The 1112245-nt window shown below is 45.7% G+C and overlaps 11 protein-coding genes, 2 long non-coding RNA genes, 1 other non-coding gene and 1 pseudogene across 67 annotated transcripts; 9 read left to right on the top strand and 6 right to left on the bottom strand.

Moving 5' to 3' along the window:
* Window positions 1–67919: 67919 nt before the first annotated feature.
* LOC103878214 lies at window positions 67920–71647 on the top strand. Its single transcript, XR_002517503.2, has 2 exons — window positions 67920–68312; window positions 71450–71647. It is a non-coding gene; the product is annotated as an uncharacterized LOC103878214 (long non-coding RNA).
* Window positions 71648–90807: 19160 nt separating this feature from the next.
* GALNT12 (polypeptide N-acetylgalactosaminyltransferase 12) lies at window positions 90808–134019 on the bottom strand. Of its 2 annotated transcripts, XM_003911455.4 has the most exons (10): window positions 133589–134012; window positions 118103–118272; window positions 114480–114669; window positions 109252–109437; window positions 105821–105938; window positions 104042–104218; window positions 101085–101216; window positions 96724–96837; window positions 94813–94959; window positions 90808–91952 (listed from the first exon to the last, which is right to left on the bottom strand). In XM_003911455.4, exons 1-10 carry the CDS (start codon window positions 133957–133959, stop codon window positions 91812–91814), a joined length of 1746 nt encoding a protein of 581 aa, XP_003911504.1. In that variant the 5' UTR covers window positions 133960–134012; the 3' UTR covers window positions 90808–91811. The 2 variants fall into 2 exon arrangements, with proteins under 2 accessions (XP_003911504.1, XP_031510210.1); XM_031654350.1 differs by lacking the exon at window positions 90808–91952 and having other exon boundaries at window positions 94841–96528; window positions 133589–134019.
* A 10948-nt stretch (window positions 134020–144967) lies between these two features.
* ANKS6 (ankyrin repeat and sterile alpha motif domain containing 6) lies at window positions 144968–210169 on the top strand. Of its 15 annotated transcripts, none has more exons than XM_031654349.1 (17): window positions 144968–145279; window positions 150959–151461; window positions 156701–156745; window positions 157417–157621; window positions 159018–159124; window positions 161253–161401; window positions 162887–163085; window positions 163856–163905; window positions 164479–164562; window positions 167236–167439; window positions 170251–170404; window positions 173050–173219; window positions 185147–185333; window positions 190360–190427; window positions 196082–196198; window positions 204863–204959; window positions 208924–210169. In XM_031654349.1, exons 1-17 carry the CDS (start codon window positions 145089–145091, stop codon window positions 208971–208973), a joined length of 2580 nt encoding a protein of 859 aa, XP_031510209.1. In that variant the 5' UTR covers window positions 144968–145088; the 3' UTR covers window positions 208974–210169. The 15 variants fall into 15 exon arrangements, 10 of the variants coding, with proteins under 10 accessions (XP_031510209.1, XP_017805188.3, XP_017805190.3 ...); XR_002517504.2 differs by lacking the exons at window positions 144968–145279; window positions 204863–204959 and adding exons at window positions 145416–145834; window positions 195656–195690 and having other exon boundaries at window positions 208924–209036; XR_001895716.3 differs by lacking the exons at window positions 144968–145279; window positions 208924–210169 and adding exons at window positions 145416–145834; window positions 195656–195690.
* Window positions 210170–232354: 22185 nt separating this feature from the next.
* On the top strand, window positions 232355–648802 carry GABBR2 (gamma-aminobutyric acid type B receptor subunit 2). Of its 2 annotated transcripts, none has more exons than XM_021927328.2 (19): window positions 232355–233132; window positions 361879–362016; window positions 405630–405800; window positions 444718–444819; window positions 460618–460683; window positions 468271–468471; window positions 486729–486965; window positions 530958–531018; window positions 542869–542949; window positions 547688–547838; window positions 550875–551007; window positions 565510–565617; window positions 574918–575040; window positions 624960–625070; window positions 630151–630375; window positions 633176–633358; window positions 637190–637319; window positions 642691–642808; window positions 646159–648802. In XM_021927328.2, the coding sequence occupies exons 1-19, from the start codon at window positions 232812–232814 to the stop codon at window positions 646322–646324; spliced, it is 2826 nt and encodes a 941-aa protein (XP_021783020.2). In that variant the 5' UTR covers window positions 232355–232811; the 3' UTR covers window positions 646325–648802. The 2 variants fall into 2 exon arrangements, with proteins under 2 accessions (XP_021783020.2, XP_031510207.1); XM_031654347.1 differs by lacking the exon at window positions 646159–648802 and adding an exon at window positions 642909–643525 and having other exon boundaries at window positions 232797–233132.
* On the bottom strand, window positions 331022–332413 carry LOC116270123 (annotated as a pseudogene).
* Window positions 648803–673895: 25093 nt separating the features above from the next.
* On the top strand, window positions 673896–736665 carry TBC1D2 (TBC1 domain family member 2). 6 transcript variants are annotated; one of them, XM_031654346.1, is made up of 13 exons: window positions 673896–675120; window positions 678717–678858; window positions 686495–686630; window positions 702547–702680; window positions 706660–706748; window positions 714464–714859; window positions 722131–722241; window positions 724785–724972; window positions 726342–726818; window positions 732082–732202; window positions 734155–734340; window positions 735318–735439; window positions 736127–736665. In XM_031654346.1, the coding sequence occupies exons 1-13, from the start codon at window positions 674758–674760 to the stop codon at window positions 736332–736334; spliced, it is 2673 nt and encodes an 890-aa protein (XP_031510206.1). In that variant the 5' UTR covers window positions 673896–674757; the 3' UTR covers window positions 736335–736665. The 6 variants fall into 6 exon arrangements, with proteins under 6 accessions (XP_031510206.1, XP_003911506.1, XP_009186701.1 ...); XM_003911457.5 differs by having other exon boundaries at window positions 706552–706748; XM_009188437.4 differs by lacking the exon at window positions 678717–678858 and having other exon boundaries at window positions 706552–706748.
* Window positions 736666–742483: 5818 nt separating this feature from the next.
* Window positions 742484–810328, top strand: CORO2A (coronin 2A). Of its 4 annotated transcripts, none has more exons than XM_021927330.2 (12): window positions 742484–742593; window positions 777383–777583; window positions 796766–796882; window positions 799475–799624; window positions 801198–801377; window positions 802452–802568; window positions 803688–803783; window positions 804859–804955; window positions 806030–806142; window positions 806488–806578; window positions 807907–808181; window positions 809885–810328. In XM_021927330.2, exons 2-12 carry the CDS (start codon window positions 777383–777385, stop codon window positions 810014–810016), a joined length of 1569 nt encoding a protein of 522 aa, XP_021783022.2. In that variant the 5' UTR covers window positions 742484–742593; the 3' UTR covers window positions 810017–810328. The 4 variants fall into 4 exon arrangements, with proteins under 4 accessions (XP_021783022.2, XP_009186704.2, XP_021783023.2 ...); XM_009188440.3 differs by having other exon boundaries at window positions 803688–803792; XM_021927331.2 differs by lacking the exon at window positions 803688–803783.
* Window positions 810329–814710: 4382 nt separating this feature from the next.
* TRIM14 (tripartite motif containing 14) lies at window positions 814711–871501 on the top strand. Of its 8 annotated transcripts, none has more exons than XM_017949706.2 (7): window positions 814711–815119; window positions 824074–824169; window positions 832101–832334; window positions 836883–837045; window positions 839930–840022; window positions 845779–846342; window positions 871343–871501. In XM_017949706.2, the coding sequence occupies exons 1-6, from the start codon at window positions 814913–814915 to the stop codon at window positions 846312–846314; spliced, it is 1329 nt and encodes a 442-aa protein (XP_017805195.1). In that variant the 5' UTR covers window positions 814711–814912; the 3' UTR covers window positions 846315–846342; window positions 871343–871501. The 8 variants fall into 8 exon arrangements, with proteins under 8 accessions (XP_017805195.1, XP_021783026.1, XP_031510203.1 ...); XM_021927334.2 differs by lacking the exon at window positions 871343–871501 and adding an exon at window positions 863582–863902; XM_031654343.1 differs by lacking the exon at window positions 871343–871501 and adding an exon at window positions 856537–856637.
* Window positions 850478–890447, bottom strand: NANS (N-acetylneuraminate synthase). 2 transcript variants are annotated; one of them, XM_031654345.1, is made up of 6 exons: window positions 890172–890447; window positions 871499–871714; window positions 856515–856614; window positions 855186–855340; window positions 852471–852737; window positions 850478–850714 (listed from the first exon to the last, which is right to left on the bottom strand). In XM_031654345.1, the coding sequence occupies exons 1-6, from the start codon at window positions 890172–890174 to the stop codon at window positions 850505–850507; spliced, it is 951 nt and encodes a 316-aa protein (XP_031510205.1). In that variant the 5' UTR covers window positions 890175–890447; the 3' UTR covers window positions 850478–850504. The 2 variants fall into 2 exon arrangements, with proteins under 2 accessions (XP_031510205.1, XP_031510204.1); XM_031654344.1 differs by lacking the exon at window positions 890172–890447 and adding an exon at window positions 875604–876129.
* Window positions 890448–902851: 12404 nt separating this feature from the next.
* Window positions 902852–902957, bottom strand: LOC116270215. Its single transcript, XR_004178130.1, has one exon. It is a non-coding gene; the product is annotated as a U6 spliceosomal RNA (small nuclear RNA).
* A 16766-nt stretch (window positions 902958–919723) lies between these two features.
* On the bottom strand, window positions 919724–951431 carry ANP32B (acidic nuclear phosphoprotein 32 family member B). 5 transcript variants are annotated; one of them, XR_002517508.2, is made up of 8 exons: window positions 951024–951431; window positions 939846–939995; window positions 935970–936092; window positions 930181–930370; window positions 927659–927726; window positions 924089–924207; window positions 923006–923057; window positions 919724–920186 (listed from the first exon to the last, which is right to left on the bottom strand). XR_002517508.2 is itself a non-coding variant. In XM_003911464.3 (7 exons), the coding sequence occupies exons 1-7, from the start codon at window positions 951075–951077 to the stop codon at window positions 920119–920121; spliced, it is 756 nt and encodes a 251-aa protein (XP_003911513.1). In that variant the 5' UTR covers window positions 951078–951431; the 3' UTR covers window positions 919724–920118. The 5 variants fall into 5 exon arrangements, 3 of the variants coding, with proteins under 3 accessions (XP_003911513.1, XP_009186712.2, XP_021783033.2); XR_002517507.2 differs by lacking the exon at window positions 951024–951431 and adding an exon at window positions 950032–950532; XM_003911464.3 differs by lacking the exon at window positions 927659–927726.
* On the top strand, window positions 947074–1006682 carry HEMGN (hemogen). 5 transcript variants are annotated; one of them, XM_021927340.2, is made up of 5 exons: window positions 947074–947093; window positions 995179–995312; window positions 997115–997208; window positions 1002533–1003716; window positions 1006011–1006682. In XM_021927340.2, the coding sequence occupies exons 2-5, from the start codon at window positions 995234–995236 to the stop codon at window positions 1006103–1006105; spliced, it is 1452 nt and encodes a 483-aa protein (XP_021783032.2). In that variant the 5' UTR covers window positions 947074–947093; window positions 995179–995233; the 3' UTR covers window positions 1006106–1006682. The 5 variants fall into 5 exon arrangements, with proteins under 5 accessions (XP_021783032.2, XP_021783029.2, XP_021783030.2 ...); XM_021927337.2 differs by lacking the exon at window positions 947074–947093 and adding an exon at window positions 988452–988590; XM_021927338.2 differs by lacking the exon at window positions 947074–947093 and adding an exon at window positions 988734–988817.
* Window positions 1006683–1010533: 3851 nt separating this feature from the next.
* TRMO (tRNA methyltransferase O) lies at window positions 1010534–1042046 on the top strand. Of its 14 annotated transcripts, XM_021927348.2 has the most exons (7): window positions 1011009–1011219; window positions 1016789–1016963; window positions 1018454–1018609; window positions 1019536–1019693; window positions 1021093–1021279; window positions 1022466–1023131; window positions 1029012–1029459. In XM_021927348.2, the coding sequence occupies exons 6-7, from the start codon at window positions 1022495–1022497 to the stop codon at window positions 1029269–1029271; spliced, it is 897 nt and encodes a 298-aa protein (XP_021783040.2). In that variant the 5' UTR covers window positions 1011009–1011219; window positions 1016789–1016963; window positions 1018454–1018609; window positions 1019536–1019693; window positions 1021093–1021279; window positions 1022466–1022494; the 3' UTR covers window positions 1029272–1029459. The 14 variants fall into 14 exon arrangements, 12 of the variants coding, with proteins under 12 accessions (XP_031510202.1, XP_031510201.1, XP_009186713.2 ...); XR_004177942.1 differs by lacking the exons at window positions 1018454–1018609; window positions 1021093–1021279; window positions 1029012–1029459 and adding exons at window positions 1033495–1033782; window positions 1035754–1037123 and having other exon boundaries at window positions 1010534–1011127; XR_004177943.1 differs by lacking the exons at window positions 1018454–1018609; window positions 1021093–1021279; window positions 1029012–1029459 and adding exons at window positions 1033495–1033786; window positions 1035754–1037123 and having other exon boundaries at window positions 1010534–1011127.
* A 10443-nt stretch (window positions 1042047–1052489) lies between these two features.
* On the top strand, window positions 1052490–1057672 carry LOC116270048. The gene is made up of 2 exons (XR_004177941.1): window positions 1052490–1052972; window positions 1053079–1057672. It is a non-coding gene; the product is annotated as an uncharacterized LOC116270048 (long non-coding RNA).
* A 20929-nt stretch (window positions 1057673–1078601) lies between these two features.
* On the bottom strand, window positions 1078602–1081878 carry FOXE1 (forkhead box E1). Its single transcript, XM_003911467.5, has one exon. The coding sequence runs from the start codon at window positions 1081137–1081139 to the stop codon at window positions 1080021–1080023; it is 1119 nt and encodes a 372-aa protein (XP_003911516.2). The 5' UTR covers window positions 1081140–1081878; the 3' UTR covers window positions 1078602–1080020.
* Between the last annotated feature and the right edge of the window lie 30367 nt (window positions 1081879–1112245).

Raw genomic sequence — 1112245 nt, 5'->3', positions numbered from 1 at the left:
AAAGTTTGGAAAACCTGGCGACATAGGGCCTGCATTCTCTGTGCCAACAATTGATTGGCACTGAATAGAGGCTGCTGCCTTCAGCTAAGGCAGTACTGTCCAGTTTGCCATAGTTCCCACCACCGCCTATTGTCCCCAAAACCAAAGCTAAGAATCAGTTGCCCCTTATTACAGCTGCACTCTGCCTTAGCATATAAGAAAAAATGGAATAGGTTGAATGCTCATGTTCCCATTAAAAATGGGTACACAGAAGATATATAGGGAGAATACCATGCTTAAAGAAAGATGGGGAAGAGCATATTTCTACATGTTTAATATACAAATAAAGTGTGTACATTGAAAAAAATGAAAATGAAGGTGCCATTATGAAACAAACCTGACCAGCTCAGTTACATATACAACCTGAAGGGTGAAGGCTTGATTGTGATCCAATTTATCAGTCCAAGATACATATGCATAAGGCAACAGATTCCTTTACTACTCTTGCAGAGAAGTCCTATGTGCACATTTCATATTTTGTTGGTTCTGTGTAACTGATAATACCCAGTTCACTGGAATCTAAAAATGAAGTTCCCCAAAGCACACCTCTCCTCTACAAATGACTGGAAATAGACTCATGTTAAGGTTGTTGATTTTGCACCTATTTCTCCTGGGGAGCCAGAATATGTTCATATTCAAGAAGGGCTCTCAGTTTGCAGCTTGTCCCTGAACTCAGACAGACGAACAGGGAGGGTCTTGGGCCTGGGAGCTGAAGTGGGGGCCAAATGGTCCCAGCTGTGGGTGTGGGAGGGATGGGGCAGGAAGCCAAGCAAGACATTTTACCTCCTGCCAGACCGTGTTTTTAGGGCTTAAGTGATTTCCTTCCATTCAATGTTAAGTTGTAGAAATAGCCAAGAGGAAGCTTCGTGTCATACCCAAGCTGATCTAAATTGTTTACCACCGTTCAGTGTAATCTGTGAGATTGGGATGTATGAAGACTGAGGATCTTATGTCCCAACTCTTGCAGGACTCAACTAAATTAATAGGCTGTTTCATTTTCCCATAATCTACCCAATGTCCCTGATAACTCAGTATCCAAAAGCATTCTCCATACTGTCTTAAGCAGTTGGAAGGGGCACAAAAATCTGTGGAAATCATCCAAAACTTTGGTTTTGGAAGAAGTTACCAAGAATATAGTACATGTCATTTTAGACCTCAGTATATTCACTACATGGGTATAAGGCCTCCCTTGTGGAGTTGTGGTAAGAACGTCTACAGGAGGTAGTTAGAGCTTCCGTGTCATCTGATTTAATGTGCAGAAAAAGTGCAATAGATTTAACTAGCTAACTAGAATAGAATTTGCTAGAATAACTGAAGAGATAGCTGCCTTTTGGTTACCCAAGAGAAAATAATGACTGTTTAAACCCACAACTACTTTCGAAGGAGGACCCATTTGTTCTGCTGAGCATCTTGATATGTTTGGTTATGCAAAGAGGGACCACGGGCTGAGACTAGAGTCATTGGTTCAACATAATAGAAAATGATGGATTTGAAAATCTGACAATCCAAGAGGAAAAGAAAAAGGGGGGAGAATGTATCAGACACCTCTTACGTGCCACTGCAACATCCTGTCCAGATCCCCTCCATCTTGATCATTTATGTGCCGGGTGGTTGTCTTCCAAATGCCTGCACCTGCATCCCTTCACCTGAGCACTTTCTGTGGTCCCTGGAGCCTGCTCTGCCCACAAGCACAGAGGACCAAAAGTGCTGGGAAATTAATGGAGCAACCCCCTTCCCCAAGCAGCTCTCAATCAGTGATGGTCAGGAGCTGGTGGATGAGAATCTCAGCCCCCTTACCCACCTGGGCAGGCACACATTCTACACTTCTATCCAGAGTTTACACAGGACTGAGCTCCGGTTTCCCACTGGGGTATTGTGCACTCACTCTTTATTGGCTGCCTCATTCCCCGTTCCCCTTCCAGTGCTTCTTAAGAAAACTGACCAAGTGAACTGCTGGCAGTGGAATCCTTGCCTCCAAGTCTACTGCTGGGGGAATCCAAATTAAGACAGCTGCTTGAAATTCCTTTAGTCTCACCTGTCTCCAGGGTCTTTGGCCACTTGTTCTAGCAGCAGTCCCCTCTGTGGAGACCAACTCTACCTGGACTTTCACCAACTTCAGGCAGGTACAACCCACAGCCCCTGGCCTCATGTCCACATTGAGCACCTTTCACTTCCACCACAGGGCTTCCTTGTTGATGCTAAGGCATGACATCCTCAGCACTATCCTTAGTGCCTGCAATGAGCAACCTGGAAGTACAGTGCAAATAACATCCTATGGGGCAAAATTTCAGCCAATGGAAGCCAGTAGATATATTTTTCTCCCTTCCTCTTCCAGATGCACTGTGCCAAGAAAGTAATTTATAAGACATCTCAGAAGAGGGTCTCACAATGCTTGTGGAGTAATCCATCATGTTTAATGCCTCCTATGGGGCTCTTCCTCCTACATTGCCTCCCTTTCCTTTTCACTTCTGCTCCCTAAGATCACACTCCCTAATGCCACAGAGGCGCACAAGACTTAGCTTCAGATGCTACTGTCTGAATAACCCAGGATGAGACAGGTGATGGAGCTTATCTCTCACCTTCCGATGCACTCATGCATCTTAACAGAGTATCTAAGACACTTGTCCCTTCCTGCTCGCTATCTTCAGTTAGCATGATGTCACCAGTATAAGGGACCAGCAGGATAGTCCATGGTATGTTGGAATAACAAGGTCCTTATGGACTATATTATAACGAAGAGCTGTTATGACACTCCTGGGGCAAAACAGTGAATATATACTACTGAATTTGCCATGTAAAAGTAAACTGGTTTTTATCTTCCTTGTGATTCCACTTTGCCAGGTCACGTTGTATCCCACATGGCAAAGGCTATGTTGGTATATTCCAGTAAAGATACCCTATTTGGCATGGCAGCTGCAATGGATGCTACCATCTGGCCAAGTTTACAGAAATCCACTATCATCTGCCATAATAGATTTGGCTTTCGCAGGAGCCTATGCAAGCCAATTAATGGAACTGTAATAGGACCTACCACACCTGCCTCATTTAAGTCATGATAGGGGTTCTAATCGCTGCGATAGTTCCTGAGAGGTGATTTTGCTTCTGATCTACTATCTTGAAGTGGGGGAAAGGGAGTAGTTTCAAGGACTTCCACCTGACTTTTCCTACCAGACTCTACAAGTCAGGTTGTTAATGTAAGGGTTCTGCCAGAAGCTAAGACTATCTATGCCAATTATATATTTGAGATCAGGCCTAAAAAGGTCTAGAAAGCACAAGTAAATTATGTGAAAAGGTAGCCCAGAGTCCCAGGTCACCTACTGCTTTGCACCAACACCCCTTCTTCAGTTCACACTTAGGGCTTCATAGGTGGTTTCCTACAACCAGTAATCAGCTAAGGAAAGAACCCAGGCTGCTTCACCCATGAGCCTGTGTGATATGTCAGTGCTAGTTGAAATTAGCTGTTGCTACATTGCAGCCCTCTCAAGGGTGGCCCCAAAGGACAATGGCGAAGAGAACTCCTCCCAGGGGGTAGAACCATGAGTGGGGCACTTGGTCAACCTCTTTGAAAGAGAGAGAGGTGGTATAGTATTATGATGTATGTAGATGCCTGGACAGTGGGCAAATGTCTTGGATGTTGGCCAGAGGCCTGAAAGACAAGACTGGATGATCTGGAACCAGGAGATCTAGGGAACCGTAATGTAGACTGACCTACAGAAATGAGCACATGTGTTGGTCTTTGTATCTCAATGCTCACAAGAAACCATCCACCACAGAGGAGATATTCAACTGCCAGGTGACAGGGTGACTGACCCTGTGGATGTCAGTCAGTCTCTCTCCTTGACTATCCCAGGGCTAACAGGGAGGAGTCTTAAACAGTGACAATGATGTCAGCGGTAAATGCTAAGCACAGGCCCAGCAGCATGGGCCCCATCCCTCTAAAGTAGATATAGCTGCTGACATTGATGAATGCCTAGCCTGCTAGCTGCAAAAACTGACTCTGAGCCCTCAATATGGCACCATTCCTCAGAAAGACCAGCCAACTCCTTGGTGATAAGTTGATCCCCTCAGTCTCCGTCCTGAGTAAGTCCTTCCTCTTCACCATCAGTACCCAAATGGAAATGGGTTTGCCCTCCCTGACCAAGTGCTTTTGCCAGCACTGCCATTCAAAGACTTGCAGAATGTTGGATTTATCAGCATGGTGTCTGCACAAGATTGCCTCAAATGAAGGGACTCGTTTTATGGCAAAAGCAGTGTGACAACGAGTGAATGATCAAGGAATCCATTGACTTGATTATGTAGCACATACCCCACAAACATCTAGATTAATACAATGGTGGAAAGGCCTGTTAAAGGCTCAGCTAAGGCACCAGCTTAGGGACAACCTGGTGCTGAGCTGTGGGACTCTCCTCCAGAATGTGGTTGGGATAGTCACTGAATTAATGGCCAATACATATTGTTGTTCTCCAAAAACTAGAGTACTTGGGTCTGGAAACCAAGGAGTAGTGGTGGAATTAAGTCCTTTTCCTCTTCCAGTGATCCACTGAAACATTAAGCTCTAGTGGGGTAAAGGTGCTGGTGTTCAGCAGAAGAACTCCTCCAAAAGATACAATAAGGCCACTAAACTTGAAGCTGTAACCACTATCTGGTCACCTTGAGCTCCTCATGCCAGTGGGCAAACAGGCAAAAAAAGAGTGACTGCATAAGTGGGGCTATTGAGCCCTGATGGCCACTGGGAGCCAGAGTAGCAGCTACTTTATGGGGCAGAGAAGATATATCTACAATCCAGGGAATGTCCTGGTGTATTTCTTGGTGCATGCATATCCTGTAATGATAGCAAATGGGCACATGAAGCAATCAAGGCAGCTGAGAGGTCAGACCCTTAAAGGATAAAGGTCTAGGTCACCTCACTAGGCTAGCAAGCCAGATCATCCAAAGTGTGGGCTGAGAATAAAGGAAATCAGACTGGGTAGGGGAGGAGGGACGTGACACTAGCTACAGCTGAGGGCACTTTGGCTTGTTTCACTGTCCTGGCTAAAATCTTCTCAGAGATCTCAGTTGGCTATGATCTTGAAAGGGACTCTGTGACTGACTGGACTTGTACCCCTCTTCTTAGAAAATAAGTGATGGGAGGCCAAGATGGGATCACTTGAGCCCAGGAGTTCAAAACCAGCCTGGGTAACATGGCAAGACCCTGCCTCCCCTACCCCACACACACACACGCATGCATACAAGGAAAATAAGTGAGAGCATCATATTATTTCAAAATTGAAGATCCTATATGATAGCATAGGAGCTAGATCTATTGGGAAGGCAAACCTAAGCAGTGCAGGGAGTAAACTAGGCTACACATCTCTAATGCACTACTTCAAATCCTTCAGATTTCCTGTCTCCAAGTGGTCATTCATTCCAGCCACAGCCATTGCTGCACAGATCAACTCACCAGGGACTCCAGTTACGGGTAAACCTGGCAGTGCCTTCATTTATGCCCAAAGTGTATAACTCTTGCCTCCTACTTTCGGACTTCTATATTAATCCTGAGACATGAGATGCTGCAGGGTTCATTTCTTGCCCACACATAAGTAACTTGGAAATGCAAAGGAAATAATATGTGGCCAGCTTCTGAACAATGAGAGATGGAAACCAGTGAATGGCTATTTCTCCCTCCCTCTCCCACATCAGTCACGCTGAGTAGCAGCTTCTCCAAAAAAAAGTCCCACAAGACTGAGGACTCATTTATATATAAGACCTGTTATTTGCTCTTCCTTCTTCCCTGCTTCTTTTCCCCCTCCCTCTTCCCTGGGACTGAACTTCATAAAGTGGCACAGAAGTCTTTGCCTCAGGCTTTGCGTTTTGGGAAACCCAGCTAAAGGATGATAAGCACCATCAAGATAGTGTGAGGCCAGAAGTTCTGTGTGATGAAGCAGCCAGTGAAATATTTCCAGCATGGGGGCGCCCCCAGAACATTTGCAAAATCCTATGTCTAATGCTTGGTTTGCAGCTGTTTGCATTCCAGTAAATGGAAAGCACTCCTGCAATGACCCTTCCCCCAGCAACAACAGCCTTCACTCAAGTTTACCCGACGCACGAATGCTTTATAAAAATGGACTTTCGTGGATATCAACTGAGACATTAATACAATGTCTTGGTCAATAGAACAGAACAAAGGCTGCACACGTGGGATGCTGTGATGAGTTATAAGCAGAGCTTAGAAACAAGAGCCCAGCATCAGAGGTGAACGTAAGAAGATTAGCTTTCTGGGAATGTGCTTAAATATTGAAAATGACTATGGGCTTCCAAAAACCACAGAATAGGGGGAGATAGAGGCCATTCCCAAGGGACAAAGAAGACCTTCCCCCCCATCCAACATCTGACAAATGAGCAATATAAAGTATCCAAAATCAGACTGCAGGGGTTTAAATCCAGAGACTGTTCTTTATCAGCTGGAGCTGTACCCCTCTTCTTAGAAAATAGGTGATGGGAGGCTGAGATGGGAGGATCACTTGAGCCCAGGAGTTCAGAACCAGCCTGGGCAACACAGAAAATGGCTCAGTCTCTGTGCCTCAAGTTTCATGAATTAAAAAATAGTAATAACAATAGAAAATTGTTGAAAGTGTGAAATTAAATGATTCTGGCATATAACACATCATTAAACATTTTTTAATTTTATCATTATTTAATGTTTCTGTCTAATACAAATAAAAGGCCCAGATATACAGTCATAGAATATCAGATCTAGGCTGGGCATGGTGGCTCACACCTGTAATCCCAGCACTTTGGAGGTCAAGGTGGGCAGATTACTTGAGGTCAGGAGTTCAAGACCAGGCTGGCCAACATGGTGAAACCCCATCTCTATTTAAAAAACACAAAAATTAGCCAGGCATGGTGGTGTGTGCCTGTAGTCCTAGCTACTCAGGAGGCTGAGACATGAGAATCGCTTGAATATGGGAGGTGGAGGTTGTATTACAGTGAGCTGAGATCGTGCCACCACACTCCAGCCTGGGCTACAGAGTGAGACTCTGTCTCAAAAACAAAAAAAGAAAAAAATATCAGATCTAGAAGTGAGCTCAGAGATCTTCAAGCCTAGCTTCCACTCATGCTCAGAGAGAAGGGGATTGCCCAGGACTACTGTTAATCCAGGGCAAAGCCAGAGCCAAATGTCCTGACTCCTATCCAAAGCTCTTTTCTGTGCCTTTTGGGCCTCCTGCTCAGTTTCCCCAGGCGTTCAGGGTAAAGACCATTACAAATAAGAAGTACAACTGGAAATGCATATTCCATGTTCATCATGTGCCTTCAAGTCTCTGTATGCTCTGCTAAGCACTGCCCTAGAGGGTGTCACTCCACCAAACAGCATTGGTCAGCCACGTCCACAGACTAGTGTTTTTCACCTGTGGCCCACCTGCATCAGAATCATTCTGTGGAAAGTATGTTAAAAGTACAGATTCCTAGTCTCTACACAAAACCTATTAAATCAGAATGTCTATAGCTGCGGGCTCGAGAATGGCAATTTTAAGAAGCTCCCTGGTCTTATGCACACTGCAACTTCACTGTCATTGACCTAAAGTTTCACACTTCTATTTCTCATGGCACCTGGTTCCCGAATTCTATCTTGGAATTTTTTGCATTAGGAAGAAACAGTATTCCAGCGTGGTGGTGGCCCCAGAACATTTGAGACATTGTAAGTCTAATGCTCTGTTTGGAGTTTTTTGTTTTTTGTTTTTTTTAAGAAGGAGTTTCAGTCTTGTTGCCCAGGCTGGAGTGCAATGGCGCGATCTTGGCTCACTGTAACATCTGCTTCCCGGGGTTCAAGCAATTCTCCTGCCTCAGCCTCCCAAGTACCTGGGATTACAGACACCCACCACCACACCCAGCTAATTTTATATTTTTAGTAGAGACGGGATTTCCCCAGGTTGGTCAGGCTGGTCTGGAACTCCTGGCCTCAGGTGATCCGCCCGCCTCGGCCTCCCAAAGTGCTGTGATTACAGGCGTGGGCCACCACACCCAGCCAGTTTGGAGTTTTAAATACTATCTCCTACGATGATGCATTTGCACTTTTTAGCTCAGAAAAACTGCCAAGACCTCTCTTAGATGGATTTTCCCATTTGCCACACCCTTGGAAAAGCAAGAAAAAAATGTATTCTGTTGAGTTAAGGCCTTTAGGATCCAAGATTTTGGAGAGAAAGCAGCCAAGAGCTAGAAGGGACCTTGTACCTGATCCCAGGCCCAATTCAACCAGAGGCTTGCTGTACAAATTTATTTAATTTAAAGAAATAAAACAACTAAGGAATCTTCTAGGTACCATTTGATTATACAAGGAGGCCTGTCAAAGAGTTTGTGAGCAAAATGCCACATGTGTGGGCTGCTTGCCTTCCATTCTACTTTAGCTCCCTCATCAGTGCGCCAGACAATGGCTGCCACTTCCACAGTATCTGTAAAGAAGGATGGGGAAAATGTAAAAAGCACTACATTTAACTGCTATTTTTGTCTCAAGGAGGATGGAGTTGATAAATGTGTCCTTGAGATAAGCCAGAGAAGGCAGGACATAAAATCTGTCCGAAGTGATAGTATTTTTTGGCTTTTTTTTTTTTTTTTTTTTTGAGACAAGGTCTTACTCTGTCACCCAGGTTGGAGTGCAGTGGGGTGATCACAGCTCACTAAAGCCTCAACTGCTGAGGCTTAAGCAATCCTCCCACCCCAGCCTCTCAAGTAGCTGGAACTGCAAGCACACGCCACCATGCCCAGCTAATTTTTAAATTTTCTTGTAGAGACGGGGCCTCCTTATGTTGCCCAGGTTGGTCTCAAACTCCTGGGCTCAAGCCCTCCACCTATCTTGCCCTCCCAAAGTGCTGGGATAACAGACATGAGCTACTGCACCTGGCCCTGATAGGAGTTTTATCACAGATTAAGCCTCCGTGTTCCCATATGGCAGGGCCACATCTTACTCTTGAGTGGCCAGTGGTACAGCTGACAAAAAATACAGCCCTTCTCTGTTCCCCTTTATCTGCCTCACTGCCTCCTGCCCATCAACTGTTAGAAACAGCTCTGCTGGACATGACTATGAAGTGTGGTCACTCGGAGCTGCCACAGGTTGTCGCTTCCTCTTCCTTCAAGCCTAGAGGCTCCAGAGTTTGCAATGGGTCAGTAGCACTTCTAGGGAGCAGTTGGAAATATAAGGGTATGGGAAGTTTCTTTTGTCACAGTGAATGCAGGTGTTACTGGCATTTGGCAGGCCAAGGATGCTAAATTCTGCAATGTAAGAGGCAGACTACCTAACAAAGAACTAGCCCAGCAAAAATGCCAACTGTGCTCCACTGAGAAATGCTACCAGATTGTGGCTCTTAATCTTTCTTGACCGAGACCCTTGGTGTCGCAATCTCAAAAACACACATCTGAAACAAAGGTTTTGTGTAGCAATATTTGCCCATACTACATGTAACGCATTCAGATATTTTATACTCTATTCTGCTCTGTTATATATTTTTTAAAAGGCTGATCAAAACCCATTCAATAGATTTCATGACGCACAAATAGGCCACAACCCATATTAGGGTGTGATGATTTCAAAACTCTTCATCAGCCTGAGAGGGTGGGAATATGTGGAGTGAAACTCACCATAGCAATCGTTTGTCTGCTCTCATGCACACTACCTGACCTAAAAAAATCTCAGGGCTAAAGTGAGAGCCCCAGTGACTTCTAATGAGCTAAACCTGACTTGCTGTATCTCCCACAACCAGATGGCCAAAGAGAGACGAACAACCGTGCATTGCTGAGGCCCGTGGTTCTCTCAGGGCTCTGCTCTCTAAAGCAGGTGGCCCATGTGTTTTGTGTTTCCCTGCAGTGGGAACGGATGGATCTGACCCATTCAGAGGCTCTTGCATCACAGTGGACGGTGAAGCTAGCCACAGTGGGAGTGGGGGCAGGGGTGGGGCTGAGAACCCTGAATTAAGCCAAAAGGTCTTAAGTGAGTATTTCTCAGCAACACTGAGCCACAGCACCTTATGCCAGATGGGCAGCCCGGTTCTCCAAACCCATTGCAAAGTTCCCTACCCCCCAGGCAAGCTAACTGGGTCCTAAAGAGACAGAAACAGCCCAGGAATAGATGCTGCCGAGGAGGCTGAGGGCGGGGCCAGGTTCAAGGGGTGGAGCCTGTGACACTGGTTGGTGGAAGAAGCAGCCACGCTTTGACCATGTCAAAGGCTTCATCACAAATTAAGTTAAGCTGATCCCTTCTTCCAACTGCTTCCTCCTGATAGTTTTACCATGCTCTTAACCACCGTATCAACAAGTTATTGTTAAAGGGTTTACAGACACCATGCTCAGAAAACGTGGTCCTCCCCATACCCTTCCATGGTTATTCCTCCCTAGCTTGGCTTATGCTTTTTCTGCTTCTCGGATTTTGTGGCTCAGTGTTCCCACATGTAGAGCCCTCGTGTAAAGTGCCCCACATTCCCTCTGCCAGCAGCCTGGTGTCACCAAGGAGCCAGACCCCCCCCCCCATTTCAAACCCTACTCCCACCACTCCAGGCCCTGAGGAACCCAGCCCTACCAGGGTTCCCGTTCTTAATGACTCATGAGATTTCGTAGGTTTCCCATCCAAAATGCTGACAAAATACAACCTTGATGCGCACTGGCCTCTGTTCTTAACAATCTAAACAAGATGCCGCTGACCCACATCTGTCTGGACCTTTACTGTTCGCTCACTACTTACGTCACATGATTATCACAACAACCCTGGGGGTGTGGAAACAGACTCAGGGGTTAAGCAGCACACGCAAGGTCAGTTGGTTGATAAAGAGCAGAGCTGCAGCTGGAACTTGGGTCTCCTGGCCTCACATCCCATTTCACCTACACTTCAGGAAGGCACGCGGGCTTTATTCACTTCAGCCACCTAACCTTGCTCTCTGGCTGATCCAGGGAAAGCCACCTGAAGGTTTTTCACATTCGCATGAGCCCATGCAGGAGTACTGGGGGACTTCTCTGAGAGGTGAAAGTTTCTAGCCGCAAGGTGAGACCGGAGTAATCCCCACACATCGTTGCTGATGTGGATGCCTGGCTGTTTGGTTGGGATCAGCTCCTCAGACCCCCAATTCCAGTAGTTGCCTGTAGTCCATAAATAAAGAGGAAAGATCAGAGCTGGCTTTGTGGATTCTTTCTAGAAAAGCTCAGAAGTGTAGAACGTCCCAGAAAAGACTCTTCTCAAAAACAAATAAAGTGAAAAATAACTTTTTATATTTGTTTAATTTAAAAAGGCAAGCTTTAATTACTTAGAAAAGTATCAGAACAGCTCTATGACAACATTTTAATGTACATGTGTTACAAGGGAGTTTTTGAAGCCAAATTTCCTCTTTTATGTTTGTGGACCTCATGAAATGGAACACCTACCTTCTTCAAAAGATACTTTGAAGCCATAAAAATGTTAATATGCTTTGACTCAGTAATCCCCTTCTGGGAAGCTAGCCTAAGAAAATACCCTGAAATATGGAAAAAGCCATATGCAGAAAAATATTCATCAAAGAGCTGCATAGTGAAAAACTGGAATCATCCCAAATATGCAAAAAGGGGAAGGAGGGTAGTTAAGTAAATTATGGTATAAACCTTGAAGAAATATTCTATAGCCCTTAAAAATGATGGGTATGAAGTTTATGAAGGATTGTAGAAAATGCTTCTGATAAAATATTAGGTGAAAAAGTCTGAAAAAATATTTAAACACTGACCAGAGTTGTAAAAACAGCAAGGGGACATAAAAATATGGTGTCACTGTCAAAGTGGTAGGCTTATGGCTTTTTACCTTGTTTTCAAATTTCTCTCATGTTATTAGATCTCTACTTTTAAAAAACTCAAATCTTTCAGAAATATAACAACGGATGCTGTGAATACTTTAAGCAGGAAGAAACATCATTAGTAGAGGTGAGGGTAAGATAAGAATTATTTAGTGTTTTTAGAATGCTTTCATGTTTTATGAAATAAATACAAAACATATGCAAAAAGCAAACATAAAAATATAGTTGTGTTCAAGGCACAAAATCTAAAATACTATTACTGCAGAAATCATTCAGGGTTGAAGGATGTTCTTGTTTCTGTGTTTCCTGGTTGCTATGGATGCAGAAGGGTCTTCTTGTCATGAAGAATTGAAAGGATGCTTAGTATGTCTTTCTATTTGTATTTCATTTGTAGCACTAAATATGCCATGATCAGTTAGACATGGGTTTTGGATTCAGAAGATAAATCTCATTTCTCACTTCACCATTCAAGAGATGCAATCATGGAAGCATTGGAAGGCACCTCCCAGGACATTCAGATAGAAATCTTGTTTAAGAGCATAAGTCCCACCAGCGACACAGGTGGGAGTTAGATGTGCAGGGTTCCAAACATGCTACGGAGTCAAAGTCCTACCCCAGAACAAAACAAGGCCAATTTACAAAGGCAATTAATTTAAAAAGAAAAAAAAATCACAAATGCATATCCAAATACCTGTGAAAATATACACCAGAAATGTAAATCAAAGAAACATAGTTCTTATTCAAAAACAAAAAAAGTTCTTCTTATTTTTTTTTTAAAAAGGGGGCTGGGGGAAGGACATAAAGGCACTTGTTCCAGTTACCTATTGCTACATAACGTATCCTAAAATTTGACAGCTTAAAACAACCACCATTTAATTGTATTTTATGATTTTCAGGGTCAGCAATTGAGGCGGGGCTTGGCTCACTCTGTGACACTCAGCTGGCCAATGAGTTGAGAGAATCCAAAGATTCACTCTCATGGCTGCTGCCTGGGGAGGCTGGCAGGCTGGGCTTGGCTGGGATATGGACCCTAGCTCCTATTCAGGACCTCTCTAGTACGCAGTCTCCTCGCGGTGGCCGGATCTCTTACGTGGTAGCCAGCATGCCCTAGAGCAAGCATTCTGAGAGACCTGGGCAGAAGCTGCAAGGCTTCTTAAAAACGAGCTCAGAGGTCTCAGAGCATTACTTCTGCCACATGCCGTTGGTCAAGCAAGGCACTAAGGCCAGCCTAGGTTCAAGGGAAGGGGAATTAAACTCCGCGTCTCAATGGGAGAGGTAACAAGGAATCTGTGGTCATCTTGGATCTACCACAGCATCATTTTACATTTGTTAAATTGGAAACAAAAATTGCAGGGAGGGAGCAGTGTGGACACATGACCCAACGCAGATGAAGGCACGGATATAGAGTTCATACATAAATAATTATACCAGAGACATGAAAGACTATCTATCAGAGTGATAAAACTAGATAAAACCTTTACAAGTTCAATAACAGAAGAATGATTAAGGCTGAACATAACTCTAGTAGGTAACTATTAAGAATGTTAATGATGAAAGTTCTATATAAAAACTAGAAAACATTTACAGAGTAGTGTTAATCAAACTAACAGGAAAAACCCTGAAGGATTGTATGCATGTAAATGTGAACAGAAGGGAGTAAGAACCTGTAATACTAGCACTTTGGGAGCCTAAGGTGGGAGTTCAAGACCAGCCTGGGCAACATAGCAAGACCCCATCTCAACAAAAAATTTAAACAATTAGCCAGGTTAGGTGGTGTCTGCCTGTAGTCCCAGCTACTCAGGAGGCTGAGATGGGAGGATCGCCTGAGCCCAGGAGTTTGAGGCTGCAGTGAGCCATGATGGCACCGCTGAACTCCAGCCTGGGCGACAGGGCAAGAGCCTGTCTCTGCAAAATAAAAAAGGAAGGGAATGGGAAGGAATAAAAACAGTTTTATTAAGATAATGGCATTAGGTCATTATGTTTTCTTTAAAACACAAGGAACAGAGAAACATATTAAACAATAGCACAAGGGTTACTAACAGCAAAATCCAGATTGTGAGACACTAACTCTACCAGCCAAATGATCAGTTTCTCTTTTTTCTTTTTTTTTTTTTTTGTATTTTTTAACTGATTTATCATAGTTGTACATATTTTGGGGGGTAAGTATGACATTCTGATCCATGTATTTAATGTGTAATGGTCAAATCTGGGTAATTGGGATACTCATCACCTCAAACATAAATTACAAAGGAAAAGGAAAGAAGAAGGCAATCTAGAGGTCAAAAGAAACTTAAGAGACATATTATCAATTAGAATATACAGACATTATTTCAATCCTGATCCAAACAAGCGAATTCTAATGACAACATTTAAGAAACATTAGGAGATGTTTGAACTCAGGGCTTTTGTTGCTATTAAGGAATTATTGTTTATTTTGTTAAAGATGGTAATGGTATTGTGGTTATTTCTCCGAGTTCTCGTCTTTAAGATTGATGCAGAAATGTTTGCAATTCAAATGATAGATATCTAGGACTGCTTCAGACAACAAGGAAGGCAGGAGCATGTGGGGCCAGATGGAATGAGAGGAGAGGTGGCTGCTGAAGCTAGGGGTATTGGGGGATGGTGCTGTTACACTGTTCCCTTCTGTGTTTCTTTGAAAGTTTCCGTAAGTAAAAGGTGGTTTTGTTTGCTTTTCAAAGTCCTTTCAGGTTGTTTAATGAAGTGGGGACAAGCCGGGTGGTGCCGTGGAGTGATGACACCAACAGTGGTGTGGAAGGATGGATGAGGAAGCTGAGAACAAGGAAAGCCTGAGTGGTGGGGTCTTAGAGACCTAAAGAGGCTCTTGCAGACTGGAGCCCTGGTCCTGGCCCTGGATGGGCTACCTCAAGCCCATGTGCCTCTCAGAGCCTCAGTGTCCTCAGCCATTAACCCAGGAGAAATACCTTCTCCTTCCACAGTGATGTGAGGCTCCTCTGAGAAGCACCCAGGAAGCTGCTTGACACCTGCAGTAGGCAGAGTGGCTATGGGCACTGCATGTACATTCAAAGCAGCAATGAGGCACAAGCTCCATCCCGAACTGTACATGCTCCACCCACTCTTGGCCAGGCCTGGCCGGGTCTGTGAGTGAACACACAGTGACGCTGGCTGCCGCTGACCAAGGGGCTGTGGAGGGGATGCTCAATGCCAGGGTCCTGGGGAGAAGCCAAACAGAGCCCTTGTCATGCCCCACCCGACAGCACAGCAACAAGAGAGCCATCCTGACCCTGACCTTTAGCTAAAGAAACAAGGGGCCTCAGAACTGGAGAAAATCAGGAACTGTTCACAAGGCCAGACGCAGGGTCCAGGGTAGGGCAGACAGAGAGGCGCCTGCCTTGAGGACCACGGCAAGGCACAGAGAGAGGTCGGGCCTCCAGGGGCCTCGGCCTCTGTTCTCAGCACTCTGAGATGAGGGAAGGAATCTAAAGGTATGGCAGTAAGACCACAGCCTACTGCTGACTCTGCTCCGGTTGTCGTGTGCCAGAGGCCAAACACGCCATATACTGAAAAGATGACAACAGTTAGAGTGACCAACCATCCCGGTTTGCCCAGGACTAAGGAGTTTCCTGAGACAGGACTTCAGAGCTCCAATTGGCAAACCAGGAGGGGTGGGTCACCCTAACTGCTGTTGTTACTAGAGGAGCACAATTCTCATAGAACCTGAGGGCTCAAAAAATTCCTCTAGGTCAAATGCCTTGCTTCGCACATAAGGTAATTGTGATCCAAAGAGGTCATGACCTGCAAAATCAGTCAGTTTGTGGCAAAGTTGGGACGGAAACCCAGGGGCCCATTTTCTGGTCCAGGACTATTGATTTCTACCAGACCGTGCTGCCTCCTGGCACCCTCTCCTGATGCTCTCTACCTGTGAAGCAGGGCTTAAGAAACAATAGCGGATCCTCCCTCCCCCTCCTTTCCCCATAGTAGGTTATGGCAGGAACAGAATCGCAAAGGCACAGTGCATTGGTGTCCAGTGGTCCCCAAAGTTAAAAGGGTTCCTTAGGCTTCCTTTCCAGGCAAGCTGGCCTTGACCTCCAGGTAAGCTCGGAGGTCCCCTTTCCCCCAGAGGGCAATTCTTCATCAGGAAAAAAGACAGACACGGGAAGTGCAAGCATAAGAACTATTCAGGGCCACCCCACCCCGCTGGCCAGAGCGCATTTCTTCACCATGACTGCTTGAGAGAGCCGTGCTGCAGAATCTGGGGTGACACTGGGGCTTGAAAAGGGGGCGGATGAGGGCTCCTGGATGCCTGAAAGAGGAATGAGCTGCCTTGAGAAGGAAGGAGCTCCCTGTGGCTAACAGGGACTCTTCCATCTTTCCCAAGGAGGAGGGGAGACAAGCCTGGCTTTAAATCCCAGCTGTGCCACCTGACAGCTGAGTGTCCTTGGGAAGGTCACTTCACCTCTCTGAACATCAGTTTTGTCTTCTACCAAGTGAAGACAGTAGTACCTGTCTCCTAGGCTTATTAGGTGGATGAAACTAGGCTGGCACTGGGAAGATCTTTAACAAATAGGAGTTGCTTTCCCATTCAAATCAGAGCCCAGGCAGCCACTGCCTCCACATTCTAAGAAAGGCTCTAACTCCAGGAGGAGATACTCAGGGTGTGAAAGCATCATTATCAGCTGTAGCTCCTGGAGAGGGAGCAAGAAGGCAGTGGGGATTCTCCAGGAATTCACTGTCTAAAGCAAAGCTTCTCAGCCCTGGCTGGCACGGGCGTCACAGTGGCGGGGTAGGGTACTTCAAAAGCAGGCATGCCTGGTCCTAACCCCCAGAGATTCTGCTGTGCTTGGTCTGGGGCATAACTGGGACAAAGAGATTATTAGAAACTTCCCAAGTGAGTTCAATGTACAGCCCGGGCTGGGATTTCCTGCCAAGGGGCTTTGTGATACTCCCAATAAAGATCGAGTGAAGGAATAAAATCAGCTTTTCCCTAATTGCACTTTAGGGCAATATGCAGCTGGATGGGGGTTCTTAGAGACCAAAAATGTAGAAGATTAAAGAAAAATGTAGCCCCTCAGACACTAGGGTCAACTCTGGAAATGTCACATGTTTAAAACTTGGGGATTTCAGCAAGCCCGGTTTAAGTCTGCCTTTCCTTATCACATGTTAAATAGCTCTGTGTTGGTTTTATCCCCGCTGTCTGTTATTTTGCAATGGCCTTTCTTCAAAGGCTTTAAAAATCTGGTGTACCATGTCCCTCTGATACAGATGTCTCAGAATAAATTAGAAAACATTTGAAATATATTTAAGAAGAAAATGCCCATTTTGTGCTACAAGGATTGAGGGTCTATAGAAAGAAGCCTTTCAGAATAAATGTCAGGCATTCTTTTCAGATGAATAAGTCCCCACAGAGGTTCTCACTACTGGTCAATTCATCCCCCAACTCAACTCATAGCCGCTCATTGATTCTGTGTGGGGCGTTCTGGAATGAAGCTGGGGCTTCAGCATAGCAGGGGTGACATTGGAAACTCTTGGTCCAGTCCAGGGAAATTGATGCTTTCATTTTTTTTCACAAGCCAGAAGGATCTGACACTTCTTAGACTCTCTTTTACTTTCAGAATCTTCATGCCCCTGAGCTCCAGTGAACAGTGGTCATGGAGGAGGAAGTAAGGCATAGTGAAGTGGTTCTCCAAGGACAGTCCCTGGACCAGCAGCAGCAGCCCCCAGAACCTGTTAGAAATGCAAATTCTCCTGCCCACATAGCAGACCTACTGAGTCAGAAATTCTGGGGCAGGGGGCGGGGGGCGGGTGGGGGCAGCCAGCAGTGTTTCAACCAAACTTCCAGGTGATTCTGGGTCACTGGAGTTGAGAACCACTGATTAAGAATACAGACAAAACATGAATAGACTTTGCTCCAAAGGCCAGCTCTACCACTAATTACTTGGCCAGGTCACTTTCACCTCTCTGAACCTGTTTCCTCACCTGTAAACTAAGAATGATAATCATGGCCAGGTGCCGTGACTCATGCCTGTAATCCCAGCATCCCAGCACTTTGGGAGGCTGAAGTGGGCAGATCACTTGAGGTCAGGCATTCAAGACCAGCCTGACCAACATGGTGAAATCCCGTCTCTATTAAAAATACCCCCCCACCAAAAAAAAAAAAAAAAAACCAGGTGTGGTGGTGCACACCTGTAATCCCAGCTACTTGTGAGACTGAGGCAGGAGAATCGCTTGAACCCAGGAGGTGGAGGTTGCAGTGAGCTGAAGATCGCGCCACTGCACTCCAGCCTGGGTGACACAGCGCGAGACTCCGTCTCAAAAAAAAAAAAAACAAAAACAAAAACAAAAAACAACAACAACAAAACGATAATCACGCCTATCACTAAAGTGTTGTTTTGTGGATTAAGGGAGTAAATGCAGGTTAAGTATTTAGCACTGCTCTTTGCAGAGCCTGGATGAGGGTGAGGCCAGGGAGGCACATAGGGTCAAGCGAGTGCTTCCTTAAATTTTACATCCGTGGATGGCTCCTTCACCTCACCCTAGGTGCAGTCTTGTTTCTTGTATTCCAAAAGTGCTCAGCAAATGACTGCTACTGTTCTATGTTATTGAGGAATCTAAAGTTTTATTCATTTTAGGGGCCTTGGTCAAGCAGTGTTCTGGAGTCAAAGTCTTTAGACAGTTTGGTGTAGAGGAAAGAGCACTGGCTTTGGAGTCCACAGGCCAGGACCTGGACCCTAGGAAGGCTGGCCAAGGACAAAGACACGGAACAGAGACGCCCCACACACCCATATGGCTCCCTAAGAAGGGCTCCTTTCACTGGGCAGGACACTTTCTTCCCCTTATCTTCTTTCTGAGAGAAAACAGAGGCCACTCTCAAGTTTGAACTCTCTCTCATCTGTGATCCCTGTGTTTTCTCTAGCAGTAGATATCCAAAAAGCATTTGACAATCCAACATCAATTTTTTTTTCTTCTTTTTGAGACAATTGTGTTCTGTCGCCCAGGCTGGAGTGCAGTGGCACAGTCATGGCTCACTGCAACCTCCGCCTCCTGGGTTCAAGGAATATCTTGCCTCAGCTTCCCAAGTAGCTGGGATTACGGGAGCATGCCACCATGCCTGGCTAATTTTTGTAATTTTAGTGGAGACAGGGTTTCACTATGTTGGCCAGGCTGGTCTCAAACTTCTGATCTCAGACGATCCACCCGCTCAGTCTCCCATAGCGCTGGGATTACAGGCGAGCCACCATGCCCTGCCTCCAACATCAATTTCTGATTAAAAGTCTCAGCAAATTAAGACTAGAAGGGGAAAAAGGCTGGGAGTGGTGGCTGACACCTGTAATCCCAGCATTTTGGGAGGCCGAGGCGGGCGGATCACAAGGTCAGCAGTTCAAGATCAGCCTGGCCAATATGGTGAAACTCATCTGTACTAAAAATACAAAAATTAGCTGGGCGTGGCGGCACTTGCCTGTAGTCGCAGCTACTCAGAATGCTGAGGCAGAAGAATCGCTTGAAGCTGGGATGCAAAGGTTGCAGTGAGCTGAGATCGTACCATTACACTCCAGCCTAGGCAACAGAGTGAGACTCTGTCTCCAAAAAAAAAGACTAGAAGGGGAATAGAAGGATAATTCTTCTATCTGCCAAAAAGCATCTACAAGACCTGCAGCTAACATCATACTTAATGCAAAAGACTGGAAGATCTCCCCTTCTGCATTCGCTACTATTCTCTGTTGTATCAGAGGTTCTAGTTAATTCATTAAGGCAAGCAAAGGAAAAGGCATCCAGATCAGAAACTGCCTTTATTCACAGACAGCATAATTGTCAATGGGGAAAATTTGATGAAATCTACATTAAAGCTACTAGAACTAATAAGTGAGCTTAGCAAGGTTGCAGGATACCAAATCAACATAAAGAAATCAATTTTATTACTATACACAAGCAAAAAAAAATTGGAAATTGCAATTCAAAGGCAATACCATTTACAATAACACAAAAATATGAAACGCTTAGGCATAAATCTGGCCAGAACTGTGCAAGATTTATACTGAAAACTACAAAACATTGCTGAGAGTTGTTAAACAAGACCAAACTAAATGAGGAAATATCCCATTGCCTAATTCAAAGTCCTGAAGATTTATACCTTTGTTTTCTTCTCAAAGTTTTATAGTTTTAGCTCTTACGTTTGGGTCTTTGGTTCATTTTGAATTAATGTTTTTATACGATGTAAGTCAGGGGTCCAACTTCATTCTTTTGCATGTGGATATCCAGTTACCCCAGTACCATTTGTTAAAGATCCTGTTTTTTTCCTCCATTGAATGATGTTGGCACCATTGCAGAAAATCAGCTTATCATAAATGTGAGATTGTATTTCTGGACTCTCAAATTCTGTGCTATTGATATATGTCTGTCTTTACACCAGTACCACACAGTCTTACTTGCTGCAGATTTGTAGTAAATTTTGAAATTGTGAAGTTTGAGTCTTCCAACTTTGTTATTTTTCAAGATTGTTTTGGCATTCTAGGTCTGGACAACTGATTCTTGGCAAAAATAGAAATGCAATTTAGTAGAGAAAGCATAGTCTTTTCCACAAATACAGTTCTGGAACAAGTGGATATCCATATGCCCTTGATTTTTTGCTCTCTTCTATCTGTGACCACAGCTTTTGGCTCAACCCCTGTTTTCTGAAATGCTTCTGTTCTTCTGGAAGTTGGTTTCTTATTTCTTTTCAAAAACATAAATTAAATTAGGTTTATTGAATTTAAATATTCTTGGTCTGTGCTTTCTGTTTTTGAAGGCTGTGCCTTTTCTCTCCATTCATAGACTGTTTCCTGAAATCTGGGAGTGTGAGGAGCTTAAAGGGAAACCTGACTGTTGGGAGCTGCGGAGACATCATGTGAATTCTCTTCTGTGCCTTCTCCAGACAAATGGCCTTCCTTCCTGCTGGATGGCCCTGGGGAAGGGCCAATGTAGGCACAGCCACAAAGATTCAGGCACCTGCAGGGCCTTCAAACACAGGCAAATGCATGGGGTGACTTCTCTCGCTTGGTTTCTGAAGGAGAAAAGGCCTCCCCAGCATCACCGTCCACTTCCACACCTCTCCATGAGCATAACATATGTCTACCAGACATAAGTCAAGCATCTAGTGCATACAGATGTCCAGCTAACCTGCGTCACAGGCCTGAGGGGGCCTGGATTGGGCCATTGGCAGGGCAGAAGAGCTCTGTGCATAGTGAGACAGGGTTTTTTTGGTTTTGTTTTTGTTTTTTTGAGACAGAGCCTTGCTCTGTCGCCAGGCTGGAGTACAGTGGCACAATCTTGGCTCACTGCAACCTCCACCTCCTGGGTTCAAGGAATTATCTTGCCTCAGCCTCCCAAGTAGCTGGGACTACAGGCATGTTCCACCACACCTGGCTCATTTTTTGTATTTTAGTAGAGACGGGGTTTCACCATGTTGGCCAGGATGGTCTCGATCTCCTGACCTCGTGATCCACCCACCTCAGCCTCCCAAAGTGCTGGGATTACAAGCAGTGAGACACTTTTATTATTCCTCCTACATGTCATACTGAGATTGCAATATTTTCTCTACCAAATTCCCTTCCCTGAATCATGATGAGTTTTGCAGTATCCAAAGCTATACAACTGAGCTTTTAGAAGACTATGTATTTGCTAGTAGTTGAAGGTTGGAGCTGTGGAGTCAGACTGCTGGGTATGTGGTCTTGGGCACAGTGCTTAATACTGTGGCTCTCAGAGTGTGGTCCCTGATCCAGGAGTATCAGCATCCAATTTTTAGGCCCCCCACCAAACCTACTGAATTAGAATCACGGGGTGGGACTCAGCATTTCATATTTTAACCAGCCCTTCAGGTGATCCTGATGCACCTTGGCTGTTAAAGAGCTTACCTGTTATCCAGATTTCATATCCTGCTTCTGCCATTTGCTACCTGTTACTTAAGATCTCTGTGTCTCAGTTTCCTCATCTATAAAATGGGAATGATAATGGTACTAGCCTCCATAAGGCTCTTGTTCCAATTAATAGAACGAGCCATATAAACCACTTAGGATGTACTTATTAATCATTAATTATATATAAATGTGTGTGTGTGTGTGTGTGTGTGTGTGTGTGAATTTCCCTTGCCTTAGCTGTTTATGAAGATTCATGGTCATGTGTAATAGTTGTATAACACATCTTAAAATTGTACAAAGAAACTTGCATATGATGGCCCTAATCATTTTGATAACAAGCAAGGTAGGTATTATTATCTTCATTGGACACATGGAAAACAGGGGCCCAGAGCATAACATTTTCCAGGGTCACAATGAGAAAGTTATGAGTCTAGACTATAAACCACTTCTGCCTTGAACATTTGTGTCTTTTCATTACATCATGAGTTCTCAGAGTGCAGGCCTGCAATCTTGGTTGACACAGATAAAATTGTTTTAATTTAGGTACCTATATTTGTCCACTATGGGAAAAAAGATATGGTGATGCTGTTAGTTAAATATAAAGTTCTTGGCGGCACCCAGCTTGGCATGTGACTTAACACTGCTTCTTGCAATTCCTCATTCCAAACAGGGAGGCTGTTTGGTGCAACAGGCACTGGAATGGAACATATCAATCCAGCTCCAACTTCTGACTCCAACATTTCTTATCTGAGTGTGTGACCTTGAACAAGGTACCTTGCCTCTTAGAACTTCCTTTTCTTCTTTTGTAAAATGGGGTACCATCCCTCCACTACCCAGCTCCCAGAACAGCACTGGGTCTCAAGTTGAATGATGTGGAAGATGTGGAAGCACTTTGCAAATCATAAAGTGCATGTGCATTGATGGGATTGGAAGGAAGAGTTTGCCAAAGATGAATTCTGCTGGCCCCTGCCAGCTCTAAACGGCTCTGTGGTCTGGCAAGGCCAAGGCAATGTGCAGCTGGTGGGAGGTAGGTGGGGACTAGTGGAAAGTTAGTCAGGATGTGTGGTCTGACCCTTGTTGGGGAGTGGCCTGCCAGGACAGAGGGAAGTCAGAGGCCCTTCCAGGGAGCCCCCAGGCATATGCCATCAGCTCGGGACAAGCCACTGCTGCCTTGCTTCCTAGTTAGCCAGAGACCCTCCGGAGTCAGACCCAAGGAGTCCACTCAAAATGAAACAAATTCTTGTCCCGGCTACCACTTCCCAAGATGACACTGGGCAGGACCCTCACTTCTCTAGGCCTTTGTTTTACAAAACAAAGTGGCATGTGCCATCTCTCAAGAGCAAAGAAAAACAAAAAACAGAAACCAAAACGAAACAAAATCAATAAAAAATAAAAAATGGCATATCCTCAACTATTCCACCAACCCTTTTATTATTCCTCCTATGTGTAGTACTTAGATCTCAACATTTTCTCTACTAAATTCTCTTCCCTGAATAATGATGAGTTTTGCAGTGTTCAAAGCTATATAACTGAGCTTTCAGAGGACTATTTGCTGATAGTTGGGGGTTGGAACTGTGGAGTCAGGCTGCTGGGTGTGTGAGCTCCGGCACAGTGCTTAACCCCTATGGCATTTAGTGTCTCCATCTGCAAATTAGGACTCATAAACATACCCATCTTACAGGATTGAAGATCAGTGAGATGATGTGAGAAGGGCTTCACCTTACTTCTAGTAGTTAAGCTCAATGGGAAGCTATCACTGTCACCAGCAACACCAGGGTACAGAGGGACCAGCTGGAGCTGATTTCAGAGAAAAGTCAAGACACTGGATACTTTTATGAGCCCATGAGCCCTCATACAGGGGCTATATACTGCTTCTTTTCAGCTTTTGAAAGAACCAAGAATAGTCTGAGCACCCCAAGTCCAGGGACCCCAGCCTAGGAACCTCTGTCCCAGAGTATCATAAAGCTGCTTCCATCTCTGACATTCAAGGTCTCAGAACATCTCAGCTGTGCCGAGGGTCAGCCAAGCCTCTTAAAAGAAACCTGCGTGGTCAGCAGCAGCTGGGCCTGCAATGAGGCCAAGGTAGACCACAGGAGGAGCCACCGCAACCCAGAGTCCCGCCTCCCAGGACCAGGGCCCCTGAAGAAAAGACGCACATCAGAGGAGAGCTCACAGCCTCCTGTTCAGTGCATCCGGGAACTAAATCTCCATGCCCCCTCCCACCTCTCTGATCTGAAAAAGGCCAGGAAGGAAGGAAATGGTTATTTCAAAGGCTGGACAATCCCCCTTCGCAGACAAGGTCAGAGAGTCTGAGTCTTGAGCTCTCCAAGGAACTACTGAAAGCCAAAACTGTGCCTGCTTCCTTTTCTTCATTTCTCCTTTCCTTTCTTTGCAGTCCTGTTCTAAATGTAGATCTGTAATCCCAGCTACTCGGGAGCCTGAGACGAGTGGATCGCTTGAGTCCAGAAGTTCAAGGCCAGCTTGGGCAACATAGGAAGATCCATGACTCTAAAAAAAATTAAAAATAAAAGTATGCAGGCATGGTGGCATGCACCTATAGTCCCAGCTACTTGGGAGGCTGAGGCAGAAGGATTGCTTGAGCCCAGGAGTTTGAGGCTGCAGTGAGCTATGATCACAGCCCTGCGCTCCAGCCTGGGTGACAATCCAACCCGATCATCATATAAATGACCGTAAATAAATACTTATTTATTGCTAAAAATAAATAAGTAAGCAAATAAGATCTTGGAGGCCATGATTCAGGCTGTCAAAGAACAGAAACCTAGCCATCAAAGGGAGGGAAAAACCTCAGGATCTGGGTGTTGTACGAGTGATCTCAGGGTAAACCACACACTAGTGGAGTCTCCTGCAGAAAAAGCCAATGTGATGGGAATGACACAGAATCCCTCACTCTGTGGATCCTTCGTGCCCATTCTCTCTCTGGCTCCTCACACAAGCCCCAGAGACATCCAAGGCAGGGCTTCTTATTCCCATTACACAGAGGAAGAAAGTGACAGCCAGGAGGAAGATGATAATATGAAAAGCCATAGCTAACTTTCATTGAGCACTCACTAATTTGCCAAGTAAGGCACTAAGAACTTTACATGCATTATCTCATTTAATCCACACAAGTGCCCTTTGAGGTAGGCATTATTGCTATTCCCATTTTACAGATAGGGAAATTAAGGCAGATCTGCCAGATGTCCAAGCCCACACTCATAATCACTGGCTACAACTGCCCCTGCCCAAGAACCACACGGTGAGAGTGGGAGGCTCAGGAGCCAAGTCCGGGTCTTCTGCCTCCAGGTTCAGTGCTCTTTCCCTGCCGCCATTCTGCTTCCTTGTGGTCAGTGTAAGGATGGCTATTCTAATACTCAGATCTATATTAAAAAAAGGAACCGGTTGTGTGGGAGGGATTGAGCACCCCATCACTGAGAGGCATCCTAGCCAAAGCTAGATGATCGCTTGGTGGAGCGCTATGGAGGTAATGGGGGTGGGGCTTAAGGCTCCTTCCAGACATGGGGAGGCAATGAAATCCATTATAGTTGCCAAGAAAACCTCCAGAAAGATGTCTAGGTCCCATCTTTTCTTTCTTCTCTCATGTCATTCATTCTTTCTCTTAACAACTTATTGAGAGCCCACACTGTGCCAGATCCCAGGCTATGTAACAAAGGACCAGACAGACTTGGGCCCTGCCCTCCAGAACATATGCTCCAGTGACCTCTATCCCTAGCTAACGTAAATAGGACTCCTTTGCCAACCAAGATGTCCCAGCTCTAGACCATGGCTCCTTCTGTTGACTTTCCACCAACTCCTCCTTGATGCTGAAACCAAAGCTATGCAAATATCACCTTGGGACTCTTAACACACTGTTGGTGGGAATGTGAATTAGCACAGCCACTGTGGAAAACAAAATGGAGATGTCTCAGAAAATTGTAAACAGAACTACCCCCTGACCCAGCCATCCCACTACTGGGTATTTATCCAGAAGAAAGGAATTCAAGTGTACCAAAGGGACACCTGCACTCGCATGTTTCTTGCAGCACTATTCACAATAGCTAAGATATGAAATTAACCTAAGTGTCCATCAATAGATGGATGAATAAAGAAAATGTGGTGTGGATACACAATAAAATACTCTTCAGCCATACAAGTGAATGAGATGTCATTCACAGCAACAAAGATGGAACTGGCGTTCATTATGTTAAGTGAAAAAGCCAGGCACAGAAAGACAGATACCGCATGTTCTCACTCACACGTGGGAGCTAAAAAACTTGATCTCATGGGCCTATAGAATAGAATAATTGATACCAGAGACTGGGAAGAGTGGGTAGGTAGGTGGGAGGGGGATGATGAAGAGAAGGTGATTAATGGGTACAAACATACAGTTAGAAGAAATAAGTTCTAATGTTTGATATCTGACTAGGATGACTATACTTAACAACAAACAATATTTTGTATATTTCAAAGTAACTAGAAGAGAGGACTTGAAATGATACCAACACATAGAAATAAATGATAAATACTCAAGATAACGGATACCCCAAATACCCTTACTTGATCATTACACATTCCATGAATATAAGATTCATATATGCCTTATAAATGTGTATAACATTACATGTCAACAAAAGAAATAAAAATTCATCATAGTTTTAAAATTATAATTAGACTGATAAAGAAAAGAAAACTTGGAAGATTAAAATGAATTCAATGAACCTGGCCTAACATAATTAGCACAGTTGATCTTTCATATGTGTATATGGAGTCCTTATTAAAACATTGACATATTATACAACAAATAACAAAAATAAAAGGCAATTTCCAGACTTTTGAGGAAAAAAAAAATGCCACCTGGTCTAAGACACCTTCTCTGGTATTCCCAGCAGAAGTGCTGCTCCTTCTGCCTGGCTCCGTGCCCCCTGCAGGGGCCTTCCCTATCTCACAGGCAGTTGGGTTGATCTGTTCTGTATTTCACATAGATGTTGGATGCAGGGGATGTTCTGGGACCACAGGCTCATGGAATACAGGGACTGTGTCCAATTCTGGTATCCCAATACCAGGTATCCCAGCACAGATAAGATGCTCATTCATTCATTCATTCATTCAACAAATATGTATTGAGCAGCTGCGAAGTGTCAGGCCCTGTTCAGTCACTGGGTTTCCAATAGCAAACAAGGCAGGCAAGAAGCCTGCCCTGGTTTATATTCCAGTGGGAACTACTAGATGAATAAGCCAATGACTAAATGAATATGCATTGAATCCTGAAAACCCTTTTTGAGACTCTACACTTAGAAAAAGGTGCATTTTTGGACTGTTTGCATATCCACAGGCCAAATGTTTATCTACACTAAGTGAGCTCTTGAAGGAAGCCTACCTTCCTCTGTGGCATGAGTGTTTAAAAATTGCCGGGAAGGGATCGTGTCAGAATTAGTCTTCCCTGCTTTGGGAATCCTGAGCTATTGAGGAGTTAGCCAAAGCCTTGAATAAAATAAAATAAACTAAGCTTTAGAGTCAGAGAAATGATTCAATTTCAGGAAACACCAGGCCCAGGGACAGTAATAACAAAAATAATCACAGCAAACATTTACACAGCACATACTATGTGCCAGACCCAGGAGAATCCCTGAGTTCCCAACAGATGACAAGGCCATGTCAGAAGGAAGGAGAGGCCATGAGGGGGTTGACCCTGACTAGCGCCATCCCCTGGGACCGGGCCATTGTTCACTTGGGCTCTAACTGTCCTGTGATTCACAGCAAGCTTTGAGGCCCAGTGCCTTTGAATTTCCCAGGAATTCAATGGCAGAAAAGACAGGTCTTCCCAAGCAAAAGGACGTTTTCCTCCCTAAAATAGAAAAACTGTGCTCAGGGAAGGAAATTCCTTGGAATAATGGAAGCATCTTTACTCCCTGAAAAGAAGGTTGGAATGCACATTTATTGAGCATTTACTATATGCCAGGCACTGTGCTTAGATTTGGTTTACACTGCCATTTACTCACTGCTGGGTACTATTTTATTGTGGAGCTGTAGCCAGGGATGAAATAGACACTGTCAATCCCCAGGGCTGACCAGGATGTATCTCTCCTCCTCCCCCTCCTTCTTCTCCTCTTCCTTCTGGTCTTCCTCTCACTCCCCCTCCTCTACCTTCTTCTCCTCTTCCTCTTCCTGATATATTCCCCACTTCTCTCATCAACATTTGCATGTATTCATGCCATAAACACCCACAGAGCATCCACTACATGCTGGGCACTGTGCCTGACATTGAGGATGAGGAAGGGAGCAAGATAAACACTCAGGGGCCCACAGTTCATCAGCCCAGGTGCCCAGGCTGGAAACATGAACACCACCTGCAACTTCTGACTTCCTCAGCCCCTGCATGGTTGCTCAATGAGTCCTGCAATTAGCCCCTTTCCCTCCATCTCCACTGCCAAAGCCTTAGCCCAGATCTTCACCCTCCCTCACCATGGTCACCATCCAGCTCCCTCAGCCTCCCTCTGGTATTGCCTTCTCCAGCTGTTTCTCTGCAATGCAGCCAGAGGGACTTCTGTAGAACACATCTAGATCTGTTTGCTCCCTTGCTCAGAGCCTTACGTGGCTACCCTCAGGAGAAAGTCCAAGCTCCCTGACCAGGTATTCAAGGCCCATCCTGACCCCTCTTTTTTTTTTTTTTTTCTCTTTCGGGCACTGAGCTTTGCTCTTGTTGACCAGGCTGCAGTGCAATGGCGCGATCTCGGCTCACTGCAACCTCTACCTCCCGGGTTCAGGTGATTCTCCTGCCTCAGGCTCCTGAGTAGCTGGGATTATAGGTGCCTGCTGCCACACCCGGCTAATTTTTGTATTATTAGTAGAGATGGGGTTTCACCATGTTGGCCAGGCTGGTCTTGAACTCCCGATCTCAGGTGATCCGCCCACCTCGGCCTCCAAAAGTGCTGGGATTACAGGCTTGAGCCACCACGCCCGGCCCATCCTGACACCTCTTGCTCCAATAGGATTGGACTGGCAGGAGGTGAGCTGTGGGTGGTGGAGCAGTTGGTTCCCAACCACCCACTGACTCCTTATCAGCCAGGTACACATGCACACACACCTCCGTACCCACCCAGAGACACATGGGCACAAACACACACGTTCAGGTGCACCCTGGGGTATAAACAAGCAAGTCCATTTATGCTGACACCCATGCATGTAGACATAGCAGCCAGATTTAGCAAACCAAAACACAAGATGACCAGTTACATTTGAATTTCAGATGAATAACATATTTTTAGTGTAATTATGTTCCAAATGCTGCATGGGACAAGCTTATACTAAAAAATAATTTGATGCTCATCTGAAGTTCAGATTAAATTGAGCATCCTGTATTTTATCTAGTGACCCTACAAACAAAGAATGGCTAACACAAAGACCAACCCTACACACACATATTACACAGCTTACACACTTATACACATTACATACTTATACTACTTACACGTGCAATTCACGTGTGAACGTGAGCCTCACACTGTTGTGCTTTCTAGACTAATGGGCATCTCACCGCCCAGGACCAAACCGGAACACTGGCCAGCTGCAGAAAGCTCTTCAGGGAAACATTTATTCGGTGAATACATGCCTAATTAACAGGAATTCCTGGACATCCAGCTCCTAAAATGTTGTGTGCCCAAAGTAATCCCTGCGGAAACTGGGCTTTCACTAAGCACAATGCCCTGTGTGGATGGCAGCAGGGAGAAGAGTCTATGGGGCCTGAGCCTCTCATTCCCTCCTGTTCTTTTCACAGATTTCCAGAGCAGAGTTCAGGGCCTATAAACTCCCTTTCCAAACAAGACCTCCTTGTCCCAGCTGGAAGGCTGCCTAGGATCATGAGAAAGTCACAGAATTTAAAGCCAGACAGAAATATGTTCACAAATTCGACTTCCACATATCTGCGCTGTGTCCTTGAGCAAGTCATTTGCCATCTCTGTAGAATGGAAATGTTCCACTAATAAACCAACTCCTTTGGGTTACAAGAGTTACTAAACAAGATAATGTATGTGGAAGACGTTTTTTAGAGTTTTGGATACAAACTTGCTCCTGGGGTTGTAAGTGAAGCACAGAAGCGGAGAATGTGATGAAACTTTGGGACAACTAAAGTCAGGCATTAGTATCAATTAAGTACCGTAGAGTCACATCCTAAGTAAATTAGGTTCTAAATTCAGCACATACAGGGAAAATGCTTATGCCCAAAACAGTCTGAAAACCTTTTAGGATTGTGTACACAGCGTTGTACAATGGCAAACAAGAATACTTATGTACACTGGAAATTCAGGACCTCTGAAATAGACCAAAGGGAGAAACAAAAGGAACTTCTTCTATGCAAATGTCTGGGCATATTCTGATTTTAAAATGGCCAGCAAATCCCTAGTGATGAATGGCAAGAGTGGAGAATACTGAAATTTCTTCTTGCCTGCAGGGTTTCCTCTACTATTTTAAAACACTGAGCCTCTATGTAGTCAACATTAATACTTGTTCCTCAGCGTTTCTGGTTATTTTCCACCTGAGCACACAATAGGATTGTAGGTCCCTTCTTTGGCCTGTGAAATGGGAAGTGGTGTGTTACCACCAGGCAGAAGCATTCGAGTGCTGCTAAGCGATTCTTCATCTTCTCCTCCCCCTGCTGCAGTGGCCCACAGCATTCCAGGTGGTGAACCTTGAGTATCTAAGAGAGGTCGGTGTGAACAGCGACCCCACAAACCTACAATGAACATGGAACATGAGTGAGAAGTGACCCTTTGTCATTTTAAGCCATTCGTATTTAAGAGTTGTTTATTACTGAAGCAAAGTCCAGCCTATCCTGACTAATACACTTTAACATCTTGGTACATATTAATATATTTGCTTGTTGTTGTGAAGCTTTTTTTTCTTTTTTTTTTTTTTTAAAGGCAAGGTCTAGCTCTGTCACCCAGGCTGGAGGGCAGTGGCATGATCACAGCTCACGATAGCCTTGATCTCCCAGGCCCAGGAGATCCTCCCACCTCAGCCTCTTGAGTAGCTGGGACCACAGGCATGTGCCACCATGCTCAGCTAATTTTGTTTGTTTGTTTGTAGAGATGGAGGTCTCACTATGTTGCCTAGGTTGGCCTCAAACTCCTGAGCTCAACGGATCCTCCTGCCTCAGCTTCCCAAAGTGCTGAGAGTGAGCCATATCGCCCATCCACAGGGGAGGAAATCCTAAAATTACCTTATGACAAACACTTGAGGTGCTGGATACACCATTTACCTTGATGTGATTATTAGGCATTGCATGCCTATATCAAGATATCTCACGTAAGCCATAAATATATATGCCTGATATACCCATAAAAATTAAAAATTAAAAAATTAAATAATAAAACAAACTTGTAAGTGAGATGAGCCTGATGGAACATCACTGTAATTGCATACCCTGCCTAGCCTCCTCCCAAACAGAATCTGTGGTAGCTTAATAAATCAAAATACATACTGGCAAACAGAGTCACTAAAATAACAATAGAGGAGAGAGAAGAATCCATTTAGGGAAGATGGGAGAGGATTGTACTTGGAAGTTTTGCCAAAAGCCAAGAATGACAGATTGACCCACGGATCAGTGAAAGCATTTAGGAGTAGGCATTAGAAGAAATTCTTGGTACCAAGAGGGTCTGGGCCAGAAGACTGGGAGGGAGGAAACCAATGTTTATTTTGTGCCTGCTGTGTGCCAGATACTGTGCTACATGCATTGAAATTGTAATTTCTTTATTATTCTCATTAAAACTCAGGGAAGTGAAAACTGAGTCTCAGAGAAGTCAAATAAGCTGTCTGAGGTCACACAGCAGAAGACTAAGGATTCAAATCCACATTGGCCTCATTCTTCCATCAGTGCTCTTATTGGAGCCATCAGGGGCTGAGTCTGGCAGGATGCACTCCCCACCATTTGTTCCAGGCGTGGTTGCAATTTAATATGGCAGCAAGCTAGCATTCTCTTCCCAATAGCTCGGACGTGAAGGCCTGTTGCAGGGGACCGCGGTGTCCAGGTCTGCCCCACACAGGGTGGCCCTGCTTATGACTTCCTCTTCTGTACCCACAAGAGTCCCAGTCTCCTTGGGAGTGTCCTGTGAAGAGGAAACCGCATTCCAGGCCCAGATGCAGACAGCTGTGTGCTTCCTGCAGCCTGTGGTGACTCATACTGTGACAAGAAAGCCGCTTCTTTGCCTGGATTCCCTGTCCCAAAACCCTAATCTGGGGAAAGCTGCCTTAAGCTCCGTTAACACAAGGCCCTGTCCGGGCGGCTGGCGCTCTAGAGGGTGGGGTGCACCGATGCTGTCCACCGAGAGCAGGGTCCAGAACAAAGAGGAAATTCAGGGCGGGAGATCATTTTTTTCTCCCTGGCGAGGCTCCTGCAGCCATCTGGTTGAGGGGGCTGTTATTCAAACCTCTGGATCGAAGTCTGTTTGTTTTTTAGGAGTTTGCAGCTGATTATTTTCATCAAATTCCCTGCAACCAACTGTGCTGGCTCCTTTAGCAGGCAAACCTGTGCAGCCAACATGTCCTCTCGGCTGGGTTCACGGCTCCCCTAGCAGGGAACCAGCAGCATCACTCTCTTCTTATCAATAAGGTCCCCCAGGCCAGGGCAGGGCCTTCAGATCTGGATACCTGAGCCAGCCAACTGGTGGTCTAGCTGACATCAGAGACTGGCGTGAAGGAAGGACACTTGGGAAATCAGAAAGCTCCTGGTGGCCAGACCAACTCCAGTGGCCTTTGGTATAATCATTCCAGCTCTGAAAAGGCAGCACCAGCCCTTCCTGGGTATCTTCACTGTGCAGAAAAGCAGTGAAGAGGCCAGGCACAGTGGTTCATGCCTGTAATCCCAGCACTTTGGGAGGCCGAGGCAGGCAGATCACGAGGTCAGGAGATGGAGACCATCCTGGCTAACGCGATGAAACCCCGTCTCTACTAAAAATACAACAAATTAGCCAGATGTGGTGGTGGACGCCTGTAGTCCCAGCTACTCGGGAGGCTGAGGCAGGAGAATCACTTGAACCTGGGAGGTGGAGATTTCAGTGAGCCGAGATGGCGCCACTGCACTCCAGCCTGGGTGACAGAGCAAGCAGTGAAGAGAAGATCCCAGAGATCTCTAGAGAGGATTGAGCTGGAGTTGGAGTTCAAATCACTCCAACCCTTTTGTTACATGGCAAATGAGTCTTCATTTATTCCTTTGGAGATTGGGAATAGTAACACCTTATCTCCCCGCAATGCCGTGTGTGTGTATGGAAATACATACATATAGAATAATACACGTGAAAGGCCATGCCTCCACATAGCAGGTTCTCAATAAATATTATTAGTTCTCCCTCTTCATTTCTTCAAGTATATGATAACTTGGTCTTTCGTTCCTCTGGTTTGGAGGACAGGTGAGCAGCTGGTGCTCCTTGCTATAGCAAAAAGTGTGCAGAGAGTGGGAACTTTCCTTCAAGAGGCAATGAGAATGATCCATCTTCAAAGTAATCGCACAGACCATGAACTGATAACTTTTTACCCAGAAAGTAAAATCCAAATGGTTTGGTAAGATATAAGCTGAGTTACTCAATATGACTTCTGGACATCAGCCTGTCTTTGGGGTGAGAGTGATGGACTAGGGCCATTCGGTGGGAACAGAAATGATGGCTGTTCTGCACAAAGAAAGAGAGGGTCCCCTCTACCATAGCAATTACAAAAAGCTCTATATGAAAGGCAACCCCCTTTATCTAAGAATCTAGGTTAGGGCAATTTCTAAACCAAAGTTTTTTTTTTTCTTTGTACTGTAACTACTCAGCTCTTCTGCCGTTTGGAAATGAGAAAAATGGGGCTTCTTAAAATATCTTGCCTGGCTTCCCACTCCCAGCCTCCTGACCCCACAGCTGAGACAGCCCCAGATCCTTGGCTCTTTGCCGGGGTGTTCAGAGGGCTCAGCCCCCATGGGCCCGGCAGCTGGGCCTCCAAGGGGAAGGACTTTTGACTCATTCCTGATACCTATCCTGGCCTTGCAGCCTGTGTCTTCCAAGATCATTGTAAGTGCCTGAACCCTAACTCCAAAGACGTGAGTCCTGATCCCAAACCTCAGGCCAGTGGCCATAGCCTGGGCTCCCAGACTTTCCCAAAAGCCGTCTGCTGGTCAAGACCCTCCCACAATGCCCATTCCCCAGCTCATGGCTACCACCCTATTTGCTACAAGCCCCTCTCTGAGTCACTAAATGCACTGCACCAAGCCCAGCACCAGACTTGGTACCCATTGCTGTGTCCTTGAATTAGACCAGGCCAGGCCAGTCCACTTGCAGAATCATTTCACTGCCTAAGGATATGGCCCCAGGGAAGGTCACTACCCTGAGGAACTCACTGCACATGGGACAAGAGAGTTCTGTGAACGAACGAAGGAATGAATGAATGACAATATAATGCAAATTGCATTTGAGACTCACAGATGAAATGTTTGGCTCAGAGGAGAAATAATCCACTCCACCCCAGGGGGTGAGTAGGGAGCCAGGGAAAGCTTTGGGGAGGAAAGTCTAACTTGGAGTTCAAAGCTGGAACAGGGAGACCAGAGGGGACAGTCCAGTTGTCATTTATTCAGTGGTCACTTTTATCTTTACCATAATTTATCCCTTTTGTGGCTAATGTCCACTTCAGATTCACTTAATTCTAGCTCTGAACTGAAAATTCAGGGTAGGATCTTGTCCTAAGTTTAAAACTCTGGATTTCTCTCAAGTAGAATTGTTAGTACAAGGAGCCCTAAATGTGGAGTCAGAACACTTGAAGCCTTGGGTCTGTCAGATCTTTAGGAGCAACTCCTTGACCTCTCTCTGAGCTTCGATTTCCTCAACAGAAAAGTGGGAGAAACAATTCTGTCCCGCTCACCTCAGAGGGCAGTTGTATGTTTCAGATGAAGTCACACACATGAACCTGCTTCATGGATACGAGACTCCTCTGGCCCCACGAGAGTTTATTAAAGCAGCAAGACTTCCCCCTGGGCTGCTCTAAGAGCTTATCAAAAAATCAGGGTAGCTACAAGAAAAAATCTAAAGCTTCAGTTCCCCCCATTTGGCATGCCTATAATTCCTGGCTTGTTGGTCAACATATGCCTTACAAATGAGCTCTTACCAGGCCTGGCATTTTGTATCTATTTTCTCCTGCAACTGTTCTTCGGTAGAGAAATTCTACCTGTGCAACAAAGATGCAGGCTCAAGGTCACTCAGAATGAACTTCTGTGTGTGCCAGATGGGTGGTTTTGACACAGCGAGATGTGTGAGGAAGAAAAGAAGAAAAGAATGAAGGGAAGAAGGGAGGGAGGGTACAGTAAAGGAGGGAAGGAGGGCACTCCATTTGAGGAAAAGGAGACCACCTGCCCCTGAAAACCTTAGTGAAGGGTACAGATAGGTACACACTGCTAACCTGCTCCTGACCTCTCCAGGAGAGGCCCAGGGAGGGAGAGTTCTGGAGAGGTCCCCAGAGGTGGAAGTGGCTTTCAATTGCTTTTCAACTGGCTTCTATGGGAAAACAGGAAGAAAGCAATCAGATCAGGGAGCTCTCAAAGGTTGAGGTTCTCAGAGCTGGTGAGAGTCCGTTGATTTCTGAGCCAGAGGACAACTGTGGGAAGAAATGCCAAACACTGAGACCTAGGTTGGTGCAACGGAAGAAGGAACCTTAGGTCCGAGTCCAGAAGTGGGGCCCGGATGTGCTTTGTACATGGCCCAGGACAAGTCACTTCTATCCTCTGGGTCTCGGTTTCCCCTTGTATGCAGCTAGAGAGCTGGATTGTGTGAGCTCTAAGCATCTTTCCAGAAGTGACCTGTGTCGTCCGTGATGCAGCTGTCCATGATGCAGAAACTCAAGGAATGGAGGAGGCTGGTTCCCTGGAGGCCACGCCCCTCCTCTCTGCCCACTGGATTTCCATCCTCATCCACACTCACTGGTTCAGTTCCTAGCAAAAGAAGCCTGCTCATAGTCATTGACCCAGCCTTACAGGGTCTGTCCACCGGCTGCCCTGTTCACTCCTCCCAACAATCCTGTGGGCAAAAAATAATAACTATAGCCGGCTGAGTGATGTTCTGTGCCAAGCACTATTCTAAGCCCTTTCCATTTTTATAATAATTTTACTTAATTCTCACCATAATCACAGGGCATATAGGTATTGTTGTCCCCATTTTACTGATGTCCCCTTGCCCTGCCACACATGAGCAGGTGCACAGAAGGGCTCCTCTACATGCCAGTGACCCCAAGCCTCTGAGCCTGACCTCTACCCTCTGCAGCCCCTTTGGCTGGAGGAGCTGAACTCCAGTCCCCAGGCCTGCACCTGCCTGCTTGCATTAGGCCTCTAATTCTTACTGGCTGTCCTTGGCTCTGGTGTCCCTCCTGCCAAAGGGAGGTCTTGAGAAATCATTCTCCTGATGCCAGCAGGGAGAGGCCACTCAGGTGGGCTGGGTCTTCAGGGAGACGATGCATTTCTTCTTACAAGTCTGCTCCTCCCAGGAGAAGGGCTGGCCCGCCCAAGGCCCCCTGGGCAGCCTGGACAAGTGTCTGTTCTAGGAAACTGACCCAATGTTTCTTCCTTCCTCGCCTCCCAGAGGACCTAGGGTTATGTCTGCAGAGCCAAGCCTTCCACCTGCATCCCGGATCCCAAGGCCTCCCTCCCGGCACTTCCTGCCCTCCCTGTCAGCCCTGTCTTTCTCCTGCTATACTGATTCCTTCCCATTGTCCACAGCTAAAATGCTGCAGAGAGCGCCCCAACGTGAAGTCAGGAGACTGCAGATAAAATCCGATTCTGACACTGACTGAATATGTGACTCTAGACAAGGTCAGTCATCTTGCCGAGTCTATTTCCATACCTGGGGATTGGGGTTCTGAGGTTATGGTTCAGCACTTTCTCTCTTGTCTGATTTCCTGCTGCTCTTCCTCTTGTCGCTACTGTTCTATCCAGACCCGTCTCCTGTCCACAGATTATATAAGAAATTCATTCAGTAAATAGGCTGAGCCCACAAGCCCTGATATGAAGAAGTCTACAGAATGGTGGGACAGGGAGATGATAAACAGGCAATCACAAGTCAGTGTCCTAAGAACTATGAGGCCCAAAGTGGAGGGTGCTGGGAAACTGAGGAAAGGCATCACGCACAGGCTCAGAATGCCTGTGAAGACTTCCCAGGGAGGAGGCAGCAAGCCAAGAGCTGAGGGCTAGTAGGAATCAGCCTCTGGGCTAGGTGCAGTGGCTCATACCTGTAATCCCAACACTTTGGGAGGTCAAGGTGGGCAGATCACCTGAGGCCAGGAGTTCAAGACCAGCCTGGCCAACATGGTGAAACCCCGTTTCTACTAAAAATACAAAATAATTAGCCGGGTGTGGTGGCGGCATGCACCTGTAATCCCAGCTACTCTGGAGGCTGAGGCATGAGACTCTTTTGAACCTGGGAGGTGAAAGTTGCAGTAAGCCAACATGGCACCCCAGCCTGGGTGACAGAGCGAGACAGTCTCTCCCTCAAAAAAGAGAATCAACCTGTAAAATGTGGGGAAGGGGAAGAATATTTCAGGCAGAGAGAGCAGCGTATCCCAAGACCCTCAAACAGGAAAAGGTCAGTAGATTAGGGCAAATGTATATGGTTTAGTTTGATTGGACAATATCACGCCCATAGGTATGCAGACACGCACATGTGTATGTGTGTATCTGTGTGCTTAGCCATGTTGGGGCAGGGGAGGAGAGAGAGGTGAGCCTGGAGAGGTGAGCAGGCACTGGCTCCTCACACAGAGCCTGTGGGTCACTCGAGCCTGGGAGTTTTACAGGGAACAGTGAAGGTCCACTGGAGGGGTTTTAAGCAGGGAAGGGGCATGATCAGGTTTGCGTTTTAGAAAGATTCCTCTATCTGCCAGGGAAAATAGAAGAACGAAGGAGAAATTTGATTTTTTTTAACAAAAACATTGACAACACCAAGTGACTGTGAGGATGTGAAGCTACTGGAATTCTTATTTCACAGACACTAGGGGAGTGCACATGGAATCTGGCACTACCATGTTAAAGAACATTTAGCAATACCCAGTAGAGTTGAAGATCTGTGTATTTTTGGCCCAGTGTCTTAGTCCATCCAGGCTGCTATCACAAAGTGCCATAAACTGGAAGCTGAGAAGTCCAAAGTCAGATTGCCAGCAGAGTCAGTGCCTGGTGAGGGAACCACTACCTGATTCATAGATGTTGCCTTCTTGCCGTGTCCTCACATGGTAAAAGGGGTAAAGGAGCTTTCTTTGGCCTATTTTATAAGCACACTAATCCCATTCACAAGGGCAGAGCTCTCATCACCTAATCACCCTTCAAAGTCCCCACCTCCTAATACCATTACCTTGGGGATTAGGTTTCAACATACGAATTTTGGAGGGACACCAACATTCAGACCGTAGCACCCAGCAATTCCATTTCTCGGTTTCTACCCTAGGAAAAAGCCACACACACATGTGCCCAAAGAGATATATGGAAGGATATTCACTACAGTGCCATTTTTAATAGTGAAAAAGTAGAAATGAGCTCACCAGGCATCTATAGGGAAACAGGTAAACGGTGATTCATTCATACAATGGGATGCTCTACAGCAGTTAAATGAATTAACTAGATCTCCACTGATATAGTTTGGAAGTTTGTCTCCCAATCTCATGTTGAAATGTGATTCCCAGTGTTGGAGGTAGAGCCTGGTGGGAGGTGACTGGATCGTGGGGGCAGATCCCTCATGAATGGTTTAGCTCCATCCCCTTGGTGATGAGTGAATTCTCACTCAGTTCACATGACATCTGGTTGTTTAAACGTATGTGGCACCTCCTCCCTCACTCTCTCGCTCCCACTCATGGCCATTGTGAGCATGCTGAGGCCTCACCAGAAGCAGTTGCCAGCACCGTGATTTCTGTACAGTCTGCAGAACCATGAGCCAATTAAACTTCTTCTCTTTTTAAATCACCCACTCTCAGGTTTCCTTTGCAGCAATGCAAGAATGGCCTAACACATCCTTGTATCAAGAATAAATCTGAAAAACAATGAGCAGTGGAGAAAGAAAGACAAGTTGCAAAAGGATATGAACCTTATGTATGTGAGCATCACCAATGAAAATACACAAAATGCCATATATGCTTTGTGAATGTAGCATCACTAGAAAAAGTAGAAAACCGTGTAGGAATAATGGTCAATCTAACAGAATATTAGAAAGGGGAGGGAGGGTTAAGAGGTAGAGCAGGAATTCAGCTGAAATTGTCATACTTCTGCAAAAGAACTGAAATGAATATGCAGAAATGTTTATATCTATTGAATCAAAATGATGGTGTCTTGGTGGCCCTCGCATTGTTTACTATACTTTTTGATATGATTGAAGTATTTTGTCAATTAAAAAAAAAGATCAACAATATCAATCCATTGGTGGGGAGCAAGACAGGAAGAAGGTAGATATGTTGAAGGCTTAGGTTGTGTCCAGGCAAGGGGTGCTAGTGACTTGGACCAGGGTGGGGCCCAGGGGGATGGAGAGAAGCGGCTGTAAATGAATAATGTTCAGGAAGTAGAATGCACACAACTCTCTGCTTGTATGAAGTCCTTCCTTCCTTCTCCCCTCTAATCTGGGGCACCTAAATGGAGTTCTGCCTTCTCCAGGAGACTTCCCCAGCCAGTCCCCAGAGTTCTCTCTGCTCTTCCATCCCATAGCCTTTGCAGTATTGTTCACTCCTGGGGGCACTTTATGCAACAATGCCTGAACTTGTGGTGTTCATATGTCTCCTCTCCCTAGAAAAACTATAAGATTTTGCAGGGCAAGGACCTTCCCTTATGCTCTTGATGGGTTTCCAGACATGTCTGTGTGACCAGGGCTTTATATCATGCCAGGCCCATGGCCAGTGCTGGAGAATTTCTAGTTGAATGGATGAATAAGCAGATAAAAAAATGAGTTCCAGAAAGACTTAAGGAATGCCAAGAAGCAATGTGGCAGCCCTGAATTGAAACCATGGCTTTGCCATTAACAAGTAGTAACCTTGGAAAAGTCACTTTCCCTTTCTGAATCTGTTTCCCCAGCTATAAAATGGGGATAACTCCCATCGCTCAGATTAATACTTACGGATGTTATACGTTGCTTATGTTTGCCTATGTATATTATATATTATGGATCTACTATCCGTAATACTATCCACAATATATCTAAGAGGCCGATCACTTCCTCACCAATCACACTTATGTTTTATAGAACTCTCCTTGTTCTTAGCCCAGAAACTATGGTCTTTTGTATCAGGTGACCCTGCTCCTTCTGCTGACAGCTGATTGAACAAGGGGTGGATCTCCGGCACAGGATGGGCCAATCAGATTCTCTCTTCCAAAAATTTGGTATTGAAACACAGAGACCTAGTCAGTTGACATGCATTCATCAAATTTTTGGGCCAGGCATGGTGGCTCATGCCTGTAATCCCAGCACCTTGGGAGGCCAAGGCTGGTGGACCACTTGAGGCCAGGAGTTCGAAACCAGCCTGGTCATCATGTTGAAACCCTGTCTCTGCTAAAAATACAAAAATTAGCCAGGCATGGTGGTGCATGCCTGTAATCCAAGCTACTCGGGAGGCTGATGCAGGAGAATCACTTGAACCCAGGATGCAGAGGTTGCAGTGAGCCTAGATTGCATCACTGCACTCCAGCCTGGGCAACAGAGCAAGACTCTGTCTCAAAAAAAAAAAAAAAAAAAAAAGTTGATGAGCAGCCCCCTCTAACCATGCCCTGAAATTGCATAGCTGTATACTTTAGCTGATGTGCTGCAATGCAAGACTCAAGCCTAGGAATTGGGGTGGAAAGAGAACACTGCCTCTCTCTCTCCTGCCACATATAACAGCCTGCCTTGTACTCGGGGCCTTTGTGGACAAGCCTTCCCTCTCCTACAAGGCCAAGCCTGATTTGTCCCTGCCTTCTCCACAGCACTTAGCCTAGTGCCTGACCCTGAGAAGGTGCTCCGATAACAGGGGTTCAGATGAATCATGTTAGATTTGCATGGAAAGGAACTAAGACTCATGTGGGAGAAAGAAAGCAAGCTGATGGGGGCAAAAAAAAAATCCAAATCATAGAAGGTAAGCTTTAAGCAATTAGAGATGTTTAACTTATTGCAGAGAAAGCTTGTGGACAGCAAACAGGAAAAGGGATTTGACATTCTCTGTGTCTAAGAGTTACAGAGATGTGAGTTGTGGCTCCATGCCAGGAAAAGCTTTCAGTCAGAACTGCTCAGAGACACACTGGGCTGTCTTATGAGCCTCTCTGTTCTCAGAGGTGCACAAGAAACTGAGTACCACTCAGCAGCTACACAGATACCTACGGAGTTGGATGTTCTGCAAAATTCCTTTCAATTGGGAGGGTCTAAGTTTATACATTTATTTATTAGTGCACCCTCAATGAAATTGTTTTAGTTATCATTAGTCAAAGTTTTAGTTTTTAATGAGGCCTCTCTGGAACCTTGGCCATGTGCTCTGAAAAATCAGACACAGAGTAGCCATGGAATAACTGTTAAGATTTATTATTTCAGTTTTTATTATGCAGTTCATTAATGTTGGGTAAAGTTTTAAGAAAAGCTTTTTTGTCCTAAAAAATATGAATGGGGTGCCAGTCATCTTCAAAAGAGGAAAAATTGCTAACAAGAAAATGGTGTTGTTTTGGTGTTAACCTAGAAGTAGAAAAAAGAAACCAAGTTCCCAGCAGAATGGATGGCATATGCTCCCCATGTGGATGTGTACTGCTCTCCTTCTTTCTACAGCCTCTCCGTAGTCATGAAAAGGACAAAATCAGAACTAAGACCAGGTCGGCTTGCAGAATCCAGTGGAACTTTGTTGTCTGTGTGATACCAGCTGACTAAAGAGGAATAGACAATTATCTAAAATTGTGTAGGAGTAAGAATCCTCCCTGCTCCATAATAATACCTCCTCTGATCCCCTTCCTATTTACTTTTTCCATCACCATAACAATCCACTCCCTGAATAAATAAGCAAGACCATTCTCAGAAGAAGTAGAAAGAGAAGAGCTGGAGGGGCTTTTGGGGGCTCCAACCTGCTCCTGTCTTCTTCTTGGGCCTTTGGCACTTGTTGGTTGCCAATTAACCATCTTCAGGGGACCCAGCGACCAAGCAGGCATGTAAACCCATGCATCCAACTTCCAGGATCTACAAATCAGAGCCAGAGAGAAGCGTCCACATGGCAAACAGAAATGATGCGTAATCCTATCACTAGACATATACTTATAACAGTGATTTTTAACATTGGTTATGGGAGCTTTTAAAAATCTCAAAGGCTACATATAGAATAATTAAAATTAGAATCTCAGGCATCAGCATTTTAATCTTCTCTTTAAAAATTGAGGTATACTTTGCATACCTTTGAACACATCTTGATATGTTTTGACAAATGCATTCACCCTGTAACCCACAGCCTATCAAGATATAGAACATTTCCATCACTTCAGAAAATTCCTCTTGCCCCTTCTAAATCATCGTCACCTTCAGTCTTCAGGGCTAAAGATGCAACCATTGTTCTGATTTTTTTAAGCCTTAGATTAGCTTTGCTTGTTCTAGAATTGCATGTAAATAGAATGATACAGTATGAACTCTTGTGTCTGGCTTCTTTTACTTAGCATAATGCTTTTCAGAGTCAGTCACGGTTTTTATGATATAGATCATTCCTTTTTTATTGCTTAGTTGTATTCCATTGTAAGGATGTACACAATTTATTTATCCAGTTAGAAGTTGGTGGACACTTTTGTTGCTTCCAGTGTGTGGTGACTCTGACTAAAACCTCTATAAACATTCACATACAAGTCTTCGTAAGGAAGTATGTGTTTATTTCTCTTGGCTCAATGTCCTGGAGTGAGATTGCTGGGTTATGTGATAAGTGCGTGTTTAACTTCACAAGAAACTTCCAAAACTATACTGTTTTACATTCCTACCAGCACAGAATGTGAGTTTCAGTTGCTCCATGTCCTCACCAGCACTTGTTATTGTCATTTTATTATTTTAAATAAACTATTTTAGAACAGTTTTAGATTTACAGAAAAATGACAAAGGTAGTAGCAAGAGTTCTCACATATCCTGCACCCATATTCAATTATTATTAGCATCTTACATTAGTATGGTATATTTGTTACAATTAATGAACTATTATTGGTACATTCTTAACCAAAGCTCATTCTTTATTCAGGTTTCTTTACTTTTTACCTGATGTCCTTTTCGTGTTCAACATTTCACCTACGATGCAACATAGTATCTAGTAACCATGTCTCCTTAGACTCCTCTTGGCTGTGACAGTTTCTCCAACTTTCCTTGTTTTTGATGTCCTTGACGGTTTTGAGGAATATTTATCAGGTATTTTGTAGAATGTATCTCAGTTGGATTTTTCTAGTGTTTTTCTCATGATGATACTGGGGTTGTGAGTTACGGGAAGACCATAGAGGTAATGTGCTATTCTCATCACATCATACCAAGGGTACATACCATCAACATGATTTATGACTATTGATGATGACCTTGATCACCTAGCTGAGGTACTAAGAAAACAAATCTGTTAATATGCCCACATATTTGCCTTTTCCACTACTTTGCACTTTTTCTGCAGTGTCCAATCTGCTCTTATCCAATCTAGTGAATTTGTTAAAATTTCAGATATTAAATTTTTTAGTTCTAGAGTTTCTATTTGGTTCTCTTTTTTTAAAATCAGGTGAGAGAATCTCATCAGAAAAATGGAAATGATAAAAATCCACAAACATATTGTTGATTTTTCAAAAGCTGTGAAATCCACAAACATATTGATAATAACTATTTTAAAGTGTTTGTCTACTAATTGCATTATCTGTATCATCCCTGGATCTGTTTTTACTGACTGTTCTTTCATCTAGTTGGTGTGACTTTCCCTACATCTTTATATTTCTAGTAATTTTAAGTTCTTTGCTGCACATTGTGGCTACCACATTGAGAGTCTGGACTGTGTTTGCTTCCTCTAAAGAGTGTTGTGACTTTCGTTCTGGAAGGCAGTTCACTTTTTTCTGAAGATAATAAGATACAGTCTTTCTGAGGTCTCAACTGAATGTCTAGGGTATTCAGTAAGGTGACTCTACTATGGTTAGTCAGAATTCCAACATCTGTCAGCACTGACCCTACCAAAACCTCTGTTGAGCTCACAGTCCTCCGGTAGCTATTACTTGCCAGGTCTCTCAGAGTGTCACTCTGTGCACATAGTTTCAAACTCAGTGAAAGACTTCAGGGGACCCCATGAAAATTTCACCCCAGTATTTTTTAAACTCCCTAAGTGATTTCAACGTACTGTCAAGGTTGAGAACTATTGAATATTAATTCCTGAATTGTAAAGGAACTCGGGAGGGAAATGCCCTGGTACCAAAGACAATTCAGAATTCCTCTAGATGGGCTGGTCCTAGAAAAAGTCATAAAGGATGTTGAAAAAGCAGCTCTACACTAAAATAACTCTCACCTGGTGACACAAAGGAGTAGAATCTAAGATAAATCTGTGAGACAAATTTACTTTACCTCCTGTTCTTTAAAATAATTGGCTATAACAACTCGCTCATACCCTATTTGAACAGTCCCCTTTAAGACTTTCCTATCACCTAAACTGAAAAAACTAAAGTGATATCTGGTCAACAGGAGTTCCTGATGCACTAAAACCAGAAGGAAATTAAATCAACCCTTAATGAATTCTTATCAGTTGTCAGGTTCCAAGTTCAAGGGAAATAAAGAGGAATAAAATATCCTTCCTTCCCCAAAGTAGCTCCCAATCCAGTTAGAATTCCCAGTTTACATGGAGCTAAATGAAATACTTTTCACACTGTGATAGGTCCATGGTATGACAGAAATGCATTCAAACTGCTTTTAGGAACCCAAGTATGTCTAACTTTGAATCTGAAAGGCCTCACAGAGGAATAGCTCTTGAACTAGGTCCTTTTAAGGGTAGGAAGAGTGAGGAAGGTGGTGAAGGTAAAGAAGGTAAGGGGAATTCTAGGAACGAAAATATATGTGAGGGCATTGAGCAGGGAAAATAAGTGGAACATTTGGGGAAATTTGAAATGTTCAGTGCAGAAAAAATGAGGAGTAGAAGACAGTTTACAGAACAACAGAAATAAGATGCCTTCTCCCTTCTCATCAGGTGAGATGAATCAAATTTAGAGAACAAAAAAGAACTTATAAACAGTTATTTGTTCCGAATTTGTAATAAGTCACACCTTATTGAGGCTGCAGTAAATTCTTGGCATAAATTCAACAATGGTGTGTAATAAGTACAAGAGGATTTACATAGACAGTTTCTAGGGAACAGGAGATGTCTAACAATCTAAGTCTAATCTGAAGAATGCCACCTCACTAAAGCATTGCATTTTAGCACAAAACTTTGAAGAAAGAACTTTCCATGTGGATTGTGATCCTCCTTATTGTTTTGTGCATGCACAAACTGCAAAAAGGCAAAATAATTGTGCTGGGAAGAGTAAGGATCAAAGAACAAACTGCAAAAAGGCAAAATAATTGTGCTGGGAAGAGTAAGGATCAAAGACGCTTGGCCAAGCATGGCCAAATGTGTGTTGGAAATCTCCCCTGCAGCTAAAAAACCTAAGTGTGAGCCCTGCAGCTGCCATTTACTGCCCATTGTGCCCTTGAGAAAGTCCTTTAAGTCCTCTGAGCCCCAGTTCCACGAAATGGGCACATCAATGCCCACCCACCCTGCTCCCCTGCTCTGTCTCACGAGACTGTCAGGAGAGATCAATGAGCTACTTTGTGTGGAGAAACTTTGTAAAGATTAGAGCACAATAGTGATGCAAGGGTTATTATTACTAATAATAAACAAGAAGAATGTGTGACAATAACCAGAATTTCCTGTTGAGACAACAATTTCATGAAACTATTAAGAAAGGTAGGATGTTTTTTCAATTCCACAATGAGAGTTATGCACTAGTATTGTTTCAATATTCTCCAGGGAATAAAGGGTTTCGTGGCGATAAATAAGGAATGAGTCAGTTTGTCTGAAAGATTATTTTTCTCTTTAGAATCATTTCAATAGGTTTTTGTGCCTTTCCCTGATTTTTCCAGCCAATCTGCCATGACGGATGAGAATTGGGTATCGGCAATATGATGTCTTCTTTTAAAGAGTGTATCTTTCCATATGCAAATACTCATAATTCAGTGCTGTGAGTTTCCTCCCCCAAACCCCGGGCAGCCCTCAGGCACAGTGCTGGAGCACAGAAGGACATCTGTCTCATCAATAACCTCAGGAGTTTCTTCCACTTACCAAGAAAAGAGGAAAATGCATCCTTGAAACCTAACCACTCTGCAGGAATCCCTTTATTCCTCTCTATCAGCTTAGGACAAGAGGCTTTCATGTAGATACCAGCTGGCATCTGTAAATTCGTCAAACGAATGTGGGCAAGATCCTCTGGAGGAGGCCCACTGCCCTTCAGAAATGTAACACAAGGATTCTTTCTTGTTGGACTGAGGGCTGCTGGTGACTTTGATGACATTTGGGCTGTCAGTTTCATTTCATGTCATCAGATACAGCAGCCAACTGCCCTTCCTCATATCCTGACACTAAGAGTTCTGATCCTCAATGGTGATCCAAAGTCGTCTTCTCCTAAATTTCTACTAAAATAACCAAACTACTGTAATAATGGGAAAAGGCTGCATTGTCGGTGGAAACTTGGAAAGGGTTCCCTCTTTTGCCAGAATTTTACAGCATTTCGTGTGTGTGTGTGTGTGTGTGTGTGTGGGTGTGAGTGACAAAGTCTCACTCTGTTGCCCAGGCTGGAGTGCAGTGGAGGGATCTCGGCTCACAGCAACCTCTGCCTCTTGGGTTCAAGTGATTCTCCTGCCTCAGCCTCCCAAGTAGCTGAGATTACAGGTGCCTGCCACCACACCTGGCTAATTTTTTGTATTTGTCCAGACTGGTCTCAAACTCCTGAGCTCAGGCAATCCACCAGCCTCGGCCTCACAAGGGACTGAGATTACAGGCATGAGCCACCATGCCCAGCCAGGAATTTTACAACATTTCTCAAACTGCAATGTGCACACGGATTACCTGGGAATCTTGTTAAAATGCAGATTCAGTAGGTCTGGGGTGGGGATCCAAGAATTTTCATTTCTAACAAACTCTCAGGTGATACCAATACCACTGGTCCCTGGATCACACTTTGGAGAGCAAGAAATTAGAAGACAAACTTAAGCAATTCCCCCAGTACTCAGAATAAATTATTAAGGAGACAAAAATGATGAAAGGAAGGTTGAGGAGAGAGCCACGAGCTACAATGGAGCATCTATGTAAGGAAGTGAACAGAGGAGATACAGAAAAAAAGATTGGGGTTGTATGTATGTTTCAACTTTAGAAAAACCTTAGTATAATTCATTATCTCAATATAGCAAAGCAAAAATGCCATATAATTATTTTGATAGATAACAAAAAAAATCTGAGAAAATTTAACATTTCATTATCATCATCATTGATGATGCATTTTCTTAAAGTGACAAATGTACTCTATGTAAAATCAAATCCAGCAAGAAGCTTACTGGCGAAATACCAGCAGCAGTCCTGTTTGCATCAGTAACCAGAAGAATGTCCACTGTCATCAGTGTTATTAACACCGTCCTGCAAATGCTAATTCAGACAACCAAATATAAAAATGAAATTAGGGGTGATTTAGTTGGGATCATGTTCAGCTTCATGTAATCATGGCTTAAACAAAATAGAAGTATCTTCCACTCTCGCCTAAGTTAGAGGGAGCTTTTGTAGTTCAAGGACACCAAAGACCCAGGCCTTTGTGGTTCTCTCTTCAGTCATCTCAGAGGTGGCTCTTGTCCTTAGGATCCAAGGTGGCAGTTAGAGCTGGTCTAAGGATGGTGTAGCTGTCATAAACATTTGGTGTCTCAGGCCTCATGAATATGTAGTGTTTCCTTGGTCCTTCCATCCCGTCTCATCTCTGTTCAGCCCATGTAGGCTCGGCCAACTTTATCTATCACATGTCACACAGCTACTGGCTTCTAATTGTTTGCTAAGACAGAATTTAAAACTCTTAAATAATGCAGCAATGCACATTACACAAAAGAAGCATATTACATTAACAAAGCTAAGCTAGAATAATAAACACATGGCAACGACTAGAGAATTTTAATATGAGTGATAATATGAACTTATCCTAACAAAATTAAATTATATCATAAAGGGGCAAGAAATTTAACAGTATGTTAGCAGCTGAAGAAAAGACAGACCAATGCAGGAAAGAAAGTACAGTAGTAGTCCCAGCCATATGTCAAAAGTAGGATATGGTAATGCTGTTGTTTCCAGGTCAATGAGGAAAAAATGTGTGGCAGTGCAACTTGATAACCATATGAGAAAAAATAAAAGTAGATACCTACCTCACACCACTGACACATTCCAGAAGAATTAAAGTTGTAAACATAAAAAGGAAACCATGAAAGTATGGTTTAAATACACGCACAGGAAAATATGTACATGTATTTAAATAACATTGGACAGGGAAAAGACTTTTAAACCTGCCAGCAAAGATGGAACAAAAAATGAAAACATCAAAGGTTTTATTCTTAATTTTAAAAGTCTGCATCATTCTTAAAAGGCCAAAACTGAACTGGGCTAATGAAGAAGAGAGGACCTGGAACAGACCTAGCTAGACTAGCCCAGCCCTCTATCCATTCTACTAAGTAGAGGTTGGTACATCACACCAAGCTCTCATGTATGCTACTGGAAGGTTGATAGGCATATGTAATTTTTTTTCTTGTTTCCATGGCTTTAGGGGTAAATATGCTCTAGAAAAGAATGATCAATCTTGTTGCTTCTGCTTGTAAGTCAGTGGAATGAAGAGCTATGTCCAAGGACACTCCAAACAGTCCTTGAAAGAGACTGCTGCTGTATCCATCTATCATGCATAGACCCAGCCATAAGCACAAGATCTGTAGTCAGCTGGTTCTTTGGGCTTAAACCATAGGCTGATTTCTTTTTTGTTGTTGTTTCTTGTTTGTTTCTTTGTTTGTTTGGGTTTTTTTTATATGTATACTTTAAGTTCTGGGATACATGTGCAGAACGTGCATGTTTGTTACGTAGGTGCCATGCTACCTGCCATGGTGGTTTGCTGCACCCATCAATCCATCATTAGGTATTTCTCCTAATGCTATCCTTTCCCCAGCACCCCAGTCCCTGACAGCCCCCAGTGTGTAATGTTCCCCTCCCTGTGTCCAAGTGTTCTCACTGTTCAATTCCCACTTATGAGTGAGAACGTGTGGTGTTTGGTTTTCTGTTCCTGTGTTAGTTTGCTGAGAATGATGGTTTCCAGCTTCATCCATGTCCCTGCGAAGGACATGAACTCATTCTTTTTTATGTCTGCATAGTATTCCATGGTGTATATGTGCCACATTTTCTTTATCCAGTCTATCATTGATGGGCATTTGTGTTGGTTCCAAGTCTTTGCTATTGTGAACAGTGCCATAATAAACATATGTGTGATGTGTCTTTATAGTAACACGATTTATAATCCTTTGGGTATATATCCAGTAATGAGATTGCTGGGTCAAATGGTATTTCTCATTCTAGATCCTTGAGGAATCACCACACTGTCTTCCACAATGGTTGAACTAATTTACACTCCCACCAACAGTGTAAAAGCATTCCTAATTCTCCACATCCACTCCAGCATCTGTTGTTTCAACCATAGGCTGATTTGTTTTTTTTGAGACTGAGTTTCACTCTGTCACCCAGGTTGAAGTGCAGTGACACAATCTCAGTTCACTGCAATCTCTGCCTCCTGGGTTCCTGCCATTCTCCTGCCTCAGCCTTCTGAGTACTTGGGACTACAGGCGACTGCCACCACGCCCAGCTAATTTTTTGTATTTTTAGTAGAGACGGGATTTCACCGTGTTAGCCAGGATGGTCTTGATCTCCTGACCTCGTGATCTGCCTGCCTTGGCCTCCCAAAGTGCTAGGATTACAGGTGTGAGCCACAGTGCCTGGCCTGGCTGATTTATTTTTCAGCACTTATTACCGAGCCACTGCCATGAATGATGCATCACCCCACCTGAATACAGAAGTTCCCACAAATGGTGCGTGGCTTAGAATCCATTAGATTGGTCTCCCCAGGTGTCACTCGGCCTGTCTTCACCATATTCAGCCCTTCCCAAACCATGGCCAAGACAGGCCCTGATTTCCTGTACTTCGCCAGCCTGGGGAAGAATGAGCGGTCTTTCCAGTGAATGTAGTGCTGCTTCGGGTGTTCTCAGAGGCCCAGAGGAACTTCATGGCCATGAGGTGGAATCTCTTCTGCTCAAAGCGCTCGATGATCTTGCCAGCCAGGCCACACTGCACACTGTCTGGCTTGATGGTGATGAAGGTGCACTCAGGTTGGCCATGGTCCAGGAAGCTGGTTGGGCCAGGTGGCAGCTGCACTGTGCTGCGGGAGCCTGTAATTTTTAATTGTTGAGAAAAATATATGGTCAGCACAAATGAACCTTAAAAGTATTCGGCAAAATGAAAGAAGCCAGACCCAGGAGGCTACATGTTGTATGATTCCATTTATATGAAAAGTCCGGAATAAGCAAATCCACAGAGACAAAAGTGAATTAGTGGTTGCCAAGGGCGCGGGGGAGAGGGGAGTGGGAAGTGACTGCTAACATACACAAGATACCTTTTTTTTTCTTTTTTTTGAGGCGGAGTCTTGATCTGTCACCCAGGCTGCAGTGCAGTGGCACAATCTCAGCTCACTGTAACCTCTGCCTCCCGGGTTCAACTGGTTCTCCTGCCTCAGCCTCCTGAGCAGCTGGGACTACAGGTACGTGCCACTACAACCAGCTATTTTTTTTTTTTCTTCTTTTAGTAGAGACGGGGTTTCACCATATTGGCCAGGCTGGTCTCAAACTCCTGACCTCGTGATCCACCTGCCTTGGCCTCCCAAAGTGCTGGGATTATAGGTGTGAGCCACCGCACCTGGCCTCAAGATATCTTTTGGAGTGATGAGACTATTCAGGAATTAGACAGCAGAGATGATTGCAGAACTTCGGGAATATACTAAAAACCATTGAATTAGATACTCGAAAAGGGTAAATTGTACGGTGTGTGAATTATCTGTCAATTTTTTTCAAAAAAGTATGTGCTGCAAGTCACTTCTGAGACTGGGCTTCAGTTCTTCTCAACTGACCCTGCTGTTGTCTCTATAAAATAGTGAGTCAAAAGAACACCCTTCAGGTTCTTAAAGCACAGTACCTGAGCAAGACCCAAGCAAGGAATCTTTAAGTCCTGATGGCCAGGGTGGGTGGGCCAGGAACGTGCTTTCCCCCAATAGGATGCAGGTCCCAGACAGCAGATAGGGCCTCTCCCGTTTGAATAAACTGCCCTGTACACCCACCACCCTGGTTAGGTCTAGCCATGCATCCTCCAAACAACTCAAAAATGTCTGCTTTTAGTTTGCAATTTTCAGCAAATATGTACTGAATCCCCAGTGGGTGGATTTGATCGTCTGTGGTTTCAGAGCATTTCTGAGCTTTTGGTTCCTAAACCATGAGCTTGACCTCACGAGGACTGGGATCCTCTCCCAGAACTCCCTCCCCATCACTTTCCAGCAATTTGTTTCAGCTGGTCTTTCGTTTATCTGGTTCCATGGAAGTGACAGACAGGGCATATCACAGCCAGAAGGAACTTACAGATTAATCAGTCCAACCTCCCCAACTCCAGCCTCCTATGATCCCCATTTAATGGATGAGGTTCAGAGAGGGGAAAGAGCCTTCCTACATCACCCAACAAATAAGTGAGGAAACTAAAATTAAATTTCTGTGTCCCAGTCCCCAAAGCACATGTGGTTTTTACATTCAATTATTTCTGTTGCAATATTGGCCTTAATACTGGCTTCCATTTCCAATTAAATAATCTCCACACTGTGAACACCAAATGGACTGGCACAAGACCAGCACCAAGGCAAGGGTCTTAACCCTTTCGGGATGCTCCTGACAATATTACAGTTGGAAAGCCATGCTCAGGACAGACCCCTTGGGCAGGCACTTTCTCCAACTTACCTATGATTAAGTAAACTTAGCCTTGTTCACAGCAGCAGATAGAATTGGTAGAAGGAACCCAACTATTTGCAGAGCAAATTCTGTGTTCTCATAGAATATTATGCTGGAAAGGAAGCATCTCTCCTCACTATCAGTGCAGCAATTTATTCTATGATGTCAGATGTGCTTTCATTCATTCATTCATTCATTTATTCATTCATTCATTTAATCAACCAACACTTCCTAAACATCTACAATGTACCTGACCCTGTGCTGGACACTGGGACATGGAAATGAATGAAGCATAAAATTTGCCTTCAAAGAGCTTCCAGTCTACTGGGAGATGTTCCTCTAATGACCAGCCCTGGCTGAGGGGAAGATGAGAGGCAGAGAGTTTATACAGAGCATGATGGAGACACAGGAGAGTCCATGATTCTGGTTTGGGAGTCAGGGAAGGCTTCACAGTGTTGATGACACATCATAAGCTAGATCTTGAATGTTTTCAGTGGCTGAGGAAAAGGGAAAGCTTTTTAGAGATAAGGAACAACAGCACAAAGCATGAAAGTGCATGGCACATTTGGAAAGGAAAGGAGACCAGAGTTTCTGGAACAAGGTGCCTGGAGCTATGCTACCTTGGTCCGTTCCCATTTGCGTCTCCAATAAAATATGGGGTTTTTGGAGATGAGGCCAGGGACTGTGCATTATCCCCTTCTGAATTTACAGCATCTGGCAAAGTGCCCAGCACCTAGTCAAAGCTCAGCAAGTTTTCTCTAAGTGAATGAATTTTCTTTCTCTAAGAGTTAACATGTACTAAGCACTGAGTACAGCTGGCCCTCCATATTGCAGGTTCTGCATCTGTGAATTCAACCAACTGTGGATTGAAAATATTCAGCGGAAAAAAAAGGATGGTGTCTTCTTTACTGAACATGTACAGACTCTTTTTCTTGTCATTATTTCCTAAACAATACAGTATAACAACTATTTACATAGCATTCATGTTGTGTTTGCTATTATAAGCAATCTAGAGATGATTTAAAGCATCTAGGGGATGTGCACAGGTTCTATGCAAACACTACACCATTTTATATCAGGGACTTAAGCATCCTCAAATGTTGGTATTCCTGGAGGGGTCCTGGAACCAATGCCCCATGGATACTGAGGGACGAAGGTATACAGCGGACATTGTACAGAGCGCTTCACACATATCAAATAATGTAAAGCTCACATACATCTTATGAATTTGGTATTATTAGTAATATTAATATTATCCCCCTTTAACAGACGAGGTGGCAAAGACACAGAGGTATAAAATAATTTGTCCCAGATCGCACAACTAGGAAGAAGCCAATCTGGTCTTTCAGGCCAGATCTCTGCCGGGCTGCGAATGTACTCCCCTCTGTGTACTGAATTTCTACCTTCCTACTAGTCTGTAAGCTCCCTGGGGGCAGGGACAACGTCTGTTTCTAGTCCCTGGAGTTTGCTCTCATAAACACTTCCCTGTCGCTGTAGTAGAGATGAACAATGGGAGAGGGGCAGCAGGGGGCCAGATGGTGAAGGGTCTTGACCACCAGCCTCAGGATTCTGAACTCGGTCTTAGAGATGACAGAACTTTTAGCATAAGCCAACAAATCTCTCAGGAGGTATGTGCCCAGCGTCTTTTCAATCTTAGCGTGGAAATGAGCCTCTCAGTGGACTTTGAAACTAGGACAGACTTGCTGGGAAGGGGAAAGTTGTAACCCAAAGGTCCCTGTGCTCTGCATCAAGGTGGACACAGCCAGATATCAGGGAAGTGGTGAGCAGGGCAAAAGCCCCAATGGGTTAAGGCTTTCTCTGTGTGATAGTCTCAGACATCCGGCTCTTTTCTACGCTCTAAATTTGGAACAACTAGATAGCCACTTCCTCCTAATCAAGATAAGCCCAGGGACGAGGATCCAGGCAATTGTGCTAGGTCATTTAATTGCCTTCCTCTTGGAAACCTTGAGCCAGTCATAGGGAAATTCTCTGACCACGGCAAAGAATAAAGGTCAATGCCTTGTCGCATCCTGATGCCTTTTACAGACCCCAGAGCCACAGGAGAAATCAATTCCAGTCAAAGGAGTTGTAAAACTTTTTTTTTTTTTTAAAGGGGAGCCAGTATTTTAAGATTTTCCAAGTCATGGAAAAATACACACTAAGAACATGAAAACAACACAAAGTGTCTCATGAAATCTAATCCTCATTGTTGTCCAAACAAGGCCAGGCCAATTTAATAAGGAGGTATGTTCTTTAACCCACCATAAAATGATCTGTTATGAAGTATTAGTGGGAAAAATACTATTACAAGTTATTCCCATTTTTCCTGGCTGCTCACAATTTTGCTATTAACTATGCTTTCCTTTTCAAAGCTTTTTTTTTCTGACTACAAAAGCAACACATATTCATTGTGGGCATTTTGGCAAATAAAGAGAACAAGAAATAAGTAAAAGTCACTGCAACCCACTATCAACAAGTGTGGTTTGGTTTTGGTTTTTTTCCCCAAAAATTAAGATTATACTGCACATAGAATTTTAAATTGTTTTCACTTAGTATTTATCAATAGCATAATCCTATATGCCCAATATTCTTTGAATATGTCATTTTTATCAATTGTATCAGATTTCTCAGTGTGGATGTGCCATAATTAAGCTAGTCACCATCCTGTGGACACTTAGGTTGATTCCAGTTTTATGAGTTTATAAATGAATGTGAGGAATGTCCTTACATAAATATCTTTGTCCTAATTTTTAAGAGTTTCCTTAGGAAGTGGAATTACTAAACAATGGGATATGAAAATGTAAGCTTCACGATGTATTGTCAAATTGTCTTACATTTGTTCAACAAATTTTAATTGAGTGCCCAAGTGCCAGGCATGGTTCTGGGCACTGGAGATCCAGGGGTGAACACAGAGACAAACTGTCTGCCCCAAAGGGCCTTATTCAAATGGTGGTACTAACTTATTTTCCTACCAGCTGTGTATCAGAATGCCTGGCTCCTGATCTCCTCATCAGCATCACGACCTTTTAACAACAATAAATCTTGGACTGGGAGCAGTGACTCACTCCAACAACTCAGGAGGTTGAGGCAGGAGCATCACTTGAAGCCACGTGATATGGTGTGGCTCTGTGTCCCCCACCAAATCTCATCTCGACTTGTAATCCTCAGGTGTCAGAGGAGGGACCTGGTGGGAAATGATTGGATCATGGGGGCAGTTTCCCCCATGATGTTCTCATGAGAGTGAGTGAGTTCTCATGAGAGTGAGTGAGTTCTTATGAGAAATGATGGTTTTAAAGTGTGTCACCTCCCCCTTTGCTCTCTTTCTCTCTCCTGCCACTATGTAAAATATACCTTGCTTCCCCTTCACCTTCGCCATGATTGTAAGTTTCCTGAGGCCTCCCCAGCCATGCAGAACTGTGAGTCAATTAAAACTCTTCTCTTTGTAAATTACTCACCCTCAGGTAGTTCTTTATAGCAGTGTGAAACAGACTAATATACCAGGAGTCCAAGACTAGCCCGGGAAACATAGCTAGACCCTGCCTCTAAAAATAAATAAATAAATAAAAAATTAGCTGGGCATGGTTGTGTACACCTGTAGTCCCAGCTACTGGAAAATAAAGAGAAAGAGAAATAAGTAAAAGGTACTGCAAACATCATGTCAGATATTGGTTATGAGATGCTTCTGGAGCTCCAGGGAACGTGACCTCCCTGGTAAGGTGGCTTCCAGAGGAGGCAGCTGTGAGCACCAGCAACCAACACTGCCACAGCTGGTGATAGAGAAGCCTGGCAGAGGGGACCCTGGCAGGGCATGTGCATCTTACCACATGTCAGAGGGACTGGAAGGCCAGAGGGATAGGAGGAGCATGGCGTGGGGTGAGGAGGGCAGTTTTGCAGTTAGCAGAGGTGTATGCAGCTTAAGTGTGGAAAATGCATGGGGGAGAGGGTAGAGATAAACCACAGGAGTCCAGGAAAGATCAAGTAAGTTTAGAGTATGGCAAACACATGCTCCTTACTTTGGCAAGTCACTGTTACCATTCTTAGCAGGTCAGAAACTCTGAGAAATTCTACGACATGGAAACTCGTCTAACCTTGTTCAAATCCACATTTCCTGGGAAATAACAGAGGAAGAGAAGAACAGAAAGGGCATCATGGCAGTCTAAAGGATTAACTCCAGGTAAGAGTAAAAGTCTTGGACTCTGCCAGTCCAGACTTGCAGAGAAGGGGGAGTATTGAAAACATATTCAGGAATTAAAAACAACAGGGCTTAATTGAAGACTGGATATGAAACTGGAGCAAGGGAATGTCAAGGACGACTCTGGAGTTTCTAATTTGAGCCTCTGCATAGTGATGCATTATTCTTGGAGAAGGATTGAGTCTGAGGTCAAATGGGAGGTAGAGGGGAGAAAACTCCAGCAAAGTGTGGAACAGTGGAAAGAGGCCTGGGCTAAAGACTTGGGTTCTCAATCCAGTGCTACCAACAAGTGATTGTATAAGCCTGAGCAGGTCCCTTCCACCCACTGAAACTTGGCTTCCTCACCTGAAAAATGAGGATGATAAGTCATATTCTAACGAGCACACACTGTTGTCATTTTGATCAAATAAAATAATAGAAATGAAAGTGTATCCTAAAGCGTAGAATGCAACCAAAATACAAGAGGATTATTATGATTATTGCTAGCAGTCCTCTGAGGACACTTAATTTATGACTCTCCAAGGAATCAAGTCAGAGCATAACATGAGGTCAACACACCTAGGGACATAAATTTCAGAAGTGGCTGTGTTATAAAACTAATTGCTGTTTCGTGGATTCACTTATAATGATCCCGGCAACATTTTTCCAGGCAGAACAATTTTTTTTTTCTCTGTCATTAAGTCTCTCCCTCTTCCCACCCATAATCAATCAGGGCTTTCAACCAGGGTCACCCCTACCCTATCAAAACCTGGTCTCAAGGAAGTATCCATTGATTGGCACTAAAGAAGAAGTGCCAATAAAGCTTGAAATGCTTCCTTCCCAGGGTTGCTTGTCGCTCTTCAACCAAGGATCAAATCCTCTGCCAAAGGAGACAATGTCTCATGGGGTATTGGGGACACGAGGATCACATTCAAAGTGGTACTGAAAGGAGGGTGTCTCATGGGGGGTTGGGAGCACGAGGATCTCACTCAAAGAGGTGCTGAAAGGAGGGTATCTCATGGGCGGTTGGGGGCACAATGACACATTCAAAGAGGTATTGAAAGGAGGGTGCCTCATGGGGTGTTGGGGGCATGGGGAGCACACTCAAAGAGGTACTGAGAGTAAAACAAGCCAGTCACACAAGAACAAACGTCATATGATTCCACTTACAGGAGGTCTCTAGGGAAGTCAAATTCATAGAGTCAGAAATTGGAATGGTGATTTCCAGGGCCTTGTGGGAAGAAGGAATGGGGAGCTGTTTTTTCATGGGTATAGAGTTTCAGTTTTGGAAGATAAAAAGGTTTCTGGAAAATTCTGGATGGTGGTAATGGTTGCACAATAAACAACATGTGTGTACTTAACACACTGAAGTATACACTTAAAATAATTAAGATGGTAAATTTTATACATATTTTAGTAGAATTAATCATGATCATGATCATGATCATGATGATAAATGGTATTGAAGAAGTTCAGATTCGGGATGCTTGTTTTGGTGCTCTGGAAATCACCCCAGAGAGGGAGCCTGCTACACACACACATGTGCTCACTTGTACACACACACGTGCACGTGCGCGCACACACACACACACAGCCCTGCCCAGCCTTCTTCTGTCAGTTAGGCAAGGAGAGCTGAGCCCAGTTATTTGGGCCAGTTTAGGGTTCACTCTGGAGCTTTTAATAGTCAAAGAAATCTTTGTTCTCAATGTGCGACCATTTCTCATCCCAGTGAGCTCTTACATAAGACATATTTTGGATCTAATATATTGGGGAGAAAAAAACCATTACCCATTTTACTCATTTTGAATAAACTAAAAATAACTATCCTTCCCATTTCCTGGAGTCAATAAAGACTGTTTAGAAAGGACAGAGGAAAGAAAGACATAGAATATAGGAAAAGAGCCGTGGGCTGGGCACACAGGAGCCTGCTTCAAAACCTGGCTTTCCCCCTCATCTGCTGTGTGACCTTGGGCACATCCCTGACCCTCTCTGGGCCTCAGGCACCTCGTCTATGGAATGAGAGGGCTGTGTTGAGAATTGGAGGTCCCTTCAATTCTCATAGTCTAGTTCATGGTGAGAAGTAGGACTAGGGGTTGAGGCATCTTATTTTGCTAGCCATCTAGTAGATGAATCATTATTATTCCAAAAATTTTCCAAATGAATTTGATGTGATCCTTCTTGGTAAGAAACAGCTAATGACGTCTCTCCTCCCATTCTTGGTCTAGTGTCTAGAAATAGTCTCTGTGAGTAATTTCTACCCACAATCCCCACTTCCTCGACTCCTGCTCCCTCCCCTGCAGTCTGGTTTCCGACTCCCCAGTCCTTTAAAACTGTTCTTGTCAAGGTCACCATAACCTCCTGTGGCTGAGTCCAATAGACATACCTCAGTCCTTTTCTTCCTTGGCCTCTCAGGAACATTTCAACACAGGTGACCACCTTCTCTTCCTTGAGACACTCTCCTCTGTGGGGCCGAGAGGGAAAACAGCCTGCCTTCCTGGAGTCCCCAGGGTCACCACTAGGATTTGAGTGCCCGCCATGTTAGTGCCAAAGTCTGTATGTAGTACAACATGATTTGCGGCCACTTGCTTTCCTGTTGCGCTCACATTGCCACCACACTCTAGATTCACTGGGTGATTCATTTCTTCAGTCATTCAACAATGATTTGTCCAGAGCCAACTATTTCCCAGGCACTATGTGAGACAATGGGAATACGGTAAGGCCAGCATGACCTCTGCTCTCCTGGCATTTATAATCCATTGCAAGAGCCAGGCATCAAATGGGAGAGGGTGAGATCCATGTATAACTACAAATATGATGAGTTCTCGGAAGAAAAAGTGCCCAGGGTTCTGAAAGATGAGATGGGGGACAGACAAGGCATCAGGAAGGAGAGTGACAGGACACCAAGATCTGAAAGAGGGGAGGCAGTGGGCGGGAAGGGCGGGAGTGCGGCAGGCACGGGGGATTGCCAGCACCTTGAAGGGGGAACCTGGGCGACTCAACATCATTACACACCAATAGCACCCTGCATTTCCGAGATGGAGGGTTTGGGAGACGCACATGAAGACGCTGGAGGAGTTAACCCCCACATCGCCCTCCCACCCTCACCCCTTAGGGCTGCCTCTTGTCATCCTTGGACAATGCAAGCTCCAGAAGAAGTTGTAGTTTGGACTGCTGAAGGGTCTGAAAGGGGCCAGGGTGAATGAGAGGACACAGTAAGGTGGGGTGCAGGAAGAGGACAACCCAACGAGTCATCCAGTTATGCTTTAGAAAAAACAGTCCACTGATCTGTGGAGACTGGGGGCAAGGGGTGGGAGGAAGGGTAAATCATGGATGCCTCTTCTTTTGTTAAAAATTATTATTATTATCATTATTATTATTATTTTGAGATGGAGTCTTGCTCTGTTGCCCAGGCTAGAGTGCAGTGGCATGATCTTGGCTCACTGCAACCTTCGCCTCCTGAGTTCAAGCAATTCTCCTGCCTCAGCCTCCCAAGTAGCTGGGATTACAGATGAGCGCCACCACATCTGACTAATTTTTGTATTTTTAGTAGAGATGGGGTTTCACCACGTTAGCCAGGCTGGTCTCAAACTTCCAACCTCAGGTGATCCACCCGCCTCGGCCTCCCATGTTTTGTTTTATTTATTTATTTTGTTAGCTTTTATTTTAGGGTCGGGGTATATGTGCAGTTTTGTTATAGAGGTAAATTGAGTGTCATGGGGGGTTGCTGTACAGATTATGTCGTCACTGAGACAATGAGCATAGTACCCAACTCACCCTCCTCCCATCCACTACCTTCAAGTAGGCTCCTGTGCCTGTTGTTCCCCTCCTTGGGTCATGTGTCCTTGATGTTTAGCTCCCACTTACAAGTGAGAGCATGTGATATTTGCTCTATTGTTCCTGCTTTAGTTTTCTTAGGATAGCGGAGGGCCAATTTTTTTGTGTTGACCTTGCTTGGTTCCAACAGGCGTAGAATTAGAAATATTTTTCCAAAAGGGAGAATACAAAATGATTTTCCTCAGCGTTGTTGTTGACAGCGGGCTCTCCTGGCCTCTTCATTAAGCCCTTGAGGCCCTTCAAGATGACCTGGTCCCATGTCCTCCATGCACAGATGAGGACAGGACACCACAGCCAGCGAGGCTCAGGACCTCCCCAGGGCCATGCAGCTGCCAAGTGGCCCAGGCAGAATGCAAGTCTGCGTGACTCCAAAGTCCACACCTGTCCACACATCACCTTAGATGCCACCTGGGCCAGCCTGCTCTGTTTTACAGATGAGGAAACTGAGCCTCAAAGAGAGGGAGCCCCTTTCCCCAGGAACAGACCTCCATCCCTGGAGGCACAGCTCTGCTCCTTCTCCAAGCTGCCTCCTTGTGGGTGGCAGAAGAGAAAGTGTCCCCTAAATAAATGCCATGAGCATGCAGCTGTGAACAAAACAATGTCCCCAGGTTGGGAGGCCAATGTCCCAAGGCCACGTGAGGAAAGAGGTTGTTGCCTTCCCGAGGAGGGGGCAGCTGCTGTGGAGCTGGAGCATTGCTCAGCCTCCAGCCTCTCCCAGGAACATAAAACTCAGGAACGAAGGAACGTTGGGCAGGAGCCCATGGGAACGAGGCCCACACTCCCCTCTCCAGGGGCTGCCTTGGCAGCTGATTACGCTCCCAATAAAATCCTTGCTGAACATCTGTATTGTGCAGGGAACTGGTGCCTGGACTCCGCTGCCACGAGGGGCTCGGCACAAGCCCCCAGTTCTGGGGCTGTCACCTCTGACCCCACAGAGACCCTGACTCTCAGGGGCCACATTCTGACCCTGAAAATCTGGAGTGAGTTAGGGAGAATTTAGACAGATGTTGCTCCTTCTAGTTTCCTGTGGAAATTAAGTGAAACCAGAAGGCATCTCATTCAGGGGAAAAGATGAGAGATATGAGGAAAACAGAGGAAATAAATACATGAGGTGTGTGTTTGCAAAGCAGTTGTTTCTTCCTCGCTCAGCACTCCTCAGAAGGGAAGTGACTTCTGGCAGGGCACTTTGCAGCAAAGCAAGTCCCTCATCAGCCGTCTGCCACCCCTCGCTCCCACCACAAAGAGCCCACAGCTCTTCACACTCAATGCTCCTGCACACTTCTAGTACTTTGCACAAGCTATTTCCTCCGCTTGGAATGCTGTTCCCTCCCTTCTCTTTCTGAAGAACCTCTACTCAGCCCACATGGATCAACTCAAGCCATAATCCCCCGACTCCCTCCCTCCCACCTTCCCAAGCAAAAGAGGTGGCTGCTTCTCCGAGTCCACCCATTACCCTGAAAACCCCTCCATGGTGATCTTGTCACGTGGACTTGAGGGCATGTCTACATGCCCTCTGTCTCCCTTGCTAGTCTACAGCAGACACTGTGTCTTAATCATCTCTGTATCCACAGTGCCTGGCAGAAGGCCTGGTACAGAAAATGAACCCAATAAATGTTCAAGGATCGGATGGAAGGAGAGGAGAGAAATGGCAGGAGGGAAGGAAAGAAGCAGAAGTAAAGAAAAAAAATATTGGCTTCTTTAGAGTATTTGCAAGTCCCTCTCTTCTTCCCTATTGATTTGAGCCTATATCTGCCTCTTCTAAATAAAATGCCTGAAAAAACTCATTGATTAGGCTGTGACAAGGCTGAGCTGTGCAACACAAATAACACGGCTTATGCAGAATAGGAGTTCATCTCTCACTCACATGAAAGTCCGTCTGGCCGGGCGCGGTGGCTCACGCCTGTAATCCCAGCACTTTGGGAGTGCAAGGCAGGCAGATCACGAGGTCATGAGTTTGAGACCAGACTGACCAACATGGTGAAACTTCGTCTCTACCAAAAATACAAAAATTAGCCGAGCGTGGTGGTGGGCGCCTGTAATCCCAGCTACTCTGGAGGCTGAGGCAGGAGAATCTCTTGAACCCGGGAGGCGGAGGTTCCAGTGAGCCGAGATTGCACCACTGCACTCCAGCCTGGGCGACAGAGTGAGACTCCATCTCAAAAAAAAAAAAAAAAAAAAAGTCTTTCTGAGGAGGCTGAGGCGGCGTTTTGAAGTCATCGGGGCCCAGGCTGCTTCTGTCTTATTGCTCTGCCATCCTAAGGGGCTGTACTCATCCAGGTGTCCCAGATAGCGCCCTACACATCTTCCTCCATCCACAGAGCCAGTAATGAAAGAGGACACACTCTTCTCTTCAAAGGCACAACTGGAAATTGAGTACAATAGTCCCTCTTATCTGTGGGGGATGTGTTCCAAGACCCCCAGTGAATGCCTGAAGCTGCAGATAGTACCAAACCTTATATACACTGTGTTTTTTCCTATACATACATACCTTATGATAAAGTTTAATTTATAAATTAGGCGCCGTGAAAGGCCAGCAATGTAACTAATAAAATAGAACAATTATAATAATACACAGTAATAAAAAATATGTGAATGTGACTTCTCTCTCTCTTTCTCTCTCTCCAAATCACTTGCCGTTCTGGACCTTGGGTAACAGAAACTGTGAGAAGCGTGGATAAGCAGGCACTATTGCACACTGCTTGCCCTCTCCTTCCATCCAGCGCAAGACAGGCTGGGAATTATGGTCTCATGCTGAGCATCTGCACACCAAGGTGAGAGTTTTATTTCCATGTAAAAGGGAGGAAATGCACTTTAGAAACAACCAGAAATCTTTTCCAAAACAACAACACACAGAAACAGAACACCCTTCCAAGCCCCAACAGTGACCTTATACATTTCACCATCCCAACAAATCTGTGAGGAAACTGAGGTTCGGGGTGGGAATGCCTTTGGCTGAGGGTACTATGAGCAGTAAAGGAACGTGACAGAAAACCAAATATCTAGTGTAAACTGGGATTTCTGTCTAAAACCTCACCAATACTAGAAAGAGGAAAGGGAAGATGTGACTGCACAGCTGCTTATAGGGAGACGATCCGGGAGTCTGAGTTGACCCCTAGCTCAGTGGATCTTCTGTGTTATGTTTATCTCCAGAGCTACATTAATGGGGGCCAACACCCAGAACAAACGGGGTGAGCGATCTGCTCTCCTAGGGCTGGCCAGACTGCACCTGGAATTCTGTGTTTTTGGGGCCAGCCCTCAATGAGAACACTGAGAAACAGGAATGGGTCTGGGGCCAAGACAGGCTGGGAAAGGTCTGGATGCCCGCCCTGTGAGGAAAGAGCCACAGCTGAACACCATGGAGAGGGGTGAACTCCAGGGGATATAGATCCTTATCTTCTCTCCTGTGTCACAGAGAGGACACGGTGACCTCATTCCAGGTGGCTCTGAGGAGCAGAACAATGACCCATGGAAAGAAGCCACTGGGAGGCAGAGTTGGCTCCAATAAAAAGAGGTAACCAGGGTGGTGCACCGAAGCCCTGGGTAGGCACAGCAGAAAGTGAGAACTCATCCCCCAGGGTGTGCACCAAGGGAGGAGATGCTGTAGAGCCTTCTAAGGCAGAATCTTGCACCTGGAGGCTCCCGCAGCTGAGAATGATCAGCTGTGTCTATGTGCATGTGCACACAAGTGTGCTCTCCTAGGGACAGGGGTCATGGCTCCCTTGAGGTTCTCCAAGGAGTTTGTGACCCAAACAAGGGTCAATGGACTGGCCCACTGGGTCCTTCCAGGGCCCCTGCCTGCTTTAAAATCCCATGACCAGGCCAGGAGCCATGGCTCACGCTTGTAATCCTAGCACTTTGGGAGGCAGAGATGAATGGATCACTTGAGGCCAGGAGTTTGAGACTAGCCTGGCCAACAACAACAACAACAAAATTAGCCAGGTGGGGTGGCGTGCATCTGTAATCCCAGCTACTTGGGAGGCTGAGGCAGGAAAATCACTTGCACCAGGGAGGCAGAGGTTGCAGTGAGCCAAGATCGCAACAGTGCACTCCAGCCTGGGTGACAGAGTAAGACTCTGTCTCAAGAAAAAAAAAAATCCCATGACCGCCAGTGTAGATGCACAAATGTCCCGATGATGAGGAAGAGGTAAAGAGAGCTCAGAGTGGCAGAAGGAACCTGGGGGCTCACTGAGACTGAAAATGGCTCTGTGAGCTCCACTCTCCAGAGCAGAGTGTGCCCCAAATCCAACCACAGGAACCACCCATTTGGCAAACTTGGAGCCCCTCATGCTCCTCCCCTTGCTGAGGCTGGAGTACCTCCAGAACCCCAACTGCAAAGGGTCCAGGGGTTCCACATTCATCACACACCAGCCTTGGTGTCTGGTATGGGTGCGGCCTTTCTCCAGGACACCCCACCAGCCAGTAGGTGTCTTTTTGTTTTTCACCACTTCCTTCTGTCTTCTACAATTAGAGACCCTCTAATGGCCAGGCACTGTGGCTCACACCTGTAATTGCAGCATTTTGGGAGGCCAAGGCAGGTGGATCACCTGAGGTAAGGAGTTCAAGACTAGTCTGACCAACATGTTGAAACCCCATCTCTACTGAAAATACAAAAATTAGCCAGGCGTGGTGGGGCATGCCTGTCATCCCAGCTGCTTGGGAGCCTGAGGCAAGAGAATCGCTTGAACTCAGGAGGCGGAGTTTTCAGTGAGCCAAGACTGCACCATTGCACTCCAGCCTGGGCAATAGAGTGAGACTGCATCTCAAAAAAGAAATAAAAGGAAAAGAGACCCTCTAGTTTATTTGATGGCAATGTAGAGTGACTTGTGAACCGCTGTTCCCAAGCAGCAAGGCAAGGAGGTAGAGAAGGAGGGGTGAAAATGGACCACAAACACCGGAGTCCTGGCCCCATCCCTGAGTGACCTGCAGCACACTTTCTTTCCTCACTGGGTCTCAGGTTCCACGCCTGTGAGCATGAGGAGCAGACTCTGTGGGGACGCCGTGCCATGATGTATGTGTGTGCCTAGCCCAGTGCCTGGCACACAGAGGGACCTCAACAGCATTTGTGGCTCACTTTGTACCTCTCAGGGCTGTTTGGGGATTAAGTGAAAAAAATACGCAGAGCACCTGGCTCCAAGCCTGGCACATAGTGAGCACTTGATGACTTCCACTTTGTGCCCCTCCTGTGCACGCGCATGCCATGGGCTGAATCACGTACCTCCCTGAATTCATACATCGATGTCCTAACCCCTAGTACCTCAGAATGTGGCTATATTTGGAGACATGGTCTTTAAAGAGGTCATTAAGTTTGAGTGAGCTCACTGGGGGGCCCTAACCCAATCTGACGGGTGGTGTCCTCATAAGAAGAGATTAGGACACAGAGAAGCATAGAGTGAATGCCATGTGAACACAGAGACTGAAGGCGGCCACCTACAAGCCACGGAGAGAGGCCTTGGAGGAAGCCATCCCAGGGCACACCTTGATCTGGGAATTCTCGCCTCCAGAATTGCAAGAAAATCAGTTTCTGTTGTTTAAGCCACCCAGCCTGAAGTACTTGTCATAGCAGCCGGAGCAAATGTGGACACGCTGCACTTCTCAGCTCTGTGCCTTTATCCACCCCGCAATGCGGCCCTGCCCAGTCCTGAGGCCCAGTCCTCACCTATCTGGCTTAACACCCCCGTCTGGCACCATGCTACTCAAAGTGTGGCCATGGACCAGTAGCCCTGGCATTCCCTTCGAGCATGTTAGAAATGCAGACTGTCAGGCCCCACTCAGACCTACTGAAGCAGAATCTGCATTTTAACAAGCTCCTGGTGATTCTCAGGCTCATTAAGGTCTGCGAAGTTCTGATGAAGGCTCATTAAGGCTCCCTCCAGGGTGTGCCTTGGGCCTCAGGACTGGAGTGCTCCCTGAGTGGTGGGTGCTGGTCACAGCTGTAGCTCCTTCCACCCCTCAAAGGACAGGAGCTGGAGGAGGAGAAAGGAGGTGGCAACATGGGGCAGCTTTGGGTGACCTTCTCAGGGGAAATAACCACTTGTGAGCCCAGAGAAGCTCCCCTGGAGGACCACCTGCTTCTGCTGCCAGTGGGAAGTCACCTCCAAGCTCCTCTGGTCCTTTAGTCCATCATTTTCTTGACATGGGTGGGAAACTGAGACCAAGATTGGCTACATAACTTTTGGGGGTTGTGCAAAATGAAAACTGGAGGCACCTGCTTCAAACACTTTGAAGCATTTCAAGATGGTAACAGTAGAGCATTACACCAAGCATGGGGCCCATCTAGGCATGGGGCCTTGGGCTCGGGTGGCACACCTGTGAGGCCAGCCTGAGGCAGAGATGGCTCCCCAGTGAGCCAGAGCTCACCCAGCCTAACCTGAGGCCTCCTGAATCCCGTCGCTCCTCTTTCTATCAGGGCACCCCCTTACCCTTGCCCTCAGAGCTTGTCAGCCTCCGGGGATCTAGCTGCAGCCAGGCAGGGAGGCGCTGGGATGAGGAGGGAGTCCAGGGCTTGGCAGCCTCCTTCCACCCCAAGCGTAGGAGACCTGACCTCCTGGCTGCTTCCCAGACGCACAGATTCCTCTGGCTCTGTGGGCCCAGCTCATCTGAGTAGTTCTGTGCCACTCCCAGCTGATGGCACAGGGGTGGGAGATGGCACCAAGAAGGAGGCAGGGGCCCCAGACACAAGATCTGCTGACCTCACGATTTCACACCCACTCTGCCTGGGCCACTGGCAATTGATGACACTTGCTATTGCCTGATTGGCACGCATCTTCTCTTTCCTGCTTCACTGAGCCACTTCTCCCCATGCCTTGTTCAGGTAGTGCTATGTCCACCCCTGCTCCAAAGGAGGGCATGGAACTTAGGTCTCTCTAGTGCCCTTCTCCACAGTGGTACATCCAGAGATGGACCCTTGATCCAAGAGAATCTAGCAAAACTCAATTCCTGAACTTTCACTGAAAATATTGAGATTGCTAACTGTAAGAATGATGGAAGCCTGGAGCTTCCTGGAGTCCCTTCATGGAGTAAGGAAGGCTTGCCTCAGAATGAAGCCAGCAGAAGGAAGCAGAGAGAGAGAGAAAAAAAAAAAAAAAGCCCTAGGATAGACATTGTTGGGATCCTGGATCCAGCTGTGCCTGAAGTCCTTGACTTCTTAGTTCTGTGTGCCAATAAATTCCATTTTTGCTTAATACAGTTGGAGTTGAGTTTTTGTCAGTAGCCATCAAAAGAATGCAGCTTGGGAGGCCAGGTGTGATGGCTCATGCCTGTAATCCCAGCACTTTGGGAGGCCGAGGCAGGTGGATCACCTGAGGTCAGAGTTTGAAACCAGCCTGACCAACATGTTGAAACCCTGTCTCTACTAAAATACAAAAAATTAACTGGGCGTGGTGGTGGGCACATATAATTTCAGCTACTAGGGACGTTGAGGCAGGAGAATTGCTTGAACCCAGGAGGTGGAGGTTGCAGTGAGCCGAGATCACGCCATTGCACTCCAGCCTGGGCAACAAGGTGAAACTTCGTCTCAAAAAAAAAAAAAAGCAGCTTGGAATGTGTGCTCAGAGGTATCCAAGCTTGTCCACTCACACTTGTAATCCATACGGACCATGGATTCCCTAGATCTGGGAAACCTCACAACACAGTGGGAGTGGTGAACAGTAGAAAAGTTGAGATCATGAGTCACTGATGGGCATCCTGGCTTCCTTCGAAGAGCACTCCCGGATCCATACAACAGCCCTACAAGGCAGACAGGTCAGGCACTATAACTGATAGGCCAAAAGGGAAACTGAGGCTCAAATAAGGGAAATGGCTTGCTCAAAGTCATACTGGTAGTAAGCGGCAGCGCTGGGTGAAATTAACACTCATGAGCACCTGATTCTGTCTAGATAGCTCGCCTCTGTGCCACCAGAGCAGCCTGTACTCAGCTCAGAATGTGTCTACAGAGTAAAGAAAAGTCCTTCACTGAGTTCACTTTGTTTTTGTTTTTTGTTTGTTTTGTTCTGAGACAGAGTCTCACTCTGTCATCCAGGCTGGAGTGCAGTGGCATGACCTTGGCTCACTGCAGCCTCCACCTCCCTAGGAGTGCAAGTGATTCTCCTGCCTACGCCTCCCTAGGAGCTGGGATTACAGGCACCTACCACCACACCCGGCTAATTTTTGCATTTTTAGTAGAGACAGAGTTTCACCATGTTGGTCAGGCTGGTCTTGAACTCTGTGAGTTCAAGTGATCCACCTGCCTTGGCCTCCAAAAGTGCTGGGATTACAGGTATAAGCCACCATGTCCAGTCAGAGTTCAGTTTGACTGTGACCTCACAATATGGTTTGGTGGTTGTTTCCCCCTTCCCATTCATTACAACTTCCCTCCGAGCCACAAGGCCCTCCCTCCCAGCAGCAAAAGCAGTCAGAGGACAATGTTCCCTAGTCTGATCTGCTCTTACCTTCCTTCCTTCATTCAATCATTCACTCAGCTGACCAGCAGACACTGGATGACCACCCCAGGGCCAGGCCTTGTGGCAAATGCTAGAGTAATGATCAGACAGACACATCACACCCGCTTTCTAGAAGGCCTCCCTCACAAACCAGATCAACTGCTATGATAAAGGTAAGACAAGGAACAGTGTCGCGGAAGGCAGGAACAAACAACTACAGCAGAGTGGTCAGAGAAGGCTACACAGAGTTGATTGCACTGGACATCAGAGGTTGAGGAAGAATGTTCTTGGAAGAAAAGGTAGGAAGATCGTATCTTCCAGTGGAGGTGTGAGACAGTCTCGGCTATTCAGGGACGTGCAGGTGGAACAGGCATATTCTTCCAGGGGGTGACAGGTGGCAGGAGGTGAGACCACAGCCTCAGTCAGAGGCCAGGTCAAGGAGGACCTACCAGTGGAGCTCGGGAGCTGATGGGGCACTGTGCCATGGTTAGGTTTGTTCTTAGAAAAGCCACGCTGCTGGGTGGGGAGGAGGAGAGATTGAAACCGCAAGTTTGAAGAGGAGGCCACCTGATGGTCACTGGCCATGGCTCAGGCAAAAGAGGACACAGGCCTGAACAGAGGCAATAGCAGTGGGGATGGTAGGGAGGGGACTGGCTAAAGATTGAGAGCTTTTTGGTATCCCTTAGATGTGGGGAGTGAGTCGACAGGTGGGTCCCAGGTTTCTGGCTTAACTGGCTGAATCAGTGGTGTAGCCCTACAGTGAGATGGGTGTAACAGAACACTTTTGGTTGAAAATGTCTGAAAACCTAGTCAAACTGACCTTTAAAAAAAGGGAAGAGGAGTGCAGTGTTCATATAACTGAACAGTATGAGGGTCACATCATCAGCATATCCTCCCCCCATCTCCCGGCTCATGTACTTTGTGCTGACTCCATTCTTTACAGCTCTTCCCATATCTTTTCAACATGGCTGCCAGCACCTCTCTGAACTACATCCTTCTGGGTTTAAATCCAACAAAAACACACAAGAGCTTGTGTCCAAGTGTTCCTATGAATAGTCTGAGATTTGCCCTGATTGGACCAGCTTTGGTCACATGCTCACCTCCAGCCAATCACTATGGCTGTGCTAATTGAGTTAGACCTAATCCATGAGCTCCACCCCTTAAGCTTTGGTGGAGCCATAGAAACTGTAAGGACTAAGAGGCGAAGGAGTGGACCCCAAAGAAATACGCAGGCTCTTGCTAGGACAAAGGGAAAGAAATAGATGCCAGTGAGATAGACCAGATTTTTTAGCTTTGTGGGCAGCATGAAAGAAAGAATAGTAGGTTAGGGGAGGACAAGATGATGAGTCCAGATTAGAAGGTGTTGTGTTTGCGGGCTGTATGGTGCAAGCAGAGGACATGGTCAGCAGGCAGTCAGTTAGGGAGAGACCCATGCTGGAGAGGGATCTGGAATTGCCAGTGTGTAGGTGGTGAGTGAGAAGCTGAAGAAGGCAATAATGATGCAGACTTTGGAAGCCATTCTGGACTCCCTGCTTCAGGAACTGCAAGTCTGATCTAGTGAAAGTCTCTTGCTTTCTTTGCTCTTTAGGATTAGGCAGTGCAACAGCCCTTGTGATCCTGAAGTGAGCAATGCCCCAGCCTCCTCCTTTCAACACCAGCTCTCACTTCTTGTCTTAGATTGCTTTGCACCTTCCTCTCCCTTAGTTGATGTCAGGACCTGAATATATTTGATAGTGATTTGGACCACTGACGCTACAAATGAAAGAGATTGATGCTGGGCCCTGGGACCAGGACATGTGACACAGCCAGAGTCCCTCATGGCTCATGGGCATGTGCTGGGACTGACATATGCCCATCGGGATGTGTCTCGGGAGAGGCTAGCATCTCCCGAGAAGACGGAAGGACAAGCAACTCCAAATGGGGATGACATTGATGACTTTTCCACCTCTCCTGGTAACTTTCTCCCCATGCCCATCATGTCGTTGCACCTCTGACAGTACTGGGAGAGGTGCCAAAATGAGGGACAGTACTTGGGAGGACACCAAAATGGGGGAAAATTTGTGAAATGTTGCAATGGGAGAAAGGAACTCAGTGGCCCATGTAAGTCTTGAATATGTTTGAGATGTGGCATTACCTGTCTCTATATCTTCACAAGGATAATAAGCATCTCCAGTGTTACTGTAAGCCAGTGTGATCCCTATCTTCATTATTTTTTGCCTGGAAACTCCTGGCCCATGACTATTGTAAAAAGTCCTGGCAAAGTGTGCCTAGCCGACATCCACTCTCCTCTTCTTCCTTTCTATCAAAACCTTGCATTTGTTTAGGATGGCAATGTGCCAACTAGAAAAGCCACACTTGACTGGGCACAGTGGCTCATGCCTGTAATCCCAGCACTTTAGGAGGCCAAGGTGGGCGAATCACGAGGTCAGGAGTTGAGACCAGCCTGGCCAAAGAGACTAGGCTGGCCAACGTGGTGAAACCCCATCTCTACTAAAAAATACAAAAATTAGCCTGGCAAGGTGGCGGGCACCTGTAATCCCAGCTACTCAGGAGCCTGAGGCAGGAGAATTGCTTGAACCTGGGAGGAAGAAGTTGCAGTGAGCTTAGATCCCACCACTGCACTCCAGCCTGGCCGACAGAGCGAGACTCTGACTCAAAAAAAAAAAAAAAAAGAAAGAAAGAAAGGAAAAAAGCCACATTTAATCTCCTTTGCAGCTAAGAGGCAACATACATGGGAAAAAAAAAAAAAAGAAAGAAAGAAAGAAAGGAAAAAAGCCACATTTAACCTCCTTTGCAGCTAAGAGGCAACATACATGGCTGGACAGTGAGATTGTGTTAATGTGGATTATTCCTCAGCAAATATACATTCTTCTCCTCTCCCATTGTGAATAGAGTGTAAGTACTTACCCACTGATGCTGAGCTTAGTAACATGACTTCCTTTGGAATGTTAGTGGAAGGAATAAGCAGAAACCTTTTATTTGCTTGCATAGTTTGGTTTCCTTCTTTTCATGATTCATCATGAGAAGAACCCACCCAGGTAATCACTGCTTGCTCAGATCCCAGCAAGTTCTGGATCCCAGAACTAGTGCTGTTAGAGCCACGACCAGCCGATCCAAGTCTGGAGCACTGCTCAGATGAGCCCAGTCTGAATTTGGGAGTGGTTGTTACAGAGCATTACCCTGGTAATAACTGACTGATGCAGAGATATATGTAGACATCACTGGTGGAGCCCCCAGGAAAGCTGTTTAACAAAAGACAGACTCAGCTGGCAGGTCTTTTGCCCTTTCCCCTTCTCCTCGTTGAATGCAGACAGCTTCAATGCTTGGAGGGGTGAGAGGAGGCAGCCATCTTATAACCACAGGTGACAGGAAGACACTAAACACGGCCATGCAGAAAGACAGAAGGAGCCTCCATCCCTCAGCACCACAGAGACATCGTATCAGCCTAGAAATGCCTAAATCTGAACTTCCTCTTACCTAAGAAAAATAAAACCTCAATTTGATTCAGTCACTGTTTTACAGGTTTCTGCTACTTCTGATAGATGGCCAGGCACAGTGGCTTACCCTATAATCTCAGCACTTTGGGAGGCTGAGGCAGTCGGATTACCTTAGGTCAGGAGTTCGGGACCAGCCTGGACAACATGATGAAACCCCGTCTCTATCAAAAATATGAAAATCAGCTGGGCCTGGTGGCAGGAGCCTGTAATCCCAGCTACTCAGGAGACTGAGGCACAAGAATCACTTGAACCCGGGAGGTAGAGGTTGCAGTGAGGCGAGATCACATCACTGCATTCCAGCCTGGGTGACGAAGTGAGACACAATATAAAAAATAAAAAATAAAAATAAAAAATTCCTGATGAGCACAGGTAACTATTGGTATTAAATTACATTGGCCAGGCCGCGGTGGCTCACACCTGTAATCCCAGCACTTTGGGAGCCCAAGGTGGGTGGATCACCTGAGGTCAGGTCAAGACCAGCCTGGCCAAAATGACGAACGCCGTCTCTACTAAAAAATACAAAAAAAAAAAAAGGGGAGGGAGGATTGCATTGGGGAATTGCCTGATGTAAATGACGAGTTGATGGGTGCAGCAGACTAACATGGCACAAGTGTACGCTATGTAACAAACCTGCATGTTATGCACATGTACCCTACAACAAAAAATTATGTAATAATAAATAAATTTAAAAAAAAAGAAAAAAAAAAGAAATGGGTCATAAATTGGCCAGATTATAGTGGTCTATATATGAAATGCTGAGAGCTCATAAGTGCTTAAGGTCATCTTGAGAAGAGAAAATACATGCTTTGCAGGAAGAATGAGGGATGGAGATGTTGGTCAAGGTCACAAGAAATATCAGTTAGAAAGGACGAATATATTCAAGAAATCTATTGTACAACTTTGTGACTGTAGTTAAAAAATGTATTATATACTTGAAAATTGTATATTTTAAGTGTTCTCACCACAAATAAATGATAAGTATGTGAGAAAAAAAAAAAAAAAAGCCAGGTGTGGTGATAGGCACCTGTAATCTCAGCTACTCAGGAGGCTGAGGCAGGAGAATCACTTGAACCTAGGAGCTGGAGGTTGCAGTGAGCCAAGATCACCCCACTGCACTCCAGCCTGGGCGGCAAGAGCGAAACTCCATCTCAAAAAATAATAATAAAATAAAGCCACATCTGTGTTTGAGATTCCCCAGGAAGAGCATGAAGGGTCACAAGCAGGTCTCATGGAATCCTGGGGAATGTGGCTTAACAATGCTGGAGGAGAAGCCCACAGAAGTGATTGAGAAGCAGGGAGAGTGGATGGAGAACCCAGATGTGTGGTGGCCACAGGCCACAAGAGGAGAGAATCTCAACAAGAGACAGGGACAGACCAGGCCAAATGCAGCAGTGAGATTCAGGCACATGAGGAAGAAAACTTTTCAAAGGATTTAGCAAATGAGAGGTCCCTGACCTTGGCAGGAAAGGTTTAGTTCAGGGCTGGGGACAGAAGCCAAACCACACAGCCCTCTGCAGAATCCCAGCCCTCTGCAGCTCCCTCCATGGGGGATGGACGCTTGAGGAAGGATGATGCAATGGGAGGAAACCACTGCTTGGCCAGCTGCAGCCTTGTCCTCATTGCACAGACCATTTCTCCTCCTTGCCTCCAAGATGAAATCTAAACTCAACTTGGCATCCAGCCTTCGAAGATGTGGACCCAGCCAAGCTGTGGCCTCCCTTGCCCAGCCTCCCTTCTCCATATTGCAGGATCCCCACTCCCCCCATTCCTTGGATTGCCCGCACTCCCACCACCAACTATCTAGAGCCTACTCCACCTTCTGTGGTGGCACAAATGTCACACCCTGTAATGAAAACAAGGTCACTCCTTTCTCTGGGCTCCTTGCACCTCTCTGTATCTGCCTTGAATTATATTGGCCAGATTCAAGTGGGATTTGCTCCTAGGGTGGGGACAGTGTCTGTGTTTTCTGTTCCCCACAGGGCAGAGCACACCGGTCTGGCATGAGTAGGAGCCAGTAGCCTTGTTGGGTGGCTATGATGTGCCCTGCAAGAGTTTCCCAGGCCAGGGAGACCAAGTGGGCATCTTCAGGGCCACGTCTGTCCCTTTCCAATCCTACAGACCTGGCTTTAGAGAGCTCAGGAAGGAAGCAGAACAATCAACAGAGAAGAGTGAGGGCTTTCTTCTTCCCCTCTCCTCTCTGGAGGCTTCCCAGAGGGCAGCTGCTTCCTTTCTCTCTTGTTTTAGAACAAGAAGACATGATTGTGACCAAATTTAGAAAACAACCAAAAATTCAAATACAACCCATATTTTAAAATCCATTTCAACAGCTCCACCCCACTAAAAGGAATGTCACTTTTGAGCAATGTGGGTGAGGAATCAGCAGCAGAAGTAGTAGCAAGGTGGGCTGTAGTGTCATGGGTTTGGGGTCTGAAGGCTAGGGAGGGAAGAGGTCTTCCCGCCAAGGACAGACAAACCCACCTCACCAGCAAATGGGAGAGATGATGAGGGAGAGTAGAGCCAGGCATGAGAGCAGACGGGCCCACATTCAAGGAAGCATCTTCTTGGCTTCTTGTTTCTGCCAATTGCTGGAGAGGACGGATGCTTCTGGAAGCCACCTCAGAGATCAACCACAGCGGATGGGCCCTCCTTAGCACAGAGCTACTTTTAGCCCATTGTTCTACTGTGGGGAACAGAGGGAAACCCAGGGAACCAAACAAACAGTGTCGCCTGCCTTCTGTAATAATAGTAACCAGGTAGGGGGTGTGGACTCTGTGCCAGGTGCTATAGCTAGGAGGCTTTTAAAAATATTGTTTCCAGGAATTCTACATGAGTCATGCTGCCTCAGAGATTTTTATAAGGGGAAAAAAGGTCTTTATGAACCAGAATGGAAGAGATTGATTTATCAGGAACAAATGTAAAAGTTTGCTTTGCAAGCATGGCATTCAAGGGGCAGTTTTGATAAGGTGTCAGGAATGCTGCTGTGTCCTCTGGCCACCATTATAAGAGATAAAGAGTCCAGAATAAAGGAGGCTGTCATCTCACTGAATTTGGTTCCCGTCAGCCTAAATGGGACCCATTCTCTTCGAGTCTCAGTTTCGTTTAAAACTTGGAGCTAGAAAATGCCTCCTTCATGAGGTTGTTGTGGAGAGTAAACAAGGAATGTATGAGAATTAGTTAGCACTGTACCTCACAAGTAGTGCACACTTAGTAAATGGTAATAATCAGAAGTGCTGTTATAAACCTTGGCATTTAAATGGAGTTCAGGTTTTCTCCCAGAGGTAGGAAGAATCTGGGGACAGATGTTGACTTCATGCAACTGAACTTTTGTTAGGAAAGAGAGTAATTCTGCGTATTTCCAAGCAACAGAACTATGCTCACCGGGCAAAAGTTATTATCCAGCCAATTTCAGCCAAATAAAAGGAAGTATGATCACGAAAAAAGACTGGAAGGACGTAATTCCAAATGGTGCTGTCTTTGGGTGGTGAGAACTTAAGTGGTTTCTTTATATTCTTGTGTAGTTTCCAAATTTTCAGCAGTAATCTTATATTTTTAAATAATTTGAGAAAAATAAAGTGTTAAAGAAAAAGAAGAATTTCACACACATCAGGAATGCTGTTATAGGAATGGGAAACCAAGCTGGATTTGAGATTCTACCAAATGTGAATCTAGTTTCCCAGCATCAGAAAACTGAAATCCATTCCCAACAGAGGCAATGCAGCTGGAGAGGATCCTGCTCTCATCTCTTGGGCCACCCCCACTTGCACCCTCAGAGGACAGACAGCAGACACCTGACAAAGGACCAACTACTCCAATAGAAGGTGTCGCCAAGGGCCTTGGAAGCCTGTGAGGTAGGGAGGAAGTTTTTCACCCCAGCATTAGGGCAAGGATTCCCTCTAGGCAACACAAAAGGACATTTTCAATCCAAGAAAGCTGATTAGATAGATAGATAGATAGATAGATAGATAGATAGATAGATAGACAGATAGATAGATAAATAGATAGATAGATAGAGTCCTGGCCTCATTCTTCAAGGTATGGCCAATCTCACCAACAGAGTGAGATTGGCTTTTAATTAAGAAAACAGCCTTGAGTTGGTTTCTAAAAGGCAGACTCTTGGAGTAAGAGGCAGGGGCAGATGATGGGACAGACGTTGAAACCGGCAGCAGAAGACATGGGTTCTGGTCCCAACCTTGGCTACCCTGGCTGTGTGATACTGAATCAGCCCCTTTGCTCTCTAGGCCTCTGGCTTCCCCATCCGTAGTGTCTGGAGGTTGGACGGAATGAATTCTAAGCTGTTATCCAGCTCAAAGTCAGCCACTTGATGCCATGGGCCCTTGCCACACTTTCTCCCAAGACTCCAAGTATCCACGGTCCAATGGACCTAAGAAGCCTTTCAGCCCTATTGTTCTATTCCTGCTTTTAATGAAGCCACATCTGGAGTGTATCTCCTCTGAGCCCTGTTTTGTACAGTTCCTCACAGCTGGGTCCCCATAAATCAATTTGTTCTGCAGACAAGTTCCCAGAATTGTCCAGAATCTTACCCAGAAAAGGCAGTTTGATTTCCCTTCAGCTTCTGGTTGCAAAGGTTGTGCACAGAGCCCAGTCCACATCAGGACAAGCTCTCTGAGTCTTTCAGATCCTACTGCCCGCAGGGTTCTGCAGAGCGGCCGAGGTTCATCCTCCCTTCTCCAGGCACAAAGCATGAACTAGCCTCTGGGGCCTCCGCCTGTCCCCTCTGAGGGAGCCGTGCCCTCAACTCCACAGTGAAAAGATTGGGATAAAATGAACCCTAAACATCCCTGCAGCTCTTGGATTCAGAGTTCTCCCAGGGAGATGGACTAATTGTGAGAGAAGTGTTGAAAAGTTGATATTCCTGCAGATGGAGAATGAAGGAGAATTGGGAATGTCCAAGGACTTCTTTGTTCTACCACAGGCAGCAAACAGCACAGAACTCAGGGCTTCTTTGAAGAGCAACAGTTCCCAGACCCTCTGCTGGCTGAGGCTGATCTGGTTCCCAGGACACTTCTGGGATTGAGCAACCCAGGATCTTTGTCTGGTCAGCATCTGCTCTCCCTCAGGAAGTGGTCCCTGAGCTCCAATTCTGGCTGGTGCCCCAGGCTCCCAGCTTGGCCCCCTTCATCTCCTTCAATCCTCACCACCCCCGCAGAGGTACTAGCACTGCCCCTATAATACAGAAGAGGAAATTGTGGCTCAGAGTGGGTAAGTAACTGCTCAAAGTCCATGTGACCAAGCAGAATTTATACCCAGGTTTCTCCAAGGCAAATCCTGGCCTGTTTTCAATCGATCACGCCAAACAAAGGCAAACTGAGGTCCCTAATTGTTTCCCTACTAATAAGAGTTTGCACTCAGACTCCATTTGGGGAAATTTTTAAATATAATTTTTATCAAAGGAATACAAGTATTTAGCTTAAGAAGCCTAATCATTCTCAAGGTTTATAATAAAATCAGCAGTTTGCCATCCCACCTCTGCCCACCCCCAGATCTGGCTCCCAAGAGAGACTCTATTCTCAACTCCTCCAGCTATTTCTTCCTGTGTTTGCCTTCGTAGTTTTGTTTGTTTGTTTTGAGACAGAGTCTCGCTCTGTCACCCAGGCTGGAGTGCAGTGGCGCGATCTTGGCTCACTGCAACCTCTGTCTCCTGGGTTCAAGCAATTCTCCTGCCTCAGCCTCCCAAGTAGCTGGGATTACAGGCATCTACCACCATGCCTGGCTAATTTTTGTATTTTTAGTAGAGACGGGGTTTCGCCATGTTGACCAGGCTGGTCTCGAACTCCTGACCTCAGGTAATTCATCCGCCTCAGAATCCCAAAGTGCTGGGATTACAGCTGTGAGCCACCTCGCCCGGCCACTTTTCAATTTTAGATGATTATTCTTGACTTCCTATTATGGAAAATGAAGGTTTGGGGTCTCACACCATTTTTGTTTCTCTCTCTCTCTCTCTCTCTCACACACACACACACACACACACACACACACACACGCACGCAGCCACTCCTCACCCCACAGCCTGCCAATCTTTTACTACTCTCACAGCATCTGGGGTCAGCCTGAGTAGGCCTGGACCTCTCTGCAAGGATACAGAAGAGAGTCTTGATTTTTGGTTACATGCAGCAGATATCGTCCAAACCTCTGTCTTCACTCACTCCCAGAGTCCCAGTGAAAACCACACCCCACAATAAAGAAACTAGGGCTGCTTAGCCTGGAGCAGAGTAGATGCAAGGCCATATCCTCGCTCTCCTTGACCTTCTGAGGGTGTCCTGGAGCAGAGAGAGCAAACACGCTGGGTGGCTTCAGAGGGATCCCAGAGCAATAAGGGAAGTTGCAGGGAAAGTGATTCCCGCTTCATCACGAAGCCACCCAAGAACAGAACGAGGTGGCTGTCGAGTAAGTGGCAGTGGACAAGCTAGAGTTGGCTGACCGAGTATTGGAAACGTGGAGGAGGGATTTCTGCATTCGGAAAGAGTTGAGCACGTGACTTCTAAAGTCCCTTCTAGGTCTATAACCTGGTAATTTGCTTGTTAAAATAACCATTGGTGGCCAGGCATGGTGGCTCATGCCTGTAATCCCAGCACTTTGGGAGGCTGAGGCAGGCAGATCACCTGAGGTCAGGAGTTCAAGACCAGCCTGGCCAACGTGTTGAAACCGTGTCTGTACTAAAAATGCAAAAATTAGCTGGGCATGGTGGTGGGTGCCTGTAATCCCAGCTAGTCGGGAGGCTGAGGCAGGAGAATTGCTTGAACCCAGGAGATGGAAGTTGCAATGAGCCGAGATAGTGCCACTGCACTCCAGCCTGGGCAAAAGAGTGAGACTCCATCTCAAAAATAAACAAATAAATAAATGAAAAATAACCATTGGCAATTAGAATCCAGTGGTGCTTTGCAATCATGCTTGAGTTAATAACTCGAGCCACCCAATAGACACACCCATTCTGGCAATTTCTTTATAGGATGCTGAAATAACTGTCTTAAGAGTGTCATGAGCAATCTGTTCCACTGACCCTTACCTCATAAAAGAAAGGATTTGAGATGATTCACAGAGGAATCATGAAATGGCGATTGAGACAGAACTCTCTATCCCCTGGGTATTAAGCACACTAGAGATGGATAAGGGCTGGATGGAGCAATCACAGTCGATTTGGCCACTGCCTCTGGACCTCTGACTGAGCAGCAGGAGCGTCAAAGAGGGAAACTGAAGAAATACCTCCCACCCTCCTCCCGTTTAAAAGAGAAAGAGGGCAGAGTGTGACATCGCAAGGATAGAATTCCACCTGGACAGCTGCATGTGGAGGAGCATGTTTGGTCCACACGCAACTCCGAACTTGGAGCCCTGTCCCTAGCTCTTCTCCCTGACTTGACACTTTTGAAAGAAATGTGCTTGCTCAGAGATATAAATCAGCTATAAACTCCTGCACTCTCCAAGCAGGACAGACTCTCATTAACTGTCAGGTTGTAACTGGCAGTGTTGTGTAAATGGATTAAGAGTGATCAGGGAATACGAGCTGCCTGGCTTGGGCAGGCCCTCTCCTCCCTTCCCAGAGAGAGGAAGACAGAGCTGTTTGAGCTCTGGAGCAAGACTAAGTGCAAATCCCAGCCCTACCACTTATTATCTATGCAACCTTAGACCAGTTCCTTAGCCTCTCTGAGTCTCAGTGTCCTTACCTTTTAAAGCAGGGGTGGTGGGCGGGAGGTGGAAGTTTTTTAATTTTGAGAATTAAAATAGCTCATTTATATGAAATGCTTAGAAAAGTGCCGAACACATGGTATTATTATTATTATTATTATTATTATTATTATCATCAGCAGCTGCAAACAGAAGGTAGCAACCTTCAGCTAACTGACTTCATAAGATCAAAGTATTTGTTAAAAAAAAAAAAAAAACCTTGAAAGTTGTGTATAGGTGTGAGAAATTTGGTGTGCAGTGTATTAAACCTCACAAACATTAGGAGACTGTAAGAGGCCAGTATTTCCAACTTCACTAATTAAATAAATATCGTGGCTATGATACACCAAGCTGTGCGGCAAAGTCTCTAGAACTTTTTGTCAAGATAGGAAATGAATTTGACTTTAAGATGTAATATAATGTAACACAGCAAAGCCAATTGTTGAAGATACAATTTTTAAAAAGAGGGAGAGAGTACCACTGTAACACTTTAAGAAAAGTGACACACCCACTTCGAACACATTTAGAACACTGACTACCAGGCAGAGTGATGGGAATCGGTCCCTGACTTGCTGCATGGTATCCGGCAAACCCCTCCCCTCCCTGGCTTCAGTTCCCCATCAGCTACATCTGGCACTGCATGGTCTCTGGGAGCCTTCCGAGCCTGCCATCCCGGGATCTCTGACTTGGAGGATTTTTAGACCAATAGACTTGGTCGCCAGGAAAGCACTGTCATGTTTCCTGAGCCGACAACACCATCTAGTGTGTGTGTGCAAGGAAAACACGACTGCCTGGCCAACCGGGTGCTTGCTCCTCGCTGTCTCATTCTCACGTTAATATCTTGCTACTCAAAATATGGTCCACAGACCAGCAGCAATTGCATCACATAAGAGTTTAGGGGACATGCGGAATCTCAGACCCCATCCTAGACCTACTGAACCTGAATCTATCGGCCTTTTTTTTGTTTTTAATTTTGAGACAGAGTCTCTCTCCCAGGCTGGAGTACAATAGCTCGAACTAGGCTCACTGCAACCTCTGCCTCCTGGGTTCAAGTGATTGTCCTGCCTCAGCCTCCTGCGTAGCTTGGAATTACAGGCATGTGCCACCACACCTGGCTAATTTTGTATTTTTAGTAGAGACTGAGTTTCACTGTGTTGGTCAGGCTGGTCTCGAACTCCTGACCTCAAGTGATCCATCCGCCTTGGTCTCCCAAACTGCTGGGATTACAGACGTGAGCCACCACGCCTGGCCTGAATCTGCCTTTTAACAAGGTGCCGGGGGATTCCCACCATGCACATGAAAGTGTGAAAAGCACTGTCGTAATAGGATGAGAAAAAGGAAGTAGGTTAGTGAAGGAAATTTAAGTTGAACAGATATTCAACCTATAAAGAAATCCAGAATTGGCCCTTAGAAATAAAACAAATCCTTTCCAACGGACATCCTGTCACATGACAAAGATTTCATTTCTTGGGAAGTTTTGGAAGTTTTCAAAACAGAATCTTCTTGAATGGTGAGTATCAGATGACAGCGATGGTTGTTCCTGAGCCCAAGTTTCCAATGCACCTGCATTGTCTACATTGCTATTTACGTAATAATCCCACCAATGAGTCTCCGTTTCCAGGAATTCCGCATGAACTTGGCCACTCTGAGCTCCTAGCGGCCACACTCAGGTCGAAGCCACGTGGCCCCGTGACAACATGGCAGCTCACTTCTTCAAAGCCAGCAGCAGACACTCTCAACAAGTGGACTCTAGGAGCTGAGGTTCTCAGTCCTACAACCACAGGGAATGAATTTTGCCAAAAAACAGTGAGCTTGGAAGAAGACACCAAGGCTCAGATGAGACAGCAGTCCCAGCCGACACCCTGATTTCAGACTGCAAGATCCAAAGCTGAGACCCCAAGTTGAGCCAAGCAAGCCCCGATTTCTGACCTACGGGAACTGTGAGATAATAAATGGGTATTTTCAGCTGCTGCATAGCAATAGAAAACTAATACAGATTTCAGTGCCTGGAAGTGAGACATTGCTGTAACAAATACCTAAAATGAAGAAGGCTGGAGGGATTTTGAGGAGCATAATAAAGCCTGCATCTCCTTGTGGAAATGTGGATGGTTGCTTTGGGAGGCCTAGGCAGGAGGATTGCCGGAAGACAGGAGTTCAAGACCAGCCTGGGCAATGAAGTGAGACTCTGTCTCCACAAAAAATAATTTTTAAAAATTAGCCGGGCCTGGTGGTGCGTGCCTGTACTCCCAGGTACTTGGGAAGCTGAGGCAGGAGGATCACTTGAGCCCAGAATTTGAGGCTGCAGTGAGTTAAATTGCACCACTGCAATCCAACCTGGGCGAAAGACTGATGTTCAGGATGTGGCAATAAGAGGAAGGAAGTGAGGAACATGTTATTGGAAACTGGAGGAAGGGGATCTTTGCTGGATAGTGGCAGGAAGCTTAGCAAAATTGTCTCCTGCAATGCTCAACATCACTAATTATCAGGGAAATGCAAATCAAAACCACGATGAGCTATCATCTCACCCCAGTTAGTATGGCTATTATCAAAATGACAAAGAAATTAACAAATGCTGGCAAGGATGCAGAGAAAGAGGAATGCTTGTACACTGTTGGTGGGAATGCAAAGTAGTACAACCATTATGGAAAACATCACGGAGGTGCCTCAAAAGTCTAAAAATGGAACTACTACATGATCCAGCAATCCCGCTGCTGGGTATATATCCAAAAAAAAGGAAATCAGAATATCGAAGAAATACCTGCACTCCCACATTTATTGTAGCACTATTTACAATAGCCAAAATATGGAATCAACCTAAGTATTCATCACTAGATGAATGTATAAAGAAAATGTGGTTTATATATACAATGGAATACTATTCAGCAATAAGAAAGAAGGAAATCCTGTCATTTGCAGCAACATGGAGGTCATTATGTTAAGTTAAATAAGCCAGGCAAAGAAAGGCAAATATCACATGTTCTCACACATAGGTGGGATCTAAAAACGTGGGGCCAGTCACAGTGGCTCATGCCTGTAATCCTTGCACTTTGGGAGGCTGAGGCGGATGGATCACCTGAGGTCAAGAGTTTGAGACCAGCTTGGTCAACATGGTGAAACCCCATCTCTACTAAAAATACAAAAATTAGCCAGGCATGTTGGCAGGCACCTGTAATCCCAGCTACTTGGGAAGCTGAGGCAGGAGAATCACTTGAACTCAGGAGGCAGAGGTTGTAGTGAGCCGGGATCAGGCCACTGCACTCCAGTTTGGGCGACAGAGGGAGACTCTGTCTCAAAAAACAAACAAACATACACCACTGGATGCAGTGGCCCGCCTGTAACCAGCACTGTGGGAGGCCAAAGCGGGAGAATCACCTGAGGTCAGGAGTGCAAGACTAGCCTGACCAACATGATGAAACACTGCCTTTACTTAAAATACAAAAATTAGCTGGGCATGGTGGTGGGCACCTGTAATCTCAGCTACTCGGGAGGCTGAGGCAGGAGAATCTCTTGAACCTGGGAGGCAGAGGTTGCAGTGAGCTGAGATCGAGCCATTGCACTACAGCCTGGGAGACAGAGTGAGACTCTGTCTCAAAAAATAATAATAATAAATAAAATAAATAAAAAATTAAAAAATGGATCTCACGGAGGTAGAGACTAGAGTGAGGATTACCAGAAGCTGAGAAGAATAGGGGGAGGGAGAGTGAAGTGAAGGTGGTTAAGGGGTAAAAAAAATACAGTTAAATGTAAGGAACAGTTTCTAGTATTCAATAGTACAGCAAGGAACTTATAGTTAACAATCATTTATTGTGTATTTAAAAATAGCTAGAAAAGAAGACTTGTACTGTTCCCAACATAAAGAAAAGATAAATGTTTGAGGTGATGGACATATGCTAATTACCCTGATTTGACCATTACACATTGTATACAGTTATCAAAATATCACACCTAACCCGCAAATATGTACAACTATTACATATCAATGAAAATAAATATTTTTAAAAATTTAAAAATTGTCTCCTGAAGTTATGTGGAAAGCAGAACTTATAAAAGATGAACCATCTATTTATTATTAATTTAAAGTACAATGTGTGGAAGTAAGGGATGAGCCTTGTTGTGCAGCAAAAGATTTTCATCCAATGTTGCCAATGCTGCTTGGTTTCTCCTTGATGCTTAGAGTAAAATGTGAGTGAAGCGAAACCTTCAGGTTTGGCTAAAACCTCAGAGTAAAAGATCAAAAGGTCAGAGTACTCAGTCCCACAAAGGGCTCTTTCAAGAGATGAAGGGTATGTGCATCTCACAGATCTTCTCAACTCAATCAGGGACAGCTAGGGAGCTCAAGGCCATTATTCCTTAGACATCTTAGCAGGAGGCCAACATAGAAAAGGAATTAGCTTGGAAAGATCTGTGGATGTGGCTTCTGTCTAGTGGAATGAAAAGCACTGAAATCCATGCAAGACCCACAGAGTTCTTGAGAAAATTATCCAAGAAATGTTGCCAGCTTGGGCTAAAAACTCAGGAAGCAGGCTGATAAAACTACTCAACTGTAAATATGTGCTATCTCTTATAAAAAAGGAAGAATGATGAGAGGGTGGAACCATGCCCAGAGGAAGGAGCTAAGAGCCCCTGAGATTATTCCTAGGTCTTGCAAGCTAATCAAAAAGAGTCAAATATTTGCCTGGCTGGATTTCCAAACCATGATAGACTCAACAGACTCACGATGACTTTTGACTTTGTATTCCCCACTTTTTGACCCAGAAAGTCTACAACTGTAATCCTGTGCCTGTCCCACCACTGTATATTGAGAGTGCTGGGGCAGATAACTCAAGTTTCCCAGGACCACATATGGGGAGGAATTGTGCCCCAGTGGCTGTACCTATTGGCTAACACCCAGAAGCCCATCTGTACCTGGACTTGATTTAGATTTTGAACTTTAAGCCAATGATATTTAGATTAAGATGATGACATTTTAGACTTTGAGCTCATGCTGTAATGAGACTCTAGGGAATCTTGAGAGGGTGTAAATGTATGTTGCATGTGGAAGGGATGTCAATTGTTGGGGGCTGGAGGGTGGGTTGTGGTAGGCAAGAATTCTAAGAGGACCCTGATGTACATACCCCACATAATCCACTTCTCCTTGAGTATGAACAGGATCTGTGAATATGATGGGATAGTACTCCAGTGATGCAATTATGTGGATGTAATTAAGATCCCTAATCAGTTGACTTCTGTGTAAACCGAAGGGAAATTATTGTGAGTGGGCCTAACTTAATCAAGTGGCCCCTCAAAAGAGATAAGAATCAGTAACAAACACTCTCCTACTAGCCTTGAAAGAGCAAACTCTCATGTTGTGGAGAGGGCCTCATGGCAGGGAATGGGAAATGGTCTTTTAGAGCTGAGGTTCTCCATCCTGTCACCCCAACAAACTGATTTCTGCCAACACCCAGTGAGCCTGGAAGAGGACCCTGAATCCAAGATAAGATTACAGCCCTAGATGACACCTTGACTGCTGAGACTCTAAGCAGAGAATCCAACTAAGCCATGGCCAGACTTTGGACCTACAGACACTATGAGATAATATATTTGTTTTAATCTGCAAAGTTACAGAGGCTTCAAATGGGCCATTACAAATATAGTCAAATAATTAAAGAGAACTATATTCAAACAATTAAAGGAAAATGTACCAACAATGAGTCAATATATAGGGAATCTCAACAGAAAAACAAACACTATAATAAAGAACCAAATGGATATTGAGTTGAAAACTACAATAACTGAAATCAAAAGGTGATGAGACAGGCTCAACAGCAGGTTTGAGATGGCAGAAGAAATAAGTTAACTTAAAGATAGATAAAGATTGGTTCCAGTGGTTCACGCCTGTAATTCCAGCACTTTGGAATGCAGAGGTGGGAGGATCACTTGAGGCCAGGAGTTCAAGACCAGCCTGGGCAACATAGCAAGACCCTTAAAAAATACAAAAAATTAGCTGGGGGTGGTGGTCTGTACCTGTAATTCCAGCTACTTGGGGGGCTGAGGCAGGAGAATTGCTTGAGCCCAGGAGTTCAAGGCTGCAGTGAGCTATGATTGAACCACTGCACTCTAGTCTGGGTGACAGAGTAAGACTTTGACTATAAAAACAAACAAAACCAGCAGAAGTCCAATTTGAAGAACAGAGAAAGGCATAGAAAAAAAAAAAAAAAGAAATAATGGCTAAAACCTTCCCAAATTAACGAAAAACATTAAATTACATTCCAAAAAGTTCAACAAACCCCAAGGATGAAAAACACAAGCAGACCACACCTAGACACATCATAATCAAGCTGCTGAAATATAGACAAAGAGAAAATCTTGGAAGGCAGCAAGAGAAACATGAATCATCACACAGAGGTAACAATATCAACAGACACCTTCCCATTCAAAACAGGGGAGATCCTACAACAGTCCAATCACACATTCCAGGGTTGAAAGGGAAAAAAAAAAAAAGAACCTGTCAACTAGAGTTCTAGATCCAACTAAACTCTTTCAATAATCGAAGGCAGAATAAAAATATTCCCAGATAAACAAAAACTGAATTTGTTGCAAACTGACCTCTCCTAGATAAACTACTAAAGTTCTTATGCTGAAAGAAAATGGCACCAAATGGTTACTCAGATTCACAGGAAGTAATGTAGAACATGGGAAATGGTACATATGTCTGTAAATACAACAGACTCTGTGTGTGTGTGTGCGCGCGCATATATATATAATCTTTTACTGCTGAAAGCGGTAATTATACCCTTCTATTATTGAGTATATAACATATATAGTATACAAGTCCATAATAGCACAGAGGAGGGGCTAGGAAGTAGAGCTGCACTGGTGTAAATTTGCCAAATTTTACTGGAATTAACTCCATGCTAAACTGATGAAAATTGTGATGAATTCAGGAAGCACACTGGAATCCCTAAGGCAACCGCTAAAAAAGTAACTAAGAAATATAGCTAAGAAATCAACAGAGGACATATTTATCCTCATTATACAGATAAGAAAATGAGTCTGTAGTGAATTCTTATAATTTTATGTTGCCTCAGCATCCGTTTTGAATATAAATTGGGCTTTTTCATGCCAGAAACAGGACTTAGTCACCCTTGAGACACAATTTCCAGTTCTCCACCTCCTCCCAGTTCCTCAATGTGGTTGATCCAGATATCTGCTTATACAACTGCCTTCTTGTGACAACCTCCCTAGGGGACAGCTAGATACAACCTACTTGAGTTGCCCACCGATCCCTACACTTCACATGACCTGTGTAGATATGCACAGCAACTATTCCCAGTCGCCTGTGACCTCCCAGAACTCCTGCCTGCTTGTTCTAAACCCATCAATTAAAACTCCCCCTTGGGAAACCTGCTTGGTTTCCCCGGATCCCAATAAAGGCTTTGGCCCTGGCTGGGCACGGTGGCTCATGCCAGTAATCCCAGCACTTTGGGAGGCCAAGGCGGATGGAGCACCTGAAGTCAGGAGTTCAAGACGAACCTGACCAGCATGGTGAAACACCTTCTTTACTAAATACAAAAAATTAGCCAGGCGTAGTGGTGCCTGCCTGTAATCTCAGATACTTGGGAGGCTGAGGCAGGAGAATCACTTGAACCCAGGAGGCAGAGATTGCAGTGAGCCGAGATTGCGCCATTGCACTCCAGCCTGGGCAATAAAAAGGCTTTGGCCCAAAGGTCCCTCTCTCTTGCTCCCCACATGCTGGTTGAATGCATATTCTGAACAGCTTTCACCCTCCTATTGGCCCTGTGAAGTGTCTTTCCATGGCCTCTCTGATCTATGATACGCTCTTCTGTTAGTTCATGTGGGGTTTTTTTTTGCTTTTTGTTTTTTGTGTGTTTTTTTTTTTGGTGGTTTGTTTGTTTCTTTGAGACAGAGTTTTGCTTGTCACCCAGGCTGGAGTGCAATGGCGCGATCTTGGCTCACTGCAACCTCCACTTCCCAGATTCAAGTGATTCTCCTGCCTCACCCTCCTCAGTAGCTGGGATTACGGGCGGCCACCACCACACCCAGCTAATTTTTATATTTTTAGTAGAGATGGGGTTTCACCGTGTCGGTCAGGCTGGTCTTGAACTCCTGATGTCAGGTGATCCACTCGCTCGGCCTCCCAAAGTGCTGGGATTACAGGTGTGAGCCACCATGCCTGGCCTTAGTTCATGTGTTTTGCTGAGTTGCTCTTCTGTGTCTCACCTGACCAACACACCCAAACCTACCTTCTTTCCCCATCAGGGCTCTCCTAGAGAGGGGCTGTCTTGGTAGGAATAAACTGGACACAGGTCAGACAAGAGCCACAAAGGCATCTTCTAGTATAAACAAGTTTTCTGTGAGAGGAACACCCTGCCATGGGTTGGACACCCAGGCATGAGGCTGTCTGCTGGGATAAAGAAGTGTCCCATGAAAGACACACTATAAACATTCATGACCAAACCCCTGGAGCCCTGGCAGGGCAGGGCATGGGTTTTTACCCATCTCCTGAGAGAGACCTCAAGACCAAATTAGAGGAAACTACAACAGAGTCTCAGAAGGCGAAATAATCTGCCACAGCTGGGGCTGGCCCCCGGGACTCCAACTCCACACATCAGCCCTGGATTCACACCTGCCAGGGGGGCAGATGGGGCAGGTGGGAACCCATGCAGGTATAATGAATAGATGTGAGAATTCCCTCACATCCCTATGGGCTTTTTCTCAGACTCTTCACCCATCGGTGAAGGGAACGTTTTCTCGAGATATTATAAATTCCCTCCCAGTCTGTGTAAAGATTTCCCTTGACACCTCCCAAAATATGATTTTTATTTTATATTGACTTTTTTCGAGCCTAAAAATGACTGAATGTGAGCAGATGCAGGAGTTAGAGGGGTGACTTCTCAAGCAAAGCTAATTAGCTGCCATGCTCAGCAGACGCTCCAGAAATGCAACCTCTGCAGCCTCCCTGCACTCTTGGTGGATTTTGTCAGCGTTAATTTTATGTCTGCCTGAATTGTCTCCCTGTATCTGGGAGGACCCAACACCCCTTCGTCAAGCTCACACTGACACGGCAGAAACGGTGGGGAGGGGAGGCAGGGCGGGACTTCCTAACTCATGGGTTGAGTAGGGCATCGCGTCTGTTTTCGCAAGTTCCCACAGCGGTAGGAAGGGAAGCTTGGCCCACGCTGCCTCACATTGATGAGAACTGAGCTGTGTTGAAAGCTATTCCTGCCTGCTAAGGAGCTGCTTAATCCCATAAAGATTTAAAAAGCTAAACTACTTAGTGTTTATTTTTGAATAAATATTAAAGTACATTTCTGAAAATAGAAGCTGATATTTAATAAGCCCATACTGTGGGCCAGTGTCAGGGATGTTCAAACCACAGTGACTGCATCTTGAACAGGGACTGGGCAAAATGAGGCTGAGACCTGCTGGGCTGCATTCCCAGGAGGTTAGGCATTCTTAGTCACAGGATGAGATAGAAGGTCAGCAGAAGATACAGGTCACAAAGAACCCGCTGATAAGACAGGATGCAGTAAAGAAGTCAGCCAAAACCCACCAAAACCAAGATGGGATGAAAGCAACCTCTGGTGGTCCTCACTGCTCATTATACATTAATTATAATGCATTCACCTGCTAAAGACACTCCTACCAGCATCATGACAGTTTACAAATGCCATGGCAATGCTAAGAAGTTACTCTATATGGTCTATGAGAAGGAGCCCTCAGTTCTGGGAAATCCTTGCTCCTTTCCCAGAAAACTCATGAATCATTCACCCCTTGTTTAGCATATAATCAAGAAATAACCACAGAAATAGCCAACCAGTAGTCCTCGGGGGTGCTCTGTCTATGGAATAGCCATTCTTGCTTCTTTACTTCTCTAATAAACTTGCTTTCTCTTTACTCTGTGGACTCACCCTGAATTCTTTCTTGTGCGCGATCCAAGATCCAGATCCCTTTCTGGTAACACCAGGGCCTAAGCCCTGACCTGCTCTGTGCTATTTAATCCTCACAGCTATCCCATATCTTGATTTCATTATCCCTGTTTTTCCAAAGAAGAAACTGAAGTACAGGGAAGTTAAGATGCATCAGATGGATTCGAGCCAGCCCAAGCCAAGTTGTTTCTGGGTAATTGTTAAACGGGTCCTTGCCAGGATCTGAGTGGAGAATGTATATCAAAAAGAGCCTGAGACACAAATTGATACCTTTTAATCAATTCCACGTGTGTCTTCATCGCTCCCATCTGATTGGTCCTGTAAACCAAAAACTATCTGAGACAGGCCTCAATTTAGAGGTTTTTTTTTTTTTTTTTTTTTTTTTTTTTACCAAGGTTAAGAATCATGGCCTGTGACACGACCTCAGGAGATCCCGAGAATATGTGCCCAAGGTGGTTGGTTACAGCTTGATTTTACACATTTTAGGGAAACAGAAGTTATAAGCAGACATAACTTGTTTGGCTGGAAAGGCAGGACAGCTTAAAGAAGCGTGGTGGCGTTGGGGGTTGGGGTGAGGAGGGGCGGCTTCCAGGTCACGGGCGAATTCAAAGATTTCCTGATTGGCAATTGGTTGAAACAGTTAAGCTCTGCCTGAAGAGTCCAAATCAGCTTGAGCTAAGCTAAGTGTCGGGTGGTTGTGGAAGCCAAAGTTCTTATGTAGATGAAGCTCCAGGTAGCAGGCTTCAGAGAGAATAGATGTGAAGGTCTCTTATCAGACCTTAAAAAGTGTCAGACTCTCCTGAAAAGACCTAGTTAGGGAAGGAGATTCTCTACAGAATGTAAACTTCCCCCCCCACCCTCCCCCTCAGCCCTGTCCCGCTCCCGCTGGCAAGAGACAGCTTTGCAGGGCCATTTCAGAATATGTTAAAGAAATATATTTTGGGGTAAAATACTTGGATTTCCTTCAGGGTCATAGGATGTTATACCAGAGTCAGGTTAGAATTTGGTATGTATTGCTACAAAGAGTCTTGTCCATCTTAAGAGCTGTGTTTTAACGTGAATGCCAGTCAGCTGTCTTTAAACTCCAAAGGGAGGAGAGGGTAATGAGGCTAGTCTGGATACTGCCCCCTTCTCATCATGGCCTGAACTAGTTTTTCAGGGTTTTAGGGGATCTTCTTGGCCAAGAGAGGAGTCCATTCAATCAGATGGGGGACCCTAGAATTTTATTTTTTATTTTTTGAGACAAAGTCTGGCTCTGTCGCCCAGGCTGGAGTAGAGTGGTGTGATCTTGGCTCACTGCAACCTCTGCCTCCTGGATTCAGGCGATTCTCCTGCCTCAGCCTCCTGAGTAGCTGGGATTACAGGCGCCCGCCACCACGTCCAGCTAATTTTTGTATTTTTAGTAGAGACAGGGTTTCGCCACGTTGACCAGGCTGGTCTCAAACTCCTGACCTCAAGTGATCTGCCCTCCTTCGCCTCCCAAAGTGCTGGGATTATAGGCGTGAGCCACCGTACCCGGCCCTAGAATTTTATTTTTGGTTTACAGTACAAAAACAAAGATCTGCAGTGTTCTCACATCTTTTTAATCATTCATATTGACTTAATCAGGTTTACAAAATCTCAGGGTTGATCTGGGATCATTCACACTGAGTGAATTCTCACTCAGAGAAATTTTCACAGCAGTTGCGGCAGCACAAACTCGAACGCTGATTTAAATTACTAAATGTTATTAATGAACAAACTTGTAAAAGGAATTTCATATGGAACATTACATTTCTCCCTGACACTACTGTCTGATAAAAATTAAAAATGGTATAAACATGTTTTAAAGTCATAGTGGTAGTTGCTAAAGGCAACCAACCACACTATAGTGAGGCATTGTTAGAAGTTCCGCTCTCAAGTTTACTTAGCTTAGTAAAGCAAATTGTTCTTTGAGATTTCAGCTTTGATTAGTCCTCTTTGGCTGACATGAACATTATGCAGTGTTAACTGTGGTAGCAACACATAACCAAAAAGCATTCTTTTTAAAATACATCTAGAAGATCTCAATGACCTGAATAAACCAATACAGTGTTCCTAGTGTCAGTCTCTCTATACCGGGAAAACTTTAACCCCACAGCTGAGATATTATCAGTTAATGCAAAGTACGTTGTTTGAACCCGGTTTCCACCCATGCAGATATCTTCTTACCTGGGAATTATTGTAAATATCAAAATAAAATCTTTACCTTTTGCTAATGAAAGTAAAAGGCTTGACTGTAAAATATACATCTTGATAGAAAAATATTATAAGGTTTTAATTTTCTAAATACCAAGGGTTAACATCTTATGATTACCCTTTGAAAATAGGGTATTTTGGAACATTTAAAAAGTTTTCAAAATAAGTACAAAGCTTATTCACATTTTTACTAAATGGAACACAACTTTTACAAACGGCAAAATGATTCCCTCCTCAAAGCAGAGCAGCCTAGTTTTTGGAGGGCTCTGGTCACTGCTTAGCTAAGTCTCTGTTGGGCAGAGTCCTGGCTCCACAGTCTCCTACGATGGGCTCCTTGATACACAAGGCTTCATAACATGCGCTCCTTGAAGAACCATTTCTGATGATCCGAGTTGGTGCAGTCTCGTAAGAGTGGAACAAAACCGTCACTCGACTCCTTCCTCGCAGCCTGGACACATTTCTTGGACTGTTCGTGAAATAAAGAACCATCCTACAAAAGATAACAGAATGACAGGCAAGTTCATCAGAAAAGTCTCTTTTTCCTAAAAACATGTTCTAAAGAGATCAGGGTCTGATTTTTACCATTTTAGAAATATTTTTATTGAGGGGTGTCTTCCGTGTAACGCAGCAACTCAGGACTGTCCCCGGGAAGGGGAGCACCAGAGCACCAGGCTTGCACAGGCTGCGTCCCGCTTGCCTCTCACAGGACCGATGGTGCCACCTGCTGGCTACTCTGGGCATGTGTCAGACCCTACATCTCCCTATTGCACTTGGCTTCCTTCAGGGAAATCAGGAACAAAGATCCTTTGTTTATCTCTTTCGCTCCTCTTAGGTCAACTCATTCCGTGCAGCGTGATCTCTTTCTCTTAGGTATTTAAACAGAGAGTGTGGAAACTTGGCTGTAGTCCCAGCTCAGCCACAGACCAGCTGGATGAGGAAGCCAGTCACTTGGCCACATTGCCTGAACTCCTCACCTGTCACACATCAGGGTGAGTAGTGGGTTATATGCCCCATGCCAATCCCCAAACCCCAAAGATGATGGTTTTCTTTAATGACCGCCTGCTCCTCTCCTTTCTGCCAGCCCTTGCTCAGTTATCTCAGTAAGTCTGTCTCTCAGGCCTGGGGTTTATCTTTTCCCTCTGCCTCTCTGTTATAAGCAGTATGCAACGCACTTAATCATGGCTGAGCAGCAAACGGGCAGAGTGAATAACAACATCGGTGAAAAACCTTTGTGATGTGCTGTTTTATATCACTACATGGAACTTGTGTTTTCATTCAAAAAAATCCAGACTCATGTTTTGTAGAATCCAAGAAATGACATTTCAGAGGTTTTTAGGCCTACATAAGAAAATACAAAGCTGGGCATGGTGACTCATGCATGTAATTGCAGCACTTTGGGAGGCTGAGGTGGGTGGATCACTTGAGGCTAGGAGTTCAAGACTAGCCTGGCCAACATGGCGAAACTCCATCTCTGCTAAAAACACAAAAAATTAGCTGGGCGTGGTGGCACGCGCCTGTAGTCCCAGCTACCCGGGCGGCCGAGGCAGGAAAATCGCTTGAACCCAGGAGGCGGAGGTTGCAGTGAGCCGAGATTGCACCCCTGCACTCCAGCCTTGGTGGGGCAAGGCTCCATCTCAAAAATAAAAATAAAAAAGATCCAGCCCTAAGAACTAAAAACAAGCTTTCTATATGGTCTAGTGAATGTAAGTGGGGACATTTCCTTCAGAATTCCAATGTTTCTGTTCAATATATATTTGTTTTATATATATATATTTAGGGCATGACTGATGAAATATAATAAATCAAGCTGTATCCTTTTCACATATGAATCAAAGTATTAAGTGTCCTGAAGAAAGGTAAATAATCCAATTAAGTATCCTTCTTCCCAACCTCCTAAACAAACTCCCTTTTCCTTAAATGGTCACTGAAATTTAAGATAAAATTTGTGATATGTCAAACTAATTTTATTGTTTCTCGTGTCCACTACCATTCCTTGAGGGCTTATAATGGCCTATGGTTGGGAGAAAGATGGGAAGAGGAAGACATTCAAGAAGATCAGAGACTTCCGGGGTGTGCAGAAGTATTTTTCCTTCTTATTTTTCTATATCCAATAGATAACACTATGGTGCGTGGCTTTTCTGGGCAGCCTGCAAATGTCATTGCTAGTGACATTTTTCTGCAGGAAAACATATTCCAGCTGTTAATCATCTTTAGAATAAACCCACTTATAAGCAGTATATTGGGAGTGAAAGCTGCCCAGGGAGATTAAAAAAACAATGAATTTTTTTCTTTTCAATGATTTTCTTTGGATTTATTCCCTCATGTGCTTTTTAGTGAGTCAAAGGGTATGATCGATTTACAGGTCCTGATGCAAGCTGACTGCAAGTGTGATGGGGCTAGCACCCTCAGGTCTGAGGCAACCCTCAGTTTCACATCAACTGTGACTATCCGGGGAGCCTACTCCATCAGAGGTGTTTTCTTGGTTATAATACCACAAGTAACAACTTATCTCTATCGAGCTTTATAGTTTCCAAAGAATATTTCTGGCTATGCATCTAATCCTCACTAAAGTAAGGCTGCTATTATTGCACCTTTTTTTTTTTTTTTTTTTTTTGAGATAGAGTCTTGCTGTGTCTCCCAGGCTACAGTGCAGCGGCTCACTGCAACCTCCGCCTTCCGGGTTCAAGTGATTCTCCTGCTTCAGCCTCCCAAGTAGATGGGACTATACGGGTGTACCACCACACCTGGCTAATTTTTTGTTTTTGTTTTTTAATAGAGATGGGGTTTTGCCACATTGACCAGGCTGGTTTCGAACTCCTGGCTTCAGACGATCCACCTGCCTTGGCCTCCCAAAGTGCTGGGATTACAGGCATGAGCCACCGTGCCTGGCCTATTGTACCTATTTTAGACCCGGGAAAAACAAGGCTTAGAGAGATGGGGTGGCTTATATCTGGATCTAACACTTTGGCTAACATCCTTACCCTTGGGCTATTTGGCTCACTCATTTAAAGCCCTTTCATCTCTGAATGCATTTGTAAGAACTGTTTCCATGCCGGTGCCTGCAGCTCATGGGGGTGCAAGGGAAATGGAAAAGACTGAAAGGGACTGGACAATGAGGAAGGAAGGCAGTGCTTATGACAACACGTGCCAGGGGACTCCAATCACCTGCCATTACCACGCCCCAGGCTCACTGGGGCTGAGGTTCCAGGTCTTCCAGAGCAGAGCTCCTGTCCATGCGTGACCACATCCCTGATCCTCACCAGGACTATGCCAGACAGAATGTCTGACTCTCATACTCTCCCTTATAGCCCAGGGACCGTCAGCAGGAAGGAAGGAGAGAGTTCACCTACCTCCTGCAAGATGAACTTCTGATTCTCTGGGGCAGTTTCTTCGCAGAGATGCATGATAAGGATATCCATTCCTGCTTCCACAGCAATGCAGCCCTCTGGCTGGTGGGTGTTATAGCGTATTTCTTTCTGGGACGTGTACTCAAAAAACTAAAAATGGGGTAGCCAACATGTAACACAACACATTCCACTGACATGGGAAGAGGAAAGATCGCTGGACAAGAACCTGGGATCACGAGAGTGTGGCTGGGGTCATGTATCCGCATCACCACCAACACGAGCCTGTGTGATGGGTTCCTCCGCATCCCACAGCCCTCAGTGGACCGCTACTGCAGTGCTTCAGGAGTGTGGAGGAAATGGCCCTTCCCATGCCTGCCCGGCTTGCTAGACAGTGAGACAGGGCTCGCGCATGTCACCCCCTGCCTGCAGTGCTGAATGCTGTGTTGGTGTGGGATGGGAGGAAGGGAAATGGACCCATCCCAGCACTAGCTCTTCAGGGCTCTCTGTGACCTTGACTAGCTACTTCCTCTCCTCTTCCTCAGTCTCTCCTCCCAAACCCCCAATTTGACAGTTCCTAGAAAATGTAAAGTGTTGTGCACAAGTAGGTAATGTGACCGCTAACAGGAAAACTTGGTTCTTCCCAGAGAATGGTTTTCCTACCTGAGTGTACTAGGAACTACCTACAGTGCCTGTTAAAAATGCTGATTGCTGGCCCCATCCCAGAGACGGAATAAGGATTCCTTGTCTGTGAGGTGGGGCCTAGGAAGCTGCATGTTCTGCATCTTTGATAAGACACCCACCTACCCCACCAGCCCCTTCCAAAAATTCTGACACAGGTAGGTGTTCTTAAGGTGCACAGAGCAGGGCTGCTCACAGCATTATCTCCTGAAAAGCTGCTTAAAACAAGAGTCTGGGATTCGGAAGGGTTAGGATCAGTCTGAAAAGGTGCAAGCTCCCAGATGATGCTGATGGTAGCACTCAGGTACCATCAGCTTTGAGGAAGGCTGTTCTAAACAGTGTTGAAAACCTAAGTAATTTAAGGTTGCAGGGGTTGGAATTAAGAAAGTTTACTGTTGACCATAAGAAGGCTTCACATTCAAGTGGCACTGGGGTGAATCCAGATTGGGGAAAAACATTTGCATCTCCATTCCTTCGTTTCCTAGTGTCTGATAACTCCTTAGTACGGTAAAGCTTCAGAGGCCCATAACCAACACTTCTCTCCATTCCTGCATCCTCCAAGGGTCCTGTCAACTGCTTTCAAGCACTGGGGGTCCTTTTCTGGTCCTCAGACTCCCCCAGGACTGAACCTCCCCTGCCCAGCCTGAAGTACAGCCCTTCACCAGACAGATACACCTGGGCCCCCAGTTCGGGCAATGTCACTAAACACCACCTTGCAAGGTGGCCCTATGTATTAAACCTATCGTTCCACTTAACAATTAATTATAAGGAAATCATCTGAAACACAGATCTGTCACTTTATCCTTCCTTCTATCTGACCCAAGGTGTTAGAGGCAGAGTTATTTATAATTGCAAAGACAGGGAGGCAGAGAACCAGTTAACTAAACAGCAATACAGGTACAAAATGAAATATCAAGAGGCCACTAGGAATGATATTCTCAAAGGGTATCTAATAACATAAGAAAAGTATGATGAAGGGAATGGAAATGATGGAATATAAAACATACAGACATTATGACAACTATTTACAACACATAATCTCTGTGTGTCATGTATAAAAAATGATGGGAAGAAAACACATTTTAATTTTAACAGTGGTCTCTCTGAGTCTGGCCATTCACCCCAGGCTTCTACTTTTTATATTTCCCAAATATTATTTTTACAAGAAAAAGATTCAAATATTTAATTTTTTTAACAAAACACACAGCTTTCTCCTCTTTTGAGGCTCATACCTACCTGATTATGGCCCATCCCATGACAGACGTACAGAATGACCTGGTGTCCCACGATCTGGTTTTCATCGGGTGGGTTATAGTCAAAGCAGTAATCTTTCAGTCCTTGGTTCTGGAGCTAAATAAAACAAAAATGTGGCATTTCAGTCCAGATTTTTACACACTAACAGACGCCACACAAGGCTTGGGGAGGCTACCTGGCATGAAAGGAGAGCCTGCTTCAAGAGCTAGATGCAAAGGTAAGAGTCTTTTCTGCACAGCACCTTCTAGCTTTAAAAGTGCTTCCTTGGCTGGGTGCGGTGGCTCATGCCTGTAATCCCAGCACTTTGGGAGGCCGAGGCGGGTGGATCACAAGGTCAGGAGATCAACACCATCCTGGCTAACACAGTGAAACCCCGTCTCCACTAAAAATACAAAAAATTAGCCGGGCATGGTGGCGGGCGCCTGTAGTCCCAGCTACTCAGGAGGCTGAGGCAGGAGAATGGTGTAAGCCCGGGAGGCGGAGCCTGCAGTGAGCCGAGATCGTGCCACTGCACTCCAGGCTGGGTGACAGAGTGAGACTCCGTTTCTTAAAAAAAAAAAAAAAAAAGTGCTTCCTTGTTCTGTAGGCAAGAATCCTTACCCCTATTTTAAGTCGATAAGCCTGAGGACCAGAGAGATAAACTCTTCATGGCCTGAAAGCTCCTCTCTCTTCCTTTCTCATTAGTGGCAGCCTTACTGCTGCACAAGTTCAAATATACCTGGGTTGTTACCTCGAACTAGATTAATTAAGCTAACTAAATCAAGCAGGTGATAGACACAGAGAAACAATTATTTTAGGCTGGGTTCAGTGGCTCACACCTGTGATCCTAGCACTTTGGGAGGCGAAGGCAAGTGGATCACTTGAGGCCAGGAGTTCCAGACCAGCCTGGCCAATATGGCAAAACCGCGTCTCTACTAAAAATACAAAAATTAGCCAGGTGTGGTGCCGTGCGCCTGTAGTCCCAGTTACTTGGGAGGCCGAAGCGGGAGAATCACTTGGACCCAGAAGGCGGAGGTTGCAGTGAGCTGAGATGATACCACTGCACTCCAGCCTGGGCAACAAGGCAAGACTCTGTTCCCCCCCTCCAAAAAAAAAAAACCAATTAATTTAAATCACTTTAGAGCATGGTATGTTTGAAAATACTACCTATGAAATATATTCTATAAACAAATTGAGCTGCAAAGAAATTACAAACCTCATTCAGTGTAATACTCTTAAGCTGTAGTACCGTATTAATTATCTTGAAACTATTTTAAATATATTTTAGGATAAAGAAAATAAGTAATTATGTTAATATTGTTTAAAACCAAGACTTTCAGGGTAAGAACAAAGAAATATGAGTATGCTATCAAAGAAAATTTTTTAAGACTACATTGGATTTTCAGATATTAATATAAGCTCATGATCTGTTTCTCAAAAATACAAGTTTCCTTTCTCTGCCCAATGAGAAAAATTTAGAGCTGTGCTATTCCATGTGGCGGCCACTGGCCACTGTGGCTACTGGACACTTGAAATGTGACTAATCCAAATTGAGATATGCTATAAGTACAAAATTCACATCAGATTTCAAGGCTTAGTATGAAAAAAGAATGTAAAATGCCTCGATGAATAAATACTTATATTCATTATATATTGAAGTGATATTATTTGGGATATACTGAGTTAAACATTTCATTAACTTTACTTTTTAAAAATATGTTTACTAAAAAAAATTAAGTTACAACTGTGGCTCTCATTATATTTCTGTTAAACTGCATGGTCTGGAGGCAATGACAATGCATAGCAACGGGCACCACCAGCATTCAGACTGACTCCCAATACCGTTACCCAACAAAGGAGCAGGGCTTCTGGGAGGAATGGCAGGAAATGTTTAAAATCAAATGGGACAACTTGGCCAGAATCAAGGAGGCTATCAACGCCACTATAAGGTGTCAAAGACCACAGAAGCCAAAATAAAGGGTCTGCCACTGGCCAAAAACAATTTTAAAATATTTTTTTTAAAAGATGAATTGGGCTGGGCACAGTGGCTCACACCTGTAATACCAGCACTTTGGGAGGCTTGGCAGGAGAAATGCTTGAGCTCAGGAGTTCAAGACCAGCCTGGGCAACATAGCAAGACCTTGTCTTTACTAAAAATAAAAATAAAAAATTCGCCAGATGTGGTGGTGCTCACCTGTAGTCCCAGCTACTTGAGAAGCTGAGGTGGGAGGATCACTTGAGTGCAGTGATCCAGGCTACAGTGAGCTACAATGGTGCCACTGTGCTCTAGCCTGGGTGACAGAATAGAAGCCTGTCTCAAAAAACAATACAAAGAAAAAAAGATGAATTCATTGAAGCACACTGGCTATTTAAACACCCATTAGTTTACAACGACACTCAAGAAGAGAAAAAGCCAAAAAAACAATGAGCCAACAACAAAAAAACAACCCACTAGATACAACTGGAGGAAACTAAAATACCAATTCTTACTCTGAAAATAAGCAAATAAAGACTTAAGAATTTGTCATGCCTTGGCCGGGCACGGTGGCTCATGCCTGTAATCCCAACAGTTTGGGAAGCCAAGGCTGGCGGATCACCTGAGGTCAGTAGTTCGAGACCAGCCTGGCCAACATAGTGAAACCCCGTCTCTGCTAAAAATACAAAAAAAAAAAAAAATTAGCCTGGCGTGGTGGCAGGTGCCTATAATCCCAGCTACTCAGGAGGCTGAGGCAGAAGAATCGCTTGAACCCAGGAGGCGGAGGTTGCAGTGAGCTGAGATCGCACCATTGCACTCCAGCCTGGGGGACAAGAGCAAGATTTGGTCTCAAAAAAAAAAAAAAAAAAAAAAAATTTGTCGTGCCTTTTCTGTATGAATTCTAAAACTCACATATACCAAATTGCTTTAGTTAATGAGGGAGTGTTCTTTACAGAAAAATTTCAGCTAATGTGGAAGAAATGAAAGAGAAAAATCACCATTTGGCAACTCCATTTGAAATAATGGGTCTAGGCAATGGTTATCAGTGGCTACTAAAAACATGAGACAGAGGCTGATGGGGGGTCTTATAATGACTGGTCCAGATGAGGGATACTCCATGAACCCACTGGTCAACCTTATCACTAAAGATGACCATACTTCGTATGCTCCTGATAGGACACAACGTGAACACATAACATCACCCACAAAGTGTTCTTGCCAAAAAGGTGGATCGTGACTCTAATCAAACCTTTAGAATTCACTTCTATCTTAAAGAAATATGGGGGAGAGAGGCACAACTTAAAGACACCACAAAGAAAAAAACAGTAATTGCAAGAGTGAGACACTCCACAGGTAACTGACCTTGTTTTTTCAACAAGTTGAAGATATTAACAAGAAAAAGGAAGACTGCCTTAGATTAAAAGAGATTTAGGAGCCAAGACACAACCGCCACATGCAATGTGTGCACCTTGTCTGGATCCCAATTTGAATTAGCCAGCTACTCAAAGAGAAACTGGAAAAGTTGGGGGAATATGAATTAGAACTAGACATTAAATGATCCAAGAAATTCTTGTTCATTTCTACAGTTTTGTAAGATAATGTCCAAATGTTATGAAAATGCATAAAATGCAGAGGAGATAAATGACACAATGCCTGGGATTGGCTTAAAAAGAGGAAAATGTGGAGGTGAAGCAGAGGAGAGAGAAAGCAAGAGAGGCAGGATCTTGAAAATTCTAGAATCTCAGGGATGGTATTCATTATGCCATTCTCTCTGCATTTCCATATGTTTGAATATTTTCATAATGAAAATAGAATGTCACATGAATATCCTGCTTTGTATTTATCAAAGACTTCCAGAATGGAACATGAGCACTTCTGATCAACACATCACAGCAGAGGAGACCTCGCAAAGCTGGTGTCATTCCTACCAAAAACAAAAGACACTGGACATTTTATCTGGTCTCATCCCAAAAACATGTTTTAGGTTTTTTGAAATACTGGAAATGACTCCCCTATACCCACTATTGCCTCTGTACACTCCCAAACTTGGAATTATTAACTAGTCCAGTCATTGAGACTAGAAGTAATATGATAAGGTGTTAGTAAAAACTAGGACATGGAAACACCAGATAAGCCTCAGTTTCCTTATCTACAAAATAGTTGTCAATTTTGAGATGGCTTCCAGCTCTGACATTCTGCACCTAAGGCTCAGACACTCACAGGGAGAAAGAAGGGCAGTGGATAAAAAGGTGGTGGGGGGTGGGCAGGTGGGTGGGAGTGGAGGGAGCCAGTGACCCCCATGATGGGGCCCTTCTTCCCCAGGATTTGTAGATAAGACCCAGAGGCCAGGGAACTCCCTGCCTACCATGGGCCCACCACCCTCACTCACCATCCCGAAGAAGCCAGGCCTGTCCTCAGGCACATGCAATTCTGGATACACAGTCTCCAAGAACCACTTGAAGTCCTTACACTGGAGCTTGGCCCGGAGCTGCTTCCTCTCTGTCACATCCCCAAAAGGTTCCTGAGAAAACAACAAAACAGTGAGACCCCACAGGTCCTAGTGCTTCCTTTCAAAGCCCCTGTGTTCACTGATGCTCACTTACTAACCACCAGCCACCTTTGACAGAGCATTCGTTGCATCCCAGGCCCTGTGAGGAGCACAGAGGATAGAAAACAGCCTGGCACCTAATTCCAGTTTCTAGTATGAGAGGCTGTCACAGACACAATTCCATTCCTAGGTGCTCTGTTGGGAGGCGGGTGTGACCAGATGCACGAGCCCACCTGCTGATGGAGTGAAGGAGCCAAGCCTTGGGGCTGCACTGGCATCTATGGATCCTGGACCTGTGACCCATGCTTGTGATCAGAGGTCATCCTGAAACCCAACCAGGGAAATGTCAGTTTCACCGAGACATATGCCGTGACTTTCCGGTTTACTACTAATATCCGAATATCCACTTTCAAACACAGGTAAATATTCTAGATGTAATCATGTTATTAATATGAAATAAGCAATAAGAAATACTTGTGCAAGTTTGGTTTTATGGACAAAACTAATGACTAAGAGCTTTTGCATATTTAAATATAGCAAGCCTCTATTTAGTATGGCAAACGTGCAGCCACAAGAAAAATGCTGAGTGCAAAAATGTTACCGTACCTGCACTGTCATGTTAAACAATTAAAAGCTGACAAGTTAAATATTGAACAAAATGGTAATAATAAGTAAATGTTTGAATAAGATTTCAGATTTCTGCTATTTTCCAGAGGTCTGTCACTGATGAGTCACTGTGCCCCCAGCTTCAGCCAAGTATCCATTTAGCACCCAGCCCTTGGGCATGCAGCCTAAGGGTGCATTCAGTGCCTCCCTAAAATATTCTCTGGGGACCCTTAGGAAAAGGGAACTATGGGTTCCAGACTGTGCATGAGGAAACAGTGGGTGTTTCTACTGTATGGTGCTGGGCAAGACGGAGGAGGCAGAAGCAATGACCATGGAGCCCAGAGCCAGAGAGGGGCTGAGTGGGAGTCTGAGAACCCATGGGCTCTGCAGAGCAGAGCAAGAGGTGTGCTGCAGAGTACAGGCCCCAAGCCCAGTTCTACCTCCTATCAGTTATGGGGCCTGGACAAGTTCCTTCCAACAGCTTCTCTCTGAGCTTCAGTTTTCTCATCTATAAAATGAGAATTTTATTGCTACCCTGCAGGGTTGCTGGAAGGACCCAGAAGAGACTTCCATGAAGTGGCCTGATGAGAAGCCTTAGAGCAAGACCTTCTTGTGTTGCCAAAAAGCCCTACTAGCTACGCAAATGCAGGGCAAGCAGGCACCCTGCCATGGGTCATGCAGAGCTGGCTAGGGTAGACGCAGTGGACTGTGTTGCACGTGAAGCCCAAGATCTGGGAAATAAGAGGCAGATCCCTCATCCACAGTGGTCCCTGAGGTGGAGGCAGAGCAAGGATCTGGACCAGGCAACAAGTCCCTGAGATAAATTGCTCTGAGGAAGGACACAGTTTGGGCTGAGCCTCAGCCTCCGACAGGCTCAGTGCAGTGGGTGGTTGGGCCAGTGTCACTGCAATGGGACCCAGAGGAGCAAGCCAACAGAGCTGAGACTTCAGTAACTACAGGCACACCTTCACTGTCGTTCAGAGAGATGGGCCCGGCAAGGCCTCTGAGTGAGGAGGAAGATGGGCATCTGTTATGCTGGCGATGGGGGCGTTTCCATGACCATGACATATGGTGAGAAATAGTAGCAGCGGGGGCCTGGGCCACTCTCCAGTAGTCCTTCCATCTGGAAATGGAAGCAGAACAGACTCCCTGTTTTAGAAAGGGAAGCTTCCAGGGTGCTAAGAAGAAGTCTCTAGAGGGAGGTAACAGACCCCTAACTAATAAGGTGGGTGTGTCCCTGAGCAATAGCTTTAAGGTAAAGAACTGTGCCTTAACTTGTACCCTGTGTTTGTGGACTCACCCCCACTGGCTACAAAGAGGAAAACCACAACACATGGACAATGCCTGGCCTGTGACACCAGGTATCCCCAACTGTCTATGTTGGTACAGTCCAGCCTCATTATTTACTGGTTCTGTAACTGTGAATTTCCCTACATGCTGTAATAAAATTGACTTGTAACCTCCAAATCAATACTTGTGGTGTTTTCTAATTTTCACACACATTCATGGACAAAAAATTTGAGTTGTCCAACATTCTCATTCTCAGGTGATGCAGAACAAGGGCACACACCGCCTTCCTGTTTCAGCTCTCATCCTGTAAACCACTGTCCTTTTCACCATCTGTTGGGCACCACATTTTTTTCTGCTTTGTATTGGTGACTGCAACAGCTATTCTAGAGTGTCCCCCAATCGTAGTGCTGAAGTGCCATCTAGTGTTCCTAAATGCAAGAAGGTTGTGATGAAGAGAAAATAACACGTGCTAGGTAAGCTTCATTCTGGCATGAGTTATCGTGCTGTTAGCCATGAGTGCAATGTTAATGATGCAACGATATATGTTAAATAGGTGTCTTTGAACAGAAACACACAGAAAACAAGGTTCTGTATTGATCTGCTGACAAAACTGTGCCCCAAGTCTGGCAGGAACCTAACCCTGTATTTCCCCTAAGAGCAATGGCTCTATTTTCACGAATTCAGTATTTGTGGTGGCTTTATGGAATATAACAGCTGTAAATAACAAGATTTGACTGCATATAATTATTATAAATGGAGGAATAAATTCTCCCCATACTCGTATCTGAGCACCCAAATTATGCTCTATTTCTGGAACCAGATCGACTATGTTGGGGAAGCCACAATTAGCTGCTGTTGTTCAGATGAAGCCAGATGGAGTGCAGGTGGGCTGAGGAACTCACCAAGCGGGCATGGGGGTTGCGATGGTAGTAGAGCTCTTTAAATTCATCCATCCACACTTCAGCTGCACGCACACTGTTGGCCAGAGCCTTGTTGCGGGAGTAGGGAGCTTGCTTGGGGAAAACATGGCCAACATGGGAACACGGGTGTGTTTCCAGAACCCCACCACACTGCCAGATCTGCACACAGAGAAAAGGAGAGGTCAGGTGGTGAGCAGGGGATGAGCTGCAGGTCCATAGTATCTGCAGCGAGGACGCCAGGCACACACAAGGCATGATGGGCGCTGCCAAGATGCTCAGCCTCCATCGGGCAGGAGGTCACCTACCCAGCACACTCATGACACAGAATGTGGGTAAAGAGCAAGAAAGCAGCCCCCAAAACAAATAAGCTGTGGAAACCAAGACCCCAAAGTCCATGCACTAAAGCTCATGCACTTGACTCACAGGAGCATCCACAGAGACCTCACTGGCAACCCACTTACTCATTACAGAAAACACAGGCTTGATTACCTGATCTCCTAGCCACAGAAGATAGGAAAGCAGCAAGGAAGAAGAGAGGTTTGGAAGGGGGAAAGGAAGAGCTTCTAGAAACAGGTAGAGCAGCCTGACACCTAGGGAAGAGGCAGAGAGACCATTAAAAGCACACCCAAAGACTCAACAGGCGGAGGCATCTGAGCCCATCTCACACTGGGACCGAAGGCCTTGAACATCTCATTTTCCCAAAGATGGGACAACCAAGCCTAGCATCTGGTACTTATTATGGAGGGTGTGAGTCCTCAGTAGAAGGCCAAATTCTTGTTTATTCACAGTTTTTATGAGGGCAGAACACCATATAAAATATGATTAAAAATCTTAATTTTCCACTGAAAAGCACCAACATTCACACAAAGTTTTGATGTTTAAAATGTAAGACTTCATTAACTGGAAAATCTACTGAAATGCTAGGAGTTTTCCAATATGGTTTCCATGGGCCATGTAGAGTAGCATTGGTAGATAGGCTTGTTACAAAAAGCAGAATCTTGGTCCCACCCTAAAGCTATCAAATCTGGCTTTCTAGATTGTGCTTGTCAATCTGTCTTTCTAACAAGTTTACCCAGTAATTCTTATATGTGTTGGCTGGGTGCAGTGGCTCATGTCTACAATCCCAGCACTTTGGGAGGCCGAGGCGGGTGGATCACCTGAGGTCAGGAGTTCGAGATCATCCTGGCTGACAGGGTGAAACCCCGTCTCTACTAAAAATACAAAAATTAGCCAAGTGTGATGGCGCATGCCTGTAAACCCAGCTACTCAGGAGGCTGAGGCAGGAGAATCACTTCAACACGAGAGGCCGAGATGGCAGTGAACTGAGATCGTGCCACTGCGTTCCAGCCTGGGCGACAGAGTGAGACTCTGTCTCAAAAAAAAAAAAAGAAATTTTCACATCTGTCAAGGTTTGAAAGCCACTGTGCTAAATAAAGAGTCCACTTCATAAGGAATTAATCAAATAAAGGCTCCAGAAGACAGGATCAGGAGGAACCTAACCCTGAGCAAGTCACCTCTCTCCTGGTTTCACTTCCTCCTCTCCATAGAGTGAGAGAGAACTATGTGACTTGCAAGGCCCTTTCTGGCCCCAAATCTAGTAAAAGTACACTTTTTAAAGAGCTGAAACAAGAAGGCAAGCATGTTTATAGGATATGCATGTCATCATCTTTCAGGGTCCACCAGGCTCTCACAGCAAATCCCATCGTTCCCAAAGAGAGAATCAGTTAAGAACATGTCCAAAGAGAAGACTGGAATACTTACCCTAAAGGAGAATTCGAGGTTTTCTCCTCCCCAGACTTCCATTCCTGTATCATAAGACCCCAGATATTCAAAATATTTCTTACTCACAGCAAACAGCCCACCGGCCATTGTTGGAGACCTAAAAAAGTGTTACATCCATATTTCACTGTAGGCAGCAGGAAACCATCACAGTTACCCAACTACCTTCCCACCACGAGCCTTTTCATCTGTTCATCCATCATCTCTAAGCATACCCTGCCTTCACCTCCGTGCCCCACACTAGGCTGGGCCTGGAAGCACTGATGTACCCTACAGTCCCTGCCTTGAGGGGGCTCCCAGGCTTCTCAGCAGGCACTGTTGAGTATTGCTCAACAGTATTAGCACACAGTACTCTGTGTGTGCTAAATATGTTAACTAAAGTCAGCCGGGGCCCTGGGGGAACACTGAGGAGGGCAGGCGCAAAAGGGTAGGACTAGGTTCCCTGGAGGAGGCAAGGTCTGCAGGACAAAGGACAGTTAGCCAAGAAGGGAAATGGAATGGTTCTCCAGCATGAGCAAAGGCTTAAGGGTGGGAGAAATCCAGGGACATTTAGAAGCACAGAGTACAAGGAGAAGAGAGAAGCAAGAGACCACATTCCAAGAGGAAGGGAGGCTCCAGGCCATGGTCATCTGAGGAGGTGTGATCTCACAAGGCAAGAACTCACAGATACCACTGAGAGGCCAGTACGCAGAAGGCCCTAAAGGCGACTCTGGCATCTGAAAGCACCGGGAGGGCCAGGTCCTCTCCTGCTCGAGTGGTTTCCCCCACCAGGACCCAGCTAGCCAGCCTTGTTTCCCCCCACCCGCCACTCGCCACCAGGTTTATCTGGAAGCCAGCACTGACTTCAGAAACGGCCCACGGCTTCCAGCCTACACGGCAGAACACTGTAAGGTCAGCACGCCCCGGAGTTGCACAGGCAAAAGGATAAATGCAGAAATAGGGAAAAGGCCAGGTGTGGTGGCTCATACCTATAATCCCAGCACTTTGGGAGGCTGAGGCGGGCAGATCTCCTGAGGTCAGGAGTTCGAGACCAGCCTGGCCAATATGGCGAAACCCTGTCTCTACTAAAAAAATACAAAAATTAGCCAGGTGTGGTGGTGGGCACCTGTGCTCCCAGCTACTCAGGAGGCTAAGGCAGGAGAATCACTTGAATCCAGGAGGAAGAGGCTGCAGTGAGGCAAGATCGTGCCACTGCACTCCAGCCTGGGCGACAGAGCGAGACTCCAACTCAAAAAAAAAGAAATAGGGAAAGAGAACATTGAGAGCACAACCGCTGAAAATGTTAACATCCTCCAGCATCGGGGCCTGCCCTGGACTCCAAGCGTGGCGTCAACTGAGAAGACAACAGCAACATCCCCAGTGGGAGGGAAGGTTCTAGAATACAAAGCACCTTCATGTGTGTTTATCCTAAAAATCTAGGAAATAGGCAGGGTGGATATGCTGGTACCTATTACACAGATGAGATAACTGAGGCACAGGGATATTATGGGATGGGGAGGATAGGTGCTCTGAGCATGTGGGGTAAGGGGGGCAATCAGAATTCATGGCCTCCCATGAATTCATGACAGGCTGCCTAAGTAGCCTGGATTAGAGCCTCCTACTCTGTGTCTCAGTTTCCAAACCTGTTCAGTGAGGGATTGAGCAGGATGTTCTCACTAAGGGCTCCTACAGAAGCCTGGGTGCCATTCTCAATTCCTTCCTTCCCCAATTCCCACTCAATTTCTCCCAATTCTTCCATCTTAACATCTCTGGAATCCACAGTGCCCACAATCTCCTGAACCATTGTTTCCGATCTGGAGGACTGCAGAGCCTCCTAATGGTATCCCTGCCCAAAATGGTCCCTCCAGGGCCCTCACCACATGGCACGCAGCACATGGTCAGGTCACTTCCTGCTCGGATCCCTTCAGTGGCTTCTATCTGCTCAGAGTCAGGTCCAAACCCCTTCCCTTGGCCCCACCCATCTCTCCAGCCTTATCTCTGGACATTCTCCTCGCTTGCTCCACTCCAGCCAGCAGCAGGTCATCTTAAGGTCAGGACTCTGGTGAAAGGATTCAGAAGCCCAACTGCCAAATGTGGATGCAGAACTAAGAGCCTCCTTCCGGTTCAACACACCAGTGGTGAGGCTGAAGTCCTGACCTCCTTCTGCCCAAATCCCACATCTGTCTCCCACTTGCTTCTGAACTTGGAAGGGGAGGAAGAAGCAAGGCTATCACTTCAACACCTCCAGAATGAGAGCTGCTGAGCGTCCCTTGGGCCCACTCTACTCAGACCTTGACTTACCCACTGGCCAGAGCGGGCTCTTCCACCTGCCATGGATCCACCCACACCCCAGGTCAAAGGGGCCTAACGATGTTTCCTCAAGAATGAACATATGACCAGCAATCCCCCTCCTAGGCATATACCCGAAAGAACGGAAAACAGGGACTCAAGCAGATAGAAGTACACCGATGTTCACGGCAGCATTATTTAACAATAACCAAAAGACAACCTAAGTGTCCACCAACAGAAGAATAAATAAACAAAATGTGGCATATATGTACAAAGGAATATCACTCAGCCATCGCAAGGAATGATGTTCTCTAGGAAGCTTGAAAACATGATGTTAAGTGAAAGAAGCCAATTACAAAAGGACAAATATCGTATGATTCCTCTTACATGGGGCGCCTGAAAGAACAGAGGTTCCCAGGGGCTGCGAAGGGGAGAAAGGGAAGTTATTGCTTAGTTGGGGATATTTTCTGTGTGGGATGATGAAAAAGCCCTGGAAACAGGTAACGATTATGTTTGCACAATACTGTGAATGTGCTCGATGCCACTAAAATTGCATGCTTTATTTAATTAATTTATTTTTTATAGAGACAGGGTCTCGCTCTATCACCCTGGCTGGAGTGCAATTGCGTGATCGTAGCTCACCAAAGCCTTGAACTCCTCGACTCAAGCGATCCTCCTATCTCAGCCTTCCAGCTAGCTAGCCCTACAGATACACACTACCATGCTCGGCTAATCTTTATTTTTTTGTAGAGATAGGTTCTTGCTATGTTGCCCAGGCTGGTCTCAAACTCCTGGACTCAAGCAATCCTCCCACCTTGGCTTCCCAAAGTACTGGGATTATAGGCATGAGCCACCATGCTCAGCCTAAAATTACATACTTCAAAATGGTTAAAATGGTAAATTCTCTATGATGCATATTTTACCACAATTTAAAAATTAAATAAATAAAATATACCAATATAAAATTGACTTGTGTAGCAGACATGTTTAATAAAAATAAACAAATATTCTAGGCAAAAAAGTGGGAAGAGGAGAGGTAGTTAAGCTGACAGCTAATCATTCCACCCGAGGGCCTCCGCTGACAGGTCAGCCAGATGCAACGAGGCATGCTTAAAAAACAAGTCACCCAGAGGTCAGCTCCTGACCTGATGACATCGACGGGGGATCGCATCCGTATCCTCTCCCGCTCGGGAACCGTGTGCCACGTGAACACCAGCCTCCAGTCGAAACCGCCGATCTGGGGCTCCCCAGAGTTCCCCAGGTATTCGAAGGTGTTCCAGTCGATCACATCAATCACTGGGCACACAACTGCCGACTCCTCTTCATGGATCCTGAAAGCACCCAAGACATCCATCTGTCTCTCCTATCCAGACGGGCAGCAGGAAGACAACTGGGAAATTCAAGGGTGAATCCTTGTCTTCCTTCCAAAAAGAGGGAGGAACACCTGAGAAAGGCCTGCTTCTCTTATTCCAGGTGTCTGTAGCCGTGTCAGAGCCCTGGCAGGTGACCACCATAGCGGGGAACTGGGGGCCAGGGAGGGCTTTAAAACAAAAAGTGCCATGACTTTAATATGCTCTGATTCTATCCACGTACATTCTGACCAAACACTCTATGATTTCAATTTATCAGGAGTGCAAGAGGTTTAATCACAATGAAACATCTTAACATCAAGAAATACTTATCTCCTAAGAACAAAGGTGCACCCAGACCAAAGGGTCAGCTTTGGAATTAGAATATAAATTCTAATCCTGCTATTTATTTGCTGTGTGACATTAGCCAAGTCACCTAACTATGGCCTATGGTCACCTAACACAGAGCCTATGGCCTCAGTGGTAACACTGGAATTATAATATCCATTCAGAGGGTTAATGTGAAGATTTCCTGGGAAAATGTTTCTAAGATGGCTGGCAGAGAACCTGAAACTATTGCTATTTTTTTTTTTTATTTTTGTTATTGTGAAATATCACACATAGTGAAAAATGCTATAATTTCCTTTTGCAGGTATTAGCCTGTGTGTTGGTTTCAACTGTTCTCTCCACAGCGTTATTACAAATCTGGCCATCCCTCAGCATGCTTCCAGGCCGTGTTTCTTTGCATTTGACACCACACCAGGAAAGATGGACTGAGACTAGACCACGTGTGAACACAAGATTTCCTTGAGTACATTTTGAGGAATGTTGTCTGGAATTTGAGACCCAAATCTCCTAAGAGTCACACCACACAGGACAATGAAACAGAGATCAACCAGAGTCAAGCTTTCAGTGTCCTTAGAATGGTGTGAGTCACGCCACACAGGACAATGAAACAGAGATCAACCAGACTCGAGCTTTCACTGTCCTTAGAATGACACCAGAAAGTCAGAGGGGACATTAGAAATACCACTGTGGGGTAAGAATGACAACTATCGGGGAAATTGCACTCTTCAGGACAGGTTGCACGAGACAGAGTCTCAGATCTGTGAGTTCCCCAAATTGAGGAACTTGCATACTAGGTATCCACCAACATCTGCTTATTTAGACATTGAGGGCATTATTTAAAAGGTTAAAAGGGCCAATATCAGACCTGCTGGGCAAGTTCCAGCTGGCCCCTGGCAAAGGCCAGCTCCCCCAGGAACTGATGGCTTGTGATCAAGCTGGCTGGAACCACAGACAGCCTAATTTTTACAAGAAGGGGAAAACTGGGGAATGCTGCACCAGCATTGGAGTATAGGACTCCCAGTCCTGGCTGGAGAATGTGCAGGACCCACAGGGATGCTATTGGCGTCTGGGCCAGAACCATTCTCCACTGCACAGGGCTAATCTGCAGGATACTTGGCCTCCCTGATACACAAAATGCCAGGAACCCTACCTGGTTGACATGACAACCAAGAATACCCTCCCACATTTCCAAAAGCCCCTGGAGGGAAAGGGTTACCACTCCTGTCTGGGGCCACCTTAGGGACAGTCCATAGTCTGATATGTCCCAATGCTGGTGCACACCAAAGTCCCCTGGGGAGCTTTTGAAACATGCAGAAGCTGAGGCCCCAGCCCCAAGAGTCAGATCCAAATGGGACCAGGCATTGGTGTGTTTAAAAAGCTCCCCAGGTTGAACCGGTATACACCGTTGGTGGGAATGTAAATTAGTACAACCTCTATGGACAACAGTTTGGAGATCCCTCAAAAAACTAAAAATAGAGCTACCATATGATCCTGCAATTCTACTCCTAAGTACATATATCCCAAAGAAAGGAAATCAGTGTATCGAAAAGATATCTGCACTTTGCAGCACTATTCACAATAACCAAGATTGGGAAGCAACCTCAGTGTCCATCAACAGATGAATGGATAAAGGATATGTGGTGCATATACTCACAATAGAGTACTATTCATCCGTAAAAAAGAATGACGTGCTGTCATTTGCAACAACATGGATGGAACTGGAGGTCATTATGTTAGGTGAAACAAGCCAGGCACAGAAAGACAAACTTTGCATGTTTTCACTTATTTGTGGGAGCTAAAACATAAAACAATTGAACTCATGTAGACAGAGAGCAGAAGGATGGTTACCAGAGGTTGGGAAGGGTAGTTGGCTGGGGGAGTAGGGATGGTTAATGGGTACAAAAAAATAGAAAGAATGAATAAGACGTACTAGTTGCTAGCACAACAAAGTAACTATAGTAAAAAAAAAAAATTTAATTGTACAATTAAAAATAACTGGGTGGGCATGGTGGTTCATGCCTGTAATCCCAGCACTTTGGGAGGCTGAGATGGGCAAATCACTTGAGGTCAGGAGTTTGAGACCAGCCTGTCCAACATGGTGAAACCTCATCTCTACTAAAAATGCAAAAATTAGCCTGGCATGGTGGTGCACGCCTGTAATCCCAGCTACTCGGGAGGCTGAGTCAGGAGAACTATTTGAACCTGGGAGGCAGAGGCTGCAGTGAGCCGAGATCACCCTACTGTACTCTAGCCTGGGCAACAGAGCGAGACTCTGTCATAGATAGATGGATAGAGAGAGAGAGAGATAAAAATACTAAGAGTATGACTGGGCCAGGTGCAGTGGCTCATGCCTATAATCCCAGCACTTTGGGAGGCTGAGGCGGGTGGATCACTGAGGTTAAGAGTTTGAGACCAGCCTGGCCAACATGGTGAAATTCTGTCCCTACTAAAAATACAAAAATTAGCTGGGCATGGTGGCACGTGCCTGTAGTCCCAGCTACTCAGGAAACTAAGGCAGGAGAATTGCTTGAACTTGGGAGGCAGAGGTCGCAGTAAGCCAATATCATGCCACTGCCCTCCAGCCTGGGCAACAGAGTAAGACTCTGTCTAAAAAATAATAATAATAAAAATTAAAAAAAAAAGAGTATGAGTGGATTATTAGTAACATAAAGATAAATGCTTGAGGGGATGCATATCCCATTTACTCTGATGTGAGTATTATGCATTGCATGCCTGTATCAAAATATCTCATGTACCCCATAAATATATACACCTACTATTTACCCACAAAAAATAAAAATAAAAATATATATATTTTTAAAGTTCCCCAGGTATTTCTAATAGACAACCGAAGTGGAAAATCCCCTCATCTACAGGCATGCAGCAAGGAGGGGGCTGGCCCGTGTCCAAAGGGTGGGATGAAGAGGAATTCTAAAAGCATTAATCCATCAGTTGAAGAGAAAGAAATGTCCTCTCCCCATGACTTCAGACCTGCGTAGAGGTGGTCATCTACGAGTGCGTGGGGGAACAGAGGAGGGGGAGCCCACTGGTCCAGGTTACAGAGGGAGCACTCGGCCATAACTGTGCTCTAAATAGTCTCCAGCTCTATCACAGGCCAGAGGAGCCTCAAATCTGCTGCTGGGGAAGTTCATCAGAGCTGAGGAGGAGAAAGAGATAGCTATAGCACCCGCAGCTGACAAGAAGCCAGGACAGTAGGAAGTGGCAGGGCAGGGGGCAGCTGGGTCACACCCAGAAAGAAAGGCAAGTGGGTCCCCAGCTCTTCCAGACAACCCTACCAACCACAATGTTGGTGTCTGTGGGGAAGCAGTTTCCCAGCTGCAGAGACCCTGCCCCTCCAGCCCTTTGCCTGCTCCACAGAGGGGAAGCCAAGCAAAGATCCCTTCCTTCCTCTCCCACCTGGGGAGCTCCTGGTTGGCCCGCCCAGCTCCTGACTTCCATGACACAGAAACAGAAAGGGCAGAGAGACGAGGCAGAGCATGGGGAGGAAAGAGACAGAAGGAAACGAAAATTGGGCCCCAGTAGATGGTGGTTTCTTGATGGGGGAAGGTAGGAGGGTGAGAGTGAGATGCCGTGGAACAGCAAGGACAATGGCCTTGAGAACAGGGCCACATTATAACTTTCAGGGTCCCTTCCTCTAGAACAAGCAGACAGATTAAAAAGCATATTTTATGACTATACTGGTATAAAGACAAATACAGGCCGGGCGCGGTGGCTCACGCCTGTAATCCCAGCTCTCAGGGAGGCAGAGGTGGGAGGATAGCTTGAGGCCAGGAGTTCGAGACCTGCCTGGGTAATATAGCGAGACCCCGTTCTCCACAAAAAAAAAAAAAAAAAGACAAAAAAAAATAATAATAAAGACAAATACAATCCATGCTAGATTCATTATTACATACTCATTATTATGATATTCATTTTTCCCTTCTGATTTTAAAAGAAATACGTAACATTTATGTGGGTTCCTTCCAGTTTCATGGGCCCTAGGCATTGTTCCTCCTGGGTGTGAGGGATAAGCCAGCCCTGCTTGAAAGAAATACATCGAAATGTGTATTCTCTAGGAGTGCCATTCTACTTGATTGAGGATTTTTAAAACTGTCTTGGTTGATGATACTTCCTCAGTTTTCTGCAACAAGCTCAGATAAGAAGGAATAATAAGGCTGGGTGTGGTGGCTCACGCTTGAGGTCAGGAGTTTGAGACCAGCCTGACCAAAGTGGTGAAACCCCATCTCTACCAAAAATACAAAATTAGCCGGGTGTGGTGGTGCATGCCTGTAATCTCAGCTACTCTGGAGGCTGAGGCAGGAGAATCACTTGAACCCGGGGCGGAGGTTGCAGTAAGCCGAGATCAGCCATTGCACTCCAGCCTGGGCAACAAGAGTGAAACTGTCTCAAAAAAATAAAAATAAAAAAGAAGAAATAATAAAAGCAAACAGTGACACAGGGCCTCCTCCAGCTGGCACTCGCAAGCAGCTGCCATGCACTAAATCATTTAATAGCCTCAACAGCCTAACGAAGCAGGGACTGCTCTCCTGCCCAGTGACAGAGGAGCAGCTAAGCCCAGGCAACCCGTTAACCCTCAAGTGACATGATGAGTCTGTTCCTCATGCTACCTACACCAGGTAACATGCTGTCTCTCCCGTGGTGGGCGGCTCACGCACCTCTGCAGCAGCGGCTCCAGCCACCCCTCGTGGCACTCACAGTGACAGTCTAGGAAGGTCAGGACATCGCCCCTCGCCGCAGACGCCCCCAGCAGCCGGGCTCGCACCAGGCCCTCTCTCTTGTTGGCGCGGATCAGGCGTACCTTGGGCAGTCCCGAAAGCTCATTGGCCAAGCGCTCCTTCAGGTGCTCTAGGGAGGCAAACAAAGCAACAGAGGTCACCGTGACAATCTTGGAGGAGTGCCTCATCCCAAGCCGGGGCCTTCTGGACCTCTGTGTCCCAAACAGAAGATGAAACAGACAGGTGCCTCCTTTGCTCTGCCACCTGGAACATCCTCACCTCACCCAGAACCAAGGTTGGAGGTGCTCTGAAGGCCAGGAGGAGGTTGGGGGAGGAATTCCAGAACCACCATTTGCTCCCCATCAAAACACATGCACGTTGAATTGTGCACTTCAAATGGGTGAATTGAATGGTGTGTGAATATATTTCAATAAAGCTCTTACAAAAAATGCTTTACAGTTTTGACTCATGAGCATTTAAAAACCAAAAAACACATGAACCATCTAATTGCAATTTTTATAAAAACAGTAGTTATGCTAATAGAAATTTTCTCAAGAGTACTTTACAGTTTCAGTAGTAGTCACAATAATAATAGCAGCTAAAACTAAAGAGGACTTGCTGTGCCAAGTACTACCGAGGCGATTTCTAGATAACCCATCTGATCCTCATAATAATCCTCTGAGGCAGGTACTAGTATTATCCCAATTTCACAGATGAGGGCACTGAGGCTGGGAAGGCTAAGTAACTTGCCCAAGGTCATAGAGTAAGTAAGTTGAAGAGCCATGAGGGCAACCCAGCTCCAAATTCTACAAGCTAACGCTACTGCCCAGAGCAGCCACCAGAGTGACAGCCTGTCTATAAATAAATCAATAAATAAAAGCATTCATTGGTTGATTTTTTTTTTTTTTTTTTTGAGACAGGGTCTCACTGTGTCAGCCAGGCTAGAGTGCAGTGGTGCAATCACAGCTCAACCTCAACACAGCAGCCTCAACCTCTTGGGCTCAAGTGATCTTCCCACCTCAGCCTCCCAAGTAGCTGGGACTACAGGCGTGCGCCACCACACCTAGCTACTTTTTAAATTTTTTGTAGAGGTAGGGTCTTCCTATGCTTCCCAGGCTGGTCTCAAATTCCTGGGCTCAAGCAATCCTCCCACCTTGGCCTCCCAAAGTGCTGAGATTACAGGCATGAGCCACCGCACCCAGCCAATTTTTTAAAAAATCCAAATTATAACCACAAATGAGTTGATGGCAGGAATAAGGCAGGTAACTTTGCAAGCAAAGCTAATTAGCTACAGTACCCAGTGAACCCATGAGTGCAGCGTGGCTGCCCTGCACTCGTGATGGATCTTGTGTTAATTTTATGTTTGCCTGAACTGTCTCCCTGCATCTGGGAGGGCCTGACACCCTTTCATCAAGCTCACACTGACATTGCAGAAATGGTGGGGAGGGGAGGCAGGGCAGGACCTCCTAACTCACTACAGGTTAAAGCGGGACATCACGCCTGTTGTCCCAAGTTCCCACAATGACAGGAAGGGAAGCTTGGTCCACATTGCCTCACATTTTTATGAGAGAATTGAGATGTGTCAGAGGAATTCATACTGTATTCCTGCCTGCTGAGGCGCTATTTAATCCCATTATGATAAAATAAATAATCTGCTCTTTGCTTTTAGATTAATATATTTGTGAAATGCTGTTTTTTTATTTTGCAACTTTTTAAACATTATAAAAATAGAAATTATCATCTAACAAGAGCTCACTAAATGCCAAGCACCTACCCAGCACATTACCCTGTTCATCTCATTCAACACTCGCGATGATCCTACAAGGTAGAAGCTATTATTATTCCCATTTTATAGAGGCTGAAGCCAAGTCTGAAACTGGTTAGGGTTATTGCTCAAAGTTGTATAGTCGCTAGGGGTTAGAGGGGGATTCAAGCTCATGCAGTGTGGCCCAGAACCAGTGTCTACACAGAGATATTTAAAATAACCCTGGGGGAAAATGGAAAAAGGAAATGTAGATGAGCACCTACTATGTGCCAGCTGCTACATGAGGTTCTGTCCTATACATGATCCCATTTATTCCCCACTATAATTCTCTTGAGATAGGTGCGGACAGACTCATTCACAGGTGAGAAACCAAGGCTCAGAAAAGACAAGCAACTCACCCAAGGCGCTATAACTGGATCACAGGAAAGCTCACCTCAGACCCAGGTGCCCTAACCCCAGAACCTAACACCTTCTAGGCTACAGTCAGCACCAAACCCCAGCCTGGCTTACCCCAGCCTGGCTTACACACTGTCACAGACACTGCTCCTTGTGCCTTAAACCCATTCTCCCTGTGACCTGTAACTGAGCACACAGCCAGCAGGATAAAGGTCACAGCTCCCAGCCTCCCTTGCAGCTACACGTGGCCAGGCAACCACGCTCTGCTCAATGGGATGTGTGGAGAACTTCCAAGCAGTGCCCTCAGGAGGAAGGGTGTGGCTCTCCTTCCCCTTTAAGCCTTCTGGTTGAACGGAGTGAGCAGGAGGTGAAAAGCCAGCCCGGTCCACAAGGACCAAGGCAGCAGAGCACCCTAGAGAAGGTGGGAACAGGCACAGAAGGAGCTGAGGCCCCATTCACCAAGGAGCCACCACACCCATTCTAGACTAGCACACCAGATTTGTGATGTGAGAAGTCTATTTTTATCTTGTGTGAGTCACTATTGAGTCTGTGAAAACAGCCCAATGCACATGCCTATTAGAACACACAGAGGCCAGTTTTGAAGTCAGAGCAAGTGCAGTGTCTGAGGCAGCAGATGCCCCATCAGCAGGGATTGCTTCCCTTTGAGACAGGCTGTAGAGACTAAGCCCACAGCTCTACCTGCTGTTACAGCCTTGACACTTGCCCTTGGTTAAGCTTAGCTGCTCTCACTTCAGCTAGCCCAAGGATTCACGGGCTGATGCTACTCCATTGGCACTGCCAGTTCCGGCCAAGCCAAGACTCTGCTACATGTAGGCGCCACAGAGGCCCCTCCACCCTTCTTTGCCTCCATCCTCACCCAGCCCCTCCCCTGCCATCGACCATTCCCCACACAGCTGGCTCAGCGAGCTCCTCAGATGGACCCAGACCTTACTGTCCCCAAAGCTCCCCATCAAGCTCACACTTAAGCCTCAACCCTTATGGCGGCCTCCAAGGCCCTACCAGATCTGGCCCTGCCCATCCTGCAACCTCACCTCCTAAATCACCTCCACTGGCCAATGGTTGTCCCAGAAACTGCCCAGAGAATGCCCTGCTCCTTCCAGTTTCCCACACCTGCTGTTTCTGGGCTACTATCTCTGATGTCTTCTTTGGGTGCACGGGGACACAGGAAGCCCATCCTTACTGGGCCTACTTGAATGCCCCGCTCCTTCCAATTTCCGTGCCTGCTGTTTCTGGGCTGCTATCCCGAGGTCTTCTTTGGGTGTGGGGGACACAGGAAGCCCATCCTTACTGGGTCTACTCTAGCCCTCCTGCATCCCAGTCTTACCTCCCAGACACTGCCACAGAAGAACAGGCTCTTCCCAGAGCCCTGGCCAGGACTCACCTCTATCACTGTAGTCATCTACAAGGATCACTTCTTCTAGCAGGATATCCGGGGATGTCTCAAGGACACTGTAAACTGTCCGAAGGAGAGTTGACCAGGCTTCATTATAAAATGCTATGATAACAGATGTCCTGGGCAAATTATCATAATCATATTTCTTCTCTTTGCACCTGCAAATACAGCGCAACTTCAGGAACTGAGGATCTAGCCCAGGCTGGCACTGGGGATGGAGTGACAAAGGGGACATCGGTTCATGGTCCCCTGGGGAAGGGGACATAATCTGCTGAAAGATCTTCCGGAGCTCCCCTTTTGGCAGTAGGGGCCCCAGCAGACTCCAAGAAAGGTCCTAACCATGATACCCACCTAGCTTTTACTGTAGAATATTGTTCTAAGCTGTCAAGCAACTTTTGGATTTGAGTAACATACCAACCAGGCAGAATCAGAAGGAAGGGAATTGGCACTTCTTTCTTCCCCATCGCCCTCCTCTCTGTCTACTCTGCCCCAATCTCACTCCCAGACCTTTGCTCAGACTGTTCCCTCTGCCTGGAATGCCCCTTCCTCCCTTCTCTAGTTGGCAAGCTCCCAGCTCAGGCCTGTTCTCCTTTGTGAACTACCCGGGACCACCTATCTCAGGCAGTTGTTATCTCCTCAATGCTCCTCCAGCACCCGGCCCACCTCCATCTCAGCAAGCACCACTCGCAGTATTCTGAGTCCTCATGTACCACTGTACCACTCCCTACCTTCTCCCAGCATCCAATACTGTCTAGGCTTAGCAAAGGTGGTGTCCCAAATGCATAAACTAGAATTGGGGCTAGGACCTATGAACACTCCAGGAAGGACTCTGCAGAGGACACTGGTTACCTCCCCAAAATCCCCACTGCCACCCACCCCCCAAGATGTGGTAGTCATGTGGTGGGGTGAGGCTGAGCCCACTCAACGCCAGCAGTGGGCCTGACTGGCAGTGATTAGAACCAATAAGCTCCCTCTTTGTTTAGCAATTTGCTGTCACTTTGAACTGAAGGTTCCCTGGTTGACACAGAATTCTATCCTGAGTGACTGATGACAAATTCCCAGCGTCATGGGGCAGTACCTGGAGACTATCAGTGGGAAGTAGCTGATGGCAAGGTGGGAGAGCAACACCATGGGATACCAGAAGGGGCAGAGTTTGAATGCTGGGGGCTGGCCAAAGGTTAGACCAAGAGATCAGTTAGATATTCAAGAAGGGCGTGAAATGCTGGAGACCAGCCAGGCTCCCTGGATTGCTAAGGCAAGGCCTTCCCAGAGAAGTTAAGCGACAGATCAAAGAGGACAGGTGCAAAGATGCCAAACTAGGCAGGAGGAGGAGGGAAACTGACATCTGCTGTCTACCACATGCCAGCATTGTGTTACTGGGCCCTTTATCAGTCAGTCACCAAAAACTTCCTGAGCACCTACTGTGTGCCAGATAGGCCAGGCCCCTGCTCCCATGGAGCTCATATTCAGGGGACAGTAATCAACTAAACAAACAAATCAGGAATTCAGAAAGTGGTAGTGCTATGGAAAATGGAAAGGAGAGTGATGAAAGAGAACAACTTGGAAACTATGGAAGTGAGAAACAGAGGAGTGCAGAGGGGGAAGGAGAGCAACTATAGGACAGGTAATCTGGGAGCAGCACTTGGAGGAGGTGACATTTAGGATGAGACCGGAATGATGAGCCCCATGAAAAGTTAGGGAAGAGCCCTTAGCATACAAAAGTATTTGTTTTTTCCTCTTTTACTTAACTATTAGAATTTTGTTTTGCTTTGTTTGTTTTTGAGACTGAGTCTCGCTCTGTCGCCCAGGCTGGAGCACAGTGGCACGATCTCGGCTCACTGCAAGCTCTGCCTCCCGGGTTCACATATTATCCCACCTCAGCCTCCCGAGTAGCTGGGACTACAAGTGCCCACCACCACGCCCGGCTAATTTTGTTTTTGTATCATTAGTAGAGACGGGGTTTCACTGTGTTAGCCAGGATGGTCTTGATCTCCTGACTTCGTGATCTGCCCACCTCGGCCTCCCAAAGTGCTGGGATTACAGGCGTGAGCCACCGCGCCTGGCCAGAAATTTCAACATTAAAAAAGCAGAACAGGGCCGGGGACAATGGCTCACGCCTGTAATCCCAGCACTTTCAGAGCCTGAGGCCAGCAGATCACTTGAGGCCAGGAGTTCGAGACCAGCCTGACCAACATGGCGAAACCCCATCTCTACTAAAAATACAAAAATGAGCCAGGCATGGTGGCACATGCCTGTAATCCCAGCTACTCGGGGAGCTGAGGCATGAGCATCACTTGAACCCCAGGAGATGGGGGTGGCAGTGAGCCAAGATTGTGCCACTGTACTCTCGATTCATCTATGTCAACACCACTCCCTCTGCCCCAGATTATTTGTAAAGAAAATCCAGTATATTGTAGCATCTAAAAATAGTTCAATATGTGTCTCTAACAGGTAAGGACTCCTTTTAAATACACATAGTAACTTTGTCATACCTTAGAAAATTACTTTTGTGCTCCAGTCTACAGTATTTCAACAAAGTGGAGCAGCCCTGGGTTGGAAGACACGACATTCTTTAATGAACCAATAAGAAGAGATACCACCCCACACTCGTCAAAATGACCATTATTAAAAAGTCAAAAAACAACAGATGCTGGCGAAGTTGTGGAGAAAGAGGAAAGCTTTTACACTGCTGGTGGGAGTATAAATTAGTTCAACTATTGGGGAAGAGAGTGTGGCGATTCCTCAAAGACTTAGAGGCAGGAATGCCATTTGACCCAGCAATTCCATTACTGGGTACACACCCAGTGGAATATAAATCATTCTACTATAAAGATATATGCACGCATATGTTCATTGCAGTATTATGCACAATAGCAAAGACATGGAATCAATCTAAATGCCCATCGATGAAAGAAAATGTGGTATATATATACCACGGAATGCTACACAGCCATAAAAAGGAATGAGATTATGTCTTTTGCAGGGACATGGATGGAGCTGGAAGCCATCATCCTCAGCAAACTAATGCAGGAACAGAAAACCAAATACCACATGTTCTCACTTAAAAGTGAGGGCTGAATTATGAGAACACATGGATACAGGGAGGGGAACAACACACACTGGGAACTGTTGTGGGGGGTGGGAGGAGGGAGAGCATCAGGAAGAATAGCTAATGCATGCTGGGCTTAATACCTAGGTGATAAGATGGTCTGTACAGCAAACCACCATGGCACACGTTTACCTATGTAACAAACCTGTACATCCTGCACAGGTACCTATAAACTTAAAAGCGGGGGGAAAAAAAGACAAGTGCTGCCTAGCATAACGGTAAGATGCATTGATTTTTAAGACACATGCTAATTTTAGAAATGTTGAAATGTGGGAAAAAATGCGCCTCTGAATTGATGACATGTAGTACTTCATTTTACCTTCAAAATGACTTCCTATGTTAGCATTTATTGTTCCCATGTTAAAGGCTAAGAAAGGTGGAGTGACTTGGTCGGTTCACAGAGCACATGCTAGTGTGTACCGGGCTGAGATCTTTGTGTCGAGGGATCTTGTTGCAGGGTTCTGGCTTGTTCCTTCTACCCAACAGGAGGCTCAGGTGGGCCATCTGAATCTAAAGATCCCTGTATCACATCTCCCCACCTGGCCTTCCCTCCCACCAAGATAAGGACAATTTCTCTTCTCCTTCTCAGAGTCCAGGGTCCTCTTCCCTGGAATGAGTTCCAGGTCCCTCTTGCTAATGCCAGGACAGCCTCTACAGCAAGTTCCAAGGCTCCCTGGCAGTGGCGTTGCTCTGCTGTCACTGGGATGATTTCCCTTCAGCTGTGAACAGGCTTATCTGAGAATCTCTGATAGGGGCTGGGGCTGTTCTCGCCAGCTTTATATACTCACCCCCGCTGCATCTGGAGGCCCTGCTCTGGGTGCTTGAGAAAAGGCCAGCCCAGGCTGGAAGCATGAAAGCTGTGGTGTGGTGAAGACACTGGGCATCCCCACCAGCACCTAGCCAGCCAGGAGTCGAATCTCCAGACACCATAGGCTTTCAACTCATGCAAGTAGTTAACTTAGCACTGACCCTGTGGAAGGCTTTGTGCTCCAGAGAAGGGAGTCTGGTCCACATTCAAAGGGAGGAGAAAGCGGCTCCATCTCTTGGACAGAGGCTATCAGAGAATTCGTGGACATATTTTAAAACTACCACACATGAAAAGCAGGAGAAACAGTGTATGACTTCCAAGACTACATCATAAAACACTGATGATTCCTCTTTGTTTCCTCAATGGAATGTATCATCCATTCTGGAGAAAGCCGGCTGCCATGCTGTGAGGATACTCAAGCAGCCCTATGGAGAAGTCTATGTGGCAAGCAACTGAGGTTTCCTGCCAACAGCCAGTACAATCTATCCAGCCACGTGAATGAGCCATTTTGGAATCAGAACCTCCAGCCCCACCCAATTATGCCTTCAGGGGATCAAAATCCCAAGTGACATCTTGGCTATAATCTCAAGAGAGATTCCAAGCCAGAACCACCCAGTTAAGCTATTCCTAAATTCCTAGTCCATAGAAACTGTGTGAAATAACAAGTGTTTATTGCTATTTTAAGCCACTAAATTTTGTGGTAATACACACCATAAAATAAATCACAAGGAAAGTATCCGACAGACCTAAACTGAGACATTTTATAAACCAATGGGGTTACTGGATTAGGAAGGAAAAATCTTGCTACAAAAGTTGGGACAGCTGGCCGGGCACGGTGGCTCACACCTGTAATCCCAGCACTTTGGGAGGCCGACGCGGGCGGATCATCGGAGGTCAGGAGTTTGAGACAAGCCTGACCAACATGGTGAAACCCCATCTCTACTAAAAGTACAAAAAAATTAGCTGGGCATGGAGGTGCCTGCCTGTAATCCCAGCTACTCAGGAGGCTGAGGCAGGAGAATCGCTTGAACCCAGGAGGGTTGCAGTGAGCCAAGATCACTCCATTGCACTCCAGACTGGGCAACAGAGCGAGACTTCATCTTAAAAAAAAAAAAAAGAAAAAAGTTGGGACAGCTATAGACATCCAGTATTGGATAAATATCCTGAACTTGATATTACATCACGGTATCATGAGAGAATGTCCTTGTTCTTTGAAAATACATGCTGAAGTAGAGACAGGTAAAGAACTGTTATTTCTGTAACTTACTCTCAAATGTGTATAATATTAGAGTAGACATACAGAAAGAGAAAAAGTAAGTAAATGGGCCAAAACAATAATGGGTGGATCTAGGCGGAGGATTTATAGAAGTTTGTTATGCTAGTCTCATAAATTTTCTCCAGGTTTAAATTTTTCCAAATTAAAACTTAAATATAAAAAGAGGGAAAAAAGGTCTAATGTTGTGAAGGATACACCCAAACACCAAGTCCATTCTGATCTATAGCTATGTATCTCAATTTTAGTAGCCCTTACAAATGCCCTCCTCAATCTCATTATTTCTCATATCTACCAAAACATCCCCACTCTGGGCCGGGTGTGGTGGCTCATGCCTGTAATCCCAGCACTTTGGGAGGTGGAGGTGGGTGGATCACGAGGTCATGAGTTCAAGACCAGCCTGGCCAACATAGTGAAACCCTGTCTCTACTAAAAATACAAAAATTGGCCAAATGTGGTGGTGGGCGCCTATAGTCCCAGCTACTAGGGAGGCTGAGGCAGGAGAATTGCTTGAACCTGGGAGGCGGAGGTTGCAGTGAGCCGAGATTGTGCCATTGCACTCCAGCTTGGGCAACAAGAGCGAAATTGCGTCTCAAAAAAAAAAACAAAAACAAAAACAAAAAGAAACATCCTCCCTCCAACAAACACATGTTATAGCAAATGGTAAACATATGTGTGTGTTATAAAAATATTAATAACTATGTCTTGGCTGGCTGCCGGGTGGCTCGCCTGTAATCCCAGCACTTTGGGAGGTCAGATGGGCTGATCACTTAGGTCAGGAGATCGAGGACTATCCTGCATAACACGGTGAAACCCCCGCCTCTACTAAAATAATAAAAAACTAGCTGGGCGAGGTGGCAGGCGCCTGTAGTCCCAGCTACTCGAGGCTGAGGCAGAGAATGGCGGAACCCGGAGGCGGAGCTGGCGAGCTGAGATCCGCCACTGTACTCCAGCCTGGGCGGCAGAGCAAGACTCCGCCTCAAAAAAAAAAAAAAAAAAAAAAAAAAAAAATATTAATAACTATGTCTTGATTATTAAGCCCCTGAGTACTAGACAGGATGCATAGAAAAGCTAGATTGTGTTGAGTTGTAGCCCACCAGGAGCCTCAGAAAGAATTAACTGTGAGGCCGGGCACGGTGGCTCACACTTGTAATCCCAGCATTTTGAGAGGCCAAGGCAGGAGGACAGCTTGAGCCCAGGAGTTGGAAATCAGCCTGGGCAACATGGCAAAAACAGGTCTCTACCAAAAATACAAAAATTAGCTGGACATGGTGGCACACACATGTAGTCCCAGCTACTCAGGAGGCTGAGGTGGAAGGATGGTTTGAGCCGGGGAGGCGGGGTGGCAGTGAGCTGAGACGGCGCCATTGTGCTCCAGCCTGGGCAACACAGTCAGATCCTGTCTCAAAAAAAAAAAAAAAAAAAACCGAAAAGACAAAAAGAAAAATTAATTGCTCACACTACATGAAAAACAAAAGTGTTTTTGTGAAACCTAAAATAAAGATTTTTTTTTCTTAAGATGCTGCTAAAACTTTGTTTCAAATATGCACAAGTTCAAGAGAAATTAAGTGACAATAAGGACGGTGAAGTGAGGTTTTCAAAGTGAAGTGCACTCAGTGTAAAGAACTATCCTTTAGTCTGAAATCACATCCCTACTATTTTGGATGAAAATTTATTTCTTCTCTGCTTGACAAAACAGAGTTGGAACTATATGTCAGCCCTGCTTTTTTTTTTGTTTTTTGTTTTTTATGTGTTTCCACTAAAACCAATGGCCTACGGCCACCATTCTGGAATGTCTAGGTGGGCTCTTTATTTGTGTCATATAAATCACAAGAAGGCTGGGTAGCAATTTTTCAATTAACATTCAGAGCTTTAAAATGTTCCTCTTTTATTTGATCTCATATCACTATACATAAACATTTCTTGCCTAAGTAAATAATCAGAATACCCTGAAGGAGGCTTGTTCTAAAATTTTTTCTTTGTAACATTATTTATAATAGCAAAAAGTTGTAAACAATTTCAACGTCCAACAAGAAGAAAATATAGTATAGTATGGCTGCATGAGGAAATCATGGCCATGTATTTTCAGCACGCCTTGTACTTTACCTGGTAATAACTGCACCCTTTGTTGAGTGCTTACTACATGAGAGGCACCATGTAAAACAACAAAATAACTTTTTTAGAGAATATTTAATGATAAAGGAAAATGGTCACACTATAATGTTAAATCAAAAAGGCAGGGTAGAAATCTACAAATAGCCAGTTCGAGAAACAACCACGTGTATGTGAGTGCGTTCACACATAAACAATAAACAATAGAAATATGCCAAAATGATATCAATGGTGATCTCTAAGAAGTGAGATTAATACTGATTCTTATTTAATTTTTTATATTTTTGTGCATTCTAACATTGTCCTAAAGTGAACAACTACAATTTTCATAATCACAAAGAAACATCATTTTTTAAAGATTAAAGATTAGATCATGTTTCTTTAGCTCCTCATAGCAAATGCCTTCATTGATCAATAATTTAATACTCTACCCTTTCTCATTTTCTTGTCCTGGTATAGTTTGTTTCTTTTTTGAAAACATCTCCTAAAGGCATTCTGTTTTACGAGGTTCAATACCCAATGTTCCTTGACTTACAGTGGGGTTACATCCCAATAAACTCATCATAAGTTGAAAACATTCCAAGTAGAAAATGCATTTAATACACCTAACCTACTAAACATCACAGCTTAGCCTAGCCTATCTTAAATGTGCTCAGAACACTTCCATTAGTCTACAGTTGGGCAAAATCATCTAACACAAACCTACTGTATAATAAAGTATTGGACATCTCATAGAATTTATCAAATATGTATCAAAAGTGAAAACCAGAATGGTTGCATGGGTACTATGATAGAGTTGAAAAATTTTAAGTCAAACCATCTTAAATCGGAGATTGTCTGTATATCTTTTTGAAATGTCTCTAAGTTTGCTTCCAGAAAAAAACACTTTCTCCTTTTCCTGACTGATAAAAGCTGTGCATCCTTTGATCATACAAAGACAGCTAAGGATCACTTTAGGGTTCCACTTCTGCCTTGAGGACAAAAGGAAGCTCAGAACTGGATTTAAAGCCACATCACAGCACACAATCATTTCTCTTCGTTTCTGGTATATTACATGTGCGTTGTAAGGGTAGAGACTGAGTTGTGTCTGTCTCTGTATTTTCAGCACGCCTTGTTCTTTACCTGGTAATAACAGTACCATTTGTTGAGTGCTTACTACAGGAGAGGCACCATATAAGCATTTTATACACATTACTTCATGTAGCCTTTATAACAACTCTACTGGGTAGGGACTACAACAATCTCTGCTAGTAGAATATTTATTTATGTATTATATGGATATGAATGAATTAATGGATGCAGTTAATGCCTCTTGAACTTTATTTTTTTTTTCTTTTTGCCCAGGCTGGAGTGCAGTGGGGGGATCTTGGCTCACTGCCACCTCTGCCTCCTGGGTTCAAGCAATTCTCCTGCCTTAGCCTCCCAAGTAGCTGGGATTACAGGCACCCACCACCATTCTAGGCTAATTTTTGTATTTTTAGGAGAGACAGGGTTTCACCATGTTGGCCAGGCTGGTCTCGAACTCCTGACCTCAAGTGATCTGCCCTCCTCGGCCTCCCAAAGTTCTGGGATTACAGGTGTAACCAAATGTGCCTGGCCCCTCCTGATCTTCTTTTATCTTTATATTAAGGCTATCACATAAATGTCTTTTTTTAAAAAAATCAACTCATATCCTCCGTAGAACAGGCCAAGGAGATCATAATATACATTTTTGTGTCTTACCTGCCTAGAATCCTTTCTCCTTTCTTCACTGTTCTGCACTTTGATTTCTCTTTCAAGAGCCAATTTTCCAACTGTCAGTCTATGTGGTTTGTGGAGGGCTGAACATACATAAGCACATGCATATACACAAACAGACACACACCCCTAACCCTGGAAAGGTTACATGCCTCAGGCCTGACCAATTAATAATCTCCTGATGACATCATTTGAGTCCCTAAATCCAGGGCCAACAATAACCTGAACTGAGTTCTCATCCCAGACTTTTCTGTAATAGAACCCAATATATTTTCTTTTATATTTAAGTCAGTTTGCATTGGGTTTTCAGTCACTTTCAACCAAAAGAATCCTGACTAGTATAGAAAATAATTATTTCTAAAAAGTGAATATACGACTTCTACTTTCGGCAACATGGAAGACTAAGATGTCTAGGGAAACCCTCCTGGTGTATACACCCAAAAGTCTTGATAAAAAGTTTTTAAAAAATCTTTTGGCCAGGTGCTGTGGCTCACACCTGTAATCCCAGCACTTTGAGAGGCCAAGGCGGGAGATCACCTAAGGTCAGGAGTTCAAGACCAACCTGGCCAACATGGTGAAACCCCATTTCTACTAAAAACACAAAAATCAGCAGGGCGTGGTGGCAGGCGCCTGTAATCCCAGCTACTAGGGAGGCTGAGGCAGGAGAATCACTTGAACCCAGGAGGTGGAGGTTGCAGTGAGCTGAGATTGCACCATTGCACTCCAGCAAAAAAAATCTTTTAAACGCATGGCTTAGCTGACAGGAAAGTAAAAGAAGTCTTCATTATGTAGGAACAACAAGAAAATACTAATCTAGATAACATAATTACCAGACATAGAGTATAAAATAAGTATGCCTAATATGCTTAAATAAAAGAAGACCTCAAATGAATGACAAAGAAAGAAGAATGACAGAGAGATCTGGGTCACTGTAGGCATCTCATAGCAATGGTGCAAACCAGATGACAAGGGAATAATACCTTCAAATGTCAAACTACCAACATAGAATTATATACCTAGCAAAACTTTCATGAACAAGAGCAAAATAAAAACAGTTTCAGATAAAGAAAACTAAGGAATCACAATAGACCTCTCTACAGCAGTTAATACATGATGTATTTCAAGAAGAAGAATCCCAGAAAGGTCTCTGACTCAGGAAAGAATAGTGAGCAAAGAAAATGGTAAACTTGTGGATAAATCTGAACAAATAAATACTGCATTTTTAGCTATCCTAATTTGTCGGTTTAAAAGCAAGACAGAATTAAAATATTGGAGCAAAATGGCATACAAATTAGGAGAGAAGATGATCTATACTAAAGCATTCTATGGTCCATAGTTAATGATTAATTTTAGACTTTGTTGAGTTAAACACGTACTTTAAAATTTACCACTAGGATTAGAAATAGATAATATAACTGCTAAATTAGTAGAGAGGAAAAATATGGAATCAGAAGAAGGGGAAGAGCCTCTATCAACTCAAAAAGCAGTAGGAAAAAAGAGGAAGAAAACACCAAAAAAAGCGTTAACAAATGAAAACATAAAATAAGATGGCACTATCAAATCCAAAAGTATCAGTAAGCACAATAAATGTAAGTGGATATAACTATCTAGTTAAAAGTCAATGATTGTCAGTCTGGATTTTTCTTTTTAAATGGAGTCTTGTTCTGTTGCCCAGTCTGGAGTCCAGTGGTGCAATCTTGGCTCACTGCAACCTCCAGCCTTCTGGGTTCAAGCAATTCTCCTGCCTTAGCCTCCCGAGTAGCTGGGATTACAGACACCCACCACCATGCCTAGCTAATTTTTGTATTTTTAGTACAGACAGGTCTACACCATGTTGGCCAGGCTAATCTTGAACTCCTGACCTCAAGTGATCCACCCACCTTGGCCTTCCAAAGTGCTGAGATTATAGGTGTGAGCTACTGCGCCTGGCCTGGACTTTTTTTTTTTAATGACAACACAAAATTGAGCAATATACTATTCAAAGACACACCAAAAACATATGGACACAGAATGAGTGAAAGAAAAAGGTATCAGGAAAATACTAACCAAAATTGAACATGTTCTGTGGATTTGAAGTACTGAAGTACTGACTCAAGAAAGAATGCCACTCTGATGTTCTCAAGATCGATCTAATAAGAATCCATAAAATTTCCACAACTTTGTTGGAGAAACAAAAGAAACATCAGTCTAATGTCCTACTCCCTCCTGCAACCCTAGCAAGACATACTTTTGCTGAATTACCTGTTTAGAACCACTACGAGGCTGGGCATGGTGGCTCACGCCTGTAATCCCAGCACTTTGGGAGGCCAACACGGGCAGATCACCTGAGGTCAGGAGTTTGAGACCAGCCTGGCCAACATGGTGAAATCCCGTCTCTACTAAAAATACAAAAATTAGCCAGGTGTGGTGGCGCTTGCCTATAATCCCAGCTACTTAGAAGGCTCAGGCAGGAGAATGTCTTGAACCCAGGACGGGGAGGTTGCAGTGAGCCAAGATTGCACCATTGTACTCCAGCCTGGGTAACACAGCAAGACTCCATCTCAAAAAAAAAAAAAAAAAAAAAGAACTACTTCGAGACTCTTTGCCATCCCAGCACCCAAATCCTGACCCCTGAACTCAGACACACATCTGCAATTATAGTATTAACAAGTCTAAAATCAGAGCAAGTCAAGAAATACAAACACCATGCTTTCCTTGACCAAATGGTTCACAGTTCTTCTGCCCTGGTAGAGAATGGCTGGTGTTCACACATATGGTATCCCTATAGATATACCTGGAGAAATGTCCAGCCCTGAGGGCACTGTCTGTTACTCCACTCTTTCTCTTCTGCTAAATATCAGAATGCAAATGAGAATGATATTACAGTGATCATTTCGAGTTCCCCATATTCTATGAAAACTAAAACTTTTTGCAAATTTCAGTACAACATTATTAACAACCATTTCCTTGTGACACACCACTCAACTGACTATGATGTCATCACTGGCTTGAACTATATTTGACCTGTTATTAATCCTTACTTTGTCTAGTTCTGGTATTCTCCACACCCTCGAAAGCACTCACCCTAAATCTTCTGACTCAGAAATCCACAGGCTCTAGGCCAGTAGCTTTCACCCGTGGTTGCGTATCAGATTCAGCCTAGGTCCTAGCCACAGAAATTCTGATTTCATTGTTCTGGGGAAGATTCCTGGCATCAATATATTTTTTAAAGTTCCCCAGGGCCACACACCCAGCTATCTTCTCCCCGCTTTGATCTGCTATCATCTCAGAGTAAAAATTCCCCTTCTTTGCTGAGATGCTAGTCATACTATACTACTGTGCTTACTTACTATACTACCTATACTTACTATACTTATTTATATTAATATTAATACTTGCTATGTTACCATGCAAGGAAGGATTCCTAGTCATCATGAGCCTCCTTTTCCTCAATTCAGTGCTGTAACTAACAAAACTATACTCGAATCCACTGACATGTAAATTATTAGAGTCATAGAGGGCCAAGGTCTATACTGGGTTTCACAGAACTAGGACCAGCACTCTGAAACGTCTTTTTAGTGGTCTGGCCTTCTTCAAGAAGGCAGACACAGTGCCACACCCTTCTGACACCAGGAAGAGCCAAACCAAATGGTCCCTTAGTCATTCCCCACTCCTTTCCTTTGGTAAAAGGCACTGCAGAGTAAAGACTTTCATTAAAAAGTCTAGGAAGCACAGCAAAATGTTAACAATGGTTCTCCCTGAGTGGTAGGTTTATTTTTATTTTTTTCCTTTTCTGTTTCTCTGTGTATGCCAACATTTCTAGAGTGAATATGCATTGCTTTTATAATTAAAATAAACATAGAAATAATCATACCCACCCAAAAAGGGGGGAATGAGTAAAAGATCTGGACTGTGGCTCTGTGTGACCTGGGTGTGTGGCTTTTCCTCTCTGGTTAGACTAGATGCTCCCTCAGGGCCCTCCTTCCCGCAACATTCAGGGACCTTCATTATCCCTCTGTTTATTAGACTCACAGGGAACCCCATACCCACACTGTGAACTCATGATCTGTCATTCAGGTTTCTCAGGCAAAATCTCAAGACCCTGATTAGCTCCTGGATGAACTGTAATAAAAGTGAGATGCCACAAAAGACCCTGACCGTACTAACCACTCTGAAGTTACACTACCTCTCAAAGCCTGGCCCAACGGAGACCCACACAGCTCAGGCTCACCTTTCTCTCTGGCCGGGTAAGAATAACCCAACAGGCCTTGCTGCAGGAATTAGAAGCAGGAGGCATTCACACTCCTTATCATGCTGGGTTTGGCTTAACTTTCAGGGTCAATGCAACAGCAGGATCTACAAGCAAATCCTGGGAGGACACAGGGCAGCTGCGTCACCATGGAGACAGGTTACCATAAGCCCCACAGGTTGTCTGCAGTGTTTCAAAGAGATATTCACAACCTGGGACAATAAAGGAAGTTGGATCCGGGAAAGAAAAACTACAACCAATCCCTGGATGACTCTCAAAAGCAACCTCCTGAGTACATTCTTGGCAACAGGGAAAGGTGAAAAAAACTAAGATTTAAGCACACAGTGTGCTCCCAGGTACTGGTGCTTTATTAATTCCTAAGTTGTGTTCTTTCCACTCACTTTTATGTAGAATGCATGGAGACTCACTTTTATGAGTTTCCTAGTTTGCAAATGGGGGGAAACCAAAGCTCTGAGAGGCTAAGTAGCTTGCCGGAGATCACAGAAGTGACAAGCAAAAGAGCCAGGATTTTATCTCCCCTGGGCTGGATTTAACCTGAAGCTGGGTATAACCTGAAAGCTTCCCCTCCACCTTGCCTCAGCAGGCACCCTCGGGGTTTTGAGGAGCTAAGCATGCGTTAGGCTGGTGAGTGCAGGAACTACTATCAATCCTAAGTTTTACTCAAAAAGACTAACAGTGAAAAATGCCTCAGGCAGAAGCATGAGGCTAGGCATGAGGAGATCCCCAAAACAGGGAGGACAGTGGAAACAGTGGGGCAGAGGTGGGGCATCCTCATTCCATCATTCATGGTCTCTCTGGCCAAGGTACCATGGAGCAGGCCCCCAAAATCCTGAGATCAGCATGGTGCCAAGTGGGCCAGGAGGGCCACAGTCCCTCCAGACCAGTCCTACCACATTCCAGCTGAGGGGCCTTGGGTGGGTCACCTATCTTTTCTGAACCTATTTCCACACTTGTAAAGCAGGAATGTCTTGGAGGGGAGAGGAGTGGCAGGTGCCTGGTGCACACAGTAGGCTGCCCCCACCAGCTCCGATGGGAACCCCCTCTTTGATCCCTCTTTTCCTCAAAGTCTGTAAAGAGGGGGCTCAAAAAAGGACTTGGAAGATCCCTGACACCTCGAAGAAAAAGTGAGAGCCCAGGAAGCTCAGGGGCAAAGGTGGAAGCAGCCGCCAGTCCTTCCTCCTGCTGCCAGCGTGTGCCCTGGATCCTCACCTAGGCAGGGGCACAACCTGCCCAGCCAGTAGCTCCAACAGGAACTAGGCCTCTTACCATGCTGGCTCCAGTCCAGCACCACCCACATGAGTGAGCTGGGGTGGATTACGGCCAGAAGGAGCCCTTCCCACCCTGTGCCCTTTCCCGCCTTCCTCCACCCAAAGCTCAGAAAGCCAATGCCCAGGGAGAGCGCAAGGAGGCTTTCTAGTGCTGAGGGGCCTTCTAGCCACCTTTCGCCTCACCTGTCCGGGGCTCCCTCGCATCCTGTTTGTCCCTTAGGCCCTGGGACACACAGATGAATGAATGGAGCCGGTCCCCGCCCGGAGTTGTCAGTTTCGCGGAGGCACTGCGAGCCGGGTAGAGCGGGGTTGTCCTGTGGGTGCTGGGGGGTCCTTGCCTTAAACCTGTCTGCTTAGCCCTGACCCCCACCTTTTCAGGGAGATGATAACTTCTTTTTTTTTTTTTTTTTTTTTTTTTTTTTTTTTTTTTTTTTGAGACGGAGTCTCGCTCTGTCGCCCAGGCTGGAGTGCAGTGGCCGGATCTCAGCTCACTGCAAGCTCTGCCTCCCGGGTTTACGCCATTCTCCTGCCTCAGCCTCCCGAGTGGCTGGGACTACAGGCACCCGCCACCTCGCCCGGCTAGTTTTTTGTATTTTTTTTAGTAGAGACAGGGTTTCACCGGGTTAGCCAGGATGGTCTCGATCAGGGAGATGATAACTTCTTAAGGAGAAGGGAGCTAAGAGATCACTTAGTAACAGACTTGCCAATTTCTGGGATTTTTTTTTTTTTTCTGCTTTCGTCTTTTTTACTTTCTTGCCTCCCCGCCCCCATATGAGCTCTTACACTATCTTCTTCGGAGAGACTCAGGAAGACGCGCCATCCTGGAGACCCCAGCTCCCCGCCCTGCCAATGCTCTGATGGAGAAACTGAGGCCCGGGGCTCTGAGGGCGGGCTTCCTCCCCCGAGATGTGCACTCACAGCGGGTTCCAGCGCTCGGGCAGGCGGCGGTGCAGTGAGATGCGGTCGCTGAGGTAGATGTTAATCTGGTGCAGCCGCACGCTCTCCTCCTGCAGCCGCAGCTCCTCGCCCTGCAGCTGCAGCCGCACCGCCTCGCCCCGCGCGCCCAGCGCGTTCGCGGGCACTGGCGGCCGCGGGAGGACCGGCTCTCGCCGCCCGAGGCGAGGGGTGCGCGGGGGTCCCGGATCCGCAGCCCTGGCCCCGGCCCCGCGCCGCGCCCGCAGCACCGAGCCCAGCCCGGCCAATGCCAGCAGCGCCAGCAGCACCAATAGCGCCTCGCGGCCGCGCCGCAATCCCCGCGGGCAGCGCCGCCGCGCCGTGCGCCCCCACATGCGCCCGCCTATAGCGGCCAGCGCTCAGCGCGCCCCAAGGCGGCGGCGGAGGCCGGGACCCGGATCCCGGAACCGCCGCGCCGCCCCGCCCCCGGCCCGCCCCACCTGCGCGCCGCCCCCTTTCCGTCCCGGCGCCCGCCAGCCCGAGCGCAGCCCCCGGGGTGGCTTATTTCAGCTGGGTCCTCACGTGGGCTGGCTGAGACTTGCATCTTCCTTCTTGGGCTATGGTGCATTATTAAGGAGACAGTGGTGGTAAAACCCTTAGCGCCTGGCATATTGTAGGCGCTCAGTAAATGTTGGCTGAATGCACCCTGCAGGGTGCTATGAATTCTACTGCCATTATCTCATCTGATCTTTACACAGTCCAATAAAACAACCATGAACTAAGATTATGAGCTCCCTTTTACAGATGAGGAGATGGAGGTGCGATGAGATCAACAGACACCACGCTGCCCCACTGACTCCTGCAGGCCCAGCTTCTGCCATACTCTGGAGTCCTTGAATAGCAAACCCTCGCCTGGCTCGCCTCGTGATAGCTCTGTGACTTCTGAGGCTAGGTGCAAAAGGCCATGAAGGCTGTACATGATAGTTCACACCTGTAATCCCAGGCCGAGGTAAAAGGATGACTTGAAGCCAGGAGCTTGAAACTAGACTGGTCAACACAGCAAGACTCCCATCTCTACAGAAAAATTTCATAATTAGCCAGGCATGGTGGCATGTGCCTATAGTGCCAGCTACTCAGGAGGCTAAAGCAGGAGGATTGTGTGAGCCCAGGAATTGGAGGTTACCGTGAACTATGCGCCCTGCGCTGCAGCCTGGGTGACAGAGCGAGATCCTGTTTCTATTAAACAACAACCAAAAAAGGCCATGAAGCTGCTGCCTTGTTCATGAGATCACTGCTGTGGGAACCTTGAGCTGCCAGGGGCGAAGTAAGTCTAATGGAGTAGACAAATATTAAAAAGATAATTAGAACTGTGTTAAGTGTTTTGAAGAAGAATTACAGGGCAGTAAAAGGGCTTAGAATAGTAGAACTTGATCTAGTTTGGGGGGTTTGGAAAGCTTCTCTGATGAAGTAATGTTTACACAGATATCTGAATGCAAAAGTGATAGCAGAGGTTTCAAATCATATCTTAAATTAATCTGGAACTTCCTCTGCTGGTGTCTAGCTCAGGGAAAAGAATTGTTCTACATCACCTGTAGAAGGGTAAAGTGTAAGCTGTATTTTTGTTGTTGTTTGTTTTACCATGGGAAGTTGGTCCAAAGCTTTTTATCAAATATTCTCAAGGAGACCAGAAGCCCAGAAAGTTTAAAAAGCACAAATCTGGTCCAATTCTCTCATTTGACAAATGCGGGGTCTGAGATACAGGGTGGGGAGAGGACCTTGAACTTGGCGGCTTAGGTAGAAGTAGAATCTAACTTGCTGTTGTTTTCACACAACCTCTGGCTACTGGTATCCCCAGAGGAAATCTCCCTCAGGTTCCAGGAGGGGGATGGGTTTTGGGGTGAACCCTGCAAAGCAACTCCCACTCAGGACAACCTGCTAATATTAGACTAGAGGGAAGTGGCTCTGCCCACAGTGCTCAGGGCCCCACCTGCTTCCCACGCATAATAGAGTCTGCTGGTTAATGCCAGAAGGTGGATGTGATAGGTTGGCCTGGACCTGAGCCCTTTGGCCTCTGTTCAGACACCCAACACATTTAAGATCTGCAGTCAGATTAGAAAACAGACAAGGATTACAATTCATAATGTCTTGGATCCGCTATTGGAATGCTTCTCAATAGAGGTTCAGATGCAGAGAAAAGAGCAATGCAATTAGGCCTTACAAGACATGGGCTCAAGCCCCAGGTAATAGATAAAAGCTGTTGTTTACTGAGCACCCACTGTGTGCTGTAAACTGCTGGACTTCCTTTTTTGTGTACTTTCTCATTTCACCCTATGACAACCTTGCAAGGTTGACAGATGAGAAAACGTCTAGGCTCAAGAGAAGGGAAGCGACTTACCCAAGGTTACAGAACATGCAAGCGGCAGAGGGAGGATTTGTATCTGGGTCTCCTGACTCCTAGGCGAGGATTTCCCACCACACCACTTGCTGTTGGGCAGGCTGCAATGAGATCCAAAGGCAGCTTAGCTTAGGGGGTCGGAACACAACCTTGGAGCCCACTTGCCAGAGCTCAACCCGCCCCATCACCAATTGCAGTGTGACCTCAGGCAAGTTACTTTACTTATCTCGGCTCAATTTGCTCATGTATTAATTGGTGATATAACGATAGCACCACCTGAACAGGGTTGTTGGGAAGATTGAGTGATACAGTCTACACAGTCAGCCTCCTGGGGCACAAAACAGAGTGGAGAGAGTGTCAGCAGGGCAAATGGAAGATGTCCAGCACCTTACTGCGTGAAGCGTGATATTTAGAACAGAAACACCACCTGGGAGCTTGCTGGAAATCTAGCATCTTTTCAACAGAGGTAAAGCCCTTGGGTTTGTTGCTATTTTCAGGGGGCTTATCTGTTCACTAACTGTACCATGTTATGTCATCGGCTGCTCACCAACAAGTAGATTTCTCTAGAAGGCACTTTTAATTTGTCATATTAGCTCTCTTCATAGGAGTTATTACATTCCTTTTAGAGTTTAATATGATCTATGGTAGATGTGGTATTTCAAATATTAGTGAGGAACATGTGCCTAATTCAAGTAATAATTGGGACAACTTGATAACCATTTGGAAAAAATTCAAATGAAGTCCCATTGGAAAAAATTCAAACCAAGTCCCAACATCACACTTTACATCAAAATAAATTCCAAATGATCTAAAGATGCCACAGTAAATAAGAAAAAAAAAGGGAAGGAAGGAAGGAAGGAAGGAAGAAAGGAATTTAATGATAAAAGTATTAAAAGAGAAAAACCAGAGACCAAACGGAAAATATTTCTAAATGTGACTATATAAAAAATTTTTGAATTCTGTAAGGCTTCCAGTATAACAGAAAATCCAGGAACAAAAGGCAAGTCAGAAAAAGATATTTGCAGATACCTTTTACCCAGTATGTGAATCAACAGGGAAATGAAGAGAACAAACAGAAATAAAAACGGGCAAAGGATTTGAATAGACAGTTCCCACCCAAAAGGATATATGGTTTATACATGTATAAACATATGCTCAATCTCTCTAAAATACATACAAAATAAACCTACCCTGAAATATTTTTTCACCTATCAGACTGGCAAAAATGAAAAAGGTTATTAATTCCAGTGTTGGTAAGGATGTGAAAAAACACACTCTCATCCACTGTTGGTAGGAATGCAAACTAGTATAATCTTTTGGAAAGCAATTAGGCCACATTTATTAGAAATGTTAATATTAACATCTTTTTGATTTTGCAATTCCACATCTAGGAATCTGTCCAACAAACATAGATTCATAAGTGCTAAAAAGATATGCATACAAGGAAGCTTATGGCAGTATTGTATACAAAAGCAAAAAGTTGGAAACAACCCAAATTTCCATCAAGAGATTATAAAATAAAATATTGCACATCCATACAATACCATAATATACCACAGTGCTATTTACAAGCATGAGTTAGTTGTAGGCATTTCACATACACATGTGTTCAAGATGCATTGTAAAGAAAAGAGAAGCAAGTCATGGAGCTATATGAATAGTATGATCCTATTTTTGTAAAATAATATATATTAACATATAAAAGGGGAAAAAATCTAAAGGAATATTTACCAAACCATTAACTATATTATATTTACTTCTGATGGGTGAGATTCTGTGGTTCTTTTACTTTTGTTCCATTTATTTGTTTTTTTCAACAAATATTTATTGATCACCTACCATCTGGGAGCCAGTGTGCTAGAATCTGGGGATTTGAGGTAAACAATGTCCAAAGTCATTGATCTCAAGGAGTTTACATTCTATATTTCTACAACATCAGAATTCTTTAAAACAATCATTACCTTATTAGGGGAAAAAACACATTTAGAGTAAATATTGTACTCTTTCGAGATTATTTGACTTCTAAGCCTTTCTTATCTCCTGCCTAATCCACTCTATCAGTCTCTGGTCCTCCTGTCCCCCTGCTCTCTCCTTCCAACATGTTTCCTCCTTTTTCCTGCAACGACCTAGACCCCACCCATCATTTCTGCCCAACTTGTAGCCAAGCTCTCCCATGAAGCTGTCAGTGGCATCCTCCAAACTGTGATACCAAAACTCATAGACCCCACTGTTCTATAGTCATGTGGGATACCCTGGGAGCCATGAGACCATGTTTCTATCATTCAACACACATAATGCCTAGCACACAGAAGGTACTTAGTAAATGCTGGCTGAGCCTGGTACCATGGCACACACCTATAGTCCCAGCTACTCAGGAAGCTAAGGCAGAAAGATCACTGGAGCCCAGGAATTTGAAGCTGCAGTGCACTATGATGGTGTCTGTGAATAGCCTCTACACTCCAGCCTGGGCAATAAAGCAAGACATCATATCTAAACAATTCAAAATTAAGAAAAAATTTTAATTTAAAAAAGTTGGTTGAGGCCGGGCGCGGTGGCTCAAGCCTGTAATCCCAGCACTTTGGGAGGCCGAGACGGGTGGGTCACGAGGTCAGGAGATCGAGACCATCCTGGCTAACCTGGTGAAACCCCGTCTCTACTAAAAAATACAAAAAACTAGCTGGGTGAGGTGGCGGGCGCCTGTAGTCCCAGCTACTCAGGAGGCTGAGGCAGGAGAATGGCGTAAACCTGGGAGGCGGAGCTTGCAGTGAGCTGAGATCTGGCCACTGTACTCCAGCCTGGGGGACAGAGCGAGACACCGTCTCAAAAAAAAAAAAAAAAAAAAGTTGGTTGAATGGAATTGTGTTGGCAATGAGGTGCATTGCTCAGATCACCCTTCAGGGGAACCTTTTAGGGGAAACATGGTTGACTGTGAGCTGCCAGTGGCTATGCCTTTGGATCCTTTGTGGTATCCTCTGGCTACTCCCAGTCAATGACCGAGCATGGTGTGGTACCAGAACCTGGCCACATCTGCATGATATAGGACACAACCCGTGCTTGGGAATCCCCCATCTGCCTGGCTGAGACTTTCCCTCCTCACTTCCCACTCTCCTTTCTCAAGTATCAGACCTGCATCATGGTTTGAGGGCTCCCCATCCCTTTTCCCCCACTTTCCCCTTTCCCTCTTTTTGAGACGGCGTCTCACTCTGTCGTCCAGGCTGGAGTGCAGAAGCATGATCTCTGCTCACTGCAACCTCCGCCTCCCAGGTTCCAGCGATTCTCATGCCTCAGCCTACCAAGTAGCTGGGATTACAGGCGCGCACCACCACACCTGGCTAATTTTTTTTGTATTGTAGTAGAGGGGGGGTTTCACCATGTTGGCCAGGCTGGTCTCGAACTCCTGACCTCAAGTGATCCACCCACCTTGGCCTCCCAAAATGCTGGGATTATGCACTTTACCTCTTTATCTTTTGTAGGTATTTTTCCCAGAAACAAACAAACAAATAAACAAACAAACATCTAGGCATCTGATTCTTAGAGGATCCAAACCAACACAGGAACCAATGAAAAAATTAAAAAAGGCTGGAAGAGAATTCATAAACAATAAGGCTATAGCTATACTTGCATAGGAAGATGTGCTGGATCTGTGCTTCACAAACGTTAATGTATGGTATGGTGAGTCACCTGGGGATCCTGTTGAAATGCCAGATCTGGTTAAGTAGGTCTGGTGTGGGCCCAAGATGTCACATTTCTAACAAGCTCCCTGGTGATACCAGTGCTGCTGGCCCAAGAACCCCAGATTGAGCAACAAGGTACCAGACATCGTCCATTGGTCCCTGCTGTTTCTTTTCACCCTGTTCTGTGCCCTGGGAGGCTGACTGCATGAACTGTATCAGCAGGCTCCAAGCCTCTAGCTTCCAGTAGGGTTTACTAATGAGGAGCACTGGCAGGAGATCAGAGGGCAGGAGCGGAGTGAGGTCAGAGGTTTTTATTCATCTGAAGACAGCTCCCTACTGAGTTGCTGTGGGTTGACTCTGTCCCTCTACCAAAGGCTGTAGCTCCTATCAGGTAGGTCTCTGCAGTTTTCTCTCTTGCAGAATTCCAGTATCTGCTCTCCCCTTATCCCCTTCAGGCCTGGGGTGGTAACAGCTCTCTACTATTACCAGCCCTGGAGTACTGCACCATCCCTCATGGCTCTTAGTAAATCCTGCCTATACTTCTGTAAATGGTCCTTTAGTAAGCATTCCCCAGCTCCTCAGCCAAGTGTGCCATCTGTTTCCTGGTGGGACCCTGGCTGCTACAAGCGCTGTCCAATGCAGTATTTCTATAAGAGCAGAAAACTGGAAACAAGCTAACTGTGCCTTGTTTCTGTTTGTTTGTTTGTTTGAGAGTCTTGCTCTGTCACTCAGGCTGGAGTGCAGTGGCACCATCTCAGCTTACTGTAACCTCTGCCTCTCAGGTTCAAGTGATTCTTGTGCCTCAGCCACTTAGGTAGCTGGGATTACAGGCATGTGCCACCACACCTGGCTGTTTTTTTTCTTTCTTTTTTTTTTTGTATTAGAGATGGGATTTCGCCATGTTGGCCAGGCTGGTCTCGAACTCCTGGCCTCAAGCAGTCCACCCGCCTTAACCTCCCAAAGTGCTGGGATTACAGGCATGAACCACCACACCTGGACTCAACTGTGCCTTATTCTAAAATGATTAAATGGGCTGGGCGCACTGGTTCACACCTATAATCCCAGCACTTTGGGAGGCCGAGGCAGGTGGGTCACTTGAGGTCAGGAGTTCAAGACCAGCCTGGCCAACATGGCGAAACCCCGTCTCTACTAAAAATGCAAAAATTAGCTTGGCGTGGTGGCGGATGTCTGTAATCCCAGCTACTAGGGAGACTGAGGCAGGAGAATTGCTTGAACTCAGGAGGCAAAGGTTGCAGTGAGCCAAGATCATACCACTGCACCCTACCTGGATGACAGAGTGAGACTCCATTTCAAAAAATAAAATAGAAATAAATAAAAATGATTAAATAAATTATAGTATATCTGCCGAATGGTGTTTCGTGCAATCATTTCTTTATTTTTATTATTAATTTTTTTTGGAGATGGAGTCTTACTCTGTTGCTCAGGATGGAGTGCAATGGTGCGATCTCGGCTCACTGCAACCTCCACCTCCCAGGTTCAAGCAATTCTTCTGCCTCAGGCTCCCGAGTAGCTGGGATTATAGGCACACGCCACCACGCCTGGCTAATTTTTTTTGTATTTTTAGTAGAGACAGGGTTTCACTGTGTTGCCCAGGCTGGTTTCGAATGCCTGAGCTCAGGCAATCTGACTGCCTCAGCCTCCCAAAGTGCTAGGATTGTTACAGGCATGAGCCACATCACCGGGCTGCAACCATTTTTTTAAAATGTAGCAGTCTGTATTTACCTACATGGAAAGGTGCCCAAGACATTTGTTAATGGAAAAAGAAAAAAGAAAAAAAAAAAAAAAGCAAGATTCAGAATAGCATGCGTAGTATGAACCCATTCATTTACAAAAACAGTAAATTATCCATTTGTTAAGGCTTGGAATGCAAATGACTACAATGCTCCTCAAAATAAACCTCACCAGAAAGAATGTGGGGAGGGATTTTCTAAGTTAGTCTCTTTCTATCACTTGGTTCTGCTTTCTTTTGTGGTGACTTCACTCAGGCAGGCTGTCTTCAGGTGGTGGCCGAGTGAGCACCAGTTTGGCTTACAATATCCTGACATCCTGATAGCTGGCAACCTCAGCAGAGAGGGCCTCATTCTCAATTGCTTTAGCAAAAATCCTGGGCTGGGCTGGGCACGGTGGCTCATGCCTGTAATCCCAGCACTTTGGGAGGCTGAGGGAGGAAGATCACTTGAGGTCAGGAGTTTGAGGCCAGCCTGGACAACATGGTGAAACCCCGTCTCTACTAAAAATACAAAAAATAGCCGAGCATGGTGGCAGGTGCCTGTAATCCCAGCTACTCGGGAGGCCAAGGCAGAGAACCACTTGAACCCAGGAGACAGAGGTTGCAGTTTGCGGGGATTGCACCGCTGAACCCCAGCCTGGGAGAGAGAGTGAGACTCCATCTCAAAAAAAAAAAAAAAACTCCTGTGCTGAAGTCAATCAGGATATGTGCTAACCACTGAAGCACACCGACTGTGAGTACGGGAGAAAGGCTTCCCAAAAGAAAAAGGGTGTCCGGAGAGAATATTTCATAGCAGACATTTGTTATCCTTTTTGACTGCCCAGCATCTGAACCCCTTTCCTAGATTTGGGAGTCCCCTACCTTCTGAGGCAGAAACTACTTCCCACTATTATATGAGCACATGACCGAAGTTGGGCCAATCAGGCACTCCCACCTCAGCCTCTGAATCTGAAGCCAGTAACACCAAAAAGGGCCTGAACCAACCCCATCTTCCTACAGGGTGCACCTGTGGCATGAGATTTGGGTCATTGTTCCTGGCTTTGGGGCCTCCAGAACTGGTTCTCAGGCTCTCATGGATCTGTGAGCTACAGAAGAACCTTGAACAGTGTCTGGACATAGCAGGCACTCAACACATATTTGTTGAGAATGGAAGACCGGAGTCCTACTCACAGTTCTCCTGCAGAATAGTCATGGAGTCTTTGGCAAGACACAACCTCTTTGTGCCTCAGTTGCCTCCTCTGTAACCTAGGGATGATCATCTGGGCCCTCCCCGGTGGCTGGCAGGCCTGCAATGAAGATCAAATGTGGGTCTCCAGCTTTAGAGTGCATCAGAATCACCCAGAGGGTTTGTTAAAATATAGGTTGCTGAACCCACACCCAGAATTTCTGATTCAGTAGATCTGGGGTAGGGCCAGAAAAATCTGCATTTGTAACAGTGTTGCAGCTGGTGCTGGTGCTGCTGCTGTGTGGGACACACTTCAAGGACCACTGATAAAGAGAGAGAAGGTATTTCATTTTCTTTGTGACCATTGTAAATGAGGTTGTGTTCTTAATTTTGTTCTCAGCTAGAATGTTATTGGTGTATTGAAATGCTATTGCTTTTTATACATTGATTTTCTGTCCTGAAACTTTACTGAATTTATCATTTCCAGGAGCCTTTTGGCAAAGTCTTTAGGGTTTTCTATGTATAGATTAATACTATTGGCAAAGAGAGAGAGTTCGACTTTTTCTTTTCCTATTTGAATGCCTTTTATTTTTTTCTCTTACCTGGTTGTCTGGCTAGGACGTCCAGTACTATGTTGAATAGGAGTGGTGAGAGTCTTCTAACAGTTCTCAAGGGGAATGGTTCCAGCTTTTGCCTATTTAATATGATGTTGGCTATGGGTTTGTCATAGATGGCTGTTATTATTTTGAGGTATGTTCCTTCAATCTGTTTTGAGGGTTTTTATTATAAAGGGATGTTGGATTTTATTGAAGGTCTTTTCTGCATCTATTGAGATGATTATATGGTTTTCATTTTTGATTCTGTTTATATGGTGAATCACATGTATTGATTTGCGCATGTTGCGCCAACCTTGCATCCCAGAAATAAAGCCTCTTTGATCATGGTGAATTGACTTTTTGATGTGCTGCTGGATTCTGTTTGTAGTATTTCATTGGGAATTTTTGCAGCTATGTTTATCAGGAATATTGGCCTGAAGTTTTCTTTTTTCGTTGTGTCTCTGCAAAGGACATGAACAGACACTTCTTAAAAGAAGACATACAGGCAGCCAACAAACATATGAAAAAATAGCCAACATCATTCATCATCAGAGAAATGCAAATCAAAACCATAATGAGACATCATCTACACCAGTCAGAATGTCAATTATTTAAAAGTCAAAAAACAATAGGTGCTGGTAAGGCTGTGAAGAAAACAGACTGTTGGTGGGAATGCAAACTAGTTCAGCCACTGTGAAAAGCAGTTTGGAGATTTCTCAAAGAACTTAAAATAGAACTACTATTTGACCCAGCACTCCTACTACCAGGTATATACCGAAAGGAAAATAATTCATTCTATCAAAAAGACACCTGTATGTTCATTGCAGTGCGGTTTACAGTAGCAGGGATATGGAATCAACCTAAGTGCCCATCAACAGTAGATTGGATAAAGAACATGTGGTACAGAGTCAGATGTAATGGCTCACACCTGTAATCCTGGCACTTTGGGAGGCCACAGCGGGCGAATCACTTGAGCTCAGGAGTTTGAGACCAGCCGGGCAACATGGTGAAACCCTGTCTCGACCAAAAATACAAAAAATTAGCTGGGTGTGGTGGCACTCGCCTGTAGTCCTAGCTACTCGGGAGACTGAGGTGGGAGGATTGCTTAAGCCTTGGAGGCAGAGGTTGCAGTGAGTAGAGATTGCACGATTGCACTCCAGCCTGGGTGACAGAGCAAGACAGAGAGAGAGAGAGAGAAAGAGAGGGAGGGAGGAAGGGTGATAGGGAGGAAGCGGGATAGGTAGGGAGGGAGGGAGGTAAGAGAGGGAAGGAAGGAAAGAAATGTGGTGCATATACGCGATGGAATAAGATGGAATACTACGGAATACTATGAAGCCATAAGAATGAACGAAATCATGTCCTTTGCAGCAACATGGATAGAGCTGGAGGCCATTATCCTAAGCGACCTAACAAGAACAGAAAACCAAATACTGCATGTTCTCACTTGTAAGTGGGAGCTAAACATTGAGTACACATGGACACAAAGATGGGAACAATAAACGCTGGGGATCGCTAACCAGGGAGGGATAGAGGGAACTCTAGGCTGAAGAACCTCTTGGTGGGTATTATGCTTACTGCCTGGGTGACGGGATCGTTGGGACCCCAAGCCTCAGCATCGCGCAATGTACCCATGTAACAAACCTGCACGTGTACCCTTTAATCTATAATAAAAGTTGAAATAAAAGAGAGAGAAAAGGTACAGGAGGCGCTTGTAGCCCCAGCAGCCCGGCCCAGATGAAGGAGGGGCATTAAGGGCACTGCAGGACACTGTGAGGAAACAGTAAACCCGCTCGTTCCTTAATTCAGCCGCTTCCTTATTCTGGAAGCGCAGGTTCAGTGCCAGAGGCTGAGGTGGGGTCAGCGGAGCCCGCTAGTAAAGTCAAGGCCCATGCAGCTGCGGACTCAGACTCGGGCCCAGGGCCCTGGCCGCAGCGTGAAGAGGGGATGGGGTCGCCGCTCCCACCTCTGCCCTGGCAGGAAGTCTCTGGAGCTCCGGGACAGGGCAGCGAGCGGGCGCCGAAGAGGCAGAAGGGGACACGCGGGCCTGCAGCGGGGTCTCCTCTGAGCTTCCCTGGACTCCCAAGTGCGGGCACTGGAGGGGCGCAGTCCTGGCCTTGGCGCGCTCCCGGCACAAAGTAGGCGCGCGGCCCCGGCTCCAGCGCGCTCCCGGCACACAGTAGGCGCGCGGCCCCGGCCCCGGCGCGCTCCCAGCACACAGTAGGCGCGCGGCGCGGGCGGGCGGCCGGAAGGGGGCGCCGGCGGGCGGTATCCGGGGGCGGAGCCGACGCGGCCGGCAGGGCGGACGGGCGCGGGCCTCGCGTGGGTACGGCGATGGGCGAGGGCGGGCTGCCCCCGGCCTTCCAGCTGCTGCTGCGCGCGTGTGACCAGGGCGACACGGAGACCGCGCGGCGGCTGCTGGAGCCGGGGGCGGCGGAGCCAGCCGAGCGCGGCGCGGAGCCGGAAGCGGGCGCGGAGCCGGTGGGGGCCGAGGCGGCCGGGCCCGGGGCCGCAGCAGCGGCGGCAGTCGGGGCTCCGGTGCCCGTGGACTGCTCGGACGAGGCGGGCAACACCGCACTGCAGTTCGCCGCGGCCGGGGGCCACGAACCGCTGGTGCGCTTCCTGCTGCGCCGCGGTGCCTCGGTCAACAGCCGCAACCACTACGGCTGGAGCGCGCTCATGCAGGCGGCCAGGTGAGGCGACGGGGCTCGGGGGCCCTGGACGCGGCCCCGGGCAGCCGGATCTCCCCGGCGGCCAGATGTCCCGGGAGGTAAAGAGTTAAGGACTCCTTAGAGTTGGGATGGTAAACTTTGAGTAGTCTTTGGTAAACTTTGAGCATAGAAATGGAAGTACTTTTGTATTAACATAAAATCAGATTCTTAGAAACTTTGGCCTTTCAGAATAGAATCTGGAGACAACGAACAGAATCGTAGAGACTTAGAACCTTAGAGATTTAATTCATTTCTTTTTTTTTTCTTTTTTTTGAGATGGAGTCTGGCTCTGTCGCCCAGACTGGAGTGCAGTGGCGCGATCTCAGCTCACTACAAGGTCCTCCTCCCGGGTCCATGCCATTCTCCTGTCTCAGCCTCCCGAGTAACTGGGACTACAGGCGCCCGCCACCACGCCCGGCTATTATTATTATTATTATTATTTTTTTTTTTAAGTAGAGGCGGGGTTTCACCGTGTTAGCCAGGATGGTCTTGATCTCCTGACGTTGTGATCCGCCTGCCTCAGCCTCCCAAAGTGCTGGGATTACAGGCGTGAGCCACCGCGCCCAGCCTGATTTAATTCATTTCTCATTGCAGTAAGGGTTTCCTCAGAACCTGCTTTCCCTTCCTGGCTTGGCGTTGAGGATGTTCCGAGACCAGGCAGAGTCACCACCAGGGCAGTGGTGGACAGGCCAGGCAAAGGAACGAGCTTGACCGGAAAGGTTTGAGTAGCTCTGGGGGCAGTTGACCCATTTTGGAGACGTTGGGGAAGGTTTCTGGTAGAAATGATGTTTATATCCACGTGGAGATAACCTCCACGTGGATGCCTGAGAATTAGCCAGGACAGAACAAGTGGGATGTGGGAAGGGCATGATGGGAGGCCCATGCAAAGGCTTGGGTGCACGAGCTGGTAGGACTAGTAGAATTATTTATGAGTAGAATGATGTACTAGTCCCCCCTGGAGAGAAGGCGGTTGCCAGGGAATGGGGGGAGGGGGGAGCTGAGGAATTTACTGAGTGAGGTTTGTGACTGCAGCACTAACGTGCCTCGGAGTGTCTCGGAGACCCCTGATCACCAGTTTTAACCAAGTTCTGCAGGATAGTCTGAGCCTGGGTATTTTAAAATGTGCTGTTCCTCAGTTGGTGTGACACCGACTATATATTCAGGTAGCATCTCTGCCTGTGTTGAGTTGTGCTCCGGCTTTCTGCTGCGTAATTCATACCAAAAGGTCAAGTTGAGGAGTAGTATGTATGGAAGACTTCCAGAAGGATGTATAGTGTGTCTGTCCCTCATATCGGGGTCGGCAAATGCATGGCCCGTGTGCTGACACCTTCCAAGCCTTGTGCTCTTCTTCCTTGGATCTGGATATGCCCCAGAATCCTGCTCAAAACCGCACCCCTGGCAGCCACCACACTGGGTCTAAGTGAGCATCTATTTATCATCCCAGCTCTCTGTGTGCATCAGGCCAGACTGTCAGACACCCTGTGCCTTTGGACTCTTGTGGGTGTTTTAGTATTAGAAATGGTGACGTTAGTGTTTTTTCTTTTTTTTTTTTTTTGAGACGGAGTCTCGCTGTCACCAGGCTGGAGTACAGCGGCGCGATCTCGACTCACTGCAACCTCCACCTCCCGGGTTCAAGCGATTCTCCTGCCTCAGCCTCCCAAGTAGCTGGGAGGCACGTGCCACCACGCCCGTGCCACCCTGCCCAGCTAATTTTTGTATTTTTAGTAGAGACAGGGTTTCACTATGTTGGCCAGGCTGGTCTCGATCTCTTGATTTCGTGATCCACCTGCCTCAGCCTCCCAAAGTGCTGCGATTACAGGTGTGAGCCACCGTGCTCCGCAGTGTTTTTTCCTGTTCTTAAAATAACAGGTAACCTTTGGCTGGGTGCGGTGTCTCACGCCTGTAATCCCAGCACTTTGGGAGGCCGAGGCGGGCAGATCACGAGGTCAGGAGATCAAGACCAGCCTGGCCAACACAGTGAAACCCTGTCTCTACTAAAAATAAAAATATTAGCTGGGCGTGGTGGCGTGGGCATGGTGGCATGCGCCTGTAGTCCCAGCTACTCGGGAGGCTGAGGCAGGAGAATCGCTTGAACCCAGGAGGCGGAGGTTGCAGTGAGCTGAGATCCTGCGACTGCACTCCAGCCTGGCAACAGCAAGACTCCATCTCAAAAAAAAAAAAAAAGTAACCTTTATGGAGCACCTACTTTCAGTCAAGCACTGTACTAAGTGCTTTAAATGAATTAACTCATTCGATCTATACAAAACCTTAGGAAGGAGGTACTCTTGTCATCCTCATTTCATAGATGAGGAATTGAGGAACAGAGAAGTTAAATAACTTGCCTAAGTCACATAGCTACCAAGTCGCCAGACAGATGCACACTTAGGGAGGTGGCTCCAGAGCCTGTGCTCCGAGCCATGAATCCTGTAACTGATAGTTTCCCTCTTGATGTTGGCGAGGAAGCGGCTTGCCAAATTTGCCCGAGACTTCTCTCCTAGGGACAGGGTTGCATAGTGTTTACCTTCCTTCCCTACCCTTCGTTTCCTGCCTGCCAGTGGGGCAGAGCTGGACTCTCAGCCCGGTGCTTTGAGAGGGGAAAATGTGTGCCAGCTCTTTAAACACAGGTGTTAATTGCTGAAATTCATCAGTAATCACAGCACCTGTTCAGAAAGCCTCTGGCATGCCCATCTCCAGCAGTTACCTATTAGAAACTTAGCCTCCACAACATTATCTCAGCCTTGCTTGAATCCTTTTTTATTTTCCGCATAGTTGAGTGCTCTCTTGGGCTACTCACTAATTCAGAAAACATTCCAAATTTCACTATTTCTGCTCTAATTTGGCCCTTTTTTCCTCCTTAAAAATTGGTTATACTGGAGCTTCGATTTTGAGTCCAGGTTCAACTTTTGACTTTATCACGTTCAAATTGAGAGGCTTTAGATTAATTGCTTTCCACTGTAATCTTCAGTTTCCTAATCTGTGAGTTTATCTCGGGGTTTATTAAGATCAAATGAGATAAAAATGTGACAGCACCTTGTAATCTGCTGTTAGGGATTATGCTAGATTTTATCTCATGTTCAATAACTAAATAGTGTAATCTTTTAGAAATCTCTGCTACAGTAGAGGATACACCAGTTCTTCAGTGATTTCCACTGCTCACCTCTGAACCTTCCCCTATGTGGTTATGCCATTTATGCATTCATTTACTCAGCTAGTTTGACAAAATTTACTGAGCCCTGATGTGGATCAGCTACTATGGTAGGGGCTGGGGAAACAACATGCCTGGAACCCTGTCCTGTCCTTGGAGAGCCCGCCACTTGTATTAGGAAGTTGGTGGGTGCAGAGAGAGAATTAGAGAAAGAGGGCTCACTTGCAGCCAGCAGCAAGCCCGTGGAATTAGGTGCTTAGAAGAGGGGCACTGACCTAGCCTGGTGAGGGGTGGTCTGGAAGCTGCTTGGAGTGGGTGAGATCTGAGCCGACTCCTGAAGCAGGACACGGTTGGGGATGTGCTGAGTAGATAAGGACAGGAGAGTCCTCTGATGGTGAAGGTGTTGGGGAGGCAGGAAGGTGTGGTGTGGGAGCGGGAGGAAGTGAGGTTGGCAAAGCAGTCAGGTCTTCGGCAGTCAGAAGCTGGCGAGTGACAGATTTGGGTTTGGAGAATATCATTTGGGGGTCACATGGAGGATGGGCAGGAGGGAACATGACTGGAGGCGGGGAGACATTGGGGTGCAGCTTTCTGCGTTGAGTTGGTTTCAGTTTGCCTTGTCCCTTTCTGCTCTGGGAGTGGAGGTCAAGAGGCCCAGCCCCCTGCAGCTGATGGAGCTGTGTCACCAGGCTCTTGCTCCGCGGCTGAGGAGCCTCATGCTGTTCAGGTTCACATCCCAGAAGGTATTCAGCTGGAGCCTCGGACAGAGTTCAGCCCTGGCCCAGCCGCTAGCTGCCAGCTGCCAGGAGGAGGGAGGTCCTGGGTTTAGATGAGGTGCAAAACTGGCGCCCGGGAAAGAGGGCTGAGCATCGAGAAACCCAGAAAGCTGTCTCACAGATGCAGACATGACAGTGGCTTTGTGGTCTCGAAAACCTGGAGTAGACAGCCCCCCGTCTCGTCATTGTTTTCTTGTTAGTCCGGGGCTGCTTCTAGCTTGGAGATACACAGCTCCGAGCCCACCAGAGACACCAAAAACATAACTTTTCTGCCCTCTGGTGTTAAAAGAAGGAAGAGATTTTGCTGGGAAGAGGCACCTGTTTTCCTTCTCCTCTTATTAGGAAGTTGGTGGGTGCAGATTTGTCTCTTCAGGGGCCCAGCAGTGACTTCATTGAGGAACATCTGGCCTAGGCCGGATCCTCAGCCGCCTGCAGCAAACATTCCTGCCAGCAGGTGGCAGCAGGCCTCCAGGCCGCAATGCCCAGCCCATCTGCTGACCACAACCTTGCCACACCTCTTGGCATGGGGTGTGTGCTTTTGGGGATGAGGGGGTGGGTAGAAATGAATCAGACATGGGCCCTGCCTGTGTGGAAATTAGAGCACAGGCAGAGAGACAGATTCCCAGGCTATAAAATAGAATAAAATGGACTATCTGAAATGTAAGAGACAGCATGGTGTAGGGGAAAAAGCAAGGGCAGTGGGATTCACACAGACCTGTCCTGACCCGATGCCGCCCCTTACCAGCTGGGTAACCCTTGGCATGTTGAGTAATGTAACATGAACAATTGTAATAGCTAACAATCGCTAACATTGATGTGATGCTTCCTGTGGCCAGGCACAGAGCCAGGTGCTTTACATACAACTCATTTAATCCCCAACAACCCTTGAGGTAGGCACAGTTATATCCCCATTTTACAGATCAGGAAATGAAGGCACAAAGAAATCAAAGTTCTTCCTAAAGGTCAATCAGCTGGTGGTGGGGAGAGCTGGATTTGAACCCGGGCAGGGCAGCTGCTCACCTTCATGATGTTGCATTCGTATATGTGGGACTGGCACAGTGCCTGGCACCAGAATAAGACTCTTATTATTAGCTGTCAGGACTAATAATTCATGACAATTCAGGACGACAAAAGCTGTCTCCCGAGTGCTGTGTGTTTAGTGTCACTAATTCTCCATCTTCCTGGCAGATTTGGGCATGTGAGTGTGGCACACCTCCTGTTGGATCACGGGGCTGATGTCAATGCCCAGAACCGGCTAGGGGCCAGTGTGCTCACTGTGGCTTCTCGGGGCGGCCACCTGGGTGTGGTGAAGCTGCTCCTGGAAGCCGGTGCCTTTGTGGACCATCACCACTCTTCGGGCGAGCAACTGGGGTTGGGCGGCAACAGGGATGAGCCCCTGGACATCACGGCCCTGATGGCCGCCATCCAGCACGGGCACGAGGCCGTGGTGCGTCTACTGATGGAGTGGGGTGCGGACCCCAACCGCGCAGCCCGTACTGTGGGCTGGAGCCCACTGATGCTGGCCGCACTCACTGGGCGGCTTGGAGTGGCCCAGCAACTGGTGGAGAAGGGCGCCAACCCTGACCACCTCAGCGTGCTGGAGAAGACCGCCTTCGAGGTTGCACTGGACTGCAAGCACAGGGACCTTGTAGACTACCTGGACCCGATGACCACCGTCAGGCCCAAAACAGGTCAGGCTGCATGCCCCTCCGTGACTTCACAGAGGACCCCAAATTGTGTTTATGTGGCTTAAGCTGAGGATTGCTCTACTGGAAGGACACACAGAACTCAGAGTCCACCCCTGCAGACCAGTGAGACTGAGGAAGTGGTGTGCTTAAGTGTCAGGGGGTTGCCTGTGACATGCAGGTTCTGGGCCCACTCTCTGCAGAGTCTGATTTGGTAGCCCTGGGCAAGAGTCTAGAAGCCTCCATAACAAGGCTGCTCTCCCCAGCCACATCATTCTGATGCAGTTGGTTCTGGGGTCCTTCTAGAACAAGGTTTGGCAAACTTTTTCTGTAAAAGGCCAAATAGACTGTATGGACCATACGGTCTCTGTTAAAACTACAGTAGTCACTTCTGCTAGAGTGAAAGCAGCCTTACATATGTAATGAGTAAATGAATGGGTGTGGCTATGCATATAATATGTAAATGAGTCAGTTGTGGCTAGGTTCCAATAAATTACAATTACAAAAACAGGCAGTGGGGCATATTTGAGCCATGGGCTATAGTTTGCCAGCCCCTGCTGTACCATAGTGTGCCTGACCTCCTCTGCCCTGATCATTTCTCAAACCCTAATTCATGTAAAATTGGTGAAAATTAGTTTTTTAAAAAACATCTAGCAGTGTGTCTTTTTTTTTTTTTTTTAAACTTCTTGCCATCTCTCTGGCATGTAAAGAGTTGTCTAAACAATCCTTAGCAAATCTGCCACAGGACATACCACGTTTCAAAACCTCTAATGCACCGTTTGCAATAAGATCGCGACACACAGCCTTGGTACCCTCTGTCTATGTAAAAGGCCTGACTTCGATGGCAGGACTGACAGCCAGGGAGTAACAGTAGGTGGGCTGCAGTGTATATAAGCATCTAGCTCTGAGAGGTCAAGAACTGAAGAAAGTAGCTTCAGGCACATTGGCTAAAAAGACCTGAAAGTGTTAAGTTTGTTACCATTGAAAGAATATACAGTGGCCCCATCAATTAACAGATGCTGAAAATTTGGTAAATGCTTATTAGAAATATACTCTCCAAAAAAAAAAAAAAAGAAATATACCATCCAATCAGAACAAGTCTGAAATAAACATGTTTTAAAAGCCTGTAATGACAGAGAGGTGGCAAAAATGAAGAGGACGATCAAATGAGAAGGAAAAAGAAGTGAAGTTTAGGAAGGCCTATCTGAAGCCAAGAGAACTCTTACTTTGTCCAGGTGGGAAACTGAGGCCCAGAGAGGGAAGAAAGCTGGTCAAAGGTCACACACCCATTGGAAACTGAGTGAGTGGCACTCAGGAGGTGAGGATTCCATGGGAAGAGCACCTAGAAGTGATTCTCCCACCTGCACCTTCTGCATGGGCTCTAGAAGCTGGTTTAACGCGTGACTCTTCTGAGCCTTTGCCTCATGTGTGAAACGGACACAATGACAACTACTACGGGGTGGTGGTGAGCAGAAGGCAGGTTATCCTCTGGTGTGTGAGATACTCAGCACAGTAGAGTGTTAGGGACTCATAAAGGCTTGCAATTAGAACTTAGGGCCCCAGTCTCCTAGGACAGGGTTTTGTTTTGTTTTTGTTTTTGACACAGGCCATTGCTCTCCTTTAAAGGTTTGGGTTGTTTGTGGCAGGGATGGGGAAAGGATCTGCCTTTCCCAGGCCCTGTTGTGCCCAGCACACCTGCCATGCTGAATCTCCCCTCACCCTCGCAGGGACCCTCTGAGGAGGGTGTTCCCCCATTTTGCAGGGGAGGGAACTCAGGCTCAGAAGTGGACACTCCAGAACTTGCACCTGCCCGTGCGTGCCGAGCTGTGCCTCTTCTGCTGTGTGTGTGTTTTCCTTCCCAGGTTTCCTCAGCCTCTGCATCTTGAATCTTCATGGAGTGCCCTCGGGCTTAGCTTCTGACAGGCCTCACTTTAGGGATTGTCCTGGCATCATGGGATGGTGATGCCCTCGTTTCACCAAGACGCAGAGGCTGAGACACATTGGTGGATGTGGCCAAGGTCACTGTCTACTTGGTTCGACCCTGGCTATGCCCCTGCTGGCCAAGGGACCTTGAACTGGTTGCCTGAGTTCACCAAGCTCCCATTTCCTTCTCCACAAATGGGTGGTAGGAGTGACACCCGCCTCAGGACTGCTGTGGGGGTCATGTGAGATCCTCCCTGGCCCAGAGGGAGCACATGAGAACTGGCGTTACTCCACAGTGTTGTCGGCGTATTTGACGGGAGCGAACCTCGGGTCTTCCAGCAGGATCGGGTCATGTTCCCATCAAGCAGACCCAGCCTGAGGCTCAGTTCTCCCACTCTGTACCTGGGTGGTCTTGGTGATGTTAATTAGCCCTACAGGACTTCAGTGTCTTTTTTCATAAAATAGTCACAATAAAGACACTTTTCTTGGGAGATTTTTGTGAGGAATAGTAAGATCATGCCTGTAAAATTTTTATCGCAGTGCCCTGGCACATACACAACATCCAATAAATGGAAACTCTTATGTTTTGATTGATCATACATTCATTCTGATACTTCACAAATATGTACTGAGGCCTGCTGTGTATCAGACACCTTTCTAGGCACTTTGGATACATTGGTTAACAAATGAGATCCAAATCTCTGCCCTTGAGGACCTTGGTCTTGATAAGGGGTGATAGGCAGTCAATAGGAAATATACACATTAAATATATAGTAGGGTAGGTGGTAACTGCCATGAGGTTAAAATAAAAAAAAAAAAGAGGGCAATGTAAAGAGGTTGGGTGTGGCAGAGCTGGGACAATGCAGGCTGCTGTGTCAAATGGAGTGGTTGGGCAACCTTGAGAAGGTGGGACTGCAGCAGACATGCAGGACCTGAGGGAGTGTGTTGGCCATGGGGGATCCCTGGGAAGAGGGATCCCCAGGTAGGGTGCAGGCTGTGCTATTGATAATGACAGATTATGAAATAAATAATAGGAGCCCCAGCTCTTACTGTGCCATGCCTGGAAATCCAGCCCCCACCAAGGCCTTGGAGGTCCCCTGGTCTCTGCCTTTCATTAGCAGCAGGACAGGGTACCTTTGATGCGGTAGGTGTCATTGTGACGCCCCTGACTCCCCATTGAGGTTGTGGTGTGGAGGTTGGAGCAGATTTCTTTTCCTTGGGATGGGACAGGGTCCCTGGGACTGCTTGGATATAGTTGAAAAAACTGAGGCCCCAAGTGAGGAGGAGACGTGCCCAGAGTCACTGGGTGTCAGGACACAACTGCACCTGCCTCCTGGGGCCAGGCTCCGCTGTCAGTGATTAACTTGTGTCAGATGGTTGCTTAGCAGCAAACACTAAGACCAGGTGACACTCTGATGTGAAAAGGTCTTGGCATGAGAAGACCCCCCCCCCCACAGCAAAGATGGTTCGTGAATACTTGGAGGAACATGACATATTTTTTAAAAGTCAGGTGCAAAATTGTTTCTTGATAGTATTTCACAGGCAAAATTGATGTACTGTGTCCTGTGGCAGTGTCTGTACTTCTCATGAAGAATTCTGGGATTCTGGCCAGGTGTGGTGGCTCACGCCTGTAATCCCAGCACTTTGGGAGGCGGAGATGGGTAGATCATGAGGTCAGGAGTTCGAGACCAACCTGCACTAGATGGTGAAACCCCGTCTCTACTAAAAATGCAAAAATTAGCCAGGTGTGGGGGCAGGTGCCTGTAATCCCAGCTACTCTGGAAGCTGAGGCAGGAGAATCGCTTGAACCCGGGAGGTGGAGATTGCAGTGAGCCGAGATCTCGCCACTGCCCTCTAACCTGGGAGACAGGGCAAGACTCCATCTCAAAAAAAAAAAAAAAAAAAAAAAAATGGAATTCTGGGGTTCTGGCCTGGAGTGGTGGCCCACGCCTGCAATCCCAACAGTTTGGGAGGCCAAGGTGGGCAGATCACTCAAGGTCAGGAGTTAAAGACCAGCCTGGCCAACATGGTGAAACACTGTCTCTTACAAACATTAGCCAGGTGTGGTGGCATGTGCCTGTAATCCCAGCTACTCGGGAGGCTGAGGCACAAGAATCACTTGAACCCAGGAGGCAGAGGTTGCAGTGAGCCGAGATCACACCACTGCACTCCAGCCTGGGCAACAGAGTGAGACTCCATCTCATAAAAAGAATTCTGGGGTCCACCTTGCTGGTTGCTAGTAAAGAAATAATTGTTCTTTGAATGGGGCTTTAACATTATCATTTGATCCCTGCAACAGCCAGATGAAAGGGATGTTATCCCCACATTTGTGATGAAGAGGCAGCTTACTCTAAAAATGCGCACTGAAATTCTTATGCACTGACTCCACACTCAGTGCTCCTTGCCCCGGGCTGCAGCTTCCTCCCAGCTGCTCAAGAGGGCTTATCTGGACCAGAGTCAGCCCAGATTCACAAGTTCCCTCTGGCAGCTGCTCTGTCCCCTGGGATCAGTTAAAGACTGCAGAAGGCCTGCCTTCAGCCCCCTAGCAAGCAGACTGGCCATGAGGATGCCTGCTCTGACAGGAGCAGGGTACCTGCTGGCCCAGGCTTGGAGGAAGGTGTGGGATGAGCATGTGAGAGAGGGGCTAGCATCTGGCAGCTGCAGCAAGGCTCAGCTGTGCAGGTAGGCATGGGGTCTGGCCCCAACCTAGCAGCTGGGCTTCAGGGTACAGCATGAAGATGCCCAGTTGGGCAGTGGCCTTTGGGCAGCTGTGTCTGCAGGTTTGGGGCAGGGAGCATGTTCTGATTGCTTCTTACATGGGAGGGAAAGAAAACATGAGCATTGGCTCTTCTGTTGGCTGTGTCTGTGAACTTCCGTAGAGCTCAGCTGCTCGGTATGTCAGCAGCTGATTTGGAATTATGATTGTATGTTTAGTTTTTAGAAGAAAAAAAATTTTTTTAAACAATGTCCATAAGAATCCAAGATTTTCCAAGACCCCAAGACTTTTCAGTATATCTAGGAAAGGATATGCCAACATTTGTTTTGCCTAAAAATGATTGCTTTATTTGCATGAGATCAGGGCCGTGATCTGCTGCTCTTTTGTGTTTTGTTGGCAAGATCTGTCTCTGAAGTGTTTTCAGATGTTCTTTGGTAATAAACCTTCCAGAAGGGCTGCTGGATTTGTCCATTACGTAGGTCTCCAATTAGATTGCTTTTGAGAATTAGATGCTTTTTAAAGCCAGGCTGTGTTGTTACACCCTTGTGACTTTTCTGTTATATTAAACCTTTCCATGGTTAACTTTTAAAATCTTTGTTTACCCAGATGAAGAGAAAAGGCGACCTGATATTTTCCATGCATTGAAAATGGGTAAGCGCTTTAGAAGATCTTTTTGGATATTTAAGAATACAGAACTACATTCTCCCTACCTAATATTTGTAGTCCTTTGCAGGGCCACCCAGGGTATTTGAGAAAGAAACAGGCATTTTGGTGTTTGGTGTTTGGAAGTTCAGATCCTGGAGGCCAGTATTTATTATGGAGCTCTACACATAGACTCCAGAGGGCCTCCAGCCCCACTCCAGCCGAACACTGGCTAGCTATATGCCCCAGCTCTTCCTGCCTCTGAAATGCCTCTCTGCATACCCATTCCAGTCTCTTTGTGACAAAGAGACATTTAGCCTAAAATTTTCTCTCTTGATATAGACCCTTCCTCCAGGAAGCCTTTCCCGATCCTCACCCCACAGCAAGACCTGAATTCTCCTTCTGCCTTCTTCTGTGTCCTTCATCTGTTCTCTGAAGACACTAACAATACTTCTGTCTTTTAGTAACACTTCTACCCATTCGTGTGCTTGTCTCTGTCCCGCCTAAACTGAGGCATTTGAGAGTCAGCGCTATCTCTGACCCCCTCTTAGTATCCCCTATGGTGCCCAGCAGCCCACTGCAGAGGCAGGGCCAGCAAGTGTTTGTTACGTGAACCACAGGATAAATCAGCCTATGGTCCCAGGCCCACAGATCACCCAGACTCTTGCTTGTGTTTGCAGGAAACTTCCAGCTGGTCAAAGAGATTGCCGATGAAGACCCCAGCCACGTGAACTTGGTCAATGGGGACGGGGCGACGCCCCTGATGCTAGCAGCTGTTACGGGGCAGCTGGCTCTGGTGCAGCTACTGGTGGAGAGGCACGCGGATGTTGACAAGCAGGACAGCGTGCATGGCTGGACAGCCCTCATGCAGGCGACCTACCATGGGTCAGTGCCAGCTCCACGCCCTCAGCAACAAGACCAGACATATGTTCTGGCCTGAGATGGGGGTTTCCATTGGGCTCTTCTGGTCCTGAGATGCTGCATACAAACCCCAGGACTGTGACGACATTGAGGCATGAAAAAAAAAAAAAAAAAAAAAAGAAAAGAAAAAAATGAAAGCGGCACAGGTTCATTTTATTTCCACCCTTCTGTGTCCAGATTTCCTGTTCTCCCATCACAGAATTTCACCAGTGGCCATGAAAAACCATGCAGCAGAAGCATTTTATGCAGAGAGATAATAAGGTTCTTTAGATTGGTTTCAGTTGAACACAATGACTGGTTCATTCGAGTTTTCACACTGAGATATAGTGACCTCCTTAAGTAGCCCCTGTATGAAGTAAACATTGGTGATTCATACCATTGTCGTCTTGTGATGATTGATGGTGAGATGTGTCCTACCTCTCTCCTTTTGAATAAGCTTCAGTGTTTACAGGGTGCTTATGAACCCCTTCTTATGTGATCATCCCAGCAGGGTGGGCTGTCATCCTCCTGGAGGCCTCCTCTTTGGGGTGGGCATCTTGTAGCTGCTAAGTTATCTGATTCCCAATTAGAGGTTCTTTCCTTACCCTCTTTTAGGTGATCAGATCACTTTCCTGTGTCATCTGAAAACAGTTTGTTTTCTTCTTTGATGAGCATTGAATTCCAAGATGAAATTTTATTTCAGACACCTTGGTCTGTACCTTACCCAATGGAGATGTCCTGGTTTAGGGTGGAAGAAGTGGGGTCTCCCATGGGGTCAGTGATTGTTGGGCAGAGCCCTTGGTTTGGTCCCCTTCTCCTTCCCCTTTCCCTTCCCCTTCCCCTTCCCCTTCCCCTTCCCTTCTCTTTCCGACAGTATCTCACTTTGTTGCCAGGCCGGAGTGCAGTAGCGTGATCATGGCTCACTACAGCCTTGACCTCCCAGACTCAAGCAATCCTCCCGCCTCAGTCTCTCAAGTAGCTGGGACTACAGGCTTGCACCACCACACCCAGCTGATTTTTAAACAAAATTTTTGGTAGAGACAAGGCCCCCCATGTTGCCCAGGCTGGTCTCAAACTCCTGGGCTCAAGCCATCCTCCCGCCTTTGCTTCCCAAAGTGGTGGGATTACAAGTGTGAGCCGCCACATCTAGCCTCAGTTTTCATTTTGTTCCTGGAAGGAACACTTAGACTTTGATTTAAATCATGTTCCCGCTTGACCTGCCCACGTGCTAGGGAATGAGAGAATGAGACTGTTTGCCCTTCCATGCCCTTCTTAAATGCTCAGAGACTGAGCCTTGTCGTTAATGTTGTTGGTTTTGTTGCCCAGGAGCAAAGCCATACTTTTGCTTTCAGTGAATGTAACTCTAGCATTTTCTTCCCAGGAATAAGGAAATTGTCAAATATCTGCTAAACCAAGGGGCTGATGTCACTCTTCGTGCAAAAAATGGATACACAGCCTTTGACCTGGTGATGCTGCTGAATGATCCCGGTGGGTAATTTCAAGAAAAGGGTTGTAAATCTACCCAGCCTTTCTCTGACTGGGAGTCAAGACAACCACCTCCTCTGTGACTTGTATTTTATGCACTTGCTTATTCGTGGGGGAAAGTCATTCTCAAGTGTCAGGAGCTTACCACATGATCCTTAGGCAAGTCCCTTCCCTCCCCAGTGGAGCACTGGACTTGGACCAGGTGGCCCTGGGGGCTTCTTCCAGCACCAACCTCCTAGGAGTCTCCAGAGAGGGAAGGAAAATAAGACGTGTCTGACTTCGCAGTCCACACACACTCTAGAGTGGCATCTGTGCTTCACAGCCAGAAATCCTGAGTCACTCAGGTGGAAACATAAAGGCCCCTTTGATAAGCAGAATGGGAGATAGAGCGATGGCCCCCTCAGCTTAATTGTGTAGATAGAGGCTGCAGGGTCAAGGGTACTGCGCTGGGAATGTTGCCATTAGTTCCTCCCCTCTTGGTCCTCAGCTGGTACCTGCTGCTACTCTTTGACCCTCCCCTGCTGTGACAGGCCCTCTTTTGGGACCTGGGCTTCCAGTTAGCCAGCTCAAGGGGAAAGGTCTCTGATCTGTCATCTTATTACCCTGGAGTTTGAACCCAGAGAGAGAGAAGCTCCGAGGCCCTTCTGACCCACTAGGCTTGAACCCTGTGCTGGGATTCTAGCTGTTGGCTGTGGGGAGAGAAGACTTTGACGTCTGTAGTCACAAGTCACCTGCTGGCCCTCTTAACTAGAGAGGAAGCCAGCAGGTGTGCCCTTCCTCATCATAGCACCACCACCCTTGCCACCCCTTCCCTGCTGCAGGCCCCTGCACTTCACAGATGCACACTTGATTCTGTTTGACCCTCAAAGAGGTCTGAGAGGGGAAGCAGAGGTTCACATCCTCTTGAAGAGATGAGGTCGCCAAGACTCGGGAAGTGATCTGTCCCAGCCAGAGAGTTGGAGTCCTGTGCCCCAAGTCTAGTGATCCTACTCCACCTAATTGGAGACCTTCTTCACGTGCCAAGACTTGTTTATTTGGAATCAGTCCCCAGCCACTCTCGCTGGATCTCATACACACTTTTTCTGACAAACTTATCTTTTCGGTGTTCCTCTTCTCCCTAGCCTCCACTGCCATTTATTCCCTTTCCCAAATAAAACAGCCTGTTCCTAGGAATATTTTTCCTAGTGGGTTTTTTAATAAGGTGTTTACACAAAACTTTTGAAAAAACTCATGCCTATTATTGAGTACTTGGAGAGAAAAAAGAAATAGCCCTGCGTGGATGGCTCACGCCCATAATCCCAGCACTTTGGGAGGCTGAGTTGGGTGGATCACTTGAGGCCAGGAGTTCGAGACCAGCCTGGCCAACATGGCGAAACCCCATCTCTACTAAAAGTACAAAAAGTAGCCAGACATGGTGGCGGGCCCTGTAGCCCCAGCTACATGGGAGGCTGAGGCAAAGAATCGCTTGAACCTAGGAGGTGGAGGTTGCAGTGAGCCAAGAATGTGCCACTGCACTCCAGCCTGGGTGACAGAGCAAGACTCTTGTCTCAAAAAAAAAAAAAAAGAAATAGTCATCAAGAAAAAGCATTGTTAATAGTTTGGAGTAGTTTCTTCTCAATCTTTTTTGCAGTGCTTTTTTTATATAACTGAGTTGGGTTCATAATAACTTCATAATACTTAATATTTTTAAGGCACTTGTATTGCTCTAAAGGAATTCCCATGAATCGTCAAGATACCTTTGTGTGGTGGGTATTAATGTCGCTGACTTGTACAGAGGCACAGAGAGGCTTTGTAATTTACTTGCAGTTACATAGCCAGGGAGGGACAGAGGCAGAATCTGAACCTCTGCAGCCTGGCTGTGAAGCCTGCGCTTTTAAACGCACTGTCCGCCCTGCGTTCCTCGTGAGAGAGGACTTCCGGTTTTTCTTTCTGGTTAAGTAGGTTAAGCCCTGCTGGCTTTGTTTGCCACCTTTTGAAGATCAGATGGAGAGGCAGGTGCCTTGATTCTGGAATTACACAGGCCCTGGAGCTGCAGGGCTGAGTTCTAAGTCTGATAGGGGTCATCTTGAGTCTTCTCCTCATGGCCCAACAGACATATTTGCAGGTAAAATGCTGCCTTTTGTGTCCATAGACACGGAACTTGTTCGACTGCTGGCATCTGTGTGCATGCAGGTGAATAAAGACAAAGGCCGTCCGAGCCACCAGCTGCCCCTGCCCCACTCGAAGGTCCGACAGCCCTGGAGCATCCCAGTGCTGCCTGATGACAAGGGTGGGCTGAAGGTTTGTCTTTTCCTGTCTTAAAGGGGCTTATGGGGCCAGGGAGATGGGGGCTGGCGGGGAGCCTGCTGCCTCCTATGCACCCAGGGTGGTTTTTGCTGGGGAGTCCCAGCAGGGGTGGCAGGTGAGCTGGCATTGAGCAATAGGAAACAAGGGGGACCAGGAAAAACTGGGGTGACTGTGACCATGTTGTGGCAACAGTGGCTGCTTTGTAAGAATATGGGTCCACGCCTGTAATCCCAGCTACTCCAGAGGCTCAGACAGGAGAAATGCTTGAGCCTGGGAGGCAGTGGTTGCAGTGAGCCGAGATCACGTCACTGCACTCCAGCCTGTGCGACAGAGCAAGAGCTTGTCTCAGAAAGGACTGTGGGTTCATATTACTAGATCTCTTTTTTTTTTTTTTAAGGAAAAAATAGAAATCCAGATTTTGATATGGAATCTTAATTTATAAGTATAGGGAATTTTAGAAAATTCTGCATGATTTAGTACTGAGCTGGCCAAAGCAAACACTTCTCTTCCCAAGGAATCCATTTGCAGCCTCTGCTTTACTGTGCAGGATATTTGCTGATCGTGCCACTCTGGGGTCTCCCTGCAGTCCACAGGCCCTGCCAGCTTCCTGGAAACACCAGAAACAAGCTCTAGTGGCTGCTTGTAACTGCAAGCTGAGACTTCCTCTTTGGATTTCTCATCTTCCACGTCCTGCTCTACTTGTTTGAAGTCAAACTTACTTTATGCCTGAGAAAAGAAAACAACACACTGGTTTTGTCTGCCCACCTCCCCACTCTGCATGGAGTGGCAGCGCCTTCTGAGGGCTGCAGACTCGGCGCTGGCTCAAGCTCTGCATCCTTCCTGACTGGTGTTCTCATAGCTCCCTTCGTTCCTGCTTTTACTGCCATTTCCATAGGCTAGGCCCTCACAGATGCCGTTCGTGGCTGTTCATTAACCTCTGAGTGGTCATGGGTTACAAGTGTTCCCGGGAGGTAGTGCCTGGCCTCTATAGGTGAGGATCAGCTGTAGGAGCGACTGGCCCAGGCCCTGATATAGAGATCCTGATGCCTTTCATGTTATCACCAGAGCAGGAGGAGGGAGATTATGCAATGATAGACGCTTAGGAATCTGGAGCTGCCTCTGTGTCCATCTGTCCCTGTTTCACTGTAAGACCTCAAGTAAGTCAGCAGTCCTGTCTGGGTCTCCATTTCTCATGTGCAATGAGGAGATTGATTAGATGAGGGATGGCAAATAGGGTTCACTGCCACCTCCAGGCTATTGGAAATGACTGCCTAAGGTATGGATCAGGAAAGATTTAGTGAGTAACCATGGCTTATTGGGAATGGGTGCTATTGTTGATCAGTAATGTCTGTCCAGGCCCCAGGAGAGGGGAGGGCAGGCACCTGTGAATGTAGTCACTGTCTCTGGGCTGGGTGGGTCCTGGGCCTGCTCTCCTTGCCCTTCCTGGAGCATGACTTCTGCCCTGCGTTCCTTTGGCAGTCCTGGTGGAACCGAATGTCCAATCGGTTCCGAAAGCTCAAACTGATGCAGACGTTGCCCCGCGGGCTGTCCAGCAACCAGCCTTTGCCTTTCTCTGACGAGCCTGAGCCAGCTCTGGATTCCACAATGAGGGCTGCCCCCCAGGACAGGACAAGCCGCTCTGCACTGCCTGATGCAGCCCCTGTGACCAAAGACAATGGTGAGAAAAGCCTGCCCATGCAGTAGAATTTTTGGAATGGTCTGAGCCTGCACCCTCTGCCCTTCATCCTACCTCCTGGGCTGCTGTCAGGGGTGAGGTGATGTTGGAATGTGACACTGGAGCACAGAGGCTGGTCTGGTAGAAAAGAGACTTAGGCAGGGACACAACCACCAGGAGTGTGATAGAATGAGAAGGTGCTGCCCAGTGGCAAGAGGCCCAGGTTCCTGTCCCACACTCCCTGCTGAAGGACGACAGGGAATCATCCTCTCTCTTGCCTTTGGTAGGTGGTTTTCCCCACTATGAAATGTGATTGGTCTATCACACTGAAAGCATCTTGAAATAAAATGAGTTACTGGGAGGGTGTGAGTAGTGAGCTCCCCATCACTGGAGGTATTCAACAGCTTGGATAACTTTGTCAGTTTGCTGAAGGAGATTCCCATACTGACGGGAACATGGATAAGATCCCTTCCAACAGTCAGATTCCCCATAACTGGATTAGCTCCTCTGGCACCACTGTCTGAGACAGACTATTGAGCTGGGGGCACCACTGTCTGACCCAGCACGGCAATGGTTTATGGAAAAGCTGAAAACATGCTCCAATATACCTTTTAAATGCCTGCCTTCTATTAAAATATCGAATACCAATTATTATTAAATATTTAAGCACCCAGGAGAGTTGGTTTTCCAGGATGAAGCCAGCCCCAGTCACTCATCCTCATGCTGTGGACATGTGGAAGGGTCATTTCAGGAAATTTCCATTTGTCTCTCAGGTCCTGGGAGCACAAGAGGAGAAAAGGAAGACACGTTATTGACAACCATGGTGAGCGTGGGGCTTTTCTAAAAGCATTTTAGGTCTCTGGCAATCATCAGTTGATTGATTTACAAGGAGGGATATGGGCGTTTGTCTGTCTTTGTGGTGGTCACAGATAGAGTTGGTGATCAGAATGTGTAACAATAGGCTTAGCTCTGGCACTGAGGAGTCAGAACAGATGCCAGCTCTAAACTGGAGAGGGCTGTGCTGGTGCTCAGCCGCTGGGTGTCAGCCCTGGCCCCGTTCTCAGGGAGGCAGGGGATTGAGGGTAGGAATTGATGGGCAGCATGAGAAATGAAGACTCACCATTTGGGCTGTGGAGAACCGGGGAGAGAGGAGTCAAAGAGGAGGGTATGTTTCCAGCTGGGGAGGCCTCAGTTTCCTCATCTGTAAATTAGAGATGTATTAGGATTAGGGTCAACTGTGAGTAACAAAAAGTCCCCAAATAACAGTGGTATAAATAAGATAGCAGCCTACTTCATTCAAGTAAACAAAGTTCAGAACTAGTATATGACTCCTTGGAGTTAGGGACTTGAGTCCTTTTTGCCTGTTGGTCCCCCATGTGTGGTTTCTATTTCTAAGGTCACCTCTTGGTTCAAGATGGCTGCCAGAGCTCTGGCCATCACGGCCTCATTCCAGCCAGCAGGAGAGAGGAGTGGAAAAGAGGTAGCCATGGGCACATGCCAGCTGTCTTTAAAGAAGTTTCTTGGGGCCACGAGCAGTGGCTCACGCCTGTAATCCCAGCACTTTGGGAGGCAGAGGCGGGTGGATCACCTGAGGTCAGGAGTTTGAGACCAGCCTGGCCAACATGGTGTATTTTTAGTCTCTACTAAAAATACAAAAATTAGCTGGGCGTGGTGGCGGGCGCCTGTAATACCAGATACTCGGGAGGCTGAGGTAGGAGAATTGGTTGAACCCAGGAAGCAGAGGTTGCAGCGAGCCAAGCTCGTGCCATTGCACTCCAGCCTGGGTGACAGAGCAAGATTCTGTCTTTAAAAAAAAAAAAAAAAAGGTTTCTTGGAAACGACTTTGCTTAAATCACAGCGGGGAAGCTGGGAAATGAAGTCTTTGTTCCAAGTGGTCCTGTGCCCATCTAAATAAACATCAGGTGTGTCATTTCTAAGATGTGAAAAATAGATACTGGGGGACAGTTTGTAGTCTCTGACTTTGGGGATTCCTCATGGTTATGGTTTTTAAACAAGATCACTCCCAGGAAGTTCTTAGCCTAGGGTCTGGCCCGGAATAAGCTCCGTGGTATGAACTTGGATGTGTTACCTCCCCTCTCTGAGTTTCACATTCCTTTCCTCTGACATGAGAGCTTAATGGTTAAAGTTGGACTTGAGTCCCTTTAGTGTTAAGACCCTAATACTAGCCAGCAGAGGGCAGTGTTGCAGAGGACAAGGGAGCAGCGGGGGCTCCCAGAAAGGCTTCAGCAGGGTCAGGAACTGCAGAGCCCAGCGAGGAGTCCTGACCCAATCTGCCCGCGGCTCCCTGCCACCCCAACAGGTGTAAATTGATGGTTCTAACACTGACTGTGGGAGCTTGTGCTGCCTTACATTTGATCATGTTATTAAATAGCAATAATTATTTTTGGTGTGAAGACAGAAATGCTATTTTATAAATTTTGGAAGAAGCAGTAAAACATAAAGAAGGAAAATAAATTCGCCCCGATCACACACCCAGCTATAACCGTGGTTGGCATTTTTATGGTATATGTCTTTGAGTATTTTTTGTAAGCAGTTTTTTAGCATGAATAAATGTGATATTATATGTAATAATAGCAAATACCATAGCTCTTACTAAGTACCAGCTTCTATTCACCGCACTTTGCATATATTAGCTCATTTAATATTCGTGAGGTTGGCACTGTTAGTATCTTTCCCATATTGTGTTGAATCCAATTTATTTGTGATTTGTATGTTGTGACCATCTTTTCCATGTCATCAAACACCATGTAGCCACATCATATTTAATGGCTACGTTAGAACATTCCAGTGTAGGAACGTGTCTCTTTATCTAAGACTGAACTGTCAGACTCTGGGATTTCTAGTTTTTTGTTATTTTAACAGCTCAGATGCATGTCCCTATACCTTCATTTCCCCCACTTGCCTGATATTTGCTCAGGATGAATACCTAGAAATGGAATTCCTGGGTCAAAGGTTGAATCCTGGTGAATGTAATTGGCTTCCAGAATGATAGCAACAATTTAGACTGTTACCCCAGGGAGGGAAAAGACCCTTTTGTGGTGGTGGGTTTATCGCTGAGTGTCCAACTCAACCCTGTTTGCTAGATGAGCTTGTTGTGGTCTAGAGGGAAAGAGGGGACAGCACTTGTTTACAGACTGTCAGAAAAGCAGGACAGAGCCAGCCTGGGAACCCGGGAGGTGTACTCCTTCCCCGACCCCTCATGCCCTGTAGAGGGCGCCAGTGTGCCTGCCCACCCATAATGGGTGGGGTGGCCTGGCTGCTCCGCTGATGGGCATGTGCAGCCGTCGGTGTGGAGATGCCCGCCTTGCTCGGCTTCTGAGGCAGGTTTAGCTGTGGGATGCCCGTTGCTGCAAAGCACCATCTGGCAAAAAGTTCACTGTTTTTTCTTAATTAAGGTGAGCGTGATCTGTGAACACTTTCCTTGATGATCTAACAGTCATTACTGTGTAGATTTTATACTGACCCCCAAATCACATTTTCAAAATTTAAAATTAAATTAGAATTAAATGTCAGCAGCAGGAGGCGTGGCTGGAGCAGGCTGGTTTGTGGGGGGCTGGGGAAGAAAGTGGTTGGTGCTGGGCCCTAGCCCTTATCCCCTCCCCTTTCCTCCTTCAGCCCCAACGGCTGCTCAGGCTGGTCTCTTCGCAGCACGGCACCCATGTCCTGCTCCTCTAGGCTCCAGGCCTTTACGTATTCTGGCCCCTCACTTGGTCTGGAATGCCCCTTCTGGTCCTCACTGGCCCAGCTTAAACTGTCATTCAAGCTCAACTCACTCCCCACAAAGGCGCCCTCACTGCACAGCAGTGGCGCCCTTCCTCTGTGTTCTCCCAGTTCCCCTGCGTCCCCCATAGCACACCAACATCATCTGCTTCTCCGTGGCGCTCTGTCTCCTCTGCCCCATTCTGATCTTGCTGCTGTGGGGAGAGATCCAGAAGCCTGGCATTGGCGCAGAGCAGACATGGGTGTTGTGCGGTTACTGGGAGGAGAGCTGCAGATGCCACATAGCTCCTGGCTTAGGTGGAGGGGCGGATGGTGGCGCCATGCCCCAAGAAGCAGGAAAAACATGGAGTCTTTCCCACAGAGTTGGGAGCCCTGCTGGGGTCTTGTCTAACCCTCAGCCTGTCTTTTTCAGCTTCGAAATGGAGCTCCCCTCACCAGACTGCCGAGTGACAAGCTGAAAGCAGTCATCCCCCCATTCCTACCTCCTTCCAGTTTTGAGCTGTGGAGCTCTGATCGGTCCCGGACGCGTCACAACGGGAAGGTAGACCCCATGAAGACCGTGCTGCCCCAGAGAGCCAGCAGGGGCCACCCTGTGGGTGGCGGGGGCACAGACACTGTAAGTTGTCTTCTGACACACTTTTACACATCACTCACTGCTCGCTGAAATCATGGTGTGTTCCAGGCAGAGGGACCTCAAACCGACAAATCCAGAAGGATTGCAACGTTTTTTTTTTCTTTTGAGTGGATGATATCCTTTTGTCTAATGAAGCCCTATAGAGCAACTCAATATGGAAAATAGATTAAAATGTTGAGGTAGCAGGGAACATCTGTCCCCTTACTGGAACCCTAGAGCTCCAAGGAGCACAGTTTGAAGACCTGATGTATCTAATCCAACCTTCCTTTTAGTAGATGAGGAAACTGGGACCCAGGGAGTGGGAGTAATAGCTGAAGATCACCAGCCAAGTGCGGGTAAACCACGATCAAGAGCAAACACTCAGTGGCAACTGTGTGTGCTACTGGTGTTTTCTTGTGCCCAAGAGTGTGACTTCTATCCTTTTGACTGTATTGGTTTCTAACTTGGTGGCTGTTGGTCTGTTTCTGAAATTGACAGCCCTGTCAATGTGGAAGGTATCTCTGTGTATAGCCTGTATCTAGATGGTAGATGCAGCAAACGGGCAAGACGAAGGGATTCAGGACTGACCCTGTCGCCGTGTGCTGGGTGATTGGAGAAACTTATAGCCTCTATCTCTGTAAGATGGGGCTGGCCCCAGCACTCACTGCTGCCTCCTAGGGCTATGGTAGTATCAGATCACCAGCAGGAGATCAAGAGCCTGGCGCCTGGAGATGCTCTCAAAACAGGCAGGACAGGTTTGCGTTTAGTCCCCTATTCTCGATCAGGTAGGAACGTGGGGGAGTTGTAGAACCCATCCCTGAGACCTCTTCTATGGCTGTGTTTCCTTGATAATTTAACCTTAGAGGGACAGAACATTAACTTGACTTGCTTCATTTGCTCAGTGAACATTCACTGAATCCCACTGCCATGTAGCCCAGTCAGCCCCATTCTGCCCTAGAAGAGGCGGTGGTCTGGGTGGCAAAGACACAGGCGCAGAACATGAGGCAGGGAGCAGTGTGAGGAGTGAGCGAGCACCAGAGAGGTGACTGTGTGTGGTAGGACACTCAGGAGGCCTCCAGGCAGAGGCAACAGCTGAGCTGGGATTTGCAAGCTGTGGAAGAGTTTTCTCCCCAGTGGAGTGCAGGCAGCAGCATCCCAGGTAGAGGGAGAGAGAACATGAGCTATAGCCTTTGTAAGTGTGTTCTGTTTTGCTTACTCAGCAGATGGGCCTCATTCTGGGCCCTGGGGATCTTGTCACTGTCCTTCCCTTAGGAGTGCCCACAGTGTGGTGCCAGGGCCCTGGGATCTGTCACTGTCTCTCCCTTAGAAGTGCCCACAGTAGAGGACCTACAAGAGGACCTTTGTTTTGGTGTCCTATGGCTGCTGTAACAAGTCACCTCAAACTGCATGGCTTAAAACAACAGAAATGTATTCTGTCATGGTCCTGGAGGCAGAAACCCTGAAATCAAGGTGTCAGCAGGGCCCCGCTCCCTCCGGAGGCTCCAGGGAGATCCGTTCTTTCCTCTGACAGCTTCTCTTGACTCTAGGCTTCACTTGGCTTGTGGCTGCGTCACTCCAGTCTCAGCCTCCATGGTCACATTGCTTGCTCGTTTGTCAAAATTCCCTCTGCCTTTTGTCTTATGAAGATACATGTGATTGCATTTAAAGCCCACCTGGAAATTCCAGGATAAGCTCCTCCTCTCAAAATTCTTGACTTGAGCACATCTTAGGTAAGCACATATAAGCTCATCCTCAGTCTCGTGCCTCATAAGGTAACAGTCAAAGGTTCTGGGAATTAGGACAGTGTGTATCTTTTTGGGGGCGGCGATTCAGCCCACTCCAACTTTAATCATATCTACTGAGTGCTGCCTTTGTGCCGAGGCCAGAGCTGGGTACCAGGCATACAGCAGAGAACCAAGTCCCCATGGAGCTGACAGTCCACTGGGGCATCAGACACACAGGCAGCCGCAGTAAACGTACACTCACAAGCCGTGGTAAGAGTCACAGTGTAAGCGAAGAGGGTGCTGGAAGGGAGCACAGCCATGTGTCGGGGAGCCAGCCCTACACGGGAGCCCATCTTAGACCAGAGCCCACATTACACCGCTTAGGCAGTGAAGGCCTCCGAGACCTGAGACCCAAGGACAGGGAGGAGCCGCTGTGGGAGGAGCCGCCAGGTCCATGTAGAACAGGCTGCCTGGGCAAAGGCCCCAAGGCACAAAAAGGATCAGCAGGAAACCGAAAGGAGGTTGGTGTGCCTGGAGCAGAGCAAGTGAAGCAGGGGGTGGAGTGAGTTCAGGGTGGAGAGGATGTGACCGGGAGCCCTGGCACCAGAGACAATGGGGCCAGGAAAGGCACCATGAAGGATGTGGGGAGGAGAAGACCCATTCCAGGCTGAGGGACCAATAGGGACAGCATCACGGAAGCAGGCTTGGAGTTGGGGAGCTGGTTACTGTGCCAGGTGGTGCTGAGGGGGCTAGATTTTGTCCTGGATGTGCTGAGGCCTCCATGGGTTGTCAGTGAATAACATGGTCAGGTTTTTTCTTGGAAGGCCCTGGAGTTGAATGAGACTGAAAGCAAGGTGGCTCATGGGAAATGACGTCACATGGGTTCACTGAGCTGATGGGTGAGTTGTCAGCACATAGAAGCAAGCTCTATCCCTCAGGGACTCCCCTGCTGGGCCCTGGCAGGGCCGTGCTGGGCACAGCGAGCTCTGGTGGGGTGTGCACCACCTGAGCGCAGGAACCCTCACACTGATCTGCACGGCTGGAGGGAGGAGCAGCCTCCCTAAGTGCTGTACGTGCCTTATTCTTGCAGACACCCGTCAGGCCTGTTAAATTTCCAAGCCTCTCCAGAAGCCCAGCCTCTCCTGCCAATTCTGGAAACTTCAACCACTCGCCTCATTCATCGGGCGGCTCCAGTGGGGTAGGAGGTGTGAGCCGGCATGGTGGGGAGCTGCTTAACCGCTCAGGTGAGTAGCTGGGCAGGGCCACTCAGGGAGGTGGGATAATCCCTTGGGACTGAGGGTGTGCGCTGCCCGGATATTCAGGCTGCAGACAGTGGCAGAAATGACCGCACAAGAGGGACTTTCTCCTTGATGTGGCTAAGAGATTTTTCAGTGAATTCACAATTCACATTTTACACAGTTTCTTGGGGATGCGGGTGGATGGAGATGGAGGAAAATAAAGTCCAGAATGCTCTTTTTTTCTTTTTCTTGGATTAAAAGAAATGCGTGGTGTTTTCACAGTGTTTAAAATCCCTGAAAGTTAGAGCTTGGACCTTCTCATTCTGCCCCTTCATTGAACAGATGAGGAAAATGAAGCTCACAGTGGGCAAGAGATTTGCTTAGGGTCACACAGCAAGTTGGTGGCAATTAGGTCTCAAAGCAGAGTGCCCCAAAGTTATGGTGGGCTTGCAGCATACTTTCTAGTCCTCCCTAAGGTCATCCAGGATTAACCAAACCAGCTTTGCAGGAAGGCCACTGTATTAGTCTGTTCTTGCGCTGCTATTAAAGACATACTCAAGACTGGGTAATTTATAAAGAAAAAGGATTAATGGAGTCACAATTCCACATGGCTGAGGAGGCCTCACAATCATGGCAGAAGCTGAAAGGCACAACTTACATGGCGGCAGGGCAAGAGAGAGCTTGTGCAGGGAAACTCCTTGTTATAAAACCATCAGATCTCATGACACTTATTCACTACCATGGGAACAGCACAGGAGAGACCCGCCCCCATGATTCAATTACCTCGATCAGGTCCCTCCCGTTACATGTGGGAATTGTGGGAAAATGCAATTCAAGATGAGATTTGGGTGGGGACACAGCCAAACCATATCAGCCACCCTGCTTCTAGTGGAAAAAGCTTTAAGACCAGATGAGCCAAGAGACTGAAACAAAGTATAATCTCACCCGCTACAGATCATCATTATCATTTTCATATATATATGTATATATATCTGGAAAGTGTTTTTGTCTAGATTATGAATATTTATAGAAAGACACAATAATTTATGGAGCACTTAATATTTGTCAAGTTGCATGCCAAGCCCTTTGAATGAATAATCTCCTTCAGTGCCCCAGCAGCCAATGAAGTTACCACCTCTGTTTTACAGATGGGGGATTGGGGCTAAGGACAGTTAGATAACTCGTCCGGGGTCACATAGCTATTAGTAGGCAGAGCCAGGATCCAAACCCAGGCAGCCTGACTTCAGAGCCTGTTCTTGGAACCACGCGCCTTTCTAAACTATAAACTGCTCTGTAACTTACTTTTTTCTTTTTCTCACATTGCTAGATTGTGAGCACCTTTTTACGCTGATGCATATATATCTACAGCACCTTGTTTAATAATCAAACAGTGTTCCATTTGTATGAGGCATCACAGTTCATTTAACCAATTCCCTGTGTTGAACACAGACTGTTCCTAGATTTTTGCTTTTTGTAGGTAATACCTCCCTTCGTAATACCTTCATGCTTCCATATTCACCTATATGTTCAGTGATTTCTGTTACTTAGATTTGCTGGAATCAGGGTGACTGAGTTTGTGAGTATGCCTATTTTTGAGGCTTTTGATGTTTTGCCCTCCAGAATGGCTCTCTTTAAACATGTGAAATATTTACAGCAGGGCTTGGCACATAGTAAATCCTCTATAAATGTTAGTCATTAGTGTCCCCTCTTGAGTACCTCCCAGCCCTGAGTATTATCACTTTCTTCCTTTGTTTGTTTGTTTGTTTTTTGTTTTGTTTGAGATAGAGTCTTACTCTGTTGCCAGGCTGGAGTGCAGTGATGCAATCTTTGCTCACTGCAGCCTCCACCTCCTGGGTTCAAGCGATTCTCCTCCCTCAGCCTCCCGAGTAGCTGGGACTACAGGCGCCCGCCACCACACCCAGCTAATTTTTTGTATTTTTAGTAGAGACGGGGTTTCACCATGTTGGTCAGGCTGGTCTCGATCTCTTGACCTTGTGATCCGCCCGCCTCAGCCTCCCAAAGTGCTGGGATTACAGGCGTGAGCCACCACACCCGGCACATTTCTTTTATAATAGTTCGAGGTTACCTGTAGATTTAGGGAAGCAGGGTGAGGGAGATGGCAGTCAGGGTTCAGTCAGGAAGCAGACCACTCTGAGCATTATGGAATTGGGAATGTATTGACCCAGTCTTGGGGGTGACCACATAAAGGGAGAGTGAAAGGGTGAGGGACCACTCACTCACTAGCCCTCCTGAAACCCTGGTGCAGCCGGACAAGATGGTTTGTGCAGCTTCTGGCGGGCACTGCAGAGGGACTGCTATGGGTATCGGGTGCAGGGTGTTGCATCTGTGCCTGGTAGGGGCTGGCACGAGCTGGCCATGGCAGGGGGAAAGCGAGGATGGACTGGGTTTTGCCTGTGCCGCTGCTTGCCACCTCTTACCATCACGCCTTTGCAGCACAGAGCCTGCTGCCTAAACTTCCACCTCGTGGTTCTCCTGCAGAGTTCTCCTGTTGTCAGCCCTGTCCTGGAGCCACATGGGGAAGGGAGTCTGGGAGACTGACTCCAACCCAGTCATCACACGACAGTCCACCACCCTTGTGTTGGAGTAAGCCCTCTGTGCCCACGGTGTTCACTCCTTTTGTGTTTCCTCAGGTGGCAGCATAGACAATGTCTTGTCCCAAATCGCTGCCCAGAGGAAAAAAGCAGCTGGATTATCGGAGCAGAAACCCAGCCATCGGTCAAGCCCTGTGGGGCCAGCACCGGGGTCCAGCCCATCTGAGCTTCCAGCCTCCCCTGCAGGTGGCAGCGTTCCTGTTGGCAAGGTGCTTGTTCTGTGTGTCTCCTCCTGTTACACTCAGATTCTGTCCTAACGTGGCCCACTTGCCGGGGAGCATGGGCAGTGCCTTAGTCGTGGGACAGGACTAAAGACAGGTCCCTTCCAGCCAGCCACTCCTGGGCTTCATGAGAAGGGCGGAATCGGTCCCCCGCACCAGGCATTTACCTCCCCTCACATCTCCAGGTTTGAGGAGCACTGGGCTGCTGCACAGTGGCAGGGTACACACCCACTTCCTGCAGCCCCACAGGTCACCCAGCACATGGCACACTTTTGTTCCTTGATGAGGATGAATGGTTTAAGAGCATGAGTTGAGGAGCAACCTGCCTGGGTTCAGCTCTCAGCCCCACACCTCAGCATTCAGAACAGGGCCTGGCACAGGGTAAGCCCAGGTCCGTGTTGGCTGTTCCTATTGACAGTGTTCTTAGTGGTCTTTGTTGTCCTTCAACCTTATTCATCCATTGTGTACATCCTGGGAGCATCTGCTCTGTGCCTGGCACAGCTAACAGTGAGGACCCAACTGTGAACTGGGAAATTTGGCGACCACTCTAAGGACACAGGCAGTCACAGCTCACTGTGACGGGTTGTTGTGGAGCAGCAAGGATGCTGTAGGGGCACAGGTGGGGGGCCCTACCCAGGTTTGATGGCATCAGGGCCATCTGGATGGGGATCTGAAGGATGAGGCTGGAGCCAGGTGAAAGGGGTATGGGTGGGCCAGGGGTATTGGTGCGACTGTTCTGGGGTGAGGGAACAACTTGTGTAGCACTCCAGAGGCTACAGGGAGGAGCTGAAGGAAGGACGTGAGCAGGACAGAGCCGGGACCTTGTCTCCCTGCTTCTGGGCGTTGTGCTTCCATTAATGCAGCCAGAGAACAGTCACCACATTGTTAGCGTCTACAGATTATGCAGTAGACAAGAAAACATAGATGCCTTCCTGGAACGAGAAGTTTTTTAGTGCCTTCAGACTCTGCCTCTGCCTCCTGAACCTCTTCGCCTTGGTTGATTTCTGGTGTGAGCCCAGAGTGCGGGTTCCTAGTCGTGAATGTGAACTGGCTCCTCGACCAACTGGCTCCCTACTAGTGCAGCATAGCCCTTTCCTCCTCTGAGGGGACTCTATGTCCAGGCATAACCCTACTCTTCATAGTTCTTAGATGTCATAAGCTTCCTTCTGTGAGAAAAGTCTGAACACAGAAAGCCTCCCTCATCCATGGACCTTTGCCCACCAAAGAATCACCTCCAGAGACTTATGCTCCCAGGATGTACATGTACTGTGTGAGAAATAGTCATTTTCTGCCCAGCTACTGTTGGTTACACAACTCTTTTTGTTATTTAAGATCCCTTATGCAATAGGACCTATATAATTAGATTCCTTTTACAGTGTAGCTCCAAAAAGATTCTTTCTCCGTATACATTCACTTATTTTCCATTTTTTTATCTTCAAAATAATTTGTGTAAAAGTCCTATACGATTAAGTTCCTTTTATAATTTGGCTGTGGGGAAAAAAGTCTCTACTGATACTTCGATATATTTTATCAGATAGTAAGAATTTTTATAATTATTGTATTTCTTTCTTTACCTTTGCTACTAGGAAACTCAGCTACTCATGAAGTGTACTGTTTTGAGGCTTTGATACAGTGTTTCTTTGTTGTCTAAAATTTTGTTTATTTTCTGATGGTCTTATTGGATGTGTTATATATTAGCTTCCTTTAATTTTTGTTGGAAATAAGCAGACATTTCCAAGTTATAAATTACATTAACTATTATTTATTATATTAAGTATTAACTATTATTTTGATGTATTGATCATACATTATATATAAGTATATTCTGATGACAGGAGATTGTATCAAAAGATGCATTCAGGAAGCAGTAAACTGGGGAAACCATCCATTTCAACGATCACCTGACATTTGTAACATAATGTTAATAGTATGTTATGATCTTGGGGAGCTGTCTAAAAATTCAGATTTCTGGGCTCCACCCCAGCATACCTGAATGAGACTCTCAGGAGAGAGTCTGGGGAATGTTTTTCCTGCCAGAGCGTCTGTTGCAGCCAGCCCAGTCCAGGGCTCATAGAAACCACAGCCTTAAATCAAAGGACACAGAAGTGGGTTTTCTATCCCAGCAGCAAAATAGAGAGATGAAGTGCTTTTTCAAAGATTACCTTAGTAAAAATTAGAAATTAGTATTCAAAATATGAGCCTCCTGAATCTGGTTTTTGTACTTTGCTTAAAATAACTCGCTGTAATGGTGGAATATCCACAGGGCATGGCATCTAGCAGGGCCATGAATCAGTGTGATATGAGCTCCAGGAGACACGGCATAGATGTCGTTAGAGTGTGCACCAATACTTCCCAGATCTCTGGAGGCCAGAAGGCCTGCTAGATATATCAGCTTTCTGTTCCTACCCTAAAACTCAGTCATTTCAGACAAAAACATTACTTAGCTGCTGGTATGTTTGTGGGTCAGCAGTTTAATCTGGACTTATGTGGGCAGTTCTCTGGTCTGCAGGGATCACTCACCTGGATGGTGGCCAACATGGCCAGGACAACTGAGCCACATGTGTCTACAGCAAGCCTGGACATGTTCTCATGGCAGTGGCTAAAGGCATGGGTTGAAAACCAATCGGATTGTTTAAGCAAGTTAGTATGCCTACAGCAGGACAGCATACAGAACTATGTGCAGAGGGAAGGGTAGAGATGATGTCCTTAACAGAATCAACCTACCACTCAAGGGATATTGAGAACAATTCAAATATTTCACAGAATCCCAAATAATCTTATATTTCCCCACCTCTTCCCCAGTATGTTGCCCATATGGTCCAGAGTATCATGTTACTCGCTTTTGGCTGGGATAGATCTGTGGGGATATATTAATTATCTCCTGCTTAATCAGAAATTCTATTTGGGATTGTCTGTCTTCATGGAAAGAGCAGAGAAAAGAGAGAAGAATATATTAGTGATATAGCCAGCTTTTTGGTAAAGTCTTTCAAAATCTCAGGGAAGGTCTTCTTTTTCCACTCAGGCATATAATCAGCTAGAAGGAGCATTAAAGTCTTAGTAGGAAGAAAGATATATCTATTTATGCTTAGAAATCTCAGTCTATACTCTATAATATGTACAATTTGTAGCAAAATTTACAAGACATACAAAAAGACAAGAAAAACCACACTCCTTAGAAATGAAGCAATCATGATAATCAGATCTGACAAAGGTGTTAGAATATTTGACAGGGAATTTTAAATAACTAAGATTAATATGTTAAAGGTCCTAATAGAAAGTATAAACAACATGCAAGATCTTATGGGTAACTTTGGGTAACTGTTTTAGTAGAGAGATGGAAACTATGAGAAAAAACCCAATGGAAATGTTAGAAATAAAAAAAAACAGTAATGGAGTTGAGAAATACCTTTGACAGGCACCTCAGTAGACTTGAGGCAGCCGGGGAAAGAATCAGTGAACTTGAAGTTAGATCAGTAGAATTTACCCCAACTGAAACACAAAAGAAGAAAGAAGAAACACATACAAAACAAACAGTACTCAAAAGTCATGGCATGATATCAAATGCCATAGCATAGAGATAATTGGAATCCCTAAAAGAAGAGAGAAAGGTGGAGCAGAAGGAATATGTAAAGAAATAATGCCTAAAAAATGAAAACAAATAATGGTTGAGAATTTTCTCAAATTGATGACAGATGCCAAACCACAGATCCAGGAAGGTCACAGAACACTAAATGGGGTAAATATCAAAAAATATACCCCTCCATATTATGTTTAAACTACTGAAAATAAGCCAAAGAGAAAATCTTGAAGGCAGCCTTTTCTTGAAGGAAATTACATACAGAGAAACAAAAATAGGAATTATAGCAGACTTTTTGTCAGAAATCATGCAAATCAAAGACAGTGTTGTGACATCTTTAAAGTACTGAAAGAAAAAACTAGAGTCATGTTGGCTCGTAAAATGAATTGGGATTATCTCCTCTTCTAGTTTTCTAGAAGATACTGTGTACAGTTCTTATTACCTTTTCCTTAGATGTTTGATAAAATTTGCCAGGGAAACCATTTGGGCCTGTCATTTTCTCTTTTGGAAGGTTTTAACTTACAGAATGAATTTCTTTAATAGATATAGGACTATTCAGGTGTTCTATTTCTATTTGAGTAAGTTTTTGTACTTTGTATCTTTCAAGGAGTAATTCCCTTTTATCTACGTTGTTGAATTTATGGATATAGAGTTGTTAATAGTATGTATCTATTACCATTTTATTACATAGGATCAGTAGGAATGTCTCCTTTTTCATTCCTGCTATTGGTAATTTGTGACTTCTCTCTTTTTTTCTTAATTAGTTTGGCTAGAAGTTTATCAATTTTATTGATGTTTTCAAAGAACCAACTTTGGTTTTATTGATTTTCTCTATTTTTGTGTTTTCAATTTCATTGATTTCTGCTCTTATCTATAATTTCTTTCCCTCTACTTTCTTTGGGTTTTATCTTGTTCCTCTAGTTTCCTATGGTGGAAGCTTAGATTACAGTTTAGAGATCTTTCTTTTTTTCTAATACAGATATTTAATGCTATAAATTTACCTCTATGTGATGCTTTTTCTACATCCCACAAAATTTGATATATTTTAATTTTAATTCAGTTCAAAATATTTTCCCCTTCTCTTGAGATTTCCTCTTTGGCCCATGGATTATTTAGAAACATATTGTTTATTTTTCAATTATTTGTTTTCCAGAAATATTTCTGTTATTGGGGATTTTAGTTTAATTTGATTATAGTTCTGTTTCTAGTTCTGTCCCTTTAAATGTTTTGAGGTCTATTTTGTGCCCTAGAATGTAATCTATTTTGGTGAATTTCTCATAGGCAATTGGAAAGAAAGTGCATTCTATTGTTATGGTTGAGGGAGAGGAGTTCTATAAATGTCCATAAATGTCTAATTAAGTCTAGTTGGTTGATAGTGTTGTTCATGTCTTCTATATTCTTACTGATTTTCTGTCTACTTGTTCTATTAATTTCTGAGAGAGGAGTTTTAAAGTGTCCAACTGTAACTGCAGTTTGGTCTATTCTCCTTTCAGTTATGTTGGTTTTTGCCTCACGAGCTGTGTTCACATTTAGGATTGCATGTCTTGGAGAATTGACCCCTATATTATTATAGAAAATCGCTAAGATTTTCTTTTCTCCTAAGATTGGGAACAAGGATGTATTTTTATGACTAACATGAAAAGAAAAATGACAGACCAATAGCCCTCATGAATATAAATATAAAAATCCTTCACAAAATATGAGCAAATCTAATCCCATGATTAAATAGAAAGTATAATGCCTTCTAACCAAGTGGGGTTCATCCCCGGAAGGCAAATCTGGTTCACCATTATAAAATCAATCATTAGCTTTCACCGTATGAACAGACTAAAGAAGAATATGCAGAAAAAGCACTTAACAAAATTTAAAATCCATTTGTCATTAAAACTCTCAGCAAACTAGGAATTGAGGGAAACTTCCTGAATCTGACATAAAATACATATAGCCAGGATTATACTTGATGGTAAAATATTATTTTCCCCCTAAGACTGGGAACAAGGTTGTTGTGTCTTACCTCCAACTGTCAACTTTGTACCAAAAATATTGGTAGTACAATAAGGCAAGAAAAATAAAAGGCATACAGACGGGAAAGGAAGAAACAAAACTATCTCTGTTCTTAGATGACATGACTGTTCACATAGAAAACTCCAAAGAATCTACACAAAAGCTCTTAGGATGAATAAGTGAGTCCAGCAAGGTCTCAGGATACAATACAGGTCAATATCCAGAAGTCAGCTGTATTTCTCTACAGTAGTAATAAACATTTAGGCCGGGCGCGGTGGCTCACGCCTGTAATCCCAGCACTTTGGGAGGCCGAGGCGGGCGGATCACAAGGTCAGGAGATCGAGACCACAGTGAAACCCCGTCTCTACTAAAAATACAAAAAATTAGCCGGGCGCGGTGGTGGGCGCCTGTAGTCCCAGCTACTCAGGAGGCTGAGGCAGGAGAATGGCGTGAACCCGGGAGGCGGAGCTTGCAGTGAGCCGAGATCGCGCCACTGCACTCCAGCCTGGGCCACAGCGCGAGACTCTGTCTCCAAAAAAAAAAAAAAAAAAAAAAAAAAAAACATTTAGCATTAGGACATTTAGAATTTTTTTAATTTGAAATTTTAAAAATATTTTTAATACATTTAACGTTTATGAAATTGAAGTTATGTGAAAATGTATTATATGGAATATAATAATATAATATACTTAGGTATAAATCTAATAAAATATGTATAGAATCAATAGGTCAAAAACTACAAAATACTGATAAATCAAAGAAGCTTAAATAAATGAAGAGATGGAAGGCTTGTGATTATGAAGATGCCAATTCTCTGCAATTTGATTTACAGATTAAATGTAATCCCAATCAAAATCCCAGCAAGCTCTTTTTATAGAGATCTAGAAACTGATTATAAATTTTATATTGAGATACAAAAAATTATAATAGTCGTATGAAAAAGAATAAAGTTAGCAGGCTCACACTACCTAATTTCAAGACTTACCATAAAGCTCCAGTGTGGCATTAGCGAAAGGGCAGACAACTAGATCAGTGGAACAAAAGAGAGAGCCCAAAAATAGACCCACACAAGACAAGCCAACTAAATTCTTTTTTCAAAGGTAGAAAGGCAATTCAGTGGAGAAAGGGTAGTCTTTTCAATGAAGAGTGCTGGAACAATTGGATGTTCATATTGCAAGAAAACGAACCTCCATATATATCTTACAGTGCCAAAAGCATGTTACATAAAAGAAAAAATTGGCAAATTTGGACTTAATCAGAACTCAAATCTTTTGCCTTGCAAAAGATACCATTAAGAAAATGAAAAGTCATGCCACAGACTAGGAGAGAGTATTTTCAAATCATAGATCTGGAAAAAGTTTTTTATCCAGGAACCAGGTGCAGTGGCTCATGCCTGTGGTCCCAACTACTCGGGAGGTGGAGGTGGGAATATTGCTTAAGCCCAAGAGTTCAAGGCTGCAGTGACCTATGATGTTGCCACTGCATTCCAGCCTGGGCTACAGAGTGAGGCCCTATCTGTATAAAAAACAAACAAGTCTTTTTTTCCAGACTAAATAAAGAACCCTCAATTCAACAATAAAACATAAATGTAAAAATGGGCAAAATACTTGAGCATATACTTCATCAAAGAAAATATAAAGATGGAAAATAAGCATATGAAAAGATGTTTAACCATCATTAGTTACTAGGATAATGCAAATTAAAACCATAATTAAGATAGAACTATATACCTATTAGACTGGCTAAGATTTAAAAAGGTACAGTTGCTGATGACAAATGTGGAACTACTGGAACTCCCATTAATTGCTAATAGGAATGCAAAATGGTACAGCCATCTTGAAAAAGATAGGCAGTTTCTTATAAAACTAAACATTCACTTGTGATGTGACCCAGCTAACTGCTGACTACTAGGTAGATTTTTAAAAAATTTCTCCTCATGCAAAAATCTGTGAATCTTTGTATTCGTTTTACAAAGTAATCACCCCAAACTGGAAACGTCCCAAATGTTCTTCAACAGGTGAATAGATAAACTAATTGTAGTATTCATTCAATAGAACACAGCACAGCATCACAAAGGGACACACTGTTGATACACGCGATTGCTTGAGTGAATCCTAAAGGCATTATGCTGAGTGAAAGAAGACAGACCCAAAAGTCTACAAATTGTGTGATTCCATTTATATGACATTCTGGAAACAGCAACACTGTAGGGATGTGTGATAACTGTGAAATGTGTATTTGGTCTTCATCCAGTTTCCTGTCATACAATTCCTGAATCCTTAGAATCTCCAAAGTGATGTCATTTTGTGTGCTAATGAATTTACTGATGGCTGGCAGCCCCTAAGTAGCTTCAGGATGGCAACCAGTCACAGGAAAGACCAAGGCAGGATTAGAGCGTTGAGCCTTTCACTCTACCCCACAACCTCTGGGGAGAGGGAGAGGGTTTGAAGGTTTAGTTGATAATCAGTGGCCAATGATTTAATTAGTTGTGCCTCTATAATGAGGTTCTCGTGAAAACCTGAAAAGGACTGGGTTCAGAGAGCCAAGCAGCTGAACCCCTGGAGACTCCTGGAGGGTAGTATGCCCAGGAAGAGCGTGGGAGCTCCTTGTGCCTTCCTCCATGCTTTGCCCTATACATTTATTTATTTATATCCTGGAAATATCTTTAAATTTTTATTTTTTTCATTGACACATAATAATTGTACATATTTGCAGGGTACATAGTGATATTTAGATACATATAATATATAGTGATCAGATCTGGGTAATTATATATCCATCATCTCAGACACTTATTTATTTGTGTTGGGAACATTCAATATCCTCTTTCTAGCTTTTTGAAACTGTATGTTATTGTTAACGGTAGTCATCCTACAGTGGTATAGAGCACTAGAACTTATTCCTCCTATCTAGCTATAATTTTGTATTCTTTTAACAAATCTCTTCCTGTCCCTCCCTTCCCACCTTCTAGTATCCTCTGTTCTACTTTTTACTTTCATTGATCATCTTTTTAAGCTTCCACATATGAGTTAGAGTATGTGGTGTTTTCACTTTCCATTCTTGGCTTATTTCACTTAACATAATGTCCTCCAGTTCCATCCATGTTGCTTTGAATGACAGGATTTCATCCTTTTTATGGCTGAATAATATTCCATATAAACCAGTAAATGTAAGTAAGTGTTTCCCAGATTTCTATGAGCCACTAGCCAATTAGTCAAACCCAAGGAGGGAGTTGTGGGAACTCTGATTTATAGCCAGTCAAAAGCACTTTGAATGACAGGATTTCATCCTTTTCATGGCTGAATAATATTCCATATAAACCTGTAAATGTAAGTAAGTGTTGCCCTGAGTTCTGTGAGCCACTAACCAATTATTCAAACCCAAAGAGGGAATTGTGGGAACTCTGATTTATAGCCAGTCAAAAGCACAGGTAAAGCAATCTGGGGCTTGCAGTTGGCATCTGAAGTGGGGGCAGTCTCCTGAGACTGAGCCCTCAACCTGTGGGATTTGATGCTGTATTCAGATAGATCGTGTCAGACTTGAATTGGAGGATACTCAGCTGGTGTCCACTGCAGAACTGATTGCTTGGTTGGTGTGTAGGGGAAGAAAGCTCCGTATGTTTGGTCACAGACACATTCTGTGTTGATTGTTGTGGGGTAAGAATAGAGGAAAAATAGTTTATTTTTTTCCTCTCTAGTCACAGGATGGAACATAGAGTCTTTGTTTTTATGGCTTGGGGTTAGGAGGAGGGATTAGCTAGAAAAGGACCGCTTAAGGACATTCAGAGGATGATGGAACTCTTCTGTATCATACTCTCTTGGTGGATGCATAACACCGTGTTTGTCAGATCCCATGGAATTGTATGCAGCAGAGCTATTTTTTTTTACTGTATGCAAATTAAAAAAAAAAAAAACAAAATCAACCAGGAACCAAAGACATAATGCAAACTATGACAAAAGGTCTAAGTGTGTTACAAATGAATGACCTAACCACATTGTAGGAGGTGGAGGAGAAAATCATGTGTTGAGTGGATATTAGGCTAAAGACAAAAAGTACTGTATACAAGTACTGTACTCTAGTTGATATTTTTTTTCTTACCAGCGTATGGGCTAACAGTTCTGCTATCCTTACCAGGATATGGGCTAAAAATTTTTTTTGCATACATGTACACTTAACATGTATACCAGGATTGAATAAGTAAGTAGCAAAGTTTTTACTGTCAGAGACAGAATCAAAGGAGGAATGCTAGAACAAAACCTATGGATGTTGGATTGAAGTCAGAGATATCGGTATGAATCAGTATGAGTGCATGCTTTTAAATACACAGAGAGTTGCACACACACAAAGTTAGTAGATATAAAAGTAGATGTGGCTATGTGTGTATACAAGGGTTAGTGTATATGTGTCTTTGTCCACTTTGAGGACCTAGAAGCAGTGATGTCCCAGTACCAGTGAGCACCTAGTGCCCAGATTTTGTTTTTCTAAATACCATTCTCTAATAAAAGGGACCTTGGAAAGCTTTGGAGAAGTGGTTTATTCTAGTACTGGGTCAACAGAAATATAAGATGAGCTTAAAGTATTTTGTGGTGTCAGAAAGTAGGGAAATACTTTTAAAAAGAAAGAAAGATGGCACGTCAGAAGGATACAGGAGCCAACCCAAAAGATCTCCCAATGGCCGAAGCTGTAATAATGAGCTACAAAATAACAGTAATATTGGATTATGGCCCAGAGCATAAAAAATACCCATGAGCCCATACTGATAGGAATAAATGATTGAGCAAATAAATGGGAGAGAAAGAACAACTCTTCCTTATAGAAGTATTACAGATAATAAATGTGGAAGGAACGAGGGCAATAGAAAATCACCATGGGAACACCACTGTAACACTTGCCTCAGTGAGACTCGCCAGTGAATGCAAAATTAATGGACAGAACCTTAATAAATAGTTACCCAAAAAATCTTTTCCCAAATAATATTTTATTTTTTATTTTTATTTATTTATTTATTTTTTGAGACAGAGTCTCACTTTGTCACCCAGGCTGGAGTGCAGTGGTACGATCTCAGCTCACTGCAACCTCTGCCTCCCAGGTTCAAGTGATTCTCTTGCCTCAGCCTCCCAAGTAGCTGGGACTACAGGCGCCCACCACTACGCTTGTCTAATTTTTGTATTTTTTAGTAGGGATGGGGTTTCACCATATTGGCTAGGCTGGTCTTGAACTCCTGATGTGTTGATCTGCCTGCCTCGGCCTCCCAAAGTGCTGGGATTACAGGTGTGAGCCACCGCACCCGGCCCAAATAATATTAAAAAGAAAAATAGTGACTTTATAATGGAGAAATCTGGCAGACATCCCCTCATGTAAGTGATGAAGGTTACCATCGCCAGTAATCAGATACTATGTCCTCTCTGCATAATGATGCACTGAATGGGCGTATCACCTCTGTGGTCATTGCCCCCTACATTCACAAGCACATCTAATTATGGGAAAACATAAGACAATCCCAAAATGATGTGCATTCTTCAAAATACCTGACCAAGACTTCAAAAATGTCAGGGTCATGAAAGACAAGGAAAGACAGTGCTGTCACAGGTCAGAGGAGCCTACGGAGATACAGCACAGCTCCATGCAGCGTGGGGTCCTGGATCGGATCTCAGACCAGCATAAGGACATGAGAAGAACAGCCAGTGAAACACAGTGAAGTCTGTAGTTTAGTTAATAGTGTTGTGTCAATGTCAGCTGCTTAGTTTTGATCATTATACTGTGATGATGTAGATGTTAATATCAGGAAGCTGTGTGAGGGGTATATGGGAACTCTATTCTATCTGTGCAGCTCTTCTATATGTCTAGAATTATTTTAATGTAAAAAGCCTTTGTTGTAAAGCTAACCAATGAGAAAAAGGGAAGAATACGTGTTCTTTGGTGAAAAGCTTGGAAGTGACTGGTGTAGATGAAGGAGCATCAAGAACAGAAAGAGACTTTGTGCCTCCATAAGCCACACTTTGATTTTACAACTGGTTAACTGAGGCCCAGAGAGCTCGGAGGACTTGGCCAAAGACACAATGCAAGTAGCTGAAGGGCAGGACTGGGACGGGGTTTCCTGACTCATAACGTGCAGCTATTTGATCTCATCCTGTCTCTGCTCCAGGGTTGGATTTTCCTCTTAATTGTTCTGATAATGCTGTTTCTGCTTTGCATGTTTTTAAAAGTAGATTTCATAGCCCCGGTTAAACATTGTGTTGAGTCAGATACCGCCCATGTTCCCTGTTGTGGGTGTCTGTTTTCATCATTTCTACCCTACAGGCGATGGCTTATGTATTTGTCTTACTCTGCTCAGCAGAAATTGGAGACCAGCAAAAGGCCTCCATCTGGTACTTCCACTACCTCCAAGAGCACCTCTCCAACCCTCACGCCCTCCCCCTCACCCAAAGGGCACACTGCAGAGTCCTCAGTGTCTTCCTCCTCATCCCATCGGCAGTCCAAGAGCAGTGGGGGCTCCAGCAGTGGCACCATCACAGATGAAGGTGAGTCCCCTGAGGGCTTGAAACCCCACCTAGTCCTCTCACCATGATGACCTGGCAGCAAAGAACTGCAAGGTGACCTTAATTGTTATAACCATCCTAGGTCAGGTTTTAAGAAAATTTACAACAAACATGTCCCTCCTTTTCTCTGATTCTGCCTTGTATTTTTGTCTTCGCTGTGCAAAGGTATGGTATGCTCCCTCAGAGTTTTTGAGTATAGGTGAGTTTTGTTTATATGCACAAACATACACCCGTGGAAATGCTTCTCCAACACGAACTTACTTTCCCTGGACCCTGTACCAGTCAGGATTCTTTCAGTTGCAAGTGAGAGAAACTCCATTCACACTGGTTCAAGGAAAAAAAATGAAACCTGACATTTCATTGGCTCATATGATGAGAGTGTCTAGGGTGTGCTTCAGCCATGCGTGAATCCAGGTGCTTTGGGAATGTTTCCAGGTCTCACGTAGGCTCTCTCCAAGTGGTGGCAAGCAGCTTCAGGCATAGTTTTGTCTTCATACTAATTTTTCAACCCCAGCAGAAAGAGTGCTACTTTCTCAGTAGGTCCATCAAAATCCCAAGTAAGGCCATTGGCTTGGCTGTATTTATAATGACCTGGGTCGGTTGCCCATCCTTGACTATCTCTGTGTCCACAGGGGTGGAACATGTTGATTGGCCATGCCCCTTGGGTCAGTTGTCTGCTTTGGAGCGGAGTTGGGGTCCAGCCTGCTGACATTTGTGTATTGGAAGTGGGAGAGAAAGAGTTCCTCAAAGGAAAATTTGGAAATACTGTTTCCAGGAGGAGGGGGATGGGTGGGGGCAAGCAAAAGCAGTTGATGTCTGCTGCAGCCAGGAGAGCCTCGGAACCTGCCTTGTGAATTACAGCCTCTGCAGCCCCCATGCAGGAATGATGAGGGAAGATGGAGTGGGTGGTAGGGCAGGAGCAGAGGCTTTGCAGTCAGGCCCCAGGAAAGATAAAGGCAGATGAAGAAAGGAATCTCATCCTTTTAAACTGCCGTCTAGTGGCCCCTAGGAGCTGGGAGAGGGGAAAGAGGAAGGGAGCTTTGGTGACACCTGGGGCCCAGGCAGGTGCAAATCGAGGAATATAAATCAGCAGGGAGGAAAATCTGATTGTGTATGTGGCCCTCACAAATGCATTTGTGGGCAGCTCGCTGCAGCTGCTGAGGAGGAGGGTGCTGAGCAGGTTCTGCTGAGCAAGGTAAGTTGGAATCACCTGCACAGGCTCTAGTCTGTACTAAGTTGATAAATGCGTGCTGCCACTGGTATCCTACTTATTTGGGGGCTACTTTTATTGTTTTGTGATATCCAGTGTGATCATTTATCAAGGCCTCAGAGGTTCACCAGCAAACTCCTTCCTCCCCAACTGTATTTTCTATGTGGAGTCTTGAGTTCCACACTCGTGAATTCTCCCACCTCTGAGGTTTTCAGGAATTGAAGCCCCTGGAGATTCAGTTAGGTATTTATGCCCCATTGTTTTCCAAAAACAGTGGAGACAGTGGATGTCTGTATGGACTGCCCATACCCACTCTCTTTCCCTCTTGTTCATTATTAAAAATGGTTTGCAAAGTCCTAATTGGGATGAAGAAAGAAGAGGGCCAATAGCACTTTACTTGTAGAATAATTTCTCTGGTTCAGAAAGCTTAGTTTTCCCATTGAGAGTTCCTAGGTCTTGAGGCCACAAGCTGTTTGTCCTGTGGTATATGATTGTTATAGGCCAGGGGCTGCAATCCATCCTCTGTTTTTATGATATTCTGGGAAATATGTGGTCCCAGTCGAGGACACATGTGAGCTTTGCCCCGCCTCATCTCTCCATCTGCATTCCTCCTCTCTGGACTCCACCTGTTAGAAGCAGCAAGGCTTGTGACAGCATCACCTTCTCAGCCTCACATTAGTTCCAGGAGGTTTTATTGGGCAGTCCCCTGGGTGCCCTAACCTGTGCACCCAGGGGAACTCACAGGGAGACAGACACATTCAACATAATGACATTAGAGTATAACACAAGGTGAGGTCATACCTGCTATCAGCACCATGTGCCGTGGAAGGCTCCCCTGGCAAACGGGCACTCCAGCTGGACCACGACGCTGGGAAGAGACAGGCAGTGGGGTGCCAGAGCTGACTGTTCAGTTTGTAGGAAATGCCCAAGCTAGTTGTTAAACACAACCATTATTTACAAATCACATGAACTTAGAATTAACTAAATTATAGAAATATAACAGTATATTGTACTTAAAATGTATTTTTTACTCATTTTTGTATATTTTATTATCTGTGCTCTTGAGGTTGTGTATATCTCATATCTGCAATGTGAATACCCCATAATGATGTGTTCCTACTGCGCATCTCTGCTCAGCTTCACTCTCAGGGATATTAGATTGGTAGGTTGAAATTGGCTATGATGGGGGTATTCACACCATGGAAACTGGCAAATGCCGTCAATCAGGGCTTGCTTTTTTTTTTGCGACAGGGTCTTACTCTGTCACCCAGGCTGGGGTACAGTGGCACGATCACAGCTGACTGCAGCCTCAACCTCCCTGGTCGCAAGCAATCCAGGGCTTGGTTTGTTGTCTTATAGATATTGTCCACTTGTAATCTAGGCAGTGATGGAAAAATGTTAACAGTGAGGGTTAAACTTAAAAGTATGTTGTGTCTGTAACTGTCATCTTGTGAATCACACAAAAAATTGAGAAACTATTCTTCCAGTATCTGAAAATCGTTATCTGATTCAGCCAAGTTGCTCACCTGAAGTTCCAACGTTAAGTCTTTGTTGTTTCTTTTTATCTTTCTTGTTCATGTAAACAAAACTCTCAGCCAGCGTTCATGTTGGAACCATATTCCTTGGCTGTGGGTACAAGAGTAGGGCAAAAACAAATGAAAGCATTTGGTGAGAATCAATTGGCTATATGGAATTTATAAGAAAGAATATTATATGTTTTATTATTTGTAAATCGTGTACCATAAATCATTTATATTAGTAAAATCAACAATAGATTTATGTGCCTGTATACATGCATACATCTTCCCCCCGAGAACCAGTTGTTAAGCATTTACCAGCACACCACTGTGGACCAAGGCTGCATGTGTAGGGAACGGCAAGAGCAAAGGTTTGGTGTCATGAAATACAACAGATTATGTGTGGATTGGGATTTGATTTGTCTCATACGTCCTCGCTCAGTAGCCTTTCTACTGTGAAGCTTTCCCTAGTCCCTTGGGCTGGGTCAGCTGTCCTCTCTGTCCCCACCTCGCCCTATTCTTGCTCTTCACCGTAGCATGCACCACCCATGAGAAAAGTGGAGAGCAGGTGCCTAGCACAGGCCTAGTAGCTAGACCACTAGATCACTGGGCTTGATTCCCTGCTCTGCCACAGTCTAGCAAGATGACCTCACCCAAGATGTGGTATCGAGCCTTTCTGTGCCTCAGTTCCTCATCTGTGAATGGGGACAGTAATAGGATCTACCTCATTGGTGTTGTAAAGAGCAAGTGGTTCATCCATGTACAGGCTGACTGATAGCACTGTGTATTAGCTTTCACCCTCCTCATCCCATCCTCCCAGCCACACTGAGCATCACAACAGGGACCTCTCCATCCTTGCTACCCAGTGTCCATTGGGCACAGTGGTAGTCAGTGCTGGAAGGAAGGAAGGGAAGTAGGGGAGGGAGGGAGGGAGGGATGGAGGGAGGGAGGAAGTAGGGGAGGAGGGGAGGGAGGGAGGGAGGGTGAGTTAAGAAAAGAAGGAACCCAAGCCTCCTGATCACTTATTTAAGCCACATCCACTGCCTCAGGACCTTTGCACCTGCTCTTCCCTGTCTGGATGCTGCCTAATGCTCTTACTCCAGATATCTGCATAACTCACTCCTTCATTTACTGCTCATAGGTCACCTTATAAGAGAGTCTTTCCGTGACCATCCTCTGTAAAACAGCGTTTGTAAAACTGGAAATGCTGTCATCTGCATTAATCTTGCTCTCTTCTTTCTTGCTGTCTTGCCTATCAGCCTTTGTTTGTTTGTTTGAGACAGGGTCTTGCTTCGTAGCCCAGGCTAGAGTGCAATGGCATAGTGGCATAATTGCAGCTCACTGTGGCCTCAAACTCCTGGGCACAAGTGATCCTCCTGCTTCAGCCTCCTGAGTCACTGGGACTACAGGCACACACATCACACCACCCAGCTAATTACTTTTAAATTTTTTGTAGAGATGAAATCTCATTGTAGTGCCAGGCCTGGTTTTGAACTTCTGGGCTCAAGTGATCCTTCACCCTCGGCCTCCCAAAGCCCTGGGATTACAGGCACGCACCACCTGCCCGGCCCCTATCAGCCTTCTTATTGTCTGTTTTGGTATCTGTTGAGTCCCCAGTGCCTAGTTTGGCAAATCACGTTTGAATGTGTGAGTGAGTTATTTCTCCAAGCCCTCAGGTGCTGGTTTTGTCTCATTTTCTTTATTCTCCCTGTTCTGACACCCAAATCATCCTCTTTTGCCCTTCTGGCTCTGCTGTTCCACATAGATGCCTTTTTCCTTCAGGAAGGCCACAGCCTCTGCACACTTGAGCCAAACCCTGGCTCTGCTCTGAAGCCCACCACCTTCTTTCTTAAGTTCTTCCTCACACTAGCTGAGGACTTGCTGGCATTGGCATTTACTGCAGGCATTGGCATTTACAGTGCCTTCTCGCGCAGAAGGCAGAGTTTTAGTTCTGGCAGCTGCAACTCCCAGAACTTGAGGGTCGCATTCTGGAGGGAATCAGTCAGTCCTGGCCCAGGCTCTCTGTGTCTTTGCAGCCTGACGTGGGGTTTTGTCAATTGCTGAGGACCTACCTTGAGGGGAAGAGGGTGCAGGTGGCTCAGGACCCACCTCCAGCCTCATCTGCAGGAGCCCAGCTGAGATCAGCTTTCTGTGTTGGTGTTTCTTATAGAATTTCATTTGAAATAAGATTACCACTACTTTATAGAAGTTTGGAGACCACTTTTTTGATAACATTTTACCAAATTCTAAAATTTTTTTTTTTCACCTTTCCCTCTTGAAGATGAACTGACCGGAATCCTTAAGAAATTATCACTTGAGAAATATCAGCCCATTTTTGAGGAACAAGAGGTAAGAATGCTCTTTTTGAATGTCAATTTAAATCTTACTGTAAAAGAAAACTTTGTCTAAATGTGTAGGTTTTCATTTTGCAAGCCTAAATTGATCTCTTGCACTGAGACAGCTGAGGAAATAGAATTCATGTTCAGCGGGTTTAGTTCAGTTTGTTGTTGTGAAATCCTGGGGACTTATGGCTAGCTTTGTTATGATAGAATTTTGTAATTTTGAGCACTACTTTCTCTAGAAAAGTTTTTTTCTGTCCTGAAAACATTTTTTTGTTGTGTGTGATTGACTGGCAGACTTATAGGCTTAAAGTGGGCTAATAGTAAACCCTGAGGAACCTGTGTTATGTGTCTGGATCTAGAGTCTGTGGTGGTCGGAGAGAGTTGCTCTGTGTTTAAAAACATTCAGATTCACATTAAAAAAATACTGTTCTGGAGTTTGGCACTTCCTCAAAATATTAAACATAGAGTTACTACATGACCCAGCAGTCCTACCCCCAGGTATATTCCCAAGAGAAATGAAGACATACGTCCACACAGAAACTTGTACACAAATGCTTGTAGCAGCATTATTCATGAAAGCCGAACTGTGGATACAACCCGAATGTCCATTGACTAATGAATGGATAAATAAAATATGCCTGTGCCGTGGAATATTATTTGGCCTTGAAAAGAATGAAATACTGGCACATGCTACAACATGGATGAACCAGAACACATCTTGCTAAGTGGAAGAAACCAGTCACAAAAGGCACATAGGGTGTGCTTCCATTTATATGAAATGTCCAGACTAGGCAAATCTATAGACACGAAAAGTAGATTCGTGGTTGCCAGAGAGTTGGGTGGAGGGGTGGGCGGGTGGAATGGGCAGAGTAGGGGGAGTGACTGGAATGGATACACAGTTTCTTTTGGGGGTGATGAAAATGTTCTAAAACTGAGTGTGTGGTGATGGTTACACAACTCTGTGAATATACTAAAAATCATTGAATTGTATAAATAGGTGAATTGTATGGTGGATGAACTATATCTCAGTAAGCTGTTAAAAAATTTACTGTTTTAGCCAAGTAAAACTCCTCCACAGGCCCACCAGCCACCAGGGTATAGTCACTGGTTTAGAACATTCTAGTGAGCCGCTTAGTAGGTGAAAACTGTCACAATTGCAGAGCAATCATGAGAATCACTCATTGTCCCCACCAGACTTGAGATGCAGTTGAGGAGCTTGTATTTTAGTTCAAGAAACAAACAGAGGGTACAGTAGCTTTCCTCCTCCTGTTTGCTTTTCTGCCATATGCAGTCTACCATTCCTGCCTCCCTGGTGTTTTAAACCTTAGCAATGACTTTCTCCAAGAAATCTTTCCCTATTGCTGATCGCTGCCTGCTTTTGCTGATATGTTTATGCCTTCTTGGAGTATAAGGAGAACACATCTTAAAGTACACTTCTGCTTCCTGAGGTATCATGTCTCTGGCTCACAGGGTGACATTTGTTCTGATTTCTTGGCCTTACCCCTTTTTCTGACCTGGCATGTCTGCGAGTTCACCGCTCCTTCATTCAGAGGTTGTTGTGGTTGTCCAGCGTAGGGAATGGGGGTGTTTCAGCTGACGTACAGAGCTTCGAGAATGTTCACGGGGAGAGGAAGGCAGGCTGTGCAGATTTGCTCTGATTTTTTTTTTTTTTTTTGAGACAGAGTCTTGCTCTGTCGCCCAGGCTGGAGTGCAGTGGCACGATCTCGGCTCACTGCAAGCTCCGCCTCCCGGGTTCATGCCATTCTCCTGCCTCAGCCTCCTGAATAGCTGGGACTGGCGCCCACCACTATGCCTGGCTAATTTTTTGTATTTTTTAGTAGAGATGGGGTTTCACTGTGTTAGCCAGGATAGTCTCGATCTCCTGACCTCATGATCCGCCCACCTCGGCCTCCCAGAGTGCTAGGATTACAGGCGTGAGCCACCGCACCGCTCTAATTTTAATAACTCACTCACCTAGAAGTTTCTGCAGCCTCTGGGGTCAGGGAGGGAGCTGGGGCCTGAGGCGGTGCCATGGGGAGGGCTGGCAGCCACTGGCTGAGGACCTCTGTGTGTGGTAGGTTCATGTGAGGTTAGCTGAGGCAGTGCCCTCATCTCTACTTGACACAGGTGCCTGTGCTTGCTGGGGGCCAAGCTCAGTGTCTCTTCATTTTACTTAGTTTCTCTCTGGCAACATATGAGCTGGTTACACTGTAGGGGTGCACTCTCTATATGGACCCACAACCCAGTGTTTTCCTTGGAGGCTTTAGTAGGACTGAGGTTTTAACCCTGCTGATTGCCACCAGACCCAATCACCACAGCTTCATGGGTACTTCTCAGTCCCTTGCAGAAACTCCTGGAAGTATCTGGCAGGTAGATAGCACTTTTCCCTAGTTTCCAACAGTAAACAATTCTCTCCATTAATATGCACTTACAGTCAATCAGTGAGAATTTGGAAGAGGAATGAAGTTAATTCATGTTCTTATCTTACCACATTGAAGCTAAAGACAGACTAATAATTTTCATCTTTCTACCTGTATTAAGGTAGATTTGACTATGTGTATTGAAAAATACCAAAATAATGGTACCTTAAACAAAAAATAAGGTGATTTTTCCCACAGAAAGTCTGGAGATGAGTCATCTGGCCCCTTTTAGCTCTCTGCTCCACCCCCACTAGTATATGTGGCTTGTATCCTCAAAGTCCAATATAGCTACTGGAGCTCCAGCTATCACATCCACATTCCAGGCAGCAGGATGGAAGGAGACTGAAAAAGGACGCATTCCCTCCTTTTTAAAGAGACTTCCCCAAAGTCCTACACAGTCTTTATTATATCTCATTTACCAGAAGTTTATCACCTGACAATACTGATCTGCAAAAGAAACTCAGAAATATGTTTTAACTGTGTGGAAATATGCCCAGCTAAAAATTGGGATTCTGTTGCTTAAAAAATAGGGCATGAATATTGAAAGGATACTGGGATATTTCTGCCTCATTCCTGCTACCCCTTCACAAGTAGTCATAGGAGAGGAATTCCGTCTTTGGTGCTCTCCACCTAGAATAAGCCCTGAGAGTTTGGCATCTCCCAGGGTTGACGGAGGTCAGAATTGGGAAGGTCAGTGCAGATGGAGAGGCAGAAGATTGATTGATTGATGCAGTCATTCATTCATTCAGTCAACAAACACACACTAAGTACTTGAGACCCTGCCCCTGCCAGACCCTCTGCCAGAGCCGGGTGCTGGGAAATGCAGATGCCCAGAATACTCTGGAACCCAGAGAAGGGGTCTATGAAATGAGGGCCAGAGAAGACCTGGGTTGAGAACTAAGCTGAAGTTTGGAGAAAGAGGGGGAACGGACCTGGAAGGGCATCTGGGAAGAGGGAGCAGGATTCATTGAGGGAGCCTGTGGTACTCTGGCTTGGCTGGGGCTGGGCCAAGGCCAGCCCATCAGGAGGAGGGAATGGAGCTTGACCAGGCAGGGCCTGGACAGCGTGGACTTGCTTCTGTACACCACGGGCTTGAGGTAGATGCAGGCTGGACAGGTCTGTAGCCTCTGGTATGGAGGTGGACAGGGGTTGGAAGGGCAGAAGGGGAAGAATAACTGGGAGGGAAAGACCAGTTAGGAGGTGGAGGGCCCCTCACCAAGAGGGCAGGTGCTGAGGACGTCAGAATCGCTGAGGACTGGCCATGGTGCCAGGCTGGATGTGGGGTCCCTGCTAGGGGTTGGGATTGTGGGGAGAGACTCGTGTCCAGCAGGACTGGGGCAGGTGGTTTCCATTAAAATGGCATCACCCATCCATTCAGCCCCTCAGCACTCTGTGAGCTATAGAACACCCAAGAGATGCCAGGAGCTTACTGTTGCCAGAGGGGTGGGGGTGCCTGCATCTCAGGGAGGGCTAAGGATGGGTTAAAGGAGCAGATTCTTCCCCAGTGACTCAAACCTGGTTCGAGGTTTTTGTTTGTTTTTAATCCAGAAAAGTAAAATGACTGTTAACAGAGAAAAGGAAAGATGGGGAGCAGGGAAAATTTCAGAAAGAAAATCTCTATCCCTACATAAATCAAATGTTTTAAAGAAAAAAAAAATTTAATCTTGTTAGGTATGAGGGAATGTAAAATAAAGCCTGCTTATAAAGTGAAAGACTGAGGATTTTCAAGAAGTTATGCAAGTTTCATTTTAAATGGCACTAGCATATCTCTAAAGTGTGATAGTATCTTGTAGTTTGTAAACGTAGATCATAAAGCTGTTTGTAAACTCTCTTTGTAGATCTCGCATCCACCCTGTAATTTATATGGTGGGACTATAATTTTTCGGTGGGGAAACTGAGGTAAGGCACCTGCCCAGGTCCCCCGGCAGTGAGTGGGAATTGGCACCCTATCTGTCTCCAGGGCAACACAGCCTCCTTCTGCTTAGCTCTGGCTGAAGACGTGGGTGTGGGCAGCCAGTTCTCTGTCCCGTCTCCCAGATGAGCGCTGTTGTTGGAGTCTGATTTGTGAAGCTGTAGCATTGTCTGCAACAGCATCTCCCCAGGGGGAGGGGCCCAGACCGGGGACCCAATGCCTTAATGCTTAGGGAAGTGAAGTCATGTTAGCAAGAGGGCTACTGCCCTCAGGAAAAGCCCATGAGGGAGGCCAGGGAATCTGCGGCTGAATGATGTGGCATTGTAGAGTAGGGCGAAGATGCTGGAGCCCTCTGCCAGGGTTCAAAGCCAGGCCCTGCCACTTGCCATGTTACATTGAATGCTAAAAAAAACCAACTCTGTGTGTCAGTTTCCCTGTCTCCAAAGTGGGGATAGTGATCTACCCCGCTGATGTCATGAGGGTTAAATGACTCAGTCTATCTGAAATCCTCAGAAGGTGCTTTGCACACATAGTGCTCACTACCCTCCTCTGGTCTAACACTGAGACTGGCTTTCCAGTGGACCTGGATTGGATCCTGCCAGGTGTGGACCCCTATGCCAGAGGCCGTTGTTGTCCGACATGCAGGGTGATGGATGTGCTTGCTTCATTGGAGCCCCTTCCGACCTTCCCTCCACCTTGCCGTAGAGGAACAGAAGCCAGTGGAGCAGAGGGCTTGATTTCCTGTCCAGGGGCCAGGCAGGGCTGACAGAGCTATCAGGATCTCACCCGTAGAAACCAAGGCTTGCAGTTTTGAGATGCCCTTATTCTGAGCTCTGCTCTCATTCTCCATGGCCCTCTCTCCTTTATTGCTTCTGCTTATTTCTTCACTCTGTCTTTCCACAGTCTGTCTCTGTCTCGTGCATGGTGGGGGAGACGAGGTGAGTACTGCCATACATTTGCACAGTATCCAACGTTGTTAAAAGTACAGCAACATTGCAGTTAACTTTTCTAATAGCAGGTCTTGGATTTCTCCTGTTCTAGCCACCCAGATGACTATCTCAGAGACTTTCCTTACTTGGCTCATTTTAAGGGTCTTCCTAAAATGCATCTGTTCAGAAAATCCAAGAGCCAGATCTGAGGAGAGTTCGTTTTTTTTTTTTAAATGTTTTCAACAATGCTTTAAAGATAAAGTCAGGACTTAGAAGTAGTAAATCATCATCAGTTTACTACTAATAAGCACTCATAGCTCATAATCATGAGATTGCTGTTGTGGCTGGGAAGAATCTGTGGCATCCAGCAGATGGTGGTGAATCCCCTCTCTCTCCCCAGGTGGACATGGAAGCGTTCCTCACACTGACTGACGGTGACTTGAAGGAGCTGGGAATTAAGACAGATGGGTCCAGGCAGCAGATTCTGGCAGCGATTTCTGAACTGAATGCAGGCAAGGTACTGTTCTCCGTTTCTTGTATTTCCATGTTTCAGACATCTGAGAGCTTCACCAGGGTCCTGGGATCTGGAGAAGGTCTTACTTCCTCTCCTCTGTCATATCTGACAGTGAGCAAGCACTCACTGCCTCCCAGCATGGCCTCTTCCCCCATAAAGTTTCTCCCCAGATTGAGCTGAAATCTTCACTTAGCTAATTCAATGCACAGGGCTAGGTGTGGCCCTCGGGAGCGCTGTGAAAGCAGAGCCTTCGAGCCTTTGACACAGACAGGCCCTGGGGTCAGGCTGGCCTGGGTTTGAATCCCAGCTCCTTCACTTACTCACTGTGTGGGGTGAGGCGAACACCTCTCTGAGCCTCGCTGTCCCCATCTGTAGGGTGGGGATGATGGTGTTGTGTCAAGGACTAAAATGCTCAGCAGAGCTCCTGGCACACAGACAGCAGTCAGTCACTATTGTCGGCTTCCCACATTTTTGTCTCATGTTAAATTTCTCATCAGCTTTAAAGCTAAAAATATCAATGCTCCCACCCTGCGCCCACCCAGAGCCACACACACACCAAAAACAAAAAGAACCACAAAAATAAAAAAGACAAATCACCACTCACTTTGCAAGCTTCATTGTAATTGCTGTTCGGTTTTTGGAACTCCTTTGCTGTCTGCTTTTTTTCTTAATATAGGGTGGCTTTTTTTTTTTTTTCCAGCAACAATGTGCAGTAGCTGTTTACCTGCTGCTTTTTCACACTTTGCCTAACAGCTTTCCACTTGCTGGACAATAGTCTCATGCCTGGAATTTTGTTATTATGAATATTGCCATAATGGACATCTCTGCCTTTTTACCTTTCCTTCCTTCCTTCCTTCCTCCCTCCCTCCCTTCCTTCCTCCCTTCCTCCCTTCCTTCCTCCCTCCCTCCCTCCCTCTGTGTTCCACAGTATGCAGAGATACCAGAGAGCATGGCCACTTTTATGGTTCTTTATGTTGCTGGACTATGCACAGAAATATTGAACAGACACATAGCACCAGCAGCAAATAAATATTTACATGGTACTTTATCATCTACAAATCACTACATATGTTTCCTCATCAGTCCTGGAGACAGCCCAAGGAGGCCGGTGTCCTTACACTTACTTCGTCTGGCTGGCAAGGGTGCACAGTCTAGGGAGGGGAGCATGGTGCCCAGGTCACACGGTGGTGGGCAGTGGAGGGAGACTCTAAACCCAGGCTTCCTGGCCTCTTTCTCTTCACCTCTCTGCAGCACTGTGCTGTGCAGAGGCGGCTCCTCTCAGCCCTGCCAGGATTGGAGGCGGTGGTTTTTGTTGTCACTGTCGTCATTCCTATTTCCTGCCTGAAGGCTACGAGGTGATCCTTCAAAGGGATGCCCTTAGCATTGCTTTGGGCATCCCAAGGCCAAGTAGTTTTCCTCCAGTCTTTACTAGTTACTTCTCCTCTGTAAATGGCCGGATTCTAAACATTTCTTGGTTGTTGCATGGGCCTGGACCACCTCACTTTACATATAGGGAAGCCCAGGCTCAGAGTTGGGCAGTGATGCCTGACTTCCGGACCAGCACCGCTTCTGCTCTGCTGTTAGATGTCAGCGGGGAGGGCAGGGGGGTAAGGCAGGTATGGAGGTTGTCAGAGGCAGGCAGATCTCGGCTGTTAGGAAGGGCATCATCCAAGAAACTGAAGCCTGAGGGTGGCTCACAGAAGGCGAATCAACCAGAACAATCTCTGAAGACTGGGGCATCGATTTAGTCATGAAAAAGAGCCTTTATGTCTCAGGCACCGTGTGGGTATTGACCATTCAGAATCACTCTGTGCCTTGCGTTGTGCTCTGAGCATGTCATACATTATAGTCATTCATTTAATCCTTACGAAAGCCGCTGAAGTCAGTTTCAGTTTATAGATGAGGAAACCAAGGCTCAGAGAAGTTGAGGAACTCACCCAAGGACTCCAGCTGCCTCGGTGTAACTAACCCACAGCACATAAAGGAGAGGCAGGTGGTGCTGTGAGAGCTCCTGGCTTGGAGTCAGGGCTGAGAAGATACCCCTGAGGGAGTGGCAAGGCAGCTGAGACCTGAAGCAAGAGTGGAAAGGCAGAGGTAGGCACCCGTGCAAAGGCCCTGTGGTGAGGTGTACAGTGTGTTTGAAGAATAAAGGAATGACTGGAGCACAGAACAAGAGACATGAGATGTGGGGAAGCCCAAGGGACAGAGCAAGGCACCCAAGGTGGTAAAGGATGACGCCATCAAGTAAGGGAAAGGCCTTTGGGGAGGAGAGGTGGCTGAGGGATGGCGGGGCGGTGAAGGGCTGTAGCCCAGGCGTTAGAGGAACCTTTCTCCTCCTGGCCTCCAGAGGCCAGATGTGTGAACCAAGGAAAGAATGGAGTGGGGAAAATCCAAGCTTAAGCCAGTTAAGGAAGAAGGACAGAAAAGGCTCTGGAGGCAGGGCCAGTGAGAGGACAGGCCGGGAGCTGAGCCACCAGATAGCAACTGCTAATGCTTCCAGAACCTCCTCTCTGCCCTCTGTGACTGTGTCCTCCTTGGCCCAGGATCACAAAAAGCAGACAGACGGGGCTAGTTTGCAAACCTTAGGAAACTTAACTGACATCATCAGAGTGAATGATGTGACATCTTGAGCCCATCCTGATAGAGGACATTGTTCTTAAAGTTTATACAGACTAGAGCCTTTTTTCAGTTTCCTCTCAAATTCATCCCCCCTTCCCCTCATTCCCTGTTCTATGACAGTCTGCATCCTATACTAAACAGGCCCCATTAGGAGAAGCAGAAGGGACAGCTGTTAGTGGTCCTACTTAGGGGCCCAGCTCACCAGCTCCCAACCAAGAGGCCCAGGTGCCTGTGACATGCCAGGCCAAGAGCACCACTCAATCCCACCCATTTCCCTCCAGCAGGCAGCATCCACCCTGCAGTCAGGCAGTTCCACACAGTAATAGGTACAAGGAGAAGGAGCCGATCTGAACCACCTCCCTGGAGAAAGACCCTGTTATTCAAAAGTAAATATAGTACCAGATAAAGTCCTCTGAAAGTGAGGACCGTGTATCATCATGAGTCATCGAGAAAAGGCATGTTTAGGAGAAATGTAATAGTACAAAAGCAAATTTAACTTCTGCTGCATTATTCTAAGTTAGCACTGCAACTGTGTGCTGGTTCTCAGATGTGCAAAGAGCTCCTCAGGCCAAAGGTGGCTTCCAAGAGCCAGTTCACTGCGCTTACAGCCTTCAGATGCTCTGGGCCTTGGCTCTTCTAGACTGGACTTGCCTGACCTTGACATCAAGGGTTCCTGCCTCTTTGGTTTTGCTATAGGGCATGAACTTCTCTTTGTAACATTCATACTTTTTCTTTTGCAACGCAAGCTTGGCCAACCAAGAGAGAGTACCCATTATGGCTCTCGTGCTCTGTACACATTGGAGAGCCTAGACCAGGACACATGAGATGGGGAGACCCAGCTTTCCTTCCCCACAGTGTCTTTCTAGCTGTGGCCCACAGCACACTGATGGGTTTTAGAATCCATTTAATGGGGCATGAGCAGCACATTTTAGGAAATAGAATAGAAAATAGCAACATGCTTTTGCAGATAGAAAGGACAAAATGTTTCAGTTATATATGTTTACATGAAAACAGGGTGTGATATAAAATGCATTTTTTACACAATCAATAAGATTGAGCATTTTGGCCTAAAATTTTTTTAAGTGAGTATTAACCAAACACCTGGCTTGTAATATAATAACATCAGCAAGTCTTATCAGGCATAGTAATATTAGCAAAGCTTGTGGACTCCCAGCCTGCAAGCCATATCACTTCCAGATGAACCCACCCCAGTACTGGAATTGTAATGTGTGCTCGAGTCTGCTCATTAGTTTGTTAGTTTTGGACGAGTTACATATTGGAGGTTTACCAGAAATGAGGAGTTAGTTGGTTCTAAGTCATTGTTTCTTTCTGTTGCCCTTTTTTTGTGGTTGTCAGTGCAGTGCATATGATTTTATTAAATTTACACAGTACCAAAATGGTGAAAAGAATTTCTTTAAGAAATCACAATCCAATCGCTCAGAGGCCAACACTGTTCACCTTTGGGCAGATTACTCTGTAGTGTTTTGTGTCCTTTTTCTTTGTTTTTTCTTTTTTAAAGAGATGGGGTCTTCCTGTGTTGCCCAGGCTGGCCTCAAACTCCTGGCCTCAAAGGATCTTCCCACCTCAGTCTCTTCAGTAGCTTGGATTATGAGCACGCATCACCACACCCTTAAATTTTTTTAAAAATATGACTGAGATAAATTTGGGTCTGTAATTTTATCTCCTGCTTTCTTTAATATGAAATATATGCAGCTACTCATGTCATTAAGAACTCTTTTTCATATAAATTTGCATAGATGTGCTAAAATTAATTTTTAAAAAATTCCTACCTGTTATGTAGATTTTCAAACTTTGTATAAATGGTGCTGCAATGGACAGCTTTGTGTCTAAGGCCTTCTAATCATCTCCTCACAGTAGATGTCTGAAAGTGGAATTACTGAATCAAAGAGGCGGAATCAAGGTATATGTACATCTGAATAACTTTCTGGAAAGAGCCAGTGAACAGTTCCACTGGCTGTGAGTGTGTGAGAGTTTGTTGTTCGTTTCACTGCAGCTTTGCCAGTATCACATCAGTTTGTTTTTTAATCTTTATTAATTTGATAGGCAAAAAAAGGTACCCTGTTTTAATTTGCGTTTTTTGAAATACTAGATAGGTGAACCTTTTTTCTACATTTAATGGCTGGTTTTTTTTCCCTTTTGAGAGTTATCAGGCAGGTCCTTTGAAACTCAGGGGTTTTTAAAGGGCAATTATCATTATCATCTTCAATCAGTTGTAGATGCAGGAAACAATTACGGTTTTAATCATCTGCAGCTCCCTCCTAAGGTTAGCAGGCAGCGAGGGCCGGAACCCTGTCTTGCCCTGACCTCATTTCTCAGGCAATTAAGGCTAAGGTGGTGTTTAATAATAACATTGTTGTCGACCCTTCCATTTACACTTTAGCCCTCTGCAGTTTGCACAGTGCCACCCCATTCATTATCTCAGGGTGAGCTTCAGTGCAGCCCTGGCAGGTCACATTATCCCCATTTTACAGATACTTAGCGGAAAAGGGGCGGGCCTGGGATGCTGGCGCTAATCAGTGATAGAGTGGGGATTCCAGATGCTCTGACCTGGCATCCAATGCTCTGTCATACCCTCCAGCCTTTGGATTGTGTTGATGGAATCTGGAGGGCATTTTTCCAGCTTATTTAAAATTGTTTGGATGGGTTGGAATGAAGGGAGAATCTTACTGTCCTCTTGAGTCTAGGAGGCCTCATCAGCACAAGACGTGTCTGTGTGGGGGTCTGGAGAGGGGCCCCTCTGGCCTATAGGGAGCCCATGAAATGAAAGAAAGTTTGAAGTCTGGGCTCATTCAGTGGATTTTCCCCCCTTTTCACTCTTAGTAGAGAACAGTCTGCCAGAGATGATACATTTTTAATTTAATTTACATTTTGACCATATTTATTAATTTTTAAAAATATGTTTAATCTGCTGCTGCCCTCTGAGGATAGGACCTGTGTCCAGCTACCCACACAAGGTCTGATGGGGAAATGTGCTAAAATTAATTTTTAAAAATTTCCTACCTGTTGCTTATACAGATTTTCAAACTTTGTATTAATGGTGCTGCAATGGACAGCTTTGTGTCTGAGGCCTTCTGACAATCCCGTAGCCATCACCTGAGGGACTGTTATCATCCCTGTTTTGTAGATGAGGAAACCAAGGCCCAGGGAGATTAAGTATCTTGCTCAGGGTGACCCTGCTAGCAAATGGGAGAAATGGGCTCTAAACCTAGACTGTGACAGGGTCTCGCTCTATTGCCCAGGCTGGCCTTGACCTCCTGGGCTCAAGCAATCCTCCCACCTCAGTCTCCAAGTAGCTGGGACTACAGGTGCATGCCACCATGCCCAGCCCAGTCTCTGTTCTTTGTTGTTGTTGTTTTTAATTTTTTATTTCCATAGATTATTGGGGAACAGATGGTGTTTAGTTACATGAGTAAGTTCTTTAGTGGTGGTTTGTGAGATTTTGGTGCACCCATCACCCAAGCAGTGTACACTGCACCCTATATGTAGTCTTTTATCCCTCACCCCCTTCCCATCCTTTCCCCCTCTATCCCCCAAAGTCCATTGTATCATTCTTAATGCCTTTGCGTTCTCCTAGCTTAGCTCCTACTTACACGTGAGAACATACGATGTTTGGTTACTTCAGTCCTGAGTTACTTCACTTAGAATAATAGTCTCCAGTCTCATCCAGGTCACTGCAAATGCCATTAATTAATCCCTTTTTATGGCTGCGTAGTATTCCACCATATATATATACACACACACACACACACACACACCCACCCACCCACCCCCCACAGTTTCTTTATCCACTCAATGATTGATGGGCATTTGGGTTGGTTCCATGATTTTGCAATTGTGAATTGTGCTGCTATAGACATGTGTATGCAAGTATCTTTTTCATATAATGGCTTCTTTTCCTCTGGGTAGATACCCAGTGGTGGGATTGCTGGATTAAATGGTAGTTCTACTTTTAGTTCTATAAGGAATCTCCATACTGTTTTCCATAGTGGTGGTACTAGTTTATATTCCCACCAGCAATGTAAGTGTTCCCTTTTCACCACCTCCATGCCAGCATCTACTGTTTTTTTATTTTTTTTGTTATGGCCATTCTTGCAGAAGTAAGGTGGTATCACATTGTGGTTCTGATTTACATTTCCCTGATCATTAATGATGTTGAGCATTTTTTCATGTGTTTGTTGGCCATTTGCATATCTTCTTTTGAAAATTGTCTATTCATATCCTTAGCCCACTTTTTGATGGGATTGTTTGTTTTTTTCTTGTTGATTTGGTTGAGTTCATTGTAGATTACGGATATTAGTCCTTTGTCAGATGTATAGATTGTGAAGATTTTTTTCCCACTCTGTGGGTTGTCTGTTTACTCTGCTGACTGTTCCTTTTGCCATGCAAAAGCTCTTTAGTTTAAGTCCCAGCAATTTACCTTTGTTTTTATTGCATTTGCTTTTGGGTTCTTGGTCATGAAATCCTTGCCTAAGGGTTTCATGTAGAAGGGTTTTTCCAATGTTACCTTCTAGAATTTTTATAGTTTCAGGTCTTAGATTTAAATCCTTAATCCATCGTGAGTTGATTTTTGAATAAGGTGAGAGCTGAGTATCTAGTTTCATTCTCCTACATGTGGCCAGCCAGTTGTCCTAGCACCATTGGTTGAAAAGGGTGTCCTTTCCCCACTTTATGTTTTTGTTTTCTTTGTCAAACGTCAGTTGGCTGTAAGTATTTGGGTTTATTTCTGGGTTCTCTATTCTGTTCCTTTGGTCTATGTGCCTGTTTTTATACCAGTACCATGCTGTTTTGGTGACTGTGGCCTTATAGTATAGTTTGAAATCAGGTAATGTGATGCCTCCAGATTTGTTCTTTTTGCTTAGTCTTGCTTTGGCTATGTGGGCTCTTTTTCAGTTCCATATGAATTTTAGAATTGTTTTTTCTAATTTTGTGAAGAATGATGGTGATATTTTGATGGGAATTGCATTGAATTTGTAGATTGCTTTTGGCAGTATGGTCATTTTCACAGTATTGATTCTTTCCATCCATGAGCATGGGATGTGTTTCCACTTGTTTGTGTCGTCTATGATTTATTGCAGCAGTGTTTTCTAGTTTTCCTTGTAGAGGTTTTTCACCTCCTTGGTTAGGTATATTCCTAAGTATTTTATTTATTTATTTATTTATTTATTTATTTGCAGCTATTATAAAAGGGGTTGAGTTCTTGATTCGATTCTCAGTTTGGTCGGTGTTGTATAGAGGAGCTACTGATTTGTGTATATTAATTTTGTGTCCGGAAACTTTGCTGAATTCTTTTATCAGTTCTAGGAGCTTTCTGGAGCTGTCTTTAGGGTTTTCTAGGTAAACAATCATGTCATCAGCAAACAGCGACAGTTTGACTTCCTGTCTGGTTGCTCTGGCTAGGACCCAGTCTCTGTTCTTAATCTCTGAGTATTGATGCCTCTGAGCCTGGTATGCAGTGATGATGTTTTCTGGGCTTAACGGAACATTCACATCCACCCTCTTTTCTCATCTGAAAATGTGTGTATAGGGGGCAGGGGGCGTTGTAGGAATAGAGTGAGAAGTGAATCTCTGTGAAGACAAATCTGGCAGCTTTTGGGCAAAGGGAAGCAAAGGCAGTTTAAACTCTTATCCTGTAGCAGAAGGAAACTGGGCTCCCGTTGAATTTTCTGAAAATTTGAGGACTGGAAAGATGCACAGAGGCGCAGGAAAGGAGACCTCGAATCTGGGCCATGCGACTCGGGAAGAGTCAGTCCTGCCCCGGGCTCAGCCTCCCGCTCTGTCCAGGGGTTTGGGGTCCTGCATCCCAGGGCCTCTGCAGCATTGACAGGCTGTGATGTTGGGTGCTGGGGAGATTCTGACTCAGTATGTTTTTATTGAACTCGGTACTCTTTCAATTAGGTAATTTATTTTCCCCGAGACGCCCATGGGTTTTTCAAGTATGAGTTGAACATTAACAACACTGTGTCAATTGAATTAATGGTTAAAAGGTTTAATAAGACTTTCTGTGTCTGTTTTCAATTTCCTCCGCAGGGACGCGAGAGACAAATTTTACAGGAAACCATTCACAACTTTCACTCTTCCTTTGAGAGCAGCGCCAGCAACACCAGGGCCCCTGGCAACAGCCCCTGTGCGTGATCTTCCTTCCCGCAGCCACCAGCGTGAGCTCTCTGAATCCCGGGACCCCTTCACATGGCCACGGCCCCAGCCCTGCCCCCGTCACACTGCTGTTCCTTAGTCACGTTGTTCCCTTTGTTCGGGATGCCTGCTTCACATCCACTGCATTCGTTGGTAGTACTTGTTGCTGCAACGAACTTCAACACACAGAGACAGATTCCCATGTAACAGTCCAGTGGGGGTGCTTCTGGTTGGCAGGTTGGTTCACTCAGTGATGCAGGCACTCAACTCCTTTCATCCTGTGCTCCGCCCTCCCTGGGAGCCTCGGAGTTTGCTTCTGGCTGGCAGCAAGGGAAAGGGACGATGGAGAAGGCATGGCTGCTTCTTACCTGCTTTGCTCTTAACCGACACACATCACTCCTGCTCACGTCCCCTTGGCTGCTGTTAGTCATGTGACCCCACCTGGATGCAGAGGAGGCCGGGATGTGCAGTCTCCACATAGTGGCTTCCCAGCAACAACTTTTGACTTAGATGGGGAGTATGTATTATGGTGAGAGGTTAGCCCTCCTGCCACATCGTCCCTTAAAACTTCTAACTTGTCCCTCCTGGTCCAAGTCACCTGTCAGATGGAGTCTTTTTTGACCCCCTTTCAGCCACTGGGTCCCTCAGTGCTATGTGTGTGACTGCTCTAGCATTCCACTGCCCCTGCTGCGTACAGCTTACAGCATGCGTTCAAGATGTGTATGTCAAACGCGTTTTTCTTTATTGCAAAGACAGTCTATTATAGAAGGAAAGAAGTGGAGGCCTGCTGTGTGGATCCCTTCTTCTTCCTAGCTTTCAGTTTCCTTATCTGCAAAGTGGAGGGTCAGACCAGATGATGCTCTGGTACTCCACAGTGCTCACCCGTATCACTGCAGGGCTTTCTGCACTGAAAGTGGAAGCAGAAGACTAATGGGTCATATCGTGAAAGTCCTCTGGTGCTCAAAGGTTCTAGGCAAAGAAGTGAAAATTTGGAATTTTTTCTACATCCTGTCAATGCTGTGTTCCTCAAAAGGGAATTGTCTTGTGTTGTTTCCTACCATATCATATTATACTAAATTAGAGGGGCCCTGACTTTTAAAACCCGGTGGCTTTCTGAAATATTTTCCAGTGAGTGACTAATTCAGCCAGTGCTTGTTGCATTTATGTTAGATACCAGGTGCCGAGTGTGCAGACACCATCCAGAGCCTTCAGGCTCTCGACGGGCAAGAGAACACCTGTAAATAGATGGTCCCGACATTGAGAAGCAGCATGGTAGAGTGGGCAGACCTTGTGCTCTGGACTCAGGTTCAAAGTTCAGATGCAGCTCAATGGCCTCTTATTTGGAGCTTAGAACCAGTGTGCCCAAAGTGCTGGGTCTGCACAGAATTCTAATCTCTACCCTGAGCAGTGCTGAGCCACAAGTTGGTCTCCTTGGGAGGTGCCATCTCTTATCTGTCTCTCCCCCAGCCATGAAAGCCCACTCCCCTATGCTGGCTTTCAGAGGATGTCGTTATCTTACTGCCCAGAGCCTCGTCGTTTTCTTCCCCTGCCCTGATAGTGGGTGTTTTTCCTCTAAATCCTCTCAGCCTTCCACCCACAGAAGCCAACTTTCCACAGGACTGAAGACAAAGTATTTCATTTAGCTGTTACTGACAGACACCTATACAAAGGTTTCTCATGTTCCAGCCTTTTTAAGGAGACAACTCATTCATCCCCTACTGTGTGCTGCAGCTTTATCTTTGTCATTCCATCCTCATGGCCACCCTGGAGGGGGCATCGTGTAACCTCATCTCGCACATTGGGAACTGGATGCTTAGGGAGAGGGAAGCTGCTTGCCAGTTAAACAGCCCAGAAGGAGCAGATCTGGGCTCAGAACTGTACCTGGTGGGCTTGCAAGCCTGTGCCTTTTCCACTAACTCCTATAGACTCTCGGAGCTAGAAGCACTTCAGATTCTTGTTTTAATTTACTGATGGCTTCAGGGGTTAACAGTAGGCCTAGAATTGTTTGCCTCTGAAATTCATGGCCCCTGACGTTATGTACTTTGAGGTTTTGTGCCTGCTTTTTGCTGTGGTGCTGTTTTTTTCATAACCATATACTGGTATAGCTTCCACTCAGTAAGTCTGATTGAACACCAATGATACACAGCTGTGCCGGGGGGGTCACCTTTCTACAAATGTAGACCTCCATGAACTCAGTGGATGACCCTGGATGGAGCGGGGCTATTCCCGTTTTGCAGACAGGACAGCAGAGGCTCCAGACGATGCTTCTCTTTTCTTTTTCACTGGACTCAAGTGTCCAAGGCTTTTCCTCCTAGGAAGTTTGTGTGCTGGTTCACAAGAGGTCCCTGGCACCCTTTCTGGGCATGTTTGGATGCGGATGATAGGGAAGAGAAAGGGCACCCCAGCGGGGACATGTGCGCAGGCAGCACGGAGCATCAGGCTATAGATCGTCAGGGAGGAGGGGTCGTTTGGGTGCTTATTTTTGTGATTTTTGGTCCTTGATCACCCCCTTCCCTTCCCACATGTGTCCCCAGCCTGCTTCCAGGAGGCTGCCCCCCCCCCCCCACAAGAAGCACCTCCCTTGCTCGGTGACCTTCACCAGCATTCCCCAAAATTGTGCTCCTTGGAACTCTAGTTCCACAGGATGTTAATAGGTTTTCCATAAAGAAAAGTAGGGTGTGTATTTGAAAGTGGGGTGAGGTTCCCTGTCAAGTAGGTTTGGCAGACACCAAGTTAAAGCGAGCTACGTGATCATCTTTGCTGCAGGCCTCTCATAACCTTCAGCATGCCCACACGTGTCAGGCCTCTTCACAGGACCAAGAAGCTCGTAGTGTCTCCCACATTACTCTCATCACTTCTCCAAGGTGCTTTTGCAAGACTGGAATTCCTTGGACACCATTGGGGAAGCCCCGCTTTGACTGGAACAGCGGCAGGCAAGAGGCCTCGCAGCCCTGGGAGTGGGTCAGGGCCGTTGGTGGTCACCTTTTTGTCCCCAGCAGCTCTCTGCAGAGGTGGTCTGCTTGGCAGTGGGACGTCGGGACGGGGCCTGCTTTGAGATGGCAGGGTCCCTGTTCCGAAAGCTCTCCAGCCTTGAGGGCATTGAGCTCAGGCTCCACCCTGAGCTCTCCTGTAGGGTGGAGGGCATTGTTTCCCAGCACCCAGGCAGTGTCTTGCTGGCGTGTCCTGGGTACTGGATGTCCAAGTTCCCGCTGGCCACAGAGGGCTCCTGCCTCTAGTTCAGCGCCGCAAAATTGTATGGAGGCCAGCTGGTTTTGTGAGGAGAATGTTTACTTTTTAATTCTTTTGGTTACCAAACATTTACTAAGCATCTACCCTGTGCCAGTCCCACTCGTATGCTTTGCCTCCAAAGATGAAAAAGGACTTCTCTGCCCTCAAGGGAACCCCATAGTATCTTAGAGGAGACAAGCACGTCTGTGAGATGGTGTGGTGATGAAGCGTGTTGGGTATATGGCTCAGGGAAAGTCATCGATGATGGCTCAGACTCTGCCTGGGCAGACCCCAGAGGAGAGAGCTGGAGTGGGGCCTCGAAGGGCAGGTTTAGGCAGGAAAGAGAAAGGGCATCCCAACCGGGGCATGTGCAAAGGCAGCACGTAATGTGTAAGTTCTAGATCGTCAGGGAGGAGGCGTCAGTTGGGTGCGTGTTTTTCTGGTTTTGGTCCTTTGAAATGAGTAGAAGCAACCTGTTACCCTGGAAAGAGCTCTGGACGTAGTCAGACCTAGCGCTGTGTGACGTTGAGCATGTTTCTTACTCCCTTTGAGTCTCAGTTTCCCTTTTGGTTACAAGGGGATAGCAGCCCCCACGGATCAGGTGAAAGTGAAAGCCCTTTTCACACTGTGGAGCAGTGCAGATGTGGGAAACCTCAGAGATGGTTGCACATTTTAAATCCTTTCATCTCATCTCTCTTCTTTCTTCTCTCCCTTCTGCCCTGACGTAGCCATGGCTGGGTGGGTGAGGCCAGAAGAAACTCCCTCCGGCAAGAGGTAGCAGCTGCTGACGTGGCTCTGCTGGCATCGGAGCCCACAGAAGTGAGGAGTGGCCAATGGACCTGTCCTCCAAATGTGCCTGACTCTGGGTCTTGCTGTCAGTGGGATTCCCAGCACGGCAGACAGAAAGAAAGGTAGTTTGGCCAAGTCGTAGAAGCTGATCCAGCGGGTAAAAAGGGGGCAGGGAACCCGTCTCTTTTGCTCTTGCCTCAGAGCTGCCTGAAGACATGGGCCAGGCTGGAGGCTGGACAACTTTGGACAGATACGCCGTGCTGTGCTTCCAAGTAAATGCCTCCTGAAGAGCCCGGGACCCTTCCTGGGAGAATTCTGCAGCCAGAATGAAGGTGCCATCAGCAGGAGGTGCTGTGAAGCACTCTCCTGTCGCTGTCCTTGTCCATTCCTAGCAAGTTAATCGTGTCTTGTTAACCAGCAGTCACTGTTTAACGTGTAAAGAGACCAACCTGATATTTTCCCTAATAAAGCTGATACCAAATTTTGCAGGCCTGGCCTGCAGAAGGAATCTCCCTGAGTGAGGTGGGTCCTCTGGCCTCAGGGCACTCTGCTCCTCCTTAACATGCAGCCTGAGTGGATTTAGTCCCTGCCTTAATTTCAGCCCCCCAGCAGAGAATCCAGTCCCAAAAATAACAGTTGTTGCCAAAGCTTGGGAATGACAGAAGGGAGATCCACACAGAATCACAGGTAGTGAGCTCGAGCACAAAGCCCAGTTCATTGTCCTCGGCTCTCCTGCCTGGCACCGCACTTCCTTCCTAAGGCTGAGACCACATCTCCCTGCCCTTGAGAACTCCCTTTCCTCCAGGACCCCCGCCAACTTGGGGCCCTGTCCAGCAGAGTGGAGCTGTCTCGCATCAGCATAGGGACCCTCCCAGGTGTCCATTTCCTGCTGGAGCCTTCTCTAGGGCAGAGACACAGGGCATGGCCATCCTTGTCAGGGAAACTCTGTCTCTACCTCCAGGTGGCTGGAGTGGGTTTGGCCTTCCCCTATAGGGCCCTCACTAGGGCCACTGTATCCACTGCCAGGAGTCTAGAATGTCATTTTAGTTTCTGCCCAAGAGAGTGAGTTTCCATTTTCCTCCCCATAGACACTTTTTATTATTTTATTGTTATGTTTATGCAGGGACTTAATTCTTTGAAAGATTATTGTTTGTCGGCCTGTGTGTATTAAATGTTGTGAAGTTATCTTCCCACTTTGACTGCATTCATCCAAGGCGTAAAACACTGCCCAAATGCCTGCCTGTCATGGCTGCTATGGAGCGAGCCCCTGGGGCCACCAGGCGCAGCTTCTAGAAGACACCTTGCCTCATCTTCACAGGAACCCTGTGAGGCATCCTGAAACTCCTCTTTCTGTCAGTGTGGTGACTGTGGCACACAGATACTAACCAACTTTGCCAAGGTCACACAGCTGACAAGGGACAGTCTGGTCTGAGTGCAGGCCTCACACTCCCTAGTGTCTTGCTGCCTGTCGTCAGCACAGAGGGGAACATGGAATTTGAATAAGCCCAGCCAACAAGACAAATAAACGAAACCTGTTGTTTAGCCTCTGCAACTTGTTCACGATTTGGAGAGGAGGGCTTCTGAAAGCTATAAATAGCTTGGTGATTCTCTGTTTCTTTTAGGAATTCTCACAAGTGGCCTGGCACGGCGGCTCATGCCTATAATCCCAACACTTTAGGAGGCCGAGGCAGAAGGATCACTTGAGGCCAGGAGTTCAGGGTTGCAGTAAGCTATGATCACACCACTGCACTCCAGCCTGGGCGACAGAACGAGACCCTGTCTCACAAGAATAGTAAGAATTCTTGCAAGTTGGGACTGCCTTGTTTATGCTTCCCCGGTCCCAGTAGCTTAGTCCTAGGGGCCCTTAGGAAGGTGATGGGGGGAAGCTGGGGGGCCCTGGAGGGTGGGGCAAGGGTCTGGGGAGGCCATGGGCACGGGGCCAGCATTCCACAAGAAAGAACGTTCCAGGGATCTGAGCTGCCCGGGGACGGGAGCATTCTTCAGGCAGGAACAGAGGCTAGGCCAGCCTGTGCCAGGGCAGCTAGAGAAGGGATGCAGACTTGGGCTGGGGATTGGACCAGGTCAGTGGTCCCCACGCACCAGTACCAGGTGGAGGTGATAATGAGAAAAGCAAGAACGAGGCCATGAGTTTGACACTGGATATTTCCATTTTACATGCTGGCTTTCATTCCAACACAAGTCCCTCCTACTTTGGGAGAGGCTGAGTATGGTGATGATAGTTTTAGTTTTACTGGTGTGTGAAATCCAAAAGTTTGAGCAACACTGTTCTAGGTCACTTTTGTGATCCCTTCCAGCCCGGTGGTTCTATGAAAAGCTATAAAAAGACGGGGGAGTGGCTCCTCAATAAGTTCAGAGTAGAATGGCCATGGAACCCAGCACATCCACTCTTACACATATGCCCCGGGGAACTGAAAAGAGGTATTTAAACAAAAGCTTGTATGTGAATATTCATAGCAGCACTATTCACAGTAGACAAAAGGTGGAAACAACCCAAATGTCCAATGGATGGATACACAAAGTTTACATCCACACAATGGAATATTATTCAGCCATAAAAAAGAACGAAGTTGATACATGCTGCAACCTGGGTAAACCTTGAAAACAGTAGGCTAAGTTAAACCAGACACCAAAGGCCACATATTCCATGATTCCATTTATGTGGAATGTCCACAACAGGCAAATCCATGGAGAGAGCAGGTTCATGGTTGTTGGGCTGGGTTGAGAGAATGGAAAGTGACTGCTTAATCCTTTCAGGGTGATGATGAAGTTGTAGAATTAGCTAATGGTAATGTACAACGTTGTGAATGTCCTTAATGCTACTGAACTATAGACTTAAAATGGCTGGTTTTATGTTACATATGTTTCCATAATTTTTTTAAAAGGTTGGGGCGGAGTGTGGGGGCGGGGGTGGTGTGGGCGTGCCCGTGACCTGGCTGGTGTTTTGCCTTCATTGAGTCTTGTTCATCTCTATCATGCCATTCAGTGTGACAGGTGTGTGACCCTTCTAGGGTCTTTCCTTTCCTCTCCCTCCCACATACATGTGCCCCTTTGTCAGAGAGGTCTAGATAAACTGAGGGTCTTCAGCCGGTATCTCCAGAGCCCAGCACAGAAAATGCTTTGAGAATGAGCCAGCGAATGAGGTGGGGCTGCCTGGTCCTGGTCCTGTGGAGGGGAGAGGTCAGGACGTTCTCAGGGCACCAGCTCATCTCGCCTGCTCCGCGCCCCTTCACCACTCCTCTGGTTCTCATTTCCTGTCTCAGCGTGGCTCAGAGCTTCTCCGTCTCATGTGCTCACAGCTCTGTAGCAGGATAATTGTCTCCACTTTCATCATGACCCTAACACTCCCTTTGAGTCCGAAGATGAGTGTTCCCTGAAGCGCCCAGGCATTGGAGTGGACACCCACTTGACTGACCTGTTCGGCCGTGGGTGCCCTTGAGGCAGATGAGGCTGCCGTGTGGACTCCCATGGACTTCCGTCCCCCGCCTCAGCCACAGCCCTTGGCCTCTCCTTCCGCGCAGTCCTGCATTTCTTCTTTCCTTCCACAGGTGTCTGTCCCAAGCCCAGTCCCTAAGCAACAGGCTGCAGGCTCTGCTTCACCTCAGAGTGCACTTCCCAGGGAACCTGGCCTGTGACAAGGGGCTTTCTAAACTGTTGGGTGTGTGTGTGTAGGGGAACCTTGGCGACGAAGAAGGAGCTGAAGCTGGAGGCTGCACACCATTGTCACTGCAGCTTCTGTAGGGTGACTTCATGGGTGCCACATGACTAGGAGGCCCTGTGGGGGTGCTGACAGCCTTTCTCGGGTAGGCGAGCACAGCCATGCAGCAGACACTGATGGCACACCCTCGTAGGCACGGGGGATGCACCAGGGAGCAAAGCAAATTCCCTGCCCTCTAGGAGCTTGTGATCCACTGGTGTCACAACACCCCGGCTCACAGGGCTGCTGTGAAGACTCACGTTGTTCAATGCCCAACATAGTGCCTGGGACATGGAGGCCATCCTTGCGAACAGAAGCTTTTAATCATTTTCTCACTGTTTCTTGAAGGGCATAGGAGCTCCTCAGCAGCAGCCACCGTGCCCCTGGAGCTGAGAGCAGGCAGAGAAGTTGGGATATGGACCTGTGGCAAGGCCCAGGGATGCACTGGCCAGACTTACTGCAAGAATGAATGGAAAATATTTGTTAATTTGGTAGCAATAAATGCACATAATTTAGTTTACAAACCATAGTCACATAAGGAAGAATATGGAGCAGAGGAAACCGGGGGAAGCATGAAGTGCAGGCTGTTTTTAGAACCGCGTGATAGGTCTCCGTTGATCCCCTGTCTGTCATGGACTTAAACATAGGCCACTTACCATTCCTGGGTCACACTGACTTAGCTTTTAATTTAAAGTTTATTTTAAAGAGTTCACGAGTCATTATCAATAAATTTTTTTTGTTGTGCAAGATGTAACACATTGATGTTTTTATGTCCTCTATTGAGAGCAAGATCAGGGAGAGCTTTCACCAGAACCCCGTAAGAGTTCCAGGCTCTGCAGAGCCCAGGGCTCGGGCCGAAGGAGCCCTTCTGACAGAAATCTCACACCCCGTTAAAACCACCCAAGGGGCTCCTGCTCACCTGCAGCGAGCTCTTCAAGCTTCTTGAGCTTTCTACTGCTGGGGGCATGGCTCTTTTCATGACTGATCACTCATAACACCTGCATGGGGCTTTCCTAGCTACAGCCTTGCTACTCAAAGTGTTGTCCATGGACACTTGTGAGAAATGCAGGCCCTGCAGGGTCCCCAGGGGATGCGTATGCGCACTGCAGCGTGAGAGGCGGCGCACTTATCTTCTCAAGCACCACATGCGTGTGAGCACTGTGATGCTGTTCCCTCCTACACCGGGGGAAGCCGGCTCCGCAGGCAAGATGACCCACCCAGAGTCACACAGGTAGGGCAGAACTGAGACTCACCCTGCCTTCCCAGGTCTCCCTTCAACACCAGTAAGCATTTCTTCTGGTTGTACATGCATGCTTAATCCTCTCATCCACCCAGAGGTATCATTACTACAACCCGTGTTACAAATGAGCAAAGTAAGGCACAGAGAAGTGAAGTAACTTGCTTAAAGTTGCCATGCCTTGATTAGACCTGATTTATTTGTGGAAATGATCATTTAGGAATAAGCATAGTAGGTGATCTGCAGGGCAGGGTATTCATATTCATCCTGGTACAATAGAGGTCCCGAATCATGAAACCTGGGTTTGACTTCTACCTACACCATCAAGGGCTGAAAGCGCAGATGGCCTCATCTCTGAGGCCTCAGTTTTCCCATCTGTAGGATGGGGAGTTAGCAAATGCTATCTGGCAAAGCTATGGTGACGATTAAATGAGGTAATAACTGCTGGAGTATATTGTAAACTGTCAGATGCTGTGCACATGCTGGTTACTGGCTTTATTCTCCATGGGCCCAACATAGCATGATGGTGGAAGAGGAAGAAGCTTAGAGAACAGGGAAGTTGCAGTAGGTGGAACTTCAGGGTTGCCATGGGAACCAAAGCTCTGAGGCTGATCAAGGCAGGAAATACCATCTGGTTTTAGACACCAAAAAGCTTCGACTCACACTGGACTTATTTCTGTAAACAGCAGAATTAACATCATCCTCTAGCAACGACGTCAAGCCAGACAATCTGGAGATTATTTGTCTTCCTCCTGATTTCCATGGTCAGATCTGGACAAAGCGCCTCAGGAACTCCATATTCATTGCCTGTCACTTCCAGAGAAATGTGGACAAGTCACTTAATAAGTCTGAGCTTAAATGGAAGAAAAACACTCAACCCCTTCTCTTCCCAGGCTTTGCAAGCTCAGGAGGAAAGCTGGAGGTGGTACCCAGGGACAGCAAGGGCGGGGAGCTGGGGTCCCAGTGGGTGCTAAAGCTGGAAAGGCATTTAGAGAGCATCCCGTCTTTCCTCCAAGTGATGGGGGATAAACACCCAGAATGAGATGGTGCCAGCCCAAGGTCACACAGCAGATCAGTGACAAAACAAACTTGCACCTAAGTCTCTCAACTCTAAATGCACTGTTTTTCCACTCCACCAATCACGTCTTCCTTTGATATTTGTTCCAGCATTGTAGTGATGCTCCCCAGGAAACATTAGACTTGGGATTTCTCTGGTTCCCTATGGGCTCTACAAGAGGAGAAGCAGAATATTTCTTGAGTCCTACACCTCCCGGGGATTTCACACAGGAAGCCATCGTTTCTTTGTTGTTTTCTTGTGAGAAACAAGATTTCTGTAAACTCCATGAGACAAAATGGTTCAGGGTGAAATTTTAAAACTAAGAGGGCTATGCCTTAAAGTTTTCAAAATCTAGAGGAATATCCCCGGTTCAGTGCAGCCCCAAATTTGGCAGAGGTCTCGTGGGATGAGGGCTTTTCTCATGGGGCTGCTAGGAATGATTTAAGCAGACAGCATTGCTGAGATTGTAGGCTCAGGGTGACATGTGCTGTGCTGAGCAGCCTTGCTTGCCCTCTCTGAGCCTGTTTTCCTCATGTGCACTCTAAGACAGGTTTGATGTCACCATCTCTGAGGTTTCTTCCAGCTTTGACATTCTGTGACTTGATAATCATTTTCTAAGAAAGGAAAGGAGATTCATTGCTCCTGGAGTCACCTGATGCTTTGTTCATCTGCTGACATGAACCTGTGTTGAGAGGGATCAGCCCTGGGCCCTTCAGTGCTTGCCAACTGGGACCTGGGAGTTTCCTATGAATGGAGCTCAGAGGGAAAGGGTCTCTATCCAGTCTCAAGGGGAGGGCAACACCTGAACCTGCCATCCCCCGTCATGGCCCCAGGATCATTAGCCTGAGCTGGCAGGTGACACCTGAGGGTAGCTGCCACGGCTCCTGTCCTTCCACGCTGTATTTACTCCAAGTCACCCCAATACATCCTCAGATACCCAGGCTGTGCCCTCAGCACCTCTGTCCTGTGTCCACCGGTGGGGTTCCAGGCAGCTTCATCTCCTGGGAGTGGAGTCAGGGGGCTGAGGAGCTGGACAATCTCCCAACCCCCCAGAACTCAGGGAAAGCCTCCCTCTTGGTCAGTACCCTTCCCTGTGTGCCACTGAGGGCTGTGGCTGGATCCTATTGTGTTAATGGAAGATACATCACTAAGGCTGGGCTGTCTCTCACCTTCTGCCCCTTGGGATAGACAAGGTCTTCCTACCCCTTTACCACTTGCTAGGAGCCATGGAAACCACTTCAGAGCTGTCTCAGGGGACCCTCTGAGCCTCTGCAACTGAGTTTGGAGATCTCTGGGGTTGCCAGAGTGTGGAGAACTGCCTCAACTGAGGGGAGGGAAGATCTGGAAAGCACTATCTGAAATTTGTTTCTAACCTGGTTCCCAGGGCAGGAAAATGGGATGCTTCAGTGTCAAATAACTTGACAAATACAAAATAGAAAAGCTAGGATCCCCAAAGCAGAGAGCTGCATGTTTCCAGTCCGGCTAAGGGAAGGGGAATAATAATCCTAGCTGTGTAAGCCTGAAGAAGTTACTTAATCTCTCTGAAACTCTGAATCTCTCAGTCTTCCCACCAGTAAAATGGGTATAATAAATTTATCCTTGTATGGTGGTTGTGAGGATTAAATGAGAAAAAGCATCCCCAGTGCCTAGCACTTAGTAGGTGCTTAAAAATTTGTATAAGTTGTAAAGCACTTCCATTTCCACCCTGCAAGTGAAACTTCTTAAGGAAAAGTGTGCATGGTAAATTGCATTTTATAGGCCAGGCAAAACTGCAGCTCCAACAGGTGGGATGACTTGTAGAAGGATCACAAGTCAGCTCCATGTTAGACTGGTGTCTGTCTGACATCTGAGTTCAAAGCTCTTTCTGTCTTTCCATAACCATAATATGTATCACTTTCTGAAATTTTTTTAAATTAAAGGAATGAAAATGAACTTGAGGCACGTTTATTCCCTTGAGACATGACACCTGAGGAAGGTGAGAACTGAGAAATCCTCACTTTCAACTTTTTACTTGCTTCCTTTTCTTGCAGTTCTGAGAAGCACCTGGTTTGGAAACCCGTTCTGTTGCATGCATCTTTCCTTCATATTCTTCCTTGCTGTTTTCAGCTGTGGAGTTGTTTGTGCTGATAATGTCTAGTATGTTCTCTAGGAAGTTAACACCCCAGAAAGCAAAGTCTTCTTTAGTGACGAATACTCAGCCTGGGAAACACAGGTAGAGAACATCTCTATCTGAGAAAATAGCTTGAAATTGGGTCATGTAGAAGATCTGGAGAAACAACCAAGCTTCTTCCTCCCTCTCTGCAGGTGTAGGAGTATAGAATTGTAATCCAGGAAAGAGGGGACGTGAGAGAGCTGGTAAGTGGTGCTAAACTTCTTAACAAGACACATAAAGCACAAAGCCCTAAGGCAAATGATAATAAAAGATTTGACTACATAAAAATTAAAGATTTCTTTTTAAATGAAGGATACAATGTGAACAGACAGGGAGAAGATATTTGCAGTATCTAAGTCTGACTAGAGATTAATAAGGGATTAGTAGCTAGAAATATTTGCAAACCAAGAAAAGGTCATTGACAGAAACAGACACTTGAATATTTGACAAGCATAGGAAGAGATGCTCAACCTTACCGGTAACTGAGAGACATGAAAATTACAGTAAGACTCCATTGTATACCCATTGATTTCAAAAACTAGGAAGGTGGATAATGCTAAGTGTTGACAAGGATGTGGGTCATGTTTGCTGGCATGGCCATTTGGAAAGCAGCCTGGCATATTTAAGGGAAGCTGGGTATGTGCCTGCCTGAGGTGTACCCCCCCTAAGTCCTGTGTACTCTGAGATGGGTCTCATCCTCCTCCTGCTGTAGGCTGTGTCATGGGGATTGGTCCCTCCAGCTTGCATTTCCCAGGCATCTGGAAATCTGTCATCTGATTTCCACTGGGTGGCCCTGATGGATCCAGTCTTTCCCCTCATGGAAGAAGTCACTGTGTGCTAGGCACTGAAGATACTTTTTCTCTCAGCATTGAGCTGTGTCGACTTGGGGTAAGGACTGACTCATGAGTCTGGGACTTCTTAACCTACCATCTTGCTCCCATCACAAGAAATATGAGAAGTTCTGCAGACTGTCAGAGGAAGGAAGAAGCCAGGGTATTCCCCTCCTCCCTTAGCCTCAGGTGGAATCTCCAAGCAGCAGCTGCATCCCCAAAGGGCCAGCAGTGGCCGAACAGCTCAGCTGGGATTCCAACTTTACCAGCTAACCTCTCCCCTCTGACCCTCCAGCTTGGGGAAGGGGGCAGTTTCCTGCTGTTGCTGTTGTAGATGACTGCCTCCCCATCCCCAAGTTACTTTGCAGCTCTTCCATCCTCTGAGTAATTAATTCCCTACATTCAAGTCCCCCTGTGTTACATACTCAAGCAGTTTCTACTTTCTGTTAGACTAATGAACATACCTGTGATCCAGCAGTCCCAAGCCTGAGTGTATATCCTTCAGAGAAACTCTCCGGCAGGCCCCTAAGGAAAGATGTACAAGGACATTTACAGTGTTGTTTGTAAAAATGGAGTTAGCGGTAGCCTGGGCACTTATTGCTAGAGGAATGAATATTTTATAAGAATAGATAAATATGTGACATGTATCCGGCACATTGGAGGAGTGACCATGTTGGGGGTTGGGAGAAGAATGGGAATTAGGGACGAAGGGAAAAACAAAAGGGGAGAAGGACCTCGCATAGAAAGGATGGTGAATGTGTCTCTAACCAAGGAGGTGGTTTGCTCGGCCTCTGCAAATGAGGTTTAAAGCAGTGTACACTCTATCCTCAAAGGATGGATGTGATAGCCCAGGCAGAGGGAATAACATAAGAAAAGGAACAGAGGCCTAGAAACGGTTTATCCAGGAAACAGCAAGAAGTGGGATGTGTCTGGGGCCTGGGGTCTGTGGCTGGAAAAACAGATTGTGGGAGGCCCTTAGGGCCTCAGGAGCCTTATCAAGGATGCTGGACTCAGTCCTATAAAATCACAGGATGATAACCACACTCAAAGAAGCTGGGAGATCTGTTGAACCTCTCATGGTTATAGATGGGGAAACAGGTGCAGAGAGGGGTAGGGATTGGGACAAAGTCATGGTGGGGCAAAACTGGTCCAGAGCCAAAATTTCCTGGTTCTTGTTTAGGGAATTTCCTCTTCACTAAGCCCCCAGCTCTGCTGAGAACTGTGCTGGCTCTGGGGACACAACCCCAGCCCTCAAGGAGTTCCACTCATAGGAGACAGACACAGACTCAGATAGCCCTGATTGATGGTGAGATGTCTATGACATTGGTGGCCCCCATGAACTGTGTCTGCCAGCATCCATGCCATTTTGAAGGCCAGCAGAAGAACTTTGAGCTGAGCCCAGCCCCATTAGTCATAAGCAAATAAAGGGATGGTTATTCTAAGCCATAACATTTGGGGGTTGTTTGTTATGCCAACAATAGATTACCAAAACATGCAGTGTCAAGTGAAGACTGGGGAAAAAGCTGAAAAGGACAGATTACATGGAGGACATGCAAGGAGAGTGAGAGAGAATTGGACCCAGCAGATGCTGAGAGCAGATGGGCATATGGGAGAAATTATAGAGACTGTGGAAAACGAGTCTTGGCCATTGCCAACGAGTCTCAATAGATTTCTGAGCACCTACTATGTTCCAGGCCTTGGACTGGGCTTAAGAGGAGACAAAGGATAGACACAGTGTCCTAGGGAGGCAGCTCTGAGTCTCAGCAGTGCTGGTGGTGCCAGGTGGAAAGTGCTCAGGGCCCCGCAGGAGGTGGAGGTAAAGAGCTGGGGGCATGCAGAAGACAGAGGTGCCAACTCCTTGGAGAGACACTGGGGAAGGCTTCACAGAGAAGGCAGAGTTTTATCTGGGCCCTGAAAAGTGGGTGAAGTTTAAAGTTGGTGGGGAAAGCTTTCCAAGGGGAGGGTTTTGTGTGTACAAAGAAGCACAAAGGTCATGACGTTTGGGCGGGCAGCAGGGAGTGAGAAGTGACCAGTACCAAAGCGATCAGAAATCACAATGAGGGGTGATCACCTTGCTCTCCATCTTGAATACACCTTCCAAACCACACCTATGAAAAGATCTTTTAAAATTAAAGCAAGCCCGAATGACACTGTGGTTATGTGAATTAGGGAAGAATGAACCCAAAATGAGTGAGATATTTTTCAAAGTAGTTCATGTTATCATCATGGGTTGGGAGGCCCTAAATGCCTAAGAATAGATACAGAACATAATTTTTCATTGATCATAATATTATTTTCATAAACATTACAAATGTAGACTTTTGGCAAGAAAGGTTTCACAAAAGGGAGAACGGAGGTATGTGGGAGGACGTGGCATCTCTTTTATCATCCCTTTCGATCTGCTGCCAGTCTTTTGGAGGGGGCCTGTTAGGGCCTCAGAGTCAGGGTGGAAGGATATAGCTACTAGGGTAGAAGGCTCTAGAGACTTTCAAATCAGTCAGAACCCCAGCTTTGCCCCTTCCTGGTTGTAAAGCGCTAAGCATGGAGTCCAGCACATGGTAAATGCTCAAGACGGTTTTTGTTGCTAAAATTGCTCACAATCATCACTCATCCCATTTTAAAAAGAACCAAAGCCGAGGGGCCCCCAAATGTCAGCATGATGGGAATGGGTTGCGAGTCTCCTGTCTCCTCCTTTGGCTCCCTTCTGTCTTCTCCCTCACCCCACCTGCCTTCCTTGCCCCCAGAGGTGGTGCCACCCATTCCAGGGGTGCTGCAGTGAAAGGGATGGAACTCCAGGGCCTCTGACTCTCTTCTGGATTGTGTTTTGAGGACCTCCAATGTGCCAGTAAATCAACTGACCTTCTCGGAGACTCACACCCAGCATCAAACAACGTCCAGAGAAGCACATGCAAGCCGCAGGTCTTGTCCAAAGAACCAGCAAAGAAACGGTATGAGGCAACAAGCACCCACTTTCAACAAAGGGGAGGCAATAATATGAAAAGTTACAAAATCAGTTGTTTGCTTAACCTTCAAGCTGTGGTGTGGCGGAAAAGATTGGCTGGCTGCTTAAATCCAAAATTGCTGTCCAAAGTTTGGCACTATTCCAGTGCTCTCTTGGGCACATCAACCTCTCTGAAACCCCATTTTCTCTTCTGAAAAGTGGGTATACAGATGTCTCACACAATTATTAAAGATAATTACATGCAATGATATATGCAAAGGGTAATATACCCTAGATTGCACTGAACAGATATTAGCCTCAGGTTGGGGAAGGGCATGACCCCTGAAGCTGCCTGCACTTTCCTTTGCATAAGAATCTGTAGCTCCCCCAGATTCTTTTTTGTTGTTGTTAGATGGAGTCTTGCTCTGTTGCCCAGGCTGGAGTGCAGTGGTGTGATCTCGGCTCACTGTAACCTCCATCTCCTGGGTTCGAGTGATTCTCCTGCCTCAACCTCCTGAGTAGTTGGGACTACAGGGGCATGCCACCACGCCCAGCTAATTTTTGTATTTTTAGTAGAGATGGGGTTTTGCCATCTTGGCCCAGCTGGTCTTGAACTCCTGACCTTAGCTGATCTGCGCACCTTAGCCTCCCAAAGTGCTGGGATTACAGGTGTGAGCCACCATGCCTGCCCCCGCACCCAAATTCTGTAAAGGGTTCCTAACAGCTCCCCCTCCCAAAGTTTAGAGACACTGACATTGTTTTTTTTTTAAATTTTATTTCTATTATAAGATCAAATCTAATATTGAGAAAGACCAGAGCAGAGATAAAAAGAAAATTGAAACAGGAAAAACAATAGTAAATACAGAAACCAAATATGGTGGGTTGGTTGCTGTTTTGTTGTTGGAATTCTTTTAAATGAACTAAACTTGCCATCCTCTGCACAAACTTCACAAAAGGAAGAGAAGAAAAGGAGAAAAACAGAAACAACAGCAATAACAAAATGGCAAAGTGATATAAGAACCTTTTTTTAAAATAAAAGGAATATATGCTTATGGGAAAAGATAATTCAAACAGTATAGAAGGGGATGAAGTGAAAAATAAATCTGTTTTTACCCCTCCAGTTATTCCTTATCCTTAGACTTATTAGCCAGAGTTTGCCACTCTTGACAGAAAGAAACTTTTTATTTATTGTTTTTTTTCACATTGCAAGCAATGGTATCCATTTTCTGAAGGAGAAGATGGAATTTAGAAAATTCCCAGAGGCATCTAATTTGCTAAAAGATAATGAACATCATACGAAAGAATTAAGTGCTTTCCTGGATCCTGACAAAATAAAGATATCAATCAAAGAAACTCCCCAAAGGAAGTCCAGATGGCCATGCAATTGAACTTTATCATGCTCATCGGTTTGGCAATCCCCATGCCCTTGAAATACCCAGGAAAACCCAACAGAAAGCAATACCTGATACATACAGTGATTCTTTATAAAGCCAGCCTGAAACTGGAGGAAACCTTATAAAACTGCTACCTTGTTCAGTAATCCTAATGAACACAGGAGCAAAGTTTCTCCTCAACCAGTCCTCTAAACACAGCCACAGATCCATCTGAATTCATGGGGTCTTGTGCAGGCAGGATAGTGCAATATCTTGCACAATATATGAGAGTATCATTCATCATATACAGTGGATCATCCCAAAGCATTTGACTATGTTGTAATTCCAAATTTCAGAAGCATGTGAAAAATCAATAGGACACTGCTACGGTCCCAGTGTTTGTGTCCCTATAAAATTTGTATTAAAACCAGCTGGGTGCAGTGGTTCACACCTGCACTTTGGGAGGCCGAGGCAGGCAGATCACTTGAGGTCAGGAGTCTGAGACCAGCCTGGCCAACATGGTGAAACCCCGTCTCTACCAAAAATGTAAAACATTAGCCGGGTGTGGTGGTGCATGTCTGTAATCCCAGCTACTTGGGAAGCTGAGTCAGGAGAATCACTTGAACCTGGGAGGCAGAGGTTGCAGTGAGCCGAGATCGCGCCACTGGACTCCAGCCTGGGTGACAGAACAAGGGTCTGTCTCAAAAAAACAAAACAAATTTGTGTTAAAACCAAATCCTCACTGTAGTGGTATTAAGAGGTGGGCCCTTTAGGAGGTGATTGGGTCATGGGGGCTCCACTCTCTCAAGGGGATTAGTGCCCTTATGAAGGAGGCTTGATGGTGCCTTCTGTGTCCTCCTTTCACCATGTGAGGACACAGAAGGCGCCATCTGCAAGGAACAGGTCCTTGCCAGACATCAAGTCTGCTAGTGCCTTGCTCTTGGACTTCCCAGCCTCCAGAACTGTGAGCAACAAATTTCTGTTTGTAAATTACCCAGTCTACGGTATTTTGCTAGAGCAGTCCAAATGGACTAAGACAAACATACTGGCTTTACCTAAACCACCTATACAATTTAAAAGGCTGAAATATTAAGAAATGGGCAAAAGGTAACTGAAATACCACTAAAGTCAGATGCCAGCCTATCTGTGTCCTTTGTTATTTAATATAACATAGAGTGGTGATATGGGCAGGAGAAATAACTGATTTCATTAGGAAAAAGCAAATTAAAAGAATCACTGTTGTTACTCAAAAAGAGAGGCTTGGAATAAGATTGGCACAACAGGATGCTACTGCTTTCTATCACAGCATGCTCCTGAAAACCAGGCCATAAATCAGATCCTTGAGAAGCAAATCCTATTTACCCAATAGGAATGATGTTATAATTGAATGAAGCTTGCTTTGCTGATCAAGGATTGGGCATTAAACTAACCCTATGTAACTTCTCTTCCCCTGCCCCGATGTGAGCTGACATGACAGCCAGCCACAAGGGAGAGAGACTTCTGTGGCTCTCTCCAGCCCTGCACCACTGTCTCCTGGGCCTCAGCACCTCAGGAGGAAAGGGTAACTCTTTCAGCCTTGTGAGGAACCTTATGAAGAACCACACTAGGAGGTCTTCCCTGCCACACTGCCTCCCATGACTTAGTAAATGTTCAGGTTCTAGTGAACGGTGCACATCTCTTCATTCAGCAAACAGATTGCTGACTTTGTGTGTGCCTATGGCCTCACACATGAAAAAGGAACACAGAATTGTAGACAACTAACCATACAATGCAGTGTGACAAGCTCTTCTAGAATATGCTGAGATAAAAATGAAATACTGTATTTCACTGAATCTTAAACACCATTATTTTATGCATCAACAAGAAAGAAAAAAATACTTCCAACTATAAGATGCCATCGATGGCAAAGTGCATCCTGATTCCAGAGATGAGTAAGAACGTGTGTGTTAGAATGGTGAAATGTAGTAATTAACTTTTAAAGAAGTGATAAGTATTATCTCTCAGCATGAACCAAGCCTTACTATGGATGCTGAAAAAAGGTAGCAATTATTTCTGCTGGAGTGACAGGAGGAGGTATCACAAAGGAGGTGACATTTGACCTGAGTTTTGAAGGATTTTGTCAGTGGGAGAAAGAGTGGGAAGAGCGTTCCAAGTTGAAGGAATAGCATGAGCAAAGGTATGGAGGCAGAAAAGGGGTCTATGTTTATGGGCCAGCTAATATATTCTAAGTAGTTAGAATATAAAAGGTGTGGGAAGAAAGAGCTTGTTGCTAAAGCTGGAAACACTGGAGCCACATTGTAAATGGCTTGTAATACCAAGTGTGGGAGTTTGTACCCTTCAGGTTATAGGGAGCCATCGAATGTATTGAGCTGGGGGTGACATGATTTGGAAAGGTCAGTTTGGCAGGGTAAATGAAGGATAGCATGGAGAAATGTACGAATAGAGGTAGTAATAGATACAAGTGAGACTGCAACCAGTCAGGTTGGGGGTGGGTGGAGAGAAAACCATATATTCGGATCTTTGTGATAATGTCAGATTTTTAAAAGGTTAAGTAAGACAACCATGCATAAGAGAATAAAAGATCTATAGTCATATACAACCATATGGATGACTTTCACAATGTTGAGTGAAAGAAGCCAGGCACGAAGAGGACAGACGGTGATTCCATTTATATCAAGCCCAAGAATAGGCAAAACCCAATCTACAGTGTTAGTGGTCAGCATGGTGGTTACCCTTGCGAAGGTTAGTGACTGGCCAGCAACATGACTTTTGGGTGTTGGTAATGTTCTGGCTCTTGATGCTGGTTACATGGGTGTGTTCTCTTTGGGAAAATTCATTGAACTGTCTGTTATATTTCAATAAAATTTACAAAACATACTTAGGGCCATGGAGACAAACTGGAAGTCAGGATCTGGAATGGAGGTGCCAGGAAGCTGTTGGACCCTGAAGGTGCTCAATCCCAGAATGACCTGAAGCATCGGGATAATGCCATGGACCACAAAAGGTACTTCGTGTGGTGCATTAGGAGAAAGCATGGATGTTTGTTGAAAAGAACGCAGAATTTTCTCGTCTCCAGGCCTGTAACAGAGGCACACAGGATGTATTGGTGGAGAATGACTAGCAAACAGGAGATAGTGGAACAGGCATAAAATGAAAGATGAGGAGACTGTTAGAGGGCACCTAGATGCTTTCAATGAGCCTGTGTCTCCAGGGCCAGATGAAGTACTTGTCAAGACAGCAGGACACTGTAGCTGGGATCCAGAAAGAGCATCTGAAAGATCTTTGGGAGATGAGTGAAAGAAAGGGTTAGGTAGCAGGGGATGCAGCAGGGTTCCGGTTTCCTAAGAGCCTAAAATGGTGAGTTCAGCAGTAGGGGATTTGGGTGTTTACTGTCAGCAGTGTTTGAGAAGAGCTGATTGGATAAATGACGTGTGATCACACAAAGGAGAGTAGTGCTTCCTAGGAGTGGATGTGTTCACCAAGAACCAGCCCAGTTACGATCACCCTTATTCAGGGAGTTATTCATCTGATGGGTCAGAGAAATTAAGAGATAGCATGTATCAGGGTTTCAGCCGGGCTTTGGCAAGGCTTTTCATGATTTTCGGGAGTGCAAGATAGAGAAATGAGGACTGCAGAATGTGGAAGTTGGGAGCAATTTTTAGTAGGTTTACTTGTAGAACCAGAGGGGGCAGATGACCCCCAGTGCGGGCAGTCACAGGGCGTGTCTTTGGCATTCTCCTATTTAACATTTTGACTAATGCTTTAGGACGAGAAAGAAAATCCTATTGTGCACTGACAATGGCATTAACTGAGAGATGGTGAATATGAGTGATAACAAACTCATGCAGGATGCCTTCAACAGGTTGCAACATCAGGACATGGTCAAAGGTGAAATGTTTCAATCCTGTTCAGAGGCCTCCAAATTAAACGGCTGAGAAGTAATGTTAGAGAGATGTGGCTTGCTGTTCATTTGAAGCATCAGCAACAATAACCCCATAGAAAACAAACCCAGGGCTCTTAGAGAACCACGAGCTTCCTATAAGCCGAAGGGTGATGCGGCTGCTAGCAAAATGTGGGTAAATCTGGACTGTAAGGACAGTGGGGACAGAAGTCAGAAGTCTGAGCACAGAGGGGCGGCCATGCTCTTCTACATCTTTCTTGGCCCAGGTGGAGGGTTTTGTGGTTGGTTCTGGGTAATGTCTTTGAGGAGAGCCATGAGCAGACTCTAGACTTGTGGCCAGGGGAGGTTTGGGGGCATTTCTCCCAAAGAAGACGACTTGGCTAGAGGTGGAGAGTGAGGGGGTGCTTAGGAACTATCTCTGGGAAAGAACTGCCATGGGTGAGAGGGAGCACTGTGGACTCCTGCCACAAGGTTACAATCCGGTAAAAGCTGTAGAAAGGCTGACTGGTGGAGCCTAAAAATGTGTGAAAACCTCATGAATCAAGTAATGAAGTGGGAACCTCAGCAGACACTGATCTTGCCATCTTTAGCAGTGATGTAATTATTTATTACATGCCTAATAAGTACCTAGTACTGTGTTAGGAACTTTATATGCATTATCTTAATAAGGGAGATAATTACATGTAAAGTACTTTAAACAATGTCTGGCACATGTGAGTGCTCACTATGTGTTAGCTATTGTCATTATCTAATCCTCACAATACCCAATGAAAGAGGAACCGTTATTGCTCCCATTTTACAAATGGAGAAAATGAAGCTTGGGAAGTTAAGTGACTTACTCAAAGTTGCACCACTAATACTTAGTAAGCCAGAATTTGAGGCCAGGGCTGCCTGACTCCAAAACTCACCACTGTCCCTAAGGAGTAAAGAGGGACTCATATGTTTGGAGGGATAGGAACAGAGGCTTCCTAAGCCTGTTCTTCATCTAAGGCTCTGTTCTAAAACTCTGCCTCTTATCCATCCTGGATTCCCTTTGTTAATAATCTGATTGTTTTTGAAACCTCTAAATGAGAGGGGATTTAATCCCTGTTGCCAGTCTCTGTTTCTCTGGAGACCACCCAATTACAAGCTAAATGTCCTTTCTGTGTTCATTCAGGACCTATCCCACTGAATCAATCTTCCACAGTTCTCAAACCACATGAGGAGTATAGGTAAAGGAGGCGGCTCTGGGTTCTGCTGGCCTGCCCTAGCCTTGTTGTTGATTTTTTTTTTTTTTTTTTTGCTTTGAGATGGAGTCTCGCTCTGTCATCCAGGCTGCAGTGCAGTGGCACGATCTCGGGTCACTGCAACCTCTGCCTCCCGGGTTCAAGCAATTTTCCTTCCTCAGCCTCCTGAGTAGCTGGGATTACAGGCCCATGCCACTATACCCAGCTAATTTTTTTTTTTTTTTTTTTTTTTGTATTTTTAGTAGAGACGGGGTTTCACCATGTTGGTCAGGCTGATCTTGAACTCCTAACCTTGTGATCCGCCCGCCTCGGCCTCCTAAAGTGCTGGGATTACAGGTGTGAGCCACCGCGCCCAGCCACTGTTGACTCTTGAAGGATTTAGTCATAGACTCTCCAAGCCAGACACTCTCCTCCCTGATAACCCAAAAGAAGGCCCAGATTCTCTTTAATTCAGTGGAGTTCCCTGGCTAGCTCATTTCACTTCTTTCTGGTGTGGACCCTCAGCAATGTTCTTTGTGTCTTTAAGTCTGTCCTATTCAGTTCTATAAAGGCATCTTTAAGGAGAGGCAAGTAGAGCAGAGACAAATGCAGGAATTTGGGGTCAGACAGGACTGGGTTTGACAGGGCTGGTCAGACAGGATTGGGTTTGGGCCCCCTCGCTGCCTCTGCTAGGTATCATTAGGCACACCATTTCATCAAGCTGGACCTTAATCTCTTAATTTGCAAAACTGGGATCCTAACACCAATTTTTCAGGCAGATGTGAAGATTAAGATGATGCATACCAAGGTGTCTGGCACAGAGTAGGTAGGTGTTTAATAAATGGTAGCTATTGTTGTTACTCAAGCTGTGTCACCAGACCACATTTGATGCCTGAAACCTAATTTTGTGGTTTAAAAAACATGCCTTGTGAAAAGGGATATGCAACTTAGATTCATTCAGTTAGTGTTTTTTAGAGCCGTCATTCATAACTTACCATTTTTTAAAAAGCAAGGAAATGAAAATAAATAATGCACTTCAAGAAAAAAAATAGGCTCTCGACTACTTGATTGAAAGAAACATTTCCATATAAACACGAATGAGAAATAACATGGGAGATGTTTGCAAAGATGGCATGTGTGTGCCTGTGTGTGGTTTACATACATACACGCACACACCCACACACAGTTGCAGCTCCACTCTGCCAGTCTCAATTCTATATATTAGTTTGGTACAAAAGTAATTGTGGTTTTTGCCATTACTTTCTGTGGCAAAAACCGCAATTACTTTTGCACCAACCTAATATTAGCTGTGTATATATGTGTGTGTGTGTAGTGAGAGAGATTGTTTTGTTTTAAAGAAGAAAGTGAGAGAAGATCTTGCTGCTGTTAGGAGTTAGAGTAGAGGCAGGCATGGATAACAATCAAATATGGAAAAGGGTGTTAAAAACTCAACCCTGTTCCTGGGAGGAGGCATCTCTGGAGGGCAGATCTGAGCAGCCCTAGGTGGCAGGGGGTGTCAGCCCAATAAGGAAGGAGAGCAGATAGCACAGAGAGGCCTGGTTAGCTTCCCAGCATCAGGATCCCATTCAAAGGGATGGAGTGTCCTGTTGACAGGCAGCCAGATGGACGATGGAGCCCCAAAATCTCCAGAAAGGAAGTGGGCACCATCTCTCAACCTCTGAGCCGGGATTTAGAGACTGGCTTCTGTGTGTAGGCAGAGGGTTTTAGAGAAAAGATTGCTAAGGAAACAGGATTATGGAAGCAAGATAATAATTTAAGCCATACAGACCTGGGCTGACATGGATGTTTCATCACTTCCTGGAGGTGGAACCTGAGCACGTTGCTTTCTAAGTCTCTATTACATCTCTTAGAAGGTAGATGAGTTCATGGAAATCAAGTGTCTTCCACATCCTGGGACTTGGCCAATGCATTTTATTCCAATTAATAAGAAGCACAACGATTAGCCAATTCTCATCCTCTCTTCTGCTTATACCCTGGCCTGGCCACCAAATGTGCTTATTGTAATAGAGACTCCTCACAGGTATTCCTGCTCACACTCTTTTCCCCTGATAACAATTCTCCACTCCGCAGCCAGAGTGATCCTCTTAAAATACATCAGATCATGTCACTGCTCTACCCGGTAGCCTCCCACGGTTCCTGTTTCATGTGTCCTCCCAGTGCTGAGGCCCCATACAGTCCTACCTACCTTTGACCTTGGATCTGATTGCTTTTCCCTTTGCCCACTCTGCTCTACCACATTGGCGGTTACATTGTTCCTTGGACATGCCAGGCACACTCCTGTCTCGGAGCCTCTGCCCTTGCTGTTCCTCTGCATGGAACACTATTCGCCTATCTTTCTTACTTACCTTCTTTATGTCTTTGCTGAGGAGTCACCTTAGTGTGTCTTTCCCTGACCTCCCTATTTCAAATTGAAGCCCCACTCTGCCAGTCTCAATCCTCTTTCCTGCTTTTTTGTTCACCATAGCACTTTTCATAAATGGGCATACTAACATATCTTCTTCGTCCTATTTATTGTCTCTCTTTCTCCACTAGAATGTCAATTCTACAAGGGCAGGGATTTTGGTTTGTTTCCTTCCTATATCTTCAGCTGCTATGACACTGCCTAGGTAGTATGCCCTTCAAAACACTGGTCAAAGGAATGAATGATTATTATAAAGCAAGAGGCTGGACCCCAGCTCTCGAGGAACATGCATTCTAGGCTGGTGACTGAGGCAGGAACTCAGACTCAGGAAGCACATCAGGGACCCAGTTACCCAAACTGTAATACCAGGCCAGAGTAAGATCCTGGAACCAGAGGGATGCCCAGGCATTAGAAGTGGGCTGTGAGATCAGAGATTGGCCTGGAGCCATGCTGATGGAGAGTGAGATTGGTGCCCCCTGATTCAGGGCAGATCCCAGGTCATGCATCTTGGGGCCAGGTCACCCCACTGTAAGAGCAGACAGAGGGGCTGTAGGGCAGGATGCCAGGCAGGGCCTTCAACCTCTTAGTAAATATCAGGCAAAGTTACCCAGCTTTCAACTTATTCCCAGATGTAGGTGTCAGTGGACACTCTATATTGGCATAGCTTGCAAGGAGAACACGAATGACTAAAGGAAAGAATGAAAAACAAACAAACAAGCAAACAACAGCAACAACAAAACAAGTGAAAATGCTCATTCAGAAACCTGAGCTGAGGGTTTGAGGTGCCAGAAGACTATGACTAGAGGATATTTGTGATGTCAAGTGAGACAGCAGTAGAGCGAGTATCTGGGGATTACACTGTCCTCTGGACCATTTCTTTCCCTCCCTCCCTCCCTCCCTCCCTCCGTCTCTCCCTCCCTCCCTCTCTCCCTCCGTCCTTTCCTTCCTTCCTTTCTTCCTTCCTTCCTTCCTTTCTTTCTTCCTTCCTTCCTTCCTTCCTCCCTTCCTAGAGGAGATGCTCAGGTGAGCTCTGTTCATGCAAACCCTCCAGCTTGGGGAAAAGGAAGTGCCAAGTGGAGCCAGGAGAGGTGGTGTCTACGGAAGCCTAGAAAGAGAAGTTAGGGCAGGGAGAATTTGGCCTGGTTTCCCTGGCGCTGTCCAAGGTACTTTCTAGTAGTTCTGCTCAGCCTCCACTCTCATCTTCGTGCTTCCTAACAACTCAGCCTGGATTCAGAGCTGCCCTTGCCTCACTCCAGTAGAGCTGGTGTGTAGCCATCATCATCATCATCCGGTCCAAATCCCTCACCATATGCCAGAGGGAACCGATGTCCAGAGCAAGTGAGTCAGGGCAGTGCCCCTCCTGGAGAGGAAACTTGCAGTCCCACATCCCTGGCTCCCACTGCACCGTGCACGGAGTTCCTGCTGGCTCTGGGTTCCGGTCCTCCAGTAGCTCTGTGTGCTTTCACTAGCTACAGAACCTCTCTGAGCACCAGTGTATTCACCTGTAAAGTAAGGGTGAGTAACACAGTATGCTTACAGGGCGGTTGTGGGGATTACTTCATAATGCGCACAGTAAGTACTCAGCGAAGGTCAAATTCCCATTCTTATTACAAGGTCGTCGATATCTCCCACAGTCCCTGGTTCAGGCACAACTATGTTTTGTGATTTGATGTCCTACTGTGTTCCTCGCATTAATCAGCCCCTGGGACTTTATAGATTAATGACCACGTTTCCTATTCTTGAAGTATGCAGAGGCACAAGGAATCCAAGGTCTTAGGTCAGCTCACTTGGGTACATCTGGCTCGGGACTGCTTTGGCTAAGATTGGCCAGTGCGACCGACAGAGACAAGGCCAAGTCCAGGGGAGCGGCCCCGCCCTGGCCTGAGGATAGTGCTCCCACCCTGGGAGACTTCTAGGGCGGAGCCCGTCAAGAATGGGGACGCGGGGAGGTCAAATGCCTGGAGGGGGCGGTAGCGCACGTAAGGTTGGGACCCCAGCTTTGCCTGGGGTTGGCAAAGGGCAGTCGCTTCGTCTGGTGGGGAGGAAAGGGGTATCCTCAGCCAAGGCCCTAAAGGCCGGGCAGCCTGGCACCAACGGGCGTTCGAGCACCTGCAGGCGTCTTCAGCGACCCCCGGGACTCGGTCAGGGGCTCGTGGGCGCCAGAGCAGAACGGGAGAGCGTAGGCTGCAGATGCCTCTGGGACGCCTTCGTGGAACGTTCGCCTGCCGAGACCTTCCCGGCCAGACCTCCAAAAAGCGGTTCCAAACCACAGTGCAGGTGCTACAGGCAGCGCTCGGCGGAGCGGCGGCGGCCACTGCGTGTGCCAGCGCGCGGTCCCGGTTCCCAGATCGCTGTCCCCGGGCGCTCTGGTGCCTGGAGGTCAGCGGTCGGCGGGCAGCGGCAGCTGGCGCGGCGGAGGGCCGGGGGCGCGTGTGTGCGTGTGCTGGGAAGGTGGCCCTCCCCGCAGCCGCCGCAGCGCCAGCGCCTCCCCCACCCCCTGCGCGCACAGCTCGTCCCCGTCCCTGGGGGCGGCCCGAGCCGCCGCTGAGCAGCCTCGCCTTCGCCTCCCGCGTTTCCTGCCGTCCGCCCTCCCCAGGCCCGGCTCCAGGGGCTGCCGCCTAGCAGCTCCCTGCGGGAGAGCGGTTCAGAGCGCGCACGGGGGAGGGCGGAGGCGGCCCGGTGCGGGGCGGCAGCGCTGGAGAGAGGCGCGCGCGGAGACGCCGGCCCCCCTCTCCGCGTTTGCTCGCTTGCTCCCCGCCTCCCGCACTCCGCTCGCTCCCACCCCTTGCCGGCGTGATTGATCCGTCACGGGCGCCGCCGCTGCCGCCGCCGCCGCGGCCGTTCTGAGCGGAGCCGGAACCCGAGCCCGAGACGGAGCCGGGGCCCGGGCCGGCGCCATTGCGCGGGCGCCGCGGGAAGAGCTTGGCGCGGGGCGGCGGGCCGGGCCAGGCCATGCGGGCCGAGTGAGCCGGCGCCCGCAGCCCGCGGCGCGGCATGGCTTCCCCGCGGAGCTCCGGGCAGCCCGGGCCGCCGCCGCCGCCGCCACCGCCGCCCGCGCGCCTGCTGCTGCTACTGCTGCTGCCGCTGCTGCTGCCTCTGGCGCCCGGGGCCTGGGGCTGGGCGCGGGGCGCCCCACGGCCGCCGCCCAGCAGCCCGCCGCTCTCCATCATGGGCCTCATGCCGCTCACCAAGGAGGTGGCCAAGGGCAGCATCGGGCGCGGTGTGCTCCCCGCCGTGGAACTGGCCATCGAGCAGATCCGCAACGAGTCACTCCTGCGCCCGTACTTCCTCGACCTGCGGCTCTATGACACCGAGGTGAGTGTCCGGCTGCCCGTGCCGTCGGGGCTTCGGGGGGCAGTGGGGTGGGTGGTTTGGACAGGGGCAACCTCCGGCCTTTGGTCAGAGCCCCTATTGACCGTCCCGCGTCTGCCGAGGCCACAGAGGTCTGGTGCCCAGTGCTCACCCCCTGCGGTCCTGCTGGGCTTGGCTGGCACAGCTGGTAACATTTGCCGAGCACCCCCTCCTCTGGTCTTATGTGTGTATGTGTGTGTGGGGAGGGGTGGGGGTGGAATGGAAAACTGGGGTCTCTTTTGACCTGAGAAAAAGGAGTGGAGAAGGTGGGGGCTGGACCCCCAAAGGCCTACATTGACTGCCCCTGTCCAGGTCCCGCTCATGGGGCTGCGAGGTGCGGAGTGGAAGGAACAGGCTCATTGACTGCAAACTGGGCCACCCAGGGCCGGAGGGGCCGCGGGCCTGCTCACAGGCCCCCAGGGAAGCCGAGCGGCGCTTTGAGGTCCGGAAGGCTCCGGAACCCAAGGGGCTTGAGCGTGCAACGCGGCTGAGCGCCTGGTGCGCGCCAGCAGCTCTGAGCCCGCACAGCGCGGGCAGGTGTGGGGCCACCGGCTCTGCAGCGCTTCTGCCTGGACGCGCCCGGCGCTGCCTGTGGCCAGAGCGATTTCAAAAGGAGACCCCAGCCTCGGGTTAGTTGCTCAGAAAGTGCCCTGGCAGTTCTCGTCCCGGAAGTGCAGTGGTGTCTGGCCGCGCCGCTGCTGTTGGCCGGGCGGTTGCAGGCAGTTTCTCCCGGCTCAGGCTTGAAGCATCCTACCTAGTAGCCCAAGCACGGACTTGGAGAGCAGTCCTGAGCGGAGCCAGAGAGCCAAGGGCTTTCCATCCCAACACCCCTCCCCACGGCCTCGGTTTGGGTTCTGCCTGAAGCCCCAGAGCGGACCTTCACCGCCAGCGCGGGGCTGGAGCGTGCGGAGCGGGTCTGGAGGAGCGATCGCTGGCCGCGCAAGGTCGGGTTTGCGAGTTTTTCCGGACTGAGCGAGCCCCTGTGCTCCGGCCGCAGCGTTTGAGACGCGGCCTGAAGGGGGCAGTGATTTCCTGTGCAGTACGCTCGGTTGGCGCCTCTTCCACCGCGCGGAGCGGGCCGAGGCGCTGGGCTTGACCCTGGCTTCCTGGGACTCTCCAGGCGCTTCTGCTGGAGTCCAGGTGCAGAACCCTTTTGTGGGGAGGGTCGCGCTACCGCTCTGGTGGTGCAATCTGGGCTTCCCCTCCTCCTTGGTCGGACCCTGTTTATGTCCCCAGAGAAAGAGCAGAATCTAGATTGTATCTTATTCCCTGCCTCCCCGGTTTCACCGGTGAACCAGCTTGCTCTGCGCTGTAAATAAAAGGTGAAGGAACCGATGGCAGTTGGCAGCGGTGCGCGCAGGCTGCTGCAGGCGGAGAGGCGTCCTCTGCCCCAGAGGATGCAAGCTGACTGGCTGTGCAGGGCTAACCCGGTGTGAAATCATTTCCGAATGACATTCCTGTCGCCCTCGTCTTTGCCCGAGCATCTCAAGTTCTGTGGGGGTACTTGTCTGGCACACATAAATGGAGAGAGCAATGCAGTTACAGGGAGGCATATCTTCTTGACAGTTTCTCTGTTGCTACCGCACATATTCTTCTGGAGGGGTCACTGCAAAGCCGGTCTTTTGGGGACAAACACATTTTTAGATAGGGCAGCCCTGCTTGCATCATCACCAAGTATTGTCAGCTGCATAATGTTTTCATCATCAGTTTCTTCCCTTTAGAAAGCTGCCCTGAAAGAGATTTCATACTGGCCTGTTTGTGGCAGCAAAGAGATGGGTGCTTCGTTTCAGGGTGTGGGTTGAAGCCTTTACATTTTATTTTTCAAGTGTGTCTTGATGACTTTCTGAGTGAGAGGACCCAAAGTCAAGAGGATGAGGCAGTCAGAAGACTCTTCAATTCGTGGGAATATTTAGAAAACAGTGGGAAGGAAGGCAGAAGATAATTTTAGCTTGTGCAAACAGAGAAGTGTCTCTAGCCTTTTGAAGGGGTCCAGAGTCAGGGCTTTGGGGTAGGTGAAGCCTGGGTTTTAGTGAGAAACTAGTTACTTTCCACCCTGGATGACCTTGAGCTGGGTATTTAATCTCTGTAAGCCTAGGTGGGAATATTATGTGTACTCTGCAGGTGACACGCAGCTTAAGGAAGATAACAAGCCAGGGTAGAAGATGCTCTGGCATGCTGTAAGCACTAAATAAATGTTTCCTGCCTCCCTTCTTCCTCTTCCTCCACCTTTTTTTTGAGATGGAGTTTTGCTCTTGTTGTCCAGGCTGGAGTGCATTGGTGTGATCTTGGCTCACTGCAACCTCCACCTCCCGGGGTCAAGTGATTCTCCTACCTCAGCCTCCCGTGTAGCTGGGATTACAGGCACGTGCCACCATGCCCACCTAATTTTGTAGTTTTAGTAGAGATGGGGTTTCTCCATGTTGGTCAGGCTGGTCTCGAACTCCTGACCTCAGCTGATCTGCCCGCCTCTGCCTCCCAAAGTGCTGGGATTACAGGCATGAGCCACCGTGCCCAGACTCCTTCCTTCATTTTTATTTCCTGTGAATTCACAAGTGGCCTTGGCTTTAAAGTAGAGGTGCTTTCTCCCTGAGCCAGAGTGAAGAAAGGATCAGTCTAGGTAATTTGCAGTAAAATCCAGAGCAATCTAAAGAATGTTTGTGGCCAGTGTTAGAGTGTTTAGGGTCTAGTTTATTCAGATTGACTGTCTTTGTGGACACTGCCTAATTATTTACAGGCTGTGTCACATTGTTTGTAGACTTGAACACAGGGTGGATGAGTGAACAGATTTTGGCTGGATTTGCTGACATTTGCTGTCAATCAGTGGCCTCAATGGCCAGTGACTGTGGGCACCAGTATGGACTTTTATGCATATGGTCTGCAGAAAGATGGAGATTTAGCAAGGAATGGGTTAATCTGGTCACTGGGGACAATCTGTCTCAATAAAGGAGCCTCCTACATCCAGATTGACTCTCTTCTGTAAGTAGAATAGTGGTAGATTTTCAAAACCCCACTCAATGCCATGTGTTTTGGTAAAAATGAAACAGCCAAACAGAATACCTGTCTATCAGAACGTCTGCTTCTCTGGTGTAACACCAAATGGCTTCAGCAAATACTTGTTTATATATTCCAATGAGGATTTGAACAAGCAAGACAACTGAAAATACAGATAAAAGAAAGCATCAGAAACTATGTAGAAACATAGAAGTTACTATACCAAGAACCTGGGCTAAATTTGTTATTGCATTGAGTATTATATTTTAGCTCTGAGCTTCCTGGCAGTCAAGGTAAAAAGGTAAATATACCATATTACTTAATGTTTGATCTAAAAACTCTGAGAGAAAAATGCCTTTTTTTTTAATTTGAAAGAGCTGGGGGGTCTCATTCTCTTGCCCAAGTGAGACTGCAGTGGTACATCATAGCTCACGGCAGCCTTGAACTCCTGGGTTCAAGTGGTCTTCCTGTCTTCCTGTCTCCATGTGGTTGTTTCTTATTCTTTGGTCGCCACACTAATAAAATAAAATAATAGCCAAGGAATGAGTTAAAGATAATGTTTTTTTCAATTTGATTAACATTCATTGTGGAAAAGCTGAAAATTACAGAGAAGCATAAAGAAAAATAATTGCCCATAATCCATCTACACAAAAATAATAACATCTAATAATTAGCATCATTCCCTTCCAGTTGTCATTTTTCACTATTTTATGTATCATACTCCATATGCTCTTTTATGTTTTTTTCCTTCAGTTAATGTTGTATCCTGGGTTTTCCCCCATGTCCTCAAATCCTCCTTGTAAAGATGATTTTTGGTGGCTGTATACTATTCTATCCTGTGGGTGTACCATACGTATTTAATCATTCCCCTATTGTTGGACCTATATGTTTTCCCACATGTTACTATCTTAAATCATTCAATAATAAACTTAGAGAAAGTTCAGGGAGCCAAGAAGCCCAGTCTAGGGGTGAAACTGTCAGAAAGATCACCCTGATGCCAAGATCTAATGTAGAAATCCCAGCGATTGGTTAGCATGTCGTTTTTCTTGAGTGGCTTTGCCAAAGATCTTTCCCCTTATTCACCATGCTTTAGAAAGGATTTAAAGGACTGTTGAATTGAGGCTGTGCTTCCTAAAAAGGTCTGAGTACAGCTCAGCAGGTGTTTACTGAGCACGTACTGGAGCTGTTGATGCTGCAGAAAAGTGTAAAACATAGCCCTGGGTTTGAGAGAGACAGCTGGCGAATAGAGAACAGGGCAAGAACATATTCATCATTTCTAATGCAAGGTAGAAAATGATAGTGGAGATGGTTGCATAATTCTGTGAATATACTAAAAGCCATGGAATTATACACTTTATATATATATATAACATCACCGCTTTAAAGTGTATAAGATAATTAAATCTCAGTACAGGTTTAACTGTATTAAATCTCAATATAGTTAATTAAATCTCAGTACAATAAAATATAATTTTTTTATTTTATTAAAAAATAAACTTTTTTTATTTTATTAAAAAATAAAAAGATAGGCTGAGTGTGGTGGCTCATGCCTGTAATCCCAGCATTTTGGGGGGGCTGAGGTGAGAGGATTGCTTGAGGCCAAGGAGTTCAAGACCAGCCTGGGCAACATAGGGAGACCCTGTCTCTACATAAAATAATTAGCCTGACATGGTGATATGCGCCTGTGATCCCAGCTACAAGGGAGGTTGAGGCAGGAGGATTGCTAGAGCCTAGGAGGTAAAGGCTTCAGTGAGCTGTGATTGTGCTGCTGCACTCTAGCCTGGGCAACAGAGCAAGACTCTGTCTCAAAAATAAAACAAAATAAAATTTAAAAATTTTAAAAAGAACGTGAGCAGTTTCAGATTCAGGCTTACATCTTATTTGCAGCTGCACCCCCACTGCCCAGCATGCTGCCTGGCTCTTAGTAAGTGTGTTGTTTAGTACTCTTGTTGCAAATAACAGAAACCCGACTTTAACAGGTTCATATAACTGAAAAAGCCTAAGGTGTGCTGTATGCAGGCATGGCCAAATCCAGGGGCTCAAATGATATCTTTAAAAATATCTTCCTCTCTGCCTCTTGGCTTTGATTTCTTCTGTGTTGGCTTCACTCTCAGGCAGCCTCTCCCCATGTGGTGGCACAGATGGCCTCTAGAAGCTGCAGGTTTACACACTTCCAGTTTAGAAACTCCAGTAAGAAGAGTGTTGCTTTCCCAACTGTTTTAGCAAAAGTCTCAAGCTTATATCTCATTGGCTTGAATTGGGTCATGTGTTTATCCACGAACAAATCACATGACCCTGACGAGCCAGGCCTAGAAATTCTGCCCTCCTTTCATTATGAGAGAGGGAGGTGAGGTCAGCTTCACCCAACCACCTGAACACAGAGTGGGGGAGAGGTGATTCCTCCAAGGAAATCAGAGGCCATTAAGGGTTTGTATGCTAGTGAGTCTGATCACAAATAGCCACAAAGGCAGGCAGCTGGGGAGTGCTAAATTGAAGAAAGAAACAATAGAAGCCAGGGGCATTTAGAGAAAGGGAAGATCACATAGGTCCAGAGAGGCCTCCTGGAGAAGGTAAGCCTGGAAGAGTGAATATAAAGTTGACAGAGAGAGGCAGAGGCTCTGGGAAACGGTCATTGGATACCAGGAAGGGTCTCCAAGATCAAAAATGGAAGCAAAAAAGTGTGCAGTGTGTTTGGAGAGCACTGATGTTATGTTTTCACCCAAATGCAGGGTTTGTAGAGGGAAAGGTGCTGGGTGTGGACGGCTTTGAATGCTATGTCAAGAAGGTTTAATCTGGAGGTTTAATATGTCAAGACTTTAATCTGGAGCTGCAAGGAGCCGTGTGATGTCTTTGAGCATGGGTGTGATCCTATCAAGGCTGGTGGGCATGAAGAGGCTGGACCGGAGACAGAATGAGCCTGGAGTCGGAGGGGCTGGCAAATTACTGTAACAGTTGAAGGGAGTGGTGATGGGGCCTGAATGGAGACAGGGAGGCAGGAGGTGGTATTGTGAAGAACGGGCAGCACTGAGACCCGACAGGGCAGGAGGGGCAACAGAGAGGGAACCAATGTCTGGGGAAGGGGTGTGTGTCATTGGCTGAACAGTCACTGGAATTAGATGCACCGTAGGGGAATAAGGAGAGAGGGTTCCTGCAGGGGTGAGGCCACGTGCTCACCTCACACCTGTCCAATGAGCCCTGGCCCTAGGGTCAGGAGAACTGGGTTTGTATCCTCATTTGGGCACCACTCACCTGCTTGGTGACCTTGGTGAGGTCTGTTTGCCTCGGTTTCTTCATCGATGAAATGGGGCTGATATACCAACTGCCTTATCAGGTGCATAAGGGACAAATGAGATGATCCAGGTGACACCATGCAATCAATGCTCGGTACACTGCGAGTGCTCAGGAAATATTGCTGTTCTGTTGTTCCCATTGTTATTCTTTCCGTACAGTCTGGGGATCATTGTGCTGACCTCTCAGGACTGTGACAAGGAATAAGTGTAATGGGTGGGGCAGCTCAAAGCCCAGAGTAAATACAGAGCAGTGTGACGGGTCCCTTGTTTTCTGGTGCTGTGTTGCAGAGAAGGCATGCTGGCAGAAGAGGGTGCAGACACTAAGGCCTTTATTCATGTGTGTCTCCCGGCGTGTCTTTCCTTCTGCCTGTGTCATAGCTGTGTTTGTCGCTTTCTCCCCTACTGGCTGGCAGCTCTTGAGGGTAGGGTCAGTCTCATCCCTCAGGGCCTTATGGGGCTTAACGAGCAGCCTGCATGAGTAAATGGTGAGGCGCTGAACTGGAGGTTCATCTATTCGAGTCTGCTTTCTGAGTTAACACCCCCTGGGATGGTTGGTCTTGTCTCTTCCCCAGGATCTTCCTCCCTCATTTAAGGACTGAGGTGGTGCTACATATCAGGGCCAAGCGAACTGCTGAGCTGTAGCTGCCCTCTGCATGTGCCTAGCATGCAGCACTAACCCCCAAGCTCCCCAATATGAGGGCAATATGAGCACCCCAGAAATTCCTCAGACCTAGCCAGGCATCCACGGACATACCTTCTCTGTCCCCAAATTCCTTTTTAAAGAATGAGTTGGGGTGGTGGGTGGAACTGATACACTAAGGGTCTGTTTAGTGTTTGGTATTGGGCTAAGAATGTTAGCATGCTAACTTTATCTTTAAAGGGACCTTCTTTTTATATTTGGCTTTCCCTCCCTGTGGGCAGAGTAACATCAACTTCTTCATACAGAAATCTGAGATCTCAGCAGGGAAATTAGCAAGCTGGAAGTGCAAGATAACAATGCAACAGGGGTACTAAACAGACAGTATCTAGGATATATGTCTTTGGTTAGTTAGGGTAGATGAGGCTGTGCTGCATTAACAAACAAATCCTGAAATCTCCATTGCTTAACACAGTAAGATTATTCATTGCCCACAGAAAGTCCAGTGTGTGTCAGAGGTCGTCCTGGGTGGCTCTCCTCCACTGGGTGGACACTTGTCATTTGGGGTCCTTCAGGAAGGAAATGCCAAGATAGACTTGTAAGCATAAGAGATCTTGGAAGCCATCCCTGTGAAAGATAAGAAGAGGTAGGGAAATCCTCTGTCCATGATGCTGTTCTGACACCTGTGGAAGGAGAGGCAGAAGGAAGGAGAGTTGGGTAGGAAGAGCTCCAGAGCCAAGATTGCCCATTACAGGACTTTCCTATCAGACACAATGAGCCAGGCTCTAGAATCCCCACCCAACTCAGTGATTGGCTGAGGTCCGCTGTGGGAGATTTTACTCTTAGCTTGAAGGCTGTAGCAGATCTTAAAGGTGCTGCAGCTGATGATCATTAGCTGATTGCATCTCCTCCTGTAGGTTCTTTCGTCAAAGGAGGGTGGGGCCTACCTGGTTGGCTGCCACAGACACTGCCTGTTTCTTCTACAGTGCCCTACTACTTACTACACCTGGCCCTGTTCTAGGCTCTGGGATACAGAGATGGATGAAACACAGATCCTGCCCTTGAGGTGCTCACTGTTCAACAGGTGGTCAAGATAGACAAAAACAATTACACGTGGCATAGCCCAGCCACAGGAGGGGTTAGCAGAGGATGTGGGGGAAGGGAAGGCATTCCTCTTCTCCAGGCACCTGGTTGGTTATCCTCCATGTTGTTGGGGAGTAAAATGTAAGTGATTTCTTATCTCTAACATTTTTTGTTACTTATTTTGGTTTTAGGAAGGTGAGGAAATTAAATGGCATGGTTTGCCCAGTGAGCAGCTGCATTCTATCTATTACTTTCTTTTCTTCTTCTTCTCTAGCATTATGTAACAGTACACAGTGAGGCTGGTGAAATGCCTTCCTGTCTGTACCTGGCTTTCCAGGGACACACAGAGGAGCCAGGCTGAAACCGTGGGTGTGTGAGCCCCAGATAGGGTCAGCATCGGGGTTTGGTACTGGGTTAGTTGCTGAGACCACAGGGAAGTCTTTGCTGTTCTCTGTGAATTGCAGCACTAATCGAGGATCCCTGCTCCACTGTTAGCACCAAAAGGGCAGGCACTGGGTGTGTCTGGCTCCTCTGTGGTCCCCTTAGGCACTATCTCAGGGCCAGGCACAGAGCAGGAGCTCAATAAATATTTATCGAACAAATAGATCTAAAAGCCTGGATTCCAGCTCTCCAGTTCTAAGAGGATTAATGGGCAGAGTTTTAACAAATGGAGGAAGTGCTTTGTATGCCAAGCCGTGTGGGGGTGAGCTTTCTGCTTGCTCTTTATTCATTCTTTCGGGTTCTTATTTAGTGCTTTTGGGGGCTGTGTAGTTGTGTAAAAAGGGGAAAGGGTGCTTGGATGTTCCAATAGAAGATTTTGTGCAAAGCTGATGTCATTCTCTTCTCCTCTGACAAATACATGCAGCATCCTCCAAGGTACATCAAAACCTAGGAAATAAATACTTTCCAGCTTCTGAGAAGCATTATGGTTTTAGGAGGTCAGTTTATTGGAGCAGTACACTAACCAGTGGACGGAGGACTTAGGAAACATGTTCTGATATCTTACTCTCGCCTCCAGAGAGCATGAGAGCCAAAGGAGGCTAGACTGGGCTCTGGTCCTAGTAGAAATTGTGGGAATGAAGCCAGTTCATCAGCCTTGGTGAGTCAGGTGGTCCAGTGCAGATCTGGGTATAGTGAGAAAAGATATTCCCTGGAATCCCCTAATAGCAAGGCTTCTTCCAGGCTCCCTGCTCCTGGGCCAGAAGCTTCTGCTCTTTATTCTTCTATGGTGGCCAGGATGACTCAGGAACTGGGTATGTTCAGCTTGAAAGGGACCATCTCCCTGATGGTGACAGAATAGGTCTGGACCCAAACTAGATAACCAAGTTTGTTAGAATTGTGAGTAAAGGCCGGGCGCAGTGGCTCATGCCTGTAATCCCAGCACTTTGGGAGGCCGAGGCGTGTGAATCACGAGGTTAGGAGTTCGAGACCAGCCTGACCAACATGAGAAATCCCATCTCTACTAAAAATACAAAAATTAGCCGGGTGTGGTGGCACACACCTGTAATCCCAGCTATTCAGGAGGCTGAGGCAGGAAAATCACTTGAACCTGGGAGGTGGAGGTTGCAGTGAGCCGAGATCATACCACTGCTCTCCAGCCTGGGTGACAGAGTGAGACTCTGTCTCAAAATAATAATAGTAATGAAAAATAAAAACAAAGAATTGTGAGTAAAGTAAGAGTACATTGGTTATGAGCTGGGGTTTAAGAGTCTGAAAATTCTTGGCTGTGTGAATGAACATTGAACACTTTTTTGGGCTGATCGGGGCATTCTTTTGCCAATTTTCTACTTTTCTGATTTTTTTAGAGTAGTCTACATTGCTGGAAGGATGAAGTGTCATTGTCATCTAGAAAATTAGTGGTAGATCCAAAGTGTTGAGTGAGTGGACTCATCTGTCTTCATCAATGCCCATGTTCCACAGCTGCTGGCAGAAGCAGACCCCCTTCTCCTGCCATTTGGCAAGGACATCATCAGTCACTGTTCAGATAAAATCTAGCCAAAGAAGGACTTTGTGGAGTGATGCATTATTGCTACTCTCATGGTGCGGGGTCAGGAGGTGGCACAGAGAAAAATGATATTTTCACGCTCTTCTTATGACCCACTTGACTTTGTTCAGAGAAAACTGATTTTGAAAGCAATGGCCATACTTATAATAATCATCACTATATTATCCAAATCGTCTTGTTTCTAGAACTACCATTCACTGAAGCCTTTCTGAAAAATGCCCAGAATTGTTTCAGGGATGTAACTGGCTGATGGGGACCCACATGCTCACTCTGGGGCAGATGACCAGAGCCTGTGCGAATGCCCCCACCGAGTTCAGCTGAAAGAGTGCCTTGGCTTTGATGGGAGAGTTGGCTTGGTTGTCACTCCACAAAGCATCCTCTGGAGCCCAAATAACCTTCAGAGGTCCTTCCTGGACTCTAGGAATTCTAGAAACTTTGGGAAGCCTGTGGACAGCTTCTAAATCTCATGGTCATAAACAAAGGAAAAGGAAATGGGAACATTTAGTTGCAGGTAGGTAGATGAAGAAAAAGAAACTAGAACAACAGTAGCTCACCTTTATCCAGTGCTTACTATATGTTAGCACCTATGTCAGTGCTTTGCAGCATTCATTCATTTAGTCTTCACTACAGTCCTATGAGGTCCTTACTCTTATTGTCCGCATTTTACAGATGAGGCTTAGAGAGCTTATGTGACTTATTTAACATCACAACAACCAGGTGTGGAGCTGGGATTTGAATCTGGGTGGTCTGACTTTGATCTCTGTAGCTTATGCTCTGAGTAAACCAACATCTTCGTACAGTTATTTTCCTCCCATAAAAGCAAGCGGCAAGTTTTTTTCCTCCAATAAAAGCAAGCGGCAATGGTTTTTTTTTTTTTTTGCTTGCAAATTTCACCCCCAACTGCTTGCCTCTCTCTGGGATTCAACCCCACCCTCTCCCATTTCTCTGTCCACCCACTCAGTCATACACAGCCAACCCTGCACTCTCTACTCACTTTAAGTGTGTCTGTCTACACACCTGACTCACACAGATCTGCTCTCTATCCCCTGGCACCTGGAGAACTTGTCGCTTCCAGAACTTGTCACCTTCCGTTGTGTTTACTCAGGGTGGCAGTGTTTATGTCTGGGTGTGTCTCCTGATCATCTCAAGGGTAATAGTGGTGCTTCTTTTATGAATTTAGGGTATACTTGCTAAGCACCTACTTGGTGCCAGGCTCTGGGTTTGTTACACAGCATATGGAGATAACTCCAAAATAGCTGTGCTTTCAAAGGCACATGGGGGAGGAGGCCCAGGGATCGTTACCATGAAGCATGAGGAGTGTGATGGTGTGGGTGGGCACCCCCGGGTAGAGAAGACAGTTAAGACCACTGACCCAGCAATCCAGTCCAGCGGCCTCCCAGCTTGATACCATGCAGGGACTCACCATTGTTCTTGGGATGGGAACACAGCTTCTCCCACAGCCTTGCAGGCCCTCTGCAGTCTGCCCTGCCCACTCCCAGCATTGCTGCTGAGCACTCTCCCTCTCTTCCTTAGGCCCAGTCACATGGTCCTTTCTGTGTCTTGGGTGAGTGTGCTCCTTCCTGCACAGGACCTTTGCATGAGCTGTTACTGTGGCCTGGAATGCTCTTGCCACCTTTCTTCATCCTTTAAATCCTAGATCAGGTGTGCATTCTCTGTCCTCCCCGATTAGGCAAAATCACCTATCATGTTTTCTCTAAGAACCATGAACTTTCCCTTCCAGTGCTTATCATAGCCACAAGTTAACTTTTGTTGGATTATTTGATCCCTATTGGTCTCCCTCCTGCTCCACAAGGGGATTGTGAACCCCATGAGTGCAAGAACTGGTTTGTTTTGGCTCACCGTAATGTCCAGCACACTTTCTAGCACATAGTAGGTGCTCAGTAACTATTTGGAGACTGAGTGACGGCTGGAGGATTCTGAGGCCAATCTTGACGTTTATAAACGGCATGCTAGTTTTTTTTTCAGTGCCTGTGGGGTGTGGGGGAGACAGCTGGATGCTGTAGAAAGACATTGCGCATCAGTCAGCCTGTGTGTGCATGCTGACACTGCCTGTCCCCTGAGCCCCAGTGTCCTTGACCATAAGATGGGATGGTACTCTCTCAGAGAGTTATTTTGAGGGTTGACTTGGAGCATTCATGTCAAACACTGAGCACAGAGATCCACACTGAGTAGATTTTATACTAAGTTTTACTGTTATTATTTATTATAATGCATATGAAAATGTGAAATGCTATGTAGTTGCATAAAAACTGGTTCTTATTTCAGTGGGGGATTGTGCGTTTGAGGCCAATGAAGAAGTTGTGGTCTGTGTCTGAGTTTCATTGAATGGGGTTTTTAAGTTAGGGGGTGTTTTTAAGCCCCATCCATTTCTGGAAGGATTTGAGGTGCACCGAGAGCTCAGTGGTGAAGCCTCCACTGGCCCTTGGGGCTGGTGTCCCCAGTGAAGTCTTTATAACTCTGCTTTACAATCACTACTTGTTATTGTCCACTGCCCCGCCAGGCTACGAGCTGGGCCAGCCCATGAGGACAGGCACAGCATGTTTTTGGTGTCTGCTGTGCCCCAAAGCCCAGGACAGAGCCTGCAGGTACTCCAGAATATATGTGAGTGAATGAAGGTCTCTGTGTCTGGAGCACCCAGCACGGCCCCTGGCACATTGCAAATGCATTTCGCGTGAGTGGTGCTAAACACAAGGTAAAATAGAACGATTTTGGATAAAAATCACAACTGGGCCCCTAAGTGGAACAGAGAGAGAAGATGTTATCAGGCATCTGGTGAGGAATGGATTGTTCCAGTTGAACACTGGATTTGAAGGCAGGACAGAGATGCTCTGATGTTCCTGTGTGATGAGGACACATTTCCTTTTAGGATCCAGAGACAAATCTTTTAGGTTAGAGGTAGGGCGGTTCAGTGGAAAGAGCTCTGGATTCTCCATGGGTGACCCAATGCTGACACTCTTTAATGGATGACCTTGAGCTCATCATTTAACTTCTCTGCACCTTAGTTTTATCACCTATAAAATGAGAATAGTAAGGTCTGCTCTGCTTTTTCATAGAGTTATTGTAGAGATCGGAGAAAGAGAGAGAGAGGAAGGGAGAGATATAAGAATGTGGAAGGGCTTTAGGAAGCTGTAAAGTGGTGCAGATATAAAATATGCCTGAAACTAAACACAAAGAGTAATTAATTCTGGGTCATTCTCTCAAGACCATTGGATATTTCCAATGACAACTTTATAGAAGACACAGTGATGTCATTCATGTGAGTGATTCATTTAACCCCCTAATAAAGGAGGACACAGTATTAGATTATAACACTCTGAAAGCAGTTCTTCAGGGGACCGAGGTTTTGTGACCTAGCAGGCTGTCTTACTGAAGAATCTAGAACAAGAGGTAGTTAACGTGTTTCCTTTCAACTGTTAAATGCCTTCAAAAGCCAGTCATCTGTTTTTGGCAGGCCATCCACCACCAGGGTATTGATCAGGGGTCTCAGGGCAGAAACTTGGGGGCATGAAGGTTAGTGAGGGCTGTCTTCTATAAGCATCAATTTGGGATCCTGGACATCAGTGGGGGCCTAGACCTCAGATCATTGGGGGTTGCTAGTTGGGTGGCTAGGGGAGAGACTAGCCCACCAGCTTAAAATATGAAATACCCAGACTGGGCCAGTCCACTACAGCCCAGGCGTGGGCGGCTGGAATGCCAGTGTGCTGGGCTGTTTTCATTTTCTCCAGAAAGAGCTTTGACTTCTCCAAGCAGATGTACAAGTATTTGGTGGAGATCTCAGGGTTCTGGGCCAGGCAGTGTGGAAATGTTGAGTCTGGCTTGAGAGTTTGGGGGCAACAGTTGCTAGCTGGCTACCTCCTCCTCAAAAGGAGAGCAGCCAGGCTCCTGTGGACACTGGGTTTTTAACCATCAGATTGGCTTTGACCTGGCTGCTCAGAATTCTCTGCGTGCTGTGGCCTAGAAGGCCCTAATTCCAACTTTGTGTCTACAATGGAGAAAACAAAATGACAGGGACAGGTCCTTATTGAATCCCTACTATGTGCTGGGCACTGATGTGGTTGCTTTCATATGTGCACATGGCTAGTGGCAAGGTATAGTAGAAAGAGCTTAAAACTTGTGAGCTGGAGAAGCCCAGGGTCAGCTCTGAGCTCTGGTCTGGCTCTGTATTCAGATGACATTCTAAAGCCCCTCCCCTTAGGAAGCTTTAAAGTCACTGAAGATCAATGGCCACTTTGTCTAAGGAACAGGGGGGTCCTCTGGGAGGGAAAGGAATAAAGGTGACTCCCGGCCTCTGGGGTTGAAATTGTTAGGATGTAGTGGGGCCTGCTGGAAGGAAAGGCAGAATGATCTGCAAGGGAGACCTTGCTTTGAGTGGGGGCCAGAGCACGGGCTGCTGAGGGCAAGGCTAGTTTAGAGATATAGCTGATACTGGAGCCCCCTGCTACCACCTGATATCATGGAGGGGCCCGGGGATGGCGTCTGTGTGGATCAGTGCACGTGGAAAGTGCTCAGTGCCTGGGACTGAAACCTTCAGTTTCTGTTTTGGCCCTGAGTAGGTGGCCCTGGAGAAAGAGGCCTGTGTCCCAAGATTGGCCTCCTCAGGGGTCAGAGCCTCATCCTGGTTTCAGAGGAGACCTCAGGCTTCTGAAGAGGCCATGGCAGCAAGGCAGAGCTGAAGGGAGCCAACGGTGGCAGCCAGGCCTGGCTTAGAGGCTGGGATTGAGGAACCTCGAGGTGTCCGGGTGAGGAAGACTCGCTGATCTATCAACATAGGCCACGCCGGGGGTCGAGGGAGAACTGGGCCAAGTGTTGCTGAGAGACAGCCCAGACTGCCCTACCCCCATCTCTTCTTTGAGCATTCCAAGGAATATGTCATTTGTATCGACCTGGTAAAGTCTGAAGGGCGGCTGATGTCTCATTTAGTTCTTATAAAATGGTTCTTCTGTTACTAGGGTGTTACTGAATGATGCATTTGGAAGAAATAGTCAACTCTAGCACTGCACAGCATTTATAATTCTCATTGTTTAATTGTTGGTATTATTTTAACAATTAAACAACAAGAGAAGAATTCTTCTCCTTAGTCCCAATCGTACCTGGGGAAACTGCAGCTCTGCATTGTAAGCTGGGGTGAGGCAGCGAGTCTAAGTCAGCCTGACTCTGAGCCCAGTGCCCTTGGGCTCACAAGGCATGCTACAGTCCAGCCAGATGGGGTCTGTGGTCCTGCTCTCTTGTTTGGGGTCCCAGGATCCAGCCAGACTCCTGGGAGTCACCTATCATGGCTGTTCCCGAAGGGCCTTGGGCCAAGCCCTGGAGAGAGTGGAAGGTTATAGATGGTGAGCTGTATGTGTAGACACTGTTGGCTTCATGGACGAGAATGCACTTTCTATTTCATCCTCCTAAGCACCTCCAGAAAGACTCTAAAGGTGGCCCAGGGAGGCGCTCAGACTGGCTGGATGTTGGGTGGACTAATATCCATACTGCAGGCCACCACAGCTTGCCACACGGGGGAGGTGACCACATGCTGGACTCTGAGTTCCATTCAGGAGCAAGCTCAGAGCACCTGCCTCCTGCCAGGATCCGAACTTGACTCGGGTGTGACCTCTGCCCTTAGGGAGCTCACAGGACAATGTAGGCCACTCACATGCAAGCAAGTGACTCTGGTAAGAGCACTTACTAGCTGTGTTAGTTCTGAGCAAGCCACTTTATCTCCCTGTGCCTCACTGTTCTTCTCTGTACAATGGGGTAATAATAATAGTACCTGCTTCATAGGACGGCTACCAACACTGATAGTTATCAGTGACTGCTGAAGACTTCAACCACTGCCTGATACATAGTAAGCGCCACAATAGTGTCAAATACAAAAATGCTCTGAGGAAGATTTGAAGATCCTGTTAGCAGAGGCTCCGGTCAGAACTCCAGCAGCACAAAGAGGAGGTGGTGAATTGAGTTCTCACAGGGGGGAACCTGGAAGGGCCTTTCACCGCAAGCGACCTTTGAGCTGGCCTTGAAGGACAGGAGGTAGAAGATGTGGGAAGAGCCCTGTGGTAGGAGGGAATTGTGTGAGCAAAGCTTGGAAGGTAGGACTTTGAGGGGACAGTGCTGAGCCATTCAGATGTGGCCAGCACATAGGTGACTGACCGCAAGAGACACTGTGGACAGAGAGCTGGAAGGCCTGGGAAACAGTCACCTTTGGGCCCGCAGTGTCTGAAAGCACATTTTTTAATCAATCAGTGCTCGCCGAGGGCCTCCGCAAGGTCCTGGCTTCTAGCCTTGCTGTCAGAAAAGAGTTTCCTGTTGGCCCAAGCTGGAGAACACACCCCCAGTCACCTGAGAGCTGGGCAAGGTCACCTCCAGGGACACTGCAAAGACTAGGGCACAGGGGAAGAAAGGTGGATTAGGCTGACTTGGAGTTAAACCCTGGCTTTGTCACTTCCTGAGGTTGACAAGCCCTGTCACTTATCGAGCCTGTCATTCCCCTGGTGCAACAGGGAGATGAGTTTACCTGCCTTGCAGGGTTTGTCCGTGAGGCTAGGGTGAGAGTGTGTATTCCCAAACACCCCAGCTGGAGCTAGGCACTCCGCGGATGCCTGATAACACTGAATGGGACTGGGACCCATCCTTGTTTGACATCACTTAGATTTGGGAATGTGTCTGCCCTGAGATCATTCTAATTTTAACAATCGAAAAATGACTCAGGGTCTTGAAGAAGGCCCATGAGGGATTTTTAAAGCTTACTCTAAGTTGGGTCTGTAGGTGGACATAGTAGATGCAATCAGCTTTACGTTTCTCTTAATGGCGTTCTTGATGAAGGGAAGCAGTGAGTAGCAGTGATCTGTGCTGGTATAACTGTTGTGGAACTCAGCAGCGAGAGGCCAGGTTGGCAGGCCTGGCTGTGCAGTCACAGTGCAGAAGACTGGTGCTGACTTCCCCAGGCTGATGGGCGGCCAGTCTGGGTGCAGAGGAAGTTGTCCTTTTGAGGCAGGTGCACACAAAGTGTTGGTCCCTAAGACCTGTCTCTGTTGGAGTGTGGCAGGATATCTGGCCTGGGTTGGGTTTCTCCTTTATTCCCTGATGGGCTATGTCCTGGGTTTGGACAGCAGCGCTCCGGGGGCCACTGTCATTCTGGATTCTAGGGATTAATCAGCCCCTCTTGAGAGGATCACCGTCTTGGTTCCCAGCTGAGATGCAGAATGGCTTTCCTTCTGAGACCTGCCAGGTTCCAGTGCTTGCTACCAAACAGGACTTCCTCTTTGGGCAGAGAAGGGTGGGCTATTCCTTCTCTACACATTTGGATGGAAGAGATTCTGAATAGAGCAATACAGTGGTTTTCTCACAACCACTGATAAAGAAGCTGATGTATAAAGATGAAATTGGATTTTTACCAAAAATAAATCAGTTTTAGGTGTTTAGCAAAACAGCTGTAATGGCTTTGTGGGAGTCCAAGGCAAAGGAAGGATGTGTTCAGAATACAGGTTTGGATCTTGGAAGACTTGGTCCTGGATCCTGAAATTTGGGTTCTCTGAGACTCCATTTCTTCACCTGTAAAATAGGGAAAGGCACCTGCTCCAGCCTCTCTCAAGGTGATTTTATGCTTAAATTAGATAATGACACTGGAAAGTCTTTGACTAAAGTCAAGAAAGGCATATCTGGGATTGCTGAGTGTTTCCATGAGAGCCCTGCTGTGATAGGTGTCTGAACGTGTGAAGGAGGAAATCATGGAAGCTGCAGAAGAAGCAGTGTTGCAACGATAATGGGGACAAAAGTAGGTCTCATTTCAGTTTTAGGAGGAAATGGGGCAGTAGATGGAAAGATTGAGCTATCTATTTTTGTTTTTAAGTCACTTTGCAGGAAGAAAATGGACAGTTGGATTCTTTCATTCTCTATAGTCAGAAGTCAGAAGTCAGAATGTCAGAGTAGATTTAAGGCCCACCTGAACAAACAAACAAATATATCTTGAAAAGAGTTTCTTGTGTGGTTTGGATGTGTATAAGAAGCCAATTTAAAAGCGTTCAGATCTTTGTATGGTATGTGTAATGATAACTGACATAATAGTGTTAGGAAGAGCATAACCGTGCCATAAACCCTATCATTTTGACTCTTTTGAAGAAAAGCTGGGCAAAGATGTCGGGGATAGAGGACGATCCTGGCTCTTTTACTGGCTGCAAAAGCTGCTTTCTGCGGTCCAGCTCCTCTTGTTTGGAGCTATACAAGATTCTTTAGAAACCTGGAATGTGGGAACCCTGGCTTATTGTCTACATGCACTAGGCACAGGCATGAGCTTGTCTAAGCGAAAATGCAGCATATCCTGCTATTAGCACCGTTAGCATCGTCAAGGTGAACACATTTCCCAGTCTTAGCCTCTTCTAAGGACTTTATAAGTAGTAAATCACCTACTTCTCACCAAGGCCCTATGAGGTAAGCATTCTTATTGCCCCCATTTTTCAGATGAGAAAACTGAGGCACAGAGAGGTTCAATAACCTGCCTAAAGTGATATGTCTTATAAGCTGGAATTCAAACTGAGGCAGTCTGGTTCCAGGGCCCACATCCCTAAACGTTATGCACTACTGTCTTGTGTCTGGCGTTCAAAGGGACCTCAAGAAATCAACTGATACAGTTGCCTACCTTTCCACAGATAATCTGATTGTCATCTCCATTTTACACATGAGAAAACTGAGGCCCAGAGAAGGAGAGAGGCTTGACTTGCTAAAGCCACACAATAGGATGACATAGGGCTAAGACTAGAACCGGAGTCTTCATGATAGTGGTGACCTCCTTCAGAAGTTTGCCCTTGCCTTTGGCTTATCTGTCCTGAACATGCTTTCCCTTTCTAAGACAGCGAGGGCAACACCAACATCTGGCTCAGATCGGGCTCTTCTCATCTCCATCACGCTTTGCACTCTCCCTTTCTAGAACCAGCAGGTGCTCCTCGTGTTGCCTGGCTCACCTGGCCAGGACCCTTCCCTGGAACGCCCCTCCCAGCTGTCCACAGAGGCCTGCACAAGTGTGATATGGAGGTTGGTGGGAACTCTAACCAGCTGTGATTCCAACGTGGATGCTCAGAGGGTGGTTTGAACAATTAAGAGAGGAAGTGATGATCACTGGGGTCACCGTGGGTTCATTTAGAGCAAGGCCTGCAGGACTGACCACCGTTTCTTTGTTGAGAAAATTACTAGACTGATTAGATCAGGGAGTTGGGTCCTAACACATGTGAATTCCATGAAGATATTTGACAAAACTAATGATTTTTCAATGAGATAAAGATGGTCTATTTAGGCACACCTGTTAATTGTTGAAACTCCAAACCCAAAAGATGTTCATTTGCAAGCAATCTGTGGTGGTTGTCCATGGGACTCTGTTCTTTGCCTGGAGATGATATATATATGAAACCACATATTCTTTCTTAAATTAGTGATTTGGATAAGGTCATAAAAGTCATACTGATCAAATTTTGCTGATGATGCCAAGATAGGAGGATTAGCAAATATTTGAGGTGGCAGAGCCAAAAAACAAATTTCCTCTTGTCACATTCACCCCATTGCTCCAGGATTCCAAAATTCTTTTTTCAGGATTCACTGCGTCATTGGACACTTGGTTTCAGGAAACCAACTGCTTAAGGACAAGACAAAGTCAATGAGCCTTAGAGGGAGTAGGTGTGAAAGAGGCAGAGGCCCTTGTTGACGATGACTCATTATGATCTCTGGAGGACAGGGGAGCTGAGGTCTGCTGCTCAGTGTGTGTGTTCATGTAAATTCAGACTACCCTGGCAGGCTGGAGCCCCCAGGTCTGCTGAGAAGGAATGTCCTTAGGGGCATGTGCTGGGGAAGGTGATCCCATGAGACCATCGAACATGCCCAGAGATGAGAGAAAAACACTTCCATTAGTGGCTTTGGATTCATCTTAGATCCCTCCCGTTTACCCTCCTTTCTATAGATGTTTATTATAAGACCTCTGTGTGCCAGGCACTATGTTGGGCATTGGTAGGTGGTCCCAAGCATTGCCCCTGTCCTGTGGAGCCAATAAGCTTTCTACATGGTGTGTAGGTGGTGCCAAGCACCTGTGGAATGGTGCCAGACTGGGTTGTGGGAAATCCAGTCATTGCAAGGTGGGCAGCCTCGGAGTCAGGAGCTGGAGAACACAGCAGGGGTTGGGGTAGCAGGTCCCAGAGCAGGCCCGGAGAGAAGCAGGGCAGGAAACAGCCCTCTGGCCTCGACAGAGTCTCTCCTTGACCAAACTTTAGTCAGGCTCCTCTGATCCTCTTCTCAGCTAGGCCCTGACCTTTGGGCTTCTGTGTCCATCTTTGCATCACCCAATTTTAGCAAGAATCCTGCTAAGTCAGTGGAGCGAGAATTCCCCACCCTCAATATCTGATCACCCCTGATATCTGATCAAATTCCTCATCCTTCACCAGCCCCAGGTGACGTCTGATCTCCCTGGCCTGACTTCAGCAAGAATCCTGTCCAGTTGATTCAGCCAGAATCCCCCCTTACACCTGACATTTCCTCATAGTAATGTTCCATCCAGTGACCTCCCACCCTGCCCCTTGGCTATAAATCCCCACATGCCCTGATTCTGCTTGGAACTGAACCTGCGTCTAGACCGAGGTCTCTTGCCCCCAGTTGCAATAACATCCTGAATAAAATTTGTTTTCGCTGCTTTAACTCCTGTCTAGATCTGGCCTTCTTTGACAGCCCTCAGCAGGAGAGGGCCAAGAGGACAAGGAAGTCTGTGGGTTTAGGCAGGGCAGGAAACCAGGTTAAAGTGCGGGGGAAGGTCAGACATGTATGTCAAGAGAGGATCTTTGTCTTGTTTGAGAAGCACTGACTCTGCTGAGGGAGGGCGGTCTGGGCTGTGCTGGAGGTACAGGGCTGGGGAAAGGCAGAGCTCGGAGGGCTGTCGTGGACACCCTTGTGTTTGGTTGATGGATTGTGGGGGTGACGGAGGGGAAGCAAGGAGCCAGAGCTGTGTGGATGCTGGACCCTTCACTGACTGAGCTGGGAGCCCTGGACAAGGGGCAGGGCTTATGGCTGTTAAAGAAAATCAGAGCCAGACAGAGGTTAAAAAGGTAAAAATAGATTTTAGGCCCAGTGCAGTGGCTCACGCCTGTAATCCCAGCACTTTGGGAGGCCGAGATGGGTGGACCACTGGAGGTCAGGAGTTCGAGACCAGCCTGGTCAACATGGTGAAACCCCATCTTTACTAAAAATACAATAATTAGCTGGGTGTGGTGGTGCATGCCTATAATCCCAGCTACTCGAGAGGCTGAGGCAGGAGAATCGCTTGAACCTGGTAGGTGGAGGTTGCAGTGAGCCAAGATCACCCCACTGCACTCTAGCCTGGGTGACAGAGTAAGACTCTGTCTCAAAAACAAAACAAAAAAACAGATTTTATCCAGGGACTATTACAATAGGGGAAAAGAGACTCCAGTGCAGATAGAACTGGGTTCAGTTCCGAATACAGCATGAACCAGTGGCGAGCCATACCCCAAGAGCAGGTTGGGAGGGATGGGAAATTATGAGGAAATGTCAGGGGTAAGGGACGATTCTGGCTGAACCAACTAGACAGGGTTCTTGGTGAAGGCAGGACAGCTGGGGAGATCAGACATCATCTGGAGCTGGTGGGGGATGAGGAATTTGATCAGATATCAAGGGATATCTTAGGTAGAAGGATTCTACCTAAGACAGCGTCACACGGGTCTTGGTAAAATTGGATGATGCAAAGACATGGAAGCCCAAAGGTCAAGGCCTAGCTGGGAAGAGGATCAGAGGAGCCTGACTAAAGTTTAGTCAAGGCTAGGTGCAGTGGCTCACACCTGTAATCCTGATACTTTGTGAGGCCAAGGCGGGAGGATTGCTTGAGGCCAGGAGTTTGAGAACAGCCTGAGCAACAGAGTGAGACCACGTCTCCTTAAAAAAAAAAAAAAAATTAGCTGGAGATGATGGTATGTGGCTGTAGTCCCAGCTACTTGGGAGGCTGATTTAGGAGGATCTCTTGAGATCGGGACTTTGAGAGTACAGTGAACTATGATGGTGCCATTGCACTCCAGCCTGGGCAACAGAGTGAGATCCTGTCTTTAAAAATAAAATAAATAAAATCAAAAACTATAATCAAGGAGACACGGTTTGTCATGGGACGAAGAGATCCAAGAATGCAGAAACAGAAGACCTGGCCATTTGGAGTTCATACTCTAGTGGGGAGATAGACACCTGAAAGAAATAATTCATAATTTAAATCAGAAGGTGTGCACTGAGGGCTTGAAGCATCATTCATGCCCTTATTCATTCAACAAGTGTATTAGAGTTCTCTAGAGAACTCTAGAGGGTTCAGGACTAATAGGATAAATGTATATATGAAGGGGAGTTTATTAAGGACTGTTGACTTTCATGATCACAAGGTGAAGTCCCACAACAGGCCATCTGCAAGCTGAGGAGCATGGAAGCCAGTCCGTGTCCCCAAATCTCAAAAGGAGGGAAGCCGACAGTGCAGCTTTCAGTCTGTGGCCGAAGACCTGAGAGCCCCTGGCAAACCACTGGTCTAGGTCCTAAAGTCCAAAAGCTGAAAAACGTGGAGTCCAATGTTCTAGGGCAGGAAGCATCCAGCACGAGAGAAAGACGGAGGCCAGAAGACTCAGCCAGTCTAGTCCTTCCACGTTCCTCTGCCTGCTTTTATCCTAGACGTGCTGGTGGCTGATTAGATGGTGCCCACCCAGATTGAGGGTGGGTCTGCCTATCCTAGTTCACTGACTTAAATGTTAATCTCCTTTGGCAACACCCCCACAGACACACCCAGGAACAATACTTTGCATCCTTTAATCCAATCAAGTTGACCCTCAATATTAACCATCACATCAATGCCTTCATTCTACCTTTTATCAGGGCAGTTTTGGGAGGAGGTGGTGATGCAGCAGCTGGCCTTGAGGAAAGCCCAGAATTCCATCATTGAGGCAGGGAATTCAAGCAGTGGCCACTGCGCTGATGAAATACAGATCCGTAATAAGAGAAGCTTTGGACGGGGCAAAGTTTATCTCTACCATAGATGTTGCTTTCACTCTGCTTTTGAGAAACGTTACTGTAGAGTATCGCACAATATTTGGTTTTGATGTTTTAGGATGGATACATTATCTTGGAATCACAAGCCCCCTTTCCAGAATGTACCAACGAATTGATAGATATCGTTGAGTATCATGAGCAGTTTTGGTTGGACTTTGGATTATAGCCAATATCATGCCGATGGAATCCATCACCGCTGATGGTTGGACCTTTCCCAGCTGGGAAGGGAAATGCATACTTACAAGGACATTTGCATCTTCTGAAAAATCATCCTAACAATAAACTCCTATTTTCGTATTTGGAGAGTTTGCATTTTAAAAAAGATAACTAGTAGTGTTTTTATCTTATTATAGAAGTAATTTATGTTTATTGTAGAAAATTTGGAAAATGCAAATAAAGAGAGGAAAATTCAAAGCACTCATAACCTGACTATCTAACACAATCACTGTTGATACCATGGTGATTTCATCAGACTTAGAAAAAATAGACTTCCGATCATCTGCTGCTTGTTACTTGAGTCCTACCCCCCACCACCAATTTTTTTTTTTTTTTTTACTGTGGTAAAATGCATTCTTCTTTTTTACTTTTACTGTATATCTTGAAGAGTTTTCTGGCTCTGCCAGAGTCTCTACTTCATATTTTTAAGTGGCTTCCCGAAATTCCACTAGGCCATAATTTATTCGGATAATTTTCTGTTGTTGAACCAGCAGGTTATTCCTAGTTTTTTTTTTTTTTTTCTCTTCTAAATCAAAGTCTGCTGCAGATACAGTCCTGTGTAAAACAAAAAGAGATTTTTGAGATTCCTGTTTATTTTCATGCCTCTTTTTTCTTTTTTTGAGATTATGAGTCTCCCTCTGTCAGTTCAGGCTGGAGGTGTGCAGTGGCCAGATCTCAGCTCTCACTGGAAAGCCCCGCCTCCTGGTTTACGCATTCCTCCTGCCTCAGCCTCCTCTAGCTGGGGGTTACAGGCTCACCAACCTCCCCTTCTCTTCTCGGCTAGTTTTTGTGTTTTTTAGCATGGGCCTGTTCCTTGTTACATGGTCTCCTAATCTCCTGGACCTCATGATCCGCCCGCCTCAGCCTCCCAAAGTGCTGTGCTGGGACAGCTGGTTTTCACTCACACCCGGCCCTAATTAGGGGCTCTTAGGAAACTAGAATTGGCTGGGCCATGTACCTTAAGTTTCAACACGTAGTCATCTCGGCCATTTGTAGAGAGCTTAGTATGGCTTTTGCCATGTGGCTACATCCTGCCACTTTTCAGGCAGAGAGCCTGCTATTATCCCTCTTTTGGCATAAAACATCAGAGTTTAGAGGAAAGCGAAGAACTTGGCCAGCTTAATGGCTCACACTTTGTAACCCTACCCTGGAGGCTGAGGTGGCATGGATCATTTGAGGTCAGGAGTTCGAGACTAGCCCACCAACATGGTAAAACCCTGTCTCTACTAAAAATACTAAAATTAGCCAGGCCTGGCGGTGCATGCCTGTAATCTCAGCTACTTAGGAGGCTGAGACAGGAGAATCGATTGAATTCGGGAGGTGGATGTTTCAGTGAGCTGAGATTGTGCCACTGCACTCTAGCCTGAGCCATAGAGCAAGACTGCATCTCAGGGTTGGGGGTGGGGAAGAGAGAGGTTTAGTAACTTGCCCAAGACCTCAGAGCTGGGCAATGGCATAGACGGGAAGAAGCCCCCTGAGCCCACTGTAGGACTTGCACTGAAATCCGACACTGTACTTCCTGCTGAACTGTCCTGGGACAGCAGTGGGTGCATAGACCCTTTCCTAGAGCACAGGACTGAGAATTATTTCTAAAAAAAAAAAAAAAAAAATCAAAAGCTCTGTCAACTGGGCAGTTGATCAACTTTCATTTTGCATTTCTTTGTTTATCAGAAAGGTTGAATGTATTTAAATGTTTAATGGGTCTTTCATTTTTAGTGAATTGACTTGTATCTCTTGCTTATTTTTTAAAATATGAGTAGCTCTTTCTTGCTGATTTGTGAAACTGCTTTATGTATTAAGAATGGTAAAATCAGTCCAGGTGCAGTGGTGGCTCACGTCTGTTATCCCAGCACTTTGAGAGGCCGAGGCGGTGGATCACCTGAGGTCAGGAGTTCGAGACTGGCTTATTTAACATGGTGAAACCGTCTCTACTAAAAATACAAAAATTAGCTGGGCGTGGTGGCTGGTGCCTGTGTAGTCCCAGCCACTCGGGAGGCTGAGGCATGAGAATTGCTTGAACCCAGGAGGCAGAAGTTGCAGTGAGCTGTGATCACGCCACTGCAGTCTCACCTGGGTGACAAAGCAAACCTCTCAAAAAAAAAAAAAAAAAAAGATGGTAAAATCTATCTCCTATCATGTGTGTGGTAAATATTTTTTCCAGTTTTTTCACTTGCCTTCAATTTTACATTATTTTTTAATATAGGGTTTTTTGTTTGTTTTTGGAGTTTTTTTTTTTTTTTTTTTTTCTGAGATGAAGTCTTACCTTGTCTTGCCCAGGCTGGAGTGCAGTGGCGCCATCTCGGCTCATTGCGGCCTCCACCTCCTGGGTTCAAGTGATTCTCCTGTCTCAGCCTTCCGAGTAGCTGGGACTACAGGTGCGTGGCACCACGCCTGGCTAATTTTTAGTAGAGATGAGGTTTTGCCATATTTGCGAGGGTGGTCTCGAACTCCTAATGTCAAGTGATCCTCCTGTCTCTGCCCCCCAAAGTTCTGGGATTACAGGCATAAACCACCACATCTGGCCCAATGTAGGGATTTTAAACATTTTCACATAGCTAGATTTATATCTTTGTGGTTTGTGCTTTTGGTGTCATGCTTAGAAAGTCCTGCAAATACTCCATGGCTTTATAAATAACCCACTTAGATCTCTTTTTGGTTACACTAATGGTTTGATTTTTAAATATTTAACTCTTTACTATGTTTAGAATCTATTTTTTATAAAGTAAACTTCTAATGATACGTATTTTTCCAAATGGTTAATCCGGTGCCCCAATACCATTTGTTGAATGACTCATTTCTCTGCTTACTTGAAATGACACATTATATATAGCTGATCTGTTTCTGAACTTCTATTCTATTCCGTAGGTATGTCTGATGCTTTCTGGGTCAGTGTCCTGGTATTTAAATCACCTTACTTTTATATTATACTTTAATATCTCATAAGGGAAGTCTCCTCCATGATGAACCTTCTCTTTGCAAGGATTGTCTTAACTGTTCTCACCTGTTTATTCTTATGCTAGAACTTAAGAACCATTTTGTTGAGTTCTAAAAATAATAATAGAGGCTGGGCATGGTGGCTCACACCTGTAATCTCAGCACTTTGGGAGGCTGAGGCGGGTGGATCACCAGGTCAGGAGATTGAGACCATCCTGGCTAACATGGTGAAACCCCGTCTCTACTAAAAAATACAAAAAAAAATTAACCAGGCGTGGTGGCGGCCGCCTGTAGTCCCAGCTACTCGGGAGGCTGAGGCAGGAGAATGGCGTGAACCCGGGAGGCAAAGCTTGCAGTGAGCCGAGACAGTGCCACTGCACTCCAGCCTGGGCGACAGAGCGAGACTTTGTCTCAAAAATAAATAAATAAATAAATAAAATAATAGAATTAGTATTTTCCCATTTGCTAAGAGGGTTTTGTTCAAAATCGGAAATGAGGGCTGAATTTTATTAAATGCTTTTTCAGCCTATTCCATACAAATGATTTGCATTTCAGAATTATTTCTGCAAGCAGGTGGACCATAAACACCTTGAAGTCAACAACTGTCCTTAAGACCATCATAGACAGCCATTCATTCCCAACCATACGGAAACCTTACAGAGAAACAACCATATGAAATTATGAGTCTTCCCTGCAGTAGGTACTCAGTCAACATGTATTGGAGCCCATGGGTGCAGGCTCAGTCACTGGCATGAATTTTGGGAGGATGTGAAAGAGAAAGCGCTCTGAAAATTTGGAGGTGGGATGGCTGGGGAGCTTCACCTAATTATGGCCTAATTAGGAGGCCATAAATGTGAGGAGACATTTCATCCCGTTTTCTGGATGAGGTTAGTATCACGTTTGCCTCAATGAGGAACTGAATTACAATGCCATAGACATTTAAATTGCAGGCCCTAAAGTGCTTGTCAAGTGCTAATTACAGCCTTGCTGGGCTCCTGTATTACCAACCTTGTGATTCTGCCAGCTGCCAGCAGGGGCAGGCTTTCCAGCAAAGCACCTTGCAGGAAAGGTGGGGCCGCGTTGGAGTGCATGCTATTTGTTTGGGACATTATACTTGCTTTCTAAGTAAATAAGTGGTTAGAGTGCCAGTGGTTAGAGCTGGCGGTGGTTGGAAGTGTCCCCAGGATGGTACTAGTTGTTTTGGCTGAAAACAAGTTGTTGTAAAGCAGGTTGAAAACAATATGATCAAGGTGAAAATTAGATCCAAAATAATGAGTTGGCAAAAAGAAAAATCAGTACTCGCTACTACTGGATTTCCATGTATTGGTAATTCTGGTGCACTCGTCATTTATTCAACAAATATTAACCATCTATTATAGGTTGTAGGCAGTGGGGGACGATGGAGGGTACATCAATAAACAAAACGAGAGTTCTATCCAGAGAGCTTGCGTGCTAATAAAGGAGACAGACAATGTAAAAATAAATACATCTTAGATAGCTAGCTAGGTGGGTAACATATTAAGTGGTGATGGCACTAGGACAAAAAACAAAAACAAAGGAGAGTCAGGCCCTAATGATTTAGGGGTGGGTGATTTCTGTTTGAAACTGGTGTCCAGAGAAGGCCTCTCTGAGATGGAGCTGGAGCAGAGATTGGATGGAAGGAGAGAGAGAGCCCTGTGAAGGTCGAGGCTGGAGGGAGAGCCACTGCAGGCCCTGAGGTCAGTGTACTTGAGGAGTTTGAGAACAATAAGAGGGCCCCTAGGACTGGAGCAGAGTAGTGGAGTGGGGCAGGGTCAAGTTCGAGAGGGGGAAGGGATGATCCTATAGGGCTTTCTGGCCGTGGGACGTTTGAGAACTTTCAGCAGGGAAATGACATGATTTGACTTATCTAAGGGCCATTTTCCAAACTCTGCTTTTAGGTATTTTTGGTTCATTTCTTGAAATTTTTTTGGCAGAGCAAGCACAATTGGCTGAAAATGAACAAGATCTAAAGAGAGAAAACATGGCCAACAACCACCATGAAAACCAGAAAAAAATTCTGAAAAATCAGCAAAACTGCTTGAATGCCTATAAGATGTTGTAAACCTGTCTCAGGTGACCTCCAGTTATTAATATGTGAAAAGCCAGTGACCAGGGCTCTTCATTTTTGATCTGATTGCTGTCTGGATCAAACCTTCAGCTGTCTAGGGGCTGGCCAGTGTGCAGTTTGCCAGACACCTCCCTTTGGTCAAGAGCCTGGGTCTGGAGGCGTACAAGTGGCCCAGACCTATCTTCTTGAGCTGAAAATAACTGCTGCAGATGGTAAGACTTGGGCAACGGTAGTGCAGTTGGGCTCCAAATAGTGCAGTAGTCTTCTTGGCTATGTGAAAAGATTATTTCATCTTTAGTGCTACCACTGTTGTTTTATGGGCCTGTAAGGCAGGGGAGGTTGAGGCTGAGGGCATAGCTTGAGTGGATGGCCATCTGAGGTCCCAGGTCCCAATCTGGAATTCTTTCACTTGCATCAGAAGAGACTTCTGTGCTCCCAGGGCACTTGCCCATCTCTGTATCAAAGCATCCATCCTATAATAGTGTAAAGATCTGTTTCTGTGTGTGTTTGTCCAGCTAAATTGGGACTTCCTTGTCAGTATGGGTTACAAGTAAGCTACTGTGACAAAGAGGCTCAAAAATATAGTGGCTTCAATAAGTTGAACACTTATTTCTCCCTCAGTCAACAGTGTGGCTGGTCCAGACATCTCTGCTCCACAAGGTCATTTAGGGATTTAAGTTCCTTAACTCTCGTTGTCTCATCATGCTGTAGGATTTGTCCTCATTGGTGTAGTTGCAATAGGGTCACTGCCGTATTTGTGTTTTAGATCACCAGAAGGGGAAAAGAGGGAAAAAAAAATTGCAGAAATCCAGAGCAAGCAACTTGTCCTAAAGCTGAAGATGGCTTAGAAGTTGTACATGTCACTTCTTTTCCATCCCATTTCAGAAATTAGTCACATAGTCATACCTAGCTACAAAGGAAGCTGGTTAATGTCTAGCTAGGTAATGGTGTGGCATATTAGTTTTCTGTTGCTGCTATAAAAATTTACCACAAACTTATGGCTTAAAACAACACAAATTTATTATAGTTCTGGAGGTTGGGAGTCCAAAATGAGTCTTGCTAAGGTAAAAGCTCATCAGGACTGATTCCTTCCGGAGGCTCTGAGGGGAGAATTCATTTCCTTGCCTTTTTCAACTTCTCGAGATCACCTGCATTCCTTGGCACATGGCCCCTTCCTTGCATCACTCAAGCTTCTTGATTCTGTTGTCACATCTCTTACTATTCACTCTGATTTCCAGCCTCCTGCTTATAAGAACCCTTGTGATTACATCAAACCTATCTGGGTCTAGGATAATCTCCCCATCTCAAAATTATTAGTCACATATGCAGAGTCCCTTTTGCAGTGCAAGGTAACATATCCACAGGTTTCTGGCATTAGGACATGGGAGGGGGGAATGTGCTTTATTCTACCTATTACAGGTGAGAAGAGGTTTTATTCCTAAAAGAAGGAAAGGAAGAAAGGATGTCAAAGGAGTGTCTTCTTAATGCCTACCACACAGATGCTCTGTAAATGCTGAATACAGCAACATTTGGTGGGGTATTGCCTACCTTCCTCCATACCACTCTGAACTTCATTGGTTCAACCAATATCTCTTTATAGAAAGCAAAAGGTGGTAGATATCCAGTGCTGATCCTTAAGTGCATAGACTGTCAATCTGGGGCAAGGGAAATGAAGAGGAAGCCCCTAGGCAGATTAGCTGTCCACACTTGTTACTGTTAATTTCACATCCTTCCTGGATTCCACTCACCCACTCCCACCTTCAGAATAGACACATAGCCCTACACAGCTAAAACTGAGCCCATTACCTGAGGCCGCAAATGTGGCTTATTCTCCTAGTTTTCCAGAACTGTCCTCATTCTGGTCACACAAGCTGAGGACTTTGGCCTCATCTCTAACCACTCCTTTTCCTTGGCCCTCCCCTGTGTCCGCTGACTCCCTTCACATTTCCAGATCTCATCGTGTTCACTCCTAGCCTTTCTTCATAGCCTCACTGCTCGTGGAACTGGCCCAGGCCTTGTCACTGTGGTTAGTGCACCTGCCACAGCCGTTCGCCTGGCCTTCCTTCCTCTGGTTCCTCCTCTTTCAAGCCTCTTCCAGCCATGGCGGCTCCTGCTTTGGCCACTGACCAAAGCACCATTGCCATCCTGCCATGCTTGCTGGGAAGTTGCCACCTGGTTCCCAGTTCATAGCAGGTGAAAACATATCTGTGTTCACTCTCCATGTGTTTGACCTGGTGTGGGAACTAGAAAAGGCCCTTCCCTCTGAGTCAGAGTCCCCAGGTTCCATCCCCTGCTCTACACCCTCTAAGAGGCCTGGGGAAGACACATCCTTCCTGTGAACTTCAGTTTCCAGTTTTGCGAGAGCGGAGAGCCTGGCCAGCTGAACTTTCACTCTCAGATTTGGGGATTCCTTCCAAACTAGTCCTTGGGACTCCTGCCACTGAAGCCTAGGGAGGCAGAAAGAGAAGAGGGTGTAGAGAGAAGTGAAGCTTCCACACTGTCCTCTCCACAGTGCCCCTGTGGATGGCTCACATGCACAGCCTCTTCCCTGGCCTCAAACCCTCCAGTCTCAGGGTCTCCCTTATCCTCCGTGAGCCCTGTTCACAGTAGGAGCACTGACATCTCTTCAGCTCTGAGACCCAGCTAAGGGCTGGCAGTTTGACCCCTCCATGCTGGGCGGCCACCTTTAGCCCCTCTTCTTGTCTCATCTGTCATGGACTCTCCCGTGTGGGCATCTCACCTCTTTCATCCATCACACCTGAGTCCTGTACTGTAGGTGTGTGAGATGCCAGGTGCTGCCCTGCCCTCTGTTGCCCTGGACTCTTGTGGTGCCTGGAACACAAAAGGTCCTGCAGTGGGGATTTTTTTCTTACCTATTTTTGCCTCTTCCCCCACCCTCAACCCTCACTGCCCACCCAGGCACCCAGCACTCAGGGCCCCTAGACCAGGAGCCAGCACTTAGAAGTGAAAAAGGACAAGGCGAAGGATCTATGGCACCCCCAGATGTGCACGTGGCATTCCTGGCTTTCGTGATTGGGTGGGATCTGTTTGTTCAGAGTAATGGTGATGACACCACGTTGATTCCTGGGCTATGTGGATGGATTTAGTGAAGTCACTTGTAAGAACAAGCCACTTAGCTGAATCTGGACGTGGGAATCCTGTGGAAGCTTGGATTTCCATGCCATTTAGCTACTCTATCTTAGGCTCCTTTTGTGTTCCAGGCACCATCCTGGGCACTGGGGTAGAGAACTGCCAAGGGAAGTTTATAAAACCCCCCCGTTCCCTCTGTAGTTAATGCTGGAGACAGACATGACCACACAGCCTGAACTGTGCCAGGCTGGAGGAGGGAGTCTAACTGTTAAGCAAAGTTTATAAACCGTTGCTCTTTCCCTAGAGGATTGATGTGGGGTGTGTGGACAGGATTTGCAGTGACTGATGGGCCTCAAACGAGGCTTTGCCCTTAAAAAAACCATTATCATTTATCTCCTCCTCAACAGGGCTCCTCGTGACCTTCAGAGGCAGCAGCTGAAGTGTTAGCAGTGAGCGTAGGTCAGACAAGGGCTTGTGTGTTGAACAGTGCTTTATAGGAAAACCAAAGTGATAGTGGCAATTATGCAAGGCTTTCCATGTTCCGTTATGCCCCGTTTATTCAGGATCTTCAGGGCATGAATTGTACTCGGGTGCTTCTTTTCGGGGACCTAAAGTTTTCACATTTAAACACCGAAAGTGTTTTCTTTTAGAATATTGGCCATTCTGTATATCTTTCTAAAATCTTTATATTCGCTGTTTTATTTTCCCAAGTTAGAAAACGTTTTCTCATACATATTCATGGTAGAAGAAAAGCCAAGAAAATACTTATAAAGTAATAATTTTCTTCCTTCATCTAGTCCTCTCAGAGATAAGTCCTGTTAACATTCCACCTTCTAAGATACGGTGATTTTAATTCAATCTTTTATTGATGACTCAAGATCTTCATCCCAGTCCTCATTCGTTGTCCTCTGCACATGTACCATTTTCCCCTGCATGCACTACGATTCTTGGTATAAAAAGTGCTGCATGGGGTGGTTATCTATTTTGCTATTTTATTCTCTTGGTGCCGGCTGGCATTTTCTGCAGCTGTGCATAAACCTTATATTCCTTTTGCCTCTCTATATGCACCAGGTCTTCTTGATTCTAAGATGCACATCTTCCCTGGACATTTTAACGTTTCTGAAACCAGGGTGTATCTTGCCAGAGGACAAAGGAATAAGTTCTTGTGGACATTGTCACCGTCTCAGTGTACATGGGGTTTCATCTATTTCCCACCTCGGTTGCTATGGTCACTTGTTTCATTGGAGACCTTACAATCACTTGAATTTTAACTTACATTTGGATTCCTAAATGATTGCTTATTATGTGTTTTAAAAGATGATACTATAACGAAGTAATAAAATTATTGTTAATGTAGAAGATTTCCTGTCATGTGCCAGCCAAGATGATTAAAGGCAGTTGAAATTGCCAAATCTCCCAGAATAGATCATAAAATTTTCAGAGTTACGGGAGATAGACGTGACCAACTTTTATGTCATGAAGGAATATCAAGTGCCTGAAATTATTAAAAGCTTTGGACAGACTTTCAAGATAAACTGTCTAGTTCCCATCAGCAGATAATTTAAAGAAAAGTGAAACAGCAAATAACCAAATAGGAAATTCAGATGAAAGGCCCTTATCTCCTTTGTCCCTGGGTTTGCCTGAGAATTATTCCGTTCATTTGAAAGATGCTGAGGAGTTCAAGGTCTTGCAGTTTGGGTCACAAACAGCAGGGTGTCAGCAGAATGCTGTGCCCATCTGGCCAAGACAGGCACTGACTCAGACAAACCCTGAGAATCTGAATCTGAAGAAGGCTTAGATTCAAACTTTGAGTATAGTATTGAAGAAGAAAGTGATTTGAATAAACCTATGCTTTTTGCTGGGCAGTAAAAAATATTTCTGTGTTCTCACTTGCAAAGGAAGTTCTGACACATGCTACAACATAGATGAACCTTGAGGATATCATGCTAAGTGAAATGAACCAGTTACAAAAAGACAAATACTGTCTGACTTCACTTATATGAGATATCCTGAGTAGTCACATTCACAGTGACGGGAAGGGGAATGATGGTCGCCGGGACTGGGGGAGAGGGGGAAATAGGGAGTTGTTTTTAAAATGGGTATAAAGTTTCAGTTTTGCAAAGATAAACAATTCTGGAAATTGGTTGCACAACATTGCGAATATGCATAACACTACTGAACTGTGCGTTTTAAAAAGGTTAAGATGGTAAATTTTATATTATGTATTTTTTCATCACAATTAAAAAGTATATTTCTGGGTTCTCTTGGTGAGAGCACCATCATCCACCCAGTTCTACAAACAAGAAACCTTTGATACCTCCTTCATGCCCCCATCCAGTGATCTCCAGACCTCGTAGGTTTTATCTGCTAGTTCTCCAACTCTCTCCTTTTTGCAGTCTCTTCCATCACAGTCCAAGCTACCATCATCTTCTCGAGACAACAGTGATGGCCTCTTAACCACAGCCTCATGGACTTCTTGCTGTCCTCAAATTCTTTCTCCAGAGTGAACTGTTCAAAAGTCTGATTGTATCGGGCCCCCATTTAAAAGCCTTCCCTGATCAGGCAAATGCAGATCAAAACCACAATGACATATCACTTCACATCCACTAAGATGGCTAAAATCCAAAGTCAGATAATAACAAGTGCTGACGAGGATGTAGAGAGACTGGAACCATTGTTCATTGCACGTGAGAATGTAAATGGTCTTCGGAAAACAGTCTGGCAGTCACTTAAATGATTAAACATAGAGTCACCATATGACCCAGCAGTTCCACTCCTAGGTATGTACCCAGGAGAAATGAAAGCATATGTCTACCTAAACGCTGTACATTCATGCTCATAGCAGCATTATTTAGAATAGCCAGTAAGGTGGAAAGAACCTAAATGTCCATCAGTGACGAATGGACAAACAAAATGTAGTAGATCTATAGAATAGAATACTGCTTGCCCATAAAAAGGAATGGAGTACTGATGCATGCTACAACATGGATGGACCTGAAAACATTAAGATAAGTGAAAGAAGCCAGTCCAAAAGATCCTATGGGATTCCATTCATGTGAAATGTCCAGAACGGGCAAACACATAGACAGAAAGTGGATTAGTAGCTGCTTAGAGCTTGGCAGAGATCGGGAAGTAGGGGGTGGTTGCTAAAGATATGGATTATTTTCCTGTTTTTCTTTCTTTTTTTTTTTTTTTTTGAGGCGGAGTTTCACTCTTGTTGCCCAGGCTGGAGTGCAATGGCACGATCTCGGCTCACCACAACCTCCGCCTCCCAGGCTCAAACAATTCTCCTGCCTCAGCCTCCCTAGTAGCTGGGATTATAGGCATGCGCCACCACGCCCAGCTAATTTTGTATTTTTAGTAGAGACGAGGTTTCTCCATGTTGGTCAGGCTGGTCTCAAACTCCTGACCTCAGGTGATCCACCCGCCTCGGCCTCCCAAAGTGCTGGGATTACAGGCGTGAGCCACTGCGCCCGGCTTCTGTTTTTCTTTTTAATGGAAGCAAGATGATGTCTGTTTATTGGTGTGTTTTAAAAACTAGGTCTGGGCATATGGAGGTTGCATTTTCCATTTTTCAAATCATGGTAAAATATACATAACATCAAACTTACCTACTTAGCCATTTTAAGTGTATGTACAGTTCAGTGGTATTAACTACATTCATAATGTTGTACAGTCATCACCGTCGCCCATCTCCATAACTCTTTCCATCTTGTAAAACTGAAACTCTGTATCCATTACACCATAACTCACCATTCTTCCCACCCTCTAGCCTTGGAAATTACCATTCTACTTTCTGTCTCTACAATATTGACTACTCCAGGTACCTCAGATGAATAGAATCATACACCATTTGTCTTTTTGTGACTGGCTTCTTTCACTTGATACAATGTCCTCAGGTTTCATCCATGTTGTAGCATATGTCAGAATTTCTTTCCTTTTTAAGCTGAATAATATTCTCTTGTATGTATACACTCCATTTTGCTATTCACTCATCTGTTGACAGACATGTGGGCTGCTTCCACATTTCATCTACTCTGAATAATGCTGCTATGAACACGAACACAAATTTCTGTTTGGGATCTTGCTTTCCATTCTCGTGGGTATATACGCAGAAGTAGAATTGCTGAACCGTATGATAAGTTTTTTTGGCACAGGGGAACCACCATGTTGTTTTCCATAGCATCTGTATCATTTTACATTCCCACCAACAGTGCCCAAGGGTTCCAATTTCTCTATGTCCTCATCAACACTTGTTATTTTCTGGACTTTTTTGGTAGTAGCCATTGTAATGGATGTTACATGGTATTTGGGTTTTTTTTTTTTTTTTTTGAGGTGATGAAAATGTTCTAAAATTGACTACGGTGATTGATGGTTGTGCATACGTGTGAATATATTAGAAAACATTGAATTGTACACTTTGAAGGGGTAATTTGTATATGTGAATTATATCTCAATAAACCTGTTCATTTTTTAAAAGCTTTCCATGGCCTACTGTTCCTAGCAGAAAGTCCACAGTCCTTCGACTGGCCCTTTTGTCTGGCCCTCATCCTCCCCTAGTCCCATCTCAGCTGGAGACTGCACACGTAGCTTGCTGGCATCCTGCCCTTTGCCTGGCTGCATCCTCCCATTCCCGCCCTAGTTGCTTGCTTCGTTCTCCTGGTTGAGTTCTCTTGGTTCTACCTTGTTAAGATTCCAGCTCAAATATTACCTCCTCAAGGAGGCCTTTCTTGACTCCTTGAACTAGATTCCTCATGATGTGCGCTTCTGGTTTCCTGCACATATGTGCCCCATTGACTGTGCCAGCTCCCAGCCCCTGTCCCCAGTCTGTTCTGCATCCTCAATCCCAGCAATCGTCCTCTACATGTATTTGTGGAATGATGAATTGGTAGCATCCTAGGTCTTAAGACTTATGGTATTAACGTTCTGCGGTTTTCCTAAAATGATTTGAAGCAACATAAAGCAAAACAAAACAACAGCTAATAGGATGACTTATAAAGCTATGTTAATTAAAACATTGTGCTCTAAAACAAAAAGAGATAGCCAGTCAGTGGAACAGAATAGAAACTCTAAAAGCGTGCCTGAATAAATACAATAATTTAATATATAATAAATTAGAATGTGAAATGATTGAGAAAAACTGAATTTATCAACGAAAGGTATTGAGGATGACTGGTTACATTTAAAAAGTTTAAATGTTAAAACAACCCAATTACAGTGAGCAAAGGACTTGCATAGACATTTCTTCAAAGAAGATGAACGAACGGCCATTAAGCACATGCAAAGATGGCCAAGGTCACCAACCTTTAGGGAAATGCAAATCAAAACCACGAGTCACCACTTTAGACCCATTAGGATGGCTTTTATTAAAAAACAAACAAACAAAAAAACACCACAGAAGCAAACAAAATGACAAGTATTGGTGAGGATATGAAGAAAATGGACCTTTCTGCATTGCTGGTGGTAAAATGGTACAGCCACTGTGGAAAACAATATGGCAGTTCCTCAAAAAATGAAACATAGAATGACCATATAATCCAGTAATTCCACTTCTGGAAGGGCACTCAAAATAATTCAAAGCAAGGACTCAGATATCTGTATACCAATGTTCATAGCAGCATTATTCACAGTAGCTGATAGGGGAATCAACCTAAGTGTTCATTGACAGATGAAAGGATAAACAAAATTTGGTGTACACAAACACACACACACACACACACACACACACACACACAGAGGAATATAATTTACCCTGAAAGAGGAAGGAAATTCGGACATATGCTACAATATGGATGAGCCTTGAGGACATACTGCTAAGTGTAATACAGAAGACAGAAAAAGACAAATATTGTATAATTCTGATTATATGCAGTTCCTGGAGAAGACAAATTCTTAGAAAATAGAATGGTGGTTGTTAGGGGCTGCAGAGAGGGAGGGGGAGTTGAGAGTCAGTGTTTAATGGGTATAGAGCCTTAGTTGGGGGTGATGAAAAAGTTGTAGAGATGGATGGAGCCACCACGGCGGTGGCTCCTCTTCTGGTCTGCTGGGTTCTTGGCACAAGGGGCCTGAAGTAACCAGGTGGTCTCTGTAGCTGAAAGATTAATGGTACTCTTACCGTTGTCTCACATGGAAAGCCTTCCCCCTGTGGAGCTCAGGCCCTCTAGACCTGTGCTGTCCAATACAGTAGCTACTAGCCATGAGTAACTACTAGCTGCTGAACTGTACATTTCAAAATGGCTAAAACGGTCAATTTTATGTTATGTGTATTTTACCACAATAAAAAAGGAATTAAAAAAGTTAAAATCTTAGCTTTCTACTCCCCAACCTCCAATTTTTACAGCAAAATCATTTCCAGCTTTAATATTTCAGTGTGAAGGAAACCATAAAATAGTAGAAGTGGCTACTGATATAACGAGGGGATGCTGTAGGACTTGCTAAGCCTGATACCAAGGGGCAGCAACCGCAACAACAAAGACTGGTCCATTTGAATACAAAATTTAAAAGTGTCTGAAAATCAAAGCCACTGTGAAGTTGGGATCCCAGGAAAAAGACTCTGAGATGGAGAATTGCCTGCAAAAGGTTTATTGGGGAGTGCATGGGAAAGTCGACTGTGGCCAAAACAGGATGGTAGGAGGGAGGGGCAGAGGCAGAGATGGACCACCACTGTGGTTTCAACGGACGGGGCTGCTGATCCCAGGGAGAGCCCTGGAGCTATAATGGCCCTTCAGGGTGGTCCCAAATGGAGGCAGTGGGACTGGGCCTTTGTTTTCCTGCATCAGCCAGTCACTGGCCCTGGGCTGCCCCCTGGGATGAGGCAGCTCCGTGACACTGAGGGCAAATTCCAGTAAAGGACTCAGTTGTTCACTGTCAGCAGCCGATAGTCCTAGCAGCTGGGGGGACAGGCATATAGCCCCAGCAAAAGGGATTGACGTGGAGCCCCACAGTATCCACTGTATCTATAAACAAGAACCAAGCAGATAATTACAACATAGGTCAGATTTCTTGGGAAACTGGCTCCAAACAGATGTGCGTGCAGGAGCTTTATGTTGCAGAGCTATTCTCCAGAACAGTGCCTATAAGGGAAAGAGGGAAGCAGGATTGGGCACAGAGAGATTGAACTGCCACACAGCACACAGTTGCAGCAGAGGCCTTAGCTGATGCTGCGGGGAGCCCTAAAGCTGGGAGAGCCCTTCAGATTTGTCCTGAATCAAGGCAAGAGTGTTGGGTCTTTCTACCCCTATGTCAAATAGTTGCTGGATGTGGGCTGCCCCTGGGGAGGGGACATAAATGTGGGTAACGCAGCTCACTTGGCTGAGGGTGTCTTCTGGTCAGCAGCCAGCACTCCCTGCAGCTGGGGGAGCGGTGCCCGGCTCCTGAAGGGGAAGGGAGGACCTGGGCAGTGGATGGCAGGCCCACCCCACCCAGTGCTCCTGCTGCTGGCATCCACTTTCTCTGTTTAGTAAGTTCACCCCTCTGGCATGTCATCTCTAGAATTCTGTGGCTTGTTTTCCTAGGCAGCTTACAAGAGGAAGTCAGAGGGATAAGCCACAGCCCCCACCGCTACAGTGGGCCTTGGGAAACAGCTGAGGCCCATCATCTCTCTCCTTTGCCCTCTGTTCTATATTCCCCAGCATCTCTGCTGATCTAAGCGGCTTACTGGGTAGGCTGAGCCAGACCCTCATTCCTGAGGACCCTGAGCCCCTGGTCCTGTGTTCTTGTCAGACCATGACTGCTGCACTATTTACTTTTCAAAACTGGGCGAAGGACCACAGAGCACTATCCCAGTGGATCACCTGGGCCTCAAATGTACTCTTTCAGGCCCCCATCACCTAAGAGCAGCCCTGCCCCTCTTGATGACCAGGATCAGTTACCCCTACCAGGGCAGTGGCTTCTCTTTTGGTCTGCTGGGTTCTTGGCACAGGGACCTGAAGTAACCAGGTGGTCTCTGTAGCTGAAAGATTAATGGTACTCTTACCATTGTCTCACATGGAATTCCCCCTGTGGAGGTCAGGCCCTCTAGATCTGTGCTGTCCAATACAGTAGCTACTAGCCATGAATAACTATTTAAATTTAAATAAAATAAACCAGACACAGTGACTCATGCCTATAATCCCAGCTACTTGGGAGGCTTAGGCCAGAGGATCACTTGAGGTCAGAAGTTCAAGACCAGTCTGGGCAGCATAGCAAGATCCCCATCTATGAAAAAACAAATAAAAATTCAGTTATCCACTCATACTAACCACATTTCACGTGCTCAGTACCCACAGGCAATTTGTGCATTGGACAGTGCAGGCATAAAATAGTTCCATGGTGACAGTAAGTTCTTTTGGGGCAATATATCTCTAGACCTACCAGAACCTAAAGTTGCAAGGATGAGAAGCATGAATTCTCCAAGTAGGTCACTGGGAGTGATCCTGAGTGGAGCCATTCCAACCTCTAGCCTTTGGTTCCCAGACCCATGTGTTCTACCTGTTGGACCACAGCACCATGTAATGATTGTTCATTCAGATTGTTCCTTTGGGTTCGTTAGGTTGCTTCCTGGAACGTGGTACCCTGTTCTGCTGGGGATCACCTCCAGGCTGGCCCCCTTGCCTGAGCCTTCAGAAGGCCATTCCATTGCTCCATTAGGCGGGTAGCTTCTGAGTGATGTGGTCTGTGAGAGGCCCCATAGTCATGTGGCCACTGCTACCCTTCCTTTGCTGTCATGCAGGTTCCTTGGTTTCAGGTGATGTTACGTAGGATCTGCGTCAGTGGATCAAACACTGTAAACCCCAGACAGTGGTGCTGGCTAAGGCTCTTTGGGCAGGACAGGTAAACCATACCAGAACAGGTGTAGATAACAGTCAAGATAAAACACTTCCTTTCTGGGGTTGAAGATGTTCAAATGTAATCAACTTGTCTCCAAGTGGCTGGTTGCATCCCTCGAGGGTTGGTGTCATATGGGAACTCAGCTCTGTGCTGGCAGGTTGGATGTTCAGCAGTGTGAGAAGTTAGATCCGCCCTGGTGAGTGGGAGTCCACACTTCGTCTCCTTCAGGGCTCAGAAGCACATTAAGTGCTGCCTTTCGAGTGGCATCTAGTTCTCTGCTGCAGATGGCATGGCCTTGCTCCAGAACCCTAGGGTCTCTGTTGTGATTGTCCTATTCAGGCTTGACACAAACTCCACATGGTGTTTTTTTCCCACCAGATTCCTCTAGTACTATAGGGTCTGCTGGGTCATATGGCTGAATTGTTAGGGCTGCTTGTGCTGCAGTGTGGACCTGCTGCAAAGACCTTTTCTGCCCTGGGATCTACACAAAGCTGGCAGCTTTCTGTGTCAATCAGTAAATGGGTCAGAACATTATTCCCAAGTATGAAATATGCTGCTTCGGGAACCTGAAGAGGTCTTCTTAGTGTTGGGAGGTGCAAGATGCAATAGTTAGTTCTTTTTTTTTTTTTTTAAGCAAGCGAGAGAGAGAGAGATAGAGAGAGAGAGGGAGAGCTCACTCTGTCAACCAGGCTGAAGTGCAGTGGAGTGATCGTGGTTCGCTGTAGCCTGGACCTCCCAAGCTGAAGTGATCCTCCTATCTTAGCCTCCTGAGTAGCTAATACAACAGGTGCATGCCACCACACTGGGCTAATTTTTAAAAATTTTATGTAGAAATGGAGTCTCATTCTGTTGCCTAGTCTGGTCTTGAACTCCAAAGCTCAAGTGGTCCACCCACCTAAGCCTCCTGAGTAGCTGGGACTACAGGCACAGGCCACCATGCCTGGCTAATTTTTAAAAATTTTATTTTGTAGAGATGGGGGTCTCACTATGTTGCCCCGTCTGGTCTCAAACTCCTGGGCTCAAGAGATCCTCCCACCTCAGCCTCCCAAAGTGCTGGGACTACAAGCTTGAGCCACTGCACCTGGCCCAATAATTAGTTTTTTCCTTTGGAGAGAATATCTCAGACTGCTGGATCCCTGAATACTTCCCTGATGCGGTAGGCCCCTGAATCTTGGGAGGGTTTGTCTGGTTCCCTCTGGGTACATGTGTCTGATTCAGTGTCCAGCATACTTCCCCTCTTGCTCAGCTGGCCCAATGAACGAGATTGGTCTTTTGAGATAAAAGACCAATGTGGTGTCCTGCATAATGTCCAGAGAGTCCAGGGCCCTTCAGACTGTAACTGAGAGTAGGAGGATTAACATAGCACCGAACAAAAACCATAAATGTATCCTGCCATTTGTTCTATGTGAATGCAAACAGCTTCTGATTTTTCTTCCTCACAGGATGGAAAATAATGGACTTGCCAACTTGGTGGCCACATATCATGTACCTGAGGCTGCGTTAATCTGATCTAGCAAAGCTAGTGCTCTGGGATAGCAGTGTAATTGAGGTGTTACTTGGTTGACTTTGCAGTGGTCCACTGTCATCCACCAGGATCCATCTGGTTTTTGAAGAGGCTAGACTGGTGAATTAAATGGGAATACAATGGGGATCACTAGCTGTTTATTCTTAGGTCTTTCTGCCATTCTCTTCCCATCCCCAGCAGGACGCCATACTGTTTTTGACATAATATCTTGGCTAGGAAAGTGGGAGAAACATTTTCAGAAGCTTCTGCTCAGCCTTGCTCAACTCTGATGGTTCTTACTCTGTAGACAAGAGAACCAGTGTGGGGGTCCTGCCAACGCCCAGACATGGCCTTTCCAATCACACGTTTGACAAGAGGGACATACTACTGCGTGGGTCTGTGGACCTAGTAGACTCATTATGATCTGGACCTGGGCCAAGATGCCTTTTCTTAGCTGTCCCTAGTATAATTCTATTCTAACAAGGTGGCCGTGTTTGTGTCCCTGGGTAGTAGTATCAACTCAGACCGTGTATTTAACAATCCTTAAAATGTCTGCGTATTTCTCTTTCTCCAGTTTATGGTTACTTGTATAAGTTTGGGAGGTCCCTCTGGAGAAAGACGGAGGGAGTCATTATTATATATGTTTGTTGTGATGTTACAGGGTCTTTCCTCATGGGAACCTAGGCTTTCCTTCAGATGGAGGCTTTCAGGTCTGCAAAATGTCTCAGGTCCATAAACTGGTAAGGGAAAGATTTTATTTTATTTTATTTTATTTTTATTTTTATTTTTTTAGTAGGGCATCTGCTTTCAGCCTCCTGATCATTCATGTTTGATTTTTCAGTTTTTGGTTGCATAAATGAAGGAATACTTTTGTTGGCTGCCCATCTATCTTTCCCCAGGAACACCATTCTGTTAACCATCTTCCTAGATCTCTGTGGACCAGGCTCCTGACTGCTATTCTGACCTTGCCGCTAATTATGACAGTTGCACCCACCTTGCTTTTGACAGTGAAGTGCTGCTGTCTGGCCTGTTAGTATTTGGGATTCTATCATGCCCATTGCTGTCAGGGAGACCAGTTCTGTAACAGCGTTTTCCGCCATCATTCCCCGTCTGCAGAGGAGAGCCAGCACTGAATATCTCCATGATGCTGTGCCTTTCCTCCAGTCCCCTCCACTCCACCCCACCCCACCCCTGCCTGTCCCCACATGGTCTCCTGGCCTTGGTTAAATTTCCTGTCTACTGAGCTTACTTCTATGAGCTTTGTAATTTCTCCCTCCACCGTCTTGATGACAGTTCTGGCATTTCTACTTCACTTAATGTAGGCCAGGCTTATAAGAGCCATTGTGTTAACTCCTTCTCTCAGGATACTTACCAGGGCGTTACATTCTGTGTCATGGAAGGACCCTCTCATCATGATCAACCCATCCTTAATCAGCCTGATGCTCCATCCCCCCACGAGCCACCACTCTCACAATTCAGTCCCACATATCACCTCTTGGCTCCTGTGGGACATGCTGTCTGGGTCGCACAGCTCTGGTGTGTGTTACCTTGTCTGGGCTTCCATGTCTGGCTGTGTTGTGATTTGACTCTAGTTTTTGGTCTGGTGGTCAGGAAGAGATGGGGGGATACATCCTGAGGTGGGCACATATAGTAGCATCTTTGGATCATCTTTAAGCAAGGCGACAGCCCTAGCCTGTGTTAGGGAGGAGTGGGTCAGTACTGGAGCCCGGGGTTCAGGAGAGTCTGGAGAGCAAGGTTTTCAGATACATTGACCTGGTGTCTCCATTCCAAGTCTCATGGTCCCATTCCCCAATTAGAGCCCTGATTTCTGCATAGCAGATTTGTCAGGGTTGGAAATTTACCCTTCTCTGGAGCCCTGCTCCCCTTTTAAATAACTCCTGGGGACCTCAGCTTTTTCTGCCCTTCATCTACATGAGATGTGAGTTTCTTTATATGCTACTAACAAATGTGTTCGATTTTCACACTCCTCTGAAATTGGTGATTAATCATCCTCAGCCTCTCTTCACCTTTCCCCAGCACATTGATTGTACCCAGCAACAGCCATCTGATTCCAAGTTCCTTATGATCATCGCTTCACTCAAACCTCTCAAATGCCTGTGATAGTGCCCTACCCATCTTCCATTCCAGCTGGCCATGGTGAAAGTTTGAACAATTTCACTGCTTCAGCATGCCACGGGCTATGAGTGCCCCACCTACCACCAACAGTGGGGTTCTCACTGCCAGCTCCAAGATCTCATATTCGATTTTGCTCTGAAAACGATTTCTGAAGCCAGTTCCTTAGTTTGGATTCCCTGGGAAACTGAGATTCTAAGATTTGTGTGTAGGAACTCTTCTTTGGCAAGTGGTGTTCGGAATAACACCTGTAAGAGAATGAGGGAAGCAGGACTGGAAGGGGGAAGAGTTGAAGTAAAGCAGAAGTTGAACTGAAGCGGGAGAAGTTGAGCTGTGATGTGGTTGCAATAGGAGCCTCGACCAATTCTCCAGGGAGCTCTGGAGCTGCCTGAATCAAGGCAAGGGGTCAGGCCTTTGTATTCCCACACTGGATACGGGCTGCTCTGAGGGACGGGGCCTAACCTAGACCAGAACAGCTCCCTTCAGGCCAAGGCAATTTCTGGAGAGACTCACTTGTGAGCCACCTAGCAGCTGGGGAAATGAGTGCTGTGGTCCAAAATGGATGATTTGGGCAGTGGCCCGCAGCATCCGCTAAAATAGTCATCACGGGCCAGGCACGGTGGCTCACGCCTGTAATCCCAGCACTTTGGGAGGCCGAGGCAGGTGGATCACCTGAGGTCAGGAGTTCAAGACCAGCCTGGCCAACATGGTGAAACCCTGTCTCTACTAAAAATACAAAAATTAGCTGGGCATGGTGGTATGCGCCTGTAATCCCAGCTGCTCAGGAGGGTGAGGCAGGAGTATCGCTTGAACCTGGGAAGTGGAGGTTGCAGTGAGCCAAGATTGTGCCACTACACTCCAGCCTGGGCGACAGGGCGAGACTCCATCTCGGGGTGGGAAAGTCAACACATCTCAATACACAAAAGGAAAAATAAGAAAGAGATGAACACTTCAAGGAACAAGGTGCAAAGGGCCCACAATGTAGTCTTAATAATGCCTCGCCCCAAGATGTCCACATCCTCATTCCTGGATCCCTTCCATGGCAAAAGGGAGTTTGAAGATGTAATGAGTTAAGAATCTTGAGGCTGGGTGCAGTGGCTCACTCTTGTAATCCTAGCACTATGGGAGGCGGAGGTGGGTTGATCACTTGAGGTCAGGAGTTCGAGACCAGCCTGGCCAAATGGTGAAAACCCATCTCTACTAAAAACACAAAAAGAATTAACTGTAATTAAATGTAATGGCGCATGCCTGTAGTGCCAGCTACTCAGTAGGCTGAAGCAGGAGAATCGCTTGAACCCAGGAGGTTGCAGTGAGCAGAGATCATGCCATTGTACTCCAGCCTGGGCAACAGAGGGAGACTCCATCTCAAACAAAAAAAGAATCTTGAGATGGGGATATTATTCTGGATCATCCAGGTAGGCCCCAGGCAATCACAAGGGTTCTTGTAAGAAGGAGGCAGGAGGTCAGAGTGAGTAGTAGGAGACGTGGGCGTGGAACCAGGAAGTTTGAGTGATGAAAGAAAGGGGCCATGAGCCAAAAAATACAGGTGACCTCTAGAAGTTGAAAAAGGCAAGGAGCTTCCTCTCAGAGCCTCCAGAAGGAACTAGCAGTGCCAAAACCTTGACTTTAGTCCTGTAAGACTCATTTTGGATTTCTGATTTCCAGAACGATAAAATAGTACATTTGTGTTGTTTTAAGCTGATAACTTTGTGGTGATTTGTTATAGTAGCAGTAGGAAACTAACTCAGACTCCATAGGAAACTCACCAAAGAATAAATACAATTGGCTAATAAATGCAGGTAAAAATGTGTAACTTAGTCACAAATATGTGTGCTAGCCATCAATCAAATTAAAATTAATGCAGTAGGATACCCTTTTACTCTCAGGTTGGTAAAAGCAAAAAATGATAATTCTCATTAGTGATGAAGATTAAGGAAACACATATTCTTGTACTGGTGGAAGTGTTGTGTAAATTGATATAACTTTTCTGGAGGGTGATCTGAGAATATTTATCAAATAACTTTAAAACATGTATCTTCTTTGATTTAGAAAATTCATTTCTATGACTTTATCCTAAGGTAATGGTAGAAGTATTATCCATTGTAGTGAAAAGTGGAAACATCCTAAATGTTCGAGGAGAAAGAATTGGTTGAATAAATATTGACATAGCTGTGCAATATTTATACAGTGTTTTGTGTATCCAATTTCCACACAGAAAAATATGAGGGAATTATTGTTAGATGAAAAAGGCCAAAAATTAGTGTGTGTAATATAATGCAGATTTCATTTTTAAAATGCATATAAAATGTCTTAAAGGATATGTACCATAATTTTAATAGTGGTTATTTCTGGCAAGTAAGAGTTTAATGTAGTTTCTAATCCATATCACAGGTCAGCAAACTGCAGCACCGTTTTTTTTTTTTTGTTTTTTTGTTTTTTGTTTTTTTGCCTGCAAGTTAAAAATGGTTCATATGTTTTTAAAAGAGTTGTTTAGGCTGGGTGCGGTGGCTCATGCCTGTAATCCCAACACTTTGGGAGACCGAGGTGGGCGGATCACTTGAGGTCAGGAGTTCAAGACCAGCCTGGCCAACATGGTAAAACCCTGTCTCTACTAAAAATACAAAAGTTAGCTGGGCATGGTGATGTGCGCCTGTAATCCCAGCTACTTGGGAGGCTGAGGCAGGAGAATTGCTTGAACCCGGGAGGCAGAGATTGCAGTGAGCTGAGATCATGCCACTACACTCCAGCCTGGGCAATAGAGCAAGACTCAGTCTCAGGAAAAAAAAAAAAAAAAAAGAAATAATATGGGACGGTGACTATATGGTCTTCAAAGACTGAAATATTTACTATCTGGACCTTTACAGAAAACATTTGCTGACCCCTGATCTGTAATCTTCTGATTTTCTGCAGTGAATAAAACAATGTTAACAATGTAAAACAAAGAAGATGTATAAACATTTCCAGTGCAGTGCTTTAAAATAAATAGCTCAGCTAGAAAATTATAAAATCTGCTCAAGGGAGAATTGTAAAATGAAGACAGGAATGAAGTGAATATAGAGAAATATATGCAAAAGGTCTTGCATTATTGCCAAAAGTGAATAAGAAATTTGGCCCTGAGCTTCCTAGTGGAAAAAGCAAGAATATATACAGGATCTGTTTCATGGCCCATAACATCTAAAACAACCCAGTGCCTCAGGACGTATACTAGTTTTTCTTGGCTGAGAAAATACCACCATTGCAGCTTTAGAAACTGAATATTTCACGTGGTCAGACTTGGAGTATTTTGCCCAGAGTGAGAATAAATTGGTTTTGAGTACATGGAAGAAAAGTTCTTATGAAGGAAAGTCTTAAATTTCAGAGCATGACATCTCTTATGCTGCCCAGAGCTCTTGTCTATTTCATTTCTGTTTCTCGCTGCTTCCAGATAAGGGTCTTCTGGGTGAGTTGGGGGGTCTCACGACTAGTACTAATGTGGCTTGTGATCCCTATGAGCCACAACTGTTACCATGGGACATTCGTGAGGTCACATGTTGCCCCCAAGCCAGGGCTTTTTTCTTCCTGCATTACTTGAACAAAGTTCTCTGCACACACTGCCCTAGGGAGGAAACCTACTCCTGAAGGATACTGGCAGTGGTTCCTCAGAAGAACCCGTTTTTAAGATGCTACATTTAATAAGGACTGGTCTTTGTGTGAGAGAGGCTGGTTCCGCCTCTGGAGGGTTGACAGAGTGGTGGATGGGCACAGGCACTTGTCTGCATGTGGAGACTGCCGTAGGGCATGTCCAGGTGACCTCATCTAGTGGGAAAAGCTAGTCGGTTACTTGAGTTAGCCAGGTCACACCAGCATTCATTCATTCATGCATTCAACGCAGTGGCTCTCCACTGAGGCTGAACCCATGGAGCACCTGGGGAACTTTATAAAGAAATAGGGATGCCCAGACTCTACCCCAGTCAGAATCTTCTGGAGGTGGGGCCCAGGCTTGTGTATTTCTAAATGCCTCCGTTGGTGATACGGGTGTGCATCTCCAGGGGAAATCGTCCATGGTGGTAGACCTTGAGTTTTGGTGTTTGGATCCCAACTTCCTTGTTTATTAATAACTTGACTATGGGTGGATGACTTATCCTCTCTGAACCTCAAGTTTCTTGTCTGTAAAATGAGTTAAAAGGAACTTATGTAAAGTACTTAGCATGCTGCTTAGCACACAGTCAGTGCTTAATAAAGGCTCTTGGTCACTGTATTAGTCCATTCTCACACTGCTATGAAGAAATACCCGAGACTCGGTGATTTATAAAGGAAAGCAGTGTTGTTGACTCACAGTTTCGCATTGCTGGGAAGGCCTCGGGAAACTTACAGTCATGGCGGAAGACAAAGGAGAAGCAGGCATCTTCTTCACAGGGGGCAGGACAGAGAGAGAGCAAGCAGGGGAAATGCTAGACACTTAAAAAGTCATCAGATCTCGTGAGAGTCACTCACCATCATGACAACAGCATGGGGGAAACTGCTCCCATGATCCAGTTACCTCCACCTGGTCCCACCCTTGCCATATGAAGATTTTGATGATTATAATTCAAGATGAGATTTTGGGTGGGGACACAGTCAAACCACATCATTTCACTATCGTCAGAATCACTATCATTGAGTCACTCGAGCTGGCCCTCACCCTGGATCCTGGTTCTAATAACTGAATGTTGATCTTTTTTTGTGGCCGTGTGTTTTTCATATTCTTTTCCCCAAACAGGGTCCCTTCCTTACATCTGAGTCCCTGGTCAGGGTTCCACAGGGGCTGGCCAGATAATGTAAATGAATGAAGAGAACAGGCGTAAGGGAAACGGACCTGGGCACACTGTGTGTTATGCCTGCTGGAAGGGTTTTTAATTCTGTAAAGAAATATACTCTCCATTTTTCTTGGAAACATACAGTCTTCTTGGTTTATATTTTGTTTTTCACTTTTAATAGAGACATGGGTACAGAGAAATATCTCTTTACCGTAAGAAAAACAACACTTTGCAACTGCAATGATAAATGTCAGCTGACACTTAAAGTTGGGTAAAGCCCTAAAGATGGGGCATCATGGAAACGTTGTAGGTGGGAGAGCCCTCCCCCTCTGCAGGGGCAAAAGCTGCTCAGTTCCAATTGGTTGTTACCACAGGGAAACGTGGCCCTGTTTGACCAGATCTACTGAGTTTTCAAGAGAAGCTGAAAATTTGGATTTTTTAAATGTTGGCTCAGTTTTTAAAAAGTAGCACTTTATGAGTCAAGTAAAACATACATCAAGGTTGAATATGGCCTAAGAGCCACCCGTTTGCAACCTCTGATCCAGCATCTAGGGCCAGCTTTGCTCCTGCCAGCACCCCTACCCAGCTGCCTGTTAACAAACCTCCCTGCTGCTGACCGCTTCTTGTCTGGACTTCCCCGTGTGTTTTGTTTCCATAATCATGTCACAGTGCTCTGCCCTCCTGTGGGGACACCCTCACTCCTAAATGTGTTCTGGAAATGTGGCTCTCCTCTGATAGGTTTCCTTAAGAATGGATGAAATGAGTTAAGGCATAACTGGTAATTGGCTCACCGTTCTTTGGCAATGAAGAAATATTCCTTGCCAATAATTTCTCTCAACACTTTTTCAGGCAAAGCAACATACGGGGTAATTATTTTTAGATCAGAAATAATTTGGGTGTTATAATGTCAGTGTACGTAAACCTCGTAAGATTATAGGAAGGTTTTAAAATGAGCTTTGAAACTAGTGACATATAAATTAAATGTTGAAGTACTTGCCCACTTATTACTGAAAATATCAGCTCGACATTTTTTTTTTCTCGTTTTTATAATAAGACAGCAACACAAGGCTGGGATTAGCCCAGGGATGAGGCCTGTCAGATGTGACTGCAGCACCTTCCATTTAGTTCTGCTCCATGATCCTGCATTTTCTTTAGGGATGGCCCCACCATCCATGCATTTCTGCAAGCCAGAGACCTACAGGTCTTCCTCCACACCCCTTCCTCCTCTCTGCCATATCCACCCTAAATATCTCCTGGATCCATTTACTTCTCCTGCCCTCTGCCATTACCTGCTGTAGGCCACCATACCCAGCTCTTTGGTGACTACCCTGGCCTACTGATTATCTCCCTGTACCAACTTTGACTTCCTCCCAGTTCCTTCCATACCCTGCAGCCAGATTTTCATAATTGAAATCTTGTATCACCCCTTTGCTTGGGACCCCCAGTGGCTTTGTATTAGCTAGGATAAAGTCCAAAATCTTTATTATTATTATTATTATTATTATTATTATTATTATGCTTTAAGTTCTGGGATACATGTACAGCACGTGCAGGTTTGTTACATAGGTATACACGTGCCGTGGTGGTTTGCTGCACCCATCAACCTGTCATCTACATTAGGTATTTCTCCTAATGCTATCCCTCCTGTAGCCCCCCATCCCCTGACAGGCCCCAGTGTGTGATGTTCCCCTCCCTGTGTCCATGTATTCTCATTGTTCAACTCCCACTTGTGAGTGAGAACATGCAGTGTTTGGTTTTCTGTTCCTGTGATACTTTGCTGAGAATGATGGTTTCCAGCTTCATCCATGTCCCTGCAAAGGACATGAACTCATCCTTTTTATGGCTGCATAGTATTCCGTGGTGTATATGTGCCACATTTTCTTTATCCAGTCTATCATTGATGGGCATATGGGTTGGTTTCAAGTCTTTACTATTGTGAATAGTGCTGCAATAAACATGTGTGCACATGAAAGACCAAAATCTTTAACATCACTCTTAAGGTCCCGCATGGTTTGACTCCCACGCACATCACCACTCTTACCTCTTACTTTGGTCTCCTTGTTCTCTGGTCTCTAGCTTCTGTACCTTTTCTTTTCTTTTAAAGACTTTTTTTTTTTTAAAAGCAGTTTTAGGTTCACAGAAAAATTGAGAAGAAGATACAGAGATCTCCCATACACCCCCTGCTTACACACGTGCACAGCCTCCCCCATTATCAACATCCCCGACCACAGTGGTATAATCAATGAACCTGCATCAATACTTTCTTATCACCCAACATCCACAGTTTACATTAGGGTTCTCTCTCTCTTTTTTTTTTTTTTTCTTTTGAGACAGAGTCTGGCTCTGTCGCCCAGGCTGGAGTGCAGTGGTACGATCTTGGCTCACTGCAAGCTCCGCCTCCTGGGTTCACACCATTCTCAGCCTCCCGAGTAGCTGGGACTACAGGCGCCCACCACCATGCCTGGCTAATTTTTTGTATTTTTAGTAGAGATGGGGTTTCACTGTGTTAGCCAGGATGGTCTCGATCTCCTGACCTCGTGATCCACCCACCTCAGCCTCCCAAAGTGCAGGGATTACAGGCGTGAGCCACTGCGCCCGGCCAGGTTCACTCTTGATGTACGTTCTGTGGGTTTGGACAAATGCATAATGACAGGCATTCACCATTACCATATTACACAGAATAGCTTCAAGGCCCTAAAAATCCCCTGTGCTTCCCTGTTTATCCCTGCCCAACCACTGATCTTTTTATTGTCTCCATAGTTTTGCCTTTTCCAGAATGCCATATAGTTGAAATCCAGCAGTATGTAGTTTGTTCAGATTGGCTTCTTTCACTCAGTAATATGCATTTAAAGACCCTCCAGGTCTTTTCATGCCTTGATAGCTTATTTCTTTTTAACAATGAATAATATTCATGGTTTATCCATTCACCTACTGAAGGACATCTTGGTGGCTTCCAAGTTTTAGCAATTACAAATAAAGTTGCCGTAAATATCCGTATGTGGGTTTTTGTGTAGACATAAGTTTTCAACTCCTTTGGGTGAATACCCAGGGGCTCCGCTTTTTTGTGTGTTTTCATACACATGATGTAGTTCTCTCCTCTTGGACTGCTCCCTACTCCCCACTGCCCTTGTCTAGTCCTTCTGAATTCAGCTCTGATGTCACTTCTTCAGGGACGTCTGCCTCAACTCTTCAGATCAGGCCCTCTTCTTGTCGTTGCAAGTCCTGTAACCCTCGGTGATTTTCCACGGCACCCATCTGCTTGTTTGACTGTTTGATGAATATCCATTTCACCACTAGCATGTACTCTCCATGCCAGCATGCTATTGAGTTCCCACTGTCTGGCACATAGAAAGCATTCAGCAAAAATCTGTTGAGTGAATGAATGATGACCAAAATAATACTTATTCTTTCTCCCCGTCATGGGCTCCTAAAGGAGCTCACATGTGAGACAGATGTTTAAACAGACAACATGCTGGGGGCGAGATGGGCCATGACAAGGCTGTGTACCAGGTGCAGAGGGGCCCAGAATCAAGGCACTTAAATAGTGCTTGGCTCTGTTTCCATAGAGCCCATCATGGTGTCGGGGAAGAGTGGACACCCACAATTGCTTGTTGATATTCACAAGTACCCGACCAGTGCACCATAGGTCTGCTTTCCTCATCGTGTGTAGCTCTGTGTCTGTACACATTTTATGTGAGCAGGTGAGAGAGATGTTATGGCTGTAAGACAGAAAGACTACTGAATTAGAGCCTGAAAACCAGAATGTAAGCCTCAGGATAGTCCTTGTGAGCTCTGTGACATTGAGCAAATCACTTAATCTCTCCAAACCTCAGTTTCTTTGTGTGTGCAATAGGAATGAATATACCCACTCACTGTGTGGTTGGAGAGCAGAGAAATGAAGCACGAAAGTGCTCAGGCAGTACCTGGCATACTACATACATCCACTAAATGCTAGGACTCAGTTTCTCCATGAGCTAAAGGTCAGCACTGTATGCAGATTCTCCTCCCTTCTGATTACATAAAAAGAGGTGTGTGTGTGTATATGTGTGTGTGCACGCACATACACACCTATCTCTACACTGAAAACCTCAGGGAAGTCCTTTTAGGCACATAAAGAAGAGGCTGTGCTAACAATCATTAGGGACAGAGGGAGGTTATAATATCCTGCTGGATTTTGAATTGATATCCAGAAAGAGAAGTTAGAAATTTCTCTGTTTTAGACCTCAGGTAGAAAAAGGAGGACAGTTGAAGTAACCTTATCCTACCTAGAAATCATGGAGGTTACATTTCTTTAAATCTCGCTCTAACTTAATCTGTTTTTCAACCAACGTTTACTGTGCATTTATTTATGTGTTATGTTTATACCAATGCTCATTTTCTTTCAGCCATTTGTTTTAAAACAGAGTTCCTTTTTGTGGGTAAAAAAGACTAACCGCTTAGAGAAAGGATCCCGCCATCTCTATAGCTGTGGTCCACAACTCTGGCTGTGCTTTAGAAATAGGTAAGGGCTGGGTGCGATGGCTCATGCCTGTAATCTCAGCACTTTGGGAGGCCAAGGCATGAGGATCACTTGAGGCCAGGGGTTTGAGACCAGCCTGGATAACACAGAGAGACTCCATCTCTAAAAAAGTAAAAATAAAAACTTAGCTGGACTTGGGCATGTGCCTGTAATCCTAGCTACTGGGGAGGCTGAGGCAGTGGGATTGCTTGAGCCCAGGAGTTTGAGGCTGCAGTGGACTGTATGGTGCCGCTGCACTCCAGTCTGGGTAGCAGAGCAAGTCCCTGACTCTAAAAATAATTAGCTAAAAAAGTAGCTGAGGAGTGTAGCCAAACACACATGGCTGAAGCCACCCACACCAATGAGGTCAGTATCTCTGGAGATGGGCCTGGCACTGGTGTGTTTCACTGTTTCCCTGGTGATTTAAATGTGCAGCCAAGGTTGAGAACCACTGCTCCTGGGCACAGGGATTGACTGCAGAGCCTGGTTGTTCAGACCTCAGAGCCCCTTATGGTGGCCACCTGGTAAGGCCACCTGGTGCCAGCTCTTCTCACCTGTAGTGCCTTGGAAATGACCCATTGCCTCCAAATGTGAAACTGGAAAATGAGAGTGAGAGCGACACTCCACTGGGGAGAAAGTGCTGGTCCACTGGGGGGAAGTGACGCTTTCCCGGGGGGGAAAAGCTTTAGCCTACTTGAGGAAGACTTATCGGAAATGGGCTGTAGCCTCACTTTGAAGGAGAGCAGGGACGAGGCGGGTGTGGGAGAAGGCAGAGCTTTTTCTAGAGCATGAGGAGGCTGGGAGCTGGAGAAAGGCAGCTGCTCAGAGAGGTGAGAGAGGACAGATCTAAAACCACCGATCCAGGTGTCAGTCCTGAATCTGCTGCTTGCTGGCTTGAGCAAGTCACTAAACTCTCAGGGACTCAGGGTCCTCATCTGTAAAATGAGGTCAACTTTGCTAACAAGCACCCTGCAACTGGGAAGTTGTTCACTACTTTAATACCTTAAATGGATGAGCCATAGAAAGGGAGTTCGTGTTGGACCTGAGAGTGCAGAGTGGGGCTGGGAGGGAAGGTCCCTGGCTTCTGTATTCCTAGGTCCTGAGACTGGAATTCCATAGTATTAACTAGACTAAACTAAAAAGTGGTTATCATCTCAGGAACGGTGCCAGGCCCTTGAGAACACAGATCATACACATAATGTAACTATGACATATATGATAAACTGTTTGACCATATTTTATTATGGAAACTTACAAACATGTAGTAGACAGAATAGTATAAGGAACCCCATGTACCCATCACCCAGCTTCAACAATTGTCTGCTCATGGCCAGTCTTGTTCTATGACTATCCCAATTCATTTCCTCTTCTCTTATTATTTTGAATCTAATCTCACATGTTATATGATTTTGTTTGTATGTGTAAAAGATAAGTACTCTTATAAACCATGATCACATCTTTTAAAAAATCAACATTCTTTAATATAAAAAAATCCAGTCAGGGTTCAAATTTCCAATTGTCTAATAAATGTCATAAATGTTTAAGTTTGTTTTTGAATCAGGCCCATACATTGTGATTGATTGACATATCTCTGTACTCATTAAACACCTCCCCATTCCTCTCTCTTCCTGGCTCCTGGAAACCACCATTCTACTTCCTGTCCCTATGAATTTGAGTGCGTTAGGCACCTCATGTAAGTGGAATAATATAGTTGACTGGCTTTTTCAACACAGTGTCTTCAAGACTCACCCATGTTGTAGCATGCATTGGAATTTCATTCCTTTTTAAGGCTGAATAATCTGCTATTGTATTTATACACCACAATCTGTTTCTCTGCTCATCTGGCAATGGGTACGTAGGTTGCCTCCCCCTCTTGGCTTTTGTGGATAATGTTGCTGCGAACATGGTGTACAAATCTCTCTTAAGCATCTTTTAGGATAAAGATTCTCCTTTCATTTCCCTCCTCCTTTTCTTTTTTTTCCCCTTGGAACTTATTTGTTGATGAAACTGGGTCATTTGTCCTGTAGTGTCCCACTATCTGGGATTTTGCCGATGACCTCATTAACTTTTGGGCTGGCAAAGGTATTTTGAAATTTGTCAATTATATTGTACTTATTGTGTGCCAGGCACAATTCTAAGTACTTCAAAAATGTAAATGGAGTTAACGCTATGAGATGAGTACTATTCTTTTAACGTCCATTTTAAAGACAGGGAAACTGAGGTTGAGCAGAGGTTAAACAACTCATCCTCGGTCACCCAGCTAGCAAGTGGCAGAGCCGGGATTCGATCCCAGGCAGCCTGGCTCAATTATTCCACACTGCTGCTCAGGCTAGGGCATTATTCAGTGAAAAGCAGGAGGTGATTTTGATCCCTGGGGAAACGGGACTGAAACACATGAAAAATTTTAAAAAAATAATGGAGATAGAAATTCTAGTTAAAAGAGGAAATATTACAAGACCACACCTGATTAGCTTCCAGATGAGTAACACATCTTGTGAATGTCGGGAAGAGCAATGGAAGGAGAGGCCTCTTTATAGCTCTCACTGAAGTCGGTGTAAATCTAGACATATGAATTACTTCAGGGTACTTTATTAACATAGCTATACATGCTTATTGTTGGAGAAAATATCCAAAATAGATGGTCATGTCATTGAGTGGAAATAAAGCAAGTTAAATGGCCACCTCTCTCTTCCCAATAGTCTCTGGATGCCACCTTTCCAAGAGCTTCATGTTTTTTTGTAAAGTTTGTACATATTTTTGAAACAACACAACACTATTTTGGAAAATGGAGAAGAAAATCATTAATCCTACCATTCATTATGCCTATTTTTCTCAACCTGTTTTTCCTGGAGGCATAAACATAGGCATATTTTTTAGTTGTTGCAGCACTTTCAAATGGAGAGTCTTATTTCTAAGTGACTGAAGCTTAGTCCCGGGGCTTGTGATCCCCGGGCTTGTGAATTGAGGAGGAACGCATTCTTCTTATTTGGCTGCTGTTTGTATCCCACCGCTGCAGTCAATTTTGGATAAAAGGAAAATGAAGACATTGTTGAGTGTTCTTTTGTAGCCATGGGATCCCTGGGAAGGACTAAATGAGCTGGAGGCAGTGGGTGTGGTGGAGAAGGCATTCTCCTTCCCTGTCAAATACTCTGTGTGACCTTGGAAGGTCACTCACTACCTCTTTGGGGTCAAAAGGGGTGAAACTGGGTGACCACTCGGTCTTTCCAGCTTTGAAATTCCAGGATGCTTTGATTCTAATGAAATCAGTATTTTTTAACAAAGAAGAAAACTACATTTGCCTCTGAGCTGTAAAGGCTCTAAGGTTATATTTCTGAAAAAAGAATACATCTTTTGCAGGAGAAAAATTGGTCAAATTGAGTCTTCCTGACTGGTGAGTTAAATCAGTTAGATTTAAATCAAATTCACCCAGCTCTGCCCTTTCATCACTGAGAGATGAATCGGGAGAAATCTACCTTTGAAACTGACCTGGATTTGGAGACATCCATCACTTTTTAATGGACCTTTAGGATGTGGACTTTCCTCTGGGCTCTCTGTTTTCTGTTGATGCCTGTGAATGAAGAAAAATGATAGCCAGCATGACCCATTTAAAAAGAATCATATTTAGGAAAATGGAAAGTAACTCAGATGCCTAGAAATTGGGGAATTATCACCAAGTATTAGTTCAGTGAGGTCATCCAAAAGGTAGAATATCAATACTGGAAGAAACTTAATAGTAATCTAGTCCAGCTGATCTATGGCTGGACACCAGACTGAGTCCTCTGGGGTAAGGGTCTTGCTAAACATTCAGATTTCCAGGCCCCATTCTCGAAAGGTTCATTCTGTGGGTTGGAGTTGGGGTAAGGCCTGAAATGTCGGTATTTAAAAGCTATTCAATTGATTATGATGCTAACTAAGCTGGGTTTGGTAACCCCTGATCTAGTCCAGACAAAGAGGAAATTGAGACTTGGAGAGGGAGCAGTGGGAGGAGTGACCTGTGGCAGAGCGGGGCCTGGAGAGGTGCTGTCAAGTACTCGCCACTGTCATGCCTCCCTTAAAGCGGCAAATTTGAAGATGATGTCAAAACGTGGAGATGCATCTTTAAATGCTGTTGGGTGGTAGAAGTATATCCTGTATGGGCTGGGTGTGGTGGCTCAAGCCTGTAATCCCAGCACTTTGGGAGGCTGAGGTGGGTGGATCACCTGAGGTCAGGGGTTCAAGACCAGCCTGGCCAACGTGGTGAAACCTCATCTCTACTAAAAATATAAAAATTAGCTGGGTGTGGTGGCGGCCGCCTGTAGTCCCAGCTACTCAAGAGGCTGAGGTGGTAGAATGGCTTGAATCCAGGAGGCGGAGGTTACAGTGAGCCGAGATCACGCCACTGTACTCCAGCCTGGGTGACAGAGTGAGACTCCATCTAAATATAAATATATACACACCCTGTATGGTTAATGATAAAAAGGGGAAGGGGACTTAATGAAGAGTCCACTTCTTGGGTGCCGTGACTGTTGGCAGTTTTCTTTCCTTTTGCTGTAAACTTACTTGGAGGAAAAAAAAAAAAACACTTAACAAATAATGACCATTTCAATCGGCAGTGTATGGATGTTAGTCATTCTTATTATGAGAATCGTACTTGAATAACTGGCATCTTTTCAGTGACTAACCCCCATATCAGAACCAGCGCTCAAGGTAATGAGGTCAAATATTTTAATATCACTTGAGTAGCAACTTTTACATTTATTTAACTTATGAACAAAAGATGGGATCAGAGACCTTATTACCCTCTTGCATTTCTTCTCAATGTAATTAACCTAATTCTTCCTCCTGTTGGTGGAGCAAGGAAGGGAAAGTAGGTGGCCTATTCATAAAACTGGTACATCCAGCACTCAGTATCCAGGGGGATAGGGCACAACCCGTCGGGTGCCAGGCTTGGGGCCAGGTTCGGGTTTCATGCAGTCTTCTCCGCCCCTGTGATTCACAGATAAAGAAACTGAGAGTCGGAGCCTTATGGAACTTGCCAGAATTCCAGAGCTAGTGTGAGGTAGAGCTGAGATCAAACTTCAGTCCATCTGTTTCCAAAGCCCTCTACATCTTCTCCGGCAGCCACCTGCGCATTTCCTGGGCTGGGCTTTCTCTGGAGGAGAATGTGGAGCAGAGGAAGTGTCGGAGAAAGAATAGAGCTGTGTGAAAGGGTGCTGATCTGGCATCATCAGGTAAATGCAAAATTACTGAATCGCAGGATCAGATGCTAGATCTGATAATGTATGAATGGGCCTGTCATTCCCAGTGATGGGCAGATCAGTCCTTCAAAGGAGGCCTCTTCCTAGAGGTGAGCTCTATAGCATAGGGACTGTGCCTAGTCCTCTAGCATCTCCAGAAGTCCAGCACGTCACCTATGTTTGTTCAATTTATTTAGGAGCATACCCTAATTAGAAAGGGTATTTATTATTCATTATATTGCAACCGAATGTCCTCCCTGCCCTTTCTCATTGTGCCTGGTACTGCCCTCTGAGACAGAGCATGGGGAATCCCTGGATAGGAAGTCAAGAGACCTGGGTTCTAGTCCTTGAAGATGTCACACAACCGTTCTGAGCCTCACTTTCTCTGTAAGTGAAACCACGTTGCTGGCATTACTCATCACTGAAGGCCTACTTTTGATGCCCTGTGGGGGCAAGATAGGTGTGGGAGGACCCTCTGAGAATTCTGCTAGCCTTGGGACCTTGTGCCAGCCCAGTGCTGGACAACCCATTGTAAGGCATCCTGCAATACCAGAGAGATAGTCTGTTGTAACATACGAGGAAGGGCCTCGGAAAAATGTCACCCAAGACCAACCGAACCTAGACTTCCTATGATGTTCTTTCAGATGATAGCTTTAGGGCTTTTGAAGATGTGTTGGAGTCCTCAAGACCACCTCTAGGCGCGATAATTTGCTAAAGGGACTCAGAGTACAATAAGCATCCACTTGTACTCACAGCTATGATTTATTACAGCAAAAGGATACAAAGCAGAATCCGCAAAGGGAAAAGGCTGGTGGGGAGAAGTCCATAGGAAACCAGGTGCGAGCTTCCTGGAGTCCTCTCCCGGTGAAGTCACACAGGACACACTCTACTCCCCCAGCAACCAATGGTAACAGCACTGTGAAGTGTTTCTACCAGCAAAGCTCATTAGAGTCTCAGTGTGCAAGGTTTTTATTGGGCACTGGGCATGTAGGCACCCTCTGCCTAACACATACCAAAATTCCACACTCCCAGAAGGTGTTTAGTAGGAACCATATTGTCTGCATAAACAATTTAGGCCCAGTGAGCCACTCTTATCAGAGGATGGTGGGAACTCTGTTGAAGTCCAAGTCCCCAGATACCAACCCAAGGCCAACCTCTCCAGCAGATCTTTCTAGGGACATAGTCTCAGACCTGCTGTGTTAACCCTTTTCTGCCCAGAGAAAGTATTACAGTGCTCATCAACAGGGATCCTGGAGCCAGACTACCTAGGTTTGCATCCTGGCCTGCTGTTTGCTAGGTAATCGTGGGCAAGTTATTTAAATTTCTTCGTCTACAAAATGAAGATAATAATGGTACCTACCTCATAGAACTTGTGTGAGGATTAGATGAGTTAGTCTATGTAAAGCACTTAGTGCCTAGCACATAGGAAGCACCAAGTAACACTTACTAGCTTAGCTGCTGTTGTTATTATTACTATTGTTGTTGTTATTGAAAGTTCAATAGTGTTCAATATACATGCTTGGCTGCAGCAGGGGAAGTTCCCAAAGGAACTGTACTCCTGTTAATTCGAAGTATCCTGCCCACACTGTACCTGGTCCAAGGCAGGGCTGGAGAATGGGGCTTTCTCATACACAGGGACATTCAGAACCTTAGGGGTGGAGTGGAGACTCAGTTGCTGACAGTTTTCTGAGCACTGGTGAATTCACCCTGGAGAAAATCCTGATGCGAGTGGTTGATGGAGAGAGGAAAGGCTGAAGGTGCAGGGTAGCCCTCCAACTTCAACACTCTGATGATAGTAACAGAATGAACTAGACACCCTTCTTCTAGCGTCTTTCCCATGCAATGGGAAGAGCACCAGCCCAGCTTCTAGTTCCAGAGATGCCACCAGCATGCTAAGTAACCTCAGACCAGCCCTGCCACGCCCCAAGGCTGGACACTATGCTTTTAGTCTCCCAGCTCTGATAAATTGTGCTTCTAGGTGCAAAGTAGGTTCACTACATGCTGGTTACCACTGCAGCCTATTGCACCTTGGGCTGTACTTTGCCTGCTTGCCTGAGTCTGGTGAGGCAGAACACTAACATACAAGTTATATGAAGCGGTTTATTCCCTACAGGTAGGCAACAAGGGTCGACAGAAGCCTAGGATTCATGGTGAGCCAGTCTCTCAAGGCTCGGGAAAGCTGCCCAGAATGAATGGAGTCTTGTCGGCATGTGCCTCACTTGGTCTGAAGCTGAGGGACCCCAGAAAACAGCCCACCCTGGGTTTTATACCTTGGGGTAACATGTATTTCCGGGATAAAGTGTTGAAGGACATTCTCTTTCTAGCAGGGACAGGAGCAGAACCTAGTTGTTCTGGCCAGTCCATCCTTATATCAGAATGTTACATTCCCAGTATCTTCTTTTATTTTTATTTTTTTTGTTTGTTTGTTTTTGAGATAGTGTCTTGCTCTGTCACCCAGGCTGGAGTGCAGTGGCATGATCTTGGCTTACTGCAGCCTCTGCCTCCTGGGTTCAAGCGATTCTCCTGCCTCAGCCTCCTGAGTAGCTGTGGCTGCCACTATGCCCAGCTAATTTTTGTGTTTTTAGTAGAAATGGGGTTTCGCCATGTTGGCCAAGCTGGTCTCAAACTCCCAACCTCAGGTGATCCACCTGCCTCAGCCTCCCAAAGTGTTGGGATTACAGTCATGAGCCACCACGCCCAGCCCATTCCCAGTATCTTCTACAGTTATTCTTGAGAACTACAAGTGAGAAAGCAGGGAGAACCGGGTTGGCCGAAGGCCACCTGGAGAACTGTCCTGCACAAGAGGCCTCTCTGGGGCTGAATCTGGGTTAACATGATGGCAAATTCCAAGGTCCCCAGGTTAAACCCAGGGTTCCTTTTAGATTGACACAGCAACCAAGACCTGCTTCAGTTGCCTGACTCCTTTCCCATGGTCTTATCCTTTCTGTTCTTTATTGTCCACAGCGTGTGTAATTATCCTCCACGTCTGCTTTGGAGGTGACGATGATGACTGGTCAGTGACCATGTGTCTATGTTTGCCAGTGGTCAGGGGCTGCAAATGTGTTTGGGTGGCGTCCACACTCCAACTAGCTCTTTAGACGCTGTCTTTCCGTACTGTGTGTTGGGCAATGTGGAGATCCGGGTGGGTCATCGCTGTGCTTTCCAGGTGACAGTGCAGTGGGGGAGAGACAACAGGTGGCATTGGACAGGATTCTGGGTTGTAAGTGACAGAAACTCAGTTCTAGCTAATTTCAGGAGGGAAAAAGAATTGATTGGATCAGAACTGAATCATTCAGAAACTTCGGGGAAGGCCTGCCCCCAGAGGCTTAGGCAGTGTCACCAGGACTTGGCTCCCTTGTCCCCTCCCTTCCTGGGTGTTGGCTCTATTCTCTTGAAGCTTTTCTCCTATTGGTGGCAACATGGCAGTTAGCAGTTTTCAGCAATGCCAGCAAAGAAATGATTCTTTTTCCTAACAGAGTAAACAAATGTCCTCAGATTGAAGCTTCATTGGGCCTACTGGGGACCGTGCCCATCTCTGCCCTAGTCCTTGTGGCTACAGAGATACAGTTGGCTCACATGGACTAAGCGTGGAGGAAGGGCAGTTCCCCAAGGAAAATATGGGTTCTCTTCCCAGGAAGAAGAAGGTATGAATGTTGAGCTAATTCCATCCCTCTGCGCAAGGAGTTTGTGGTCTTATCTGGCAAAGCAGACACACAAACAGACATAGAAACAAAAGGGGGGGCTCCAACTAAAATAAAGGCAGAATGGACCCTCTTCTCTCTTAAAATCTTTATATCAGTGAATTTCGGGAATAAAGATAGAGGAAAGAATGTCCACTATGCAGTTGGAACCGTGACACCTCTGTGTGCATGTGTGGGCACGTGTGTATTGAGCACGGCAGAGCAGAAAAGCAGATTCCATGGAGGAAGTGACCTTTGTCCAGAACCTGTGTAGCCACCTCTGTCGCTGCCCCATCCGTCTCTTTTGGGCACTCACTATGCCCTTGCATGCTGCCCTGGCAATTTCCCTCTGCTAGGATCTCGCAGCGGTGGCTGGCAGGGTAGGTGGATGAATATCTCAGCTCCCTCTCCCCTCTGAGTGCCCAGTGGGAACTGCAGTTGCTCACGGCAGGGTCCTGCTCAACAGTGTCCCCTGGATTGGTTCCAGTCTCTTTTGCCTCACTTTTCCACTTCTTTACCCATGCCTTTTGGGATCACTTCCCAAATGCACACCTTTATCTCAGGGTCTGCTTCTGAGAGAGATCAACTAAGACATCCTGGAAGAATGCTCACGATGTGGATAGATGGAGGTGGCAGGTGGAGAGAGGCGAGGGAGACAGTGCAGGAGGAGGGACTCATGTGAGGGAAACTATGGCGATGGAGCAGTGCACACAGAACAGAGCAGAGGAGCAGTGAATTCAGTGTGGCCTCAGCAGTGCTTTTCAGATCTTTCTGACAGACCCACAGTACGATGTGCATTTCATAATGTGTTACAGTGCATTCATACCTACACACACACGCACGCCTAAAACAGAATTTTCACAAAATGAAAACTTCCTATGTACAATGCACACCTATTCTATTTCATTAAAAATTCCTGCTCAAGGCCAGGTGTGGTGGCTCACACCTGTAATCCCAGCACTTTGGGAGACAGAGGCAGGTGGATCACGAGGTCAGGAGATCGAGACCATCCTGGCTAACACAGTGAAATGCCGTCTGTACTAAAAATACAAAAAATTAGCCAGGCCTGGTGGCAGGCGCCTGTAGTCCCAGCTACTTGGGAGACTGAGGCAGGAGAATGACGTAAACCCAGGAGGCAGAGCTTTCAGTGAGCTGAGATCGCGCCACTGCACTCCAGCCTGGGCGACAGAGCGAGACTCTGTCTCAAAGCAAAAAACAAAAAACAAAATTCCTGCTCAAGATGTGCTAAAATAATGTGATGTCTCACTCATAGGGTGGGATCTGCAGTTTGAAAACACTGGGCTAAAGGGAAGAGTGTAGGAATCAGAGTGGTGGGAGATGAGAGAGAAAGCTAGGTTAGACCAGACCTCAGAGGAGCTTGATGGTCAAGTTGAAACATTTGCGCTTGACTCCATGAAGATTCTTAGGACACTGTGGGGGATGGGCTGGAAGAGGCATAGAGACTGCTGAGGAGTCTGTTGCCAATGTCCAGCTGAGAAGCTATGGGGTCTGCGTTAATGCTAGGGCAGGGGCTGGAGGGATGGGAGCAGATGCTGGAGGCGGTGGGCCTCAGTGGCTAATTGGACGGGGAGATTGAGGAAGGAGAAGAGGAAGCATGGGATTCCCGGCTGGCTCTCTGGGAGGAGGGTGAGGCCGTTACTTTTCTTGGTTGTTGATGAACTATTTATCAGGGCATGAAACTTTCATTAATGTTATTCCGGTCTGAGAGTCTGGAAATGTCATAAAGGACTTGTTGAGTGGTCAAGCAGCTTGTACTTAATGCGCCTTGGAAGCAGAACTGTTCCCAGGGCTGCCGTAAGTGGGAAGTAGCCGTGCTGGAGGAGCCTTGCTTTTTGATGGATTTCATTCTTACCACTCCTCAAATCACCCCTGTTCTCCCCTCGAGTGAGGCCATTGGGGTCTCCCTTGCCCATTGACCTACTTACTGCACAATTAACATGGAGCCAGGCTCAGGGACTGTGGGGGTGGTGCTGCCTTCTCTCCTTTCCTTCTAAAACACTTACCTGGCCAGGGCCCTGCTGGATGCCAGGGATGCTAGTAATAATTTGGTTCCTCCTCTTAAGGAGCTCACAGTCTTGTTTGGGGGAAGCAGACACAGAAACCGACATAGAAACACAAAAAGGACTTCTACCTAAAATAAAGGCAGAATGGATTATCTGCTCAAAACCTGTGCAATTAATAAATTTCAGGAGCAAAGGCAGAGGAAGGAAGAGGAACTCACTTTATGAGCAGCACTGTGTGCCACATGCATGCCCGTTGCTTTATGTACCTTGGATAACTTAGGTCCTAAAATAACTGAATCTGTGATTTATGGGTTTGTGGACCTCCCTCTTACCCCGTGGGAGTGCTGTGACAGGCATCTGGAGGACGGGATTTTAAAACACATTTGTTGGCCAGGTGTATGGTGGCTCACACTTGTAATCCCAGCACTTTGGGAGGCCGAGGTGGGCGGATCACCTGAGGTCAGGAGTTCAAGACCAGCCTGGCCAACATTCTGAAATCCCGTTTCTACTGAAAAAAAAAAAAAAAAAAATTAACTGTGCATGGTGGTGTGTGCCTGTAATCCCAGCTACTAGGGAGGCTGAGGCAGGAGAATTGCTTGAACCCAGGAGGCGGAGGTTGTAGTGAGCTGAGATTGTGCCACTGCACTCCAGCCTGGACAACAGAGCAAGACTTCATCTCAAAAAGGAAAAAAAAAAAAAACCAAACCACAGATTTTTGTGTTCTACCTCAGACCTCTCTGGAATCAGACTCTATAAGTGCCTCAATAGGGGTGGAGGGGAGAAGAAGGAAGCCCAGGGATGTGCATTTCAATAAGGCCTCCAGGCTTTTTTTTTTTTTTTTTTTTTTAGACGGAGTCTCGCTCTGTCGCCTAGGCTGGAGTGCAGTGGCGCGATCTCGGCTCACTGCAAGCTCCACCTCCCAGGTTCACGCCATTCTCCTGCCTCATCCTCCCGAGTCACTGGGACTATAAGTGCCCACCACCATGCCCGGCCAATTTTTTGTATTTTTAGTAGAGAGGGTGTTTCACAGTGTTAGCCAGGATGGTCTCAATCTCCTTACCTCGTGATCCGCCCACCTCAGCCTCCCAAAGTACTGGGATTACAGGCGTGAGCCACCGCGCCCGGCCCAGGCTATTCTTATGTGTGCTAAGGGTTGAGAATCACTGAGGAGGCAGATCTTATTATCTCCATTTTGCAAATGGGGAAACTGAGGCTCTAGAAATTTCAGAATATTCAGTCTGTTAACTCAGCCATATTCAGTCTGTTAATATCTTACTCCACATTCCATGCATCAGACCTACTGATCAGCTAGTGGCTCCCTCAGGCACACTGCCCTGTCTCAGAATCTCTGAGTCTCCGCAGTGGGATTCCTCTCATCTTGCAGAGCCTGACTATTGCTCACGCTGCTCAGATGGAACCTCCTCCACGAAGTCCTCCAAGATGCCTTGCCCTCCTCCTCCTCTCCAGGGGGTTAGAATTCTCCCTGCTCTGGGCTTGCAAAACACAGCTTACCCAAAGCCTAGAATGATCCTTGTCTGTCTGTGGCACCTCTTTTCCTCCAGAGGGCATCTCGTACATTCCATGTGCATCCATATATGGTAGGACTGTTCTGTCTGTGGTCCCTCAGCATCACGAAGGGTGGGTTCTGACCAGAAGCACATGGGGCATCAGAGTGGTTTCATGGAGGAGGGGGTATTTGCACTATGCCTTGCAGGATGAGGGTAATCTGCCCCTGTATGCCACCAGCAGGTTTGCCATGTCTTTGGCAGTTAACAGCTGAGTGTAGAGAGCAGAGAGAGATTAATAACATCCATGACTAATGGAGTTTGTGAGTCTATCCCGGGATATGTAAGGTTAGGGGATTGAATTCAGTTTAACCTGTGTTACTGGTGCACCTACTGTGTGCTATAGGTGCAGCAGATCCAAAAGTGAATAAGACCCTGCCCCTGCCCTTATCAAGGGGACTTCTAGCTGTTTTGAGAAAATTACTATCAGATTGTTTAAAGGTGTATATATATATTTGGTTGTATTTTCAAAGGCTCAAAACTTTAAAAACTATTCAAATAAAATGGAAGTCTTAAAAGTTGAATTTAGTGGAATTAAGCCAGGAATCCCTTTTAAATGCAAATGAGGCAATTGCCAGGAAAAGAGGTAAGAATGGAGTTTCAGAGACAGTTCAAGGTGATGGAAGACTACCTGTCCTGGTTGCCACTCTTTCTCTGTCTAGGAAGGAGGAATTGGAATGGTGGGAAGTGCCTCATTTTCTCCCATGCTGGGCAGGGCAGGTCCCAGAATCAGCAGAGTGCCTCCCGAGATAAGGCTCTTTTTAATGAGACCACCAGGACCCTTGGAACTGGCAGCTGGCGGTGACAGTGCTGACACTGCAAGTTGCAAACCAGCAGCTGGATCTCTGGGAACAGGCTCCTGGGTCAGGGAAGGGGATAGTAGGAGGTGCTTTCTAAAGCAGAGTGTGGAAAACCAGAATTTTCCTGAACCATTGTAAGTGCATCATGTATTTGAATTTTTTTTCCTGTCTTTGCATGTGTGAGAGCAATGGTTGATGATTAGATATGAGGCTAAAATTTATGCAGGTTAATTAAGTTGTATTTGTAGGAAAAGTGTGTCGCTGCAAGGTGTGCTGTTTTTCCTCTCCCAGGTGTGGTGGGGGAGGCACTGGGTCCCTAAAGTCCATTTCCAGGGCAATGACAGTCTTCTGGCAGCTGCTGTCTTCATTGGTGGGATGGTGCAGGTCAACCCAAACATGCACGGTGGTGACAGATGACAGCACACACAATGGATAATCCGGGTGACTGTGGCCTGTTTGTGTCATGATTGCTGGACCATCTAGGAGCAAGAGGCCTTGCCAGGTGAGGACACTGCTTTGAGACATTGTAGGTGCAGGGCTCCCGGCATCTCCTTCAGTGTGCCCTGGATGGAGTGACCCACTCACCTTAGCCACTCATGGGCCTTCACAGACTCTTCTGGAAGGAGGAAAGGAGGGCCAGGGTGAGGGGCGTGGAGAAACCGGCACTGGAGGTGTTCCTGGACCAAACTGAGGGTCGGACTGCTGTTTCTCATGGCCCAATAATGAGATGCAGATGAACTGGGGAGGAAGAGAGTTTTTATTTCTGTTACTGGTTATAGGGAGAAGGCCTGGAAAATAAGACAACCTAAAATTACATAGTTTTCCAGAACTTACATACCTTCTAAGCTATATATCTATGTGTAAGGGTGCATTCATCTAAAGACTTACATGATTAACTTCTTTTAATCTATAACTAAGATCTGAGTTCAGAAGACCTTCCTCTGAAGCCTCAGTAAACTTGCTTAATCTAAATGGGTCCAGGTGCTGGGGTGATTACCTTTATCTTGTCTCTTGCTAAATCATAGAGGTTTGGGGCATTCCTTTAGACCCCCAATAAACTTGTTTCTGGAGGCCTGGAGAGTTTCTTCAGACTCCCAATAAAACTTGTTGAATCCTAAGTGGGTCCTGTTAAGTATTCCTTCATTATCTTTCATGGTTTAAGTCTCAGGAAAGGCCTATGCAAAACTCTTGGTGGGTTTTTGTTACATTCCAGGCTTTGTATAAAGGCACTGGCTCTTTCAAATTTTAATATTTAACTTAACCACTCAGTACTAAAACAGTCGTTATGGAGGCCTGCTTTAGTGAGAGCTGGCCTGCCACAGAGAGGCCCTGGGCACTGGGTTCCAGGCACATCTCTGCTTTGCTTCTCTGTCCTCTTGGACAAGTCAGTTATTCTCTTTGGATGTTATTCTCCCCAGCTTTAACCTGATGGGTTTGACTTAGACTGTCTTCAAGCACGCTCACAACTCTGAAGATCTGAGTCTGTGGTTTCAGACTTGGACCGTAGGCATTTCTTAGGAATCCTAGGACAACCTTGGGGTAACTATTGTGATTATGTATTTTGTTCTGGGTCTTTCCTTCCAGGTATTTTCATTTCTTTGTTCCCATTTTTTTACTGTTAATTTTAGCTCCTCAATTTCCTCCTCACCTTTCTTCATAAAGGATTTTGGAGACAGAACTGGGTTTGAATCCAGGCACTACCACTCTGTATGACCCCGGGCAAGTAATTTAGTTTATCCATGCCTCAGTTTTCTCATATGTCAAAAGGGAATAAAAATAACACCTATCCTTAAGTTTTTGTTAAATGGAATATTACATGTACACTATCCAGTGTGTAGTATATTACTATATCATCTGGCCTATAGTAAGTGTATTAGATTTATCTTGCTGCTGTAACAAATGACCGTAAACTTAGTGGCTTGAACAAATACAACTTTATTATCTGACAGTTCTGGAGGTCAGAAACCCAACATGGGGCTTGGTGGGCTAACATCCGGGTGTCAGCAGAGCTGCTTTCCTTCTGGAGGCTTTAGGGGATAATCTTTTTTCTTGCCTTTTCCAGCTTCTAGAAGCTGCCTGCATTTCCTGGCTCATGGTCCCCTTGGATCTTCAAAGGCAATAATGGCTGGTCAAGTCTTTTTTTACATGACATCACTGGGTACTCACCCTCCTGCCTCCCTGTTCCACTTTTAAGGATGCTTGTAATTACAGGTCCACACTAATCGTCCACTGTGAGCTCCCTCCTTTAAGGTCAGCTGATTAGCAACCTTAATTTTATCTTCAATCTAATTCCCCATTGCCATCTAACCTCATGCAAGTTCTGGGAATTAGGATGTGGGCATCCTTGGGGGACCATTATTCTGTCTACTACAGTAAGCATTCGATAAGTAATAATTTTTATTAATGTCATTACTCTCTCCTTTCCCTTAGGAAATAGGAGTGCAGGAACACAAGAAAGGGCTTGTGGTGGGGGGTGTTAAAGGTTCCCAAAGTAGCCAAATGCATCTCCCTTTTCACATTCAGCATGTGCAGTCAGTAGGTATGTCCTGTGTGTAGACTTTCCTACCAGGCAGCCTGTCACAGAAGGATTTACTTGGAGTCACTGCAGAGGCTGGGAACTTGGAGCACTTGGGCACAGGAGGAAGTTTTCAGTTCAATATCAGATGAAAGTTCTTAAGGGTTGCAGCTCTTCAAAGTTGGGATGGGTTGCCCTTGAAAGGAAGGCACTCCCTGTCCTTGGAAGTTTGTAAGAAGAGGCCACATGAGCTAAGTGTTTCCAAACGTTTCTCCCCTTAAGAATTCCTTGGCTCTACTAGAAACCCACCAAACCAGAGTCCTCCAAAGAGGGCCTGGGACTCTGCATTTTTGGGCAATTCGGGGTGAGGTATTTGGAAACATTTTAGTGTGAGTTGGGAGATTGACCCAAAGGAACTTCTGCTTCTGAGATGCTTTGTTCCCCAAATTCTTGCTTCTGAAATCCAGCACTTTGGGAGGCTGAGGTGGGCAGATAGCCTGAGCTCCGGAGTTCGAGACCAGCCTGGGCAACACAGTGAAACCCCATCTCTACTAAAATACAAAAAATTAGCCAGGCATGGCGGCATGCACCTGTAGTCCCAGCTACTCGGGAGGCTGAGGCAGGAGAATTGCTTGGACCTAGGAGGTGGCAGTTGCAGTGAACCGAGATCGCACCACTGCACTCCAGCCTGGGCGACAGTGCGAGACTCCATCTCAAAGAAAAGAGAAAAAAAAACAAAAACAAAAACGAAAACAAAATGCACTGTGTGTCAATCCTGGTGGCCCCTTTGTGAGGAAATGACCTCTCTCCAAGGGCATGATTCGGTTTTGTCTGAGACACTGGGGCTATACACCAGGTGCGCTCACCCTGAAATGACCTGATGGCTCCCCTCTGCAAAGTATAGGCAGACTCTGAGGCACAGGGAGAGAGTGGCAGCCCCAGAAGCCACTGCTGTGCCCACAGAGGTAATGTTTTGAAAATTCTTGGCCTTTCATTTTTGCCAGGTACCTTGATGGAGACTTGAAATTGGTTTTCTTTCCCCAGTGCATTTTTTTCATATGAACTTAAATTGCCAGTGTTTCTGGCATGACCTAATATGTTGTTATGCCCCCCACATCATTTTTCATAACGGAGAAGGTAACAAGCCTAGGACTCTTTCCCAGGTGACATATGCGACTCCTGTCTTGGAATTACCATGGCCCCATGTTGATGCAGAAGCCCAGGCTCTACTTTGATGCATGGAGGGGGCATGGTGGGGTATGTGAGGGACACAGCATAGCAAATCTAGAGTCTGCGTGTGAAGCAGGCTCCACAAGTGACCTCTAATACAAACTCAAGTTTAAGAACCACCATCAATGCCCAGTCTCATGGGAAAACACAGCTTAAGAGAGGAATCCTATACCCAGTCTAAGACCATCTTTGACTTCAGCTTCTATTCTTATCTCTTCCATTTGCAAATAGTCCAGCCACAGTGAACTTGTCTTCATTCCTTGAACATGGTCTAAAGATTCAGAAGTTTCTTCTGCCTGGTCTGTCTATTTTTTTCAGATTGTCACATCTGACTTAAAGACCCAACCGACAGACGCCTCTTTCTAGAAGCCTGCCCTGATTCCACCTCAGGAGGCGGTCATGCCTCTTGCCTCTGTGTGTCTCTTTCTTTTTGTTGAAGTTAGAGTATGACAGGTAAATGAGTCATGCTGAGAGTTTTAGGCAGTATTTCTGGCTCTCTCTCCCTCATGGTTGTTCTGGGAGTAACTTGCTGGCAATCACTCCATTCCTCTCTCTCTAGCCCTCTGACTGCCCCCCACCCTCACCTCCCATCCTTCCCGTCCCACCCTATGGCCAGCCCACACTCTGACACCTGGGAGTCATTCTCTAGAGGCCTGTGGAATGAAGGGACCACTCTTCCTGAACTTGGGTCTGGTGTGCCCACCCAGCCTCAGTGGCTGTCCCCAAATGCCCTGTGGTTGCTAGAAGCTCTAAGTGTGCCAGTTTTGTGAATCCCTGATGAAAATAAAGACAGAGCAGTATGCTAATCAGGGAAAGATTGTCTTTATAGAGTACAGCTGATAAGATCATTAGCATATTCTGGTTCATTGTTGTATTTCGAGTAAGTTACATTATTCCTTAAAGGAACTGGGACTGAGTAGCCTGTAGGAAGATTTAGCAGGAGATGGGCTGTCCAGAGCAGGCCAGGTCTCAGAAAACAGAGCTAGGCTGGAACCTAGGGATTACAGAGAGGCAGATATTTATGTCAGTGTAAGGGAGGACTTTGTGGGAGTTGCCAGAAACAGAAGTGGCCTCACCTAAATGTAGTTAAGTTCTCCTGCACTGGAGGTGTGCGAGCGGGAGGTGTGACAGAGGGCGAGAGGCATGGGTTGCATGCATTCCAGTTCCAAGGGTCACTCATTGTTGGGTTGATGCTTTCCTTCCTCCAACCCTTGATGTCTACACTTTTGATGGGGATAGTATAGTCTGTTATTTCCCAGGGCTGCCGTAAACAACCAGAGACTGGGTGGCTTAAAACAATTGAAATTGATTAGCTCACAGTTCTGGAGCCTCAAAGTCCAAAATTAAGGTGTCAGCAGGGCCCTGCTTCCTCTGAAGATTAGGGCAGGTTCCCTCCTTGCCTCTTCCAGCTCTGGTGGCTCTGGTGTTCTTTGGCTTGTGGCACCATCACTCCAGTCTCTGCCTCTGTCTTCACGTGGCCTTCTTCATTTTGTGTCTCTGTGTCTTATTCTCTTCTTACAGGGATATCAGTCATTGGATTTAGGGCCTGTCCTCAATCCAGGATTGTTTCATCTCAAGATCCTTAATTGATTATATCAGCAAAGACCCTATTTCCAAATGAAATCACATTCTGGGGTTCCAGGTGGACATGAATTTTGCGGGGACACTAGGCAATTCATTACAAATAGAATGTAAAAATTACACCCATGTAGCAGGCTCACATTTAGAGGTTCCACATTCTTTTTGGCCAGGACTCCCCGTGTATATAGACTGAGGTGGGGCCCAAAGTGGTCAGGGGAGGCAGTTGGGAGGTAAGCTGATGCTTATTGCCCTACCCTACATCCAATAGGCACTCCTATAGTCAGTGGCAGTCTCGTACATGCTGTTGGGGTCCCAACTGAAGGCTACGACACTCAGCCCCATGTGACAGCTCTGAAAATTCACCTCTGTGCTCTCTCAGGAGTGGCCATTGTAACTGACCACAGCTCAGTGGCTGTGCACTGAAGCGGTTACCATGTTCATGCTGAGGCCATGCTTCTGGCAGACAGCTCCCAACCGGCACTGAGCTGAGTGGGGACACAAGGCAGACCCACTCCTGAGAAACACAGGACTCCTCTGATGGATGCCTTTAACTTGGGGACTCTCCATCCACCTTGCTGAGCACCCCTAAAAAGGCACTGCAGTCTAAGTCTCTTCCACGTCCGTCCCCGCCCTGGCTCCTGCTTGTGGGATCTGACCTGCATCGTGGTCTGATGCTCCGTCTTCTAGTGATATTGGGGATGGGCCTTTAATCTATTCCCATTCTTTTTTTTTTTTTTTTTTGACATGGAGTCTCACTCTTGTCGCCCAGGCTGGAGTGCAATGGCACGAACTCGGCTCACTGTAACCTCCACCTCACGGGTTCAAGCGATTCTCCTACCTCAGCCTCCCGAGTAGCTGGGATTACAGGTGCACGCCACTATGCCCAGCTAATTTTCCTGTATTTTTAGTAGAGACGGGGTTTCACCATGTTGGCCAGGCTGGTCTCAAATCCTGACCTCAAGGGATCCACCCGTCTTGGCCTCTGAGATGCTGGGATTGAAGCGTGAGCCACCGTGCCTGGCTTGTTCTTCTTCTTTATTGTTTTTTGGGGAAGACATTGAGAGTTTTGGGCTTAAATGGCTGCCATTACCTGGACTGGCCAGCACCCACTTGCACCTGACATTTTGCCATGTTTTTCATAGCACTTCTCACACTTCTCACACCACCCTGACAGTGGTGGTCTGGAGCTGGCTGGTACTGGGCTCATGAAAGCTGAGGTTACATTCTCAGGAATTTTCCAAGCTGGGTGACTTCCCTTTTGTTCCTTGAAATTGGCAGTGATGGGAATATTCACACCACGGATATCTACAAACACTACAAACTAGGGCTTCCCCAAACCCCAACTGTTTATTAAACGTTTACCAGCACACCACTATTTACATTTATACTTCTTCACTAGCCTATACTTCCTGAGGCTCTCCAGAGCTCACTGCACTTCTTTGCTCTTAGAAGGCCCCAGTAAATGTTGAGTGAATGGATGAAACCTACTGAGTGTTCCAGTTACTTATTGCTATTTAACAAACCATCCCAAACTTAGTGGTAAAAGCAACCATTTTATCATGCTCAAGGATTCTGTGGATCAGAAATTCAGACCACAGCAGGGATGACTTATCCTGCTCCATGATGACTGGGCCCTCAGCTGGAAACCTTGATGGGCTGAGTTGATTCAAAGGCTGAGCATGGCTGAGACTGTTGACCAGGTGACCTGACCACAGCCTTTCCACATGGTTTTGGCTTCTCCAGCATGATGGCCGGGTTTTGAGAGAGAATCCCAAGATAGCCAGGAAGCAGCTGCACAGCCTTTAAGAAACCTTGTCTTAGAGGTTCCATAGTGTCATTCTCATCATACTCCATATTGATCAGAACCATCACAGTCTGCTCAGGTCCAGGAGGAGGGGACACAGAACCCACCTCCCAAGGGGAGGAATGTTTAAGAGTTTTGGTGCCATGTTTTAAAACTGCCACACTGAATAAGGCAAGGAACTCCATTTATTGAGCACCTACTTTGGGTCAGACATTTTACATACATTATCTCTACTTCTTCACAACTACCTGGAAGGCATTGTTATTATTTCCATTTTGCAGATGAGGAAACTGGAGGCTTAGAGAGGTTAAGGAACTTGCCTAAAGTCACACAGCTATAATTCACTGTGACCCTTCCACCAGGGCATACTTCTTTCATTTGTGAAGGGTCCTGGGGAAGACAAGGATAAATGAGACCCAGTCTTGCTTCAGAGAACACAGAACAAATGCTGCTTGGCATACATACAGCCCTGGGGCATCTTAGTGTCTAGACAATTGGGGCTGGGTATGAGCTGTCATTTCGCTTCCTACAAACCAGTCACGGCAATTTGTGCTGAAAGTGCTGAGTATTTGCTCTTGTCCAGGCTAATTCAGCTTCATAACCTCAAGTCTGAAATCAGTAGTGTAGAGTACTTTAAATTAGCTGTAAAATTTCAATCCAATTGCTAAACTGCCTAAATTATCAAGTTTGCTCATTGCTAGTTGAATGCATGCATAATTAATTTTTTCTAAAGTCTGGACTAAAAGCTGCTGAAATCAGATCTTTTTCTTGAATTAGATTCAAATGTCATAGTGAAGTGTTCGGTTTTATGATGTAATCCAAAGCCGTACATAAGTTTAAAGAACTTTTAGCTGAGATTTGTATTTGGGAGGGAGATGAGTTAGAGGACTCAATTATTTTAAAATTGAAATTACATTCTAACTAATTGAGAGTGGACTGAGTCTCTATTAAATTCAAATATGAATCACAGTATTGTCATGACTATTAACATTATTATCAGGATTAATGGCTAACATTTGCTAAAATCTTTCAGAATATAAGCTCTGTGAGGGCAGAGATATCTGTCTCTTCCAGTCATTACCTGGTTTATCCTCAGTGTGTTGAATAAATAGTTGCTGGCACATAGCAGACCCTTAATAAATGTTAGTTGAATGCATCAGTTAGCTAATGTGATCATAGCAGCAAATAAGATAGAAAGTTTATTATCACTTTACGGATGAGAAAACTGAGGCTTAGGAAGGTTAGTTACCTTTTCCAGGGTCACACTAGCAGGAAGTGTGATAGTCAAGGCTTGAATCCAGATTTTGGGACTTTGCGCCCTGTGCTGCTTTTTTCTTAAGTGTATGGACACACCACTGAAACTCATGAGGTGTTTTTCTGAGTTGAAAATCAACTCAGTCTAATTTTGGAAGTTCATGAGATATTTCTGAGTTGAGAATTAACTCAGTCTGATTTTGATGGGTGTCACTGGTAGTTTTTATATTAAGATAGCACTTCATTACGTTTTCTTCACTCTCCAGCAGCACTATGCAGTAGAAATTCCTGTGATGATGGAACCTTTCTCTGTCTGTGCTGTCTCAAATGGTAGCCACCAGCCACATGTGGCTGGTGAGTACTTGAAATGGGGTTAGTGTTACAAAGGAACTGAATTGATAAATTCAATTTGATTTGAATTAATTTAAGTTTAAATAATAGTGACCTGAAGCTAGTGGTTACCAACGTTGGACGGTGCAACTTTATAGTTTGAAAGTATTATAGTAGGTTGGTGTCCTCTTAAAAGCCATCCTATTCAACTCTCCTTTTTCATTTTTTTAACAGAGACTTGAGGCCTCTCACACTGACTCCTTTCCTTTATTGGTTGGTCTTTGCTTGCTTGAAAATTTAGTTTCCCAATTGCCAGTGGTCTCCCAATTTTCTAAATAAATTCTCTTTGCTTCTCTTTTCTCTTTTGGCTGTCTGTGTTTTGATCATTTCTCTACCCTCTTGCTGCTGAGCTAAGGAAAAGCACATGAAAGGAGGTGAAAATTAAGTCTGTCCTGCCTCCGCAGGTCTTTGGGCCACTGCTTAAGCTCCTGTAGTCCTCATGATGCCTGTGTCAGTCACCTGATGCCAGGTATCCACAACCACCCCTCAGTCATAATGATGAAAACAAGATCATGACATTAAGGACCATCATGCAGTGAATAACACCACCTCCTGCCAGCCTCATCTCTCATTGAGTGATCCTGTCTATTAGGTGGTATTATCCCCACTTTACAGATGTGAAAATTAAGGCCAAGAAAGATTAGTGCCAGGGGGATTTAAGTCAGGGTTTGACTGATTTCAGATTTGGTTTGGCTGCCTACTCTAGATGCTTCTCACCCAGTGATCCTTTATGTCTGTTGTTCCAGGGTCTCTGGATACCCTTGGCTGCCAGTAATAGAAGAGTCATGCAGAGTGGCGTAAACCATACAGAAATTCATGGGCTCACAATGAGAAGCCCATAGGTAGGGTGGGATTTGGAGTCAACTCTATCCTGTAATAGGGCTCACTTATCCATGAGGCGCATGGATACTTTTAGAAGCTCACAAAAGTGTTTTAATTTATTTAAAATAAAAAGAAAAGAAAAAAACCTTGTAGATTGGAGAAAATGTTTTGATGTAACATTAATATATTCATCTTAATACTGATGCAGTGTTAAAATGGAGGAAGGGGCTCAGAAAGGCAAAAATATCTGGATTGTCATAACACAACTCTCTTTAATAACCTCAGTGACCTTTGCTTCACAGTTCCTTGTACCAAATTTTCCAAGCACATCCTTCTGGGAATTGTATGTTCTCATTGGCTTACACCAGAACCAATCACAATCAAGAAAAAAGGGGCAAGCCAATTGGTTTGGAGCAAGGCACCAGTATTCCATACAGCATGGCTTTCATATACACATGGGGGAGGGGTGACCCCAAATGAAAATCAAGTCTATCTAAAATGTAAGAAGAAGTGGAATGCTACGTGGCAGACCATCAGTGTCTACTATATCCAGTTAAAAGTATCTGTGGGCAGAGAATGTTGAAGCTATTAGAGGTAGGAGTGAAAGGATGGCCATTCCTTCCAGGCTTCATTTTTATAATCTAGTCTTGAGGAAAAGAAAACAGCTTGTAATTTAAGGAGCTCCCAGTAGCACATGTGCTTGCTTAGGCTGAATGATTAGAATCAACTTAGGTATAAAGAAGAAGAAGAAATTTTTGGCTTATCATATGATCACTTCTGGTATTTTCTATGAAAATTATTCTTTTTTATTAAAATAATAGCATAAACCTGGATAATCTCTATTTTTCTCTTTGTAAATAAAGGGGCACATCATTTTTGATCATATCAAAAAATACATCAATATTAAGTACAAATGAATTCCTTTGCTCATTAAACCTCAACTCTTCAGTCTCTTTTTAGATTAACTTTAGTGTTTTGTACCAGGTGTGTATCGGAATGATCCCTTTCCTTACCCAGAATGTTTTTTTTTTTATAATTTGAAGCTTTGAGGATTTCACCTTTGGTTCTGACTTAGACTTCGTTTCAAATTTGGTAACAAGTTTAACATTGATCAAGAAGTCAAGCCCTTCTCTGATAAAAGCAAGGCCTGTAAAGGACACAGTTGCGGGGAAGGACGGAATGGCCCGGGAGCTGCAGCCCCTGTAGGGGTGGGTGCACGCGCGTGCGTGTTTGCATGTGGCCTTTTCAGCTTCACAGGAGGAAGCTGGGGGATCTGCACGAAAGAGAAGCTGGTTGCAGGGGGACCCATAGTCTGTCACATAGCGAACCTTTACCCTTCCTCTTAGGGAAAAACATCTCGAGAATGAGTTGGCAGGAGGTTGTTGAAGGCAGGGCGGTGTGTGAGGGGTGAGAAAGTTCCATTTCCAGGTGTGGTTTGGATCGCACAGACAGAAGAGAACAAAGTGTTTTCTCTGAGGAAAAGTCAAGTACAGCAGCGTAGCTAATAGAAAAGCTTTGAAAAAAGCCATGGATGTACTTTTGATATCAAAGAGAAAGGAAAAGGTGTTGCCACATAAAGTGGCAATTTCACAGCAAGCTCAAGTGTTTTGCAGCCAAATGGTGCCCCGGAGCTGATAAAATCCCAGCAAAAGCCCAGGGAAGGCTCTCACTTCAGAAAGTGAAGTTCAGGGGATGTTTGTAGCCAGCAAGCTGCTTAGATAATTAGCTACCCTGCCTTTTAAAACTATATATTTCTTTATAACATATGACTTTAGGATAGCTGGGGTCATTGCAAAAACCTTCTGTTTGGAGGAGTGGGTTTGGAGTCAGCGCAAGCTTCTAGTTCTTGCTTTGCTGAAGCTTCCCTGGTCTTTACCCTCCTCATCTGATAAATGAGCTAAAATTAAAACGGTTTATTGTTGGCCTAAGTGGGATACTTTTAAACACACATGAGGTTTATTGTTGGCCTAAGTGGGATACTTTTAAATGCACATAAGTTATTCTTGTATCTTACATCGTGTAACTTTTCAGTTGCTACTTGTAACGGTGCTTAAGGGAAAGCTGTATTTTTCTAAAATTTTCTGTGCTTTTTGAGATGTGTCCTTATCTGATTAAAAGCCATTTAGCTACAATTGGAACATAAAGTCTTGAAACTGTTTTTTTCAGCAGAAAGTCTGGCTGCCCATGTCCAACTTCAGGCCCAATTGAACACGCCAATTTAAAACTCCAGGCTCTGCCCTGAAGAGCTGCGTGACCTTGGGCAAGTTAACTTCTCATCTGTAAAATCAGTTTTTTCCTTGGTAAAATAGAGGGGCTAGACTAGATGGCCTCTGGGGCCCCTTCCAGCTCATTTGGTTTCTGCCTTTTGTCGTTGACTGAGCTTCAGGCTTGGGGGACAGACACTGAGGAGAATGGCCACGAGGCTTCACAGATAAGCCAGCTCACGGACCCGCTTCAGAACGCCCTGATGGGTGCTCATCTGTCACCTGCCCTGTGTGGACACTTCTGTGTGACAGGGCGATCACCACTTCACAGCATACGCTTTCTCTGTTCTACCACTTACACTGTTGGTCAGGTTTTCCTAATGAGACTAACAGACCCGAGTGGGGACAGCTTACAAAGCCCTCTGGAATGCAGTCTTTCATATGACTGGCCCCATGATTCCTGCATTAGCCAGAAGAATGAACAAGAGGCTGGGGAATAGCTTGTCTCGACTCTCTCCATCCCGATCTCATTCACAGCGCCTCAACCCTTGAAGCCGTAGCCTGTTTCCTGGGTGCGTGGCCCCTGTCCTCCCCGACCAAGCTTCTGGTGGTCCAGGTGCCCTTTCTCAGGAGGGATTTGGCCTCCAAGGAAGATGATGGAGGGGGCCACAGCTTGCCGACTGCTTGGCCTCCAGTCTCACTAGCTTATTCATGCAGAAAGTCCCAGAGTCCGGGTGGCCTGTGAGTGTCATGTGGACATCTGACATTGAGGGTCACTGTCCCAAATCGGCTCACCAGTGGCTGAGGCTGACCTCCCTGAAGCTGATCCCACACCCTTATGGCTCAGCTGCCTCATCTTGTTTAGGAAGCAAATCTCAGAGACTGTGAAACACAGGAAGCATCTGAAAAGCATCCAAGGTTCTCCTTGCAGTCCTTACTCAAGAAAGGCAGTTTCAAACCTAGGCATTTCATGTTCTCACTTATTCCTGAAGCAGGATGATGTCAATGGTGTCTTAGAAATCACTTCCTTGTAACTTCTCTGCTGGTTCAGCCCTCCAGGAGCATCTGGAAGAGAAGTTCAAGGCAGAGGCAGAAATTAGTGCTTGTTGACTGACTGAATGAATCCTTCTTCCAAAGAGAAGCATTTTAGGCCACTGCATCGCAGAGCAGAGGATGCAACTTTACATAAACAACATGCAAATGCTTGGTGTTGCCTCAGATAATAAAAATAACAGCAAGCACTCATCTAGAACTTATAATGAGCCAAGCCTTTTTAAGTACAGCTATTTACATAATCTAACTCCAACCTCGTAATCCTAAGAGATGTAAGTATTGTTATCCCTGTTGTGCAGAAACTGAGGCATGGAGTTAAGTGACTTGCCCAGGATCACACAGAGAGCAAGCAGTAGATCAGGATTTGACCCAGGCTCTTCACTACCTCTCTACGATTTCACCTCTGGTTAAACAAGAGGTCCAACTCATTTTCTTATCCTTTTAAAAAAAAATAACAGCTTTTCTGAAATCTTAATATAATTCACCTAACACACAATTAATTCATCCATTTAAAATGTATAATCTAAGTGTTTTTGATATATTCACAGAGTTGTGCAGCCATCACCACAGTCTGTTTAGGAACATTTTAATCACCCCAGAAAGAAACCCTGGAACCATTAGCAGTCACTCCCCATTTTCCTCCAATACACCCAGCCCCTGGCAACAGCCAATCTGCTTTCTGTCTCTTTGGATTAACCTATTCTGGACGTTTCCTGTAAGTGGAATTATACAATGTATAGTCCTTTGTGACAGCCTCTTTCACTCAGCATGATGTTTTCAAGGTTCACTTCCGAATCTCTGCCCAGGCAGGTCCCACAGCTGCAGTGCTCCTTCTCCTGGTCAGGGAGCTCTCCCCTCTACTGCTGTCCCATGGCCTCCCTACGCACGTTCCTGAGCCCTGGCTTCCCCGTCTAAGCTATGTCCCCTGTTTAAGGTACGTCAGGCTTTGGAAGCAGGCGCACTTGGTGTGAATCCAGATCATTACATATTGTGTGCTCCTTGGCTCCCTTTGCCTCTCTGAGTCTCAGTTTCTTCATTTGTGAAATGGGCAGGAACCAGTCTCTGCTTCTTGAGGTGCTCTGAGGAGGAAAGGAGAGAGTTGCCTAAATGCGTTCCCTCCAGACTGTGACTGGCCTGTCGGGGCAGGAGAATAGGGATTTAATTCATTTTAGGTCTGTCTTAAAGATGGAGGGAAACCTCTGACATCATAGCTGTGTGTGAGTCCTTGGTGAAGAGTGATCCTAACCACACTACCTCTGTGTAGAGCCTTCCAGTTTGTAGGCAGCAGTCACCCTGTTGTCTCATTTGACACTCTCAGCAGCCTGGTGAGGGGTATCACAGCCCCTCACAGAGAAGAGGCTCGGGGTCTTTTCTAAGACCCCCTAGGAGGAAGCAGCAGAGGCAGTTTCTTCCCAAGTCCTCATTCTCTCTGCCCAAGGTCTCCTGACACAGCTCTCAGGGCAGCAGGCTGTCTTCTCTCAGGGGCCTGGGCCACGCTGGGTCTGAGGACAGGGAACAGTTTCCACAGAAAGGCAGTGTGGATGGTGGTGTCTCCTGGATGGTCCTGAGCCCTGAGCCGGGCATCAGTGACCAGGAGCTTCCTTCCCTGGGCGGGTGAGTGGAGGTAAATGTGGGGGTAGGGCAGGGGTGGAGCAGCCTGGAGGGAGCACAAGTGTGCCTTTAGGTGAGCATGCTGTGTGGCAACTGGGGCATGGGCTAGGTTGTAGCCCCCTCTGTGGGACCCTCTGCTGAGGCCTTGACACGTCGTCCAGCAGTATGTACGGGCTCTGGTTCCAGGTTCCCAGACGGTAGCCTGGCTGGGCTTGGGCAGTGCTTCCTGGGTGCAGGTGGCCAGCAAAGCCTCTGGAGGCTGGGAGGAAGGCTTACTGGCAGTTATGCCAGGGCAGGTGATGGAGGAGAGGCTCTGCACTACAGAAAGCCCTGTGGAGCAACAGGCCGATCCCTCCTCTCCACAAATACACAAAGGGAAACTGAGGTCCAGAGAGAGAAAAGTCCTTGCTCAAGGTCCCACAGTAAATTGATGCAAGCTGCCTCCCTGTCTGCCCCTGGCTGGGGGTTCCTACCTGGCCCACCACTGATTCTCAGTGCATTTGCCAGCGGCTGGCCTCAGCGTTCTGCAGCTCCCAGCTTCCTCTGTATTCTGTGCAGGCCAAGTTCCCTAGGTGGGTCCACAGAGACCATCGCAAACCAAGAGGTCAAGGTGTCTGCTCGGCCTGCAGCTTGCTTCCTTGGCTGCTACCAGCAGCTCCTTGCTGCCTCCTCTTCCTTTCTCTTCCTGAGAGTCTCTCTTCCTCCCTACCCTGCCTCCTACCCTAAGTCTCTCTGTCTTTGTTACAACCACCCGCCCACCTTTTGTTTAACATCTCATTTCTTTTCTACTAGAAGACGGTATTTGAACAATTAGGATAATTGAAGTTTTTCTCTCCCACAGTTCTGGCCAAAATATATCCACCTCTCATGGAATGGGGGTGAGACACCAGCATCCCAATGGGGGCCAGGTTCTCTAGGCAGGTCCACAGGAACCATTGAGGCTGTGAGGTCATGGTGTCTGCGTGGCCTGCAGCCTTGTGCTGAGACTTGTAGGCCCTGGCCCTATCTGCTGCTTGCCATCCTGCGCACGCTGCCTGTGAGTCAAAGGGGAGGCCAGATCTTCATGCAGCTCACATTGCGCACCCCTCAGGACCTGGTCCAGCCCCTCCACAGCGCCCAGGACCACTGCCATTGACCTCCCCTGCTCGCCCGCCTTATTGTCCTTGGCTCTCCAGCCAAATCGAGAGGCTCAAACATCTCTGCACCTGCCAGGTGACCTCACAGGAGAGACGGAGGGCTTGGGCTCTGCAGTTTGACTGTGCCTTTAAATCCCAGCTCAGCCACTTGCCCCCTGTGAGACCTGGGAAGTTACAGAGCTGCCCTGTGCCTCAGGTTCCCCATCTGAAAAATGGATATGATGAAGACTGTGGTAGACAGAAAAATGGCCCCCAGAGATATCCATGTTCTCATGGCAGAACATGTGGCTATCTTACTTTCTACATAGGACAGATGGGATTAAGTTAAGGATCTAGAGAGGGGAGATTATCCTGGATTATCCAGGTGGGTCTGAAGTAACACAAGGATCTTAGAAGGGAGGCAGGTGGGTCAGAGGCAGAGAAGGAGCTGTGACAACAGAAGACGGGTCAAAGAGAGATTAGAAAATGCTGCACTGCTGGCTTTGAAAATGGAGGAAGGGGCCATGAGCCAAGGATTACAGGTGGCCTCCAGAAGGTAGGAAAGGCAAGAGAATGAGTTCTCTCCTAGTGGCTCCAGAAGCAATGCAGCCCTGCTGACAACTGGATTTTAGCCCAGTGAGATCCATTTTGGATTCTGGCCTCCAAAATTGTGAGACAATTAGGCGTTTTTGTATGTTTTTTTAAAAAGAGTTAATTTTATTTATTTATTTTTGAGACAGGGTCTTACTCTGTTGCACAGGCTGGAGTGCAGTGGCACAACCTCAGCTCACTGTAACCTCTGCCTCCCAAGCTCAAGTGATCCTCCGACCTCAGCCTCCCAAGTAGTTGGGATTACAGGCGTGGGCCATCACCCCCAGCTAATTTTTGTATTTTTTGTAGAGACATGGTTTTACCATGTTGCCCAGACTGGTCTTGAACTCCTGCATTCAAGCTATCAAACTGCCTCGGCCTCCCAAAGTGCTGGGATTACAGGCATGAGCCACCGCACCCCACCTAAAGATTTTATTTTAAAAATAAATGTTTAGAGCAGTTTTATGTTCACAACAAAAATGAGAGGAAAGTAGAGAGATTTCCCACATACTCTCTGCCTCCCACACATGCACAGCCTCCCCCATGATCAACATCCCCACCAGAGTGGTCCATTTGTTCCAGTCAATGAACCAACACTGACATAGCGTCATCACCCAGAGTCCATGGTGTTGTACATTCTGTGGGTTTGGACAAATACGTAATGATACGTAGCCACCATTGCAGAGTGTCTCCATTGCCCTAAGACTCTTCTGTGTTTGTCTCTGTGTCATTGAAGCCACTAAGTTTGCAGTGATTTGTCTCAGCCGCCATAGGAAATTAATACAAGTACCTACCTCACCACTGTGAAAAGTAAAAGAGATGACATCAAAGAGTACCACCCCAGGGCAGGCCACAGGGGGCTGGGGGCCACTGCAAGGACTTTGGCTTTGACTCCAAGTGAGACAGGGCACCGCAGGAAGGTTTTGAGCTGAGGAGTGCTATGGTCTGACATACAGTCTGACTCTGAGCATCCTGAGGACAAGTGTGGGTCTTAATCCCTCTTGCTTCTCTTGCAACTTGCCTAGACTGCAGTACGTAGCTAGCTGAACAAACATTTATTGCTTTCCTTCTTTTCTATCATTACTGAGGGTTTTGGTTTGGTAGTTATAAAATATGGGAGTTAGCACTTTGGGAGGCCGAGACAGGAGGATCACTTCAGTCCAGGAGTTCGAGACCAGCCTGGGCAACATGGTGAAGCCCTATCTCTACAAAAAAATACAAAAATTAGCCAGGTGTAGCAGTGTGCACCTATAGTCCCAGCTAATCAGGAGGCTGAGGTGGAAGGATCCATTTAACCTGGGAGGTTGAGACTAAATGAACTGTGATGACACCACTGCACTCCATCCTGGGTGACAGGGCAAGACCCTGTCTCAAAAAAACAAAGCACAACACCAAAAACATAAGTAAAATGTATGTGAGTTGCAGAAGGGATGAAGGAAGAGTCACCAGGTTCTTAAGTAGAAGATGCTCTGATAATTATAATATTTGGGTCATTAAAAGAATGCATTTTTAGTTGGGATGCCTAAAGACTATTTTTTTTTTTTTTTGGTGGCAAGACACATTTTTTGGTCTTAAAATCCTATAGTTATTTTGTATTTTGATTTAAAAATTGTACATTTTTCATGCAAGCCCATAAAGAATTGATCTTCAGATTCTCGATGTGACTGATGTGTTGTATAGATACACTTCCATTCCTTCTGCTTCAGGCTTTCAGCACCGGATATCTGTAGGCACATTATTACAGGGAAGCATTGCTTTTTGCCCAGTACAATATGCCTTCCCTTTGAGGAAATGAAAATCATGACAAATAAAAAGCCATTTTTCAAAATGACTTTGATTCGTGTAGTTTATGATTCTGAAATGAGGCCTGGGAGAAGGGACCTTAATTTTGTGTGCTAATTATTTGGCTCCTGTTGGAAAGGAGCATGTCTTTCCTGAAGGAGCCCTTAGTAGGCCCACAGAGTCTGCAGAATGCTTTGCAGTTCACAGCATGCCTTTCTGTTTTGTGCTCTGTGAACACTAGCTGCCTGACGAGGTGGAGGAATCGTATTCCATCCGTGGTAGGGGACAGGGGCTCTGAGAAGCACAGTCACAAAGTCTGGAATAAGACAGGATGTGTGTTCTCAAGGCAAGAATGGATGGAGAACCACATGATGTGGATGCCATGGATACAGAAAAAGAACTTGGAACTGGAGGGTGGGATGGCAGCGGTGCCCCTGCTTCACTCCGCAAGTCCTGGTTCCTTCTGTAACCAGCTGTAACCTCAGCCAAACTGTTCAACCTCTTTGAGCCTCGAGTCCCCTCTCTAAGGTGGGGATAATTGTCCCCACATGGCCCACTTCCCTGGACTGCCATGCATTCAACAGGAGATAATGGAGAAAGTGCTTCATAAATTGTGAAGGGCTCTTTATAAGCCAAGGGTAATTGCTGTGCAGATAAGAGCTTTGACTGTAGAGTCTATAATTCCTGCAACATTAATAACAATAATAGCTTTTTTTTCCCCCACTGAGCCATTACTGTGCCTGCCGTTGTGCCTAGTGTTTCACATGTTTAATTCTCATGATGGCTTTATAAGGTAGGCACAAGTACTAGTGCACCCATTTTGTAGATGAGGAAACTGAGACTCAGAGGTGGAAGGTAGTTTGCTGAGGGCCACACAGCGAGTGGGATTCAAACTGGGCTCTGTGTGACTTCAAAGGCCTCTGAGCCTCAACTCCCTCCACTGGAGCAATAATGAGTGCTGAGACAGGCCAGTGCAAGCCATCAATTACAGATAATGAAAACATCTGCAGAAAGGAAGCATGACGCTCAAGATTACCCGGACCTGATGCCTCAGAGAAGATTCAAAACCTAATTCCCAGAGTTCCTTCTTACCTCTTCTGCTACCAAGTTATCAGCTATTCTTTTGTCCCCTGCTTGCTTTGGAGGAATACCATTTAAAAAATCAAGGATGGGTTGGCAAAGAGACATTGATAACCAAATGTAATGGGTAAATTTCTTTTTAAATCTAGAATTTAAAACAACCCATAAATACATTTTTGGAACAACTGGGAAATTTATTGATTTTATTTTAAATAAGATTATTTAAAAATATTCCTTTATTAAGGTAGAGAGTAGTAATGTATGTAGGAGACAGTCCTTAACCTTAGGTGATACATCCCTGATATTAGAGGTAAGGTGGTCTTATGTTTGCAAACTGCACCCAAATAATTCAGGGGAAAAGACAGAGAGAGAGAAAGAAAGAGAGAAAATATTAGTGATTGGTGAAAAGACAACAGGTATATGAGTATTAATTGTTCTATCCCTTCAGCTTTACTATAGATTTGAAAAAATAAAATGTAGCAGTAGACAGAAAATAAATCAAGGGGTTCAGGAGAATTGGCATTTGCTGACTGCCTCCTGTGGGCCAGGCTCTGGGCCAGACATCCACATGTACTATCTCACTGGTTTCTCACAGCCTCTCTATAAGATAGGTGTTAAGTCCATTTTGCAAATGATCCAACAAAGCACAGAGAGGGTAAGTGACCTGCACAAGGTCACACAGCAGGTAAGTGGTGAGCTGGGGTTCATATGCAGGTGTACGTGAAACTTGGGAAGCTTCCAGCTAGACCACAAATGAACCCTCCTTTCTCACCCACACTGCAACCCTTCCTCGCCTGGCTTTTTCATGATGGAGGTGCACACAGAAATTACTTTTTATATCCCAGTGGAAACCCTAAAGGCTCAGTGAAAAACATTATACACTATTAATCAGGGCCCGCAATCAGAAGCAAGAAAAGCAAGGAACTCCAAGTATCAAAAGCTTCATTCGCTGACCAGAGTCCCCACAGGAAGGAGAGTTCTGGAAAAATAAATGTTGACATTTGACACCACAGGAGCACCAATTTAAAAAGGTACTTGAAACCAAAATTGACTTCACAAAAATCAATATTGAAAAATCAGACTTGGATTCCGATGAAATATCAGTCTCTTGATGTTTATTGACTTGGGTAAATGTTGGCATTTTACAGCCCAGAATTAAAATAATAGAATTTTAGAGCTAGACAAGACCTCTGAGATCATCCTGTTACCTGCAAATCTCTCTTTCTGGGTTGTGCTTAATGATCTTGTTTTTATTATGTTTAATTATCCCTTCTTAAACTATGTTTAATTTTATAAATCTCCCTCAAATCTTGGTTCCAAGGGCACAAGGCCTAATACATTTTTTCTGGGGCGGGGGGGTTAAAATTTTATTTTGTGCTTATATTTGCCTGCCTTCTTACAGGTTTCTTCTATTACCTTCTTTTGGGTTTGTCTATTTTTATTATTTCTGTTTACCTTCTGCTAGGGAGTTATAGTGTTTCTGTTCTTTTAATATTTACCCTCAAAATTGAAACATACATAATTTCTAAAATTTTAAACTTAATATATTTATGCTCATTACAGGCAGTATAAAGATCTTAGAACACTTAACTTCACTTTTCCCCACCAACATATGTTCTTATTGAATGTTTTCTCTTTTATAAATATTTTTTAAAAGAAAAATCAGGCCAGGCTTAAACTAAAGCTGTCAGTTTATAGAAGAGATCATTGGCAAGAAGGGGAGTGACATGCCTGAGGTTACAGAATTGGGACCAGAAGCCCCAGACAGTCACACTGTGCCTCACTTTCTCCCCTGGGCCTGTCTCTTCTGGAGTGTTTCTGTCATGATCACATCAAGGAGTCAGGAGCACTTCGCAAAGGCTGGTTCACCAGGGCTGCTGGAGAGGTGGGAACCATGTTAAGCAGATGTCAACTGGAGAGAGAGGAGCAACAGAGACAGACAGAGACACACAGAGAGAAGCACTCACAGAGATAGAGAGGCAGACAGAAACAGAGAAAGAGAGACAGGGAGAAGCACACCCAGTGACAGAGGGACAGAGAGAGAGAGAAATAGAAATATTCAGAGAAAGAGACAGAAAGAGTCAGAGAGAGAAAGAGAAAGATGGAGCAATTTTTTTTCCTTTGCATGGAGGCATCTTTTGTCATTGTTGCAGGGTAAGATGCAGAACATGTCATTAAATTAGCGATACTATTGTTTCATCCTAACGTGCTTTCATCTGCCTAATTAAATACCGCGCACAAACCCCCAACTATTGTGATCGAACAATCCCCACAAAGTCGAGATTACAGAAAGGGCACAAGACTAGTAATTATGCCAAGTGTCGTTCCCCTTCCGAGGGCGCCTGTGATTAAGCTGTTTAGAGGGATCTTGTGGAATAAAGGTGGATGCCCTTCATGAAGTCTGAGACCAGAGAACTGGAGCTGCAGGATTGGTTAGCACTGAGCCTGACGGCCATGAGGACACAGGCCTCTGACATGGGTAAAATCACGTTTCTTAATGATGGCAAGAATAAGAACCACAGCAACTCTTTTTAGCACTTTCTATAGACCAGGCACTGGGCTAAGCTTTTTCTGTACCAATTTTTCAGTCCTCACAGATAACCCAATTGGATAGATGTCATCCCATTTCAATAGGTGAGGAAACGGAGGCTCGGACTGGTAAGGGGACTTGCTCTAGGTCACACAGACTGCAGGTAGTGGGGCCATCACTGGTTGCAGATCTGTCTGGCTGTACGTCCACTCTGGCCATGATTCTTCCATCACTGCCTGTGACCTTGTTCTGACTCCACAGTGAGCCTGTCCCTGCTGTGACTTCAGTGTTGGGTTTCCTGAAGCTTTTTTTGTGTGTGTATGAACAAATGGCCTGGGTCTCCTGCATTCACTAGAGGAGAGGTTAGGATTCTCAGGATCGTGACTCAAGAGGATCTAATCAGAGAATCAAGGCCAAGGAAATCCCTTTAGGGATCCAAGTTCTCTGACTGTGCCGGAGGTCCCATCTCCCTTGTCATTCCTTCTGCTGAATCTTGGTATTTTTGTGTGGTCCACAGCAATGTCTCTAATGCATATGCTTTCATTATGATTCCAACAAGTACAAAAATGTGACTATGAAAATAAAATCAGAAACCTTAGAGGTCCTTGGGGCTCCCAGTCATTCAGTGTCCCTGCTCTCCCAGGCTGCATTTGCATCTCCTTGTCTAGACATCCTCAGCTCCTTTTAGGATTCCCTCCCTTAATTTCTCAAGTTGCCTTTCCTTTCTCTGGGCCCCATTTCCCCACATCTCCAGACCCTCACCTTCGGGGAGCAACTGCGTCTGGCTTTCCTTGGTACCCTTGAGCACCCAACCCAGAGCCGGCACCCAGTGCATGTTTGGTTTGTGGCATAGTTTAGCATTCATTCACACACACACATCTGACAGAAACTTGTGATCGTCCATCATAAAGAGAATTTATCATGGTGGATTGGGAAGTTATTTAAGTGCAATGCAGCAGGCACCTAGGAAAATTCTAGGTCTCATTTACACCTTCAGAATGTGAATGGAGGAGAGTGGTTAGAACTGACGTGCAGTTACCTGGAGAAGCCTGGAATGTAGATATTTAAAGTCAAACACACCGTCAAAGGGATTGTGATTCATGGTTCTGCATTTTGAGGGCAGAGAAATTAGCAAATGCCTAAATCAGAAACTTTAATTTTAAAATGTGGCAAATATATTCATACATCAATACCTCACTTATCCAGAGAACACAGATCCAGTCACTTCATCTGTCCAGAACCCAGCTGACTGTGCAGGTCTCTAAACTGCCGAAGTAGAAGACTTTTCTTTTTTTCTTTTTCTTTCTTTCTTTCTTTCTTTTTTTTTTTTTTTTTTTTTTTTTTGAGACGGAGCGGAGTCTCCGTAGCTCAGACTGGAGTGCAGTGGCACAATCTTGGCTTACTGCCACCTCTGCCTCCTGGGTTCAAGCAATTCTCCTGCCTCAGCCTCCCGAGTAGCAGGGATTACAGGCATGCATCACCATGCCCCGCTAATTTTTGTATTTTTAGTAAAGAAGGGGTTTCACCGTGTTGGCCAGTCTGGTATTGAACTCCTGACCTCAAATGATCTGCCTACCTTGGCCTCCCAAAGTGTTGGGATTATAGGCGTGAGGCACCGCATCTGGCCAGCTTTTCTTAAGGCTCATTTGGTTTGTCTGGGAGCTCTGCTTCCGTCTTCTCTCAGTTCCTAGCTGAACTTGTGTTGTGCACTTCTCTTACCAGTTGTATTATCTTTGGTTTCCAGACTACAGCAAGTCAGCCAATTAGGAATGAGTGTAGGGTTGATGGAGACAGCTGATGTAGGGTTGATAGCCAGTGGCAAGAAATGGCAGCGTACTGCCTGACCCGGAGGGTGAGAAAGGGAAGAAATGTCAAAGACCCTGAGGATTTGAAAAGCATGTTGGGAAATTAGGATGGAGGGCAGTGTAACACCCCATACCCTGAATCTTCCCCAGGGGGCCACATATGTTCCTGGCAGGTCCATGGCTTGAAATTCATAACCATTGGTTGGATTTGGTAAGTCACTTAACCTCTCTGAATCTCAGTTTCCTTATCTATAAGATGGAAATAGTAATTTATCAGCTTTCTATGTGTCAGACACTGTTCTTAGTTCTTTACATGTATGAATTTAATTCTCACAATTTACCATGAAGGAACCACTAGTTATTAGCACTAAGCAGCTGAGGCACAAACAGATGCAAACTTGCACAAGCTCACCTAGTTCATAGATGAAAGAACCGGGATTGAGAGGCAGGAAGTCAGGCTCTGGAGTCACATTCCGGACCGTGGCTTTTGTTCTGGGGGCAATGCCCCTCCCTCCAACACAGAGCTGTTTAGAGGGTGAAATTAAATATGTATCAAGGAGTCCAGCACAGTTCCGGGCACACACTGAGTGGCCTGGAAGAAAGGATCTGGGCTATGTACAGCACCATGTGTTTTTCGAGAGCAGGGAGTTGACACTGATTATTCCTGGAGGGTGAGATTGGAGGCAAGGGAAGTGGGGAGCAACTTGGCGCCTCTCGCTTCATCCATGACTGTATTGTTGGACTCTTCTACAAGTACATGTTACCTTAGCAATTTCAAAACGTACTGGGGATGGGGAGGAGAAAGAATTTTGAACAGTAAGGTCATGTCTGAAACCTGCAGCCATGTATAAATCGCATTTTAAAAATTAGTCTATCAAACACGGCTTAAGTTGGAGCACTTAATGAGATATACTTTATTATGTAGAACTTCACTTCCGTGGAACAGCTGATACCTTTTCACCAGTCCGCTGTTAATGCCACCTGTTACTGTGCCGAGACAGGCTTGTGGTCCTTCCTCATTTCCTCAGTAAATTTCACACCAGGAGGACTCTATGCCTCTGGGGTCTACAGCTGGGCCATCCAGACCATCTGCATTGACCGTGTGCTCTGGTGTGTCCCGCATCCTGCTAGGGGCTGGTGATTCAGGGGTGAGTTGGGTGGCATCCCTGCCTCAGGAGCCTATAAAGTGAGAGAGGCAGAGGTGGCTGCCAGCCCAGGGCTGACCCGAGGTTGTCCCTGGGCAGGGGCATTTCTTCTTATGGAAGGATCCATCAGAGTGGTGTGTCAGCTGAACAGGGGGAGGTGAAGAATTTTGATTGAAAAGGTTGCAGGACAGAGAAGCTGTTCCAGGTTGAGAGAACAACAGGCAGAGGGAAGGTTAATATACCCTGAAAGTCTGTTTCTGGGCAATAGCATCACTGAGACCTGTGTTAAAAAGAGCCAGCTCCTGGATGAATTGAGTTTACAGTCTCCGTTTGAGGTCAAGTTCTATAGGGTTGATCTTCACATATGTCTGTCTCCCTCCCTCCCCCCCCCCCCCCACAAAGCTCCTTTTTATCCTTCTCCATTCCCACTCCCCGCTTCTTCCCTCCACAGAAACAACAGCTATCTAGAAGTTAGTTCTATTTCTCCCATCTCTATTGTTATGTCTTACTGCAGATGTGCATGTCTGTAAACAATCTATAGTATTTTTAAGCTTTATGTAAACATCATACTATATATATAACATTCTATAGCCCATTTTGTTTTACTCATTTTAGTTTGTCTTTTATTTATTTATTTATTTATTTTTTGTTTTTGAGACACCGTTTCGCTCTTGTTGCCCAGGCTGGGGTGCATTGACGTGATCTCAGCTCACTGCAATCACTGCCTCCCAGGGTCAAGCAATTCTCCTGCCTCAGCCTCCCGAGTAGCTGGGATTACAGGCTTGCGCCACTATGCCTGGATAATTTTTGTATTATTAGTAGAGGTGGGGTTTCACCATGTTGCCCAGGCTGGTCTCAAACTTCTGACCTCAGGTGATCCACCTGCCTTGGCCTCCCAAAGTGCTGGGATTAGAGGCGTGAGCCACTGCGCCCGGCCTAGTTTGTCTTTTAGTAGGTGGTTTTAATTGGTTTATATTAATTGTGATTAATGATGTATTTCTACCCTCTTATTTTGAGTGTTCCTTCTGCCACTCCCCCTTTTTCCTCTGCTGATATGGTTATATCCTTAACACTTTAGCATATATCCTAAATTCATTTCTTTTTTTCTACTCAAATCTAATGCTATTCAATATCATTCTCCTCTACTGAATCTGATGAGAATTGTAATCATGCCTCACAACCCACTAATACCTGTTTTATCATTGTTTCCTAGAATTTTGGTTCCGAAAATTTTAGTTGTTATTATTTTCGTGTTATCGTTAGTAGCTCATTAACTTCGCCAACACATTTTCCTAATGCTTTTGCTCGCCACTGTTTTTTGTGCCCCATTCCTTCTTCTGGGTTCCCTTTTCTTCTGGCTGAGTTCATTCTCAAGTTAGACTCAGTGCATATGGTGAGTGCCAAGGATGGTCAACACTCTTAATATTTGGGTGTCTTAAAAGGTCTCCGTTTTCCTCTCACTTTTGAATACTGCTTTAGCAGAGTTCAGAATTCCAGGCATGCAGTTATTTCCCTTCAGAATTTGTCTTTTGGGCCTCTTGTTGCTGAAGAGATGTCTGCTGTCCATCCAGTTATTGACTCCTTAGAAACTGTCTTTTTCCGGTAACTCTTGAGGCCTATGCCTGGAACAGGCTTCCTCTCACTTTTATCATATTCTTTTGGCCACATCAAGTCACAAGGCCAGCCCAGATTCAAAAGGTGGGAAAGTAGACTCTACCCACCTCCAGCTTTTTTTTTACCCCCTGAGACAGGGTCTTTCTCCGTCACCGAGGCTGGAGTGCAGTGGTACAATCATGGCTCACTGTAACCTCAATCTACTGGGCTCAAGCAATTCTTGTGCCTCAGCCTCCTGATGAGCTGGGACTACAGGTGTGTACCACCATGCCTGGCTAATTTTTTAAACTGTTTATAGAGATTGGGTCTCATCATGTTGCCCAGGCTGGTCTCAAACTTATGGCTTCAAGCAATCCTCCCACCTTGGCCTCCCAAGGTGTTGGAATTATAGGCATAAACTGGTCGTGGGTGCAAACTCGACTTTTGATGGTAGGAGATTCGAAGTCATTCCAAAGGCCACGGGTATAGGAAGGGGTGAGTAACTGGCCATATTTGCATTCCATCTGTCACTGTTTTCCACCTTGTCCTGCCATCCAGAGCGTGCAGCTTCCTGTGGGCTGAGGCAGCAGGTAGCAGTTGGTAGAACTTCATCCCAGCTTTCCTCTAGGGCAGAGGAAGCCCTTCTCTACTGGCTCTGCTCCAACCCTTTGCTTCATATAGTGAGCTTGACTCTAGTTCTCTTTTGCATTGATTGTGGCTCTGGCCCCCGCCTTTACTTGGGGGTGCTATGAGTCTCTGTTACCCCAGAGAATTGTCAATGCCAGGCACTTCTCTCTGTATTGCACTCAGAGCCCATCAAGCCTGCAGCCTCATCTCCACTCACCATGTTGTGGTTTTTTCTTTCCCCCCTTGAGAATTTTATTTTTGAGTAATGCTATGTCTTCAAATTTTCTATTTTTGTATTTCAGCTATCATTGCTGTGTGTTTGTTACAGCAAGGAGGAGGAGACCTCAAAATGTGAATTTAATTTGCGATACCACCTTGGCTGGGATTCTTTTGTTTACTTTCTTCATAAAACAGTGCTTGTCACATTCTCCAGGAAACAGATGAGGCTGTGACAGCACATTAGAATGTATATAACTGTGATAGTGAGAACAAAAGCGCAGACTCTCTGGGTTAGAGGGGGCCCTCTAGTGCTTGAATCCCTCCTAAGTCTTTCACACAGGTGGGCATCTAACACCTGGACAGCTCCAGAACTGGCTGACCGGCCACCTTTCTGTTGCATCCAAGCATAGGCCTGGCTTTGAAAAAAATGTCATTATTCTCCATCTGGTGCCTGCCTCCCTGTAGTTTTCTGCCCCAGCCCCCGTATCCTAGTTCTGGTCCTTTCCTCTGGAACCAAACACACCGCATCTGTGCTTTCTGCCGCTGAGAGCCCATCAGAGCTGTGCAGGCCACGCTGGGCCTGAGGGGGCCCTTCTACTGGCTGAACAGCTACAGGCTCTGCAGCCAAAACTCATGGGATATAATTGGCTGTCCGCTCTCCAGACTGGCTGACTTTAGGGACACTCTGCAGGTGGTCCCTTCTCTCTTCCTGGGCAGGGCCCAGATAGAGCCTCGAAGATGGGTTTGGATAGACCAGCCAGGAACTGAGCAGGCCTGTTCTCCACCTCCTGGATTCTGGAATGAATCATTCTCCTGGTGTAGCCTCCAGCTATGTTGTGAGATGAACTCACATGGCTCCTCGGTCAATTGCCATTCATTCATTCACTCCTTGGGTGCACCAGGGAAGCAGTGCTGAACAAGGCTGCCATAGAACATGGGGTCTAGTGAGGCAGACAGATGTAGTGTGACCACAGCCACGAGGGCAAGGTACATGGTGGTGGGAGTGTGCGTGACTGGGGAACCTACCCAGAATTGGGGAGGCTTTTCTAAGAAAGTGGTGTGTGCTCTGAAGAGCACTTTCTCATTTTCTTAACATTTCCAAATCCAGATTGTCAAGAGAGAAAAATCTCTGCCTTGCCAGCTCATTTTTCCGGGGCCTGCAAGGTTACAGGTCAGCAGCTAGCCTATGGCTTGGGTTTACATACCTTGTCCAATTAGCTATGCCTGGGATATATGAATCTTCCAATTTCATTCATTCATTCATTCATTCATTCATTCATTCATTCATTCTTTCCTCGGGTGCACTTGGGATGTGATGAAGGAATCCATAGCAGTTTTCGTTGTTGGAGAAGCTCAAGTAGGAAATACATAGGGCAGGAATGGGATGGGGTGACAGTAAGTGTGGTGGCTCCATGGCTGAAGGAGACATGGCAACTACAAGGGACTGTGACTGAAGCCTAAGACACCAGGGTGACCTAGGGACAAGGTAGGCAGTGGAAGTGGCGGTGGCCATGCCACGCAGGGCCTTACAGGGCGGGAGGCAGGGTAGCCGCATTGATCTTTATCCCAGTCTTTATCTCAGGCTGGTATTGGGGGCTGAGGAGCCCATTGTTGGGTGGAAGTAGCCCAGTTGGGAGAGGACAGGATGGTAGTTCTGTAGGCAGCAGGGAGGAATGACCTCCCTGGACAGAGGGAGACTTGAGAAAGCAGTGGAAGGTGGGGAGAGTGATGTCAAGGAGGCACCTTGTTTTTGTTGTTGTTGTTGTTTATTTGTTTTTGAGACAGAGTCTCATTCTTTCACCCAGGCTAGAGTGCAATGGTGCAATCTCTGCTCACTGCAACCTTTGCCTCCTGGGCTCAAGCAATTCTCCTGCCTCAGTTTCCAGAGTAACTGGGATTAAGGAGGCACCTTGTCTTTGCTTCCTGTGGCTGCCAGAACAAATTGCCACAAACAGGGTGGCTGAAAAGAGCACACGTTTTTTTCTGTCACAGTCCTGGAGGCCAGAAGTCTGAAATGAAGCCTTGGCCGGGCCGGCTGTCTCTGGAGCCCCTGGGGGAAAACCAGTCCTTCTGTGCCTCTCCCTGCTTTTGGTCACTGTTGGCGTTCCCTGACTCGGGTCTGTGTGGTTCCAATCTCTGCCTCCCTGGTCACATTGTCTCCTGTCTCCTGCCTGTCTAGTCTAAGTCTATTTCTGCCTCACTCACGAGATTTATAGCCTACCTGGATATTACAGGATAAGCTCCTCCTCTCAAAAGCCTTCACTAAATCACGTTTTTGCCATGTAAGGTAATATTCCCTGTTTTACCATATAAGGCAGCATTCACAGTTCCAGGAGTTAGGGCACGGATGCATATTTTTGCAGGCTGCCTCTCAGCCAGGACGGTGCTAAGGACCTGACTATAGAAGTGAGCCCTCACGTAGTGCAGGCTGTGGGCCAGGCTCTGTGTCCTGACTGCTCCAGATGGGTTGACTCATTTTAAACCCCATGAGATAGGCACTATTGTCATCCTCTCTCTATAGGCAGGAAACTGAGGCTCAGAGAGGTTAAATGGGCCCGCTGTCAAGCCACCAAGTGGGAGTTGGGTCCAGGCAGCAGGCTCTGGAGCCCTTGGCAGGCTGCACTGCCTTCCTAGGCCGGGTGGATGGAGGATGGGTGCTGTTCACTGAAATGAGGCATCTGGGAGAGGGGCACAGGGAGGACAGGAGTTTGGTTTGGGGCATGGTGAGCCACAGCCCCTGACATCCACATGCTTCTATGTCCCCTTCATTGCCAAGTGCAGCCTCCGTGTCTGGGTTTCTGACCTTGGCCATGGCCCCTCTGCCCTTTTGGCTTGCGGAAACAGCCTCCCAGTGCTGCTATGGCAAGCCCTCTTCAGAACCACTGGCACCACTGCCCAGCGTCCTGGCCCTGAGCCTGGGTTTGGAGCCCTCAGTGTCTGCACAGACTGATTAGGGTAGCAGACGGGGCATCACAATGACTTTGAGGATATAAGGGCTGTGTCACTGGCACCCAGGGACCCTGGAGCCCAGCTCTGCCCCAGGCCACTCCCAGCAGCCCCACCCTTCTGAGGGGGCCAAAAGCTGGAGGCCCTTAGCACCATCTCCCCTGAACCATGCCCTGCTCACTGCCAAAAACCCACCTTGGAGCCCTGCCCTCAACCAGTCTTGCCACTCATTGCTTAGGGCTTAGGGCTCAGCCCTCCCAGATGGGTTATAGCTGGGAGGGGTTAGGTGCTCTGTTATGTGGAAAAATCACCCAATGAAATGTCAGGAGACCATTCCCACTCCTCCCCGACATTCACTTGAAATATGGGCATGCTTTGGATTTCATAGGTGGAAGGGAAAGGGCATTTGAGGTGCAAGAAACTGGGGGGAGGTGAGGAGCAAAGGCACAGAAGTGGGAAAAGATAAATTCTGCTTGGGAAATGCCAGCTGCAAGATGACTGTGATGTAGGGCACCTGAGGTGGGTGACAGAGGAGCTGGATGGGAGTGGGGGCAGAATTCAGGCTGTCTGAGATGCCAGTCTATAAGCGATGGAGCAATGGTTTTATAAGAAATGATTCTGTGTCAATTGCAGAGATTCTTCACTGATGCATGTTGTTTGTACTTTTTTTTTTTTAACATCACAACATCATTTATTATGTGAATTTTTTACAATACCAACAAAAAATACAGAAATGCAATATATGAATACAGCTAAATGCAGAATGGTGACTTTTTTCTCTTCAAGAGGCTGTGATTCCCATTTCTAGTAAATTAAGAGACTGCATATAGGTAGAAACAGGTTGGTCATTAGCTTCACAATTTTGCCTGGAAATGATCTATACATGCATTTTCCCCCTGCTACTTACCATAAAGTGTAAAAAGGAGTTAAAGTTTCCTTGTTGGCTCCTACCATATGAAAGATGCTATATTCTATTTTAGCAGGGCCAATATATGGACACTATCTAAATTAAATGTTTTTACAAAAATGAAGTAGTAATGAGATTCCGGCTAAAGAGGGCACTAAATGAGAATAATATATATTTAAAGAATCCAAAACAAACAAACAAAAAGAGGGTGTTATAAAAAAGCTCTGGGTGCACTATAAGCATGTAGGGTTTTTTTTTCCATGTGTATTTTTAAACAATGGAAGTGTCAAAACATGGGTCAACTGTGTTATACTAAATTACATTGTATATGCTGCACTGAATGGAACCTTTGTATTATAATTATCATAGAGAAGCATAGTTTGCATCATATTATGGCCTTTTGTCCTCAATGAAAACCTTCCAGAGTCCTTTTATTTTGGAAAATCCTGTAAACAATCAAACCGTCAGAACATGATTGTACAACAGTAAAATGTTCTCTTGCATTCAACTGAAGATAATCTGTTTAATAAAAAAAGAAAAAGAAAAAGTAAGAAAAGTAGAGCTGTTACTAAGTACACAACACCCTATAGACAATTGAAGGCATCTTAATCTCCATCAAGAACAACAACAACAAAACTAATGTTTGTCATGCTGTTAAATCCATCATTCTAGATAAAACGCGCAAATTGGTCAAACGGATCCAACAAACACTGATGTCCAAGCTGGCATATTGGCAGCTAATACGTAACTGGTGGTCAACAGAGAGTTTAAAAGATCTTCCTTTCTTCTTGTTCTTTTCCAAGGTTCTCGAAGAGTTCTGTTGTTCTAAAATACGTTGTTGAGCTTCCCAGTTTGCTTTCTCGTCCTCTGACGACGTTTTTCCTCTAATTCTTTATGCTGTGCTTCCAAATTATTTTTCATTTGCTCACGGTGCCGCTGGAGCTCAACTTCAGAGTTCTTCAATTTTGAACTTTTTCTTTGACCTTCATCTCAAACATCTGCTCCATCTCCAGCTCCATCTTCTTCATTTTAGCTACATGCTCCCTTCTTTCTTCTTCCATTTGTGCCGGAGGGCTCTTAGTCAGCTGCCCTTTTTTCTTGTTGTTATCAATTCCATTATAAGTCACAGCTGCTAGTTTTTTGCTTCTGTAGTTCTCATAGTGGACATTATTAGTAACATCTTTCAAGTCCTGCATGTGTGTTCTTATCAACATATTTCTTAGAATTGTAAAATCACAGTGTTCACCATTTTCAACTTTAGCAATACCCCAAGGATACTGCCTTCCTCTGATTGTTTTGCCATTAACTTCAGTGATAGTATTACTACCTACCACAGCAACAACAGGTAAATGGTCCTTTATCTTTTTAACAAGTTTATTTTCTTCTTTATTATCTGTTTCTAGAAATTCATGTATTTTAATTTTATGTTCTTGGATTTCTTTCATTATCTGTTTTTAAACTGTTAGCATTCCTCTGGTGTGAGTGTGTCTGCTTTGGCAATAAGTGAGATGATACTCTTTCGTGCAAATGCTTCATAAACTCAATATTCAATGGTTTAAGTCCATGTCCTGAAGGAGCAATGAAGTATAAACAACACTGCACCCTGTTATCAGGCATCTGACGTCTATTCACTCGAGATTCTGCATTTAGGTAGTCCTCAAATTTACTATTAATGTAGCTGATTGTAAGGCTGCCAGCAATTACTATTATCACTGCATCTCCAAATCCTGGGGTATCAACTATTGTGAGCAGCAACTGAACACTACTTTCTTTGATTAAAACTTTGGATTGTTCCACCCACTACCATAGCGTGAATTCAAAACCAGATGTCTTAACTGATTTTCTGTATACTTGATTTGGGAGATTGGCAAATCCCACATAGCCTTCAAGGTTCTTCTGTTGAGATACCGAAGCGACATGAGGCTAGTGGCGGTTTGGTTGCCAGTGGAGCTGCAGGCGAGCAGGAAGAAGATGAGCCTTAAGTCTGAACCCCGAGGAATTCATGTGGATCAATCGGACCTCTCATGGTGCTGCTGTTGATGCTTCTCTCCTCAGCAGCAGCGGATCTCGCAGTGTTTGGACTTTTTTTTTTTTTAAAAAAAGGAAAGTGATAATAAGAAAAAGATAATAGGCCGGGCACGGTGGCTCATGCCTGTAATCCCAGCACTTTGGGGGGCCGAACTGGGCGGATCACCTGAGGTCGGGAGTTCGAGACCAGCCTGACCAACATGGAGAAACCCTGTCTCTACTAAAAATACAAAATTAGCCAGGCGTGTTGGCACATGCCTGTAATCCCAGCTACTCGGGAGACTGAGGCAGGAGAATCGCTTGAACCTGGGAGGCAGAGGTTGCGGTGAGCCAAGATTGTGCCATTGCACTCCAGCCTGGACAAGAGAGTGAGATGCCATCTCAAAAAAAAAAAAGATAGTAGACACCATAGTGCTTCTGATGTGCCAGGCATTATTCCAAGCAGTTTGTATGTATTTACCCTTTAAATCCTCACATGAACTCAAGGAGAACAGTTCCATTATCCCGAATTACAGGTAAAGAAATAGGATGCTACGAGGTTAAGTGATGTGCTGGGGTCTCATGGCTAGTCTGCTTGTGTCACACGGTTTGAAGCCTCAGTTAAAGAAAGATGTGAAGGTAGCAGGGCGTCCTAGAGGCACTCCTTGCCATAGCCCAAAATGGCAGCAACAGTCTCTAGACCCTTAGAAGATCCATTAAGAAAAGGAAGTGGGCCCTGAGGAATCATGGTGATTGCTGACCTCAGGCTGGGCTTGTGGGTTTCCCCATCACGTTCATGTGGGCATCACAGTAGCTCCATAAGGCAGGTGAGAGTCCATAGCCCAAGATGCAGATGTAAGCTTAGCCTCAGGGTGGCGAGTGGCCCACTGCAGATCTGCAGCACCATCCTGGGGAATGGCAGCTTGTACCAAGGCCACCTTGCTCTACCCTTTCTGAAAAATCCCCCTGTTCATGCTGACAGCGGTGCTCCCCTTGTTGCCTCCAAGTTCTGCGGCTCACAGCACCTGAGACTGGCAGGGCAGGTGCAGTTGGAAACCTGACCTGGGGATGGTGGCCTGGCTGCTCCATTGTTGCACTGCACATCCCTGTGGAGGCCTCAACAGAAGGAGAGGGGCACTGCTGCCCTGGTTTCGTCTCATGGGCACGCCCTGCCTTGTTCTGTTATGCCTTGTTGCCTTGCTATTTACATATCTTGTCTCCTGGCTGATGACAGCTTCCATGTCATTAGGGATGATCTGGCTGGGAGACCAGGAAGACAGGGACCTCGTCAGCCTTGGCTCTTAGTCCTTAGCTCTGGTGTGGTGAATGGCATATCGTGGGGGCTCAGTCATTATTTACTGGATCAGGGAAAGAATGATTGACCCCTGGGAGCTGAGAGGTCTACATTGGAGTAACAGCCCCGCAAGCAACTAGTTGTGAGTCCTCAGGAAAGCCACTTAATGTCTCCGAGCCTCAGTTTGCCATTTGTAAAGTGGGTGTGATAACATTTGTTTTGAGTATTACAGATGACTGACTGTCAAGGGGAAAATGTGTGACATGTCTTTGTAACCTGGAAAGGGCCTTACATAAAGATCTTTATCACCAGCATTATGATTATTATGATTACTATTGTTGTCGCTGTTAGTATGAGCATCCAGCCAGCATTAAAAACGAATGCATATGTAAGGACCAATCTTCCAGTGAGTGTTCCAATTCATGCAGGTGTTGGTCAATCAGTAAGCAATTTCTGAGGCCCTATGCTGCCCAGCCTTCTCCATGTTGTGGGTAGAAGGGAAAAGCATGACAACACAATCTTCTGGAACAAAAGCAAACATTAGGAGCCCAAAGGGTGGCTATTTTAGGAAGGGTGAGGGCGATGTTGGAGCAGAGACCAAGACACTGAGAACTTTGGTGAACCTGCAGTCTGTGACTCCATAGAGCTGCATGGATGTCCTGTCCTGCAGAAACTGTTGCTCAATAAAGCCGATGAAATGGATGTGTGTAGGAGGTTGGGTGGGGGAATAAGCAAAGCTCCTTGGCAGGAAAATGAGCTGGCATCTCAAACTTTAGTGTGTACCCGGATCATCAGGGATGTGTATTAAAAATGGAGCAGCCCTAGAGAATCCGATTTGGTAGGTCTGGAATAGCGCTTGGGAAGTGGCATTTTAACAAGCCCCCGGGTAGTTCTGATGCAGTGGTCTACATCTTTGAAAAGCACCACCCTGCGCCCGGGCGGGTCTCCAAGCCTCAGCTTCCAGCTGTCAAAACCCAGCCAAACAGAACTGCTTAAAAATGCACAGAACACAATGAGAGAGCACACATCTGAATTCTAGGTGATATTTTCAGATGCAACGAGACGTTATTTTTGTCTGTGTTGGGAGGAAGGTTCTTGGGGTTTAGTGAACCAGAGCAGAGTCTGTTGCTCCATGCTGCTCTAATTATGGTCCCTGAAGCTCTCAGTGGGAAGCAAAAACCAGAATATTCTTTCTGAAGATCTTGTGTGCTACCCTGGAAGGTCTGTTTTGCAAAATTAATCAGCTTTGGGCCAGTTTCTTATCTTGAACCATGTGAGATTTCTGAGCTGCAGTTGAGAAAGCATGCTTAGGGAAAATCACATCTTTGTGTCTTTGTTTCTAGTGCACCGGTGGAGGCTCACTCATGGGCCAGGCCCAGGGTGGGAGGCAAAAATCAGAGAGGCGATCCTTGCCCTTGAGGGGGGACAAAAAAAGCAAACGTAGAGCTGGAACATGAAGGAGAATTAAAAAAGTGTTGTTGGAAGGCTCAGTAAGGATCTTGAGAGAATAATATCAACCAAGGGGAAACTGGATAAGAAATCAATTTCAAAATTTCCAGGATGAAACTGCTCCCTAAAAAGTAATTAGCGATATTAAATTCCTCCTCTCTCTAGCATGAATGAACCTTGGCCATTGAGGAAACACAGTGGAAAAGTTCCAGACCAAATCCTTTGCCGGAGAATGTCCACCCAGATCTTAGTTGTAGTGGGCAATGAGGAAGTTGCTGGAAGAATGATTTCCAGCCTTCAGGGATCTTGTTTATCTTTCTGAAACAGGGAATGCCTTGGCAAATGAAATGAGGTGCTCTGTAGGAGACAGGGCAGAGAGAGTGGGTGTATTTATTGACATGAAACCCATTTCTCTCTTAGTCCAGACTTGCTGAGCATTCAGTCTTTTTAGCAGCAACAAGAATACTAGCAGCAGTCCCTTGGGGTGGCCAAGTCCTCGTGTTTCCGGAGCCTGTGTTTTCCTGTGTCTCCGGCCCTCCCTACAGCTCGATAAGGAATCACTACGCTTTGTAGATAGGATTGGAAGGCCCAGAGAAGCAAAGTGACTTGCCTGAGGCCACACAGCTGAACCCAGGCCATGTCTGCTTCTGACTGTAGCGTACTGAACTCTCCATTACAGACTATGGCCCCACGTTGTGGAATTCAGTGAATGCTTGGGTGTTTCAGGGAAGACTGTGGCAGGTATGAGGTAGTTTGCTAAAAAAAGAAACCGAGCATCTCCGTGAGAATTTCCGCTCTCTTTCCTCCAGTTTTTTCCTCCCCCACCGAATCAATTAACAATTTCAAATTGTTCCCTAGTGCTTGGGCAGGTTTGTTTTATGATTATTATGATCATCGTTATTGCAGGGGGTGTTTCCTGAGCGATATTAGAAAGAGGAGCTGTAGGCTGGGTGCAGTGGCTCGCACCTGTAATCCCAGCACTTTGGGAGGTCAAGGAGGGAGGATCATTTGAGCTCAGGAGTTCAAGACCAGCCTAAGCAACGTAATGAGACCTTTACCAATTTTTTTTTTTTTTTTTTTTTTTTTGAGATGGAGTCTCGCTCTGTTGCCCAGGCTGGAATACAGTGGTGCAATCTCGGCTCACTGCAACCTCTGCCTCCCAGATTCAAGTGATTCTCCTGCCTCAGCCTCCCAAGTAGCTGGGATTATGGGTGCCTGTCACCACGCCCAGCTAATTTTCGTATTTTTAGTAGAGGCGTAGTTTCACCGTGTTGGCCATGCTGGACTCAAACTCCTGACCTCATGATCCACCTGCCTCAGCCTCCCAAAGTACTGGGATTACAAGCATGAGCCACCGCACCTGGCTACCAACCATTAAAAAAAAAAAATTAACCAAGCATGGTGGTGCAAGCCTGTGGTCCCAGCTACTTAGGAGGCTGAGGAGGGAGGATTGCTTGAGCCCAGGAGGTTGAGGCTGCAGTGAGCTGTCATTAGACCACTGCACTCCAGCCTGGGTGACAGAGTAAGACTCTGTCTCAAAAAAATAATAAAAAATAAAAGAGAGAGCTGTTCAAGTAAAATCTTTCTAAAACCAACTCAGCAACTCAGCCAAGGGTCTTCCCTGTGGTCACACTGTTTGCGCTGTACTTGACTTTGACAGTCGCAGGCAGCTGGGGCTTGACATCCACTACCCCACACTTGCATCTCCGGGCTCAGCCTGGCAGTGCCCGCCTGAAAGTCACAGCCTCCAGTGGGATATGGGAAGAAACCAGGAAACATTCACAATGACCAGCCCTTGGCCCATACTGGCCTTAACAGCTTCAAGAGACCATGGTGCCCTGAGGAAAATAAGGATGCGTTTTTACTAGAGCTAACTTTGTTGTTTTAAAGAACACCCCGCACTTTGAGATGGTGCCCTTCCTTCCCTCCTCCTCCTCCCTTCTTATCATGTCCTTTCCAAAATGAAATTGTGGTGATAGCAGACATTAGGATTTGTTTATTGATTTATTTGTTTCATTATTATTTTCTTTTTTTTAAGAGACAGGGTCTTGCTTCATCTTCCAGGTCGGAGTGCAGTGGCATTTTCATAGCTTACTGCAGGCTCTAACTCCTAGGCTCAAGTGATCCTCCCGCCTTAGCCTCCCAAGTAGCTGGAACTACAGATGTGCACCACCATGCGTGGCTAATTTCAATTTTTTTTTTGTGGAGACGAGGTCTCACTCTGTTGCCCAGGCTGGTCCCAAACTCCTGGCCTCAAATGATCCTTCCTCTTTGGCCTCCCAAAGTGTTGGGATTACAGGTGTGAACCACTGCACCCAGCCCTTGTTTTGTTTTTTAATGGCCTTACTTGAGAAAATAAAATTTGACAGTCTACATTGATATTCTGATACATTTTGTTTTGTTTGGATATTGTATGTTTTATGACAGTCTGGGCAGCACTGTTATTGTTGTAGAAGTTTGTATGAGGTCAGCGGGGCACAGGGTGGAAGCGGTCAGTCCTGTTTACTAGGATCAGGGAGGATTTGGGGCAGAAAGTGACATGTGAGCTGAGCCTTGGAAAGCACAGTGAGAGGGTGCTCACTGGGGAACCAGAGGGCCATGAAAGCCTTTTGATCAGTGAGGAATGTGATAAGCTTTTCATTTTAGGGAGATCACTCTGGAGGGGAGGTGACCAGCAGAGGAGAGATAGCAGGCCTGGAAGCAGAGTCACCTGCCACAGTGAGGCCAGACACAAGCATGTGGCGGTGCGGTGCAGAGGCTGACATGGTTCTGTGGACGCTCAGCGAGTAGAACATATAGGACTTGAGACTGGCTAGGTGCAGGGGGCCATGCAACAATGGAGTCTTGGATGGCTCCCAGTTTTCTGCCTTGGGGAACCTGCAGAGGTGAAAGTTGATACTAACATGAATGCAAATAACAATAGTCATGGTGACAGCTGATGTTTGCTGAGCCCTTCTTTGGACTGGGCACTTGCTGGGCACCATGTCTATCCAGAAGGCTTATGCAGAGAAAGCAGGTTTCTCAGAGTCAGAATCTAGAGCCCCTCTCTCACCCATTCATGTCTGTATTCTGCTTTCTGGGACACTGATCACATTTTAGGAGAAGATGGCAAGTCCAGGTTTGGACCTGTGGGTCACCCAGGTGGAGATGTGTGGTCTGGAGCTTCAGGGAGGTGGAGGTTAGGATTTGGGGTCATCAGCCTATAGATGATGGTTGATGCTATTGGAGTGGGGAGGTCAGCTAGAAATACTCCCTGAGAAGAAGTGCTCTGCCCAGCAGAGAAAGAGGAGCTGTTCCATCTTTGTAGCCCCGATGTCTTAGCTGTGATTTGGGCCTGTGGATGTGCCTGGAATCATTGAAATGAGAAAAGGGGAGATTTGGGGGGCCGCACAGCCCTTCCTTGTTCCTCTTATTTTTTCTTGAGCTTTTTATGATGGGTGATTTCAGATGTATGCCTCAGTAGAAAGAGTAGGATAAGCTGCCTCCATGAGCCCATCCCCCAGCTTCAGCAATTAGCCAGCGCATGCCTGTTCCTTTCTTAATTGACTCTTCGCATTCCTACCCTCTGCATCCAGGCGGGTTTCTATTAATACTTTGGCGCTCCGGCTCTGCCCATTTCTCCTACCGTCTGCCTCAGCCAGACTGGGCTGGTCAGTCCTCAAACTGCCTTGTACCCATCCCCATCTCTCCCTGGCATTCCTACCTCACCTTCTAATTCAGACACTGTCCTGTCCCCCTCTTCTTGACTTGGGCAAAGCCTCCTGGTGCCACGTGGGGTGGGGTCCCCAGGTCTGTTTTTTGTCCTGAGTTGATACCTGAGCCTCCTTGGGCAGGTCACTGTATACCTGTATGCCCCCGCTCAGAGCCCGTCAGCACCACTGCATACTGTGTCTGAGGGGCCTGGGGCCACATGCTCCGTAGGACAGAGGTGGCCCCCTCAGCCTGGGATTGGAGATCGTGTGTAATTCAACCTCCATCGGGTCAGGAGAAAACACTGGGCCCTCACCCTATGTTGAAACTTAAAGATTATACTTGTTTCTTGAGAGGTTTTGTTTTGTTTTCTCTGTCCATTTGCTAAACAGGCCTAGTGTGCCCATTGCAGGTCCTAGGTTGAGAGGACCCCAGGTGATGGAGTGAGGCCCAGCCGCTATGGCGAGGCCCTCAGGAGGCTGCTCTAGTCTCCTGATGTTCATTGGTCTGCTTGGCTACAGAACCCTCCATTCCAACACAATTTGCTGGAAGTCCACATATAAAATCTCCAGAAGGGAACCGTTCTGGTTAAATGGTGGTGGGGACTCAGAGCCCTGCCCAGCAGGGCCATGCCATATCAGTCTTTCTTCAAGAGGCCTCCTGAGGAACTGAGTTTGAGACCCCCAGGTTGGAGCCCTCACCTTCAAGGCCACCAAAGATCCCACCCAGGAATGAGGCCTTCTCTGCCATTCCCCACAGATGCAGCAGCTGGGGGTGCCGTCTTGTCTCCTGGTCAGCCTGAGCTCAGGGCCAGGCCCAAGAAAGGTGGCACAGGCATGGTTCTTGCCTTCAGGTAGGTCCACTCCAGGGCGATAAGGAGGTAGGGGGCGGGGGAGCCATTTGTGTCTACAAGAGGCTCGTTAATAAAAGACAGAGTGAAAACCATATAGAGGACACGTGGTGTACTGTGATGGAACAGGGAAAATTCTGCCCATCCCATGTGGCCTGTGGGCGGGCTCGGAGGCTGGGTTGCTGTGTGATGCCGCCTCCTAGGTAGCCGGGTTCATGCTCGCTGGATGAGCTTTTAGGTCCAAGCGTCTGCCAGCCATGTGGAAACCCATTCCAGATGCTTGATCTGCTGTGTGCGCGCCCCTGGCTGGGTGCTGCTGTGACAGCTGAAGATGAAAGTCCCACCCCACCCGCCCCAAGTTAGATCTGTCGTACAGATGCTGGTTATGCACGTTTGGGGACTTTTTTTTCCTTCTTCCCTATGTGAAGTTTTAGTTTTTCAGTAAACAGTAATTAAAACAAATGTACACAGAGACAACAATGTCGCATTTTAATTTATTTATTTCAGCTGACTGCACCCGCCAGCCTCCTAGCGAAATTCCTTTGTTTTCTTCTTTATGCACGATATTAACAGTAGATCTCCCTGTGTAGTTTTGTGTTGACCCTGTTTCTAGAGAGTGTGGAGGATGCAGTGGGTGCGGCACACGAATTTTTTACTTTCTACCTGTAGAGTAGGTGATGCAGTTCCTGAACTGTGGAAAATGAAGACGCTCCTGTCCTTCCTTTTCAAAAGCCTCCTCCTCAAGATGTCTCTCCGGCCTCCTCAGTTCTAGTCACTGGCCTCTTCTAAGAAAGAAATTTTTCGGATGGATGTTGTCTCTGAATGAGCCTGGCTCAGGGTACAGCTCTTAGAACTTGCTTATAAGTAGGCTGGGCGCAGTGGCTCGCACCTGTAATCCTAGCACTTTGGGAGGCCAAGGCAGGTGGATTGCCTGAGCTCAGGAGTTCAAGACCAGCCTAGGCAACATGGTGAAACCCCATTTCTATTAAAAATACAAAAAGTTAGCTGGAGGTGGTGATGCACGCCTGTAATCCCAGCTACTTGGAAGGCTGAGGCAGTAGAGTTGGCTTGAACACGGGAGGCAGAGGTTACAGTGAGCCGAGATTGCACCACTGCACTCCAGAGTGAGACTCTGTCTCCAAAAACATGAAAATAAATAAAATAAAAAGAACTTACTTATAAGTGAATACTCTCTTCCCTGCTCTTCCCAATCATCTACCCTTCCCCTCCCCAGCACTTTTTCTTATTGCTCTGAGTGTGTTGCTGGAAGTTTCTTTACCTGTGCCCTCACCCCAGGTGGCTGTGGGGATTCTGGGAGGGCAGTGATGCTTGCTGCCACTTCATCCTTGAGCTCCCCCCACCACCAAGATTCATGAGGTTGTGGGTGAGTGCACAGACAGGCTGGCCCCAAGCCCAGCTTCCCTCCTGCTGTCTGTGTGTCCTGGAGTTGGTTATGTAAACTCTTTGAGTTTCTCTTTCCACCTTTGTAAAATGGGGGTTGCTGTGGACATGCAGCTTCATGAGATGATGCTTGTGAAGTGTGCAGGATTTCCCCTGCCGCATAGCAAGCTTCAGGAGCTGAGTGCTATTATTATTATTTCTGCCTGCTGTTATTGCCACCCTAGGGGGCACTCAGCCCGTGTATGTTGTCCCTGGCATGTTGTTTGTGATCACAAAGTTCCCGGCATAAGAATAAAATTCTGTGTGCTCTGTTGTGCAGGAGAAGACATACACTCTTTGCCATCTATTTTCGAGCACCATGTATGGAATCTTGGTGGGGTGGCCTGAATCATGGGCTGACAGGGGTGGGGGCCTGTAGATCTCAGACAAGCTGCACCACTTGGGTTCACAATGCAGCGCTTGGCCCAGACAACCCCTGGGATCCCTTGTTGACCTAATATTTCCTAAAATATGAGTATCTGGAGACTGAGCGCAGCATGGGGATGGGCCTTATCAGCTCCTGGCTGGGGAAGGTGAGTCAGCCCTGGGGTTTCATGCAAAGCTTCTAGGTGATTGCCTGACCTCCCTCTGTGCTTGCCTAAGGCTTGCAGGGTTTGGGGAGGGGAGCTGCCAGTTCCCATGCATATTGGGAGTAGGGATGCCGGTGGGAGGTCTCACCTGCTGCCTGCTCTAGCTGTTAAGGGGAGGGGGTCTTGCAGAATCTGTGACTCTGCCCCTCCAACCACGGAGGCAGCTGGTAAATGGAGGCTGTGTCACGCAGAACGCAAGCGTAAGGATGGAAACAGAGCCCTGGGCGGCAGGGTCTAAAAGCCTGGTTGTCATGTCAACAGATTGGCCCAAAATAGTGAGAAATAGCAAGGGGCAGGTCCCCATATGGTCCTGTTGTGACCACATCGCCCGCTCCTTCCATGGCAGGGCTGGGCTGGGCCAGGCTGTTATAGGAATAAAATGGGGAGGGGGGCTTTGAGGATATCCCCCTACCATTTCCTCAGGAGAGACCAGACAGGGCAGGCGTGGTCCTGGTCCTTCACAGCTGTATAAATGTGAAGCCTGAGAAGGGAACCCATAAGCCAGAGCCCCCACCCCCAAGGCTGTGCTGTGACTGCCTTTCTTTCCCCGATTGGGAAAATTCAGCAAACAGGTAGGAGCACTCAGTGCGTGCAGGTGCAGGGGTCCTGAGGCAGTACACGGAAGAGCTAACATCTCCCAAGTGTTCACCGGCACCGGCACTCTTCCCAGCCCTTTGTATGAATGAATTCATCTGACCTTCACAGTAACTGCATAACGTAAACACTATTATCATCCTTGTTTATGGGGAAGGAAACTGAAGTTAAAAGTCTGCCCAAGGTCCTTCAGCTAGTAAGTGGGATACTTGAAGTCAGACATCTGGCTCCAGAGCCGGACCCTTGACTCTTAAGCTACAGAGATGTAGGAGAGAGACAGGGGCTCCATGGACCTTCCCCAACAGAGGGTGCTGACTCAGCCCACGGAAGGGGCATCTTATCTGGCAAAGACTTCCAGAAGAAAGCAAGATGCATGGACTTGGCCAGGCAAAGGGGATGGGACACAGGTGTCATGGCGAAGCCACATACCCTCTTAAGGGTTTGGGGACCTATGGCTGGGGAAAGAGGACTTAGGGCTGGGGGAGGAGACCGAGACCGGCTCAGCTCCATTGCTGTGTACTCTGGGCAACCTCCTTCTCTCGCGCAACTCATTTCCTTATCAATACAACCTCCAGCCTCCTGTCCATCCAGGAATTGGCCCTCTAGATATGGGGCCATTTTGTGCTTTTGTATATCATTATTTAGTTCCATTTTGATTTCTCTTTAGTTTTTTGGGGTTTTTTTGTTTTTTTGTTTTTTGTAAAGTATCATTTGGAAAATGCTTTCCTGACCTGGCAGAGAACAAAGGCATGGATTCTCTCTCCCTACCAAGCTCAAAGAATAGGGAGGAATGGGCTGGCCACGGTGGCTCATGCCTGTAATCCTAGCACTTTGAGAGGCTGAGGTGGGCAGATCGCTTGAACTCAGGAGTTTGAGACCAACCCGGGCAACATGGTGAAACCCTCTCTCTACTAAAAATTACAAAAAAGTAGCTGGGGGTGGTGGTGCACACCTATAGTCCCAGCTACTCGAGAGGCTGAAGTGGGAGGATCGCTGGAGCCCTGGGTGGTCAAGGCTGTAGTGAGCTAAGATGGCGCCACTGCACTCCAGCCTGGGCAACAGAGTGAGACCCTATTGCAGAAAAACAACAACGAAAGAATCGGGGGAATGGATTTCTCCCCCCATTTTACAGATGAGAAAACTGTGTTTTAGAGAGGCCTGGAGATTTGTCCTGGGGAAAGTATTACCTTCCTGATTTTTTTTTTTTTTTTTTTTTTTGAGACAGAGTCTTGCTCTGTTGCCCAGGCTGGAGTGCAGTGGTGTGATCTCAGCTCACTGCAAGCCCTGCCTCCCGGGTTCACGCCATTCTGCTGCCTCAGCCTCCCGAGTATCTGGGACTACAGGTGCCTGCCACCATGCCCGGCTGATTTTTTTGTATTTTTAGTAGAAACGGGGTTTCACCGTGTTACCCAGGTTGGCCTTGATTTCCTGACCTTGTGATATGCCCGCCTTGGCCTCCCAAAGTGCTAGGATTACAGGCGTGAGCCACCGCGCCCGGCCCCCTGATTGTTTTTTTAATTGTGACAAAATATGCATAGACTAAATTGACAATTTTAATCATTTTTTAAATATACAGCTCAGCAGCATTAAGTACATTTACGTTGTTGTACGACCATCACCACTATCTATTCCCAGAACTTCTGGGAATATCAAACTGAAACTTCATACTCATTAAACACTAGCTCCCCAGTCCCCTCTCCCCCACCCCTGGCGACCACAGTTCTTCTTCCTGTCTCCATGAACTTGACTACCTTAGGTATCTCATATAGGTGGAATCATACAGTATTTGTCCTTCTGTGTCTGCCTTATTTATTTTCCTGCTAGTTTTTTTTTTTTTAATTGCAAGAAAAACTGGGTTCAAATAGTTTTCAAGTTTCAGGAAGGGTTTGTTAAACTTAATAAGAAAACTGAGTAACAATTTCACAGCAAGGTTGCTATTCAGAGAAAAAAATAATACATTTTTCCTGCATGAAAGTGAATGAACCCGAAAAAGGCCTTCTGTCCTGTCTGCAGGCTTTGTGAAGGTAATGTTTTCTTTGTCTTTGGATCTGAGAAAGGGCCCAGGAGCCTGTGACAGGTGTTTATGGAGCAGAGTTCTGAGGAAGGGACAGTGGGGGGCCTCATGTAGCCTTACTTTTCCCTGTGTCTGAGCAGGGAGTGCCTCGTGGTTGGAACCTGGGCACCCTGCTCACGGTAGGCCACCCTCCTTCACCCTGTCCATTTGGCTGACTTCTCCTTATGCATCAAGACTCAGCAAAAGCACCAAGCACCGCGCCCCTGCAGGAAGGCTTCCCTGATTCCTGGCACTGCATCTGGCGGCTGGCTCTGGACTCCACACCCTCTGCTACCCCTTTCATGGTATGCTGTCCCATCTGCTACAGTCTAAATGTTTCCTTCCCCCCTCCCAGAGTCATATGTTGAAATACTAGCCCCCAAAGTGATGGTATTAGGAGGCAGGGCCTTTGGGAAGTGGGGTGATTAGGTCACGAGGGTAGAGCCCTCATGAATGGATCCTGCCTTATAAAAGAGGTGCAAGGGAGCTTGTTCTCCTCTCCTGCCATATAAGGACACAGCCAGAAGGCGCTGTCCATAAACCAGGAAAGCAGCCTTCACTAGACACCAAATCTGCTGGCGCCTTGATCTCAAACTTTCCGGCCTCCAGAACGTTTGGAAATGAATTTCTGTTGTTTCTCATCTGCCCAGTTTGTGGTTTTTTGTGATAGAAGCCCAAGTAGACTAAGACACCCTCCTCTGTGGTGACTGTGCCCTCTCTCATCCCCACTGGCATGTGAGCTCCCTGAGAACGGAGCTCTGACCTGTTTCCTCCTGTTTGCCAAGTGCCTGGCAGATCTCGGCCTGAAGGAGATCCTCAGTAAACGCCTAGCACATCAAACAATAAATTCAGCATTCATGGTTAGCAAAGGGCTCGGGCTTCTGCCCCATGGAGCTCCCTCGAGTGCCATGGTTAGGCCTTCCCAGCATTACTTCCCTGTTATACAAAGGGAGGACCAGGCCTGAGAGCTGCTCCCCTATCAGATGTGGACTTTGACTTTCACCTCTGGGGATGGGCTGCCCTGTGCAGGTCTGCACCTCCCTCTGGCCTTCCAAAGGCTGCTGCTCTTCAAATTGTGCCAGCCACCTGGTCGAGAGGTCCTGCCAAGGGGCTTCCCCAGGGGTTATGCTCCTAAATGCACTGGTCCCAAACTGCTGCCTCAAGAGCCACAGGAGCCTTCCCTGGGCCCCACCCCTCCAGTGAATTCCTCTCCTAGAGCCCCTCCCCTCCCCTCCCAGCACTTGGTGGTATCTACTGCTCTGTCTGTCTAGCAAAGTTCCAAGCTGAAACCCCTTTGCCCCCTTTCCTAGGCAGGGACAGGCCTCACATTCTTCCGTGAATCCAGAGGCAGCACCAGGTGCCAGCCCCTGCGCAGGCAGTGTGGTGATGGGCTTGGGGACTCCTTAGCAGGCTCTCAGCCATGGGGTGGGAGGCGGCCCAGAATTGAGTCCTGGGGCTAGACACTGGGAAGGTGCATTAGGACCTCAGATGTGGAGGAGCTGGGACCTGGGAGCAGGATGTTGAGATGGGAACACAGCTATGCTCAAGGCTGCTTGTGCAGCCTGGACCCCAGAACTCCCTTACAACCTCCAAGTGTGGGCAACACTGTGTTTGTGGGATCAGACCTGAGATGCTGGGGTGTTGGGGAAATCGCCTCTGGGAAGGGCCTCTGGAAACAGGTGCCTGCGGCAGCTTGTGATGCAGAGAGGCAGAAGGACTTATGCCGGGCTCGGAGAATTGGAGCCCTTGAGTAGAGTCCCTGGTCACAGTGATGTAACAGCAGTCCAGCCCTCATCTGTCAGGTGGGGGAGTGACCACCATGTCCCCAGCTGGAGGACAAGCGAGGCACATAATTAACTCCAGCTGAGTCACTGCAGATGGAGGGCGGGCACCTGAGGAATGAGCGTGGCCACGGAGATGGGGTGAGGACCCACCCTGCAGCCACCCTTCATCTCTCAGCAGGCGCCCAGCAGGTGTTTGCACATAGGGGAGCTGTCGGGATAGCTGTGGCCCGTGTGCCAGGAAGGACTGTCAGATTCGGGGACATGGCTCCCAAGGGAAAGTCGGTAGCGTGGGCAGCTGGCCAGTGCCTCACCAGCCTTGTGCCCAGTGCTGGACTCAGCAGTGTCCTCTGGGCCAAGCACCCCCTCCTGGCTTCTCTACCTCAGAGGGTCCTGGTGGCCCAGACTCACACAGCCCCTGAAGGAAGGAAGCTAGGACTCCCCTCTCTCCCAGAGGCTACTCTTCCTCTTGTTCCTGATCTGACCCCTTCCCCCTGCACTTGCCGTTGCCCCTGGACCACTGTACTGGTCTCTCACCCCTCCCCATGCCCTGCCCTTCCTCACTTGAATAACGCCCTTCAAGTGGCTGCCAGGGTCGTCTTCCCTGTCCTCAGCTCTGCTGATGTCATGATCAGGTCAAAGCACTCTTAAGAAGTTCCAGGGTTTAATGGGTGCAGAGCTTTTCTGTTCAGGATGATGAAAACATTCTGGAAATAGATAGTGGTGATGGTTATACAACATGGTGAGTGCACTTAATGCCAGTGAATTGTTCCCTTAAAAATAATTAGAATGGCCAGGCGTGGTGGTTCACGCTTGTAATCCCAGAGCTTTAGGAGCCCTAGGTGGGAGGATCACTTGAGCCCAGGAGGTCAAAGCTGCAGTGGGTTGTGATTGTACCACTCCACTCCAGCCTGGGCAACAGAGTGAGACCCTGTCTCCAAAAAAGAAAAAATAAATAACTAAAATAAAATGGTAAAACAAAAGGAAACTCGCTATGGACTGAAGAATAAGGGGCAACCTCCTTAAGCTGGCACTGGCCGGCTCAGGGCCTACCAGAGGCTGCCCCAGCCTCCCTTTCCAGTCTCACCCCTCACATCTCCCATTCACGCTTTTAGTGCTCCAACCTGGAGAGTTACTGGACTTGCTGTTCTAAGACATATCCTCACTTTCCCTGGCTCTTTGCCTTTCCTTATGGATTCTCAGGATTAGAATCTATTCCTTCACTTGGTGAAATAATCATTTCTACAACACTCTCCTGCAGACTTCTCACTGCTCTCAAAGGCCTTTCACCCTATCTCTGGCCAGCTCTAAAGAGATGGCCTCATTCCTAAGAACATAAGGTTTGGAGGATGATAGTCTGGGTTTGAGTGCAGGCTTCATGGCTTACCAGTCGTGTGATCTTGAACTTGTCAGTTAAGCTCCCTGAACCTGTCTTTCCTCCTCTGTTAAATGAATGTTAATAATAGTATCTACCCCATGGGGTCATTACAAATATTAAATGAGGTATGTTATAAATATTAAGTGAGCTAATGCATATAAAGAATTTAGCTTATTTCCTGGCACATAGGTCAGTATTAAATAAATGTTAGCTGGATATGTATAAATTGAACCAAAATCTGGCCTTGAGTGCAGACAAAAACACAGACTGGTAGGCTGGAAGGGATCTGAGAGATCATCTGTGGCAGTCATAGTAGGCTCCCTGGTATCTGGTTCTCTCCTCACTTAGTAAGTTGCACTTTGTGTCCCTGGTACTTGGGTGGGGCCGTGCCTGTCTCATGAGCCGTGTCCAGTCAATGAGGTCAATTTAATTGCTGGCTGAACCTCTCCAGAGTTTTCATTTTCCTTCCCCATTGGCAACTGGCTGCATTCAAGATGGCAGTTGTTCCATTAACTTGGGCTCCTAGGTATCTGGGATGTGTCAGGCACCCACCCTTGCTTGAGAGAGGAATCAACTTTTCCTGGGGTGACCCACTGAAATTTAGGGGTTGTTCGTTGCCAAAATATAGCCTGCTTTGCTTTGCTAACTCTGATGAGTTAGCAATCTGTTAACTCAACATTTTTGTTTTTTAAGTGAAGCACAGATGAGGTGGGGTCACAGAGTGAGGCAGTGGCAGGTCTGGAGCTGACATCCTGTGCCTGACATAGCTGGTTTATTCTTTCTTCGATCTCTTTCCTCGTCAGTCTTCCCCATCATTGACCTCCCATGAAGGAGACTACTGAGATGGACCCATTTGAACGAGTCTTGTTGACATCATGAATTGGTCAAACCTACGCCTCACAGACCTTTGGCTAATGAATTCCCCAGTGGACACACGTCTTTCCCAGGGTTGCTAGGCCAAGTTGCTTGCCAAGCCATCCACCAGCACTTCACGCCTGGACCAATGCACCCACCTGTCCCCAGCCTCCTTCCTCCCCATTGGGCCTTCCTCCTCTGCCCCAGCTGCCAGAAGCATCTGTGTAAAGCAAGTGCCTCTTCCCTCTCGGCACTCCCCTGGTGAAAGTGCTGCAGTGACTTCTCGCTGCCTGAAGGAAAGAAAACCACACCTTCCTGTGTTCAATGTTCCCGTTGTGCTGGCTCAAGCCAGTCTGACCCCACCCATCCCTTCTCCATCCTGTGCTCCTGCTAGTGAACAGGATGGACCTTTTCTCTGAGGTGCCCTGCACCTTCCTATTTCAAAGCCTTCACTCTTGCTGGTAACTCATTCTGGTGTGCCCTCCCACCACTTCAGTCTCCCGCTCCTCTTGCAAGGCTCAGCTCAAATGCCGCCTCCTCCAAGAAGTCTTGGCAGAATATCTCAGTGTGATTTGAATATTCCTTCCCTTTTTTGTGTGACTTATGTCTCTGCCATTGCTCCCACTTCTATCCTGCCCCGTGTTATGGCTGTTTGAATCTTCTCTTCCCTCCTGAACAGAAAGCTCCCTGATGGCCAAGACTGTATGTCACCTTTTATGTGTCCTCAGCATCTACCATGGGACCTGGTTCTTCATCACCTAGGGGGCGTTTATGGGATGAATGAATATTCTCTAACTCCAGGTCCAACCCTCCATTACACCATTTACTACATGTTTCTAAATTATTTCTGTATCTCTGACCCACTCCAGATTATAAATCCCATGAGAGCAAGTCTTACCCATCTCATCTTCCCCTACCTAGCTCAGGCGCCCAGCCAATGTTGAACGAATGTGCCCCACAACTGTGGAATGGAAAGGAGTGGTGATGGCTTGGTGGCACACATAGTTGGAGTTTGGAATCTCTTAAGAGGGCGATCCAGCCCCCACCCCCGGAGAAGGGCTGCCAACATGTGATATTTGCACAAACCTGCAGAAAAGAGCACCGCCATCCTGACCGGCAGCCCGAGCACACTTTGTGTTTGTGACCCTGCCTTTTAAAAATGTCACACCTGCATATGTGGGGAGGCTTACTGACAGCTAATTAGGAGACGCAGTTTGTATCTCCCAGTCTTTGAGAAACATTTTGTAAATTGGGTAATTGGCTTTAACAGTGCAGAGGAGAGATGTGTGCTATGGCTCCATCATCCTCAAATAACACAGTCTGCAGCCGGCCAAGAATTCAGAGTGACAGCTTCAGGGAGAATACAGAAATGCCAGTTTTTCTCAGTGTTCAGGATGGACAGCCTGGCTCTCTGGAGACTTTTAGAAGCAGATGGTCTGTCCATCACCCCGGGGAAGGGGTGTGAAAAACTCAAGATGGCTGGAGTTAATAAGCTGTTTGGGACAGAGCTATGGATATGACTACTTTTATTTCAGGCTCTACCCACCAGCAGTGATTGTATCTGCCAGGCAGCAGTAATTTAGTCCAGCCAGGATGTATTAAACACCTGTTTGGGGCCAAAATCTTTGATAGGCGTAGGGGGACCGAAGGGAATAAGACAACTTAGTTCAGCAGGGCATGATGACTCATGCCTGTAATCCTAGCACTTTGGAAGGCCAAGGTGGAAGGATTGCTTGATCCCGGGAGTTCAAGTCCAGGAGTTCAAGACCAGTTTAGGCAACATTGTGAGACATGTCTCTGCAAAAAATTAAAAAATTAGTGTGGTGGTGGTGGTGTGCACCTGTGGTCCCAGGTACTAAGGAGGCTGAGGTGGGAGGATCATTTGAGCCCAGGAGGTTGAGGCTACTGTGAGCCACGATGGTACCACTTAACTCTAGCTTGAGTGACAGGGGGAGATCCTGTCTTTTAAAAAAAAAAAAAAAAAAAAGACAGCCAAGCTCAGTACACCTTAGTTATCTCTGGCTATATCCCTGAAATTCTCGTTCTGGTTTGACGTAAGTGTCTTGAATGATAGGAAAACACTTTTTAAAATGTAAGGCATATACACTTTGTACCCTTTCCTGTAATCTTTACTTGTCTCTCTCAACTGTCTTTACCCTTCTTTAATAGTTCCCAGGTGTGCTGGTTCTTTATGTTTCAAAATGCTTACAGCAGGCATTTAAGGATGTTTGTTAGTTGATGCAGCCTCTCTGTAGTGACTGCACCTCTATAGCCCAGAAGTTTCATGAATGAAAGTTATTTCTTGCTTATGTCATTGTCAAGTGCAGCTTGAAGGGGTGTGTTGGTTGGTGTTCTGGGAAGCAGATGCTCAGAGTTAGAGGGGCCCTGGGGAAATTCCTTTGAAAGGATATGAAGAGAGATGGGCAGGGTGAGCCTTCACACTGTGCGGTGGGTTTGACACCAGTAAAGGGAGCGGAGAAGGAAAGAGGCTCTGGTAGGAAGAGTCCCTGGCAGCAGTACTGCTCTAAGAAAGTTCCAGCTGGACCAGTGGGCTCAGAGATCACCTGTAGTCAAGTCTTACACTGGCCAGAAATGAGGAGCCCTTGTTCCTCTGCCATGCTCAGTCCATGGCTGGAGGGGTCTGGGGAGAGGGTGGCCTCCTCTGAGGCATACCCAAAGACACTGCACCTGGAGGCTGTCAGCTCATAAGGCTGTCCTCCTTGGGATGGTTTCTCTCGTGACATGGTGATGTCCCCTTCCAGGATTGCCATAGGGATTTGGGATCTGGGGGGGGTTCTTCCTGTTTCAGGTCCTTGGATTTTTTTTCCCCACTCACACTATGGATGGAAAAGAGAGCACAGAATGCCCATGGAATGGTTTTACAGGCCAACCTGGGCATGGCACACATCGTCTTTGTTCATAGTCCATTGCCCAAAACTCGGTAGTCACACCTAATTATAAGGGGGGCTGGGAAATGTAGTCTCACCGTGTGCCCAAGAAGAACAACAGAACATGGATATGATGGAGCATGGACTCTGGAGCCTGACTCCATGGGTTTGACTCCCAACTCTGCCCCTCACTCACTATGTGCAACTTGGGGCAAATACTCACCTCTCTGATCCTCAGTTTCTTCATCTATTAAAATGTGGATAATAATGGGACATGATTCATAGGGTTATTGGGAAGATTCAGTGAGCTAGTGTGTATAAAGCAATTAGAATAGTGTCTGGCACAGGCAAATGCTATATAAGGGCTCACTGTGTTATTATTATTACTATTCTTGTTTCTAAATTTAGCACTTCAGTAAATGTTTATTGGGTACCTGTTCTGTTCAAATAATTTTTATAGGTCACATGAACTTACTGTTTCCTGGACAGCTCCTAGTACTTAGTAGATGATTGAAAATGTTTCAGTGAATTAGTTGCAATGGCAAAACAATATAGTGTATGTTTAATTCAGTTGGACATGGTGCTGGGCTAATTTTGAACATGATTTAGCAATGATAAATGTTAAAGTCTGTTCTTAGGTTCAGAAAATCACCCACAGATGAACAGAAAGAGGGAAACTTCAGTGATTGAGAAAGCATCCTGGGTGTGGAAAGCTTACCAGTTTAAAAATGACTTTCTGTTTTTATAAAAGTAATCTGTATTTTTTTTTTATTTAAGTAAAAGAAGAAAGAACAAAAAAACCACTGAAATCTCATAACCTTTAACATTCAATGATTCTCATTCCAGATCTCTCTCTATGCATATATTATAAAGAAATAATTTTATAAAATGAGATCATTATTGCATCCTACTTTAGATTGTTGTTGAATTTTATTTATTTGCGTGTAACAGAAGCAAATGAGGAAAAGTAAAATAGAAGGAATTGCTCACCATTAAACAATTTTGCCTTTGCTACAGAAAATATTTGTTTCCAAAATGTCTCTCCAAGGGTAATAAAAGATTATGAAAAGCAGTGAGGTTAAAATCCTGGCTTTTAAACTACAGTTTTCAATTTTAGATGGTATCGATTAAAGCCCTTCTATGGAAGAAGAGGAAATTAACAATCTTACAACTTCTCTTCCCTCCTCTGCCTCCTGCATTTTATGTTCCATTATGATCTTCACATTGCCAGTTGTTTCACGTGAAATAGGTCTTGCGCTCACTATCACTCCTTTTTTTACCACAAGTCTTCCTCCATTCCTGAGATCTATATTTTTGATTCATCTTTTGGTTGGCTGATTTTATCACATAGGTTTTTTCTCGCCTGGGCACCAAGGAAGGATTGTAGGTGTTTTGCTACCCAAGATAATAGGTGCTGATTTAGTAGTTTTGACTGACAGCAAGCTCTGTATGATGTAGGAGCCCAACAGAAGGTGTGCAGACTGAGGCCGCATTAACAGAAGTCAATACTCAGAATGTGGGAGGTGATTGTTTCATTCAGCTTGGCATTGTGGCTGGGAGTGCTCTGAACAAATCAATAAGGAAAAGACAAACAACCCAGTAGAAAAATGGGCAAAGTCACCAGTCCAAAAGAGGAAACACAGGCTATAAGCATATGAAAAGATGGCTTAACCTCTTTAGTAATCAGGAACATGCAAATTGAAATGTGATATCAAATACCCACAAGACTGGCAAAAATTAAAGCTGGCAAGGATATGGAGCAGTGAGATCTCTAAAACACTGCTGATGGGAGTGTAAATGGATAAAACCACTTAGAGAACATGCAGCAAACGCTCTGATTCAACAACTGAATTTCCAGGTTTATACCCTAGAGAAACTCTTCATATGTGTGCCAGGAGGCAGGTATGGAAATATTCGACCATCTTGCTTACAGCAGCAACCAAATGAAATGCTGGAAACAGCCCAAGGGTCCATTGGCAGAGGAATGAACAAACAGTGGCATATTCACCCAATGGCATACTACACAGCTATGAAAATGAATGAACCACAGCTATAGTCAGCGTATAAAATCTCACAAACGTAACGTGGAGCCATAAGAGCAAGTTTCAGGTGAAATGTATAAACACAATTCCATTTATATGTATGTTCAAAAATGAGTAAAATTAAATGATATAGTGTTTAAGAAACACATACATATAAAACTGTAAAGAAAAGCAAAGAAGGGGCTGGCGCGGTGGCTCACTTCTATAATCCCAGCACTTTGGGAGGCCAAGGTGGGTGGATCACTTGAGGTCAGGAGTTGAAGACCAGCCTGGCCAACATGGCACAACCTCATCTCTACTAAAAATACAAAAATTAGCTGGGCACAGTGGCATGTGCCTTGTGATCTCATCTATTCAGGAGGTTGAGGTAGGAGAATTGCTTGAACCTGGGAGGCAGAAGTTGCAGTGAGCCAAGATCATGCCATTGCACTCCAGCCTAGGTGATAGAGTGAGAGATGGTCTCAAAAAAGAAGAAGAAAAGAAGGATAAATGCAAAATTCAGGCCTGGGGCTCCGCCTGGGTGAAGGAGGGCTATGTGCAGGTGTGGGCACAGAGGTCTTCAACATAACTGTGATGCTGAATGTACGTGTGTTCACATTACTATTTTTCATACCTTATTAAGTTATTGTATATGGAATATTCTTTTCTGTGAGTGAAATGTTTCGTAGCATATTCTTATTTAAAATAAAATGGTGCTCTGAAGTTAGACTACCTGAAATTGGACAAGTTATTATTTCTGAGCCTCAAATTCCTTATCTGTAACAGGGAAATAACAGTACAAGTTGAGTACCCCTTATCCAAAATACTTGGGACTAGAAATGTTTCAGATTTTGGAGTTTTTCAGGTTTTGATATAGCTGCGTTGTATTTAAAGACTGAACATCCCAAATCCAAATATTCAAAATCCAAAATGCTCCAGTGAACATTTTTATTGAGCAGCATATTTGTGCTCAAAAAGTTTTGGATTTTGGAGCATTTTGGATTTCAGATTTTTGAATTAGGGATGCTCAGCCTATAGCTTTTAATAATATTGTGAGGCATGAATAATATCCTTGACATCAAGTTCTTAGTACTGTGCCTAACGCATATTGAGGGCACGGTATACGTCAGCTAGCGTTGCTATCCTGGGCAGGGCAGATGGAGGTATTTGCGGGACCATTCTAGGTGCTACATGCCCCCGAAATCTGTCCTCCAAAGGCTGTTCGTGAAATAACTCTTGGACAAGCAGGCTGTAAAACTGTCCTGTATGGGGATGATTGGAAGGGCTAAGGGTAGTTTAGCCTGAAGACATCTCTCTGAGTCACTCTGTGGAGCTTAGCTGTCTGATTTCCAGGCCAATGATAGGAAGAATTTTCAAAGAAGCAGAGCTGGCTGAGGACAAATTAGCTCCCTAGTGAGAGAGTGAGATCCCTGGCACTGGAGGGACAGAAGTGAGCACATACTGAGTGCTCCTGTGCGGGAGGCCCAGAGGGGACTTTCTAACGGAGGCACGTTGGACACATTACCTTTAAATTCTCTTTCCATTCTGAAATTCTGCATGGAGTAATTCCCAGTTTCAGATGGGTTGTTATTAACTCTGACATTTTCTTGGCATTTTTACATTTTAACTCTCAGCAACATTTTCTTTGAAATTTTTAAATCAAAAAAGTATTTTAATTCTTTAAAAATGAGATTTAAATGAAAATGGATTTCATCTGGAGCCTCACTTTTTCATTTGAAAATTGATTTTCATGGCTTTTGGATCTGTTCCCATTTTTAAGTGCTGAATTTTAAGAGCCTATATGTGCCAGTGATGAGTTCTCTGTGATAAGTCCTTATAGGAAAGGAGAAGCCCTTGGTAGTGGAACAGCAGACAGGAGTTGTGAGGTAGTGACCATGAGCTTCAGTAGATGAGGAGTCAAAGGAAGGTAGTAACAAATACCAGAGAGAAGAGGGAGGGAAGGAAGGCAGCACTTATGGAGCACCTATTATGTGCTAGAGCCAATCTCCAGGTGGCAAGACTGAAGACAGAGGCTAGGCCAGTCATGAAGCTTTGAGCTATTGCATGAGAGTATGAACCGTGATGAATTACTTCCTGCCTGCTGGTCAGGTTGTGGCCATTGCCAACCAGTCAGAATATCCTCTAGAAGTGAGTGGGGTTTCTGGTGGGGGAAGTGGGGGGAAAAGGAGAGCATGATAAAGCCCATAGCTTTCTTCCAGGACTCAGACCCCCCTTAGAGTGGCTCTGAGAGTAATTCATCAAAAACCAAATCACGGAAAGACAACTTGCCATAAATAACTTCTCAGAATGATGGTTTTGCCCAGTGAACAGCTCACTAAAAGCTGTCAGACAGATACCTTAAATGGGGTATCGAAAAGCTTCCGGCATTTCCCTGGCTCAGGCTGGGGCTGGTCCGCAAGAAGAGGAGGGTAATCAACAGCCCTTTAGGGGAACATCTCCAAGTGCAGCATTAGAGAAGGGAAAATGTGAAATACGCATAATATTGACTTTCACCTGAGCTGAAAGGACAAATCCTGTGAAATGGCTGTGGCAATGTATCTGCAAGGAGTCCTTCAGGAAACTAAAACTTAGAGAAGTTCCCCAGCGATTTGGTGACTCGATCATTAGGTACATTCACGTGCAGTGGATTAACTTACAGTGGGTAGCCTCTGGCGTGTATGCCGAAACACCATGCTTATAAGACACTCACCCACCCTGCCTGAGGCCAGAGACAAACACTATACTCTGTAAGGACCTTCAGGGTCATCTGGGTGGTTTTCAAACACTTTTGCTACTAGCAGTGTAATTAAGTGTTTTTAAACTACTAGCTTTAAAATTAAGTGTTCTGTGGAGCTCTGATGCTATAGATGAAGCAGATGGCAGAGGAGCTGCTGGTTGAAGTGAAGGCGAGGAGCTCAGTGCTCCTTTCACTGCCCTATCTGCTGGGCTTTAGGCCCCTGAGGGGCTGAGTTTAAAAAACTGTAAGCTGGCCGGGCGCGGTGGCTCACGCCTGTAATCCCAGCACTTTGGGAGGCCGAGGCAGGCGGATCACGAGGTCAGGAGATCGAGACCATCCTGGCTAACATGGTGAAATCCCGTCTCTACTAAAAAATGCAAAAAATTTGCCGGGCGAGGTGGCGGGCGCCTGTAGTCCCAGCTGCTCGGGAGGCTGAGGCAGGAGAATGGTGTAAACCCGGGAGGCGGAGCTTGCAGTGAGCCGAGATCGCGCCACTGCACTCCAGCCTGGGCGACAGAGCGAGACTCCGTCTCAAAAAACAAAACAAACAAACAAAAAAACTCTAAGCTGATCCAGCCCCCAAAATTCACCTTTGGTGAGCTGGAAAGTCCATCTATTTGGGACACGAATCATGTTAGGTAAGAAGATACAGCATTAGAAATTAGGGTAAGGGAAAATAGCATCGAAAATGGGACAGATACATCCATGTGATTTATTTTGTTATTCACTGCAAAGATGCTCCCTTTAGGGGAGCCAGGGAGGCATGCTTGGTGCCCAGTGTGTTGTTTCTCTTGCTTCTAGCCAAGAGCTCTGATCTGGAGACCTAGGCTTGTGGCATTATCCTGGGGGAAATGGTCTTTTCTAGAATGCTGTTAGCTTTAAACTTCTCTTCTCCTGTTGAGTTCTCTAGACTATTCGAATGCTGAGAGACTGGGAATCCAGAAATCCCTCTCCTAATCCTGGCAAGACAGTGGACAAATCCCTTCTCCTCTCTAGTCCTCAGTCTCTGCATCTGAAATTGAGAGTGTGGGGCTAGATTAGAAATGCCTAGATGTTGGGATTTCACACACCAAGAAGGGGAGGGCCACGGAACAGAAACTTACATAGGGTGAAAATGTTTTCTATTTTGTCATGTCAGGACATTAAAAACAAGACCTCTCTCATTTATATCCTTTTATAACACAAAAGTATTTCAACACCGTACAACTACAAAGGACCTCATCTGTAAATTAAGGATCGTTTTTCAAATGGAATTAACTTTAAGGAAAACCTTACTGTGTCATTCTTATTTTTCCCATTTTACCTGAGTGTATTTGCTTTCTATGCTTCTGTAACTGATCACCACAAATTTGGTGATGTAAACCACACCTATTTATTGTCTGACAGTTCTATACCAGAAGTCTGGGCACAGTGTGGCTCCCCTGGGTCCCTTTGTCAGGGCTTTATATGACCAAAATCAAGGTGTCACCTGGGCTGGGTTCGTATCTGGAGGCTCAACTAGGGAAGATTTGCTTCCATGCTCATTCTGGTTACTGGCAGAGTTCAGTTTCTTGCAATTGTAGAACAGAGGTCCCTGCTTTCTTGACATGTGGACCTCTTCATCTTCAAACCAACAATGGCATATCAAACTCATCTCATGCTTCCAATCTCTGATCTCCCCTCTGCTATTAGGTAAAAAAGATCTCTGCTTTTAAGGACTTGTGTGACTATACTGGGCTTACCTGTATAATAATTTAAGGTCAACTGATTAGTAACCTTCATGACATCTGCAAAGTCCCTTTTGCCATGTAACATAAAATATTCATGGAGGTAATTCCAAGGGGTGAAGGTCAATGCGGCCAAAACTTTGCCTACCACACCCAGTCTGGTGAAAATTCAGTCAGATAAATATGTGGGAACATTGTAAGATCCTCCAACTCCCATACTGGTTGTCAAATAGTCTCAGATATTTTAGTTGACATATCCCAGTGTTTTATATTTGTGAGAAGCCAAGACATTGTTACTAATACAGAATCTTGCATGGACTAGATATTCAGAAAGTGTTTGCTGAGCAAGCATGTATTAATAAATTCACTGTTGCTAATATTATTTTAATGCAACTTTGATTATAAATCCTGCGGTACTGTTATTATCATTGTCATTAGCTACAGGTTAGAAAACAAGCCAAAGTCATTACAGAAATGTATTAAAACTAGAAATGATTCAGTAAATCATGGTAGATTCCAAAAAAAAAAAAAAAAATCATGGTAGAAACAATTAAAACATGAACTACTCTGTTACATCTGCTCATGCTCTGCTGGGGGTGAGAAGTGTTGCTTTCAATCAAGGAATAGGGATAATTAATAGAGGGCCCCAGAAGCAGTAAGAACTTAATCTTCCCTCCTTCCCTCCTTCTCTCCCTCCCTCTCTTCCTTTCTTTCCTCCTTCCTTTCTCTCTTTCTTTCTTGGGAAAATAAATTAACTTGGCCAGTTTTTAAATTAAATTAAAAATTTTAAATTGAATTGTTTACCGAAAATCTGTAGTATTCAAGCTCCCTAGCCTGGTGTTGAGAGCTCTAAACCTTCTCCCTGGCCACCTCATCCTTGTCATTCACTGTTGAAGCGAGCTGGGTTGTTTCTGTTCCCGTCTCACTTTTCCACCTCCTTGCCTGTATTCGTGCTGCTCCTCCGCCTACGATTTCCATCTCAAGTGTTCCCTCTTCCAGAGCCCTCCCTGGCTTTCCTTGCAGTGCCCACAGCCTGGATCTGCCTGTGTCCCACAGCACCTGCCGCCATCCCCCACGGGAGGTGACCACGTGCCCCGGCCTCACTGCCTCCACCATCAGTGAGCTCCCCGAGGCCAGAAACCATGTCGGACTGAGTCCCTGCCGGCACAGACGTGGGCCACAGTTCTGAGGAGTTTCTCAAATAAATGAAGAGGGAGCAAGAAACCCTAGTTCACTCTGATCCCATATTGCGGTCACTTAAGGGGAAGGTGGAGGACAAGCAGAAAAAATGAGGAGGACACAGAATGGAGAGAAATACGAAAATAAAGAGAGACGTGGAAGTAGAGCAAGGAGGAGGAAAGCAGATGAAGGGAAAGTGTCCAACAGATTTTTATTTTATTTTATTTTATTTTATTTTATTTTATTTTATTTTTGAGGTGGAGTCTCGCTCTGTCACCCAAGCTGGAGTGCAGGGTGTGATCCCGGCTCACTGCAGCCTCCACCTCCCAGGTTCAAGTGATTCTCCCACCTCAGCCTTCTGAGTAGCCGGGATTACAGGTGCGTGCTGCCACGCCTGGTTAATTTTTGTATTTTTAATAGAGACGGGGTTTCGCCATGTTGGCCAGACTGTTCTCAAACTCCTGACCTCAAGTGATCTGCCTGCCTCAACCTTCCAAAGTGCTAGGATTACGGGCGTGAGCCTTCACGCCTGGCCCCAGCAGATCTTACTGAATCTTTACTGAGGCCCCTCTCCAAGCTTTGGGGAGACAGCAGTGAAAACAGTGACAAAATCCTTGCCCACCTGGGGCTTTCATTCTAGTTGAGGAAATCGGTCAATCTACAAGTGAACAAACAGTAGACAAGATGATTTCAGATAATTTTAGGAACTATGTTAGGGCATTAAATAGGGTGGCGTGTCAGGGAGTGAATGGGGGTGGGAGATATTTTGGGGAGGGTGACCTGATTGATGGGAAGGAGGAGCCATGCTGAGAACCAAGGAAATCGTGTTCCCAGCAAAGAAAACAGCAAGTGCAAAGGCCCAGAGGTAGGAAGGAAAGTGCATTTGGTTTCAGGGAACTGGAAGGAGGTTTGTGGGGCTGTACTTGGAGAGCAAAGGGCAGAGAAAAGGGAACTCAGGCCAGATTGGGAGGCAGCAGCTGGACTGAGTGGCTTCTGTTGTGATAAGGAGTGTTAAGAAAATGACCCCAAACTTGTACATAATACAAAGATGTGATTATGTGACCCTTTACCCTAATACTTAGAGCATTTTCCTGCCTAAGGGTCATCTGACTGGGGGAATAGAACTTTGCTCAATTAATTAAGACCTAAACATTTTGCAAGCCTCTAAAACAGATAAGATATGCTGGTTTTCAATGATTTTCTTTTCTGTCCCCAAAGGTTGTGGTTTTGTCACCCTGTGGGACATTTGTGTGTAATTTGGCAATCTTATCTTGTTCCTTTTTTCAGTCGCTGTAAAAATCCCTGTTCCTTAAATGCTCTTTTGAATCCACTTTGTCATCCTGCAGATCCCCTTATTAATGAGTTAAATAAAACTTTGACATGTGTTCACTATCGATTTTCATGAGAATTACATTTTTAACCTTTCGAGAGATATATTCTGATAGGAATTTGGGTTTTAAGTGCATGGAAAGCAGGAAGAGTGAGAAGAATTCATTTATATTTGACAAAGGACCCTCAGACTCTTAGATGGTGGGGGGGTTCAACTTGCCCATGGGGAGGTAAGACGCCCAGTAGAAACCAAAGCCTCTGTTCAGGGGAGAGATGACCACAGGGTTTGACTGAGGGAGGCGAGGATGGAAAGGTGCTGAGTGAGCCAGAACTGAATCCTGATACTCATCATGGGCACCTGGCCCCTTTCCATTCCCATGGTGGGTCGCCGTGAACTGTTTTCTTGGTGAACTTTTCTCTCTAATACAGGAGCTCCTTGGCAGGGGCTGGATCCAATTTTTATGTTTCCTCAATGTCCAGCCCTGGACTGAACACAGAGTAGTGCTTGGCAAGTGTTTGCTGAATGAATCTTCTCTTTAGATTTATCCTCATTATCATCTTTTTTTTTTTTTTTTGACTGTGGTAAAAATATACGTAACCTAAAATTTACCATTGTAGCCATTTTTATGTGTACAGTTCGGTGACATTAAGCACATTTACATTGTTGAGCTACCATCACCACCATCCACCTCCAACACACTTCCGTCATCCCCACTGAAACTCTGAGCCTGTCAAACAAAGAAGACCCCTTCCCTGCTCCTCCCAGCCCTTGGCAACCACCATTCTACATTCTTTCTCTATGAAATTAACTACTCTAGATAACCTCATATGAGTGGGATCATATCATAGCTGTCTTTTTGTATGGTTTATTCTACTTAGCATAATGTCCTCAAGGCTCATCTATGTTGTAGCATGTGTCCGAATTTCCTTCCTTTTCCAGGCTGGAAATATTCCATTGCATGGATACACCACTGTTCCATTATCCATTCACCTGTTGATGGGCATTTGTGTTGTTTCCATCTTTTGGCTATTGTGAATGACACTGCTATGAACATGGGTGTACAACTGTCTGTTCAAGTCCCTGCCTTTGGTTCTTTTGGGTAGACGTCTAGATGTGGAATTGCTAGGTCATATGGCAATTCTATGTTTAACTTCTCAAGGAACCACTATACTGTTTCCACAGCAGCTGCACCATCTTACATTCTCACTAATAGGGCACAACAGTTCCAGTTTCTCCACACCCTTGCCAACACTTGTTGTTTTCTGTGTGCGTGTGTGTGTGTGTGTGTGTTTTTATTGATAGCTATTTTAATGAGTGTGGGATCATCCTTAAAATACAAATGGCTGTGAAAAAGGGAGATCCCAGGGCGAGGCATTATGGGGGCTTTTCATGAGTGTACTCTGAAGGGAGACAGCTGGGGTGCTGGAGGGAGGTCCTAGATTTGGAGGGCACTTAACAGGAGCAGAAACAGGATAGTGGGTGCCAAGACCACACTCTTTGAGCTCACAGCATGGACTCAGGGCTGACTTAAGGAGACTCCCCACCATGGGAGAACTGAAACCCAAAAGGTTTCCACAAGGAAAGATTTGTTTGTTGGGCTCATGTCCCTGGGGAAAAGCTGTTTCTAATTTAGACCTTTCTTTCTATGTGTTGCTTCCCAGTGCGACAATGCGAAAGGGTTGAAAGCCTTCTATGATGCAATAAAATACGGGCCGAACCACTTGATGGTGTTTGGAGGTGTCTGTCCATCCGTCACATCCATCATTGCAGAGTCCCTCCAAGGCTGGAATCTGGTGCAGGTAAGGTCCGAGCTACCTTCTGTTGTGGGGAGGTGTCTTTGGTTGGCCCTCAGTCTTTTGCAGGAATGATTCCTTGTACAATGTGGTTTCTATGTTGCCTAGGTCAGGTCTCCTGGACTTTCTCCTGGGTGATAGCATAGCTTTTCACTGCTGGCCTGACCTGGCATGGCCCCCATGGTGGGTCTTTAAAGGGCAGCTCTGATGCTACCACCATGTATTTGAAGGCTTCAGGGATCACCACTGATTCCCTAGCCCAGCTTTCTGGGTCATCGATGCTAGTCCAACTTGCCTGTCCACTGTTATCTCCTGCTCCTTCCACTTCCTCCAAAGCACAGCCTTGCCAGACACTCTGCCTTTCCACACATGTGTCCTGGACCTTTGGGTCTCAGAGCCCTGCTCTTGATGTTCCCTTAACCAGATGACTGCTCATCAATTCTCTGCCAAGCCTCCCTTTCCCACTGAAATTCTCTTTTGTCCTCTAAGACTGCCTTTGTCCTCAGTTAAGTCTTTCCTGGGCTCCTTGCCGGTTATTCACTCTTTGCCCTGGCAGATTTTGTACATCATTGAATGCTCCACCAACACACATATAGTCTATTATAGGTAAGACTTGCCAGTGTTAGCTGTTGTTGGGGATGGGAAAGAAGAGTATGGAACTATATGACCACCAGGGGTGAGTGGTGGCTCATACACATGTTTACTTTTTTGCTGCATCCATCCATCCATCCATCCATCCATCCATCCATCCATCCATCCATCCATCCATCCATGCATCCATGCATCCACCCATCCACCCATCCACCCATTCACCTATCCATCCATCCATCCATTCAGCCATCCATCCATTCACGTATCCATCCATCCATTTAGCCTTCCATCCATCCATCCACCCATTTGTATTTCCATCGACGATCGATCGACGAACGACGAAACGATCGACGACGAAGTATCGATCGGTTTACTGACGATTCATCTATCGACGCCGACGACGAAACGACGACGACGACATCGACATTCATTCTCCATTTATCGTATCTTGTCTTTTCGTCGTATCTATCTATTCCATTCATCTTATCTATCTATCTATCTATTCATCGCAATTTCCCACGCATTTTATTCTATCTATTTGTCTATCTGTTCGTCTATATTCATCTATCTTATCTTATCTATCTATCTTATCTATCTATCTATCTACTTTCTATCTATCTATCTACTCTACTCTATTTCTATTCTATCTATCTTATTTGTCTATCTATCCATACATACATACATCCGACAAATATTATAGGCAACTTACTCTGTGCCTGGATTTTGGTAGGCACACTGGGATACAGTGCTGAACAGGATAGATGTGGTTCACATTATTCTGGAGCTTACATTCTAGGAGGAAGACAGGCAAGAAGCAAGTAAATAATTAAATAATAATAATAAGGTTGTGTATGGAGGGTCTGCCATGTGCTAGACACTGTTCTTAGTATTTTTCTGTATGAATTCATTTAATTTTTTATAACTGCTCTATGCTGTAGGTACCTTATCATCCCCATTTTATAGATAATGGAACCGAGGCACAGAAAAGCTATATAACTTGCACAAGGACTCACAGCTAACAATTAGTAGGGCTAGGATTTTAACTCGGGCAGTCTGGCCCTTAAGATAAGACTGTAGTAAGGAAACTTGGCTATGATAGAAGGAAACACGGTGATGAGATATATAGTGACTGCCTTTGGGTAGTCAGAAAAGGTCTCTTGGAGGAGGTGACATTCAAGCTGAGACCCGAAGGGTGAGAAGGAGACCATTGGGTGAAGCACATTCCATGTCAATGAATGGAATAGCAAACGCAGGAAGGCAGCTTGTGATAGGAAAGAACCTGGCATATTCATGGAACAGAAAACAGGGAAGTGGTGCTGGAGTGTGATGGGTGGGGAGTCAGGGTGAAGACAGTGAGAGTGGCAGGGTGAGCAGGAGCCTAACCACATAGAGGATCTGTTTCATTCCACTTGCATTGACTGGGGACCTCCTCTGAGTCTGGTGCTGCATGCATGGGGTGCTGGGGTGGAGCCCAAGCTTGCAGCCACAAGGAGTGGTGGGCACAAGCGATAGCAGGTGTGATGAAAGAGAGGTGGGGCCCAGGCGAGGGCCCCTCACTCAGCCTCGGGTCAAGGAAGCCCCAGGGCAGGTGCAGTGGAGCTGGCTGCTGAAGGAGGAGAGGGCGTTGGACAGCTGGAGACATGGGGGAGAGCGCCACTGCAGAGGAAACTGGGCGTGCAAAAGCAGGAGGTGGGAAAGTATGTGGGCTTGGGGAGTGCTGAGTCATTCCTTGTGGCCGGAGCAGGCCACGCTGATTGTGGGTGGATGCAACACGAAGAGGAGGCCAGAAAAGCAGCCGTGTGCTCTGGTGCAAACCTAACCACAAACCTAACCACACACCTGAAAGCCACCATGGCTCAGTGTGCCATGGGAGCCTGGCCTCAGCCCTCAAAGTGCCTAGGACAGCTGTGGAGACCTTGGACCAGTCACTTAGCTTCTTTGGGCTTGAGCTTGCTCTCCTGAATATTGAGGATCACATTCTCTACTAGTTAGAGCTATGTGCTGCCTCCCTGAACCTCAGTTTCCTCATCTGCATAATCAAGGTGGTAATAGGACTGTTTTCATGGGGTTGTCGTGTGGATTGAAAGATTGAAAAGGGATTAGAGTTGTGCCTGGCACACAGTAAGTGCTAACTAAGTGTTCTTTGTGGTTAGTCCTGCCCTGTCTCCTCCCACTCCCCAAGTTGAATCCCCTGATTACTTGTCATTCCTGGTCTTGCATTCCCACATTTTCTTACACTGTTCCTACCACCCAAAACATCCCATTCTTCCTATATCCAGTGTATCAAGTGCTACCCTTTCTTTGAGACCCAGCTTAAATCCTGCCTCCTTCAGGAAGCCTTTCCTGCTGCTACTAGGGGGCTGCTAAAGTTGGGCCCTAGAAAGCCTTTCTATCACTTCCCCTTGTTTAATTCTAGCAGAGCGTGTGCACAGCCCAGTGTCCCATTCCACCCTGCCTGTCCCTCTCTTAGGGTTTTGCAGATGTGGGGGTGTGTTTATAAATGTTTGTCTCTCCAGCTGGGCTGTGAGCTCCTTAAGGACAGAACCTGGACTTCTCTTTTTCCCCATGCCTGTCATTTCACAGTCTTCATCAGAAGTCTGCTCAATGATCAGAGGGATGGAGGGAGATGGGAAGGGATGGAAGGATCTGCAGATGGACAGTTTGTCCAGGCATGAGAGGCTGAGGTCCCAGGGAAATCCCCTGCCCAGAGAGGAATCCAACTGATTCCACTGATTCTCAGTGTCACTTGGAACCATCTGTCCTTCAGAATTCCCTGAGGAGCTGCAGGAACAAGCACAACGTTGGAAACTCCCAGCTTGCAGACCAGAGCTACCTGACCTCGCCATGAGCAGGACAGCCCTCCAACCTAGAGGAGTTGATAAGACAGGGAACTGGGTTACAAGATGGGGATTGTGTTAGTTATTTATCACTGGGTAACAAATCCCCCCAAATTTAGTGGCTTAAAACAACAATATCATATATTATTTCATTATTTCTCTGGTTCAGGAATTCAGACACACTGAATGGCTTGTGTTTGCTCCATGGTGTTTGGGGCCCAACTGGAGGACTTGAAGGCTGGGGGCTGGCATCATCTGAAGGCCTGACTGGGGCTGGAGGATCTGCTTCCAGTGTGGCTCCTCTCCATGTGGAGGTCTCCATAGGGCTGCTGGTGTGTACTCATGACAAGGCAGCTGGCATTCCCCAAAGTGAGTCATGAAAAGACCAAGTCTTTTAGGACTTAGCTCTGGAAATTGCATGCTATAACTTCTGCTGTAATCTGTGGATCACACAAATTAGCTCTTATTTAGAGAGGAGTAGTACCAAGGTGCAGGGGGAGGTGAAGCTCACTGGGGGCTAGCTTGGAGACTGGATACTATAGTGACTAATGTCTGGAGGAAGACAGGAACTCCAGTTGCCCAGCAAGGGGGACTTGATGCTGAGGCCCTGCCCTGTTTTGCAGAACTCCTGCTCATCCTTCAAAGCCCTGGATACCACTTCCTCTGTGATGCCTTCCCTGATCTCCTTCACCCCCTTTCCTTCGGTGCTGCCCATCTCCAGCTCAAAAAGTAAATTAATTATTTCTTCCTCCAGTACACCCTGCATTCTCAATAGCAGGTGATATCTCCTCCAAGGGAGTAAACATTGGTTCTTGTGCGGAGGCAAAAAAAAAATCTTACTTTTTTAATGTATAAAGCATAGATAGAGATCTAGTACACAAACAGATCTATGTATGCCTGTGGTATTACAATTTCACCAGGCGGCAAGAGTAGGAAAAAGTAGCCAGAAAGTCTTCTTAGGAGACTAACAGTGAAATGAAGGTTGAGAAACACTGTTCCACATCCTTCTATATTGTGTGCAGTATTCTCTTATTAAATTTCATGTCAATGAATTCTACAGTTAAAATAGGTAAAGATGGTAAATTTTATATGTATCTTTTACCTCAATTCACAAAAATAAAATTTTAAGAATGGGCTGGGCATAGTGGCTCATGCCTGTAATCCAAATGCTTTGGGAGGCCAAGGCGGGAGGATGGCTTTAAGCCAGGGGTTTGAGGCCAGGCTGGGGAACATAGTGAGACCTCATCTCTACAAAACATTATAAAATTAGCCGGGTGTGGTGGCACACTCCTGTAGTCCCAGGTACTTGAGAGGCTGAAGCTGGAGGATCGCTCAAGCCTAGGAGTTCAAGGCTGTAGTGAGCTATGATCATGCCACTGCACTCCTGCCTGGGTAAAAAAAGTGGTACACTGTCTCTATGAAAAAAAAAAAATTAAGTGTTGTGAAAAATAATTTGTTCTATGTACCAGTCTTCTGTATCAGATTGTGAGCTTCTTGGGGGCAGCCCTTCCCCACCCCTTCTTCATCTCCTGGTTCCCAGTGTCTGGCGCAGGGCCTGGGCTCACAGTAGGTCCTCACTGAGTACTGAACTGTGCTAAGTGCAGAGGATAGGCGGACAGAGGGGCCTGAAATGCTCCATGGCAGAGCCTCTCACAGTGTGGCTCTGACTGTGGGGTGGGGAGGGCAGTGGACCATGCAGAATCTCAGCCTCCACCTCCACAGAATCGCTCTGCATTTTTCCAGGCTCCTTGTGGGGGAAGATGCCCAAACCCAGACAATACTGCCCTAGCATTCACTACTAGACACTGGGGCTGGATCAATGGCTGCAACTGGACGTGGATGTGGGATGCTGGGGGGCTTGGAACTGGAGGGTACTCAACAGTTTGGACTTATCTGAGGACCTGGGAGGCAGAACGGTGGATGAGCCCAGAAGACTGGATTTCTCCCAGCCTTGTGCAGCCAGACAAGGAAGATATAAGAACAAAGATCAGGATCTTGATCTGGGAGTAGACTGGGAGCCTGGATTCTTGCCTCCTTCTCATTCTCAGGGAACATAGCCCCATTTATTATGAGCCAGACTCTGTGGACCTCCCAAGCCACCCCAACCCAGGGAGGCTGAGCTTGTTTCCAGAGACGGTGAAGGGGTGGATGGGTGGGTCTACAGGTGCCCAAGGGATTTGATGAATCTCTTAACTTATTCAAGACTGGGCTTCACAACAGAGCTTCACAAATGGGAAACTGTGTGTAATCTGTGTAATTGAAAAGGAGCTCTGGCTGCCCTTTTTGGAGGAGCAGTGCTTGCCGGACAGAGACAGCCAGGAATGCATAATCAGTTGTTTCTGTTTCCTTGTGTCACAAAAATAGGGATTCACACACCAGAGGGGTGAAAATTCACTCTGGTGCTGAAATCGGTTAAATTTAACTTTTGCCTTTTGCTGGGCCTCTTGATTCATAGCTGCTGCATAGAGAGGCTAATATTGTTTTAGTCGTGATTTGAGTCACTTAGCCACTGGGAACCTCAGTTTCTCCCTCTATATGCAAGGACCTTCACAGAGTCCAGGGTCTGACATGCAGGTGAGAGTGGCTCTATCCCTCTCCAAACTGTCAGAGCCTGCTCAGGGTGCAGGGCTCTGATCTGGGCCTCATGCTGGGAGGAACCCACTAGGGCATAACCCAGGAAAGCATCAGGGAAGGATCAAGGTCTAGACATTGGGGAGCTGAGGGTGTTCAGCCTGGAGAGCACACGGGGCACTGGGAAGGAGGGAGGAGTCCAGACCTCCAGCGTTGCATGACTGTCTGTAATAGATTTTGTTGGTTCTTTGGTGCAAGTGGAGAGAAGCAGGAGCCATGGCTGAAGTTAGCGGGGAGCAGGGTTTCCACCTCCTGCAAGCAAGCCCTGCCTCTGGAGGCTTCCAGCATGGAGCAAGCTGCCTGGCTGTGAAGTTATGAGTTCCCTGTGGCCCAAGGTTCCCTGAGCAGTCCGGTTTCAGCCACGCCTGCTGTTGGGGAAATTTAATACACAGAGTAGGCATAGACCAGGTCAGTGGCTCTCCACCTATATGGGAAGAGTCACTTATGGGGGTTCTTGGTAACAGTGCAAATTCAATATCAGTGGCTCAGGTGACTGTGATGCTCTTGGCCCCTGGAGACTTGCCAGGCCAGGAGCTCTCTAAGGCCTGTTCATCCCCCAGACACCGGGGCTGTTTAACAAATGCTGCTGGTCCAAAAAACTCCAATTGATGCTGCCCGTGTGGGAAAGAGGACATAGAGGAGGTCACCGGGGTGAGGGTGGAGGGATGCTGCCAGGGCAAGTATCCCAGTGCCGCTAGGATGAAGCTCACAGTACATGGTGGGGTACAGTCCATGGAGTGCACCATCACCTTGCCGTTTTCCCGGCCCACCTCATGCCCCTTCATGCTGCCGGCCTCGGTACAGGCTGCTGGCAGAACTGTGCTCATTCTTCCTGGCGCAGCTTGGGTGCCCCTCCTTTGCAAAGCCTCCCATGGCCTCCCCTGTGCTTCCTGACCTGACCTGCACATCCCTCCCAGGGTGTTTGCTATGTCTGCCCACCCCGGCCTGCAACTGCCTGAGGTTAGCGTTGTGTCTCATTCACTCTGCCCCTGGGCCTGGTACAGGCCTGGCAGTGATGCAGAACAGTGCTCAGGGCGTATTTGCTGATGGAGAGCCAGGTGCCTGTCTTTTAGGCCTTGAGTTGGTCCCCTAAGAACCAAGGGCACGTCATCAGAGCTTGCCAGACCTAAAGTCACCCGAGGACTCTCCAGCTGCAGCCTCTTGTTAAACGGACGCAAAGGGAGCCCTAACACAGCCTTGGGCTCAGCCTCAGCCTGCATCTCCCATCTCAGGAACCCCCACCCCGCCGTTTTCTAACTAAGTTTCCTTTGCAGTTTTTTTCAGACCCACCCAGAATCCTGTCCTCAGAGATCTAAGGGTGGCTTGTGTTGGCACTTTTGGGGGCGGTCCTGCAGATCTTGCACCAGCCTGATCTGTCCTGAAAGCATGGGGCCTGGGAGAAACCAGGAGAATTTGGAGCTGGGTGGGGAAGATGGAGACAGAGCTTGGGAAAGGTCCAAGAGATGCCAGCAAGAGGGAGTTTGACATCCTCAGAGACCAGGACCACGCTCCTTCCTGCTTGGGAGTGAGATGATCGCAGCTTCAGCTTGCAGAGAGAAATCATCTCGCTGATGAAAATAAAGTCAGATTCCTAAAGGGATAAAGGGCTGCTCGTAGGAAAACGCAAACACTATTTCCTCAAGAAGTGTATCCCGCAGAGCCTGTCCTTTAAAAGGCAGCCGTGGCAGATTATTAAATTGTAGATGCATTTCTCCTGGCTCTGTCCCCAGCCTCCACTCGACAGCCCACCCTGCTTTGTGGCCCGCCTTGGCACTCCCCCCAAGGACCTTCCTGGGAAGCAACACTTCGGCTTGTGTCATGGGGCTGTCTCCTTGGAGAAGCTCATGTGAGGGAGTGGAGGCAAGGAGGACTTTCACACGGGAGGATGTTGACACTGTGTGTGTAGAGGTATTGGCAATGGACTCCCAATACGTTTAGGACTTGATTTCTGAAAACTCAAAAGCATGCCTGGTTTTGACATTTAAAAAACAAATCAGTGAGAACCTCCAAATCAGGCCTTTTGCTATTTACTGAATTCTGGCATCATTCTAAATGGTCAGTCGATGCCATTTTGCTTCAGAAATTAACAGAAATTTTGTGATCTGACATGATTTTCTCAAATGATTATTTTATTAAACTGTAGGTTGTCTGAGAAATCAAAAGATTGCTTGTTGCTTAGCTGTGGCTTGTGGAATTTGGGGTAGATTCATGGAATGGCAGAGGTGGCAGAGGCTTAGCACGCATTGGGTCCAGTCTCCCTGTTGTACAGACTGAAAAACAGAGACCAGATGGGGTAGGGCCGTGCCAAAGTCTCACAGGAACAGCGACGCGGGGCTCCGTGGCTTACCCTCCAGCACTTTGATTTTCTCTCCCTTAGCCTCCCTTTTCTGTTATGTAAAATGGGAGTAGCAAACCCGCCTTCTGTGTTTTGTGCAGATGTTTTTTCTTCAAGGGAAAGCACTTTTATAAACTGTAATCCAGTAGCTGCTGTTATGATGCCCAGGACTCCTTTGCTAGGAGCAGATCTCTGATTACGGCCATTGGAGTTTCATGCTTTGCATGGACAACAGGATTTTTCACTCTGACACTGCAGACTCTGAAAATAAGGAGTCAGGGATGGAATGGGGGCTCTTCAGCAAGATGCTCAAAGTACACGCAACGTCTGCCTCTTAGCCCCCAACAGTTAAAACCCACCCAGGCCAGAATCCTGCCATAACCCGGCCATGTGACTGCCACACCCTTGCCACAGTACATGCAAGTGAACCTGCAGCCTTGATTGGAAACCAGTTAGAAGCAGCAGTACAATAAGGCACAGCTGGAAACTGTTGCTGCTGCTCTCTAAGAAAGAGAATAGAGGCCAGTAATCCAGCACGGGTTGGTGCCATTTCTTTGCACTGGTCTCCAGGGGGGCCATTTAGCACATTAATAATCTATGAGATGCTTCCACCTTCTGGATTCATTAAAAACAAGAAGAAAGGGAAGAGGAGAAATGATACTAAGGGCATGCACTATTGGCCAAGCAGAGAGGGCAGGAGAGAGACACCAAGGACCTGGGGACTTTGGAGGGTCCTTCCTGGCTGTCGTCAGATGCCCAGTGCAGTCAAGCCCAGTGTTGAAAGTGGGCAGCATGTCACACATGAGGCGAGGAAAAGCTTGGTAGCTTTTTGTTTGGATCCAATTGGTAGAAGGAAGAAGGAACCCTCAGAAGGGTTTTCAGGACAGAGGAGTCTGGAAGTTGGCTTGAAGTGGGACCCATGGTGGCCATGGCAACAGCACTCCTAGGACACAGGGCTGTGGGGCAGCTGAAGGCCACTGCAAAGGCCAGAGGGGATGGAGAGGGGAGCATGTGGCAGGCACCATGATGGACAAAGTGCTGACTGGTGCCTGCCCCTCCCACCTCATTTGCCCCAAATCTCCCAGCTCCAACACCCAGAGTCCCTTGAAGCTGCTCAGCTGCTCTGTGCTCTTTGAAGGCCCAGCCTTCCCCTGAGTGGGTCCCACGCCTGCAGGCCCGCCCTCTCCTTTTCACCTTGAAAACCACTTCCAGCGTGTGAGAGTTGGCAAGTGAGTTGCTGGCTCTTCTGAGCCTCTGGGCATGTTACGCCATGTGTCCAGCATCCCTTGTTACAGGATTGTCTCTATACCACAGTGTCATCATTGTCTCCATTTCTGCTTCCTCCATTTGACTGTGGTACCCTAAAGACAGTGGACATGTCGGATTAGTCTCTCCGTGCCTGGTCCCACTTACAGGGACCCAATAATGTGTATGAGGGATGGAGGAGGAGGTTCACTCCACAGCTTTGAGTTGGCCTGGGGTATCACTGCCCTTTGTGATCCAAACCCCCACTCCTTTGGTGGAAGGGGTGGAGATGTGGTCCCCACATCCAACCTGGCTTGCGTGGATCCTGGCAGCACCTACCAATCTTCAGGGAAAGAGAGGTTCTGTTCTTACTCATTCATCCATCCATTCATTCATTCATTCACTGACTCATACTGTATTTATTCATTCATTCTGTCACTCAACAAGTGCAGCACCTGCTGTATACTCTCCCAGGCTCTCCTGGAGCAGTGCAAATCCACCACCCAACACCACCATCCAAGAGAGGGAGACATGGCAAAGAGGCAGTTTGATGCAGGAGCCTGAACAGAGGACTGGAATTCCGAAGCTCCGGGTCATTTTCCCTCCGATGCCTCTCACTGACAGAGGGAACTTAGGCAAATTAGCAGCCCCCTCAGAGCCTCACTGAACTCACAGTATCATGGCGATAATCCTGTCCACCCTTCTGGGGCTACTGAGAGCATTAGGTGGGACAGGGATGCTGGACCATGTGGGAGCACTTTGCAGACCATCAGGCCCACTAAGATCTCAGGTGGTGATGTTACTGCCGCTGTGATGCCAACCGGGCCCTGAAAATGTATAGGTCTCCATGTGTCTTCAGATCCAAAGTTGTGTGGATGAAATTAACTATCACTGACCATGAAGGTGATTCAGAACAGTAAAATTAAAACAGAAAACCTACAGGAGAGGCGAAAGAAGCCCCAGGCAGCTGTGAAAGGGCACACACACTCTTCTGGTTTTCAGAGAAGCAGAGGTAGGTTAAAGAAGGGCCGGATGCTATTGAGGGCAGGGCGGTTCCCAATCTATTCCTGCAAGGACCCACCCCATGTCTTTCCTGTCGGCCTGGTGAAAGATTCAATTTAAGGTTCTGACCCCTATTTTTAATTCAAGATCATGGTCTCTAAAGTAATATCAGTTCCCAACATGTAACTCCAATGGCCTCATTGTTTATGCGTCTTTCACCGCCAGCCACTTCAACCCTTTTCTGGGAACATGCGGGGTGTAAATAATTCATTCTAAATAAATAAATCACTCGCACTACTTACGGTACAGCTGGTGCTGCTAGTGATCGGCACAACGGCAGATTACGTAGAGTTGAGTCTGGAATTACAGATTGCGTCTAGAAAGAACTGGAGAGGGAATTTGAAAATGAGCTCCCTCCGGGGACAAACATGTAAAATGGGATTAACACCAACCTAATAAGGTTGGGATGAGAGATAGAAATAATAAATGTGTCACACAGTGCCGGGCACCCAGCAGGCATGCAATATTCTTCTTCTTGCTGCTGCTGCTGCTGCTGCTTCTGCTTCTTCCTCCTCCTCCTCCTCCTCCTCCTCCTCTTCCTCTTCTTCTTCTTCCTCCTCCTCCTCTTCCTCTTCCTCCTCCTCCTCCTCTTCGTCCTCCTCCTCTTTTTTTTTTTGACAGAGTCTTGCAACCTTGATCTCCCATGCTCAAGTGGTCCTCCCACCTCAGCCTCCCTCAGTAGCTGGGACTACAGACACATACCACCGCACCCAGCTAATTAACAATTTTTTTTTTTTTTTTTTTTTTTGAGACGGAGTCTTGCTCTATCACCCAGGCTGGAGTGCAGTGGTGCAATCTCGGCTCACTGCAAGCTCCACCTCCCAGGTTCAAACGATTCTCCTGTCTCAGCCTCCCGAGTAGCTGGGACTACAGGCGCCCACCACCACGCCCAGCTGATTTTTTGTAATTTTAGTAGAGACGGGATTTCACCATGTTAGCCAGGATGATCTCAATCGCCTGACCTCATGATCCACCCACCTTGGCCTCCCAAAGTGCTGGGATTACAGGTGTGGGCCACAGTGCCCAGCCATCAATATTATTCTTAAAACATCATTCATGTAATTCATGAGTGAAGGTTACTATTTTGTTGAGGAAAATTGACTAAAAATGGGCTTTTTTTAATGGTGGTGGTTCTCAAACTTCATGAGTAAGTATCAAGATCCCCTGGAAACTTGGTAAAATACAAAAACCCACTAGGCATAGGGTGACCAATCATGCCTGTTTTGGGATTGATGGTGCCCAAATTGAGGCATTTGGGATTGAGGAAGTAGGACTGTGAGTATTCAAACCAGGAAAGTCCCAGACCAGCCGGGACAAGTTGCTCACCTTTGCCAGCTCTCGTCCTGCTTCTAGGCGCCTCGTCCTCTGTGCTGTGTGTTAGCACCCCAGGTGATTCTGAGGCGCAGCCATGGGTAGGAACCGCTGCCTTAGAGTGTGAGACTGGGAAGATGCCTGCTGAGCCGCTGGGCAGGTGCTCTGCGGACAGACGCACCAGTGCATGTGGTGGCATGGCACTGACTGCCTGTCGCATGTTGTGTTTGGTAAGGTGTGTGGTGCTCACCTGTGCAGATGGGCAAATGGAGGGCCAGAGAGCCAACATACCAGTAATATCAGGGCCACGTCTCAGGCTTGAGCAGATAGGCTGGTGTTTGCATCCAGGCTCTGGTGCTTATTAGCTGGTGCCTGGGGCAGTTTGCTTAGCCTCTTCCAGCCTTGGTTCTTGTTCTTGGTCTGAGGCTTGGCAGTGGCATCATACTGACCCTGGGGGCTGGTGCATTACCTTCCTTCTTCCTCCTGTGGCCATCCATTCAAGGACATAGTCACCCAGGTGACTATCTCTGCAGGTAGAGGCAGAGCCCTGGGATCTGAGGTCATCTCCATGGGATAAGCTATGTGGTCTTGGGGTATCTCTTGCTCCCTGTGGGCCCCTGTGTAAGAGGAGTGGGTTGGGCCAGTTGATGAGCCTTAATAATGTCGTGTCATTATGCCCTGTGGCTCAGAGCCATCAGTGCCTTAAGCCTGGCATCGTCCCTCTTGGGCCTCTGCATGTGATTTCCCCGGGCTCATAAGGCCTGGTGTCCCCTCCATGTCTAGAAGCTGTGAGAAGGAACCAGGCAAGCGCTCAGGGGCGGAGACCACTTACACGTGTAACTCCACACAGAGTAGAGGAGCAGCCTTGCAGCTGTGCCAGGCCTTCAGCTTTAATGTCTCTTGATTTCCACCAGAGCTTTCCAGGTGGAGGACACCCCTTCTGCAGGAAGTGAGGCCCAGAGAGCTGATGCGGCCTGTGTAAAGTCATACCTCAGGTAGGGCAGAGAGCTGTGGTGCCAACCTTTCTGGTGGCCTTCCCCGTCTGGTCCTTTCCCCTCATGCTAAGGCACAGCGCCTGCTCCCCACAGCTCAAGAGTTGTTGCCCATGTTGTTCTCACTGCACGACACCCTTTCTGCTCCCCCTCCTCCCCGGTTTAGTTCTCTGTATTTCCTGATATTTAGTTCAAGTGTTACCTCCTCCTCCAGGAAGGCATCCTAGTCTTCCCCAACCCTGGTCCCAGCTGGAGGAGGTACCCAGCATTTTCCTCACTTCCTTTGTTTTGCCCATTCCTCAATATATTACAATCCCTGATGAGGTTTCAGTGTCACCTGCTAAACAACTCCTTCAGGCCCAGACAGTCCTTGCCCACCTGAGCCTTAGCAGTACCCCAAGGGCCTTGCCTCAAGTAGGTGCTCAGGAATTGTGACTGGACACACCTGTAGGGCCTATTACAAAACCAATTTGTAACATGTGTATGGCCTTTGCCATGGGCCAGGCATGGTTCTAAACACCGTGCATAAATTAACTCATTTACTTCACATGCCAACCCTAAGAGGTTGTTCTTCTCATTTCACAGATGAGAAAACTGAGGCACAAAGAGGTTGAGTGCCTTGCCAAAGGATTGCCCTTCTTAAGTGGCTCCAGAATCCCTGCTTGCAACCGCAAGACTACACTGCCTGTCACACAGTATCATGTAACCCTCACTGCACTACTCCGGGCTGAAGAGCAGACATTGTCCCAGTTAGGCCTGTTCTCAGATTGCGGAAAATAAGATTCAAAGAAAATAGAGTCTGGGCTGGGCGCGGTGGCTCAAGCCTGTAATCCCAGCACTTTGGGAGGCCGAGACGGGTGGATCACGAGGTCAGGAGATCGAGACCATCCTGGCTAACACAGTGAAACCCCATCTCTACTAAAAAAATACAAAAAACTAGCTGGGACTAGCAGGCGCCCGCCACCTCGTCCCAGCTACTCGGGAGGCTGAGGCAGGAGAATGGCGTGAACCCGGGAGGCGGAGCTTGCAGTGAGCTGAGATCCTGCCACTGCACTCCAGCCCGGGCGACAGACAAGACTCAGTCTCAAAAAAAAAAAAAAAGAAAAAGAAAATAGAGTCTGGCCCTGCTTCCTGCTGCAAGCAGACCACAAGGTGAGGTCTCCTGAAGGCCTCTAAGAGTGGCCTCTCTGGGGGCCATAGAGGCTCCAGACCCCGGGTCTCTGCCTCCCTCTCCAGCTGTGTTGGCAAGGAACTTCCTGCCTGTCCATGGAGGACCTAGGCAGTACGTGTCCCCTGACATAGGCTGTGTTCTCCCTGTAAATCATTCATGACCCCCACACACCCACACATGCACACACACATGCATGCACACCACTTTTAAACTTATTACTCATTCAGTAACTTGTTGTGTATAAAAAATAAATGATTCCTTCGAAGTCAGAAAATAGATGGACTGGTTGTTGGTGAAAATCAATAACTATGCTAAGTATTTCAAGAATAGTACTTATAGTCCTGCTCTGGATGGTTTTATAAAGAATAAGCTGATTTTTTTCTAAATAGAGCATAGTCTACATTAGTTGTGAATTATACAGAAGCCTTTTGCTTTGAATCTGTTTCCTAAGATGATTACCTTATTTATTATTTCCATGATGAAGAGATTGAGCTTTATACAGTGGGAAGGGTTCAACTTGAGAAAAACAATCCTGGGTTAGATAACGATCTAGACATGATTCATAAATGCTGATTTAAGCATAATTTTCTCGATTTTCCCCATGTTCCCATAAAAGCTTACATAGTGCTGTCTTAGCCTCTTCTAATATGGCATGTTGGCTTTGCAAGTATCAGGGAATGACTTCCTTCCCATCCTGGGTGCCTTCTGAGACTCTGGGCCCATTCCTACAGGAATGGGCACGGGGACTTTTGGCACAGCAAAGCTGTTTGGGCCCAATCCTCTGGCCCACGCTAACAAGAAGGCTTCAGCACCACTTCTTTGGGAAGCCTTTCCAGGGCATGCCTCCGGTGGACGTGTCCGTAACCCCTGCTGCTCACAGCATGCTCACTTCCTCCTTCAGTGCAGTCTTGCCTGATAGTTACTGTTCTCTCTGTGAGGTCAGGGCAGCAGCATCTTTGTTTGCGGTGGGAACCTTAGAGCCCAGCTCATGGCCCAGAATCCAGGAGAACCTCTGTGAATCCTTGGTTTCCATTTTCGTTTTCAGTGCTCTCTCAGTCTTTCTCTTTAATGTAAGCAGCATCATGAATTCATAGATTTTCAAAAATACATTGAATGTACTATATTTCAGTAAGTTGGAGATATTATTTTTAATGCAGACAGTGTTTTGGTGCCCTTTTTTTTTTTTTTTTGAGGACAGGGTCTTGCTCTGTTACCCAAGCTGGGGTGCAGTGGCATGATCTCAGCTCACTGCAACCTCCATTTCCTGGGTTCAAGCGATCCTCCCCCTCAAGCCCCCCAAGTAGCTGGGATTACAGGCACACACCACCATACCCTGCTAATTTTTGTATTTTTTGTAGAGATGGAGTTTCATCATGTTGCCGAGGCTGGTCTGAAACTCCTGACCTCAAGTGATCCTCTCATCTAGGCCTCCCAAAGTGCTGGGATTGCAGGTGTGAGCCACCGTGCCCACATTTGCTGCTCTGTTTATGTTTCTACCTTTCCCCCAAAATTCTCTTCCAATTTTGTTACTTTGAAAGTTACTTTAACCTGCAACAAGAAGTTAAAAGAAAGTACAATGAACATCACTTACCCTTTATCTAGATTGACAGTTGTTTACATTTTGCCGTATTTGTTTTTGCTTCTCCTCTCTTCCCCCCACCCTCACACACACACACACACTCGCACACTCACTGATTTTTTTGTTGAAGCATTTGATAATAGTTTGCAGACACAATGACACTTCACCCCTAATACATTAGCATGCATCTCCTAAGACAATTATATCCTCTTACATAACCCTAATATAACCACATCTGAAATATTTAACAGTGATACAATATTACCAAGTGTATGATCCATACTGAGATTTTTCCAGTTGTCCCAAAATTGTCCTTATTGGAATTTATTTGGACACAAGCAAAGAACATGCATTGTCTTTGTTGCCATATATTTTTGGCTTTCAGGACAGTGATCTTTTTTTTGGAAAACCCAAGCCAATTGTTTTATAAAATGTCCCACAGTTGTCATTTGTTTCCTCATGATTAGATTCATGAGTTTTGGCAAGAATACTACCTTTTTTTATGCTGTGTTCTTCCCAGTGCATCGAGTCAGGGGGCCCAGGATGTCAGTTTGAAGTATTATTGATGATGCTAACTTTGATCACTTGGTTAAGGTGATATCTTCCAAATTTATTGTAAATATACATTGTCCCCCTCTGTAATTATGAAGTAATCTATGGGGTGAAACTCTGAGACCATATGACATCCTATTTCCTCACAAGCTTTTACTCAATGGTTTTAACATCAATTTATGATTCTTGCCTGCCTCAGTATCATATTGGTGTTGCAAAATGGTCATTTTCTTTTCTTTCTTTTTTTGAGAGACAGAGTCTCATTCCATCACCCAGGCTAGAGTGCAGTGGCGTGATCACAGCTCACTGTAACCTCAGACTCCTAGGCTCAAGGGATCCTCCTGCCTCAGCTTCCCCAGTAGCTGGGATTATAGGCACATACCACCATGCCAGGCTAATTCAAAAAAATTTTTTTGGAGCGACGGAGTCTCGCCATGTTGCTCAGGCTGGACTCAAACTCCTAGGCTCAATTGAGCCTCCTGCCTTGGCTTCCTGAAGTGCTGGGATTACAGGTGTGAGCCACTGCACCCAACCTCATTTTCTAATTCGATTCTTCCTCTATATTTAAGCCAGCATTCTCCTCTCCAGAACAGCATTCCCTTTTTTGACTCTTTCTTCTCCTCCTCCTGCTTCTTTCTGTTTCTCTTCCCCTACTAATTTGAGCACTTACTATTTTACCTGCCTTAGTCTTGGAATCAGCCATTCCTCCAAGGAGCCTTGATTCTTCCTGGTAGGAAATTGTATTAAGAAACCAACATTTGGATGCTGAGTATACTTGTTGCTACTACGGTTCATTGCTTCATCGTTTTTTTTTTTTTTTTTTCAGTGGATTGAGCTTGAAAATATCATTTTTAATATCTTTAAAGTGTTTAAACTGTAATCTGACTATGAGGAGATAATCAGACAAATATGGGTCATTCTATAATTTACCTGGCCTAAATTCTTAAAAAGTCCCTATTGTGGAAAACAACAAGAACAACCACATAAAGCCAACCTAGGCCTGTTGTAAATGAAAAAAATAAAAAATACCAACCAAAAGCAAGCCATGAAATTTGATTGGATCCTGAATTTTTAAAACAAAAGGGCATTTTTGAGAAATTGAAGAAATTTGAATATGGACTATGCATTAGATGATACTGAATTACTCATTTTCATAACTGTGATAATGATATAACAATATAGGATAATTTCATTCTTTACAAGATACACTCTGAACTAGTTATGAGGTGTCATGATATTTGTAAGCTAATTTCAAATGCTTCAAAAACATCATTAAGAGTATGTGTGTGCATATATGTATATGTGTGTCTATGCATATATATATGTACACATTATTAGTATATATCTATGTGTGTATATATACACATTATTAGTATATACATAATACTAAATATAATATATACTATATATATTTAAAAAGAGAGAGAGGAAAGCAGATGTGGAAAATGGTGAATCTAAGTGAAAGTATTCCTCATGCTATTCTTTCAACTTCTTTGTTTTAAATATTTTTATTTAAATATTTTTGGGTTTATAGGAACACTATACAGTGTTCCTTGTACTATTCTTTCAACTTGTTTAGTTTAAATATTTTTCAAAATAAAAAGCTGGGAATGTACCTGTGTGTATGTGTATGTGTATGTGTATGTGTGTGTGTGTATGTGTGTGTGTTTGTGTGTGTATCTGTGTGTGTGTATGTGTGTGTATGTTTGTGTGTGTATGTGTGTGTATGTGTGTGTCTGTGTGTGTGTGTGTGTGTGCATGTGAGTGCTAGATGGAAGGATGGTGGAGGGGAAGAATATATCCTCCTTCGTTGAACAGTGAAAATGTATCCAAAAGTCTCTTTACACGTTTTTCTCCATGTGATTCTGTTAGAAACTTAATATATTACTAGATTCCTTTGTCCTGGTTTGTTTTCACTGTTCAGGGGTTGATCTTTTTTCTCCTTGTTGATTAATTTTATTTAAAAAAATATACACAACTTTTATATGGTTCCATAGTCAAATGTATAGCAGAGAATTCTTGGCTCCGATCTAAGTTCTTTCCATTCTGTTGCATGCCATCCTTATATAATGTGGCCATTGTTATTAGTTTTTAATTTATCCTTCCAGTTTTTCTTATTGAAAATATGAGTGTGTGAGGCCGGGCGCGGTGGCTCAAGCCTGTAATCGCAGCACTTTGGGAGGCCGAGACAGGCGGATCACAAGGTCAGGAGATCGAGACCATCCTGGCTAACCCGGTGAAACCCCGTCTCTACTGAAAAATACAAAACACTAGCCGGGCGATGTGGCGGACGCCTGTAGTCCCAGCTACTCGGGAGGCTGAGGCGGGAGAATGGCGTGAACCCGGGAGGCGGAGCTTGCAGTGAGCTGAGATCCGGCCACTGCACTCCAGCCTGGGCGACAGAGCGAGACTCCATCTCAAAAAAAAAAAAAGAAAATATGAGTGTGTGTGTGTTTGTTCCTCATTTCTTCTTTTTATGCAAAGGGAGCATACAGTCTACACTGTTCTGCACCTTGCTTTTTTTACTGGATTTTCCCAGATTTCACTGTATTATCACTGTAGAAAGACATTCCTTATTTTTTTTACAGAGGCACAGCCCTGCTTTGTGTGGATGTACCATAGTTTGTACAGCCAGTCCCCTACTGATGGACATTTGGATTACTTCCAATCTTTTGGAATAACCTTGGCCACATGTCACATTTGTGCCAGTGTAAACTGGGTGTGAATTCCTAGAAGTGGAATTTCTGGGTCAAAGGATAAATGCATCTATAATTTTTCTAGAAAGTAAATCTTTGTTGAGAAAACTAATGAATGAATTTGATTAAAAAGAGTGAAAGTAAAAGGCTAATATCTAAATGGAGACATAAAACAATTAGAATAAATAAATCTCTTTGTGAAAGAGGCTGATTTAAAACCTTTCTGGTGGCATTATCTCTAGTCCAGCAATTTTCATTTTCTTGCCTAAAGACAGAATAATTTCTCTTTGGTTTATAAATTAAACATATGACTCACGCCTGTAATCCCAGCACTTTGGGAGGCCAAGGTGGATGAATCACTTGAGGCCAAGAGTTTGAGACCAGCCTGGCCAACATGGCAAAACCCCATCTCTACTAAAAATACAAAAATTAGCCAGGAGTGGTGGTGCATGCCTGTAGTCCAAGTTACTGGGGAGGCTGAGGTGGAAGGATTGCTTAAGCCCAGGAGTTGGAGGCTGCAGTGAGCAGAGATCATACCACTGCACTTCAGCCTGGGCAACAGAGCGAGACCCTGTCTCAATAAATACAATACAGTACAATACAATACAATACAATACAATACATTATTTAATTAAACATATAATTACAAAATCATGAAATTTTAGAGCTGAAATAAAAACTACCTAGAACAGTCTCCTTAAGGAAACCGAGGCCCAGAAAGGGGAAGGAAGGAACATAAAGACTAAGAAAAGAAACCAAATTCAGTGCAATTCCATGTAATTTAATAAACAGTAAGTGAAAGAGCTTCTTTGTAATAAAGCATGATGCTTGTTTTCAGTTTCTACCAAGAGTCAAACATAGAACTGTAGAACTGAGAGCCCTGGAGATACTCGATCAGCAGCGTGTGGTTCAGATCCCTGAGTGCTTTGCTGTCACAGTGACAACTCCTTCAACAGAACCCGGTGTCCATGGACTTTGTTTCACATCTTTTGTGTTATTCTAGGGCATTCCCGTGTAGTCATGATGAGACATTGGATCAGGTGGAGGGTTTGAGTGGCTGTGGACGTCCTGGCTGATGATGTGAGTGGTCACGTTTGCTCAGGATAGTCTGAAGTTACGTGATTGTGGCATTGGAAGGATTCTGTTTGAATTCTGAGCAGGCAATGTGGAGAAGCAAATGGGCTTAGCCCTGCCAACCATGAACTTGGGGGCCAGACCGGGCAAGTCCCTTCTTTCTGGTCCTCCGTGTGTAAAATGAGGAGTTGGACAAGCCCAGAATGGCACATAAATAAATGGTGCCCATGGTATTATTTTATCCTTCTATGCTAATTGCAGACATAACTAATAGATCACTAAACGCTCATTCTTTACTCCCTTAGCCCACTTCTCAGTAGCGCCTGTCAGCCCCCTGGTGATACAGCATAGCTTCAGCCTTTTACCACAGCTGGTCTGAATGGTTACTTAGGGTTAGCAGGTGGAATACAGGATGCTCAGTTAAATTTGAATTTCAGACACACAAAAAGGATTTTTGCTTTGTTTTTTAGTGCAAGAATGTCCCAAATGTTGCTAAATCTGGCAACCCTATTGCTTAGGCCATTTCAATTATTTCTCTTTTTTTCTGTGTAACTTAAGATAACTACCATCTCTTCTTAACACATCTGGTAGTGCTCATTCCCCAGTGCATTCTATGATTGGTTAAATTCATATTATGACCTAATTTAATTGAAGGTGGTAGAGATTTGGGTAGGAGACTTTTATTTCTGAGGACCATATATTCTGGTAAAAAAAACTCTTTGATGAACCTGTAATCCTATGTATCCATGACTTTATCATTTTCATATCACTTTCTTGACTCTGCCAATGCCTGTACAACTTGTATTATTAACTTAATTAGTATGTTCCTTTAAATTGACTCATAATTTTATCTAAATGCCATGAATGAAAAATCAGTATCATTTACTAAGAAAGTAGTATAAAAGCAAATTAAGGGAAAGCATACCTCTTAAGGTATAAATTGTCATCTGGGGCTCACCTGAAATCACTGGTTATGCTCCCTGGGGTAAAAAGCACACTGCTGACTAATTCAACTCCCTGCTGATTTGGGAATCCCCTCTGTGACTCTGGCAGATGAGCCCTGAGGATCTTCTTGAATACCTCCAGTGCTGGGGAACTCAGTACTTTGCAAGGTTTTGATTCACTCTTGAATACCTTTTTGTGAACTGTTTCTTCTTCATATTGACCATATCAGCCTCCCTGAAACAGTTATACATGGACCCTGGTTTTCCCTCTGAGACCCACACAGTAAGTTTGCTCCCTCTGCATTCGTTCATGCATTCATTTATTCAACACATACTTGAGTGCTTATTCTGTGACAGCTTAAGCACAATGACAGTACATGTGATAAGGTCTGATGGGGGTGCAGTGGGGTAGATACCCCCTGCCTAGACCGGAGGTAGGAAGGTGTTCAGAAAGACTTTTGCAGAGCGGAATGAGGGAGAGCCTGCTTTGGGAAAGAGAAGGCTGGAGTAAGGGGTGAGAGGGGACGCTGGAGCAGTGGAAGAGGTGGAGAGAGAGCAGGCCAGGTGGGCCTCATAATCCTCATCTCCTCATCTTCTATTATAGCACTAGGTCTCATTTCCTATAAAACATGTTCATATTCCAAGTTCTCCATGTGTTTATTTATTTTTGAAGTAGGGTCTCGCTGTGTTGCCCAGGCTAAAGTACAGTGGCACTATCACGGTTCACTGCAGCCTTGACCTCCCAGGCTTAAGCAATTCTTCTGCCTCAGCCTCCCAAGTAGCTGGGACCACAGGCATGGCCACCGTGCTTGGCTAATTTTATTTTATTTTTTTCCATAGAGGCGGGATTTTGCCAAGTTGCCCAGACTGGTCTCCACTTCCTGGGCTCAAGCGGTCCGCCCACCTCAGCCTCCCAAAGTGCTGGGATTCAGGCATGAGCCACCACACCCAGCTCAGTTTATTTTTAACAGAACCCTGGAGAGTTAGGGCAGGATGTATTCTCCTCATTTTACAGGTAAGGAAACTGAGGCCTAGCAGGTTGGTGGTGGGCTTGCAGCTGACCAGAGGAGCTGGGTCTGTGTGTTCCACAGGCACATGACAGCGCTCAGTTCCAGGTGCTTTTGCTCATGCGCAGCCCCAGCTCTGCCCCAGCCCCACTGGTCCTGGATGACCCCCTGCCCTGTGGAATAAAACTTCTCATTCTGGGAAAGCATCTTTGAATCTTTGATCTTGACTCAGCTAAGTTTCCTCTGGACTGACCATGAAGCACATTTCAGAGGTGTGGAGTCTCGTGTTCCACTTTCTTGCTTATGGAAGGCATTGGCTCACAGGGTAAACTGAACCTAGGATGACCCCTTCTTCTGGAGCCCCAGTGTCCCTGGGATTGGGGCTGTGAGGTGCCCAGTGACTGCCATCCCATGTCCTCTGAGTGTCAGTGGGCAGGTGGCTCTCAGGCCTCCTTGGAAAGCTTGGCCTATCTGACTGAATGATTCCTTGGTAGGAGTCTGCTGCTCAGAGCTTTGCCCGGGCTCTGTCTACTCAAGGGGACAGAGGGCCAAACCCTGTTTTCCTCAGCCAGAGAAACCAGTACTTTCCTTCCTCCTCTGCTCTGTTTGTGTGAGAACTGGGTGAGTTCCTGTCTAGAGAAGACAAGTGTGAAGGCATTTTGTGACCCTCCTGTCTCCCTTTCCCCTCCACTTCTCCCACGGCTACAGAGCAAACTCAGAGACAGCCCTCAATGAGCTCATAGAGAAGTCAGTGAAGTGGGCCTGGCTGCCCGTCACTTCTCAGTGCCTCACCACAAGGGGAAGAAACAGTGCTGGAAGAACTGAGGGAGAGCAGGGAAGGCTCCCTGGAGGAGGTGTCTGTGAGTGGGACTGGACAAGTGAGTAGGAAGTATGTTCCCAGAAGTAAGAAACGCTGCATCCTGGCTGGGTGCGGTGGCTCACGCCTGTAATCCCAGCACTTTGGGAGGCTGAGGCGGGCGGATCACAAAGTCAGGAGATCGAGACCATCCTGGCTAACACAGTGAAACCCCATCTCTACTAAAAATACAAAAAATTAGCTGGGCATGGTGGTGACGCCTGTAGTCCCAGCTACTCGGGAGGCTGAGGCAGGAGAATGGCGTGAATCTGGGAGGCGGCGGAGCTTGCAGTGAGCCGAGATCGTGCCACTGCACTCCAGCCTGGGCAACAGAGTGAAACTCCGTCTCAAAAAAAATAAAAAAAAGAAAGAAAGAAAGAAAGAAAAGAAAAGAAAAAAAAGAAAGAAATGCTGCATCCTCTCCTACTCAAAGACTCGAGCTGGGGCCCCAGCACCCCCTCCCACAATAGATGTGATTTCAACTTGCAGACTGATCAGAGGTGCCATATTGACATGAGGAGACATGATTTCTGCAGTGAGGTAATTAAAAGGCAGTTGGCTTCACAGCTGTGATCACACGAGAATGCTTCTTACCCCTAAAGACGTCAGCTGAAAGCCAAGTGCAAAGGAGCCGAGGAAACCAGAGGCTTCTAGTGTAATTTGTTAATTTCCTGCGTTTGTCACCTGCACAGCTGTGAGTGGAAAATGGAACATTTTACCAGAAGTTTAAGAGAAAATTAAAGACATACATTCTAATTGTACACAATTAGACAAGCAATACAATCGTTATTATTTGTTTAATTAACAAACCATTTTAAAATAATAGATTAAAATTTGGAGATCCTGCTTTAGAATGATGTCCCTACGTGGTGGCAGCCGCATGGGTTTGAGCAAATCCTTTCCTTCACTGAGGCTTCTCATCTGTAAAATGGGTACGCTCCTCCCCTGCCTTCCCCAGGGAGGTGGAATAATGCAGGAAAGGGCTTTGTAAATTAAAAGGCCTTGTGTGATTGCAAGAAATACCATCTAATTCTCCTAACTTAGTTCTTGTAACTTTTAAGTCTAGAAATTGTGATCTACTGTTAGCCCTCATTAATTGGGTGCTTGTGCTATTCCAACCCTCACGACAGCCCTGAAATGGGAATATGCTTGTCTGACCCCGGTCCATTTACAGAGGGGGAGACTGAAGTTCCCAAAGGTGGAGGAGTCTTCTGAGGTTGCATAGGGAGGGGCGGAGATGGCATTCAGACACAGCCTGTCCAAACTGAAACCCAGCATTCTTACCCTTATGAACCACACTGCTTTCTCAGCATTGACTTGGGTTTGCCATTTCTCTAACTTACTCCCATTTTTGACTTAAAATAAAAGGATTTGCAGAACTAATAGTTGTTTTCCAATCTTCTTTACATCAAATAATAATAGAAATGTTGAAGAAGGGAGTGAAGAAGGTAATAAAGAATCATAGAATGCCACATAGCAAAAACAATTATATCTTAAGGAGCAAAGCATTAAATGACTTGACAATTCATCATAATAAATAAATGCTGTATCTTAAACTGGGTGATAGGCAGCTGGATATTGGTTTTTCTATTATTCTTTAAAAGTATCTAACGTGCGGCCGGGCGCGGTGGCTCAAGCCTGTAATCCCAGCACTTTGGGAGGCCGAGACGGGCGGATCACGAGGTCAGGAGATCGAGACTATCCTGGCTAACACAGTGAAACCCCGTCTCTACTAAAAAATACAAAAAAAACTTAGCCGGGCGAGGTGGCAGGCGCCTGTAGTCCCAGCTACTCGGGAGGCTGAGGCAGGAGAATGGCGTGAACCCGGGAGGCGGAGCTTGCAGTGAGCTGAGATCCGGCCACTGCACTCCAGCCTGGGTGACAGAGCGAGACTCCGTCTCAAAAAAAAAAAAAAAAAAAAAAGTATCTAACGTGCTTATGTATGTAGTTTCTATTTGACAATTAAAGTTTAAAAAGAAAAACATTCTGGATGAATAATTTTTTAAATATACATATGATTTTGGTTTCATATGTTTTCATTGGACCATCACAGAGAATCAAAAGCATACTAACCCACTGATGAAGTATTATTGTTTTTTCTTTTAAATTTTATTTTTTCTTTTCTTTTCTTTTTTCTTTTTCTTTTTCTTTCTTTCTGACAGGGCCTCACTCTCGCTCAGGCTGGAATGTAGTGGCATGATCCTTGCTCACTGTACCCTGAACTCCTGGGCTCAAGCGATCCTCTTACCTCAGCCTCCCAAGTAGCTGGGACTACAGGCACCCACCACCACGCTCGGCTAATTCTCTCTTCTTTTAAATTGCCCTGGTTGCCTTCTAGTCTTAGCCTCAGATGCCTCCCTGAGAAGCAGCCTGGAAAATTGGAGAGAGGATTGCATTCTAAGAACAAAAGTCCCAAGCCCTAGCCTTGCCATTTGCTAACATGTGGCTTTGAGTCAGTCACCTGACTTTGAGTAAATCACCTCTCTGAACATCAGTTTCCTTATCTAAAAAATGAGGGTTAAATAAAGTCTACTCTACTGATATCACGGGTTTTTGTGAAGATCAAAATTAGACTAAAGAAGTAAATATGTTTTGGGAATTGTTGAATCACAGAGAAGAATCATAGCAGTCTGTGGAATGAGCAGGGACTTGTGACGTTAGTCTCCCTGCTCTGCCAGTTGCCTGCTGTGTGATCATGTGCGAGTCACTTATCCTCTCTGAGGCTCAGTGTCCTCATCCGAAAAATGCAGATCAGAATCACAGCTACTTCATAGGGTTGCTTTGCAAGTTAAGTGAAGAAGTGAGTGCTAAGCCCTTCACGCAATGCCTGCTCCACGGTACATGCTCATTAGTTCACAATTTCATGAAGTCAAATTATCGAAGCTCAGGTCCCAGCTTTGCCTCTTTTTTTCTCTGTTTTTGAGAAGGGGTCTCCTCTGTCACCCAGGCTGGAGTGCAGTGGTACAATCACAGCTTACTGCAGCCTCAACTTCTCAGGCTCAGTTGATTCTCCTGCCTCAGCCTCCCGAGTAGCTGGGGCCACAGACATGCACCACATGTCTGACTAAATGCCTGACTAATTTTTTGCGTTTTTTTTGTAAAGATGGGGTTTCGCCATGTTGCCCAGGCTGGTCTTGAACTCCTGGCCTCAAGCGATTCTCCTGCCTTGACCTCCCAAAATGCTGGGATTACAGGTGTGCGCCCCTGCACCTGGCTGCTTTGCCTCTTACTAGTTATGGGGTCCCGGGCAAGTCATTATACCTCCCTGAGACTCAGTTTCCCCCACAGGAAACAAAGGCAATAATGTCTCCCTTACCTCCCTCACAAATTGTCACAAGTTCCCCATAAGAATGTGCTGAGCGCAGTGGCTCACACTTATAATCCCAGCACTTTTGGAAGCCAAGGCAAGAGGATCACTTGAGGCCAGGAGTTTGAGACCAGCTTGGGCAAAACAGCGAGACCCCTGTCTCTACTAAAAATAAAAAATAAAAAATAATTACCAGGCATGGTGGCATGTGGGTATAATCTCAGTAGAGATAACCCTGTCTCTACTAAAAATGAAAAAAAAATAGCCAAGCATGGTGGCATGTGGGTATATAATCCCAGCTACTCAGGAGGTAAAGGCAGGAGGATAGCTTGAGCCCGAGTTCCAGGCTGCAGTGAGCTATGATCATGCTACTGTACCCCAGTCTGGGTGACAGAGTGAGACCCTGTCTCTAAGAAAAAGAAAAAAGCCTATGGCCATGGCAGGGGGTGGTAAAAGCCGAACGAACTGCTGTGCATTTCTGAGTAATGAAAAACTAAACCTCATTAACAGAAAAGAGAAATGATTGTTCCCCAAGAGGTTCTAGCCCAGGCTCTCTCTGACTAAAGAGATTTAAAATCTTACAGCAAGTCTATGCACAACACCCCAGAAGGCCTTCTGTTGGAGTGGGGCTTCCAGAACTCACGCAAACGCCAGCCATTCATTTTCCGTTGTTAACTCGGGAAATGCTTTGCAGCCGCTCCACATCACATTAATCTCACCAGCATCTATGTTGAGGCACTTTGTGTCCAAACAGTTTTTCGCCAGGGCTTGGGCACAGCGGCGACCTGGCGCAGACCTGAAGTGGACCCGAGTTCCCAACACACACAGCCCAGGGCCTTTGTATACATCCTGGCACTGGCCACAAACAGTGTTTTGTCAGAAGCTTCCTGAGAAAGTTGCGTTCCATTCATCTTGGCTGAAAGGAACCCTAGATGACAAATACCTCCCTCATTTAATTACAGAAACAGTCAGCAAAGCCGTGGAAAAAGATTAAACCAGCAGAGAAAAGAGCAAGCCTCAATCATTTTCTCATCCCTTTGCATTTGGCCTGAGTTCCTTACCTAGGACTTAGCAACTGTGGCTCCCCTGGTTATACCTGCCTCCTGAAAAAATGGTTTATTTTTGCAGAGAAACTAAACTCGGATGCCCCAAAACAGGTAAAGAATGAATTGCATTTAGGCAAGAATTCGTCAATGGCTTGGAATTTCATAAAGATCCTGAAGCTGGGAGATGCATTTACATTTTTCATCTGGGTTTGTATCTGCAAATGGAAGTGAGGCACAATGGCAATTATCTGAATAAATCAGATTAAATAAAACACACACCCATGCAAGACCAACAGACTCCTTAATCATTTTCTTCGATGTTGGAGAAGCATATATTTTTGTGGTTGCAGAGAACCTTTGAAATCTTTGGTCCAATCCATCACTTTCAGAGACGAGAAAAACAGACATCTAAAAGGAGGAAATGACTTGCCCGTGTTCTGTCAGTTATAGAGACAGGGTTAAGCTCAAGTGTCCCGGCTCCCTAAAGAGGCCTTGTAGCTGCGTGAGCTCCCCACTCCTGTCTGCATTCAGATGCTGCTTGTTAAAGTGGCTCACGGTTCAATATGCAGGTTCAACGCTCACGAAACAACACAGCAGGCTAGAGGCCTCCAGCTGGAGAGAGATGCTCATGGCTGCCTTCCCATCCCATGCTGCTGGTTAAATGTGTCTCTTCCAAAACTTGCTGTGTTTGAGAGGCCCTGGCAGCTGTGGCATAAATTGTTCCCTCCCTGTTCTACTGGATGACCTTTCCAGGCCACAGTTTTTTCAGGTGTAAAATGGATGATAATTTCTACCTTGGATAGTCTGTCTGAAAGTTTTTGTTTGGTTTGGTTTGGTTTGGTTGAGACAAAGTCTTGCTCTGTCACCGAGGCTGGAGTGTGGAGGGCATGATCTCAGCTCACTGCAACCTCTGCTTCCTGGGTTTAAGCGATTGTTCTGCCTCAGCCTCCCAGGTAGCTGGGATTACAGGCGCCCACCACCACGCCTGGCTGACTTTTGTATTTTCAGTAGAGACAGGATTTCACCATGTTGGCCAGGCTGGTCACAAATTCCTGACCTCAAGTGATCTGTGCACCTCGGCCTCCCAAAGTGCTGGGATTACAGGCATGAGCCACTGCCATCCAGCGCTGTCTGAAAGTATCAATCACCAAGTCAGACATGTGTTCATAAAAACTCTCCTTTGGATGGCTTATACTGTGGCTGGCCGATTGGGTGGTTGGTTCATTTCTCCATTCATTCATCCATCCACTGTTAAGCAAGCTTTGCTCTCAGACATGTTAGAGAATGGATTTTTTTGAGTGAGTGTAGGATGAGGAAATAAAAACAAAAATCCTGTCCCCCAGGAAGATTGCAGAGGATCCCCCAGTGCGCAACTCTCCACAAACCCAGTATCTGTGAATTCTCTGGCAATCATAATCATAATCATAGGGAGTCCAGGGGACTTTATGCATCCGTAAAGCCCCAGAGTCCACAAAGTTTTTTACATCCTGCCATCACCCCTCCAAAGCAGGGAGGGCAGAGCTTACAATCTTAGTTCTACAGATGCAAGAAGATCTAGTGGCCTAAGTTTGCACAGCTAGGAAAAGAAAGTGTTGAGGTCCAAACCCAAGGTCTTTGAGTCCAGGGGTCTGAATCACACTCAGCTGCTGCCCGGCTTTGCCAGGATGTCTCTGGGATTCAGGTTGAGGGGCATTTCTGAGGGGCTGTGGTGGTGAGAATGGAGGCAATATGACTCAGCAATACTGGTTCCACTCCATTTCTAAGTTGCATGATCTTAGACAAATTACTTTGTTCTTTTTTTATTGTGATAAAATACACGTAATAAAACTCGCCACATTAACCATTTTAAAGTGGGTTTAAGTGAGTCATTGTCATTGAGTACATTTACAATGTTGTTCAACCATCACCACTATTTAGAGCTGAAATATTTTCATGCTTTCTTGGGCATGAAAGCTTTTGTGCTTTCACCCAAATTTGCTTTGTTGGGCAAGTTTTTTAACCTCTAAGTCTCAGTTTTCGTATCTATAAGCTTTCTAACGGCACCTGCCATAGGGTTGTTGTGAGGATTAGGTGGGATAACTGGGAAGCCTTGGCATAAATAAAAGGTGATGGGTGGGGGGCAGTTATACTAAATTTGTATACTGAGAACTAGGTTATAGGATTTGTACAGGACTGTCTTGACTCTCTAGGATGAAGGACAAAGCTGCTTCACCTTGCCCATATCCTGACTTCAAGGCAACCACTTATAGTGCTTAATTCTTTGTGAATTTGGTCCTTGACACCAAGATTCTGGAGGATTTTGCCACTCCTCTGGCCAGGTGGCCATGGATAGTGCAGGGGAGCCATCAGGCCCTGTGGCCTGGTCATAGGTTGGGTAGTACCTGGATGCCATCATTATCGGAAGCACTCAGGTTAGTTCCTGGGGTGGGAGTGAAAGAACAAGAGCTATTTAAGGATCTTCTGTGGGCCAGGATGTGCTCAAGGATTCCCTGGGCAACTGCTCAAGACAAAGAGGATACTGGTGATCCAGGTTTAGCCTGGCTACAGATTGGGGCAAGCAGAGGGGTGGGCAAAAACCCCACTCAGTGCCAGAGCTGGCCAGTATGGGATGAGCTGGGCAGTCTCATACACCAGCCCCCAGAGGCATGGCAGCACCATCACATTAGAGAGCAGTTTGATGGTACCAATCACGAACCTCAAAAACCTTCACACCACCTTGTGGTTTAAATGCCATCTGAACAATGCGAAAGAGGGTGGCAGGCCCTGCCACATGTTTGGTTAATTCAGACTAAATTTATTTGCGATTTTTCTAATACTTTTACTAAACTAACCTAAACTTTATCTTTGCAATATTTGAGAACATATGGTTTACTAAATAAATAAATGGCATAAACCAAAAATGAAAAAAAAAAAAAAAAAACCAACAACAAGGGTATTTGGCTACCCAATAAAACATTTGGTACCCAATAAAACATTTTTTTAGCTTTCCTTTGAAACTATAAAAACATGGAAAAGAAACCAGGCACAGTGACTCATGCCTGTAATCCCAGCACTTTGGGAGGCCAAGACAGGCGGATCACCTGAGGTCAGGAGTTCAAGACCAGCCTGTCCAACGTGGTAAAACCCCATCTCTACTAAAAATAATAATAATAAAAAAATTAGCTGGGCATGGTGGCGGGTGCCTGTAATCCCTGCTTGGGAGACTGAGGCAGGAGAATCGCTTGAACAATCGGGAGGCGGAGGTTGCAGTGACCGAAGATCGCGCCACTGCATTCCAGCCTGGGCGACAGAGCAAGACTCCATCTCAGAGAAAACCAACCAACCAACCAAACAAGAAAACATGAAAAAGAAAACACACACATACACACACTCTCAGGGAACCAAGAGACCCCACTACTCATTGATATTCTAGATGTTTAGAAGCTTCATTAATTACAAAGTAGATGGCTCTAGATTGAGAAAATCCTAAGCTTTGCTTCCTGGCATTGCAAACCTTGCCTTATAAGATAACAATTGTGTTGAAAATTAACAGATAGACCTTTTCCTCTTTCCCCTACAATCTGAGTTAGACTCAGGACTCATATCAATTAGAAAATCGGACAGCTATTGCCTCTACCTCACAGCTGCTGATCTCTGAGACAACCAAATTGCTTTTTTCTCTTTATTCTCATCTGTCTTTCGCTAAATTCAGACAGAGCTGTACATTCCTATGGGGAAAAAACCTGGATAAGCAGAGGAGGGGAGCACGCTAGATGTGAATTTCATTCTGGGAAGCAGGGACTTCCCATGTGAAATTGTCTAGGCAGGAAAGAAAAACCCTAGCAGCAGTGCAGGAAGGGAATTTAATGTGCTGTGTTGATCTAGAGTAGTAGAAAATTGGGCACTCAGGGTAAAAGATGATGTCACTTATTTAATGTAGACCAGCCTAAGGTGAAAGCCTACTAGACACCAAAAGCTGTGCTTAAATACTTATTCTCCAGCCTTCTGAGAAGTATATGCAATTAAAATGTAAATAGAAAACAGGGCCAAGTGCCGTCCACATGTGTGTGGCTCTTGATAAGCCAAGTCTGAAAACACCTTGATTTTGAGGATGAATACATTTAAAACACCTTTGAAAAAGTACTTCAAAAATAATGAAAAAAAGCACAGTACTCAGAAGAAGTGGAGGAAGAGTCCATCTCTGAAAATGATCTATTGTAGGATAAAGAAGAAAACTTTAGAAAGATGTGTAGCCTCCTCAATCATATGCAGTAAAACAGTGTCCATGAAATAGACAACCTGCAATTGGAGGATGGGGTAGAAAGGGAGATGATCATGAAAAATTCATAGGAAACTAAAAATGTCAATAACACAGTACACATATGTTAAAGACAATAAGGCTTAAAACTGAGGCTGTTGAAAAGCAAATCAAGCAACTCACAGAACAAAGAACCCAAATAGCTAACATGTCTATGTATCGCCACTCAGCCACATTACAGGCAAAGCACTGCAAAATCAAATAATAATGAAGTACCACTTTATCTCTGAAAGATTAACAAAAATTAGGAAATCAGATAATATCAAATATTCACCAGGATGTGAAGATATGAGAATACTTATGTCCTACAGCTAGGATTGTGGATGATACAGCCATTTTACCAGAAAATAGTGAAAGCTAATATGCACTTACCCTGTAATAAAATAGAGTAAAATAAGATGCTCTTCTAGATTGAAGAGGACAAAGACTAAGAGATGCAATTATGAAAGAAAATAGGACAGATATAGATTTGAAGAATGAAAAGACAACATATAGATAATCCTGTGTCCCAGAGGAGAGGCAAGAATATATAGGAATATAAATATAATAAACATACTATATGTGCTGTATTATGTATAATATATACAATATTATAAGTGTAGTATATATAGTAAATATGCTAAATATATTATAAAAATATAAAATATATATACACAATATAATATAGCATAGTCATTTTATATATACTTTTTTTACTGAGTTGGAAATACTTGAGTGTATAGATTGTATACAGGTCATGTATAGGACTCTCTTTGTCACAAATAAAATCAGGAGTGCAATTTTTTTGAATTCCAGGAATAAGGGGAAAAAAAAAATCTTTCAGGCCTCCAGGCAGAGGAAACTGGGTACCTACAAATGAACGACAATCAGTGACAATCAAGCCAGCCCCAAATTTCTCCTCTGCATCACTTTGCAGTTTCAACGCGGAGAAATGATAGCCCAAGAATTGCATGCCCAGGCGAATTCTGCCATGTGTCAGTGCAACACAGGGCCATCCTCAGTAAGTTGTCAACCCTTTATCCTTCTCAAGGTACCTATTAAAAGGTACTCCGGCAGGCTGAGACCTGAGGCAAGATTAATTCACATAGCCAGAACAGAGAAGAGTAGATACAAAGTTGAAAAACAGCAGGAACAAAAGGAAACAAAAAAGGAAAGCATTAAAAAAAAAAAAAAAAGAGATGGGCAACGAGATGATAAATGCAAGGCCAAGTATTTTTTTTTTCACTTGTCTTTTTGTTTTAATTAATTTATTTTTTAATTTTCTTTTTTTATTATACTTTAAGTTCTAGGGTACATGTGCACAACATGCAGGTTTGTTACATACATATACATGTGCCATATTGGTGTGTTGCACCCATTAACTCATCATTTACATTAGGTATATCTCCTAATGCTATCCCTTCCCCTGCCCCCCTCCCCACAATAGGACCCAATGTGTGATGCTCCCCTTCCTGTGTCCAAGTGATCTCATTGTTCAATTCTCACCTATGAGTGAGAACATGTGGTATTTGGTTTTCTGTTCTTGTGATAGTTTGCTGAGAATGATGGTTTACAGCTGCATACATGTCCCTACAAAGGACATGAACTCATCCTTTTTTATGGTTGCATAGTATTCCATGGTGTATATGTGCCACATTTTCTTAATCCAGTCTGTCACTGATGGACATTTGGGTTGATTCCAAGTCTTTGCTATTGTGAATAGTGCCGCAATAAACATACGTGTGCAGTGTCTTTATAGCAGCATGACTTATAATCCTTTGGGTATATCCCCAGTAATGGGATGGCTGGGTCAAATGGTATTTCTCGTTCTAGATCCTTGAGGAATAGCCACACTGTTTTCCACAATGGTTGAACTAGTTTACAGTCCCACCAACAGTGTAAAAGTGTTCATATTTCTCCACATCCTCTCCGGCACCAGTTGTTTCCTGATTTTTTAATGATTGCCATTCTAACTGGTGTGAGATGGTATGTCATTGTAGTTTTGACTTGCATTTCTCTGATGGCCAGTGATGATGAGCATTTTTTCATGTGTCTGTTGGCTGTATGAATGTCTTCTTTTGAGAAGTATCTATTCATATCTTTTGCCCACTTTTTGATGGAGTTGTTTGTTTTTTTTCTTGTAAATTTGATTGAGTTCTTTATAGGTTCTGGATATTAGCCCTTTGTCAGATGAGTGGATTGCAAAAATTTTCTCCCATTCTGTAGGTTGCCTGTTCACTCTGATGGTAGTTTCTTTTGCTGTGCAGAAGCTCTTTAGTTTAATTAGATCCCATTTGTGGATTTTGGCTTTTGTTGCCATTGCTTTTAGTGTTTTAGACTTGCAGTCCTTGCCCATGCCTATGTTCTGGATGGTATTACCTAGGTTTTCTTCTAGGGTTTTTATGGTTTTAGGTCTAACATTTAAGTCTCTAATCCATCTTGAATTAATTTTCATATAAGGAGTAAGGAAAGGATCCAGTTTCAGCTTTCTATTTATGGCTAGCCAATTTTCCCAGCACCATTTATTAAATAGGGAATCCTTTCCCCATTTCTTGTTTTTCTCAGGTTTATCAAAGATCAGATGGCGGTGGATGTGTGGTATTATTTCTGAGGCCTCTGTTCTGTTCCATTGGTCTATATCTCTGTTTTGGTACCAGTACCATGCTGTTTTGGTTACTGTAGCCTTGTAGTATAGTTTGAAGTCAGGTAGCGTGATGCCTCCAGCTTTGTTCTTTTGGCTTAGGATTATCTTGGCAATGCAGGCTCTTTTTTGGTTCCATATGAACTTTAAAGTAGTTTTTTCCAATTCTGTGAAGAAAGTCATTGGTAGTTTGATGGGAATGGCATTGAATCTATAAATTACCTTGGGCAGTATGGCCATTTTCACAAAATTGATTCTTCCTATCCATGAGCATGGTATGTTCTTCCATTTGTTTGTGTCCTCTTTAATTTCACTGAGCAGTGGTTCGTAGTTCTCCTTGAAGAGGTCCTTTACATCCCTTGTAAGTTGGATTCCTAGGTATTTTATTCTCTTTGACGCTATTGTGAATGGGAGTTCATTCATGATTTGGCTGTCTGTTTGTCTGTTACTGGTGTATAAGAATGCTTGTGATTTTTGGACATGGATTTTGTATCCTGAGACTTTGCTGAAGTTGCTTATCAGCTTAAGGAGGTTTTGGGCTGAGACGATGGGGTTTTCTAAATATACAATCATGTCATCTGCAAACAGGGACAATTTGACTTTTTCTTTTCCTAACTGAATACCCTTGATTTATTTCTCTTGCCTGATTGCCCTAGCCAGAACTTCCAACACTGTGTTGAATAGGAGTGGTGAGAGAGGGCATCCCTGTCTTGTGCCAGTTTTCAAGGGGAATGCTTCCAGTTTTTGCCCATTCAGTATGATATTGGCTGTGGGTTTGTCATAAATAGCTCTTATTATTTTGAGATATGTTCCATCAATGCCGAATTTATTGAGAGTTTTTAACATGAAGGGCTGTTGAATTTTGTCAAAAGCCTTTTCTGCATCTATTGAGATAATCATGTGGTTTTTGTCTTTGGTTCTGTTTATATGCTGGATTAGGTTTATTGATTTGCATATGTTGAACCAGCCTTGCATCCCAGGGATGAAGCCCACTTGATCATGGTGGATAAGCTTTTTGATGTGCTGCTGGATTCGGTTTGCCAGTATTTTATTGAGGATTTTTGCATTGATGTTCATCAGGGATATTGGTCTAAAATTCTCTTTTTTGGTTGTATCTCTGTCAGGCTTTGGTATCAGGATGATGTTGGCCTCATAAAATGAGTTAGGGAGGATTCCCTCTTTTTCTATTGATTGGAATAGTTTCAGAAGGAATGGTACCAACTCCTCCTTGTACCTCTGGTAGAATTTGGCTGTGAATCTGTCTGGTCCTGGACTTTTTTTGGTTGGTAGGCTATAAATTATTGCCTCAATTTCAGAGCCTGCTATTGGTCTATTCAGGAATTCAACTTCTTCCTGGTTTAGTGTTGGAAGACTGTAAGTGTCCAGGAAATTATCCATTTCTTCTAGATTTTCTAGTTTATTTGCGTAGAGGTGTTTATAGTATTCTCTGATGGTAGTTTGTATTTCTGTGGGGTCGGTGGTGATATCCCCTTTATCATTTTTTATTGCATCTATTTGATTCTTCTCTCTTTTCTTCTTTATTAGTCTTGCTAGCGGTCTGTCAATTTTGTTGATCTTTTCAAAAAGCAACTCCTGGATTCGTTGATTTTTTGGAGGGTTTTTTGTGTCTCTATCTCCTTCAGTTCTGCTCTGATCTTAGTTATTTCTTGCCTTCTGCTAGCTTTTGAATGTGTTTGCTCTTGCTTCTCTAGTTCTTTTAATTGTGATGTTAGGGTGTCAATTTTAGATCTTTCCTGCTTTCTCTTGTGGGCATTTAGTGCTATAAATTTCCCTCTACACACTGCTTTAAATGTGTCCCAGAGATTCTGATATGTTGTATCTCTGTTCTCATTGGTTTCAAAGAACATCTTTATTTCTGCCTTCATTTCGTTATGTACCCAGTAGTCATTCAGGCGCAGGTTGTTCAGTTTTCATGTAGTTGAGTGGTTTTAATTGAGTTTCTTAGTCTTGAGTTCTAGTTTGATCGCACTGTGGTCTGAGAGACAATTTGTTATAATTTCTGTTCTTGTACATTTGCTGAGGAGTGCTTTACTTCCAACTATGTGGTCAATTTTGGAATAAGTGCAATGTGGTGCTGAGAAGAATGTATATTCTGTTGACTTGGGGTGGAGAGTTCTGTAGATGTCTATTAGGTCCGCTTGGTGCAGAGTTGAGTTCAATTCCTGGATATCCTTGTTAACTTTCTGTCTCATTGATCTGTCTCATGTTGATAGTGGGGTGTTAAAGTCTCCCATTATTATTGTGTGGGAGTCTAAGTCTCCTTGTAAGTCTCTAAGGACTTGCTTTATGAATCTGGGTGCTCCTGTATTGGGTGCATATATATTTAGGATAGTTAGCTCTTCCTGTTGAATTGATCCCTTTACCATTATGTAATGGCCTTCTTTGTCTCTTTTGATCTTTGATGGTTTAAAGTATGTTTTATCAGAGACTAGTATTGCAACCCCTGCTTTTTTTTGTTCTCCATTTGCTTGGTAGATCTTCCTCCATCCCTTTATTTTGAGCCTATGTGTGTCTCTGCATGTGAGATGGGTCTTCTGAATACAGCAAACTGATGGGTCCTGACTTTTTATCCAATTTGCCAGTCTGTGTCTTTTAATTGGAGCATTTAGTCCATTTACATTTAAGGTTAATATTGTTATGTGTGAACTTGATCCTGTCATCATGATATTAGCTGGTTATTTTGCTCGCTAGTTGATGCAGTTTCTTCCTAGCATCAATGGACTTTACATTTTGACATGTTTTTGCAATGGCTGGTACCTGTTGTTCCTTTCTATGTTTAGTGCTTCCTTCAGGATCTCTTGTAGGGCAGGCCTGGTAACAAAATCTCTAAGCATTTGCTTGTCTGTAAAGGATTTTATTTCTCCTTCACTTATGAAACTTAGTTTGGCTGGATATGAAATTCTGGGTTGAAAATTCTTTTCTTTAAGAATGTTGCATATTGGCCCCCACTCTCTTCTGGCTTGTAGAGTTTCTGCCGAGAGATCTGCTGTTAGTCTGATGGGCTTCCCTTTGTGGGTAACCCGGCCTTTCTCGCTGGCTGCCCTTAACATTTTTTCCTTCATTTCAACTTTGGTGAATCTGACAATTATGTGTCTTGGAGTTGCTCTTCTTGAGGAGTATCTTTGTGGTGTTCTCTGTATTTCCTGAATTTGAATGTTGGCCTGCCTTACCAGGTTGGGGAAATTCTCCTGGATGATATCCTGCAGAGTGTTTTCCAACTTGGTTCCATTCTCCCCATCACTTTCAGGCACACCAATCAGATGTAGATTTGGTCTTTTCACATAATCCCATACTTCTTGGAGGCTTTGTTCATTTCTTTTTACTCTTTTTTCTCCACACTTCTCTTCTCACCTCATTTCATTCATTTGATCTTCAATTGCTGATACTCTTTCTTCCAGTTGATCGTGTTGGTTACTGAAGCTTGTGCATTTGTCACGTATTTCTCGTGTTATGGTTTTCATCTCTGTCAGTTCTTTTAAGGTCTTCTCTGCATTGATTATTCTAGTTATCCATTCTTCCATTCTTTTTTCAAGGTTTTTGGTTTCTTTGCGCTGGTTACATAGTTCCTCCTTTAGCTCTAAGAAGTTTGATTGACCGAAGCCTTCTTCTCTCAACTCATCAAAGTCATTCTCCGTCCAGCTTTGTTCCGTTGCTGCCGATGAGCTGCGTTCCTTTGGAGGGGGAGATGCGCTCTGATTTTTTGAATTTCCAGCTTTTCTGCCCTGCTTTTTCCCCATCTTTGTGGTTTTATCTGCCTTTGGTCTTTGATGACAGTGACGTACTGATGGGGTTTTGGTGTGGGTGTCCTTTCTGTTTGTTAGTTTTCCTTCTAACAGTCAGGACCCTCAGCTGTAGGTCTGTTGGAGTTTGCTTGAGGTTCACTCCAGACCCTGTTTGCCTGGGTATCAGCAGCGGAGGCTGCAGAAGATAGAATATTGCTGAACAGTGAGTGTTTCGTCTGATTCTCGCTCTGGAAGCTTTGTCTCAGGGGTGTACCCCGCCGTGTGAGGTGTGAGGTGTCAGTCTGCGCCTAGTAGGGGATGTCTCCCAGTTAGGCTACTCAGGGGTCAGGGACCCACTTGAGCAGGCAGTCTGTCTGTTCTCAGATCTCAACCTCCGTGTTGGGAGATCCACTACTCTCTTCAAAGCTATCAGACAGGGGCATTTACCTCTGCCGAGGTTTCTACTGCTTTTTGTTTAGCTATGCCTTGTCCCCAGAGGAAGAGTCTACAGAGGCAAGCCGGCCTCCTTGAGCTGTGGTGGGCTCCACCCAATTCGAGCTTCCTGGTGGCTTTGTTTACCCACTTAAGCCTCAGCAATGGCGGGCGCCCCTCCCTGAGCCTGGCTACTGCCTTGCAGTTAAATCTCAGACTGCTGTGCTAGCAATGAGGGAGGCTCCGTGGGCATGGGACCCCCTGGGCCAGGTGTGGGATATAATCTCCTGGTGTGCTGTTTGCTAAGACCCTTGGTAAAGCGCAGTATTAGGGTGGGAGTTACCCGATTTTCCAGGTGCTGTGTGTCTCAGTTTCCCCTGGCTAGGAAAAGGGATTCCCTTCCCCCTTGTGCTTCCCAGGTGAAGCGATGCCTTGCCCTGCTTCAGCTCTGCCTGGTTGGGCTGCACCAGCTGACCAGCACCAATTGTCCTGGCACTCCCCAGTGAGATGAAACCCGGTACCTCAGTTGAAAATGCAGAAATCACCCGTCTTCTGTGTCACTCACGCTGGGAGCTGGAGGCTGGAGCTGTTCCTATTTGGCCATCTTGGGCGTGTCCCCCCAAGGCCAAGTATTTACTACAGCAGTAAACATACATATTTTAAAATCTGTCTGTATGTTCTTTTCAAGATGTGTATTTTAAAATGATCTTAATAGAATACAAATAAAAGGAGGTTAAAAAAGTGACAGGCAAATGCAAGCAAAATTACAGTAAGGGTTGCCATATTAATAACAAGTGAGATACAGTATCAAACAAAAAGCAATAAAATGACAAAGAGGTTTATTTTACCTTGATAAATATTTCAATCTTCACTCGCTCAATGAATATCTATTAAGTGCCTGTTATTTGCACTAGGCAAAAGTATACGTTGCTGAAAAATGAAGATATAATTGTGATGAACATTTATGCTCAAAACAAGAAAAAAGGAACACATATAAAGCAAAAACAGTTGAAATACATGAAGAAATGGTCAGAGACAATAGAGAAAAATTTAACAAACTTCTCAGCCTTTGATAGATGAAGTAAACAAAAATACAAAGCATATGATAATATAATTAGTTTGGTTATATCTATTATGCATAAGTAGTCTAATAAAGAATTCTATAGCTTATGACTAGAGATTTCATCTTTTTTCCAGCCACCATGGAACTTGTACAGAAGTTGATTGTATAATAGGCCACAAAGAAAATCTCAATAAATTCCAAAAGCAGACACTGCACTTGCCAAATTCTCAAAATAATGCAATAAAACTAGAAATTATAACAAAACTATAAATTAAATTTTAAAATACTCTCCGAATAAATCCTTGGCTAGGAATTAACTTAGAGCCTCAATCACAATCTGTTCGTTATGCGAAACAAGGCAGGAGAGCTCAGAAAGCTTGGTCTCCAAGTTAGGGCCCTAATGCTCACAGCCCTGGTGGTGCCAGATGCTGGGTGACTGAGATAGGGGAAGAAGGCCTGGGGAGCATGTAGGAGGCAGGTAGGTAGTCATCCATGGGAGCAAGTGCACTAGTGTTATGGTCCTATAGACCCGGGTTCAAGTCCTGCTTCCACCTCTTATTAGCTATAGTGGAATTTTGAGATCTCATTTTGGGGCTGCAGTCTGCTTATTCAAAACCAGGGGTGTTGAACTGCATCTGTGGCCCTCAATCCTCACTGAGCATCATAATCACCTGGAAAATTTTTAAATAATACTGATGCTTGGGCTAGATGCCCAGAGATTCTGATTCAGTTAGTTTGGAGTGGGACCAAGTCATCAGTATTCTTTAAAACCTCCCCAGATAACTCCAGTGTGCTGAGAACCCCAGAGCTAGATGATTTCTCAGATGTCTGTTAGTTCTGAAGTCCAGCAGTACTACTGGGCACCTGCAGTTTTTGCCCATGGAAGAAAGTTTCAGGAGACCAAAGCCAGAGGAACAGTGACGCAAAGCAATCTAATCAAGGCGTGCATTATCTCAAATGGTGCAGAAAATGTCAGCGCCAGTTAATATTTTGCACCCAACATGATTTAGACCCGGGGCACATATTGTACTCCAAGCCTATCGTAAACACAATGGGCCATTTATTCACTGAACAGTAACCACGGTAATTACCCACAGGGAAAACATATGAGGTTGTTCAAGCAACAATTAATTGTGGACCTGGAACTAATGGGACAATAACGGTAAAGTAGCAACCAGAGTGTGATTCAGAAATCACGTCAGAAAACCAATATTTTCCAAATTGTATTAGATAAGCATTTTGGGGGATGTGATGGTATGTATGATGTCCCTGTCCTGAAATAGTTGCTCCCAGGTTTTTCTAATACCTCCTTCCCCTACTTGTGAGCATAGGAGGCTTGCAGTGTTGTTTTAATCTCGTGAGAAGAATCACAGACAGTAGGTTTGAGGGGACTGTAGAGAGCTTCTATTTCCCGCACTCACTATGGGACCTCAATGTCACCTGAAGGCAGGTGCGCAGACTTTGATTTGGTTGGAATGATCTTCTTTGTTAGTCTGATGGAAGCCACTGATTCTTTTTTTCAGAAAAATGTGCATGTCTGTCTGCACATACATGGCCATGCAAATGCTTTCCTACAGTTTTTAGGAGATTCACAGACACTTTGAAGCCCTTCTGTTCTCACTAGGTCGTGGTCCAGTCTCTGCTTGCACACCTCCAGACACAGGGATCTCACTACTTCTGAGGGCAGGTTTTCCATGGCCAGACAACTCTAATGTGAGTGTTCCTCAGTGTGTCCAGTTGAAATTTCTCTCTCTCATTAGTCCTCTTCTACCCAGAATCTTTGAACATTGACAAAAGTCATTCTACCCTTGACCTTTACCGGTCTTGGGGTGTCTCTATCTTTGTTGGATCTTAGAAGTTGGTTTCTACAGGGGCTCTGTAGCTTCAGGTAATGGCTGAATTACTGTTGTGTGGTCAGCTCCAATAGAGAGCAGATCCAGCAAGTCTAGATAGTGGCTGTCTACCCTCTAAACCAGACATGGAAGGGGACAAATCTCTACTGCACCCCACAAACTTTTGTAAGGGGAAAGTGGTTCTAGGGTGACAGAAGAAGCAATAAAGCAACTTCAGCTGGAGGCTGAAGGTACCAGATGTCGTTTCCCCGGATGCTGAAATTGGACCCTAGGATGTATCAAATCCAGAGCTCCTGCTGGGATAAGCAAGGGTTTGGGGAGATGGCTGGTGGCAGCAAAGACTGAGCTTGCTTCATCCATGCTCTCTCTGGGTCAAAGGTTTGAATGAAACCTTTTTTAAAAGAAGAGAAGGAGGGAGGGAGGGAGGAAGGAAGGACAGACAGACTAGAAGAAACCATGGAGAAATTATTTTATAATCTCAGAGTAAGAGAGGCCTTTCTTAAATATGACACAAAACCTGAAGTCATAAAGGAAAAAAACTGATAAATTCATCCTCATAAAAAAAAAACATGTCTACATGGAAATGGCACTATAAACAACATCAAGAAACAAAGTACAAACTGGGAGAAAAATTAGCAACTTATAAAGGGTTAATTTTCTTAATATAAAAGATCATTTCTATAAACTGATAAGGAAGACTAAAAGTCAAATTAGAAAACAAGCAAAAAATGTAAACTGTTTCCAGAAAGGAACTACCATTACTTTTACACATAGGAAGAAGCTGGGTGCGATGGCACGCCTGTAGTCATAGTGACTCAGGAGACTGAGGCCAGAGGCTTGAGCCCAGGGGTTCAAAACCAGACTAGGCAACATAGACCCCTTCTCTAAAAAGATTTTTAAATTAGCTAGGCATAGAGGCATACCCCTATAGTCCTAGCTACTCCAGAGACTGAGGCAGGTGGGGATCGCTGGAACCCAGGAGTTCCAGGCTGCAGTGAGCTATGATAGCACCACTGTACTCCAGTCTGGGCAACAGAATGGACCCTGTCTCTAAATAATAAATAAAATTTTAAAAAGTAGAAGAAAGACTCAACCTCATTCACACTAAGAAAAATGCAAATTAGAACTATAACAAGATACCATCTTTTCACCATCATACTGCAAAGATCAAAAACTATGATAACTACCTTCTGTGGCTCAGGCTAAGGGAAGGAACAGAGATCAGAGGAAGTGTTATGGAAGAGGTGACATTTAGGTTGGGCCTTCAGGGACAGACAATTAAAATCCAATTTAACAACTTAACTGGCACTTAAAAGAAAAAGAAGAAATAATAAAGAGATCGATGGACAGCTTTGACTACCAAGTGTAAATTAAAATACACACACATAAAATGTAAAGGCAAACACAAACTGAGATATTTGCAACAACTATAATAGCCTGAGTTTAAATGCTATACATATAAAATATCTTCATTAAATTCAATCAGAAAAGCATTAGAATACCACTCAAAAAATAAACAAAGGACATGAAAAAGTAATTGCTAAAATAGGATATGCTACTAGTTAATAACCATAGGAAAAAGTTCAGCATTATCTATAATCATGAATGCGATGATTCAGGGTTTTATTTGGTGATAAATCATTATAAAATTAGAATAACATTTTTTACTCCCTCTGTTGGCAAAGATATGGTGAGATTGGCCCTCTAATCATTCTTGGCTAGTAAATTTGCAAACTGATAAAATATTTTTTGGAAATAAGTATAAATCTTTAAAGACTCATATTCTTTATCTGGGAAATTTTACATCACAGATTCTATCTTATGGAAACATCCCAAAATATAGAACAAAAAATGCTATGTACAAAGATGCCTGTAGAATAATATGATGATAATGACAAATTAGAAATAATAGAAATAACCCCAAATTAGAAACGATTCAGTAAATTATGGTATATTCATATGCTGGAATATTGTGCAGCTATTATAATGTTTGCAAAGAGTTTTTAAGGATACTGTTAAATGGGGAAAAACAGTTCAATTGTGCATGTAGAATGATTTCAGGATCTTTTTTAAAAATCCAATCACTGTGCATAGAAAAAGGACTGGGAAGGAATAGACGATAACATGAATGATGGTTCTTTAGGGAAGGGTAGATCATTGGCTATTTTTTCCCTTCTTTCTTCTTATTTTGCATTTTTAAACGTTCCCTTCCATTATGGTATGTTACTCTTACAATAAAAAAGTTTTAAAAATATCTGTCCCCATGTGTTTATGCTCCAAGTTGAAACTAACAGTCTCTATTCCAGTAGGAAAGACGCTGGGTCACAGCTGCGAGGCTCATCAGTAAGAAGTATTGTCTCTTTTGTGTCTTTCAGCTTTCTTTTGCTGCAACCACGCCTGTTCTAGCCGATAAGAAAAAATACCCTTATTTCTTTCGGACCGTCCCATCAGACAACGCGGTGAATCCAGCCATTCTGAAGTTGCTCAAGCACTACCAGTGGAAGCGCGTGGGCACGCTGACGCAAGACGTTCAGAGGTTCTCTGAGGTACGCTCGGCTCGTGTGGACACGGCCTCCCTTACTGCTTGCTGCTGTCATCTAGCAAGAGGCAATGTGGCTTAGTCAGGGATGGGTACTGTCACAGGGCTTTTAAGCAAGTGTTGGTTAGTGCGATCAAAGCTGTTTCACCGTTGACAAAATAGAGCTGGTAGCTGAGGAATTTCACTGTGCATGGGACTGGTGGAAACCATCATCAGGAGTGGACCTTCCCTGTCATTCTTTTTCTTGGCTACATCATGTGGCTTATTCCCTCAGTGCCCCTGTGGGCTCGTCATTGTTATTGATGCTGTCATGACCATCTAAGATCACAGAGTTCCACCAGGGGGTGTTCACCTGTGAGGAGAGTTTGGGGGAAGGGCTGGCTTGGACCGAAGATGCCAATGTCTTCTTGGATGGGGTAGAGTTTTGTTTGTTCTAAATGACTTACAAACACACCTTAATACATGGTAGGTGATTTTTTTGTTTTGTGTATGTGTTTTGTGGTGGAAAAAAAAAAAAAGCCAAAATAGAGGTAGGAAAACTGTAAACGTGTTGCTTTGCCCCAAGCCACCTAAATCATGCTTTCTCTCTGAAAGTTAACTTCGGCTTTCACTTTGGGGTTCATCTGCCTAGAACTTTTTCAATGTATTTGTTTTAAAGCCAAATGACTTCATACCATGTATATTCTTTTTTCACTTTACAACAGATCTTAGAAGCCTTGATTAACCTCATGGTTTTCAAGGGACCTGGTGTTCTGTCAGATGGGTATATCATAACTTACTGAGCCAGCCCCTCTGAACATTGACCACTTTTCAATGGCACAGCCATACTCTCATGCCTAGGTGTGCGTCTCGGCAGTAGACTTCTAGAAGTGGAATTGCTGGGCCATTTAAAATTTTGAGAGGGACGGACCTCCAAAAAGGCAGTTCTAATTTCTAGTCCCACCAACAGCATTTGAAAATTCCCATTTTCACATATCCTTACTAACAGTGGATATTAGCAAATATTTGAAACATTAGCCTCACTCAGATGAGTACAAAATGACCTGTCTCTTTTCCCATTTGCTTTGTGCCTCCCACTTTCCTTTCTGTTCCCATGCGTGCTTTTGATACTTGGAGCCTCCAAAAACACAAGACAAACCAAGTGTTCTTAGCAGCCCAAGAGAAATAAACTTTAGCTGTGCGGAGAATTTCCATGTGTGAGTCAGGGGTCTAGACAGACCTCAGCGGGAGCGGTGGGGGGAGACACACAGCCTCTTACCAGCCTGGCAATGGGGAAAGGCCAGGCAGGGTGGCAAGAAAGTTGGGAGCAGAGCAGGGCTGGTAATCAGCAGACCTGGTTTCCACTCCAGCTCTGCACTTACCTTCTGAGGTTCTTGCCCCCTGTCTCTTCCATGGGAAAGAGAGACCACTTCATACATTGGCTGTGTGACCTGGGAGAAGTTACCTCACTTCTCTGAGCTTCGATTCCTCCCCTGTAAAATGGGGACAATAACCTCTTGCATGCCTCCCTGCAGGGCTTCTGCCAAAATCCAATGAGTAATGGATTTGAAAGAGCTTTGTAAACTGTAAAGTTCATACACAGAGAGGGTTGTTTTTGGAGGTGCTTGAAAAGTGGAAGTGTTGGGCCCCACTGTCTGTGGGTATCCAAACAAGGCAAGCTTTTCCCAGGCAAGACTGCTCCTCACCTTCCCACCTCTCTGTTTCTCAGCCCCTAGGAGGAGGCACAAAGGGAACTTGACCTCCAGCGGGAGTGACTCATTGCCAAACGCTAAAGAGGCTTTTACTGAAAGGCCGCCTTCATAGAGAAGCGAGAAATGTTCTAAAATGAGAGTGAAACAGGTGGATGGTGGAGGATAGGAAGGACTCATCCCATGGCCCCATTAACAATGGACTTTGCCAGGATTTGGAGAAATCTGCTTTTTTCTTTTTCTTTTTTTCTTTCTTTCTTTTTTTTTTTTTTTTTTGAGACAAAGTGTCGCTCTGTCGCCAGGCTAGAGTGCACTGGCGTGATCTCGGCTCACTGCAACTTCCACCTCCTGGGTTTAAGTGATTCTCCTACCTCAGCCTCCTGAGTAGCTGGGACTACAGGCACGTGCCACCACACTCAGCTAATTTGTGTATTTTTAGTAGAGACAGGGTTTCACCATATTGGCTAGGATGGTCTAGATCTCTTGACCTCTTGAACTGCCCACCTCGGCCTCCCAAAGTGCTGGGATTACAGGCATGAGCCACCGTGCCCGGCCAGACCTGATTTTTTCTAATAGCATGTTTGGCTGTCAGAGTGTGAAGGACCCTTAGAGACATATCTCCTACCCTCTTCATTTTGTAGAAGGAGAAACTAAGGCCCAGAGAGGGAAGGGGACAAAGTTCAAGGCGTCAAGGCACCTCTGAAGTCATGAAAGATTGTTCACAGAAAAGTCAGGACTAAATTTTGGGGTCCTGAACCCCTCAGTTCAGACTTCCCATTGCTCCTTCTTTTCTTCTCTAGCTTCCCGGAATTGCATGGGAACTACCTGCCGGCAGCCTCAAGAGGTTTGAAATTCCCACCAGACTGGGTCTAAAGAGGGTAAATTGTGGGCCTTGACATTGGTTGGGTGCCGTATAGATTCCCAAAAACTCTCACAGACAGCCACCCTGTAAGGAGGAGTGATGGTTCCCATTTTACAGATGGGGAAACTGAGGTTTGCAGAGGGTGGGAGGCCTCTTGCCCCAGGGCACATGCTGGTAAAGAGCCCAGGCAGGGCTGGAAGCTGTACCATCAGGCTGTTGTGTGTCCTTGCTACATGGTCCTCACTGGGTAATCTCAGGTCTTGACTGTTGGGTAGCACATCTTTCCCCTTGCACAGCCGTGTCGGGGCCCTCAGCCAGGGATTCAGGGCATCTCAGTGGGAAACCTCTCTTCCCGAGGACAGGATGCTGCTTGCTGGTATTGCTGGCAAGGACCCCTCTTGATTTAAATCTCTCAGCCCAGCTGACTCCTCTCTGTGCCCAAGGGCTTTGGCATCCCTCTCTCAATGTCTGGGCTGCATCGCTGGAGTGCAGGCCCTGGAAACTTGCCAGGGGCTAACAGCTTTTCATGAGTGCAGAGGAAACTGGATTCCTTTTATGAAACTGGTCGATCAGCAGCGTCAAGCACTTCTGTTCCGGACTGGTGCACTGGAAGGAATGTCAAGTGAAAGCAATCCTGAAGTCGGAGGGGGTGGTGGAGGGGCTTTACTCCCACGGAGCTTATTATTGTGGCATTGGGACGGTGGAGGGGATAGAGGGCTGAGGGCCATCCTACCTAGGGACCAGCTGCTCCTGTGAGAACCCCCAGCCCCTCAGATTCAAGGTAAATGCATGGTAACCCAGAGGCTGCTCAGGACTTGGGTCCGAGGTACTGATCTCTAGGCCCACTTTGGCCAAGCATGGCTGTGTGACCCCAGGCAATTCACTTTCCCATGCTGATCCTAGGATGTATCAGATCTAGAGCTGCTGCTGGGACCAGGTTTCCATAGAGAGAATTGGTGGCTGGAAAGTTTCAACTTGCTCTGCCATGCTCCCTCTGGATGAAAGATGTAAATGAAATGAAAGAAGAAGGGCTTGGTACCAGATGGACTGATCTCTGAGTCCAGATTTGCTAAGTGATGACTGTGAGATCCTAGTCCTCGTAGAGATCCAGTTTTCCCTTGTGTAAAATGGGACTATTTATCCTACCTCGTAGGTACTGAAGATGAGATGGTTACGTGAGAAAACAGAAATGGAAGATCTGTGCATAGTAGGTGCTCACTAAATAGCCATTTGCTTCTCTAGGGATTCATGGGGCAAACTGGGAATGCCTGTCCATTCACTCAAAAAATCAGTGTGGCCTCCTATGTGCCATGGTCTGTGATAGGCCCTGTGCTGTGGAGGACCAGAGATCAATGACACTGGCTGGGGGTGAGTGGTGAGACTTCCTACATTGAGTTCTCAACTCTGGCTCCTTGCTAGAATCACCAGGGAAATTTTGTTTTTAATACAAAATAAAATGTGCATTTTTGGATTTTCTTCCGTTTCCTTTTCTTCATTTTTAATACCCTTACTGAGATATAATTTACATATCATACAGTTCATCTGTTGTTAATATACAATTCAATTATTTTTTATAAATTTTTTATGTTGGCCAGGTGTGGTGGCTCATGCCTATAATTCCATCAGTTTGGGAAGCCACAGCGGGAGGATTGCTTGAGCCCAGGAGTTCAAGACCAGCCTGGACAACATGACAAAACCCTGTCTCTACAAAAAGAATACAAAAAATTAGCTGGGCATGAGGGTGCACACCTATAGTTCCAGCTACCTGAGAGGCTTGAGCCCAGGAGTTCAAGGCTGCAAGTGAGCTATGATTGCACTACTGCACACTTTTTGGGAGACAGTGAGACCCTGTCTCAAAAAAAAAAGAAGTATGTATTTGTGCAACCATCGCCACAATCCAGTTTTAGAACACTTCATCACTCTAAAAACTCCCATGTGCCCATTTGTAGTCAGTTCCACCCCCCAGCCCCAGGAATAGTTTTACCTTTTCTGGAAATTTCCTATAAATGGGATTAAAGAACACGCAGTCTTCTGCGTCTGGCTTCTTTCACTTAGTGCAGTGTTTGAGGCCCATCATGCTGTGGCATGTGGCAGTGGTTTCTTTCCACTGCTGAGTGGTAATCCCCTGTACATCTGGGGAGCCTTGAAAATCCTGATGCCCAGGTCATCCCCAGAGCAATCACACTGAATGACCCTGGCATTGGAGCCTGTCCAAGCTCTCCAGGTGGCTTCAGTGTGCCGCCAGCGTTGAGAACCCCTGTTCTGCATAATTGGCTGGGAGTCAGGAGCTCAGGATGGAAGTGACGCCCTCTGGTGGTGGGAGACCTTGAGCTCAAAGTAGCCCCAATCTACCTGGTGGCCTTCGTCTACTTGGTGGCCCTCAGCAGGCCTGGGGACAGAGGAGCAGGATGGAGAAGGTGGAAGGAGGCCTTGATCCAGCACTGGGGCCCCGCCAGATGGAAGACAACAGTGGGGGTGTGAAGAGTTGGGGTGGTCCACGAAGTCTGGGTTGGAGAGGGATAGGCAGGCCAGTAACCCGTGTGCACATTGAGGGGCTGCAGTAAGGAGCTGGAGGGTTGGGAGGCTGTGGACAGAGCCAGAAGAGGAGCATAAGTACTGAGAGGCCAGGCCCTGGTGATGTGTGAAGACCCCTTGTGGCATGGAGGTGCCGGTCACTGGAATTCAGGGCAAGGAGCTGAGAGGCCATTGTGCTGAGTGCCATTACATGGGCACTGCAGGCCCAGGAGGGAGATAGAGCTTGGGGTGGAGAGGAAGACAGTGGGCAGGGGATGCCTAGGAAGACAGCAGAGGGAGGCAGGGGCATTTGGGTCTCTCTCCCTTTTCAAGTCTTATGATCTACCCAGCCATCCTCACCAAGTTATTCTTTGGGCTCTCAATTCTGTGTTGCAGTTAACCAACTAAGTGCTTAAGTGCCCATAAGCCAATCACTTGCCATCTCTGGGTCTCAGATTCCCCTTCTGTAAGCTAAGAGAATTGGGCCAGTTGACCTCTAAGATCCCTCTTAGCTCAAAGAATTTTGGATTCTAGGATGTGAGCTTATGGAGACCTGGCCTTTGACCCTGATCCTGCCACTCCCAGTGACATGGCCATGAGAATTACTTAGCCTCTTTGTGCCTCTGTTTTGTTTAAGAGACTACTTTTAGAGGATTTTAGATTCATAGCAAAACTGAGAGGAAGGTACAGAGATTTCCCATACGCTCCCTGCCCCCACATAGGCACAGCTTCCTCATTGTCACCATCCCTGTCAGAGTGGCCCATTTGTTACAACTGATGAATCTCCATTGACACGGCATCATCACCCAGACTCTAGAGTTTACATTAGGGTTCACTTTTGGTGGGGTATGTTGAATGGTTTTGGACAAATGCATAATGACATGTATTCATCATTATAGTATCAGAGTATTTTCACAGCCCTAAAAGTCCTCTGTCTTTTTACTGATTCCCCATAGTTTTGCCTTTTCCATAATGTTGTTTAATTGGAATCATACAGAATGTAGCCTTTTCAGATTGGCTTATTTCCCTTCTTTAATATGCATTTAACTTTCCTCCATGTCTTTTCATTGCTTGATAGCTTGTTCAGTTTTAGTGCTGAATTAACACAGCTGTCCCTTAGGAACCATGGGGGATTGATTGGTTCCAGGACCCCCGTGGGTACCAAAATCTGAGGATGCTCAAGTCCCTGATATAAAATGGTGTAGTGTTTGTATGTAACCTATGCACATCCTCCCATATTCTTTAAATTATCTCTAGATTACCTTTAATACCTAATACAGTATAAATGCTAGGTAAATAGTTGTTACACTGCATTGGGTTTTTTTGCGTGTTATTTTTTTTGTTGCTCTGTTGTTATTTATTTATTTATTTATTTATTTATTTATTTATTTATTTTTAAAATATCCTCCATCCTGACTGAGTGTGGTGGCTCATGCCTGTAATCCCAGCACTCTGGGAGGCTGAGGTGGGCAGATCACCTGAGGTCAGGAGTTCAAAACCAGCCTGGCCAACATGGTGAAACTCCGTCTCTACTAAAAATACAAAAAAAAAAAAAAAAAAATTAGCTGGGCATGGTAGCAGGTGCCTGTAATCTCCGCTACTTGGGAGGCTGAGGCAGGAGAATCACTTGAACCTGAGAGGTGGAGGTAGCAGTGAGCTGAGATGGCACCACTGTCCTCCAGCCTGGCAACAGAGTGAGACTCTGTCCCCTCCCTGCCACAACCCCCTTGCCCCCCGCCGAAAAAAAAAAAAAAATCCTCGCTCCATGGTTGGTTGAATCCATGGATGAAGAGCCTGTGGTTACCAAAGGTCAACAGTATCCATTGTCAGGATGTACCACAGTTTATCCATTCACCTACTGAACGATATCTTGGTGACTTCTAAGTTTTTGCAATTATTAATAAAGCTGCTCTAAACATCCATGCGCAGGATTTTGTGTGGACATCAGATTTCAGCTTCTTTGGGTAAATACCAAGGAGTTCCATTGCTGGATCATCTGGTAAGGGTATGTTTCATGTTGTAAGAAAACGCCAAACTGTCTTCCAAAGTGGCTGTACCATTTTGCATTCCCACTAGCAATGAATGAGAGTTTCTGTCACTCCCCATCCTCTCCAGTATTTGGTATCGTCAGTGTTCTGGAGTTTGGCCATTCTAATAGATATGCAGTGGTATCTTGTTGTTTTAATTTGCATTACCCTCATGTCATATGATGTGGAGCATCTTTTCATAGGCTTCTTTGCCATTTTTTTTTCATCTTGAGCATAAGGATAATAATAGCACCTACCTCTTAGGGTTTTTGGGAGGATTCAATGTGTTAGGATACTTAAAGTCTGAAGAAAAGTGCCTGGCTCATCCTTAACACCATGCAAGGGGCAGCTGTTGTTTTTATTATCATCCAGAATCAGGTTCCTTAGCCCGTGACTGGCCCCCATTCAGGAGCCCCACTGCATGGCTGAGTTTCTGTGCCTGCCATGAGCATGGCTGCCTTTCCCTTTTCTCCCTCCAAGCTCCAAGACTCCCCACCTAGTCACTGGTCCTCAGTGATCTCAAGGCTTCTGAGGCTGACCTTTCCGTGCTGATGACCTCTCTCAAGTGGCAGACCCCACTGAGGTGAGGCCCTTAATCTGCCCAAGACCAAAAGGTTACCAGCTGCAGAGTTTCCTCTTCAAAGCACCTGCCCTTTCAGGCCCTCCAGGGCCCTGCCTAGCCCTTTGAAACCTTCCCCCCTTGCTAAGTTGCCATCTGCCCCACCAAAAGGGCCTCAGGTCAACTCCTCTAAAGTTACTACTTACTCTTCCAGAGTAGTTGCCTGGGAGACACTTCTGCAGGGAATCACAGGGAGATCCTGGGCTTGCATCTGATCTAGAAGCCACTCTTGTTAGAATCATCATCCTCTCCTGCTGCTCTGAGCAGGAACAAGCTCCTTAGCATGGCTAGAGACCCTTTATGGTCTCCCTGAGGCCTTCTCCTCTGTCTCACCTGCAGTCCCTTCTTCCTTTGCCCCTTTGGTCCAGCCACACCTCCATGCTGGCTTCTCTCTTGGCAGGAACATCCTGCCCTCCATCTGGCTCAACCTCCCCAGCTGGCTCCAGGTATGCCGTCTCTGTGCTCTTCCTCCTCAGTTTTCTCCCCATACCAGTTCTTTGCATGATGCAGCACAAGACACCATTTGCTTCCTCATCTCTCACCCACTGTTACTGGACTGGAGATGAGATGAGATGATGGATGAGAGCCACAGCGGATGCCTGTGTCCCCTCACCCTGCATGCTCCCTGGTACAGGTGTGTTCAGTGAGGATTTCGGTACATGATTCCTGATCCATTAGGCCAGATTCTTAGGGACAAATGCAGTTCTTTCCCTCCTGTTGTTCTGAGTCCACCTGTTCCTGGGATGGTGAGATGAAGGTGTAAGGGGTGCAGAGAAACTCCAGCCCCAGCATCCAGGCTTGTGATGAGTCCATTCCCTCTCTTGACTGCCTCCTGCCTGAGTCACCTGGGCCATCGGAAGAGCAGCAGGGAATGATGGATGATTCTAACAAGGGTGACCCGTAGGTTAGATGCAAGCCCAGGGTCTCCCTGTCCTCCCCTGCAGGAGTGTCTCCCGGGATACTGCTCTGGAAGAGTAAGCAGTAACTCTAAAGGAGTTGACCCGAGGCCCCTTTGGTGGGACAGGTGGCAACTTGGCAAGAGGGTATGGTCGCAATGGGCCAGGCAGTTCTGGAGAGCCAGCAAGTCTGACTCCTGCAGAATTCTACGCAGGTCCTGCCATCATTTCTCAACTTGAAGTCTTTTTTGGATGTGACATTGTTTGTTGGTGGAAATTCTTCTAGAGATCTCAATGGAAAGTTCTGGACCAGCCACTGGCATCAACAGTCCCCAGGAACCTGCCACGTGGTTGCTTATAGGGGATGTCGGTGTTGGGCTTTGGGAATGCACACATGGTAGTTTGTGTCTAAGTTAATTTTCCTGACTTTGTCATCCTGGGAGAATTTTTTCCTGAGTTGTTAATGCTTCAGAATACTCTCTTTTCAGGATTGGGCAATACTGACTTCTACACCAGTGGTTCTCAAAGTGTGGTCCCTGGACCAGCATCATCAGCAGGACCACCTGGGCTCTGTCCCAGCCCCATTGAATCAGACACTGTGGGATGGGCTCAGCTTTATGATTTTGATGCAGCTAGAGTTTGAGAACCACTGCACTGAAGGAATGGACAGCCTTCAGGTGGGACCACTGTGCTCCCAAGCTCACGTTAGCTAAGAACAAGGCCAGGCACACTTGGAGGGTGGAGCCACCTCTGAGCTCTGCCCTTGGCATCCTTCTTGGCTGCAGGATCTGAGCCAGGCCTTGGCATCCTTCCTGGCTGCAGGATCACCTGGGCTGCCAGCGTATCTGCAGATCTTTTCTCATTAGGAGCAGAGGGGACTCCCAAAGGATCAGATTCTAATCCTAATCGTACTAGTGCCCCACCTCTGGTCCCAACTTTTATCTGAAGAACTTACTAATGCTTTTAGGTGACTTGGCTGCCTGCCCAAGCAAGCATCCTCTCCTCTGTGCTCTTCCCTCGAGCTCTGCAAGGGGCCAGGCCTGTAGGTCAACCAGCAGGAACAACTTCTTCTCTGTCCCGTCCAGACCTTGGTGGCTGTTTATGGCAGCCTCTTTGGCATTTGAAGGGTTGGGGTAGGTCCATTATTTCCCAGAGATGGTTTAAATATATGATATGACTTTTGTATAATTTTAATAGCTCTGTATTTGTGTTATACACTAGGAAGAAGTAAAATGATGACTAGCACATCAAAACTGTACTTCATGGATGTTATTGCTTAGGATGGAACCCCTGTTTAAAAAGTGAGACCGTTCAATTGAAAATACTAATTAATGCTTGCATAGGTGGTGCATGGACACGGTGAAATGGCCTCTAAGAGGTGCAGAAGTGACTGAAGTTTGGAGACCACTGGGATGAATAAAAAGCACTTAGCCGCCTGTTTATTTAACTCATGAGAGTAGGTGGGTGAAGGGTGGAGAGTGGGACTGGCAATAGGCTTCTCCTTGAAGCTCTGATCCAAAGCAGATAATCAATGGGAAAGGCATTTGACCAATGTCAAGAATCAGCCCCACAGGCCTTCAGTCTTCTGCTGAGGCTCCATAGGGACAGATCTTGGGGTTCCAGCAACACTTGTTCTTTCATGCGAATGTCCCCCGTGGGAAGTACAGCTCACTAGCAGGTGCTCTGTCCTACCCACCCTGGCAGAGTGGGAAGACCCCCCCTGGGCGAGTGCCACCACCTGTCAGGGGCTCCAGTCTCTAGTGCTTCTGCCATCTTGGAGCGGCGTGTGTACATCTGCTGCATTTCCAGGATGTTTTGCTCAGTGGTGGCTGCCATGGCTAAGCCTGCCGAAGAGAAGACAGATGTCCGAGCTTGGATGCCTTTGTCTGGCTCAGAGCTCCTGCCCTCGGAACAGATGGCCCACTAGTCTCCTCCTCCCTCCACTCCAGAGCAGAGAGAAGATGGCTGTCCCATTTGTGGTTCAAAAGGAAGACCTCGGGACCTAGTGGATGGTTCCCTCTAACACTCCACACCAGATCCTCAGAGTGGAGTCCTTCTCTCCACTCCACACGGACCCCGCTCAGAGAGGCTAGGGTGACTGGCCATGGGTCTGTGGTGCCAACGCCAGGCTCCTGAAGGGCTGGGTGAGTGTTGCACTCCCTGCTCAAGAGGGCATGTGATATTAGATTAATATATCCTCCACTCAAGCTGTGAGGATCCTGGAACACAGCGTTGACCGAGTGTGCCTTCTTTGAAACAGTCCACAGGAGATCTCTGGGGGAAAGGACCATCCAGAGTGACCTCAGAACCCTCACCAGGGACACTTCCAGGCCAGGCTCCCAGGGCAGGACTCAAGCCCTGTGAAGCACTCCCCGACATCAGGACCTCAGGAGGAGGAAAATGTGATTAAAATCTCATCTGCCGGTTATTGAGAACCTACTGTGTGCCAGGTAGTTATGTTCAAGTCTCCAGCATGGTGTGGTCTCCTTTTTTTTTTTTTTTTTTGAGACAGGGTTACCCTCTGTCATCTAGATTGGAGTACAGTGGTGCAATCGTAGCTCACTGCAGCCTCAAAATCCTGGGCTCAAGCGATCTTCTGTCTCAGGTTCCCGAATAGCTGACTACAAGCACACGCCACCACGCCTGGCTATTTTTATTTTATTTTATTTTTTGTTGAGACAGAGTCTCATTTTGTTGCCCAGGCTGGTCTCGAACTTCCGGGCTCAAATGATCCTCCCACCATGCTGGTATTACAGGCGTGAGCCACAGCACCTGGCGCTGTCTCCCTTTTATAGAGCGGACTCCCTCAGAGAGGATTAAGTAATTGCCAGGGTCTCACAGCCATGAAGTGGCAGGTATAGACATGAACCCTAGTTTGTGCCTGCCCTTGTGGAGAAGAGGAAGCCAGGAGTCTGGGGCCAATATCCCCCAAGTCCCTGCACCCCACCTACCACAGAAGCAGGGAGGTGAATATATAGGCCGATCAACCGTGTCTCAAGGGGACCTCTTCACAGTCCTTTGGAATTTTTGCCATGGGATCCTGCATTGAATTTTTATTATTTCCCAAGTTGGGAATCTCAGAGCAGAGCACTGTCCCTTCACGCTGCTCCTACCACCCTTCCCGGGACGCGTTGTTTCTGCCGGTCCTCTTGGCTGACAGGATAGTGCATCTTGTAGTGTGTAGGTTCCCTAGAGCTATTCTGGTACATTCTGGCTGCGGTTTCTCCCCCAAGGCCCATCTGCCAGGCTTGGGTAGTGCCAGAGCCGCATGAGCAAAGCAGTGGAGTTGGGAAGGTGTGTGGAACCTTCAGGAAACAGCAAAGAGTCTGTTGGGGCTCCATAGCTCCATGAACAGAATGAGAAGTGGAAGGATGAGCTGGGAGGCAAGAAGGATAGTGAAGACCCCTGCCTGCCTCTAAGATGGGACTTTACCCGTCAGCAGTCAGGAGCCATGGATGGTTTTAAAATGAGAAGTGAGATAGGAGCAGCACTGAGGGTCAACTGGGAGGAGCAGACCAGAGGCTGTGAAAGCAGCCAGGAGGTTACTGCAGTAATTCAAGGGAAAAACAAGAAGATTGCAGTTACTTTCTTACCATAAAAACGTCAAGTTCTTTTTTGTGGTTATTTTTATTTTAAAGTACTAATTATTGTTTTTTAATTGTGATATGGATATGTACTCGATGCAGAAAACTTTGAAAACACAAAAGAGCACAAAGGAAAATTTAAAATTGGCCATAACCTACCCACTGAAAGGTCATCATTAACATCTTGGCTGATGTCTTTACCATTTTTTCAATGCACATAAATGAATGTGTGTAAATAAATACATGCTCTTGCTATTGAAATGGCTTCTTAACAATGCCGGGGGAATGTTTTCTCAGGTCAGCAAATGTTCTACGTGACTCCTAATGGCTACAGCACTTCTTGACTTGACCCCAATCTGTGCCATAGCCCTGATGTGTTTTGAATTGTATTTGCCTCCAGTCATATTTATCCTCCAATCTGTACCCTTTCTTCTTATAGTCCAATAATTCTGCAAATATCTTGTCCATGAATGGTCTTCTTCTTTTTTCCAAAACGATTGGGATTTTTTTTCTTAACTTTTTTTTTTTTTTTTTTTGGCCAACCATTTCAAGGATTTGGAGATGGGACAGGAGGTGGATGTGTGTTTGCTCTCACCGTCTTTATCCAATTCCTGTTTAAAGTATTCTACCCTGTGCGTATGCCATCAGTTACTCAAGAAGGCCCCCATTATTGAACATGGAGGTAGTTGCCAATTTTTACTGATTATAAATAATGCAGTAAACTCATACTTGTACATTTGTGGGAACATCTCTGATTATTTTCTGAAGATAAATTCCTAGAAATAGCATATGCACATTTTTGAACCTTTTGTACATATTGCCAAATTGTCCTCCAGAAAGATCATACCAATTTAGAGTTTCATAGCAGTATACAGGAGCATTCCCTGCCAATATTGTGTATTATTCTTTTCTGATTTTTGGCAATTGCTATTTTAATTTGCATTTCTTTCATTACTATTGAGATTGAATTTCTTTTTTACTAAGAATATTTCTCATTTCTGTTTCTCCTTTTGTAAATTGGCTGTTCATGTCGTTGGCACTTTTTCCTATTAGACTGTTCTTTTTTTACTGATTTATAAGAGCTCTTTATAAAGGAAGGGTATCATATCAGCCTTTTGTCACATTTGTTAAGATATTTCTCCATGTTTCATGTGACATTTAATTTTGTTTTTGATGTTAGTCGATCTAATGAAAAATTTAGTGTGTTATACAGTCAAATTTATCAAGACCATTTTTTTTTCACCTTTCCATTATGCTTGGCAAGCTCTTCCCATCTCCAAAATTTTTGTAAATACACACCTATGTTTTCTTCTAGTATATTTTTTACTTCATTCTTCAATTTATCTGGAATTTCAGTATACGGTCTGAAATATCAACCTTTCCTCTCCTGCCATTATAGTCACTCAATTTTTCTTTCAGCACTTAATATATCTTTTTCTGATTTACTTAAAATGCCTATGCTAAATGTTATCTTTAGAAAATAATATATTACACTTTAGCATGTGATTTAGGCCAGTTCTGTATGACAGAAATATAATGCAAACCAACATATATAATTTTAAATTTTCTAGTAGCCACATTTTGTAAAGTAAAAAGAAACAGGTAACATTAATCTTAATAATATATTTTATTTAATGCAACATATCCAACATGCTATCATTTCAACATGTGTCACTAGGATTTCAAGAGCTTGATAATCACATGTGGCTGATGGCCACTGTCTTGGATGGTGCAACTTTTGACTGTTGCTGAGTTTTTACATTTTGTTCCATTGATCTGTCTATGCTGGAATGGGTACCTCAGGGTTTCTTTATCATCTAATGTGCAGCTCTCCTTTCTTTGTTAACAATTGCCTTCATTTTCACCAGTTTAATTCTTGGCATTTTTGTTTGAATTTCAGTTACTTTAATTAATTTGTAGAAGAGTTGACATCTTTATAATACCATGTCTTCCCACTCATGCATATGGAACATCTCTCCATTCAAAGTTTCTTGTTGGATCCTCAGCAAAGTTTTGTCATTTTCTTCACACAGGTCCTTTCCATGAACAGTTAGGTTTATTATCAGGCATTTTACATTTATTATTGCTTTGGGGAATGGGATCTACTTTGCTTGATGTTTTTAAGTGGTTATTGGTGGGATATGAGAAAGCTATTGATGTATGTGTCCACATCTTATGACTGGCTATATTGAATTCTATTATTTCTGCTAGTTTTTCTCTCTTAATTCTCTTGGATTTTCTAGGTAGATACAATAACATCTGGAGCAAGAATAAACTTGCTTTCTATTTTCCAGTATTATGGCATCTTTATTTTCATCATTTTTCATTGAGGCGGTACTACACAGTGGTAAATGACAGTCATAGCAGAATGACCGTCTGGGTTCTAATTCCAGCTCAGCTACTTGCCAGCTGGGTGACTCTGGGCAAGTTGTTTAATTTTTCTGTGTCCCTGATAATGGGGAAATGCTAATATAATGTTAGGTGTCATGAGTATTAAGACAGCTAACAAATGTAAAGCATTTAGGGCTTAGAACAGTGTCCAAAGGAGTGAATACCCACTATTATCTATAATATATATTATATAATACATATATATTATATTATTGTATATTATTAACATATGAATAATATATATTATTGTTGTTAATATTGCTTCATTCACCAGATGTTCTAGAGTTATATTTTAAAATAGTGATAACAGTGGGTATTCTTGCCTTGTCCTTGACTTTAATGAGAATGCTCCTAGTAAGGTTTGATGTCTGTTAGAAGAGCAGATACTCCTCATCCTCTCAAGGGATGTTCTATTTTTATTTACTCAGTGTTTGTACCTATTTAGCTATGCATGCTAAAATGTCAGATGCCTTTTTAGAATTTAGATTGATAGCTATGGATTTTTCCTTTGATCTATTAGTGTGACAAATTATAGTAATCAGTTTCCTTGTATTCATTTGGTAATACATTCATTCATTTAAGACATATGTATTGAGTGCCTAGCCTGTGTTGGTCACCATTCTAGGCGTTGTAGACACATCAGTGAGTAAAACAAATTCCCTGCCCTCAAGGAGCTTACATTCTAGTGGGGGAAACAAATGATTTAAAAAAATAATGAGCAAATAAATTTAAAATATGTCAGATAATAATAAGTGCTAGGGAGACAGAGTAGAGTTAAGGGAGTAGGAAATCCCATGCAGCGAGCAGTGAAGTCAAGGAGAGCCTCAAAGAGGTGATGTTTGGGCAGACACCTGAAAGCAGTGAGGGGCAGTTTATACGGAGACCTGAGAGAAGAGGGTTCCAGGCAGAGAGAACAAATGCACAAAGGTCCTGAGGTGGGAGGGACTCTGGAAGTGCTGGAGCAGTGTCAGGGAGGCTATGATGACTGGAACAGGGTGGGTGTGGGAGAAGTAGAGCGGTTGGTGTGGAGTGGAGGTGGGGCAAGAGATTTGTGGTTCTTTTAGGACATTTGTGAAGATTTTGGCTTATACTTTGAGTCAGTTGGGAAACTATTGGAGAATGGTTTGGATTTTGTTTTTATTGAGAAAAAATTCACATACCATAAAGTCCACCATTTTAAAGCGTACAATTAAATGGTTTTCAGTATATACACAATAATGTGCAACCATTACCACTATCTAATTTGATAATATTTCATCACTCCAAAAAGAAATTCCACATCCATTAGCAGCCACTCATTTTCTCTGACCCCCAGCTGTTAATCTGCTTTCTGTCTCTATAGATTTGCCTATAATGACACTTCATATAAACGGAATTACAAAATATATGGCATTTTGTGTTTATTTCACTTAGCATAAGGTTTTCAAGGTTCATCCATGTTGTAGCATGTATCAGCACTTCCTTTCTTTTTTATGGACAAATAATATTCTAATTTGTGGATGTAACACATTTTGTTTATCATTCACCAGTTGATGGATATTTCAGTTGTTTCTACTTTTGACTATTATGAATAATGGTGCCATGAACATTGTGTACAAATTTTTGTGGGGATGTATGTTTTCATTTCTCTTGGGTGTACACCTAGAAGTGGAATTGCTGGGTCATTTGGTAACTTTACATTTAACATTTTGAGAAACTGCCAAACCATTTTCTGGTTTGCACCTATGGATATACCATTTACATTCCCGCCAGCAAGGTATGAGGGTTCCAGTTTCTCCACATCCTTGCAAACACTTGTTATTTTCCATTTTAAAAGAGACTATAACCATCTTAGTGGGTGTGACATGGTGTCTCATTGTGGTTTTGATGTGCATTTCTCTAATGAATAATGATGTTGAACATGTGTTCATGTGCTTATTTGCTATTTGTATGTCCTCTTTGGAGATATGCCTATTCAAATCCTTTGTCCAATTTTTAATTGAGTTGTTTGTCTTTTTGTTATTGAGTTGTAAGCATTCTTTATATATTTTGGATTAGATCATATCAAATAGGTGACTTGCAAATATTTTCTCCCATTCTAAGGTTCTTTTTACTTTCTTAATGGTGATTTTTGCACAAAAGTTTTTAATTTTAGTGAGGTCAAATCTATCTTTTTTTCCTTTGCTGCTTTTACTTTTGATGTCATATTTAAGAGACCATTGTCCAATTCAAGGTCATGAATACTTAAACCCATGCTTCCTTGTAAGAATTTTATAGTCAGATACAATCCTTGATCTTTGGTCTCTTTTGAGTTAACTTACATATTTGGTGTGAGGTAAGGTTCCAACTTCATTCTTTCATATGAAGCTATTCAATTGTTTCAGGACCATTTGTTGAAAAGATTATTATTTCTTCATTAAATAGTCTTGGGACCCTTGTTGAAATCGACTGACCATTGTAGTATGGATTTATTTTTGGACTACTGGAGAATTTTTTTTTTTAATAAGAGGGATTTTATCTGACTTAGGTTTTTAAAAGTGGTACTTTTGACACCACCGAGTAGAGGGTGGTGGTGACTTGAACTAGATAGTGAAAATCAATCAGATTCTACATATTTTTTGACAGTAGAGCTGACAAGATTTCCTGATGGAATGAATGAGAGTGTGAGTGATAAACAGTGAGGCATCAAAGATGGCGCCAAAGTTTTTTATCTGAGCAACTGGACAGAATGAGTTATCACTTCTCAACTTGAGGGAGAGTGCAGAGGAGCAAGTTTCAGTGAAGGGGGTCAACAGTTTAGATATGCCTGTTGAATATCCAGATGGAGAGGTTGAATAGGCTATTGGATAAATGGGTCTGGAATTCATATTTACATTAAACCATATTGGCATTCCACTGTTTGTTTATGCGGTTTGTTATTCTTTTAACCAATTCATCTATTTGTTCTGTAAGTACATATGACAATTTATATTTTGCTGTGATTGTGCTGTCTTTGTCAGGTTTAGTTGTCAGGAATATTCTAGTTTTATGACAAGAGTTGGAAAGCTTTCCATGTTTTTAGGTGTCCTATATAGTTTATAGATACAAATTAACTGCTCTTTGAAAATAAAAAGGTGAGTCTATGAAACCATCCAGGATTTTATATTTTTCAGTCTGCCCTTTTTACAAGTTATCTTTGTAGCTTCTTCCATGCTTATTGATTTTGGCTTTATACTCCTTAAATAGATTTAGTAACATATTTTCCAGAAAATAGTCCATTTCTTTGGGATCTTCAAATTTATTAGCATATATTTCAGGACAATTTTTAAAGTCTCTGCTTTTTGTTATATGCTCTTTCTTGTTTTTCGCACTTTTCCCCTTGATTAGCTAGTTTGCTTTTTATTGACATAATTGTTATTAATATCTTAAATTCTGTGGGAAAGAAATGTTTACGTTTTTTATTATTTTTTCAAATGAAATTAAACCTGGATCAAGCACTCCATCTGCCAGATACACTAGGGTCAGTGTCTCTGTCTTGAAGTATCTATCACCCTCTTCTAAAATGACCAACAATTCTACTGGGTTTTCTAATAGAAAGCTGGGAGAGCCTGCATTCTGCAGCCCTTGCTTTCTCCTGCCACTTGGGTGTGCTGTGGACACTGGTCTGATTGGTTACTGCTGCTAATCTAGGTTCCTGGACACACTTCCTAGCATCCTGAAGCTCCTCCTATGGATCTAGAACTCTGTTGGCTTTTTCTTCTCAGATATCCATATCCCCACAGGTCAGAGACGGTTCCTCTTAGAGCTCTACTCCCAAATGGTCCTGTTATTCCATTTTGCTACGTAATAGAGCTACATGTTTATCTTCCTTCTTAAAACAGCTACTTGATTGCTTGGGGGAGGGGAGGTCTACTTGCTTCTCCTTTAAAGATTACTCATCTTTTCAGACATTTCTCTTGCTAAAGAAGATAGCAAAAAACACAAGTTAACTCTTCAGTAAGGCATCCCATTATCTTGTTTTTCAACCAGAGGACCAGCCCTTGGATTCTTACTGGCTGTGCTTTGATTTATCTACTTCTTAATTTATTTGCTTCTGCTTTTCTCCTGAATAATACCTTCCCTTTATATGTAGGTTTCTTTCACCATTCTTCTTCTAACTTCTTAATGCACATACATATTTTTACTCTTGTTTTGGTTGCTATTAAATGTATTGAAGCATATAAATGTCTTTGATTATAGCTTTGATCAAATCTTATAGTTTTAGCTAAATAATATCTCGTCATTGTAATAAAACTATGCTACAATTGTACTTTTTTTTAATATATAAAGAGGAGTTTATTAAGGAGTATTAATTCACACAATCACAAGGTAAGGTCCCACAATAGGCTGTCTGCAAGCTGAGAATCAAGGAAGCTAGTACGAGTCCCAAAGCTGAAGAACTTGGAGTCTGATAAAATATCGGTCTTTTACTTCCCTAAGTGCCAACCTAGAAATGCAACAATATCTATTGTAAGTTACAGAAATTAGTACAATTGTTTACTCTCCATCCCTCACTGCCTATAATTCTGTATTGTTATAATCTGAGTTTTAATTTGATTTTACTCTTTACATTGTGGATATGCTTTTTTCAGTTGTTATTTGAGATTTTCACTTTATGAAACTGTACTATAATAACTATGATTTTAAGATTCAAATCCATATTTACATGACTAATTTCTTGTGACATGAGTCAGTTTCATGAGTTACGTCTTTTGATTTATCTCTCTGTGGCATGAGTACATCTTTTGTTTTTCAGGAAGGTCATTTGAGTTTTATATCTATGCCCTTGCATAAATCACAGTTTCTCTCTGTAGCTTTGCCTATGAATGACAAGTTATCTAAGTATAAATATCCATGATCATAAGCTCTCTAGACATTACATCAATGTTGTAATAAAGTCTGATGCAATCTGATTTGTTTCCTTTGGAAATAAAGTGTTTTTAATCCCCTGTACCGGTTGCTTGTAGGATTCTTTCTTTATTTTTGAAACTCATAAAGAAAAAACGGCACATAGCTGATTTTTGTTTTGTCTAAATTATGATTACATTTTTATTTGAGGAATCTAGTCTTTCTTCTGATTGCAGAAGTTTTCTTTTATTATATCTTTAATTATTACTCTTTTGTTCTGGTATCTTTTTTAGAAATATCAATAATTCATGAGTGAGCCTTTGTAGTTTATTCTCCATATTTTTGTTTTCTCTCTGGTCATTTTAATCTTAGTCCTTTTCCTTTACATTGTGAGACAGCATCTCAAGATTGTCCTCCACAATATTCATCAGTTTTTTTACAATTAAATCCTGCTCCTCGTTGCTTCTAATGCTTCTTAAAATTCTCATAACATTATTCATTTCCAGTCATTATTATCTTAACTATGCCTGGTTTCTTTTATTTCAGTTTCTTTTATTGTTTATTTTATTTTTTAGATTTAGAGTCCAGATTTTCTTTAACCTACATGAAATACAAAATGGGTATTACAATTTACTTTCATTTCCTACAGCAAGTCTTTTTAGAGATGATATTCTTTATTTGCTTGCGATCCTTGTTTGTTTCCTTTATAGTTCAGAAAGTTTTCATAGGTTCCATATGCATTTTATGCCTTCCATGACCTGGTATTCGCTTACAGCATGGGTGAATTCTTCTTGAGTCCCCTCGTTGTTTTATCTAGATGCTGTTAAATTCTTCACCTTGGATATTTATCTGGAAGACTGGATTATGACATTTTATATGACCAGCCCAGGGGCAAGCAGCAAAGGGATTAGGAAACCATTTGGTGGTGTGGGCATTTCTTGTTTAAATGGTTTCTTTGTGAGTTTGTCAAACAGCTGCTCCAGATGTGCAGAGTTCCCCCTGGCCTCTGCCTTTGTTTACTTGCCTGCTGTGTCTGCAAGATGCCTAGGCCTGTCCTACAGAAACTGGACTTCAATAGGCTTTGCTTGTTCTTAGATCTAATAACCCAACCACTCCTGAAGGCTGCTGGGCTGCAGGGTGACAGGTGGACTCCTTAGTGAGAGGTAGGCTCTGCACCTTCCTGTGGCCCAGCCTCTCCTCCAGCACTCATTCACTCATCAGAGGCTGTGAGGTCAGTCTTGTCAGCACATCCACCCTCCCTGCAGCACCACACTACTTTCTCAGGAAGGACAGCCATGAGTCAGCCTTCAATCTGGTTCTGTTGGCACTGTACCTAGCAGAAATTCCTCAAAGTTGGTGGCATATTGATGGCACTCTTTCCTATTTTCCAAGGCTGAAGCAGATTCCCCCCTATTTTTATATTCCCTTGGTCCTTTCTGTCACTTTCAGAAGGAGGTAGCTTAGGTGGGAGTTGGACATCTGTGCTTAGCTTTACCATCTTTCTCAAAAGTTTCATAGTTAACATTGTTTCTCATACTTTGTACTTTGGTATACAGACATATGAGAATCCCTGAGCATTTCCTGTACCGCGGCCCCCTTTTAAAATTCCTCATATATATTGGCTCTCTTCATATCTGGTTTTATAGTTTTTCCTGGGCACTTTTCCTCCCCTTCTCAAGTTCCAGTTTAGCATCCTCTCGATCAGATGGAGAATTCTCCTGCCAAACGTGGTGTTGCCAGTCTTGGGGCAATGAGTTCTGTCCCTTGCCAGGGACTCATCATCTGGCGTCCTGAGCCACATCCTGGCCTTCAGCAATATTGATGGAGTTTCCCCACATCCTCCCTTCTCTGCCAAAGTTATGCCCTTTAAGTGGAAACAGAAAAAAACCATTCCCCTGTCTCCAAGTCTCCATCCCCTTCGAAAGCCTTGTGCTTCACTAGAGAGCCATTTTGGATTTCTTCTGGCATGCCCAGACCCTCCTGGGTGAGTCAGCAGACGTGGGCAGCAGGCGTTGTGGGGAGGGGGTTGCAGAGGCTCCTCCATCGATGCTTGGCTGCCTGCCCCAGGAAGACAGCACATCACACAATTTGCCATATCAAGTCTGTGAACAGCTGCCTTCCTACCCTCCGTGGGGAGTCACCAAGCTCCACACATCTGCTCCTTCTGGGGGTGGTGAAAAGATTCCTCCCATCACAGGCACCTATGAATCCCCCTTGGGGTTTCGTGAGGTATAGAGTAGCATTCTCCTGCAGAAAGCCCATAGCCAGCCTTTGTGAGAAGATATACCTTTCGGGGTTTAGTATCAGTGGCACCACCATCACTTCCCCTCCTTCCCCCAACCCCACGGCATGTTTTCCCCACCTCCCCTTCTTGACTTTGTCATTTCTGATAACGAACACTGCCATTTATTGAACTTCAGCCATGGTAGACACTTAGCATGTGTTAGCTTACGTTTCCAACAACTCAAAGATAAGTTGTGGTTATGCCCTTTTAACAGACAAGAAAAAAAGCTCAGAGAGTTTTCTTACTCACCCAAGGTGGCCCAGCAGTGGGGACATAGCCAGTATGCTAGTCTGGAGTCACCTGACTCGAGTTCATGTTTTGCCTCTCTCCCACAGCCTTTCTAGAGGGGAAAATAGAACCACAGCCTCTTCATCCTGAGTCTAGAACAGGGGTTTGCAAACTGTGGCCTATGGACCAAATCCGGCCCCTTGTTTTCATAAATAAAGTTTTATGGGAACATAGCCACACGCATTCATTTGCACATTGTGTATGGCTGCATTTGCAATGTTGTTGTGAAATAACCTGTAAGTCCTGCAAAGTCTAAAATATTTACTATCTGACCCTTTACCAAAACAAACAACAACAACAACAAAACAAACAAACAAAAAAAGTTGCCAGCTACTAGTATCCAGCATAGGCTATGTAGACAGAGATAGACTTTGAAGTTAAATCCCAGGTTCCGTACATCCTAGCTGTGTGACCTTGGGCAGTTGACTCAACAGCTCTGAATCTCATTTTACTTACCCATAAACTGGTCATAATTGTACCTTTTGGGTTTACACCCATGCCCACAAGGAGTGATATATGTTTGAGGGCTCCATATATGGCAGGCACTCAGTAAATGAGTCCCCACTCCTGCTCTGACGTTTCTCGTCTATCATGGATGTGCAGCCTTCTCTAATTTTCTCTTCCCTTCTGGAGCATTCTGGCAGTTCTGCCTAAGAACCCTTATTCTTCTCTGATAACTGGAGCACAGATGCTCCTCAGGCCTCCCCCTTGAAACGCTGGGCACCAGGTGTTAAATGACACCCACCTCAGGCAGATGCATAGGGTGTCCTGTGGTCTCATTCATTCCCTTGTTCACCCAGTGCTGACTGAGCCAGGTCATTATGCCAAAATCTGACAGGGGCTCAGATAGGGCCTTCAGGCCCTGCAGTTGCTCATGGACAAATTAACAAGCCATGGCAAGAACAGTAATCTTGGTGCCTCCAGATTTTGGTCCCCTTTGGAAAATTCCATTCAGACTCTGCAGAGTAAATACCTGTTCCCTGGAGTCTCTGAGTACTGCTCGTAAGAAGATACATTATAAAATCTGCTTAGCTTAGCACAGTTTCGGACCCTGCTCCCAGGCTTTCAGCCTGCTCAGCACTTTGGTGCAGTGTCCACCCCAAGACACAGTCGGCTCACCTAGCCCACCAGCTCCCTCCCAGGGTACACATTCAGCACCTCTATAGGATGGGGCTGGCTCCATGGGCTCCATGGGAGGGGAAGGGCCGACTGTCTTTCCTGACCTTGAGGGAGCTGTCCAGAGTTTAGATCCTCTCCATACATGAGCAGCCCAGCATCCTCCCCCGGCCACCTGCAGGACTGGCTGTGGGGCTGAGGGGACCTCATGCTCTGTGCTGCTGCAGTGGATTATCTGGGCTGTTGATCACTGCAGACCTTCCCAGTTACTCCAGAGCAGGGCCGAGAAAGCAGGGTCTGGGAGGAAGGAGCAGGGGATGCCGGTGTTCAGAAGGGGTAAGTGCAGCTCATTGGAGAATCCAGGACTTCATGGAGGAAGGGCTGTTTACCATGGGGCTTAAAGGGTAAGCAGGACTTAGACACAAGAGGGCTGAGGTCTGCAACCTAAGGGGATTCGCGCATGCATGGTCAGTGGTGAAATGAATTACAAAGTATATCTTATAATCTTAGGTGAAAAAATATGGATATAAAAATTATACTTTGATGATTTCTTCCTGAAAAACTTATATCTACAGTATTAATTAATGTCCTGGCAAGAAACAGATGGCATCTTCAGAGCTGACGTCCGATTTAAGGGAAGTACTTCAGGCAGAGTCAATGCAACCAACCAGGGCTACTGCAGGTCCAGGGGCTAGCAATGGTTGGCGTCAGGAGCATCAAGTGCTCTGGAGGACAAGGGAAGGGCAGTGCTACTGGAGGTGGAAGGAGCAGCCGCTTCACACGGGCTCTAATCAAGCCAGGGAGGAGTCAGGGGAAGAAATACCCTGAACTCTTTCTTGCCTTCTCTCTGACTCCTCCTGGGGCCTCCCATTGACTCTCTTTCACAGAGCTCCCATAGGCTCCCTGACTCCCACTGGGCTCCCATTGGCCCGCTGACTCCTGCTGGGCTCTCACTGGTCCTCTGATTGCTGCTGGACTCTCATTGGTCCTCTGACTCCCTCTGGACTCTCATTGGTCCGCTGACTCCCGCTGGGCTTCCATTGGCCCTCTGACTCCCACTGGGTTCTCATTGGTCTCCTGACTCCTGCTGGGCTCCCATTGGCCAAGCCTAGCTGGAAGTCAGGACCAGGCCACTCATGTGCTGCCCTATCTGAAAGTTATAATTCCATAAGCAAAGCAGGGCAGAGCAGGCTGGAGCATGTGGATAAAAGCAAATGAGAATAACCAACATTATGAGTTATTATACTAGTTGGATTAGTGTACTGGGCATAGGGGTAGTTTTATCACTTCACTGCTTTCCTCACTTTCAATGAAGTTTAGAAATTATTTTGAAAAGCTTAAAGTCCTTGAGTCACTATGAGGGTTCTACAGCAAGCAGCTGCTTTTCAGGCTCTCAGCAGGCGATATTGTCATCTGAGAACTTGGTGGCAATGTAGTGGTTTGGTCCAAGCTGACACATGTGGGTGGAGGGTGAGCTTGTTCAATGTCAGTTTTGCCAGGAGAGGGGCTCTCTTGGGGGCTCAGCACACAGGAGATTTGTTAGCCAGTACCCACAGGAAGGGATGGGAAAGGTGGGACTGGGTGGAGGAAGAAGCTGACACACAATGAAGTTGCAAGAGAGACCTCAGCCAAGTTTGCCCATGGGGAGCTGTGGAGCTAGGATGGCCCTTCAGAGAAGTCCCAAATAGAGACCAGAAGGCTGGGCCAGTCACTGGATTCAGGGAGCCCTGGGGAAGGTGTGTGACCTTGGATGAGGCTGCCTCCTTTATTCAAGGGCAAATCCTGGCAGATGGGGAATGAGTTCCTCTGTCCATTGGAAGATTCTGGCAGTGCACCATAGTATCTCCATTAGAGAGCCCTTAGGAACAAGGGAGCTTAAGCTAAAGGGCCACTCAGACTAGAGCGCACTAACAGGGTGTCTCAAATCTGGCTGTGCAACTGAGATCTCACAGCACTTTGTACAAACACAGATTGCTGGCCTCCCTCCTGTACCAGTGTCTGAATCTCTCTGTTGGGGCCCAGGAATCTGTATTTCTACAAAGCTCCTGGGAAGATGCATATGCACAAGCAGGCTTGAAAGCTGCTGCCCTAAACTCTGAGCCCAAGGGTGGTTGATGTCAGGAGATTTCCAGGTCTGTTTAGTACTACCAGGCAACTGCTCTGTGCCAAGCCCTGTGCTGGGTTCTGGAACCCTGGAGCTAGGAGCCAGGATCACCAAAGATGGTGCCACCCCGGGAGTCAGGAATGGGGCTAGGTACTGCCTGGGAGCAGCACCTGTCTTGGATTTTGGAAAGGGTCCTTTTTTTGGAAAGGGTCCTGAAAGGGCTGCAGCTGGTGGCTCTCTTGGGGGCTTACTGTTCTGTTGCTGCCATTAAATAAATGGCTTTGGGCAATATTGGTCTAGCGGCAAGAAACTGGGTTTGAGTCCTAGTTCTGTACCTAGACAGTTGTGTGATTTGGGGCAAGTCTCTACCCAGTTTCCCCAGCTGTCCAATAAGGGCTGGTGAGTTGGTGTGTGGCAGCCTGGTTCTGATGGTCTGAGCTTAGCCTCTCTCTCAGACACCAGGAGTGGGCCTGACAGTGACAGCATTCACTCTGTCTGCTGGACAGAGGGCTCTCTTTGCAGACCTTGGGGCCAGGAGTGAAGGTGGAGTGCATCCTCAGTGTTCCTGTCTCCTTCTTTTGTTACCATTCTCTGATTGTGATGCCCTTGCTTCCTGGATATGTCCAGTTCTGCCATGCTTCTCTTTCCTGTGTGTCCTGATCGCTTGCTTTTTGCCAGGCTTTATATCCAGCATGGACACACAGACAGGCCCCAACACAGTCTCAACTCCCCGGGACCTCCCAGTCTAGAGAGGGATGCTCAAGCAAGAAAGTCACTCACTGGGTCCTCTCCCTGCAGGAACCACCCAGGGGCCAGGCCAGTGCCACCACCCAAGCCCTTCCTCTTCTCTCCCCTCCTGGATGTTTGGAAGTCAGAGAGACGTGAGTTTCAGTCTGGGCCCTCTGACTTACTACTTGTAAGGCTTTGGGCAAGTGACTTAATCTTTCAAGTCCCTCATTTGTGAAATGGAAAGAATGGTATCTGCCTTGTAAGATTGTTGAGGATGAAATTCACTCCAGCGTCAATCCTGGTGTGTCACCTGTGGTCCCCTTCCTCCCTGAGGGCTTGGAGTAAGGGATGGGGGTGGGAGAGGAGGAGTGGAGGGAAGGGAAGGAGGAGAGGTGGGTTCTGGGAGCAGTTTGCACCTATGCCTTTTGCTGTCTGTGCCAAGGGGGGTCCCAGCCCTTCAGTTCCTCACCTCATCCCACACCCCAGATCTGAAGCCCTAGAAGAAGGGAACCAGTGGAAGCAAGTGGTGGGGTTTGCAAATGCTAGCAGCTTAGGATGTCAGAGCGGAACACGAGTTGAGGACAAATCACCCACTTTGGAATCCAGAACTGGAAAGAAAGCTGCTCATAAAAAGTGCAGTGATTTCCCAGGGTCTCAGGAAGGAGTCCTTTAAACTCCACCATGAAGTGCAAAGGTGGACGATTTGATCCCACTGCTCATCCAGCTTGCGGAGCGGCCTGAAGCTGTCCTATTTCTGCAGGGGTGAGAACATGTACCACCTAGGCAGCTCCCCATGGGCAAGTTTGCAACTTCTCAGGTTTGAGAATTTGAGACCTTCCTTGGGGATCCAGTAGTCTCTTCTGTCCTTCCATCTGATGCCTGAATCCCTTCTACAGCAACCCACCTCTGCTTGCATACCTGTCATGGCGGGGAGCTCACTCTCACCTGGGGAAGGGCCCGTCCTTCCTTGGCTCACTCTCTTGTTAGAAAGTTCTGTCTCTGAGGGAGCTAAAATCTACTTCCTGGTGGCCTCTCCCACTGGTCTTGGCCCTTTCCCTGAGGCCCAGGTACCACGCCAGTCCCCTGGGTTTGGTGGCAGTTCCTCAGGGATGCACGAAGTGGTATCTCACAGGCCTAGACTTTCCCATGTGGCCGCCTGCCATCCCCTCCACCATTCCTGGAGAGACAGGAGCAGGAATTGGGCTCAGAGAGCCAGCGAATGGTTTTGAAGTTGGCTTGCTTTGGTGCTTCAGGTGTGATTTCTTAATATCTGTCTCTAGTTTGGTGTCAGAGACTCACTTTGCATATTGCCGATTTCCTATAGAAGTTTCTATTCATCACCTTAACTATATAGCCTCCCTGTTTTATTAATACCCAATGTTTTTGTAAACATTGGTTTGGTCCCTCGAGTCTGGAACAATTAAAGCAATGGGCAGTTTGTCACAAGGAAAGCAATAAGGTCTGATGGCTAATTTCATTCCCCAACAGCTCAGTGTAGCCTGACTTCACCGACTGCTCCTAGAGTGGGTGAGGTCTGGAAAATGAGAGCCAAAGGGAAGACTGGTGGTTGGGGATGCCCAACAGGAAATTTGTGTGCATTATCCAAGAAAGGTGCTTGGACCTGGTCCTTCTTCCTCAGGCAGCCCCTGTGCTAGGCATCTGGAGGGGCAGGAGGTGTCCCAGATGGAAGGTGTATGGAATCTCAGGACATTCTGTTTAGCCAAGAAGAGGGATCTGGAGCCCAGGACTGTGGAGTTCAGAGGAGAAGTCAGTGCTAGTCTAGGAACAAGGGAAGACTTCAAACAGCATGTTGGCATTTCAAGATGTGTGGGATCTCAAGGTGAAAGCTTATTGTATCAGTTTCCTGTTCTGCTGCAACAAGTCATCGTAAATTTGGTGTCTTTAAACAGCACAAATTATTATCTTATAGTACTGAAGATCAGAAGTTCAAAATCATTGGGTCAAAATCAAGGTGTTCTTGATTTTGGCTGGTTCCTTCTGGAGGCTTTAGGGGAGAATGTTTCCTTGCCTTTTGCACCTTCTAGAGGCTGCCTGTGAGCCTTGGTTCCTGGCCACTTCCTCCACTTTCAAAGCCAGCAGCAGAGCATCTTCGAACAAATTTCTTCCCTGACTCTGACTTTTCTACCTCCTTCCTTCCCTTATAAAGACCCTTGGGATCATGTCAGACCACATGGATAATCCCAGATGGTTGCTCCATCTCGACATCCTTAACTTCATCCCATCTGCAAAGTCCCCTTTGCCACATAAGGTAACATATTTTAGGGATTTGGACATGGACATCTTTGGGGGAAGGGCATGACTCTATCCATCACTGATGATTCTTTGGAATTTCTAAAACTGAGAAATCAGTTTTCCATCAGCCTGGCTGATGGAAAGAGGGATTTGATTTGATTTGCAAGCCGGAGCGGCCCCAGTTGCCTTCTTGAAGTTGGGCCGAGGGTGTGTTTCTCCCCTACAGTGTGCGGCTCTGGGAGACATGCCTCCGAGGAGCAGTGGTGGGCTGGGGAGAGGAGCAGCCTGCAGCCTCCCTGCCCTCCCTCTGGAGGACTTTCGTAATGCGATGATAGTGCTGAGAGCTGGCATTGTGGGTTGGGTGTGGGGGCCTGTAGCTCTGCCAGGTGGGATCCCTGCTCCCAATTGCCATGTAGGCCAGCTGGACTCCCAGCAGGTAGGAGCTGCCATGAGGGCATGATGTGAGTAGCTGGGCAGGTCTCAGGTCACAGGTGCCTGACACTCTCTGCCATGGTGAGGGAGGCAGGGAACTGTCCCCAGGGAACTCCAGCTGCCCTCAAGCCTCATATATCCCCACAGGGGTGCCCCCAGATCACCACAGCTCTCCCCAGATTTCTTCCTTCATTGGGGCCCTGATAGAATTCCAGCTAGCTCTGCCCCTGGGACTCACCCCTGCATCTGCAGGCTGGGTCTTCAGCCTCAGCATGCAGCCCAGCCCTTGGGAAGTTGCCTCATCCCTGTGAGACCAGCTCAAGATGGGTCTAGTGGGCTCAGAATATTACCCTCCTCCATCTAAGAGTGGGCGGCCATGGCTTAGCCTCAGCATGCACTCATCCATTCTCTCATTTACCACAGTTGTGAGCACCTACTGTATGCCAGGCACTATACAGGATCCTGAGATCAAAACAAACCAAATGCTTCCCTCCTGGAGCTGACACGTCCATAGGGAAGAAAATGTTATAGCCCCAGTACTCATGGTCACCTCTTTGCAAGTCAACTCAAAGTCAATGACCCGGACTCCTGAGCCCTCCACTGAAGCTCCATGAGGCCAGTGCCCCTGTCCCGGGCACCCACATGTCCACAATGCACCGCTTATGGTCCTCCACTTGTTTCCCTGCTTTTGGTGATTCTGGAGATATAAGAAATACCATATATCTTTGGGACAGACAAATGGTGCCACCAAGTAGAGGGAAACTGGGGTTCCGTTCCAGAGGCCTTGACATGTGACGTGAGCATCTAGATTGGACAGGAAGCCCAGGCTTCTCCATGGGAACCTGCCCCAAGTGTATTAGTTTCCTGTGGCTGCTGAAACAAATTGCCACAAACTAGGTGGCTTAAAACAACAGAAATGTATTGTCTCACAGTTCTGGAGGCCAGAGGTCCTAAATGAAGGTGTCAGCAGGCTTGCCCTGGAGTCTCTAGGAGAGAATCCTTGCCTGCATCTCCCAGCTTCTGGTGGCTCCAGGTGCTCCTTACCAGCAGCTGCATCACTCCACCCTCTGCCTCTGTCTTCATGTGGACTTCTCCCTCATGTCTCTGTGTCCCAAGTCTCCCTTTACCTTTCTCTTATAAGAATCCTTAACATTGGATTTATACAGGGTGATCTCATCCCAAGATCCTTCAGTTAATTACATCTGCAAAGACCCTTTTTCCAAATAAGGTCACATTCACAAGTTCTCGGGGTTAGAACTTAGACCTATCTTTTTTGGAGGTCACCTTTCAACCCACTGGCTCTGCACTGTGAACATGCATGGGTCACACACACACATGCACACACACATACACACACACCTGAATACAGCTGGATATATACCAACAGGCATTCCCCAAGTACAGCTGTTCCCCTTGTGCAGCAGATCTGATACATATTCAGTTACATACTTGCCCTTTAAATTTTTTTTCACTTACGTTCAAATCTGGTTATGGGTGATTAAGAGTGGACTTATTTGTAGAAATCTAAAAAGTAGGTGGCTCCATTTTTCAAAAGGAATGCTCTCTTCATGAATGCGGATCAGGTTTGGACAGGCAGAAATACACCACACGGATAAGTTTTTAAGCATATGCCTGAAATCTTTGAAAGACCTCACTATCTATCAAAGCCACCTTCTCCGTCATTAGAAAGCTGTGGGTTTTTTGGCATTGGGCCAAAATCTAATTTCCTGAACCATCTTACCTGTTGGTGCTCCAGCACCATGGGGGTGCCCAGCGCCTTGTGTCCCCCCTGCTACATGATGGCTCTCTGGTGTTTGAAGTCGGCTTTGGTCTACGCCTCTCCAGGCTAATTTTTTAATTAGCTTAAATTAATGGCAGTTCCTGGGGAGCTCCAGCCCCAGTAAAAGTGGCCTGAATTATTCAAAGATTTGAGTGTTTCAAATGCCTGTTTATCCTAATTAGCATCTTAGCTACAACGGTGCCCTCTGCCTCTAAGGAGCCACATTTTAACATGTTCCATATTTTAATGGATTTTCCTTGAATGAACTGTTTAATCAAGTGAAGACACATTTCATGAATGAATAGAAGTAAATCTATAATTATACACTTTAGTCAGGTAAGAGGAGTGACATTTCGGCACAATTTGTGGCTATATATAGCGAGTGCATTTGAATGACAAAGTAGGTTACCTCAGCTTCCATAGGAGAGCTGAGAATTCGCTTTGCTCTCAAGTTCATTTCGTAACCTAATTAGAATTTTCAGAGTTGTAAAGTGCATGTGGTGCAGCCCTGGTTCTTCCCGTCTTCACCTGGATCTGTGCCTTTCTGGATGGTTCCTCTGCTGGTGCAGTGGCCTCATTAGGGAAGTTGTCTGGGGAACTACTGGCCATAGAAGCCAAGTGCCTTGAGATCTCTGGAGCTCTCTGCAGCCCCCAGCCACTGGCTGTGAATTTCACTTGCCCATGGGAGCCTTCTCTGTGTGGGACAGGTGGTCTGAATGCGGTAGCAAGTTGCTGTAATAATCTGCTTCTCTCTTCTCCCTTTCTTGCTTTCTCTCTCATGTCCTCCTGCCTCCTTTCCTTCTCTCCATTTTCTCCTCTGTCATAGTCAGGGTCTGCTTGGGGTGCTAAGGGCCAGGAGTAGAAGGGCCTGGGGATTAAAGAAGAGATGTACCCACTAGAGGGGGCAGGAGAGAGCTGGGGAGCAATCCTGGTGCCCTGGGTCTGGAGGAGATGGGGACAGGAGGCTCGGGGGTTTTCAGGCAGGCTGGCAACAGAGCCGAGAGCTTAATGATTCTGTTGCTCTTACCCCTAATCAGTAGCCACTTTAGCTACACATTGGAAACTCCTGGAAAGCTGTAAAAACACAGATGCCTGGGTCCTATCCCAGAAGTTCTGATTGGTTTAGGATGCAGCTAGGGCATTAGCAGTTTCTAAAACTCCCCAGGTGATCCCAACATGTAGTCCCAAAGTCTTTAGGTGACAGCAGCCCCAGCCAGCATCCTGACCACAACCTCCTGAAAGACCCTGAGCCAGACACCCCCAGCTCAGTTGCTCCCCATTCCTCATGGAAACTGTGGGGGACCGTGGATGCATATTGGTTTAAGCTGCTAAGTTTTGGGATAATTTGTTGCACAGCAGCAGATGGCTAATACAGATTATTAGTTATTCTGAATGTACCCCCAAGCCGATCACTTCTTGCCACCTCCCGTATCGTATCATCTAGCCTCCAGAATCCCTCGCCTGGACCATTGCTGGAGCCCCTCCCTGCCCTTCTTCTTCCCCTCATGTCCCTGCCCCTCAGTGGTCTCACAGCAGCCTGAGCAACTGTTTCAAATCATCGTTCTAATAATGTCACTCCATCACTTAAAACCTCATCATGGGTTACCACTGTGCTTAGGGCCAAGATCTGGTCCTTCATGTGAACTGGAAGGCCTGCCCGGGCTGCCCTCACCTACCTCTTTCTCAGTTCATTCCGACAGCCTCCCCCAGGCCCTGCTTTAGGTTCTGCATTAAGCCCACTGGGACATTCTTTTAGTTTCTCCACCAGCTCCCCCCTGTCACAGGACGAACACATGCTGCTCCTCGGCCTGGAGTCCTTCCCCCTGCCATACCTCCTGGTCTGGGGCTGACTCCTCTGCTACAGCCTCTCCCAGAAGCCTGCCCCTGAACTTGAGTGCCCTTGTCTCAGTGAACATTTACACATTCCCTGGGACAGTCAGCTGACAAATGCCTCTTGCCCTCACTAGACAGAGATCCAGGAGAGTGAACAGTTTTGGTCATCGTTAGAGGCCCGGTGCTATCTCAGATGGTTCCTGAAACGGAAGAGATGTCAATATCAGAAATGAATGAGTGGGTGAATAAGTGAGTGAATGAAGGAGTGGGACTGGTAGGGACAAACAGAGCCCATTCTGGAAAATCCAAAGTGGTGAGTGGCTGCTCGGGAAGGTGCTTAAGCCCAGAAGCCAGGCAGTGACTGGGCATGAGAGAGAATTTCAGTCCCAGGAATGAAGCAAGAGCTCAGATTGAGAGCCTGAGGTCAGAGAAGGTCCCTTGCCAGGCTCACTGGGGGCTGCATCCCAGGGCTCCTGACCTCAGGCCCCTCACCTTGCATCCATGGAGGGCAGGAGTGTCCAGTACCAAGCGGAGGATCCATAGGAGCCAGGAGTTCACTGGCCCTACCTGTGGGTAGCAGGGAGTTGCAGGGGATGGGAGCCTGGCAGGGCGTGCAGATACAGTCCTGGGGCCCTAAAGCGGAGACAGCGTGGATGGAGAGAACACACTGGCCCACACAGTGATTTGGCCCATCAAATCACTGCATGAGGCAGCGGGTCATGCAGTGATTTGATAAACCCAAGGCTGGGTGATTCTAGAGAGAGGGCAGTGCCTGACGTCCTCTGGCAGCTGTTCTGTGTTTAATGGAGAGGTGCAGGTTTCAGAGCAGGGAGGAGGCCTTGCAATGGAGTGGCACTGTGGCCTTCTCAGAAGTGGGGACCAGCCTCCCTAATGGGACAGTGTGGACCCACATTAGGCTTAAACGGGTTACATGAACTCAATTAAACGCTGAGTGAGAAGATTCTTCTGAGTCATTCGTTTACCTACACTCTTTTCCCGATTCCATTTGCTTTCCACCTTTTTCTCTCATCTCCTTTTCCTCCTCCAACCCCTCCCCTTCTCCCGCTATGTCTTGCAGGCATGGATAAAGACTGTGCACTCCCATGCCTAGTGTGCGGACGGAGGTTGTGTGCTCAGTCAGTTGCAGGAGCGAAGCCATTGTGATGGCTTTATTGGAGTGACAAGTCCCTGTCACTCTCTTCGCCCACAGCCCCGTGAACCAGCTGGGAGGGAGGTTGTGGGCAGACACACTCATCTCTGCTGCTCTGATGGCTGATCTGACCTGGCGGCATTTTCTCCCTGGTCAGCATGAGTGGGGCTGTCCTTACTGCTGGCTTTCCCTCAACGCCACGGATTTCTCCTGGCTCTTAGCTTTATGAAAAATGTGGGACTTCCTAGAACTTGAAGTCTGAGTTGAAGTATTAACAGTCTTGCATTTGGCTGTTTGATTCCCAAAGCTGCACAGGAGCCTGAGGAGTCATTGGTTTCACCCTTTGTGACCTTTACACTCTCCAGCCGGTGCCCATGGTCTCCGTAAAGGGCTCTTGGTCCCTGTCCTAGTCACACCTCTCTCCTCTGAGTGTGAACCACTTTGTCGCTACCCTGATGAAGGCAAGCAGAACTGAGCCCAGGGCTCTATGTGTGGTCTGAGATGGATTGCAGAGGGATTGTCCCTTCCTTCATTCTAGATGTGATACCTTTTAAAATATAGTTCCTGGCCAGGTGCAGTGGCTCACGCCTATAATCCCAGCACTTTGGGAGGCCAAGGCAGGTGGATCACTTGAGGTCAGGAGTTTGAAACCAGCCTGGCCAACATGGCGAAACCCCGTCTCTACTAAAAATACAAAAATTAGCTGGTCGTGGTGGCGGGTACCTGTAATCTCAGCTACTCGGGAGGCTGGGGCAGGAGAATCGCTTGAACCTGAGAGGCGGAGGTTGCAGTGAGCCCAGATCATGCTGCTACATTCCAGCCTGGGTGAAAGAGTGAGACTTTGTCTAAAAAAAAAAAACAAAAAACAACAAAAAAAAACCAGGGGGTGGTGGGGTTCCTAGTCTTAATCACCCTTTGTCAGTTGCCTTGCTCAGTTAATACATTCTGGTCTCTTCTAACCAAGGGGAAAATATCCAAGCCATTAAAATTTTTTTCACACAATTATCAATCATTTACTTAAAATGTATCCTGCTTCCTTTAGAAGGTATTTCTTTAAACATAGAATTACCTGGAGAGCTTGTTAAAACATGGGGTGCTGGACCCCACGCCATAGTGTCTGATTCAGTAGTTCTGGGCAGGGCTGGAGAGTTTGCATTTTTAGTAAATTCTCAGATGGTGCTGGTGTTACTGGTGCAGGGGCCACTGTTTGAGAACCACTGCTTCAGGGACATGCTTTCTGGCACGAACTCACATGAATGGGCCACACCCGTTCTTGTCGCCGGGGTGAGGAGGAGGTGTCGAGTTAACAACTATTGCCTCCAAGCCTCTTACCGCCGATTATTTATTCCAGGGGCTCTGACCCATCCGTTCCTCTCCATGCCAAATGTTTTCAGCTCCTTGTGGATTTGTTCCTTGGCCAGGTCCTGGATCCGCTGTACCAGAAGCGGGGAGAGTTTTCCCTTTGGGTAACCCCAGAGGCCCTGGCCTGTAGGGAGCCCAGTCCTTCCTCACCTCCCTCCCAGCAGCCCTGGGTGCCTGCTCACAGCTCTCCTCACTGCCTGTCAGTCTGTGTCTCCTGCCCTCCTGGGGCTCCCTTCCAGGTGAGGGGCAGCCTTATGACCTCCCCTGCCCATCATTTCCCATCTCTCCCCATCCCTCTCAGGATGCCCAGAGCTTTCAGCAAATCAGACTCCTGGTGGCTGCCTCACTTGGCCCAATATGCAGATTAGGCCCCCAGGGGCACCCCCTGCCATACTTTGTGTGTGTGTGTGTGTGTGTGTGTGTGTGTGAGAGTATGTTGTGTGTGTGTGACTGTATTTTATTAGGAATTAAGAGTTTTTCCTTTCTGAGAAGAACATACTTCTATTTTTATACAGGAGATTAATAGATAAAAGGAAATCATTTTGCAGAAATGAAATTAATGGCAAGACATTGGCTCCAGTTTTTGTTTGTTTGTTTTTGTTTTTGTTTTTTGAGACAGTCTTGCTCTGTTGCCCAGGCTGGAGTGCAATGGTGCGATCTTGGCTCACTGCAACCTCTGCCTCCCAGGTTCAAGTGATTCTCCTGCCTCAGCCTCCCAAGTAGCTGGGATTACAGGCACATGCCACTACTGCCTGGCCAATTTTTATATTTTTAGTAGAGACGGGGTTTCGCCATGTTGGCCAGGCTGATTTTGAACTCCCGACCTCAGGTGATCCAACCGCCTTGGCCTCCCAAAGTGCTGGGATTACAGGCGTGAGCTACCGCACCTGGCCTGGCTCTGTTTTAAATAAGAGATAACTGCAGTTACAGAAGGAAACCCAGGTATTTACAAATTTTCTTAGTAAATCTTCCATCAGTGTACTAAAGGGTCTTTCTACCCACTTAAGGAGCATGTAAATTTTTTTCCCTTGTGAGGAAGATCTGTTACATTGTTTCTTTTCTATGCTTTTGTTACTTTAAAATGTCATTTATAATGTTACTGATTGCCTCCATTTGCTTTCCCCAGAAAGTCCATTAGGATAAATACTTCAGGTGAGCACAGACTCCTTAGTGCTGAGATTCTGGGCGGTGAGTGGCTGACCTCACTGACCATCTGTTCTGGTCTGTTCTGGTTCCCTGGGCCTCTGAAACTGTCCACATCTGGCAGAATCCAGAAGAGCCAGCCAGGACTGGGAATCACACTTCAGTTTCCTCATCTGTGAAATGAGGGGAGGGATGAGATGACATCTAGGGTGTGTTTTGTCCGTTTGTTTTGAGGTCTGATCACCTATAAAACGTTTTATTCTGCCATGTTTATATATAGCTTTCATGCACACATTAGTACACACATGTGGATACCCAAGCCGCTGCTGCCTTGATGCTTTGCCATTTGCCTGGGAATGATCACTGCAACTTCTAAGTGGTGTGTCGAACTTTAGAGTTTACAAAGCCGTTCCACATCTTCAGTGTTTTTGGTGGGCCTTGAGTCAGCCCCGTGAGCTACTTGCTGTATTGCCCCCATCTTATAGGTGTGAAAACTGAGACTTCAGAGCTTGAGTAGTTTCTCAGAATGTGGGTGCCACGCAAGTGGAGAGCCAAGGCTTGACTGTGTGTTTCCAGGAGCTCACGCATTGAGCTCCTCCCAGGAGGGCCACGTGTGCATGTTTTCCCTGTTTAATAATGACTGTTGTTCCACGACACCCTCGTGATGCTCAGAACTCATCATGGGACCCACCTGTATCCAAAAGGATTTGAGGCAGCAGAAATAAACTCCAATGGAAAAGTTAACTTTCCCCCCGCATTGACTAGTCACCCATCTTCCATCAAGTTGAGGTAAAAACGAAGGATGGACAAGGATCACCCTGACTGGGACAGCGTCTTTCTTTTTACAAAACATTGATCGCAAGGCATTTCAAGCATTCAGAGTAAAATAAACACCCATGGACTTGCTAGCCGGAATGATTACATGTTCACATTGGCTCCATTTACTTCATGTTTCTCTCAAAGAAATAAAAGATGGCAGCTCCCATCACAGTCTCTTTTGTCTCCCTTCCTTGATGGTAACCATCCTGTGACATTTAGGGCCAGATTATCCAAAATGCTCTGATGGATACATTACAAGGATCCACCAAGTGTTGAAATAAGAAGTTCTTTTTTATTGTGGTACAATATACATAACAGAAAATTTGTCATTTTAACCATTTATAAGGGTACAGTTCAGTAGCAGTAAGTATATTCACATGTTGGTGCAACTATCACTACTGCATCTGCAGAACTTTTTTTTTTTTTATCATTCCACACTGAAACTCTGTGCCCATTAAACCATCACACCTCCTCCCCTCCTCCCCTCAGCTGCTGGTAACCACCATTCTACTTTCTGTCTCTATAAATGTGACTAATCTGAGTATCTCGTATGAATAGGTTATACAATATTTGTCCTTTTGTGTCTGCCTTATTTCACATAGCATGATGTCTTCAGGGTTCGTCCATGTTGTAGCATGTGTCAGAATTTTATTCCTTTTGAAGGCTGAATATTTCACTCTCTGTATATACCACAGCTCGTTTATCCATTCATCGAGCAGTGAATGTTTGGGTCGCTTCTACCTTTTAGTTACAGTGAACACTTGCCCTTATGAACATGGGTGTAAATTGTCTGTCAAGTCCCTGCTTTCAAGTTTTTGGGTATGTGCCCAGAAGTGGAATAGCTGGATCATGTGGTAATTCTATATTTACTCTTTTGAGGGGCTGCCGTACTGTTTTCCACAGCAGCGGCAGCGGCAGCATTTTACATTTCCACTAGCAATACACAAGGGTTCTAGTTTCTCCACATCTTCACCAACACTTGTGGTTTTGCTTTTTGGTAATAGCCATGCTAATGGGTGTGAACAAGAAGTGCTTAAAGCATCTTCTAAAGAGGAAGAAACTGAGGCCCAGAGAAGGGGAGGATCACATGAGAGGTTGAGGTCACAAGCAAGTCAGTGATACAGCAGGAACTAGAAGCTGGATCCCCTAACCCCAACCTAGTTCTTGCTACCAAAACACAAAGTCCAGTTTCCATCGCTCTATGTCAGAGGGTACGCAGCCACGGCCACAGGCCAGATACAGACTTTAAGTTTATGTGGTTCGGTCCTTACTTTTTTTTTTTTTTTTTAATTCAAAATAGTATCCACATTTAAAAATTAGGGGATTTTATATTTTAAAAGTCTGAATTTCTGATTTTCCCCCTAAAAATCAGAAGGTCTGGTAACCCTCAACCCACGTTCTAACTCAGCAACCAACTGTTGCTGTCTTTTGTTTTGTTTTGCTCTGTTCAGACAAGGTCTTGTTCTGTCACCCAGGCTGGAGTACAGTGGCATGATCATGGCTCACTGCAGTCTTGAACTCCTGGGCTCAAGTAATCCCACTGTCTTGGCCTCCCAAAGTGCTGGGATTACAGGTGTGAGCCCATGCCCAGCCCTATCATTCTGTAATGTCCTTCCACACAGGCTAGTTCACACACTGGCTGGTCCTGGTAACACTGGAGTTTGCAGCCCTTTGCTTTTCACATCCATAGATATTCCTCATTCTGTGTGTCAGTAGACACATAGTTATGTTTAACATCACAGGCAGGTTCCATACTTCTTTCCTCTTTCCTCTACTCTGTATTGTCTTTGAATATCTTAGCTATTTCCTCACCATAAAAGTGAAATAATGTTGCAAATAAATAATGCAACATATTAACAAAGACGTAATTGAATAGCCTGATTTGGAGACAGTGTGATGTGGTGGAGAAACACCAGCAAAGGTGCTAATCTTGACTCTTGCAGGAACTCCCTGGGCAATCTTAGAAAGTCCCTAACCTGTCTGGCCTCCTTGTATCCATGTGTCAGTTGCAGGGTGGGACTGGGGAATCCTCAAGTTTTCATGGGCCGGTCTAGTTAATAATGTAAAACAAAACCACTCACTTTGCATTGTCGGTGGAGTAGAGAAACTCGCTTTGCCCAGTTGACTTCCCCAGGATGACCCCTCTGAACTGACCCTTCCTGTGGTCCCCAGCACACCCACCCTCTGCTTTCTCTTTGCTGACAGGTGCGGAACGACCTGACTGGCGTTCTGTATGGCGAGGACATTGAGATTTCAGACACCGAGAGCTTCTCCAATGATCCCTGTACCAGTGTCAAAAAGCTGAAGGTAGGTGTGGCTAGCCACAGGGTGAATGGCAGACTGATCTGAATGCCCTGGGTGCCCAAATTACCTGACTATGAAAGAGCCTCAAGTATGGTCTGGGTCTCAAGTTCATTTCCACCTTGGCATCCCAGACAGGAGAAGCTCCCAGGAATTGGCTTCCCTTGGCTTTTCCTTCCTTGCTGTCCAACACTGGCCAGAGGTGCTGACTGCAGGTGCACAGCCACTGAGCACTTTCCTGATGGTTTTATATCTCTCAACACAGTGTCAGGGGCATGCAGGGCACCCATGATTATCATGTCTGTTTTGAAGAGGCACAGAGAGAGGAACTGTCTTGCAGAAAGACCACAGCAAAGAAGTCTTGTTGTTGCAGCTGAAAGCCCAGGCTCCTGACCCCTATCCGGTGATACTCACTTTAGAAACAGGGTCAACTAGAAGTTTCCCCAGTTGTAAGTCAGTCTCTAACTTTCATTTGTCCATTCATTCTGCAAACTCTTTCAAACAGCTTTTATAAACCAGACCCTCTCCTGGGCTCATAGACATCATCGGCCTTGACCTTGTCCTCATATTGCTCCCAGCATGGTGAAGAAGACAGAGAGACCTCTCAGGGGAAACAGGAACAAAGGGGCCTGGCAACAAAGGGAGGAAGTGACTCATCCCACCTGGGGAGAGGGCTCAGACAAGGCTCCATAAAGAGACAACATTTGGTGGTGGAGGAAGAGAGGGATCCCCTCCTACAGGAGCCCGGCATGGTAGGAGGGAAGATCAGAGGGTAGGGTAGGCATGCTCATCATGGCTTAGGATCAGCAGGAATTCCACAGAGGCAGAAGTACCTGGAGTGGGGTAGAAGGGAGGCTGAAACAGAAGTCAGTTCCCAGGAGCCTTGAATGCCAAGCTTAGAAGTTTGATCTTTTATCCTGGGGACTTCCTGGAGGTTTGTAAGCAGATGCCAGTGTCATCAGAGCTATCAGATTCCTCTTTCCCTCTCCTCCATTCCTTCAGGCACTCCCTTGAAGTCAATGGCATGGAGACCCCAGATGCCAACTGCAGATATGTCCCTTCTGTCTCGTGTGGGTCCCAGGTTACACCAGTCAGAGCAGGTAGCAGCTTACAGCAGTTGCCTTCTAAATCCTCCAGTTCACAGATGGGGAGCCCAAAGCCCAGAGAAGGGGAGCAAGGAAAGCAACATATCAGTTGTCTACCACCTCCTTCAGAGCAGACACGGAGCCTGTGGGTCACATTTCAGCCTCGGGAGCCTCTGCAGATGAGGACACAGTAGTCAGGGAAGGGCCTGTTTGACAGCCGAGGTGGCTGGAGCCAGGTCTCCCCCTTGCAGTGTCACAGGCTATGTGGGGCCTGGAGGATTCAGGGGTGGGGTGGCTGCTCTGCAGGAAGCATCTGGGGCAGGGTTGGGAGAGGAGGGGAGGGCCTGCAGCTGCGCTGACGTTCTCATGCCACACGCAGAGGCATCTCCCCATGCAGGGCACTTGAAATAGCTCCCTGAGCTCCAGAGGCCCAGCATCTACAGACTTTAATGTTTAAAGAACCTTTGTGTGCAGAGCAGAGATACTAGTTGAAAGTCAGCAAGAAACTGGGGATGAAACTGGGCTCTCTGCCCATCAACCAACCAACTCCAACAGAAGTAGCACCGACATTAACCATAATGAAAATAACAGCTGAAATAGCCACCTTTCCAGTGCATTGACCACAGGCCAGGCCCTGTGCAGAGCCCTTCACTTTATTTGCTCATTTCATCCTCCCCAAAGCCCTCAGATGGAGGGAATTTTTGTATTCCTGTTTCACAGATGTGGACTCAAGACTCAAAAAGGTTAGCAACTACCCCAAGACACCCAACTGAAAAATGGTGGGTTGGGATTCAAACCCATGTCTGGGCAATGTCATGGCCCAGCTTTCTCCACTGCCCTGCATGTACTTCTGAGAAAGGATTCTGGCATCACATAAGCCAGGAGAGCAGCACCAATGACAGAGTCCTCATCTGTTGGCAAAGGCTCCCCTCACCCAGACACCTGCACAGCTCCTTCTTGTGCCTCTTGCAGTCTTCGTCCAGTCACCCCCTTCTCCCAGAGGCTTTCCCTGGACACTTTATTTAAAAATTGAAATCCCTGTTCCTCCAACTCCCATTTGCCCCTTTCTGCTAATTTTCTCCTCCATTTCACTGATCGATACCTATTTTCATTTCCTGGGACTGCTGCAACAAAGTACCACAAACTAGGTGGTTTATAACTACAGAACGTGCTCTCCCTAAGGCTTAGGACTCTTCCATGCCTTTCTCTTGGCTGCTGGAGTCACCGGTAATCCTTGGCAGTTTGTGGCTCACCACTGCATCACACCAATCTCTACCACATATGGCATGTCCTCTCTTCTCTTTATATTGTCTTTTTAGGACACTGGTCATGTTAGATAAGAGCCTCCCCTATTCCAGTATGACCTTGTCCTAACTAGTTACATCTGCAATGACCCTGCTCTCAAATCAGGTCATATTCTGAGGTACGAGGGGTTATGACTTCAATATACACAATTCAACCTCTAACAGTATCTGGCCTTCTATTCATTTTACCTGGTACTTTATCATCTGTCTCCTCCCATTAGAATGTAAGCTCCAGGAAGCAGAAATTTCTATCTGTCTTGGTCACTCTTCTATTTCCCATCACCTAAACCCCAACCTAATTTGCTCAACTGTTTGTTGAGTGTGTGTGAATGAAATACCAAGTCTGGACAAAATGCACCAGAGGATACAAGGATATAATACTCAGGAATGACGGGAAGGTAGTTACTTTTGGAAACCTCAGAGGAAAAGCAAGTTTCTGAGTTCTTGTGGGTTAAGATGGAGAAGGAGGTACAGAGGACAGGCAAGAAAACCAGATATCAAATGGTAGAACTGGAATCTGCATTGGAGGTAGTAGAGAGCAGAATTAAAGCTAAGAAAAATAAGAAATCAATAAGGTGGAGGGCAAACTTGAGATACTTTCCCAAAATTCAGAGGAAATCGCCAAAGAGATCAATCCAGTGAGATAAAGGATAACAGTTGTGGATACTGGAGAAGGGAGTTTTCCTAAGGGAAAACCAGGACAAAAACAGAACCAAAATCCAAAGCAGTAGAAATGGTAGCAATGAGCACACCTACCATTCAGATTTTGGTCCCTAACACCATTCTCCAGTAAAAGGAACCAGGGCTCCTTAGACAAATGGCTGGTTCTATGGGGCAGGAAATAGACAAGATGATTCTGGGGTATTTTGTAACACCAGAAGGTAAGGAGTAATACACATACTGGTGGGGCTGTATCAAGGGAGTACAGTTGCTGATTGACAGAGCTCCCAGTGGCCAAAGCTGGAACAATTTGAACACGAAAATTAAAGTAGTATTAGAATATAACCCAAAGTATAAAGTAAATCTCCACCAGTTTACTCTTACGTAAATGATTGACTAATAAATGGGAGAGCATAGGCAAATCTCCTACACAGAAGAATTCAAAATAACTTACATAGATACCTCACACTCCAAAGAGGTAGGTCATAACTACACACTTCTTAAGTTACTTTGTTCCAAAGGGTACAGTAGGAAAAGAGGGGGGATAAAAAAGAATAACTTGACAGTTGAGAAACCTGACAAACGTTCCCTGAGCCAGGCAATCAAGGTCAACGTCAGCAGTGATAAGTCACATTGAAAGCTCCCTTGACATAATGTGACGGAAATAACTTTACCTCTGTGGTCTTCTTCCCCAGATCCCATAACCCCAGTCTAACCATGAGAAAAACATCAGACAAATTACAGTTGAAGGCCATCCTACAAAATACCTGACCAATACTCCCCCAAACTGTCTAGTTCATCAAAAATAGAGAAAGCCTGAGCCAAAAGGAGCTGAAGGAGGCATGACAACTAAATACAATGTGGTATATTCTAGATGGGATCCAGGAATAGAAAAAGGATGTTTGAGAAAAAGACTAAGGAAATCTGATTAAAGAATGGGCTTTAGCTAATAATAACATCAATATTTATTCATTGTGACAAATGCACAAAATGCTAATATAAAACATTAATAATAGGGAAAACTGGATGAGGGGTTGTATGGGAACTCTGTATACAGTCTCCACAATTTTTCTGTTTTCAAATAAGAAGGTTTTTTTTTTTGTTTTTTGTTTTTTTTGTTTTTAATAGGAAACAAGCTTAAGTGGGCTCAAGACAGACTTAGAACTGTAGATTGGGCCATACAGAATTTCCATTATTCTACAATTTTTGAACTACAAAATCAACAATTTTATATGGAAATGTACAGACTATATGAGCAAACTAGCCAGCTTCTGCAGAACTGGTGAAAAGAGAGTCATACTTAGACAGGTTTTGCCAAAATTTTGACATACTTAGTGGAGAAAATCTTACAAATATCTAGGCCAGGAAAAAAACAAACTTCCCATAGAGATGCAAAAACCAGGCCACTCTCCGACTCCTCTGAAGCATTACATCCCAGAGACAGTGGAGCAACGGGAGACATTCTCCACTGTATGGGGCTCACATGATGTTCCAGCCAGGTCCCCTTCTTGAAGCTAATCCTGAAGTGCGATGCAGCCAAGAGCGAGGGCATACTTTACGGCTGAGGTCGTGATAGAAATGGCTGAGCAGGGATCATGGGAGCCCATGGAAGGAAAACGAAGTCTAAATAATTTTATAAAAGTGTAATGCAGATGCAAAAATTACATATAATTTTATACATAATGCAAAAATAGATACGGCAATAGGCATAATTGAGATATAAAAATCCAAACTACCTTCACAGGCCTAAGAAGAGATGAATTTTTTTAAAAAAGAGTGCTTAACTCCTGGCGTTAACTAGGAGAGGGACTCAAAAGAGACCATTTTGCTCATGAGTTTCATAATTAGAGAGATGTAAGCTAAAGAATGCTTTGAATAACTCAGTGGTAAATATACCATAATGCAAACAGAACCTGAAGCTGCAGAAACACAAAAATGAAACAAAGGAAATCTCATCCTTGTTTCGAAATAGAAAGCAAACATGAAAACCAGAAAGCACAAAACAGATCATTGCAGACCACATACACTGATTCTGACCGGAAGTTCAAACAGGCCAAACTCATTATCAAAAGGAAAAGACTTTCAGATTGTGTTTCGAAACACGAAGTCTAGCTATTTACTTCAGATAAACATACTGATAGGTATGATACTGAAAGGGTAAAGGTAAAAGGTTGAGCAGAGGTCTACCAAGCAAATCAAACTACAGCAAGAATCCCAGTATTCATATCAGACCAAAGCGTGTTCAAGGTACAGGTGTCAAACAGGACTCAGGAGAGTCCTTTTCTGTAGATAAGGCTTCAATCCACCTTGAGAATAACACACTCATAGTCTATTATTGCTTTAAATTACATCTCACTGAAATAAAGAAAGAAAAGCCTGTTAAAAATAGAGAGGGAAATTGACAGAAACACAATAGCGTTGGGAGGCATCACATCTCTCTCTCATTCTTGGACAGTTCACCCAGGCGAAAAAAGGCAAGAGCACAGAGGAACTGAATAATGAAATTAATAAGGCTGATTTAGCAGATGTGTATCGAAATTTGTATCAAGAAAGTCAGGAAATAAAACCATTTCTGTGTGATGAAGTCACGAGGCCCTTTAAGCTCATTCCAAGCCTGTTCTGAACAGGGGGTGGCTAAAGTTTAGCTGTTTCCAGGCGGGGCTGGGAAGCCGCTCTGCACAGACCAAGTCCTTGGCACTCCTGGGGAGAGATCCAGGTGTCGGATTTCCCTTTCTGGACATTTCAGTTGCTTCATGCACCTTCCCCGAAGTGGCCTTCTGCCCTGTATTCGTATTTCCATTTTTCAGAAGAATTGGTGGTGCGTTATTTCAACCATGGGGCATCCACAGACCCTTATGTCTGGAACTGACATGAGAGGGGCAATTGCCCCAGTTCAGTCCAGGTGCTCTGGAGAGCAAATATATTTGTGGAAAGAACAGGAACTTTTAAAGAAAATCTTTTATTGTGAAATGAAACAACAATTTAAAAGCCACAGAAATCAAATGAATGTCTAAATGAATCATAAGGCAAACAGGACACAGGTCAGAGAACTTTATCAGATACCCCAAAGTCCCTTCCATCCACAGCCCCCTGCCTCCACCATCAGGAACCCTATGCCCTACTTGCACAGAAATCACCAGCATTCTTTTTTCCTTTTTTGTCAGAACTCAGAAAGTATAGGGAATGCTGTTCTAGTTGTGACCCTTTGTTTTTTTATTGTAGTAAAATATATGTGACATAAAATTTACCATTTTAACCATTTTTAAGTGTTCATTTCAGTGACATTAAGTACATTCACAGTGTTGTACAACCATCCCATTATCTGCTTCCAGAACTTTTTCATCATCCCAGACAGAAACTCAGAACGGGGGCTTTTTGTGTGTGTGTCTCGCTCTGTCGCCCAGGCTGGAGTGCGGTGGCACGATCTTGGCTCACTGCAACCTCCATCTCCCGGGTTCAAGCGATTCTCCTGCCTCAGCCTCCTGAGTAGCTGGGATTACAGGCGCCCTCCACCACGCCTGGCTAATTTTTGTATTTTTAGTAGAGATGGTGTTTTACCATGTTGGCCAGGCGGGTCTCAAACTCCTGACCTTAGGTAATCCGTCCGCCTTGACCTCCCAAAGTGCTGGATTATAGGCATGAGCCATCACACCAAGCATAACAGGGGCTTTTGAATCAAGTGGACCCGGGGTTGGACTCCATCCCCGCCTTGATGTCTTCCTCTGTAGAGAGGGCACTGGGCTGTCCCAATTGTGTGATGGTCGCCATATGCAGACTGTTGGGCTCTCTCAGGGACTGAAAAATCAGTAGTTGATATTATGTTCGAAACTTGAGAGACACTGGAATAGAGAAAAGATGAAATAATAAAACACTAAATAATAAAATTAGGGAATTTCAGGGAAAGAAGCCATGGAATTCCCTATGTTTTAATGAATACCTTAAAATAATAACAAAGGACTTTCTAAAATCCAAACTTCGAGACAGTAAGCAAAGTTGAGAGATTGTGAGCAATTCATTTAGGGTCTCTGGGACCACAGAGCTTCCCTATTGCAAGTGAATTTACCAGAGGAGACAGTTGCGTTGCTTGCCTGCGTCAGTGCTGTGCCAGCAGGCACCTCTTTCCAGAGGGCTCCTCTTCTCTCTCTCCATCTTATCACAGCCTCTTCTTCTTACCTCATCCAACGCTTCTGCTTCAACATCAAAGGAGGACACTTTTAAGCACTCCCTTTGTGCTCACAGATTCATGAATTCATTTCATCCCCACAATAACTTTATAATAGCAGTCAGCAAACTACAGCTCATGGGCCAAATCTGGCCCACTCTCTGTGTTTGTAAATAAAGTTTTATAGGAACACATCCATTTACCACAATGTCTTTGGCTGCTTTTGTGCTACAGTGGCAGAATTGAGTAATTGCAACAGAGACTATATGGCCTATGAGACCTAAAATATTTACTATCTGGACTTTTATAGAAAGTGTTTGCCACCACCTGCTCTGAAGATAGGTACTATTATTATCCCCATTTTATAGGTAGAGAAACTGAAGCTCTGGGAAGTTTAATAACTAGCCTGAGGCCATGAAGCTGATTAAGTGACTGAGCTGAGATTCTAGCTCAGCTGTCTAGCTACGGACTGACTCTGAACCTCCACGGCATGCCTCCCAGCTTTGTGTCCACCCACACTCCTCAGTCAGCAGAAAGATTCCTGCGTAGCCTCTCAACATTCCAAGGTTACTCATACCCAACATTTTTAAATGACCTGTCTCCCCACATTTCTTCTTAGTAATAAAACAGGAATGAAGTGGCTTTGCAACCTACTTGCCTTAAGTGGAGGAGTGGTAAAAAAAAAAAAAAAAAAAAAAAAAAAAGCCACTAGGGAATGACAGAAAGACACAGATAAGCAGAAAGCTCTCATCTTTACTTTTTATATTAATGCAATATTTGGGCCCAGTGCAACATCATGAAGACCCTCTAAATTGAGCCAGGCTTTCTACTCTTAAAAAAGGAAAAGAAAATATGTCTCTGCCATTTAGAGCCATGTTTGGCTTTCTTTTTTGAGTGACTCACAAAAATAGCCCAATTCTCCAACAATACTAGTGGGGATCCTTAAGCCTCGCATTAAGGGGACAGCTTTGAACAGAAAAGCTACTTGACTAGTCAGCAACAACTGAGTGTCCTAGAACCCCAGCAGAGGGGGGAGGGAGACAGGATCAGCCTAAGGTAAGGCCTCTCCAGAGAGGGCGGTATCTGCATTTCCCGTTGCTGCTGTGACAAATCTGAACAGCTTCAAGCAACACAAATGTATCTTACTGTCTGGAAGCCAGATGTCCTACATGGATCTTGACAGGCCAACATCACAGTGTCAGTAGGGCCAAGTTCCTTCGGGAAACTCTAGTTCCAGCATCTAGAGGCCACCTGCATCCCTCAGCTGGTGGCCCCCTTCCTCTGTCTTCAAAGGGAGCCATAGTCAGTGGAGCCTTTCCCACACTGTATCACTGTCTCTGCCTCGGCCATGTTTAAGGACCCTGTGAATACATGAATACATTTAAGGACCCTGTGAATACATTATCACCTGGAAAATCCAAGAAAATCACCCTATTTTAAGATCAGCTGATAAACAACCTTAATTCCATTTGCAATGTGCATTTTCCCTTTACCACGTGACATAACATACTCACAGGTTCTGGCGATTAGGATGTGGCCTTTTTTGGGGGGCTGGGGGAGTGGGGACAGGGTCTCACTCTGTCGCCCAGGCTGGAGTGTAGTAGTGTGATCACAGCTCACTGCAGCCTCAACTTCCTGGGCTCAAGCAATCCTCCCACCTCAGCCTCCCAAGTAACTGGGACTACAGGCATGTACTACCACACTCAGCCAATTTATATATATATATTTAAATATATATATACTTTAAAATATATATATATCTATTTTAAATTCCTGTTTTATTACTAAGAAGAAATGCGGGGAGACAGGTCATTTAAAATATGTATACTTTAAAATATATATATATATTTATATATTATATTTTATATAATATATAATATAATATAATATATATTTATAAATATATATTTATATATATTTTAAAGTGTATATATTTAAATATATATTTTTAAAGTGTATATATTTTTAAAGTGTATATATTTTTTAATATATATGTATTTAAAATATATATATATATTTTTTTTTTGTAGAGACAGGGTTTCTGCATGTTTCCCGGACTGGTCTTGAACTCTTGAGTTCAAGTGATTCTCCTGCCTTGGCCTCCTAATGTGCCAGGATTACAGGCATGAGCCACTGTGCCCAGCCAGGATGTGGCTATTATTCTGCCTGTCATACGTCGACTACAAAGATAGGCTTTGAGAGGACTGCCCTCCCCTTGCTCTGTGGGAAAGTCCTAGTGGGAACTGTGTTCTCCCTCTCAACTCTGGCCAAAAACAAGCCTTAGGGAATTGACTCCCTTTTTCCCAACCAGATAGGAGAGACCTGAGGAGAACTGCCACCCCCACAGGTCAGGAGTCCATCCTGACTGCCTGAAACTGAAGTTCATACAGGCACCCCAAGGGGACGCAAAGCTGCAGAATAAACATGGTGCATCTTTCTCACAGGCCAGGTTTGCTCAGAGACATGGAGACGAAAAGGTATTATTTTTAACTTATGACATAGATACATTATTGGAGTGTTAAATATACATGAATTTTCAAGATACAAGAATAAACTTTAAAGAAATGCCATGCTTTCCACTGGGCTGCTGTGGGCTATTCCCTCTTCGCTCCCTTCCTTGAGAGTGAAGCGTGTGCTTCTCTGCCTTTACGGACATTTCCAGTGGGGGATGGGGTCTAAATAAGACAAATTTTAGCTAAATAAAAGAGACTACTCATTTTGGGTGTGGAATCAGTTTGTCAGAGCCAGGAGGGACTTTGGAGAACATTCTGGGCTAACCTTCTAGGGCCCACTCCAGGTCTGCAGCCAGACAGTTGGGGCACAGGACTGGCCTGGGCTTCCGAAGCCTTAGGCAGTGCCTGCTGGCCCAGGTCATGGCCAGCCTCTAACAGCTCAGCTGCCTTAGGGATTTATAGCATCTCATCTCTTTATATAGCATTGTGACATTTGAATTTTCAGCAGCCCAGCACAGTAGGTAGTCTGCAAGGCTAGGCTCTGAGAAAACAGGAAGCCATTGAGTGGGTCTAGACAGATAGATGCATGGGTGGCAGGAGATTCCAGACAGCCCAGAGGTCAGGCTGAGGCTCAGGGTTGAGCTTGACCTTCCTTGCAAGATTCCATGCTCCGGAGGCAAGGAAGGCTGGCCAGAGGGCATGGTCCCTAATCTTCCTCACCTCTGCTGTCCTGCGCTTTTAAATGCACACCGGCGATTTTAGTGGCTCAGGATTGCATTTGCCATTTATATCCTTTCACTTCAACATCTGCATGACTTTTCTTGATTAGCCGTTGCTGCAGATTGAGTGCTGAGCTCCAGCAGCTCAGACCCAGTGGGGTTTGCCTCCTCAGCTGGGAGGCAGTAGATAGGAGTGAAGGGTCAATCACTCAGGCTCTGGGACCACACCGACCTGGGGCAAGGCCAGTGCCACCACCTCCTATTTGTGTGACCTGGCGTCTTAGGTTGAAGTCCCTACAAACAGAGCCTGAGATGCTTGGGAAAGTGATTTATTGAGGGAGTACTCTTAGGAGAAGGGGAGGGAAGCAGGATGAGGCAGGAGGGGCTCTGTCTTGGATGGATACCAGTTTAGCCTGGCCCCAGAGGGGTCTCTGGAGCACAGACGGCACCACAGAGCTGATCCCGCCTTTTAGCAAGGGGGCTGGAGTTTTCCACCAATGTGAGTCAGTTGTTGGCTGCTCTCTGTGGGGTGTGGGGCATGGCATGGCTCCCATGGCCAGGAAGCTCCCCTTAGCTGAGGGCCGTTCTCCAGAGAAGGGAGTGAGCTGTCAGCAGCCCACCCTCACTGCAGCCAGGGCGGGTGTACCAGCCTCAAGGAGGTGCATCTGCCGCGGCTGTAGTGTTCTTTGGACCCTGCTTTGCTCATGAATCTTTCCAAAGTGAGTATAAAATAGCGCCCACCTCCCAGGGTGGGGCTGACGGACCGATTAGCACAACAGCTCAGAAAGGGCTCGAGAGTTGTTATTTTTATGGTGTTAGGATTGCTTGCAAACTGGGGGTACACGCTTGGATTATCCTTGCTAAGTGTTGTGTGTGTGTGTGTGTGTGTGTGTGTTTAGCTCTCTTTAAGCATCCCAGAGACAAAGTGGTTCTAGATGAGGGATGAGACAGAGTCAAGAAAGAGGAAAGGAAACCTACCCGGGGTTGGCAACATCAGACTCCTCTCCAGAGGGAGTTTCGTGGGCCTCTCCCTCACTCATCCCGTCACTGGGGGGAGGGAGGGTTTGGGCTGAACACCCCTCCCCATTTTCCTACCGCATTCCCATGGCTGTTTCCTTCCACGTTTGCCCCTTTCCCGTGGAAGTAGCCTCTTGAGGGTGTGAACATAGGTCTCCATGTGTGGTCTCCAACCCTAGACCTGACCATCTCATCTGCCCCAACTCAGGTCATCTGCTTTCACTCCAGGAAGGCCCCTACACAGCCAAGTCCCTGGAAGGGCACAGGATTTTCCAGACCCTGCCCTCTGCCACGTTTCCAGTCCTTTGTGATATCACAGCTCTGATCTGTCACTATCATCCTCAGAGATGGTTATGGCTGCCCCTCCCTACCCCCTACTACTGCCTAAATTGCCCCCAAGCCCTTTCAGCATAAGAGAATGGGCCCACACCCTGGCAGGGAGGCAGGGGGCTTGGCTGAAAGCAGGGGCTACTGCTATTCCCAAATTTCTTCTTTCTGCTCTCTGGACTTTCAGAAAAAAATACAAGCTATGCAACATTGAAAATTGATTCTGGAACTTTTACGAGAGTGTGCACATGTGTGGAAAACCTGTTATAATTCCCCAAATCTAAAACCTTTCCCCTCACCCCTGAATCTTCCAGTAAGTTGCTACTTCAGAGAGAAGAACCTGGTGTATCTGCATTTCCTACTCTCAGGATACCTCCCCATGCTCTAGAATGAACATATCCTAGTTTGAGAAGCACCTCAAACTCTTTATACTGCTCTATGGCGTCCCCCAAGATCCTCATCCAGCCTCATCCCCTGTTTGGCCTCTCCCCAACCCTGGATTCTGGGCTGCTCCTCCTTCCTCCCAGACTTGGCAGCATCTTGCCCCCTCTTTCTCACCATCCAGAAGCAGAGTGTGTGTTCACAGCTTCCTGCAGCAGGCATGACCTGGTTCTGCATAGGATCTTTCTCCAGGGCCCTCTAATGGTCAAGGAGCACCAAAGTGAGAGCTCTGGCTTTCATTTTGGTTCTGTGGAGCCCTGGGAAAGCCTTGTACCTCTCTGGGAAGAGATTAGCCAGATGGGTGATCCCATGGGCCCCATCCAAATCTAACAGCCTGGGAGCACTGAACCAAGTGGTCCTTGCAACTTGGTTGTCATAGCAACAAAGACACCAAATGGTCCACAAGTGGCAGAGCTGGTTATTTACCTGTCAGCAGGTGGTCAGGAGGTCAGCTGTGAAGCTATGGTTCCCTCAGTCTTCTCAAGAAGTAGACATGGTGAGCCCAGGGTCTAGACCATGGGGCTGGCCAGATGCTAGTGCAGTGATGATAATGGCTACTAGTGACTGAATAAGCAGTGCGGGCCAGGCATTATGCGTGATGCTGCACACTGGATTAATTCACTTCATCGTGCATTAAACACGTATTTGTTGACATATGTGTAGTGCCTTGTTCTGGGAGCTGGGGATTCAGAGATGAGTCAAGTTACCTTTACTTCAGTGGGGAAGACAGACAAGTAAGTGGATTTGAGCCATATTGGAGGGAAGCACAGGGTGGTCCAGGCTCACAGAGGAAGAAGTGGCCACAAGTCTGATGGGACAGAGACATGGTTTCTCAGAGCAGAGGAGCCTGGGCTAAGGTAGGAAGGGTGAGTAGCAGCCGTGCAGGCAAAGTGAGTAGGAGGGGAGGGAAGGGCACTCTGGAGGGATAGACTTGCAGAATGGGTGGGGGGCGGAGTGGCAATATGAATAAATAAATGAATGAGTGAATGAATGAATGGCAGTCCTGTTTTAGGACTCTCTGCCAAGGCAGGATATGAGAAATGTGATAGAGAATTGAGCAGAAGTCAGTTGGTAAAGACTGCATAGGATCTTTACCATCTTTATCTTTAGCACATCTTGAATGTGCTAAGGAGCTCAGAGTTTGATCTGCAAACCTCAGGAAGCCATGCACAGATTTCACACAATCATCTAGGAGTGAACCCTTCCTCTGCTCTTTGGCGATGGGTGAATGGGGCAGGATTCATGGCAAGGATGCAGGGAGGCTGTTGCTGTTCACTAAGTAAGGAATGATGGTGACCAAACTCAGGGCAGTGGGGCTGGAGGGTTGGAGCTGATTAAGGAGCAGACAGAACCAACAGTTTCTGGTTATGGCTTGGATGAGGGTTGAAGAAGAGGAGTGAGTCTAAGATGACTCCCAAGTTCCTGACCATTGTCAGAAATGGAAAACACAGGAGGAGGAAAGGGCCTCTTAGGAATGCTGGTGGGTTCAGCTTGGGACAGTTGTGTTGGAGGTGCCTGAGAGAATCCAACTGGAAGAGTCCGGTGGGAAACTGGAGAAAAGCTGGGGCTGGGGAGAGAGATTTGGAGTCCACGGCACAAAGAGAACAGTTGTGGCTGGGGTCATGAAGGAGGTGGCCCAGGGAGAGTGATGGGAACAAAGAGCTAAGGACAGAACACCAGCATTTAGGGATGGGTAGAAAGGTCAGAAGCTGATGATGAGGATTATGAGCAGGAGTGGCCAGGGAGGCAGGAGGGCAGCCAGCAGAGAGCAGCATGGAAGCCAGTGGGTGAGTTTCGTTATGATGAATCTGACAACCACTGGGCAAGGTACATAGGATTATCCCTTTCTCAGAGATGAAGGAATTGAGGCTCCAGGAGATCAAGACCCAAAGTTTTCAGCTAATCAGAGGTGGAGCTGTGATTTGAGCCCAGGTCTCTGATCAAAAACTAATAAGCTGTTTTTACCATACCATGTTTAGCAACACAGGGTTTTGCACAAAGTAGATGATGAATAGATATTTGCTGGATGAATGGATGGATGGATGGATGGATGGATGGATGGATGGATGGATGGATGGATGAATGAATGGATAGGTACTGTCAGCAGCAAAAAATGCTAAAAATTTTCAACAAACAAGCAGAAAGATCTTGGAGCATGCCTGGAAGCAAGTCCACAGAACGGAAGCAGCTTAGAACTTTTTATAGCATTGCAGACGTGGTGATGACAAAGGCTTGCCTTCCTTCCACTGCTCTGTTAACGATCTTTTAAAGTCCTTTCAGAGCCAGTGTTTTTTTTCCCCCTCTTCTTTCCATTCTTGCTTGCAAACGAAAGATGATTTTAGAATCCAGGCCTTCTTTATTTTGCTAAAGTACATGATGAGTAAAATGGCCTCTCAGTCAGCACTTTCCAATTTTGAAAGATGCTAAAAACTGATCTTTAAAAGCATATTTTTCTACTTTATGCATCAAAGGGCCATGAGGCCTGCTGGAGGGGATGGATGAACAGCAGGAAGGTGGCACCACCTGCAAGGCTGGGCCTCACTGTGGAGGGCAGGAAGCGGCTGGGATGGGGAGCAGGTGTGTGGGCCAGGGCCTGGCTGGTCTCCTGGTGGCTGCCCCACCCATTCTCTTTCAGCCTGTTCTTCTCCTTGGGGCAGGACCCAGCTGGATCCCAATGCCCCAGAAAGCAATGAAGACCCCATTTACCTGACCCAGGAGAGCCTCTGGCTGATGCTCAGTAATTGTTTGTTGAATGAATGAATGAGTCACAGGGGTCACTGTGCATTTTCCTGTTAACCACACTGAGATAATGAATGTAATCCCATGTAGAGCTTTCAAAAATAGATTTTCCTTAGAAATAAAGTTGGACGCTCACTATGTGCTAGGCGCTGTGTTAAGCACTTTACAAGGACTATTTCACTTAGTCTTCCCAGAAATCCGGTAAGGAAAGTACTACCATTATCCTCATTTTGCAGATGAGGAAATTGGGGCTGAGATGGAAAAGGAGCAACCAGAGGCCACCCATGGTTGGTTGGTAGAGCTGAGATGCAAACAAAGCTCAAAGCAAGTCTGAAACCTCTTAATTGGGAAGCTCTGTGGGCTCCGGGAATTTCTTGAGGGATTAACTGTCAAGAAGGTAGAAAGGGCTAGAACACTGTGGCAGGGTAGCAGAGTGTGGTTGACTGGGGTCTTGTCTCTGCCACCAACTCCCCAGGGGCCCTTAGAAGCTCCTTTCTCCTCATCTGGCCTCAGTTTTCCTATATGTAAAGTGAGGAAGAAGGTTAGGTGATGCCTGCTTGGACTCAGGGTTTGCCTGCCCTGGTGGGAGGAGAACAGGGGAGGTTGCAAGGCCCCTGAGAACAGTCAGCTTTAGCCACCTGCCTGTACAGAATTGCTCTAGGGCTTGCCCATGAGACCAGGGCAGACTGATTGCAGGAACCAAAGGAAAACCAGCCCTAGAGAGGGCTAGAGAATCCAGGCGGGGCTGGGGTTGGGGGTGAGGTTCTGCCCTGACCACCTGCCCAGGCAGAGCTCTGGGCTAAGAGCCAGAGGCGCAGGAATGTTGTCTTTCACAGCCTTGAACCCTTTGTGGGGTGCTGAACATCTCACCTTCATGACGTGTCCTTCCATCCACAGGGGAATGATGTGCGGATCATCCTTGGCCAGTTTGACCAGAATATGGCAGCAAAAGTATTCTGTTGTGTAAGTAAAACAGTTGTATCATTCGTGTCTTTGGGGAGGTTCATGAAGCTTTTTCCCATACTCCTTCTCTCCCTGCTCAGTCTGTGAGTGGGATTGTAGGACTGGAGCCTGGGTTCCTGGAAGCAGAAGAGTTAGGTTCACTGTTCTTTCCTCTTTCCAGGGAGCTAACACCCCAGGGCTCAGAATAATACTGTCATCGAGGAACCAGGGACCTCAGTCTAACCCATTGTCTAAGCCTTATTGGCTAATTCTAAGTCTGCTCAGCTTAGCTAGGGAGATACCAGAAATCAGGGTGAGGCTGAAGTGACTCAGACCCACTCCCTGCCCTGTAGGTAGGGCTCAGAGTCTTAGGTTAGGGACAAATTATTAACTATTGATTTTCTACTCCTGAATCCTTTACAGCTGTCTAGTGTGTGACAGGTGACAAAGGTGACCTTTTTATGCCTTATTTAATCTTTTCAATAACCATGTGAAACAATTATGATTTTCCCATTTTACAGATGAGGAACTAGAGCTCCATAGAGTAAAGGGGCTTGTCCAAGGGCCCTCAGCCAATTCATGGCAGAGCCAAGGCTCCATCTCCATTCACCTGATCCCTAATCCAGCTTCTAAAAAAAAATATTTTCTCCATATGATCTCTAGCTTAAGTTAGATGTAGGGGACATAACACAGGAGCTAAGTCAGTTTCCATTTTGATGTCCCAGCTCCCAATCCTCCCTATCATGTCGGGAGAAAAGTCAACAGAATGAAAGCCTAGACAGGTGAGTCACTGTCTACCCAATAAGCTTCACCTTTTAGACTGAGGTCATTCTAGGTGTAGTGTCTTGTGATGGGCCACAGATCTCTGTCCTCTTTGATCTTTTTGTCAGTAATGTGGATGAGGTTATAAATAGGAATTCTAGAAATCATGAAATACATTGGATGACAGAGTCTGAGTGCAAAGAACTTTAACAGGTTGGAATGTTTGATTATATCCAAGCAGAGTAAATTGTCCTAACATATTATATTAGAACAGACAAAGCTGCTTAAGCCCAAGTGGTAGAGGCATAGCTGAGAAGTATTGCGTGTTGAGAAGAGAAGGGACTTTGGGTGTTCCAGATGACCCCCAGTTTACTGCAGGGTCTGGTAACTAAGGTCATCAGCGTGAGGACAGTGCCAGAGAGCCGAGGTGACCTCAGATTGCATGTCTACACCCAGGGCAGGGTAGTCCCTCTGCTCTTTGCTGGAGAGAACCCACCTAGGGAGACCTGCCCAGCTCCTGGTGGCCTGTTTTGGACAGGTGTAGGAATTGAAAAGAGACAAGGAGCGAGGACAGAGTAGTGGCTGGAAGCCATGGTCACGTGTAGTTATTTGAACTTGAAGGCTCAGGAGCAAAACGAGAACTGTCCGATCATCTGATTTAGCCGGGAGGAGGGAGAGGATGTGAGGCTGACCTTTCAAGGGATCTTGGATGGAGGTTGGCACTCAGGAGCCAATCAGCTTGGGCTTGAGTCCCTGCTCTGCTACTTATTATTGAAGTTAGGTAAGTTGTTTACACTCTCTGAGCTCCAGTTTTCTCATCTGTAAAATGAGGATTATAACACCTGTCTGATAAGATTGTTGAGCAAAAACCCTCTGCATAGTACCTGATGTACAGTGAACCCTCAGTAAATACCAGTCATCTTTATTTGGTTGTTTATATAGGGTCTCAGGTGTCCAAAGATGGAATGGGCCACCATTTACGGGCAAGTTTTACTGGTAGATTCCACAAAATTGTGTTAAGTGTTCTATTTATCAGTGGAGAGTAGCAAGAGGTCTTTCCTCATTGAAATTGAAGGAGGACCATGAGAAAAATGGAAAATATAGAGTGAATAGATTTGATAATTTTACTCCAAAACTCATAAAACCTTGCTCCTTACTACCTAGGGTCCAGAAATAACCCACTTTAAAAAGGAAAACAATGGCCCAAATTTGAGAGCCTGCTTTCTTTTAGAGAAGAAACTCAGTGTTCCCTCTCCAGTATCCCCAGGGCCTTGCGAGGAGCTGGCGCATGGTGGGTGATTGGTGTTGATCGAATGAGGAAAACAAGTAATTTCAGAAAAAATAAATTAATAAAAATGATCCGCGAAGACGCCACACCAGGCCCTGCCCACCTCCAGTTTGCAAGAAACATAGATGGGCCTTATGTTCCGAGTTAAGCCAAACCAAAGCCCCGGTGTGACTGTGATCTCACTCTGCCATGCACTGGGATGAGTTTCCAAGTGGCTTTCCCAGCCGTGGTTTCTGCTTCTGAACAGACAGCATGGCTCTCTGCCTTTTGACCCGAAGCCCCCTGGCTTGTCTGCCTTCCACACGGCACAGGGACACTACCCCACCTTCTCATCCCATTTTCCTCTTCACTCTTGTTAGTTTTGGTATTTTGAGATGAGGTTGCTCTTAAAGAGTCTTCACTCGCTGCTCCATTCCAAGGAGTTTCTCAGAGGCTTTGGGCTGGGTGTAGAGTCCACATGTTGGTTCCCAGATGGAATCTGCCCTCGAGGACTTATGGTCTTGTCTGGTTAGGAAGGAGTTCTTCTGGAAGGTCCAGAAGATCCTAAGGAGACTGTTCAATGTTTTCACTCTGGATCAAGACTGGTAAGTGAAAGAGGGAGGAGACGCTCAGAGCAGAGACCCCCGAGAGAGCTTTCCTGTCCCTATTGGAGTCAGAGCAGAGACACACGGAGCCAGCCATGTCTCTGCCATCCAAATGCTGCCCTGGAAACTTTACAGCATGTTGCTGTGTTCTTGAGATTGGAACTGCCAGCCAATGGGATCGCAGACTCCAGCAAATGCAAGGCCTATTTATAGCCCTGTGGCAAATGTTCATTTTGGCATCAGCACAGTATGAGCATGGCATGTTGCTTTTGTCTTCTCCTCTGTCCTCAGTGGTCTGTTCTAAATTCTCAAGCACTCTAATGTGGGTTCTGGTTTTAGCTCTGCCAGCTGTGTGACCTCAATCAGGTCGCTTTACATCTCTGGTCCCCAGCTGCCTCTTCTCTGAAATGGAAGCAATGATCCCTACCCCGTCTGCTTTATGGAGTTGTCGAGAGGCTTCAATGAGGCCACCAAAGGGAAAGCTTCATCCCAGCTGTTAACTGCCTTACTGATGCGAGGGTTTATTACTATTACTGTTGTAAACCTTAATATAAAAAGGAAATGTCTTTTTGCATGGGGAGTGGAGGAGGCAAAAGGAAACTTAATTAAATGATGAAATTAGATTTTTTTTTATAAATTGTGTCATGGCTACATGTCTACAACTAGTAAGAACCAAAGTGGTTCATGGGGCTGAAGTGTGTGAACTCAGGATGGCCCACCCTCACTCAATAGTACCCATTTGTCAGTCATAGGTCCTAAGACCACATTTCTACAAGATGCAGAGAAAATGGAGGTGTGGTGGCTCATGCCTGTGATCCCAACACTTTGAGAGGCCAAGGCTGGAAGATAGCCTAAGCCCATGAGTTAGACCAGCCTGGGCAGCATGGCAAGACCTCATCTCTACAAAAAATTTAAAAATTAGCTGGGCATAGTGATGTGTGCCTGTAGTCCCAGCTACTCAGGAGGCTGAGCTGGGAGGATTGCTGAAGCCCAGAAGTTCGAGGCTGCAGTGAGCTATAATCATGCCACGGCATTCCAGCCTGAGTGACAGAGCCAGACCCTGTCTCAGGAAAAAAGAAAACAAAAATCAAGGTGACCAAGTAAATTAGAAATGCATTCATTCGGTCAATCCACAACCATTGATTGAGTAGCCCCTGTATACCAGGTACTGTGGAAAGCCCTGGGGCTCCAGGAGAGAACTGGTGCAGCCCCACCCTCCCAAAACTCCCCATCTGGCAGAGGAGACAGAGAAGCATACCAGTGTCTAGTTAAAACTCATGTGTCCAACAACCTCAGCCCTTCTGTCCATAGGAATACTGAAGTGGAGTCCTGGAGGCGTTTCTGCAGTTGCATTAGACAGTGGATGATCTATCCAAGTCCAGTCTACCTCCCTTGCAGGAAAGCCTCGCTCGAAGTCCGCTTACTTTTGCTCTACAAATATGCTTAGCAATCCAGGCACCCTACTTTCCAAGCCTATAGTAGTTTAAAAGCAGCAAATTCAGGGTGAGGGAGAGGGACTTGATGATAGTGAAAAATGACAGTGTAGACCTGACAGCTAGAAAGGAGACAAAAAGGCATGGAAAGTGGATCCAAAGTCTAAGTACAACTGTCTGGGGCCATCTGGTGCTTGGGCAGTCTCCTCTAAGCCCAAGAGTACCGCTGTGCATAGCCCAGAACAGTGACTGATGTTCAGAATGAAACTATGGGTTACCAAGAGGAGAAGAGAAAGAGAAGGGGTAGCTAAAATGTTCCTGTACATAGTGTTTGCCATGCATGATACACAAATTATCTCATTTAATTCTTAAACCAATCCAGTGGGGCAGGCTTTGCTTTCCATTGTCTGTCCATGGGAAAAGTGGGGCTCCAGGAGTTGTGTGCACGAGTTACCTGGCAGGCATATGGCATAAAATCTTCTGTTGTTTGACTGTATTTTTTTTTTCCCAAAAGGTCAGAAGCTATGTTAGAAAAAGTTTTGTCTTCATCAGAATTGACTAATGTTCTAAACAAAATGTATTATCATTCAGATGGAATAAGCTTCTGTTTTCTGGAAAACTCACTTACAAGAAACAGCTACAACAGGACAGTAGCTGGTTGAAGAACTGTCAGAGCTGCTCTGATTTTCTGCTCTGAACTTCCTGCTCAGTGCTGCCTCTCAATTAATTATCACATGGTCTTAATTATCATGTGTGAAGAAAATCTGCCTTTGTGTCTGATCAGAAGGCCTTTTCATATCCTCACTCTGTGTCTTCTTTTTATTTTTTTTTTGTGACAGAGTCTCGCTGTGTCACTCAGGCCGGAGTACAGTGGTGCCATCTCAGCTCACTGCAACCTCCGCCTCCCAGGTTCAAGCGATTCTCTTTCCTCAGCCTCCCGAGTAGGTGGGATTACAGGTGTGTGCCACCATGCCCAACTAATTTTCATATTTTTTAGTAGAGACGAGGTTTCACCATGTTGGCCAGGCTGGTGTTGAACTCCTGACCTGAAGTGATCCGTCCACCTTAGCCTCCCAAAGTGCTGGGATTACAAGCATGAGCCACCGCGCCCAGCCGCTCTGCATCTATTAATTCTTAACATACCTTCCTGATAAGTGGAGCTGTCTCCTTGCCACAACCTTATAAGATTGAGAAAACTTCCAAAAATCTTTTTGTTTTGTTTTGCTAAGAGGGGAACTTCACGAATGGACTTTGAGTCTTGTCCCTTTGACTTACCAGCGTATGTGTTGAGAAAATTTCATCTGTAAAATTTAGATGATAGTACATACCTTATAGGGTAGTTGTGAGAATAAAATAATATATAAAAATGGCCACACACATAATGAGACCTCAATACACATGGGATCTCTGTCAGTAAAAGATGAGAGTTGTGAAGCCTCACAGGCTCTGCCATTGATTAAATGACCTGGGATTACTAGGGTGACCCTTGTATTCAAAAGTCTAGTCCCCAGCCAGGATCTGGCATTTCTTCTTAAAAAAAAAAGTTTCTGTAAACTAAATTTCATTCATTAGAGAGAAGCCCAGGAGACTGCCTGCTTTTCTTCAGCTAGGATTTTGTTAGGTAATTAAAATACGAGAGTTTTCTGTATTTTCCACGACAGTTTTGTTTGGGGCAACATTATAATGTAGTTGCTAGAAAAATGACTGCAATCTGAGGTTGCATTATGAGAAGTACAGTGTCTAAAATGAGGGAAGCAAAGGTCCTGTATCATCGAAGGAGTCTAGTGAAGAGACAGCGTGATCACTGCCTTGAGGTGGTTGAAGGGGTCTTTTGTTAAGCAATGTCTATTTAATCTTCAGATGCTTCACTGAACCAATGGGTGGAGACCACAGAGAGGGGACCTGAGCTTAAGTCAAGGAACAAATCTTTTAACTCACATGTACCCCAGTGAGTTACTCCATACTGCAGCCTGGACTTTCTCGGGTATTAAGGGAGTTTTAGAGGAGTAGCCTCTGGACTTGGGATGAGGGGAGTGACCCTCTGACTCTTAGACTTGATGGTAACTTTTCTCTAACATACAGGAGTCGTTGGTAGCTCTGGCCACCCTTATGACCCTCGCTTTAGCCTCCTGGAGCCTAAGAGGAAAGCAGCAAGAATCTTCCTAGAATCCAGAGCAATCTCAGGCTCCTCTCACTACACCCTCCTGTCCTCTCACACTAACCCTGCTGTAGGCCAAGGGATGCTACATGAATGGTTTCCCAACGTCTCCTTCTAATGTGGGTGGCTCCCCAGGGATGAATGGAAAGATTGTTTAAGGTTTCAGTTTAGAATGCATGCAGTCCAACCATGCACAGAGGAAATTTCCATCCACCTCTGCTCTCTGTAGTCACTTCTGGGTATTTTGTTTACTGGTGGGAACATGATCACTCCTTAGAAACTTTATTCTGAACCCAATTTTGATGGAATCTGACAGTCCTACAAACTGGGACTTTTCTGCTCGAATCAAAGCTATCAAAAACCATATTTTCCTGATATAAAATAATGACAATAAGAATTAGAGTCAAGTAGGGGTACATAGAACCTTCTGATGACTTTTTTACTTTCAATGAAGAACAAGCAGTGCAGCTTTGTACCCTTAAAGTCGTAGATCCAGATCTGATTTTTCTCCCTGACTGTTTGACCTTGGAAAAGTTACTTGCCCTCTCTGATTTTTAGTTTCCTCCTCTCTAGAATGAGGATGATAAACCACCTCCCAGAGTGAATGTGAGTGACAATCAAATAAGATCCATGTAAGATATAAAAATGTAAGGGACTTTTTTTAGGACCTGAATTTATACACACTGTGTTTTGGATAAAGATTCAGAGAGATTTCTCAGTTTGCCAAGTGGCATCTTATATAAACTGCATATTTAGATTAAATTGTCTTGGCCCCTTAAAATTGCTCCCCCTGGGTTGTGTTATGAGGCATGGCCTCAGCTTTTAGTAAAGATCTATACAAAAATTAGCTTTATGAAATCTCTTTCTTGTAGAGGTTGTGTTGATACTAAGCTGGCTAATTTGACAGTATCCTCCCCATATGGGACATTTTTAGGGTTAGAGACTAGAAAATACTTTGTTTCCCCAAAGATCTGGTATGTTTTCTCCTTACTGATAATGAGAGTTGTGTAAATAATCTTGTTGCCCTTTTCTCTTGGGCTGCTGGGAAGTTCATGGTGAAATTTGCAGCTTAATGATGAATAGGGTTAGAACCTTTGGTCTGTTTGTCTGCATTCTGTTCCTTCTATCTTCAGGAAACATAATTTATATTTTTCTGGGCCCTTATGTTTTAATTTTTATTCAGTACTTATTATTTTATTATACATGTTATCCATAAACTACCTTGGATTCTTTGATAAATAACAAGGAAGAAACCAAACAAGTAATTAAACATTTCCTAAATCCTCTGGTAAGAGGAAGCCTTCCTCCCCACCTATCTTCCAGGGCACAGAGCCTTGAACTATGCAACTCTCGGTGCCTTCATAGTCATTCCATCTTTTGCAGGCATATGAGGAGAACATGTATGGTAGTAAATACCAGTGGATCATCCCGGGCTGGTACGAGCCTTCTTGGTGGGAGCAGGTGCACACGGAAGCCAACTCATCCCGCTGCCTCCGGAAGAATCTGCTTGCTGCCATGGAGGGCTACATTGGTGTGGATTTCGAGCCCCTGAGCTCCAAGCAGATCAAGACCATCTCAGGAAAGGTCAGTGCCTTGGTCCCCATTTCAACCTTCCAGCCCACCTCCTTTGATCATCTTGTCTGATGACATTGGCCAAAAGTGCACATTTATTGTCCTGTGTCACTTTGAGCAAATCACTTGAGCCTCTTGTACCTGTAAAATGTGGTATGTACAACCCTCCACTGCTTACCTCTCTAGGCAACTGTGAGAACCAAATGCGGTAAGGATACTGTGAAGCACATAACACAGTATACATGTTATGTATACACATATGGATGGAGTCCTGGCATCAATTTCAGGGCCCTTTAGACTCTGCAGAGGTTCATCCCATGCTCCTCTTACCTAAGATGTCATTCTCAGTTGTGGCGATGCTCTCCTGGAGGAGAGGAAAGACGCCTTAAGTAGACTTTGAGAAACACATGCTGTAGGGCTGCCAGACTGCATCAAACCCCAACTTTGCCACTACCACCTGTGTGACCTTGAACCTGAGTTCTCCAAGCCTCTGCTTCTATATCTGCGTGGATATATCTTTTTAGGGGCCACTATTCAGTCCACTATTGTGATCTTGGGATGTCCCTTCTATATCTTCTATATTTCTGCTTCTATATCTGTGATAACCCCCTTCTGGGGGTTATCAGAAGGATTGATGGCAGATCAATCCACTAGCATGGTATCTGGCACCTCGATGCTGTTACGACTGTGAGCAGGACCTTGGACAGGGTGTGTCAGCCTGAGGGCCTCTGCATGCTTCCGTGAGGGGTGTTACTAATTCCTGCCCTGCTTATCTCGTAGGGCTATTGCGAGGACCAAGTAATACAGGACATGTAAAAGTATTCCCAAAGCACAACATTCTCTATCATTGTAAGTCTTATCAAAGATCAGGTTATGATAGCCCTGGTAAAGGTGATAACATCCATTTCTCAATTCTGAACAGCAGCCAAAAGCCAACACAGCAGTGCACATAATTCTTTTCTGTGTTCAGATAGTTAAATTATTCACCCAACCCCCAGGGTTCTTACAGACCAAATTTTAGATCAAGAAAAAGCTTTATAATAAAGAAAAATATATGTATATAATTTTATGTATTATGTAATCTCAATCGGAACCAACTCTACACGAATGATTTATCGATTTGTCAAGAAATGGCAAATCATTAAGACATATGTTGTAAACAGTGCTTTAGCTCGTACTGGCACCTGGTTAGAAAATGTTGAAAGAAATATTTTCCTACCAAAATCAATGCATATATAACGTTTTTTGAGATGTTGAATAATGAGCAGAAATAACTCATTTATTCAGTAAGTGTTATTTTTAAAGGTGTCAAATTTTGCAATTTATTAACATCCTCGGGTCCAGGGATACCCTGTATTTTAATCTAAAAATATCATAAAATTTGAGGAAAACACAAAACCTAAGGGAAAAAAATATCCATGAAAGCAGATGGTACAATAACTAAATGGAGAGGCTTCAGGAAGACCAAAGACTTAAATGGTTGCACAGGAGATCTGTGAGGCTGTCAGGATGAGAGCCATGAGACACTGCAGGAAGGACATCCCTCGGGTGTAGTTCTAACGGTGTGGCTTTCAGCCAGGGTGGGAGCCATGCAGGGCTGTGTGCAGGGCTGTGAGCAGTACACAAGAGTGCATTGTAGGAAGATCATTTTTTGTAGTGTATTTTGGAGGAAATGTTTTGGCATTTGTAACAACATCCCCCAGATCACTGACTTTCCTTTTCTAAATGTTTTTATTTGGGATTGGTGAAGAGGCTGACCTCTTGCCCATCACTGTCCCATGCATGGGACACCTTGGGGCTGTTCACCCCACTGTTTTGGGAAACCTACTCATAAGCCCACCCCCTGGAAGGGACAGGACCATTGAGGTGGCTTCCAAAAGTACAGGAGGCCCAATCCCTGTCCCCATGGTCTTTGAAGCAAGAGGAAGCATTTCTTACATTACCCCACAGTTACTAGACGGTTGAAGTTACACAAGGAAATTTGTAGCCTCTTCGCTTCTTGGAATCAGGGGGTCCCAGAGCTGCTCTTAGACATTATGGAGTCCAGCTTCCCATCAGATTCTCAGATCTTCCAGTAGCAAAGGAATTCTCTCCCTTAATTCTTCTACCCCTAGGTCCCCCTGGAGCTACTCAGATCCTATTGACCCCTCTGTCCCACATAGTCCTTCAGTGACCACAGAGTCACTGCTTCTCCAAACTAAATAGCACTAGTCCTTCCAATTGTTAGCTCACAGGTCTGGGGCTGGGACTAAGCATGAAATTAAAAGAGTGCCGGATACATCGGTAATCAAGATTAAACAAAGTATGTTAATGCAATTTTAAAAATAATGCCAAAACAACAACAACAACAACAAAAAAAAACCTGTGATGAACAAATTGTCAAAATTTTAAATAAAGACCAGATTCACAGGACAGGGATTAGGGTGAGGAAAGTGAGGTGAGTCATGCCAGTGCAAGGTTGGATTCTATCTTTATTTAAAATTCTGATATTTTGTTCATCATGGATTTCTTGCATTCATTTTTATTTTTAAAATATATTAAAATTTTTTTATCTTTTTTTTTTTTTTTTTTTTGAGACGGAGTCTCACTCTGTTGCCCAGACTGGAGTGCAGTGGCCAGATCTCAGCTTACTGCAAGCTCCGCCTCCCGGGTTTACACCATTCTCCTGCCTCAGCCTCCCGAGTAGCTGGGACTACAGGCGCCCGCCACCTCACCCAGCTAGTTTTTTGTGTTTTTTTAGTAGAGATGGGGTTTCACTGGGTTAGCCAAGATGGTCTTGATCTTCTGACCTTGTGATCTGCCCGTCTCAGCCATATTTTTTTATCTTGATTACAGATATGGCTTAGCTCTATGTCCCTACCCAAATCTTGTCTTGAATTGTACTCCCATAATTTCAATATGTTGTGGGAGGGACCCGGTGGGAGATAATTGAATCATGGGGACAGTTTCCCCCATACTGTTCTCGTGGTAGAGAATAAGTTTCACAAGATCTGATTGTTTGATAAGGGGAAATTCATTTTGCTTGGCTCTCATCCTTTCTGTTGTCTGCCACCATGTGAGATGTGCCTTTTACCTTCTGCCGTGATTGTGAGGCTTCCCCAGCCACCTGGAATTGTGAGTCCAATAAACCTCTTTCTTTTGTAAATCACCCAGTCTCAGGTATGTCTTTATCGGCAGCATGAAAATGGACTAACACAATTACCGAGATTTTTTGGCTCTCCCTTAAATTTTGCACCTGAAATTAGTGCTTTATTCACCTCACCCTGGTACAGCCCTGCACAGGTTGTGTTTGTCAAACCCCTCCCCATGATCAGCCTGTTCCTTTGTTGCACATGCTTTTGTTGAACATTCTCTCTAGAGGGTGTGGGGCCCAGAGTTGAATAAAGCATTCCTATTTATGGTCTAACCACAAGCCAACTTCTCCAAACAGCCTTCAAAAGTCTATGGTCAAACATAGTTCTAGAAACTCAAGAAATGTTTCTTGAATTTGAATTTGCATTATATATAACTGCTTGGGGCCATGGTCAGCATGGCACTGGCTGCCTGATTGGTGCCTGTATTTTGGGATCCATCGATGTCCATGAAAACAAGCAAATACTTGTAAAACTACAGCAAGCCAATGGGCTCTTGTCATCCTCACTATTGTACATATGGAAAACCTAAGAGCCAGAGAAGGGAAGGGACATCCCAAGATCACGAAAGTGGGTTAAATAGTGGCCCCTGAAAAGATATATCCACGTTGTAACCCTTGGAACCTAGGAGCGTGACCTTGTTTGGAAAAGGGGGGTTTTGCAGATGTAATTAAGGCTCTCAGCCGGGCGCAGTGGCTCACACCTGTAATCCCAGCACTTTGGGAGGCTGAGGCAGGCAGATCACGAGGTCAGGAGATTGAAACCATCCTGGCTAACGTGGTGAAACCCCGTCTCTACTAAAAAAATACAAAAACAAATTAGCCGGCCATGGTGGCGGGTGCCTGAGGCAGGAGAATGGCGTGAACCCGGGAGGTGGAGCTTGCAGTGAGCCCAGATCACGCCACTGCACTCCAGCCTAGGCGACAGAGTGAGACTCCATCTAAAAAAAAAAAAAACTTAAGGTTATCATGATGAGATTTCCTGGATCACCCAGGTAGGCCCTAAACCAATGACAGGTGTCCTGTATGACAGAAAGGCAGAGGGAGAGTTGACACACTGAGAGGAAGGCCATGTGAAGAAGAAGGCAAAGATTGGAGAACACTGAGGATTGCTGATAGCCACCAGCAGCTAGGAGAGAGGCATTGAATGGAGGGGTCTCTCTTAGAGCTTCTAGAAGGAGCCAACCCTTATGATGGGGTTTGGCTCTGTGTCCCCACCCAGGCTCTCATGATGAGATTTCCTGGATTACCTATGTGTCAGGGGAGGGACCTGATGGGAGATGATTGAATCATGGGGGCGATTTCCCCTTTGCTGTTCTTGTGATAGTGAATGAGTTCTCACAAGATCTGGTTGTGCCGGGCGCGGTGGCTCAAGCCTGTAATCCCAGCACTTTGGGAGGCCGAGACGGGCGGATCACGAGGTCAGGAGATCGAGACCATCCTGGCTAACATGGTGAAACCCCGTCTCTACTAAAAAAAAAAACTAAAAAAAAAAATACGAAAAACTAGCCAGGCAAGGTAGCGGGCGCCTGTAGTCCCAGCTACTAGGGAGGCTGAGGCAGGAGAATGGCATAAATCCGGGAAGCGGAGCTTGCAGTGAGCCAAATCCGGCCACTGCATTCCAGCCTGGGCTACAGAGCAAGACTCCGTATCAAAAAAAAAAAAAAAAAGATCTGCTTGTTTGAATGTGTGTGGCGCTTCCCCCTTCACTCTCTCTCTCTTTCCTTCTGCTTTGTGAAGAAGGTACTTACTTTCCCTTCTGCCATGATTGTAAGTTGCCTGAGGTCTCCTCATCCATGCAGAGCTGGGAGTCAACTGAACCTCTTTTCTTTATAAATTACCCTGTCTCAGGTGGTTCTTTATAGCAGTGTGAGAATGGACCAATACACCTGTCAGTGCCTGAATTTCAGCCTTCTGGCCTCCAGAACTGTGAGAGAGTAAACTGCTGTTGTTTTAAGCCACCCAGTGTGTGGGAACTTGGTGGCAGCGCCACGAATCTAATACAATCACCCAGCAGGTAGAGGCAGATCCAGGACTTGAAGCCAGGACTCCTCAATCCCAACTCAGCACCCCTTCCCCCTCTGCCATGCTGCTCCTCTAGACCTGTGACGTGCTTAGGGACACATCCAAATCAGCTCTTTTGTGGCATCTCAGTGGGTGGGCCTCTGCTGGTGAGTGACACACAGGAGCACAGAGTGTGGTACTCCAGAGATCCGGTGTGGATCCTGCATTCACACCACTTAATCTGCAACCTCAGCAAGTCATGTTCCCTCCCTGGACTAGGTAACTTCTAGGGTGCGTTCACAGCTCAGTTCTCTAACTCTGTGTAACTATGGTGTGGAGTTATTACAGCAAGCTCTGTGACATGGTTATAATGTTAAGTCATGCAAGTGCAAGGTTGGATTCTGTATTTAAATTTTTGATGTTATGTTCATCATGGATTTCTTGCATTAGTTTTTATTTTTTCAACATGACACTAAAATATGCTTATCTTGATTACTGAGATGTTTGGCTCCCCTTTACATTTTGTACCTGAAATTAGTGCTTTATTCACTTCATCCTCACACAGCCCTGCACAGGTTGTATTTGTCAAACCCCTCCCCATGCTCAGCCTGTCCTCTTGTACTTGCTCTTGTCAAATCTCCCAGGATAAAGGTGATTCCTGGTAGACAAAGTCACAGAAAGGAGCAGAACAGTGGCCCCTCCTGGATGCATTCTCCAAGGTTCCCTCCTTTGTATGCCCGTCTCTAGCATCAAGCTGTCTCCAGCTCACTGATTGGCACCAGGAGTTTTCTGGTAGGAGGAATAGCAAGGTCAGGGCTCCCTCCAGAAACACGTTCTTCAGTCCTTTCCCATTGGACTGTCCTGTGTTGGGAACGTGGACCTTCAGGCTTTCTGAGCCCATTCAGAGCTCAGTCTTCTGGGACCTCATGAAGACAGCCCCTGGACCCCTGCCTTGGGCCCAACATTGGCTCTTTCTCCCCATTGAGGCTCCCCATCACTGTTCTACTCCCGCAAAGTGACTTGACATTGGTGATTTCAAGTGTCAACTTCCATTTTTCAAATCCTGTTCGGTTTGTTTCCTTTGTGAACATTTATAATTCTGGCTTGATTTCTCCAGCGATGGCTCAGCCTCTCCAGTAGGGACATTTTTCTCCTGTTACTGTGCCCATGCTGAGGTCCAGTGCTGGGCCAATGCCCCAGATGAGCTGTTCACAGCACCCCGCAACCCCTGGAGTAGCCCTAGCCCTCCATCAAAGGCACAGGTCCATCCTTTGGAAGATTTTGTAATGTTTTCTGGCAAGAAACTTCTGTGACCACCCATGATTATTTATTCAATCCAGCAAATCTAGTGATCCTTCCACTTAGAGCCAATGAACCATGAAAATCTGCACCCATCTCATTACCACTGCCCTGTGAGCACCGTGACAAAGAACTTGGAGTTTTAGGGAAGCACTGAGCTTAGCATGGAGGAAGGAAAGGTGCTGCGGAAAAATGGGAGAACTCCCCAGAGAGCCCAGCTTCACAGCGCTGCTCGCTCCCCCAGCCCTCACAAAGCTCCCATTCCTTGCTACTCCCCCAGGCACTCATGACACTGGGAGAAGGCGCTATGTCAGAGGGGCATGGGCTCAGAAGGAAAAGGCTGAATGGCTGGTCATCTATACCAACATGCATACCTCTCCCACCCTCTTCTAAGTTCTGTAACACAACAAACCAGAGTTCATAACACAACTCTGATTTTTAACCGGGTATATTGCCACCTCACTGGAAAATGTATTATACATTTCCCAGCCTTCCATGCTAGATGTGGCCAGGATTGCAAGTCTGGCCAATGAGATATAAGCAGAAGTGTTATGTGGGACTTCTAGAAAGGCTCTATTACAGGGGGATATGGCCTTTCTTTTTCTTTCTCCTTTGTGTTGACTGGAATGTGGCTGTGATGGCTGGATTTCTAGTAGCCATTTTGGACCATTAGGTACAAGATGACCTTGACAAGGAGATGTCATTCTAGGATTGTGGAGCATAAAAATAGGACCCTGAGTCCCTTATTACCCAGGGAGCTGTCATAGCTGTATTGCCCAGCCTCCCCACAGACATCTGTTATATGAGAAAGAAATAAACCATCTCATTTAAGTCACTGATAATTTGTTTTTTCTGTTACAATGCAGCTGAACCTAAGAGTGATACAGTGATGTGTACCTCATCTGTAAAATGCTTGTCTCTCATCTGTAAAATGGGGATGATAATATCTCTCTCACAGATTTGTAAGGATTAGATCAGGTTATACAGTAGAAAGTATCTTACCAAGTGCAAACACATAGTAGGTGCTCAACAAATTTTAATTCTCTTCTTTTTCAGGATAGGAACCTTAGGGGTAGGAGGAAGGAGTAGTGAGATTGATGAAGAGCTTGTAACCCAGGTCATGTGAGATGAGGAGCAATGAAAGGATTGGGATTACTTTTTATGATTTAGTTAATTATTTTTATTGAAGGACAGCACCCATGTAACTACCACCCAGGTCAAGAAAAAGACTATTTGTAGCAATTCAGAAACTGCCTTTATGTGTTACCCCAGTTAATATCTACTGCCAGATGTAACCATTCTTCTTACTTCCTTTGCCATTCAGATGCCTGCTTTTGAACTTTTGAACTCCACAGCTTTTTTTAGTATCTTCAGATTTAAGGAGTGTATTAGTCCTTTCTCACACTGTTATAAAGAGACACCTGAAACTGGGTAATTTATAAAGAAAAGAGGCTTAATTGGCTCACCGTTCCACAGGCTGTACAGGAAGCATGACTGGAGAGGCCTCAGGAAACTTAGAATCATGGCAGAAGGCAAAGGGGAAGTAGGCATGTCTTACATGGCTGGGGCAGGAGGAAGAGAGCGAAGAAGGAGGTGCTACATCCTTTTAAACAACCCGATCTTGTGAAAACTCACTCACTATAATGAGAACAGGAAGGGAAAAACCTGCTCCCATGATCCAGTCACCTCCCAGCAGGCCACTCTTCCAACACTGGGGATTACAATTTGACATGGGATTTGGGCAGGAACACAAATGCAAACCATACCAGGGAAGATTAGTCTTTCTGGTAGTTATTCTAGTTCACCCTTAAATAACCACCATCTTCTCTCTTTGGCACAGTTTCCTCATTCTGCCTTTGCCACAAAACCTTGTATCAGGGCATGGGTGAGCAAAGGCAAAAGTGAAATGTGTTAATTTTTCTCTTCTTATTCAGTCATCTGTACAGTTTTGATGTTCTCCGTCTTCAGTTATTGATGTGGTATCATTTTGTGTAGAATGTTTGTGGCTACAAAGCTAGCTAGTATAGTTTGGGGAGACTTGGGAAAGCTAATTTATACACAGCCTCCTTTGTCTTCAGCTACCTAGAAGTCCTCTAACTGGTGTGTTTTAATGAACAGAAACTCTTTAATAGAATCCACTCCAAGGCTGTGAAGATATTTTCCTATCTTGTGTTTTAGAAGCTCTATTGTTTTACCTTTCACATTTAGATCTATAATTAACCTGGAATTTCATTTTGTATGGGATGTGAGGTAATGATCAAGATTCCTTTTCTTCTTTTACATGGATATCTAATTGACCCAACATCATTTATTGAGAAGTCCATCTTTTCCCACACTGTGCTGCCATATTACTTTTGTCATAAAGCAAATGACTATATATCTGGTTCTGTTTCTAAACTTTATTTTTTTCTTTTCCATTGTTTTTCACCAAAACATCTTAATTTCTGTAGCTTTATAATAAGTCTTGTAACTACTCATATAGGTTCTCCATCTTAGTTCTTCTTCCAAACTGTCTTGGCTATTCTTGTCTCTTTGCATTTCTATATACATTTTTAAAACAGATTGCCAGTTTATACACACAATAAATACTTTCTCTGGTTTTTATTGGGATTTTACTGAATCTACAGATCAATTCAGGGAAAACTGACACCTTAATATTAAAGTCTTCCAATCCATGAATTGTGTATATCCCTGCATTTAGTTAGGTCTTCTTTAATTTCTCTCAGAAATGTTTTATAGTTTTCTGTGTAGAATGATTGTGTATATTGGCTGGGCGCAGTGGCTCACACCTATAATCCCAGCACTTGGGGAGGCCGAGGCAGGTGAATCACTTGAGGTCAGGAGTTCAAGACCAGCCTGGCCAACATAGTGAAACCTCATCTCTATTAAAAATACAAAAATTAGCCGGGCATGGCAGCACATGCCTGCAGTCTCAGCTACTTGGGAGGCTGAGGCAGGAGAACTGCTTGAACACAGGAGGCGGAGGTTTTAGTGCGGCAAGATATACCACTGCATTCCAGCCTGAGCAACAAAGTGAGACTCCATCTCAATTAAAAAGAAGAAGAAAAAAGAATGATGGTACTTATTTTGTTTGATTTATGTCTAGGCATTTGATATATTTTGGTGAACATATGTGCACGTTACTATTGGGTGCATACTTGGGGTAGAATTCTGAGTCAGAGTAGCCATATGTTCAGCTTTAGTAGACTCTGTGACAAACAGCTTTCTAAAGTGGTTATACCAATTTACACATCCGCTAGCAGTGATTGAGAGTTCCAGTTGGTTCACATGCTCAACAACTTTTGGTGTGTCAACTTTTTAATTTTAGCCAACCTAGTGGGTGTGCAGTGGTTGGTGTCTTGTTTTAGTTTAAATTTGCATTTCCCTGATGACTAATGAAGTTGGACATGTTTTCATATCTTCATTGGCCATTTTGATATCCTTTTTTGTGAATTGCCCATTCAAGTCTTTTGCCCATTTTTACTGTTGGATACTCTGCCCATTTCTTACTGATTTGTAGAATTTATTTTTAGATTCTGAATATTAATTATTTGACAGTTATATGTATTACTTATATCTTCTTCTGTGGCTTATCTTTTCACTCTCTTGATATATTTTGATGAACACATATTCCTAATGTTAATGTAATCCAATTTATTAGTCTTCTTTGTGATTAGTATATTTGTGCCTTGTTTAGGCATTTTAACGATGGGCGGGAAAAAAAAGGTTGGAAAATAAGAAATGAACATAAGAGACACCTGGGATATGTTGAAAAAGTATAATATATGTATAATTGTGTCCTGGAAAGGGAGGAAAGAGAGACTAGGCAGAAGCAGTATTTGATTTTGTTATTTTATTTTATTTTTCTGAAAATCACCCCATCTTGATGATTTCATTTGGATGTTTGTCCCCTCAAAATCTCATGTCAAAATGTAATTCCTGATGTTGGAGATGGGGCCTGGTGAGAAGTGATTGGATCATGGGAGTGGATCTCCCCTGAATGGTTTAGCACCATCCCTTTGGTAGCAAGTGAGTTCTCACCCTGAGTTCATGTGAGATCTGGCTGTTTGAAAGTGTATCGCAACTTCCTCCTTGTCTCTTGCTCCCTTCTTGCCATGTGCCACACCTACTCCTCCTTTGGCTTCTGCCGTGATTGAAAGTTTTCTGAGGCCCTCACTAGAAGCAGATGCCAGCACCATGATTCTTGATTCTGCACCTGCAGAATCATGAACCAATTAAGCCTCCTTTCTTTATAAATTACCTAGGCTCAGGTATTTCTTTATAGCAATGCAAGAGTGGCCTAATATACCCACTCATGCTCATGAAGATATTTTCCTATCTTGTCATCTAGAAGTTTTGTTATATCTTTCACATTTAGACATAGAATATACTTGAAATTGATTTTATGTATGGTCTGAAATAAGATATTTAATTTTTATGAATAATCAATTGATTTAGGACTATTTATTGAAAAGGCCGTAATCCCCCATCCCACCACTCATGCTACAGTGTCACCTTTGTCATAAATTAAATAACTGCATATAGTGTGGATCTATCCACAAGCTTCTGAACTTGCATTTATCTTCCTTTGGTCTACTTACCTATCTTTTAATCAATATCACTCTCTTTTATTTACTGAAGTATGATTTGATACCTTGTAGTATAAATCCTTAATCTTTGTTCTTCTTTAAGATTTTCTTGGATATTCTTGGCACTGATGTCATTTTTCATTTAGATCTACTAACACATTTACACTTCCTGTTACTTTTTTCCTTCCCACCTTTCTGTTTTTCTGTTTATTATTACTATTATTTTTCTGCCAGAAGAACTTCTCCTTTGTCTTTCTTTTACTGTGGCTCTTCTGGAAACAAATCTTCTAAGTGTCTGACTGTCTGAAATTTATTTTACCGTTAATATTGAGAGATGTATTAACTAGATAGAGGATTTTAGATGGCCTATTATTTTCTTTTGGCACTAAAGATGTCATTCCATTGTCTTCTGGCTTCCATTGTTTCTATTAAGTCAGCTGTCTGACTTATTATTGCTCTTTTGAAGTAATGGATCTTTTTTTCTGTAGTTGCTTTTAAGATTTTGTTTTTGATTTGGTCTTTGGCAGTTTTACTACACTGTGCTGAAGTGAACTTTCCTTTGTGTTCATCATGCCTGGAGTTCATAGCGCTCCATAGGATTTCATGAATCTGTGGATTGATGTGTGTTAAAGAAATAGAATAGTATCCTTTGAAACATTGCTTCTGTGTAGTCTCTCTTTTCTCACCTTCCAGGACAAAATTATACATATATTATACTTTTTCAACATATTCCATGTATCTCTTATGTTCATTTCTTATTTTCCAAACTTTTTTTCTCCCTATGTTTCAGTCTGAATACAAACCTGTATTCAGTTCACTGATCTACTTTCTGCTGTGTCTAATATGTTGCTTCACCTATCTATTGAATTCTTTATTTCAATTGTTGTATTTTTTATTTTTAGAATTTTTTGTGTTTTCTTTTATAGTATTCAGTTCTCTGATGAGATTCTGCATCTTTTAATCAATTTTCTTGAACATATAAACCTTGCTATTTTATTTTAGAGATAGAGTCTTTCTCTGTCACCCAGGCAGGAGTACAGTGGCGTGATCTTGGCTCGCTACAGCCTCCACCTTCCAGGTTCAAGCAATTCTCTTGCCTCAGCCTTCCAGGTAGCTGGAATTACAGGCACCTGCCACCATGCCTGGCTAATTTTTTAGTAGAAATGGAGTTTTCCCATGTTGGCCAGGCTGGTCTTGAACTCCTGACCTCAGGTGATCTGCCCACCTCAAGTCTTCCTAAGTGCTGGGATTACAGGCATGAGCCACCGCACCCGGCCAACCTTGCTATTTTGAAGTTCATGTCTAATTATGTCAAGATTTGGATCACCTATGAATTTGTTTCCATTACATATATTTTTCTTTTCTTTTTCTTCCTTGCTTTTCTTTTAAAACAATTGTCTGATCCTATTTCCTGGTATACCTAGTAAATTTTGATTAAATGCATTGTGTATGAAAAATTGTAGAGGCTACAGATAATGTTTTCTTCCTCCAGGGAAAACGTATTACTCTTCAAGCAAGTAGTTAGAGGAGTGGCAAATTGCCTTAATCCAGTGAAGAACTGAGATGATTCCAGGTTTAGTTTTAGTTTTTGTCAGGCCCAGTCTGTTTTGCTTTGCCCTGATTCCTAGTGTTTGACCCTTGAATGTTCTCAACTGAAATCCTGGGATATTTACTGACCCTGGACTCCAATTTTTATTTTCCCAATACTATTAAACTCCAAATATTTCTGTTTGTTTCCTTGGCTCTTTTGCTTGGCTTCTCAGCCTCTTGCTTTATGCAGCTTAATTATCAAATATTTTAAGTAAAAATGCCAGTCTTAATACCAGGCTCACTTTTTTATTGTTCCCTTTACTCTGGCACCTTGGCCATGCAAGTCTTGCTACCTTGGCAGCCCAGAACTACAGTTTTTAGCTTCCTATCCCTGAGGGACTGCTGAAAGCTCTGATCCAATGCTTTCTGTTTCTGTGACTAGCCTTCTTACTTACAAATCAGAAAATGCCTCAAAAGAAAACAGCAAAGAATTTGGGACCCATCTCAAAGCATTTCTCTCCAGAATGATGGATTTTCAGTCCTAGCTATCCTGGTTGTTTCCTGATGTCTTTGAATAGCTATTTTAATATTTTATTCTGCTTTTCTAAACATCCTTGATGGGAGCTTTGGTCTGATATAAGTGATTTAATAGAGTGGAAGTCTGAACTGAGATTATTTTGCTTAAAAGAAGGAGAATGCATTAGAAAAGGGGTGGCATCTCCCTGTCTTTGGCTCTTTGAGGGGCTGTTGGGTATACAAGGAGCAGATGTGTGTATTGTGGCTCCGCAGGAACATGTAGCATGCTGAATAAAAGTCTCAGGGAGAGAGGCACAAACTCTGCATCTGAAAGTCTCCTCAACATCAGCCATTCCCTAAGTGGAAAGTTCTGCCTAAGAGACATAGTGAGCTTCCCAATACTGGAGGAGTATAAGAAGAAACTCAGCCAACACCTGGAAGTTGCTACTGAAAAAATCCAATAATTATCCAATAATCAGATTGCAGAAGGAAATTCATCAGTGGTTACCAATTTTTGTATGCTTGAAATATGAGAAGGTTTTTAAAAATACAGATGCCTAAGTTAACTCACTCACTGATATACTGAACCAAAATGTAGCCCTGGCATCTGTTCTTTTTTTGTTTGTTTGTATTTTGTTTTTGAGATGAAGTCTCACTCTGTCACCCAGACTGGAGTGCAATGGTGCAATCTCAGCTCACTGCAACCTCTGCTTCCTGGGCTTAAGCGATTCTTGTGTCTCAGCCTCCCAAGTAGCTGGGATTACAGATGCCTGCCACCATGCCCAGCTAACTTTTTGTATTTTTAGTAGAGATGGGGTTTCGCCAGGTTGACCAGGCTGGTCTTGCACTCCTGACCTCAGATGATCCTGCCTCGGCCTCCCCAAGTGTTGGGATTGTAGGCGTGGGCCACCATGCCCGGCCCTGGCATCTGCATTTTTAGCAAGCTTCCCAAGTGATCTACAAACTACAGCACAGGAACCAGCAAACTAAATATTTTCTCATGTACTTCCAAATGAGATTCTATGATTTGAACCTCCCACAGGGATGCCAGCGAGAAAGTCTGCCAGTTTCAGTTTTGTGGGGAGCAGTTGCAGATGTGGAAGAGGATGTATCCCTCTCCTGCCCTCTCTTCTGTCCATGAGGCTCCCCTCTCCCAGAAAGTAGGACTCGGTTTGTTTCTGTTGGGATGACAGACTCATAAAGTTTAGTCACATTGTAGGTTAGCAAGCTTGTGTGGGCTAGCCTTGGAACCTAACCACTATTTATAACATAGTGTCTGTGGGAAAATATGTTCCAAGTTCCAACAAATGCCTTTAAAAAATGTGCTGGAGGCCAACCTGTCAGTAATTGGGACTATCTGCATAAGTTATTTTCTCAGAAACTTTTAGCATCTCACGATAAACTTGACCTCAGAGGATGGTAATTAATCAGCATTCGGTGTGAGCTTTACAATGGAACAAAATCTTCTGCCCTGAATAATTGCAGGCCTGCTTTAAGAACAACTATTACTTTTTCTCCAACAATTGTGAATGTGTTTCTTCCTGCTGTCATTGTCTTGCCCAAGGGAGTTGGTGCTGGCATCGCCTGGGAACGATGATGAATGGCCTGGGATATCATGTGGCAGCAGGGATTTCTTCAACCTTGTGCTTGCAAAGACAGCAAGAATTGAGGTCACCTTTCAGGGCTTAGCTACACCGGTGTCCCATTCCAAGGACTCTACCCACGGAAATCTGGTAAAGAGCAGCGTTTCCAGTGTTCTTGGCCCTCCTCCTGATCCTTGTACCTGGGGAGGACAGTTTTTTGAGACAGATGAATTTACAAGTGGCATATGTAAAGTTTATTTAGGGACTTTTGTTGACCTCAAGACCAAATCCAATAGACAATATGATCTTGATCCCCTTAGTGTCCCACAAAACAAAACAAAACTATATCAAGGAAGTTTAAGATTACACTCAGTTACTATCTGGTGGGACCACACTGGGAATGTTCACCTCAAGTCTGGACTTCCCACTTTTAAAGGATCATAGAAATCTTGAAGCCTGCTCCAGTGTTGTGTTCTGGTCAGGGAAGTGGTGTAGAAATGTCATCTGAATGTAATCATTAGGTTGAACAATGGAATTCAAAAATGGACACCACCAACCCTCAAATGCCATTGCGTGCGTCGGAGAAAGCTCATGGAGCAAAATCCAAAAAAGAAGTCAAAGGGGCCTCATTTCTGTGATGCTTAAAGCAATTAATTAGAGAAACACACATCCAAGTAATGTTTAAATCTTTTTAAAATGGTCAGTAGTTAACAACCAGAAATAGACACAAATCACATTTTAAAAAATAAAAGAAAATATAGCCAAATAGTAAAAGATGGAAAAATAACAAGGAGACATTAAAACAAAGCATTAAATGATGTGACCATCACCATAGCAATATGGTATAGGAAATTCACCTAAAATAATTAGGAAATTCACCTAAAAAGTTAAGATTGCTGGTTAATATTTACAATAAGCTCATTCTAATCATTAATCAAAGAAATGCAAATTAAGATTAAAAGAATACTTTTTTCTTAACAAATATGTATGTTTTTCTTAACAAACTGACAGTTGTGTTAAAAATTAAAATACCTATTGTCAAGGATGCAGGAAAATGAATACTTTCATACACAGTAGGATTACAACTTTTTGTATTTGGGAAGAACAGTTTTGCCCTACAGTGTGTGAATAGGTGTGCTCCTGTGTTTTACAGACAGAGAAACTGAGGCCTAAAAAGGGCTTACACAGGTATTGTTTGAGATCCTGGTGGTACCTCAGTGATCAAGACAGATCACATCCCCGACCTCATGGAGCTTAATTCTAAGTGGGTGGGGAGGGAGGAGTAAAACCACAGACCATAAGCAAGTAAACACATAAGGAGGGAAATTGCAGGGAGTGACAAGTGCAATAAAGAAGATAAAAACCCCTGGCCTCAGGCTACGAGCTTTTAGAACGGGTGGGTCAAGGAAGCCATCCCTGAGAAGTGACAGGTGCTGACATTTGAATGCTGAGAATTATCATGCCAAGAGCTGGGCAAGGAGCTTTCTGGCAGAGAAACGGCTTGTGCAAAGCCCTGAGGTGCAAGCCAACTTGATGTGCTCAAGGGACCCAAAAGGTTTAAAGAGAGAGAGCCTCATAGTGGACCGTTTCCTCCTTCTCCAGGCGGAGTGAAAGTGGCAGGGATGACTATGAGCTTCAAGAGCCAGCGGGAGGGGAGTGTGGGCGGGTGGAGGAATGTGAGTGACAGGACGAGCTCAGGGAGCTGAGCTGGGCTAGAAATGCTGGTCTCCTTGAGGAACCTGGGATTTGGAGGGAGTTTCTGCCCATTGTGTATCTTGAGTGATGAGCAGAGTGGTGGTAGCTAGAGAGGATGCATTTCCAAGGAAAGCTGTAAACAGATCAAACCTGGGCCTTCCAGGAGGACCCTGAATCAAAGGAGAAGGCAGACTCCCGGCCAGGACTCATTCACATTTGGTCACGCAGAATTCATCGCCTGCAGGGTCCACAGCCGGAGGCACTTGGCACTCACCCCCAGGCATCTGTGTGGGTGACCCCATAAGAGACTTGGCTTCTTGTCCCCCGTGGGCTCTAGCCACAGAAGACACAGCCTTTGATGACCCAGCTCCACCACCTTCCTTAAAAACACTAGACATGGCCCAAACAACTTGTGGTGGTTTTCAAAAAGCAGTTACTACTTTAGAAATCAAAGAGGAAAGAAGTAGCCAAGATGAAATGGGAAGGTAGTCTGGCGCAGCACCCACTTCCGCCTACCCCCCACATACACACACACAAGCTGTGTAACCGTGGACATGTCTCTGCACCTCTCTGTGCCTCAGGCTGTAGACTCACTGAGTGCCTGTGACAGTCCCTAAGGGGCTCTTCTCAGTATAAACTGACAATGAGTCAAGTGTCCTGTGTGTGATTTGTCCCCAAGGAAGGTTTTTCCAAAGACCAAGCAGTGGGCCCCGATGACATTTCTGGCAGAGGAGTCGAGAAGTGATTTGAAAAAAGGCCCATGAAGGACCTAAGGGTAATGGGTCCCCCGGGGGGGCATTCATCTGGAAGTGCAAGTTCCAAGGTCTGGAGTAAAAAGGCAGTTTTGTTCCTTTGCGGCCACAATCAAAATGTTAATATCACCAATGAAATTCTTTTATGAAATTCAGCTCAATGGGAGAAAAAAAAATCTTTTTTTCAATGCTGGCCTATTCAGACTGTTATATTATGGAAAGTAGACGAAATAGCAGGAGGGACAGATGCTGCCTGACACCTGAGCAACTGGGCCCTGCCCTGGGTCCCATGCTGCCAGCCTCATTCAGGCCCCTTGGGGCTCGGAATCTGCAAGCCACGGACACAGCCCACTCAGACCTGCACCTCTTCCAGCTTCCAGACTGTGCCCTGAATTCTTAGCCCATAAGCTGGAGCTGCTTCCAGTGCCTAGGGAGCCTCTTGCCCCAGTTCTTGAGGGTAGCCTGTGCCTTTGGGGCTACAGGGAGCTACTGATGCTGGAAGGGGAAGGAGGTGTGGACTGAGCCTGGCTGGGCTGCAGGATGGAGAGGGGTGGGAAGGGAAGGGGAGAGGTGGGAAGGGAAGGGGAGGGGTGGGAAGGGAAGGGGAGGGGTGGGCCGATCAGTACATGGTCAGCTCCCTCTCTGTGCTGCTGTGTCTGGCCTGAAACTCAGAGAAGTCCCAGAATTCTGAATTCCAGCTTGGCCTTCCAGATCCTCAGGAAGGTGTATTTATTATGATGAGGAAATAGAGAATATTTTTTGAACAGTTTGTTCACGTGTCTATAACTTTAATATCCAGACATACAGGATATGGGCCTCTACCTCACCCCAGGCCCTGCAAGTATAGAGGGAAAGGCCTGGTTAGGGTGTATTATCCCCTCTTTCTAGTCTTGCCAACAGACAGGGTTTAAATCTCAGTCTTGTCACTTACTAGCTTTGTGGCACTAAGCAAGTTGACCCCCTGAAAATGGGGGGGTCTGTAAGATGGGGACAATAACAGTACCCACCTTATGAGGTTGTTGTGAGGGTTAAATGAGATAATGCACATAGAGTCTAGCCCTGTACCTGGCACCCTGTGGGCACTGAAGAATAGTAGCTCTTCTCGGCATCAGGCACCTGATGTCCCTGCTGAGTATAACTTGGGATTCCCCCAATCCGCCTGTTTTTCCAGACTCCACAGCAGTATGAGAGAGAGTACAACAACAAGCGGTCAGGCGTGGGGCCCAGCAAGTTCCACGGGTATGCCTACGATGGCATCTGGGTCATCGCCAAGACGCTGCAGAGGGCCATGGAGACGCTGCATGCCAGCAGCCGGCACCAGCGGATCCAGGACTTCAACTACACGGACCACACGCTGGGCAGGATCATCCTCAATGCCATGAACGAGACCAACTTCTTCGGGGTCACGGTCAGTCCCACGCCTCTGGGCTGTTTTCCTTAGTGTTCCTTGTAAACATGCAAAGTAAAAGAGGGGCTGTTACAGGCTTTCTGTTATGCGATCTGTTATCTCTGATCATCGAAATAACTAATTGCAGGCCCTAGGATTTGCAGGACTGTTCAGACAAGGGGCAGGGGCAGTGTGTGCTCTTGGACACATTGGGAAAATGCGTTTCTATGACTCTTGGATAAGAAAGGGCATAGAGGCCAGGCATGGTGGCTCACACCTGTGATCCCAACACTTTGGGAGGCCGAGGCAGGTGGAACACCTGAGGTTGGGAGTTCAAGAGCAGCCTGACCAACATGGTGAAACCTTGTCTCTACTAAAAATACAAAATTAGCTGGGCGTGGTGACGCATGCCTGTAATCCCAGCTACTTGGGAGGCTGAGGCAGGAGAATCGCTTGAACCCAGGAAGCGGAGGTTGCGGTGAGCTGAGATTGTGTCATTGCACTGCAGCCCGCGCAACAAGAGCAAAACTCCATCTCAAAAGAAAAAAAAAAGGGGCATAGAGAGTTGACTGCGCACACAGTGCAGGCACAGTTTACCAGATGGTGGGGTGGGTGGGCCAGGAGAAGCTGTGGACCCAAAATCAGGTTCAAATCCTGGGCCTTCATTTACAAGTTACCTTCTTTGAACTACAATTTTCAGTCACACAATGGAAATCATACTTACCTTGTAAACTAGTTATAAATATTACACATTATACAATACAACTTGTTAATATTTATTGAGCAAGCTACTTGCTCTGAGCCTCAAATTTCTCATCTGGAAAATGGGGATAATAATATAAATCTTGCATGGAAGTTGAGAAAATAAGCAATGATAATATGGCTAATACTTCTTGATTGCGTATTATGTGCTAGACATTGTGCTAAGTACATAATGTAGTTAGACTCAATATTATATGCCTAGTGCTAGGCACATAGCAGGCACTCAATAAATGCTATTGTTACTGTTAATAATGATTACACTGTATCCTTATGTCATCCATGGGAAGTAGGTGCTCTTATTATCCCCATGAACAGTGAGGAACCTGGAACTCAGAGTATTTAAGTACTATAGCTAAACAGGGTCACGTGGGATTTGAACTTGGGTCTAGCTCTTAATTGCTGCAGAAGGTAATGGACCAAAGTGGTAGTTATTTATGTCTCATGATGTATTCATCACTGCCTCTGCTCCAGAAAATATGGAAAATTCATCTGAAGAATAGATTGAGTGGGCTAAAGTGCTGTCCTGTGTTCTAATTTAAAGATTCAGAGTCGAGTCAGTCTGTCTTGGGGAATTAAGGGTAGGTAAGCTGAGCTGGCTGAGGCATTTCTTGAATATGCATATTCGTGCATACCTGTGCTGAGGCTTATATTGTTGGTCTGGTGGGCTGGAACCTGTGCAAGTGCTGAAGGTGTGCATAATGGTGTGGATTGCAAGGTAAGATGGGCTCCCTGTCCTAAAGCCTGTGGCTCACATGCAGGGGCAAGGCCTAGACAAAAACAATGAGAGGTTAAAAGTGCTTGGCACTGTGAGAGAAACTATTTGAGCCCGAGCCCGAGCCCAGAGGGATTTCTGTGACTTTTAGTGAAAAAGTCGGGGTAGGTTTTTTGGAAGAGTAGCATTTGACCCATGCCTTGAACTGTGGGCAGGAGTTAGACGTGCAGAAAGGGGCTGGCCAGAGGGAGCATGGTGAGCAAGGGAGAAATGCAAGAGGGAGGGAAGGACCGTTAGTTGGGCTAGAAAACTGGGAAGCTGGATGAGGAGGCTGGGAAGGGAAGTTGGGGTCCAGTTTTGGAGGGACATGCTGAGGAGACTGGCCTTTATCTTCCAGGCCAACCCTTCCCAAAGTGTGGTCTGCATCATCTGGGAGCTTGTTAGAAATGCACGTTCCCAGGCCCCACACAGGCCCATTAAATCAGAACCTCTAGGGGTGGGGCCCAGCCATCTGTGTTTTAACAAACTCTGCAGGTAGTTCTAATGCACAGCAGGGTTTCAGACCACTGCTGGGTGGCAGTGGGGAGGCACTGAGGTGGCACTGACGTTTGCTCAAACGAAGTCGATTTCCAAAATCCCTGAGCAGAGCCATTCTGGACTAAAGGCTCTGAGAAATTCACTCCCACAATGTATTGGTGAAGTCCATTTTTGTAGCACAGCCTAGATTCAGGCTGGAAACTTTAACAGCTTTCCTCAGACCAGTAGCTTCAAGAATTATTTTTATTCTCAGAACTCTGTGTTATAAAATCTCACGTGGAGCCTGGTATATAAAACTGATTAAAGAAGAGCTTCTCAGTTGAACAGAGAAGGAGCCCTGAACTCTGCCTGTTCAGCCCCCTCTTCCTGCAGCCCCCTCCCCACCCCTGCAGCCCCTGAGACCCCTCCCTCAGAAATGCTAGACAGAACACCCATCAAAATACCTCCAAAGTGCTTTCTCCTCATCCTACAAGTTCATGGACTGAGACTCAGAGAGGGGTGGGATTCGCCCAGGGTCCCACGAGTAGCATTTTGGCAGGGCTGTTTCAAAATGAATTCAAAGTATCCAAAGTTGAAATGGATGAATAGAGAGCTACAGAATCTAGAAAGCATTTTGCCATCCTTCATAATCCTAGAACTCTGCATTTTGCCCAGGTGCCTGATAGCTCTTAATTGGAGATCAGTTATAACCACTTCTAAATGCTCCCTTTCATCTAAGCCAAATAATACATAATCCTTACTTGATGAGCAATTAGCTAGACTGCCTGAAATGTTCTCCACGGCTTGAGGATGAGTTTCTTTTTAATGGGAAATTCCTTGGCACCTGTTTATGTCTGCTCCAGCTTGTGACTCAGAACTCAGTGAACATCAGAACTGAAAGTTGTCTTAAATATCCTCAAATTCAATACTTTTTGGTGTAGATGAGTGTCTGAGGTCCAGAGAGGGAAAATGACTCCTTCAGAGCCATGCAGCAAGATTGTTTAGCACAGCGGGAATGGTAGCTGCCCAGGCCCTGCCTCCACCCACTCAACACCATCTCCCTTTTCTTTGCATAAGTGCCCCTTTAGTGGAGACAGACCGCAACAGTGAAACAGTCCTGCACTCCATGTTACCTTCCTCCTATCCCCTTTGTCACATATTAACAGGTGATTGTCACTGGGTTGTAGACAGGTTTCATTAAAATTGTCTTCTGGTCACAGAAAAAAGGACGTCTTCTGACAAAATAAAAAGTGTCTCTGTGGTTCAAGGAAACCACAGAAGGCCAAGTTCAGCTATAAATAAAGAGTTAGAAAGGAAAAGAACATGGGAGGTGGAAATAAATGGAAGCATTTCCCATTTGCTGAAGGGTTTTCATTATACAGCACACACAGTATCCATTTTTCCACTCTTAGGCAGACATCTTAGTCTGCGTGCCCCCTCATTTAGCATGTTTACTACATGGGAAATCGTTTAAACACATTAAATTAATTATATCCATGACTCAATTTCAATTGATTCAGTATGCACACTCTCTGCCGGGAGCTGGGCCTGTGGTCCCGCCTTGGCATGTGGATGAAGAAATGTCTTCCATGCGTCCTCGGTTGGGAATCCACCTTAAATCAAGGCGAGTTCTGTTTTATCTTCTTAGAAGCTCTGCTCCCAGTGGCTCTCCTCAGGGAACACTCTGAAGTGGGATTCAATGTCCCTATGGCCCACCGATGACTTGGGGGCCATCCGTCTCTCTGATGTTCAGCCCTAGGATTGCCCCTCCATGATTTAGAAGTCTTAGGATGCTTTCCCTCCTCCATCCTCCTCTTCTGTCAATTATGCAACCAGGAAACTCAGGCTAGAATTGGCTATTTAAATCTCAAAAGCCCAGAGCAGTCTGAGAATCCCCTTTTCTGAAAGTAACAGGGCTTGGAACCCAGTTCAGCAGAGCTTATCATTAGGGCAATGATTCTTAAACTTCTAAAGGCATGAGAATCTCCCAGGGAGCTTCATTTAAAATGCAGGTTCCCTGGCCCCACCCCTTAACTTCTGATTCTGTGGTCTTATGGTAAAGCTCAGGAATTCACATATTAAATAGCAGTCTAAGAGATTCTTAAATAACTTGAGAATTGCTTGGGCCACACACACACACCCCTTTGTGGTTTAAACCTGTTGGCGATGGATTTGCTCCTACATTCATTCACTGCTCTAGCAAGCCCTGCACTGCGTGTATGGAGTATAGAGAGGAATAACATGTGGTCCCTTCCCCCAAGAATCCCTCATTCAATAGCAGTGGGAATGGACAAGTAGAGGAACAATTGCTAGGCAGTATCCAAGGTCTGCCCAACGCCTCTGGAGGAAAGACGGTTTCGCTTAGGGTGGCTAATCAACAATTGCAAGGTAGCCATCTGTGGGGAACCCTCCTGTGCATGTGGTGGGAGTGAGGATGCAATACCAGGCCCCTCTTCCCAACACTTAACATGTCAGTGTGCGGTGGCTGAACAGACTGCTTTCATTTGGCTTTCCTAATCAAGATGCACTAAATTCATCTTCAGGAGACCATAACCTTTCAGCACATGCTTGGAAACACTGGCTAAGCCTTCAGGTGAAAATCAAAGCCTTAACATTCTTCAGGTGATCATTTTTTAAAACTCTTTCCAGTTTCCAGTCTCAAAACAAGGGTGACCTCCCAGATCTCAAGGTGGACAAATCCTTTGGGTATGTCAGGCTAAGATATGATGGCTGTTACCGGCAGTATACCCTGTTTGGTAAATGTATCTTCTGATTTGTCTCTTAAAAGGACAGCACATTGAGATTGTGGTGGCTAAATTAACAGAATCAGCCGGGTGCAGTGGCTTCTGCCTGTAATCCTAGCACTTTGGGAGGCTGAGGTTGGTGGATCACTTGAGCCCAAGATATTGTGACCAACCTGGGCAACATGATGAGACCTTGTCTCTACAAAAAATACAAAAGTTAGCCAGGCATGGTGGCAGGTACCTGTAGTCTCAGCTACCTGGGAGGCTGAGGTGGGAGGATCACCTGAGCCCAGGAGGTTGAGGCTGGTTATGCCTCTGTACTTCAACCTGAGCGATAGAGTGAGACTCCATCTCAAAAATGAAATAAAATAAATTAATAGACTCTCATTTTATCCTATGAAAATTGAATCCATGCTTTTCCAGGAGTTCCTTAGGGCATGCACACTGGGTTTGGATGGGGGCTTTTAGGCGTCAAGAGCATTTGACCATAGGGAAATTGAAAGAGGCTCCCGGGGAATGTCTTGGATTATGAGAAGAGGGCTCCATTCTTGCTAAAGTTTCCTGTGACTGTCCCTCATTCTAGGTGGGTGTACTTTATGTGGGAACGATCACAGCTGGAAAGAGGGTGACCCATAAGTTCCTCCAAATAATAGAGCCATCCTTCATCCTCTGCCCAGCATCTCTCGACCAGCAGCGGGTCTGGACATCCTAGTGTAACATATGTCAGGAGAGGCTGGCACCCTTAGGTTCAGGCATTTCACCTCCGATGGCTGTTATCTTCTAATCGCTCTCACCAAGGTGAAGAAGAACAGCAGATGGCGATTTGCAGAGTTTATTGATCTATTTGCTTTTGTTGCTGGTGAAGAGGGATCCAGCCTTAGCCAGTATACCCCTTAAAGTTTCTGCAAGATGTTTAAAAATTTTTTCTACTAAGACTTAAAAAATGCTTCCCCCACCCCCCAGACAAGTCACCACCCCACCACCCACCCTACCAATTTTTTTACCTAAAAAGAGGACATCATAGAGTTAAACTCAGTTTGGTTGGAATTCCAAGTACTCCAAGTAAGGTCAAACTAGGTAGCTAGAGAAAACCAACAGGTTCCTCGTTCCAGGGGAATTTGCAATGTTGGCTCAAACCCATGTTTATTTCATACCCACTGTTGCCTCGCCCTACTCTGATATTAGAGTTTGTGCACTTGGTTTTTTAAGTCAAAACAGATAATTTTACACACACACACACACACACACACACACACACACACAGACACAAATGAGTTACATATCATCTTGTTAGAGTTGTCCCATCTCTCCTGCATGTTTGATCTTTTAGGGTCCTGGTTTTACTTTCCAGTGTAGAAATTAAACTTCAGGCCTCCCACCAGCCAGACATTTGTGTCTTATATTTGATATCATCATTTAGCTCATAGAAGTCTTTTTTAGGTTGAATCTGGGAAAGAAAAAGACAAGAAACAGGGCACTGGGAACTCCATCCAGAAATAGGGAAAACTCTACCCAGTCAAGATTTGATACCATTTGGGGCTGGTCATTCTTCCAGTTGTGACTCTATCCCCCAGATTATCCTGATTGTGCCTGTTTCTTGATTTTGTGCTCAAGGCTGTCACTAGAGAACTTGTTAGAAGCTCTGAAATAGTCCAAATGTGGTATAACAACTGGGAGCACTAGAACACAGGGCTCGTTCCAGTGACCCTGTGCTAGGGTCCAGTGCCACCCCACGGTTTCCTATTCTGAGGTTCCTTTTTCATGTTCCTTTCTTGCTTGCTGCCCGGGAGCAACAGCAAACCCATCCAGAACTTTCTCTATACCTCATGTGTCCCCAGCACATCCCAGACCCAGGTTGTTCCAGTGAAATTGCATCACACACAAACATAACATAGGAGCTGATTTGAGACTCTAATCTCTCTCCCTCTGTTCTCTGGCTAACCAGTCCACCCTCAAACTCAGTTGAAATGTACCATTGCCCAGGACATGGCAGTTATCAACTCTAACAAGAATTGCACATTTGGAAACTCAAGCAAAAAGAGGTCACGGTGTATGTATCTCTTAGAGCTGTGTGACCTTGGAGAAGTTATTTACGTCTCTGTGCCTCAGTTTCCTCATTTGTAGAGTGGAGGTAAATATGTCTTCTTTCAAAGTGTTATTGTGGGAAATAAGAGTAAGGTTTAGTGCCTAAGAACTACATTGTCATTATTGCTATTGTTATTACTACTGCTATTAAGCTGGCTACTTTACAAAGAAGAGTTTGTGTGGGTCTAATCAAGACCCAGCAAACAATCATTGCATACCTGTGAGGTACCATTCTATTTCATATATATAATCTCCTTTCATCCTCTAAACAATAAACAAATCTTTTAACTTGTATGAAGGCTGTAGTGGTTTAATATCCAAACAGAACCATGTAAACTTTGCCTCTAAGCAAGAACACTTGAGTTCTCTCCTGAGGCCATTCACTGTAGGGATTGGAAAGTTACCTTAATGTGGAAGGCGTCTGCTCTCAGCTCTCCCTCCTCTTCCTCCCTTTTGACTAGTTCAGTGCTCCAGCAGCCCTAAGCATTACCACTCAGCATTATACACAAAAGCTAATGGCAGCAGATGCTGATGGTGTCCCACGCAGATCTCCTGAGCTCAGTTTCAGAGGGCTGCTCAGGTTTGCCCATCCCCCAGCTGCTGCAGGTGCCTCTGCTAATGGCTCACACCTGCTGCCTTCCCTACAGGATTGGGCGATTGGTGCCTTCTGCCTGGAGGTGCCTGGGAATTACACCCACCCCATCAGCCTGCAGCAATGACGGATGGATGCATTGGTACAACACACAGTGCAGTTTACCCTCCAGAGCTTCCAACCAGAACAGGCTGAGGCTCACCTTCATCTGAAACCACATCTGAGCATGGCCTCTTGCTTTTTCTTCTCTCCCTTACAGGTTTCTTCTGAGAACACGTCGTTAACAAATTGCAGACATGTGATTCCCTGTCCTAGGCTTTGTTTCTGGAGAACCCTATCTAAGACACCCATGTGTATTTATGGGAAATTTAAGCATTTTCAAGAGAAAATTTTTACTATAACTTTATAGTTACCATATGTGTAACTTTAGAACCAGTGGTCCTCCTTACCTCCCCCACACCCGGTTGGAGGGTTCTGGACTCTTCTCCCTCACCCCTGGTGCATTTTGCATGCACCCTTGCCCGTTGCAGTAGCCTATAGGAGAGCCATATTCGTCTCCTCTAACGAATTAGTGTCTCCCAGATTTTCAGGAACCACAGCCCTTCCTTTCTCTGATCCCCTCGTACTTCACCTAGCCCTTTATGCCTGGTAGAAGCTCAATAATTCCTGGTAACCTCTAGTTAATGTTGTTGGATTAAATTCGCACATGATTGAGAAATTCAATCACACTTTTCTACTCTTTTGCCTTCCAGGCATCTATAAACTAATAAGACTTTTTCAACCCAATAAATAATCAGAACTGACAACAGAAGTACTAACAGGACTTGGATTTCTTGAATCTGCTAATAGTGATTACCAAATTCTTGCTGTGAGACCTGGTATCACTAATTCACACAAGGTCACGTGCATGTGTGTGTGTGTGTGCGGGTGTGCATGTGAACGTGCACACATGCATTAGAGGAATCCCTTCCTGAGGCAGCAGAAAAACTCATCCCTTATTCCCCTCCCAATTTCTTGTTTCTCCCATAAGCATCTCTCTGGGGCTCAAATCCCAGGGCTTGAGCAGCAGAAGCAATTGCTGATGGGCCCTCTGTGACTTCAGATTGTCAGAAACATTTTTGAGAGGTAATTGCTAGTAGTAAACAACAACTACAATAATAATAATCCTTGCTGTGTGACTGCCGTTTACAGAGTGCTTTTATAGTCTCTTCCATCTTCCTTCCTTAATGCAATTACATTTATTCACTCATGCTAATAATAGTTATCAATTAATGAGCTCCTACTGTATCCCAGGAAGCATTCTAAGCACGGTTCCCTCATTATTGAATATGATGGGACGTATAATTCCCAGGCCCTGGTACACTCCAGTGAGCTGCATCTGGCTGGCTCACCTATCTCACGTCTCTCCCCTCCTCTCTCCTTCCCAGTGAGACCTAACCTGACACTCTACTTTAAATTGCAACTCCCTCCCCATTCACCCACTCCCCCTCTACTCATTCTTTTCCACAACAGCTAGCCCCATCTGACATACTACATATTTTACTTATTTATTGTCTGTTTTATTTTCTGCTGTATCTCTAAGGCTTAGAACCGGGTGCCCGGGACATAGTAGGTGCCTAATAAATATTTGTTTAGTGAACAGATGATTTAAATAATTATCGACCATGTCATAGATTAAAGAAACAGGCTCAGCAAAGTTCAGTGATTTGACTGAACTTTGAACCCAAGATCCCACAGGTAGTAAGTGAGAGTTTATGCAAGGCTACCAAGTCTGATTTACTCAAAGTCCATATTCTTAAGCATTTCGGTATCCAATTAATTCAACCAGCGTTCCTTGCACCTCCAGTAAGCCAGACCAGGGCCAGGTAGGAGTAGTAAGATGTAAGGTTTTGCCCCCAAAGGGCTCACAGTGGGAGCAACCAGGTGAGATGCATCAGAGAGACAGCAGGTACTACCATCCCCATATTAATAGTGAAGGATGTTACGGTTCCCCTCTGCACTGGACTATTTGTGTGTCTATCTGCCTCCTCCTGCTGGACTCTGAGCCCCTTGACAGTGGGGCCTATAATTATCTCTGTACCCCTGGTGTCTATAAGACCCAGCTTTTAGTCCATGAAATATATTTGCTGATTGAATGAATTACAAAATTATAGCTCAGAAAGGCAAAGGAGCTATGTTGGGGTCCCACAGTGCATAACTGGTGAACCTGGCTCAGAACTACATTCTAGGTCTTCTGATCTAAATGCAAGTGTCTCAAAATCTTGTGCTCTTAGGTGTTGCTTGGCTGCCTTTCCCCCGTTAATTTAAATACAATTACAAATGACTGCAGACAATGTACAGCACAGGAAAGAAACCTACTCCTTCTGCTGTCAGACAAATTTGAAAGATCAAAATAATGTGGTTTAGCAATTTGTTTGAATTGATGCCTAACCTTCCAAAGCTTGCAAGTTTGACTTCATCAAGTCAGGGAAAAAATAGCTATTTCCTTAAGAAAAGCAGTGTGGGGGAGTGTATCAGCTTATGAGAGCTTCAACAGAAGGTGCAGGCTCTGTCTTTATCGCTGGGAGAAACAAAGAGGAGGCTCCTTGGAAGGAGCCAGTGACATGGTGGTCATAGCAAATCACTGTAATGACCGATGTCATGATAATAGGAATGGCTAACAGTTTTGAATGCCTATTATATGCTGAGTGCTATGCCAAGCTCCTAGATGTATTATTTCACTTAATCCTCACATTCACCTGCTATGGGTTGAATTGTGCCCCCCTAAAAAATCCATCTGCTGAACTGCAACCCACAGTAGCTCAGAATGTGACCTTATTTGGAAGTAGGGTTGTGGCAGATGTGATTAGTTAAGATGAGGTCGTACTGAAGTAAGGTAATCCAATATAACCAGTGTTCCTATAAAAAAGGGGAGATTTGAAGACAGCCAGGCACACAGGGAGAATGCCATGTGATGATGAAGCAGAGATAGGGATGAGGTTTCTATATCATCAGGAGCGCCAGTGATTGCCAGCAAATCACCAGAAGGTGACTGATCCTCCCTCACAGCCCTCAGAAGGAAGTGACCTTGCCAACACCTTGATCTCAGACTTCTAGCCTCCAGAACTGAGATAACAAATTCGCATTGTTTAAGCCACCTAGTGTGTGGTACTGTGATGATGGCCCTAGCAAACTGACACATCCCCAAAAAGTGGGGACTGTTATTGTCATTGTTTTGCAGCTGAGAGGTTAAGGAGGTAGAGGATTAAGTAATTTAACCCTCTCATTCGACCTGAGAGATTAAAAAATTTGCCCAAGGTCACGGAGCTAGTGAGTAGAGAAGCTGGGATTTGAACACAAGCCGTCTAACTGTCGACCCTCACTTTTAACCATTATCCTACATCTATAAAAGCTCTCCTCCATTAGGGGCAAAAGAATCCAGCCTGAGAAGGACAAAGCAGAACTAAACCAATGAGATCAGCACTTCCCACCACCCTAGTTTCCAGGGGGAGCTCTGTGGCTCTCCCTAACCTGCTGAGTAAGAGGCAAGGCTGAAGCCAGGCCCCCGCCCCTTGGTTCTGGGCCAGCCTCACTGAAAGCTCTGGCCACAGCACTGGAAGAGACTCTTTATATTGTACCCACCTTTCCCCTGATTGGGAGGAGGGAGGGCATTTTATAACCTCACCTGCCATATTCTAACTTATTCATGTGTTTCAAAATAACACATATTAATACATATTTATTTTGGATTATTAAAATAATCCATGTCCTTTGTAGAAAATGTGAAAAGTACAGGCATGCACCAAAGAGAAATCAGTCTCCCAAAACCTCGTATCATTCAGACAAACCCATGGGACACTTCACATTCAGATGTGATCCTTTTTCTTTTTTAAATTTCTTTATCATTTATTTTGGTCCCTCACATTATAAAATTTTTCCATGGCAATGGTTCTCAATCTTCTTAACCCTATCATTTTTTAAATTGTGATAAAATATGTATAAAATAATGTTTACTGTTTTAGTCATTTTTAAGTGTACAAATTCAGTGGCATTCAGCACATTGACCATGTTATACAAGCAGCACCACTATCTGTCTCCAGAGCTTTCTCATCATCCTAAACTGAAACTGCGTACCCATTAAATAATAACTCCCAGCCGGGCGCAGTGGCTCACGCCTGTAATCCCAGCACTTTGGGAGGCCAAAGCAGGCAGATAACCTGAGGTTGGGAGTTCTAGACCAGCCTGGCCAACATGGCGAAACCCTTGTCTCTACTAAAAATACAAAAGTTAGCTGGGTGTGGTGGCACACGCATGTAATCCCAGCTACTTGGGATTTGGAAATAGGGCTGAGGTGGGAGAATTGCTTGAACCCGGGAGGTATCAGAGGAGTTTTTATTATTTATTATGGGAGAGCTAATTTTATTTAGCTATTATTTATTATGACAGAGCAATTTTATTTAGCTGTACACTTATTTTTTAAGTATTTTTAAAGATATCATAGGTAGTTTGCTAATTTTAGAGGGAAATAATGGTATTTGCAAGCTCCTGCTAACCAAATAGTTATTAGCCTAGCAAAAGTCTTGTTGCTTTTGCATACAGAAACCTAAGAATGTACATTTTTAAATGTGGAAAATATAAATAGCAAATATTTTAAAGTAAATAGTATAATTAAACATTAGTGATAGCCCCACTATTGAGGAAAATACTCAGAGATATATCCAGATCCCGTATGAAAAATGAATCTGAAGATTACATGCATTTCTCTTGATGCGAGACCAGAATCCCCTCTGTGTGTGTGTGTCGAGGTATGTTAGCCCAGGAGCTTCAGAAGTTTTCTGAAATCAGGAGAAGACAGCTGACATAAATTTCAGCCGACAGGATGGCATGGCTTTGGGCCCTGGTGGACACTGGCTCCACCTGCCTGTGCTCCTGCAGAAGTTACGCACACACACTCGATGTGACACTCTGTGCCCGCCCGGATGAGGCTCAGACCTGCGTGATGGAGAGAAGGACGCTTGGAAGAGCCAGTTTCTCATGAAATTCTAACCACCACTGCCACCTCCTTCTTCTTTCTCAATGGAATTCAAGCTTCCTAGAATTACTGCCTAAACCACTAATTTTAAAGTAAAGACCTGGAGTCTGGTTGGGGCATTGTAAATTGTGTAAGGGGGGAAGTGGGGAACTATAAGTGACTGGAGGGGGGTTGCCCACCTTTGTCTTCCTAAGAGGTATGAAATGGTTAAGAGCATGGAACCTGGAGACAGACTTCCTAGGTTCACATCTTGGTTCCATTTGCTAGCCGGATAAATTTGAGCAAGAAGTCAACCTCTCTTCATCTCAGTTTCTTATCTATAAAACATAGATAGTGCCTTAGATCAGGCTCCTTGTAAATAGACTCAGAGATGGGACATGTGTGCAGAAGATTTGTCAGAGAGCACGCTCTGGATACACCTGTAGGGAAGTGAAGGGGACAGGCCTGGGCAGAGCAAGAAGCTAACAGCAGTGTGGCTGCAACTGAGGCCCCAGCTGATTCTGGTAGCTCTGGAGCTGGGATGGTGCAGAGGCTGGGCCCAGGTATCCTCTTATCAGCTAGTCACTGGCCCTCAGAGCGGGTGTATCCTTAGGCAAGGCAGTTCCTCATGGTGGAGGGTAATTCAGAGTGAGGAACCAGGCTGGGACCCTTAGTAGCCAATATTCTCAGGAGCTGGGGATTGATGGTGCTTTGGCCCTAAAGAGGCCAAAATACTGGGCAAGCCCCCCAGTAACCCCTATAGATAACAACGGGGCCTACCTTAAAGGGCTGTGACAATTAAAGAGGTTTATACATGTTGAGTGCCTGGGACATAGTATGTGCTGAATTAGTGCAAGGATGATGAGGAAGAATGTATTTGGATACCAACTCCACAGTCCTCTAGACCCTCAAACACCTGTAATTAATTTTCCAGGAGATTCTGTGATTGGTGGGTCCCCAACCAGCTGCTTCAGTTGGATTCTTGCAGCTCTTGTAATCTTCGGTAATTCACATTCTCACATTCATATGCACACAAACACACATGCATACATGCACACATACACCCCCCTAAATATGTGGTCTATGGGTATTCATATTCATCATGTATATAGCTATGTATCAATGTATTCCAGTAGTTTTCAAATTTGTTTTTCAAAGGAGATTTTACCTAGAAGCCCAATGTTAGTGTCCTTCATTTAACATTTATGTTAGTGTTAACATTGCATTTAACATTACATTTTCTTTTTCAAATTTGCTCTTTGGAAGACTTTGCTGACTGTCCCTTTGGATTTAAAAATTAGTAAGCAAATTTCTGCAGTAACAAAGAAGCAGCAAAGCCTTCATGGGAAACCTGGATCTGAGCTCTCAGGTCATCTCACAGGAGGCAGGCCCTGGAGGACAGCCTGGCAGCAATGGCAGCTTTTCCAACAGAGCGGCAGGTGCCCAAGAAGGAACCATGATAGCTAGTATCCAGACCCACACTCTTTATTTTAATGTTGCATGTTTATTTGAATGTGCACTGTAAAAATATAACTAGCATTTAAGGTAGCAAGATAAGCATTCTTTTTCCATTTTTTTTAAGGCAGATATTCAGTAAAGGAAAGCACAGATGGCGGGTGGATGTTGTGAAAACCATGAGGGTGGCACACGTATGACAAGGTTTGGGAAACAGTGACCTCCTTATTGCTTTATCTTTATCTTAAAAGTCACTGTGGTCATCCCCTTAAAAGCTTAAGAAATGAATCAGAAGAGAGTGGGAAAGAGAATGAGAAAGAGAGGGGTGGGGGGAGAGAAAGAAGGGAGAGGGAGCAGCAGCAGCACATTGATTTTCTTGGCCAGCTTGTGTAGTTACCAAAGCAGCAAACAGTACTGTGCTTTTTACTCATGAGGTTTTTGTGGCAGGGTTAATAGCCTTTTTGTTTCATGCCCTTTCACCTCATTCCCATGTTTTCAGTAATAAAAAAATGGTGACAGGCCAGGGAGTGGGTGTCCACTGAACAGGGCAGAGTCAAACCACTCTTAGAAACGTGGCCCTCAGCAGCACAATGTAGAAATCCTTGAATTCGCCCTCTTTTGCAATCATTTTGACTCCAATTAATTGGTTCACTTGCAACAAAGGCTTCTACTACCAACTCCTTGAGGGTAGGGTCTTTCTGAGATTTATCTCTTTTTTCGGTTTCTAGCACATGGCCTGTCCTATAACTGAAGTTAATGAACAGATACATCAGAGAGATTTTTATTATCATCCCTGTCCCCTACTTCTTGAATGTCTCCTCAGGGTTTTACACATAGTAGATACACAGGAAGGGCTGGCAGGCTGGTTGAATGGATGGGCAGATGGGTAGAGTGGTGGAGACATGGGTGGGGGGATGGGTGGGGGGTGGGAATGTGAGTAGATAGTTGGACGACTGAGTGGAAGGAGTGAATGATGAATATGTGGGTAGGTGTCTAGATATAGATGGATGAATTTGTGGATAGGTAGATGGATATAGATGGAGGGATAAATGTGTGGGTAGGTAAATATGGATGGATAAATGGATGGATGGATGGACGGACAGATAGAGGTGTGGACAGGTGGATGGATACAGATGGGTGGATGGATGGACGCGTGGGTAGGTCAATAGCTATAGGTGGATGGGTGGATAGATGGATGAGTATGTAGGCGGATGGATGGATGGATGAATGGATGGATATGTGGGTGGATGTGTGGGTGGATGAATGGATGGATGGATAGATAGTTATGTGAATAGAATAGATGTATGCACGGATGGATATGTGGGTAGATGGATGGATTAATAGATGGGAAGATGGCAGGTGGGCAGATAGGAGGACAGACATAGATGAAGGAGTGGATGAGTTTGTGGGTGGATGAATGGATGGATGAAAGGATAGATGTGTAGATAGGTGGATGGATATAGATGAGTGGATGTATGTGTGGGTAGGTGGATGGATACAGATGAATGGATGGACAGATGGATGATTATGTGAGTAGACTAATGGACAGGTGGGTGGATGGATGGATGGATGGATAGATGGTGGATGTATTGATAGATGATAGCAGGTGGATAGCTAGGCAGATTGGTGGACAGGCATAGATGAATGGGTGGATGAGTTTGTGGGTGGAAGGGTGGGTAACTGAGCTAGTGAGTGTGTGAACACTAGACCTAGGAGAGGTAATTTCAGTTCACGTGTCTGCTGCATTTTAATCAAAGCACTTTTCTCTAGAAGGATCTTCAGAGGCAATGGCCCTGATATTTTGACTCCTTTTCTGTACAGGTCCTGACCTCTACAAAATGTTTGCCACATTTTCTGATGTGAGATCTCATCTTGTCATCTGGCTCATGGAAATACATGTTTTATCTGATGCCTTTATTCCTCACTCACACTTCACCCTTTCAGTGTGAAAGGGCCTCATTAAAATCTGTCCTCTACCCAGTTACTCTTTGAGAAAGTTCCTTGTTAGGGTATTTCTGCTGTGAAATGTATCACACCGACCCATGTGAGTGCCAACCTGAATGCTAAAGACCGTTATTAGCAGATTTAGCCTAGAGATGTTTCAGAGTTGTCAGTTCTGATGTTCATAGGATTATATTTTCAAACATCATCACACATCCTCTGTGACAGACTTGATTACTGTGATGAACTAGTTTTCTTCTTTTGAGAAATGTTCCAGTTGCAAAAATGATTCTGAAAGTATTTAAGCAAGATTCTAGGCAAGACTGAAGTGATGCTGTTTCTTTTGGGCAGCTCATTTAGCTTGCTGGGGGAGGCAGCTTGGTGTAATAGGAAGAGCACTGGGCACGGAGCCTACAGATCAAGGTTGCATGCTGTCCCCGATGTCTTAGCAGCTGGTGACCTCTGCAAGTCTCTAATCTTTGTGTTATCTTCTGCAAAGTGAGAATAATGACCAGGGACCCCTCGCTGCATTGCTCTGAAGATGAAATAAGGAAGGTGCACAACAAACTGTAAAGTGTTGTGGATGATTGAAGGATCTGTGGTAGTAGAAGAAGGCAAGCCACACCATATATATATATACACACACACACACATATATATATAAAATATATATATATACACATATATATAAAAAAACATATGTATATGTATATATATATGTGTATATATATATCTTTTGTTGTTGTTAAATAACAGGAGAAATCAGGTATTGACAGTGAGGAAATTATATGTCCTAGGACCAATCAAACACTCTTTCTGGGCCATAGAAGGTTTATTATCAGTGATGGGACCACAGGTAAAAAATCTGGTACAACCACAGAGATGTGACTGTTTCCCTTTGCTCATTCATTTATTCTACAGACATTTACAACCACCTATAGTATGAGAGGGATGGGGGTGGCGGCTGCTGGGGGTACAACTGTGAGTAGAGCAGATGTGATCCCTGTACCCAGGAGGAAGCAGATAAAAACAGATAATCATCTGAATAACCATTTCAATATAAATAGTGAAAAGTGCTTTGAAGGAAAGTTACAGGGGTACCTGTAACATGGAGGCTTGAAGATGAAATAAGGAAGGTGCATAACAAACTGTAAAATGTTGTGGATGATTGACAGATTGGGGATCAGTAAAGGCTTCCCTGAGAAGGTGACTTTGAGTTGAGACTGAAGAACAAATAGGAGCTAACTAGGTAAAGTGGGTGGAAGAGCATTCCTGGAAAAGGGAAGAGCAGGTGCAAAGGCCCTGGGGTTAGACGAAGTGTGGCACCTTTGAGAAAGCCAGTGTGGCTGGAATAAAGTGGGATGTGGCTGGAATAAAGTGGGATAAGCCTGGAGTGGTGGGCGGAGGCCATGTTATACTAAGACCAGTGGAAAGTGTCTAGCAAGGGAGCAACCTGACTGGTGTTTTTAAGAAGCTCCCTCTGGCTGTGGTGGGGAGAGCAGGTCAGAGCAAAGCAACAGCACCTGCAGGGATGCTGGTATCAGCCATCTCAGTGATATTGGGTATAGAGAGGAGCAGATGGATTCAAGGCACACTTCAGGAGGAAAATTGATAGGGCTTGGTGTTTTACCAGTTACGATAGAAGAGAGGGGATGATGGAGGGTGTGCTCCTAATGCAATTACTTCCCATTTTGAACTGAATGTTTCTCAAGTTATATATACTGTGAACAATACTATAGTAAATTAAAGAAATACATCAATAGACTCTACAGTATTTTTCATACTTTAAGCACTGGATAATCTGAAAATTTACTTGGCAGCCCAGAGAAAATGGAATGGTGCAGCTCTTTGGCCTAATCCCACAGGAAAACATTCCACGCATGCAGAAGCAAAGATCAGGTCCAGAAGGATGTTTGATAAATGTGCATTAAAAACTGAGAATATGGAGTGTGCAGAGGAGATCTACTCTGAGCCTGGCCCTTTAGACTTTCATGATCTGTGGTGGCAAACATGATGCCAATGGGCAGAACCCACTCCAGCCTAAGTCTATGCATGAGGTTACACCAACATTAAGAAAACCTCCTTGTGTGCTGCCCCTACCTATAGAACAGCATGACCTCAAGAACCACTCCCCACAATTCCCCTAGTCTTCCCTGTGTCCCTGGAGGCATCTCAGGGACCTCACAAACTGTCCTTGTTTGGCCCGGTGGCACAGCCTCCTTGGTGACTCTCCGTGCCCACAGCCACTTGTGGAGGCTCTCACCACCTTATTGCTGGATCTCTGTTCCCCAGTGCCCCAAAATGCATGTGGCTTATACAGGGGTGCGCTGACCTCAGTCTTCACTGGGGAAGAAGGCTGTTCTGACCCTTGCTGTATCACACTTGGTCAACTGGGCCCAGGGCTGTGTTGGAATTGGTGTATACCAGCTTCTGAGAGCTGACTGTATGCAGCTCTTCCCAACTTCTTGTTCTATGATGTTACGTTAGTAGCTTGAATAGGCCATGATGGGAGTATTTACACCATGGTAATGGGCAAATACTTCCTTCTTCTTCAGAGCTTCCTTCTTCTCCCCTTCAAAGACCTTGTTGTTGAACATTTACCAGCACACCACTGACTGGCCCAGAGCTCAGCTGCTTGTGCCCCGAGCTCCACCATGTTCCCTGTTGTATTAGTCAAGGTTCTCTAGAGGGACAGAGTTAATAGGATAGATGTCTATATAAAGTTGAGTTTATTAAGGAGTATTGACTCACATAATCAAAAGGTGAGGTTCCACAATAGGCCACCTACAAGCTGAGGAGCAAGGAAGCCAGTCCAAGTCCCAGACCTGAAGAGCTTGGAGTCTGACGTTCGAGGGCAGGAAGCATCCAGCACGGGAGAAAGATGTAGGCTGAGAAGCTAAGCCAGTCTAGTCTTTTCATGTTCTTCTGCCTGCTTTTATTCTGGCTGCACTGGCAGCTGATTAGATTGTGCCCACTCAGATTGAGGGTGGACCTGCCTTTCCCAGCCCTCAGTCCCAGACTCAAATGTTAATCTCTTTTGGTAACACCCTCACAGACACACCCAGGAACAATACTTCATTGGATTGAAGGATGCAATCCTTCAATCCAATCAAGTTAACACTCAATATTAACCATCCCACCTGTGAACATCGTCCCTTTGTCTTCCACCTAGCCACTCTCTCCATAAGGTTCAGCCCTGGTCCCTGAGGTCAGGACCACATTGTCCTCTGAGCCCCCACCTTCCCTAGAAACATGCCCAGGCAGCAATACATTAAACATCGTCTTTGTCTGGGGGCTGTGGCCCCAGGAATCATCAGACAGAAATGAATCAGGCAGGGAGGAAAGAAAGGTTGAAATAGACATCAAAGAGGCCTTAAGCATGTCCTGTCCCACATGGGCCCCAGTTTTCTGGGCCTAGAGGACATGATGTCCCAGTCTTCTTTCTCCTCTGTGCCCCAAGCTTGAGGGAATAGTATGTACCTTAATCTTGAATATGTAGAAAAAACATATAGGATGTTGCCTAACATAAGGTAGAGGCTAGCTTGAAAAAGTCTTGAGTTTCAAGGCCTTAGAGTGTGTACAGTTAATTACTTTTGTGATTGATCACCTGCAGACTATGACTCTAGTATATCCTTAGTGTAAACGTATGAAGAAGGCAGTAATTTTGTACATGTGTATGTATGTGTACATGTCTTTACATACATGTATGTATTTACAGACCCATGGCATATAATAAAACAGTGACCTATATTCTCTCTCAAGTGTGCAGGATCTTTATAAGCCATATGTAGTGATAGTTTGATCCACATAACCACTGTCAACTCCCCTTCACTAATTTGGCAGAGTCCCTGTGGTATGTGCAGCTCTGCAATGCTTTATGCAGTGTACACAAGATTCCCTGTTCATCCTCTAATCTAGTAATTCCATCAACTAGCTTATGAAGAGCTGCTTCAGTAATCCATGTTTAATGACCTTAGCTGCTGGACAGATGTCTTGAGAATTAAAGTCTCCGGTGAACAGAGTACCCTGACCTTCTAAACTCCAGTGTAATGGAAATATGTTCCATTTCTCCCACACCCCCCACAAAGTGATGGAATTTGGAGCAGACATCCAGCCTGGGGTCCTCTCCTCGGGCTCACACTGCCCACTCCAGCCTTTATGAGTGGTAGTGACCAGAATGGAGGCCATGGGATCTATCTGACATGTCCTGGGTTGGACAGTCAGTGGGCCTTATGTGGGGCTGAGTTCTGTGACTCAATTCATCTGTAGGATGGAGGAGTGGTACCTGGCATGGTCAAAGAGACCCTCAGACCACTCAGGACTCTTAGGACTCCAAAATAATGGAAAAGAAAAGATTCTATGATGAGAACCAATGTTTACTAAGCTCCTGAAGTACTAAATTTCCTTGGAACAAGCCCTGTGAGGGAGATGTGATTATGACCATCTTATGGAAGAGGAAACTGAAGATCAATGGGTTATGTAGCTTGTCAGGTTCATGCCGGTGGGAAGTGTCAGGTTCCTGGTTTCTGTGCTGGGGTCAGCCACCTCTAATGCTCTGTTGGTTTTATACCCCTCTTCCACCTTCCCACCCACCTCAGCGGGATTTTTAGAACCAAAGTTTGCACTGTCACGCCAGCCGTGTTTCTACAGAGATATATATGGCGATCATCTTCAACTCCTCCCTTCCATCTGCCAAGCCCTGCTGACTCCACCTCCGTGAAATCCCAACCACCACCCCTTTTTCTCTGTCCCCTCTGCTGCTCATTCATTCTGGCTCTTATTCTCACACTCACCAGATTAGCCTTCCTAAATAATCTCTGGCCACGGTACTCCTTATTAAAAACCTTCCTTAAGCCTGGTGCAGTGACTCACGCCTGTAATCCTAGCACTTTGGGAGGCCAAGGCAGTGGATCACTTTGAGGCCAGGAGTTCAAGACTAGCCTGGCCAACATGGTGAAACTCTGTACTAAAAACACAAAAATTAGCCGGGTGTGGTAGCACACACCTGTAGTCCCAGCTACTTGGGAGGCTGAGGCACAAGAATCACTTGAACCCAGGAGGCAGAGGTTGCAGTGAGCCAAGATCACACCACTACACTCCAGCCTGGGCAGCAGAACGAGACTCCATCTCAAAAACAGTGATAATAAAATTAAAATAGTGATAATAAAATACAAAATTAGCTGGCATTGTTGCAGGTGCCTGTAATCCCAGCTACTTGGGAGGCTGAGGCAGGAGAATTGCTTGAACCTGGGAGGTGGAGGTTGCAGTGAGACGAGATCACACCACTGCATTCCAGCCTGGGTGACAGAGTGAGACTCTATATCAAAAAAAAAAAAAAAAAGCAAAAACAAAACCTTCCATGGCTCCCTATCCCCACTGCCTGTAGGATACAGCCTGGCATTCTAGGAACTCCACAACCAGGCCATACTTGTGTTTCCAGCCATTTCTCTGAATTCTGCTCTTGATCCAGAAGGCATACTAGCTACTCTCCCACACACGCATCAGAATTTCCAAACTTAATAATTGTGCTTGTGTGGGGTTTTTTTCTATCACCTTTTCCATCATTTATTTATTCAACAAATAATTTTTGAGAACTTACTGTGTGCCAAGTACTGTCCTGGGAGCTGGGAATACAGTTGTGAACAAAACCAAAACGAATCCCTTTCTTCAGAGAGTTTACAATCTAGCGCCAGGAGGCAAACAATCAGTCCTTGCCATATTAAATGAGAAAATTATACAGTTTGTTAGAAGACAATAGTTGCTATTCCAAAAGAAAGAAAGAAATGTGTAGGAGGATGAGGAGGATCGGAAATGCTACCAGTGGACGGCGAGAAGAGAGAAGTTTTAAACAGGCTAGCCAGGGAAGGCCTCATTGGGAAGGCAACGTTTGAGAAAAGCGTTGAAGGAGGTGAGGGAATGAGTTGTGCAAGCGAGTAGGTAAGAGAAAGCCAAGCAGATAAGCAGCCAGCCCAAAGTCCTAAGGTGAGAGTATCTGGAGTTCTGGAGTTGGAGGCTTCCACTTCCCACTTCCAGCCAAGATGGAGGAGTAATAGGGACCAGATTTACCTTCGTGCCATAAACAAGTTAAAAAAAAAAAAAAAACAGTACAAATGCTATATGAAATGACAGTTTTCAGACATGTGCTACAAGTAGCAGAGGACAGTGACCCCTGAGAGGAGGAGCACAAAGGAAGTGAATCTTACGATCGCCCAGATAGGGTTTCCAGCACAGGGAACCCAAACAGAGCCTGGCAGTCTTGCTGAGTTGCAGAGACAGAGCTAAGAATTCAGAGATGAAGGAGACAGAAGTTTGCAGGCAGAGTACTGGAGAAGAGAGAGCTCCATGCAGAGGGAGGGAGGACTATGCAGGTCTTCAGAGGGGTCTGCTCCCACCCTCAGCTGAGTACTTACTGGCACATGTGCGGAGGAAAGCACTTGAGACGAGGGAAAGAACCAGCAGAAAGGAACAGACAGGCAGAAGGATCCTCGGAGCTCAGGCAGGACCGGGAATAGTTCATGTTCCCACCAGCTTGAGTGGGAAAAAATTTAATAAATCACAGGGAGAATACTCAGAAGGGGGTCATCTCAGGAGTGGGGTGAAATGAACCCTAGACTGAAGACAGCTCTGGTCCCACCTAAGAAAGCTTAAAGGCAAGACCCAAAGGGGTCAAACTCCTTCCAAGGAACTTAAATATGTCCCAGACAAAATTTAAGAATATTTCAAGGAATTTTTTTTTTTTTTTTTTTTTTTTTTTTTGAGACAGAGTCTCGCTTTGTCACCAGGCTGGAGTGCAGTGGTGTGATCTTGGCTCACTGCAATCTCCAGTTCCCAGGTTCAAGTGATTCCCCTGCCTCAGCCTCCCAAGTAGCTGGGACCACAGGTGTGCACCACCACACCTGGCCAAATTTTTTTTTTTTTAAATTTTAGTAGAGACGGGGTTTCACCATGTTGGCCAGGATGGTCTCAATCTCCTGACCTCATGATCCTCCCGCCTCGTCCTCCCAGTGCTGGGTTTACAGGCGTGAGCCACCACACCCAGCCTCAAGGAGTATTTTTAAAAGCTAACACCCAAAGAAGGGTCTGACATCAGTGAAAAATTACCAGGCAGGCAAAGAAGTTGGAGTGTGTGGGCATGACAAGGAAGCCAGTGTGGCTGGAATGGTATCAGGAAGAGGGAGGGAAGTTGGAGACAATGTCAGAGAAATCTAGACTGCATCATCCCAGTAAGCCACTTAAAAGGACTGTGGCCAACTCAGGAGTCAAGAGAAGACACATGTTTTCTTGTCTCCCCTTCCAGACTGCAAAGCTCCCCTGCTTTGTTCTGAAGTCCCTGGGAAGACACTGAGTGAGTGGCTTGTCCTCGACAAGCTTTCGTCCTGTCTTCCTGTAATCCACTGCCTGCAAGATGTGTGACCTTGGAAAATCTTCCTAACCACCATGCCTTGTTTGCTTGTTTGACTAAAATTAGTAATTGTGTATCACCTACTTCTAAAGAGAGTTTGAAGCAGTTTTCAATAAAAGGCATGTATACAGCAAGGCCACTGACATAGAAGTCAGAAATCTAAAACCATAAAATGTGATGACAAAAATATAGACCAAAATCCGGCCGGGCATGGTGGCTCACGCCTGTAATCCCAGCACTTTGGGAGGCTGAGGTGGGCGGATCACTTGAGGTCAGGAGTCTAAGACCACCAGCCTGGCCAACATGGCCAAACCCTGTCCTCTACGAAAAATACAACAATTGGCCGGGCACGGTGGTGCGCGCCTGTAATCCCAGCTACTCAAGACGCTGATGCAGGAGAATCACTTGAACTCGGGAGGTGGAAGTTGCAGTGAGCTGAGATTGCGCCACTGCACTCCAGCCTGGGCAGCAGAGCAACACTTTGTCTCAAACACGCACACCCCAAAAACCTAGGTGAGTTTTTAACTTAATCATGAAATAAAATGAACTGGTCGCCATGTGATAAAGGGAAATGAACCTCAATCTCTTCATCTGTAAAATGGAATCGATGGTCTTTGCCAGCCTACCCAGAAAGCTGCCTCAAGGATCACCAAAGATGTGGATGAGAACGGATCATTCAGGACTCTTCCGGTGCAAGTAATAGGAAACTGTGCTTCAGCAAAGATAACAGTCAAGTCTAGGATGAGGTTTCTCCAGCTCTCCATCTCTGGGTCTGCTTTCTCCTGGGCCAGGTCCATTCTCGGCCTCTGCACAGTTGCTTCTGCTTTCCATCATGTCAGCACCAAGTCCAGCAAAAAAGGGAACCCATTTTCCTAATAGCACCAGCAAAATCCCTGCTAGTCCCATTAGTTTTGATTGGCTGGCTGACTTGGGTCATGTGCCCATTTCTGAACCAATCACATAGCTAGAATAGTCTGTATTGATTGGCTTAGTCCCAGTCATGTGATCCATCCCTGCGTACAGCCAGCCTCACAGAACTTCAAGGCTGAGCATGGGGCCAAGGGGGTCTCTGTGTTGTCTCTCTCCTTTTCTTCTTCCATACATGCATTCTCTGCCCTGCTCTGGTGCTCTGGGAGGCTGGTCCCGTGGATGACATCCTCTGTCTTCTGGTTTCTGGTTCAATACACGCAAGAGATTGGAGTCCAGGAGGAAGGAGATAGGTCAGGTTCAGCCTTTGCCTTCCTCCCTGCTTTGGGGCTGCATCTCCTGAAATAGCTGTGCCCCTCCATGGCTGTGGCTTCTCCTCCTTGTCTCCCACTTTGATGAATCTCCAGTGATACTATTTCCTCCTTCCACTCTGAGGTATGGTAGCAGCTCCTGCCATTGCTGGTCAGTGGACACATCACCTTCCCTTGTCTACTCCCTCAATTTGCCCCCTACTCTGTGAGTAGTTTTTAATAAAGTCTCTTCTTTTGAGCCATCCAGGATGAATTGTTTCCTCCTGTGGCCCTGTATTAGTTATCTGTTACATTCAATACATATTTATTATCTCACATAGTTTCTGTGGGTTAGGAATTCAGGAGTGACTTAGCTGTAAGGTTCTGGCTTGGGGTCTCTCGGATAATGCAGGCAAGATGTCCGTGGGGACTGCAGTCGTTCTAAGGCTCACTAGTGCTGGGAGGTTTGCTTCCAAGATGTCTCCCACAAATGGCTGGCAAGTGGATGCTGGCTATCAGCAGGACTCAGTTCCTCAGGACCTCTCCAGAGGGCTGCTTGAGTGTCCCCATCATACGGTGGCTGGCTTTCACCAGCATGAGTAATCTAAAAGAAAACAACTCAGGCTGCGGCATCTTTTTATGACCTACTCTTGGAAAGCACACACTGCCATTTCTCTAGAAATATCCTACAAGTCACAGGGGCCAGCCCTATTCAATTTGGGAGGGGATGATAGAATTTAGTAGTGACTGCCAGGAGGCAAGAGTCATTTGGGGCCACCTTAGAGTGTGGTTATCACAGACCCTGGCTGACATAGTTTCTCAATTAAAACCATCCAAAGGGGGATGGGTTGCTGAGCAAGAAAAATAAATGTGCACTCTGAAGTGCATTGGCAGCTATAAACCAGGTACAAGTCCTATAAATATAAGAAACTGTGACTCTTGAATTCTCTAGCAGTTCCCATAAGTTGACCAGAGGTCTTAGAAGAGCCATAGTTAATGGCAATGAGGATGCCCCCAAGCCCAGGCCAGAGGTGGGAGGGGAAAGGAGAGAACCCAAGTGGTTCATTGATTCATCTTCCCCAGCTTCTCCTGACCTCACTCCAGCCCTACAAACAGCCTAAGACACTCTACTGTTTGTTCATAGTCTGCTCCTGACATGTTACAGCCTTCATTCTGGTTTCTGCCACTAGAAGAACCTCCTGACCCTCTTCAGGCAAACACCGGGGCCATCGATGCAGCAGCCCTGCCTTCTATTTCTCTTTCCTTTTTTGCTAACACCTGTCTCTTTTGTTTGTTTGTTTTTGAGACAGATTCTTGTTCTGTCGCCCAGGCTGGAGTGCAGTGGCACAATCTCTGCTCACTGCAACCTCCGACTTCCAGGCTCAAGCAATTCTCATGCCTCAGCCTCCCAAGTAGCTGGGATTACAGACATAGATTACCACACCCAGCTAGCTTTTTGTATTTTTAGTAGACATGGAGTTTCATGATGTTAACCAAGCTGGTCTTGAACTCCTGGTCTCAAGTTGATCTGCCCACCTTGGCCTCCCTCCCAAAGTGCTGGGATTATAGCATGAGCCACCACACCTGGCCTGCTAACACCTGTCTCTTAATGGAAGATTTTTAGGCTTAGTCCATGAAACCAATAGTCCCCCAACTCCCTTGTGGAGCCATCTGGGTTTCTAATTGGGGGGTTGAGCCAAATGGGAGAATGGGTTCTCAATCAGGCATGCCAGGGACACCTGCCTGCCAGTCCAGCCCGCTGTTTCCAAGGTTGGGAGCACAACTGGTGACTCATCAAACTCAGAGCTGAGCACTGCGAGATCCAGGAGAGCCTGGGAGACTGTCCTAGCCAGTACTCCTTGCGCTCGCTCCACCACACACGTGTGCATACACACACTGGCAGATGCAGGCTCACACACACCATTTTGCAAATGGAGAAACCTAGACACAGAGCCAGCATGCCATCTTGGGATTGCTATTTCAGTACCCTTTCCACCACTCTGTGCTGTAAGTCCTGGATGGGTTATGTGTCACACTGTGCAGACTCTGAGTAGGCAAGGCTGCATGATGTTCTCTTTGCCTAAGCATGACCTATAAAGGGGATGGATGCCCTGGCTCAAACCTTGGCAGGAGGCCCCTGCAGCTGACAGTGTCCATACTTCTTAGCCTGGGATTCAAGGCCTGCCTCCCCACCCCTCATGTGCCAGCCTTCTGAGCTCCTCACAGCCCTATGTATGTCCGCTCCGTTTCTTCATTCATTTGTCCATCCATTCACCTACAACTGTCTATGGAGCACCTATTACGTCCTAGGTGCATTTTTAGCATTGGACTACGATTGTGAAAAAGCAGACAACCTCATCCTCCAGTGCTGCCTCCTACATGAAGCCTTCCCAGACCTGCCCTGAATGAGTAAGCTAACCCAGAGGAGGCCTTCAGCCAACCCAGGGTAGAACTACTACTGCGCTTCTCCCTCCTCCCTGCTGGGGTTGGAGGGGAAGTAACTGGCTTCAGAGTTCCGCAGACCCGAGCTCAGATTCCACTTCTGCCACTCACAGTCATAGCTGTGACCTTGTGACTCAGTGACTCACCTGTCTGAGCCTCATTTTTGTCAACCAGGAAATGGGAAGGTGGTAATATCCACCAGGCCTGTGGCCCACCTGGTTTGCCCAGGTTTGGAGCCTTTGAACACCAGAGGAGACTGATTAGATACTTGACCTTGCAGTAGGACCAGAGCCATGGAATGCCTGTTTGCTCTGCCTGTTATACCTAGAGCCCAGAAGAGACTGATCCCAAAAATGTGATGAAAGAATGAGAACACAAATGACTGACTGAATGAACAAACACATGTGTACCAAGCATTGGTACGCTGGTTGGTTTCCCCTGCCCTTAAGGTAAAGCCTAAGTTCGATCTTACGTTGTTTAACCTCCTTCAGGTGCAGAGAATTGAGTTACTTTCAGTCATCAGTTCGTGACAATTAACATCACTGCTTCAGGGAAGGCTCGGCCCTGTTACATTCATTCATTCATTCCTTTTCATCCCCACTTCTCACTGCCATTCCCTATGTCTGTCTAATTGTACCTTTTTTGGTGTATGGTTTTGCCAAATGTACATTTTTATTTATATTTATGTAAATATATTATGTATATAATATGTATCCTCTTTTTTCTTCCTTTCATTAAGCAGTGTGCTTTTAATATCTATCCTTCCATTACATGTAATCTGCTGGTTATGATTCTCTCTAGATCACCTCCATCACACACAGACACACACACACACGCACACACAGCTGCATAGAGCAGCCTTCTAAATGTCCTCTTAATGAGAATTTCTTAGGCTGTATCCCAGGAGTGGAATTCTGGGTCAAAGAGTATGTGGACGTTTAATTTGACTAAGTAGTGCCAGATGCTGTCCTGAATGCCTGCTCCTGTGACATCCCACCAGAAGTGCCTGAGGCCCCTATGTCTCTGTCTTCACCAATACCTAGAATAGTCTCTATTTCTAAGTGTTGCCATGTATTAGACACAAAGCAACATCACTTTAATTCAATTTTCTCTAATTTCTAATGACATTGAGCATCTTTTCAGGTGCCTACTGTCTTCTGGTTTTTCTCTTCTGTAAATTGCTTGTTCAGATGCTTCACCCATTTTTCTGATGGGGTTGCTGTCTTTATATTGTTGATTTTCAGGCGCTCCTTGGATAATCTGGGTGTTAAGACCACGTTGATTTTAGACCTTACAAAAATCCTCTTTCATTCTATTGTCTGTTTGTCCAGGATGTCCTTTTTCTAGGAAATGCTCGATTTTGATATAATCAAATTAATCAATTGTTGGGCTAACGGTTTGTGCTTTGAAAGTTTTGTTTGAGAAGTTCTGCCTCTGGGTTTCGAAGATATTCCCCTACATTTTCTCCTATTAACTTCACCTTTCTCATTTAAACCTTTACTTGGTCACATATCTGCTCTTGTTTATGGAGTTTGGTAGGCATAAGTTTTGCTTTTCTTTATATAGTCAACCAGTTTTCCAACTGTCATCTGTTAAACAGTTAAACATTCTTTTGATTTATGGTGCAAATGTTTTTGAAAATTAAATTTCCTTCCAAAAATGGGCTTATCTATTAACCCTTTATTCCAGAAGTTTCCAAACTTTTTCAGTTTAAAGCACCCTTAGTGTCTCAGTAATTTTTTTCACGGCATTTTTTCACACAATATTTTTTTCTCTAAACCAAAAGAAATACTACAAGTTTCTAAGCGGTTAGATCCAAACAACTAAATAAATATTTAAATCTCAACAACTTAGTGGCCATTTGAAAAAGTAGTGCACAGAAATTGAAACAGAAAATAAAGTTGTAATTTTATTCCTGAATGACTACAATTCTTTACTAATGGAACAGGGAGCTGGACAACTTCTGAAGCCTTGGAATAAGACTGCACATTGTTTCCTGTTCCTCATCAATTTTTACACATACTTGCTTTTCATCACAGCAACCACTGAAAACCCAGTTTCACAAAGATGTGATGTCATCAGAATGATGTGGCACAATCTAATGTTGAGACTGTGAATTACTTCAAGCTAGTAGTTCACATGGTGTGTGATCAGTGTTAAATATCACTGTTTCCCTCGGAAATTTAAAATACGCCACAACACCCCTGGTGAATTCACTCAGGTACCCTAGGGCACCTCGGGGCCCAGTTTAGGAACCATGGTTCTATTCTCTTCTGCTGGCTTGTTTGTTTTTGAACCAAAACCATCTGTTCCTCTTAGTGTGGCTTTCTGGTATGCCTCAATATCTGGCAAAGCAAGAGGTCTCCGATTTCCATTCTTTGTTGGTGTGACTTTGCTACAGGCCTTTCTTCACCTGCTCCCTGCCTGCCTCCAGAGCTTTATCTCTCTTCTGCCACCTCCCAACCTAGAACTATTTCTGCTTCCTACTCTCTGCCTGCTTTCCCACCTCTAGGCCTTTACACAGGTGATTCCTTCTTCCTGATACACTCTCACCATCCCCAGCCTTACCTTTTGCCTGGCGATCACTCCCTAGTGCTTCTGGGCTCACTTTGAGAAACCGTCTTTCCAGGAAGCCCTCTGTAAGCCTGGGCTGGATAGATTCCCTACAGCCCAGGCCCTCTGCCAATCAGGGCACTCGTGCCTTTGTGCTATGGTTATCTATAGGTGTGTCTCCTCCACTAGACTGTGGGCTTCCTAAGGGTAGGGACTAAGTCTTGGGGATTGGTGTATCTCCAGTACCTGGCCTAGTCTGATGCACAGCTAGTGCTCAACCCAAAAAAGTGTAAATTCCCGGCCACAGACTCTTTGCATGAACCTAGCACTTCACTCTTCTAAAAGCCCTGCATATGCCTTTGCTCCTCCCACCAGCCTGGGAGCAGGGATGAGCGCAGCCACTGGGGCTCCGGTGGGAGTCAATTGAGGCTTGCTGAGGCTGGCATTCCAGTTAGGCGAGGCTCCAGATGGGCTGGGGCTGAGCCAGGCCTGGGAGAACGGAGGGGCTCCTCTGTTGGCTGGAGCCCACCGAGGACTTGCATATCCAGAGGGGCAAGGAGGGCCAGGTAGGGGGAGCTAGTGCATTCCTGCAGAGCGTGTGGCCTCCCCTCCTCTGGGACCAGAGTTAAATAACCCTTTTGGCCTTTCCTTTCCCTTCATCACATCACCACCCCCACTGGCCCTATACCAGACCTTCCAAGCCAGAGAGTGTCTCCGAGATTTGGAGAGCCTCCTGTCTGACCCAGCGTCTTATGTACAACCTGAAATCAGCTGCTGGGAGCCTGGAAACATTGTCAGGAGGCGCCATCCCTCAGTTCGGGGATGCCCACAGCTAACCTCGAGACTTCTCCAAATTCCTGGAGGACCCGCGCTCTCATGCTTCTGCCTCTGCTGAATTCACTTGGGAATTGGACCACTGCCTGATCCCTCAGGTGTTCCTCCACTCAGAGCCACATTGATCCGTGAAAGAAATGCAGCCTCCTTCTCTATTTCTACACTCATACACAGCAAGACACAAAAACTGTCGTCTCTGACAAGGCCTGGTGAGGGGATGTCAATGAAGATTTGGGTGCCAGGCAGAGCGGGGCTGTTTCAGAGAAAGTAATTAGAGCGGCATCAAGATGAACATGAGAAACCCCTGACCTGGGCCCTCCCCAGTCACCCTTGGGTGGTCTCCACCTCCCACTCCTCTTTACCTAACAGTTTGCACTTTGAAGTTTTGTTTGAGAAGTTCTTCCCCTCCTCCCAGGCCCTGTCCTCAGGAGGAAAATGAACTCCAGCCTATTTTCTCAGCAGAGTGGCTGGCCGCCCCCGACACTCATGGTCTTTCCTACCCAGAAACACATGGAGGTTCTTTCTTTCCCCCCAGGAGGCACCAAGATTGTCTGCTCTTTAAGAGGAATTCTGGGCCCAGCTTTAGATCATATCAGCTTTATCTCCTTAAACCCTAGGAGACACTGCAACCAGTGTGACTGGGGGGTCCCAGAGGAGAACCCAGGAGGCCCACCTCCTAGCAGGACACCCTTTCTGAGTCACCTGTCCCCTGAGTCTTCAAATCTTGTCCATTTGTCCTTTCCTATTTCTCTGATCTGCATCTTTTTCTCTTCCTGCCTGAGCCCCCTTGCCTGGTGCCTGTATGGCTGCTGCACCAGCTGCCTAATTTGAGCCCTGCTTCACCGCCCGCCCGGGCCAATCTGCAGCCCACCCTGGCTTAAAGCGAAGATTCCAACAGATTGCAAATTGCATCTCTCAGACTTTCAGGTCAGCTGGTCAGCAATTTGGTTTTCCTGGTGGAGACTAATCTATTTAACAAAAATAGAACCTACAGTAAAGCAAAAATTAAATACTTCTAATCATAGGGATGCTTGCATCTGCGGATGACCAGAAAAGAAGGAACCATGGATGGGGGTGGTGAGGAGCCTGGGCAGAAGCTTGGTGTTGCATGGTTCTGTAGCTACAAAGCTCCTTTGGCTCAGCCACCCACCCAGGAACCTGGGCAAAGATGCCAGTCACTGCTCTGGTCAGTTCTCCTCTGCCAGCTGTGTAGGCACCACCCTCCATCTGTCTGCCCAAACCAGAAAGCTGGAAGCCATTCTTCCCTGCATTCACTCCTCACTTCTGGCCTGTTGATTCCACGTCCACTTCCTTCCCATTTATATGTATACATATTTTGTTGTGGTTGTTTTGTTTTTTGGGTTTTTGGTTTTTTGTTTGTTTTAAGACAGGGTCTCACTCTATCATCCAGGATGGAGTACAGTGGCACAATCATGGCTCTCTGCAGAACTGACCCCCTAGGCTTAAACAACCCTCCCACCTCAGCCCCCTGAGCAGCTGAGACTAGAGGAGTGCGCCACCGCGCTTGGTTAATTTTTTATTTTTTCAGGGACAGGGTCTCGCTCTGTTGCCTAGCTTGGTCTTGAACTCCAGGCTCAAGCAATCTCCCACCTCAGCCTCCCAAAATGCTGGGATTACAGGCATGAACCACCATACCCAGCCTCCCTCCCACCTCATGCATCATCTACTTTGCTCCATCTACATCATCCTCCTCTCCCATGGATTCCACAGCTTCTCACTGGCTGCCTTGCTTCCAGTCCTTCCCCCATGCCCATCCATTTTCCACAAAACGGAAAGAGCTCATTGGACCTGCTACCTCCCAGCTGACACCCCTTTTGTGGCCCCTTATTTGGGGCATAAGGTCCAAAGCCCTGCCTGACGCAGCTCCTGCATTCCCTGCCTCCCACCAGCTGCCCTACCATGCACACCACCCACAGCAACGTCACCCTCCTTTCTAGTCCTCCAAAGAGCCACACTGTCTCTCGCCTCTAGGCTTTGCATATGCACTGTTCCCTCTGCCTAGAACATTTCCTCTCCCATCCTCTTTGCCTGCATAACATGATCGTTCTTCTCTGCACCCCTAAGTCACCCCCTCAAAGAGAGGTGCCCTTCCTCTGTGCTCCCAGCCCTCTGTACCCATTCTCTCCTAGCAACTCACATTGCCTTCTAAGTCTTACAAAAAAAAAAAAAAAAATATGTCATCTCTGTTAGGCTGAGAGCTTCTAGAAGACAATGATTTTGGCTTAGTCAGTGTAACACTGCAGGGTCTAGCATGCTGTGTCCCAGAGCAGGCACTCAAACATAGTATGTGGCCAGTTGCCCCCTCATTTTATCAGCGAGGAAACAAGCCCGGAGAGAGGAAGGAACACAATTATGAACACACATGGAGTTGGGGACAGAACTGGGACTAGAACCCTGAACTACCCACTATAAGCCCCAAGCCCTTTCTGGTTTAATTGTAAAGAAATAGTCTTAGCCAACATCATTCGGCCCATGGAATGCAGGTCCCCAGGGCCCAGCAGCCTCCAGGGCATCTTGGTCTCCCAACCTGTGATCACCTTCAGGCCTCTGTGACAAGCAATTCCTCCACCTTGGGCCACTCTGCATGTCTTTCAGTCCTCTTACCCTGGGGAGCTAACTGAGCAAATGCTCTTGGCCGGCATCCCTTCTCTCTCCTTCATAGATCTTCCTGACAGATCCTGCTCCATGGCCCACCAACACTGGGGAACCTAGTCCGTTCAACTCAATTCAGCTGAATGCAACTTAACAAATAGTCCTGCATCCTGCTTCTTCCCAGCCCTTGAAGAGTAAAGAGCACTTTCCTGCCCTCGGAAGCTTCATCCAGCAGGAAGCAATTACCATATTCAGTTCAGGGTGTGGAAGAAGGAGCAGAGAGCATTGCCAGTGCCCAAGGGGACATGAACAGGGGAGGCCACTTTAATTGGGACCTGACATAGGAGGCTTGTGCCTGGAGGACCAAGTCCCGAGACCACGTGGTAGATGGAGAGGAGGAATCCAGTCTGAAAAACAGAAGCCACGCTAGGCATTTCAAACAAACAGAGGGGATTTAATACAAGGAATTGTTTAATAGGTGATGGGAAGAGGAAGGAATACAGAAGGAGCACTGAGACAGTCAAGGGATACCAGCTGCAGAAAGAAACTGCCCTTAGGGCTAGGAAAATGAAAGGACAGAGATGAGCTTTTCAGAACCCAGGAGCTCAGAGAAGCCCTGCACAGCTAGTATTCTGTTGTCTGAAGAGGGGCATGTCTGCCCGATGTCTGGTGGCCCCTCAAAGGGGCATAGCAGGGCTGGTGCTGAAAGTACAGAAAGAAGCTGGAGGCAGGACCCTGCCTGACAGAATAGGAGAGCAGGGACTCCCATCGTCCCCTTCCACTCTACCTCAGAGCCTCCTGTTGGTGGAAGCTAATAGGATGGAGTCTGGGAGATGTGGCTTGTGGAGCCCTGGCCCCAGCATCACAGAGCAGGATAGAGAAGGCAGGTTTGGGAGCTGAGAGACAGTAGGTAAATATTCGGCACAAACCCCTTCTCTCCAGCTAGTCCCATTCTGATTTGTAGCCTCCTCGCCTGTTTCAGGGAAGAGATTCTCACCCAGTTGTGCAGGTAAAAACAGGGTATTTTGCATTCACAATCTTAATTTGGAAGCCAGATGGACTGGCTTGGTTATGGGTGTGCTGGAGCCAGCTCCTGCAGGCTCCAGAGAGAGCTGAGAGCCAGTTGTTAAATTATCAGGAATTTGTGAGCCAGCTGTTAAATCATTGATAACTTGAAATCCACCATGGTGGGTGTATTTACACCATGGAAATTGGCAAACACTACAAATCAGAGCTCTTTTTTTTTCTCCCCAAAGAACCAGCTGTTAAACATTTACCAACACATCCCTGACTACCTATCTTTCCTCCTTCTCTGCCTACTCCTGCTATACCCATGCACCATCCCCCTAGCCCAAGGTCACATGGTACTTACTCCAGTCCCCTGCTGAGAGCTCTTTTTCTGATCAATGACTGCTTCTTGCAAAGAGGAGGGAGGATGGCCTGTTGTTAGAAGCATGGGCTTGAAGTTGACACAACTGAGGTGAGTCCCAGTCCTTTTGCCTACTCATTATGTGACCCTAGGCAAAGTCCTGACCTCTCAGGCTCTCAGTTTCCAGTTTCCTCATCTGTAAAATGGAAATAATCATACATACCTCATTCCATTGAGGGTGTTGTTGAAAATCTATTAATAAAGGAGAACCCCAGGGGGAAAAAATCTTAATGTACACAAATGTTTCAGCAAAGCTAAAAGTAGCTTGCACAATATCATCTCTGCACGTTTTGTAGAGGGAAGCCTGAGCACAGAGGTGAAAAGGCATTTGTCCCAGCTTCCCTTCCCAGAAAATGGCCAAGTTCAGCCTGAATCTGTCTTCTGACTCCTTGTTCATTGCTCTGTTTGTTATTCGACTTTGAAGGGGAAACAGGCTTATGTTTACACAGATAAAACAGTAAATAAATTAGTCAGTAAAATTATTAGTAAAATAGTAAAAAAATTAATCTATTTCAAGAGGGAGTATTAGTTTATTGCTGATGATATTGCTATTTTTGCCTGTAAAATGTGCCTCCGTATAACATCTTTTTAAAAAAGTTTTTAATAAAGTTTTCTTGTTATTAAAATAATACCCATTTATTATAGAATATAGGTAAAGTATTAAAAAGCAAAACGAAAAAGCCATAATCACACTCCCCGGGACCAACCAGTGTTAACATTTTTACTTTGTGGGGGTAATTTTTACATAATTCTGAGTATACTGTATATACAATTTGTATTCTTTTTTTTTTTTTTTTTTTTTCACTTTTTAAATTCATTGTTGTGTTGGTTAGGATAAATAACACTAGCTGCTGTAACGAAGTTATCTGAGAATCTTGGTGGACTAACACAGTAAAATTTTATTTATCTCTTATACAAAGTCCAAAGTGGGTCCTTCTGGTCGTTAGACAGTCTTTGCATGTAATCATTCGTGGGCCCAGGCCCCTCTGTCTCACGTCCTCACTGTTCCTTAGGCCTCAGGGTTCTCTGATAGATCCTATCAATCTGGTTCACAGTAGGGGAAACGGGGAAGCGTGAAGGATCAGGATCTTGTGAGAGATTTTCATGGGCCAGGCCTGGAGTACCATGTCGCTCCCACCCACATTCCATTGGTAGGACTGTCACATGGCCGTACCCAACCATCAGGAAGTCTGGAAAACCTAGTCTGACCACGTGCCTAGAAGGAAAAGGAAATGAATTTGTTGAACAGCTAGCCAGTGACTGGCACAATTGGAATATCACTTGTTCCAACCTTTGATAACTTTTGTAATATGATGCTTACATCTATAGGACTTAGGTCAAATCACCCCCTCATTAAAACCCTTCAGTGGCTCCTCTTGCATTCAAAATGAAGCTCAGCATCCTTGACATGACTGGTAAGGTTCTGCATGGCCTTGCACCCATCCACCTTGCCAATCACATTTCTTGCTCAGCTCCTCTTCAATGACCACCTACAGCTTTATCGGCACTGTTTCAGGTCCTCGGATTTCCCAATCTCTTTCCTGCCTCAGGACCTTCGCACTTGCAATTTCCTCTTTCCAGGATGTTCTCCCCTTTGCTCTTGGTTCAGCTAGCTCCTTCAGGTTTCAGTGCAAATGCCACCTTCCCAGAGAGGCCCTCCTTGGCCCCCAGCCTAAATTAGGGTCTTCCTGTAGTTTTCTCTCTTGGCGCCCTGTTCTTTTCCTTTAATGTCACTGATCACAGTTTGTAATTCTCTATTTATCCGTGTGTTTATTGCTTAATGTCTCTGTCTTCCACCAGACCCTACACTTCATGCAATCTAGGACCATGTTGATTTTGCTCAGTGTTTGATCTGGCGCCTATCTGGCACATCATAGGTGCCCAACAGGACTTGCTGATTGAATGCATGTATCCTAATATTTCATCATGTGTCTGTATTAAAATTTACTTCACTTTTCCTGTACTTCTTACACATTCATTTATGCCTGATATTTTGTTGTTCTAAATAAGCCTGAGTCTCTTATTATAATAAGTGGAAGGAAAGAGGGGGAGTTGCTCCACCCTTCCTGGGCCATCCACCCAGCTATCTTCTCTGGGTCCCTGCTTCCCTCCAGTGCACACAGCCCCACCTTAGGCCACCACATGCTTTGTGGAGGGTCACTACTTGTACCCTCTGAGCCGTCTGATTATGGTCCCTCAGAAAGATGCCCCTGCATCCTTATTGCCCATCCACCGAAGGCTGGCAGTGGGACAGACCCCACCTCCCATTCTGCTCCTCCTCTCAGTTCCCTGCAAACCTGCTGCTCTAGGCTCTATGAGTGCATCAAACATTCCTGAATGCTTTGGTCTAACAAAAGAATTTTTGGTGTAAGAAAATATTTTAAATTGTGTACAAAATATGGCCTCTCCTATAGCTCAAGGGGACATACAGAAAAAGAAAAAAGAGTATTTTTTAATCTTTACAGAACATGTGGGTGGATGTACTCAATTATTTGTCTGTCTCTCTTTCACATCCTGCCATCCCTGTGGAAACAGGGCATCTTCTCCTTCAAGCCTGCGTCATGCAGATCTCCACCCTTTTTGCAACACCTCAGAAGCAATTTAACCCCAGTGTTTTCTCAAAGTCTACATTGTTTCTTTGAGACCAGTCCTGTCCTGGGGGGAGGGCTGGCAGCAGAACAGTCCACGATGGGCTTGCATCCCCCACACAGACATTGATGTGCTGCCCCCTCCAACAGAACTTACCAGGGTCCCCCATGGTCTTTGTAGGGGCCTAAGGAGAGCTTTCTCCTTGGTTCTCTGAAGGTTCACTGGAAAATCAACTTCCAATTAGAGAAAAGGCATTCACATTTATTTAATGTATATACATGGGAGCCTTCAGAATGAAGACCTAGAGATACAGGGGAAATTGTCCATTTTTATGCTGAGGTTCAATAAACTCTAGACAACCGTGTAGAAACGTGATTGGACTAAAAGGCTATGATCCAATACTGATAGACTGGGGAAACCAGCAAGGCTGGTCTGTCTGGATTCTTCTTGACCTCTCTGAGCATACATTCCTTCCTTCTGGAAGCACAGGGCTCTCTCTGGAATGGGGGTCTTATGACCTACAGTCAAATAAGGTAAGTCACATAGTTTCTTCATAGCCAGTTTTTACACAGAAACTTGGAGGGAATGCTGGAGTAATATTTTTACTTTTTATGGCTAGTTTTGGAGAAAAGGGGTCCTGATTTCTCCGACTCGCTTTGGGGAAGAGGGATTCGACTTTCTGTGATTGGCCCCAGAGGAGCAAGGGACTGAGAGACAGGAGGCCAGGAGAAGGTCAGAGAAAAATTTTGGCTTCTGAGGAGACTTCTGAGGCCTTCGTTTTGGAGTATTGTTTTCAGAGCCCTAACACCCTTCAACTTCCATTAACTTAAACATTTTCCTGCCAGTGTGATGTGTCAGGATAGATCTTATTTCTCACAGCACAAGTCAAATCCTCAATAAGGATGCATGCTCACACCTCCCAAAGGCAAACTTGACAGCCCAGAGACAAGAGTGCAGTCTAGAGTCATATTCAGGAAGAAAACCCTTCCCTAAGTGCACTGTGATCTGCACAGACTGTCCCTCAGTGGGCCCAGGGCTCCAGAATATTAGGCGGCTGAGCCCAGCGAGTCTTCACTCAAAGTAGCTTCAGGCCCCTGCCCACGTGTTGCCTATAATACTGGCTGAAGCATGAAAGCTGCCCTTCTTGCCTCTCTGACCCTACACCAGATCATGTTCCCAGGGAGAGTATCTCTGCCTTCCACTGTGAAATTAAAGAAGGGAAAAAAAGAGGCCCCAACAAAGGGCTTAACCTATAAGACTCATAAACTTGTTGGAGTGAATTTTACTCATGCTTAGTAGTTAAGTATTAAAGATGAACAATGAAAACAGAGAATTAGTTTTTCTAAGAGGAGACTGTTAAACCCTACTGGCTTCTGGAATCCTTAGTGTCCATTTTACTCCCCACTAACTTTTCTGGGGATTCTGAACTGACATCAGATGGGATTTTGCAGCCAGGTGCAGTGGCTCACAACTATAATCCCAGCACTTTGCAGAGGAGCCAAGGTGGGATGATCATTTGAGGCCAGAAGTTTGAGACCTGCTTGGGCAGCATACTGAGACCCCTATCTCAACAACAAATAAATTGTTTTAAAAATTAGCTGGTTGTGGTGACAAGCACCTGTGGTCCCAGCTACTCGGGAGGCTGAGGTGGAAGTATCACTTGAGCCCAGTAGCCAGAGGTTTCATTGAGCTACGATTGTACCACTACTCTCTCACCTGGGCAACAGAGCAATACCCTGTTTCAAAACCAAAAAAAATAAAAATGAGATTTTGCTAACTCAAGGCGTTACAATAACAGTTACCCTTCACGATAAGTTACCCCTTGCTGTGCACCATCCCTGGCTATTCTCATTTCATAATCATCTTCTTTAATTCTCAGAAACAACCCTGAGAAATTTGTATTGTTCTTACTATTTTCAAGTAGAAGAATAGAAGAATTGATGCTCAGAAATGCTCAATGAGCATCCAAGCTCACATAGATAGCAATGTTTACTCTTGTTGGCAAACGCCAAAACTTAGGTTTTTGTCCATAAGTTACCCTATACATTCTGAAGACTTCACTGAAGAAGAAAATACAGCTTTATGGCTCCCAATTAAACCTGAACTATTAGTTTGGATTGACTTTTATGAAACAGACTGCTTTCTTTGACATTAGCAACATCTCTTTCGGGGAAAAAAAATATTAATAAGTTATCCACTTGGAACTTTCCCTCCGTGATTTTATTTGTATTCCAAATCTGGTCTGTGGTCATTCTTCCAAACTCCTTGGAAGTTAGAATCCATTATCAATAAACATCCAGTGGAGAAAACACAAACCACTTCAGGCATTTCAGAAGGAGATTTCATACAGGGAACTGGTTACAACTTTGTTGGAAGGGATGGTAGAGGAAAACAGGTAGAGCCCGTTGTCACAGATACAGTTCTCCGGAAAATTGCCATGCTCCTCAGGCAGGAAGAAGGAAAAGGAAAATGATGTTGCCATTGCCCCTGAAATGCCTGAAGTGGTTTTTGTTTTCTTGACTGAATGCTGATTGATAACGGATCTTACTTCCAAGGAATTGATAAAAATGACCACAGAGCAGATTTAGAATACAAATGAAATAATGGAGGGAAAGCCCAGGTACACAGGCCTCCAGGGCTCCTGCTGCTGCTGTTTCTGTTACTTTTGGTGCCCCATCTCTGGCCACTGAGCATGCAGCCAGGGGCCCCCACACTCCGATGGTTCAGGAATCAGAAGCTCTGCTGGGCCCTACAGACACCTGCAGTCACTCGTAGCTCCCCTTGCTACAACCAGAGCAGAGGAAGAAAAAAAAAAAAAAAAAAGCTTTTCCCTCATGCATGCTTATGCGTTCTTTCTAATCTCCCATGACCACTTCTCATCAGCACACCCTAAATGGAAACCAGCTGGCAGGGGATTCTGGGAAATGTGGTTTCAGGGCTTCCAGTCCCTGCCACACAGTGGAGAGTATAGTAGAGTGAGTGTGAACTGTGAGCCACCAGACAGTTATCAGCCCCCACCCCGGCCAGAGTTACCAAACTCCCTTGCCTTAGAATTAAACTCATCACCCGGATTGGTCTCGAATGAACATGATGATTCTCAGTTACAACCCTGGAATTGCACAAGACAAAAGCTTAAGGAGAGTCGTGACATTTATCTCTACATAAAGACTACATGTGCTGGGAGAAGTGCAACCTTTGTGGGAGGGAAACCAAAAAAAAAAAAAATCCCAGCTCTCAAGCCGGGATGTTAGGAACTGAAGCTGGCCTGGCTCGCCTGGCTGAACTGCAGGCCACAGTGGCTCTGAAACTGTCTAGTGGCAGCATTGCCGCATCTGTTCCCACCCTGCCCTGTTGCTCAGCTCCTTCAGGTGGCAAGAAAGAGCCAGCCCCAGCGACCTTTGATGACAGGGTATCTGAGACTAGATTACCCAGGAAACAGGCTCTGAGACAAAGATTTGCATACAGAAAGTTTATCAGGAAATGTTTTCCGGAACAGAAGCTGGAAGGGAGGAAGCCAAGTAGTGTTGGGCAGCAGGAGAAGTCAAAATGTGATGCAGTGGCAATCATGAGCTCAGCCAATCCCAGGGGACCTCGGGATCCCATGGTCCTTCACGGCTGTCCTGAATCTAGGCAGCGGGGCTAGATCTATGACCCTTCACACTGACTGCTAGCTGCAGGCTGCCCCCAGGGAGGGGGCATAACCTGAACTAACATAGCTCTGACTGGGTGTAAGGCATCTCAACAGCAGCCAGATGCTAGCAGCTGGGGAGGAGGGCCTCCATCCTGAGCAGGGTATCTGGGCACACCCCTGGCATCCACCACACAGAATAAGAGGAATGGAATGGAAGACAGGCGCTGCTCTGGGCTCAGTGCTCAGTCACATTCGCCATGCACTCTGAGCTGGGGAGGGACAGAGTCTGGCCATCACTCTCGCCGAAGCCACCATCCTCTCACACCTGGATTACTGAGCCAGAGCCTCCAGAGTCTCTCCTTCCACGTTTGCCACTCTACCATCCATTCTCTACCACCCCACCCTCATGGCTGTTCATTGCACGTAGAGTCATGTCCAGACACTTCGTCATGGTCTCTGGGTAGAATGTGACCTGGCCCCTGTCCACCTATGCATCTGCCACCACCCTGCCTCCCTCACTGCGCTCTGGCCATGCTGGCCCTTTCTGTTCCTTGAATATTCCAATCTCTTCCCCACCTGAGGGTCTTTGCCCTGGCTTTTCCCTCTGGCTGGAATATTTCCTTCTTTCCAGATAGGTCTCAGCTCTCATATAACGTCTTGAGCAGAGTCTTCCCTAACTACCCAACTAAAGCAGCTCCCTTAGTAAATTACCTGGGTGTAATGATGTGTGTGCCTGTAATCCCAAGCTGAGGCAGGAGGGTCGCCTGAGCCCAGGAGGTGGTGGCTGCAGTAAGCCGAGATCGCACAACTGCACTCCAGCCTGGGTGACAGAGCGAGACCCTGTCTCAAAAAAATAAAAAATAAAAAAATGACTTCCCTCTCCCATCACCCTTTTGATCTTCCTCATAGCATTCATCGCTAACTGAAATTTCTTAAGCATTGGTGGACTTGTTTCTGCTATCCCTCCTAATCAAATAAAAAGCTCTCCAAGAGCAGGCAGCAGTCCCTAGAAGGGTATTCAGTAAGCAGTAGGTGAATATTTTTGGAATGTTGTAAATTGACCACCTTTTAATATGGAGGACACCTATTGGGTAGAATTTCTTGAGAACCACCTGACTGGCCTGTGGCCTCCCTCATACCCGGTCTTGTCAAGGCTGCCTTGGCTGGCGCAGTCGTCCCCTATCCAGTTGGCGATACTTAGGGTAGCAGGGATGGCTTTGCCAGTGAAACCCAACAGATGCCATGGTAACCCTGATGCAGACTCTCAACATAGCCAGTTACACGTCCGTGTCTCCATCAGCACTTGGTCACCCCAGTCACAGAAGCCCTCTACTTTCTCTCATCGGTAGGCAGAACGCACAGTGGCTCATGTTGTTTGGGAAGTCAGTCATTTGGGAGCTGATGATTCTGGGAGGTGAAGACATCGTGGCTGGGGGCCCAGTGGTTTCCACTTTGCCAGTTGAAATCATGTGAGAGTTGAAACTCACTTCCCAAGGACTGGAAAGCTCTCTGGTGCTTAACATCTTTTGATTTCAGCTCCCTGCTATTAAACATGTTTAAATAAAAATTACCACTGCCATTTGCAGAGCACCTGTCCTATACCAGGACCTGTGCTTGGTCCATAATTTAGAGATGTTCTGGAACTTGCCTGAGAGAGGACTGAACCCAGTTTGTGAGACACAGACGCTGGCCTACTTCCACTGTACCCCCTGAGAAATTAAGGAGAAATCAAAGAGATGGAAGGAGTTCCGGTTAGTAAAAAAGTTATTTTTAGTAAAATAAAATGTGACAGATCTTACTTCAAAGATTTGTTTTGTTCACAAAGTAAAGGGAGGCTCTTCTCACCCCCACTCCCGTATCACTCCATGGAAGCTTTGAATACCATTCCATACACTTTGTAATTTCACTAATAAAGAGTCTGCAGAATTTGTGCACATTTTAAATCTAGATGCCTGTGGAATTCTTCAAAGCTTGGCAGAAGATTGGTAAATTAGATCTCCATCTTGTCAGACAAAAAAAAATTATCTTTGTGGACGATCTTTCCCACTCAGGCAAAGTGGTCCATTTACATAAAAGTAATCCTTTTAGAAGGTGTTTTGTGATTTTCAGTTGTCCCTAGAAATAAAATCACAGCTCTGTCTCACCTTGGCTGAAGTGTTTTCACACTCCAGGGAGTTGCTTACCTTCCCCTGAATATGGAATTCGGTGGGCATTAGTTTCAAACTGATACTACTCACAGCTGTCTTCAGGGTTTCGAAAAGGTGTCCCAGTGGCCTTGGAAGGTGTTTCTCGTTCTGGGATCAGGTTGAGCAATCCCCCTTTATTCTGGAAGCCGCAGGGCCTCAGTCTTTAGGTTTCTGCCTAAGGAAAAGTGCTTCCTGCAGTTTTCTCCCACGACTTCAGTGGGACCCAGAGCATTGTCTGTGCTGTCGCCTGATGTCACAAAAGCATAAAGGTGAGAGAAAAGCAGGCTACCTTTAAAACCATTTCTTTTCCTAATTTCACAATAATGGAAAGACAGGAAGACACTTACTTCTGGATCAAGAGCAACATGCTACAGTGAAGTAGCATGGACTTTAAAATTAAACCTGCATTTGAATCCCAGCAGCCTCGCTTAAACAATTGTGTGAAGTCCATAACCTCTCTCAGTTTCAGTTTCTTGATCTGCAAAATGGGGGTCATCCACTCATCACTTACGTTTGGCATAAAGATTCAGTGATATAGTGTGTGTCAATTTCCTCATATGGTTGCAGAATTTTAGGTGGGATATACATCGGAAAGAAGAGATGACATTCCATCTCTAAATTCCTGGTTTATTTAGCCAAGCATTTGGAAGCCAGCAGGGCAGATGCAGAAGATGATGCTATGTTTAGCCCCCAAGGTCCCTAATGAGGGGCGCTCAGCTGCCTGTGACACTAGTCAGGTCTTGCTGGCTCAAGAAGCTTAGTTTTTTGCGGCACCATAGCTCAGTTATAATTGGGACTGACGTCACCATTCAGGAAAAACTTAGAAAAACATTCTCTGTTCGTAATAAGAAATACCAGCAGACCTCTAGCACCCTTCTGGTCCTCAAGCCAAACAGACTCAGCAACACCCCACATCTTTATGGGTGGGGCACAGGGAGCAGAGTCAGGGCCGGGCCCCACCTTTGCCATCATCTTTCCAGCACCCCAGAAGACTCCATCCCCATTATAGCACAGGACACGTGAGTGTTTAATAAATAGTCATGGTGGTCATGATGATGCTTATCTTGGCTTCAATTCACATGTGTTAGTTCCATTATTGATTTTGTGCTCCTCAAATTAACCAGATAAAGTCACAACCAATTTAAAAACAATTAGTTTGATTTTCATCTGTGGTCCAGCGGGAATCTGTTTTTCCTCCAGTATTAATAATCACATTGTACAGTTAATGAATTGGTGTGAGATCAGTGGCATTCGGGCTAATGTGGCATTTCTCTTTTATTCTTGTTTGTTTTGTTTTGTTTTGTTTTGTTTTGTTTTTAGGGTCAAGTTGTGTTCCGGAACGGGGAGAGAATGGGAACCATTAAATTTACTCAATTTCAAGGTAGGCATTTTGATGCTTATTCTTTCTAGCTGATAAAATTTAGATTTGGGGATGTTGTTTTATGCTATATAATACATCAAAAGGAATGCAAGTGTGATGTTCCAGATAAAAGAAAGCAGAGCCAATTGAAAATACTTATCTGAAAACATTCGTTTCAACCTATTTGGAATATTTTTTCTCAGCCACACCATGGTCAGCCCTCCATCTCCATGGGTTCCACGTCTGTTGATTCAGCCAACTGAAGACTGAAAATATTCAGGAAAAAAATAGATGATTGCATCTGTACCAAACATGGACAGACTGTTTTTTCTTGTCGTTATTCCCTAAATGATAGAGTATAACAACTATTTACATTGTATTAGGCATTGTAAGAAATCTAGAGATGATTAAAGTATATGGGAGGATGTGTGTAGCTTATAGGCAAATACTACCCCATTTTATATCAGGGACTTGGTCGTCAGGGGATTTTGGTATCCTCAGGGTATCCTGGAAGCAATCCCCCATGGATCCCTAGGGATAACCGTACTTCCCTGGCCTATTCGGTCTTCCCGCATGACTCTAAAAAGCTTATGAGATTATGAGTGGTGGGAGTTAAGTTAGTATTCTGAGGATGTTTGCATTGATGTGGGGTTTTTGGTGTTTTTTTGTAGAGAAAGGGTCTCACTATGTTGCCCTGGCTGGAATGCAGTGGCTATCCACAGATGCGTTCATAGCATACTGCAGCCTCGAACTCCTGGGCCCGAGCAGTCCTCCCACCTCAGCCTCCTAAGTAGCTGGGACCACAGACATGCAACAGTGCACTCAGCTGTTTTTGGTTTTGATTTTAGAAATGTTCAAACAGACTCTAACGTAGAGAGAACAGCATAATGAACCCCCATGTGCCCAATACCCAGTTTCAATCATTATCGACATTTTGCCAATCTTCTTTCATCTTTACTCACCCCATCCCCCCTTTTTTGCTGTAGTGTTTTAAAGCAGCTCCTAGACATGATCTCATCTCATTCTATAAATACTTCAGTATGCATTTCTTCTGGATAAGGACTTTTTATAATATAATCACAGTACTATTATCACACCTAAAACATTAAACAATTTTTAATATCTTTTAATTTCCCAGTCTGTGTGGATCCTCTGATCATCTCAAAGGTGTCTTCACAGATGATTTGTTGGAAAATCCACACAAATTCCACCCATTGCATCTGCTTGAAGTATCTCTTTAGTCTCTTTTCATCTATTATAACCCCCTGCTTTTTACAGGCCATTTATTTTTTGAAGAAACTGGGTCATGTGTTGAACTTTCTGTTGCTGTCAGAAGGGCCTCAGAAACCATCCAGACCAATTTCTTTGTGTGATGAGGAAGAAACAGAGGTGAAGACAGGGGCTATGTGAAGGAGCATCCTTGAGGAACAGGGCTGGGCGTTCCTTGAGGCAGACCAGTGCAGCCATTAGCAGGGTGATGAGCCAAAACGACTAGATGAACCTCTCTTCAATACAGTGTTCTTCAGCAGCCAAGTGTTTCTGGAAAACCCCGAAACTAGAGTGGGGCCTGCTGTGCCCACTGACTTTGAGTAGATCCCAGTGTCATCCAGGGGAAAGCAAGAAATTAAAGTGAGTCATTCAGATTCATTCAGACAAATCCCACCAGGATTCAGATCAATCAGGAGAGGTGTTCTTGAGCGCTATCACACTGTAATGCAATCTTGTAGACTTACCCATTCGTCTTTCTGTGGCAGGTCATTGAAACGCATGTCAGCTCTCTGGTGTGCACAAAAGATGTAATTTTAGGCAAACGTAATTATTTTTCCATTTGTTAAGTTTTACTTCTTCATTGGTTGAACAAAGTAAGCATCTTGGCAAAGATACTTACTTTTTTTTTTTTTTTTTTTTTTTTTTTTTTTTGTAACTAAATTATTTTTTTTTTTTTTTTTTTTTTTTTATTAATTAATTAAAAAAAATAAGTTTTTTGGAAAAAATTCTTTTTTTTTTTTTTTTTTTTTTTTTTTTGAGTGATTGCAACTAAATTCTCTTGTCTCGTTTCCAGTTCTCAAAATTATATCATTCTAAGAGAGTATTTTGTAAAATAAGGATTGGCTGATCATAGCTACCAGTGCATGCCAATTGTATTGCCTTTTTTTTCATACGTTAGGTTTAAACGCCAGCTCCAGCGACTGTTTAGGCTTATCTGGATTTCTAAGGAAGGCAGTACAGCAAACAGCAGCTCAGAGCTTGCGCTTTGTGGGCTGACCCACCCCAGATCCACTCACTTACTCACTGTAGAATTTCAGGCAAGCGACTTCGCCTCTCTGAGCCTTGATTGTCTTCATCTGTAAAATAGGAGTATAATCCTATCTACCTTCATGGAATATGGGAAAAACTAAATGGAAAAGTATGTGTGTATATAACTATACATATAATATATTTTTATATATGCAATATATTTTTTTCTCAGCAAGTAAGTAGCAATTATGATTAGCACCTTGTCAACATTATGACACCTTTCTGGGGCAAATTCAGGTTTTCCTGGAGTGCTGAAACCCCCGGCTGCTTTTATGTCTGCCGTTTACCCCTATAGCGGCTCCTTACACTTAATGATGTATAAGCGGTGATACAGGTCAGGGCCTTAACGATGATCTCATTCCACCAATTCATGGTACAAGTCCAGGAATTCCTGAGATCCAGGAATGAGTAGTATCCCCCAGGGACACACAGCAGGCTAGTGGCAGAGCTGGGACTGGACCTCAGCTTGCTCCTCTGCACATTCCCACGTACGCCCAGGCACAAGTATGCTCCCCTCACTCTCTCTGCATTTATGTCCAGCTTTTCTTGAGGGTCGCAGCTGGGCCTTCAATAAAGTCCAGATGCTCCTGTTTACATGATTTTTTTTTTTTTTTTTTTTTTTTTTTGGAGACAGTCTCACCCTGTTGCCCAGGCTGTAGTGCAGTGGCACGATCTTGGCTCACTGCAACCTCTGCCTCCTGGGTTTGAACGATTCTTCTGCCTCAGCCTCCTGAGTAGCTGGGACTACAGGTGTGTGCCGCCATGCCCAGCTAATTTTTGTATTTGTAGTAGAGACGGGGTTTCACCATATTGGCCAGGCTGGTCTCGAACTCCTGACCTCGCGATCTGTCCACCTCGGCCTCCCAAAGTGCTGGGATTACAGGTGTGAACCACTGCACCTGACCTACATGTTTTTTAAATAGACATTGATCCTCTTGCTCCAATAGAGGGACCTATGTTGTTTTAGGACTGAAATGAGCCACCAGAATGCAGGGGGCATGTGCATATCAACACAACAGTTGGTTTTCCAAATGTAAAGGGTTTCAGAGGTGCCTTATCTACCATGATGGATTATTGAATAGGCCGTCCAAGCTGTGTGATGAGCTGTCCAGGGAGTTAATGCCTCCAGGAGCAGCCCTGTGTCAGTGATGGATGAGAACGGGAGGATAAATACCCCAGCATCCTTTCCCCTTGGGTGAGGCAACTCCCAGGTGTGTTTGGCTCTTTTCCCAGAGCTCCCACAGTGGGACCGAACCTCGGTTGCCCACGAAGAAACCTGCTCATTCATGCACCTTGTCCTGGCTCCCTTCCCTGTCTCACTCCCCCACACCACTAACAGTGCATCCTAGGATCACCTTCCAAATAAATTGCGTGCCTTCTTCCCCTTGTCTCAGGCAGGTGCTATTCTTAGGGAGCCACCCTTGGCCGTAGGTAAGGCAGGTATTAGCATCCTGTTGGGCACACGCTTCAGGCCTGAACCCCTTTCAGCTCCAGGTTCCATGCTCCTCCCTGATGCCATGGCTGATTTTCATGACACCGCGTGTAGATGAGGATGAATACTAGAGAACTGGCTTTTTTCCCCTTAAGAGAAAAAAAGTATCCATGTTACTGCCGAAGTCTAAACATGGCTCCGAATTTGCAGCAGGGAAGGAAGTTGAGTGAAGCTGTGATTAGAGCCTTGTTTTTGCCGTTCTTAGAGAAAACTCAGCATCTGCCGCTCCAACTCACCGACCCTGCCTTCATTAGGCCTATTTGTAAGAATCTCGGGGAATGATAAGTGCTTGAATTTCACACTGCTTCTATGCAACATAAAGGGCTCAGGCTTTGGAGTTTTATATTTTGGCACCTGATTTGAAGGGAAGGGGTCTTCCTTCACTCTAACGACGTAATTGTCATTCAGAACGTACCTAGTGAAAGAGAGACTTGTCCTTCCCATTTGCAGACATTAATTACCATTTGGTCTTCAGGGTAACAGATACGGTTGTATTCAGTGCGCATTTCCTGAGCATCTGCCAGGCGCTTTACCAAGTCCTCTGGGGAAAACCAAGTTGAATAAGATACAGTCCCCGATCCTCCAGGGCTTCATAATCTCTCTGGCCGAATGCCAGTGCCTATAAAAGCAGGAAGATGATTTCCCAGAACCTACTAGAATACTTTCAGGGCTAGTTTGACCCTACTTTGAGACTCTTGAGGCTGGTTTTTAATAACCTTTTCGTCTGTGAAGGCCTGCAATTGTAGCTCACTTCACCAAGTCATGGGTCTGGAAAGGCCATTTCGTTAGACTGTCACTCAACTTGATATAATTAAGAGTGGAGTCACAGTCCATAATCCTGCAGGATATACCAGCAGGGTTGTGGACCTGCAGGAACCAAAGGACACACGGGAATGTGGACTCTCTTCCAGCCTGACCCTAGCCTTGACACCTCCCAGCCTTCATGTTCCAGGATTTACCTTTCAGGGAGCCTAAAAAAGGTGACCCAAAAGACAGTATATTTTACAGATATTGAATTTCATTGAGTCATCGACCTTCCATGTTGAAGAGAGCCCTGATTCTCCTATACAACATTCCCACTGCTTGAATGCCTCCAGTGATGGGGAACTCATTCCCTCTCATGTGGAAAATACATAGGCTTGAAGCAGATGTGCCTGATCATTGGCAGACAGGCAAAGAAGCTCAGTCTCTTCGAGCCTTCATTTCAGTTAAAAATAAGTAAATAAATAGAAGGTGATCATTCTCCTTGCCTTGAGAGTGACTGAGAACTTGATGATGTGAGGCTATGATGTTCCTGTCTCAGTGACTGGCACAGAGAAGGGTCATAACAACTGTTGGCTTCCTTCTCCTCTCCTGGGCACTCTTAACAATGACCCCAGATTTACACTCTCCCCCCAGGAATTTCTTGAGAAAAGTGCAGTTGCGCTTCTTTAGGACACAATTCACACACCTCATTTCATGGGCAGTCATTGTCATTGGTCCATGAAAGTCCCTCTTGTGTATCCATTTATCCCCCTTATTTCCCTCATTTATTCCCATATCCCACTCCTACCTCCCCCAAGGAAAGGCCAACACCCCATATTGTGTTTGTATGTGTGCTTACAAGATGCATCTTGCCACGTACATCAGTGCCACTGGCTTAGGTATCTTCTCTTCAGTTTTGTTTTTTCCACTCAGCACTTTGTTTCTGAAGACATCTCCATGGTCCTGGGCGTGCCTCTAGGCATGGCTCCTCCCACTCCCTGCAGGAGCCACGGCGGGGTGCATCTATCACTTCACGCATCCCCCTGGGACGGACACCCAGGTCACTTTCAACTCTCCACCCTCACAAATAGTAAATGTCCTTATACATGTCCCTTTATGGATCCAACTGGGAATTTCCTTAGGACAGGTTTCCAAGGGCAGAACTGCTGAGTCAAAAGCTGCGTGCGCATTGAACATGCCCAAAACCTGCCAGGTTGCTCTTCGGAATGGCCATGCCCATATCCATGCCCACTGGCAGAGGATTCCTGTGTCCCTACCCACCACCCACATTTGGGATTTCCTGGATCCCTCATTTTTTGACAGTCTAAAAGTATAAAGTAATATCATATTGTGACTTTAAGTATCATTTCTCTGATTCCTAATGAGTTTGGACATTTCTTTCTGTGCTTATTGGTCATTTGTTAATTGTCTGTTCTGATCCTTTGACCTTTTTTTTTTAAAAAAAAAAAAAAAAAAAGACAGGGTCTCCCTGTGTTGCCTGGGGTGGAGTACAGTGGCACGATCATAGCTTATTGCAGCCTTGAACTCCCAGGTTTAACCAATCCTCCCACCTCAGCCTCCCAAGTAGCTGGAACTACAGGCGTGCACCACAATGCCTGGCTAGCTTTTTTTTTTTTTTTTTTCCTGAAGGTGGGAGTTTCACTATGTTACCCAAGCAGGTCTCAAACTCGTAGCCTGAAGAGATCTTCCCGCTGTCTCAGCCTCCCAAAGTGCTGGGATTACAGGTGTGAGCCACCGCACCCAGCTCTTTGACCATTTTTACTTTGAAGTTACTGTCTTTTTCTTGTCGGTCTGCAGAAGCTCCTTATGTAATCTAGACAGCAATCTCTTATTGGCTTTAGGCTTTGCAAGTATCTTCTCCCATTCTGTCACTTGTCTATAAACTCACTTCAAGTCCTGACTGAGCAGAAGTTCTTAATTTTGATGTAGATAAACGCTTTTGGTTTTTGTCCTAAGGTTTGTGCTTTTGAAGTTTCTCAACAATTATTTCCTGTCACTCCTAGGAAGTGACCCCCTACCTGCCAGGTGCTGGGCAGCACCGGTTGGGTATGGGGGTTGGTGGGGCTGAGTGGAGTAAGATGCGATCCTTGCCCTCAGGGAGCCCACAGCCCACCCAGTGCAATGAGCAGCAGACACAGACAACAGCAAGGTGCGATGCGTGATAAGGGATGGCACAGGCAGCTGTGGGCATTCAGAGGAGGGCACTCAGGTCTACCTGGCAGAAACTACGAAGGATATCTGAAAGCAGTGGCATCTGAGATGAATTGTTTTTTTCTTTTTTGAGATGGAGTCTTGCTCTGTTGCCCAGGCTGGAGTGCAGTGGCACAATCTCAGCCCACTGCAACCTCCATCCCAGGTTCAAGCAATTCTCCTGCCTCAGCCTCCCAAGTAGCTGGGATTACAGGCACGTGCCACCACGCCTGGCTAATTTTAGTATTTTTAGTAGAGATGGGGTTTCACCATGTTGGCCAGGCTGGTCTTGAACTCCTGACCTCATGATCTACCCACCTCAGCCTCCGAAAGTGCTGGGATTGCAGGCATGAGCCACCACACCTGGCCCCGAGATGAATTCTGAAAGACCTGAGGGAGGTCGCCAAGAAGAAGAGAAAAAGCACTCCCAGGGCCGATAGCCTATTGTGTATGACCTGGGTCCCCTCAGGTACTTAGCTCTTGCCCTTGGGCCAGTTTGCCTAGATCATGGACACATCTACCCCTGGCAGTTATTACACCCCAGGGTATTTGCTCAGTGTCCACCTAGCCTGTTAAACATCTCAAAACGAAGGTCAGTTAACTAAACATATGAAAAATGTGGCAATGGCATATTGTTTGTGACAGTAGAGCACAAAGTCCATCTCTGTTCTGTGCTGCTGAGGGGTGCTGCTGGGAGAGGGAGAGGAAGCAGATTAGGATGGGGTGAAAGTGAAAAATCACTTCCTGAGAAATAGCTGTTCATCCTGGGGAAGAGTAGAGTTGAGGCCCGTGGTCGCCAGGTTCCAAGTCCGAAGGACAGTCAGGAGCAGGAGCCAGAGTGACCTGGGGCCCCAGCACAGAGCCAGGACCCATGAGGGGAAGTCACACGGAGCAGGTTTTAGCTTGGAATGAGGAGGACCTTTCCAAGCAGTTGCAGAATCATTGAACAGGAGTTGGGGGCCACAGAGATCTCCCTTGCAGCCCCCTCACTTAGCAAGACCCAGGTGGGGGATGGGACTTCCCCAGGGCTACTCCCAGAGTGACCGCAAAGCCAGCACCAGCTCTGAGGCTCCTGTCTCCTAGCTCTTTCCTATGCCTGAGTTTGGGAGGGATGTCCTATAATTAAGTACGTTTATAGAATCTTTGATTTTTGTTGAGCCAAGATCTTTTGTTTCATCCGCCAGAGTTATACGTTGTGTCTCAGTGTGCGTATTTTCAACAACAATCAAATTCTAAAGGACACATTCTGGCTCCCCCAGTTTGGAGCCAGAACCAAGTGAGAAGACAAGTCTACCCCTGGCAGTTATTACACCCCAAATAAGATTGGCTACAGACTGGATATAGACCGGTTGACCTTGTTTGCACAGGAGTTAACAACAAGCCCAAGAGCTGAGAGGGCTGTGTGCCTATCATGGTCACCGCCTGGCTGGACTGTGGGTGAATACAGGGGACACAGTCCTTCCATCTGCAGACCCGGGAGGCACCCTGAGCAGAGTGCAGGGGATGAGACTTTATACTGCCTGGGACAACAGAAGCAAGGCTGACCAGCAGGAATCAGAAGCCCTGGACGCACATAGGACATGGCTTCAACATGAAGAGCTGTCATGCACGGAGCCCTGAGTCCACAGCAACTAGGACACTGGGATGGGAGGAACAGTACTCAGGGAAGCCTTCCTGGAAGAGGCGGGTAGGGCTTGGACAGGTTAACTTGGTAAAGGGAGGGAAAGCTACCTCCCACGTGGAGGAACCATGGTGGGGAACAGATGGCAGGAAGAAAATATGAAGAGTGCTTGGGGACCTCACATAGAGCCCACAGTTACTTTCATCATGAATAAAATAACTATAGTTTATTGGACACTTACCATGAATTAGGTTCCAAGCTAGGAACTTGGCATATATTCTCGTTTTTAACCCTCTTATCAATTCTAAAGTTCCCAGTTTACAGATACAGTCATGCAAGGTCTGCAATTGTGATTTTTAAAAAAAGGATCTCTATATCTCTGGCCCCTAGCACAGAGCCTGGCACATAATGGGTATCTAGTAATGTTTGTTGAATGAATGAATGAAATGATAAAACTAGAGGATTTAGTATAGACATCTTTCCAGCATCCAGGATGTCCAAGGCCACCTGGCTCGAGGACATGGGAATGACTTTAACTTCCCACCACCTGCAGTGCTGCTTTTGAGAGATTCTTTATCATGAAATACCGTGAGCTGAGCCCGGCACGCAGTAGGCACTCAACAAATGTGGGCTGAATGATTGGCAGCCCTGCTCAGTATGGGGGTAAAAGTATGCTGAATTCAGAACTAGGGGGCCCATGTTCAGTAGCCCGCTGGGTCACTGCTGAGCATGTGGCTCTGAGTGGGTACTTAACCTATTTGAGGCTCCTCCTGCCTCTTTAGACCAGGATGAATTATGCCCAATTCATGGTTTGCCGTGAGCATTAAATGCAGGAACTTGTGAAGCGCCTGTGAGCCTCCAACACTGCCCCCAGGGAGAGATTATGATGATTACGGTCAGTGGGAAGCTGAGTATTATTTCAGTGCCGTGGGACGGTGCATACAGCAGGGCGTGTGAGTCAGAGGAGCAGGCTGTGTGGCCGGGGTGCGGTGGGGTGCCAGCCACACCATTCCCCACTCTTGATTGATTCTGATCAACCTGCATATTTCATGCGCTGCCTCCGTGCATCAAATAAATAAATCAGGGCCTCCTCTGAGCAGCAGGACCTGATTGGGGCATCTGCAGGGCTCAGGACTTCAAAAGGCCAGCGCAGGGATGCTGGAGCCCCCAGCAGATTCTGCTAATGTGACATTTAGGGGCCGGGTGACCCAGGCAAGCGACAGCCGCTTGCGCAGTGTGATGCCCCCTAAATGGCGGGGACCCTTGTGGGGAGAAGGAAGTGACTTTTACAGCCCGTTTCCACCACCCACGGTCAGAGGAACACAGGCAGAAGTGTGGCTCAGGGGATTCCCTGTTCTGTTTTCTGAATGTTTCTAAGGGACCAGCAGCGCACCTGCATTTCTGCAAAGAAATTCACTTAAAGCTAGAGCCCCAGGAGGCATTTCCTTAGGGTACGCCTTGAAATTCCTATGTAACCTCTAGGCATTTTGCTGGCCAGGGTCTGCAGCTCCCACCTGCACTTCACAGAGGCCTTCGTCTGGGGATGGGTGGATGATCCTTCTCTTTGTGCTTCCCACATTCAGGAGGCACAAGTGGTCCATGGAGTGGGCACTCGGCACAAACTGTCACCTCTCAGGAATCCCACTGAGGCAGCCCCCTGTCAGGGAAGAGCATGGGCTATGGAAAATGTCCAGGGTTTGAGTCTGGGCTCTATTCTTATTACCACTGGGGCCCTGGGCAAAGCCACAAGCTGTCTGAGCCTCCGTCTCCTTGTCTTTAAGGTGGGACTGAGACCACCTACTCCACACACTGTTTTAGCTAGGTAAGAAAATGTACATAAAATAGCACTGATCCAGCACACTATAGAGGCTTGGTCAATGCCCCCAGCCCTTCCTACCTGCTCCCCACCCTTCTCAAGCCTGCTCTTCCCTGGGGGCCCTATCTCTGACCTCAAACTCACTGCCCCTTGTTCCATCCCTCTAACCACAACCTTCCGCTGAATCTGCTTCATCTGTGGTCACCGGTATCCTCCCAGATGCCAGATCCTCAGACCCTGTTCAAGGGGCTTCTCCCAGCCTCTCTGTGGCATGTGGCACTGCGGCTAGTGGTGAAGGTATGCCTTTCCTTGGCTTCTAAGGTGCCCACTCCCTCCCAGCACCCTGCTCCTGCGTCCTGGCCACCCCTTCCCAGTCTCTGCTCTGCCCACCCCAGGGGTCAGGGCTCCTCCAGAGTCTGCACTTGGTCCTTTCCTCTTCTCACTTGGCTCACTTTCCCTGGGGGTCTCATTCCTGCCTCCGACTCTAATTCCCAGCTTCCATGCCAATGACTCCAGCTCACCCCCTAGCCATACCTCTCCCCTCGGCTCTAGACTCAAAAGCATCTCTGCCTTGATGCTCCACAGGCACCCCACGCTCAGCACATCCAAGATGGAACTCGTTATTCTTCCCCTTGTATCTGGACCCCTCTCCTGGGTTCCCCACCCAGGGATGGGAACTGAAACCCCTTATCCGCACCGGAACCTCGGATGACCTTGGTGCCCCTCTTTTTCATCTCCCATTTGATCGCTCAATTGTTCTGATTTTACCTGGAAAAAAGAAACCTTACTTAAATCTGATCTCCCTCTCCATTTATTCTGCCACCACTCTGGGCCAGTCCTCATCATCTTTATCCTTGACGATGACCAAAACAATGAACTAAACCCACCAAGAACTGCAAGAAGGATGAGAGTAAATTTGAATGTATCACTTGGGTTTAAAAACACACTGAACAAGTGCAAGGAGCCAAGGGCAGTAGGAGACTGTGCTTAGTATGACACAGCAGAGCAATGTGGCTTCTGAAAGGTATTAATTCTACCTGAGGATGCATATAATAGCAATGTGAACTCCAGAATGAGGGAGGGGATGGTGCCCTCTACTTACTGCTGACCAAATCATGCCTAAAGTGCATTGGTCAGTCCTTGGGTCTATATCCTACAGAAAGACTGACTTTGTGGAATGTGGCCCAAGGAGGGGTCGGGGTGGAGGAGCGGGGAGATTGAAGTGCTGTTGTGTAAAGAGGAGTTGGGGGGTGATGTCAGCAGAATGACCTGTCTTTGTCTTCGAGTATCTGGGCCTATCCTAGGGAAGATGGAGCAAAAGTGATCTGTGTGGTTCTAGAGGGCAGAGCCAGTAGAGCAGGGAAATGTTATGGGAAGACAGTTCAGCTCAGTGGCCAGGAAGAACTTGATACCAGATAGAGTACAGTTGTAGGGAGCCTGGGCTCCCCATCTTTGAGGTGTGAAGCAAAGGATGGACAACCAGTTGATGAGACAGAGACAGTACGAGAGAATGTTCCAGCCTAGATCAGGTTAGAAGTTGTGTGATTCTAACCAGAAGAGGCATTGGAGAAAGGGAAGCCTGCAAGAATATACCCAGGGCCTGTGAGGAGAGCAGGAGCCTGGAATAGGAGCACCCAGACACAAACCCAAGTCCCAATCTAACTGGCCACTGTCTCTTGCTCCCCACAGACAGCAGGGAGGTGAAGGTGGGAGAGTACAACGCTGTGGCTGACACACTGGAGATCATCAATGACACCATCAGGTTCCAAGGTAAGGCAGTTGGGCTTCTCAGAGGAGGGGGCCTGCCCAGTTGCTCCCAAGCCTGGACATTGTCTAAGGGTTAGGGACAAGCTCAGCATCCTTGGCTTTTTGGGGTCAAGGGTACATCCTCAACACATACACTCAATCACTGAGCACAGGGCTCCAATCACTTGTACAGGCTCCAGTACCTGGAATGGGTCACTAGAGTTTGTATGAAGTGTACACTGAGGTGTTTAAACCATTGGATGGCCAGGAGTAATTCTTTTTAAATGTAGCTCTGTTAAATTTAGGTCTATCTTCTCCTCTGGCAAAGGGTTTGACTGGGTTGACAATAAGGCCTGTCTATCTGCTGCTCTTCCTGGAAGATTATTTCTTCTCCTCTGCTAGAGAACTCCTCTTCAGCTCCTACAACCAGCTCAAATGACACCTCTTTTGTGCAGTCTTCCTTAATTACCATCCAACTGAGCTAATGACTCCCTTCTCTTTGCTTCTGCAGTCTTTTTTCTCTGCCTCTCCTATGGCCACTGTCACTTTACATTGATATTACTAGGTGATTCAGCTATGAGTCCCTGACTGGATCCTATTTGACTTTAAATTCCTGGCACCTGCCAAGGTCTGACGCATGTTGGAGACTTGGTGGTATCTGATGACAAAATGAATTGATCAAGTGGGTGGGTGGGTGGGTGGATGGATGGATGGATGGATGGATGGATGGATGGATGGATGGGTGGTAGGGTGGATGCATGGATGGGTGTGTGAATGGGCAGATGGCTGGATAGATGCATAGGTCGGTGGGTAGGTGGGTGGGTGAGTGGATAGATGGACAGGTAGATGGGTAGACAGATGGCTGGGTAGATGGCTGGATGAATTGATCAAGTGGATGGTTGGATGCATGGGTAAGCGGATAGATAGATGGGTAGGAGGGTAAGTGGATGAGTAGACAGATGGACAGTGGATGGATGGATGGATGGATGCACAGTCTAGTCACTGAATAGCAATAGAGAAAGCTGCCACATCCATAGCACCCTGGTATTGTTACTTTGATTCCACTGGGTCAGCAGAAATTGGCTTTCTGTGCCAGGAGCTTTTACTTTCCTTCTTGAAAGCAAGGGCACCAGAGAAGGCTCTTCCACAAACCCTTTGATTAGACTCTGTCATGTTCCTATGTTTCCACTGGATCTGAGGGATTCAGCCTTGAGAACATTGCAAAGCAAAATTCCAGTCAGCCTCTGAGAACCAGAGTGGTCTCCACACTCAGGTGAGCCTCCCTATCCCAACTAAGGGAGCTGTCACCAGACATATCGTCACATATTACCTCAAGGGTGACTCCCCAAATTCACACAGCCTGTTCTAACCACCAGAGCCCTGGTCCTCTAGATCGGCCTGTCTGCTCTTGGACTGGGGAGATCAGGGTTTACTGAACAAGGACTCTGGGTTTGCACATTGGAAAAAAGATTGAAGCACTAAATAAATAAAAGACACAAAGCACAACGGACAGGAAAAGCACGAATTTGGTGGGGCAGGGACCAGTAGCCAGGACAGTTGCTAAACAACAGTCAGAGGGTACCAGGTCTTCATTGGTGATGCCCAGGCCCTGCCTTTCAGCCCCAGGCTCTGCCCCCAGGCCGAGAGAACACAGGAAGCAGCTGTGCCAGGCCTACTCCCTGCTTCTCAGACCTTCCCCACTACCCAGGCCGTGAATAATCAGCCTCTGAACACAGAGGCCAGGCAGTTCAGGGCAGAGCCCAGGCCTATCCACACCTGGCCTGAGTTCCGCTCTCACTCAGACCCCTGCACCAGCCCCCAGTGAGGCTTCTCACTGCTCTGCTAGCCTTCCCTCCTCAAGTCCATTCTGCCCTCAGCAGTCAAAGTGCCCTTGCTGTTATGGCAGGCTTACGACGCCACCTCTGCTCAGAGCCTCGCACATCCCCACTGCTCAGAGAGACGGGACCTCACTCTGAGCTGTGGCCCCAAGTCTTCCGTAAAAGGACCCTTCCCCCCTTCTCTGTCTTCTCTCTCAGATCCCCCCAGCTGAACTGCTTACAGTTCCTCAACTGTCCTGAAACACCACTGGGCCTTGGCTCATGCTGTGCCTTCTGCCCAGGATGCCCTTTCCTTCTCAGCTTCCTGGCCAACAGCCAACTCCTCTGCTCATCCTTCGAGACTCGGCTCCTTTGTCGCCTCCTTTCTGTAGCATTTCCTGACTCCGTCAGGCAGGACTGCACTCTGCTCCCTGCTCAGGCGTCCTGTCTGATGTTATCACATCACCTGGACCCCAGCATCACTGGCAGCAGTTTGTGTAGTGGTTAGAGCACAAGGTTCAGGGTTAGGCAGATCTGAGTTCAAATCCTGCCACTTACTAGCTGTAAGAGCCACATAACACCTGGAAAATCATTGCCCCCTCTGTCAAATGGGAATAATCTTAACTATGCATGAGGCTGTTGGGTGGATCAAATGGGAAAATCTCTATATCTTGCTTAGACTGTCATAGGCATTCAATAAATAGGATTGCTTATTAGTACTTTTCTCTTTTTTCCTATGGCTAGTGTGTAAGTTCCCTGAAGGCAGGGACAGTGTATTTTTCATCTTTGTATCATTGGTGCTCAGTCCCAGCCTGACAGATGGGAGTTGATTATTAATTGTGATTAATCATCATTAATGATGAATGAATGAGTGAATGGTAATGAATGGATGAATAATGAATGAATGGACCAGATGAAAAGCAAGAAGGAAAACTCAGGACTTCTGCTGTTACTAATACTCATGATAAACCAAACATTTGGTGTCCACAAAGTCTTAAGATACCTCTTGTAGAGCCATCATTTTGCAAGAAGAGAAGAAGGAGTAAGAAGGAGACAACTTTCTCTTGTCTGTTGTCAATTTTCTGGAGTTGTTTCTACACAATGGGCCCCAAACCCAGTAGTGATCATATTACCTGTGAACCAAACCTCAGTCTTCTTTATCAGTGTCCAGAGTGGGGCTTGTTTCCAGCCAGGAACTCACAGACACCCCAGGACTATTCTTGCATTTGGTAGCCAGAAGGCACCTGAGCCAGGTGTTTGGGGAAGGATGATGGACAGAGGGGGAAGAAGCTTCCAGATAGTGAGCTTTCACTTCCGGAAGCAAGAAATGATGTTACCTCCATCTCCTTGTGTCTGCTTTAGCCCAGACTTTTGGCCCTTGATGCCACTTTTCTTATAAATGTTACTTTACATGGAATTGCTTAAGGCTTCACATTAACCACGCCAGCAGGTTCCTCGCTGTTTTCAAACCTGGCAACTTCCCTAAATTTCTTAGATGGTTCAAACTCTTAATCCACCGAAATTTCTCGCTCTCTCTCTCTCTCTCTCTCTCTCTCTCTCTTTTTTTTTTTTTTTGTGAGATGGAGTCTCACTCTGTCACTTAGGCTGGAGTGCAGTGGCATAATCTTGGCTCACTGCAGCCTCCATCTCCTGGGTTCAAGTGATTTTCCTGCCTCAGCCCCCCGAGTAGCTGGGACTACAGGTGTGCACTAGCACACCCAGCTATTTTTGTATTTTTGGTAGAGACGGGGTTTTCCCATGTTGGCCAGGCTGGTCTTGAACTCCTGACCTCAAGTGATCCACCCGCCTTGGCCTCCCAAAGTGCTGGGATTACAGGCATGAGCCACCGCGCTCAGCCAAAGCCACTGAATATTTCTAAACCCATTTGAACTTGCTAGCAGTGTTTTAAACACAGACAGTCCGGTGAGTTCTCACTCCCTGCTGCCACATCTGCCCCTTTCCTGCTTGTCTCCCAAGAAGAGAGGCATAACTGGGACCCTGGTGGGGCTCCCAGATTCCCAGGCTTGGCTACTTTGTAACATCCGGCTGATTCCACATACCCCTACTGGAGAGAAAAGCCCTGAAGTTTCACAATTCCACAGCAGAAACCTGACCTAAAATAGCAGCTAAGAAAGAGGGATTTGCAGGAAGCTGGGGGAGTCCCTGAATCCCTCATCCCAAACCAGCCTATGCCTGCTAAAACTAAAACAGGACTGAAAGATGGATTTGCTCTGAAACCCTCAGGGTTCCCCCAGGTTCCTGGTGCTCTTGAAGAATGAGCAGCGCACCTCTGCAGTCACAGAGAGAAATGGAATCCCACAGCTCCAGGCCAGTTCTGGCACAGCAGGGAGAGGAAGGTAGCTTCTGCCTCCCACAGTTACTCAGAGTCTTATGGAAACAGAAAGCCAGATAGAGCTTTTAAAAAACAATGACATTCAAGCAGAAATTCCACAGCCAAAACACGTATGTGTCACCATGGAACCAACAGGCAAGGTGTCCATCCTGTTGAGGAGGGATCATTTATTGTGTATGTTTAGGAGCAGAGATCTTGAGGCCAAAGCCAAGTTCTTCATCCCCAAAGGCACCCGGTGGTGCCCACTCACATCACCCAGCCCTGTGCTTCCAGGCCGTTGTTACCTTGGGGAATAAATGGTGATAGTTTTTCAACAGTGTAATTAGACCAAATCAAATTCTAGTCTTCTAATGGCTATTAAATGCATCACAAATCCTTTATTGATTCTATTTAGAGAAAGAAATAAGTCCTGGCTCAGGCTCCCTGTTGGGTAGACTGGCCAACCGCCGGATCTGCCTCACCCAGTAGATAGATGTGCCTTGGGTAGAGTTTGTGCATAGGGCCTGGCTGGATGTCAGGGACACTAAGGCAAAGGTGTTCTCGGGGAATTACTTGCACTGGGTCTCACTGATGTCTTCTCTTGATCCTCTAGGATCCGAACCACCAAAAGACAAGACCATCATCCTGGAGCAGCTGCGGAAGATCTCCCTACCTCTCTACAGCATCCTCTCTGCCCTCACCATCCTCGGGATGATCATGGCCAGTGCTTTTCTCTTCTTCAACATCAAGAACCGGAATCAGAAGTAAGCCACACTGGTCCTCCTCTGCGATGCCACTTTCTGAACTGACAAGCCTGTGGACACAGTATAGGAGTGCCACATGACAGATTCCCCCGGGCCACAGAAGTCTGCAGGGCAGAGTTTCCCAAAGTGTTACTCAGTTGCTAGGATGTTGTAGGTGTTACATGCGTGTGAGTAGGCGCATGCGAACACACACACACAGAGGCAGGGCTGCTGGTAGTTGCACAGGAGTGTAGTCAAAGAAGTTTGAGGAAGTTAAATAAAATCGAAGAGTCCAAATCCATGGGCCTTCTCAGAGCTTTGGATACACTCCTGTACTTTGTGGAGGTCCAGGAGGAGAGATAGAGAAGACAGAATTCCCCCAACTTCTTTGCCCCTATCCCCTAGCATCGCTGGGAATCACCACTGAAGGAGGTCACAAAGTCCAGTGAAACGGATTTCCTTTGGTACAGTTCGTTATGGCCAGGAAGCCCTCCCTTCCATCATCCCGTATGGCCCTCCAGATAACTCCTCATATCACAGAGAAGAGCCCTGAAGTTCAGCGACGGAGTGCTGCTGTCCACTCGTGGCAGACTGTCTCCTTGGTTTCTTGTCTTAATTTCTTTTCCCCACCACATGCCCTTAATTATCCAGAGGACAGAGGCTGACTGAGTTATTCCGGTCAGTCGTGGGTAGAACTGGCCGCCACTCCAGGCGGTGGTTTTCACCAAGTGCGTTTTGCTTCTTTGGTGTCCATAGCAAATCCCTTAACCCAGCCCCAAGCCTTTTGGTGGAATGAGCAGGGGTGCAGAGCGTGGGCCATCATGGGGACAGCCACCGTGACCGCCTACATGGTTCCGTGGCTCTGCCATGGTGCCCAGAAGCTACACTGCAGGAACTCGTGGGCTGTGAGGAACAAGCCTGATTCTGAAGAAAACAGGTTTTTTGGTTTATGAGATTTTTTAGTTTCTCCCTGCATGCAAAGAAGGAATTTGGTGGCTCTAGAGTTTTGTGTGTGTGCGCTTGGTTTTTTAATTAATTAATTTATTTATTTTATTATTATTTTTTTAGAGTCAGAGTCTCACTATGCTGCCTAGGTTTTTCTCAAATTCCTGGCCTCAAGTGATCCTCCTGCCTCAGCCTCCCAAGTTGCTGGAATTAGAAGCATGAGCTACTGTGTCCAGGGTTATTTTGTTGTTGTTTGGCTTTTTTTGATAGCAATTGCTTAGGTCAAACCTATTTCCTGAAAAACAGAAAAGCATTTTCTTCTCCTGTTATTTTATGTTACTTACAACAAATAGCACATCTACTGGCCCAAAAAAAAAGTGAGGCAATATTTGCCCACTCCATACAAAGCTTAAATGCTGAGCATACCTCTTAGCACTTGGCACAGGCCTGGGCACATAATCAGCTCTCAAAGTTAGATTGACACCCCACATGCCTCAAGAAGTCCCATCAGGACAGCAAGTTGCCCCATCATAAGACTAAACTCATTGAATTCCTTAACTACCCCCTCTTGGCCTCCTGGGGGAAAGTTACCATCACTCTTTCAAACAGGCCGGCATCCAGGTGAAGTTTTTGTTGTGTTTTTTAACTGGCTTGGCTATTTTAAAATCTGCAGAAAGATAGAAAATAAATATTGCTATGGTTCCCAATCCCTCCCCCTACTTCTCTCTTCCTAAATCCGTCCTATAAGGCCCACCTCCTCTGAGAAGCCTGCCCCAACCCCCAGCTCTCCCCTCCCCTGACTGCTGTAGGAATAAGAATGGAGGCACCTAAGTAGTTGATGGTTTACAAAAGGACCTCCAGGGACCCAGCGTCATCTCAACATCACGTGTGTCCTAGTTAACAGGATCAGTTATCTCATGTACAGGTGAGGAAATTCAGCCAGGCTAAGTGACTTGTCAAGGTGTCACTTTTATGGAGTGGCCAAGTCTAAGCCCTGGACCCGGTGCTCCCAACTTGAAAGCCAGGGTGCCGTCCACAGAGGAAGAGCAGCAGGCTTCTTATTTCCCTCTCCCTTTGACATACTGCATGTTTAAAATGTGAAGGGTTAACAGAATTGCAGAATGCAAAGGAAAGTGTTGGGGAACAATTGGTCGTAATTACAGTCTGCAAAAGAGCCCCTCAACCACAGAGCGCCTGAAACCTGAAGCCCTTCTGAGCTGATTGTGCTGGAGGAGCCAGGTACCTACCAGCCCACTGATGACCCTGTCTTGCTGGGCAGCTGGGGGTCACCACGGGGTTCCAGGAGGAAATGACAGAGAAAGATGCAGAGTCTGGAAGTATAAAGAATGCTCCCTGCTCCCCACCGCAGCCTAGTGAGGACAAGGGTAGTGGGTGGGGTGGGGACTCTGGTGTCTACCTCTGTCACCCGCTGACTGGAGAGGTGGTCCTGCCCACATGTGTGGCTGTCTTTGTGCACGGAACAGTGTGAGCTTTCTTAAGCAGCCCTCAGACTCACAGTTAGGCATCCTTGACACAGTTCACTCAAGGCTGGGGAGTGTGGTGTGGGACTTTCTCCTCACTGTGGGGAACGTGGCTGAAGTTACATGTCACATTCTCTAGATTTGACAGGAGTTCTCAGCCCCAGCCAAAAAAAAAAAAACAAAAACAAAAAACCTGTCGACTTAATGCTTTTGTTTAAACTGAAAATTAATGGATGAAGAAGCTGATGTGACAAGCTGTCCCTGGGGAAGTAATGGGTGAACTTGACAAAGGAGGCAAGGAAAGCAACAATTAGAAATATATCGTTGTCTAAGGCCTTTTAGTGAAGCACAGACAGCAGGTGGGGAGAGGGGTAGAGGAAACAGAGCTTTTCGTTATTTCTCTGTAAGGGGAAGGTTCCAGGGTGAGCACCTGGGTGCTGGGGAAAATCTGACTAGAAATTTGGGCCTTCCTGCTGATGTGTCCCCTGGGGCCCCATGGCACCTTACCGTTTCTCTCTTTCCCCTCTAGCCTGAGCAACAAAATATATCTAGCAGGCATTTGGAAAATGCCTGTTGAAGGAATAACTAAATTAACAGTTGTGTTAAATCTATTGTCTCTTTCTCTTGTCAGGCTGATAAAGATGTCAAGTCCATACATGAACAACCTTATCATCCTTGGAGGGATGCTCTCCTATGCGTCCATATTTCTCTTTGGCCTGGATGGATCCTTTGTCTCTGAAAAGACTTTTGAAACACTTTGCACCGTAAGTCATTCTGCATAAGCCAGTGGCATATGATAGAAAGTTTCCCAGGTGACCTCAGTCATCAAAAACACAGATGCAAACCCAGAAATACATGAAAATACATGAACAGGCAGGAAACAACCCATTTAGTAGTTCTTCAACTCAACAGGGAAGAACGATGTTACTATCAGGCCGGCATTGGGTATAAGTACTGCCTGTAAAGTTAAGATAATGGACTTCCAGCCTGGGCAACATGGTGAAACCCTGTCTCTACAAAAAGTACAAAAAAATTAGCCAGGCATGCTGGTGTACACCTGTAGTCCCATCTTCTCAGGAGGCTGAGGAGGGAGGATTGCTTGAGCCCAAAGATCAAGGTTGCAGTGAGTTGTGATCTCATCACTGTGATCCAGCCTGGGAAACAGAGAAAGACCCTGTCTTAAAAAAAAGATAATGGACTTACCAGGCCACCGTTAGAAGAGAGCCCACTGAGAAATGACAAAGTAACACAGAAAAGGAGGGAAAAAAGTTATCATCCAGGAAAGCATCAGCACCAAGGGTAAGAGTCAGGGTCAGGATCATTTAAGAAGGAACAGATCCTGGCCGGGCGCAGTGGCTCACGCCTGTAATCCCAGCACTTTGGAAGGCTGAGGCGGGCGGATCACAAGGTCAGGAGATCGAGACCATGGTGAAACCCCGTCTCTACTAAAAATAGAAAAAAAAATTAGCGGGGCGCAGTGGCGGGCGCCTGTAGTCCCAGCTACTCGGGAGGCTGAGGCCGGAGAATGGCGTGAACCTGGGAGGCGGAGCTTGCAGTGAGCCGAGATTGCGCCACTGCACTCCAGCCTGGGCGACAGAGCAAGACTCCGTCTCAAAAAAAAAAGAAGGAACAGATCCTCCCCTCTACCTCAAAAACCATCAAAGAATATGATGATAGATCTTCGTTTGTCTGACTTTGAGTTATATGGTAAAAGCTATAATTGTTATTTTCTATTTAATGGTGTTTTCTTGAATGGTTTTTTCCTTATTGTTCCCCTAAGGAGCATTTTTAGACATTTTTTCCTAACGATTCCTCTTATGAAAGTTTAATACCGGAAATATAATGTATATCTGTTTGTGTACTTTATATATATATATATATATATATATAATATATATATATATATGTGGTTTATACATAAAAAAGATTAATGTTTCTTCACATTCAAGAACCAACAGTTGCCCCCAAGGGGGCTGTATCATCCCTGTGAGATATATATATATTTAATGAAGTACAAAGCAGTGTAATTTATTTACTATATTTTAGAAAGATTATTTTTAAAGTTAATTAACATGTTAAAAATTTTAATGCCCAAAGAAATGCCTTTTAGTTTTTTTTGTTTGTTTTTGGTTTTTTGTTTTGAGGCAGAGTTTCGCTCTTGTCGCCCAGGCTGGAGGGCAATGGTGTGATCTGGGCTCACTGCAACTTCCGCCTCCTGGGTTCAAGCGATTCTCCTGCCTCAGCCTCCCAAGTAGCTGGGATTACTGGCATCTGCCACCATGCCCAGTTAATTTTATATTTTTAATAGAGACAGGGTTTCTCCATGTTAGTCAGGCTGGTCTCAAACTCCTGACCTCAGGTGATCCACCTGCCTCCGCCTCCCTCGTAATTTTTTTAAAGGGGGTTATGTATTAGCAATCACTTAATAGTTGTATGGAACTAACTCTCAGTTGAAAATATCATGAACTTACTTTTTAAGAATGAAGTAACCAGTTGGGATTTATTTCTGGACATTGACTAAGAGCTGTCCAAATGGGGTTAGCCAGTTGGGTCTCTTTAGAGTCCCAGATGCAGTAATTCATCCAGTCCCCTGCCTAGAAGACCAGAGCTGAAGGGGATGGTCAAAAGATCGGTGCTGAGTGGATTAATCCAAAAGCCACTCCTTTGTTGGTGCCGTTTTCTTTCAAGACGTTGAGAGCACTGTGGGCCCTTTTTGGCAAAGCAGCCTTCTTTAGGCTGCATTTGTTGTTCACAAGCCTCAGTGTGCCCACTGCTGGATAATAAGGGCTGAAGACTAGCAGTGAGGGACACTTAAGTGAAGGACCCCTTAAATGTGCTGCAAGTCCCCACTCACACCCCAGACTTTGAGGACGGATCTGGGCCAGTCCCTCTGCTCTGGGACAGCACATGGAGGGAAGCCCCCTGAGATCTTACAGTCTAGGGGATTTTGCTCCCCGGATTTCTGCAAATGATTAAACCAGACTGACTGTTAGACATCATCAAGAAATCGTTCCTGTTACCAGTAACTTCAGTGTGAGCATGAGCTGTCTAGCCAGGGAGAGGTCTACAGATACACTGACTTTATCCTCAATTGGGCAGTGCCTTGAGAAGTGTGTGGTCGAGTCCCCAGTAACTGAGGGGGTAGTGAGGTCACTGGTGTGCTCAGGCCCCTCTCCTTTCCTGGAGGGACCTCCCTGGCCATCAAACCCCAGTGCTCCAGGGTCAGTTGGTTCATTCTTCCCACTCAAGAGTTTTTTACTCCCAAGCCTGGAACTGGCTCATTCCCACCAAAAGACCAAAAGAGTGTGGCCTTCCCATAATTCCCATTATTCTGCCCTTCTGGGAGTGAAGAAAGTGAATACAAAAGATGCAAGTCCCTGGCTTCACTGTGCCTGGAGTCAGCTTACAAAGAAGCTGAGATGCTCAAAAGTCCTTGTGGGTATGGTTCAGTGGGGTTGTTCTCTAAAGAATACAGCCTTCTGGGGCTGGGTGCAGTGGTTCACGCCTATAATCCCAGCACTTTGGGAGGCCAAGGCAGACTACCCAAGGCCAGGAGTTCAAGACCAACCTGACCAACATGGAGAAACCCTGTCTCTACTAAAAATACAAAATTAGCCAGGTGGGGTGGCGCATGCCTGTAATCCTAGCTACTCAGGAAGCTGAGGCAGGAGAATCGCTTGAACCCAGGAGGCAGGGGTTGCAGTGAGCCGAGATCATGCCATGGCACTCCAGCCTGGGCCACAAGAGCAAAACTCCATCTCAAAAAAAAAAAAGGAGTGTGGCCTTCTGGCATGAGAATGATGACCAAAGCACATGGAAGTCTTGCTAGTTTTGGTGGAAGTGTGAAGGCCACTGAGTCTCTGATATTCCTACATCAGCATGACTTTTATGCCCTGAGATGCCTAACAATTTCATGAGCATACAATTTATTTATGGTCAGCTTTCCTGGGCAGTGGTGAGGCCTGAATAAAAGGTTGCTCCTGAGGGACCCTGATGAGGTTGAATGAGGAAAGTGAGGATTTCTCTCTTCCATCTGTGCTTAGGCTTCCTCCCCAAGTTTTAGGACACTATGATGATTACAGTAATGGAAATGGTACTGGGGCCGGGTGCAGTGGCTCATGCCTATAATCCTAGCACTTTGGGAGGCCGAGGCGGGTAGATCACCTGAGGCCAGGAGTTCAAGACCAACCTGGTCAACATGGCAAACCCCGTCTCTACTTAAAAATACAAAAATCCACTGGGCATGGTAGTGCACGCCTGTAGTCCCAGCTACTCAGGAGGCTGAAGCAGGAAAATCGTTTGAACCCGGGAGGCAGAGGTTGCAGTGAGTTGAGATTGCGCCACTGCACTCCAGCCTGGGTGACAGAGCAAGACTCCGTCTCAAAAAAAAAAAAAAAAAGATACTGTGGGCAAGTTTGGCAACTCCATTTTCTCAGTGGCATCCCTGAGAGGCGAGGGGCTTGCCTCGCTCCCCCAGCTGAGAACCAGTGGAGCAAAATCCTACCCTCGTTCTACCACGACCCCAGTCCCTCCTGGGGGCTACTCTGCCCATCTCCTCATCACTTGCTATTGGCCACCTGGGAATGCCTCCAGCAGGCCTGAGTTTCAGTCTTCACTGCAGAGACTCCTGCAGCAGACATCAAGGGCTGCCCAGCCTTCAGAAACTCTCTCCTTCCCGGAAAGAAGTTCCTGACATCTCACCTTGTTCACAAGCCAAAGGCTATGAAAGCACAGGTGCTTTCTCAAGCTTGACCTGAATTCGACAACCATGGGGTGACGCAGGCTGGGGAGCAAAAACAGGGACATCCCCCATACCCAGGGCTTTTCTTTTTAATGAAGCCTGACATTCTATTCTGGGAGTCACGCTCATTTGTGTGAGGGGAAGGTTGTCCTGGGAAGCTGGGGAAGGCTGGTATGAATAAATCATAAAGCACTTTACAAATCAGCATTGGCTCTGAAGATGAGGGCCCGAAAAGATGCTGGGGCCCAGTTCTTGCCGCCCCTGAGAATTAATTTATTTGCAGTCAAGGCTGTCTTAGAAGCTCTGTAAAGGGGAGTCCACACGCATGACTGTGGGGAAAAGGCATAGATTATCTACCCTGGATCGAATTGGGTCAGCACAGATGTGTATACGAGTTAGGGCTGGGGCCATTTATGTACTAATTCTCAATATTGCCCAGGAAGAGGAAGTGAAAGCTCTTGAATTTAGAGCCTAAGTACCAGTCCCCGATGGGTACAATTTGGATTGTATTCCACCTGCTATTCCAGGGTGGGCAGCTCCTTCATTTCACTTGGTGCCGTGGATTCTGTTCTTCGGACCTAGAAGGCTGCTCCCAGCAAACTCCCACCAAGCAGGGAGCTGCAAGGAGAAGTAGGCCCGTGTGGTGTAGTGATCACGGATCTTCCAACAACAGCCTGCATTCGACTGCCACCTCCTCCACTTACTAGCTCCTGACTGCAGCAAGTGACTTAACCTCAGTTTTCTCATCTGTAAAATGAGCGTAACAGTTTTCCCTCTGCAGAATTGCAGTGTGGGTTAAACAAGACGATTCAGACAAGCCGCCTGGAACGCAGGGAGAGTGCTACATGGAGGGATGTAGGAGGAGGGACAGGCATCACAGCTTGTCACCTTGCATCCTCGTCACAGTGTAATTTCCTGGTGTCCCACACTGGGTTCTGTAAATCTTAAAGGACAGGGGACAAGGTAGACCATGAGGCCCGGTTCAGACATGGTGCAGCCGAAGTCACAGTTCTGTCTGCTCCGTTGCCATATACATGCTGCTTTTTTCTCCCTTTTAGATTTCAATGTAGCAGCCTAACACAGTGAGAAACCATGAACACCACCTCAGGCAGAAACCTATCATAGTCACAAGATTAGGCCTCTCTAGGGGCTACACCTCTGCTCAGACAAGGGTGGGTCCGTGTGTGAGTGAGTGCACACACACACACACACACACACACACACAGTGCTACTGCTAGGGACGCAGTTTCTCTTAGTTCCCATCCCCCACTCCCTCTGACCCTTTCCAGAATCTTCCCAGCCTGTCACTGCTGGTTTCTGCAAGTCTTGAGAGCAGCTCCAGCGATACCCCGTGCTGTCTCCCTGGACACTGTGTGGGTAGTGGAGTCACCATAGCAACGTGGCCCCTGTGGACATGGAGCTGTCTGCAAGGACGGTGCTGGGTGTGGGCCAGGGCCCCACTGCCGGGGAGAAGGGATGGACCCCTGCAGCTGAGCTGACCTGGCTCTGGGATCCCAGCCCCTGTCCGCCCAGACAAGGAGCCCAGCAGGTGGGGAAGAGAAAAAGCACTTGCCTTCCTTGTGGATCTGAGGCAGAAAGCCCAGCTCGAGCGTGGGAGGAGTAAGAAGGGACTTTGCAGACAGGATGAGGAGGCTCCAGGTGGACCTTAGATCCCAGCGTGGGCCTCACACAGCTTCCTGGGCTCTCAGAAGCATTCCTGGGCGTGGGTTAGTCAATAGCTTCCTGTTAACTCCCCGAGTCTGTGCCCTCAGCCCCTGTGATTCACCAAGGCCAGCTTTCAGCCGGGGGCAGCCTTTCCTTCACGACCATCTGACAAGGCCAAGTTCACTGTCCGCACCTGACGGAACAGAAGACTGAAGCCCTGTCACACACTGCGAGGCAGCAGGGAAGAAGTTTAAAACGAGCTCTGTTGGACCACAAAGATGACTGAGATGTTTCATTAGAAAACAATAATATTCAGATTTTTTATTAGCAGGCTTATACCAGGAAAAAAAAAAAGTCAACTAAAGTTATTAGGGATGTGGTAACCACTTATCCCAGCCAATATTACCAAAATTTTTGTCTCAGATTTTTTTACATTGAGATATAATCCACATACCATAAGTTTTGCCCTTTTAATGTGTACAATTCAGTGGTTTGAGTCTGTTATTTCATTTTCGATGGCTCTGCAGAGTATATTGGAGGAGCACCAAAGAGAGAGGTTCTGCTGTGGGACTGACTGTATTCAAATCCCAGCGGCACTACCTCCTAAGGTGTGACTTTGTTTACCTTATTTAACATCTCTGAACCTCAGTTTCCTCTTCTGTAAAATGGGGATGATAGTAATAGGGTTGTGAGGATCAAATGAGATCATGTATGTAAAGCACCTAGTGCCTGCCACACAGTAAGACTTCATACATCTGAGCCATTATCATTATGTATGAACGAGTGATGGGACTGTCTGGATAATTGTGTTCACCTCTGGATACCATTAAGACAGACACTGATAAAGCAGAGCAAACGTGGGATGAAGAGGCTGGGAGGCCAGGCGCGGTGGCTCATGCCTGTAATCCCAGCACTTTGGGAGACTGAGGTGGGTAGATCACGAGGTCAGGAGTTCAAGGCCAGCCTGGCCAACATAGTAAAATCCCATCTCTGCTAAAAATACAAAGATTAGCCGGGCATGGTGGCAGGTGCCTATAGTCCCAGCTACTCGGGAGGCTGAGGCAGGAGAATCACTTGAACCCAGGAAGCAGAGGTTGCAGTGAGCCAAATTGCACCACTGTACTCCAGCCTGGGCGACAGGGGGAGACCCTGTCTAAAAAGAAAAAAGAAGAGGCTGGGAAAACCAGTTGATGCTGGCCGGTTTGGTGTGGGTACCCGTGGCAACCTCTGGCTTTCTGTGGCCTTGCTCTACCAAAACTGGGGCGGGAACAGACTTGGGTCCTGCCTAAGTCAAAGCCAAGCTGGTGGCTGCCTCTGCCACCTTGAGTGCCGAAAGGGGCTTTGGGGAGGGCAGCAAGGGAGGTAAGAATGACACAGACGGGACCTCTGAGGACGCTGCAGCCATGTAGTGGTTGGAATCTGACCTAAGAAACCAGTTCGGCCCAGGGCTGCCCTGAGGGACGCTCAGAAGAGCTTGGCTCAGCTTTAGCTCCTCCCAGCTGCCTCTACTTGCTGACCACCCCAACTCTTTTATCTATTTTTCCACTAAAAAAAAATATGTATATTATAAGCGTGGCACTCGGTGAATTTTCACAAACTGAACTCAACTGTGAATCCAGGATCCATATCAAGGAGCAGGGCCTTACCAGCATCCCAGAGGCCCTCCCTGTCTCCTTCCGGTTCCTATCTATCCCAACCCTCCTCCCCCTGCCAAGGGTGGCCCCCATCCCAGCTCCTGCTTGCACAGACAGTGCTACTCAGTGTGCACTGAGCCACCTGGGGGTCCGGATGGAATGCAGCAGGTCTAGAAGGGGGCCTGTGCGTTCCTGACACACTCTCAGGGGATGCTGATGCCACATCCCCAGACCACACTTGGAAGAGCAGAGATAAGATTAGTACCTGATGCTTTATTTTTGTGTTGTCTCTTGGAGACTGGTTGTGTAAGATAAATGGAAGCACCAGAAGCCTGGTCTCCTGGGACCCAGCTGTGGGAGGGAAGGAGCTCCTGGGGTAGAAGACACCGAATGTGGCCCCCACCCTCGAACCTTGGGAGGCAGGGCGGTTCTGTCACAGCTGGCAGGGTGGGGTTTGAGTCCTGAAGCACCCCTTCGGCCCCTTCACCCTGCTCAGATGAGTGGCAGCTGGGCAGGGATGGGGCAGGGGAGGCCTAGACACTGGACTGGGGAGTGTGATGTCCTCTTCCTGCCGTCCTAGAGGTACTGGAATTTTCTAACTCTAACTAGAAAGGTAAAGGCTGCCTAGGAACACCACTTGGCCTCCCAGTAAATTCAAGTCTGGTAGGAATTAATGAAACATTTTTAGTGAAAAGGCCATAAATCTGTGGGGGTTTTTTTGTTGTTGTTGCGTGGGGATTTCTTTTTGAGGCAGTTGAGAAGTAAAGCAATGTAATAACGTGGGTTTGGGGCTGTTTCTGCAGGTGGGCTCTCATGGCTGGCCATGGTAATGTGCTTTGTGATTTCAGAAGGCAGCAGGAAGGCTGGGCCAGGAGACACCCACAGGGTTTGGTGGTGGCCTTGCCTGGTAGGTCCAGACCAGCTCGGGGAGAGGGCCCAGGGACTGGCTGTCACAGGGCCTGATTGGGCCAGCTGGAGTCCTGGATGGGGTGCAGATGCCCGCTTGATGACAGTGGCCTCCCCACCCCCAACTGCCTTCCAGTGGAGGGGGCTGAGTGGGGAACCAGGGACTCCCCGGACTCCTGAGTCGATACGTAGATGATGGTCTCCCTTCCAGACAGCCCACATGTGGGCCACTCCAACCTTTGGCTCTGCTCAGCACTCTTGTTCCCACAATTCATTCATTCATATGATAACATTCCCAGGCACCTACTAGACACAGATAATGTCCTTGGGGAGCTGGCAGTGTAGATTGAAAACCTAAGTAAACAAACAGTTCCCATTTACTATGTTGTGTACACTGACAGAGACAGGCCTAGGGGAGTGGGTAAGGCCCAGAAGCAAGGGACAAATCAGGGAAGACTTAAAATAAGGGACCCCTCTGAGTGAGCTCCAGTTATTTCTGGAAGTCCTAAACGATACACCATACTTGCCCACAGAATTCTCAGCAGCTACAATCACACGGTGTAGCCTCTCAGACCTTCCTCTCTGACCCTGATGCCCACTCGTCCATGTCTTCTGTCCACAGAGCTGCATGAAGGCACATAGCAGCTCCCTCCCCACCACGCCCCACCCCCGCCTGCCACCACCCATCTGAGAATGCTGCTCTTCCAAAACCTCCCCAACCTCCAGTCCTGAGGCTCCTTCTGGGGTTGTGGGGGAACAGGAAGAAAGGCCTCTTCCTCATTCTGCACTGTTCTGTGGCCCGAGCCAAGGCTGCTAAGGGCAGTTGTGCACTTTCTGCACTACACAAGGGTGTTGGCATCAGGGGCAGGAGCTGAATTTTGGCCTGTGATCGGCTCTTTGAGCCAAGTTCTTGGAGTCTGTTGGCTTCGAGGGCCTTGAGGAGTGGAGTCGTTCAGAAAGGGCCCAGAGGGGATGCCTTTCAGAAATTTCTCCTCCCAGAGGGGGAACCTCTCTCTGATTTGCCCCAAGGCTCCTAAGATGCCCCCTAGGCCCTGACTTGGGTTCCAAAGTGCTCCTGCAGGTCCTGAGTCACCTTTGCCCCCTGCACCATTTCCCCAGAAAGGCTCTGCTATACTCTAAACTCCAGAGAAGATTTTCTGTACAGGTCTTACCCAAAACACCCTGAGCAAGATGGGGTTTTTGGGAGCTGTTTCTAGAGGCTGCTCTTCAAAGTCTTATAACTTCAGGATTTATCTGTCGCCCCTGCCCCAGAAGACAAGATGGGCCCTGGAGACCTCAGGCCTCTCACCTCTCCCACCTCATACCTCACGGTGGTCTGGGTCTTGCTTTGGGGCACTCTGGGAGTTTCTTCCCTCCTTCTCACTATTGATCACCTGGAATGAGCAGTCAGAATGAAATAAAAGGCCCTTGAAGAAACTTCTGGACAGCAGGAGAGTGACTTGCCCCTGTGTTCAGTCAGCCACCAGAGCTTGCTCCTCCCTCTGACTTGTTGGCCTGAAGCCCACATGAATCTGTGGCAACAAGGAGACCTAGAGCACAGCAGTCCCGTCCTCCCGTCCATCATCTGTCAGAGCAGGCCTGCCAGCAGAGGTTATGTGTCCATTTTCATGCTGATCCCCAGAAGAGCATTGAAAGCCCTTCACCCGGCCAGGCATGCTGCATGAAATCAATGGAGCAAGCGGCTGGGCAGAATTGTTCTGGGCATAGATGCTTCCTTCCATTTGGAGATTTGCTCTTATTTCTTTTTCCTTTTTCATAGCTGAGACTGAGATGGGCGCTGCCTGCCTAAAGTTTGTCTTCCCCCATGGATGTATTATGTTCAAGCCAGTTTGCAGAGGGGGCTGAGAACTTGATGGCTAAGGGGAGAAAAAGAAAGATGTTAAATCAGAAAAATAAACACATGTAAGACTTTAGGAGAAAAAGTGAAGTAGCTGATTGGTGTTGATGAATCAGTAGAGACTTGTGTTGGTGGTAACATATTGAAAAACAGAATCATTAGAACGCTTCAGATGAAACCTTCTAGTTTATTCGGCATCATAGAGCCACATAGAAGGGAGGCACCTGGGATGTCATTAAATGAAACCTCCCTCAGTGCAGGAAATGCCCCTGCAGCGTTCTGATGGAAGGGGTGAAGCCGGGGCGGGGGGGTCTTCCAAACTTTGCTTGAATATGTGGAGTGATGGGGAGCTCACTGCCTGTCAGACAGCATGTAGAAGGAACAGCTGAGGCCATGAACTCAGCCTCTTTTGCTATCAAATGCTCCAGTTCTCTCTGTGGTCTTCCTTTATTTTGCTTGCTTGGGCTCAACTTGCACATCTGTGGTGACAAAGAGTTTACAACCTCCTAAACTGGCCCATCCAGCCTGATTGTCTCCTCTTGGCTCCAGCGATTTAAAGGTGGGCACAGCAGGCCCTGCCTCCCAGTAGCTTCATCTAGTGGGAGAGGTAGACAGGTAATCAGATAGATGTCATCTCTGTGTGACCAGCAGAGCAGAAACATGGTTGAAGGCAGAAGTCATGAGGAGGAAGTGGTCAGGACCTCCCTGCAAGGTCTCAGTAGGCTTCTCAGAGGAAGTGGCTCACAAGTTTGGATTTCAGAGGATGCACGAGAAGTTGTGAAGAACACTGAACAAGGAATGGCATTTTGGGTGGAGGAAACAGCACGTGTCAGACCTGGCAGCATGAGCCAGTGTGATGTGAGGGGAAAGACTGAGCAGTGCAGGATGGCTTGAGGAATATCAGAAGAGGTAGGGTGGAGGGGGCTGCACCCTTCCTGCTAAGAATTTGGAGTTTAACCTGAGGGCTCTGTGGGGCAGCAATGGGTTTAAATCCCAGAAGCTTAAGCTGGACTAACACTTAATACGGGGACTGACTGTGGAGCCCTGGCAGTAGGTGTCTGGTGATTGTAGGCAGGAACGCTCCCAAAGACAAGGTGGTTAGTCAGTTCTCTACACCAGACAGCAATGGGATGCAGCACTGAGAGTCTCTAAGACAACCCCCAAGTTCAGTGATTCACTAGGACTCTCAGGGCTCAGCGTGCAGTCATACTCGCAGCTATGACTTATTACACTGAAAGAATACACAGCAGCATCAGCAAAGGAAAAGGCACATGGGGAGGCGAAGTCCAGGGGAAACCAGGTGCCAGCTTCTGATAGCCCTATCACAGCAGAGGTGCACAGGACACGCTTAATTCCCCCAGCAATGAGTAGCGACCACATGTGTGAAATGCTGCCCAGGGAAGCACATTAGAGATGCCATGCCCAGGGAGTTTAGTTGGGGGATGGATATGTCGACACCGTCTGCCTACTACATAACAAAATTCCAGACTCCCAGAAGGAAGGCAGTGTTCAGCATAAACCATGTTTGCACAACCCGTTTAGGCACAGTGAGCTGCTCTTATCATTGAGGAGATGGTGGGAACCATCCAGAATCCAGGCTCTCAGATACCAGCCAAGGACCAACCCTCAAATCAGACCTTCCTAAAGACAACAGTCTCAGGACTGCTATGTTAACTCTTTTCTGCCCAGGCATCCTCAGCTATTCTTTGCTTTTAGTTTATGGCAACATATTGCAATTTCCAGATGCCAGGTTAAATTTATATTATTGAGTTTTAACTAACAACTAATTAGATGGTTGAGTCTTAATGAATTTAGCCCTCACAAAATAGACAAGTGGCCTGGAAATGATTGTTTCAAAGAAAACATAAGTTAAAGCAAATATTAAGAATGCTTAGCACACTAAGGCCAGATGCAATGGCTCTTGCCTATACTCCCAACACTTTGGGAGGCTGAGGCAGGAAGATCACTTGAGTTCATGAGTTCAAGGCCAGCCTGGGCAATATAGCAAGATTTTATCTGTACTAAAAATCAGAAGTTAGCCGGGCATGGTGGTGCATGCCTGCAGTCCCAGCTACTCAGGAGACTGAGGTAGGAGGATTATTTGAGCTCCGGAGATGGAGGCTGCAGTGAGCTGTGATTGTACCACTGCACTCCAGCCTGAGTGACAGAATGAGATCTCATCTCAAAAAAAAAAAAAAAAAAGTGCTTAGCACACTGGAGTGACACATCTCCTCAAAACAGATGTTTGTCAGCCACAGGATGAGGTAAAAATGATGATATTACTTCATCTTTGTCCTTTTTAAAATGCCCATGGTCTGTATATGGTAATTTGTAAAATTAAACATGTTCAAGAGAACGTTATCAAAAATGCTGTAGACCATTGGTCTGAACAGTCGTGTCAATAAATTAGCTTTACAAGTGTGTTGAGGTCCCCGGAGGGTGTTACAGGTTGGTCAGCTACCCCCTCTGGGTGTGTCCTGGTCCTTTGACATCTGGCTCCTAGGTGTAGATGAAACTGATTTGGGTTGAGGAGACTCCATCTGAGGAGGAGGCAGCAGCAGGATGTCAGGGAGAGAGGCCTGGACCAGGACGAAGCATCGAGTTCCAGGCTCAGCTCTGGAGCTGTGTGGCGTGGTTAAGGGAAATATCTTAAATGCGCTGGGCCTTAGTTTCTTCACCTGTTAAGGGATTTCCTTGCTTAACTGACACCTCCAAAAAATCACCTTGGTGTTTGTTGTTTTTCTTGTTGTTTGTTTTTATTATTATATACTTTGCCTCTGGCCTAATAATACTTGTTGAAGATGAACAAATGAACAAACTAATGAATGAGTGACCCAGCAAACTAATGAATGAGTGAATGAATGAATGAATAAGATGAACTGTCAAGTCCCATGCATCTCTGACAGATGACAAACGTATTTTCTGGTCATTGAATACGCTCAGGTCTAAATTCTCTCTTTGGCTCTTTCCCCCTCCCTGTTTTGAATACTTTTCTCATATCCTTTTATGATCATCTGGTTAATAATGTGGCCATTCTACATTGTTTCTAAAGCACTGTGGTTCATTTTTACCCATCTGATTTCTCCTTGTTTGTGAAATTTAAAAAAAAAAAGAAAAAGAAATAGAAGGCTCAGTGCCCACCTGTACCCTCGCAGCATTCATGCTTCACAGGCCTGTGTTTCCGAACAAGTGCTGTGATACTGTTGTCCTTCCCTTGATTTAGTGGGTCGGCCTTGCAGTCTAAAAATAGTTCCTATTTTTACAAATAAAATGGAAATGCAAAATGTTCTGTCTCTGAAAACCCGGAGAGTCAAGTTGCCGGAAAGGCAGGAGCAGAATGAATCCGTCAGGGGAATGGGCTGGGAACATTTCTTGGAAACTTCCTGCTTGTGCTGGTGGCAGCCAGCCCTGAACTAGAAGGGGCCTGGGGAAGCCAAGCAAAGCTGCTGTGCTCAGCTCCTCTGGATGCAGAGGGCCTCAGCTGCCTCTCTTTTCCCCTACCACATCCACCTTTCTGCCTTGTGTTCAGCCAAGGCAGGTTGGAGCCTTTCAAAGGAAACTAAGCTCAACAGAGCTGAGGGAAAGCAAAGACCCAAGCTCAGAGCTGCAGCTCATGGGGCACGTGGCTTTTCCGTCCCAGTGAGTGGGAGGCCCCAGAACTCAGTGGTGCACAGCCCAGGGCTGGACCATGATGTGGGGCCTCCACCTGGAGATGTGCAAGTCTCCTGGGTATTAGAGGGTGTCCAGTCTAAATGGTGAGGGTCGGGGGTTCTGGGAGTGATGCAGTACAGGTGAAAGTGGGCGTCCTGGAGGCCCCTAAAACCTAACAGGTGGTGGCCAGCCTGTTCCAGCCCTAAGGGATCCAAGTTGTAGGCTCATGTCAGGGCCGGCTGTTCCCATTAGCCACCAACCCAGGGCTAGAGGTCAGGGCACACCTTGGTCCTGAGGAATAGGTGAGAGCCAGACAGGGCCTCAGTCCTGAGCAGGGACCAAGGTCTAAATGTGAGCTCAGTAGCCAGGCTGGCCTGTGCTGACTAACTGGCCTTCTGAGGTCACACTGGACAATAGTAGCCACATGGCCTGACCATGTGGGGAGAGGGCTGGGCAACAGGAAGAAGGAAGGGAGGAGGGGAAGTGAAGGCCAGAGGGCTGGACCATCACCTTTTGGTGGTACCTCAGCAGTCTGTGGCTGTCTCTCTGCCTGGCTCTCTCTGGGCTCATCTAAGGGAGGATTTGAATCTTGCACTCCTGTGTGCCCAGTGCCCTGGGTCTGGTAAGTGACTGATAGAACTAAATGCCTATTGAATGGAAATTTGATTGAAAGATGCCAGTGAAACTCAATGATATGTAGAGGGGAGTATTTTTCCCCGTCGTGAAAAGTCCCCCTGCAGGGTGGCCTCATACCTGATGAAGTCCGTCTACCTAAGGAAGGTCAATGCCTCTGTTTTCTCATGGCCTCTAGGTCAGGACCTGGATTCTCACCGTGGGCTACACAACCGCTTTTGGGGCCATGTTTGCAAAGACCTGGAGAGTCCACGCCATCTTCAAAAATGTGAAAATGAAGAAGAAGGTAATCACTCTCCTTCTGTTTCAGGGTATTAACAGTGTTCACTCAGCATTTATCTAGCAAGTATATACTATATTCCAGGCACTGAGCTATTTGCTGGGGATCCAAGCTAAACACAATCCCTACCTCCTGCTACCCTCAACCTACTGGGGAAATCGGACAGTTAACAAAGCATTTATAACACACGGTTATCAGGGCTGGCTGGGGACATGTGGGGAGTGCTGGGGTACCAAACACTCACGGGAGGCTTCATGGAGGAAGTGCCACCTATGCTGGGGCCTGGAGGGTGAGTAGGAGTTAGCCAAGCAAAGGGCATAGAGATGCTGGGGACCTTGTCAAAGGAACCATCCAGGGCAGCCTGGGGATAGGAGGAGGGTGGTCAGGAGCTGAGAGAGGCTTGATGTGGCTGGGGCATAGGACTCGTGGGGACAGGGGACAGGGAGAGGCTGGAAGGGAAGGCTAGAGCCACATTAAGGAATCTGCACTTTAACTTATGGGCAATAGGGAGCTCTTAAAAGAGAGGAGTGAAACAGGGCTGGTACTGGATTTAATGATTCCATTTTCAAAGAGGCTCTTGTAGGACAGGAGCTCGCCTTCACACTGTGGACTGCATTCGCCACCCGTGAGGTTTGGTATAGCCATGATGTTGCCGACCTTGTCTCTTAGTCATAGAGAAACTTTGTCCACCACTGTCCTTTTTAACTCTTGCAGTGGTACTGGTTCTCCCCTTTCTTCTGGATAAAATTTGTGGCAAGTCATGATTTTGAAGGTCCTCTGGTCAGTAACTATTATAATATGTAGAGTCTATCATTATATTCAAAACTTCAAACAGTATTCATTGGCACAACTTCTCCCTCTCCCAGCTCAGGCCTGCAGCAGGCCGGCCACCTGCCTTGGGAAAAGGGGTATAGGCTGGCTGCTTCTCTCTTTGGCCAGCCTGCATTCTTTCCCCATCATCCCATCCACCCAGGTGTCCAACCCCTCTGGAGTTAGAATTAGGAGTGGTGGAAGGGGCAGGAAATACCTTACTTGCTTGGAGCTGGCATTGGACTTACTGGGCCTGGCGAGGATTGCAGCGGGCCCTTTACACTCCTGGGGTGCTTTTCTGGGTCCCTCATTACTGGGACTTTCTCTCCTGCCGTGCTCTTGATGCAGATGAAATGCTCACCCAACTGACCATTTCAATTGGCTTCTTCCCCTGCTCCTGAGCATCCTTCAGTTCTCTACCCTGGGGTCACCTTACCCCTCCAGCTAGTCCTGGACAGGGCCACACAAGCTCTTCCTCACCCACGGCCCACATCTGGGGCACAGAAAGCACTCCTGCACCCTTTGCATCTACAAACCTAAGGACTGAAGGCTGATGTCACTGTAGCAGCTGCCTCTCTTTTGTTCCATCCTCAGAGCAGCTGGCCAGTCCATCATCCCCCATTAGATTTCTCAAGCAGGAGTCAGACACCAGTCCACAGGGTCCCCCAGGCTGCAGAGACTCCTATCAAACCACCCAGTGATCTCCTTTTCACTGGACACCAAGGCCTCTTTCTTGATTTGAGGTCATGGAGGAAGCGTTCCCTCCCAGTCCACCCATTTCTGTCACCAGGGGAGGGGTCTCATAGTACCATGATACCTCTTACCGAAAAGCCTCTTCTCAATTTAGTCCCCCACCCATCACACCCTAGCCCCCTGCACACACTCTTCAAATCCTGATGTGGGCATCACCTGTTTACTGACACCTCCTCTGCAGATCCTCACTGTGGGCCCATCCCAGTGGAACATGGAGCCTGTTGTTCTGGTTTTTCATCCGAGCCTGCATTTTGCTCCCTGGTTACCTGGTGCCAGTGGCAGACAGCAACCCAGCCCGAGCAGTGGGGCCAACAGGCAAAACAGAAGCCTGGAGTTCTAGTCTCTGCTCCACTGCTGATCTGCCGTGTTCCTTCAACAAAGCTCGTAATCTTTCAGGACCTCTGTGTCCTCATCTGTAGAATGGGGATACATTGATATAGTATTGTCCCCTTAGCTGTGATTCTGTGGGCTCCTGCCTGGTGTCCTGGTGGTACCTCTCCCTCCTCAGGCCCCCCACCCACCTCTTCACTGCCAAGGTCCTTCTTTAGGACTGCAGCCCCCTGTCCTCTCCAGATGAGGTGGAGGTATATTCTGTTCTCTGTCCCCTGCTCCACACCCGAACCACCTTAGGAAATCCACAGGCTGCATTTAGAGTGGGGAAAGAGCCCTGCTCTGCCGCCCTGTCCCTGTGCTCGCCTGGAGAGGCCCTGCGTCTCTGGGCCCCAGCAGCATTTATGACAACTCTCCATGAGAGGAGAGGCCTGGCCACCCCAGTGTTTCTCAGCTCTGGCTGCACACTGCAGTCCCACAGGACCTTTTGAAAACTACAAGAAGTCACCCAGCCCAGGCCAGTTGAAATGAGGGCTCTGGGGCCGGAGCTGAGCATCAGTAGTGTTTCAGCTTTCCCTGCTGATGTTAATAGACTGCCGAAGTTGGGGACCTGTGGTCTCGGTCAGGGCTTCTGAGTGTGGCTGGCCTGCAAGCTGTTAGAAGTGCAAATTCCTGGGCCCCGCCCTGACCCTAATGAACCGGAATATTTGGGAGGAGCCCAGGAGCCTGTGCTTTCCCCATCCCCGGCCAAAGCAAGTCAAGACAGATACAAAGCCTGGCATGAGGAGGTAACCGCTTGAGCTAACTCCGACCCAACAAAGACTTGGAATCAACCCAAATGTCCATCAGTGACAGACTGATTAAGAAAATGTGGCAATATATACTATGAATACTATGCAGCCATAAAAAAAGGATGAGTTTGTGTCCTTGTAGGACATGGATGCAGCTGGAAACCATCATTCTTAGCAAACTATCACAAGAACAGAAAACCAAACACCGTGATGTTCTCACTCATAGCTGGGAACTGAACAATGACATCACTTGACCTTGCAAGGGGACATCACACACCGGGCCTATTATGGGGAGGGGGAGGGGGAGGGATTGCATTGGGAGTTATACCTGGATGTGAAATGACGAAAGGATGGCAGCACACAGCAACATGGCACAAGTATATATGTAACAGACCTGCATCGCTATGCACATGTACCCTAGAACTTAAAGTATAATAATAATAATAAAATAAATAAATAAAATAAAATAAAAAAATAAAATAAAAAAATAAAAAATAAATAAATTAATTAATTAAAAAAAAAAAAAAAGCAAGTCAAGGCTGAGAGCCAATTGGCCTATGACTTCTGGCTTCTCCGCCTGCAGCTCTGGTTTAAGAGCTGCTCTGCCATTGATAACTCCATCCTGGTTTGGAAGAAGCACAGTGTTGGTTCCTTTGTGCTAATATGTGATTCATCCCTATGGTCATCTGTGATAAGGAACCTGCCTTTATGCTTTCTAACGTGACTGCCAAGCAACAACACGCCACTGTCTGGCAACAATCGACAAAACATATCAGGGAAAATGGCAGGAGTTCAGTTGTCTGGAAGCTCCCTGTGGGGCAGTGATGTGGTGTCATCACCAGAGGCCACCGGCTTTGCTCACTTCCTCCTGCACTGCCTGAGCCAGGGCAAACTTGACCCCCCTGAGGGTCTGGGCCAACTCTGAGAGCTTGGGCTTGCAGTGGGTCCAGGCATCCAGGGAGGGGGCTTATCTGAGAGACAAGCCCCACACACACACTTTTTTAACTTTTTAAACTTTCTTTCCTTTTTTTTTTTAACTTTTTAAAACTTTTTTTCTACTTTTGTTTTTAAGGGTAATGATGTCAGAGACAGTGGGGTTTAAAACAGTCCCTTAAAGGGTATGAGGTTAGAGGACTAGAAGGTGACAGAGGTTGGACATCAGAGGATGGTAATTGTGTCACCAGGCATCTAGAGGAAGATGATTGTGATGGTGAGAAGGGCCTCAGGACCAGCGGGGGAAATGACATCAAGGGTGGTGAGGGTGACATCAGGAACAGAAAGGGAAATGAGAGCAATAAGTTTCATGCACAGAGGGGATCAGGACCACCTCTATTGGGTTAATGACACTGAACTCTCCACTTAAAAATGGTTAGTTAGGGGCAACCCGCTCGGGTCCCCTTCCACACTGTGGAAACTTTGTTCTTTCGCTCTTTGCAATAAATCTTGCTGCTGCTCAAAAAAAAAAAAAAAAAAGTTAGTTAAAATGGTAAAGTTTATGTGCATTTTACCACAATAAAAACAAAACTATAACAATAAAAGCCAACTTGGTTATGTAAAAAACTGACACTGTGAAGAAGAGCCCAATTTTGAACTACACCTGTCACAACCCTTTCAAAACAATCTGGTTCCCTGATTGAGTTTGTGGTTTGGGTAAGATATAAATATCTCTTCTCTACCCTACCCTCCTGTAATTTGGTTGGTAAATAATACTTAACCACAGCACCACAAACCGGCTCCTGGAATAACTAAAAAGCCCAGAGTGACCCCAAAGAGTTTCTCACACTGGAATAATGTACTTACCTAGCCTTCATCATTTTCATAGCAAAATTAGTACCAAATCTTGTACTGAAAGCCTTTGGCAGTTCATATTGTTCATTTGTATTGTGCAATCATCGTCACCATCCATCTCCAAACCTTTTCATCTTCCCAAACTGAAACTCCATACTCATTCAACACTAACTCCCTCTTCTCCTCACAGCCACGGCCACCACAATTCTTTCTACGAATTTGACTCCTCTAGGAACCTCATATAAGTTAAATCATACAATATTTGTCCTTTGGTGACTGACTTATTTTGTTTCTTTTAAAGAAGTTTGGACTTTTTTTAGTGGCCCCCTTAATTGTTTTTTAACTGACATATATACTAGATTTGTATCAATTTGCAAATGCAATCATATGCTTTTTTCAATGCAGTTTTTTTATCCTTTTCTTCTTTGCATAGCTCCCACCCCTCCTCCCTCCATCCATGATGGCTTGCCCTCCCCAAACGTACATATACAAACTTCATCCCATATGCCCCGTATGTCCACAGTTTTGAAAGCATTAAAGGAAAAGAAGCCTATGAAAGGCTATTAAACACGTGGTGACTTAATGCTTCCAAATTTCATATTTTTACAGCATGTTACTTTTTTTCTAAAGACCGATTGTGAAATCTTTTTAAATTGAGAAGGTTTATTACAGTCTTTATTTTGCCTCATATTAGGACCAAATGGAAGCATTGAGACAAGAGTAGAAATTTAGAGATGACACTTCTGTTCTGGGGGAAGATGTTTCGCTTCTCGGCCTTTTGGCTAAGATCAAGTGTGAGGACAATGGAAGTTTACTACAAATATGACTGGATTCTGTTGCAGACAATAACATGAGTGGGAAAAGCATCTGAGGATAAACCCTCAGACTTTCATCTGGGCTCAACTTAAGGAAAATGCTGAGGGCTTTTAGTAGCTATCCTGAAGCATCCGCCATCTAAAGATGACTCGAGAGCTGAGCCCCAGGGGCACCATCCATGCTGTATTCCCCCTGAATGGTGTTCCCTGAAGAAATGAGTTGGCCCCAGTGGAAGGCCAGTCTGAATAGGTCAGAAAATCTTAAGTTTTTTGAAAAAATAAAGAAATGCCCTTTTCTCTTAACCAAGCATCAGCCAAGTTTTTCTGCAAAGAGCCAAAATAGTCAATAGGTAAGAATTTGCAGCCTCTTCTGTCACGGTTGCAGCTACTCAACTTTGCTTTTATAGAATGAAAGCAACCATAGACAAATACGCAAATGACATTCGTTTAAATGAGTATGGTAAAGGTGTAAATTTGTCTTCTCTACCTTACCCTCCTTGTAATTGAGGGTACGTTCATTTAATTGAGCATGGCTATGTTCCCATAAAACTTTATTTACAAAAACAGATGGTGGGCCAAATCAATAGTTTGCTAATCCCTGCTCTAAACAACTCAGAAGTCACATTTAGTAAAAATTGCTGGATCTGTTGAACAGTTATTGTAAGCCAGGCTCTCGTAATCTAGTGTGGCATGTGCAAATATTATCCCCATGTTCTAGATGAGGAAACTGGTTCAGAGTGGGAAGGGAATTACCCAAGATCACACAACTAGTTAGTTCATTTCCAACTTAGATCTGATTCCAGAACCAGGTGCTTAATCATTACTGGGTGCTCATCTGCCTTTGCTGTCATCTGCCACTAAGTACCTCCTACCCCCAGAGAGAGGACTGCATGTGATAGCATCAGTGAGCACTGACATAACGCAAAGTTCAGGCAGCACTTAAGGAAAGAAGTCAAAGAATCTAAGAATAGAGAGATGGCTTTGCCTAATGCAAGGGGTCTCTGGTGCTCTCTGGTGCTCAGATCAGTGTTTTTTTTCTTTCCTTCCCTCTCTTTTCATTATTTAAGATTATTTTAAATCACCTCTACTTGACATTGTATTTTGTATTCCCATGGGTGTACTTGTGTAATTTTCACTACTTTTCTTCCCCACAAACATGCATGCTTCATAGGGAAGAATGTTTATGTTGTCCACTGTTGCATCCTCAGTGCCTAGAACAGAACCTGACTCAGGGTAGGCACTCAATAAATATTTCTACAATTAATAAATAAAAAACGATTCATAACTACTTAGCCTAAACTCATTCAGTCACAAACACTGGTTACATGCCAGGTTTTGTGAATGGTGCCAAAAGGAAAATAACCATTTCCTCTCCTCTGATTCTCAGCATCTTCCCACCATGCACCCATCCACACATGATGATTAGTCCCATGTCTAGTAGAGCTTAGGTGCAATATCACATTTTGCCCCTAGATGTCACTATGTCTTACACATAAACACAGAATCACTAATTGTCAAAACCCAAGTAATGGTAGCCAGCTACCATTTGTTGATCATCTTCTCTGTGCCAGACACTAAATGCTTTCTGGACCTCATCTCATTTTATTCTTATACTAACTGTACAATTTAGGGATCACTGACCGCACTTTAAAAAAACGGAAACTGAGTCCTAGCAAAGTTAAGCAACTTGCTCAAGGTCACGCTTGACAAGAATTGGGATTAGAATGAGGTCTTCTACTTGCAAAACCTGTGTTCTTTCTTTTATACCATACTTGGAGAATAACACAGAAAGTCTCCTCTCTCCCTCCCCCTACCCCTGCCCATTTTACAAATGAGAAATGCAGAATGAGAGCAAGGAAGTGATTGGCTCATGGTCACACAGGTAGCAAGGAACAAAGCCAGAATTCTAACTCACGTCCACTTAATTTTAAATCCTTTAGAATTCCACTGCCCCAGCAGGGTGCCATGGCTCACACCTGTAACCACAGCACTTTGGGAGGCTGAGGCAGGTGGATCACTTGAGGTCAGGAGTTCAAGACCAGCCTGGTCAACATGGTGAAACCCTGTCACTCCTAAAAATACAAAAATTAGCTGGGCGTAGTGGCACATGCCTATAATCCCAGCTACTCAAGAGGCTGAGGCAGGAGAAGTGCTTGAACTTGGGAAGGAAGCAGAGGCTGCAGTAAGCCTAAATTGCACCATTGCACTCCAGTCTAAGTGACAAAGCAAGATTCCATCTAAAAAAAGAAAAAAAATACACTTCCTCAGACTTCATACTTGAGCCATTAAATTGGAAGGATTTACTTTATGACGTTTACAAGAGGAAAATTCTGGTGCCCAGCTTTTGAAGCCATCTCTGCCCCTTGCAGGGTATGCCTAGATTCATGGAGGAAGAGAAGCTGCTTGGGCTCAACCTTGAAATCAGGGTAGGAGTATGCCAGCAGAAAGGTGCAGGTCAGGCCTTCCAGGGGTCAGGAATAGCTGGGCAAATGCCTGGGGGGCTCAAACAGCCCCGTGTTCAGCATCACGTAGATATGAGGCTCCTTCCAGCCCGTCCCCTAACTGCTAAGCTCCTTAGGCATTTTGTCCCAGTTTCTCAAGACTGGCAGGTAGTTGCCTAGTTCCCCAGAGGGTGAGAGTTAAGCTGGGTTTCTGCAAAGCACCAGCAGTTCACCATATCCTTGAAAATCTCAGAGCGGGCTTTGCTGGTGCCCTGCCCCCAGGTAAAGCGGTTTTGCTGGATTTGATCTCCTTGGCAGTCACTGAGCCAACACTTTCCTCGTGTTCTTTTTACATTCGGTAACATAAAGGCCCCTCGGGTTTTTATTTCTCCTTTAAAAATGGCTTTAATCGTTAAAAACCAAACCTGGTGATATTTCTTAAGCTTCTGCCTGAATTTTGTTTGTTTTTCCATGAGTCTTTCCCAGAACTACTTCATCACATTAGCTTTTCTGGAGAGTGAGGGGATATATAAACATGAAGTGAATGAAATACAGGTCAGCTTTGGCACCGAAAATATTTATCCCCCGGCTGATCCCTATCAAACAGACGTAAAGTGGGCCAGGAGTCTCACAGAGTAATAAAAATATCCCAGGCTGCAAAGAGGAATGGGAGTTATATTTCTTCTTTTTATATTCTTTCATGTCGATTCAATTCATCAGACTTTTAAGTAGCTACTGCATGCCAGGCCCTGTTAGGTGCTGAGGAAACACAAATAAAATGGGCTTTCTTTCTGTCTAGGGCTCCCCAGTTTACTGAGGAGGGAAGACGTGTATACAACTTAATATAGCTTCTGATTGGAGCTGTAAATGTTTGAGGATGTGAATTCTGGAGAAAACAGAGCTCGGTCCAAATCCAGGCTTCATTGCTTATGAAGTTTATTACATTGAGCAAGTTACTTAGCCCCCTCTAAGCCTCAGTTTGCTCGTCCATAAAATAAGAATAATAACAATATTTGACTTTCTATGAAACACTGCCTCTGAGACCATCAACCTAGAGGCAGGCACAGAGTCAGTGTTCATTAAATGTTAGCTATTCTTCTCATTGTTGTTACTACTGTGGTTCCTCCTGATAATGAAGTATGTGAACAAAGTGCTGTGGAGTAATTAGTTGTGCTGCAGGAGTTAGAGAGGGCTTCCTGGAGGAGGTGACAATTGATCGAGGTGTTTAAGGATTATTAGAAGTTTGCCAAATAGAAAGAACAGGGTATTCCAGACAAAAGAACTAGCACCTACAAAGACCTGGAGGGTGAAAATCACAGCTCGACCAGGGACTAGGAGTGGCCAAACTTCAACAAAATACACGTGTGTTTGGGGAATGATAAGGTCAAGCTTGTGAAAGGCCTTGAATGTCACGCAGAGGAGCTTGGCTGAATTTATCCTGTGGGTGATGGGGAATCGCAGGAGACTCTCCAGCTGGGGGGTTCATGATGCAGGTTCCTCCCCTGACCTGGGCCCCTAGCTGCTGCGTGGGAAGCTGTCTCTCACATCGGCTGCCCTCCGCTCCTTCCTGCTCTGTAGATCATCAAGGACCAGAAACTGCTTGTGATTGTGGGCGGCATGCTGCTGATTGACCTGTGTATCCTGATCTGCTGGCAGGCCGTGGACCCCCTGCGGAGGACAGTGGAGAAGTACAGCATGGAGGTAAGCCCTCCACGCCGGCAGGAGCGAAGCCTGCAGATGCAGCCCCTAGCACGTGAGGACAGTGAGGCTGCCCAGCACCCAGACTTCCCAGTACCCCGCTGGGAACACTTCATCAGTTCCATTTCCTTCCATTTGAGACATGTTATTCCAGGGAGGCCAAATATAAGGTGTTGTGAAAGAAGTCGATTTTACTATTAATACACGCAGAATGAAGGGGAAATATTGGGTTTTTTAAAAGAGTATATTCTCATACATTGTAGAAGCCTTCATTGATAAGATCCATCACTTGAGAAGTGGCATTGCATATTTATCCCAGTTTTACAGTAAATCTCCTAAAAAGTGCTGCTAGGGAGTAAACATTCTGAAAGCTCCTTCTAGGTACGATATTATTTTCAAAGTGATGAGCAATATATTTCTTTTCACACATTTGATATCAGATATTTGTTGTTAAAATAAAGAACCTCACATAAAAGTACTGTTAAATATACTTTTTAGATGTCTTGCAGTCAGCCTTGCCCTGAACTCGTGCTGGTCTTTCTAGGATTCTCCAGATTAGGGAAGTTTGAGTCCCTTTGGAGGTTGTAGTTTTGTTGACTTTCATTTAAAATAGTTAGACTGTCTTTGCGGGGGACAGCTGAGCTGCAGTGGGGTGTGCTATTTGGTAGGATTTCTGTACAGTGTAGCAAATTCTACTGAGAAAAAGAATCTGTTTCTCTCACTGCTTTATTAGAGAAATCTTTTTGTGGAATTTAGTGTGAATTGTTAAACTAAACCAGAAATGGTCATTCTATGCATTGGGGGCAGAACCTTTTATCCTTCTAGACAAGAAGGTTTTATAGAAAATAAGATGCTCAGCCTCATTTATCTCGAGACAGGGTTTACTCAGCTCGGTAAGAAGTTATGCATTCAGAGCAGCAGCAGAGAATGCCATTTATGAAACAGGTTGAGAAATATGTCCCTCCACCTGACCACCTTCCACGTATTCCTGAGAGGAAGCGGGACTCCAGACAGACACAACCAGAACTAGCAAGGAGGACGGACCCAACACTGGCTGTGCCCACGGGCCAAGGGGGCAGGAACTGAGTCCACTCGAGCAGACAGGCTACTTTTGGACGGGGAGACATCTGGTCACCATTCATCCTGCAAGTTGGGCAACAGAACAGCTGGGTGGGTCCCACTTCATCCCAAGAGAATTCCCCGGCCACCACCAGAATTTAGAAATCTGGACAGGATGTCAAACCAGAAAGAGCTATCATTGGCTACCTGAGCCCCTGAGCCAGGGAGAGCCTGTGGCGGTGACAATAACAAGCAATGATGATCATAAGAGCGATGATGATGATGACAGCTGGCATCATGTGTTAACTCATTTAATCCTCACGGCAATTCTAGGAAGTAGATGCTGTCCTTCATCATTTTACTGATGACAAAACAGAAACCCAGAGAGGCTGTATAACTTACCCAAGGTCACCCAGCAGGTTAGTGACAGTAGCACTAACTACCCTCTCACCCAGTACCTAACCTTGCCTTTCAACACCTGGGCAGCTCTTAGCGGTTTTGCAGGCTTTCTTAAACCTTTGTTCATTGGCCACAGATCTGGGAAGTGAGTAGGGCACTTGTCGTGTGCCAGGTACTGTTCCAAATGCTTTACAAATATGAACTCATTTAATTTAATCTTTATTATAATCCTGTGAGGTAGGAGATATTTTTGCCCCCATTTTATAGATAAGGAAACTGAGACACAGAGACCTTCAGTGACTGGCCTAGGTCACACAGCCAGTGAGTGGCAGAGCCTGGATTCCACCCCAGGTGGTCTGCTTTCAACTGTGTTGCCATCCAACTCCACATATGGGTGGAAAGGGTCCCTGAGGTGGGGGACAGAGGTCCTGACTTCTGGTTTCACTGCCTCTTTCTTCTTTCAGGGGCTGCACACAGCCTCTCTCAGAGCAGGCTAACTGTGTGGCTGTGGTCCTGGAGCCTGACTCCGTGACGCCCCTGCCACTGCCGAGCCTCCGGCTGTGGCTCAGCACCCTACAGCCTCCTTATGCCCCAAACTGATTCCAGCCTCACTCTCACCTTTTCCACCAGCTATGCATCAGGCCCCCATGCTGAACTCCAGAGATACAGGAGTAAATGAGATGTGGCCCTTCCTTCAAGGACCCCTTGGAGCAGTTAGGGAGACAGACAAGCCAGTGGCTAATTTGCATCCCCCATGGTACAGGATGCTGTGGAGCCTGAGGAGGGATGACCATCTGGCCTCATAGGGTCAAAGAAGGCTTTTCAGCTGAAAGCCAGGGAGGCCTGAGCAGGTGTGGGAGCTGGGAGGGACTCTCAGGCAGAGGCCACTGCATTTGGAGAGCAGGCAATGTGTCCACTGAACCGAGTGCTAAGAGGACACAGGCAGGGAACACAACACACAGTGCTACTCTGGTGTACATTGGCACAACCACTTGGAAAACTATTTAACATGAATTGTGTCAAAGATGCACATGTCCCACCGCCCAGCCATTCCACTAGGACACATCCCTATGGAAAGTCTCACACATATGCCCAAGAAGACCCAAGCCTGGGTGTTCACAGCAGCACTGTTCGTAACAGCCAAAAACTGGGAGCATCCTAAATGGCCCGCAGGAACAGAATGGATATGTGCATTATGGCATTTTCAAAGAAAGGAAGACTGTACGGCTGTGGGAATGAATGAGCCACAGCCACACATATCACTTTGGAGGCATCTCAACAACACAGCAATGAGCAAAAACAGCAAGTCACGCATGAACACCCAAAACAGGCTTTCACATGCTTCAAGTTCAAACACTGGAGAAACTGAACAGAATATTGTTTAAGGATACATACATAGGTAGCAAAACCATTTTTTAAAAAAAGAAGAAGGCAATTGCTAACACAGAATTCAAGATTGTGGTTACCTCTTGGTGGGCAGGATAGGAGGATATGATTGAGACAGGCACACAGGTCCTGTAAGGTTCTGGGAATTCCGTTCTTCAAATCGTACATATACATTGTATCTACTCTTCAGAAAGTATGGTGTGGGTTTTGTTGTTGGTGGTGGTGGTTTTTTGTTTGTTTGTTTGTTTGTTTGTCTGTCTGTTTGTTTGTTTTGTTTTGAGACAGGATCTCACTCTGTTGCCCAGACTGGAGTGCAATGGCAAGATCACAGCTCACTGTACCTCCCCTGGCTCAGGTGATCCCCCACCTCAGCCTCCCGAGTAGCTGGAACTACAGGCATGCGCCACCACACCCCGTTAATTTTTGTATTTTTTGTAAAGACGGAGTTTCATCATGTTGCCTAGACTGGTCTCCAATTCCTGGGCTCAGGTGTTCCACCTGCCCTGGTCTTCCAAAGTGCTGTAATGACAGGAATGAGTCACCATGCCCAGCAGATATATTTAATTTTTTAAATTTTATTTATACTGACTTAATAAACTTTATTTCTTAGGGTAGTTTTAGGTTTACAGAAAAGGTTAACATAAGTATAAAGAGTTCCCACGTACCCTCCATCCACCCCCACAATTTCACCTGTTATTAACATCTTGCATTGTCTGGTACATTTTTTCAAATGATCAACCAATATTGATGCATTATTCTTCACCACAGTCCCTAGTTTACATTAAGGTTCACTGTTCTATGGGCTTTGCCAAATGCATGTCACGTAGTCACCATTACAATATCATACAGAGTAGATTCACTGTTGTGAATATCCTCTGTGCTTTACTAATCCTTTACAACCACTGATCCATAGTTTTTTGTTTTCCAGAATGTCATATAGTTAGAATCATAGAGTATGTAGCGTTTTTAGACTGGCTTCTTTCATTTAGTAACATGCGTTTAAGGTTCCTACATATATTTTTGTGGCTTGATAGCTCACTTCCTTTTATCACTGAATAATATCTTATTTCCTGGTAGCTCATTTCTTTTTATCACTGAATAATATCCTATTTCCTGGATGTACCACAGTTTGTTTATTCATTCACCCATTGAAGGGCATCTTAGTTGCTTCCACGTTTTAGCAATTATACATAAGGCTGCTACAAACTTTCATGTGTGAGTTTTTGTGTGGACATAAATTTTCAATTCATTTGGATAAATACCTAGGAGTGCAAGTTCTGATTATATGGTAAGAGGATGTTTAGTTTTGTAAGAAACTACCAAACTGTCTTCCAAAGTGGCTGTACCATTTTGCAAACCCATCGATGGGTCTGCAAAATGGTACAGCAATGAATGGGAGTTCCTGTTGCTCCACATCCTTGCCAGCATTTGGTGTTGTCAGTGTTTTGGATTTTAGCCTTTCTAATAGGTGTGTACTGGTGTCTCATTGTTATAATTTGCAATTCCCCAGTGACATATGATGTTGAGCATCTTTTCATATGCTTACTTGCCATCTAGTGAAAAGACTGTTCAGATCTTTTGCCCACTTTTTAAATAGGTTGTTTTCTTATTGTTGAATTTTAAGAGGTCCTTGTATATTTTGGATGCAAGTCCTTTATTAGAGAGTGTTTCATAAATATTTTCTCTCAGTTTGTCTTTTTATTCTCTTACATTGTCTTTTTCAGAGCAGGAGTTTTAAATTTTAATGAAATTGAGCTTACTGCTTTTTTCTTTCATGGATCATACTTTCAATGTATCAAAACACTCATTGCCAAACACAAAGTTACCTAGATTATTTTGTATTACATTTTATGGTTTTACATTTAACATTTAGGCCTGTGACCCATTTTGAGTAAAATTTTATGAAAGGTGTAAGGTCTATGTCTAGACTCCTTTTGCATGTTGTCCAGTTGTTCCAGCACCGTTTGCTGAAAAGACGATCTTTTCTCCATTGTATTACCTTTGCATCTTTGTCATAGATCAGTTGGCTGTATTTGTGTGGGTGTATTTCTGAGCTCCCTGTTCTGTTACATTGATCTGTCTATTATTTCATCAATCCCACACTATCTTGATTAGTATAGCTTTATAGTAAGCCTTGAAGTCAGGGAATGTCACTTCTCCAACTTTGTTCTTCAATGTCGTGTGAGCTCTTCTGGGTCTTTTGCCACTCATGTAAACTTTGGAATTTGTTTGTTGATATCCACAAAATAATGTGCTGGGATTTTTATTGGGATTACATTGAATGTATAGATCAAGTTGGGAAGTATTGACATCTTACCAGTATTGAGTCTTCTGATCTATGAATGTGAAATATTTCTCCACTTATTTAGATCTTCTTTTTACTCTCTTTCATTATAGTATTGTGGATTTCCTCATATAGATGTTTTACCTAATTTGTTAGATTTACACCTATTTCATTTCATTTGGGTGCTAATGTAAATGGGATTGTGTTTTTAATTTCAAATTTCAATTGCTCATTTCTGGTCCAGGCATACCTCACTTTATTGCACTTTGCAGATTTTACGTCTTTTACAAATTGAAATTTATGGCAACCTTATATTGAGCAAATCTATAAGCACCATTTTTCTGATAGCATTTACTCACTTTGTGTCTCGATATCACATGTTGATAATTTTCATAACATTTCAATCTTTTTGTTATCATTTTATCTATTATGGTGATCTGTGATCAGTGGTCATTGCTGTTACTATTGTAATTGTTTTGGGGTACCACAAACCATGCCCAGATAAGATGGCAAATTTAATTGGTTAAATGTTCTGTGCATTCTGACTGTTCTGCCCACTGTTCCTCCATCTCTCTTCCTCTTCTTGCCCTCCCTATTCTCTAAGACACAACAATATTGAAATTAGGTCAGTTAATAACCCTGCAGTTGTCTCTAAGTGTTCAAGTAAAAGCAAGAGTCACACATCTCTCACTTCAAACCAAAATCTTGAAATGATCAAGCTTATTGAGGAAGACAGGTTGAAAGCAGAAATAAGCCAAAAGGTAGACCAAGTGCACTCAACAGTCAGGTTTTGAATGCAAGGGAAAATTTCTTGAAGGGAATTAAAAGTGCTATTTCAGTGAACACATGAATGATAAGAAAGCAAAACAGCCTTGTGGCTGATATGGAGAATGTTTGAGTGACCTGGATAAAAGATCAAACCAGCCACAACATTCCCTTAAGTCAAAGCCTGATCAAATCTCAGTGAACTAGAGCTCTTCAATTCCAATTCCATGAAGGCTGACAGAGGTGAGGAAGTTGCAGAAGAAAAATTAAAAGCTAACTGAGGTTGGTTCATGAGATTTAAAAGGAAAGAAGTCATCTCTATAACATAAAAAGTGCAAGATGAAGCAGCAAGTGCTGATACAGAAGCTACAGAAAGTTATCTAGAAGATATAGCTGAGATCCTTGATGGAAGTGGCTACACTAAACAACACATTTTCAATGGAGATGAAACAGGCTTATGCTGGAAGAAGATGACATCTAGGTCTTTCATAGCCACAGAAGAGAAGTCAATGCCTGGCTTCAAAGTTTCAGAGGAAAGGCTGACTCTCTTGTTAAGAGCTAATGCAGCTAGTAACTTTAAGTTGAAGCCAGTACCCATTTCCCATTTCAAAAATCCTAGGGCCCTGAAGAATTGTGCTAAATCTACTCTGCCTGTGCTCTATAAATGGAACAACACCACCTGGAGGACAGCACATCTGTTACAGCATGGTTTCCTGAATAATTGTAAGTCTATTTTTGAGACCTACTGTTCAGAAATAAATAAAATATTCTTTTCAAAATATTATTGCTCATTGACAATGTACCTGCTGTATTAGTCCATTCCCACACTGCTATGAAGAAATACCCGAGACTGGCTAATTTATAAAAGAAGGAGGTTTAATTGACTCACAGTTCTGCATTGCTGGGAAGGCCTCAGGAAACTTTCAATCATAGCAGAAGGCAAAAGAGAAGTAGGCACCTTCTTCACAGGGTGGCAAGATGGAGTGAGTGCAAGAAGGGGAAATGCCAGATGCTTATAAAATTATTAGATCTGGTGAGAACTTACTATCATGAGAACAGCATGGGGGAATTCCGCCGCCTCCTACCATAATCCACTTACCTCCACCTGGTCCCACCCTTGACATGTGGGGATTACAGGGATTACAATTCAAGGTGAGATTTGGGTGGAGACACAGCCAAACCACATCACCTGATTACCCAAGAGCTGTGATGGAGATGTAAAAGAAGATGAATGTTGTTTTCATGCCTGTTAACGCAATATCCATTCTGCAGTCCATGGATCAAGGAATGATTTTGACTTTCAAGTCTTACTATTTAAGAAATACATCTCATAAAACTATAGGTGCCATAGATAGTGATTTCTCTGATCGATGAAAACCCTCAGGAAAGGATTCACCATTCTAGATGCCATCAAGAGCATCTGAGATTCATGGGAGGAGGTCAAAATGTCAACATTAACAGGAGTTTGGAAGACATTTATTCCAACTTTCATGGAATGACTTTCAGGGTTTCAAGGCCTTAGTGTAGGAAGTAACTGCAGATGTGGTAGAAATAGCAAGATAATTCGAATTAGAAGTGGAGCCTGAAGATGTGACCTGAATTGCTGCAATCTCATGATAAAACTATAACAAGATGCATCAAATAGAGCATCTAAGAAAGATCAGGATCAGCTCAGAGCCAGGAGTAACTCTCCACTGTGGGGAAAAGAGATCTTCAGTGGTCCACATTTCCATCACAGATGCCTGAAATACTAGCCACAGGAGAGCTCCTCAGCACTCACAGGCCATTAACTTAGTATAGAGAGCTGTCTGGAGTCCATACAACTGCATTTTCCAGGAGGATTTCACTCTGGGTTCCATTCACACACACCCCTGAAACCCAAGCTGCTGCATCAGGACACCATATTGAGAGCCCAGCACCTACTAGAATTCATCCTGCTCTAGGGCCTAAAAGCCCCTGTATCTATACATACTGAAGCCCAACCGACATTCCCCCACATCCACCCAGAGGGCTGCAGCATTATGACACCAGCCAGAACCTGTGGCACAGCTGGGTCCCCAGGACTCTAGCCCACACAGTGTTCTATACCCCAGAGAATATCAATGTACCACACCAGGAAGGCTACCCCCAGGACAAAGGGACCCAAAGCATGCTCTCCCCAGAGCCTGAGAATTGCCTGCCTAGGGATGCTGACAACCCCTCCCCCTCCAGCAGCAGGACCCCCATACACCTGCAGACAACTTCAGGGATCTTGAGGACCAGTCTGTCCCACTCACCATAACCAGCATCCATGCACACCGTCCATGGACCTGAGGACAGGTCCACCCTGCCTGCTGCCATCACCACTCACATGTGCTATCTGGGAATCTGAGGATTAGTCCACCCTGCCCATGACTGGCATCCATGAACACATCATAGGGGCCCTAGGACTGGCCTTTCCAGCCTTCCAGTACCACCTACCCAACCATTATCACTACTTGGTGGCCTTAGGACTGGCCAGCCACCTCTTCTGCCACCAGAGGTGCCTATGCATGCTGCCTAGGGGCCCAAGGACCATCCCACCTAGGCCCACCATTGACACCACTGATGTGCACACACAATACCTGGGGACCTGAGGACTGGCACACCCAGCACCCCTACATGCCACCCGGGGCTGGCCCCAGGACCAGCTTGCCTGGTGTCCTTATCTCCAGTAGAACCTCAACATAAGCCGGGCGCGGTGGCTCACGCCTGTAATCCCAGCACTTTGGGAGGCCGAGGCGGGCGGATCACAAGGTCAGGAGATTGAGACCACGGTGAAACCCCGTCTCTACTAAAAATACAAAAAATTAGCTGGGCGCGGTTGTGGGCGCCTGTAGTCCCAGCTACTCGGGAGGCTGAGGCAGGAGAATGGCGTGAACCCGGGAGGCGGAGCTTGCAGTGAGCCGAGATCGCGCCACTGCACTCCAGCCTGGGCGACAGAGCGAGACTCCGTCTCAAAAAAAAAAAAAAACCTCAACATAGCCTCCAATAATAATTACAGCCTAAGCTACTGAGAAATTCACAGCCATCACTGATGTTGATTACAGCCAAAGAAATCATACAGAGACTACACTACTAAGCCCATTCAGAATCAAAGCCAAAGTACCCTATCCAGCCAACACTATAGACACATGTAAGGAAAAATTATTTCCCTATGAAAGCCAATTCATAAAATTGGAAGAAGCAACTGTTATACCAGATGCACAGATATCAATGTCAGGATACAAGATATGTGAAAAAACAAACATGATACCTCCAAATGGATACAGTAATTCTCTAATAACATATTCCAAAGAAAGGAAATCTATGAAATGCCAGAAAAGAAATTCAAAATGATGATCTTAAGGAAACTCAGTGAGATACAAGGCAACACAGATGGACAAACACAAAGAAGTTGGGAAAACAATTTGAGATCTGAATGTGAAATTCAGCACAGAGATAGATATCGTTAAGAAAGGAACCAAACAGAAATCCTGGAACTGAAGAATTCAATGAATGAAATTAAAAAACACAATTGAGAGCTTCAAAAATAGACTAGATCAAGCAAAAGAAAGAATTTCTAAATTTGAATAAAGCCATTTCCCAGATAAGCAAAAACAGGAAATTCATCATCACTAGACCATCCCTACAAGAAATGCTTAAGGGATTCCTACATCTGGAAGTGAAAGGATAGTATCTGCCTTCATGAAAACACACGAAAGTATAAAACTCACTGGTAGAGAAGAGACACAAATAAGAAAGAGAAAGAAATGAAATGTTGGCAGTATTGAAAACCACCAAAAAACAAAGGTAAATAATAAAAGAGGAATAAAGGAACAATGAATATACAACGCAATCAGAAAACAATTAACAAAATGACAGGAGTAAATCTGCACCTATCAATAACAACCTTGAATGTAAATGGTTTAAATACCTCAATTAAAAGACATAGACTGGATGAATGGATTAAAAAAAAAAAAAGCCAACTATACACTGCCTACAAGAATCTCACTTTTCCTGAAAAAGATATAAATAGACTGAAAGTGAAGGAATGGATAAAAATATTCCACACAAACGGAAACCAAAAGCATGCAGAATTAGCTATACAAATATCAGACAAAATATACTTTAAGTCAGAAACACAAAAAGAGACAAAGGAGGACATGACATAATGATAAAGGGATCAATTCATCAAGCAGATATAACAATTATGAATATATATGCACCCCATGCCAGAGCACCCAGATATATTAAAAAAAACTATTAAAGCTAAAGAAAGAGGTAGACCCCAATATAATAATAGTTGGGACATTAACACTTTTGAGCATTGGACAGATAATCTAGACAGAAACTCAACAAAGAAGTGTCAGAATTAATGTACACCATAGACCAAATGGACCTAACAGACAGTTATAGAACGTTTCATCCAACAGCAACATAATACACCTTTTTCTTATCAACATGTGGAACATTCTCCAGGACAGACCATATGTTAGGCCACAAAACAAGTCTCAACAAATTTTTTTAAATCAAAATCATATCAAGCATCTCTTAAATCACAATGGAATAAAATTAGAAATCGATAACAAAAGGAACATTGGAAACTGTACAAAAACATGGAAATTAGACAACATACTCCTAAACAACCATTAGGTCAATGAAGAAATTAAGAAAGGAATTTGAATATTTCTTAAAACAAATGAAAATGGAAACACAGCATACCAAAACCTATGAGATACAGCAAAAGTAGTGCAAAAAGGGAAACATATAGCAATAAACACCCACATCAAAAAAGTAGGAAAATTTCAAATAACCTAATGATGCACCTCAAGGAACCGGAAAATCAAGAACAAAATAAATTCAAAATTAACAGAAGGAAAGAAATATAAATATCAGAGCAGGATTAAATGAAATAGAGACTAAAAAAATACAAAGGATGAAGGAAATGAGAACTTGGTTTTTTTTTTTTTTTTTTTTGAGAAGATAAAATAAATAAACCACTAGCTAGACTAAACAAGGAATAAAAGAAAATGAAAATAAAGAAAATCAGAAACAAAAAGGAGGCATAACAACTGATACTACAGAAATACAGAGGATCACTAGAGACTATTATGAACAACTATATCCAACAATTTGGAAAACCTAGAGGAAATGGGTAAACTCCTGGACACATGTAACCTACCAAGACTGAACCAGAAAGAAACAGAAAACCTACACAGACCAATAATGAGTAACAGAATTGAATCCGTAATAAGAAGTCTCCCAACAAAGAAAAGCCCAGGACAGGGTGGCTTTATTGCTGAATTTTACCAAACTTTTAAAGAACTAACAAATTCTTCTCAAACTATTCCAAAAACTTGAAGAGGAGGAAATTCTTCCTTATTCATTCTGCCAGGCCAGAATTACCCTGATACCAAAACCAGACAAGGACACAATAAAAAAAGAAAACTACAGACCAATATTCCTGATGAACATAGATTTTTAAATCTAGATGAAAAAATCTTTGCTGGGCATGGTGGCTCACATCTGTAATCCCCGCTCTTTGGGAGGCTGAGGCGGGTGGTTCACAAGATCAGGAGTTCGAGACCAGCCTTACCAACATGGTGAAACCCTGTCTGTACTAAAAATACAAAAAAATTAGCTGGGCCTGGTGGCACATGCCTGTAATCCCAGCTACTTGGGAGGCTGAGGCAGGAGAATCGCTTGAACTCAGGAGGCGGAGGTTGCAGTGAGCTGAGATCATACCATTGCACTCCAGCCTGGGCAACAGAGTGAGACTCTGTCTCAAAAAAAAAAAAAAAAAAAAAAAATTCTTCAACAAAAGTATTGGCAAACCGTCAACAACACATCAAAAAGATAATACACCATGATCAAGTGTGATTTTTCCTAGGAATGCAAGAATGATTCAACATAAACAAATCAATAAATGTAATATATTGCATGAACAGAATGAAGGACAAAAACCATATGATTAAATAAATGCAGAAAAGCATTTTATAAAATTCAACATCCCTTCATGACAAAAAGAAAAAAAAAACAGGCATAGAAGAAACATATTTCAACATACTAAAGGCCATCTATGACAAACCCACAGCTAATATCATACTGAATGGAGAAACTGGAACAAGTCAAGGATGCTCACTTTCACTAGTCCTCTTTAACACAGTACTGGAAGTCCTAGCCAGAGCAATTAGGCAAGAGAAAGAAATAAAGAGCATCCAAAAGGGAAAGGGGGAAGTCAAATTGTTCCTCTTTGCAGACCATATGATCTTATATATTTTATAAAAACCTAAAGACCCCACCAAAAGTACCCTAGAACAGATCAATAAATTCAGTAAAGTTGTAGGATACAAAATCAAGATATAAAAGTCAATAGTATCTGTATACACCAATAACAAATTAGCTGAAAAAGAAATAAAGCAATTTCATTTATAATAGCTACAAAAAATAAAATGTCTAGGAATAAATTTGACCAAGGAAGTGAAAGACCTCTACAATGAAAACTACAAAACACCACTGAAAGAAATTGAAGAGAACACAAACAAATGCAGAAACATCTCATGTTCAGGGATTAGAAGAATTAATATTGTTAAAATGACCGTACTGCCCCAGGCAGTCCACAGATTCAACATAATCCCTATCAAAAGGTCAATGACATTCTTCACAGAAATAGAAAAAACAATCTGAAAATTCATATGGAACCACAAAAGACCCTGAGTAGCCAAGGCAATACTGAGCAAAAGAAATAAAGCAGGAGGCATTCAACTACTTGACTGCAAAATATACTACAAAGCTATTGTAACCAAAACAGATGATATTTGTATGAAAACAGACCATAGACCAATGGAACAGAATAGAAAGCCCCTAAATAAATCCACGTATTTACAGCCAACTGATTTTTGACAAAGGTGTCAAGAACATATATTGGGAAAAGGACATCTTCTTCAACAAATGATGCTGTGAAAACTGGATATTCATATACAGAAGAATGAAACTAGACCCCTGTATTAGTCTGTTCTCACACTGCTAATAAAGATATACCTGAGACTGGGTAAATTATAAAGGAAAGAGGTTTAATAGACTCACAGTTCCACATGGTTGCAGAGGCTTCAAAATCATGGTGGAAGGAAAAGGAGAATCAAAGGCACATCTTAAATGGTGGCAGGCAAGAGAGCTTGTGCAGGGGGACTCCTATTTATGAAACCATCAGGTCTTGTGAGACTTATTTACTATCACAAGAACAGTACAGGGGAAACCACCCCCATGATCCAATTATCTCCACCTGGCCCCACCCATGACAGGTGGAGATTATTACAATTCAAGGTGAGATTTGGATGGGGACACAGAGCCAAACCATATCAACCCCTATTTCTCACCATACACAAAAATCAAGTCAAAATGGATTAAATACTTAAATGTAAGCCCTGAAGCTATAGAACTACTAGAATAAAATAGAGGGAAGATGATTCAAGACATTGGTCTAAGCAAAGATTTTATGGCTACAACTTTAAAAGCACAGACAACAAAAACAAAAATAGACAAATTGGACTATATGAAACGAAAAGGCCTCTGCATAGCAAAAGAAACAAACAACAGAGTGAAGAGACAACCTGTAAAATGAGAGAAAATAGTTGTAAACTATTTATCCAACGAGGGACTAATGTCCAGAATATACAAGGAACTCAACAGGAAAAAAAATGAAGTAATTTGATTAAAACAAAGACAAAGGATCAGAATAGATATTTCTCAAAAGAAGACATTCAAATAGCCAACAAATACATGAAAAAGTGTTCACCATCACTAATCATCAAGGAAATGCAAATCAAAACCACAGTGAGGTATCATCTCACCTCAGTTAGAATGGCTATTATCAAAAAGACAAAAAGTAACAAATGTTGGCAAGGATGCAGAAAAAAAAACTCTTATACACTGTTGGTGGGAATGTAAATTAGTACAACAATTATGGAAAATAGTGTGGGGGTTTCTCAGAAAACTGAAAATAGAACTACCATATGATTCAGCAATCCCACTACTGGGTATTTATCCAAAGGAAAGGAAATCGATATATCAAAAGGATACTTGCACCCCTATATTTATTGCATTATTCACAGTTGCTAAGATATGGAATCAACCTCTATGTCCATCAACAGACAAATGGATAAAGAAAATATGCTGTATATATACACAATGGAATACTATTTAACCATAAAAAAGAAAGAAATCCTGCCATTCACAACAACGTGAATGAGCCTGGAGGACATTATGTTAAGTGAAATAAATCAGGCACAGACAGATAAATACCACGTGTTCTCATTCATATCTGGAAGCAAAAAAAAAAAAAAAGAAAAAACTGAGCTCATGGAAGAAGAGGGTAGAATTCTGGGTACTGAATGCTGGAAAGAGTAGTGGATAGGGCTGTATGGGGAGAGGTTGGTTAACAAATACAAATTTACAGCTAGACTTGAGGAATGAATTCCCATGTTCTGCAGCACTGTAGGATGAATATGGTTAATTATAATGTATTGTATATTTTCACAAAGCTAGAAGAGAGGATTTTGAATGTTCACAATATAAAGAAATGATAAATGTTCAAGGTGATAGGGATGCTAATTACTCTGATTTAATTATTACACATTTTATACACACACCAAAATATCAGTCTATATCCCATAAATATGTACAATTATTACATGTCAACTAAAAATAAAAGGAAAAAATAACTCATGAACGAGGAGTTGCTTCTTATGGGTAAGCAAAGAAAGTGGTTTCTTGAGATGGAACCTACTCCAGGTGAAGATGCTTGAACATTGTTGAAATGACAGCAAAGAACTTAGAATATTCCATGAACTGCAGCATTGATAAAGCAGCAGCAGGGTTTGAGAGGACTGATTCCAATTTTGAAAGAAGTTCTACTATGGGTAAAATGCTATCAAACAGCATCACTTGATACAAAGAAATCGTTTATGAAAAGAAGAATCAATCAATGCAGCAAACTCCATTATTATCTTAAGAAATTGCCACAGCCACCCCAGCCTTTAGCAGACACCACACCAGTCAGTCAGCTGCCATCAATAAGGAGGTAAAATCTTCCACCAACGAAAAGATTACCACCACTGAAGGCTCAGATGATCATTAGCATTTTTTAACAATAAACTATTTTTAATTAAAGTATATACATCCTTTATTAGGCATAATGCTACTGCACATTTAATACACTGCTGTGTAGTGTCAACATAACTTTTATGTACACTGGGAAACCAAAAATTTGTGTGGCGTACTGTATTGAGATATTTACTCTATTGCAGTGGTCTGAAATCTAACCTGCAATATCTTTGAGGTGTGCCTGTATAGGAAAGTAACTGACTTTTTAGTATTAACCTAATATCCTGAAACTTTGCTATAATTACCTATTAGTTCCAAGAGTTTTTATGTTGATTCTTTGGGACTTTCTATACAGACAATCATGTCATTTGCAAACAGAGCCAATTTTATTTCTTCCTTCCCAATCTGTATACTTTTTATTTCCTTTCTTGACCTACTGCATTAGCTAGGACTTGTAGTACAATGTTGAATAGGAGTGGCGGGAGGGGACATACTTGCTTTGTTCTCAGTCTTGAGGAAAAGCATCTAGTTTTTCACCATTAAGCATGTCAATGTATCTTTTCTTTTCTTAAAAAGTTAAAAAAGCCACTGTGAAATAGTTTTGATGGCCAAAACTGAGGATGCCTTTGATGAAATTAGAGGAAGGTCAAATGATGACTCAGGCAGAACTAAGATTGTTAGAGATTTTGTGTGCTAAGAAGAGGAGTTTAAACTTCAAAATTAAAGATATCTCATCAGGGGAGTGACGTGATCAGCTTTGCCCTGTCTGCACGGTGAGAACAGATGGAGGGGCAAGGCTGGAGGCCCAGTGATAGCTGGATGTTTTTGCAGCAATTCAGGCAAGAGCTGATGGCGACCTAAGCCAGGGCAGTCACAGTGTGAACAGAGAAGGGTGTGGATTTAAGAGCTATATAGGAAGCAGACATGACAAGACTTGGTGACTGACTGACTCTAAGGGGTAGTGTATGGGGGGCAGGTAGGGCAATGCTCAGATTTCTGCCTGGGGTAGCTGGGGAACCTCTTCATTAAGGCAGGTGTGGAATGAGAATGGGCTTGGGAGGGAACGTGGGGAATTCATTTCTGGCCATAAGTTTGAGTCACCTGAGGGCCTTCTAGGCAAAAGGGCTAAGAAGATGGGATGCAGCGTCCCACAGGACAAGAGAGTGGAGATTTTTGGGGAAGGAGCTAGTTAGCGCATTGAGAATAGAGTCGTGAGAATGAGTGTAGTAATCCAGAGACAGTGGGTGCGGTGAGAAGTGAAGAAGTCCCCACAGGAGCCCCGGGAATCACTGAGTGATCAAACAGCCATGCGCACAGGAGGACGAGCTAGGCAAGGAGAATTTTAAGCAGTGGGATGCCAGGAGAGAGAACCATCGCTGTTGAGGGGACAGGAGAGAGAGCTGTCCCCAGGCAGATGGTCAAGAGAGAGCCATTCACACATGGAAGAATTTGAAAAGGGAGAGCGAGGGCTCCAGAGACAAATGCCCCAGACTGAGGCAAGGACTGACAGGTGTCCCGTGAACTGGCCCTATGCTCAGCGCTCCTGTGTCCCATCTCAGCCTTTCCTCTTCTTTACAGTCTGATGGGAAGATTGGCTGTTTCTGCATTTCAGATATAGCAGGTGTAGATAAACCTGCCAAGTATGTTAAAAAGGTTTTAAAAATATGATTTGTATTCTTGGAAAAAAGGAAAATAGCTCTTTTTTGAGCACCTACTCTACTTGTGGTGACGGTGAGTAGGTGTTGGACATACGAATCTGAAGTTCAGGGAGAGGTGTGGGCTGGAGATGGGAACCCAGTTGGGGTCAGCTTATGGATGGCAATGACAATCTTGGATGAGGACACCAAGAGCAGTTGGAGCGATGGAGAAGAGAAGGGGACCAAGGACTCACCCTGGATCCTGCCCATGTTTGGAGGCTGGAAAGGTGGGGGAAAGTGACAAAGAAGACCTAGCAGAAGCTTAGCGATAGGAAGAAAATCAGATGAGTTTGGTGTCTTGGAAACCAAATGAAGAAAGTGTTGCAAGGAGGAAGTTTTGATGACTGCATCAAATGCTGCTTTTAGATCAAGTAAGATTAGGACCACGAATTGACAGTATGTATGTGTGAGTGTATGCACACACCTCCATATGGGATTTTTTCTTTTTTTTTCTTTTTTTTTTTTTTTTTTGAGAGAGTCTCGCTCTGTCACCCAAGCTGGAGTGCAATGGCACGATCTCAGCTCACTGCAACCTCTGCCTCCCAGGTTCAAGCGATTCTCCTGCCTCAGCCTCCTGAGTAGTTGAGATTATAGGTGCATGCCACCATGCCTGGCTATTTTTTGTATTTTTAATAGAGACAGGGTTTCACCATGTTGATCAGGCTGGTCTCAAACTCCTGACCTCGTGATCTGCCCGCCTCTGCCTCCCAAAGTGCTGGGATTACAGGTGTGAGCCACCACACCCAGCCAGGATTTTTTCTTTTAAGGAAAATAATTTGAGATAATTTCCCCAAAAGCAAACTCAGTACATACAGATGGTGTGATCCTAGATGGAGGGTTGTTCATTTTTTCCCAAGCCTTCCTTCCAGAGCAGGCCACCATTTACGCCTCCACCTGACCATTCTGAAATGGTCTGACATGGCAGACAGCACTCAAGGTCACTGAATATTGAACACCCAGGTGAGCCACAGAACCACAGGGCAGCCACTGTGGCAGGATCCTGAGGCTGTCTGCACACCCTGAAGTCTTCTCTCATCCTGGTCCCCACAGGATGCCAAGCAACCTATGTCAGGAATTCCCTATACTCTAGCTTCTGTGGCTTTCTGGCCATTTGGGCAGTAATCGAGTTAAGGGCCGTTTGGGACAAAGGGATATTTCAGAACTTTCCTCCAGCTTCTGTGGTCTTCGCATTCTTCTGTGGAAGCACACAGGGGATTTTGAATCATGGAACTACACTTGGCTTTGAGCCTGGTGGTTATACCAGTGATGTTTCTATGGAAACAGATATTGGAAGAGGCAAACACATAGAGTTTTAAATAATTTCAACTCTTACCTTCTATCTCCCTCTACAGCTGCTCTGGGGAAAAAAGAGTCAATCCTAAAGCAGGCACTTTCAGGAAACAACTGGTATCTTCATAAAGCCTGTCCAAGCTCCACTTCACGCTACTCATTTGAAAATAAAGAGACGTCATAATGGCCTGGGTTGGGGGGAGTGCTGGAGATCCGGGTCTACCCTGCCCGGTAGGCTGTTCACAGGTGGCCTAGTGGCCAAAGGCTTTGGATGCTAAGGGTCACACTCCAAGTGATGGGTCCTCACTGCTGGAGCCATCAGCTCTGAACAGTGAGTCAGGCTGGTCTTGTCACACGTAGTTATCCATGGTGCCCTGGATGGCCAGGCTGGGGCCCCAGGCAGATGCAGACCATGGTCCAGGCAGGGCAGTGGAACTCCACAAGGGCCGTTGGTTGGTCCATTACCCATGGGCTGCCTCCGTTAGCCTGGCCAACTCCTCCTAGGGAGGGCCGCAACCCGTCTGAAGTTCTGACCACGTCATTCTCCTGTTTAAAATTTTCCCCAGCAGCTAAAGGATAAAGTCTGTACTCCTTAGCTCAGCTCAGGAGGCCTTTGATGATCTGGCCTGCTTGCCTCCCTAGCCTTATTTCTCACAGCCCCCTTCCTCGTTCCTTGTGCTCAGCTACCCTGAGCTATTATTACCTTTCCGAAGCATCCCACTCTCTTCCTCTGTGCCCGCTCACCTTCTACCCAGAACACCCCCCTTTCCACCCCCAATATGCCATCTTCATATGTGAAATCCCTGCTTGACCTTTGAGAGGCAGCTTAGAAGCATCTCCTCCAGTGGCCTGTGGACCACATGGGCTGCCTGGACGGACGCCTGTGTCCTGTGCTTCCGCCTCACACTGTTCACCCTCATTCTGGTCACAGAACTGGTCATTGTCTGTCTGTGTGCCGGTCCCCTCTTGTCTGTGACCTCCTCAACGGCCATGGCCATCTGTGTGTCCCCAGCACCCACCACGAGGGCCTGGCTCAAAGTAAGTATTCAGTAAATATTTATTGACTAAATTATTCCCTCCACCTGGAGTTCTCCCCATGCCTCCATATGTCCAATTTCAACCCATCTGTCTGGGCCCATTAAGCCGGCTTCTCGAAGAAATATCTTTGCCGAGTTGCAATTTAATTTAATATTACACCCTCACCTTTTGTCAAGAGCCCACTTCTGGGGCTGAGGCTGCCAAGTGAAGTATGATTCAGCATCTACTACGAAGGATGTTGTTCAGTTTGTGTCCCTGAGATAAAGATCCACAGGATAGGTCCTCATGGAACTGAGTGCCAGGAAATGGGCTGTGCTCTCTCCCTGAACTTGTATCTACTTCCTTCCTTCCATCAGGCAATCGTAACTGGATAAGCCCCTCTGTTTTCTTTTTAACCTTGACTGCCAGAAAGTTGGAGCCAAATTCAACACTCAGCTGCAATAACCATCTTATCTTGAGGATTATCTCACCTTCTGATCATTCATCTTTATTTTTAACTGTCCTGTTGTATTTAGGCTTTTATTGTGTGCTGTCTTGAGCCCTCTGGGAGAGGAGGCAAGGTGTAAATTCTAGATTAAGTTATTAAAACAAGAACTTCAGGCGAGATTTAATTGGAATGATATGCCAGAGAGACATTTTAAGGGTGTCCACAGCCACGCGCCTTCTGGCATGGATCCTGGCCCAGCCCCGGCTCGGCTCTGCAGTCAGCATCGTGGGCACAGATGTGTTTGGGTCCAGTGTACGGACAGAGTGGCTCTGCCAGCCACAGCTGCAATTCTGGAACATCTTGTGTGGAAAGGCGTGCTGGATTTGTGAGAGATTGCAGTTGATTTCATCTTCCTTGTTGGCTTCCCTTGTGTCTGTGGGCGGCACGTGGGGCCAGCCAGAGGCCCATTAGGACACAAATCACAAAAGACAGAGCACCAGGGCCAGCCCTGAAGCTGGAATTTCTCCACCTCTACCTGTCCAGGAACTCTTCAGGGCATGGGCTGTTTGCTAGAAATTCTCAAGTGTCGTGAACAGAATGATTAGAAACTTGTGTGACATCCTGGCTTCTTCTGACCCCTGTATTTGTCTTGTTAAAGCCATTTTTGTTCCTGAACAAAAAGAGCCTTTAAATTTTTCTTGTTTTTAACCCAATGCCACACATCCGTGTTGGCAGAAATACAGGCTGCAGTCCCCATGAAGACGTTCCCTCTTTTCTGTGGGTAAACTCCAACCAACCTACCTCTTGGTAGGTGGTTCATCATCAGGGCGCTCCTTCAGCATTTATGGGATACCCATTGTCTGCCACGCTCCCTTACGTACTGCATGTCTGATGGGCAAGATTAGACATGTCCATAAAGGGTGGTGTTACCAGCTTGCTGCTGGTAGGTCTGTGATTGGTGCTGTCAGAGAAACACACAGGCGTGAGCCAGGCATGGTGGCTTATGCCTGTAATTTCAACACTTTGGAAAGCCAAGGCAGGAGGATCACTTGAGTCCAGGAGTTCAAGACTAGCCTGGGCAACATGACGAGACCCCGTCTCAAAAAAAAACAAAAGAGAGAGAAACACACACAGAATAGGTTGTAAAAAACAGCAACAGCACCCTCTTGATGGCATTTGCCTCCAAAACTTGGTTTTAAGTTTGAGTTACTGTGCTGAGACACTGGGCTTAATTTTCTAAAGTATGAACTAAGATTGAATCTGGGTTAATGTCTCTCAGAGGGCAAAGAAGTGAGAGAGAATATGCATTAGTCAGGGTCTGCTAGGTTTTGCTGTAGTAACAACAACAACAACAACAAACCCTCACTGGATTAAAGCAATAAATGTTATTTTCTCATCGCAACACTTGTCCACTGAGGACCAGCTGCAGCTTCCCCCATCCATGGTATCCTCCCCCTGGGACACAACTGGTGCCAAAAGGAAAGAGTGTGTGGCAAGGTGTGCACTGGCTTTGAGCTTCCACCCCAGAGTATCACATGTCAGTTCTACTCATATCTAACTGCCAGAATGCATCATATATGTCCATGCCCAAGTTCAGTGAGTCAGGGAAGAGCAGTCCTACTGTGTGCCCAGAAGGAAAGGGAGAACCAGGTATTGCTGTTCAGTCATGATGGCTACAATAGCATATTCCCCTGGCTGTACAAATACCATCCCATTCACTAGAACGTGAGGTCCATGAGAATACAGGGGGAGGGAGGGTTGTGTTTTATTCACTGCTATATCCTCAGCACCTGAAAAAGTACTTGGCACATAGTACACACTCAATAAATAATATTAGTTGAATAATTGAGGAAACACACCTTAGAGCAATCGTGTTAGATCTATGGGCTATTCTCTGAGAAATTTTGTACCTGTTCTGCAGACTCTACTGCCAAATCACATCCTAATCCATCACTTCTGTCTGTCTCCACTGCTGTGACTGGGGTCCATACCACCATCATCTCTTATGATCTGCCATTCCAGAGTTAGGGTACGATGAGGCAAGCCTACAGGTGGTACAAGATGAACAAGTGGTGTGGTGAATAAAGAGCCTTTATTGTTGAAGCCACTGAGTTGTTTGGTGGTGGTGGATGTAACCATAGCTTTCCAAGGCAGACTCCAGCTCATTGCTCCTTCCAAGTCATTCTCTGCATGGCCGACTGGCAGACAGAGGGATCTTTTTCTTTTTGTTTCTTTTTATTTTTGAGATATAATTCACATGTTATAAAATTCAGTCTTTAAACGTATACCCTAGTAGTGTTTAGCATAGTTATAAAGTTGTGCAACTATCACCACTATCTTATTTGAAAAAAAAATTTTGTCACCCCAAAAAGAAACCTTCTTTCTTTTATCCATCACCCCTTCTTTTTCTTTTTCTTTTTTTTTTTTTTTTGAGACAGAGTCTCACTCTGTTGCCCAGGCTGGAGTGCAGTGGCACAATCTCGGCTCACTGCAAGCTCCACCTCCCAGTTTCACGCCATTCTCCTGCCTCAGCCTCCGGAGTAGTGGGGACTACAGGTGCTCGCCACTATGCCTGGCTAAGTTTTTGTATTCTTTAGTAGAGATGGAGTTTCACTGTGTTAGCCAGGATGGTCTCGACCTCCTGACCTCATAATCCGCCTCCCAAGTGCTGGGATTACAAGCGTGAGCCACCACGCCCGGCCCATCACCCCTTCTTTTCCCTTCCTTCCAGCCCCTAGCAACCACTCATCTATTGTCAGCCTTTATGGATTTGTCTATTCTGGACATTTCATGTCAATGGAATCAAACAATCTTTGGCCTTTTGTGCCTGGCTTCTTTCACTTAGCGTAATGTTCTCAAGGTTCCTTCATGTATCTGCACTTTATTTCTTTTTATGGTTAAGTAATATCCCCTTATTTTAATGTATTGCATTTTGTTTTTTCATTCAACATTTAATAGATATTTTGGTTGTTTCCACTTTTGACTATTATGAATAATGCTAATATGAGCATTCATGCAAAAGTTTTTGTGTGAACATATGCTTTTAGTTCTCTTGGATATATACCTAGGAGTGGAATTGCTGGGCTACATGGTAACTCTGTGTTTAACATTTTTAGGAATGGCCAATTTTTCACAGTAGCTGCACCATTTTACATTCCCACCAGCAATATATGAGGGTTCCAATTTCTCCACATTGCTGCCAATCCTTGTTATGTATCTGCCTTTTTGATTATAGCCATCTTAGTGAATATAAAGTGGTTTCTGGTGGTTTTGATGAGAATGACTATCAAATGACTAATGACTAATGGTGCTGAGTGTCTTTTTATGTGCTTATTGGCCATTTGTGTATCTTTGTTGGAGAAATGTCTATTCAGAGACTTTGCCCATTTTTAATGGAATTATTTATCTGTTTGTTATGGAGTTGTAAGAGTTCTTTATATATTCTAGATACTAGGCCCTTGTCAGATATATAATTTACAAATATTTTCTCTCATTCTGTGAGTTGTCTTCGTATTTTCTCAATAGTGTTCTCTGACACATGAAAAATTTTAATTTTGATGAAGTGCAATTTATGTATTTTTTCTTTTATTATTTCTGCTTCAGGTGTCATAGCTAAGAAACTATTGTCTGATCCAAGGCTATTAAGATTTACACTTACGTTTTCTTCTAAGAATTTTATACTATTTGTTCTTACATTTAGGTGTTTGATCCATTCTGAGTTAGTTTTTGTACATGGTATGAGGTAGTGATGGAAATTAATTATTTTGCATGTGGATATATAGTTGTGCAAGCACCACTTGTTTGTTTTTCTGTTTGTTTGTTTGTTTTGGTTTTTTTGAGACGGAGTCTCACTCTGTCGCCCAGGTGGGAGTACAGTGGTACAATCTCGGCTCACTGAAAACTCCTCCTCCCAGGTTCAAGCAATTCTCCTGCCTCAGCCTCCTAAGTAACTGGGATTACAGGCGCCTGCCACCACGCCTGGCTAATTTTTGTTTTTTTAGTAGAGACTAAAAAAACAGGCTGTTGGCCAGCCTGGTCTCAAACTTCTGACCTCAGGTGATCTGCCTGCCTCAGCCTCCCAAAGTGCTGGGATTACAGGCGTGAGCCACCGCCGCTGGACACCACTTGTTGAAAAGAATATCCTTTCCCCATTGAATAGTCTTGTAACCCATGTTGAAAATCAACTGACCATAGATGTGTAGTTGTATTTCTGGATTCTCAATTCTATTCCACCAATCTATATGTCTATCCTTATGCCAACACCATGCTGACTTGATTATTGTAGCTTCGTGGCAATTAAAATTGGAAGTGTGAGTTTTCCGACTTTTTTCTTCTCTTGCAGGATTGTTTTAGCTATTCAGGGTCCCTTGAGATTCCGTATGATTTATAGGATCAGTTTTTTCATGTCTGTAAAAAAGGCTGTTGAGATTTTCATAAGGGTTGATTTGAGTTCGTAGATAATATGGGGAGTATTGCCATCTTAAGAATATTGTCTTCCAATTCATGAACATGGGCTATCTTTTCATTTATTTAGGTCTTCTTTAATTTCTTTCAGCAATTTCTTTTTTTTTCTTTTTTTTTTTTTTGAGACGGAGTCTCACTCTGCTGCCCAGGCGGGAGTGCAATGGTGCTCACTGCAACCTCCACCTCCTGAGTTCAAGCAGTTCTCATGCTTCGGCCTCCCAAGTAGCTGAGGTTACAGGTGTCCACCACCATGCCTGACTAATTTTTGTATTTTTGGTAGAGACAGGGTTTCACCATGTTGTCCAGGCTGGTCTTGAACTCCTGACCTCAGGAAATCCACCTGCCTTGGCCTCCCAAAGTGCTGTGATTACAGGCATGAGCCACCGCACCCAGCCTTCTTGGTGGATTCTTTAGAATTTTCTACCCATAAGATTATGTAATTTGTAAATAGAGAGTTTTGCTTCTTTCATTCCAATTTGTATGCCTCATATTCCATTTTCCTGAATAGCCAAAAAATTGTCGAATAGATTTTCAACCTACTTATATCTTTGAATCAAAAGTGAGTCACATATCCAACAAATATAATCAAATCATGTTTTTTTTTAATTCATTCTACCAATCTCCGCATTTCAATTGGAGTGTTTAATCCATTTTATGTAATTACTAGAAAGGCAAGATTTACATCTGCCATTCTGGAAGATCCTCTTTTTTTGAGACAGAGTCTCACTCTGTTGCTCAGGCTGGAGTCAGTGGCATGATCTCGGCTCACTGCAACCTCTGCCTCCTGGGTTCAAGCAATTCTCCTGCCTCAGCCTCCCGAGTTGCTGGGACTACAGGCATGTGCTACCATGCCCGGTTAATTTTTGTATTTTTTAGTAGAGATGGGGTTTCACCATATTGGCCAGGCTGGTCTCGAACTCCTGACCTTGCGATCCACCCGCCTTGGCCTCCCAAAGTGCTGGGATTACAGGCATGAGCCACCGTGCCCAGCCAGATATATTTTTTAAATGCACAACATATCTTACTATTTTGCACTTAAAATTCTCCAATTTAAAATAAAACCCAAATTTCTTACCTTGCTACAGGTCCTATACAATCCAGTCTCCGCTCTATATCTGACTTCATCTAGTTCCTCTCCGTGTGCTCACCCCACTTTAGCCATGTGGGCCTTCTGTCTGGAGCTCTAACACTCCCACTTTATTCCCAACTTTGTGCCTTTGCACTCATGATTCTTCTGCCTGGAACGCTCTTCCTCCAAACCTTTTCATGTCTGACTCTTTCCTGTCATTCAAATCTCAGCTTAAATGCCACCTCCCTGATCACCAAATCCTTAAATGTCCCCCAAAATTCTTTCTCACCTCCCCTATTTCTCCATCACATTGCTTATTCCTCATTCTCTCATCTATTTTCTATCATCCGCTAGAATGTGAGCTCCATGAAACAGGGCCCTTAACTATCTTACTCAGAGCTCTTTCTCCATGGCCTCCCACAGGGCCAGACAGGCACATAGCTCAATATGTGGTTGAATGGATGAGTCAATGAAAGAACAAAGGAAGGCATGCATGCATGAATGGATGGATGGACAAGCTTCCCTGGCGTGATTCTTGTCAGCCTTGACAACAGCTGACCAGGTAATGCGGTTGCTCAGTAGCTGGATTGAATATTGGATGAATATGTTGATACTAAAAAGAAACATAAGTAATGTTTCAAAGGTGAAGAGGAAGTTTTGTTGTTGTTGTTGTTTAATGATTTCAAAGAGAAGCTAGACTCGTGGTTCTCAATCCTGGCTACATCACCCAGAAAAGATCTTTTTGAAAATACTGGCCCAGGTCACATGCCTCAAAATATCTGATTTAACTGGCTTAGAAAGGACCCTGTGCATCAGGAACTTTTTTAAGTTGCCGTGGGTTCTGGTGTGCAGCTGGAGTTGAGACTCTCTGGTCCAGACTCTCACAAATCTCTAGGAAGGGCCCAAGACTGTACCTGGGATACCAGGGTGATAAATAGACTCAGGACAATAAATTTTTAAGACTAGAAAGTAAGAGAAGAAAAGGCTGAATCCAGAAAATCTGAAGTCCAGATGGTCCCTGCCAGCCAGAGAAGGTGATGATGACAAAAGAATCGCAGACTCAGAGAGAGGCCCACCTGGGGAGTTCGTGTGTGCAGACCCCAAAGAGCTACGCGGACCCTCTGGTATCATATTTTTCTGAAAATCCTTGTGTTAGCATTTGAACAATGGTTTCCCCAGTGGAAGAGAGAGAGCAAGGAAGAGGAAAGAAGGAAAAGCTATGAGGTTTCTATTTCTGCAGCATTGTTCACTGCAATGGGAAGACAGAGGGTGAGCAAGTTCCACACCAGAACTTTAGGCAGTTTTGTTTGTAAGTACTCTACAATCGCAAGGAAACCACTGGCCACAGAAACCAACAGGGAAGCAAAAGGACAAGGGAACCACAGTGTCCGGGCACCTCAGCACTCACGGTGGCTCGGAAAGGAACTGCCAGACCTGCGGTGGGATGTTCATTCTTTTCTGCCCTCGTTTAGCTTGAAGTTTCTCCCTAAAGCAATAGTGGATTAAGCTTCAAATACTAAGTCATTTTGTCCTTGACAAAGGATGAAACATTTAATGTGCCCCAAAGATGCTCAGTTCATGTCACAGGAGGCTGAGACAACCTGTGAACCACCCCCAAAAGTTCAGGGGACAGCAGCCAGAAGAAACACAATCATTGCTGGTCCTGCCCAAATCTCCTTTCCCAGCCCACCCACCCACACTCTTGCCCTTCTCTGGACTGGTACCCCAACTCCAGGCCTACCCCACTCACATACAAGCACTCAATAGTAAGCAAACACATACTATAATAATAACAGTGTCTCACATTTCAACAGCATGGCAAAGTTCACAAAGCACCTTGACATCCCCATTTTAGAGATTCATCAGAGGAAACTGAAGCTGAGTAGGTGACCTGACTGGCCTGAGATAACCTTGCTTGCTACGCATGAGAACTGGAACCCGGCCCAAGCCTTGTGGTATTGGATGAGTCAGTATCCCTTCCACTGGGGTTGATCCATTCACACTTCCTGCTTCTTTTTGCATCAGTCCCTTTGTTTTCTTTTTCTTCATTGATGCTTTCAAAATTATTAGCATCCAATTGCGCATAATGTTCTCTTATAAATGCTTAAATCTCTTTCACATCTGTGATTATCTGGTTGATGGTTCATGAGAGTGAACAGATATTCAAATCCAGCAAGTTTAGATCTGAGAGCATCACCTTCCAGTCCAGCTTCATCCTTAGTACTAGATCTACTCAGCCTTCTTCTAGGATTTCAACAAAGCTGCATTGTCTTAGGAGTAACAATAGCAAAAATAACAATAGCAAAAATAATCATAGCAACGGCTTTTCTTGAGTGCATGCTACATGCTAAGCACTGTTCCAAGTGGTCATTCAATCTTCACAACAACCCCATGTGGGAATTACCATTATTATCCCCGGTCTACAGATGAGGAAACTGAGGCACAGAGGGGTTAAGTAACATGCCCATGGTCACACAGCAGGTAAATATACAGCATGTAGCCCTTAGTGGTTAAGCAAGTGGACTCTGGAGTTAGGCTTAACTCCAGATCCCAGTTCAGCCACTTACTGTGTGAAGTTAGGTTAGTGGAGTGGGTTGAATATGTCATTCCTCCTAAAAGATATCTTCATCCTTACCCCTGGACCTGTGAAATGTGGCCTTATTTGGTAAAAGTGTCTTTGCAGATGTCATTATGTTAAGCATCTTCAGAAGAAATCATTGTGGATTACCTGGGTGGGCCCTAAACTCAGTGACAGGTGTCCTTATAAAAAACACACACAGAGGGACACAGACACGGGAGAAGGCCATGTGGAGATGGAGGCAGAGTGATGCAGCCACAGCCTGGAATGCCTGGAGCCACTGGGAGCTGAAGACACGGCAGGATTCTTGAGCCTTCAGAGGGAGCACGGCCCAACAGCCATCTTGACTTTGGACTTCTGGCCTCCAGAACTGTGCAAGGATTCATTGTCTATTGTTTTAAGCCACCCAATTGATGGTAGTTTGTTACAGCAGCTCTAGAAAATGAATATCATTTCTGAGGGCTTCATCCTTCAAATGGGCATAGACAGGAAAAGCATCCACCTTATGGAGCTTTGGGGAGGACTAGAAGGGATGCCTGTAACACTTGTCCACACCCGGTGCCTGGAGAGCACTTGATGAAGGTTAGCCCTCATACAGAGCATCATTTATTACCTGGCCTTTGGCTGCCCTGCCCTGAACCCTTGCAGAGCCCACGGAAGCCAGCCCTTCACGTTGCCATCTTCTTGTGTCTGACTCGTTGCCACTGGGCCCCCAGAGCCTAGCCCAGAGCATTCCTGGCTCAGGAGTCTCAGAGGAATCAAATCTGACTCCCAGACGCAGGCTGCAGAGCCCTCTCTGAGCCATTATTACCAGGGCTGCCAGAGCGAGACTGTGAACATCCACGCGTAGCCTTTTAATATTTCACCCAAGAAGTCATTTTCTTCCATGATTCAGACACAGAAGACTTGAAGAATTAGAGTGAGAAAGGTACTCAGGGCCTGCATGATTTCTGCCAATGGGCGTGGAGGATTTTCCTGTGTCTGTTCAGGCTCTTTCTTTCTTATCTGCGTCTTACAGCAGACGGGAAGCTGGCTGACAAGAGATTGCATGTCCATACCAATTATTAAAAATATATGGCAGGCTTCTGGAAATACATTCACGTGCCAGGGAAATAGAATGCACTCACCAGCCCAGGCCCCTGCACTGTGGGCTTTGGAGGAACAATGCGGCAGCTGTAAACACAATGATACAAGGTTTTGGACCAGATTCTGCCACCTCCCAGCTGTGTGACCTTGGGTGAGTGACTTACCCTGTCTGAGCCTGTGCCCATAGGGGAAGTTCATTCCTCCCTCACAGGTTTACTGCGAGCATTATTAACTGAGATAACATGTTCAAGTACCTAGTTCTGAGCCTGGCACATAGAAGGAGGTCAATCAGTGTGATTTCTGTTTCCACCCCCTGCCCCAGAATTTCCTGACTCCATAAGAAAACTGACATAACTACCCTGCCAGCCTCCCAGGTCCTGAGGTGCACTGCTGCCAAGAGCAAACGTGCCGGATAGATTTACACCTTCCAGTGCACTTCCATGGCCATCACTCATTTAATCCTGCAGACTCTGCTGCAGAGAGTGTTCGGTTTCCATTGTGCAGGGGAGCACCTGGAGGGCTCTGAATCACACAGGTGGTAAGTGGGGCTCAGAGGTGAGAAGCCAGGCCTGCTAATCCCCAAAGCTAGGCTCCTTCATACCCCATGCTGACTCTCAAATGAGCTGATGGATGGGAAATTGCTCCTTAAGCAACAGAGCTCTATCCCAGCCTGAGGGCTGGACTGTTGTTATCTCCAGCACCTGTCTGTGATCAAGGCTCTTTGCTACCTTTTTGTCCATGTGTATTGTCCTCACTTCCCCCTTCTAGGCATGAGCTGGTTGGATCAGTCTCATTAGGCTCATTCCAAGGCAGTCTGTGAACTTGCCGCATGTGTGGTTAAAATGCATGCATGCTCCCACTCCCATTTCCCGTGTGGCTTCTCACGCTCCACGCTCTCTGCCCCACCCACACTCGCTGGCTCGCACATCCAGGTGGCACTCAGCACAGCCTATCCTCTGTTTTGAAGAAGGCTTCGTGGAGCTCAGGTGCACCATAGAGCCATTAGAGAGACCTATGTCATTCATTCATCTGCCAAACCCACATTTACTGGGCACCCAGATGCTGGAGCCACAATGAGGGGTTAGGTGCAGCCCCTGCTCTCAGGACTCCCCCAGTCCAGGGGGACAAGTTAATTGACAATGGCAGTGTAGGTGGTAAGTGCTAGAATAGCTCCGCCTGGGGCCCTGTGGGAACGCAGAGGAGGTGGCTGCTCATCCTGCCTCAAGAAATGTTTCACAAAAAAAAAAAAAAAGAGGAGAAGAGGGACTTTTCCCCCCAAGTCTTCAAAGAACAAATAGGATTTGGATAAAGAAAACAGAAGCTGTACAAAATAGTTCATCCTTTCCTGAAAACGTTAAACAGAGTTACTATTAAGACCCAGCAAGTTCACTCCTAGGTATACACACAAGAAAAATGAAAACATCTGCTCAAAAACATAGACACGAATGTTTATAGGAGCATTATTTAGAATGCCAAAAAGTGGAAACAACCCAAATGTTCATCTGCTGATGAATGGATTAACAAAATATGGTCTATCTACACAGAGAAATATTACTCAGCTGCAAAAAGAATGAAGTACTGACGCATGCTACAACGTGGATGAACCTTGAAAACATTATGTTCAGTGAAAGAAGCCAGACGCAAAAGGCCACATATTGTATGATTCTGTTGGTGTGAAATGTCCCAAACAGGCAAATCCATAGAGACAGAAACTAGATTAGTGGTTGCTTAGGGCTAGGGAAGGAGAGATGGAGACTGATTGCTAATGGATATGGGTTTCTTTTGGGGGTGATGAAAACTATGAGATAGTAGTGCTAGTTGCACAGCATTCAGACTATATTAAAAACTACTGAATTATACACCTAAAATGGTTTAAATTGTGAATTTTGTGCTATGTGAATCTTACCTCACTTTCAAAAAGAAAAAGACAGGAAAAGATACATAAGGACATTCCAGGTAAAGAAACCGTGAAAGCAAAGGTAGAGAGAGGGGACATGCTCTTGGAGAACAGCAAGTGTCCAATACTGGAGCATGATGCACTGTATTTTTCTTCTGTGGCTTCACAGCTTTAGAAGGCTAAATGATTGTCAGGTCCAATACCTGTAGTATCTGTTAGACGTTGTTGGTTGCAAGTAACTCAAACTGGCATGAACAATAGAGGGAATATATTAGCATCTTGAAAAGGTCCAGCAGTAAAGTGGGCTTCAGGCACAGTTTGATCAGGGATCAGTTCCATTTCTGTGATTCTTTTGTCCCTGCCCTCCTCCATGTATGAAATATGTCATTACATTTGCTTCTGAGATGCTATGGAGATATGAAAAGAAAGATGCATTTCAACTGAAGTGACTTTAGAAGGTTTATTGGACAACATAGAAGTTTTGCCAGGTCTTCAAAAGATGGGTAAAACCTCAAGGAGTCGATATTCCAGGTAGATGAAACCCCTTGAGCAGGAAAATGAAGGGTGTATCTGGAGAAGAGTTCAAGAATTGATTGGATCTGGCAGCTTACAGGTAGAAAGTAGATGCAGGGCTGGAGGGAGCTTGAACTTTAACCTGGAGGCACTAGAGAGCCATATAGGAAACTCAGCAGTGGAGAATGTGATGAGCTCTTGATAATGCCTACTCTAGTTTTCAGATAATATTATGAAATTTTTAATTTTAATAGATATGATAATATCGTGGTTATGTACATTCATGCTGAAGTGTCATGGAGTCTGCAATTGATTTTCAAACAGTTTATGGGGGAAAGTGTGCATGTGTGTGTGTGTGAGAGAGAGAGAGAGAAGAGAAGAAAAGGAGAGGAGAAGAAAGGAGAGGAGAGATGGGGGAGGGAAGGGAGAGAGGAGCAGATATGGCAAAATGTTAGCCATCATTGATTCCTGGAGGAGAATACATAAGGGTTCGTTGCACTGTTCAACTTTTCTCTATGAGAAAAAGAAAAAAAAAAATGAGAGTGGGAGAGACAGACCACTCTGAGAGAGGGACAAGCTCAGGAGGTGGTACAGTGAGGGGGCAAGAGAGAGTGAGCCCTGAAGGGCAGGGCCAAGATACCCCATTGGTGAGATGCCTCAGAGGCCCAAGCCACAGGGCTCAGGGTGGGTGAACGTGGCTAGGGACATGTATAGGCACAGTAGCCCAATGACTCTGTAGCTTCCAGCCCAAGGGTCCAAGAGGACCCTGGTGCCTAGAATAGAGCTTGAAGGCAGCAGAGGAGGAGAAGGAGCCCCCAGGCAGGGCTGGTTTTGCTTCCTCCATAATTAACGATTGCCTGTGTGACTAGGTGTTGAGTCATAGAAATTCAGAGCCGGAAATGACCCAAGAAATCTAAACAAATCTCTCATTTTCCTCATGGGGAAACCAAGGCATAGATTTACCTGGACTTCCAGGGTCAGATAGGTGACTAACGGTAAGCTACCAGTTTAAACCATTCCTACAAACATCCTGGTGACTGTCCACAGCAGAAGTGACCTGAGGAGACACCAGTTTGCTCTGCCCTTCCTTGGTGAATCTTTGAAACCTTTTCTGAGTGCATGTGTCATCAGGCAGCTGCTGCTTGGGTGGGCTGCCACAGGGGGATTTCGCTCGGGCCAGGCACTCGCTGGTCTAGGGGCTTTATACGTATCGGGCCATTTAATTCTCAATCCTATGAGAGAGATGCTATGTCTCGCCCCATTTTACAGATGGTAATGATAAGGTTACATGGTGGCCACAAGGTCACATCATTTGTGAGTGACAGAATTAAGATTAGAGCTCAGGCAGCCTGGCTCCAAAGCTGGCACCTTTAACCACCTTGCCACCCACCATACCCCCATCTCCTAGTCGATTGGACTTCCCCACATTCTCAGTGACTGACTGACTGATGAATGATGTGTTTATTGTCCAGGGAGAGGATCACCAGGTAATTCTGGCCCCAGCCTCATTGGTATGTCTGCAGTAAGTCAAGGCCTATTTATTACTCATAGAGTATTTTGGGGGTCCATGATAAAGAAAAAATGCAAAACTTAATTTCACTTCCCTGCTACACTGCTCATTCTTTTTTAATAACCCTCTCTTATCAGCCTCCTGGCAGCTTTTGCACTTCCTGTGCATGTTAATTACTTTATTAATTACATTGATATCTTTGGTTCTGCCCAGCATTTCTTGGTACTTTTTGTTTGCAACGTGCACCCATTTTGCCTTGTTCATTGGCATATGCGGGCCCAGTTCCCATTTCTAAAAGGGATTCTTTGAGCCTTGGTAAACACATGGCTTTCAATTAGTCGCGCAATCATCATTTCCCATGTTCAAATCAGCCACGTCACTAATAGAGTGTTTTTAACATTCTCCCAAATAGAGGCTCTGTATTGTTAAGTTTCTGACATTGTTCCTCAATCCTTGTTTTCTCTCCACGTCACAGCTCAAAGAACCCCATACCCTAGCACAGAGTGAGATGCTAGACAGTAAGAAGTCTAGGAGGAGGAAGCAGGGGAATTGAACCCTGGGGCAGATGGAGACAGGGGTTTGTGAGATGAGGCTAGAGGGTGGCCTTGGACCAGGTCCTGGGAGGCCTTAAATGTGACCTTGAGAAGTACGGACTTTATCCTAAAAGCCAATATCCACCCAAAGTATGTGGTTTACAATATTGATCCCATGAGCTGTCCCAAAATAAAAGGGAATGGAAGACCATAGGGTCTGAAGTTTAAGAAATCCTCAAAACTATGTATCTGCCTCTTGGAAATGTGTAATATACTTTTAGCGTGTTAAAGGCTCTGGAAAGTTCTGCAATTTTATTATTTATTTATTTATTTATTTTGAGACAGTCTCACTCTGTCACCCAGGCTGGAGTGTAGTAGCGCGATCTTGACTCACTGCAACTTCCACCTCCCGGGTTCAAGCAATTCTCATGCCTCAGCCTCCCAAGTAGCTGGAATTACAGGTGCACACCATCATGCCTGGCTAATGTTTGTACTTTTAGTAGAGACAAGGTTTCACCATGTTGACCAGGCTGGTCTCAAACTCCTGACCGCAAGTGATCTGCCCACCTCAGCCTCCCAAAGTGCTGGGATTATAGGCATCAGCTACCGCGCCCAGCCTTGTATTTTTTACTTAATAAATTTAATTTTAATTGTTAATGTTTAAATTAGCACTTCCAAAACTTCTTTGGCCATGAGACCATTAGCCAAAGAAGTTTTAGAAATGGCCAATTTAAAATTTTAGCATAAAATTAAAATACGTAGCATATTTATACTTCCCTATTCTAAGATGTTGAATTCAGGAAATGCTGCTGGAAGGGCCAAGGAGCCGCTATGGGTTTTGAGCAGGTGGGGGCAGGCTTAGGTTCTGTTTTAGAAAGTGACACCAGCAGTCGAGAGGATAAGGGGAGACTGGAGGCAGAGGAGAAAACGAGGAGACCCCAAAAAGTTCCCGCAAGACATAATGAGGATCTAAACCACAGGTTTCAAATGTTTCCCTGTTTTCTTTCCATTTTATTTCAAGCTGCATTGTTGTCTTAAAATTGGAAAATCAGTGTTGCTATAATAAATCATAGCACAAGGATTTTACTCAGGCATAAAATCTGAATGAGAAAGCAATCTGCACAGTCTTCCATCTTCAAAAGAAGCGTTTAGCCCAACAGGGTGTTGAAACACAATAGCCATCTGTTTCTGCAAATCCCCAGAGTTTATCGAGGCTTTCCAATCACACAGACCCAGATTCAGGGCCCGGCCCACACCTTTGTAGTTCTATGACCCTGCGCAAGTAGGCTTTGCTGCTCTGTGCCTCAGCTTCCCCGTATAGTACAAAGAGGAAATAATACTTTTCTCACAAAATAGTTTCAAAAATTGAATGAGGTGACATACACAAAGTGCTTAGCAAAGTGCCTGACTCGTGCTGACATAAAAACAAATGTAATTGCCCTTTCGTATTGGCCAGGTCCAATAAGGAACCTCTAAATCTCAGCAGCTCCATGCAACAAGGGTTTACTTCTCGCTCACACAAAGTCCAGCTGTGAAGCCAGGTGGTCTCCAGGACAGCCGTCTTCCATGAGGCAACTCTGGTCTAGACCACAACACAAGGCAGCAGGCCAGTCTTGCAACAGGTCTTCAGTGCTTCAGCCCACAAGAGTCACATGTCGCTTCCACCCACAGCCCATTGGCCAGACTTAGTCACATGATCTCCCACCCCCACCACCTAATTATAAGAAGGCTGAGAATATGCATGAGCAGATGGGATGTTGGTGGGCATCAGCTTCTACCACTCTACCTTTTCTTTGGTCAGTTCCTTGAGCCTCAGGTTCCTCCTCTATAAATTAGGGCTAATACTTCCTGTCCTGCCTTGCATGGGATTGTTACAGGAGCACATGAGATTATATATGGGACAAATGCTAAGTTGTAGTTAGAGGCAGTTATATGCTCACTGCTTTGCTGTGCCAGAGCTACGTCACCTTCTTTGGTTCACAGAAAAAAAAGTACAACTTCAACTTTCCTTAAATCTACATTCCTGTTCTTATTCCCCTGGCCCCATCTTTCCTCTGTATTGCCCACTCCCTTCTCTCATTTGGCTCTTCCCAATTACTTGTCGTGAGATCATTAAGGTCGCTGTCAGTAGCCTTTGGTAGCCTATTTTTGGAATTTTGCACTAGGCTGCATATCCTAAAAGGTCATGAGGGATATGACAAGGAGGTCACAAGCATATTTCTCCCAGGCAGCAGAGGAAAATATTGGCACTTCTGAATCATAGGATGCATGGGCCCTTAGATCTTTGAAGAACACCAAAGAGGTGTGTATGTGTGCTTGTGCATGTACGTGTATGTGTGAGAACATCACGTGCATGTGTGTGTGACTATTTGAAGCCCCAAAATTCCACAAACGTGAGCATTAACCGTGTAGTCTGCTGAGCTCCGTGCTGTGGTCTGGCTGCCAGCTAACTAAGGCAAGTTCAGGAACAGCCCCAGGGGAACAGGGTACTATGCATGGGAAGGGGGTAACTGTCTTGCCCTGCTCAGATCCCCTTGGAAACCTATAGTTGGCTCAGAGGGCACAACTGCTGTCTTTAACCTCAGAATTGCTGTCCTAGGCCGGGCGCGGTGGTTCACGCCTGTAATCCCAGCACTTTGGGAGACCGAGGTGGGTGGATTACCTGAGGTCAGGAGTTCAAGACCAGCCTGACCAACATGGGGAAACCCCATCTCTACTAAAAATATGAAAATCAGCCAGGTGTTGTGGCGGGCACCTGTAATCCCAGCTACTCAGGAGGCTGAGGCAGGAGAATCGCTGAAACCCAGGAGGCAGAGGTTGCAGTGAGCCGAGATCGCACCACTGCACTCCAGCCTGGGTGACAGAGCGAGACTGTGTAAAAAAAAAAAAAAAAAAAAAAGGGAATTGCTGTCCTAGAGCCAAGGGAGGAGCCCCAGAGGACAGAGCCGGGGCCAGTAGCAAAGGTCCCTGAAGTATGGATTTCAGCTCAGCTCAAAATAAGGAAGAATGTTCACATTTAAGTCCAATCTAACCCTAAATGAACTGGGCTTCCTTAGAAGGTAGTGAGTGTCTCATCACCAGAGGTAGGCAAAGAGGCTGGACAGTAGGCCCTTGGCAGAGACTGTACCCTAACAAAGAGACATGAGAGAAGACACTTGAGTCTCTTCAAGCCCAAAAGTTGTGTGACCCTATAAACTAGAAGAATGTGACCTCAGAAGACTTATATGTGTGTGAGTGTGTGTGTGTATGTGTGTGTATTAAGTTTATAGGTTCATTTCTATCTATTTGTTGCCAAAGGGTATATGAGAGATGAGTTGAGAACAGGTTTATAGTTAGAATGAAATTGGAGCATCCTGAGCATCACTGGTAACTCCGTCATCAGAGTAGGATTGCAGGCAGGCAAGAACCTGGCCCAGAAAAATGAGCTCCACTGCAGAGCACAGAAGGGAGGATGCATACTCTCCCATGGCCTGCTGCTACCCAGAGATCCCCACACACTGCCAGCATGGCCACAGCAGCCATTACAGCATCCTATTTTGGAAGAGTCTTTGCAACATTGCACTTTTGTGGCTCCCAGTACGCTTGCCTCTCTGAATGACAACAGGGAAATGAAATGAGTGTATTGTTCTGGAATGCACCACTGTGGGGCGTGCGTGTGTGTGTGTCGGCTCTGTAGTCTTTTGTCTTACTGTGCTCTTGCTTCATACTAAGAACAGCCCTCAAAGCAGGTGACCCCAGCATTTCTCAGAGGAGAACCCGGGGCTCAGGGTGAGCATGTCACAGTCCTGGAGCCAGACCCTGGTTCAAGTGCAAGGCCCGTGGCCGTCCGTTACACCAGGGTGCTGTAGTGTGCCCAGGCTGCCTTTAGCCAAGGACACACTGTAAAATCTAAGATGTAGCAGGGAACAGGAGAAGGAACACTTGAAGTTCATCCAGGTAGCAGCCTGCCTCCCTCCGTGTGAGCTGGGAGTCCCAGAATCAGCCAGAGTCCCAGGGAGGAGCATGAACAACAGACAGGGCCCTGAGCCTGGAGTCAAGATGCTTGAGTTTCAGTTGCCCTAAGTTCTTGATATGTGACCTTGGGTAAGTTCCAGCCTGTTCCTGGGCTCAGTATTCTCCCATGCAAAATGGAAGTGAGGCTGATGGCCCTACTAACCTCCTAGGGTGGTTGGGCAGATCTAATGAAACTGAAAACCTTGACATTGAATGCACACACTCAGCTCTAGTAGAGTGGAATAGCTCTGTCCAGGATCCCGCATGCTACAGAGTCCTGATTTAGAGAATCTTCACACTCTAGTTCTGTCACCTCTCCATTCACGCCAAGCTGGGCCTGGACTTGACAGCAGGGAGTCATGACGAACAGCCAACCAGGTTGTGCACTGAGTTCTCAGCAGAGCCCTGTGAGAAGGTGATGAGAGACACAGCCTCTGCATGGCCACACCAGGGCTGAGCGGGAACAGCTCAGCTGCCTCAAAGTCTGGACTGGGAGGTCCAAGGGCTGGGTGGGAGGGATGCCAGCCTGGCCAAGGATTGGAGCTGGACAGCTTGGGCAGGGCCCTCTGGGAGCTCTACTCACTTTGGGGGCCACAGATCTGACCCCAAGCCCAAGGCCAGTTACCACCTTCTCCCCCAAAAAGAGGATCCTTGGCCAGAGAAGTCTGGCCGGGGGTAAGATGCAGCTGGGTGGGGAACTTGAGCAGGCACTTCTGGGCCAGGCAGGAAGTATGGGGAAGAGGGCTGCCCTTGCTGGCTCAGGGCCACAATCAAGTCTAATTCAGGGCAGGGCTTCCCATCCTCTTTCACATCACAGCACCCAATATTAGCACAGCACCCGGTGACCACAGAGCCTGCTTGTGGCTGGTGGTGCCTGGCCCACCCATGTGCCCCAAGGCGGAGGAGAGCACTGTCTTGGGGCCCTTATACCCAGTCCCGCCACATGACCAGGGCACACTGTTGGAAGATCTAGAGTTGTGGTTTAAAGGTTTGAAGAGGTGTTAGGCGGACCTGGGTTCAAGTCACAGCTCCGCTCTCCTTCACTCCTGTGTAACCTGGAGTGGGTCACTCAGCCTCACGGAGCCTCGTTTAATGTCCCCTAAAATGGGGTGGTGCTAGCACTCATTGCCTGCGGTGATTGAGTGGGTGAAATGAGGCAGTGTGTATAACACACTTAGCAGAGAATCTGGCCCACGGTGAGCAGTTAGTGAATGTGAGGGGGTCAGAGGAGGTACAGATGACAGGGGTGGGAGTGACAGCGGAACCGGGGTGGGAGTGACAGCGGAACCGGAAAGAATCCGACACAGATACCTCCAACACAGGGTAAGTCCTCCTGAAAAAGACAGGAAGGCAGATGTTTGGGACGGTGGATGTGGAGGAGCCCCAGAGGCCTGGAAGAGTGGATGCAAACTTCACCGTGCTATGAAGAAGGGTATCCCAGGGCAAGGAAACCCCACAATAAGGGCACCAGGAGGAAAGATGATGGACTGAGTCATGGCTGAGACTGGGGAATGGGGACAAGTCTGGACAGGTATGGAGGGTCAGATCACAGCATTGGGGGTCCGGGATCATGGGGCCTGGACGTCTTTACTGCAGTCTGGGGAGTCACTGAAGGTCTTGGAGCATGGGATTAGCACAGTGCGGATGATCACTTGGAGGCAACATAGAGGAGGAATGGGATGGGGAGAGACAAGAGAGGAGACCAGGTCCTGACCGAGAGCAAGAGCCTGGGGCAGGAGGGAGGGCAGAGGGGAGAGAACTTCACACAGGTGCACTCACCTGTATGTGACAAGCGGTTGGATGTTGGAGCCGGGGTGAGCATCGAAGACTGAGAAGGGCTGGAGAGACACCAGGTTCCGGTCTTACCTGGGCAGACAGTGGGCTGCTTTCTGAGCTAGCCAACCTGGAGGAACAGCAGGTTTAAGGAAGAAGGTGATGAGTTCAGACTGGGAGAGGCTAGGCAGGAGTAGAGGATGCCCCTGGTGGCTGGAGGCAGGGAGCGGGTAGAGGGCCAGCCCGGAGGGCCTGGAAGCAGAGGACCAAATAGGGTCCCCTGCATCTGGCCGCCAGGAGTTCCCTGGAAATGATGGGGGAGCAATTCAGCAGAACTAGGCTGGAGAGCGGTGGGAGGGGAAGATGATGGATGGGAGTGTGGTCTCCTTTTTCAAGAAGCTCGCTGAAGGGGAAGAAAGAGGGAACCAAGAGGCTGAGAAGCAGAAAGCAGGGAAGGAGGAGTTTCAGGCCAGCGCTGGGCTACGGCCCCGGGCAGGGGAAGGGGGCAAAAGCACACGAGAGAGAAGGTGATCGAGGAAGCAAGTAAGGGCGAGGTGCTTTTCTCTCCCAGTCATTTAGTACTAGGTATAAGCCACACAACTTCTCCAGGTTTAATTGACAGCTCTCAGGATCTTACTGTACCATACTGTGTCTGAGGGACCAGGCTCCTCTTCAGCTCCTTTTGTCTTTGTCTGTCTCCCGTCATCATTCTCCCCATCGTCTGCCTGCTGGGTCAGGGTCCTCGGTGGCCCCCACCCCCCACCTTGGCTCTGCCTGCTGCTGGCCGGTCAGGCTTGTCCCTGGACCACAGGAGGAAAGCAGGGCTCCACTCTCAGGACAGAGGCGGTTCAGCCACTGGTTGTACCCACGTGCACCCCCAGGCAACACCATCCTGCTGATGTCTGCCAGGTTGGGGCACAAGGGGTCCAGGCTGCCCCATCCTGCTGAGGGTGGGGTACAGGCAAGAGCCCAGCAACCAGGCCTGGGGCTGTCTGCTCCTGTCCGGTGTTGCTACCGCGGAATCACTGAATGTGGGCATGGAGGGGACCTCTGAGGGGAAGGGATTTGCTTGCCTGAGGTCAGCAAGCAGAACTGTCCACTCAATAATGTGGCTTTGACAAAAATCGGGTGACCATGTGAATAGTTTCTTGTCCCACATCAGCTGGGACCTCCTGGGTGTTGAGATCCAGGAAGGATTGTCTCAGACCCCCAGGGCCAAGTCCTGGGGAGGTCCTGAGCCTGCTGGAGACTCCTGCCCTTTCCCAGGCCTTTCCTGTAGGCTCCAGGTCCTGTTCCTGGGTCACAGATGCACAGTGGTCCCCTTACCCTTCAAGCAGTTCCTGAATTTTAGAAGAACTTCCTGAAGGTGAGGAGCAGGCACTTTCCACAAGAGGCATGGCTCTCCCTGGGGACGTCTCATCCGGCTGCCAAAACAGCTGCTAGTTCCAGGTTCTTTTCTGGGCCTGCATTTCTCCATCTATAAAAAGAGAAACCAGATCAGTTCAGAAGCCCCTTCGTGTTTGGAAATGGGGAGACAGGAGGGAGATCAGGCTGTCACAGTGACTAGAGGACATTCATGGCCTTTAGTACCCAGGGTCCAGGGGTTCTGTGCACCCTGCCCAGCACAGAATAGTCCCTCACAGCAAAGAATCACTCTCTGCCTCCCCAAAGAAAAGTGGCTGGAAGTGCCCATACTGAGAAACCCTGGTGAGTGATCTTACATGTCCCTTCCAGATCTCTGATACTGAAAAAAAAAAAAAAATCACCCAAACTTGTAATCATAACATTCTACAAAAAAAAATCTTACCTTGAAATGACAGCTTCTAGCTTTGCTGCCTCAGAGGTGCGAGGCTGCTGCTGTGGAGATAAGCAGTCCAGCCCCTGAGGGATCTAGAAGGTTCCTCCCAGCTCCAGCGCTCTGTGGCTCTCTGCAGCAGGAGATAATAACGATGCTTTCCACATCGGGAGCAGGCTTTCCCGTCCCTCCAGCCTGCGAGTCACACCGCACCTCCTTTGATCATCTTGCCAGCCCTGGGAGGTTGTAGATGAGGAAGTTATGGCTCGGAGAGGCTGGGAGACATGTGCAAAGTCACACAGCTGGCAAGAGGTGGACTTGGGAACTGAGCCCAAGGCCCTTTCCCCTCCCTGCCTAGGCATCCTTGTTGGCATCCTCCATGTCCCCCAAAAGAGGCCATGTTGACTCATGAGTCTGGGATAGTCGGGATCGGTGTTGCTCGGATGTGTCGGCGCGCCCGCCCATCACGCCCTCTTGCTGCGCCAGTGCGCATGCCGCCGCATTGCCAGACCTTGCCGCGCTTCCGCCGCGGTAATGAATGCGTTCGCCGGTACGCGCGCCACTTCACGCGGTCGCCTGCCACCGCGCCCGCGGTGCCTTCGCCCCGCTTCGCGTGCCGCGCGGTATTGTGCCGCGCCCCGCCCTGCGTATGACCGCGCATGCCTTCCGCAGTGCCGCCGCCCCGCCGCCGCCTTACGCGCCCCGCCCGCGGTAACCCTGCCTTGTTGCCACCACCACCCCACCACCACACCACACCACCACATACACCCCCACACACAGTCCCCACAAACTCACATTTACATGCACACTACCTCCCCAGCAGAAAAACCTACCAATTTTAGGCAGTGTGGCTAAGCCTGTAATTCCAGCACTTTGGGGCAGTGAGGTGGGATCTGAGGTCAGGGAGATGAGACCATCCTGGCTAGCATTGAGGTGAAACCCGTCTCCTACTAAAAATCAAAAAATTAGCCGGTGAGGGTGGTGAGCCTGTAGTCCCAGCTACTGGAGGCTGAGGGCAGGGAGGAATGGTGTAAACCGAGGCCGAGACTTGCAGTGAGCGAGATCACGCCACTGCCCTCCAGCCGGGCAACAGGCGAGACTCCGTCTCAAAAAAACCGCCTGGTACCCACATGCTTAAAAATCAACATTGGAAATGTTTAAAAAAAGGAAAGAGGCAGGGATGGTCCAGGGAGAAAGTTCTACATGCCAGCTTCTGGGAGCTGGGCAGAAGGTGGAAAGCACCCCCTCCCTCAAAGGAGCACTGGCCGGGCCGGGCCTAGGAGCCCGTTCCAGCCACAGCGGTGGCAGGAATAAAAGGTCCAATCGACCCCGGCCGAGATCCCCGTGATGAGAGAGCGGTCGGCGTGGCCCCTCTTCACGTGCACCCGGATACCCTCCTGCCGGGCTGTCTCCCCGCCTGGCCCTGACCGCCCTGGCCAGCCTGCAGGGTATGAAGACTAGATTGTCAAGGTCTGGTCCAGGGTCAGAAACATACAGAGGAGCCCTGTCAAGTCTGGCCTTGTGCTAAGTCATCACTCTGTCTGTGTCAGAGGCGTGCAGGTGACAAAGAGAATCTGCGTTCTTAACCAGGCTGCTTCTAAGTTGAGAACCAAATGTTACCCTATTGTTTAAAATCCTTTAAGGCCTTGCTGCCCAAAGGGTGACCCCTGGATCAGCTCCTCACCTGGAACTGCTTAGAAATGCAGCGCACCTGAATCTGCATTTTAACAAGCTCCCCAGGCAGTTCATGCTCACGTTATCGAGTGAGAAACCACGCTGTCCTCTCACTTATCACACTTCAGCCTCTCTGGCCACATGAGGGTTCTTAAAATACACCGATGTCTTTGCATTTCAGGTTCTTTTCCCTTGCCATGCCCTCTACCATGTGTATTCTTCCCCTAGCTTTTCACATGGCTGGCATTTCTCATCCGCCAGGTCTCAGACTAAATGTCGCCACTGCAGAGTAGCCATCCCAGGCTACCTGATCTGAAACAACTTCCCCCATTAGCACCCCTCCAAGGACCCGTAGTTTCCTTTAGGAATATTTATCACCGCTTGTATTCACAGCTGTACTGTGTGGTTTGTTGAATGCCTGTGTTGAACAGCCCCCATTCCACTGGAATGTACCCTCCAAGAAGGCAAGCACCATGTCGGTCTCATTCACCCTGTACCCCCGCACCAACATGGTGCATGACACACAGCAGGCATGTGACAAATCCTCATGGAGTCGATTTCAAACGAATGAATGTAGGACAAATACAGTCATGAAATGTAGGACAGATAGAGTCATCCCCCAATGACTCAGACTCCCATTAACTACACTGTAAATTAACCCATGGGCTCCCTTCACAAATGGGAAACTGAGGTCTAAAAAAGGGCAGGGATTAGCCCAAGATCACCCAGCAAGTCTGTAGCAGGACCAAGGCTTTTGACCTTTCCCGCCTCAACACCTCCACTCATGCTCCAAGTCCCTGCCTGTCAGTTTGTGCAGCCGGACAAAGCGGGATATTTGCAGGGGGCACTGACCTACATTGTGAGTAATTGCATTATGCAGAGGGACTCTCGGGCCAGCTGCTCTCCTTTTGCCGCACAGATGGGAGAGGCTTTCCCAGGCAGCTTCTGCGTGCCTCCTGCTGAGCAGCAGCCTGACCAGAAGTCAGGTGTGAGCACTTCCATCTTCTGGCCGTCCCAAACCGGTGTGGCCTCACTGCTGGACACGGTGCCCTGCCAGGCAGGAAAGAGCATTTTATCAGCCTGAGTTCAGCTCGCAGCACCAAAGCACAGCCTTCACCCTAAAGCTCTGGGGGCTTCAGGGGAAGCCACTATTGAATGTTTAACGATGAAGTTCTTCCTCCCTCAAAGAAGCACTTTGCAGTTTGTAGAACTGGTTACACCCACTGTCTCCTCCGATTTGACACAATGATGCGTGTGAGAGGAGGGCACATCAGGGAAGGCTCATGGTGAAGGAGGAAGGAGTGCTGCTTTGAGAGTCACACACCCCTGGGTTGAATCTCAGCCCCGAGACTTACTAGCTGGAGATCTTGGGCAAGTTACTTCATCTCTCTGTGCCTCTGTTTCCTCATCTGTGAAATAAGTATAACACCTTGTTGGATTTTTATGACTTAAACAAGATGATGGGTATAGAGTTTCCAACCCAGCAATGAGCACATTATTGTCACTCATGAGAAGGCAGCTCTTGGTGTCCTTATGGCTGATATTATCAGGTGAAGTCAGCCCCCTCTCTCTGAGGCTGCCTCTCATGAGAACTGTCCTGGTCTTACTGGAATGGGAGAGCCATGAGGACAAGGCTCTTGTCTATCCAGGTTATAGCTGCATGCCCCATGCCCAGAACAGTATCTGGCAAATGGTAGTGCTTAACAGTTATTCACTGAATGAATGAATGAATGAATGAATGAATGAATGATTTCTTAGGCAATTGCCAAAGAAAGCAACAAGTAAGAAAGAAAAATAAAAAAAGCAGCCAGGCACAGTGGCTCACGCCCATAATCCCAGCACTTTGGGAGGCTGAGGCGGGCGGATCATCTGAGGACAGGAGTTCAAGACCAGTCTGACCAACATGGAGAAACCCAATCTCTACTAAAAATACAAAAATTAGCTGGGCATGGTGGTGCGCGCCTATAATCCCAGCTGTTTGGGAGGCTGAAGCAGGAGAATCGCTTGAACCCAGGAGGTGGAGGTTGCAGTGGACCGAGATTGCACCATTGCACTCCAGCCTGGGGAACAAGAGTGAGACTCCGTCTCAAAAAAAAAACAACTGAAAATATTTGCAGGCCAGTTATCCAGAGCAAGACAAACGTTCTTAGGGCAGTGCAAATGTTGTCCTGCAGAGAAGAAGCCAAAGCCTGGGCTTAGGCCCTGCCCCTGATGTCTGCAGGGTCAGCACCCTGTGCTCGCTGGCCCTGGCCTGCATGGACAGTCCACACTGGGAACAGACCGAGAGCAGTGCCCAAGTATAGCCTGAGTCCTTCCCCAGCAGCCCCCAGCAGCTGCTCCAAAAGTGGGGGAGTCCTCCATGGTGCTTGGAAATCTGGCCTCGTATAAGGCCAGTGGGTGCCTTCCAGAGGAGCCCAGGATGCTGCTGACGGCTCCACCGTTTCCAGCCCCACGGAGCTACGGTAGTTCTGTGTCCCCAGTGGAGGGTAATCCACCACCACCAGGCTGGACCCTTCACATGGCTCTTCGGTGCCCTCTAGTGGTGCTTTGGTGCACGACAATGACAAGGAAGCACTGGGGGTTGGGGGGTGGGTAGCCCACCTGGCCCTGCAGGTTGCATGCTCAGGTGCATCTTTCCCCATGTGTGACTGCACAGACCACTGCGAACTCCAGGCCTAGGCAGAATCGGGATGGATTAGACAACACGCACAGCTTGTACAGTCTGCTTTGTGGTTCAGTACGGGAGTCACTTGATTGTCTTCCAGATGCCCATCCCCAGCCTCACGGGAACAGGAACCTCATCACCCCCAAAACTACCCCAACCCCTGCCACTGTGACTTGTGACCTGTGACAGGGAGATGGGGCTGCATAAGGACAACACTAGTGACCAGAAGATTTTTGCAGTTTATTTCTGGATCAGTTCCTGAGTATGGGGCAGGTGGGTGTGGGAGCAGCTCTGCCACCCCAGGACCACTGACTTCTCTGGACTCTCAGTGGGCCCATCGTGCTTGCTACCCTCCTGCCAGGACTGTGCTTGAAGTTGCTGAGATGGGTGCGGACCTGAAAGGCCAAAGATAAGAATTCAGATTTGAGGATTCAGAGAGGTCAGAGCAGTGAAGGTTGGGTTGCAGGGAAGGGGAGCAGCGAAGAGAAAGGCAAAGGTAGCCAGACTGGAATGCCAGCAGCACAGGGGGAAAGACTGGGCTAGCAGCAGCTCTTTGAAAACTACCTGATGGGTCTTGGTCAACCTGAAGGAACATATGAATCACTGGTGGAAGATTACATAGAAAGCCAAGGAGATCCAGAGCAAGAGGTCAGGCTGACTTGCTCAGCACCGCCTGGAGTGCTGAGCTCCATTCTCAGCGTGTAGGAGTGGTCAGTCTGTAGAGCAGTGGTAAACTCCAGCAGGTTGACCGGCAAGGAGGCCTTGTGGAGGACGGCACAGTGGTGTCCCCTCTCCATAGATCTTCCCTCCTGTGGAAGGTGTGCAGACTCAAGAGAGAGCTTGGAATTATTCTGGGGAACCCCAGGGGAGAGATTGTTATGCCCAGACCGTTTATTCCCCGAAGAAGACCACCAGAGTCCAAGGAGTCAAAGCTAAGCAGCAAGGATCTTTATTACAGGTTCCGAACCTAGAACTCTCCTAAGCTCATGGCAGGGCCAGACAGGAGAGCTACTCACTGGCTCGAGCAGTGTTATATAGTCCTAAGAAAAGTGGGCATAGAGTTATTATACAAATCCAGATATATGATTGGCTAGTGTTTGAACAAGGCGTTGGCTAACTATGATTTGGTTCCGCCATTTCTGATATTTGGTTCCAACCTTTTGAGGCGGGAGAGCAGGTTTATGGCAGCAAGAGTTTTATCTTACTTAAACACGTCTCGTGACCTTGCCTCAGAACTTACAAAATCTCTGGTATGTGCAAAACAAAATCTCTGGTACGTGCAGAAAAACAGGTGCTCACAGAACTTACGAAATCTCTGGTATGTGCAAAGATTAGAGAGCAGAACAAAAGGGTGTAGCTGGCGGGGGCGGGTACACATCTATCTTTGTGTCCTTTCAGATGAGCCCCAGTGAGTGCAGGTCCAGGAGGAGAAGGCTGTGGCTCAGTGAAAGCACTGTGCACCACCTCACCAGGAGCAGGAGGGAGGGGCTCCCTGCCACTGCAGTGTGTAAGCCAGACAAGCCTTGTCAGTTTCCTGTGACGAGCACTTCATCCCATTGAGCAATGCTGTATGACACAACTAATTTTCTCCACACCGAGAATCTAAGACTCCATCATAAATTACTGCTGTTCGTTGTAGAAGAAAAGACATGATCACTGTTAATGGGTTTGCCGTTCATGCATAACTGGAATGGGTCCGTGCTACTGCATTCTGATGTCGGTTTGATTGTCACACATTGGAGAAACTCAGATTCTGCTGCTAAGTCAGTTGACCTTGGACCAAGCCGGTTCTGTCACCTTAATTAAACAATGAAAGGATGTCAGGAAATCCCCATTGCCCTTAATAAAATGCAGCCCAGCCCCTAAGTGGGTAGCAGTGGGGGGGAAATCTCTACCCCTGGCCACTCTGACTTTAGTTTATGGAGATCACCTCCCCTGGGGTGTTTCTCACTGCAGAGCCTTCAGGAAACCATGTTATCCCCTCTAGCACTCCAGCCCAAGTGTGGACTCAATGCACATGGACCCAAAGAGGTTGAGCTAAGGCTTTCTGTGGCTTGGGACAGCAAAAGGCAAATCAAGTCTGAGAGAACACACAGCAGGATGATCTGGTCAAAAAATGGCCTGAAGCTGCAGGTCCCACCCCTCCTAGCTCCTCCTGCTTCCACGTAGGAGCACCATCTTTCCCCCAGCTCACAGAAGCTCAGGTCACTGCCTGCTTCAAAGGCCATGCCTGGAGAGCAAGACCAAAAAAAATAGTTTCCAAACCACACCTAAGATCTGCCTTCTACCCCTGGGTCCCCTCAAAGTAACCCTTCTTCCTAGTGATGGACCCTGGGGATGCCCATGCCTTACCCTCAGGAGTGTGGCTTTACCCTGGGCCTCAACAGCACCACTCCATCAGAATATAACATCCTGAACACAGTTATTTGGTGATATACTCTCAGTGGCAAACAGATGGCAAAGGAATCTTCAATTTAGTAAGTTTGTGCTTGACAGTTGTATGGATGTATCAATTCTGCAACTATTTAGTGTCCTATGTAGGACTGAACAAATGAGTAAATATTTGATGTTGTTCGAAGGCAGGGATTCCACTATGGGAGAAGAGTGATGAAAATATGGAATGAGGAAGGCAAGCAAGAACTTGGCAGTGTTGGATCTTATCTAGACAGACAGACAGGTAGGTAGGTAAATAGATAGATAGATAGATACATACATACATACATTCATACATTATTTTAAAAAGAGCTTAGAAGTAGTGACAACTTAGGAACAGTGAGACCATCAAGTGCCTACATCTTGGTTTCTAAACAACATTCTCCACTAAAAAGAACAAGGACTCCTTGGAGAAATGGTTGATTGCAAGGCTGGGAGCAAGAAAAGTTCAAGGAGTGCTGGAATCATTACGCCAAGAAGAAAGTGCTCAAAAAATTATGGTGATATGTGGAAAAAACATAGAAGGTAGCATGAAGTTGTTTTCCACTGGCCAAATCTGGAGAAATTTAAGCATCAACATGAATAAGATAGCAAAGGATTATAAGACATTGAATTAAAAAAGGAACGTATTAGGCCAGGCACAGTGGCTTACACTTGTAATCCCAGCAGTTTGGGAGGCCAAGACAGACGGATCACCTGAGGTTGGCAGCTCAAGAACAGCCTGGGAAACCCCATCTCTAATAAAAATACAAAAATTAGCCAGGCATGGTAGCAGGCGCCTGTAATCCCAGCTACTCAGGAGGCTGAGGCTTGAGAATTGCTTGAAACCAGGAAGCAGAGGTTGCGGTGAGTGGAGATCACGACATTGCACTCCAGCCTGGGTGACAGAGACTCTGTCTCAAAAAAAAGGAACATACTGATATACATAAATAAATGGGAGGAAAGGAAACCTCATCTTTGCAGGAGAATGCCAAGTGTTTAAATAGAATGGTAGAATTGGAAAATCACCATTTTGCAGCTACCAAAGTAATAAATGACTCAGGTAAGAATTATCAATGGTTGCTGAAACCACCAAGTGAACGTCTGTGGGAGAACAGGATACTTACACAGTCTCAAAGTAGCTCCCACAGATTATTTATTAATTACAAAGGGGGAAATGGTACCTTTGAAATGGATATCTGACAGGCATCATGTCAACCAAGTGATCACAGATAACATCACAAAGTGCCAACGCGTCCCCCTGATGTGACTCTTACTTATGTAGGATTCCTGCCAAGAATGCATAAAACCTGGATATAAAACATTCAGGCTAACTCAAATTGAGGGACTTCTACAAAATAACTGAACTAGATTTTTCAGAAACAATGACAGGAAAGACCAAAGTAGTCTGAAGAATTGTTTGAGATGAAAGGAAACCAAAGACACGTAAGTGCAATAATGATCGTGGATTGGATCCCGCATTGGAAAAACCACAGTTGCTTTAAAGGACATTATTAAGCCAATTGGCAAAATGTGAAAATGGATAGTATATTAGATAATATACTGTATCAGTGTTAAATTTTCTGAATTTAGTAAGTGTATGTGATTGTGCAAGAGAATCCCTTGTTCTTAGGAAATATATGCTAGGATATTCAGGGGTGAAGGGTCAGGATATCTGCAATTTACTCTCGAATGGTTCAGAAAAAATTAATGTACCGTAGATATTGTTTCATTCCCTGGGTGTCTTTTTGTCTTGTTGCCACCATCTGGCCAATTATCTCCCAGAGTTTCCCAATTCAAGTTCCTGCCAGAGAGAATGTGCTCAGGAAGGATCCTCTCCATCAACCCTCATTAGGCAGAGCACTCTATAGGAGGAAACTTCATAGGTATCTGACAAGCCTCTGGATTGGCTGCCTGGGGTCAGGTGCCTGTTCTTTGTCCAGTCAGCTGTGGCCAAGGATGAGTCATGTGGTTCATAACATGGCTGCCATTACTGCTTCAGCAGTGGGGCTGTGGGCAAGAGGGTCTCCTCAGAAGGGTTTGGCAGGCCCCAGGCTCGGGCAGGCCAGTATATCCTATATCTCCAGTTGCACAGAGGTAACCCCAGAGATACATGAAGACCTCCTGACATAACTTTATACCTCATTCTCACCCTCAGTTTTTCAATAAATATTAGAGGTACCTGCATTGGGCCAGGTTTTGTGTTAGATCCTAGGGGCACAGAAGTGACCCAGTTCCTACCCTCAGGAGCTCTGACTCAAATTGGAGAGGCATGAATTATGCAGAGAACTGGAGTGCAGAGTTGAATTGCTACCAACAAACCGAAGGCAGTCAATGCTAGTTGAGGCCTGGGCTCCACACCTTAGGAACACAGAGATGGGGAGTCCAAATGGCCCACTGAACAGTGGCATTGGCTATGGCTCACAAGAGGGAAAAGGACTCTCAGATAAGGACCCTGTTGCTGGAAGAGTGTCCTGTGCCATCCCTGGAGTCTCTGTTTTCTCTTTGCACAGCCTGACCCAGCAGGACGGGATATCTCCATCCGCCCTCTCCTGGAGCACTGTGAGAACACCCATATGACCATCTGGCTTGGCATTGTCTATGCCTACAAGGGACTTCTCATGGTAGGTGCAGAGCAGGAGATGGAGTTGGGGGGGGGACACTTCTCTGTTGGGCCTCTGTCTCCCAGGGGCCTCCATCAATGTAAAAATAAACAGAGCCTCCATGACTAAGCAGTTACTCTCTGTGTACTCAGTGCCTGCCACATGCTATCTCAGTTCCTGCAGCAACCCTATGAGATAGGTACAAGTAACATCCTTATTTCACTGATGACACCGAGGCTTGGTGTCTTGCCCAAGGTCACCCAGCTGGTAAGCGGCAGAGTCAAGATCTTAACCAGAGAGTAACCCAAAAACTTGTGGCTGTGCCTCACAGCTGTCACTGCACCGCTCCCAGGAAGAGCAGTCTGCTGACATCCAGTGCATGTTCATTTCCAGCATTTCAGTGGATCCTCTCTTAAGCCCATGGGAGGTGGGCGGGATCATCCCCATTTAATAGATGAGGAGGGTAAGCCTCGGAGAGGCTGAATGATTTGCCAAAAGCTACCTAGTAACCTCTAAACTCCAAACCCAGCACTCTTTCCACTTGACTCATCTTTTAAAATCAAAGATCATGCTAGGTGCTATGGCTCATGCTTGCAATCCCAGCACTTTGAGAGGCCGAGGTGGGTGGGTCACCTGAGGTCAGGAGTTCGAGACCAGCCTGGCCAGCATGGTGAAACCCCATCTCTACTAAAAATACAAAATTAGCTGGGTGTGGTTGCGGGCGCCTGTAATCCCAGTTACTCCGGAGGCTGAGGCAGGAGAATCACTTGAACCCGGGAGGCAGAGGTTGCAGTGAGCCGAGATCAGGCCATTTGCACTCCAGCCTAGGCAACAAGAGTGAAACTCCATCTCAAAAAAAAAAAAAAAAAAAAAAAAAATCAAAGATCACATACGGAGCCACGTTGTGATATGCCAACATGAGGGAAAACTTGAAAGGTCAGCCCCACCGTGTTTCAGCCCAGGTTGATCCTTGAATCTTCTCTCCTATATCCTATATAAACCATGCTTCCACTTAAAGCCCTCCAGTGACATGAAGCTGGTCACTGCATCCTCCTCAGATCTTTCCACAGGGAGGTTAAGCCACCCTTCACCCCTGTGTGACCCCACTTAGAGGCCAAAAATGAAGCCGCCTCCAAAAGTTAAATAAACTGGAACCTCTCGTGCTGCTCAAATGCATTCTTACCTGTTGCCGCATCAGAGAAGTGTTAGTGATTGATCCCGTGTCCTTTGAGAGGCCATGCCAGAAGGGCATGTATGAGGACCCTAGGCGAAGATTGGTCCCCACTTCATACCAGTTGACACCCTTTTATGGTTTTCCATAGAAGTTTTTTGAGCTCCCATGCAAGCAACAGGACCACTGGGTTGCAATCTGAGCACAAGGTAATGACCCTGGGGGTGTCCACAGGAGGTACCCAATATAGAAATAGGAACTTGAGGACTGGCCAAAGTTCCTGGGTTTGGACAAGGACACATTCATAGTCACCAGAAGCTTGGAAGAGCTGTCAGCAATGGGTGGCACAGACCTGAGGGCAGAACCGTCAGCCCCAAGCAAAGTTGCTGGAAGGCAGACTCCATCTCCATGTAAAGATGGATTCTTATAACAGGGAGCACTGTCCACAGATGCCATGGAGCCCCTAAGAAGGACAAGCTCCCTGTCATGGGAAAGCATGTCGTGTCAATGACCTGCACTTCCCCCGGCCCTTGTTGAATAAAGAGAGTGAATCTAGACACTCTCCATGATCCTTCCAGCCTTGATGTTCCTTGATTCTGAGACTCATTCTGTGAAAGTAGATTATGGTGAATCATATTGACATCTTTAAACTGGACTTATTTGTAATGTTTTGATCATTCATTATCTTCTCCCACCTACTTCCAAAGTGGTTGGAGATGAGAGATGACTGTACGTCTTCCCGTGAAGCTAACAGCTTCAGCCAGCTCATGTCAACAAAAGCTATATTTGATAGCGCAAATGCTTTACCATTTAGAATATGCAAGGAACAGTCCCCAGCCTCCTGGCCCTGAAGGTTTATGACTAAAATCCCACTGCCACCCCCCTACTCCTTCTATTTTAGAGCCACAGAATCTCAAGGCTGGGAGAAGCACACACAGCCCTTTAGGTCCACCCCACTGTCAGATGTTTTGGCCCCAACCCCCAGCCCACCCTGAGCTTCCCCCAAAGCATTCATTCACTAACTGCTTCTATACCTCTAGTGATGGAGTGCTCACCCTCTCCAAAGGAGCCTGTGCCATTCATGCATAATGTGTTAGTCTCCTTTGGCTGTCATAACAAATTACCACAAAACAGTGGCTTACAAAACAAACAGAAATGTATTCTTTCCTAGTTGTGGAGGCCAGAGGTCCAAAATCCAGACAGTTGTGTTCCCTCTGAAGGCTGCAGGGGAGCATCCTTCCTTGCCTCTTCCGGCACCTGATGGTTCCAGGCATGCCTTGGCTTGTGACTGCATGACTCTAGTTTCCACCTCCGTCTCCACGTGGCCTTCTCTTCTTCTCCCCAATGGTCTCCTTTATGTGTCCTTTATAAGGACACTTGTCATTGGATTTGGGGCCCTTCCAGATAATCCAGGATGATCTCATCTCAAGATCCTTCATTATATCTGCAAATACCCTTTTTCCAAATAAGGTCACATTCACGGTTTTCAGGAATTAAGATATGGGCCATCTTTTAGGGCCATCATTCAACCCACAGATGGAGTGCTTTTCTAGAAAGTTTTTCCTAATCCTCAGAAGAAATCTTCCTCAGTGTAACTTGTACCCATGAACCCTCAATCTACTATTTGAGGGCCTAAGAACAAGTTACTTTGTGTTTCCTCCTGACACTCTTTAGAGATTTACAGCCAACCACTAGGTCCCCAGGGTAGCCCACATTTATTGTAGGGACCCTCACAGTGGCTTGGTGGCCCATCAGTAGCATGGCTGATAGGAGGGCACACTGACTCTTGGTCAGAGAGCCCAAGTCCTGGGCCCATCCAGCCCTGATATTCACGCTGTGGGACCCCAAGCAGGTCACCTCTCCTGGCCAGGCCTCTGCTTCTTCCTTTGCAAGATGGCACAGCTACCATGGGATCACAGTGGGTCGTGGGTAAAGGAACCAATACAGAACAGGCTTTCAATGGCTGTTGGTTTTCTTCTCTCACTCAGTATCTGGTTCCTGGGCTCCTGGTTCCCTATTTTATTTTATTTTATTTTTTTGAGACAGAGTCTCACTCACTCTGTCACCCAGGCTAGATTGAGTGCAGTGGCACAATCTCTGCTCACTGCAACCTCTGCCTCCCGGGTTCAAGCAATTCTCCTGCCTCAGCCTCCCAAGTAGCTGAAATTACAGGCATGCACCACCGCACCCAGCTAATTTTTATATTTTTAGTAGTATTGGAGTTTCACCACATTGCCCAGGCTGGTCTCAAACTCGTGACCTCAGGTAATCCACCCATCTTGGCCTCCCAAAGTACTGGGATTACACATGTGAGCCACCATACCTGGCCTGGTTCCCCGTTTTAAAAGGAATTTTTAAAAAGGAATAAATCAGGCTGTGAGATAACACATTTAGAGAAAGGATAAAGGACAAGGGAGAGAAAAACAATCATGGTTGTATAAAATAAGATCAATTACAAATAGCTTTGAACTTACCCTGGTGCAGAACATTTCAGTCTACAGAGTGCTTTGACATCCATCCTCCCATTTCATCCACACAGAAACCCTGTGACATTGGTATTATTATTATTATTATTCCCCCCAGTCCACAGACGTTGAAAGTGAGGTCCTGAGAGGTGAAGTGACTTGCCCAGGTCACCCAGCCAACGGATGGCAGAGCAGTTTCCATATCCCCCGGCCTTGTGTCCAGCCCCGCTTCTACCACACAGCACTATGCGGCCATCAAATCTCTAAACACAGGTCCTCGGTGTGACGTTAAATGATTCATGCAGCTGTCAGACGCTTGAAGCTGTCCTGCTGAAGCCACACGGAAGAGGCGCCTTTGTGAGAAGGCCCCTTGGAGGGCCGCACTAAAGCAGAGGTTCCTGTACCAGTCAACTATCTTGGCTCTCCCTCCTGCCCGCCACACCACCATCTGCCCTACACCCACCTGCACTGTCCCTGCAGCCCACCCTCCCCTTAGACCACCCATAAGGGTTAAACCCTCGACACCCTGCTTCAGATCATAGCTGGCCTCTACTCTGTCCATTTCTGTCGAGACATCTATTGGTTACGAGTAGAGCTACAAGTCACAGAAAAACCCAAAATAATAATGGTTGAAGAGACAGGAAATGTTCCTCTCAGGTAAACCTAGTCCAGAAGTAAGCAATCTAGGGCTGGGGTAAGGCTCCCAGAATCTCAGCTCTTTGCATCTTGCAGCCCCCACATCATCATTACACAGGTTCCACATCATAGCCTTGTGATCTAAGACAGATGCTGAAGCTCCACCCATCACATTCCACTCCAGCTGTTAGGAAGGAGGAAAAGCAACACCTCTTCCCTTTAAAGACACTTCCCAGAACATGTGCATACCACTGCTATTTACAGGCATTGTCAGAAGCTAGTAACACACCACGCCTAGCCTCTAGGGCAGCTGGAAAATGTAGTCTCTATTCTGGGCGTCCATGTGCACTTGAGGACAATAGAAGTCTCAGACACAAGGGATCTGCTTAGTTTAATAGAAAAAAGACTGGAGTGAATTTCTAAAAACACAGCCCATTTTTGCTACCATATTGCTGTGTGACCTTGGGCAGACCTCTTCACCCGTTCTGGGCCTTAGTATTCCCTAGAGAGTGAGGAAGAAGGTTGAGATCTTATCTGAAGTCCCCTTCCACAGTGGCCTCGGGCAGGTCTGTGCATGAACCAGTCATAGGGGTGCAGGAGAACTGGACAGCTGTCACATCCCCAATCTGCATTTGCTTGGCAGGACTCAGCAGGGTCACAAGTGGAGACAGATGGTGACATCCAGAAGACCTGGCTGACAGCAAGGCCCCCCACCCGCCTTCCCTGCAGCCCATCTCCTGAGTAACCCTCCACTCCACAGCTTCTCAGAGCAGCGGGTGTGTGCCGCCCCTTGGTAACGATCATCTCCCCTTTCTGTTCACCATTTCAGTTGTTCGGTTGTTTCTTAGCTTGGGAGACCCGCAACGTCAGCATCCCTGCACTCAACGACAGCAAGTACATTGGGATGAGCGTCTACAACGTGGGGATCATGTGCATCATCGGGGCCGCTGTCTCCTTCCTGACCCGGGACCAGCCCAACGTGCAGTTCTGCATCGTGGCTCTGGTCATCATCTTCTGCAGCACCATCACCCTCTGCCTGGTGTTTGTGCCGAAGGTACGGGTGCTGGCCCCACCACCTGGCCTCTGCCCTCCGACTCCAGCACAGGGGCATTGCTGGCTTTTCTCCATTCTCTAAAAGGTTTACCCATTCCTTTTTTATGATGAAGATAATTCACATTATAGAAAGTTCAGAAAATGCAGAGTAATAAAGGCCAGGTTTTTCAGAAATCTCCCTTTGTCCCACCACCCAAAAATAATCACTGGTCATGTTTTGTTGGGGTATTCTTTACTGTTAATGTTTTTGATGTGTTTCCTTCCAGCCTTTTTCTTAATAGCTAGGAGATAATGCTTTTTTTGTTTGTTTGCTTTTTTGTTTGTTTTCTCACTCTGCCACCCAGGCTGGAGTGCAGTGATGCAGTCTCGGCCTACTGCAAACTCAACCTCCCGGGATCAAATGATTCTCGTGCCTCAGCCTTCCAAGTAGCTGGGACCACAGGCATCACCACCACGCTTAGCTAATTTTTTAATTTTTTTTATAGAGACGGGGTCTCCCTGTGTTGCCCAAGCTGGTCTTGGACTCCTGGGCTTAAGCAATCCTCTGGCCTTGGCCTCCCAAAGTGCTGAGATTACAGGCATAAGCCACTTCGCCAAAAAAAATCACCGTTTTTAGTAACCACTTACGTGTTCCATTTATTTGAAGGGTTGACCTTCAGGACCACCTTGAAGAGAGATTCTTCTTCTTCTTCTTCTTCTTCTTCTTATTTATTTATTTATTTTGAGACACAGTTTCGCTCTTGTTGCTGAGGCTGGATTGTAATGGCACATTCTTGACTCATTGCAACCTCCACCTCCTAGGTTCAAGCAATTGTCCTGCCTCAGCCTCCTGAGTAGCTGGGATTACAAGTGCACGCCACCACACCCAGCTAAATTTGTATTTTTAGTAGAGACAGGGTTTCACCATGTTGGCCAGGCTGGTCTGGAACTCCTGACCTCAGGTGATCCACCCTCCTCGGCCTCCCAAAGTGCTGGGATTACAGGCATGAGCCACGGCACCCGACAAAGAGAGATTTTTCAAACATCATCCTACCTCGCAGTGGGCGGGTGAGCCAGAGGCCTTTCTTCTCAGGAGCCCCTGCAGTAGGGTGATCTGTGTCGAGGGAAGCCTGACCTCAGTGGGTCTCGAAAGTAAAGGAAGGTGGCTGGGTGTAGTGGCTCGTGCCTGTAATCCCAGCACTTTGGGAAACCAAGGCAGGAGGATCACTTGAGGCCAGGAGTTCAAGACCAGCCTGAGCAACATGGTGACACCCCATCTCTACTAAAAATACAAAACAAAATAGCCAGGTGTGGTGGTGCGCACCTGTAGTCCCGGCTACTCAGGAGGCTGAAGTAGGAAGATCACTTGAGCCTGGAGGAGCAGAGGTTGTGGTGAGCTGAGATTGTGCCACTGCACGCTAGCCTTGGTGACAGAGTGAGACCCTTTACCACCCCCCCCAAAAAAGGAAAGAACAGGACACAGAGTTACAAAGCTGGGAGGGGGTTACTGACCCAAGTGGGAGGCATCTGCCTCAGAACAGGGGAGAGGAAAGATCACCTGGGTCTATTTCAGCAAACAGGCTACCCATGGTGCCTCCATCCTCCTGGGCATGCAGTCAGCCCCCAGGCACTGTGAGCTCTGCACTGGAACACCTCTGGTGTACACGCCTTAGTCGTTCATACCCGCCCAGACTCCAGGCAACGCCATGACTTCCCTGCCTGCACTCTGACATTCTTTCCATGCTGTAAAAGAGGCCCGATGATCTCTAAGCCAAGCTTCAGTTGTGGCACTCTGCTCCGTCACGCTCAATAGCTCCTCATTGTCCTCCTGGCTCTAGGATCAAGTTTCTGATGTTGGGCTGGCTCTCAGGACCCTCGGGTCTCCTCTAGTCTCCCCAGAGAACCCTGTCCACCACCCAACCTGCCCTTCCCCTGCCGTTTCCCCCAGGCTTCCCTGCATTGGCAGATGCCAGTTCTTCCCTTGGAGTTCCCTTCCCCGCACCATCCCTCCAGACCGTCCTCAGAGCCCAGCAGGCCACGGCACTGTGGTGGGCTGTCCCTGATACCCGCTGGCCTGGTGAAGATTGAGTCCTTCCTTCATCCCCAGCCCACGCCTCTGGACCATGAGGTCCCAGTGAGCAGGGGCCATGGGTCACTCCACTCCTGCTTTCCAGAGCTGAGCCCAGAGCCTGCCTGGGTCAGAGATGTTTCTAGAATAAGCCGGTAAGATCAGGGGTCAAGTGGCAACTTTTGTTTTCTATACAAAATGTCTTTGGATGCAGCTAAGTGATGCCCAGACGCCTAACTCACGGAAACTGAGATAATAACCATGTGTTGTTTTAAGCTGCTGAAAAACAAGCTTTTGTCAATGACACAGCTTGTTACCAGCCTGCTTCTATAACTCATCAATGGTTTAACAAACAGAGGCCTTTGCTCTCCTCTATCTCTTTGTTGTCACAGCTGTTGCCCTTGGGGCTTATTTTTTCCACAAGGAGCAAGGCCTAAGGCAACTTGCTAGGCAGCTGGAGCGAGGCCTCAGGGGCCCTGGTTGGGACGCAGGTGGCATCAGGGTCAGGAGACTAGACTCTTAGTGACCAGGAAGGACACAGAGGCATGGTGAGGGGAAGGGGCCTGCCCAACGTCACATACAAGCAAGTGGCAGAGTCTGGCCTGAGCCTAGGTCTCCTGACTCCCAGCCTGTGGCCTTCCTGGGGCCTCTTGTCGTCTCCAGAGCAGGATTTGCTGGGAGAGTCTGCCATGTGGGATAGGAGGAAGGACCCAGGGCTCTCTCTTCAACCCTGCCCCCACCTTTGTCCTTTCAGCTCATCACCCTGCGAACAAACCCAGATGCAGCAACGCAGAACAGACGATTCCAGTTCACTCAGAATCAGAAGAAAGAGGATTCTAAAACGTCCACCTCGGTCACCAGTGTGAACCAAGCCAGCACATCCCGCCTGGAGGGCCTACAGTCAGAAAACCATCGCCTGCGAATGAAGATCACAGAGGTACCTCCCTCCACATCTAGTAGCTGGGCCCCGTCTGCCACTGAAGCCCCTCTGACCCCGTGCAGGGACTCTCAGGCTCCTCTAGACCATCCCTGCAGCATGACCGGGCAGTGTCATCAGCTGCAGTTACAGCTGCGAGAGCCAGGGGTGACATAAGCCGCACAGAGGTGTTTGTCAGAATCCGACATGAGCTCATTGGCCACCTCGCCCAGGCTCTTGGAGGCCAGCACCACCTGATTCAAGCCATCCCCAGACAGAAAGGAACTCAGAGAGATTTGTGAGCTTCCGGATTATTGTAGCTTCCTACGTTAGTGTCTCTCTGTGTCTCTCTTTGTGTCTCTCTCCCTCTCAGTTTTTCACTCTCCCAGCACAACCCAGCAACCACCACATCTATATGATGTACAAGAGAAGAGAAAGTGAAAAGAAACTTTTCAAGACAGAGTGGCGCAGACCTCGCCTTTGTCCTAAGGGTTCTCAACTGGTTCTTGAATATTCCAGAGAGACCATAGCCAGATTGCCTTGTGCCCAAGCCTTGTAGACCAGGGAAGGGAAAACAAATTACCTCCCCTCCTCTACCCCTCCCTTTGGGTTGGAAGTATGCCTGGACCCATGCTCTGCAGGCTGTGTATTGCTTTAATAGAGGAATTCTGATTAGGGAGGGGGACAGGAAAGGGACCAAGGAAAGTACATTGGTTATGATGCTGGCTAAACAAGGCCCCAAAATAAAGTGGCCCAAAGAAAATATGTTTATTTCCCTTTTACCTAATGGCCATGAAGAGAGAGGTTCCGGGTGGGGCAGCTCTGCTCCCCAAGGTCATTGCTGGGCTTGGTTCCTGCCCTCTGGTTTCCCCAACTCTCCAGGCTGTTCTCCTCATTCATAGCGGGAGAGCTGGGTGGACGGCATGTCTGGTTCACAGTGTCAGGAGGGGAAGAGATAGAAAGTCCACATGAGGGACTGCCTCTTAAGCAGTAACACCAAAAATTGTGCACATTTTGGTTCTGCCCTAGTCACATCAGCAAAAACTGACAAGAGCACACCCAGTGACAGAGGAGGCTGGGAAACATCATCTCTAGCTGGTCAGCTGCAAGGAAGAAGTGAGACATACGGTTGCCAGATTAGATACAGGATGCCCAGTCAAATTCAAACTTCAGTTCAACAACCAGTCATATTTTCAGTAAAAGTATAGCCCGAATAATACTGGGATATAATTATACTGAAAAAGAACTCGTTATCCGAAACTCAAATTTGACTGGACATTCTGGGTTTTTATTTGCTAGATCTGGCAGCCCTTTGGGGGGCTCACAGAATTCTGCCACAGAGAGCCACCACACAGTTGTCTGCGCACCTAAAGATGACTGCTTCAGGATGGGGCAACCCACCAGCAGCTGCCAGAGCAAACTAAGAAGGGTTTCTGTCCCCCAAAGCCTATTACGGGCTGTTTCCATATCAGGCCTCTCATGATGAGCACTACCACGTCACTGCGCATTTTGCTTCTACTTGCACACTTCGGCAATGAAGAGTTCACTCACGTTAGGAAACCCAAGCCACTATTTAAAACTCTAAATTGTTGCGTTATTTTTCCTGGAAATGAATCACAATCTGGCCTCCTGTTGTCCCCACCCTTTGATCCTACTCCTGCCATTTAAGTCACATAGAAAAGAGTCTCTCTCTCCCTCCTTCTCCGCATGAAAACGTATTAAACAATTTCATGGCTGTATTCCTGACATCAGAACAGCATCCGATAGTTGATCAGATCTCCTCCCTTATACTACAGCAGGATGCTGTTTGGAAAAATCCTCTAACCATGTTTTTCCTGTGCTCTTGCACCAATACAACAGTCAACACAGAAGACTTCTGTGACCAAATGCACCCGCTGGGCGCCTCCGGTTCAATTCCAATACTACGGATCTAGAGATAGCTTCAGATCCCACAGGTTGAGGGCTCAGTCCCCAAGGCTCCCACTGACCCCCACCCCACCCTCAGATACCAGCCACAAGTCAGACGCCTGGAACTTCTGACCAACCAGCTTCAAGTTGGGACTCCCAGGATCCCACTTCGGGTTGAATTACTTTGCTAGAGGGACTCCCGGAACCCAGGGAAACACATTTACCAGCTTATTACCAAGGACACGAATGAAAAGATGCACAGAGCAAGGGATGGGTGAAAGGGTGTGGAGCTTCCCTGCCTCCCTGGGCCCCACGCTCCAGGAATCTTCACGTGTTCAGCTACCCGGAAGCTCTTCATACCCTGTTCTTTTGAGTTTTTATGCAGGCTTCATTACACGAGGCATGATTGACAACTGTGTAGAAATGTGATTGGACAAAAACGCATGATCTAAACCCAGCAAGGTCTGTCTGTTCAGACTTTTCTTGGCCTCTCTGTAGCATTCTTTCCTCCAGGGTATGGGCAGGACTCTCTCTGTGACAAAGGTCTTTTGACCTACAATCAGATTAGAGTCCTGCCTTGAGCAGGTGAGAAAGGACAGGAGAAGGTCAGAGAGCATGATTCTGTTTCATGAGGCCTGCTCCTGAGGCCTAAAATGCCCCAACATTACAACAAAAGACTGTTACAAGAGATACAGGAGCCAGGAATCATGGATGAAAGCCATTATATGTATACAGATATGGTAATATCACAGATGTTCACCACCCACCCCGACTACCACCCCCCACAACTACCAACACTCATATTGCCAGGTTTCTCTGGGGCTGAATTGCCCCAGGACTTGCACCTGATTTTTATATAACCTGGGAATGGGCCAGGTGCCGTGGCTCACACCTGTAATCCCAATGCTTTGGGAAGCCAAAGTGGGAGGATCGCTTGAGCCCAGGAGTTCAAGACCGGCCTGGGCAACATAGAGAAACCTTGTCTCTAAAAATAAAAACGTGGGGATGACTGGGACCCATCCTGATTAACTCCTCTGAGTGAGTCCCTGCAAGTCAGGGTCTCCATGATAGCGTGAGGCTCAGAGCTTGCGAGCCCTGCATGTCTGTCCTCCCCGCTGTGGGTCCTATTAAGTATCAATAATAGTAATTATAAGTCCAGGCACAGTAGCTCATGCCTGTAAACCCAGCACTTTGGGAGGCGAAAGTGGGAGGATTGCTTGAGCTCAGGAGTTCAAGACCGGCCTGAGGAACATAGAGAGACCCCATCTCTACCAAAAAAAAAATAGCCAGGCGTGGCGGCCTGCACCTGTAGTCCCAGCTACTCGGGAGGGTGAGGTGGGAGGATGGCTTGAGCCTAGGAGGTCAAGGCTACAGTAAACTGTAATTGCACCACTGCACTCTGATCTGGGTGACAGAGTGAGACCCTGTAATAATAGTAATATTATTATAGTAGCAGGTTGCCCTTATTGTGTGTCAGGCACTGATATTATCTCGTTTAATCTTCACAACCTCCCCCTGAAGTAGGTACTATTATTACCCCATTCTACAGAAAAAGAAATAGAGACTGGGTTCTCACAAGCCGGGAGAACCTCACCGTAAGTAAGGGACAGCCTTGGGTTTGCATGAGGCCCGCCCAGAGCCTGAGCTCTTACGGTCTCCCTGCCCTACCTCCCTGGGCTTGCTTGTCTGCTTCATCAAGGCCCAAGCTTACACTGAACACATAATTGCAAAGCCCAGGTCCCTGTCATCATAGCTTCTCCTTGAACAAAGAGCTGTCAGGGTCCTTCTGCCTCTCGATACCAAGATGCAATAACCCCTCTGATTCTCAGGGCACTCCTGAATACAGGTAAAGGCCCAGCCCTGTGACCTACCTTTTGGCCCTAGTGGCCTAGCTACCAGGGCTGGGCCAGGGACCCTGACTCAACTGGAACCTTTGTCTTCTAGCTGGATAAAGATCTGGAAGAGGTCACCATGCAGCTGCAGGACACACCAGAAAAGACCACCTACATTAAACAGAACCACTACCAAGAGCTCAATGACATCCTCAACCTGGGAAACTTCACTGAGAGCACAGGTAAGAGAGCCAAGGCCCCAGAATGTGGTAGGGACCTTGGTTTCAAACACCAGCTGTTCATCTTCCATTTTTTAGGGGAAGAAACTGAGGTTCAAACAGGGCACGGGACTCAGACACGCAGAGCTGGCACACCTGGAACCTCTGTCTGCTGACCACAGTTCACTGTCTGCTTTGAGCCCCACCCTGCCTAGGCCTGGGGCTTCGATTTCCCATTCCCTCGGCTTCCAGCTCCACACCTACACACTAGGGCCAGCATTCCCAGTGTCCTGACTGGGGGCAGACACATTTTGTTTTCCCTTTTGTTCTTAGTGAATAGTTTACCCTTTCTTCCCTGAACAATATTTCACGGTTTCAAATATACCTCATCAATGTGCAAGAAAAGAATGGTTAGTTAGTTAGGATAGGATGCTCAATCTCACCACCCACTTGGGAATTGCAAGCTACAATAACACAAACCTGCCAGGCGCAATGGCTGACGCCTATAATCCTGGCATATTGGGAGGCCAAGGCTAGAGAATCGCTTGAGTCCAGGAATTTGAGATCAGCCTGGACAATATAGCAAGACCCCATCTCTACAAAAATAAATTTAAAAACACACACACACAAAAAAAAATTTTTGCCTACCTTTTGGAAAAAATTTAAAAGGTTACCAGAATGGGTAAGAGTATTTGGAAATGAGCATTCTCCTGCGATGCATTGGAAGTCAGCCTGGCACTGTCTAAATGCTCCATGTTAAACCTCTTGACCTAGCAGTTCTACTAGCAGGAACCTGCCCCTCGCAAATACTCCCAGGTGTGCAGAGAAGAACACAGAGATGTTCCTCACAATGCTGTCTGTAGGTGAGAAAAACTGGAATTAACTTAAATGTTCATTATTTGGGGGTGGTTTCATTAATTAAGATATAGCCAAACAGGGTACATTTTATAGCTATTAAAAAGTGAGGTGAGTCTATTTGTGCAGATATGGAAACATCTCCAGGTGAAAAAAGCCAGATGAAAGCCAACATTATGATTATGGGACACACAAATGCATATACGTGTGTGTGAATGCATTTTTTAAAAGGTTTAGAAAAACAAACACCAAATTGCTAACAGTATTGACTCGTGTGAAAAGAAATGGTATTGTGGAAAGTGAGTGAGAAGGGACTATTTTACATTACCCTTTTTTTTTATTTTTATGGGTTTTTTTACTTTTTTAAGATGGAGTCTCACTCTGTCGCCCAGGCTGGAGTGCAGTGGCATGATCTCAGCTCACTGCAACCTCTGCCTCCCAGGTTCAAGCAATTCTCCTGCATCAGTCTCCTGAGTAGCTGGGATGACAGGTGCCCACCACCACACCCAGCTAATGTTTGTACTTTTCTTCTTTTATAGAGACAGGGTTTCACCATGTTGGCCAGGCTGGTCTCAAACTCCTGACCTCAAGTGATTTGCCCGCCTCAGCCTCCCAAAGTGCTGGGATTACAGGCATTAGCCACAACACCCGGCCACATTACCTTTTTTATGTTTCTCTATGGCTTGGTTTTTTCCATTAGCATGTATTCATCAATTTGTTATAACATTAGTTTAAATCAATGAAAAATCTTTGTTTCTTTTAATTTATTTATTTATTTATTTATTTATTGAGACGGAGTTTCGCTCTTGTTGCCCAGGCTGGAGGGCAATGGCACGATCTCGGCTCACTGCAACCTCTGCCTCCCAAGTTCAAGCGATTCTCCTGCCTCAGCCTCCCAAGTAGGTGGGATTACAGGTGCCTGCCACTGCACCCAGCTAATTTTTTTGTACTTTTAGTAGAGATGGGGTTTCACCATGTTGGCCAGGCTGGTCTCAAACTCCTGACCTCAGGTGATCCACCCACCTCAGCCTCCCAAAGTGCTGGGATTACAGGCATGAACCACCATGCCTGGCCTTTTATTCTTATTATATAAGTAATAAGTGGTCTTATTACAGTAGCAATATTCTGTAATTAATATTATGTAACATGGTTATTACAAAAATGTTTAAATTGAGATAATAAAGAAATTACAAGAATAAAAATTACTTCTAATAACTTTAGTATCTGGTAAAAGTGGGAATTTTAAATTTGTGGGAGAAAAGGAATTATTCAATAAATTTCATTGGGATAAATGGGTAGGCATCTGGAGGAGAATAAGGTAGATCCTAAACTCACACCTACACAAAAATTAATTCCGATGAATAAAAGATTTAAATATAAAAAGTGAAAACATGAAAGTACTAGAAGAAACCAAAGTAAAATTTTAAAACAATCTCAGAGAGAGGAGGACCTGTCTCAGTTTGATGCAAAACAGAAATCACAAAAGGAAAGGTTGATAAATTTCGGTACAAAAAGCATTTCTTTCATAATGCAAAAGCCATGATAAGTATAGCCAAAAAATCAAACAAAGCCAAAAATTAACTCAGATAACAAGCTTATGCCCTTATATATGAGGAGAAATGATATGCAGTAATACAAAAAGTATGTATCGTTATATACCAATTAGTAAGAAAAAGACCAACATCTCAAAAGAAAAATGAGCAAAAGAGAGTTCTCATAAAAGGAACTGGAAATCGTTCTTACACTTATGAAAAGATGATCAGTCTCATTCCTTATTAAAGGAATGCAAATTAAATCTGCAATGAGATACCATTTTTGCCTCAAAGACTGGCACAGATCAGAGATCAAAAAGCTGCTCAGAGTGCCAGGAAACAGGTTATGAGAGAGGCAGTCTCAAATGTTGCTGGTTGAAACAGAAATCATTCAGACCCAGCAATCCCACTTTTGGGATTTATTCTCCATGCCTTAGTCTGTTTGTGCTGCTATAACGCAATACTGCAGACTTGGTAATTTATAAATAACAGAAATGTATTTCTTACAGTTCTGGAGGCTGGGGAGTCCTAAATCTAGGTGCCAGTAGGTTCAGTGTCTGGGGAGGGTCCGGCCTCCACTTCTGAGATGGCACCTGAATTGCTGCATCCTCTGGAGGGGAGGAACTCTGCATCTTCACATGGCAGAAGGAGCGGGGGAAGGGGCAAACCCACTTTCTCAAGCCCTTTTATAAAGGCCCTAACCTCATCCATGCGGGCTCCGCCTTCACGACTTAATTACCTCCTAAAGGCCCCACTTCTTAACACTATCACATTCTTCATTCAGTTTCAACACATGAATTTGGGGGGACACGTTCAGACCATAGCAGTATGATATGCAGTCGATTCTGCTGATTTACAGTAGCGGTAGTTGTGTTCTTTCTGTAAAGCCTCCATCAACAGTGGATTGTGAATACTGAACCATTGCTCCTATACAGGATTAGGTCCCTGGGAGTCTCTCACAGGCTGACATCACAAGCTGACATTTTTGTCCACCAATCAATATATAATTCTGTTGTATGCATATTTCTGTTTAAAGACATCTTATTTAGGCTGGGCGCAGTGACTCAAGCCTGTAATCCCAGCATTTTGGGAGGCCGAGGTGGGCGGATCACGAGGTCAAGAGATTGAGACCATCCTGGCCAACATGGTGAAACCCCGTCTCTACTAAAAATACAAAAATTAACTGGGCATGATAGCACGTGCCTGTAGTCCCAGCTACTCGGGAGGCTGAGGCAGGAGAATCGCATGAACCCGGGAGGTGGAGGTTGCAGTGAGCCGAGATCGCACCACGGCACTCCACCTGGAGACAGAGTGAGATTCCGTCTCAAAAAAAAAAAGACATCTTTTTAAATATATATGAGTTAATTAGCATTGCACTCATGGCCAACAGCACTATAGCTCATGCCTTATGGAAGCTTATCTAACGCATGTATTTTCTCTCCATAAGGCACATCATAGCCCTCTTGTGCTTAGGGACACTAGCCAGCACTTTGGCGCTGTGCTTGGGGGCCATTTTCAACAGCAAACTCACCAACACACAGCACAAAATGTGAAAAACATGTCACTAAATAAACCTCCAGGAAGACACTTATTTACAATATAAGAGCTAAGCGCTAAGGCAGTGCATCACCTTGTTCAACCTCAGCTGGGAACGCGTGCATCAGGCAACTCACATTTTCCCACACTGTGCATGTCAGCAAATGACCACAAAAGCATTAAAATATTGATTTGGGGATTACAGATAAATTTAAGTGAGAAGAGGAGGTCACAAATACAAAATTCATGAATAATGAGGAGCAGCTGTACTCACGTAGCTGCAAAATGACATACATATAAGGTTGCCCACTGAAGCAAAAACAAAGACACCAGTGCTCCCTTCCAGATCACATGAATCCAAATCTCGGGTGGGAACCTGATTTTTATATTTCTTTAAATCTCCTTGTATGGTCCTGAAGCACAAAGAGGGTTGAGAGAATTTAAATCACCATGTTTTGTGGCTACACAATATTATTTTGAATGGAGATCCTATAACTTATGTAACTAATCCATTATTACCAGACAAATTCAGATTAGTTCCAACATTTTAATATTATAAATGATACTCAGTTTGAGGCTGGGCACAGTGGTTCACACCTATAATCCTAGCACTTTGGGAGGCTGAGGCAGGTGGATCACCTGAGGTCAGGAGTTCGAGACCACCCTAACCAATATGGTGAAACCCCGTCCCTACTAAAAATACAAAAAATTAGCTGGGCATGGTGGCATGCACCTGTAGTCCTAGCTGCTCAGGGCTGAGACAGGAGAATTGCTTAATCCTGGGAGGTGGAGTTTGCAGTGAGCCAAGATAATGCCACTGGTGGCACGATTCTGAGTGACAGAGTGAGACTCCATCTAAAAAAAAAAAAAAAGATGCCAAGGTTGAATATCTTGTATATATCTTTGCATAGATCCTTAATTATTTCCTTAGGATAATTTCAAGAAGTAGAAATTCCGGGTAAAAAATAGGTCCTTTTATGGTGTTTGACACAGATCAACAGTGCCCACCAGTAAGATTATGTCCATTTATTCTCCCACCAGCAGTTTACTGACTTCTTTCTCTTTGCAATCTTTGCTGCTCTATGAAAAATACACCTTGGAGGTTTTTTCTTTGTCATTATATCCCTATGTGCCCATGGAAAAGAATGTTAGAACCTCTTGTTTCTAAGTTATGTTTCCTACATTAGTCGACTTGATTTTGCCCCTTTTGTTCTTTGAGAGGAGAGCGCGGGGCATGCCACACAAATCCCCAGCACATTGCTTCCATCCCTGACTGCTGACTGCTGGAGGCTTCTCAGCTCACCGCCCGGGTCCCGGGAGAGCCGCTACACAGACCTCAGCTTAGAGAACACGGCGGGGATAATGGGCTCTTTTGCATTCTCTCTCCTGGGGTATCATCCTACAAAAAGTTGCATTGTTGATTTTTAAAAACTAAGTTAACAGAACGTGTTGTGGTATTGTTTTGCATTCAGATGGAGGAAAGGCCATTTTAAAAAATCACCTCGATCAAAATCCCCAGCTACAGTGGAACACAACAGAGCCCTCTCGAACATGCAAAGATCCCATAGAAGATATAAACTCTCCAGAACAGTAAGTACCTTCTCCTTGAAGACTAAATACGTCACTCCCGCACAGGAGTTTGCAATTCGCACCATGTTCTCACATCCATTATTTTATTTGCTTTCCACAGCCATCCCATGATGAAGTCCAATTACAATGCTCTTTTTACAGATGAATAAACTAATATTCAAAAAGAGGAGGTGACTTGCCAAAGTTCACTCAATTGCTACATGCAGGAAATAGGACTTGAACTCACATCTGTCCAACATCAAATCCAATGTTCTCTACTGCAGCACACTGCCTTTGTTATGTGTAAAATTTAACCTTGCTCAATGCATTTACTTGACGGTTTACTGAGACCTCCTGTATGTCAGGCATAGGTGCTAGGGTTACAGCAGTGAAGAAAACGGACTAAAATTCCTATCTTCATGGAGCTTCCATTCTATCTAGAAGGGTAATAGCTTAATAAAAAAGCAAAATATGGCATGTCAAACAATAGGAGCTTTGGAGAAAAAGCAGAGAAGGGGGTCAGAGAGTGTCATTTTAAATAGGGTGGTCAGAGAAGACTCAACGAGATGGTCACATCTAAGCAAAGACCTGAACATCTCTGTTAGCTTTGTTCCCACAGGCAATTTTAGGCCTTCCCATCTTATAGCACATTGGAAGCAGAAGTTAGAAATATAAACTTTGGGCTGGGAGCAGTGGCTCACGCCTGTAATCCCAGCACTTTGGGAGGCCGAGGTGGGCGGATCACCTGAGGTCAGGAGTTCGAGACCAGCCTGACCAACATGGAGAAACACCATCTCTCTAAAAGTACAAAAAAATTAGCTGGGTGCAGTGGCAGGCACCTGTAATCCCAGCTACTTGGGAGGCTGAGGCAGGAGAATCGCTTGAACCCAGGAGGCAGAGGTTGTGGTGAGCCGAGATCAAGCCATTGCACTCCAGCCTGGGCAACAAAAGTGAAGCTCTGTCTCAAAAAAAAAAAGAAAAGAAAAGAAATACAAACTTTGAAACTTGGCCTCTGGAAGTGACAAGCAATGAGGAACCAGCAAAAGCAGCCAAATCACCAATTGCAGCATCATTTGGGGCTCCTTAGTATTAGAGCTAATAGCCTATCAACCCAACTAGCTCCAAGGCCTGGCCAGCTTACAGTCCAGGACAGTGAGTGAGAGTTACATGGAATTTGTCAGCAGTTTGCCTAGCAGTTGCCTCCAGTAGAGTGTAAGCACCTTGAGAGTAAGGTATGAGTCCTTCATGGGTCCCCTGCACCAAACACAGGTTCTGCCAGTGAGTAGGTTCTTGACAAGCATTTGTTGAATGAAGGAAAGGTGAACAGGATCCTCACAGACAGAAGAATGCTCTGACAACCACAGCACCCACCTTGCCTAGGCAGACAGCCCTGCCCTGGCTTCTTGGACAGGGTACCCTTTTCCCAAGTCAAAGTTTATACTTCCCTTTTTGTCCTGGACTTCTTGCCAGCATGATCTTACCTTAAGACACAGACTTCAGCTGACATTATACAGGTTCAACTTTAACTTCAGAATGAGGTCTCCAACACTGTAGTTCCATGCATACCTGTGAGGTGTCTCTTGGGAGGAGTCTTTCTGGAAAATGTGGGCAGCACTTCATCTGTACTCATCTATCTCAGAACCAACCAGTGACCTAAATGAACCCCAAGGGCACACCCAGTTGGCATAAGGCTGCCCCCATGAATTGATTTGCCTCCACCACAAAACAATGTGGTTGAACAGAAGCAGCAAGAATTCCAACTTCCTCGGTTCTGGTTTTGTTTCCATGGGGAAGTTCCCTGAACTCTGTACTCTTCCCCTCTTCTTTATAATGGGAACAGCAGTATTTCTTTTGCCTATTGGGTGTTTGTTAAGATCTGGGGTTTTTGTGCTTTGGTTTTTTGCACGGGAGTGGTCAGGGACTGGGAACACAAGAAGCCATAAAAACTCAGTCCCTTCTCTCAAGGAATGCGGTATGAAAGTTGCACCCATGGAGAGCTGTGCAAGAAGGCGGCTGAGCCAAGCAGAGAAGCAGTCACCTGGGCACATTTGCCACAAGCAGCCTTTTCAACAAAGTGACATGACAGTCATTAAGACCAGAAGAGTGTGGCAATGAGAAGGGAGTCAGAGGGCAGCTCCCTTTTCCCTTGCTGCTCCTCCAACATTTGCTAACCCACGCCCAGCTCCACCTTGCCTCCAGCTTTTGCTGGCTTCATTTCTGAGTATTTACCAAGGGTTCTGCTTAGCAGAGGAAGGGTTCTCTTAGCAGATAGTGAGCACAAACAAGGTGATATTTAAACTGGATCTTGAAGGAAACACAGTTCATGATGTCAGGAAGCAGAGAAAGAGTCTTCCAGGAGGGAAACAGCAGAGGAGCACCCAGAAGCAGGGTTTCCAGGGAAACTGGCTGCCAGAGGGCAGGGCTTACAGGTGGAGAGAATGGAAGATTCACCTGGAAACTTCTGATCCAGAGACCGAACTTAGGGAGCCCCAAATATCACATCAGTGTCCTTTTTGTCCCTTCCTTGGCTTCCTAGTGTTGGAACGATAACACTAGTTACCAAAGAAGCTGAAAGCCTGTGGGAATTGGCCCGGCAAGAAGAGATGCGGTCCTGGGCAGAGCAGAGGCAGAGGGGGAGAGAGGAAGGATAGAGCAGGCGAGAAGTCTTTCAGGGACGGAACTGAAAGCCCTGTGGAGGTTTGTTAGAGTAGAGAATGAGAAATGTCTGGTTTGCAGCAAAGCCCTATTACAAAGGCAAAGCCTTGTCCTTAGTAATACAGACAGTCCCCAACTTACCATTTTCCAGCTTTACAATGGTGTGAAAGTGATACACATTCAGTACAGTATTCAGTAAATTGCATGAGATATTTAACACTTTTTTATAAAATAGGCTTTGTGTTAGATGACATGGCCCAACTGTAAGCTGATGTAAGTGTTCTGAGCACATTTAAGGTAGGCGAGGCTAAGCTAGGATGCTTGGTAGGTTAGGTGGATTAAGTGCATTTTTCTACTTATGATATTTTCAACTTACAATGGGTTTGTAGGAATGTAACCCATCATAAGTGAAGGAGCATCTTTTCTGCTAGGACATTTATAATAATCACCAAATCCTGGACCAAAGCTCAAGAAGATTCATCTCCCTTGTTTGTTCCAGTCTCCCTGGTTATTCCCAGGGCAGTAGCTGGTACATATGAGCCCTCATTAAATACCTGCTGGATGGCTGAATGGTTAGATGATTGAATGGACAGATCTTGGATTCAGAGAAAAATATACTCCTGTCATCAGATATTTTAGCCAAAGCAAGTCCAAGGAACTTTCTGGTGAGCCCCCAGCTAGCCTACACTAACACTGCTCCCTCTCCTTCTCTCCAGCATCCAGCGTCGGCTGTCCCTCCAGCTCCCCATCCTCCACCACGCCTACCTCCCATCCATCGGAGGCGTGGACGCCAGCTGTGTCAGCCCCTGTGTCAGCCCCACCGCCAGCCCCCGCCACAGACATGTGCCACCCTCCTTCCGAGTCATGGTCTCGGGCCTGTAAGGGTGGGAGGCCTGGGCCCGGGGCCTCCCCCGTGACAGAACCACACTGGGCAGAGGCGTCTGCTGCAAAAACACTGTCGGCTCTGGCTGCAGAGAAGCTGGGCACCATGGCTGGCCTCTCAGGACCACTCGGATGGCACTCAGGTGGACAGGACGGGGCAGGGGGAGACTTGGCACCTGACCTCGAGCCTTATTTGTGAAGTTCTTATTTCTTCACAAAGAAGAGGAACAGAAATGGGGCTTCTTCCTTAACATCTGCAAGCAAGGAGGAGCTGGGATATCAAACTTGCAAAAAAAAATCTAGACAAGGAGAGAGGCGCTAGAACTCCAGCTGGAAGTCACAGAGTGACTCAAGCAGCCTTGGGAGGAGGCAAGGGGCTTCTGAAGAAACCACCTCGGCACTCTGCACACACATCACTGGCTGTGACCCCTCAGGCTAGCCCTTCTCCACTCTGGGGGAGGAGGTGGGAAGGGCCACCAGGCCCCCAGCTGCCAGGCCAGCCGACCCCAGCCTTCCTGGAACAGGGAGTCTGCAGGAGCGCAGACAGGCACAGCCCTGGGGCAGGCAGGCAGAGCACTGGGGCACCGCAGCAGGCTGACTTACATGCTCCTGATGGGACCTGTGTCACCCAATGAGATGTTTGTTACTCTGGTAAATGCCACACGTTAACACAATAAAACCCATTCCGGGGACCGTGGGGATTTAGGGCACGTCACTGCAGACACGCTCTGCAGCATTCACCGACAGTCTGTCATGCACCCACCACGTTGGCCATGTCCTTGTGTTCCTATCGAGTGCTCCCAGTAACCAGGGGGACCACCCGAGCTAATCATGGAATGTCCGTTCCCAGCAAACACGATAAAGAAAGATTGTGCACTTTAACCTCTCTCATCAGGGCCCAAGGGCTGGCTAGGATTTTTTTTTCCCACTAACTTTGTTTCTGACCAAAGTGAATCGGAGGCATTCTGCTAAAAGACACCCCTGTATACACAGGGGAGAGAGTTGCTGGCTGAGGGCTTCCCTTGGCTTCCAGAAGGCAGCCTTCCATCCAGACAAGCCAGTGAGCTCTCCCCTTGGGATCACCGGGGTGAGCCGTCAGCAGATTGATTCTCATTCATAAGATCATTCTTCCCTTTTAATTGAGCCCCTAAGAGCACTGGCCTGGGAGTCAGACAGACCTGGGTTCAAGTCCTCAGTCCCCTGCCCACTCCCTGTGTGACCTTGATCAGGTCACTAGTGTCTCTCTGAGCCTCAGTTTCCCCTCTGTAACTTGGGGTTGAAATAACACCTGTCCTGCCTACCTCACAAGGTCACTCTGAGGATTGAAACTTGATCTTGTCCAGGAAAGCTTTGTACCAAACAGTGAAGCCGCCCTGACCCGTGAGGTATGAGTATGACTCTGACCTTCAGCCCTCCCTACAGCCGGGGCTGTGGCCCAGAGAAGCTTCCCACACAGCCCTCTACCCAGAACATCAGGGCTGGAGGGAGGCTCCCAGTGACTTTTCTGACATTCCTAGACAGGTTCATTCTTTGCTCAAGAAAGGCCCAAATGACAGCGTCCAGGATGTCTGCACAACTGAGCAGCTCGCTCACTCCCTAAAGAAACCTATTGGCAGCTTCAACAGGCAGGCAATAATCTCTTCCCAGAACCACTGCAGTCAGGAATAAACTGTTTTCTCCACCAGGCTTTGACAAAAGGGCCCACAGGAATCTTACCATCGCCAACATTTCAAAGCACCCTATTTCACGTAGCATAGCTTTCTGCTCCCCTTCCCCAAAGAGAGGTTATGGAGGTACTGTAGCTTTTAGGGAAAAAAAAATGTTAACACATCACAGGTCAAGTTGAAGTCATTCTCTGTTTAGGCACTAAAAATCGGTGTTGTCACTCACTGTGTATTACCAGTATTTACTTGCTTTCTTGATTTCACCAAAACCAAATTTAATTTAAAGGACCACATTAATTTTTCAAAGGGAAAGAGACAATTAATTGTACATAATGTATACACACACACACACACAAAAAAATACCTGTAGAAATATTATTCCAGCATAGCAGGAAAACAAACAAACAAAAGTATTGGACTGTCGGAGGTGAGCCTGTGCGTCTGTAACCCTTTGTGACTCCTAAGCGTGCGCCGTCTTCTAGGTTAACTCACGAAGTACATTCTCTGTCTTACTGATACTGTAGGTTCACCCTTTTTTTTTAATTTCCTCGCAAATAACAAGACCCACAGAAGTGACTCTAGCTATTTAATGGTTCTGTTCTTTTATATGCAACAAACACACCGTCCATTTCTGAAGAGGCTTCGGCCTGAAGGCATTTTCCAATGATGTTAGTGCACAAACGCTTTAAATTAGACTGGAACTGCCAGAATCAAATGTAAATGAGGAATTTCTCGTACCCCTACTGCATGGTATCGATTTTTAATAAATTGTTGCAAATTTGTTTTTATGAATAAAAGGAAAAAACCTGTCGTCTTTAATGCCTACTCATCCCAAAATGCAGGTTAGATGGGGCCATATTCCTCCGCTTAGAAACTCAGGGAACAATTCTGGGGTTGCCTGCTCAGCATTGTCCCTGCCTTCATAAACTGCCCATCCCAGCCTCCTGCTGACAGCGGCAGAGCCGCCCTGTTACCAGGTGACCACCAACTCTGGCCACAGCTGATTAATTCGAGGGTGGGAACCTGACCCAGGCTGGGCCGGTAAATCACTTCCTCAGGATTCCTCCACGTAGAGAAATTTAGTCTGCCATGAAACAGAAAAAAAAAAAAAATGGAGCCAACAGAGAGACAATCAGGACCAACAGCTGAGTTGATGGTGTCAGAGTACCTGGTTAGCCGTCTCTTCCCACGCTCCTCTGAAAGCACAGCCCTGATTTTGGTAAGGAAGGGGACCTATTGGAACGGAATCTTGCTCCCACCATCCTTGCTCCCACCCCCGGACATAGTGATTGGTTCAGAAATATGCTCATTATCCAAGACCAGCCAATCAGAGCACTTCCCAGGGTTTCCACCAGCTGTTTTCGGGAGGTTTAAAGGCACTCTGGGCCCCTCCTCACCTGTTCAGTTGTTCAGGCGTTCCTTGGATTCTCTGTTCTTCTGATACATTGCCCTTTTTGCCTAGGTTAGTTCAAGCTGGGTTCCCATCACTTGCAATCCCAAGATTCTTAACTAATATGGAAAACCCACGACCTCCCCAACCCCGACTCCCCTTCGGGGCCTTGCCAGCCTGTCGAGATTTGGCCCCATGCTCCTTTCTAGCCTCATCACCCCATCTCCCTGGAGCCTGTGGAACCACCCCAAAGACTTTTATTTCTCCAGGGTGCTGGGCCTCAGCTGGCAGCTCTGACTCATCTCTCTAGATCCCCTTCAATGGGATCTTCTCTTCCTAGCTCTGGACTGAGGACATTGCCCCTCTCTATGGTACTGGGTACATGCCCACGCTGTCCCCTCCCCATTCTGGACCCTGAGCTCCCTGAGGATGGGACTCATGTCTGCTTCCATGACGTTCCACTGAGCAGCAGTTCCTCCCCGTGGCTCAGAACAGGCTTCAACAAGGCTTTGCACAATTGAACATTTTGACCGAGGCATGTCCACATTGCTTGCTGGGCCTTAAAGGCAAAGCAAAAGCAGAGGTAGCCACAGCAGGCTGGGGAGGCCCGAGGTTCATATGACTGGGTGCAGTCCTAGAAGTGAGGGCACTGGACTCACAGACTCCACTGGAGGGCCAGTCCCAGGCTGGAGTTTCCCAGGACATGGGATCCTCAACGTGGAGCCTCCCAAGGAGCAGGCTGTCTGAATCCTGGCCCGAGAGACCCCTGCTCAACTCCTGCTGCTCCACACCACTGCTCATGCAGCCTTCCTACGGGATGTGGGTTGTTCAAGGTTGGGAAACAGGCCCAACATGAAGAATACGTACCCAAGGTCACCTAATAAGGCTGTGGCAAAGGCAGGAACAACCAGAATCTTAGGTGGTCTTCCTTTTCTACCTGACCTTGACTCACAGAAATTAGAGCAGAGAAGGATGGCAGCGGTCATCTTGCCCAGCCCCTCCTAGTACAGATGGGGAAATGGAGGCCCAGCAACTGGAGCCAAGGTCAACCAGAAGGTCACGAGAGGACCAGCATGGAACCCAGATGTCCTGGTTTTGAGACTCGGCTCTTCTCAGTCCACTTCCCAACCTATTCTACCACAGATAGTGCAACCACAGCAGTGAGACACTGCCCCCATAGAGCCATTTCTCAGCTACCACAGACTGAGAAATTTTTATATAGCCTCGCTAAATATGGAGTCAGCCAAGACAACATTTGGTCTCTCCTCTTAACACATTTGAAAGAGAGAAATGCCCCAAGTGTTGAAGATGCTCCTTGTCACATCACTGAAGTGATGCTTTGCTTGGCCATGAGCAGGAAGAGCCCAGACAGCAATGGTGCACTTCATTGCTCTTCATTCTTCTTCAAAAGCATTCTGTCTTCCTTTTGTTATGACTGGCTCATTTCTGAGTTAAAAATAAAATAAAAGGGTATTTCCCAACCTCAAAGAAAGGCTTTCTGGAGTTGAAGCCCTCTTGAAAGCTCTGTCTGGGGGTCTCCTCACCCTGGGATGTGGAGACAACACTGGGATCCGCTCTGAGGGAAGAATGGGAGAGGTTTCTGGAAACAGCAAGCCTGGGGCACCAGCCAAGGCCTGCCCTTCTAGGCAGTTCCCTGTGCTCAGCAATTTCTTCTTTACAAGAATCAGGATCCACAGACCTAGAAGCCAGTGCTGGGGAGAGGAGGTGGTGCTGGGTAGACTTCATAAAGCAGACTGGCGGCCATCAGCACCTCTGCCTGACCAGCAACCACCTCTGCCTTCCTGCAGCTCTTCTGGAAGCACTGCCCTACTTTTGCTGGAAAGCAGAAGGGAGAAAATCTGGAGGGCTGCCCTTGCTTCCACTGCTGGACACAGGATTGGTTCAGGGATATGCTCATTAACCAAGCCCAGCCAATCAAAGCTTTCCCCTGATGTTTTTAAGAAGTTTGAAATCTTGCCCTCCATGTTGAGGGCAATGAAAAAAGAGAGACTGAGCTCTCATTGCATTATATGGGCTCAAGGACCAGTGATACCTAAAAATACATCCATCCTTGAGCTTCTAGGTTTTAAACTAATAGATACCCTTTTCCGCTTACATAGAGTAGGGTTTCTGTCACTTAGAACCAAAAGAAATCTGTGGGATGCAGAGGGGCTCCACGAGGGGTTCACTGTTGTCTGAAACTCTCCTGGTATTGAGGAGATACCAGGAGATATTCAGACATGCAGGAGATATTCCCTGGCCTCGCACATGCTGCTGAACAGGGAGGTGGGTAAGGATATCCAAAGGGAAGATGGGGCTAAGAAGCCTCAGGAGGCTAAAGAAGGGTCAAGGAGCCAGGCTGAGGGCCAGAGGGCTGACACCAAGCTGTGTGCCCAGCACTTGTCACCTGCCTGTCCCCTACCTCCTTGGCTTGTCATCCCTTAGCCTTGAGGAGCAAGGTTTGTGAGGTACTGGACAATAAATGATTAACACACTCTCTGGAAGAGAAAATTGGTCCCTCCTCTGCCTCCACCCCACATCTGAAACCCCTGGCAAACCCCAGGGGCTCACTCCATCATACTTGGTCTCCCCTGTCCGTGGTCCTGAGTGGGTCCTGCCCAGAGATGACAATTCACTGGTTCCTCCAGGTCCCACCTTCAGGAGCCCCAAACCCTCAATGGAGCATCCACTGAGCCCCTGATCTTTGCCAAGGCCTGTGCTAGGTGCCAGGTGAACACTGAGCAGGATATAGGTCTCAAGAAGCTCACACACTAATAGGAAGACAGATGCTTAATGAAGAAATGACAATAGCATGTGATAAGCACCTACTCCAGACTGGGCATGCGTCCTGGGGGACATAACCTCCAAACAGGGCTAGTTTTGGGGGTTTGCAACCTATACAGTTTTTAAAGGGCCTCATGATCGGCTTAATGCTCTGCTGTAACTATTTTGAAATTCTAAATAACTTTTGAAAAGGCTTAGAATTTTATTTTTATTTTTTATTTACTTGTTTATTTTTGAGACAAGTTATCACTCTGTTGTCCAGGCGGGAGTACAGTGGCATGATCACAGCTCACTGCAGCCTTGACCTCCGGGCTTGAGCCATCCTCCCAACTCAGCCTATGAGTAGCTGGTACTACAGGCATGCAACACCACACCTGGATAATTTTTTATTGTTTAGAGAGATGAGATCTCTCTAAAAAATAAAATTTTAAAAAAATTTATGTTGCCCAGACTGGTCCCGATCACCTGGGCCCAAGCAGTCCTCCCACCTCAGCATCCCAAAGTGCTGGCATTACAGGCACGAACCATCATACCCAGCCCAGGGCTTAGCGCTTTAATTTCATACAGAAGCCCACAAATTATGTAGCCAATCCTATACCTAGACCTGAAAGTGAGTAAAAACTAGCCAGCAAAAGAGAGAAAGAAGAGGAGGGGAGAGGGAGAGAACTAGCAGCCCAATTCTGTGGAATGCATGCATCTGCAGGGGCTGCTGTGGCTGCACCAAGGACAACTAGGTTGTTGTGTGTTCATCATTTACCATGGAATCCATGTGACTTCAGATTGCTGCGCAATCAGACAGCACGCATCCTGTCTGTGTGTGATGACGTGCGTTACATCTCAAAATCATCAGCCTGGTTGCAAATTCCTACACCTTCACTTACCTGGCTGCATGGCTTTGAATGATTCCACCTCTCTGAGCTTCTGACCCCTCATCTGTAAAATGGACATGATACCTCACTCAGAGATTCTCTGACCGCCAAAGAGGCTCATGTAGGAGAAAGTGTCTTGTAAACACTAAGCTTATATTTGTGCTACTCCCAGACAGGAGGAATGTAAAGTGAGCAGCTTTAGTAGGTACAGCGGGGCAGCCAACAGCCTAATCTCCTCACAACAGACTGCATCTAGGAAGAACGCCATCAGGGAAAACATCCTGACATGCTATATGAGGGGCAAGGTGAGATTCTAAAGACAAGGCTAAAAGAGAGACAGCAGAACAATTCTGTTAGAAAAAGAACTAGAAATTTGGGGTTAGAAGGAGAGAAAAATGAGAGAGGAGTGGGTGATAAGTAACGGGGCAGTGTGTTTAAAAAGCTTTTAAGAATAGGGATGTCAGCCGGGTGCAGTGGCTCACAACTGTAATCTCAGCACTTTGGGAGGCCGAGGCGGGTGAATCATCTGAGGTCAGGAGTTTGCGACCAGCCTGGCCAACATGATGAAACCCGGTCTCTACTAAAAATACAAAAAATTGGCCGGGTGTGGTGGCACACGCCTGTAATCCCAGCTATGCAGGAGGCTGAGGTAGGAGACCCACTTAAACCTGGGAGGTGGAGGTTGCGGTGAGCTGAGATCGTGCCATTGCACTCTAGCCAGGGCAACAAAAGCAAAATTCCTTCTCAAAGAAAAAAAAAAAAAAGAATAGGGATGTCGAATATTTGATTTTAAATCACTTGTGTTGCATGAAGTAAAAACCTCTCTCTTCCCTTTATTTCACTCCCTCCTGCAAAATGTCCCTAAACCTTTGGTTAATTTACTACATGAGTAAAAGCTCTGTGAGTTTTAGTGGAAATAAAGGAAAAGAGCGAATTCTATGTTTAGGTAGAGACCAGAGTAAGGATAAAAAAAAGAAGCAGCCACAAGATGCAGAGGGAAAAATACGTTCTCTGGCTGAGCGCAGTGGCTCTCACCTATAATCCCAGCACTTTGGGAGGCCAAGGCGGGTGGATCACTTGAGGTCAGAAGTACGAGACCAACCTGGCCAACATGGTGAAACCCCATCTGTACAAAAATACAAAAATTATCTGGGCATGGTGGCACGCACCTGTAGTCCCAGCTACTCTGGAGGCTGATGCAGGAGGATTGCTTGAACCCAGGAGATGGAGGTTATAGTGAGCCAGGATCACACCACGGCACTCCAGCCTGGGCAACAGAGTATGTCATATATGTTGTATATATGTATGTTATATATAATGTATATTATATATGTTATATATGTTATGTATATAATGTTATATATAATATATGATATATGATATGTTTCATATATTATATATATACTATTTGCATAAGTGGGAATTTGGAGCAAGAGGCGACCATGAGCCCATAAGCTCTCCCAAAATTCACAGAAACATTGGAGAGGCACTGGTCTTCTCCAGAGCCAAGTATGGGATGACTAGAAAGTTAGGATTAATCACATGTAGATCTCACAGGGCATAGTCACTCTTACTTCCATCTAAGTTACATAAGCAACAGGAAATATGTCATCCCATAGAGCCATAAATCTCAAAGATCATGAATACAACAGTAGAAATACTAGAAAATAAGACCAGCAATAAAATGGTCAACTGGATGGCAAAACAATCTCCACACTCAAAGCTTTAGGAATGACATGATATCGGAGAAGCTGCCAGCCTGGAGGCTCTGGCAGTGTTGAAGAGCCATTAGCTTGGCCATCTTTGTTCTCCAAGGTCGTGGCTGGTTTTGGCTACCCTAGTCCACCATGTCTGTAACTGGAGAAGTCTGGCACTATTGTGAAGTTAGGGTTTTTGTGTGAAGAGAAGATACATCTGATTTCCCTCCAACTGAATTCCAATGGAAAAGACTCAAAACAGTGTTTCTCAAACATGAAAAAAAAAAAAAATAGAGAGGGCCAGGCATGGTGGCTCACACCTGCAATCCCAGCACTTCTGGAGGCCCAGGAGGGAGGATTGCTTGAGGCCAGGAGTTCAAGACCAGCATGGGAACACAGTGAGACTCTGTCTCTACCAAAAAAAAAAAAAAATGTAATTATCTGGGCTTGGTGGCATGCCCGTAGTCCTAGCTACTTGGGAGGCAGAGGTGAGAAGATTGCTTGAACCCAGGAGTTCAAGGTTGCAGTAAGTTATTATTGTGCCCCTGCACTGCAGCCTGGGCCACAAAGTGAGACGAGGTCATAAGAAACAAGGAAGTAAAGAAAAAAAGAAAGAAAGAGAGAATGAAGAGAGATAGGAGGGGAGGGAGAGAGGGAGGGAGGGAGGAAGGAAGGAAGGGAGGGAGGGAGGGAGGGAGGGTGGAAGAGAGAGGGAGAGAGAGAAAGAAGAAAAAGAAAGAAAAGAGAAAGAAAGAAGACAAAGAAGGAAGAAAGGAAGGAAGGAAGGAAAAGAGAAAGAAAGAAAAAAGAGAAAGGAGAAAGAAAAATAAAGAATGAAAGAAAGAGAAAGAAAGAGAAAAGAAGAGAAGAGACATGTGGACACCTTTTTAGTGTTGAGTTAAATTATTTTTATAAAGAAAGTTACTGAAGGCTGCAGTGAGCTCTGATTGCACCACTACACTCCAGCTTGAGCAACAGAGTGAGACCCTGTCGAAAAAAAGCAGAAAGCAAGAGAGAGAGAGACATATGGACACACTTTCAAACTGTGTTGACTTAAATTATGAAATGTGCTCCAACTAGATATAAACTCAGGCTTAGAGCATTCATATAAAATCCAAACAAAATAGAAAAGCCAATAAAAATCATGTTAACAACATGGATAAAATGGGATAGATGAGGTTTTGCTGAAAAATAAGTGGCAGCTCACCACATGAGCACAGCCCTGACTGCTGCCAGGCATGTTCCTGTGACTTCAGCCAGCCTGGTGTGATGACTCAATTATCACACTGCTTTTCTTTATTTAAACTTCTGTGAAAACTTCATTTATTCAGCATGCTGCAATATCACTGGGCTGTCCCTGGACTCCAACATATAACTTCCCTATTAAGGCCACCTTTGTTTGTTTTCTCTCATGAGCCATTTACAATAGTGGGGCCATCTGATAATACACACAATTGGAGTCGTGATTGAGTGCAGATGCCCATTAAGCCCGAGGCTAAGTGTTTTGCAAGCATAATCTCATTTAGCTCTCACAGGGACCCCAGCGCAGAACCGATCATTACCACCCTTCGACAGCTAAAGGCACTCAGGCACGGCGGGTGAGTGCTGTCCTGGGTCACACAGCTGGGATGTGGAGTGAGTCACAATTTGAACACAGCAGCCTGATCCAGAGTAGACCATTTTTACCACTTCTTTAAGCCCTAGTCACAAGTAGCTGGATTCAGATGACCCAGGATATGCTTTTTTTAAAAAGATTATCTTGAAATAAAAATCCCTCTTGTTTTCATTTTATAAAAGATTTGCAGACCCCCAAGATTCACCCAGGGTATCATCTGAGGCTCTAGGCCCCGGTCTGAGAGCCTTGGACCCAGGCAACGTGACCTGAGGAGCCATTGAGCAAGCCAGTGGCTGAGAGCAACACGGGGAGATACACTCCAGGCCCCTGGGCTCCTCGGGCTGACGCATAAACCAGCCCCTGGGAGATCCTGGGCCTCGGGGACACCTGGTTTTGAGGGCAGGGGAGCCTGGGGGAGCAGGGGCAGCTCCATGTTGAGCAACAGTGGCAGTGGCAGTAATGATGGCAGTACCAGAGCTCCTGGGTGGCTGTGACAACAGACACCTGTCATGGCTGTGGTGGCCACAGTTCTGAAGGCGCCAGCCCCCCAGTGGGAGTGGAGGTGGAGGTGAGGAGTTGGTCAAAACTAGTTGAAGAGGTAGGGCGACCTCCACATCAGGAAGGAGGCCGATTCACTCAGGGCTGGAGGCTGGCAGCTCTGCCACAGCAGAGAAGAACCTATGCAGACACAAGCCCTATGCCCAAGCTGCCCATTGACTAGATGCCCCCACCCCAGATCTTCACCCTGGGCCACTCATCCAGGCCTCCAGGATCTAGCAGAAGGACTCTGCCAGGATCCCAGGGCAGGGGAGGCAAGATGGAAAGTGTTCACCCCATCTGCAGAGAAAAGCCGGCTCTGAGTTGTTTCTGTGAAATAAGAGATTGTAGACAAACTGATGAGAAAATGGACTGAGAAGAAAAAAGGGAAGAAAGTGGGGAGGGAAGAAAGAAGGAGGGAGGGAGGGAAAGTTTTGAGATTGGAGGAGTGTCAGAAACCTGCACATTCAACTCCTTCTCTCTCTGTAATTCTTGCTACAATGGCCCAACCAATCAGAGGAAATCCATATCCTCTTCCATAAAGATGATTCCATGCAGATGGTTTTTGAAAATTAGAGAAAGTGTCCCATACACATCCCTAAAAGCTCAAGTCATTTCCACTGCTCGGTAAAGGGCGGAGGGAGGAGAAGCAACTGCAGGCCACCATCTTCTCACTAAGTGTGGGGAAGGCCCCCTGGGGTTAATTATAACTCAGTAGTGCAAAAGCCAAGTAGTCTTGGATTTGATTTTAGAGCTTCCATTCTGAGTTCAAAAGACCTTCAGACGTGGGCCGGTATCTCCACGCGGGAGCTGCTGGAAGTCATAATTTCACAGGATTTCTGCAGAACCAGCGCTACAGCATCCACTTTCTCTCACTAGTCACCCCCACCACAGGGAAGAAGAGGAGGCAAATGAGAGCAGAATTCATGAGCAGCAGCCATCTCTTCTCATCCCATGGGGAGCCGGGAAGGCTTGGATAAGTTCCCCTCCCTCCATAAGATTGGGGGTAGCTTAAGTATTCCTGCAGACCCTTTCCCCTTCATCAAGTAAGGGACTGGCACTGCCTTTCATCTGAAAACTTCAGAGCCATTGAACTGCCCAGTGCCCAGGCCGGTGTTGCTGGCAGGTCGTGAAAGAGGGCTGAGCAGAGGAAGGAGGACTAGGGTAGCTAGTGGCATTCCCACAGCGTGGCTTGGCAAGGAGATGTGGGTTTTCCCTGGGTTGAGTGGGCACTGAGGAAGGTTGGGAGAATTTCATCATCCTAAGAGGCTGAGAAAAAAAGTAGATGGATGAGGCTCAGTCAGAACTTGCTCACCAGAGGATCATGTCAGAAGGACCCACTGGAAAGCCAGCACTCAGACCCCTGCCTGGCAGAGGGAACAGACAGCCAGATAGGAACAAAAGAAGTGATGCCAGCAGAAAGAAGACTGTAACCTCATACAGGGAGTTACATAAAGCAGTGTTCTGATCCTCTTCCCTCTCCTGCCTCCTTTCCCTGATATCTCAGAGAAAGTAGAGAACGGGAGAGCAAACCTCATCACCTCCCTCCCTGCCCCAAGCCACGGAAGCCTCAAGTGCCTGCTTGGGAAGAATGCACTTTTTGGTTTTTGTTTTTTTGTTTTTTTGTTTTTTTTTACATCCAGAGACTCTTTCCTTTTTATGGCTTTATTGAGATGAAATCCACATACCACACAATTCACCCTTGTAAAGGGTGCAATTCAGCCAGGCATGATGGCTCATCACGCCTATAATCCTAATGCTTTGGGAGGCCAAGACAGGAGGATCCCTTGCGCCCAGGAGTTTGAGACCAGCCTGGACAACATAAGGGGACTCCATCTCTACACAAAATTTAAAAAATTAGCCCGGCGTAGGGGTCGCACGCCTGTAGTCCCAGCTACTCAGGAAGCTGAGGCAGGAGGATCACTTGGGCCCAGGAGTTTGAGGTTATATAGTGAGCTATGATTTTGCCGCTACAACAGACTGAGATCCTAAAAAAATAAAATAAAATGAACTAAAGTATACAATTCAAATGTTTTAGTATATTCACAGATTCATACAATCATCTCCACAATCTAACTTTGGAACATTTTCATAGCTCCAAAAAGAGTTAGATGTCAATCCCTATTTCTCCCCAAGTACCCCCAGCCTAAGCAACTGTGAAATCTACTTTCTGTCTCTATAAGTTTGGACATTTCACATAAATGGAACCTTGCAATATGTGGTTCTTTGTGATGGGCTTCTTTTACTTAAGATAATGTGTTCAATATTCATGTGTTCATTATCAATATGAATGCAAGATAATGCATTCATACTGCAGCATGGATCGGGACTGCCTCACCTTTTATTGCCTAATATAGTCTATAGTATGTGTATACATTTTACTTTATGCAGTTATTATCCATGTTATCAGTTAGCAAACATTTGAGTTGTTTCTACTTTTGGACTATTATGAATAATGATATTATGAACATTCAAGTACAAGTTTTTGTGTGGACATAATGTTTTTGTTTCTCTTGGGGATATAACTAGGAGTGGAATTGCTGGGTTGTATGGTAACTCTAGTTTTAACTTTTTGAGGAACTGCCAAATTTTTCCACTGCAGTTACACCATTTTACATTCTCATCAGCATGTATGAGGGTTCCAATTTCTCCTTATCCTCATCAACATTTGTTATTATCTATTTTTAAAAAAAATTCATAGCCATCCTGGTGGATGTGAAGTATCTCATTGTGGTTTTGGTTTGCATTTCTCTGATGGCTAATGATATTGAGCATCTTTTCAAGTATTTATTGGCCATTGACATATCTTCTTTGCAAAAATGTCTGTTCAGAGCCTTTGCCTTTTTTTGGAACAGGGCCTCACTTTGTTGCCCAGGCTGGAATGCAGTGGTTTGATAATGGCTCACTGCACCCTAGAAGTCCTGGGGCTTAAAGTAATCCTCCCACTTCAAATTCCCAAGTAGCTAGGACTACAAGTGCAAGCCACCACTCCCTGCTAATTTTTTTATTTTTGTAGAGACAGAGCCTCCCTATGTTGCCCAGCTGGTCTCCAATTCGTGGGCTCCAAGCGATCCTCTCACCTCCGCCTCCCAACGTGCTGGGATTATAGGTGTGAGCCACTGCAGCCGGTGCCATTTTTAAGTTGAGTAATTTGAATTCTTCCTATTGAGATGTAAGAGTTTGTTAGGTATTCTAGATACAAGTTTCTTATTTGATCCATGATTTGCAAATATTTTCTTCCATTCAATGAGTAATCTTTTCATGTTCTTGAGGATGTTCTTTAAAGCATAAAAGTTTTTAATTTTGATGAAGTCTTATTTACTTATTTTTTTCTTTTATTGCGTACGCTTTTGCTGTCATATCTAAGAAGGTTTTGCCTAACCCCAAATCACAAATACTTCTATTTTTCTTCTGAGAGATTTTAGTTTTAGCTCTTACATTTATGATCCATTTGAGTTAATTTTTGTGTAAGGTATGCATAAGGGATGCAACTTCATTCTTCTGCATGTGGGTAGTCAATTATCCTAGCACCATTAATTGAAAAGATAATTCTTTCCTCCACTGAATTGTCTTAGCATTCTTGTGGAAAATCAATTGACTATAAATGCAAGGGTTTATTTCTGGATTCTTAGTTCTATTCCATTGATCTGGATGTCTATCATTTTGTCCAGTGATGCTTGGTAACTCAACATGAAGGGAGAGGCCTGAGATATTATTAAGAGAACCTACAAGTGGGAAAGAGGGTTTCACAGAGTCCAACTGGTCACTGGGAAAAAGTCCATCATTTCACATTTGTGCCTCAAAGAGTTAAGACTCCTCCAACCACTTCTAGTGAAGGAACATTCCCAAACCCTATCATGTCTGCTTTTCCAAATGGGGTACATTAAATGATCCATTTCCCTCAGCTGCTATCATAAATGAGTGTTGTATTTTCATAAATTATTTTTCAGCACTGATTGCGGTTATTCTCTTTTAATCTGTTAATCTGGTGAATTACATTATTAGATTTGCTATAGTAGATATATCTGATGCTTCCATTTCTAGGATAAACCTAACTAGGTCATTTTTTATTTAATACGTTACTAGATGAAGTGTGCCATTATTTTGTTTAGGATTTTTGCTTCTAAAATCATGAATAAATTTGACCCTTTATTTTTTCTTTTTCATTCTGGCTTTGGAATCAAGGTCATCACTAGCCTCGTAAAATGATTTGAGGGGATGTTGCCTCTTTTTCTAGTCTCTGAAAGGGTTGGTATAAAATTATAATTGTCAGTTTGTTTGTTTTTAATTGAGATGGGGGGTCTCACTATATTGCCCAGGCTGGTCTTGAACTCTTGGCCTCAAACGATCCTCCTGCCCTGGCTTCCCAAAGTGCTGGGATTACAGATGTGAGCTACCATGCCTGGCCTAGAGTTGTCAGTTCTTTGAACGTTTAGTAGAACTGTTTCATAGGTTGATTTCAATCTACTAATTCAGTTTCTTCAACTGTTATGGATTTGTTTGGTTTTCTTTTTCTTTGCAAGTGAGTTTTAAAAGTTTTATTTTCCTAGAAACATGTCTATTTCATGGAAGCTTTCAAACTATTAGCATAAAGTTGTTTGTAGTACTTGCTTATTTTTTTAAACTGTTGCATTTGTAATTATGTCCCTTTTTCATATGTTATATTGTTATGCATCCTCTTTCTGACTTAATTAAAGTTACAAGGTTTTATTTTATTTGTCTATTGAAAAAATACAAGTTTGGGCTTGGTTGAACATCTCTACTGTGTTTTTCTTTTTTTTCTTTTTTTTCTTTTTTTTTTTTTTTGAGATGGAGTGTCACTCTGTCGCCCAGGCTGGAGTGCAGTGGCCGGATCTCGGCTCACTGCAAGCTTCACCTCCCGGGTTCACGCCATTCTCCTGCCTCAGCCTCCCGAGTAGCTGGGACTACAGGCGCCCACTACCTCGCCTGGCTAGTTTTTTGTATTTTTTAGTAGAGACGGGGTTTCACCGTGTTAGCCAGGATGGTCTCGATCTCCTGACCTCGTAATCCACCCATCTCGGTCTCCCAAAGTGCTAGGATTACAGGCTTGAGCCACTGTGCCTGGCCTCTACTGTGTTTTTCTATATTATTTCATTAATGTGTACTCTTCTCTTTATTATCTTCTTGTATTTTGTTTTCCTTGCTGCTTAAATTATGGTTGGTTGTTTGTGGGCATGACATCAATATCTATTAAAATATAAGTGGGTGTATTAGTCCATTCCTGCTGCTACAACAAAATATCTTAGATTGGGTAATTATAAGTAACAAAAATTTATTTCCAGGCTGGGCACAGTGGCTCACACCTGTAATCCCAGCATTTTGGGAGGCCAAGGCGGGTAGATCACGAGGTCAGGAGATTGAGACCATCCTGGCTAACACAGTGAAACCCCATCTCTACTAAAAATACAAAAAATTAGCCGGGCGTGGTGGCGGGAGCCTGTAGTCCCAGCTGCCCAGGAGGCTGAGGCAGGAGAATGGCATGAACCCAGGAGGCAGAGCTTGCAGTGAGCCAAAATGGCACCACTGCACTCCAGACCAGGGGAGAGAGCGAGACTCCATCTCAAAAAAAAAAAAAAAAAAAAAAATTAGTTCCCACAGTTCTGGAGGCTGGGAAGTCAGTCCACTGATGAAGGCCCTTTCAGTGTCAGGGGATGATTTGCCCCCTGCTTCCAAGATGGTGCCTTATTGGTGAGTCCTCACGTAGCAGAAGGCAGAAGAACCAAAGGGACTGGGTGCCCTTTTCATCCTCTTCTGTAAGAGCACTAACCCCGTTCATGAAGGCAGTGTGCTGGTGATTAATCACTTCCCCAAAGGCTCCATCTCTTAATACTATCACATTGGGTATTATTTCCAACCTAATGAATTGCGGAGGGACACATACATTCAAATCATAGCAGTGGGCATTCTCTTAGGCCCAACGATTCCACTTTAGTTCTATATTATATATTAATATTAGAAAATGTTTAAAAAGATATATGCATAAGGTTGGATGTCAGGTGCAGTGACTTATGCCTGTAATCCCAGCACTTTAGGAGGCTGAGGCAGGAGGATTGCTTGAGTCCAGAAGCTCAAGACCAGACCAGCCTGGGCAACATAGTGAGACTTCTATTTAAAAAAAAAAAAAAAAAAAAAGATGGGCTTTGCAACATTATTTATAACTAGAAACAATTAGAAATCACCTGAATGTAAAGATACAGTCATACTATGGAATACTGTTCAGCTATTAAAAGGAATAAGGCAAATCTAATATCTATTGACTTGAAAAGATCTCCATAATATAATATTAAGGGGGAGGGGATGCAATGAAGAAAAATAGGTAAAGAATGACAGCGTTTTTGTTTTAAAAATTGCATACGTTCACATATTTATATCCCTATATGTAGTCCCACTGGATGCAGTCATAGCCATTCAGCCCTAAGGAGCCACTGCTAATTCCATCCAGAGGTGAGATCCTTCAAAGCTGGGGAAGCCTCATCTCCAAGCACGTAGGTGCTCCCTACCTCTGTAGACAGCTTCCAACCATAACCTCAGGGCATCACTTCCACCCCTTACAAGTCCTAAGACTGGTTTAGGTGAGAAGTTCTGAGAGGACAGGGTAGGGAGAGGAGTTGGGACTCTGCAGGCCTTGGGAACCATAATGACATTCCCAACCCACCTCCTCTCCCACCCTTTCAAGGCCATTGGTTGTGAGTTATTCATACTTCTCCCTTCCTTAGGGAGGCTGGATTCTGCCCAACATTCCTTGTGCTCCCCAAAAGTGCCTGGCACCCATTGCTGGCCTCCCAGACAGCCGATCTGATTGACTTCTTCCTATTCCTGGGTGGGCTTCCGTATCTCTTTGAAGTCCTCAGAGTACCCGAGGTCCCAGGTTAAACGCAAATGTAGTGTCTGTAAAAAATCCCATGCGTCAACTTGAAGCAAATGCCTTTCCCAGTAAAATTCTTCTACTTTTCCACGTAGCTTTGCAAAAGTGATATTTTTCCTCTCCCCATTCCCTAATTACCCCAAAATATGTGCCAAAAGGGGAAGATGTGACTTGGCAGGGCAGAAGTCCCCATTGCTTAGCGTATCAGAGAAGAAATTTACAAGACATCTGCCTTTGTTTGCCCTGCCATTAAACCTCCAGTTCTGACCATGAGGTTTCTGAAGGAGCACTTTTGGAGGTAGGAAACTGGATAGTGACAAGTTTAAGCCTAGAAACTATGTCATGGGCGACACAGTTTAAGGAAGACTTGGGGGTAATGGGGAAGTATGGCATGACAACTGTTACTTCCTAGGGAAGCCGTCATATATAAAACAGGCTGTCTGGCTGAGTGTGGTGGCTCATGCCTGTAATCCCAGCACTTTGGGAGGCCGAGACGGGTTGATCACGAGGTCAGGAGTTTACAACCAGCCTAACCAACATGGCGAAACCCTGCCTCTACTAAAAATACAAAAAGTAGCCAGGTGTAGTGGCGTGTACCTGTATTCCCAGTTATTCAGGAGACTGAGGCAGGAGAATCTCTTGAACCTGGGAGGCGGAGGTTGTAGTGAGCCAGGATCGTGCCACTGCACTCCAGCCTGGGTGACAGAGCGAGACTTCGCCTCAAAAAAAAAAAAAAAAAAAAAAAGGCTGTTTTACTCTTCAGTTCTCCAAAGGATCAAAGGAGGAAAACTGCAGCAAATTCCAAACAGACAACATCAGCTCAGTAAACATAACCGTTTACATAATAGAATGCAGAGCCTGGTGAAGAAGGGACCAGCCCATCACAGGAAGGGTTCCAACAGGGAGACTGGAGAAGGAATGCCTGCAATGGGTGAGAGGTTGAAATGGATAAGCCCAAAGACCCATGTTGCAGAGGTTGCAAATTGATGATACACATGTCATTTGAAGGAAGCAGATGTGTTATCTTTACTAGTTCAATGTTTGCCTACAAAGTGTTTTTGTGCTTCTTCTTAGTATTATCATTGTATAAATAAAATCTGCATTTCAAAGTTCTCTTGTAAAACATAACAGAGCTGAGAGCCTCCCTTATATGGGACATATGTTCTTCGGTTCACACAGCCTCCGCCACTCCCTATTAATACCCAGTGTCCAAGTATCAATTGACATTTGTTATTCTGCCTACACTGTAGAGCTTTTTTTCCCTTACACTCAGCCCACTTAACTCATATATATTATTACCTGTATTCTCTGTGTAGGCATTTGAGTGAGTGGCTTTTGTTGCATTCTGTGGTGTCAACCTTCATTTGAAACAGTGATATAGAGCTGTGTTCACCTCACTTCTCCCTCTCGCCCTGTGCCTTCTGTCATTGTGAGCTGCCCTGAGATTTGTAGCACGTGTGAACAGCACAAGAGGTCAACAAAAGGCACAGCTCTGTAGCGAGACGCCGGGGAACTCAACAGAAATGAGCAAGGCAGCTCCTTGAACTTGCCACTGGCAGATCATGAAACCACACCACCTCTTCAGGCCAGTGGCCATTTTACATTTTGAAAGGGACATTATTTCTTGTTGAAGGAACATTACTATCTAGTTGACTCCTATCTAGGACAGCATAGAGTCTCCTGTTACTTAGTGAAACCAGCAACAGGCAGAATATGCACCAGAGAGAAAAACTAGCTTGTCTGCTATCCTGGAATAAAAATAAACAAGAGTTTGAACTAGCCTGGAATAAAAATAAGAGTTTGAACTACAACCTGAATCAAAGGAATGTTGCGAGTTTTCTATTAGCTCAAAGCAAAGTTCCTAGAATTCATAATAATATTGTTAGTAGCTGACATCTGTTAAATGCTTCCTGTGCTAAACACTTGGCACGTTTTATCTCACATAGTCACATAACAACACTATGGGATAGGTGTTATCATTATACAAAGAAACTCAGGCACAGAGAGGTTAACTCCAAGTAAACCTTGAGTGATGGAGTGAGTGATGGAGCCAGAATTCAAATCCAGGTGACCTGACCCAGAAACATTAGAAAAATATAGGAAAATACTGCCAAGATTTGATATCTAATTTCCCATGGAAATTTCTTTTCTCTACCCATTAAATGACTTTGTTACATTTCTTGCCAAGCATGCCAAGAACATAAAACACAGAAGTCCAGTTTTTCATTTCTCTGGTTTATAAATTTATAAAAATTAAACTAAAAAGAGCCCCCATGTTGTTTCATTCTTAAAATATACAATAACTTTAAAAGAAAGTTTCTCTGGAACTGAAGTTCCTTCTGCAGAACCTGTTTCACATTCAGAATTTGAGATGGAATATAAAATAGGAGAATGTTCAATGTCTGCAGTGTCAGATATTTTGCTCAAGGTTCTGTACCTAAATGCTGTGCTTGGCATGCGGAACTGAATTTCCATTATGTTCAGTCAAGCAAGATTTGACTGACAAAGAGGTCATTTATTACAATGATCCTGCCAGGTAGCCTGGGGAGACCATTTTGGCCTCTGAGATCGTGTTATATTTTGAGGTATTCATGCAAAACTAAACTCTCTTTCTCTTTCCTCTAGTTTCCGATAATCACCGTCTGAATCAATATTTAGAGAAAAACTATCAGTGAGAAATCCCATTTGCAAATGACTTACAGTTTTAAGTGAACCTAATTTCTTTAAAACATATGTATTTGAAAATCCTATGTGTCAAATAAACATAAATAATGCTAATAATTAATAATGATAGTATTCAAAAAATAGAGATGTGAAGTATATATTTTCCTAATGAGAAAGCCTAACATATTTTTAATAAAACTGTATAACCACATTCCTGTAAGTTACTCCTTCATTAGTGAAAGAACTAAAATTATCCTGTTGTAAGAGAAGAAAACATTTTGACATGGAAGACAACTCGAAATAGTTTGAAGTATAATGCTTTATTAGTGCACGTAATAAACTTCTACTGAACACAAATACATGATTTTGCTGATAGAAAATCGGTTTCTCATGCTTTCACTAAATGAATGGGTTAGACAAACATTTAAAATATACTTAATTTAAGGGTGTCAAATTAATAACCTGTTTTGGGTAGACAGGGAGTAGTGCTTTGTGCTCTTGTTAAGCCCTTGACAAGAGTTTGAGAACACCAAGTACTGTGTCCCGGAGGGCAGGTCCCACAAAGGCCACAAGATGTCGCTTTCTGACAGCCTGTTGCTTGCAGCTAATCCTACCACAGCAGAAGGAAAAGAAGGTGAGAAGGAGTGTTGACCATATTTTGATGTAATAACCAGAAGTGCCTCTGTTAGGATATACAACAATGGGTGCACCTAGATCAACAGAGATTCCCTTATAGTATTCCTAAACTTAAAACGTATTTTTTTTTCTTCTTCATTTTCTTTTTTCACTGGAGCAACCCGGAGTATGTTGGTGTTGATGCAGATGTGGGATACTGAACTCAAATTTTTCCATCATTACTTTCAGTCTTCACAGACATCTGGCAGGATGCCCTGAGGAATATTATAATCCCTGTTTTACAGATGAGAAAGCCAAGGCCCCTAAAAATTGCAATTGGCAAATGAAAATTCCAGTGACCAGGTTTCTTGACACCCAACACCCCAGCTGAGGCTTATGCACTCTGCCCCTCTCCCCAGTCCTCATACGGAGGTGGTTGGGGGCAGGCTTGGACTATTTTGCTTTTTGGAAACTGATTTAAAATATTTTATACTAAACTGTCTGATATGAACCCATATTTATTTATGTGTATAGAACAAGACTTCAGATAAATTTCATGGGTGCTCTAAGCCACTTTGGGCTATGTCTGGAATGGGTTTCCCAAGGAAGCTCACTCCATTGTTTAGGGTGTGTATTAGTTTGTTAGGGTTGCCATAACAAGGAATAGACTGGGTGGCTCAAACAACAGAAATGTATTCTCTCACGCTTCGGGAGGCTAGAGGTCCAAGATCAACATGTCAGCAGAGTTTATTTCTTCTGAAGCCCTCCTCCTTGCCTTATACATGTGTCCTCACATGGGCTTTCTTCTGCGTGTCTGTGTCCTAATCTCTTCTTACAAGGACGCTAATCAGATTGCATTTACCTTAATTACGTCTCTGAAGGCCCCATCTCCAAATATAGTCACATTCTAAGGTACTGGGGGGTTAGGATTTATTTACTTATTTATTGACAGAATCTTGCTCTGTCGCCCAGGCTGGAGTGCAGTGGTATGATCTCAGCTCACTGTAGCCTCCGCCTCCCGGGTTCAAGCAATTCTCCTGCTTCAGCCACCCAAATAGCTGGGATTAGAAGAACGCGCCACCCAGCTAATTTTTGTGTTTTTGGTTGAGACGCGGTTTCACCACGTTTCACCTGACCATATTGGCCAGGCTGGTCTCAAACTCCTAAACTCAAGTGATCCGCCCACCTCCGCTTCTTAAAGTGCTGGGATTACAGGCGTGAGCCACCGTGCTCGGCCTCAGGCTTTAACAAATGAATTTAGAGGGGCACAATTCCCGCCCGTAACAGGGTGGAAACATTGAGAAGCCTGCATTATCCCTTCCAACTTTTTCCCATGAGAATGATAGAGTTCTAGTCTGTGTCCTTGTATCTACAGCACCAGAGAGTTTAACGTGTGTCTTTCTTTCTCTAAGAAAGCTTCCTAGTTAATCTGCTATTTGCGTGTGACTCCTTGGTTGCATTTTATGGAAGTGGAGCTGGGAGAAATGATTTCTGATCCCCATTCTTGAGGTAAGGAATTAAATTCAACTTTAAAACAACTTAAATACAGGAACAGATGTATACTTACGAGTATATTTTTTTTCTTAAAAAAGAAGGAAATTCTGCCGATTTGGGACAACATGGATCAACCTAGAGGACATTATGCTAAGTGAAATGAGCCAGACACAGAAGGGCAAATGTTAGATGATACCAGTTATGCGAGGAATCTAAAATAGTTGGACTCAGAGAAGCAGAGAGTAGAATGGTGGTTGCCGGGGGCTGAGGGGAGGGAGAACATGGGGAGGTGTTGGTCAAAGGATATAGTTTCAGTTATGTGGGATGAACAAGTCCTAGAGATCCACTGTACAGCATGGTGTCTAGAGTTCACGATACCATGGCATATACTTAAAAAAGTCCTTAGAGTAAGTCTCATATGTTAAGTGTTATCACGGAATAACAATAATAATAAACAGTAACAGGAAACTTTTGGAGGTGATTTATATGTTAATGGCATTAATTGTGGTGATGGTTTCACAGATACATACTTATCTCCAAATTCATTAAAGTGCATACTTAAATATGTACAAATTTCTGTATATCAATCCCACCTCAATAAATTTAAAAAAAAGGAAAAAGAAAAAGAAACTCTGGACCAGGGATGGTGGCTCACACCTGTAATCCCAGCACTTTGGGAAGCCAAGGCGGGTGGATCATTTGAGGTCTGGAGTTTGAGACCAGCCTGGCTAACGTAGTGAAACCCTGTCTCTATAAAAATACAAAAATTAGCCAGGTGTGATGGCGGGCACCTGTAATCCAAGCTACTTGGGAGGGTGAGGGAAGAGAATTGCTTGAACCAGGAGGTAGAGGTTGCAGTGAGGCAAGATCATGCCACTGCAGTCCAGCCTGGGTGACAGAATGAGACTCTATCAAAAAAAAAAAAAAAAAAGGAAAGAAAGAAAAGAAAAGAAACTGGCTGGGCACAGTGGCTCACACCTGTAATCCCAGCACTTTGGGAGGGTGAGGCCAGCGGATCACTTGAGCCCAGGAGTTCAAGACCAGCCTGGGCAACATGGCAAAACCCTGTCTCTACTAAAAATACAAAATTTAGCCAGGCATGGTGACAGGTGCCTGTAGTCCTAGCTGCTCAGGAGGCTGAAGTGGGAGGATCACCTGAGCCTGGGAGGTCAAGGCTGTGGTGAGCTATGATCATGCCACTGCACTCCAGACTGGTGACACAGTGTGACCCTGTCTCAAAAAATTAAATAAATAAAATAAAATAAACTCTGTACCCATTAAACAGTAATTCCCCATTCCTCCCTCCCCCAGCCTCTGGTAACCTCTATTATACCTTCTGTCTCTATGAGTTTGCCTTCTAGGTACCAAATACAAATGGTATCATTTATTTGTCCTTTTGTCTGGCTTACTTTGCTTGGTGTAATGCCCTCAAAGTTCATCCATGTTGCAGCATGTGTCAAAATCTCATTATTTATAAGCCTGAGTGATATCCCATTGCATATATTTTACAGTTTCACTTTATGTATGTAATTCTCTAATTTACCTAAACTCTATTTTGATAAATGGTGCTATGGTCTAAATGTTGGTGTCCCACTCAAAATTCATATGTTGGAACCTAAAACCCAATGTGACAGTATTATGAGGTAGAGTCTGTAGCAGGTGATTAGGCCTTGAGGGTGGAGTGCTGATGAATGAGATTAGTGCCTTAGTAAACGAGGCTTGAGGGAATCTGTTTGCCCCTTCCACTGGGTGAGAAGGCAGCGGTGGCTGATGTCCTCTGTAATCCCAGCACTTTGGGAGGCCGAGGTGGGTGGATCACCTGAGGTCAGGAGTTCGAGACCAACCTGGCCAACATGGTGAAACCCCGTCTCTACTAAAAATACAAAGAATTAGCCGGGTGTGGTGGCAAGCACCTGTAATCCCAGCTACTTGGGAAGCTGAGGCAGGAGAACCGCTTGAACCCGGGAGGTGGAGGCTACAGTGAGTCGAGATTGTGTCACTGCACTCCAGCCTGGGTGAGAGAGCAAGACTCTGTCTCAAAAAAATAAGTAAAATAAAATAAAATAAAATGAGGAAATTTAAACTACACAATTTAACAGTATAAGAACTATGCAGATATCATGTACTCTGATGTTGTGATGAGACAGACACTTCACCTCTATGGTAGTCTCCCCCAAAACATAACCTCATTGAAATCATGAGACAAACCCAAAGTGATAGTATTCTACAAAACACCTGACTAGTATTCTTCAAACTGTCAGGATCATGAAAAACAAGGAAAAACAGAAATATGTCACAGTGCAGAGGAAACTAAGGGAACATCATGACTAATTATGGAATCTTGAATTGGATCTTGGAACAGGAAAAGGCTATTAGTAGAAGAACAGAAAAAGGCTATTAGTAGAAAACAGACAAAATCCAAATAAAGACTGTAGTTTTGTCAATAATTTTGTACCAATGTTAGATGTGTATTTCTGCCAAACATACCAGGATTAAGCAAAATGTTAACATTAGGAGAAACTGGGTGTAGGGTCTACAGAAATTCTCCCATTGTCTTTGTAACTTTTAAAACTATTCAAAAATAAAAAGTTTTTTTTAAAGCCTATCGAGGCCGCGCATGGTGGCTTACGCCTGTGATGCTAGCACTTTGGGAGGCCACAGTGGGTGGATCACTTGAGGTCAGGAGTTCAAGACCAGCCTGACCAACATGGTGAAACCCCATCTCTACTGAAAATACAAAATTTAGCCGAGCATGGTGGCCCCACCTGTAGTCCCAGCTACTAGGGAGGCTGAGAATAGCTTGAACCCAGGAGGCAGAGGTTGCAGTGGGCCAAGATCGCTCCAGTGCACTCCAGCCTGGGTGACAGAGCAAGACTCTGTCTCAAAAAAACAAAAAAAACCCTATCGAGAGTTTGATTGAAAATGTATTAACTGTATGGATTAATTTGAGGAATGTGGCATCTTTACAATATTAACTCTTCCCACTCAGGGACATATTTGTTTTGTCTTATATCCTACTATAAAGCAATAAGGTATTCATTATGTAAGTCATTTATGTAAGGGATGTTGTCCATTATATTTTCCATTTGTTTGCTGCTGGAGACATCTATACACATACGCACAGTTTTTTAAAGCAGGCCATCACTTGAGTTTTTCCGATATATGTAATATATTTGTAATTATAATTATTCTTTCAAACACTTATCATAGCCTAGCTAGAAAACCTAGAACAAATAAGGTATGCCGTTTGTTTTATTAAGAGGTTTTAAGGCCGGGCTCGGTGGCTCACGCTTGTAATCCTAGCACTTTGGGAGGCCAAGGCGGGCGGATCACAAGGTCAGGAGATCGAGACCACGGTGAAACCCCGTCTCTACTAAAAATACAAAAAAAAAAATTAGCCGGGCGAGGTGGCGGGCGCCTGTAGTCCCAGCTACTCAGGAGGCTGAGGCAGGAGAATGGCGAGAACCCGGGAGGCGGAGCTTGCAGTGAGCCGAGATCGGGCCACTGCACTCCAGCCTGGGTGGCAGAGTGAGACTCCGTCTCAAAAAAAAAAAAAAAAAAAAGAGGTTTTAAAAATCAGGAATGGGGCCAGGCACTGTGGCTCATGGCTGTAATCCCAGCACTTTGGGAAGCTGAGGCGGGTGGATCACAAGGTTAGGAGATCGATACTATCCTAGCCAACACGGTGAAACCCCGTCTCTACTAAAACTACAAAAATTTGTTGAGTGTGGTGGCACATGTCTGTAATCCCAGCTACTCGGGAGACTGAGGCAGGAGAATGGGGATTGGAGATTGTGCCACTGCACTCCAGCCTGGGCGACAGAGCGAGACTCTGTATCAAAAAAATAAAATTAAAAAAAAAAAAAATAGAAAAGAAACTGACTGGGTGCGATGGCAGGAGAATCACTTGAACCCGGGAGGCGGAGGTTACAGTGAGCCGAGATTGCGCCATTGCACTCCACCCTGCACAACAAGAGCGAAACTCTGTCTCAAAAAAAAAAAAAAAAAGAAAAGAAAGAAAGAAAAAAGAAAAAAAGAAAAGAAAAGAAATAATTTGTCCCACATTCTGTGCTAAGAGCTTCACACGTATTATTTTACTTAATTATCAAAACAACTCTAAGGGTAGACAGGTGTAGATCCAGGTTTTGTGGGGATTGGAATTAAACAGTATTAAGGGTCTTCTGATTTTAAAAAAATTACAAAATTATACAAGAAATTAGGTACGATGGTTATTTAGAATGACAAAATAAATTATAAATGATAACAAATGAAGGGCGGGCGCGGTGGCTCACACCTGTAATCCCAGCGCCTTGGGAGGCCGAGGCAGGCGGATCACGAGGTCAAGAAATCGAGACCACCCTGGCTAACACGGTGAAACCCCCGCTCTACTAAAAATACAAAAAATTAGCCGGGCGTGGTGGCATGCGCCTGCAGTCCCAGCTACTTGGGAGGCTGAGGCAGGAGAATGGCGTGAACCCGGGAGGCGGAGCTTGCAGTGAGCCGAGATTGCGCCACTGCACTCCAGCCTGGGCGACAGAGAGAGACTCTGTCTCAAAAAAAAGAAAAAACCAAACGAAAAAACAAAACAAAACAAAAAAACAAATGAAGAGCTCTCTGGCATTTAGGAGAAATGCTCCCTGGTTGCAACTTTCCACCTGTTAGACTACAAATCCCAGCGACCCATGCAAGTGAACATAAATTTCATTAGCTTCACCGTAAAGCTGTCTGGCGGCGGGTGGGGGGTGGGTGGGGAGAAGTGTTATCTCCATTTTTAGGTTGAGTAAATCACTCAATATTGCAGAGTGGGAATCTGAAAATTATGCAAAGAGACTCCAGAGCCCTCGCCTTTACCCCCAACGTGCTTCTTGTCAAGATCACTGAGTGCACACGAGGGTCTCGCTAACGATGGCTGAGGGGGAGACGATGAAGTAAGAGGAGGGGCTGAACAAAGGGCAAGAGAAAGGCAGAATGAAGCTCCTAAAGAGAAATGGACGGAATTAGGCTCCGCAGCCCTAATGGAGAAACGCGCCTTAGGAAGGAAGGGGAGAAGTTTAAGGGGAAACAGGTAAAATGAGACAGAAGTTGAGCGAGTTAGTCAAACCCTAAATTCTTTATTTACAAAACAGCCAGGCACGGTGGCTCTCGCCTGTAATTCCAGCACTTTGGGAGGCCGAGGCAGGAGAATCGCTTGAGGCCAGGAGTTCAAGACACCCCTCTCTGCAAAAAACTGTTTAAAAATTAGCCAGGTGTGGTAGTGCGCAGTTGCGGTCTCAGCTACTGGGGAGACTGAGGCGGGAGGATGGCTTGAGCCCGGGAGGCGGAGACTGCAGTGAGCTCTGATCTCGCGCCACTGCACTCCAGCCTGGGTGACAGACCCAGATCGTCTCTCAAAATAATAATAGCAATAACAAAATAAAAATAAACAAATGTAATGCACCCAACTACGCCGCGGGAGTGGCACTAGGTTTCCGCAGCGCAGCGGCTGCGCCTGGGCGCCCCAAGCAACGCGACCAGCGCTGTCAGGAGGCGAATGGGAGCCAGGACAGAGCTGGGGAGGCCACTGCGGTCAGGCGAGGGATAAGAAGGCCGTCTGCGGCGTCATTGACGGGGCTGAAGGAACACCGGGGAGAAGAGTGGCAGACAGCTCCGGAGCCGCACTGCCCTGGCGGCGCCGAAGTGGGGCCTCCCAGCGGTGTTCCTTTCAGCCAATGGCCGCGAGATGCGCCGTCCGACTGTGCCCCGCGCGGCACAGGGAGGGAACAAGCAGCCCATGGGGTGCCAGAAAGCGCCATCTTTCTAGGTGACTATGCGAACTACCAGGGAAGAGTAGCCAGGGACAGGCTTCTCTGCCCGCGGTTAACCTCAGTGCCGCCACTACTTTAACCTGAAGCCAGGCAGCACTGCCGCCCTCAGTAAAGATGGCTAACTGGCGCAGAGAAAAAGCCGGAAGCAACCGGACCTTGCGGGGAGCCGACTGAGCGCCGCGGGGGCGTGGCCTGGCGGTGAAGGGGCGTGGCCATCCGCTGTAAGCTGGGCTTGCGGTCTTTCAGTCGCACGCACCGCACCCAGTCCCGACCCTGTGGCGTCCTGGGGGCGGGTCCGCCGCCGGCCCCGCCCCCGCCCAGGTGTCTACCTTTGGGAAGCTGCCCGAGTCTCCGAGATTTGTCCCTGGTGGTCCCGCGGACTCCTCGTCCCTCCGCGGTCTCCAGCTGGCAGCGATGGAGGGCGCCGGGGAGAACGCCCCGGAGTCCAGCTCCTCTGTCCCTGGGTCCGACGAGTCTGCCAGGGACCCACAGGCGCTGCCTGTGGAGGAAGAATCGGGGGACTGCGCCCGGTCCCTGGAGGCCAAGAAACTCTGTGGGTATTTAAGTAAGTTCGGCGGCAAAGGGCCCATCCGGAGCTGGAAATCCCGCTGGTTCTTCTACGACGAAAGGAAATGTCAACTGTATTATTCGCGGACCGCGCAGGATGCTAATCCCTTGGACAGCATCGACCTCTCCAGTGCAGTGTTTGACTGCAAGGCGGACGCTGAGGAGGGGATCTTCGAAATCAAGACTCCCAGCCGGGTTATGACCCTGAAGGTAAATTCCTGGAAGGACTTTCTCCTTCCCAGCGGCGTGAGGTCCCCTTTTGGCAGGGCATGGCTGGGCGCGAGTGTGTGGTGGACACAGTAAATTGATTGGAACTGTCGTCACCGACGTGTTCAAAGAACTTTGTGCTTTGCAAAGTGCATTCCCACCCATTTCCTCATTGGGTTCCCACAAGGCAGGGACGACAGACCCATTTTACGGATCAAGAAACTGAGTTAGAGGGAGATGAAAGGACTGGCCCGAGGTCATGCATCTAGAGAGTGGGGTAGCTTGGAATCCCATAGTCTTTCTACCTCTCAGACCTCTCAGTGCTGAATCAAAACTTTTACTTTTGGGTGTGCCTGACAGTGCAGTTACCTTAACTTTCTTACCTGGGACCTAAGGAAGTCAAAATATGGTCTTTGCAATCCTCTCTCAAGGCCAGGATTCTGATTCCCGTTTCTTGATGTTTTGGCCAAGGTCAGTAAATGCTGAGAAGAGATTGGCAGGGATTGGTAAGATAAACACTTAGGTTTCACTAGTCAACCTAGATTGTTCATCTAGGCATGCCTAAACCTGTTTTCCTATCAGCAGCAAGGGGTAGGTTTTGTTTTATCGTCATGTTTAACTGAGAAAGCCTGAAGCAGTAGAAAGGCCACATTCTCTGAAATCAGACAGGCTTGGATTCAAATTGTACATTTGCTACTTAATAGCTGTGTGACCCTGGACAAGTTGCTTTACCTCTCAGAACCTAGGTGGTTTGTAAGCATTTGACACATCACAGGCATGTACAAATTGTTGAATTAATTTCATCACCTAGAATACAGCCTGGTACCTAGTGGGGTACTTAATAATTTTTTGTTGAATAAACACACGTGCACACACAAGGTGATGGAACCAAGGTCAGAGTGCTCATGTCAAGAGGAGGTGTCTCATAATTTAATTGGAAAGACAGATCTGGGCTAAGTGTTCTATGGGCATCAGAGAAGAATATGCCAGGAGATAGCCTTCCCCACCCCATCCCCATCTTTCCACCCCTCCAACCCCACCTCCAGCTAAGTGGGTATCTGTGGATGCCCCCGGGTTCAGTTCCCCTTTACTGACTGGGATGGCTGGTGACCAGGCTGGGGCACTTGGTTAAAATAATGAAACTCAGGAATCCCTGGCCAGGGAAGGCATTTACGAGGTCATGTGGTTCCTGGGTCTATGTGTCTCTTCCACAGGTTGACTGCTGTATAGAGGGTCTCCAACACATGGTCTTTATAATACTATTCCATTGTTCCTGGCTCTGCGCTAGGCTCTGGGGTGTGGAGCTAAAGCACCTCTGCCCCTGGTTCTCAGACAGCTTAAAGTCTGGTGGGAGAGACTGATGGAGAACCTGCATGAACCCTAAAATGTTCTGTAGAGACACTGTGGTAGGTCTCTGCAAGAAGGTGTGGTGACAGGAGGAGTCATTTCCACCGAGTGGAAGGGGCTAGCCCAAAAAGCATCTGGAGGAAGGACACACCCGAGGCTTCAGAGAAGAAATAGGTGGCAAGCAGACAAGAGGGAGAAAGGTATTCCAGGCCAAGAGAGCACGTGAGCAAACGTAGGGAACCATGACACAGCCCCGAGTGTCCAGGCAAATCACATGAGCCAGAAAGACAGAGGGGCCCAAACGATGGAGTTGAAGAGCAGAGCCTGAGGGCGAGTTAGGCCAAGTAGCAAAAGCCCAGTCTGACTATTGAGTAGAGAAGAAACTAAGGGAAGGGCAAGGCTGGTACTCAGGGAGCCCATCAGAAGGTGATCAGGAGAGAGTGACAGCTGAACTAGATCTGTGGCTGTGGGGAGGGGGACAATGGAGGTGGCTCGGGATAGTAGGGAAGTAGAATGGGGGAGATGTCAGGAGTGGCTGGAGTAACTGGCTGACTGCCTGGTTGGGTCAGTCACTGACAGGAGGAAACTCAGGATGAGGAGCCCATGGAACATCCAGGTACATGTCCCCTGCAGGAGACTCTCAAGTTCCAAGGGGCCAGGGACCATGTGTGTTGGCTCACCCCTGTATTCAGTGCCTAGCACCATCTCTGACACATATGTCAGTGCTTAGTATACCCTTGTCAAATGAATTAATAAAATGGGGTATTTGGGTTTGGCTGGAGCTCATCAGCATTAAGGTCATGGGGAAGACCTGGGAGGTGCTGTGGTCTCTCTGGGAGAGTGTATGGAAACAGAACACTGGTGGGCATCATGTGTCCTATTGGTACCTGCATGACAGCCTGACGGTTTCTTTCACAGACCACCCCCCACCCCCACCCCGGCACAATGCACACCAGTGAGCCCCTGAGACCGTGAGCTTGCCTCTGTTGCCATGTAGCCTGCTGCTATTCTCATGCGGCCTTGATTGCAGGCAGCTCTGTGAGAATCCCCACCCATGCCCGGTGAGCTGTCCATCTTCTGCAGCCCACCTCAACTGATCTCAGGCCTTCTTTATGAAGCCACTAATCTCCTGGCCATAAAATCCAACTTATAGACCAGGGTTTTGGGACCAGTTCTATCACCACATGCCTGGGCGACTTCAGAGGTTTAGTTTCTCCATCTATAGAAAGGGCTCCTGGGCCGGGCGCGGTGGCTCAAGCCTGTAATCCCAGCACTTTGGGAGGCCGAGACGGGCGGATCACGAGGTCAGGAGATCGAGACCATCCTGGCTGACACGGTGAAACCCCATCTCTACTAAAAAATACAAAAAACTAGCCGGGCGAGGTGGCGGGCGCCTGTAGTCCCAGCTGCTCGGGAGGCTGAGGCAGGAGAATGGCGTGAACCCGGGAGGCGGACCTTGCAGTGAGCTGAGATCTGGCCACTGCACTCCAGCCTAGGCCACAGAGCGAGACTCCGTCTCAAAAAAAAAAAAAAAGAAAGGGCTCCTGCCTTGCCTCCCTCCTGAAGAATCCAGGAGTTATTGGATGTGAAAGTGGATGCTTGGACCAGCCACCAGCCAGTGCTGGGAGACTAATGACCAGCATTTACCAAGAACTTGTTTGGAGGGCCAGAGCACCTGGAAGGTGCCACCATGTCGTCACCATGTACATGTGGCTTTCCAGTCCCCATTCATATCCATGATTCCGGTGCATCCCCAAGGCAAGAAGGATTACTCCCATTCCACAAAAGGCAGCAAAGACTTGGAGATGTCACACAGGTGAGATACCATCTCACCTGCGAGATAGTGATGGTACCAGGACCCCACCCAAATCAGAATTCAGTGCACCTCCCCTCTCTCACAGCACCTCCAAATTCCTGTATCCAGTGAGCACATTTTGAGCACCTACTGTGTGTCAGGGACTGTGTGATACCCTTGTCTCATTTCATCCTCATCATTGCCCTATGCAATGAGTCTTATTGTCACCAGAGTACAGATGAGGAAACTGAGGCCCAGAGCAGCTAAGGAACCTCTGAGTGGGAGATCAGAGCCTGATGATATTCTGTGGCCAGGAAGCATACATACCTACAGTGACCCTTTTTGTTTTTCCTGGGAAAGAGAGCATTCCTAAGCCTCCCACAACCTTCCCCTCTTCCCACACCCAGTGCCACCCTGCAGGCACAGGGCCTTGCCAACTAATCCTTGTGCTTCTCAGGCCGCCACCAAGCAAGTGATGCTGTACTGGCTGCAGCAGCTGCAGATGAAGCGCTGGGAGTTCCACAACAGCCCGCCAGCACCTCCCGCCGCCCCTGATGCCGCCCTGGCTGGGAATGGGCCCGCCTTGCACCTCGAGCTAGGTACCCAATGGGCTACCCTCCTGCCTGCACACCCAGGGCCCTGGTGATTAAGCCTTTACCCTCCTGCTGGGAGTGAGCGGGAGGAGCCCTCTGCTAAGGAAGCAGAGAGCCAGGGATATGACTCAGGATTAGTTAGGGCAAGAATCTGGGCTGAGGCCAGGTTGCCTGGGTTCAAATCCTAGTCCTATATAATTTTAGGCAAGTTGTTTAGCCTTTCTGAGCTTGTTTCCTTCCCCATAAGATGAGGTTTATAAATTATCCCTACTTCTTAGGGATGTTATGAGGATTAAATGAATTCATATACCTAAAATGGTTAGAACAATGCCTGCACATGGTCAGAACCCAATAAAAGTGAGCTATTATTACGATGACTCAAGAAATCAAACTTTCACAGAATTGCTGTGAGGAGGGTTAATAAGAAAATGCAATGTTGTAGATTTGTGTCATGAGTTGGGTAGATCAGTGATTTTTTTTTTATTTTTTTATTTTTTTATTTTTTTTTTGAGATGGAGTCTCGCTCTGTTGCCCAGGCAGGAGAGCGATGGCGCAATCTCAGCTCGCTGCAACCTCCACCTCCCAGGTTTAAGCAATTCTCTGCCTCAGCCTCGGAAGTAGCTGCGATTACAGGCACGTGCCACCACGCCCAGCTAATTTTTGTATTTTTAGTAAATACAGCGTTTCACCATCTTGGCCAGGCTGGTCTTGAACTCCTGACCTCGTGATCCACCCGCCTGAGCCTCCCAAAGTGCTGGGATTAAAGCCTGAGCCGCCATGCCCGGCCAGATCAATGATTTTTATCGCTGGTGTTCCCATAAGATAGGATCCTTTCCTCCAAGATGACTCACGAATCAAGTTTCTTGATCCCAAATCCTGTATCATCCCAACGTGGAGGATTCAGGAGACCACACCCTCCCACCCCCATGCTGCAGCCAGGAACATGATTGGCAGGTTTTAGGATCAGTATGGACCACCTCACAGCTGCCCCTGCAAGAACATGAAAAATCAGGCCCCAGTACAAAGCCACAGAGTGTCTAAAGTGCTGCATGTTCAGTTGACAGGCCAAATAGGCAAGGGCAGGACTTGTTACAAGGTACCCCCAGACCTCTGTACCTGAGTGCTTTGCATGTCCAAAGCTGAATACATCTGCCCCAACCCTTCTTCTCGTTTTTCTTCCCTCTTCTCGGTAGATTTCCCGCCGTGTACCCACTAGGAGTTGCCTCCCACCCTTCCTCAATTCCAGCCAGTGAGTCCAGTCAATCACTGTGCTGGCCATTTTTGCCCTCTGACCCACACATCAGACTCAGGTCTTTCTCGCCACCACTGCCCAGGTCAGACCTCATCTCTCAAAGTCACAGCAGTCTCCTCTCCAGTGTCCCCATGTGGAGGCCTGTGCCAGAACCCATCCCCTTCTCTGCAGCCTGAGTGAGCTTTCTTAAATGAGAACCTGAACCCGTCACTGCCATCCAAGGCCACCCCCAACCCCACTCCTGCGCTCAGGGCTTATCCCTCCTGATCTCACCTCTGCCTGCTTCCCCAGTCGCCGCCTTGGGCTTGATGCTTCGGCAGAGTCTCTGCTCTCTCTCTCCTTTGCCTGGCAAATTCTTGCTTATTCTCTATGGCCAAGCTCTAGCATTGCCTCCTCCTCTTGCCAGCCTCCTCCTGGAAGCCTTCTCAGACTTTGTCAGCTGGATTCTTTCTGGGCCCTCAACACTTTTTTCACACACTTCAAGGGAGACCTGTTCCATTGTGTTCTATTAATAATTACCCCTGTCCTTGTCCATCTCCACCCATTCCCCTTAAGGGTGGGGACCTTTTTTTGTTGTTGCCTGTATCACCTCCCTGGTGTCCTGCCTGGCACATTGGATATTTGTGGAGTGAATGTGTAAGGCAATACACTAAACCTTATAATTAAATGAGGAAAGGAATGTAAACCCCTTAGCATAACCTCAGGCACATAGTAAGTGCTCAATACATGGGAGTTGTCCTAATAATATTGTTATTCTATGTGTATATGTCTGTGCATAGAATACGCTCATACTATTACTATCATAATACTATATATACAAACATATATATGCTATCACTATTATAATAACTGTTCCTTTCATTCTTAATAATCATTAGGAATTTCTTTGGAGTTTCTTTTGAAGGGTTTCTTTGCTTCTGCATTCTCCTCCAGCCCCCACTCCCCATCCGCCAGGGAGCCAGACAACCCTGGTTTTGTAGAAAACTGCAGCCTGGGTTGATGCCGCTGCAAAGGTCAGCGTCAGACTAGAGGCCAGGAGAAACCTCTGCAATAATAGAATTCCTGCGTGTCTTAACTGAAATTTGAAGAAGCAGCTTGTGGAAGCATGGCTCTGGGATCCTCAGCCCTCTTCTGCTGTGGCGAACCTGTTGCAGGTTCTTTAATTCTGCGGCTTTGCTTCAGCACACACGGTGGGCCTCTTCCAAGCCAGCCCCTGCTGTGGGCATTGGAGAAAGGGATGGAGTTGCTGTGATGACCTGGGTTCCAGTCTCCCGAGGAGGATGCTGTCTGAGACTCAGGAAGCAGGGACGTGAGCTTCTCCTCTTGAAGCCTTTCCTCGCCTTGTAGCAAGCCTGCACTCTCCTCCCAGACCCAGGGCCTGGCATAACCTTCCTAGCCCACCTAGAAAGATGTTTCTGGTGTCTTGGGCAAGTCAGCAAGGCCTGGATTAGCCATGTGGAGCAGGCTGCCCCACCTCGCCCGCCTCCACCCTTCCTGAGGAAGCAGCGGCCCACTCCTGGGTCGTTGAAAACCTCCTGACCCATGTCTGACTTTGAGTCAGAGATTCCTGGTAAAAAGCGTCTCGTCACTGCTCTTGAGCAATCTGCAAGGCATGTTCTCTCCTGCTTTTAAGCATTTACAACTTCATTTTATACTTTACCTAAACAACGGTCTCTGCAGAGCCAAGAAAGATCAAAGGGAACCCACGAGATTTATAATAATAAGAATAGCAAGTTGCCACAGTAAGCTACAGTTTACAAAGGATCTGCATAAATGTGTACCATCCTGAAATATGCCTGCTGCCCCAACACTTTACATGCATCATCTTATTTAATCCTCACAATAATTTTATAGGGTAGTTACTGCTGTTTCCATTTCATAGACCAGGAAACTAAGGCTCAGAGGTCAAGAGACCTGTCCTGAGTCATGTAGTAAGACAATGTCAGTACTGAAATTCACACCCCAGGCTGCAGAGACTCATAACCTGCCCTCCCAAAGCGGAGGGACAGCCAGGCACTCATCCAGGGCCCTCTAGGGAGGCAGTGATCTCCTGGGCCAGGCCCTTTCTTTGTCTAGGCAGTGACTTCTTCCCAGTGGACGTGGGGCAACCGTCAGAGCTTACGCAAAAGGAGAATTACAAATAAATGCTGCTGAAAATCCTCTGTGTGGTCACTCACGGAGGGCATTTCTCCAGGGTGCCCCAGACTACAGTCTCAGGTCATTGATTCTGCCTCCTGCAGGAAGCGCTGGTCTCTGTTGGGACATCGCCATCATGTGCCGCCCGTGCCTTGCACACTCCTTTGCACTGGCGGCTTGTGCCTTCATGGGTAGCCCCTCCTGTCTTAGATGACCTGCTTGTTAGAAAGGCTGCTCTGATAAGCCACACGGTTTAGTGGGAAAAGCAAAAGTGGGGACTGTGTTTGAGTCTATAATGGTGTCACACGCTAGCTTTGACTTTGGCCACAAAACTCACGCTCTCTGAGTGGCTATTTCCTCATTGGTAAAACCCACCAGGATGGCAACCGCCAGGACTTGGCTCTACGTAGTCTCAGAGTTGATCTAGGGCCACGGGTGGCACTTACAAGAAAACAGATATTAGCAGTTAGGGAAATACTGCTAAGATATCAAAATCTTAGAAAAACTGTTAAGTTTTTTTGGTTTGCTTTGAATGAAAGAGAATAAGATGGTTAAAGTATTGATAAATAAGAAAATTTTATTTATTTTGAATCAGCTCAGAGTCTGGCTTAACGGCTACTTTGAAAGATGTGAGTCCAACAATATAGGGCTTTATGGCTTTTTTTTTTTTTTTTTTTTTTTTGAGACAGAGGCTCGCTCTGTTGCCCAGGCTGGAGTGCAGTGGCACGATCTCTGCTCACTGCAAGCTCCGCCTTCTGGGTTCAAACAAGTCTCCTGCCTCAGCCTCCCAAGTGGCTGGGACTACAGGCGCGTGCCACCACACCTGGCTAACTTTTTTGTATTTTTAGTAGAGACGGGGTTTCACCATGTTAGCTGGGATGGTCTCAATCTCCTGACCTTGTGACCCACCCGCCTTGGCCTCCCAAAGTGCTGGGATTACAGGCGTGAGCCACCGCTCCCGCCCCGGCTTTATGGCTTTTTAAACATTTTTGTATACATTAACTCTGAAGGAGACAAGGTAGAGAGTATCCTTCTTGTTTTTGTTTGTTTGTTTGTTAGTTTTTTGGGGGTTTTTTTGCGACAGAGTCTTGCCTTGTCACCCAGGCTGCTGGAGTGCAGTGGCGTGATCTCGGCTCACTGCAACTTCCGCCTCCCAGGTTGGAGCGATTCTCCTGCCTCAGCCTCCGCAGTAGCTGGGATTACAGGCACATGTCACCACGCCTGGTTTATTTTTGTATTTTTAGTAGAGACGGGTTTTCCCATGTTGGCCAGGCTGATCTTGAACTCCTGACCTCAGGTGATCGGCCCACCTTGGCCTCCCAAAGTACTGGGATTACAGGCGTAAGCCACCGCGCCTGACCCTTGTTTTTTGTTTTGTTTGTTTGTTTGTTTTAAGTGATTTGCAACCAGGTCACAGCACCCTCCCCACGGAAACAGGGCCCAGCTACATATCTTCTACCCAAAGCCAGGTTTGGTTCTTCAGCCCCCTGCTCAAACCCCTAGGGGCTCTGGTTTCCATCGTGATGAGATCCAGCCACTTACCCACACCCGCTTCTATTTGGCCTTCCCCACCCCATCTCCCCAGGCTTCCTCCCGGCAAACTCAGTTCTGGGTCTGAAACCCGTTGCCTGTATGCTCTGCAGAGAAAGAGCCTTCCTGGTTCCTCCTGCAGGTTCCAATCAACCCCAGTCCTTAAGGCCCAGCTGCAGTGCCCCTCCTCCAGGAAGTTTTCCCTGACTTGGATTGGAAAGACGCTGTCTCCACCTCCCAGAACTGCCCCAACCCAGCACCTGGGGTTCCCCAGGTGTGTACTTCTTCCCCTTCCCTACTCCTTAGGCCGTGAGTTTCTGCTTTGATTCTTCTCTTTCTCCAGCCACACTCACAAGCCTCAGGGTAAACACCCAGTCTGTGTTTGGTGAGAGGATTCATGGAAGGGAGGACCTCAAAGATGTGGCATTTGAGGAGAGTGCTGGCCTGCCTGCCAGATCTGACGGAGCCCGTTAGGAATTTACAAATATACTGTCTGTTGTTATTTGAACTACTGCAAAGTTTCTTTTAGGTAGGTTGAACAGCTTCCCCTGGCCCCCATCATTATATTTAATATTTTTATAGCCACACCCTTTTTGCAGATATAGTGCATAAACAAATCTCCACTCCTAAATATTTCAATCTCCCAGTAAGAGGGTTCCAAGTGGAAAGTGTCTGCTGCCCTGGTAGGTCTCAGGGGCTGTCTAATCAAGCTTATACCAACCCGTAAGTGGTCCTGGCTCTTTTCTCCTTTTTCTAACACTTAAAGTTAATTTCTAAATATTTCACCTCCCCTCTCTTATACTTCGGATAATTTCCTTGGCCTTGAAAGCTTGCTTAACATTAAACATCTTGAAGTCATTCACTGTAGAAGAATCACTGTTTACAGAGAACATTTGGAACACTAAAAAGAAAAAGAACCTATAATCCTATCACCCAGAGGCAGCCAGTATTAACCTTATGTTATGATCTCCTGCCTGCCTTTTATTTAAACATGTTTCAGATCATATAGTAATATAAAATGTCCTACTTTGTTTTTTAATACTCAGTAATGTGACCCTAATATTTGCCTGTGTTTTAAAAATCTCTGTATAAACATCTATTTTTGATAAATACATATTCTTTTTCTGTTTATAAAGTAACCCATGTTTATGTAGAAAATTTGGAAAAAACAGTAAAATACAATGAGAATAGCCTGCTCACTGCAAATCCCATCACGCAGCTGAAACCACTATTAAGATTGCGGAGTATAGTGCTTGGGAGTACAAGGGCCAAGAATATTAGATTCTGCTTGGTCATCACAGTATTAAACATCTTCACAATGCATAGAACACACCACCTTACTGCCTCCCAGCAATCTCCAAGATTCTCTACACTGGGAGAGAGAAAAAGCCCAGAAATGGCGCTGGGATTGGAAATAATTTTACAGAGAAGCCTGTCCCTGCCTTTTAAATCACTTAATCAAAGTTATTTTCCTAAAATTGTAATTAATATTTGAAATTAGATTATTTAATTCCAAAAAAAAAAAGATTGCGGAGTATATTTCTTTGAGACTTTTTCTGTACAATTGAGATAATACTATAACGCCAATTTTTTTTTTTTTTTTTTTTTTGAGACAAGATCTTGCTTTGTTGCCCAGGCTGGAGTGCAGTGGCACCATCTCACCTCACTACAACCTCCACCTCCTGGGCTCAAGCGATCCACCCACCTCAGCCTCCTGAGTAGCTGGGACTACAGGCATGCACCACCACACTCGGCTAATTTTTCTGTTTTTTGTAGAGATGGGGTTTTGCCATGTTGCCCAGATGGTCTCAAATTTTCGGCTCAAGTGACCCACCTGGCTCAGCCTTCCAAAGTGGTGGGATTACAGGTGTGAGCCATAGCACCTAGCCTTCCAAGGTTTTTTTAATCTGGCTTTTTCCACTTAATATCATATTCCATACAAGTTTCCCTGTTTATAAGTATTTATTCACATAGTTTTTGAATGATTAATATTCTATTATATGAAGACATTCTGATATACTTAACCTATTCCCAAGTTAGATCTTTTCCAACTTTGAGGCTATTGTGACAATGCTAGAATGAACCTCTTGGCACATAAAGTTTTGTCTGCACTTCCATCTTTAGGATGAACTCTCAGATGTAGAATTAACTGTAGGTCTGCATTTTTTTTTCTTTTTTCTTTTTTTTTTTTGTTTGAGCCGGAGTTTCACTCTTGTTGCGCAGGCTGGAGTGCAATGGCTCCATCGAGGCTCACTGCAACCTCCGCCTCCTGGGTTCAAGTGATTCTCCTGCCTCAGCCTCCCAAGTAGCTGGGATTACAAGCATGCGTCACCATGCCTGGCTAATTTTATGTTTTTAGTAGAGACAGGGTTTCTTCATGTTGGTCAGGCTGGTCTCTAACTACCCACCTCAGGTGATCCACCCGCCTCGGCCTCCCAAAGTGCTGGGATTGCAGGCGTGAGCTACCACGCCCAGCTAGGTCTGCATATTTTTAAGGGGTTTGCAGGAGGGCTGTACCAGCAAAATGCATCATTTTACTGGCTGCAGAACATTTTGTGAAAAGCCTATTTTGCTACTGTTAACCTACAGGGAAGGCCTGCGTGCCCCTGCAACTCTCCAACTCCAGCCTGTTCCCAGTCAGGGCTGCACCCATAGCATTCCACCTGACCTGTCTTTCCAAGTACAGTGACCCAGCTGATTGATTTCCCTTTCCTTTGTTCCCAGGGCAAGAAGAAGCAGAGCTGGAGGAGTTCCTGTGCCCTGTGAAAACACCCCCTGGGCTAGTGGGTGTGGCAGCTGCCTTGCAGCCCTTCCCTGCCCTTCAGAATATTTCCCTCAAGCACCTGGGAACTGAAATACAGTAAGTGCCAGAGGGACTGAGGGGCTAGCCAAGCTACAGGCAGCCCCTTCGGTGGAGCTCAACCCACTATGATTCTCCTGCAGGGAGGTGGGCCCCGGGAGAGGGTTATGGGCTTTCTTTTCTTTTTTTTTTTGAGATGGAGTCTCGCTCTGTTGCCCAGGCTGGAGTGCAGTGGCCGGATCTCAGCTCACTGCAAGCTCCGCCTCCCAGGTTTACGCCATTCTCCTGTCTCAGCCTCCCCAGTAGCTGGGACTACAGGCGCCTGCTACCTCGCCCGGCTAGTTTTTTGTATTTTTTAGTAGAGACAGGGTTTCACCGTGTAGGCCAGGATGGTCTCGATCTCCTGACCTCGTGATCCGGCCGTCTCGGCCTCCCAAAGTGCTGGGATTACAGGCTTGAGCCACCGCGCCCGGCCTTTATTTTCAATTAATCACATCATCACTTTAAAATGTTACATTTGGCCAGGTGCGGTGGCTCATGCCTATAACCCCAGCACTTTGGGAGGCTGAGGTGGGCAGATCACCAGAGGTCAGGAGTTCGAGACCAGCCTGGCCAACATGGCAAAACCCCATCTCTACTAAAAATACAAAAATTAACCGGGCATGGTGGCAGGTGCCTATAATCCCAGCTACTCAGGAGGCTGAGGCAGGAGAATCACTTGAACCCAGGAGGCAGAGGTTGCAGTGAGCCGAGATCGCGCCATTGCACTCCAGCCTGGGTGACAAGAGCAAGACTCTGTCTCAAAAAAAAACCAAAAACTAAAAAACAAACAAACAAAAAAATTCATTGTTCTGATTGGAAAAGTAGTACATGTTCATTATAGGAAATCAGAAACATCTGGAAGGGTGTAAAAAATGACTCACTGGACAAGGTGGCTCACAGCCTATAGTCCCAGCTTCTAGGGAGGCTGAAGCAGGAGAATCACTTGGTTATAAATAAAGTATTTTTTTAATTATCCATGATCCTATCACCCAGACAAATACTTTTAGCATTTGGTATATTTCTTTCCTCTACGTTTTCTATATACATATTGCATAAATGAGATCATATTGAATGTGATGTAGTGATGGCTTCACAAATGTCTATACATGTCAAAAGCATCAAATTACTCATTTTTAACTTGTGCAATTTATTGTGTCAATCATATCTCAACTACTTTTTTATTTAATAATATATTATATATATACCTTACTATTGTCAGACTTTGTTTTAGATAATATCTAAGAAGGTAGCAGTATGGGCCAGACGTGGTGGTTCATGCCTGTAATCGCAACACTTTGGGAGGCCAAGGCAGGAGGATCACTTGAGGCCAGGAGTTCAAAACCAGCCTGGGCAACTTGTGAGGCCCTGCCTCTACAATAAGTAAAGTGAAAAGTTAGCTAGGCATAGTGGCGTGTGCCTGTAATCCCAGGCCCACGAAGTCAAGGCTGCAGTAAGCCATGATCATACCACCGCATCCGAGCCTGAGCAACAGAGTGAGACCCTGTCTCAAAAAAAAAAAAAAAAAGCAGCAGTGCGGCCTGGATTTTGGAAGCAAACTGCCTGGGTTTGTATCCTGGCTTCATCAGTCATGGCTGTGCTGCTGTTGGCAAGTTGTTTCTCAGTGCTTTGCTTACCTTGTTATTAAATGTAAATACAACAGCACTTGCCTTACAAGCTTAGCATGGTAATTAAAGGGGTTAATGTATGCAGACTGCTTTAGAACTGTGCTTGGCAGTCTTAAGCATGCAATACATATTAGCTGCTGCTACTATTGTTACTCTAGTTGAAGGGGTGGAAACTTTCAGGAATTCAAACTATATCCAATAGTGATCCTGTTTGGGTGTTTCTTTTCTTTTCTTTTTTTTTTTTTTTTTTTGAGACGGAGTCTTGCACTGTCGCCCAGGCTGGTGTGCAGTGGTGCGATCTTGGCTCACCGCAACCTCTGCCTCCCAGGTTCAAGTGATTCTCCTGCTTCTGCCTCCATAGTAGCTAGGATTACAGGCACCTGCCACCACGGCCAGCTAACTTTTTGTATTTTTAGTAGAGATGGGATTTCACTATGTTGGCCAGGCTGGTCTCAAACTCCTGACCTCGTGATCTGCCCACCTCGGCCTCCCAAAGTGCTGGGATTACAGAGGTGAGCCACCACGCCCAGCCTGGGCATTTATTTTCTGTGTGGACTTCAGATGAACTTAGAGCTCTTAGAAGGCAAAATAGATTGCTCATGGGACTTGGATTAGGGACCCCTGGTTCTGTATGACTCAGGCAGAGTATTTCCCTCTGCTGGCGTCAGTGTGTGAATTTGCTTGAGTGACTAGGAGGGTGGTGACGTCCTTTCCAGGAGAGAATCAGGTTTTAGGGAAAAGATAATGAGTGTTCTTTGAGGTCTGCTGGCTGGAGATAGAGCTACCCTGAAGGCATTTGGATGAATGACCTGGAGCCCAGGAGACAGATCTAAGCTCGAGAGAGAGGCTTGACAGGTATAGGGCATGGTTGAGCCCCACAGGGTGAGCGGACATGGAGGGCACCCTGCAGGAGATCATCTGTTGGGAAGACCTACAGGGAACTGGGTGCATTGGGAGCATGCTGGTAGAGAGGGCCTGAGAAGTCCAGCTGTCCAGCCAGCATGTACCCAGGGCAGTCTCACCAATATTAAGCCTAGTCCATGCCTGATAGAGGCCACGGCAGCAGAAGCGGAACATAGAAAATGCAGAGACCAAGAAAGGAAGGAAGCTTCAGAGGGTCATAGAGCAACTTCCCTCCTGTAACTTGTCATAGCCACAGAAGATGCCAGGCTACTTTGCAAGAGAAGTGCCCTGGGCTGCTGAAAGCTCCAGATAACTTGGTGAGATGAGAGCTGCCTTTGTGTCCTACATCCCTTTGCTCTGGCTGGTCTTGGAACTCACTGTTGGTGCTTCCATGAACCCAGGTCATACTCAGGGAAGGGGGTAGGGAGCTTCCTGAGCACTGTGTTGGGTGCTTTATGCTCTCGAGTTGTCTGGACAAACCTGTGAAGTGGTGTTATCACATGGTTAAGTTCTCAAACCATGGAGTTAGTCATCCAGGGCTGCTGAGCCCCACCACCTACTTGCTCTGCAGTTTTGATTACTTATTCTCTTCGAATCTCAGTTCTCTCTGTCCAGTGTGGGGAGAATAGTATTTACTTCACTGGTCTTGGGAGGATTAAGTGAGTGGAATGCATCATAGTGTTTTGCTTAGAACTTGAGCCATGGAAGGGTCCATCCAGTGTTCATTATGGATATGTTCGGCATCCCCATTGCAGATGAAGAAACTGAGACTCAGGGACAATAACTGGCTTGCCCAAGATTATCCTTTCAGAACAAGTCTTTAGGACCACCACTCCCATGCTGGCCAGGCCTTGCAGGCCTGGAATTAAACCTAAACAGAAAATGGTCCATGAACTGCTCCAAGCAAAGTTGATAAATTTGTGAAATGGAGACAGCTCTTCCAAGCATAGTGGTTTAACTGGGTGGTGACCAGCCAGACTATTTCAGAAGGTAGCAAGCTACCCGTTCCCAGAGGAGATGTGTGCTAGGGCTTAGAAGGCCTTTTGCTGCCTTTAAGTTGTGGTTTCTGTGCTTTCCCACACCCCGGGAGGACTGCTTATCAGACCCAGGACGTGTCAGGGAGGGAGCAGTTCCTGGTTAAAGTGTGGCAGTAGTAATGGTTACCCTACCTAGCCAGTGCCTCTAGCTATAGGGATGTGGCCCTGCGTCCCTTTCCAATTCATGTGACTTGTGGTTTGTGAAATCCATGTAACAGGGCTCAGCACAGGACCCAGCATAAAGTGATGCTCAGTAAATAGTAGTGCCTATCATGATCATTGTGATTCTCTTCAGTGAAACTACATTCTTGTATTTTCAGATGGGGAAAGCAAGACTGGGAAAGGAAGTCACTAGGCCAACGAGTCAGGGGCTCCCCTTATAACAGGACCCCTTAGTAATTACAGCAAAAGATCAGGTATTGGGAGTGCTGAGTTCTGATTTCCTCTCTGCTCTTAATTCAACTGATGAATTTTGCCTTCCATCACTCAGCTGTACTATCCATGAAAGCATAATCTCAGTATTTTCTTATTCTGGGCCCAACTATACAAGACACACACACACACACACACACACACACACACACACACACACGCCCCTGGATCTTGTTTTAAACTAAGTTAGAGATCAATAGAGGTTCTTTGAAAAGAGCAACAAAGTTGACAAACCTTTAGCTAGGCAGACTGAGAAAAGAGAGAAGACTCAAATTAGTAAAGTCAGGAACAAAAAAGCATTGCTACCAACCTTACAGAAACACAAAGGATTATATGGGAATACTGTGAACAACTATGTGCCAACAAATTTGATAACTTAGATGAAAATAGACAAATTCCTAGAAAGGCACATTTACTAAAATATACTCAAGAAGAAAATCTGAAAAGACCTAATTACATAGTAGAGATTGAATTAGTTAAGTAAATAAATAAATAAATAAATAAATACCCATGAAGAAAAACTCAGGACCAAATGACTTTACTGGTGAAGTCCACCAAATATTTAAAGAAAAATTAATACAAATTCTTCACAGATTCTTCCAAAATATAGAAGAGGAGGGGGCACATCCCAACTCATTTTATAAGACTGATATATTTCTGATACCAAAACCAAACAAAGACATCATAAGAAAAATACAGACCAATATCGCTTATGAAGGCAGATGTAAAAATTCTCAACAAAATACTAGCGAACTGAATTCAGCAGCGTATAAAAAGGATTAATCCACGATAAAGTAGGATTTATCTTAGGAATGCATGGTTGGTTTCACATCTGAAATTCAATTTATGTAATACACTACATTAATAAGATAAAGGTGAAAAACCACATCATTTCAGTGGACTGAGAAAAAGCATTTGACAATATTCAACACCTCTTTGTGATGAAACCACTCACAAAGACTGGAAAGCGCCAGGGGCTGTGGCTCTTGCCTGTAAACCCGGAACTTTGGGAGGACGAGGTGGAAGGATCGGTTGAGGCCAGGAGTTTGAGACCAGCCTACAAAATATTGTAGTGAACCCCGTCTCTACAAAAAATTACCTGGGTGTGGTGGCACACACCTGTAGTCCCACCTACTGTGTAGGCTGACGTGGAAGGATCACTTGAGCCCAGGAGGTCAAGACTGCAGTAAGCTATGAGCATGCCACCACACTTCAGCCTGGGTGACAGAGTGAGACACTGTCTCTAAATAATAATTTTTAAAATAAATAAATAAATAAATAATTTTTTTTTAAAGTCTAGAAGGAGGCCAGGCACAGTGGCTCACACCTGTAATCCCAGCACTTTGGGAGGCCAAGGTGGGGGGATCACTTGAGGTCAGGAGTTTGAGACCAGTCTGGCCAATGTGGTGAAACCCTGTCTCTACTAAAAATACAAATATTAGCCGGCCATGGTGGTGCAGGCCTGTAGTCCCAGCTACTCGGGAGGCTGAGGCAGGAGAATTGCTTGAACCCAGGAGGCGGAGGTTGTACCACTGCACTCCAGTCTGGGCGACAGAGCAACTCTGTCTCAGGAAAAAAAAAAAAAAAGTAGAAGGAAACTTCCCCAGCTTGAAAAAGGGAATCAATGAAAACTGCAAAGCTAACATACTTAATGGTAAAAGACTGAATATTTTCCCCCTAAAATCAGGAATAAGACAAGAATTTTCACTCCGGCTGTTTTTATTCAACATTGTTCTGGAGGCTTTAGCCAGACCAGTTAGGCAAGACCATGAAATTAGGCATCCAGATTGGGAAGGAAAAAAGTAAAACTATCTTTATTTGCAGTTGACATGATATTTGCTTACAGAAAATCCTAAGAAAGAACTATTAGAGCTAAGAAATTAGTTCAGCAAGATTGCAGGATTCAAGATCAAAATAGAAATATCAGTTGTATTTCTATACACCTGTAATAAACAACAAAAAAAATTACAAAAACATTCCATAACAATATTAGAAAAAGAATGAAATATTTAGGAATAAATTTGACATAATAATGCAAAATGTATGCTCTGAAAACACCAAACATTGTTAAAAAAAAAAAAAAGGCTTAAATAGCTAGAAAGATACCTCATGTTCATGGATCAAAATACTTAATATTTCTAGGCTGCGTGGGGGCTCATGCCTGTAATCCCGACACTTTAGGAGGCCAAGGTGGGCAGATCACTTGAGGTCAGGAGTTCAAGACCAGCCTAGCTAATGTGGTAAAACCCCGTCTCTACTAAAAATACAAAAATTATCTGGGCCTGGTGGAACATGCCTGTAATCCCAGCTACTTGGGAGGCTGAGCCAGGAGAATTGCTTGAACTCAGGAGGTGGAGGCTGCAGTGAGCCAAGATCACACCACTGCACTCCAGCCTGGGCAACAGAGTGAGACTCTGTCTCAAAAAAAAAAAAAAAGAAAGAAAGAAAGAAAAAGACTTAATATTGTTAACCTGTTAATCTGACAATACTTCCCAAATAGATCTACTGATTCAATATAATCCCCCTCAAAATTCTGGTGGCTTCCTTACAGAAATCAACAAGTTGAACCTAAAATTCAAGATCCTAGACATTCAAGAGCCCCAGAGTACCCAAAATAATCTTGAAGAATAAAAAAAGTTTGCCCCATCTCTACTAAAAATACAAAAACATTAGCTGGCATGGTGGCGTGCACCTGTAATCCCAGCTACGTGGGAGGCTGAGGCAGGAGAATCGCTTGAATCCAGGAGGTGGAGGTTGCAGTGAGCCGAGATCATGCCACTGCACTCCAGCCTGGGTGACAGAACAAGACTCTGTCTCAAAAAAAAAAAAAGAAAAAAAAATTTGAAGACGCGCTCTTCCCAATATCAACACTACTACAAAGCTATAGTAATCCAGACACTGTGGCGCTGTTGTAAGGATAGATGTGTAGATCAATGGAATAGAATTCAGAGGCCAGAAATAAATCAAAGCATCTACGTCAACTGATTTTCAACAAGCTTGCCAAGACCATTTAATAGGGGCAAGAATAGTCTTTTCAACAAATAGGTCTGAAACAAATTGGATATTAACATACAAAAGAATGAAGTTGGTTGGACCCCATCCTCACGATACACAAAATTAATTCAAATTGGGTAAAAGAGCTGAATGTAAAACTCTTAGAAGGAAACAAAAGCATAATCTTTGGATTAGGCAATGATTTCTTAGATATGACACCAAAAGCTTAAACAATCAAATAAAAATAAGCCAGGTGCGATGGCCCAGGCCTTTAATCCCAGCACTTTGGGAGGCCGAGGCAGGTGGATCACTTGAGCTCAGGAGTTCAAGACCAGCCTGGCCAGCATGGCAAAACCCCACCTCTACAAAAAATACCAAAATTCGACAGGCATAGTGGCGGGTGCCTGTAATCCCAGCTACCCAGGAGGCTGAAATGGGACAACTACTTGAACCTGGGAGGTGGAGGTTGCAGTGAGCTGAGATTATGCAACCCACTAGGATGGCCATGATCAGAGACAGTAAGAAGTATTGGTAACAAGTATTGGTGAGGGTGTGGAGAAATTGAAGCCCTCATACCCTGCTGTTGGGAATATAAAATGGTACAGCTGCTTTGGAAAACAATTTGGCAGTCCCTTAAAATGGTTAAACATAAAGTTACCATATGATGCAGAAATTTCATTCCTAGTTATATCCCCAAGAAAAATGAAAACATATCCACACAAAAGCTTGTACACAGATATTCATAGCAGCACAACTCTGTGACTGTACCAAAATCCATTGAGTTGTATACTTTTTTAATTTTAATTTTTGATTTTTTGAGACAGAGTCTCACTCTGTCGCCCATACTGGAGTGCAGTGGTGTAATCTCAGCTCACTGCACCCTCTGCCTCCTGGGTTCAAGCAGTTCTCCTGCCTCACCCTCCTGTGTAGCTGGGATTACAGGCACTCACCACCACACCTGGCTAACTTTTATATTTTTAGTAGAGACGGGGATTCACCACATTGGCCAGGTTGGTCTCAAACTCCTAACCTCAGGTGATCTGCCTGCCTTGACCTCCCAAAGTGTTAGGATTACAGGCATGAGCCACCACACCCAAGTGAATTGTACACTTTGAATAGGTGAATTGTATGGTTTGTGATTTCTATTTCAATAAGGCTGTCATGTATGTATGTGTGTGTATATATATATATTTAGTTTGATTGGAATGTGTAGGTCCTGTTGGGAAAGGGCCAGAGAAGAAGCAGCAAATCTTGAGCTATGATTATGTGCCTGACCATCATGTTCTGCACTTATGTGAATTATTTCGTTTAATTTGTGGAAGGAAACAGCCTTGATTTCTCAGTAAAGGGAAGGCATCTTTAATCAAGGTCTTAGAAGTTCAACAAATAATCACCCAGACATTCCAGTTACGTTGAACAGTGTTTAACCTCTGCTGTTTTGGGAGTCATATATTTCTATTTATTCAGCAATTCCTTCAGAAATTTTACTCTACATATTTAACATATTTAAGTCTTTTTTTTTTTTTTTTTTAGATGGAGTTTCGCTCTTGTTGCCCAGGCTGGAATGCAATGGCACAATCTTGGCTGATCACCACTCTGCCTCCTGGGTTCAAGCGATTCTCCTGCCTCAGCCTCCTGAGTAGCTGGGATTACAGGCATGTGCCACCATGCCTAGCTAATTTTATATTTTCAGTGGAGACGGAGTGTCTCCATGTTGGTCAGGCTGGTCTCGAACTCCTGACCTCAGGTGATCCGCCCACCTTGGCCTCCCAAAGTGCTGGGATTACAGGTGTGAGCCACCGCGCCCAGCCAACTTTAAGTCTTAAAGCTGATGAAAGTATCTCAGCTTTTCTCTTAAACAACCATAAGGACATCAAAACTTCCGTGAAACCAAGTCTTCCTTGTGTTTGTCGCCCAATTTTTTAGTTCTGTCTTGGTTCACTCCCCTAATTAAACGTTATTTGTTTAAACATAAACAGATGTTATTTGTTTGGGGTTTTTTGTTTGTTTATTTTTTTACAGTTGATGTTTGCTTAGATTTATCCTTATGTCTTCCTATTTCTTTCTTCCAGTTCCTTCTTGCTTACAGAATTTCTTTGGGGATCATTTTTATTCATCTTCAAGAACTTCCTCTAGAAGTTCCCTTAGTGGGTAACTGTTGGTGGCAAACTCAGCTTTTCTTTGTCTGAAAAAGTATTTCACTCTCACTCTTGAAAGTTACACAGGGAATAAAATTCTCAGCACATTGACTATCTTATTCTGGTGTCTTATTGCTTCCATTATTGCTGTAGTGAAGTTGGCTAATGGTCTAGTTGTCATTCCTTTGCAAATCACCTGTCTGGCTACTTTAAAAATTCTCTTTGTCTTTGACATGGATTCTTCTTAATTTATCCTGCTTAGAATAGGAATTTATCCTGCTTAGAATAGGTGTGCTTCTCGAATCTAAAGATTTCTATCAGCCATTGTCTCCTTGTTTGTTGCCTCTCCCCATTTTCTTCTTTCTTTCTCTTTCTTTCTTTCTTTCTTTTCTTTCTTTCTTTCTTTCTTTCTTTCTTTCTTTCTTTCTTTCTTTCTTTCTTTCTATCTCTTTCTTTCTTTCTTTCTTTCTCTCTCTCTTTCTCTTTCTTTCATTCTTTTCTGTCTGTCTTTCTGTCTGTCCATCTCTCTGTCTGTCTCTCTTTCTTTCTTTTGACAGAGTCTCGCTCTGTCGCCCAGGCTGGAGTGCAGTGGCGCAATCTCGGCTCACTGCAAGCTCTGCCTCCCAGATTCACGCCATTCTCCTGCCTCAGCCTCCCAAGTAGCTGGGACTACAGGCTCCCGCTGCCACGCCCAGCTATTTTTTTGCATTTTTTAGTAGAGACGGGGTTTCACCGTGTTAGCCAGGATGGTCTCGATCTCCTGACCTCGTGATCCGCCCACCTCGGCCTCCCAAAGTGCTGGGATTACAGGCGTGAGCCACCGCGCCCGACCTGCCTGTTCTTTCTTTTGCAAGCTCTAATTAAACATGTATTAGGACCCATGGTGTTCCCCATGCAGTCTAAGAACCAGCAGCATCAGCATCACCTGGGGGCCTATTACAAAAGTAAATTCTTTACCCCAGACCTACTGAATTAACATCTCTGTGGGTAAGACCAAGAATCTCTTTTTACCATGATCTCCTGGTGATTCTTAAGCACATTGAAGTTTGAGAAACACCCTACAGCTGAACTATTTCATTCTACTCTCTGTATCTCTTAACCTGTGTCGTATTTGTTATATCTAATTCCTTACTGACTGCTGGGTAATTTATTTATTATAGATCTTTCAGTTCACCAGTTTTTTTCCATTGTGTCTAATCTTCTGTTTAATCGTTGGGTTTTATAGTTATATAAAATATATATTTATATATTAAGATTACACTTTACATTTTTATAAATTCTGTCTGATTCTTTCTCAAATATGCCTATTTTTATATTCCTTATTCTGTGATTCCATGTTGTACTTCTTAGTTTAATATAGTTATTTTATAATCACTATCTAATAATGCCAATATTTGAAGTCCTTGTAGCTTCATAATTCCAATATGTGAAGTCCTAATTATGCTGTTTGCTGTTGTTCTGCCTTTCATTCACAGCGTCTTGTTTCCTGGTGTGTTTAGTAATGTTATATTAACAGCTAGAGAGCCTTCACCCAGAATTTCCTTGTGTCACTTTTGCCAACACACATTTTTTTAAAAATCTCTCTCTTCACAGAGGGTATGGACCTTTAAGAGCCCCAGCTTTACGTAGGTATCTTTGGGTCCAAAGAGAATTGAGATACCTACATAAAGCTGGGGGTCTTGAAATTCCATACCCTCTGTGGACCCAAGAATTTATGTCCAAGACCTTGTTTTCTTTCCTCCCTTGCAGTTGAGGCTCTAGGTTTCTGGAATCTATTCTGGGCAAGCGTATGTCCTGGTTAACCTTCACCATAATAATGCTGCAAACAAACCACTTCTAGATTCAGTGTCATATAATAAAAAGCATTTGTTTTTTACGCTTCTGGGTCCAGCTGATCTAGGCTAGGTTCATCGGGTCTTGGCTCCAAGCTATTGGTAAGATCTAGGTTGACCCCATGTGTTTCTCATCGTCCATGGAGCAGCAGCTACCTGAGGCATGTTCTTCCCATGATGAAAAGCAGGAGTACTAGGCAAGCCTTACATACGAGCGCACTTTAACTCTGTGTTTACACCATATCTGCTAACATCAGTTGGCCAGAGGAAGTCACATGGCCCATACCCAGAGTCAAGAAGCAGAGGAGAAAGAAGCTGCTCCCATGGGGGTGCGGAGAAGGGAGTAGATATTTACTGAACAGTAATCTAATCTACACATTAATCTTCCTCTTTACTTCCCATTTGAGTTTCATATCCTTTTTCATGTTCAGTCCCTGGGTTTCCCTTCCTTTCCTTTGCCTTAAACTAGATCTTAATATGTTTTGGTATTTGTGGAATAAGAGTTTTTCAGAGAAATTTGTCCATCACATAACTAGAAGTGTGTGTTGTATGTAGAGATTACATAACAAAGCCACGTTTCCAACTTTTGACTTCCTCTTTTTTTTTTTTTTTTTTTTTTTTTTTTGAGATGGAGTCTTGCTCTGTCACCCAGGCTAGAGTGCGGTGCCACGATCTTGGCTCACTGCCTCCCGAGTTCAAGTGATTCTCCTGCCTTAGCCTCCTGAGTAGCTGAGATTACAGGTGTACGCCACCAAGCCCACCTAATTTTTTTGTATTTTTCGTAGAGAAGGGGTTTCACCATGTTGGTCTGCCTGGTCTCGAACTCCGGACCTCAAATGATCCACCCGCCTTAGCCTCCCAAAGTGCTAGGATTACGAGCATGAGCCACCATGCCCAGCCGTGACTTCGTCTTTTTTGACCACACTATAGCTGCCTTTTAAGTAAATGTCCTCCTGATAGAGTGTTTTTCAAACTGTTAGCCATGGCCACAGTAAAAACAAATACATTTTTCTGTCATACTCACTACACATATATGTAATTCACAAAATATTAATGCTGACTAAGCAGGGTGCACTCTGATATTTTCTTTCTTTTTTTTGAACAAAACCTGACTTTCTGTTTTTCTTTTTTTTTTTTTGAGACAGTCTTGCTCTGTCGCCCAGGCTAGAGTGCAGGGGCGCGATCTCCGCTCACTGCAACCTCTGCCTCCCCAGTTCAAGTGACATTCAGCAACTCTCCAGCCTCAGCCTCCCAAGAAGCTGGGATTACAAGCATGAGCCACCATGCCCGGTTAACTTTGGTATTTTCAGTAGGGACAGAGTTTCACTATATTGACAAGGCTAGTCTCGAGCTCCTGGCCTCCAGCAGTCCACCCACCTCAACCTCCCAAGGTGCTGGGATTACAGGCGTGTGCCACTGCGCCCGGCCAAAGTCTGACATTCTTAACAGATGTTATTATATTGACTGGCATGCTTTAAATTCATAAAGCTTTGGAGAAATCATCAATTCCCAACCCCATAAAAAGTATTTTGAATGCGAAAAAAAAAAAAAATGGAAGTAATGATCTACACAGATACAAAGCATGCCTTAGTTCCTCCCATATCCCCAACTGCTATTCGGTGATAAAGAATTCTCAGAAAGTAGAGTGTTTTTAATACTCATGAGGTAGAATCTCACCAGTGTGAAGAACCAACAGCATTGATCTGGTGCCTCCGCTCACTCTTTGCAGACTATTTTTGGAATCCTAAGGTGTAATTGTACATTTCACATACATTTGTGAGATAAGATAAACATTATGTTTATATCCAACATGAGCCAGGCTTAAAGGTTTTCTAAAAACCATGTGTGGCACTAGAAACTTCATGCTGTATCAAGTCAGTGTAAGTATCAAGCTACTGGACTCTATAATGAAATATTACAGATAAACATTTACTGAAAATCAATATAAAAATCTGGCCCAGACCGGGAGTGGTGGCTCACGCATGTAATCCCAGAACTTTGGGAAGCTGAGGCAGGTGGACCACCTGAGGTCAGGAGTTTCAGACCAGCCTGACCAACATGGCAAAACCCTGTCTCTACTAAAAATACAAAATTAGCCGTGTGTGGTGGCGGGCACCTGTAATCCCAGCTACTCGGGAGGCTGAGGCAGGAGAATTGCTTGAACCTAGGAGGTGGAGGTTGCAGTGAGCCGAGATCGTGCCATTGCTCTCCAGCCTGGGTGACAGAGTGAGACTCCATCTCAGACAACAACAACAAAATCTGGCCTAGAAAGACCAGGATGGAAATATGCAATCTTCTTAAGATGGTCAAAAGTGTGTGTGTGTGTGTGTGTGTGTGTGTTTAATAAAAGTTTTAAAAGCTCTATATAGTTTAAGACAAGTATGTGTAAGATATGTGTGTGTCTTATATGTGCTGACTTGATCATGACAACTCGCTAATTCTATTTTTTTTTTTTTTTGAGACAGAGTCTAGCTCTGTTGCCCAGGCTGGAGTGCAGTGGTGCGATCTCGGCTCACTGCAAGCTCTGCCTCCCGGGTTCACGCCATTCTCCTGCCTCAGCCTCCTGAGTAGCTGGAACTACAGGCTCCCGCAACCACACCTGGCTAATTTTTTTGTATTTTAGGTAGAGACAGGGTTTCACTGTGTTAGCCAGGATGGTCTCAAACTCCTGACCTCATGATCTGCCCGCCTCGGCCTCCCAAAGTGCTGGGATTACAGGCGTGAGCCACCGTGCCTGGCTGACAACTCATTGATTCTTATGAAGAATTAGGGATACACATCTTCAGCAATGCACATGAGAAATAAACTCTGAAAAAGACAATTTCTTGGGGTTAGAGAGGACCGTATTTTGGGAAGTACTTTAGAGAAACAGACAGTAAGTCTAGGATTATAGCTGAGAAGGACTGGAAGACTTCAGGAGATGCTTCAGCTTCTAGATTTTGAATGTTGAATAAATCATTGAAGTGTGATACCTACGTTATCCTTTTGTTTGCAAAAAATTGAGTAGTAGCACATTTCTTTATCCTGAATAGCAGACATTCATTTTTTCAATTAGCTGTTTCTCATCCAAGGCATTAGGAAGGTCTCTCTCTCTTGTTTCCAAGTACTAGCACTGGAATTCCTTGTAACTGCAGTTTATCTAGATTGTGTAGCTCATTTCTCAAGGCTTCTATCTTTTCACAATCTGCAGCACCTGTTATGTAAACAATAGCATTGACTCCTCTGCAATACAGTTCCTACATGCTCCAAAATTGGGGTTGTCCTCCCATGTCCCAGATTTTTTATTTTTTTTATTTTTTTTATTTTTTTTATTTTTTTGAGACGGGGGCCTCACTCTGTCACCCAGGCTGCAGTGCAGTAGTGCAATCTTGGCTCACTGCAACCTCCGCCTCCCAGGTTCAAGAGCTTCTCTGCCTCAGCCTCCTGAGTAGCTGGGACTACAGGCGCATGCCACCACGCCCAGCAATTTTTTATATTTTTAGTAGAGATGGGGTTTCACCATCTTGGCCAGGCTGGTCTTGAACTCCTGACCTCGTGATCCACCCATCTGGGCCTCCCAAAGTGCTGGGATTACAGGCGTGAGCCACCGCGCCCAGCCATGTCCCAGATCTTTACTGTGATGTTACCTTTAGTTACTTTCCTCATGTCGAAGCTCACTGTGGGTATCATGTTTTCACTAAATTGACCTGACGCAGTGATATTCACGAAAGTGGTCTTGGCCCAAGTCCTGCAGCCCTGCAAGCATCAGTTCTATCTCCTGCTTCCAAAAGAGCAAACTGAACTAGCACAGCAGGCAGGGGATGCACACCAGCATGACGACCACTGGGAGAGAGGATGAATGGGAAGGCTAGCAAGCAGAGGCGAGGATGACTTCCACACAAGCCAGCCTCAGCCTGGACCACCCAACAGCTCCTCGGGACCCCGATGCAACACAGATGGACACAGGCAGGTGGCAGCAGCCCTGGTAGTTTCTATTTCATTTTTTAAATGCTGGTCATGACACTAAACTGGTTTTACAATCTAACAATGAGGCCAAACCTTCAGTTTGGAATACACTGACCTAGTGAACTCCTTTCATCATTTTCCCTTCCCTGTTATTAATCTTATCTCTTTGCAAGGGAGAATAAACTCCTTGAACTGTTTTTACATCCAGCTCATTATGAACTTCTCTGTGGTCTGTGATCTCAGGTCAGCCTTTGGTACTATCTAGTTCCTTTCTATAAACCAAACATGTATTGAGCCCGGCTCTGGCACATACAACCCAGTGTTGGGCACCAGCAAACATGCAGGTAGGTTAGTACCCAGTTCATAAAGAAATGACATCAAGAGGCTTCAGCCTAGACAAGTACTTGGCCAAAGGGTGACCCAGCTGTGAAGTGCACTAAGCCCCTTGGAGGCCATGAGATGGTCAGTGAAGGCTGCACAGAGGACAGATCTGAGCAGGGAAAGAGAGCAAGCAGGGAAAGATGTCAGGAGGTGTTTGCAACTTATCTCAGCAGAAGTCGGGAGCCACTGATGGTTTTTGAGCCAGATAGTGATGAAAACAGATGAAGGTGTTGGGAAAGTTAGTGCAACAAGTCCATTCAGCATTCATCCAACACACCCGTACTAAGCACCTTCTATATTTTGGGCACTGTTTAGGCGTTCTAGGTGCATCAGTTAACAAAACAGACAATACCTCTGCCTCATGGCATTTATATTCCAGCTGCAGGGTTGGGGGTTGAGGAAGTCAAGCTTATATTACTAACAAGCCACATAGTGTGTGGAAGATGAGAATGCGAAAGAGATAGGTAAAGGAGATTGGGAGTGCCATGCGTGGGGATGCATCATGTAGGGTGCCTGGAGTCTGGGAGACCAGTCGGGATGATAGGGTGTAGGGATGAGACCTGAGCTCCAGCAGTGGCGGCGGGAAGGACAGAGGGGCAGAAAGGCAGGGTTCAGCCTCATGCTCCTCTGTTCTCATCTCCTTTCAGAAACACAATGCACAACATCCGTGGCAACAAGCAGGCCCAGGCAACAGGCCATGAACCTCCAGGGGAAGATTCTCCACAGAGTGGGGAGCCTCAGAGGGAGGAGCAGCCCTTGGCCTCTGACCCCACCACCCCAGGTGAGCCTCTGTCCAGGGCTGAGCTGCCTTCAGGGACCAGCTCCTCACGGCTGGCACAAGTGCCTTCTTTCCTTCCAGCGAACCAGCATTTGTGTGTTTGTGTGTGTCTTAGTTGGCTTGGGCTACTTACTAAAACACCATAGACTGTGTGGTTTAAATAACAGACATTTATTTCTCACAGTTGTGTGGAGGCTGGGAGGTCCAAGATCAAGGTGCCGGCAGATTCAGTGTCTGGTGAGGGCTCCCTTCCTGGTTTGCACATGGCCGCCTTCTCACTGTGTGCTCACGTGGCTGAAAGAGCTCTGGTCTCTGCTGCTTCTTCTAAGGGTACTGATCTTATCAGGGGCTCCACCCTCATGACATTAAATCTGATCACCTCCCAAGGGCCCCACCTCTTAATACCACCACTCTACTAAAAATACAAAAGTTAGCTGGGCATGGTGGCCAGTGCCTATAATTCCAGTTACTCAGGAGGCTGAGGCAGGAGAACCACTTGAACCTGGGAGGCAGTGGTTGCAGTGAGTCAAGATTGCACCACGGCACTCCAACCTGGGTGACAGAGTGAGACTCTGTCTCAAACATAACCAAAAACAAATGTACACGTGTGATAAAATGACATAGACCTACGCACACATGTTGTACCAACACCGGTTTCCTAGAATTGATAGTGTACTATAGCTGTGTAAGATGTCACCATCGGGGGAAGCTTGGTGAAGAGTACTTGAGACATGTCTGCACTATCTTTGCAACTTCCTATGAGTCTATAATTTTTTCAGAGTAAAAAGTTAAAATAAGGCTGGGCATGGTGGCTCATGCTTGTAATCCCAGCACTTTGGGAGGCCAAGGCTGGAGGATTGCTTGAGCCCAGGAGTTCAAGGCAAGCCTGGGCAACACAGGGAGACCCTGTCTTTACAAAAAAAAATTAAAAAATTAGCTGATAGTGATGCGAGCCTATAGTCCCAGCTACTTGGGGTGCTCAGGTGGGAGGATCACTTGAGTCAGGGAGGTCGAGGCTGCAGCGAGTCATGATCATGCCTGGGTGACAGAGTGAGACGCTGTCTCAAAAAAAAAAAAAAGAAGAAGAAGAAAAGAAAAAGCACCCTTTGGAGGAGTCAGTGCCTGTCAAAGCCCCAGAGAGCATAACAAGCAGTCCAAGGGAAGGCCAGTGCTATATCGGATCAATCATCATCATTATAACGCTAGCAGTTACTTTGTGCCAGTGCTGCAGTAAGCATTTTTTTTTTTTTTGGTAATAACTTTATTAAGATATATTCATATACTGTACAATTCACCCATTTAAAATGTGTAATTCAGTGGCTTTCTGTATATCCACAGAATTATGCAACCGTCACTATAATCAATTTTAGAACATTTTCATTACCCCAAAAAGAAACCTGTACTCTTAGTCATCAACCATAATCCCCACTGCCCCATAACGCTAGGTGGCCACAACCTTTCTTTCTCTATGGATGTGCCTGTTCTGGAGATCTGCTGTGAGTAGAATATACCATGGAATATACCATGCTGTGACTGGCTTCTTTGACTTAGCAGAATCTTTTCAAGTTTTATCCGTGTGTACCAAGCACTTTACCTACATTGACCTATTTAATTCTTACAGCAACTGGAACTGTGTGTATTGTTGTTATCCTCATTCAATAAATAAGGAAAGTGAGGCATGGAAGGGTGGAGTGACTTGCTCACGGCCACAGAGTGAGTGACAGAACAAAATCTAATATATAAAGCAGATAAAAGCAGAGTTGAGGCCTGAGTGGGAGTCTGGACTCCTCCTCTGCTCCTCTTACTCCACCTTCCCCTCCCGGTCAGTCCTTGAGGCACTCCCATGAAATCCAGGGCACTGATTGAACGCCACTGTCTTAGACTTCATTTTCTCTAATTATAAACTGGGCACTGTGAGGCCTGCCCTGCCTTTCCTCAGAGTTGGTGCACAGTCGTGTATCAAAGGGCAGCAAGTGCTACAGGGAGCCTCCCTGCTCCCCTAGACCCCATAACAGGAAGGAGAAAGAGGTACTACATATTTCTGAGCTCTGTGGGCTGCCTTGTACCCATTGTAGCCTGATTTCTCTTCGATCTGGAACAAGACTGTTCTGGTTTTGCACTCAGCAAGGCACTGTTGTTTTGTTTGTTTTGAGTCAGAGTCTCGCTCTGTTGCCCAGGCTGGAGTGCACTGGCATGATCTCGGCTCACTACAGCCTCTGCCTCCTGGGTTCAAGCGATTTCTGGCTAATTTTTGTATTTTTAGTAGAAATGAGGTTTCACGATGTTGGCCAGGGTGGTCTCAAACTCCTGACTTCACGTGATCTACCCGCCTCGGCCTCCCAAAGTGCTAGGATTACAGGCGTGAGCCACTGCGCCTGGGCAATCTAGGTACTGTTTTTGCACTCAGTGTCTGGTTCCTGTCACCTACTGGAGTAACTCGTTATCTGTTCAAGTCTGTTTGGCCAGCCCTTGGCCTGGTCTCATGCTATGTCATTTGGCCTATCCCCAAAGCCCTGTGTGTCCCCTATCCTGGGATCCCATACCACATTCTTATTTTCAATACCTTTAACACTTTAGTCCCAAAAAATAGGTAATAGTTTACTAAAATGCATACTCATACAAATGAGTGATTTGGGTTAGGAGATTAAGATAGGATCAATTTATGATCCTACAAAATATCTGACGGTAGGCAGTAAATGTGGCTTTAAGCTCAGCAGCCAAGGCAAAGAGGGAAATGCAAGCAGCTAGATTATTTCCAGTGTCCATAAGACTAAAAACATATTTTCTTATAAGAAGCAAAGCTTTTCTTGGAAGTTCCTAGGGCTGAAGGGAATTTCTTCTGCTGGGGACTCATAACAGGCATGATGTATATATCCCATGTGAACAAGCTTCTCAAGGGCCCTTGGCCACATAATCAGGTCATTAAATGTCCCTTGATGCAGGCTGATGGCAGAGACCAGAAGCACAGCTGGGTCAGGGCAGGACAAGGCAACCCAAGGGAATGATTCTCTGATGTTGGGTTTGATGTAAGAATAAAATTTTAATGACTTGAAAACAGTGGGTGGCAAACATTTTTTGTAAAGAGCCAGATAGTAACGATTTGAGGCTTTGTGGGCCATGGGGTTTCTGTTTTAAGCACTCAGTTCTGCCTTTGAGGAGTAAACACAGCAATAGACAGCACATAAACAAATGGGCATGGCTGTGTTCTAATAAAGCTTTATTTATAAAAGCAGGCTGTGGGCTGGATTTGGCCTGTGAACCATAGGTTGTCACCCAGGAGATAAAAGGGCTATGCATCCTTGAGACAATCAGCTGTGGGGGGAATATGTCTCTTAGCTTGGAATAAGAAGAATCAAGTTAAATGTTTGAGCTATTCTCTGGAGCAAGAATGCAGAGTACAGGCATTCATTCTGTGTTCCTATCATCAGACAGATTTGTGTGCTTTGAAAATCTAGCACATAGAGGTGGGATCCTGAAATAAGGAACAGAACATCCTGCCAGGGCTTGTGCCCGAGGAGAAAGTCACTTGGCAAACACCAGCAGGGTGGCATGAGAGACCCATCCAGGCTGGGTGGGATCTGAAGGAAGGAGACAGGCACAGTTTAGCAGATGGGCCAGCACAGTGCAATAACGTTTATGTAGGCCAGTGGTTCTCACAGTCTAACCCCCGGACAAGCTGTGTCAGCATCACCCAGGAACTTTTTAGAAGTGCAAATTCTCAAGCCCTGCCCCAGACCTATTAAATTCAGAGCTCCGAAATTAGGGCCCAACCATCCGCATTTGAACAAGCCCTCCAGGTGCTTCTAAAGCAAGCTCAGGTTTGAGAACTGCTGATGTCATCCATCATAACTTCTGCGTTTCTCCTCTTGAGCAGGGAGAGAGCCAGAGGATTCTCCAAAGCCAGGACCCAAGTCTTCTCTGACCATCAGTTTTGTTCAGAAAGCCAAGCGCCAGAACAACACCTTCCCATTCTTTTCTGAAGGAATCACATGGAACCGAACTGCCCAGGAGAAAGTGGCAGCCTTGGAGCAACAGGTTCTGATGCTCACTAAGGAGCTGAAGTCTCAGAAGGTGAGGTCTGGTCCCAGAGAGGCCCAGGTTCCAGTGGACCCCTCCAGTTCCTGGAGCCTTTCGAACAAACTAGATGGGATGCAGTAGCCCTGCTGGGCACCAGCAGGTGTGGTCTTTAAAGGCCAGCAGGCACTAGCTCTGGTGTTTAAAGGCCAAACTGCGAAAGGTTGAAATATGCTGTTGATTACTCAAGAACCTAATGTCACTCAAAGCAAGTCACAAAAGGGCACCAAGGGCAGGTATCTCTGGAGATCTACTCTAATAACTGTCTCTTGGACCCCTCCTGGAGGGCATGCATCGTCTCACCCCCTACCCAGAAAATGACAATATTTAGAGGCAGGTGATCTGGATCTAGGGTCACGGGAGAAGCTGTCGATAGAACTAGGGGGAGGCTTTGACCTGGCAGCTGATATCTGGGCACAGATATCTGAATGACTGTCACGAGACTGTCACAGGAGAAAGCAAACAAGCAGCATGTGTGTGCCCAGTGCTAAGCCAGGACCAACACAGAACAGTGACAGGAATATCTGGGCTTAATATGGTAAGAAGTTAATTATGAGAGTTACAAAAGGGAAGAGCTATATAGTCATTGTAGAAAACAGATCTCGCACACAGAGACATTAAAACTACTCCAAAATCCTACATCCCAGAGAGCAAATGGTATTAAAAGCCAGGGGCTACCTTATGAAGTAATGGGAGTCCCAGGGCGGGGATGTGAGGGGGTTTCAGCTCCGGGTGGGAGCCCCTCTTTAGAGTGATAAAAGTGACTAAGGCAGTTACATAAATCCCAAGGGTGGGGCCTGGTGGGGCCTGGTAGGGCCTGTGGTGGCAGTGGTGGGCTCCACTGAGGGCCTAGACTGCTTTTCCTCCAGAGAAAGGCCTCAGCTTTTATGTTTGAACTTTGGCTGCTTGGAGGCCCTTTCTGCTCTGTGTCCCAGTCCTGACTCCAGAGGACTTAGGCTGAGGAGGTGGGGCTTATGCCCTATTACCTTCTGAATACTTCTTATCACTTGTACATTTCTTTTCTTTTCTTTTCTGCCCTGTTTTGGGGGGAAGACATCTAGAAAAAATGCTCTCCCTATACCTGGTTTGGCCCCTCGTCTGCCTTTTCTGCCCCTAAGTAGTGACCACTGTTAGCAGATCTCAAGGGAACTGGCAGAGGCTTCATTCCTGGCATGTCAGGAGTTACTTTTTTTTTTTTTTTTTTTTAGAGGGGGTCTCTCCCTTTTCTCCCCGGGGGGCTTGAAATGGCAAACTTTGCTCACTGCAACCTCCACCTCCCGGGGTTAAACCATTTTCCGCCCCTGGCCCCCCCAAGGTGGGGGGTTTACGGGCCACCGCCCCCGTCCCCGCTAATTTTTTTTTTTTTTTTTTTGTATTTTTATTAGAGACTAGGTTTCACCATGTTGCAAGGCTGGTTTCGAACTCCTGACCTCAAGTGATCTGCCCGCCTCAGCCTCCCAAAGTGCTGGGATTACAGGCGTGAGCCACCGTGCCCGGCCAGGAGTTACATTTAATGAAGCAACTGGTGATTAGAGATTAGAGTTCTCAAAGGAGGGGGCTTATTTATTCATATGTTCTTAACTCATGTGTTTATTCACCAAATCTTTATTAAGGGCCTGTTATGTGCAGGTAGTGTTCCAGGTGCTGGGAAAGAACAATGAGCAAGAGGCACAGGCTCCGCCCTTATAGGGCTTGCATTTCATGGCAGAGACAAACATTAAACAAAGCACCCAAATGTGTAGTTATACCACGTGAAGTCCCGTCTGCTGCTGCTTAGCAGCCCAGCTGTCTTTTCCTCCTGTCATCATGGTGCTCCTGTTGTGAGGCTGCTGGACACTCCTGAGAACTGAGAGGGCGTGAAACAGAGCCACAGCAGCTACTCGATCCCTGGACTGGTAGAGCTTAAATCCCAAACCCAAACCTGGAAAGAAAAAGAAATCCTGAATATATGGGCAACCTCCCTTGACACAGTCTTTCTTTCTAATACATTACAAATTGTCAGATGAAGTAGAAAGGCCCCGGGAGACCTAGATTTCATGAAAGTTTGCCCCCGATTGCTCTGCATCTCTGGGGGACTCGTCATTCTTCAAAAAATAAAGGCAAGATTCTTGGCGATTAATAAGGGTTGCCCAGGCTATTGACAACTCCCATATATTCAGAGGGAAATTGTCAGGAGGAAGTTGTTGACGTATTGAAGAATCTGGATTTTTTTTTCACCAGGTAACCTTCCACCAGACCTCAACTTTGTGTCCTGGGACACACGGTCAAAAGGAGAATGAGTTGTGATTTATTTAGTTTATCTATTTATTGTGCAATATGAGTGGATTTGTGTGTTCTTCAACCCATTCCACAAATGCACTTCAGTCTTCAGGATGATTCAAAGCACCGGCCTTTAAATAAGACAGCACAGGCTCAAATTCTGGCCCTAAGAAGTTTCTTAACCTCTCTAAGCCTCAGTTTCCTCTTCTGTAAATGCAGTTACAGCCATGTTTACTGGAGAGACCTGTGCCCAGATTCATAAAGCCCAGTACCTGGCACCCAGCAGCTGCCCAACAGATGTAGGCTCTGGTTGTTCTGGCAATCACTGCAGCCCTCCTTACCCTCCATGTCGATCTCTTCCTGCCCTACAAGCAGCGAAGTGCCCTGCTGAGGGGCTCTGAGATGAGGCAGGAAGTGAGAGCCCATCAGTGCCTCCAGGAAATGTGCCGTGGGGCCATCGCATTGATCAGGGAACTTCGGTCTTTATTCCACATTAGGAAGGGAGGAACGGCAGTCCTGTCCTCTAGGGTTTCAACTATAGCCCAGATACTGAAACCAAAGAGGTGAGACAGAAAAAGCCAGCACAACTTCTGGGTGCCCAGTGGTGCCCCCAGGCACTCAGAATGCTGCTGGGACAGCCGCTGTGCATCTGAGACCCTCATTAGAGTCCCATCCATCAGCTGGGAAGATAGGCACCTGGACTCCCAGGAGCTGCCCCTGCGAGGTACCTTCCTGCGTTTCTTTAGTGGGAAGGCACCTCCTGTCTGCCTCAAGCTTCAGGATGACATGGGAATTCGGCGTCTTATCCTGGCTCACCTGGCCATTGCCAATGGCTTTAGTGACTCTTTAGGACTTTCCATCTCAAACACTGTGAGATGCTGTTGAGAGCACACTGGGGACAAATCCCTGCCCTTGGGCACCTCACCGTCTAGTAGGGCACCTCACTTCTCTAGTAAGAGAAGATGTGAACACGGGAACTGCTGGTATGAAGCGCGGCCCCAGGACTGTGCTGAGCCTTCCCATGTGTTTTCTCTGTCCTTACAATAGTTGTCATCCCCTTTCTCTGAAAAGGAAACTGAGGTTCTCAGAGCGTCTGCATGCTCAGGGTCTCCCAGAGGCTGAGCCAGCATTTGAGGAGCTCAGAGGAGTTAGGTGACTCGCCCATGCTCAGGCAGCTGGAAAAGCCAGGATTGGGGTTCTAACCTCCTTCTCCAGGTCTAGAGGCTGGGCTGCCTCCTCTCCTCCATAATCTCTTGGTGAGTCCCAGTATGAGACACAAGCACCAAAACTGCTCTTGAGAAAAAAATGAATGCACTCCCTGTATACCCCCTGGTGTCATATCAAACCACGGGGCGACTCCAATACCCATTAAGCCATTATCTGTCCCCACACCTGCAGCACTGGCCCCACAAGAGGTTTGGGCTCTAGGAGATAGCACCAGATGGCTGATTGGCCGGGGACTGACCCTTGGAGTTGACAGAACTACACCCAGCCTGAAGACCGTCTGCTCTGGCAGATGGAAGGCTGTTGTCTGTGGTGATGTTGGCCATCTGTTGGCGGCTGGGAATGATGAACCCCTCTGGAACCCTGCCTGCGGCCCTCTGGGGCCACCTTAGTTCAATCAGGATTACTGGGTAAAGGAACGTAATTTTTTAGCAAACTTGGTGGGGCAACGTGCAGCCTCTTACTTTCCTAGAACTCCAGCCAAAAACTTCAGAGGACATGCAAGAGGGCTGGGAGGTACCTTGGGCATGTCAGCTTGGGGAGGGGCACTTGGCACTTTCTCTCTCATGCTAGAGGCAGTTCTGAGTGGAGGAGGAACCGTTAGCCCCATTCATGAGAAAGCAGAGGTTCAGTGAAGAGGCCCCCGAGCCGCCCTCCTGAGAGTCACCTCATTACATACACCCCCACGGATCCAGAATGGGAACCAAGGCCTGTGAACTCCAAAGCCCATGCCCCTTCATCTGACCCCTGTAGGGCCCACCACTGGTGAAAGTAGCAATGCTCTAAAAAGATAAAGGGTTATTTTTTAAAGATGATTTATTGACTTTTAAAAATTTAAATAAAATAACAACTTAAGACCAGGTATAAAAATCTGAGATGAGGCCGGGCGCGGTGGCTCAAGCCTGTAATCCCAGCACTTTGGGAGGCCGAGGCGGGCGGATCACGAGGTCAGGAGATCGAGACCATCCTGGCTAACATGGTGAAACCCCGTCTCTACTAAAAATACAAAAAAACTAGCCGGGCGTGGTGGCGGGCGCCTGTAGTCCCAGCTACTCGGAGGCTGAGGCAGGAGAATGGCCTGAACCTGGGAGGCGGAGCTTGCAGTGAGCCGAGATCGCGCCACTGCACTCCAGCCTGGGTGACACAGCACGAGACTCCGCCCCAAAAAAAAAAAAAAAAAAAAAAAAATCTGAGGTGAACCAAACAACTCGATTGAGAGATATTAAAAGTACCACTTGGGCCGCGCATGGTGGCTCATGCCTATAATGCCAACAGTTTGGGAGGCTGAGGTGGGAGGATCTCTTGAGCCTAAGAGTTCAAGACCACCCCGAACAATGTAGGGAGACCCTGTTTCTACAGAAAATAAACTAATTAGCTGGGCATTGTGATGCATGCCTCCCAGCTTCCAGGGAGACTGAGGCAAGAGAATCACTTGAGCCCAGGAGGTTGAGGCTGCAGTGAGCCGTGATTGCACCGCTATACTCCAGCCTGGGCAACAGAGTGAGACCCTGTTTCAAAAAAAAAAAAAAAAAAAAAGCTTCATTTCATCAACCCCTCTATTTTTAAGAATTGGTCCTAAGACATTGCTTATAATCCAGACTTTAGGTTTCCTGAATTCATGACATTCTCACTCCTCATCTTACAAGTCCTACTGAGGCTCCCTCCCTCTGCCCTGGTTCCTTTCTTTCAAGCCTATTTTATTCTGGTACAAGAATTCTGGGGGTTGGAGGAGAGCCTCCTGGGCTGTTGTCTTGGTCTTAGATTCTGGGAGCCAAATGCAATAAGGAGACAGCTAGATGTAATGAAATGAGCTTTGGAGTCAACTCCCCAAAACTGAGGGAAAGATACCCACCTGGTTCTGCTCCTAGGGCAAGTCTGAACAATGATGTCTGTTGGTTATTTTACTGGGCAGTCATCCAAGGTAATCTCCAAGTCTCAGCTGAAGCAGAAAATGGCCTAGGCTCCCAGGTATCCTGGAGCCACAGGAATGTTAATCTCTCTCCACTGAGCCCTGAGAAGCTGACTTTGTCATTCTGAACATTCCAAACATTCCCTTTTGGTTTGCAATCACTGTGCTGTCCTCACCCCACCTTCCTGCCACACCCCAGGGCTCCCACAGCTCCATGGTAGTTCTTTCCTTCCTCCAGCTCTTTACTGGGGCTGTGGCTTGGCCACATTCAGAGGGCTGTCCCTACCCTCATCTCCCACCTGCTGCTTGGCCATCTCTGGCCCTTCTCATTCTTCACGGTTTCATTTAAATGCTCTGGACTGGTATTCCCCGCAACCTTCACCCCAGACAGAAGTCATTTCCTTTCCCACAAACACCCTTGTTCCCCTGACTTGCAGTAGATCATTCCACTGAGGTGGGTCGCGTTCATTCCCACCAGCCTTTGCAGTCCTTGGAGGTGGGAACTCTCACCAGTCCCTCTCTGGGCCACAGCACCTGGCTCAGGGCCTGGCCTGGCACCCAGTGGTGCTCGGTAAAGGTTGGACAGATGGATGGGCGTGTGAAAGGAAAAGAGAACCTGAGAAAGGATGGTCACTAGTCCTAAGGTTTCAGAAGATGCAGGCTAAGGTGGTCTTGTCATTAGCTTCTCCAAAAAAGTCATGGTTTCTGGCAGTTCTCCTCTAATATAGAATTGTTCTTAGCAAATAAGCCTATGCAGCCAATCCATTTGTTTTAATACTTTGGTATGGTATAGTTGACGTGTCTCTAGGAAACCATGTTTTTCCAAATGAGAAGCACAGAGCAGGGCAGTGTTGCCTGAAAGTCATACCTACCTGGTATGAGGTCCACGTGGGCCTGGCTGATCCTGGCCCAGAATGAATTCACATCCCTGCTTTAGGACAGATAGGCCTGAGTCCAGGCATGGCCCTCCCTGGGGACATTACAGGCTTAAAGGCACAGGGAGCTGAGCAGACCTTGAGTTCCTGTGTGAATCAGTTGACCCTGCTGAGGAATAAATCAAGCTCTGTTGTTTCTGAAATTTCTAGAGTTCCTTCCACCAGCTTTGCAGGCATCAGCTGGTGGGCTGGAGGGAACTAGGCACAAATGGGTTGAATGAGGCCCTCTGTGCGTGGCTTTACATGGGGATTGCCAGTGTATTTCCTCTTTAATGCTGCCTCAATTTGATTGGTAGTGACTAGATGCTATATTGAGAAGGATTCTGAGGCCTCAACTAGGCCATGCAGGAAGAAGTATGGGAGATGAACTAATAATGTCTGCCACAGGGATGATGAGGGAAAAGTAATGCCACATAGCTGCCACCCCTGGTTTTCTTAGTGACTGAGCACAGGCTTTGGAATCTGGCCAGTTGAGACTGAATTCCACTCTACTCTCTGCTGGGCCTCAGTTTGTTCATCCCTGAAATAGATGTGTATATGTCAGGGTATGGGTTCAGCTGCTGTAACAAAAACATCTCCACTGGGCATGGTGACTCACACCTGTAATCCCAGCACTTTGGGAGACCAAGGTGGGCAGATCATTTGAGTCCAGGAGTTTGAGACCAGCCTGGCAACATGGCAAAACCCCATCTCTACAAAAAAAAAAATACAAATATTAGCCTGGTGTGTTGGCATGTTCCTGTGGTCCCAGCTACTTGAGAGGCTAAGGTGGGAGGATCAGCTGAGCCCAGGAGATTGAGGCTACAGTGAGCCATGTCCGTACCACTGCACTCCAGGCTGGGTAACAGAGTGAGATGCTGTCTTAAAAAAAAAAAAAAAAAAGGTTCACAGCACTGTGGCCCAAAACGAGTGAGAAGTTTCTCACTCACATTAAAGAACCCAGAGGTAAGTGAGCAACTCTGAGCTGGCGAGCAGCCCTTTCTCAACACGTACCTTCTGCTGTGGCTCTGAGGCGGCCATGCTAGTTCCTGCCACTTCCCAGCCAGAAGCAAAGAGAACTGGACCAGGGGAGCATGTGTCTACTGGTTTTAAAGGTAGGACCCAGAAGCTGCCCATCTCACTTTTCATTTCCCATTTAGGCAGAACAGTCACTGGGCTACACCTCACCATGGCTTGGCTGGGAGATGCAGTTTGAAGCTGGGGAACCATGTGCCCAGCTAACACTCACTTGAACAGAGAAGGAGAAAGTGTCAGGATGAGATGCCACAGGGATGCTGCTGGGCACCTCTCAGGGTGGTTAGGAGAACTACTGATAACATATGCCCCGCTCTGGCGCCCAGCAGGCCCTCCCTGAGCTCACAAGATGCTTCCCTCTTCCTGCCCAGGAGCTGGTGAAGATCCTGCACAAGGCATTGGAGGCCGCCCAGCAGGAGAAGAGGGCGTCCTTCGCATACCTGGCGGCGGCTGAGGACAAGGACCGGCTGGAGCTGGTGCGGCACAAAGTGCGGCAGATCGCGGAGCTGGGCCGGCGGGTGGAGGCTCTGGAGCAGGAGCGGGAGAGCCTGGCGCACACAGCAAGCCTGCGGGAGCAGGAGGTGCAGGAGCTACAGCAGCACGTGCAGCTGCTTATGGACAAGAACCAAGCCAAGCAGCAGGTCATCTGCAAGCTCTCTGAGAAGGTCACCCAGGACTTCACGCACCCCCCTGACCAGTCTCCTTTGCCCCCCGACGCTGCCGACAGGGACTTCCTGAGCCAGCAGGAGAAGATCGAGCACCTGAAGGTAGGGGCCTTCCCTCCAGGGCCTGCCGGTCCTGCGGGTCCTCTGCCCCGGCCCTCAGGGAAGGGGTGCTCTCCACCCCTAAGGTTTGCTAGGTGGAGTGGGGGATATCCCTTCATCCTAGAATATTTACATTAGAAACACATGTTGATGGGAATATTACTCTACGCTTCTTCACTTTCTTCACCACAAGGCCCAGTGCAGTTTGCCTGGGCCTTGATTGACCCATTAACCAGTAGCCCTGGTATCCTGGGCTACTGCAACGTGAAGGTGCCTCTAGATTATCAAATGAGAGATGAAAGCCCAAGACTAGCTGAGTGTGGGGCCTGGCCTGGTCAGCCTCCCTTAGTGCCATCCCAGTGCACCCGAGAGCCCTAAGGGGCCAGCACAACCCTCCCCGCACAGTCCTGTGCCCGCACACCATACAGATGACCTGCAACTGGCAATAGTCACCGCTCCCATCTGTAGAATTTATAGGGTGTTTCCTGTGTGCCAGGCACTGCCCTCGGTGCTTCACCGCATTTAGTCCTCGTGCCAGCCCTGTGAGGTGAGGCAGCCACTGGTGTGCTCCCCCTTTACAGATGTGAATGCTGAGGCTGAGAAAGGTTAAGGAGCTTGCCTAGGGTCATGTGCTGAAGAAGTGGGGGAGCTGGAGTTGGGTTGGAGCTCATGTCTGCGGAGCTCCAGTCCATGTCTGGACTGTCTGCTCTGCTGCCACTTCTAGCTACTGCCACCATCCCTGCTCCCCCTTTCCTCCCCTTCTTTCCCCTTCTCTGTCCCTGTCTTTCCCTAGGCTTCCCCATCCCACAGGGACCAGTGGTGTCACAGGGGGTAGGAACTTTATGTGAGGTGTGTTGCCTGCCATGACCCGCAGCCTCCTCTCTAAAGGGTTGTGACAGGAACTGTCCCACTGGGAGGCCTGTGACTGTGGAGTGCACCCGTAGCCCCCACTGTCCCTAAAGGGAGCCATACAACCAGGGTTCGTCCTGCCCCAAACCCTGCCACTCACAACCACATATGTACAGTCAGATGCCATATAATAACGGGCTGCATATGTGGTGGTCCCATAAGATTACAATGGAGCAGGAAAATCCCTATCACATAGTGACTTCATAGCCGTTGTAACATCACGCTACCTTATCTATGTTTACATGTGTTTAGGTACACAAATGCCATTATGTGGCAGCCACCTATGGTATTCAGTACAGTAACAGGTGCACAGGTATGCAACCTCGGAGCAATAGACTACACCATCTAGCTGGGTGTGTAGTAGGCTAAATCACCTAGGTTTGTCTACGTCCACTCTATAATGTTAGCACAACAATGAAATCAACTAGCGGATCACAAGGTCAGGAGTTCGAGACCATCCTGGCTAACACAGTGAAACCCCGTCACTACTAAAAATACAAAAAATTAGCTGGGTGTGGTGGCAGGCACCTGTAGTCCCAGCTACTCGGGAGGCTGAGGTAGGAGAATGGCGTGAACCTGGGAGGCGGAGCTTGCAGTGAGTCGAGATTGGGCCACTGCATTCCAGCCTGGGCGACAGAGTGAGACTCCATTGTCACAAAAAAAAAAAAAGGGGGGGGGGGGAAGAAATCACCTAATGATGCATTTCTCAGAGTGTATCCTCATCATTAAGTGACACGAGACTGTACATATAGACATATAACCTTGAGAACTCTTGTGCTACTCTATCAAGGAACTAGTGGGTGAGGGCAGATGGAGAAAGAAAAAGGAAAAAGAAATCAGGAAGCTTTTGAGAGAAAAACTCTCAGTGAGCAGTGTTGAAGAGTGGCCACCACCCAAGCTTTGAAGTCTGACTGACCTGTTTGGCTGTTGGCTCTGCCTCTTTCTAGCTGTGTGACTTTGGGCATGTTATCTCACCTCTCTTCAAATAGCCCAACTAGTCCTCTTGACTAGGGCTGTTAGAAGGACAAAGGAAAAGGACGTGAAACCTGATTCACTTCCCTTTCATTCAGCAAAGACCGAAAACCCACATAACCAGTTCCTGAATCTTTTCCTTTATTTAGTCTGAAATCAGAGATTCTTTTGGGTTAAAATAAAATATAACCTTTCCAATGCAAATGCAGCTAGATGATTAGAAAGCTCTCAGCCCTCCACACAGCAGAGAAAATGCTTCCATCTGATTGCTTTTCTACCCTGCCTGCCCCCAGCCAGGCGTCTTCCTCTTCTTTCCACCCATACTGCCAGAATCCACTATGCAAGCCCTGATAGCGCAGCACACAGGGGTCAGAAAGATTTGTGGTGGCGCACGCCTGTGTTCCCATCTACTCTGGAGGCTGAGGTGGAAGGATCGCTTGGGCCCAGGAGGTGGAGGTTGCAGTGAGCTGAGATCGTGCCACTGCACTCCAACCTGGGTGAAGGAGTAAAACACCATCTTAAAGAAAAAATAATAAAAAAAGAAAGAAAAGGAAAAAAAATCAAAAAAAAAAAAAAAAAAAAGAGAGAGAGAGAGAACGCTAGATCAGCCAGGTGGCTTCAGACAGCCTGAGAGTTGATTGTAATCATGGACTCACTAGGAGACTGAGTGTGCCCCTGAATTTACATATTCAGGAATTTTCTTGATCAGTGAGCTCAGCTACATGGAGACTCTGGGTATGTGATTCACATTAACCAAGAATACACTAGTGGATGATCCTCAGAGGCCCAGTGTTTTGTGCTTTGTGCCTTAAAGGGTTGCATAAGGCCAAGTGTGGGTGGCTCACACCTGTAATGCCAGCATGTGGGGAGGCTGTGGCAGGAGGATTACTTGAGGCCAGGAGTTAGAGACCGGCCTGGGAAACATAGCGAGAGCCCATCTCTACAAAAAAATAAAAAAATAAGCCAGGCACAGTAGCATGTGCCTGTAGTCCCAGCTACTTGGGAAGCTGAAGCTAGAGGATTGCTCAAGCCCAGGAGTTTGAGACCAGCCTAGGCAACATAGCGAGACCCTGTCTCTAAAAAGAAATAAAATAAATTCACTAGGCATGGTGGCACCCGCCATAGTCCTAGCTACTCAGGAGGCTGAGGTGGGAGATCACTTGAGCCGCCCAGGAGTTCGAGGCTGAAGTGAATTGTGATCACGCCACTGCACTCCAGCCCGGGTAACAGAGTAAGACACTGTCTCTATTAAAAAAAAAAAAAAAAAAAAAAGAGAAAAGAGAAAGAGTTGCATGTAGTTGGTGTTCCTTATCTTTCAGCTTTTAGAAGACCCATCAAATATCCATTGTCTTGAGTCTGAGGATAGAGAGTGTTCAGGTTTCCTGCCTGCCCTGTGATTGAGGAACCCAACTTTAAGAAATGCCCCCTTGTTATTCAGACTTTGGTTTTGAGAACAGGATCATTGACCTCTTGAATATCAGATCAGGAAAGACTCAGAAATCTAGTCTGCCCCACTCCTTTTCTGGCAGGGACAGCTAAGCTGGGGTGAGGGGGCAGGACTGGCCCAGGATCAGGCAGCAAGAGGCAGGGCTGCAGCTAGAACCTGGCCTCCCACACCCGGGCCACCGCCTTCCATAAAGCACAGGGCCTAGTCCACGGGCATGGCCCAAAGAGAATTCCCGGGCTCCCACTTCCTGTAAAGGCAGGCAGGCTGGCTCTCTTCTTCCCCAGTCCCCCTTCTCCAGAGTTTTCCTTCTTTCATTCCACTGGTGACTGTCCTATGGCTTTTCTCTTTTCTGAGGTTTCTCTTTTTCCTCCCTACAGTTCTGAGCCAAGACGAACACTCAAGGTAGGGCACCGAGCTGGAGGGAGAGGTACTGCCCGACGCCGCCCACTGCCACTGCTGTTCCAGGCTGTGCTCACTCTGCCTCCCTGTCCGGCGTGTCTGTGCCTTCGCTGGGGCTGGAAGCAGGGTATCTTATGTGACAAAAGCCTTCTTTCCAAAGCCTTAGAAATACCAGCGTGTGGCCGAGCATGGTGGCTTGCCCCTGTAATCCAGTGCTTTGAGAGGCCACGGTCGGAGGATTGCATGAGTCCAGGATTTTGAGACCAGCCTGGGTAACATAATGAGACCTCGTCTCTACAAAAAATTAAAAATTAATTAGCTGGGTGTAGTGGCACACACCTGTAGTCCCAACTACTGAGGGGCCTGAGACGGGAGGATCACTTGAGCCCAGGAGGTCGAGGCTGCAGTGAGCTATGATCATGCCATTGCACTCCAGCCTGGGTGACAAAGTGAGACCCTGTCTCTAAAAATAAAAAAGAAAGAAAAATAAATATCCATGAACACGTCTAGGCCTGGGAGGAGGAAGGGGTGGTATCAAGGAGGGAGACCCAGCGGTGTGGAGCAGTGGCCGGCGCCAGAGCTGGGTCTGCTTTCTCTACACAGTGCCTGCGGGGCACCTGCCATGGGCTGAACACACCTGGGTTTGGATCCTGGCTCTCTTTCGTGACAAGGGGGACTTACTTTCTCTGTGCGTGTTTCCTCATCTGTTAAGTGGGAATTAGGGCACTTTAATATTTATCCCACAGCCTTGTGGATGTGAGGGAGATGGGCCAGGTCGTGGTAGGTCCTTTCCTCCACTGCAGGGGGCTTGTCGTATGTTCCCGGGCATTGGATTCGGAGCTCTGTCAGCCGACTGAGGGGATGGGTGCAGGGTAGGGAACAGTAGCTCTCGAGCTGTCGTGCAAACTCAGTGAGGGAGACAGTGCTCACGTTGCACTTGCCACATGCCAGACACTGTTCTGAGCCTTTTGCACATATTAACTCACAGACTCCTCTCCCAGCAGCATGAGGCAGTGCTGTTATTATCCTCATTTTCCAGATGAGAGGATGCGGCACAGAAAGGTTAAGTAACTTGTCCAGGGGCTCAGCGGTCAAGATAGAATTGCCACCCAGACAGTGGGGCCACAGCATTCATGCCGCTAACCACCAGGCGGTGCCGGTACATGGCCAACGCCAGCATCTTCAATGTGTTGTTGTACTGTCTGATGGGTGGGAGAGGTCACACGAGCCTGCATGCGTGTAGCCAGAAGACACCAAAGGACAACCAACCCTTGGAGGGCAGGGACTAGAGTATGGGCATCCAGGTGGATTCCAGCTGGTGGGGAGCTCAGATGGTGCGCAGCAGGAAGTTTGGTGGTTGGGGCTTTAGAATGAAACAGTCCTGGCCAGGCACGGTGGCTCACACCTGTAATCCTAACACTTTGGGAGGCTGAGGTGGAAGAATTGCTTGAGACCAGGAGTTGGAAAATAGCCTGGGAAGCATAGTCAGACCTCGTCTCTACAAAATCAAAAAATTAGCTGGGCGTGGTGGTACATGCCTGTAGTCCCAGCTACTTGACAGGCTGAGGTGGGAGGATTGCTTGAGCCCGGGAGGTTGAGGCTGCCGTGAGCTATGATCACGCCACTGCACTCCAGCTTGGGCAACAAAGCAAGACAAACAAAAAGTATTAGACAGACCTGGGTGTGGTCACATCTGCCTTATACTGGCTGTGCCTTAGGCAAGTTATCTCCCCTTTCAGAGCCTCTGAGGCCTTGCCTGTTATAGGAATAATAAAAGAACATCCCTTCTAGGATTGCTGGGAGGATGAAGTGAGAGAATATATGCCTCATGGTGTTGGTGAAGGGAGTGATGCAGGAAGCCTGCACAGCGTCTGTATTCATAAGTTTCTATATCTCCAGACACTAAAGTGTTAGACTCCAGAGAGAGTGGGGAGTGGTCCTGGAAAGGCCTGATGCTCATGGGAGACTGGTCCCTGCACCACAAACAAGATTTTCACTTCTTGCCACATAAGAATAGGATATGGGGACCGTGGAGAAGAAGCAGGCAGAAACTTGCCAGCAGAGTGGCTGGCACACACAGCAGCATTTTGGATAGACAGTGAAGCTGTCTTTTTATCTAGGTCAGGGACAGGATTGGATAGGTGGAGGAGGGTGGCACCAGGGGTTGGAACTGCCTGGGTCCAGCCAGGAGAAGGAAGAGAGCAAACTGAGTGGAGGCACAGCCTTTCAGCCTTGGCACAGTGAGAGAGATGAAAGCAGGGGTGGCCGGGGTTGGGGCACCACAGAGAGCCCCAGGGGAGCAGTGAGTCGGGATGACATGATGAAATCAATGGGGAGCATTCGTTCCCTGCCCTGGGAGCAGAGGCCCTTCTAGTGTGTCAGGGTCTGGGCGGAGGGCATCAGCCCCTGGGCATGCATCGGAGCTTCCAGGCTGGGAAGACCTTGGCGATCATCTTGGCCGGAGTGAAGGCCCACACAGGGAGGGCCAGGACCACCTGTGGGCTGTGCACATGTGACCTTGATGAGGAAGTGCCCCAAACTCTGTGTGATGGTCTTCATTTCCAAATCAATCAGGCCATGTTGGAGTCATCCCTGCTGCAGCATCCCTTGCACTTGCCTCTAGCCCATACGACAATGGGAGAGAAAGGGCCTGAGTTTCAGCCAGTAAATACCCTGGAATTGTGGGGTATAGCTCTAAGCATGTGTTAGGTGACTGAACGGCTTCTGTACTGTCCATCTGAGCAGAATTGAGAGCCGCTACTATAGCTGATTCTTCTCTGAGGCTCAGGTCCTTGCTTGAACCTTCCCAGTGCTTGTCCAGCTTCTCCTTGTATGTCCCAGCAGCAGGGAGCTCATTCCCTCCACTGGATGGGCAACTTACAAAAGGCAAACTCAGAGATGTTCATCACAGCATTATTCATAATCAAAAACCAACTGCAAACACCCCGGGCTCAAATTTAAAAATGACAGGAAAAGGATTATGAGTAAGTTCTGGTAAATTCACCCAATAGAATCATCACCAGAGGTTGAAAATGATCATTGGGAAGCTTATGTAGCAACATCAAAAGGTTTTTCAAAGTGACACTGAGTTAATTTTACAGTATGATTATAAATATATGATAAAATATGTTGATTTTAAAAACAAACACTAGTGGAGCACTTGCTTTGTTTTGGTCCCTGTAGTGTTATCACACATTATCTCACTTAGTCCCCCAACTGCCCAGTAGGTTAGTTGGTATTTGCCCCTTTTACAGATGAGGAAACAGAGGGTCAGAGTGGTTCAGTGGCCTGCCTGAAGCCTTCCAGCCAGGACATCACCCAGGGCTTAAATTCAGACCTATTGGTTCCTTTACCACATCATGCTGACATCGAGAATAGAGAAGGGGGCTATAAGTAATTTTTTTTTTCTTGCAGACTTCCTCTTCTGTTGCCATTATTGGAAGTTTCCAAAGAAAAGAAGCTTTGGGGGCTCATTTGAGGGTGTGACTACCCAGGACCAGGGAGATGTTTATGTCCAACTCATAACATACTTCGCTCTCTTCTCCAGGATGACATGGAAGCTTACCGGACCCAGAACCGCTTCCTCAACTCCGAGATCCACCAGGTCACGAAGATCTGGAGAAAGGTGGCTGAGAAGGAGAAGGCCCTCCTGACGAAGGTGTGGGGTGGGGCCCTGTTCCTGCCATCTCCATCCCCAGCCCCTCTGCTGGTCCCCATGCTGCCCACCCCGTCTCACTCTCCTCATTTCCTGTCTGCTGCTCTCCGTCTGAACTGACCCTTGTGAGCAGGGCCCGTATCAGGTTCTTCTCCATTCCCCTGTGGTCTGGTGGCTGAGTCATTTGTTCAGCAGCGTTCACTAGGTAGCTATGGGGTAGGGACATCAAGACCAATAAGGCTGGTTCCTGCCCGCAAGGAGGGTGTAGACTATCGAGGGAGTGTAACACAATCAAGATGCACTTGGGACCGGGCGCGGTGACTCACGCCTGTAATCCCAGCACTTTGGGCGGCCGAGGCGAGCAGATTATGAGGTCAGGAGATCAAGACCATCCTGGCTAACACTGTGAAACCCCGTCTCTACTAAAAATACAAAAAAAAAAAGGCCGGGCACGGTGGCTCAAGCCTGTAATCGCAGCACTTTGGGAGGCCGAGACGGGCGGATCACGAGGTCAGGAGATCAAGACCATCCTGGCTAACACGGTGAAACCCCGTCTCTACTAAAAAATACAAAAAACTAGCCGGGCGAGGTGGCAGGCGCCTGTAGTCCCAGCTACTTGGGAGGCTGAGGCAGGAGCATGGCGTAAACCCGGGAGGCGGAGCTTGCAGTGAGCTGAGATCCGACCACTGCACTCCAGCCCGGGCGACAGAGCAAGACTCTGTCTCAAAAAAAAAAAAAAAAAGAAAATTAGCTGGGCAAGGTGGCGGGTGCCTGTAGTCCCAGTTACTCGGGAGGCTGAGGCAGGAGAATGGCGTGAACCCGGGAGGTGGAGCTTGCAGTGAGCCGAGATCGAGACACTGCACTCCAGCCTGGGCGACACAGCGAGACTCCGTCCCCGCCACACCCCCCAAAAAAAGATGCACTTGGGCTTATGGGATTCTTGGGGGTCCAATTCAAATGTACCTTCTGAATTGAGTCCTAAGGGTGAGTTAATGTTACCCAGGCAAGCAGTGGAGAAGGACCTTCCAGAAAAGAGACAGCATGGTAAAAGATGTGTGGTCTGAGAGGCAGGGGGCAGGGCTGGGGAGAGTGAGACATGAGGCTGGAGATGAGGAGTTTGGAGTTTACTCCAAGGAAACTGGGGAGCTGAAGGATTCTGAGTGGAGAAGCCCTCAATCAGACTTCTGTTCCTGTTCCGAGAAGACTGCTGTGACTGCTCAGGAGGGTGGGCTTGAGGCGGTGAGCCTGGAAGTGGGGAGACTGTTTGGAATCAGCAGCAGAAATCCCTGAGAAGGGGCCAAGTGCGGTGGCTCAGGCCTGGAATCCCAGCACTTTGGGAGGCTGAGGCAGGTGGATCCTTGGGCCCAAGAGTTCAAGACCAGCCTGGGCAACATGGCAAAGCCCCTCCTCTACCAAAAATACAAAAATTAGCCGGGCGTGGTGGTGCACACCTGTAATCCCAGCTACTCAGGCGGCTAAGGCACAAGAATCATTTGAACCCAGGAGGTAGAGGTTGCAGTGAGCCAAGATTGTGCCACTGCACTCCAGCTTGGGGGACAGAGCAAGACTCTCTTGGAAAAAAAAAAAGCAAGCAATCCCTGAAACAGGTGTTAATGGTGGGACTCAGGAAGCAGCCCAGGCGACAGAGGTGGGCACCAGGTAGGATAGGTAGAAGAACAGGCACAGAGGATGGCTTGGAGCTGGTGCCCGGCAAGTGTTTGGAGATGGCAGCCGGGCAAAGGTGCAACAGAATTGTTCCCTTGCTGCCACCCCAGGATGAGATAGGATTCGGGGTGGCCCAGAGGTTATGGCAGTGCTTTGAGCAGATTTTCACTGTCCCCATCTCACAAAAATGGAAAACAAGGAACTTGCCTGACTTGCCTAGTACCACCCAGCTTGTATAAATGGAAACACAAAAGTTCAAGGTGAGGCGGGGTTGGGGGGGGCAGTGTCCCAAGCAAGGGAAGAGGGTGCAGGAGGGCTGTGAAGTGGGAGGGATGTGTGTTGGAGGAACAAAAAGAGCCTAGGTGGCGGCAGCAGAGGGCAGCCACAAGGGCAGTGTCCGTGCCCTGGGAGCTGCTCAGTCATACCACCTGCCAGGTGCCAGGCACCCTGGGAAGGGCTTTACACACATCCGCTCATCTGATCCTCACCCAAATCCTGAGGCAGACTCTGTATGATCCTCATTTTATGGATGAATAAGTTAAGGCACAGAAAGGTTAAGTAACTTGCCACAGGCCACACAGCTAGCAGTGGCTGAACCAGGATGGGACCATAACCTGTGTAAGAGCTTGTGCTGTCTCTGCACACCCCTCTCCTCTTTCTTCTGAACCAGCTCCAACCTGGGCCCGTTCCTCTCTTGCCCACCTTGCTGAAAACCACTGGCCTCAGGGCCCGTCTCCTTTCCCTTATACGAAGGTCTGGGAGTCGGGAGTGGGGCAGATGAGAGCTGGAAGGGCTGTGCTGCCTAAAGCTATTCAGGCCTCAGGCTTCTGGGGCCGCCCAGCTCCCACCAGGTAGCCTGACCAGCCCTTCCCTGTTTGCAGTGCGCCTACCTCCAAGCCAGAAACTGCCAAGTGGAAAGCAAGTACCTGGCTGGGCTAAGAAGGCTGCAGGAGGCCCTGGGGGATGAAACCAGCGAGTGCTCAGAGCTGCTGAGGCAGCTTGTCCAGGAGGCGCTGCAGTGGGAAGCAGGGGAGGCCTCATCTGACAGCATCGAGCTGAACCCCATCAGGTGAGCCTGGCGGCCCAGCCAGGGCTGCTCTATGTGAGCTGGCAGCTCCTCCCCAGTTTCCCTGCTGCCAGGTCCTGCCAACCACGTGCAAGTCCTGCACAGCATCACCTCCCCTGATCTTCACATGCATGAGCATGCTGCTGCAGCTGAGATGGTTCACGCTCAGAGGAGGCAGCCCCCTGCCACAGCCCTACAGTACATTTGCAGCACAGGCTGCCTCCAGAGCCCCGTGCTTTCTGTTTCTCCAGGCTGCCTCCCAGATGTGCCTGTCAGGGAGGGGAGGCGGGGAGACAAGCAGGTCATCTCCTCTGCACCAAGCCCTTGCTGCACACAGTGGACACGGGCGGTTAAATACAACAGAAAGGAGCGTGGCTATGCTCGAAGGCCCCTGGAGGCTGAGTAGTCCAGTGGCAGAAGCTCGAGCTTTGGAGCCAGTCCTGGCTCTCTCGATGTGTGACAATTCCCTTTACCTTTCTGAGCCTTGTACTCGGCCTCCATAAGATGTGTGCAAAGAGCTGGACACAGTGGCTCACGCCTGTAATCCCAGCACTTTGGGAGGCTGAACTGGGTGGATTACTTGAGGCCAGGAGTTTGAGACCAGCCTGGGCAATATATTGGAAGGGAGGAAGGGAAGGGAAGAAAGAAAGAAAAGAAGATACAAGATTTGGGCAAATACACCGGCTTTGCAGGATCATTAGGATTAAATGAGATTGTGCAGGCAGGGCATAGAGTGGAGGTGAGTTGAATAAATGAAAGGCCGTCTGGAAGGGGTCCCCAGCTCTCCCACCTCTGCCTGTCATTGGTGCCGTCTGTTCCCCGTCCATCCCTGGGCTTACTGGCTGTGGTAAATGGGGTTCTGTATGCACAGTGCGGGACTCCTTGGGCCTAAGGCTGCATGGAGTAATAAGAGGGTCCTTTATATTTGCATAGAATTAGTAAATATCTCTTGAGCATTTACTGTGTACCAGGCATTATCTAGGCCCCCAGCATCTTTTTTTTTTTGTATTTTTTAGTAGTGACGGGGTTTCACCGTGTTAGCCAGGATGGTCTCGATCTCCTGACCTTGTGATCCGCCCGTCTCGGCCTCCCAAAGTGCTGGGATTACAGGCTTGAGCCACCGCGCCCGGCCTAGGCCCCCAGCATCTTACAACAGAGGATCTCACTGGGTCTTCAGGTGGCAGAGCAGGGATTCCTATACCCATTATACAGATTCGCAACCTGAGGTTGGGAGAACTGAAGTGACCTGCTGTGTGGTTAACCCTCAGTGAAGGCAGGGCAGGAACCTGGCCTGGGGTCCTCCCTGTCCCTTCCACTCCTTATCTAGGGAAGGGCTCTGCAAGGTTTTGCTAACATGGACTTTTGCTGGCAGTAAGTATGATGAGTACGGCTTCCTGACGGTGCCCGACTATGAGGTCGAAGACCTGAAGCTGCTGGCCAAGATCCAGGCACTGGAGGTGCGCTCCCACCACCTGCTGGGCCTCGAGGCTGTGGATCGGCCGCTGCGGGAGCGCTGGGCTGCCCTGGGCGAGCTTGTGCCCTCAGCTGAACTCAAGCAACTACTGCGGGCAGGAGTGCCCCGTGAACACCGGCCTCGTGTCTGGAGGTGGCTGGTCCACCTCCGTGTCCAGCACCTGCACACTCCAGGCTGCTACCAGGAACTGCTGAGCCGGGGCCGGGCCCGCGAGCACCCTGCTGCCCGCCAGATTGAGCTGGACCTGAACCGGACCTTCCCCAACAACAAGCACTTCACCTGCCCCACCTCCAGCTTCCCCGACAAGCTCCGTCGGGTGCTTCTGGCCTTCTCCTGGCAGAACCCCACCATCGGCTACTGCCAAGGCCTGAACAGGTGAGCCACCAAAGCCCAGTGAAGGTGTGACCTTTACCTTTTGGAGCACAGGTCCCCAACCCTCAGACCATGGACCGATAGCCATCTGTGGCCTGTTAATGGGGCCACACAGCAGGAGGTGAGCGGTGGGCGAGACAGCATTGCCACCTGAGCTCTGCCTCCTGTCAGATCAGCGGCAGCATGAGATTCTCACAGGAGCATGAACCCTATTGTGAACTCTGCATGCAAGGGATCTAGGTTACGTGTTCCTTATGAGAATCTAATGCCTGATGATCTGAGGTGGAGCAGTTTCAAAACCACCCCTCCCCCACCCCAGTCCATGGAAAAATTGTCTTTCATGAAACTGGTCCCTAGTGCCAAAAAGGTTGGGGACTGCTGTTTTAGAGCACTGCTCTCTCTCTCTTTGGAGCCTCCCAAGAACCTGGAGACATGAGCTCAGGTTCCCCACCACAGGCTGGTGAGAGGACATGTTTAAGATAGAGATGGGCCAGAGCTCAGAGCTCCAGGCCCCTTGTCCCTGCTCTCTCCTTTGATTTGTGCTTGGGGAGGTACAACTCACATGGCATCTCAAACCTTGACCTGCTGGAATCTACAGGGTATGGCCCCACCCACATGGCAGGACTTTCTGGGTCAGGAATCATTTGCTTTCAGTGAAACCCATGCAGAAGACCCTGGGAAAAGGGACTTTCTAAATGTTACAAGGGGGTTTCACAGAAGCCAGGAAAAGAAAACAGAGCTGAGGACCAGATGGTCATTGGAAGTCAAGGCAGCTGCTCTCTGCAGCAGGGCCACAGCCCTGCACAACCCCAGGGGGCAGCCTTCGTGCCACAGTCCTGGGATGCCATCCCCTAAGCTCATATAGCACCAAGGTACTGCTCTGCTGCCTTCTGCAGCTGCATGGCCTCTGGCCTCTCTTCATTATGTGTGTCTGCTTCCTTCTCTCTCAGCAGACCAGCCTCTGTCCATTCATTCTTTGGACATTTAGGGACCATCAAGGCTGTCAGAATGGAGACCTCAGCCCCTGAGTCTTGGGCCTTTCAGTGAGTCTTCTCACCCCACCCCTTGTGTTCCAGGCCTAAATTCCCCAAAGAAAGAATCTGATTGGCCCAGTCAGGAATAATTTCCACTTCTGGTCCAATTGGTGGGGATGGAGGGAGGGACTGGGGATAGGGGATGAGGTCACCTGGTTCACAGGGCTGTCTCCCCTCCAAGACTGTTGAGGGACTGTCATCCCCCTACTCCAGCCCCAGCTATTTCAGTAGAAGCTGCATAGTTGCAGATATTTTCCCAAAGCAAGTTTTGACTCAATTTACTTTAAACACACATATACCTAAGCAAAATTTACATAAGCCATACTGCTCTTTTTTCAGAATAGGTAGCGCGTGACATTTATTTAACACAGAATCAACATTCAGTGTCCTTACTCAAATTTGAGTGGTTTCCAAAGGTAGATATTTTTCATACTCTATTTCCAGCCTAAAATTGGGTGACATTGAGCATGTATATGTACAATTCCTGAGAATTAAGAGTTAAACTCCAACAGTAATGCCTCTCAGTCAAAGCCTCCTTGGAAAATATGTTCAGATTTCATGCCACGCTAAATGCCTGCCACAGGGCAGGTCTGTAGAAATTTCATTCATTCAACAGTCTGACAAAAGCCCCTGTACTCCTCATTTGTTTGAACATGTTAAAATCCAGGAGAAACAAAACCTGCAAAGCCTCTTGTAAGAATAGCTGTGAAGGGAGCTGGAAGCTATGAGATCAGAATGAATAATAATTTTTGCATTTCACACAAAGGCCAGGTAGGAAGTAATGCATAATGGGGGCCTCTTGGATGCCAGGTGTTTAACACCTGATGGCATTTAATCCTCACAGAAACCTTCACTGGTGCCCCCATGCCCAGATGAAACATGAGAGGGTCTGAGAGGCCGAGGAACCCGCCCATTGCCTCACCACAAATGCTGGCCCAGCCAACTGCTTACCCTGGGCCCTGGCTGCCCCCAGCCCGCAAACCCAGTCCTTTCTACAACCTGCCCTCTCTCCAAATAGCAGTAGTCAGAGGCTGTGCTGAGGCCCCACAGAAACCTTTCTCTTATGTAGATGTAAACTTCTTGAGACCTGCTTTTGAAGTTCAACCTGTGCTGAAGGGGCAGAGAAAAATCCTATAGCAGGACGGGCACTTGAGATAAGCCTCGTAGAAGGCGAGAACCTTCTCCCTGTGTAGAAGGAGGCAGCACACAGGCCACAGAGGGGCGCAGAAGGGACAACTGAGACCAAGAGAGGCGGAAGGTCCCCAGATGGGTTTTCTAAAATATCTTTCTCTGAATGGTATTTTTACTTAAATTTGATATGCAAGTGCAGATAATTGGTGTTCATGTAAACATAATAGGCCAGGCGCAGTGGCTCATGCCTGTAATCCCAGAACTTTCGGAGGCTGAGGTGGGCAGATCATGAGGTCAAAAGATTGAGACCATTCTGGCCAACATGGTGAAACCTCATCTCTACTAAAAATAGAACAAATAGCTGGGCTTGGTGGCGGGTGCCTGTAGTCCCAGCTACTCAGGAGGCTGAGGCAGGGGAATCACTTGAACCAGGGAGGCAGAGGTTGCAGTGAGCCGAGATCGCACCACTGCACTCCAGCCTGGCGACAGAGCAAGACTCCATTTCATAATAGAAAGCCTGTTCAAATGTGGCATGTGCAAGGTATTCGTTTGAAGGCTCTAAGCCCAAGCCTGCAGGTCCCTGACACATGTCTTCTTTGCCATCTAGTGGTAGCCATTAGAACTGCATGTGTGGGCCGGGTGCTGTGGCTCACACCTGTAATTCTAGCACTTTGAGAGGCTGAGGTGGGTGGATCCCTTGAGCCCAGGAGTTTGAGACAGCCTTGGCCACATGGCAAAGCCCTGTCAAAAAAACAAAAAAACAAAAAACCTAGCCAGGCGTGGTGGCACATGCCTGTAGTTCTAGCCACTTGGGAGGCTGAGGTGATAAGGAAGCAGAGGTTGCAATGAGCCATGATCATGCAGCTGGACTCCAGCCTGGGCAACAGAGTGAGTCTCTGTCTCAAAAAAAGAAAAGAAAAAGAACTGCATGTTTGATGTCTCAAGATGACAGACCCTGCCTCTAAGGCAACAAATCCAGCTTGTTTAGATAGTGATGGAGACCACCGTGATGAGCTAATGCTAATTTAGAGCAAACGTTTTAAACCCATTTCCCTGTGAAAATAAGTACAGTGCTTTAAAAGTAGTTTGTTTTTCCCCCATCGACATACTCCTTTCTTTGCAAGCCTACCTGGGCCCTGAATGCCCTTAGGTTCGAATTCAGCCATACCCCTGAGCAGTTAGTAAATCCTAGCCACCAGCCTCAGATAACTGACTTTTTAACATGTGCTGAAGTCCAAACCAATGCTGGCAGCTAACCCCTAGACTGAGGCCATCCTGAGGCTCAGGGGGAACAGGGTAGGATAGAGTGGAGAGAGCACTGGAGTAGACTTTGGGAGCCCTGGGTTCTATTTCCACTCTGCCGCCAACTGACTATATAATGTTGAGCAGGTAACTTCTGCTTTCTGGGTCTTGGTTTTTCAACCACTGCAATAAGGAGTTTGTCTAGACCAGAAACAACCAGTAGGAAGCAGCTGCCTGGAGCCCTGTCTTGAGAGAGTTTCTGAGGCAGCCTTCAGACTCAGTGGGAAAGAGTACTGTGATCAATTATTTATGTCTACCATGGGCTTAGGCAAAGGGAATGCTGCCATGATCAGTTAGTTATGTCTGCCCTGGGCACAGACAAAGAGAATAGAGGCCAGTGTATGCCACGTTTGCTATCCTTGAACTCAGTGACCTGTGGAGGTCCCTCCCCACCAGCTCTGAGAGAACAGAGCCTCCTATTTCCCAGGAGACCTGTGAATGTTCTCTTCATCCACTCAGCTTCAACTCAGGAAGGTTTTATACAAATATTTGAACCATAGTTGGGAGAAATTCCTTCCCACTCTACTGGGGAAAGAGAAGGGATATTTCTTTTTTCTTTTGGGATTCAACCATGTTTCTAAGAGTTGTGAGCCTCAAAAGAAGGTGGAGGTCATGATCTAATCTAGAGAGAACCCAAAGAAGCATGAGTATATGGATGACGGAATGTGTTCCTTAAATGCTCGTTATGACCATAGAGTCAGAGGCTTTCTAAAGCGACATCTCCCCAGGGTCCTCTGAGGAACATTCATTCTACTCAGCCCCCATGGGTGCAATGGACAACAGGGGTTCTGTGGACCCCCTGGGTGACGCTGGGTTAGAATCAGCCACAGGATTTTGTTACCACAGGACTTCTCAGAGGCTTTACTAAGACTGTGTACATCATAACCCTCCAAGGGCTAGAATGTGCAGGATTCCCCAGATATCTTTGAATATAGAACCTTGTGTTCACCTCGCATCTTGGGAGACCAGTAGTCCCTGGAAAGACATTTTTTGGAAAACGTCTTCTTGGACTGGCCCGGGATGGGAGCTGCCAGGGAAGATGGGAGAAGTAGAGAAAACAGTGCTTATCCCAGGAAGACTTCCCTGCTCAGCCCTGTGGGTTTTTGTTTGTTTCTTACCCATGATTTCATTAGAGCCTTATGCTAACTTGGTGGGCAGGGGAAATAAAGGAGAAAAAAAGTTATGTGCATTGAGCACCTGGTAAATGCCAGGCAGTGAGCGAGGCACGGTAGGTCTGTCTCAAGACGCCTCATGGCCCTGGGGGGATAGATATTGTTAATCTCGCTAACAATAAATATCTAATCTCAGATCATGAAACCGAGGTCCAGAGAGGTTAGCGTGCTTGCCGAGGTCTCAAAGCCTGTGAATATTAAGGTGCGGATAGCTCACATTTATAAAGAGCTCACTGTGTGGCAGGCACCGTGTGGGGCACTGAATGAGCTCTGTGCATCCTCAAAACAGTCCTGTGATTATTATGAGACAGGCTTAGAGGGGTTCCGTAACTTGTCCCAGGTCACCCAGGAAGCCGCAAGATCAGGATTTACCCAAGCAGCCTGACTCCAGAGCCCCTGCTCTGAAGTGATCCCCATTGCTCTGGAAAATGCCGGTCATCCTCCCCCGAAGAGCGTTTGTCTCACCCCAGGTGCCAGGAGCACCAGTCTGGTTAGGGAGTGGGGTTGCACTGGTGCTCACATGGAAGGACTTTCCCCCTGGAACCCAGGAAGCCACCTCTGCCACGTGCTGCCTGGCAGGGCCACGACTTCTGTAATCAATCCAGGCCTCCTTTCCTACCACTCCAGGCTGGCGGCCATCGCTCTGCTGGTCCTAGAGGAAGAGGAGAGCGCCTTCTGGTGCCTGGTGGCCATTGTGGAGACCATCATGCCCACTGATTACTACTCCAACACACTGACGGCATCCCAGGTGAGTGGGGCGGGGAGGGGACTTGGCAGCCATGCAGGGCAGTGCCCCAGAGCTGTTCCTAGAAGCCTGTGGCTCTCAGGAAAGTTGGGAATCTGTCAGGCTTCCTTTTCTCCCTCTGTACTGTGGGAGTGCATTTGGCTGCATGGAAGAGAAGCCCAACCTAACAACAGCTTCAGTGGGGGATTATTTTTCTCAGATAGTAAATGACCAGGCAGAACCACTGGGTTCAGGCTCCTAGCTCCTTGCTCTGCCATCTCTGGCATGTGGCCTTCATCCTCACATCCATCACCTCCTGGTCACAAAATGGCCGCATCACCTCCAGCACTGTGGCCATGGCCTAGGCCAGGAGGAGCAGAAGGTGAGCACCAGGACCTGGCTCCCTGACCCAGCAACTTCTACTTGCAGTTTACTGGTCAGAACTATTTCATGGCTGTCCTAGTTGCAAGGCAGGCTAGGAAATGTACATATTTAATTTTTACATCTTTTTTTTTTTTTTTTTTGAGACGGAGTCTCGCTCTGTCACCCAGGCTGGAGTGCAGTGGCCGGATCTCAGCTCACTGCAAGCTCCGCCTCCCGGGTTCACGCCATTTTCCTGCCTCAGCCTCCCAAGTAGCTGGGACTACAGGCGCCTGCCACCTCGCCCGGCTAAGTTTTTTTTGTATTTTTTAGTAGAGACGAGGTTTCACTGTGTTAGCCAGGATGGTCTCAATCTCCTGACCTCGTGATCCGCCCGTCTCGGCCTCCCAAAGTGCTGGGATTACAGGCTTGAGCCACCGCGCCCGGCCAGTTTTTACATCTTAACATCTCTGAAATTGATGTGTGTTCTATGACCCTTTTATTCATATTTTATCATGAAAAATTTCCCACATTCAATACAATAGAGGGAATAGTATAATGAACCTCCATATGTCTATCACCTGGCTTCAGTTATCAACCCAGGGAGCCAGTGTTATTTCTTCTGAACTCCCATCCACTCCTCCTGCTTTATCTCGAAGTAAATTTCTGGCATGGTATCAGTTCATCCGTAAATCCTTCAGTAGGTCAGTGGCATCTCAGACTCAGGGAGTTACCTTAGGTTTTGAACTGGACACTTGGCCTCCGTAGATGACCCAGGGTTCTGGGTGAGGGAGGATGGGAGCTACTGGCTATTTGCCACAGCTGACGCTAATGCCTGGAAGAGGACGTAAGCGAGGGGAGAGCACTGAGCAACCAGCAGTTCCAGGAAGGAAGAGCAAGGGGAATAAAATGGGGTCATCACAGAGGGAGGAGGAAAACCACGAAAGAACCATGTCTTGGAGCCAGGGAAGGAGCCAGTGCTGAAAGTGGTTAACCCGTCCACTGAAACAAGGACAGAGGCATGACAGTGGCCACAAGGAGAGGTCACTGGCCACTGTGGCCAGGAGCACCCTGCTTTGAGAAGACTCCTTGGTGTCTGGCGAGGCAGGACATTATGCCCTCCCACACACACACCTGTCCCTGGACCAGACATCCGTCTAGCATCTTAGGTGTCAGGCACAAATTGGGTATAGAGAAGGGGCTGTGGATGTCAGCTGATACAAGCCTAGAGACAAAGTTTCCATTTTGCCAAGGCCTGTGGGCATGAGACCAGTGTCTCTGAACTGCCAGGAGGATCAGCTGGTCCCTGAGCTCCTGCTTGGCTCAAGGGATTCAGATGGGTGAGGGGGCTGAGAACGTGCCAGCCCACACGGCTCCACTGCAGAGCCCAGTGCCCTGGTCCAGAGGACTCTGGCCTATGTCAGGAGCAGCGGAGTGATATGATGCTGTACCTGACTCCCAGCTAGATTGGGCTCTGGCTCCCTGAGGAACAGGAAAGAACTTGCCCAGAGCAGCTTCAGGACTGTGTGTGGACTGACTGGGTAGGAAGGCTGGGCAGGGAGGGAGGCAGCCTTATCCTGGGGCTGCAGATGACAGGCTGTCTCTCTGGCTTCCAGGTGGACCAGCGGGTGCTCCAGGACCTGCTCTCGGAGAAGCTGCCCAGGCTGATGGCCCACCTGGGGCAGCACCACGTGGATCTCTCCCTCATCACCTTCAACTGGTTCCTCGTGGTCTTTGCAGACAGTCTCATTAGCAACATCCTCCTTCGGGTCTGGGATGCCTTCCTGTACGAGGGGACCAAGGTAGGGTGCTGCCAGGGGATGGGGCCCCTGAGCAAGTCCCTTCACCCATCTGGGTCTTGACTTTGCCCCTGGAGAATGGGAAGACAACGCTTACTTGTCAGGGCTGTTGGGAACGTCTCCTGAGAGCATGGCTTTGTCAACTGTAAAGTGCTTTGCATGTATGAGAAGTAGTAGTGGTTCTGCCTCTGAAGATATGTCCTAAAGTTGGGGGATTTCCTTTCCGTGGAGATGAGGTGTGAGCATGATCAGAGAGGCACATCCCTATGCTGTCCTTGCCCCCCCCCCCCCCCAGTCACCTGGGCCCTCCTTTTCTTCCTCTTGTTTGGACTAAGCCTTGGATTAAGAGACCAGAGCTCAGGTCTGGACCCAGCTCTGTCCTGACCTTGCCTGGAGACCCTGGGCAGGTCCCCCAACTCAGCCCTAGTTTACACCTCAGTTTACAAAGCAATTCTCCTGCCTCAACCTCCGGAGTACCTGGGATTACAGGCATACGCCACCAATCCTGGCTAATTTTTGTATTTTTAGTAGAGACAGGGTTTCACCATGTTGGCCAGGCTGCTCTCGAACTCCTGACCTCAGGTGATCTGCCCGACTTGGCCTCCCAAAGTGCTGGGATTACTGGCGTGAACCACCGCGTCTGGCCTGTTGTTTTGTTTGGTTCCTGCCAAAGCTCCACGTAAAGATACAGATTAACTCCATGAGATTCCACAGGGGCATGCCTCACCCACAGTCATGAGACAAGACAGGCTAGAGCCAGGACTCTGTCCAAATCCCCAGATTTCAAGCTGTGTGCCCCCTGAGGGTATTCAGTCTCCCCCAGCCCCCTGGAGCCCTCCCCCGCACATTGTGCCTCCAGGCCTCAACTTCTGCAGCCAGTCCAGGGTCTTCCATACTGCCTGGGTCTATCAGGTTCCCTCCCTCCAGGGATGACCTGCCTGGCCTCCCATGCCCCACCGGAGCCCCCACTCTACCCCCAGGTGGTGTTTCGCTATGCCTTGGCCGTTTTCAAGTACAATGAGAAGGAGATCTTGAGGCTACACAATGGCCTGGAAATCTACCAGTACCTGCGCTTCTTCACCAAGACCATCTCCAACAGCCGGTGAGGACCCCCCACCCCCCTGCCACTCCCACCACTCACCTACCCCCAGGACACATAGCAGAGGGCAGGCTGATGTTTGCAAGTAGAAATTGGTAAGTGACGCTGATGCTCCTATTAATAGCTTAGAAATCTTCGGGGAAGTCTGACTGTCTGAGTGATCTGTCTGCCCCCTTAACATATGGCATTTGAGGCCTCCATGGAGTTTCATTTTTTCCCCACCTTCCCCTACCCTGAACATCCACTTTCCAGGCCAGTGTTCCTGGAAAACAGAATTATACGAGTTCCTAGGACAACCTCACCTCCGGGCTTTTGCCCTTGCAGTTTCTTCTACTTAGAATGCCTCCTTGCCACTTCTACCACTACTATCTTCTTTGCCTGGTCACCTTTTATTCATTCTTTAAAACTCAGCTCACATGTCACCTCCTCCAAGAAGCCCTCCATGACCAGCCCGTCCCTGCTAGGTTAGGTGTCTTTCTTCTGATCTTCCTCCTGCCTCAGTATATATCTCTGTGGGTGGAAATCATCTTATTCATTGTTTCCTCCTGAGGGCAGGGGCCAGGGCTCAGTCACAAGGGCAGAAGGAATGTGGGGATGTCTGTCTGGGAGAGCCTGGTAAACGCCAGCCAGGTGGGTAAATGCCAGCCAGGTGGGGTGACGTGCTCTGGGCTGATTGTGCCCTCCTCCCAGGAAGCTGATGAACATCGCCTTCAACGACATGAACCCCTTCCGCATGAAACAGCTGCAGCAGCTGCGCATGGTCCACCGGGAGCGGCTGGAGGCTGAGCTACGGGAGCTGGAGCAGCTTAAGGCCGAGTACATGGAGAGGAGGACATCCCAGCGCAGAGCCATGTCCGAGGGCTGCGCCAGCGAGGACGAGGTGGAGGGGGAGGCCTGACTTGGCCACCTCCCCTCCCCAAAGCCTTCCTCACCCGTGGAGGTTGGGCACGAACCAGTGGCCCAGCCCTGGGTGTCCCATCACCATGTGATCCTGGACACGTCCCTTCCCCTCTCTGGCCCTCAGTTTCCCCACTGGGACATTGTATGCTGCAAAGCCATTGGTTGGGCTACTTCTTCATAGGCATGCACTTACCCAGGGGTGCCACCCTTTTGTCACCTCTTCCACAAGCACTTTGGCATGTAAACAAGCAAGAGCACTGCCTCTATAGAGTAACCTGGAACATTCTCTAGGTTATATCAATATGAAACAATGTAAATGGTGGAAATCATTCATAAGCTTTGGGACTTAAACAGTTCTCAGTTACCAATTGTTCCTGGATGGGCCCACGGTGCCAGGTTGTGCCACCACCAGCCTTCCAGCCTAGGGCATCTCTGGCTGCTATTTCTGTGAGCATCTGTAGGGCCAGCCCCTGCCTGGTTCCCTGAGATGTTAGAGTTTCGTCTTTCTGGGTAGCAGCTTCTTTTCAGTGCTGCCTGGGTCTGCATCCAGGATGCTCTCCATGTACTGAATCCTGTTTCCTCCTTTCTGCTCACAGTCCATTTTGGGGGGATCCCAGGGAAACCCCGTGTGCTGCACCACCAGGAACTTGGTGTGGGGGTTGGGCAGAGAGCCCTGGGTCAGGTGCCCCATTTGTGACCTCCCACTGCCCACTTCACAGGCTGGGGCACGGAGGGTCACCTCTCCTCTGAAAAATGGGTGGTTGGGAGGGTAGGAGAAGGTGGCAAGTGGAGACTGCTGCAGCGCAAGCCAGGGCTGGCTCGTCACAGCACCCACTGTGGCCCCAGTGCAGGGTCAGGCTCCTCCAGGTCCCTCCTCAGCAAATAGAGGCTTCAGTCTGTCCCCACCTGAGGCAGGGGGTGAAGGCCATACCAGTGACTTTGGCAACTCATTTCTCAGCAAAACCTCTGTCTGTGCTGGCCTAGCCTTGAGTTGGCTGTCTTTGGTATGAAGGACTGGGCGTGGGGGGTTCTCACAAGGAAGCCTCCTCTCTGGAAAACCACCCAGGATTAGGGGACGCTGCCCTGGGACCTCCTGGCTGTGATCTGAGGCTCCCATCTGGGCTGGGGAGGAAGCTTTCCCCATCACTGGGGACCATGGACAGGCCCCGTGATGGCCCTGGCTGGTCCCTAGCCCTACCGTCACCCACAGGTGTGAATTTGAGGGGTTGGTGCACCAGGCTCCCAGTTCCCTACACTGCACCGCCTGTGCAGCCTCGGGGAGGAGATGCTCAGGGTTCCTCTCCTCCCTGTCCACATAGGCTCCTGGCTGGCCCCAGGGCCCGCTTTTCTGTGAATACCCTGCACTGTGGCTTGACTGCCTTTCTCATTCTTGCTCAACTTCTTTCATCTGCTGAGGCCCTTTCACCACCAAACTGTTGATGAAGTGTGCTGGTGGCTTGAGGGCGGCCGAGGGGCCCAGCTGCACCCTGCACAGGCTGGATACTGTGCCCCTAGGTTGGTCGTCGGGATGATGAGAGGTCCAGCCCCATGAGGCTCCTAGGAGGGCTAAAGCAGGTAAACTGGTGCAGAGCCTGGAGCCTGGCACAGAGGAAAGTGCCACCGATGGGAACAAGCAGCCCAATTTTTTTTTTTTTTTTTTTTTTTGAGACAGAGCCTCCCTCTGCCACCAGGCTGGAGTGCAGTGGTGCAATCTCAACTCACTGCAACCTCCGCCTCCGTGGTTCAAGCGGTTCTCCTGCCTCAGCCTCCCAAATAGCTGGGATTACAGGCATGCGCCCCCACGCCCAGCTAATTTTTGTATTTTTAGTAGAGACAGGATTTCACCATGTTAGCCAAGATGGTCTCAATTTCCTGACCTCGTGATCTTCCCACCTCAGCCTCCCAAAGTGCAGGGATTACAAGCGTGAGTCACCGCGCCCGGGCTGAGCAGCCCTCTTATGAAGGAAACACCACCTGTGGGGCCCTGAGGCCTGCAAAAGCCCCAGCTGCCGGGGAGCTCTGGCCCAGGGGGTCCCTCTGCCTTTAGCCTTGGAATTCACATTCCCTCTTCAGCAACAGCAATCAAAAAAGAATCAGGCAATGGGCACAGGGGCCACTGGATAAATGGCAGCCCACCTCTACCTTTTTCCCTCCCCTTCCCTGCCCCTCCCCTCGCCTCTTCCTTCCCTCTTTCCTTTCCCGTCCTTCCTCCCCTTCCTTCCCCCTCCTTCCTCCCCTTCCTTCCCCCTCCTTCCTCCCCTTCCTTCCTCCCTCATCCCCCTTTTCCTCCTTCCCCATTCTCCTCTCCTTCCCTTCTTCCTCCTTTCTCCCCTCTTCCCCCCTTTTCTTCTTCCCTCTCTTCCTCCTCTCCGCTTCTCTTCCTCTCTCCTCCATCTCCCCACATCCCCCCAACCCCAGGCAGAGGAGAAGCTCTGCTCAGAGCTGGGTGCTACGCTCTTTCCCTGCCCTCCTGGGGAGAGGGGTGGGTGGTACTTTGCATTTGACCCAACACTATGTAACCTGGCTGCACCTTAGAATCACCTGAGTAGCGGTCACCATAGCTCACGCTTGTAATCCCAGCACTTTGCGAGGCCAAGGCAGGTGGATCACTTGAGGCCAGGAGTTCAAGCCCAGCCTAGCCAACATGGTGAAACCCTGTCTCTACTAAAAATATAAAAAATTAGCCGGGCGTGGTGGTGGGCGCCTGTAATCCCAGCTAGTTGGGAGGCTGAGGCAGGAGAATGCTTGAACCTGGGAGGCAGCGGTTGTGGTGAGCCGAGATCGTGAGCCATTGCACTCCAGCTTGGGCAACAGGAGCGAAACTCCGTCTCACACACACACACACACACACACACACACACAAATCACCTGAGTAGCTTTTTTAAAATGTTGGTGCTAGGTTCCTATGCCTGGAGCCTGTGGTGGGGCCTAGGCATTCTCATACACAGAAGGGTTGGGGACACAGGACAGTGAGGACTAACTGCCTCCTCAGGCCCTGACAGGGAGCTGGGATTGAGAACTGCCTGTCCTACGGCGTCAACTCACCCAGGCCAAGCTCAGGTTACCAATGAGTAGACAGGGCTCAGAGACATTAGCTAATGTATCCAAAGTCACACAGCCACCGGTGGAGCCGTGCTCCAGCCTAGAGCCCTTACTGCAAAGCCAGGGAGGACTCCCCCTGGTTTACCCCACCTCTGGAACCTACAACACCTTCCCCAAGAACCCAGGGAAGGGGCATGCCTGGCCTGTGGCCTCCTGGGTATACCCTCAGTAGATAGTTCTAGGCCAAGGAAAATTAGAGGAAGAATTTCCTCATGGTTGCCTCAAGCTGGGATTGTAGCACTATTTCTCCCCTTCATCAGAGACAACAAGGGAAGCGTGATACCCACATGGCAGGGAGGCTGAGCAGGGACCAGTGGGCCCACCCCAGAGCATCTGTGCCTGCTGCTACTGCCCCTGGGGCACCTGCCCGCCCTTCCCTGCTCTTTCTGGAGGGTGTTTGGGGCCCACTCCTGGTGTCAGGTTCCTGGCCTGCACCACAGCTGTCGTCCCCTTCCCTTCCCCCGGGGCTGCTGCCTTCCAGGGCTGCAGGATCCGATCCCTCTCAGCCCCACCTTCCCACCCTAGAGGACAGGACCTCAAGCTCAAAGCATGCCTTCCCCAGGCCTTAGGCCCCCAGCAAGCTGTGGGCCGACCTGCTCTATAGGAGAGGAAAAGGGAGTAACCCAGGGAACCTGCCTGGGGCAACATCCCTAAGAATAAAGGGACTTGGTCAAAGGAGGTGGAAGGCCCCCCTCCCAACATTCCCCAACAGAAGAGGTACTCACTTCCAGAGATTGCCCATGTTCAAGGCTGCTATCCTCCAAACACAGAGCGCCAGCCCCCAGGCACTGTCTCCTCATTCTTTCTCAACCCTCTCCCTCATGGACATGGGGCCATATCGTACAGAAAGTTCCACGTGGGGCATATAGATGGAGAACTTGTCCCCCACCCCCACCACACACACATATGTTCTAGTCCTACACAAGATGTTTACCTACACATGGAAGATTAATAACAAAGCCGGCCATTGGGCGCGGTGGCTCACGCCTGTAATCCCAGCACTTTGGGAAGCTGAGGCAGGCAGATCACGAGGTCAGGAGATCAAGACCATCCTGGCTAACACGGTGAAACCCCATCTCTATTAAAAATACAAAAAATTAGCCGGGCGTGGTGGCGGGCGCCTGTAGTCCCAGCTACTCAGGAGTCTGACGCAGGAGAATGGTGTGAATCCAGGAGGCGGAGCTTGCAGTGAGCAGAGATAATGCCACTGCTCTCCAGGGTGGGCAACAGAGTGAGACTCCGTCTCCAAAAAAAAAAAAAAGCCAGCCATGTGGGTGCACTGGGAAGGAGGAAGAGGGAGGTTTCCTGGCCCATCCCAATCCACACTAAGGCCTAATAGAAGGTGCTAGCAGATGGGCCCAACTTTGGAACCAGACGTGCTATGTGGTTTTCTAGCTAGGGGATCCTGGATAGGTCATGCCCACTGTGGCGTCAGGTTCCCCATGTGTGCAATCCTGAATCTCGGCTCACTGCAACCTCCACCTCCTAGGTTCAAGTTATTCTCCTGCCTCAGCCTCCCGAGTAGCTGGAAATACAGGCGCATGCCACCACACCCGGCTGATTTTTGTATTTTTACTAGAGATAGGTTTTCACCATGGTGGCCAGGCTGGTCTTGAACTCCTGATCTCAAGCAGTCCACCTGCCTTGGCCTCCCAAAATGCTGGGATTACAGGCATGAGCCACCGCGCCCAGCCATCCATATGCTTCTTTGAAAGTTTAGATACCCAACTCTTGCATGCTAACACCAGAATCATGCGTTCAGTCTGCCTGCTGGGCAGTCCGACTCCAGAAGGCCTGAATCAGAGCTGTAGGCTGAGGGTTTTCAGGACCATACTGCACACTGGGCTTCAGGTGGTAGGCAGGGAGCCCGTCCATCTCTGGGCAGGGGAGTGGTGCAGTGGACTATGAAAGCTGAGTCACATTCTAAGGAGAGAATCAAGAGCTCCCCAAGTACCTTGCCACTCCAAGCCTCAATTTTCTTATCTGTAAAATGGAGGTAATAATAGTGGCTAAATAAAGGGGTTGCTAGGCTTAGAAGAAATGATACAGATATGTAAAGTAGTAATAGTGTACTCTGTTATCCACTCCACAGCTATATATTGAGTGCCTACTATGTGCCACGGAGCAGTTCAAGGCCCTCAAGATAACGGTCTTTACTCAACAAAACCAAGAGCTCTTCGGAGACGTGGTGTGGTAGAGTGGCTGTGAGCTTAGCAGCCCTGGGAGCCATACTGCCTGGGGTCGCATGACTAGCCGTGTGATCTTAACCTAGGTACTTAACCTCTGTGTGCCGCAGCTTTCTTTTGTGTTAAATAGGTGAGTAATGGTATCAACCTCATAGGCCTGTGTGACAGTGAATGGAGGTAATGCACAGAAGGCGCTTAGAGCAGTGCGTGGCTCAGTAGTGTTCGGTAGGGGTGGTACCCAAAGGTAGGGCCTCCCCATTGTCTAGTGCCCTCAGGGCTCCCCAGCCGGCGAGGCTGGGCAGCAGCGCCCCCGCTGGTCCCGAGAGAAGGAAGGGCGTCCTCCTCTGCTCCCAGCGGCGCTCCCGGCTCCTCTCCTCCCTGCGGACTGGGAAGCCTCGGTAACAGCTGTAACTGCTCGGGGAAAGGAGCGCTTCCCCGGTCCGGCTCTGCGCGCGCACTGTACCTGTCCGGGATTGTCACATCCAGGGCTCAAACAGCCTTAAGAGGCCGACGCGGTTATTGTCTCCATTTCATCACGGGGGAAACTGAGGCTCCCGGAGGTCAGGTTCCTCACCCCACACCACGCAAAGAGGGCACGGCGGGACGTGGGGCCGGCGGCTCTGCTTGTCCCCAGCCTCCGCCTGGTGGCCAGCAACCCGCCCCAATCACTGCGACGTGTGCGCGCCTGCTCCCAGCACGTGTGCGCGCCCCGAGACCCGCCCCGGGAAGCCAGGAGCGCGGTTGGGGTCGTGGGGGCGGAAAAGGGTGGCCAGGGCGGACCCGCGGGGCGGGCGAGAGGGCGGACCTTTGGCCGGGCCCCCGCCCCGCCTTCCAGCCCCGCCCGCCGGGCTGCAGAGGGAGGCGGCGGCGGCTCTGGGCGCCGGGAGTCGGCGGGCGGCGAGGAGCGCGGAGCCGGAGCTGGACGCCGCCGCCGCCACCGCCACCACCACCTGCGCGGCCGTCATCAAGGTAGGGCGGCCCCGCGCCGCCGGCCGTGCCTTCCCGGTCTGCGCGATGGGGACGTCGGGCGGGACGTGCGCACTGAGCCCCCTGCGGCTTCAGCTCTCGGAGAGGGAGGGATGCGGGGCTCGGCGCGCGGGGGACCTGGCTTTCAGCCCCTTTGCGTGACCTTGCACAAAGCACTGCTCCTCTTCAGGCCTCAGTTTCCCCGTCAGGATAGCGGGCTCATTGGTGGCCCCCTTCTCTCGGGGTTGTTGGGAGGGGCCGCCCCGAGGTCTGGGCTCCCGACGGCTCGCTGCCCGCATGAGTACTGTCTGCACCTCCCACCCCTCCAGCCCGCGGTGAGGGAAGCTCACTCTGGGCGCGGCCAGCCGGTCCCGACAGGCCCCTGCTGTGGCCCGGGTGCTCCATGGGACTCTTGTCGGGACCCTCCCCCTCTTGGCTGCGTTACCTGCTGGGCCTCAGCTTCCTGGTACAGGAAACGGTGGGGTGGGGGGCATCCCCGGGTCCCCGCCAAGCCGGCCTGGGCGTGCAGGTGGGGCATCAGCCGGCCCACCAAGAGGGTTTACTCGTCTGGGGCTGGAGGAGCCCTAGGTTGGAGGTGGCTGGACTCCTGGCGGCACGACTGCCTGGACCAGCCCCACGTAGGCACCTCGATTTACAGAGTGGTACAGGACAGCTCCTTCCCCTTCCCCACCCGGGCCAGGTACTGGTGCCTAGCTGTGTGTCCCAGAGCTAGTGTGTGATAAGGTGTGACACACACTAGCTGGTGTGACAAGGGTTGACTGGCGGCCACGCCTGGACCTCAGAGGGGTAACAATGCCAAGGGGCTGTGTCTGCGTGGCATTAAGGGATGGGACAGAGCACAGGTCTGAGGGACTGTGGTCCAGGCTCCCTAGGTAAAGAAGACCTATGGCATCTGGCCCAGCCCCTCTGTAAGATCCCCTCTGGAAGGTCTTGCTGCCCCCTTGCACACTCCTTGTGATGGGGATCTCATTAGTTGTAAACCAGGCTGGAATCTGCTACCCAGTCACTGCCTCTCCTGCTGGTCCTGCTCTGAACACACAAACAACCTCTGACCCTTCCTCCCTCACCCTGGAGCAGTGATCAGGTCCCTTAAGTATGCTCACCTCCAGCCCCAGCAGTTTCTCCCATCAAAGCCCAGGGAGCCAAGGCAAGAAGAGGGAGCTGAGGTGTCTGCCCCAGAGCAGACTGTGGGACCTCCGCTTTCCTGGGGCTTGTTTAGAACCCACCTGTGCCTCAAAACTGGAATGTGCCTCAGAACTGGAATATGTCTCTCGAGCTTCCTGCCCCTCCTGGGGACCTTCTGAGAGGTCTGGAGTGAGGAGAGCCGGAGCCCCTCTGCAGGCCTTTCCTGCCCCATGTGGCCTCCTCTCCACCTGCCTGATGCCTGCCCTGTTTGAGGGAGTGGTTTCTAAGAATCACTTCTCAGCCTTCTGGACTTTCTTGTCCCCTTCATGACCTGCCCCACACCCAGGGACTTTCTTACAGCCAAAAGAGGGCAGGAGACCCCTGGACAGGTCGTGAGCTCTTTGTCATCACAGGTATGCAAGCAGAACCTGGGGTGAGCTACCTCGGACTGAAAGTCTGTGGAATTCTAGGGCTGAAGTAGTGCCTATGACCTTGCCCTGCGGCCATGGTGGAGCTGCACAGGACTGGGAGCCGGACCACAAATGAGTGTTATTATCCCCTCGTAAAAGCAGGCAAAGTATATGTGCTGGCCCATGAGCCCAGCTCCGACGCGCAGGCTTAAGTGCTACCTGGGTCTCCTGTCATCTCGACACATGTATAATCTGGGCCCTGTTTTCCTGCTTGCCTAGTTCAAGCCTTTTTGGCCTGATTTAGGAGCATGGCAGATTCGGGTTATTAAAAAGTCATGCTATGACTTTAATTGCTAATAGTTTTTAAGTGCACCATGGAATTATGGAATGTCTAAGCTGAAAGGAGCCTTAAGACATCATCTCATTCAACCCCCTCATTTAACAGATAGGCATCCCCTGTCCCCAGAGGGGATGTGACTGGGCAAAGGTCACACAGCAAACCAGCAACCGAGCCCAGGGATCCTGATTCCAAGATTGGAGTGCCATTTTTTCCCCCAGAAAACACATAACATTTAATAAATGAAAGGAGGCTGTATTTATTCCTGTAAAATTAGGAAAAATAAAAATAAAAGGATGAAACTCTGCGCTGGCAAGGCTGTAGGGATTCGCCTGTGGCATTTAATTTTGCAGAGCAATCTGGTAGCCTGTTGTCATGAAAATGACCCTACTTGCCCTTTGCCTTTAGCCAGCTACTTTGAGGGCTTTATCCTAAGGAAGTAACTATAGAGAGAGACATATGTATAGTGCTGTTATTTGTAAGAAGTTGTCTTCTGGCCGGGTGCAGTGGCTCACACCTGTAATCCCAGCAGTTTAGGAGGCCAAGGTGGGCGGATCACCTGAGGTCAGGAGTTCGAGACCACCCTGGGCAGCATGATGAAACCCTGTCTCTACTGAAAATATAAAAATTAGCCAGGTGTGGTGGCACATGCCTGTAATCCCAGCTACTCGGGAGGCTGAGGCAGGAGAATCACTTGAACCCGGGAGGCAGAGGTTGCAGTGAACCATGATTGCACCACTGCACTCCAGCCTGGGCGACAGAGCGAAACAACATCTCAAAAAAATAAAGAAAGAAGTTGCCGTCTAGTGAAGAAGTGTTCAGTGTTTTATCTGAGGCTTAATAAACATTTCATTTGACAAATACAGCTTAAAAAAATAGTGGCACTGAAGCTTACAGTACCAGAGTCTGGCCAGCATAGAAACAGTTTAATCCAGAAGAAAGACCATGAGACTAAAGTCAGCAGACATAGATTCCAGGATGAAGTGTTCCTCTGCCCTACCTTGGGCCAATCCGTTCCCCTCTCTGGGCCTCACTTTCCCCATCTGTGAAATGGGGGTAGACTCAGCAGTTGCTGAATTTGAGCTCTGACAGCCAACCTCTTAGAGTGAACAAATCTCAGTAGCCAAGCCGAGATTGGAAGGAGATTCGTTAATTGAATCTCCTTAGACGCAGGCAGCTAGCTCCCCACTGAGGGGTTTCAGCCTTAAATCTCTGCTATTTCAAAATGACCAGAAGCTGGATTGTTTTAGAAGTTGGTGTGTTTTTATCTTCTCTATTAAATCTCAGGAGGTCCAGAAAATAATTGAGCAGAATCTTCTTGTATTGTAAGTCTATAATCCGTGCCTTGCCTCCTTCAGAACAGATTGGACGTGCTTTGCAATCACACCTGGTCTGAAGGGGCAGGAGTAGGTGACTTTGCTTCTGTGGGCAAACTGTGCCTCCTGGGGGTCTGCAGGCTGCTCTGGGAAACTTACTAGGTTAAACCACATGAAATGGCCAGTATGTGACTTGTTTTGACTTACAAGAAATGGCAATTTCATTTGGTTCAGCCTAAATAGAAAAAGATATACAGGTATTTAAAGAGTGGTGTGCTCCTTACTATAATTGAGAGATTGGCAGGGTGTGGTGGGGACAAGGAAGGTGTGATTATGAGCTTGGAGAAGTCAAGGAGGAGGGACATGAGAGCCTCACTTTGAAGAATCACTAATAGTAATAATAATAGCTAACATTCGTTGAGTATTTACCACCAGCCTAATTTTGTCCTAAGTGCTTTATGTTCATTCGTTTGTTTGGTCATTCAGCCAGTATTTATTAAACACCTACATTGTACTAGGTTTTTTGTTGTTTTTTTTTTTTTTTGGGATAGAGTCTCACTTTGTTGCCCAGGCTGAAGTGCAGTGGCATGATCTCAGCTCACGGCAATCTCTGCCTCTGCCTCCTGGGTTCAAGTGATTCTCATGCCTCAGCCTCCTGAGTAGCTGGGATTACAGGTGCGTGCCACCATGCCAGCTAATTTTTGTATTTTCAGTAGAGACGGTGCTTTGCCATGTTGGCCAGGCTGGACTCGAACTCCTGACCTCAAGTGATCCGACCATCCTGGCCTCCCAAAGTGTTGGTATAACAGGCGTAAGCCACCACACCCAACCTGTACTAGGTATTTTCTAAGTGCTGGGGAAAGGGGGAAGGTGCTAACATTAAACAAAATAGGCCAGAAAGATCTTCCCCCAAAGAACTTACAATCAGATGCGGGGAAAGGCAGATGAAAAACAGTAAGTAAAATAGATGAATAGGTGATAAATAAAATAGGTGATAAATGAGATGGAGCAAATATAGGAGGGGTTAGGGTATGCGAGGGTGATGGGAAGAGGGGTGCAGTTTTAACGAGGGTGGGCTAGGGGCCTCATTGAGAAGGTGATTTTTAGGCAAAGGCTTGAAGGAAGAGAGGGGTGAGTCAGGCTCATTTCTGGGGAAACAGCCATTCAGGTGCAGGAAACAGCTGGGGCAAAAGCCCTGAGGCAGGACCATGCCTGGCGTGTTCAGAAAAGCGCGAGCTGGAACAGACTGATGGGAAGAGAAGAGGAAGAGAGGAACAGGCAGGCTCTGGGCTAGACTGTGTACCCCACCATGCTCATGATGGAATCCTGCAAGTGTCTGAGGGAGCTACTATTTTTATCCCGCTTTTCCAGTTAAGAAAACAAAGATACAGAAAAGTTACGTAGCTTATTGAAACTGTGTCTCATGGAGAATCTAGGACTTTCAGCCAGGGTCAGCGGGGAGCCATGGAAGGCTTTTGAATTGGGTAGGAACATGGCCAGATTTGAATATTGGTGTGATTCCTGTGAGATTGCCATGGTCTGAATATTTATGTTCCTCCAAAGCTCATATGTTGAAATCTTACCCCATAAGGTGACGGTATTAGGAGGTGGGGCTTTTGGGAGGGAATCAGGTCAGGAAGGCAGAGCCCTCATAATGGGATTGGTGTTGTTATGAAAGAGGTCCCAGAGAGACCCTCACCCGCTCCACCACATGAAGACACAATAAGAAGGCGGCGTTCTATGACCCAGGAAGTGGGCCCTCACCAGACTCCAAATCTGCTGCCTTAGTCTTGGACTTCCATCCTCCAGAACTGTGACAAATACATTTCTGTTGTTAATAAAGCACCCAATTTTTTTTTTTTTTTTTGAGATGGAGTCTCGCCCAGCCGCCTAGGCTGCAGTGCAGTGGCGTGATCTCTGCTCACTGCAACCACTGTCTCCCAGGTTCAAGCGATTCTCCTGTCTCACCCTCCTGAGTAGCTGGGATTACAGGCGTCCGCCATCATGACTGGCTCTTTTTTTTTTTTTTTTTTGAGATAGAGTCTCGCTCTGTCACCCCGGCTGGAGTGCAGTGGCAGGATCTCAGCTCACTGCAAGCTCCACCTCCCAGGTTCAGGCCATTCTCCCGCCTCAGCCTCCCCAGTAGCTGGGCTACAGGCGCTCACCACCACACCCGGCTAATTTTGTTTTTGTATTTTTAGTAGAGACGGAGTTTCACAGTGTTAGCCAGGATGGTCTCGATCTCCTGACCTCGTGATCTGCCCTACTCGGCCTCCCAAAGTGCTGGGATTACAGACATGAGCCACCACGCCTGGCCAAAGCACCCAATTTATGGTATTTTGTTGTAGCAGCAGCAATGGACAAATACAGGTGCAGAGAGACGGCTGTAGAAATAGTCCAGGTCTGGAGTGCTGCAGTGGGACCTGGGCAGTGAACTCAGTGCTAGAAGAGAGGTTGGGGTCCAGGCCAGGTGAGCAGGAGGAGGATGAGGAGGAAGCCAGGCTGGCCATGGGCTTATTTATTTAACAAACACTTATTAGCACTTCTTACCACCATCTGATATTTTATGTACATTAACCCAATCCCCATAACAACCTATATGGTAGATACTGTTACTTATTATTTCTCCCATTTTAAAATGGATATATTGTATGTAAATGATATCTCATAAAGTTAATTTACAAAGAAAATACATTTTTAAAAGTATAAACACTTGATAATGGAGACTTTTAGAAAAAGGCAGGAAAACAGACAAAATAAATTACCATATCTTCTCCTCTTCTCATCCCACATGATGAATATAAACATTTACTTTCTGTCTTTTTTCTACTATCATTCCCATTTTATAGATGAGAACACTGAGGCCCAGGGAAGTTGGGTAGCTAGCCCAGGATCATACATTCAATCCATGTCATCTGCCTCCAGCATCCAGGGTCTTAATCATCATCCCTTGCTGCCTGTAGTCAATCCTGGGAATGTCAGAGTTGGTGGGTTCCATTAAGATACCATCCCCCAAACCTAGCCCCTCCCCACCCAGCCACCCCACTCATGGCATCATTTCACAGATAGGTAAAGTGAGGCCCAATGAGAGATGGGGCCTTGCTCAGCATCTGTCAGCCAGTCAGGAGCAGATATGCGAAGTCTCATTCAAATAAGAAATTGGGAGCTGAGCATTTGTGCAGGGTTGATATGACAGCTGCTTCTAGCCTGGCCTTGAGCCTGGAGTTTGCAGGGGTCTGACAAATGGCATGTCCCTGCCCACAGGCAGTGCAGGGGACTACCAGGGCAAGCGTGTGTTCCCTGGGCCCAAGAGTCTTGTCCCTCCAGCCAGCCCTGGGTGGGAGGTGAGTTTGGGGCTTTGCCCACATTGCAGGCCCCCTGAGAGTTGTCTCCTGTACTCTGACTGTGCATTTATTTCTGGCTCTGGTGCCAGCAAACTCCTGGGGCTGCCTGCTGCCAGTGATGCAGCCCTGGCTTCTAGCCCCATCTCAGACACTGAGTGGCCTTAGGCCAGGGTCTTTCCTGGCTCACCTGCAGAATGGCATCATAATGGCCCCAGCCACAGGATGAAGTAAGAAGTGCAAGGGAAGTTCTTGCACAGGGTGTGGTCCATGGCGTGCTCAATAACTGGGCAACTCCTGTGGCTGTTCCTAAGGCTGCACCAGAGTGTTGGCCCAGGCTGGAGAATTGAGCCCACTGCAGACAGAGCCTCCCTCCTGCCAACCTCCCTTTCACACCTGGCTGACCAGGTAGACCTGCCCGAGACATCAGAAACTAGCCTCCAGCAATGGTTTGGAGTCTAAGATCGCAGACAACAAGGGATACAGTGCAGCAAAAGAACCCAGGCCTCTAAGGAAGGAGAGGTGACCCCGCTACTGACATGCTCCTTAGGCAAGTCTTCACCCTTCTTTATGACTCAGTGTCCTCATCTGTGAAAGGGGGAGAATAATTCCTGCCTGAGTCATTGAAATGATCTTCACCCCAGCAACCATCTATTGATGTTTTTCTAATGCTTGGGGAGTGTGAGTGTAGACGAGCTAGACCCATCACAGCTGCGAGGGCCCATAGCCTGGCAGGAGCACTACGGTTATCATAGGGAAGCCCAGGAGCTGTGGGGCCTCCAGGAGGGGCACCTAACCCAGCCTAGGGTGGAAGTGGGGGGTCGGGGAAGCCTCCCTAGAAGAGCTGATGCCTGAGCTGGGTTGTTAGTGGGATTTGGAGATGGCCAGACTATGAAGGGTAGAAAAATAAGGGAAGATATTGGGTCAGTCACTTGACTTCTTCAAGTGTCAGTTTCTTCATTTATAAAATGGGGATAATAAATACCTGCTCTGCCTAATTTATAGGCTTGTTGTAAGGCTATAAATTGGATAAAAGTAAGGAGGCACTTTAGAAACTACAAAATGCCAGGCACCTACCTATTCATTATTTATTGTGATTTCTGGGGCCCCTAGGGGTTAGGAAAATACCAGGCCAGCATCTGGGGCTGGGAGAACTTCCGGTTGGTTTTGAAAGGGCTACAATCAAATCGGACAGAGACAGGCAACCGCCATTAAACATACATCCCTTGATTTAAGAGTTCTGGAGTATTTCTGTGCCTGGGTATGGCTTTGTTTGGTGGGGTCCCTGAAGGCAGCCATGACCACATCGCAGATCACAGCCACATTCTGAGGATGAGGAGGAACAACGTCAGACCCAAAGCACTACATCCCTGTAGAGGCCTGGGACCTGCCAGGGGTAGGGATAGAGGACTGGAGCACCGTGGGGCCGCCATGAAGGAACCAGTCTGTTTAGAGAGAGGGCCACCATGTCATGGTAAGAGAAAGAGTAGTACGTGTGGAATGAGCCTGTTTGGGTTTGAATATGAGAAAAGAATCTTTCCCCAGCGTGCAGACATAGCAAAATATTCAGACAGAGAGACATCAAGCTAATTATCACTAGGTGGTAGAATTTTGTTTTCTTTAGTCTTTTCTACATTTAAAATGTTTTGGCTGGGCATGGTGGCTCCTCCCGGTAATCCCAGCACTTTGGGAAGCCAGGAGTTTGAGACCAGCCTGGGCAACAAAGTAAGACATTGCCTCTATTAAAATAAAATAAAATAATGTTATACATGATAGATAATTTATTTCTTTAAAGATTTTGGTGATATGTGTACAGTTATTCCTAAATATTCAGCTTCCAGGACACCCAAGGATATCAAAATCTGTGGATATTAAAATCCCTGATATAAAATGATGTAGCATTTGCATGTAACCTACACACACCCTCCTGTATACTTTAAGCCATCTATAGATCACTTACAATGCCTAACACAATGTAAATGCTATGTAACTAGTTGTTGTACTGTATATACATATTTTTAAGACAGAGTCTTGCTCTGTCACCCCGGCTGAAATGTAGTGGCACAATCTCGGCTCACTGCAAACTCTGCCTCCCGGGTTCAAGGGATTCTTGTGCCTCAGTCTCCTAAGTAGCTGGAATCACAGGCATGTACCACCATGCCCAGCTAATTTTTTGCATTTTTAGTAGAGATGGGGTTTCGCTATGTTGGCCAGGCTGGTCTCGAACTCTTAATCTCAAGTAATCTGCCTGCTTTGGCCTCCCAAAATACTGGGATAACAGGTGTAAGCTACCACGTCTGGCCCGTTATACTGTATTTTTAAATTTGTATTTTTTAATTGTTGTATTGTTATTTTTAATTTTTTCGCGTATTTTCCATCTGAGGTTGGTTGAATCTACAGATGCAGGACCCACAGATACAGAGGGCCAACTATGTATGCAATATAAGTTATAATGATATTTAGATAATAAAATGATCAGGCCGGTCTGACATCACCAGGCTGCAGGGATGAAGGCAGCACTCACAGCATAAGGACTTTGGTGAGGCCTGGATGACATCCCCAGTGCTGGCCTTTGGAACAGTTGGGAGCAGAGTCCAGGGATGGCTTGATGGAGTCACACTGGAGGAGACGTCTGTGGGGGTTTCTGAAGGTGGGAGCTAGGACTCTTTTCTTGGGACAAAGACTTGGGGTTTTGGGTGGCTGCAAGCACACTGTGGAACCTACCACATCAGTAGCAACAGAGGGTCAGAGGCAGAGGTGAGGGTCCTGCTGAAGTTTGGGCCACTTTCTGAGCAAGACTAGGACAGCTGAGACAGATCCACAGGGGCGCCAGGCCAGGGAAGGGCCTGAGCCTTTAAATTCCATGAAGCTTTGGAGATCCAGGGTGAATGCTAGGCCTCAACAGACCCTTGTCCCTTAACGATTTGTGTTCTTGGTCTTTGGTCCTATCTCACAGGCGTTCCAGCCTCTTTGCAAGGGAAGTAAAGAATCTAAGCTACTGTGGTATTTCATTCAAAGCAGGGCTTATCTATTGTGAGATGTACCCTTATTTTATAATCCATTAAGAAAGAAAAAGCAACAAAAACTATTATTGTAAGTTGCATCCCAGTTTCAGAGATGTTAAAATGTAAAAAACTGTCTTGGAATCATGTGACACGTGGCAGGCCCCCAGTGAGACTCTTAGTGTGTATTCACTCATTGCATCTTCACCATCGCATTGTAGCTAGATAGTCTTGTCCTCTTTTTACAAATAAGGAGGCAGGAGCCCAGAGAGGTTGAGTAAATTTGCGAGGTCACAGAGCCAGCAAGAGGCAAAGCTGGGTTTTGAACCTGGTCTAATTAGATTCCACTTATTTTTCCTCATCCAACCCCACAAAGAAAAGGTTCCTGGGTCCTGGCCCTTGGGAAGAACAGAATCTCCACACTGCCAGCTCAGAAATGTTCCAGTGGCCTGGTCATTAAAAACCTGGTACTCTGAGTAATGGGGGTGGGGAGTGTGGAGGAGGGCTGGGGAGATAATGAACAGGAAGGAGCTTTGAGAGCTTGCTGGCAGGGTCACTAGCCTCATCCTTGTTGAAACCATTCCAGGAGTGGCTCGGCCTGTGTGGCCTGCCCTGGAGAAAGGCTGTCGAGATATCTGCCCCACACAGATCATCCTGGAGCCTCGCCCAGACTGACCCATTCATTCGTTCCCTAAAAAGTTATCTTTCAATGTAATTTTTTGACTAGGACCTTTGTTCACAATTGATTACTCTCTGTATGTAAAGCATTAGAGATACCGAGCACAGCAAAACAGACACAGGTCCATCTTTGAGGGCTCGCCGACCAAACGGGAGATGGACAGTAATCGTAGAGTCCCACAGAACCTGGAGGAGGAGAGAGGAGTGAAGGGCGTGCAGAGTAGAGAATGTGCTGAGTCCAGGGTCACCGCAGAAGGCTGCAGTCCAGGGCACAGATGGTGCAGGTCAAGGAAAGGAGGGTATTTGGAGATGAGATGGCTCTTTTAAGGAGGTGAAACTGAGGCTCAGAGAGGCCATAGGACTTTTCTGAGGTGACACAGCTCAGAAGTGACTCTCCTTTATGGTTTTCTGTGTTGTGGGTTCCTTTCTTGAGTTTTCCTTTGGAGATGAAAACATGATGTGAGGGGAGCCGTGGCCTGCGAGGGGATGGTTGGAATGTTCTAAGGAAAGGACATTGAGCTGAGATCTGAAAGATGAGAAGGGGGTGACCAGGTGAGGGTGGGGAGGGAGGCATGCTGCACAGGAGAAACAGCCTTGCAAAAGCTCTCTGGCTGGAGGAAACAGGCCTTTGAGGAACTGAAAGCACCATGTGCAGCTCAGATCCCTGGGCAAGGTGAGGCTGGGGAAGTAGAACAATGGCCGCCGAATGGTCTGCTCACATTTATGTATTTCGAAAAGATCAAGGGCAAGACGGTTGGTGGCGGAGACTAAATGACCAAGTTTAACAGATGTTTGGAGCCAGGCACTGTGGCTCACGCCTATAATCCTAGCACTTTGGGAGACGGAGGCATGAGGATTTCTTGAAGCCAGGAGTTCCAGACCAGCCTGGCAACATAGTGAGACCTCATCTCTAAAAAAAAAAAAAAACAAGAGAGAGAGATAATTTGAAGGTGGGACAGGAGGCTGGGATTAGTGATGGATTGGCATTGGATACAAGAAAAGGGAGGCCACATGGGTGCCCGTGGGTTCTGGCTTTTCCGGCAGTGCCCTTCTCATGGCCTGACTTGCAGAGGGAGTCGTGCTGGGGGACACAAGCAACATGGGAGCAGCCTTCACCGCACTGGGGCCTTCTGCCCAGGGCTGGTTATTGTCCACTGTTTTCCTCCCAGCTGAGCTTGGATATCCTGGTTCACCCAGTGCTGGGGTTTGCCAGATGATGTGAAAAAAAGTCAGTGGGGTAAAGCACTTTAGGGTGTTGATAAGAGTGAGCTGATGTCCCAGGTTACTGAGGACAAGAAATGGGCTTCCACAGTATGCCCATGGGAATCACATGGCCCCCACACCATCCCTGGAGCTGGCCATTCAGCAAAGCTGTTGCTGAGCGTGGTGGTGGAGTCGGGGCATTGCTTGATGCATTGTGTCATCCTGGAGAGGGGTCTCTGGTTGCGGCTTCCAGGGCCCTCTCCTCGGGCCTGAACCTGTGTTTACGGATCCATCAGAGGGGACACTGGCAAAGGGCTGGTCACATCTGGCAGGTGACAGGAGGCTGGAGGTGGGGAGGGTGCGGTCAGGAGGGGTGCTTGAATTAGTGAATTTGGAAGCAGGTGGAGCATTTTCACCCAGTGACAGAGTTAGTTCACTGTGTGGTCAAAAGAAGGGATGGTGCAGGTCAAGGAAAGGAGGGTATTTGGAGATGAGATGGTTCTTTTAAGGAGGTGAAACTGAGGCTCCAAGAGGCCATGGGACTTGTCTGAGGTCACACAGCTCAGAAGTGACTCTCCTTGTATGGTTTTCTGTGTTGTGGGTTCCTTTCTTGAGTTTTCCTTTGGAGGTGAAAACATGATGTGAGGGGAGCCATGGCCTCCGAGGGGATGGATGGGAATGCTTGCAGGGGGACTTCCTGGAAGAAGGAGCATTTCTCTAAGCTGAGCCTTGTAGCAGCTGGTCATACAGAGTGGTGGATAGGGCGTTACTGGCAAAGGAAACGATGTAACCCAAGGACTGGAGAGGAGAAAACTTACTAGGCCTATGTGGGATGCAATGAACATAGGGTTTGGTTTGGCTCAGTATAAGAGGCAAAGCGTAAGGTATTTGCCAGATGCCAAGGGCAGGGAGGTAGGTGCAGCCTGCCCTGTCAGGGAGAAGTGTTTTGGCTCTGACGTTGTTTGGAATTGCAGGCACATTATGATCGTAAAATGTCAGACTTTGAGGCAGTTTTTTGTTTGTTTGTTTTTTTGTTTTATTTTGTTTGAGATGGAGTCTCACTCTGTCACCTAGGCTGGAGTGCAGTGGCGTGATCTCAGCTCACTGCAACCTCTGCCTCCTGGGTTCAAGCAATTCTGCCTCAGCCTCTTGAGTAGCTGGGATTACAGGCGCCCACCACCACACCTGGCTAATTTTTGTATGTTTAGTAGAGACGGGGTTTCACCATGTTGATCAGGCTGGTCTCGAACTCCTGACCTTGTGATCCACTCGCCTCGACCTCCCAAAGTGCTGGGATTACAGACAAGTGCCACCGTGCCTGGCCTATTTTTAAGTTCTCTGTTGAAAATGCACCTCCTGAGTGTCTGCGCCCGACCGACTGCTCACCTCCCTCCTGCCCTCGTCCCTGCCACTTCCCCTTCCCCGCTTGCCTCTCACATCCCTTCTTGATATACTCCTGGGCCACACCTTGGCTTTGAATCCCCAGCTGAGAAGCTATTGAAGGTTTTGGAATAGAGTATGCTGCCACCTACCAGTAGCCCAAGTGGGGTCTCAGCTTTAGAGAGGTGGGATCTGAGATGAGGACAGCCTGGAGGAGGCAGGAAGGACCTGGAAGATGGGGAGGATGAGAGATACGAGCAGGATTGCAGGTCATTGCTTCATGAGACCCAGGACCCATGTCCACAGCTGCCCACCAACACGCCAGGCCCAGGCCAGCACAATGCTGGGCAGCAGGGGCTCGGCGTCCTGCAGAGTCACTATTGTGGCTGGTAGGCAGAGGCAGAATCCTCATATTCTAGCAGTCCCAGATCTCGGCCACTCACATAGGACCTTCCAGAGCCTAGGGAAGGGTTTCTTCCCAGCCCACAGATGTCAGCGAGACTTTACGGGCACTCAAACAGCAGCCCAAGAGCTGGTTTGATTCGTTCCATTTTACAGATGAGGAAAATGAGGCTTCAGAGTGAAGCCAACCGAGAGGCATAGTAAAGTAAAAGGACCAGTAAAGAGCTAGACTGTGGCCACTTTTAGCAGCCATTTGTAGCATCAAAGCCTAGAGATGTGCATTCTCGCCAGGATCTGCCACTGACCAGCCAGGTGACCTTGGACAAGTCACATCCCTTCTCAGGTTCTTGTTTCCTCACCGGCAAAGTGAAGGGTAGACTAGATCATTTCTGCCATCCTTTGAGATTAAAAATTATCTCTGACTCTCTTCATCTTCTATCCCAATTGCCTCCAAAGTGATCTATGCAAGATGCACATTGGGGTGCAGGAAAAAATATCTAAACAAATAAAACAAAAAAATTCAGCTTTACTCACATTTGCCAGGTGGAGACACACTTCCCAGCTGGGGTGTCAGGCAGCCTCGTGTCTCATGTGGTCCAGGACTCCCCAGAGAGAAGGGGAAACACTCTGAGAAAGGGTAATGACCTTACTCTTTGGTCTGTTTTTGGAAGTTATCCCAATTAATTAACCTGGTTAATTAATCCAAGTTAATCCAGACTAATCCAGATTGGATTTACAAATTATATTCACCACTTTAAGCTAACTAGCCCTTACAAAATGGACACGTGGTTTTTAAAGATTCTTACTGAAAAATTGTGACTTGTTAGTAGTGCTTACTTACTATGCTAATAATGCTAGTACGTGAAGACAAGGAAATGGAAGAGGTTGACTGCCGGCCTGTAATCCTGGTACTTTGGGAGGCCAAAGCAAGAGGATCGCTTGAGGCTAGGAATGTGATACAAGCCTGGGCTACATAGCAAACCCCTGTCTCAAGAAAAAGTTTAAAAATTAGCCGGGCATGGTGGCACATGCCTGTCGTCCCAGCTACTCAGGAGGCTGAAGCAGGAGGATTGCTTGAGTCCTCCTCAAGGGAGTTGTAGGCAACAACGAGCTATGATGGCACCACTGCACTCCAGCCTAGGTGACAGAGCGAGACTCTGTCTCTAAAAAATTTTTTTTAATAAAAACAAATTTAAAAGAGGAAAAAAAGTGAGAGAATTAACACTGGGGTTTCCAGTGCAGTCACTTCATCAGCCACAAGACCCAGGACAAAAACAGTGACAAGCTAGTAAGTCTGACAAGAAGTCAGCTCAAGTTTGTTTGTTTGTTTATGTTAGGGGACATTTTGAAATACGTATTTACAGTCACTCTGGTTAGTGATGAATCTCACTCAGTGTACGTTTTGTCTTGCGAGGTTTGATAATGGTTACTTGTATAGCATATAAGATAATGGGGTGTGAGCTCAGTTTTTTTGTTTTTTTGTTTTTTGGTTTTTTTTCTTGTAGAAGAGGTAAATGATCAAAAAAGTTTGGAGATCACCTGAGGTCAGGAATTTGAGACCAGCCAGGCCAACATGGTGAAACCCCATCACTATTAAAAATACAAAAAATATTTGCCAGGTGTGGTGGCACATGCCTGTAATCCCAGTTTCCCAAGAGACTGAAGCAGGAGAATCACTTGAACCTGGGAAGCAGAGGTTATAGTGAGCCAAGATTGTGCCACTGCACTCCAGCCTGGGTGATGGAGCCAGACTCCACCTCAAAAAAAAAAAAAAAAAAGGTTTGGAGCCCATTGCTCTAACCTCCTGGTCTTTTCCTTGCTCCTGCCACCTCTGACACGCCACCACGTTTGTGATCAAGCATTGTTCCAGCAGAGTAGGATTTCTGTATTTTTCTACCCATTCCCAGACCCCATGGGAATACCTCTGTCCACAGAGCCCAGCACAAGGGCTGTCTCCAGCTGGGCACTTGGAAAATGTGGGTGGAGTGAATGCGCTCCAGTTTTCCCCTCGCATTGTGGGGGCTGCTGATGCTCTGCGGGCCTTTCTAGCAGAAAAGACCTAAGGTCTGCCATCATTCCCAGCCTAAAGCACTCTCTGGAGAAACACAGTTCACCTTTCAAAGCTGTGAGTCCAGGAGAGCCTCGATAAGACCACTGAGCCCTGAGCTCACAATTATAAGGCCTTTCTTTCCTAACCATCTTTGGAATTTGTCCCTCCACAGACGAGTTTCCACTATTACTTAGAGCAACACAGATAAGGAACAAAAATGTTTGGTACTGTATCCAGGTATAGGAGGACAGGACTCTGTTCTGTGTTTTAGCGCACTCTTTTGGACTGGGAGGCTGGAGACCTGGATCTTGTTCCTGCTTCTGCCCTGTGTGGGTGGCCTTTGGCATGCTGACTCCGTTTCCTCTTTCTGTACCCCATGATCTCTTGGGGTCTGGCTAGTGCTGTTTTTCTGAGATGTGACATCGGGAATCCTTTTGGGGACCCGCTCTACTGAGCAGTTCTCAGCCCCCATCTGCAGAGTTCGAGTATGACCCGGAAGACAGGGGACAGCTTGGAGCATATGGGCAACCAAAATGGGGAGGACGTGGGAAACCAAGTCACACAAGAAACTCCCCAACCCCGAGTGGAGCCATCCCAGGGACCTGAGTCAAGAGGTCTTCGATCTCTGGAAGGCTGTCATGGGGCAGAAGCAATGGATGTGGCTGGCGGGGCTTCAGGAACAGATAGGGCAGTGGGGAAAATGGTAGATTTCTGTTCAGTAGATGCGAGGAAGTCCACCGGTTGAGCATGTCTTCCCCCAGCAGGGGTGAGCTCCCCATCGCTAGACTGGTACGAGCCAAAACCCTCAGACTCTTCAAATGGGGTGCTGGAGAAAGAAGAGCAGAATTCTGGGGTATTGTATTTGGTGCTTGCCCCTAGATGTAATAAAACTATTTGGGAGAGAGTTACTGGGTCTGGCTAAAAATTGAAGAATTAGAGTTTTAGATTCTAAATCAGCACTCATGGGTTGATAAGGGGCACAAGGCTTTCTCTGCTTTCATTCGGTTCAGAGGGTTTTGGTGCTTCCCAGCACAGGTGACACCCCTCACCCCTTCCCTGAATGTGTAGATCTTTATATATTGCTACTTTGAGGAAAAATAAAGGACCATAAACACTTTGTGCTTCATAGTTTAATCTGTAAACCCTGTTCAAAGCCCATATTCATTTTTATTAAATGTTCATTTCAATCCATGAGTGCAGGTAAATAACTTAGGACAGTGCCTGGCTCACAGTGAGTATTCAATAAAGGTTACCATTATTTACTTGTTTGGAGTTTAGTTATTTAACAGATACTTAACTTTGAGTTTACCATGTGCCAGGCTGGGTTCTAAGTGCTTGACAGATATTAACTCATTTATTGTTATCATCCTCATTTTATGGATGAGAAAACCTAAGTCCAAGAGAGGTAGATAACCGGCCCAATGTCTCCCAGCTGGTGTGTGGTATGGCTGATGTCTGAGCCCGGCAGGCGGGTTCCCAACCATGTCAGTAGCCACTGTGCTGCTGCCTCTCGATGCGATTGTGTCGTGTAATAAATAAACCAGCCCCTCTGCATCCATTCTCCCTCAGAGCCTCCCTACAGCCTCCGGAGGGTGACAGGCAGGGATGCTCCTGCCCATTTAATGGGTTGAGACACTGGAGCCCAGAGAGAGGCTTTCACAGCATCACACAGCAAAAGGGGGCAGAGCCTACTGCAGCCAAGTCACTGACCTTGGAATATCTATGTGCCCTCTCTGCACAGAGCAGGGCTCCCCGCTGAAGGCCAGTGGGAGTTGGTGCTAATTAGGGGGGCCCTGGTCCCTCAAGGGGCCCTTCCTTCACTGGGAGGAGGGAGGTTGGTGGGAAGAGCCACGACTCTGCCAGGGGCCTGGGGAAATATCGTCCAGGCATGTCCTGAAGCAGGGAGGCTCCTGGTGTCTGGGGAAATAGCAAGGCCTCCTCACCCTACCAAGCCCCTCTGCTGGGCCCCTGGCAGAGATGGCCCTGAATAGCCAGGAGTGAAAGGGGAAGCAGACAGGGAGGGCCATCCCGCACCCCGCCCCCTGCTTTTGAAGTCACATCAGGGACCAACTCTAAGGTCAAGGGTCAGAAGGGGCTAAAAGAAGTAGGAGCTCTGAGGAAGTCAACATGGAAGCAGAGCTGTAGCTGCCAGGGAGTTCAGGAAAGCTGTGGGCTGATACCTAGGTGCTATTATTTCTCTTTTCTTTATTTTTTTAATGATGGTGATATATACATACCAAAGTTTACCATTTTAACCATTTTTAAGTATAAAATTCCATGGCATGATGTACATGCCCATTGTGCAGCCATCTATGTTAGTCCACTCTCACACTGCTATAACAACATACATACCTGAGACTGGGTAATTTATAAAGGAAAGAGGTTTAATTGACTCACAGTTCCACATGACTGGGGAGCCTCAGGAAACTTACAATCATGACGGAAGGTGAAGGGGAAGCTGGCACCTTCTTCACAGGGCTGCAGGAGAGAGATAACTCACAGGGGAAACTGCCGCTTTTCAACCATCAGATCTCATGAGAACTCCCTTAGTAACATGAGAACGAGCTGGGGGAAACCGCCCCCATGATTCAATCACCTCTCACCAGGTCCCTCCCTCCACATGAGGGGATTACAATTCGAGGTGAGATTTGGGTGGGGACACAGAGCCAAACCATATCACCATCACTGCCAAGATTTTTACATTTTGACCTCACAGTAGTAGCCTACTCTATTCTTTAATGTTTTTGTTTACATGTGTCAATGAAGAGCCTATGTTCAGACTGAAATATATTTGACAAAACAGGAACGTACATGTAGGAGACTAACACCTGGCTGGGCCCTTGTCAAGCACTGCTCTGAGGCATTTTATATGAATGAACAATTCCTTGATAAGGTAGGTGCCATCATGGACCCCGGTTTACAGCTTAGGAAACTGAGGCACAGAGAGGTTTAGGAAAGCTACTCAAATGCTTGCCTTGGCCCACTGGTTGCTGCCATTTCTTGAGAACTTTACCATGGGCCAGGGCTACACGCTCTTTTTTTTATTTTTGAGGGGGGCTGGTGGGGGTAGGGGGACAGAGTTTCGCTCTTGTTGCCCAGACTGGAGTGCAGTGACGCAATCTCGGCTCACCACAACCTCTGCCTCCCAGGTTCAAGCGATTCTCCTGCCTCAGCCTCCCAAGTAACTGGGATTACAGGCATGCGCCACCATGCCCAGCTCATTTTGTATTTTTAGTAGAGACGGGGTTTCTCCATGTTGGTCAGGCTAGTCTCGAACTCCCGACCTCAGGTGATCCACCCGCCTCGGCCTCCCAAAGTGCTGGAATTACAGGCATGAGCCACTGCACCCGGACCAAGGGCTACATGCTCTGCTCCTTGCTCATAGCAACGTGGCGATGTGGTACCGAGACTTAGAGAAGGGAAGTGAGTCTGGATTTGGATCCACGTTTCTCTGACTCTGAAGCCCGTATCTTAAGCACGTGTACTGGGCTGCGAAGCTGTTATGGGACAGCAGACACAGTAGGTGGGTTTTGTTTCAGCTGTGGAGCACCACGAGAAGGAGGACGGAGAGGATTGGGACTCCCGGTTCTGGAGTGCTGGCCTCAGAGCATGCAATTTATATATTGAGAAGAAGACTTAAAAGCCAAGGAGCAGAGCCACAGTGGCCACCAAGTTGGGGGGTGGTTGAGTGCTCATGGAGCTCTTGGAGTTTGGACAGGAGTTCCTGCTGCTTATTAATCGCGTAACCTCAGAAAACTGACGCCGCTGCTCTGCCGAGTGTCCCGGCCACACTCACAAAGTGGAGATGATCCTCTGCACCCCCAGGTGATTGTGAGGGGTAAACTGAGCAATAGTTGTGAATCATAGAGCTGGGTTGTATAGCAGTAGTTCTCAAAGAGTGGCCTCTGGGCCAGAGGCTTCCTAGTCACCGGGAACTTGGTTGGAAGTGCAGATTCTCAGCTCTCACCCACGCTGCTGAATCAGAAACTCTAGGGTGGGGCCCAACAATGGGGGTTGGTTTGTTTGTTTGTTTTTTGTAGAGACAGAATCACTGTGTTGCCCAGGCTAGTCTGGAACTCCTGGCCCTAAGCGATCCTCCCACCTCGGCCTCCTAAAGTGCTGGGTCACAAGCGTGAGCCACCGCCTGGGTTTGTTTTTTTCCAGCCCTCCAGGTGCTCTGAGCACCCTCAGATGCTCTGCTGTGACACAGCAGGCAAACACATGTAAATGCGATGGGGCCACCTGTCCTCACAGCCAGTCTTGCGGGCAGAAGTGCCTTTCCCGCAGGGGCACTGACATCTTTCCTGCACTCTTTTCATCCTCATAAACCCAGACTGCTGGCACTGGAAATCTGAGAAGGGCAATCAGTCTGGCCTCCTGCCTTTCTGGCCTGCAGGCCCAGCCTGAACAAACAATTTAGGTGGGGCTCCTGGAGGCTGGAGGCAGAGAAGAGGTACCTGGGCATCCTCTCCTGCCAGCTGTTGCAGACTCTGCCTGGGGAACCGATTACGGGTGAGCAGAGGCATTTATCTCCATGTTAACAAGCAGGAGAAAGAGTAGCAGAAGAGAACTTCCCATCTCCTTCCCGCTGTGGGGCCGAGCTTGGAAGTGGGGCACGGGGTCAAGCTCAGAAGTGGGGTGTGGGGCTGAGCTTGGAAGTGCGGTGTGGGACTGCCAGTATCTGCAGGAGCAGGCAGGCCCTCAGTCGTATGTGGGGACTCTTGTCACAGGGCAGTCACACCCTTTTCCTTCTGAGTCCAAGCACAGAAGGCCTCAGAATTCTGCCCCTCCTCCTCATGGGGTTCCGCAACCCCTCCAGCCTACTGGAGCTGGACATAAAATGAAACCCACTAATTTCTTCCTTAGATACCAGCCCAAAGTTGGGGAAAGAAAATCGTTTCCCAAGCTCAATGTCCTAACTTCCTAATTGCAGGGGTTAAGTCGACTTCGGCTCTGACCATGTCACACCCCCAGTTACAAACTTCGATGCCTCCCCTCTGTCTCAGGTGCCACCTCCTCAGCACTGCATCCCCAGCCTCTCTCCTAGCGGCAGCCCCATGACTGGCCTGCATTTGCTCAGACCCAGCCTCCCCACCCCAGCGCAGCAAGCTCCTGGCTCCATCTCCGCACACCACAGACAGGCATGACCTAGCACAGCGCCTTCTACCCTGGTGCCTTCCCTTCCCTCCTTTGCTGGGCTTGCTCTACTTGACCTTGAAGACTCAGTTCAGTCGTATCCTCCCGGGGACCCTCCCTAACTCCCCAGATTTCCATCTCCCTGCTGCAACTTGCAGCGCTGGCTTTAGCCCTGGTGATCCTGAATTGGGCTTGCTGATTACGTGGGGGCCTCCCCCATCCTCTGAGCTCCCCCATAACTGACACTGTCTGGGTCTGTCCATACATCTCCCCTACAGTGCCCAGCATGGCATCAAGCTCAAAATGGGCACGGATGATGTCGGCTGAACTGACTCTGGGCCCCAGGTCCCTGAGGCAGGCAGAGTGAGGGCTGATTTGTGGGTCCGTGCTGAGAACAGAATGCAGGACCCCTGGTTGGATGCCCACCCCAGGACCAGAGTTACCGAGCTTCAGCCCTGCCTCGGGCTGACTGGGACCCGAAGCAAGGCGCTCTTCCTCTCTGAGCCTCAGTGTCCCTCTCTGTCCAAAGACAGGTCCGAAAGCTCTGTGCCAGAAAGTGGACAGTGAGCAGGAAGTGGAGCCATCAGATTTTCAGCCTCCTGGAGGTGTCTTGGAAAATCCCCAGTGACCCTTGTTGCTTGAAACTCCCAGATAAGGAGATTGTGGGGCAATAAACCTGTGTGGAGTTTTGGTCAGGGCTTGATTTGGGGGATTAAACAGAAAGAAGCTCTGCTCTGTCTCCAGAAGGTCCAGGCAGGACAAGACCTTCTCAGGACAGCTGACGGCTGGACAACTCTGTCGCCCTTGTGGTCCCGCGTGTGTCTGGCGTGTGCAGGCTGCAGCGCCCTCCACAGACTGTCCTAACAGGTGGGCAGGGCAAGGCTGTTACTACTATGTGGATAGAAACAGAAAGCGAGAGAAGGGATGAGATTTGCCCAAGGTCATGGAGCGAATTGGTGTCAGAATTAGGATTCTCGGCTGGGCTCGGTGGCTCACACCTGTAATCTCGGCACTTTGGAAGGCCAAGGTGGGCGGATCACCTGAGGTCAGGAGTTCAAGATCAGCTTGGCCAACATGTTGAAGCCCCTTTGCTCTACTAAAAATACAAAAATTAGCCAGGCATGGTGGTGCATGCCTATAATCTCAGCTACTTGGGAGGCTGAGGCAGGAAAATCACTTGAACCCCGGAGGCAGAGGTTGCATTGAGCCAAGATCAAGCCATTGCACTCCAGCCTGGCAACAGAGCGAGACTCCGTTTCAAAACAACAACAACAATGAAAGAATTAGGATTCTCCAGCCTGACCAGCACACCTGCTATGACAGTGATAGGCCCAGCCCCTTGGCTCCTAGCACCCCAAGGAGGGATTGGAAAGAAGCTGCTGGTGTGAGTGAAAGCTCAAGCCGGGAGTCAGGTTGGCCTCCCCCTGGGTACCCACAGGGCTGTAGGTGGGCACAGCAGAAGGGGAGAACCATCTAGGGTTGACAGTCCTATGGGTGTGTTGGTGGGGGAGGAAGGAAGAGAAGGAAAAAACGCAATGGGCAGGAAAGGAGGAGAGGAGGGGTGCTTCCATGAGATGAGCTCCTACTTTGTGCCGGACACATGCAAGGTCTTTTACGTACATGATCTCATTTAATCTTCTAGATTCTATGAGAAAAATATGAGGATACTCTAATGCTATGGCGTAGAGACAAATAGGGGTCCAGGGCTTGAATCTGGTGCCTTCTTTTTCCCTGCCTTTGGCTACGTCCCCAAATGTCAGGAGGGAACCACATGGGATGGAGAGACTGCTCAGTCTGAGAGCTGGGAAGGCTCCCTGGAGGTGGTTCTGTTGGAGCTGGGCCAGGAAGGTGGGGTGACAGGAAGGGGCTTTCTAAGAGCCCTGCTAAGAGCCACCCAGCGACTTACCTGGGCTGGCTTAGTTCTAGGTGGAGGGAGGGGGTGAGCAAATATGGATTATCTGGGAAAATGATGCTTCTTTATTTTCTTTTTGCTTCTCCCATTCTCTTTTGAAAACCATGATGCTTTGAGGGGAGAGCAGACAGACCAGTTTGTCTCAGAGAACAGGTCTGGGGAGATTTGAAGGAGGTCAGAGACTCAGGGGGAATGTAGGGACCTCAAAACCCAAGTCCAGCAGAGGACTTTATTCTGAGGACAGAGGTGACCCGGGGTGGGTTTTAAGGGAAAGTGCAGGGCCAGAGTTGGGGGTGGAATATGTGAGGCCTGAGTCCCCAAGAAAGAAGGCTGCTCAGGCCTTGACATGGCCTGGGAGAGGGGTAGAGAGCAGGTGGGGGCCGTGGGGGCAGGGCAGGGGAGGAGGCAGGGCAGGAGGAGGTGGCTCTGGGCAGTGTCAGATGTGGGAAGGAGGCACTCCCTCAGGCCTAATCTCATCAGGAAGAAAGAGGCCTTGTCTTGGTTTGCTCTCTGACTCAATCTGTACTTCCTGTGGGCCTGCAGAGAGGCATCTGTGCTGGACCAGAAGGATGGGCGGCGCGGGGGTGGGGAAGGCGGAGACCTGAGGACAGGACTGTTTGCATTTGCTGGCTACAGACAGCTTCTGCCTCACTGGTGATGGTCGATCCCCAAAGGAGGGTCCCTGGATGGCTGCGCTCCTGCTTCCCTGCCTGGGCTGTGCTGATGGAGAAAAAGCAAAGGGCTCCTTCCCCCGCCCCTTCGCCCCCTCCCAGGCCCCTCAGCACTAGGGCAGGGCGGGGCCTTCTGGCCTCCACCCGGGAAAGCCCAGCCCAGAGAGATGCACAAATGCACTCTCTTGGATTCTTTTTGATCAGTAGGAATTGTCAGCTAGCCTTCTGCATCTGTGTGTCTGTTCCCCCATCATCATGGTTTGCACCAGGGGTTGGAACTCTCACGAGCCACTCAGCCCCTGGCAGGCTGCTTTATGCTTTCTGGTTTGGGATTTTTACTTAGATCCCCAAAATGCTGGGCCCCCGGCATGTACCCGTTCTGTGTTAAATCACATCTCAGTGTCCTGTACACATTGGGACCACAACAATCTTACTAGCCAACGTCTTTTGAACACTAAGTATGCACCAAGTGTCACTCTGGATGCTGTGCGTCTCACCTTATGTAAGTGTCCAGGAACCCCTGAGAGAGAGTGTGGTGGACCTGTGACTGAACAGCCTGGCTTCAGATTCCAGCCCAGCCACTAACTATGTGATCTTAGGCAAGTTATATAACTTATCTGTGCCCTGTTTCCTCATCTTAAAAATGGGGCTACGACAGTACATGCATGAGGGTTGAGTTAGTATGTGGAACATACTTAACACCTAGTCAGCAATATAGGTGTTAGCTATTATGTGTATTTGTAGTGCCTGATTTTCCTGGTGAGGAAATAGACACATTAAGTAACTTGCCCAGAGTGGCAGATAGGAAATGATAGAGCAGCACTGTCCAACAGAACTTTGTTCAGAGATGGGTGGGTTCTTTAATTACACTGTTCATTGGGTGTTGCTTATATGGTTTCATCTGTGCTTATTAAGCGCATGTGGCTTTTGAGCTCTTGAAATATTGCTAGTGTGACTAAGGAGCTGGATTTTACACTTTATTTAATTTTAACTCTAATTCAGAAGCCTTGTGGGACTAGTGGTTCTGTGTTGGACAGGGCCATTTAGAGTCAAGATTAGAACCCTGACAGTCAAGCTCCAGGGCCTGGGCCACTTTGGTGCTCTCCTGCTTCTTTCTTGCTTAAATGTTTTACAGTGGAAATGTAAAGACACATACAAAATGAAAGAGAAGATTCAAATGAATCCTCTTGTACCCTCACCCACTTTCAGTAGCCATCAGCAGCCTGTTTCATCTCTACTCGCTTATTCCCTCCTCCTCTGTCCAACAACCCCAAGTTATTTCAAGATAAATCCCAGATGTTATATCATTTCATCTGAATATTAGGTATATGTCTCTAAAAGATAAAGACTCTTGTCTAATATAAGCACAGTATTATTACCACGCCTAATGACAACAATTCTTTACTACTGTCAGGTGCCCACTCAGCTTTCCCTGATTGCTTCCTGATGCCTTTTTGCAGTTGGTTTGTGTGAATCTGTATCCACTCAGGATCCGCACATTGCACTTCCTGCTGTGCCTCTGATCTCTTAAGTCTCTTCTGAACTATAATGACCCTTGTCCCTTTTTCCTTGTCATCTTTAAAGAAACCAGATATTTTAAAATATATATATATATTTCATTGTACTAAAATACACATAGCATAGTATTTGCCATCTAAATCATTCTTAAGTGTACAGTTCAGTGGTATTAAGTACACTCATACTGCTGTGCAGCCACCACCACCATCCATCTCTAGAACTCTTTTTATCTTGCAAAACTGAAGCTCTATAGCCATTAAACGATAACTTTTCATTCCTCCCTACCCTCAGCCCTTGGCAGCCACCATTCTACTTTCTGTCCCTGGGATTTTTGCCTACTCTAAGTAACTCATATAAGTGGAATCACACACTGTCTTTTTGTAACTGGCTTATTTCACTTAGCATAATGCCCTCAAAATTCATCCATGTTATAGCATGTGTCAGGATTTTCTTCCTTTTTCTTTTCTTTTCTTTCTTTCTTTCTTTTTTTTTTTTTTTTGAAACAGGATCTTGCTCTATCACCCAGACTGGAGTGCAGCGGTATAATCATAGTTTACTGCAGTCTCTAACGCCTGAGCTCAAGTGGTCCTCCCACCTTGGCCTCCCGAGTAGCTGGGACTACAGGTGTGCGCCACCATGCCCAGCTAATTTTTTTTTTTTTTTCTAGTAGAGATGAGGTCTTGCTGTATCACCCAGGCTGGTCTTGAACTCCTGAACCCAAGTGATCCACCTCATCCTCCCAAAGTAGAATTTTCTTCCTTTTGAAGGTTGAGTAATATTTCATGGTATGAATATACCACATTTTACTGATCCATTCATCTGTGGACGGACACTTGGGTTGATTCCACATTTAAGCTATTGTGAATAATGCCGCTATCAACATGAGTGTGCCAATATCTCTTCCAGACCCTGCTTTCATTTCTTTAAGGCTGTATATCCCAGAAGTGGAGTCGCTGAATCATATGATCGTTCTATTTTTAAATTTTTGATGAACTGCCATACTATTTTTCATAGCAACTGCACCATTTTACCTACCAACAGCGCACAAAATCAGATTGTTTCAAATCAAATTGTTTGCTTGCTTGTTGTTGAGTTGTTGGACTTCTTTATATATTCTCAATAGTAACACTTTATCAGATAGATTTGCAAATATTTTCTCTCATTCCATATGTTGCCTTTTCACTCTGTTGCTAGTGATACAAATACAAACAAATTGTTAAATACAAACAAGTTGTTAATTTCCATGAATACAATTTGTCTATTTTTTTTCTCTTTTGTTGCCTGTTCCTGGTGTCATAACCAAGGAATCATTGCCAAGCCCAATGTTGTAAAGGTTTTGCCCTTTGTTTTCTTCTAAGGTTTTTTATAGTTTTAGCTCTTCTGTTTAGGTCTTTGATGCTTTTTGAGTTAATGTTAAAAACCAGAAAATTTAGCATGTAGGATTTCCTGTGTTTTTTTCCTGATTGCATCTGTGTGGCTGTTGAACATGTTTCTCCACACTCTGTGTGTGTAATTACGTACAAAGACTCGGTCAATATTGGGTTTCATTTTTTGGCAAAGCCACTTTATAAGTAGTGTTTCCTGTTGCTTCATATTAGCAGCACATAATGTCTGGTTATCTCTTTTAGTGATACTAAGATTAGTCAGTGGGTTCAGGTGTTGCCAACCCATCCATTACACCACTGAGTCTCAAACTTGAAGCTGGGGGGCTGGTTAAAGCAGAGCGGTGAGCCCCGCCCCCAGAATGCCTGGTTCAGTAGGTCTGGGATAGGAGGCTTGAAAATTTGCAACTCTAAAAAGTTCCCTAGTGATATGGTTAATTGGGGACTACACTTTGAGAACTACTGCATCACATCCATGATGTGTTTCTGTTATCCTTGCTCCTAACATGCACTGGAATCACATGGGAAGCTTAAGCAGTGCTGGCATCTGGGTTCCCCACCCAGTAGTCTGATTTAAGTGATTCTAATGTGCAAAGTTACAAGCCCCTGCCCTGCATGTTAACAGTCCCTCAAGGTTACACCATCTCATCTCTTCCTGCTCTTGGCCATTTTCCTAAGAGGTATGAACATGTGGAGAGCAGTGACTGAATTATTCATCTCTGACCCCTCCGAACCCTGCTCCTGACACAGCTTGGCGCAGAATAAGCACCAAGCCAATATCGGATGAAGATTGGAGATTGAATGAAATCCTCTTCACCTCTCTCCTTTTTTTTTTTTTTTTTTGAGACGGAGTCTCACTCTGTCACCCAGGCTGGAGTGCAGTGGCCGGATCTCGGCTCACTGCAAGCTCCGCCTCCTGGGTTTACGCCATGCTCCTGCCTCAGCCTCCCGAGTAGCTGGGACTACAGGCGCCCGCCGCCTCGCCCGGCTAGTTTTTTTGTATTTTTTAGTAGAGATGGGGTTTCACTGTGTTAGCCAGGATGGTCTCAATCTCCTGACCTCGTGATCCGCCCGTCTCGGCCTCCCAAAGTGCTGAGATTACAGGTTTGAGCCACCGCGCCTGGCCTCACCTCTCTTTATAAAGCTTCCTGGATTATTCTGCTTTGAAATTTCTATTCTCTGGTTCAATATGTTGGGCTCTTTAAGAAATAGATTCTAGAGTCTCCTCTCTTGCAGGCAACTTGACAAAGTCAGGGCTGCTAGGGATTTACAATAGAATTGTTATGTGTAAGCCAGGCATAGTGGCTCATGCCTGTAATGCCAGCACTTTGGGAGGCTGAGGTGTGAGGATCGCCTGAGGCCAGGTATTCAAGACCATCCTGGCAACAGAGTGAAACCCTGTCTTTACAAAAAAATTAGCCAAGCATGGTGGTACATGCTTGTTCATAGCTATTCAGGAGGCTGAAGCCATAGGATTGCGCGAGCCTGGGAGGTTGAGGCTGCAGTGAGCTGTGATCACACGTCTGCACTCCAGCCTGGGCAGCAAAGTGAGGCCCTACCTCAAAAAAAAAAAGAATTGTTACATACAGACCTTGGTGGTGGTGGTGGTGGGAGAGTGACCAACTTATCCCTGTTTGCCTAAGTAAGACTTCCCCCAGTTTAGCACTGTAAGAGTCCTGCATCCCTGGAACCCCTCCACAATCCCAGGCAAACCAAGACAGTTAGTTGCCCTACTTCTGTGGAGAGCGGCAAGGATCCTTCTTGCTTTGAAGGAGGGAGGAAAAATTACCCTGTGGGGTAAGACTCTTAGGTCCTAGCACCCTGGATCCCGCTGTATCACTTCAGACCTTGTTGCTGGCCAGTGCAAGGCAAAAGTTAAGACACCTTGTGCCAAGAGGTGGTGGTTTAAACCAGAGCCTGGCCTCAGATTCACAGAGGCCAGTTGTGAATAAAACCCTTACAAAGGAGAAGTAGCTGAGCCTTGTATTTGTTTTCTTCCTACCTGGTGAGAAAGGAAGGTGCTGTGGGAAATGGTTACCCAGATGCCTAGGTTGGCAGCAGGGTGGCCTTACCCTCCGTGGGCTTTGACTTCAGAGCCAGATAGCCCTCCCGCAGTGGGTGGATCAGAGACCCCATAAGGATTCTGGATGACAAAAAAGAGCTTTCCCAGCAAGTCTGGGACCAAGGCCAGGATCAAGATGAACTGTGACGGATAATAGTGGGTCAGGGATTGGAGTCCAGGTGAGGGAACCCCCATAATGAGATGTGGACTGTGTGAAATTCTCAGCCTTTGTAGAGCACCTTCACATAGAGCGGTCTTTATCCTGATTAACGGTGACCTCTTTTCGATTTTTTGAAACAACTGGGTAACTTGTGGTTCTAATCTTCCCTAACTGTGGCTATGACATAAGTGTGGTGGTTCAGACCCTCTCACCAGGCACTTACAGGTGGCAGCTCACTGTGCCCACAAGTCAAATTTTAAGAGAGAGAAAAGATAAAACTTCAAATATTATATGTGAAACCACAAATTTACAAACGGGAACTGGTAGCCAGCAATGCCTACCCATCCTGTTCAAAGACCAAATCAGGTCATTTCATTCTTTCCTTAAAGCCACAAACAATATAATTAATGAATAATCTATTATAATGGTTTGCACCACACCCAGTTTGGGTTCAGTTTCAGCCACCTTGCAGCTAACCCTTGTCCTGCAATGAGTTTAGGGCTGGGCAAGGAAGAGGGGCCTTTGGAACAGGCAGGAAACTCTCTCTGTCTCTGTCTCTTTCTATCTCTTTCTCTCTCTCTCTCGCTCTCTCTCTCTCTCTCTCACACACACACACACGCATACCCCACATGTATGTCACAGAGGAGCACATTGCATAGCAGGAAGCGGTGTCTCTGAACTAGTCCTCAGACTACTTCCCACCTGCACTGCTCATCATAACTTGACTTCAGTCTAGTCACTTCCCTTGCACCTCAGTTTTCCCATCATCAAATGGGGAAAATAATCCCCACCTACCTTGCAGGAGAGTTGTGAGCCACTGTCAGGCATTAAGAAATAAACTCAAGGCCGGGCACAATGGCTCACGCCTGTAATCTCAGCACTTTGGGAGGCAAAGGTGGGTGGATCACCTGTGGTCAGGAGTTTGAGACCAGCCTGGGCAACTTGGCAAAACCTTGTCTCGACTAAAAATACAAAAATTAGCTGGGCACAGTGGTACGCACCTGTAATCCCAGCTACTCTGGAGGCTGAGGCAGGAGAATTGCTTGAACCCAGGAGGCGGAGGTTGCAGTGAGCCGAGATAGCACCACTGCACACTCCAGCCTGGGCAAACAGAGCCAGAGTCCTTCTCAAAGAAAAAAAAACAGAAATAAACTCAGTGCGATGCAAAACCCAGAGATGACTAAATCGTTTTTGGGAGTGGGGAATTCACAGGCCTCGGAGCCTAATCCCATGGCATCAGGCCCACCAAGCCTGCATGGGATTGCAGCAGCAGAATGGATGCCACCTCCTGCCTTGTGCCCCAGCAGTCTGTCCGAGAGTGCCACACCTGAGAAGGCCTGCTGTGGCTTTGATGTGGGACCAGCCAGATGGAATGGGGCAGGATAGGACGAGTGGCCTGGGATAGACCTGGCTTGAATAGGCTGTTCTGGCCCAGCCTGTGGGTGAAGGGCCCGCTACAGTACTTACTTGTGGACAAGTGCCTGCTTGTAGGGAAAATGAAACTCCTGTTCTCTGAATTGCTGAATCATTAAAATCATGCATGCACTGATACACGCATGCGCTCATGCACGTGTATATACACAGCCTCAGTTAAACATCCAAACGGATGCACATGTGCATGCACACCCACAAGAGGACACAGGCAGTCATGAACATCCTGATGAATGTAGTTCTTGTGCACACACAGTACGCACACAGGCCAGCACGCATGCACAAGCTTCACCCGTGCACATACACGTACACTTCCATACCACACACAAAGGGAGAGGTAGCTGGCCTTGCTAGCGGCTGCCCCACCCCCTGCTTGTGTAATTTCCCTTCCTGGCAGCAGGTCTGGAAGAATCTTAGCAGTGCAAATTAAGAGTTAGGGTGGGGAGAGGATTGGGGGTTGGGCAGAAGGGCATTGATGTTCATGCTCCTTTGCTGTCAGCTGGCTTCATCCACGGGGAAGTGGGGCGCCTTTCCAGAGGGGTCTAGCTAGCTTCCTGGGCCTCCTTTTCCTTCTCTGTAGAGTCGGGGTGGTCGTGATCATGACAGTTCCTCTTAGGGGCAGAGGTGAGATCCAGGGCTGTGATGGGTCTGAAAGAGCTATTATCATCATGGGTATTGTCTGTGAGGACCTGGAGCTGCAGGCTCAAAAGCTGCAGGCTTGAGACAGCTGAGTTCAGCCCCTAGGCCTGCTGTTCACTAGCTGTGTGACCGGGTTACTGGCCTCAACACATACATCTGAACCGGGGAGCAAGGTAGCACCCACTTGCTCTATTCATGCATGGAAAGCATTTGGAATGGCACCTGGCAGTTTGTAAGCACTCAAAAACCGTGACTTCTTATTGCCACAGAGGTGACTGTGAGCTTGGGAGGTGTTACCCAGGCCTTTCACAGCCTCCTCACTCCTCCTGGATGGGGAGTGGCTCTCAGGAGTTGGGCCAGACCCCAGGTACCCCCTGCAGGTGCAAGGACAGGCTGTGGAGGGAGAGAGCTCAGAGGGTCCAGAGGGGCCAGGGCTGTTGTTAATGTAAGGTCGTGTCGATTTCAGCGACTACCCCAGGCCCGCCACGTGCACTCAGGCACCACATTTGGTTGATCCCACCTCCTTGGTATTTCAGTAACATCCTCTCCCCACCATCCTGCCCACGTCACTGCCCTACTTCAGCCCAGGTGACCATTGCCTCTCACCTGCTCTAACCTTTCCTCTGCTCGGTGGTCAGAGGAAAATCTGAAAATTAAATCTGTTCCTCTATCTCCCCTGCTTTATTTATTATAATTATTATTAATTATTTTTGAGACAGAGTGTCACTCTGTTCCCTAGGATGGAGTGCAGTGGTGCTCACTGCAACCTCTGCCTCCCAGGTTCAAGTGATTCTCCTGCCTCAGCCTCCAGAGTAGCTGGGACTACAGGCACGCACTGCCACACCTGGCTAATTTTTGTATTTTCAGTAGAGACGGGGTTTCACCATGTTGGCCAGGCTGGTCTCAAACTCCTGACCTCAAGTGATCCACCTGCCTCAGCCTTCCCGAAGTGCTGGGATTACAGGTGTGAGCCAACACGCCCAGCCTCTCCCCTGCTTTAATTTCTCCAGTAGCCCCCCACTGCCCTCAGAGTTCGGGTACCTGAGACGATCTGGGTCCTGCCTCCTTCTCTGTGGCCATTCCAAGCACAGGCAGCCACTTGCCATCTCCATGGGCCAGACTTGCATAGGCTGTATGAGTCAGGATGGGTCGCTGTGCTCCGTGACAAAGAACCCCTTATCTCACGGTTCACTCTACAAGTGTATTTCTCTGTTGCACTGTAAGTCAGTAGAAGAAAGTGCTCTGCTACACACGCTTCCTGAGGGACCAACCACCTTATGGCCGCATCACCTGAAACATGCACCCTTCTCATCCCTTCGGCCAAGGACGAGAGTCCTCGAGGGTCACAGGCAGGTTTCATGTGCTTTGGCCTGGAAGTGACACACATCACTGCCTCCCATGATCCATTGTCTAATGGGTCATGGGAGGCAGTGATGTGTGCTATGGCTGCCTGACTGCAAGGGGCCTGGATATGAGGGGAGCAATGGGATGTCTGGTGAGCATCACCAGCTGCCACAGACAGGTGCACTCTCACCACCCCTAGCCGTTGCTCAAGGTGAGGCAAGGATGGGGGGCCTGGAGTGGAGCCTGCTGATTTGCTCCTCGCTTTCCCACCCCCAGCCCAGGCCCAAGGCGGCTCCTCTGCTGCCACCAAGTTGCCAAGACCCTAGGGAGGTCATTTGTCCTTGTTGTTCCTTTCCAAGGGGACCCCCAGTACCCATTTCTCTCAAAACTCACTATAGAGAAAAGATGTACTGCTCCTTAGCAACTTGTGGCTTTTATCTTATAGACATCAAATAAATCCCTTTCTGATTCTGTTTTCCTTGTTGAATTGGCCACTAGGAAGCTCAGACCCAAATCTAAGGTCTACCTCCTCTGTGTGGTGGACCTGGCAGCACACCTAACTTAACTCCTCCTGCATTTCAGGTGATCTCTTTTTACCTGCGTTTTCCTTGTGTCCCTATTTTTTCTCTTGTAGCTTTTTCAGTTCCTTCTATCTTGTGTTCTATTTCTGTGAGTCTTCTTAAATCCTTTCTGGAATCACATGGGCATTAATTAGTCAGTCCATCCCTACATTCTGTGCAGCTTCCTGTAGCTCTGGCAAGAGCAGCCCCTGTTTAGGGCAAAGCTCCCAAAAGGAGAGTTGGAATTTCTGAGCTTTGCAGGATACACAAGCCCCTGCAAGGTTGACCTGCTACCTGGTTCTGTCTAAAGGGCTTGCCTCAGGGGTCAGGCCCTGATCGCTGTGACCTGCCTGAGGTCACACAATGTAATCTCGTGCTGAGGACCTGAGGGCAGAGAAGAGCCTCATGGGTCAGCTGTGTGGGCGGGGTGAGTACATTCTTTGTCTTGACCAGTGTGGGCCCAGCCAAACCTGCCTTCCCACAAGTAGGGAAGGTGGGGGCCCAAGGGAGGTAGACACTGTGCTGGATACTCCTGGAGCAGAGCCTTCTCCGAGGAAGCGCCAAGCCAGCAGAGAAAATGAGAACTGGCCCTGAACCCCAAATCGGGCTAGACAGTGTCAAGGGCTAAGGGCAAGGGGAGAGATGGCTGTCAGGGAACAGAGGAGAGCAAGATCTCTGCTACTTGGGGTATCAAGGAGGACTCTCTGGAGGAAGTGGCTTGGGAGCTAGGGAAGGGGTGGATTGGGATTTGTGGAGACGGGAACAGGAGGTAGGGGGATTGGAAAGGCAAGCCAAGCAGCAGGAGAGGGAAGGGCAAAGAGCCAGAGGGCTGGAGATGCAAGAGCAGGTGCTGAGGAAGCTGGAAGGTGCCATTTAGAAGAGCTAGAAGAAATGAATCTTGGAATATGGAATGAGACCCCAGCCAGAGGTCTTGAATGCCAGGCCAAAGGATTTGGCCTTGATCCTGTAGGGCAGCAATGAATGGGGAGCATCAAAGGGTGATGTGAGGCCAGGGGCAGCGGCTCACGCCTTTAATCCCAACCTTTGAGAGGCAGCTACAGGAGAATTGCTTGAGATCAGGAGGTTGAGACCAGCCTGGGCAACATGGCAAGAAAAAAAATTTTTTTTAATTAGCCAGGTATGGTGGCATGTACCTGTAGTCCTAGCTACTTGGGTGGCTGAGGCAGGAGGATCCTTGAGGTCAGGAGTTTGAGGCTGCAGTGAGCTGTGATCACACCACTGCTCTCCAGCCTGGGTGACAGAGCGAGATCCTTCCTCAAAAATAATAATAAATCAAGGGTGATATGAGGCGGGGGTGGGGTGGGCAGGGCTTGGTATTCAGAAGGGTCCCTCTGGCCAAGAGGAGGCCCCCTGGTGTTATGGGTATGGGGTTGGCCACAGAAGAGGCCTAGACCCTCTCACAGGCCACTCGTGATCTGGCTCTCCTTGCCCTGTCTTTTATTCTTTTCATTCACATTACCCAATATACATGGGGGGTGTGTGTGTGGGGGGGGTGTGCGCGCGCGCGCGTGTGTGTATTTTCTTCTTTTAAATTTCTCTTTGATAATCTTACTAAACCATGTGTGGTTTCCCCAAACTGTTCTGTCTGCCTAAGACACCTTCCCCCAGCTCTCCCTCATCCTGCCTACGTGACCAACTCCTACTCATCCTCCAAGTCACAGCTTAGTTGTCACTTCCTCTGAGAAGCCCTCCCTGACTGTCATGTGCAAATCTCTGTTATTACACATAGTACGGTGGGTCCCAGTGGCCCAGACTCTCCTAGTAGCCTCACCCAGAGGACTCTTCACTCCTGTAAAGGCTGGGCTCAGGCCTACTGTTTCCAAACTACCTGCTACCTGGCACAGGGCCTAGACACACATGATGCTTGGTAAATATTGAGTGAACAAATATAAGGCTGGATGAGGAGCAAAGCAAGCTGAAGACGCCCAGATGATACTAGTGGTTGTGATTGCCACTGTTGATCAAGTATCTGCCATGAGCCAAGGGGTCTAAATACAACATCTAACTTAATCCTTATGACAAGGCTATGAGACAGATACGTTTTTCAGTCTCTCCCTCTTTTATTTTTTTTAGAGACAGGGTCTCACTGTGTTGCCCAGGCTAGTTTTGAACTCCTGGGCTCAAACAATCCTCCTGCTTTGGCCTCCCAAAATTCTGGGATTACAGGCATGAGCCACCATGCCTAGCTGAGACAGATACTTTTGTGACCTCATTTTACAGATGGAGAAACTAAGACTCCAGAGGTGAAGTCACTTGCCATCCAGCTGATAAGAGACAGAGCTGGGATTGAAACCCAGACAGGCTGGCTCCAGAGAGCGCAGTGGTACCTACTTAGTTGGGCTGAGGGTGCTGAGCTGTCTGGTGAGATGGCAGATGGGGGTCAATGTGGTGGATTCTCTCTGTGGTTTTTCTGCCTTTTTACATTCACACTCAAAGGGATGAAAAGCCTTAACACATTAGCAAGCAGGTCAGTGATAGCTATACATCATCCCGTCTTATCTCACCAGGTCTATAGAAATAACAGTAATTAGAGTATTTTCACTTGGTCACCCTTCACAGTGCATCACTGTCCACGTTGAACTGACCACTATCCTGCTTGTATCCTCTTATGTACTCTTAAGACGAGAGCTCCGTGTGTCCCATGATCAGGGCAGGGAGCCTCATACCCTTTGTCCCATTTGTCTCTTGCAGATGTCATGGCACCCCCAGTACCGGAGCTCCAAGTTCCGTCATGTCTTTGGCAAACCAGCCAGCAAGGAGAACTGCTATGACTCCGTGCCTATTACCCGCAGCGTTCACGACAACCACTTCTGTGCCGTGAACCCCCACTTCATTGCAGTTGTGACTGAGTGTGCTGGTGGAGGGGCCTTCCTCGTCATCCCCCTGCACCAGGTAAGGACACCCCCAGGCCCAAACAGCTCTCTGGAGCCAGGGCAGGACAGAGGGAAAGTGGAAAGAACCTAGCTTTCTAGAAAGTCCTAACCCTGCCCATTACTAGCTGTGTGACCTTGAGTAAGTCATTTCATCTCTTTGAGCCTTGGTATCCTCACTGGGAAAAATACATCTGTCCTGAATTTTAGCCTCTAGCAGTTGGCCTAGCTACTCCTAGCACCTCTCCTCTTCTCTACAAAATAATTCTGCAAATTAATTTCCTCCTGAATAAAATATAATTTTTTAATGCTTTACTGGGATTACAGGAAATTGAGAAAGTCTCCAAAGCCACCTTCCCCACCAAAGAAAGGGAAACAAACATTGAGTCAAAACTAGCTAGGAGAGGCAAACAGTAAGCAAGCAGGAAGAACAGGCTTGTCCTGAGGGCAAGAGTTGCTAGTATAGGTTGGACGATATAAAATTGTGGATATTCAACTGGTTTTGACCCCAAAAAAGCAACAGTTTCACATAGGTCAATCTAACAGCAAGTCCATTCAGGATGCCAACCCTAAGTCTCTACCTTAAGGCAGAACACCTGAAGGGGCTAGAGGGATCCCAGCTTAGTAGTGCCACTGGCTCACAGCAGAAACCGACATGAAACCTCTCCAGAGGAAAGGATCCACAACATGGACATGATCCCCACAGATTAAACACAGGGAAATGTGAATTCACAAGATCACAAAACATGTACACCACCATGAGTGAGAGTCAGTTGAAACAACAAATAGCAGACTTAGACCCCCAGAGGACTTCAGAAGTTAAAAGATTATACAGGATTAGAATCTCATAGACCAGGTTTCCTGAACACAATGCAATTGAGTTAGAAATCAATAGCAAAAGATAAATCTTACATTCCCATTCATTTGGAAACTTAAAAACATATTTCTAAATAATTTATAGGCCAAAAACAAAATCCAAATGAAAATTTAAAAATCCTTGGAACTGATAAAATGAAATATATCACAACACTTACGAGATGTAGGGAAAGCTGGGCTTCAAGGGAAATCTATAGCACAAATGCTTATATTAGAAAAGAAGAAAGCCTAAAAAGTAATGACTAAACATTCCATCTAAGAAGTTAGAGCTGGGTACGGTGGCTCACACCTGTAATCCCAGCACTTTGGAAGGGGCAAGGCCAGGGGATTACTTGAGCCCAAGTGTTTGAGACCAGCCTGGGCAACATGGTGAAACCCCATCTGTACAAAAATACAAAAATTAGCTGGGCATGGGGGCATTTGCCTGTGGTCCCAGCTACACAGGAGGCTGAGGTGAGATCACCTGAGCCCAGGGAGGTTGTGAGCCATGATTACAACACTGTACTCCAGCCTGGGCAACAGAGTGAGACCCTGTCTCAAAAAAAAAAAAAAAAAAGTCAAAGAGCAGCAGAATAAACCCAAAGAAAGTTTGAGGAAGGAGATAATAAAAAGCAGAAATCATGGAAGAGAATATAAGGATACATTACAGAAGATCAAAAGGTCCAAAAGTTTGTTGATAGACAAGCCCCTGCAGAGACTGGCCAACAATAAAAGAGAACGGGTACAAAAAGCATCAGGAATGAGAAAAACAATATCACAGCAGAACTTCGAAATCTAATAAGACATGAATACAAGCAACTGTATGCCAATAAATTTGAGAACATTAACAATATGGGCAAACTCCTTAAAAAATACAATTTGTCAATACTGATTCATGTAGAAATAGAAAGCCTGAATAGTCCTTTAAAGGAATAGTCCTTTAAGTACTTTAAAAATTGAGCAATAGGCCAGGCGTGGTGGCTCATGCCTTTAGTCCCAGCACATTGGGAGGCCGAGGCTGGCAGATCATGAGGTCAGGAGTTCGAGACCAGCCTAGCCAACATGGTGAAACCCCATCTCTACTAAAAATACAAAAATTAGCCATGCACAGTGGCGGGCACCTGTAATCCTAACTACTCAGGAGGCTGAGGCCAGAGAGCTGCTTGAATCCAGGAGGCAGAGGTTGCAGAGAGCTGAGATCATGCCACTGCACTGCACTCCAGCCTGGGCAACAGAGCCAGACTCCATCTCAAAAACAAAAACAAACAAACAAAAATTGAGCAATAAAAATTTCCCTTAAAATAGCAAAAGGAAAGGCAAGCTATAGAGTGGAAAAGTATATAATAAACATGACAAAAGACTCATTTCTTGAATGTATAAAATGTAGCCAAAAATCCACAAAACACTGAACCAGCACTTCATAGCTAAGAAAATCCAAATGGCTAATAAGCGTTTGAAAAACTACTCAACCTCATTAGTAAACTAGTACAATACCACTACACATCAGATTGTCAAACATGTCTAACACTAGTAAATGACAGCAAGTATACAGAGTTGTGTAAACTATCAGACACTTCTGATGGGAGTGTAAACTGGCACACCTGTTTTGGAAAGAAGAAGAAAATGCATATATCTGTGACCCAGAAATACCACCCATAGGTTTATACCACGCAGTGTGCACCACTGGAGCTTCTGTGCACCAGAACAAAAGCATGAGAATGTGCAGAGTAGCATTGTTCATATTATTGTAAAACTGGGAAAACCTGTATGTCCAAGAATTTCATAAATAAATTATGGCATATCCATACTAGTGAATATACGAAACCATGAAAAGGAGTAAAGTGTAGTTATATACAACAACATGGTTGAGTCCGAAAGATAAGGTTGAGTGAAATCAGCCAAACAAATTTTAAACTATATCATTTAATTAACCTTAAATTAAAAACAGCTTACCCTAAACCATATTTTAACAGTTGCATAATTACATAGTAAAATTTTAAAGGAAAACAAAGAAGAGACTACCGTGAAAAACAGAATAGCAGTTACCCCTGGGGGATGGAGAGGGTTTCGATTGGAAAGCATCTCATGGGATACCTCCTATGTGCTGGTAATGGTTCATGTCTTGGCCTGGGAGGGTAGCAATATGGGTAATTTATTTTCCAGTAATTTGTTAAGCTGATAATTTTCATTCTTTACAGTTTTTGCATGTTTCTTATGTTTTACATATATACACACACACACACACACACATATATATATATACATATACACACACACAAACACATAAGAAAGACTCCAGGCCTAGATGGTTTTACAGACAAATCCTACAAAACTTTCAAGGAAAAATCTTTTACAAACATTTCCATGAATAAAAAAGATGAACAACTTCTTTCCTCATTCTGTGAGGCCACTGCAACCTTGATACCAAAACTAGGCAAGGAGGACAGAATAAGAAAGAAAAAAATATTGATCAATCTCACTCATGAAGATGGATGCCAAATAACTAGCAAATTACAGTAAATAACAAAAGATACATTTGGACCAAGTTGGATTTATTCCAGAAACTAAAGGTGGTTTAATATTAGTAAACCTATAAAGGTAAATCATCATATTAGCAAGTGAAAGAGGAAAAACCATATGATCATGTCCATAAATGGAGAAAAAGTGTTGATAAAGCCCAATACCCAGGCATGAGAAAAACTCAGCAGCAACAAAAAGAAAATTAGCAAATGAGGGATAAGAGAGAATTTCTTTTTTTTTTTTTTTTTTGAGACAGAGTCTCGCTCTGTCGCCGAGGCTGGAGTGCAGTGGCCGGATCTCAGCTCACTGCAAGCTCCGCCTCCCGGGTTCACGCCATTCTCCTGCCTCAGCCTCCCGAGTAGTTGGGACTACAGGCGCCCGCCACCGCGCCTGGCTAGTTTTTTGTATTTTTTAGTAGAGACAGGGTTTCACTGTGTTAGCCAGGATGGTCTCGATCTCCTGACCTCGTGATCCGCCCGTCTCGGCCTCCCAAAGTGCTGGGATTACAGGCTTGAGCCACCGCGCCCGGCCGAGAGAATTTCACTAACCTATAGCAAACAGCATTTTAAAACCTTTTTATCTTGAAACAATTTCAAGCCTACAGAAGATTTGCAAATAAAATTGAACTAATTCCTGAGTAAGCTTCACCTGGTTTACTGGTTTTAACGTTTTGCCTCTCGGGGGGGGGGTGTGTGTGTGTATGTTTGGAAACAGAGAAGTTATAGACATATAACCTGCGCAGCATAGCAAGACCCCATCTCTTAAAAAATTGTTTTTTAGTTAGCTGGGCACAGTAGTACACACCTGTAGTCCCAGCTACTTGAGAGGCTGAAGCAGGATAATTGCTTGAGCCCAGGAATTTGAGGTTGCAGTAGCTATGAAAGCACCACTGCACCCCAGCCTGGGTGACAGAGTAAGACCTCATCTCTTTTAAAAAAAAAAAAAAGTTATCGGCCAGACGTGCGCTGGCTCACACCTGTAATCCCATCACTTTGGGAGGCTGAGACAGGCAGACCACTTGAAGTTAGGAGTTCGACATCAGCCTGGCCAACATGGTGAAAACCCATCTCTACTAAAAATACAAAAAATTAGCCAGGTGTGGTAGTGGGTGCCTGTAATCCCAGCTATTTAGGAGGGTGAGGCAGGATAATCGCTTGAGCCCAGGAGGTGGAGGTTGCAGTGAGTTGAGATAGCGCCGCTGCACTCCAGTCTGGGTGACAGAGCAAAACTCTGTCTCAAAAAACAAAAAAAGAGAAAAAGTTATAGAGATGACCCTTTACCCCCAAATACTGTACTTCGGTCTGTATCTTCTAAGAACGAGAATATTCTCTTACATAACCACATTCTAGAAATTTAACATTGATACAATGCTAATTATAATACACAACCCAAATTCAAATTATATCAGTTGTCCCAGTAATGACCTTTATTGTAGCTTTTTTTTCTGATCTAGAATCCAATTCAGGACCACGCATTAATAGTCATCTCTTAGCCTTCCTTATTTCATGGTATTAACATTTTTCAGGAGTAAAGGTCAGTTGTTCAGTAGAATGTTTCTAAATTTGGACTTACCAAATTGTTTCCTCGTGATTAGAATCATTTATGTATTTTTGGCAAGAATATTGCATGAGTGGTGCTATATCATTTTTAGATCATTACGTCATGGGACACATGATGTCAGTTTATCACATTATTCATACTATTAACTTGACTTATTTGTTAAATAGTGCAAATATCATTCATAAAGGGGAAATGTTAGAAGCATCTACAGACCAGGCAGGGTGGCCAACATCTATGGGCCCAGCACCTTGAGAGGCCAAGGTGGGCAGATCTCTTGAGCCCAGGAGTTTGAGACCAGCAACATAGTGAAACCCCATCTCTACAAAAAATGCAAAAATTAACGAGGCATAGTGGCGCATGTCTGTAGTCCCAGCTACTCAGCAGGCTGAGGCAGGAGGCTCCCTGGAACCCAGGAATTCGAGGCTTCATTGAGCCATGAACGTGCCACTGCACTCCAGCCTAGGTGACAAAGCGAGACCCTGTCTCAACATAAATAAACAAAATAAAATAAAATCAGGAATAAGATAAAAGGTCATGTCCTGCACAGTAAGACTAGGAAGATGTAACTCGTCAATACTGAGTCAAGTAGAAACACAAAGCCTGAATAGTCCTCTTAACTACCACACACTGAGCAATAACAGTTTCCCTTAAAGAAAAGACAAAATGGCCGGGCCCGGTGGCTCACGCCTGTAATCCCAGCACTTTGGGAGGCCGAGGCGGGCGGATCACAAGGTCAGGAGATCGAGACCATGGTGAAACCCCGTCTCTACTAAAAATACAAAAAGTTAGCCGGGCGAGGTGGCGGGCGCCTGTAGTCCCAGCTACTCAGGAGGCTGAGGCAGGAGAATGGCGTGAACCCGGGAGGCGGAGCTTGCAGTGAGCCAAGATCGCGCCACTGCACTCCAGCCTGGGCGGCAGAGCGAGACTCCATCTCAAAAAAAAAAAAAGACAAGAAAAACAGCAAAAGAGGCCGGCTGCGGCGGCTCATGCGTGTAATCTCAGCACTTTGGGAGGCCGAGGCAGATGGATCACCTGAGTTCAGGCGTTTGAGACCAGCCTGGCCAGCATGGTGAAACCCCCGTCTCTACTAAAAATAAAAAAAATTAGCCGGGCGTGGTGGTGCATGCCTGTAATCCCAGAGGCAGCAGAATTGCTTGAACCCTGGAGGCGGAGGTTGCAGTGACCCGAGATCGCGCCATTGCACTCAAGCCTGGAGGACAGAGCAAAATTCCGTCTCAAAAAAAAAAAAAGAAAAGAAAAAAAAGATGGCAAAAGAAAAACAAGTTAAAAGTTTTAGGATGGAAAAGGAAGAAATAAAACTGCTATTATTTACATATATAATTGTCTACATAGAACTCTGAAGAACATGTAGTCAAATTATTAGAAAAATACGAGTATTTGGAAGGTAGTGCATACAAGAATTAGAACACAAAAATGAATTGCATTTGTACATACTGGGAATATTTAGATGATATAATTAAACATTTGCAATAGAATAAAAGAAGATTGGATACCTAGGAATAAACAAGCAACACCTAGAAGGAAAATGATAGAATGTTGTTAAAAGACTAATAAAGATGACCTCAATAAATGGAAATATTTACTATATTCATGGATAGACACTTTTACTTCCTCCCTCAAATTCCCACAGCATTCTCTTTTATTAGGACATTCCAAGCCTATTTTTTCCTTAGACCCATGCCCTGACTACTTTGAATTAGAGTCATTTGTGTTTTTCTGCTAGTACCTCCTAATGTAGTTGGGTGCATAATTGTTGCTCATAAATTTTCATTGACTCCACAAATTATCTAATGGTTGTTCATCCAGATAAATAGGGAGGGCATAAATGGCCAAGGGAAGGGCACAAGCAAAGGCATGGAGGTGCAACTGTATATAGAATGCTCAGGAAGCAATACAGAGAACAGCTGTCCGGCCAGAACAAATAAACAATCTGTGAAGGAGAAGATGGGGAGTACCCTGAGGAAGTGGACGGGGGCCAGCTGAGCAGAGACTTGAATGCTGAGGTGAGGTGTGTGACCTGTATCCTAAAGAGAGAGAGAATGTTTCAAGCTGGGGAGGGACAAGTGCAAAATGGGATTTGTAGAAAGACATAAAAGGGTAAAAATGGGAAGGACCCCAATAGATGGCCCATGTTGCTACTTGTTTCTTCCAAGCTCTGCATGCTTGTAAAAGATTATGTCCACCAAACAAACTGCACTCTTAATTAATTCAATGGTTAGTTGGTTTTCCTGACTTTTATTACTCAAACTCTCAGAACTGTCACTGTTTCTAACTTGCCTGAACTGCTCAGTGTAAATGGGTACTAACAACTGATATAAAGAAAACGTGATAGAGTGTGACGTGGGTGGGGAGCGGGGACCTAGTTTAGGCAGGATGGTCCGGGAAGGCATTCCTGGGAAGGTGACCTTTGAGCAGAGAGCCACTTGAGGCTCTAGAGGGAGAGTATGCTGGCAGACCAAATAGAGCATGCAAAGGCCCTGAGTGGGAATGGGTTTGGTGTGTCTGTGCATTGTCAGCACGTCGGCAAGAGTGGTGGGAGGAGGTGAGGTCAGACTGGGGAGTAGGGCCTGGACTGTGAAGGCGCCGTAAGCCCAGGCAAGAGTCTGGACTCTATCCTGTGTCCAGTGGGAAGCCACTGGAGAGTTGAAACTCACTTGTCGACCAGGTGCAGTGGCTCACCCCTGTAATCTCAGCACTTTGGGAGTCTGAGGCAGGCAGATCATGAGGTCAGGAGTTCGAGACCACCCTGGCCAACATGGTAAAACCCTGTCTCTACTAAAAATACAAAAAATTAGCTGGGCGTGGTGGCAGCTGCCTGTAATCCCAACTATTTGGGAGGCTGAGGCAAGAGAATTGCTTGAACCCAGGAGGTGGAGGTTGCAGTGAGTCGAGATTGCGCCACTGCACTCTATCCAGCCTAGACAACGTGTGAGACTCTGTCTCAAAAAAAAAAGAAACTCACTTGTCCTGCACAGCCTGATCCTAGGTAAAATGTGTGATTCTCTTTGGGCTTTTTGAAATATCATAAATAGCTCAAAAGACACGTGTTAATCGCTGTCATCACAGACTCCTAGGAATCCAGACCCAGCAGGAGCTGTGATACAGTTTGGACGTTTGTCCCTCCAGTTCGCATGTGGAAATGTGATCCCCAGTGTTGGAGGTGGGGCCTGATGGGAGGTGTCTGGGTCATGGGGGCAGCTCATGAATGGCTTGGCGCCCTCCTTGTGATAATGAGTTCACCTAAGATCTGACTGTTGAAAAGAGTCTGGGACACCTCCCCGCCGCCTGCTTTCTCCCTCTCTTGCCATGCGGCACACCTGATCCCCCCCTTCATCATCTGCATAATTGGAAGCTCCCTGCAGTCCTCGCCAGAAGCAGAGCTTCTTTTGCCGGGCTTCTTTTGCCGCCTGCAGAACTGTGAGCCAAACAAACCTCTTTTCTTCGTAAATACCCAGTCTTACATGTTCCTATATAGCAATGCAAAATGGACTAACACACCCAGGAGCCACTGATCAGAACTTCTCACACTTTAGTGTTACAACACAGGTTCTGGCGCAGTGAGTCTGAAGTGGGGCCAGGGAATCTGCATCTCCAACAAGCTCCCAGAGATGCCCAATAAAATACAGGATGGCCAGTTTAATTTGACTTTCAGATAAACAACAAATAATTATTTTTGCTTTTTTCTTTTTAGTTAAAAGTTTTATTTTGACATCATAGTAGATTCACAAGCAGTTACAAGAAATAGTACAGTGAAATTCTGTGTATCCTTTACCCTGTTTCTTCCAGTGGTAACATCTTATAAGACTACAGTACACAGTACAATATCACTGCTGTGATATTGGCATCAATACCGTCAAGATACAGAACATTCCTTCATCACAAAGATCTGTTCCCTCCACCACCATTCCCTCCTTAACCCCAGATGGCAATTAACCCGCTCTCCATTTCTATACTTTTCCCATTTTAGGAATGTTACATAAATGGAATCATATGATATGTAACCTTTTCAGCATGGCTTTTTTCACTCAGTGTAATTCTCTCACAATTCAGTTGGGTTGTTGCATATATTGAGTATTGATCATGTTTTTTGGGGTTTTGTTTGTTTGTTTCTTTCTTTTTTTTTTCTTTTTTTTTTTTGAGACAAGGTCTGGCTCTTTCACCCAGGCTGGAGTGCAGTGACATGATCATATGTCACTGCAACCCTGAAGCCTCCACTTCCTGGGCTCAAGCAATCCTCCTGCGTCAGTCTTCCTAAATAGCTGGAACTACAGGTGCATGCCGTCACACCCAGCTAATTTTTGTATATTTTTTATGTAGAGGTGAGGTTTTGCTATGTTGCCCAGGTTGGTCTTGAACCCCTGAGCTCAAGTGATCCACCTACCCCAACGTCCCAGACTTCAGGAATTACAGGTGTGAGTCACTGTGCCTGGCCTCAATTGTATGTTCCTTCTTTCTTTTTTTAAATTTATATGTATTTATTTATTTACTTTATTTATTTTTTTGAGACAGAGTCTCGTTCTGTCACCCAGACTGGAGTGCAATGGCATGATATCAGCTCACTGAAACCTCCGCCTCCTGGGTTCAAGAAATTCTCCTGCCTCAGCCTCCCAAGTAACTGGGACTACAGGCACACACCACCACACCTGGGTAATTTTTTATATTTTTAGTAGAAATGGGTTTTTGCCATGTTGGCAAGGCTGGTCTGGAACTCTTGACCTCAGTTAATCTGCCTGCCTCAGCCTTCCAAAGAGCTGGGATTACAGGCATGAACCACCTTGCCTGGCCTCTTTTTTTTTTTCCAATAGAGACGAGATCTCATGATGTTGTCCAGTCTGGTCTCAAACTCCTGAGCTCAAGTGATCCTTTCACTTCAGCCTCCTAAAGTGCCAGGATTACAGGCGTGAGCCACCACTCCCGCCTCTGTGTTCTTTCTTATTGCTGGATAGTATTCTGTGGTATGGATGCACTACAGTTTACATAACCATTCACTCACTGAAAGCCAGTGGGTTGTTTCGAGTTTGGGGCTATTACAAATTAAGCTGTTACAAACATTTGTGTACATATTTTCGGGTGAATTTAAGTAAGTCTCTATTTCTCTGGCATAAAGGGCCAGGAGTGCAGTTGCTGAGTCATTAGGGAGTTGCATGTTTAGCCATATAAGAAACTGTCAATCTATTTTCACAAATTTTTGGTGTAAGTAAAATATTGCATGGGACCTACTTACACTGAAAAATTAGCTGTTTATCTGCAGTTTGAACTTTACTGGGCATTCTGTATTTTACTTGCTAAATCTGACTTCCCTCCTCCTAGGTGATACCGATGCTACTTGTTTGACAATTGCATTTTCAATAGCAAGGCTCTAATCTAGCTCATGTTCATAATTATGGAAAAATCTCAAGCACAAAAGTAGATAAAAATAGGCCGGGTGCGGTGGCTCAAGCCTGTAATCCCAGCACTTTGGGAGGCTGAGACGGGCGGATCACGAGGTCAGGAGATTGAGACCATCCTGGCTAACACAGTGAAACCTCGTCTCTACTAAAAAATACAAAAAGCTAGCTGGGCGAGGTGGCGGGCGCCTGTAGTCCCAGCTACTCGGGAGGCTGAGGCAGGAGAATGGCATAAACCCGGGAGGCGGAGCTTGCAGTGAGCTGAGATCCGGCCACTGCACTCCAGCCCGGGCAACAGAGCGAGACTCCATCTCAAAAAAAAAAAAAAAAGAAAAGTAGATAAAAATAATATGATGAACTTTCCTCAGCCCAGATTCTAGAAGTATCAAGAGTTTTCCCTCTTGCTTCACTCATCCCTTTTCCCTGAAGTGTTTTAAAGCAAATCCTGGACATTTTGTCATTTCAACCTCTGCCCCCCGCCCCCCGCCCCCCGCCCCATGTCAGTATGCAATTCTAAAACCAGGGACATTTTCTGACATAACCATAATGCCAGGATCACATTAATAATAACTCCTGTGTCACCTGATTCCTAATTCATGTTAAATGGTCCCTGGTTGCCGCATATATGCCACTTTGCTTGTAGTTTGTTTGCCTCAAAGTCCAGATGGGGTCCACATCTTGCATTTGATTGATGTTTCTTTTTTATTTTTTCTTATTATAAGTAGAGATGGGGTCTCACTATGTTGCCCAGGCTGGTCTCAAACTCTTGGGCTCAAGGGATCCTCCTGCCTCAGCCTCCCAAAGTGCTGGGATTACAAGCATAAGCCACCACACCTGGCCAATCTGTTTCTTGTTAAGTAACCACATCCAGTACTACTGTGCAGGTGCCATCCCAGAGCACTTACCTGCACAGACAGGCCTTAGAGGCTCTTTATTGTGTTGTAACCAGGCTTGGAGTGATTATGCTGATGCCTTATGAACATTAGCCCCATTTATAGGGGATCTTGCCCCATTGCACAGATGAGGTCGCTGAGGCTCAGAAAGATGACTTCCCAGAGGACCTGTGCAGTGTGTCCAGGACCCGAATGGGAGCCGAGACCTGGGTGTGGCCTTGGGGCCTTGCTCTCACTTCACTGACCTGCGGCTCCTGAGGTTTGGTGCTGATTTGCATCAGCTTCTACTCATTACCAGGATTATATTCCGTGCCAGGCACAGAGAGGTATCAGTAGGCGAGTGATGTGAGAATGAGGAAGGGACAAGCTAGCTAATGATTTAATGAAGTACATATATTGCATTGAGATTGGGAGAGGTCTGGCCTTGCCACAGAGTCCAGGAAGTCCTTCTCAGAGGGGCTGGGCTGCCCCAGGCAGTTTCAGATGTCCCAGAGGGAGTGACACTGCAGGCAGGGTCCCTCCCTCTTGCCTGTTGTGACCCAGGGTGAGCTGGTTAGAGGGAGGCTGGAGGTGAGTTTTGCAACCTGCAGCCTTGGCAACCAGGGACCTTACCCAGGGAAACAAAGGCAGCAGGGGAAGGCTGGGGAGAGGCCAGGACTGTGCTCCTGAACCTGGGGCCCAGCCTGCCGCAGAGTCACTCCAGGGAGGGGGTGAAGAAGGTGGACTTTGCTGTGAGGTGTGGAGGGTGGGGAGGAATGAAAGCAACGGCAGGCAGAGTCCCTGGGCAGGCAGAGTCCCTGGGGGTCAGCCCTGGAACCCTGCTGGGAGTAGACAGGCCAGAGGGGACATGGGCCTCAGGGCGTAATGGACACCGTGGCCTTCAGGTGCCTGGGAGAGGCACTTCACTGCCATGCTTTTCAAGGCCAGCCTTAGCCAGCACAGTGGCTTACACCTGTAATCCTGGCACTTTGGGAGGCCAAGATGGGAAGATCACTTCAGATCAGGAATGTGAGACTAGCCTGGACAATATAGTGAAACCCCATCGCTATTTAAGAAAAAGAAAAAAAAAAAACAAAACAAAACAGGCCACACTCAGTGGCTCACACCCGTAATCCCAGCACTTTGGGAGGCCAAGGCAGATCACTTGAGGTCAGGCATTCGAGACTAGCCTGGCCAACACAGCGAAACCCGGTCTTTACCAAAAATAAAAAATCAGGTAGGTGTGGTGGCACATGCCTGTAGTCCCAGCTACCTGGGAGGCTGAGGCAGGAGAATCACTTGAACCTGGGAGGCAGACGTTGCAGTGAACCAAGATCGCACCATTGCACTCCAGCCTGAGCGACAGAGCAAGACTGTCTCAAAAAACAAACAAACAAAAAACTAAGGCCAACCTGACCCTTCTCAAGCTGATGTGTGTCCACATCACTCCGATGCTCAGATGCCTTCCAGGACTCCCCATTGCCTATAGATAAGGTTCTGCCTATTTCATCAAAGCCCTCTACGCCCTGTCCTAGCCAACTGTTTGGAACCAGAGCCTTCCATAGCACATATCTGTTCCATCCACACAAATTCCCCTTCTAGAAAGACAGGGTGTGGGCTAGTCTGATGTTTTGGAAGTCTCTTCCAGTTCTAGGAGTTTGTCCAGCCTGGAAAAGAACATACTCAAGGAGTGGGTCCTTGATGATAACCATAGTGTGAGGACAGCAAGAGCAGACCAGGCCGTAAGAGGAAACATTCCCAGTCCTGGCTCTGCTGTCCTTAGTACATGATTGTCAACCTCTCTGAGCCCCAGCCCTCTGCACTTGTAAATGGGGAATTCTTGTACTACATCCTGGGGTGGTTGGGAGGTAAATCAAATAACATGAGCAAAGCACCTGGCACTGGGCCTGGCACATATATGACTCCCTAGATTATGGTTTCTAAAGAAAAGCTTTTTTTTTTTTTTCTTTGAGAGAAGATCTCACTCTGTTGCCCAGGCTGGAGTGCAGTGGCATGATCATGGCTCACTGTAGGCTGGATCTCCCAGGCTCAAGTGATCCTCCTGCCTCAGCGTCCCGAGTAGTTGGGACCACAGGTGTACATCCCTACGCTGGACTAATTTTTGTAATTTTTGTAGAGATGGGGCCTGTTGCCCAGGCTGCTCCTGAACTCCTGGCCTCAAGCAATCTGCCTTGGACTCCCAAAGTGCTGAAATTACAGACGTGAGCCACTGTGCCCAGTCAAAAAGCACTTAAAAACCTATTTCTTATAGACACGGGAACATGTCTGATCCAGCTGCCTGCGTTCACCAGTAGGAAAACAAGCCACCAGTTCATTCACGGAGGGCATGCCTGCAGACACTGCTATGTAGGAAAGGATGGGAGTCCCCCAGCAGAACAGTTTGCCCCCTCAGGGAGTATATCCCCTGGCCCCTGAAACATACCGAACAACAATGAAACTGGGTAATGGTAATGAACTGTGACAAGCTTCTCCTGGCTAATGTACTGAGCAAGTACGCTTAGCAAGTACCGGGCCCTGTCTTCAGTGCTTTACTGTGAATGAGGTGCTACTACTGTTGTCATTTTGTAGACAAGGAAACTGAGGCATAGAGAACTGAGGTCACTTGCCCAAGGCTGCACCGTGGTAAGGGATGTGGCAGGGATTCCACCCCTGGAAGCCAGCGTCTGCCTGCCCGCTTCACCTCTGCTATGCTGTGTGTCCTCCCTCTGCCCATCCTGCCACCCCTGTCTCCCAGTCTCCACCCTGAGCTGTTGGGATGCTCATATGAGGTCGTGACTATGATGCTGTTGTAGAAACAGCTGCTCCCTTGAGTGCTGAGGGTTGTGACAGTGGCCTCACAACTTCTGCCTTTCTGGCAATGGAGGTCTGCCCTAGAGCATCCCCAATCCGGTCCCCCACCTGCCTGGCTCTTCCTGGGTCCTTCTGTCCTGTCTTCCCCCTCTGCCCCAGGGCAGCCCCTTGGAGACTTGGAGATGGTGCCTCTCCAGGCAGAGCAGGCCAAGCCAGGGTTCTGTCGGGTCTGCGAGGGGAGCAGGTGTGTCTCCCCTGATTTAGAGCTTGTACACCCCATCCATCAGAAGCCTGTTTCTGGCTGAGTGCTGGTCTAATGGGCAGAAGGTGGAAATGGCCTCCTGATGATAAATGCCCCTGACAGGCTTTTAGCAGCTCAGTCAATACCCCACCAGGCTGGCTAATGTCCGCTCCTGCCTGTGGTCCTCAATGTAAAACCCTTTTAGAAGCAGAGCAATCTGCCAGCCCAGGGCAGGGCAGGATAGGTGGGGCAGAGAGGAGGGGTGAGGTGGTATGATCCAGCACCTTCCCTCATCAGCTGAGAAGGAAGAGAAGGCTGAGAAGGAAGAGAAGCTGTCTAGGGCTAGGCCCTCTGAGCCACGCCTAACCCTAAGGCACCTTCCCGGAGTCTGTGGGAGGCGGGAGGTGTGGGTCTGAATGAGGCTCCTGGGCAGCTTGCCTCCCGTCAGCCCGAGGGCAGCCTGAGAGTCAGCTCTTCTGGCTTTTCTTGAGAAACCTCACTGCAGAAATTGGGGCATGGCCCTGGGCCAGAGTCTAGAGATAAAGGCCCTGAGAGCAATCAGTGCGCCACAGTCAAAGACACAGTACTGCTCTTGGCCTTCGACCCAGGAAATGATCCAAGAGAAAGGAAAGGCTGTGTGCAGGAAGGAGACCAGGGCACGGACTCACAGAGCACTGGTGCTCCCCCAGAGCACAGGAAGTACAGCACCAGGCTCACACTTCCCAGCTCTGCCCCTCACCTTCGCAGTGACCCTGGGCAAGTCCCTGCTCCATGCTGGGTTTCCCCAAGTCTGAGGTCCAAGAGAGGGTGCTGGGATCCATTCGCGATGCCTGCCATAGGTGCAGGATAAGACAGCTGTGGGCGCCATTCCTGGTCTCTAGAGACCTTCAGGAACTACAGTTGTATAACAGAAGTTTTTGGCTAATCCTGGATGGACCAATTTTTTCAGAAAATCTGTATTTTTGTTTGTAAACACCTTTTTAAATTGCAAAATTTACATAGCCAAAAAAAAGACAATATTAAAGCCAGCCATTTATTCCACCGTCTAGATATAACCATGATTAACATTTTGGCTCATTCCTTTTAGTTTTTTTTCTCAGTTTTGACATACAAATATACATACATATACATATAATAATAGCTTCTGTTGCTGAGCATTTATAGTAACACCTGACTGTTGGGCTCTTCATGCATAGTATCTCATTTAACTCTCAACAATCCTGCAAGGAAGAGATTATTATTCATTCACATTTTACAGATGAGGAAAAAGAGGCTTGCAAATTTTGAACAGGTGCACAACACAGTCAGGTTTTAATTTTCGAAAACTCACCTTGAGGACAGTGTACAGGATGTCCTGGAGGCTAAGCAAGAGGTCACTGGCAGCTGGGCGCAGTGGCTCAAGCCTGTAATCCCAGCACTTTGGGAGGCCAAGGCAGGCAGATCACCTGAGGTCAGGAATTCAAGACCAGCCTGGCCAACATGGCGAAACCCCGTCTCTACTAAAAAATACAAAAATTAGCCGGGCGTGGTGGCGCGCACCTGTAATCCCGGCTACTCAGGAGGCTGAGGCAGGGAGAATTGCTTGAACCTGAGAGGTGGAGGTTGCAGTGAGCTGAGATCGCACCACTACACCCCAGCCTGAGCAACAAGATGAGACTCCATGTCAAAAAAGAAAAAAAAAATGGTTAATGACTTAAGCGTTGGTCCCATGGAGACCTGGGCCAGGGCCTGTAGATGCAGTGTCCTTCCAAGACCCTAGCTCCAGGTACCGCCCTGCCACGACAGGGCAGGACGCATATACCTCTCTCCTCTGTCCTGCTGTGGAGGAGGCAGAGACCGCTTGAAAGAAAGAAAATTTTCACCTGCCTCCATGTACATCACAAACGAAGGACACAAGTCCACATTCTTTCCCTTTTTTCCATTCTCTTTCTCCCTCTGAATGTGTAGGTGTGTGTACAATTTTTTGTTTTCAGAACCATTTGAGGGTAAGTTACATCCATCTTAGCCTTTTATCCCTAAATACTTCTGTGTTTCCTAAAAATACAAATATTCTCTTACATTACCCTAGTACATTATCAACTTCTATAAGTTTAATGTTGTGATAATACTTTAATCTACCGTTCTTATTCAGATTTGTTAAATAATGTCCTTTGTAGCAGTGTCCCCTCCAGTAGGGGATCCAGTCTAGGGGGAAGTGTCTGATCACTTTTTCCTAAGGGGAGAGAGCTGGATTAGCCAGAGTATTTCCAGAGGGAGGCACAGGACCACCTCCTCTGTTTGCAGAGCTGCTAAAATGTGTGTATAGGCCAGGCATGGTGGCCCATACCTGTAATCCCACACTTTAGGAGGGCAAGGTGGGAAGATTGTTTGAGCCCAGGAGTTTGAGACCGGCCTGGGCAACATAGCAAGACCCCATCTCTACAAATAATTTTAAAAATTAGCTGAGCTCTGTGGCACGCCTGTAGTTCTAGCTTGGAACTTGGGAGGGTGAGGCGGGAAGATTGTTTTACCCTGAGTTCGAGGCTATAGTGAATCATGATTGCACCACTGCACTCAGCCTGGGCAACAGAGCGAGACCCTGTCTCTTTAAAAAAAAAAAAAAAAAGTACAGTGTTTTCTACACAGATGGGGAGGTGATGGAGGAAGAGAAGGTTGGGTGTTCCCTGAGTCCACCCTGTTCTTGAAAGTCCCGCTAGAAAAAGTCCTGAGACTATTGATTCTGCAAAGTCAAGGACTGTGTTGTGTGTTCACCTTGCGATCAGCCCCTCCAACAGTACCTGTCTCCTGGGCACCTCGGGAATATTTGTGGGATGGATGGATGTTGGCCAGTTTTCTTCTCAGCTGTCTCTTTCACTTAGATATAAAAATGGTTGGGGGAGCATTCTGGTGGGTGGCTTAAGAACCTGGGACTAGATGGTGGATGTGGGCTGCATTGGCAAGCCGAGGGCCTGGGTTCTGGTCCCTCTTCTGCCAGGGCCATGCAATGTGATATGCAAAATGAGTGGATTGGTCGCTGCCAGTCCATGGTTCTGTGACTGAACTGGTGTGGTTTCTCTATGACCTCAAGAAATCCAAGTCTGTTGGTGGAATTGGAAATAGCTTCAGGGCTGTGTGGCATGGGCTGGGGGACCTGTATGTCCCTCCCAGCATCTATATAGGATTCTCGTTAGGAAAGGGGAAAATGAGGGAAAAGATCCTTCTATGTAATTGAGATAGAATTCACATACCAGAAAATTCACCATTTTTGTTTTTTTGTATTTTGTTTAAGACAGGGTCCCCTTCTGCTGCCCAGGCTGGAGTGCAGGGGCACAATCACAGCTCACTGCAACCTCGACCTCCCAGGCTCAAGCAATCCTCCCACCTCAGCCCTCCAAGTAGCTGGGACTACAGGCGTGCAACACCATGCCTGGCTCTTTATTTATGTATTTATTTTTGAGATGGAGTCTCACTCTGTTGCCCAGGTTGGAGTGTAGTGGCACGATCTCAGCGCACCGCAACCTCTGCCTCCCAGGTTCAAGTGATTCTTCTGCCTCAGCCTCCCCATCCACCCACCTCGGCCTCCCAAAGTGCTGGGATTACAACCATGAAACACCACACCAGGCCTAACTTTTTTATTTTTTGTAGAGACGGGATTATGCCATGTTGCCATGTTGGAAAATTAACCATTTTTAAGTGTATAGTTCAGTGGATCTTAGTATATTCACAAGGCTATGAATATACTGTGAATAAACTGTCACTACTACCTAATTTCAAAATCATTTCATCACTCCAAAAAGACACCCCTCACCCATTAGCAGTCACTCCCTATTGCCCCTTCTCCCAAGCCCGAGGCAACTGGAATCTGCCTTCTGTCTCCATGAATGTATTGTTCTGCATTTTTCATATGCGTTACTTAGGGTTCCGGATACCAGGTACCAGGGGGATGCATTAATGTGCTCAGGCAATGAAACCACATCTGGAACATCATCTAAGTGGAATCACACAACATGTGGCCTTTTGTGCCTGGCCTCTTCTTCTAGTGTTTTCCAGGTTCATCCATGCTGTAGCAAGGACCAGGACTTCGTTCCTCTTTTTGGGGACAGTGGTATTCCGCTGCGTGAATGTACTGCATTTTGTATGTCCATCCTTCACTTGATGGGCATTTGGGTTGTTTCCACTTTTTGATATTATGAAGAATACTGTTGTGAACATTGGTGAACCAGTTTCTTTTCTTTTTTTTTTTTTTTTTTTTTTTTTTGAGACATAGTTTCACTCTTGTCACCCGGGCTGGAGTACAATGGTGCAATCACAGCTCACTGCAACCTCCGCCTCCCAGGTTCAAGTGATTCTTCTGCCTCAGCCTCCTGAGTAGCTGGGATTACAGGTGCACGCCACCACGCCCCGCTACTTTTTGTGTTTTTAGTAGAGACGGGGTTTCACCATGTTGGCCAGGCTGGTCTCGAACTCCTGACCACAGGTGATCCACCCACCTTGGGATTAGGTGAGCCAGTTTCTTGTAGACTTATCTTTTCATTTTCCGTGGGGATAGACCTAGGAGTGGGATTGCTGGGTCATGTGGGAATTCCTTTTAACCTTTTGAGGAACTGCCAGACTATTTTCCAAAAGAGCTGCACCATTTTACATGCCCGCCAGCAGTGTATGAGGGGAAATGCCCTTTTATTGAACATCTGCCATGTGCTAGCTACTCCCTCCCATGATCCTCACACCAGCCTGTGAAATACCTGTGATTGCTCCCTTTTACTGAGGAGGACACCAGAGCTTAGAGAAGTGAAGTAACTCCCCCGGATCACACAGGGAATAAGAAGTAAGGCCTAGATTCACACCCAGCTCTGTCCCTTACATGTTCCTGTTGACTGGTTGCTGACTGACTACGTGACTGTCCAGATGCTAATGTGGAATCCACCTCCTCCCCAACCCTTCTGGGCACTGTCTTGCAGACAGGGAAGTTGGACCCCCACTACCCAAAGGTCTGCGGGCACAGAGGGAACGTTCTGGACGTCAAGTGGAACCCTTTTGATGATTTTGAGATCGCCTCCTGTTCTGAAGACGCCACAGTGAGTGTCAGCCCCTCCTGAAGAGTGGGATTGGGGTGGGTGGGGTGGAACGGTACCTGTTCTTGGCTCTGGTGCCCCTGACTCCATCGCGGAGTTGAGGTCACTGTGTGGGGAGGTGTTAAGTTAGGTAGAGGAGGAGACATTCTAGGTGCTATAGGACTAGGGGCCTTAGTTCCCCGCCTATAAAATGGGCATAATAGCTCCACCCAGCTAATAAAGCCCAGTGAAAATGTATATTCTGATGGGAAAGCCCATCCTTTTGGGGGGCTATAAAAGGCTACAAGGGGCATTTTTATGGTGATCAGAAAAGATGTTCCACTTAATCCCACAGTGAAGAAGCAAGCTGTAAAAGGCTGTGAGGGCCTTGGATGAATGTGGACACTAAAACCATTCCAGCAGCTTCAGTCTCACTCACTTTTTTGAGCCTGTATTCTATACCAGGGTTATCATCCCTACCCCAACAATGTGCAGTGTTACTTATTTATAGTTCATTTCGTACCCACTTCTAAAATATGATGGATATGGCTTAAGACAAGAACCACAGATGTGCCAGGTTCAGTGGCTCACACCTGTAATCCCAGCACTTTGGGAGGCTGAGGTGGGAGAATCACTTGAGGCCAGGAGTTGGAGACCAGCCTAGGCAACATAGTGAGACCCTGTCTCTACTAAAAAATTAAAAATCACAGATATGATCAGATGATTAAAATAAAGATAAAAGTCGTTATCACCATTTATTGTGAGCCACCGTATTCCTCACTGTCACCATGCTCATCGTCTCACAGTCTCCCCAGCAACCCCACAAGGTAGGACATTTTTCTAATGGAGAAGCTGAGGATCAGAGAGGTACAGCAACTTGCCTAATGTTTCACAGCCTGTGGGAGGCAGAGCCAGACTTCAGACTGAGGCCTGATTCCAGAGCCCATTCTCTTTCCAATGTGCCATGACACATCTTTAAAGAGCAGCAGCCACAGATGGAGAAAGTGAGGAAATACTAGAAATGATGGCTAAGGAGGGTTGCAGCAGCCAAGCTCCTAGCTTAGCTAAGAGCTCCCTGGCAGCCAAGGCAAAATGGGCAATAGAATGTATTGCAAAACCTTCAGTTAGATCAAAAGAAGCAGACCAGTTCATCAGGAAAGGAAAGCAGAAAATTCAAAGAGGATTTGTGTCCGTTTCCATATAGCAGATGCTGAGGAACATAAAGGACAGTGTCTGCCGAGGTGATTTTACCAAAGGGACAGTCAGGTCCTGTGAGAATTGGCCCTGTCCCTAGGGAGTACAGGGCCTCTGGCAGGATGTCAGATATCTGAAACTGTCCCCACTTTTGTAATACCTGCCTTTTCAGAACTGCTTTGAAGGCTCCCATCAAGATCTTTCTTAAATCTCTTGCTAGCCTCATTGCCTGCCACTATCCCTTCCCTGATGCCCCAGGGCAGGACATAACTGTTGGGGGACTGAAGAAGGAAGGGGCTTTTCTCCCCGAAGCTATGCCCACAGTGAATTTATGGAGTGAATTCATTCGTGTTCCTCCCTGCGTTCAGGGCCTGGAGGGCACGGTTGCTCCTCTAGCACTGGGGAGTCTTCTCTGCTTCAGTGTTGCGGGTGGTACCTGCATCTTCCAAACACACCTGTTCACAGTGTGTCTTCCTCCTGGGGTTCTATGTGGTGAGAGCCCTCACCACACCGAAGTATCTGGAACCTGGCGCTACTCTCGTGGGGTTGGCTTCCTGGTTTTAAATCCAAGATGACCAGGAAATAAATATTTGCTGAATTGAAAGCAAAGTTGTCTACCTGAAAAACCTGTATAACTCTAAGGGAAACAGTGCGTAAAATCAACTAGGGGCCAGAGAACCTTGCAGGACCAATAAGGAAGGTCAAGTCAGCAGCATCCCAGGCTCGCCTTGTACTCCATTTGTATACCTCTGTGACAGGGAGCTTACTCTCCGCCATGGCAGCCCCCTCCATCTTCAGACAACATGACTCTGGAAGGAAGTCCCAGTGCCTCTCCTCAGGCCCTCACCATGAAATACAGGCCTCTGACCCCATCCAGTCCAGCCTCCTGACCTTCAGAGTTTCTTCTTGCAGGCCATCCAGGGTGCACCTGCAAAGCAAGAAGTTTGTCCCTGCCCTGCTCCAGAGACCTCGCTGGCTCCCTAGTGCCCTGAGGATGCAGCCTAAACCCTTCATCCTGGCATTTGAGGCCCTACCCTGGGCCTTTGGGACAAGAAGCATGTAGAATACTGTACTGTGGGGGATATCCTAGCTTAGGAGGCCTGAAACCCAGCCACCTGCCCACCACGTCAGGCCAGCAGGATGACAAAGATCTCTCAAGGGCAGATTTGGAGGCCTAGACTCATCCCTGGTCAGCGCTGACCCCTGCTCAGGCTGGAGGAGCTTGGGGAAGCCCCTGTCCCTCTGAGGACCCTCAGCTGCCCCTCCACTGCCCCTCAGTGCCCATAGCCACTGAGTGGGAGGTGACCATGGAGAGAGCTCCCTTGGTCCTTCTGCTGGTCACTGCCAGATCTGTGGCTTAGGCTGGTGATGGTGCCAAGGTGCCCTGGCTGACGTTCCCTTGGGCCACGTCTCCCCTGCCAGATTAAGATCTGGAGCATCCCCAAGCAGCTGCTGACCAGGAACCTCACGGCCTGCAGGAAGGAGCTCGTGGGCCACGCGCGCAGAGTGGGCCTGGTGGAGTGGCACCCCACGGCCGCCGACATCCTCTTCAGTGCCGGCTATGACTACAAGGTGAGTCTGGGTATTCTTCTTCTGGGGCAGCCCCTACAAATTCCCACGAACTGGAATACAACAGAAATTTATTCTGTCACAATTCTGGAGACCAGAGATCGAAAACCAAGGTTTTGGGAGAGCCAGGTCCCTCCAGATGCCCTAGGGAAGAATCCTTCTGTGCCTCTCCCAGCTTCTGGTGGCTCCAGGCATCCTTGGCTGATAGCTGTGTCACTCCAGGCTCTGCTTCTGTCTTCACACGGCCTTCTCTCTGTGTGTCTGTCTTCCTTATAGGAAGAGGAGAGCACCTGTCATTGGATCTAGGGCCCACCTAATCCATTATGATCTCATCTTAACTAATTTCAGCTGCGAAGACCCCATTTCCAAATAAGGTCACATTCTGAGGTTCTAGGTGGACATGAGTTTTCGGGGGACCCTGTTCAACTCATTACAGTTTGCCTGGAGGTGATGGGAGGGCACTGCCCTCCCCTCACCCTGCTCCACTGACAACCAAGCATGCAGGTGGTAGGCTCTGTAGATTGGGACCCACAGTACAGGAGACCTCGATTCTCTTCCGACTCAGTCTCTGACCTGCAGTATAGCCTGGGAAAGTGCCTTGACTTCTCTAGGCCTCAGTTTCCCAATCTGTACACAAATGGAATTGGTGGCACCATAGCTATGGCCTTTCAGTTCTTTCCTTTTGACACTACAGGGATTTACAGAGGCACCTCGGGACCCTCTGTGATGGATAAAAGGAAGGTGGGGGCCGAACATGGTGGCTCACACCTGTAATCCCAACAGTTTGAGAGGCTGAGGTGGGAGGATCACTTGAGCCCAAAAGTTTGAGACCGGCCAACATAGTGAGACCCTGTCTCTACAAAAAAATAGAAAAAATTAGCCAGGTGTGGTAGCATGTGCCAGTCCCAGCTACTCAGGAGGCTGAGGTGGGAGGATCACTTGAGCCCAGGAGGTTGATGCTACAGTGAGCCATGATCATGCCACTGCACTGCAGCCTGGGCAACCCTGTCTCAAAAATAAATAACTAAAGTGGTTGTGGGGAGCACTGAGGGAACCTGGGCCCTTACTCTTCCGATCCGAAGCGCTTTCCCATCTGTTTGTACAGGGTGTCTGCAGAGCTGCTGCACGTGTTTGTGCTGGTTGTTCTATACACAACTTCAGGGGGCACTAATCACATCCTAGGCTATAGGAATGGATTGCCCTGGAGCTCTGCATGCACAGCCTGTGCAGCTAAACATACAGCCCTGTTGGTGTGTGGGAGGTGCAAACTGTTGCTAATAACTGAAACTGCCTGGATTAGCTGGTTCCCTGGGGTCCTCCCAGCGTGGATATTTTGTTGCTCAGAGGCAGGTGGCGTTTTCCTTTCACCACTAGACAGCCTGGCCCTGGGATTCCCCCTCCTGCCACAAGCAGCTTCAGCCTGCACATCATCCTCCCACCGAGGCTTCTTGGCCAGGCTGCCAGCTGCGCCACCCTCCCGGGGATACTGTATTTCACTGCATCCTGGCCAGCATGTGACTGTGGGGTCCAGAGGCGGGGTGGCCCCTGTGCTCAGAGTTGGCTCTCTGCCATGCAGGTGATGATCTGGAACCTGGATACAAAGGAGTCTGTCATCACAAGCCCCATGAGGACAATTAGTTGTCACCAAGATGTGATCCTCTCCATGTCCTTCAACACCAACGGCAGCCTGCTGGCCACCACCTGCAAAGACCGCAAGATTCGGGTTATCGACCCCCGAGCAGGCACCGTCCTCCAGGTCAGTGCTGGGCCAGGGGCTGGCTCAGGCTCAGAGGAGCAAGGGACAGAGTGGGGACAGGGGGAGGCTTCAGAGAACAGGACAGTGATGCTGTCAGCGTCTGGGCCACGCCTTCACAGGCAGCATCCCCATCTGTCCTCTCGGGATTGCCGGAAGGTGGGATATGCCCTTTCCATTTTGTAGGTGTGAAAACTGAGGCCCTTGAGAGATGAAATGACTCACCCCCATGGAGAGCTGGAATCTGAACCTTGTCTGACTCCAAAGCTTGTTGGCGTGCCTCAGCCCTGGCCAGGGGTCAGGAGAGCCGAGCACACCACTGTTTAGCCACTGTGCAGCCTTGGGCAAGCACTTCCTGCTCTGGACCTCTGTTTTCTCATTTGCAACAATGGGCTGTTTGTCCTTCCTCTCCGAGGATTAGATAAGACAGGCCAGGTGGCAGTGCCCACCCTTGTAGGGGTGCCTGATACTTTTTCAGCAAGAACAGGGAGCTGGGCAGAAGTTTGCTTCTGTTCTTGCTCAAAAAAATAACTCTTGGCCGGGCGCGGTGGCTCAAGCCTGTAATCCCAGCACTTTGGGAGGCCGAGACGGGCGGATCACGAGGTCAGGAGATCGAGACCATCCTGGCTAACACAGTGAAACCCCGTCTCTACTAAAAATACAAAAACTTAGCCGGGCGAGGTGGCAGGCGCCTGTAGTCCCAGCTACTCGGGAGGCTGAGGCAGGAGAATGGCGTGAACCCGGGAGGCGGAGCTTGCAGTGAGCTGAGATCCGGCCACTGCACTCCATCCTGGGTGACAGAGCGAGACTCCGTCTCAAAAAAAATAAAAAAAAATAAAAATAAAAATAAAAAAAAAGAAAAATAACTCTTAACAAAGATAGCCGGGAGAGACTCCATGTGGATGACGGGGATCCAGGTGGTGCCCCTGGAAGAATCTCCAGGCAGAGCTGGGGTGAGAAAGGGAGGCCTTCCAGGTAGAGCGGCGGCATAAGCAAAGCAGGGAGGCCAGAAACCCTAGCTGCCCCCTGACATCCCCTCCAGTGTTTCTCCAATACCAACTGCACATGTCCCTCCAGGAGGCCAACTACAAAGGGCACCGGGCTAGCAAGGTGCTGTTTCTGGGGAATCTGAAGAAGCTGATGTCCACGGGCACATCCCGATGGAACAACCGGCAGGTGGCCCTGTGGGACCAGGTGAGGGCTGCACCCCATCCCTCACCATCACCCCTCAGCTGAGAGCCAGCGTCATTCATTCATGCATGCATTCATTCAGACACCCATTTATGTCTCACACATTCAGTGTAGACTGCCAGGTGCCAGGGATCCGGGGATGAATAGCAGGGAGATGCCGACAGCCCCGGGCGAACCCAGACCCTGTGCATCTTGCCACTCTAGGGAGATGGGTCAGGATCCAGGGGATGCCCTGGGCTAGAGGAGGGGAGGTAGCTAAGTCTGGGACCACGACTAGGAGGAAGGGAGAAGGAGAGGGCCATCTGGGCAGAGGGGGCACCTGGAGCAAATGTGGTACTAACGGGTATGGGGAGATTTCATCAGGACAGCTGAGGGTGGAGCGGGGCGAGGTGAGGGCCAAGCTGGCGGTAGTGTTTTGAGGGAGCATTTGACAGGAGTTTCAAAGACTTGACAAATCACACTTTCTCTCTGAGTCTCCTTCATCTATTAAAATAAATTTTAAAAAACAGGTAGGGGAAGATTGGAATGAGATCGGGTGTGTCAAAAGTGATTTGTTATGGCCAGGCATGGTGGTACATGCATGTAATCCCTGCACTTCGGAAGGCCATGGTGGGAGGATCGCTTGAGGCCAGGAATTCGAGACCAGCCTGAGCTACACAGCAAGACCCCCATCTCTGCAGAAAATCAGCTGGGTGCAGTGGTGCACGTCTATAATCCCAGCTACTTGGGAGGCTGAGGCGAGAGGATCGCTTGAACCAAAGAGTTTGAGGCTGCAGTGAGCTGTGATCGCACCACTGCACTCCAGCCTGGGTGACAGAGTTAGACCTTGTCTCAAAAAAAAAAAAAAAAAGGTGATTTGTTAAGGGCAGAAAGCTCACAAAATAGGTGGCAGCAGCATTTTAGTGCCTTTAAGATGTCATCTCCACCAGAGAGTAGCCCACACATTGGAACCCAAGAACCAGGGACATCTTCCCCCAGCACACACATAGAAAAAAATCACACTTTTTCTCTGACACACACACTCTCGCCCAGAGCACCATGGCAGGAATTCTTATCTCCGGGAGCACCACTGAGGGCCCCCAGGAGTGACCCAGGCCTTCCGTGCCTCCCCTTCCCCTGCAGGATGACCTCTCTGTGCCTCTGTTGGAGGAGGACCTGGACGGCTCCTCGGGCGTGCTGTTTCCCTTCTATGACGCAGACACCAGCATGCTCTACGTGGTGGGGAAGGTCGGCTTGGCACGGGAGGGAGGTGACTGCCTGGACCCCTGAGACAGGGGCAGACAGCAACCTGGGGCTGTTGGGAGCACGGGGCAGGGATGGGCAGGCCACTCGTCCCCTGTGAGAAGGAACCCCTCCCACCCTCCTGGCTCCCTAAGAACACCTGGAGCCAGGGCTCTGGCTGGACACCTTGAGCTTGTCCCTTCCCAACTGCAGGCCCAGATATGGGGGGACCATTGGTGTTTCTCAGCAGGGGCACCTGCTGAACTGGGGGCAGAACAGGTCTCCACTGGGTAGGACTATCCCATATCTGGCAGCCCTGGCCCCTGCCCACCAATGCCAAGAACAGCATCTCTCCCCCTCCATCCAAGTCATTATGACAACCAGAAATGTCCCCCATGGTAAGACCTTCTGGATGACCTCTGAGGCCACCCCAGTTCTGACCTTTGCTGCTGCTCTCAGATAGGAGCGGGATTTGGACTTGTCTTCCCAGAGCTTCTGTCTTAGAGGAACAAGGGTGGGCTTTGGGTCATGGTGGGGGAGGATTGAATTTTAAAGTAAGGGCCTGGGCCCAGCACAGTGGCTCATGCCTATAATTCCAGCACTTTGGGAGGCCAAGGTGAGAGAATCAGTTGAGCCCAGGAGTTTAAGACCAGCCTGGGCATAGTGAGACCAGCATAGTGAGACCCCATCTCTACGAAAATGAAAAACTAAAAAATTAGCCAGGCATGGTGGCACACACCTGTGGTCCCAGCTACTCGGGAGGCTGAGGCGGGAAGATGGCTTGAGCCCAGGAGGTTGCAGTGAGCTGTGATTGCACTACTGCTCTCCAACCTGGGCAATAAAGTGAGACCCTGTCTCAAAAAAAAAAGACAAAATATAAAATAAGAGGAAGATCCCCCCCATCACCCTCCCGCCTTGGTGACAGGGCCCCCGGTTTCCTGGTGTTCCCTTGAGTGAGATGGGTTTGCCGATCATCAAAAAAAAAGCCAGGTTTTTGCTGCATGGCTGGGTTGCTGATGAGCTGATGAGATCCAGCTCTGAATCTCACCCTCCCCTTCCTCCTCCCCCTCAGGGAGATGGCAACATTCGCTACTACGAGGTGAGCGCCGACAAGCCTCACCTGAGCTACCTGACTGAGTACCGCTCCTATAACCCACAGAAGGGGATCGGTGAGTGAGGGCCACTGAAGTTCATGCCTGTAATCCCAGCACTTCGGGAGACCGAGGAAGGAGAATCGGGGTCAGGGCTTCAGTGCTGGGTGTGGGGAGACAGGGATGAGTCAGACGGGAGGAGGGACAGCATAGCAACACTCTGACTTATGGGGGCTGTACTTGAGGTGGGCAGCAGCACAAAGGAGGAAGTCAAGGAAGGCTTCTCAGAGGAGGCAACATTGGAGGAACTGAAAGAGGAAGCAGAGCCCAGCAGGCGAGAGAGGGATGTGTTCTAGGTCAAGGTTAAGCAGTTACAACAAGAGCAGAGATGGAAAGGGCTGACCTAAAAGAGCCTCCAGGAAGCAGTCCTCAGCTCCTTTCTAAGTGTGTCTGAGGATAAAAACCCAGCTATATTTCTGTAATCTACAAGAAACCCACTTTAAACATAAAGACATGGCTAGATGAAAAGTAAAGGACTGGAGAAAGATGCACCATGCTAACCCTACTCAAAAGGAATCTGGAGTAGTTTGATTGAGAGTATTTGGGTCACAGGAGCTGTGGGGATGGAGATGGAGACCCTTAAGCAGAGCAAACTGCCTATAAAAGTTCAGCTAATCCAGCACTTTGGGAGGCCGAGGCTGGAGGATCTCTCGAGCCTAGGAATTCGAGGCTAGCCTGGGCAACAAAGTGAGACTCCTGTCTCTACAGATAAGTAAAAAAATTGAGGTGCATGCCTGTGGTCCCAGCTACTTGGGAAGCTAAGGCAGGAGGATCGCTTGAGCCCAGGAGTGTGAGGCTGCAGTGAGCTATGATCGTGCCACTGGACTCCAGCCTGGGCAACAGAGTGAGACTTTGTCTCAGAAAGAAAAAATAGTTTAGCTAAAATAATTTAAATCTTTGAAGGTGAAGAGTCTGATTAATTCAACTCCGTTTCCCAACATAGGGCCCAGTCCAGTGTAGGTATTTGTCCCTGAGCTCTTTTCTGGGAGGAGGCTGGCCTCTGTTCAGGTCCAGGTGTGCAGCCTGGCTTTGGCCCTTTCACTGTGGCCCCAGGCTAGCCAGAACCTCTTGGCCCTCCCTGACTGCCTGCAGGTGTCATGCCAAAGAGAGGACTTGACGTGTCCTCCTGTGAGATCTTCCGCTTCTACAAGCTGATCACAACCAAAAGCCTCATCGAGCCCATCTCCATGATTGTGCCCCGGCGGGTAAGGGCAGTAGGGACCGCGTGGGAGGGAGGTGGGGAACCTGTCCTGGAGAAGACAGATCCAGGGCTGTCAGGTATCACAGCATGGAGCCCACGTTCATGGGGCAGCCACAGAGCGGCCTTTCTCACAGCAAGGTGACATCAGTGGGCATCAGGAATCCTGGGTCTTGGCCCACCTCTGTTCTTGAGCTGCTGTGTGACCTCGGGCAAGTCCCTTTGTTCTCTGGGCCTCCGTTTCCTCAATTCAGCAGGGGCTGGGGAGAGCCTGGACTCCCAGCTCTAAGGGCCCTTCCCATCTGAGCAGCCTACCCTATCACCCTCCTCACTGTCTGGATTTCTCCTGCAGTCGGAATCCTACCAAGAGGACATATACCCTCCAACAGCAGGGGCCCAGCCCTCCCTGACGGCCCAGGAGTGGCTCAGCGGGATGAATCAAGGTGAGGAAGACAGAGGAGAGGCCCAGACAAATGTGGCAGGAACGTGAGTGCCCAGTGGCCCCACGCAACTGAGAGGGGTTGGGCCTGGATTTTTATTCTCTCATAACCTCAGAGGTCATGCCCTTGACCTTCAGTCCCCAGTGGGTAGCATGGTCACATACAGGTCCAGAAAGTCAGGGGGCTTGACCTGAGGGCTCAGGAAACTCCAGCTCAAGGGACTTTGCTCCATGGAAAGCTTCTTTACACTCTGAGGCTATGTGGGGTGCCTGGACCACCTTAGCCAGACTCCCCATCCCCGTTCCCCACCCCTAGCTCTGCAATTCTTTTTTTTTTTTTTTTTGGAGACAGAGTCTCGCTTTGTTGCCCAGGTTGGAGTGCAGTGGTACAATCTCAGCTCACTGCAACCTCCACCCCCACCCCCGCATTCAAGTGATTCTCATGCCTCAGCCTCCTGAGTAGCTGGGACTACAGGGACGTGCCACCATGCCCAGCTAATTTTTTGTATTTTTAGTAGAGATGGGGTTTCGCCATGTTGGTCAGGCTGGTCTCAAACTCTTGACCTCAAGTGCTCCACCTGCCTCGGAAAGTGTTGAGATTACAGGCGTGAGCCACCGTGCCTGGCCTTTTTCGATTCTTCTTGACCCAAGAAGTCCTCCAGGCAGCAACCCCCACCCAGGTCCCTCTGCCCGCCCTGCCTGTCCTGAGCCACTCTCCTGCTCCTGCCAACATGAAGGCCAGCCTAGCGGAAGCAGCCACCCCAGCCGCTCCCTCTCCCTTCCACCCCCCCAAACTTCCTTCACCCCCACCCCAGTGGCTGAGTGAGCCTCCTGGTGTACCGGAAGAGCCTCTGCCTTGGGGGACAGGGAACCAGTGCCAAGTCCTAGTTCTGGATAACCTTAAGTAGGTTTTGCTCCCTGGGCCTCAGTTTCCTCATCTGTAGCCGTGATGCCAGCCTCCCCTGCTTCTTGGAGGTGGTGAGAGAACTAATGGACTTGGTAGACGGCGGGGTGCAGTGTGGGTGGGACTGTCCTTACAAAGCAAGGGCAAGGTCTCACATGAGCTTGGAGTGTTTGGGGGCTGCTCCAGTGCACGCACCGTGCTGTTCCTACAAAACAAGCTTCACTTCGAGGGTGGCACATGTGGGTATTTGTATCTGTTAGCCCTGCTCTGTGGCTTTGTGCCTGTCCACATGTAGCTGTATTTCCCACACCTGTTACATGGGTCAGCATGGCTCTGAGTATCTCTGCATGCTGCCTGTGTCATTGGTGCCTTATATGCCCATCTGCTCATGGGCACCCAGTCCTCACACAGCTCTGCTTCCCTTTCAGACCCAATCCTGGTGTCACTTAGGCCTGGCTCTGAGCTGCTGAGACCCCACCCATTGCCTGCAGAGAGACCTGTCTTCCATTCCATGGCCCCAGCCTCACCCCGGCTCTTGAACCAGGCAGAAAAGCTGGCTGCAGAAGATGGCTGGAGGTCTTCCTCCCTGTTGGAGGAGAAGACGCCAAGATGGGCAGCAGAGCACAGGCTGGAGGAGAAGAAATCCTGGCTGACAAATGGCTTTGATGTTTTCGAATGCCCCCCACCAAAGACAGAAAACGAGGTGTGAAGGAGAACGGGGTGGGCCTTTCACATGGGGCAGCTGGGATGGAGGGCAGCAGATCCAGGCTGAGAAGAAGGGAGAAAATGAGTCATGAGAACAATAACCATCTGTGTGGCCTGGCCTGGTTGCTTGACTCATTTTGTTAATTCATTCAACAAACAGGCAGTGAGCTCCGTCTTATGCCAAAATAATGGGCATAGATAAAGATGGTGGGAGGCCGGGCATGGGGGCTTACGCCTGTAATCACAGCACTTTGGGAGGCCAAGGTGGGCAGATCACGAGGTCAGGAGTTCGAGACCAGCCTGGCCAACATAGTGAAACCCTATCTCTACTAAAAATATAACAATTAGTCGGGCGTGGTGGCACGCACCTGTAGTCCCAGCTACTTGGGAGGCTGAGGAAGGAGAATGGCTTGAAACCAGGAGGTAGAGGTTGCAGTGAGCCAAGATCATGCCACTGCACTCCAGCCTGGGCAACAGAGCAAGACTCTATATTGAAAAAAAAAAAGATGGTGGGGACCAGGTGCAGTGGCTCACACCTGTAACCCCAGCACTTTGGGAGGCCAAGGTGGACGGACCTCTTGAGGCCAGAAGTTTGAGACCAGCCTGGCCAACATGGTGAAACCCTGTCTCTACTAAAAATACAAAAATTAGCTGGGTGTGGTGGTGCGTGCCTATAATCCCAGCTTCTGGAGGCTGAGGCAGGAGAATCGCTTGAACCCAGGAGGCAGAGGGTGCAGTGAGCCAGGATCACACCACTGCACTCCAGCCTGGGCAACAGAGTGAGACTCCGTCTGAAAGAAAGAAAGAAAGAAAGAGAGAGAGAGAGAGAGAGAAAGAAAGAAAGAGAGAGAGAGAGAGAGAGAAAGAAAGAAAGATAGATGGTGGGAAACCATCTGTAAAATGAAGAGGGTTTGACCTGATGGATATCAAAGTTTTTCCAGTTCTGACATTATAGGATTTTCTGTGCTTTCAAAGTTCACATTTGTTAAGTGCCTACTGTGTGGCAGATCCTGGGGTAGGCACTTTGATATAGCATGTGATTGAATTCTCTCAACAGCCCTGGAAGTCAGTCTGAAGTGGCTAAGAACACAGAGGCCGGCATCTCACAGATGGATCCTGGCTCTGCTGAGTACTAATTTAGGGTCTCAGACCCAGAGACTGAATGCCTCTAAGCTGCCGTTTCCACAGTGGTACAGTGGGGACACTGGCACTGCCACCCTTATAGGGGTGTCAAAACGTTCCAGTGGGATAACGAAGGCCCTTAGGGCATCACTCAACATCTAACACCCATTCTGCACAGCGGCAACAATTATGATAATGATGAGGGCAGTTTTCTGACCCCATTTCCCGGAGAAAGTAATGGAAGCTCAGAGTGGGTAAATAACTTGCCCAAGGTCACACAGTTCAGTGGTGGCATAAACACCAATCCCCAGACTTCAGAGCCAGGCATGCTTTCCTCTATTTCATGGAGGATCTCTGAAGGCAAAATACATCTGAAACATGCCAGTCTTCTTGAATTTCATTTACTGGGTGAAGAAAACAAGGTGTTTGTAAAAGATCTATGCAGTGACAGCCTCATCAGCCCTCTGCCGTGTTAATGTAACCACCTCCACCTTTCTGAGTCAAAGAGGGATAGCGGTTTAGCTTTCAGCTGGTGTTCTGACACCCTGGTGATCCTGCCTTCCAATCTTTCTTCCCCAGTTGCTGCAGATGTTCTACCGGCAACAGGAGGAGATCCGAAGGCTCCGGGAGCTGTTGACCCAGCGAGAGGTCCAGGCCAAACAGTTGGAACTGGAGATCAAAAACTTGCGGATGGGCTCAGAGCAGCTCTGAGCAGAGACTTCTGCCCTCCTCACCCTCAGGGACACCACTCGGCTCCGTGGGGAGGTTTAGAACCAAACCACAGGTCCCCCTAAGAACAACCACTATTTCTATATTTTTTACCAGAAAACAAAACTCTCCATCGCTGAAAGAGATTCCAGTGGGACATGGTGCCGTTTTTCTATTTGCCTTCTTGCAGCAACAGTTTCTGAATTGACTTTGTTTTCAGACGATGCCTTCTGTTGAATTCTGTTATTAAGGGTCCATGATGAGCTGTAACTTCTCAAGAGGAAGAAACACAGTAGAAAACTAGAGCTGGAAGGACCTCGGTTGACCTGTCTGTGATTTTCAAACTGTGGTCCAGAGAATAGGGGAAGACTGGGCCAGACGCAGTGGCTCATGCCTGTAATGCCAGTACTTTGGGAGGCTGAGGTAGGCGGATTGCTTGAGGTCAGGAGTTTGAAACCAGCCTGGCGAATATGGTGAAACCCCATCTCTACTAAAAATACAAGAATTAGGCTAGGCGTGGTGGCTCACGCCTGTAATCCCAGCACTTTGGGAGGCCAAGGTGGGCGGATCTTCTGAGGTCAGGAGTTCAAGACCAGCCTGGCCAACATGGTGAAACCCCATCTCATACAAAAATTAGCTGGGCGTGGTGGTGCATGCCTGTAAACCCAGCTACTTGAGAGGCTGAGGCAGGAGAACCACTTGAGCCTGGGAGGCGGAGGTTGCAGTGAACCAAGATCATGCCACTTCACTCCAACCTGGGCAACAGAGTGAGACTCCGTCTCAAAAAAAAAAAAAAAAAAGAAAGAATAAAACTTAGCCAGCCGTGATGGCAGGTGTCTGTAATCCCAGCTACTCAGGAGGCTGAGATAGGAGAATTGCTTGAACCTGGGAGGCAGAGGTTGCAGTGAGCCAAGATTGTGGACTGCACTACAGCCTAGGTGATAGAGCAAGACTCCATCTCAAAAAAAAAAAAAAAAAAAAAAAAAAGAGAGAGAGAGAGAATAGGGAGAGACTAAGCAGGAAGGCTGTGTCTCCCTTCCCCACACTGTGTTCCAACCAGATAGCTCCCTTTTATTTTATATGTTGGGCTAATATGAAAAACAATTCTGCTAGTAAAAAAAAATTTTTAGAAGTTTGAAAACTAGTGATTTCACCCAAGTTCCTCATTTTACAGGTGGGGAAATTAAGGCCCAGAGAGAAGCAGGTGATATTTGTTTCATGGCAGGGCTGGGCTGAGATCCTGCTTTTCCGGGTCTGTCTTTTTGTTGTTTTGGGTCTGATGCAGTTCTCAGCCCACAGAGTAGAAATCTGTTGCTTCTGGCTTACTCAGTGACCTCTTGCAAGTCCTGCCCTCTCTGGTCTCAGTTTCTTCATCTGAACAAGGAGTACCCTGGAACAAGCTGCTGTCTGCAGGATCTGCCACCTGAAACCTTGACCTAAGGGAAAACTACCTATGGGGTGATCTGGGTTTGCTGCAGAAACTAACAGACACTGGCAAGGGGCCAGGGGCATTCAACCCAATTCTACAACACAGGCAGGAGGTCCAAACCAACCTTTCCAACCAGAAACCAGCCTGATGTGGGTAGATGCTGTCCCTTATGGAGGGACGCAGACTTCAGAGCTGTGCCCATGACTGCTGACTGCCACCACCAAGGCCCTCAGGTACACAGCCTGCCTCCTGCAGGATGATGTGGGCAGATTTCAGCCCTAGTTAACAGAAGAGTGCCCCAGGAGGTAGGGGGCCCCCATCCCTGGAGGCATGCCAGTAGAGCCTCTGGCCATCTAACCAGGAGGACTTCTGAAATGACTCTACGAGGTAAAGAAGTAAGACCAGATGGTCCCAAAGTTCCCTTCTAGCCTGAAAGGTTTTATTTGTCCCTCCTTAGTGAATCTGTGTTCCGAGCCCTACTCTAAAGTTCAGTGGTCAATACAGTAGTCTACCAAGAGACTGGGAATGATTAGAAGTGAAATTGGTCCATCCTTACCAAGGAGGGGCAGATGATCTCCATTGCACAGGGGGATTAGATTCTGGAGCTGAGATGGGGACTGCAGGAGGCCATCCAGCCTGGTAGGTTTCAACCCAAGCTGTGTACATTAGAATCCCCTTGGGAGCGTGCAGGAAATACAGATGCCCAGGCCACATTCCAGACCAAATGAAGCTGAATCTCCAGAGTAGGGCCTGCATGTTCATATACACTCCACAAGTGATCTGCAGTACAGTGAGGATGGAACACTGCATGTGTACCTATTTCAAGATGAAGAGGACAGCAAGCTCCAGATAGGAGCTGGGACTCAACCCAGATCTCTTAAGTCCTGGCTGGTGGCTCCTTAAAAGTCTAGAAGTGTTGTCCCAAGCCCTCCCTCAACATCTCTGGGAACCGCAGCTGCAGCACAATGGGGGTTCAGCGCCCCTGTTTGCCCCTTCCTTAGCCATGGTTTATTCTGCTTGTCTGTCTGCACAGGCCAGATGCTCATGTTCCTTGTCTTATTCTCCATTTACTCAGTCACTGGGGCTCACTCCCGTCTGATGCGCCAGCCAAGATTGCCTTAGTGTGCTCCAGAACAGAAGGCCAAATCCCAGGCATTGCCAGGGCAGCAGAGCTCTACAGGATAGGCTTACCTCTCCCACCTGTGTGGCTAGCACTTCACAGTTTACAAACTCCTCCCACCTCCACTCACTGACACATGCTATTCTAACACAGGTTAGGCAGGTATTCCAAGCCCCATGTTCAGAATCAAAGACCTAGCCTCAGAGAAGTGAAGAAACATCATGCCAAGGTCGCTGACTGCCAAGCGGTAGAGGTGGGGTTGCATCCAGAGAGCTTCCTGGTATGCCTCTGCACAGCGCCATTCCTTGGCCAGCTCTCTCCACCCCAAAGGACCCAGACTGCACACTTAAAAACAGGACACAGGTGTCTTTGAACAAACTTTTTTTTTAATTTTTACATCTAGAATAAATTATTTAAATTATTTCACAGCAAGGGAGAGGGATAGGTAATTTTTATCAGATATTTTTTTAAACCATCTGTTTTTTAAATTACGTTTTTGTTTATGTTCTTGAGCTGAGGTAGTGGAACTCGCCCAGCGCATTCAGGGCCCAGCCAGTTGGCAGAGCATGCCCTCATCTCCTTATTCCATACCCCGGGCGTCCCCTTTCTGTTGACTCAGGAACTTTCTGAGAATGAGGACAGCACTAGGAGATGAGCTTTGGCGGGTATCCATCTTACCGCTACCGTAATTGTGCTTCCTGGAACAAAACTTGAGATTGTATCAGAGAAGGAAACAGGAAGTCAGAAATCAAATCTATGCTTTTAATTGAAACCGTGCCTGAAACAGTTTGAATGATTGTTTTAATGTTGTTTCTGAAATTCCTTGTACCTTTGTGAAAAATAATAATAATAAATAAAAGTGAAAATAAATAGATGTGGAATGTGCGATGGAAATAATGTCACAAAATAATAAACATCTGGCCAGACATTTTACTACAAGGAGCTTTCCTTGTCTTGATTTGTTCCACAAATACCAATTAACTATCTACTGTTGGAGTCAGACACCAAGCTGGAAAACAGGCAGGACAGACAGTCTTTGCCCTCTCCAGTTTTCAGTCATGGTTGGGGGAATGGGGAGGGCCAGGATAGGGGAAACGTAGGCTGTTCTGGAAGGAGAAGCAGGGAAGGTTTCCTGGAGGCAAAGATAGTAAGGTAGAAATCTGCAGGATAAGTTGGAATACTCAGGGCAAAGGGCATTTGGGAAGAAGAATGTTCCAAGCAGGGTAAACTGCACGTCCTCCAGTCTTGAAAAATCAAAGGGTGGAGCGTAGGCAGGGCGGGGACCAAGGATCTTAAGAAAGAGCCAAGGGCTTTAAAAGTGGGATTGGAGACTTGAGCCTGGGGGCAACTGGAATTTGGGGTGGGGGTGTGTCTGTGAAAGTTGTCAGTACCAAAACAGAGTCACTTATGTCAAAATCAAACTAAATGGTGCTCCTGTAGTCCTAGCTACTCCAGAGAATGAGGTGGGAAAATCACTTGAGCCCAGGAGTTAGAGGCTGCAGCGAGCTTTGATCGCACTACTGCACTCCAGCCTGGCAACAGAGCCAGACCCTGTCTCAAACAAAATAACTAAAGGGTGCTGGGAGGCCATGAAGTGGGGAGCCCTCACCAACGATTTGCCTGGTAACAGGAATTACCAAACTGCAGCCTTGCACAAAGAACCACAGCATTGCACAAAAGCCACGATATGAGGACATCTGCCCAGCAACTGCCTGTTCAACTTTCGGATTGAAGCCACCCGTATTAATTCTTGTAATCAAGTATTATTATTTTAAAACAATGTATGCAATCCTCCTCCTTCTGCTTTTAAAAGCCTCTACTTTCCTTTGCCTCCCTGCGTACTCCGCGCCTCTACCCCTTGGGTGCCATGGCACATTTATTCCCGAATTGCAATCCTTCTGCTCAGTCCGAAATAAACTCAATTGGAGAATCTCTGTGTCGTTATTTGAGCTTGACTAGGTTTCTTATAGTTGTGGGAATGATTATCTTTCCTGGAAAAAGGGCAAGAGAGGATCAAGGGAAAGTGAGAGGAGCACCCCTGGAAGGTCCAGCCAACTTTGGTCCCATCACCAGGGCTGCAGTTTTCTGGGCGTTAGTGGTCCAGCGTCATTAAGCAGGAAGCCCACCCTCTCCCGGCTGGCTTATTAGGAGCCTCCCATTTCTGCTGAGGCCACCTCCTGGCCTGGGCGGGCAGAGGGAGCACCCTGGTGGTCGGAGGATGCTCCCTGCAGGCTGTCAGCCTCCCAGCGGCCGGCCGGCCGGCCTGGAGCCGCCCCGCCCACGGCCGAGGTTTCGGTTTCCCGTGGGAGCCCCGCCCCGTGCCCCGGGGAGCCGGAGGTGGCGGAGATGAATGGCGGGCGCGGCGGCCAGCAGCCGGACCTCTGGGGGGTCGGAGCTTGTCGAGGGATGCGGCTGGCGCTGCCCGGAGCATGGCGACCGCATAGCTGAGCTCTTCTGTCGCCGCTGCCACCGCTGTGTGTGCGCGCTTTGCCCGGTGCTGGGCGCGCACCGTGGCCACCCGGTGGGCCTGGCGCTGGAGGCGGCGGTGCACGTGCAGGTGGGGACGGTGTGGACGGGGTTCGCCGCGCGGGAGTTGGGGGAGCCAGTCCAGGCATAACGGCCGAGGAGGGGAGGTACCTGACCGTGGCCAGTGGCGGGTTACAACCTGGAAACCAAAGGTGCCCCAGAGGGCGTCTAAGTGGTCGACCGAAAGTTCAGAGGGGGAGACTGAGACCCAAGGAAGGGCAAAGGCGAGCCAAAGCCATCAGTTGAGCTTCAGAAAAGGTGGGTTTAGGAGTGAGAGGTTGGGAGCCCAGGCTGGTACCCAGATGTCCTTGACTGTGTCCACCATGGTCGATCCACCACACTGCCATTGGGCTGGAAGATAGTCTGCCTTCCAGTTAACAGAGGTGCAAACTCTCCCTCTTAATCAACAGCCCTATGTAGCTAAGAAAGCCACACAGACATCTCGGGTTTACTCAATCTGCAATCCATAGAAAGGGCCTGTGAACCTTGAGTTGAGGACGGCTGATTGCCCTTGGAGCAGCCTCAGCTGTCACTACCTACCTCCTCTCCCCTCCCCGGCCACACAGACACTCCCATTCCTACTCGTGGCAGCCTTGGGTGAGCCATTATTATTACGGCCATTTTATAGGCCACAAGAGGAAGGCTCTGGAGGCAGGGTCAGGCCTTGAACCCAGGACTCCATTAGCCAGATGCCCCCAGTAGAGCCATTGTCACCATAGAACCTCACCCAGGTATAATCCTAACAGTGCCCAGGGACTTTGGGCTCTTGCTCCAGCTTTCCAGCTGACTTATTCTGTGGCTCCTCTCAAATCCTTCTCTCTCTCTGGGTTTCATGAAGCCTGGGCACGGTAGGCCCTCCTGTCTGACAGATGTTGATCCTACCACTTCCCTCTCCAAGAAGTCTTCTGTGATGAACTCGGCCTCATCTTGAGCTTTTCCCCGGTACTGCATGACTCCAGACGACCACATTGTGACAACCTTGGAACTCCAAGGTGAAAAGGGGATCATGGGGGACAATCCAGTGGAGTCATGGGCTCAAGACCTGTCCCTGCCACCAGACCCTTCCTTTTTTTAACGTATGTAATTATAATAATGGCTGCTTGAAAAACCTATTCAGAACTAACAAGACTGCTTTCCACAGATCTGGCTGAAGAGTCTCACCCATCCATTTGTCCATTCCCCTACCCACTACCTACTGTCAACTTGAAGTAATAAGATTCAGAAAATATGATTAAGTACAGAGTTTATCCAAGCCTAAAGCCTGAGGATGGCCAACTGGGACCATAGAATCAAATTTCCGAGACTATCCACTCTGATTAGCAGCAGTTACATATAAGTTTTTAAGGAAAAAAGAAGAGGCAGTTCCTAAATTCTTTACCAAGAATTTACATTAAAATGACATAAGCAGTCGGGCACAGTGGCTCATGCCTGTAATCCCAGCACTTTGGGAGGCTGAGGCAGGAGGATCACATGAGGCCAGGAGTTCGAGACCAGCCTGGCCAACATGGTGAAACCTCATCTCTACTAAAAAATATGAAAATCAGCCAGGTGTGGTGGTACACGTCTGTAATCCCAGCTACTCAGGAGGCTGAGGCATAAGAATTGTTTGAACCCGGGAGATGGAGGTTGCAATGAGCCGAGATCATGCCACTGCACTCCAGCCTGGGTGACAGAGTGAGACTCTGTCATAAATAAATAAATAGAAAAAGAGAATGTCTATGGCAGAACAACACCAAACCTATTCCACTGGTGAGTCAACAAAAACATCATGAAGAAAATCCCAAGCCGCCTTTAAAATCCAGGAATTGGCTTCTAAAACTTTTTCTACAACCTTCTTTGTTGTAGCCAGGAAATAATTCAGGATTTAGTCCAAATTGTAGGAAAATAATAAAAACTCGAAAACAATGGCCAGGGCTGGAATCTAATAACAGGAATAACAGGTGTGCAGCACTAACAGGTGTGCTAAGATTTTCTTCTGAAACGTAATTTTTCTCTCTCTAGTTCCCTGTTTTTAGCAAAAATGAGTCTTGATAGGACAAATTTACTTGCAAATTAAGTTTTAGTAGTATACTTGGCCTGGTAATTTGCATTATTGGAACTTTCATAAGGAATTTTGGATTTCACTTTTTTTTTTTTTTTTTTTTTGACACAGGGTCTCACTCTGTCACCCAGACTAGAGTGCCATGGCATGATCTTGGCTCACTGCAACCTCCACCTCCCAGGCTCAAGCGATCCTCCTACCTCGGCCTCCCAAGTAGCTGGGACTATAGGCATGCACCACCACACCTGGCTAATTTTTTTTGTACTTGTACTTTTTTTTTTGTAGAGATGGGGTTTCACCATGTTGTCCAGGTTGGTCTAGAATTCCTGGGCTCAAGTGATCCTCCTGCCTCAGTCTCCCAAAGTGCTGGGATTATAGGCATGAGCCACTATGCCTGGCCTGGATTCGACTTTTAAAAGCCTCACAGCTAAAAAGCCAAACCAAGGATTTACCATCAGACTATGCCTGTGATACCCACACACATTGGGCGAATTCTTCTCTTCTCAAGGTTCCAAAATATCTTGAGGTTTCTAGACCTGTCAGAAAGTGACATTCTTTACTTACCACAAGGTTGGGAACCTTGTAAGGGAACTGTGTAGACAAGGTACCAAGCCAGTCCAGTCTTTCCAAGAGTCTTCTTTTTTTTTTTTTTTTTTTGAGACAGGGTCTCACTCTGTTGCCCAGGCTGGAGTGCAGTGGTGCAATTTTGGCTCACTGCAGCCTCTGCCTCCCAGGTTCAAGTGATTCTCCCACTTCAGCTTCCTGAGTAGCTGGGACTACAGGTGTGAACCACCACTCCTGGCTAATTTTTGTATTTGTTGGTAGAGATATGGCTTCACCATGTTGGCCAGGGTGGTCTTGAATAACCCAACGTCAAGTGAACTGCCCACCTCAGTCTCCCAAAGTGCTGGGCCCCCTTTTATTGTATTTTATTTTATTCTTGTTAACATTTTTTAATAGAGGCAGAGTCTCACTATGTTCCCCAGGCTGGTCTCAAACTTCTGGACTCAAGCGATCCACCTACCTCAGCCTCCCAAAGTTCTGGGATTACAGGCCTGAGCCACCAAGCCTGGCCACCAAGGGTCTTTTTATGGCTCTGTAAAGTCAACTTCAGTTCCTCAAAGCAGTCTGGTCATATATGAAGACATATCATTTCAGTAAAAGCCTTGGTAAAATTACCAGAGTCTCCAATGTGGCCTGTTATGAAAGAAAACATATTCTTATTGAACTTATGCAAATAACTATATTGTCATAAAATTACAATAGCCACGTGCGGTGGCTCACGCCTGTAATCCTAGCACTTTGGGAGGCTGTGGTGGGCAGATCAGTTGAGGTCAGGAGTTGGAGATCATCAGCCTGGCCAACGTGGTGAAACCCCGTCTTTACTAAAAATATAAAAATTATGCCGGGTGCAGTGGCTCACGCCTATAATCCCAGCACTTTGGGAGGCCAAGATGGGGGGAGCACGAGGTCAGGAGTTTGAGACCAGTATGACCAATATGATGAAACCCTATCTCTACTAAGAATACAAAAATTAGCTGGGCATGGTGGCGGGCACCTGTAATCCCAGCTACTCGGGAGGCTGAAGCAGGAGAATTGCTTGAACCCAGGAGGCAGAGATTGCAGTGAGCCAAGATTGCACCACTGCACTCCAGCCTGGGCAACAGAGCGAGACTCCGCCTCAAAAAGAAAAAAAGAAAACTTAGCCAAGCGTGGTGGCATGTACCTGTAATCCCAGCTACTTGGGAGGCTGAGGCAAGAGAATTGCTTGAACCTGGGAGGCAGAGGCTGCAGTGAGCCGAGATTGTGCCACTGCACTCCAGCCTGGGTGACAGAGCAAGACTCTGTCTCAAAAAATAATAATAATAATAATTTTAAAAATGAAAATAAAAAATAAAATACTCACAAATAGTTTGCAAATTTTGGAGAAATCAGATAAAGAGAAAGACAAATATTTCAATTTTGCTCACAAAAGTATACTTTATCCAGTTGCTGTGACAAAAGAAAAAATTTTCTTTACTGAAAAACAATATAAAAAGAATCAGCAATGTTTCAAATATTTTAAATCATAAAAATCACTTTTATCCTCTTATCAGTTTAGTCCCATGTAAATAATTCTTGCTGTATTTGATGTTGGGTTATCAGTCTTCATGAATGCCTCAAGTTTTTATTAGAGTTCTGGAAGTTTTTAGTTAGTCCAGTGGTATGATCTCTGAAGTTACCAGAAACCTGTATTCAAGAGTACTTGTCAGGATTTTTTTCAAAAATATCCTTAAAGAAGAAGCAAATTTTGGACTGTAGCTGATTATAAATGACTTTTTTTAAAAAGAATCAAAGTAAAATAAAAATTGTCTATGGATGATAAAAGGCTTAGAATAGCCACGGTCAAAGATGAAATTGACTAGGATATTTGGTTATTTGTGTGGCATTCAACAGTTTATCATAATAATTATGATAATGATATACTGATAACATATACCAAGACATATCAGACTTTTAGGAATCTCATACAATTTTGGAACACATTAGTAATACACTTTTATAAATATAACTCAAAGAAACAGCATTTCGGCCCGGCGCGGTGGCTCAAGCCTGTAATCCTAGCACTTTGGGAGGCCGAGACGGGCGGATCACGAGGTCAGGAGATTGAGACCATCCTGGCTAACACGGTGAAACCCCGTCTCTACTAAAAAGTACAAAAAACTAGCCGGGCGAGGTGGCGAGCGCCTGTAGTCCCAGCTACTCGGGAGGCTGAGCCAGGAGAATGGCGTAAACCTGGGAGGCGGAGCTTGCAGTGAGCAGAGATCCGGCCACTGCACTCCAGCCTGGGTGACAGAGCGAGACTCGGTCTCAAAAAAAAAAGAAACAGCATTTCTTATTTGACAATATTTCCCATATGACTTTGACATCCCAAATAAGCCTAATGTGTCTCTTTTGGACTTCCAGGGGTTCTGGTTACGCCCAAGTTAGCTTGGGTCAAAAGGACTTAATTTTTGAATTTAAAATTTAATTTTGGAAAGTATCTCAAATATTAAAGGTTTAAAACACTTGATATAAAAATAAGAAAGGTTTAAAATACATGATCAAAATAGAATCACAGGTCACTACAAAATAATGGTAATTGATTTAGCCAAAATGATAATTCAAAGATTTCAAAAAGCAAAAATCACTCTGATAGAGGAGATTCAGTTCTCAATCAAGAGACCTACAAAAGAGAGCAGGGGACAAACTCTCCCCTGTTACCTTTTCTTTGCCATCTATGCAAAAGCAAATACATCTTTCACTGTCTCTTATTAATACTACATTACATTTTTATTCAAAGGAGAAAAACAAGTTTTACTTTTAGGCCAGGCACAGTGGTTCATGCCTATAATCCCAGCCCTTTGGGAGGCCAAGGCAGGCAGATCACTTGAGCTCGGGAGTTCAAGACCAGCCTGAGCAACATGGTGAAACCCTGTCTCTACAAAAGATACAAAAATTAGTTGGGTGTGGTGGCATGTGCCTATAGTCCCAGCTACCTGGGGGGTTGAGGCAGGAGGATTGCTTGAGCCTGGGAGGTTGAGGCTGCAGTGAGCCAAGATTGCACCACTGAACTTCATCTTGGGTGACAAAGTGAGACCCTGCCTCAAAAAAAAGAAAAAAATTACTTATGTATCAGTATATTATCAATTATCCAATCTCAGTCAGTTTTGACTACACAAGGTAAGATTTCCATAAACCTTCAATAATCTCTCACCATTTTCTATTAAAGAGCAGATCAATGCTCTGATAAAACCCAGTGGTTGTTCCAACACAGGAGCCCAGATTCTGGCCTTACATGAGTGTACTTTTGATATTAATACTTAAGTTTTAGAAAAACTTATTAAAAATTTCCTTCTTTTTTTTTTTTTTTTTTTTTTGAGATAGAGTTTCGCTGCTGTTGCCCAGGCTGGAGTGCAGTGGTATGAACTGTCTCACTGCCACTGCACTTTCATAAGGAATTTTGGGTTTCACCATGTTGGCCAGGCTGGTCTCCAACTCCTGACCTCAGGTGATCCACCTGCCTCGGCCTCCCAAAGTGGTGGGATTACAGCCATGAGCCACCGCACCAGCCATTTCCTTCTGATTTTTTTTTTTTTGGAGATGGAGTCTTGCTCTGTCACTCAGGCTGGAGTGCAGTGGCATGATCTCTGCTCACTACAACCTCCACCTCCCAGATTCAAGTGATTCTCCTGCCTCAGTCTCCTGAGTAGCTGTGACTATAGGCGCGTGCCATCACACCTAGCTAATTTTTGTATTTTTAGTAGAGATGGGATTTATGCATGTTGGTCAGGCTGGTCTCAAACTCCTGACCTTGTGATCTGTCTGCCTCGGCCTCCCAAAGTTCTGGGCTTATAGGCATGAGCCACTGCACCCAGCCATTTCCTTCTTATTTTAACCAATTTGATCACATACAAAATGACTTTTACGAGATTAATCTTCCACAGACCTTCTAGAATTTGCTTAAATCTTCAGTTTTGTCCTATACTTCCTTTTTATTTTGGCATTCTACGTTAGGACAAAAATTTACTTCCCTTTTCCCGTTATCATTTTGACTACACAAAGTTCTCTCTCATGCAAAAGAAAAATTACTCTTTCAACAGTCTTTACAAAAAACACATCTGACTTTCTCTATACCCTCTGTAAATAGAATTGTTTCTTTTATATCAAGTAGTTTTAATCACATATATTAACTATAATTTTCACTCTTAGTAACCCAAATTTCCAGTGAAAAACCTAGGAAGTAAGTAATTTTTAGCTGTTTTCTACCAGCATTTGTAGATGAAAATAATTTCATAATTTCTAGAAAGATGGCTCCTAAATTTTTTTTGTTAACAGATTGAAATATATTTAGCTTTTTTATACCATATAAATGATTCAGACATTTTATGATGACCTATTACTTAATTTAACATAACGTGATATTAAGTTACTGAAAACAATTTTTGTTTGTTTGTTTGTTTTTGAGACGGAATTTCACTCTTGTTGCCCTGGTTGGAGTGCAATGGTGCGATCTTGGCTCACTGCAACCTCCGCCACCTGGGTTCAAGCGATTCTCTTGCCTCAACCTCCCGAGTAGCTGGGATTACAGGCATGCACCACCACGCCTGGCTAATTTTGTATTTGTAGTAGAGATGGGGTTTCTCCATGTTGGTCAGACTGGTTTCGAACTCCTGACTTCAGGTGATCTGCCCACCTTGGCCTCCCAAAGTGTTGGGATTACAGGCGTTAGCCACCGTGCCCAGCCTGAAAACAGTTTTTAAAACTATGAAATGTTCATTTATAAACTTTTATCCCATTTATATTTATTTTATTTTTTCATTCTTAACTATTTTGCCTGAATAGTTCATTAAACAAAGCTAGCCACCATCAATTTACTTCTTTGCTAATCATTTCTGTAGCCTGTGAATGTCATCCTCCCAAGCAGCTGGGACTTGAGGCATTCTCCACCATGCCCAGCCAGGTTTTTTGTTTTGTTTTGTTTTGTTTGTTGATTTTTGGTAGAGATGGGGTCTTGCTATGTTGCCCAGGCTGGTCTCAAACTCCTGGACTTAAGTGATCCTCCCACCTCAGCCTCCTGAGTAGCTGGGATTACAGATGCAAGCCACCATGCTCAGCTCTTGAATCTCATTATGTAAGGTTGACACTGTGAATACTTATTTTGCGTCCACATACCCAGTTTCCTATCCATTCACCCATTATTCATTCATCCATCCATCATTCACCAAGCATCTATTCAGCATACATTTTGGGCCATGAGTCAAGGAATAGATCAGATCCTTCCCTGACCTGGAAGAGTTCCCTGGCTGGTTGGGGGAAAAGCTGGCAGCTCCTGACGATAAATTCTTTTTTTTTTTTTGGAAATAGGGTCTCACTCTGTTGCCCAGGCTGGAGTGCAGTGGCGTAGTGGCATGATCATGGCTCACTGCAGCCTCCTGGGCTCAGGTGACCCGCCCCTGACCTCATCCTCCCAAGTAGCTAGGACTACAGGTGCATGCCACCACGCCTAGCTAATTTTATTTATTTATTTATTTATTTATTTATTTATTTATTTATTTATTTGCAGTAGAGGCAGAGTCTCACTGTGTTGCCCAGGCTGGTCTCAAACTCCTTGGGCTCAAGTGATCCTCCTACCTCAGCCTCCCAAAGTGTTGGGATTACGGACATGAGCCATCATGACTGACCAGCCCCTGATAATTCTGTTCAATTCAGCAAACACTTCTGTGTCACCCCCTGGTCCCTGTGGGGAGTGGGAATGAAGCAAGCCTGCCCTCAAGAAGCTCCCAGTCAATGGGGCGGCCAGATCTGGGCCCAGCAGCTGAGTGTAAGGCCAGCTGTAAGAAAGGCTAAGATGGAGATGAGATCACACCCTTAGGGAAGGGGAGTGCAGAACAGACTTTGGGGAAAACAGCAATTTCCAAAAGCAGAGATATGGAAGGTGGGAAGAGCAGGAAGCATGAACCCCACTGACCTCTCATGTAGTCCAGGGCCAGAGGGTCACAGACTCCCTGGAATGTATGTTTCATGAGGGCAGCACCTGGAACAGGGCCCAGCACATAATAGGTGCTCAGTTAATACTCAATAAGTAGATGCTCTTTCCCAGACCCCAAGCTGTTTGCCTTAAAGTCCTATTTGAAAGACTGGGAAAGCAAGTCACAAGCAAGACTTGTCCTAGATAAAGTAAAGTGTGAGGAGGGGGTGCAAATCAAGATTTGAGGCATACCTGATGCGGACCTCCAAGGATCAGAGAGGTCCTAGTCCCAGCTCATCCACTAACTTGCCACATGACTTTGGGCAAGTCACCTCACCTTCAGATGCCTCCATTGGAAAAGAATACCAGGGTGAGAGGAGGTGACCCCTGCGGGGGGCCTGTTATTTGGAAAGTGACAGTATTACGACTTTTTTCCTAACTCCCTCCTGTACAGAAACTCAGCCAAGAATGTTTAAAGCAGCTGGCAATCAAGAAGCAGCAGCACGTTGACAACATAACCCAGATAGAAGATGCCACCGAGAAGCTCAAGGCAAGTGGACATTTCTTCCTCATTCCCATGGAAAGACCCACATTTCCCCCCAGACACAAGGCACCCCCAATATGGAGCCAGTGAAAAATAAAAACCAACCGCGAAGGGGCAGATCGGGTTTGGTGGGGCCTGGAGCTTCTATAATTCAGGGTTCTTTAGAAAAAGAACACAAAATTACAGACAAAATTAGGTGCAAGACCATGATCGGGCCCTGCAAGTGAGGGTCCCTAAGCTCCGGTTTCCTTTGCTTTGTGGCAAATCTCTGGCTCCTTAGTGTCATCTGCCACTCTCTTGAAGTAACTAGCCCATTATCCCAAATTGCCTTAAACAAAGCAAAACACAGCTTAAGGAATATGCACGTATCTCTTTAATTCCACTGCCATGCTGAAAGAAAGCAAGTAGGGTGTAGATCTGTTCCACAAATAGGTACTTTCTTCACTCTCCTTTCATAATGATGTTTGGATTCTCTGTGGATTTTGAATGGAAAGTTGAGACTGACGTTATTCTAAGTAACCATTTTGACCGTGACAAAGTTGTGTTTTTAGGCCTCAGGGGCTGGTCCCTTCCCCTTGCATCCTCTGTTGCTCCCTCCTCGCAGTGAGGGCTGGGGTGGGAGGCCCTCCTGGGGCCTGTCCCACTGAGAGCTGGAAGAACCCCTGCTCTGCACTTTGGGAGGCCGAGGCTGGAGGATCACTTGAGCCCAGGAGTTCGAGACCAGCCTAGGCAAGATAATGAGACCCCTATCTCTACTGAAAATAAAATAGCCAGGCATGGTGGTGCACGCCTGCAGTCCCAGCTGTTTGAGAGGCTGAGGTGGGAAGATCACTTGAGCCCTGAAGCTTGAGGCTATAGTGACCTAGGATCACGTCACTGCGCTCCAGCCTGAGCAACAGAGAAAGATCCTATCAAAAAAAAAAGGAACCCCTGACTGATTCACACAAGAGGAGGAGTGGCTCTGACCATGGGAGAAGCTGGTACCCAGTTTCTCCTGTGACCAGGCCAGGCCACAGAATTGGCTCCCACATTTACCTAAAATCCATTCTCTGTTAGGTGTCTTCATGACAGTTTGCCGGTACCCTGAGGACGTTTGTGGTTCACACCTGTGGCCCCAGCTTAATCATTAATAGTGTCCCTCATGTCTTCACGAGCAGAACTCTGGGCTTGGAGATAAACAGTACCAAAGGATTTAGAAAGTGAAAGCTGTCACGTTGGAGGGGCTGTGGGGAGGCCTGAAGATCAGGCTCCTTGTCTGCAAATGCCTGAGCAGATATGGTTTGAGGGCCCCCAAGAAAAGAATTAGGACCCATGTGGAGGGTCTAAGGTTTCCCTGGGCCACACTGGAAGAATTGTCTTGGGCCACACGTAAAATACACTAACATTAACGATAGCTGATGAGCTAAAAAAAAAAAAAAAAAAAATCCCCAGAAAACTCATGATATTTTAAGAAAGTTTACAAATTTGTTCCCACATTCAGAGCTGTCCAAGCTTGGCCTGAGGGATGGCATGGGGTAGGTTTCAGCTTAATCTAAGGAATGGTTCTCTTTCTCTTGACCCTTTCCCCCAACTAACTTTTTAACTTTTTATAGATTTAGAGGAAGTTGCGAAAATAGTAGAGTTTTGTGTACCTTGACCTAGTTTTCCCCAAGGGTTACTTGTTACATAACTATAGCACACTGTCCAAATAAAAAAATGGATGGTATGTGTATATAGTTTTACATCAACTTATCACATGTATAGATTTGCATAACTACCGCTGCAATCAAAATGCAGGCTATTCCATCACAGCCAAGTTCTACCTTCTTCTAGGCCAAGCAAGGTGGCTCACGCCTATAATCCCAGCACTTTGGGAGGCTGAGGCAGGCAGATCATTTGAGGTCAGGAGTTCAAGACCAGCCTGGCCAACATGATGAAACCACATCTCCACTAAAAAAAAAATACAAAAAATAGCCAGGAATGGTGTTGCCTATAATCCAAGCTACTCAGAAGGCTGAGGTGGGAGGATCACTTGAACCCAGGAGGTGGAGATTGCAGTGAGCCAAGATCACGCCTCTGTACTCCAGCCTGGAAGACAGAGCAAGACTCCATCTAAAAAAAAAAAAAAAGATCTACCTTCTTCTACACCTTTATGGTCACTTCCCTACCCACTGTCTCCCCCAAGGCAATCCCTAACCCCTGGCAGTTATTAATTTGATAATTGTGGCATTTGAAAATATCATAAAAAATGGAAAATGACTTTTTGAGGTATTTTTCACTCAGCAGAATGCCCTTGGGATCCACCCAAGTTGTTGTGACAACCACTAGTTCATTCCCATGTATTGCTGAGTAGTAATATTCCATTAATCAGGTAGTATGGATGTACCATAGAGGTTTTTTTTTAACCATTTACATATTGTAGGCCATCTGGTACAGTCTAGGGCTATTACAAATAAAGCTTCTTTAAACAGTTGTGTCCAGGTTTCTGTGTGGACGTAAGTTTTCATTTCTCTGTGTTAGATGCCCAGGAGTGCTGTTGCTGGGTCATATGGCACTTGCCTGTTTTTTTTTTTAAGAAACTGCCAAATGCTTTTCTAGAGTAGTTGTGCCATTTTACATTCCCATCAGCAATGCATGAAAGAGTGTTTTTCTGCATCTTTGACAACATTTGGTATCGTCACAAGTTTTTATCTTAACCTGCATAACCTGTGTGTAGTGATACCTTATCATGGTCTTAATTTGCATTCCCCTGGTGGCTAGTGATGTTGAGTATCTATTCATTGCTTGTTTGCCATCTCTACAAAAAATTAAAAAATCATCCAGGTGTAGTGGCACATGCCTGTAGTCCCAGCTACTCAGGAGGCTGAGGTGGGAGGATCACTTGAGCCCAGTAGGTTGAAGTTGCAGTGAGCTATGACCATGCCGCTATACACCAGCCTGGGTGACAGAGCAAGACCCTGGAAGAGGAAAGGAAGGACAGAAAAAGAGTTTGTTGGGATTTTGATAGGAATTATGTTAAACCTGTTTATCAATTTGGGGAGAATTGACATTTTTACTGTGTTTTCTTCCAATCCATGAACATAGTATATCTTTCCATTTATTTAGATCTTTGTTTTCTTTCATCACCATTTTATAATTTTCAGCATACAAATTCTGCATGTTTTGTTAGACTTATACCTAAGTGGCCTTCATAAGGTAGTAATAAAAATGGAATTAGTAGTCAGCATTTTAAACCTGAGACATATTTGTATAAAAATTTATATTTAGGAAATTAGAAAGGTATTGCCACCCTATGCTTGCACTCTCATGTGGGGGCAGATGGAGCTGAGCAATGGCTACTCCCATGGCATGGGATCTCCCAGCTCTACCCTGCCCACTTCCTTCAGTGTTAACAACGTGGCTCTTGTGAACATTTATATTTCAATTCCTGATAAATAAACAGATTTTTAAAAATTCATCCATAATCCTGCATCCTGCCACTTCAGGCCAACCGTTATTCACATTTTGAGATTTTTTTTCCTGTATATGCATATGTTTTTAATGTAGCTTGAATCATATTGCACATACAATTATAATATATCCCCAATCTGGAGGTGAGGCATGGTGGTTCATTGTCTTGTGTGGTTTGTCACATGTATTATCGTTTTGTCTCTAGTAGGTATTTGCCATAGATGTCCAATACACCATGGATTGTGAGTGTGCCCCTTCAGAGCACTGTGACATGAGCATCTTCAGGGGATGCTATGAGTTTCAGTAGCTCCAGACTCATTTTCATATTATTTTTCAGTTTTGAGTTTCCATGAATTTGGACTACAGCCCTGCTTAATGCAAACCTGTTGTTTTATTTGTTTTGCTGGTGATTTTCTTTTCACCTGTGACCCTGGATGGATGACTAGATTCCTTTTCTTTTCCTTGGGCCAGTGGGTGGAGTTTTTCTGTTGCCTAGTTGATGGATGGAGCAGCTCTTTGTGGATCTGACTTGATGCAGGTCACTCATTTCCACTCTTAGCTGGAATGTGGCCAGGTACCCTGTGCTCCCCCTGGATGGCCAGGCCCCACTGTGGTGTGGCTTTCATCTGCATGCATGCACCTCTGGCTCCACTCCTTCCAGGTCGCTTAGCTTCAGCTCCTGCCAGGTCACTCACACTGTGTTTCCTTTTTGGTTTTGGCACCAGTGAATTTCCTTTGTTTGTTTGTTTGTTTTATTTTGTTTTTGTTTGTTTTTTGAGACGGAGTCTCGAACTGTCGCCAAGGCTGGAGCATGGTGGCATGATCTCAGCTCACTGCAACCTCCGCCTTTTGGGTTCAAGCGATTATCCTGCCTCAGCCTCCTGAATTGCTGGGACTGCCGGTGCCCACCACCATGCCTGGCTAATTTTTGCATTTTTAGTAGAGATGGGGTTTCACTATGTTGGCCAGGCTGGTCTCGAACTCCTGACATCAAGTGATCTGCCCACCTTGGCCTCCCAAAATGCTGTGTTTGTTTTATTTGGCACTTGGTGATATAATTTTAAAATTTGCTCATTTTTATCAGCATTTCTCTGTGTTTGAAGTAGAAAGGGGGATTTTCCATGTCAGCTCCTCCCTTATTAACCAAAACTATATGTTGCTTTTATATATGGATTTTTGTTGTTTTTGTTCAGGATCATAACACTTTTCTATGTCATTAAAAGTTCTTTTTCAATGTCAGTATTAGAGGCTGTGTATTCCATATATGAATCTCCTGTGATTCATTAAGGTAGTTACCTAATTTTCAGACAGTTTGGTAATTATTTTGGGCACCGTGGTTTATTTCCTTCAGGACACAATCCTAGAAGTGATGCATTTACAATAAGCACAAACGCGTGTAAGTATCCCAATGCCTTCTGTTGAATTGTGGCAGGCGTACTTTGTGGCAGAGAGGTCTGGGGCAACTGTGTGGCTCGGTTCTTATTTACATAGAGGCAATACTAGGGGAAATTCCATTCATTTGCCTACAAATTAATCCATAAAACAGGTCTATAAACCCATTAAAATCAACAAAATGTATACATGGTCCAAAGTCTGTTGTTCAGAAGCCAATGACCAGGCCCAACCAGTTGCTTCCAGAGAACAATTAAGGACTTGGCCATTAATTCCCAGCTGACACCCATTAAGTGATTTTCTCTTATATCCTCTTTCATAGGCTGATTACCTCTCCCATCATGCCATCCCAGGTGGTGTCATGGTTTAAATGTTTGTTCCTTCTAAAGCTCCATATTGAAACTTAATCCCCAGTGTGGCAATGTTGAGAGGCGATTGAAGAGGTGACCTTATACCTCATCACCCAATAAAAAGGTCTTAAAGAGTCTTGATTGGGTCATGAGGGTTCTGCCTTCATGAATGGACCAATCCATTCATGGATTAATGGATGAAAGGGTTATCACTGGAGTGGGGCCAGTGTTTTATAAGGAGCAGAAGAGAGACCGGAGCTAGCATGTTAGAGTGCTCAGTCCCCTCACCATGCGATGCCCTGTGCCACCTTGGGGCCCTGCAGAGAGTCTCTGTATTAGGCCATTCTTGCATTGCTATAAAGAAATACCTGAGGCTGGGTAATTTATAAAGAAAAGTGATTGAATTGGCTCACAGTTCCGCAGCTGTACAGGAAGCATGGTGCTGGCATCTGCTCAGCTTCTGAGGAGGCCCCAGGAGGCTTTTACTCATGGTGAAGATGAAGCAAGAGCAGGCACTTCACATGGCAAGGGCAAGAGCAAGAGATGGGGGAGGAGCCACACACTTCTAAACAGCCACATCTTGTGAGAATTCACTCACCACCAAGAGGACAGCTCTAAGGGGATGATGTGAAACCATTCATTGAAAGGGAGCAACGGGCCAGATGGCAGAAAGAAGGCTGTCTGCAAAGAGGCAGGGGCTGCAGGCAGAGGTTTCTAAGGTTGTGCTGCTTGAGCTGAATGCTTGCAGACAGGATGCCTGGGTGCAGGTGGACTGTGAGCTGAGTGCTTGTAACAGGATGCTTGAGTGCTAGTGAGCTGTTTGTGGTTGACCCTATTTCTTAGAACATTCACTCCCCACTACTGTTATTTCTGTTTCTGCTAGTGAAGCCCATTTTTCAATTTTTTTTTTTTTTTTTTTTTTTTTTTGAGTCAGAGTCTTGTTTTGTCGCCCAGGCTGGAGTGCAGTGACTCGATCTCAGCTCACTGCAACCTCCACCTCCCCGGTTCAAGTGATTCTCAAGCCTCAGCCTCCCAAGTAGCTGGGATTACAGATACCCACTACCACACCCAGCTAATTCTATTCTCTATTCTCTATGTGCAGAAGCTATATACAGAGAATCTTGGAACACAGATCTTCATGCACATGTGAAAGCACTTTCTAGGATACAAGTAAAGTAAGAGGGATTGCTGCATGAAAGAATAAATGTATTTAAAACTTTGAGGCCAGGCGCAGGGGCTCATGCCTATAATTCCAGCACGTTGGGAGGCCAAGGCAGGCAGATCACCTGAGGTCAGGAGTTCAAGACCCAGCCTGGCCAACAGTGACTCTCTGTCTCTGCTAAAAATACAAAAATTAGCTGGGCATGGTGATGGCCACCTGCAGTCCCAGCTACACGGCTGAGGCAGGAGAATCGCTTGTACCCGGGAAGCGGAGGTTGCAGTGAGCCGAGATCTTGCCATTGCACTCCAGCGTGGGCGACAAGAACAAAACATCATCTCAAAAAAAAAAAAAAAAAAAATTGATACCTATTGTCATATTGCCCTCTAAAAGCAAAGTCCAATAGACTCTACCACCCACAGTTTATATAAATGCCCTACTTCACATACCCTTACAGACTGTATTTCAATCTTTTAAAAGTCTTCCAATCTAATGATCAAAAACTATTTTCTGGGCTGGGCATGGTGGCTCATGCCTGTAATCCCAGCACTTTGGGAGTCAGGAAGGTGGATCACCTGAGGTCAGAAGTTCAAGACCAGCCTGACCAACATAGTGAAACTCCATCTCTACTAAAAATTAAAAATTACCCATGTGTGGTGGTATGTGCTTGTAATCCCAGCTACTCAGGAGGCTAAGGCAGGAGAATCGCTTGAACCTGGGAGGCAGAGGTTGCTATGAGCCAAGATCGCGCCACTGCACTCCAGCCTAGACAAGAGTGAAACTCCTTCTCAAAAAATAAAAATAAATAAATAAATAAATAAAAATTGTTTTGTATTTCATCTAATTGATTTATTCTTTGGGCTTTATGTACAGTGTTTTAGTTTAACTGGACCTTCTCTTTTTGTTTGTTTTCCTTAACCTTTTATTGTGGAAAATCTCATATTATTTTAATTGTTTTTATTTTTATATTTTTAGTACAAAAAATGCAAAAATTTATTCTAAAATGCCACTGTTACACCACACATACATACATACATTTCCATATATAATTTGAGTTCTTTTAAAAGCTCTTTATTTTGTGCTTTTGACCTCTTATCTATGCTTGAGCCACATGGTTTTAGATCCTGTAGATTTATCATTTGTTTTGTTATAAGATACAGCAGATAACCTGTTATCAGGTTTCTCTTTATTGATTTTTTTAAAGCAATGTTGGCTTTTCTTATGCTTATTGTGTCTCCTAATGATTTAATAATTTTTAATCAGCATGTTAAGATTTTGATTGGAATTTCATCAAATTTATAGACTAATTTAGAGACAATGACTTTATAGTAATGAACCCTCCCAGTCACGAATATGGTTTTGTATTAGGTTTATTTCTACAAATTTTGCTATTTTTTCTCTCATTTACAAAAGGATCTTTATTTCTCCATGCATTTTACTATTGGTGATGGCTGGTGCTTAGGAAAGCTTTGGTTTTTATAAGTTGATCTTGTATCTGGCCACTTTGCTGAATTCACCTTTCAGACGTTATAATTTTTTTCATGTTGATTATTCTGGATTTCCTGGTTGGCAGACATGTCATCTGCAACTGGTTTTTCTGTTTTCAGGTTAATGCAGAATCAAGTAAAACCTGGCTGAAGGGGAAATTCACTGAACTCAGATTACTACTTGATGAAGAGGAAGCTCTGGCCAAGAAATTCATTGATAAAAACACGCAGCTTGCCCTCCGGGTGTACGGGGAACAAGCTGACTCTTGCAGAGAGCAACTTGATGTCGTGAACGATCTCTCCAACAGGGTCTGGAGTATCAGCCAGGAGCCTGATCCTGTCCAGAGGCTTCAGGTAATGCTGGGGTCACTGCTCTTACAGCGGCCACCTGCCACCCACACTTCATCTCAGGTATTGTGGCATTGAGCACAGTATTGACACACTAAGCAAGTACACGGAATACTGTCTTGTCACCATGTAGACTGTCTTGCCCCCACACAAGTGGTCAAGAGAATATACATTGTTAGGAAGAGAATACACATCTTGGGCTAATTAAATAATGTTAACAGCCACCAATTTCAAAGGCCTCTGTGTTCTGAGCACTGTGTAGCTTAGCACTAATATTCACCAGAACTCTGCAAAGTGGGCCCACCCATTTTATAAACAAAAAATTGAGGCTCATTGACGTAACTCACCCGGTCTCACACAGCTGGTAGGTGGCAGAGCTGGTATCAGGTCTGGCTGTCTGTCTAGGTCTGTCTGACTCTAAACCCACAAGGCACCTTGACTGGCCCTCTGCCTATGTAGTCTTTTTTTTTTTTTTTGAGATGGAGTTTCTCTCTTGTTGCCCAGGCCAGAATGCAATGGTGCGATCTCGGCTCACCACAACCTCCGCCTCCTGGGTTCAAGCAATTTTCCTGGCTAGCCTCCCAAGTAGCTGGGATTACAGGCATGTGCCACCATGCCTGGCTAATTTTGTATTTTTAGTAGAGACGGGGTTTCACCATGTTGGTCAGGCTGGTCTTGAACTCCTGACCTCAGGTGATCTACCCACCTCGGCCTCTCAAAGTGCTGGGATTACAGGTGTGAGCCACTGCGACCGGCCTGCCTGTGTAGTCTTAAATTGAGACACCCCTCCTGAAAAGGCAGGTGTCCTTGCAGTTACTGAGCACATTTCAAAAGCTGAGTCACAGCTGGCTCAGTGGTAGTCCTTGGCCACAGGGCTTTGTGGAGGAAGAGTCTAAGAAATAGCCCCTGTGGCAGATCACTTGAGGCCAGAAGTTTGAGAGCAGTCTGACCAACATGGCAAAACCCCCCTCTACTAAAAATACAAAAATTAGCTGGGTGTGGTGGCGCACACCTGTGAGGCTGAGGCAGGAGAATCACTTGAGTCGGAGGCAAAGGTTGCAGTGAGCCGAGATCGCGCCGCTGCACTCCAGCCCAGGTGAGAGTGAGACTCTGTCTCAAAGAAAAAAAAAAAAAAAAGAACTAGCCCCTGCTATACTCATTGCTACATTTAGGGAAAGCATGTCGTTGAGGATGGTGTTCTGTCTTTAGGGAAACGTGGAAGAAACTCTTGTCTGGTGTCAATATCCCTGTGCAGTCACTTCTGCACTAGAATTGCTTTTCCACTAATAGAGCTCCTCCTGTTCTCTTCTTTGCCTTGGAAAGTTCAGAGCCAAATCTGCCTTGACTAACCATACCAAGGCTTCATGGCAAACACTTTGTGTCTAATTTTCTCTTTGCTTCATTTTTTCTCGCTATAAAGAAAAATCTTGCCTTATTAGAGGACCTTTGCAAGATACTTTAAAGGCTGTGGGACAAGGCTAAAAAGTTGCACCGACTCTAATCACAGATTGGTATGGGCTCTGGCTGGAAAATCAGACAGAGAAATAAGCTAGTCAACAAAACCAGCCAAGCCAGTCCCCAGATGGGGATTTCCACTCTTGTGTCTTTATGTGGCCTCAGTCGGGTCAGCCTGTGTCTCATTGTCAGCTGTTTCAGCCAAATTCTATACGAGGTGCTTTCCTAGGCATAATGGGTATTGTGCTTTAAGAGGGGCAAGATGCACAAAGTGATACACTTAATTGTCTTTTTTTAAATAATGGTCGTTTTTAAGGCTTTGGAATACAAAGGAATCCTTCCATGGGGAAGCATGCTATTCTCACATCAGAAAACGGTTTCAGGGCTTTGTCATCTTTTTTTTTTTCAAATTTTCTTGTGCCAAAGCTACTGATTTTAATCATTCACCATTCCTACCTTCTATGTGTTGATTCGTTTATTCATCAATACGTACTGAGCCAGGACATTAGGAGCTCACAGTTGGGTGGGGAGACTTGCTCAGAAACAGTTATTTACAATACAGCTTAAACAATTTTGTAAATATGAAGCCAGCAAAATTATGTCCAAGAAATGTCTGACACTCTCTAGCTGGGAGAAAGATGCAGTCTGGGAGGACTTCTAGGAAGAGGTGATGGTAGGGCTGGGTGTTGGACAATGAGTAGGAGCACACTGTATATAGAGAGGATGGAGAGAGGACAGACAGGAACAGTGTACATGTGAGAGCTTGACAGGCTGGGGAACCAGCTGGGGTGCAGCCTGGCTTGAGGAGGGGTGGGTGGATTGAGAGACACAGCTGGATCCATAGGCCATAGTTAGTTCATGAAGGCCTTATGTGCCATAGAGTTCAGACTTTGTCCTGTAATGAGATAGCAGACGGGAATGTTTGTTTGTTTGTTTGTTTGTTTTTGAGACAGGGTCTCACTCTGTTGCCCAGGCTAGAATACAGTGGCTCATTCTCAGCTCACTGCAACATTTGCCTCCCAGGTTCAAGGAATTCTCCTGCCTCTGCCCCTTGAAGAGCTGGGACTATAGGCATGTGCCACCATGCCCGGCTAATTTTTGTATTTTTCATAGAGATGGGGTTTCACCATGTTGGCCAGGCTGGTCTCAAACTCTTGACCTCAAGTGATCCGCCCACCTTGGCCTCCCAAAGTGCTGGGTTTACAGGCATGAGCCACCCACGCCCAACCCAGGGGAGTGTTTTGCACTGAGGGATGAAAGCGTTCACGTGGTCAGATTAGTGCTTTGGAAAAGTCACTTTAGAGACAGAGTGGAAGATGGACAGGGGAGGCCAGGATGGGAGACTGGAAGGAAACAGGAGGAGGCCACAATATCCAGGAGAGAGATGATGGTGGCCTGGACCAAGACAGGGGCAGTGGGGATGGGGAGAAACAGGCAGGTCAAGAGATGCCACAGGAATGGAGACTGGAATTGGAGAACGAGTAGGGGGAATCCTGAGATGATGCCTGGGTTTCTGGCCTGAGAGATGAAGGGCTGGGGTTTCTGTTCTCTGAGTCTGCAAAGGCAAAATGTAGCTGTGCTCGGTTTCATGCATTTATTTATTCCATCATACATATGTTTTGAGAACCTGTGTGTCAGGCCTGGTGCTAGCCACTGGAGTTTGGGGTTACCAGGTGGTGCCATGTGTCCTCTATCGACCCCTCATCCTACCCTACTCATCTGCCCTCTGAGCCCCCTCTCACCTCCTCGGAGCTGCTCCCTGCCCACCCTGGACTTCCTGCTAGTGCTCGGTCTCCCCCGGCCAGCTCCATTCCAGCTCTCTGGGTGTGATGTTAGGCCTGGTTCCCCCACCAAAATGAGGTTGGACTCTAGACTCCTGGCCTCCTAGGCTGAATGGGGCTTGGAGGCCATCTCACAGCCTCCTCCCAATGTACAGCATGCTGCCAGGTGGGGCCTGCCCCTGCCCAACAGGTGAGTGCTAGGCCAACCTCCCTCCCTCCTGAGGCCCCCATCTGTCCACCCCTTCTCGGATGGGCAGCACTGCCACTGCCAGCCAAGCCTGATCACCTGAGGCAGTCAGCTTCCTTCCAACTCTTGGCCAGGACAGCCCTTCAGAAAGTGCAGCCATGGTTCTTACCTGCAAACATGAGAATCCACTGGAACGGTTTTAAGCAAGAAAGGAGTTTATGGAAGAGTATGAGGTAGTCCATAGGATCTCCAGGAGGGTCAGAGAGTCGGGATGGAAGATGGGCAGCAGGAATGAAGTCCAGGGGTTGTTGCCAGTATAGGCCCCACAGCGTCTCTGCTGGGCAAGACATCACCACTCACACCACTGACCAGAACCCCCACCACTGCTGTCCCTGAGCGCCTCATGCCACCATCACTACCTTCACCCTCATTTCCAAATCCACGCTTTGGCTTGGAGGCGTCTGGTCACACTCCTACAGCACAGGTGCAAAGGCAGCTGGGGGGGCGGTGTCTAGCTTCTCCTTAGTGAAGCCGCACACCACAGGAAGGTATTGAAGAGGGGCTGTCCAGACCCAAAACAGGACACATGTCCCTTGCAGTGGCCACACCCCCTCAGTCAGCACTGCAGCTGAACCTTGCTGGTCTTTGGCGTCATTCTTAGAACATGGTTTCCTGCTCCACCTTTGAATAAGCTCCAGGGGCTCCTTCCCCAGGGAGACTGACCTCTCACTCTTTTTGTACCCGAGGCAGACCCGTGGTGCAGTGTGTGAGGCTGAAGCCTCTCTGGGAAGGGCCCCATGTCAGCCTGACCCCGCCCTCTGCCCACATAGCTGGCACAGAGTAGGCCTCAATGAACACGGAAGGAAGGAAGGAAAGGAGGGAGGGAGGGAGAGGGAGGACTCCCCAGTGCCAGCCCTGAGAAACCACACCTCCGCATGGCTCCCACCTCAGGGATGCCGTGTGGTCTCTCCAGGGCTCTGCTCCTGGGGGCATGGCCTGGGCTGACCATAGGTGCCAGGCCAAGGTGGAGCCTGGGCATGGTGGTGTGGGTTTGTTCCTGGGTGCAGCACAGGAGGCTGGGATGCTGCCTGCATCTCCCAGAGCCACCCTCACCCCCGTGTGCCCACACAGGCATACACAGCCACCGAGCAGGAGATGCAGCGGCAGATGAGCCTTGGGGAGCTGTGCCACCCTGTGCCCCTCTCCTTTGAGCCCGTCAAGAGCTTCTTTAAGGGCCTCGTGGAAGCCGTGCAGAGTACATTACAGACGCCATTGGACATTCGCCTTAAGGAAAGTAAGTCGCCGAGTGACCAACTTTGTGTCCTTAACTCCCCTAGTGCCCTTTAGCCCAGAGGCAAATGCAAAGATCATCTCCCTACATCCTGTCTCTCCGACACTGAGGCCCTTGGCTGGGCGGTCAGGGGCTCCTGGGCCTGGTGCCTAACCCACCCTCACCACTTCACCTCCAACCCTTCCTGAGACCGAGACCTGCCCTTCTCCAGTCACACTGCCCTGCTTCTGCCCCTCAGATCGCTCCTGGGAGCCTGCCACATCTCAGCCTTGCTCTGGGTTCCCAGCTGGAATGACCAACTCTTCCTCCTCCTCTTCCTCTGGCTGGGGCCAAGGTCTGGCATCCCTTCAAGGCAGACTGGCACAGCTGCGCCCACCTGGGAAGCCCTTTCCTGCCAGCCCAGCCCTGACTCACTCCCTCCTTTGGCCATCTCCCCTCTCCCTTCCTGCTCCAGGGCCTGCCCATATCCTGCTGGAGGGTGCTCATGAAGTGGACACATGGACCCCTCCTTGCCCCTTGTAAGCATGTGAAGGGTAGGAACCAGCTTTAGGTCCAACTCGGAGGTCCCCGCAGGGCCTGGCACAAACCATGTGCTCAAAAATATCTGTTCTTTGATTCATTTATGCGTTCGTTCATTCATTTATTCATTCATTCATTCATTCATTCATTCACCTCTGCTGTCATGATTCATTCAGAACATTTATCAAGCCACTCTTATGTGCCAGGCATAGCAGGGCACAACACAAAGCTCCTTGTCATCTTTTGGTGCTCACAGTCTTTGTAGGGGAAGACAGACAGTACACAAACATGTCAGGTGACAGGAACTGCTATAAAGAATAATAAAGACTGGGTGTGGTGGCTCACGCCTGTAATCCCAGCACTTTGGGAGGCCGAGGTGGGTGGATCATGAGATCAGGAGTTCGAGACCAGCCTGGCCAACATGGTGAAACCCCATCTCTACTACAAATACAAAAATTAGCCAGGCGTGGTGGCGTGCACCTGTAATCCCAGCTACTCCGGAAGCTGAGGCAGGAGAACTGCTTGAACCCGGGAGGCAGAGGTTGCAGAGAGCTGAGATCATGCCACTGCAAATCAACCTGGGTGACAGAGCAAGACTCTGTCTCGAAAATAATAATAATAATAATAAACCAGGGCAGGATGCAAGACAGGAAAGTGACAAGGAGGAGGAGCTGTTTTATATAAGCAGTTGGGAAGGCCTCTGAGAAGGGGACACTCAAAGTGGCCCAAAGGAAGCGTTCGTTCTGCATGTTCTGTGGCTCTGAAGGGCCAGAGAGCACAGTGGTCATAGGCACAGCCTCTGGAGCTCGGCCTCCTGGGTTCCTATCCCAGGTTTACCACATGGAACCCTAATGAACCCTGCCATCTTAGACACGGCACCTCCCTTTTCCATGCCTCTGTTTCTGCATCTGTAAAGTGGAGACCGTAATGCAGTCGCCTTCCTGGGCCACTGTGAGGATTAAATGAGCTCTTACACATGTAGCGCTCAGGCGTAATAAGCACCATGTACGCCTTGGCGATTGTGATTGCTGCTGCTGTTACATGTGGGGGAGGCATTCTAGACAGAGGGAAAAGCAAGGGTGGAGGTCCTGAGGCGTGATGGGAGTGAGCTGGCCATATCGAAGGAGCAGCAATGGAGACAATGGGGACAACGGGAGCGGACGTGGGGTCACAGGGAAGAGAGGAAAGAGATCAGAATCCAAGGATTTTGACGTGGGCAACTCGCAGAAGGAAACTGTCATTTTCTGAAGTGAGAAAGAGCATTTAGGACTGGAGGGAATGAAGTATTTGAACCTGTGAGATTTGAGAAGTTGGACTCCCATGTGGTGGTATCGCCTAGGCAGTAGGACCTATGATTCTAGAGTTCGGGGGAGAGGGGAGAGGCTTTTGCCTTGATGAAAGAACAACTTCAGCCAAATTAAATTTAAAGGAGTTTAAATGAGCAATGAACGATTCATGAATCCGGCTGCCTTCTGAGCCACAGTGCGCTCAGACTCCAGCACAGCCACGTGGTGGAAGATTTAGGGACAGAAAAAGGAAAGCGATGTACAGAAAACAGAAGTGAGGTACAGAAACAGCTGGATTGTTTACAGCTCGGCGTTCGCCTAATTTGAACATAATTTGAACAGTTGGCTACATCTGATTGGCCAAAACTTGGTGATTGGCACAAGTGCAGGCTATGGTCTGTTTACGCCTCCACTTGTTATTGTTCACGATGTACAGAAAAATCTTCAGGCCGAACTTAAAAGATGTAGTAAGGAGGAGCTTTAGGCAAACTTGATTTAAACAGCCTGCAGGTGGGCTTCCCCGCTGTCTACAGGCCCCTGTGATGAGCGCTGGGAGTGATGGGGGCAGAAGGCACTTCTGGGGAGGTGCTGAGTGAGCTCCAGCCCCAACAGCTGAGAAGGAGGCAACCTGGACAAGGGGGGAAGGATGTGGGGGGTGCTGTCCAGGCAGAGGGCACAGCAAGTGCCAAGGGCCCTGGGTGCCCCTGCTGTGCCTGCTTGTTGGGATAGCCTCCCCTCCTTCCTTCTTTCTGAGCACTCAGACCTTCCTGAGGACTCAGCTCTACTTTCTTGTTTTCCATCTTTACCCTGGAATTTGCACGTCTTCCCTGAGTCGCCGCCCATCCTTGAGTGCTGGATCCAGTAGTTGTTCGCTTCTCAGCTCCTCCTCCTGTTTAGGGCTCTCCCACACCAGCCTCCTCATCCTGGGGTTTTCCTGTCCCTGTAAATTTACATAAATCCCTTAAATCTGTGTGGCTCTTGGGCGAGATTATGCGAATCTCCAGTTGTGTGGTATTTTTAGCATGTCTTATTTGTCTGCTTGCAAGAGCTCCAGGCGCTCATTTCTCAACAATTCCTTACAGGCATGAACTGCCGGCTCTTGGACCCTTCCAGCACCAAGCCAGGTACCTTGTTGAAAACCAGCCCCTCACCAGAGCGATCACTCTTCCTAAAATGTAAGACCCCCGGGAGTGGGGATAGGGTGGAGATGGTGGAGATGGTGGGATGTTGGGTGGAGAAGGATCATGGAAATGGAGGTCCCTCTTTTTTTCTCATTAGAATTTGTGGTTTTTTTTAAGAATTTGTTTTTTAAAAAAATGTTTATTATTAAAGACAAGTAAAATAATACATGTTCATTGTAGAAAAATGAGAAAAGAAAAGAAAAAATTACTCATAATCCCTCTTCTGTGAATAACTGCTGTTATTATTTGTCCTTTTAGCTTTCTTTAGCACATATAATATGCATATAATGATATATTTAATATATCTTTTTATTTTACAAACATGGTGTCATACTATACATTCTGTTTTGTCATCTGTTTTCATTTACTAATATATTATGAACATTTTTATTCTCTTAAAAAATTGTACAGGTAGGGCCAGGCCTGGTGGCTCACACCTGTAATCCCAGCACTTTGGGAGGCCAAGGCAGGCAGACAGCTTGAGCCCAGAAGTTTGAGACCAGCCTGGGCAACATGAGGAAACTCTATCTCTACAAAAAATACAAAAATTAGTTGGGCATGGCGATGTGCTCCTGTAGTCCCAGCTACTTAGGAGGCTGAGGTGGGAGGATCACTTGAGCCCCGGAGGCGGAGGTTGCGGTGAGCATGCTACTGCATTCCAGCCTGGGTGGCAGAGTGAGACCCTGTCTCAATTGAAAAAAAAAAAAATTATACAGGTAATGCATGCTTATTGTAGAAAATCAGCAATTACAAATATGTAAAAACAATGGCCCCTCCCAAAGAACGCTGTTAATATTTTAACATATATTCTTTCAGATATGTGTGCAGATTTTTTTAATGGGACCGTATTATAGATATTCTTTGTAATTTTTTAATTAACAGTATAGCTTGAACAATTTTTAAAATTTCCCACCCTACACTGATGTGACAATTTTCTATATCAATAAATACATAACTTTGTTTTTTGAGGCAGGGTCTCACTCTGTCACCCAGGCTGGAGTGCGGTGGCACAACTATGGCTCCCTGCAGCCTCGACCTCCGGAACTCTAGTGATCCTTCCACCTCAGCCTCCCACATAGCTGGGAACACGGATGTTTGCCACCAAGACTGGCTAACTTTTAAATTTTTTGTAGAGACGGAGGTCTCCCATGTTGCCCGTGCTAGTCTTGAACTCCTGGGCTTAAGTGATCCTCCCACCTCAACCTCTCAAATTTTGGGATTACAGACATGAGCCACTGTGCCCAGCTAATACTATCACTGTGTGTATATGTGTGACAGAGTCTTACTCTGGAGTGCAGTGGTGCAGTTATGGCTCGCTGCAGCCTCAACCTCTTGGGCTTAAGTGATTTTCCCACCTCAGCCTCCCTCATAGCTGGTGCTATGTGGGAGCACCATGTGCCACCATGCCCAGCTAATTTTTTATTTTTATCATTATTTTTAGAGGTTGCATGACCATTGCATTGAATGGATGTGTCATATTTAGCCAATCTCATAATGTTGGATGTTTACATTTTCATTTCTAAAACAATGCTGTAATAAACATCCATTCTTGTACACATTTGTTGAATTAATGAATGAGAGAATGAACACACCACACCTCATTTTTAGATTTTTTTTTAGGAGTAATTTCTCAAAGTGGAATTACTGGGTATCAACCTAAAGAAGACTCAATCTAAAGAAGGTTCAGTATCCAGTTAGCAGAGTTGATTCAAGTGCAAAGTAACCATCAGGAGACAGAGGGAAACCAAGGAATGCTGATCAGTGCTCCTGGCGTTGGGAGGGGGACAGTGAATATCAAAACGGAGGCACTGAGTAGATTTACATTTTCCATACAAAGGCTAACATACTGATTTAAAGGCCAGGCACTGTGGCTCACGCCTGTAATCCCAGCACTTTGGAAGCCCAAGGCAGGTGGGTCACTTGATGTCAGCAGTTCGAGACCACCCTGTACAACATGGCGAAACCCTGTTTCTACTAAAAATACAAAAATTAGCTGGGCTTGGTGGCAGGTGCCTATAATCACACCTGCTCAGGAGGCTGAGGCAGGAGAATCGCTTGAACCTGGAGGTGGAGGTTGCAGTGAGCTGAGATCACACCACTGCACTCCAGCCTGGGTGACAGAGTGAGACCCCGTCTCAAAAATAAATAAATAAATAACATACTGACTTAATATTTGATTCTCTACTATTGATTACACCCTAACGGGTTAACATCCTATTGAAAACAGGTAACAATCTAAAGGGTCTCTATCTCCAATGCCATTTAGTGTAGGTTTGAATGAAGAATAGGGAGTCTGGTTAATGTATAACATCTCCACACAAAAGTCAGGAAGTAATGGTCATGCACCAGAGAAGAAAAACAGCCACATTATGTGACTTAGTTTCCAGGGCTTAACTTTTCCCCTTGGCATAATAAATTAGGAAAGTCCTGAAATTTTATTTTCTTTTTACACTGGACATGAATTTTTCAAGTAAACTTTAGTTGAAATATAACATGCGTAAAGAAAAGTGCACAAACTGCCAGGCACGGTGGCTCACGCCTGTAATCCCAGCACTTTGGGAGGCTGAGGTGGGTGGATCTCCTGAGATCAAGACCATCCTGGCCAACATGGTGAAACCCCGTCTCTACTAAAAATACAAAAATTAGCTGGGCATGGTGGCATGCACCTGTAGTCCTAGCTACTCAGGAGACTGAGGCAGGAGAATTGTTTGAACGTGGGAGGCGGAGGTTGCAGTGAGCCAATATCGCACTACTGCACTCCAGCCTGGCAACAGAGCAAGACTCCGTCACAAAGGAAGGAAGGAAGGAAGGAAGGAAAGAAAAAGAAAGAAAGGAAGGAAGAAAGGAAGGAAGGAAGGAAGGAAGGAAACAGAGAATAAAGAAAAGTGCACAAATAAAAAATGTGCAGCTCAATGATTTTTTTAAAAAGGAAACATTTTATAACCACCTTCAGATCAAGAAATGGAAATTTCCACTCCCTAGAAGTCTTCCTCATGTGCCTTCCTGTTTACTATCCCCAAAGGGGATCCACTCTCCAGACTTCTAGGACTATAGGTTAGTTTTACCTGTTTTTGAACATTCAGTAGATCATTCAGACTATACCCTTCTGTGTTTTGCTTCTTTCACTCAACATGAGATTTATCCATTTTTGTATACTGACATATTGAGTGGCTGTTATAAATTCACGTAGTACTTCTAAGCTATCTACAGATTATTTGGGATTTTCTGTAAATAAGCACGTCACCTATGAATAATAATCTTTCATTTCCCCAATCTTTATTCTTGCCTTTCACTTCTTTTTTTGTGCCTTGAGTTACTGTCTACTACATTTAGAACATTGTCGAATAGAAATGGTTATAATGAGCAGCATTTTCTCTCACCGTGGGTATACATCCAACAGAAATGCATACATATGTGAATCAAAAGACTTGCACAAGAATGTTATGTGACCGAAACACAGGTTCAGTTGCTCAACACTTTGCAGAGTTCAATTAACAAGAGCGAGGTCTGGTATAAAGAAAGTGGTTTTATTCCAAAGCTTAGCTTAGGGGAAGAGGTACAGGCTCCTCCTGCCCTTAACGGTACCTCCTCGCTTTTAGGGCAGAAAGCAGAGAGTTTTAAATGGGGACTTTGTATGAATGGCATGCAGGGGAGGAGCAAGCAGATGGGGGTCTACATGACTCATTTTGGTGCCTTTTCTACCAGGTGGTTGAGCTGATGCCATTGAGGGCAGAACTAGGTTGTAATGTGGCTGTTGTCCTGAGATGCTGTCCAGGTGGAAGAGTTCTGTTGCAGGCATACTTTAGGTTGTAAATTGACTGTTGTTTCTTAAGGCAATCTCTTGGTGGGAGAAAGTTCTGGTTCTGGACCCTCTAAGTAGGTAGATAAGTTTGCCCTGTAGGGAGTATCTGGTGAAGGGAAGGTAATGGTTATAATTACATTTCTAAAGAGCTAAGTACAGGTAGTGGCTCATACCTGTAATCCCAGCACTTTGGGAGGCTGAGGCAGGCGGATCACGTGAGGTCAGGAGATCGAGACCAGCCTGGCCAACATGATGAAACCTCGTCTCTACTAAAAATACAAAAATTAGCCAGGCATGGTGGCAGGTGCCTATAATCCCAGCTACTAGGGAGCCTGAGGCAGGAGAATCGCTTGAACCTGGGAGGCGGAGGTTACAGTGAGCCGAGATAGCACCACTGCACTCCAGCCTGGGCAACAAAAGTGAAACTCCGTCTTAAAAAATAAATAAATAAATAGCTAAGTAGGAAGTGGGAGACAGGAGAGAAAGGGGGAAAATCTTAAAAACAACTCATTTTCTTTCTCTTAGAAAAATGCTGTATTTCGGCTGGGCACAGTGGCTCACGCCTGTAATCCCAGCACTTTAGGAGGCCGAGATGGGTGGGTCACGAGGTCAGGAGATTGAGACTATCCTGGCTAACACGGTGAAACCCCGTCTCTACTAAAAATACAAAAAATTAGCCGGGCGTGGTGGTGCGGCCTGTAGTCCCAGCTACGTGGGAGGCTGAGGCAGGAGAATGGCGTGAACCCGGGAGGCGGAGCTTGCAGTGAGCCGAGATCGCGCCACTGCACTCCAGCCTGGGAGACAGAGCAAGACTCCGTCTCAAAAAAAAAGAAAAAAAAAAAGAAAAAAAAGAAAGAAAAATGCTCTTTTTCTTAGAAAACTACTCAGTCTCTTTCTGTTACACATTTACAGTTACAGCAACATTAGTCACAATAGGCAACACGGAAACAACCCAAATGTCCCTGGAAAACTGTTTAGCATTGTTTATGAAAGCTGAACGTCCACATGCCCTGTGATCCAGACCAAAAAAAACAACTTCATGTGTGCATACATGGTGTAATGCAAAGAGAAATGTTAATAGGAGTTTAAATCACTACAAACTTTGGGGAGGATAGTTTTGCAATAGGTATCAAAGGCCTTAAAAACAATCATACCCATTGATCCAGCAATTCCTGTTTTAGGAATATATTCTACAGAAGCAATCAGATACACAAAAATGTAATTGTATTAGTAGTTTCAAAAGGTTTTTAAACAGACTAAATATTCCAAAAAATATAGGACTAAGTTATGTGTCCAAACATGCAAATCTTAGAATCTCCACTAAAATGCTCTTGTGAAAGGCTGTTATTTGATGTGTCAAAATGCCTCACAAGTAGATCAATCAATTTTAAAAAGCAGATTACCTAACGCATGTATGGTGTGACACCAATATTAAGAAAAGCTATAAAAATTAGCTGGGCGTGGTGGCGGGCGCCTGTAGTCCCAGCTACTCGGGAGGCTGAGGCAGGAGAATGGCCTGAACCTGGGAGGCGGAGCTTGCAGTGAGCCGAAATCGCTCCACTGCACTCCAGCCTGGGCTACAGGGCGAGACTCCGTTTCAAAAAAAAAGAAAAGAAAGAAAACCCATAAAGCAGCAAGGGGAGGGGAAAGATAGGAAGTACACACACCCTAATGTTAACAGTGATAGGATTATTTTAAATTAAATTTGTATTAATTGGCAACAAATTTCACGGCACAAAATACAGACAGTATAAGGGATGTGCAGTAGAGTGATCTCTGCCTCCCCTTTCCCCAAGCCCGCGCCCCAGAGGCAGTCGCGGTTTAAAGGGGTCTTTCACTCCCTCGGGCCATTTCCGCGCTTCGCATTTTGTGCTTTGGTGGGATCCAGGGGGCGGGGCGCCGTTCTGGCCCCGCCCACCAGGTGCGTCTCTTATCTCGCCCTCTGCAGACGCGCGCACGCCCACGCTGGATCCGGACACGATGCACGCGCGCCTGCGCCTGTCGGCAGACCGGCTGACTGTGCGGTGCGGCCTGCTGGGCAGCCTGGGGCCCGTGCCCGCGCTGCGGTTCGACGCGCTCTGGCAGGTGCTGGCTCGCGACTGCTTCGCCGCCGGCCGCCACTACTGGGAGGTAGACGTGCAGGAGGCGGGCGCCGGCTGGTGGGTGGGCGCGGCCTACGCCTCCCTTCGGCGCCGCGGGGCCTCCGCCGCCGCCCGCCTGGGCTGCAACCGCCAGTCCTGGTGCCTCAAGCGCTATGACCTCGAGTACTGGGCCTTCCACGACGGTCAGCGCAGCCGCCTGCGGCCCCGCGACGACCTCGACCGGCTCGGCGTCTTCCTGGACTACGAGGCCGGGGTCCTCGCCTTCTACGACGTGACGGGCAGCATGAGCCACCTGCACACCTTCCGCGCCACCTTCCAGGAGCCGGTCTACCCGGCTCTGCGGCTCTGGGAGGGGGCCATCAGCATCGCCCGGCTGCCCTAGGGGCCAGGACCGGCGTGACAGCCTCCAGGTACGCCGCAGCTGCCCAGTCTCGCCTAATCTACCTAGATCAGCGTGGTTGCTCCCCTTACTGCCTGCTTCTTAGGGCCCACTCCCTGCCCCACCTCTCCCCGACCAATCACGCCTACAGTGCTTTGAAGGTTTCCTCTCCTAGGCTAGTTTCAAACAGGCCCTAAACAAGTCTGCTGCTGCCTTCTCATCAGACCTCCGCACCCCCACCCCACCATCACTTACACTACTTTAATCCAGTTCCTTCAAAGTGATACCCCCACAGGTAAGCCCTCAGCATGCTGAATACATCATCCGCAGCCTGGGAACCTTCTCCTTCCTATAACACAGGAACCTCGCACATAGTAGGCACACAGTAAATGTTTGTGAATGAATGAGAGCCATCCAGCCCTGACTCTTCTGTCTCTTGAGGTCCCTTGAATCTACCACTTCCTCCCCACCGATTTCAGCTTGTCCACATCACAGCTCCCTCCAGAACAGCTGCAAAAGCTTCTTAGCAGTTCCTGGTCTGAACCCTCTCCCAGTCCTCATCTTCCACCCTAAAACTAGAGTGATCTTCCTAAAACTTCACTTAACCTCTCAGCTATGAAGAGGCTTCCAGGAGTTACCATGAAAAAACAAACAAAAAATACAAGCGCCTCACCTTAGCATTCAAGGCTTATCTAGTCTGCCCCAAATTACTTATCCTCACCTAGCTTCTACCACTCTTCTTAGAGACTCTCCAGTCAGAAATATGCCGCATAGCTCCACCTCCACACCTCTTTGCTGCCAGCACATACATGCAGAAAAGTTTTTTCACCTGTCTCAGTCTTCCCCAGGCTTACCTGCGCCAGGAAGTCTAACCAAGGAACAAGAATCTCACTATCAGAGCCACAAATCTGGGACCCTATCTTTCCAACTAAATTGGAGGCTTTGGAAGGGCAGCTTTGTCCTATACTCTCTCCACCCTGAAAAGTTCAGAAAGCCCCTTCCCTCCCAAGCAGTGAATTAATAACGAGCAAGTTCCCATCACTGAGTCACAGGTCACCCAGCCAGATCTCATTGTACATTTGGGGAGTCTCTGAGGTCCTGAAAGAAAGCAGCTGCGTAAAGTTACCCCGTGGTGATACGGGGGGGGCCAGATGTGTGCCTCATCCACCCACCCCCAAGCAAGCATCTGACCTGTCCCCTGGCCCAGCCCTTAGGCCCAGCTTTCAACCTGCTTATTCATTTCTCAGGGAATGCTGGGAAGGAATCAGCAGGTGACAGTTGCTAAGCAACCAAAGGGGGTGGTGTTTCCCAACTGTCCTGGGACAAAAAGGGGAAGAGCACCCAGCTGTCTGGAACGAAGTGACAGAAATAGAGAACGGTAGGCTCTCACAGGGAGGCCAGCTCCTCTAGCAGGTAGGGGGAGGCCTCTTCCCAGGGCCTGTGTCTCTGTTCTGAAGGTTCCGCGTCCTGTTTTGTCAATTCCCTAGACGGTTCTGAAGTTATGTTCTGTTAAAGCATCTTCGTAGGTGCTTGGTGGGAGGCTAAGGTCGCCGAATCCTCGTAATTGAAACAGACTCTCAGTGCATTAGTTTGAACAATATAAAACTGACAATTTTCAATAGTTTTTGAGTTAAAAATGGCACTTTTGATATAAGACAATGTAGCAGAACACCAGGCAGACAGAACCTTGCAAACGCCTTAACTTCTAACCAAAGACTTTAAAACTCTGGCTGGACAGAGTTTTAAAGCACTATGCTGCAGGAATCGTGAGAAAAAGGGGAAATTAATTCTACTAGGAGATGGCCCAAACTGAATTGTGACAGGCAGAAGGCATTCCTGACAGAGTGAAGATGAATACACTTGACCCCAACATCTCTGTCCATCCCTGAGGATCAAGACCTCTTCCCAGACCCACAGCTGCAGGGGCCAAGTAATAACAGCTCTTACTAGCTTATAATGCACTGTTCTAATGCTTTACAACTAAACTTATCTGATCCTTTCATCACCCCTAGAGGGTAGAAAGTTATCCCAATTCTACACATGGCAAAATGGAGACCCAGAGTCACTTGCCCAAGGTCGCACAGCTGGTGGTGGAGCTGGGGTCTGGGCCCAGGCTGTGAGTTCCAGGTCTGTGCTCATGGCCACCAGGCCCTACTGCTCAGGTTGAATGCAGCTGGTCTCTGGCCAGTGCCTAGTGCTCTGGCCCCTCTCATGGAGCTACTGCCCATGATGCTTTCCTTGTGTCCGGTGATTCTACGACACTTGAGTCTACCTTTGGACTGCCTTCCTTGGGGTCTGAGATGAGGCCTTATGGCCCAGAGGGGAACTTGTTTAAAAGTTTGGGATTCATGCAGCAGAGACAGAGCTAGACCTTAAAGGTCACAAACTAGCTGTGTCAAGGCCCATGATAGCCAGAAAGCAGCAGTTTCAGTCCATAATCAATTGTGTGACCAGGGCTAGTCACTTTTTACTTCTCGGTGCCATCTATAAAATGGGGATAATGGCACTATCTACCAGTGCTGTGAGGCTCAAATGAGCCAAAGGTTATAAACTTGCCTTAAAAACTATAGTCCTATACAAAAATTAGCTGGGTGTGGTGGTGCGTGCCTGTAATCCCAGCTACTCAGGAGGCTGAGGCAAGAGAATTGCTTGAACCCAGGAGGCGGAGATTGCAGTGAGCCGAGAATGTGCCACTGCACTCCAGCCTGGGGGAACAGAGCAAAACTCTGTCGCAAAAAAACAAAACAAAACAAAACAAAAAACTATAGTGCTGTATCATGCCAGGATTTATCAGCATTCCCAAGGGAGCATGCGCTGTACCGACTGAGTGCTGAGACTACTGGTATTGCCAGCTGCCATGTGGCAGTAGCAAGAGCTACTAGAATATTCTCAGCATGGGAATGAGGCTTCCTTGGTTTCCATGTTGGTAAGGGTTACTGATCACTTACCTTATTCTCTTTCAGACTTGAATCTGTAGACATTTCTTTATTGATCTGGCAAATTGCTTGCAGATATTTTTAAATGACAGCAATTTTCTAATATTTGGTTTAATAAAATGTGAATAATGTCCCTTTTAACCATGGTCTTCACTGGGAGTTCACGTTGCTTCAAGTCCCTAGCACCCAGACCCGGACGGGCCTTCACTCATAGCCTATTCCTTAGGCAGCCTTCTGGTAGTAGTCAGCTGCTCCCTGATTAACTATCTCCAGGGATGGGGCATTCACTGCTTCTGAAGATAACTCACTAAAGTTCTCACTTACGTGTAAACAACTCCCACCTGTTCCCATCCAAGATCGTATTATAGCTTGAACTCCTGGTCTCAAGCGATCCTCCTGCCTCAGCCTCCTAAGTAGTTGGGACTACAGGCTCACATCAGCATGCCTGGCTTACATACCACCTTCTAACATATTGTGTGATGGAATCACTGTGGGGTATAGGCCTTGTTTTAGTTTCTCTGTCAAATGGAAACTATCCTGTCAGATGACTCTAAGGATTGGTGATATTATAGAATGTACCTAGAACATAGAATGCTCTCAATACATGCATAGTGTATTGATTTTTATGCATCTGCCCCCATCTGAATGAAAGTTCCCTGAGGAGGGGATTGGGGCTGTTCATGGCTATATCCTCTGTGCCTAAAGCAGTGCCTGGCACACAGATGGCCCTCAGTATTTGTTCAGAGAAGGAACACATGCCATTTCCCTCTCTGCTCTGAGAGGAGAACCTTCAGCATTTTTCTGCCTACAAGATCCTTTGACCAATCCTTTCTCTGATGTGGAGGGACTACTATACAATGCCAACTAGACACAGAGGCCAAGGGCAGGAAAGGGATAAAGGCAATGGAGAAGTAAAGGGCTGTAAGGAAGTGAGATTGAAGGCTTAAAGGAAAGGACCTGCGCAGCCAGCTCTCGCCCCTCTCTGCAGCCACCCAGCAACTGAAGGATATGGACGTGGTTTGGAACCACCCCCTCTTCTAAGCTGGCCAACTTGAAGCAGAGACTGCATCACTGGATCTTTTTCTCTCTCCAGTGGGCTGACACAGGGCCTAGCCCAGAAACGTCTGCTGTCTAAGGAGCGGGTGGAGGTGGATGACGGCCAGGTCCCTGGAGACCGCCATTCCTGCCCCCGCCTCACTCAGACACATCCGACAGCACCAGCAAGGGAACTGAGAATTCACAGAATGGCACTTTATTTTAAGACTTGATTTTTTTGCCATGATTATCTACCGATTCTTCCATGATGGTATCATCTTCTTCAACAGTGACCAGGACCTTCTTGCCTACTAGATTAAAGATGTCTTCAGGAGGATAGCCTTTGGGCTCACCCACCTTCACGGTGAGCATGTCCATTGTTAGAATGGTGCCTTCCGGAATTTTCACTTTGGCCACCACAGACTTGCCCAGCTGTGAACAAAATGAACATTCAGTGCCAGCTTCACAGAAGTAACTAGTGTACACTACTTTACATTCCAGGTCCCTGATCAGTCCTCCCCAGGCAGTACCTTGGGAGCAGGGACTCTGTTGCCACCTACGCTGCTCAGAATATCTCATACATGGCAGGAATTCAACCAGTGTAGATTGAATTCAGAGACTCAGAGGAGTGGCCTTTACAATAAAGTGCGAAGGAAAGGGCTCAGGCTGTGTAGGTGGAGCCAGGTTCAAATCCCAGTCAGTGGGATATAGGCCATGTTTTAGTTTCTCTGTCAAATGGAAACTATCCTGTCAGATGACTGTAAGGATTGGTGATATTATAGAATGTGCCTGGAACATAGAATGCTCTTAATACATGCAAACTCTGATTCTTTTGGTCACCATCCAGCTCAATATCTCATTGTAAACATGGGGAAACCGAGGCCCATACAGGGTGGGTGACTTGGCCAGGGTTGCAGACAGCCAAGATGAAACGTAGGAATGAGATTCTCAACTCCTGACGCACTGTTCTTCAGGGTGCACACCTTACCGCCACTTTGGTAAAATAGAAATATGAAGGACTCATGAGATGGTGAATGTGGCTGTTATGCAGATGGCAAGAAAAGGAGCCCCCGAGGAAGGGGCAGATAGGACAGGCAGGTGAGGAAATGAAGGTTACCTGAAGCTCATGACCAATGTTTGTCTTCTCCATAAATACTTTCAAATAAATTACGTGTTTTATTACTCTATATCCTCCACAAGAGAGTGCAAGGAATCAATTCTGCTTGGAATGTGGTGCCAGGAAAAAATGTCTGTCAAGTGATAATCATGCATCCTGTTATGTTTTACTGTCTGCTCAGAGAGCCAAATTAAGTGCTCAGCTGTTATAAAACTTAACTCTGGTTTCTGGTCTAATTCTCTCCTGTTTCCTCTATAAAGAAACTATTTCTTTTTACTTTAATTTCCTGGTATAGATGCATCTTTGATTTGGGGAAGCAGGTAGGCCCCACTAGAATAAAAGATGACAGCAGTACCAGGCATGCCTGGTGTTTGGTCTTTGCCTTGACCCCAACATCCTGCAGCAGGTTAGGTGTGTGTGCGTGCCTGCAGTCCCAGGATGCCTGCCTGGCTCTATGACTCAGACGGCAAGAAGGTCCAGGCCACGGCTTCCAGGAAGCCGTGACAGTCAGCAGGCCAGGCAGTGCTTCTAGACCCACCAGTCCCTCTGTCTGAAGGTCCGTGCTGCACAAGGAACAGCTGCATCATCACCCACCCACCTCTGCAACAACTCACTGCCCTTTCCACCAGTGCCACCCTGGCTTAGGAAATGTCACAGGCTCTTCTGGTACCTCAGGGAACACCTCGCCTAAATGTTTCTCAGGGTTTACCTGCTCCAAGGGAGCCCAGACTTGACTTATTCCAGGGCCTCATCACTGTTACATATTCTGGAGTCTAGGAGTTACTGGGGCCATGGGCTTCAGATAATTAGTGGAAGACTCTAATGTGACCCAAGGTGGCCAGAGAAACCGCTAAAGTTCCCTTTAGATAACATGTTTCTCCCGCTGCTGCTACCAGCCAGAGTGACACGCATTACTGAAGAGCCTGAAGAAGCTGACAGGGGTGGCAGCCCATTCCTTCATCATTTAATTAGCCTGGCTCAGGGAGTGCTGGCCCTGACCATCCCTCTCGGGCCAGCCCATCCTGTTTCCGCACACGGCAGCAGAGCCGAGTGGAGTCCAGCAGGACGTACCTTCTCATTGCAGGCCATCTCACAGGGCAGCAGCTGCTTGGTTGGGGAGCCCAGGGCACGCTCCACAAGACGCACTGACCGCACCAGCTCGGCCAGTTCTCCAGGCTCCAGTGAGGCTGAGTGGTCACTCCCCTTCCAGGTCTTGTCCAAAGTTATGTGACGTTCCAACACCTTGGCCCCCAGAGCCACTGCAGCCACAGATATGGCTATGCCTGTTTCATGCCCAGAATAACCTATGGGAATATCAGGAAAGAGCTTCTGATATTCCTTTAAAATGAAAAAAGAAAAATAACGTTAAATATCATGGCGCTTTATGCATTTTCTCTAGGGTCAAGTATATCTGGTTGAGTCCCGGTTTAGCCACTCACTAGTTGTGCAGCCAGGGGTAAGATACTGAGGTTCTCTGAGCCTCTCCTTCCTAGGGATGATGATAATACCTGCTGAGTGTTGCTGTAAATGCATGAGAAGCACTCAGCACATTGTAAATGCTCTAAAAACAACAGTTACTCTTACTACAAAGAATGCATTTTAAGAATGTTTCACATTGCACAATACACTGAGAATAACAACAGAACTGTAAATTAATGTCTAACCTCATTCAAAAACCATCTGTCACATTTAATTAGCCTGAGCTGCTGAAAGCAAGTGTGCCACAAATATCATCAACAATAATATACACAGCCCAATCTCAAAACAATCCTTTGGCAGAAATGATAAATAATCCATTATCTATAATTCACTGAATGCAACAAAAGACACTTTAAGATGGGTGAGTCTTGTTGGTGAGGGTGATCAGAAAGCTGAGTACAGTAGAAAGACTCAGGTCGGGTGTATTATTATTTTATTGTTATTTATTATTTCTTTTTGAAACAGGGTCTCGCTCTGTTGCCAAGACTGGAGTGCAGTGGTGTGATCTCGGCTCACTGCAACCTCTGCCTCCTGGGTTCAAGCGATTCTCCTGCTTCAGACTCCCGAGCAGCTGGGACTACAGGCGCCCACCACCACGCCCAGCTAATTTTTGTATTTTTTAGTAGAGAAGGGGTGTCGCCACGTTAGCCAGGCTGGTCTCGAACTCCTGGCTTTAAGCTCCACCTGCCTCAGCCTCCCAAAGTGCTACCAGCGTGAGCCACATCATCTGGCCTCAGGTGGGGTTTAACAAAAGATTAGGAGGGTTAGGTGGCAAAGGCCTTGAAAAACAGGCTTAAGGGTGTGTGATGGAGTGCGGATTGCTAAGTTTGGAAATTCAAACGGCCGTACTATGTGCAGGCCCAAGATGGGATAGGCTGGCAGAATAACTCCTGCAATGTGTAGTGTCAAGAGAAAGGACATGACAGCACCTTGAGTGGGGACAGAGATACACTGAAAGGGAAAATAACGGGTCACGTCTACTAAACTGTTAATTATCGGAATCTCTGTGGGATGGGAGTGCAGGGGATGTTTACTTTTGACATTACATGTTTCACAGAAATCATTTTTAAGCTTTAAAAATAACATGATTTAGATAAGGTATATGTGAAGCAGAAACAGAAAAAAAGTGTAGGTAAAGAAAGTTTAGCTAAAAGGAGCAATGTCAGTTTTCAAAAAGGCTAACTTTTTAAAAGTTAATGGCTGTATAGCAACATGTAAGAAAGCTTATACCATGGGAAAAGCAATATCAAATACTATGCTGAAAGGAAAATATAAAAGGAAAACAACTGCAATATCAGGATTCTAAGTATGTATGGATGGATAGACAGAATTCCATTAATGTTACTATAATGGTTTTAATGATAATTACATATTTTTGAATGAAGTTAAATTTCCAGTGCTACAGGAGGAACTGAGAGAGATGGCATGAGACAGTAAGAGACAAAGGCCTAAGGGGACATGCCCGGGTTCTAGTTCCAGCTTTGCCACCAAGCTGCTGTGGGATCTTAGGCTTCCCGACTTGGGACTGGACTTCACCATCTATGAAATGACTGTGTAGGCAAAATCCTGGGAGAGAGTAATTTCCCTCAAGGCTGTCACTGTAATTAGTTTGAGCCTCAGGGATGCTAAGAATTAGAAAATAAGAGAGCCAGCAAATAACAAAGCAGAAAAAGTCGTAAGTTTCAAGAAGGCCTCCTATAACTCAGTATGAAAAAAGATGAATATTTATCTGTACGCTAGTGTTCACAGCAGCATCACTCACAATAGCCAAAAGGTAAAACCATCCCAAATGTCTGTTGACAGATTTTTTTTTTTTTTTCCTGAGACAGTCTCACTTTGTCACCAAGGCTGGAGTGCACTGGTGCGATCTTGGCTCACTGCAACCTCTGCCTCCTGAATTCAAGCCATTCTCCTGCCTCAGCCTTCTGAATAGCTGGGACCATGGGCAGGCGCCACCATGCCTGGCTAGTTTTTGTATTTTTAGTAAGAAGGGGTTTCACCATGTTGGCCAGGCTAGTCTCGAACTCCTGACCTCAGGTGATCTGCCCACCTCAACCTCCCAAAGTGCTGGGATTACAGGCATGAGCCACCGCACCTGGCCAAGAAAATTTCATTTATAGTCACCCTCTTTAGAATGTATGTGCTTCCTCAACTGTTTAGCTCTAATTTGATTTAGTAACAGCAAGACTGTCAAAGGATGTTCAAATTATAAAGTATGCCATGGTTTGTTAGAATTTTGGTTATAAAAAAGACTACGTCTTTCCCATAGTAAATGGCCCGAGAAGGGAACCCCCCCGTCCTGCTCACCGAGATGACCCGCAGGTTGACGTCCTCAGGCTGGAGTGGGTATGCGCTGGTACACTGCAAGAAGCAGAAGTTGGGGTTGAGGGGCTTCACAATCTGATAGACTTGCTTCATGGTGTCCATCGACTGCATCCCGCTGGAGATCACCATTGGGCGACCTGAGTAATCCAGCACCAATACCATCAGCACTTTCTCTTTAGAGGTTCTGACTCTCCCCAACACATCCCAACTGCTGGTCTCATCATTCAACTGAACTCCACAGACATCTCTTAAAACACTGTGCCAGCCACTGTGGGGGAACAGAGAGGAGCTTGTTGGGTTCCTGCCCTCGGCCACAGGGAAGGTGGGCTCCCCTCTGCCCCCCAGACAGTGTTCTTGAGCAAAACGAACTGAATTAAAGAGGCAGAGGAATTTCACACTTTCAAGAGGAAAATGAGTATCTCATCTGATTAACAGGTTGTATACCATGGCAGTACAGTACAATGAGTGCTGATTCAAGAGTGTGAGTGAGTGTGAGGTGCAGAGCTGCCACTTGTAGCTGTGCCTGGGCAGAGCACTGTCTGTCTCTGAGTCTCAAAAGCCTCCCCTATGAAATAAGTATCAAGCATCATAATCAGACCTGTTTCAGTCCTAGGGGTGTTAAGATGATCAAATGACATTGTTCATGTTGTAAAACGACTTTACATGATCATGGCCCACTGCAGTCTCAAACTCAAGCAATCCTCCTACCTCTGCCTCCAGAGTAGCTGGGGCCACAGGTATGCATCACCATACTAGGTTTTATATATACTGTCATATCCTTCTTACACATTTTCATTAAAAAATTTTCTAGGACAGGTGCAGTGGCTCACACTTATAATCCCAACTCTTTGGGAGGCCAAAGTAGGAGGATCATTTGAATCCAGGAGTTCAAGACCGACCTGGGCAACATAGACCTTGTCTCTATAAAAAAATAATAGTAATAAATAAATTCTTAAAAAATTTTTTAAATGTCTTATAAAAACTGTCATATTCTTAATTTATTTTCTTTCAACTTAGCATACAAAAAGTGGAAGTACAGGCTCATTGAAAAGAGGTTTCTGGCAGGGCACAGTGGCTCATGCCTGTAATCCTCGCACTTTGGGAGGCCACGATGGGAGGATTGCTTCAGGCCAGGAGTTCAAGACCAACCTGGCCAACATAGCGAGACCCTGTCTCTATTTTAAAAAAAATGAAAAGAGGCTTCTAAAATTTGTCTTCATGAAATCTGCCTCAAAGTGGGCCACCATGAGGGGAGTAAACATATGAAGGTTTGGACTCCCTTGGATTTTATGTCAAAAATTAGACACTTACCTTTTTTGGCTGTCTTTTCCAGATAAGGAAAATTATTAGTGTCTCCAGATCCAACTTTGAAAAATGGAACATTCAGTTCATGCAGGAATTCAACTGCCATCTACAAAAATCAAAGAGGGAGCTCCTTTTCACCATTGTTCAAAAACACTGTTGTCATGACAGGCGAGGAATAACATGCAAATAGAAAAACTCCTCTTAAGCAGCAGAGGGACTCTCAACAACTTGAAAGCGGGCAAAGATTTGTTCTCAGTCATTTCATTCAAATGCAAACATTCATTCTCATCCACCCATCCATTAGTCCAACAAACAACATTTGGTGCTGGTCTTTGCTGGTGACAAGAATCTGGAAAAGGGCTGAGTGCAGTGGCTCACGCCTGTAATTCCAGCACTTTGGGAGGTAGAGGTGGATGGATCATCTGAGGTCAGGAGTTTGAGACTAGCCTGACCAACATGGTGAAACCCCATCTCTACTAAAAATACAAAAATTAGCTGGGTGTGGTGGCGGGTGCCTATGATCCCAGCTACTCAGGAGGCTGAGGCAGGAGAATGGCTTGAACCTGGGAGGCAGAGGTTGCAGTGAGCTGAGATCGTGTCACTGCACTCCAGCCTGGGCAACAGAGCGAGACTCCGTCTCAAAAAAAAAAAAAAATGTAGAAAAGAATCTTTCACCTGGCCAAACCCTACCTGCCCCAGGGGCCCAAGGGCAAATGAACAAATAAGAAACAGTCATGACCTAATCCTAACCCAGAAAACCGGGCAGTGAAAACGTGAATAGCCTCAAAGGCTTTCCCCTCTACTCGGCCAAACATGTGGGAAAAGGGGCTATTTCAATCCTTGGCGAAAGGGGGAAAATGGAGCATTTTTTCACCCAGCCTTTATACAAGGATCCATGGCTGGCAGGGCCCATTCAGCCCGAGCCCTTTCAGGCCTCAAAGCACGCTGCCCACAGAAAAGTGAACCTCAGTCACGTTTTCAGATATAACGTCACTGCCTGAGGTTACCTATTTAGGGCTCTTCAACATCCTTCTCTAGTATTCATCAACAAGACTCAGGAAACTGGTAAATGTCAGCAAATGCTTGCTGAAGGAATCAGTGGATCATAAGTTATAAGAGTAAAATCTCAGGTTGCTGTCAAATTATAAGAACTCAAAAACCTTTTATTATTTCTTTCCAGCTTCAATAAGGTATAATTGATATACTAAAAGCTGCACATAATGTATGTAATTTGGTGAGTTTGGACTTAAGTATATACTACTGCTACCATCACCACAGAGTAATAAACATACGCATCACCTTCAAAAGTTTTCTTGAGTCCTTCTGTTTTGAATTGAAGTTGGAAATCAAAAGTCGAAAAAATCAGTGTCTGAATGGTTCCAAATATCTTAGTTCTAAAATGATGCCTGTGACTCAGAAATAAATTAGGGCTTAATGACTTTCTCACACTTGATCACGTGCACACAAATCTTTCCTTCTCCCAGGGATGTTGCTAAAATGAAATGCAAACTCTGATTGGTCTAGGACCGACCAACCGACCTACCTCCCCTTCCTCCCTCCTTTCCTCCCTTCTTTCCTTCCTCCCTCCCTCCCTTTCCTCCCTTCCTTCACTGTTCTTACTACTCTTCCTCTCTGCTTTATTTTTAACTCTTCTCCTTTCCCCTTCCATCTTTTTCTTTTCTTTTCTGGTAGAGACAGGGTCTTGCTATGTTGCCCAAACTGGTCTCAAACTCCTGGGGTCAAGCAATCCTCCTGCCTTAGTCTCCCAAGTAGCTGGGACCGCAGGCACGTGCCACCACATGTGGCTAATTTTTTTTTTTTAATTCGCTGTAGAGATGGGGTCTTGCTATGTTGCCAGGCTGTTCTCAAACTCCTGGCCTCAAGCAGTTGTCCCACGCTGGCCTCCCACAGCACTGGGATTATAAGCTTCAGCCACCATGCCCAGTACCTTCCATACCTTTCTACCTCACTCTTTCCTGTTTGTGTCTCCTAACACTGCTAACTAGCCCTAAGACAGGACTGAAAAAACATCAGTTTTAAATATATTTTTTGAATAAAGTCTAATTTTCCTACCCTTCTCACTCCATTTGGCAGATGAAGAGATTGCTTTCTGTTTAAAGAAGGAATCTTCCACTGAGTTTTCTTTTGTATAATGTTCACCTTGTGGGAGTGTGGTGTGGCCCTCCAGGGCATAAACAGATGCAGGAACCCCCTCAAGAGGGGGCAGAGCGACCAGGGGCAAGGAGAGGGGACAAGTGCAGAAAAAAAAAACCTTTGCAGAAGCTTACTACAGAGGCTGTAAAATCTGCATGGAATTCTATAATTTTCAGGTAAGGAAAAAGGCCAATTCCTGCTGGAAAGGGAAGGGGCGCCTCATTTTGCCACCTCTTGGGAAGCCAGCGCCACCCAGTGGCCATTTAGAAAACTGCCACTCAGAGCCATCCTGCAAAGGGAATCTGAGAAATCTGGAAGATTCTTTCAGCCCTAAGACAGTATCGCTGTGCCTAGGGGCTACTACAGGCTCGGTCAGCAACTGGTGACCCCTTTCTCTCCAGGGACTCCTTGACTTCCCCTAGCCTTCCCACCCTGCTATCGGGTTCCCTCTCTATCTGGGGTTCCATGCAGCCCGGCAGCCTCAGCACTCCTCTCTCCCTCCTGCCCCATAGCACAAAGTCTGTGGGAGTCTGAAGGGAGCTCAGCCATGTACAACTCTCCTCTGGCTCCCAGCTGAGTTCAACATGCAGAAATGGGTCCCATGGATCGCCTCATTTGGGAGAAACACTACCCTGCCTTAATGCCTTCTGAGGGTCCCAGAAAATCAACTTAGCTGAGTTCCAAACCCAGTGTTTCCCAAACTTACTCGACTCAGAACTTTTTTAATTCTGGCCAGGCACGGTGGCTCATGCCTGTAATCCCAGCACTGTGGGAGGCCAAGGCAGGAGGATCATTTTAGCCCAGGAGTTTGACACCAGCCTGGGCAACATGGCAAAATCCCGTTTCTACAAAAAATATAAAAATTAGCCAGGCGTGTGGCATGTGCCTGCAGTCCCAGCTACTTGGGAGGCTGAAGTGGGAGGATTGCTTGAACCCAGGAGATCGAGGCTGCACTGAGCTGAGGTCGTGTCACTGCACTCCAGCCAGGGTGACAAAACAAAAAACAAACCAAAAAAACCCTTTATTGATTCTAAATTAATGAATGAGAGTGGACAACACGTGCCCACAGAACCCCCTTTCTGTACTGTGTCCTGTGGGACACTCTGGGAACCGCTGATCTGAGTCAGGGGTAAGGAAAGAGAGGAGTAGAGCTGAGATTTTTCTAAAGTCCCCCCAATTTCCCGTCAGTTTTTGGACCCTGCAGGATAAAAAAGAAGCCCAGGCAAGGCACAGTAGCTCATGCCTGTAATCCCAGCACTTTGGGAGGCCGTGGCGGGCAGATCACGAGGTCAGGAGTTTGAGACCAGCCTGGCCAACATGATGAAACCCCGCTTCTACTAAAAATACAAAAATTAGGCCGGCGTGATGGCATGTGTCTGTAATCCCAGCTACTCAGGAGGCTAAGGCAGGACAATTGCTTGAACCTGGGAGGTGGAGGCTGCAGTGAGCCAAGATCACACCATTGCAGTCCAGCCTGGGTGACAGAGTAAGACTCCGTCTTAAAAAAAAAAAAAAAAGCCCACGGTGATGAGCTGGGGAGAACAGGGAGTCAGGGGAAGGGTGTAGCCACAAATAGGCTGGGCTGGCCTCAGGGCAGCGGCCTGTCAGAGGGCACTGTGCCTGGGACACAGGCAGGTGCTGGAGGGAAGGGCGGCTCTGCTGGGATGGCCACTGTGTGTGAGGGGAGCATGTCCCTCAGGAGTCACCTCTTTGGTCATGACTTCCATTTGCCTTCTCAAAAGAACTTTCCTTTTAGACTAAAGACATTCTGCTGTTTCACCTGAGTTCCACAGGCTTGGTGCAACTTTCAACCAGAAGCCCTGACAGTTTTCTTGGCCTTAATAAAATTCTGTCACACCTTAACCTTTCCTCAGCACACAGAGAACGCCCTAGAACAGCATACAGTGTGGAGAAAATACGCACTCAATAAATGCCTGTTTCTATAAGGAAGTTAGGGTAGGTAAATACTGGGAGCCACTTGCTACGTAAATGCAGAACAAGGAACCATTCTACCTCCAACAGTTTGACAGACGGCAAGGTAAATTAACTCTTGTAAAGGCTCTTAACGCACTTTCCTGCGGGGCACGGTGGCTCATGCCTATAATCCCAGCACTTTGGGAGGCTGAGGTGGGTGGATCATGAGGTCAGGAGTTCAAGACCACCCTGGCCAACATGGTGAAACTCCATCTCTACTAAAAATACAAAAATTAGCTGGGAGTGGTGGCGGGCGCCTGTAGTCCCAGCTACTCAGGAGGCTGAGGCAGAGAACTGCTTGAACCTGGGAAGCAGAGGTTACAGTGAGCAGAGATTATGCCACTGCACTCCAGCTTGGGCAACAGAGCGAGACTCCGTCTCAAAAAAAAAAAAAAAAAAACGCACTTTCCCCTCACTGCCTGTGCCCTAGGTCAGGCAGGGGACTAGCTAGGGACAAATGGCATTCCTCATCCAGAGAAACCTACCTGCTCAAATAGGCTGAAGCTGAAAAACTCCAAAGGGTTCTAAGCAACAGAACAGCCATCGCTGGGTGAGTGCAGACCTGGCCCTGTGCTGACACCCCACGGGCTTAACTCCCTGAATCCTGCAGATAGCCCCAGGAGCATCTTAACAATCCTGTTTTTACAGATGGGGGGCCACTGTGGCTCCAAGGTTACATGAGGAGCCCAAGCCACACAGAGTGTGAGCACCAGGAGCTGAGCTCAGAGAGCCTGGCTCTAAAACACACATCCCAGACACCAAGCAAATGGGCTGCCTGGGGAGCAGAGGGAAGGAAAACCAAGAGGGAAGCCCCGCTACAAACACCAGACTGACTCCTCCCTATCACCCAACCACTCCAGGTTCTCAACTGATGCCACCTGCAGGGCACGGCCTAAATAAGTGACTCCGCCTCGGCAGCCTCACAGGGCAAGGAGGCACCTTTCCCCTAGGTCAGATCCAGGAGCTCAGGGAGCTTGCGTTTCCAGGAAACGTGGACAGAAGCCGAAAAGTCCCCATTCCAGGTGCCAGTCACCTTGATGACATCTTCCCTGGTTCTGTGCGGACTCAGGACATCAGAATAGGGAGAGTCGCTGGATGGCAGCTGGGTCACACACAGAAAAGGAAATGGAGGCCCAGGCAGGGAAGGGGCTCCCCAAGGTCACACTGAGAGTTGAGGGCAAAGTCAGGGCAAGCACCCAGATGTCCCAGCCCTTAGTCCGGGTTGCATTCCTTAATTGTGACTAACACTCAATACTGATTGTGTACTATGCTTTATATTAACCATCACATTTAATCTTCACTTTCCCTCCCAGATGGGTTCTGCTACGAAGCCCGCTTTACAACTGAAGAAAACAGGCACAAAGAGGTTAAATAACCTCCACATGGATATACCAGAAATGATAGGCAGAGCCATATTCAAACTTAAAAATCTGACCCTAGAGTCCATTCACTTGGCCACAGGGCCATATAGCCCACATATGGGCCACATAGCAGAGGTGTGTACCATAGAGCTGGGGTGTGCATCATACAGTCAGGGGTATGTACCATACAGCTGAGGTGTGTACCATATAGCCGTGCCATCATCATAGAGCCAGGGTACACACCACACACCTGGGGTATGTGTAAACAGCATTCAGCATGGGATCCCAAATGTTTTCATCTTTAGATTCTTAAAAATTACTGAGGAGGCCAGAAGCAGTGGCTTACACCTGTAATCCTAGCACTTTGGGAGGCCGAGGTAGGAGACTGTTTGAGGCCTGGAGTTTAAGACCAGCCTGGGCAACATAGGGAGACCCTGTCTCTACAAAAAATGTAGAAATCAGCTGGTCGTGGTAGTGTGGACCTGTAGTCCCAGCTACTAAGGAGACTGAGGTGGGAGGATCGCTTGAGCCTGGGCCGTCTAGGCTGCAGTGAGCCATGAGTTATGACTGTGCCACTACTCTCCAGCCTGGGCAACAGAGCAAGACTCTGTCTCAAAAAATGAAAAAAAGTTACTAAAGAGTCTACAGATCTTTTTTTCTTTTTGATGTGGGTTTACTTATTCATATTTACTGAATTAAAAATTAAAAAAATTAAAATTGTGGCTCATGCCTGTAATCCCAGTACTTTGGGAGGACAAGGTGGGTGGATCACCTGAGGTCGGGAGTTTGAGACCAGCCTGACCAAATGGTAAAACCCCATCTCTACTAAAAATACAAAAATTAGTTGGGTGTGGTGGCGGGCACCTATAATCCCAGCTACTCAGGAGGCTGAGGCACAAGAATCTCTTAAACCCAGGAGGCAGAAGTTGCAGTGAGCCAAGATCGTGCCATTGCGCTCCAGCCTGGCCAACAGAGTGAAATAAATAAACATTTTAAATTAAAGCTGGGCATGGTGGCTCACACCTACAATCCCAGCACTTTGGGAGGCCGAGGCGGGCAGATCACCTGAGGTCAGGAGTTCAAGACCAGCCTGGTCAACATGGTGAAACCCTGTCTCTACTAAAAATGCAAAAATTAGCTGGGCATGGTGGCACATGCCTGAAGTCCCAGCAACTTGGGAGGCTGAAGCAGGAGAACTGCTTGAGCCTGGGAGGCGAAGGTTACAGTGAGCCACAATTGTGCCACTGCACTCCAGCCTGGGTGACAGCGAGACTCCATCTCAAAAAATAAAATAAAATAAAATAAAATAAAATAAAATAAAATAAAATTGCAGAATCTTTTCTTAATTTTAAACACTGAATTTTGAGATAATGGTAGATTCACTTGCAGCTGTAAGAAAGAATACAGAGAGATCCTATATACTCTTCCCCCAATGGTAATGTCTTGTAAAACTATAGTATAATATCATGACTGGGTGAATGACGTTGACAAAGTCCACCAATCTTATTCAGATTTCACCATTTCTACATGTATTCATTTATGTATGCCTATATTTAATTCTATGCAATTTTACCCCATGCACAGACTCATGTGACCACTGCCACGGTCACCATACAGAAGGTACCATGATGCCACTGCTACAAGGATCCTTCACGTCACCCCTTTATAACCACATCCCCTTCCCCATCTGTCCTCCATTCTCATAATTCTGTTATTTCCAGAATGTTATGGAAGCAGAATCGTACAGTATGCACCCTTCTGTGTATGCTGCTTTCTCACTCAGCATCATATCCTTGAGATGCATCCAGGCTGCTGCACGCATCAATAGTTCATTCCTGGCTGGGCATGGTGGCTCACGCCTGTAATCCCAGCACTTTGGGAGGCCGATGTGGGTCAGGAGTTTGAGACCAGCCTGGCCAAGATGGTGAAACCCCATCTCTACAAAAAATACAAAAATTAGCTGGGCGCAGTGGTGTGTGCCTGTAATCCCTGCTACTCAGGAGGCTGAGGAAGGACAATCCCTTGAACCTGGGCAGCGGAGGTTGCAGTGAGCCGAGATTGTGCCACTGCACTCCAGCCTGGGCGATAGAGTGAGACTCTGTCTTAAAAAAAAAGAAAAAATAGTTCATTCCTTTTGATTGCTGAGTAATACACTATGGTACCCATGTACTACAGTTTGTTTCACCATTCGCCCGCTGAAGAACATTTTGCTTGTTCTAGTTTTGAGCTACTAAGAATAAAATTTGTAATGACACTCACATACAGGTTTTTGTATGAATGTTAAGTTTTCATTTCATTTCTTTTTTTTTTTTTTTTTTTTTCTTGAGATGGAGTCTTGCTCTGTTGCTCAGGCTGGAGTGCAGTGGCCGGATCTCAGCTCACTGCAAGCTCCGCCTCCCGGGTTCAGGCCATTCTCCTGCCTCAGCCTCCCGAGTAACTGGGACTACAGGCGCCCGCCACCTTGCCTGGCTAGTTTTTTGTATTTTTTAGTAGAGACGGGGTTTCACCAGGTTAGCCAGGATGGTCTCGATCTCCTGACCTTGTGATCCGCCCGTCTCGGCCTCCCAAAGTGCTGGGATTACAGGCTTGAGCCACCGCGCCCGGCCAAAGTTTTCATTTCTTTAGGGATAAATTACCAAATGACAACTGGTGGATCATATGATAAACACATTATCTAGCTTTACAAGAAACTCCCAGTCTAAGTGGCTGAATTGTACAGTACATGAATTATGTCCCAATAAAGCTGTTTTAAAAAGAAGGAATGAAACTGCCGTACTGTTTTCTAGAGTGACTGGATCATTCTACATTCCCATCAGCAATATATGAATGACCTATTTTCTTTGTATCCTTGACACCATGTGGTGTTATCACTTTTTTTTTTTAAACACAGGATCTTACTCTGTTGCCAAGGCTGGAGTCTGGAGTTCAGTGGTGCAATCATGGCTCACCACAGCCTCAAGCTCCTGGGTTCAAGGAAGCCTCCTGCCTCCCTGCCTCAGCCTCCCAAGTAGCTGAGGCTACAGGCACACACCACAATGCCTGGCTTTTATTTATTTATTTTTTTAAACAGATCGGGTCTTGCTATTGTTGCCCAGGCTGGTCTTGAACTCCTGGCCTCAAGCGATCCTCCTAACTCAGCTTCCCAAAGTACTGGGATTTCAGGAGTGAGCCACTGCATCCAGCCAACCACTTTTTACTTTAACCATACTGACAGCTGTGCAGTGATATCACATTGTGGTTTAAAACTGAGAAATAAAGAAAAAAAAAAAAAGCTAAAATTGGCTGGGCAAAGTGACTGACACCTGTAATCCTAGCATTTGGGAGGCCAAGGCAGGCAGATCACTTGAGGTCAGGAGTTCAAGACTAGCCTGGCCAACAAGGTGACACTCCATCTCTACCAAAAGATACAAAAAAAAAAAATTAGCTGGGCATGGTGTTGTACACCTGTAATCCCAGCTACTCGGGAGGCTGAGGCATGAGAATCGCTTGAACCTGGGAGGTGGAGGTTGCATTGAGCTGAGATTACACCACTGCACTCTAGTCTGGGTGACATAGTGTAACCCTGTCTCAAAAATAAAAATAAATGAGAAAATTTTAAACCACATAAATAGACAAACACAGAAGAAAAAATAGATAATTTGGACATCATCAAAATTAAAGATGTTTGTAATTCAGAGGACACTATCAAGAAAGTGAAAAAGGGCCAGGCATGGTGGCTCATGCCTGTAATCCCAGCACTTTGGGAGGCCAAGGTAGGCTGTTCGCTTGAGCTCAGGAGTTTGAGACCAGCCTGGGTAACATAGTGAGACCTTGTCTTACAAAAATTAGCTGAGTCTGTTGTCACATGCCTATAGTCCTGGCTACTTAGGAGGCTGAGGTGGGAAGATTGCTTGAGCTCAGGAGGCCAGGGTTGCAGTAAGCCGATATTGCACCACTCTGCACTCCAGCCTGGGCAACAGAGCAAGACCCCGTCTCAAAAAAAAAAAAAAGGAAAGAAAGAAAAGAAAGTGGAAAAGACAACCCAAAGACTAAAGCTTTTTACAATCATTTATCTGATAAAGGACTTGAGGACTTGTACTTAAAATATATAAAGACAATTCACTGGAAGGATATACATGAAAAAATAATTAAATTTCAAAAGAATATATAAAGAAAAATAATCCAATTTTTAAAACTGACAAAGGATCTGAATAAACATTCTTCCAAAGAAGATACGCAGATGACCAACAGGCATATGAAAAGATGCATCAGAGAAATGCAAATCACAACCACAATGAGACACCATGTCACATCCACTAGGATGGCTAGTATCAGGAGGTAATAACAAATGATAAGGATGTGAAGCAACTGGCACCATCAAACCCTGCTGTTGGGAATGGTGCAGCCGCTTTGGCAAACAGTCTGGCAGTTCCTCAAAAAAGTTAAATAGAGTTACCAGGTAACCCAGCAATTCCACTCATATGTATAATACCCAAGAGAAATGAAAACATGTCCATATAAAACCTGTACATAAAAGCTCATAGCAGCATCATTCTTAATAGCCAAAGATAATAGCCAAAGAGTAGAAACAACCCAAGTGTCCACCAACTGACAAAAGGGTAAATAAAATGTGGTATAGCCGTAAAACTGAATTATGAGTTAGCCAAAAAAAAGAAACAAAGTACTGATATATGCTACAACATAAATGAAAACACAATGTTATATGAAAGTTATATGAAATATGAGTCAGACTCATATATTGTATGATTCTATTTATATGCAATATCCAGAATAGGCAAATTTATAGAGACAAAAATTTGAGGCCGGACACAGTGGCTCACACCTATAATCCCAGCACTTTTGGAGGCCAAGGCAAGTGGATCACCTGAGGTCAGGAGTTCAAGACCAGCCTGGCCAACATGGTGAAACCCTGTCTCTACTAAAAATACAAAAATTAGCTGGGCAGGGTGGTGCATGCCTGCAATCCCAGTTACTTGGGAGGCTAAGGCAGGAGAATTGCCTGAACCTGAGAGATGGAGATTGCAGTGAGCCAAGATCTCGCCACTGCACTCCAGCCTGGGCAACAGAGCAAGAGACTGTCTCAAAAAAAAACCCAAAAAAACCCTGATAAGTCATTGCCTAGGCCTGGGAGAATTGGGGGAGCTGAGGAGTGCTGCTAATGGGTGGCTTTTCTTTTGGGGGTGATAAAAACTGTTCTAACGGTAATTGTGTTAATGGTTGCACAACTCTGTAAATATTACTAAACACCACTGAATTGTGTCCTCGATTGGGTGAATTGGATGGTGTGTCAATAAAACTGTTCTTTAAAAAAAAAAACACGCAACACACCTTCCATTAGGTTAGCCACTGCCAAAGGAATAATGTCATCACACATCACCTAGCCTCTGGAAAACTCCACTATATACTTGTGAGAATGACAATGGAAAGGACAAATAACATTTGAGTATCATTATGGAAATAGTTTTGCCTTTGTGGACCTCCTGAAAGGGCTCATGAATCCCCCAGGGGTTCCCGAACCACACTTTGGAAACCGCCTTCATATGCTTCTCATTACTCTGATTGGTTATTATTGTTTTTAATTGTCACTGCAATGAAATGCCCACATAACATTTCTCCCTACTATGGATTCAACACTAGGTAAGGTCAAGTTTTAGGAAAACTGTGTCCTGGGGAAGCAACTAAGGAGGAGGAGGGATGACAAAACTACTAAGCCTAATTATTTTTAACAAACAGGTTAGGACTTAGTCCTCCAAATGAAAGTGCTTCTCAAAGTGATTACTCTGGGGAAGGCTGTATGCTGTAATTGGACTTACAGTTTCACCTGGTTGGGGAGGTCTCAGAATCATGGTGGGAGGCAAAAGGTACTTCTTACATGGCAGCAGCAAGAGAAAATGAGAAAGAAGCAAAAGCAGAGACCCCTGATAAAACCATCAGATCTCATGAGACTTATTCACTATCACAAGAATAGCATGGGAAAGACCAGACCCCATGATTCAATTACCTCCCTTTGAGTCCCTCCCACAACACGCGGGAATTCTGGGAGATACAATTCAAGTTGAGATTTTGGTGGAGACACAGCCAAACCGTATCACCCTGTCTCCAGGGGGAGAAAAAAAAAAAAAAGCAGCTGGATGCGGTGGCTGACACCTGTAATCCTAACACTTTGGGAGGCCAAGGAGGGTGGATCACCTGAGGTCAGGAGTTTGAGACCAGCCTGGCCAACATGGTGAAACCCCCTCTCTACTAAAAATACGAAAAAAAAAAAAAAATTAGCGGGGCGTGGTGGTGGGCACCTGTAATCCCATCTACTTGGGAGGCTGAGGCAGAATTGCTTGAACCCAGGAGGCAGAGGTTGCAGTGAGACCTGATTGCACCATTGCACTCCAGCCTAGGCAACAAGAATGAAACTCCGTCTCAAAAAAAAAAAAAAAAGCACCAGGAGTGACTAATACTTTAAAAGAATAATATTATTTAACCAGAAGCTAAACATTGTGATTAGTCTGTTGAAAAACAATCCTGTTTCTTTAGAGGAGGCCACATACAATCTCAGAAACTCTCCCCAGGCCGTGAGTACGCCCAGAAGAATTAATACAACAATGTCCCTTTGGTTCTGTTGTTGATAGACAATAGAAGACCTATTCCTTTCTGAATGGAGACTGCTATGTCACCAGTTCAAACTGAATTTGCGCAAACCCAGGTCTCAGATTTGAAACTGGATGCAGAGTGAGGGCTCTGCCCCAGGCTGCAGGGCAATAATTAATGGAAGATCAGCAATATATCTAAGTAAGTTTTTTATGTAGGTTTAAAAAAAAAAAAATCTATCCTCTTACTCCCAAGGCAGCTCCTGGGCCCAGAGACTCTCCAGCCAACTTCAGTCTTGAACCGGTACCGAGCGTGGTGCATACAGAGACTCTGTTGAGCTTTCAGGCATTCACAGTGAGAATCTATGCTCTGGGAAGCCTGGGCTGCCAGTCAGGCAGCAGCAGCTGAGGGACTGTGGAAAGCACACTGCTCTAGGCATCAGATCTGCTGCCTCCCAGCACGTTGGAAGGCTGAGGCGTGTGGATAACCTGAGGTCAAAGTTCGAGACCAGCCTGGCCAACATGGTGAAACCCCCATCTCTACTAAAAATACAAAAATTAGCTGAGTATGGTAGCAGGTGCCTGTAATCCCAGCTACTCGGGAGGCGGAGCCATGAGAATCATTTGAACCTGGGAGGCGGAGGTTGCGGTGAGCTGAGATCGTGCCACTCCACTCCAGCCTGGGAGACAGAGTGAGACCTTGTCTCAAAACAAACAAACAACAACAAAAAATAAAACTGGGCTGGGCACAGTGGCTCACACCTGTAATCCCAGCGCTTTGGGAGGCTGGGATGGGTGGATTGCCTGAGGTCAGGAGTTTGAGATCAGCCTGGCTAACACAGTGAAACCCCATCTCCACTAAAAATACCAAAAAAAAAAAAAAATAGCCAGGTGTGGTGGTGCATGCCTACTCAGGAGGTTGAGACAGGAGAATCACTTCAACCTGGTAGGCGGAGGTCGCAGTGAGCCGAGATCACGCCACTGCACTCCAGTCTGGGTGACAGAGCGAGACTCATCTCAAAAAAAATTAAATTAAACTAAACTGAGGAAACTTTTCTTTTTTTAATTTTAAACTTTTGATTTTGAGATAATGGTAGATTCACGTGCAGCTGTAAGAAAGAACACAGAGAAATCCTATATACTCTTCCCCCAGTTTTTTTGAGACTGTCTCAAAAAAAAAAACTGAAATAACTTCCATGTCCAAAAGTAGAGGAATGATTAGGTACAGTATAGTACATGCAGCAAAAGAAGTATTACGTTGCTATTAAAATATTTAAGCATAAGGTGGGGTAAAAGTTCGTGCTATGTTAACTGAAACAAGCAGGCACAGAACTCAATGTTCACTAAATAGTACCAGCAGGCAACAAAACAAGCATATAAAAAGGCTTCAGGAGGAAATATGTAAAAAGAACTGCTATAGAGGGATTATGGGTCAGTTTTTTCCCCTTTTTCTTGTTTTCGAAACTTTCTGTAATATTATTTTTACAACTAAAATTTTTTTACATTTAAAAGAACACATGAAGGAATTCTAAGGAGGCAGGTCACAGAGCAGACGGGACCCGAGACCTGGCACCAGCTTGGTTTTGGCCAAGCCAAAAACCACCGGTGACCATCCTATAAGCCATTCCCTTCTGGACAGTGCCAGTGTCCCCCCTCTCAAGTCAGTCAATGCTAGTCAGCAAGGGGCAGACTCCAGAATTGTGGTTTCCTTGCTCTATTTTTTTTTTTTTTTAAGAGACAGGATCTTGCTCTATCATCCAGGTTGGCGTGCAGTGGCCCAATCGTGGCTCACTGCAGTCTCAAATACATGGGATCAAGCAATACTCAGCCTCCCAGACTACAGGTGTACGGCCACCGCGCGCGCCTGGCTAACTTTTGTATTTTTTGTAGAGATAGGGTCTCCCTATGTTGCCCACGCTGGTCTTGAGCTCCTGGCCTCAAGCAATCCTTCCAGCTCAGCCTCCCAAAGCTCTGGGATTATAGGTGTGAGCCACTGCACCCAGCCCCTGGTTTCCAGACCATTTTCTACTGGGAGAAACCTGGCCCAGCGGGGGTGTCCCTACAACTTGGAGGGACTCTGGGATTTCAGTGTGGCTGACCTCTACTTCCAGAGACAACGTGTTATTGTTGTTATTTATTTATTTATTTATTTATTTAGAGACAGAGTCTTGCTCTGTCACCAGGCTGGAGTGCAGTGGTGTGATCTCGGCTCACTGAAACCTTCACCTCCCAGGTTCAAGCGATTCTCCTGCCTCAGCCTCCCAAGTAGCTGGAACTACAGACGTGCGCCACCACACCCTGCTAATTTTTTGTATTTTAGTAGAGAAAGGGTTTCACCATGTTGGCCAGGATGGTCTCGATCTCTTGACCTCGTGACCTGCCCACCTCGGCCTCCCAAAGTGCTGGGATTACAGGTGTGAGACACCACACCTGGCTTTTTTAATTTGAAATGGAGTCTTGCTCTCTTGCCCAGGCTGGAGCGCAGTGGCGTGATCTCGGCTTACTGCAACCTTCACCTCCCAGGTTCAAGTGATTCTCCTGCCTCAGCCTCCCAAGTAACTGGGAGGCACGCACCACTATGCCCAGCTAATTTTTGTATTTTTAGTAGAGACGGGGTTTCACCATGTTGGCCAGGCTGGTCTCGAACTCCTGACCTCAGATGAGCCATCCCCCTCGGTCTCCCAAAGTGCTGGGATTACAGGCGTGAGTCACTGCGCCTGGCCAGAGACAACTTGTTTTTAAAACAATGGCATCCTTCCCACAGATTCTCACTGGGCTTTGGCGCCTGCTAGCCTCTCCAGTAGTTGGGAACAGAAAAGATGAGCAAGGGCTGGAGCTGGCCCTAAGCCGGAAGTCACCAGGCTGCCTGCTGACACTTGGTCTGCTAAAGTGACAAATGACAGAGCAGCAGAGGACTCACCTCATCCATGCCAGAGGCAGTGAAGAAGATCCCAACCTCCTCAGCGTACCTCTGCAGCTCCCTGTACTGGTCATGGTTGAACTCCAGATGTCGTTTGTGCTCGCCATACGTCTTCCCCCAGGAATGCTTTGAGGTGTATGGCCTCTCCAAGGCTTTCCGATTAAACTTGAATTCTAGCTCACTCTTCTGGAACTTGGCACAATCAGCCCCACACTCCTACAACACACATTAGGACACCTTTCAGTGACTGTTGCAGATTCTCAAAAAAAGAAAAAAATTCTGGGGCAACTGCTATGACATCACCATCTTTATTTATTTATTTATTTATTTAGAGACAGAGTATCACTCTTTCACCCAGGCTGGAGTGCAGAAGGCGTGATCTCCGCTCACTACAACCAGTGCCTCCCGGGTTCAAGCCATTCTCCTGCCTCAGTCTCCCAAGTAGCTAGGATTACAGGTGCCCACCATGATGCCCGGCTAATTTTTGTTGTTTTTAGTAGAGACAGCGTTTTGCCACGTTGGCCAGGCTGGTCTTGAACTCCTGACCTCAGGTGATCCACCCGCCTTGGCCTCCCAAAGTGCTGGGATTACAGATGTGAGCCACCACGCCCAGCCTACATCACCATCTTTAAAAACAACATAGATTGACAGAGACTTTAAGGACCTCCAAGGAAGAGAAACAGAAAAGGCAAGAAAGTCTGAAAGGAAGAAAAGGTTGTTTGGAGATGGGAGACTCCCCCCCCTATTTTTTTCTCTTAACATGCCAAAAGAAAAAAAATGGGGCTTTTTTCCTTTGTTTTGCATTGTAAATATTAAAAATACTGGATCAAAGAATTAAGGAAGATTTAAAGTTATATAACTCAGCAAAGAATAGTAAAATCAGCACTGGATGAGAATTTAGTAAAGAAAGATTCTGGCTTAACTTTTTTTTTTTTTTTTGACGGAGTTTTCGCTCTTGTTGCCCAGACTGGAGTGCAATGGCGTGATCTCGGCTCACCACAACTTCTGCCTCCCGGGTTCAAGCGATTTTACTGCCTCAGCCTCCTGAGCAGCTGGGGATTACAGGTATGCACCATAATGCCCGGCTAATTTTGTATTTTTAGTAGAGACAGGGTTTCTCCACGTTGGTCAGGCTGGTCTTGAACTCCCGACCTCAGGTGATCCACCCGCCTCGGCCTCCCAAAGTACTGGGATTACAAGGCGTGAGCCACCGCGCCCGGCGATTCTGTTTTAACTTTGACCCTAACTCTTAGATAAGTCACTTCCCAGCTCTGGACTCAGTTTCTCCATCTATATAAAAACAGTTTGGGCTACCTTCAGGACATGTAAACTGTTCTAATGAGGCCCTCTTAGGGACAAGAAAATCCAGGGACAGTGCCCTGTGCCTCTTTCTCTGATTTCAACAATAGCAACTCTGCTTTTAGCTGCTTTGCACTGGCACTGTTTTCCATGACATTTTCTTTGAACAGGTTACATGTCGAAAAGCAGAAAAACAAAAATGCCCCAGCCCCTAGGTGACTTCTACTGAGCAGAGACAATAATATAAAAGCTGGATTGTTTGACTATAAAAGCTATTAAAAAAAAAACACACACACAAAACACTCAAGAGGTCAGGCATAGTGGCCCATGCCTGTAATCCAAACACTTTATGAGAGGCCAAGGTGGGAGGATTGCTTGAACCCAGGACTTCAACACCAGCCTGGGCAACATAGTAAGACCCTGTCTCTGCAAAAAATGTAAAAATTAGCCAGGCGTGGTGGCATATGCCTGTAGTCCCAGCTACTCAGGAGGCTGAGGTAGGAGGATCCCTTCATCCCCAGAGGTTGAAGCAGCAATGAGCTATGATGGTGCCACTGCACTCCAGCCTGAACAACAGAGTGAGACTCTGTCTCAAACAAAAACAACCTACTCAAGAAAAAGAATAATTAAAACCCACTAAAGTCCTATCTCACTGCCATTTCTGTAGACACAGAGGTATTCATGCTATTAAAAACTTCTTGGATCCAGAAATGTCAGTGCTGAGATCACTATTCTTGCTCTTTGACAAATCATAAGATGGTAAGGTCAGGACTTGATGCTGGAAAGTTCGAAGAACATTAGAACTGAAAGTGACCTTGGGCAACAGAGCTCTCATTGTCTAGATAAAGATCCCAAGGCCCAGACTAACCTGACTAAAGTTGCACAGTGTCTCTAGCAAAGCTTACCAGATCCCTTTCCTAAAGGCTGCAGCCACCTAGATTCCAGCTCAATGGAATTAGAGACAAGGTCTTGCCATGTGGCCCAGGCTGGTCTCGAACTCCTGAGCTCAAGCAATCTGCCTTCCACATCCTCCCAAAGTGATGGGATTACAGGAATCAGCCACTGCACCTGGTCAGTATAGCTTTGTTTCTATGGCTTCAATATCTCCAGATATTCTTCAGTATCTCCAGATATTTTTACAACTTTAGCATTCCAAGAGGAAAAACAGGCTGCTCCTTCAAATTAAGAGTGGGAATTTCCCTCTAGAAAACAATGTTGCATAAGAAAGACTGGAGCCCTGTGGCTTAGGAGCAAAAACTGAAAAACCCCTTACTGTATTTATTATACTAGCTGTGTGCCCTTGCCTAAGTCACTTATTTTCTCTTAGCCTTTAAAATGAAATCGGCAGCATCATGGCGTTGGGTTGTTGTAAAAATTAAATGAGATGGTGCATGTACAGCATTTAGCTTAGTATCTCGTAGAGTAAGCACTCAAAAAATGTTAGCAGTGTTACTCTTGTAAAGTATTTTTATGATTCAGTGGTTAGGTTTCCATAAAATCAGTCCCAAAGGAACAGTAAGGGCCAAGGGTGGTGGCTCACACCTGTAATCCCAGCACTTTGGGAGGCCAAGGCGGGCAGATCGCTTGAGCTCAGGAGTTCGAGACCAGCCTGGGCAACATGGCCAAACCCCATCTCTACAACAAAATTAGGCCAGCATGGTGGTTCACGCCTGTGGGTCCCAGCTACTCGGGAGGCTGAGGTGGGAGAATCACTTAAGCCCGGGAGGCAGAGGTTGCAGTGAGCCGGGATCATGCCACTGCACTCCAGTCTGGGTGATACAGAGAGACCCCGTCTCAAAAAAGAAAGAAAGAAAGAACAATAAGAGAAAACCTGAGTGACAGAGCAAGACCCTATCTCTAAGATAGACAAATAAATAAACATTTAAAGAACCTGTCACAAATGATACAAAATCAGTTGAGCAGCATTGATGAAGGGAAAGGAAAGACGGGGTGAGCTACCTCTAAACCAAAGAATCATAGTGCAGGCCAGGCCTTATGCTGGGGGCTGGGGTCGTAATGAAGAATATGGCAGTCCCAAGAGAAGAGGGAGCACGGAAAGCTATAAACATCGTATCACGAATAGCTCGCATTTACCGACTCCTATGTGCCAACTGCTGGGCTCAGAGCTCTGAGAATCTCATTTGATCCCCATAACAACTCCATGCGGAAAGAACTGTTATTATCAAGCCCCGCTTTCAAATGGGGAAACAGTTCACGGAGGCTAAGTAACCAGCCCACGTTCACACAGCTAGTAGTGGTGGAGTCGAGATTTGAACTCATAGCCCCGGCTTTTAACCACTTCATATTCCACATACAGGGAATGGCAGGTGAGAAGAGACCACAGCAACTTCCAGGAACTGTCATTCCTGAAAGTAACTCTGTGCCGCTGAAGAATGTCAGAGAAGAATTATGACGGGCTGGAAGGGGCCCAGTAATTAAAATCTTGAAGGCTACGTTAAAGGGTTTCCACTCTACCAGCGGGCGGGAGGGAGCCACAGAAGGTGCCAGGCAGGGGTAATGGTCTGATCAAGTCTGAGTTTTGGAAAGATTATTCTAGCACCAGAACGGGGAGGAAAGAGGTCGGGTTAGGAGGCAGCTGCTGTAGAGCAGAAAGGTCAGGAGGGTGGTGGACGGGGTGAGGAAGAGGGATCCGAAGGATTCCTAAAACGGAACTGGCAGGCGGGAGGAGGCCGGACCAGGGTACCCAGCTGGGGAAGCCGTGTGGCCCTGGCTCCCCGCGGCCCCGCCCCGCCCGGCGCCCGGCGCCCGGCGCCCGGATCCCAGGTACCGGGAGCTCCCGCCTCACCTTGGCCATGCGGATCATGCGCTTGGCCACGTCCAGGTCGCCCTGGTGGTTCTGGCCGATCTCAGCAATAATGAAGCACGGGTGTTGCCCGCCCACCCAGCGCCCGGGACACAGCTCCAGCTCCAGCGGCATTGCGGCGGCTCGGGGTGCGGCGCCTCACTGTCAGTCTGGGTTCGGCCGCCGCCGCCGCCGTCTCTACTCTTCTGTGAGCAGCGCTACAAGACCCACACGCCTGCCCGCCACGTCAGCCCGCGGACGCCGCTCAGCCAATCCCCTAGGCCCCGCCTCGCTCCCGACAGCCAATCAGGGAGGGGGGCGGGGCTCCCGCGGGAAGGGTGTCGCGGCGGAGCGAGGAAGCTCCGCGCCCCTCTCCTGTGCTAGGCTTGAGGCTCGCTGCCCCAGGGCGTGGTCTCGCACCGTCGCGGGTTCCGTGTGTGCACCCAGGAGCAAGCATTCCCTGCAGGAGGCGGACGGCTGCCTGCGCAGGGCATAGTCTATGTCCAGCTCTCAGGGGAATGGGGAGAGCGCGCCCTATGGTGTAATGGAAAAACCAGGGTTGCTAGAGTTAGAATCACTGGACTGGATCGAGTCCAGCCTATGCCACTCACCAGCTCCTGCTTATATATACGTTACTCAGTCTTCCTGAGCGTTTTCTTTCTCTCTGAAGCAAAAAAAATGAAATAGAACTGTGAGATGACGTATAGAAACCCCTGATCACAATCCTTGGCTTGTAGTAAGTTTTCAAGAAGTGGCGGAGGTTCCTATTATATGAGAGGCAACAGGTTCAAGAAGTTGCACTGGCTTGTCCAAAGCCATACAGAAAGGCAGAGCAGAGCTGGGACCAGGACCCGGGCCTCCCAGCCCCGGGCTCTTAAAATTCACTCACCTGGCCCGGCGCAGTGGCTCACGCCTATAATCCCAGCACTTTGGGAGGCCAAGGCAGGCAGATCACCTGAGGTCGGGAGTTCAAGACCAGCCTGACCAATATGGAGAAACCCTGTCTCTGCTAAAACTACAAAAAAATTAGCTGGGTGTGGTGGTGCATGCCTGTAATCCCAGCTACTGATGGGACTGAGGCTTGAACCCGGGAGGTGGAGGTTTCAGTGAGCCCAGATCACACCACTGCACTCCAACCTGGTGACACTGCAAGACTCTATCTCAAAAATAAATAAATAAATAAATAAATAAATAAATAAATAAATAAATAAATAAAAAAAATAAAATAAAACAAAGAAGATAACAGTTATTTCCCAAAATAAACCTCCTTCTTGCCTGGGGACTAGACTGCCTTTGTAGGACTAACAAATTAGCCACAAGATTAGAAATGTAGGAGTCATGCAGCTGGAGGCTACAAGAAACTGACCCTCCCCAAATTGCCCCTGGGGATAACATCACCATTATAAAACCTAAGATAAGTGCTTGAGATATTTTGCAGACACTGCACTTGATGGATCAGCTGGCACCACCAGACTGATAAACTGGTACATCTGATCTTGTGGCCCCCACCCAGGAACTGACTTGGTGCAAGAAGACAGCTTTGCCTTTCTATGATTTTATCTCCAACACAACCAATCAGCACTCCTGACACACTGGCCTCTCTTAACCCACCAAATTATCCTTAAATACTCTGATCTCCAAGGTGGGGCATGGTGGCTCACACCTGTAATCCCAGCACTTTGGGAGGCTGAGGTGGGTGGATCACCTGAGGTCAGGAGTTCAAGACCAGCCTGGCCAACATGGTAAAACTCTGTCTCTACTAAGAATACAAAATTAGCCAGGTATGGTGGTGCATGCCTATAATCCCAGCTACTTGGGAGGCTGAGGTAGGAGAATCACTTAAACCTGGGAGGCGGAGGTTGCAGTGAGCTGAGATTGTGCTATTGCACTCCAATCTGGGCAACAAGAGCAAAAACTCCATCTCAAAACAAACAAACAAAAAAACCCCAAAACCTCTGATCCCCGAATGCTAGGGGAAATTTATTTGAGTGATAATAAAACTTGTTTCCTGCACAGCTGGCTCTGCATGAGTTACTCTCTCTATTGCAATTCCCCATCTTGATAAATCAGCTCTGTGTAGGTAGTGGGCATGATGAACCAGTTGAGCAGGTAAAAATTTGGGGGCTCATTCAGGATTGCCCTTGTGCTACCTGCCCCTGGTTCTGTACACCCCGTCTGGCGATGGATCCAGAGGCCAGCCCAAGCGGTCGCCTAGTTTTGGACTGGGGGCTGACTCTGGCTTCGTCTCTATCGGCAGGGCACTACTAGCCCAATGTGTATGGAGTACACTTTGCAATAGAGAAATTGTCCTGGGGAGATGTCCCATAACTAGAGCTCCATGGCGAGGTGTCTGTCTGTAGCTCCACCATGGGGTGCCTGTAACTGTAACCTTATCACAGTGTCTGTTTGTAGCCCCATCGTGGAGTGTCTGCAGCTGTAGCCATGGGTATCTGATTTGGTGAGTATTCTAGGCGCTGCCAACACCCCTTTCCTTCTCCCAATTGGTTCAGCTTCTTCAGGGGTCTTGGTTGGCTCTCCCTAATTAGTAGGAAGAGTCTTGGTTCTGGACTTCTCTTCAATCAGTAGGATTTCGGGGAGATTTCTCAGAGAATAGGAGGATAGTTTGGAAGGAATACTCTTGGAATTCTTGGTTAGGGATCCTGGTTTGGAAGGCCTTCTGTCCGTCTTGTCTTTGTGTGTGTGTTTGTATATGTGGAGGGGATCTCTGAAGGAATTTCTGATGCAAGTCCAGCAGGCCTAACTCAGAGACCCCTCTGTAAGTATGGTCACAGTCAGTGAGCTCTGAAAAAAAAGCTTAACAGGCCTGACTGTTAAGGGGTAACTGTCTGCTTTCGCCTTGCCCTGAGACTACTCATTGATGCCATCCCTCCCCACCTTGAATGGATCAAAGATGATAGAGACCAAAGAGAGACAGTTTGAGCCTTGCTAGGTTGATACCGGGTGCCGAATGAGGTGTAGTATCTGTTTTGTTATGTGTATTTTGCTTCAGCTGAGATGGAAAATGTTAATTCGGTTCCCCATGCAGCCCGTCGGGCAGCATCTTAAAAAGTTGCGAAGCTGGCCGGGCGCGGTGGCTCAAGCCTGTAATCCCACCACTTTGGGAGGCGGAGACGGGCGGATCATGAGGTCAGGAGATCGAGACCATCCTGGCTAACACGGTGAAACCCCGTCTCTACTAAAAAATACAAAAAAAAAAAACTAGCCGGGCGAAGTGGCGGGTGCCTGTAGTCCCAGCTACTGGGGAGGCTGAGGCAGGAGAATGGCGTGAACCCGAGAGGAGGAGCTTGCAGTGAGCTGAGATCCGGCCACTGCACTCCAGCCTGGGTGACAGAGCAAGACTCCGTCTCAAAAAAAAAAAAAAAAAAAAGTTGTGAAGCTTTGCCTATGGTTCCATAAAACAGAAAAGGATGATTTTTATTTATTTATTTATTTTGTAGTGAGGCTTGGCCCCCACAGCTATAGCATAGTAAGCAGAGTGATCAAAGGCTGCTCCGTTCTTTTAGAAGCTGCAGAGAAAGAGAACCTGGAAACTTGGTATGCCGGAAAAAAGGGTAAGAACTTCTTACTAGCCAAGTTTTCTGGCCTCTCTGTGGTGTGTGTGTGTGTGTGTGTGTGTGTATGGTAAACATCACTGTTTGTCTCCTCTGCAAAGGTCTGATTAATAGAAAAAAAGACTTACGAGACTAGTTTTAGGCTATAGAAAATCTGGTATACTTAGTGCTCTGAGTTTGTTTTTCTGTGTTGTTCTATAATGGAGAGGCATCACAGGGTGGAACGTGGACTTAGGAGCCGTATAAGCCAACTGTCCAAGCCAGTTCAGCAGGCTGGTCACTTACAAACTTTTCTGTGAGTCCCTGAAACCAATACCAGATGAAGCTGCTCTCTTACATTGTTTTAAGTCCTTGAACTTAACCTTGTGACCATATGAGGATTCTTTATCTTGGATTCTGCCATCCAGAGGACAGGAATTTTTGGGTTCATGTCATAGTTAGCCCTAAAAATTATCTTGAGCAGTTAAAAGAATTTGCAAGCTCAAAATCTTCCTTCTGGGAAGAGCAATAGAAAACGCTTAATGCAGTAGCTCAGTCCTAACGCTTTGGCATTTGACAATGGTGGCCTAGGTTCAATTCTTGGCTTAGGGGGCTTAGGGAGTGAGCCCTTTCTGTTTTGTTATTTGTGTAACTTTTTGTCATTTATTGATTCTTTTTCCCCATGGACTGATTCTGATTTCCTGTCTTTATTTTTACTTTTGCTGAACTACCTTTGGGGAGACTCCAATTATTGTAAAACAAAAACAAAAATTGCTTATCATCTCTTTAAGACACTGTATGCATCCATGGTTATGACCTTAGTTAAAATGTATTAATTTCACATGGGAGGTTACCTGTGGTAGAATTCAAAAGCCAGAAATATTGGCTGTCCTGGCTACAGTCTGGTAATAAAAGATTTTAGGCTGGGCACGGTGGCTCACGCCTGTAATCCCAGCACATTGGGAGGCCAAGATGAGTGGATCACCTGAGGTTGGGAGTTCGAGACCAGCCTGACCAACATGGAGACACCCCATCTCTAATAAAAATACAAAATTAGGCCGGGCACGGTGGCTCAAGCCTGTAATCCCAGCACTTTGGGAGGCCGAGACGGGCGGATCACGAGGTCAGGAGATGGAGACCATCCTGGCTAACATGGTGAAACCCCGTCTCTACTAAAAAATACAAAAAACTAGCCGGGCGAGGTGGCGGGCACCTGTAGTCCCAGCTACTCGGGAGGCTGAGGCAGGAGAATGGCGTAAACCCGGGAGGCGGAGCTTGCAGTGAGCCGAGATAGCGCCACTGCACTCCAGCCTGGGCGACAGAGCGAGACTCCGTCTCAAAAAAAAAAAAAAAAAATTAGCCAGTCGTGGTGGCGCGCGCCTGTAATCCCAGCTACTTGGGAAGCTGAGGCAGGAGAATCACTTGAACCCGGGAGATGGAGGTTGCAGTGAGCCGGGATCGCGCCACTGCACTCCAGCCTGTGCGACAAGAGCAAAACTCTGTCTCAAACAAATAAAAGAAAATTTTAATAGTTTTTTAAGAAAAAAAGAGTTATATGGTTAAAATCAGCTTAATAAAAAGTGGATATCCAAACTGTACATACATTTTAAAAACCTTTATGTTTGTTTTCTTTTCTCTTCTTATTTTTCTGAAGGAAAATTAAGTTTTTTTTTTTTTTCTTCTCAGTCAACTGAATTGTTTTTCTCCATTTTGTCTTCTTTTCTTGCCATTCTTGATGTCCACATGAGAGAACCTAAGATAGTTACTAACAGCCTGGGACTCCTGGGGAAAAACAGAGGAGGTGTTACAGACCCCATTCTAGGAAAAACCTCTGTTTTCCTCATGTAACCCCAGGAATTGAAGGAGGATAGAGTCCTCTCAAAATCTAAGGCTCTGTTCTGTTTTACATTACATTACCTGACACTTTGACTTTGGGGTGGGGAGTGGGGGTGTCCAAAATTACTTTGCGTTGTGAGAGAGCTTTTAGCCTTGGTGTGTAATAACCAGGTAGAAAATGTATTCTAAGGGATGGCTAATGGCAGTTACAAGGGATACTTGGCTCTTTGCATGCTTGTATCAAAGAAGCATGCTCTTGACCACCTAGAGGCATGGAAACATCTCCACCCCACCCCCTCACCCCTGCTAGATATGAGACTTCCATAGGGGATGGGCTGATTACAAAAAGAGCTGATTAGCTTTGGGTTGCCTTGCAATGAAATCCACAGTAGAAGCATTGCACTGTCTTCTCCGGTAGCATTTCCTTTCTTTTTGGGGATCCAGGATCCAGTATAAAAATGGGACCCTTAATTTTGGGGATCTGTTTTTACCTTCCAGCTGTGGCTGCTTGTTAGAACATTGACTCACTCCTCTTAACCCACATCATGGGTTAAAGAAATCATTGCCAGGAGGCCTTCACTCCCCTAGAAGGGCATCATTTGTTAAGTCCTTTTTCTATGGTTTGGAGTAAAAGGGGCAATGATTAGAAATGTATCCCCCCATGATAGTTTCTATAGCAGATTCTACCATAAAGTCTATGGTTCCACAACAGACTTTATCTTGTGAAAGTTATGCTAAATAATGGAATTTCTCTAGATTACTTACTGGCTAAATAGAAGTATCTGTGCAGGGGCTGGCACTTGTGGCCTAAGGATAAATACTTCACATCGGGCATTATAGAGATTCAGTTGCAGGGGATTAGTGGAAAGACTGCTTAGTTAAGCAAATAGACTCTTCATCTAGCTCATTCTTTGATCTATTTAATTTTAGGTGGTTTGGTTTGTGGGGGCCCTGGATAAGGAGAACAGTCCAAACATTTGGTGTTATCCTTGCAATAGTCATAATAGTAGTCTCCTTGGTGTGCTGTATTCTCTCAAAGGTTTTAAGTGTTTGCACACAGCCATCTTTAGAATGTCAAATGGGCTCTCTTCAGTTGGAATGACAAGAGATGAAAGAAATGTGCAACCATGCCGGGTGTTGTGGCTCACTCCTGTAATCCCAGCACTTTGAGAGGCCAAGGCAGGTGGATCACAAGGCCAGGAGTTCGAGATCAGCCTGGCCAACATAGTGAAACCCTGTCTCTACTAAAAAATACAAAAATTAACTGGATGTGGCAGTGCCTGCCTGTAAACCCAGCTACTCAGGAGGCTGAGACACGAGAATCACTTAAACCCAGGAGGTGGAGGTTGCAGTGAGCCAAGATCACACCACTGCACTCCAGCCTGGGTGACGGAGTAGACTCTGTCTCGAAAAAAGAAATGTGCAACCATGAGGACACCATAACCTATGAATGACACGCTGAGACCAGAAACCCAAAATAATGGGAACTGAGAGTGGCATTAAGGCCCTAAGTTTTGGTCACGGTCTCACCTAAGTGAGAACTCTCACCTAAGTGAGAATGTGACCAAAAAGGGGGAATTTTTTTAAACAAAATTAGGGGAGGCCATTGTTTTGGAATGAGCTCTAGGCCCCAAACCAAACCAAAATGGAGTTGCTTGTGCTAAATGTGACATAGTGATACTAAGACTCTAAGGAACACATAGGTCCTAGAACAAACCAGGTTTTGTTTTTCTTCTGTAAAAAGGACGTTCCAGCATAAGGAGGTACTCTCTACTCAGTCCTTGTTCCCACCTTGCAAGACTCACTGTTCTATTGTTTCCCAGTGGGTTTCAAGACCAAATAAGTATATTTATGCTGGGATAGTGACATCAATGACTAAAGTTTTGGTCAATCTCTCAAAATTGAGAAAATGACCAAAAGCGGGGAATTGTTAAATCAAGTTTAGCCTAAAGCTGCCTCCTTATATACTTTAAGTTCGGCCCAAAGGTGTTCTGTACATCATGAACTATAACAAGTGGAGCTGTAAACAGACTGTAGCCCATATCTGTGCCAATCACTGAGTTTTGGTCAATCAAATGTAGCCAATTGTTCCAACTATGTTAAAATAAGGCAAACACTGAGATGTAAGCGATCCAGTTGCTTCTAAACCTCATTTCTGTTTTCTGTACTTCACTTTCCTTTTCTTGTCCATAAATCTTCTTCCACCACAACGCAGGGCTGGAGTATCTATGCCTACTCTGGTTCTAAAGGCTGCCCAATTCATGACTTGCTCATTGCTCAATTAAACGCCTTTAAATTTAATTCAGCTGAAGTTTTTCTTTTATCACCATGGCAGAGACGTTTGAACCAGAGTGACTCCATCTTGAATGGGGGCCAAATAAAATAAGGCTGAAACCTTCTGAGCTGCATTCCCATGAGATTAAAGCATTCCTTGTTACAGGAAGAGATAGGAGGTCGACACAGGGTACATGTCACAAAGACCTTGCTGATAAACAAGTTGCAATAAAGAAGTCGGCCAAAACCCACCAAAACCAAGATGGCAATGAGAGTGACCTCTGGTCGTCCTCACTGTTCGTTATACACTAATTATAATGTATTGGCATGCTAAAAGACACTCCCATCAGTGCCATGACAGTTTATAAATGTCATAGCAATATAGAAAGTTACCCCATATGGTCTAAAAGGGGGCAAACTCTCAGTTCCAGGAATTGTCCACCCCTTTCCTGGAAAACTCATGAATAACCCACCCCTTCTTCAGCATATAATTAGGAAATGACCGTAAAAGCGGACAGCCAGCAGCCCTTGGGGGTGCTCTACATATGGAATAGTCATTCTTTTTTTTTCTTTGAGACAGAGTCTCACTCTGTTGCCTAGGCTGGAGTGTAGTGGTGCAATCTTGGCTCACCGCAACCTCCACCTTCCAGGTTCAAGTGATTCTCCTGCCTCAGCCTCCCGAGTAGCTGGGATTACAGGCATGTGATACCACACCCAGCTAATTTTTGTATTTTTAGTAGAGATGGGGTTTCTCCATGTTGGTCAGGCTGGTCTCAAACTCCTGACCTCAGGTGACCTACCTGCCTTGGCCTCCCAAAGTGCTGGGATTACAGGCATGAGACACCGTTCCCGGCCAGAATAGCCATTCTTTGTTCCTTTACTCTTTTTTCTTTTTTTTTTTCTCCTGAGACGGAGTCTTGCTCTGTCACCCAGGCTGGAGTGCAGTGGCATGATCTCGGCTCACTGCAACCTCCGCCTCCCAGGTTCAAGCAATTCTCCTGTCTCAGCCTCCTGAGTAGCTGGAATTACAGGCGCCCGCCATCACACTCAGCTAATTTTTGAATTTTTAGTAGAGACGGGGTTTCACCATGTGGCCAGACTGGTCTCAATGTCATGACCTTGTGATCCACCTGCCTCGGCTTCCCAAAATGCTGAGATTACAGACATGAGCCACCACGCCCAGCCTATTCCTTTACTCAAGTTGAACAATTTTCAAAAGCCAAAGAAGCAGTTTATAACCTTGAAGCATTTAGCAAACCTAATATCTGACCTGCCTAAATTAGACCAAATGTCTTTATTTTACCAATAATCTTTAAAATTGTTTTTATTTCCCAAAGGTTACTAAAGTCATGTGAACTAAAAGGCATTACAGTTTTTTTCTTTCAAAATATTTAAGTGCTTATTTTTCTTCAAGCCGATTAATCAGAGCTCTTTTATATAAACATCACACACACAACACATATATAACTACACAGACAGATAGATGGAAGAAGAGCCAGTAGTTGTAGGATTTTTACATTTCTTAATTGGATTATTGGCTTTAGAGTGGAGCCCTTCGAAGAACAGGGTGAGGAAAGCATGCAGTTTCTAGGGCCTAATAAGTAGGCACACCTGGAAGGTAAAATGGATTCCCCCAATATTAAGGGTTTCATTTTTAAATCAGATCTCAGATCCTAAAAGGAGAAATGCTATGGAACAAGACAGTGCAATGATTTTACCATGCATTTCATTGCAAAGCAATCGAAAGCTAACCAATCCATTCTGTGACTAGCCCATCACCCACAGGAGTCTTATCTCTCAGCTGGGGGTGGGGGTGACATTTTCATACTTTCTTTTTTTTTTTTTTTTTTTGAGGAGTCTCACTCTGTCACCCAGGCCGGAGTGCAGTGGCATGATCTCAGCTCACTGCAACCTCCACCTTCTGGGTTCAAGCAATTCTTCTGCCTCAGCCTCCTGAGTAGCTGGGACTAGAGGCATGCCCCACCACACCTGGCTAATTTTTGTATTTTTAGTAGAGATGAGGTTTCACCATATTGGCCAGGCTGGTCTCAAACTCTTGACCTCGTGATCCACCTGCCTTGGCCTCCCAAAGTGCTGGGATTACAGGGATGAGCCACCACGCCCGGCTCATTTCCATACTTTCTAGGTGGCCAAGAGCATGCTTCTCTGATCCAAACATGCAAAGAGCTGAGGATTCCCCCATAATTGCCATTAGCTGTCCCCAAAACTATATTTCCTACCTAGCTATTACATGTTAAATTTCTCTCATAATGTGAAGTAACTTCTGATACCCCCAAAAGTCAAAAATATCAGATAATGAAATGCAGAAAATAACAGAGCCTTAGATTTTGAGAGGGATCTAACTGCTTCCAATTCCTGGGGTTTCATGAGAAAAACAGAGGTTTTTCCCAAAATGGGGTCTGTGGTGCCTCCTGTTTTATCCAAGGAGTCCCAGGCTGTTAGACTTTGAATATCTGCTTTTAATTAAGCTGACTTTTAACCATAGTGCTCTTCTTAAAAAGTCCTTTTAAATTTCTTATTACCTAACTTTAGCCAGGCCAAACGGCCAACATTTTTCACTTTTAAACTTTGCCAAAAGGAACCTTATAAGTGAAACCACCAAGCCTCAACTAAGGTTATGAAATAACCACAAGTGTATGAGGTATTTTCATTTTTGGGGTTTGTTTGTTTGTTTTGAGATGGAGTTTAGCTCTTGTTGTCCAGTCTGAAGTACAGTAACACAATCTCAGCTTACTGCAATCTTCACCTCCTGGGTTCAAGTGATTCTCCTGCCTCAGCCTCCCGAGCAGCTGGGGTTACAGGTGCCCACCACCACACCTGACTAATTTTTGTATTTTTAGTAGAAACAGCATTTTGCTATGTTGGCCAGGCTGGTCTCAAACTTCTGACCTCAGGTGATCCGCCTACCTCGGCCTCTCAAAGTTCTGGGACTACAGGCATGAGCCAAGGTATTTTCTTTTCTTTTTTTCTTTCTTTTCTTCTTTTTTTTTTTTTCTGAGATGGAGTCTTGCTCCTATCGTGCAGGCTGGAGTGCAGTGGTGCGATCTCAGCTCACTGCAACCTCCACCTCCTGGGTTCAAGCAATTCTCCTTCCTCAGCCTCCCGAGTAGCTGGGAATACAGACATGTGCCACCACTCCTGGCTAATTTTTGTATTTTTGTAGAGACAGGGTTTCACCATGTTGGCCAGGTTGGTCTCAAACTCCTGACATAAGGTGATTCATCTGCCTCGGCCTCCCAAAGTGCTAGGATTACAGGTGTGAGCCACCACGCCCTCGCTCGCCAAGGTATTTTCAAAGAGGTGATAAGCAATTTTTATAAAACTTAGAATCTTCAAAGGTAGCTCAGAAAAAGGAAAATTTAAGAAAGGAAGTTAGAAGTTGTTTATGAAGGGGAAGAGAATCAACAAATGGTAAAGGTCACATACATATCAACCAGAAAGTATTCATTCCCTATGCCAGGATTGAACTTGGGCCACCATTATAGAATGGTGAAGCCTTCACTGCTAAGCTACAGCACCAGACAGTTTCCATTGCTCTTCCCAGATGGAGTCTGGAGCAGTCAATTTTGAGCTTCCAAAGACTTATAACTGTTCAAGATAATTTTTAGAGCTGACTATGATATGAAGCCCAAGATTCCTATTCCCTGGAAGACAGAGATCAAGAGAAAGTACCACCACGTGGTTACAAGGTCAAGCTCCCAAGGACATAAAACAAGATGGAGACCTCATTCAGTCTGTTTTGTTTTGTTTTGTTTTATTTTGTTTTTTTCTGTGACCTGCAGCAAGGTTTGGAACTGACCAGTTTGTCATGCTGGCTTGAACAGTGGGATAATGAAGTCCTAGGCCCACATTCTATCCTAAAGTACCCCCCTCCATTATAGAACAACACAGAAAGACTAGTCTCACACCTTACAAACCCCTTTTCCCATTAATCCAAACTTTACAGAGGAAAGGAATGGTCATTTTTACCATTAATTCAACTGGTTTGCACAGAGAGAGAGAGGCCAAAAGTCTGACTGATGAGAAATCCTTACCCTTTTGCCAGCATGTCAGATTTCTGGGTTCTCTTTCCTTAAGCCCTAGCAAACCTGCTCACCACACAATAGCTCTGGTAGTCAAGCTGCAACACAAAAGAAAATCTTTTTTTTTTCCTTCTGTTTCATGGAACCACAAGCAAAACCTTCTCAATTTTGTAAGATGCTGTCCAAAGGGTTTCATAGGGTAACTAAATTAACATTTTCCATTCTGACCAGAGCAAAATATGTTTGGCAAAACATAGACATTAGCCACTTTGCTTAGCACCCAATATCGAACTGGCAAGGCTCAAACATGCCCACAGTTGGGCCGTGTCATCTTTAATCCAACCTCCAACCAGGGGTTTCAATATGTGGTCTCTGGGCAAGATGGTCACCCTGAGTAACAGAAAAGATAGGAAAGAAAAAGGAGAGAAAGAAAGAAAAGCATTGCCTGTGGCAGGGTGGGGAAGGCGAGGAGCTCAGGGAGGCCAGAGAAAGGCGCACTGTATTAGTCTGTTTCCATGCTGCTGATGAAGACATACCTGAGACTGGGTAATGAATGTATAAAGAAAAAGAGATTTCATGGTGATATGGTTTGGCTGTGTCCCCACCCAAATCTTATCTTGAATTGTAGCTCCCATAATTCCCACATGTTGTGGGAGGGACCTGGTGGGAGATAATTGAATCATGAGGGCAGTTTCCCTTATGCTGTTCTTATAATAGTGAATAAATCTCATGAGATCTGATGGTTTTATAGGGGGTTTCCCCTTTCACTTGGCTCTCATTCTCTCAGAAAATGGGGTTTTCTTTTCTATCACATTGTCAGGCTTCAAATTTTCTGAACTTTTATATTCTATTTCCCTTTTAAAATTGAATGCTTTTGACAGCACCCAAGTCACCTCTTGAATGCTTTGCTGCTTAGAAATTTCTTCTGCCAGATACCCTAAATCATCTCCCTCAAGTTCAAAGTTCCACATATCTTGAGGGTAGGGGCAAAATGCCACCAGTCTCTTTGCTAAAACATAGCAAGAGTCACCTTTACTCCAGTTCCCAATAAGTTCCTCATCTCCATCTAAGACCACCTCAGCCTGGATTTTATTGTTTCAGTCTGGATTTTATTGTCCAAATCATTATCAGCATTTTGGTCAAAGCCATTCAACAAGTGTCTAAGAAGTTCCAAACTTTCCCACATTTTCCTGTCTTCTTCTGAGCTCTCCAAACTGTTCCAACTTCTGCCTGTCACCCAGTTTCAGAGTCACTTCCACATTTTTGGGTATCTTTACAGCACTGGTCCACTCTACTGGTACTAATTTACAGTATTTGTCCATTTTCATGCTGCTGATAAAGACATAACCAAGACTGGGTAATTTATAAAGAAAAAGAGGTTTAATGGTCTCACAGTTCCACTTGGTGGGGGAGGCCTCACAATCATGGTGGAAGGCAAAAGGCACGTCTTACATGGCAGCAGACAAGAGAATGAAAACCAAGCAAAAGAGATTTCCCCTTATAAAACCATCAAATCTCGTGAGACTTACTCACTACCATGAGAACAGTATGGGGAAAACCACCACCATGATTCAATTCTCTCCCACCAGGTCCCTCCCACAACACATGGGAATTATGGGAGCTACAATTCAAGATGAGATTTAGTTGGGGACACAGCCAAACCGTATCACCCAGCCATTGCAGTGATGCTTAATCAAAAGTTCAAGTAGTCGCTTTTTGGTCACCAAGGGACCTTTTCCAGCTGTCCCATCAGCTCCCAAATTTCACCTTTGGGGAGAAAAGCTTCCCCATGTTCCAAGGTCCTGTACGTGCCTAATCCTGTCACCCACAGCTGTCAGCAAAGAGTACAAGGCAGGTTTAATTTTTTAAATCAATTAGTTGCCTAGGCTTTTTATTTGCCTTTTGTAAAGTCTTTAAATAAAAATGTGGAAATCTTTTTAAACTCTTCTGTATATCAGTTGGGCACGGTGGCTCATGCGTGTAATCCCAGCACTTTGAGAGGCCCAGACGGGTGGATCACGAGGTCAGGAGTTAAAGATCATCCTGGCCAATATGGCAAAACCCCCTCTCTACTAAGAATACAAAATTAGCTGAGTGCGGTGGCGCATGCCTGTAATCCCAGCTACTCTGGAGGCTGAGGCAGGAGAATTGCTTGAACCTGGGAGGCGGAGGTTGGGGTCAGCCGAGATCACGCCATTGCACTTCAGCCTGGGCAACAAGAGCGAAACTCCGTCTCAGAAAGAAAGAAAAAAAAAACCCCACAAACAAATAAAAAAACTCTTCTGCATATCAACAGACATCCCTAGATGAGACTAATTAGGGAGCCCTCATTTTCAAATGCATTTCAGTACAGTTTTATTCATTTGGAATGTTCCACTTTAAGTTACGTTTAGTACGATTTCACCATTTCTGTAAGACTTTGCTGCTTCTGGGGCCCTAACACTTATGTATATATAAGTCAGAAGGAACTCAGTTCTTCAGAAATTAAGTATCTAATTTTTATCTAAGATACTGGGTTTGCTCTCAGGTTCCCTTGATTAACTTAGCCAATGCTTTTTTTCCTATGTAAGCACTCAAGAAAAATGAAACAAAGGGGTGAAAAACAAAAATCCCTGTGATTTCCAAAACCCAAATTTTACAACCCCTGCAATATTACCATTTACTACCAGTTTCTTTCTGACCCAGTCAGATGTAAGAGGCCTTAACATGATCCAAGCCAGTTAATTACCAGATCTAATTCAATCCTGGACCCAGTCCAGTTTCTGTTGTGATTTCCAAACCCAGTTCGGAACAGAAATTTCCTCAAAGAAACTCGGAGAGCTCAAAACACAAATCCATGGAGTTCTGAAATCTGAGCAAGAACTTACCATGATCCCCAGCTGCTCCAAGAGATCAATGGACACAAATGGGTCTTGCAGGTACCTTGCTAGTTCACTCAGCACCCCTGGAGGTCATTAGAAGCTCTACTTCAGATCCTGCTTCTGACCACATCAGATGAAAGCAAAGCTTCAGCTGAGTTAAATTTAAAGGAGTTTAATTAAGAAAAGAACAATTCATGAACTGGGGAGCCTTTTGAGCCAGGCTAGGCTCAGAAACTCTAGCACAGCCATGTGGTGGAAGAAGGTTTATGGACAGAAAAAGGAAAGTGATGTACAGAAAACAGCAGTGAGGTTCAGAAACAACTGGATTGGTTACAGCTCGGCATTTGCCTTATTTGAACACAGTTTAAACAGTTGGCTACATTTGATTGGCCAAAAAAAAAAAAAAAACAAACTCAGTAATTGGCACAGGTGTGGGCCATGGTTTGTTTATACCTCCACTTGTTATAGTTCACGATGTACAGAAAACCCTTTAGGCTGAACTTAAAATATGTAAGGAGGCAGCTTTAGGCTAAACTTGATTTAACAAGGGATATCAGAGATGACCTTGTACTGAGAGAGGATTTGACCTTGGCGTGTGTAATGGTGGACAAGAGCTACAAAGTTAGGGGTGGCTGAGCACAATTTACAGGAGTAGTCTTGGCTGTTGTTTTTTTCTCTCTTAGGAAGCTGTTGTTTAAGGATCATACTTCTAGTTTGGAGGTGCATTCTTTATTTTTATTTTTATTTTTTGGAGACAGAGTCTGCTCTGTCACCCAGGCTGGAGTGCAGTGGTGCAGTCTTGGCTCACTGCAACCTCCGCCTTCTGGGTTCAGGCAATTTTCCTGCCTCAACCTCTCACATAGCTGGGACTACAGGCATGCACCACCATACCCGGCTAATTTTTTGTATTTTAATAGAGACAGGGTTTCATCATGTTGCCCAGGGTGGTCTCAAACTCCTGAGCTCAGGCAATGCACCCGCCTTGGCCTCCCAAAGTGCTGTGATTATAGGTGTGAGCCACCACACTGAACTCAGAGGTGCATTCTTTTTTTTTTTTTTTTGAGACGGAGTCTCGCTCTGTAGCCCAGGCTGGAGTGCAGTGGCCGGATCTCAGCTCACTGCAAGCTCCGCCTCCCGGGTTCACGCCATTCTCCGGCCTCAGCCTCCCGAGTAGCTGGGACTACAGGCGCCCGCCACCTCGCCCGGCTAGTTTTTTGTATTTCTTAGTAGAGACGGGGTTTCACCGTGTTAGCCAGGATGGTCTCGATCTCCTGACCTCGTGATCCACCCATCTCGGCCTCCCAAAGTGCTGGGATTACAGGCTTGAGCCACCGCGCCCGGCCCAGAGGTGCATTCTAAAGGGTCTTCGTCATTGCTTTTTCTCCCAAAATTAATCTCAATTTGGCTTGTCTGTGTACATTTAGGTGAGGAACTGAACTGTTGTTTTCATAGGTAAATGACAGAGTTTACTCAGCACCCAAGAGAAAGAGCATTTTGCAGCCAGTCACGGTGGCTCATGCCTGTAATCCCAACACTTTGGGAAGCCAAGGCGGGCAGATCACGAAGTCAGGATATCGAGACCATCCTAGCCAACATAGTGAAGCCCCATCTCTACTAAAAATATAAAAATTAGCTGGATGTGGTGGCGTGTGCCTGTAATTCCAGCTACTTGGGAGGCTGAAGCAGGAGAATAGCTTGAACCAGGGAGTTGGAGGTTGCAGTGAGCCGAGATGGCACCACTGCACTCCAGCCTGGTGACAGAGCGAGACTCCATCTCAAAAAAAAAAAAAAAAAAGAAAGAGCATTTTGCCCTTCCTAGCTGAAAGGCGCCCCTCAGTGACCGGGCGCCACGTGGGAGTGTCTGGAGGGTTGACCCTCATGATGTGCAACGGCCCTACAGGGAACCCTCCACCAAAATTAGTTTTAAAAAGGCTCGTCCAGGAAGGGCATATGGAAGCTGATGACTCCGCACTTTCAGCCCTCTTGGAGGGACTTAGACCTCCAGAGTCAGAAACTGAGACGCTAAGAAGGCAGCAACGCCGCAGTGGAGACACACTATGGAGTCCTGCCCGCAAACAGCACACACTGACGCACTCCACAAAAGCCCTAGGACACAGCTCAGTTCCTCCTTTTAAGGAAAAAAAAAAAAAAAAAGGAAACAAATAATCTAAGAAGGCGGAGAAAACAAGAAGAGTAACCCCCTTTGGGGCCCTCTTAGTGTTACGGCACCTCTACTTGTTAGAATTTGTGTAAAATTGAAATATTACGGTCTTTGTGCACAAGACGACGATTGCATTAAAGAAAAAGAGCCCAAAAGTCCATAGAATTTCTTTTTTTTTTTTTTTTTTTTTGAGACGGAGTCTCGCTCTGTCGCCCAGGCTGGAGTGCAGTGGCGCTATCTCGGCTCGCTGCAAGCTCCGCCTCCCGGGTTTACGCCCTTCTCCTGCCTCAGCCTCCCGAGTAGCTGGGACCACAGGCGCCCGCCACCTCGCCCGGCTAGTTTTTTGTATTTTTTAGTAGAGACGGGGTTTCACCATATTCGCCAGGATGGTCTCGATCTCCTGACCTCGTGATCCGCCCGTCTCGGCCTCCCAAAGTGCTGGGATTACAGGCTTGAGCCACCGCGCCCGGCCATAGAATTTCTAAGTTCTCTTTTTCTCTATTTCTTTTCTGCTTACTTTAACTCTGCTGTTACTTTTCTACTGAGATAAAAACCACTGTTTGGATCCGAACTTTTTTTTTTTTTTTTTTGCAAGCCGGTAAACTTGTGTTTATCTCATGGCTAGAGTTCTGAAGTAAAAGCTATAGGATCTCTGTGTGTGTGTATGTTTGTCTGTGTGTGTGTATTTAAAAGACCTTTATGATAGATTTCTATAATTTTATGTTTAACTGGTAATTAAATCAGTTTTAATTTCCCTCTAGCACACCAGACTTTTTCCTCTCTGTATTTAGAGATGTAAATTTTGCCGTCTGATTTTTCACTTAAGAGTTGCTTGCTTTAACATGCAAATTAGCCAGTCATGGTGGCTCATGCCTGTAATCCCAGCACTTTGGGAGGCTGAGATGGGCTAATCACCTGAGGTCAGGAGTTCCAGACCAGCCTGGCCAACATGGCGAAACTAAAAATACAAAAATTAGGTGGGCATGGTGGCGCATGCCTGTAGTCCCAGCTACTCGGGAGGCTAAGGCGGAAGAATCACTTGAACCCAGGACGGGGAGGTTGCAGTGAGCCAGTATCGCGCCATTGCACTCCAGCCTGGGCAACAGAGCAAGATTCCATCTAAAAAAAAAAAAAAAAAAAAATGCAAATTTAGGGCTGGTCGGCTGACAATTCCCTAGAGTAATAAAACAGGTTATCAAGAATTGCAAGCCTAAATAGGGGGAAAAGAAGAGGTCTTATGAGTCTCCAAGATGCACTTCTATCGGCATGCCTAATAAGTCTCACACCTTACCTAATCCCAGCACTTTGGGAGACCAAGGTGGGTGGATTACTTGAGGCCAGGAATTTGAGACCAGCCTTGCCAACATGATGAAACCTTGTCTGTAACAAAAATAAAAAAAAATTACTCGGCACGGTGGCTTACGCCTGTAATCCCAGCACTTTGGGAGGCCGAGGCGGGTGGATCAAGAGATCAGGAGTTCAAGACCAGCCTGGCCAAGATGGTGAAACCCCCTCTCTACTAAAAATACAAAAATTAGCAGGGCATGGTATCTGGCACCTGTAATCCCAGCTACCCAGGAGGCTGAGGCAGAGAATTGCTTGAACCCAGGAGGCAGAGGTTGCAGTGAGCCAAGATCATGCCACTGCACTCCAGCCTGGGTGACCAAGCAAGACTCCGTCTAAAAAAAAAAAAAAAAGAAAAGAAAAGAAAATACGTAGGTGAAACTGCCGCCCAGGCAGGAGGAAAGGCAATATGATAGCTCAGAGCAGAGGTCTCGAGTGGAGAGAGATCTGGGAGCCACTCTGACTTGGAAAAAGACCGAGGATGGGCCCGACTACTGCAGGAGAGCGCATGCGGGGGGCTGAGCAGTGCGGAGTAGCCAGCGGGTGCAGCTGCCCTGGGAGAAACAAGCAGGAGGCAGAACAGGTGTGTGTCCTGAGGAGGCGAGACCCGCAACATCAAAGGCCCCAAGCAGTCCAGAAGAATGAGGAACGAGAAGACACCAGTGGCAGTGGGGATCAAGGGGCCACTTGGAGACAGCAGATTTGGTGGCAAAGGGGAGTTGAAGAAATAGAAAAAGTGAAAATAGCCCTTTCTTGGAAAAGCTCAGTTGTCAAAGCAGGTGAAGAATGGACCCTGGGATGGAGGAATCCAAAGAGTGGAGGGGTTGTGAGGAAGTGCGTGTTTGGAGACCCAACAGGAGGCAACCAAAGGAAAGAGAGAGACGCCGGGTGCGGTGGCTCATACCTGTAATCTCAGAAGTTCGCAAGGCTGAGACAGGAGGACCACTTGAACCCAGGAGTTCAAGAGCAGCCTGGGTAACATAGTGAGACCTGGTCTCTACAAAAACTAAAAAAGTTAGGCAGGCATGGTGGCGCATGCCTGTGGTCCTGTAACCACCCAGGGGTTCATCTTACCCACTGCCTAGACAGAGTTGATTCATGAAGACAGGGGAAGTGCAATAGAGAAAGAGTAATTCATGCAGAGCCGGCTGTGCAGGAGGCTGGAGTTTCATTATTACTCAAATCAGTCTCCCTGAGCATTTAGGGAGCAGTTTTTAAGGATAACTTGGTGGGTGGGGGAAGCCAGTGAGCCAGGAGTGCTGATTAGTCAGGGATGAAATCACAGGGAGTCGGAGCTGTCTTCTTGCACTGAGTCAGTTCCTGGGTCGGGGCCCACAAGATCAGATGAGCCAGTTTATTGATCTGGGTGAGGCCAGCTGATCCATCAAGTGCAGGGTCTGCAAAATATCTCAAGCACTGACCTTAGGAGCAGTTTAGGGAGGGTCAGAATCTTGTCCCCCTCCAGCTGCATAACTCCTAAACCATAATTCCTAATCTTATGGCTAATATTACTCCTACAAAGGCAATCTAGAGCCCAGGCAAGGAGGTCTGCTTTGGGAAAGGGCTGTTAGTGTCTTTGTTTAAACTGTAAACTAAGTTTCTCCCAAAGTTAGTTCAGCCTACGCCCAGGAATGAACAAGGACAGCTTGGAGGTTAGAAGCAAGTTGGAATAAGTTAAGTTAGAGCTCTTTCACTGTCTCAGTCATAATTTTGCAAAGGCAGTTTCATTCCCAGCTACACAGCTACCCAAGAGGCTGAGGCAGGAGGATTGCTTGAGCCTCGAGAGGTTGAGGCTGCAGTGAGTCGTGATCATGCTACTGCACTCCAGCCTGGGCAATAGAGTGACAGTCTGTCTCTAAAAGTAAAAATAAGAGGGAGGGAGGTTGAAGCAAGTTCACTTATCATGCATGAGATATGGGTGTGCTACCCTAGATGGCATGTGTTTACTGTCTCGGTTTTTTTTTTTGGTGTTTTTGTTTGTTTGTTTGTTTGTTTAGACATAGCCTCTCTCTGTCACCAGGCTAGAGTGCAGTGGTGCAACCTCGGCTCACTGCAACCTCCACCTCCCGGGTTCAAGCGATTCTCCTGCCTCAGCCTCCCCAGTAGCTGGGACTACAGGCGCCCACCACCACGCCCAGCTAATTTTTGTATTTTTTAGTAGAAGCGAGGTTTCACTATGCTGGCCAGTCCGGTCTCAAACTTCTGACCTCGTGATCCACCCACCTTGGACTTCCAAAGTGCTGGGATTACAGGCGTGAGCCACCGTGCCTGGCCGTGTCTCAGGTTTAAATGGCCTTCGCATTCTGGGGTGAGGCTGAGCAGTGGACTCTGATCACAGAGAAAATGAAATCCAGCACTAAAGTAACTCAGTCACTTTTGACTGAAGAAAGCTATTGCAGTTTTGCATAATTTGTGAATAAGTGGAAATTAAAGGAAAAAAAAGAGAAATCACATTTAAAAATAGTCATCTCACGAAAGCAAGTTAGGCTCATTTGTGACTAAATAAAAATTTTCAGTAATTTAACGTAGTACTTTGTCTTACTATAGTAAAGAGGGAAAGGACTCAATTTTCTTTCCACTCTTATTCTTGGATTTAAAGTCAGTTTCTGGTGCTTTTTCTGCTTGGATAATGAATCAATGTTCAATCTGTCCAAATGGATGAGAACGTGTAGGAAGGTCTTTAAAAATAAATTAGTCCAGGCTTGATAGCTCATGCCTGTAGTCCCAGCACTTTGGGAGGCTGAGGTGGGCAGATCACTTGAGGTCAGGAGTTCGAGACCAGCCTGACCAACATGGTGAAAACTCATCTCTACTAAAAATACAAAAAATTAGCTGGACATGGTGGCTCGCGCCTGTAATCTCAGCTACTCAGGAGGCTGAGGCAGGAGAATTGCTTGAACCCGGGAGGTGGAGGTTGCAGTGAGCCGAGATTGCGCCACTGCACTATAGCCTGGGTGACACAGAGAGACTCCATCTCAAAAATAAAATACAATAAAATAAAAATAAATTAAGAGCCAGGTGCAGGCTGGGCACGGTGGCTCATGCCTGTAATCCCAGCACTTTGGGAGGCCGAGGCAGGCAGATCACTTGAGCTTGGGAGTTCGAGACCAGCCTGACCAACATGGAGAAACCCCGTCTCTACTAAAAATACAAAATTAGCTGGGCATGGTGGCACATGCCTGTAATCCCAACTACTAGGGAGGGTGAGGCAGGAGAATCACTTAAACCTGGGAGGCGGGCGATGAACCGAGATCGCGCCATTGCACTCCAGCCTGGGCAACAAGTGCGAAACTCCGTCTCAAAAAAAAAAAAGACAGCCGGGTGCAGTGGCATGTACCTGTAGCCTTCTAGCTACTTGGGAGGCTGAGGCCATGAGTACTGCTTGAGCCCAGGAGTTAGGGGCCAGCCTGGGCAACATTATGAGATCCAATCTCAAAGAAAAGCAAGTAATAACAACAAATTAAACCAAGGAGGGACTCTTTTCTGTTGTTAGCAGGAAAGCGCAAGAAGAACTTAGTTTGGAGAAGCTAGAGTACCCAGAGTGCTAGGTCATGGGGTCAAGGTTGAGGATGGGGGGTCCAGTTTTCAGATTAGACCCTCTGGAGTTTGATGCCCCAGTGGCTACCCCAACTGTGCCAGACCCCTTTTGAAGTTGGCTCCTAGAAAACTTCTTCCAACCTTTAGGACTCCTGCCTAATTTTTTGCCACTCTGTGCTCCAGCTACACAGAACTATTTTGAGTTCCCTAAAGGATCATGTTCCGTCACCTCCAGGTCTTGGCACAGCCTGTTTCCTGTTCCTGCACACTCCCCGCTCCTCCACCCTCACGACACTGAGCCTCACCTGGCTACCGTCTGCAGGTCCTTCAGTGCACAAGCTGCTTCCTCTCAGATCTTTCTCTGATCTCCCCAGTAGCCATTTCTGGGCTCCCACAAGACCCTCTTCTTCACCTACTTCTTCTTTTTTTTTTTTTTTTGAGATGGAGTCTTGCTCTGTCGCCCGGAGTGCAGTGGCACAATCTCAGCTCACTGCAACCTCCACCTCCTGGGTTTGAGCAATTCTCCTGCCTGAGCCTCCCGAGTAGCTGGGATTACAGGTGCACGCCACCATGCCCAGCTAATTTTTACATTTTTTTAGTAGAGACAGGGTTTCACTATGTTGGCCGGGCTGGTCTCGAACTCCCAAGCTCAGGTGATCTGCCTGCCTTGGCCTCCCAAAGTGCTGGGATTACAGGCATGAGCCACCATGCCTGGCCCCTTCTTCACCCACTTCTCACCCTTTATGACATCTTTTTGGGAATAAGCCCCCCAAAATCTGGCTATAAACTGGCCATAAACAAAATCTCTGCAGCACTGTGACATGTTCATGATGGCCATAACGCCCACGCTGGAAGGTTGTGGGTTTATTGGAATGAGGGCAAGGAATATCTGGCCCGCCCAGGACAGAAAACCGCTTAAAGGCGTTCTTAAGCCACAAACAATAGCATGAACAATCTGTGCCTTCAAGATATGCTCCTGCTGCAGTTAACTGCCCAACCTATTCCTTTAATTCAGCCCATCCCTTCATTTCCCATAAGGGATACTTTTAGTTAATTTAATATCTATAGAAACAGTGCTAATGACTGGCTTGCTGTTAATATATACGGGTAAATCTCTGTTCGGGGCTCTCAGCTCTAAAGGCTGTGAGATCCCTGATTTCCCACTTCACACCTCTATATTTCTGTGTGTGTGTCTTTAATTCCTCTAGCACCACTGGGTTGGGGTCTCCCCGACCAAGCTGGTCTGAGCAACATCTACCTCTTTTGTCTGTCTTTCCCTTTAGAGTGTAGGCGCCTTCAGTTAAGGAACCATTTGGAGCACCTTCCCAGCACTGAACCCAGGGCAAAGCCCTAGAGAGACAAGGTGACAAGTCAGGTCAGGCCTCTGCCTGAGGTTGCCTGGAGCCTTGTATTGTCACTGTGTCCTATGGAGCCAGGAGCTCCTTGAGATCAGGGCATGGAGTCTCTCCTACTCTATCTCCAGCACCAAGCACAGGACTTTTTTTTTTTTTCTTTTTTGAGGCCGAGTTTCACTATTGTTGCCCAGGCTGGAATGCAATGGCATGATCTCGGCTCACCATAACCTCCGCCTCCCGGGTTCAAGCAATTCTCCTGCCTCAGCCTCCGGAGTAGCTGGGATTACAGGCATGCACCCCCTACTCCCCTGGCTAATATTGTATTTTCAGTAGGGATGGGGTTTCTCCATGTTGGTTAGTCTGGTTTCGAACTGCTGACTTCAGGTGATCTACCCCTCTGAATCTCCAAAAGTGCTGGGATTACAGGTGTGAGCCACCTCGCCTGGCATTTTTAATTTTTTTTTTAGATGGAGTCTCACTCTGTTGCCCAGGCTGGAGTGCAGTGGCACAATCTTGGCTCACTGCAACCTCTGCCTCCCAGGTTCCTGTGATTCTCCTGCCTCAGCTTCCCAAGTAGCTGATTACAGGCACAAGCCACCACACCCGGCTAGTTTTTGTATTCTTAGTAGAGATGGGTTTTCACCATGTTGGCCAGGCTGGTCTCAAAATCTTGACCTCAGGTAATCCACCCACCTTGGCCTCCCAAAGTGCTGGGATTACAGCCGTAAGCCACCACGCCCAGCCTACAAGGACTTCTTAATACCTAGTAGATGGCAATAAATATTTTCTGAATGAGCAAGTGCAGAGGAGAAAATATGACAGCGATGACTGAGGCATAACTGACTTCATCTGTTCTCAGGCCACATTCTGTTCCTTGGGTGAACCTGACTGTTCCCTGAGTTGTCACTGAAGTCAGCTTTCTGGCCAGTTCCTCAGAGGAGGAAGTGAGGCATGGAGCCGCCCAAGCTGCCCAGCCCCAGCTGCTGAGGGCCTGCCTCAGGTCCCATGGCCAAAGAACCTGCTTCTTCCAAGGCTGTCAGTTGTCCCATTTTCAGGCACCCTTGCTGATCACACCGTTGCTGGTCACACCACCTACTTTCTGCTTCCCCAACCTTGGTTCTCATCCCTGTAACATAAGCATCATTTTTATGCTGTCCCTGAGAGAGCAAACCTCCCATCACACTCTAGAGGGTGTGGGAGGTGAAAGTCAACACCTTCAGTCTCTGGTGGAGGCTTGTGACCTGTGACATCCCTCACTTGCCTCCGTTTTCCAGTGTACCCCACTGCTGCATCCACCAAAGCAGTTTCGAGTGCCTGCTTGCTTGCCTGGTACCACAGCAGGTGCTGGGGATAGAATGCGGAACAAAAGAGGCCTCCACGGTCCTTTTCCTGCAAACTTTAGTTTACGATAAAAGTAAACTATATTCACATATAAATATATGATCTTGAATTATGATGAGGGCAGTGAAGAAACTGAGTGCCGCATGAGAAATTAGGAAAGGGACCTTCTTTAGATGGGTGGCCAAGAGGAGTCTTTCTGATGAGTCGATGTTTTGGCTGAGACCCCCACCCCAAATGTCTTCCACATGACAATAATCTCTTCCCTCACTGGGTCCCTATGGGGTGCTGGAACACTACAGTGTCCTGAGAAGTGCACAGGGTTTTGGATAATTCAGGCCGGGGTTCACCTCCGAGCTCTGTCCCTTCACGCAGAGGAACTTCTCAACGTCCTCCCCTGTGAAATGGAGACAGCCACCACCAGAGGGCAGTAGTGAGGACTGCACGAGAAGAGGTGTGTAAGGCCCTGTTGGCTCAGACCTGCCCAAACACTCAGGGAGGGGTCTCATTCCTGAGCCCCTGCTCCCAGGCCTGTTTCTACCGCCTGCAGCCTGCGGGGACCTTCCCACCCTCAGACCTCATCTTGACAGTTTATCCCTGTCACTGGCCTCATCCCTAGTTTGGCTGGTCCTGCCCCTCCCCGTACCCAGTTAGGACAGTGGGTCTGACGTGTCTCCACCTTCTCATCTCACCCTTAACTTCAAAGGGTTCCCAAAGCTGTCACAACTCTCCCGCTTCTCCCTCACTGTCATTGGGAATCTTCTCCATTCTAGGGCTTCAAAATCTCCCTGGGTGCAGTGGCAGGAGGATCACTTGAGGTCAGGAGTTCGAGACCAGCCTGGCCAACATGGTGAAACCCCATCTCTACTAAAAACACAAAAATTATCCGGATGTGGTTGTGGGTGCCTGTAGTCCCAGCTACTTGGGAGGCTGAGGCAGGAGAATCACTTGAACCTGGGTGGTGGAGGTTGCAGTGAGCCAAGATCGCACCACTACACTCCAACCTGGGCAACAGAGCAAGACCCTGTCTCAAAAAAAAAAAAAAATCTGTATCTTCATGGGAGACCTTTCTCACCACACTGCTTCCTCATGGTCATCTCTGAAAACAACCCCAGGAACCAGAGTGCCCCACAGTAACCGGGGCTCCGCTGTGTGATACTGTCCCCTGAAGCTGACCAACCTGATGCAGACATCTGATAGAAGATCATCTCTGGGTCAATAGGCACATGAAAAGATGCTCGACATAGTTAGCTATCAGGAAATGCAAACCAAACCCATAGTGAGATACCACTTTGCACTTGCTAGGATGTTTAAAATTGGAAAGAAAAATAATAACAAGGATGTGGATTTTTTTTTTTTTTTTTGAGACAGGGTCTCGCTCTGTCACCCAAGCTGGAGTGCAGTGATGCCTGAAGCCTTCAACTCCCAGGCTGGTGTCTCCTGAGTAGCTGGGATCACAGGTGTGTGCCACCCTGCCCAGATAATGTTTTTTGATAGAGATGGGGTTTCGCCATGTTACCCAGGCTAGTCTCAAACTCCTGGGCTCAAGTCATCCTCCCACCTCAGCTTCCCAAAGTGCTGGGATTATAGGCGTGAGACATCGTGCCCAACCTTGATGTTTGGCTATCCTTCCAAAGCTCTATCAACCAGGTTTTCTTCTCTCATGATTCTGTCTGCTAATGATGACTCTATAACCCGGAAATCATGAGGAATGGCAAGTCCATAGACTTCTGCCAACTGAGTTCACCAGAGCTGCCCAGTTTCAACTCTTTTGAGACCCTTCCCGTAACACCCCAATAAACCCATCATTTTGATTTGTATATCCATACCCACTTCCCTCCAGCCCCACCCCCTCCCTAACCCCTGGCAACCACTAATGTTTTCCATTTCTATAACTGTGTCATTTTAAGAGGGTTTTTAATAAACAGAACAATGCAGTTCTGTAACCTTTGGCGGCTGGTTTTTTCCCTCAGCATGACTCCCTGGAGATTCATCCTGGTTGTTTTGTGTATGGGTAGTGTGTTCCTTTTTATTTATTTTTTATTTTATTTTATTTTATTTTATTTTATTTTGAGATGGAGTCTTGCTCTGTCGCCTAGGCTGGCATGCAGTGGTGCAATCTCAGTCACCACAACTTCTGTCTCCTGGTTTCAAGCGATTCTCCTGCCTCAGCTTCCCGAGTAGCTGAGATTACAGGCATGCACCACCATGCCCGGCTTATTTTTGTATTTTTAGTAGAGATGGGTTTCACCATGTTGGTCAGGCTGGTCTCGAACTCCTGACCTTAAGTGGTCCACCCACCTCGGCCTCCCAAATGCTGGATTACAGGCGTGAACCACCGCGCCTGGCACATGTTTCATTTTTACAGGAAACTGCCAAACTGTTTTCCAGAGTGGCTGTATGATTTTACATTCTCACCAGAAATACATAATTGATCCAGTTTCTCTGCATTCTCACTAGCATTTGGTGTTGTCGCTATTTTTCATTTTCTCCATTCTGAGAGGAGTGCAGTAATATTTCATTGTGGTTTTAATTTGCATTTCCCAAATGGCTAATAATAATGTTGAACATCTTTTCGTGTGCTTATTTGCCTTCTGTATATCCTCTTCAGTGGAATCTCTTCATGTCTTTTGCCCATTTTCTAATTCTATTCTTGTTTTTTTGCTGTTGAGTTTTGAGAGTACTTCATATTTCTAGATACTAGTCTTTTTGTCAGGTATGTGGTTTGCAAATCTTTTCTCCCAGTCTGTAGCTGTAGCTTGTCTTTTTATCCTCTTTACAAGGTCTTTTGCAGAGCAAAAGCTTTTAATTTTGACCAAGTCCAATATATAAATGTTTCCTTTTATGAATCATGTTTTGGGGGCTAAGTTTAAGAGCTCTTTGCCTCACTCTAGATCCCAAATGTTTTCTCCTATGCTTTTTGTTTTCTAAAATGTTTATAGAATTGTTTTTAAAATATGAAATGCTTCACAAATTTTTATATCATCCTTACATGGGGCCATGCTAATCTTCTCTGTATCATTCCAGCTTTGGTTTATGTGTCACCAAAGTGAGCACATAGTCTTATGGTCTTATGTTTACATTTTAGTCTGAGGTCTTTTTTTTTTTTTCTTTTTTTGAGACAGGATTTTGCTCTGTCACTCAGGCTAGAGTGCAGTGAGGCAGTGAGGCAGTAATAGCTTGCTGCAGCCTCCATCACCCAAGCTCCAGCGATCCTTCTGCCACAACCTCTGTCATAGTGGGGACTACAGGTGTGCTCCACAATGCTCAGCAGAGTTCTATATTTTTTGTAGAGACAAGGTCTTGCCATGTTGGTCTCAAACTTCTGGCCTCAAGTGATCCTCCTGCCTTGGCCTCCTAAAGTCCTAGGATGACAGGCGTGAGCCACCACGTCCGGCGCTGAGGTCCATTTTAAGGAAATTTTTGTACAATATATGAGACTTACGTCAAGGTTTTGTTGTTTGGTTGATTTGGGGGCCTACAGATGTCCAGTTGCTTCAGCACCATTTGTTGAAAAGACTTGTCTCCATTGATTGCTTTTGCACCTTTGTCAAAAATCAGCTGTCAAAAATAGTTGTGTGGAACTATTTCCAAGTTCTGTGTTCTGTTCCATTGATCTATGTGCTATTCCTGGGCCAGAACCACACTGCTTTGTTACTGTGACCACATAACAGGTTTTGAAATTAGGTAGACTGATTTTTCTCTAAAATTAGCTAAATTTTAATAAACTATCTAAAATTATTCTAGCTATTCTAGTTCCTTTGCCTTTCCACATACATTTTAGAAAAGTTTTGTCAATATTTGCAAGAAATAGATTTTGTTGGAATTTTGATAGAAAGTGTGCCAGTATGGGAGTAATTGACAACTTTACTAGGTTTAGTCTTCCAACCCATGAACACAGTTTTACTCAGTTTATTTAGATATTCTTTGATTTCCCTCATCAGCATTTTATAGTTTTCAGCATAGAAACCCTATACATGTTTTGTTAGATTTCCACCCAAATATTCCATGTTTTGAGTGATTATAAATGGTATTTTATTTTTAATTTTGGTTTCCATGTGTTCATCAGTATATAGATTCTAGGAATTTTGTGTGTGTGTGTGCGTGTGGATTCTTTGGGACTTTCTACTACATCACTGTATCATCTGCAAATACAGACCATTTTATTTTTGCCTTTCTGAAATGTGTGCCTTTTCTTTTCTTTCTTGCCTATTACACTGCCTAGAATGTTCAGCTCTATGTTGAATAAGAGTGGTGAGAGTGGACATCCTTGCCTTGTTCCCAATCTTAGAAAGAAAGCATTCCATTTTTCACCATTGAGTATAGTATTAAATGCAGGGTTTTGTAGATGCTCTTAATCAAATTCAGGAAGTTCCCTCTATTCCTAGTTTTCTGAGGGTTTTTTGAGACTTTGAGTTTTGTTTCTAATGAGGCTACAAGCTGTGGAGAACTTTATGAAATTGAATACATCCTAGTACAGCCACTTTATATCCAAACTGTTAAGAGTTTTGTATTAGCGAAACCATCAACCTTATATAAGAAGATTATTCGTGTGTGTTAAAATTTGCATCTTAGAGAAAACCCTCATTTTAGAATTGGGTTGAGAAGAAGAACAAGACCCTGGGTTTATTAATTGCAACTTTTGGCACAACCGTTACAGCATTTATTTGCATCAAGGTTACATTACTGGGAAATTCGTCTTACAGTAAAAAAGGTGAATAAAAGATTTTTTTCATAAGAATTAATGTAGAAGGGCTGGATGTATTTCCATACACCCACAGTCCAAACATTTGTCTATTGACACAATTCACAAACCAATGGAATGACACAGAATGAATTAAGTGAGAAGTAGAAGATCATATGCTCATTTTACAGTGTTGTCCCTGGGCTTCATGGAAGAATTAGGACGCCACACTAGGTGCAGGTGCTACCAAAGTTAGCAGTCATTATAGTGTATCCCGGAGAGTCTGAGTCCAGTGGGGTTCGGGGTAGAATGGAAGAACCACCTGCCTCTGCCCCATCTCTACAGCCCCCCAAGACTTAGAAACAAATACTGCACTCTGAGAATGTTCCAAAAACCTCCACCTTTCTTCTTTTTCCTTTTTTTTTTTGTTTGTTTGTAGATGGAGTCTCACTCTCTCGCTCAGACTGGAGTGCAGTGGCACAATCTTGGCTCACTGCAGCCTCCACCTCCTGGTTCAAGAGATTCTCGAGCCTCAGCCTCCCGCATAGCTGGGACTACAGGTGCGCACTGCCATGCCTAGCTAATTTTTGTATTTTTAGTAGAGACAGGGTTTCACCATGTTGGCCAGGCTGGTCCCGAACTCCTGGCCTCAAGTGATCTGCCCGCCTCAGCCTCCCAAAATGCTGGGATTACAGGCGTGAGCCACCGTCTCTGGCCAAACCTCCAACTTTCTCAGGAGCTCTTGAGATGGTAAAGAAGGAATGGAGCGGAGATCCTCTCCACTGCTAACTGCAGCATTCAGCAATACCAAGATAACATGCCTCAACTCCCCTCCAGCCACAGCCGCTTCCAGTTTACCAACAAGGTGAGTACAAACAATGACTTATACAGAAATTGATCCCATTTTTTATTTTTTATGTTTTTTAGGAGACAGGGTCTCAGTCTGTTGCCCAGGCTGGAGTGCAGAGGTGTGATCACAGCTCACTGTAACCTTGATCTCCCGGGTTCAAGGGATCCTTCTGCCTCAGCCACCCAAGAAACTGGGACTACAGGTGCATGCTACCATACCCAGCTAATTTTTAAATATTTTTTGTAGACATGGGGGTCTTACTTTGTTGCCCAGGCTGTTCTCAAACTCCTGGCCTCAAAAAATCCTCCAGCCTTGGCCTCTCAAAGTGCTGAAATTACAGATGTGAGCCACTATGCACAGATGTGGCGTCTCAAGGTGCTGAAATTACAGATGTGAGCCTGACCAACAAAGTGAAACCCCTTTTAAAAATTGTTTACTTTTATTTTTATTTTTATTTTTAGAGATGGGATCTTGCCACATTGCCTAGGCTGGAGTGCAGTGGCTATTCACAGGTGTGATTATAGCATACTGCAGCCTCCAATTCCTGGCCTCAAGCCATCCTCCCACTTTAGCCTCTTGAGTAGCTAAGATTACAGGTGCGTACTATCGCACTTGACCTGATCCATTTAAATAACTGACATTAACTGGAAAAGGATTGGTGTATAGAACTCAGATCTGCTGTGTCCCAACCCAGTGCTTGGAACACGGTGGGTATTTAGGGACCTTGAATGAAATAATGAGGAGAACTTTATTCTCAGAAATGCATAGTTCATTTGTAAATTGTGCACCCCTTCACCATAAAATAAAATGTGGGATGGGATCAAGAATTTAAATCTTTGAAAGGCACTTCAGCCCTCATTTTGTCCAACCTGTATATAGAGCTAGGATCTGTTTCTACAGTATTCACAAGTACCAGTGGTCCCACCTTGGTCTGCAAAGACCTTTCCACTGATTCACAGTTCTGTTCTTTAGTTCCTTATTTTTTCTTTCTATCAAACTTAAATTCTCTATCCTCCAATTCTCAAACTCCAATCTTAGTTATGCATCATGAGGTTTTTGGAGAAAACCTGCCTAATGGTCTATCTCCCTTCCTGTGTATTCAGCCTCCCCTTTTCAGCTGGCATTTTGCATGAGCATTGAATCCTGGTCAGGTCTTTCAGCTTTTGCTGGGGAAGCTCCCTACACCCCTTGTCCTTTCTTCACCTCTCACCTTCTCTCTCCTCTTCACAACCAGTCCTCTTGAAGGACACTTTTATCTCCACTTATCCCTCCCGCTGCCCAACTCTCCTTGGTCTGGCCTCAACCCCAACCCAAACCCTTGAATTGCCCTATGACAGACTAGCAATGATGCACCTCAGGCCTTATCTTACTGGTGGCCTTGGAAGCATGGACACGTGTGACACCCTAGGCTTCTGAGGACCCTGTCTTCAGGGTCATCTGAACTGGGTTTAGGGGCTGGGCATGGTGGCTTACGCCTGTAATCCCAGCAGTTCAGGAGGCTGAGGTGGTTGGATCACCTGAGGTCAGGAGTTGGAGATCAGCCTGGCCAACATGGTGAAACCCCATCTGTACTAAAAATACAAAATTAGGCCGGGTGCGATGGTTCATGCCTGTAATCCCAGCACTGTGGGAGGCCGAGGTGGGTGGATCACCTGAGGTCAGGAGTTGGAGACCAGCCTGACCAACAAGGTGAAACCCCGTATCTACTAAAAATACAAAAATTAGCCGGGCATGGTGGCACATGCCTATAATCCCAGCTACTTGGGAGGCTGAGGCAGGAGAATCGCTTGAACCCAGCAGGCAGATATTGCAGTGAGCCGAGATAGCACCATTGCACTCCAGCCTGGGCAACAAAAGCAAAACTCCATCTCAAAAAACAAACAAACGGGCCTGGCGCAGTGGCTCACGCCTGTAATCCCAGCACTTTGGGAGGCCGAGGCGGGTGGATCAAGAGATCAGGAGATCGAGACCATCCTGGCTAACAAGGTGAAACCCCGTCTCTACTAAAAATACAAAAATTAACTGGGCATGGTGGTGGGCACCTGTAGTCCCAGCTACTCGGGAGGCTGAGGCAGGAGAATGGCGTGAACCCGGGAGGCAGAGCTTACAGTGAGCGGAGATTGTGCCACTGCACTCCAGCCTGGATGACAGAGCGAGACTCTGTCTCAAAAACAAACAAACAAACAAATAAAAATAGCTGGGCATGATGGCAGATGCCTATAATCCCAGCTACTTGGGAGGCTGAGGCAGGAGAATCACTTGAACCCAGGAGGCAGAGGTTGCAGTGAGCCGGGATCGCACCATTGCACTCCAGCCTGGGCTACAAAAGCAAAACTCCGTCTCAAAAACAAACAAAAAACTGACTTTAGGGACATCACTCTCCTGGTTTCTTCCAACTGCTCTGGCTCCATTGTGTCTTGTTGCCTGGCTGGTTCCTCCTCTTCTGTCCTCCCTTCAAAAACAAACAACAGGCTGGGTGTGGTGGCTCACACCTGTAATCCCAGCATTTTGGGAGGCCAAAGTGGACAGATCACAGGAGGTCAGGAGTTCGAGACCAGCCTGACCAACATGGTGAAATACCGTTTGTACTAAAAATACAAAAATTAACCAGGGGTGGTGGCACATGCCTGTAGTCCCAGCTACTCGGGAGGCTGAGGCAGGACAATTGCTTGAACCTGGGAGGCAGAGGTTGCAGTGAGCTGAGATTGCACCGCTGCACTCCAGCCTGGCTGACAGAGCCAGACTCTGTCTCAAACAACAACAGCAACAACAACAAATAGTACCTGAACAATCTGTTCTGGGCCCTCTTTTCTTCTCATTTTACACACTCTTCCTAGGTGGCCTGTCTATACCCCTAATTTGAGTTGCCAACTGTTGTGCCAATGAATCCTGAAACAATAATTCCAGGACTCGGCACAGAGGAGGATTCACTATCTGTTGAATAACAAAGTGGATGAGGCTGGGTATGGTGGCCTTTAATCCCAACTCTTTGGGAGGCAGAGGTGGGAGGTTCGCTTGATTCCAGGAGTTCCAGACGAGCCTGTGCGACATAGTGAGACCCTGGTCTCTACAAAAAATACAAAAATGAGCCGGGCATGGTGGCTCATGCCTGTGGTCCCAGCTACTTGGGAGGCTGAGATGGGACCTGAACCCTGGAGGTCGAGGCTGCTTGTGAGCCAGATGCCACTGCACTCTAGCCTGGGTGACACGGTGAGACCCTGTCAAAAAATTAAATAAATAAATAAATAAATAAATAAAAGGATGAAACCTGTAACTTCAGTCAAAGCCTAGATGCTGAGACTCATTCTTTTCTCTTGTCCTGTTCCCAGCCTGCTCCTCTCCCTCCTCCATTTCCTGTCCTGGGTGTCACTGATCAGGTGCCAGATCTGAGCGCCTGCCTTGCATTTCCTCTCTCCCTAACCCCAGACCCTATTAATCTCTTGCTAGCCTGTCCACTTCTCTAGCTCAGGCCTCCATTCCTCACTGTGACTGCTGCCTCTAGGATAGATTGCTGCCTATTCTAAATGATCTTCCTGCCTCTAATCCTGCTCCTTCCCCAACCATCTCCATGCAGCTCTGTGTGCAATTTCTTTCTTTCTTTTTTTTTCTTTTGAGACGGAGTCTACCTCTGTCGCCCAGGCTGGAGTGCAATGGCACGATCTCGGCTCACTGCAACCTCGGTCTCCCAGGTTCAAATGATTCTCCTGCCTCAGCCTCACAAGTAGGCGGGATTAAAGACACCCACCACCATGCCTAGCTATTGTGTGTGTGTGTGTGTGTGTGTGTGCGTGCAATTTTAGTAGAGACAGGGTTTCACCATGTTGGCCAGGCTGGTCTTGAACTCCTGACCTCAAGTGATCTGCCTGCCTCGGCCTCCCAAAGTGCTGGGATTGCAAGTGTGAGTCACCGCACCCAGCCTCCACGTGCAATTTCACAAAGAAATTTTGGTCCCACCACTTGCTTGTTTAAGATTGTTCAAAGGCCCCAAGAGCTCTTTTTTTTTTTGAGACAGAGTCTAGCTCTGTCACCCAGGCTGGAATGCAGTGGCACGATCTTGGCTCACTGCAACCTCCACCTCCCGGGTTCAAGCGATTCTCCTACCTCAGCCTTCCAAGTAGCTGGGATTACAGCCTCCCACCACCATACCCAGCTAATTTTTGTATTTTCAGTAGAGATGGGGTTTCACCATATTGACCAGGCTGGTCTTGAACTCCTGACCTCGTGATCCGCCCATCTCAGCTTCCCAAAGTGTTGGGATTACAAGCATGAGCCACCGCACCTGGCCCCAAGAGCTCTTCCTGGCCTGCCCCACTCCTACCTCCCCAACCTCATCTCTCACGAGCTCCCTCTTCACTCTTCATTTCTCCCATGCTGAGTATCTCTCAGCTGTCTGGCCCTCGGCCCTTTGCACAGGATGGTCCTGCTGTCTGAATGCTCTTCTTTTCCCACGTTGCCTGGCTCCCTCCTACTCACTCCTCAGGTCATTTCCTCTGGAGCTCTGTCCCTGCCCTGCCCTTCCTCAGTTCCCGTGCCACCCGATGCTACGGAACTTACACACTGCATTGCAATTACATATTTACATAAGTGTTTTGCTCACTAGCCTATAGGTTCTATGTGGGTAGGACTAGAGACTATTTCTATCCTGTTCATCTTTTTGTATTCTCATATGTAAATATAACTCATCACCTCCTGACATTTGAGCCCTTCTGCTGATTCAAATAAACAGTACTTCACACAGAGCTGTGTACACAGTAGATGCTCAATGTGTTGAGTGGAAGAATCAGTGACTCTTCCCCAGGGAGAATGGCATCAGTTCTAACATGGATGGCTGGGCTGTCCCATGTGGTTTGAGCAGTTTTAGATTTACACCAGGAGGGAGTGCTGTCCGCCATAACCTCTGGGTACTTATGGTCCTCCCTCTCTAGAAGAACTGTCCCCACATTAAGTATAGACATGAGGAATGGAGCCTGCATTATTCAAATAGGGCTTCCTTCTTTATTATCTGAGTGGCCTCCACGGAAGTCATGATAGGGGCAAGCATTGTCAAACTAAAAAAAATTCACTGGGGCCTAAAACATCACCAGCCCAGGTCCAGGACAGAGAGGTGGGGCAGACAAGGCTCAGCCCTGTGCACAGCAGAGCACACAGGAAGTTTCAGTGAACTGAGCCCAGTGGCTGTGGCAGTATGATGGTGACATCACAGGGCTGGCAGCTAAGGCTGTATCAATAGGGATGTAATGGAACAAGGGACAGGATACCCCTGATAGACACTGATTGATAGAGCCAGAATTTGTCTCAAAAAAAAAAAAAAAAAAAAAAAAAGTTGAATTTGGCAGGGTGTGGTGGCTCACATCTGGAATCCTAGCACTTTGGGAAACCAAGGTGGGTGGATTGCTTGAGCCCAGGAGTTTTGAGACCAGCCTGGAAAACATTGTGAGACTCTCTCTTAAAAAAGAAAGAAGCTGAATTAAATCCACTCTTCTTTGGCTCCACTGGGCAAATTACAGCCAAAAGTGTTACAGGAAATTGCATAAATAAGAGCTTTTTAAAAAGGATTTGTTTATCATATTAATAATAAGGTAAAAAATTTTAAAAAAATAAAGCTGCCTTACTATTTTATTATTTTTTGAGACAGGGTTTCACTTCTGTCACCCAGGCTGGAGTGCAGTGGTGTGATTTTGGTTCACTGCAACCTCCGCCTTCTGGGCTCAAGTGATTTTCCTGCCTTAGCCTCCTGAGTAGCTGGGACTACAGGTGCACACCCTGCGACTGGCTAATTTTTCTATTTTTTGTAGATATGGGGTTACGCCATGTTGCCCAGGCTGGTCTTGAACTCGTGAGCTCAAGCAATCCACCTGTGTCGGCCTCCCAAAATGTTGGGATTTATAGGAGTGAGCCACTGCGCCTGGCCTGCGTTACTATTTTTGAGATTTAAAAATTTCTGTTTCTTTTTTTTTTTTTTTTTTTTTAAGACAGAGTCTAGCTCTGTCCTAGGCTGGAGTGCAGTGGTGGGATCTTGGCTCACTACAATCTCTGCCTCCCAGGTTCAAGCTATTCTCCTGCCTCAGCCTCCTGAGTAGCTTGGGATTACAGGCATGTGCCACCACGCCCTACTAATTTTTGCATTTTTAGTAGAGACGGGGTTTTACCATGTTGACCAGGCTGGCCTCGAACTCCTGACCTCGTGATCCGCCTGCCTCAGCCTCCTAAAGTGCTGGGATTACAGGCATAAGCCACCACGCCCAGCCAAATTTCTGTTTTTAAAAGATGGAATACATTGCCTTATAAGAAGTGGGGTCCCCATCACCAAGGTATCCAACAAGTTAGGTAGGCATGTTACAGAGGGCGTTTCAGCATCAGCCGAGGGACTAGGTGTGATCTGGTTTCTTCCAGCCCGGGGTGCCTGCCTTTCACTGCATATTAGAAGTTTCCACAAATGTCTGGAGATACCAACTTTGTTAACTCCAGATTGGTAGTTCTGATTTTTGGGAGTCCAGACCCTCTTATACTGATTTGTATAATCTGCTGCCATTTTAGCCCTCTGTGCCTCAAAATGAAACAATTCTGGTGAGATTGGAAGGGAGATGGGAATTAATATAATTAATATAATGTGAAAGAGAAATACAGCTGGGAATAACTGACTTACACAGATCACAAAACAGATAGGAGGCAAACCAGGACTTGATTCTGTTCTCCGGACCTGAGCTCCCAAGTCCTCCTTTTAATCACATCACTCTTGTGTCCAAACACCGGACCGTGAGGGGAGTGAAGCACCTGACTGCCATTCTCAGTCCAGAGGTTTTCACAACTCATTTGTTTCATGTTAGAGGTTGAATCGTGTCCCCCTAAAATTCGTATGTTGAAGTCCTAACCCCCAGTACCTCAGAATGTGACTGTATTCAGAAACAGGCTCGTTACAGACGTAGTTAAGATGAGGTCATTAGGGTGGGCCCTAATCCCAGACGACTGGTATCCTTAGGAAAAGGGCAGTCGGGCAGCATGCAGTGGCTCATGCCAGCAATCCCAGTGACTCAGGAGGCTGAGGTGGGAAGATCACCGGAGCCCAGGAGTTCGCAGTTACAGTGAGCTATGACCACGCCACTGTACTACAGACTGGGTGACAGACAGAGACTCTGTCTCAAAAAAAAAAAAAAAAAAAAAAAAGAAAAGAAAAGAAAAAGATAAAGGAAAAGGAAAAGGGGTTGGGTGCGGTGGCTCACACCTGTAATCCCAGCACTTAGGGAGGCTGAGGCAGGTGGATCACCTGAGGTCAGGAGTTCGAGACCAGCCTGGCCAATATGGTGAAACCTCCTCTCTACTAAAAATATAAAAATTAGTTGGTTGTGGTGGTACAAACCTGTAATCCCAGCTACTTGAGAGGCTGAGACAGGAGAATCACTTGAACCCAGGAGGCAGAGGTTGCAGTGAGCTGAGATCACGCCATTGCACTCCAGCCTGGGCCATAAGAGCGAGACTCTACCTCAAAAAAAAGGGCAGTTTGGACATAGACACACACATACACAGGGAAAACTCCATGTGAAGGGACACCGGAAAAGATGGCCATCCCCAGCCAAGGAGAAAGGCCTGGAGCAGCCTCAGAAGGAACCCATCCTGCTGACACCTAGATCTTGGACTTCTAGGTACCAGAACTGTGAGACAATCAATTTCTGTTGTTTAAGCCACTCAGTGTGTGGTACTTTGTCATAGTGGCCCCTGGAAATGAATACATTTGGTCATTGAGGAAACATTCACTGAGTGCCAGCGTACTGGGCCCAGCAAGAGGAATCAGACACACGGCCCAGAGTGCTATCTGGCAGGGGAGACAGGACAGGGAGCAGAGCAGCCACTGCCAGGGCCAGAACGAGTCATCAAGGCTATCCAATGAGAAATCCAGGGAAGGAAGCCTCCTGCCTGCCAGGCTCTCGGGGGCTAATGCCTTTGCTCTGGTTCTTAAACACTGGGATGGATTTTGCTGGTACAGGTAAGGAAAGAGACAGAGGAGGTAGCTTGAACAAAGTCAAAGTGCGACAATGTGCAGATGGCCAGCTAGGACATGTGGGGACAGTGTGAAAAGAAGGCTGAAAGGTGGATTGAGAGCAGGCTGGTGGGGAAACAATGCCAGGAGTGCTCTGCAGGCCCTGGGAAGTCACAGAAAGTTCTGAGCTAGGAGCTGCTGAGAGCACCAGCTGTGTGGTTACTTGAGCAACGGTGGAGGACAAGCTGGGGGTGGTGGGCCAGCACTGAGGGCTCTCAGGTGGTCAGTAATGCAGACCCAGGAGAAGCTGTGAGTGGGAACTTGGATTTCCTCAGCTTCGTTTCTTTCGTCTTCCACTTACTGAAAACACCTGCGTTGTGGAGCGCTCTAGGTTTCAGAAATTCCCATCCACTGAGACAAGCTTTGCCTAAATGGAGTGGTCCTAGCAGTCCCATTAGTTGCCTCACCCCCAGTCTTTCCCAAGAGTAGCATAAGGCAGGCAGGGAACTAAGTCACCCTTGATCTGCACTCTGGGACCTTGCAAGTGACCCTGAGCCTCAGTTCCCTTGTCTGAAAGATGGGGTCAGATCCTCACACTGCCTCCTTTGAACAAGACAATGAATGTAAAAGAGCTTGTAAACTACAGTGAGCCATGGGCGCATCAGGGGCCATCATTCCCTTTGTCAGAAGCAGGGCTCAGGCAGGTCAGTGGCTGGTCAGGCCTGAGCTTGGCAGGTTGGTTGTAGGTAGGATCTGGACAGGTAGCTGTGGGGGGAACTAGGTGGCTACAGAAGCAGGAAACAATGGCCCCATGTTCCAGCAGGAAGGGAGCCTAAGGGCAGATCAGGCCCTGACCCAGTCACTGGAATGGAATAAGCCAGGGCTGGATGGGAATTCTCATTCTTGGGGCTGGCAGGGCCCTTCACCCACTGTCAGACTCCCCAGAGCCAGGTCACTCACTCTGCTGGCTTCTGACCCACACATTGCTACTGTAACTCCCAGGTGCAGCTGGTCTAGCATCGGCTATGCAGAACCACTTCTGGGGATTTCTCGTGTGCTCAGGCCCTGGCCGGATGCACACTAGTGCAGTCTATCACCGACAGAGGCCCATGGCATAGGCTGTCGCCAGCTCTTCTTAAGTTACTCCTCATGGGTGTCCGGCCCTGTCTAGCTTATTGACTCAGAGAGTAGGCAGGGCTCTCACAATTTATAAACGAGAAAACTGAGTTCCAAGAAGCAAAGGGTCTTTGGCAAGTTCTCTAAGATGGTGTATGACAAGGCTGCCTCCCACAGTGTGAAATTATCATAAGAGTTGCAGTTGTAAGTATTATTCATTTTTTATTTTTGAGATGGAATTTAACTCTTGCTGCCCAGGCTGGAGTGCAATGACGCAATCTCGGCTCACTGCAACCTCTGTCTCCTGGGTTCAAACGATTCTCCTGCCTCAGCCTCCCAGGTAGCTGGGATTACAGGCGCCCACCACCACGCCTGGCTAATTTTTTGTATTTTTAGTAGAGATGGGGTTTCACCCTGTTGGCCAGGCTGGTCTCGAACTCCTGACCTCAGGTGATCCACCCACCTCGGCCTCCAAAAGTGCTGGGATCACAGGCGCGAGGCGCTGTGCCCGGCCAGTTGTCAGTATTTACAGTGCTGTGTTTGCCTGTGTCCCTAAGCATTTTATGGTTCCAACCCTGGAAACTGTAGCTCTGTTCTCACCCTGTCCGAAACCTTTGGAACCAATGAGTCTTGTTAGCTAGTGTCTACTTTGCTCCCTACTTTGGACTAAGGGAGAACTAGGCCCACTGATGTTCTCATCATAACTGAGCCAGGAGCAAGGGCCCTAGGGAGGGACATATGGTGACACACAGCAGCTTTGGGTTTGGGTAGAGCTGGGTTTGGATCCCAGTCCAGCCACCATTACTAGCTACATGACATTGGGTAGGGCACTTCACCTCTAAATCCTTGTTTCCACATCCATAAAAGGGGATTATAGGTTATTTTTCAGGGAAGTTGAGGACTAAATTCCTCTCAATAAATGACCATCGATGGCAGATATATGTGCTAACCTGCATCTGTAATGCTACTAGATGACTGACTAGTCTGACCAACTTATGTATATACCTATGGCAGTTTCTGGAAGACACCTCCTTCACTGAAGTCAGTGTAGCTCTCATCTGGCCCCCTGCTACTGGTCTATCCTTTTCAATTCCATCAGCCTGAACACAGCTCTGACATTTTCTACTAGCCCAAACCCTTACCTACTCCTTGAGAGGGTAACTGGGAGTAAGAGCATGAAAAACTATTAGCATCCTTGTTGCTGGTTAGGCTCACAGTGAACCACATGCAGATTTGTACAGTTGAAACAACCTGCAGGCTCACTTAGCTTGGGCCTCAGTTTCAGTTGAGGAACTGGAGGTTCACAGAGGGGAAGTGACAGAGGGGGAGCAAATACCATTCAGTGGCCAGGTTGGGGCTATAGATCTCTAGATTCTCAGTTTGAGGCCTCCCTCACCATACCTCCACTATTCCTCTGCCAGGGCTGGTGTTGGGGAGTGTTGTCTTAAACACAGACACCCCAAGGGTCGAGTCCCCTTAATTGGAAATAGATTAACTTTGGCCAGGTGCGGTGGCTCATGCCTGTAATCCCAGCACTTTGGGAGTTCAAGTCAGGAGGATCACCTGAGCCCAGGGGTTTGAAACCAGCCTGTGCAACATAGTGAGACCTCGTCTTTATAAAAAATATTTAGCCAGGCATGGTGGCATGTGCCTGTAGTTCCAGTTACTCGGCTGAGGTGAGAGGATTGTTTGTGCCCAGGTTGAGCATGCAGTGAACCATGACTGTGCCAGTGTATTCCAGCGTGGGCGACAGTCAGACCATCTCAACAAAAAGTAATAGAGTAAGAGTAGTATTTTCTCTGTATGCCCTCCCAACACCCCTGGGACAAGTTATAAAATACCCACTTGATCAGAGATTATCAAGCTGACCTAATTGGCTCTGAGAACTTTCACACTCACTGCAATCTTGGTGGTTTTCCTGCAGAGCAACTGTTTGGCTGGCTGAAGCTTAAGTCTACTAGTAACATGATTCCCTTTCCAAACTGTCAACACAGTGGTATCAACAGGCTCATTAAAATTGATGTCAGCACAACACAACAGAGCTGGAGAAAACTGGAAGGTCATAGCATAGTGTACAACCACTTTGTGCTTCCGTCTCACCTTTCTCTGGTGATGGGGTAGGTAGTGCAGCCCAAATAGGAATGCCAGGGAACAGGATGACTCAACTCTCCTGTACCTATCCTGGAGTATGTACCAGGAGTCCTGGTGGTGGTGATACAGGCACGGGTAGGGTGCAGTATCTTACACAAGGTAGTCTGCATTTCCACGCTAGCCAGTATCATTCTTCAGGCACTGGACTCCTCAAACAGGAGTGAACTAAATCAAGGTAAGAGCAGAGGTTGAAAACAAGACACCATGGGCCGGGCACAGTGGCTCACGCCTGTAATCCCAGCACTGTGGGAGGCCGAGGTGGGTGGATCACCTGAGGTCAGTCAAGACCAGCCTGACCAGTATGGTGAAACCTCGTCTCTACTAAAAATACAAAAATTAGTCAGGCGTGGTGGCAGGCGCCTGTAGTCCCAGCTACTTGGGAGGCTGAGACAGGAGAATTGCGTGAACCCGGGAGGCAGAAGTTGCAGCGAGCCGAGATTGTGCCACTGCACTCCAGCCTGGGCGACAGCGCAAGGTTCCGTATCAAAAAAAAAAAAAAGAAAAAGAAAACAAGGCGCCATGGTTTTTAGGCTAGGTTCTTTCACTACTTCACAAAGACACCTTGGGCCAGTCCTGGATCATCTCTTGTGCCTGTTTCCCCATCTTTACAAACAATGGCTTCAACATTTCAAAGCATGGAATAATAGCTTCAAAAAGATGGCACACCAATGTATCACACATGTAGGTGTGTATGTGAAATATACCTCCACCAACCTCGGAGCAGCTAGTCAGGACAAGTCATCTAGCCCATCATAGCTGCCACCCAGCTCGGACATTGTATAACTCATTTTACTGCAGAACTGGAAGCAAATCCTCTCAATGTTCTCCTTCAGATGGGAGACAACTCCAAAAATAGTCTGCTGTGTGACCTCATCACCAAACAGCTTGCTTCTCTGAGGACCATGTCAAAGGCATCTTCACCAGCCACATATAGATGAAATCAGCATTTTACTATAATGCACAGAAAGGGTTTGACCTTCAAGGCCCTCTATAAGGGCCCAAATGACTAGTCCAGTATCATCATCTATTCACGTGTTATCAAATCTACTTGTATCTAACTATACTCAGCAGTTTCCTACCTCTAACCTCTGCTTACCAAGATACTCCCTTCTTTTTCTATTCCTATTTATAAACGCTATTCATACTTGCATGTGCAGCTCAAATACTTTCTTTTCTATGAAGCTTCCCTCCCTCAGGGTTGGGTGCTACCTCTCCAGCCTCTGAGCTACACTAAAACTTACCCAAACCTCTTGCTCCTAGGTCCTAGTAAATATTACTTGTGTTGATGTCTTTTCTTCCTGACTAGTTACTATGAGCACCAAAGGCTGGCTTGTCTCTTTAACCCAATTCCCTTCCCTTTTGCCTAGCCAATGAGCCCGGCATATCCTACAGGCTTGGTAGGTACTGGAAAGTTCTGTAAACTTTCTTTAAAAAAACTAACAAAACAGGCCGGGGGCGGTGGCTCAAGCCTGTAATCCCAGCACTTTGGGAGGCCGAGGCCAGTGGGATCACGAGATAAGTCAGACCATCCTGGCTAACAGTGAAACCCGTCTCTACTAAAGCCTAAAATTAGCGAGGCGAGGGTGGCCGGCCACAGATCCCAGCTACTCGGAGGCTGAGGCAGGAGAATGGGGAACCGGGTGGAGCTTGCAGTGAGCTGAGATCAGGCCTGCACTCCAGCCTGGGCGACAGGCGAGACTCCGTCTCAAAAATAAAATAAAAAAAATAAAAAACAACAAAACAAAACAAAAAACCAGGAAAAATAATCACTCAGTTACTGTGTTTGACATTTGACAAATAAGCAAAACCTTAAGGACACACCTAGGCTACAGAAGAAACCATTTTACAATGTATTGAAGGTTTGCTAAAATGGCCTCATGGTTGGGGAAAATAAAGTTAATACCTGTAAAATCAAAAATCAAATTTTCTTGGATTTTCTTTGCAAAAAAGAAACTCCATTTTAAAGTCTATGGGAGATTTTGATTTTAAAGTACAGAATTTGGGGGCTCCATAGAGACTGTGACTTCTGTTAGTTATAAATTCAAATTAGATTCCAATTTTACATATTGCATTTACATGCATCAAAAACCTCACTCATTCCAGTAGCCGTAAGCTAAGATTTACTAAAACAATCCTTAAATTTTCCACTATAAAAAACTGTATTGATAATACAGTCATACATCTATTTTTGCTAAATGGTTAATCACTGAATACAGACAGAATATCCTTCTCCTTTCCCAAATCCTTTTAAGATCTGTAAGAATACAGAAAATTTCCATCTTCTGGAAAACCTGAGTTGACCTCAGGCAGTGCCTATCCATTGCTTGGTGAGGCTTTTCACATGTCATTCCCCCTTTTCACGCCTGTCTTGACAACAAACCATACTGTGTTCACCCATCAGTCAAACCCTACATGTTTCAGCCGAGTGCAAAGCCCATTTTCCTCTTCAGACCTTCCTGTCAACAAGGGTCACAGAACATCAGTGCTACAAGTGACTTCAGAAGCCATTTGGTCACACCCCCTCAATTTTACAGACTGGGAGGTGACCCAGAGTCAACACAAGGTCACACAGAAAATCAGTGGCAGAGTCAGAACTAGAATTCAGATCTCTTGGGATTCTGGTGAAGGCCTTCTGCTTTACACTATCTTCTTTCCCTTAATTCACATAATACTTGAAACCTAACATTATTTTACTGGTTTTCAGGGCACCAGAGCATTCCATTTTGAACATTATTTTTAAAAGTATGCTTCATTTACTCCTCTGTTATCAATGAGGATTTGATCTAAATGCTCAAAGATCCTACAAATTTGTGCAATTGCCCTCAACAACTACTAATATAAAAATGCCAAATAAACCAGTTTTTTGGTGTGTTTTAACATGAGCTTACAATGAGAGTGTAATTTAAAAATGTAAGCATACAACTAGGCTTTACCAAAGAGTAACGTGTTTATTTCACTTAAATTCTTAAAAATACTTTTTTGGCAGTTGTCACATAAAATGTCCTAATGTAAAAAAAAAAAAAAAATTAAAAAGAAAAGCATGAAAAAACAGACCCAAAATGTTAAGATTTTATTTACAAAGCTTTTTTGTTGTACAGAAAGTAAAAATGCTGTTACAATCTCAGTGTAACTGGTAGCCACAGACGGTAGACTCACCAATCACAGCTATCCACGCTACAGCAAGAGTCTTACACAAAAACCTAACAACGCTTACAATTTTGTTGGGGTGAAGTCCACAAACTTGGTGGTAGATTACCAAGAGGGACTACATGGAAGGAAGTCGGAATGTCACAGGAACTATTCTTTGGCTCTTTGGGTGGGTGGGTGTCCTGGGGTTTGTATCACAGCTACCTTTTTTTTTTTTTTTTTTTAAACAGCTACCAAATCCATGAGCAGTCCAACCAATACTGAACAGTTCTGTTTCTGCAGGTCATCTGGGGTCTTAATCATCATCTCCTTCATCATCTGTTTCTCTCTTCCTCTTTTCACCTTTCCCGCCTTCTTCCTCCTCTGAACAGTAACAAAAATTGACTTTAGGAGAGTGGCAAGGCATTTTGCTTAGATTATTGCCAATGGAGGCAGCAACAAAGTTTTTGACGGTTAGGAGATAAAACAATGTAAACTTGATCAGATTAACATAGGTGATTAATAGTGAGTATAAGTGGTGACCATAGAACCAAGAAAAGCAAAATGCACAGCAGCACCTCAACTCACACAGGAAAGTTAATCCAGTTTCCTCAATTTTAAGGTGTTTTCTTCCAGATGTTCCTTTTAACAAATCTAGCAGTTACTAAAATGCATATTAATAACCTGAGCTGGTCAGGCATGGTGGCTCATGCCTGTAATCCCAGCATTTTGGGAGGCCAAGGTGGGCGGATGTTCTGAGGTCAGGAGTTCCAGACCACCCTGGCCAATGTGGTGAAACCCCGTCTCTACTAAAAAAAAAAAAAAAAAAAAAAAAATTAGCCAGGCATGATGGCATGCACCTGTAATCCCAGCTACTCTGGAGGATGAGGCATGAGAATTGCTTGAATCCGGGAGGTGGAGGTTGCAGTGAGCTGAGACTGTGCCACTGCACTCCAGCCTGGGTGACAAGAGCAAAACTGTGTCTCCAAAAAAACAAAACAAAAACCCTCGCGCTATCTAGGATGTCTTCAAGCCATGCTTATTTTCAAGTGACCTCGGACAAGCTTAACCTCTTTAAGTCTTTTTCATCTGTAAAATGGGGACAATGGTACTGACTTTAAAATGTTATTCTGAGAATTAAATAACACAAAAAACACTTAGTATGGAACATCGTTAAGACTCAAATTGTAGCAAACTAGTATTAACTATAAAGGAACTTCTTAAGAGTATTATGTAGTCGAGACACAGAGACTTACATATAGACCAACTTTTTCAACTAATAAAATCCATGGTTATTTTAATGAAATTAACTATATGTTAAAATCGTATTTCAGACAGGTTTTTTTTTTTTTTGAGACGGAGTCTCACTCTATTGCCCAGGCTGGAGTGTAGTGGCGCGATCTTTGCTCGGGACTACAGGCGCCCGCCACCACGCCCGGCTAATTTTTTTGTATTTTTAGTAGAGATGGGGTTTCACTGTGTTAGCCAGGATGGTCTCAATCTCCTGACCTCATGATCCGCCCGCCTCGGTCTCCCAATCATACAGGTTCTTAAAGGCAGTGACCAGGTCCTAACTAGGGTAATATCTAGTGTAAATGTAATTGAGAGCTTGACACAAAGTGGATGCTGAGAAAACATGAGCCAACAGCACAGTGAACACCTGATTCTCTGAGACACAACCATGAGACTTTTATTTATTTTTTGAGTCAAGGTCTCCCTCTGTCACTCAGGTTGGAGTGCGTCGGCACCATCACAGCCTCACTGCAACTTCAAGCAGTCCTCCCACCTCAGCTTCCCGAGTAGCTGGGACTATAGGCGTGTACCACCATGCGCAGCTAACACTTTTTTTTTTTTTTTTTGAGACAGAGTCTTGCTTTGTTGTCCAGGGGAGTGCAGTGGTGTGATCTCAGCTCACCGCAATCTCTGCTCCTGGGTTTGACTGCGTGCCACCACAGGATTTCACCATGTTGCCAGGCTGCTCTCGAACTCCTGAACTCAGGTGATCCACCTGCCTCGGCCTCCTAAAGTGCTGAGATTACAGGCATGAGCCACCCCACCCGTTTCCAGCTAACTTTTAAATTTTCCGTTGAGACAGGGTCTACGTTGTCCAGGGCGGCATACTTAACAGTATTAAATAAGTAACAGCTATTTCACTCGTCTTGGTTGTAGTGGGGAAAGGACTAACACTGATAAAACTGGGAAACTGCTACATCTATTTATATATTCTGAAAATGATGGTTCAATTATTAAAGCCTTCTTTTCTTTTTTTTTAAATGAAATAACTCCCAAACACAGAAACCTCACACTTGGCAGTAAACCAAATGACTGGTCCTAAAAACATATTTAAAACATGGGGACCAGGTTAGGCACGGTGGCTCATACCTGTAATCCCAGTAATTTGGGAGGCCGAGGTAGGTAGATCACTTGGAAGCCAGGAATTCGAGACCAGCCTGGCCAACATGGCGAAACCCCATCTCTACTAAAAATACAAAAATTAGCCAAGTGTGGTGGTGCATGCCTGTAATCCCAGCTACTCGGGAGGCTGAGGCAGAGAATCGCTTGAACTTGGGAGGTGGAGGCTATAGTGACCTGAGACTGCACCAGTGAACTCCAGACTGGGCGACAGAGCGAGACTCCATCTCAAACAACAGGCCGGGCATGGTGGCTCACGCCTGTAATCCCAGCACTTGGGGAGGCTGAGGTGGGCAGATTATGAGGTCAGGAGAGAGACCATCCTGGCTAACATGGTGAAACCCTATCTCTACTAAAAATGCAAAAAAATTAGCTGGGCGTGGTGGCGGGTGCCTGTGGTCCCAGCTACTCGGGAGGCTAACGCAGGAGAATGGTGTGAACCCAGGAGGCGAAGCTTGCAGTGAGCCGAGATAGTGCCACTGCACTCCAGCCTGGGAAACAGAGTGAGACTCTGTCGCAAAACACCACCACCACCCCCCCAAAAAAAACCCATGAGGACTGAAGACCAACAGGACCCTTGCCATCAGACAGGAATAACTGCTGTAGCAGCAAGCAGCCTGCACCAGCACAGACACACTGATGGGATGATAGAAACGAGAACGTGAATGTGTGTGTAGACCGCCAGAGCCAAGGGTATTTTATTTTCTTCTCAGTGGGATCAAATTCTAAATAATGGATGTTTTTATCTAATTTTTGACTGATAATGATCAAAATGCATGCATTAGGCCCACCTTCATCTTCATCCTCATCTTCATCTTCTTCATCAAGTCCAAATTCTTCTTCCTAAAGAATAGCAAACAGCCTAACATTAGATAAATTCTGCCAAACTGAAAAGTGCAAATAGTACAAATTCTGCCAAACTAAGTACAAATAAACGCGACAATATCAATCAAGCAGGAAACTGTAATGTTATTTTTATCTACTTTGATGTACCAAGACCCACTGATTTTCCTTAATGTGCTTTATAATTTTTCTAAAAAAAATTTTTTTAAGAAGCAAGCAGTTCATTTGCTAGATGTTTAATTAGTATGTAACTTTGGATAATTCAAGAAATCATCTTAAAATCTCAAATTTCAAAACTGGTTTAGACAAAAATTCCTTTCTATATCCCATTCATATACAAAGCTTCTTTCAGAACCTTAATGTCAATCATACACCTAATGAGATCACACAAACCCCTAGCCTTATTTTTATACTGCAAAAGAGGATGCGTTCTGTTAATAGCTAATGTTGTCTGCCTGTTTCTCAAACCCCTTTGAGGGTCAAAGTCAAGACACTGTTTTCTCCTGCCCTCGTATAGCATTCATTTCCTCAGGGATCCTCTATTATTGGGTATTCTATAAACCAGACTATCTGCTCTTTCAGGGCACACCACAATCTCATTTCATTTTGTACCCCCAACTCTTTAACATAGCAGGTATATATTTACTGAATTAAACTGAATATACAAGAAAAAATTTAGACTTGGTAAACATAGACTTCCCTACAATTCAATGAAGGAACAGACATACCATCAATTCTCAACATTTCCAGTTTTCTCACCATACTGAATACTCAACTCATTCCTTCCCCCAGAGGGCCAGAACTTACCTTGCACAGCCAGGAACATACTAGTTTGAGTTCAGTAGGCATTCCACTTAGTAGTTATTTAAAGGCAGACAAAAACTAAATTAACCGGATTCATATTGTAAATGTATTCACAGGTATACTACTTTCTTCAAAAGGTGTTTTTCTTTTCTTTTGTCATCTTTTTGAAACCCCCACTTTTGTTGTAATTACAAATAGGAAGCAGGGTAGAAAACAGCTGCACTGACCTCCTCACTGACTTCATCGTCATCCTCATCCCCTTCTACATCTTCATCTTCATCATCTTCTTCATCAAACTCCTCTTCTTCACCATCCTCATCCTCCTCATCTTCCTCATCTTCTCCTTCTGAAAATAGTCCGAAAGGGATTCATTAAATATCCTCGATGCTCCACAGGGCACAAGGTATTGAGGATCTGTGGGCTGGCTCACAGAACAAATCCTGGTAAGGCCACGAACTGCAGTCACTTTCTTTCTACTACGAGATAAAGCTCAGTCCCTTTGTCCAATACAGTCCCATAAAATCAAGAGGGCTAGAAGTCCTGGCAGACAGGATAAACACTTTAATTCTCGCTGATGAAATGATACAACGGCTAAGATTTGCTTCAAAATAATATAGAGTGGGGAAGAAGGGAAGGGTATGCAGGAATAAAGCAAGATCAGCTATGACCAATAATTGCTGAAGCTGAGTGATAAGAACATGGGGGTTTGTTTCGCTATTATTTTTACCTTTATCACTGTCTGAAATTTTTCACAGTAAAAAGTAAAAAAAAAAAAAAAAAAAAATCATGTACCTTCTCTTGGGTAATGATACCACCAGTCACAGTCAGCTGCTCAAATCAGGAACCTGAGAAACACCCATAATAACCCCGTGACTCGGGACAGGAGGCTGAGAGGCACCTGCATCTCTACCTGATTATGCAGACCGCTAGTGTGGCAGTTCTTGCTTCTCCTGGGTCCTAGAGCTCACCATGCTCTCACCTACCTCCTGGTCTCTGCATGCTCTTTCCATCCTCTTTGCTTGGCTAACTCTGACTCCACCTTGGAGTTTCAGTCAACATCACTTCCTTAGGCAGTCTTACTCACCAGACCTCCCAATGTCAGGTCATAGGCTCTCACCATGAGTATGTGGTGCTTCTCCATTACAACACACTTTGCTTACTTGCAATTATTATTTACGATTTTTAATTTAAAACAATTTTTTTCTGTACAGATAGGGTTTGGCTATGTTGCCCAGGCTGGTCTTGAACTCCTGGATTCCAGCAATCATCCTTCCTCACCCTTCCCAAGTGTGTTAGGATAACAAGTGTGAGCCACCATACACAGCCTATTTATGATTAAAAATATATATAACCATTTCTCTGTGAGGTCCAAGAGGGTAGGAATCTTTTTTTTTTTTTTTTAAATCACTATTTTTCCATAGTGCCTGGCACATAGAAAATGCTCCAGTATTTGTTGGCTGATCCATCTTTGCTCTCAGGAACTGCCCCCCACCTTCCAAGGAATGTCCTTTACTGGCTCTTGCACATGTGGCTGTTCTTGAGGTGAACTTAAATAGACAACAAGCACAAACGGTTTTTAGGAAAAATGGAAAAATTACAGAAGGGACAAAGGGACATAACATTTGGAAGTAGGTGAGATGTCCTATTCTCTGTCCATTTTACCACCTTATAACTCATTAATTTTTGCCTGTCTCAATATGCTTCAAAAAAAAAAAAAAACTGCAAAAATGCTTCCATTAATTGCACCCAACCTCCTTCTTTTCTTCCTCTATCTTCTTGATAATTTCTGCTGTATGTGCTAATTTTTAAAGAAAAGAGGTATTTATACTTACTGATGTGAAAACTAATCATTCTGCTTCCTCTAAGCCAGGGGTCCCCAACTCCCAGGACTGGCACTGGTCCGTGGCCTGGGCCGCACAGCAGGAGGTGAAGAGCAGGCCAGTGAACATTACCACCTGAGCTCCGCCTCCTGTCACATCACCTGTTAGATTCTCATGAGTGCAAATTCTATTGTGAACTGCGCATGGGAGGGATCTAGACTGTGCACTCCTTATGAGAATCTAATACCTGATGTAAGGTGGAACAGTTTCATCTCAAAACCATTCAGCTGCTGCCCCCAACCCCTTTCCCGCATCTGTGGAAAAACTGTCTTCCATGAAACCAGTTCCTGGTGCCAAAAAGGTTGGAGACTGCTGCTCTAAGCCATCTGGAGGTAAGAAGTGTTTTATTCTAAGAGCGACTGAGAGTAAACAAACTCAGCATGCAAAGAAAACACAAACTTAACAGGAGTGATATCTTGGGTAGGAAGTATTAGTTATTTCTTAAAATCAGTAAATCTGTAAAATATGTAAACATCCTGGGTCAAATGCCAAAACTACTGAAAATCATCTTTTAATTCTATGTTATGATCAGAGATTCTTTCCCTTGTGAATGAAAAATGGAATCTAACATAGTTATTTGAAATCATTACCTTTTTAAACTCTGGTCATATGTCAATGGAAGGGAAAGCTATTTTATTTATAGTTGGCAATAACAAACAGGTACCAAGTACCTACTAAGTGTCAGGCCTTATGAATCAAGAGATTTACCCAAGATGATGACTGTAGTACAGTAGGACAGTGGTCCTCAACCTTTTTGGCACCAGGGACCAGTTTTGTAGAAGACAATGTTTCCACAGCCTGTGGGTCGGGGGATGGTTTCAGGATGATTCAAATGCATTATGTTTATTCTGCACTTTATTTCTATTATTACATTGTAACATATAATGATACACAACTCATGATAATGTGGAATCATTGGGAACCCTGAGCTTGTTTTCCCTGCAACTAGACAGTCCCATCTGGGGGCAATGGGAGACACTGACACCCGAAGTGTGCTGCTTATGTCCAGTATACTCCATAATCTTGTTTTGGTTGCTGTCACTGCAGAAACCTTTGCTTCACAAAGATAGGATATTGGAAATGGAAGCAGGTTTTTCAGTGCTTTTTTGGCAATCTCGGGATATTCCACCTTGATTTTAATCCAGAATATAGAGATTTTGAAGTTATCTCAAACCATACTTTTAAGGCCACTGCCATTTGTGATCTCAACCAGTTGATCCTCTTCAAGCATGAACAAAGTCAATTGACCTGGCTTATTCACAAATGGGTCGTGGATCCATTCCTTCCCAGGTTGGGGTCTTTTGTGGTTGGGAAGTAATGCTCAAACTCTTTTGAAAGCTGAGATAGATGATCATGCACCAGCTGCGAGAAAGAAGGCCCTGGCTCTTTCAAAATCACTGCTACTGTTTGAAACATGTCAAAAATCCCAATGCTCAGAACAGAAAACTAAAAAACGTATGTTCTCACTTATAAGTGGGGGCTGGGGAGGGACAGCATCAGGAAGACTAGCTAATGGACAGTGGGCTTAATACTTAGGTGATGGGATGGCACATGTTTATCTATGCGACAAACCTGCACGTGAACCTCTGAACTTAAAAAAAAAAAGTTTTACCACTTATTCTGTTACTAAAATGTTCTGCTAGTGGTGACTGTTAATTCTAAAAGAAATCTCTGGAGCAGGCCTCGTAACTCAAAAACTCTGGCCAGTGATCCACCTTTAGAATGCCACCTCGCTTCTCTGTGTAAGAGAAGTATTCTCTGCATCCATCTCACAGAACTGCGTGAACAGACATGGGTTAAGGGCATGTACTTTAATGTGGTTGATAATTTTAATCACATCCTGCAAAATGTTAAGTTCAGGTGACATCTGTCAGCTAGCCAGCATTTCTCTAAGGATGACACAGTGCATAGACTCACATCCAGAAGTGACCTCTTTGACTCGAGTAGTAAACCAGAAAGCCGTCCAGCCATGGCAGCCGCTCCATCTGTGCATATACGACACAAAATGACCAATTCAGTTTTCCTGATATGTAATCATTCAAAAGACTTGAATAGTTCTGCAGCTGTGGTGTTGGTTGGCAACGAAGTACACATAACATAGTCTCATGCACATCCTCCTGAAAATATATCGCACAAAAACAAGCATTGTTGCCATGTTGTCAACACTGGCAGACTCATCAACCTGCATTGCGTACCATGGTGACTCATCAATCCTCTCTAACAACTGTGCCTCAATATCCTCTCCTATTTCATCAATTCATCTAGTTATGGTGCTAGCCGAAAGAGGAACACGTGCCACCTTTTGAACTGCAGCTTAACTGCAGCCTCTCCTAAAAGTTCATGACAAATGTCCTTAGCAACAGGCAGGATCAACTCTTCAATAGTAAAGGGCGTACTTTAGCAATGCAGTTAGTTAAGGACTTCTTTGCTTTAGCAATGCAGTTGGCCACTAAGAATGAGATGTTCTCAGTGTAGTCACATTTGATGAAGTGGAAGCTTTCAATAATTGCCTCTGTTTTTCATGTTCACATTTATTTCTTTTGAAAAACTCCAAAGGCTTGTCTTTAAAATGCAGGGTGCTTGGTCTCCAAGTGGTGAAGCAACTTTTTTTGTGTGTGTGTGAGATGGAGTCTCGCTCTATCGCCCAGGCTCAAGTGCAGCAGCGCAATCTCAGCTCACTGCAACCTCTGCCTCCCAGGTTCAAGCAATTCTCATGCCTCAGCCTCCAGAGAAGCTGGGACTAAAGGTGTGCACCACCATGCCTGGCTAATTTTTGTATTTTTGTAGAGCTGGGGTTTCCCCATGTTGGCCAGGCTGGTCTTGAACTCCTGACCTCAGGTGATCCACCTCGGCCTCCGTAACTGCTGGGGTTATAGGCGTGAGCCACTGTGCCCAACCAGTGAAGCGGTTTCGAAGGTTTCATGGCTTTATTGAATAGCTGGTTGCCACATATTATACAAAGTGGGCTTGGAGAATGTGAATCGTCTGTTGCAATGAACCTGTAATTTAAGTAGCACTCTTGGTATTTTCTTTTCAATGAAGCTTTCTTTTCATTGGCAGTCTTGTCTTCCGCTGTCTCATTACTGGATCTTTCCCCCTTTACAAAGAAGTTCTCCAGCGACGTTTTTTACTCATGTTGGATAGGGTTAGCTTGTGGGCCTACCAAAACTGTGACTTAGACGAATACGCAGTGCAGGAAAGAGGTGCGGATGGAAGTGGTAAATAAAAAAATGGGCAGGCCAGGCACGGACTAAAATAATCAGATTCTGACTTAAAGCCTGTCACCAGATGCAGCTGTACAACTGAAGTACACCAACTCACTTGCCACTATAAAGCCTGCCACCAGATGAAGCTTAATTGTCACTTGCCACTCACAGATAGGGTTTGATGAGTCTGCAAGCAATTGATTTATTATGATCTCTGTACAGTCAAACCTCTTTGCTAATGTTAATCTGTATTTGCAGCCACTCCCCAGCACTGGCATCACCGCCTCAGCTCCACCTTGGATCATCAGGCATTAGATTCTCATAAGGAGCACACAACCTAGACCCCTCACACGTGCAGTTCACAACAGGGTTTGCGCTCCTATGAGAATCTAATACCAACCACTATTGATCTGACAGGAGGTGGAGCCCAGACAGTAATATGAGCAATAGAGAGTGGCTGTAAATACAGATGAGGCTTCCCCACCGCTCATGCGGCCTGGTTCCTAACAGGCCATGGAGCGGTACCAGTCTGTGGCCTGTGGGTTGAAGACCCCTGAAGTAGGAAGACTTGAGAAGAGCAGAGTGGCAAGCCTGTAAGAGTAAGGGGTTTACAGTTTAATACGCACAGCATCCTAACCTAGCTTGTAGGCTTCAGGAGATGCTTCCCGGGCCAGATTCAGTGTCTCATCCCTGTAATCCCACCACTTGGGGAGCCTGAGGTGGGAGGATCCATTGAGGCCAGGGTCTTATGAAATAGGCCTAAGCTATCAATTTAATGGAATGCCTACATTAAAAAAAATACACACACACGCGTGCGTGCACACACACACACTTTTCCTCAATAGTAAGAACATCTAGTAGCTTTTTTTTTGAGGCAGCCTCTCTGTCTTCTGAGATGGAGTGCAGTGGGGCACAATCATGGCTCACTGTAGCCTCAAACTCCTAGGTTCAAGTGATCCTCCCACCTCAGCCTCCAGTCTTCTGAGTAGCTAAGACTCCAGGTATGTGCCACCACACCTGGCTAATTTTTTTTCTATTTTCTGTAGAAACAAGGTATTGCCATGTTGCCTAGGCTAGTCTCAAACTCCTGGGCTCAAGCAATGCCCTCCACCTTGGCCTCCCAAAGTGCTGGGATTACAGGTGTGTGCCACTGCACCCGGCCAACATCCAATAGCTTTTATCAGATGCTTTGAAAGGCAGACATCAGGTTCACTGGATGCTGAGCTTACTCACCTTCATCTTCCTCCTCTTCATCCACACCATCCACCTCGGCATCTGAGTCAGGTGCTTCCTGGTCCTCTCGGTCATAGCCATCCAAGTAGGTAAGCTGGGGCAGGAGCTTGAAGACACTCTCTCGGTAGTCATTCAGGTTAGTAACCTCACAGTTAAAGAGGTCCAGGCTTTTCAGACATTCTAACTTTTTCTGAAGAAAAGGATCAAAAACCACAACTCCTAAACCAAAGGAATATAAGTAACAAACCCATCTCTTGAAGAGGTAAAATTCTAGGCTCTATATTCGATTCCTGCTACCCATTCAGTCTCATATACAAAAAAACACATCAAGTCTTTTGCAACCTTTATATTAGGTTACTAGACTTTAGTCCCTCTCTTCCTTTATCTACTCTCCCAGAGAACTGTGTTTTTCTGGCAGCGTAGTAGTCTAAAGCAATATAAATTGAAAATAATTTTTATTAAATCCAGTTATTTTCACAGTATGAGACAATCAGTTTAATAAATTTAGCTGAAACAAATGTTAACATTTGAGTAATCAAATGGCCATTAAGAACTTCCTGGGTATCAAGCAGTCTTTAATGTTCTAGGGTGGTAGTATAGAGAAAAATTCAGAGATTTATAACACAATCTCAGGGTGCTTACAATTTTACTTAGGGCACAGACATGAAACACTAGAGAATGAAATAAAATATAAAGTGTGGCAATGCAGCTATTTTCAGGGAAGACAGGAGTCAATACAGGCTGGGGAAAAAGCAGAGGGGCGCAGAGTTGAAACTTCAGAAATAGGGAGAAACATTGCACTCTTCTTTTTCAATGTTTGGGGAAAAGACTGACATGTTACCAGACTCCTATGATGTGAAGTTCTTCAGATTTTATTTACCATACCTTGAAATTTTGTTGCAATACCTTATTTCTTTGGAACCATCAGTTTCATCTATCTAAAAACAGTTAAGCTATAAAAAGGTGGCCTAAGTTTTCTGAGTAGTCAAAGTGCACTGGAAAATGTCTATGTATTTACTCAGATCTTCATTTATCATGTGTACTAGTATTTCAATCCCAGGTCTATTAAGTTTTGATTAAGGGTAAATTAAGAGACTACACTATAGGCAAGTCAGGAGATAGCAACAGGAAGCGACAGTAGACCCTTGTAGATAGAAGAGGGAGCAGCCTATGAAAGGCAAACCCAATGTGAAGTAGCACATAGCCTAGTGCCTTCCAGAATAGGAGTAATAAGTACATATATTTAGATAGCTTCACAGACACAACCTTTAATGGTTCTGAATCAAGAGAAAATCCTTGGTATTCTCTAAGAAAAGAGTACTAAAAACACCCAAACATTAAGAGGACCTCCACATGAAATAATTTCTAAAAAATAAATGTTGATGCTTAACAGGCTTTGCTGCTTTATTAGGAAAGCTGTTACAACACTCACAACAACCTGAGAAGAAAGGCAGACAAAACAAAACCTTATTTTCAGAACTCAAGGTATCTATGTAGTTCTGAGAAGATATAAAATGATATGAAAATCTGCCTCAAGGCTCTAGAGCAGGGGTTGGGAACCAGTGGTCCAGTGGCCAATTCTGGCCCACCACTTGTTTTTGTAAAATAAGCTCTACTGGAACACAGTCACACTCATTTATTTATGTATGGCTCTTTATGTGCTAAAATGGCCAAGCAGGCTAGTTGTGACAGAGACTATATAAACAAGCTATAAAGCCAAATGAACCTACTATTTGGCCCTTAGAGAAAAGGGCTACTGACCCCTGCACATGAAGAAACTTGATCTTCTTGATCAAGAAAGAGGCTCCCACACTTGTTTTATTCATGCAGGGAACACGCAGCAGGGTTACAGCAACAGGCAAACGTTGCACCCTTCAAAACATAAATTGTACAATGATCCAAGAGTCTGTGGACCAAACAATGTGCTTATATAGTCAGTTCCTTGACCTCTTAAGAAAGCTGTCCCCAGCCCTTCTGGTCGTAGAGCTGCTTTTGTAACATGTAATTTTCAGATTAGGTTTCCTTCCAGTCAGGCCCTGACTTCCAGAAGCCCAGGTATGACTTCTTGCCAAAGAGGAAAAAAATGCTGCAATGCCACCCCAGACAGCTAGCTAGCATACTGGCTTTCTCTTCACAAAGACTGACTCGATGCCAGCTAGAGTGTCAGCTTCAGGCAGCTTTTCCAAAAAGGTTCACTCTAAAAATTCTCCACTTAAAAGGAATGAGCCATTTATATTTCAGAATTATTTCCTAGAAATAGGTGCACAAAAACACATACAACCTCTGATATTTATCTAATGCTTTTTAATACCAAAAGTCATTTCTCTATCTAGTTTCACTGACTCTTCCAGTATACAGGGCCTCCAAGGTGCTCCTGTTTCCGAAACTGTACAATTATGTGAGATTTCTGGCTACTTCCTGGCAAAGCACCCCTTATCAAACAATTTGGACATGCCAATCAGTAGGTTGAAAAATGAAATGAAAGCAAGAAAACAACAAACATCCCAAATAACTATAGTGCTCTGGAACTGCTGAAAGTAGTAAAATTGTGCTTTAAGGCCCAATAGGCACAAAATACACTACACACAGATTATTCAGGATCCCAATGTAATGTGTAAATACTGATAGAAAAAATTACAACTCTACCATACCAGAAATTTGATGTAAGCTAATAGGCTAGCCATAATAAACATTAAACATTTTATTAACAATAATTTTGCTTGCCTTCTTAGAATTTAGAAGGGCTTTGGGGGATGGTTTGGATGGCCCAGGTCTCTTAAAAAAGGTGTCCAAGGAAGTTTGAATTGATGCCTTCTTTGTCTCTCGATTAATGTCCCTGTAGCAAGCAGAGGCATTCACAATCATTGCATTGACTGTAAGAACTGGGCTCAAAGTAGACGGTGTTCAAAATGTATGTGGTTAATGAGGATGAGGATGGTGTTTTTCCCCACTGAAGAATACTGCCAGAAGTCAAAATGGACCCAACTTCTCCCCCCCTTCACCTTCTCCAAGTTAGAACTTCAGGAGACCAACCTAGCACCACCAGGAATCTCAGTGCCAAGTACAGCAGAATGGCGGGACCCCAGGCTTTTCGAAATAGCTCTGGTGTGCAGCCCTGTGGCTCTGCCACAGGGTGTGTGACTCTGGACAAGGGATTCAGCCTCACCCAAGCCTTAGCTTCCTCAATATAAAATAAGGGCCATGCTACTTCTATCCACTTTGTAGCCAAGTTTTTTTTTTTTGACAATTACTAATAAAACATGCCTAAAGCACCCAGTAAGTGTATGGGTATAGCAGATCCTCTAAAAATGGTGAACACAACCAAGATTACTTTTCATCCTTCACTATCCTGGGGGACTGAGACTTTCACAGCCACCAGAGGGTCCTCTTATACATTACTGACCAGATCAGGAAAAAACTTAAGCAAACAAACAACTCCCACACAGTATTTGCTTCTGCTCCATCGCTGTGTGCTACAACACTGAAAAAGGCTTCTGATCATCAGAGGATTCAGGCTGCCACGAGAATCAGGTAATGGCCAGTCATCAACTAGCCAACAGTGAAAAGGTACTGCCTGCTACTCTGTTCTTTAAAAATCAAACGAGGGGGAAAAAACAGGGGGCGGGAGGAGAAGGGTTTCTTATGCTCACAACAACCTAGGATTAGTATGTCTGTCACTAACCAATAAACAAAGGCTTAGTGTAGCCCATCTGAATGGGAAAGCATCAGCAATTAAAATTTGGTGCTCCTGTTGGAATTCCCAGCTTAAGGAAATTTGGGCATGAAATAAATTTACAGGTGGAAAGAGAAGAACAGGTCCCAAGGGCTATGAAAAGCACAGCAGACTTTGATTTTTTTTTTCTTTTCTGAGATGCAGTGTCGTTCTGTCACCCAGGCTGGAGTGCAGAGGCATGATCTCAGCTCACTGCAACCTTCACCTCCTGGGTTCAAGTGATTCTCCTGCCTCAGCCTCCCAAGTAGCTGGAATTACAGGCGCCTGCCACCACGCCTAGGTAATTTTTTGCATTTTTAGTGGAGATGGGTTTTACCATGTTGGCCAGGCTGGTCTCAAACTCCTGACCTCAAGTGATCTGCCCGCCTCGGCCTTCCAAAGTGCTGGGATTACAGGCGTGAAACACCGTGCCCAGCCTAGACTTAGATTTGAATCCCTACTCTGCCATTTGTCCCGAACAATTATCTACATTCTCTAAACTCAGCTTCCTCATCTCTAAAAAGAGGACAGTCATTCTCTCTTCCCTGGGTTATATAAGGATACAATGGGCAAATGTTCATGTCCTTGGATGCAGCAAAAGTCAGTAAATGTTGGCTTAAATACTAGAAATGGGGGTTGGTTTGAAGGAAATGAATGAAACTGTAAGAGCCTGAGTATCTGGGTATACCTGTAATAGGAAAAAGGGCAAAATGCATGGAGCATTGGTGAGGCATTACATTTATGAGAAATATGAGCTCTTAAATATGGACAACTTAATGAAATGTAAAACTAAAGAGACTCAGCCAGACATGGTGGCTCAGGCCTGTAGTCCTAGCACTTTGGGAGGTCGAGGTGGAAGGATCACTTGCGGGCAGGAGTTCAAGACCAGCCTGGCCTAACCTAGTGAGACCTCTCTAAAAGAATACATATATTACACACACATAAAGAGACTCAGTAAAAGGTGATTAAATCTGTATTGGAGCAGTCTCAAACTGTTTAGGAAGGAAAAGATCTTCTAACTCTTGTCAGGAAGTCCTCTTCATTATAAAAGAAGCTACAATTTAACTCTGTCTTCCCCTGAAATATCAACAGAGCATTCTATACAAGTGATGTGAAATCCACATATTTTAATATACTCTGACATCAGAATAGAGACAACAGAGAAGAAATGTCTCACCCTCTAGGGTCTCTTCTGCATTCTGAAAGACACCTATATGCTACATAACCCTCTGCCAAATAGCACAGCCTACGGGGCTGCCCTACAAACTGCATTAAGCCCCCTGCCTCTGGAAGCCCTTTTCTGGCCACTACAACTTCCACACAAACTGGACAAAAAGCAAAGTAAGTACATTAACTTACAAAGCAAAGTAAATACATTACTTTATCTTATTCTCAGAACTCCTAAGTGAGGTAAGTAAGGCAGGGATTATTATCCTCCCTGCTATAAATGAGGAAACTGAGGCCCAGAGAGAAGAAGCAGTTTGCCCAAGGTCACACAGCAAGTCTAAAACCCAAGTGGCACTAAAACTTAGCTTTTCATATCTTATCCCAATATGTAAGACTGAGGATGATCTTGGGGTTTCCATGCAAAACTCTAGGCAACAATAATCCAGCTAGAATACAAGATCATGAATTAGATGACTTAAAGCTTAAAACGGAGCTGTCTTTGATTGTTCCATCTACAATTCAGGCATGCCACACAACATAAATAGCCTTTTCTGTTAGAGTATAAAAGTGCATAATGGCTTAGCCAGTCTGAGGGAAAAAATTGTTAAGAGACATGTTTAAGGCTATACAGTCAATATATAAATTTCAAAAGTGGACCCAAAACAAAATACCCCCAAAAATTCTCTTCTGAAGGATGCCACCACAATATCAGGCAGGGAGAGAGCAAAGTTACAAGAATACATCTAATTAGAGAGGCCCTGATCTTTAAAATTGGGACTTCTCTAAAAAGTAAAAAACCACCACTTTCTCAACCAATTATTATTGCCAGTAATTCCCCTCCCCCACTATAAAGAAATATGAAAATGAAAATGACCAGTAAATCCCAGTTTCCAAATTCTCGGTTACTTACCAAAGGTTCCAAGGTGCTGATATCTTTCAGTTTATTTCCACTTAAGTTTAGATGTGTGAGATTTGGAAGTTTTTCAGCTAACATGTCCAGACCTCCAAAGATTCTATTTTCACTGAGTTCAAGCTGCAAGAGAAAATGGATACAGCACAAACACAAATACACAAAGAGAAAAACAAATCATTTAAGGTATTATAAGTAACCAATACAGTTCTCAAATATGTATCAAGATCAAATGATCCATATTTCTACCAGGGCATGTGTGTTCATTTTGTTTAAATCCAAATAATTAACAGGAGAAGGAAAGGTCAGAAGTATTGTGTTTTCCTAATCAGCTGCTACTAACAGCTTACTCAAGAACTGGTTTCTAACATCAGCAAATAAATTTTCTAACTTAAAAAGTAGGTCAAAACCAATTAGAATCCTTTGACAAGTTGTAATACCCTATATCTGCCAGAAAGGGTAAATGGTTTAATAGTTTGTGCATTCTGAGCAGCTTATTTTGTGTGCCTTCAAAGCTTGCAATGCCCACTTGAAACCTAATTTCTGGACAATACTGACATACACTGTGGAGTTCTACACCTGGAAGCCACCAGGGAATGTTGCTCTGAAAGCTATGAGAGAGGGACGGGCCCTACAAGTAAGCCCATAAAGAAGCTTGATAACCTCAGGAAAGGGATTGGGTCAACAGGCTCAGGTTTATGAAACCAGCTCCCTGGAGGCCACATCTTGCATAAACCTGGCACTAGCCTTTATTAGAACCTACTCTAATTTCTAAGCTGCAGGTCAAGTAGCACAGGCAAGTAATGTGCCAATGAGGGAATAAGCGTTCACCAAGGAATATTAGAATCTTAGAGTAGAAAGAACTGGAGCCTGGAAAGCATTGTGAAGAACATCTAACTCAAGCTCTTCCTTTTGCAGACAAGAAAACTCGGCTACACAGCTGGTTCTAATTCTCTCTTTTAAAGTGCCAACAATAGTAACTTTAACCCTTACATAGTATTTAAATGCCAGGCACTGCTCAAAGCACTAGAAACACCTTAACTCATCTGATCTCACAAAAACTCTATGGGGTAGGCAGAATTACCACTCCTGTTTACAGATGAGGAAAATAAACTTGCTCAAGATCACCCAGCTGTTACCATAGTGGGCCTATGATTTGAAGCCAGACAAAATATCCATGTCCTCCTTATTATGCTATGTACCTAGAATAGCATGAAAGCTTCATATAATGAAGTTTTTGCCATGCAATGAAATGTACTACATAATGCAGAGTAGAGTAATTTTTAAAAATATGAATATTTGCTGAAAAACTGAGTTAAAAAAACAAGTCAGCTGCTTAAGGTGTTGTTAAATATTTCAGAAGAGGAAAATGTAACATTTCAAAACAGTTTTTTCCTTTCAATGGAATATTTCAGTGAAATACCCAGTCATGGTCTAAGTTTAAAAACTTAAGCCCATAAATAATAGAGTCAAGTGTTAGCTTTATTGGTGATTTTAGTAAATCAAATAAAAACAGAGATCACTTTTCCTGACCCATGTTTTAAACCATGTGGTTAGAATATCACATACACATGTAACATCCATATCCTTTTAACATGTGTATCTCAGGGAGTAGGAATAACAAGGCAATCTACCAAAACACTTATTAGCATATTTATTTTGAAATGAAATAGATGTGTAAATTTAGAAAATTTGTGACATTTACACATCAATTTTTTTTTCAGTACTTATTTCTCGTTAAAAACAGTTTCTGGGCCAGGCACAGTGGCTCACACCTCTAATCCCAGCACTTTGAGAGGCCGAGGTGGGCTGATCACCTGAGGTCAGGAGTTCGAAACCAGTCTGACCAACATAGTGGAAATCCCAACTCTACTAAAAAAATACAAAAAGTAGCCAGGCGTGGAGGCGCATGTCTGTAATCCCAGCTACTCAGGAGGCTGAGGCAGGAGAATCACTTGAACGTGGGAAGCGGAGGTGGCAGTGAGCCAAGATGGCGCCACTGCACTCCAGCCTGGGCAACAAGAGTTAAACTCCATCTCACAAACAAAACAAAACAAAACAACACCAGTTTGTGTTCTGGAATAGGAAGAAAATAAAGTTCTTATTGATCATGAGTACACTCAACCTGCCTTTAAGTATGATTCCCTCTCATTAGCCCTATAAGTGAAGTGATTAATGTTTAAATGTTAAAAGATTTTAATTCATGAACTTAACGCCCGCCCACCCAAAACCAACAAAAACAAAAACCCTGTCCTCCTCAGAACTCAAGCAAGCTCTATTCGGAATTCAGAAAGGTTTATTAAAGTCCCTATAAAAACGGTCACTGATAGGCTGAATTTCTGAGTAAGTCTGAGATTACAGACTACAGAGACCAAGAGTAATTCAGGAAAATCAGAATGCTAGGAAAACAACACAACACACACACTAAGGATCTGCTAGCATCAAGTTTATGTAAATAGATGCTAAAAAGCTTTCCTATGTTTAACTGGGCTAATCAGCGCTTCCAATGTCACTGATAAGCCGTGCAAATATAAAAGGATTATACTTGAACCTCTAGTATATACTTAGAAGGGGAAATTTCTTTCTCATCAGAAACGGTCACCTGAAACTCATGAAGACTGCCTGAGCATTTATTAATATTACCTAACGCAAGGTAAATAAAGCAAAACAAAAAATACTTCTACTTTTTAATTCATGTATTATATATATATATTTTTTTTAAATCAAGACAGAGTCTTGCTCTGTCGCCTAGGCTGGAATGCAGTGGCGCGATTTCGGCTCACTGCAACCTCAGCCACCGCCTGGGTTTAAGCGATTCTCGTGCCTCAGCCTGCCGAGTAGCTGGGACTACAGGCGCATGCCACCGTGCCCAGTTAATTTTTTTTTGTATTTTTAGTAGAGAAGGGGTTTTGCCATGTTGGCCAGGCTGGTCTCGAACTCCTGACCTCACGTGATCCTCCCACTTTGGCCTCCCAAAGTGCTGGGATTACAGACATGAGCCACCATGCCCAGCCTCATGTATTATACTTAACCCACTCCACCCCCTGCAAAACAACAACAAACAAACAAACCCCAATACCAAAAAACTAACTGTCCCACTCAGAACTCAACCAAGCTCTAGGAACAACCTACCTTTGCCCAAGTTTGACTGCGTTTCCTTCTACGTGTGCCTTAGTTTAAATAAAGGTACAACTTAACTTTCCTAGTAAAGTGAATATTGAAATGGCAGAGAATTCTGCAAGACTTATATAACCACATATCTTTTCCTATACAATGGAAATGATAGGGGGTTAGGAGATACGGGTTCTAGTTTTAGCTCTAGTGCTAACCACTTCTGTGGGTGGCTTTAGGCAAATTACTACACTTTTCTGGGACTATTGCTGTGCCTATAAAATAAGGGGCTGGGTTAGAGGAGCAAAGTTTCTTCCAGTTCTGACATTCTGGGACTCTGTGACAGTTAAATGTGCAATGACCAGAGAAAACATTTTTATGTAGCATTTGGTCCTTTTTTCTGAAAGGAGAGAGAATTGGTTTTATAACAATTAACAAATAAATTACTCACAAAATACAGTAATTATTCTTCCTAACTTCTATTTATTGAGCACCCAACATACATTATTTCCAAACATCATAGCAATTCTGCAAGGTCAAGTAATACCACCAGTTTACAGGTGAGGAAATTGGGCCTTAGAGAGATTAAGTAACCTGCAGAAGTGCGCCCATCAAGGAAATGCTAGGGCTAGAATTCAATCCCTTATCTGCCCAGTTCCAAAGGCCATGTGCTTTCTGCTACACTAAGTGCTTCCTTACAGGTAAAATCATACATTTTCCCTTCCCAGGATCATTCTCTTTTACTGTTAAAGAAAAAGCACTTACCTTTTTCAATTTAGGCAGCTTGGGGAGATTTGAAACTGAGATCAAGCCTACATTTATTAAACTGAGGAACTCTAAGTTCACAAATTCAGCTGTTAAGCCCTCAATTTTTCCATCATTTGATTTGCAATTATCCAAGACAAGTTCTCGAACCTGTGGATGACAAAGAAAAGAGGATAAGCGCTCAAAAACACATTGAATACAAATAATGCAAAAACTTCTACCATAAATATCCTGCAAAACACCCATATATACAGGTAGCCTCTTACTTAGACCTAGATCTTAGTTATAAAAAGATAAAAACTGCACTTTGGGAGGCCGAGACGGGCGGATCACGAGGTCAGGAGATCGAGACCATCCTGGCTAACACAGTGAAACCCCGTCTCTACTAAAAAAATACAAAAAACTAGCCGGGCGAGGTGGCGGGCGCCTGTAGTCCCAGCTACTCGGGAGGCTGAGGCAGGAGAATGGCGGGAACCCAGGAGGCGGAGCTTGCAGTGAGCTGAGATCCGGCCACTGCACTCCAGCCTGGGCGACAGAGCTAGACTCCACCTCAAAAAAAAAAAAAAAAAAAAAAAGATAAAAACTGATTAAGCCTTCAGTAACAATATACTGACAGATTCAAAGATGGAATATTACTCCATGGGTATAAACACACTCTTTATTTTTCCAGAAACAGAAAGTATAGTTCTTAAAATATAAGTGAAATAAGTGTATTCCCCTTATTTCTTTTCTCCAGCCTGTTCCCCAAAGGGCAGCTTTTATCTAAATGCAAATGCAGAGTGAAGACACCCTGTAGGCTGGTTCTACCTTAAGGCCCAGAAGATGACCACTGGAAAAGAGGAAAGCTTTATGTTTCCTATCAAGACCACTAAGAGATTCTGGCTAGAGGTTTCTGCACCAACACACTTTCCAACTCTGGTTTTATTAATCTTTGCCAAGATTATCTTGACACTGTGAAGAAATCAGGATGCAAGAGTACTTAATTCAAAACAAAGATCAATCTGCGTTGCAAGTTTCTAGGAGAGAACTGCTAGATAATAAATTAAATTTCATTTTCAGGCTACACAGTCTCCTTTTTCAGAATTTAAGTCCATCCAAGAGTATCACATCTGGCCAGGCACAGTGGCTGACGCCTATAGCCCCAGCACTTTGGGAGACTGAGGTGGGCAGATCACCTGAGGTCAGGGGTTCAAGACCAGTTTGGCCAAGGTGAAACCCCCTCCCTACAAAAATACAAAAATTAGCCAGGCATGATGGTGAGTGCCTGTAATCCCAGCTACTCGGGAGGCTAAGGTAGGAGAGTGGCTTAAATCTGGGAGGAGGAGGTGGCAGTTAGCCGAGATTTCGCCATAGCACTCTAGCCTGGGCAACAGAGTGAGACTCCATCTCAAAAACAGTATCACATCTGATGATTTGAACTTTTGAATATTGATTACTTAATAGTCTACATGCAGATCCACCACAATAATCCATGTTGCCATTCTTGCTCTATGATCATCCTGAAAGTTGCAACTTTTTAGCCCACTTTGATCTACTCACAGTGATGCAAATTACCGTTCTAACTGCATCAACAAAGGCATTCTTTTAGTGAACCTACCATATTTAATAGCATTAATTAAGCATGTGTATGGTAGGGAGATGCTGATAGTCTGAAAAGAGAATAGGAGCTATTAACAGTGTCCTCATCCTCTCATACAACATCCAATGATGCTCCTCTAGTAATTGCTATCAATTATAGAGTACTTAATCATTTATTATTTTTACCACCACTCTCCTTCCCCCATTTACAGAGAAGGAAACAGATTTCAAGTCAGCAATACCCACAACATAGTAGGTGCCTAACCACTTCTCACTACCCTACTTCCTCTTCAGAAGCCAGGCATCCTTTTTACTCTTTACATCCACTTACTTCTTCCCTTCCTTCCACTTTTATTTAGATATCTCTGTCATTCTTCCCTTTTCTGATAAGAAATGAGCACATCTGAAAACTCAATAGGTCAATTCTGACAAAAGCTGGGCTCTGGAGACAGATGCCTGGGATCGAATCCTGGTTCTCCTCTGCCACTCAGAACTTGTGTGACCTTGTTTGAGTCACTTAACTTCTGTGCCTCAGTTTCCCATAAAGTGGAGATAATAGAACCTACCTCACGAAGTTGTAGAGACTAGGGCTTGGAACATTATAAATGGCCAGAAAGTAACCTCTGGGTAAACGGAATGGAAAACGTCAGAGACCTTTGCTGTTTACGTATATCTGTACTAAATTTTTTACAAGCATATATTTATTCTGTATTAAAAAGAAACTAAACATAAAACCAATGAACCATTAAAATTTTAGAAAGGTCAACTGCCATCACCCACCCATGTAAACAGTGTACTGCAATACAATTAAAATGTTCCCATTTACCTTGGGAGATTTTCTAAAATTCTATCCAAAATAATCCAAAAATGTTATATAAAACACACCAATATGCCAAAAATGAAGTGAAGAAGAATTAGAGTTAGCCATACTGCCTCTCAGCTCACAGAGTGAAATCACCTCTTAAAGACATTTCTTTCAACTTGCAAAATTCCACTTTAACCACTGCAAGGCGTCATCAAAAAGTACCAGAGGACTCAAATGCAGGTTAAAAAATGTGTTTGTTGCCTGGGCTTGGTGGCTCATGCCTGTAATCCCAGCACTCTGGGAGGTCAAGGTGGGTGGATCACCTAAGGTCAGGAGTTCAAGACCAGCCTGGCCAACATGGTGAAACTCCATCTCTATTAAAAATACAAAAATTAACCAGGCATGGTGGCATGTGCCTGTAGTCCCAGCAACTCGGGAGGCTGAGGCAGAATTGCTTGAACCTGGGAGGCGGAAGTTGCAGTGAGCTGAGATTGTGCCACTGCACTCCAGCCTGGGTGACAAAGGAGACTCCATCTCAAAAAAAAAAAAAAAGTCACTGCTAGACTAAGCTCCATGATCACAGGGTCATGTATATTCCGGTTACCACTATATCACTATATAAGAGCCTACGTAACTGCTGAATGAGGAAAAAAATGGTTACAGGTTTGTCAGCAATATTGTACAGAGGTTTGTGACACAATTGCGGGGGACTAAGATGAAAACCTGGACATAAAGGGGACCAACTTTCTGATCATAGAGTATTTTTTAATAGCCAAATAAATTACAGTGTGTGGATATACTATAAATCATTTTACAATCCTCCCTGTTGAACATTTGTGCTCAATTTTCCCTACTATAAATAATGCCATATCTTTACTTAAAATGTCTTCTGTGTTTAGGATTGTGTCTTCAGAATCCATTGCTAAGTGAAAGAATACAAACATCTGAGTCTGTTATTAGTTAAGAGTTCTTTATTTAAAACATCAACTTCTCTTTTAAATGAGTAGTTCATTGTAACCGCTGCAAAATTATTTACCGATTTGACTGTTATTTTTTGTAACCTCTCGATTATGGAAATTCTGGCTATTTGCATTATCTTGTTCTTGAGGATATCTTCTATCGTTTTTACCCTAAGTGAGGAAAAAATAAATACCCCAGCAGAAACACTAACAAAGGACAGACAAGCTCTTAAATACAGAAATAGCCAACACTAAAAAAACTGTTCAAGGCCAGGTGCAGTGGCTAGTGCCTACAATCCCAGCGACAGAGACCCAGCTAAAAGAAAAAAAAAAAAAAAAAGTTTGGCTGGGCACGGTGGCTCACGCCTATAATCCCAGCACTTTGGGAGGCCGAGGCAGGCCGATCACCTGAGGTCAGGAGTTTGAGACCAGCCTGGCCAACATGGTGAAATCCCATCTCCACTAAAAATACAAAGAAATGTGCCAGGCATGGTGGTGTGCACCTATAGTCCCAGCTACTCGGGAGGCTGAGGCAGGAGAATGCTTGAACCCATGAGTCGGAGGGTTGCAGTGAGCCAAGACTGCGCCACTGCACTCCAGTCTGGGCAACAGAGCAAGATTCTGTCTCAGAAAAAAAAAAAGAAAAAAAAAAGGTTCAACTGTAAGTAGTAAAAATGTATATTAAAAATGAGGTATCATTCTACCCTTGTTGGAGGAGGGACAGCTCCTTCAAGAGAGTGGCTAGGATAGACAGAGATGTAAGTGAGTTTATTAAGTGAGTGAGAAGTTCAGGAAATGAATACCTGAGACCTTTATTGCCTCTACCAGTAAGAGGCAATAGGATACACTGGGATAAATAGGGCAGAGAGTTGTTGGGCTAGGCAGAAAAGGCACGTCCCTTGACTTTTCCAGCAAGGCTGAGAATGTAAAGAAACATGCTACCCCAAGAACAGAATGCAAGAAGCATATTGAGAAGATGAGTCACTGGGGAATAAGCACAGAGGATAACGGGAATTACTGCATAAAGCAGAGACCACTGGAGGGCCCCACTCAGGGTTGTACCCAAGGATAGCAGGTCTAAATGTTCCATCAGCCAACTTCAAGGTCGTTGAAAGTTCTCAACAGGACCTTAATGAAAAGGTATTCTGAGCTCGGATATTGTTTCAATGGCAGAAAAGTGGCATTTGAGGTGCAGAAAAAGTGTATTTACACGTGCCACACACATACACAGGTGCACTCACGCTCAGTGATAACTGAGTAGTTAGAATGTAGGGCTTATATACCTAACTTAGAAGAGGAAAAGATAGGAGGAGAAAAACTTTTTGGGAAGAACAGATTTCTTTAGGGAACACAAATGGGATTTTCAGAACAGATGAGAGATCAAGTTTACAATGTCTGTCTACACAGATATGAGTGGTCTTTGTTTTCTTAGGGCCGTAAGACTACTCCCCCCACCCCCACCAGAGATTTACTCTTGGCCTCTCTCCTGGGAACAGGCACACTCCAAAGGGAGAATTCCCTCGTATGTGATATGTATTTGCTTTTAGCCAGATAAACTCCAAGTAGGCTTCTCTCTGCATCCGTTGAATCTCAAATATCTTCAGCTTAAAACAATCTTTGTATCAACTCTGGGGTTCTCAGTGGATCTCCACAGAGCTAACTAAGCCTCATCATCTCTTTTCATTCCTCCCTGGGTATAGAGATCTAAACTGCCTTGCAAAGGAGATAACAGCTTGGGAAGAGTGTGGTTGAGAGACCGAGTGGGGCTGGGGTCAAGATGATCCCACAGCTTCCCAATCTAGATTCAGAATAAACCAAAGGTCCTAATCAAAGGAGAAAGGTCCTAGTTTCTTCTTATATCTCAAATCCTCCCAGAGCTGTTATCTAATGAAAAAAGGTTAGGCAGGCCCTTGTTCATTTGTGCATAATGATCTATTTGGTCCAAGAGTTAACTGGCCTTCTGCTTGAAGATGGACAGTTTAACTTTTGGGGCCAAATTCACTCCTCTTCTTCCCTCATCCTCCAATTAAACTTGCCTTTTCTCAAACACAAATTTAAGGTAAACATTTAAAAATGAAAAATCCGTACTATCTCCTATTTAATTCTTATATTTGTTTTCTACATTTAGCAGCAAAACAGTAGTTTCCTACTACTTTTTCATTGAAAAATTTGAACTACAGCGTGGCCAAAGACCTTTTCAGATCTGATTGGAAGATATAACAATGATTTATAACACTATCTCTCTCTTAAAAAAAAAAAAAAACCACACACATTTTAAGTTCTAAATGGCAAAATGTCTATGAGGTCCTTCTTTAAGTTATGATGAGTCTAGGTCATGGGAATATCCCCAGCGATTGGAGGTGGGGGCCCCAGGAGATGGAAAAATGTTTTTCCCTTTCATTCTCTTCAATGTGCTAATCTGCCACTCCCCTAGCTACTATGAAGAAAGATCAACTTTACCTAACTGGTGGGGTGATGCTCTCCAACTATACCAGTTGTCTCTGCCATAAAAGGAGGAAAGGGTATGGAGGAATTAAAGATCTTTGTGAGTTGTCAATTCTTTTAATTAGAACAATACTGGTTATTATGGTAAGTGAAATAATCCCAAAATACAGAAAGTAATTCCTGCCATCCTTGCAATTTCCATCCTTCTGAGTTAGTCAGTGTTCAAATCTTCTACCCATTAATTTAAAATAATGTTTTCAAAATAATAGAACTTTTTATTATTTTATTTTTATTTTTGAGACGGAGTCTCACTCTTTCGCCTATGCTGGAGTGAAGTGGTGCTATCTTGGCTCACTGTAACCTCTGCCCCCCTAGGTTCAAGCAATTCTCCTGCCTCAGCCTCCAGAATAACTGGGATTATAGGCACCTGCCACCACCCCCAGCTAATTTTTGTATTTTTAGTGGAGACAGGGTTTTGCCATGTTGCCCAGGCTGGTCTTGAATTCCTGACCTCAGGTGATCCAACCTCCTCCGCCTCCCAAAGTGCTAGGATTATAGGCATGAGCCACTGTGCCCAGCCGAGAACGGATTTATATTAGTGGTTCTCCAATGTGTTTAAGACCCACCAGTACCCTACTGGTGGGTATTAAAATAAGGGAACCATTCTGAAAAGCAATTTGGCAGGGGGGAAAAAAATAACATTATAAGATGTTCATTTCAGCAGTATTTAAAACAGCCAAAATCCCTGTGAACAACCTGAGATGTTTAAATTATGATCTATGCAGACATTAATAATGAGTCTATAAAATAAAGACACACACAAAGATGTTCACTGTATTTTTTCCTAAACAAAACAAGCTAGCTAGCATTCAGATTATCTGCATGAACCAAGTTTAGAAAAAATTTAAACATTCTGGTAGACTCTACACTAAAGTGTCTAGATGGTAGGTTAGGCATGTATGTCTATCCTCTTTTTTGTTATCTATACCTACAATTTTTTTGGCCTATCTATATCTAATTTTCTTCAATGAAGATGTATTACTTATACAAGGAAAAAAACCCCGATTAGTTGCTATGCAACCAATTAGAATATCCGATTGAGCTCAAAATTACATCACAGTAGACACAACAAAAGAGGTCAAAAGCTGGGGAGGGGGTGCGGATCAAAAAAAGATGGAAGTTAAAGACAATCTACATTTTTTCCCAGTAAACTGGGACTAGGTAAAGACTGCTTTTATTTTGGTAGATGAAATGTCACAATCCAGCAACTAGCACACCAGCATTTCGCAGGGGCATAGATTGCAAGCCACAGTAAGGAAATGCTTGGCTTTCTAACTTTGAATGAAAAACTCAGAGCTGATAGGAAGGCTGATCGTCCCCAGATGCATGGTTAATGATGTGCTTCTAACAGAGCGACATGTTCAGTTTACTGCAAGGATAAGAATCTCACATAAAGAACAGGTATTCTTTTCCAATTTTGGAATACAACTAAATGTGGTTTATATCTAATTACTGCATGTCACTGTCTTCTCATCTTACTGACCAGACCTCCAGTTTCCATGGTGTATATATGGTATATTCCAGCACTGTTCAATTTACTCTCAGTGAACTGCTAATATTTTATATAAAATATTTCCTTGTCATGCAAAATAGCTCCTATCCTTGTCTATGTTTTTAAACGGTAACCACCATTCTTCATGAAGATTACTTTAAAATGCCATCTTAGGCCATTTTGTTCCACTATGAGAATATACCCTGCTGCTATAAGAGCTGTTTTGGACTTAGAAAAAAAAAAAAAATTCAGTATTTCTTTACAATCCCTCGCCCTCATCCCTTAGGGAAATTGGCAAACTTGTGTTTATAAGGAATAGGGATATAGTTAAGTAATAGGTGAACTGAAGAAGATCCTAGTAACACTTTTGTGTTTACCTTCTTGTCTTCCTCAGTCAGAACACACAAGAGCCCAATTGAACAAAAGTGTTACTAGGGTCTTCTTCAAACCCCAGTAATAAGAAAAAAGCCACATACACAATAAAAGCCCACCTGGTCTTAAACATAAGAACACATTTACAATTAAACCCCTATTCGCCCTCTTCAAACACTCTTACATCTCATTTGACTTTAAAATCATTAAGGTCAACCATGGGACACTTCTGTATATTTTGGAGCATCCTATGCATACAATAGTATACCTTCAACGGGGTAATGGATTCTTCATGTTACCCCACATGCCAAGTCTGCAGGATCCCAGACGCCAAGCCTACTGTGTAACAGCTGACCATGCCACCAATTTCTGGGGTTTTTATGGTATGTTCCAGCACATCGCACATAAGGTATCATATGACTAGCTGAATGTGATTTTAAGGGAGTGATCTCCGAACTTTTCATCTGCCTTAAAGATGATGCCTCTGTGCGAAAAACACTTTAAACTCTCTTTTAGAATTTCCTTCAAAATCTACAGCATTTTTTCCTGAAAACCCTTCAGTTTTAGGTCAAAGTTTTATTCGTCCACCTGGGTTCCTAACTCCCACTGGTCTCAATCTCCCTAAGGGAACCTTCCTCTACCCCCACAATCTCAGCTGGCTCCCGCAACACTGTCTCAAGGCCTCACAAACTCTCCCAAGTGCAAAAAGCACCACATCACCTCAATGGTTTCTCAGGCTTCAAATAATAAACCAGTGGATTCTGCAGGCCAGTGCTGCCAATGCAGCACCCACGAGCCACTTGTCACGTTTGAGCACTTGAAATGTGGATAGTATTACCGAGAAAATGTTTTAATTTAACTGAATTAAATGGCTCTGGCCTGACTGGCAAGAAGGTTAAGTTGATTACTTGAAAAATGAACACGCAGCCGGGCGCGGTGGCTCACTCCTGTAATTCCAGCACTTTGGGAGGCCGAGGCAGGTGGACCACCTGAGGTGAAGAGTTGCAGAACAGCCTGAACAACAGCGAGAAACCCCGTCTCTACTAAAAATACAAAATTAGCCCAGCGTGGTGGCGCATGCCTGTAATCCCAGCTACACGGGAGTTTGAGGCAGGAGAATCGCTTGAACCCAGGAAGCGGAGGCTGACGTGAGCCGAGACAGCGCCACTGCACCCCAGCCTGGGCACAAGAGAGACTCAGTCTCAAAAAAAAAAAAAAAAAAAAAAGAAAAGAAAAAAAAGAAAAATGAACACCTGTAGATCATGTGTTTTTAAAGCAATATTACTTCATATATGAAATCATCATCTAAGGGGAACAGCAGGCCAACTGTTATTTCCCTGAGGGAACACTACTCGAGAATTATAACAGACCTTTAGTTTGAGCATATTCTAAAGAACTCAAATTCAAGATTTTAAAGCATTTCTGAAGACCCACGTGTGTACTTCTCTCGCAGACACTTTGGCTAATTTTAGCTAGTCCATATCCTACGGATTTGCAATTATGCCGCAATGGAAAAGTCTGGAACGAACACCTTCCCAAGGCAAGAACGCCTCTCCTCAAGTTTTGTGGCGCGAGCTGGACGCCCCGGCTATAGGCTAGCACGTGGCGGGGACAAAATGTCTGACGGAAGGTCGGAAAAACGCGCGCCCGCGACCCTCCATGTCGGAACCACCGGAGCGGCCCACCTCGCGGGCCCTCCGGGAGGGACAGCGCCGGGCGGTGGAGCCCGGCCCACCCCGCGTTAGTGGTGACCTCAAAGACTAGAAAACAAGGATATAAACGTCGAGCACACCAGGTGAACCCTGGTCGACGAATTCCCACAACTTCGCGACTCGTTAACCACAGCCACCTGAGGGCACGAAACCCGGCCGCTCGCTTAGCCCGGGGCGGGAGGCCCCGCGGGGCCGCCCTCGGCGGGAAACCACTGGACCGCTGGGGCACCCGGCCGCGGCGCTACCTGGCCCCGCGCCGGTTCGCGGAGTCGGGGGGCTCGCGGCGGCGGGCAGCCGCGCTAAAACCGGGAGACGAAAGGGGCGATTCCCACAGACCGGACCCACGCCCACGCAGCCGCGCCGCCAGAGGGCCGCCCTCAGGCCCCTGCAGCCCGGAAGGCGCGCGGCCGGCCGCACCAGGCCGCTCTCAAGCACGTGGGAGGCCAGAGGCCGCCCGGCCCACGAGCCGAGCCGAGGCCCGCCCAAAATCCCGCGCGCCGAGCTGAGGCCCGCCCGAAACCCCGCACGCTCGGCGCGGGGCGGGGGTGGCCGCCTGCCGTTGCCCTTTTAAGAAGGGGGAGGGGGTCGGCAGCGCGCCCGCGACGGGATGAGTCGGCGGCGGCCACGGCGCGCGGCTCCCGCCAGTGGGAGCCAAGCCTCGGCGGGGCGGGGGGAAACAGACCGAGGGCTCGGCGCGGGAAGAGGCGGCCGACAGCCACTGCCGAGGGAGGGCGGGCAAGGCCAAGCTCGTGGGCCGACTCACCAGGCGGAGGGAGACGGGCACCCGCCAACATGGCGCTGCGGCGGCCTGTGGCGCGCCCCGGTTGGCGTGAGGAGCCGCCGCCCGCCCACACGGAGGGGCCATCCTCCCGGGGCAGGGGCTCCGGGCTCCGCCGCCGCGGCGCAGGGGGAAGGGCGAAGCCGTCGCCACAACGGTTGGCCCCGGTCGACCCGGGCTGCCTCTGGGAGGTCGGAGTGGGCAAGGCCGAGGGCAAAGAGGGAGCGAGGAAACAAGAGAGAAAGTTTTATTTTTAGGCTTGAAAAATGGCGGGAACCGCGTCCTTTTTTCAAACTTGGCCTCGGGAGGGGCGGCGGTTGCGCCACCTCCGCCGCCCTGGCCCGCCCCTCCCCCGCTCTGCGCGCCAGGCCGCGCCCGCCCAAGCGCCCGAGGGGGCTTCTCGCTCCCTTCAAAGGAAAAAAGCCCCCTCCTCGCCCCACAGCCGCTGCCCTCGGCCGGGCCGGCGCCCATCGCGAGCTCCGGTCACAGAAGCCGCCCCCCGCCCCGCCTCATCCGCGCCCCTTCCCCGGCCGGCCCGGGGCGCGCGGAGCCCGGCCTGGCCCAGGCGGGGATGGCCGCGCAGCTCCTCGACAGGCCCGGCCTCCGCCCGGCCGCGCATCCCGGGAGGCTGCAAACATGGCTCCCAGCGTTACACAACCCCCGCCTCCTTCCCTCGCCGCCGGCCACTTGCACACGCGCTCCCTCCGGGGAAAGACCCCGGCGGGCGAAGCGCTCAAAGTTTGCTTTCCCCCACACCGCTGCCTTCCTCCGGCCGCCCCAGGGGCCCGCGGGCGGCAAAGAGTTAAACCTCGCGCGCTCGCTCCCCCCTCCGCGCCCGCCCGCCTTCCCCGTCCGAGCCCACAAGCTGCGCTCTTCCCCGCGCCGGGGCCGGCGAACCCTCAGGCCGGGCCCCGCAGGTGGCCACCATTACATGCAAGTCATCAGGGGAGGGGGCGCCCGGAGGGGGCTCTGCTTACAGCTGCCGGGGTCCGGTTCCTCAGTTCCAGGTGGATTCTCCTCTTCATGTCCATGTTCCCCTCTTCCCCCCTCTTCAAACTTAACTTTCCGCGGCGGGGGCGGAGGGGGGAGAGGCGTCCCGGCCTGCGCAGCGAAGGCCGTCGGAAGGGTTTGCTCGCGGCGGAGGCCGGCGGCGCGGTCCTGGGTGGCTGGCGGCGTACGGGCAGGCGAGCGGAGCCCCCGGAGCCAAGTTACTCACGGGAGCGGAGAGAAACCATGGAGGGAAAAGGAGGCTGGAGCGCAGCGCTGGGCTCACTACCGCCGCCCCCGGCCGCGGCCTGCACTGCGCTTAAACCGGCGACGCGGCGCGGCAGCTGCTCGGCTTCACTCGGCCCCGCGCGGCGCTGCTCGGCTGGGCGGCCGCGGCTGCACCAAGGACGGGGCGGGGAGACGCGCGACAGGCGGGGCGGAGGCTGGGCAAAGGCGCAGCCGGGGTAGAGGAGCGACTTCCTCCCTCCCTCCTTCCGATTGCACGTGGGGCGGCTGATGTAAGACCTTTCTCGGGGGTGGGGGGGCTTCCCCGACCCCCGCCGGGCTGAGACTTCTCCTCCCGGCCCCACCTCGTCGTGCCCAGAGCTGGGTCTGCGGCCCGGGCCCGCAGGTTCGCGGGAAGGGCTGGTGGGAAGCTTGGCAGTCCGGCTTCAGGGGTCCCTAAAGCCCAGTCCATCCGGGGCGGCTCACGGGGGCAGCACGACGCCCGCGGAGGCGCGAAATGTGAAGAAGCCGGGGACAGAGAGGCTTTGAGGTTCACCTTTTGCCTGCCACACAGTCTGGGGCCAACAGGCCGAACACCAATGCCTCCTTGGCAGAGTGGCGTCCGTAGTGCCGCCGAGGATCCGCGCGCCCCCCGTCGGGACAGAATAGTGGCCGGCCGGCCCTGGCATGGCAGCTGGGGTCGCTTGCTAAGCCACAGAGCAGGCTAGCATCTCCACCCTCTTCAGGAGAGTCTCCCTCGGTTTTCTAACATTTTAATAGGAGCTACAGAAGGAAACCATTAGCATTTCTAATAGGGCCTCAGGGTTTCCCCGCCTTTTTTTTTTTTTTAAATCTCATTTATTCGTTAGGGCACCCCTGTGAGGTGTGTAAATTCTTGGTGGTCTAAGTTTCGCTGAAACCTGGCAGGCAGCCTTTGTCATGGTCTGGCTGAAAGGGTCCCAGGGATTAGAGCACCAGATCGGGGTGGGTGTTGTGCTTTGCAGACCACCTGGGAATGACTTTATATTCAGCGTAAAATAAGTAAATACATAATATATCAAATACAATGTGAGATTGTACTGACTAGAAGCACCAAAAACTAAGAACAATTTGTTAAAGAAAGAAAAACTTGAAATTCTATGCATTAATATAAAGTTTTATGAAGTTAGGAAAGTGCCCTAATTCGTATTTTACCTAAGTTTTAGTGGCAAACAACCCAAACTTAATTGTAAACCGATTATAGATCAGCTTTTAAAATACTGAGTGAGTTAACATTTGAAGATGAAAGTTTTAGAAGGAATATGGGAAAAGAAAAACTTTCTAGTATGTGGTTCCCTGACTCCTGTTAACTGTCGCAGCAGATGTCTTCGTGACAAGGGAAAATGGAGACAGATGTTCTCAGGAGGTTACAAGAGGTCTGTAACTAAGGTTATGAGAACCACCGGGCTATGCAGTGAGGGCTTTTACAAACAAACAAACAAAAAATAACTACCAAATCGGTTTCATGAGCCAACAAGCGATTATTGAGCATCTGCTTTAAGGGGCTTGATATTGTTTCTCTGATTCTCAGACAACTTTCTGAAGTAGGTGATAATTTAATCATTTTACAGATGAGGAGCTCAGGAATCTTAAGCTGCACGTCCAACAAGAAGCGGAGCTAGGATTTAGACCCAGATAGGTCTGACTCTGCAGGCCACCATCTTCTGCTACATCATCAGTCTATCTTGAGTGGAGTCATAGAATGGTGGGGGGCTGCGTTGGTGCTGTAGGTTGGGAACAGTTGTAGAGGACTTTTAATACCAAACAGCATGCAAGTGTCCTCTTGCAGGAAAAGGGGATGGTGCTGAAGGAGTCCTGGTGGCTCCCGGAGGAGATGGTATTAATCCTTAGCATCAGGGCAAATCTTGAGACTCTGTCCTCTCTTTATGGCCAACTGGAGGGTATGAAGGACTCTTTCCTCAGGGTACATAGCTCACAGGATAGATGTGTGTTTTATAGTATTTAGCTACAAAGTAATTAATAAACATAGCCACAATGTGCTGCAAATAGAAGGCAAAAGAGCCAAAGGAGGAGAGACTACAGACACGGCACTGTCCCTTCTTACGCAGCCGGTGCTGGCATGCACCTCTGTGAACAAAGAGCATGTGTTCCAGTGACATGCTTCTTTGTCAGGGGCTTCACTGCCAGAGGCATAAATAACACAGGCAGAACAGGGTGTGTCTCATTGCCTTGCCAACATCTTCTACGGGACTGTCAGTCTACAGGCCTGAAGGGGCTGTTGTCACAGGGCCTGGGTTTTGAATATTGCTGCGCTTAACATCATTCTCTGTATGCATCTGTGTGTGAGAAAGATGTAGAATATTCACTTGTATCTAATCTGCAAGTATTATTGTGACCATGGATTTATGGATTTCAACAAGGGCTGAAAGGGAATAAGAAAATGTAAAAAGAGTTAGTTAGACCAAACTAAGAATGAATTTCTTTTTACTTCCATTGATGTTAACGTTTGACCAGTAAGTAATAAAAATATCAAATAATGCCAGGTTTTGGCACCCCTTGAGCCTTAAAACTGCCTGTTAATCAGAATGGCTGTGTATTCCAGAAAGCTCTAAAATGTCTGAGCAGAACACTGCGAGCCAGTTTGTAACTCCTTGGACCTGTGCCCCACCCCCCTATCTCAGCAACAGCATATTACTTGTCATATCATCAGATGACTTGAGCCTTCCCCGCAAACTTTGTGGCTGTGGACAGACTTTAATAAATCTGAAGATGAGAGGAAACAGCCCTACTAGGTCATTGATTTAACTGGCTCTGAAACCAGCTTAACAGAATGGGCATATTTTAGTAATGACAGTATTTGAAGCTGATGTATAATATAGGATGAGGAAATGATTACTCTTTAAATACTTCCATTCTTCCTGTCCTCTTCCATACACATGTGCATACACTGGTAAGAACATATCTCTTCCCCGCCCCGGAGTTTCCACAACTTAGTGTGTGTACCTCTATTATCGCAGTTTGGCAACAAATGGTAGTTGTTGAAGGATCTAACTTCTCAATTAGAACTCAGACAAGTATTTCTGGATGATAGGAATGGAGAGGAGGACCTTGGGTCCATCTTTAGAACAGAGCAGATGCTTTGCAAATGTATGTTATGTTAAAAATAATGTCACATGTACTTAAAAAAAATACCATCTAGGCAGCTGAGATTATTGAGACAAGGGGAGAGGGAGAGGCAAATAGGTGAAAATGGGTTAAGGGAGGAGATCCTGTTAGTCTTCACGTGGTAAAAACAGAGGAGGGGAATGTGTCAGATGTACAGGAAGCTCTAGGCCCAGTAATGGGCCCCTGCCCAGGTTCCTTTCTGCTATCTGAACCAACTGGAGGTGCTCAGCCTTCCTGGTGCAGCAAGGAAGAGCTGTGACTACCAAGAGTCAAGTCTAATATTTATTAAGCACCATCCTTATGCCAAGTGCTGTGCATGGGACTTTTGTGTACTGCTTCTCAGTTAATCCTAGCAACAGCTCCCCAGGACAGGATGATAATCCACCTTTTATAGTGTTTAGGAAACAGACTCAGGAAAGCCAAGTAGGTTTGCTGAAATTCACATAACTACTAAGAAGCTAGATTTCTCTGTCATTAGGGCTCACTGTAATTCATTCTCATTACTTTGATCGACTAGTCCTCAGAACTGCTTCTGAAAAATAAAACATTTTTTTCCTGTTTTAAAAAGGTTTACTTGCTCATTGTGCAGAGAAAATTAAAACACTGAAAATAAAAGTTCCTGCCATTGAGATATAACCACCATTAAGTTGTATATCTTTGCAATTTTTTTCTATACTATACATATTGTTTTTAAGTGTTGGGATCAGATTGAAGATCTTTTTTTAGAGACTTGCTTTTTCTGCCTATCATTATGATAAATCTGTATTAATATAACTTCAGTGGTTTTCCCTTTTTGGGAAGGACTTCAGTGAGATGAGAATCCCACTCCACCACTTACTGGCTATGTGCTTGAGGGCAAAACATATAGCCTCTCTGGGCCTCAGGCTGCTCATCTCAGAACTATTGAGGGTTGGACATAATCACGTTACAGAAACTGAGTGCCTGTCACTTTTCTCTGCCCCCCGCAGCCACAGTCACTGCAAGCCTGAGTCCCTTCCTTACCCAAGCAGCGTCCCAGAGCCTGCTGACCTTCAAGGCTAGGAACATTCTGCTGTGGCCATCAGTTTTCCATCTCTGCTCCATGTGCTACCCCTTTGGCTGAGGGGGAAATATGTTTTTAAATCTCAAATAGTCAGGCTCATTTTCTGTTTCACACAGTCCTTGGTCACTCTTGAGGAACTTGGAACATGCTCCTGACACGGAAAATATCGAAGTGCCCGTCTCCATAATTAGCCAGCATCCCTGCCATCTGGACCCTCTCATACCTCACAGGGATTTCCTTGTCCACATGGAACTGAGACTGATCCAAGAGTCCAGCTCCTGCTGACTGAACTCTGCCATCTGTTCTCCAGCTTGCCTTACCTGCTCCTGTCCAGCCAGGCACCCCTCCGTGGGCCTGTGCTTTTGTCCTGTCTCATGCTAGACCCTGGCACTACTGAGGTGGCTTGCATGGTCCCAAATTTGCTAGTCTCTTATTTTGATAAAGGCTACAAGTACCAAATATCCTTATCCTTGAAAATAAGGGCATCTAGGTCCCTGGCTTCTTTTTATGTTTATCTATGCATGTACTATAGAAAACTTGGAAACTATACTTACAGAGAAGAAAATAAGAATTTCCATCTAAGGCTTTTTTAAAGGGCCAAGCACTGTTCATGTTTTGTTGTCTGTTCCTCCAATCTTTTCTCTACACACATGGCATTTTCTCAAGTCTCAGATAGTGAGAAGCATCATCTCATTAGTAAGAGCTTTTCAGGAGGGAGGGAGGGGGAACCCATGACATCAAATATTCATGTCAATTATAAGAGATATTTCACATATAGAAGTGAAAAAAATATAATACCTAGGAAATATTACAGTTAAAAATACTTTTCAAAAGTGGGATAGTATAACCTGCTTTTTAGTTAACAATCTATTATAGACATATTCCCATGTCATTGAATAATCTTCTACTATATATTCCTTGAAGATACTCTTCTACAAAAATGAAAATATGTTTTCTTTTTCTGGGCATAAAGACAATACATATTCATGTAGCAAATTCATGCAATGCAAAAAAGTATAAATAAAATAAAAGCCAGCCAAAATCCCATTACTTAGATGGACTACTGTTAACATTTTTGTGAATATTTTCTAAGCGATTACTCTGTGAATGAAGGTGCATATATATCATATAATTTTATATAAATGGAATTCTATAAATGATACTGTAAAATATGTTTTTAATTTTCACTAAGCAATGGGTCACAGAAATTGCTCAAAGTTAGTTAGTTGGATTTACTTCATTTTTAAAGGCTGCATCATATTTTATTGTATGGATTGGAGAATAATTTACTCACTTGGTCGCCTACTGATGGACATTTAGATTACTTCCAGTTGTTTACTATTATACATAACAGCGTTGAATACATTTAGCTCCTTGGAATAAATTCCTAGAAGTGCAATTCCTGAATCAGAGTGTACACATTTCAAACTGGTATACACGTAGCCAAGTTGCCCTTCAAAGGCTACTACTTTATGCTCCCGTTAGCAGTGTACAAGGCTTCCCCTCACTCTTGCCTAAACTAGGTATTATCTTTGAAAAATTGTTGTCAATTACTTTTCAACAAAGGTGCCAAGACAGTTCAATGAGGGAAGGAATAGTCTTTTCAACAAATGATGTGGGACAATTGGCTGTCCACAAGCAAGAGAATGAAGTTGGACATCATTTACAAAAATTAATTCAAAATGGATCATACACCTAGATGTAAGTAAGAATTAAAACTATAAGACTCAGAAGAAAAAGTAGGATGACCTTGGATTAGGCAAAGTTTTTTTTTAGATAGGACACCAAAAAGAAAAATAGATTAATTGGACTTCATGAAAATTTAAAATTGACTCCATCAGGAAACTGAAAAGACAATGCATGGGAAGGGAGAAAATACTTGCAAATCATATATCTGATAAGACACTTGTCTTCAGATGTATAAAGAACTATTACAGGCTGAGCACGGGGACTCACACCTGTAATCCCAGCACTTTGGGAGGCTGAGGCAGGCAGATCAGTTGAGGTCAGGAGTTCAAGACCAGTCTGGCCAACATGGTGAAACCCTGTCTCTACTAAAAATACAAAAATTAGCTGGGTGTGGTGGCAGGCACCTGTGAAGCTGAGGCAGAAAAATCGCTTGAACCTGGGAGTCAGAGATTGCAGTGAGCCGAGACTGCACCACTGCACTCCAACCTGGGCAACAGAGTGAGACTCCATCTTAAAAAACAATGGGCAAAGGATTTGAATATACAGTTCTCCAAAGAAGATATATACATGGCCAATAAGCATATGAAAAAATGCTCAACATCATCATTAGGGAAATATAAAAACCATAATGACATACAACCTCACACCCTTGAGCATTGCTGGTAAGAATGTAAAATGGTGCAACCTCTTTAGATCTTGGCTAACTGTAACTGCCGCCTCCCGGGTTCAAGTGATTCTCCTGCCTTACCCTCCCGAGTAGCTGGGATTATAGGCGCCCGCCATCATGCATGGCTATTTTTGTGTGTGTGTGTGTGTTTTTGTAGAGAGGGAGTTTCACCCTGTTGGCCAGGCTGGTCTCAAACTCTTGTCCTCAGGTGATCCACCCGGCTCAGCCTCCCAAAGTGCTGGGATTACAGGCATGAGCCACCGCGCCTGGCCAACAACCTCTTTGGAAACCAATTTTGAAATTGTTTTGTTTACAATGTCAGGTTCATAGAAAAAGAAAAAGTTAGACATGGAATTACATATGACCCAGCAATTTCACTCCTAGGTATATACCCAAGAAAATAAAAATGTATGTCCACACAAAATTTGCACATGAATATTTATTGCAGCATTAGTCTTAATAGGCATTCAATGGAAACGACCCAAATATCCATTAGCAATGAATGAATAAACAAAATGTGGTTATCCATACAATAGAATATTATTTGGCCATGAAAAGGAATGAACATAGGTAAACCTTAATAACTTTATGCTAAGTGCATTATGCTAATGCACAGACATGAAGGCCATGTACTGTGTGGTTCCGTTTATGTAAAATGTCCAGAATAGGTAGAAAGAGACAAAGCAGATTTGTGGTTACCAGAGGTTTGGGGGAGGGAGGATGCAGAGTGACTGCTAACAGGTCTCGGGTTTCTTTCTGGAGTGATGGAAACATTCCAGAATTAGATTGTGGTGATGGTTTGGTTGTACAACTTTGTAAGTACCACTGAATTGTACACTTAAAAAAAATTAAACATTGCTACCATATGACCCAGCAATTCTACTCCTAGGCAAATATCCAAAAGAATTGAAAACATAAATCTACACAAAAACTTGTAAAGGAATGTTCATAGCAGCATGATTTATAATACCTCCAAAGTAGAAATAACCCAAATCCATCAACTAGTAAATGCATAAACAAAATATGGTGTATCTGTGTGGTAGGCAAAATCATGGCCCCCAAAGGACTTTGCAGATGTGATTAAGGACCTTGAGATGGGGAGATTATCCTGGATTATCCGCATAGGCCAGTGTGATCACAAGGTGCCTAAAAGTTGAAGAGGAACATGAAAGAAGAAAAAAGGAAATTCTGACTACAAAAAAGGAGGCCATAGCGATGTGGTGTGAGAAGGACTTGAACGCTGGCCTTGAAGGTGGAGGAAGGAAGCCATAAACCCAGGAATGTGGATGGCATCTACAAAGTGGAAAAGGGAAGGAAAAAGAATCTCCCTTGGAGCCTCCAAAAAGGAACACAGCTCTGACAACACCTTGGTTTTAGCCCAATAATACCTGCTTCAGGTTCCTAACCTACAGAACTGTAAGGTAATAAATTTGTGTTTTAAGCTACTAAATTTGTGGTAATTTGCGGCCAGGCGCGGTGGCTCATGCTTGTAATCCCAGCACTTTGGGAGGCCGAGGCGGTCAGATCACGAGGTCAGGAGATTGAGACCACGGTGAAACACTGTCTCTACTAAAAATACAAAAAATTAGCCAGGCGTGGTGGTGGGCACCTGTAGTCCCAGCCACTCGGAGAGGCTGAGGCAGGAGAATGGCATGAACCTGGGAGGCAGAGCTTGCAGTGAGCAGAGATCATGTCACTGCACTCCAGCCTGGGCAACAGATGGCACCGCCTCAAAAAAAATAGAAAATAAAAAATAGTCCGGCGCCGTGGCTCAAGCCTGTAATCCCAGCACTTTGGGAGGCCGAGGTGGATCACGCAGGTCAGGAGATCGAGACCATCCTGGCTAACACGTGAAACCCCCGCCTCCACTAAAAATACAAAAACTAGCCGGGCGAAAAGGGCCTGTAGTCCCAGCTACTGGGAGGCTGAGGCAGGAGAATGGCGTGAACCTGGGAGGCTTGAGCTTGCAGGAGCTGAGATCCGCCACGCACTCCAGCCTACATAGATGGAGACTCCGCCTCAAAAAAAAAATAAAATAAAATAAAAAATAAATATAAATAAAATTGTAGCAATTTGTTATAGTAGCAATGGGAAACAAATATATCCATATAATGAAAGTGAATTACATGCTACAACATTGATGAACTTGAAAATATGTTAACTGAAAACTAACCACATAAAAAGGCCACATAGTGTATGATTCACCTAGATGTAATGTTCAGTAAACTGCAGCAATCGCAATTATGCCTGTAATCCCAGCACTTTGGGAGCGATCTCAGCTCACTGCAACCTCTGCCTCCGAGGTTCAAGTGATTCTCCGGCCTCAACTTCCTGAGTAGCTGGGATTACAGGAACCCATCATCATGCCCAGCTAATTTTTTTGTATTTTTGTAGAGATGGGGTTTCACCATGTTTCCTAGGCTCGTCTTGAACTCCTGACCTCAGGTGATCCGCCCACAGCAGCCTCCCAAAGTGTTGGGATTACAGGCGTTAGCCACTGCGCCCAGCCTTCTTGGACTTTTAATGTATGGTTTGAAGTAAAGATCTAATTTTCTTTATTTTAATGGCTAGCTGTTATTCCAATACCATTTCTTAAATAACCATCTTTCCCCCAATGAACATGAAATGTGATCTTTATAACATACTAAATCCTTACATATTCGTGAGTCTCTCTCTCTCTCTCTCTCTCTCTCTCTTTCTCTTTCTCTCTTGAGACTAGTCTCGCTCTGTTGCCCAGGCTGGAGTGCAGTGCTGCAATCTTGGCTCATTGCAACCTATGCCTCCCTGGTTCAAGCGATTCTCCTGCCTCAGCCTCCCCAGTAGCTGGGATTATAGGCACGTGCCACCATGCCCAGCTAAGTTTTGTATTTTTAGTAGAGATGAGGTTTCACCATATTGGCCAGGCTGGTCCCTAAGTCGTGACCTCAAGTGATCCACCCGCCTCAGCCTCCCAAAGTGCTGGGATTACAGGCATGAGCCACGACGCCCAGCTCTAAGTCTATTTCTGAACCTCCTTCTCTGTTCGTTTATTTTTCTGTCTGTGGCCTTACCAGTACCTCTGGGAGAGTTTAGAAAATGCTAAGCCAGTGGACAAATGGCAGAAGAGCAGAAATTTGCTTTCTGGAGAAATAGGCTCATAGAGGCGCTGGGCTCAGGGACACCAGGCACAGATGAGGGTGGCTGTGGATTCCCCAGGCCCATTTCTTATCTCTCTTTCTGCAAAAGAACAAACTATCAGCCAAGATGTAGAAAGGTATCAGAAGGATTTCTAGTTATGGTAAATTGATATGCTTATCTTCATACCCTCCCAAATCACTAAAAGGATTTAAAGATAGAATTGAGGAAATTTGCCCAGAAAGTAGCATAAAAATATAAAGAAATATACTAAAGGAAAACTGCATATAAAACTAGAGACTTGGTCCAGGAGGTCCAACATCTGACTAATCAGAGTTCAAGAAAGACGGAAAAGACAGAATGGAGGGGATGAACTGGAAGTCTACATCCTAAATGGCGAGCTACTCCTCCAACTCCCCTTTTCCCAGCTTACTCCAGAATGCTAATGGCTAATCTCCAGAGGCAGGAGACTGGAAGAGTCTTTTCTGGGGGAAAGTGACTGGTTTAAGAAAAAATAAGATAACCACATTTGGTTTTTTTTTTAGCTATCATATTTTTAATTTCCAAGGGCTCTTTCTTATTTTAATGTTCATTTTTCATAACATGGTTGTTTTTATTCCATTAATGTAACATATTTTAACATCTTTTTTTTCTTTCAAGCATATGGAGCTCAGGTGAACATATTTTAACATCTTTAAATACATATACATATGTATTTATGTACATAAACATATATACATAAATATATGTATACATAAATATATTTATGAACATATGTTTATATCTAACATATGTACATTAAATATATATATTTAAGTTTTCATTTTTTGAGGGACACGGTCTTGCTTTGACCCAGGCTATAGTGCAGTGGCATGATCATAGCTAACTGCAGCCTCAAACTCCTAGGCTCAAGCAATCCTCATGCTTCAGCCTTCCAAGTAGCCACCACGCCTGGCTAATTTTTTTTATTTTTAATTTTTTTGTAGAGACAAAGTCTCACTATGTTGCCCAGGCTGGTTTTTCCCAGGCTGGTCTCTTAAATCCTGGCCTCAAGTGATCCTCACACCTCAGCCTCCCAAAGCTCTGGATTTAGAGGCAGGAGCTACCATGCCTGGCCCCTTAAGTTTTATTTGATCTCTGAATTGTCTCCATTTTCAGGTTTCTATTTATTTGTTTATTTTTGAGACAGAGTTTTTGCTCTTGTCACCCAGGCTGGAATGCAGTGATACCATCTCGGTTCACTGCAACCTCTGCCTCCCAGGTTCAAGCAATTCTCCTGCTTCAGCCCCCCAGGTAGCTGGGATTATAGGCGCCCGCCACCACGCCCAGCTAATTTTTTTGTATTTTTGGTAGAGACGGGGTTTCACCATTTTGGCCAGGCTGGTCTTGAACTTGAAATCGACCTCAGATGATCCACTTGCCTTGGCCTCCCAAAGTGCTGGGATTACAGGCGTGAGCCACTGCGCCCGGCCTCCAGGTTTCTTTTTGTAACACAGAGTTCTGGCTTTCATTGTAGAGTCTTTCCTGAGTATATGATCATCCTTAAATATCATTTATATTTATGAGAGAGGCACTAAAAAGTGCTTCTGTGGGAACTCTGTGTCCACTGGTCGGTCTTAAAGACTAGTGGACATTCCCCCAGGGTGATCAGGAAGCAGGTTCCTTGAGGAACCCCCAAATGTCAGTATTTTTAGTACCGATAGCTGTAAATAATGAAATTATCAAACAATAATACAACGCAATTCCTTTGGGATTCCAGATCGAACTAGCCCACCAAGACATATCATAATGAAGTTGCAGAAAACTAGAAATCCTAAAAGTGTCCTAAGAGGGGAAAAAAAATTCATAATCCAAGGACTAGAATTCAAAATGGCATGAACCTTCTCAATAGAACACTGGAAACTAGAAGACAGTGGAGCAACTGACATCGTCTTCAAAATTGTGAAGAAAGTTATCATCTTAGAACTTCTGCAGCCAAATTATCATTCAAGAGTAAGCATAGAATAAAGACATTTTCATACATTCAGGGTGTCAGACTATTGACCCTCCGTGTACCCCTTTTCCCTGCTCCTGGAGAATACACTCCAATAATATTAGCTGAACAGCTGGCCCGGAAAACAATCCCATGCAGGCAGGAACCAGAGGACAGAAGGATCTTGGGGTGGCCGGGGGTGGGGTGGTGTGGGGACATCAGGAAATAACAATCAAGGGTACCACCTGCGTAACCATACTGAGAAGAGAAAGGAGTTTTACAGTTCTGACGGCTGTAGCAAATTAAGCCAAAGGAAGACAAAAGGAGGTTATTCTTAATGCCAGGAAAATTTAAAAGTTGTATAAAAATATGTAATTATGGTATGTTATATGTAGGTCTTAAAATCACCTGTAAACACCACATACAGAGTCACATTCACATAAGTAACCACTACTGAAAGGAGGGAGGAGTCAAAAGTGTGTGAGAGTAAGGATGAAGACAGATAGTCTTACTTTTCATAGTAGAAAGTCAATAGTTAATGGCAAAAAATTTAAAAAATAATAATATAGTCGTAGTATTTATATAAAAGGAGGTAAACAACAGAAGCAACCGCTAAAAGAACAGTCTTTGGAGCACTGTCTGTGGAGAATGACAAGTGAGGTGGGAAGGGTTAAGGCAGGGGCCTGCTGTTTTTGGTAACAGACTTTGTTTTTGTTGTTGTTGTTGTTTGTTTGTTTTGAGATGGAGTCTCACTCTGTCACCCAGGCTGGAGTGCAGTGGCACAATCTCAGCTCACTGCAACCTCCGCCTCCTGGGCTTAAGCAATCCTCCCACCTCAGCCTCCCCGGTAGCTGGGATTACAGGCATGCGCCACCATGCCTGGCTGAGTTTTATATTTTTAGTAGAGGCTGGGTTTCACCGTGTTGGTGAGGCTGATCTTGAACTCCTGACCTCAAGTGATCCACCCGCCTCGGCCTCCCAAAGTGCTAGGAGTGAGTTACAAGTGTGAGCCACTGCGCCTCCAGACTTTGGAGTAGTTCTATTTGGTGTTTAAAACTCTGCCCATGTATTACTCTGAAACAAATGAGATTTAAGTTGAAAAAGCAAGCAAGCTGGCAGAGGAAGGTCCTGACCTTGGGTGTAGGTGCTGGGAAAAGGTGCTCTGCCTCCTCAGCGATCTGTTCCCATCAGGCCAATGTCCCAGAGGGGCAGAGGACAGATGGTGTGGGAGCAGCCAAGGGCATTCTTTCCTTTTCTCAGGCATCCGCTCATAAAATTCAGGTGAGTATAATGTGTGCTCTAAATTGGGTCAGTTTTTCTTAATGCAGCTGCAGCATGCACATTAGAAGAACAGAGAACAGAAATGCTGCCAAGACTCTGGCATCAGATTTCTTTCAGACTTTTTATGGTGTTGGGGATTCCTAGTTTTCCATTTTCTTCAGATTTTTTTTTAGTAAAGAACTGAGAACGAGTAGGAGTCTACTAGAAAGCCTCTGTTTTTTACCAACATCTGGGCTTTTTAGATTTTTTTTTTGAGACTAGGTCTCTCTCTGTTGCCCAGCCTGTAATAAAGTGGCATGATCACTGCAACCTCGAACTCCTGGACTCAAGCAATCCTCCCATCTCAGCCTCCCAAGTAGCTAGGACTACAGGTGCATGCCACCAAGCCTGGCCAATTTTATTATCATTATTATTATTATTTTGTAGAGATGGGGGTCTCCCTATGTCGCCCAGGCTGGTCTTGAACTTCTGGGCTCAAGCAACCCTCCTGCCTCGACCACCAAAAGTGTTGGGATTAGAGGCGTTAGCTATCGTGCCTGGACTCTGTCTTTCTCCCCCTCATTGGGGAATAGTTACAGTGAAATACACAGATCTCAAGCATGCAGTTGATGAATTTTAACAAAAGTATACATCTGTATAACCAGTCCCTCAGTCAAGATAGAAAGTACTGCTATCGCATCCCCCTGTGTTCCTTCCAGTGCCTATCAGAGACAACCCTTATTCTAAATTATATCCCCACAGATTATTATTATTATTTATTTATTTATTTTATTTTTTTTTTGAGACAGAGTCTCACTCTGTCACCAGGCTGGAGTGCAGTGGCACGGTCTCGGCTCACTGCAGCCTCCGTCTCCTGGGTTCAGGCAATTCTCCTGCCTCTGCCTCCCAAGTAGCTGGGATTACAGGTGCCTGCTGCTATGCCTGGCTTTTTTTGTATTTTTAGTAGAAGCAGGGTTTCACCATGTTGGCCAGGCTGGTCTCTAACTCCTAACCTCAGGTGATCCTCCTGTCTCAGCCCCCCAAAGTGCTGGGATTACAGGCATGAGCCACTGCATCTGGCGCCCATAGATTATTTTACCTGTTCTTGAACTTCATATGAATGGAATCATACTGCATGTATTCTCTCATATCTGACTTCTTTTACTCAACATGATGTTTTGAGATTTATCTGGGTTGTTGGGTGCATCAGTAGCTCATTTCTTCTTTCTTTCTCTCTTTTATTTTTTGTAGTGACAGAGTCCCACCATATTGTCCAGGTTGGTCTCAAACTACTGGCCTCAAGAGATCTTTCCACCTCAGTCCCAAAGCACTAGGATTATAGGTGTGAGCCACTGCGCCTGGTGTTCTTTTTACTGATTAGTATTCCAGTGTATGAATATATCACAATTTTTTTTTTTGACACTGTGTTTTGCTCTTGTCGCCCAGGCTGGAGTGCAGAGGGTGTGATCTCAGCTCACTGCAACCTCCGTCTCCCGGGTTCAAGTAATTCTCCTGCTTCAGCCTCCTGAGTAGCTGGGATTAGAGGCATGTGCCACCATACCCGGCTAATTTTTTTTGTATTTTTAGTAGAGACAGGGTTTCGCCATGTTGGCCAGGCTGGTCTCGAACTCCTGACCTCAGGTCATCCTCCCACCTCAGCCTCCAAAAGTGCTAGGATTACAGGCTTGAGCCACTGCGCCCAGCAACACTGGATAAACAATGGATAAACAATTGATAAACAATGGATAAACAATTTATTTACCCATTTGCTGGGCAAGTCTCATCTTTCTGGTGATCAGCCTTGTTTCTGAGCTGGAGCAAGTCTTCTTTGAGCCTTTTAACTAACACGTTAATGCAGTTGTTGCCACTACATGGAGTTGGAAGTTGAAAGAACTAGGCTTTTTAAAGGACCAGCAAAATTTACACATGAGCTATAAATGGAAACTGGATGCAATACATGCTCATTTAGGTTAAAGCTATTTCTGTACCAGGAGACCAATAAAAAGCCTGTGGCAGCCGGGCGCAGTGGCTCCCGCCTATAATCCCAGCATTTTGGGAGGCTGAGGCGGGCAGATCACTTGATGTCAGCAGTTTGAGACCAGTCTGGCCAACATGGTGAAAGCCTGTCGTCTCTATTAAAAATACAAAAATTAGCTGGTCATAGTGGCACACACCTGTAATCCCAGCTACTCAGGAGGCTGAGGCAGGAGAGTTGCTCGAACCTCAGAGGTGGATGTTGCAGTGAGCCAAGATCGCGCCACTTCACTCCAGCCTGGATGACAGAGTGGGATTCCCTCTCAAATAAATAAGTAAATAAATAAATAACAAATTTTAAAAAGCCTGTGGCAATAACCCATGTGTGAGTTGACTGAAGTCTGGAGTATGTTTTTTTTGTTGTGAGAAGAGAAAGTGAGGAACAGATAGGGTAAATATTTCACAAGAAGACTTGACAAGACTTTGTGACAGACTAGGTGAATTACACGAAGATGCAGGGATGAATCAAGTCCTATTTCAATGCAAACACCCGCCTGTTGAGTTCCTCTTCTCTTCACAGCTTGGGCCAATCAACCCCTCTGCAGGCTCTGTCCAGTCAGGGAATTTAAAGGGCCCTGGTTCAATAGCTCAGCCTGTCTTCCAGGCTAACATATCTTTCATCCTACTTCTGATATCTAAGCTCTCACCACACAACTGAGGTCTTTTTAAAAGCATGGTGATATTATGGAAAGAACACTGAATTTGGGCTTGGTCAATATTTCATTCTTTCATTCACTGAGGCTGTCTACATCGCAGTATTGCCACTTCTCCAGACTGTTTTAGTAATCAGAACAATTGACTTCAAAGTTCTTGTTACGGTTCATAAGAAACTGAGAAGAGAAATTACCTGTGGGAGGGGAGTAGGCGGGATGGGGAAGAAGTAGGAGTGAAACTTTTTAGTGCATACCTTTTTATACTTAAAAATATTTTTTAACCATATGCACATATCACTATTTCAAAAAATATTTTAAAATCTTGAATGGAATAAAATAAAAATATGTCTATAAATTAGGCATTCTAGGCTGCTAAAAAGGAATGGGGTGCAGAGATTGTCTACCACCTATTTGTGAGAATGTTGAGGTCCATTAGACAGGCAGTCCTGTCACTTTGAGACAGATCAATTACCATTTCTGCTTAATGACCAAAAATGGGAAATGGGTTACAGTGGAAAGAACTCTGCTCTGGAATAAAGACATCTGGGTCAGGGTCCTGGTTTAACTGTGTAACTTAGGTGGGTTCCATCCCCTCTCTGTGTCTTCTATTAGTTAAAGGAGAAGGACTGCATGATCTTTGAAACCCTTGCAGCTCTGACATGCTAGACTATAATGCTAATTTCTAAGCAACAGAGGTTGATTCCAACTCTAGGATAGGGCATGCAATTAATCCTAATTTATCAGCATAGTCCCACATCTTGTCACACTTATTGATTCAGAAATGAGCACTGTCTTAGACTGAATTCCCCGGAAACATAATTTAAGATTGAAAGTTGCATGCAGAAGGGCTTTTTTCCATTTTTATTTTTTCTTATTTCATTTTTTAAATATTGAGACAGGGTTATTTTTTCTTATTTCATTTTTTTAGTATTGAGACAGGGTCTTGCTGTGTTGCCCACGCTGGACTTGAATGCCTGGGCTCAAGCAATCCTTCTGCCTCAGCCTCCTGAGTAGCTGGTACAGGATTGCATCTGTACCTAGTATAGGCATGCACTACTGTGCATTCTATGCAGATGGTTTACTGAAAAGTGTTCTCAGGACACACAACTGTGGGGAAGTGAAGAAGACAGAGTTGGGTGTAGAGAGAAGCTGACCAGCAAAATAGTTGCTGGGTAGTTACAATGAAGGCTTTCTCTGGTGTCACTGGGAGCTCGGGAGCTGGGCTAGCCCTTCAGAGTTGTCCGAAGTTGAAGTGTATTCCCGTATCAGCCTGTCACTGGCCTCAGGCTATACCCTAGGAGAACATGAAATGATTTCCTGAGGCTGAGAGCAGGAATATCCCCTGCAGCTGAAGGATGGGTGTATCTGCAGGGAAAAGGGGCACTGGGCAAGGCCCCACATAGCCACTGTAGGCATATGACTCAGTTTAGATTAAAAGAGGTTCTCTGGGGGCTCCTGAGAGAGAGGCTTGTAGAAATGACCTTTGTCCATCTGGTTATGGACAAGGACTTATGTAGCTCTGGGAATTGTTGGCAGCCATCTCACATCAAAGTCAGCTTTAATGACATTGGTGATCTGCTAAATCAAACCAAGCCTGGAGCCTGAATTACCCTGGACTTTTAGTGTGAACTTTCATTGTTAGGTCAGTCTGTTGGTTGTGTTTTAGTTACTTACAAATGAATGTATTTTATTTCTTTGAGCAAGGATGGGTTAAGAAAAACAAAAACAAAATCAACAAATAAATTTTTTTTTTTGAGACGGAGTCTTGCTCTGTCACCCAGGCTGGAGTGCAGTGGCGCGATCTCGGTTCACTGCAAGCTCCGCCTAATTTTTTGTATTTTCAGTAGAGACGGGGTTTCACCATGTTAGCCAGGATGGTCTCGATCTCCTGACCTCGTGATCGGCCTGCCTCTGCCTCCCAAAGTGCTCGGATTACAGGTGTGAGCCACCATACCCGGCCCTCTTCTGTGCAGGGTTTCTAAGGTGCTAGCTGAATAATTGTCTTAACTACCCTTTCTCTCCTTGATGAACCCCTTCACTCTCTTGGTTTCTTTTCCTCCTCCTGATCTCTCCCCTTAAACTTTAGGTTCCTGTTTCTTCAACAGGATTTCTTCTACAGGATTATTCTGGTACAGGCAAGCCTTATTTTCCCTGCCTTACCTTTAACTTGCACCAGGAGATCCCCAAGGTCCCTCTCAACCCTAACACTATGAAGTCTGAAAAGTATGGAAACATCTTCCTAAATGTCATTTAAGTCATAAAGTCTCTTTCATTTACTGAATATTATTAGCTATTTTTTTCTTTTGTTAGAGAAAACAGGCAGCAACCATGTGCAGCAACCAAGGGCCAAGTTTGGTTTTGCTATCACATGGATTTGCTGTTTTAACATCACTTTACAACCTGAAAGTTTTTGTTTTCTCAGTTGAATCATCAATAAAATGTATATAGGTTATATGGATTAAGTGAGTCAATGTCTCTAAGGTCTCTAAAAAAGTACCTAACATATAGTTATTAATGAGCACATTTGGAGTATGCGTGTGTTTGTGTATGTGTGTGCACTGTGCTTTAGGGGATAAGAAAATACTGCCCTTACGAGTCACCTTTGGGGAGACAGACATTAACAAAAAGCGATATGTTCTAACTGTGATTCAATGTGATAAGGTCTTGTATCAGGACTGCGTTAAAAGGAATAGAACCAAAGTACTGTAGAAATCCAGAGAGGCAGAAGGGACCAATTCCTGGGGTGTGTAGTCACCCAGGAAGATTTCAAAGAGGGAGTGTCATTTTAGATGGTTTCAAAGGACAGGTAGTAGCTTTCCAGGTTGACGGAAAAGATATTTCAGGTAGAGAAACTAGCATAGACAGGGTTAAAAGAAGTAGATTTAAAATATGTAGCGTGTTGGGGGACTAGGGAAAATGTTTCATTACTTTAAGAATCGTAGCTACTGAAAGAATTGTGATGAAGAGAAGTTTCATGTGCTGGTTTCAAAGAGCACATAACAAAGAAAACTTCCAAGATTAGAAGACCCTCAAGAAGTTTCTTTTGAGGGTCTGGATGGGAAGACTCTCCCATGTACTACATTATGCGATCTTTACCTTTTTTGTGTGTACGCATGGTAAAATTCATGTAACAGTCAGCATTTTAAAGTATATAATTCAACGGCATTTAGTACATTCACAGTGTCATACAAATGCCACTGCTACCTAGTTCCAGCACATTTTTATCACAAAAGGAAACCCTGTACCCATTAAGCCGTCACTCCCCATTCTGGCCTCCCCCAGTCTCTGGCAGCTACTATTTGCTTTCTCTCTTTTTGGGTTTACCTATTATGGACATTTTCTTTCTTTCTTTTCTTTCTTTTCTTTCTTTTCTTTCTTTTCTTTCTTTCTTTCTTTCTTTCTTTTTTTTGAGATAGGATCTGGCTCTGTCATCCAGGCTGGAGTGCAGTGGAGTGCAGAGGATGCTCACTGCAACCTCTGCCTTCTGGGCTCAAGTGATCCTCCCACCTCAACCTCCCAAGTAGCTGGGACCACAGGCATGTGCCACCATGCCTGACTAATTTTTGTAGACATTTCATATAAATGTAATTATATAATATGTAGTCTTTCAACGCTGTGAACAAGTCACACAACATCTTAATATTATTATGAAAATAATTTTGACCTAATGAACCTGCTGAAAGAGTATTAAGATCCCCAAGAGGTGTGTAGATCAGACTGAAAACCGCTGGTCTAAGTCATCAAGAAGTGTGGTTCCAGCTCCCCTTTCCAGCTTCTGTTCGCACAAGGTGATTATCAGGCCCCTGTGTCCAGCCTGAGGGCTCTCCATCTCAGCTGCTCATCTGGGTGAAGACTCTGTCAGTCATTTCTACAAAACTGAGATTAACGCTACAACAATGGCTTCAATTTCAAACTGCTCAATGGAACCAAACAACCAAATAGGGACACATTTTATTAGTAATAAATCTGAAAGTGTTTTTAAAAAAAGACTTGCCACAAACATTTCCTATGAAATGCTGATCACTACCTGCCACGATCATTACATTTTTATGGTTTCAATAATTCCCTTTACCTGAGATGAGAGCCATCATGTACTTTTGAATATCAAGCAGCAGCCCATGTCATAAATTGCTAACCCCTTTCTCCTCTAATGATCACAGCTTATTCTATTCTTCAAGTATTCTTCTCAGAGTAATTAGCACGCTTATTATACAGCATATTCAAATGTTAATGTGCACACTGTACTGACGCTATTGTGAGACTCGTTTTGCTCAGGAGCTAAAATTATGTTGCCATTCTGCTTGGTGCTAGGGGTTCTGTGCTTGAAACCTGTTTCCCACATGCAGGGAGCCAAGGTTATTTAACTGGAATGCTGAGCTAGAATGAGAAGAGTCTGACACTTAATATAGAACCTGTAAGCTAAACGGGGTCAGCAAGTACAGAGCCTACAAACTTTGAATTAGCTATCCATCACTGGGGAGACAATCAATATTTGAGCAGACTGGCTTAGGGGCATGTTTGACATCGTTCCTCCAGGGTCTCCACTAAACTCTGCCTCAGCAGGTTGGACTGCCAGAAGTCACAGTTCTGACAATTGGAAACATTTTCCTTACACTGAGCTGAAATCTGCTCAAATTTTCACTCGTTTATTTTTGCCCTGCCCTCTGGAGTGCTCTGTAATTGCCCTTTGGAGACTGAAGACAGTGACCATCCCCATGGTCTGCTCTCCTAAAGCTTACTTGTCCCAGGTCCTTGTATGGCAGGTCACCAGTCCCTTCACCATCGTGGTCAGTCCCCTTAGTTGTTTGAGGTGATTTTTTTTTAACTCTTGGGTTTTGTTTTGTTGTTGTTTTAAAGAGAGGTGCTCAAAACCTGAAACTGATCCGAGTGTGGTCTAATCAGTGGGAAAGTGAGTAGGCCTATCACTCTTCTTGGATGCTATTCCATTGGTTCTTTTTAAGAGTTTATTATCTTGTTACCCACCACTGATTCACAATCAGCTAAAGCCATTAAGTCTTCTAAATCATATATGCTACCTCGGCAGTTTGCCATTTAGACCCAAATACAGGATTGGAAATTGGTCATTGTTACATAAAATCATGTTAAATCTGGCCTAGTGTTTTGGCTCGTCAAGAAACTTTTTGTTTCTTGGATTCTGAATCCATCTTTTCCACCCACAAATGTAATCAATCTATTAATATTGGTCTTTTTATATGAATCAAATTTAAAAATGCCAGACAGCAAAGATCTCAGAGATGGAGCCCTTCACCTACTACCAGAGACCTCCTATCAAAGTATTTATGCAACCAGTTACACACACACACACACACACACACACACACACACACACTGCCCCAGTACATACACACCGCCATCCCAACTGTTCCCTTCTCTAACTCAAGTTGACAGGGAGGGAAAACATCAAAGAATATTCCAGGTTACTGACTGCCTGGTTTAAATAGCCAGGAAAAGAAGGGAGGAGTGAATAAGGCCTAACAAAGGACCAAAACTGTAGGAACATGATCCGGTGAGGCTACATTATCTACCACACACCAGTAAAGCTTGGGAGGTAGCAGGGCTGAGTCAAATGGAAGATAGTTCAGGGTTCTGCCATGATGACAGAGAGGAAATCAATAACCAGGAAACAGGCTGGGCGTGGTGGCTCACACCTGTAATCCCGCACTTTGGGAGGCCAAGGTGGGCGGATCACTTGAGGTCAGGAGTTCGAGACCAGCCTGGCCAACATGGTGAAACCCTGTCTCCACTAAAAATACAAAAATTAGCCAGGCATGGTGGCGCATGCCTGTGGTCCCAGCTACTCGGGAGGCTGATGCAGGAGAATCACATGAACCTGGGAGGCAGAGGTTGCAGTGAGCCGAAATCGCTCCATGGCACTCCAGCCTCCCAAGGCTCCTCTGTCGCTCTGGGTGACAGAGCGAGACACTGTCTCAAAATATAAAAATAGAAAATAAAAAAATAACCAGGAAACAGAGCTGGTCTTGGAAGCTGGAAGGTAGCCAATGAGCATGTCAAACTGGAGGGACTGGGCAGAAGGGAACAGGGACAGGCAAATCTCCCAAGGGGAATGAAGCAAGGAAGGACCATGTGAAACAGAATCTTGGTGATGCTAAGTGGACTCCAGAGCTGTGCTGTCCAATATGGTAGCCACTAGCTGCAATATGGCTATTTACATTTAAATTAAAGCAAAATAAAAATTTAAAAATTCAGTCCCTTAGTTGCATTAGCCACATTTCAACTGCTTCAATAGTCATGTGTGACTAGTGGCTACCATATGGGATAATACAGAAGACAATTTCTATCACTGCAGAACATTCTGTTGCATTCTAGGTGTACTTCTAGAAAAGGGCTACACCAGGGAGGATACTATTTTAGTGTGCTTATTTTTCCTTTGCTTTCCTTCAAGACCCAGCTCAAATACCAGTTCTTCTGGGAATCTGTCCCTATGCTTGGTGTGTAATTGTATGCTACAGGCAGCAGGGCATTCTGACTGATACAGTTCTTAGTGGTAATGCATGGAAGTAGACAGGACTTAATATGGAGATCTCAGCCTAGCTGTTTCTTAATTCTTAACCTTCCTCTATCTTGGGAAGGCTTCTTCCTTGACAAAGTAATTTGTTTTGAGGCGAAGACATGAGGTGGGGACAGGAGGGGAGGAGGAAGGGCACACTGTCCTAGCCAGTCAGATGTGCTGAATCCAACTCTGTAGCTGTTTAACAAAAGTTGTAAAACTGTAACAAAAAGCTTTTGATCTATTGTCCACAAACATTACATAGGCCATCATGGCCAGGCTGTCCAGAAGGTGAAATCAAGGTCTGATTTGCTTGATGCAAGATATCTTGTCATCTTACTCATGGGCCTTCACTAAGTTTTCAGTCTGCCTTCTTTCCCTTTTAATTTCCTGTCCCAGAAGCTCTTAGAATTTCTAATAAGATCAATCAATTCTACCTTCTAAATCTCTCTAGAATCTGTTTCTCACTTCAATACCCCAGTTCATTTCTCACCTCTTCCCACCCAGCCCTCATACTGCCACAGCTCTGAGAGTCTTACCTGCCCATCACATTCTCCTCCCTAAAACTCTTCTGTGGCTCCTGTGACAGATAAAGGCCAGGCCCCTTGGACTCCAGCTACCTTTCCTGTTTCAGTTCTTCCACTCCCAGACACTTCAAACTTACTGCTACCGTGCCCAGAGCCAAGATGCCCTTTCACATCTCTGCCTTTGTACTTGCAGCTCCTTCTGTCTGAAATGCCCGTTAAAGTCCAGTTTAAATCTCATCTCTTCTGAGAAGCCTCTCCTGAGCCTGAGTCCTCAGACAGATTTCAGTGACCCATCAGCTATGCCCAGACACTGCAGGCTCTGATCATAACATATCCTGTGTGTAACACTCATGAGTCTGTTTCTCCCACTAAACTGTGAGGTCTCAGGGGCAGGCAGCACATCTGACTCAGCTCTTATCCCCAGTGGCTAGCACAGGACCTGAGTCATAATAAACACTTACTAAATGCCTGTTAGGATGAACAACAAGTGTGCCTTTATGAGGTTCTCCTGTGCCTGAGAACGAAGATTACGAGAATCCTCTGCATGGCTGCCTGTTGCCATGCTCCTTAGGGCTCACCCATGCCAATGGAGGCCTAGTGAGCAAGTGGCCTTGGTAGTTGAAGATGTGGGGAAAAGCAAGAGGCCTGCAACTGTCCCTGCTGAAAGCCTCACTATCTGCTGGCTGTTACCCCAGCAAACGGTGTGGCCACACAAGCCCATTCATTGTTTTTCGTGAAAAAACACAGGACCCCTTGAAGAATGCTCTTATAGTGACCCATCTGTGGCTAACTCTGGAGAAGAATTATTGGCAAAGGGGAGGAACCTCTTAGTAGAATAGAGAGACATGAGGCCGGGCACAGTGGCTCATGTTTATAATCTCAGCACTTTGGGAGGCTGAGGTGAGAGGATCACTTGAGCCCAGGAGTTTGAGACCAGCCTGGGCAACATCATGAGACCCCGTCTCTACAAAAAAATAAAAAAAATTAGCTGGGCATGGTGGTGCGTGCCTACAGTCCCAGCTACTCTGGAGGCTGAGGTGGGAGGATCACTTGAGCCCAGGAGTTTGGGGCTGTAGTGAGCTACGATCATCACTGCTCCAGCCTGGGCAATAGAATGAGACCCTGTCTCAAAAAAAGAAAGAGAGGCATGAACCACTGCTACTCTTACATAGCACATGGGATGTCCCTGGTTATGGAATGTAGGAGCTAAGAGCAACACTTTTATGCAGTATTTACTTTTAATTTTATTTATTTATTTATTTTGAGACAGGGTTTCACTTCCATCTTCCCAACTGGAGTGCAGTGGCGTGATCTCCACTGCTGCAACGTCCGCCTCCAGGGCTCAAGCGATCCTCCTGCCTCAGCCTCCTGAGTAGCTGGTATCACAGGCACGTGCCACCATGCTCGGCTTAATTTTTTTAAATTTTTTTTTATATTTTGGAGAGATGGGGTTTTGCCATGTTGCCCAGCCTGGTCTTGAACTCCTGAGCTCAAGTGATCCACCCACCTCAGCCTCCCAAAGTGCTGAGATTACAGGCATGTTCCACCACCCCTGGCCTTATACAGTATTTTAAAATGTCCACCAAACCTTAATGGTTACCAAGAGACTTCCACTAATATCTTTTTTATTTCTTTGAGACAGGGTCTCACTTTGTCATCCAGGCTGGAGTGCAATGGTGTGATCACGGCTCACTGCAGTCTCAACCTCCTGGGCTCCAGGGCTCCTCCCACCTCAGACTCCTGAGTAGCTGAGACTAGAGGCGGGCACCACCAGCCCTGGCTTTTTTTTTTTTTTTTTTTTTTTTTTTTTTTGGAGACAGGATCTCATGATGTTGCTCAGGCTGAATATTATCTTCTTTAGCCCATTATTTACCCTGAGTGGCAGGCAGGCAAGGCAGGGCTGGAGTTGTTATTTATACATAAGAAAACTAATGTCCAGAGAGGTGAAGTGACTTGCCCAAGGTCACATACATTGTAAGCAAAGGATCATAAAAGTGAAGTCCCGTTCTCAGGGCTATGAAGTAATAATCAGTACTGTAACACATGAGAGTTATTTTTAAAAACTTTGCTGGGGTTTTGTGTTAATAGTATGTTTAAAATCAGAAACATTTTCTAGCAAATTTAGTCTGCAGAAGGCTTTCAGGCATCTTTTGGGAAGTTTGACTAAATGAAATTACAGAGTTCTTCCAGTCAGGACATTCTATGAAATTTAGTGTTCACTGTGTCCCAGGCTCATGTAACTCCTGAGATGATTACTAAGTAATTTCCAAAACAAATAGCTCTCCTGCCCAGCCAGCATCCCTGTCTGGCTTATCGAATAGTCTCAAGCTCATTATTTACTTATTCTATCACTTACTTCTCACTCTATTTTTTCTACTCCTTCACTTCCTACAACACGGCACTCCTATTACTTGATCAATTGTTCATTTCCTCTATCAGAGATAACCATGATTTAAAGCTAGAGGAATAATTTCTTTTTTTTTTTTTTTTTTTTTGAGGCAGAGTCTTCACTCTGTCGCCCAGGCTGGAGTGCAGTGGCGCGATCTCGGCTCACTGCAAGCTCCGCCTCCCGGGTTCGCGCCATTCTCCTGCCTCAGCCTCCCGAGTAGCTGGGACTGCAGGCACCCGCCACCGCGCCTGGCTAATTTTTTTTTGTATTTTAGTAGAGACGGGGTTTCACCGTGTTAGCCAGGATGGTCTCGATCTCCTGAGCTCGTGATCCGCCCGCCTCGGCCTCCCAAAGTGCAGGGATTACAGGCGTGAGCCACCGCGCCCGGCCTGAGGAATAATTTCTATATAAGACTAGAAAGCAGAAATGTCAGCCTGCATTATTGAGTTCTTAATTTAATTCCCTTTAACGGGGAATTAAATTGACTGGATTAGTGAAGGTTCACTCGATTCATTTCTTCTCATAGAGATGACTAAATTCATTTGGGTGCCATATTTGGTAGTGGGATGTGCTAAGGGAGTTTTAATAGGCCAGTGTAGGTGCATGATTTTCTAGGAAGGACAGTCTGCCTTGGTTGGATGGACAGGTTGTTTAAGCTCTGCCTGACAGGATTCTCCCCAGCCTCCCTGCATAAGAACAAAGTATTGTACATGTATTTGAACTGGGCAAAATCAGAGTTCATAGCAGCCTGATGGAAATAGATATCCCACTTTCTTCTGTTTGCAGTCCAGGCTCTATCCACTGTACCACATACTTTTCAGGGTGACAGTTGCTCCTATTAGTTAGTGTTTCCTGAGACAGACATGAAATGCAGTCTCCAATTTTAATGATATTCTATTTTTGTTGTCTCATAGGCTGCTATAAAAATGATATCCTATTTTTGTTTTCATCAGGAAGTCCCAGGCCCTTCAGATAGAACTACGGGTAATTCTTTTTTTTTTTTTTTTTTTTTTTTTGAGATAGAGTCTCGCTCTGTTGCCCAGGCTGGTGTGCAGTGGCATGATCTCAGCTCACTGCAACCTCTGCCTCCTGGGTTCAAGCGAGTCTCCTGCCTCAGCCTCCTGAGTAGCTAGGACAACAGGTGCCTGCCACCAAGCCCGGATAATTTTTTTTTTTTTTTTTTTGTATTTTTAGTAGAGACGGGGTTTCACCACATTGGCCAGGGTGGTCTTGAACTCCTGACCTTACGATCTGCCCACCTTGGACTCCCAAAGTGCTGGGATTATAGGCGTGAACCACCACACCTGGCCAAACTATGGGTAATTCTTAAGTCAGGCACGATGGCTCACACCTGTAATCCCAGCACTTTGGGAGGCCAAGGCGGGCAGATCACCTGAGGTCAGGAGTTCAAGACCAGCCTGGCCAACATGGCAAAACCCTGTCTCTACTAAAAATACAAAAATTAGCTAGGCGTGATGGCTTGTGCCTGTAATCTCAGCTACTCAGGAGGCTGAGGCGAGAGAATTGCTTGTGCCCGGGAGGCGGAGGTTGCATTGAGCCGAGAGATCTCTACACTGCACTTCATCCTGGGCGGCAGAATGAGACTCTGTTTAAAACAAAACAAAATAAAACAAAAATAACTGTGGTAATTCTTCGTGTTCCTAGTAGTCTTTGAGGATGGCGATTCTGTCTGGGTTTGTTTCAATTTTTCTCTTGATTGCAAGAACATTCTGACATTTAAACATATGAATAAGATGTACTTCTTGCTGATGGTGGGGGGACCCTCATTACAAAGTTCTAGGCCAGACCTGCCACCTTCTTTACTTCTAGCGGTGCATCAGACTTTGCTATGTGACTCCCACACAGGTGCCTGCCATGGCTGAGCAAGGCTGGCCTCTTTAGAATGAGATGAGAGCACTAACAATAAAGGGTAATGATACAGAACATGAAAAAGCACAAAAGGTTCTTCATCCTCTTGTTGGCTTTGCCTAGGATACAAGCTGATAAAATCAGATCAGATCAGATCCTGAATGCTGTGTGTTAAAGGTATTCACAGATGCTTAGGAGAATGCCAGGCAAGAAAGACCTGGCAATACATTTCCTGCATGCTAAAGTAACTCCTCCTTTTCCCTCTCCAACCTGGCTAAAAATATAACCTAAGTGTCACTAAATTCTAACAAAATACAAAAAAGCCTAACATTTGTTGAGCAGATTGTGACAGAATATCAATTAGCTAAGTGCTTGGTATGCAAACATCCCCATTGCTAACTTACCCAGAGGAGGACTTGGAGGGAGGGGGAGCAGAGGGTGTCAGAGAATTAGAGAGAAAGGCCAATTGCCTCTAAGGAAAAGTGCTGGAGCCAGGGCTCATGACCTAGTTGACAGGTCAGAATGGTGCAATTGCCATTTATGTCCACCTAGTGGCAGCAGTTCTAGCCAGAAGCACCTGTACCTCAATTGGTTCACAGGCCCACTGGCAGCCACCTGGAATGGAACCATTTGGAAGGTTGCATTTGCCAGTAGTGGTCCCTTTTGGGCAGGGACCGATCTAGGTTATTCCAACTCTAAACCCCAAGTACATGTGATAGAATCTGCTAGAAACAGGGTGCTGAAGTTTCCAAACAAATGAGCTTTATCATGTTAGGTTCTAGTACATGTTTTATGCCAGGGATCTAAAACTCCAAGGAGTAGAGAAGTTAGCTAAAAGAGGTGAGACTAGTATTCAACTAAGGACCAGTGGTAGCTGGTAGCTGATATGAATAACAGCAGGTTGGTAGCAGGCCAGGGAGTGAGTTGGGTCTTATGTTCTGTGCCTTCTGAATATAAACCAGCCACTGAAAAGGGAAGTTTGGTTTTAGGATAGATTTGTACATGATCTAGAATTTCTGTGACATGAAAAGAATTCACTCTATAGGCCAGCATTTCCTAAGATGTAGTATGCATGCCACTCAGGGCAGTGCAGATCATTTTTGATGAAACACCTTTTATTTTAATAGTTCAGCATTTACTTTAAGATGTCTTTGAAGAACTATATTATACCACAAACCTATGATTTCACAGGTGATATTTTTGGTTTTCCATTTACAATAATGATATAAAATTTTCATTGTATTTATTTATTTACTTATTTATTTATTTTTGAGAGAGGGTCTTATTCTGCTACCTAGGCTGGAGTACAGTGGTGTGATCATGGCTCACTGCAGCCTTGACCTCCTGGACTCAAGCAATCTTCCCACCTTAGCCTCCCAAGTAGCTGGGAACACAGGCACACACCATCATGCTTGGCTAATTAAAAAAAAAATTTTTTTTTGGTAGCGATGAGTTTCTCTATGTTGTCCAGGCTAAAGTTTCATTTAAAGTACTTTTAGTAAAAATGAGTTTATTTGAAAAATAAAAAGCTAAGTAAATAATAGCACAAAAGAATGTCAATACAAGAACATGGTAAAATCACAAAGGTAGAGTATAAACAATTGGAAAGTTTGAGAACTACTTCGTTAAGCTGGGGGATGAGGTGGATTGGACTTGTAAACAAAGGAGTTTGGAATGTCAGATAGGTAAAGAAAAAGGTAGAACTGTCAGAGGATCTGGATTGCAGTTCCAACTGCCACTCAGCCTGTGTGACACTGGCTTCTCTCCGGGTCTCCATTTCCTTATCTACATAATAACTCTTAACGCTCTGCTTAGCTTTATTATTTAGTGGTTCTATTTCACTTTTTGTTAATGAGATTATAAACAATCATCATAACAGCCAGCACATACGGTCTGTTTTGTGGTAGGCACTGTGCAGGACGCTTTCCATAAGTCATCATTCTTATTCTCACAACAGCCTTAAAAGGTAGGTATTACTATTATTATTTTGAGACAAGGTCTCGCTCTGTCACCCAGAGCACGATTGTGCAGTGGCACGATCTTGGCTCACTGCAACCTCCGCCTCCTGAGTTCAAGTGATGCTCTTGCCTTAATCTCCCAAGTAGCTGGTACTATACAGGCATGGGCCACCATACTCAGCTAATTTTTATATTTTTTGGTAGAGACGTGTTTCACTATGTTGGTCAGGCTGGTCTTGAACTCCTGACCACAGGTGATCGGCCCACCTCGGCCTCCCAAAGTGCTGGGATTACAGGCATAAGCCACTGCACCTGGCCAAAAGGTAGGTATTATAATGCCTATTCTACATATGCAGACAGTTGAGTCTGGAAGATTTTAAGTAACTTGCCCAAGGTCACATAGAACTTGATTTGAATGAACTTGGATCTGATTCCAGAGCCTGTGTTTTTTTCCCCTAAGCCTTGCTGTATCCTAGTAGTTGATTCCTATTCACCCTTCAAAACTAAGCTCAAGATCATCTCTTCCAGGAGGGCTTCTTTGACCTCCTCTCTCCATCCTGTTTAGACATCTCTTTCCTCAGTGTTCCCTTAATTTTCTAAGTATGTCTTTTGCTGTTGTTGTTATATTTGCCTTTGTGTCCCCAACACCCTGCACAGAATAGGTAGTCAATAAATGATTATGGAAACAGGGAGTGTGAAGGAGGGGGGAAAAGGTGAGAAAGGAGAGGGAAAGAATTACTAAAGAAAATATATTGCTACCTTATTTTATTAAATACTAAGGAAGTAGAATTGAGAGATAGGAGAGGAAGGTGGTTAAGCATATGGCCTCTAGATTCAAGCCACCTACCTTTGCTATTTACTAGGAGAGTGTCTTAGAGAACAGATTTAAAGCCTGTGCTTCAGTTTCTTCCTCTATAAAATAGGGGTATCATAGCACCTACCTTAAAGACTGTTGTAAAGGCTAATGACTTACTATACATAAAGTGCTTAGAGCAGTGCTTGAGATGTGGTAAGCAAGTACTTTAAATGTTGGCTATTGTTATTTCTGTGAAATAAATAAACGTGAATGTAACACTATTAAATACATATAATGCCTCTTCATTTCCCAACTGATTGACTGATGGCAGGGTCTTTCCAAGGCAGTATAAATACAGACAACTATACACATAGGATGAGCAATGTAATAGCCTTGTCTTTCCGATCCCATGGTAGCAGCATTAAGCACCCCATCTCTCTGCTCAGAACATTTAGAAATACTGATATTAAAATTACCACACTGGGCTGAGTGCAGTGGCTCATGCCTGTAATCCCAACATTTTGGAAAACTGAGGCAAGAGGATGGCTTGAGGCCAGGAGTTTGAGACCAGCCTGGGCAACATAGTGAGATGCCATCTCTACAAAAAAAGTTTTAAAAAATTAGCTGGGCATGGTGGCATGTGCCTGTAGTCCTAACTATTCAGGATGCTGGGGTGGGAGAATCGTTTGAGCCCAGTAGTTAGAGGCTGCAGTGAGCTATGATTGCACTACTGCACTTCAGCCTGTGTGACAGAGCAAGACCTTGTCTCTTAAATAAGTAAATAAATAAATACAATTATCACACTGTATTATATTCTAGATCCAGGTTTAACTTGTTGTCTACGACCCTCAATTAGGCTGTGAGTTCCTTGAAGGAAAAGACTCTCATTTGATTTCTCTCTCTGTCTCCAATTCTTAAAAAAGGGGTTAGTAAGAAATAAATGCTTAATAAATGTTTGCTGAGTGAATATAATAGAAAAGATGTGTACATATGAACAATGAAATAAAAAATATTAGAGGTCCATTCCAAGACGGCCGATTAAGAACAGCTCTGGTCTGTAGCTCCCAGCGTGATCAACGCAGAAGATGGGTGATTTCTGCATTTCCAACCTAGGTACCTGGTTCATCTCAACGGGACTGGTTGGACAGTGGATCCAGCCCACGGAGGGTGAGCCAAAGCAGGGCAGGGCATCACCTCACCCCAGAAGCGCGAGGGATTGGGGGATTTCCCTTTCCTAGCCAAGAGAAGCTGTGACAGACTGTACCTGAAAAGTGGTACACTCCTGCTCAAATACTGCGCTTTTCCAACCCTCTTAGCAAATGGCACACCAGGAGATTATATCCTGTGCCTGGCTCAGTGGGTCCCACACCCACGGGGCCTTGCTCACTGCTAGTGCAGCAGTCTGGGATCAACCCGCAAGGCAGCAGCCCGACATGGGGAGGGGCATCTGCCATTGCTGAGGCTTGAGTAGGTAAATAAAGCAACTGGGAAGCTTGAATTGGGTGGAGCCCACTGCAGCGCTGCTGCAAGGCTTGCTGCCTCTATAGACTCCACCTCTGGCGGCAGGGCATAGCTGAACAAAAGGCAGCAGAAACTACTGTAGACTTAAACATCCCTGTCTGACAGCTCTGAAGAGAGCAGTGGTTCTCCCAGCACGGCATTTGAGCTCTGAGAACGGACAGACTGCCTCCTGAAGTGGGTCCCTGACCCCCATGTAGTCTAACTGGGAAACACCTCCCAGTAGGGGCTGACTGACACCTCATACAGGTGGGTGACCCTCTGGGACAAAGCTTCCAGAGGAAGGATCAGGCAGCAGTATTTTCTGTTCTGCAATATTTGCTGTTCTGCAGTCTCCCTGCTGGTGATACCCAGGCAAACAGGGTCTGGAGTGGACCTCCAGCAAACTCCAACAGACCTGCAGCTGAGGGACCTGACTGTTAAAAGGAAAACTAATAAACAGAAAGGAATAGCATCAACATCAACAAAAGGACATCCACACCAAAACCCCATCTGTAGGTTACCAACATCAAAGACCAAAGGTAGATAAAACCACAAAGATGGGAAGAAACCAGAGCAGAAAAGCTTAAAATTCTAAACACCAGAGCATCTCTTCTCCTCCAAAGGATCACAGCTCTTTGTCAGCAACAGAACAAAGCTAGATGGAGAATGACTTTGACGAGTTGACAGAAGTAGGCTTCAGAAGGTCGGTAATAACAAACTTCTCTGAGCTAAAGGAGGATGTTTGAACCCATTGCAAGGAAGCTAAAAAACTTGAAAAAAGATTAGACGAATGGCTAACTGGAATAAACAGTGTAGAGAAGACCTTAAATGACCTGATGGAACTGGAAACCATGGCACAAGAACTACGTGATGCATGCACAAGCTTCAATAGCTGATTTGATCGAGTAGAAGAAAGGGTATCAGTGATTGAAGATCAAATTAATGAAATAAAGCTAGAAGAGAAGTTTAGAGAAAAAAGAGTAAAAAGAAATGAACAAAGCCTCCAAGAAATATGGAACTATATGAAAAGACCAAATCTACATTTGATTGGTGTACCTGAAAGTGATGGGAAGAATGAAACCAAGTTGGAAAACACTCTTTGGGATATTATCCAAGAGGACTTCCCCAACCTAGCAAGGCAGGCCAACAGTCAAATTGAGAAAATACAGAGAACACCACAAAGATACTCCTCGAGAAGAGCAACCCCAATACACATAATTGTCAGATTCACCAAAGTTGAAATGAAGGAAAAAATGTTAAGGGCAGCCAGAGAGAAAGGTCGGGTTATCCACAAAGGGAAGCTCATCATGCTAACAGCAGATCTCTTGGCAGAAACTCTACAAGCCAGAAGAGAGTGGGGGCCAATATTCAACATTCTTAAAGAAAAGAATTTTCAACCCAGAATTTCATATTCAGCCAAACTAAGCTTCATAAGTAAAGGAGAAATAGAATCCTTTACAGACAAGCAAATGCTGAGAGCTTTTGTCACCATCAGTTCTGCCTTACAAGAGCTACTGAACGAAGCGCTAAACATGGAAAGGAACAACCAGTACCAGCCACTGCAAAAACATGCCGAATTGTAAAGACCATCGATGCTATGAAGCAACTGCATCAATTAACGGGCAAAATAACCAGCTAACATAAAAATGACAGGATCAAATTCACACATAACAATATTAATATTAAATGTAAATGGGCTAAATGCCCCAATAAAAAGACACAGACTGGAAAATTGGATAAAGAGTCAAGACCCATCAGTATGCTGTATTCAGGAGACCCATCCCATGTGCAAAGGCACATATAGGCACAAAATAAAAGGATGGAGGAAGATCTACCAAGCAAATAGAAAAAAAAAAAAAAAGCAGGGGTTGCAATCCTAGTCTCTGATAAAACAGACTTTAAACCAACAAAGATCAAAAGAGACAAAGAAGGCCATTACACAATGGTAAAGGGATCAATTCAACCAGAAGAGTTAACTATCCTAAATATATATGCACCCAAAACAGGAGCACCCAGATTCGTAAAGCAAGTCCTTAGAGACCTACAAAGAGACTTAGACTCCCACACAATAATAATGGGAGACTTTAACACCCACTGTCAATATTAAACAGATCAGCGAGACAGAAGGTTAACAAGGATATCCAGGACTTGAACTCAGCTCTGCACCAAGCAGACCTAATAGACATCTACAGAACTCTCCACCCCAAATCAACAGAATATACATTCTTTTCAGCACCACATTGCACTTATTCCAAAATTGAACACATATGGAAGTAAAGCACTCCTCACCAAATGTAAAAGAGCAGAAATCACAACAAACTGTCTCTCAGACCACAGTGCAATAAAATTAGAACTCAGGATTAAGAAACTCACTCAAAACCACACAACTACATGAAAACTATAACTTGCTCCTGAATGACTACCGGGTAAATAACAAAAGGAATGCAGAAATTAAGATATTCTTTGAAACCAGTGAGAACAAAGATACAATGTACTAGAATCTCTGGGACACATTTAAAGCAGTGTGTAGAGGGAAATTTATAGCACTAAATGCCCACAAGAGAAAGCAGGAAAGATCTAAAATGGACACCCTAACATCACAATGAAAATAACTAGAGACGCAAGAGTAAACAAATTCAGAAGCTAGCAGAAGGCAAGAAATAACTAAGATTAGGGCAGAACTGAAGGAGATAGAGACACAAACACAAAAAAACCCTTCAAAAAATCAATGAATCCAGGAGCTGGTTTTTTGAAAAGGTCAACAAAATTGATAGACCGCTAGCAAGACTAATAAAGAAGAAAGGAGAGAAGAATCAAATAGACACAATAAAAAATGATAAAAGGGATATCACCACTGATCCCACAGAAATACAAACTATCATCAGAGAATACTATAAACACCTCTACACAAATAAACTAGAAAATCTAGATGAAATGGATGAATTCCTGGACACATACACCCTCCCAAGACTAAACCAGGAAGAAGTGGAATCTCTGAATAGACATAATAGGCTCTAAAATTGAGGCAATAATTAATAGCCTACCAACAAAAAAAAGTCCAGCAGGTGGACTCACAGTCAAGTTCTACCAGAGGTACAAAGAGGAGCTGGTACCATTCCTTCTGAAACTATTCCAATCAATAGAAAAAGAGGGAATCCTCCCTAACTCATTTTATGAGGCCAGCATCATCCTGATACCAAAGCCTGGCAGAGACACAACAAAAAAAGAGAATTTTAGGCCAATATCCCTGACGAACATCGATGCGAAAATCCTCAATAAAATACTGGCAAACCGAATCCAGCAGCACATCAAAAAGCTTATCCACCACAATCACATTGGTTTCATCCCTGGGATGCAAGGCTGGTTCAACATACACAAATCAATAAACATAATCCATCACATAAACAGAACCAATGACAAAAACCACATGACTATCTCAAAAGATGCAGAAAAGGCCTTTGACAAAATTCAACAGCGCTTCATGCTAAAAACGCTCAATAAAATAGGTAATGATGGAATGTATCTCAAAATAATAAGAGCTATTTATGACAAACCCACAGCCAATATCATACTGAATGGGCAAAAACTTGAAGCATTCCCTTTGAAAACCGGCACAAGACAGGGATGCCCTCTCTCACCACTCCTATTCAACATAGTGTCAGAAGTTCTGGCCAGGGCAATCAGGCAAGAGAAAGAAATGAATGGTATTCAATTAGGAAAAGAGGAAGTCAAATTGTTCCTGTTTGCAGATGACATAATTGTATATTTAGAAAACTCCATCATCTCGCCCCAAATCTCCTTAAGCTGATAAGCAACTTCAGCAAAGAATCAGGATGCAAAATCAATGTGCAAAAGTCACAACCATTCCTATACACCAATAACAGACAAACAGAGAGCCAAATCATGAATGAACTCCCATTCACAATTGCTACAAAGATAATAAAATACCTAGGAATCCAACTTACAAGAGATGTGAAGGACCTTTTCAAGGAGAACTACGAACTACTGCTCAACAAAATAAAAGAGGACACAAACAAATGAAAGAACATTCCACGCTCATGGATAGGAAGAATTAATATCGTGAAAATGGCCATACTGCCCAAAGTAATTTAAAGATTCATTGCCATCCCCATCAAGCTACCAATGACTTTCTTCACAGAATTGGAAAAAAACTACTTTAAAGTTCATATGGAACCAAAAAAGAGCCTGCATTGCCAAGACAATCCTAAGCAAAAAGAACAAAGCTGGAGGCATCACGCTACCTGACTTCAAACTCTACTACAAGGCTACAGTAATCAAAACAGCATGGTACTGGTACCAAAACAGAGATATAGACCAATGGAACAGAACAGAGGCCTCAGAAATAACACCACACATCTACAACCATCTGATCTCTGCCAAACCTGACAAAAACAAGAAATGGGGAAAGGATTTCCTATTTAATAAGTGGTATTGGAAAAACTGGATAGCCATATGTAGAAAGCTGAAACTGGATCCCTTCCTTACACCTTATATAAAAATTAATTCAAGATGGATTAAAGACTTAAATGTTAGACCTGAAACCATAAAAACCCTAGAAGAAAACCTAGGCAATACCATTCAGGACATAGGCATGGGCAAGGACTTCATGACTAAAATACCAAAAGCAATGGCAACAAAAGCCAAAATAGACAAATGCGCACTAATCAAACTAAAAAGCTTCTGCACAGCAAAAGGAACTACCATCAGAGTGAAGAGGCAACCTACAGAATGGGAGAAAATTTTTGCAATCTACCCATCTGACAGAGGGCTAATATCCAGAATCTACAAATAATTTAAACAAATTTTCAAGAAAAAAACAACCACCCCATCAAAAAGTGGGCAAAGGATATTAACAGACACTTCTCAAAAGAAGATATTTATGACACATGAAAAACTGCTTATCATTACTGGTCATCAGAGAAATGCAAATCAAAACCACAATGAGATACCATCTCATACCAGTTAGAATGGCGCTCATTAAAAAGTCGGGAAACAACAGATGCTAGAGAGGATGTGGAGAAATAGGAATGCTTTTACACTGTTGGTGGGAGTGTAAATTAGTTCAACCATTGTGAAAGACAGTGTGGCAATTCCTCAAGGATCTAGAACTAGAAACACCATTTGACCTAGCGATCCCATTACTGGGTATATACCCAAAGGATTATAAATCATGCAACTATAAAGAAACATGCACACATGTTTATTGCGGCACTATTCACAATAGCAAAAACTTGGAACCAACTGAAATGTCCATCAATGATAGACTGGATTAAGAAAATGTGGCACATATACACCATGGAATACTATGCAGTCATAAAAAATGATGAGTTCACGTCCTTTGCAGGGATATGGATGAAGCTGGAAACCATCATTCTGTGCAAACTATCACAAGGACAGAAAACCAAACACTGCATGTTCTCACTCATAGGTGGGAATTGAACAATGAGAACACTCGGACACAGGGAGGGGAACATCACACACTGGGGCCTGTAGGGGTATGGGGGGCTGGGGGAGGGATAGCATTAGGAGAAATACCCAATGTAAATGACGAGTTAATGGGTGCAGCAAACCAACATGGCACATGTTTACCTATGTAACAAACCTATACGTTGTGCACATGTACCCTAGAACTTAGTATTTTTTATATATATTGTAAAAATGTGCAAAAAATTGATGTAATATTCACCACAAAATGGCTAAAATCAAGCACAGTTATAGCTCAGAAAGGAGAGACCACATCTAGGCAGTTAAAGGCAATAGAACAGAATGGTTAAATCCCTAAACTTTGCAGTTGGACAGCCTTAGTTTTGAGCCCCTAATTCTGCCACTCATGAGCTTATGTGATCTCGGGATATAACCTCTTTAAACCACGGTTTTGTTATCAGTGAAATGGGGATAATATTAGTTGGAAAAATGAAATGAGATATTGCATATAAAGTGTCAGCTACCCATTATGAGTTTGTAGAGTGACTAAAGTCTCATCATATCATTGTCATTGTCATCATCATCATCATCATCATCATCATCAAAGGCTTTGTGATGAAGGCACTCACTATCTGGATGCGCAGACATACGAAAGAAGACTGAACAACCAGAAGTTATGAAGATAGGTACTGCAGGTGTTAGATTCACGGCAAAACAGGGAAGGCAAGTGGCACTAGTTAATGGAAACATTGGGTAGTTCCAGGAAAGTAATGGGAAAAAACATTGGGAAATTAGACTTAAATACCAGACTCGGAAATTTAGTCTTTATTCTGCAGGCAATACTCAGGCTTTACAGGATTCTAAACATGGAAGTGACCGGTTCACAGCCAGCTGTAGCAGGAATATTCTGGATGTTTGTGCAGGATGGACTCGGGAGGGTGAGCGCAAATGTAAGCAGATAGCCACTTATGGAGCTTTTCCAATGCTTCCAGTGAGAAGTTGAGGCCCCTCTCTGGGATGGTGGTATAGGACAGGAAAAGAGGGAATGAGCAAGTGGGACACTGGGAAGAAAGAACTGGCAGAACTGTATCTAGCTGAATGTGAGAGACAAAGTGAAGAGGCACAGTCAAAGAGAGTTTTGAAGGCTTAGAACTAGATGGCCAGGCATGGTACTACTATTCTAACAGAAATAAAGCACAGGGAGCCTAGTTTTAATGGGGAAGATAAATTTGCTTTTAGTTATGCTAAGCTTGAGGTGCAGTGAGACATCCAGGTAATAAGTGATAACCAAGAAACACTAGGAAATGTGATCTTAGAACTCAGACATATTTAGAAGACATCTGCAAAGAGGTAGTAGCTAAAAGTATACAGTTGGATCAACTGTCTTTGGGTAAGAGTATTAACTCAAAAGGATCAGGGACTCCTAGAAAACACCTCCCACACCTAGGGGAGTGGAAGAGAAGCCTGTGAGCAAGGAGGAGGAGAAGGGAGAGAGAGTAGAGGACACCACACCATCAGAGAGGCCAAAAGTGGAGCAAGTTTTATGGAGGATAGGAGTACTCAGAGGAATTATGAGCTGCAGAGAGGTCAAAAAGAAAGAACCGAGAATAGACCACTGGATTTGGCCATTAGGAAATCATTGATGATTTATGAGAGAATGTGTGAAAGAAAAAGCTAGATTCCAGATGTAAAGCAATGAAATGGTGTAGGGGGAAAAGGAGGCACTGAGAATACATTATCAGTTCCAGAAGTTCAGAAATGAAAGGACAGAGATAAGGCGGAGGCTCAAGGTGAGACCAGAATTGCTCTTACCCAGATAAATGACCACTCACCAGTGTTTATTCAGAGATATTTATTTGTCTATACTCTAATAGAAGGCAGTATTTGTGGGAGGATTCCAGAGGAGGGACTTTGGGACAAACTAGACTGAAAGGCAGGCTACAGCCATTCTAGGTTATAGAACATGTTATCTGTATGTGTACAGCAGCATCTGTTTTAGCAGACAGAAGTCATTTATCATGCATCAACAGACTGAGAGAGAGGGGAACAAGAAACTCTCCTTCTCCACTTAGGAAAACAAAGCTTGATCCAGTCTTTGAAAAGTATTTAAAAGCTTTGAAAAAGTATGTCAGCAAGGAAGGAATGCTAAGAAAAACAAATGTCCATTGTCTTCCCTTCCACGACTTTTCCACCTAAATGTATTTTAGAAAATTGCCCAGGTGCATGATTAGAACACTCTAATATCACTATTAACACCATCCAGGTTAATGGGACTTATATCTGCAGTGTTTTTCATTTCATAAAAAGCTCTCATGATCTCTTTTATCCTCACAGAATCCCCATGAGGTATTACCTTTCTCTATTTTACAAGGGAAGAAACTGAGGATCAGAAAGAATTAAGTGATTTTCCCCAAATTACCCAGCCAGGAAAATGATAGAGCCCTGTACCCCTCGTTCTTTTCAGTGTATGCTTTCAAGTAATATGGTCTTCACAGTATGTCTCTCTGGCTATGGCATGACAAACCAAGGTGTACCAGGACTCTCATCTCTCTGGTTTTGGAGGCTCTATAATTTTTATCAATATAGCCTAAAATGGCGTTAACTTTGGGGCACTTTTACCCAGTCTTGTTTTTGACTAAACAGCATCCAGTACATGGCCTGAGCTAGTTTTTCCTGTGCTCCCTTTTCACGCCCATCTTAAAGGGCCCTAGGGCAGAAGTTTCAGCAATCTGTTTCCTTCCCTCCTACATTTGCCCAGTTCAGTCAGGTCTCTGAAATGCATGACCAAGTTCTTGATACTTACAGCTGCTCCAGACGATCAGGAGGCAGGAAAGCAACTCTCTCCCTCAATACCTAGTTTGTTCTAGTAGGAAGAGGGCCAGGCCGGGCTTGGTAGCTTCACACCTGTAATCCTAGCACTTTGGCAGGCAAAGGCAGGGGTATTGCTTGAGCCCAGGAGTTCGAGACCAGCCTGGGCAATGTGTCAAAACCCTATCTCTACAAAAAAATACAAAAAATTAGCCAGGCATGGTGGTGCATGCCTGTAGTCCCAGCTACTCGGGAGACTGAGGTGGGAGGATCACCTGAGCCCAGGGAGGTAGAACCTGCAGTGAACTGTGATTGTGTCACTGCACTCCAGCCTGGGCAACACAGTGAGACCCCATTTCCAAAAAAAAAAAAAAAGAAAAGAAAAAAAAAGAAAAAGAAAAAAGAAGGAATTAGGGGGAATTGGAGGCTGAAGGCCCAGCTTCTGGTGCAAACTACCAGTCTCCCTCTGTGATCTTAGTTATGTCACTCAATGCACTGAGCATCACTTTCTTGATCAGAAAAAATGAAGACAATAATAGCTATGTTATAAGTCTGCTTCAAGGATCCAGTGAAACACTTGCTGGGTTTAATTTTCTGCTACAGCCATCTTGAAATTCTTAACAATTTTTGAAGGAGAAGCCCTGTGTTTTCATTTTGCACTGGGCGCCCCCAAAATTATATGGCTGGTTTTACCTGCATGCCCTTGGCCAAGTTACTTCACCTCCATAATCTATAATTAATTGAAACGAATTGAATTGTTAGGAAATCAATTGTTAGGACAATGCTCAATCCTTCCTCTACTTTAGCAAAGTTTGACACAGTGGATTAGTCCCTCCTCTTTGAAACAGTCTTTCCTCTTGGCTTCCAAGACACTATATTTTTCCAGTTTTCCTCTGTCTCACTGGCTGCTCCTTTGCTGTTTTCTCCCTAACCTGTTAGCACATCCAAAATGAAACTTTTGATCATCTCCTCCAAGCCTGCTTCTCCCAATCTTCCTCACCTGTGAACGCTAACTCCATCCTTCCAGTTGTTCACAACAAATCTTTATCTTGATTCTTTATGTCTCACCCCATATACAAGTTATAAGTTAATCCAGAATCTGACCATGGCTTCACCACTGCCATCATCCAAACCTTAATCATCTCTCATCTGGATCATTGCAATACCATTCTGATTGTTCTTGCTTCCTCTGCCCCTGTCCCACACAGTAGCCAGAATAATTCTTTAAACATATAAGTCAGATCGTATCACTCCTCTGTCCAAAACCATGCCATGACTATCCATCTCACTCAGAGTAGAAATCCTACAAGGGGGAATAATAGGCTTTCTCTCCGATCCCACCTCCTTAACACTCCCCTCCTTGGGCCATTTGCTGGTGCCCCTATACCTGGAATGCCCTCACAGATATCAGCATGCCACGTCTGGCCCCTCACCTCCTTCAGTTGTGTTCACCTGTCACCCTATCAGTCGAGCCTTCTCTGACTACACTATTTAAAATAGCAGCCACCATCAACCTCCTTTTCCTTATCCTATTATGCCCAGCTCAGTTTTCTCCAAAGCAATCATCACCATCTGATACATTATATATTTTATTTATTTCCTTATTTTTTATCTCTCCCCATTAAAATGTAGACTTCATAAAGTCAGGGACTTTGTTGTTCAATTATTCTATCTCTAGCCCATAAGACAGTGCTGGGCACAGAATGAATGACGGGAGAAAGAGCTCTGGCACAGATGATGATATTGCTATTATTAAGTCACAGCAGCCTCAAGCCCTGAGTGTATAAAGTACTGTCCCAGGCTGCATGTTCATGAAGCAGGGAGTGAGGGTGATTATGGGGACTACAGTGAGCCAAGCCTCCCACCAGCTCATACTGTGGAGACAGAAAAGTGAATCAGAAGCTGTATCTGCTCTCTAAGGGTTTGTGGCCTAGAGAGAGGTTTATGTATACATGCAAATAACTCTAGAACAAGTCAGCATTTGTCGAAAAAACATGTGGACTTTAATGCCTAACACACATTCTGGAAATTCTAGTTAGAGAATTCTAACTAAATTTCTAATTAGAATTTTCTACAGAGAGAAGGGTCCATGAACTATGGTTTGTAAACTTACTGTAGGCTATTTCTGTCTCAAATTCCCGCTCTGGCCTGTTTATCATGCCAGAGACACCTTGCCTGACTTCCAATCTAGTTTGCTCCAAAGTGTCTCTCCACTGGCCTCCTCCACCCAATATTACCTTCAATTTACTGTTAACTTGAAACCCCACCCTCTTACAGACCCTCCACACTCTGCTTCTAGACACAGGGAACACTGGGTGGAATTGACTTAGGTAGGTTGTAACAGGACATAAAGAGTATTATTTCCTTGCAATACAGATGTACACACTTTCTCCTCTATGAGCCTACAGGGCACAGGGCTCAGGCACTGCACCATCCATCTCTATAGCCTCACAGCCTTACTCAGTATGTAGCACAAGAGGGGGCATTAAGTAAAATTTGCTGAATTGTTGAACTGGGTGTTACAAGCTCTTAGTAAGGATAATTTTATTCAAGAAGTACCTCTGCATCCACTGGAGGTGTCCCAGAGGGATTCTATAATGTTATTTTATTAAACTAACCTAATGTAAGAAACAACCTAACTAATAAGAATTAAAACATATCAAATAAAGGAATCAATATTTTAAAAAACACTATTTTGTAATTTTTAAAATTAGTTTGAGTTCTTTAAACCCCATATCTGAAAATCCAAATTTTCAAGAGATAAATTACAAAGAATATCTGCTGTTCCGTGCAGGATTACTTTGAGTAGGGGCTCCCTGAAGTTACCTGAATTTTTAGGTACACAGATTTACTTAAGAGAAAGACTGGGGAACTGAGAGAGGTAAAGCTAAATATTAGGATTTAGTAATTAAAAACCAAGTTAAGTTTTAGTGGCAGATACTTGGGTGTTTGTTACGTCGTTCTTGATACCCTTTAGTGTGTTTGACAGCTTGTTTCTCTAATATGTTTACATGACACACACATTTTTATACCAAGGAAAGATCAAGCACACAAAATGATGACCCATCTCCTAACCTGTAAGAGATGCTGCTGGCAATAAGTAATAAAATACTGAGTATAGGCAACTCTCCTCCTTGGTTCTCAGTTTCTTTGTATATAAAATAGGCAGGGACTAGATGATTTTGGGCTCTTCCAGTTCTAATGCCTTAAGATTCCATGGAAGTAGTGGGCATCTATTCACTTTACAAAGGTCTTTCTTTATAAAGAATCCTCTTCAGACTTTCTCTTTCTTTAGTGCATTTAAACTATGACTTGCTTTACCAAAATCTGGTTATTGTATTTTTATTGGTAGCTAACATTTATTGACCAAGTTCGATATGTTAGGCACACATAAAATGCCTCATATGGATTACTGGTCTTAATCATCCTAGTAACTTTATGAGGTAGATACCAATATTGTCCCCATGTTATGGATAGATAAATTGACTCCAAGGCTATCTAACTTGCCTCAGGTCACTGAATTAGGGAATGCCAATACTGGAATTCAAACTCACTTCAATTCAATCTGAATCCAGTACACATATATTAACCCTGCATCTCCCAGACTGGCTTCCTTTATCAGGAGGTGCTCAGGGTTTCTTCCTTAGTTGAACCATAGTAGTCTGTGGCTCCTTTTCTTCACAAATGGGGTGACTGCTTGGAGGCAGGATGGTTCCTTTGATGATTTCAACTTAATTTCTGGGATATAATGTGGTGATACTTTCATTAAGAAATAATCTTTCACCTTCCCCTACATGAGTAACAATGGATTTCACTAGTTATCTTGAGTCACTTGTGAATGATTCGGTGAGCAAAAAGGCGTACAAAATTGCTGTGAATTTCTAATTTGGTTATTTATGTCTATTTCTTGTCTAACAGCATACACAGCAAAACTGTACATTATTTTGCAACAGACTAAGGTGAAAAAAGCCACATACAGAAAACCATGTAAGATTAATATATATCACACTTTCCAAAAATTTTCACATCCATTATTTTTACTTTAACAAGAACCATATGAAGCAGGCAAGAATTATTTACCCAATTTGCAAATGCAGAAAGAGAGCCATAGAAAAGGGAGGTGACTTGCCCTGGGCCACTGAGCTGGTTGGAGCCTAGATTGTGTTCTTTCTACACCAGGCCACTTCCATCTGTAAAAAGGAACATCGGATCCAGACACTTCCTGGCAGATAGAACCGAAAGAGTGCTGACTGGAGGTTGTGCCATGCCAGGCTGTGGCCAGAGAGTTTCCCTGTATAAATAGCAAGCTATGCTAGAGGTTGCTAGCACCAGCCATTTCCCCTACTCACACCTGTGCAGTGTGATAAAGAAAGTAGAATTAGCCTGCAGTTGTGGTCCAACCAGATAAAACTTTTAGGCGGGAAGTCAAGTGACAGGCAAACTTGTGTGTGTGGTTTTTTTTTTTTTTTTTAAGTGTTAGTTGTTTTTGATATTTTTAAAAAGGATCTAGGCTGCTTGTGGAAGTCAGACCAAAATAGCAGGAAGGTATTGCAGCAAGATGGATTTGGGAAAGCACCAATCTCATTTGAAGCACCATCAGACACTTGATCCTCACCAAGAAGAGAACCATTCTTCAGGTAATGAAAAATACCTTAAGAGCTGGTGGCTGTTGAAAAGAATTCAGGGTATGATAGTTTTCTCTTTTCAATGGATCTGGCCAAAAAAAAAAAAAAAAAAAAGGAAATATACTTAAATGAAAGCTAATGAAACTACCCAATAGTTTCATCGGGTAGTTCATCCAATAATTTCATTAGATGGTTGTGGTAAAACTATGGTAGCACAAATTTCGTCTAACTTTTGGAAAGAGATCTGGCAATAAGCGGTGAGAGCTATAATACTGCTTATTCTTTTGACTCACTAATCTCAGCCCTTGGATCGATCCTAAAGCAGCATTTCTCAAAATGTTTTGTGGAACCTTAGTCCTTGAGATACCCTAAGACATTGTTTAAAATTTTTTTTTTGCTACATGGATCTCTTTGGCATTCTGATGAACCCAGAGACTCCTTCTTTGAAGAAAAGTTTTAAAGGCATAAAATTAAATATATAAGATTACAAAGGAAATAATTATATTAAGATACAAATATCAAAATAAAAAATTGTGATATAGTAATATATATGATTATTTATAGATTACAATATCCAGTGGTGGGTCTAATAATAGTATCAAGTCAAATCATAGCCTGTAGGTAATATTTTAAGGTATCTGCAACAAGTATAATGTGATATAAAAATGTGTGATTTCTTTACAGGGACAAAGTCATATGCTGAGGGGGAGGGAGAGCATCAGGAAGAATAGATAATGGATGCTGGGCTTAATACCTAGGTGATGGGATGATCTGTGCAGCAAACCACCATGGCACGTGTATACCTATGTAGCAAACCTGCATATCCTGCACATATACCCCTAAACTTAAAATAAAAGTTGAAAAAAAGTCATATACTGCCAAAACTACTGTGGTTTGTTACCTACATTCATAATTGAAGGAACTGTCAATTTTAATTAGAGGTTAGTAAAAATAAAGGTAGAATTTTTCACTATAAATAACCCTTATCCCAAGAACAAGAGGAACCATTGTTCAAGGGGCATGCTGTATTCTTTAGAGGTCCCAGTGTGGATTCGTATCACTTCACAGGCTCTAGGAAGCTCTACATCAAAGACTCATTAGTTTTTCTCAACCTTAGATGGCAGCAAAAACTTTTTTGATCAAACTCTTAATTTTCCAAAGAACTTGAAGAAACACCATTCTAAGGAAGAAATCCAAAAGAAAACCTATATGCAATGAATATGCTTATTATAATTTGATATACAAGGCAAAGATAACTAGCAACAACCTAAATGCTCAATCCAAGAGGAATGATTGGGTAAATGAGAGTACATTAACCAGACTATGTATCATATTGTCATTAAAATTATCATTATGAAGACTACATCATGGAAAATAGTTCTAATATAATGCTAGGTTAATAAAAGGATAAAATTGTGCTATGCTATTCTTACAACTTTGTGTAATATAAGCACTGGATAGAAGTGAGGAATAAAAGGAAAACACATTATCATGTTAAAGACAGCAAAATATGGCTGCTTTTTTCATTATTTGTACAATATATACAATTATTTTGAAGAAATTAATAGGTTGGTAGCACACTTACGTACAAATACTATGTATGAGTAGGTCTCTGACCTTCTCATTCAAAAACATTTGCTGAATGTCTGCTTTCAGGCTTTTTCTGGAGATACAAAGACAAATGAGATGCAGTCCTTGTCCTCAAAAAGCTAGGAGAAAAACCTAGCATAGAGATTCTGCCACTTGGCTACAGGACTTTTGCTGATAAACACCATGGTTCATCACTTTCTCTAATAACTTTCATTTTATTACAGAAGTCATTGGAACCTGGAGTTTGAGAAACAGAGAACGACTTAGAAAAAGAAAAGCTGAAGTGCAAGAAAAGGAAACGTCACAATGGCTATTTGGGTATGGTAGCACCACAAGAGAAAGGGAACTGATACATTTATTGAGGATGTTATGCATCAAGTAGTGCTGTGCACTTTACACACTGTATTTTATCTTTCCAACAATCCTGTAAATCACGCATGGTTGTCCCTATTTTACAGAAAAACAGAGACTAAGCCTCCAGTGAGTTAAATCTCTTGCCGAAAGTCACACACACAGCTGGTAACATGGTGGGAACATAATTTTTTCCCTGGTCTCTTTTAATTAAAGCACTGAGCAACCAAATTATATTGTAGAGAAGCTTGGCGTTTAGCTCCTGTGGTAATATAAACATAGAAGCACCCTGTTGGGAGTGGGAAGCATCATTGAAGAAGCCTCCAAGATTGTTCTCCAAGCTTTCTGTTAGCTAAATATTTACTGAATGAGTGTGATTAACTCTCCATGGAGTGAGCCAAAACATTCCCTGTAAATGAGTGACAAAGAGTTTAGATAACCTGTATGTTCACCTGTATGTAAATGCAGGAAAGGGGTACAAGAACATGATTGTAAATTAGGCGGCATCTAATTGCATCCATTTCAAATATGATTGTGACAACTGGGGACTTGCTTGCTTGGAAGGGGAGCCCAAAGAGCCAAAAGTGCAGCATCCATCTAAGCCGAAGTGTCTCCACCTTGGCATTGCTGACACTAGGGGCAGGAGAACTTCTTGTTGTGTCGGGGGCTGTCTTGTGCACTGCAGATGTTTTGTAGCATTTTCTGGCCTCTAGATGCCAATAGCACCTTCCACCCCAGCTGTGACAACAAAATGTCTCCAAACATTGTCAAAGGTCTTCTGGGGTGGGGTTGGCGGGAGACAGGCAAAATCACCCCCAGTTGAGAACCACTAATTTAAGCAAAGCACTTTTCCTAATGAAGGGCATTTTCTAAACCCCCAAACCCCACTATGGAGCACTGTCTGTTCTGCTACAACAGATGTTTCTATAACACCAAGTTCACATATGATTGATAAATAGGAGAACAATGTCAGTATAATGTGGGAGCTGTGTCGGTTCATGATTTTTTCCTAGTCAAAAGAAGCCAGAATAGTGGGAAGAGAATTAAAGCCTTCAGTTGGGAAAAAAAAGCCTTCAGCCTGGCTGTTGTATAGGCAGGATTCTTTTCAGCCGGCATGCAGGGTTCCTTCCCCAGATAGGCACAACACCAGACTTGTGCAGCTCTCCACCAAGTGGCAGCTTGCACTTCTCTCCTGTGCCCAACTTAATGGCAACCCCGCTGGCTCAGAGCTCAGGTCTCAGCAGCTTTAAGCCTGCAATTACACTATATTTGTATTTACTATCCCCTGAGGCAGCCTCCAGCCACAGTAAACTACTTGTCTGGACCAAGCAAGTTCTCTCTCCTGGTACCAATTACTGTTTTAGTTAGTGTTAAAATGTTGCAAAAGCTTTGAATCATTTGTCCCAAGCCTATTTGCCCCACCTCCATAACCACTGTAACTTTATAGAGGATAATTTTGCAGAAAGTGAGGATTTTTAGGAACAGGTGTATTATTTTACAGTAGAAATATTTGTACTGGGGTCCTGTGGCAGGTCTATTGAAGATTATCCAATTAGCTCCCAAATTCCATACCCACTAAGCAATCTTCCAATCATTATCTGGCTTCCCAAGTACTTACCTACAGAGACAGTGCATTTGTTTGCGAGCCCAGAGCCCAGGTACTCTCCTCTCCTCCCCTCCCTTCCTCTCTCCTCCCCTGCCCCCACCCCCTCCCCCTTCTCTCCCCATCCCCACCCCTCACCCATCCTCTCCTCTCCCCTCCCCTTTCCTTTTCTTTTTTCTCTCTCTTTTATTCATTCATTCATTCGTTTTGAGACAGAGTCTCACTCTGCTGCCCAGGCTGGAGTACAGTGGCGAGATCTCGGCTCACTGCAACCTCTGCCTCCCTGGTTCAAGTGATTCTCATGCCTCAGCCTCCCAAGTAGCTGGGAATACAGGCACCGGCCACCATGCCCAGCTAGTTTTTGTATTTTTAGTAGAGCTGGGGTTTCACCATGATGGCTAGGCTGGTCTGGAACTCATGGCCTCAAGTGATTCACTCACCTTGGCCTCCCAAAGTGCTGGGATTACAGGCATGAGTCACTGTGCCTGGCCAGCCCAGGTATTTTCAACTATGTGACTTTGTATTTCTGTTCATTTAAAAATTGGTCTTTAGGTTTATATGTAAGTCTCCTTAAATCTGCTTGATGAGCTCTGCCCCTGATAAATGGAAGTAGTCTCAGTGTGCTAACAGAGTCAGGTTTCTGGGCTTGCTGGGCTGAGGGTATTCACTCAAATGGATAACACCTTGGTGAGCCTCTTGGCAGCTGGCTGGACTTGCTCTGGTGATACATCTCTATAATGCTGAGGCCTGCGCCCTCTTTTCTCACTACAACATACCATACAGTGCAATTTTATTAGTTTCAGAGAGAGGCAGCAGAGCGCATGGTTATGAGCCAGGCTGTTAAAGCCACAATGACTAGATTTGTAGCCTGGTTCCCCTACTTCGTAGCCAGAACCCTTGGAAATATTATGGAAAAGAAAGAATTCTCATTATAAATTAATAGATTGGCACTCTGGTTTATACACTAGTCTCTTTGCATTTAGTCTGTGTGTGTTACTTCACTACCCCTGAGTAAACTCATACTCAGGGTTTCTAGACCTGCGATCCAGGCACGGCTCATCTGTGCAGCCTGCAGGTGGATAATGTATATGGCTTGATTATCAAATACAAGTGTTGGGCAAGTTACTCAACATCTTTGTGTTTCAGTTTTGTCATTTGCAAAGTGAAAATAATACTATCTACTTCATAGACTGATGTGAAGATTATATGAGATAACAAAATAACTAAATTATTTAAACAGTGCCTGACATACACAAGCACTATAAGAGTTTCCTATATTTATATTAGAGTCCTAATTTATATTTGAATAATTAATTCATGTAAGTCATTATATACAATTCTTATAACCACCACATGAAATTGGGCAGATATTATTTACCTTATTTCACCTACAAGGAAACCAAGGCATGTAGAGGTTAAGTGACTTGCCTACAATCATGAGAGACTACAGACTAAAGTTTATGCCACATAGGTATTTTTTGTATTTTTTGAAAAACTACCAGGGAAGACATGGACTATTATATTACTCAGATCTCCTCACATTGATACCTAAATAATGAATTATTTCACATTTAATATCTAGGAAAAAATATGTGTTTCCTAAGGAATTTGGGTATACTATTAATATCTTTTTCAAAACATTTATAAGAATTTTATAATTTATCTTGTCACCTTGGTTACTTGTAGTAATAGTTCAAAATGCTGAGGTGCCATAACCGTCATCTTTAGATTTCCTTTTTATTTATTTATTTATTTATTTATTTATTTATTTATTTATTTATTTATTTATTTATTTTGAGATGGAGTCTTGCTCTGTCGCCCAGGCTGGAGTGCAATGGTGCGATTTTGACTCACTGCAAGCTCCATGTCCCAGGTTCACGCCATTCTCCTGCCTCAGCCTCCCGAGTAGCTGGGACTACAGGCGCCCGCCACCACGCCCGGCTAATTTTTTGTATTTTTAGTAGAGGCGGGGTTTCACCGTGTTAGCCAGGATGGTCTCGATCTCGTGACCTCGTGATCTGCCCACCTTGGCCTCCCAAAGTGCTGGGATTACAGGTGTGAGCTACTGCGCCCGGCCATTTTTGTTTTTGTTTTTGAGATGGAGTCTCACTCTGTCACCCAGGCTGGAGCACAGTGGCACAGTCTCAGCTCACTGCAACCTCCACCTCCTGGTTTCAAGCGATCTTCTTTCCTCAGCCTCCCAAGTAGCTAGGATTACACATGCGTATCACCATGCCTGGCTAATTTTTGTATTTTTAGTAGAGACGGGGTTTCACTATGTTGGCCAGGCTGGTCTTGAACTCCTGACCTCGTGATCCACCCGCCTTGGCCTCCCAAGGATTAAGGCGTGAGCCACCATGCCTGACCTAGATTTCCTTTTTTAAATATAATTTTCAATATTATTTTAGACTGTTCTGTTACATCTGTATCTCTTTTTTCTTTTTTCTATAGCCTCATATTAGAAGTGAACATATATGCTTTTTTGATATTGACTTCAAACTGTGTTTGGTGAGGTAATCTTTTAAAAACACTTATTTACAATGGAAATTTCAAATATATACAAAAAAATGGAACAGGGCATACTTTTTTTAAATATGCAAGGAACGATGGGCACTGTAAAGATACAAAAAAAACTCTGGTTTTTATCTCCAAAGAATGTCTAAAATGTTTACTAAAAGAAATACAGTTTCTTCAGAAATAACTACAGTATGAGGCAGCCTGCATTCCTAGTCTTTAGCATGGTACTCACAGTAAGTCCTATAGGAGAGCTAAGCTGGGAGAACATTTTAGTCCTGTAGTCTGTTAGAGAAGGCTCCATAGAGCGGGTAGCATGAAACAGAATTTCAGTAGATTTAGAAAAATGATGAAATGCTTATTTATAGTACTTTCCCCAGCCCCCAGCCCATCTGTATTAGCCATCTGTATTTGGTTATATTTGCAGTGCCTAACAATTTGTCACTGGCTGCAATTTCCATGCATATCCTTTCATCTTCTAGATCTTTAATTTGTTAATTAGGATTAAGTATAATATGGCCACTCATGCCTATCTACCAGGTTTCTTAACTTCAAGAAGTGTTTTTGCAGCCTTTGACCCACTTACAATATATCTCATTTGAGAGATACTGTAGCAACTTAGAATTCTTTACACAAAACAATGTATTTGATAATCAAGCAATATATAGCCTCCACCTGCAGCCTGCACAGATGAGGAGCCGTGCCTGGATTGCAGGTCTAGAAACTTGGTTTGTATGAGTTTACTCAGGCGTAGGGAAGTAACACACATAGACTAAATGCAAAGAGACTAGTGTATAAACCAGAATGCCACTCTATTAATTTGTAATGGGAATTATTTATTTTCCGTAACCAAACTTTAAGAATATGCTGTAACACACACACACAAACGCGCGTTCATACACATGCGTGCATCCACTACCCTCACCAAGAAGGCTCCTGGTAAGCAAGGTATCAATGCCAAGAAGTCCTGGAGAAACATTCCCTCTCCTAAGAACTGAGAACACCTAGAGCTGCTCCTTCATTTTACAAACAAGGAGATTGAGGCCCAGAGAGATTAAGTGATGAGTTCATGATCCTTGTGCAATGAGGCAGTAGGGGACCTGGCACTGTTATTACAAGCATTTATTTGAATTCTGTAGCACCATTGCTGACACTAATTCTGTTCTTTCTGCAGAGAACAGAAAAAACGCAAGCAGCAGAGAACAGGAAAAGGAAATCAAAGAGGCAGAAAGAGACAACAAAATACACAATTGAAGGTGGAGCCTCAGTCACAGATAGAAAAGGAAATAGTGGAGAAAGAACTGGCACCTACAGAGAAAAAAACGGAGCCACTAGGGAGCATAACCAAAGTATTTCCTTCAGTAGCCTCCCCGCAAAAAGTTGTGCCTGAGGAACACTTTTCTGAAATATGTGAAGAAAGTATTATACATCAGGAGAATTCTTCCAAGTACCAAGAAATAGCAGTACAAAACCATTCTGAAACATGCCAACATGTGGCTGAACCTGAAGACCTCTCTCCTAAAATGTACCAAGAAATATCTGTACTTCAAGACAATTCTTCCAAAATATGCCAAGACATGGTGGAACCTGAAGACAACTCTCCTAATGCATGCCAAGTAATAGCTGTAATTCAAGACCATCCTTTCAAAATGTACCAAGATATGGATAAACGAGAAGATCTGTCTCCTAAAATGTGCCAAGAAGCTGCTGTACCCAAAGTCCTCCCTTGTCCAACATCTGAAGACACAGCTGATCTGGCAGGATGCTCCCTTCAAGCGTACCCCAAACCAGATGTGCCTAAAGGCTATATTCTTGACACAGACCAAAACCCAGCAGAACCAGAGGAATACAATGAAACAGATCAAGGAAAAGCTGAGGCAGAAGGCTTTTCTCCTAAAACACAAGAAATAGCCGAGCCTAAAGACCTTTCCACAAAAACACACCAAGAATCAGTTGAACCTAAACACCTTCCTCATAAAACACATAAAGAAATTATTGTGCCTAAAGCTCCCTCTCATAAAACAATCCAAGAAACACCTCATTCTGAAGACTATTCAACTGAAATAAACCAAGAAACACCTGGGTCTGAAAAGTATTCACCTGAAACGTATCAAGAAATACCTGGGCTTGAAGAATATTCACCTGAAATATACCAAGAAACACCCCAGCTTGAAGAATATTCACCTGAAATATACCAAGAAACCCCGGGGCCTGAAGACCTCTCTACTAAGACCTATAAAAATAAGGATGTGCCTAAAGAATGCTTTCCAGAACCATATCAAGAAACAGGTGGGCCCCAAGGCCAGGATCCTAAAGCACACCAGGAAGATGCTAAAGATGTTTATACTTTTCCTCAAGGTAAGGGCTGTTTATAGCACCAAGGTAGGTATATCTCCCCCGGAGTAGTGATTTACAACCTTCTCTGACAATCCTGGGTTATTCTCAGTTATGTCAATGGATACTATTAATTTTATTGACTAGTTTTAAGTAAACAATATGTTCATGCAACCAATGTATGTCTTGGCATATTTCAAAGAGTTAAAAAATTAAAATGTAAGCATGTACAGTAGTACTTATTCATACTATTCATCCATTATGAGATGCTATAGTCAGTGAAATGAACCCAGTATAGGGTGAATTATTGCAAAATATTTTAAAAAACAATTAAGTCTACATTAACAAGAAAGCTTGATGAATGAACTTTTTCTAGAAAATTTAATTTGCCTGATAAATGGAAGGCAGGTAAATTCATAGTACAAAGTACCGAGGGAGATACAAAGCTGTAAAACATACAGCTGTATATTTTACAAAGCTGTAAAATACAAAGCTGTTACTAGGGAACTCATTCCTGTAGGATTTCAGGTTTACCGGAAACCGTTTCTATTTCAAGATTTGTTCCTGAAAAACTTTCTTCTAAGTATAGCAATTTGAAAATAATGCAACCGTTCTTTAATTCACTTGCCTCAGAGACATAACTGAGAACTTCACTTCTCTTCGTACAATACTGTAGACAGTGTAGAAATGGACTGGAGTCTATCAGACCATAGTTATCCCCAGGAAACTGATTTCTAAAGAAATCCCTTCAGTAGTTTATTTGCTCTTTATCCTAAAAAATGAGTGCAACAAAAACATAGGGCTAGCTGGTTTCCAAGTAATACCAGTTTTGAAGAACTACTTTAAAGAAATACATTGCAGTAAAAAGCAGGCATGTGAAGCAGTACGTTCACTGACAGAGTACCCTGCTGGAGAAGCAGCTCTAACCAACACAGCGTCCTGATTCCTAACTGCTTCATTCGAAACCCAGCAAGATCGATATGGTCAATTAATTAATGCTCATTTTATTTTTGGCTTTGTTTGACCAACTAAATGGCAATATCTATTTTTGCTGATTATAAAGTAGTAAGTGTTCATTGTAATAAAGCAATATGTAAGTGAATATCAAGTAAAAGTCTCCTTTAATACCATCTTCTATCTCCAGTTCCCAATGTTAAGGTTGTTCTGTTTCAACAAATGAGACAGTACTCATCCTATTCTGTAACTTGTTTTTGGTTTCATTTACAATATGTATTGGAGCAATCTTTATGATGTCTTTTGTAGCAACTGCATAGTACTATGCTATATGTATGTGCAATAATTTATTCAACCAGTCTCTATGAGGATGAACACTCAGTTTACTGCCAAGTTTTACTATTACAACAATGTTCAATGAACATCATTGGGAATAACATTTATTTAGTTAACACTTATCAGGTACTTTTCTACGTGCCAGACACCATATTATATATTTTATATGGTTTACTTTATTCAATGTCAAAAGCTCTACTGGATAAATAATACTCCCATTTTAAATATAAGGAAATGGAGGCACTGGAGGCTTAAGTTTGTCCGATTATTTCCTTTGAATCAATCCCTAGAAATTGAATTGTTGGGCCAAAGGGTACCCACATTTAAAGTCTGAATATACAGTCAGTCAGACTAGCCTCCAGAAACATGGTAGTGATTCACACAAGACAGGTGCCTTTTCCCCACACCCTTGTCAGCACTGTACATTATGACATTTTAAAAATCGTTGCCTGTCTGCTAGGTTAAAAAATACACTTGATCTTAGCCAAAAGGCCAAGAAGCGATAGGTTAAAAAATAAAACTCACCTAACGGTCTTAATCACCCACTTTTATAATTAATGTTACTAGATAACTTTTCAGAATTATTATAAATATAATTTTTAAAGAATTGCCTGTTTGAATCCTTGTCCCATTCAACATCTTTGATTTCTATCTTTTTCTGATTAAAAAATCTCGTTAAATAATGGTTTTTACTATGTATATGTTGCAAATATTTTTCCAGTTGTCTTTGATTTGGTTTAACTTTGTTCATAGTGGGTTTTGCCATATATAATTTTAATTTTTAGATATTCAAACCTGCTAGTCTTTTCCTTTACAGTTTCTGGTCTCTGTGTTCTGCTTAGAATCCTGAGATTACTAAAAACACTATTATTTCTATAACTTTATGGTATTTAAATATTTAAATATTTACTCCATCTGTGGTCTGTTGTTGTGTATGTTGTGAAGCAGTTTTTCTCCCTCCAAATGGTTAGTCAATTGTCCCAATACAATTTATTGAACCTATTTTTTCATTTTATTTGATTTTACAGAAACAAAAGAAAAACCCAAAGAAGAGCCAGAAATACCAGCAATTCTGAACGAGATTCATCCAGAAAATGATGTCTATAGTTATGTTTTGTTTTAACAGTGCTCAACCATAAAGTTGGGGTGCAATGGAACATAGAGCTTAACAGTTTATGCGTGATTTTCTCAAAATATTGTAAAACTTTTGACAATGCTCATTAATTTTATTTTTTCTACTTGTAGACCATATCTGAAAGAAATAACATTTTTTAAGGCTTTGCCACATAGACAATATCATGCTAGAGTGTGTGTGAATGTGTGTGTGTATGTGTGTATATGTCTGGGAGAGGATAGTGGTGGGAAGAGACAAATAAGGAAGCGGGGAGGACTGGATAATTGGTTTTCCCCCCTAAGAACATTTATTTAAGTCTTAAGAGCAGATAAGTGACTAAGACTGAACACTTACATTTTGGGGAGTGTATAGTTTTCTTGTAAATGCTGTTCATTACTAATGAAACAGTAGCATCAAATTTTTATTCAGGCTTTAGTTGGCTCTTTTGGTTAGTTTTAACAATTCTCCTTAAAAGATATTTTGGAGTGATGAATGTAGTTTACTTTTGTATTTGAAATTTGATTTTCTATTTTTACTTTTTAAATATTGTATTTGTGCAAAATGTACCTTAAATCATTATTACATGCTTAACTGTGTGGATGACATCATGTTAAGAACTATGGAGGTTAGAAGACATATATAACACCCCATGGTGGGGTTAATTTGGTTTCATGGGGAAATAAAACAGAAAGCAAATAATTACAAAAGGAAATAGTAAGTGCTGGTGCCATTTGAATGGTAGATACAAACAGAGAATGCTCACTTTTTGCTGGAGTGACCTGAAAAAATTACACAGGCATGAAGCCTTGAAAGATGGAAACGATTTGCATAGATGTGGATAGCAGCATTATTGTATGTGACAAAAGAACGGTGAGTTCAAAACATGTTCAAAACTGCAGGCAAACTACAGTTAATATAGAGTCCATATGAAATAGCAGTAGGCTTTGCATGCTAAAAAGCTCATATTAGTAGAGCACAGAGAATTTGGCATACCTAACCAAGAAATATATCACTTGTTAAATAATGGGGAATGAAGTAAGATTTTTGAACAACAGAATGGCAATTTTAGTATTTTAGGAATATGATAAATATGGTGATAATGGCAAAGATTAACTGAAAATGACAAGAGACCGGGGCAGGAATAGAAACTCTTCTGGATGGGAAGATGTCTGAAAATCTACCCTGGTATTTTTTGTTTTCAGTTTTCCTTCTGTTATTACAGAAGACTAAGGAAATTTTTGCAAATAAAGGTTCATTCAGCAAGAACACACTTGCACAAGCTTTCCATATAGGCACTGTGCTAGGTACTAGCTACATCAAAGAATAAGACAGGGTCCCAGTCCCTCAGGCATTCATGGTATAATGAACATGAGAGAGCAATGGTTCTCTCAACTCTCCTGGTACATTAGACTCGCCTGGGAAGGTTTCGAAAATATATATATGTCCAGACTTCTCCCCCAGGGATTCAGATTCCCCCATCTAGGTGACATACAGGCATAGGTATATTTATTTTTTAATTGTTTTATGCTTCAAATAATAGTTTTTGGAGGAATAATTTTAGAATTACAGAAAAGTTGTCATGATAGTACAAAAGTTACTATATACCTTTTTCCCAGTTTACACCAATGTTAACGTCTTACATAACCATGGGCCATTTGTCAAAACTAAGAAATCAGGATAGTTACACTCATTAACTACAGACATTCCGTTTTCATGAGTTTTTCCACTAATGTCCTTTGTTGGCTTCAGGGTCCAATCCAGAGCTTTTTATTTTAAAAGCTCTCCCAACAATTCTAAAGTGGAGCTAGGGTTGAGAACCACTGGTACAGTGGGATGTTACAATATTGTTTCCCTCCTATCTGCCTACTCCCTTTTGTGTGTACGTTAAATTTTTTACCATCAGGATATATTCATTGTACAATGATTCATACCCCCATTATATTTATTACACAACATACTGAGGGCAGCACAACCACAAAATAGTTTATTTATTTATTTATTTTTTTGAGATGGAGTCTGGCTCTCTTGCCCAGGTTGGAGTGCAGTGGCGCCATCTTGGCTCACGGCAAGCTCCGCCTCCTGGGTTCACGCCATTCTCCTGCCTCAGCCTCCCGACTAGCTGGGACGACAGGCGCCCGCCATCACGCTCGGCTAATTTGTTTTTGTATTTTTAGTAGACGGGGTTTCACCGTGTTAGCCAGGATGGTCTCCATCTCCCGACCTCGTGATCCGCCCTCCTCGGCCTCCCAAAGTGCTGGGATTACAGGCGTGAGCCACTGCGTCCGGCCACAACCATGTAATAGTTTCTTACCTCTCAATGACACTTCAAGATTTATACTTTCACATGAACTATTTTATCTGAGCTGTACAAAAGTATGTGAAATAGGCCAGGCGGTGATTATCATCCCCACTTAAAGATGAGGGAATAACATCATAGAGGGAAGGTACTCACCCAAAGTCACATCTGACTTCCTCAGTGCTTTTTGTTTCTTCTTTGGAATGTGCTTCTGTCTCAATTTCACCTGCCAGAGTGGGCCAAAATTAGAGGAAAAAAAAAAGTAAACTGAAGTCTCAAGTTCTAAGAGTGTTGCATTAAGATGGACCTTAAGAGATTTGCATATGTACAGTGTACAGCAGCACAAAAATGAGATGGGGGAGTAGAGGGAAAGAGGAATGCAGTACATTAGAGGAAGCAGAATTTCTCTCTCCACCTCTCAGGACCCTTTCTGCTTGCCCTCTTAAATCACTCCTGTATTCACACACAACTTCTGCCTTCTCACCATTCTTGTTCAAACATCAGTATGCATCTAAAATTCTTCTGGCGTTCTTGGCTTAGAACCTTGAGGTGATAGAATTAAACTTTTGCAAGAATCCTAGCTTGACTTTGTGCTGCCCTCCTCTCAGATTCTTAGAAATCCATGAACCCTATGATATTATATCCAAAATGATGTGTGAGATGGTTCAAAGCTTTAATTGATTCTCAAAGGGGTCCTTCACCCAAATGAGAGGTTAAGAATCACTCTACTGAGAAGTGCTTCTCAAAGTACAAGCTGAAGACCACATAATTATTTAGGTCATTTCTTTAAGGCAGATTTCTAGGTCTTACCTCTGGAGGAGAGGTTAAGTCTTACAAACTGCAAATAATCACATACAATTCCAGACAAGATAATAAGAACTTCAAATCATAGACTAATAAATGTGCTGCATATTTAAGTTCCTGTTTTCAGTCAAGAGACATTTTACCTTTAAAAGAGGTATCAATCTATTTCACTAGTATATTCAAATCAGCTTTGCATTTCAGTACTTGTCACACTTAATAATTACATATTTTTTATGTGTGATTATCAACATCTACCATGCCCTCCAGGCGGGCAAGTACCTCTCTTCAAGTCTACTCTTTCCACAAATTAAGCGGGACTATCATTTTCAGCAACATCACCATCTAGTGGCAAGTGCAGTAATTCCGGCCCAATTTTACACACATACACACACACTGGTTTTCAAACTTCTCTCCAGCTGCACAGAACTGTTCCTCCTAAAAAAAAAAAATGGCAGCCTTTTCCAAGTTGTCATGTAAAAATGACCTGCCAAAAGACACTATATGTATTTGATCAGTTTTATTTCATTTTTTAAACTACAATCTTTAATTATTTGGCTCCTACTGCTGGTTATTTTCTACTAGAAATCAATGACAAATGGACAGACATGGAAACATCTTTTCATAGTTGTTAGGCTTTTCAATCTGTGGACTCATATGCTTTTGAATATTTTATACTGCAGATGTTAACAGATAAAAAGATAAAAGATTAAAAATTTTCTCCCATAAAGAGAATTATGTACATAGAAACTAGCTATAGGTGAGAGACAGCATTACAAGTGGGTAAAAGATAGGCTATCATTGCAAGGACAACTGGTCATTGCATTGGATTAAAAAATTATTCATATTAGCTCTTAGCTTCTCAGAGCTGTCCAGAAACGACAATAATCCCCACAATGTACATGGCATGTTGACTCTTACAATTCCATTCTCTCTTCAGTTCTGGTAAGGTGTGGAGCACAAGAAACAGTTCCCACTCCTTAACCCCTAGCACATAGTAGGGCTCCTTTATAATATTCGCCACACTTGAAATAAGACTTATTTGGGGTGTTTCTGACAAAGCATAACTTCTATTATGGAAAAATTGAGGCATAAAAAGGATAATCACATCTGTTTTCCCACCACCCAAAGAGAATTTTTTTTTCTTTTTTTAGATACACGGTCTCGCTCTGTCACCCACGCTGGAGTGCAGCCTCAAACTCCTGGGCTCAAGCGATTCTCTCGCCTCAATCTCCGGGGTAGCTGGGACCACAGGCGCTAGAGGAGAATTCTTAACATTTCTTAACGTCCAGTCCTTCCGCTCTGTGGTAATTACATATACACATCCTTTAAAAATTAGGGTCATACTGGACGTGTAGGTTGCTTAATAGTTTCGAGAGAGACATAGTTGCGAGTTCTTCATCGAGGTGTGTTGCCTCTCAGAAAGCGCGGGAACCCGGAGCCGCAGCCTGCCCTGGGAGGGCGGGCAACTGCAGCAGCTCTGTCTAAGATAAACGAGATTGGGGTCCCGGAGAGGAACACGCCCCGGATAGGGGTTGGACGCCCCATGGAGACCTCCAAACGTCCCTCAGCGCCACACTGCGCGCGCGCGCACTCTCCTGGGCTCGCGGGACGCCGCCGGCGAGGCTACTGCGCATGCGTCAGGCATGGAGCGCGGAAGCGGAAGGTTGGATGCGTCGAGTAAGCACCTCAGCAACCAGTAGCCATGCGCGGCTTGGAGGAGCCGGGTCGTCGGCCTACAGCGACCCCGTGCGGCTGCGTGAAGCCGGCTCTGGAGACAGGTAACTTCCAAGAGACTGGCAGTGCGACACTCTGGAGAGGTCTTCGTTGCCAAGCGGGGTGTGAAACGCAAGATCTGGAACTGACGTGCGTCATTCTCCTACCTACGGCGAAGGCACGGGTCATGTGCTGCGGCGACCACGTGATGTACTTCGGCGAGTGGGATGACGTCATCGGGGTTGTTCGGCTTTGTTACAAGGCTTGCACTGTCCGCCTAGTCTTGGCTCAGTAGCTGGAGCAGCTAAGTGTAGCGTAGCGGCTTTTCTCTCAGGGGTTTCGTTGCCATAGTGTATGGGGGGTGGTGTTAGGCGGGTTAGGAATTAGTAAATGCCATAGGAGAGAGGCATCCTGCGCTGTAGGAACGAGGAGAGAGAAGGGGAAAATTTCGGTCGGAGAAAATAGTTTTAAATTGGGCCTAGAAAGGCATGAATTTGTTTCTGTTTACTCACACGTTTTCATAGAGAAGTATTTTAGCTTTAGAAACTAGAAAGCGAATGGAAGAGAATTAAAATAGCCTGCCAGAGAAAGCCATTGTCAATATCTTGGTGTCTACCTTCCATACTTGTTTCTTTGCATACACACTTGAAAAGTGAGATACTATACGACCTTACTGTTTAGTAACTTTAAAAGAATTAAAAAAAAACTTAACAGGGCAGTTAATGTTAATTTTAACACTTTGTTTTGTTATTATTAATTTTTGTAGAGGCAAGCTCCCACCATGTTGCCCAGGCTGGTCTCGAACTCCTGGGCTTAAAAGCAATCCACCTGCCTCAGCCTCCCAAAGTTTTGGGATTACAGGCGTGAGCCACTGCAACCAGCATAACGCTTTGTTTTAGAGATGTACTCTAATTCGTGTAACCAGCTTCCTGTTACTGAGCATTTAGGTTATTGTCAGTTTGCATTGTTCTAAAAGAAAGCTCTTGAAGCCGAAATGTTTGTGTGCATTCTAAAGTTTGAACTTTGTTAAATTTCTTGGAAATGCTATTACCTGGTCAAATGTGCTTATTTAAAAAAAAATTGTTGCACACTGCAAGATAACAGGTCTAATATTTTGACAGGAAGGAAAACGCAGCAGCCAGGGCTCAGAAGTCTACACAGTATAGGTTTGGGGAGCTAGAAGTCTAAAGTGTTAGATGGAACAGGGAGGTGAGAACCTTTGGGTTCTGATTGTGAAGAACCTTGAGTGCCAGGCTAAGAAATACAAAGTCTGTTAGCAGTAGAGACCATGAAAAGTTTAAAGAGTTAGCATAACACGAGAAACTCTAGGATTGTTGAGGATTGGTCTAGAGTATTTTGAGAAGGGGAAGAACTTGCAGTGGAAACAGAAAGCCTAAGAAGAGTAATTTCATAGTCCAGGCAGAAAGGAAAAGGACCTGAACTTATTTTCAGAGCAGGATATGTAGACAATCCTATATACAAAAAAACCCCACGTTGATTACTTACTGGCTTTTTACTTATTACGCAGTTAATACAGTTGTAATATTTAAATGAGGAAAAAGCCTGAGCAGGGACTTTAAAAAGCACTCTTTGCTGGGCACTTTCTATTTTACTGGATGCTTTCCATATTTTATTAGTACTCTTACAGGTTTCAAAAGTAGGTATTATCCTTGTTTTATAGATGAGAAAACGGATTCAGAGAGAGAAGCTAGTTTTTCCCATGGTCACAGAGCTAGTGTAGTGGCCCTGTGTTGTTTTTATCCTTTCTCCATTCTGAAACCAGTCCTAATTCTCGTGCTCCTTTGAGGAACCACTTCTCCCCTTTTCCATGAGATTCTTGTGCTGGTTTTTGGTATACCTGTGCTCATTTATCTCTATCCCTGCAAAGGCGCCTAGCTAGAATTGTGGATTTACTTGTCCTTCTCTGTCAATATACTGGAAACCCTTGAGGATGAGAACTGGTTCTTATTTGTACCCCCAAATCCTTAGCACAGTGCTTACCAAATGGTAGGTATTTACTGTTCTTTTGGGTTTTTGTTGTTTTGAGATAGGCAAGAAGACCAGAATTCCCCTGGACAAACAGTGTCAGGTCTCTGCTTCAAATAGCATTTGTATTTCATAGCCTTATCCCCAGCCTCCTGGGGATATATATATTTACATTCAGAGAATAATATATATATTTATATATATTCAGAGAATATATAAATATGTCCCAGAAGAGTTCAGATGTATTAGAATATGGATATTTGATATTTTGAGATTGGTCCCAAACAGAGTAGCAGAGTTAGAAGAACTCTTACAAAGTACCTCTTCAGTATACTTTCAGTTCGTTGCTAATCTAGTGTTGTCTTGCTTATGTTCTTAAGGAGATGCACAAAGAGGATAGAAATAAATCTAATTGGCAGCCATATCATATGTGTAATCTGAAAAACAGGCATAGACTGATTCAGTGAAGTGATGAATCAGCTATAATATAAATTCCTAGGCCCCAAATCAAACAGTCAAGGGCGGACGACTTTAATTACGTTACTGCTGATAGGACATTTTCCATGATATTGAAGTATGGTGTGAGGGTCTCCCCAACCATTAATTCCACTGTAGTAAGAGTTCTTGGTTTGTATCTTTTCTCCAAACTTAACACAATGTCTGGCAATTGTAGACACTTGGAAAATAGTGTTTCTCTCTTCCTTCCTTTCCCATCTTTCTCTTCTTCTTTCCTTTCTTTTCTTTTTTCTTTTCTTTTCTCTCTTCTTTCTTTCTTTACTTTTCTCCTTTTTCTCTCTCCCTTTCCTTTCTTTTCTTTGCTTTCTTTTCTTTTTTCTTTCTTTTCTTTCTCTTTCTTTCTTTCTTTTCTTTCTTTTATTTCTTCTCTCTCCCTCCCTCTCTCTCTCTCTCTCTCTCTCTCTCTCTCTCTCTCTCTCTCTCTCTGTCTCTCTCTCTCTCTCGGTGGAGCAGGGCTAACTCATAGGCAGTGTGCCCAGAGTATCAGCCAGAAAATGTCTCTTGAACAAGTGAAAACGAGACACAGGAATTTTGTGGCTGGGTTAGGAGTCTTTTTTGGCCATTTATCTTCCAGACATAAAGAAGATGCACCAGGTCGTTTGGCTTCAGTTTCTTCATTTTTAAGATGTCTGCTATATCTGTTCCACAGAAGCATGGATGAAGATCAAAAAGAAAAATAACAAAAAAACAAAAAACAATGCCTATAAACATACTTGGAGAAAAATTAAAGTTGCCAAAAACATACAGAGTATGGATGGATCTTAGCCTCATAATATTGAGAGAGAAAAAGCAAGTCTGAGAAGACACCTTACAGTTTGGTGCCAGTTTTTATAGATCTTAAAGACAAAAATCAATGAAATGCTGTTTAGGCATGCATGTACATGTAACAAAATCATACTTTGAAAGGAAGTGAGTGATAAAGACCAAATTCAGGCTTCTGTTTATCTCAGAGGGAAAAGAAGGGTGTGAGATAAGAGGAAAACAACCTAAAAAGACACAAGTCATTGGTAATGCTCTAGTTTTTGGGGTGGGTGGTGTGTACGTGGGGTTTCATTATATTATGCCGTATAACTTACATGTATGTTGCATATAATATATGTATCAAATAATATAGCTTCTAGAAGTGAAGAGTAATGAAAGATACTGTGAGGGACAGCCCCGGACCTAGAGTCTTACTGCTTATGCTGGTAGGGTAGATTTAAGGAAGCAGGAAATAAAATGAAAGTCTGAAGTGCCTTTATGTCAACTTTGAGAAATTGATAACGCTCTCATGAAATGTGAAAATAAAAAAGTTATCGATAAATTCAAAGTGGTAGCCATGGAAACCTTAGACTTTAAATTTATATTGATAGTGTCTGGCCATTTTTTTTCTTTTGAAATATGTTATTTAAAAAATTGATTTTTTTTTTTTTTTTTTTTTTTGAGATGGAGTCTCACTCACCTAGGCTGGAGTGCAGTGGCGTGATCTTGGCTCACTGCAACCTCCGCCTCCCAGGGTCAAGTGATTCTCCTGACTCAGTTTCCTGAGTAGCTGGGACTCCAGGCATGCACCACCATGCCTGGCTAATTATTATTATTATTTTTTAAATTTTTTTACTTTTAGTAGAGATGGGGTTTCACCATGTTGGCCAGGCTGGTCTCAAACTTCTGACCTCAGGTGATCTGCCCGCTTCAGCTTCCCAAAGTGTTGGGATTACAGACATGAGCCACCGTGCTTGGCCTAATTTGTGATTATTGAAAAAATTTCAAATATTATAGAAATTACAAAGTTAAATTTAAAGGTAGTTTAAAAATCTTACCACCCAGATAAACCACTGTTGAAAAAAATTGGTGAATATTGGCCAGGTGTGGTGGCTTACCCCTTTAATACCAGCAGTTTGAGAGGCCGAGATGGGCAGATTGCTGGAGGTAAGGAGTTTGAGACCAGCTTGGCCAACATGGTAAAACCCCTTCTCTACAAAAAAAAAAAAAAAAAAATAGATGGGCATGGTGGTGCGTGCTTGGGAGACTGAGGCACGAGAGTCACTTGAGCCTGGGAGGTGGAGATTGCAGGGAGCCGAGATCATGCCACTGCTCTCCAGTCTGGGCAACAGAGCGAGACTCTGTCTCAAAAAAAAAACAAACAAAAAACACATTTGGTGCATATCCTTCCAGATAGCTTTCCAAACATACCTGTGCATGTTTAAGAAGGTAAATAAATATATAACAAATTTCCATAAGTGGGATTATATACATATTATTCTTTTACTTTTTCAATTTCCACGTTAATCAGCTTAGACATATATAATGTTTTCTTCCATGCAACATGAATTTTTTGAGTACCTACTCCCTTGCAGGCAATGTACTAGACAGTGAAAATGCAGCAATAAACAAGACAGAAAAACTCCTGCCCACATGGAGCTTACATTCTAGAGGGGCAGCAGGCTACTGTACCAAGCCTCACTTGAAATCTACCTTGCCTCTAAATATTTTAGCACTATGAGCTTATAAGTTGTCTTTATTGCTTAAATTAGTTTATTTCATATGTTCTGTTGCTTTCAATTGAAGACATCGTTATTTATATATACCCAGTGTTTCCTCATCTTTCATTATTCTCTGCCTCTTATTTCATACTCCAGCCAATCAAAATAGCTTGTTTCCTGGATATGCTATGACATTTCTCACTTTTGTGTACGCTGTCTCCTCTATTAGAAATACCCTCATAGGCCAAGCATGGTGGCTCATGCCTGTAATCCCGGCACTTTGGGAGGTCCAGGTGGGCGGATCATGAGGTCAGGAGTTCAAGACCAGCCTGACCAACGTGGTGAAACTCTGTCTCTACTAAAAATACAAAAAAAAAAAAAAAAAAAAATAGCTGGGTGTGGTGGCGGGTGCCTGTAATCCCAGCTACTGAGGAGGCTGTGGCGGGACAAATGCTTGAATCTGGGAAGCAGAAGTTGCAGTGAGCCGAGATCGCATCACTGCACTCCAGCCTGGGCAACAGAGTGACTCCATCTCAAAAAAAAAAAAAAAAAGTAAAATAAATAAATAAATAAATAAGCCCTCATAGCCCTGGCCAAAGTCACATGACTTAGTACTGGTAGCATAGAATTTTAATTATGGTCATAGTAGGTATTCTGAAAATGCCCCCTTCGTTTCATTCTTTCTTGGACCATTATTCTTTCTAGTATATCTAAAGGGATATTACTATGTATGGAATGATGTGTGTGTGTAATGATGAGAATATACGTATTCATGAACATTATAAAAATCATTTTTATAGTTGTACAACACTAATATTTTAAAACTATGAAACCAATGCATTAGAGAAAACATGTTTTCTTACAACTTGGTTTGACCTTTTGACTAATAATTTCTTAACTAATTTTCTCCTGTAGGGAATCTTTTAACTGAGCCAATCGGCTACTTGGAATCCTGTTTCTCGGCCAAGAATGGTACTCCAAGACAGCCATCCATTTGTAGCTATTCTCGAGCCTGTTTGAGGATTAGAAAGAGCATCTTTAATAATCCTGAACATTCCCTGATGGGCCTAGAACAGTTTTCTCATGTTTGGTAAGTTATTTTATAGTTAGATGTAGGATTTTGGGCCAGAACTTGCCCCCAAATAAAGTACTCCAATTGAAGGCAACCTTGGAGTCTGCCATCCAGACCACCGTCATCTTTCTGTTTTGTTTTGTTTTTGAGACGGGGTCTCTGTCACCCAGATTGGAGTACAGTGGTGAGATAGCGGCGCATTGCAACCTCTGCCTCCCAGGCTCAAGGTATCCTCTGACCTCAGCCTCCTGAGTAGCTGGGACCACAGGTGTACACCACCATGCCTGGCTAATTCTTTTTTGTATTTTTGGTAGAGACGGGGTTTCACCATGTTGCCCAGGCTGGAACTCTCATCTTTTGCGTGGATTTTTTTTATTTTTTATTTTTTAAGACAAGTGCAGTAGTGAGAAGGGGGGAAAAGTAGAACAAAAAGTTCAATCTGTAACTGACTGTGAACAATCGATTGAGATAACTCACGACCTTTGGACCAGCCTGTTGTATGGAATTTTGTACTGTATTTGTGCATATGATTGTCTGTGTCATTTAGACATCCTCAGGGAAGCTTGGGATCCACTGAGGTGGCATGTTCCATTTGCAGTTGGTTCTAATTGTGATGAATGCCTTCTGTTGAGTGGAAATTACAGACCTCCTTGACTCTGCCCCTGGGTCATTATTCTGCCCTCTAGACCAGGGGTCAGTAAACTATGGCCCATTTTTGGTAAATTATTTTTATGGAAACACAGTCATGTCCATTTGTTTATGTATTATTTGTGGCTGCTTTTGTGCTATAGCAGCAGAGTTGAATAGTCTATATAGTGACTGGTTGGCCTACATATCCTAAAATATTACTCCCTGACCTTTTACAGAAAAAGTTTACAGATCCTGCTCTAGACTCATGTAGAATTAAATATACTCCTAAAAGACAAGACGCTGTAGAAATCTGGATACTTTAAGTGTTACCTATATTAGGGCCTGTGTTATACTAGCATTGTTTGTGGTCTTTTCAAATTCTGTCTGTGTTCATGCTTCTTCACCCCAACATCAGCAGTTTAAATCGGTCTGTTTTTGTTGGTGAAGACCTAAAAATTAAGTGTTTATTCTGAAATAGTTTGTTTTTCATGTTAATTTGGGGACAAGATTAGATTAGAAAGAAAATGTGTGTTCTGACCTAGTTTGTATTATGACCCTGATTGAATTATTTAAGTTATTGATGATGTAAAACATGGGTTCAGAAGTATATAAAGAGATTTTTCCTTATCTCTCCTATTTTCCTCCTCTCTCCCCAACCCCAACCCCTCATCAGAGATTATTACTGTTGACAGCATGGTGTAGATTCTGCCAGACCTTTTAATGTTTTCTTTTTCAAATACACATAGAAACAAATGTATACATACAGAGTGAGTATTTGTTTTTTTAAAAAAAGTATGTTTTCTTCACATAACAGTATATACCATGGAGAGCTTTCATGACGGTAGATTTACCTTTTTTTTTTTTTTTTGCTTTAATAGCTGTCTATTATTACAAAATACAGATGTACCATGTACACTCTTGTTAATGGAGGGCTATATTGTTATAATACTGTGACAAACTCCCTTAGAAACATTCTTGGCCACTTGTGTATTTTTATGGACAGGATGTCAGAAGTGGATATATTGGACTAGAAGGTAAGCATATTTAGAATTTTAGAGAACTACTTCCAAGTTATCCTCTGAAATTAACCAATGTATACTTCAATAATATATGCAAATGGCCTTTTTCTTACACCCTTCCCAACACAATATGTTATCAGTGTTTTACATTTTTGCCTGATGGGGAAAAAGAGTATTTTGGTTTTTTAGCTTAATTTCTAAATTTAGAAATGTCTAATTATTAGTGAAGCTCAACATCTTTTCATATGGGTCTTAGCTACTTGTCATTTTTTTGTGAATTACTTATTCATGTTCTTTGCATAGTGTCCTATATTGGGTTGTCCTTGGTAATCTGTAGGAACAATTTATGTGCCACAGATACTAACCTATGGTCCATTATGTATGTAGCAAACATTTTCTCTTAGGCTGACATTTTGTAGTACATAAATGTTGTGGTTTCATGAGTTCAAATCTGTTAGTTTTTCTTCATGGCTTCTTGGTTTCGTATCTTACTTAGGAAGGTCTGGTCATGCCAAATGAAAAAAAAAAGGAAGGTCTGGTAAAATTATTTAACATTTCTGAACTTCAATTTCCTCATCCCAAAAATGGGAGATAAATTATATTATTTAAGATAGTTAAGAAGATTGCATGAAGTGAGTGTAAAATTATTTTACCGTACTACCTGACAAACAGCAGACAGTAAATATTGTTCATTGGGCACTTGACAAACATCTCTTAAGTTCCTACTGTGTGCCAGTTGTTGTGTTAGCTGCAAAGGATGTGGAGAGAAGGAAGGGGGATGGTGCTATTTTCTTCCTGCTAGATTACAAGTTAATACTATTTAAAACATGATTTCTGTTAATTTGTGAAAGATTGCATTTTTTCCCCCATCAGATCATTGTGGTAAAATAACTTGTGCTCTTTTCTTATTCCGTGGTTTGTTTTGTTTTGTTTTTTTATAGGATTTTGTTTGTTTTTCATAAAAATGGTCATTTGAGCTGTAAGGCAAAGGTGCAGCCTCCTAGGCTGAATGGTGCAAAGACTGGAGTTTTTTCCACAAGGAGCCCTCATCGTCCCAATGCGATAGGACTGACCCTGGCCAAGCTGGAAAAGGTAGAAGGTAACCCATTTCATTTCTACTTTTACCTTTTTCTTTACGCAGAAAAGCCTTGTAAAATAAACACAGCATTCACCACTGGCTGTTTATTCAGATGAGTACCAATGATGTTAACTTCCTGAGAACCACCAGACATTGAAGAAAATACAATGAATAAAAGAATGTTAGCATTGAAAAATGTTGAAATAAACTCTCATAGGATGCTCAGAGTTTATGTTATTGCATATATCCAAAACCATTAAATTATTTAGAAATAACAAAAATTTCATAATCATTAAATTAGTAACCACAGTTTCTCTGACTTGGAATGCAGTGAATACAAAATGATTAAATGGACACTTTCCAATTTAACACACAATAACTCATTGTACATGCACATATGGAAGACACATAGACTGGTGGTATATCATTCCTTCCTTGCAGTCTTGGGGAAATGGACAGACATCATGGCTGCTGTGCTGATATCAACTGTGCTATGTGGCAGGAGTCTGGGATGAATCACACTACAAGGACAAACATTGGTCAGATTGTAGAAGTTCTAAACTAACTAGTTTTAACTGTGTGTTCATATATAATCTAGTTACACATTTATGAAAAGCAGTCCATTCTGACCTAACAGGCAGCAGATGAAATGGCAGGTAAACTAGGAGTCAGGAGACCATTCTAGGCTTCAGCCTGCTGGTTGTGAAGTGGGAAAAGGAGAAGGACCTACTTCCTCTGTGATTCAACAGAATATTTTGAGAATCTTGTAAGACAAAAGTTCTGAAACTAATTTTTCAGGCTATTGGACACTAAATAGATGAGAGCGGTTATTTTGTTTGTTCTCTCCCAGAACTTGAACTCTCTCACTGGATTGTACTCAACTGGGCCTTAGGTAGTTTCCCCAGAAAAATTCAGTAGCTGATCCACCTTGACTTTTATCATTTATAATAGCTAACCAACGTGGGTAGCAAGTACTAGAAGATTTTATGATTATTTATGCAACCCACACATATTTTCTAGCACTGATTATGTGCCAGGCATTGTCCTAGGTGCTGGAGCTATAGTGGTAAACAAATCAGATAAAAGTAGAAATCCCTGCCCTAAAGAACTTAATGTTTCAATTGGGCAGGTCAAGTCAGAAAGGTTAAAAGGCAAACACAGTAGCACTGTAGACATTACTATATAAGCTGTATGACGACTAGTGTTTGTGCAGTGCTTTACAGTTAGTAAACAGTGTTCACGTACCTTATCTCACAGTGGCTTTGTGGGTTTGACACAGTAGCAATCCTCATCTCATAGGTGAGGAAACCAGGGCTCTTTAATGTTAGATAATCTGTCTAATAGCATCCAGCCAGGTGGTCATCTGACTAAATCTTTTGAAGTTTTAACTTACGCTACAGTGCCTTTCTTTTTCCTACAGATATTAGGCGTAATTCATCATCTAGCAAGTCTGGAATCATCCTTCCAGAGTTCAAGGCTCATTCATAATAAGCATGTGTCAGAAATCAGGGTCCTGTATTAGTTACATTTTTCTTAAATGGAGACGAAGTCAAATATGACTGCATGCCGTTTTTCTGTTCTCATTTGACCTATTTTCCAAGAGTAAGGTTAGTAGATGACTATGTGTAGCAGGAACTGGACAGCATATGTCCAGTGGGACAGCTGGAGACTTGTCTTTAGTATTTGGTAATGCTGACTTATGTGCTGCTTAATCTTTTGAGTCTTCATGGATGTATTAGATTTCTATTGTTGTGTAACAAATTACCACAGAATCATCAGTTTAAACAACACACATTTGTTATGTGTTTGAAACATTATTATGTATCTGTGAGTTGGAAGGATGGGCACAGCTTAACTAGGTCATCATCTGCTTAGGGTCTCACTAGACTGCAATTAAGTTGTCAGCTGAGATGAGTTCCTATCTGGAGGCTTGACTGTGGAATAATCTGCTTCAAGTCACTTAGACTGTTGGCCACATTGATTTCCTTGCCATTGTAGTAGGACTGGGGGCCCCAGATTCTTGCTGGTTGTTGACTGGAGGCTGTCCTCAGCGTCTAAAGGCTGTTTGCAGTTCCTTGCTCCGTGGGCTTCCCAGCATGCCTGCCTACTTCCGCAAGCCTTCAAGGAGAGTCTCTCGAGTTCTTCCAGCCAGCAGCAGTGCTAACAAAAAGCATAGTCACTGGAGGGACATCATACCTCTTTTGCCATATTCTATTGGTTAGAAGCCAGTCACAACTGAAGGGGGAGGATTATATAAGGACATGAACTTCAGGAGGTGCGGGTCACAGGGCCACCTTTGGATCTGTTTGCCACAGTAGAAACCTTCACTGGTCCCACAGAGAGATATTGAGGACTACTATATCCCTGGAACAGAAGCACCAGTGATACAGAGATGAGTTGGCCCCAGCGTGTGTTAAGGGGCCTGCCTGCTGTCTAGGGATAAAGACTCTAAGCTGGTCACTGCCCTACCATGGGGAAAGGGCTCTGGCAGAGGTTTGTGCACAGGCTTCTCTATGGGGACTGTAGGAAAGAATACTTTTGTCTGGAGGAGCCAGAAAGGCTTTGTAAAAGGTGTACTTTGAGGGCCTCAAAGATCAAGTAGGAGTTTGATGGGTAGAGAAGAGGATAGGCTACCAGGTAGCAAGAAGGATGTGTGTTGGTTCCAGGTCTATGTGAGAGAATTATGAGTAAGCGCAGTGAGGCATAAGCAGACAGTGTTAGAGGATTCTGGGGTGTGATTGTATTCTCCAAGTGTTTGCAGTGTTCTTCATTTTTCACGTTTTTATGTCATAGGTGGAGCTATATACCTTTCTGGAATTGACATGATACATGGCACACCAGTACTAGACATCAAGCCCTACATAGCTGAGTATGACTCGCCGCAAAATGTGATGGAGCCTTTAGCAGACTTTAATTTACAGAATAACCAACATACACCAAACACTGCGTCCCAGTCTGACAGCAAGACTGACAGCTGTGACCAGCGACAGCTGTCAGTGTGTGATGAGCCACAACCTCACCATAGCACTAAGGAGAAACCTAAATGTCCTGAAGACAGAACTTCAGAAGAAAACTACCTGACACACAGTGACACAGCCAGAATTCAGCAAGCATTCCCTATGCACAGGGAGATAGCAGTGGATTTTGGTTTGGAATCAAGACGTGATCAGAGTTCCAGTATGTCAGAAGAACAAATTGGCCCATATGGCCCGGAGAAGAGCTTTTCAGAGAAAGGTACAGACAAGAAGCTAGAGAGAGTGGAAGGAGCAGCAGTCCTGCAAGGAAGCAGGGCAGAGACTCAGCCCATGGCCCCTCACTTACCTGCTGGAAGGGCTGATGGAGCTCCCTGCAGCGTGGTTCCTGCCTGGGTGACAGAGGCCCCTGTGGCCACTTTAGAAGTGCGGTTTACTCCTCATGCCGAGATGGACCTTGGGCAGCTCAGTTCACAGGGTGAATCAGGTATCTTCAGTTTCTTCATTCTGAATGAGAGATGAACTTTTACTCTGAGATTTAGCCAAGTTTGGTATTTGTGAGGGCAGTTATATGGAGTGTTTGTCAGTGTGACTGGTTTTTAGGAAACAGGTATAAAATAATATTTTTGCAGCACCATCATACAATGAGTCTTGTTGGACAACTGTGTGGTCAGCACAGTTAGTTACAGGCTGTCAGCAAAGCATTGGCAGAGAGTGGCTGCTGCCTCACGAGGTGGCCCATGACTTACAGCGCCTTGTCTGCTTGTTAACAGTAGTTCTTAGAGTCTTCAAGCATCATTCAGAAGCTGAATTGTGCTTGTTCTGTACTTAATGTACCTAAAGTTTTCTTATTTGTTTTACTGTCTTACTAGAGAAATGTTGCATTGTATTCTGATACAATTGATAGCAAACAGCAAAATTCAGAGCTGTTGCAGAAATAAGAAGTGATAAGACAGCTTAGCCTTTGGCACAGAGGACTCAAGGAGCCCAGAGTCAGAGGGGAAGAGTCTCTTAGCACAGAACTTGCCCCAACAAAGTCCCACAGCTAGAGGCATACACTTCGCTGCAGAAGAGAGGCCACAGGGCTCTTACATGGAGCCTGCTTACTTTAACACTTGGTTCTTAACAAATGTTATCTGGTTCCCCCAGCTCACAGCAGATCCCAAGCAGTAGCCTAGGATGAAGGAAGGGGCTGTTAAGATGTGGATACAGCGATACCAGTAAGAAGTAACTAGTTTCAGTTGTAGTAGGACTGGGGGCCCCAGATTCTTGCTGGTTGTTGGCTGGAGGCTGCCCTCAGCGTCTAAAGGCTGTTTGCAGTTCCTTGCTACGTGGACTTCCCAGCATGCCTGCCTACTTCAGCAAGCCTTCAAGGAGAGTCTCTCGAGTGAGTCTTCCGGCCAGCAGCAGAGCTAACGAAAAGCATAGTCACTGGAGAGACATCATACCTCTTTTGCACGGTGGCTTACTCCTGTAATCCCCGCACTTTGGGAGGCCGAGGTGGGTGGATCACTTGAAGTCAGGAGTTCAAGACCAGCCTGGCCAACGTGATGAAACCCCATCTCTATTAAAAATACAGAAAGCCAGTTGTGGTGGCAGGTGCCTGTAATTCCAGCTACTCGGGAGGCTGAGGCAGTAGAATTGCCTGAATCTAGGAGGCAGAAGTTACAGTGAGCCGAGATGGTGCCACTGTATTCCAGCCTGGGTGGCAGAGTGAGACTCCATCAAAAAGAAGAAGCTGGTTGCCAAGGAGATGTCAGATTGCAAAAAGCTCTTCTTTGTGTTACAACTCAGTAAGGAGCCAGCCTAGCCATATAAAGAGGGAAGTTCATTTATTCATTCTACAGTTGTTTACTGAGCTTCTGCTAGGTACCAGACATTGGTCTAGGTTCTTGGAATACATCAGTGAACAAAACAGATTTTAAAAACCCCTGCTTTTGTGGAGCTTGCATTCTAATGGGGAGGAGAGAAACAAACTAAAAGCATAATAAGCAATCAAGTTATTATACCAAACATACTCAACATTATATAATATTGGAAGGTGATAAGAGTTACTGAAAAATTTAAGAGAGAATACAGCAGGGTTGGGGTGTTGTTACTATTTTACTTTATTTTTGAGACAGGATCTCACTCTGTCACCCAGGCTGGAGTGCAGTGGCAAGAATATGGCTTACTGCAGCCTCAACCTCCTGGGCTCAAGCAGTCCTCCCACCTCAGCCTTCTGTGTACCTGGGACTACAGGTGTGCATCACTATGCCTGGCTAATATTTTGATTTTTTTTTTTGAGATGGAGTCTCACTCTGTCGCCCAGGCTGGAGTGCAGTGGCTCGATCTCGGCTCACTGCAAGCTCTGCCTCCTGGGTTCATGCCATTCTCCTGCCCCAGCCTCCCGAGTAGCTGGGACTACAGGTACCTGCCCCAACACCCAGCTAATTTTTTGTATTTTTAGTAGAGACAGGGTTTCACCGTGTTAGCCAGGATGGTCTTGATCCCTTGACCTCGTGATCCGCCCGCCTTGGCCTCCCAAAGTGCCTGGATTACAGGCGTGAGCCACCACGCCTGGCCTATTTTGATTTTTTTTAAAGAGATGGGGTCTCATTTTGTTGCCCAGGCTTGTCTTGAACTCTTGGGCTCGGGGGATCCTCTGTCTCAGCCTCCCAAAGTGCAGGGATTACAGGTGTGAACCTCTGCACCTAGCCTGTTGCAGTTTTATTTATTTATTTATTTATTTATTTATTTATTTATTTGAGACAGAGTCTTACTCTGTTGCCCAGGCTGGAGTGCAGTGGCCAGATCTCAGCTCACTGCAAGCTCCACCTCCCGGGTTTACGGCATTCTCCTGCATCAGCCTCCCGAGTAGCTGGGACTACAGGTGCCCGCCACCTCGCCTGGCTAGTTTTTTGTGTTTTTTTAGTAGAGACGGGGTTTCACCGCATTAGTCAGGATGGTCTCGATCTCCTGACCTCGTGATCCGCCCGTCTCGGCCTCCCAAAGTGCTGGGATTACAGGGTTGAGCCACCGCGCCCAGCCTGCAGTTTTAAATAGGTGGCCCACTGGGGCCATATGAGCCTTTCACTGAGAAAGACACATATGAGCAAAGGTCAAAGAAGTGAAGACATGAGCCAGCCTGTCCGGAGAAAGGACATGCTGGCCTGAGGGACAGCCAGTGCACAGCCACAAGGTGGAGGGTGCATGGCATGTTTGAGGTCAGGTGGCCAGAATGGACCAAGGAGGGCTGAGTGGAAGGATATGAGGTCAAAGAGGCACTAGAAAAGGGATGAGGTCACCTAAGGGTTTTATAGGCCATTGTAAGGACTTGAGTTTTGATCTTGGGAGAAGTAAAAGGCAGAGGAACTTGATGTCGGTATCCCCGGAGAGCAGGGGGCCATCTCTGGGGTCAGATCACTACCTGTGTGATTTCTGGGATGTCACATCTCAGTGACATGCAAAGGCAAGCTGGAGTTCCTTATTGAGAAAATGAAGACTTTCATTCCATATCCAGAAAATAAAGGGTTACACAACCAAATGTACTAGATTTTCCCCTGCTTTACTAGCAGGGAGAGAATGAAGAGGCTAGGCGGGTATTTGGCTTTGATACTCCAACCTGAAGGAGGTTCTTCTGATGGCAAAAGAAGTCTAAAAGTTGGGACTAGAGACACATGCAAGCTGACACTAAGATTTCCCCATTTCTTCCTGTCAGAGCCACAGCCAGCCTACACTGTTGCCTTTTGCAAAGGAAAAGCCACCCCTTCCTCTGGGTGGAGGCAGCCACCTGCCAGGGCCCAGGAACTGGTTTTAGCCCCAACATGCCAACCTCAGCCAGGTGCTGTATGCTGAGCACCCCCTGCACCTCTGGATGTGGCAGTCGCGTGGTCATGAGTGCCGATGCCACCTGAGGGTTGTGCTGCTAGTTCCTCCCTAAGGCTTTACTTTTAAACAGAGCTTTTGATTTAAAAATTGATCTCTTTGTTTTTAAAAGTTTTGTTGATAGAAATAATTTCATCACTGTATACAGTTGATGGGAGGAAGCTGGTCAGTTGTAAAAGGATTTTGTGGTGGAACGAAACAGTCCTGTCTTCTGGATACTTTATGTTTACACTTACCACTTGTCCTGTGGTTATTGTTGAATGCAACCTACTAGGGAAAATTTTGTTTTTCTTTCTTTTCGTTTTTCTTTCCTTTTTTTTTTTTTTTCCTGAGATGGAGTCTTGCTCTGTCACCCGGGCTGGAGTGTAGTGGCGCGGTCTCGGCTCACTGCAACCTCTGCCTCCCGGGTTCAAGCGATTCTCCTGCCTCAGCCTCCTGAGTAGCCGGGATTACAGGCGTGAGCCACCACGCCTGGCCTGGAAAGTTTTGTTTTTTTAAACTGCAGTGCAATATGTGTCAGATGTTTGAAATATGCCTTATTGATTAAAAAAATGATTAAAATGAGAAATTACGCAGTGTAACTACAAAACAGGAACTGATTGATAGCAAACAGCAAAATTGAGAGCTGTTGCAGAAATAAGAAGTGATTTCAGGAAGCTCTGAGTCTAGAAGAGGTTAGAGGTGTTGAAATGGAAGGAAGTTTGGTGCTGGAGTAAAGGTCTGGGCAGAGTGCTGTGGGCACCCTGAGAGGAGAATCCTGACTTGGGTCTGGGAGGGAGTGTGGGAGGAAATGGTGCTTGAGCGGAGCCTGGTAGGATGAGTAGGCAGGGAACTGGGAGAAGGCACCCATGCCAGATGGACAGCCAACCAGAGGCCTGGAGCCTCTCCTAGAAATGCCATCATTGGGGAGTGTGATGAGCTTTCCTCATTTTTGAGTCGCCTTCAGAGCCATTTTCTATGAGCCATGCAGTAAAGGAATCTTATTGCCATATAATTGATTTTTTTTTTTTTTTTTGAGATGCAGTCTCTTTCTGTCACCCAGGCTGGAGTGCAGTGGTGCAATCTCTGCTCACTGCAACCTCTGCCTCCCAGGTTCAAGTGATCGTCTTGCCTCCTGAGTAGCTGGGATTACAGGTGTGTGCCACCACACTGGCTAATATTTTTTTGTTTGTTTTTTTTTTTAGATGGAGTCTTGCTCTGTTGCCTAGGCTGGAGTGCAGTGGCACGATCTGGGCTCACTGCAAGCTCCGTCTCCCGGGTTCACGCCATTCTCCTGCCTCAGCCTCCTGAGTAGCTGGGACTACAGACACCCGCCACCACACCTGGCTAATTTTCTTTTTGTACTTTTTTAGTAAAGATGGGGTTTCACCATGTTAGCCAGGATGGTCTCGATCTCCTGACCTCATGATTTGCCCGCCTCAACCTCCCAGAGTGCTGCGATTACAGGCATGAGCCGCCACGCCTGGCCTATTTTTTATGTATTTTTAGTAGAGATGGGATTTTACCATGTTGGTCAGGCTGGTCTTGAATTTCTGACCTTGTGATCCTCCCACCTTGGCCTCCCAAAGTGCTGGGATTACAGGCATGAGCCACTGTGCCCAGACCATATAATTGATTTTTGACTAAAAATTGTACTTCATGGCTTTATTTACCCAACTTGCTTATTAGATATGGCCCACAGTAATTTTTGGCTACTTATGGAAATCAAATCCATTCTAAGAGGGATAAAGATCCACTGCCACCAGAGATGATATTTTGAGCAGGGACAGTGTTTTTAAGGTCTGTGCCTCCCTGGAAGGGGCCGGCCTTCATTTGGATGTATGTGATGTTGTAGTTATGAAAAACTAGATCACAGTTACTTTTTAAATTTATGTTTTATATACACTATTTAAAAAAATTAAAATACATTAAAAATCCTACAAACATAGGAAATTTTGCTGTTCCTTCGGGACAGCAAATGTGAGAGAGTCCCAAAGCAAAGGGACGTTACTGGTAACTGTGGGGCTGTGACACCAGCTTTCTGGTGCAGCCTCTCTTGCCTGTAGCTGGTGCTCTGGGTGTGTGTGGGTTTAGTTCTCTTTCTTGTGGCTTTCTGAGGATGCTGGGACTGTCATGCATTTCCTTGTCTCTGTTCTGAGAAGAAAATGGCAAGGAATTAAAGTCTACATTGAGTATAGAAAAGTGACATTTTGGATGTCAGAAAAGTGACATTTTGGTTGACAGAAAACGAAAGCTCACCTCTCCTAGTTAGAAGACTAAGGAAAAATACTACCATGATTTTTCTGTTCAGTAAAACAAAAATTTGGGGGTGTATAAGTTAAACCTAATGACAATAAACACCTCTTGAAAGTGACAGTCTCCATAATGATCAAATAGATTTCCAAACCCTTTCCATGTCAAATGATCTTTAAGGAACCAACCAAATTCCACATTGAAGTTTGCTGTAATGAAATTCAACCTGCATGATAGTGCTCATTGAGTTGTGTTTTTTTCATTGCAGATGTTGGTCAGGCGTCATTTAAATATTTTCAGTCAGCAGAGGAAGCAAAGCGTGCCATTGAGGCTGTGCTGTCAGCGGATCCTCGGTCTGTGTACCGCCGGAAGCTTTGCCAGGACCGCCTTTTCTACTTTACCATAGACATAGCGCATGTCACTTGCTGGTTTGGTGATGGCTTTGCAGAGGTTCTCAGGATCAAGCCGGCTTCTGAGCCTGTTTATATGATGGACCCTGTGGGGTCCTTGGTGTCTCTAGGGTCTTAAGGAGCCTCCCTCATGTCTTTAAGATAGCATCATTGATTTTTGGATGTGGCTTTTGGATTTTCTGAACAAGCTAATGTTGTGCCGAGAAGCAACACTTTGTGATCTCATGGCTTTTGTTGATTTGGGCTATTCAAAATGTTTATTTGAAAAATGCAATTAATAAACTTAACTAAGAGATATAAAATACAGAGAAGTCACGAAATGCTTTTTGATCTGTCGATATTAAAGAATCCAAAGGTGATGCTGTCTCTAATTTCTGAAAGAAGCTGTTCTTGGTGCACTTGATAAAATTAGACAAAGGTCATTCCAGCAGAGACTTTCAAGTTGAGGGGATCTGTTTAATAATTCATACTGGTTTTCCTGTCTGTCTGGAGAAGCCTGACCTTTCTATTTGATTCCAGATCAAACCTATATCTTAGGAAACTAGTAAATAAAAAACAAGTAGTTGGAGATAGTTTTTGAGATTAAACTTCTGTGTTTCAGAGACTCTGTGACATAGTCACACACACATATATATGTATATATATTTAATACTGATTCTAAAATAGAGACTCTCTGAGATTTCTTTGGATGTCTTTGTATCAGAGAAGGAAATCACCCCCAGAAGTTCAAGAAAATTGTTACTGTTTTTTTGTTTTTGTTTTTGTTTTTGTTTTGAAATGGAGTCTTACTCTGTCACCCAGGCTGAAGTGCAGTGGCGTGATCTCGGCTCACTGCAATCTCTGCCTCCTGGATTCAAGCAATTCTCCTGCCTTAGCCTCCTGAGTAGCTGGGATTACAGGCGTGTGCCACCACGCCTGGCTAATTTTTGTAATTTTAGTAGAGATGGGGTTTCACCATGTTGGTCAGGCTGGTCTTGAACTCCTGACCTCGTGATCCGCCCACCTCGGCCTCCCAAAGTGCTGGGATTACAGGTGTGAGCCACCGTGCCTGGCCTATAATTACTGTTTTTTAATATACTCACTCTGCAACTATTTATTGAGAACCTACCATGGGTTAGGTTTTGGTGATAAAATAAGATGAACAAAATGTAGTTCTTGTTGCAAGTCATGGTTAATGGAAGAAATAAGACATAAACAAATTACTGTATTATAGTTTTAGAAATACAGTAATTATACATGGGTCCTCTGTAGTATCACATAGGAAGCAGTTGTAAGAATGTGTTGCCTATAGGTGATTTTAATGATGTGATCCCAGATAACTGAGGATTTATGATCAACATAACCAAATTAGATGCCTGTCAACACGATACATGCTTTCCTAATCATGATTGTAAATCTTAATAGCTGATTGAAATGAGCTGATTGGAATAGTCTTGAATAGTTTTGAAATGAGCCCTACTGCCTGTGGATGCTTGTGCAGAGTCATTTGTGGCTGATGACACTGTACTCCTAAGCCAAACTGGTTTGTAGTTGCCTTTGATGTTACTTAGAACTTCTTGGGGAAGTATCTTTAATTTGATTCTTGGTTTTTGATTTGTTTTTAGAGATGGGGGTCTCATTCTTTTGCCCAGGCTGGAGTGCAGTAGCCTGATCATAGCTCACTGCAGCCTTAACCTCCCAGGCTCAAGGAATCCTCCCACCTCAGCTTCCTGAGTAGCTGGGTCTACAGGCTCATGCCACCATGCCCCACTATTTTAAAAATTTTTTGTAGAGACAGGGGTCTTACCTCGTTGCCCAAGCTGGTCTTGAACTCTTGGCACCAAGCAACCCTCCCTCCTCAGCCTCCCAAAGTGCTGGGATTACAGGCATGAGCCACTGTGCCTGGGCTAATTTGATCTTTTAAAGTCTTTTATTTTGAAATAATCAGAGGTTCACAGGAAATTGCAGAAATAGTAGAGGTCCCACGTACCCTTCACCCAGCTTTTCATTTAACTTCTTCTGGTGGTTCCATCTTACATAACTATAGTAAACATTGAAGGAAGGAAGTCGACACTGGTATAGGCTACACTTTAGTTTGATTTTGTTGTCTTTTCTTTTGAAAAGTTATTTTGAAGCTTAATCAGGGCTTGAAGCACAAAATGTTTTGTTTAATATGTTAATGACTCTGGGGAATGGTAACCAACCAGCCTTATAACAAGAGGACTATTAAGTTGTTTGGGGTTTTATTATACAGTCTCAGGATTTTAGAGCTAAGAAGGATTTTAGGCTGGGCTCGGTGGCTCACGCCTGTAATCCCAGCACTCTGGGAGGCCGAGGCGGGTGGATCATTTGAGGTCAGGAGTTCGTGATCAGCCTGGCCAACATGGTAAAACCCTACCTCTACTTAAAATACAAAAATTAGCTGGGCGGTAACGGCGCATGCCTGTAATCCTAGCTACTCAGGAGGCTAAGGCAGGAGAATCGCTTGAACCCAGGGGGTGGAGGTTGCAGTGAGCCGAGGTCGTGCCACTGCCCTCCAGCCTGGGCAACAGAATGAGACCCTGTCTCAAAAAAAAAATAATAATAAAAAGGATGTTAAATATAATCCGGCTCCTCCGTTTTCTGCCAGTTCTTGAGTCTTTTCAGTGTTCCCACTATTTGGCCTTTCCAGGCCCCACCTAAACACCCTCAGAGATGAGGTATGCACCCATGACCTATGTAGCTTATTCTTTATGGGCAGTGCTCATTATTAAAACATTCTTCCTGAACGTGAGATCCACTCTGTCCTCTGACAGCTCTGCTCACTAGAGAGGCCACACAGGCTGGTCGCCCTCCCAAGTTAGCCTGTCATACTACCCCTTGGTCTTCCCTAGGCTGAGCACCCCATTTTTCTTCAGCTGTTTCTCATAACACGATCTCAAGCCTCTTCTGAACCCCAGTCCTTCCTGAGTCCCCGTATGAGCATTTGTCTCTGTAGGCACAACTTCAAGTGTCCTTTGTGAGGAAATGCGCATCTCTGGTTGGTGAACTTCCATCCCTCAGAGAGAAATAGAAGCACAAATTTGAAACAAGCTCTCTGTTCCTTTATGTCTTGGAAACTTTTTATTTATCCATCCAAGCTTTTTTTTTTTTGAAGCCTTCAAGAGCAGGCAACCATTTACGAACCTGTTCATGGAACTTATTCCACGAACCCAGAAAATTAAATATACCTGAAATGTAGCACAAAATAAGTAAATGATAAAAGTTCCCTCAAACCTTCCATCAAGTGGTTTAAAAACTGTCATTGATTTTATGTCTGGAATCGAAGTTATTTTGGTGCGTTCATGCACACACACACAAATATACACTAATCCTAAAAATGAGATGGAAATGAGCTACAAGAAAACTCAAAAGTGCCATAATTATGACTATCAAAAATAGTGTTACAGCTCTAGAGTCGTTTTGTGTCCTATTTGTATCAAAATCACATTTGGGAGGTCCTTTATAGGTGGGAGGTGAGTACGTCAAGAGGAAGAGGTTGCTTGATTCTTGGTCCTTTAGATTCTTAAGACTCTTTGGCCTGAGTTTTGGAAAAGGGATTATGTCAACAAGTAAAGTTACGGTTTCAGGACTGCCTTAGAAACTTTTTCAAAAGAAGAAAGGGAACAGTTCTTTTTAGCCTTTGCTTTTTGGTACCTGTAGGGGGAGCCCTTGATAGCGGGTATTTTTCCCCCCTTCACTGGCTTGGAGGAAAACGCCAGGAGTTCAAGCTGGTTAGGTAATTTTGGCATTTGGCCCACCTGCCCCAGCTTTGAAGAACAGTAACTTGTACAAGCAGTGCTGACTGATGCTTGTCAGTCACATGTGAGCAGAGATTAGAAAGACGAGTGGCACTTATTAAATTTTTCTTAAATTGTAAGCTTGGCTTCATGGGTGGGATTGATTATTCCAGCAGTGGATCTGTGCACAACCAGGTGACTCATTAGCTAAGCCCATGAACACACATGGACAAGGCATTGACTTTGTTTCTGTGTGTGTGACTTTTTTTCTTGGAGAGAAGAAAATGAAGTTGACGTGAATCGACCTCTTATTGGTAGGGTTTTTTAAATGCTGCAGTCCCAGAGAAAGCAGGAGAAGATTCAATAAAAATGAAAGTCTGCATTACTGAACTTTTATCATGTCCTTGGAACTGGACTATGCGCTTTTCATACATTGGGTGGAGGTTAAGTAACATGCTCAAGCTGGTCACCTGCATGGCTAGGATTCTAACCCACTAGCCTGGCCTTACCGCCTGCCTTAGTACAAGAGCAGATGCTTAGCAAATCATGCTGGTTTATTGGAAGGTCAGCAGTTCATATGATTCAGCACAGGACTCTTTGGCAGAGTGAAGTCCATGGAAATCCAACCACTCATGAAGAATGCACAGAGGAATAAGCGCAGAAACGCCCATTCCCACAGGATCTGCATGGAACCTCCTGGGAAGCAGGATGGGAAATGTGAAGAGCACTGGGCTTGGCCTCAGAAACTTCAAGCACTTTCTGCCCTGCCATGGGCTAGCTTGTGACCTCAGGCAAGTCGCTGCACCCTGCCTCCAGCTCTGTGACTTTACAGAGTTGTTGCAAGGATAATGCTTGGGAAAGTGTCTTCTGAACTCTTCAATGACCTGTAAACGTAGGTAATATTTTTTATTGTGCTTCTCTTTATTGATAGCCTTTCTCTACCACTCTGTTCTGGCTTACCTGGCTAGATAAGCAGACTTCAAGGGGATCTGGGGGGTCCCTAAAATTCAATGTATGAATGGCTTCTGTTTTTGTTTTGTTTTTTGAGGCAGTCTTGCTCTGTTGCCCAGGCTGGAGTGTAGTGGTGCAATCACGGCTCACTGTAGCCTTGACCTCCCAGGCTCAAGTAATCCTCCTGCCTCAGCCTCCTGAGTAACTGGGACCACAGGTGCTTGCCACCATGCCCGGCTAATTTTTTTTTCTTTTTCTTTTTCGAGACAGAGTCTCTCTCTGTTGCCCAGGCTGGCATGCAGTGGCTCTGTCATAGCTCACTACAATTTCTGCCCCTGGGCTCAAACCATCTAATCACCTCAGCCTCTCAAGTAGTGGGGCTACAGGCACACGCCACCATGACCGGCTAGTTTTTGTATTTTTGGTAGAGACAGGGTTTTACCATGTTGCCCAGGCCGGTCTCGAACTCCTGGTCTCAAGTGGTCTGCCCGCCTCGGCCTCCTAAAGTGCTGGGATTACAGGCATGAACCACCGTGCCCAGCCTGTCTTTTTAATTATAGAAATATGTTTTTAGGCTGGGCTCGAGAGGCTGAGGTGGGAGGATTGTTTGAGCTCAGGAGATGGAGGTTGCAGTGAGCTGAGATCATGCCACTGCACTCCAGCCTGGGTGACAGAGCCAGATTCTGTCTCAAAATAAATAAATACATAAAAATTAAAATGACTGTGTTTACCAAGCAAGATGATGTTTTGCTAAGGGAAATAGCATAAAGTGCTCCTCGCTAAAGGATTCAGTGATGCCACAAAACATCTTCCCCCTGTCATCTGGGTTTCCTTTCTGGGGTTACAGAAGTGCAGTACCATGGACCACCTTCACTGCCCAGGCAGGCAGTCACCAGCTCAGTCCCTTCCTCACAGGTTTTTTTTTAGTACCCTTTCTCTCCTACTTTCTTTCCTAATCCTAGCCCAGGTATTATAGGAGAATCTCTGCATTTCATTTATAAGAAAATAGACTGGGTGTATAAGAAACAGACTGCACTCTGGGAGGCCGAGGCAGGTGGATCACAAGGTCAGGAGATCGAGACCATCCTGGCTAACATAGTGAAACCCCATCTCTACTAAAAATACAAAAAAATAGCTGGGCGTGGTGGCGGGTGCCTGTAGTCCCAGCTACTTGGGAGGCTGAGGCAGGAGAATGGCATGAACCCGGGAGGTGGAGTTTGCAGTGAGCCGAGATCACACCACTGCACTCCAGCCTGGGTGACAGAGCGAGACTCTGTCTCAAAAAAAAAATAATAATTTTTTTTATATATATGAAAATATATATATATGAAAATAAAATTGTAATCACAGCATGAGGTTATTAAAACAAGCCCTACCTCTATGATGGAGAAGGGGCAAGTCGTAAGTTTTAAAGCTCAATTAAATATATAATAGAGATGTTTATGTTGTTAAAAATCAGTTTCCTGGTGCGGCATGGCAGCTCATGCTTGTAATCCTAGCACTTTGGGCCACTGAGGGTGGGCAGATCGTTTGAGGCCAGGAATTTGGAACCAGTCTGGGTAACATGGCAAAAGCCCGTCTCTAAAAAAATTTTTGGGGGTATACAAATATATATACAAATGTATATATATTTATATAAGCACAAAATTAAAAAACGGGGCGTGGTGGCTTATGCCTGTGGTCCCAGCTACTCAGGGGGTGGGGGGACTGAGGTGGGAGGATCACCTGAAACCAGGAAGTCAAGGCTACAGTGAGCTGAGATCATGGTGCAGAACTTCAGCCTGGGCCGCAGACAAAGACCCTATCTCAGACAAAAACAAAAAATTTAGTTTCCTGATCTAGGTAAGTCATAAAATGACTCTCCAGCATTTACCCTATTCTTACCCTTTCTGCCCCTTCTCTGCCTTTGTAGGTTCCAGCAGATGCAATTCACAGAAGGTTCAAGGTTTAGGCCAGTGCATGTGGCTGTGAACACCAGATGGAAGAAGAGCATTTTCAATGCCCGCAGTGCAGAAACTCAGTGATATGCTGTTTTTCAGTGGAGGGGGGCACTTGGCATATGAACTCACACCACAAGAATCACATTTGAGTTAATGTGTGTTTATGTTGTGTTGACAAAAAGGGTAGGAAGCCAAGCATGCTGGTGTGTGCCTGTAGTCCCAGCTACTCAGGAGGCTGAGGCAGGAGGATTGCTTGAGCCCAGGAGTTCAAGGCTGCAGTGAGCTATGATCATGCTACTGTCCTGCAGTCTGGGCAACAGAGCAAGACCCCGTATCTAAAAAAATAAATAAATAAAAATTTAAAAAGTAGGATTAGATGTAATACAATGTTATCTTCTGCCTCATAGATAGCTTGAAAATGCTGAGATTCTTCACTAATATATCTAACTCTTCATCCAATTGAAGATATAAAAAACATTTTTAAATTCTGTGTTAACTTTTGTTTTTAAAAGTTATCCCATGCTAAACTCTGAAAAACTATATAATTCTTCATATTAGTATAGACTTTACAATGCAATTTAAAATATATTATCTTGTTTGGTATCTCAGTAATATTATGGATTAATTGTGCTTCTGGGAGCTAAGCTGCGGCCCTAACCACCATTTAGAAAAGGGGTCAGCAAATGATAGTCCAAAGGCCAAATCTGGCCCACAGCCTGTTTTGGCACTATCTGAGAGCTAAGATTGGTCTTTACATTTTTAAAGGATCATAAGCAAAACAAAACAAAAACAAAAAACCCAGAGAAGAAGACATGACAGAGACTGGTGGGCAAAACCGAACATACAATCTGGCCCTTTACAGAAAAACCCCTGATCCCACTCCTCGATTTAGAACATTATTTTTCTGAAACTCATTTTGAGTTCCAGAAAGGTTATTTACAGAAAGGTTATATTGAATTCCAGAAAGGTTATTACAGAAAGGTTACATTTTTGGGATATCACATGCTTCTAAGTCAGAGACTTTATTTTTAAAGGATTTATTTATGTAGCCATGTGAGAAAACATATGAATAGGATATAAATGGCAAGTATGTATTATCCCATTCATATATGTAAAATGAGGAGGTTACACAAACCCATGTTTGCACATCTGTGGAAAATTTCTAGAAGGATAAACAAAAATATGCTAACAATGGTTACCTTGGGGTGGATTCTCGGGACTCACTGCAGAAGGGGACTTTTTGCTTTATTCTGTTCAGTACATTATGAATTTTCTGTCTAATCACAAACATGCATTATTTTTATATGTGGAACATGAGGAAAGTAAAATGTCTAGAACTCAAGCTGGAATGGATTGGATATGTTAGTGCATCTTAATAAATAAGTTAGGCTGGACACAGTGGCTCACACCTGTAATCCCAGCACTTTGGGAGGCTGAGGCGGGTGGATCACTTGAGGTCAGGAGTTTGAGACCAGCCCGGCCAACGTGGTGAAACCCCATCTCTACTAAAAATACAAAAAATAGCCAGGTGTGGTGGCACACGCCTATAATCCCAGCTACTCAGGAGGCTAAGGCGGGAGAATTGCTTGAACCTGGGAAGCGGAGTTTGCAGTGAGCTGAGATCGCGCACTGCACTTCAGCCTGGGTGACAGAGCGAGACTCTATCTCAATAAATAAATAAATTAAATAAATAAGACATATATATTTAAATAGATAACTATATATCCTCCCTCTCTTCCATTTAGTAAATATGGTTAGAGGCATTTTTACTTTTTCCTAGAGCATAACATATGGATCGCAATACCAAAAACCAGCCGGGTCATACATTGGCTGTGGAGCTGAGCCAATTTGGAACAGGCAAACTGGCTAAATCCGGGCAACTTTGTCCCTGAGGGTGCACTGATGTTTTCTGTTCTTCCAGAGACAGGGTTATGAATAAGGTGCTGTGCCTCCAGGCAGAAGACAGGCGCCCATGTGGATGATGTTGCTGGCAGGGCTGAGCCACCAGAGAGCTCCTTGACCCAATGCTTGCCAAAACTGTGTGGTTCATCCAGTCTGGAGTCTCTGCCTGCAGATCCACTCACTCGTCAGCTCCACCCACTGGTTCACTGTCTACTTGCAGGTAGTGAGCTAGGCTATGTGAGTGGTAGGAATTGCTCTTCCCGCATACCTAGGGCTGGACCTTGCCACTGTCAGAATGGGAAGTCTGAGCTCAGTCACTTGAGTCAACAGTAAAGGGGAGGCTTGGAGTCCAAGATTGGCTGTGCCCCTCTGGATAAGGTGGCTCTACTGATGCAGAGGTGGGCAGACCTAGGAGAAAGGCCATGCTGTAATGTTGGCAGGTGATGGAGCAGAGCCTGTGTTGGAGGTGCAGTAGAGTTGCCAACGGACTTGGGAGTTCAGGTTCTGCTGGGATTAGGGGAGGAGTTGAGATATGAGAGAACTGGAAGAACCAAGGCAGGATCTGAGTCCAAGAGGGGATAGGAAAGGCATCCAGGGCACTCAGGGACCTCAAGGCAGGGACTTCCTCATCATACTGGAGCTGGAGATTTGTATTTCTTAGTTTTTTGCCTAATATCTGATCTTTGCCAAGATACAAGGTCACGTATGACAATACCTTAAAAATACAGTAGGATGACATAAATAATTAATGATTAAAACTAATGTGCCAAGGGAAAGCAAGTGATGTTAAATGGGAGGCTGAGACAGGGGATGGCTTTGAAAACTGAACTGACTTTGGAACCTTTGTCCACAGAAAGTGAGTCATAATTTGTGGTCTAAACCTAACTGGGAAAAATTGTTAGGTTAAAAAAAAAAATCAGTGTTCTCCAGAGGACTTTAATAGGATCCAGAGTCTCACAGCATAATACAGTCGTGTACCATATAACAATGTTTTGGTCAAAAATGGGCTGCATATACAACAGTGGTCCCTTGAGATCCTAATATCATAGTTTTACTGTTTCTTTTCCTGTTTAGATATATGTAGGTACACAAATACCACTGTGTTACAATTGCATGCAGTATTCAGTACAGTAACATGCTGTACAGGTTTGTAGCCTAGGAGCAATAAGATATACCATGTAGCCTAGATGTGTAGTATGCTATACCATCTGGTTTTGTGTAAGTACACTCTATGGTGTTTGCACAATGACAAAAGTGGTGATGCATTTCTCAGAACATATGTCTGTCATTAAATGACATATGATGTATTCAAAATGTCTAAGCTATAATCCAAAATCACTCAAAAAAGTACTAGGAAAATTTATTATCAATGGAAAGACAACCAATAGATGCCAGTCCCAAGATGACTCAGATGTTGGAATTATCAAAGACTTTAAAGAAGTTGTTATAGTTGTCCTATAAGAACTAAAGGTGAACACTCCTGAAATGAATGGAAAGATAGAAGTTCTCAGGAGAGAAATAGAAACTACAAAAAAAAAAAAAACAAAAAAAAAAAAAACACAAAAACCCCTATGGAATTTTAGGATTAAACACTACAATATCTAAAATAAAAATTCAGTTTAATGGGCTCCATATCAAAGTGAAAGTGACAGAGAAGAGAGTTAGTGAGTCAGTGAACTTGCAATGATTGGAACTTGAAATGATCCAATCTGAAGAACACAGAGGAAAAACACTTAAAAAATGAACAGAGCATCAAGAATTTATGGGACAATATTAAAGGTCATGCATATGCATGCCATTGTATTCCTGAAGGAGAGGTGAAAAAGATGGCAAAAATAAAAATTGATGAAATAATGGCTAAACACTCCCCAAATTTGGTGAAAGATACATAGATTTAAGAAATCAGCAAGGCCAGGCACACACCTATAATCCCAGCACTTTGGAGAACAAGGGTGGGGGATCACTTGAGCCCAGGAGTTTGAGACCAGTCTGGCCAACATAGGGAGATTCCGGTCTCTTAAAAAAAAAAAAAAGAAAAAGAAAACAAAAAAGCCAGGACTGGTGGCATGTCTCAGCTACTTGGGAGGCTGAGGTGAAAGGATTACTTGAGCCTGGGAGGTTGAGACTGCAGTGAGCCATGATTGCACCATCGCACACTGCACTCCAACCTAGGTGAAAGAGCAAGGCCCTGTCTAAAAACAAAAAAACAAAACAAAAAAAAGAACGAAAAGAGAAAAAGAAGAAACTCCACAAATCTGAAATAGGATAAATTCAAAGAAAACAATGTCCAGACACATCATCATTAATCTACTGGAAATGAGAGGTAGTGAAAACTATTTTGAAAGCATCCAGAGAAAAGTTATAAAACAGAAATTAAATGATTTATTGTAGCAGAACTCAATGAAATTGAAAACGGAACAACAGAGGAATATTAGTGAACAAAAACCTGGTTATTTAAAAGGATTAATAAAATTGATAAACTTCTAGCCCGATTGGCCAAGAAAAAAAAGAAGACAGATTCCTAATATATCAGGAATGAAAAAGATGACATTACTACAGGCCTTACAGATACTAAAAAGATATTAAGGGAATACTACACACAACTCTATGCTCATAAATTGATATCTTAGATGAAATAGACCAATTCCTTGAAAGACACAAACTATCAAAACTCACTCAAAAAGGAAATGGAGTAGCTAGGCTATTTGAGGCAAGGGGCACGTCATTGGGAAACCTGAGGCTGGCTTGGCAGTTTTATCTCCAGTTTGAGCCTCAACTCATCTTTAAGGCTTAGACATTCCAGATCTTGGGCACCAGTACTGTTGGTGATGGGGGGCATTTCTTGGTCACTGGAGCCCTTGACCACTCAGATGGCCATTTAGCTTCTGGACATCTCCTGGCTCACTGGCTTTCAGGACATCTTCTGGGTGTGGCTTAGTAGTTGGAGTCTCCTTGGACTTCCTATCTCCTCGACATCGTGGCTCTTGAAGGAATCCCTAAATCTCCAACATCTTTTCCCTAAAGTGAAAACTCTGAGAAGATGCTCTCCCCTGTGCTGAGCCGCTTCAGACCCTCTGCCCTCTGTCCTCTGCCTCTAGGTACTGCTCCTCTATGGCCAGAGTCTGTTGGGACATAACTCCACTCTCATCCATTGGGTATGTCCTGCCATTGTCGGACTTGAAGTGATTTTGGACTGCCTCTCTTGTCCCCCTTACAGTCTCACTCTGACACGCTTTGTCCATGAAGATGGTAAGAGGAGCTTAAAAGTTTGCCTGCTTTCCTTCTTGGACTCACAGTCCTCTGTGACCAAATCTCAGGGCCTTCTGGACTTCCTGCTTATAGCTGAGGGAGCAGGGAAGGAATCTCTGGGGTGAGGACTGAATTTTTTTGTGATTCTCTTGTCTGCTGGCTTCAACTTATCTAACGGTTTATTTCAAGGATCTAAGCAACCTCAGCTTAGCCATCATGGAAGCATGGGTGGCTGAGGGAGAAAGGTGGACTTGGGAAGAGCCATGATTGGGCCTCTGTCACCTTAAGTTTTATGGATTCAACCACCTTGAGAGGTAAGCTATACCTCTACCTCTGCCACACTCAAAACCATACCACCTGGGCTTCTAGTGCCTATGTAGCACTTGAATCAAGAAAGGAAAGCTTCCAAGAGGTATTCAGGCAGTATTCTGATTCACTGAGGGTGCCAAGGTTTCCGTTTCCAGGAAGATACAGGACTTCCCAGAAGGGGGCGGTATATAGTTGGCAAGAGTCATGAACCATGCCAGTGGTCTCCAGCCTGGGACATTCGTCCAACTTCTTGTTCAAGTGAATGGCTCTGGTCTAGGTTCTCTTTTGGACCCCAGATAAGTCATTCCTTTAGTGACACTTCAAGCTATTTCTTGTCTCCTCAGAGTTGGACCTTAGGCTCCTCATGGGGTAGCTTTTTAAGCACCAGAATAGATTTTTTTTTTCCTTTTTATCCTTCCTCAAGTTGGGCTCCATACTCTGCCTGTCATTCCCTACTGGAACTTTGCTGGGCCTCTCACAGGAAGCTTCCGGTCACCTTGGTGCCATCTTTCTTAGATCTTTCCTTGCTGCTTTGACCCTTACCACAGAGGACTGTATGTGTCCACGCTTGCCCTTTGGATGAGAATTTGTTCTCAGGCTGTATCTGTGCCAGGTGGGGCTGGTGTTGGATGACGCTTTTTCAATGGTGGTGCTCCTATTGCCCCCAGATCCTGCTGCTGACGGGACATTCTCCAGCAAGGATGGAGATGGGTGCTGAGGTCTGAGAGGCCACGCTATCCTGAGGAATGTTGAGAGCCAAAGGATTCGAGGTTTCCTGAGATCTTTGGACCAAAAAAAAAAAAAAGGTAAATGCCACAAATATTCTAGTTGCTTTTGCAACAAGTGCCAATTCAGGTATTGAATTTCCCTTGGGATGAGAGACTGTACCTCTTCCTGGGCTCTAGGGAAAGATACCCCACAGGCCCTAATCTGGGGTGAGAGTTAGAATGGGAGAGAGGATTGAAGGTGGGCCTGAGGTGGGGCTGGGATTGGGACAGGGGCGGGGGATGCAATGCAGATTCTTCAGCCTAAATTAGGCTGGGGGCCATTAGGAGAGCACTGAATAAGACAAATGGAAAATCTAGTGGGGATCAACTACCAGAGACCAGGACTGTAACCTCCAGGAACTCGCTGTGCAGAGGGCAGACCCCAGAAGAGCTGGCTCTATTCATGTTGGAAATGGTTCTGCCAGGTTTTGGGATCTGGGAGCTGCTGAGAAGTGTCCAGACTGATTTGTCTTCAGTATTCCACAAGGGTTGGGAGCCTGTGGTGTTTTGCACATCAGCAAGACATTGACTGTAAAGTAGACCCAGAAGATTTCAGTTGATTTTTCCCATTGTTTGGGAAAAATCCCTCCTGCATTTCTCTCTTCCTTAACCTAGAAATGCACTCTCTTTGTGACTTGTATCTCTAGAGCTCCTGGATATCAGGGCTGAGGAAGACAAGCTACCGTCTTAACACCTGCTGGCAGAGTCGGCTAGAGACAGGTGTCTGAGGGAGGGAGGGCCCAGGCAGAGGAGCTGTGGAAGTTAAAGGGGAACCGGAAGGAGTAGCGTCTTCCCCAACCCCCATAAACAGCAAAAGTTCAGCTTCTATGGTCAATCTACTTGACCCTCCCAGCAGGAATCATCTTGCTGCAAGCTGCCGTCATCAGGAAGCCTGCCCAGATGGCTGCAAAAGTCAGGAGATACAAGCTTCAGTCAGAAGCAGAATGGGGGCTGGGCACGATGGCTCACACCTGTAATCTCAGCACTTTAGGAGGCCAAGGGAGAAGGATTGCTTGAGGTCAGGAGTTCGAGACCAGCCTGGCAAACATGGTGACCTTGTCTCTACAAAAAGTACAAAAATTAGCTAGGTGTGATGGCAGGTGCCTGTAATCCCAGCTACTCAGGAGGCTGAGGCAGGAGAGTCGCTTGAACCCAGGAGGTGGAGGTTGCAGTGAGGTGAGATTGCACCATTGCACACCAGCCTGGGTGACAGAGCAAGACTCCATCTCAAAAAAAAAAAAAAAAAGGCAGAATGGGGATAGGTAGAAGGCCCAGCAGGCCTGGTGGGAGTTACATTCTCCCACATCATGGGCATTGTGGCACTTCCCTTGTTCCTCATGCTGGGGCTTTCTTTCACATTCCCTTCCTGTGGGATTCCCCTCCCATGCCAACCCCAGCAGCACTAGGGCCCTGGAGTCACACAGGCCATGCTAGGAAAAGGGGTACAGGAAAGGCGAAGAGATTAATCAATACCTGCTTTTCCAAAGAGCAAGCAAGTCCAGTGTCAACATAAGCTCCTTTCTGGCAATCTCTCCCAGCTGGGAAACCAGGGGACTCGGTCACATGTGGTGAAGGTAGGAGCAAAGGGTTCATAGAGAAGACTGGGGAAGGTCCTGGGACACTAGACTCTGACAGCCCCAGCCGCTGGTACAGAGTGGAGTGGTCAGTGACAACAGTCCACAAGCTCAAGTATGTCACCACGTGTTATACTTAAAAGTGCTTTCTTACACATTATCCCGTGTGATCTACATACCTGTGCTGTAGGGGATACAGGCCAAGTGTATCTCAAGGAGGAATCTGAGCCTCAGGGAAGTTAAATGATTTGTCCAAAATCAGAACCTCAAAGGTTCACCTCTAGCTACTCTTCCCACTGCATCGCACAGCGCCATCTAGTGGGTGAGGCCCATGGGCCGTCTCTATCATTCTTTCATTTCAGGGGATGGACAGAGCAGGCAATCAGCTAAGTATTCCAGATTCAGATTCCTTTTTTTGAGTGTCCCTGCTGGGGGCTTTGTCTTCTGAGAGTAATGAGCTCTAGCAGCTGACACAGCCTTAGAGGCTGTAGACCGGGGTCCTCATGCGAAAGGAGAGATTAAGGTTAGACCTTGAGAGTTCTAGGCTGAACAGGCAGAACCTTCTACTATTGACTGAATGTTTATATCCCCCCAGTTCATGTGTTGAAATCCTAATCCCTGGTCCAACAGTATTAGGAAGTGGGGCCTTTGGGAGGTGAGTAGATTGTGGGGGAGGAGCCTTCATGAATGGGATTAGTGGCCTAATAAAAGAGACCCTTGAGAACCCTGTTGTCTGTTTTACTATGGGAGGACATAGTGGGCCTCACCAGATACTGAATCTGCCAGTGCCCTGATTTAGACCTTCCCACCCTTCAGAACTGCGAGAGATCAATTTCAGCCACTTAGTCTATGGGCCTATGGTATTCTGTTATTGCAGCCCAAACGGACTAAGACACTTTCCTGGAAATGCACCCTCTTTGCTGCTCCTCTTCTCTCTGCATTGATGCTAAAAGACAAGAAAGGAAGGAGGGCTGAGGTCCAATGCTGTCTCTCCTCTCTAGGTCGACCGTGCTCATGGGTAGTGTTTCTCCACTGCAGGAATGGAGCTTTATGTTACTTCCTTTTTATTCATTTGTAACGTGGGTAAAAGCGTTTTTCTATTTTCTTCTTTTGAAAACCGTAGAGAAGGGTTATCTGTGTATTCCTCTCTTGAGGAAGGGGACAAAATCTCCAATAGGGTTTGCTCCTTGAGATGGGATTCAGCTCCACAAGGACAGCACTAGGGCTCCAGCCTCCGACTGGAAGCTTTCAGAGGCTCAGTGTTGCTATTCAGATCAGCCCTAAAACGAAAGAAAGGCTTGGCCAGCACAACTAAATGGAAAGGACTGATGAACAGGGTGAAGACTCTGCTTCCCCTCGGTTATTCTGAACTCTTAATAATTCAATCCCTGGCTGGGAATTTTCCCTGAACCCCTCTACCACATCCAGATAGATGGTCTGTGAGTGTTGAGTAGAAGCCCTAGTCTCAACCCTAACCTCTCCCTGTCCATAAAGATGATGCTGTCTTCTTTCCTGAGAGTTCCCATCTTAGTTGTCTCTCTGGGCTAACGTAATAATTCATTTAGAAAAGTAGGAAGAGAGATGAAAAAAAAAAAAGATTTAATCTCTGCTGGCGTCTGGGCTTCAGTTTCTCTAGGGTGGGCATGGGAAGGACAAAGAGTGCCAGGTGACCTCATAGTCTCCCCCACCCCCACTATTTAGTCCAGAAGACCCTTAACCCTCTAGCTCCTTCTAAATCTCCCCATCCTTCTCTGGGCCTTCCTATTCTCCAACTCCATCTTTTCATCATGTCAGATATATCCCTTATGCTACTTCCTGTTTCTCCCACCTAGAACCTAGGCATTAATTGGGTCCATTACCCCTTGAGATCTCAGCTTGACACCCCCTCAATTCCACAGCTTTTGAAAGTCTTTCTCATTTCCAGGAATTTACCCTGGAGATTTCCATTCCAGCTTCCCTTCATGATGTGTTTTTGCCTTGCATCAACACGCATATACAATTCATCCTTGCAGGCCAGGTGCAGTGGCTCACGCCTATAATCCCAGCAGTTTGGGAGGCTGAGGTGAGCAGATCACTTGGGGTCAGGAGTTTGAGACCACCCTGGCCAACATGGTGAAACCCTGTCTCTACTAAAAATATGAAAATTAGCCAGGCCTGGTGGCACATGCCTGTAACCCCAGCTACTCAGGGGGCTGGAGCATGAGAATCACTTGAACCCAAGAGGTGAAGGTTGCAGTGAGCTGAGATCACACCACTGTACTCCAGCCTGAGTGACAGAGCAAGACTCCATCTCAGAAACAAACCAACAGTTCATCCCTGCATCCTTCAATACTTCCAGGAGAATCCCCTTTCACACACAAAAAATGACTTTTCTAAAGACAGTGTAAGGATGACAGGAGGGAAGGAGGCCCATAGCACACACCATGGCAAACAACTTAAAATTCCCTCTCATTAATTCCTTTTCTCCCAAAGTCTTTTGTGCTGCTGTGCCCCTAAGGGCTCTCACCTTCTGTCCTTCATTCAGGCGGTGCCCCGCCCTGCTGGCTGCTCACTCCCCTCTCCCAGGTCCCTCCCCTCCCCGCAGCATTATGATTCTTCTCCTTTTTGTACAGAACAATTCACCTCTCCCAAAACTCTGCCCTAACCTGCACACCACCCTGATTTGGGAGTTCTTATAGCAGTTATGACTATAATGCACAATATTCTATACAAACCGAATTATTCCTTTTGTCATTCCTTTCATAGGTAGTATAGGAGCAAACCATTGTGTTAGCTGGTGGTTACTTTAGAACACCCAAATGTTGTTTAGATATGAAAACATCTTAACAATTTTGTTGTTTTGAATATGAGACCTGGATTTGGGAAAGGCAAAAATCAAGAAAAGATGGTTAAAGGATGGCCGGTTATAGTGACTCATGCCTGTAATCCCAGCACTTTTGGAGTCTGAGGCAGTCAGATCACTTGACGTCAGGAGCTCAAGACCAGCCTGGCCAACATGGAGGAACCCCACCTCTACTAAAAACACTAAAAATTAGCCGGGTGTGGTGGTGCATGCCTGTAATCCCAGCTATTTGGGGGCCTGAGATAGGAGGATCGCTTGAACCTGGGAAGTGCTGGTTGCGGGGAGCTGAGATCGAGCCACTGCACTCCAGCCTTGGCGACAGAGCAAGTCTCTCTCTCTCTCTCTCTATACGTGTGTGTGTGTGTGTGTGTGTGTGTGTGTGGTTAGAGGAGAAAAGATACTGGCATACTTTGGAAATATTATAGGTTTGATTCCAAACCACTGTAATAAAGCAAATGTTTCAATAAAGTGAATCAAACAAATTTTCTGGTTTCCCAGTGCACATAAAAGTTGGTGTGCAATAGCATTATGTCTTAAAAAAAACATAATTTAAAATACTTTATTAAATGTTCAAAAGAATAAATCTGACCTATTATTTGATAGCAAAATAGGGTGACTGTATAGTCAATAATAGCTGTACATTTTAGAATAACTTAGAGTGTAATTGGTTTGTTTGCAACTCAATGGATAAATGCTTGAGGGGATGGATACCCCATTCTTCACGATGTGCTTATTTCATGTTGCATACCCGTGTCAGAATATCTCATGTAGCCCATAAATATGTACATCTACTATGTATCCACAAAAGTAAAAAATACTTTATTGCTAAAGAATACTGGCACACAGACATGAAGTGAGCATATGCCGTTGAAAAACGGTCACTGATAGACTTGCTTGATGCAGGGTTGCCACAAACTTCCAATTTGTAAAAAATGAAATACCTGCAAAGCACAATAGAGTGAAGTTCAATAAAGCAAGGTTTGCCTGTATAAATCATAAGTATCTGAAGACAAGGCAGGTGACATTGTAACACATGGCAATAAGGAACAATTTTTTTTTTTTGACAGGGTCTAGCTCTGTCACAGAGGCTGGAGTGTAGCCACACAATCTCAGCTCACTGCAACCTCCACTTCCTGGGCTCAAGTGGTTCTCCCACCTCAGCCTCCTGAGTAGCTGGGACTGCAGGCGTGCACCACCATGCCTGGCTAATTTTTGTTTTTTGTTTTTTGTTTTTTTTTTTTGGTAGAGACAAGAGCTCCTTATGTTGCCCAGCTGGTCTTGAACTTCTGGGCTTAAGCAATCCTCCGCACCCATGTGCTGAACCACTGTGCCCGGCCTAGGAGCAATGATTATTAGGAACTTAACTAAGTATGTTAGAAAGCACCAGGAGTTAAAAAAAAATACATATTTTGGTGACAAAAAAGGAAACTTTACTAATGTAGGCATAAAATATTTGAGTAATTTTATATAAGCATTACATCATGATGTATAATAAATGATTTACTGATATCCTTTTATACATGTGAATCTAGATATATGCCATTATATAAAAATACAAATGACTACTAAATCTGAAGTTTATGTCTATCACTTTGAAACACAAAGTATCAGTATATTAAATAAAACAAGATATATGTATATTTACTAGCTGACTAAACTGAAACAACTTTTAAAAATAAACATTAATCATATCCATTATATTGCATACATGTTTGTATTTATAATTATTATCCTTAGAATAGTCAACCAATTACAGTAATTATCATCTTTAACCCAAGTACAGTCATAGCCTAAGGATGTTTAGGTCAATAATGGGCTGCAATATGTGATGGTGGTCCCGTGAGATTATAATGGAGCTGAAAAATTCCTATCGCCTAGCAAGATCCAGCTGTTGTATCATCAGAGCACAATGTATTACTCACGTGTTTGGGGTGATGCTGGTATAAACAAACCCACTGTGCTGCCAGTCTTATAAAAGTATAGCATATACACGATGTACGGTACATAATACTTGATAATAAATGACTATGGGCTGGGTGCAATGGCTCATGTCTATAATCCCAGCACTTTGAAAGGTTGAGACAGCGGATGGCTTGAGTTCGAAACCAGCCTGGGCAACATAGTGAAAACTGATCTCTATAAGAAATACAAAAATTAGCCAGTCATGGTGATGTGTGCCTGTAGTCCCAGGTACTTGGGAGGCTGAGGTGGCAAGATGGCTTGAGCCTGGGAGGTGGAGGTTGCAGTGAGCCGAGATCCCACCACTGCACTCCAGCCTGGGCAACAGAGCCAGACTCTGTTTCAATTAAAAAAAATAACAACAACAATAACAACTATGTTACTGATGTATGTATTTATTATACTATACTTTTAATCATTATTTTAGAGCATGCTCTTTCTACTTATGTAAAAAGAAGTAAAATAGCCTCAGATCCTTCAGGAGGCATTCTAGAAGAAGGCATTGTTATCATAGGAGAGGACAGCTCCACGTGTATTATTGTCCCTGAAAACCTTCCAGTGGGACAAAATATGGAGGTGAAAGACAATGATATGGTGGCATGGCGAAACCCCGTCTCTACTGAAAATATAAAAATTAGCTGGCCGGGTGCGGTGGCTCAAGCCTGTAATCCCAGTACTTTGGGAGGCAGAGACGGGCGGATCACAAGGTCAGGAGATCGAGACCATCCTGGCTAACACAGTGAAACCCCGTCTCTACTAAAAAATGCAAAAAAACTAGCCAGGCGGGTTGGCGGGCGCCTGTAGTCCTAGCTACTCGGGAGGCTGAGGTAGGAGAATGGCGTAAACCCAGAGGCGGAGCTTGCAGTCAGCTGGGATCCGGCCACTGCACCCCAGCCTGGGCGACAGAGCAAGACTCCGTCTCAAAAAAAAAAAAAAAAAAAAAAAAAAAAAAATTAGCTGGGCGTGGTTGTACACGCCTGTAATCCCAGCTACTTGGGAGGCTGAGGCAGGAGAATTGCTTGAGCCCAGGAGGCAGAGGTTTCAGTGAGCTGAGATCTTGCCACTGCACTCCAGCCTGGCTGACAAAGCGAGACTCTGTCTCAAAAAAAAAAAAAAAAGAGAGAGAGACATAATTCACATACCATAAAATTCACCATTTTAGTACACTTTGATGACTTAATTATTTTTTTGAGAAATGGGGTCTCACTCTGTTCCCCAAGCTGGGGTGCAGTAGTACAATCATAGCTTACTGCAGCCTCGAAATCCTGGGCTCAAGCAATCCTACCACCTAAGCTTCCCAAGTAGCTGGGACTGCAGGTGTGTACCACCACACTGACTAATGTTTAAAACTTGTTGTAGAGACAGGATCTCACTATGTTGTCCAGGCTAGTCTTGAACTCTTGGCCTCAAGCGATCCTCCCACCTAGGCCTCCCAAAGCGCAGAGATTATAGGTGCGAGCCGCTGTGCCTGGCCTAAAGTGTACAATTAGGTGTTTTTTAGGATAGTTTCAGAGTTCTACAATCATCACCACTATCTAGTTCCAGAACATTTTCATCATTCCTTGAGGAAATCCTGTGTACCCATTAGCAGTCACTTCTTATTTCACCCTCCCCCTAAGTCCCTAATAAATCTTTCTTTCTCTGTAGCGGTTGACTCAACTAGCATTTTTCTTTTGTGCCTTTTCATCCCTCTACTGCTTCCTGCCCGAGTTGCAGACATGGCTGGAGCTCTGGCAACTCTATTGAAAGACTAAGACAGAGGTATAGGGTCACACCCTGAAGATCACAGCTATAAAAGGGAAAGCTGTAAGGAGCCAGGTCCTTTTGGCATCATAGACTGCAATATTAACTCTGAACTACTTTTGATGTCAGAGAAAATAACACTCTATCTTCAGGTTTCTGTTACTAGTGCATTTTCTACTTGATAATCAATATATGGATATATAATAGGGTAATCTAATTGCTATAACAAATAGATGCCAAAAGGCATACCAACTCAAACATAACAGAATTCTTTTTTCGTAATGGTACTGGGCGGGTAGAAGCAGACTGGCAGGTCAGACTTCCTTCTTTCCCTCATTCAGACACTGGCTGATGAATGCTTTTTTTTTTTTTTTTTTTTTTTTTTTTTGAGATAGAGTCTCACTCTGTTGCCCAGACTGGAGTGCAGTGGCATGATCTTGTGCCTCAGCCTCCCAAGTAGTTGGGATTATAGGCATGTGCCACCACGCCTGGCTAATTTTTGTATTTTTAGTAGAGATGGGGCTTCACCACCTTGCCCAGACTGGTCTCGAACTCCTGAGCTCTAGCAATCTGCCCACCTTGGCCTCCCAAAGTGCTGGGATTACAGACGTGAGCCACTGTACCCAGCCTAATGAACGCTCTTTCATCTTTAGTGTGTGGCTTCCAGAGCCTGCCAGGACATCATCTCCATTCCAGGCAGCCATAAGAAGAAAGATCATAAGCTGGGCATGGTAGAGCTCAGGAGCTCAAGACCAGCCTGGATAACATGGTGAAACCCCATCTCTACTAAAATACAAAAAACTAGCCAGGCGTGGTGGCGTTTGCCTGTAGTCCCAGCTACTAGGGAGGCTGAGGCAGGAAAATTGCTTGAACCTGTGAGATGGAGGTTGCAGTGAACTGAGATTGTGCCACTGCACTCCAGCCCAAGCAGCAGAGTAAGACTCCATCAAAAAATAAATAAAAAAATGAAAAACTAAAACAAGAAGAAGAAGAAAAAGAAAGATCATAGAGGAGTACATGGGAGTACATGGTGGTTTTAGGGACCAGGCTTCGAAGTGGCAGTAGCACTTCTGCTCACATTTCATTGGCTAGAGTTCAGTTGCCTCTAACTTCAGGGCTGGGGACCTGGAAGGGGTAAGAGGAGACAGGAGCAGGAGCTGAAGAATGAGATCTAGCTGTACACCCAGGAAAAAGAGAACATGGATTGTGGAGGGCTGTTAGTCTCTGACATAGCTTATGACTTAGAAATATGCAGGTAACCAACATAAGAGCAAGCTTAAAGAGTTGGAAGTTGCTACCTCCTGAGAATAGGACTTGGAGGTAGAGCAGGCTAGGCCAAGGGACCACTGGTTTTTGTTAAAAAAATCATTTTAATACTATTTTATTTTTATCTCTTTGTTTCTTTGTTTTTCTTGAGACAGGGTCTCACTTTGTCACCCAGGCTGGAGTGCAGTGGTGCAATCTTGACTCACTGCCCCCTGGGTTCAAGCAATTCTTGTGCCTCAGCCTACCAAGTAGCTGGGATTACAGGCATGCACCACCATGCCCGGCTAATTTTTGTATTTTTAGTAGAGACAGGGTTTCACCATGTTGGCCAGGCTGGTCTCGAACTCCTGGGCGATCCACCTGCCTTGGCCTCCCAAAGAGCTGGGATTACAGGCGTGAGCCACTGTGCCTGGCCAATACTATTTTATTATAAAAACACTTTATAAATACTACCTTGTAAAAAAAAAACACTGCCAAGTTAATTTATAAAAATAAAGCAAAAAGGCCAGGCGCAGTGGCTCACGCCTGTAATCCCAGCACTTTGGGAGGCCGAAGCGGGTGGATCACCTGAGGTCAGGAGTTCAAGACCAGCCTGGCCAACATGGTGAAACCCCGTCTCTACTAAAAATTACAAAAATCAGCAGGGAATGGTGGCGTGCCTCTGTAATCCCAGCTACTCAGGAGGCTGAGGCAGAAGAATCGCTTGAACCTGGGAGGCAGAGGTTGCAGTGAGCTGAGATAGTGCCATTGCATTCCAACCTGGGCGAGAAGGCAAGACTCCGTCTAAAAAAAAAAGAAAAAAAAAAATTTCAGCTACATCTTCCTTTTGCATGCCTGTCTCTGCCTCTGCTGCCAGTCTCCCCAAGGGTAGGAACCCTTTCTTTTTTTCTTTTTTTCTTTCTTTCTTTTCTTTACTTTACTTTACTTTTCTTTTCTTTCGATGGAGTGCCACTCTGTTGCCCAGGCTGGAATGCAACCTTTGCCTTCCTGGTTCAAGCGATTCTCCTGCTTCAGCCTCCTGAGTAGCTGGGACTATAGGTGCCTGCCACCACGCCCGGCTAATTTTTGTATTTTTAAGTAGAGGTGAGGGTTCACTATGCTAGCCAGGATGGTCTCGAACTTCTGACTTCGTGATCCGCCCGCCTCGGCCTCCCAAAGTACTGGGATTACAGGTGTGAGCCACTGCGCCCAGCTGGGTGACAACCATTTCTTAGCTCCATCTTCTTTCTTCTTCTCCAGAGACCCACACAAGACCACATGCTGCTAAACACACACGAAAAACTGGTGAACAGAATGGCATTCTGCCCTCTTTCCTTGCAGTGGGCTCGCTCTCATCTAACAGCTGCTCATTCTTCCCACGTGTCCAGCCTGGTAGATTTGTGCTGTAGCATGCACTGCTTCAGTCCTGAGAGACTGGCCAGATTCCAGGGCCCTTGTACTCACTGCTTGATGAAGCCAGAGGAATGCCTGCAGCAGATGAGCACATTCCCAACCAGTGTGTAAATGGTAATGAAATCACTGCAGCTTCCTGTGGGGAGTCAAACGCCATGACCCTAACCCCAACAAGAAAATGCTGATGGGTATGTTAATAGAAATGGATTTTCCAGGATGCAGAGTCCTTGCATTTTACTCTGTCCTGGATCATTACCATTAAGTTATAGCATTATCTTTTCCTTTGACTTTCAGTATCGTGAGATTGCATTTGCAAGAAAAGGTTTTCTTAGATCCTCACTTGCTCAACAAGGAAATGGGATGCCGTGGGAAGTTATGAGTTCCCTGCTTGTGGTGCTGGATAACTGATTGGCAGGGATGTTGTGGAGGTGGAGAGGAGGACTCCAACCCCAGGATGCTATCAGTCTTTAGTGCCCATTGTCCTTAGGACGCCACCAGAGGTACGCAATCTGATGCGGATTTCGCAACACAGCTTCTGAGGTTAGTGATGCAAGTTCATTCAGGAGAAAACTGAGTGGCTGGTGAGATGGACCCAGGCTGTTGAGGCTGCTGCTGGGGCTAGAAGGGCCTGACTCATGCTTCACAGTCCCTGCCAGCATTTCAGAGGGAAGCGATGTTGTCTCTTGTTCTTCCTCCGCTCATCCCCTAAGCTGGGTGTCTGGTCTTCAGCCCTTCTCTCTTTCATTCCACACAACCCCCTGAGAAATCTCAGCCACACCCCAGCCTCAACTCCCATCTCTGTGATAACTCCTAACTCTGTCTACAGCCTTTACCTCATCCCTAAGCAACAGACTCATATAGCTAACAGTTTATTGGACATCTTCATCTCATTGTCCTACATTTCAAACATGATGTATCTTAAATTGGGATGTTTTCTCCTGGCTTTAGATCTGATGTCCCTCATCCCCCCAGCCACCTCATACAGAAACCTTCCTCCATCTCCCTCTTAAGCTCACTTCTACCTTGTGTGCAAGTCCTGTATATTCCACTTCTATGGTGTCTCTTTTTATTGGCCTTTTTCATTCTAGCTGTATTACCACTGATTTCATTCCTGCCAGAGTGAGTATACTTCAACCCAAGTGGGACTTCACCTCCCCCAGGTGGTCATTCCTCTCAAGAAAAACAAGCATAAAACACAAAAAGACTGACAATACCACATGTTGACAAGAATATAGAGCAATGAGAACTCCTGTGCATTCCTGGTGGGTGTGTATATGGGTAGAACAACTTTGGGAAATTAGTAGTATCTACTCAAGTAGATATATGCATAGCCCATGACCCAGCAGTTCCACTCCTAGGTATGTACACAGCAGATTTACCCACAGAGGAGCACGTAAAGGCATTTGCAGGAAGGTTTACATCCCCAAACTGGAAACTGCACAAAGCTCATCAACAATTGCAGTGCATCCATACAATGGGATGTTAACCAGCAATGAGCAACAACAATTCGCATGTATGTCTAGCAACATGGGGGAATCTTGCAAACATATGTGGAGTGAAAAAACCACACACAAGAAAATTGCAAAAACTGGTTTATGATGTTAGGATGGTTATTTTTCTTGTATGTAAGTAGTTCCTGAAAGAGGGCCAGAGTGGATCTCTGGAGTTTTAGTAATAATTTGTTGTTGTTGTTGTTGTTGTTGTTTTAATCTGAGTGCTATTACACAGATGTGGTTCAGTTTGTGAAAAATTTTTTACTTTTCTATACATATGTCACATTTCAATAAAAACTTTAGTAAAACACATCCACCTATGCATACACACTGAAAAAACAAAATCTCTTCCATGGTTCCTCACACCCAGAGGAGAAATTTCCAGACCCTAACAGAACACTCATAGATCTCCATGATGTGACCCTGTCTGCCAGGCCACACCCTTCCCACCAGTACTATGTGTGCCATGCACTAGACCATTCTCCTTGCTGATCTCTGTGCTATTCCCTCAGCCTGAATCCCTCTGTCCACCTGGCTCTGTCTGAAGATACCACCTCTGTGAGGCCTCTTCTGATTTCTGAGACCACACATGCTGCTTTTCTCTCTCACACACCTCTGAGCTCTCTCTGCTTGCATGCGTTCCCTTGACTGAAGGCAGCATGCCATGAAAATGCAGCCCAGGGAGAGATTTGTGTGGTCTCAGAAATCAGGAGAGGCCTCACAGAGGAGGTGGCGTCTTCAGACAGAGCCAGATGGACAGAAGAATTCCAGGCTGAAGGAAGAGCACTGAGACCTGCACAGAGAATGTGGAGTGGGCTGGTAGATGGCACACATGCCCCAGGTGGGAAGGAGGTGACCTGCTAGACAGTCACATCATGGAGAGCAGAAGGTAAACCTCCTCGAGGTGGCAGAAATGGTGCCCGGTTTATCTTTGTAGACCCTCTTGGGGCCAGTGCTGTGCCTGTTTGAGAAATGATTGAATGTATGCTCTAAGTTAAGCTGTAGTTCACAGTGCCAGAAAGCCAAGACGTTCAGTGTGCCTGCAAACAAGCTTCTGCCGAGAGCCGAGTCCCTTTGGAACCAAACACATCCTGTGGTCCTTCATTGGCTGCTGACAACCAGGTTGATGTAAATGTGTTGTGCAGCATTGTGGGCATGTCCAATTAGACTCAGTGAGATGGAGCAGCCCCACTAACATGAATAAGCCGTGCAAATATGTGGTTAATGACCATGTCGCTCCATGTCAATTCTTAATCCCGGATAATTAGCAGATACATAATTGGTGGAAGAAGGGGAGGTGCTGATGGATGGCCCATCACTTGGGTGAAGCTAATGATCCTCTATGGATTAAGACCCACCCTCTGTAAGTGTTGATGGCTCCTATTTGAAATGCTCCTTTTGAAAGGGCCTAGATCCAAGAAAAGGTGTCAGGAACCCCAGAGCCAGGCGTTGGCATCGGGACTAATTCCCTGGGCTGCTTCCATGAAAGGTGGGCAGACATGTCCCACTGCTGCCAGCCTTGTGCAGGCAGCCAGAGTCCTGGACTGCTCCTGACTTGCTGGGTAATCCCAAGGAGGGCCTTTTTCCTCTCTTAGTCTCATCATTTGTCTAATAGCAAAGAGCGGGAAGGCTGGGGTGGGTGTGCTGACTTGAGAATCCATTGTAGATGAGAGTTTCCCTCACCTTCCCCTCCTTGACCACACTGGAAGTGTGTCATTTGCTGCCATTGAAATGGTTTGGGTGGACTAGCTGGTCTGGATGATAGGGTGCGGTGGAGGGGACATGCAGGGGTTGAAAGCAGACACCTGAGATGGAAGCTGGTGGTACCTTATGTGATTTGAGGCAGGGCCAGCTAGCTGTCTACCAGGATGGGTGCATCTGGTACCATGGTGTGAGTCATCACTGCACAACAATTGCTCAGCCAGCAACTCCATTTCCCAGGCCCCTTTGCACTAAGTCAGGTACAGTACAGTGTTTCCTGTTGTTGATAGCTGGCATTTGTTCCGATTGGCTGGGTGTCCACTCTGACTGGTTGGTGCATGTGCTGAACTAGTCAAAAAGTTTTTATTTTTTTGGTTTTAAGGAGCAAAAAGTTTAATAGGCAAGAAAGAAGGAAGAAAGAAGAAAGCATCTCCCCCATACAAAGACAAGGGAGTAGGACTTGGAACAAAGAGAAACCCTGTGTGCAGCAGAAAGGCAGTCCATTATATAGGGAGGCTGGAGGAGGCAGTGTCTGGTTTCATAGGGACCAGGGGATTGGTTTGACCACGTGTGTCATTCACACAGCCCATGAAAATCCTGGCCTTCCCACCTTAGCCTTTTAATATGCAAATGCGAGTCACCATGATGTTCTGAACACATCTGGAGGTGGCCACCACACTTGGCACAAGTGGTGACAAGGAGAAGATGGTGGGAATCACCATACAGAGTGAACCCAGTTTCTAATGGCCAACATTTGCATATCAAAGCTTGCGTGCCGGGCCCTTCAAGCCGCCTTTTCTGTTAGAAAATAGATGGTTGGGGGCGAGGGGGTTGTTTCTTATAACAGGAAAACTTCCACTGAGAACCTTTACCCTTACTATCTGTCTGCCTAAAATTTCTTAATAACTCCTGTATTATTCCCCCCTCAAAGAGAAGTAAACCTAATTGCTGTTAGGGGATGTTGGATGATGAATCTTTCAAACTAGTTGAAAGTATTTCTAACACCACTCCTAGAGGTATGAATCCCTAAACAAGAAAGATATGATTTAGTTTTATCCATTTTGCATTTTTAATGAATGGAATCATAAGGCATGTATTCATCAGTGACTTTCTTTTTTATGCTCAGAGATTAACATGCACTGCAAGAAATAATGCATGGAGATCCTATGTATCTTTTACCTAGTTTCACCCAAGAGTAGCCTCTTGTAAAACAGTAGTATAGTATCACAACCAGGATATACTTACATAGATCAATATCGGAACATGTCCAGCATCACTCATATTGCCTTTTTATGTTCACAGCCACTTCCCTCCCACCCACACCCCCTCCTTAACTCTGGGCAATTACTAAGTTGTTCTCCATTTCTATATTTTTTTCGTTTCACCAATGATATATAAATGTTATATATTGAAATAGACTTTTTCCACTCAGCATAATTCCCTGAAGATTACAGATAAGTGTTGTATATATCAACAATTCATTCCTTTTTATTGCTGAGTAGTATTTCATGATATGGATGTACCACAGTTTAACCACTGATGTGCCATATTTAACCTGTTGAAGGACATCTGTTTATTCCCAGTATTATTTGTTGCTACTATGTAAATAAAGCTTCTATAAATGTTCAAGTACAAGTTTTAGTGTGAACATAATTCTTCATTTTTCTGGAATAAATTCTCAGGTGTGCAGCTAATGAATTGTATGGTCGGTGCATGTTTTGCTTTAGAAGGAACTGTCAGCCCAGTGTGGTAGCTCACACCTGCAATCCCAGTAACTCCTGAGTCTGAGGCAAGAGGATCACTTGAGTCCAGGAGTTCGAGACGAGGCTAGGCAACATAGAAAGACCCGATTTCTACAAAAACAAAAAGAAAATTAGGGCAACACAGTGAGACCTCATCTCCACACACACACACACACACACACACACACACACACACACACAAATTAAGCTGGATGTGGTGGAGGTGGTTGTAGTCCCAGCTACTCAGGAGATGAAGGGGAGAAGATCTCTTGAGCCTGGGAGTTCAAGGCTGCAGTGAGCTATGATTGCCTTCACCCTGGATGACAGAGTGAGATACTGTCTCACACACACACAAAAAAAAGAAAGAAAGAAAAATGAAACTGCTACCCTGCTACCTTGCTTACCAGAGTGTATGAGTGATCAAGTTTCTCTGATTCTTTGCCAGTATTTTTTATTTTAGCCATTCTTATAGGTGTGCAGTGCTATCCTATTGTGGTTTTAATTTGCACATCCTCAATGGCTACTGATGTTGAACATCCTTTAATGTGCTTATTTGTCAGCTGTATATCCCGTTGGGTGAAACATCTCTTTGTGTTTTTTGTCCATTTTCTACTTGAATTGTTTGTTTTCTGACTGTTCAGTTTTGAGAGTTGTCTGTATATTCTAGATATAAATCTTTTGTCAAATATGCGGTTTGCAAACATTCTGTCAGTCTGTAGCATGTCTTTTCTTTCTCTTAAAATGATTTTTCAAAGACAAATGTTTTTAATTTTAATGAAGTCAAATTTAGCAACTTTTCATTTTATGGATTGCGCTTTTGGTGCTAAGTTTAAGAACCCTTTGCCTATCCTTACATCCCAAAGATTTTCTTCTATTTTTTTTCTGACAGCTTTATAGTCTAACATTTTACATTTAAGTCCATGATCCATTTTAAGTTAAGTTTTGTGTAAAGTATGAGGCTTACTTAAGATTCTTTGAGTTTTTTTTTTTTTTTTTTTTTACCTGTGGATGTACAATTGTTTAGCACCATTTGTTGAAAATGCTATCTTTCCTCCATTGAAGTGATTTTGCATCTTTTCCAAATCAGTTGAGTATATTTGTGTAGTCAGTTTTTGGGTTCTCTATTTTGTTTTAGTGATCTATGTTTTTGTCTGATACCACAGTCTTTATTACTGCAGCTATTTACAAAACAAGTCTTGAAATTGGGTAAATAATGCCTAGAACTTCTAGAATTAATAAGGAAGTCCGGGAAGGTCATAGAATATGACATAAACATTAAAATTGATTAGATTTATATATATTAGCAATGGACATGTGGACATCAAAATTAAAAATATAATACCATTTATAATCACTCAAATAAAAAAATTATTAGGTATAAATCTGACAAAACTTGTACCAGGAAATGTATGCTAAAAACTATAAAATGCCCAAATTGATATACCAGGTTTAACATAATTTCTATTAAAATCCCAACAAGAGCTTTTGTTAATGTAGAAAAGATTATTATAAAATTTATGTAAAGGCAAGGGTACTAGAATTAAAAAAAGAATATCCACCAAAAGCCTCTGGCTAACATTATACTTAATGGTGAAACACTGAATGTTTTCCTGTAAGATCAAGATCCAGGCAAGGATATCCACTCTCACCACACTTATTTGACACAGTGCTGAATGATCTAGCCAGTGCAAAATGACAAGAAAAGGAAATAAGAGCATATAGATTGGAAAGGAAGAAATATTGTATTTTCTGTGTTGTTTTCCTTTTTTCAATTACATTGATTTCTGCTCATGATTATTTCTTTCTTTGTATTTGCTTTGGGATTTTTTTCTTTTTCCACCTTCTTGAGGTGTGATATGGTTTGAACGTGTCCCACAAAGTTCATGTATTGAAAACTTGATTCCCAGTGTAGCCATGTTAAAAGGTAGGGCCTAATGGGAAGTGTTTGGGTCAAGCTCACTGCCCTTGTGACCATTCATGCTCTTATCTTGGGAATGGGTTCTTTATAAAAGGATGAGTTCAGCCCACTCTTGCTCTCTCTTTGCCCTTCCACCATGAGATGACACAGCAAGAATGCCTTCACCCATGCTGGCCCCTCAATCTTGGACTTCACAGCTTCCAGAACCATGAGCCAATAAATTTCTGTTCATTGTAAATAACCCAGTCTCAGGCATTCTATTATATAGCAGCACAAAATGAACTAAGTCAAAGTGGGAGTTTAGGTTACTGATTTGAGATTTTTCTTCTTTTCTAATGTATGCCTTCAATGCTACAAATTTCCCTTTCAAGACTGCTTTAGCTGTGTCCTGTAAGTTTTGATATGTTGTATCTTTATTTTCAATCACTTTCATGCTTTTCCCTTTCTAATATTTCTGAAACTTTCTCTTTGACCCATGGACTAATTAGAAATTTCTAAGTGTGTAGAGATTTTCTTGTTATCTGTCTCAGAGAACTTCTGAAGACTTTGGAGAGCTCACTCTGTAAGGTTTCAATTATCTTTTATTTTCTTTTAATGGACCAAGATATGGTCTATGCTAATACATGTTTCATAGGCACTTGAAAAGCATATGTATTCTGCTTTTAGGTGGAGTGTTCTATAAATGTTGGTTAGATCTTGTTGTTGCTACTGTTGAGTTCTATCTTCTTGCTGATTTTCTTTCTTGTTCTATCAATTGTTGATAGATGGATGTTCAAGTCTCCAATTATTACTGCAAATTTGTCTTTTTCTCCTTTTAGTTCTATCAATTTTTGCCTTACATATTTTATGGCTGTTTTTTGGTGCATACACATTTAGGGTTGATATGTGTTCTTGTTTAGTTTACCCTTTTAACATTATGTATCGTCTCTCTCTGTTCCTGTAATTTTCTTTACTTCTGAAGTCTACTTTATTAGATATTAATATAGCCCTCCTGTTTTCTTTTAATTAATGTTTGCATGATACATATTTTTGATCCTTTTATTTTCAACTTGCTTATATTGTTACATTTGAAGTGAGTTTCTTGTGGATATCTATATTAGTTTTATACATCTGCCAAACCAAATTACCACAAACTCGGTGGCTTAAAATGACACATTGGCTGGGTACGGTGGCTCACACCTGTAATCACAGCACTTTGGGAGGCCAGGGTGAGGAAATCGCTTGTGGTCAGGAGTTTGAAACCAGCCTGGGCAACATAGGGTGACCCTATCTCTATGGGTTTTTTTTTTTCTTAAATAGCCGGGTGTAGTGGCACTTGCCTCTGGTCCCAGCTTCTCAGAAAGCTGAGGTGGAAAGACTGCTTGGGTCCAGGAGGCTGAGGCTGCAGTGAGCCATGACTGAGCCACTGTACTCCAGCCTAGGCAACAGAGTGAGACCTTGTCTCAAAAACAAACAAACAAACAAACACAAAAACAAAAACCTCTCACATATTTATTCTCTCGTAGTTCTGGAGGTCAGAAGCACAAAATCAGTTTCGCTGGGCTAAAATCAATATGTCAGAAAGGCTAGTTCTTGCCATTCTGGAAGTCCCAGGGGAGAACCTGTTCCTTGTCTCTTCCAACTTCTAGAGGTTGTAAATTTTCCTTTGTTCATGGCCACATTACTGCAATCTCTTGCTTTCATCATGACATCTTGATTTTGGGGGTATAAAATCTTCTGCTTCTTTCTTTTTTAATTATTACTATTTTTTAAATTTTAGAGACAGATCTTGTTCTTTTGCCTGGGCTGGAGTGCAGTGGCTCAATCATTGAGCACTGCAGCCTCGAAATCCTGGGCTCAAGACATCCTTCTACCTCAGCCTCCCAAGTAGCTGGGACTACAGCCATGCACCACCACACCTGGCTAATTAAAATTTTTTTTCTTTTTTATAGAGACAGGGTCTTGCTTTGTTGCTCAGGCTGGCAACTGATCCTCCCTCCTTGGCTTCCCAAAGTGCTGGGATTATGGGCGTGAGCCACTGTACCTGGCCTCCACTTCCCTCTTATAAGAACATTTGTGATGACATTAATGTCTACCTAAATAATCCAGTGTAGTCTCTCCATTAGAAAATTATCACTCACATTTGTTAAGTCCCTTTTGCCACAAAGTAACATTCACAGGTTCCAGGGATTAGGACCTGGATATCCTTTTTGTTTGTTTGTTTTAGCATGGCTCCATATTTTAAATTTTATTTTATTTTATTTTTGGTGGAGGAGCATTCAGTTGTGTTTTTTTTTTTTTTTCATTTTTTTATTTCCATGGGTTTTTGGGGAACAGGTGGTATTTGTTACATGTGTAATTGTTTTAGTGGTGATTTGTGAGATTTTGGTGTATCCATCACCCGAGCCGTATACACTGAACCTAATGTGTAGTCTTTTATCCCTCACCTCCTTTCCACTCTTTCCCCCAGAGTCCCCAAAGTCCACTGTATCATTCTTATGCTTTTGCATCCTCATAGCTTAGCTCCCACTTATGAGTGAGAACATACGATGTTTGGTTTTCCATTTCTGAGTTGCTTCACTTAGAAAGATAGTCTCCAATCCCATCAATGTTGCTGCAAATGCCATTAATTCATTCCTTTTTATGGCTGAGTAGTATTCCAACATATATATATATATGTCACAGTTTCTTTATCCACTTGTTGACTGATGGGCATTTGGGCTGGTTACACATTTTTGCAATTGCAAATTGTGCTGCTATAAACATGCATGTGCAAGTGTCTTTTTCATATAGTGACTTCTTTTCCTCTGCATATATACCCAATAGTGGAATAGCTGAATGAAATGGTAGCTCTACTTTTAGTTCTTTAAGGAATCTCCACACTGTTTTCCATAGTGATTGTTCTAGTTTACATTCCCACCAGCAGTGTAGAAGTATATTTTCCCTTTTCACTCTACCCATGCCAACATCTATTTTTTTTTTTTTTTTTTTTTTATGGTCATTCTTGTGGGAGTAAGGTGGTATTGCATTGTGATTTTAATTTGCATTTCCCTGATCATTAGTAATGTTGAGAATTTTTATATGTTTGTTGACCATTTGCATATCTTCTTTTGAGAATTATCTATTCATGCTCTTAGCCCACTTTTTGATGAGATTGTTTTTTTCTTGCTAATTTGTTTGAGTTTGTTGTATATTTTGGATACTAGTCCTTTGTCAGATGTATAGATTGTGAAGATTTTTCTCCCACTCTGTGGGTTGTCTGTTTACTCTGCTGACTGTTCCTTTTGTTGTGCAAAAGCTCTTTAGTTTAATTAAGTCTCAACTATTTATCTTTCTTTTTATTGCATTTGCTTTTGGATTCTTGGTCATGAAATCCTTACCTAAGCCAATATCCAGAAGGGTTTTTCCAGTGTTATCTTCTAGAATTTTTATAGTTTCAGAGGGCCTGGATATCTGTGAGGACCATCATTCAGCCTATCACAGCGGCACGAAGTTGTGCCTAGGCTCCTCACTTGACCTTTTTGGTGTGGTTACGCCTGGGGTCACAGTTTTCTGTAGTGTTTGGCTAGAGGGGAGCAGTTATTGTCTAAAAGTTTTCCTTCTTGCTAGGCTTCCCCTGTTCTGCTTATTTGACTAGAGGAGGCTTTTGGGGGCATTTTGGTTTGTCCCCTGTGGCACTTTTGGGTCATTTTCAGCTCCAAGTCTGGGATACACAAGGCAAAAAGAAAATAAGCTTATATTCATTCACCCCTACTCTGAGTATGTAGACCTTTGGAAATCTCAAGTTTTGTATAGTCTTGTTGTACATTCTCTACCTTGAACAGGCCCTCGATGAGTATTTCTTGTCTCTTGTACCTCAAAAAGCCTACAAAACAGTGCTGAGCCTCCGGGATTGGCACCTACCCTCAGGGCAATTACGGCTTGCTCATTTCTAAGAATTCCCGATTTCATTTCATTTTGGGCCTCTGTGGATTTTTAAAAATTTCTTGCCTACTCAGCAATGCATTTTAAGGGATATTTTATTCAGATATTTTAGTTGTTTCCTTTGGTGTTTAGTCTTCTTTGCTGATGGAAACAGACGTCTCAGTGCTTTTTCCACCAAGATATCTGTCCCCACATTTCAAAGTGTCGATGTTACCCAAGCTCTTTGAACTGGATACACTTTGCATGCCTTTTATAGGGTCAGGGAAATTATTGCTCTCACTGCAATGGGAAAGTTCGGAGGAACAGACTTTAGAGTCTCCTTGGCAAGTCCCTGCTGTCTTAACCTGAAAAAAGCAAGGCACAAATCCTTTATGGTGCCAGCCCAGGATGCCTTTCTTCTAATGACATCTTCCTGATTTACATTTGGCTTGTGGAAGACTTCTTTATTGGATTTGGTCATGATTGAACTGTCTGTTAGTCAATGTGCTTTGTCCCCTACTAGTCAAGGGAAGTATGTGATATTGGAGATATCACATACTCCCCACGGTGACCCTGGAAGCTGAATTGTGAGCTCAGTGGCTCAGTAAGTGACAACTTTACCTTGACAGTGGACTCACAACTCATCCATTAGTTCCTGGAGCCTATGTATTAGCTACTGTTTTGAATTATGTCCTCTTTTGAGGCCTGATTTTTCAGCTCTCCCTTGAGTTTTTTGAACTGTCTCATGCCTTCTAATATGTTCCTGTTACTGTTTAATTATTCAGAATTTTATTTTATTTTTTTACTTGCAACCAAAGAACCCTGATTGATAGTTCTGTAGAAAGCCTGCAATGCCTTGTTCCTTTGGAGTGTCACTTGAATGCCTGTTAGAGGATGGGTGTAGAATTAAGAAATGGGTAGGTAGAAGAGTCTTCAGTGGATGCCTGATATCCTAGAGACTTAGGGCTGTAAGAGTCTTCAAAAGTCATTTGGGGGCTGGGCACAGTGACTCGCGCCTGTAATCCCAGCACTTTGGGAAGCCGAGGTGGGTGGATCCCTTGAGGTCAGGAGTCAAGAGCAGCCTGGCCAACATGGTGAAACCCTGTCTCTACTAAAAATACAAAGATTAGCCAGGTGTGGTGGTGTGTGCCTGTAATCCCAGCTATTCAGGAGACTGAGGCAGGAGAATCACACTGCAGCCTGGGGGACAGAGCAAGACTTTTTCTAAAAAAAAGAAAGTCATTTGGACCCAACCCCCACCCAGCGAACGAATTCCCTTACAACATCCCCACTGACTGTGTTTTCAACTCTGTTTGGACACCCCTCCAGAACGAAGAGCTTGTTACTGCCTGAGGCAGCTACATTCACCCTTGGCTGCCTCCAATTATCTGAAACTTCTTCCTTTTATTAGCTGAAATCTGATGCTACACAGCATTGATCCTATCTATGCTCCCTCTCCTGCCTTCTCCACTCTGGAAACTCCTTAGACACTTCAAGAAATGGAAATGTACCCCAGCCTGGCTTTCTTTAGGCTACACAAGCCTAATTCACCCAATTCCTCCTGGGACACAGGTTGTAGCCACTGCCCCATTCCATTTGTCTTCTATGACATAGTCCAGTTAATCAATGTCCATCAAAAAGTGTGAAGCTCATGGGCAATTCAGACACCCTGAGCAGGGCAAAGTCAGGTATGACCATCGCCTCCTCACTCTGGGCACTCTATTTCTTTTAATGCTGCTACAAATGAAGTTTATTATTATGGAAGCCTCATGACTTTCCTGACTCACAGGGAGCTTAGCGTTGGCTAAAGCCTTTTAAACACATGCTGTTACCCATTGTGGCTTCCCCAGCTAGTCCATGTGTTACTTGTTTTTTGAACTCATGGCCATACTTTAAAATATGGCATATCCTAGCTAATTCTTCTATAGCATTGTCAGAAGGATCTGGCTTAGGTAGTTTCTAGATTCCCTTTGTATTATTTGTTCTGGATATGCAGAAGGGAATGTTAAGAAACACTGCCTCAGGCCGGGCGCGGTGGCTCAAGCCTGTAATCCCAGCACTTTGGGAGGCTGAGGCAGGAGAATGGGCGTGATCACGGGAGGTCAGGAGATCGCAGTGAGCTGAGATCCGGCCACTGCACTCCAGCCTGGGCGACAGAGCAAGACTCCGTCTCAAAAAAAAAAAAAAAAAAAAAAAAAAAGAAACACTGCCTCTCACTCAAAGAGTGTTCAAACACAGATTGGAGCAGAAGTCATGAGTGTAATTATGAAAAAACCTCAGTCCAGGTTGTAAGGTGTGTTATTCACATCCTTTTGGAAGCAGTTCATTCTAATTATCATGTTGGACTTAAAGGCCAGAAGAAAGTGGGTTGAATCTGCTGTGGTTTTTTTTTTCCTTTTTTTTTGAAAACTAGAAAACTTTACTGAAGTGATATTGGTGTAAGGATAGATATACAGATGAATGGAATAGAATATGGAGTCCAGAAATAAACCCATACACCTATGATTAATTGATTTTTGGCAAGGGTACCAAGACCATTCCATGGGAAAAATAGTCTCCTCAACGAATGGTGCCATGACAATGGATATCCACACACAAAAGAATGAATTTGAACCCCTACCTCATACCATATACAAAAATTAATTTACTAGTCCTTACAGGCATATACACATGACTCTTCCTAACAGTAAAATACATATTTTTCTCAAGTGCACATAGCACATTCTCTGGGATAGATCATATATTAGGCCACAAAACAAGTCTTAATAGATTTTAACAAATAGATATCATACAAAGTATCTGCTCTGACCAAAAAAGGATGAAGTTAGAAATTGATAAAATAAAACCAGGGCTGGGCATGGTGGCTCGTGCCTGTAATCCCAGTACTTTGGGAGGCCGAGGTGAGTGGATTGCTTGAGGTCAGGAGTTTGAGACCAGCCTGGTCAACATGGTGAAACCCCATCTCTACTAAAAATACAAAAATCAGACAGGCATGGTGGCCCAAGCCTGTAATCCCACCCACTCAGAAGGCTGAGGCATGAGAATCGCTTGAGCCCAGCAGGTGGAGATTGCAATGAGTTGAGATCACACCACTGCACTCCAGCCTGGGTGACAGAGTGAGACCCTGTCTCAAAACAAACAAACAAACAAACAAAACCCCAAAAAACCCACAGAAAATTCACGAATCTACAGAAATTTAAAAACTTATTCTTAAACAACCAATAGGTCAAAAAAGAAATCACTTATTTGGATATTAGGGATATTAGAAAATACTTGGAGACAAATGAAAATGAATATACAGCACATCTAAACTTACGGAATGCAATGAAAACAGTGCTCAGAAGGAAAAATCATAGCTGTAAGTAACTGCATTAAAGAGGGAGAAAGATCCCAAGTCACTAACCTAATTTTACACCAAATTTTACTTTTTCTTTTCTTTTCTTTTCTTTCTTTCTTTTTCTTTTTTTCTTTTTTTTGAGATGGAGTTTTGCTCTTGTCACCCAGAATGGAGTGCAATGGTGTGATCTCGGCTCACTGCAACCTCCGCTTCCCAGGTTCCAGTGATTCTCCTGCCTCAGCCTCCCAAGCAGCTTGGATTACAGGTGCCCACCACCATGCCCAGCTAATTTTTTTATTTTTAGTAGAGATGAGGTTTCATCATGTCAGCCAGGCTGGTCTTGAACTCCTGACCTCAGATGATCCACCTGTCTCAGCCTCCCAAAGTGCTGGGACTACAGGTGTGAGCCACCATGCCCAGCCTAAATTTTAGTTTTTCTAAAAGTAGAGTAAACTAAACCCAAAACTAGCAGAAGAAAGGAAATAATCAAGGTTAAAGTGGAGGTTAACAAATAGAGAACAGAAAAACAGTAGAGAAAATCAATGTAACCAAGAGTTGGATCTTTGAAAAGATCAACATAATGAACAAACCTTTAGCTAGACTGACAAAGAAAAAATAAAGGTGGTCCACAAATAACTAAATGCAGAAATGAAAGTGGAGACGTTACCACCAACCTCACAGAGATTTAAAAAAAGATTATAAGAGAATACCATGAGCAATTGTATGCCAATGCATTAGACAACCTAGAAGAAATGGACAAACTTCTTGAAATACACAAATTACTTAAACTGACTCAAGAAGAAATACAAAAATCTCAACAGATCTCTAACAAGTAAAGAGATTGAATCAGTGATCAAAAACCTCCCAACCAAGATAAGTCTGGTATCAAATGGCTTCACTGGTGAATTCTATCAAATATTTAAAGAAGAATTAAAACCAATTCTTACCAACTCTTCCATAAAATTGAAGAGGAGGAAACACTTCCTAATTTATTCCGTGAAGGCAGCATTTCTATGATACCAAAGCCAGATAGACATTACAAGAAAATTACAGACCAACATTCCTTTTGAATATAGATGCAAAAATTCTCAACAAAAGATTAATAGATAAAATCCTAGAGCAAATTAAAAGGATTTTCAACATGACCAAGTGAGATTTATTTCAGGAATACAAGGATGGTTCAACATAAGAAAATCAATCAGTCAATCAATCCATCACTTTTATACAATGAAGAGGGGAAGAAACTGCATGATCATCTCAATGCAGAAAAGGATGTTGCATTATTTGACAAAATCCAACATCCTTTCATGATGAAAAACTCTCAGAAAACTAGGAATAGAGAGAAAATTTCTCAAAATGGTAAGGGGTATTTACTTAAAAGTTCACAGTTAACATCATACTTAGTGGTGAAAAACTGAAAGCTTTCTCCCTAAGAACAGGAACAAGAGAATGCTTACTTTATGCTGCCCAACATTGTACTGGAAATTCTAGCCAGAGCTATTAGAAAAGAAAAAGAAATAAAAGGCAGCCAAATTGGAAAAGAAGAGGTAAAACTATCTCTATTCACAGATGATATGATCTTATATGTAGAAAATCCCAAAGAATCCACAAGGTTACTAGAGCTATTAAACAGATTCAACAAAGTTGCAAAATACAGTATCAACATAGAAAATAAACTGCATTGCCATAAAACAATAATGAACAATCTAAGAAGGAAATTAGAAAAGCAATTCCATCTACAATAGCAGCTAAAAGAATGAAATACATGAGCAGCTAAAAGAATGAAAGAATAGGAATACATCTAACCAAGGAGGTGAAAGACATAGACTGAAACATTGCTGAAAGAAATTAAAGGCACTAATAAATGGAAAAATATCTCTGATCATGGATAGAAAGACTTAATATTGTTAAGATGTCTATTCTACCCAAAGTGATCTACAGATTCAATGCAATCAACATTCCAACAGAAACAGAAAAGGCGATCCTTACATCCACATGAAACTGCATTTTGAATAGCCAAAACTAATCTTGAAAAAGAGAAATAAACTTGAAAGCTTCACATTACCCAACTTCAAAACTTACTACAATGCTACAGCAATTAAAACAATACGGGCAGTCCAGGCGCAGTGGCTCAAGTCTGTAATTTGAGGACTTTGGGAGGCTGATGTGGGAGGATCACTTGAAGCCAGGAGTGAGACCAGCCTGATCTTGCAATATAGTGAGACCCTGTCTCTACAAAAATAGAAAACAAAAACAACAACAAAAAACGGGTATGGTAGTGTGTACCTGTAGTCCTAGCTACTCAGGAGCCTGAGGCAGGAAGATCCCTTGAGCTCAGGAGTTTGAGGCTGCAGTGAGTTATGATTGTGCCACCACACTGCAGCCTGGGAAATAGAGCAAGACCCTGTCTCTAAGAAAAGGAAAGAAACAAAAAACAACCAGTACTGGCATAAGGACAGACATATAGACCAATAAAACAGGACAAAGAGCCCAGAAATAAACCCTCATGTATATATTTAATTGATTTGCTCAAGGTTGCCATAAGGGAAAGCACAATCTTATCAATAAATGGTGTTGAGACAAGCAGATATATCATGCAGAAAAATGAACTTGGTCCTTTACACCATACACAAAAAAGAACTCAAAATGAATCAAAGACCTAAACTGAAGAGCTAAAGCTATATGACTTTTAGATGAAAAATTGGGAAAAATCTTCATGACATTGGATTTGACAATGACTTCATGGGTATAACACTAAAAGAGTAGAAAACAAACAAAAAAGAAAAATTGAACTTTATCAAGGTTAAGAACTTCTATGCATCAAAGAATACTATCAAATTGAAGGCTGGGCGCAGTGGCTCACGCCTGTAATCCCAACACTTTGGGAGGCTGAGGCGGGCGGATCATGAGGTCAGGAGATCGAGACCATCCTGGCTAACACGGTGAAACCCCATCTCTATTAAAAATACAAAAAATTAGCCAGACATGATAGCGGGCGCCTGTAGTCCCAGCTACTCAGGAGGCTGAGGCAGGAGAATGGCGTGAACCTGGGAGGTGGAGTTTGCAGTGAGCCAAGATCGCGCCACTGCACTCCAGCCTGGGTGACAGAGCGAGACTCCGTCTAAAAAAAAAAAAAAAAAAAAAAAAAGGGAAAAAGATGACCTAGTAAATGAGAGAAAATATTCGTAAAGCATATACCTGATAAGGAATTAATATTCAAAATACATAAAGAACATCTAAAACTCAGTAACAATAAAAATTGGCAAAGGACTTGAATAGACATTTTTCCAAAGAAAATATACAAATGGCCACTAAGCGCATGAAAAAATGCTCAACATTATTAGTCATTAGGCAAATGCAAATCACAACCAGAAGGCGATAGCTCTGCACACTTACCAGGATGGTTATGAGAAAACAGAAGCAAACAAACAAAACCCCAGAAAATAACAAGTGCTGGTAAGAATGTGGAGAAACTGGAATCCTCATGCATTGCTGGCGGGAATGAGAAATGGTGCAGTCACTGTGGGAAAGTTTGGTGGTTTCTCAAAAGATTAAACATAGAGCTGGGCACAGTGGCATGCACCTACTAAGAAGTTCTGGACCCAGACTGCCTGGCTTCAACTCTGCTCCCACTGATTCCTAGTTCATAGTCACTACCTCATTAGGGGATTTTTGGGGGCACTAAGACTTCTCAGGTATCAAAGCCAGAACTTAAACCAGTGCTTTTCTCACGAAGGCAGACAGCCTTTTGAGAAGCTGCAAAGTATCAACAAAGGCAAGATTTGATGGTTATGAAGAGTACAGCAGGCCGTGGCTCACGCCTGTAATCCTAGCACTTTGGGAGACTGAGGCAGGCAGATCACCTGAGGTCAGAAGTTCGAGAACAGCCTGGCTAACATGGCAAAACCCCATCTCTACTAAAAATACAAAAATTAGCTGGGCGTAGTGGCAGGCGCCTGTAATCCCAGCTACTTAGGAGGCTGAGACAGGAGAATCACTTGCACTCAGGAAGTGTACGTTGCAGTGAGCCGAGATCGCGCCACTGCACTCCAGCCTGGACCACAGAGTGAGACTCCATCTCAAAAAAAAAAAAAAGAAAAGAAAAAAAAGGAGGACAGCTGAGGCTTCAGGCTCATTTGGTGCCTGTGTGTATAGTCTGCAGGGGGCAGTGGGAGCAGCCTTAGTTTCCTGAGGTTGAATTTAGGAAGAAATTTTCAAAATGAGGCCCAAAAGTCCCTTGCTGAGAAAACAAGGCGTCCATCAGGGGATCATTCTCTGGTCTAACCAAACTTGCAGTTCCGGGAAAGCTGCTTATGTTCATTGTAGTTTGGTTTTGGGTGGAAAGGCTGTTTTGGTTCTAGAGTTTTGCTTTCCTCTTGGCCCAGCTGCAGGCCCAGACGGGTCCTTGTTGGAAGTCAGCCCTCCTCCCCGAAAGGAGGAAGGGCCCTCCTGTCTGTGGTCGGCGGCATTGTACTTGCTGGATTCCAGGCTGTCAGTCTCATGGGTGAGCTCCCGGGATGCTTAGCCTGCAGATTGTTTTGTTAGTTTTCTCCTGCAATTAATTTGGAAATTACCCAGCTACCCACAGCCTCTCCCAGGTGTTCTGTAAACTACAGGCCTGCTCCTGCAGCTTTTGCTTTGGTGGAACCAACCCTAGCTGAAGCTGGGAGGGTTCTGGGTGGGGTGACAGGAGTCCCACAATGGCAGGGCTTGTTTTTAGCAAAAGCCAGTTCCTTTCAGCTTGGTCACTAACCATCCTACTTTGTTGGATCTGAAGCAACTGGACCCACACACTCAAAGACATTATCTTTAAGCCTTACATGCCCTGTGGAGATAAGCTGGGGGCGTGTGGAGAATCCATCCTACTCAGAGGCTTGAAGCCAGAGGATTCCCAAGCTCCAGTCAACACTAGCAGGCGATTCTCCCAGCCTCCTGATTCCCACATCCAGGGAGGAAGGGGCCTCAGATTTCTGGTTCATTTTACTGAGGATTTGTTACACCCCGGTTGAGCGTTGGTCCCTCCTGTGTGCAACGGTCACATCACCTTGAGCTCATTACCCCCTTTTCTTGGACCTTAGTTTCCTCACCTGAAAAGGGTGGATTTGAAACCTGCTGCTTCCCAGGGAAGCTGTGAGGATCCAAGGAGATAATACCTGTGAAGATGCCTGGTACCCCCTGAGCAAAGTGGCTTTTGGAAAATGTTGGGATTATTATTAGTTTTGTTCCTGCTGAACCCCTGGAGCTGTGGAAGGGCCCTGAACTAGGGTGTACAGTGAGAACTCACTGTAACCATGGAAAGCTACTTTCTCTGGTTTCTCTTTCATAAAACAAGGGGTAGGACTAGATAATCTCTTAGTTGCACATTTATTTATAAGAGGCCAAGAGAAGTCTCAAAGGGAATAAATCAAGAATCAGTTTTCCCCTGCCCTGTCATGGTCACCTTCTGTATCAGTTAGGATACATTTGTTTGTTGTTGTTGTTGTTGTCATTGTAGTTTTTGAGACAGAGTCTGGCTCTGTCACCCAGGCTGGAGCACAGTGGTGCGATCTCGGCTTACCACAACCTCTGCCTCCCAGATTCAGGCGATTCTCCTGCCTCAGCCTCCTGAGTAGCTGGTATTACAAGTATGCACCACCATGCCCGGTTAAGTTTTGTATTTTCTGTAGAGATGGAGTTTCACCATGTTGGTCAGGCCAGTCTCGAACTCCTGACCTCAAGTGATCCACCTGCCTTGGCCTCCCAAAGTGCTGGGATTACAGGCGTGAGCCACCATGCCTGGCCAGTTAGGATACATTTGACTGCAAGTAATGGAAAGCCCAAGGAAAAAGTCTTAAACTTGGAGGACATTTGTTATCCCTAGCAACAGGAGCCTCCAGGGACCATGAATGGTTGAACAGTTGCAGAGTTAGCTTCTCAGCACTCAGCGATGTCACCAGGTCCCCAGGCCCTCCCCACCTCTCTGCCCTGCCATCCTCATCCTCAACAGACTGCTATGTTCTCTTAGGCTGGTGCCTCCAGGTCCCACATGGCTGCCACACTTCCAGGTTGTCACACTCAATATTCAGAGGTAGAAAAGGGCTGTTTCTCTTCCCCTATTTTTTGTTAAGACCAAATAAATGTGTTCCAGAAGTCCACAGCAGACTTCCCTGAACATCTCATTGGCCCAGAAAGTATCCTGTACCTGTTTCCAAATCAATCTCTGACAAGAGTGATGGATAGTGACTGCGCTTACCTTATGCAAGTCAGGATTCACCGCCAAGGGATAAGACACAACCAACTGAAACCTGAACAAAATCAGGGTCTTGTGAGCAAAGAAGTGAAGAAGATGGGTGGGTAGACAACTAACAGTGTCTAGCACACTTTCTTCCCAGATAACAAAATAAGCCGATATTTATATGCCAGAAAGAGGGTGGATTGTTTCATGCCTGTCTGGAGTTGACCACTGGACAGTTGTTCTCAGCATGGTCCATCTGGTCCATGCCATCAAAAGCCCTGACCGCAGTTCCCAGGAGAGGACACCATTCTTTCTTTATGAGCACTTGTGCAGGGAAAATGAGGGTAGACCCCACTTCACACAACGTTGAATAGTTGTGGGAGGTTTTGACAAAAAGTTGGGATAAAAGAATGTGTTAAGATGTGGGAGTGGAAAATTTTGAAAACACTCATATTAAATGTAGTTTTTTTTTTCATAGTGTGAGAAACCCTTCACAGGACTGCTCGTGGAAATGCCATGTTCCTAATTGCACTCCCTGGTCCCAAGGTCTGGGCCTCCATGAGAGAGTGACATGGTCTAGTTGGCTTTTGAGCTGGGTCACACATTGGCTGCTGTAGGGGAAACTGCCAAGGGAGCAGGGGAGGAAGCAGGGGTCCTGTTAGGGAGCTGGCACTGTGATCCGGGAGAGATGACAGGGTCCCACAGGGCTGGTGGCCATGGAGGTGTGACAAGGAGTTAGGTGGTTCCTGGAGAGGGAATGGTCAGGGAAAATTCATGATGACAGGAACACATGGGAGTGACAGGGAACAGCAAGTGGTGTGTTGGCTGCAGCCTAGGGGTGTGGGAAGGCAGCGATGGGAGAGGTGGCTGGCAAGAAGTTTGACATAAGGATCACCGAGGGTCCCAAGTGCCAGGTGAGGCACTGAAGCATTCTACTGCAGACAGCAGGGAGCCTTCTCCACAGGACTGGAGCTCAGCTTCAGGGAGGTAAGCTGGCAGCAGGGACAGAATGGAGGCAGGAGTACTCTTTGGAGGCCCTGGCTGGCTGCTGGGGCCATGAGCAGAGGCAGGAGTTGAGCCCTGGGAGGCGGTGGCTCTCAATTTATTGCCTGGTTGCAGAGCACCTCCATGCCTGAGAAACCATGGCTGGGACTCTGCCCTGATCACCCCCACTTGAGAAGCTGCTCCAGGTTCTCAGATAGTGAGATAAACTGGTGCTGTGCCCCGTGGCTGAGATCCACCCCGATTCTGGCTTCCCAATCTCTTCCTCACCCTGGGAGGGGCTGACAGTTGTTTCCTGGGCCTCTCTGACTAGCTGCTTCCTGGTTAACCCTTCTGGGCTGAGCTGGAAATCTGAGCTTCTGCTCGCAGAAGAGGAAGTGGGGGGCTGGCAGAGGGGATCGGGAACTCCACAGGGAGCAGACAGCATTCCTTTTTTGAGGCCACGCATTGAGGATCATGCCAGGGGCTCTGCAAAGGCTGGCTTTGGCCTCAGCCAGGGAGAGGAGATGTTGGAGACAGGGCAGGGGCAGGAGAGCAGAACTCATTAAGGGTCTTCCATCTCGCTCCCACCCTGCCTGTCCATCCCATTTAAAATTTTGTTCGCTGCTTAGTTTGACCTGAGAAGCACTAAATACACTACTTTCTCTCTAGGTAGTTCTAAGCTATTTATTTAACAGGGAAGTCCATCTCTCACGCTGCAGTCCATCCCCATTCCTTAGCCCTTACCTTCACATCCTCACTGGATTACTTTTACTTCCATATTACCTTCATTAAGATGATAATCAAATGCAGTCTCCATTGGGGGAGGCATAGGTTCTAATTCAGCTTGGACACTTATAGCTGTCATATCTTGGGCAAGTCACAAGTCACTTCTTTGGCTCTATGGAGGCTCCACACACACAGTATTCCTATTTATTCCTATTGGAAACTTATACTAGCAATCAGATGAGAGTCCTGGTTCTCCCCATGTGGTGCCATGTGATTCTGGGAACATGCTTTCCCAATCTGGGCCTCTGCCCCATCCTTCATGGTACATGCCCCTGTCCGAACTGCTTTTCATCAGGGACATTTCCCCTTAGTTATCTTGTCATGTCTACCCTCAGGAATAGGCTGAGCACACACAGAAAGCCAAGCTCGTATGTGTTCAAGGCAGGGGAGGGTTCCTTAGGGCACTGAGGACCTTAGGCTTTCTACTAGAGGATCCCTCAGCCCAGACTGACTTGGAGGCAGGGACCCCTTCCAGTTGGCCATTGTGTCCTGAACAGAAAGCTTAATTTTTCTCCTAAACCCTCAACTACCTCAGACTTGGGGCTGGAGCTGAGGGGTCAGAGGCAAAGTTTGTTCTATACTCAGGCAATTGACTGCTGCTTAGGGAGGGTATAGAGATCGAACCCAAGGTCCCTACAGTGCCTCAGCCTGGAGCCAGGACCTAGCTTCCTGCCCTGGCACTGTCACCCCAGCTTTCAAGATGTTTTCAGATATGCATTTGTTGAATGTCATTGTCACAGTCACCCATATAGCTGGAAACAGGAGATGAGGTGCAGTCTAAAGGCTAGGATTCCAAGACTCAGACAGTATCCAAAGGAGGAGATGAAGCACTCCACTCCAGCTCTGTCCCCTTGCCACCCTGCCCTCTCTGCTCTCTGCAGTCAGAGCCATAAGATAGCACTGGAGCGCTAGCTGGGGTTCCGGGCCAGAAACAGGAGGCTTCTTGAAGTTATTCTGGCATCTCTAAGCTCAATAACACATTTTTTTCAAAGTTCTTCCTCTTTGCCCAGGGCATAGGAATCGTCTAAGGGTCTTATAGAAAGGTAGGTTCTGGTCTAGGAGGTCTGGGGTGAGGCCAGAGAACCAGCATTTCTAGCAAACTCCCAGGGAATGTCCTTGCAACTGACCTCCATCTCTTGTGTAAACCAACAGGGAGGGCTTGCCTCCCTTTGCCCTCAAGCCTTGCTCCTGGCCCTTGCAGAAGTGCATCTTGCATTCAAGTCACCAAAGTAAGAGGCGTTAGAAAATGTGAAAGGGTAAAAGGGGACCTGCACCCAATTTTATAGATGGGGAAACAGGCCCACCCCGTGCCAGAAGGAACTTGTTCAAGACCTCACAGCAATTTAGTGACAAAGTCAAGACTCAGGCCTCCTGTACAGGGGAAAAGACAAAAGCAAAAACAAACTCCAGAAAAGATAGATACTTAAGCGTTAACTGCGCATTCTCTGGGCCAACTATGGGTTCCTTTGGGTCCCCAACCCCACCGGTTTTTTTTTTTTTTTTAATTATTTTTTTGCTGTTATTTCCCTCCTTCTTTATTTTTCTTACCTGTTATTTCTTTTAAAACAATGAACACGTACTGATTTTGTAATAAGAAAACATTTTAGTAAAAGAAAATTCTCACAAAGTTCTTAGTAAATGAGATTATGTTCATGAATGTGTTTGGTAAACTGTAACTCCAAAGGGCAGCTCCAAGTCATGGGTGTGGAGTTGGGCTCAAACCATACAGAAGTCATTTCGAGGACGTTATCCTGACTCTTCTCGGAGCCCACATCGTCCAGATGAGGAAGGCCACCGCTGCCGCCAACGCCGACTCCCGTGAGCAGCTTCCTGCTCCCCTGTTGTGGCCTCTGCCGTCGGGGCACTTCCCCCAAAGCGCTGGCCGCAAGAATCTTCCCCCTTCAATTGGGGAAGAAGGTTCTCTAATCCATTTTCGCAGTGAACGACCTCGGGCCAAGTCTGCTTTTGTTGCTGGTTCCCTAAGCTTAATTGCAAGCAAAGTTAATTTGAAAGAAAATACATGATACAGCTCTAGGGAGAATTCTAACGAGCCTTGGGCAATTACGGAAGAACGCGTCTAATTATCCACGGCCCGGGGGCGCCTGCACACGACGCTGGCTGGTGCAGGGCCCGGAGAGGGACAAACGGATTTTTCTGTGTTCATAAAATGAAGAAGAAAAAAATAAAAAAGAAAGGCACCTCCAGTCTCTGAGCCCCTAGATGAGAGACTGGGAGGGGTTTGCAAATTCCTAGGGTTAGAAAGTTTCAAGACACACAGCGGAATGTTCTCAGGATCCCACAGTCACGCGGGTTCAGGGGGCTGCCCGTGACCCCGCTGTGGGTGAGGCCCCTGGCGGGGAGCACTGTCTCCAAGGTACTCCCTCCTCCGCGCGGCGTCCATTCCCAGCCCGCCTGGGCAGTGCGCGAGCTCTAGGTGTCTAGGCGAGAGGCCGAGAAGGGCTGTCGCTCTGTCTTCAATGCCTTGATCCCAACCCTCGCGCGTCTCCGTGTCCCTTGGGGTTCCTGAAGCACACACCCAGGTCCCTCCCCGCAGCGTCCTCTCTCTCCAGGTGCTGACCCTCGCCTTTGGCACAATCTTACCTGTCCCCCAAGTTGACAAGTAGAATGGGGGACGAAAACGCCCGCTCTTTCCCACCCTTTCTCCTTCCCGGGGCTTTATCACGACACTCCAGAAGGCTCTGTTAGAAGGCAGCGCTTATTTAAAGCCTTTCGACCCTGCTGTGCCCTGCGCTTTACAGTTTTCAAAGCGCTTTTCACCTCTCCTCTCATTTAACTTCAGGAAAATTATCTGAGGTAGCAGTCACAAATTCCCATTTCACAAATGAAGACCTGAGAGGAGAAGCGACTGGCTTAAGATTAATGGTGCTGTCAAAGCACTGGACTTGCTAATTAGGAAACAGAGAAAGGCTCAACTGTAGCACTAACTACGTGCAAAAACCAGCCTTCTTCAGCCCCAGTCCCTTGCCTGGGCTCTTCCACAGCCCAGAACAAAACTCCTGGGTGGAGGACTCTTACTTCCCCATGCTTCCCAACCAGGCAAGTCATTCTGACCTCTGCGCCTGGGACAGCCAGCTTGTCTAGCTGCATGGTGGAGAACCCTTGAACTCCATACCTGCAAAGGTTCATAGGAAGAAGAGGGCTGCCCAATACCTGCAATCTTCCAAGGTCACAAGGCTGGGTCTGGAATTTGGGCCCACGGGTGGCAGGGTCAGCACTCAAGTGCTTCCAGGTACCACCACCAAAGCCAGGAAGGGCCAGCACCTAGACCCTCATTGTGCAATACAGTGTTGCTACTGAACACCTAGCAGGTGACTAGTCCAAATTTAGAGAAGCTGTAAGTGTAAAACACACTCCAAATTGTAAAGCCTTCATGTGAAAAGAGAGTAAAACATCTCAATTTTTATCAATTTTTATGTTGATTATATGTTGAAATAATAATTTTTTGCTATGTTGGGTTAAGTATATCATTCAAATTAACCTCACCTGTTTCTTTTTGCTTTATTAATGTGGCTACTAGAAAATTTAAAATTACATATGTGGCTTGCACCATATTTCTAATGGAGATCACTGATTTATACAAATCCCCATTTGGACTGAACCAAGTTCACATGTCTTCATGAACAGGATAGTGCAGTCCCAAAAATAAAAAATAAAAATTACCAATGTTTTTCATACAATCTTCTTTTTCACACCCCGACCCTTCCTTATTAAGTTTATACAGAAAGAGGCTGAGTTTCTCTTGCCAGAACTCACTTGCTCAAACATTTTTATTAAAACAATCCATCTGAACACTCCAGTTTATCTGAAAGCTGTGAATGGAGCCTCTGAAATATTTAATGCTGAAAATTTTTGCTCCAGAATCGAAACTGAAAGATTTCTCAAGGGAAAGGGGGAGAGTTATTGGACTTTCTCTGATTTTAGTGAGTCTGCTACTTAAACAAGATACAAAATGAAGTTAAAATTCCAGTTTCTTTTTAAAGCTCGCTTTACTGACTGCCCCAACTTTTCTCTTTTCTTTTTGCATGGGGAGGCTGCTGAGGTGTAGCAGGGGGTGTTGAGGATGGAAGAGCCCTCACCAGCTACTGAAAGGTGTCACCAGCGGGCTCCCTGAGTCCTCTCATCTCCTTAAACTTTAGTTCACCCATTGGGTCCAGGGCTGCGTGATGACAAGAAACAGTGGACAAATGAACGAATGCATTTCTAGCTGCCTTATAATGGAAAACCAGATTTATGACTGGGCAGTAACAGCTATGAAATTGCCAGCACAACCTGCTCAAAAGTTCAATAAGTTATGATATAATTGCTGCCTGGAGCCAATCCTGGGACTTTAGGTTAGATGCTTGGCCATGAGCTCTTTTCTATTCCCTAGAACAGCGGGTAAGCTTTGGGTGGCTACTCAGAGGCCCTGGGTGGTCCACCATTGCTGCCAAATACACAGGGCAGCATCCAAGATGATGGGGCCCTGAATGACAACCCGGGAGCGGTGGGTAGAGTCCGTAGCCCTCTCGTGTAACAGATGGGGGAGACTGAAGGTTCAAGTGATGGGACTGGAGCGCTGAGACACAGTTCAACTCGGAGCTAGGTCTCCAGTTCTCAGAGACAGGGAAAACTAGCTCAGGTCAACCAGAGCAGAGATTTCTCCCATTTAAAAAAGAAGAAGAAAAGGCTACTTCTTTTGCAAATTTGTCCTCGCTTTAAGAAGAAAGGCGCTGGCTGCCGGAGCCTTTTATTGTAGTAAAGCAGTTAAAAGCACTAGAGGCTGAACCGCGTAAAAAGGCCCGAGTTTCCGGCAGTACATGGAAGGCAGAAACTGATTTCCCACAATTTGGATCCTGGTCTCAGGTGTTGACACTACGCTGCCCTCTGGTTACCGCCAAGGACCCTCTCCGATAGAATGCCAGAAAGCATCCCCTTTGGGGGCTTCGCTCCATCGAGGGTCCCTGTGCCAGTCCAAGGGCTCTGGCTGCCTCGCCCCACCTCTTTCCATTTACAGAGTACACCGGGTGCCTACGCTGTGCGCGGGGAGACCCGAGCCTCTGTGGCCTGCTCAGTCTTTTCCACGTGGGTCCCAATTGAGTCCTCTCTCCATTCCTGTTCTCAGGTTGCGGGGAACGTGTGAACAGCCGACATGTCTTGAGTTTTCGTCCCTACGCTCGGCTCACATGGCAGACACGAACCGATCTATGCCACCGGGATAGGCGGCAGCATGGCGAGCATGGTAGGCACCCGCACTGGCCCCTCCGAGCTGCCCTCCAGGGTTGTAGCACGGCGCCAGCGCTCCGAACTGGCCGGGCGACGTGCGCCCGTAGAAGTCCACCGCGGTCTCCACGCCGCCACTGCTGCCGCCCGCGGGGGGCGAAGCGGGTCCCGCCAGGCGGCCAGCAGCGGCAAAGATCGTACTGCCGGCGCCCTGCGGGTACGCGCCGTCGGGGCCCGCGTAGGCAGCCGCATAGGCCGAGGGGTTGGCCGGCCGGGCTCCGGTGCAGCCGGCGGGCTGGTAGCCGGTGGCGGTAGCAGGGGCGCCGGCGGAGGCGAAGGCGCAAGAGCCGCCGGACCCCGACGGTGCGGGCCCCAGCTCTGGACTGAGCGGCCGCTCAGGAACCAGGCCGAAGACGCGGCAAGGGCCGGGCGACGCCGCGGGGTAGTAGACTGGAGGCGGCGCGGCCAGCGACGGCGGCGCGTAGCCTGCATAGACGGCGCCCGGGTAGGGCGGGCGCGCGGCGGGCACCGCGCCCGGGAAGATGGCGGCGGCGGCGGCGGCGGCGGCTGCTGCTGCGGCGGCCGCCGCGTCGTGCATGTAGGCCGGGTAGGTGGAGAGGTCCGAACGCTTGAAGCGCTTGCGGCGGCGCAGGAAGCTGCCGCTCTCGAACATGTCCTCCGCGTTGGGATCGAGCGCCCAGTAGTTGCCCTTACCCGGGCGACCGGCCTCGCGCGGGATCTTGAGGAAGCAGTCGTTGAGCGTGAGGTTGTGGCGGATGCTGTTCTGCCACTTTTTGGGGTTGTCGCGGTAGAAGGGGAAGCGCTCGGTGATGAACTTGTAGATGCCGCCCAGCGTGAGGCGGCGCTCGGGCGCGTGCGCGATGGCCATGGCTATGAGCGCGATGTAGCTGTAGGGCGGCTTCCCGCGCTGCAGGGGGCGCTTGCGGCGCCGCCCGCCCGCCCCGCGGCCCGCGGCCTCCCCTGGGACCCCGGCCCCTGCCGCCGTCTGGCCGCGCTCTTCCTTCACGGCAGCCAGCACCTCCGGCTGCGGCGGCGGAGGCCCGCTCTCGGCCGTCATGGCGCGGCCGTCCCGCACTCCCGGGCTCTGGATCCCTGCAGCTGTCGGGGGGCGGGGGCGGGCCTAGGGTCCCGGGAACGCACGCTTGGCCCCTCTGCGGAGAGCTCAGGGGATCCTCACAGGCTGGCCCCGAGAGGCGGCCCAGGCTGGCGCGCGCTGGAGGCTCGGCGTCCGTCGTCTGGGGCTGGCGCTGTGCAGACAGAAGCTCGAGAGTGACCCGCTCGCCGACGGCTCAGCCCGCGTGGTGCAGCTCGAGGCGGGCAGCGGCGGTGGCCTCGCGACTGGGACTGGACTCTGGTCGCCGGCTGAAGGGTACCGTGCGCGCTGGTGCCGGGCGGTCGAGGGGTCCGGAAGTGATCCCTGGGTTGGGGTGGCTGCAGCTGGTCTGTGGTGCCGGCTGGTTTCAGGATTACTGCCTACGTTGTGCGCGCAGAAGAGGCTTCGGGCTCAAAGGCCAGAGCCAGGTCAGTTAGTCCAGGCGCCGGGCGATCTGGCGGGGGCCGCCCATGCCCTACCCGCGAGGCCAAGGCGGCGGTCTGCGCTACGGGCAGAGAGGCTAGGCGGGGGCAGCGAGGTCTGGGCGCGGGCCCAGGCGGGGCCACCTGAGGCTGGTCCGCTCCACGGCGTGGGTCTCCAGCCCTGCGGACCGCTGGCGAGGAGCTCTCCTGCACACACCGGGACCGGCTCCTCCCTCCGCCGGCTTCTCCTCCTTAAAGGCGCCAGGAAGCATGGGGCGGCACCGGTTCCCTGCCCGCCCCCCGACTGCCCGCCCCCCGGGGCTCGGGCGCACCTCCCCAGGTAGGAGCAGCTGTGGTGGCGAGGTAGGAGCCCCACAACGTCAGGGCGGGGAGGGCGCTTGGAGATCCCCCGGGTCGGTCCCCTCCGCGCCCTGATCGGGAGACTGAGGCCCGGAGAGTTCAGGAACCCGCTCGGGAGACCTCGGCGCCCGAACTCGGAGTTTTCAGATTTTTCAGGTCTCTGCCAAGGGCTGGTATTCGCGGTGAAAGGACGGGCACATCTCACTTTTTTGTCCTGAGTGGGTGAGAATTGCCCGAGAGGGCGCTTGGTTTTTGTGGGATGGGGAGGGAGAAGTTCCGGGAGACCGGCTCCCAGGGCCTTTCAGGATGGTTTCCAAACCCCAATCGTGACTGCCGCAGCCACTCGGCACTCCAGTCCCCCCATCTTTCGAATGAGTATTCCTAGGCCCGAAAGGGAAGGTGACTTGCCATGGCTCCCCTGCGACTTCTCCGCTTAGTGGAGTCTCCAACCTGCGTCTCTTAGGACTGCGCTTCCCAGCTGTGTGGTAGAGGTAGCCACTTTCCCTTTTTGGGCTCCAGATCCCTCGACTGTACAGGGGTTTGGATATCTCAAGAGTCCTTACGTGGTAGATATTTAGGGTTAGGCCACTCCCCACTCCCAATCATCCGTCTTTGAGAGGCCCAGGATCTGTCTCTATTTGATGGATAGTGGCGCACGGATTAAAGACGACGCAGGATAGGTAGCCTCCTCCTCCAATCCCCCGGGGCCAGGGTAGCTCTGAAGACCCCCAGAGACAGCCAAGCAGCCCCTTCCCGCAGCGGGAAGTGAGGGCTGCGCGTGATGGGGAAGTGGGAAGAGAGCTGTGGCCTGGTGGGCGCGTCTCCGGGGAAGGGGCGGGCAGTCGGGACACGTTTACTTCATGGGTGTCCAATTTCTGAGTTCCTTTCCTGCTGTCCCTGAGCCGGGACTTGGTCCTAACCTGAGATCGCTCCCTGGCAATTCACTGGGAGATCCAGGGCATGTCCTTGTCCCTCGCAGGGCCTCAGTATTCTACTCTGTTAAGTATCGGCTGGAGGGCGTGTGCTGATCTCCGAGGCCCCTGCTACCCCTAGGATTCCGGGTCTTGGCGCGGGTTCCCATGGCTCCATTCCGGGCACAGCTTTCTGGGGCAGGGGCTGTGGGTGCAGAGCCGCGCGGAGGGCGGAGGGCGCCAGGTGAGCGCGTGGGCGATCCCAAGAGGAGGGTTCTGGCGAGTAACGGGTGGCACGCCTTCCAGGGTTTTAGTCGCGTTCTTCGTGGCGGTGAGCTGAGTGCAGGCTTAGCCCGGCCAAGCGTTGGGCAACTGTCTTCGGAAGAGCGAGGCAAAGCCCAGATCCTCGCTCCGTCGACCCGGTGTGTGGAAACGCTCAAAGCGTTTGCTTGACAACCTTCCCCGGCAGAGGGTTGGTCGAACGAAGGGAGAGGGGCTTTGCACTCGCTAAACAAAACTCCTGGTTTCCTTCTTCCCAAGTAATGAAGAAGCAAAAACCCAGATTTCGTCCTGTTTCGTTTTTACAAAGGGGGAAAAACTTGAAATTTTAAAATTTTAACTGGATTATGTTATAGGCACCTTGTAATACGGGATTTCGTGGCTCTCAGTAACTTTTTCAAGATTCTGAGGTTCAGATACCCAGATTTTAAATTCTGGACCACCGCTGTCCTAACGTGATTCCGTAAATCTAGAGAATGCGATCTTGTAATTCTAAGATTCCATGACTGGGAGTCTAACTTGGACTATGCTTATATTCCTTTGACTTAAGCTTCTAGTCAAAGTCTAAAAACCTATGTATTAAGATACTGGGACTAAACCAGGCACCGTGGCGGGAGCCTGTAGTCCCAACTACTCGACGCTAAGGCAGGAAGATCGCTTAAGCCCAGGAGTTCCAGGCTGTAGTGCACAATCATTGTGTCTGTGAGTAGTCACAGCGCTCCAGACTGTGCAGCAGAGGGAGACCCGGTCTCTTAAAACAAACAAACAAACAAGCAAAAACAAACAAACAAATGAAAAACCGGGGACACTAAGATTTTGTGCCTGAAAATATGATGCCACTCTTGAAGCTGCCACTTCTCTAGTTTTTTATTTTTTCCACTCTAAGTTATATATTATTTAATTTGAATTCCTGTGTAGGAATGTCTGATTGGAAGAATTTGAATCTTGTAAATCCACAACCCTCTCCTTCCTTAATTCTAAAATGTTAGTGCTGGATCCACTATTCTGTAGCTCAGATAATCTGATTCTAATAATTCTTCTAATGTTCATGATTGTGTGTTTTAATGATTAGTCCCATGACTTTATGATCCTCTATTTTTAAGCTGCAACGACTATGGCTAAAAGCCTTCTTATCTCAGGATTTTCTGATCTTCAATGTCTTGTGTCTGTGATCTCATTCTTCTAGAATTCCGATTGTTTTCTCAAACTTTGTCAATATCAAGCTACTCCTATGGCCGAGACCAAATACCTAGCATTATGGGATTAGAATTTCCAAGGTCATGATTCTAAGATTTTCACAAACAAAGGACCCTTAAATTTCTATTTCATAAATGTTCTGTTCGAATAATGCATTTGAAGATTCTGTGAGTCTACAGTGAGTTCACATTAAATGATTTGGTGAGTACATAGGTCACAAGTTTACCCGTTTGGATCAAAACCATACACAGAAATTTCCTTGGGACATTTCCTATCTCTTCCATTTTCTTCCTTCTCAGTTTCTTGAGAAGGAACGTGGTCATGGCCAAGTCTTCACCTCTTCTGTGGCACAGTGCTCCTTAACATTTATGAATCATCTGGAAGTTAGGAAGGGCAGGTTCCAGCCCCTTGAAAATCATTCTCCCAATCCAGCAGGGGTGGGTTGGTGTTGACATGGGCGGGCCAGTGATTTCTGTCTGCTTCCCGCTGGTCTTCAACCCTTCAAGTATTCCCAGCACTCCCGGAGAGGCGTGCCTGCAGCAGGCCATTTTATGTGCATAGGAGGCTGGGGGTGCTATTGGGAATCTGTAGAAGATGTTCTTCTACAACAGCTGCTTTCCCCAGTTTTGAATTGGAGACTGTAAATAAAAACGAGAGGGGTCCAAGGAGTCAAGGAAAATTCCTCCAGATTCCTTGACGGAGATTCTCCTGCATGCAGACCCAGAGGTAACCAGTTCTTCGATTTAAGGAAATCATGGAAATTTGTTTTTTACATAGGTAAGAAGCACCTAGCATTTCTTACCCACCTCCCCGCAAGTCCTCCTACAGAGCCCTCTCCCAACCCAGTCTGCGCGAGCCCGGGACACTCAGTGTTCTCAGAGCAGCGGAGAGCGCAGGAGCCGGCTTGGAGGTCCAGGAGCTTTGCGGGCCGCAACGAGAAGGGGAAGCTGGCTCCAGACGGCGCGGACTTGTCCCACTGCGCACAACGAACTGGGGACAGAGTCAAGCCAGACCCTGCTCCCGCTCTAGGTTGGCTGCACGCGCTTTCCCTGTGTTCCGGACCCGAGGACCACGAAGCGCAGACCGCCACCCGCTTCGGATCCGACCCAGGTGGGCGGGAGTTCAGCTGTGGCGGCGGTCATTCCTGGCAAAGCCGTGGCCCGGGGAAGGTGGCGGCCCGCAGGCGCATTTCAGTTAGATTCTGGGACCCTGGGCTCAGGATCGGCCCCCAGGCGACTTCGGGAGTCCAGGTTTCTTGGTCTGGTTCCGAAATCTGTGCGCGGCTTTGGAACACTTGGAAACCTGAAATTTGTGGGTGTTCATTTCTGGGGAGAGAGTCCATGGTTTGCAAGACAATCTGAAAAGAGCCAATAACTCCCCTTCCCCCTTCAAAAGGGAGATGAGCTAGCCTGGATTCTAGTTCAACCACTAGAGGCACAGGAAGAGGCAGTGACTTTTTCCCCTTCCCCAGGTCAGTCTCTGTAGGGATCCCATCCCGCAGCTCAGTCTGGCCTCCTGAGGAGGGGCAACAGGGTTGATTGCCTCCCCCTACAACCCAACCCGATTGCTTGCTTGGCTGCTAGGCGCCAGAGGCATGAGGTGGGCGGTGGCACGGTGAGGAGGCGGCGCGGGGAGCTGGAAGACACTGGAACCTCGACACGCGAGAGCAGCCAGCCCTCCTCTGGCCTCTTCCTACTCCCCCTCGGGCTTTTCCACTCCCCCAGGCCTGGAGTGCGCGTCTCTCTCGGTTTCGCCGTCAGTCTTTTTGCCTCTGTTATGAATATACGTGCACGTGTCCTGCCTCTCTAGGCGCATCTCCCGGGAGTCACCATCGCAGCAGCCCATGGGCTGGAAGTGAGGGGGCCAGCTTCACACTCCAGCCAGGTTCCAGTTGCCCATACGAGCCTCTTCTGTCCTGGAGGATGGCACAGAGAGTGGCAAGACAGGACAGAGGGACTTCCACCCAGGAGGACCCTGGAGCGGGTGGGAGTCAGATTGTCGGCCTTTCTGCCCAAGAGCTTCCTCTGCTCAGCAGAGCCTGACCCAGAGTGGAGAGGCACACAGGGTTATGCGGCATCAGCTTTCTCCACATGTCCAAGGCTCTAAACAGTCTGCTCCCAGCAGGCACTCCTGCTGGCCCTGCACAAGCCCTCAATGCTTCCCGTCATCCTCCTGCAAGATCAAGTGCTCTTTCTTGGGCCTGTCATTCAAGGCCCCCTCCCTACACAATGCAGCTCCTTTCCACTCTCCCTTGGTCTTCCCTTTCCCAGCATCTGAGGACACTGCCCCCTACCAAGTCTTCTGTCACAATGTGACCCTCCTGTGAGAGCCTGTTACTCAGTCATCCAGTCTTGGGTCAGTTCCTGTCTCTGCCTCTTCCAAGCTGTGCAACCTTGGGCCAGTCACTTATCCACTCAGCCTCAACCTGTCGATCTATAAAATGGGGATAAATACTAATGTAAGAGAGTTGTGAAAGTTAGTAATAGTAAGTCAGACATACATAACTCTTCCATGAACACACACTGTTTTAACCACTTTGTGCATATTAAATACACTAATGTATCAGGAGACCCAGGGGCTAGTCTCAGACCTGTCACTAGCTGGGCATTGGGAGCACATCCAGGAGAACTGGCAGAGCACTGGATCTGGAAGGCATGGTAATGGAAAGGTAGGCCATCTAGACAGGTGGGCAACTGCAAAGCAGCCCAGAAACAGGGGTGTTGCAGGTGATAAGCAGGCATGAGGGGAGATTCAGACTCAGAGCACCATCCTCTACCCTAGGTTCAGGTACTGGGGAACCCTGGGATGATCCTGGGGTCTAGAAATAAGAAGCTTTGAGGGGCAGTTTGGCTAATTTGGCCTTACTGGGCTGGGGTCTGAGGGTCTCTCAGGAGCAACCTTTCTCCCTCGTGTCTTGGAAACTTAGGGCCTTGCATGTGCATGCAGCCCTGGCCTTTGCCTGGGCAGATGTAGCCCAACTTTTGGCAGGAGGGTCGGGGAAAGATTCAGCACTGAGCTGGAGCCCAGCTTCTATAGGTTCAGGGGTGTTTTCTTCAATCCTGAAGCCATTCGCATGGTCATAATGCCCATCAGCCAGTAGGCTAGGACTCTAGGGAACCCTGGGGCTGGCCAGGAGAGCTGAGCTCGCCCTCCTGATGTGGGTTTGAATGAAATCCAGGAGTATGAAAAGGTGAGGAACAGCTGCTCAGGCCCCTGTAGGGGGCCTCACCTTGGGTGGCTGGTATGTGGCACTCCCTGCCTTCCCTGAGTCCTGGCCAGGCCAAACTGTCCATAGGTGGTGGGACCAAACATACTGCTGGAACAGGGTTCTGGGTCAGTGGACTAACACAGTGGTGAAGCCCTGGATGTGTGTAAGGGTTGCGGGGATGGAAAGAAGTGAAAGGAAAGAGAGGAAAGATCACTTCTGAAATGGCCAGGAGGTGGAGTTGACAAGGCTTGGGAAAGGCTATCAGCTGCCTTGTGGCATTGGTGTTCCAATAGCCCTCTGACCACTCGGGCTCTGCCCTACAAGACTATTTTAGGCAAAGCAGTGGCCCAGCTATGGAAAGAATCATATTAATGCTCTCTGAAAGCCTGCACAGGCTTCTGTCACTTCTGTTTTCAAAGTTTTAACCCTCTCATAGACTTCCTACTATATTCTCATCTCTGGTTTGTGGAGCTGCCTCTGAAAGTTGGGGCATTTGCTGGCCAGAGATGATTGACATCAGCTTTACCCAGTGGATGAACAAGACTCTCCAAGCACAGGCAAGCAGTTCCACTTGTTCCTCGGGTTCACTTTGTTAATCCACCTTTTAGTACCCCTTCCTTGGGAAGGGGGTTTCTAGAATTTGTCATTTATTAGTATTGAAATAACCTAAAGAGTCAAACAGTGACAGATGATTTCTACCAAGAGAAGAAAAGGGGGCATCCTTTACACCATACCATAAGCCTGTCCAGCATTTTATCAATGACTTAGAGCAAGCTTGTCAACCTCGTCTCACGGATCCTCATGCAGCCCAGGACAGCACGGTCACTGCCCAACACGAGTTCCGGCTGTTCTTCTGAATTTCCTTCCTTCCTTCCTTCCTTCCTTCCTTCCTTCCTCCTTTCCTTCCTCCTTCCTTTCCTCCTCCCTTCCTTCCTTCCTTTCTTTCTTTCTCTCTCTCTCTCTCTCTCTCTCTTTTTCTTTCTTTCTTTCTTTCTTTCTTTCTTTCTTTCTTTCTTTCTTTCTTTCTTTCTTTCTTTCTTTTCTTACCACTCTCTTTTCTTTTCTTTCTTTCTTTCTTTCTTTCTTTTCTTTCTTTCTTTTTTCTTTTCTTTCTTTCTTTCTTTCTCTCTCTCTCTCTTTCTCTCTCTTTCTTTCTTTTTTTGGATACTAGCTATTGTTGGTTTTTAGTGTATTTTATGTGGCCCAGACAGTTGTTTTTCTTCCAATGTGGCTAGAAATACAGACTGGTTACTCCTGATGACGGGAAGACACAGAGGCAGGCTGGTTCTGGCAATGGCTGACCACGCAGAAGGATTCGCCTAATGCTGGGGCTGACAGACTCAGGCATGGAGAAAATGAAATCTGGGTTGACTGAGCCAGAAGAAGACATTTTCAAAACTGTTATGAAAACATTGTAACGTTACAGGAGACAAATCAGGAAGAAAAAGTCACCCACACGCCAATTACCTATCATTCATCTACTAGAATTTTCTGTTCTGTTTTTCTTCCCTTTGTGTTCTTATGCATAAGTATGCATGTTTACATAAGTGTAACCATAGCATAAGTACAATTCTGTAGTTTTTTACAAAGTGCATTTGCATTATTTTATAAACATAGCTAAATGCGGCTCCTCACTTCTTGTTTTTCATCTGTAATTGTGAATGAAACGGTCTAGTGTTGATTTAACCCTTTCACAGTAGCTAGGCCCTTAGGTAATTTCCAGTATATTTGGTGTAGGTGAAAATACTGTGAATGTGTTTGTATAAAAAGTTTTTTATATTTTTTTGAAATATCTTTAAGACAAATTCCCAAGAACAAGATTTATGGGGCCACAAATTTTTTATGGTTTATATAGTATTACTAAGTTGTCTCCAAGGGTACCTTGTGACTCACTACAATCAAGATAATTAACATATTTATCACCCCTAAAAGTTTCCTCCTGTTGTTTTGTGACCAAATTATCCCCCACTCCCACTACCCATAAGCAATCACTGAACCACTTTATCACTACAGATTAGGTTGCATTTTATAGAATTTTATATAAATGAAATAATGTAGTATACACTCTTTTGACATTCATCCATGTTGTGGTATTAATAGTCTATTCCTTTATATTGCTAAATAGTATCCATTATATGGGTACACCACAATTTGTTTATCCATTCACTTATTGATGGACATTTGGGTTGTTTCCATTTTTGGCTATTACAAATAAAGCCGCTATGAATATTTGAGTATAAGTCTTTGTGTGGACATATGTTTTCATTTCTTTTGGGTAAATACCTAGGAGAGGAATGTTTGAGTTATATGGTAGTTGTATGTTTGCATTTATTTCTATTTTATTTATTTTTAAATTTTTTTAATAGAGATTACTCCTTTTGAAAGTATGGTTAATTTTTTTTCTATTTATTTATTTATTTTTAACTTTTAGTTTCAGTGGTACATGTGAAGGTTTGTTACATATGTGAACTTGTATCATGGGGATTTATTGTACAGATAATTTCATCACCCAGGTATTAAGTCCAGTACTCAATAGCTATCTTTTCTGCCCCTCTTCCTACTCCCACCCTCCACCCTCAAGTAGGCTCCAGTTTCTGTTATTTCCTTCTTTGTGTCCATGAATTCTCATAATTTAGCTCCCACTTATAAGTGAGAATATGCAGTATTTGAATTTCTATTCCTGCATTAGTTTGCTAAGGGTAATAGCCTCTAGCTCCATCCATGTTCCCACAAAAGATGTGATCTCGTTCTTTTTTTTTTTTTAAGACGGAATCTCGCTCTATTGCCAGGCTGGAGTTTAGTGGCGCAATCTTGGCCCACTGCAACCTCCGCCTCCTGGGTTTAAGTGATTCTCCTGCCTCAGCCTCCCGAGTAGCTGGGACTACAGGCGGGCGCCACCATGCCCAGCTAACTTTTTTGTGTTTTTAGTAGAGACGGGGTTTCACTAGGTTGGCCAGGATGGTCTTGATCTCTTGATCTCTTGATCCGCCTGCCTCAGCCTCCCAAAGTGCTGGGATTACAGGTGTGAGCCACTGCACCCAGCTGATCTTGTTCTTTTTTATGGGTGCAGACAGTATGGTTAAACTTTTAAGAAACTGCCAAATACATTTCACAAAGTAGCTGTATTTCTTTTGTTTCCACTACCAGGAGATGAGAGTTCTAGTTGCTCTACCTCCTCACCAACATTTGACATTTTCAGTCTTTTAAATTTTACCAATTTTAGGTAGTGTGTAGGTATCTCATTGGTAGCTTTAGTTTGTATTTACCTCATGACTAATAATATATTTGTTATCTATTGCTGTGCAACAAATTACCCCCAAATTGCTGACTTAAAACAGCAAACATTTATTATCTCACAGTTTCTGTGGGTTAGGAATCTGGGTGTGGCTTAGAAGGGCTGGGTGTGTCTAATTCAGAGTCTCTTATAAGGTTGCAGTCAAGTAGAAATCATCTCAAGGCTGATTGGGACTACAGAATCCACTTCCAGTTCACTTACATGATTGCTGGTCGTCCTCAGTTCTTCATCACATGGACCTCTGTAGGCTGCCCGAGCATCCTCAGGCTGGTGATCTAAGAAAGAAAACTAGAGAGAACCCAAATGGAAACCACAATCTTTCTGTAGCTTAATCTCAGAGGTGCTTTCTATCACTTTTATTCATATTTCTATTTGTTAGAAAGGAGTGACTATTTCCAACCTATACTCAAGAGGAAGGGATCACACAGAGTGTGAATACGAGGATTTGGAAATCACTGGGGACCATCTTAGAAGCTGCTTACCACAAACAATGTTGAGCTTCTTTTTATGTGCTTTTTTCCATCTGTAGATCTTCTTTGATGACATGTCTTTGGTGAAATTTTGGCCAATTTTTTTATTGGGTTGTTTGCTGTCTTATTGAGTTGTAAGTATTCTTTATATTCCTTATGCCAGTACTTTGTCAAATATATGTTTTGCAAATATTTTCTTCTAGTCTGTGGGTTGGCTTTTCATTTTTGTCATAGTGCCTTCTGAAGAGCAAATGCAAATTTTGATGAGGTCCAATTTATTGAATTTTTAATTTTATAGTTGGTGCTTTTTGTGTCCTATTTTAAAAATCTTTGCCTAACCCAAAGTTACTAAAATATTCTACATTTTTTTCCTACACATTTTAGCTCTCATATTTAGTTAATGATCTATTTCAAGTTGTTTTAGATGGCGTAAGAGCTGAGATTCATTTGGTTTTCAACATGGGTACCCATTTATTCCAGAATCATTTCTTGAAAAAATTATCATTTCCCATTGAATTACCTTGGCACTGCCATTGAAAATCAATTGTCTTTAATGTTATTTTTCTCTCTACTTATACTGGATGGATGATTTTTTAAAAATTAATAAGCCTGTATTAGCATGTATCCAGTATATAGCATTGCTGAATTTGATTTTCTTTATTTTAAAATTTTGATTGTATACATAAAAAGCTTCGTATATTCATGTTTGAATATTTCCCTTTGTAATTTTTTCTGTTGATTCAATTAATAGGGAATCATTACTTCTTCATAGTTGGAATAAATATGATACCCTGTTCTTTGATAATTTTTACAAAATTTAAAAACTATTTTTATTTATTTATTTATTTATTTATTTATTTATTTATTTATTTATAAGACAGTCTTGCTCTGTTGCCCAGGCTGGAGTTCAGTGGTACAGTCTTGGCTCACTGCAGCCTCCACCTCCTGGGTTCACGCAATTCTCCTGTCTCAGCCTTTGGAGTAGCTGGGATTATGGACATGTGCCACCATACCCAGCTAATTTTTGTACTTTTAGTAGAGACAGGGTTTTACCATGTTGGCCAGGCTGGTCTTGAACTCCTGACCTCAGGTGATCCACCCACCTCAGCCTCCCAAACTGTTGGGAGGCTGGCCAAAAACTATTTTTAAACATAAAAGCAATGTAGTCAATCACATTATACAAATTTTGGAAAATGAGATTTTAAAAAGTTATTTAATTTCTCTTACTATAATATAGCTATTATTACCATTTTTGTATTTTTCCTTCTAAACTTTTTATATGCATATTTCCTACAAATGTTTGTGTTCCATGATTTAAAATTATTTAGCTTCTTAATTTATCTGGAACATAACACTCTCATCCTCCCTCCATAGTCAATTAATTCAGAAGTTCTGTCTTTCCTACTTCCCTGAAATTCATTCGGTTTGTTTATTTCTATTCATTTTCATTGCCATTATCCTGGTTTAAGCTACAACAATCTCTTGCCTGGTTTGCTATAATGACCTAATGACCCCCTTTTTTTTGTTTTTGAGACGGAGTCTCGCTCTGTCGCCCAGGCTGGAGTGCAGTGGACTGATCTCAGCTCACTGCAAGCTCCGCCTCCCGGGTTTACGCCATTCTCCTGCCTCAGCCTCCCGAGTAGCTGGGACTACAGGCGCCCGCCACCTCGCCCGGCTAGTTTTTTTTCTTTTTTTTAAGCAGAGACAGGGTTTCACCGTGTTAGCCAGGATGGTCTCGATCTCCTGACCTCGTGATCCGCCTGTCTCGGCCTCCCAAAGTGCTGGGATTACAGGCTTGAGCCACCGCGCCCTGCCGCTATAATGACCTTTTTAAAAAATCCAGCTTTATTGAGATATATTTTGCATATAATAAAATTCACTATTTTAAAGTATACTATTTATTGGGTTTTAACACAATCGCAGACTTACACAACCATCACCACTATCTAATTCCAGAAGATTTTCTTTACCCCAAAAGAAACCCTATACCTATTAGCAGTCACTCCTCACTCCTCATTTCCTCTCCCTAGCCCCTGGCAACCACTAATCTACTCTATGGATTTGCCTATTCTGGACATTTAATACAATTGGAAATATCCAATCTGTGGCCTTTTGTGGCTGACTTTTTTACTTAGCATAATTTTTAAGGTTCATCTATATCATAGCATGTATCACTACTTCATTCCTTTTTATCATTGAATAATATTTCATAATAATATTCCCTTGTGTCTATATGACATTTTAAAAAATCCATCCTTCAGTTGGTGGACATTTGCATTGTTTCCACTTTTTGGTTATTATGACTAATGTTATGAACATTTGTGTACAGGTTTTTGTATGGACATGTTCCCAGTTTTCTTGGATATATACCTAGGAGTGGGATTGCTGGCTGTTTGACATTTTGAAGAATTACCAGACTGCTTTCCACAGCAACTCCACCATTTTACATCCTTTCCAGTGACTCTAATTTCTTTTTTTTTCTTTCAGTTTTTTAATTTTTATTTTTAAAATTTTATTATTATTTTTTATTATTATACTTTGAGTTCTAGGGTACATGTGCACAACGTGTAGGTTTGTTACATGTGTATATATGTGCCATGTTGGCGTGCTGCACCCATTAACTCGTCATTTACATTAGGTATATCTCCTAATGCTATCCCTCCCCACTCCCCTCACCCCACGACAGGCCCCAGTGTGTGATGTTCCCCTTGCTGTGTCCAAGTGTTCTCATTGTTCAATTCCCATCTATGAGTGAGAACATGCGGTGTTTGGTTTTTTGTCCTTGCGATAGTTTGCTGAGAATGATGGTTTCCAGCTGCATCCACATCCCTACAAAGGACATGAACTCATCCTTTTTTATGGCTGCATAGTATTCCATGGTGTATATGTGCCACATTTTCTTACTCCAGTCTATCATTGATGGACATTTGGGTTGGTTCCAAGTTTTTGCTATTGTGAATAGTGCCACAATAAACATACGTGTGCATGTGTCTTTATAGCAGCATGATTTATAATTTCTCTACATCCTCTCCAGTACTTGTTATTCTCTGTCAGTTTGATTTTTAGCCATCCAAGTGGGTGTGAGGTGGTAACCAATTGTGGTTTTGATTTGCATTTCTTTAATGACTAATGATGTCAAGCATCTTTTCATATGCTTATCACCCATTCCTATATCTGCTTCAGAAAATGTCTTTCAAATTCTTTGCTTGTTTTTAAATTGGGTTACTTGTTTTACTGTTGAGTTGTAAGAATTCTTTACATATTCTAGGTACAAGTCCCTTATCAGATATATGATTTGCAAATCTTTTCTCCCATTCTGTGGGTTGTATTATGGTGTCCTTTGAAGCACAAAATTTTAAATTTTGATGCAGTTCAATATACCTTTTTTTTTTCTTTTGTTGCTTGTACTTTTGGAATAATATCTAAGAAACCATCCCCTAATCTAAGGTCACAAAAGTTTACTCCTACATTTTCTTCTAAGAGTTTCATAGTTTTGCTCTTAGATTTAGGTCTGTAATCCGTTTTGAGCTAATTTTTGTATATAATGTGAGGTCATAGTCTAGCTTCTTTTTTTTGGCGGGGGGCACGGAGAGGATATCTAGTTGTCTTGGCATCATTTGTTGAAAAAACTATTCTTTCCCCCATTGAATGATCTTGGCACCTGCATCAAAAATCACTTGATCATAAATACAAGGGTCTATTTCTGGACTTTGAATTTTATTCCATTAATGATTTTCATATGCAGTATCAAACTTACATTCCTGGGATAAATACCTCTTGGTCATGGTGTATAATCCTTTTTATATATTGTTGGATTAAGTTTGCTAGCATTTGTTGAGTTATTAACATGTTGCATTAGAGTGGTACATTTGTTACAATTGATAAGCCAATGTTGATATATTATTATTAACTAACATCCATAGTTTACATTAGGGTTCATTCTGTGTTGTGTAGTTCTATGGGTTTTGAGAAATGCAAAATATAATGTTTTCTTCTTTTGTAATATAGGCATTTATAGCTATAAATTTCCCTCTAGATCTATATCTCTAGCATTATGCCAGTATCACACAGCCTTGATTACTGTAGTGTTGTAGTAAGTTTGAAATCAGGAAGTGTGGGTCTTTCAATTTTATTCTTTTTTTTTTTTTTTGGATGGAGTTTTGCTCTTGATGCCCAGGCTGGAGTGCAATGGCGCCATCTCAGCTTACCACAGCCTCCACCTCCTGGGTTCAAGAGAGTCTCCTGGTTCAGCCTACCGAGTAGCTGGGATCATAGGCATGCGCCACCACGCCCGGCCAATTTTGTATTTTTAGTAGAGTTGGGGTTTCTCCATGTTGGTCAGGCTGGTCTCGAACTCCTGACCTCAGGTGATCAGCCCGCCTCGGCCTCCCAAAGTGCTGGGATTACAGGCGTGAGCCACCGCGCCTGGCCTGTTCTTCTTCTTCTTTTTTTTTTTTTTTAAAGTAGTTTAGGTTGTTCTGTGTCCTTTCCATTCTCATATGCATTTTAGTATCAGCCTATCAATATCTATAAAACAAACAGATATTTTGATAGGGATTATGTTGGATTTGTAGGTTAGTTTGTGTAGTATTGCCATCATAATAATATTATGTCTTCTGATCCATAAACATGGATGTCTTTCCATTTATTTAGGTTTTCTTTAATTTCTTTCAACTACGTTGTATAGTTTTAAGTAGGCAAGCCTTGTAATTATTTTGTTAAATTTATTTCTAAATGTTTTATTCTTTTTGATGCTATTGTAAATGGAATTATTTTCTTATTTCATTTTAATTTTTCGTTGTTAGCATATAGAAATATACTTGATTTTTGTATATTGGCTTGCATCCTTCAATTTTATGGACTTGTTTATTAGTTCTAATTGTGTGTATGTGTGTGTGTGTATTCATTAGGATTTTCTTTGCAAGTCATCTGCTAATAGAGGTGATCATCAGGTCATCTGCAAATAGAGATAGGTTTACTTGTTTCTTTCCAATATGGATGCCTTGTATCTGCTTTTATTGCTTAATTGCTCTGGCTAGAACCTTCAATATGATGTTGAATAGGAGTGGAGAGAGTCATCACTCCTATTCAATGTTGTACTGGAAGTCCTAGCCAGGGCAATCAGGCAATAGAAAGAAATAAAAGGCATCCAAATAGAAAACAAAAAAGTCAAATGATTTCTCTTTACTGATGATATGATTCTACACCTAGAAAACTCTAAAGAAAGACTCCGCCAAAAGACTCCTAGAGCTGATAAATGACTTCAGTAAAGCTTCAGGATACAAAATCAATATATAAAAATCAGGGTCGGGCACGGCGACTCATGAATGTAATCCCAGCACTTTGGGAGGCCAAGGTGGGAGCATCGCTTGAGCTCAGGAGTTCAAGACCAGACTGGGCGACATAGTGAGGCCTCGTCTCTTAAAAAAATTATTTAAAAAAATGAATATACAAAAACCATTAGCATTTCTATGTGCCAATAATGTTCAAGCTAAGAGCCAAACCAAGAATGCTACTCCACTTAAAATAGCCACACTCACAAAGTTAGATGTATCTAACCAAGAAGGTGAAAGATCTCTACAAGAAGAACTATAAAACATTGCTAAAAGAAATCATAGGTGATACAAACAAATGGAAAGATATCCCATGCTCATGGATTGGAAGAATTAATATCATTAAAATGGCCATACTGCCTAAAGCAATTTACAGATTCAACACTATTCCTATCAAACTACCAATGTCATTTTTCACAAAGTTAGAAAAAATCATTCTAAAATGTATATGGAACCAAAAAGAGCCCGAATAGCCAAAGCAATCCTAACCAAAAAGAACAAAGCCATAGGCATCACATTATCCAATTTCAAACTATACTACAAGGCTACAGTAACCAAAAGAGCGTAGTACTGCTACAAAAACAGAAACATAGATCAATGGAACAGGACAGAGAACCCAGAAATAAAGCCACACACCTACAAATATTGGATCTTCAATGAAGTCAACAATAACAAGCAGTGGGGAAAAGATTCCCTATCCAATAAATGGTGCTGGGATAACTGTCTTGCCATATGCAGAAGAATGAAACTGGACCCTACCTTTTACCATATACAGAAATTAACTCAAGATGGATCAAAGACTTAAATGTAAGACCTAAAACTATAAAAATCTCAGAAGAAAACATTGGAAATACCAATCTGGACACTGGCCTTGGCAGATAATTTAGGACTAAGTCCCCAAAAGCAATTGCAACAAAACCAAAAATTGACAAGTGGAACCAAATTAAACTAAAGAGCTTCTGTACAGCAAAATAACCTATCAACAGAGTAAACAGATAACCTACAAAATGGGCAAAAATATTTGCAAACTATACATCTGACAAAGGTCTAATATCCAGAATCTATAAGGAACTAAAACAATTCAATAAGAAAAACCTCATTAAAAAATGGGCAAAGAACATGAACAGATACTTCTCAAAAGAAGACATACACAAGGCCAACAAACATATGAAAACATGTTCATCATCATTAATCATCAGAGAAATGCAAATAAAAACCACAGTGAGATACCAGTCAGAATGGCTATTATTAAAAAGTCAAAAAATTACATGCTGGTAAAGTTGTGGAGAAAAGGGAGCATTTATACACTATTGGTGGGAAAGTAAATTAGTTCAGCCACTGTGAAAAGCAGTTTGGAGGTTTCTCAAAGAACTAAAACAATACTACCATTTGACTCAGCAAATCCCATTACTGGGTATATACCCAGAGGAAAATAAATCATTCTACCAAAAAGACACATGCACTCATATGTTCAGTGCAGCAGTATGCTTAATAGCAAAGATATGGAGTCAACCTAGATGCCCATCAATGATGAACTGGATTTAAAAAAAAGTGCTATACGTATACCATGGAATACTATGCAGCCATAAAAAGAATGAAATCATTTTATTTGCAACAGCATGGATGCAGCTGGAGGCTATTATTCTAGGCGAATTAATGCAGGAACAGAAAACCAAATACCACATGTTCTCACTCAGAAGTGGGAGCTAAACATTGAATACACATGGACATAAAGATGGGAACAATAGACACTGGGGGCTACTAGAGGAGGGAGGGTGGGAGCGGGGTAAGGGTTGAAAAACTATGTGTTGGGTACTATTCTGACTACCCGGGTAATGGGATCATTTGTTCACTAAACTTCAGCAATGTGCCATTTACCCGTGTAATGAACCTGCACATATACCCGCTGAATCTAAGAAAAGAGTTGAAAAAAAAGTGGGGAGAATGTACATCCTTTTCCTGTTCCTGATCTTAGGGAAAGCGTTTGGTTTTTTCACCATTAAGTATGATGTTAGCAGTGAGTTTTTCATACCTTCCCTTTTTCAGATTGAGAAAATTCTCTCCTATGCCTACTTTGTTGAGATTTTTTTTTTGCATCATGAAATGGAGTTGGATCTTATCAAATGTATTTTCTGCCTCTATTGAGATGATTTTGTAGTTTTTGCCCTTTATTCTATTAATATGCCATAGTATATTGATTAATTTTCATATGCTGTACCAACCTTACATTCTGAGATAAATACCACTTGGGCATGGTGTATAATCCTTTTTATATGTTGTTGAATTCAGTTTGCTAGCATTTTGTTGAAGATTTTACATCTATATTCATAAAATATATTGGTCTATGCTTTTCTCATGATGTCTTCATCTTGTTTGGTATTAGGGTAATAGTAGCTTCAGTGATTGAGATGTGAAGTATTCCTTTCTCTTCTATTTTATTGGAATAATTTATGAAGTTCCAACATTTGGTGGAACTCACCAGTGACTCCATCTATGTCTCAGCATACCCCTCTTCCTGATCCTTCAACTGTTTGTGGGTTCGTTTGTTTGGTTTTTTTTTTTTTGAGATAGAGTCTTGCTCTGTTGCCCAGGCTGGAGTGCAATGGGACGATCATAGAAAATTGCAGCCTTGAGGGCCTGGGATCAAGTGATCCTTCCATCTTGGCCTCCTAAGTAGCTGGGATTACAGGCATGAACCACCATGCCTGGCTAATTTTGTTTAAATTTTTATTTCTTTTATTTTTGTATAGATAGGTTCCCACTATGTTACCCAGTCTGGTCTCTAGCTCCTGGCCTCAAGTGATCCTCCCATGTCAGCCTCCTGAAGTATTGAGATTAGAAGCGTGAACCATCATGCCTGGCTCAACTGCTTGTGATGATTCTTCTCACTCACCACCCCAAATATACAGTGTACAGTAACTTTTTAATTAAAACAGCATTGTAGATGGAGAATGAAAGCCTGCTGTTACTTGTTGCTGTTGTTTTACAGTTGATGCAGGTATTCTGGTGATGCTACTGTGCTGCTCAGTTACCCTGAACACATTATTTTTTTACTGCATTAATGGTATGTCATATTTTTTACTATCAAGTACTTAGGTGTGAATTAGCATAAGAAAATGATTGCTAATCAGTAGCATATAAATTCAGAGTCAGGAATGATGGTGATGCCAAACAACCAGATTGTCCACATGGGTGACTGGGAGAGTGGCACCTTTGCTTTCCAATGGTTCAATGTACACAAACTTTATTTCATGCATAAAATTATAAAAATGTTGTATAAAATTACATTTGGACTATGTCTATAAGGTATATATGAAACATAAATAAATTTTGTGTTTAGATCTGAGTCCTGTCCCTGAGACATCTCTTTATGTACATGCAAACATTCCAAAATCCCCCCAAATTCAAAATCTGAAGTACTCTGTTCCCAAGAATTTTGGATATGGGATACTCAACCTGATTTTTATACACACACACACACACACACACACACACACACACACACATATATATCTGCTTTTCAAATGTATGTCAAGCTGTGTGACAAATAAAATGCAAATTCATTTTAAGATGTTACTGAATTTTTGGTCATGTTTTGGACATAAAATTTCTCAATGTTTACTGAAAGGTCTATCTACCTTGTATGTTGCAAGGACTGTGGAATTTATAGCTGTTAAAAAAGTATCTTCAAACTCAAAATGGTAGAGAAGCACTAAGACATTCCCCAAGGTCTCTTCTAGCCTGATGGAGTAATATTAACAATATCCTATTTTCTGAATTAGAAAGCCTGGAGCAGGGGCAGAGTATAATGTAAAACTATAATGTCAATCATCATACTTATTGTGTTCAGGATGCTCTTCTGACAAGAGGGCATTGTGGGTTATAGGAAAGAAAGGCTCTACCAACAGACAATGAAATGAGCAGGCCAAGACATTAGGATGCAGAGATTTTTATGGGAGGACAATAATAGGTTATTAGGAACTGATTATATGGTAGAAATAATGCAGGGGAAATGGTGGCCACTTTCTCTATTAAATGGCAATAGCTGTTGCATAACAACGATTGATGTAAATTAGTCTTTTTTTTTTTTTTAATTGACGAAAGAAGAGTTTTTAAGGTAGAATTTCATCAAAAGAACCAAAATAGCATGTTCTTGAGTAGAATTCATATTAGCTGCAGGAATTACAATTTCCTGCTGTTTTATAGGAATGTATCATAGATACAATGTTTTAACCAATAACATTCAATTTTTTCTATAACTAAAGAAAAATTTTTAACACTCCGCAGGGCAGGAGGTATTGACCAATCAGAATATGCCCTGGATCAATCAGAATGGAAGCCTGCTCAGACTGGCCCCCCTGCAATGCAGGCTTTAACCTTTTAGTTGCAAGATCTCAAGGTCGGTCCTGGGAGTCCCAGGGGAAGGGTTAAGACAACCAGGACAGCTGGGGGAAGGGGTAGGCATGGGGAAGGGAGCTTGGGCAGTGGATATGTATCTGTGGGCATGGCTGGCTTTCAGTATCTCCGTATTCAGAGGTTGCACATAGGCCATCCTTCCTGCTGTGACACTGAGTGGCATATGAGGCTTGCAGCCCAGGCTTGGCCTCTTGCCTCCCATACAGCCGACTCTCCATGGCCACAAGCCCATCTGGTATCACTGCATACACTCTTCTCCTCCAAATTTGACTTTAAAATGCTCCATTGTGCTGGATAGTTTTCCATCCAGGTGGTAAACTTGTGAACCTCCAAATCAGGCTTTGGTTGAATGAGTTCATCTCCTGCTCACAGCCTGTGTACAGGTGAACTGTGTAAAGGAAAGAAGGCAAAATTTGGGGTCAGGAGCCCGGTTCTGGGTTCACATCTCAGCTCTGCTACTGTTTCCCCATATGACTCTGGGTAAGTCACTTCATCCCTGTGACCTCAGTTTCATGGTCAGTAAAACAGGATGATGACTTCTGCCATTGTAGGGCCCCTCACAGGGCTGTGCTGAGGTTTAAATAAGACAAAGGAGGTGAAGCACTTTGCAAACTGTAAAACTCAGTGCGCACCTGAGTGAGTCTGTGTTCCACAGACTGAAGGACCTGGCTGTTCAGAATGTTGCTTGTCTGTTTCTGATTAAATCAGGAGTCACATAGATGCCATTTATTTAGAATGTTCCCTGATTATCCTCAAATATGACCGTAATGTAGCTTTGGCTTTTCATGGAGAGGGGAGGGTGGGCTACAGAAGGTGTGATCTTTCTTTCCCCTTAACCCCACAGCCTCACACAAAATTAGAGCTGAAATGAACTGCCAGAGAATACCTACTCCACCTCTCTCAGTTTAATGAATGGGATCCCTGAGATCCAGAGAGGGCCAGTGAGTGCCCATAATGCATTATTAGTAGAGTCAGAACCAGTTCTTTTGATTTCCAACTCTTCGTCACAGCACGTGATGTGTCTTGTGGCAAACTTTTCATTCGGATTTATGTTTTCTTTCATTCAATAGCATTTATTGAGTCCCTACTAAGTGTTGGTTTCTGTGGTGATCATTTGGGGTAGACAAGTGGGGTGCAATTCTGCTTTCAAGTTACTCATGACTCTGGGCAGAGAATGCTCTTTCAGAGTCCTGAGAGAGGCATGGGTAGAGTTCTATCTGTATAGATTTGGCCACCTCCATTATGGGTGGAGGTGGTTTTTGAGAATAGTCAAGAAGTGTGATTCTATAATCCCAGCACTTTGGAAGGCCAAGGTGAATGGATTGCTTGAGGCCAGAAGTTGGAAACCAGATTTCTCAACATAGCAAACCCCTATCTCTACAAAAATTTTTAAAAACTAGGCAAGTGCAGTGGTGCACACCTGTAGTCCCAGCTGCTGTGGAGGCTGAGGTGGGAGGATCACTGAAGACTTTGAGAGTGCAGTGAGCTATAATTGCACTATACTCCAGCCTGGGTGACAGAGGGAGACCCAGTCTCAAAAAAAAAAAAAAAAAAAAAAATGTGATGAAGCTCTGCAGTGCTGACCTAGTGAATGACCAAGCATTCTCAACTCCCTGTCTCATTTAATTTTTAGAACAATTTTCTCTCATATTGCAAATGAGGAAGTTGAGGCTCAGAGAAGAGAAGAGAAGAGAAGGGATATGGCTGGGGTCAAAGATCTGGAAAGTACCACAGTCACTTTGATGGATTCCAGGGCCTTGTAGGTCTTACGAACTGGCTTAATTCAGGTAGAAAGAGCAGAGGTCAGGTGCTTGGGAGACCTGGATTCAAATTCCAGCTATGCCACTTCCCAGCTGAGTGGCTTGGGCAAATTACTGTTATAGAGACTCAGTTTCCTCATGTGCAAGATAGAGAGATAATAGGGTATGTACCTTAGGGGCTCCTTGAAGATGATATCTGTGACTGAGGGTAAAGCCCCTAGCTAGTGCCTTGCATACAAAGGTACAGTGGGAACTCCATACATGCTCCTTTGCAGGACCTCCCTGCCCCTGCTGTGGGTGGCTTGGTCAGTATTCCTGGCTCTCCGGAGCAGTTCTGTGCTTCCAGGACAGTGGCCTGGAAGGTTTTCCTCTGTCGAACAATAACAAGGGCAGCAGCAAAGGTGAGGTTTGCTGAAGGTGCAGGCCTGAAAACTGGGGCCCTCTCCCCCAAATTTCTATCTTTCTCTTTTCCTGTCTTCTTCCCTATCCTTCTACCCTCGTCTCTTTCCCTCTACCCCCTTATCTCCCCTCCTGCTTCCTCTCTCTCTCCCACCCATCACCCTTTTCCTCCCTGTCTCTCTCCTGGGTGGAGCCTACTTCAAGCTCCTGAAGGCGCAATGTGGATATCCAGAGTGGCTGGCCACGCCTGACTGCACAGGTGTCAGTTCTGTCTTGCCCCTTCTGCATTCCGGCTTCGTATGTCAGCACCTATGAAAATCTTCCAGGTCTTGGGTTTGAATAGCCCCTTGGCTGCCTGGAAGACAGGAGGCTGGCTCTGTTTTGCCTGTCAAATCATTCGCTTTGTTTGTCTGCGGGCAGGTAAGTCGGCTCCCCTTCCATAATATAGACAGGGCCATCAGTGTCAGGGCTGATTCTACCAGGCTCAGGCTGAACAAACACCAGCCATCTGCCCCACCAGTGAGGCTGAGGCCAGGCAGCGGCAGGGGCTGCTATTCTTCAGGAGCAGTTTGATGACAGGCTGGGAGCAGATATCGGCACTCCACTGGGAGGGAGCTGAGCTCAGACTTGCTTCTCCCAGCCAGCGCAAATCCTCCTTTCCTGGCTGGGTCTAACCTTCCGAAGGACTCCCACTTTCACTCCTGCCATCATCAGCATGTGATACAGTGAGATAAAGAAATGGGCGCAATGAAAGGAGACAGAGATCTTGCTACACAAAGAGTCCATGAACATATACAGAAAACCCCATAACCTGCCAGATTTCTTCTTTTGCTTTACTGCTAGGAGACTTGGAAGGAATTTAGTGCTAGTAGTAATAATTAACTCACCCCAATGGTCTGGCAACATCCTCTGAGCTTTTGAATTGGTTCTCTTAGTTTAAAATTCATCTTTCTTGGATGTATTTTTTTTTATTGTGGTAAAAAACATGTTGCATAAAATTTACTATTAATGACATTGAGCAATTCACAATGCCATGCAATCGATTGTGCATTGACAATCTGTACCACTATTTAGTTCTAGAATGTTTTCATCATGCCAAAAGGTAACCCCTTGTCCACTAAGCAGTCACTCCCCATTCTTTAACTTTTAAGACATCACAGAGAGGCCGGGCGCGGTGGCTCACGCCTGTAATCCCAGCACTTTGGGAGGCCGACGGGCGGGATCACGCAGGCTCAGGAGATCGAGACCATCCTGGCTAACACGGTGAAACCCTGCCTCTACTAAAAATACAAAACTAGCCAGGCATGGTGGCAGGAGCCTGTAGTCCCAGCTACTGAGGCTGAGGCAGGAGAATGGATGAACCCGGAGGCGGAGCTTGCAGTGAGCTGAGATCCGGCCACTGCACTCCAGCCTGGGCAACAGAGCGAGACTCTGTCTCAAAAAAAAAAAAAAGACATCACAGATATCTTTGTGAAATGAGTAAGGGGTATAGATTCTAAATAAAAATAATAGATAAAAGAACAGACAACTTTAACATTTCATTGCATTAGTTGTACCTATTCACCTTTTATTTTTCCACATTCATTTTTGTTTCATTTTCTTTTGTTCATTTAGGGTCTGAGTTATGGGCCATTTCTGACCTGTCATTCCAAATTCCATTCCTTCTTTTCCCATCCCTTTCTCCTCTTTTTTTTCTCTTCCTTTCCTTCAGATCTTCAGGTCTACTGTCTATCTACTTAGTTACCTATTATCTATCTATCTGTCCATGTTTCTGTCTCATTCATCATCTTTCAAAAATCTATTATGTATCCATGTGTCATCTATGTATGTATCTACCTATAAAAAAATCGGTCATCTGACCATCAATCATATATCTATTACATCTCTATCATATTTCTATTCTCCATCGTCTATGCCTCTCTTCGTAAATCTAGATAATTGGTTCTCAGTCCTGCACATTAAAATCACCTGGAAAGACATTGAAATCACCTGAAGAGTTTTTAAGATCTATGGACGCCTGGGCTCCATTTCAGGCCAGCTGAAATAGAATCTTTTGGTGTGGGGCTTGGGCATTTGCATATTTTGAAAGTCCTCCCAGATGAGGCTGGGTGCATTGGCTCGCGCCTGTAATCCCAGCACTCTGGGAGGCCGAGGTGGGTGGATCACGAGGTCAACAGATCGAGACCATCCTGGCCAACATGGTAAAACCCCGTCTCTACTAAAAATACAAAAATTAGCTGGGCGTGGTGGTGTGTGCCTGTAGTCCCAGCTACTCTGAAGGCTGAGGCAGGAGAATTGCTTGAACCGGGACCCAGGAGACGGAGGTTGCAGTGAGCTGAGATTGTGCCATTGCACTCCAGCCTGATGACAGAGCGAGACTCCACCTCAAAAAAAAAAAAAAAAAAAGAAAAAAAGAAAAAATCCTCCTAGATGATTCCAAAGCATAGTGAAGATTAAGAAGCACTCACTTAGACATACCTCTTTGATACTTAACCTTCTGCAAAAACTCCTTATCCTAGTTCTGCTTCTCAGTTGGCCTATTTTTTACATAAATGGAAGTTTTCTACACATAATGCTTCATAATTTGCCTTTAACAATATGTATAAGTGACTTTCTATGTACTTAAATATTTTTTAAGAGAATCACTTAAAACGTTGCCTAGTATTCTATTAACATATATGTTACATTTATTTAGTCTTCTGTTGGGATTTTGATTAGGATTATATTAAGTGTATAAATGAATAAGGGATAACATGTATATTTGATATATATGTTTAATTTAAAAATTTGGAATTTTAAGCATATACAAAGCAAATAGTATGATGTGTCCCTCAGTACTCATTACGAAGCCCTAACAGCCATCAATCCTGTCCAATTTGGTACCATCTGTGCCCCCATCATCCCCTGCGGTCATATTATTTTGAAACAAATCCCAGACATCATTTAAATTCATCTGTAAATATTTCAGTATATATCTCTAAAAGATATCAAAACCCCAACACTGTTGTTGTACTCCCCCAAAATTAACAATAAGTCTTTGATATCATCAAGGGCAACGTGATGACTTGTTAAAAGTCAGGGTTTAAATTTCCAACTCATTCATTCATTTCATGAATTTATTTGTTTTTGTTTCTACATTTTGTTTTGAGTTGGCTTTAAGTAGTCTTATCTCACTTAATACATAAATAATTGCTCCATCTTTTATTTCCTATTTGGAATTTATTTGTTGAAGAAACTGGATTGTTGGTCTTGTAGAGTTTTCCATATTCTGAATTGTATTTTTATGGTGTAGTTCAACATGTTTTTACCGTCTGTATTTCTCATAAATTGGTGGCTGGGGCAAATACTTTGTATGACATTGAGCCTTTCAATTCATGAACATGTTTTATTTATAATTTGTTTAGATTTTCCTTAATGTCTATCAATAAAGTTTTCTATTTTCTCAGTAAAGGCCTTGTGCATCTTATTAAAATTATTTCTAACACTTTGTCTTTTTAAAAAATAAAATGGAAAATATTAGCTCTTCTTAAATTGAAATTTCTACTTGTTTACTACTGATGGATGTAACAGCACTGACCTTTTCATATTAATTTTGTAACTGGTTATTTGGCAACTGGTTAAACTCTCTTAAAAATCTAATAATTTATTCTAGATTTCTTTGTGTTTTCAGTGTAGATAATCATATAATTTGTGAGTAAAGACAATTTGTTTTTTCCTTTCAAATATATATGTAACTTTTTTCTTGCTTTATTGCTTTCAATACAATGATGAATTAAAGTGATGATAGTGGGCATCCTTGTTTTGATCTCTATCTAAAAACAATGTTTTAATGTTTCACAAATAAATATAGTATTGTGCCATAGTTTTTTTGGGGGGGTATACACTTATTAAGTTAAGAAGTTTTCCTCTGTACCTGGATTTTAGGGAATTATGTCATAGGTTGGATGTTGATTTTTTAAATGCTATTTCTGCATTTATTGAGATGTTAATCTGATTTTTGAAAATGTTAAACCACCTTGTATTTTGGGGATAAACCTTATCTAGAGCAAGATATACTATCATTTTTATATATTATTGGATTTAATTTGCTCATATTTTGTTTGCAAGTTTGGTATCCAGCTCATGAATAAGGTTGATCCATAATTAATTATCCTTTCTTTTAATGTTATTTTCAAGGTTTTGTGTCAAGTTTATGGTATCATCATGAAATAATTGGGGAATAGTCCCGTCTAGTCTGTTTGGGCTGCTTTAACAAAATAACTCAGATACTGGGCAATTTGTAAACTACATAAATTTATTGCTCACAGTTTTGGAGCCTGGGAAGTTCAAGATCAAAGCAACAGCACATTTAGTGTCTGGTGAGGGCTTCTCTCTGCTTCCAAGATGGCACCTTCTAGCTGTGTCCTGATATGATAGAAGGGATGAACAAGCTCCTTCTGGCTTCTTTTATAAAGGTGCTAATCCCATTCATGAAAGCTCTCGCCTCCCAAAACCTCCCCTCTTAATGCTATTGCACTGGGAATTAGGTAGCGATATATGAATTTTGAGGAGGACACAAACATTCAGACTGCAGTGAGTCTCATTTTCTTTTTCATTTCTTTTTTTTTGTTTTTTCTGAGATGGAGTCTTGCTCTGCCGCCCAGGCTGGAGTGCAGCAGCGTGTTCTCGGCTCATTGTAACCTCCGCCTCCCGGGTTCAAGTGATTATATTGCCTCAGCCTTCCTGAGTAGCTGGGACTACAAACGCCCACCACCACGTCCAGCTAATTTTTGAATTTTCAGTAGAGACGGGGTTTCTCCATGTTGGTCAGGCTCGTCTCGAACTCCTGACCTCAGGGGATCCACCCGCCTCAGCCTCCCAAAGTGCTGGGATTACATGCGTGAGCCACCATGCCCCACCCCATTTTCTGTTAGCATTTTTTTTTTCTCAAGTGTTTGAAAGATTTTGCTATTAAAATCTTTTAGGATTGCTGATTCTTTTGTGGAAATATTTTAAACAATTCAATGTGTGTGACAATTGTAGGACTACTAGGTTTTACGTTTTTTTCTTGTCAGTTTTTAAAAAATTAATAGACTGTTTTAGAGCAGCTTAAATTTATAGCAAAACTGAGAAGAAAGTGCAGAGAGTTTTCACATACTGCAATCCCACCCCTCAACACACACACAACCATCAACTTTCCCCACTAGTGTGGTGCACTTGTTACAACTGATGAACCAACATTGACACATCACTACCAGCTAAAATCTATAGATTGTATTAGGGTTAACTCTTTTTATTTATAGTGTATGGGTTTTGAAAAATGTATAATGGCAAGTGTCCATCATTATAGTATAATACAGAATAGTTTCGCTGCCTTAAAAACCCGCTGTGATCCACTTATTTATACCTTTGTTCCCCCTGACAATCACTGGTCTTTTTACTGTCTGCATAGTTTTACCTTTTCCAGAATGTCATATAATTGGAATCACACAGTAGGTAGCCTTTTCAGATTGGTTTCTTTCAGCTAGTGATATGCATTTAAGGATCCTCCATGGGTTTTCATGGCATGATGGCTTGTTTCTTTTTATCACTGAATAATATTCCACTGTATGGATGTACTCATTTATTTATTCACTCAGCTATCAAAGGACATCTTAGTTGCTTCCACATTTTGGCAATTGTCTCAGTCCATTTGTGGTGCTACAAAAAATACCACGGACTGGGTTTTTTTATTTCTCGCAGTTCTGAAGGCTGGGAAGTCCGTGATCAAGGCAACCTTGTATCTGATGAGGGCTGCTCACTGTACTTCTAACATAGTGCCTTGTTACTACATCCTCCAGAGGGGAGGAATGCTGTGTCCTCACATGGCAGAATGAACTGATGTGCAAAAAGGGGCAAATTCCCTCTGCCAAGCACTTTTATAAGGGTATCTAATCCCATTCATGAGGGTGGAGCCCTCATGACTCAATCACCTCCTAAAGGCCACACCTCTTAATAATACTGTTGCATTGGGGATTAAGTTTCAACATGAATTTTGAAAGGGACAAAAATATTCAAACCATAGCAGTAATTATGAATAAAGCTGCTATAAACATTTGTGTGCAGACTTTTGTACAGACATACGTTTTCAAGTTATCTGAGTAATTACTGGATCATATGGTAAGAGTATGTTTAGTTTTGTAAGAAACTGCCAAACTGTGTTTCAAAGTGGCTGTGCCATTTTGCATTTCCACCAGCAATGAATGAGAGTTCCTTTTCTTCTATATCCTTGTCAGCATTTGGTGTTGTTAGTATTTTGGATTTTTGCCATTCTAATAGATGTAAAGTGGTATCTTACTGTTGTTTTAATTTGCAATTCCCTAATGATGTATGATATCCTTTGTCATCTGTATATCTTTCCTTGGTGAGGTGTTTGTTCAGATTTTTTGCCCATTTTAAACATGGGGTTGTTTTATTATTGTTATGTTTTAAGAGTTCTTTGTATATTTGGGACAACTGTTCTTTATCAGATATATCTTTCGAAAATATCTTTTGTCAGTTTTATGGCTTCTCATTCTCTTGACAGTATCTTATGCAGAATATAATTTTTTTAAGTCCAACTTTTTTATTTTTTTACTTTCATGGATCATGCCCTTGGTGTATCTAAAAAGTGATTGCCAAACCCAAGGTCATCTAGATTTTCTCCTGTGTTATCTTTTTGGAGTTTTATAGTTTTTCATTTTACATTTTGGTTTATGTTCTCTTTTGAGTTAATTTTTATGATAGGTATGAAGGCTATGTGTAGGTTAATTTTTTTTTTTGCATGTAAATGTCCAGTTGTTCTAGTACCCTTTTTGACAAGATTGTTCTTCCTCCACTGAATTGCTTTTGCTTCTTTGTCAAAGATCAGTTGACTATATTTGTACAGGTCTATTTTCATGCTTTCTGTTATGTTTCATTGACTTTTAAAATTATCTTGTCAATGCCACACTGTTGCCTTCATTGCTATAGCTTTACAGTAAGTCTTGAAGTTGAATAGTGTCAATTTTCTAACTATGTTGTCCTCCAGTATTGTGGTGGCTATTCTGAGTTGTTTGCCTCATCATATAAACTTTTTTTTTTTTTTTTTGGTAGAGATGGGGGTCTCACTATATTCCCCAGGCTGGTCTTGAACTCCTGGCCTCAAATGATCCTCCCCAGTCAACCTCCCCAAATGCTGGAATTGCAGGGGCGAGCCACTGTGCCTGGCCAGCCATATACACTTTAGAATCAATTTGTCAATATCCACAAATAACTTGCTGGGATTTTGGTTGGTATTATGTGGAACTTGTAGATCAAGTTGGAAAGAAATGATATCTGAACAACATTAAGCTTTCCTAATCATGAACAGATTATAGCTATCCATTTATTTTTAGTTCTTTGATTTCTTTCATAAAGGTTTTATCATTTTCTTCATACAGATCTTGTACATATTTTGTTAGATTTGTACCTAAGTATCTCTTTTTTAGTCTAATATAAATGGTATTATATTTTACATTTCAAATTCCATTTGTTAGTTGCTGGTATATAGGATAGCAATTGATTTTGGTATATTAACCTTGTATCCTACAACCTGTTAGTTCCAAGAGGTTTTTCTTTTGTTTTTTGGTCAGCTCTTTGGGATGTGCTATATGGACAATCATGTCATCTGTGAACAAAGACAGTTTTATTTCTTCCTTCCCGATCTGTATACCTTTTATTTCCTTTTCGTATCTTATCACATTAGCTAGGACTTCCTGTTACTGGTTTATAATTTAATTCTATTGTGGTCTGGGAACATTAACGGCATGATTTCAGTTCTTCTAAATGCAGTAAGGTGCATTTTATGGCCCAGAATGTGGTCTATCTTGGTCTATCTTCTCAAGCTCCATTTGGCTTGAGAAGAATACGTATTCTGCTACTGTTGAGAGAAGTATTCTATAAATGCTTAGTTATTGTCATAGTCTTGTGTTCATATTTTCAAGACTCTTAGTTTTTGATACATACTAAATACAATTTAAAATTTTTATTCTGATAATTCTAATAGCTTAAGCCTGCAGTGTTTGCAGTTCTGATCTGCCACCTCATTTTTTGTGTGGTACATTTCTGACTGAGATATTCATTTTTAATAGAACTTTATCTTTGGAAATCCTTTAGGCTTTATATCCTCTTTCTCTTTTGTCTTGTAATGAGTGGAACTACTTTCCCAAATTTCTCTGTTTTCTTTCTATATAAAAGCCAACTTGTCTTTATATAAAGTTATTGGTACACAACATTTCTTACTCTCAAAAACTTCGTAAATATTACTTTATTATCTTTCAGGCTACTTTTGCAGAAGACAAGTTTGAAGTCAAATTGAATTTTGTTATTTTGTGGTAACTTTAATTTTCTGTCTGTGTGGATTTTAAAAATTGCTCTCAGTTCTAAATGTTTTCTAGAATGTATTTAGATGGAGCCTCTTTTTTTGGTTTTGCACAGCACATGATTAAACCTTTCAATCCCACATTCACCATTTTTTTCCATCTCTGTAATGTTCTCTTTTCTAGCTTTTACATTGTCATGTGCTTTATTTATTCTAATCTCTTAAGGAACACCAAATAAGTGTATATTGGCTTTATGATTATTTTTCCTCAACATCTATCATTTTGTCTTTCACTGACTTACCCTATGTTGAATGTTGTCAGTGCTCTGCTGTGTCACATAGGAACCTACCTCTGTTCGCTGGAGGCTGCTTACTGGGAACACCTATGACTTTCCTGAGGACTTTTTTCTATCTATGAAAGTATACTTAGCCTGCATGTGGAACAAAATAAAAGTTCCAGGAAGTTAATTCCCCCAGGAGTCACAGAAAATGATGACAGATATAGAGTTGGTGGGTAAATACTCCAGCTTCCTCACTTGTCAGGTGGGGTAATTCTGAGGTATGATTTGCAGTGTCACTGAGGGTTCCCCTGTGGGACAGAGCCCCAGTTGCCCATGGTGGAAACTGGCTTGATAACTCACACTTTACAGGCTTTCTTTCCTTACCTGACCCACTGCCTTAT

The sequence above is a fragment of the Papio anubis genome, chromosome 13 (genome assembly GCF_008728515.1).
Source record: "Papio anubis isolate 15944 chromosome 13, Panubis1.0, whole genome shotgun sequence".
Taxonomy (NCBI): Eukaryota; Metazoa; Chordata; class Mammalia; order Primates; family Cercopithecidae; genus Papio; species Papio anubis.
The sequence above is the reverse complement of the archived record's forward strand: the minus strand, read 5'-3'. Positions and strand labels throughout refer to the sequence as shown.

Coding starts and splice junctions, on each gene's coding strand:
- CORO2A (XM_009188440.3), top strand. CDS start 777,383: ATGTCATGGCACCCCCAGTACCGGAGCTCCAAGTTCCGTCATGTCTTT. Junction 803,793..804,858: donor TGCTCTACGTGGTGGGGAAG/GTCGGCTTGGCA, acceptor CCTCCCCCTCAG/GGAGATGGCAACATTCGCTA. Junction 806,143..806,487: donor CCATGATTGTGCCCCGGCGG/GTAAGGGCAGTA, acceptor TTTCTCCTGCAG/TCGGAATCCTACCAAGAGGA.
- NANS (XM_031654344.1), bottom strand. CDS start 875,735: ATGCCGCTGGAGCTGGAGCTGTGTCCCGGGCGCTGGGTGGGCGGGCAA. Junction 871,715..875,603: donor GCATGATCCGCATGGCCAAG/GTGAGGCGGGAG, acceptor TGTGTGTTGTAG/GAGTGTGGGGCTGATTGTGC. Junction 856,615..871,498: donor CTGCCTCTGGCATGGATGAG/GTGAGTCCTCTG, acceptor TGATTTTTGTAG/ATGGCAGTTGAATTCCTGCA.
- TRIM14 (XM_017949706.2), top strand. CDS start 814,913: ATGGCGGGCGCGGCGGCCAGCAGCCGGACCTCTGGGGGGTCGGAGCTT. Junction 815,120..824,073: donor AGGCGGCGGTGCACGTGCAG/GTGGGGACGGTG, acceptor CCTCCTGTACAG/AAACTCAGCCAAGAATGTTT. Junction 837,046..839,929: donor GGACATTCGCCTTAAGGAAA/GTAAGTCGCCGA, acceptor AATTCCTTACAG/GCATGAACTGCCGGCTCTTG.
- TRMO (XM_031654341.1), top strand. CDS start 1,010,899: ATGCGCGGCTTGGAGGAGCCGGGTCGTCGGCCTACAGCGACCCCGTGC. Junction 1,011,128..1,016,788: donor CGACCACGTGATGTACTTCG/GCGAGTGGGATG, acceptor TTTCTCCTGTAG/GGAATCTTTTAACTGAGCCA. Junction 1,016,964..1,019,535: donor GAACAGTTTTCTCATGTTTG/GTAAGTTATTTT, acceptor GTTTTTTTATAG/GATTTTGTTTGTTTTTCATA.
- ANP32B (XM_009188448.4), bottom strand. CDS start 950,517: ATGGGCGCCGGCCCGGCCGAGGGCAGCGGCTGTGGGGCGAGGAGGGGG. Junction 936,093..939,845: donor AGCTGCCTAAATTGAAAAAG/GTAAGTGCTTTT, acceptor TTTCTCTTGCAG/CTTGAACTCAGTGAAAATAG. Junction 920,187..923,005: donor AGATGAGGATGAAGATGAAG/GTGGGCCTAATG, acceptor GTTACTGTTCAG/AGGAGGAAGAAGGCGGGAAA.
- FOXE1 (XM_003911467.5), bottom strand. CDS start 1,081,139: ATGACGGCCGAGAGCGGGCCTCCGCCGCCGCAGCCGGAGGTGCTGGCT.
- GALNT12 (XM_003911455.4), bottom strand. CDS start 133,959: ATGTGGGGGCGCACGGCGCGGCGGCGCTGCCCGCGGGGATTGCGGCGC. Junction 101,217..104,041: donor GCAACCCCCATGCCCGCTTG/GTGAGTTCCTCA, acceptor TTGTTTTCTCAG/GAACCTTTTGGGGATGTGAC. Junction 96,838..101,084: donor GGCCTGGCTTCTTCGGGATG/GTGAGTGAGGGT, acceptor TGTTTTATTTAG/CTCCAGAACCAAGGACTGAA.
- TBC1D2 (XM_003911457.5), top strand. CDS start 674,758: ATGGAGGGCGCCGGGGAGAACGCCCCGGAGTCCAGCTCCTCTGTCCCT. Junction 686,631..702,546: donor CACCTGGGAACTGAAATACA/GTAAGTGCCAGA, acceptor ATCTCCTTTCAG/AAACACAATGCACAACATCC. Junction 722,242..724,784: donor AGAAGGCCCTCCTGACGAAG/GTGTGGGGTGGG, acceptor CCCTGTTTGCAG/TGCGCCTACCTCCAAGCCAG.
- GABBR2 (XM_021927328.2), top strand. CDS start 232,812: ATGGCTTCCCCGCGGAGCTCCGGGCAGCCCGGGCCGCCGCCGCCGCCG. Junction 460,684..468,270: donor CAGCAAAAGTATTCTGTTGT/GTAAGTAAAACA, acceptor CATCTTTTGCAG/GCATATGAGGAGAACATGTA. Junction 575,041..624,959: donor TGGAGAAGTACAGCATGGAG/GTAAGCCCTCCA, acceptor CTCTTTGCACAG/CCTGACCCAGCAGGACGGGA.
- HEMGN (XM_021927340.2), top strand. CDS start 995,234: ATGGATTTGGGAAAGCACCAATCTCATTTGAAGCACCATCAGACACTT. Junction 997,209..1,002,532: donor ACGTCACAATGGCTATTTGG/GTATGGTAGCAC, acceptor TTCTTTCTGCAG/AGAACAGAAAAAACGCAAGC. Junction 1,003,717..1,006,010: donor TGTTTATACTTTTCCTCAAG/GTAAGGGCTGTT, acceptor TTGATTTTACAG/AAACAAAAGAAAAACCCAAA.
- ANKS6 (XM_017949699.3), top strand. CDS start 145,476: ATGGGCGAGGGCGGGCTGCCCCCGGCCTTCCAGCTGCTGCTGCGCGCG. Junction 173,220..185,146: donor GCAGCGTTCCTGTTGGCAAG/GTGCTTGTTCTG, acceptor TACTCTGCTCAG/CAGAAATTGGAGACCAGCAA. Junction 190,428..196,081: donor CCATTTTTGAGGAACAAGAG/GTAAGAATGCTC, acceptor CTCTCTCCCCAG/GTGGACATGGAAGCGTTCCT.